The 1,153,433-nt window shown below is 45.8% G+C and overlaps 16 protein-coding genes and 3 long non-coding RNA genes across 43 annotated transcripts in view; 10 read left to right on the plus strand and 9 right to left on the minus strand.

The window, feature by feature from the left end:
- Positions 1-2,775: 2,775 nt before the first annotated feature.
- On the minus strand, positions 2,776-42,297 carry ELP6 (elongator acetyltransferase complex subunit 6). 2 transcript variants are annotated; one of them, XM_077808518.1, is made up of 7 exons: positions 42,137-42,297; positions 33,518-33,596; positions 31,418-31,488; positions 8,943-9,070; positions 6,917-7,109; positions 4,259-4,405; positions 2,776-3,289 (listed from the first exon to the last, which is right to left on the minus strand). In XM_077808518.1, the coding sequence occupies exons 1-7, from the start codon at positions 42,188-42,190 to the stop codon at positions 3,161-3,163; spliced, it is 801 nt and encodes a 266-aa protein (XP_077664644.1). In that variant the 5' UTR covers positions 42,191-42,297; the 3' UTR covers positions 2,776-3,160. The 2 variants fall into 2 exon arrangements, with proteins under 2 accessions (XP_077664644.1, XP_077664645.1); XM_077808519.1 differs by lacking the exon at positions 31,418-31,488 and having other exon boundaries at positions 42,137-42,257.
- Positions 42,298-60,671: 18,374 nt separating this feature from the next.
- Positions 60,672-97,422, minus strand: CSPG5 (chondroitin sulfate proteoglycan 5). The gene is made up of 5 exons (XM_077809545.1): positions 97,323-97,422; positions 93,957-95,622; positions 76,614-76,802; positions 67,747-67,819; positions 60,672-60,833 (listed from the first exon to the last, which is right to left on the minus strand). The coding sequence occupies exons 1-5, from the start codon at positions 97,420-97,422 to the stop codon at positions 60,672-60,674; spliced, it is 2,190 nt and encodes a 729-aa protein (XP_077665671.1).
- Positions 97,423-122,564: 25,142 nt separating this feature from the next.
- Positions 122,565-306,277, minus strand: SMARCC1 (SWI/SNF related BAF chromatin remodeling complex subunit C1). Of its 4 annotated transcripts, none has more exons than XM_077808520.1 (28): positions 306,038-306,277; positions 293,428-293,547; positions 287,287-287,372; positions 283,121-283,202; positions 280,828-280,920; positions 276,573-276,642; positions 271,895-271,964; positions 268,128-268,203; positions 255,046-255,171; positions 254,169-254,287; positions 247,135-247,259; positions 242,230-242,289; positions 241,376-241,413; positions 239,223-239,344; positions 235,039-235,110; positions 221,833-221,946; positions 221,297-221,450; positions 220,778-220,891; positions 218,140-218,199; positions 204,101-204,359; positions 203,057-203,218; positions 183,287-183,342; positions 178,221-178,335; positions 177,073-177,227; positions 163,732-163,866; positions 157,850-158,108; positions 126,403-126,579; positions 122,565-124,709 (listed from the first exon to the last, which is right to left on the minus strand). In XM_077808520.1, the coding sequence occupies exons 1-28, from the start codon at positions 306,275-306,277 to the stop codon at positions 124,621-124,623; spliced, it is 3,348 nt and encodes a 1,115-aa protein (XP_077664646.1). In that variant the 3' UTR covers positions 122,565-124,620. The 4 variants fall into 4 exon arrangements, 2 of the variants coding, with proteins under 2 accessions (XP_077664646.1, XP_077664647.1); XR_013344985.1 differs by lacking the exons at positions 122,565-124,709; positions 126,403-126,579 and adding exons at positions 150,101-150,756; positions 151,424-151,956 and having other exon boundaries at positions 306,038-306,258; XR_013344986.1 differs by lacking the exons at positions 122,565-124,709; positions 126,403-126,579 and adding exons at positions 150,101-150,756; positions 151,424-151,960 and having other exon boundaries at positions 306,038-306,258.
- Positions 306,278-306,661: 384 nt separating this feature from the next.
- LOC144260036 (uncharacterized) lies at positions 306,662-332,229 on the plus strand. 2 transcript variants are annotated; one of them, XR_013344988.1, is made up of 4 exons: positions 306,662-306,759; positions 308,188-308,288; positions 316,230-316,367; positions 332,113-332,229. It is a non-coding gene; the product is annotated as an uncharacterized LOC144260036 (long non-coding RNA). The 2 variants fall into 2 exon arrangements; XR_013344987.1 differs by having other exon boundaries at positions 306,668-306,860.
- Positions 330,463-472,121, minus strand: LOC144260035 (KAT8 regulatory NSL complex subunit 1-like). Of its 5 annotated transcripts, XM_077808527.1 has the most exons (16): positions 471,979-472,121; positions 469,359-469,474; positions 450,821-451,022; positions 447,842-447,930; positions 425,313-425,454; positions 403,243-403,449; positions 388,891-389,018; positions 377,467-377,668; positions 375,696-375,861; positions 366,201-366,362; positions 364,061-364,236; positions 361,248-361,369; positions 360,157-360,211; positions 351,174-351,286; positions 335,012-335,237; positions 330,463-332,943 (listed from the first exon to the last, which is right to left on the minus strand). In XM_077808527.1, the coding sequence occupies exons 5-16, from the start codon at positions 425,424-425,426 to the stop codon at positions 332,662-332,664; spliced, it is 1,953 nt and encodes a 650-aa protein (XP_077664653.1). In that variant the 5' UTR covers positions 425,427-425,454; positions 447,842-447,930; positions 450,821-451,022; positions 469,359-469,474; positions 471,979-472,121; the 3' UTR covers positions 330,463-332,661. The 5 variants fall into 5 exon arrangements, with proteins under 5 accessions (XP_077664653.1, XP_077664652.1, XP_077664651.1 ...); XM_077808526.1 differs by lacking the exon at positions 447,842-447,930; XM_077808525.1 differs by lacking the exons at positions 447,842-447,930; positions 450,821-451,022.
- On the plus strand, positions 378,553-390,948 carry LOC144260037 (uncharacterized). The gene is made up of 3 exons (XR_013344989.1): positions 378,553-379,355; positions 389,685-389,803; positions 390,697-390,948. It is a non-coding gene; the product is annotated as an uncharacterized LOC144260037 (long non-coding RNA).
- An 87-nt stretch (positions 472,122-472,208) lies between the features above and the next one.
- Positions 472,209-515,251, plus strand: DHX30 (DExH-box helicase 30). 4 transcript variants are annotated; one of them, XM_077808532.1, is made up of 19 exons: positions 482,530-482,737; positions 490,203-490,333; positions 490,869-490,979; positions 493,202-493,557; positions 494,515-494,638; positions 496,760-496,909; positions 497,956-498,108; positions 499,510-500,331; positions 502,476-502,554; positions 504,108-504,212; positions 506,053-506,228; positions 507,923-508,129; positions 508,736-508,817; positions 509,439-509,632; positions 509,714-509,873; positions 510,369-510,526; positions 511,158-511,265; positions 511,587-511,722; positions 513,009-515,251. In XM_077808532.1, exons 1-19 carry the CDS (start codon positions 482,530-482,532, stop codon positions 513,242-513,244), a joined length of 3,696 nt encoding a protein of 1,231 aa, XP_077664658.1. In that variant the 3' UTR covers positions 513,245-515,251. The 4 variants fall into 4 exon arrangements, with proteins under 4 accessions (XP_077664655.1, XP_077664657.1, XP_077664658.1 ...); XM_077808529.1 differs by lacking the exons at positions 482,530-482,737; positions 511,587-511,722; positions 513,009-515,251 and adding exons at positions 472,209-472,223; positions 477,588-477,642 and having other exon boundaries at positions 511,158-511,503; XM_077808531.1 differs by lacking the exons at positions 482,530-482,737; positions 511,587-511,722; positions 513,009-515,251 and adding exons at positions 472,276-472,283; positions 477,588-477,642 and having other exon boundaries at positions 511,158-511,503.
- A 2,504-nt stretch (positions 515,252-517,755) lies between these two features.
- MAP4 (microtubule associated protein 4) lies at positions 517,756-804,572 on the minus strand. Its single transcript, XM_077808533.1, has 25 exons — positions 804,486-804,572; positions 746,594-746,645; positions 705,137-705,399; positions 693,458-693,523; positions 643,597-643,728; positions 630,670-630,780; positions 629,894-630,022; positions 629,276-629,368; positions 619,830-619,967; positions 608,112-608,243; positions 605,915-606,070; positions 599,743-599,910; positions 594,029-598,546; positions 549,803-549,903; positions 548,453-548,665; positions 545,808-545,985; positions 542,079-542,138; positions 541,597-541,922; positions 539,026-539,154; positions 537,212-537,304; positions 534,829-534,909; positions 531,204-531,285; positions 528,429-528,541; positions 524,756-524,930; positions 517,756-524,483 (listed from the first exon to the last, which is right to left on the minus strand). Exons 3-25 carry the CDS (start codon positions 705,378-705,380, stop codon positions 524,479-524,481), a joined length of 7,443 nt encoding a protein of 2,480 aa, XP_077664659.1. The 5' UTR covers positions 705,381-705,399; positions 746,594-746,645; positions 804,486-804,572; the 3' UTR covers positions 517,756-524,478.
- Positions 804,573-865,811: 61,239 nt separating this feature from the next.
- On the minus strand, positions 865,812-892,689 carry CDC25A (cell division cycle 25A). The gene is made up of 16 exons (XM_077808534.1): positions 892,517-892,689; positions 886,297-886,382; positions 884,887-884,935; positions 883,784-883,822; positions 883,560-883,596; positions 883,016-883,117; positions 878,624-878,743; positions 876,206-876,343; positions 874,841-874,915; positions 874,197-874,349; positions 873,727-873,816; positions 873,075-873,137; positions 872,879-872,977; positions 871,879-872,009; positions 871,419-871,530; positions 865,812-869,149 (listed from the first exon to the last, which is right to left on the minus strand). The coding sequence occupies exons 1-16, from the start codon at positions 892,687-892,689 to the stop codon at positions 869,009-869,011; spliced, it is 1,608 nt and encodes a 535-aa protein (XP_077664660.1). The 3' UTR covers positions 865,812-869,008.
- An 8,141-nt stretch (positions 892,690-900,830) lies between these two features.
- Positions 900,831-920,803, minus strand: LOC144260059 (E3 ubiquitin-protein ligase TRIM39-like). 2 transcript variants are annotated; one of them, XM_077808578.1, is made up of 10 exons: positions 918,440-920,803; positions 912,857-912,989; positions 911,083-911,506; positions 909,133-909,219; positions 907,438-907,668; positions 906,281-906,303; positions 905,064-905,179; positions 904,006-904,038; positions 901,327-901,445; positions 900,831-900,959 (listed from the first exon to the last, which is right to left on the minus strand). In XM_077808578.1, the coding sequence occupies exons 3-10, from the start codon at positions 911,500-911,502 to the stop codon at positions 900,846-900,848; spliced, it is 1,143 nt and encodes a 380-aa protein (XP_077664704.1). In that variant the 5' UTR covers positions 911,503-911,506; positions 912,857-912,989; positions 918,440-920,803; the 3' UTR covers positions 900,831-900,845. The 2 variants fall into 2 exon arrangements, with proteins under 2 accessions (XP_077664704.1, XP_077664703.1); XM_077808577.1 differs by having other exon boundaries at positions 900,831-901,445; positions 918,440-920,800.
- A 3,442-nt stretch (positions 920,804-924,245) lies between these two features.
- On the minus strand, positions 924,246-931,324 carry LOC144260058 (uncharacterized). Its single transcript, XM_077808576.1, has 4 exons — positions 931,213-931,324; positions 929,667-929,793; positions 928,759-928,866; positions 924,246-925,579 (listed from the first exon to the last, which is right to left on the minus strand). Exons 1-4 carry the CDS (start codon positions 931,261-931,263, stop codon positions 924,351-924,353), a joined length of 1,515 nt encoding a protein of 504 aa, XP_077664702.1. The 5' UTR covers positions 931,264-931,324; the 3' UTR covers positions 924,246-924,350.
- Positions 931,325-951,242: 19,918 nt separating this feature from the next.
- LOC144260044 (uncharacterized) lies at positions 951,243-960,137 on the plus strand. The gene is given in 6 exon segments (XM_077808545.1): positions 951,243-951,296; positions 951,298-951,345; positions 951,348-951,413; positions 953,313-953,439; positions 955,553-955,657; positions 956,532-960,137. Coding segments are annotated over 6 exon segments (2,712 nt in total). The 3' UTR covers positions 958,844-960,137.
- A 5,444-nt stretch (positions 960,138-965,581) lies between these two features.
- On the minus strand, positions 965,582-993,811 carry LOC144260213 (uncharacterized). Its single transcript, XM_077808768.1, has 13 exons — positions 993,669-993,811; positions 989,512-989,895; positions 986,684-986,810; positions 985,386-985,499; positions 985,193-985,252; positions 984,671-984,784; positions 981,088-982,186; positions 976,272-976,449; positions 973,932-974,263; positions 972,999-973,026; positions 972,484-972,591; positions 972,067-972,180; positions 965,582-968,365 (listed from the first exon to the last, which is right to left on the minus strand). Exons 1-13 carry the CDS (start codon positions 993,690-993,692, stop codon positions 967,316-967,318), a joined length of 3,732 nt encoding a protein of 1,243 aa, XP_077664894.1. The 5' UTR covers positions 993,693-993,811; the 3' UTR covers positions 965,582-967,315.
- Positions 993,812-995,801: 1,990 nt separating this feature from the next.
- Positions 995,802-1,005,795, plus strand: LOC144260056 (uncharacterized). Its single transcript, XM_077808573.1, has 8 exons — positions 995,802-995,913; positions 996,791-997,189; positions 997,488-997,614; positions 998,955-999,068; positions 999,949-1,000,062; positions 1,001,911-1,002,024; positions 1,002,264-1,002,377; positions 1,003,945-1,005,795. The coding sequence occupies exons 1-8, from the start codon at positions 995,890-995,892 to the stop codon at positions 1,004,622-1,004,624; spliced, it is 1,686 nt and encodes a 561-aa protein (XP_077664699.1). The 5' UTR covers positions 995,802-995,889; the 3' UTR covers positions 1,004,625-1,005,795.
- Positions 1,005,796-1,015,812: 10,017 nt separating this feature from the next.
- On the plus strand, positions 1,015,813-1,025,853 carry LOC144260062 (zinc finger protein 425-like). Of its 12 annotated transcripts, none has more exons than XM_077808587.1 (6): positions 1,015,813-1,015,933; positions 1,017,418-1,017,533; positions 1,017,865-1,018,012; positions 1,019,968-1,020,088; positions 1,022,546-1,022,638; positions 1,023,878-1,025,853. In XM_077808587.1, exons 2-6 carry the CDS (start codon positions 1,017,427-1,017,429, stop codon positions 1,024,441-1,024,443), a joined length of 1,035 nt encoding a protein of 344 aa, XP_077664713.1. In that variant the 5' UTR covers positions 1,015,813-1,015,933; positions 1,017,418-1,017,426; the 3' UTR covers positions 1,024,444-1,025,853. The 12 variants fall into 12 exon arrangements, 11 of the variants coding, with proteins under 11 accessions (XP_077664713.1, XP_077664707.1, XP_077664712.1 ...); XM_077808592.1 differs by lacking the exon at positions 1,015,813-1,015,933 and adding an exon at positions 1,015,940-1,016,031; XM_077808583.1 differs by lacking the exon at positions 1,015,813-1,015,933 and adding exons at positions 1,016,048-1,016,200; positions 1,016,670-1,016,912 and having other exon boundaries at positions 1,017,418-1,018,012.
- Positions 1,025,854-1,054,108: 28,255 nt separating this feature from the next.
- Positions 1,054,109-1,098,118, plus strand: LOC144260214 (uncharacterized). Its single transcript, XM_077808769.1, has 15 exons — positions 1,054,109-1,054,194; positions 1,058,236-1,058,637; positions 1,061,091-1,061,217; positions 1,063,167-1,063,280; positions 1,063,456-1,063,569; positions 1,065,632-1,065,736; positions 1,066,357-1,066,470; positions 1,069,106-1,071,444; positions 1,078,993-1,079,229; positions 1,080,075-1,080,434; positions 1,081,410-1,081,536; positions 1,086,425-1,086,580; positions 1,087,236-1,087,349; positions 1,087,593-1,087,697; positions 1,095,042-1,098,118. Exons 1-15 carry the CDS (start codon positions 1,054,171-1,054,173, stop codon positions 1,096,178-1,096,180), a joined length of 5,577 nt encoding a protein of 1,858 aa, XP_077664895.1. The 5' UTR covers positions 1,054,109-1,054,170; the 3' UTR covers positions 1,096,181-1,098,118.
- Positions 1,071,443-1,076,071, plus strand: LOC144260068 (uncharacterized). Its single transcript, XM_077808608.1, has one exon. It carries the CDS (start codon positions 1,073,540-1,073,542, stop codon positions 1,074,452-1,074,454), a length of 915 nt encoding a protein of 304 aa, XP_077664734.1. The 5' UTR covers positions 1,071,443-1,073,539; the 3' UTR covers positions 1,074,455-1,076,071.
- A 1,022-nt stretch (positions 1,098,119-1,099,140) lies between the features above and the next one.
- LOC144260215 (uncharacterized) lies at positions 1,099,141-1,139,563 on the plus strand. The gene is made up of 21 exons (XM_077808770.1): positions 1,099,141-1,099,330; positions 1,100,292-1,100,648; positions 1,101,310-1,101,436; positions 1,106,733-1,106,888; positions 1,107,512-1,107,625; positions 1,107,868-1,107,972; positions 1,108,728-1,109,931; positions 1,112,539-1,112,570; positions 1,118,040-1,118,239; positions 1,118,476-1,118,865; positions 1,120,567-1,120,693; positions 1,121,927-1,122,040; positions 1,124,683-1,125,589; positions 1,128,310-1,128,726; positions 1,128,838-1,128,880; positions 1,131,709-1,132,110; positions 1,132,667-1,132,793; positions 1,133,468-1,133,581; positions 1,134,790-1,134,903; positions 1,135,330-1,135,449; positions 1,138,184-1,139,563. Exons 1-21 carry the CDS (start codon positions 1,099,307-1,099,309, stop codon positions 1,138,897-1,138,899), a joined length of 5,910 nt encoding a protein of 1,969 aa, XP_077664896.1. The 5' UTR covers positions 1,099,141-1,099,306; the 3' UTR covers positions 1,138,900-1,139,563.
- A 12,274-nt stretch (positions 1,139,564-1,151,837) lies between these two features.
- Positions 1,151,838-1,153,433, plus strand: part of LOC144260085 (uncharacterized) — a 4,447-nt gene continuing 2,851 nt past the window's right edge. Inside the window, exon 1 of the long non-coding RNA XR_013345000.1 lies at positions 1,151,838-1,153,433. This exon is cut by the window's right edge and continues 40 nt beyond it. This is a non-coding gene — a long non-coding RNA (uncharacterized LOC144260085).

Below are 1,153,433 nucleotides of genomic sequence, written 5' to 3' on the forward strand. Positions count from 1 at the left end.
TGGAGCTGGGGTCACACAAGTGGGGGCAGGCTCATGCTGCTCCCAGAAGTTCTGGAGTGTCCAATGTTCTGGGGATGTGGGAGTGGCCACCCTCGCTGCAACACTGGTTTAGGGCTGATTCAGAAGAGTGCCACCTACTGAATCAACACTACCTGCATTTCCCTAGAGGTTTCCCATCCAAATACTGACCTAGCCCAGCCTTTCAAAATCAAGGCCTGAGGAGGCCTGGCTGCAAGCAATGTGGCTTCCAGTTAATGGGAACATTTCCAGTGAAAAACAAATTCTGAGATATGGCTCCTTTAAGGACATGGGAACTCATTGTTCTGTGGGTTCATAGTCCTATCCATTGAGATTTAGAACATTCCCTGACCATTTGGAATTGATTGGACACAGTGTTCAAAAGGTTATTGTGTTACATCCAAACAGAAAACCTAGAAATGCCATCAAGCTGAGTGCAGGGCCTCGCAAACTCAGCCAATTAAGGAGGCTGGAGATAAAGGTCAAACTGAACAGCAAAATACCATAATTTAGTATTCAATGGAGAACATTCCCAATATCTTGATGGGCCCACTTGGGCACGGAGCACAACATTTTTACCTGCCCTAAAGAAAACTCTGCACAGCTAAAATCTAACACCAAGACAAGAATTCCTACGCCCCTGCTCAGGTACAAGACATGCTTTGGGTTTTTTACATGCCTGCTTGACGGTTTTTAAACTCATATCCTAGCCCTATAATTTACGTATGTTGGGTGTGATATGATTTTGGCTATGAACTGCATTGGTGCATGGTTCACAGTGAGATGGTATACTGTGGCATGCTGTACCAGTACCTCTCTGGTGACCACATCAATCTTTGCAGGTTTCAAGATTTTATTTAAAAATAAAATTCCAATTCTGGCCCATCTGGCTGGAAAGAAAATCTTCCGACTGTGACCCATTGCAGTGATCTACCTAAGGCAGCAGAGGGCTTGGCCACTGGGCCCCACAATGCAGTCTACAGGGGCCTGAACTGCAGTACACGCTAAAGCATTGCACTGTAACTGCCCTGCGTAGATCCTGCCAGTGAGAACTAAAAGGTACCTAATTTGCACCTTAATTAACGTGAACTAGGCCACGTAGACAAGACTCAGACACAACAGCACTGAAAGCCTGAAGTTGAGAGATTTAGCCAGAAGTGTGACCCTTCTCTCCTCCCTCCTTTCATCTCAGTGCAATAGTAACTCTGAAGCCCAATGAAGAAGATTTAAACTACCACAAAGTTAACTCTTTCACTTCTGGTCATTTAGCAGAAACATCCAGGTAATCTAAAGAAATTTGGCCAGAGCCTGATGAGAGTGCCAACATTTCTCCCTCTCACCCTGAAGCTTCTTATTTAAGCTCCTTCCCATTGCCACAAAGATGGAAGTCTCCAGAAAAAGCTCAGCTGAGTAATGATACTGGTCACTTAATGCATGTAATTTTTTTTAAAATTAAACTCTGATTATGATCTCTCAGTAGGGTTTTCTCAGACACACAGATTAGAAGCTGCTAGTATATCACAATTGTCAGTAATGGATTGTATTCCATGCGTCAACTGGGACTGCACATCCATTGTGCTAGGCTCTGTACATAATACACAGCAAGAGAGATGCCCTCCAGAGGTTGCACTCTAAATAGACAAGACAAACAAAGAGTGGGATCTGTATTTCTAGAATAAAGAAGAAGAAAAAAACCATAATAAAGCCCTGTCAGGCCTTCTACAGACACACAGTCAGAAGAGGAGCACCGGGCTATTTTTTCCCTGTGCAGATCACCTGTAGCTGCTGTCTCATTTGGTATGTTTCAGTGATTAAACCAACTCTTAACCCCGTTTAAAATAAGTTCTAGAATTTTTAAACTTTGATTGCCAGGCCTTTCCAATGCTAGCACTGATTCCTTCACTCCAGCTTCTGTCTTGTCTAATTGGACTAATTAAGAAAAGGATAGATAATAAGACAGAAAATATCATATTGCCTCTATATAAATCCATGGTGTGCTCACATCTTGAATACTGCGTGCAGATGTGGTCTCCCCATCTCTAAAAAGATATAGAAATCTGAAAAGATTCAAAAAGGGCAACAAAAATGATTAGGGGTATGGAATGGCTTCTGTGTGAGGAGAGATTAATAAGATTGGGACTTTTCAGCCTGGAAAAGAGACAACTGAGGGGAGATATGACAGAGGTCTATAAACTCATGACTGATACGGAGAAAGTAAATAGGGAAATGTTATTTACCCCTCATGACACAAGAACTAGGGGTCACTAAATGAAATTAATAGGCAGCAGGCTTAAACCAAACAAAAGGAAGTATTTCTTCACACAATGCACAATTAATCTGTGGAACTCTTTGCCAGAGGATGTTGTGAAGGCTAAGACTATAACAGGGTTCAAGAAAGAACTAGATACATTCAAGGAGGATAGGTCCATTAATGGCTATTAGCCAGGCTGGGCAGGGATGATGTCCCTAGCCTCTGTTTGCCAGAAGCTGGGAATAGACAACAGGGGATGGATCACTTGATGATGACCTGTTCTGTTCATTCGCTCTGGGGCACCTGGCATTGGCCACTATCAGAAGACAGGATACTGGCCTAGATGGATCTTTGGTCTGACCCAGTATGGCCGCTCTTATGTTTTTAAGCATTTCAGGGCAGGTAGTGTCTCTCACTATTTATATAGTGCCTAGCACAACGGAACTGCAATCTTGATGGACTAGGCCTACTTTTTTTTTCAAATAAATGAACAATAATAAGCTGTATCAGACTATCGAGATGGCAGCTGCCTGTTTGTTAGTTATACTTAAAATTCATTACATTTTGCTCTTCTTTGCAATTCGAACCCTTTGTATACTACAGTGGAATGCTGCTGGACAGTAAAGGGAGGGGAACTGATTCAGGCCCCAAACCTGCAATAAGCTCAGCTCAGGCAGATCCCTCCACCTGCACAGAGTTCCCTGCAGGACTGGGTTTTAAATGCTACTTAGTGCCAATGCAAATCCTGCTCACACCACATTTACTGGATTGGCCCTGGAAACTGCTGAAAAAATACCCAGGCTGTATTGCTGGCATCTCCTGTTTTTTCCCAGGTATCAAGCGCCACTTTCCCCTTGGCCTCAAGTCCTGCACTGAATTGTGCCTTGGAATTCACAACACAGCTACTGACATTCCCCTGGCAAAAAATGTGACATTCTTGTCCTGAATTTTATACTGGTAGATTCGGAAGAGATTCCTCTCTGCTTTCAGCTCGGATGACCCCTTCTGAATGATCTTTAACTGCAAAGGAAAGGGAAAGAGTGAGAAGCTGCTTCCTTGTGGCTGCAATCACAGCATCCTCCCTCCAAGGGAAAGGCCTGAGCAGGTGATGTGGTATTTGTGTTAAAATACCTTTAACATCCAGAACTGACCTGGCTGGAGGATTCGACACTGCCATTTTGGAAAGCCCTGTGCAGCCATCTTAACAAGCACTAAACCTCCTTCTTGGTGGCAGGCTTGGCAGAGAGGCCAGGCAGCAAATGGGCCCTCAAGACCGAAGTGCTCTCTCCCCCGCAGCGGGGATCCAGCCAGGTCATGGATGAGACTGACTGAATGGGAGTCTGGAGAAGCTTCTCCATATTTATAGCACACCCATCACCTTAGTGTCAGGGCACAAGCTTGCACTAGCGCAGCCTGTGTTGCAGCTGTTCTATGTAAAGAACTTCAGTCTCCAGGGCTGTCTGTCCAGTCCCTTTCATCAGCACTAGATTCACAAAAACATGGACTTCACTTCATACTTCTGCCATTTGCAAAGTCCACAGGCCAGATCCTAACCCTGCTCTGGCTGCTTTACGCCACTCTGCAGTGCTTTGTACCACTACACTGATTCCCCCAACATAGGGAGAAGCCCCAGGTGACCGAGAGCAGGAGCAGTGTCTCTCTGTCATCCCCACTGGAAGCCCCAGGAGGTGCGGCTGAGAAAAGGGAATGTAATTACAATGCCACAGTGCTCTAGCATCCTTGGCTGCTGGGGGCAGCAGGGAATAAGTTAGCCCTAAGGTTGCTCTGAATTATGCTGGGGTCAGACTGGTGCTTGCATCAGGAGCTACAAAGGGGGCTTAAAATCCCATTTGCACCTCACCCCCTGAACTGCATGAAACATACCCTGGCTGCACCTGAGGCTCTAGCCAGGCATTATTGGTGAATATAATAAGTTACCATGTCTCAGGACAGCAACGGGAGCAGGGAAAATGCTTTCACAAGATTTACCTGTCCATGAACATCTTTACAGAAGCCAGTAGCCAGCCCCTCTGCCCAAAGGATCAAGTTGCTCTGGTGACAGAGGGAATTCACGACCAGTTCATTCTCCTCATCTTCTGAATCATCACTGCTGTGCACTAGCACCACTATGTTCCCCTGGAACAGAAAGTGTCACACGGGAATTAATGACTCATTGACAATCAATTCTGGATTATGAGAGGAGATCAGAGACGTGGATTCACACAAACACATTGCTAACTAAGCTACTTCGCCACTTAGCTTCATGGTATCTGCGTCAATCTGGGTTCTCAATCAGAGCCAAGTGGGAGAATAACCAAGCTTATATATAACTCTCCAGTCTAAAAATACATCAAACCTTTGTTGCAAAACAGCCAAAGTTAGTTAAACTGATCTGTCTGGCCAAGCAGACATCTACTCTGTGAGCTATACCTTAAAGAACCATCTAATAGAGAACTAGCTGAAGGGGGCATTGCCTGGGGGATTATGTCCAATGTTTGATTTGGTGAAAGAAAAGAAACAAGTTTTATAAAATCCAAAACTAGTTCCATTAAAAATATATCATGAGAGTCTTTGTCTCAGCCCACTGAATATTTAAAGTCAAGTCAAATTCTGGCCCAAATTTAAAGTTTTCCAAAAGAAAAAAAACTACCTTGTACAGAAATAAAAATATTTCTATTATTTATTTATTTTTAAATTACTTTGCAAACAGTATTCCAAACAAGCAGACATTCACTGGCACCATTTTCATCCCAAACATTGTAGCATTAGCAGCCAGCAAGAGAATAAAAAGGTGATGCTGACTAGTCTATTTTTGTGATCCAAGCTATAGGAAATTGGGGGAGAAGGGGAAAGCACTGCATAGACAGTAAAAGGTGGATTTGGTATTTTAAGATTCTTTCAGCAGCAATACTCTCAGGAGTTACTTGTACACAAATAAGGAGAACTTCTGAAGTTGATTATATTCACACACACTCAAAAAACAGTATGCATGACTTGGGGTAACATTTCAGAACTGTGCAAGTAGTTGTTCCATTCCCATCCCAATCAATGGGAGTTATCCTGGAATTGACAGTGACAATTGTCCGTCATCTGGCACTTGCTAGGTTCACTAATAATTAAAAAGCCCTGCTAAACTGAGGGAGCAGTGGTGGATCTGAAGTCCAACAGACCACTAATAACCAGAACTAAAAATTAAGTCTGTTCTGAAAAGTCACTCGATATCAGACCATTAAAATCACCTTGTTCTGATTAATATCTTGCTTTCTCCCCCCACCACTTGAATTTTGCAGTGAACTGAGGAGCTATTTGCTCAAGAAACACTAGCTCTGGGAATCAATCTTTATACCCTTGATACCCAGTTTGAAAGTAATGTAGATACAGAAAATTCCATGCTGGCTAACAGCATGTGAGAGACCAGTTGTTGAAATTATATCTGAAGGGATCAGCACAGACGCTTTCAGGACTAGCCAAAGAATGGCTCTGGAGCAGTGATCAAAGATCCTGAATGTTCTGGTCCCTGGGAATACACTGTTAAAACTCTGCATTTTCCTTTGATGATACACTGGGTGTGTATATAAAAGGAGAGAAATTTGGACTATGCTCCAACTGCCTTTGGTGTTATAACTTCATTCTTAAACTATTAAATTCCTGATTGCAAGCTGTACATATTTTTCCCCAATTAAAGTGAAACAGTTTACTCCAGGGAAGCTGAGCCAGCTGTAACAGAACCAGCCCTTCTCCTTAGTGGGCACAGGGGGCAACGGTGCCGTTCGGTGATTACAAAGTTGACTTGTTTAAAAAGCAGTGGGTGTGGGTTTTTCTTTCCCCCAACCTCCATCCTCAAGTTTTCCTCTTTCACATTCTGCTCTCAACTGGCCCTTTCGCCTAGTGAATCCATTCTTTCCATCAGAAGACTACTATCCCTTTAAAAATCAGATGTATAGGAGTTTTTCCCCCTCCTCCCACTGTCTGGTCAGTGACAAAGCAGGGCTTCGTTTACTTGAGGGTCCTGCTGTGTCAAAAAACACCAAGGAGCTTCAGCACAGGACACCTCACTCCTGTCATAAGAGACAGATTACCAAATGAAGAGAATAGAAACTTCTCCTCCTTCCATCCAAGTAACTCAAAGATCTTTACAGCTGTTAATTTGTTACGCCTCAATATCCCTAGGAGGAAGAAGGGTTACTCATCACTTTACTGACTGACTACTGAAATGCAAACACCTCTGGGGTGGGACATGGCAAATGTTTAACAGCACACAGCAACACTACACCGCACTTTAGGACAGGATATGAACACTGTATCACATAGCTGCATCCTGGCACTTAAATACTACGGAGATGGGCACTCTGAAATATCTTTGTCTAGACTGAATTGAAACGGCGGAGGGAATTTGGGTAGATAGCAAGTAACTACCTGAGTTAGAATCTGGTCAGGATCCTAAAGGGGAAAGCCCCACCCACACAGGGAGCACCACAGGATCTTTAATGGCCACAAGAAGTCAGGAACCCTGCCCATCCCCACAGAGCACGGTGCCTGGTCACCCCTGCTCAGCAGCACTGACTCAGAGGGAAGAGCACCACCTAGCGAGCCAGGCCGTAAAGGCACTGAACTTTGAGAACACTACAAGGAGAGACGCAGCAGTACCTGTAACTGGGAACACACTGCAACTCTGCAGTAATGGATGAAATCCAAAACATCAACCGGCCTCACACCCAGGCTGAGCAGGACGCTGAGATCATCCACCAGCAACACGGGGCATTTCCAGGAATCGCTACCAGAGGCCATCAGGGATGTCCGGACAAACTCATACATGGTTTTCAGGTTGGAGCCATCTTCGCTGGAAAGAGGAACAGGAGATTCTCACTTGGCCTGGTCTCAACATGGTTTTTGTACTGCATTAGCTATAGCACAGAATCGCCGCAATGTAGGGCTAGAAGGGACCCTCCAGAGGTCATCAAATCTAGGCCCCTGCACTGAGGCAGGACCAAGTAAAGCTAGACCATCCTGTTCTTAAAAACCTCTAAGGGTGGGGATATTGGTCTAGAAGCAGATATGGGATATGTCAACAGTGGAGCTGGAATTTCCATCTCAGGTAGACACACCCACAATAAAAACACCAGTGATGCTGCAGCTGAATGGGTGGTGAGAAGGGCTAGCCACCCTGAGTACATGCCCAGAATTTCAGATGGGATTGTACTTGGGGTGGATAGCCCATCCCGCTGCCAGTGCAACCTCCGCTCCACTACTTTTAGCGTGCTCGCTCAGTCACAGCTAGTGCGGGTCAGTCTACCTGTGCTGGAAGTTACATCTCCAGCTCCGCTGTAGACACGGCCACAGTTACAGCAGTTCAGCCTGTCTAATGTGGATGCAGTTATACCTGCATAAATGTGCTTTGCACTGATACATGCACCTTTATACAGCTATAACTAGGGCCCTACCAAATTCAAGGCCGTGAAAAATGCGTCATGGACCGTGAAATCTGGTCTCCCCCTGTGAAATCGGGTCTTTTGTGTACTTTTACCCTATACTATACAGATTTCACACGGGGAGACCAGCATTTCTCAAACTGGGGTCCCGACCCAAAAAGGGTTGGGGGGGGTTCACAGTATTGCCACCCGTACCTCTGCACTGCTTTCAGAGCTGGGTGGCCGGAGTGCAGTGCCTGCTGGCCCGGCGCCCAGCTCTGAAGGCAGCGCCCCACAGGTAGCAGGGCAGCAATAGCCTACCATGCCACCCTTACTTCTGCACTGCTGCCTTCAGAGTTGGGTCAGGACTCTACAGTGACAACACCATGACATTTCAGATTCCAATATCTGAAATCATGACATTTATGATTTTTAAAATCCTCTGACCCTGAAATTGGCCAAAATGGACTGTGAATTTGGTAGGGCCCTAGCTATAACTGTACCCACGCTAGTCGGGGGTCCCACTGCCGTAATTTTGTCTGCTTCTAAATTAATATAATGGGACAAATGCAGTGTGTCGTCAAGTGTCTACAGAAACCGACCTTTGGAGTTATACATCAGAAACTGTAATAGCAGATCCCTACTGCAAGGCTCTGCCCTTAGCTGCCCTGGTGGCTTATACAGCTGAGCTTCAGATAGGAGGAAGATTCCCCACTAATTAGCTCGTTAGTCTCAGTAATTCACTATGCACTTTTACAGCTCACTGACAGACTAGAGAGTGCAAGGAAGGCAGGAACAGAGGAGAGGATGCTCTCCCTTAGTCCTCAGTGGAGGGAGGGATGGAGCACAGTCCCTCTCTCAGCAGCCAGAAGAGAGGGGGGAAGGGATAATCTTAGCAGTGTGGGTATTTCAGGGTTTGGATTTATTTCCATTTGCAAGTGTGAATTTAATGCCAGTGAGAATTGCTGGACTGGCAGCCCATGAGACTAACTCATTCTATTTAGCCACACACCAGGTACGGCCTGGACAGCTGCAGGGCAAATTTAACACACCCACTGCCCAGCTACTGTTGTCTCTGCCCTGCGGGGGGGTTCAGTCCCAATCCTTCACCTCACTGCTGCAGGGTGAGGCCAGTTAGTGCTAGTTTGTGATGCAGACAGTGGCATACCAGGAACTAGATTGAGAGTTCAGCATCACAAGAGGTGGCAACATTTCTAATCCCAAGAGTTACTGGCTGTACCTCTTCCAAAGCACCAGAGCATTACCTTATAAACTGAAGGGGATTGGGCTGCCCCACACGCTGCTCCTCACCAAACAAGATGTCAAAGCAGGATTTCAGGCCTTCCAAGAACACAAGCTGTCCCCGCTCTTTTGCTGCGGTCAGACTGACTCCCTGGAGGAGGGGGAAATATCATCTTACACAAGTAAACAGCTGCAGAAGAATGATGCCAGCGGAGTCCCAAGTGGATCTGTGGCCTATTTTGATAAAGTCTCATCTAAACATGCTAATAAAGCCAATACCCAGCTGGATCTTGCACAGCCACTCAGTCAGACAATTCTGTTTCACACACCGCTGGACATTTAGCTTCCCATGTTTTCAGCAAACAGTCCCAAAGAACAGTCAGGAATAGTAACACCCAGACACTGAACCCTTCTGTGGCTTTTCAAGTTCACAGACCCTTAAAAACACACTAATTAAATGGGTCCTCACATCACCCCAGGGAACGAGGTGGTATCATTGTTATCTTACAGCTGGGGATGCCAGAGAAGTGAAATGACTTGCCCAAAGCTAGAGTGTGTGTGTAAAAGCCCAGATTAGAATCTAGGCATGTCTGGCTCCCCATCCTGTGGTGAGACAGGCTCTCCTTCTGGACTGTCTACTGCTTCACATATAAGAACACTTGCTCTTTGTACCTCTCCTTTGGCAACAGAAGGATCAGGGCATTTTAGCACTAGCTCTCTGTGAACCCAGCCTTACTAGATCTTGTATCAAGCAGTCTCTGAACTTCCCAAGGCAGAGTCTGGGATGGGAAGAAAGGAGGAATGACTGAGAAGGTCACAGAACTCTCCTCTACACCCAGCGCTCAGTAACTGTCCCCTCAGCCAGATGTGCACCACGCAAACCCTCCACTCAGTCAGGGCTCCAGAGACAAGCCAGTAAACCTTGAAGGGAGGCAGCCATTGTATGCAGTAACAAGGTTATGGAATGTCGATCTTTTGGGCTATCTCAGGGCTTCTACAGCACCCAGCAGCATGGTATCCAAGAGCTGATATTGTACTTTTCCACGTTTGAGCTAACCATTTCCCCCAGGTGCTCTGCTGTGAACAGTTCACTCATCTGGCCTCCAAGGACGGTGGAGGACTTATGATTGCCACTTTCTTAAAAAAAATTTTTAGCCATCACTGTGGCAACAACAGTCACTTGGCAACATTAATTCGTCCAATGTAGCTACCACCCACAAGCAAGGTGTGCCTGCAGTTACGGAGAGCACTGTAACCAGGCCAACCCAGTAGCTGGGCAATTTATAGGAAGTTAAAACACCTCAGAGATTACTCTGCTATTCCCTGCCCTGGCAGGGTTCCTACCCAGTCCTGTGCTTTACCACCCAACCCCTGCCTCAAACACTTTGGGATTCTTGGCAGCCGCTAAGAGGAATTATTATTACAATTAAGTCTCCATTACATGGGTTCCCAGGTACAACACTTTATGTTACTTCAGTTGTAATATTTCTTCTCCAGCACCTTCCAAGAATCTCAAAGTGCTTGGCAAACATTGATTATTTGGCATCACAACAACCTGTGTTAAATATATCCCCATTTTACCATGAGGAAACTGAGGCAGCAGAGACCAAACTGACCTCAGGTGTAACTCTATTGGTTTCATGGGACTTCTATATCAGAAGTGAATTTGGTCCAGACCCTGATTTTCAGGTGTGCAGAGCACCTGCGGTTCCCACGGACATCAACTGGGGTTACAAAAAGCCCCGCACTTTTCAAAGTCAGGCCTCAGGTGACTTGCCCACGAAGTCAAAGTCAACACCAGAGCCAGGACAAAGGTCCCAGTCTCCTGAGTCCCAGTCCATTGTTTAACCACTAGAACATCCCCCTTCCCTTTATCAATATGGCTCTCTTTTGTTGAGTACATTGTAGCTGCCTGGCATATTCATCTCTGGTTCACTCTGTTTTGGGGGGAAATCCAGCACTTGTTACATTCATAATCAACCAAAGCTACTGCAGTAACACATGTTCTTCTATCATCTTGTTTCAGGAGCACCTGTTCTAGCCATAAGATTTTTAAGCACTGATCTGACTATACTTTTGAAATGAAGGTTGCTCCACGAGGGAGTGAGAGGAAAATTAGTGCAGACAGTTTTTCAGTGTTTTGGCTCATTAGAAATTGGGTTGCTAATCAGTACAATAGGCAGCTAGAGGAGAGAGGATAAGATAGAAAGTTTACCGAAGGGTGCAGCAAGCCTTGTTTCAATATGGTATTGCTCAATACTCACAACTGGCAAGCCAGGCTAGGATTGGTTCATTCTTGAATGCTAGGAGAGAGATACACCAGTAGGTCTGGCATATGTTGACAGTAACAATGGTAACTGTAACGTAGTGAGAAAGATTGCTTCTTTTCTTAGATGAGTTGCTAAGTGTGTATATCTGCCTGAGAGAATTGCTGAAATCCTCTGAGGCAGGATTCCCAGGAGAGATGGGATCCAGAGACAGACATTAATTTGTGAAGTTTCTAGTGTGAACAGTAGGGAGAAGGGTAAAAATAGCTATGTTCCTACACCCTTAGTTAACTGCTTAATAAGCATTATACATCATCTGAACCTCACAACACTCCTAGGAAGCTATCCTCATTTAACACATGGGGAAACAGAGAGACGCAGTGATTTGCCCAAGGTTATGCAGCAAGGTCAGTGGCCGAGCCAGGGATAGTCTCCTGATTTCTAGCACCATGCTACATCTACACCCTCCCTTATTAGGTCATCAAAATTTAGGCAGCAACATGGTAGATTTCAGCTTTTTTCGCTTTCTTATTTGGAAAAGCTAATGTGAGTGTCTGGTCTGTAAGAGATGTTCACTACAAGTGACTAGTTCCAGCTGTTTTGGAAGCTTGGCATTTTCCCAAAAGACCTTATCACAGATGGCAGCGGTGGGAGAGAATAGACAAGGTTTCGCCAGATAAGGAGGAGGTCATTTCCAGGAAGGCTAACCTTGCATTCTCTTCTTTGTGGATGCACTCCTTCAGAGCTTATCAGCTGCCACATGTCCACTGCTAGTAATATGAGAGACAGATCTGCACAGCTTCCTTTCCCAGCTGAAATGCTGGGGAGAGAATGTCATTCATCAACGCTGATGCCAGACAAGGACTGTACAAGGCAATATAGAAAATGTGGCTTTGGTGCAACATTTTCCATCACTGCCAGTTGACAGGGTTGGAAATTTTGACAAATACCTTAATCTAGTGAAGGCTACTGGGGGTGTCTGATAAGTAGCAGATTCAGATTAATGTTTTTCCTTGCATTAAATCAACCCTGACTCTGCCATTCATTAAGACAAGCTAATCTTCCTGTGCAAATTTCTGGAAAGAAATCATTCAAACCCATGGCTAGAATCTAGGCTGTGATTTTGCAATCAGTCGAAGGGAAGGGGCTCTTTGTTTAAAGAACAGGATTGTTCTTTTCAGCGTGGCCCTTTCATTTTCAGCACAGCCACACTGTGCAGGGTTGACCAACAAAATGTTTCAGTTTGTATCATAAGAATGGCCATACTGGGTCAGACCAATGTTCCATCTAGACCAGTATCCTGTCTTCCAGTAGAGGCCATCTCACACATGCTTCATCTAAGCCTCACTGTCCTCTCACTTTTCACATTCTCCCAGGAGAGACAGATCACAGCAACCCTCATTAGTAGCACACACACACAGGCTGGCACACAGCTGCAGATTTCCTCATTTTGGCTGGAAATCACTCCTTGTCACACCCACCACGGGGCCTGCAGTTTCCACCAGAGGCTGATTTGGACTCAAAAAGTGTGGAAATCGAGCTTGCAGGTGATAGTTACCGACTAGAATCCTGCCAAGAAAACAGGGTGGGAATGGAAATCTTACTGAAGCCTATTATGCACCTACGAAGTCACATCAGGGAAAAACCAATTTCCAGGCGAAAAACCCCCCAAACATTCTATTACATGACAGATAGAAACAACCAAAAAACCTACGTTAAACGTAGTTAGTTGCCACCCACTTGATAAATTGCTGAGCTGTGTTAAAAAAACCCTGAATGATCATATGCTGATTAGTCCAATGTCAATCCTGGGTAAAAGAATGGAATGGTTAATTTGGGATGCTATCGACAAAGAATTGGAGGGCGGAGGCTAAAAATACAATTAATGCCAGTCAGCTTAGTTTCATGGAAGGTAGGTCTTATTAAACAAACATAGGGGAGTGACAGGTCTGGTTGATAGAAGCAACAGTGTGGATATAGTATGCTTGGATTTTGCCAAGGCTTGATTTAGTTACCACATGACACATTTTGATTTTAAAAAAAGTAGGGCCCATATTACGTATCAAATGGATTTAAGAACTGGGTCACTGACAGATCTCAAAATGTACTTGCTATCTGGAGATATCAATGACAAGAACTGTTTTTAGCAGGGTCTCCAGGGATCGGCTCGTGGGCCAATACTATTTAATATTTTTACCAATGATTAGACAGTGTTATCAAATCTTTACTGGTAAAGTTTGCAGATGACACAGATTGTTAGGGTAGCAAATAACGAGGAGGACAGGTTTACTGTTACAGAGTGATCCAAATTGCCTAGTTAAGAGGTCACAATCCAACAAAATGCATTTTAATACAGCCAAATACAAAGTAGTACACCTGAGAACAAAGACTGCAGGTTCTATCTACAGGAAGGGAGACTCTGTCCAGGTCTACACTACAAATTGTGGTCAATGCAAGTATTGTCAGGATACAGCCGCCACAGTTAGTATATTGCTCAAATATGTACATACTTGGCTCCTTGCATCAACACAGCACGTACTCACCAGGAGTGCCTGTGTCAATGTACATGCTGGTGCACCATGGGTAGGTATCCCATGTGCAATTCGTTATCATGTGCCGCACTGTCTTTTGGGATATTTTTGCAATGCACCATGCGGCAGAAACGAGTTGCACAGGGATGACTGGGAGCTCGGGGTCAAGCTCTCACCATGCAACTTTCTCCATCCCATATTACTATTCATATCCCATAATTTTAGTGCCTTTTTTCTCAAGTCCCACAGACCCACGTGGAACCTCTTGCTGTCTGTCATCTCTGACAGAAGCATGGTGCCTACACAGCTCTATCCTGTTGTCACGAGCATTGCAAACACAGTTGAATGATCTTCCGGTATTTGCAGAGCTGCAAGAACTGCAGCCACAGGGAAAGTGACAATTTTTTTGGAGGACAGATTGCTGTAAGACATAGCAAAAACCAATTCAAGATTGCTGGAGGCATTCACAGAGCAGCTGCACAGAGTGGAGTGCCACTTTTGGGCCCGAGAAACGAGTACTCACTGGTGGGATTGCATCATAATGCAGGCTTGGGATGTCAAGCAGTTGCTGCAGAACTTTCAGAGGCGCAAGGCCACATTTCTGGACCTGCATGCTGAGCTTGCCCCAGCCCTCCAGTGCAGGGAGACCAGAATGAGAACTGCGCTGACAGTGGAGAAGCAAGTGGCAATCACACTGTGGAAGGTAGCAAAGCCAGATTGCTACCAGTCAGTGGGAAATCATTTGGAAGTTGGAAAATCCACCATGGGGGCCATTGTCATAGAAGTGTGTGGGCCAGTCATCATCTCCTGCTATGCAGGACTGACTCCTGGCAACATGCAGGACATAGTGGATGGATCTGCAGCAATGGCATTCCCGAACTGCAGTGGCGTACTAGGTGGCATGTAGATGCCTATTTTGGCACCAGCACATCTTTCCCACAGAGTACACCAACTGAAAGGCCTGCTTTTCTCTGGTTATGCAACTGCTGCTGGATCACCAGGGAGCTTCACTGACATCAAAGTTGGCTGGTCAGGGGAGGTGCATGATGCTCTCATTTTTAAAAGTATATGACTGTTCAGAAAGATGCAAGCAGGGACATTCATTCCCAAGCAGCAGATTTCCATTAGCGATGTTGAAATGCCAGCAGTGATACCGGGGGACTCAGCCTACCCCTTGCTCCCCTGGCTCATGAAGCCATACACCGGCCACCTCGACAGCACCAAGGAAAGATTCAACTACCAGTTCAGCAGGTGCAGAATGATGGCTGAATGTGTTTTTCCTCGATAGAAGGGATGCTGGTGTTGTTTACTCACAAGATTGGATCTCAGTGAAAAAAAAAACATCCCATTGTTTACAGCTGTCTGCTGTGTCCTACATAATATCTGTGAGACAAAGGGGAAAAGCTGCCACCAGCGTGGAGGTGGAGTGGCTGTCTGCTGAGTTTGAACAGCCAGACACAAGGACTATTAGAAGTACTAATAGTTCCAAGGTGGAGCTATGCAGCTGAGGGAAGCCTTGAAATACCACTTCAACAGTCAGCCACAGTAATGTGGTGTGCTAGATAATGCTCAACCTGGCCCTGAAATTTTGGGGCCTGTTAGGGACTGTGTGCACTGAGCACCCCATCTATGAATATAACACTGTCACTGCACCTATTCATTGTGCACTGCTTGCTGTACATTTATCATTATTACACTGTGTATGTCACAGATCCTATGAGTTCTATCACACTGGACAACAACAAATGTGTGCTTTCACTTCTGCTCGGCATCCTACAGTTTATGTTATGAAGTAATAAAGATGAGTTATTTTTCAAAAAATAGAATTTTATTGAATAATGAAACCAGTGCAAAAAACATCTGTGTAATTAAAAGCAAATAAAAAATGTTTGAAACAAATTAACAGGACAGAATTTAACAAGAGGAAAGAACATTCGTGTCCATTTCAGACAATTTTGGCGACACATATAGCACCCATGGCTCTCACAGGTCAGTTTATGTGAAGCTGTCCTTATGGTCCCCCTGTGTGGCATGGAAGGGATGCCGCCCCTGATGTCATGAAGAAATTTCAGGGGGGGGCGGAAAAGGAAATGCTACAATTGAGTTTTCCATTGACTGCAAAGAGAAGTGAGCCCCTGCTTTCTGAACCACCTGCTGGTCAACAAGAGTCTGCAGCATCTGTGTTTACTGCTGAAGAAGCCCTATCATGTCCAGGTACATCTCCCTCTCCTTTTCCTTCTGGGGCTTTCTCCCGTCAACTTTCTTTCTTTCTCCATAGTGTCTATAACATTCATCCTCCGTGCCATGTGCTCACGGTCTGATGCAGCACTTGCTTGCAGGATCTTACTGAACATCTCCCAAGTCCTCTTCTTTCCCCTCCTTGTCATGGTCAGGCATTCCACGGCCGTGGAGGTGGCACCCCCTCAAGGCCACAACGTCAGCAGCTATAGATAAAGCAGGCAGAAGAATCATATTTATAGTCACAGCAGAAAGCGAAAGTTAAGTTTCTGAACTGCCTTGCCTTGCTCCCCTAAAGTTTTAAACGAGACATGCTTATTGACACTACAGCTTTGGAGCACCTAAGCACAGCACTGTGATTTTAGTCAATTTCTCCTTCCTGAGGGTAACAAAGGCTCAGAGAACACAGCTGCTGATGGTGTCCTGAAGCCCCCACAGGCCCACAGGCCACTAGCCTGCTTACTGCAACGGTGCTTGCTGAAGTCTTCACGGAGTGGCGTGGGAAAGTGTCCTACCACAGCGGAAGAAACAAGGCTGCCATCCCTTCGGGAGAGGAGCAGAATACCTCCATAAAAGTTTCATTGCGATCTCTCAGGAGGATTCAAGGGACATCCCTGTGCACATAAACAAACTGTTCCACATGTCCTTCCCCCGGCCTAACACTGCTGGGCAACCAAATGCAGAAAATTCTTCTTCTATTTGTTGTACTGCTACCTCTTTAACTAGGAACAAATTAAATAAAAGTTGAACCCTGTGTTCTGGTAAGTTGGGGTCAGGAGCCAACTGTACATTTAAACACTGTAATGGACAATGCATTCACACACTTACCCAAGGTTCCTTCCCTTGCATCGGGCTCGCCCGCTGGGACTGGCTAGACTGTGGTGGAGTCTCAAACAGATCCTGGCTCACAGCATAGTTGGATCTCCTGGTCACATGTTCCCCCATCCTCTTCCTCCTCCTCGCTGTTCACAGCAGGGCTCTGCCTGTCAGGCTCCTCAGAGGAATCCATGGCACTCTGCGGGGTGTTGATGGGGTCTGCACCAAGTATGGCATGCAACTCGTCAGAAAACCAGGTGGTCTGTGGCTCAGCACCAGATCGACTGTTGGCTTCCCTGACTTCCTGGTCAGCCGCGTAGCCAGCTGGAGGGAACGGGGAGCGATCCAAAAAAAGGCACCACCTGCTGCGACGCTTTTACTCACCCGGCGGCGCTCTGGCAGCCGGCCCTCACTCACTCTGGGTGTCTTCAGCCACCGAGGTGCCGCCGAAGACCGGGAGTGCCGCCTGGTGAGTAAAAGCGCCGCAGCGGCTGCCGCCTTTTCTTTTGATCGCTCCCCCTGTTCCCTCAACGGGGAAAATTTAAAAGGCGCCAAGACATTGACAAGGCGCCACTTGTGCTCAGTGGGGGAGCGGCCGCTGCCCCCCTAGCTACGCTACTGCTCCTGGTACGCCTGCTGCAGTTCCTTTGCTTTCACATGGCACTGCTGCTGAGCCCTGTCATACCCCTTCACCTGCCTCCCCCATGCAATCTGCGCATAGATGTCCATGTTTCTACAAAAAGAAAAGGAGGACTTGGGGCACCTTAGAGACTAACCAATTTATTTGAGCATAAGCTTTCGTGAGCTACAGTTCACTTCATCGGATGTAGCTCACGAAAGCTTATGCTCAAATAAATTGGTTAGTCTCTAAGGTGCCATAAGTCCTCCTGTTCTTTTTGCGAATACAGACTAACACAGCTGCTACTCTGAAACATGTTTCTACAACTGCTCCATACTCGCACCTGCACAGCCTCTTCTCCTCACACGCCTAGGAGATCCCACACCTCCTGTCTTCTCGAGACCGGAGCATGGCTACAGCCTGTAACCGGCATGGCTGGCCGGGCAATTGCACACAAACAAGGAAGAGCTGCTAGCTATGCTCACCAAGCTGGGCAATCAGAAAAAGGCATTTCAAAAATTCACAGAGTTTTTAAATGGGAAGAGAGAGGGCTCCTGGTGTCTGTGACCTCTGGGCCGTGGAGTTCACAATTGTGACCAGAGCAGTCACTGTCTGACATTGTGGAACAGCTGTGAGAGGACCGTTACGGTCAACATAGGTCATGAAGTGTCTACACTCCCACTGCGTCGACCATAGCTCTGTGCCATTCAGGGAGGTGGTTTTACTGGGCACTTACGCTGACAGGAGACAAATTTGAGTCGATGCAAGGCAACATGTCGACCTAACTTTGTAGTGTGGACTACGCCTCTCTCTTGGGAAGCAGTGACTTCAAGAAGGACTTAGGGATTATCATAGATAATCACCTCAACATGAACTCTCTGTGCAAGGCTGGGGCAAAAAGGGCTAATGCAATCCCTGGATGTGTAAGAAGGGAAATATCAAGTAGAGGAAGAGACATGATCTTGACTCTGTACACTACATTAGTAAAACTGCTACTAGGATACTGTGTCAAGTTCTGGTGTCCACGCTTCAAGAAGGAGGGCCACAAAAATTATCCGGGGACTGGAAAACAAGCCCTACAGTGTAAGGCTTAAGGAGCTCAACTTATTCAGCTTATCAAAGAGAAGGCTGAGAGGTGACATGATCACTGTGTACAGGTACTGACACATGGACAAGAGAGCTGACGGTGGGGGGCTTTCCAACCTTGCTAAAGAAGGCATAGCAAGGTCCAGTGTCTGAACGTTGAAGTTGGACAAATTCAACCTTGTAATAAGATGCAGTTTCCTAGCAGGGAGGGTGATTAGACACTGAAACAGCTTACCAGGGGAGGTGGTGGAGTCCCCATTGCTTGGAGCCTTTAAGATTAAAAAGCTTTCTAAAAGATACTCTTTACTCTAGCTTCTTGGAGAAATTCTAAGTGGGGAGGGAGGCCCTCAAGCTGAATGGTCATGAGGGTTCTTTCTGGCTTTGGAATCTATGAATCCTCCTGTTCACTGCCTTCCTTCATGGGCCACGGGGAGAACAGAATTGCCTGCATTGCCCTTAACATGCTCATAATGTTTGCAGCTCTGCTTAAAGACCATGGCTTCATCCTGCAGGGATCAGGAAAGAAGGTTTTTTCCTGAAGCACAATTAGCCAGCTGTATTCTGGGTTTGTTTCTCTTCACCTTCCTCAGAAGCATGAGAGATTGGCCAGAGCTGGAGATGGGAGACTGGACAGGGTGGACCAGAGCTCTGATTTGGTACAGAGAATCCTCTGTCTAGATGCCTAGCTGGCATGTCGTTATCACATGTTTAGGGGCAAACCAATGCCTTCCCGAATCCAAATCTGTCCATTTACCCCCAGGTCAGACTGGCAGATACCTTGGGGGGAGTGGGGGTCACCTTCCTCTATAGCATGGGCCAAAGATTGCCAGCTGGGATAACCAGGCAGATCACACCTAATCAATTCCCTCCCACTGCAGAGGCCTCAGGCATTTGGTGGTACCTTGATCTCTCCTGTTCTCTGCCCGTCTCCCAGGGTCTGAAACACTTTAGTAGAACTAAAATCTTTGGGCTCAACGTAGAGGTATCTGGGTAAAACGAATGGCATGCGATATTTAATGGTCTCTTGTGGTCTGAAAATCCAGGGTCCCATTGTGCGAGGTACTACGTCACATACAAAACCGCAATCCCTGCCCCCAAAGAGCTTACAAAACCGCACTGATTTCAATGACGCTGCTCCTCTGGATGTATTCAGAATCTCGTCTGCAACTTTAAATGACCAGAACAAGTTTCCATGACTTTTGTCTCTGGTAAAAAGCTGATGCTGGTCAAGGAGAGGGCGCAGGTCTCTACTGTTACTTGTGCAATGGCAGTGGAACTGTTAAGAGTTCTGACGGCAGGTCATCACCAGCAGAGCAGGCGCTAGGAACCCAGCTTTGACTTGGCAGTGCTGGCACTTAAAAGAAAACTAAACATCTTTTATCTTGTAAATTGAGCAAACTTTGTTCTAGAGCCAATGAGACAAGAAACAGGGAAACATGCCATGCTCTCTTTGGAGAGTCACTTCAGAGTAAAAAGAAAAGGAGTTCTTGTGGCACCTTAGAGACTAACGAATTTATTTGAGCATGAGCTTTCGTGAGCTACAGCTCACTTCATCAGATGCATACCGTGGAAACTGCAGCAGACTTTATATATACACAGAGAATATGAAACAATACCTCCTCCCACCCCACTGTCCTGCTGGTATTAGCTTATCTAAAAGCCATTTCCAGCACAAATCCAGGTTTTCTCACCCTCCACCCCCCCACACAAATTCACTCTCCTGCTGGTGATAGCCCATCCAAAGTGACAACTCTTTACACAATGTGCATGATAATGAAGTTAGGCCATTTCCTGCACAAATCCAGGTTCTCTCACTCCCTCACCCCCCTCCAAAAACCCACCCCCATACACACAAAAACTCACTCTCCTGCTGGTAATAACCAGTTTGGATGAGCTATTACCAGCAGGAGAGTGAGTTTTTGTGTGTATGGGGGTGGGTTTTTGGAGGGGGGTGAGGGAGTGAGAGAACCTGGATTTGTGCAGGAAATGGCCTAACTTCATTATCATGCACATTGTGTAAAGAGTTGTCACTTTGGATGGGCTATCACCAGCAGGAGAGTGAATTTGTGTGGGGGGGTGGAGGGTGAGAAAACCTGGATTTGTGCTGGAAATGGCTTTTAGATAAGCTAATACCAGCAGGACAGTGGGGTGGGAGGAGGTATTGTTTCATATTCTCTGTGTATATATAAAGTCTGCTGCAGTTTCCACGGTATGCATCTGATGAAGTGAGCTGTAGCTCACGAAAGCTCATGCTCAAATAAATTCGTTAGTCTCTAAGGTGCCACAAGAACTCCTTTTCTTTTTGCGAATACAGACTAACACGGCTGTTACTCTGAAACTTCAGAGTAAGCAGCAGTTCGGCAGAAAAGGACCTGGGGATTACAGTGGATGAGAAGCTGGATATGAGTCAGCAGTGTGCCCTCGTTGCCAAGAAGGCCAACGGCATATTGGGCTGCATTAGTTGGAGCATTGCCAGCAGATCGAGGGAAGTGATTATTCCCCTCTATTCGGCACTGGTGAAGCCACACCTGGAGTACTGCGTCCAGTTTTGGTCCCCCCACTACAGAAGAGATGTGGACAAATTGGAAAGAGTCCAGCAGAGGGCAATGAAAATGATTAGGGGGCTGGGGCACATGACTTACGAGGAGAGGCTGAGGGAACTAGGGTTATTTAGTCTGCAGAAGAGAAGAGTGAGGGGGGATTTGATAGCAGCCTTCAACTACTTGAAGAGTTCCGAAGAGGATGGAGCTCGGCTGTTCTCAGTGGTGGCAGATGACAGAACAAGAAACAATGGTCTCAAGTTCCAGTGGGGGAAGTCTAGGTTGGATATTAGGAAACACTATTTCACTAGGAGGGTGGTGAAGCACTGGAATGGGTTACCTAGGGAGGTGGTGAAATCTCCATCCTTAGAGGTTTTTAAGGCCCAGCTTGACAAAGCCCTGGCTGGGATGATTTAGTTGGGGTTGGTCCTGCTTTGAGCAGGGGGTTGGACTAGATGACCTCCTGAGCTCTCTTCCAACCCTAATATTCTATGATTCTGTGATCACCGCACTAAGGCTGTAATAAAAGAGATTGTGGGCCAAGTTTTCCACTGGTGTAACCTGATTCTTAAGTACAATTAATAATCCTGTGCTAAGCTACCAGATACTGCTTTTTATAATAGCCCCTCCCCAACCAAAGGGCCTTCCTTGCCTATACTGGAGATTTCAGCCAGAGGTGCAAAACCCTAATACAGACAAGCAAAAATACTATACATGCTATTATTTGAACTGGTGAGTGAAATCAGAGTAAGCTGCACCCATGCAGATTGCGGTTTCGCCTGCCTCCAGTAGGGGTTTGCGCTACTGCAGCTACACTGGTAGTTGTAATTGGGGAAAATCCCCATTGTAAACAAGGCCCACGTCTAATGGTGAAACTATCCATCCAAGGAACACCTGTATCAAGATTGACAGTGGGTTAATTTAGACAGAAGTTGATGTAACCTCTGCGTCAGATCCAAGATCTTATTGCAAATCCAGGAGGGTTAAATAATCTATGGCACAACCTTCAATGTCAAAGAGCCTCCGAGGAATTCAAGGACAACCATCCACACAGAGAATCCTGAAGTTATATTATAAGATTAACTCAGAGAACTGAGCCCAAAGTCAGGAGGTCAGCTGACAGCTATCAATAGATTTAACTCTCTCTTGGAATTCCCCATGGAAGAACTGGATTGTTCCTTTCAGCACATCCCTTTAAGGATAATAACATTGTTCAGAGCAGTGAGGAACAAAACATTTCAATTTGCATCACACACATGCTCCAACTAATCCTCATTGTTCTCTCACTTTTTCAGAGTTTCTCAGGAGAGAGAGATGACAGCAACACCTATTAATAACAAACACACAGGCCTTGTCTGCACTGGGAAATTGCATCAGGTTAGAAATCATATTAACCGACATGATTTTCCCGTTAATGTAAACAAGGACGCTCACCGCTGGACATGGTTATCCCTAGGGCACTGTCTCTGTCTACCATAGCTGCTAAGTGATGTTTAACATCATGTTAATTAACACAGTTTCTAACATGATGCATTTTCCCCAAGGTAAACAGAGTTGCCAGCTTGGCTGCAAATCTCCCCACTCCAGCTGCCTCAGCCGTGGTGAGAACTGCTCCCTGTCACAGCAGCCACAGAACCAGCAGAGTCCATCAGAGGCTGATTTGGGCTGAAGTGTGGAAATCTAATTTGTAGGTGCTATTTTCTTACTAAAATCGTCCTAAGAATGTGTGAATGGGAGGAGAAAATAAAACTTTACATGAAACCTCATCATCGTACCAAGGAAAACTCATTCCACTCACATTAGGTCTGAGCTCTCAGCCTGTTTATCTCCTATTACAAGGGAATAATTGGGCACTAACTTTTGTCTCTTGCCTTATACTTTGATTGTAGGCCTCTTGGGACAGGGGCCATCTTTTTGTTCTGTGTTCGTACAGGTCCCAGCACTGTGGGTCCTGGTCTGTGATTAAGGCCCCTGTGTGCACTGGGAATACAAAACAAATAAATAAATGAAATAAGCAAACTGCAATTGCTTTATAAAGCACCAAACCCAACCCACTGGCCACGGCACAGAACACATCAGCTTTACAAGCATCTTTCCCACCCTTGTGACAGAGTGCAGAGACCCAGCAGCTGAACCAGCACTCTGGTCACTGGAAATCCAATTAGTTCCCCTGGAGAGGGCCTGACTGAGGGAAGGAGTGACTAATTACTAGAGCAGCCTGGGCGGGGGAGATCTCAGGAGCTGATTATCCAGTTAACTACAAGAGTGGAAAAGGAGCACAGGAAGGAAGTGCAGGGGCTAGGCGGGGCCAAAGGAAGGTCTCTGGGTGGAGAGATCCCTTCCCTCTCTTATGACTATATGACACTGTAAAGAGAATTGCTGCATGGAACTGAAAGAGGGTAGTGGCTGATAAAACTAAAACAAACACAAATAAAGTACACAGTGGTGGTTACAGAGCAGAGGTGTCAGAGCCACTTACAGAAGACGGGAGCAGAGGGCCGTGCTCTGTCACAAGAGTGGGCTTGTCCAGGATCTGCCTTATTCATGCTGACAAAGAACCTGACAGGGCAGCTGGTGCAGAGGCTCACCCGTCGAGGCAATGGAAGACATTGCAATGGCTTTGAGAACAGCAGGAGGAGATGCAGAAGACCCTGCAAGCCTTCCAGCACACCCACCACCTGGACAGACAATCCCTGTTGCAGGGCAGGCTGAGCAACAGAAAAGCCCACAGGATATTATTCAAGAACAAACCCCAACACAGCAGCAGATACTCTAAGGTGTGATGAGTCCTGCTGCAGAGTACGACGACCAGACACAAGCGGTAGGCCTCTGTAAGACAAGCCCTGCGGATGACCCTGACAGATTCTTGGTCACTTTTGAAAGAGTAGCTATGGGTGCAGGTTTGGAAAAGGGAACCTGGGCCCTACAGCTAGCACCCTACTTGACAGGGGAAGCTCAGGAAGCCTGCATGGTAGTGACCAGGGGACTATGATATAGAATAGAAGATTCATAGAATATCAGAGTTGGAAGGGACCTCAGGAGGTCATCTAGTCCAACCCCCTGCTCAAAGGGGGACCAATCCCCAATTTTTGCTCCATTTCCCTAAATGGCCCCCTTAAGGATTGAACTCACAACCCTGGGTTTAGCAGGCCAAATGCTCAAACCACTGAGCTATTCCTCCCCCCATATGGTTCAGGCAGCCATGATAGAAGATCCTCTGAAAAGTACCAGCCAAAGTTTTGGGCCACTAGATGGACTGAGGTGTGTCTGCAAGAGACTGGTGTACTGGGAACCAAGAGGGATGTGGAAATTTCTCAAAAAGGGCCTTATTTTTGGAGTTTAATGTACTCACCATACACAAACCCACATCATATATCACTTGAAAGTGTATTTTATGTATGTTTACATGGGGTATGATGTGGAGCTATCAAGTAGTGCCATAAGCCTGTAGGAGAGGTGAAACAATAGTACCCAAAATGAGAGAGCCATTTTTTTCCATGTTTCAGAGTAACAGCCGTGTTAGTCTGTATTCGCAAAAAGAAAAGGAGTACTGGTGGCACCTTAGAGACTAACCAATTTATTTGAGCATGAGCTTTCGTGAGCTACAGCTCACTTCATCAGATGCATACCGTGGAAACTGCAGCAGACTTTATATATACACAGAGAATATGAAACAATACTTCCTCCCACCCCACTGTCCTGCTGGTAATAGCTTATCTAAAGTAATCGTCAGGTTAGGCCATTTCCAGCACAAATCCAGGTTTTCTCACCCTCCACCCCCCCACACAAATTCACTCTCCTGCTGGTGATAGCCCATCCAAAGTGACAACTCTTTACACAATGTGCATGATAATCAAGTTAGGCCATTTCCTGCACAAATCCAGGTTCTCTCACTCCCTCACCCCCCTCCAAAAAACCCACCCCCATACACACACAGACTCACTCTCCTGCTGGTAATAGCTCTGACCACTCTCCATAGTTCCAGAAATATTGCAACATGACTATAGCTCCAGTTTTTACTGTTTAAGTTAATATCAACACCTTAATGTGGTTTTTACTGGTCAGAGCTCCCAAACCACAACGTATTAACATATTTTGAATGGTTTTGCATGGGCAAGTATTTTTTTCTTCAGAAATGAAGAAGCTGTTTAGCATGTGGCAAAAAACAGCAAATATCAACGTTTTGAAATATACCAGCATGAAGTGTTTTCACATCAGATATTCTACTTAGGGGGTTGGACTAGATGACCTCCTGAGGTTCCTTCCAACCCTGATATTCTATGAGTCTATGATCCTTAATTGTCAAAGTATTCACAAGTGATTGTAATAGTTTTGTGTGTTTCCAGTTGAAATGTGCTGGCCAGATCAGTCTCACACTGAAGGTTGTGCCCCAGTAGCAGTAGCTTGCGTGTCCACAGTTTGTACTGTACAGGGGTAGATACAATGTGAATGAATTCCTAGTGTAACGCTTCCTCTCCATTTGCAAGCTTTTATACATACAACATAGCATCTAGTTTACATGGCAGAAGGTTTTAATTTGTAATTACCTATACATGCAGTAGTAACCATTTGAAATATTCTAGAAACTTGCCTTTTAATTCAGTGACACTTATGCACAGGTCAGTATTAGCGTTAGAGATGACAATACACAGCTTCATATTACAAATATGTAAAGGCTAGGAGAGAAAGAAATAGCCTAATAAGAAGTACTTAAGACAAAGTCTACAAACAAGTCCTTGCCGCTGCATTGAAAAGGGGTGAAGATCATGTTACAGCTCTTTCCAACCATGTCATCAACAATATAACAAACCCATTTCATCCTAAATCACATCCAGAGGTGCTTACCAGCATATCTACTGCATGTAACATGAGATGTGCAAGAGTCTCTACTGAAACAGGTGTTGGTGAAGAACAAATGGAGAGATTTATGAAAGGTGCACTTGATTCTGATGGGACACACAGCTTCTTCAGCCCAGTCAAGAAATCTGGTATCAGAACATTTAGTGACTTGGTCAAGATGACCAAATTAAAGCTTGGCAAAGGAGGAATAGTCACAAGAGCTCTCTGTCCAGAAATTATTTTCCATAGAGCCACATCCTTCGCAAGATGCAGAGATGATGTTTCAATGGCAACTGTTCTCAGTCACCCAACAGGACCTGTGCCTATGTCCCTTTTCCATGGTGAGGGAACAACTATAAGAACAGACAAAGCTGAATGAGGGCATCAGCTGGAAGCTCAAGAGGAAAGAATCCATGCAAACAAAAATCGGAGCATACACGGCTATCACACAAATGATGTCTGGAAACGAATTCCACACATTCCATGAACTGGCTGCTGAGTCGTTGAGGCAGATCCTAAAAGGATTTGACAAAGCTAATTCTGTAATCTAAGTCTTTGACAGATATGGCAACAGTAACTCTGTGAAAACTGCAGAAAGTCAGCACCGGACAGGATCTACGGTTGGGTGCAAGAAATATCAGGTGATTGGTGAACAACCTGTGCCTCCATGGAAAAAGTTTCTAAACATGGCATTCAACAAGCAGTCACTTGCAAAATTCGTGTGTAAATATATGGTGCAAACCCAATACATACCTTCCTTCTTGCAGGAAGCTTTTCTAATGATGAAGTAGCAAAGTCTGTCATGAGTAGAGGTGCTGAAGAAACCCAAGATTTGTCCAGTACTCAAGAGGAAGCAGATACAAGGATCCTCCTGCATGCAGTATGTGCCATCATGGCTTTTGGGTCTTAGTGCCCTGATACCGACATTTTGGTCTTTGCTGTTTAGTACTTTCCAAAAATAGCACACACATAACATGTGGTTTGAAATAGGCATCATTACCAGCACAGCTGACAAGCTGTTGCTTCATACCTGAGCATGCGATTTATGATGCACTTATTCCTGACTTCTGCTGTACATGCATTAACAGGATGCGACTCTGTGTCATCCCTATATGGTTCTGGGGGGAAAATATGTGTTTAATGTTGTCAAAACAAAGAGAGCTTACCACTTGCAGCGATCTTGCCAAATTGGTAGAAGGTGACAGACAAGCCGCAATTTCTGCAGCAAGTAAGTTGGTAGCAGGGCTGTATGACCAGAGCGGGAAAGAAAAGGAGACCCACAGAGCTCTGAATTACTTGTGCCTCACATCAAAAAGGACCAGTCACTGGCCAAATTCCCACCATATGAGGATAGTTTTGAAGAGCATGTCAAAAGAGCATCTTGGCAAACAAAGATTGTATGTTTCAGAGTAGCAGCCGTGTTAGTCTGTATTCGCAAAAAGAAAAGGAGGACTTGTGGCACCTTAGAGACTAACCAATTTATTTGAGCATAAGCTTTCGTGAGCTACAGCTACATGCATCTGATGAATACATTCGTTAGTCTCTAAGGTGCCACAAGTCCGCCTTTTCTTTTTAAAGACTGTATGTCTTCACACATAGGTAAACCAGAATTGGATCACCATTGCCACACGGATGGAAAAATGTGGATGATGAACTATTTCCTGGATTCGTCAAGGGCCCAGTGGCATCTGAGCTTCTACAAGGCCTTATCGGTGCCTGCAGCAGTAGAGGTTGGTGCACAATAAACTGTATCTGCAGTCAGAACAATCGTCACTTCACCCAACTGTGGACATGCCAAGAAATGAGGACTGTGGTCACCCCCACTCTCAGAGACCATAAACAAAATGATGATAATGATGTTGACCAGAAATGTCCCCAGCTCTATTACCTTTCAGCGATACCCGTACAAATTATTAGATTTTATTTCACCCTTCAGATTGTTGTGTTGCTCTGAAGTCACAAAGAAATCCAATTTTATTTCTTGAAATAATACATAACCATGAAGCTAACAAACAAATGCAACTATTTCAAAATGGTCATTTTAATGTGTTAATGTGTCACTGTTTATCCCCATTTCCATCGTAGCAGCATCACATCATACCTCATCTTAAAGTAGACATAATAAGTTTCCAATGATATGCTTTTATGTAGAGAGGGCACATTAAGTTGACCAAATTGGTCGTGTCTGCTACTTGCCTGTTCTATATCCAATTCTACGGCTGACCTTGGGGAAGTCACTTACCCTCTCCATGACTCACCTTCCCCATCTATAAAATGGGCACAATACTTGCCTATTTCACTGGGCTTTGAAAGACAATTCTGTAATGCTCGCAAAGTGCTTGGAGAGCCAAAGATGGAAGGTCCTAGAGAAGCGCCATCTTACTGTATATCACAGCTCCACACAATCAGTGCTATGCCCCAACTTTGGAACAGTCTGTGATAGCTTCATGGCCTCTTTAGACTGGACTCTGGGCCTTCAGCACCCCGGCTTCACCCATGAGCTCTGTTCAGTGAGTCCAACTGAGACAGACTCCTGGAGACTTGTACACTCTGCAGGGATTAATGCACCTCGCCCAGCATTTGCAGTGACACTCACACAGCATTGTCAAAACAGGCGGGTTTATTCATTAACTGGAACACAGCATAGGAAGTCCTGTGGGTACCATAGTGAACTGAAGGTTGAAGCACAGTCCATTCTGGTTAGCCCTGAGCCCAGCCAAACTGTAGTGAACCTCTTTGTTCAAGCTCTGTCTCTCCCTCTGACCTCCTTGGTCATACTCCAGGTGAGAGCCCTGACTCCTGCTAGCAGCCAGCTCTTATTCCCCGCCCCCACAACGTCACACCTTCCCAGTCCTTTGTTCTCCAGGTGGAGAATGTTGCTCAGTCTTCCTGCAGAGAGGTGGGAAAATCCAAATCCCGCTGGGTTGTTGGTTGGTTGATGTCAATGGGTGGGCAACTGCATTTGCCACCATCTTTTCAAATGCTCCTCTGATATGGGGGCCAAGGCCCAGACAGCTAGGCAACAATCACACCTCTCTCTCTTAGCCTGCCCTGAGAGCAAACAGATGTTTTCCACTCCCACTGCGTAATAGTTCAGCATATAGGAGAAACTGAGGCACAATCTCATAAAAATATTATAAAATATCGCCCCTTCATCCCATTATGTTATTCGGAAATTGTAAGGTGTTCTAACTCATTGTTAAAAAACAAGAATCACCTAGAACCAATTTGGTACATCACAACATAAGGTGTGTCTATACCACAATCAGACATGTGAGTGCAACACATGTAGACATGCCAGCTAGCTGGCAGTGAAACCATGACAGCATGGGCTAGCCTCTTAAGTACATACCCAGGGTTCTGGGGGAGCTTGAACAGCCCCTGCTGCCACAGCTTTATTGCTGTTGTTATTCAAGCAAGCTAGCTCGGGTGCGTCTACATGTGCTGCACTCATGCCGCTGACAGCAATGTAGACACAGATCCATAGACTTGGGACAGCAGACAGAAAACTAGATAGATATGGGCTTTCAATGTAATCAAAGGGGGCATGGATCAGCGTTCATCTCGGACTCCCAGTCAGTACCCAGCCCAAGCCAGGGAAGCTAATGATCCAACCAGCGGACTAAATTCGGTGATGAATCCTGGTCACCTGAAGCATGTTGCGCATACACTAAGAAGAATGCTATCAAATAAGCCCATGAAATCTTGAATTGCATACAAAGGCATCATGTTACACAGTGAGGCAGCAAGTGTTCCTCGCTATAGCACTAATGAAACTGCACCAACCAGGCTAGATTTAGTTTCATTTAATGCTGCCAGAGGTGAGGGAAGGAATTCAGGGAAGAGTAACAAAAATGATTAAGTTGATGGAGGGACTCAGATTTATGAAGGAAGACTGAGAGAGCTAAATATATGCAGTTTGGCTAAGCATTGACTAAGGGGGAAACGGTAACTGCACACAAGGTGTAAACACCAAAGAGGCAGAGGAATGTCTTTAGGTGGTACAAGGTTTACCTGCAAGTAACTGGATGAAGTTCAGCAAAGGATGATGTTTAGAATGAATGTTAAGGACTTCCTAATTTGAATCTCTCTGAGATTGTTCAGTTTCTCCAGACATTTATAGTGCTCCTCCCCCACCCTCCCAATCACCTGTGTAACCAAGCTTCCCCAAGAAGAAATCCCATACTTGAGTTACCTAGGCCTGAAGCACACACTGCAGAGAGTAACCCTGCACTGGCTGCTCAGGGATGGATGTGATGGTTGAACTGATCCTTTTCTACAATAACAATGGCTTTCCAGCCCACTCTGCAGGAGCATGTCAGTGACTTTGATTGCTCCATCTCAGGGATTCTGAACCTTTTTCATCACACGGACTACAGCTTAATAAAGATATTGTTTCATGGACCAATCTCCCCACCAATTTGCAATCGCATAACATCCCTGCAGCAACTACACCAATTGCTTGCCTGAACTGCATTTAATGTATTTTTAGCTTCTTTTAATATTATGTAGCAGACGCTAACGCTCCTCCTTGTTTCTACCGCATGACCAGCCAGCTCTCCCAAGGCCACAAGTAGATGCTCCACAGATTTCATATACACAGCCAGTGCTCTGCCTTATTTTGGGCCTAACACACAAACCACTGAGTAGGTAGAATGCTATGTTATCCATTCCGTTCCATTGCCATATTCACTCAGCACAGCCCTAAGCTTAGGTCTAACCCAGCTGCAGCACATTGCAGGGATATATATAAGAGGAGATTGGCCACATGTGGATTTGGTTACCTGTCCCCCTCTCCATATAACAAATATGGGGACCACTGAGCCCAGTATCAAAGTTCTCAAGGATTCCTAACCTTGGACAGCTGGTAGCAATCTGCCAGACCTGAAAAATGCTTTCAATCCCAGTATTTAGGGCCAAATTGAACCTGGGAGTAAGTATATTAAATGCCCATTGAGGTCAGTGGAGCTGCACCCACTTACACCTAAGCTTACTTTGGTTCTTAGATACAGTCTCTTACTATACTTAACAGAATTAATCAGTGTTTTAAGTCTGCCCCAGTTGAATCAAAAGCTTTCCTCTGAGAAATGTCTGCTAGTTCCCTGCACATTTAAAACATCCTTCTCACAAAAATGATCGTGCTTAGAAAAGATAACAATGTACATCAAAGAGTTAACCCCGTGACAGGAGCCACGTGCTAAATATCTGTTTTCAATGGAGGGAAAAGCAAGCCCTGAATTCAGGCTCAATCCTGAACATCCACAACTTCCATCGATTTCAAAATGAATTGAGTATGCTCAGTGCTTCATGGGATCAGACCCATGCATTGTAAAAGATTCAGATTTGGGGGGATGAACATGCAAGTTATGTATAGAAAATCCTGTTTGTGTCTACCACTGCTTTCTACTGGACAAAAACTGAGTTGTGTTACTGACCAGAATCAGACCTTCATGGAACAGAAATGGCATTGCCCTCAAGTGGCAGTAGCTTCCAAAAGCTACAAGCCGTAACCACACTACTCAAGCGTGAATGGTACTTATGATCATATTCCAAGAGACTTACCAGCTTCTGTGCTATGATGTTATAGTGACTGAAGGACTGGAGCAGGGCCACAAAACAGACTTTACAGCCAGCTGGGAAATAAGACAAGACACATTATCCCTTCAGTGTTGTAAGCTCCCACTCTCAAGGCATTTGAAATGAAGAAGAGTCAGACAATCAAAAGCCGATCAAAAAGAGCCCAAGGGGAGAAGACTCTCACCCCCCGATGGAGTTGCTGGCTCATATTTAATGTAAGTTTATTTTAAACCTTTAAACCGATGATCTCTCCCCCATTTAAAGAAAACTTTGTTCAGTAAAAAAAAAAAAAAAAAAAAAAAAATTAAAATATCGCTAAAAAAAGCCTATAAATTAGAAAGCCTCTTATGTCTCCCCTCCCTGCTGCCATGGGAGCCCCAAGCATTCTCTACCACTGGAGAGTCTTTAAAATAAGGACTATGGGCCACACCAAGACATGGTCTTGTCTGCTGAATTAACATCTCTTGGAGTGGCAAAAGACCCTTTCATTTGGCTATCATGGGGCACGCACATGGTTTAGTCCTTGTCTTGACAGATTCACAAGCTTGGACATAATGATAAATGAGAAGTTTCAACAAAGAAGTCTCTTTAAGAGACTTCTTAAACATACGGGTTTTGGAAAATAAAGGCCCTGGCCGTCTGAGGAACATAAAACCCAGTATCCATCAGAAACACGGTCTTTGAGATTTGGGGCACATGGAATTAATTCGATGCAATTGCTTCTCCCCATTGGAGACAGTGACTTGGTAAAATGAGTTGAGCTGGGTCATTTTAGCCAACAGTGAATGTTCAATGATGTCAGAAAGCCACCAACCAGTTGGGCAGTTTCTGCTAGACAGTGACATTATACTCAAACAATACGGATGTGCTACCAATCAGGATTGAGGATCACTGGCAGAGTTGCAGTGGGACCCAGCACTGAAACAGGGGGTGTTGCAAGGCTGGACTGAGGTTCATTAGCAAAGCTTCTCTAGCAGTGAGTGGTATAGGAACACCCAGATAAAGTAGAGGAGCAAGCATGGTAGCTTTGGGTGGGTCTCAGGACTAAGAGGACAGGATTGTGGCACATGGATGGAATACTGTGAGGGATTCCAGGACCGCAAAGAGTGTTTGCTGCTCAGAAATGCAGTGCACTGACAGAGCTGGGCCAGGACACAGAACTACATTATAAGGGAGTGCTGAGGATCAGAACTGAAGTCCATTAGAAACCCAGGATGGGAAGCCTGCACAGTGCATAGGTCAATATGCAGCTGTATACATCCTTCACTTTCAAAAGCGCTCAATATTTTACATTCAGTTCAAATGAAGGAAAAGTTTGGCAAAATTCTTCCCTCAGGGACACCCATGCAACCCCACTGAGTGCAACAGGATACGCAGGCATAACGGAGGACAGCATTCGATGTACCAGCACCTATGTGCTAAACATCAATGCAGGTTCAGAAGGCTGGTTCCTGAGAGCCACATTACGTCACAATCCAAACCGATTTATCCAGAACTGCAGCTTTGCCATGAGAGATTTGGAAAAGTCCAGGGCTCCTCACAATAGTATTTAAAACAATTCAACTAGACAGGCCTGCTCTGCTGTAGCAGGTGAATCATTAGCACGAGAGACACTATTACTCAACTTGCCATTTGGGCTGGGTTCTTGTTTGTTCTTTTTTAAACATAGTCATGTACCAGAAAGTTTGCTGATATTTGTTACATAATATTCCTTTTACATTTCAAAATGTGTGGGTAGTGAATAAGCTTATGTTATATAGCAACTTCCAGCCCTAACAAGCCAGAGCGTTTTACAACATTCATTTAATTTCACAACATCCCTACGTCCAAGTATGCTATGCATTTTGCAGATGGTAAAGCTGAACCACAGAGAGATTAAATGACTTGTCCAAGGTCACAGAGAAAGCCCAAAGACAAGTTAGGAATAGAGGTCCGACTCTCAGTGTCCTGCTCTAATCAAAAGAGGGCACAGTCTCCCTAAAACCAAGCTCTATCCCATCAGACATAGTTCATGTGTCGGCTGGATGATTCTACCAGGGCCAAGCAAGTCACATCTTCTTTGCAGAGCTCCACGTTCTCACATACCTTTGAGATAAAAGGAGAGGAAGTGATGCACCAGGAAGCTGCCATCTGTCTTGGTGTCACGCAGCAATGTGAGCTTCCCCTGGAAAACAATGAGCAGAGAACCTTAAAGAAAGGAGAGAGGTGAGGGGGGATTTGATAGCAGCCTTCAACTACCTGAAGGGGGGTTCCAAAGAGGATGGAGCTCGGCTGTTCTCAGTGGTAGCAGATGACAGAACAAGGAGCCTTGATCTCAAGTTGCCGTGGGGGAGGTCTAGGTTGGATATTAGGAAATACTATTTCACTAGGAGGGTGGTGAAGCACTGGAATGGGTTATCTAGGGAGGTGGTAGACTCTCCATCCTTACAGGTTAAGGCCTGGCTTGACAAAACCCAGGCTGGGATGATTTAGTTGCGGTTGGTCCTGTTTTGAGCAGGGGGTTTGACTAGATGACCTCCTGAGGTCTCTTCCAGCCCTAATCTTCTATGATTCTAGGTGGCAAAATTAAAATGCTGATCTCCCTCCCCCCACCACAGCTACAAAGCGGCAGAATCTATGTTGATTGAGGCACACAGCTATGAGGGGGTCTCCACTACTATTTGTGACTGGTTACAGGGAAGAGTCCTACACAGTACAGACTGGTCCTCAAGCTGCCTCTATAGATTCGTCCCTTACAATTAGCAACAAAACCCTTAGATTCAGGAAGAGACTCAGGTCCCATTTACTTCTATAAATTCTACCACATTAGGAGAGCTACGATTGGCTCCCAGCATGGATTGGTCTTGAAATATGAACAGGAACAAATGGTCGTAAGTGTGCCCAGATTGTGCTACTGCCCTGCCAAGTCCAAAGCTGTAGCCAGGTACAGAAATATTGTTCAAACACGGTGCAGCTCTGTCTGAAATTCATTTTAAGGTTTTCTTCTGGCCCAGCGCAGATGTAGCAGGCTGATTTCAGCTGGAAAACTAACACCCTGTTCCTGCTGGCATTGGGCTCAGGATAAACACGTTTGTCACCACGGAGTTCTAGTCAGCTACCTTCATCAGTATAGCCCCATCTACACTACAAAAGCATAGTGACTGGATGCTGTGGCTGTGTCTTCCCTAGCCTTTTGCCCTCCAGAATTTCCTACTGTTGTTACTGCTGGTGTAGCTCTACTGTTAGTAGCAATAGCAGGCACGTTAGTGTAAGTAAGAGGCAGGTGGCTGCTGAAGTTTTGACCACTGTGTGTAGTCTAACTATACTCAGAGCAGGTCTAGACAACATGATGGTAAAACACTAAATACCAGTCTGCCACTGGTGGCAGCAGTAGTGAGAAATTGGAGGCAGGGGAGGCGCGCGAATTGTAGCATAAATTGCCAATACTGGGACAAGAAGGAGTATCAACCGAGTGGGAGGAGCCATCGGACCCAGGCCACAACTCAATGCAGGGGACAACAAATGAAAACGCAGGAACAGGCATAAAGTCAAAGGTTGAAAATTAGGGCTCCAGAGGAGAACACCAAGCAGAGAACCCCAGATAGCGCCCACTGCTCCTCCAAGGTGTTAGTCAGTGGACACCGCCCAGAGGAACTCTGCCTAGAGGCGTGATCGGGTAAGTAGGGCCCTTCCAATTTCACAGCATGAAAAATGCGTCAGGGACCGTGAAATACGCCCTTCCCCGTGAAACCCGACCAAACCAACCTCCGGGTGCCTCCCCCTGCTGCAGGACGCTCTCTGGGACTGGGCAACAGCCTGAGGTTCCTGCAGCTGCAGGAGGCTTGTGGAGTTGTGTCCAATCTTCCTTGTGCTGCTGAGAGCATCCCAGCAGGGGGCTCCTAGCTGCTACTCCAGGCAGGGCTGGGGCATGACAGGACTTGCTCTTTCCCTGCAGCACTGCTCTTGGATCTCTCTCCTGGCTGCAGATAGCTCTACACCTCCTTCTCCTCACTCACTTCCTATCCCTCTCCCTTTGCAGCTGCCTGGGGAAGGGACATTGTACAGGGAACTGCCCCCCCTTTCAGGGGCAATTATTAGCTTATTTCAATAATAACAGAAAGAAAGGTGAGGCACTTGACAGAATTTTTTGATTGACACTTTACAGCAGCAAATCATACTCAGGGCTCAACTCACTGATTGGTAGATATGGACATTGGGGAGGTTTTGTAGCGTAGTGATGTCAATTGCCTGCCTACCAGAAGACACATGCAATTACTATAAAATGAGTGTCCAAAGTAAATCAAAAACCTCAAAAATGATTACTGCAGCGGATTTGGCTTCCAAATTCTACACGCCGATGAGGACAAACAATTTTATACAAGCTGCAATGTTTCATTGGATCACACACATCGGGAAATGGTTCAGTGCCACAGACTTGGAAACCCATCAAAGCAGAAAGAGGGCTGCAGAGAGTGCATTGCTGGTAAACGAAAAGTTCCAAAAACAATTTCTTCTCTTTCTAAGAAGATGACAGAGAGCTCTGAGACCCTCATTTAGCTAGAATGGAACTTGTGGATGCATTTGCAAGTGCTAATATACCATTGGACAAACTTGATCACCCAAAGCTGTATGAGTTCATTCAACGGAATGTAGAAAATGCCAGTTGCTTACCAAGTGCGAATCAGCTTCGACAGGACTACCTTCCAAAGGTTTTTGCTACACATTTTGAGGAGATAAAGGCTCAAATTAACTCATGTGTCTTTTGCAATCATGTTGGATGAGTCCACAGATGAACAAGACAACCATGTACTGCGTGTTCTGTTTGATTTTATTTCTGGCAAGGCTGAAGACATACGGACAGGAAAGCTAACAATAGTGCTCACCGACTGCATTTATTTGGATGCTGTTAACTACACTACAGTTTCTCAAGTGATAATTAAAACCATTTCAAAGTACAGTGCGAACTTTGACAAAAGTATCTGCTTTCATAAGTGACAATGCAACTTACTTGACGAAATCTTTCAAATCGGTTCTCCAAGGTCTAAGGCCAAATGCTGTCTGTATACATGTAATGGACATATAATTTCTCTTGTCGGTGATCTGTGATGCCCTGATAATATAACAACTGTAGAAACGAGCTAACCCGGGGGAAGACACAGAGCAACATGCGCTCAGTGTGGCTAGAATGGTTCCAGATAAATTCCCCGACTACAATGATGAAGGAAACAGGACTAGATCTCAGATTAAACAACTGGTTTTGTAGCCTGTCTTTCAGCACGCTGTGCAATATACCACAGGTCTGTTCCCACTAATAATAAACACTTAGGCTAGGTCTACCCTGGCAGAGTTTTTTTGCTGAGAGCTTAATCGCTGATGAAAAAGCGCTTAAAGAAAACCACTGTTGTGTTTCACATTGTCTTCCACTGGAGGCATAGCGTGTTCACACTTGCAGCACTTGCATCACCAATGAGAGCAGTGCACTGTGGGTAACTATCCCACAGTGCAGCTCTCCCCCTTCTGCCTCTAGATCTTGTGGGAAGGCGGAGGGGATTGCATCATGGGTCCGGGCTTAATGCCCTATGATGCACTGCTTTCCGTCCCAGCATTCCATGTGCTTCCATCTTCAGTTTGCAGCATTTTTCAATGTCCTTTGTTTTCTACTTTCCCTGACACATCTATCTGCAGGAATGGATCCCGCACTGCTCTCCACTGTTCTGATAACTCTCACTAGCACATCATGAGTGGCAGTGGAGTTGATCTTGAAGCTACAAAGGCAACGGCAGTCACAGTTGCTTAACATGGTGTCCTGACATGGAAAGCAGCAACATTAGATTGCTTTTGGCATTCATGGAGGAGCTGAACACAGTGGAATGTCGCTTTTGGACTCGGGAAACTAGCACAAAGTGGTGGGATCCCATCATTATGCAAGTCTGGGGCGACAAGCAGTGGCTGCAGAATGTTCGGATGTGGAAAGCCACCTTGCTGGAACGGTTTGCTAAGCTTGCTCCAGCCCTGCGGAGCAAGAACACCAGAATAAGAGCTGCCCTCTCGGTGGAGAAGCACGTGGCGATCACAGCGTGGAAGCTGGCAACTCCAGACTGCTACTGTTCAGTTGTGAACCAGTTGGGAGTGCGGAAGTCGACCATTGGGACTGTGTTAACGCATGTGTGCAAGGCCATTAATTGCATCTTGCTGCGAAAGACCATGACTCTTGGCAACATGTGTGGATGGCGTTCCCTAACTGCGATAGATGGTACGCATATTCCAATTCTGGCCACCGGACCACCTTGTGACCAAGTACATCAATCGGAAGGGGTACTTCTCCATGGTTTTGCAAGCACTTGTGGATCACTGTGGGCATTTCACTGACATTAACGTGGGGTGGTCTGGAAAGGTGCATGACGCACAGATCTTTAGGAACACTGGCCTGTATAGAAAGTTACAAGCAGGGACTTTCTTTCCAGACCAGAAGATCACCATAGGGAAAGTTGAAATGCTCATAGTGATCCTGGGAGACCCAGCGTACCCCTTAATGCCATGGCTCGTGAAGCCGTACACGGGAAACCTAGATAGCAGTAAGGAGCAGTTCAACAACAGGCTAAGTAGGTGCAGAATGACCCTTGAATGTGCGTTTGGTCGATTAAAGGCACACTAGCAATGCCTATATGGTAGGTTAGACCTGAATGAGGAAAATATTCCCATGGTTATAGCCACGTGTTGTATGTTGCATAATATTTGTGAAGGGAAGGGCGAATAGTTTACTCAGGGGTGGACTGCCAAGGCAGAACGCCTGGCTGCTGATTTTGAGCAGCCAGACACCAGGGCTATTAGAGGGGCGCAACGTGGAGCAATAAGAATCAGGATGCCTTGAGGCAACTCTTCGAAGATGAAAACCAGTAATATTTCTTGCTATGCTTGGGACTACAATGGTTAATTACATTTGGTATGCTAGGAAGCAGTTGTGATTGTTAAGGCCTAGGATTCAATGTAAGGAACTAATAAAAGTGCCTGTTGATTTGCAGGTGCTATGAGGTATCATACCTTGCGTGGAAACAAATAAAGAGTACTTATAATTCAAAAATCTTTGCTTTTATTGCCAAATAAACCACAAAAATTCAGCCTCAGGCGGACACCTGGCATGGACAATTTCAGCCTGAATGGTAGAAGTTTAGCAAAGTTATGAACAACTGAAAACAGAGTCTTATAATGGTAAGTGTCAGGCAACCTTAACTATAGGCAGCTACCAGCTCTACCTATAGTAGGACAAAATGAAGTCAACAGGAGCCCGCATGTACAAAGGGTTTGCGCACAAGAATCTGATTGCAGGATGGGGGCCTAAATCAAGACAAACCAAAGTCTCACTGGGGATTAAAGGGGTGGGGGAAGGGTGGGGAGTTAAAGTGACCTGAATGAAAGTAAGGAGAGGGTTCATTAGGGTGTATTATGGAAACCTGAAAGGTTTTTTGTCAAAAAAGCATTGCTCCACTCCCCACTTTTTTAAAAAAAAACCTTATTTATTATTTGTGTTACAGGAGCACCTGGAGGTTCCAATCTAGATCAAGTCCCCATTGTGCTAGACACTATGCAAACACATAGGAAGATACTACAGTCCCCCACTACCTCAAAGAGCTTACAACGTGCGGGCCTGATCCTAAAGACTTACACATATGGGTAACATAACGGGACTACTCACTTGAATAAAGATATACATACGCATAAGTCTTTGCAGGAGTGACAGGACATACAAAGGCAAATGACATGCAAAGCATTAGGAGAAGGGGAACAGACATTATACAGATACACATTTTTGTGAGTATTATTATAACTAAATAAAGCAAAAATCAGCTATCTACATTGCTACCCCAACCTGGCCATCATTAATTGGTTGGTTTTTTAGAAGGGTCCCAGCAGAAGTGGGTCTTGAGGGATTTGGAGGAGAATAGTGGCAGAAGGCATGGAGAGGTTTGCATAAGAAGCTGATAAATGAGCAAATGAAATTGAGATGGAGATACAGTGAGACACAAGAAGAGAGGGGCAAGTTGTTAAGGGCATTGCAAGTAAAGACAAAAAAATTAAACTTAGGGCTTGTGTATAGTAAGCAAATGTGCACAAGTATGGTTACATTAATGTAGTAAGTTACTGAATGAAGCTGCAAGGATGTAGTATGTCTACATTAGGGGTTTGGACCAATATAACTACATCAAAATAGTTACACCAGTGCAAATTTTCTGTCAAGCTCAGGGTCTGGTGAAAGAAAGGGAGCCACTGACATGATTTACTGGGAGTAGTGATGTCTCAGAACTAGCAAAGAAGATGATCTTGCAGCATTCTGTACTGATGGGAAGACGGCGATGTAGGGATTAGGGAGGCTGGAGGGGAAGTAGCCAAAGAAATATCAGAACCGTAATGCCTGGTCTTCCCTGAATGGCAGAAGGGGGAATCCAGAGAAGTGGAGGGGGAGATATCTCAACTCATAACCATAAGGACAGGGATGCTGGATGTTCAATTCTCCAAACTGGAGTGACACAGGGGCTAAGAGAATTGCACAGCAGAACATGATAAGAACATAGGACTGGAAGAGGCCTCCTGGGGCAATAAGTCAAGTGCCCACTATCGCAGGCAGCTCCATCATATATTCAAACAATTTGAACATAAGAACGGCCATGTTGGGTCAGACCAATGGTCCATCCAGCCTAGTATCCTGTCAGACAGCAAGTTTAAAACAAATAAAAGGAAGTAATTGATCACTTGATCATTACCCTCTGGGGCACTTGGCATTGGCCACTGTCGGTAGACAGGATACTGGGCTGGATGGACCTTTGGTCTGACCCAGTATGACAATTCTTATTTTCTTATGTTAAAAATTTCTTCACACAACACACAGTCAACCTGTGGAACTTCTTGCCAAAGGATGTTGTGAAGGCCAAGACCATAAAAGGGTTCAAAAAAGAACTAGATAAATTCATGGAGGATAGGTCCATCAATGGCTAATAGCCAGGACAGGCAGGAATGGTGTTCCTAGACTCTGTTTGCCAGAAGCTGTGAATGAGCGATAGGGGATGGATCACTTGATGATTACCTGTTCTGTTCATTCCCTCTGGGGCACCTGGCACTGGCCACTGTCAGAAGACAGGATACTGGGCTAGATGGACCCTTGGTCTGACCCAGTAGGGCAATTCTTATGTTCTTAAGTTCTTCCAACAGTGGTCAATGCCAAATCCTTCAGAGGGAATGAACAGAACAGGTAACAGGCAAGTGATCCATCTCCTGTTACCCATTCCTGCCTTCTGGCAAACAGAGGCTAGGGACACTTCAGAACATGGTTTGGACACAGGTCACAGCCCCTCTCAGAGAACCTCATGCCACAGGCTGGGGGAACTCTGGAGAAACAGGAAAGGACACTGGGCCCCGCTTATTGCCTTTCCAAGATGCAAGATTAGACCGGACCTGCAGTCACAGGGAAACACATGGGGGATGCAGCTCCAGGGGAAGCAAAGCAGGGGGGTCATCCAGCCAGCCAGGGATCCCACAGCCCCAGGGATGAGGCAGCACAACTAAGGGGGGCATCCAGCAGCCCAAAGGGGGTGTCAGAGTCATCTGGGGCGGGGGTTCCCAAACTGTGGGCCACAACACAGTCCCAGGTGGTCTGCCATGGGCGGAGTTGGGAGAGGCATGGGGTCCCTCCAACCCTCACCCCAACTGTGTACATTGGCAGAGTAGCAGCCAGTGATGGCCCCCAGCCAGGGCTGGTGGAGCCCAGCACCCGCAGTGGGCAGCAGAGGGAAAAGTGGAGCCGCCGAGTGGTGGGTGAGGAAAAGGGGCCAAACCTGACAGGCGGCAGCTCCCAGGGCAGCTGGAGGATTCGTGGCCATTCCCCACAAACCATGGCTGGCAGGCCCCCTGTAGCATCGGTCCAGTGGCCCCCCCCAGGGACCGGGGCTCAGCAGTGCTGCTCTGTTTCTGCCTGGACAAAGCCATGAGTTGGACCGTCAAGATAACCGGCAGGTCTGGCCCCAGCGCCTGCCTCTGCCTAGCTCTGGCTGCCCCGAGCCCTTACCTCGTTCCTGGGCAGCGGGTGCCTGTGAGGTGTGCTAGGGTGCTGGGTGGGCGACGGGGGCAGGGCTGCCAGGAGGCACTCGGGGGGCTGCTGAGGCAGAGGGTGTCGGCGGGGGCTGCCTGTGGCACCTGCCTGGCCCCTTCAGCCTCTCGCCGGCCCTGGTCCCAGCACGCCCCATTGCACGTTCCTAGTGGGCCACAGAGCCTATTGCAGCTGCACGGGTGGGCCTCAGGGGGGAAAGTCTGGGAACCCCTGGGACCTGCAGCCCCAAGGGGAGGCGGAGCTGGGGGTCGTCCGTCTGTCTGGCCAGGGGCCCTGGGGAAGGAGTAAGAGCCATCACCAAGCCCGCACAGGGACCCCTCGAGGCAGCTAGCGCCCCGCAGGCTCAACGCCCCCCTTTGGCCCGCGTGGGCAGAGCAGGTCTCGCGGGGACTACAGTTCCCAGCACCCAACGCTCCCCGAGCAGGCAGAGCGGCCCCACACAGACTACAGCTCCCGGCATGCAACGCTCCTTCCTGAGCCGAGGGGCAGGGATGGGACTACAGCTCCCAGCAGGCGCTGCTCGTCCGTGACCGAGCGGTGCATCCTGGGAGTCGTAGTCCCGATCGGGTCCCCCACATCCTATCAGGACGGTGGCGGGCGGCAGCCAGGACCGAGCCCCTCCTCACCTGCTCGGGCCTCTCCGGGGAGGCGTTCAGCAGCTCGTTCAGCTCAACGAACATCCTGCCCCAGGCGTTCTGCTCTGCCTCTCCCTTCGCCACAGCCCGTACGGTGCCCGCCGAGGGACCGCGAGAGCCGTTCGGAAGCCGCGCGGCGGCTCGTGGCCCTGACCCTGTGGAATGTAATACGCATGCGCCTCTCTCGCGCCCCGCCCTCTCGAACTCCGAGCTGTGCTGCCCCAGACTCTGTGACCGCCTCACGTGGGGTGACAATTCCCCTCACGGCCCCCAGCGACCCCCCGTGTGGGGTGACAATTCCCCTCACGGCCCCCAGCGACCCCCCGTGTGGGGTGACAATTCCCCTCACGGCCCGCAGCGATCACCCCACATGTGGGTGACGATTCCCCTCACGGCCCCCCACGAGAGCCCCGCGTGTGGGGTGATAATTCTCACGGCCCCCAGCAACCCCCCCATGTGGGTGACAATTCCCCTCACGACCCCCAGGGAGCCCCCCCGTGTGGGGTGACAATTCCCCTCACGGCCCCCAGCAACCCCCCTCGTGTGGGGTGACAATTCCCCTCACGGCCCCCAGCAACCCTCCCCCATGTGGGGTGACAATTCTCCTCACGGCTCCCAGCAACCCCCCCGTGTGGGTGACGATTCCCCTCACGGCCCCCCACGAGAGCCCCGCGTGGGTGACAATTCCCCTCACGGCCCCCAGCGACCGCCCCACGTGTGGGTGACAATTCCCCTCACAGCCCCCAGCGACCGCCCCACGTGTGGGTGACAATTCCCCTCACGGCCCTCCACGAGAGCCCCGCGTGTGGGGTGATAATTCTCACGGCCCCCAGCAACCCCCCATGTGGGTGACAATTCCCCTCACGACCCCCAGGGACCCCCCCCCGTGTGGGGTGACAATTCCCCTCACGGCCCCCAGCAACCCCACCCCCCCCCGTGTGGGGTGACAATTCCCCTCACGGCCCCCAGCAACCCCCCCCCCCGTGTGAGGTGACAATTCCCCTCACGGCCCCCAGTGACCCCCCCATGTGGGGTGACAATTCCGCTTACGGCCCCCACAACCACCCCACGTGTGGTGACAATTCCCTTCACTGCCCCGCGTGGTGTGACAATTCCCCTCACAGCCCCCAGCGACCACCCCACATGGGGTGACAATTCCCCTCACGACCCCCAGCAACTGCCTCATGTGGGGTGACAATTCCCCCTCATGACCCCCAGCAACTACCCCCCTGTGTGGGGCGACAATTCCTGTCACAGCCCCCAGTAACTGGGTGAGGTCTTTAGCTGCCTGGCAATAAGAATAACAACATGGGGTGTTCATAACTCAGCACAGAGCTGAAGAGGGACCAACACAGGTCACTCCAAATTGAGCTTTGCAAAGTCTGGGTGTGCGAGTAAATGTTTCCATTTCTGGCTCCCATCTCCGCTCCCTTCTTCCTCCTGCCAGGACCCTTCTTCAGGACTAATCTCAGCTATCATGAGGCATCCTTGTACCTACAGAGTCCCAGGTGCCACCCCGCTCTGGAGAGCACTATTGTACCTGGTTTCAGAGTAGCAGCTGTGTTAGTCTGTATTCGCAAAAAGAAAAGGAGGACTTGTGGCATCTTAGAGACTAACCAATTTATTTGAGCATAAGCTTTCGTGAGCTACAGCTCACTTCATCGGATGCATACTGTGGAAAATACAGAAGATGTTCTTATACATACAAACCATGAAAAAATGGGTATTTACCACTACAAAAGGTTTCTCTCTCCCCACCCCACTCTCCTGCTGGTAATAGCTTATCTAAAGTGATCACTCTCCTTACAAGCTTATGCTCAAATAAATTGGTTAGTCTCTAAGGTGCCACAAGTACTCCTTTTCTTTTTGCGAATACAGACTAACACGGCTGTTACTCTGAAACCTCTCCTTACAATGTGTATGATAATCAAGGTGGGCCATTTCCAGCACAAATCCAGGTTTTCTTCTCCCCCCTCCTTATTTTCCACACACACAAACCCACTCTCCTGTTGGTAATAGCTTATCTAAAGTGATCCCTCTCCTTACAATATGTATGATAATCAAGGTGGGCCATTTCCAGCACAAATCCAGGGTTTAACAAGAAGGTCTGAGGAACCGGGGGGGGGGCGGGGGGGAATAAGAAAAAACAAGGGGAAATAGGTTACCTTGCATAATGACTTAGCCACTCCCAGTCTCTATTCAAGCCTAAGTTAATTGTATCCAATTTGCAAATGAATTCCAATTCAACAGTCTCTCACTGGAGTCTGGTTTTGAAGTTTTTCTGTTGTAATATCGCAACTTTCATGTCTGTAATTGCATGACCGGAGAGATTGAAGTGTTCTCCGACTGGTTTATGAATGTTATAATTCTTGACATCTGATTTGTGTCCATTTATTCTTTTGCGTAGAGACTGTCCAGTTTGACCAATGTCCATGGCAGAGGGGCATTGCTGGCACATGATGGCATATATCACATTGGTAGATGTGCAGGTGAATGAGCCTCTGATAGTGTGGCTGATGTTATTAGGCCCTGTGATGGTGTCCCCTGAATAGATATGTGGGCACAGTTGGCAACGGGCTTTGTTGCAAGGATAGGTTCCTGGGTTAGTCGTTCTGTTGTGTGGTATGTGGTTGCTGGTGAGTATTTGCTTCAGGTTGGGGGGCTGTCTGTAGGCAAGGACTGGCCTGTCTCCCAAGATTTGTGAGAGTGTTGGGTCATCCTTCAGGATAGGTTGTAGATCCTTAATAATGCATTGGACCTATTGTACCTATTGCCTTTCTTAATAGATTCCCTCCTCACATTTTGGGGTTTGTCACTGTGCTAAACCAATGAAAATACGACTATTAAAACGGTTGCCCCAAGCCCTCCTTCCACTTCCAGCTTATTTGTTATACTTACAACCCATCAAACCTTATAAGTATCAAAAGTGGAGACATACGGAATCCATAGGGTCATGATGCGGCATATAATCAAGTTGCTATCTTGAAAACAAAGCAATGAATAAATGCAATGCATGACAGTACTAAGCAGTTTGATCTCACGGCTTTCAGTATAATTCCCAGGAGAGTGGCAGGGAATCTGAACTAAAAGCGTGGGTTTCCTTCAAGTCTTGTACATGTAGGAGGGCTAAGCAGACATATGTAGATTACCTAGATTACCTCCCTGGATTTCCCAGCTCAGGGAATTGAGATGCCTGACTGACATATTCCAGTCTCCTAGGATATTAACAAATCAAAAATATGTCATTGCAAACAGAGCAGACCCCTTCACATCCCAAATACAGGGGTTTTCTCGTACTAGATAACTCAAAAAGAACAGGAGTACTTGTGGCACCTTAGAGACTAACAAATTTATTAGAGCATAAGCTTTCATGGGCTACAGCCCACTTCATCGGTTGCATAGAATGGAACATATAGTAAGATATATATATATACATACAGATAATTTGGAAGTTACCGTACAAATTGTGAGAGGCTAATTAGTTAAGATGAGCTATTATCAGCAGGAAAAAAAAACTTTTGTAGTGATAATCAAGATGGCCCATTTAGATAGTTGACAAGAAGGTGTGAGGATACTTAACTTAAGGAAATAGATTCAATATGTGTAATGACCCAGTCACTCCCAGTCTCTATTCAAACCCAAGTTAATGGTATCTAGTTTGCAAATTAATTCAAGCTCAGCAGTTTCTCATTGGAGTCTGTTTTTGAAGCTTTTCTGTTGCAAAATTGCCATGCTTAAATCTTTTACTGACTGGCCAGAGAGGTTGAACTGTTCTCCTACCGGTTTTTGAATGTTATGATTCCTGATATCAGATTTGTGTCCATTTATTCTTTGGCATAGAGACTGTCCAGTTTGGCCAATGTACATGGCAGAGGGGCATTGCTGGCACATGATGGCATATATCACATTGGTAGATGTGCAGGTGAACGAGCCCCTGATGGCGTGGCTAATGTGATTAGGTCCTATGATGGTGTCACTTGAATAAATATGTGGACAGAGTTGGCACTGGGTTTTGTTGCAAAGATAGGTTCCTGGGTTATTGTTTTTGTTATGTGGTGTGTGGTTGCTGGTGAGTATTTGCTTCAGGTTGGGGGGGGCTGTCTGTAAGCGAGGACTGGTCTGTCTCCCAAGATCTGTGAGAGTGAGGGATCATTTTTCAGGATAGGTTGTAAATCTTTGATGATGCACTGGAGTGGTTTTAGTTGGGGGCTGAAGGTGACAGCTAGTGGTGTTCTGTTATTTTCTTTGTTGGGCCTGTCCTGTAGTAGGTGATTTCTGGGTACTTTTCTGGCTCTGTCAATCTGTTTTTTCACTTCAGCAGGTGGGTACTGTAGTTTTAAGAGTGCTTGATAGAGATCTTGTAGGTGTTTGTCTCTGTCTGAGGGGTTGGAGCAAATGTGGTTGTATCTTAGAGCTTGGCTGTAGACAAGGGATCATGTGGTGTGTCCTGGATGGAAGCTGGAGGCATGAAGGTAAGTATAGCAGTCAGTAGGTTTCCAGTATAAGGTGGTGTTTATGTGACCATCGCTTATTAGCACAGTAGTGTTATTACTCTGTCGTTGCTGATCAGTCCTCCAGGCTGCTATGTAAAGCCACATTAAAGCCATAGGAGGTTATGGGTGTTGTGAGGCTAAGAAATTTTAACAAGGGACCAGTTCAGAGCAGGTTGGATAGCAAGTGCTGAGGATAAGAAAAGAAACAGGCAAATTAACACTTTAACTCAGCTCATGTTGTGGGGATAAATTAAATAAATTTAATACTTGAGCAGCACTGTGACATGAAAAAGGAGCAGCTGGAGGGAATAATGGAAGGGAGCCTGCTTGCCAGGTGCTGAAGTTCACTGAAGCAATGTGGGAACAAGACACAACAGAATTTCCAACCACGTGGGTCTCTCTGTGTGACAGCAGATGGGGAAGAGGAAGCTGCACTACTTAGAGAGAAAATAGTACAATGCCATTGTCAGTGAGCCTGCTTCTGCCTGCTTCTGTCAGTGTCTCTATTACTCACACTGTTCTTTCCTCTTACCATGGCATAACCTCTGGCAATGTCCCTTTGGTGTCAACAGAACCAGCTCTTTTCTATAGGCAAAGCAAACAATTTCCTAGGGAAGCAGAACAGCTGGTTTCTTCTGTTTGTTGTCTGAATGTCAGCTGGGTGGGGTGGACATTTGCCCTATTGCCCTATTTGTCTCTAATTTGCCTATGGCAAATGAGCAAAAGTACCTGACCTGGTTACAGATACCAATGGTGCCGCTATTGATAAGAGCCACTCTCACAGATATCACTTGGGCCCACTGCTAGTCGTTTTGATAGTACCCACTGGGACCCTCACAGTCACTGTCACCTCCCTTTCTTTCCATCCTCCGTGGTTAATGGCACTGTTCCCTCCATCAGAGGTCACAAGACCCATGCTAACCTAAACACAGACACTCCTGCTCAGCCACCCAGCAGGCTCAGGAAGGATTGGGAACATCCCTTACAATCCTGACTGCTCTGTCTTAGCGAGGGTTGGGAATACCATGGCTGATGAAACCGAGTCTCTCAAGCACCTGCAGACCCCCAGTTCTCTCCTCAATAGCTCACAGTGAGTCCACCTATTTTGCTGCGTCAGGGAACAGAAAAGGAAAGCCCCTGCTGAAGTGTCTGAGAGAAACATGAAAATGCCCTAGAACCCAGCAGGAGGCTGAGTGGACTTCAGGACTCCTCGGCCAGGAGAGTCCTTTGTTGATGGAGCATTGTCTGTGTTATCTAACACCCTGCTAGTAATGGTAACTTAAGAGTCGTTCTTTAAAAGTGACATTCAAAGGGGAAAAAATGGAGTGTGCAGCCTTTTCCACTTCTTTATGATGGCTAAAGAAGGCCTGAAGTTATTTTAAAAGGGGTTTTCCTTTCTGGTTTTTTACATTTGAAATTTTGGTCCTGTCTACCCTGTTTTTCCTGGAAGATTCTATGAAGACCTAGTAGTACTGTGACATCGGAGATACAACATAAATACAGCTGATTAACTGAGAAGAACATTGGTTTGTATTCAGTCATTTTCAGACTCTTTGCTTTTTGTTTGTATAACTCCTATTTAATTCAAATATGAGATTAACAAAGATATATTTTACCTGTGTGTTTATGATTCAGCATCCCATCTGCCTCCAATGAAGGGCTGACAAAGCTCATAAACTTCATTTCTGAGACTTCCAATAAATCCTCCAGAAAAATCAGGAAAGGCAAAAACTTGACACTTTTGATAAAAAAAGGAGAAAACCTTTTGGACTTTCATCATAAAGTAGAAAAAAATACCACAAATCCAATGTTCCTGTCTCCTTCTTCTGGTCACCTTTAAAATTAGTTTTCGAGGTTGGAAGCTGAGATGCCTGCCAATGTGCCACCAGGGGGCACCATGCCATCTTCCAGGGTAGATTGAAAAATTCCTGTGGAAGTGAGAAAGTGTGCTAAAAAGAGCAGGAGACAGAAAGGAAGAGTCATCAGAGTGGGGGTTTCTGAGGATGGGAGAGACTCTGAGGACCATTGTAGATAAAAGGGACTCAACATACACAGAAAGAAACTGTCTCCTCCTTGTTCCCTGTCACAGAAGTTTCTCATCTGCTCTCCTCCTCTAACACGTCCACTTCCCGCAGTGAGTGACCCCATCATCACATATCCTGGTCTCCCTTGTGCCCACTCTCATCCCCTCCTTTATTCTCCCCTTAATCTCTCAGTCTTTTCTGGAGCTTTCTGCTCACAATACAAACATACTGTAGCTGCTCCCATCTTAAACCACCCTTTGACTCCATCAATTAAACCTCTCCAGCGCATCATCAAAGATTTACAATCTATCCTGAAGGACAACCCATCACTCTCACAGATCTTGGGAGACTGGCCAGTCCTTGCTTACAGACAGCCCCCCAACCTGAAGCAAATACTCACCAGCAACCACACACCACACAACCAAAACACTAACCCAGGAACCTATCCTTGCAACAAAGCCCATTGCCCACTCTGTCCACATATCTAATAGGGACAGAGTGGGCAACGGGACACCATCATAGGACCTAATCACATCAGCCACACTATCAGAGGCTCGTTCACCTGCACATCTACCAATGTGATATATGCCATCATGTGCCAGCAGTGCCCCTCTGCCATGTACATTGGCCAAACCGGACAGTCCTACACAAAAGAATAAATGGACACAAATCAGACGTCAAGAATTATAACATTCAAAAACCAGTCGGAGAACACTTCAACCTCCCTGGACACTCAATTACAGACCTAAAAGTTGCAATTATTCAACAAAAAAACTTCAAAAACAGACTCCAATTAGAAACAGCAGAACTGGAATTAATCTGCAAACTGGACACCATTAAATTAGGCTTCAATAAAGACTGGGAGTGGATGAGTCATTACACTAACTAAAAACTATTTCCCCATGCTAATTTTCCCCCTACTGTTACTCATACCTTCTTGTCAACTGTTTGAAATGGGCCATCCTGATTATCACTACAAAAGCTTTTTTTCTCCTGCTGATAATAGCCCACTTTAATCCACTGGTCTCGTTAAGAGTTGATAAGGCAACCCCCATTTTTTCATGTTCTCTGTATATATATATATATATATCTTCCTACTGTATTTTCCACTGCATGTATCTGATGAAGTGGGCTTTAGCCCACGAAAAGCTTATGCTCAAATAAATTTGTTTGTCTCTAAGGTGCCACAAGTACTCCTCGTTCTTTCTACCCCTCTTTTTGCAAACCCTCCACTAGCTCCCTCTTCTTTATTGCATCAAACATAAGCTACTTAGCTTCACTTTCAAGGCCCTTCAGCACCTATCCACCAGCACTCATTCACTACCAAATGTCAACTCCCGCCTCTGATCGGCCATGTCAGCCTCCATCAAATTTTCAAATAAGCACCTTTGTGCTTTCTCTCATGCTGCCCCTCACACTTGTGATGGCCTCCCTGTAAATATCCGCAAAGCTACCTCATTATCCTCCTGCAAATTCTGCCTTAAAACTCTCCTTTGCCATGATGCCTACAAAAAAATTGACAATGGTTAGGCTACAGGTGTGCTGAAAACACTGCCCTACCGTACTGACCAATATTGTCTCACTGTTTCTTTGTATTCTCCTGTCTCCATCTGTTGTCTCTTGTCTCATGCTTAGATTGTCAGCTCTTTGGGGCAGGGAACACCTTTTTGTTCTGTCTGTGGAGTGCCTAGCACAATGGGGTTCTGGCTCATGCATATAAGAAAGAAAGGAAGAAAGAAAGAATCTGAGCAATATGCCAGAGTCCAGGCATTTCAGGGGAAAGGCAGAAGTAAAGGAAAGAGCTTTATCATCAGGACAGGCCAGAGCCACCTACGCTCCAGCCTCACTTCTGTCAGGGCTTGTTCACACTTGGAAGATGCATCATGTTAGAAGATGTGTTAACTAACAATGATGTAAAATAGCATAGACAAGACCTGTCATGCTTAAAATCCTCTTGGCTGGTTCCAAGGCTTAACCACAACCATCAAGCACAGTATTAAAAGAGCATCGCTCACCCTGTCTACCTGGTGTGTTTTCCAGTTTGGGAGGGTTTGAATGAGGGATTTGCTCTAGGCCCATCTTTAGATTCAGGTGAGTATCACTTTACTATCTGAGACATCCCCTGCCAGGGGGAGGACAGAGCATCCTGATCTAATTGGTATTTCCCATCTGTAACTATTATGATCCTAACACGCTGTCTGACTGTTTGTGCACCAGAGGGCAAAGGTTATTATACTAATGAGAGGCAAATATTTCCCTTAGAGTCATACACGCCCAAAGGGCAACCCAGCAATGACAGAAAATGTCATGCTCACAACGGTTCCCTCTCATTGCACTACAGGGAGTGGACTCCTCCAGACAGAGGCTGATCTTTCAATGCTGCATCTCCTTTAAGTCACAATGCCAGGGCAGGAAAGTAACGCTGATGTACAGTGAAATGCACTATCCTCCTCTTGCTCTGCCAGCCCTGCAGTAGTGCTAGACAGAGCAGCTCCCAGTGGTGACCCAAATAGATCAGAAGAAATCAGAACTAGTCCCACAGCCCTGACCCTTCTTCATCCATCCCTGAGTCCTGGGAAGTAGTAATGCTGAAAGAGAGATGGGGGTGATAACGGAGAACAGTGAGGCCTGATTCTGTGAGGTGCTGAACATGGAACCTGAAGGCAGCAGGGCTAGATATGAGTTTTCGGTGCAATGTGGCAGTGAAAAAGGCTGACAGCTTGGTGCTGCATACATAGTGGCACCATGCCCCACGTCTGGACAGGAACGGTCCCTCTCTAAACAGCTCTGGGGTGTCTGCAGTAATGGGTTTATTTCTAGGAATCTCAATACCTGAAAGACAAACTGGATGAAGCTGAGAGCAAGACAGACAATCAGAGCTCAGGGATTGATGTGGAAGGAGAGATTACACTGAGACCTGGTCTACTCTATAAAATTAGGTCAAATCAGTTACGTTTGTCAGGGTTGTGTCAGTGACGTAATTAAGCCAACCTAACCCCCGCCTAGACAGCACTAAGTTGATGGAAGAATTCTTCTGTCAACCTAGCTACTACCTCTTGGGGAGGTGAATTACCTGCGCCTATGGGAGAATTCCTCCCGTCACGGAAGGGAATGTCTACACTGAAGCTATCCAGCAGTGCAGCTGTGCAACTGTAGCATTGCAAGGGTAGGCAAACCGAGAGTACTAAGGGGAGAGGGAGAGGAACATGATAACAGTAGAGGAAGGTAGAGCAGATCTAGCAGCCACCCTTAAAGAAGATGCTAGACGTCCTTGTGACCTCCCTCCTAATTAGCTACCATCACATAGACGGATACCTGAGCCTGTTGCCGGGAGGGTTGTGTAGACAGGAGGGTTGCGGAGCCTGTTGCACAGTCACAGCAAGAGGCCCTTGCGATTTTGCAGACTCAAAACGAAAGCTGTCACCACCCCACCCCAGCAAAGAAGCGAAGCTAGAAAGGTCACAGGATCCATTCTGTTCATACAGTGTAGAAAGATTACCCTTGTGTTGGTTGCCAGCTCTATCTATCAAATCATTGTCAGTTCTAAACAGTGGGGGAAAAAATCCTGCAGCAGATCTGGGAGAGACAGAGGTAAATTTGGGTCTGAAATGATTAACACTCCCTTGCAATGGAGGGGGCGGGCACCGTTAATGGGGGAAGGGGAATACCAAAACGCCAGCAGTGCCCACCATAGAGGGAAGAGACGCTGCTCCCTTGACCCCTTTTCCTCTCCTTTATTATTTCCCCCTGTCCCTTGCTCTGGGCCTTTAGTTGATGAATCAGAACTCAGTGCTATTTTGTTCTGAGCAAGCGGAGCTAGTCAAAGAGAAGAAAGGCTCCTTGTCTGGAGGTTCATGGCTCTAATCCACTCATGTGTTCAAGACAGAAAAGAGCGAGACAGAGTGAGAAGGACAGACCTGGTTTATATGCCAGTTCCCTCTCTTTTATACCCTTTCTCCTATGCCAACCATTGCTCTGTCACAAAAGACAGTCTCCCCTCCTGGCCAACTAACCAAGCAGCTAAATTGAATAGCTGACTGCAGCCTCTCAAATTAAAAGTGATTAAACATCTTATTAAAGCATATGTGTTATTCTGCTGAATGGGAGGCACATTCCTTTGCCGTGAATGTGAAATCAATTCAAGTGACCAATTTAACACAGGGTGGCACCTCTTACCCATTCCCTGCTTCAGTGTCCCACTGTATTGTAGTGAGGCCCTGGATGGGAACCAGACCCCTCAAATGTACCTGCTTACCCAGGGTGTCACTCCTGTCCTTTTGAGGACTAGCTTTACCTCCATTCCCTACAAGATCCGCTGTTATCTCACTTTTTCCCTCCATTATTGATAGCAGATACACTGGATCATTAAACCTGAGGCCATAGAAAACTTTGTAGGTAACAATCAGCAGAGCACTTTATAAACATTAGCTCTCGCATCAACTAGGAAAGTTTCATCAACCTCATTATACACGTGGGGAAACCAAGGCACAGAGCGTCAAGGTGACTTGCCCAAAGCCCCAGAGGGAATGTGTGCAAAAGATGGGATTGGAACTCCTGGCTCCCAGTCATGTATTACCACACCTTTGTGTCTAGGCAAATACAAGGAGTATGCTAGCAAAAGAAGATTGTCTCTCTTATGGGAAAACAATTGAACTCCATGTATCTGGATGGAATAGGAAACTTAGTGGCTCAGATACTACGGTGATGAGGGCAGCATAAGAACCGAGATAGAATAGAACTGAACAGCATAGACTAGAATTGTCCAGGGGAACCTGAGCTGAAGTAATTTACATCTTCTGGCTCTCTTAACACGTTGGTTACATGAACATGGACTCCCTTAGATTTACTCATATACTCCAGCCTGACTCCTGTCCTCAGTTACACCCACGTAACCCACTGAAGTCCATGGGCACGCATGGGTGTAACAATGGACAGAATTTGGCTCTTGGGTTCCCTACCATTTATACCCCCTTACTCGTATCCTCTGCATCGAATCTCTGGAGTGTACTGGAATCAGCGTGGGTTCGGAGGCGGTCACCAGTGCACTCAAACAGGTGGTGAGGCATGGGTTTGTTTGGTTTTTGCTATCTGCTCTATTTTCTGTGCTTGTTATAGCCTGAGCTGCTTTCTGAGCAGCCAGATAGCAGCTAGAGGACAAGGAATAAAAAATGGGTCATGCAGTCTCCAATGTGAAGGTCAATTACAGTTGAAAACATTTCATTTCCCACCAGAAGCCCTGGAAGTCTCACAAAGGTGCTGAGAGCAGCGGCTGTCTGGGAGGAGCGCAATGGCTCAGACCACGATTAATGAGGGCTGAGCCAGTGGGCTGCTGGAAGGCTGACCAACCACTAAACAAACAAATTCAAAAAGCGAAGGCAGAAATGCTAATTTCCCTTCTTTCTCAGAGCCAAACGATGATGGCAGCCCACCTACCAACTGGGAAATTTCCAGTGCTTAATTTGTCATGACAGAGGTGCCGGGGCTCATGCAAATTTTTTACTTTCATAACTGATGGGGCAAGCCCAGAGGTGCCAGGGTTATGAAATGCCAAGCCTAGAGGTGCCAGGGTTCAGCCTTTGCAAGCCCTGGCACAAATCAAGCACTGGAAATCTGCTTAGGGCTTCCCAGGGAAGCAGGGACAGAGTGGGTCCCTCTGGCTACTGAGGCTCTTTATACTCACTGGTTTTTCCCTGCAAAGGAAGGTTTTCCCTCTTCTGCAAAACTGAATCATATGGGTAGCCAAATCCACAGCACCTAGCTCTGATAACTCCTCTAAATGTGGGTGGCAGCAAAGTGGGTGGACTGTGTTTCTGAAAGACCCTCATTGCAGGTGCTCAAATACTATGGTGATGTGCCTGGCGTAAGAACTAGCATAGAAGAGATCGCAGAGAGATAAGGACAGGATAAGTCAGCTGTGAATAACACTGGACCTACCTGGTATATACTCTTACAAAAGCTTATGCCAAAATAAATTTGTTAGTCTCTAAGGTGCCACAAGGACTCCTCGTTGTTTTTACTCTTACAAATGCGCTCTAGAGGGACTTGCACACTTAACATATATATACAGCCAGATGGTGGATTCTTTCACACACACTCAGAGGACAGTTAGCATTGTACCTGCTGTACACCTTGTCAACCCCTTAAGTGCATGAAAGGCAAATGGGAGAGTTCTTTGGAAGTTCCTGCCTAGCCAGGTACTGGTTTGAGATCACAGGAAAGTGCAGTCAAGTTTAGCTGGAGAGGGAGCATGGTGAACTATATACTGTGCACAGGGCTAGGGGCCAGGAAATCCTGGTGGCCAAACCCAGCTCTTCCACTGACTTGATGTGCAGGCTCAGGTAAGTCATGCAACGTCTCTGTCAGCCGGTCTGTAACCTGGCTTAGCACTACACTAACCTCCTGGCGTGGTTTGCTGATGGATTAACTAGTGGCAGTTGTAAAGCCAGAAGGGGCCATTGTGATCATCTAATCTGACTTCCTGCATAACACAGGCCGGAGAACTTTCATGAACTCATTCCTGTTTGAATTAAAGCAGGTCTTTAAGAAAAATATCCCATTCTTATTTAAAAATTGCCAGTGATGGAGACTCCACCACAACCCTTGGTCAATTGTTCCAAGGGTTAATTACCCTCACCATGAAATCTTTCTAGCTTCTACTTCCAGCCATTGGATCTTGTTAGATCTTTGTTTGCTCAACTGAAGAGCCCACTAGCAACTATCTGTGCCCCATGTGGGTACTTACAGACTGTGATCAAGTCACCCCTTAATCTTCTCTGTTAAACTGAATAGATTGAGCTCCTTGAATCTATCACTATAAGGCAGGGGTTCTAATCCGTTACCCATTCTCATGGCTCTGCTCTGAACACTCTGCAATTTATCAACATACTTCTTGAATTGTGGACACCAAAACAGGACACACTATTCTGGCAGAAATAGCACCAGTGCCAAATACAGAGGTACGATAACCTCTCTGATTTGACTCAAGACTCCCCTGTTTATGTTCCCAGGGACGATTCTAAGTTTTATGGTGAAATATTGTTTTACTTCTTTTATGTGACTTGGAGGGATTGGCTTGCAGGCTTTCATCCTTAACAGATGACATTTTTCTAATGGTGTGCTAATTGCTTATTTTTCGCTCTCTGAATGATACATTAGGCTTAGCTTGAGGATGAATTCCTCCTCCAGGGGAAACCAAGACATCTGGGCACTCACTTGGAGAACGGTACTGAGTAATAGGCATAGTTTCGCTTTCCCTACAGCTCGGAGAAAGATCTTTGTAAATGTTGCGCTTGATCATGCCATCCCTGCTCACACAGAAAGCCAGATTCTGATGTAGATAACTCTAGCACAAATCTGGAATAATGCTATTGAAACCAATGGAGTTAGTCTTGATTTATACCCATGTAAGTGAGAACAGAATCTGGTGCAAAGTCACTGAAGTTAATAGGAGGTCTGCTTGAGCAAAATGGCAGGATTGGGACCATCTTTTATTCAGCTCCTACAAAAAAACCCACCTGTGTGAACTTTGATTTAGGGTTGTTACATTGCATATCGCCCCAATGCAAACCATACAAAGCAAGGAATAATGCCAATTGCAACTGTCCTCTGAAGAGTCATTATGCCCAGTTTGGAAGTCGAAGTTCAACCATTAAGGTGTGTCACCCTCTGATTTTAGTGCTGATTTAAGTGCAAATCTCAATGTGACCTGAACTACAGAGGTGTGACCAACGCAACCACAATACATCAGACAACAATGTCTGATTGAAAAAGTATTGGGTGAAATCCTGCTTTCGCTTACACTGTGTTAGTCCAGAGTAACGCCTGTGACTTCGCCCCTGTAACTGAGAGCAGAAGTTGGCTTGGAGGGTTTGTTTATAGGGGGGGTCACATACTGAAATGCTGAAGGGTATCCTCACTGTCTCGGTAAGCACCACCGACCAGGTCAATATATTGTTACTCCTTAATTGTATTACAGTAGCACTTAGGAGAATCAAAGAACAGAGCCCCTCAGCCCCATTGTGCTGGGTGCTATACAGTCAGCAGTAAAAAGGTATTCTCTGCCCCAGTGAGCTCAGCGACGAGGTTAGGACAATATATAACGGGTGCCGGAAACAAACGAAGGAGCAGGAGAGGATGAGGTGAACTAAGTCAGTCACTGTACGCTAAACAGTGGTCTCTGCTCACCGTGGGCCTGATCCAAAGCCCAATGGATTCAATGGAAAGTGAGCTGTAGCTCACGAAAGCTCATGCTCAAATAAATTGGTTAGTCTCTAAGGTGCCACAGGTACTCCTTTTCTTTTTGCGAATACAGACTAACACGGCTGTTACTCTGAAAAATGGAAAGACTGCCGCTGATTTCAGTGGATCCAGCCCCACCTGCCTGTCTATGATAAGCATTGCAGGTAACATGGCAGGACTGAGGCCACAGGTGGGATTGGAAGGAGAAGGCTTTAGAAGTGTGGCTGATTTTTGCAAGCGGTTTTCCCACTCATGCAAGAAATCCCTAGTCCGTTGGAGAGCGAAGTGACCCACAGACAGTGACAGCTGGGGATGTTGGCAGAGAGAAAGAGAGTGATTGATGTGGGGAGGCATTAACAGAGTAGCTAGGCAGGTCAAGGGAAGTCGGAAAGGGATTTACAGGCAAGAAGCTTGAGGCAGTGGAAATATTCTCTTTTTGTCCCCCATTGCTGAGTCTGGTTTCTACGTCCTCTTGTGATCACCAACAGCAGCTTTCTTCTCCCCTTCGTACTATGGCCTGTCAGTCTTCTGGTCACATCCTGTCTAATGTAGCCTGCACGCTCTTGTCTTCCTTATTTGTGCACCTAAGGGACATTATGTACATCACCATTTCTCAACACCAGGCAACATGGTTCCGGGTCATTATCCTGCTCAAGTGATTGAATTCCTTCAGCATCAACAGGGTGAAAAATCCAGGAGCAAACCTTTGCCTTATGCCCTGGACTTAATCTGGGGGAGGAAACTAGGACATTAATAATTGAAATGTAATGATGAGGCACTCAGCAGTACCAATTCCAGTTATTAAAAAAAATTTCTGTTTACGTAACAGTTTGGCAATGTTAGAAGATTGTGAGCTGCTGTCTGGAAACACTCCTGTCACTGGAATAGACAGTGACATTGACCAAACTAGTGGGCTTAGGGCAAATAGTTATGAACTTTTTCTCTCTCTCTCTCCCTCTCTCTGAAGATTAGTTTGAGAGAAAAGTATTTGGGAATAATAATAATTTATTATAATAGTTTGAAAAATTAAAAAAATCTAGTAACAGGGCATCTTCACTGTACATAGTACTTTACAAAAAACCAAAAGCTTACCTAGTGCTCATCTGAATTAGTAAGGGTGTCACATTCAGCATTCTAATTATGCTTGGCATTTACAGAAAGCAGCCTCTGATTTTAGATGACCACCTTGAGACATCTTCAAAGGTATTGAGGTGTCTCGTTACCTTGTTAGGCACCTAAGTCCCCCATTTAGGCATTCAGCAGTCTTCTAACCCCGTAGGCACCTAAGTCCTGTAGGTGTCTTAAGTTTCCGCTGGTCAGCAGCCATAAAAGAGCCTAAATCTTGACACCACCCCACAACTAACGAGCCGCTGAGCCTCCTAGCATATGCGAAGACCCCTCCACCAAATTCTCAAATTAGTCGGAGGAATATCTATCTTGCCAGAGAGTCTGATTCTTTAGGCATGCGCTGAGCACACCTAACAGCTACTGGACCCCCGCAGCATAGCTTCAGATTCCAAGGCCTGAAGGGATCATTGTGATCATCTAGTCTGACCACCTATACAACTCAGGCCAGAGAACTGCCTCAAAATAAGACAGAGGGCTGGCTGCAGGCCTCCAGTAGGTAAGGGGGCAGCACAGCATCCGCACAAAAGACAAATGGGGGCCCAGGAATATATGGGGTGAGCATGAGAGAGGTACTGAGTGTGGCAGGAGCAAGAGAGAAACCGTTTTGATGGCTACAGCATGGACTACCTAAGCGTCTACCTTCCATTGACTGCAGGGAGAGTTCTGGGCACTCAGCACTTCTGAAATCAATCCCTGCGGGTGTCTGAAGTTGGGCATCCAAAGGCTGAGACATCTAAAATGTGCCAGTTTGTCCTGACACTTCACCCCTCACTGTGCTTAAGAATGGCCTTGCGCCTGGGCATGAAGTTTCCTTGCATCTGATGAAGTGAGCTGTAGCTCACGAAAGCTCATGCTCAAACAAACTGGTTAGCCTCTAAGGTGCCACAAGTACTCCTTTTCTTTTTGCGAATACAGACTAACACGGCTGTTACTCTGAAACCTCTCCTACCTTGATAGCACTGGTGGGGCTTTTTTGGACCAGCCGGGTGTAGCCTCTACGCCCAATTACCTGCAACAGCAGGAGGAAGGAGACGGGGTTATTGCTGGAGCTAGGGCTTTGGAGTGATCGTCTGTGTGACTGACTCCACTGTGGAAGGGGCAAGAGAACTGACTAGGCTCAGGGCCCTCTGTGTCATTTGAATTTCCCTTCCCATTGCTTCTCTTCAGCTGCACCTGGCGTGCCCAAGACCATAGCGCGCAGTGAAGTGCAGCACTGATTGCCTTCCTGGCAGTGTTTCATCAGCACCGGACTGGTAACTTTCTTCATCCAGCCTTCTCTCCCCTCCCCACCCCAGCAGCTGACGACAGCGGCAAATATGGGAAATGGCTTGACATGGCAATGTTAGTATGAGAGCGTGCGCTTCTCCTCCGCATGGCTTATCCGGAAGGCTTTATGAAGGGCAAAGCTCGCAATGCCATCACAAACACACTCTCAACCTGAGCCAAGATGAAAGGTGTGAAGGTGCAGTAGGGCCCCCACCTTGCAATGGAGTGAATTGAGGTTCTGACTCAGTTTCACCCTGGCACTACTAGGCAAATCAAGCAAGCCCAACAGGCCAAATCCCATTGAAGCCAACAAGAGCTTTTCCTGAGTAAGGACCTCAGGAAATTACCCCTCTTCTAAAAACATTTCTCCAGGATCCTCGCCAGCTGTGGGGAGCCCCCCACAGGCGCCGTGAGGAAGTTGCGTTGGGAATTCTCCACTGGGGGCTGCTCCGTGTGAATCAGCAATCAGCACCCCAGCAGGGTGTCAGACAGTACCATTCGGCTGGACATTAGCTGCTATTTGTTATTCTGTTTAACATGCTTCAGTCTGCCAGTAAGGGGCAGAAACAATATAATGTGACTTGACTGGGTTAGCACAGCCCATGACTACTGGATAGCAACTAGATGCAGTGAACAGCTTGCTGCCAATCCATGCACTAACGTTTTTTCAAATCAGGTGCAATTCAAGATCAATGCACCACTATTTTGAGGACTTCAGTGCTGCCCAGACTTTCTGCTGGATCTATGGATGGGTGCGGGTTATCACCCATAATCCATTTGGCGAATACTTACAAATATATTCAGAGCTATCACGGTCGATATGCAAATAGCATCAAGGGCTACATTTACAATGGTTGCTTGTGATGAGCAATCGAAACGTGCTGAGCGCTGAAATGGGCAGCCCCTTGGAAACAGGAGCCGATCTTGGCCTATCAATGACCTATCTGACCTTTTCTATCTCTGCACCAGGGATTACAATCTGGCGCGCCCACACAACAGCAAGAGGCAACCACGTGGTTTAACTTTAAAAAAATGTTTTATTTCAAGATCTTTCTTTTTTTTGTTTTTAACTCGTATTTCAAAAAAAGTTGGGTAAAAGTACAAAAAATGTCAGTTGAGTAACAGCAAAGGTTTAGAAATCACAGCCGTGGAACTAACCCCAGCAATATACAGACAGGGCACATACCAGACAACCCAACGGACACAATTCATCAGAAGAGCATTTTGATTCTTCTTTTGTATTATTTTTAATCTGTACAAAATACACCAAAGCATGCCAGGGAGCCAGGGGAAAAAAATATGACAAACAGTTACTAGAAATGAGAGTTGTACAACAGGAAATGGAGTGTGCTCTCTCTCTCCTCCTTTCAGTTTCCTTCATGTCAAGTTGTTCTGCAGACAGTTCACACCGGACTCATCCTGTTCGCCCTTCCCATTATCATGCTTGGGTGACATGGAGTTCTGAATATTAAATGATTCCTCTTCTTTCATGCAGGATTTCAGAGAGTCCTGCGGTTTGTGGGGAGCATTGGGGTCATCCTAGAAAAGAAGGAGGGGAAAATAGAAGGGAGAAGGGAGGTTACAGAGGGGGCTCTGATGGAGGCCAGAGAAACCCTGCCCCTCTTTAGTAGCAGAGCACTGAGAAAGCAGGGGGTGATCACACAGGAGTAACACCGCCACAAGTTGGAGCAGAGGGGCTCCCTCGCTGTGAATTACTGCAGAAGGCTCTCAGCCGGCCTGTCACCCAAGCTCATCCCGCCTGCCATCCTCTCGGACGTGTAGTACCACGAGACCCCGTGACTCAGCTTTGAAACAAACCCACAACGACTTAAAGCTGCTCTCAGTGAATTACGACATGGCTTTGCTCTCAGCGCTGAAAGCCACGGAGCATATACAAAGGACCCTGCCTGCCTCAGGGGCCCGCTGCCGTCATGCATCCTGTCACAGCAACGGAGACTGCCCGAGCTGGGTTCAGTTTCGAGAAGGTGAGAGGCAGGGCTGGGGAATTGTGTCCCCCTCCACCCACACCCACACCCACACCCACACCCACACCCACACACACCCTACCCCCCTTCGGGGGGAGGTAAGACTTAGGATGCTGCAGCCCCGAATGAACAATCATACTGAGCCCTTTCCACCTGCAAATGTCAAAGCCCTTTACGAAGTGCGGAGAGGGACTAACAATGAACGTATCTGCCCCTGCACGAATTGGTACTGCTAGGTAAGCCACAGGAATTAAATCTCTGATGAGACAGGTCGCCAGTGTCATCACCTTAATCTTTTACAGATGAGGACACTGAGGCAGAGTCACTCGGCAGGTCAGCAGCAGAACCAGGAATAGAACCTGGAAGCCTTGATTCCCAGCCCCGGCATTGTACACCATCCTTCACCCCCTTCTTATACTGGAATTGGGAAAGGTTCAGAAAAGGGCAACATAAATGATTAGGGGTATGGAACAGCTTCTGTTTGAGGAGAGATTAATAATACTGGGACTTTTCATCTTGGAAAAGAGACGACTAAGGGGGGATATGATAGAGGTCTATGAAATCATGACTCGTGTGGAGAAAGTAAATAAGTATTATTTACTCCTTCTTGTAACACACGAACTAGGGGTCACCCAATGATATTCCTAGGCAGCAGATTTAAAAGAAACAAAAGGAAGTATTTTTTCACACAACGCAGTCAAGCTGTGGAACTCCTTGCCAGAGGATGTTGTGAAGGCCAAGACTATAACAGCGTTAAAAAAAACTAGATGAGTTCATGGAGGATAGGTCCATCAATGGCTAGTAGCCAGGATGGGCAGGGATGGTGTCCCTAGCCTCTGTTTGGCAGAAGCTGGGAACGAGCGGCAGGGGATGGATCACTTGATTGCCTGTTCTGTTCATTCCCTCTGGGGCACCTGGCCCTGGCCACTGTCAGAAGACAAGGTACTGGGCTACACGGACCTTTGGTCTGACCCAGTCTGGTCGTTCTTATGTTCTTCAAAAAAAAATAATCACTGCTGAGAAATACTCCAATGCCACACCCTCATTGGAGCCGGCCAGGGTTCTTCACCAGCCCCTTGGTCTTGGGGGAGCTTCTTCGGCTTGGCCCCAGCATTGTGGATGGTGCAGGCAAGGCTTCTGGCGGGCTGTGAGCCGGGTGTTCAGGAGGGAGCTGCTGTTTCGGAGGGAGCATGAAGAGCTCCTGGGGATCTTTCTGGGTGCCCCAAACAGCAGAGCCTAACCATCTTGCTCAAGCCCCTTCAGATGCCCTTTGCATATTGCTGCCACACCGGGAGTCCCTCTGGGCTGTAAAATCTACATTATCACATGAATGTTGTAGAGGGCTTCCCCTGGGGCCTGGCATAGCCTCCAGCAGCTCTGGGCTAGCTCGTACCTCTGCCCATGAGCCTCGCTCCTAACCGGCAGCCCTTCTGCTCTTCCACTTCTGGGTCCTTCCCCAGCTCTGCCGAGGCTCCTCACTCCTGACCCACAGCACCACCTGCTGTGCCAGTCCTGCCTCCCACAGCCTTTCAGCCCCGCTCTGCCCCGCTCCCTCCACTCCCATTTGCAACAGCCTCTGCTTTTCCACCCCCTGCCTCCCTTGGATACAGAGATTTTAACGGCTGACCCTGCCGCGCTGACATGTTACCATCCTGCCTCTCTGCTGTGCTGCCCAATCATTGCACCATCATTTCCCTCGGGGATTTGGGGGATTAGTCTACACTCCATATAATAATAATTCTACAGACAATGAATCAAGTCCATTGACGGGAAGGTTGCTACCTCTACATGAGCATGGTGCCCTGAATCACTCCAGAAATCAGGAGGAATCTGCCTCTAGTAAGGCATGAGCTGGTAGCTTTGGATCGAAAGGCATTCTGGACTGCTCACTTGAACTAAAGGGAGAAGGCCATTAGTAGCAACTAACATCGCTTCCAGACCTCCAGCCACTAGAGGCTGACATGAGTCCAGCCCTGTGAAAGGTCAATACCGTATCTGCAGCACTGCCCTTTACTGGATGGAATCAGTACTGCTTTGCTGTGTGTCATAGGTGCTATACTTCTAGCAGGTAAAGGAGATTCTCCTTGGAGCCTATGCTTTAGGAGGAGGAGGAGCTCTGTCCCCAGTGCTGCTGCGAAGTTCTGTGTGGCCATGATAGGCAGCTCAATGAAGGTGTAGGCAGTTGCAGGCTCCTTGCAGTATTTTAGTATCCAACATATTGCAGATGAAAAAAACAAATAATGAATTCGTATCTATTAGCGGGTGCTACGCTGAGAAACTGGCTGCGTGCCAAGACCCCAGAGAAGGGTTAGCTAATCACGTGACACACTCAAAGTAGCACGTTCAACCAGCAGGCTTAATTAAATTCCATCCCAATCATTGATGCTTTGCACATTGAGTAACTGTGTTTATGTAGCTGTGCGACGAGAGGCGAAGAGATACAAATTCTGAGACTCCAAGTGCTCCAACCTGATCAGATCTGTCCAGTGGTAGCTCCCATGTCACAAAATACTCATCTTTAGGCCAGTTTCTCCTTACCAATTTCTCCCCCATTTAACTGAGCGTGGTAATATCCCTGGAGACTGAACTCCCCTCTGTGTGCACAGGACAAGTACAGCCTGGACAGCTTCAGTGGAAGATTCATACATTTTAAGGTTGAGGGGACCACTGTGATAATCTGGTCTGTCCTCCTATATAACACAGGCCAGAGACTCTCACCCAGCAAGCCCCCTAACCTCTCACACACCTCACTTTGCCAGTCTGCCTGCCTCAGCCCCACTCTGGGCCAGTTCAAACCTATGGTGAGCTGTGGTGGTGATTCTGAGATGGGGAAACCCAGACACCCCCCAGCCTGCTTCCCACAGGCCATTAGACCGGATTCAAAGCCAGGCCCTAGAAGGGGAAGGTGCCATCATCTGGAACCAGTCCTTGAAGCCATCCAGTCTGCCGTTGCTGCAAGGCTTTGTTTGTGTTGGTGAGAAGGGAAAGAAAGCAAATGAACAGCTCAAAGCCAGAGCAGGGAGTTTGGAAAAGACACCTGGGAGGTGCTGGAACAGGTCTGATCCTTGCACTCCTTCCTCTCCGCTGAGCCAAACTCCCATCACGCAGGAGCAAGCCCATGGGATGTAACAGTGACCAGGAAGGATGCTGATTTGCAGAGCAGTCAGGAGAAGGGGGCCATCTCCCATTCACAGCTCCTTACCCAGCCAACTTAGGCAGCTGATGGAGCTGGGAAGCAATGGGTCCAGCCAGGGGAGGTGGGGAAGACAGAAGACTTGATTATACTGATGGTTGATAGTCCCCCAGCCTCACAAATCCAGATGCCAAATGGCCCATATATTAGTGCTGCTAAGTTTCTCTCATATTTCTCAAGATGTGGCCAATGTCTTCCACCCTGGAGTGGGGAAGTGAATGGCTCCTTCATTTCTCTAGGGGAGCCCTCAGGACCTCTCCTCCCTGCCCCCTGTGAACCACTCAGCTCAGCGGGTTAGTACATAGCCCTAATGACAGGGAGATTAATGGCTATGGACCCAGGAAGGCCAGTTGTGGTTGAGAGGGGTGAGAGATAAGGAGAGTTGGGTTCTTGTCCCAATCCTGATACTGGCCTCCCGTCATGACCTTGGGCAAGTCACTTGGCTTCTCTCTGTTTCTGATTTTCCCCCTCTGAAACATAAGGCAATATCATTCCAACTGTGGGGAAGTGCTTTTGAGCTCTGGAGGTTAAGTGCAAACCCCCATGGACTGAAATCTAGCAGTGCTGTTCCAATATCAGCCAGAGGGGTCACTGCACTTTCTAGTCTCAAATAGCTGCACTGCACAGTGTTACTGTGCACTGTCAATCAAGTGCCGGGATCCACCCCAGAAAGGGCTGCATTTCAGTGGTGGGTGAAGTGATCCATGTATATCCATCCCCTTCTTCTCAGGGGTGGTTTGGGAGTGTGTGCCAAGTGCTTTGAGATCCCCAGTGAAGGGAGCTATAGAAGAGTGAGCATCATTCTCTGTCCTACCCAAAGCTTCAGATCGTTAGAAGAGCTAGATTAATCGCAGTAAACGCTGCAGCTCACCCTTGTCCTCCTCTCCTATTGTCACCCGCTCTCTGCGGCGGTCTCTCACTGAGTCTTGTCTAAAGCACTGTGCACGCTCTGGCACTGTGGCTGCCCCTGCGATCCGTGCTGCCCAGGGCTCCAGAGACTTTGGCTTGTGTCTCAATGCTCACTTTCAGGTGTGAGTCAGGGGATGGGAAGAGGAGACCTACAGATAACAGGTTAGTTTTAGCCCCCAATGGCGGCATTCTCCGCACCCATGTCCTAACCTTACAACACCTTCCTACCGAGAGGCAAAGGGGAAGCTCTGGGTGAGCATCTGTCCTGTACTTGCCCTTAGCTGGGCATGCTCTGCAGCTTGCTTCTTTGGCTCCCTTTTCGATAGGGGGTAAGGAGCTCGGTGGTGCCCCTGGGCAGGCACAAAGAGGAAGCACAGCCTCTGGAGGATACAGCACGGTGCAAACCCATTGGGCCCAGGTGGACAGGCCAAGAGTGGCCTCCTGAAGTAAGACACCTTTGCTGGGAAATTGGAGGGGGGCATGCAGGAGCTCTCAGGCACCCTGCCCTTGGCTGTGTCCTGTCTGGCTGCCTCCTGCTCCCATGCTGCTGCGTCAGCACCACTCACTCCCCAAGGCATCCTGCTTGCTCTGAGCGGGGGGCACCGGGGAGAGAGGGAGGGAACCAGAGGGAGGGCAGAGAAAGGGCATGGGGGCAAAATGCTCCCTGGATTTCAGTGATCAGTGACCCACATCATCCCAGATATGGAGGGGCAGGACCCTGCAATGTCCCACCCATGGTGACACAGGGTCCCTCAATATCTCGCACTCAGAGGGTCCCACAAAGTCCTACGGTTGGGGGCACAGTGTCCCACACACAGAGGGTCCCACAATGCCTTGCAGTTCAGGGCATGGTTCCCACAATGCCCCACAGTTGGGGGTGCTGGGTCCCACAGCATCTCCCGTGTCATGAGTCAGCTCAGCCTCTCCCATTTCAGGGCTTTGTGTTGCCCATTTGAGGGCTTGAGACCCTGTTTCCATGTACAACACCCAAGGCTCAGAGTCCCCCCCGCCCATGCCTTGGGGACTTTGTCCCTTTCTCAGGGTCCACCCCCCATGACACAGCCAGCGAGGTCCCGAGACATGGGATAGGGTTTGCCCCAGACAGAGCCTCAGACCCTCACAGGCCCCACTGCACTTTGCTGGAGAGACTGACACACACAGACACACAGAGACACACACAGACGAGCCATGTCGTCCTGCCACCCAGGCCAGCACAGCCCTCCCACGTGAGCATGGACACGACAGAGGGAGGGCAGGGGAAGAAGCCAAAGTGAGCAACAGGGGGAGACGCTGACTGGACTGGCTGACTGGACAGGCTGCTTCAGAGTGCGAGGCGCAGGCCGAGCAGGGGGTCCCGCTCCAGCAGGGCGAGCTCCCAGAGCCTGTGCAGATCAGGGGCCTCGCTCAGTGTCAGGGAACAGGGGTGGGGAAATGGGGATTTCTCCCCACTCCCTCCATCGCTGTGCTGGGTTTTGCCCCAGGAGAGGGGCCAGTGAGAAGGCGGGAGGGAGAGCAGGACGTTCCACCTGGCGGCTTCACTCGGGCTTACGGCTGCCACCTCTGAGGTACGAAGTACCGAGAGAGCTGGGATGGTCCCAAGCCCACAACACTGGCTGGCTGGCTGGCAGTGGTTGCTGAGCACCCTTCCACACTGCCCAGGGCAGTCCTGGGAAAACCCCAGCAGGTGGCAGCCCCACTCAGACCCATGTCTGTGTCAGGGTCCCCAGAGTGAGTCCATGGCCCCGGCCTGCTGGACAGCCCCCCTGGAGCCAGTAACCACCCTTGGCAAACCCTTTCCCCCCCCGCAGGGCTCTGAACTCTGCATTCCCTCCCCATGGCCCCTCCACGTTGCTGGCTCCCTCCTTACTGCATGAACCTCGAACATCTTCAGCCCCTGCATGCCCTCTCCTCAAACCTGAAACTCCTCCTGGCTCCCACCCTCTGTCCTGCCTTGCAGGCTCCTGCCCGGGCTCCCAACACTCATGGGTGGGGTTACAGTCCGTGCCATGTTGCCATGTCCTGCTGGGCAGCCTATCACAGGGGCCTGGGAGTCACCTACACCTCTGCTCCCCTCTGCACTGCTCCCAGGGCCAGGCCTGTGCAGATGGGCAAGGGGGTTTCATCACAGCCCCATCCAGTGCCAGCCTATTGGCACCACTAGCCGCAGGGCCCCCGATCTCTGTGCCATGGCTCTGCATGTGTGCTCTGAAGCAGCCCCTGGCCAGTGCAGGCTGTGGGGAGGGGGAGGCATGCAGAAGACGGAGACATGAAGAAGACGAGTTACCTGACAGATAACGTTATCATAGTAAGCCAATGCACGGGCATGAGGGGAGAGGTTACATGGGGTGTTGCAAAGTTTCCTTACATTTGGATGGGAGCCCTCGGCAATCGTGGACAGGGAAAAGTTATCATTGTGGAGCTCAGACGGCGTTCGGTACCTGCCAGCGGGGAGAGGAGACACAAACGGAGAGAGGTCAGCAGCCTGGTGATCAGTTGTATAGTCAATTGCTTGGCCACACTTCGGTTAGGAAATATACTCAAGAGACCAAATATCACACTGATTAGTATGGTACAGGGAAAAGGTTCTACGCGATACGGGCCCCGGAAGAGCCGTCCCATGCAGCGACGTTCCATTCACCTTACGGCGAAGGCGGGCTGCCCAAAGCCACGCCCTGAAGCCAGCCTTTCAGACCCTACTTGTTTACTAGGAAAAGGTACCGCATCCGTCATTCAGTTAGTCAGCTTTCGCCATGTTTGTGCTGGTAGCCTGGTGTGCCCCATGTGTCCCAGGGGGGACGTACCCTTAGCTTTGTGTCGCATACGTACATTACAGGTGCTATGGGGGATGAAAGCACCACCGTGGTCTGTGTGGGCAGCTTCTTTCCTGTTGTTCTGAAGACATAATCAGCTGTCCTGATACCGACAGTTTGCCTATCCAGTCAAGCCAAGGCCTACCTCAGCCAATGCAAAGAATTATGGGATTCTTAGCATCAATGTTCAGGATTATGACACAGGGGCAGGCCAAATGGGCCTCCATAAGTACAATATGTCTATTTAAACGCTTGGGATATAGATACTGTGGGAAGAATTATGAGGATAATACATATGTACATGCTAGCCAGTGGCTATTAGTCAACAGGCCCCACGAGCACAGTCACGACACAGCGAGGAGCACATGCCGAGCCAATCAACCCTCCCCTCCGACGCCCAGCTCCCACATCCTCCTGCCCTGGCCCTCCACCCATCTCACCCCCAGCACCTTCCCAGAGGCCTTTGCTTCATGCACGCTAGCGAGGACAGAGTGACAGCACCGTCCAGCGAGGAGGCGCCTCACGCCAGGGACACGCCCCTCACAGCAGGGAGCGGGACAGGCAGCGCCGGAGATGGGGCCGTGCTAGTGACATCTCCTGGAGGCCCGTCCCCACACGCTGCCCACGCGGACCTTCGCCACCGTCACACTCACACATGCGGGCCTGGGCACGCAGCTACACTGGTAGACGAACAAATGCGTGCACACGCTCACACACTGGTGGACACACACACACACACACACACTCGTCTGCACCCTGACCTCTATTCCCATTTGCACACATTCATTCGCCTGGCACCCTCCCAAGCCAGCCTGCCCGTATGCTCACCCCCCATCCGACGTTAATTTGAACGCATCGCTGCGCTTGCATGCACACGCTAGTGTCCTCACACACGCTGTGCCGCATGCACAGCTCCACCGATTGGACCGGGCGTGCACCTATACCTGCTCATGGGCAGTGTAACGGGCACACGGGCCCTTTGAGCCTAGGAAGGCCCAGAAGAGCCCGTTCCAGGAACAATAGAACGAACAGTGGCTCAGGAAATGGCAGAAGCTGGAGGAGAGGAAGCAGCCCCGGGGAATTAGTAGTGGGATGGGGAAACCCAGGACACCCTCCTTTTCAGGGCCCAGGACAGGGTGGGGCAGGCCAGCTGGAAGGAGATCTCGGCAGAAGGGCAGTAGATCTGCTGCCTGCCTTCTCCCTCAGAACAGCGGGTGGTGGGCAGCAGGAGAAGGCCGGAAGGCCGAGCTCCGGCTAGAAAGCGCTGGGAGGGGGGTCGCTTTGTGCGGAGCAGACTGGGGCAGAAGAGCCAGAGCTGAGTGTGACCCTTCGTGTTGTGGCCTGCAAATTGTTTTGAATAGTTTCTGTGAGGGCGAGGGGAGGGGAGCTATGAGCCATGAGAAAGACTGTGGAGATCTTTAGGGGAAACAGAGGCAGGCTGCTGCAAAACTCCCTCTGGCCACAAGGCGGGGTACTCAACAGGCAGCTGCCCTGATGTAGACATATATCCCCCCACCCCCCCACTGCACACTCTTCCATGGACACTGGTGTGCACCCCTCCCCCCCCCAGGACACTAGCACACTCTTTCCACGCCTGCTGTGCCACCCCTCACAAGCGTGCACACACCCCTCTCTGGTGCATACCCCTCCATGCACGTCCACACAGGTAAGGCGAAGCAGTCAGGGTGAAGCTGCTGGACTGATGGCCAGCATCCTCCGCCCCCCCGCCCCGGGTGACCTGAGGCCCAGGGGATGGTGACTGGTGGAATCTGTCCCTTCGGGTTCCCCCCAGAGGCTCCTGGCCCTGGGAATGGACAAAACACCATCTGCTGCTGCCAGGCTAAGAAGCCCCATGCAGAGCAGCAGCTGCTGAGGGCTTTGCAAAGCTCTTTCCCTCGCCTCCCCGGAGGAGGGGCGGAAGGGATGCCCGCTTTGTGGCTGTGCATTCAGGCAGGGCCCGGGGCCTGACTCATTTGCATTCATGCTGGTGAATGAGAGAAACGTGCTGCAAGCATGTGCTGACCCGCAGGCTGGCCTCATGACCCCCCAGTCATTCAGCGGGAGAGTCCAAGGCGTTCCCAGGCTGCCCAGGCATGGATCAGAGGGGCAGCAGCTAGGCACCGATCCCGGCAGCTGGGCTCCCTTAGAGCTTGGATTTAGATCTGAAAGGAGCAACTCCAATTTACAGAGCCTCTTTCATCCCAATGAGAATCCCAAGCCCTGAATGGGCACCAGTCAGCCAGCCAGCTCCCTGCAGTGGGGAGAGGGGATACCATTCCCCAGGGTCACCCCCACTATGCCACCTCCACCCACCTCTGCATCAGGGCCTCATCCCAAAGGGCCGCAGAGGGTGGGTGCATATAAGCATGGAGTCGAGTGCAGGCTGGCAAGCACGTGTGAGCTCGTGCCTTTCGGCTACTTTGTGGACAGTGTCAGAAACCCAGGGGCCTGGCCATCTCTGCTCATTAATAACCCTGGGTCTCATTGTGCAGGGGCTGGGGTGAGAACCCCGAGTGTCCTGGCTAAATTCAAATGGAAGAAATGTATATCCCGCTCCTCTTAATCTCCTCTTGTGTTTCAAGCCAAGAGTCAGCATGGCTGAGGGGTTAGCTCACAAGACTACGGAGCTAGGAAATCGTGCGGATTAAACCTTGCTCTGAAAATGACCCTCTTCATAGCTTTAAGGTAAATCATGTCCCCTCAATGCCTCAGTTTCCCCATCTGTAAAATGGGAATAATCTTTAATGACCTCAGTGATGGGGGTTACAAAAATGGTTACTGCCTGTGAAGTGCTCTGAAGACGTGAAGAGTGCTAATGAAGCGCCAAGGATTGTGATTCACTCGCTGCTGAATTCTTCACTGCCTGCGCTACACTGTTGTGCCATGTTGCTCTGCGCTGTTAACAGCTACTCGGCATCACTCCAGAGCTGGCTGCATTTCTGGGAGGGCTGAAGCAATTAACATGTCCTGTGCACTGCGGAGTTTGCTGGGCTCTTTGGGACGAAGAGCTAACGAAGTCTAGCCCTGGCGGAATGCGCGAGAAGAGCCTGCATGATCCTGCAGGGTGCACCCACCACGGAGGGAGAGGGCCTAATGAACAGGCTGCAGGGGCTGTGGGGCACCAGCTGGAACAATGGGATGAAATTAAGAAAGGGAAAAAATGAGGCCGAGTGTTAGGAGAGAGGCGTGACTGGCGAGACTGGGCTGTGGAATAGGCTCCCGGGGGAAGTCAAGTGAGCCCCCCCATCACTTGGGACATTCAAACCAGGCAGTGCAAAGCACTTCCTAATAAAGACACTAGGCACTTTACAAATATTAATTAACCACTCCTTAGGGAGCCCTCCTGCCTGGCCCAGGGGGATGGGAATCTAGCTGAGCTCAGGTTTCAGAGTAGCAGCCTTGTAAGTCTGTATCCGCAAAAAGAAAAGGAGGACTTGTGGCACCTTAGAGACTAACAGATTTATTAGCGCATAAGCTTTCGGGAGCTACAGCTCACTTCACAAGTACTCCTGTTCTTTTTTCTAGCTGAGCTCGTCCATCGCGGGCAGTGGGGATTCTATGAGCCTTTGCACTCCAGCACCGTGCTGCTTGGGGGTATAATCAGAGGTCGACAAAGCCAACAAATGGATGCTCACAGGATCAGGGGGTGACTCCAGCAGCTGGCTCAGTTTGTTCCTCTCCAGTCTCTTCAGGGCAGAGAGTAACATGCATCTACAGTCTGGGCATGCAAAGGCAAAGCTCAGTTGGGTCTCTCTTGAGGAGCTGGGATCATTTTTGGGGAGGCTGTTTTCCTGCGCTCCAGAACTCACTGGGGCTGGGGAAGTGGTAAGGCTGCCCCATCCCTTTACCCTGCTAACACATGCTGAGAGTCACCCCTAACAGATGTATGGCTTGGCACACAGCCCTTTGCCCAAGAGACAAGTAGCAAGCGGCAGTGTGGGCTACAAGTCTGAGCCCAACAATGGGAGTCAGGAACTCCTGGGTTCTAAGCCCAGTGATGACACAAACTGCTGCAGAAGTGTCTTTGCTGCCTTGTGCCTCAGTTTCTCCATCTTTAACATTGGGAATCATAGATCTTAAGGTCGGACGGGCTCATCTTTATCTCATCTCCTGCATAATTTAGACCAGAGAAGTTTAATAACTTCCAACTCCCATGGGGGCCATGAAGATTAATTAGTTAATGTTTATAAAGAATGTTAAATTATTAAAAATGTTGCAGGGTAACAGTGATGAATGACATTTCTATAAAGCCTTGCAGCTCAAGACTCCAAAGTGCCCACTCACTGAAATGCAGCCACCTCTGGGGTGGGCGGCATCAGCTGATGAACAGCACACAGCAACACTATCCAACAGCCTGGCACGAGACGTGAAGAATACTTTCTCCAGTTAACACTGCCAGAGGATTTAGAGAGGCAGAATCTAATTATCTAGACTGGACTCCGACTAGGACACTGGGGGGGGTCACACCCCAACTCTTCCAAAAAATGCCAAGGGATCTTCAATAGTCACAAATTGTCAGCACCTGTTTCATGGCTGATTCAAAAGGCGGCACCTCCCGCAGCATAGCGCCCCCTAGCACCAGACAGGGCATTGCTTCAGTACTGACAGCGGTAAGTGCATCACCTTTTGACCCACCCCCACCACTGGGGTTTTTCTGGGAGGTTTCCCACCCAGACTCTGTTTATTAGCAGAGACCTCAGCCTGCTGAGATGGTCACAAGCCCAAGCCAGAGGGAGTCAGAGACACCCCACGACGCCTCCTGCCTGATCCCAATGCCCTCCCTGCTGAGGCTGTTCACAGTGAGGGGGAAGAGCCTGCTCCTGGGGCTCGCTTACTGCTACGCACGTCTGGGATTTCACCCGGGAAATTTACGAGCTGATGAGAATAACAGCGACGGACAAAACTGTTCCAGCTCACCGGCCACACAGCCTTCTGCCCAGCGTGCCGGCTCCCTGCATAAGTCACGGGCGCTGGCAGGGATTCCGCAGGGCTCTGGAGTGTGAAGCTGCGCTGGGCGGGAGCCCAATGCTGCATCTCATGGGGCTGTCCCATTACTCGGCACCACTACCAACCCAGCCACTGCCTCCTGCGCCCTGGGGAATGCCTTGGTGGGTGGATGAACGCATGTTGCATGGGGAAACAGTGCAAGGGCCTGCAGCTGGGACTGGGGTTCTGGGACGTTCCCTACACCCTGCTGTGTTTCCCGATAGACTCCTGATGGGATCGGGGCACTGGGGACCTCCCTACACCCTGCTGTGCGACACCATTCCCGATAGACTCCTGATGGGACTGGGGCACTGGGACGCTCCCTACACCCTGCTGTGTGACACCATTCCCGATAGACTCCTGATGGGACTGGGGCTCTGGGGACCTCCCGATACCCTGCTGTGCGACACCATTCCCGATAGACTCCTGATGGGATTGGGGCACTGGGGACCACCCTACACGCTGCTGTGTGACACCATTCCCGATAGACTCCTGATGGGACTGGGACTCTGGGACGCTCCCTACACCCTGCTGTGCGACACCATTCCCGATAGACTCCTGATGGGACTGGGGCTCTGGGGACCTCCCGACACCCTGCTGTGCAACACCATTCCCGATAGACTCCTGATGGGACTGGGGCTCTGGGGACCTCCCGATACCCTGCTGTGCGACACCATTCCCGATAGACTCCTGATCGGACTGGGGCTCTGGGACGTTCCCTACACCCTGCTGTGTGACACCATTCCCGATAGACTCCTGATGGGACTGGGGCTCTGGGGACCTCCCGATACCCTGCTGTGCGACACCATTCCCGATAGACTCCTGATGGGACTGGGGCTCTGGGGACCTCCCGATACCCTGCTGTGCGACACCATTCCCGATAGACTCCTGATCGGACTGGGGCTCTGGGACGTTCCCTACACCCTGCTGTGTGACACCATTCCCGATAGACTCCTGATGGGACTGGGGCTCTGGGGACCTCCCGATACCCTGCCATGCGACACCATTCCCGATAGACTCCTGATGGGACTGGGGCTCTGGGGACCTCCCGATACCCTGCTGTGCGACAGCATTCCTGATAGACTCCTGATCGGACTGGGGCACTGGGGACCACCCTACACCCTGCTGTGTGACACCATTCCCGATAGACTCCTGATGGGACTGGGACTCTGGGACGCTCCCTACACCCTGCTGTGTGACACCATTCCCGATAGACTCCTGATGGGACTGGGGCACTGGGGACCACCCTACACCCTGCTGTGTGACACCATTCCCGATAGACTCCTGATGGGACTGGGACTCTGGGACGCTCCCTACACCCTGCTGTGTGACACCATTCCCGATAGACTCCTGATGGGACTGGGGCTCTGGGGACGCTCCCTACACCCTGCTGTGCGACACCATTCCCGATAGACTCCTGATGGGACTGGGGCTCTGGGGACGCTCCCTACACCCTGCTGTGCGACACCATTCCCGATAGACTCCTGATGGGACTGGGGCTCTGGGGACCTCCCGATACCCTGCTGTGCGACACCATTCCCGATAGACTCCTGATGGGACTGGGGCACTGAGACGCTCCCCACACCCTGCTGTGCGACGACACTTTGACCACAAGATTTAGTGAAGTTTAATTTACAATGTATTCTGCTGAATATAAAATACTGCTGTCTTCTCTGTGAGAGATTGTTTGTGTGAATGAGGAATGCATGCATCAGGAAAAGATAAGGTATGAAAGCCATTACAAATGTCCAGATGGTCAAGAAAAGTGAGAGACTTGGAAACACCAGGAGACAATCAGAAAACATCCATTGTATTCGATGCTAAACATGTTAGCAGCATTGACAACCTCAGGGGTGAGGCAGGCACCCCCGAAGGCAGGACAACAAATAGGAGATAACGATGGGAAGCCCGACAATAACCATCAAATGATAACAGCAGAAAACCCCAAGATTAACACCACTTAAGGACTAATGATTACAGTATGACATTGCAAAATGTGTGGACTCAAATGGGAATTTACAACTATAAAGATGGGGTGTTTTGCCATGGAACTCTGGGTTCAGTCCTGCCAAAACCTCGGAGTATCGGATCGCGACCGACAGAGCCCAGCTCTTTACTCATGTTCAATCTAACTGGCCATTAGATTGACTCGAGCTACAACAGACTGGTAACTATAAAAACATCAACTGGCAGGACTGTGTGCACGTTGTGTATGTGTGTGTGACTGAAAAAGCATAGGCTAACTTTTGTATTTTTAATAATTATGGCGTATTTGCCTTCTCTCTTATACAAGACCCCGTGTGCTTCTTATAACACAGATTAGGCTTTCCCAGCTCAAGCACCCCCTGAGCTGGGCTTAGTCAGCACACGCTGTGAAAGCCAGACACAGGGCAGTGCCTTGCTCTCTGCTCACACTGATCCCTCGCTAGGAAAGGGGTTCCCAGGGGCACGGAAAGTACCAACACCCCAAGAGTTTCCAATGCAGCCCAAACACTGGCTGGCTGCAGGCTGTTCTAGGGAAGTCAGCCACAGGGCTCTGGCCACATTCAAACCTCACATTTTGCCCCGGCCATTTCAACAGGACAGTGTCATTCCTGTCCTAATCTGCAGCACAGTATTGCTGTGCCCTGTCCAACCTCGCCTCCGGCTTGCCAGTTGTCCCCCTGTGGCACACGCGGCGTGTCCTTAGGGCTGCCATACTTTGGTGGTTGGGTTTAGTGTGCTGGTGCAGGGCGGTGCTGGTGGCCTGTGACATACCAGGGGTCGGATGAGATGATTCGGTGGTCCCTTTTGGCCTCGGACTCTATAACTGTCCTATAACTGCTGTGTCCCACCCCAGAGGTGGCTGCACTTCAACAGCAGGTGCATGGCATGTGGGGACCTTGCTGGATGAAAGGCATGTATGCACACATGCCAGTCCTTTGCTCCACCGCTGTGGGTCAGGACGGACACTGGGGACAACTGGGCCAAAGGTGGGAGCAGAGACGGCCTAAAAACAGCCAGCTTTCTTGTTCCACAGTGTCACCCCCCAGCTGGCAGGGCCAGGGGACAGAAATGCCCCCTGGGGGTTGGCAGGCAGTCACTCCCCTTGGACAGCAGGTAGGTGCCCTTCCATTTTTCACTGGCATCCCATGGGCCGGTTGGCATGTGCTCAGGTACCCTCCCACTCCCCATGGGTTAGACAAGTGGATGCTCCTCTCCAGGTTAGCTGCATGTGCTCTCCCGACCAGCATACTCCCTGTAAGCTAGCAGACAGGTCATCTCCTGTGGGGCCCCAGGTGGGCATGGTACAAGCTGATTAGCACATGGACCCTCTCCTGTGAGCTGCCAGCTGGGCTCCTTCCCACTACCTCCCGCATCCTGCCAGCCCTCTCCCCATGCGGCTCTCTCCCTGCCCTCCCCGCCAGGCACCCTGCCCGCTCCCCAGGCCGCTCACTTGGTCTTGCGCAGCTTGTTGTTCTCAGTCTTGAGCAGGTAGAGCTTCTTGGCGAAGAAGACAGTCATCATGAAGAGCAGCAGGACCACGAGTGCCGCCGAGCCCACGGCCACGCACATCACCTGGAAGTCGGTGATGATGGACTCGCAGCGAATCCCCTTGTGCCAGATGTAATCCTGGGTGTTGCACCTGCAACGGGACCCATGCCACCAGTTAGGGGCCAGCTCAGCAAAAGCCAGCAGGACATGCCGAGAGCTGGGTAGGAAAGGGATTTGCAGGATAAGAGAGAGGCAGTCAAAGCAAAGAGGGGCAGTCAAAGCCAAAACCGCAGGGGGCTCCCTAGGCACCAGGTCACCAAGCAGGAGGGAAGAGTCCATCAGCCCACAGCACCCAGGGATACAGAGACAAGCAGCTGAAGGATTTACAGGCCAGACAACGTGGCTGGCTAGGCTAAGCACAGAGATTACAAGTGGCTGAAGGCTGTGAACACCAAGGAGGGCGAGGGATTCTTCGGGGTGCTCCGCGGGGGTCTCCCCAGGAGGAAATAGGATTACACCAAGAAAAGGGGGACAGCATCTGAGTATCAGGAAATGGTTCCTAACGGCGGGGCGGATGCCTGCAGAAGTGTTGCCTAGGGCAGGGGAGACGCCTTTTCATAGCCCCTAAGACCAGCTCAGAGGTGAGGCATGGTGGGAGGGAGTCATGTGCCCCCCCACCCCCCGGATTTAACTGTTTGGCTTGTATTGAGCATGCTCACACAGACTGAGCATGCTCAGTAACATCTGCTGAAGCCACTGCCCTCACTGTGCCCTTACTTATGCCCCCTATACACACACACACACACACTCTTCCCCCCCCCTCCCCCCCCCCGTAGGTGCAGGGCGTCTCTGGACCAGCTTGCTCCAACCCAGGTGTCTAAAGTCAGGCTTCTCCCTCCACAGTTCAGTCCCTGAACGAAAGCTGATCACTGGAGTTAATGGGGGCTCTGGTTGCCAAGCCCACGTGCCTGGGTCTGGATGAAAATGCCTCACATTACCAGTGTCTGAGAACTGTTGGCTGAAGTCTCCTGGAGTGGGAGCCTTTCCTTGTGAGTCACTGATGTGCCGCTCTTTTGTGGCACTCCAGACAACTAATAAACACAACGCTCAATGCAATAAACCTCAGCATGCAGCTCGACGGCCTAGCGGCTTTCATGCCCAATGGATCCCAGACAACATTGCAGGGTTAACCCATACACAGCCGGGGGGGCTACAAGCAAGGGATTTGGAAAATGAAGCCTAGGTACCGGGAGGCTGTTCTAGATGGCCTGAGCTGCAGAGGAGAAGGCTCAGGAGTGGTACACAGCTGGTACTAGATTGACAGAGGGAGCTGGGGTAGCAGAGAGGGGACGTCAATGAAATCAGCTGGAGCAAGTCCTTGGAAGGATGTAGAATCAAGGAGAGCAGGGTGGAGCCGGGTCCTGGAATAAACTGGAGGCCGACGCGGAAGAGTTTAGCAATAATAAATAAAACTGTACCCTCCCCTAGCACCCTGTGAGGACCTCACAGCACTGTACAAACCTGCAGGAACTGAGCTCACCGTCCCGAGAGAGGTTAGCACCCCAACCCCCAACAGAGGAAACGAGGCACACAGAATTTGCATGGCTTGCCCCGGGGCACACAGCGAGCCTGTGCCAGAGCCTGGCAGAGAACCCAGACAGTCCTGCCTCCCCCAGAGAGGGGCGGGGGACAGCGCTCTTCTGTACATGCTTGCTGCACACGTCGGGGCCCAACGAGCTGGGAAAGCTGTGAGCAGTGGGGGCAAAAGGGAGCTCTGGGGCAAGAGATCAAGGACAGCCCTGGAGAATGGACTGCAGGGGGTGCTCCTGCACCGGTCAAGGGAGATGGTCTAGGGCAGGGGTGGGCAAACATTTTTGACTGTGGGCCATATCAGGATACAGAAATTGTATGGTGGGCCATGAATGCTCACAAAATTGGGGGTTAAGATATGGGAGGGGATGAGGGCTCTGGCTGGGGGTGCGGGCTCTGGGGTGGGGCCAGAAATGAGGGGTTCAGAGTGCAGGAGGGGGCTCTGGACTAGGGGAGGAGATTGGGGTGCGGGGGAGGGGGCTTCAGGCTGGGGCTGCGGGGCTGAGAGTGCGGGTGGGGTCTCTGGGCTGGAGCAGGGGGTTGGGGTGCAGTGGGGGGTGAGGCTCCGGCTGGGAGTGCAGACTCAGGGTTGGGGCTGGGGATGAGGGGGTTGGGGTGCAGGAGGATGCTCCAGCCTGGGATTCAGTGGGCTGGAGGGGGATCTGGGCTGGGGCAGGAGGTTGGGGCACGGGAGGGGGTCGGGGTGCAGGCTCTAGGTGGCGCTTACCTCAAGCAACTCCCAGAAGCAGCAGCATGTCCATCCTTCAGCTCCTACGCAGAGGCGCGGCCAAGCGGTTCTGCGTGGAGCCACGGCACGTGTGGAATGAGGCAAGCCCCCGAGCCCGGTGGGAGCTTGAGGGCCAGATTACAAGGTCTGATGGGCCAGACGTGGCCTGTAGTTTGCCCATCCCTGCTCTAGGGGGCCCATCTCTAGCTTCTCTCCTAGGATCCAGTGGCCAGCAGAGGAGACGGATGTTCAGATAGGGGAGAACTGAGGTGTGAACCTTAACAAGGCAACAGCCGAGCAGGCAGGGGGACAGGGGCTGTCTGAGGACTTGTGGTGCTGTATCAGAAAGAGGATGTGCTGGGCTGGTCACAGAGCAGCCTGCTCCATGCTCGCCTGCTCTGTGCCCAGCTGTCTCCGGCAATCTCAAGCCCTGGCTGGCCCAAGCCCTCAGCTGCCTCATAGGTTCCCTTTGAGAAAACCAGTCAGTCACTAGAGCCGGTCACGTCTCCTTGGGGCGTGGGGAAGGCAACATCCAAGGGCGACACAAGCTCTCCCCATCTAAAGAGCACCCCCCAGAATCCCGGCATTGATGGGATTCCTTTGGGTACAGGGCCCCAAACCTATTCTGGACAAAGGGGAAAAGCAGCCCCACTGACTGGTGAAAGATAAATGTCTAACAGCACAGGAACATCATGCCAGCCAGGGGGCTGCAGTGAGGGGCTCAGCCAGGACACCAGAGTGCACCCAAGAGCAGCGTATCCCCACCCCACCGGAGGGCCCCCACGCTCCTGGACATGGGCTCTCACCTGTTCTGGAAACCATCTGTCTGTGCTGTGAGCATCTGGGCTACAGGGCCACGTGCAGGTTGCTAGGGCCACCCGTGGGGTCCGATCTACCAGAGACAGTGTGCCTCAGATGGGCCCTCCCCCCACCATCCCTGGACAGGTGAGATCTGAGCACGACAGGTGCCAGCCCCATAGAAACAGGCTCTGGCTTTCAGACCCCCAGGCTGGCCACCTCAACTCCTGTAACCCTCTCCTGTCTATCCCCGCCACATCCCACTCCCAGTCTGTCCAGCACGCCACTGCTCCAGCCATGTGAACCCCTCCGTGCCTCCCCCAGCAGCTAACCAAGCTCCTTGTCCGCCCCTTCAAGGTCCTGCCATAATCCTGACCTCTCCCACTGCTCACTTTTACCTCCCTACCCCTACGCGCTTCCTTGTCCTGTAGCCTTACCTTCCTCCCTTACCACTCCCTTGCTCTCCTTCTCCCACCCAGAGCTGCATGGCTTTCATCTCCCGGCCCCAAGCCCCCAGCCTCATCCTCCATGTGCCCACAGTGCTGCCCTGTGTCTCTGCCCTAGTTGGATGATCAGTGACTTGGGAGGGGGAATGTGTCTCTTTCTACGGCTTATGGGGACTGGTCTAGCTCCGGTAGAACACAGAATCATAGAATATCAGGGTTGGAAGGGACCTCAGGAGGTCATCTAGTCCAACCCCCTGCTCAAAGCAGAACTAACCCCAATTAAATCATCTCAGCCAGGGCTTTGTCAAGCCTGACCTTGAAAACCTCTAAGGAAGGAGATTCCACCATGGCCCTAGGTAACCCATTCCAGTGCTTCACCACCCTCCTAGTGAAAAAGTTTTTCCTAATATCCAACCTAAACCTCCCCCACTGCAACTTGAGACCATTGCTCCTTGTTCTGTCAGGGGTTTCAAAAGCCAGCTGGTAGGCGACCAGAGGAGCTAGCGAAAAGGGGAGGTTTGCAAGGGAGTTTAGACAGGGAGCGTGAGAGCCAGATACACCTAACAAATATTCTCTAAACTTGGACTAGTAATACCCCTCCACCCCCCGCCCCAAAAAGAAACAAATAAACCAAACAAACCCCTGCAAGAATAAAAATAACGCAGGCAGAGTCCAGCAGCAGAGGGGGCGGTATCCAGTTTAGTGCACTGAATGCAGCACATACATTTACCTGCCTTGTGGGCAGGTGGCGTATGTGGGCCTACAGTACTAGCAGCTCATGGCCCTCAGAGACCGAGGACGGGCTCTTGAGCCCAGAGCAGCTGAACCGGAGTAGCTAAGGGAGACAAAGAAGTACGCAGAGGAGACTTTCCAGGACACAGCAGAGTGGTTCCCCCCTGTCCGACAACCTCTGTGCTGCTGAGGAGGATGAAAGTCCTGGGGAAGGAGAGAAGGAGATCAACCACCTGGAGCGGAGGAAAATGAGCCCATAGTTGGAACTCTCCTTCCAGCTGACATCATGGTGTCCTCTCACACTTGGATACCCCCCTGGGGGAGGGGACCCCAGTTACTAGGGGGATTTGATTATTAGAAATGTAAAAAATTGGGTTTGTGATGACCGGGAGAACCGCATGGTGAATTGCCTGCGGGGTGCGAAGATTGCAGACCTCTTAAGACATCTAGATAGACTTATCTGCAGTGCAGGGGAGCAGCCGGTGGTTGTGGTACATTTAGGTACGAATGACATGGGGAAGGAGAGGAGAGAGGTCCTGGAGGCCAAATTTAGGCTGCTAGGTAAGAGATCAAAGACCAGGATCTCCATGGTAGCGTTCTCTGAAATGCTTCCAGTTTCACGTGCAGGGCCAGTTAGACAGGCAGAACTGCAGGGTCTCAATGCGTACATGAGGTGATGGTATTCGGCAGAGGGATTTAGGTTTATTAGGAACTGGGGAACCTTTTGGGAAGGGAGGAGTCTGTATAGGGAAAGTGGACTCCATCTAAATGGAACCAGACTGCTGGCATGTAAAATTAAAAAGGTCACAAAGGAATTTTTAAACTAAGGGCTGGGGAAAAGCCAACAGGTGTGGAGGAGCACGTGGTTCGGACAGAGACATCCCTTAGGGGAGGATCTATTAATGGGGATTCCCTATATCCTAGTAAAGAGGAGAGGAAGGAAGTTGATAACGTGCAAGTGGCAACTGAAGAGAAACAGTCAACGAAAGAGAGTCCTATTCAAATACATCACAGGAAGGCAGCCCACAAAATATTGATAGTCTTCTACAAGCACTTATGAAGTGTAAGTGCTAAAATGGGCAAACTAGAGTGCCTGGCATTAAATGAAGATATTGATATAACAGGCATCACAGAAACTTGGTGGAATGATGATAATCAATGGGACATGGTAATACCAGGATACACAATATGTAGGAACTATGGCACTATGTGTTAAAGAAAGAATAGAGTAAAATATAGTAAAAATCTTAACTGAATTGAACTGTACCATAGACTCTCTATGGACAGAAATTCTATGCTTGAATAATAAGAGTATAGCACTAGGAATATACTACCAACCATCTGACTAGGATGGTGATTAGGAAATGCTCAGGGAGGTCAGAGAGGCTGCAAAAACAGAAATCTCAATAATAATGGGGGATTTCAACTGCACCCATATTGACTGAATACATGTCACCTCAGGACGGGATGCAGAGATAAAATGTCTAGACACCATTAATGACTGCTTCTTGGAGCTAATTCTGGAACCCACAATGGGAGAGCCAATTCTTGATTTAGTCCTAAGTGGCGCACAGGATCTAATCCAAGGGGTGATGATAACTGAACCACTCAGTAACAGTGACCATAATATAATTAAAGTTAACATCCTTAAACATTAAATCATCCTTAATTAAATTTCCCCTTATTTGGGAAAAATACCAAAGAACCCCACCACAGTAGCATTTAACTTCAAAAAGGGGAACTGCACAAAAATGAAGAAGCTAGTTAAATGAAAATTAAAAGGAACAGTCAAAAGAGTGAAATGCCTGCAAGCTGCATGGAAACGTTTTAAAAACACCATAATAGAGGCTCAAATGAAATGTGTACCCAAATTTAAAAGAAAAGGAGGAGGACCAAAAAAATGCCACCATGGCTAAACAACACAGGAAAAGAGGTGCTCAGAGACAGAAACACACCCTTTAAAAATTGGATGCCAAATCCCAGTCAGGAAAATAGAAAAGAGCACAACTCTGGCAAGTCAAGTGTAAAAGTATAATTTGGCAGGGCAAAAAAAATTTTATTTGAAGAGCAACTAACAGAAAACACAAAAACTAGCTGCAAAAAAAAAAAAAAAAAAAAAAGGGATATCAGAAGCAGGAAGCCTGCCAGACGATCAGTGGGACCCCTGGACACTCAAGGAGCTGAAGGAGCACTCAAGGAAGACAAGGCAGTTGTAGAGAAGCAAAATTAATTCTTTGCAACAGTCTTCACTGCAGAGGAGGTGAGGGAGATTCCCTCACCTGAGCCATTCTATTTAGGTGACAAATCTGAGGACTGTCCCAGATTGAGATGTCAGTAGAGGAGATTTTGGAACAAATTGATAAATTAAACAGTAATAAGTCACCAGGACCAGATGGTATTCACCCAAGGGTTCTGAAGGAACTCAACTATGAAATTGCAGAACTACTAACCGTGGTATGTAACCTATTGCTTAAATCAGCTTCTGTATTGGAGACTGGAGGATAGCTAATGTGATGCTGAGTTTTAAAACAAGCTCCAGAGGCGATCCTGGCAATTACAGGCTAATAAGCCTAACTTCAATACCAGACAAATTGACTGAAACTAGTATCAGACACATAGATGAACACGATACGTTGAGGAAGAGTCAGCATGGTTTTCATAAAGGGAAATCATGCCTCACTCATAGGTATTGGAATTTTTGGAGAGGGTCAACAAACATGTGAACAAGGGGGATCCAGTGGATATAGTGTACTTGACCTTTAGAAAGCCTTTGGCAAAGCCCCTCATCAAAGGCTCTTAAGCAAAGTAAGGAGTCATGGGGTAAGAGGGAAGGTCCTCTCATTAATAAATGACTAGTTAAAAGGTAGGAAACAAAGAGCAGGAATAAATGGTCAGTTATAAATGGAGAGAGGTAAATAGTGGTGTCCCCCAGTAGCCTATAGTGGGGTCAGGGCTGTTCAACATATTCATAAATGATCTGGAAAAAGGGGTAAAGAGTGAGGTGGCAAAATTTGGAGATGATACAAAATTACTCAAGATAGTTAAGTCCAAATCTGACTGCAAAGAATTACAAAGGGATCTCACAAAACTGGGTGATTTGGCAAGAAAATGGCAGATGAAATTGAATGTTGATAAATACAAAGTAATGCACATTGGAAAATATATATAAAATGATGGGGTCTGAATTAGCTGTTACCATTCAACAAAGAGATCTTGGAGTCATTGTGGATAGTTCTCTGAAAACATCTGTTCAGTGTGCTGTGGTAGTCAAAAAAAGCTAACAGAATGTTAGGAACCATTAGGACAGGGATAGATAATAAAACAGAAAATATAATGCCCCTATATAAATCCATGGTACACCCACACTTTGAATACTGCATACAGTTCTGGTTGCCCCATCTCAAAAAAGACCATATTAGAACTGGACAAAGGACACACAGAGAAGGGCAACAGAAATTATTAGGGGTCTGTAACAGTTTACATATGAAGAGAGATTAAAAGGACGGGGACTGCTCACTGTAAGAAAAGAGACTAAGGGGGGATATGACAGAGATCTATAAAATCACGGCTGTTGTGAAGAAAGTGACTAAGGACTAAGTGACTAAGGAAGTATTATTTAACCCTTCACATAACACCAGAACCAGGGATCACCCAATGAAACTAACAGATAGCAGCTTTAAAGCAAACAAAAGGAAGTCCTTCTTCACACAACGCACGGTCACCCTGTGGAACTTGTTGCCAGGGCATGTTGTGAAGGCCAAAAGTATAATAGGGTTCAAATAAGAATTAGGTAAGTTCACAGAGGACAGCTCCACCAATGGCTGTTAGCCAAGATGGTCAGGGACACAACTCCATGTTCTGGGCATCCCTAAACCTCTGACTGCCAGAAGCTGAGATTGGACAGCAGGGGATGGATCACTCAAAATTGCCCTATTCTGTTCATTCCCTCTGAAGTACCTAGCACTGGCCACTGTCAGAAGACTAGATGGACCTTTGGTCTGACCCAGGATGGCTGTTCTTATGTTCTTAAGTCCCATTGACTTCAATGGGGCTACTCGTGGACTAAGTCCAAATCCAGTCATCTGCACGTGAACTGGTGGGGCTATTGAAATGGATACATTCATGAACAGGACCGTATGACTAGGTGTCCTGTGAAAGCAAATAACTGGACTCAGAGACCCAGGAGATCCCGTCCAGTCCTATGCTCCTAAACAAACTACCACCCCGGCATCCACATACACACCCACTCTTTGATCACAACAGGGAAGACCCCTGCTAATGACGACATACTATAGGATCCTACAGTAATAGTCCTAGGCTCTGTGTGACCCTCCTTGCAAGCTGCAGTGTCTGGGGCCAGACCTGTAGGATCCTAGACCATTGTTCTAGACGAGAGAAGCCGCTCTGGTACATGAGCCTCCAGGTCGGTTCTGCTATGGATCTGCAGCCGCTCTCCATCCCCTATGGAGTCTGGCCTTGGTCACGCGGTTTCTCCCCTTCGCTCTCACCTGGAACTGGAATCAGTTTGGCTCCTCTGCTTAAGCGAAACAAACCCCTCTGCACGGGCCCCTGAGCTCTTCCAGCTCATTTTCTGCTTAAGCCTGTGGGGCCCGCCATGTGCTCCAGCATGTACACGTACACCCCTGCAGAGGCCGCCAGTGAGCTCTCTGCTTGCGCTGTGCAGAAAAGGGATTTCTGCCCATTGCATTTATGGTGTGTCCCACCAATATGGAGAACACTGGGCGCAGAGTAGCTGGAGGGTTTTTTGCGTTAGTTCTGGAGTCAGTACATAGGACCCAGAGGCTGCTTCCCACGCTGGATTCTAACGAATCTACAGGGGACGAGGGAGCTTGACTGAGATTTGGTGCCTTGTGTCTTCAATAAACCGAACAGAGCGTGGCTGAGCCATGTGCTGGTGTCAGGATCAGTCTGGAGGTCTTTTCGTTCCTCTACTGTAATAACCCCTCGTGTGCTCTCACAGGCTACAAGATCAGAGGTGTTCTATTATCGGCCTCAGCACCGTGTTTCACATGGGGCAGCTTTTCTGTGAATTACTGCACTGATGCTAGGAAGGTTGACGGCAATTATATAGGTAAACAGCCAGGTTTGGGAACACAATGCAGTGGCTTTGGAGTTTGAGGTAGCAGGAGTTGTTTCTACCTGCAGTTATAACATGACACCAACCTGGGCTGAAAAAATGCATTGCCCAGCCAGGGTTGCCACAGATAGGGCTGGGCTATGCTGTGGGCACAGCCTGTGGCTGGAGCCTAGGCAACTTCCTCCTGCATTACATGTCTCCCCACACGCGTCAAACACCTCCCCATGGCTGTTGGGAGATCAGCTCTGCTGGGCTCCGTGCTTGTACGCCCCAGGTCACACTGCGGCAAACCTCTTCCCGCTCAGCCGCACGGGGACCAATCGGACTCGCCTCTGATCTGGTGCTGGGGGAAGCTTTCCCCGGCAGGGATGCCCCTGCCACGCCCCAGGTACATGGCGCTATCTGTCCAGGGCCTCGTCTGGCCCTCATTGGTAGCATCCGAGCCCCTCTTGCTCGTTAGTGAATTTTTTCCTCACAGCCCCTCAGGAAGGAGGGGAGCATCATCCCCACTTCACATGGAGCTGAGGCCCAGGAAGTGACTTGACCAAGGTCATGCAGGGAGTCTCTGGCTGAATCAGGAATTGAACCCTGGCTCCCCAGGCCCCGTCTGGGTCCCAATCCACTAGGCCGTCCTTCCGCCTCGGAGAGCGCTATGCTGGATGAGGGCATGCCCGGCCTCTCCCCGAGGCCCACCACTGATAAATCACAAACCCCTAAGGCAGAGGCTGCATGTGCTGTCAGGCAGTGACCCAGCACGCCAGCCCAGGCTGGGGTCCAACCATGTCCACCCAGGGCAGTGACAGACACGTGAGCCCAGGACAGGGTCCAATCACGACGGGACAGGGTCCAATCACGTCCACCCAGGGCAGTGACCCAGCACTTCTGCCCAGGACAGAGTCCACTCACATTCAGCAGATAAGGTTCCATTCTCTTTGTCTCTAAATTCATATACAATGGGGCCTCTCACGTCTGCACACAGGGCACATGTACATTGTGTGCATCATACAACACACGCTTGTCCTCCCCATGTGCACCAGGTACATGTACATTACACACATCTCCTCCTCCTAGTGCACATGAGGTACGTGCCATTTGTATATGTGGCCTTCCCTTGGGCACATGGGGTACATACTGAATGTTACACACATGGTCTCCCCCTTAGCACATGGGACATATGCCATATGTTACATATGTGGTTGTGCACATGGCATACATTACACGTGTGGCTGCCCCCTGTGCACACGGGGTACATGGCATACATTACACACGTGGCCTCCCCCTGTGCACATGGGGTACATGTCGTATATTACATGCATGGTCTCCTCCTGTGCACACAGGGAATATGGCAGTGGCCCATTAACAGCCAGCCCTGGCTTTCCTGCAGCACAATCTGCCAGTGCCGATTAGCGACACGGGAGCATCGCAGTGTGCGTCTCAACAGAGCAGCACTGACCTAATTCCTGCCCCGCTAAGCCCAGGCAGCGCTGTGGGGGCAGGGAGGAATGGGAAAACCCTTTCCCCTCGCCATCCTTGCCCTGCTGGCACTCAGGGACCTGGCCTGTCCTCTTGATTACTAATGGCACCCAGGCAACAACAGACCCGGCTGCCCCAGCCACAGGGGGTTGGGCCAGGATCCACGCTCCTGGAGGGCTGCTGTGGGAGCGGCAAAGGGAGCAGAGGAACTCTGGGGCTTGGTACTCGCCAGCTCCTCCCTGGTGTCACCCGGAGTTCAGCTCAGGCCCCAAGCGAGCGTCGTCCCTGGGGCCTGAGCGGGGAGCCTGAGGGGGCAGAAAAGGGCAGTCGCCAGCAGGCGTGTCTCCTTCCATTAAAAAGAAAAGGAGTACTTGTGGCACCTTAGAGACTAACCAATTTATTTGAGCATGAGCTTTCGTGAGCTACAGCTCACTTCATCGGATGCATGCCGTGGAAACTGCAGCAGACTTTATATATACACAGAGAATATGAAAAAATACCTCCTCCCACCCCATTGTCCAGCTGGTAATAGCTTATTACCTGGTAAAAGCTATTACCAGCTGGACAATGGGGTGGGAGGAGGTATTTTTTCATATTCTCTGTGTATATATAAAGTCTGCTGCAGTTTCCACGGCATGCATCCGATGAAGTGAGCTGTAGCTCACGAAAGCTCATGCTCAAATAAATTGGTTAGTCTCTAAGGTGCCACAAGTACTCCTTTTCTTTTTGCGAATACAGACTAACACGGCTGTTACTCTGAAACCTCTCCTTCCATTGTTGCTCCTTCCGGCTGATGCAGCCTGATGGGGGAGAGGGGCCTTCTTCTGCCCCATCCCCCGGCCATACACTCAGGCCCCCGGAGGAATGGGACTGCAGAGGCCACGGAGAAGCAAAGATAGGGTGGGGAACAGGGAGAAGGAACCCCCGGGAGCCGGCTGGCAGAGCTGGGTGGATATCAGCAGTCATGAGGTCGGGGAAAGAGGGAGTCGTGTGGTTATCGGATGTGAGGGGACCCGGAGCAGCCACACACCCTGCTCTGAGAGGTCAGGAGCTGTCTGCAGGTAGCATGTCACCCCGAACAGCCCTGCTGCCTCCGGCACCACCGCTCGCTGGCCAGCCCCACCAAGCCACAGGCTGGCGGACCTCCAGCGGCTCACCTGGAGAGACTCGGGGAGATTCCTGCCCACATGGGTGACTCCGGAAGGCCAGGAGCCAAGCAGGGAAGGGAAAGGAAATTCCTCCCAGCCAGGTGCTGCAGAACGTCTGCAACGGGTACGCCCGGAAAACACTAATTGTCGTTCTGCTGCTGACTGCAGATAATAGCTGATCCCCTTCAAACCAGACCTGAAAGGGAAGCTCTGAGACGAGGGAAGGGGGAGAAAGGAAAGGAAGAGGGCAAGAGACAGAAAGGGAGGGGAAAGTGAAAGAGACAGAGACAGAGGGAGCTAAATGAGTGCTGTTAAGGATTATTATTGACAGCTTCATTAGCTTTTGCCCTAGATCTGTGGTGCTCAGATAACACAGTGATTGGTGCTAATACAAAAAGGACAGACAGAGTGGGAGGGGCTGGGCAGACGGACAGACAGACCGATAGGGTTTACATAGCACAATACAAATTCCTCCTGGGGATTCCCGAAGCCCGGACAGAAACCCAATTTCCCCTGCACTCAGGCACATCCACTAAGCACCTGCTGCTGTTGCAGCCCCATGGTAGCTGCTGTAACTAACCCGCTTCTGAAGGCAGAGATTGGCCTGGCTGTGAGCAAAATGCCCAAAGAGGGGTAACTAGCAGGCAGGGCAGTGCAGCGGGCTGTGATACTGTTCATGAGGTCGGGATGTGGCTCTGCCCCTCAGGGGTCCTGGGTCACCCCAATCCTGTGGCTAGGAGGCTTTATCACCCCCCCCACACACACACCACTCAAAGACACCTCCATATTTCTTCCCAGGATTATGACAGATGATCTGCTACATCCAGAGACACCAGGGGGCCAGCGTGCTTCTACCCAGAGAGCCCAATGCAAACACCATTGTGGATTCAGGCTCCCCATGTCTGGGGGAGAGAGAGAGAGGGGCTCAAGGTGGTCCAATAGGGAATTTCTCTGGGGTGCCCACCACTGGATGTCTCACAAGGACTCCGAACTAAGCAATAAACACCCTAGCTGGGCAGAGGCAGCCAGGGAACCTCCATCTTGCCCACCGGCCAGAGCACATGCAGTCCCTGTCCTAGGGAGTTTAGACCCAGCAGGATCTGACAGAAAGAGCCCTGCCCAGCTCAGCCTCTCTGCAGGACAGTTGGGAAGAGAGAGTTTCTCAGATAAGCAGGTCCCACACAGTTCACTCGAAAATCAAGATGGGCACAAGGGTCAGTGCCAGGTCTGAAATCCCCCAGGGCTCGGGGGGGGGGTCTAGATCCAGAATTTGGGCCCAGCCCCATCTCCGAGTTTAGAGACAAAAGCCAGCCCTGCAGATGGAGCCATGACTGAGCTGGTGGTCGGCACGCAACCAGAGTCTGGGTGTTGTGTGCTGGCTGGGGGGCCACCCGATTGAGCAGGATGCCAGCTGAATTGTACTCTGGCTCCGCTGTCCAGGTGGCTCTCAAGGGCAGTCCTGGGATAGACATGTAACCCTATTCATATAACTAGGAGTCAATAAGGGGAGACGGGAATTAAAGGGAAATAAAAATCAGCTCACACCCAGCTGTGGAGGAGCCTCTGCAGGGGAGCAGGAGAAGCCCCATCACTCGAGTCCTTTCAGACAGGACAGGACATAACATGGGAAAGAGAGTGGTGGGAATGGTCCTGTATTGGCACCAGGGAGCGGGGCTGGATGGTCTATTAATTGGGATCTTCCAGCAGCTATAACTGTACCATGCACTCTGCAACCTGGGCACAGCGCGCTGCAGTGCATCTCCTCAGCAGCCTGCGCTCCTGCGAGCACATCACACCCAGGCTAGGCTAGGCAAGTGGGATAGGGTGGTGGGCTTGGGGGAACATTGGTCGACCTTCTATTGGGAAAGGGGGCTGCATAGTTTGGAGGCCTCCCCACAATAGAAGGGGAACCAATCTCCTGGGGGACAGGCTGGCTTGAGTAGTCAGGAGAGGGTTAAACTCATAACAAAAGGGAAGGGGAAGAAGAGGGAAGATCTGGGCACTCAGCACAAAACGGAGATGTTGAGAACAAAATTAATCAAGGAGCAAAGAAGACAAAATTCCTGAATTGCCTGTACACCAATGCTAGGAGCCTGCTAACGAACACTAGGAATTGGAATTGCTCATTTATGAGCATCAATTTGATCCAGTTGGTATCACTGAAACCTGGTGGGAAGATTCACATGACTGGAATGTTAAAATCAATGGTTATACCCTATTTTGGAAGGATCGAGTGGGCAGAAGGGTAGGGAGAGTGGCACTCTAAGTCACTGACAACTAGGAAGAAATGATCTTGAATGTTTATGGATCAACATCCTAACAAATCACGCTCAAGGTGGGGTATTAGTGTCGGCTACAGACCATCAAATCACAGCAGGGAACAGGATGACCAGATCTGTAAACACCGGTCTATGTTGTCTAAAAGCTGTGTGATCAAGGGTGACTTCAATTTGAGTGCAACAGGCTGTGTTGAGTGCAAAACATCCTTGGAATGTCTTAATATTATAGATGACAATTCCCTAACTCAAAAAGAGTTGCGTCCAACACAGGGAAATTCGATATTAGACCTCATCTTGACAGATAAAGAGGAACAGATCACAGAACTAAAAATTCATGGTGGCTTAGGTACAAGTGATCACAACTTGATCACATTTATAATGCGCAAACAGAATAAAGTCCAAACCAGTGACATATACACACGTGGGGCTTCAAAAGGGCCAATGTCACAACGCCGAAAACAATCATGAGCCATATCAGCTGGGAGGAAGAATGTAATCAGCAAAGTGTGAACGATAATTGGGAATGGTTTGAGAACACTTTACGAGATGCCCAAAAAGCCACAAGCCCACAACGGAGGACGAAAGCCATATTGGCTAAAAAGCCGACCTGACATAGAGGGGAAGTAAAAGCAGTTTTTAAATCAAGACCGGAGGGTTTTCTAAAGATCTTCTCTAGGAATTATTCTGGGGGAGTTCGCTGGCCTGTAGCATACAGGAGGTCAGACTCAATGATCACAGTAGTTCCTTTTGGCCTTGGAATGTATGAATCTATGAACCTGTCCCCCACACACCATACTGGCTCCCCACAGAACCTTGAGCCTAGATCAAAGTCTTGATCCTTATCTTCAAAGAGCTCCCTCGCCTGGGCCCAGCATATCTAAAAGAGCCTAAAGCACTGGGCTTTCGGGCCATGGTCAACAGCTCTGCTCCTCAGGCACCTAATGGGCTCAGATCATCTGTGTGAGAGACAGAGCTCATGCCAGGGCTGGGCCGAGCATGTGGAACCAACTAAGGGCCACCACAAACCTTCTCGCAGCAAGGTAAGCAGCCAGTCGCCGTGCTCTGACCAGTCCTTCTCTATATAAACCCAGAGCAGCGTGACACCACCCTGCCAAAACACTCCACGGCACACACAATTCTCTGCCGCAGGAGAGGATGAGAGAGAGCAAACCACACAGGACAGGTTTCAGAGTAGCAGCCATGTTAGTCTGTATTCGCAAAAACTTGTGGCACCTAGAGACTAACCAATTTATTTAAGCATAAGCTTTCGTGAGCTACAGCTCACTTCATCGGACAGAGGTTGGTCACGTCGCTTACTGCCCCACTGGAAAGAGCTCAGAGGCTATGGTGCTGAACGTGGAATAAGGAAGAGAAAAAAAAGACACCTGAGACTTCCCTCAGAGGAAGCCCCTATCTAACACTACCAGTGAGCTGGAACAGCAGCCCCGCTAACTCATGACTCTGCCCACCCATGGACCCCCCGGACAACCCACTCCACGCAGAGCCCAACAGAAATGTAACACAAGAGCACTTCCACTGGGCTGTTCTATCACCTAAGCTCCCCTCCTGCAGGGAGCAGAACCATGCTAGCTGCTGCCCTGAGAGGGGCCTGTAATGGCAGCTCCCAGTGCATTCATCACCACCCAACAGGGCAGTACACAGCGCTTCACTGCATTGCACACATGAGATGGGAGGCACGGTGCATTCAGCAAGAACAAATCAAATGTAAAAACTCACTGGAAATTAAATAAATCATCTGCAACTTTGTCCCTGCAGGTCCCCTGCAATGGCTGCACCTCAGAGGACATCCACACCCCTGCCCTCCCCTCCTCTCACCGCAGTGATTACATCTCCCTTCTCTTTGCCCCCCTCTACCCTAATCTCCACACTCCAGCCTCAAAGGGTCAGAACTTCCATCACAATGGGAACATATCAACATACGCAGGCGGTGGGGTTCAGATCTCACAAGTTGCACTTGTGTGGTCAAAGGCAATGGAGTTACTCCAGATTTACGCGAGAGTCCCTAAGGGGAAGGATGGCCCAGTGGTTAGGACCCTAGTCTAAGACTTGAGAAACTGGCATTCCATTCCCTGCTCTGAAACAGCTTTCCAGTGTCTCCTTGGACAAGGCACTTAACCACTCTGTGTCTCAGTTTCCCATCTGTACAATGGGGGTAACAGCACGTCCCTACCTCGCAGGGGGGGTTGTGAGACTGGGAGATGTTCAGGCACGCTGGTAATGGCTACCTTAGGTAGCGAGCAGAAGCAGGCTCAAGCATGCTCAGATAACGACAGGAATTAAAACCTTTCACATATTTTCTCCCATCAAATGCCACCTGCCTTTCTATGCCGTGGTCGCTACGTTCCTCGGAGAGAATATTAATTGGAGGGTGCCATGCTGGTCCCAATCAGGCCTCATTTTTGCTGGGGCCTCTTCCCTCTCTCAACTTTTGATCGACCTGTTTAAGCCAGGGCTGTGGGTTCAAGCCTCCCAACACGATCTACCTCTCTGAGGTCGCAGGAGGGTAACGGCAATCGACAGGAGCTTGCTTCTGGGGGAAACACTTGCTATAATTTCATAAGCCGGAGCTCTGCATACTTAAGATATAGTAGGGCAAAAACTGCCCATGCAGCTCCCAGTTTGGTCCAGCATGTCTTGAACTATGTCATGCATTTTGGTCCAAAATCTAGAGAATTGGAGACACCAATTTCTTCTCCTCTGCACACCTAGAACTGCCTCTTCCCATCTCTCCCCACCTCCCTTCAAATCTCAGCTGAAAACACTTCCATTCTCCCCGAGCTTGGTCTTTTAAACACACACCCTCCCCGATCATAACCTGACTGCACGATCTGCCGCTGCCCAAGCTGATTCTAGGAGGCATTCAGGGAACGCGGTTTGCATGGGAGAGCCTCCCCAGGGAATACAGTTGCATGGCAAGTTTCGGACCTCCCGCCACACTAGCCCCTTTCAGGCCTGGCCCAGGCACCTCCTCACAGCCCAGGCCTGGTGCTTACCTGCAGAAAGCGCCCAGGCCCTCCACGAGGTAGCACTGGCCCCCGTTGTGGCAGTAGCTGGGGAAGATGTCGCACACGGACTTGCAGGAGTTGTTATGCCTGACATAGCCACTCCTGCACTCGGTGCCGTTCTCGCCGCCGGGTCCCGCTGCCATGGCCGATTGGCTCAGGTTCCTGCTGGTCTCTGCCGGGCGAGGTCTGGAAGTGGCGCTACCCGCAGAGACAACGAAGGTCTGCAGTGGGGGGATGACATAGCGGCGGCTGGTGGACTCAGCCTCCTGCACCGTGGTCTGGATCTTGGGGGTGGCCGGGGTGGGCAGCTTGGAATTATTCTCATCCTCCAGGTCCCTGGCCAGCCCACCACCCCCATCCTCCTCCTCTTCCTCCTCGTCCAGCTCGTCATCTTCACCATCCTCATCCCCGTCCGTGTAGAAGGAGGTGGTGGGGTAGAAGTCCGACTCGTCGAAGGGCGTGAAGTCGTCATAGAGCTCGTGAATGGCCCAGGACGTCGTCTTGTCATCCGGTTTCCTCTTGGGGGAGTCTGCTCCCCCAGGGCCCCTGGCAGGGAAATCCTCCAGGCCCCCACCCCTGCCTTGGCTCTCCCCTTCAAAGAGGTCGTAGTAGTCGATGTCAATGATCTCGGAGACCGACTGATCCGAGGGAGGCTCAGAGGTCTTGAGAGCGTCGACAGGGGGTGTGACGGCCAACTGCAGCCCCGGGGATACCTCGGTAGTGAGCCAGGTTAGATCGGTGTGGCCCAGAGCCCCCTGGGCTGGGGAGCTGCTGGATGACACTAGCCACAGCTCCAGGGGCTCCTCCTTCTGGGCAGAGTCCTGTGCTAGCCCTGTGCTGCTCAGAGTCTGGGTGCCCAGCTCAGGGGCACGGCCATCCGGGGTGGGGGGCTGCAGCACCATTTCCCTGAAGGCCTCCAGCAGCAGCTCCTTCTCAGCTGAGTCAGAGCTGAGGCTTGGTCCTGCCGACGAGCTGGCTGCACCCGCCATCTCCATGGGGACCTGGTTGGCGGACGGGGTGACCGTGAGCTCCACGAAAGCTCCCGGGTTCCACATGCCACCTGGAGAGGCCCTGGCAGGCTGGTCTCCGCTCCCGGCCTCCTCCTGGCTCTCAGGGATAGGGGCGGAGCTCTCCGGCGCTCCCTTTGTGTCACTTAATGCCAAAACAATGGCCTCCCCGTTAACAGACCAAGCCACACTAGTCACGGCTGACGAGGCTTCCATGGCCCCCTCATTGTCCTTAGCCAACAAAGGCTTCGGGGGCCAGGCACTCTGGCTGTCAACCCCCCCGGGGCATCCCAAACAGAGCGATGGTTCATTGTTCTCCTCGCTAATCCCGCCGGGATAATACCGTACAGAGATCCCTGCTCCAGCAAGGCTGCTGACTTGGTCGGCGGAAGCTGCAGCAGCTGTGCCTACGTCTTCTGCTGCCAGCCCTGGGAGATCAGCAGGTGTCTGTCTCCAGGATTCCTTCACTCTGGCTGCCTCCGAGGGCTCCACTGTGTAGCTATTTTCCCCTGCCGCAGTGACATTTCTCAGGAGCTCTCCGCTCTTGGGGTCCTGTTCCCTTCCATGGTCTGGGAGTGACGGGGGGCCCTCCCAGCCAGCCCCCGGCGCCTCCGTGGCGTTCTGGCGCTCTGGGTGCCTTTTGGACACTAGAGGTTACACAGAAAAGAAAAAATGTCAGTGCTTTAAAGCCGGGTCTGCAAATCACACGGAGGAACACGCCGCTCTGCGTGTGTTTGTGCTCCGCACCTCTGGACCAGCACCTCTGCATGCCCAAAGGGCGCCCACCAGCCACCCAGATAAATGTTCATGGCGTCATTCTGAAACAAACCATTGTTTTCATAACAACAGACACCCCGGTAAAAATAGTGTTTGCATTTGCTAAATTAAGCCCTCGTCTGCGCTCAGTCTCTCTCCTACACTCCCCACTCACACACACACTCTCTCTCTCTTTGATTCATGGTTCCCCCCTCCCCCCCACATTTCAAGCGTAGTAAAGCAGCATCAGCTGCAGGGAATAAAACGGGAAAGTTTGTCCCCATTTCCATCCCCTCCTGGCTCTGGCTTCATTATTCCATTCTTGTCTGGGCGTTCCCCCCCGTCTAATCCAAATCCCTGCCCGTCTCCCTCTAACCTTGCTGAACGGGAGATCCTCTCTCTGCACATGCAGCTGATAGGAACTGGGGGAGTGGGTGTATGTTGGTGGGGTTACCCCAGCATGTGAACCTTTGCAGGATGGGTGAAAGCAGGCAGCAGTCTAATCTCTGCCAGCCTGGCTGTTATCTAGTCCGTGGTCATCATAGGGACCATTCATGCCTTTTATGCAGCCACTACTGAAAAATATACAATTATGATGGTTTTCCTCACTTCGTTTTCACTGGGGGGAGGGAACAGAAGGGGCTTTCTTATTATTTCCCAAGACTGAAGTGCCCCTGCAACTGAATGGCCCTGGTCACGGAGACATGAGCTGTCTCACAGATTCTAAAGCCAGAAGGGACCACCTTGATCATCCAGCCCACCCCCCTGACCGCAACATAGTGCCGGCCACAGAACTTCCCCCAGATCAGTCCTAGAGCCCCTCTTCGAGGAAAAAAACATCCCATCGTGGGTGATGGAGGCTCCACCATGACCCTGGGGAAATGGCTCCGCTGGGATGGGGCTCTGATTGAGTGTCTTGCTGCGCTTAAAAAGAAAAAAAATATCCCTCCGAAATAAACCACGGCCCTGATTCTTTTTTTTTTTTTTGGGGGGGGGGGCAGGGGGAGAAGGTAAGAGGGGCTTCAGGACATAAATGCGTCCCAGTACAGACCCAATTTCCCTCCACCGCATTGCATTCCCCCCCCACACACCACATCCTACAGGTCACACATACACCATGGCCGAGAGGGGGGAGCCCCCACATTCTTCCACACACAGGTATCATGCCAGAGAGGGGAGGGACCCCCCATCATGGCCAGGGGGGATGCCCCCCACATTCTTCCCCACACACACACACACATCATGGCTGAGGGGGGAGGGACCCCCCACATTCTTACAAACACACACACGCATCATGGACGAGTAGGGAGAGACCCCCCCATCATGGCCAGGGGGGAAAGGGGATGCCCCCCCACATTCTTTCACCCCCCCATTTTTACAATACAAAACATTGACGTTTGCAATCTCGTCTCCATGTCTGGGGGCTCCCCCCCGGCGGACCCCCCCCCTCTATTTTCAATCCCCCCCCCCCCCCCCCCCAGCTCGGCGTGGCTGTGTGGCATCCCTGCACGGAGCGAGGCTGAGGACGGGGAAGGGGGGGGGATCCCGGCGAAAGGAAACGCACCCCCCCAGCCCCCCCGCGGGGACCTACCGGGAGCGGCCCCCGGGCTGGCCGCGAGGAGCAGGGCGAGAGCCAGCAGCAGGGCAGGTCTCCGGCGGGGACCCCCGGCGGCACCGGCAGCGCTGCCCATTGTGGCATTGGCGAAATCGTCCCCCCCGCCGCCGCCGCCGCTGCCGCTGCCGCTGCTCCGCCCGCCCCGACGGCGCCTGGCTCAGCCCGCGACGCGCTGCAGCCGCATGGCCCGGCGCTGGCTGGGGGCGTGGGGGCGGCCGGCGGCTCCCCGCCTTGCCCTGCTCCGGCGCCCGGCTGCACTGGCGGAGCCCGGCCCGCTGCGCCGCCCCGGGCTCCCGGCGCCCGCACGTAAATGCTGACGCCCGATGGGCTGCTGGCGGGGCGGGGAGAGGGGGATGCGGCCGGCACGGCCCCTGCCTCCCCCTTCCCCGCCCTGATCCATGCGGGCTGCAGATCCCCCGCCCCCCGGGCCTCCGGCTGCCCCGGGCGCGCTCCCCGGGCACTGGGGGGTCTGTCTGCGTCAGTCTGTCTGTCTGCACCCGCCTCTGCTGTCCGCGGGTGAGGGGGGAGCTCTGCCCAGAGACCCCACCGGGGGCGGGGGGAGAACCGGACCCGAAAGCTCCGGGCAGAGGGCACTGCCCAGCCTCCGCCGGGGGGACAGGGCTCACCCTGCTTGGGGCGCATCGGACCCAGAGAGAACAAGGCCGGGGCACAAGCACCGGGAGACAGAGGTGGGGGGTGCTGGCTGGAAGGGGTTTCCATCATATACAGGGTTCCCGGTTTGGTTCAAGGGCTCTGCGCATCCCCACTATATACATTGTTCAAGCGCCCCTGCCCAGAGGTTGGATGGATGGATGGGGGGTGTACCGGGATGGATGCAGAGGGTGTGTGGTGACTGGATAGATAGATTAGATGATGGTGTATGGGGATGGGTGGGTGGATGGATGCAGGGGGTGGATGGAGACAGAGAGAGAGCTGGTGTATGTGGATGGATGCGTGGATGGATGCAGGGGGTGGATGGAGATAGAGAGAGAGCTGGTGTACGTGGATGGGTGGGTGGATGCAGGGGGTGGGTGGAGATAGATAGAGAGCTGGTGTATGTGGATGGGTGGGTGGATGGATGGATGCAGGGAGTGGATGGAGATAGAGAGAGAGCTGGTGTATGTGGATGGGTGGGTGGGTGGATGCAGGGGGTGGATGGAGATAGAGAGAGAGCTGGTGTATGTGGATGGATGGGTAGGTGGATGGATGCAGGGGGTGGATGGAGATAGAGAGAGAGCTGGTGTATGTGGATGGGTGGGTGGGTGGATGGAGATAGAGAGAGAGCTGGTGTATGTGGATGGGTGGGTGGGTGGGTGGAGATAGAGAGAGAGCTGGTGTATGTGGATGGGTGGGTGGGTGGATGGATGCAGGGAGTGGATGGAGATAGAGAGAGAGCTGGTGTATGTGGATGGGTGGGTGGGTGGATGCAGGGGGTGGGTGGAGATAGAGAGCTGGTGTATGTGGATGGGTGGGTGGGTGGATGCAGCGGGTGGATGGAGATAGAGAGCTGGTGTATGTGGATGGGTGGGTGGATGGATGCAGGGGGTGGATGGAGATAGAGAGAGAGCTGTTGTATGTGGATGGGTGGGTGGATGGATGGATGCAGGGAGTGGATGGAGATAGAGAGAGAGCTGGTGTATGTGGATGGGTGGGTGGATGGTTGCAGGGGGTGGATGGAGATAGAGAGAGAGCTGGTGTATGTGGATGGGTGGGTGGATGCAGAGGGTGGGTGGAGAGAGAGAGAGAGCTGGTGTATGTAGATGGGTGGGTGGGTGGATGCAGGGGGTGGATGGAGATAGAGAGCTGGTGTATGTAGATGGGTTGGTGGGTGGGTGGGTGGATACAGGGGGTGGATGGAGATAGAGATCTGGTGTATGTAGATGGGTGGGTGGATGGGTGGATGCAGGGGGTGGATGGAGATAGAGAGACAGCTGGTGTATGTGGATGGGTGGGTGGGTGGATGGATGCAGGGGGTGGATGGAGATAGCGAGAGAGCTGGTGTATGTGGATGGGTGGATGGATGCAGGGAGTGGATGGAGATAGAGAGAGAGCTGGTGTATGTGGATGGGTGGGTGAGTGGATGCAGGGGGTGGATGGAGATAGAGAGAGAGCTGGTGTATGTGGATGGGTGGGTGGATGATGCAGGGGGTGGATGGAGATAGAGAGGTGGTGTACGTGGATGGGTGGGTGGATGGATGCAGGGGGTGGGTGGAGATAGAGCGAGAGCTGGTGTATGTGGATGGGTGGGTGGATGGATGCAGGGGGTGGACGGAGATAGAGAGGTTGTCTGTCTGTCTGTCTGTCTCACAAAAATAGGCTGTAGCTCCACGGCAGGTTCATGGGCTTGGTGCAGGAATCACTGGTGAAATTCTGAGACCCGTGTGGTGCAGGCGATCAGACTAGATTATCGTAACGATCCCTTCGGACCTGAAAATCCCTGAGTGTGCACGCCTCTGACACAGATACAGAGACATCTACCGCATGTGCACGTATGGGGAGAGCAGACGGATGAGACCTGTAGAGACACAAAGCAGTAATATAAAGAGAAGGCTGCAGGATGGAGGTGTCTGTACAGTGAGTCTAATGAGACAGAGACACATGCAGCTTCATAGCGCGTCCCGTATGCAGAGCTAAACGCACAGAGGCATCATACATCAATGTATGAGTGCAGCTCATGCATTCAGAAGAGTGAAACATAAAGAGACACAAAGCATTAATGTGCAGCAGTGAGAACACTAGGTAAGCTATCATATGGGGTATAGTACACAGGAGCAACCTGCATGTCTAGAATGAGACAGAGCCATCCCATCTCACTGCACAAAGTCAGCTACGTGCACCAGAATGAGCTATCGAAGCAGCATTACGCATGAGTGGATAAAGGGCCAATCCATACAAAATGAGAGTCCATGATGGGATGATAGAAAGGTTTTATCGATTGGCATCTTAGCCCAAAGACTCGAGTGAGGGATGTGGATCGTGCCAAACGAGCGCTGATAAAACCTTCCAACCCCTCCCTGCCCTATGTAGTCTGCATATTAGATCTGGTCAGAAAATAGAATTCCCATCCGACGGGAAATTCTAACATTTGATTTTCCCCCATTCCAAATCGGAGGGGAAAAACAAGTCAAAATTTCCCACAGATTGGAAATTCCAGAAAATGTCTATTCAAAACTATTGAAAAGCTTCATTTCAATAAGATTAAAACATTTCCATTCAATAACACTGAAGCATTATAATAACATATGTTAAAATTAGTATTACAAAAGGCAACACAAAATAAAAACTATAAAGTTGAAACAAAACGTTTTTTAACTCATATCGAGACAAAGATCCTTGTGACATGATTGAAAGAAGAAAGGCAAAATGAATCATTTCAGCACACTACCCTCTGAAAATTTCATGAAAATTGACAGGGTCCCCGCACATGGTTCAGTTTCAATTAAACTGCATTTTCTGGTGGAAATCTGTTCAGCTGAACTTTTTCAACCAGCACTAGCCTGTATGCTGCGTGCGTCACAACCTGACTATGTTTAGGAGCAATTTGGAGAATTTAAAAACATTTTCTGGCACTATTTATTGTATCAATCTGCCTGCTATTTATTGTATCCAGTGCCTTAGTTATCCAGAGCAGGTACACAGGGCTCAGAAGGGGACAAGGAGTAACACACCCCTAAAAGTGACCCTAAATATCTTTTCTCTAAATCACGATTTAAGGTCCAACCCCTGGCAACGTAGCAGGGCTCAACACAAAGGGAAGATCTCAGTGCTACTCCATTCGGACTCTACAGCCTGCGTTATAACTTCCTAATCCGGGCCAGTTACAAAACATCAGGCTGCCAACATGTCATAGGTTCAGGCCTGAATGTTGCCTATCAGACAGATCATTTGAAGGAGGACATTCCACATGAAAGGGCAGTCTGTGCTGATCAGAAATGGTGCCTGTTTGAACCTGCTGAAACAGAAATAGTCCTGGTGGAGAGATTAGTGAGCAGCAGTCAGGTGACACCATGCAAGCCAGACTGGATTAATTCATAGATACAATAGGCCCATGCCTAGGGCACCAGGTCTTGGAGTCATTTGATGATGTGAGAATCTTGTCATTCTTTAAAAAAAAAAAATTTTCTAGTCCTCATGGTTGTGGAGAAAAGCTTGGAAACGTAACCTGGGGTCAACCAATGCCATGGTGTCTGCCTGAGCCTGCAGACAGTCTGAAACCATAGGGTGAACTGCCCTCTGCATCTCAGTGGAGTGTTAACACCCAGCCCCACTGCTCTGGAGGGCCCAGCCAACACCACCCCAGCTGAGGACTGTTTGTGTGGGGCAGGAGAAGAGTGTAGTGGTCCAAACCCACTCCCTCCCAAATAGACACACCCCATCCACTGAAGTAACTCCTAGGGGCCCCCTGCTGCCAACCCTGCCTCTCCAGAGTTGGGGGAACCCTTGCTGCTGTGCCTGCAGAAGGGGGCCATGCCATGCCCCCCCCCCTTTAGGAGGGAGAAACCCCGCCACGACAACACCAAGTAGCGGGCAGGGCCATGCACCACAGGCCCCACCGCAGTGTGCCCAGGAGCCTGGCTTGCCTTGGACTGGCTTTGAGTGCAAGTTACCTCACATGGGAGAAGGGCACAGGCCATAACTAGCCGGAAGCAGGCGCTGATAGACAGAGAGAGCGATGGGGACAGAGCCTCATTCAGTGCACATCAGGATAGTGCCACTCCGTTCAATGGAGCTGGGTTGATTTGATACCAACTGGAGGCCTGTCCTCTGGGAGGGATAGCTAGATGGGGGGGGGTAGTTAGATAGATAGAGGGGTGGTGGGGGGATTAGATAGATAGATGGGGGGGTGTGGGGATGGATAGATGGGGGGGTGGGGTTAGATAGAAGGTGTGTGTGGAGATAGATAGAGTGTGTGGGGATGGATAGATAGATAGATAGATAGATAGATAGAGTGTGTGGGGATAGGTAGGTAGACAGATAGATAGATAGATAGATTAGATAGATAGAGTGTGTGGGGATAGATAGATAGATAGATAGATAGAGTGTGTGGGGATAGGTAGGTAGACAGATAGATAGATAGATTGTGTGGGGATAGGTAGATAGACAGACAGATAGATAGATAGATAGAGAGTGTGTGTGGGGATGGATAGATGGGGGGGTGTGGGGATAGATAGAAGGTGTGTGTGGAGATAGATAGATAGATAGATAGAGTGTGTGGGGATAGGTAGACAGACAGATAGATAGATAGATAGAGTGTGTGGGGATAGGTAGACAGACAGATAGATAGATAGATAGAGTGTGTGGGGATAGGTAGGTAGACAGATAGGACAGGGAGGTGTACGACAGATACGGAGAGACACTGCAGATGGAGAGCCTGGCTCAGGCAGATGGTAGGTTTCCTGGAGAACTGATTTTCCCCTCAGTGAGCATGCAAGCTGACAGTGCGATCCAGGTGCACAGACCCCCTCCCCCCCCCGAACTGTCGCCCTGAGGAATGCAGCCAGCTCAGTGCTTTCCCTGCCGAGCTGCTCAGTGTCCTTTTGAGGAAGAATCACCCTGCCTTCAGCTTCAGGTGGGCAGGGCTCTCATACTGAGAGTGGGGGATCCTGCAGGGGGTCCTATGCAGAAGGGAGGGGGATCAAGGGGGTTTCCTGTTCTGGGGACCTGTCCAGAGAGAGAATTCCTCTGGCAGTGGAGTCCTGCAGAGAAGGGCTCAGCAGCTGTGCAGAGTGGGCCTGGAGCTTGCTTCGAAGCATCCTGCTTCTTCCTCAAACAGCTGGTGGTTTTTAGCTCAACCATGGCTCCCCACTCCAGCAGTGACTGCTGAGGAGGGGGCAGCACCTGGAAGGAGGAGGGCCTGAGACTCAGGAGGGTCTGCCCCTCACCCACACCCAACGCAGCCACACACTGCATGGTCCAGAGACACGCGCAGTGCAGAGCTGGGCCCAGAGCAAACCTGGCTCCTCCTTCCCCGCTGGGAGCGGCGAGGGGTTCAAACCCGAACCCAGCTGGGAATTCTGGCCAAGGCCCCTGGGCCAGGTTCTCAGCTGATGTAACTCAGCGCCGCGGATGGCAGCAGCACTGGGCCCATTTCATGTCAGCGCCTTAGCTTTGGAAGGGGGCTGAGCCAAAGCCCTGGCTTCAAGCCCACCCAGACTTCAACCGGGCATCCATGTACACAGGCTCGTGCACGTCTTACCCAGCAGCAGCGGGCGTTGTGGGAATGAGAGAGTGGGGCAGACCCAGGGGAGAGGCTGGGCATGGGGCAGAGAGGGGGGCGTTTTAACCGTTCTCTGCTAGGGTTCGCAAAAAGAAAAGGAGGACTTGTGGCACCTTAGAGACTAACCAACGAGCTGTAGCTCACGAAAGCTCATGCTCAGATAAATTGGTTAGTCTCTAAGGTGCCACAAGTCCTCCTTTTCTTTTTGCGAATACAGACTAACACGGCTGCTACTCTGAAACCTCTCCTAGTGTTGCAACACTCCCCCCAACCCCCCCACGGGAAGCAGGGAGGGGAAGCAAGGAAGCAATGTGCAGATGACACACCAAGGGGCCCGATTCTCCCTCTTCCCTCCCCTGAACCCCAGTGACTTCGCTCAGAGGCTGCGGTGGAAGAATCAGGCCCAGGGCTGGGAGAGAATGCTGGGGAGGGGGCTGGATGCCAGACTGCAACTTCGCTCCATTGAATGGGCCTGAGCAGGAAAAGAAAGGAGCTGGAGAGGGAGCGCGCTCAGGAGGAAGGGGTAGGGGGCTGCTGGGAGCCCATACAGAGGCTGGATTGAGAAGGAGAAGAGAGGGGAGAGGGAAGGAGCTGTGCAGTCGTGATCGGCTTAGCAAGCGGCAAGAGGGCAAGACACAGAGAAGGTCCGGGCAGCGGGACAAGGGAGTCTGGGGCCTGTCATCCCTGGGGCGACTCCCCCGGCTCCAAGGGAGGAGTGCTGGGAACAAACCTCGCCCAGCGGTGTTAGGAGCCATTAGGTCTAAACCAGCTGGGAGCTGAACCACCGACCATGTGTGCACGTGTGAACGCATGCACCAGTGTAAGAGTGAGGCTGTGGTGTGCATGCACGTGGGCGTGTATAAGACTGATCACGCTTGTGGTGGCACAGATGTGTGTGTGAGTCGTGATAACAAGTCGTGCTATTGTTTTTAGATGTGGCCACAAGTCAGGCTGATAAAGTGAACGGATACACAGGCGTCGAGGTACATGGCGGCGTTTGACTTCATCCCATGTGATACGCCAATAACAAGTTAGCGGTATACGAAATGAATGGAACCCGTATGAAATGGGTGAAAACCCGTCAAACGGATAGATCGCAAAGAGGCATGGTCAGTGGGGAATCAGCATCCACGGGGGTGTGGGTAATGGGATCCCAAAGGCCTGGTGCGATTCAATACCTTTATCAGTGATCTGGAAGAAAATATAAAGTCCCTGCTGGCAAAATTTGCAGATGATACAAAAAATGGTGGGGTGGTAAACACTGGTGGGGCGAGGTCAGTTATTCAGCGTCATGTCGCGCAGTGCGCAGCTGTGTCAGTGTGCGCTCCGCCCAGTGCAGTGCGCAGATGTGTCGGTGTGCACTCCGCCCAGTGCACTGCGCAGCTGTGTCGGTGTGCACTCCGCCCAGTGCAGTGCGCAGCTGTGTCAGTGTGCGCTCCGCCCAGTGCAGTGCGCAGCTGTGTCAGTGTGCGCTCCGCCCCGTGCAGTGCGCAGCTGTGTCGGTGTGCGCTGCGCCGGGTGCAGTGCGCAGCTGTGTCGGTGTACGCTCTGCCCCGGGTGCAGTGCGCAGCTGTGTCGGTGTGCGCTCCGCCCTGTGCAGTGCGCAGCTGTGTCTGTGTGCACTGTGCTGGGTGCAGTGCGCAGCTGTGTCGGTGTGCGCTCCGCCCCGTGCAGTGCGCAGCTGTGACGGTGTGCGCTCCGCCCCGTGCAGTGCGTAGCTGTGTCGGTGTGCGCTCTGCCCCGTGCAGTGTGCAGCTGTGTCGGTGTGCACTGCGCCGGGTGCAGTGCGCAGCTGTGTCGGTGTGCGCTGCGCCGGGTGCAGTGCGCAGCTGTGTCGGTGTGCGCTCCGCCCCGTGCAGTGTGCAGCTGTGTCGGTGTGCGCTCCGCCCCGTGCAGTGCACCGCTGTGTCGGTGTGCACTGCGCCGGGTGCAGTGCGCAGCTGTGTCGGTGCGCGCTCTGCCCCGTGCAGTGCGCAGCTGTGTCGGTGCGCGCTCTGCCCCGTGCAGTGCGCAGCTGTGTCGGTGCGCGCTCTGCCCCGTGCAGTGCGCAGCTGTGTCGGTGTGCGCTCCGCCCCATGCAGTGCGCAGCTGTGTCGGTGTGCGCTCCGCCCCGTGCAGTGTGCAGCTGTGTCGGTGTGCGCTCCGCCCCCGTGCAGTGTGCAGCTGTGTCGGTGTGCGCTCCGCCCCCGTGCAGTGTGCAGCTGTGTCAGTGTGCGCTCCGCCCCGTGCAGTGTGCAGCTGTGTCGGTGTGCGCTCTGCCCCGTGCAGTGCGCAGCTGTGTCAGTGCGCACTGCGCCGGGTGCAGTGCGCAGCTGTGTCGGTGTGCGCTCCGCCCCGTGCAGTGTGCAGCTGTGTCGGTGTGCGCTCCGCCCCGTGCAGTGTGCAGCTGTGTCGGTGTGCACTCTGCCCCGGGTGCAGTGCGCAGCTGTGTCGGTGTGCGCTCCGCCCCGTGCAGTGTGCAGCTGTGTCGGTGTGCGCTCTGCCCCGGGTGCAGTGCGCAGCTGTGTCGGTGTGCGCTCTGCCCCGTGCAGTGCGCAGCTGTGTCTGTGTGCACTGCGCCGGGTGCACTGCGCAGCTGTGTCGGTGTGCGCTCCGCCCCGTGCAGTGTGCAGCTGTGTCGGTGTGCACTCTGCCCCAGGTGCAGTGCGCAGCTGTGTCGGTGTGTGCTCTGCCCCGTGCAGTGCGCAGCTGTGTCGGTGTGCGCTCCGCCCCGTGCAGTGCGCAGCTGTGTCTGTGTGCACTGCGCCGGGTGCAGTGCGTAGCTGTGTCGGTGTGCGTGCAGGTGCACGCTCTGCCCCCTGCAGTGTGCAGGTGTGTCTGTGTGCGCACGGCGCGCACTCCGCCCCGTGCAGTGCATAGCTGTGTCGGTGTGTGCTCTGCCCCGTGCAGTGCGCAGCTGTGTCTGTGTGCATGGCGTCGGGTGCAGTGCGCAGCTGTGTCGGTGTGCGCTCCGCCCCGTGCAGTGCGCAGCTGTGTCGGTGTGCGCTGTGCTGGGTGCAGTGCGCAGCTGTGTCGGTGTGTGCTCTGCCCCATGCAGTGCGCAGCTGTGTCTGTGTACACTGCATCGGGTGCAGTGCGTAGCTGTGTCGGTGTGCGCTGTGCTGGGTGCAGTGTGCAGCTGTGTCTGTGTGCGCTGCGCCGGGTGCAGTGCGCAGCTGTGTCTGTGTGCGCTGCGCCGGGTGCAGTGTGCAGCTGTGTCAGTGTGCGCTCCGCCCCGTGCAGTGCGCAGCTGTGTCGGTGTGTGCTCTGCCCCGTGCAGTGTGTAGCTGTGTCGGTGTGCGCTCTGCCCCGTGCAGTGCGCAGCTGTGTCGGTGTGTGCTCTGCCCCGTGCAGTGTGGAGCTGTGTCGGTGTGCGCTCTGCCCCGTTCAGTGCGCAGCTGTGTCGGTGTGCACTCCGCCCCGTGCAGTGCGCAGCTGTGTCTGTGTGTGCTCCGCCCCGTGCAGTGCGTAGCTGTGTCGGTGTGCGCTGTGCTGGGTGCAGTGCGCAGCTGTGTCTGTGTGCACTGCGCCGGGTGCAGTGTGCAGCTGTGTCTGTGTGCGCTCCGCCCCGTGCAGTGCGTAGCTGTGTCGGTGTGCGCTGTGCTGGGTGCAGTGCGCAGCTGTGTCTGTGTGCACTGCGCCGGGTGCAGTGTGCAGCTGTGTCTGTGTGCGCTCCGCCCCGTGCAGTGCGTAGCTGTGTCGGTGTGCGCACAGGAGCATGCTCTGCCCCATGCAGTATCTGCATGTGTTGCACGAACCCTGAAAGCAGGCCAGGAAGAGCATTTTCCCTGGAAGTGGGGCAGTCTCTTGGCCTCCCGCGGCGGGGCCCGCCCCACCCTGCCGAGCATGCTCAGGTGAGGGCTGATGAGTACTGAGTCTGGTTTCACTGACCTGTTGTTGCAATTGCCTCCTTCCTCCTGGGGCGAATTGAGCGGTGCACAGCTGGGGATATGGCCCGGCGGATGGGATCTCTGCAGTCACCCACCCGTCGGCTGCGCGCGGGGTCACAGCTGGCTCCAGCTTGGGACACCCCTCCTCCCAGCAGAGCTTCGAGCCAGTCCTGCCCAGCCCTGCTCCCTGGCTGGTGTAGGTGCTAAGGGTAAGGGCTGTGTGTGCCCAAACGCCACACCCATGGGTGATTCTGCTCAGCTGGGGGCTAAGGGAGAGACCATCACACAGTGCCTAGCCCTCCCCCAAGGGGGCTGTGTGCTTGCAGGGGTTGGGGTGGATGCCCCATGACTCCACTGTGCTCACTCTTACAGGTTTGAACCCCATCTCTCCGGCTCCCCCTGGGGCCCGCTGGGCCGAGCACTTTGGGTCCCAGTCCAGAGGGGATGGAAGTAAACTCCAACATGCCTCCTTCCCCCGACTTGCCAACACAGGGCGTAGCCACACCCAGGAGCCATGGGACACTGACACAGGCTGGGAGGCACTTACATGGACACCCTGCTGTTAGCAGCTTTCCCTGCCATACATCTCTCTCCTGGCCCCTCATCTCTTAAGAATATAAGAACAGCCACACTGGCTCAGACCAATGGTCCATCTAGCCCAGTGTCCTGTCTTCCAACAGTGGCCAATGCCAGGTGCCCGAGAGGGAATGAACAGAACAGGGCAATCACTGAGTGATCCATCCCCTGTCGTCCACTCCCAGTTTCTGGCAGTCAGAGGTTTAGGGACACCCAGAGCATGGGGTTGCATCCCTTCCCATCCTAGCTAAGAGCCATTGATGGACCGATCCTCATTGCAACAGCTTGGGCTCCTAGGCCCACCTGGTTCCCTGGGCTGAGCTCAGGTGGCTGGCTGGAGTATCTGCCAGAGACATAGTGTTTACACTGCCATTTTTAGCATGCTATCTTGGGCCCTGCTAGCACACATCTGACTGCTGCAGTGTAGACAGGTGCTAAGTGACTCACCGAAAGTTAAGGGAGAAAGAGAACCCAGGAGTCCTGACTCATAGTCCCCTGCTGTAACCAGACAAGATGCGAGTTCAGGAGCCTGCAAGTCCCCTGCAAGAGTTCCCAGCACAGGGCATCTAGCACCCTCCTTGCTAGGCATCAGCTTGCTAGCAGCTGTATGCGTTTCCACAGCACCTAGCACAGTGCAGCCCTGACCCCCGACTGTGGCCTCTAGGCATTACTAGACTAGAAATACAAATCAATAGATAATCTAGTCCTGGAGCCAGTGCAGGATCAGCCTCTACAGTATCTGCTTCACTGTTCATTTTAAATATTCAAAGGGATGGAGCTTCTACCACTTCCCTTGGAGACCAAGAGATTTCCACAGATGGGTGTTTTTTTTCTTTGCTTAATTTCATCCCCTTAGAAGCAACTTATCACATAATGTAGAGAGCAGCCTTCATGTGGAAGGGCTTCTATAAAGCAACCACTTCACCTACCACTGAAATGCAACCACCTCTGGGCTGGAACAAGGCATCTGTTTCACAGGGCACAGGAAACAGTGCACAGCAATATCCTCAGTTGGCATTTGGACCGGGCACTGCACTGTCCCCATCATGTCCAGAAGAGGGTGCCTCCAGCCACCCAGGTTCCCTGGACACCGCTACTACCCAGATACTGACTCGGCCACCTAAACCACGGGTTCAAAAAGTTTGTCAGCTCCCCTATAAATGCCCCTTGCATGCGTCCACCTCTCCCCAGTTGGAGTGGCGGTGATGGATTGGAGAGGGAAGTTACCTGGCCACAGAACAAGCGTGGCATGGCCGGCTGCAGGGCAAGCTCCCCCCCCCCCCCGCCCCCCATGCCTTCACCTGGCCCAGGTGGGATCCTCTTGAGAGATGAGTTTGGTTTCTGCAGCCTTTCAATCTGTGACCTGTTGTCACGACCAAGGGGCCCAGTTAGCACCAGTTGTGATGGTGGTTTCCTGTGGGGGACACTGGGCACTGGCAGCCAGTCTGAGACCCATCACGCTCATTTCACGTGGGCCAGCACAGAGTCACAGAGGACACTAGCCCCTTTTGGTCTCCACCAAGCGGGGCTGGGTTTGAACCCAGCTCCTGGAGGTGGGAAGTGCCACGTTCCATTGCCAACCCCTCCTTTCTGCTCGGACAACGTTGTTTTCCTGACCTCAGCAAGGACTGAGATCCTATGTTGTTGATCCACGCCAGGCACGGTCAGCCTTGGTGCCCCATGTTGCCCTGGTACATTTCCCATGGGGAAGCGGAGAATTCGTGGGTGTTGGGGTTAATCTGACGGGAACGGAACCCTAGAGGTGAAGGACATTGGCCCCCAAAAGCCATCTCCTGGGGATACCTTCAGCCCTATGCTCAGCTAGATTCTAGCTCAACAGAGATGCTGAGCCAGCCCGGTTCCTCCGAGAGCCCCGTGGCCATGAACAAGCACACATCACCCCCACTGGGGGCTCCTGTCACACAGCACTCGCTGCAAACAAGCCCGGCTCTGTCTGCTTTGATGCTGGTTTTCACAAGGAGATTGAATGGGCTGCACCTGCTTAACATTCCCGGCACTTCCGCCTCGGCAGGATGAATGCGCTCCCAGACTCCCGGCTCGCGGGCACGTCTCGGAGCCGTTTCCAAGGGGACCAACCGAGAGGCAGCTTGGCCAGGCCTCAGGCTTGCTGCCGTGCCTGGGGGTGGGTGAGTAGAGAGGCAGGGCTGCCCGGAGGATTCAGGGGGCCTGGGGTCTTCGGCAGCACTTCGCCGAAGACATGGAGTGGAAGGACCCCTGCCGCCGAAAACTCTCGTGGGGGCCCCTGCAGGGCCTGGGGCAAATTTCCCCACTTGCTGGCTGCCTGGGAAAGGATCATGGCATGATTCAGTGCAGAGCCCACTTCCAGACCACCCTGTACTGCCCTCCTGGGGCACCTGCACCATCACCGTGAGATGCGTCTGGCCATACAATGGGGCGGGGGTGAGCCTTCCCTCCCCCCCTGCCCTTTGGGGCTGGGTCAGACTCGCAGACCAGCTAATCCAGTGTCTTCGTCCAAGAGTGGCCAGTGCCAGCTGCTCCAGAAGAAGGTGGGCGGAGGTGGGATTGTCCTCTTGCTACACGGCTGTGCAGCACCATGAGTCCTGGATCCCAGGGAATAAATACTGCCGTGGGGACGCCGCAGGACAGGCCATGGAGGAGCCATGCAGGGAACACTCACCCACAGGACAGCACTACGCACCCACCTCTCCCCCAAGGCCCACGAGCTAGGCTTGCCACCTTTCTAATTGCTGGTAACTGGACCCCCACGGCCCTGCCCCCTTCTCTGCCTCTTCCCCCCAAGATCCTGCCCCGGTCACTTGCTGGATCGTCTCAAGGAGCCTGCCTGGAGTAGGAGGTGGCCCCGGCTGAGCACGGGCTGGTGCGGGTTAATGGCCTGGCGCCTCCTCCTGCCCCGCAGTTAACTGGGCTTTTGGGTCAGGTGCCATTTAGGGTTGCAGGGTGCCTGGTTTTTGACCGGAAAGTCCGGCTGAAAAGGGGACGTGGCAAACTTAAATCACAACCGGACACAGAAGCCGAAACCCAGACAGGTGGCAACCCTACCCAAGGCAAGAATGCTTATTGGCGCCTCTTTCCCTCCCTTGTTTTTAGGGTCTGGATAAAAATCCCCTGAGAACTGAGGTAGCATGACAGGCAGTGTCTGGCACCTGGGTGGGCGGGCAGCTCTTTGGGGTACGGGCCGGGTGTCCCCTGCTGCGCTTTGAGTCATGTTGAAATGCAGCAGTGCTCAGCGGTTCCCACGTTCATCGTGAGTGCGATTAAGGCGGTGTATTACGGTAACCCCCGTTACTGTTGGGGCCCCGTGGGGCTAGGTGCTGTGCAGACAGACAGTGAGAGATGGTCCCAGCCCCAGAAGCGCAAGATCCAGAGGCAGGAACACAGGCTCTCGGGAACTTTCACAGGCGCTGCGTGAGGCCAGGCACCTCCTCCAGCGTTGGGCAGCCGCCCTGTGGGAGCTTTGTACCTCCCGGCGGTGCCTACACACAGGCAGCCTTGGGCTGCACTTAGCCCAGCTGCACTTCAAGACATGGGTCAGAGCAAGGAACCAGTGGGATGAGCCGTGGTCACCACTCCCCAGTGGCCTAGCCATGGTTCAAAGCCCTTTGCTGCCTGCCGTCATGACCACACGGGGGGGGGAGGGGAGCACTGCGGTCAGAGCTGGGGATCCTAAGGCTGAGTCAGTGCCAGGATCAGAACTCGGGGCTTCCCGAGTCCCTACCCGGTGATCCCACCGCTCCCTCCATCATCCAGCCTGCCCACGGGGGCTCCAGCATAACCTGGCTCGCTGCAGAGTGACAACACGGCACGCTCTCCAGACAGCCCCACTTCCAGGCGAGGTCCCGGAGGAACCAGGCGACGAGTCTCTTCTGGTATTAACGAGCACGTTTAACGATCACCACCTGTATGAAACATCATCCCAGGCGCCCTGCATCCCAGACCAGCAGCATCAGCCCCTAACCCACTCGGAGCTTTTCCCACAAAGCACCTCCCCTCACTCTGTGCCCCGCGGGCCTGTGGCGGAGTAGCGGGGGGGGGGGGGGGAGAAGCCCCATCTTTGCTAGCATCTGATGCCTTGACTCATCTCCATTCCTCTACCCCAGGGCTCTCAGACTCTCTCTCTTCCCTGCGCCCAGCTCCCTGGTTTCTCCTGGGGATCTCCCCACCCATCCTGTGTCTTCCCCTCCCGCACCGCCTCTTGCAGAACCACTGGGGAGCCTGTGGGGAAATCCCTGATCCCACACTCCTTCCTACCTATGGTTTTATATCAGTGCCCATCCCCACAGCATCTAGGACCTTGCCTCTTCTTAAAGGGACAGAGCACCAAAGAGTCCCCCCCTGCCTGCCCCCACCACGAGCCCTCAGTTAAAGGAGGGGAGGGGTTGGCCGTATCCTAGCTCCTTCCTCTAGCTGTGTGTCATCCCACCCCCCCCCCCATCCCTGGTGGCTGCCTTCTCTCTGAGCGCCCGCTGTCACCATAGGGACATGGGGCAGGTGGGCTCCATCCCCACCCGCATCCCCCCACGGATGACCTAGCACTTGAGGCTTCCTAGAGCTTTAGGGATGCGACGGCCCAGGGGCAGCAAATGGAAATGGGGGTGGGGGGGAGACCCTACTCAAGGGGAAGTCCGGGGCCTGGTGTGAGCCCAGCTCTAATGGCCGCTGCGACACCCCCAGAATGCACTGCGAGTACAGGGGACTTCAGCTGGGGGCGGGGCGGTGGGAGATGGGGCCCATCAGCTGGGAAGGGGCAGAGCAGCGATTCCTTAGAATAAATCTGGTAGCAGGACAAAAGGCCCATCACAAGCACCCCTGCCCGGCCCCCTCCCTATTCACCCCACAATACCTACTCACTCACATACCCTGCCCCTCCCTACTCAGCATGCACCCCCCTCCTTACTCACTCCCTGCCTCCACCATGCCCCCCTACTTATTCCCCACTCACCCCCTGCCATGCTCCCTCCCTACTCACCCCCCAATATGCCCCTGCCCCTCCCTACTCAGCACCCACCCCTGCCCCTCCCTACTCACCGCAATACTCACCCCCGCACCATGTCTCCTCTCTACTCTCTACTCACCCTCCAATCCCCACCCCCTCACTTGCCCCCCCTTACTCATCCCTTGCCCACCCCCTCCCCCACCATGTCCCTTCCCTATTAATCCCCACCCCCCCACCATATCCCCCTATTCACCCTCCAACTCCTCACATGCCCCGTCCTTACTCCCTGCCCACCCCCTACCCCACCAACCCTACCCCTCTCACATGCCTACATCCCTCACTCTCCCCTTCCCTACTCACCCCCCACCCCATTCACTCCCCACAGGCAGGGGCAGAGCTGGTCAGGTAAATAAGCCAAAAAGAGCCCCACTGAAGGCAGTGGTCCCTGCGAAGCTGCCCACGCCACAGGATCCTGCACGACTCCGCATGTCTGGCTCCTCTGAGCAGGTGCTTGAGCTAGATGAGAAGAAAGGAGGGAGGCAAGCGGGGAGAGATGAGGGGAGGAGAGCAGTAGGCCGGCTGGCCAGCAAGGTGATGCAGGTGAGATTTATGGCCTGGGAAAGCTCCCAAGAGAAGGATCCTTCCTGGCAGCCCTTTCTTGCGAGGATCCCTTCCCCACCAGGTGTGCAGACAAGAGAGCTCTCCCATCGAGCAGGAGGCCCAAGGATACCTACTGTCCCATCCTGCTGGGCCTGGGGTAGGACCTGCAGCCAGGAGCCACTGGCTCATCCCAAGAAGAAGGCAAGCCCAGCCCCTGGCCCTGGTAGGTGGCTTTCATGGGACAGTGCTCTACTGAGAAGGTGCTTTGCCAGCAACAACTGCCCACCAGAAATCAACCAATCATGGTCAGACAGGGGAGGAACTGATATTTATTTAAGAAGTCCGTGTCTGTCCTGGCCAGTGCAGGCTCCTGTGGACAGGGACTGGGTGCCCCTCTGTGCGAAGGGCGCCATCCCGATATCATTGCTATGGTCACTCGTGCACTGACCAGTGATCAGAAGCCACACACATGGCCCGTGAGCTCTGGGACTGTGAGCAGTGCAGCTTCGCTGAGAGAGGGTGAAACTCATTGTGCTGACCTGAAGTCACTGGGAGTTCTGGGTGCCAAAGGGATCCAGGGCTCAGCTCTCAGTGGTCGATGAGTTCACGGGCCACGGAGAGTGCTCATACGCTTGTAGCACTGAGCCTGCTCGTGAAGCAGGTGTTCCATCTGGTGATGGCTACGGAGGAGCACCCGAGCCACCTCTGAGAGAAGCTAGTGGCTCTCGCTGAGATGAGGCACTGAAGTGGTTTGCAGCAGGAATAAAAAAAGAAGGGAGTCTCCATAGCTCAAGGTTTAAAACTCACTCCCACCCCCTCGGGCCTGTTGTCGTTTTAGACACCCCCACCCCCTCGGGCCTGGAATCTGGACCCTGCTCTGTTCTCCCCATGACACTCCATCAGCATGTGGGGCTGCAGCAGGCCAAAGGACAATGGCCCCAGCCCAGGAGTGGCATAGGGACAATATAAGCAGCCCTATGCTGCACCCACATTGCTAGGTGTGTTTGTGGGAGGACATGCTCACAGCACGCAGGGCTACAATAATTTGGGAGCTGCAAGGCCCGTGTATTCTGGGATCCCAGACGCATGGAGTTCCCCAGGACTGGGTTCCAGCAGCTTCACTTCCATTTACCAACAGGTTCCGTTCCCTCAAGGTTGCAGAGAGAACATTGCGGCGATGTCTGCCCAAGTCCGAAGAGAAGTTGAGACGATAGCTCTGTGAAGGGGGAGCTGCCCCATTCATCTCAGGAAGGGCACCATAGATTCCAGAGCACAAGCCCTGTTACAGAACAGCACTGGGAAAGCCCACCTTTTGTGTTGCTACAACCCAAATAATAGAACTGGAAGGGACCTCGAGAGGTCATCTATTCCAGTCCCCTGCACTCAAGGCAGGACTAAATATTATCTAGATCATCCCTGACAGGTGTTTGTCCAACCTGCTCTTAAAAATCCCCAATGATGGAGATTCCACCACCTCCCTAGGCAATTTATTCCAGTGTTAACCACGCTGACAGTTAGGAAGTTTTTCCTCATGTCCAACCTAACCTGCCCTCGCTGCAATTTAAGCCCATTGCTTCTTGTCCTATCATCAGAGGTTAAGAACAATAATTTTTCTCCCTCCTCCTTGTAACAACCTTTTATGTACTTGAAAACTGTTATGTCCCCCCTCAGTCATCTCCTTTCCAGACTAAACAAACCCAATTTTTTCAATCTTCCCTCAGGGGTCATGTTTTCTAGACCTTTAATCATTTTTGTTGCTCTTCTCTGGACTTTCTCCAATTTGTCCACATCCTTCCTGAAATGTGGCGCCCAGAACTGACACAATACTCCAGCTGAGGCCTAATCAGCGGGGAGCAGAGTGGAAGAATTACTTCTCATGCCTTGCTTACAATACTCCTGCTAATACATCCCAGAAGGATGTTTGCTTTTTTTGCAACAGCGTTACACCGTTGACTCATATTTAGCTTGTGGTCCACTGTGACCCCCAGATCCCTCAAATCTCCAGCCCTTATTATTATGAGGAAACAGTCCAAATGCAAACCATGTCAAACTGCTACAGAGATTGCTTGCCTGAGTCTGTAGGCAGTCTGAAACAATAGCTGGGAGGCGCTAACTACCCCATTCCTCTCAGCGGGCTGTTAACCCAAACCAAATGAATGGAAATACAATTGGCAACATTAACTATTTCCACCAATCTTTTTAGCAGAATGGTCCAGCTAATGGGCTTATGCTGCAACCTCAATATTTCCCAGGCGCCCAGCCTCCAGCTTCCCCTTCAGACGTCTGTCAGGCAATTCTGCATTTTCAGTACAAGACTCCGCTGCACTCTGAAAGTCACAAGTGCTGGAACAGGGCCCAATTAATTATGTATCAAATTAAAAACCATCGGGTACCCTGTACTGACTGGTTTAGTCACTTGGGACCAGATTTTTAAAGGCAAAACCCCACTAGGTGTCTAAATCCCATGAAACATGCAGCCCTTTTCCCTTTAATTGTGTACACACCTCCATCTTTTAAATGACCAGCAGCCAAGCCAGGATCTCTCATCTGCCACTCCAGTATCCAGGCACTGGGCCACAGACATTAGCTCCAGCTGGCTGCAGAGCAGAGAGGATCCTGATTAGATCTCAGGACAGCACTGGAGAATTCAAAGGCAGCTTGGGATGAGGAAGTGTTCTTCTCACTGCCCCGTGTCCCTTCACTGGTGTGTGCGCATCTGGTGAAATGATGCTTATTGACAACACTCTAACCCTTCGAAGGCTAGGTATGTCCTTTCGGAAAGGCAGCGTGGCAAAGTGGATAAGCCTTTGCTCTGTTATGGAAGACCTGGGTTCTACTGATCTCTGCTGCAAGTGTCCATGTACAGTTAAATGGGTGAATGACAGGTACTTTCCCCTAAAGCACTAGTATGAGGCCTTGGTTAGTAATGAAGATTGTGAGGGGCACAGATACATTATCGGCAGAAGAGCCAGCACTCCAGCTTATGGTCTCCTGGCTTGCAGCTCAGTGTCCCTTCCCCTAAGCTACAGGGCCCCAGGCATATGCACTCCCAAACCCCCATCACATGAACTCCTGCAACAGGGGCCAAAATTACCTTGTTTATCACATTGTATGAACGTGGTGGATGAAACTTGATTCAGTTCTGTCTCCAGCTCTCTCTAGCCTATTTCCTATTAGATACCTGCAGGGCCCACAAGATGTCAGTATGCCACCCTGCTGGACTTGTCCCTACCTGCCTAGCTCAAATCCAACTCTTGACTGTCTGCCCCCCGGGGCTGTCCCCATGACTCATTTCCTGAGAAGTCTGCCATATACAGCTCGCCAGAAGCTTGGAGAATTCCTGGCAGCACTGAGATAGTAACTGTTCTTCCTCCGGTACCTTCCACTATAGCTGCACCCTCCCTAGAGTTCTCTGGTGGTAGAAGCAGCCCTGTATATTAGATTAAAAAGGGATAAGCCTGGCGTTTAGACCCAACACTTCAGGTTTGCTTGAACAGAATGCAAATAAAGCAATTTATCATACTTACACATTTCCCTACATTGCTGAAAATCAAACCACAATATCAGGCTAGTGCCTAACCACTGCACAGTGGAGCTGCTTAAACCAACATAAATTGGAGTGAACAGTCTGGTTTCTTTGGCCAAGATGAGCAAAACGCAGAGAAAAGCCACCAGCATCAGAGGGAATTTGATTAACATTTTCAGCTTTAATAAGATGAGGTGGTCATCAAATAATGTTTACATTTCATAAGCGCCTTTTATCTCCAAGGATACATTTAGAGATGCTATTGTGTGCACAAATCCTTTGCTGCTGAAATGCAGCCACGTCTAAGGTGGAACATGGCAGATGTTTACAGCTCAGGGCAAGGAGTGAATAGAATGCTGCATCCAATTGAAACTGCAGGGCAAGCTAAGGTAGGCAGAATGTAATGTAAAGCCTTGGTTGGGATGATTTAGTTGGGGTTGATCCTGCTTTGAGCGGGGGTGGGGGTGGGGGTTGAACTAGATGACCTCCTGAGGTCTCTTCCAAGCCTAATCTTCTATGATTCTATGTTGGTATCTGGCCCACAGACTGGTAAAAGCCCTTAACTCATACAAAAACGGTCACAGAACCTTTAGTGACTTCAAGTGGCTGGGACTTTGGCTTTATGTTTCATCCCAATGATGGCACCTCCAGCGGTGCAGTGCTATCTAGTACCATGCTGGGGTATTGCACAGTCAGACAGAAGAGTGCCCCCTCATAAGTCACTCGCTGCTCGCATAGGTTATACACAGACACCAGTGGACATGCAGTCCCATGGTACAGTACCAGGGCTGAACTATTCAGCCTGGATGCATTGGGACCATTACAGAAATATGTCCCCAAAGTGGTGGTGGCTGCTATGAGAAAAGATCAAAAGATTCACGGGAAGCGAAAACACAAAAGTGTCAAACACGCTTTAGATTTTTTACTCACACCTGTTGTCCTAAAAAAGCGTCTTTCATTTAAGGGTTTCCAAGCACTTAATGCCATTCTAGAGCCAGCACGGGCCCCTCACCTGCTTCCCAAGCTGTGATGAAGCAGGTTTTTTTTGTACTAGATTTATGATTCCTATGCATGCCTCAGTTTCCTTCTACACTGGGCCTAGCCACTGGGGGGCAGGGTGGTGAGAGGGATTAAATCTGCTCTCAGGGAAGAGCAAGAGGCATAGGTGGGCATGTGTCACCTCGCTGTCTGGGCCATTAATGAACAGCCTGAAAAAAAATGAGTCAAATCAACAGAGGCTCCTTTGTCAAGACAAAAATACCCCAACCCCTGAAAAATTCACACCGAGCAGCAGGGAACCCTGGCAGGCAGGACGTGTGAACTGAGCTGGAGAACAAGGAGGGAAAGATGTCACGTGATGAGAAGAGCTGGCTGTTTGTTTTTTTGGGGGGGGGGGGGAGAGGGGGGAGAATGGGACAGGACTCAGGAGCTCTCACCTGGGGGAGGGCAAAGGGACAAGAGAGGGAGCCAAAAATGAAGTCCAGCACCGCTTGGTTGGATGATCATGGCACTGGTTTGACTAGGATGGACTAGGGTTAACTTCTGCTGCTCTTTGCTATCCTAATGACTTTCAGATTCTGTAGCCAGGTGCCTAATAAATTGTTACCTTGTTTGGGAAGGCTGCCTGTGTTGCTGTGAGTATTCCCTGAGCACGTTGCGCCCTGCAGGAAGACAGTACCAAGCCTCACGCAGGACTCTGGCTGGGCTGGATTCACTGCAGTGAACCATGGAGTACTGGAGTACTGTGTCCAGTTTGGGCCCCACACTACAAGAAGGACGTGAAAAAATTGGAAAATGTCCAGCGGAGGGCAACAAAAATGATTAGGGGTCTGGAACACATGACTTATGAGGAGAGGCTGAGGGAACTGGGATTGTTTAGTCTGCGGAAGAGAAGAATGAGGGGGGATTTGATAGTTGCTTTCAATTACCTGAAAGGGGGTTCCAAAGAGGATGGGTCTAGACTGTTCTCAGTGGTCGCAGATGACAGAACAAGGAGTAACGGTCTCAAGTTGCAGTGGGGGAAGTTTAGGTTGGATATTAGGAAAAACTTTTTTACTAGGAGGGTGGTCAAGCGCTGGAATGGGTTGCCTAGGGAGGTGGTGGAATCTCCTTCCTTGGAGGTTTCAAAGCCCTGGCTGGGATGACTTTAGTTGGGGATTGGTCCTGCTTTGAGCAGGGGGTTGGCCTAGATACCTCCTGAGGTCCCTTCCAACCCTGATATTCTATGATTCTATGGAGATCAACAGGGAGGGGGATCACTGGGGCTGAAGGCGCAGTCTTGGAATCTTGTAAGCCATGTGCCTGCCCCTTAGAACTGTGAGAGTCTTTGGGGCCTGGCACATTAATGGGGTCACTCCCAATAGACTGGTTACAGGCTGGGGCATAGACCACATCCTGTGACTCCATGACACAAGCCACTAGTGCCATTCTACAAACTGGCAGGCTGAAAGAGTACCGAGGTCTCCTGACTCCTAGCCCTGGCCTGCAACTCCAAGATCATTCTTCCTCACTACATATGAGTTGGAGCATAATTCTTTATCATCGTTCTTACAAAGCTGGGCAAGGCCAACCTTATAATAGTAAGATATATTGTAGTTCTTATACAGCACTTTTCATCCCTGGATCTCAAAGTGCTGTACAAAGAGGGGTCGGTAGTATCATCCCCATTTTACAGATGGGAAACTGAGGCAAAGGAATGAAATGACTTGCCCAAGGTCACCCAGCAGACCAGTGGCAGGGAAGGGAATAGAACCCAGGTCCACTCCTGAATGATAGTGCCGTGCTCTCTCCACTAGGAAATTCCACTTTCCATGGCAATACAATAGTGTCCTGAGTGTTAGATCTGGTGCAATGCACGGCACAGGCATAGCCGCACACGGCTCGTCTATCCTGACCAGGGGAACAGGGCTAGAATCCTGCTAGGGACAACGGTGACACAGAAGTGCAGCAGTTAGCACAATTTTGTCACTAGCACAGATAAGGCCCTAGAGTCCAGTGCACGTGGCCTCCATTTTAAGAGGAGCCACAGGAGCTTTGCAAAAATCAGCAACTCAATTATCTAAACGTTTCCCGGGAGAGGTGCTGAAGTGACCTCTCAATGAATGGATTGCCCAGGCGACAGGGAGATCCCCTATTCAACATCCTGCTGGCAGTGAGGATTCACAGAGCCTTTGAAAAGGCTCCCTGAACTGTGACCCCCAGGGGTCTCCCTGAAAGGGAAATTTCTATGCATGCTGCACACACAGCTGGGAGGGAGACGGCACAGACAATGAGTGACACTGTTCCTAGAAAGCTGGGCAGGGATTGGATTTAGAATAGCCAAGCCATTCACAACTCACTCTGAATCCCAGATCAGACAGAATGCCCCCGGATCTCCATTTTGCTCAACAGTGCATTGTTTGTAGTGCAGTAATGTGATATTTAAATTCAAGGGTATTTATTAGTCCACTGCATGAGCTTTGATGTCCTGCATCTTAGGGTTGTTCCAACTTAGAAGGGAGAGGAGCCCACGTTACACTTGTCACAAAGCTAAATCAGCAGCAGGGAGTTTAAAGGAACTGAGTATCCAGCACTGCTAACGCCCCACCAACCTCTTTTGAAGCTGTTTTTTCAAATGGGCAGGGATTGAGGGAAGGAAGGACGAACCTCATTATTCCAGTAAAACAGCTTTATAAGCAAACGTCAGTCATCTATTGCTCAGCCCCTAAAACCAAGACAGCAGAGAAACCCGTGTGGCAAGTTAAGAACACAGGATTTGCCTCAGATGACCAGATGTCCTGATTTTTGGGGCTTTTTCTTATATAGGCACCTATTACCCCCCTACCTCCTGTCCCGATTTTTCACACTTGCCATCTGGTCATCCTAGACTTGCCAGACTAGATCAGAGCAATGGGCCCATCTAGTTTAGTATCCAGTCCCTGACCAGTACCAGATTCTTCAGTGGAAGGTGGAAAATACCCATGATGGTGTAACCAGCCAGTAGGGGAAGTTTCTTCCCAACTCTTTTAGGCAGTGAATTGGTTTCTATCCCAATTATGGAGATTCTCATTTAGCCTAATGAACTCTTGGTCTCAATGACTTCTTGTGGCAGAGAGTTCCATGGGCTAATTATGCTTTGTGTAAAAGGTTTTATAGCTATTTTAAATGAGGTGCCTTCAGTCTAATGGTTTTTGTTTTATGGGGTTGCAAATAGGAGTCAATTTATGGTCTCTGTACCAGCCATTACTGTGTACATCTCATGTCCTCCCTTATGTCTTCACTCTAAGCCGTCCCAGTAAATTCAATCTCGCTCCTGCATTTGAATCCCCTTCCATTATATAAGCTGTAACAGATTAGAGGTGGCAAGCTCCAAAGTATCACAAAAGTATATAAACATGGTGGTATCATCAGCATCAGAGGCCTGATCCTGGGATGGCTCCCACTGACTTCAGCAGAGTTTGGATGAGGCCCCACTTCTCTTTATCCAATCTTCCTACCTATTTTACTGCACTCCATCATTGTAGTAACTGAGCATCTTTACACTTCTATAGCACCTTCCATCACAGGATCTCAAAGCGCCAGGCACTCTGTGGATGCTATACAATAACAAAGTACATTAAGACTAAGGATATGTCTTCACTACCCGCCAGACAGCGATCGATCCAGTGGGGATCGATTTATCGTGTCTAGTCTAGACACGATAAATCAACCCCCGAGCGCTCTCCCATCGACTCCTGTACTCCAGCACCGAGAGAGGCACAGGTGGAGTCCACGGGGGAGCGGCAGCAGTCAACTCACTGCAGAGAAGACACCCCGGTAAGTCGATCTAAGTATGTCGACTTCAGGTATGTTATTCACGTAGCTGAAGTTGCATAACTTAGATCGATCCTCCCCAGTGTAGACCAGAGCTCAGGATAACAGTGAGGCAGGTATCAGCCTTATTTTCCAGAAAAAGAAACTGAGGCAGGTCAGTTAAGTGACTTGACTTAGGTCCCTGAGTTCTCTTCCTACCGTGGCAAAGTAAGGAGGAGAACCCATATATGATCCCCAGTCCTATAACTTAATCACAAGATGATCCTTCTTGGCAACCAACTGGAATTAGAAGAAGGGTGACTTGGCCAAGTTCACATAGTAGGTCAGTGAAAGAGCTGGGAACATAACTTGGAAATCCTGCCTATCCGACCCAGGCTTGCTCTGTCTAATCTATCATGGTGTGTGGTTTGATTTCACCACTTCCATTAAATGTTGATTATCTGACGCCTTGGTATATAAAATACTCATTAATACACAGAAATAAATCAGATGCATTGGAAAGGGCCCTCCCTCCCTTATTTGAACGACTTTGATGTTCCCTATCTCAACTGGGTAACAAGCTTAGACTTGTATATACTTAGCTGTAGCCAATGCATTATCTGAAAACAATTTGATACTCAATTAAAATAGGTTTCAGCAGATCCACATCTTAGAATATCACGCATGAGAATTTACTTCAACTCCCCACAGATTTGCAAAACAGTTTTGTATAAAAACCACGTTTTTTATTTCACAAAATTGGGTGGCTGTGTTGCAGGAATAAAACCGGCCCTATACAGAGGATCAGATGAAAAAGTCGCCACGTGTATTTATACAGAAACACAACAGCGTTAAGAATTCAGGTACTTTGTAGGATCATCACTAGTACAGTAAAAAATAGTCTCCATCTGGATCCTTTAAATTTGAAATTGATCACACTAAAAACAACCTGAGGTTATTCTAAACTGGACCATGGCCTGAACCAGAATTCCATGCTCACTCCAAAGACACTGGAGGGAAAGGTAACATGTGGAATGGATTTCTTTTATGAAAGGTGGGGGGAGGGGAGGCCCTAACCGTTCTTTGCTAGGCACTGTAGATTCTTAGAGCTTGACAATGGGAAAGTGTTATTCTTATACACTGGAAGTAACAAGGCCAAGTACAATTGTATGAGCATGGAGCTGATGTGCAGACAGCCCAAAAATGGTTACTTCACACATGTATGCAAATTCTCAGGGTCTGGAAAGTTCAACTATTAACATTTCGAGGCATCAAGCACTTGAGTGCTCTTCAAGGCAAATCTGTATTTGTTTTACTTGATGAAATAGCTCTGTGGGTTTCAGATCCTCTGGGCAATCTCTCCCCCCGCACTAGTGAACTAGCTGTGGTCAAGCTTTAAAACAAACAGCCCATCTTATACTCCTGATCACAGAGATTCACCCCTGAGTGATCCCTAAGAGCGTTGGTGAGGACGCTTGTCAGAAAGCTCTCTCTGGAAGGAGAGGAGGAGAGGGTCTGAACCGCACAGAGGATGTGAACCATGCAGTCACTAATGATGAGGGCAAGGAGCAGCATTTGGCAGTTCAAACTCAGTCCATATTAGTGGCATTGTGTTGGTCTTCTCCATCGCCCTTAATCATGGAGCATGCTCGGAGTCAACTGCCAAACCTGTCCCCCCACTGCCTTGCAAAGAATGGAATGATAAAGCTCAGCAAGTGGAGGGTGAAGTGTGAATAGAGGAGTGAGTGTTCTCCCACCTCCAATACCAGTCCAGAAAGAAAAAGTACCACGTTCACTGAATTCTGCCCCCCCCCGGCTGTCTGCAAGAGGTAGTTCTGGCGTTCACACCCCCAGCCATCCCAACCCAATCCCATACACTAGCACTTCATTGCTATCTACTATTTTTTTTTTTTTAAAGTTCAGTTTTAAAAGAAAAAAGTATATGCTCCAAAAAGAGAGGGACTAAAATTTGTTTTATTCCTCAGTTGGCTACTGTACCGAACTACCCAGAAGGAAGAGGATTCAACTACAAACTTCCCCTCCTTCCAATTAAACACAAAATAAAATATAAACTGGAGCAATAAAGCTCAGATAGAGTGGTTTGATTCTAACTGATTCACTCCTGGCTCTATTCACATCGGATCAATATTTTCTTTAATAAGTTAGCGAGGCAGCCTTGGGGCTCAGCTATTGCCCTTAATGATTATCTACCTGTAATGAATATGCTCAGAATTAACGAAGCTTCTGCTCCAAGGCAGTGGAAGGAGAATTCCTCCCTCACGCTCCCTTATGTGCTCAAGCCACTGGTTTGCTCTATTTGATCTTGATGCATCGCATGTTACACAGCAGATTACACCTCAGAGACTATGGATAGAAATGCAACCTACTGCATTCTAAGATACAGTTATGCCTCCAACCTAAAAGCCCCCCCGTCTCTAAAGAGAATCCAAAGGTCAAGCAGCAGAAGCAGCAAGATAAAGGAAAACCAGCGCAGAGAACTCATTCCATCGGGTAAACAGACAAATGCATGAAGGACATCCTGCCAGCAGTATGAAGGTACTGTGACTACTGCTCTCTGTGTTCAGCGTAAGAGCTCCCCAAAGGACTACAGCCAAATAATGCCAGACTATAAAGTCTGCGAGAGGGGAGGAGGTGCAGGCAGGTTGACAGGGGACCAAAAACCCCTGAAAGGAACAGAAGGAAACTGAGGAAATCCATTTTTGGTCGCCACTATCTTGGTTCTAGGGATCAGATCTAGAAGTTGCTTGTTGCTGGATGAGTTAGGGAGCTGCTGAGGCTGGCGTTGCACCTGCTGTAGGTGGAGTCACCCCATCAGCTGATGGTGGCGGCTGCTGCGATGGAGGGGGATCTGCAAATACAGTGGAGACAAGCACGTGAGCACCAGAACCAGAGGAGGTAGAAAAGTTAATCAAAAGGTTTAAATTATGCATAAGAAGTGGAGCTATTTTCTTATGAAATCCATCTCTGTATAGCAGTGATACGTGGCTTCCCAGGGAAATGGAGGAGGGTCTAGCACTGGAATTATTTCACACTAGTCTGGGCACTGCAGTGAACTGCACTGGCTCCTGGAGATGGCCATGACCCTCCAGGGCTTTTCCATCGCTACATTCTATGATTAACACTTTGCATCTGTGCTATGCTTTTCATCCTCAAAGCACAGTACACGCTCACATTCCTCCAGCGCGGTAGGGAAGTGCCATCCCTACTTTGTACAGTGGGTGACTGAGGCAGACAGGTTTAGCAGCTTGCTGAGATTATGTAGGGAGTTAATGTCAGACCTGGGTTTAGCACTTCACTGTTCCCATCTCCCAGTCCTGTGCTCAGAGCATTAGATTAAGCCTCGTCTGTTTAAAACAGATGTAACAACACACTTTACAAGCAGAGCTCCGCACATACAGATTCAAGAAGTATATCAAGTGCCACCTCAGGCAGAGATCTGAAAACGTGGCACAGTGGGGAGAGAAGCAAGAGGGTAGGTACAAAGGCTGGGTTTCAGGCACAGTGATCAGAGCACAAGGAAACAGGTGCTAATGGAATAAGACGGGGTTGTTCAGGAGAGGGAGAAAGTCAGGAATCAAGGTGAGGAAGAAGAGAATGGGGAAGTCAATTCAGTAGAGAGAGAGGACACTGTCAATGGTGGAGTTCCAGTAATATGGGAGAAGGAAAACAAAGGAAAGAAACAGCGTAAGGAGGAGAGAAGAAACAACTCCAGGCAAAAGTAGCACTAGAATGAGACACTTCTGTTTACAGCAGTTACCATTAAAGAGTCAGCATTTGATCCGTATCTTTGCTAACAGGTAACTGCAATAGTTTCAGGTACCACCGTATAGTGACTGCTCATAAAGGGTTGACATTTTAGGAGCACAGTACTGGTATTATCATACTAGGTCAGACCGGTGGTTCAGCCAGTGCCTTTTCCCGTCTGTTCAAGTGGACAGTACCCCATACTTCTAAAGAAAGTGCAAGGAGCCCCAGATCTATGGCTGCTGCAAGCCAGTGTACCGTCAATCAACCAAGCCATCTGGATTTACGGAGGATCTGGCCCATATGTCTTTAGTTTCTTTATAACTAGCTTCCTCTTATTTTAAATCTCCCCTTTTCCAAAGATGAAATTCACAGAGCTAGTTTTTGGTATGATTCTGCTGCACCTAATTATATTGTGGTCACTACTAATTAGTGTTCAGTCACAGTTATGTCTTGAACCCACTCCTGTGTGTTATTTTCGATTAAGTGGTGACTGGTTTTCATGGTGACCACAATGCCTCACAACCGTTATGAGTTAATCACGAAGGGGCAGTAACACATGCTACGGTGCTGAGGGGCGGGGGGGGGGGGGGGGGAGAGAAAGAGAGAGACTTTTAAATCTTCCAACACTCCTTTGACAGAGATTTTTGGCTGCTAAAAACATACAGATCTGATGGTTCCCACAGCACACAAAAAAAGCGTTTAAACTACAGTCACTTTTCCAGAAATAATGAGACAAGCAATGGAAAAAAACACAAGGTACATTCGGACAGAGATAATTATGAAAACCCACTTACACATGCCATTTGGCGCTGCTAGGGGAACACGAGGTCCAATTATGTTTCCTGACATTGGTGGCATGCCAGATGGGGGAGGGCCACCACTGGTTGGGTGGATGTTGGCGGGGACAGATGGCATCATCCGGCCTGGCATGGCCTGCCCAGGTATCATTGAACCTGGCCCTGGCATCTGTCCTGCAGTGACATTAAAGAGAGATTGCAATGAAATTCAGTTAAAATACACATGTGAACAGAAGAGGAAAAACATGGCCTAATTGTTCTCTGAGCAGAAAGAGAAAAATCTCGTGTGCTCAGATTCAACTCTGTGCTTCCACTCCAAATGCCATCTGCGGCCATCCCAAAGGACAAGCCTCCCACCACCGAACACCAACTCCTTTCAGGAGGAGCTGCCGTGAGATCTTAATGTTAATCTTAATGTTGCTAAAACCTTATAACACAACAGGCAACTGAAGGAGGAAATTATTCACAGTTGCCTCTAGAACAAGATGGAATCTGGGCAAAGAGGTGATTGTTAGTGACCTTCGTGAAGATGTACTACCAACTGCACAGGGAGAACAAGGCTTCAAAATAGCAAAGCCAGTAAAAAGGGCAGGAACAAGGACTAATGGATTAACTGAATAGCAGAGCTGTAGTCACGCAGCTATAAATGATACCGGAAATACCTGCACAGTGTAAAACACATTTTGATTTCAGTAGAACTCATCGACTGGATTTTAAAACCCCATTTGAAGAGAGAGGGGTCCATAATCCATTACATTTACTTCTGCAGGATTCAATGCACAAACATTTTGTATTTGCAGTACTTTAGTTAGGGAAGCAGCCACTAGCCATGGATTGTAGCTATTTACAAACCTAAGGAAGGATTATTTTAAAAGATCCCTTCCATCCCAGACACCAGATAATTATGTAAAATAAAATGTCTGATTATAGAATCTCTTAAACATAGCCCCAACCCACCTTCTTAAACAACCAAGCACATGTATAAACAGCATGAAGACCATGATGGAATTTAAAAACCTAGGAAATTCACAGGTCTGTATTTAGGACTGAAAGTCAGTAACTAGGCACAAAGATACATACGTCTGTAATGCCTGCTGAAGTCCGGTTACTGGATGAGATACTTAAATGAACTAACAGTTTTATTAGCATCTATTACTCATTTAGCATCCTTCAAACTTTATTCTTAAGAAATGTATAATGTAATATGGACTTATAAAGAAAGTCAGCACCATGGACAGCATCACTGTAGCTTTTCAGGCAACTGGACCCTTTTGCAAGTCTAACAGCCCAGAGGCCAACTCCCCATAAATTACACACATTCTCACCTACAATAGAGTTTGGGCTGTTCTGAACCTGGCCAACTGGGGGGAGCCCCTGTGCCCTGACACCGCTCCCTGGCAGGAGTGCCGGGCAGGTGGAGCTGGGCAAGCTCCTGTGCCCCGACCCTGCAGAAGTGCTGGTGGGGGGAGGGGGTGGATGGGGAGGGACTGCAGGTGGAAGGGGTAGGGAGGGGCTCCCACTTGCTCTGGCCCAGGGCCCCACAAAACTGTAATTTGCCACTGCTAATAGAGCGGCCTCAAGTCCTTCAGTCCATGATGTCTCATGTCCATCTGCTCCAAGAAAAGGGAGGAGCCTTCAAATGGGAGGTCTTCTTGGACCTTGTGGGTAAAGCCAGAGGACGGGAGTCAGGAACAGCACCTGATGGTGACTGTGGAGGTCATTGTCTGGGTTGGTGAACTGGCAGCATCAGAAGCTGCCTGTAGAGCAGTCCTGGCCACATTCTTACTCTCCTCTAAGAGGGCAGTGAACTCCTGTCTTGCATCTTGGGGCAGGAAGTCCTTAAATATAGCCAGCGAGTCCCATGGATTAAAATCGCATCTCCCCAGCAAAGCTTGCTGATTGGCGATACACAGCTGGAGGCTACCTATGGAATAAACCTTTCTTCCAAAAAGGTCCAGTTCTTTAGCATCTTTTTGTTTTTGGATAGCACTTGACTGGCCCTGCCTGTCACTTTCATTTGCTGCAGACACCATCAGAGGGAGTGTGGGTGTGAGAATATGAGAGAGAGAGAGAGAGAGAGAGAGAGAGAGTGTGTGTGTGTGTGTGTGTGTGTGTACAGGTAGTCGAATCCACTTGCTGGCATACGATACTTTTTCTCTGTCCTCTCTGAAGTGGGGACCGGAGGAGGAGTTTGCCATAGGGCCTTGTCTGGTCCCATCACTGCCTTGGATAGAGCTGCTGAGCTAGGATATCAATGACGATGTGTGATGTCTCTGAGCTCCTCTATCTCCAACCCCCAATTCGAAGTGACCCACTTCAGAAGGCCCTGATGGGCCCTGAAATCATCCTAGGGAAGTAGGCTGCTGGGACCTGCAACAGCCTCATCTCGGGAGGACGAGGAGGCGGCTTACACCAGAGAAGGGGCTCCACTGGAGGCATCTCCTGGACTTCAGTACGAGGGTCGGTGCTGGAGTCGGGATTCAGTGCCTAACGGGAAGGAGCAGTAGCCCGTGTCCTGGAGGCCACCGAGTAGGAGTGGTGGGAGGCTCCTGTATGGAGGAAACCAGCAGGGATTCCAGTAGGGCCACTGCATTGGCCAGTGACCTGTTGGTCAGGTGCCTGCCGGGAGACTGGTACTAAAGCCTGGTGGGGCGTAGGTTGGGTATTGATGGTGGGCTTTCGGTGGTACATACAGTTCCCCTTTGGATTCCGAAAAGGATTCCTCTCTCGGCAACCATGTTGGAGCAGTACCCGCTTCTGCCTCCATACTGTGCTGGGGTTCCAGGGATTGGGATGCTGGGATCAGGTGGCTTGCCCCTGGATAGTGCTGGGAAAGCACCCAACGCACCCTGTTCCCTCCAGCTTCTGGATGCCAGAGCTGGTTGAAAGAAAAGGAGTACTTATGGCACTTTAGAGACTAACAAATTTATTTGAGCATAAGCTTTCGTGAGCTACAGCTCACTTCATTGGATGCATGCAGTGGAAAATACAGTGGGGAGATTTATATACACAGAGAACACGAAACAATGGGTGTTATCATACCTGATCACTCTTGTTACAGTGTGTAAGGTGAGACAGAGACAAACACCTACAAGATCTCTATCAAGCATTCTTACAACTACAATACCCACCTGCTGAAGTGAAGAAACAGACTGAAAGAGCCAGAATAGTACCCAGAAGTTACCTACTACAGGACAGGCCCAACAAAGAAAATAACAGAATGCCACTAGCCAACACCTTCAGCCCCCAACTAAAACCTCTCCAACGCATCATCGAGGATCTACAACCTATCCTGAAGGATGACCCATCACTCTCACAGATCTTGGGAGACAGGCCAGATCTTGCTTACAGACAGCCCCCCAACCTGAAGCAAATACTCACCAGCAACCACACACCACACCACAGAACCACTAACCCAGGAACCTATCCTTGCAACAAAGCCCGTTGCCAACTCTGTCCACATATCTACTCAAGGAACACCATCATAGGGCTTAATCACATCAGCCACACTATCAGAGATAGAGCTGCTGAGCTAGGATATCAATGACGATGTGTGATGTCTCTGAGCTCCTCTATCTCCAACCCCCAATTCGAAGTGACCCACTTCAGAAGGCCCTGAAATCATCATCACCTGCACATCTCCCAGTGTGATATATGACATCATGTGCCAGCAATGCCCCTCTACCATGTACATTGGCCAAACTGGACAGTGTCTACGTAGAAGAATAAATGGACACAAATCAGACATCAAGAATTATAATATTCAAAAACCAGTTGGAGAACACTTTAATCTCTTTGGTCACTCGATTACAGACCTAAAAGTGGCAATTCTTCAACAAAAAAAACTTCAAAAACAGACTCCAACGAGAGACTGCTGAATTGGAATTAATTTGCAAACTGGATACAATTAACTTAGGCTTGAATAAAGACTGGGAGTGGATGGGTCATTACACAAAGTAAAACTATTTCCCCATGTTTATCCCCCCCGTTCCTGTCAACTGCTGGAAATGGCCCACCTTGATTATCACCACAAAAGGTTTCCTCCCCCTCCGCTCTCCTGCTGGTAATAGCTCACCTTACCTGATCACTCTTGTTGGTAACACCCATTGTTTCATGTTCTCTGTGTATAAAAATCTCCCCACTGTATTTTCCACTGCATGCATCCGATGAAGTGAGCTGTAGCTCACGAAAGCTTATGCTCAAATAAATTGGTTAGTCTCTAAGGTGCCACAAGTACTCCTTTTCTTTTTGCGGATACAGACTAACACGGCTGCTACTCTGAGAGCTGGTTGGTGACCCTTTGGGGTTGGAGGAAGCGGGAGAGAGAGAAGGCCCCTCGCTGCCTGAAAAGCCTCTGGGGTTGATGGTACTGTCAGTCCGCTGGGACCGCGGTGGCTTCCTGGTGTCAGTGGAGGCACAAGGCTTGAAGACTGGGGACTGGGACATGCCCGGCCCCTGGGGCAAAAAGTCCCTGCATGAAAGGAATTATATACGCTAATTATACACAGTATCGCTACTTGCAAAAACTACACACACTAAACTATTAACACTATGAATGAAGAAAGAGTTCAAAACCAGTTGGAAGAAGCCTTCTCAGAGCAAGAAAGGGTCGTCCCAGCATCTATCCTGGCTGGTAAGAAGGAACTGAGAGGGTGCGGGGCCAGTGGCACCCCTTATACCAGCACATAAGTGTGCAGCTCCAGAGGGTGCTCGAGCTGGCCCAACAAATACCACTAAGGGAAAAATCTCCAGCAACAGTGCATGCGGCATGTACACACCTAGCATGGAACGGATATGAGCAAGCACTCAAAGAACAATGACGACTGGGAGAGGACTAATGTCACAGGCAGATATCGCTGCCATCATAGAATATCTGCTGCGCTTGAACCCTCAAGGCTAGTGGTAACTTCCCTCAAGTCTCATTTAGCAGCTCTCTCTGCTTACAACACCTTGATCAGAAATTAAGTCTATATTTTCTCACCCTACATTTCATGTTTCCTTACGGGATTGACTAATGCCTACCCCGCTGAGAGAGAACCTCCACCTACCTGGGATCTATCTTCCCATGTTTATGGGCCTCTGAGCCCCTTACTCAGGCACTCATAGAACACCTGTCTATCAAAACAGCATTCTTAACAGTCATCCCTTCTGCTAGAAGGGCAAGTAACCTTAGTGCCTTGATGGCTGCTCCGCCTTGCATGGTATTACACAGAAAGGTGTTAGGGAGCTTCACCCTACTTTTACACGTAAGGTTGTCTCAGATCTTCACCTGTCACAGTGCATCTCCTTCCCCATTTTCATCCCCAGCCCCATGGTTACCCAGGGGAATGCTGTTTGCACTCACGGGATGTTGTTAAGAGCTGTATGTTATTCAGAAAGGTCCAAACCCTTTAGGAGTAAAGCTCTTTATGGCTTACAGGGAGAGAGATAGAGGACAACCTATTAGTAAGAAGACTTTCCCACTGGATTACGAGATGTACTGAACGTGGCTACTCCTTAGCCAGGGAGTCAGCACCTACAGGGTTAAAGACAAACACCACTTGCACCACATCTATCTTCGTAGTTTGTCTGACAGATTCCCCTGGTAGAGATCTGCAAAGCAGCAGCATGGAGTTGGGTTCATACTTTTCTCTACACGCTATTTGTTGGACTTGGCATCAAGTTTTGATGCTTGATTCGGTAAAGAAATGCTACAGTTCATTTTCACCTCAAACTCCTCTGCCACCGCTGTCCTCTCCTAGGGGCGCTACTTGCTAATCTCCTGTCAGTGGGAATGCACAGAGGCACTTGAAGAGGGGTTACATTGTTCAAGAGTTGCTCTGTGCACTCACACTATCAATCCACCTTCCTCTGACTTGGAGTCCTTTCTGTTGGAGGACTCTGCAGGGTGGGTGGTGTGGTGCATTCCCTTATCTAGCCAGAGCCAGTGATGTCAAACTAGCACGTGCTCTCCAGCACCCTCCAGCGGGCACAGCTCTTTTATACAGTTCCCACAATTCAGCACAAGATGCACTAAAGAGGTCAGAGCCCTCAAAGGGTAAATCTTTGATTAACTTCCAAAAAGCTGGAGCAAATCCAGATGTTTGCAACCATGAGTATCTCCTTATGGCTATCCCAGTGGCCACAGCATCTCAGGTGTCAAAAGTTGCCTGCAGAGCATGACTGGCTGCTGTCCTCCCCCCAGCAACCAAGCTCTTTGCATCTTCTCCTTGTTCCTCTGGTAACAAGCCCAGATGGGATTGACAAAATCCCATTAGGTGTAGCTGTATTGTGGCACAGCAGTCTGGCAGTCTGTGGAAACTCACAAGGTGAAGGAGTATCTTTCTTCCAACCACATCCAACCTACGTCCTTCCCTATCTGAGGGAGGAGATAGGGATGCTCTTTTTCCTTTAAACCTTTCCTGAACTGCAAAGATTGGCATGAAATTGGCAGATGGATGCTGAAACAAATATTGATGACTTTCTGAGGGTACACAAGGTACATTCTACTAGCTTTCTTAGTAACAGGCAGGGAGAATGCAGGGGGATAGCCAAGTGTTCTTCACTGGGTTAGTAACTCCTGGAAGGACTCTGTCTGCAATTCTGTAATGTCAAAGAGGATTAAATGAATCAGGTGCTGAAACCCATCGGTAGTTGGAGAGTGTTGGCCACTGTCTGTTAGCTCCCAAAATTGTTTTTGATCACCTGGAAGAGATACAGAGGAAGCCCCAAACTTGCCTTCAGGCAGTGAGGTACCTTCATTTTTTGTTCAAAATGGGCACGAATAGCATGCCATAGTTCATTTAATCTGAGGGAGCTTCTTGACAATCATATACTTGCCACTCTTCCTGAGAGGGTTGGGCCGATAGTATCTGCATGGACTGGAACACAGGCATTCTTGAAGACAACAGCACTGGGGGAGGTTTGGTGCCAGGACAACTTTCTACATGGTGCAGGTGCCTCCAGTACCAGGAGGGCATCAGTGTTAGTACCAGAGCAGCCGACAGTGACGTGCTGGGTCTGGCAGTATCTAAGAGTGCCTTCATGGCCTGAATGTAGGGCCACGTGAGTAACTGAAGAGGGCTCTGCAGAACGTCTTTCCGTGCCAACAGAGTCTTAGATGAAGGAAGCCAACTGGGCTTCTGGAACAGCAGAATTTGCAAAGGTGGTTCCAAGGAGAACCTGAGTTCCTCTAGAAGGTTCAGGATTGAAACTGGTGGTGAATACTGCTACACAGAGTCAAGCAGCAGAGGCACAGACAACAGATTTGACTGGAGTCCCCAAATGAGAGTGGTAACAGTCAACAGAGATGGTACATGGACGCCAGGGATGGATCTACAGAACTCAGCAACGAAGCCTCCAGCTAAGGAGAGGTGTGTGTGGAAGCTGATATCAGGAAACATGGGTCACTGGTGGAGAATGAGAATGATGCCTCTTTCTCCTTTGACTCCCGCCACCAGTTTGAATGCTTTCTCTTCTTGGGCCCTGGAGCAGGGTTCACGCAGAGATCTGGAAGCCTGCATTTCACTTACAGCATTGACTGGCATTGATTCTAATGGCACCAAAGGTGTCTCTGGTGCACACAGTGGAACCAGTATCACTGTGGTATCAGTGCAGATTGTATAGCTGGTGTCAGATTGTGGTGACAGATGAGAAGCTCAGACACTATAGGCATTGGGCTCAGGGAGGTGGACCTTCAGCCCAACATTAAAGGAGGCAAAAGTGCTTAGGTGTGTTTCAGGTCACATGACAGAAGACCTCAAAGCACAGAAGCAGACTGCAAACCTCTTGCAGGAGTATCAGGACAAGCTGGTTGGAGGCTTATTGATGCCAAATACATTTGCAGTCTGTCCTTCCTTGCCCAAGGAGTATAAGCATGGTGGATTGTTTACTGGGAAATTACATGCATTTCTCCCAGGCACATAAGGCACTGAACGTGTGCATTTGTTTCAGGAAAGACGGCTGAACAGGTCACGTATCCTGTGACTCCTTACATGGTTCAGGACCAGACATGGTCTCGGGGGAAATGGAGGCCAATGCTCACAAATAACCTAACTATTTGAAGAAAGAAGACTAACAAGCTTTGCATACAGGAGAGGTAGATCCATTAGCTTGTGGCAGTGGAACTAAAGTGTACGGGGAGTGTGCTTCCTTATATCAAGCCAATTACATCATTTTTGGGTGAGAGTGCTCCTACCACCACCCCAGTGCACCCAGCTTTCCTACACACTTTCTACAGCTCAGCACCAGAGGTGCTGAAGCCCATTAGTGGGAATGCACAGAAGTCCTTGAAGAAAAGAAGATTAAGTTAACATAATACCGTAATGACCAACTGCTCTAATAACCCTTCAACTCCATACAAGCCTGAAATTGTCCAATCATATGCCCATTTTGCTCATAACTGCAGCAAACAGATTTTAAAAAAAACATAAGGAAAAAACTAGGGTTTTTTTGGGGGGGGATATTTACACAAAAAGAGGAGAAAAACATCTAAATCTACCCATGCACACACTGAGAACAGCCTCTGGTCAGTGTCCTGTAATGTTAATCTATGACATTCCATCGGCACAAATGAAAGAGCAGCAGCAGCCGACCAGAAAAGCTGTAGGGATTTGAGAATCCTCTCTTCCCCCTTCAGCTCCTCATCAGCAAAATAGTTTCCACTCTGGTGATTGCAAACAGGTGTATATGGAAGACCATCGCAACGAATAATTGCTTCTCCAGTCAAGGATCTAAAGAGCAGACTGGAGGTGGCAGACTTCCTAAAGACACTTGCCACACGATTCACTGAAGCCTTCCAAACCCCTGAGCACACATGTGGTGCGGTCCTTCATAGATATGAACAGTGTGGGCAAGTACAGTGCACACTATTTACAGCTGCAGATATCTGGAATCAGATTCCCCTCAAACAAGTTCAGAAAGAAGTTACCTAGCTTGGCTCGTTCCCTTCCCCTTGTAGCAAGCAGACAGCAAGAGCAACAAAAAGAGTTACCCTAGTCAGATAACAGAGGATTTAAGCAGGCATACACATCTGTTTTGGTCCAGGTCGCTCTCAGAGGTGAAGAACAAGCAACAAGGGCACGATAGGCAGCGCGAGAGAAAGCTACAACCAGCCTGGGGCTGAGGTTTAAAGTCATGGTATATTAGCATCAGAAGTAAATCAAAATGTATAGGATCAGTACAGGTCCTATCTGGTGGCAGGGGGCTCCAAAACGAGACCACCACCCATTCTTTCACCATCAAGGACCTACCTGCTTTTCCAGATCCTCTCCAAACAAACACCAAAAACTGAAGAGAGCTGATTAACCCCGTAGGCAATTCCTGCTGCTAGGGGTCATTGTGTGTTAATGTTTAGCCTCTAGGAAATTTCAGCTTGTGGCTTCGAACAGGTGAATATGGCAGGAAGATGGGAAGCAATTCTCTTTTCTTCCTTTTGCAAGGCAGTCTATGTGCATCACAGCCAAATTTAACAGCATGTAAGATCACTGTTGTTCTTTCTTCTTATCACTCAGCCACTAACTGTCACATGAGAAAATGCAGATCAGCCTTTCACCAAAGCCCATTTGAAAACATGAGGGCACAAGATAAGCTGAGATCAGTTGGTCAGCACCATGAGTCAGGATTTTCCCCAGAGCTGCAGGAGATGTGAGAGCTTATCTGGCTGGTATCAAGCTATTAAAATTCTGAGGCGAGTCAGAGTAATACAGAATTTAGACAAGAAAAATCCTATTCTATTTAGCAATCTAGACAGGAGAACAGTCCATTAACCTGAACCACCCAAGGAAATTAACTTCTAACCACAATATTTCCTTCAAAGCATCCTGCAACCAAATTTACACTCCTCTATTCCATTTGGATAGGATTAGAATTCAAAATGATCTTGACAAACTAGAGCAATAGTCTGAAGTAAAGAGGATGAAATTCAATAAGGACAAATACAATGTACTACATTTAGGAAGGAACAATCAATTGCACAAATACAAAATGAGAAATGACTGCCTAGGAAGGAGTACTGCAGAAAAGAATCTGGGGGTTAGAGTGGATCACAAATTAAATATGAGTTAACAATGTAATACTCTTGCAAAAAAACTAATCAGCATTCCGGGATGCACTAGCAGGAATGTTGTAAGCCAGACATGAGAAGCAATTCATCTACTCTATTTAGCACTGATAAGGCCTCAGTTGGAGTATTCTCCAGTTCTGGGCACCACACTTCAAGAAATATGTGGACAAACTGGAGAAAATCCAGAGGAGAGCAACGAGAATGGACTAAAGGTCTAGAAAACATGACCTACGAGGAAAGATTGAAAACACTGGATTTGTTTAGTCTAGAGAAGAGAAGACTGGGGACACACACACACACACGATACCATTCTTCAAGTATGTAAAAGGTTGTTATAAAGAGCAAGTATGTAAAAGGTTGTTATAAAGAGCAAGTATGTAAAAGGTTGTTATAAAGAGCAAGTATGTAAAAGGTTGTTATAAAGAGGAAGGTGATAAATTATTCTCTTTAACCAGTGAAGACAGGCCAAGAAGTAATGAGCTTAAATTGAAGCAAGGGAGATTTAGGTTAGACATTAAGAAAAACTTCCTAACTGTAGTTAAGCACCGGAACAAATTATCATGAAAATGCAACGCACAAATGTAGATTTTTTTTGTTACATAACTGCACTCAAAAACAAAATAATGCAAAACTTTAGAGCCTACAAGTCCACTCAGTCCTACTTCTCATTCAGCCAATCGCTAAGACAAACAAGTTTGTTTATATTTACAGGAGATAATGCTGCCCACTTATTTACAATATCACCAGAAAGTGAGAACAGGTGCTTGCATGGGACTTTTGGAGCCAGCATTGAAATGTATTTACTTGCCAGATATGCTAAATATTCCTATGTCCCTTCGGCTACCATTCCAGAGGACATGCTTCCATGCTGATAACGCTCGTTAAAAAAATAATGCTTTAATTAAATTTGTGACTGAACTCCTTGGGGAGAATTGTACATCTCCAGCTCTGTTTTACCCGCATTCTGCCTATATTTCATGTTATGGAAGTCTTGGATGATGATTCAGCACATGTTGCTCATTTTAAGAGCACTTTCGCTGCAGATCTGACAAAACGCAAAGAATGTACCAATGTGAGATTTCTGAAAATAGGTACAGCACTCAACCCAAGGTTTAAGATTCTGAAGTGCCTTCCAAAACCTGAGAGGGACGAGGTGTGGAGCAGGCTTTCAGAAATCTTAAAAAAGCAACACTCTGACGCGGAAACTACAAAACCTGAACCACCAAAAAAGAAAATCAGCCTTCTGTTGGTGGCATCTGACTCAGATTATGAAAATGAACATGTGCTCGTCCGCACTGCTTTGGATTGTTATCAAGCAGAACCTGTCGTCAGCATGGACGCATGGAATGGTGGACGACGCATGAAGGGACATATGAATCTTTAGCACATCTGGCATATAAATATCTTGCAACATCAGCTGCAACAGTGCCATGCGAATGCCTGTTCTTATTTTCAGGTGTCACTGTGAACAAGAAGCAGGCAGCATTATCTCCTGCACATGTAAACAAGCTTGTTTGTCTAAGCGACCAGCTGAACAAGAAGTAGGACTGAGTGGCTCTAAAGTTTTACACTGTTTTATTTTTGAATACAGTTATTTTTTGTACATAAATCTATGATTGTAAGTTGAACTGTCATGATAAAGACATTGCACTAGAGTACTTGTATTAGGTGAATTGAAAATACAATTTATTTTGTTTTTTACAGTGCAAATATTTGTACTAAAAATATAAAGTGAGAACTGTACACTTTGTATTCTGTGGTGTAGGTGAAATCAATATATTTGAAAAAGTAGAAAACATCCAAAAATATGTAAACAAATGGTATTCTATTATTAACAGTGCAATGAATCGCACAATTCATTTTTCAAATCACGCGATTGTGATTAATTTTTTTAATCGCTTGACAGCCCTAATTTATTCACATCACATAAACAACACAACAGTCTGGGTTGATTTTTTTTTCTCTGGAGGGCCCCGAACAGCAGGGGTTTGGAAGGTCAGGAGTGAAGTACTTTGGCAGATCTGTGTGGAAACATGCTCACACTACGTCTGGCTCAAGCCAGTGCTTGGTTATTTTTATGACCACTAAAACCTATCAAAAAAATGTATCAAAGAGCTGGGTAACCACCACATCCAGGATTACATAGCCACTTTCTGATACAAGACCACACCTAAAAGGGGATAAAGGAGGACTTTCAGTAGCATAGCTGGGGGGGAGCAGGGCAGCAGCGGCGCCTTGTCAATGTCTTGGCACCTTTTAAATTTTCCCCTGTTGACGGAACGGAGGGAGCGATCCAAAAAAAAGGCGGCACCCGCTGCAGTGCTTTTACTCACCCAGCGGCGCTCCGGGTCTTCGGTGGCACCTCGGTGGCAGGACCGTCAGTGCCTCCGAAGACACCCAGAGTGAGTGAGGGCCGGCTGCTGGAGTGCCACTGGGTGAGTAAAAGCGTCGCAGTGGGTGGTGCCTTTTTTTTGGATCGCTCCTCCTGTTCCCTCCACCTGGCTACGCGGCTGAGGACTTCACCAGAGAAGTGGAGAATAAGGCCACTAAGGCTGGTGGAGCGAAGATAGGAACCAGCCTTGTGCTAAAGTAAGAAGTGCAGAGACAGAGAATGGGGGTAAACTGTGGAGGGCTTTGTAAGTATGGGCAAGCAGCTTATGTTTGATGGAAGAAAGAAGGGGACCAAGTGGAGGGATTGAAATAGGAAGTGAAAGCGATGAACAAGGAAGATTATTTTAACCGCAACATTTTGAATGGAGTTGAGGGGGGTGAGATTGCAGGCAGTGAGGCAAGCATGAAGGAGATTACATTATCCAAGGCACAAGCTGATCAGGGCTTGCATAAGAGTTTTGACAGAAAGGAACATTAGGATCTTGGACATACTATGCAAGAAGAAACAGCAAAATTCAGACACTGCCTGAGCGCCAAAAGAGAGAGCCTAGTAAAGATGAAGCCAAGATGGACTTGTGTATTGCATGGAAAAAGATGGGGATGGAAAGGAGAAAGATGACCAGTTGGGGACCACCATCTGACGTAGAACAGACCCCACCCACCAAGGATATGGTCCTGTAAGGGGCACCTGGGCTCTTCCATCTTCTCCTGTCAGATTTTCTCAAGTATTATCTTTCCCCCCACTTGAAGCATGAGAATCTCCAAGCATAGGCTGGCTCTCCTCTTCCTTCCCTGCCCTTGCTTTGCATAACAAGGCTTCTCTGTCCACATTATAGAATAACCAACATTACTTAAAACCATTGAGAATAATTCATGCTACAGACGGCCATTCTAGGTAATGTACAGTAAAGCATAATACATTTATAAAAACAGTATGTAAACTGTTTCAAATGAAGTTCTTCGCTTTAGTGTAGACAGGGGCTTCTTGGATGGATGGAAAAATCAGAGCCCTTCAGAGATGCAGTAAGGTTTGGGTTTTATTGTTATATTAACAGCTAGTTAAGCCACTATTAAAGAGAATATAACTCAAAATTTTATATAGGGAAGCAAAGGCTTATTTTGTATCATGAGTTTATTTCCTGAGTCCTACTCTACACTGCTGACGAGAAGACAACTGTGTATCTCGCTGTTAATGCTACAATTAGTTCAAGTGAATTTTGTCCTTGCAAATTTAGAATGTTATGTTGTATTGCAGTTTTCCTTAAAGCATCCATATGATGGGGCTTTAACACTGCCTGGAGAAGCTCTGTGTATGTGTGTTTAAGGGCAAGGCTAGCTTTTTATTTCTTACCTTATTGCAGCAGAATGCATGCAATTTTATTTTACAGGCAGCTAATGATGCTTGCAAGAGATGATCTTATCACATCTCCATTCTATCTCACACTAAGAGTTCATTCAACAAACAGTACCTAGCCAAACCTGGATTAAGCAATTGGGCTTCACAATTGTCAGCATGGCAAAATGAAATGTTATTTCTACAGAGATAATATTCCTTTTCACTTAATGAGAAAGATACAACTTCAAAAAGACAGGCTAAAACAGAAAATGTCAAAATGTGACCTACATAAAGGAGAGAGCTTAAAAACAGTAGACGCTTGAGATGATAAAACTGAAAGTCACTAAAATGAGATTCAGCTTGCTGAAAAATCCTTACTTGTTTATAGATTTTAGATATGTTTAGTACATAATGAAATGTTACTCTCACTAGTACTGCATGACACATGTATTCATGTTACATTGAAACTTATACATTAAGCCATCCTTAATGGACTACCCAAGGTCTTTATTAGATGTCCCACCTCCATTAAAGCAGTCATTTAAGGGGCTACGGCAGGGATCTCAACCTTTGGCATGTGGTCTGCCAGGGTAAGCCCCTTAGTGGGCGGGGCCAGTTTGTTTACCTGCCACGTCGGCAGGTTCGGCCAATCACTCCAGGCCAATGGGGGCTGTGGGAAGCGGCGCGGGCTGAGGGATGTGCTGGCCGCCGCCCCCATTGGCCTGGAGCAGCAAACCGTGGCCAGTGGAAGCTGTGATCAGCCAAACCTGTGGACGCAGCAGGTAAACAAACTGGCCTGGCCCACCAGGAGCTTAGCCTGGTGGGCCAAAAGTTGCCAATCCCTGGGCTATGGCGTTCGATCCTAAAACAGGCTTCACTGTTTTTATTTTAAGGTGGGGGGGGGAGAGAAGAGAAGAAGAAAGTTGTGTAGTCTTCTAAACATTCACTTGCAAATTCCTTCCCACTAGCACACCCCTTAAACAAATGGTTAACTGCTAATGCAATCAGTGCTAAGGGAGGGAGAATCCAACCCCTGGGACCACAAGTTCTGAAAGGGGATGAAACAACAGTGACTCTCCACTTAGAAGTTTCTCTAGTGCTCTTTTGCTGAGCAGAAGATTATGATTCTGCATGAAATCATGCTCTCACCTGAGCAAATAAATCACTTTTGAGATGCTCATGACATTTCTGTTAGACTGGTGAGAGCAGGAAAATTCTGTCAGGGTGCTGCAGGACAAATTTTGTGGTGTCACTAGACATGCCTCCTCCCCATCATGAATGATTTTCAGAAGCGGAGTCAGAAGCTCATATTGCTAACCAATCTTCAAGACACGTCCTTACTTTAGCGTGTCCTCCCCAACACACTGCAGCAGACAGAATTCTAGAGCCAAGAACTGTGAATAATTAACCACAATAACTGATTTAGCATCAAATCTCCAGGGAGGCAGTTTCCGCTTCACTTGCATACTGTATTTCTGTCACTTCCCTCTTGCACAATTCATTCACTGTAGAATATAGGCACCAACTTGCTGATTATACAAGCACCAACTTGAATACCGAAGTGCACTGTGGTGGGGCTTTCCTGGTTCTGTCAGACTGGACCCCTAGCAGCGGGAGGCTCACCATTGTTTTTCCTGTAACATTTCACATCCATGGTAAGATTCTTTTGCGAGAAGTGACAAGCTGCTTACCCATCTACATGAATGAGGACAATCACTACCCAGGGCTGTACTGGCTACCTTAAAATATTTACGCATCTTAAATAATATATATGTGTACGGGGTTAGGAAGTGCTTAAACTCAGGGGAGAGGCTTTGATGATATCCAAAGGCCAGGACAAGTGAAGCAGTTAAATCATCATATAACAGCCTCAATGGAATTGTTGCCCCTTGGCTGACTCCGTTATTTGCTATTCTACATAACGCTTTTTGCATGGTCAGGCTTTCACAGATGAGATGGCGCAGCTACCATCCTGTTAGTGGAAAGAACCCAAGCATTCTACTTGCAAGGGTTTCAATGGTTATTTACAGTGCAATAGAGATGCATATGCACAAAAATTTCCCTTTCCTACTGTGGTGTTAACAGTCTTTGTTCACGTCGCACTCCCCCTTAGTACCTAGCTGGGTTCGGGGAAGCTAATAGTCGAACCAGTGGACTACATTCGGTGCTGAATCATGGTCACGTGCCACTTGAGGCACATTGTACATATGCTAAGACCACCAGGCAGTATTAAAGCCACAGTAAAGGAACTTTAAAGCCAGGCTTTAAGTAGAATTAATGCTGGTCATTCTGTCAAAACAGGAATCATACCAAGCAATCAAGAATACACAGAATATAGTCCCCTGCCAGGCTTCACATGACTATAAAGAGTTATAGTTTTAACACAAATTAACAAGTCCATAATTACACAATTATCTATCAGGTTGTAACTGGGAGAATTCTGCAAAGCATTTCCCACCAATATCAGTTTACACTCCTTCTGTGACCCTAGACAATGAATTTAGTGGCAGGAGCATTCAACAGAACACAGTAACTTAAGTGAACACTGGGGAATATTAGCAAGAAGAAAATTATGAATCCAAAAGTCTGAATATTTGCAGAGGAAAAGTGACTCTGAGTTACAATAAGCCAGTCCGGAAAATGAAACATATGGTATGACTAATGTGGACACAGTTAAAAACAGCTCAAATTCTGAATTTTGGACACTCACTATGAAATGCTTGCAAACATGCTACAGACAACAACAAAATTATTCATGGAATAATTTCAACCTCCACATCACAGAAAACTGGTTCTGGATGATGTGTGAACATACAAGGCAAAATTTTAATAACTGATCATACAATTATTCACCTCGATGTTGCGGCATATTTTTAGGGAATTTAAAGTGAAAACCAGGGAGACCCTTTTATCCACAGCAGGGGGATTTGCATTTTCACTGTGGGGAACTCATCAAAACAGTCTGTGAATGGGCAGGAAGGTGATCTGTGACAATTGCACAGACCAGTTCCTCTCCCACTGGAAAATATTTTCCTTTGGACTTAGCTTGCTGGCACTCTTTTACTAATGGATCTCACTGGTGGCTGTCAGACGGCTCAAACATAGCGGGTAGAAAACATGTTCACTAGTTTGAGATCATAATGGAAAAGAGAGAGTTCCTGACATCTTCTGAGAAGCTAGAGCCAGTGGAGGAGAATCTGGAATGATTCTTAGACTTTTGTTGTGCTTTTCTTTTGCCTTTTGGAGGGAACATACTTGTTTCCATCAGCAGATTGTTCCCTCTTCCTAGATGGTGTCTCCCTTTTGGGATTTAGGGCTGGATTTTCACTAACAGCTAGGTGCCTAGCTCCCATTCATCTCAATGCAAGTTAGATACTTATCTGCATCTTCAGATATGTAGATACCTTTGAAAATCTGACCCTTAGCCCACAAGCAGGGCTTTGAGCCCCTCTGCCCCTTGTCTGTCCAATATGTGATTAGAGAAGAAACAAAGGGGATCACCCCTGAGAGAACCCAGATCCTGCTTTTGGAGAGAAAGGAGAGTCAGAAAAAAATATCAATCTTCTCAATCAAAGGACTCCAAGATCCCCTTGAAAAAGTAAGGAGGAGGATCAGAGCGCTTTTCCCCTTTAAGGAAGATTGGGCTGGGACTTCAAAAGGATTTTTGGACTTCCTGTCAAAGAATTCCCCAATTAATGAAGACTGACCTACCTACCAGTTCTCAAGCACTTGTGACAGTGTCTCCAAGTCTCTGAAGGGGGGGAAAGGGGAAGAAATGCCAAATTCCAACAAGCCATCCATATTCTAAGCCTTTTACTGCCTAGCAACAGAAGGATCTGCAGGCTGCGCCACTGGAACATTTGCAGCAGAGCTCCTCTTCTGAAGCTTCTTAGAGGTTCTCCTTAAAAATAGAGCACCACTTGGCCGTTTGTCTGCTTCAACAAACAGAGGGGAGAAACCTGGCAGGTGATCCCATTTCAGGAACGAAGCCTAGGAAAAAACTGTTCCCTAGAAAGAAGATGGGGAGGATTGATGGGAGAAGAATACTGCTCACTGCTGCACCAACATTTGTTTGCAAGAGACGGAATGATGATAGAGGTGGAAGAGCTGACCTACCTTGCTCTGCTTGCATGGCTAAGAGAGGCTTCATGGCCAAATATGTAGAGCCCTGAAAATCTGTGTCTATCTGCTTTATATTTGTGGACCATAGTTTCAGATAGCTGGCTCCGGTATTCGCAGGAAAAGAGTTGCAGATGAACTGTCTCAGACTGGGGGGAGAGGTCAGGATCTAGAACCTGCCATTCCTTGGATATTTTGATTTAAGGATTGTTGAAAGCGGAGCTCCTGAAGGAGGATGGAACACTACCTTTTCCTCTCCAAGCCTCTGGAAAAGAACCCATTTATGTGATAGGAAGCCCCTGTAAATGCATGTAAAAGAAAGATACAGGTTAAGTGCCAGCAGCGTGCCCAGTCCTTCGCTGACATAAACAGACATACCTCCTGCCCCATGCAGATTTCCATCCAGTACAGACACGCAGTACACCATGCTGATGGTAGAATCTGGTAGAAGTGTTTGTTGAGGCTTTATGGAAAAAGGTTTGAGACATTTAGTGGATGAGGATAGAGGAAATAGGAAATAGGAAAAAGGAAGAGGAGAGTTAAGCACCCTCTCAATCAATGTAACATTCTTTTTCTAACTGTTCTCCAGTGCAGAAGGAGAAACCAGGCTACTAAGTGGTGCATTGTGGTTACTGCTTTTTCAAGTTACGAAAGGGGACTAATGAAACTCTGAAATGGAAAAGCTTTAGTTTATGTCCCCTTTTCAGCCCCATGTCAATGCAACCTACCAGATGAGCCTGGATCAAAAACTGCAGCGGGTTCCTTTCCCCAGCTTGATCCAGACAGAATCCGGATCCATTATGCAATCAGCCACAATGACAAATGCTGTAATTAGGCTTTGGGAAATGTAAAGAGTCCTAGGAGCGGCAATATGCAGCCAAAAGGAACTGAGGTCTTGTGGGTAATTCTGCTATATAAGAGACTTAAAGCATTAGCCTGGGAGCTCCACCGAGGCAGGATAGTGAGAAAAGGATCCCCACTCTAGCCTCAGGGGCTACCATCCTCCTTTCTGACCGAATTCAGCATCTGAGGCGGTTGTAAGCCAGGGTTATTTTTTCCTTCTCTTAATAAATGTTTTACAGACTTCAATCATCTGGCTTGGAATCATCTCTTTATCACCCCACCCCAGTCACTTGAGGGTCACTCCAAGTATCATTTTGGTCATGGTCTAATGGATTGTAAGTTACTACTTTTTAATCTTTACTAAGAGAAAGAGGGCAGCCAAAAGTGAAGTCTGTTTAATAATGCATGTAGGGAAACAGACTGAAGTCCACACAGTTAAAGCATACAAACTTCTCAGGCAATCATATAGCCAACTAAGGAATTCCAAATGGATAGCTGCACTAGTATTTTTCCCATTCAGGCCCACTGCTTTTCTTCCATGTATAGATGTATTTTGATAGCGCAACTTCTGATGTTTCTGTCACTGTTAAACTGTTCCGTGACTCTTCCACCAATGCAAACAATAAGTCACAGTCCACCCAATGGACTCTCCAATGGAGTCTTTGTAGAATGAAGATTAGACTGCTGTACTTGTCACTGATTCAAAGACTCCTTTGGATAGATCACTGTGGTGGAGGCCAAGCAGCATTACTAGACAGCCCTACACAAGCAACAGGCAAGGAAGTGGTTTGCTCTTTTTAAAAAGTCATTTTAAAGGGGTGTGTTGGGTGAAAGGGCTGGACTTTCAGTCCTGGAGACCAAAATTCTTTTTCTACAACCCTGGCAGCAACAACACATGCTTCACCAAACTGCTCTCCTGTCAGTGCATCCTCAGCCCAGACCAGGAGGGACTGCCGCTAAGTATCAGGTGAAAACCATTTCCAGAGACAGTACAATCTTCAGCACCTTTGCTAAGATTGTTTACCTGGGTGCTAATCAGCATCTACTGTGGTGAAGTAGACATCTAGCCAATAATTATTTTAAAATCATTAACTTATTTCAGAGAGGCCACCAAAACAGCAATTATTTGGTAACAAATTTTGTTACTGATTGGGTTGAAATATGAATTGGTGACCCAGAGACAAAATATTCTGTATCTCACTACTGTCACAGGAGTGTCCAAGGAGGGAAATATATACATGAGAGGGGAAGGAGATGCAGGTGAAAACACATACATCACCCAGTTCCTCTTCCCAGTATGGGCTGTCTCAATCTACAGCTAAATGGTACATCAAAAAAGGCCAGGATATCAATTTATAATGTAAGGAAAGGTGAAACAACCCCAAGCGATGTCAAAATGAGCTCAAAGTTTTTACCTTCTTCATACCCAGGAAGCAGAAACTATTTTTAACTGGACCAAGAATCCTCCTATCATAAAAGTGTTACCTGGATCCATCCCAGAGACATGTGTTGTTAGATTGAGCACAGAATTGGATGTCAAGAATGCCCCATTTTTAATAATGGTTCTGCTATTGACTTGCTGCATGGGTTTTAGGTAAGTAATTTCTGTGTCTTGAGTTTCCTCAGCTATAAAATAGGGATATATGTATCTACATCACAAGGGTGTTGGGATGACTAGGTATTTGAACTTCATTTGGAAAAAGTAAAGCCCTTTTTAAGTGTTTAATTATGACTATGATCTACCTATGCTATGATAAAATGTAAGGTATTTTGAAGCTTCATATGCAACAGGGGACAGAAGATCTTTTCCTGGAATGATTCCTTGATCCCCAGAAAGTTCACTGTTGATCAGCTGATAACCCTCCTTTCTCTAATGAGAAATATCTATGAAGCTCATGAAGAAGCCATCATTTTCAATTACTCTAGTAAAGTCTAATACACCCATTTGCTTACAGTGATCCAAGATAAGGTCATGCCTCTTGGGAAAAATATTTTTAACTTCTACCAATCCCCAAACGGAAGGGCTCCCAGATCTGGGTTGATTTCTGTCTTATTTCACAAACAGACTGTGTCCCACCCACTCTTTTAGGATTGATGGTATTTAATGGAGGGATCTGTGCACTCTAAAATAGGGCCAAGAAGATCTAAGGGATATACAGGCTGGAGATTCCCAATTAAGGCAAATAATCTAACATGCAGTGGCTGTCTCTCTCAGACACCACATTAATGAACAAATCCCAAGGCTTTATATAAAAGTTTAGGCATCCTTTATGAGTACCACCATAATTAAATTTAGATGGGAAGTCCCTTGCCTCAGGCATAGAAAGAGGGTCCCTCCAGGCTGAAACTCAGCTACTCATCCTGATGGCAGCACATTTGAGACACAACTGAGCTATATCATTCAAGATATTAGATTAGTTTATCTAAATGTCTGCTAGCTGTTTTATACCAAGCTCCTGAAGAGTACTAGAAAAATCTTATTTATTTGGATTTTAGCCCTCCATTTAGTGGCTGCATTGGAAAAGGCAGGCGGAGCAAACAGAGGGTATGTATACACTGCTATTAAAACCCTGTGGCGGGCCTGTGCCAGCTGACTTGTGCTCACAGGGCTCAGGCTAACAGGGTGTTTAATTTCAGGGTAGACATTTGGGTTTGGGCTGGAGAACAGGCTCTATAACCCTGCCAGGTGAGAGGTCCCAGAGCTCGGGCTGCAGCCTGAGCCAGAAAATCTGCACTGCAATTAAATAGCCCCTCAGCTCAAGCCAGCTGGCCTGGGCAGCAACAGGCATCTAATTGCAGTGTAGGCTTAGTTCCAGAGAGGCTTAGTTCCAAAACAATGAGCATAAAGTCCCTTCCAGGGTACACTCTGTTTTCCTGTTCAGTGAAGTGCCGCTCATCTCAAAGGATTCTAAAGCACTTTATAAACTACTTGCAGATAGCACTCCACCCATCACAGAAATGCAATAATCTCATGGGCGGAAAGTAACACAGGAGTAAACCTAATTAGACTGCAAACTCCTCTGGACAGGGGCTGTATTTTCCTGTGTGCACAATGCCTAACACAAAGCACCGTCATCCTGACTACACTACCAGTACTAACAATGGAGTGAAGAATACTGTATCAACTGAAAACCACAAAGGGAGTTTGGGGAGGAAGGGAGGCAGAGTGCTATTACCCAACCTGGAATTTTTCCGGGACAGCAGGGTTAACAACCTTCCTCTTAGGGCATGGTTATACTTGCAGATGTGGAGCTCTGTGAGTTAAACCCGCCGTCGTAGAGTGCAGAAGGGAAAGCGCTGCAGTCTGTCCACACTGACAGCACACTGGTGTGGCCACATTTGCCACTTGCAGTGGCACTGGGAGCGGTGCATTATGGGCAGCTGTCCCACAGAGCACCTCTTCCCATTTTAGCGCTGTGGCTTGTGGGAAGGGGGTGGGCGCTGTGGGGCATTCTGGGTCCTGTCCCAATACCCCATGATGCATTGGTTCGCATCCCAGCATTCCCTTTGCTTCTGTCCACATTTGGCGCCATCTTTCAACATTTTTTGTACTGTGCGCTCTGTCTTCCCTTTCGGTCTGTGGGAATGGAGCCCGAACTGCTGAGAAGTATGCTGAGGAGTCTCGCCAGCATGTCACGTTTGGCAGTCAAGTTATCCTTATGATCCAAAGTGACAGCGAGGGCTCCGACGATATCGACTCGAGTAATGCATATGACACGAGTTTGCTTGTGGCATTCATGGACGTGCTCACCATCATGGAATGCCGCTTTTGGGCCCGGGAAACAAGCACTGAGTGGTGGGATCACATTGTCATGCAAGTCTGGGATGATGAGCAGTGGCTGCAGAACTTTCAGATGAGAAAAGCCACTTTCATGGGACTGTGTGAGGAGCTCGTCCCCACCCTGCAGCGCAAGGACATGAGATTGAGAGCTGCCCTGCCAGTGGAGAAGCGCGTGGCGATTGCAATCTGGAAGCTGGCAACTCCAGAGAGCTACCGATTGGTTGCTAACCAATTTGGAGTGGAGAAGTCGACTGTTGGAATCGTGTTGATGCAAATCTGCAGGGCCATTAATCGCATCCTGCTCAGAAAAAACATGACTCTGGGTAATGTGCATGACATTGTGGCTGGCTTTGCACAAATGGGTTTCCCTAACTGCAGAGGGGCAACAGATGGCACATATATTCCAATGCTGGCACCAGCCCACCTAGCCTCCGAGTATGTTAATCAGAAGGGGTGTTTCTTGATGGTTCTCCAGGCGCTTGTAGATCACCATGGGCATTTCACTGACATTAACGCAGGCTGGCCTGAAAAGGTGCATGACACAAGCATCTTTCGGAACACTGGCCTGTTCAGGAAGCTGCAAGCCAGGACTTTTTTCCCAGACCAGAAGATCACTGTAGGGGAAGTCGAAATGCCCACTGTGATCCTTGGAGACCCCGCTTACCCTTTAATGCCGTGGCTCATGAAACCCTACACAGGGAGCCTTGACAGCAGCAAGAAGCAGTTCAACAACAGGCTGAGCCAGTGCAGAATGACTGTGGAGTGTGCTTTTGGCCGCTGGAGCTCTCTGTATGGGAAGCTGGACCTGGCCGATGACAGCATCCCCACAGTTATATCCACATGCTGTATCTTCCATAACATTTGTGAAAGGAAGGGTGAAAGATTCACTCAGGCATGGAACTCGGAAGTTCAACACCTGGAGGGTGAATCTGAACAGCCAGAGAGCAGGTCTATTAGAGGGACCCAGAGTGGGGCTGCAAGGATTAGGGATGCCTTGAGGGAGCAATTTGAGGCTGAAAGCCACCAGTAATGTCTGGTGCCCTGCACAGGAGTGAATTGCAGTGGTTCCAATGTCAGCAGGAATCTGTGTTTGCTACGCTGACTTGTAGTGCCTGTTTCTTTCCTGGGCTAAGGTATCTTTTACTTTATGCAATAATAAAGAATTTTTTCAAAGCCAATAAAATCCATTTACTGAAAATTCATTTATTGAAAAGAAACACAACTGCTTGGGAAACAGAAAGGGCAAGCGGGTGGGGTGGGGAACGGTACAATCACAGATTTGCATATGTCCTGTTGTCATACTCAGCCTTCCTGTCTGGAGTGCTGTGCATGAGTGCTGCACTTCAGGATGGCTATACTGCATGGTGATGGGGGATAAGTGCAGAGGGTAAGGGTCATAGTCTTCAGGTATGGGTGGTGAAGCTACAGGTGTTGGAGGCAGCTGGTGGTGGTAACAACCTGGATGTTGGGGAAAGTGGGTTGGAGGTGACATGGGGGCACAAGGGAAAGAGTTTTGGGACAAGGGGGGGAGAGGGGTGGGCATGGTAGCGTTCCGCCTGCATGGCTACGAGCGCCGGGATCGAATACGCTTGGTGCTCCATTATGCTTATCAGCCGATCCGCGCTTTGCTGCCAGAGCACTGCGCTTTTGTGCTGGTGCTCCTCATTCTGCTGGCGGATCCTCCTTTCACTGTCCTGCCACTCCTTCACCTTTAGATTTTTATTACTTGAATACTGCATTACTTCATGCAACATGTGTTCCTTGCTTCTATGGGGTTTCTGATTCTTTGGAGTCTTTCAGCCGGTGATAACATGGACGGCTGAGGTCTCAAGGTTGCATCTGTAAAGGCAAAATGCAACACTCAACAGAGACAGCATTGTTCACACCAGTCAGAGCAACGATTCCCCCATACTTAAGGGCAAGCACCGTCTACACAATAGCATAATTTGCCCGTCCCAAACCGAGCGCACATAACCCACAGGAGCCCCAAAATGATGAGTAAGCACAGGGTCAAGCGTGACTGATTGTTTCATGGCTATACTGTCCTCTGGGTTTGTGCGCCTTGGGGAGAGCCAACAGTGGCAGGGGGCCCCTATACGGAACACTGTCCCCACATTTTCCACAGGAGTTCATCCTGGAAGATATCTCGCTGCTGATGGTGACCTGGGAAGCAAGGGAGGGTCTTCTATTGCAATGCGGATTCCACCCTGGCCCATATGCAGCTTGCCTGTGGGCAGCAATGGTCCCCCCGCCCCCCACGGCACAGTGGCGTGGACAAGTTAGCCTTACTGGGACAAGGAACACAGTGGCTCTCCCGAGAAACCTGCACAAGTGCATTGCCCAAGTTCTGGATGAGACCTCTGAAGAGGTCACTGAGGCCGATTACCGCGATGTGAGAGAGCAAATCAATGCCCTGTTCCACATCAAGGCATGCATACAGCCCTAACCCTCCTCGCCCCAAGAGCCCGCACTGAATAACTTCCTTCCCAAAATAAAAGCTGCTTACCGGAAACCACCTCTGGTGTTTGTCCTTCCCCAAGCACTGGCCGCCGCAACTGGCTACCTTTCCCCTGGCTTGAGAACAGCTCCTGGCTGCATGCATCTAGGGATTCCGTGGTGTCTTCCTCCGCCTCAGCACCCTCGCTTCCGCTTTGCTGCTCTTCCTCCTCCTGCCTGTTGACCTGAAGTGTCCATGGTGGTACTCGGAGTGGAGGTGGGGTCGCCCCCAAGTATCGAGTCCAGCTCTTTGTAGAAACAGCAGGTCATAGGGGCAGCACTGGAATGGCTGTTTGTCTCATGGGCTTTGTGGTAGGCACTCTGCAACTCCTTCACTTTAACCCTGCACTACAGTGTATCCCAGTCATGGCTCCTTTCCATCATGTCCCTTGATATTTGCCCGAAGGTATAGTAACTCCTACTGCTGAAGCGCAGCTTCCTCCCCCCAAACACTGATGAGGTCCAGCACCTTCCCATTGCTCCATACTGGGGACTGCCTGGAGGCACGGTCACCTGGAAAGATTCGCTGAGAGCATTCCAAGCCTGGCTGAGCAAACAGGAAGGGGATTTTCAAAACTCCCAGAGAATTTAAAGGGCGGGTCTGATGGTTGGTCACCTGAGGGCAGGGCAGCAGAGTTCAAAGTGATGACCAGAGTGGCTAGCACAGGCATTGTGGGACACTTCTGGAGGCCGATCAGAGCAGACTATAGGACCAGCGTGTCCACACTGGTGCTGCGCCACTCCAGCAGGGGTGCAGCAAACGTTACTCCACTTACCGAGGTGGAGTACCAGCAGCACTGTAGCCACGGAGTCAGAACCCTCTACATGCCTTGCCAGTGTGGACGGGTAGTGAGCTAGTGCGCCCGGGGCTCCTTTATTGTGCTGTAACTCAAGTGTAGCCAAGCCCTTAAATAATAAATTGGACGCTTAATGAGCAGAGATATTTGGGCAGTCAGTTTTAAACCTGGTCTGAAAGGGGTCATTATCAGATGGATGAATGCCAGCTGCTAATATATATTTAAGAGAAACTAAGAATCAGAGAAGGGAAGTGCTAGTGGCTCGTACTATCATGAGGTTCACCACAAATACTTACGTGCTATGATTATGGGTGTCGATGTAGATATCGGGACAGATATATTTATGGATTAGTTATGCTAGGTCTCAGATGGACATCTGTCAGATGTGTCTATATGCTGTGTTTGTTGAGTTAACTTTGTCACTGAGGGATCTTCCAATACAGACCCAAGGTGCCAGGATGTGGCGAGGGGAAGAGAAATCAAGAAACAAGCTGTCTTCTATGCCTGTTCCACTCAGGTCAACTTGTGAGTCACTGACTCAGAGGACTCACGGGTGCGGGGGGGGTGAGGGGGGAAGCGCAACTTGTTGGGTTTGCTTAAGACTGCCCCCAAGGATCATAAAGTTCTAGTTCTGATGCACTCTTGAAACCAGAGATTTATCCCATTTTCCCTTAACGAGGTAAAAAAAATTATCCAACGTTATATCTCTCAGTTTGTAGCTGGAGAGTTTTTGCTACTTAAAATGATGGAGACTCTCCTAGTCTTTCTAGGAGGACATCGTAGCAAACTCCTGGACTTCCACCTGAGATTTTGAAGGCGTTTAAAGCAATCCCCTTTCTACAAGGACACTACAGGGAGAAGGTGAAAGAGGGAGAGAAGTCAATTTTACCCATGAATTCTCAAGCAAACAAATCCCTTGAAAGGGCCAAGGATTCTTACCCTTAAGAAAACTGAAATATAGGAACTGCCATACTGAATCAGATGCAAGATCCAGCTAATTTGGTCTTACAGTGACCAATAACAGATGCTTCACAGGAAGGTGTAAGAACCTCACTCAGAAGGCAGATGTGGGATCATCGGATATTAGTTATCCTGATCTCTAATAGTTGCAGATTGGCTTAAACCCTGAAACTCTGGTTTTATACCCCTTCCAAAACTTGTTCTAACAACTCGGGATATTCTTGACATCCACATAGAATGTACAATACATTTTTGAATCTTGTGAAGTTTGTGGCCTCAATGACATTCTGTAGCAATGAATTCCACCATCTAATTACATGTTGTATGAAAATATTATTTCCTTTCATCTGTTTTGAATTTGCCATGTTTTAATTTTGTTGAATGTCCCTCTGTTTTTGTGTTATGAGACAGAGGAACAGAAGTTCCCAGTCTGCTATCTCTAGAACATTACTGTATATACTTCCTTCATGTCCCCTCTTACTCGTATGCTTTTCTACGGTAACAATCCTCATCTTTCCGATCTTGATTCAGCAAGGAGAGTTTTTTCAGGTCCTTGATCATTTTTGCTGCCCTATTCTGAACCCCCTCCAGTTGTGCAATATTCTTTAAACACTGAATGGCCAATACCGCACACAGAATTCCAGATGGGGCCCCACCACTGATTTATATAAATGTATTATAATATTCTTCACATTATTCACCATCTCATTCCTTATGCAACTTAATATCTTGGTAGCTATTTTGACCATGGCTGCAAGGTGAGAAGAGGTCCTCATTCAACTGTCTACTGGGACACCCAGGTCCTTTTTGTGCTTTGACACAGTTAGTTTAGAATTCTGTACGATGTATGTGTAGTTTAATGTTTTCCTCCAATGCATTTCTTTGCATTTGTCAACCTTGAATTTTTGATTGATCTAGCTGATTTAGGACTCTGTAGTTACCACAGTCCTCTCTGGTCCTGTCTGACCTAAATAAATTTTGTCTTCTGCAAAATTTGCCAAGTCACTGTCCACAACCCTCTTTCCATACCATTAACTCTATTAAAATATGGGATCTAGTACACAACTTTGCAACCCCTACTAACAACCTTTTATCACGATGAAAACTGACCGTTTAATCCTCTTTGCTTTCTGTCTCCTAGCCACTAGTTTTTGATTCAGGACAATACTTTACCTCTCACCCCATGACTCCTTAGGTTCCTTAGTAGCCTCTTGTAGGACCTTGTCAAAGGCCTTTAAGAAGTTCAAATACATTTTGTCAGCCAGTGGTTCTTCATCCACTACTCTACTGATATGATTAGTGAAATGCTATTTTCCTTTGCTGAAACTTTGCTGGTTAGATCTTTTCATATCATGAGCTTCCAAGTGGGTTTTTTTAATTGTTTTTTAATATCATTTGAACTGAATTGCCAGGTAAAGATGTGAGACTTAAAGGCTTTTAATTCCCCAGGATCACCCCTAGAACTTACTTTTAAAAATATAGTTACAACATTTGCTACCCTTCAATCCTCTGGAACAGCAGCTGCTTTCAATGAAACATTGCGTATTTTGTTAGCAGCTCAGTTACTTCATACTTAAAGCTCCGTAAGAATTCTTTGATGGACCATCTCGGCCCAGTGATTGATTGCATTTTTATTTATCAATTTGCTTCTGCACCTCCTCTTCTGACACCTCAATCTCAGAGTATCTCATCATTGTTACCAGAAAAAAGTTGGTCCAGGGTAAGAAATTGTATGACATTTTTAGCACTGAAGAAAATTCAAACAAATCATTTAGCTTCTCAGCAACATCCTTTATGACTTCCTTTAACCTAGTCATCCTGTAAACCCACTGATTCTTTTGCAGCCTTCCTGCTACTTTTATTTTTTTTTTTATATATATATATTTTTACACACACACACTCCCCATTTTGGTGCTGGCTCAGCACCTGTATGATGTGCAAACAGAAGAGGGGTAACCTCACAGTCTTTGAACAGTTCCAAAATTTGTCACCTTTGCTCATTTCACAGTGCCCAACAGGTAGGTGCCTGCCTCCTCCTCCTGGTGTGCTAAGAATAAAGCTACTTGGCAGTGCCACCAGTGAGACAAGGGGTTAACCGCACCAAGGCAGTGACCACCACACTTGGACTAACAAATAATTCAAACTCACATAAGCAAACAAATTAAAAATAACTATAAACTTTATGTAAGAATTTGAATAAAGAGAAATACTCAATCAGTAAAAATATTCAGTGATTAAAATGATTAGAGATATTTATAATGCTTTTTAATTACTATTGGCTATGCTGTCAAGCGCACTAGGTCACATGACCACACACTCTCTAATGTTCCTAACCATAAGTGATTCTCCCCTCAGTTTCGTCCACCTGTCACGTCTCAGGTACCCAGATGGTGCATATAGAGATATGTTGCTGGCCCATAAGGAAATGTTGTTAGAAACAAACTTTAGAATTATAGAAATGTAGGGCTGGAAGGGACCTCGAGAAGTCATCAACTCCAGAGCCCTGTGATGTGGCAGAACCAAGTAAACCTAGACCATCCTTGAGAGATATTTGTCCAACTTGTTTTTAAAAGCTTCCAATGATGGGACTCCATGAGCTCCCTTGGAAGCCAATTCTAGAGCTTAACGATCCTTATAGTTAGAAAGTTTTTCCAAATATTTACCCTAAAGCTCCCTTGCTACAGATTAAGCCCGTTACTTTTTGTCCTACCTTTAGAGGACATGCAGAACAACTCATCACAGTCCTCTTTAAAACAGCCCTTAACATATTAGACCTATCAGGTCCAGCCTCAATCTTTTGTCAAGACTAAACATACACAGTTTTGTTAACCATTACTCATAGGTCAGGTTTTCTAAACCTTTTATCATTTTTGTTGTTCTCCTCTGGACTCTTTCCGATTTGTCCACATCTTTCCTAATTTCCCTATTACTTATTGCCTGCTGTTTATTGGTTTCACAAGCATCACATTTCCAAATTTTGAAGGATTTCTGTTTGGCTAAAAAAACAAACAAAAAACTCTTGAACCTAATCCTGTCGTACTTGCTCCAAACATTACAGTATCACTACTATAAAATGCCATATTTTGGACTATTACTGAAGAATACAGTAACCCTTTTTATAAGGGTAACTCAGATGAATCTGATTATTTAACTAGCTGAAGTTTTCCCTTTACAAAACCACAGATCCACTCTGGTCTTTGACCTTCTCTTGTGCTCTTCTAAAGAGCCTCATTTTTTCAGGGGATTGGGAAGAGAAGAGAAGAGACTAATGCTGGGCTCCAGAGATTGACATGGTTTCAGTTCAATTTAATGAAAACCACGTGGGTCACTTTGAGCATCACTCGGCTCATCCGATGAAGCCATTTATTCTAATCATAACAGGGGAAGAGTAGCAGAAGAAGAGTAGCCATGATTTAGCATAGTACTACAATTTGTCTCCATTATCTTCCTGTTTCTGAAGCTCACAACTTTGGGTTATCATGGATTCTTATGTCCTTCTCTCCTCACATACAGGCTCCCTCCAAATCTTGTCATTTCACTCTTAAAACATTTCTAAAATCTGTTCTTTCCTTCATAGTCCCACATCATAACTCTCATATTTGATCTACTACAACCTTCCCTATCATCACTCCATCTGTTAATCCTTCCTGATATATACTTCTCCACTCTTCAGTTTAAAATTCAGAAGCTAAAATAATCTCTTTCTAGAATGCTCTGACCAAGTCACCACCTTCTGAACCCAAAGACCTTCAGTGTCTCCCTATCATTGAATCACAGGACTGGAAGGGACCTTGAGAGGTCATCTATCCAATCCCCTGAACTCATGGCAGGGCTATGTATTATCTAGACCATCCCTGACAGGTGTTTGTCTACCCTGCTCTTAAAAGTCTCCAATGGCGGAGATTCCACAACCTTCCTAGGCAATTTATTCCAACACTTCAACCACCCTGACAGGAAATTTTTCCTAATGTCCAACCTAAACCGCCCTTGCTGCTATTTAAGCTCACTGGTTCTTGCCCTAGCCTCAGAGGTTAAGAACAACAATTTTTCTCCCTCCTCCTTGTAACAACCTTTTATGTACTTGAAAACTTATGTCCTCTTTCAGTCTTCTCTTCTCCAGACTAAACAAACCCAGTTTTTTCAAACTTCCCTTATAGGTCATGTTTTCTAGATCTTTAATCATTTTTGTTGTTCTTATCTGGACTTTCTCCAATTTGTCCACATTTTTCCTGAAATGTGGTGCCAGAACTTAACACAATACTCCAGGCTGAGGCCTAATCAGCACAGAGTGGAGCAGAATTACTTCTTGTGTCTTGCTTACGACCCTCCTGCTAATACTTCCCACAATTATATTTGCTTTTTTTGCAACAGTGTGACACTGTTGACTCCTATCTAGCATGTTATCCACTATGACCCCCATATGAGCTCTATTAGCTCATACAGCCTGCAGTTGTGCCAAGTCACAGAAGTTACCAAACAAAACTGCATCATGCAGTAACATACAATAATGTTAGCCATTCTGGTCTCAAAGTGCATTTCTCTTTTATAAGAAGACGCACCCTTTATATGAAACACACACTACATTAAATAAGTACACAAGCAGATGTGTAGTTTCATCTGTCATCACTTCTTCCCCTGGCCTTAATCAATCATGATGATCTTCTCTTACAAACTCTTACCTGGCTGTGGTGGATGAGGGGGGGGCATCTGGTGGTGCATCATAGGATATGGAGGGGGCTGCTGATGGGGCAGCATGCCCGGATGACCCGGTGCCCCAAGTGGATTCATGCCAGGCCCACTGGAATGCTGGTGCGATTGTTGTGTGTTCTGACTGTGCTGCTGCTCCATTTGCTGGCGAGCCCTTAACTCTGCATATTTCAGCTGCTCCATGTGGAAGTTCTGTCGCTCCGTCAGCAGCTGTTGCCTCTGCTGCTCTAACTGCAGCCAAGAGAAAAACCATTCCAGTTAGAAATATGAAAAGATGTAAGAAGTTCTCCCCACAATGCTAGAAGTTCTTATCACCAATTGGGAACTCACCTGCTTAGCTCACCACTATTTTCCACTCAGGATGACAATATGTGCCATTAAAAAGGGATATTGTCTGTTACCACCCACAGCAGTTAGTTAACTCTACCATGGTGTTTTCATTCCAGGGAACCCCATGGCACTACAACTACAATTTAACCCAAGATAGACTGTAGACATTCACCTCCTCTCACTTCTGCAAGCAATCTCTCTCCCGCTGATCCAGTTTCCTCCCCATGTTGCACTGTGGGAAAGACAATCACTAAGAAGGAACTGGATACAACCAGAGGAGTTTTCTATGGAAAGACTTCACCACCTAATTCTGCCCCAACAACATGTGCTCACAAAGTTCATACAGGGTCCTAATTCTATGCCTAGATTTCCAGAGTGACAGCTATGCCTCAAGGCACCCCTTAACCATTGATTTGGATTGCTGAGGCTAATACTGTTTCATGTTTGGACCAGCTGCCTTTTCCTTAAACTTTTTAAAAACACGTTACTGTGGTTTCAATACAAAGCTTTGTAACAAGTAACCTAGATGATGAATAAATGAAGTCAGCCGCAGAAGATGCTTCTTACTATGGGGCTGTTACTATGCTGATCTTCTCATTATGGTCAGAAAAGCTCATATGTAAATCTTAGCTAACTCTAAGCTCAGCAAAGAGTAACAGATAAGTGTTTCCTTGTACCTCTAAATGTTTTAATCTAGTTGAGGTATACCACAACATAGCTTTCACCAGATCCATCCAAACCCCCTTCAATTCAGTTACTCATGAAAGAAAAGCAAAAAAGTGGGGAAATTGGATTTTGGAAAGTCACCTATAAAGTTTACCAGCTTGATACCCGTATTTTAAAAATGCATCAACCCTGTTAGCCAGGAAGGTGATCAGAGACCAAATGCCAGCCTCTGAGACATGCTGCTCATAAATTCTTTTCCCAGTTTCTTTGCAATCTCAACACAGGTGAGTTACGCTCTGTGAAGATGAACTGCATGTCTAGATACAAACTAAACCCTTCTTTCCCTTCCCCAAGAAGAACAAAACAAAAAAGAGAGATGATGTGATTTTTCAGTAAAAGCAAAAACATCCTCTCCATCCCAGAAGCTAAATGCCCGTTCAAATAGAAGCATTTAAAGCTACAATACAAACTATGAGGTCTAAAAAACAGTCTGTCTGCATTCAGAGTCCTTTGCTCATTGCCAACATACTTTAAGATTTCTAGAAGAACACCACTCTACAAAACATTATGCAGACTGTTCACTACCAAAGTGTGAGTGAAAAACCACTCTGCCACAAAGCATGCATTCACCAACAGAACCAGATGGGGACCAGAGCCAATGAATAATGCATAGCTCTTGTGGGGGGCTCTTTTTCAGCATGTAATGACCACAATGTGTTTATTCATGCTGCCATGATTTCTTTGTCCTTGACCAATTTGACACTTTACCAGGAGGAACCTGATACAATGAAAAGACAAATACACCAATGGTGTAATGGTGCATGTGTGAAAACAGAAACAATAGGTGGCAGGCAGTTCACAGCAGAATTGCTTTAAAGTCCCTGAGAGCAAGGCTTAATAAAAAGATACCACTGGAGCCTACTTTCATATTCTAACACATTCCTGCTTCTCCATCTGCAGACCACCTTCTCTTGGTGCAATACATGTAAAAAGGGCAATCCAGTAGAATGTCATTACAAACTTCCCCACAATGCAAACACGTGTCTAGCAATATGCACCAAATCTAAATGCTGATGAAAGCTTTTCCTCTACACAGTTCCCCCATTGGGATGGCAAAAAGGATAGGGGGACAAGAGATAGACAGAGTCACACAAAAGAGACTCATGAAAGTTGAAGGCTCATGTGAAACATACATGAGCTGTGATGCAAGTCAGGCCTAAAATTGATTCACAGCCCAACGCAGCAGGTTCCACATGCTAGCTCTGAAACTGCTGAGCCACACTCCTGGAGAAGCGCAAAAAGATGGATTTAAAAAGACATGTACCATATTGTTATGTCCACAGAATTAGGCTTCAGGAGGGTTTGTCATCAATGCACATACGTTTTCTATCAAGGCAGATCAGTACACATGCATTTACCTTTCAATTCTCAGAGCCAGGTGATAACCTGACAATGACAAATCATACAGGAGCTAAATTAGATTGTCTCAACCTGGGTCACAGTGCACATCTGTCCACATCACAAACAAATGCATGAACAACTTGACTCATGGAGGTGACAGGAAATGGAAAAAAGTGCTATGTCAGGAGTGACAGAAGGTTCTTCAGTACATTTGCTGTAAACATCTACAACAGGAAAAGATTTAGAATGGCATAATGTTTTCAAGCTGCCTCAAAAAGATGCGCAATTAGAAATGACTTATAAATATCTATCTAATATGTTCACACTACAGCAGCCATCACTGGTTCATCATTCTACCTCCCACACTGCCTTTCCACGACAGTAAAAAGAGTGCATTCATTCATGTGTTACCACAATTTCTGGGTCAACAATGCTGCTATCAACAGAATCTCCAGTTACACATAATCAGCACTGAAATAGCTTCAGATTACAAATAGAACAAAATGTGTTATGCATAAAACCTCCTCCCTCCTACCCCCCAGCCACACGTGCAGATTTCTTTTTAACAGTTACAAGCATGTGACCTTTACTATAATAGAGGGCTGAGACAGCTCAAGTGGAGCTGTATGGACATGTGGGTATGGAACCTGCCACAGTACTGAGGAACTTCTGTTTTGGTTAAATTTAATTACTCCACTAAACATCCAGAGTGTCAGCGGCATATAGCTGAATTTTGGCCACCAGGAGCCAGGGGGGAACTCATACATAGAATGTTAAGAAGGAAAATGTCAGGCTGCCTCAAAATGAAGAAAAAAGAAAGAAAGGCTGTCACTATAATGGAGTTTTCCCCCTAAAGATAAGAAAATCTACAGAGAACCTTTTCAACTTATTTATGGCCATTTTTTTAGTTGCCAATCAGTGTCAGAGGCAGACATGCAGAGTGAAACAGCTGAGGACACCAGGCAAAGAAGAATCTCTTGTTCACATTCTTTTTTGATAAAAGACCACACTTTGTCAAACTCTATCAGTCTGACTAATGCTAAGATGTGGATGTAAATTCCATTAAATTCACATGTAAGGACTGCCACAGTGCCACAGGAATTGCATCTGTATCTCTCCCACTGCACACCCCCACCCTGATGGTCCACTCCAAGAGTGTCTAGTAAGTCTCCAGCTGTCATATGTATCTGGGCAGGGACCCTTGTCCCACTGCTTTCTGACTGAAGATTTTGAGGCTGCACAGCTCCCTGCCTTACACTGCGATACCCTCAGCAAACCAGTCTGCCTAAAGGCCAGCCCCTGTGCGATGCTCTCCAAGGACTATGAACAGGGTGTTGCCAGCAGTTACAAGTTACCATGCCGATATGTCTACGCAAGCACATTTATTCTTTCTCCAAACTTTCTGCAAGGGTTGGGGCCCCCCCTTGGATAGAAAGTCCTGACCATTTGCTGGATCAGAAAGAAAGCCCTGAAAGCTTATTATATATTTTAACCAAAAGGCCTTTGTTTCCTAGTTTCTGGAAAATCCAGCTTGAATGAGGGAGTCTGTGCAAACCACTGCAGGGTATGGTACCTCTCTAGAGTTATTTAGTTTCAGTTATTCACCTTAATCACATTCCACTGTTTTTAGTTCCTGTAGGAGCTGTGGTAACCCTTCCCCATGGAGTAGAACACAATCATACAGAAACCATTTGTAGATTTAATACAATATAGTGCCCCAAAATATTGCCTACTATTGCAATATCTGTCACAAAGGCAAGTATAGAAAACCCAGGAATTACAGGTAAATAGCCCATAACCTCATCTACTGTCACCAGCACACTGCCCACAAAGAGAAAAAACCAACTACTCCACCAGGATATGCAAAAAAAGGGATGAAAAATTTAACTTTGAGCTCACCACTGAAGCAGTCAAAAGGATACCATGTCTCATTCAAAAAAAACACAGCTGAACAAAATGTCAGAGGCTGATTCAGTGAATGCTGCATATCCTGCAAAGACAATCTCTCTTTCCCTGGTATTTCTGATTCTAATTGTGCACAGCAAAGAAATTACTGAGTGTTAAAACAAAAGACTCAAGAAGCCGCCAAAAAAAAATCACTGATTTATTACTATTAATTTGTATTAGGACTGTCATGTTTCAAATGATCAGAAACTAAACTAAACCTGTGTCCTAGCCCCTACTAGTAAGCTAAGTCTCTTCCCAAAACAGAATGCTGATTCTTTGATCAGCAATCACCTTATCCTGCTGCTCAACTCCTCCGCTTTTTCCTCCATTGTCTCTACTCATTGTCTTCCATGCCAATCTGAGCTTGTTCCCAGAGCACTGTCTTACTGGCCCCTCGCCTCTGTCCCATGTTCTTAGCTTCCTTTTTCTGTCCCTTTTGACCTGCCATTTTCCTATTCTTTCTCATCTTTCCCATCCGTGCCTATGACTGCATCCTCCTCTTTCTCTCCCCTCTCTTGGAGCTCCCCATTCTTTCTCAAGCTCAGAGATCTGTTACCTACTCAGGGAGTTCCTCCACAGTGTAAAGTGCACTGTGAAGATCAGAGAGTTGAATGCTGCCACACAGGAGTGTACCCACTCTGCTACTCCGGTTGAGTAGAATACTGACTAAAAGCACAGAGGAAGTGAGAATCTCAGGGGAGCTGGAAGAGCAAATCCCACAAAAGAACTGGAGAAGCAGACTGAAAGATCAGACTAGGTGTTTGATCTAAAACCTGGGGAGGACAGAAAAGGCAGAGGATTGGTGTCCTAGAGACCATACCCTAGCGATGTATGAAAAGCATCTCCCCACCCCATTCCCTGTGGAGGAAAGAACAGCCATCCTTGAATTACAAATTGCTCCTCTCCCCCTACTCAGCAGATGTAATCTCTGCACAAGCTTGGCAAATTTTCATCCCAGAATGAATACAGGGTGGGGGCAAGAGGCAAATTAGGGGCCAATGCATAATAGATAGTCCTAACTCACTCTTTTACACCACAGAAGAGATCCTGGGTAGACACACCAGAGAGGTGAATTAAACAGCTTAATATGAGTAACTATGAATTCTAAGGGTATGTCTATACTTCAGTTAGACAGCAGTGGTTGGCCAGTGCCAGCTGATTCTGCTGGCACTAAGGGACTGTTTAATTGCAGTTTAGACATTCAGGCTCTGTCCAAGATCTGGGACCTTTCCACCTGACAGGGTCCTAGAGCCCGGGCTCCAGCCCAAGCATGAACATCCACACCAAAGTTAAACAGCCCCTTAGCCAGAGCCTGAGTCAGCTGTCATGGGCCAGCCGTGGGTTTTTAATTGCAGTGTAGATATACCCAAGGTGAGCTAACAAGAGTTGTATATTTAAATGGTCAGGAACAGATGAAATTGCTAATACACCAGCTGTTTTGACATGCAGAGACCTCTCTAGCCATTGGCTTGCTCTAGGACATCACAGAGAATTAGTCTCCTGCACTTACTGCCTCCTTCTCTCTATCCATGATTGTTTCCAGCTCTTCAAAATGACGAAGTTTGATCTCCAGTTTCTTCATTTGTGTTTCCACCAAGAGGGCTACCAAGGACTTGATCTTTCGCTCTTCCACTGCTGCTAGGTGCTAAGGATAAAAAACACAAAAGTTAGCACCCTCCTGCACACACAACCTTTACAAAATAGACAGTTCAGTGCTTTAAGGGATTGAATAATCAAGTATGAGTTGTGTCCTAGATTTTCCATTTGTTCACTTTAACCAAATATTTATTTTCTTTTCATTTGCAATCCTTTATCTTCACAATGATAATCCTCCTAGTATTTCTGAAGTCTTTAGTCAAAGTAGATAGATGTTAAGCTTATATATAAATTAATACTGTACAAGCTCACTCCCCCTAGACAATCTGATTTTGTCTTAAAACCATCTGAATTTGAGAACAACTGGAGTGGAGGTTTTAAAATGGAAGAGCGAGAGGGTAACGAGTTATCAAAGGGCAAAAGATTTATGGTGGCTCAGTTACATGTGATCTAAAAAGTCTTTACTATTGTGGTGTCTGTGAGGCTACTACACAGGAAGACACTCAAGAAGACTGAGGAAATGACAGATATACCTCTGCCATTCTAGAGACCTTTGCTCAAACAAGTAAAATTACAATTTTGCCCAATGTAGCAGTTCCATTTCAAACAGGGAGAGAGTCTACACAGCCTTAAGTAGCTACGCCTCACTGCCAGTGTATAAAGTTTGTTGAAAGGTTATATAAAAGAAACCCCAGTTTTTCTTTACAACCAGTTTACTGCATTGCTCTTTTATGAAATACTGAAGCTGCATTCAAAATTTAAGAGTGCAAAAACAGATTACAGACAAAACCAACGGGCCTCAAATATCTCCCTCAAGCTTTATCTTTACTATTGCAGATAATCAGATGTACATCTAAGGATGATTAATTATTTAAATACATGCCATCTAAATGAAACAGCTCTCAAGCACTGCTTGAGTATTTCAAGTTTAAAATGTAAAAAGACAGAAGGATGAGCACTTTAATTGACCACACATACTAGCTATTGTTACAACTCACTGCTCGAATACGTACACTCCCCCGCCCCCCAAAAAACAGTTACCTATCTTTTGTAACTGTTCTTTGAGATGTGTGGCTCATGTTCATTCTATTCTAGGTGTGCACACGCCCATGTGCATAGTCGTTGGAGATTTTTGCCTTAGTGGTATTTGTAGGGTTGGCTGTAGCACCCTCTTGAGTGCCGTGCATTGGTATATTAGGCGCTGCCGACCATATGCCCTTTTGGTTCCTTCTTGCTGGCAACTCCGACAGAGGGGCAGGAGGGCAGGTAAGGGGATGGACACGAGCAACACATCTCGAAGAACAACAGTTACGAAAGGTAGGTAACCGTTTTTCTTCTTCGAGCGTCTGCTCATGTCAATTCCATTCTAGGTGACTAACAAGCAATATCCCCGGAGGTGGTATCAGAGTTCAGTCTAGCGGCTTGCAGTATGGCTCTACTGAAGCCAACATCGTCCCAGACCTGCTGGGTAAGTGCGTAATAGGACGTGAAAATGTGGACAGACGACCAGGTGGCCGCTCTACAGATGTCCTGGGTAGGCGCTTGGGCTAGGAAAGCTGCTGAAGAGGCTTGTGCCCTGGTCGAGTGGAGGGTTACAGTCGCCGGGGGTGGCACCTTCGCCTGATCACAGCAGTAGCAAATGCAGGACTAATGAGTTCCCTGGAAGTACAAACACAGGACTACCGAGTAAAAGCAGAGAGGCTATTTTATCTCTGTATTGGGCACTGATGCGACTGCTACTGGAATCGTGTGTCCCGTTCTGGTGCCCACAATTCAAGGATGCTAAAAAACTGGAAAGGATTCAGAGAAGCGCCACAAGAATAATTAAAGAACTGAACTGGAAAATATGCCTCCGTGAGGGACTCAAGCAGCTAAATCTATTTAATTTATCAAAATGAAGACTAAAGGGTGACTTAATCACAGTTTATAAGTACCTATATGAGGAACAAATATCTGACTTCAATGGGGTCTTCAATCTAACAGACAAAGGTATAACATGATTCAATGAAAGCTCAAGCAAGAAATTCAGATTAGCAATAAGGCACAAATTTTTAACGGTGAGGGTAAATAACCACTAGAACAATTTAACATAAGAATGGCCATATTGGGTTAGATCAATGGTCCATTTAGCCAAAATCCTGTCTTCCAACCGTGGGCAATGCCAGGGGCTTCAAAGGGAATCAACACAATAGGCAATTCTCGAGTGATCCATCCTCTGTCATCCACTCCCCTCTTATGGCAATCAGAGGCTAGAGACACCCGGAGCATGGGGTTGCATCCCTGACTATCTGGGCTAATACTCATTGATGGGACCTATCCTCCATGAACTTATCGAATTATTTTTTGAACCCAGTTATAGTTTTGGACTGCACAACATCCTCTGGCAACGAATTCCACAGATTCACTCTGCATTGTGTGAAGAAGTACCTTCTGATGTTTGTTTTAAACCTGCTGCCTATTAATTTAAATCAGGTAACCCATGGTTCTTATTTAAGTGAAGGAATAAATAACACTTCCTTATTCCTCTTCTCCACACCATTCATGACCTCTACCATATCCTGCTCAGTCATCTTTTTCCAAGCCAAGAAGTCCCAGTCCTTTTAATCTCTCCTCATATGGAAGCTGTTCTATACCCCTAATCATTTTTGTTACCCTTCTCTGGACCTTTCCAATTCTAATATATCCTTTTTGAGATGGGGTGACCAGAACTGCACTTTGTATTCAAGAAGTGGTCATACCATGGATTCACATAGTAGCATTATGATATTTTCTCTGTTTTACCATCTATTCCTTTCCTAATGGTTCCTAACATGGTTAGCTTGTTTTGACTGCCACCACACATTGAGCACAATGACACCAAGATCTCTTTCTTGAGTAGTAACAGCTAATTTAGACCCCATCATTTTATATGTATAGCTGGGATTATGTTTGCCTATGTACACTACTTTGCATTTATCAACAATGAATTTCATCTGCCACTTTAATGCCCAGTCACCTAGTGTAGTGAGATTTCTTTGTAACTCTTTGCAGTCAGGTTTTGACTTAACTATCTTGAGTAATTGTGTGTTGTCTGCAAATTTTGCCACCTCGCTGTTTACCCCCTTTTCCAGCTCATTTATGATTATGTTGAACGAGACTAGTCCCAGTACAGTTTCCTCTCTCGACTGTGAAAACTAAGCATTTATTTCTACGCTTTGCTTCCTGTCTTTTAACCAGTTACTGATCCACGAGAGAACCTTATCATGATCTGTGGTGGATTCTCCAACACTGGAAAATTTTAAATCAAGACTGGATGTTTTTCTAAAAGATCTGCTCTAGTTCAAACAAGTTATTTCAGGGAAGTTCTATGGGCTGTGTTATGCAGGAGGTCAGACTACACCATCACAATGATCCCTTCTGTCTTGATTATTTATAAATCAGTATTCTTGTCATAGGCTGTTTTGATCAACCACATGACTAGATAAAGAGCACTATATCAATCTGCAGCAGAAAGGGTGTCCAGTGGTGGGAAAAAATGAAAGGACCCATAGGTCCTGAAATGCATTTTCATGGTCAGCGAAAATTAATTCAGCAATTTGGGGTTGGGAAGGGAAGAGATGCAATGGGTGTATCACCAAAACAATTAAAAAACAAAACAAAAAACCCCAAACAAAAATCTCATACAAAAAAACTTTTTATTTACCACTTTGAACCTTTCACCAAAAGTGTTAAAGCACTTTACAAACGGCGTGTGTATGGGGATTATTAGCTCCATTCTACATGTGGAAAACTATAGTGCAGAAGTGAAGTGCCTTGCCCAAATTCAAAGTTACTACCAGATCTGCAAACAGAAACCATGTCTCCTGATGACCAGCTCCCAACTCACCACTATATTGTGTTGCCTCTAAAACACACTGACACATTCTTTTAATAAATTGTCCCACAGCCACCAACCTCCCCCAGAAAAGCTAATTTCAAGATTTCTCCTGTGACACTTACAGTTCTATTTCTAATGCAAAGTTTGCAACACTATGCCCTGGTCTACACTAGGACTTTAGGTCGAATTTAGCAGCGTTAAATCGATGTAAACCTGCACCAGTCCACACAATGAAGCCCTTTATTTCGACTTAAAGGGCTCTTAAAATCTATTTCCTTACTCCACCCCTGACAAGTGGATTAGCGCTTAAATCGACGTTGCCGGCTCGAATTTGGGGTACTGTGGACACAATTCGATGGTATTGGCCTCCGGGAGCTATCCCAGAGTGCTCCATTATGACCGCTCTGGACAGCACTCTCAACTCAGATGCACTGACCAGGTAGACAGGAAAAGAACCGCAAACTTTTGAATCTCATTTCCTGTTTGGCCAGCGTGGCAAGCTGCAGGTGACCATGCAGAGCTCATCAGCACAGGTGACCATGATGGAGTCCCAGAATCGCAAAAGAGCTCCAGCATGGACCGAACGGGAGGTACGGGATCTGATCGCTGTTTGGGGAGAGGAATCCGTGCTATCAGAACTCCGTTCCAGTTTTCGAAATGCCAAAACCTTTGTCAAAATCTCCCAGGGCATGAAGGACAGAGGCCATAACAGGGACCCGAAGCAGTGCCGCGTGACACTGAAGGAGCTGAGGCAAGCCTACCAGAAAACCAGAGAGGCAAACAGCCGCTCTGGGTCAGAGCCCCAAACATGCCGCTTCTATGATGAGCTGCATGCCATTTTAGGGGGTTCAGCCACCACTACCCCAGCCGTGTTGTTTGACTCCTTCAATGGAGATGGAGGCAATACGGAAGCAGGTTTTGGGGACGAAGAAGATGATGATGAGGAGGAGGTTGTAGATAGCTCACAGCAAGCAAGCGGAGAAACCGGTTTTCCCGACAGCCAGGAACTGTTTCTCACCCTAGACCTGGAGCCAGTACCCCCCGAACCCACCCAAGGCTGCCTCCTGGACCCAGCAGGCGGAGAAGGGACCTCTGGTGAGTGTACCTTTTAAAATACTATACATGGTTTAAAAGCAAGCATGTGAAAGGATTACTTTGCCCTGGCATTTGCGGTTCTCCTAGATGTAGTCCTAAAGCCTTTGCAAAAGGTTTCTGGGGAGGGCAGCCTTATTGCGTCCTTCATGGTAGGACGCTTTACCACTCCAGGTCAGTAACACGTACTCGGGAATCATTGTAGAACAAAGCATTGCAGTGTATGTTTGCTGGCATTCAAACAACATCCGTTCTTTATCTCTCTGTGTTATCCTCAGGAGAGTGAGATATAATTCATGGTCACCTGGTTGAAATAGAGTGCTTTTCTTCAGGGGACACTCAGAGGAGCCCATTCCTGCTGGGCTGTTTGCCTGTGGCTAAACAGAAATGTTCCCCGCTGTTAGCCACAGGGAGGGGGGAAGGTTGAGGGGGTAGTCACGCGGTGGGAGGAGGCAAAATGCGACCTTGTAACGAAAGCACATGTGCTATCTATGTAATGTTAACAGCAAGGTTTACCCTGAAAGAGTGTAGCCACTGTTTTATAAAATGTGTCTTTTTAAATACTGCTGTCCCTTTTTTTTTCTCCACCAGCTGCATGTGTTTCAATGATCACAGGATCTTCTCCTTCCCAGAGGCTAGTGAAGCTTAGAAAGAAAAAAAACGCACTCGCGATGAAATGTTCTCCGAGCTCATGCTGTCCTCCCACACTGACAGAGCACAGACGAATGCGTGGAGGCAAATAATGTCAGAGTGCAGGAAAGCACAAAATGACCGGGAGGAGAGGTGGCGGGCTGAAGACAGGGCTGAAGCTCAAATGTGGCGGCAGCGTGATGAGAGGAGGCAGGATTCAATGCTGAGGCTGCTGCAGGACCAAACCAGTATGCTCCAGTGTATGGTTGAGCTGCAGCAAAGGCAGCTGGAGCACAGACTGCCACTGCAGCCCCTCTGTAACCAACCGCCCTCCTCCCCAAGTTCCATAGCCTCCACACGCAGACGCCCAAGAACGCGGTGGGGGGGCCTCCGGCCAACCAGCCACTCCACCACAGAGGATTGCCCAAAAAAAAGAAGGCTGTCATTCAATAAATTTTAAAGTTGTAAACTTTTAAAGTGCTGTGCTTAAAGTGCTGTGTGGCATTTTCCTTCCCTCCTCCACCACCCCTCCTGGGCTACCTTGGTAGTCATCCCCCTATTTGTGTGATGAATGAATAAAGAATGCATGAATGTGAAGCAACAATGACTTTATTGCCTCTGCAAGCGGTGATTGAAGGGAGGAGGGGCGGGTGGTTAGCTTACAGGGAAGTAGAGTGAACCAAGGGGCGGGGGGTTTCATCAAGGAGAAACAAACAGAACTTTCACACCGTAGCCTGGCTAGTCATGAAACTGGTTTTCAAAGCTTCTCTGATGCGTACTGCGCCCTCCTTGTGCTCTTCTAACCGCCCTGGTGTCTGGCTGCGCGTAACCAGCAGCCAGGCGATTTGCCTCAACCTCCCACCCCGCCATAAACGTCTCCCCCTTACTCTCACAGATATTGTGGAGCACACAGCAAGCAGTAATAACAGTGGGAATATTGGTTTTGCTGAGGTCTAAGCGAGTCAGTAAACTGCGCCAGCGTGCCTTTAAACGTCCAAATGCACATTCTACCACCATTCTGCACTTGCTCAGCCTGTAGTTGAACAGCTCCTGACTACTGTCCAGGCTGCCTTTGTACGGCTTCATGAGCCATGGCATTAAGGGGTAGGCTGGGTCCCCAAGGATACATATAGGCATTTCAACATCCCCAACAGTTATTTTCTGGTCTGGGAATAAAGTCCCTTCCTGCAGCTTTTGAAACAGACCAGAGTTCCTGAAGATGCGAGCATCATGCACCTTTCCCGGCCATCCCACGTTGATGTTGGTGAAACGTCCCTTGTGATCCACCAGAGCTTGCAGCACTATTGAAAAGTACCCCTTGCGGTTTATGTACTCGGCGGCTTGGTGCTCCGGTGCCAAGATAGGGATATGGGTTCCGTCTATAGCCCCACCACAGTTAGGGAATCCCATTGCAGCAAAGCCATCCACTATGACCTGCACATTTCCCAGGGTCACTACCCTTGATATCAGCAGATCTTTGATTGCGTGGGCTACTTGCATCACAGCAGCCCCCACAGTAGATTTGCCCACTCCAAATTGATTCCCAACTGACCGGTAGCTGTCTGGCGTTGCAAGCTTCCACAGGGCTATCGCCACTCGCTTCTCAACTGTGAGGGCTGCTCTCATCTTGGTATTCATGCGCCTCAGGGCAGGGGAAAGCAAGTCACAAAGTTCCATGAAAGTGCCCTTACGCATGCGAAAGTTTCGCAGCCACTGGGAATCGTCCCAGACCTGCAACACTATGCGGTCCCACCAGTCTGTGCTTGTTTCCCGAGCCCAGAATCGGCGTTCCACAGCATGAACCTGCCCCATTAGCACCATGATGCATGCATTGTCAGGGCCCATGCTTTCAGAGAAATCTGTGTCCATGTCCTGATCACTCACGTGACCGCGCTGACGTCGCCTCCTCGCCCGGTATCGCTTTGCCAGGTTCTGGTGCTGCATGTACTGCTGGATAATGCGTGTGGTGTTTAATGTGCTCCTAATTGCCAAAGTGAGCTGAGTGGCCTCCATTCTTGCCTTGGTATGGCGTCCGCACAGAAAAAAGGCGCGGAACGATTGTCTGCCGTTGCTCTGACGGAGGGAGGGGCGACTGACGACACAGCTTACAGGGTTGGCTTCAGGGAGCTAAAATCAACAAAGGGGGTGTCTTTACATCAAGGAGTATTTCAGGCAGGACTTCACGGAGGGTTCCAATAAGAAATGGTGCACCTAAGTTATCGTTCTTATTGGAACAAGGAGGTTAGCCTGGCCTCTGATTGATAGATGGCTAGATTTACCTCGCTGCACCTTCTCTGTGAGTGACTGCAGTGTGACCTAGAGGAATGAGTCCCCTAGACAGGGGAGGAGGCAAATGAGTACAAAACAAATCTGGTCTATTTCTTGTTTTGACCCACTCCATCTATCTTTTACATCTTTGGCTGGCAGCAGACGGTGCAGAAGGACTGCATGCCATCCACATCTCATGGCTGCTCGGCAGAAGATGGTACAGTACGACTGCTAGCAATCCTTATCTCTTGCCTGCCTGGCAGAAGATGGTACAGTACGACTGCTAGCAGTCCATATCGCCTGCCCGCTCACCATAAGACGGTTCAATAGGACTGACTGCAGGACTAAAGAGAATGACCTGGTCAAGTCACTCCAAATTTAGTCCCTGCGCCCATGTCTGCCCAGGCGCTCCTGATCGACCTCACAGAGGCGACCAGGAGCACCTCGGACATGACTATGACGGCTACCAGTCGTACTGTACCGTCTGCTACCACAAGGCAAGGGGTTGCTGCTACTGTGTAGCAATGCCGTACCGCGTCTGCCAGCACCCAGGAGACATAGGGTGATGGTTACCTGAGCGGGCTCCATGCTTGCTGTGGTATGGCGCCTGCACAGGTAACTCAGGAAAAAAGGCGCGAAATGATTGTCTGCCCTTGCTTTCACGGAGGGAGGGAGGGAACGGGGGCCTGATGATATGTACCCAGAACCACCCGCGACAATGTTTTAGCCCCATCAGGCATTGGGATCTCAACCCAGAATTCCAATGGGCAGCGGAGACTGAGGGAACTGTGGGATAGCTACCCACAGTGCAACGCTCCGGAAGTCGACTCTAGCCTCGGTACTGTGGAAGCGCTCCGCCGAGTTAATGCACTTAACGCACTTAGAGCATTTTCTGTGGGGACACACACACTCGAATATATAAAACCGATTTCTAAAAAACCGACTTCTATAAATTCGACCTTATTCCGTAGTGTAGACATACCCTTTTTAATAGCTTTCCATATAAGCTAGAATTAGGGTATGTCTTCACTACCCGCCGGATCGGTGGGCAGCGATCGATCTATTGACTGCGTCTAATCTAGACACAATAAATTGACCCCTCGAGCGCTCTCCTGTCAACTCCTGTACTCCAGCTCAGCAAGAGGCACAGGCAGAGTCGATGGGGGAGCGGCAGCAGTTGACTCACTGCAATGAAGACACCACGGTAAGTCAATCTAAGTACGTCGACTTCAGCTATGTTATTCACATAGCTGAAGTTGTGTAACTTAGGTTGACCCCCCCCCCCCCAAGTGTAGACCAGGCCTTAGTGGTCTGGGGTTAATATTAAAGTTTAAATTATTCCATCTCAGACACAGACATGGCTCACAAAAGGCCTTAATGTTGTTTGAAATTTTAGTGCAAATGGGAAGAGAAGGCCTTGTTGCACTCCAATTTTACTCTGGAGCGTGAAGGTCCTGATTACAGGACATTATTTCCTCTAATATAAATTTTCTTGGTGTGCCTTTGTCAAAATCAAAAGGACTGCATTATCCAAGCCTTTTCTTCCTCTTACATCCACCACCAACGGAAGAAAATGGGGACACGAGCTTGATTGGGAGCAGGAAGCCTCTCAAAATAAAAGATTAAATTTCACTCCTATTTACATTTTTATTGCTTGCCTGAAAACGCCCATCGATCCATGGTGCTCAGGCTATAAGGGGTTTTGCTATTTACGGAAGACCTCCATTTCTACTCTTCAGACCTAGATGCAGACATGCAAAATTACCTACAATGAAGCCAGATGGTCTGAAGCACCAGCGCCTCTTTGGGAAATAGTCTCATATTATAGCTCTAGAATTTGGCTTAAAATAAGGCATTGCATGCTCTGACTGCTTTGTAAAGTGCTTCAGGACATTCAGCCCCTCGTATTGCACTGACTGCATATATAAACTAGGTTGCTGTTTAGATCTTTTGATATTAAAATAAGTTTTGAAAGGAAACATTCACTAGAGTTATCACCAAATGTGATCATGAAGCAAGGACCCCAGTTTATCGGGAGAACCTCCACTAGTGTAACATTCTTCCATTTCCAGTCTGCACTACTTTTTTTGCACCCAAAGGAAATATACAGATAAGTATCTAACAGATCAAGAGTCCAGAAAGCTACACTCAGTCACACACACAGCACATGTGCAGCACTTATTATGCATCCCAAGCCATTTCACACTATAATATAACAAATCATATCCATGCCTCAGTTTTGCCATCTGTAAAATGGGTATAATACATATTTCCCAGGCATGATGTGTAGTTTAGTTAGTGTTTGTTATGACACTGAGATCCTCAGATAAAAGGTTCTACAGAAATTAGATCAGAATTAAAAAATACTTTGATCATCTTACCACCTCTTGATGAAAGAAAGGAATTCCAGACCTGAGAAGCACAACTAAGGGGTATTTGTCATTTTTTCACAATTGTGTGGGTTATCACAGCAGACAGAGGGTTATTAAAAAAAGAGAGATCTAGAAGGTGTGTCAGAACACAACTTTCAAATGGCTTCTTTAAATGGCTCAAAACATCTGCTCCTTGTGACCACTATCTGCTTACTTTACTGAAAGCATTTATTCCTTTTTAGCCTTGCAGTGCTAACATAGCCATGAAAGCCTGATCTGATTCTGCCATGGCTCGTGCATCAACATTTAAGTTCTGAATTAATCCTCGATAGTGATGATGGAAGGGACAGAAAGAACAGCTTGATCTTCAGATCTCAGGTTGAGTTTATAAGGCTGATAGAAAAAAAGTCACCTTGGTATTCACATCTCAAAATAATCCTAAAATTAATAAACGAACAATTGGGGAATCCTGTATGCCAGTTTAATATTACATTTTAAAGTGTGTGTCAAACTGTAAATGGAGCTTCAACCTCATCCCCTTTCTGAGATCAGTCTCAATAAAATGATGTATGACATTTCAAAGACTTTAAACCTAGCCATTGCCATAAGGGGACTACCTAAAAGATTGCTTTACCTGAATCCAACAGTCTCAAATTCAAGGGTTTTGAGCGTCTAAACGATCCCATTACAGTGACATCATCATACCCTAACTTGACAGAGTGCCCTTTTCGCAGATAAGAATTCACAACAACTCAAATCGAATCAGAAATGAGTACAAGTATGTTCAGGGGAAGGGGATAAGGCCTATATTAATAAACCTGACTAGACTGTAGGTCGACTACATTGCCCCCCCCCGAACAATTGTCAGAGAGTCACGACAGAAGCCAGAGTATGACTCATTATCTGGGAATATAACAAACCACAGGGACCAAACTCTGCTGGTATTTCTAACGACATGTCTACACTGACCTGCAGTTTGGACAAAAGGGGTGAGAATAGCAGTGCACACAAAAATGCTGTGCTGTAACTTCCTCACATGGATGCTACAAACTCAGGACCTTCAAATTTGCACCCACAGCATCCATATGCCCCAAGAGAGTAAGAACCAGAGGCTCCACTAAAAACTATGGGGGGAGCACACTATGTAACTTGTGTTGGACAAGCTTACCGCACATGCCAGGGCTCCCTCGATCCCTCTGCAAGCTCGTGTGCCACCCCTCCCTACAACTCCCCTCATTTTCATCCTGCGGGGGTTCTGTGTGCCCTCCAAAACCTCCTTTTCCCATACCAAGGTCCCCCATTTGCTCCCCCCACAGCAGGGGTTCTGTGCATTCCCCCATACTACTCTTCCCCCCCATACCAAGGTCCCCTAATCTTCCCCCCATGGCAGGAGTTCTATGTGCTCCATTCTCCCTCCATGCCAAGGGCTCTCTGTGGCCACCTCCCCCGCAGTCCCATAGTGAATATCTATTCCCAGCATGTCAGGTTCCTCCAACCACATGCTATCAGGGGTTCTGTTTGTCCCAATCCCCCAACTTATCCTAGCATCCTCCTTTCTCCCCACAAGGCTGGGGCTCTGTGTGAACCCTCATTTCTTCCTTCCCCCACCATGCCAGAGGCTGTCTGTCTCCCATTCCTCTTTTGAGGTCAGTTTGTTTCAAAGAAATATGCAGCAATCAACTGGAGTTCTTTTTCCAGAGGGACTAACAGCTTTTCCTTGCTCTACCAGATTATTATTTTTGCCTCTCCTAAGCTCATTAGCATGGCAATGACTACTCAGCCACTGTCAAAAAATTCAGGACAAAGAAATCCAGCACTGGAAAGTATGCATCCCAAGCAGTGTCAAGGGACCTGCCAAGAAAACACACACACACACACACTCTCTCTCCCTCTCTGAGGAGATGAAGCACAAGTTACAAAACATCATCATAAGCAAACCAGGCAAGTGATATGGCAGATAATCTAACTGACTTTCCACACACGATGGGGTCACAGTAATAAGGGTCTCTCACAGAGGCAGAAAAATGCCACAAATCCATCCTACAGCAATAATTAATTGGGGTATTTTACTATACGAGCAATTTCAGTGCTGAGGCCCACCCAACTGGACCTAGTTATACATTTTATTACTAAAACCTGACCTGGAGTTTGTGATGCATAGTATTCAGCAGAGCTAGTGAAAAGAACAAAAAGACAGAGAAAGGATTACAATGAAACAAATTATCTGGGAAGTAGAGGAGAGGTCTTAAATATGAAGAGGAAGAAGGGTGTAACATTCATTAAATTGAATGAAGCAGGATATTCAGAAGATATTTACAATAAAAACTGTAAGCCAGAGCTGCCATGTGGAACACTGATTCAAGCTATGGCTCATTAGGTAAAGTCTGCAGACAACTTAATAAGTGAGAATCAAAGGATTTAAAAATATACATAAAAAAGGCAGACTGAAAAAAATAATTCATTGATTTGTGGCTGGAAAGTTTAAGAGGCCATTTAACACAAATATGGAATGGAAAAAATACCACTCTCTCAATATCCAGCCCTGAAAAACAACAGACGACCTTTCACGTGAGGATCTCAGAGATCTTTATAATTATCACATTGTCTTGCGAAGTAAGTGTTACACTTATTTTACTGATGAAAAAACTTAGGTACAGAGAAGTTAAATGAATTGCCTCAGGTCACACAACTAGTCAGTGGCAGATCCAAGAAGAGAACCCACAAATCTTGCCTCCCAATCCTGTTCCTTGACCACTAACAGCACACCCAGCAGAGACAACTGCCCACGTTACACATTGAAAAGATGACCTTTTTTGGGGATGCTCACCCTGACGTTAGTAAGTTTACAATGGTAGCATTAAACTATTCACAGGGAAACAATTTCATTTAAGGATAGTGTGCAAACAGCGGAAGTGAAAGAGCACAAACAAACAAAAAAGCACTTAAAATCCCAGTGGTTTGGAACAATGGGCCATTTTTGAACACTTCCCAATTGAAACTGGAAATCAGCTGCAGTGGACATTTGTATAGGACAAACCTTTGCTTTGGTGGCAGCTGAGGCAAGAGCAGCAGCTGCAGCTGTAGCTACATTTCCTTCAGAGATTTCGTGTTCCACTTTCTTCTTTCCAGCTTCGCTTTCCTTGTCTTTGCACGCATCAACGTTTTCCTTGTTCTCTTCTGCCTCCTTCTCTTCTAAAGAGATGACCCAATAATTTCTTTACATTCATTCTTCACTGTTAATGATTATCACATCAGGGACAGGATTTACACAGCACGTACTTCTGTGCTCACACAGCATAAACCCATGCATGCACATTACAACTCTCCCACTTAGGTGCTTTACATTATTATAGCGCCTCAGCATTTCTCCACATACTGCTACAGAAGCAGTTTGAATACCTCCACAAAATGTATATTCCAGAGGATCCCCCCAAAACCCTTAAGGGTGATGCTCCTAAAGTGCTTTCATTTCCTACCCCTGTGCACTCTTCTCTTCCCATCTTTTTCTTAGACTTAGTATCAATATAATTTTAAGTTGTATTTCCAATAAACAAATTCCATGAACGTCTCCATTTTGAGAGGCAAATGGAGACCTTTTTATTGTTTTGCTCTGTCCTCCCTAAAATCCTGATGAAAAAAATCCTGTCAGAAAAGATGTGCCAGATCTATATGACAATCAGAACACAGATTCATATGAGAAATGACATGGTATTTTAAAATATAGGAAGATACTATGATTTTTCAGTACTTTATTCCCAACTAGCCGAATGAAATGATTTGTAAGGAAACGGAGAAAGCTTGTTAAGCTTTTAAGCACAAAGTTGTGTTCATAGTAGTCCCATTCATCTGCTTCTTTACATTAGGAATGGACCAATAGATTAGCATATAGAAATAAACTCATTTATATGGTTTGTGCTCACTTTAGTTTAGCAATCTGCTCACCCAGTCCCTACAGCCAAGATGAAAAAAGTCCCTTAACTGAAGTCTGAAATGATTGCAATATGAATTTAGCACTTGAGCTTTTCTGTGAAATGAACTGGAATATCTGCTGCTGAACCAAGCTGCAGACCTGTTGTGCGAGAGGAAATATTTCTGCCACAATTAACTTTATAGTCTATTCTTACAGTTTTGGAAAAAGGCTTTTAAAACTAAAATGCAGCTCAAGTAACAGCTGGTGTCTATTACCTGACTTGGTATCAGAAGTGACTTCACTGTCCTGCTCCTTTTCTGGATTTCTCTCATTTTCTCCTTCCTGCACCTTATCACCTTCCTCTATTTCACCTTCTCCTTTGCTTTCAACCTAGAGTGTTGGAGGGGTATGACGGAAGAGAGAAAGTGAAACATAAGAAAAAATTCCTTGTTAGCTTGGTCACAGATTCACTTTGAAATGCTCTATCATCCTTGAGAAGGTGGACTCAGTTTGGGACTGCCTGTTTGTTCTTTTCACAACCATGGTCAAGGTTCTTGGGCACAAAGCAATTGCCATATTGGATCCGATCCATGACCTATCTAGTCCAGGAAGCCATCTTCAACAGGGGGCAGCACCAGATTTTGTTTCAGCAGACAGTGCAAGAAACCTCACAGTAGAGAGAAGTGGAATCATCTTGTCCCTCCCCAAAGATTTCATTCTAATCCTTAATAGTTACAGATTGCTTTAAGACTGAAGCATGAGATTTTATATCCTTTCCAAAATTTTTGTTAGCATTCAGTATTATAAACCTGGATATTCTTGTTATCCCTATAAACATCCAATCCCTTTTTGAATCTTAGTAAGTTCTTGGCCTCAATAATATCATGTGGCAATGAGTGCCGCCGTGTAATTACACACAGTGGGAAAGAGTATTTTTGTCCAACAGAAAAAAGCAACAGGTATTTGCAAAAGTGTGGCATAAGGAAGGGAAATAAAATGAAGGAGAAGTTACTTACCTTGAACTGTACTTCAGTTCAAGATTTGTATCGCTATGGATGCTCCATGTCTAGATATGCAAGGGCGCCAGTGTGCTCTTGATCAGAAATTTTTGTCAGCTGTCTCCCCAGGTCTACACCTGTGCCCTAGAAACCTCGTGCCCTGATATAACAGTATATAGAGAGGAGGAGACCTGCCGCCACTCCAGGTCCTACTCAACCACAAAAGTCCCAAGAAAGAGACTCTGAGGCAGAGGGGAAGGAGGGCAGGTAATGGAGCACCCATCGGGACACACATCTCAAAGAACTCAAGTTACTGTACATGGTAAGTAACCTCTCCTGTTGCTTCAAGTAGTGTCCCTTTGGATGGTCCACATAAGGAGACTCCCAAGTAGTACCTCCACTAAGGAGGAGGGCATCAAGGAACTGAATCTAGTATTGTAGGAAAGTGTCATTATGTCAGTCCTGGAGGCAGGCATGAGAGTGCAATGCTGGTAAAATATATGCAGCAATGACCAGGTGGCTGCCCTGCAGATGTCTGAGTTGCATACATTTTTGACAAGGGCTGCTGAGGTGAATTGAGCCCTGGTGGAATGAACAATAACTCTCGGGGGAAAGGAGGAGGGAGATGAACCCCTAAGGCTTTGTAGCCTAACAGGACACAACCTGCAACCCATTTGGACAATCTCTGGATGGAGATCAGATGTCCATTCATTCTTTCTGCAACAGAGATGAAGAGTGTAGGGGAAACCCAAAAGGGCCAAGTCCTGTCAAGGTAAAAGGGAAGAGCTCTTAATAGTGCGTATGGAGGGTCACTTCTTCTCTACTAGAGTGAGGCATGGGGTAAAATACTGGTGGGTGAATATCCTGATTAACATGGAATTCTGAAGAGACTTTAGGAAGGAAGCGAGGATGTGGATGTAAAGTCACCTCATCTTGGAAGCACCCCGTGTATGATGGGTCCTCCATCAAGGATTCAAGATCCCCCACCCATCCTAGGCGAAGTAATGGCTAACATGAACAAGGTCTTAAGGGACAAATGAAGGAGGCAGTAACTCCCCACAGGTTTGCATGAGAGTTTCCTCAGAGCACTGGGAACTAAGGTGAAGTCCCATGGTGCAGTTGGTTCCTTGGTAGGAAGAGGTTAAATAGACCCTTGATAAATCTTGCAGTGCTGGGGTGGGTGAAGACTGAGACTCCTTGTACGGGAGGGTGAAAAATTGTGATGGCAGCTAGAACAACTTTGATGGAGCTCAGCGATAAGCCTGTAGTCTTTAATTTGACAGGTAACTGAGGATATGCGACAGAGGATTTGAGAGGAAGTACAGCTTGATGGTTGCAACAAGCCTGGAAGCGTTTCCACACTTTTTCTAGTTAGTGCTTTCTGATATTGAGCAGCACCCACTGAACTTCTGGAGAGCAGACCTATGCTATACCAGAGGGCCATCAGGCAGCCATGCTTTTGGAGGTAAAGTGCTGCAAGACTGGGGGAGGGGACCAATGCTGATACCTGGGTGAAGAGAATCAGGGTCAGAAAAAGGCAGAGAAGAGACTGTAGATATATGAATCAGCTCTGGGAACCACAGCCTGTCTCAGCCATGACAGTGCTATGAAGATGGTTACTAGTTCCTCTTGTCTCTGTTTCTTTATGAACTTAAACAGGAGCAGTATTGGGGGATAAGGGCATAGCAGGTCTTGTGGCCAAGTAATGACTAGGACATCTCCCACCGAGTTGTGGTCGGGCCCACACTTTGAGCAGACGTCTGCTCTTTGCATTGAATGGAGTAGTGAAGCGATCCACCTGTGGATGGCCCCAGGAAAGTCGTATTTCTCAGAACACTTTGTTGTTCACTTCCCATTTGTGGTTGATGCTAAATTGCCTCCTGAGGGAATTTATGATTGTGTTCTGTAGTCCCAGCAGATGACCCCCAAGATATGCATGCGATGTGATGTGCACCAGTTCCATAGTTTTATGGCTTTGGTGTAGGAGGACTGGTATCTTGCTCCTCCTTGCTGATTGATGTAAACTTTACTGCTCTGTTGTCCAGCATTATTCTGACTGGGTGGTCCTTGGTGTGTGGAGAAAGTGTTGGCAAGCATAATGGACTGCTCTGAGCTCCAATATGTTGATACGGAGGGGGTCTATTTGCCCTGAGCTTTAAGGCTTTGGAATTGTGCACCCCAGCCTATGAGGGAGACTTCTGCGGTGACAATCCTCATGGGAAGAGGCTGTACAAATGAAACACCCCCCAACACCTTCTGTGGATCCTTCCACCAGTTCAGATGACTGAGGACCCTATGAGGTATGGACACCTGCTTGGATCGAAAGCGTTGGGAGTGTAGATGGTTCTCAATTACAGGTGAAGACACCAAGAGTTAAGTCTTGCTAGGGAAGTCATGAACATACAGGCTGCCATATGGCCCAGAATTTGTAGGAAAGCTCTTGCAGTGGGGTTTGTAGACTCTACTGGATTGTTGAAACAAGGCTGGACATTGTGATAAATCTGCCCCGAGGAAGTATGCCCTGTCATGAAGCACCCATAGGGACACTACTCAAAGAAGTGGAATTCTTCACATATTCTAGCTTATTCCAACTTAAGGGCCTTAACTGTATTAATGACATGAGCAGTGATTTTATGCGTAAGGGTGGAGGTGGGAAACATTTTAACATTTGCAAGTAATTTGGATTTATCTGAATGTCTAATCTATTCTGTTCTACTAGACCAGGAATTAGTTTCCAATAAATTTGGAACAGTAATTTTCATGCCCATGATTACCTTGCACTGTATTTACATATATTATTTCATAAAAGCAATATAAACTTACTGGAGAGAATACAGCAAACAAGGAGTAACATTCAGAATTATGTTTTTTGAGTATTAGGCTTGGTCTCCACTACAGAGTTAGGTCCACATAAGGCAACTTATGTGGACCTACGTACGTCAGTGTCTACACTACAGACTTACTCCTGCCGACGTAAGTGCTGTACTACACCAACATAACTCCACCTCCATGAGAGGCGTAAGACTTATGTCAGTGTACCTAGGGCGACTCACTGTCTATGTAGACATGGTTCCTCACATTGGCTGTTGGCTGTCATTCTTGTTAATTTCACAGCTCTGCTTGAGCCATGAAATTGACAAGAAAGCTGCCTCCTGGCTCCCCAGCCTGGCTGCTGCAGATCTCCCACAGGGCCGGATTAAGGCAGGGGCTTTAGGGGCTGCAGCCCAGGGCCTTGGCTCAAGGGGGGCCCCGCAAAAATAAATCACAGCCAGCGATCTCCAGGCCGCTAAAAGGGGTGCTCAGGCAGGCTGCCTTCCATAGCCCCATGGAAGTTCCTGGAAGCGGCTGGTTGCTGGCATGTCTCTGTAGCCCCTGGCGGGGGTGGGGTGGAAGGTGGCTCTGCGCATTGCCCCTGCTCCCAGCACTGTTCCCGCAGCTCCCTGTAGCTACGGGGGGGCGGGGGGGGTGTTGCCACTGACTATCATAGGCTTAGGTTCAAGCTCTAAATCAGAGTTGAGTCACATTCACTAGACAAAGGAGGGTAGCTTGCATTGCCATTGTCTGTGATGCAACTATGAATAAATGACTTCACTCAGGTTGCCAATCCAACTCCACCTGGCACCCAGAAGGGAAATACAAGAACCCTTTTCTGTCTTTCATCCTCTCAGTCTCTCTCAGTTTATATTTGTGCTATAACAATAGGTTACTCTGAGCACTTGGCAGTCCAACACAACTGAGTTACACTAAATTCAAAAATTAGGAATGGTTCTTGGAGGACTATGATTTCTCTTTACTGATCTTGTGTCAGATTAGAGCAAAGGTACTTAATCTTGGACAGCCAATTTCTCACTGAATTAAACTGTGCAGAGCTGAAAACATCACAGCACAGCACGATCAGGAGTCAGACTCATCAATCCAACACTACAAGAAAAATGCTGCAACATGTCAGGATGGGCTGCTGCAGTTTTTCTATGGTTCTACAATTAAATCTGACCTCCACTTTGACACTTCTTCAGCCCCTTTCCTCATGGCTAGAAAGGGCAGGAAGAGATACTGACATCTCTTCCCACTTTGCTCAGCAATAAACTTGCAGGGGAGCACTCCTATGACAGCAGTGTTCAATTCACTCTGCACATGATAAGTCTGAGAACAAGGAGCTCTTTACTAAAATTTAAGTCACCTGGGGTAAGGCCCATCTTTTCATTATGCATTTGTACAGTGACTAGCACAATGGGCCCCGATCTTTGATTAAGGTCTCTAGGTGCTACTGTAACACAAATAACTCAGACTTGTGAACTTCATGAAAAGAATCACTGTATCAGAGACAAATCTCAGACTTTTACCTTTTCTGACTGTTGCCCATCTGTCTCAGTTTCCATTTTTTCTTCTTCAACTCCATCTGTGAGAAGAAATATAAGTACATAAAGCAGAGTGGTTAAAAGTGCCATAACCACCATTTATTATGCTTGAAAATTAATTACAGGCCTAACTGAAATGTTCTACTCTGTTCTGTTGTGGTAATTGGGCTTACAAATTTACCTTAATTGTGAGTTTAACTGTAAAAAGTGAGTGTAAGTTCATAAGATGTCACAACCTATAACAGGTGTTGATGGGAGTAGGTGCAAGAAAACCAGACAGAGAAACTGGATTAGTTTAAACTAAAAAGGCCATGTTCATATAATCCAAGGACTGCTGTAATTATACCTGTTAAAAACAAATGATGTGGAGCCAGAAATTAATGAACCAAAATTAGTGTGTCAGAATTAAGGTCTAATTGGTGGACAAAAATAATGAGGGGATGAGCTATTCCACCCATCACTCCCTTTCTGGGTCCTGAAAGGAAGACTTTTTTGGGAAATAAGGGGAGGAGGAGGAGCGGTAAGGAGGACAAAGAACAGAAAAAAGATTGAGTGACAGAACAGACAGAGGATACTGAAGCAAACTTCACCATCATGGCTGCCACCCCCACCATCTTCTGGGATCCCAGGCCTTCATTATCTAATCCTGAAAGATGTCCTGACCAGACCAGGCCAGAGAGAGGGACCCAGATAATACTCCCACTTCTACTGGCTCCAGCTGAATCCCAGACACCACCTGGGATGAAATGGGATCTGACTTTAACAGTAGTAGCTCCAGCTCATTTCAACTACCATTTTCTTTTTCCTAGAGGGACAGTTATTGCCCTCTTTAATAATATCTAAGAGACTGTCAAACAAGAGGTTTTTCTTTCTAAAACTCTCTCCAGCTAAAGGGAGCAAATCATGTTACAATAAAAGCTTTACTTAATTCTTCACATTTCAAATGCTTTAACTGTTTTTTTTCTTTTCTTTATCTTTAATAGAAGGTTAAAATAATTTTCAATTATGTTTGCGCCATGGTACTAAGCTGGCTGAGGTCTCTGAATGCCAAACCCTGGACCATGTTTAACACTGTTTAATGCCGGACAGTGACTGGGTTGTTAATAACTTTGGCCCATTTGTTCCACCTAAATAAATAAAACAGTTCTTTAGAAAGATTCAAGAAAGCTTCAGAACACTGGACACATGGGAGGTTTGGCAGCACAATACATTATGCTATAGCCGTAATTTAAAACTCAGGTTTAAACATTGCTTCACCTTTGCAGGTTTGGCCAGCTGGGGTACGTGAGGCCAACAATATTAAAATAGCTATGCATAAGGATAAGATTATGTCACAAAGGCACGGATTCTGTGACTTTCAGAGACGTCAGACATTTTCTGCTCCAGCCCCAGAGCAGTGGTGCCAGAGCTGTCAGCGGCTGCAGGGGGCCCCTGGAGCAGTGGGGGGACCCCCAGAGCTCTGAGCCCCTGAGGCTGCGGTGAGGGGTCCCTGGAACTGCCACAGAGGCAGGTGCTGGACACCCCAACCCCCAACAGCATGGCTCAGGCTCTCTTTCCCCACTTGGGCTTCAGTCAGACCTCCTGCCCCCATTATTTTTAGTTTAGTAGAAGTCACGGATAGGTCATGGGCTTCTGTTAATTTTTGTTTATTGCCCGTGACCTGTCCTTGACTTTTACTAAAAATAACCATGACAAAGTTTTAATTTAGCTATGAAGATACATAGTTTGCCCATGCATACAAAACTCGAACCACTGCACACCTGTAAAAGGCCAAGGATACACCGCAATTCTATTATGTTATATTATAGTCAACCAACAGAATTCTAACAACATGCTCTGCCAATGTAATCTATTTGTCTGTGTAGATGGGCCATAGCTCAGGCATGCAAGACCAGCCTCACCTAAGAACATCTTGTATTACAAGAGTGGTCATCACTGCTCAACATAAATTTCCTGAATTGCTTTATGAACTCTATGCACACAAATGTCAGCATGCATGGAAAGTCAGTAGGAGACTTTATTTCCAATTTGCAGGTGATCAAAACACTATCAGAGTCTGATTTTATCATGTTATTCAAATCTGACAGTAGAAGACTCATTTATGCGCTGTAAAAATATTCTCACACAAAGTTCTAGCAACTCTACAAACAGTGTTAAAGCATCAAACATTCACAAGAAAGCCTCTCATTATTTCCCTGCCCTAGCATTTGCAGGTCTTTTCACTCCCCATAACCACAGTTTCTTTGCCTAACATTCATGACCAGGGACCCTAGTTTTCAGTGATTAAAAAAAAGCGCAAAATTCTCTGATAAACCCCCCCACAAAAATCCATGTTTTCCCATGATTCAAATGAAATGCTGAACTTTAGTTTCCCTAGCCACAATATATAGGAGTATCAGCTGAACGCAATGATTTACCAATATATTTACAATTTTTAAGCTTACAGCCCAAGCCCCGCTGCCCAGGACTGACAGCTGGAGCCCCATCCAGTCTCCTGATTATCTGATCTGGCCCTGGTCCCAATTAGATTGGATAACTGGGGTTCCACTGTATATGTTTTTATTTTTTCACAAAATGTAAAAACTAAAGATTTTCTATAGAAACGCAAATTCACGTTTTTCTGTGGCAAATGGATTTCTAGGACCATTGTTCATGACTAACTGGCCCCTTCATGTCTCCCATCTCCAGATCTTGTTCCTCAAAGCATTTATTTCAAAAGGGCTACAAGACCTAGGCACACCCTCAAAGAAGCGCTAAAACAGACAATAGAATTTTGATGATTTCAGGAATTTATGTATGACTTATGAGTTCTGGCTGATCTTATGAAATTGCTCATTGAAATGCCTCAAGATTAGTGGAGTCAGCCACGTTGTCAAGGGTGTGTCACCCATTCCCCAGACCAAGGGCAATGGAGGGTGGTCAAACCTTGATGTCCCCCATTCAAGTGAGAGCACTTCAGTACCAATGAGATGGCTGAAGACAGGGGAAACTAGGCTGACCAAATGTTTCTGCAGGACAGATTTAAAGCAGTAGAATTTTCACAGAAGCACAACAAAGAACAAACAGGTGTTACCGTTGCGTTTTAAAAGCCACAGAACCTGACAGACTTAAGGAAAAATCATGGAGACATGAGGAAGCTTGGGTAGGGAAGATGAACAGAGGGGCATGTTTTTGTAGCAAAGGGGTCTTGTTTTATTGTGGAACCACCCCAGGAAGAAGGAAACAGACTGCACTAGAGAGAAACTCCATGATTTGGAGGAGAAGACACGTGCAGGAGGTAGGATTCTGCACTCCTTAGAGGACTCTGACCTAAACCCAAAGAATGCTCAAGAGTGGTGAGAAACTGAGGCAGGGAAATGCGGGTATGTGGTTTTTGTTTTGTCGAAGTCTATATATTTCTTGTGCTAACAAAAGTGAAGGGCGACTTTTTTTTTTTTAAACCCATACAGAGCTTGTGTGTCATTCGCTTTCACTCTCACATGCCCCTAAGAGATCTGTAAAACTTGAGTGCCCACAAGGCAGGAACTCTGGGAAAGGACTTAAGCAACTGGGGAATCTAGGAAATCAGCACTAGCCCTGGGGGCCTAGGACATTGGCCATAGGGTCCCACTTCTGTGAAGGGGTAACAGTCAGAGATCCTGTGCCCAGGAAATGTGCCAGAGAGGCCAAGGGAAGAGACAATGTTGCAGCCCGCTGAGACCAAGGGAAGCTTAAGCGCACACTGATCTAGGATGGGTCCCAAACATAGTAGCTTGGGGAGCCTCTAACTAGGGCTGCATGACAAGAACATTTAAAAAAAAAATGAAAAGATGTGTGAGCTTAATAAGAGTTCACTATTCAAATCACTTGGTTTTTGTTGTAGTTGACGACTTGCTGTCTGGTTAGACTGTAAGCTCTTCGGGCCAGAGACCTTCCCTCTCTATATGTATGCGAAGCACCTTTTACACTGTGGGTGCTATATATCAACAAAAATAGCTTAGCTGTCTCATCAAAAACTCAACCAGGTTCTGTTTAGTTAGAAACTTGCTGCTTAAATAATTATTGCCCAGTTACCTTACTATCCCATCCAACCATGAGATCTACAAAGAGTGTCATGTTGCACAATAATCTAATCAACAGTATGCAGGGGACAACAACATAGAGAAAAGTTGAAATGTTGAGGGAAAAAAAAGTCAGTAAAATTGTTACCAGTGTTAGATGCATGGATATCTCTAAAAAGTATAAGGAGTACTTGTGGCACCTTAGAGACTAACCAATTTATTTGAGCATGAGCTTTCGTGAGCTACAGCTTACTTCATCGGATGCTCATGCTCAAATAAATTGGTTAGTCTCTAAGGTGCCACAAGAACTCCTTTTCTTTTTGCGAATACAGACTAACACGGCTGTTACTCTGAAATCTAAAAAGTATGAATGTTTTAACAGCAATTAGTCTCATTTCAAGCTACTTAAACCTTCATACACTTGTCCTTAGGATAGGTTTCTTGATGCCACCCCCCAGTTCATTTAATTAAGCTATTCTTTTAATGAATGTTTATGCAAAGTTTCCGCTAATAAAGATTGGGCTCTTTGGGATAGGAAAAGTATACATACAGAGCCAGAATATTTTACAAAGCTTTATTTGGACTTCATCATGGACCTTAATTGTCACTGATGTTTTGCACATATTTATTTAGAAGGTTCAGAAATACCTAAAAATACTGCAAATACACAGAGAGGAGAGGGGAATGTCAGCATGTAACAAGAGGAACAGCATACCCCTCAAGACTGAATCCCATAAGGTATCTGAAAACCTCCACAGCGGAGTCTCCAGCACCATACATACGTACCCAAAGGCTCTATAAGGCATTAAAGAGAAATTCTTAGAGTTAGATCACAGGCTTTGACCCATGGTGCCACACCTTCACATAGAAAGGTGTTGGGCACTGCAGGCTGATCTCAAGCATGCAGGAATAATTAACATCACTCAACCCAGCTACATAAATCTCAATATAAGGTATTCGTTGATGCAAAATGTTTTGATTAAAAAAAAATTCCCACTCTAATGATAGTACAAGTCTGTTCTAAAACAGAGCTGGTGAAGACAGCTTGGTCTCTAACATGCAGCAATAATTTCAGTGATGTTGTGTCACAAATTAATTCTTCACATATTAGAAAAAAACTATGATGTAAGAAGAACTAGAAATAAGAGACAAAACATTTTATCATTTTTCAATTGATCTTATCTGGGACAGACAACTCTGCCCTTCTGAAGTACCTGCCTTTGTCCACCGAGAGGGGATTACAGACCGGTCAATATGCCCTCTTAAAAGGAGAGAATCTGTTCAGGAACGGTTATTATTTGGTAGCCTAGCAATGACATAAGGAAGAGACAGATTAGATAGTCTCAGAGACTCTTGTCCACAGCCTAAGAGCAGAATTCCAGACTGTGCTTAAAAGTGTGACTCTTTTTGGTAAAAGGAGTGGCAGTGATAGGAAGTTTCAGTCTCTCCGTTGAAACATAATAAGAGCCAAAGAATAGGGAATTGAGAGTGGTGTGTTTAATGGGAAGTAAAGCTAATAACCTCAAACCAGAAAATTCTACAGAAACAATATATAAAATTCTGTTTAAGTGCAGCTTAGCTAGAGCTTAAAACTCCCAAGTATCTTTCAGTACAGAGGAACTGAAGGAATTCATGTGCAAAAGCAGCAAAACAGGATGCTACATTATGTATAAAACAAAAAACGACTGATTAGAAAATGGGATGGCGGAGAACAGTGAAGCAATTCTGAAGTTTTGATTCCTGTAGATCTCCCAGTCAGAATGACCAATCTCGCTTTGCTCAGCCGTATGAAATTTCACAGGTTGACAAAAGTACTCCCTGCTATTTATACAGTCTGAATTGCATGTGATAATAAAAGGTTATAATTAAAATAATCATGTGGGCTCTTGCTGGTAGCCACCATAACATTGAAAAGTAATATACACCATGTACACAGGTTTTCTTTCTTTACACACAACAGTACTGCATGTTCCTCTCTTCCCTGTGTAAAATTAACTTTCCATCTTGCTTTAATGCTGACTTGGCAACCAACAAACATTAAATATGTAATTGTTTCAAAATAACAAAATTCTTAGGATGACGCTTTTCAGAAAAATGGTGGTCACCACTTGGGTAACAGATACATTGTAGTCCAATAAACCAAAGAAATTAGAGAGTGATGATGCTCATTAATCCCTATTCACCCTTAGGGGGCTACTTCAGCATTGCTTCCTACAGCATATTCTCCAGTCCTTTGCCCTTTCTAGTTTTACCCATCAAGCACACTATTATAAACATACTTTGCATTTCTATAGCACCTGCTATTAAAGGATCTATTAGGTCTTTACAAACATTAAACAAGCTTCCCCAGGTATTTGTGTAGTACGAATTACCTCCGATTTACAAATGGGAAAACTAAGTGCGGGTTTACACTACAGCCTAAGTCAATATAATTGCGCTGCTCTGGGGTCTGAAAAAGCCCCCTCCCCCCAAGTGACACAAGTTTCGCGTCTCCACACAGGGCTATGTCAGCAGGAGACGCTCTCCCACTAACATAGCTTCCGCTTCTCCGAGGTAGAGTAATTATGCCGACGGGAGGTATAGCTGTGCCGATGCAGCTTTGTAGTGGGGACTTGCCCGAAGACACACAAGTTAAGTTAGTTGCCCAATGTCTGTAAGCTAAAGAGTCCTGAGTTCCAATATCACACTCTTACTAATACACAGTACTCCACCCCATTCTGTTAAGCAGTTTCCTATCAAGTTACAGTGTAAGTGTAAGATGCAGTCAATGAACAGAAAATCTACCATACAAGCAACGTGACTGAACTTTACTTTGCTACTGAGCGTTTAGATTTGTTCCGGTTCTTCTCTAACTCCCCTGCACAAAAATCCAGAGCTCTTTGGTTTGATTTTGCAAACTCCTTGCAGTTACTCTATTGTGCTTGTGGAGTTCACATCCACAACCAATACTTCATTGTGCTCTTGCAGCAAGTACTATATACACCCTTTTGAGCTGGTGTAGCCCATCAGATCTGCAGGAGAAAGGCTCCCCCCAGCATAGCATGCCAACTGTGCAGTGGCATAAAAATTCACTCATAAAACACATTTATTCTTTTAAAAAGAATATTTCTGAGTTGCAAATAGCCTATGGAAAAGTTTTCTACATTTAAATCTATGCATTTATTAGTTATAATGTTGTATTGAGGCAACATCACAGTTCTCATGTTGTTTGCTTTTTAAATTGTAACTCATGTATTTGCTGCAAAGTAAAGGACTAGTTCTCAGTGTGACTAGACTGCCAGAAATACCTTACATTTTAAGATTCAGCAACAAAAAAAGTGCACAAATTCATCTTACACTTTCCCCACTATAAGTTTTGTTTTTCCCCACCCTCCCTTGCATTACAAAACTAAAAGAATTTTCCTGAAACTTCCAAAAATATATTCCCCTCTGTGATGAGACTAAACATGGATACGTTCGGTTACTAAGAAAATATCTTAAGTTTCATTATAAATTGCATTTTCACACGTTTATAATTCCTGATGTAACCTAGGTTGTCTGGTAGTGACTGCAATAATAAATTTTTGTTTTAATAAAAAATAAAGAAGTCAATATGACAAGTTTAGCCAGGTAGTAGTTGATGGTTTTTGAAAATTGTCTTATCGCATTCGCTGCAGAGCCATTATTTGCAGTGACAGTGTTGTGACTGCAGGCCTCCAGCTGGCATGAACCATTTACATTTTTTGCTTATACTGATGGGTGCATGCAGGAATACTAAATGAATGAAATGAAAAAGGAAACTGAAAAAGTCTCTGCTATGAGTGTCAGGGCAAACTGAATTTAATTTATCTGAGTTCATGCAGGTTTCTATCTCTACGTTTTAAGCCATTTTAACTAAGGTAGTAGTGGGAATTTTAAAATGAAGTTAATGCAATAAGGAGACTGGACTCCTGTAAAAAATATAAATATGACATCCAAACGTGAAAGGTATGTGTGACAAAGTGGGACTGTTCTTAATGTTTTCTCTGAATAGTGTGGGGGTGCCTCAGTTTCCCCTACGCAGTACTAAGTATCTAGGTGGTGGGATAAGGGTGTATGATCATTGCAGAGCCCTAGAGGGCAGGTGTGTGCAGGGGTCTGGACACAGAGAATGGCCGACACCCTATTTCTTGGCAACCGATGGCCTGGCCCTTCCCCCCTGTAAGATGAGAGCTAAAGGGTTGGAGAACAAAGGAATCAGGTGACCTCCTGGCCTGGGAAAGGGACAAAGCCCAGAGGAGGAGGGGCTGGAGAGAGTTTCAGTTTGGGCTGGCTGGGGAAGAGGAGTGAAGTACAGGTGTGGTTGTCTGGCTCTGTCCCCCAGAATGGACTCAGCTGAGGGGTCCTGTTCTCTGTACCTACAAGCTCTGTTTTAGACCATGTTCCTGTTATCTAATAATTTATAATAATAATTTATAATAATATCTAATGTTATCTGTTTTACTGGCTGACTAAGAATCACAGAATATCAGGGTTAGACGTCTGACTGCGGAATTGGGGTGCAGGACCCTTTGGCTTCTCCAGGACCCCGCGTGGGCGGATTCACTGTGGGAAGCGCACGGAGGGGCAGAGGATGCTGAATGCTCCGAGGTCAGACCCAGGAAGGTGCAAGCTGTGTGAGCTGTTTGCCCTGAAGACAGTCTGCTCAGAGAGAGGAAACTTCACCAGAGTCTTGACTGGCTTCGTACAGAGCAGTTCCAGAGCATTGCCCGGGGACTCCGTGACAGTATGTGGACCTGAAAACATCATATTTTGATACTCTGGATACAAATTATAAAATAAAAGATGCCTGTATTCCAGGAAGATACAGACATGGCTTTTATTGATTTTGCTGCAAACCAGAAGCAAAAATCTGACCAGGTTAATGAAGAATATACAAAACTGACAATTTAGATGGGAATTAGCCCTCTGGAGCATGGGTGTCCACAACACAAACTGATAGTGATAACCTTCCTTTCCTTCTACAGGGAGTGCTTGGTAGTCCCTCTTACAGGGCCATAAGGGTCTCCACTGTCACAATCCTCTTTAGCAGGTCCTGCATCACAGCAATCATCTTTTGTGAGGAGAAAAACTATATGGCTCTCCCTTCAGAATCAGTAAATTATGGTTCTTAAGCAGCAAAAGGTAGATGGCTACCAAGCAATGCAAGGCATCATCCCAAGGAGGAGCCCAGCACTTCCAGCCGAAAAGCACACCTCACCCACACCCCAGGAATCAGACGTTCCTAGTCTTAAAGGTAAAACACAACCCTCAAGAACAGGGAGCTCTGCCTAGTTAGGTATCAACACCTATCGGTTAGTGATGAGGAACCTATGACTGGCTTCTCAGGAAGCCCCATTTAACCCTACAACTAGAGAAGGGAAACAGACTTCAAGTCAACAGGGAAATTAAAAGTGTCTGACCTTTGTTTAATTTCTCTAATCAGATTGTCTACAAGCTACATGAGACAGCGGATAAATAAACTCCCCACTCTTATCAGTAGAACAATAAAGCAGAATGCATCAATACAAAGTTATCTTTAAAATGTGTTTAAACTTAGTAATCCACAGGTTGGCCCCCTTTGTTTTCACAGATAGGACCCATTTACACAGTTCATTATAACACACTCTAATATGAATACTAAATTGATTCTGGATAAACAAGGTATCAGCAATGAAAAGGCAGATGTGGTTGGACTGATTAGCGGGCTCAAATGTATGGCAATCCTGCTACTAACTAGCACCGTTTTTTCCTCCACGCTCGGTGAAAGGTAGGAATGCACAACAGTTAGCGCTTCCCATACTTGTACTCTGTGACACTTCTACATGCTCAACATGACAAACGGCACTCTTTCCCCAGAGGAGAGTGGGTAGTTCACTGAAAGCTTGTGCAGCAGTTGTGAACACTGCACGAGTCAGTTATAAGAAAGGATAGATAGTTATCACTAAGGCTGCAAGTGTCACGGAGGTCATGGATTCCGTGACTTTCCATGACCACTGCAGTCAGTGGCTGGTGAGGGCCAGCAGCAGTAGTTTGGGTGTGTGGGAGAGGGCTCAGGGCTAGGGGACAGGGGTTTGGAGGGTGCGGGGGGGGGCACACTTACCTGGGGTGGGGGACCCGCCTGAAGCTCCTAGGTGAGGGGTGTGGGGTCTCCGCGCCACATGCTGCCCACACCCGCAGCTCCCATTAGCTGCAGTTCCTGGCCAATGGGAGCTACGGCAGCCGGAGCTTGTGGCTGGAGCAGCGGACGAGCCCCTGCCCTGGCCCCCTCCTCCACTGGCTTCAGCTTTAGAGTTACAAAAGGCATGGCTGGCTTTCACTGTTCTGGCTTTAATGTTTTCACTGGTTCCATCTGTGGTACTTATAGTGTTGTCAAGACATGTGAAACATCAGACCTCTTCTACATCAGTCCCAGGGACCGTGTCTTGACATGGCTGAAAGGCTTGAGTCCGCCCATAATCCTGAGAGCTATCTTGATGGGAGCATAACTCCTGATAGGGCCACTCATGCCAGACAGGTCGATGAATAGGACCAGACTAAAGGGAGTCCATTGGCCTTCCTGGTAGAGGGTTAGGAGTGGGCTCACAACCTGCTCCTGTTTTTTTTTTTTTTTTTTTTTTTTAAGTCTTTACGGAAACCTACACTATTGTTCAATAAACTCAATCCAACTTGACTCAACAGACCCAGAAGAGAGATTATGAAAAGTGGCCAAACCCACAAGGAAGCTACTCCACTACCTAATAGGGTACAGAATGTGAGTGAGGCTAAACAGCAAAAATTAAGATGTTTGTACACTAATGCAAGGAGCCTAGGTAACAAAATGGAGGAACTAGAGTTACTGGTGCAGGAAGTGAAACCAGATATTATAGGTATAACAGAGACCTGGTGGAATAGTAGTCATGACAGGGCTACAGGTATTGAAGGGTATGTGCTGTTTAGGAAAGACCGAAATAAAGGTAAAGGTGGTGGAGTAGCACTGTATATCAATGATGAGATAGAATGTAAAGAAATAAGAAGCGATGAAATGAATATGACTGAGTCTGTCTGGGCAAAAATTAAATTGGGGAAGAAAACTATTAGAGCTTCCTCTGGGATAGTGCTTGGGGTGTGCTATAGACCGCCGGGATCTAATTTGGATATGGATAGAGCCCTTTTTAATGTTTTTAATAAAGTAAATACTAAAGGAAACTGTGTGATCATGGGAGACTTTAACTTCCCAGATATAGACTGGAGGACGAGTGCTAGTAATAATAATAGGGCTCAGATTTTCCTAGATGCGATAGCTGATGGATTCCTTCAGCAAGTAGTTGCTGAACCGACTAGAGGGGATGCTATTTTAGATTTGGTCTTGGTGAGTAATGAGGACCTCATAGAGGAAATGGTTGTAGGGGATAATCTTGGCTCAAGTGATCATGAGCTAATTCAGTTCAAACTGAATGGAAGGATTAACAAAAATAAATCTGCAACTAAGGTTTTTGATTTCAAAAGGGCTGACTTTCAAAAATTAAGGAAATTAGTTAGGGAAGTGGATTGGACTGAAGAATTTATGGGTTTAAAGGTAGAGGAGGCCTGGGATTATTTTAAATTAAAGCTGCAGAAGCTATCGGAAGCCTGCATCCCAAGAAAGGGGAAAAAATTCATAGGCAGGAGTTGTAGACCAAGCTGGATGAGCAAGCATCTTAGAGAGGTAATTAAGAAAAAGCAGAAAGCATATAGGGAGTGGAAGAAGGGAGGGATCAGTAAGGCAAGCTACCTTATTGAGGTCAGAATATGTAGGGATAAAGTGAGACAGGCTAAAAGTCAAGTAGAGTTGGACCTTGCAAAGGGAATTAAAACCAATAGTAAAAGGTTCTATAGTCATATAAATAGGAAGAAAACAAAGAAAGAAGAAGTGGGACCGCTAAAAACTGAGGATGGAGTGGAGGTCAAGGATAATCTAGGCATGGCCCAATATCTAAACAAATACTTTGCCTCAGTCTTTAATAAGACTAAAGAGGATCTTAGGGATAATGGTAGCATGATAAATGGGAATGAGGATATGGAGGTAGACATCACCATATCTGAGGTAGAAGCGAAACTCAAACAGCTTAATGGGACTAAATCGGGGGGCCCAGATAATCTTCATCCAAGAATATTAAAAGAATTGGCACAAGAAATTGCAAGCCCATTAGCAAGAATTTTTAATGAATCTGTAAACTCAGGGGTTGTACCGTATGATTGGAGGATTGCTAACATAGATCCTATTTTTAAGAAAGGGAAAAAAAGTGATCCAAGTAATTATAGGCCTGTTAGTTTGACATCTGTAGTATGCAAGGTCTTGGAAAAAATTTTGAAGGAGAAGGTAGTTAAGGACATTGAAGTCAATGGTAAATGGGACAAAATACAACATGGTTTTACAAAAGGTAGATCGTGCCAAACCAACCTGATCTCCTTCTTTGAGAAAGTAACAGATTTTTTAGATAAAGGAAACGCAGTGGATCTAATTTACTTAGATTTTAGTAAGGCGTTTGATACGGTGCCACATGGGGAATTATTAGTTAAATTGGATAAGATGGGCATCAATAGGAATATTGAAAGGTGGATAGGGAATTGGTTAAAGGGGAGACTACAACGGGTCCTACTGAAAGGTGAACTGTCAAGTTGGAGGGAGGTTACCAGTGGAGTTCCTCAGGGATCGGTTTTGGGACCAATCTTATTTAATCTTTTTATTACTGACCTGGGCACAAAAAGTGGGAGTGTGCTAATAAAGTTTGCAGATGATACAAAGCTGGGAGGTATTGCTAATTTAGAGAAGGACAGGGATACCCTACAGGAGGATCTGGATGACCTTGTAAACTGGAGTAATAGGAATAGGATGAAATTTAATAGTGAGAAGTGTAAGGTCATGTATTTAGGGATTAATAACAAGAATTTTAGTTATAAGCTAGGGACGCATCAACTAGAAGTAACGGAGGAGGAAAAGGACCTTGGAGTATTGGTTGATCATAGGATGACTATGAGCTGCCAATGTGATATGGCTGTGAAAAAAGCTAATGTCGTCTTGGGATGCATCAGGAGAGGTATTTCCAGTAGGGATAAGGAGGTTTTAGTACCGTTATATAAGGCACTGGTGAGACCTCACCTGGAGTACTGTGTGCAGTTCTGGTCTCCCATGTTTAAGAAGGATGAATTCAAACTGGAACAGGTACAGAGAAGGGCTACTAGGATGATCCAAGGAATGGAAAACTTGTCTTATGAAAGGAGACTCAGGGAGCTTGGCTTGTTTAGCCTAACTAAAAGAAGGCTGAGGGGAGATATGATTGCTCTCTATAAATATATCAGAGGGATAAATACCAGAGAGGGAGAGGAATTATTTAAACTCAGTACCAATGTGGACACAAGAACAAATGGATATAAACTGGCCACTAGGAAATTTAGATTAGAAATTAGACGAAGGTTTCTAACCATCAGAGGAGTGAAGTTTTGGAATAGCCTTCCGAGGGAAGTAGTGGGGGCAAAAGATCTATCTTGCTTTAAGATTAAACTCGATAAGTTTATGGAGGAGATGGTATGATGGGATAACACGGTTTTGGTAATTAAATATTCATGGTAAATAGGCCCAATGGCCTGTGATGGGTTTTAGATGGGGAAAGATCCAAGTTACCTGGGAAAGAATTTTCTGTAGTATCTGGCTGATGAATCTTGCCCATATGCTCAGGGTTTAGCTGATCGCCATATTTGGGGTCGGGAAGGAATTTTCCTCCAGGGCAGATTGGAAGAGGCCCTGGAGGTTTTTCGCCTTCCTCTGTAGCATGGGGCACGGGTCACTTGCTGGAGGATTCTCTGCTCCTTGAGGTCTTTAAACTACAATTTGAGGACTTCAATAGCACAGATATAGGTGTGAGGTTTTTTTTTTGTAGGAGTGGTGGGTGAAATTCTGTGGCCTGCGTTGTGCAGGAGGTCAGACTAGATGATCATAATGGTCCCTTCTGACCTAAATATCTATGAATCTATGAATCCACTGATGAAGTTCAATACCAATTCATTTGTAATTGTAACAACCACAGTAAGTCAGACTAGAATTTCCTGAATACTTTTTTTTGGGGGGTGGGGTTGGGGTGGGGGAGTTACAGACATGATAAAACTCAGAACTGTGCGCTTCTGTGGTCAGAGCAAAGGCTCCTGGGTCTTAGTCCTGACTGTGTTTAATCCTGGGGAGGTGAGTCTCTTACCTGCAAAACACGGATAATGCCATACACTTGGCTTGACATATGGCTAGGAGACTTCATCACATCCAAGGCAGACATCTACCTGGCCTCTGTTATACATACCTTTGTCACCTCCCTGTCTGGACAGTAGCAATGCAATATACTTGGGCAACAAACCTTCAGCTCTTAGTTAACTCCAACTAATACAAAATGCTGAAGTGCATCTCCTCAGCAACACAGGCTAACAAGAGCACATCAGACCTGTCCTCTGCTCTCTAAATTGGCTTCCCTTAGAATATCATATTAAGTTCAGGGACTTGGTTGTTATCCTCAAGGCACACAATGGCCTGGGCATAGCAGAAAGATCACCCAACCCTCTCAGAGGACAACAAGATAGACAATTCCACTCCACAGGCAAATGGAACTTTTTACAACAAGGGCAAAGATTGTGCAGAAGACAGAGCTTTCCCAGGGCTGGTCTGAAACCGCAGAACAAGGTCCAACAGGAAATAAGGGCCATCACAAATCTCAGCACCTACCACTCCAAGTGCAAGCTGAACTTTTTCGACCTGCCTTCTCTAACACACACAGCACTAAAAACACACAAAACCCCCCACCACAACCATACCAAAGCAACACACTGTAGTGCACACAAAATTTTCTTGTGTGAAGTGGAAAAGTGAAAGAACAAACCACTGCTGGAAGGGACTTAGATAGAACAGTAATGAGGGAAGGATCAGAATCTGTATAAAACAGAACAAAACAGAATGGAGATTTGCTTAATCTTTGGTGTAGTGCTTTGAGATCCTTAAATGGAAGCCATTACAGAAGGACAAAGTATTATAACTCCTCCCAGGAAACTCAACATTCACCATCATCATTCAAACGGAAATCTCCAATTAAAGTTACTGTGCACTTTATTAATTAAAACATTTGTGAAGTTTAATATAAATGGGCAAAGGCTGTACCCGGCTGCAAGGTATGTAAACATCACTGTGGAGTAATATATAGGGCTGTGCCCAGTCAACTGGTTAGTGATCAAATCTAGTAGTTCTTTACCTTCTTGGATTCATGACCTCAACTTTCTTGGATTCCACCACAATAAGTCTTTATAAAAAAATCTTTTGCAGACAAAAATGGATTGTGGTGTTTGGGTCATCTGAAGATACAGTAGGAGGTTTTGAGGGTTAGATGAGGTGCTCTCTGCTAGAAGTGGGGCACATGTTGAGCAGGAGGGCTTGACACAAGAATGCTGGGGGTTGCTGGTGCTGGGTGGTGCTCTTTTCTCCCTCCTCCCCACACTCAACTAACACTCAGATATGTCGTCTCACTGCTCCAAAAACCTGAAACTCAGAGGTGTGTGGGCAGGGACTGACAGGGAGGAGAAAGTATAGGGCTGTTACTGGATATGGGGACAGGAATGTTTGGAGCAGAGCAAGAGAGGCCCTGAGGAATATATGCAAAGGTTAACTTTTGTACTGCTTACAAGATAGCACAAACGTATGAGTGTTGGTTTGGGAAACTGTTTTTGTCTGGACATCTTGCATCTGTCCAGAGTGGAGCTGGCTGTACCTTTAAGATTCTAGCATTCAAGTGGCTCTTTGTACAAGCAATTAGAACTTAATCCTGCCCACGGTGCATCTGGGTAACATCAATGTGCATCTTGCAAAGTATGTGTGCAAACAAAACTGGTTTAAAAACCATGAAATTCAGGAAGACAAGGCTGATTATTAAGGGCTTGATTCTGCTCGTAAAGGTAACAGTGAACAAAAATCCCTAAGATGAGGGCTCCCAGTGCATTCGGAAGAGGAATTCTGGATGTCCTTGACTCACGGCATCTATCATGTTAACCATTTAATCTGATCCATGTAAACTCTATAATTGTCTACAATGGCTCTACATATCGATGTAAAGGAATCTGGTTGTCAGCTTTGAATACAGCAAACCACAAAGATTATTACAGGTCAGAATTCTAGACTAACAGCAGCTCTCACAGTCTATTCCAATCACATTTCCCACATGACACTGAAATATATCAATATGAAAAACACAATTTTCAAAAGACTAGTGGAGCTATAATTAGACTACATCAATTAATGAACCTAAATTACAGTGTATTCCTAAATAGATAATTTAGTTTTCAAGTGTGCCATATTTAGGTGTAATACTTCAGTTCTAGTCATGCAAGGACAGCTAGCTTTTTCAGTAGGCGTATGCCATGCAGATGTACTTTAGCTTATTAAAAACACCACTGCAAGTGCAACCTTGGTAGATTCTTCCTCTGTGTCCTCCATTGCAAAGCTGTTTTGAGGTGGAAGGCCATGCAGATTGTCGAGTGACCCAGTTAACTCTTGTTGTGAAGCTCCCCCAGGGAGAACCGTCTGCTGTTGTCCTAATTTATTCCATTAATCACAGCCCAATACAAATCGCATTAACTATAACAGGCCAGTATTAGTTATAGAACCCAGTCTACAAGAATCATATTATGGTTGTCTGTTTTCCACATCCCCTTATTAAATGGCAAAGGCCACAAAACCTGTATTTGCAACTAGTGGGTATCCTTTTGAAAAAAGGGCAACTGACAGGCCAGCGTCACATACTAATGATGTACGACTAAGGAATTGCATGGCTCAGGCCCCAGAGAAGTCCATTCCTGTAGTCTCATATCCTGCTGGGCAAGACTTACTAGCAAATTGTAACACTCCAGATAAAATAGGTTTAAGTCCAGTGATTATTTTAATATAACCACTAATTTAACCTCGATCCAAGCTAGAAAATACCTAGATTTGTTTTACCTGAGACTCAGATAAGAAAAATAAAACTATTCCCCCTTTAATGGATTTAGAGGGCTATAACTCCTCCTGTCAATTCCACATGACAAAACAATGCGACACAGAGAGGGAGAAGGAGATATTCCAGATGCCATGATGTTTATTTTTCAGCATGTATTTGTCACGTCATTTCAGAGTTCTATGCTCCTCCAAGTCAGCTCTGCCCTGCTCCACCATGTGGAACTGACAAGAGGTGACAGAGCACTATGGAATAGCTTGCTAATTTCAGTTTGATTATTATTTAAAAAAAAAAAAGTCTGACAAGTCTAATGTGAAATTTAGGGGGTATTCTGCAGTATTTTTAGCTTAAACTAAACACTGTCCAATTTAAATCTACATATTTTTTAAAAATAAGCAACATACATGGTACACATATACCTACTTCAGCTATGGAATGAGACTTAGAGAGGTAGGTATTGAGTGTGTTATTGTGCTCCCAGTTCCTATGAACCCACCTCAAAAAACTACCACACAATTCTGTACTCTCTTCTCAGGTCTGGAGTAACGGGGGATATGGCAGGTAAGGCCTGAGGTGTTCTGGCAGAGCTTGAGACAAAGCTTGCACACTACCCAGATTACACTATGCTTTATCTGGTACAAGACATGCTTCATTAGCACAAACCCTAAATTCACTCACAAATTATTTGTGGTAGGATGAACAAGACACTAGCCAACCAATGCTGAACAGAGATTTTGAGATATTAAAAATTTACTGACAAACATTAACAGTGCTGCCAGATCTTTACTGAGTGTTTAAAGATGAAAATCTTTTTGCATTTTAGTAGGTATATAGCAGAGTCCCTGTGGGCACACTGCAGTAAAGCAAATGGAAGAAATAAGAGCAGCTATGCTGCAGGGCTTAAGGAACTAAATCAAAAACTAAGTTATACAATTTACATTCTCTATTTAAGAATGGGATTTAAATAGAAGTTAGTTTTTAGTGGAAAGGGGATTCAAACAGGGATTTTCCATGTATTCTAGGACGTTGAAACAGCCCCATAGCTTCTACACATTTGGGCTATAGACGACAATTTGTGTTGCATGAATAATCATAGCCTAAAATATTAGCCTTATATGCCAGAGTATCTACTGAAGTAACTCAATAAGCAAGAGCATTCGCCGCACATTACAAACTCAGCTCGACTGTGACAGTTACAACTACATTAGAGTTTTCAAAAAACTAAGAATGGCCCAAACTATGCAACACGAAAGCACCACTAGCCAATACACATTGTCCATGTGCAGTTCAGGTCTAATGAAACAATGTTTTCTCATCATTACTGTTGTCCAACACCGTACCCAGAACACAATCAGGCAGGAAGTCATGAAAACAGAGTGGAGATGAAGAAAAAACATCATGTAATTATTCTTTTTTTTTTTTTTTTCCAGCAGGAGTATTCTGTACTTACATTTTGATAAAACCATACAATCCAGTTGGTTTTATCCTAACTTCCATAGAGATGGAAGGCATTATGTCTCATCTGGTCTGAACCAACCTTACTACCAGTGGGGTTAATGCAGAATTGTTCCCTCTGGAATGTTTAATTGTTTTGCTTAGTCAGCTTTTATCTCTCCCAAGTGATGGGGTTTTCACTTTGAGTTTTCTAAATAGGAACATAAGAAGTGCCATTCTGGATCTGAACCAAAGCCCATCTTGTCCAGTATCAAAGGCTTCAGAGGTAGGTGCGAGAACTCTGCAGTAGGCAGATGTGGGATAATCTGCCCCCCAGACTAGGTTTCATCCCAACTACTGATAGACATTGGCTTAAGCCCTGAAACGTGCAATTTAATATTCCTTCCTAAATGGTTATAATTTATTATGACAACTCTGGATAGTCTAATTACCTATATAATCCCTTCTGAACCTTGCTAAGCTCTTGGACTCAACAACTTCCTGTGGCAATGAGTTACAGTCTCACTATGTGTTGTGTGAAAAGGAATTTCTTTATTGGTTCTCGATTTCCCATCTTTTAATTTCACTCAGAGTCCTCTTGTTCTTGTGTTATGAGAATGGGAGAACAGAAGCTCCCAATCTATCTTTTGTAAACCATCCATTACTTTATACACTTATCCGGTCTCCTTTTATTTTTTACAATTGTGTATATCAGTTACTGTGTCAATAAGAGTATTGTTCGGTCTAACACACACCTAACAACAACTACCAAAGAGTCATGTCAACTACCTGTTACTTACACTTTTATATAAATGTTTAAGATTTTTCCATCAGGAAAAACTGAAAACTTTCTATATTGAAATGTTAGCAATAGAAATAAATGGGCAACATTTACAATGTAGTTCAAGTTCCCTGCAGGAAAGCTGTATATTATAAAAAGGTTTATATTCAAAAGACCCTAAATGCTATTAAACACTAACTTCTAATTTTGCTAAAGACAAATGTGTCCTACCTTTAGCTTCAACATTTCTGGAATTGTTAACACAAAACTGATTTATGATAAGCTATATGCAAGACTTATTGCTGACAATTTGTTCTATAATTGTCTAGGTCTCTTTCTGACCTAAAAGGGACAGAAGAAGTGAGGGTGGGGCCAAAGAAGAGAGAGATAGTATACTAAAGACCAAAAGATTCAGGTTTTTACTATATTCTATATAGAAAATATATATGCTTGTTTCTCTCTGATAAAAAGTACTAAAGATAAACCTGATTTGCAAAAATTTCTGCATTCAAGACTTATGACCTACCAAGCTTCTCTGGCTCATCTGGACCTGTTCCAGCAATGCAGCTGCTCTCTAGTCCATATGTTGGATCCACCTTCCCAGAGGTTCTTGCTGCCTCCTGCACTTTCTTGACATGGGCTTCAACTAGTTCCAGTGGTACCTCCTCTCGGACCCGAGAAAATTCCTCTGTTAAAGAATTAAAGAGAAAATATTATGGTGTCTGCACGTCACATGTCAAAAATAATCAGTTTTCACAGACCCACATATAAATAAATACAATGACAAAGTGAATTTTCAATATGTTCTGAAGTTCTGCCTCACTTATAACATAAGGAAGCTCATTTACTCCCTTAAATGTGGTAGTTAGCAGTAGTTAAGAGTTAACAGTTAAGGTACAGTTAATTGGGAATTGGTCCTGCTTTGAGCAGGGGTTTGGACTAGATGACCTCCTGAGGTCCCTTCCAACCCTGATATTCTATGATTCTGTGATTCTAACATTTCTTCCAAACTATACAAATACAAACTAGCACATTTATTCTATCTACAGAAAATAAGATAACCGGTTACTGAGCACGCAGGAACTATTCTATCCAATCACGATTGCGTAACAACCAGGAAAGCAACAAGTTGAAATTAATAGAACCAATATTGACATATTTTTTGTTCAAGATTCCAAATAAGAGATTTAAACACTGTAGCAGTATTTGTTAATGTAATGTACACTTAAACAAAATGATGATAAAAAGTAATAATGGGCACTTATACAGTGCTTTACAAACCAATTAATAGTTCAGAGTCATAGAAGTGTAGGACTGGAGAGGACCTCAATACGTCATCTAGTCTAACATTGGTAAAATGCAAAACAGACAATAACCATACTGGTAACTCCTCCCTGAGTAATTTTATAGATATTTGCTTCTGTTTTCAACTTATGTTAGCTGCATTCTGAAGGAACACCAAAGATAGCAGCTGATCTTTCTAAAGCTCAAGAGGAAGCCAGCAACCAAGCACAAAGTTACACCATGTTAGACAAAATCATAAGGAAAGAGAGCCATGGTGACCCCATACCTAAAGCAGCTTTAGCTGCAGCTGATGCCACCCGAGGATCCACCACAGATGCCAAAAAAGCAACAGTGCTCATCACTGGGTTTCCAGACTGGCTGAAAGGTACAGGTTGGTAAGCCAATGGGCCTAAGGATGCATCAGAGTTCTCCAGATAAGGGTCCTCTATGGGAAGTCTCAGAAAGTGGAGAATGCATTCATCCTGGGTGCGACTCCCAACATGCTCAGAGACTTTATTCCAGTCATCTTTGTACATCTCCAGAGCCTGCAACAGAGGAAGAGTAAGAATTGTTTTGCAAATAATGCTACGTATACACAAGTTTTTTTGTTCTCACCGCCATTCAGTCTGGTGACAAACAGAACAGTGAATAAAGAAAGGGGAACTATGTGAAAGGGAGTATATAAACATTGATTTTTCATAAACACTTGTTTAGACAGTGGAAGGCCTCTCACTTAAACACTAAGTTGAATTTGTGGGCTATGAGAACCGGTAAACAGTATAATACTCATCATTTATTCTGTGCTCCAAACACACAAGTATGATTCTCTGTTTGCTAATTACCACCCCAAAAACTTGGAAGACTTTAAAAAACAATTGTTTAATTTGTGAGTCAACATAACCTATTATGAGACTATTTACATACCAACATTTACAACAGACTACAGCGAAGGGGAGTGAAAGAAATGGAAGTTATTGTTAATATTTCTGAAGAAGAATCCTATCTCACATTAAAGGGACATCATAAACTTGAAACCTTGTTAATGAAAACAAAATTAAATAGTTTCATGTACTCCTACCAATTTTTGTTTTGACAAGTCTTATTTTCTTAACTTTAAAAGTGTTTCCCTTTCCTTGTTGCTGTGTGAAAGACTAACACAACAGGGGAAACTGATCGACTATATCGGGGAATAGAGAGTGTCGCTTACACCAAACATATTCGTTTCATGGTTCCCTTTTCCCTCCATGAGGTTTCTCCTCATGTTCTCTCTCATCATATACTAAAATTATAAGCCGTTTGGGGTAGGGTCTATCTTATTTCATGTGTGTGCAGTGCCAGCACAATGGGGCCTGGCTACTACTAATTGGTGCTACTACAATGTAAACAATTGACTGTACACAAAGTGCTGTCAGCTGCACAAAGCAAAACATGAAAATATGAGGAAATGTTTTTTTGCCCCATAATCTTAGTTCCAATCTACTAAAAAAGGTAGGTAAAAGTTTTCAAACAGGAGTTTGATTTTTAAATTGATAGCATCCTTGTAAGTTTTCAGAGTAACAAACCACTGTAAATGCAAATAATTTTGGCAGCATAGAGAAGGATACCAGTGATACAACCATGAAATGAGCGATACAGAGAAGTCTAATTTTTCTCAACAGCCTAGAAATAAGACTACAGAAGCATTCTTGATCACTGGCAACTAGACAGAATCCATGAGTTGTAAGGTGAGGATCTTGGTGTAGCAGAAGCAACAGACTGTCAATGTGGCTATATTTACAGGTTTCAGAGTAACAGCCGTGTTAGTCTATATTCGCAAAAAGAAAAGGAGTACTTGTGGCACCTTAGTCTCCAAGGTGCCACAAGTACTCCTTTTCTTTTTGCTATATTTACAGAGCACCATCTATTAGACTATAAATGGTAAGGAAAATCCCGTGGTCAGGAGGGAAGTATTAGACTGTAGTGCAGAGAGATTATTACATCCCTTAACTAACCTTTCATAAAAGCAGAGGTATTTGAACCACATTAAATAAGACTACTTTGTGGACAAGATCTCCTGCATCTGAAGTGATTTATCGGAATCCCAAGTGATGGGGACTAGACATTGGACCACTGACAAACCAACTTTCCCAGATCTTGGTCCAGTTATACAACAGCAAGTCCTTGAAGAAGTGGAGGAAATTCAAATGATGACATGCGATTCGGATTCCCGCCAGTTGGGAATAGCCAAAAAGGCAAAAAGTTCCTCGGGCAAAATGAAATTGCCTTCCTTTACAGAAAAGTCAGCTATCTACCTTAAAACATTCTGTGATCTGATCAGTACCTAAGATGTTGATCACTGTCACCAAATTTAGAGAAGCCGGGGAACAGTCCTCTCCCAACTACACTTGCCTTTGCCAATATCCAACACTCTTTCCAATTCGGTGTTTAACCCATAAGAATGGCCACACTGGGTCAGACCAAAGGTTCAACCCCAGGATATGGTATAAAAACAGTACTTGCTGCTCGGATGGAAAATTTCCTCCTGGCCACCACATGCACAAAAACAAAATCCATACTAAGATTCCTGTGTCATCTCTCATCAGCTTTCAACACAGCTGATTATGAGATGCTGCTGGACCACCTTAACTTTGCAGTGGTGAGCACTAATGTTATGAGTTTGTACAGATCCTTCCTCTGAGTGATCTCACTGATCCCTCACTTTCATATGTAGAACCCTTAACTGTGGAGTACTACAAGACTGTCCTCTATTCCATTACATTGAATGCATATTTAAAATCACTAAGGAAGGCCGTGAGAAAGTACAGCCTCACTTATCAACCGCATACAGATGTCACCCAGCTCTACCTATTCTCCTCCCAGAATGTCCCAGTCCCTAAATAGTGGGTCAGCATCTGAATGAAAATCACCGGGAGAAGATAAACGTAGACATGATGGAAACAATGCTAGTGGAAGACAGAAGTATTCTGAAGATCCAATCAAATTTGTCACCAATCTGAAATGAGGGATCTGTCTTTCATTCATCAAAATAGTTTGCAGCCTATGGATCCTCCTAATTCTTTCTTTCACTGCTACTAGATTCACAAATAGTGGTATCTACCATAGAATCATAGGATATTAGGGTTGGAAGAGACCTCAGGAGGTCATCTAGTCCAATCCCCTGCTCAAAGCAGGACCAACACCAAATAAATCATCCCAGCCAAGGCTTTGTCAAGCTTGGCCTTAAAAACCTCTAAGGATGGAGATTCCACTACCTCCCTAGGTAACCCATTCCAGTGCTTCACCACCCTCCTAGTGAAATAATGTTTCCTAATATCCAACCTAGACCTCCCTCACTGCAACCTGAGACCATTGCTTCTTGTTCTGTCATCTTCCACCACTGAGAACAGCAAAGCTCCATCCTCTTTGGAACCCCCCTTCAGGTAGTTAAAGGCTGCTATCAAATCCTGCCTCACTCTTCTCTTCTGCAGACTAAATAACCCCAGTTCCCTCAGCCTCTCCTTGTAAGTCATGTGCCCCAGCCCCCTGATCATTTTTGTTGCCCTCCACTGGACTCTCCAATTTGTCCACATCTTCTGTAGTGGGGGGACCAAAACTGGCACAATACTCCAGGTGTGGTCTCACCAGTGCCAAACAGAGGTGAATAATCACTTCCCTCAATCTGCTAGCAATGCTCCTACTAATACAGCCCAATATGCCATTGGCTTTCTTGGCAACGAGAGCAAACTGCTGACTCATATCCAGCTTCTCGTCTACTGTAATCCCCAGGTCCTTTTCTGCTGCTTAGCCAGTCAGTTCCCAGCCTGTAACGGTGCATGGGATTCTTCTTTCCCAAGTGCAGGACTCTGCACTTGTCCTTGTTGAACCTCATCAGATTTCTTTTGGCCCAATCCTCCAATTTGTCTAGGTCACTCTGGACCCTATCCCTACCCTCCAACGTATCTACCTCTCCCCACAGCTTAGTGTCATCTGTGAATTTGCTGAGGGTGCAATTCCCATCATACAGATCACTGATAAAGATGTTGAACAAAACCAGTCCCAGGACCAGACCATCTTCTTCCATCTATAACAGGCCACAAGTCAACAATTTACCCAAATGGGTATCAATTTAGGCACAAAGAAAAGAAGTACTTGTGGCACCTTAGAGACTAACCAACTAAATAAATAAATTGGTTAGTCTCTAAGGTGCCACAAGTACTCCTTTCCTTTTTGCGAATACAGACTAACACGGCTGCTACTCTGAAACCTGTCATTAATTTAGGCACAGTATTCCAATCCTTTTGTAACCTTCACGATGGACTACTGAAATATACTGTACCTGGAAACAACTAGTGCCTTGAAAAAGCTTCAACTAGTTCTAAATGCAGTAACCTGTTTTCCAAACAGGTAGATGTGAGCCCTTCACCTGATCCTGTGGATATTGCACTCAAGAACTTATCACAAGTTCTTATTTAAGGTTCTTGTTAGAGCCCTCAAACTGGGCTCAGACTACCTCAGCAGTGACCACTCTCTCTACATCCATGACTTCCCATAACAGCTGCATTACTCAAAAGACTGGATGTACCCATTACAAAGTTGAAAGTCTAGAGCAGGAGAAATCAGCAGCCTAGCGGCTTTTAAACTGCCTTCCACAAGACATTCAAACTACCAGAAATTTCCTCACCTTCATGACAGATCTTCTGGTTTACATTCCCCCCGGATACAAGATTTACACAACATTTCCGCACATGTAGGGAAAAGGAGAGACCCAAAAGGTAGATCAGCTTTAAATAGACTACTTGACTTACCGATTTCCACAAGGTACTTCGATAGCATGGGGATGGGTGCGTCAAATATTTAAATAGAATATTCTCTTGTGAGAGCTTCAAGACACCCAAGTGCAAAAAGTAAAGAGATACTGGAAGTGTTAACAGAGGTGTCAAGGACTAAATGGACCAGAGACTGAACTATCACTTTCACCCTCTGAGACAGTTACTCCAATTTAGGACTAAGGGGAGGGAAGCTTGTACAAGTGGTGAATATGCTGTAACTTGTCCTGTGAGTAAAGAGGACATCAGTCTCCAGGACTATAAATATAGCACATTTTACTAGCACTATACATATATGTTTTTAAATTCAAGAAGTCTAGAATGAATTGCTTTCCAGACTGGAGTCCTGCCCTCATAAGCCTGGACGGAAGTGTTTTTGCAGCTGCAACAGCCTCAGCTGTAATTGTTTTCATCAAAGCCATGGTCATCTTCTGTCACAAGACACTTTGGGATGTCAAGAATGCTGAGAGTCAGCAAGGGAAAATACAAGATGAGGAGCACTTTGGAAGATGTGAAAAGAGACTAGCCAGATGGATAGCTGAGCTGAAAATTGAAATGTTATATATTCGTTGTGCATTGACCAACTTGAAGAAATACACCCACACCAGGTGGCCTTAGGTCTTGCTTTGTATGATTATTTATAAGCGGTTTAGTTTTGCCTTGTTGAAACTTTTGAAACAGTTTCTCTTGCAGTTTAAAACTAGTGTAGTTCAGTGTAGTAAAGAGACCTCCAGAATGACCTCAGTCCACTGCTGAACCCTCCACCCAAAGTGTAGGAAGCAGGATTAGGTGGGCAAATGCCACACAAACAAAATTCCTATTTAATACTTCAGAGGAGAGCAAATGTTCTCTGTCACTATAACTTAAGAAGCCAGAAGGGGAAGGGCAATATGAATTATGGAAATGTCCAAGACCATAAACTAGGCAATCAGTACCGAAAGCTAAGGTTCTTTTTAAAGATACCATGGAAAGGAAAAATACATCCAGGAAATCAGAGATTCTGTTTGGTCATCTGGTCCATACTACAGGCACCAATGCAGGGTTGTTCTTTATGGTATTGTTCTCCTGTGCTTTGTCCTGTCCAATTTTAAATGTCTCAAGCAATGGGACTTCTATTACTTTCTTTGGAAAACATTTCCACAGTTTAGAAGATCTCAGCATCAAGCAGAATTGCCATATATTCAGGCTATAGATTTCTTTCCCTAATTTCATCTAATTACTGCTGGCCATACCCCCCCCTCTTTATCACATTAGAAAGCTAGACTGGCTGTATTTTTGCATAATACGATTCAGTAATTTCTACTTCATTGCTTATTATCTTTCTAAAAGGTTTCAGAGGAGCAGCCGTGCTAGTTTGTATCCGCAAAAAGAAAAGGAGTACTAGTGGCACCTTAGAGACTAACAGATTTATTTGAGCATAAGCTTTCGTGAGCGACAGCTCACTTCACCGGACTGAATACATCCGATGAAGTGAGCTGTAGCTCATGAAAGCTTATGCTCAAATACATTTGTTAGTCTCTAAGGTGCCACAAGTACTCCTTTTCTTATTATTTTTCTGCTAAACTAATGTTTAACTTCCCACAACACTTGCCCTTATTATGAACTGCTGAAAATGCTCCTGCAGCAATGTAAGGCATACAGTGCTACACTGAGGTACAAGTGAAAAAATGGCAAATGAGGATGCTAGAAGAGAAGCAGATTTTTCTCCCTCCAGTCATTCAGTCTATAGATAGTAGGGCAATAATTATCTTGGATAAGACTACTTCTTTGGAACTTTACTGAACATATTTGCCCAAAGCTACCCTGAGGATTTAATTGGATGGAGTTGGCTTGTTGTAGCAGGATCACTTAAGCTTGAAATGATATCCTCTCTTTAATGTTTTATTTATAGGCTAAAAACCAAAAAGACTGAACAAATAGCATGGGCTCAGGACTCATTCCTTGTTTCATAAGCATTTGCTGAATTTGGGAGTGATGTTTATTTGGATGATTCCACTGGGATATTTTCTTGCCATTTTTGGACACCATAAGAGTATTGCACCTTTTTACTATAAATCAGCGGATCACGGCTGGGTCACTATCCTTTCCAATCAGTTTTAACCAAGCAAACAACTTTATTTACTGCAGTGAGGTGTTGCAATGTTGGATTTGTAATCCAGATTTTGTTTTTGCTCACAAGTCATTCTATTATTTCTCTTCCATTCCAGTGGAGCTATAACATTCCGTACTTGTGAAGTTATTAACTAACACTAAGCAAATTGTCAATAGAATGTTGGTTGAAAGTTACTCCACCAGCATGTTTAATCCAAAGTAATAACTGTGCTGAATTATAATTAAACAAATTAACTATAGCATAAATTTTATATGTCAATGTTGATAAGGAAATATTTCTATTATTTATGATGAGGTATTAGAGTCTTATGTTTATACAGTATATGCCCAGTATCAACTGCTACTTAGCTATTCTTGCTCTGTAAACCCAGTTTATTATATTGTACTATATAAATAATTACCTGAGGCACAGGCCATGTTTATCTGTAACATGAGCTACACGTAACATGAGATGCTGAATACACTTCCAGTTCTATGAAGACTGTCTTAGTAAATTTTGCTTATTCATATAGGTGTGGTGGATATTAAATTAAGAGTCAGAGTATGAAGTGCTGGTGAAATTAAGAGTCCGTGGTTTTCCTTATGATCTCAGAACTTGGTAGTGGAGTTTCTGACAAGTGGTGACATGGCTAAAAAACCCAGACAAATCACCTAATAATACTCTGTTTGCATGGCAGAGTAGTAAAATTCTGGAAAATACAAAACTTCTATATTTGGCTAGTAGTACTAGTAAGGCAAGTTCAGAAAATGGTAGTCTTGGATTATTGTACTGATTAACTATCGTAAGATGGGAATAAATAAATAGGTTGAGCACCATTACACTAGACTGGGGTGGTCAACCAGTGGCTCCGGAGCCACCTGCGGCTCTTCAGAAGTCAATCTGCGGCTCCTTGTCTAGGCACCAACTCCGGGGCTGGAGCTACAGGCGCCAACTTTCCCATGTGCCGGGGGGTGCTCACTGCTCAACCCCTGGCCCTGCCACAGGCCCTACCTCCACTCCACCCCTTCCCGCCCCTCCCTGAGCCTGCTGTGCCCTCGCTCCTCCCCCTTCCTCTCAGAGCCTCCTGCACGCCACAAAACAGCTGATCGGGAGGCGTGGGGAGGGAGGGGGAGGCGCTGATCAGCAGGGCTGCTGGTGGGTGGGAGGCACTGGGAACGGGAGGACGCTGATGAGGGGGGCTGCTGACGTATCACTGTGGCTCTTTGACAATGTACACTGGTAAATTCTGGTTCCTTCTCAGGCTCAGGTTGGCCACCCCTGCACTAGAGACACACACAAGGATGATAACACCACAGAAATAGTTTCAAAACTGAAAGCTCCTCTATGCCAAGACCATTGTACTTCTTGTTCTTCTCTGTTCCCTATAAAGACTTTCTCTGTTTTGCTCACTTTCCATTTCCCCCCCCAAATGGCAATCACTTAGTTGCTCTTGTGTTGCATTAACAAATAGTACAGCTGACGTGTCCATCTTCCTCTATTGCCAAGCACTGTTGGTTCTTCATGCAAGTCAGTTTTAAGAAGTGTAGTGGTAGGTTGTTTTTTTTTTGTTTTTTTTTTTTTTAAACGAGGCCCCTAAATTACATAATTGTAGTACACAAGCCTACAACAAGGAATAATGGAATGGTATTAAGGAAAGGAGAACCTTCTCTGTAGGCAGTGGAAAAGATTCCTAGGGGAAACAGTGGGAGCTCTATTACTGAAGACTTAAACCTAGACTGGACAAACCACTAGTAAATAAGAAAAATCCTGCCCTGAGGCACAGAAGAAAACCTGGGACCCTCTTGTTTATTATATTTTTACATAGCACCTAGCACAGTGAGACTGTGGCTACGTGACTGGGGCTCATTAGCGCTATCACAATGGAAAGCATAACAGATGATCCAAGTGTTAACATGTGAGTCAACAGCTCCAGTTCCAGTCAGCTTTGGGACACAGACCTGATAGAGTTTGCAAAACAGAACATATTTTTGACTTTATTCATAAAGAGTCAACTTAACCCTGCCTTCCTGCAGTCATTTCCTTAAGCTTTTTCCAGAAGTCTAACAGAACACATTAAAGTACAGTTCTGTGGTCTAGAGCAGGGCTTCTCAGGACAAATTTTTTGGTGCCCTCAGAGTGCAGCCACCAACTCTCGCTGGCAGCTGCTCTCACACTTTTTCCTAAAATACTTAATTAACTTTAGGAAAAACAAATAAAGATGGACATGTACACATCCAAATCACTGTCATGTATTTATTGCTAGCTAGTAAGTCTGCTGTGAAAAGTGATATTAATAAACATACAAGTATCACTTTTCACAGTAGACTTACTCAGCCCTGGCAAGCCTGGGGATAAATTAAGCCTTGGATTGGGGGGTGGGGGTGGGTGGAAGAAGAGGGGGCGGGGCCAGGGAAGATGGGGGTAGGGCAGGGGACTGAAGCCTGAAGCCCCATGGCCAGGGCCTGGGGTTGGAGCCTGGAGCCATGCGCAGGCAAAGCCTGGGGCTGGAACCCAAAGCCCCACAGCCAGAGCCTGCTGCCCTGCCACCCCAGGATTGAAACCCAAAGCTTGAGCCCTACTGCCCCTGAGAAGGTGGGGAACTCACCAGCTACCTGATCCTCCAGGTGTCTCCAGAGCCCAACCCCTGGGCTGGTGGCCCCAGCAACCAACACCAAGACGGTGCATCCAGGAGCAACAGGGAGGGGGAGGGGCCACTACTTTATCCCCTTCCCCCACAAGTCAACATCCAGGAGGCTGTGGCCACAAGAAAAGCCCCTGGTGGCCGCATGTAGCCACAGTGACCGCATTTGAGGAATGCTGGTCTAGAGTCTCAATACACGTTAACTGCACTATGGTTTTCTTATATAATTACATGACTAGGTGGCTTCCTCTTAACTTCCCTATTAATAGTGATGAAGGTGAAAAGTTAGTCAATATGTAACAGAATCATCCATATTCCAGGAACAGATACGCTTCAAAAAGGAATGTTAGCAGTTTCCTCTAACACCTTGTGGCATAGCTGGGGAGCTGTGAACATTATCAGAATTTCACAGCATTCACCTTACTTGCAAATATATACACAACACTCCAAGGGCATTTCTTTCATAGTGTAAAACCACGTTTTCAACTATCTGTTTGCCTCAAGACCTCACTGCATTGTAAGATACACTCAAGCACATAATAGGATTCTGGGGCTGCAGATACAGGAATCACATATTACTGGAAGTTAAAGCAAATTTTATATAAAAATATTCTTATGAATTCACAAACGGCAGCACCACCATCCATAGTTCTAAATTGCATGGGATCTCTCAACTGTCTTATGCCATTTCACATAAGTGACTCTTTTTAAAAAGCTACACCCAATTTTAAACTCAATTATTTGAGGCAGTTAACAAGCATGTGGACAAGTGGGATCCAGTGAATATAGTGTACTTTCAGAAAGTGATTTTCAGAATGCCTTTGACAAGATGGAGCTAGGCTGTTCTCGGTGGTGGCAGATGACAGAACAAGGAGCAATGGTCTCAAGTGCCAGCAGGGGAGGCATAGGTTGGGTATTAGAAAAAACTGTTTCACAAGGAGGGTGGTGAAGCACTGGACTGGGTTACCTAGGGAGGTGGTGGAATCTCCATCCTTAGAGGTTTTTAAGGCCCGGCTTAACATAGCATTGGCTGGGATGTTTTAGTTGGGGTTGGTCCTGCTTTGAGCAGGTGGTTGGACTAGATGACCTCCTGAGGTCTCTTCCAACCCTAATCTTCTATGATTCTAAGATCCCTCACCAAAGGCTCTTACGCAAAGTAACCTGTCATGGGATAAGAGGGAAGGTCCTCTCATTGATCGGTAACTATTAACTGTTTAAAAGATAGGAAACAAACGGTAGGAATAAATGGTCAGTTTTCAGAATGGAGAGAGGTAAATAGTGGTGCCCCCCATCGGATCTATAGTGGGACCAGTCCTATTTAACATATACATAAATGATCTGGAAAAAGGGGTAATTAGTGAGGCGGCAAAATTTGCAGACGATACAAGACTACTCAAGATAATTAAGTCCAAAGCAGATTGCTAAGAGCTACAGAGGGATCTCATAAAATTGGGTGAGTGGGCAACAAAATGGCAGATGAAATTCAATGTTGATAAATACAAAGTAATGCACCCTGGAAAACATAATCCCAACTATACATATACAATGAGGGGGTCTAAATTAGCTGTTATCACTCAAGAAAGATCTTGGAGTCATTGTGGATAGTTCTCTGAAAACATCCACTCAATGTGCAGCGGCAGTCAAAAAAGCAAACAGCATGTTGGGAATCATTAAGAAAGGGACAGATAAGAAGACAGAAAATATATTGCCTCTATATAAATCTATGGTACACCCATGCTTTGAATACTGTGTGCAGTTCTGGTTGCCCCATCTCAAAAAAGACCATATTACAGCTAGACAAAGGACAGAGAAGGGCAAAAAAATGATTAGGGGTATAGAACAGCTTCCATATGAGGAGAGATTAATAAGACAGGGACTTTTCACCTTGGAAAAGAGTCAACTAAATGGGGATATGATGGAGGTCTGTAAAATCATGACCACGTGGAGAAAGTAAATGAGAGTTATTTACTCTCTCATATAACACAAGAACTAGGGGTCACTCAATAAAATTAATAGTCAGCAGGTTTAAAACAAATAAAAGGAAGTATTTCTTCACAGAATGCACAAACTGTGGCACACTTTGCCAGAGGATGTTGTGATGGCGAAGACTATAACAGGATTAAAAAAAAGAAAAAAACAGATAAATTCATGGAGGACAGTTCCAGAATGGGCAGGGATGATGTCCCTAGCCTCTGTTTGCCAGAAGCTGGGCATGGGCAACAGGGATGGATCACTTGATGATTACTTATTCTGTTCATTCCCTCTAGGGTACCTAGCATTGGCTACTGTCGGAAAACAGGATACTGGGCTAGATGGACCTTTAGGTCTGACTCAATATGGCCATTCTTATGTTCTTATCAACAAAGAGAAATTACTTACCTGTACAGTAACTGGAATTCTTCAAGATGTATTATCCAGTTGTGTATTCAACTCAAGGTGCACATGTGCTCATGTGCCAGGATCAGACATTTTTGCTAGCAATGTCTGGTCCATGCATGCACCCCAAACACCTTCATGCCAAGAGCACAAAGAGTGAAGCTGAACTAAATACCACTCCAATTCTCCCTCTATCGCAGAGCCCTGGCATGTAATAGGACTCCTAAACGGAGAGAAAGGAGGGCAGGTTGTCGAATACACATATGGACTAGACATTTCAAAAAACACTAGTAACTGTACAGGTAAGATACTTCAAATGACTGTTCCTATGCTGACTCTATTTGAAATGAGTCCTAAACAGTGACCTGAATAAGGAGATGGGAGCTTAGAGTCTTACCCAAATAGAGAGTGACGGATTGTTCTACTGAAAGAAGCATCCACTCTGGATGCCTCTGCCACAGCACAGTGTTTAGCAAGCTATGTATGGAACCCCAGGTGGCAGCTTGTCAAGTGTCAATAATGGGGACTTTCTTTTCTTTCTTTTTTTTTTTTTTTTTTTAAAAAAGGTAGAGTTCAAGCCTCCAGAGTTCTGGTGGAATGGGCCTAATATGATGGAACCTCATGGAATAAGTTCAAAGAGATCCACTTCTAAACATGCCTTCCCTGGACCTTTTTGTCCAACTATCCTAGAAAATGACTTGTACATTCCACACTCTGCTGGTGTATGCGATTCCTCCAGACCAAACAGACCCAGAGTGTCAGTCATTCTAAGGAAAGGCTCTCTCACAAGAGGTGGGGTACTTTAAACCAGGGAATTTTGTATGAGACCTCATCCCTAAATAAGAAAGTTTTTGATAAAGTAAAGGGGAGAAAACAGGGGAGATGCAAAGAACCAAACTCTCAAAAAAACCCAGATAATTATGACTAATACAACAAATTGCCAGACGGCAAAAAACACTAGCACTAATAACTATTAAAAACTACTCACAAAATTCTTAGAAAAGATTTGAGAGATGCAGATACTCTAGCACTCCATCTCAAGCCTAGGGAAGCAAAGAGGAACTGGAGTGGCAGTTGGTCTGGCTCTGCTGTTTATACCCTTAGTATGGGACACGAGGGAGTCAGGGCGGTTTTGTATACAGGTATTTGCTAGATAAGGCATGAGTATAAACTAAACCAATAATGTAATGAGCCTACAAGGCACATAAGACAATAACATTGTTAAACAATCCATAAGGCCCAAAAACCTTAGCATAAGCAGCTAACCAGGAAGAACCCTAGATCATAAGGTATCATAAAACAGAATGCTGTAATGACTAAACTGCTGACAGGTAATCACAACATGCTAGTTTATACCAGCTTGGATATTTTAAGTTAGGATTATCACAGATGTCTGATCACAAGAGTGCCATGGTAACTAATTAACATATATGCCAATAAGCTTGAGGTAAAAGGCCTAATAACCTATGGGAGAAGGTAACCCGACATTAGTAGGGTGAGGAAATGCAAATAAGGAAAAAGGGAGTAGGCACAATGTGTCAGCATAACACATTATAAAAGTTGTATCCCAGCCTGTGTGCACTGGGAGACGTAACTCTTGGGAGGTGCCAGGATTCCGACCACTGGTGATAGTGATGAGGAAGATAATGACTAATACTTCAGGTTCTTTTGCAAGGACTGGTGAGAGCATATGGATGCTCAGATGCACATTCTGTATTACCTTTATCTACCTTGCGGGGTTGAGGTGTTTGTAACTTTTCTAACTGTCTTAGATACAGAGCGTTTTCCCTACAGAGAGGGAATACAGAGAGTATTGCAACCGTGCACATCAGGGTTCCCAACTGACCAGTAATTTTAATACCACTGGACCTGATCTTGGGACAAGAACCTACCAAATCTCAGAGTGTCAACTGGGAATTTTTAAGTAATCAATGTAATTAATACACGATCAATAGATCCAACAACAGTGCAGGTGTGGTCTAAACAGACATTGCTAGTAATAATCGGAGATCGAGACCAGATGTGCACCTCAAGTGGTGCACGCACATGGACAATCACTGGAAGAACCACCAAATTACATCTCGTATTACTAAGGATATAATTTTGTACAGAGTTCATGCATTCTGTGACTTTAACGGATCTCCGTGACTTTGTTGACTTCAGCCCTGGCGGCCGGTGGTCAGCTCTCGATGGCAGGGCTCAGACTGTTAGTCCCTACCAGGTATTTTTCATAAAAATCAGGGATAGGTTGCAGGCTTCCGTGAATTTTTGTTTATTGCCTGCGACCTGTCCATGACTTTTACTAAAAATACCCATGACAAAATCCTCTCTTAACCTTAGATATTACATACAAAAGCCTCCTTTCTCTGGATTACCTACGGTATCCAACATTCTCCTTCATCAGCTCTTACCTCTAGTAGCAGCAGTGTCTCTTGCTCTGTCCATTCTCTTCCAGCACTGGCTCCCTTACTCTATAAAGGAAGAAAAGGCAAGATAGATTACTTATCTTTGCAGGAGCACTACTTTGAGCAAAAGAACTTCTTGTAAAAGCAGCAGCTGTAGTGGTTTAATCTACTACCATAGCCTATTAGTCACTATTTCCAGCAATTCTGCTGTAGTTGATCATATGGCTGCCTACCTTAGGCAGTTGTCCAGTCTGCAAGAATTACACACAGAATTTCAAGAGACACAGGAGGATAGGAAAGTATGTTTAATTAAGGCAACACTTGCATGGTAGATAGGTTGGATTGTATGAGGTATATGGTGGATACAGTAATGTGCAGTTTGAGAGACTGAAGTCGTAGATTCTTACTAGGAAAACGATCCTCAAAAAGAGAGAAAAATACCTGGAGTGAAAAAAGAATCTCCAAGGATAAGAGATAAGGAAATGCAAGCTCTTTGAAAAATATACATTCCCTCCCTGTAACTGCTGCCCTCAGTATGAGTATTTAGCATAGCATCACTCCTGAGTTTACTGTAGCTACACCAAACTGATTTGGGAATTACTTAAAAGTTTTCTTCGAACTACAGAACTCTTGGAGAGGATCCTACTACCAGTTTCAGCTGATAGAAACACCCCATCACAGATGTCAAAGCTTCCCTCATAAGGAGGGAAGGTTAATGGGGTTATGTTGTTCTGTGTAAGACACTGAATTCGTGCCAATAACTTATCCTTTCCCCAAATATCTGCACAGAGTACAGATCACTAACCCATGCAGCACAAATTAAAAGTGTCAGCCATCAGACACTCAAAATTCTTACATAGGCTGGTGTGAATGCTTGAAAAACAACTGTTACTCCTGAGGGCATTCTGCGCCCAAAAAAAAAAAAATTCTGTGCACAATATTATAAAATTCTGCAAATTTTATTTGTCAAATAAATGTGGAGGCTCCAGCATGGCACTGGGAAGTACAGGCCACTGGCTGCAGAGGTGGGAGATCACTGTGCAGCTCCCCACAGGACACAGACTCTGAGGTGAGGCTGCACCCAACCTTGACAGCGCAAGGACTGGGCCCTGCCCAAAAAACACCCCAGGCCCTGCCCCTCTGTGGCTGGTGCACCAGGTAGGCAGGCTTAGCCTGGCCAGGATCCAAGTGTGGAGGGGCTTAGTATGGGGGGATCCAGGTTTGGGCTGAGGAGCGATGGGTGTAGGAAGGGGGGGTCAGGGGGGAGAGCTTCCTTCAGCTGGGGGAGAAATCTGGGGTGGGTCTGACACAGTCCCAGATGCCATGCAAGGGAAGAGGAAGTCCCGTCCTGTACAGCCAGGACTAGCAGCTGAGCCCGGTGCAGGATAGGAGCCACCAGCTGGGTCTTCCCCACTCCCGCCCCCTGCCCCACAGGGATTTACCTCTCTACTGGCTGCCCTGGGCCCCTGAAACATACTGCTGGGGAGGGTCACATGACCGCTCTTGTGCCTTCCATTTGCTTCCCCATCAGAAAGTCATTTTTCTGCGGGGAAGCAAAGAAATCTGCAGGGGACATAAATTCTGCACATGCGCAGTGGCACAGAATTCCCCCAGGAGTAAACTGCATGTACACAAAAGGAAATCACTTTTTGGGGGAAAAAAAGCCTAAGTCCATTTTTATAATTGTGTTTAAGAAGTGTCGAGGAGCACCTGGGAAAAGTACTGGCACTCGCACTGAATGAATGAATCAATCAAAAATAAGCGAATAAATCACACAATGAAATCTGGTACGGGCTGAATATGTATGGGTTGAATACCAATTTCTAGTAGGTACCCTCCAAATGTCAGTCTTTAGAACAGTGTGACACTGTCAGTAGTAATCCTCAATCTGTGTGCTCTTTGGGATAACACATATTGCTCTTATGGAATCCACGTCCAAGCAGTTAGTCTGGTCTCAAGTAGAGCGAGTGAAACAATGATCTGAGGAAAACCCTGTATAGTTCCTGACATGAGGCAGCACTGAATAAATGGACCAGGGTTTCTAGGATACCTGAGTACTACCTTCTCTCTAAGCAGCCAGAAGGGCGGGGGAGCAGGCGGCCACAGAAGCACGGCATTTTGTCTTGACACAGCATTTCAATGGTGTGTCACAGCATTAAATCCGTTTGGGACATGCTACAATGATGGTGTGTCAGAACATCACTTCATGACTTGGCTCAGAGAGCCACCCTTTGCTGATGAAGTGACCTTCCAGTTCTGTAAGGCTGAGGAACACTGTCCCATTTGAACTGGGAAAACAGAACAATCTATTAAAAAAAACCTGACTAGCGGGATTTACCTCCCAAGCGCCTATGAAATCTATTTTGAAACATTCAGCAAGCTGCGTGCGATACGTATGATTAGAAGGGCCCTACCACTTTCACGGTTGTGAAAAATGTATCATGGTCAGTGAAATAAACCCTTCCCTGTGATAACCGATTTCTCCAATGCTGCTGGGAGCACCCCAGTTGGGTGTCCAGGTGGAAGACACATGGGACAAGGATGGAGGAGCAGCAACATCCCACCTAGTGATTATGTAATGACTAAGGTTTGTGGAAGGAAGCTCAATAGAAGCCAAAGGGAAAGAAAAACTCAACAACTTTACCTTTGCCAAGGTCTTCTTTGAGTAAATGTCTGTGCGAAGTCCAAAGTTCTGCAGGTCAGTAGGCTTTTCTTTGTTTTTCTCAGGAAAGCTCAACATCTGCTGGGCAGCAGGTACCTAAGAACAAAAAAACCAAACACATGATCATCAAGATGAATCTACACAGGTGTGCACTGAACTAGCATTCTCCCCAAATCACCCTTATTTACACACAAAACTAGCAAATTTGGGTTTGGAGTGCTGGAACTGTAGGTGCAACATTATTCTACAGAATGATGGAAAATCTACTACTAACAGAACGTTACTGAGACTGAGGGGCATGTGGAGAGAAGGATGCATTCCCCCTCCCCCCCAGAAAATGCATGAGCTACATACTCCATTCAGGTACACACAGCATTGACCATAGCTACAAATACAGACTGGCTAGGAGTATGTTAAGCCACTCCCAAAATACACGTACCACTATTTCTATCTGAATAAGCGTGTGCGCATGTACACGGTGCTGGAGCCTGTAGGATTTACCTGAGGAGCTCGGAGATGAAGAGGCATAAGTCCAGAGGGGGTATCAGCAAGCACATTGAAGTGAGGAGTAGGAGGAGGGCCCATTGCCATGGGACGGCTTTCTGGATCCACTTGGTAGTTAACTAGACCCCACTGCTCCAGAAAGGCATGCACTCTATGGAACAACATTACATGACTGAAGTCTGAGGAAACAAACCCTCAAGCACATCTGCTACTGCAGAAAGAAGATACCAGGGAGAAAGTTCAAGTGTGGAACTGTGATGAGTTTGCTGCTAATCAAACAAAGGCAGGTTGAGTACTGTCCTATTTACCTTTCACTGTTATATTCACTGTAAATAAGGGTATTATAAAATGTGGTGTTCACCACAAAAGGAAAAAAGATGATCTGCCAATAGAAACGATTGATGCGCCTAGGCCTCAAGTCTTCTACCTCACTATGCAGGAGGTATAACTTATAATTTGTAATAAAGCAGCTTTGCTGGGATAAAATGTATTGTTACAGCTAAGGGTAGTGGCTGCAAGATTTAAGATTTTACCTCATTACAGCACATACATCTCCAGTCAGGTTCCTTCTGCAGGCAGTGCTGGTCAAGTACTCCTGAGGGTTTAAGCGATACGTATCAATCATGAAGTTCCGGTAAGCCAAGTATCTGGAAAGAGAAGGCAGTTCAACACACATCTGAAAATCTATACAGGTTCGTAGTATGTGTCATTTCAAATTCTGACCATTACTAAAATATCTTCATGTTGGCCCCCATCCTTCAATATATACAGCATGCCAGGGGCGCCTGATATTCAGTTCAATGACCATGAAGTCCGAAAACGCACACTTATAACTGTAGGGTGACAGTGAAGCTGAAGACCTGCAGGGTTTATTTATTTATTTATTTTTTGTTACTCCTGGGGAACTTTGCAACTAAGCAATCAATATAAAGTACAAAAAGTTAGTGTGTATTTCTTTATCAAATTGGTTTATGCGCCATCATCTGACCCACCCCTCAGCATTTTATATTTGTGTCTATTTAGATTTTAATCATGGACCATATCTTTCTGTGTGTGTTGTCAAAGTATCAACTATTCTTTATGTGTTTAATAAATAATCTGCAAATTTAAAGTATCTCTCAGATTGCCAAAATAGTCCTCTCATTGTGAAATATAAGCAGGCCAAAAAAAAAGGTGAAAAAGTGAAAAATCTCATTCCAAACGAGGGGCTCAACCCTGGCATTTAAAGGTGGCCAGAATCATTAACAATTCATTGAAATTTTCGTTTTGGTTCCAGATGTGCTTTTGGGCCATTGACCCAAACACCTAAGATGCCTAAAGAATTCACACAGGTACCCCATACATTGTCCTCTCAATGACCTTCCCTATCAGTCTACCAGACTGGCTGTAGCTTGGGTACTACATAACTAGGCACCAACAGCTGAAACAGCATTCCAGTTTGGTGGCACTTTATAGGCAGTTGGCTGCAGAGGGAAACGGAGTAGAGTAACTCTTGGATGCAAAAACCAACTGATTAATCCTAATCATTTTCCCCTCTGCATCAAATCTGAAAGCATGTTACACTTGGAAGAGCAGCAGAGCAACAGTTACTAGGATGCTACCCTGTTTCCCTCTGCAGCACAGTTTCCATGTGCAACAGTAACGGAAGTGAAAAGAGCAAGACAAAGACATGGGGAATATGCACTAAAAATGAGAAAAAGAAAAGGTGCATGAGAACAGAGAAGAATGAGAGAACAAGAATGAAGATGTGGAGAAGAAGGCAAATACTGACGATGGACCTCACATTGGTGCCCCAGATCATCTTCCCCACTAAGAACTAACTAACTGTTGAACAGCTAAGTTTGGATATGAGTCTTCACCTATAATTCTCCTTCCCTGAAGCCACCACTGTGCAGGATTTTCAGGCTTTCTAACACAGGGTAGGGAAGAATTCCCTAGAGTATTCCCTAGAATTCTGATGCTGTGGCACTGCCAGCTGCCATACCTGTCCACCTACGAGTCAGCGAGCATCACCACGTCTCTCTATTCACAGCCCCTTTCAGTCAGTTCCTGAGCTGTATGAGAAGCAAGACCTCCCAATAAAAGACAGTTAGAAATTATAGAAGTAAATCATAAAACGAATACCAGCGCATATCCAAAGGATGCAACAAAAACCTAGGATATAACCTCAAAAACAGACTGCCAAACTAGTGGACGAGTGAATCTCCAGTGTGGGAATAAAGATTATAGGTAACTATCCCTTCATTAAAAATATTCATAAGGGCATGTGCGCACTCTGAGCGTGTGTGTACTGTAAATAAGTATGGGACCTCCCAAACTTAGTGTACAAAGAAAAGAGGTCAGCGCCTAATAAGCGACAAGAATACAAGTTGTTTAAATAGAAGGAGGAATAAGATGCCTTTGAATGACAAGAAATATAAACTGACAGATGCCTCAGTGATGCAGCCCTCAAAAAAGTCACTTTCCAAATTTGGCCAACTTAACTAAGGACATAATGAAAAAAAACTTTAAAGGACTGGGAGAGTTTGGGTCCATCCATTTTGGAAACTGGTTTTGTAGGCAACTGACCGAAGAGGGATTTACTCCCCAGAGGCCAGATACAAGAATACTATTTAAAATGTATGCAGAGAGGATCACGTGGCTGCTTTGTTTAAGCCTAAGACGGTAACATCCCCTGAGGTTCATACTGAAGCCAAGCTAGTCTGGATAGTGTAAACGGAGACACCACCTCCTAGCTGGAGTCCTGTCAGTCCATACAGTAAGAGGCGTAATCAGATAGCTATTTAGATATAGTCCTCTGTGACAGAATTGCCCAAGGAATTGGCATCCGAAGAAAAAAGTTGGTTGAACTTTCTACAGTCTTTTGTTTGGTCAGCATGATCAGCAGCGGCCAGACTTTAAGCCTGATACAATCCGAAGGCTCACCCCACCCCGCCTTGTAGCACCACTGATCAATGCTACCAATAGGTGAAGACTAGCTATTGTCCCAGTGCCTTTCACAAACATTGGGTTTTGGTGCTAACTGAAAGAGAGCTTGGGATCCTTTGGCTTTTGCTGCTGCTGCTGAGGTTGTTCACCCAAGGAAAAGGGTAATGGGCACCTTTGAATCCAACTGTCATACTGAAAGTTAGTTTCTGAGCAGATGTCCTTCCTAAGCTCTCACCAGTGGAGTGCAAGGGAATAAAATACTAACACAAGAGCACTGGGTGGCTATTGTCTTTTTCACTACCTGACATGGCCTCAACCTAGTACCCAAAACACTCTTTCTACACACAGCTGGTCTCTAAGCTTTTCATTCCTCCTGTTGGAATCCAGCTCCCTACAGCCAACAATACACAAAGCCATCCACGCCTGAAACATCACCTTTCTTCCATTTCACTAGTTTTACAAGGCCTCCACACCTGATGCCAGACTAGGTCTATGCCTTCAGACTCAATCTTCCACCGCTCATGGAGAGGACTGCCATACTGTGGAGCCTTTCTCCTCAGCTCAACCCGCTTTTAGCCTTGTAAACCAAACATGCCAAACAGCGAAAGATAGAGGTTGCTGAACAGTAAAGCCCACTTCCAAATGGTTCTCAGCCCTGGTCTACACTAGGAGTTGAGGTCGAACTTAGCGCATTAAATAGATTTAACCCTGCACCCATCCACATGACGAAGCCCTTTTTTTCAACTTAAAGGGCTCTTACAATCGATTTCCTTACTCTACCCCCGACAAGGGGATTAGCGCTGAAATCGGCCTTGCCAGGTCGAATTTGGGGTACCGAGGATGCAATTAGACGGTATTGGCCTCCGGGAGCTATCCCAGAGTGCTCCATTGTGACCGCTCTGGACAGCGCTCTCAACTCAGATGCACTGGCCAGGTAGACAGGAAAAGGCCCGCAAACTTTTGAATTTCATTTCCTGTTTGGCCAGCGTGGCAAGCTGCAGGGTGACCATGCAGAGCTCATCAGCACAGGTGACCATGATGGAGTCCCAGAATTGCAAAAGAGCTCCAGCATGGACTGAATAGGAGGTACGGGATTTGATCACTGTATGGGGACAGGAATCCGTGCTATCAGAACTCCGTTCCAGTTTTCAAAATGCCAAAACATTTGTCAAAATCTCCCAGGGCACGAAGGACAGAGGCCATAACAGGGACCCGAAGCAGTGCTGCATGAAACTTAAGGAGCTGAGGCAAGCCTACCAGAAAACCAGAGAGGCAAATGGCCGTTCCAGGTCAGATGAGCTTCTGTGATGAGCTGCATGCCATTTTAGGGGGTTCAGCCACCACTACCCCAACCGTGTTGTCTGACTCCTTCAATGGAGATGGAGGCAACACGAAAGCAGGTTTTGGGGACGAGGAAGATGATGGTGATGATGAAGTTGTAGATAGCTCACAGCAAGCAAGCGGAGAAATCGGTTTTCCCGACAGCCAGGAACTGTTTCTCACCCAGGACGTGGAGCCAGTACCCCCCGAACCCACCCAAGGCTGCCTCCTGGACCCACCAGGCAGAGAAGGGACCTCTGGTGAGTGTACCTTTTTAAATAGTATACATGGTTTAAAAGCAAGCATGTTTAACGATTAATTTGCCCTGGCATTCACAGCTCTCCTGGATGTTCTCCCAAAGCCTTTGCAAAAGGTTTCTGGGGAGGGCAGCCTTATTCCGTCCACCATGGTAGGACACTTTACCACTCCAGGCCAGTAGCACGTACTCGGGAATCTTTGTAGAACAAAGCATTGTAGTGTATGTTTGCTGGCGTTCAAACAACATCTGTTCTTTAGCTCTCTCTCTTATCCTCAGGAGAGTGATATCATTCATGGTCAGCTGGTTGAAATAGGGTGCTTTTCTTAAGGGGACATTCAGAGGTGCCCGTTCCTGCTGGGCTGTTTGCCTGTGGCTGAACAGAAATGTACCCCGCTATTAGCCACGGGGATGGGGGAGGGGCTAGCCATGCGGTGTGGGGAGGCAAAATGCGACCTTGGAATGAAAGCACATATGCTATGTATGTAATGTTAACATCAAGCTTTACCGTGAAAGAGTGTATCCATTGGTCTATAAAATGTGTCTTTTAAAATACCACTGTCCCTTTTTTTTTCTGCATCAGCTGCATGTGTTTCACGGATCACAGGATCTTCTCCTTCCCAGAGGCTAGTGAAGAGTAGAAGGCGAAAAAAACGCACTCACGTTGAAATGTTCTCTGACCTCATGATGTCCTCCCACACTGACAGAGCACAGATGAATGCATGGAGGCAGACAATGTCAGAGTGCAGGAAAGCACAAAATGACTGGGAGGAGAAGTGGTGGGCTGGAGAGAGTAAGTGGTGGGCTGAAAAGAGGGCTGAAGCTGAAGGCAGCGTGAGGAGAGGAGGCAGGATTCAATGCTGAGGCTGCTGCAGGATCAAACTAATATGCTCCAGCGTATGGTTGAGCTGCAGGAAAGGCAGCAGGAGCACAGACCGCTGCTACAGCCCCTGTGTAACCAACCACCCTCCTCCCCAAGTTCCATAGCCTCCTCACCCCGCCCAAGAACGCGGTGGGGGGGCCTCCAGCCATCCAGCCACTCCATCCCAGAGGATTGCCCAAGCAACAGAAGGCTGGCATTCAATAAGTTTTAAACTTTTAAAGTGCTGTGTGGCCTTGTCCTTCCCTCCTCCACCACCTCTCCCGGTGCTTCCCTCCTCCACCACTTCTCCCGGGCTACCTTGGCAGTTATTCCCCTATTTGTGTGATGAATGAATAAAGAATGCATGAATGTGAAGCAACAATGACTTTACTGCCTCTGCAAGCAGTGATCGAAGGGAGGAGGGGAGGGTGGTTAGCTAACAGGGAAGTAGAGTGAACCAAGGGGCGGGGGGTTTCATCAAGGAGAAACAGAACTTTCACACCGTAGCCTGGCCAGTCATGAAACTGGTTTTCAAAGCTTCTCTGATGCGCACCGCGCCCTCCTGTGCTCTTCTAACCGCCCTGGTGTCTGGCTGCACGTAACCAGCAGCCAGGCAATTTGCCTCAACCTCCCACCCCACCATAAACGTCTCCCCCTTATTCTCACAGATATTGTGGAGCGCACAGCAAGCAGTAATAACAGTGGGAAGATTGGTTTCACTGAGGTCTAACCGAGTCAGCAAACTGCGCCAGCGCGCTTTTAAATGTCCAAATGCACATTCTACCACCATTCTGCACTTGCTCAGCCTGTAGTTGAACAGCTCCTGACTACTGTCCAGGCTGCCTGTGTATGGCTTCATGAGCCATGGCATTAAGGGGTAGGCTGGGTCCCCAAGGATAACTATAGGCATTTCAACATCCGCAACGGTTATTTTCTGGTCTGGGAATAAAGTCCCTTCCTGCAGCTTTTGAAACAGACCAGAATTCCTGAAGATGCGAGCGTCATGTATCTTTCCCGGCCATCCCACGTTGATGTTGGTGAAACGTCCCTTGTGATCCACCAGTGTTTGCAGCACTATTGAAAAGTACCCCTTGCGGTTTATGTACTCGCCGGCTTGGTGCTCCGGTGCCAAGATAGGGATATGGGTTCCGTCTATGGCCCCACCACAGTTAGGGGATCCCATTGCAGCAAAGCCATCCACTATGACCTGCACATTTCTCAGGGTCACTACCCTTGATATCAGCAGATCTTTGATTGCGTTGGCTACTTGCATCACAGGCGCCCCCACAGTAGATTTGCCCACTCCAAATTGATTCCCAACTGACCGGTAGCTGTCTGGCGTTGCAAGCTTCCACTGGGCTATTGCCACTCGCTTCTCAACTGTGAAGGCTGCTCTCATCTTGGTATTCTTGCGCTTCATGGCAGGGGAAAGCAAGTCACAAAGTTCCATGAAAGTGCCCTTACGCATGCGAAAGTTTCGCAGCCACTGGGAATCGTCCCAGACCTGAAACACTATGTGAGCCCACCAGTCTGTGCTTGTTTCCCAGGCCCAGAGTCTGTGTTCCACCGCTTGAACCTGCCCCATTAGCACCATGATGCCCACATTGCCAGGGCCTGTGCTTTGAGAGAAGTCTGTGTCCATGTCCTCATCACTCTCGTCACCGCACAGACATTGTAGAACCGGGTAGAATTAGTGGGGGAAGCAAAAGTGGATGGGAATCTGGGAGGCAGTGACCATGAGTTGGTTGAGTTCAGGATCCTGACGCAGGGAAGAAAGGTAAGCAGCAGGATACGGACCCTGGACTTCAGGAAAGCAGACTTCGACTCCCTCAGGGAACGGATGGCCAGGATCCCCTGGGGGACTAACTTGAAGGGGAAAGGAGTCCAGGAGAGCTGGCTGTATTTCAAGGAATCCCTGTTGAGGTTACAGGGACAAACCATCCCAATGAGTCGAAAGAATAGTAAATATGGCAGGCGACCAGCTTGGCTTAACGGTGAAATCCTAGCGGATCTTAAACATAAAAAAGAAGCTTACAAGAAGTGGAAGGTTGGACATATGACCAGGGAAAAGTATAAAAATATTGCTCGGGCATGTAGGAATGAAATCAGGAGGGCCAAATCGCACCTGGAGCTGCAGCTAGCAAGAGATGTTAAGAGTAACAAGAAGGGTTTCTTCAGGTATGTTGGCAACAAGAAGAAAGCCAAGGAAAGTGTGGGCCCCTTACTGAATGAGGGAGGCAACCTAGTGACAGAGGATGTGGAAAAAGCTAATGTACTCAATGCTTTTTTTGCCTCTGTTTTCACTAACAAGGTCAGCTCCCAGACTGCTACGCTGGGCATCACAAAATGGGGAAGAGATGGCCAGCCCTCTGTGGAGATGTGGTTAGGGACTATTTAGAAAAGCTGGACGTGCACAAGTCCATGGGGCCGGACGAGTTGCATCCGAGAGTGCTGAAGGAATTGGCGGCTGTGATTGCAGAGCCATTGGCCATTATCTTTGAAAACTCGTGGCGAACCGGGGAAGTCCCGGATGACTGGAAAAAGGCTAATGTAGTGCCAATCTTTAAAAAAGGGAAGAAGGAGGATCCTGGGAACTACAGGCCACTCAGCCTCACCTCAGCCCCTGGAAAAATCATGGAGCAGGTCCTCAAAGAATCAATCTTGAAGTACTTGCATGAGAGGAAAGTGATCAGGAACAGCCAGCATGGATTCACCAAGGGAAGGTCATGCCTGACTAATCTAATCGCCTTTTATCATGAGATTACTGGTTCTGTGGATGAAGGGAAAGCAGTGGATGTATTGTTTCTTGACTTTAGCAAAGCTTTTGACACGGTCTCCCACAGTATTCTTGTCAGCAAGTTAAGGAAGTATGGGCTGGATGAATGCACTATAGGGTGGGTAGAAAGCTGGCTAGATTGTCGGGCTCAACGGGTAGTGATCAATGGCTCCATGTCTAGTTGGCAGCCGGTGTCAAGTGGAGTGCCCCAGGGGTCTGTCCTGGGGCCGGTTTTGTTCAATATCTTCATAAATGATCTGGAGGATGGTGTGGATTCCACTCTCAGCAAATTTGCGGACGATACTAAACTGGGAGGAGTGGTAGATACGCTGGAGGGGAGGGATAGGATACAGAAGGACCTAGACAAATTGGAGGATTGGGCCAAAAGAAATCTGATGAGGTTCAATAAGGATAAGTGCAGGGTCCTGCACTTAGGACGGAAGAATCCAATGCACCGCTACAGACTAGGGACCGAATGGCTAGGCAGCAGTTCTGCGGAAAAGGACCTAGGGGTGACAGTGGACGAGAAGCTGGATATGAGTCAGCAGTGTGCCCTTGTTGCCAAGAAGGCCAATGGCATTTTGGGATGTATAAGTAGGGGCATAGCGAGCAGATCGAGGGACGTGATCGTCCCCCTCTATTCGACATTGGTGAGGCCTCATCTGGAGTACTGTGTCCAGTTTTGGGCCCCACACTACAAGAAGGATGTGGATAAATTGGATACAGTCCAGCGAAGGGCAACAAAAATGATTAGCGGTCTAGAACACATGACTTATGAGGAGAGGCTGAGGGAGCTGGGATTGTTTAGCCTGCAGAAGAGAAGAATGAGGGGGGATTTGATAGCTGCTTTCAACTACCTGAAAGGGGGTTCCAAAGAGGATGGCTATAGACTGTTCTCAATGGTAGCAGATGACAGAACGAGGAGTAATGGCCTCAAGTTGCAGTGGGGGAGGTTTAGATTGGATATTAGGAAAAACTTTTTCACTAAGAGGGTGGTGAAACACTGGAATGCGTTGCCTAGGGAGGTGGTGGAATCTCCTTCCTTGGAAGTTTTTAAGGTCAGGCTTGACAAAGCCCTGGCTGGGATGATTTAACTGGGAATTGGTCCTGCTTCGAGCAGGGGGTTGGACTAGATGACCTTCAGGGGTCCCTTCCAACCCTGATATTCTATGATTCTATGATTGCCTACTCGCCCGGTTTCGCTTTGCCAGGTTCTGGTGCTGCATATACTGCTGGATAATGCGCGTGGTATTTAATTTGCTCCTAATTGCCAAAGTGATCTGAGCGGCTCCATTCTTGCCATGGTACGGCTTCTGCACAGAAAAAAGGCATGGAACAATTGTCTGCCGTTGCTCTGACGGAGGGAGTGGTGACTGACGACATGGCTTACAGGGTTGGCTTATAGGGAATTAAAATCAACAAAGGGGGTGGCTTTACATCAAGGAGAAACAAAAACAACTGTCACACAGAATGGCCCCCTCAACGATTGAACTCAAAACCCTGGGTTTAGCAGGCCAATGCTCAACCCACTGAGCTATCCCTCCCCCCGGTATTTCAGGCAGGACTGAATCTCCATTAAACTTTTCAAGGTGCCCCTGACAGACCTCACTGAAATGACTGTTGGCCGTTGATTTCACAGAGAGAGGGAGGGGGGAGCAAATGAATACAAACCAAATCTGGTCTATTTCTTGTTTTGATCCACTCCATCTATCTTTTACATCTTTGGCTGGCAGCAGACAGTGCAGTAGGACTGCTAGCCAACCACATCTCCTGGCTGCTCGGTAGAAGATGGTACACTAGGACTACTAGCCAGCCTCATCTCCTGCCTGCTTGCCATAAGATGGTACAACAGGACTGCTGGCTGGACTAAAGAGAATAACCTGGTCGAGTCACTCCTAATTTAGTCCCTGCACCCATGTCTGCCCAGGTGCTCCTGACCGACCTTACCGAGGCCGCCAGGAGCACCTCAGACACGATGACGATGGTTATCAGGCGTATTGCACCGTCTGCTGCCACAAGGCAATGGGTTGCTGCTGCTGTGTAGCAATGCAGTACCGCGTCTGCCAGCACCCAGGAGATGTACGGTGACAGTGAGCTGAGCGGGCTCCATGCTTGCCATGGTATGGTGTCTGCACAGGTAACTCAGAAAAAAAGGCGCGAAACGATTGTCTGCCGTTGCTTTCACGGAGGGAGGGAGGGAGGGCCTGACGACATGTACCCAGAACCACCCGCGACAATGTTTTTTGTCCCATCAGGCATTGGGATCTCAACCCAGAATTCCAATGGGCGGAGGAGACTGCGGGAACTGTGGGATAGCTACCCACAGTGCAACACTCCGGAAGTAGACGCTAGCCTCGGTACTGCGGAAGCACTTCGCCGAGTTAATGCACTTAATGCACTTAGAGCATTTTGTGTGGGGACACACCCAATTGACTATATAAAAACAATTTCTAGAAAACTGACTTCTATAAATTTGACCTAATTTCGTAGTGTAGACATACCCTCAGTGTCAAAGGTGAAGGTTCTAAGATCAGTATCAGTCTTCTCTCTAGCTATGAATATCTCTGCCTGCAAGCTCTTATGCGAGCGTTGGCCAACTCATGCTTCAACTGAAGGCCTACTTACAAGAGGCACTCTGAGAGCCTCTAAGAGTGATCGAAGGGGTTCATAAAACTTAATGGTTCTCAGGCATATTCAGGCAGCTCTGACACCCATGCATGTAACATTCAACACCAAAGCACAGGAATGTAGCAGTTGTGCTTATTCTTAACTGACATCTTTTTGCTACAAGTACATTACTTAAAGCTGCTGTCGCTTAAGGGAAGAAGATGACATGCTGAAAAGGAAAAATTTACTCCTGATGGAACTCTGCACCAAAAATTAAAAGTTCTGCACACAATATTTTATAATTGTGCAAATTTTATTTGTCAATAAATAAATGTGGCTCCAGCATGGCAGTGGGGAGTACAGGCCACTGGCTGCATAGGAGTGGGAGATCACCCTGAAGTCCCCACCTCCCCCAGTACACTGACTCGGCAGTGAGGCTGCACCTGACCCTGATACAATGCAAGGGGTGGGCCTGCCCCAGAAACACCCTGGGGCCCTGCCGGGTGTAGGGTGAGTGTCTCTCTGTGGGGCAGCCTGAGTGTGGGCAGCTCAGTGGGATATCTGGATGCACAAGGGCTCATTGGGGGTTTCTGGGCGCAGGGGCAATGAGACTCTGCAGGGGGTCCAGGTGAAGGTGGTTGGGGATCAGCAGGGGGCTCAGTGGAGGGTCTGGGTGCTGGGGGAGTGGGGCTTCTAGGTTGGGGGTCCAGGTGTAGCTGGTTGGGGATCAGGGTGTGGGGGGTTCGTCAGAGGGGTTTGGGGTAGGGGACAGAGCTTGTCAGGGTGAGGGTTCAATGGCCCACCTTAACGGGGGAGCCCCAGCTGGGCTCCCGATTGCCCCCGAGACTCCTCTATCCCCTTTTCTTCCCCATCTCATCCCCCTCACTCCCACATTCACCTCCCACTGCCCTATTCCACCCCTGCTTCCTTCCCCACACCTTTTCTTCTCTCATTTTCCCCAACCCTCTCCTTACCCAGCCCCACCACAGGCACTCTCTGTTGCACAGAAAACAGGAAGCCTCCCAGCACGCAGAAGGGGAACACGACTGGCACTAGGACCCAGGATGTGGCATTCAGTTGAAGAGTCAGCGACACTCTAGACACAGCCTCAAAAGGATCAAAAGCCTTAAAAGCTATGAGAGTTGTGTCTTGTCTTGCCCTGGGAAGGTGAGAACTCTATGTTTGCAATTTTTAAAAGGAGGTGTATTCTGTTAGCAGATATAATCAGTTGTGTGATTTTCTAGCATGCTAATTAAATGAAGTACTAGTGATGGATGACGAAAGCTATATTAAAGTAGTATTTAGGTGAAGACTTCACCCTCAGCAAAAATTCCCTTTAAGACACATCTTCGCACCAGCGGTACTCGGCCAATATTTCAACCGACAACACAAATGCTGTCTGTGTGTTTGGAATGGGGTGTGTCATAACTGAACAACCAAACTATTTTTTTTTAAAAAAAAGGTTTATTTCTTCTGTTTGGCATTCAGCTTGCGCTTTTAAATCCCAATGCCAAAAATATGCAGCATTCACTGAAATTGCAGCAAGTACACAAAAATGTGCTAAAATTCCCACTCAAGATCCATCTACCCAAATTGGTGCCATAATGTTTTGCGGTGTTACCATAGTTTTTAAAGATTTCGTGTGAGCAGACATATTTTCATGAATCCTTTTAACTTAAAACAGAGTTTTGTCAATTTAAATATCTTCCTGTATTGCCAAAAACCCAACAGCCTTCTGCTATTCCACAAAAATCTGACAGTGAAACACACTTTAAACAATTGTTCAATAGCATAGTTTTACTGTTTGTGCTGACAGACATGCAATACTTTACAAAAGCAAATAGTGAAGAGTAAATGTAATCTCTCAGTTTCAATAATCTAAAGAGTTATTAACAAAAAATAAGATTTATCTTGACAATTTCCTTTTAACCTTTCATGTTAAAGGCAATATTTCCAAGACTAGTCGCTAGTGTGTATGAATAAACATAATTACATTATTATTTTAATAGGAAGATCTTCTTAAACAGATGGTAAAGAGGAGATACACCAATTAAAGCATACAGTAGGATTGCAAGGAAAACAGCAAGTTATTGAGATAAGCCAGTGATCTTGCATCAAAATATTTATCATGTTACGTCTTGAACTGAACACAGAAATTAATCTGGTGTACAGAGCAACCTGGCATATTTTGAGACGGTATTACAGCCAAAGAGACTTTTACACTGAAATAAAAGACCCCAAAATTGCCATTCCCAGCTCTGAAAAGCAGCATTCGTAGTTAGGATCCTGTGGAAGTGGTTTTGTTATTTTTAAACAATTGTGTAAAGTTCTGCAGCGGATGATAGGCACTAGATACCACAATGATGGATGTAAACCTCTAGTTCAAATCAGAACAGCACAATTGCAGGTGCATGAAAGCAGGTACGTCATAAATGAAAAATGGTCACTAGATGGCTTGGGATATTCTGATTTTTTTATGCTTACAATGGAACTGCATAATCTCTGTGCTATATACTTGGAACTATGAACTTTTATGTTTAAACCAATGTGGTCACGTGTTGTATATCTGTAAACAAAGATCAGTGGCAGCTAGCTATTTTCATGTTTTGTTTTATTATGTATGCTTTAAAAAACCTTAAACTTCTTTCAGAAACCATTTTACTGTGTACATAACACACCGTACTAGCTTTGCAACCATTAATCAGGGGTATTTTTCCTAGATATCCAACCTGCTTAATATTGCTTAGATATATGTACAATTCTTACCTAAATCACAATAAAGCTAATTGTGTAAACAGATACTTCTTGACAATGGACAGACCAGGAATACCTCAGTGCTCTTTTACACTATTTTCTGATGCATCAGTTCACCCTTGTGTATGTGAAGGGGGGAAAAAAAAAAAAGACTACAGTATTTCTGGAACTGAAAGCATTGCTTAGGCTTCACTAGGGAACACAGCCACAGGCCTATATCTATGCATTTTACTTACATTTCTGGAGTCTTGGACTTGTTTTTCCCATTGAAGAACTCTGGAAGAGCACGGCGTTCAATTACATGAATACTGCAAGAAAGTGTGATAAGCAACATGCTTACTAAAGAGAATATACAAAATCCAGATGCCAAAAGCTTGAATTCACTTTCAAGAACTTTCACCCAGCCTTAACATGAGCACCTAAAGTGCTAACATTTAAAACGAACACTGTTGTTCAGATACCTAAATATCCCAACACAGCATATAGAAATATATTCTCTAATTACTTAGTTTTAATCACATAAGCAGAGCAATTCAGACATGAACTGCAAAGATTGTGCTTAATTCAAGTGATGAAAAGATACATGCCCAACGTTCCTTTAATCAGACTTGGGGGGAGTGAGAGGAAACAAGATTTTCAACCCATAAAAAGAGATTTTTACTCTAATGTTTTGAAAGTTTATAGGTTGATAAATGCCCTTGCCTGCACCCCAGTCTAATCAGTAGAGAGTATGCAGCACAGGTCTGATTGCCTCAAAAAACCCCAAACATTTGCAATTCATATGTAATGATAAGCTTACAAATATTTGCTTCAAAATCATGCAGCATTAGAATTGGGTGCTCATTACTTTGAAAGTCAGGCAAATGCCTAAATAGGTATTTAGGATTATTAAGTTTATGATCCTATATTTCAAAACCTTAGCACTAGTCAATTTTTTAAAAGTGAATTAAAACTCTAGCCGTTTTGGGGGGATTTTACAATCTCATTTTCTTACAAAAAATTCTCTTTCCTCTGTTGCCATGTGAACGATCCACACAATAAAAGAGGAAACTGACTATTGTACAGCAAAACTGAGAATACATGAAGTGCTATCAAACACACAACGTAAACTAGCTCAAAGGATAAAGTAAAAATTCAATTTATTTTAGTCAGATATTTAATGAATTACATATAAATACTATGGGGGAAATTTCAAATAAAAGTGGAGTTTTTTAGTTGACTGGGTCCATTTAAAAGGGGATGAAAGAAGACTTTACCATTCTACAGCTTTTACTAGATCAGCTACAAGTAACATATGCTGTAGAAGGTGAAGAGATTTCTGTTAGTTTCTCTCATCCTTCAAAGAAAGCATAAGGAGGAAATATGGTTTGCTGATCCGTTACTTTAAAAAAATACAAAGCAAACTGATCCCAAGACATTTCAGCTTTAGGAGAATTCTGGAGGTGGAATTACATCACCATAAAGCTAGTCAGTTCATTTTGTACAATCCACACAAGGTAAACAGAATATGAAAATCTTATACCAGGCTTTGAAATATAAAGTGCAAATAGAAATTCATTTTGCTTAAAAAACAAACTTGTCAGCCAAAATGTATATGATCCTTGATTATTCAACCCATTTCTCCATGCTTTAATGGATGAGCCCTTTCCTGGGTTATGTGTATTAAAGCAGCAAGGAATACACAGTATTCTGGATACAATTCTCTTGCCATCTATTGAACTATGACAAAAAAAAGTCAACCCTGCTTTGTAAAAGAAGCTTAAATGGCATGAAATTCCCTCCATAAAATTACTTTAATAAGCTCATACAATGACAACTATTTTGTATGAAGTTAAGAACTGGGGACAGTTATGATGGTCTTTAGATAGAACTTCTTTGGAGGGTGGGATAAGGGTGTGGGGGCAGTGGCGTAGCCAGGTGGAAAAAACAGGGGGAGTGGAGATAAAGGTGCCACCCCCTGGTACTCACCCAGCGGTGCTCTGGGTCTTCAGCAGCACTTCGGCGTCGGGTCCTTCACTCGCTCCGGTCTTCGGCACCGAAGGACCCCCCACCGCAATGCTGCCGAAGACCGGAGTGAGTGAAGGACCTGATGCCGAAGTGCTGCTGAAGATCTGGCGCACCGCCAGTTGAGTAGAAATTTTAAAGGCGCCAAGTAATTCAAAAGGTGCCACTTCTGCTCGGTGGGAGAGTGGCTGCAATGACACCAGTCAGGATCCGGTCATGCTAGTGCTATACAAAATACACAAAAATTCTCTTTTTTTGCTGGAGCCAAATGATACTAGCCTTAGAATGACTGTTTTTCCATAACAATTTATAAAATATTTTAGAAAATAGTGTATAGTCTAAGGTGCTTAAGCATGCTTCAGATTATAAAATTCTTTGCCAGAAAGATACTAGATTACTTATGACTGGGCATGTCAAAGAAGCACACTTTGAATTTGAAAGTGTAGCAGTGAATAGTTTGTTCACATCCTCAAATAACTCAAACAAGTATCTCAGTGGTAACTGCATCAGCAGTGCTACTGTCAGAAGTCTGTGGGTGGGACAGATTCAAGTATGTGCTATCCAATTCTCCAGAAAGTAACATCTATCCCAGAGAAGAATCACAGAGTTTCCAGAAACTGCAAAAACTCAGTGCCATTGCTTTACTAGAACAGCCTGTGAAACTATTCTGCTGTGATAGTTATTTTAGCCCTAAATCCAGCAGCCTGGTGAAGTAACAGCCATAGAAAGTATTAGAGTCCAAAACACAGTGGGCTTTCTTTCACATCAATTTGTTGCTGTCTGGATGTCAGACCTCCTTCACCACAGATCTGCTATATGTTGTCTATTAAGTGTCATAATGGACGTTAATGATCCAATGAGCAGTTTTGTATGGGTCTATAGAAATTCAGCACCAAGTTTCTGCCAGTCATGTTGCACAAACTGATTTAGCTGCCTGAGAGACCCCCTTAGGATTATTACTGCTGCTATAAACAGATTAATTTGGAATCCTCTTAGTAAACAACCTGCAACTGAAATGTCAGGATTTTGCCTGAAAGCCCCAGCATAATTGTACCTTGATTCTGAATGAGGCCTCTGGGTGGTACCGTAATACAAAATGTACTCTCTCTCCAGTACCAGAGTACCTATGCACCTAACAATCTTTTAATATATTTATCCTCACAACAACATTGCGAGGTAGGACAGTATTCTTAACGTAAGAACAACCATACTGGGTCAAACCAAAGGTCCATCTAGCCCAGTATCCTGTCTTCTGACAGTGGCCAATGCCAGGTGCCCCAGAGGGAACGCACAGAACAGGTAATCATCAAGTGATCCATCCCCTATTGCCCATTCCCAGCTTCTGGTAAACAGAGGGTAGGGACACTATCCCTGCCCATCCTGGCTAATAGCCATCTTTTATCCTCATTTGTAGGCACAGGACTTTGCCCAAGGGTCATAGTTTGGCAAAGCGGAAAACTGAACCCAAATCTCAGGCTAATGACCTAACCATTGCATCTCTTTCAAATAATAATAATGAAAGACGACATCTGACAAATACGGTCATTTTTTGAATATTTGGAAACACGCGTTAAGGATGCATTTGTATAGATTAGAATTTACAGTCACAGCTGCCTAGAACTTCAACAAAGGAAACATCAATGTTATAACCCTAAAATGGCACACAGGAAAAGAGGTCTTCCCCTCAAATGATGGCCTCTTCAGGTGAGTGACAATCTCTCTCACCTGAGTTTTGAAAACATGTATTTTTAAAAAGATCACTACAGTAAGGGCTGGGTTTCCAGACAACAGTGATTAGCAATTCTAGATATAGTCACTAATACTTCTCCTCTTCCACTCCCAACACACTCCCATTTCCTGGATGTGGAAGTCTACCAGCGTTGGTTAGTTCACCTAGATCTCTGAGCTACACAGTCATAAGGTGGACATTCCTTATATAAAATGATGAAGGGGAATTCAAAGACAAGCAGACATTTTCCCCCCACAGATAAAGTTCAATTAATAAGTAATCTTTTTAGAACCAATATTTGAAACCCATGATGGTTAAACATTTTCCATTTCTAGAAAAAATTAGCAGCCACGGTAGGTTATGGGTGAGCAGAAAGGTTATCAGCAAATCTGGAACTCACGAAAATAGGTCTAGGCAACAATAGGCAAGGCAAGGCATACTGAAGACAGGAACCACGCAAGCTTCTCCACCTTAATTCTAACCTACCACAAGCCCTACAAGACTAAGAGCAAAGAACTTCTAATCACATTAAGGTGCATTTTGCAATGGGGATAGCTGTCAAGAAGGCACTAGACCTAAACTAAATTCATTTCTGCTTGCAACTCAACAAAATTCCAGCCCAGATATTTAACTGGTGAAACAAAGTTCAGTAACTCTCTGAATCCTCTCCCCAGATTTTGTTCTTACCAGTTGTAGTCAAACCATGATGCATAGCTTGGAATAATTATGTGATTGGTCTGTTCCGTGACATTGTCTTCACCTGGGTCAATGGATCGACTCTGATCACCTTTGTTGGGATCTTCATCTTCCTACAGCAGGAGAAAGACAAAAAGCCTTAAAAATGGGGGTGTAGCATGAATAAGGACTTGTTTACACAGTGGTCTAGTGCACAGCAAGCTGCAGTGTGAATCTACAGTGTACTAGCTGGCTGTGTGCACTCTGCTGCATTTCAAAGCACACTATGAAACTTTCAGTGTACCGTAGCAAGGTTCACACGCCAAGTTAATGTGCGCTGGCAATAAGAACTGTAAATACAGCGTCCTAATCAGAAACATGCAAGTCCCTTGATAGGCTATGTCTAGTACTACTGATCCCGGGGAATACTTGCAGGTGGTTAGCATGACTCAGAGGCTGACAGTCCAATGTGGAGGACTGTTCAAGGAAAGGGAATAAAAAAAGAAATGTACTTCATCCTATCCTAACCCATGAACCACCACTCTCAGTCGGCCACGCAGATTGCAAAGGATCATCCAGCCATCTACTATCCCATGCTGCTCGTGCATGTGGGCCCTAATGATACTGCAAGGTATGACCCTGAGCAGATCAGAAGTGACTACAGGGTTCAGAGTGAGGGTGAAGGGGTGGGGGGCGCAGGTAGTGTTCCCAATGATCCTTTCAGTCAAGGGTAGGGGCCGAGGGAGATACGGCTACATCCTGGAGATAAGCACATGGCTGTGCAAATGGCATCACCAGGAGGGCTTTGGCTTCCTTGACTATGGGATCCTGTTCTGAGGAGGACTGCTGAGACAGACAAACAAAAAACAACCACCCCCGCCAAACCCGGCCTGATCCAGGATTCTGGAAGCTGTGCTGTGTTGAAAGAGGCTGTTGAGGCTCTTTAGGGGAGATTACTGGGCTGTAGCAGCAACATTTAAGAAGGAAATCTGAGCTGAATGCGTTGAAAAATGTAACTGTTGGAGGAAGCAGCTCTTGTTGAAAAGGCATGATGACAATGAATACTGTGTATGGGTTTTTGTGTACTCTGTGAGTGGGGGTGGAGGGAAAAGGGGACAGGGTGAGGTTGGGGGTTATATAACATTTCAAAAGTCGTAACTAATTACAATCTGGATGGATGGCATACACAACTATAGCCACGTCTACATTAGGGGTGGTATAGCAGCACAACTACGCTGCTGAAGCTATGGCGCAACGTGGACACAGACTAATGATGGAAAGAGGTTTTCTGCTGCTTTATGAACTCCACCTCCCCAAGCAACGGTAGCTAGGTCAATGGAATATTATTTCGTCGATGTAACTGCATCTGCATGGCGAGTTAGGTCAGCACAGCTACGGAGCTGAAGGGTGTAGATTTTTCACACCCATGAGCACTGCAGCCTAAGATTCTTTCTTCTCTCCCCTTTTCAAACAGGACAACCCACATACAAATCAGATATACACCCAAAGTTTAGCAAAACAAGAATAGCACAGACTAAGTAGAGTGAGTATGGGATAGGTTTTCAAAGTTGGACATGTGCAAGTGCAAAAAAAACCTAACTGGCGTGCACGGGTGTACGTGTTAGGCATACAAATTCCACACACGCAAATAGATGCATCAAATTTTGGAAATCTGTGTGTCTCATCTGCACAAGTGGCCTCTAGAGGTCATTGCTCTGCCACAGCAGTGAGGTTTACTTGGCAAATTGTTTATACATAAGACACATGTTCAACAATTCAGTTAATTTTTTCCCCAAAACAGAGGATCCAATCCTGCAGTCTGTTCACAGTCAATGCTCCAGTTGCATTTAGGTCTGCAGGACCAAGTCTAAAGAACAAAGGGCACATCTCAGGTTTTTAAAAGCCTAGCAAAGCATGTTGAAGTTAATTTAAGTCTCTTCAGATTCCATTTAACTTATAACGTATAAAAGGGTATAGTAACCTCACAATACTAAGTAAATTTTCTTTTACTACATAAAAGGAGAACTTCATCTAAGCAGAAGACTCTCTCCTACAAAGGATGTATTTATTCTTAAACACAATTTAGGAGCAAGATACAGTTTGAGTTCTTGAAGGTCAGATGAAGGTTATTCCCTACTAAACTTTTCTAACTGAACAGTTGTTACCTTTCCTCCTGTAGCAACTGTCTCCTCATCCTGCTCATCTGCAAGGTAAAGAGCAAAGAGAATTAAACTCTAATAAAATGCAGCTGGATTACCTGCAAACCTTTGTACACCACAGTCATTTAACTGGACAGGATTTTGTTTGCCTGGGGTGGGCAGAGGAGAGACAAGAAAAAGGAACATGGACAGTGCATCATTAAAGCATAATCTCTTCTTCATGTACACACTGAGCTGCCATAGAGAAAGAGGATAAGAGCAGAAATACACAGCAAGGATAATTAAGCCCTCTTGATACCAAAAGGTGGACTGTGGGCCAAATCCAGACCAGCAGATGCATTTGAATGGACAGCAAAATCTTTTTATTTTTTATCATCATCATTGTTATTGGGAAGTGAAAAATGTTTCTTGGGAGTCTGGACTTTGACCAAGAAATCTGGACTTTGACAAAAAAATAAATAAAATAAAATAAATTGACTACCCCTAGCCCAGGACCTTATATGCTGCCCTGCACACCAGAATGTAGGTTCCCAGTACATGGAAAGAAGGGATCTGGAAAAGGCAAGTATCTGCCCCTATACACCAAGCTCAGTAATAGTGTAAAGTATGTCTACAAGGGAGCAGCTTCAAGGGACAAAACTGATAACGTCGATCACATACATCTGCATTAGAAGGTAGAATGTAAGTACCAAATGGCAATTCCGCAGATGGAAGAACATGTAAAAAAATTTCAAGTATCTGGTTTCACCACATTTTTCTTTTTTAAATATAAAAAAATTACAAACATTTATTGCACAAACCGGGGTCCGTTATACAAGACGATGACTAAGAAGAATTAAAAATATATAATTTTTTTTTACCTAGGTCTGCTACTGTTCCTCCTTTCACTGGCGTGTTTTCACTGTCTTTCTTTGGGTTCACTGTGGAAGCAAGCAAGATTGCAAATATGACATTTGTGCCCCCTCTATCAAGATTCAATCCTTACAAGCACACTGTTCCCTAGCAAGCACACCTGTCTCACCGACCACACCAGCATACCTGTATTTTATTGGGGAGAAAAGGCCAACCCCATACATTACAACAGATATGCTGGGCTCTCCACATTGTGTACTCCTGGAGGAATTCTGCAGCACTGCGAACAGGCAGAATTCATGTCTGGTGCAGAATTTTTTTTCCTCTGCAGAAAATACATTCTGCCAGAGGAGTGCTGCAGTTCCACCTTTCATCCACCCGAGGCCACTGTGGCACGAGACCAGCCAGCAGCTGGCTGCATTCATCACAGCACCCTGCTTGCAGAGCCAGGTTTGGACAGACATAGCGGGGCCCATAGGGCTGCTGGGGGAGTCACAGACTGGGGTGCAGAAGGGCTAGTGGCGGGACAGACTGGGGCGCAGGCTCAGGAGTTAGTGGAGTGATAGCATTGAGCCAGGGGTTGAATGGGAGTGGAGATGCAGGGCCACACAGAGACAGGGGCAGATGTGCCTGACTGAATGTGAGAGGCTTGGGGTCAGCCAGGGTCTGCACGAGGGAGGCTCCCCAACTCCCTAACAATCCCCTCCCCCCCAAACAACTGTTCCGTATTTCTCCTACCCACATCCAACAACCCTGCAGGTTCCTTCCCAGGCTCCTTCCCTCTCTCTCAGCTCCTCCGTTACCCCTGACTGCCCCAAGCCTTTGCACTGCTTCTGAGGGATATGGGAAATACGTTTCTGTATTGTAGTTTAAATGAATTACTTAAAGTTCTGTATTAATATGCCTAACAAGGAATCTATTTGTCAAAAAAAATTATCTGTGTCTTTTTTTGTCTGTATTGCTACAGACATACTTGCTGACAGATATTTTGAAATAAATGACCAAAATAATTGAAACTGGCATGATTATAGTGTGTATTTGGACAAATAAAATATTGTGCACAGAATTTTTAATATTTTGGTGCAGAATTCCCTCAGGAGTAGTGGTGGCTGAAGTTTACTGCTGGTGCACTGTGCAGTCTCCTTAGATCTAAGCCACCAAAACTACCTCAAACTACCATGTTCCACATCACAGGAACTGAGCTATTGTATTTCAGATTCAAAAAATTAAAGAAATTAAAGTAAGTTAATTTACTGACGGCCATACGAACTACCAACGCATAAAAGAACAATGGTCTATGCAGTCCAGTATCCTGCCTCTGGCAGTGACCATACTTGTTTCAGGAAGAAGAAAACACAAAAAAACCCAAACAAACCAACACAGAGGTAGATTTTCAAAGCCAAACGGCACTTGGGAGCCTAACTCCTGAAATTAGGGACGTACCCATCTTCTCATTACTGTACTTAGGGATTTTACGATGTCCATAGGAGATAGTGTGGTCTAGTAAACAGGACAATGGTAAGACTCAGAGAGAGAGGAAGTTCCTCCATTACATAGCGGGAAGAGGTTTTTTTCTCTCTTATTCCGAATCCCAAAAGCAAAAGGAGATCTCAGGCATATACCACACCAAGAGCTCAACAAATACCTAAAGAAAATAAAGTTTTGTATCATCACCCTGACTTCCATTATCCCCCTCATGGTTTCTGGCAATTTGTATGCTATCCTCAACTTAAAGAGCTTGATTCCATGTGGCTGTACATCAACTATATACAACACTAAGAACAAGGGAAAACTTGCAATAGCAAGGAAAAACGTTAAAGGCAGTGGCAGTCAGAAGGAACTGTGGAGGTTCGGGGGAAGCTCTGACTTTTGTATCATCATGCAGCAGCACAAGGCAGAGGGCATATGCGCCACCCTGACGAGGACCGCCGAGGGGGGGGAAGAAAAAAATCTGACACCAGTGCACCAGCTGTGCATACAACTGAAATGGCAAGGACATGTGCAATCACTCGAAGCAGGGTCAATAAAACTTCTCTATTCACTTTTCCCATAACATTAATAATTTATAGACCTTTAGTCATCTCTTTTCTATGTTGAACAGCCCTGATCTTTTTAGCCTCTCCTCATATGGAAGTTGTTCCATACCCTTGATCATCTGTGTTAACCTTCTCTGTACCTTCACCAATTCTAAAACATCTTTTTTGAGATGGGGCAATGAGAACTGCATGCAGTATTCAAGGTGCAGGTATACCATGGATATATATAATGGCATTATATTTTTTGTTTCATCTATTTTAATGGTTCCCAACACTGTTAGCTTTTTTTGATTGCTGCTTCACACTGACCAGACATTTTCAGGAAACTATCCACAATGCCTCCAACATCTCTTCTTTGGGTGGTAACAGCTAACTTAGACCTTATCATTCTGTACGTATAGTTGGGATTCTTTTATCCTATGTGCATTACTTTGCACTTAACATTGAATTTCATCTGCTATTTCGTTGTTTAGTCAACCAGTTTGGTGGAACCCCTTTGTAACTCTTTGCTGTCAGTTTTGGACTTAACTATCTTGAGTAATTTTGTACTGTCTGCGATTTTTGCCACCCCATTGTTTACCCCCTTTTCCAGATCATTTATGAATATTGTGACAGGGTGAGGCCAGAGGGCTACAGAAGAGTGATAGAAGGTAGATATATTAGCCCCAGATTAAGCAGGTCCCTTTTCCCCAAGATAATGGGCTGTTCCAGATCAGGAAGTTGCTGGAACCAATTATGGCAGGCAGGCTAATTAGGACACCTGGAGCCAATTACGAAGCAACTTGAATCAATTAGGACAGGCAGGCTAATCAGGGCACCTGGTTTATAAAGGACCTCACTTCAGTTAGTGAGGCGCGTCTGAGGAGCTGAGAGTGAGAAGGCATACTGTTGGAGGACTGAGGAGTACAAGTGTCATCAGGCATCAGGAGGAAAGTCCCGTGGTAAGGACAAAGAAGGTGTTGGGATGAGGCTATGGGGAAGTAGCCCAGGGAGTTGTAGCTCTCATGCAGCTGTTACAGGAAACACTGTAGACAGCTGTGGTCCACAGAGCCCTGGGCTGGAACCCAGAGTAGAGGGCAGGCGTGGGTTGATTCCATCAAAGAATTCTGATAGAGTGGTGAGGCATGACTTCCTTTTACAAAAGCCATGTTGACTCTTCCCCAATAAATCGTGTTTAACTATGTGCCTGACAATTCTGTTCTTTACTATAGTTTCTACCAATTTGCCCAGTGCTGCATTTAGGCTCACCAGCCTACAAGTGCCAGGATCTCCTCAGAGACCTTTTTAAGAATCAGCATTACATTAGATACCTTCCAGTCATCTGGTACAGAGGCTGATTTCTATGCCTCTACTTCCCCTCCAAACCTTTGTCTTGTCTATTTACTTTGTAAGTTCTTTGGGTCAAGGACAGTCTTACTGTGTATGTACGTACATACATACATATGTACAATACCTAGCAAAATGGAGCCCTAATTTCAGCTGGCGCTTCCAAGTGTTACTGCAATACAAATTGAATAATAAGCAGTTTATGCTGGAGGGTTCTTCACCCCAACGTTCAATTTTAAACTATCTTCCTACTCTGAGTCACCCTATACTACTTTAATGTTTATATCCAACCCCATTTTAGAATCAACAACATTTATGACTGACCAATGCAGAGAGAAAAAAAGTAATCAAATCTGAAGTCCATCAGGTAGGGTACCACAATGACAACTTGTGATAGTCAAGTTAAGAGGATGGATGGCAGAAAATTAAAGGGCAGGCACAGAATGATGAAAAATCTTACATTTGTGGCTGACTTAACTAGCTTTATTCACACTTTTTGGTATCCCATCCTGAAATATTGAACATTCAAGATGCAGAATATGAAGATTAAGCAACAAAAGCATGAGCTTTCTCTTTCACACATTTCTCAAATATAGCTGTCCCTGGAGCTCCTCTATGATGGATAGCGAAAAGGAGTTTACAGCCATTAATGTAGAAGTGAGATTCATGTGTCTGGATTTTGTACATCTGTCATGTCAGACTGACCATTTGCTTTGCTGGTCACATGCATGCAGTCCAAAAGAGGTCAGCTGATCCAGTACAGGCTCAGAGGACAACAGAGCTCCTGTTTGTGTCTAATAAAAGCTGATTTGCCTTCTTTTCAGAGCTGAAGTACTGCCACAGCCTTTTATTCTTACACATTCTGGAAAATGTGCTTTGTTTTGTGCCATGAATACTATACTTCTACTGCCCACAAAACAATTATGAATATTAATTATTGACCAAATCTGTTGTACCTTGGCTCCAAACTAAGTTAAACTCAAACAACGATGAACACCCAGAATGCTTTTCTGTTAAGGATAGTGTTAGGAGGATGCAGTGTATTTCTGCTTTACTTTTCACCCAATATATACTGTAATGAGAAACATTGTTTTCAAAGGTTTGGAGCAGAAGGTTGGGAATCAGCACTGTTTGGTTTTATTCCTGGGTCTTCTACCTTGATGTGTTACCTTAGCCACATCAGCTATAATCTCTTTGCTCCTGATGTAGATTTTTAGATGCAAACCACCCAACTTGAATATGCAGGGCAAGAACATTCTTTAATATTTAGCTTGTTATTCACTTATCTTAACTGAATTTTCATAAACTTATTTCAAGAAAAAACAATTGCGATAAAAGAGGTAAACTCAGTTTCAGAAGAATGCCACATTCCAAAGCCTTGTCTAAATAAAACCACATGGCCAAAGAGTCCAAAAGGAAGGCTACTTGTAGAGACGGTATCTCCAAGATTTGGCTAACATATACAGTGAAAATATAGTGTCTGCTGTTCATTTAGTGGTCTATCATTCATAAAAACCAGTGCAGCTAACACCTTGTGTGTGAATACTTTACCATTTTTGGGAAGTACCACTTCTTCTATGTTCGGTACAGGTGTTGGGTCCTCCATGTCCTTGGTAAGATCTTCTTGCTCATCCTCTTCTTTCTGACCTCGCCTTTTCCCATACAGTCCTGCTTGTCTAAAACAGGTAAGACAAATTCTCTGCAAGTTATAACTTGAAGCTGTAGCATCTTTGTGATGATCCCACTAAATCTCTGAAGTTAAGAGGGTTGGGTCAGGATGATACTTCTATGGAAACACCTAGGTGCTGCAGGAAGTGGTCTTGGTGACTTAGGAGATGGTAGATTTCTCAAGTCAATATTAAAGTAACATTCTAGTAGGGGGCTATGGTGTAACTCCTGTGTCCTGACCAAATTCCAGCTCAGAAAATTGGACTCTGTCCATTTAAATTCCTCCCACAGTTTCAAATGGATAGTCTTCTTAATTCCTTTTCTTATGCAGTGTTGCCTTGCCATGTTGATATAACAGCTGCATTTCAGATAATTTGACATGCTAAAAATAGCAGGTTTGTGGCCCTCGTGTTAGTAAGATTAGAGAGGTTAGTGACCCATTTATACACATCTTTTTAAATTCTGTAACAGGCTCTGAAGTTTGCAGAAGATGTTACTATACAGTCATGTAATTAACAATTTGCTGTCCCAAACCAAAGGCATTAAATATGAAAATGCTTAAAAATGATCTGCAAATATTTTTTTTAAAATTGGACTTGGAATATAAGTCTCATTTCTTCTGGTCATGTCAGAGGACATTTTGGGGTTTTCAGAGCAGTGTGAGCTCTTATACCTCAGCTTGGGGAGTTTAAATGTATAACAAAAATATCTTTCTCCAAAATTTTCATTAGTCAAAGTTTAATAGGAGCAGCCAAAAACACACACACACACACACACACACACACACAAAAACCAAAAAAGTTTAACAAGTCAACTACAAATACCTTCCCCTCTCAGTTGCCAAACTTTAAATCTCTTGGTTCCTGCCATTTCACTAGTTTACTATTCAGAGTTTTAGGTTAAATGAGACCTGACCATCTAATGCAATTAACAGAAAAAAAAAACAAAATCCAAACCACACAACTGAAGACTTTTAGACAACTGAAGAGAGAAAGTTTCTTGACACCTTAAATGACTGCTTCTTGGAGCAGCTAGTCCTGGAACCCACAAGAAAAGAGGCAATTCTTGATTTAGTCCTAAGTGGAGCACCGGATGTGGTGAGGTTAGGTGAATATAGCTGGATCGTTTGGTAATAGTAACCAGAATATAATTAAATTAGGGCTGTCAATTAATTGCAGTTAACTCATGCAATTAACTCAAAAAAATTAAACATGATTAAAAAAGTAATTGCAATCGATCAGTTTTAATTGCACTGTTAAACAACAGAATACTAATTGAAATTAAATATTTTGGATGTTTTTCTACATTTAATATATATTGTATTCTGTGCTGTAATTGAAATCAAAGTGTATATTTTTTTTATTACAAATATTTGCACTGTAAAAATCACAAACAAAAGAAATAGTATTTTTCAATTCACCTCATAAAATATCAGGGTTGGAAGGGACCTCAGGAGGTCATCTAGTCCAAACCCCTGCTCAAAGCAGGGCCAATCCCCAACTAAATCATCCCAGCCAGGGTTTTGTCAAGCCTGACCTTAAAAATATCTAAGGAAGGAGATTCCACCACCTCCCTAGGTAACGCATTCCAGCATTTCACCACCCTCCTAGTGAAAAAGTTTTTCCTAATATCCAACCTAAACTTCCCCCACTGCAACTTGAGACCATTACTCCTTGTTCTGTCATCAGCTACCACTGAGAACAGTCTAGATCCATCCTCTTTGGAACCCCCTTTCAGGTAGTTGAAAGCAGCTATCAAATCCCCCCTCATTCTTCTCTTCCGCAGACTAAACAATCCCAGTTCCCTCAGCCTCTCCTCATAAGTCATGTGTTCCAGTCCCCTAATCATTTTTGTTGCCCTCCGCTGGACTCTTTCCAATTTTTCCACATCCTTCTTGTGTGGGGCCCAAAACTGGACACAGTACTCCAGATGAGCCCTCACCAATGTCGAATAGAGGGGAACGATCACATCCCTCGATCTGCTGGCAATGGCCCTACCTATACATCCCAAAATTCCATTGGCCTTCTTGGCAACAAGGGCATGCTGCTGACTCATATCCAGCTTCTCGTCCACTGTAACCCCTAGGTCCTTTTCTGCAGAACTGCTGCAGAGCCATTCGGTCCCTAGTCTGTAGCGGTGCATTGGATTCTAACGTCCTAAGTGCAGGACTCTGCACTTGTCCTTGTTGAATCTCATCAGATTTCTTTTGGCCCAATATGCTAATTTGTCTAGGTCCCTCTCTATCCTATCCCTACCCTCCAGCGTATCTACCTCTCCTCCCAGTTTAGTGTCATCTGCAAACTTGCTGAGGGTGCAATCCACACCATCCTCCAGATCATTAATGAAGATATTGAACAAAACCGGCCCCAGGACCGACCCTTGGGGCACTCCACTTGAAACCGGCTGCCAACTAGACATGGAGCCATTGATCACTATCCGTTGAGCCTGACAATCTAGCCAACTTTCTATCCATCTTATAGTCCATTCATCCAGCCCATATTTCTTTAACTTGCTGGCAAGAATACTGTGGGAGACAGTGTCAAAAGCTTTGCTAAAGTCAAGGAACAACACGTCCACTGCTTTCCCCTCATCCACAGAGCCAGTTATCTCGTCATAAGTACCTCATACAAGTACTGTAGTGCAACCTCTCATGAAAGTGCAACTTACAAATGTAGATTTTTGTTACATAACTGCACTCAAAAACAAAACATAAAACTTCAGAGCCTACAAGTTCACTCAGTCCTATTCCTTGTTCAGTCAATCGTTAAGACAAATGAGTTTGTTTACATTTACAGGAGATAATGCTGCCCTCTTCTCATTTACTATGTCACCAGAAAGTGAGAACAGGCATTTGCAGGCCACTTTTGAAGCCAGCATTGCAAGGTATTTATGGCCAGATACGCTAAACATTCGTATGCCCCATCATGCTTCAGCCATCATTCCAGAGAACATGCTTCTATGCTGATGACACTCATTAAAAAAAATAATGCGTTAATTAAATTTGTGACTGAACTCCTTGGGGAGAACTGTATGTCCCCTGCTCTGTTTTACCCAAATTCTGCCATAAATTTCATGTTATAGCTGTCTCAGATGACGACCCAGCAAGTTGTTCATTTTAAGAAAACTTTCCCTGCAGATTTCACAAAACGCAAAGAAGATACAAATGTGAGATATCTAAAGATAGCTACAGCACTTGACCCAAGATTTAAGAATCTGAAGTGCCTTCCAAACTGAGAGGGATGAGGTGTGGAGCAGGCTTTCAGAAGTCTTAAAAGAGCAACACTCCAATGCGGAAACTACAGAACTTGAACCACCAAAAAAGAAAACCAACCTTCTGCTGGTGGCATCTGACTCAGATTATGAAAATGAACATGCATCGTTCCGCACTGCTTTGGATTGTTCTCGAGCAGAACGTATCATCAGCATGGACGCGTGTCCTCTGGAATGGTGAATGAAGCATGAAGGGACATATGAATCTTTAGCACATCTGGCAAATAAATATCTTGCAACGCTGGATGCAACAGTGCCATGTGAATGCCTGTGCTCACTTTCAGGTGACACTGTGAACAAGAAGCAGGAAGCATTATCTCCTGCACTTGTAAACAAACTTGAATGTCTGAGCAACTGGCTGAACAAGAAGTAGGACTGAGTGGACATGTAGGCTCTAAACTCAAGTTTTACATTGTTTTATTTTTGAATGCAATTATTTTTTGTACATAAATCTACATTTGTAAGTTGAACTTTCATGAAAGAGAGACTGCACTACAGTATTTGTATTAGGTGAACTGAAAAATACTATTCCTTGTGTTTTTTACAGTGCAAATATTTGTAATAAGAATAAATATAAAGTGAGAACTGTACACTTTGTATACTGTGGTGCAAGTGAAATTATATTTGAAAATGTAGAAAACATCCCAAAAGATTTAAATAAATGGTATTCTATTATGGTTTAACAGTGTGATTAATCGCAATTTTTTTAACCGCTTGACAGCCCTAAATTAAATGTAACATCCCTGTGGTGGGGAAAACACCATAACAGCCCAACACTGTAGCATTTAATTTCAGCAAGGTGGACTACACAAAAATGAGGGAGTTAGTTATAGAGAAATTAAAAGGTACAGTGCCAAAAGTGAAATCCCTGAAAGCTGCATGGAAACTTTTTAAAGACGTCATAATAGAGGCTCATCTTAAATGTATACCCCAAATTAAAAAAACATAGTAAGAGAACCAAAAAAAGTGCCACTGTGGCTAAGCAACAAAGTAAAAGAGGCAGCGAGAGCCAAAAGGCATCCTTTAAAAAGCAGAAGTTAAATCCTAGTGAGGGAAATAGAAAGGAGCATAAACTCTGGCAAATGAAGATATAAGTAGGAAGGCCAAAAAAGAATCTGAAGAACAGCTAGCCAAAGACTCAAAAAGTAATCTTAAAAAAAAATTTTTTTTTAAAGAGTACATCAGAAGCAGGAAGCCTGCTAAACAACCAGTGGGGCCACTAGACGATCGAGATGCTAAAGGAGCACTCAAGGACGATAAGGTCATTACAGAGAAATTAAATCAATTCTTTGCATCGGTCTTCATGGTTGAGGATGTGAGGGAGATTCCCAAACCTGAGCCATTTGTTTTACATGACAAATCTGAGGAACTGTCCTAGACAGGTGTCATTAGACGAGATTTTGGAACAAACTGAAACTAAACAGTAGTAAGTCACCAGGACCAGATGGGATTCACCCGACAGTTCTGAAGGAACTCAAATGTGAAACTGCAGAACTACTAACTGTAGTCTGTAACCTATCATTTAAATCAGCTTCTGTACCAAATGATTGGGGGATAGCTAATGTGACGCCAATTTTTAAATAGGGCTCCAGAAGTGATCCTGGTAATTACAGGTTGGTAAGCCTGACTTCAGCATCGGGCAAACTGGTTGAAACTATAGTAAGAACAAAATTGTCAGACACATAGATGAACATAATTTGTTGGGGAAGAGTCACCATGGTTTTTGTAAAGGGAAATCATGCCTCACAAATCTACTAGAATTCTTTGAGGGGGGGTCCAATAAGCACGTGGACAATGGGGATCCAGTGGATATAGTGTACTTAGATTTTCAGAAAGCATTTGACAAGGTCCCTCACGAAAGGCTCTTAAGCGAAGTAAGGGCCTCTCATGGATTGGTAACTGGTTAAAAGATAGGAAATAAAGGGTAGGAATAAATGGTCAGTTTTCAGAATGGAGAGAGGTAAGTAGAGATGTACTCCAGTGATCTGTACTAAGACCAGTCCTATTCAATATATTCATAAATGATCTGGAAAACCAAGTAAACAGTGAGGTGGCAAAATTTGCAGATGATGCAAACTACTCAAGATAGTTAAGTCCCAGGCAGACTGCAAAGAGCTACAAAAGGATCTCTCAAAACTGGGGGCCTGGGCAACAAAATGGCAGATGAAATTCAATGCTGGTAAATGCAAAGTAATGCGTATTGGAAAACATCCCAACTATACATATAAGGTGATGGGATCTAAATTAGCTGTTACCACTCAAGAAAGATCTTGGAGTCATTGTGGATAGTTCTCTGAAATCATCCACTCAATGTGCAGTGGCAGTCAAAACAGCAAACAGAACGTTGGGAATCATTAAGAAAGGGATAGATAATAAGACAGAAAATATCATATTGCTTCTATATAAATCCATGGTACACCCACATCTTGAATACTGCGTGCAGATGTGGTCACTCCATCTCAGAAAAGATATATTGGAACTGGAAAAGGTTCAGGAAAGGGCAACAAAAATTATTGGGATATGGAACGGCTGCCGTATGAGGAGAGATTAATAAGACTGGGACTTTCCAGCTTGGAAAAGAGGCAACTAAGGGGGCGGATATGATAGGTCTATAAAATCATGACTGGTGTGGAGAAAGTAAATAAAGAAGTGTTATTTACTCCTCCTCATAATACAAGAACTAGGGGTCACCAAATGAAATTACTTGTCAGCAGGTTTAAAATAAACAAAAGGAAGTATTTTTTCACACAACACATAGTCAGCCTCTTTGCCAAAGGATGTTGTGAAGGCTAAGACTATTAACAGGATTCAAAAGAGAACTCGGTAAGTTCATGGAGGATAGGCTATTAGCCAAGACGGGCAGAGATGGTGTCCCTAGCTTCTGTTTGCCAGAAGCTGGGAATGTGTGACAGGGCACGGATCACTTGATGATTGCCTGTTCTGTTCATTCCCTCTGGGGCACCTGACATTGGCCACTGTTGGAAGACAGGATACTGAGATAGATGGACCTTTGGTCTGACACAGGATGACCGTTCTTACATTCTTTATCTTGTAAAAACCTTTTAGGCCTTCATAGATCAAAGAAACATAGAAGGGCAAAAACACAATAAAAATCATTTGCAGTCACTAATAATCAGCGAGGGCTGGTCTGCATTAGGAAAGTTGTACCAGTGTAGCTAACTGGATTAAAAATTTTCTCTAGTTATCCAGCTGCAAACTCCTCTTTGTAGACATTTAAAATTTTATGAACACTGAAGAACTTAAATTGGTTCAATTTAATTCAGTAATTTACAAGTGTAAACTAAAATGATGTAAACAAAATTTAAACCTTTATAAATGCATCTATCTACATAAGGGATTTGCACTAGTGTAATTCGATCAATCGGGAATACTATTCTAATATGGACAAATCCTAAGTCTCACTGTTAATGATATCTGCCTCTCAATGGTGGAGTTCTCATTAGGTTTAGAATAAATGACTGCACCAGACTTTGCTCCATCTGCAGGCAAAATTCATACATTCCAATTGCAAACACATGGTTATGTTGGGGGAAGAATGGAGGAAAATTACTTGTTTCAAGAGCTCTCTCTGCTCCAGTTTCAGCCTGAGCAAAGCTCATCTTTGGTTGTCTGATCCTGACACTCACCCTTTCTTTCCAGTCTTCTTCCTTGATTCCATGGGAGTGGGGGGAGGGGAAGGTGAATGCTTTCTTTTCCTGGTACTTGCTGCTGCTTTCCGATCTCTTCTCTCAGGGCTACGGACAGGCTGTTAGAGAAGCGAAGTTGTCAGTCAGTACCAATTACCACAGCTCATTGAAACTAAGACTGCAGATCTCTCCTAATATGCCCTGCATCCAGGGTGCTAAAACAAGAGCACTGCAGCAGCAACCAAGTTCAGCTCCAGAATACCCACACTGCAATATGAAAAGCGGCCTGTACCATTTCTACAATTAACCTTTAACTGCTGGCATGGCTGTCTGCCACAGAAATGGGCTTTTAAAACACCGCAGGGTCCAAATACAAACTTTTGACTTGTTTGAAGCACTGGGCCCACTCAGAATGGGGAACATTTGGCATTTAACCTTGAACTCTGAGTACCTTCTAGGAATAGCTACTGTATTCAGTGTTTTCCCCAATTATAGTGACAAGTGTGGGTTAGTGGTCTCAACATGTACTTCAGGCCAAAGAAATTTGGAAATTAAGATCTTAAATTGCTTCTGTATCAATTTACCCCAATTTAAGTTTGTGGAGGGAAAAGAAAAAGCAAAGTAGGCCCCAACATTTATATTTTTTGGGAAAAAAAGACACTTTGCTGTGTCAAAAGGAAACACCAAGTATGTCCATTTTCCAGAAGGGTGCAACATATATGCATTTACATGTGACCTCGGTACCATTAGCTCCTGAGAGACTGGCACCTAATTTAGCAGCTTTGATTCCCAAGACGTCTGACTTACATGGTAGTAAAGAATATAATTAACACTGCTAAAAATCAACAAGTCATCCACCAACAGAGAAATACCATACCTCTTCATTCTTCATAGAGATTCGCTGGCGAAAACTCACTGGCTTCTTGTTCTCATCCACCTCATAATCCTCTTCATTCATCCATTCATTGAATATATCTGTGTCCAGAATCCATTTGGCATGAACCTAACAGCAAATCCAACAAATCTCGATGTCAGTAAATAGACTCCCACTAATGCCAAGGTTTCTGCACTAGCTTTACACTTGAACACAAGCCTCCATCACCAATCCAGTAAGACTCTAAGAAAAGGGAGTACTATAATTTGGTTATCAAAGTTGGAGGTTTTGGAAAGCATTTATTGGTTTCCTATGTACCAAATTTAAGACACAATAACTGCACAAAGCAATGCAACAAAGTAATTATGCCAAGTCTATTGACTTCCTCCTTATTTCCGCTGCTTAGTTATTCTAAGTCTTTTGTGCTGGCAGGTGAGAGCTCTTGTTGGGACAATTCTGTATGAACGTGTCACTTTGAGACTAAAGATACAAAAACTGCACTCTGTACAAAAACCTTTAAGGTATAACAGGGAACATCTTGATGGTCACAATCCAATTCCCAGTGGATAGCTGTCCCCATCACACACAAAAAAAGTAATGCTCACAGCTGGTGTCTTTGTTGGCAGTCTCAACAGAAAGCTCAAGGACTGAACTTCCCTCTCATTCCTAGAAGTAGGGGAAGCTTGCATTGATGCCATGCCTGTTCTGGGAATGAAGCGAGAACTGTAGTCCCTTCGGCAATCATTCTCTTAGCCTGTACTGAAGTCACACATATGTACAAATATATAGTACATTCCAACATGGACACCAATCAATGAAATTGACACTTATGGAGTAGAGATTTGGGAAAGAAACATCTACCAATTGAGCAGCACTAAAAGCCTTGTAAGATTCTGAAAGGGACACATCAATGCCACTGCTTCCCACTATCAAGCCTTATTAGGCTTTTCCCATGCAGTTCTAAAGACTGATTTGTAGCTACAGGAGACTATGCAATCAGTTTTTGTCTTGGACAGTGATTCATATTTCTTAAAAAGCTAGCTGAAAAGAGAAAAATTGACTAAATATATGTAATGTCAACATTCCTGGACAATGCCATCTTTTGACAGGCAATTTCAGTAATACAGGCTCATCTATTCACCTTTTCCGAACTACACCTTAACAACAAATACCAGTGACGCTTTGACCTCTACAGACAAAAGCATGGGGATGGGGAAACAAACAATTAAACTCTTCACTTCACACTTGAAGTGCTCCAGTGAGCAACCATTTTTGTCAACTAAGGCTTTTCATGAAATTCAAATGGCTTCACGTGTCAAGCGATAGTCAGAACACATCATCCCTGCCTTCATCCTGCTTGAAAGCAACACTGGTCCAGGATTCCAGAAGCCTGGAAGATAACCAAGAGATACTCTGCCACAGCCAAAGGAGCAAAAGGGAGGGGAGGAAGCAGAATCACAAGTGAAAGAGTTTTCAGCTAGCTATGGAAGACTGTCTAGAAAACCAGACACTGATTTACTTGGATAACCTCTTTGAATGGGCTTCTAGTTTAAATATGTAAGTAATAAAAATGGGCTTGAGCTTGACTTTAATATTTAAAACAAGATTTAAAGCGCTATTTATAAAATCAACCCCACCCCTCTCCAATCATCCAACCAAAAATTAATTTTCTTCTCCTGATCTGACCACAAAGACCTCCTCCTGCATTGATGCTAAACAAATTAGTAACAAAACACAACAGCATGAAATGTTCTTCTCTATTTATAAATGAATAAGCAGTATGTGCAATCTTTATTACAATTGTTTCCTTATCTTGTTTTCTTTCAATGAACTAAATCAAGAGAGAAACCATTGTGCCACAAACAGACCTCTAATCATGTAAAGAATCTAAATACGGCTGCTATTGTTGTTTTGAGCCCTTACAAGTTCAATAGACCAGAAAGTGTTGATTTAGTTTTCATACCTAACAGCAGCAATGGTCAGAGTTCCAGTTAAATCATAACCCTTTTAACAAAAGCAAGATGTTAATGACTGTGCAAATGTCACTATAACAATCCATCACTGCTTTTCATACATATGTTGGAAGGTTATTTTCGTACAATTGGCACAATTTTGCCATCATCCAAATGCTTTTGGCAAGCTGGAATCAATCCAAGGGACATGAACTGTGCAATGTGCTCAGCAGAGCTTGCAGAAATTGGCATCTATTTCAGGACTGAGCCAAACCACAACCAGACTCAAGAGCTTAAATCACTAGCACGAACGCAGCAAATTTGCAATCTAGGCAAGCCCTTAACTGATTCTAGTGATATCACCCCCAAAACAGCTAAGAATTGATTTCAATAAAGTGAAAGACCACAGCAAGAGTTTATTTTCTTCATCGCCTTTAAAATGGAAGGACCTAACCGAAAATGGTTAACTTCTCTATGCAAGAAGAAATCAGAATTTTAATTTCCAGTGCTTTGGCCGCTGCTATAGTATGTTGGGGGTTTAAAGTAGTTCCTACAACAGCAATCCTTCATAATTCTGTACAAAAATTCAGTTATTACAGTGCTTTCTGCTTTTATTACACCCTTCATCGAAGGATGTCGAACCACTTTACAAAAAAACCATTGCCAATTATTTCCGTAACTGCTGTTTGAAATCTGTCACTCATGTTCATTCCACGTTAGGTGTGTGTGTGCCATGTGATCTGCTGGCAGAGATTTTTCCCTGTGTGGTATCCATCAGACTGGTCCTAGTGCCCTCTGGAGCTGTGTGCATATGTGCTGGCATAAGGGTCACTACTGGTCACATACCCTCTCAGTTCCTTCTTGCTGGTAACTCCAACAGAGGGGTACAAGGGTGGGTCATGGAATGGACATGAGCAACACAAAGAATCATTATAGGATCATAGGACTGGAAGGGACCTCGAGAGGTCATCTAGTCCAGTCCCCTGCACTCGTAGCAGGACTGATTATCTCGACCATTCCTGACAGGTGTTTGTCTAATCTGCTCTTAAAAATCCCCAATGATGGAGATTCCACAACCTCCCTATGCAATTTATTCCAGTGCTTAACCATCCTGACAGTTAGGAAGTTTTTCCTAATGTCCAACCTAAACCACCCTTGCTGCAATTTAAGCCCATTGCTTCTTGTCCTATCCTCAGAGGTTAAGAACAATTCTTCTCCCTCCTCTTTGTAACACCCTTTTACGTACTTGAAAATTGTTATGTTCTCTCTCAGTCTTCTCTTTTCCAAGCTAAACAAAACCAATTTTTTTAATCTTCCCTCACAGATCATGTTTTCTAGACTGAGTCATTTTTGTTGCTCTTCTCTGGACTTTCTCCAATTTGTCCACATCTTTCCTGAAACGTGGCACCCAAAACTGGACACAATACTCCATTTGAGGCCTAATCAGCATAGAGTAAAGTGGAAGAATTACTTCTCGTGTCTTGTTTACAACACTCCTGCTTATACATCCCAGAATGATGATTTTTTTTTTTTTTGCAACAGCGTTACGCTGTTGACTCATATTTAGCTTGTGGTTCACTATGACCCCCAGATCCCTTTCCGCAGTACTGCTTCCTAGGCAGTCATTTCCTATTTTATATGTGTGTAACTGACTGTTCCTTCCTAAATGGAGTACTTTGCATTTGTCCTTATTGAATTTCATCCTATTTACTTCAGACCATTTCTCCAGCTTGTCCAGGTCATTTTGAATTTTAATCTTATCCTCCAAAGCACTTGCAACCCCTCCCAACTTGGTATTCTCCACAAACTTTATAAGTGTACTCTCTATGCCATTATCTCAATCACTGATGAAGATATTGAACAGAACAGGACCCAGAACTGATCCCTGCGGGACCCTACTTGTTATAACCTTCCAGTATGAACAACTGATGACTACTCTCTGGGAACAGTTTTCCAACCAGTTTTACACTCACCTTATAATAGCTCCATCTAGGTTGCATTCCCCTAGTTTATTTATGAGAAGGTCATGCGGGACAGTATCAAAAGCTTTACTAAAATCGAGATATACCACATCTCAAAGAACAGTTATGGAAAGGTTAGTAACCGTTTCTTCCCTTCTGAATATGTTCTATGTTAGGTTACTCACAAGCAGTACCCCCAGCAGTGGGCTCGGAGTTCACGGACTTGCTTACAGCAATACCACTCTCCTGAAACTGGCATCAAACAGGACTTGTTGGGTGATGGCATAGCGAGATGCGAAGGTGTGTACTGATAACCAGACTGCAGCCCTGCAGACGTCCTGGATCTGGACCCATGTGAGGAACACTGGTAATGAAGCCTGGGCTCTTGTGGAGTGAGCGGTTAAGATGGCCAAAGGCCGGACATTCGCCTGCTTGTAGCACACCCAAACACAGATGGTTATCCGGGCTGACGCAGGTAGCCCTCTCACCCTTTTCAATACTGCTACGAAGAGTTGATGGATGTGTGGAAGGGTTCAGTCCTCTCCATAGAAAAGGCAAGGGTATTCCTAATGAGTCCAATGAGTGAAGCAGCCATTACTCAGAGTTCTTGAGAGGCTCCAGGAAGAAAACTGGCAGGAAAATGGTTATAGAATTGTGACGCCACTTTTGGCAGGAAGGCTGGGTGGGGCTGCAGTTGGACCTTGTCCTTGAAGAGCAGTGTGTAAGGCAGTTTTGATATAAGGGCCTTGGTTTCAGAGACCCTTCTGACCGATGTGTTTGCTATCAAGAAGGCGACTTTTCAAGAGAGAAGCAGCAGAGGGCACAATGCTAGCGGCTCAAATGCTGGGGGATCCGTGAGTCTCAACAGAATAAGGTTTAAGTCCCATGGGAGGGGGGTGCAGGGGGGAGAAAATCAGCTCATGAGGATAGAGCTTCTCCAGCTCCTTGAGAAACTGTACCATCATCTCGTGGGAGAACACTGACCTGCCGTTCACTGGAGGGTGGAAGGCTGAGACTGCTGCTGAGTGCATCTTCATAAATGCGAAGGCCGGTCCCTGCTGCTTTAAGTGGAGCAAGTAGTCCAAGATACATTGAAGGAATATCGAGACTGAGAGAGAGCTTGTTAAGATGCCCATGTCGAGGAGCATTTACACTTGGCAGCAGGTAGGTGGCCCTGGTAAACGGCTTTCTACTCCCTAACAAGACCTGTGGACCTGTTCTGAGCAAGCTTGTTCCTCTAGGTTCAGCCATGCAGCAACCACACAATTAGGTTCAGGGAGGCAAGGTTCAGGTGAAGCAACCGGCTGTGGTCTTGTGAGATTAGGTCCAGACAGAGTGGGATTGAGAGTGAAGATGCTACTGACAGATCAAGGAATGTGCCAAACCAGTGTTGGCGTGGACATGCCAGGGTTATCAGAATAACTCTCTCCTTGTCTCATTTGACTTTTAGGAGAACCTTGTGAACCAGAGGGATCCGGGGAAAGGCACAGAATCGGAGATCTGACCATGGGAGCAGAAAAGCATCGGAGAGGGAGTGCGGGCTGTGCACATGCAGCAAACAAAACTGATGGCATTTCCTGTTCTGTCTGGTAGTGAACAGGTCTGCCGGGGGGGGGGGGGAGAGGGGGGCGCGACACCTTTAGAAGATTAACCTGGTGACCTCTAAAAGTGAAGGGACCACTTATGGTATTAGGAAAAGGATCTGTTGAGGTGATCCACCAGTACATTCTGGGCTCCTGGGACATGTGACACCTCAAGAAGAATGGAGCGCTTCCTGGAGATGTCCTATAGACATAGGGGCTGAAGATCAGGCCCCTCCCTGTTTGTTGATATAGAACATGGCCATGCTATTATCTGTCAGGACTTGCACCACTTTGCCTGAGATCTGGGGAAGGAACACTTGGCAAGCTACACGTACTGCTCTGAGATCCGTGACATTTATGTGCAGGGAGAGTTCTTGGGGCCAGAGGCCCTGAGTCCTGAGGTTGTTGTGGTTGGCTCCCCACCCTAAGTCCAGTATGTCCGAGATTAAAGCTACAGACGGTCAAAGAGTAGCAAAGGTCACCCCCATCATTACTGATCTTGGGTCTTTCCACCATTGCAGGGAGGCAAGGTCATGGGGAGGAACTGTGAGTATATAGAGTCCAAATGGTGTCTGTTGAGGGACTATACCGACACTAGCCACATCTGGAGGGGGGAAGTCTTGCATGTTGAAACACAAGTGCATGCCACCATGTGCCCCAGTTGCTTGAGGCAAACCCAAGCTGTCGTAATTGGGTGGACCATGACATCGGATATCAGGTCCGACATGGTCCTGAATTGGGCTTCCGGCAGGAAGGCCCTACCTTGGATCAAGTCAAGCACTCCCCAATACATTCTATTCTCTGAACCGAGACAAGAATTGACTTTTATCAGCAGACCCAGTGCTCGGAAAGTGGTTTGGACTGTGCTGATGCTGTTCTGAACTTGAGCCTGCCAGCCTTTGATCAGCCAGTCATCAAGGTACAGGTAGACCTGGATGCCTCGCCATCTAAGGAAGGCTGCTACCTCCAAACACAGATTTTGTGAAAATCCGGGGGGGGGGGGGTGGGGGGGGGCGGGCGGCACTGATAGGCTGAAGGGAAGAGTGGTGAACTGGTAGTGGTGCTGACCCTGAGACAAACCTGAGAAATCCTCTGTGACCACAGAAAATAGAAATGTGAAAATATACATCCTTTAAGTCAAGGATGGTGTAACAGTCTCCTGGATCCAGAGAGATCATGCGGAACCTGTTCCTTAAGGTATCTGTTGAGGTGACGCAGGTCCAGGATGGTTCAGATTTCCCCTTTGGCCTTTGGGATTAGGAAATATCAGGAATAAAAACCTCTTTCCTCTCAAATCTTGTTGAACACCTCCCCCATCCCCATTCGTAGGAGGGGCTGCACCTCCTAGGCGAGGAGATGCTCGTGAGAAGGATCCCTGAAGAAGGATGGGGAAGGAGAACTGGAGGGAGAGGTGGATGAAAATTGAAGGGTATAGCCAATTGTCACTGTACTTAGAACACAACAGTCCGATGTTATGTATGACCATGCTGGGCTAAAGTGTGACAGATGGTCCAAAAGTAAAAAGGGGAATGGATCCGAAATGGTGATTGGTACAGCAGCCTTGTGTGCACCTTCAAAACACCTGCTTGGGCCCCCTGGAGTACCTCTGAGACCCTGGCTGGGAGGCTGAGGTGGATGAGTGTGGTTAGCACCATTTATAACCTTTCCCTTTGTAGAGCTCTTATCTTGGAGGCACCGAGAAACAAGGAGGATGTTGGGGTCTGAAGTGCTTCCTGAAAGCCAGCAGAGCATAAAGGCCGAAAAATGGTAGGGTGCTCCTACAGGAGGCTTCGGAGGGGAGGCCCTAGATGGACTGTTGGACCTTGTGAGAAAGCTCCAAGGACTGGAGCCAAGAACGCCACCTCACGGTGACAGTGGAGGCCATTGTCCTGGCTGTCACATTGACTGCATTCAGAGCCACCTGTAGAGAAGTTGTAGCCACATTTTTACCCTCTTCCAAGAGGGCAGCAAATTCTTGTCTTGCATCTTGGGGCAGGGAGTCTTTAAATTTAGCCAGTGAGTCCCACAGATTATAACTGTATCTCCCCAGCAAAGCTTGCTGGTTAGAGCTAGGTAGTTGAAGGCTACCTGTCTAATTAACCTTTCTTCCGAAAAGGTTGTGCTCAAGTGGCCTTGACTGTCCCTCATTTGCTGCAGCTGCCACCAGAGATCTTGGAGTACAAGTATTTGAACCCACTCAGTGGCACATAATAATTTTTCTCTGCCCTCTGTGAGGCGGGGGAAGAGAAGGAGTTTGCCATAGGGTCTTGACTGGTCCAATCGCCACCTCATTGATGTGTAAGGCCACCTTAGAGGAAGCTACTGCAGCCAGGATCTCAGTAAGGCTGTGGGATGTCTCTTTAAGGTCCTCAATTTCCAGACTCAGGTTCGCAGCTACCCATTTCAAAAGGTCCTGATGGGCCCTGAAATCGCCCTGCAGAATCAGGCTATTGGGTCCTGTGAAAGCCTTGTGTGGAGAGGATGAGGAGGAAGTTTGCACAAGAGGAGGGGTTCCCTCTTCTTCCTCAGCCTCAGCGATGTCCAACCAGGGTTGGTACTAGAGTTGGGGTCTGATGCTGAGCAAGGAGGAGTGGTAGCGTGCCTCCCGGAAACGACCAAGTAGGAGCGATGGGAGGGAGGACCCAGTGCCAGGGGAAATCCCCAGCGGTTCCAGCACAACCACTGCATTGGCCAGTGACCCATTGGGAGGACTGGTACTGAAGTCCGGTGGTGCATAGGTTGGATACTTGTGGTGAGCCTGAGGTTGCACATATGGTTCCCCTTTGGACTCAGAAGAGAGGTCTCTCTCAGAGACCATGGAGGAGTGGTAGCTGATTCTGCCACCATGTGATGCCCAGGTTCTGGGACCGGTGGCGGACCAGAGATGGTTGGGACACTGGGATCAGGGTTGGATTGCCTCTACAGGGTGCCAGGGGGCCCTGTGTTGGGAATGAGCCTGATGCCCTCTGTTCCTTCTTGATTCTGGACACTGGAGCTGGAGGGGACCGAGAGAGAAAGTAGGACCCTCGCTGCTTGAACAGCCTCTGAGATCGACGGAACAGCCAAGGTGGCTTCCGGTTATTGGCGGACGGTCCCACATCAGACTCATCACTCTAGGCACAGTTGACAGTGCCATCATGGGCCTGGGAATGAAAGAGTGGCCTGGCACGGGTCTCACTGTGCTGCCTTCCCTCCCCGCACTTGTCTTTCTTCTTCACCCGTGAGTGCCGTCTGTTGGTACGCTGCTTTTTGTGCTTTTTCCTTGGCACCTAGATAATAAATAGTGCCAGGAAGAGCTCGGTGCCAGAGCAGCACTTCGCCCCAATGCCGAAATGCTTGGTGTCAGATCAGAGCACCTCTGCTCTGAGTCTGGTCTGAGGACAGCTTCCATGAAGACAGCCTTCAGCCTAATGTCTCTGCCCTCTTTAATGCATGGTCTGAAGTCCCGACAGATCTGGCACTTGTCCTTCATGTGAGTCTTCCACCAAGCACTTCAAGTAGTTGGAGTACGGATCACTCACGGGCATAGGTTTGCCATAGAAGGCATAAGGTTTGAAGCCCGCGGATCATGGCATGCCTGGCCCCTGGGGCGACTGAGTCCCTTGACAACAGGATCTATTTACACTATGTACAATAATATTAATTACAAAAACTATACATACTAAACTATGATAACTAAGAACGAAGAGCGAGAGTCCAAAACCCCTGGGAAGAAAGCCTTGCCAAAGCAAAAAGGGTTGGTCCAGCAACTGTCATGGGCGGTAAGAAGGAACTGAAAGCGTTCATGGCTGTGGCAGCACTCCTTATACTGGTGCATGAGCGCACGGCTCCAGAGGGCGCTAGAGCCAGCCCAATGGATACCGCTACAGGAAAAATCTATGGCAATGGTGCATGCAGTGTGCACACACCTAACATGGAATGGACATGAGCAAGCACTCAAAGAAAAAACCGTCTCAACAAAGCTGTGAGGTAAGTGAAATAAGGATCACATCACCACCACTGAAATACAGGTTTCAGAGTAACAGCCGTGTTAGTCTGTATTCGCAAAAAGAAAAGGAGTACTTGTGGCACCTTAGAGACTAATCAATTTATTTGAGCATAAGCTTTCGTGAGCTACAGCTCACTTCATCGGATACATACTCTGGAAAGTGTAGAAGATCTTTTTATACACACAAAGCATGAAAAAAATACCTCCCCCCACCCCTCTCCTGCTGGTAATAGCTTATCTAAAGTGATCGCTCTCCTTACAATGTGTATGATAATCAAGGTGGGCCATTTCCAGCACAAACCCAGGGTTTAACAAGAACGTCTGGGGGGGGCAGAGGGGGGTAGGAAAAAACAAGGGGAAATAGGTTACCTTGCATAATGACTTAGCCACTCCCAGTCTCTATTCAAGCCTAAGTTAATTGTATCCAATTTGCAAATGAATTCCAATTCAGCAGTCTCTCACTAGAGTCTGGATTTGAAGTTTTTTTGTTGTAATATCGCGACTTTCATGTCTGTAATCGCGTGACCAGAGAGATTGAAGTGTTCTCCCACTGTTTTATGAATGTTATAATTCTTGACATCTGATTTGTGTCCATTTATTCTTTTACGTAGAGACTGTCCAGTTTGACCAATGTACATGGCAGAGGGGCATTGCTTGCACATGATGGCATATATCACATTGGTGGATGTGCAGGTGAATGAGCCTCTGATAGTGTGGCTGATGTTATTAGGCCCTGTGATGGTGTCCCCTGAATAGATATGTGGGCACAGTTGGCAACGGACTTTGTTGCAAGGATAGGTTCCTGGGTTAGTGGTTCTGTTGTGTGGTATGTGGTTGCTGGTGAGTATTTGCTTCAGGTTGGGGGGCTGTCTGTAGGCAACGACTGGCCTGTCTCCCAAGATCTGTGAGAGTGTTGGGTCATCCTTCAGGATAGGTTGTAGATCCTTAATAATGCGTTGGAGGGGTTTTAGTTGGGGGCTGAAGGTGACGGCTAGTGGCGTTCTGTTATTTTCTTTGTTAGGCCTGTCCTGTAGTAGGTGACTTCTGGGAACTCTTCTGGCTCTATCAGTTTCTTCACTTCCGCAGGTGGGTACTGTAGTTGTAAGAATGCTTGATAGAGATCTTGTAGGTGTTTGTCTCTGTCTGAGGGGTTGGAGAAAAAACCTGGATTTGTGCTGGAAATGGCCCAACTTGATTATCCTGACACATTGTAAGGAGAGTGATCACTTTAGATAAGCTATTACCAGCAGGAGAGTGGGGTGGGGGGAGGTATTTTTTCATGCTTTGTGTGTATAAAAAGATCTTCTACACTTTCCACAGTATGCATCCGATGAAGTGAGCTGTAGCTCACGAAAGCTTATGCTCAAATAAATTGGTTAGTCTCTAAGGTGCCAAAAGTACTCCTTTTCTTTTTACTGAAATACAGCTACCTCTTGGATGAGACAAATTAGTTCTCAGAGAACCTTGCAATGCTACATAACAATTGTGGGAAGTGAAAGTGCAAGGCAATTTTAGACGAGAAATAAAAATCAGCGGACCTGGAATTTGCCTGTATTACAATGCCCCAGGGGCATTGATTCAAGTACTACAGAAAGTGGTGTTGGGGATTCAAAAAGAACCAAATAAGTGTTTTTTCAGAAAGAGTCTGGATAGCCATCTGTCTTGGATTGTTTAGACACAACAAACCCTGCATCTTGGCAAGGGGTTAGACTAGATGACTTGATGGTTCTATGAATGCCCAATATGCTGTTAAAGGAGCTGTAATACTGGAATTGCCAACTTTCAGAGGAGACACTATGAAGGGATGAAACAGACAGGAAAGGGTTATGAGCTGCTTGCCTGTCACATAACTCAGCTGGGATTAAAGAAAGGGGTGTGTCATTCTTTCAGGACTAAGAGGCCAGGGGAAAGACCTCTGGGTCTGCAGCATGCTTTGATCAGGGGAATTTATTTGTTTTGTGTTACTTCATATTTTGTGTTTTTTTGTTTTTTTTTTTTAAAAAAACAAAGTTATGCCCTTAAGCAAGGGCCTGAAACAGACTCCGCGAGCACGGCACTGATGTTTCCTGGGCTGGAGAGATACTGATTACCTGTGGGGATTAAAAATACCATGGCACTTTTTCAGAGAGTCTAAACCAAAAGGGACCCACTGTGTTAATCTAGTCTGACCTCCTGTATAACGCAGGCCACAGAACTTCCCCGAAATAATTCCTAAAGCAGATCTTTCAGAAAAACGTCCAATCTTGATTTAAAAATTGTCAGTGACAGAAAATCCACCACAACCCCTGGTAAATTGTTCCAATGGTTAGTTTACTCTCACTGTTATAAATGTATACCTCACTTCCAGTCTGAATTTGTTTAGCTTCAATTTTCCAGCCACTGGATTGTGTTATAACCTTTCTTTTTGAGATTGAGGAGCCCATTATTAAATATTTGTCCCCCATGTAGGGACTTACAGACTAATCAAGTCACCCCTTAAATTTTCTTTGTTAAGCTAATTAGATGAGCTCCTTGAGTCTATCACTATAAGGTATGTTTTCTAATTCTTTAATCATTCTTGTGGCTCTTCTCTGAACCCTCTCTAATTTATCAGCTTCCTTCTTTAATTGCGGACACAAAATGGTACACAGCATTCCAACAGTGGTTGTACCAACGTCAAATACAAAGGTAAAGTAAGCGCTCTACTCCTACTTGAGATTCCTGTTTATGCAACCAAAGATTGCATTAGCCCTTTTGACCACAGCACTGGGAGCACACATTCAGGTAATTATCTACCACAACCCCCAAATCTCTCTCAAAGTCACTGCTTCCCAGGATGATAATCATACTCCTGGGGGATTCTATTTAACATTTACATTACAGTAATGCCCAGGGACCAACCAAATCAGGGTCCAATCATAAGGATGCTACCCTCATGTTCTAGGCAGATCTCAGTTTGTATATTACAGTCTATCCAAGTTTCCCCTGAAATTTGATCACAAATGGTATTTTTCCACTCTCAGTCCTAAACGGTTGTATGATGATGCTATGCCCAACTAAACAGTTGCTAGGTTCTACCTCAGCAGTGGCTGAAATTCAGTGGTGAGTAAAGAGATTCTGATAGTACAGAGCACTTTGAATGAGGCCTAATTAAATGTAAGAGATTATCCTTGGCATAACAGGGATGTGTTATTTCCTCTTTCCCGTTCTTTATAATCACCAGACGCAACATTTGGGTCATCTCCAAACCAAAGAAATGTGGGTGTTTTATATGTTAATTGTGATACTAAAAATATTGATTTTGACTTTTTCTATGTAAGTGGGAAAGACTGCATGCACATGCATCTGTCGTTAGATGTTTGGCTGCATGTGTCTGTTCTTTTTGTGTGCTGTACTGACTCTGGCCAAATAGCCCACACAACAGGCTCTGATCGAACTGCTCAATAAATCCACAGACTCAGTTTTTAGCCTCAGGTTCATACCAGGCCTTTAACACAAGGCCTTATATCTCAGGCCGTCTTTCTACTACATCTTCATCCTTTCAAAACACCCTCCAGAACAGCACCTCAGGATACAACATACTTAAATAGCACTTCAGAACAATTTTCTTAAAGGCTCTCACCTTCCATGGTTTTTCTGGAATTGGAGCATCTTCAATTTCAGCTTCAATGTCACTAGCATGAACCCAAGTATCATAGCTAAAAGGGAAATCAGAAGAGAAAAAATGAATTGGTCCTCTAGGTTGTTCATCCCAAAAACCACTGGCAAGAGCGTTTGTTGAGCCATCAAAGCATGTTCAAATCATACCACTAGGACAGAATGGTGTCAAGTTATTTTCTATCATAAGAACATTTGCTGGCTTCTCTCAGAGGAATATTAAAAAAAATGCAGTGGAAAAAGGAGTGATTCAATGCAACTGATGCAATACAGAAATTTAAATTTCTGAGTTAGAAATTTATAAAAGCTCACGAACAGTAAATTATATATTTTCTGATAATTTCAGGTTTCGGTGGTGTTTAAGGAATTCCTAAGTGAATTCTTATTTCTCTGCACCATTAATTTACTAAGTTGCTCCCATGTTTCTTAACCTTATCGATTTTAATTAAGATTCATTAGACTCCGAAAATAAAAGGCAGCAATACAATCTTTCCCACAAGCCTCTAGTTCTACAGAATCCATCTGACCATTATTTTCCTGTTCCACCAAATTACGTGCCATCCCAAAAAATGGTCACTTGCAACAGTTCAACCGAAAAAAAGTCAGATAACTTTGTAATCAACACTAGGCATGTGATAAAGACCCAAGCAGGCCACAGCATTTCTTTGCTCTCACTTTAATTGGCTGGATTGGTCTGATTTTTATATGGACACAGTTGGTACGCAGAACTGAATATAACTGATGTAAAAATAAAAGTGTACTAAAAATGCTTTATTGCAAAATGAAGAAGTAATTAGAAAGTGTGGTCCCATCCCTCCCACCTGTGAATTTGGTGTTCACTTCTACTGGACACATACACACAACCCGTTGAAATCAACGAGTCCTGCAAGCATACCACAACGGACATTTTGGCCCTAGGAAAGGATTTTTTTCAATAGAAATTTTTACATTTAGGTTTGCAGATTCCTAGTGCAAAGGCCATTTACACCAAGCTGTCATTGAAATCTACACAGTTCCATGGGAAAATTTAGATTTACTTTCATGCTGGTTATTGGATGGCTGTAATGGGCATGATTATAAACAAATTCTTATCTAATGTAAATTTTCATCTCATATTCACACTACATAGTATGGTGCAATTAAACTCTAAACAGTGCCTTTGAGAAATAAGTTGGTGGGGTTGTATATTTAATAACTTTCAATCCAATTAGGTCAATATATAAAAGTGTGGGTTGTTTTTTTTTTTTTTTAAATATTAAGCATACACACAACCAACACAGAAAGCTACCTGGGATCTGAAAATGTAGTTGTGTTCTGCCTCTTACATCACACTATCAGTAATAAAGATCCTCAGCTAACAGCTGTAGTTAATTGTGGTTTTAACAAAGAGGGCAATTAATCATTGGAACAAATTAACAGAGAAGTGGTGGATTTGCCATTTCTTGATATCTTCAAATCAATTTCAGGAAGATATGCTTTAGTCAAACACAAGTTATTGGGCTTGATATGGGGTAGCTGGGTGAAGTTTAATGGCCTGTGATATACAGGAGGTCAGACTAGATGATCTAAGGGGCTCTTCTGGTTTTATGATCTATGAAAATATAAAATGGGATTAGACAGTGACACACAAAATGGGAAATGACTGCCTAGGAAGGAGTCCTAGCTGGGATGATTTAATTGGGGATTGGTCCTGCTTTTGAGCAGGGGGCTGGACTAGATGACCTCCTGAGGTCCCTTCCAACCCTGATATTCTATGATTCTATGAGTACTGCAGAAAGAGATTTGGATATCATAGTGGATCACAAAATAAATATGAGTCACAGTGTCACATTGTGCCAAAAAAAGCAAACATCATCCCGGGATGCATTAGCAGGAATATTGTAAGCAAGACACAAGAAGTAATGCTTCTGCTCTACTCTGTGCTGATTGGGACTCAACTGGAGTATTGTGTCCAGTTCTGGGCACCATATTTCAGGAAAGATGTGGACAAACTGCAGAAGTCCAGAGAACAACAACAAAAATGACAAAAGGTCTAGCAAACATGACCTATGAGAGAAGATTGAAAAAAAATAAAAATAAAAATAGGCCTTTAATCTGGAGAAGAAAAGATGGAGCAGGGACATAACAGTTTTCAAGTTCATAAAGGGTTCTTACAAGGAGGAGGGAGAAAAATTGTTCTTTTTAACCTCTGAGGATAGGACAAGCAGCAATGGGCTTACATTGCAGCACGGGAGGTTTAGGTTGGACATTAGGAAAGACTTCCTATCTGCTAGGGTGGCTAAGCACTGGAATAAACTGCCTAGGGAGGTTGTGGAATCTCCATCATTGGAGATTTTTGAGAGGAGGTTAGACAAACACCTGTCAGGGACCGTCTAGACTCTAGATCAGTGGTTCTTAACCTTTACTGCAGCCTGCACCCCTTTGGTTCTCAAAATATGTTCTCGCGTCTCTTATCAAAAATCCAAATACGTTCTCGCAGCCCTTATCAAAAATCTTTGAAGTAGGTTAGTTCTTTAAACTTAGATATATTTTTTGCTTGTATATTACAGTAATAGTTTAAAAATGTATAATGTTAATAAATACATAGGTTTGATGAAACAAAGTAGTTGTACTTACGTGCCTGTGCTTAATTTGTGTTTTCGATGATTTACCTTCTAAAAAAAGCCTGGCATGTCTCGCACCCCCAGAAAGGGCATTTCGCACCCCCAGGGGGCGTGCACCCCAGGTTAAGAACCACTGCTCTAGATAATACTTAGCCCTGCCTTGACTGCAGGGGACTGGACTATCCTACGATTCTATGAAAAGGCACTGGACTGGGACTCAGGAGATTCAGGGTAAATTACGAGGTCTATCACAGACATTGAAGGAAAAGGTGCCATATCACCAGTCCATAACCACTGGCAGTATCACACTGAGCAGCTGTATTACAGTGTAGATTTTATTCTTACGCTACGTCTACATTATGGAGCTTATGCTGGCATAGCCCTCTACAGTAGACACAGCCTATATTGACAGAAGTTTTTCTGCTGGTGTAGGACCACCACCTCTCTGAACTGCATTAGCTACATTAACATAACTGTGCCTACACTGGAGATTTTGTCAGCATAGCTCTGTTGATCAGGGGTGTGTTTTAGTCACACCGACACACACAGCTATGCCAATATAACTTTCAAGTATTATTAGAATGAACAAACTCTCTTTTCTCTAGTTCTGGGTACTGCAAGAATTACTAAGTCACTAGGAGCCCATACAGCATGAGACTAATACTCTTTGTGTGTTGGGTGTTCTAGCCTGTGTTGTACAGTCATTAAAAAACACCTGAAACAATCCAATCAGATGGTGTGCAAAATGGTGAAAATAAGTGCGTGTGTGGGGGAGGAGGGATGTTTAAACTTTTCTTTTACATGAAACTAACGGGCCTGACCCTGTGGCATTATTCTGTAGGACTAGAAAAGAAGAGCACAAGTACAGATCATACAAAGCTGGGATGTCACCATTTTGTTCTGAAAAACAATGTGCAAGTTCACTAAACTTAATCACAGCTGCAGAGCAGAAGGTGGTTTGACATCAGGAGAAATAAGACCCACTAAAGTAAGAGGAACAGTTCATCTGTATGAGATGATGGATTAAATCATCTGCAATTTCAAACTTCTAAGATTTAACACTTCTCTTTTTTAACAAGCTTTTTCAGGATTTAGAGATGAAGGTTCTCTCCCCTCCTCCTTTCTTTACCTGTCTGGGTAAAAGCCCCAGTGCACCAACACCTGCTTATCTTTCTTCATCACAGGTCTCAACCATTCATCTGCAAAATGAGAAAAAAAAAAAAAAAAAAAAAGTCAGATTGAGATAGTGAGCTAACTCAAGCAGAGTGGCTTTGCCATAATAAGAGCAGGATTTATTTCAGGCACCTCTACCAAATGTCAAAGGAGGCAGGGAAGCTGCAGGTTGTTTTTTAAGATACATTTTGTTAATTGAGCTACAGTGTGCTCAGGGTAAGCAGCAAGATATCATTAGCTTTCGTTTGGACTCTCATCTGTCCTAAAAACCCTACTCCTGGCCTTTGGACAAGATCTGCTTGGGCCATTAGAAGGCCATAAGTGGGCCATTAGAAATGCAAGATCCACAGTCCTGAGTAGCAGAATGAGATAGGTAAAGAATAGAGCTGCTGCAAACATAGGGCATCTGAGCAGCCTTGTTGCCACACTACAACTTAGAGTCTTTTTTTTTTTTTTTTTAAACAAAGGCCTATTGTATTCCTTTTAGGCCCCTATAGATTCATAAATGGACCCACTGCCAATTTGTCCACAAGAATAAACCCACTTGAAGAGTTTAAGTCTCCATTGCTGACACTGCAGACTTTAACCCTGAGGTCACTGGCTAATCCCCAGAGTTTTAGCACCCTGGTGACTGATCAGTGTGTAAAGGCTTGAAAGTGGTCACTTGAAGGCATTGTACTAGAAGAGGGGGGGATTTCCGGCTGATGGGAAGTAGAGGTGGGTTAAGACTTGCCTGCCCTTGAAAACTCTCCCTCACCCAGCCTGCCCCTCCCCCCTCCCTGATTCTAGCTGGTCATCTCTCCCTGCCTGCTGCTAGTTTCTAACTCTAACTTACCAGGCTGAGAACCTGGTATGGAGCATAGAACATCTCCTGCAGTACAAGGTTCAGTAAGGGGCTGCTTAAGAGGCAGAAGTAAGGTGGAGAAAGCCAGGAAGTCTAGTTCCCCAGGACAAATATATCTGTTCTAACTACTGTAAGGTTTGAAGCCCAACCCTTTCCCTCCAGAGGTTTTTCTTGTCAATTGGAAAATATCTATCCTCCCACCCCTCCCCACTGTGTCGTTGTCAGAGCTCTGAATAGCCTGTCACTCATTCCCCTAGTTTGATTTACACCCATCAGCCTGTTTCACAGGAATTAAACTTCCAGATAAAGTGTTCCAGATACAATCCTTAAAAATGCTCCTTTTTCAGGAAGACGGTTTTGAAGGAGGAAATACTAGCCTTACACGAGGGAAAAGTCAGATTCTAAAGCAAGAGGGGACCATTGTGATCATCTATTTGACCTCCTATATAATACAGGCTATAGAACATCCCCAAAATAATTCCTAACACAACTTTTAGGAAAAGTGTGTGCTAACTTAGCAGAACTTCTAAGGCAATGCTGACCTAGTGAGACTAGTAATCCAGTTCTTGTTTCCTTCATGCAGAACGCTATTACTAAGACACCTGTAATGACAAATGGTGCGTGGATACTGGCCAAACCAGGGACAATGAAAATGAGTTTTTGCTTATCTTGCAGTAAGAGCGTGAGCATGGTTCCAATACAGTTAGATAGGTATCTGGCACTACAGAGTCAATAGTGGTTTTTCTGAATGATGCTAGCTGTTTCTAAAAGGTGTCTTAAAATATTCATTCCCCCCACCCCCCAATGGCATTGGAGAAGGGGGAGAGGCATTTAGAAATTTGGAGAACACTACCCAAACTGATTTTTTAAATGTAGGTTAGCTTGCGAGTCTGAACTATGCAACAGTATTTCTTGAGTTCATGGTTCCATTACAGTCATGCTGTCCCTGAAGCTCAATAAAGTCAGGACTTAAACAGAGCCATGTATCTCTATCTAAGAATATAGTTGCAAATTCGCCAAAGATGTCAAACTGCGCTCATCCCTATTCAGGAAGCAAATGGATTAAAGAGAGCTTCTGAACACAAATGAGGTAGTTATGTACCAGCATTATGTCCCTTGGAGTGCAAAACACATTCAATAAGGGATGCGAAAGGATAAAACACAACATGCTGCAGTCTACACAGGGCTAAACACTCCCATCTAGTGGAAATCCGGTGTCAGGACATAACACTATTGCAGCTTTCTTTGTGATATAGTTCATCAGGGAAATCCAGTCCCACAGAAAAAGTTAAATTGGAAAATGAAATTTGAAAAAGGCACTTTCTGTTGTCTCATCTTAATAAGTAAGGCTCTTTAATAGCTAGCTAGATGTTGTATGATATAAGCATGATAAAATGCTTCTAGATCAACTATGTAACATCAGATAATAATCTCAATTAGAACTGCAATATGATCTTGATTTATCTAATCCACTCATTTCATTAAAAAAAGGGAAGGAGGAGGATCCTGGGAACTACAGGCCAGTCAGCCTCACCTCAGTCCCTGGAAAAATCATGGAGCAGGTCCTCCAGGAATCAATTCTGAAGCACTTAGAGGAGAGGAAAGTGATCAGGAACAGTCAGCATGGATTCACCAAGGGCAAGTCATGCCTGACTAATCTAATTGCCTTCTATGACAAAATAACTGGCTCTGTGGATGAGGGGAAAGTGGTGGACGTGTTGTTCCTTGATTTTAGCAAAGCTTTTGACACGGTCTTCCACAGTATTCTTGCCAGCAAGTTAAAGAAGTATGGGCTGGATGAATGGACTATAAGGTGGACAGAAAGTTGTCTAGATTGTCGGGCTCAACGGGTAGTGATCAACGGCTCCATGTCTAGTTGGCAGCCGGTATCAAGTGGAGTGCCCCAAGGGTTGGTCCTGGGGCCGGTTTTGTTCAGTATCTTCATAAATGATCTGGAGGATGGTGTGGATTGCACCCTCAGCAAGTTTGCAGAGGACACTAAACTGGGAGGAGAGGTAGATACGCTGGAGGGTAGGGATAGGATAGAGAGGGACCTAGACAAATTAGAGGATTCGGCCAAAAGAAATCTGATGAGGTTCAATAAGGACAAGCGCAGAGTCCTGCACTTAGGACGGAAGAACCCCATGTACCGCTACAGACTAGGGACCGAATGGCTCGGCAGCAGTTCTGCAGAAAAGGACCTAGGGGTTACAGTGGACGAGAAGCTGGATATGAGTCAACAGTGTGCCCTTGTTGCCAAGAAGGCCAATGGCATTTTGGGATGTATAAGTAGGGGCATTGCCAGCAGATCGAGGGACGTGATCGTTCCCCTCTATGCGACATTGGTGAGGCCTCATCTGGAGTACTGTGTCCAATTTTGGGCCCCACACTACAAGGATGTGGAAAAATTGGAAAGAGTCCAGCGGAGGGCAACAAAAACGATTAGGGGACTGGAACACATGACTTATGAGGAGAGGCTGAGGGAACTGGGATTGTTCAGTCTGCGGAAGAGAAGAATGAGTGGGGATTTGATAGCTGCTTTCAACTACTTGAAAGGGGGTTCCAAAGAGCATGGATCTAGACTGTTCTCAGCGGTAGCTGATGACAGAACAAGGAGTAATGGTCTCAAGTTGGAGTGGGGGAGGTTTAAGTTGAATATTAGGAAAATCTTTTTCTCTATGAGGGTGGTGAAACACTGGAATGCGTTACCTAGGGAGGCAGTGGAATCTCCTTCCTTAGATATTTTTAAGGTCAGGCTTGACAAAGCCCTGGCTGGGATGATTTAGCTGGGGATTGGTCCTGCTTTGAGCAAAGGGTTGGACTAGATGACCTCCTGAGGTCCCTTCCAACCCTGATATTCTATGATTCTATGATTAATTTTCATTGATATTGCTTTCACTGCCACTTGTGGCTTAACCAATTCAGACATGCACCGGGAAGCAAGGATGCTAACTACACTTCTATCCCTATGAAACTATACAAAGTAGTTTTTAATTCTTACGTGTTTTATTTTGGCTCCAGTGTTCTCTACCACAGATCTAGCTCTGTTTCTTAAGAGGTACGATTAGGAAAGCAGAACATTTAATCTTTTTGCCTATTCGTATATACTATCAATCCTGTCTCAAGTTAGTTTTCAGTGTCATTTTTGTACTTAGTCCTGGTAGTGTTGATGTGGAGCTATTTTATCACAATCCCACTGAATATGAGTTGAAATACATAATTTTGTATGGATTAGCTCTACCACCCAGAGATCAGGGGCAAAAACAAATCACCAAGGTGAAGTCACTGGGAGAGGTGGTCCATGGTAGGTTCAGTCTCAAGGCCTGCTTACACCACCAATTCGTAAAAATTTTGTAATCTATGACCACTCCTTCCTTTGGCTTTTTCATAGTCTTGATTTTCCTTTGCATCTCCTCTAGATTATAAATTCTGAAGCATGGAATGTGATAATCTGTTGTACATAGCACCAAGTTTTACGCTGCCAGCGCTTAATGCTAACAGCACAGACTTTCACTCAATCAAGGCCTACATCATCATATGCTTTCCAGAAAATATAGTTCCAGATCTATAAAAAAAACACTCATTGTACCCCAACCCCCCCATATTGTGACGCAGGACATTTAGGACTACAAACCATTTAAAGTCAAATCTTGAAAGTTATTGCTTTCTGAACAACTCTCAGTATTAAGCTGAGTGCATCTTCGTACCTAGTGGTTTTGTATAGCAACCATCACTTTAGCAGTTAAGTGTTTTAGTTACAAGATTCATAGACAAACTCTGTATGATTTACCATCATCCAGTGAGGTAGGATTAGGATAAATATGGTGGGTGGCCTTTGCCTTCTCATCAGTGACGGTTCCCTATGGAAAAAAGTGAAACACTGCTTGAGAATCCATAGCTACACAGAAATAACTTCCTCCTACAAACAGAAAAAACTTTCTATTTCAGAAACATTAGTGGGTGATTTTAGTTATAATATAGTAAGATCCAGAACCTAGGTGGCTCAACCCTATTACTTCCAATAGTCTAAAGGTATCAGAATAGGAGGTTACTCTTCATCTTTTGGAGGCTACCTCTTTCCCCTAGCTGTGCTTTGCTATATTTTCAGAAGGGTTGCTTCTGGCACACCATCCTGCCTCCACCTGGTATCGCCTTGGCCCTTCTCACCTCCGTCTTTCCTTTCCTCTCACTGCTTTTCTCTTTCTTTCCTCATTCTTCTCTTTCCCAAATCTCAGTCTATGCAAGTCTATTGTGTACATTCCTATGAGAAGATACCCATAACTGTGTTTAAATATAAACACACTTTGCTTCAAACTGTAATTTTAAAGGGACACTGTCAACTTGATTTTTTTTTTAAAAATAGACTAAAAAAATTCCGGTTTCTGAGGGAGCCTCCTTTAAATAGTATGTCCTGAACTTTAAACAAACCTAAAAAAAGAGTTCCTTTAAAAAAAAAATTAGGGCTGTTCTGCTCCCCCTTCAATGTTTAAAAGGATCTGTTTAACAAGGGAAAAGACAAATATGAAAGAGAAAACAATGACACTGACAATACTCAAAGCTCTGTCAAATGCTCATAGTAAATTATAAAAGATACGCTATTTTCACTGACTTCTTTGTCAGAGTAATTTTAGGTGTTACTTGTAACTGTAAAAGATAAACGTCTGTCTGAAATTGTCTGTATTTTCAAGTCGATAGTGTCCATTTAAATATTATAATAGTCAACTGTTTATTATTTTTTTAAAATTAGATATTTGTTAACCGAGGATGCCATATTGCTTGCATGGTGTATCTATAAATACAAAATTGCCTTTCCTCTGCACTAAAAACATCAAGATTATCCAACATAATACACAGAGCCTTATAGTCACTACACAGCAGAAAGAATCACACCCAAGGGACAATCGGACTCTACAGATATATTTCTTCAAAATCTATTGAATTTTTCTTAGGTGGAGGGAGATGTATTTACAGAAATGGAAATGTATAGTATTTTTCACACAAACTATATTCCAAAACATATTTTACAGAATTAGATACTAGGGCAGTAGAGAGCATATGGTTAAGTTACAGGAAACAGAACGGTGAATAAATCAAAGCATTCAGTAGACAAGGCTACCATCTGCAAAGGGAAAAAAGTTAGGAGACCTATGCATGGGAGAAGAGAGATGCATTTAAGATGAGAGCAGAGTATGAGAGAGATACCACCAGATGGCTGTTCAGATGGCAAAGTAAATCCCATACTCCTAAAATTTACTGCTTTACACTTACATAGCCCATTTCACATCTCAAACTCCTTTTTATACACGAAGGAGTTAATCATCATCCTTCCAGTAAAGAAGGTAAGTATAATTGCCATTTTAAAGACGGGGAAACAGAGAGATGTTTAAGTGACTTGCCTAAAAACACACAAGTCTGTAATATAGCCAGGAATAGAACCTAGACCCCCCCCTAGACCCAGGTGTGCATGGCCACAAAAACACTCCCTTCTTTACACCAGGGATGAGCAACTTTAAGAAGAATACGGCCACAAAATCCATTAAAACCTTTTGGTGGGCCCAACATTCTTTTAAAGAGGTTATATACTGCGTAACTCAGAAACGTTTGCCACAATATAACATGTTAACATACATTTAACCCTGTATTAACACTGTAAAACCAAAGTATTATTCAAAATAAAAGTCACTGTTAGCACAAACTTGAATTTTTTTTTTTTTTTTTAAAAGATTCAACTTAACTCTTTCACTAACTTTTTTTCAGTGTCCAGAAGAGGATGGGGATTAATAAATGAAAACAAAAAATAAAAATATCTTAATGTTTTTCTCTGCTGTTTTTCATCGTTATAGTACCTTGCCTGTCAGAGTGAAACTCGGCTTGAGCCTGCCTGCGCACTAAGAAGGGCACATCTATATCATAAACTGGAAGAGTTTCATCAGTCAGTTGGTTCCTTCCTTAGACTTCAAATGATTCAATTTAGAAAAGTTACTTTCACAAGCCTAAGTAGCCCCAAACATAGAACACAAGTTCAGTGACCACTTTCTCAGACTCGGGAAATGGGATTTAGGAAGCAGTTTCCAAAACTGAATGCCCCTTTCATCCTTCTTTCAAAAAAAAAAAAAAAAAAGAAAGGATTAGCCTGCAGTCTGCTTAGTTCTAGTTGGTGTTCATTGACAACAGATGCAAACGAATCATTAAAAAGGATGAGGTGAGGTCAAAAACTTTCAAAATCCTTAAAACATTGATGGAAATTAAGCAGCAGCATTTCAACATCAGTAGTGTACCCGCTGAACACTGACTTGCACGCTTGCCGTTTCAATGCAAATGCAGCACATATTATAAAGCGGGCAAAATCCAGACCCAACAGGAGAGTCTTAAAAAATTCACTCAAACCACCCAAATGAGCAATGACATCCAAAATATCTGGTCCATGCCTTGCAATTGAAGATTCAAATGTCAGGTTTTAGCAGCCAAAAATGCCATACTACAGAAAAACAGAATCTTCCATTGTTTCCTGAAACTCCCTAGTATCAGAAATTGCAGTGTTTTTCAAAAAGGTGACAATCTCCCCTCAAAGTGCAAATAATCTGTCAAGAGAGACAAAATGGTGAGGTAATTTTTTTTTTATTGGACCAACCTCTGTGTAAGCTCGAAAGCTTGTCTCTCTCACCGACAAAAGATATTACCTCACCCACCTTGTGTCTCTAATATCCTGGGACCAACATAGCTACAACAACACTGCATACAATAATCTCTCAAGACATTTATCATGATTCATCCATCATACTTCAGCGTATGGCTCCAAGTCGCCATACTTTACATACACTTCACTGAGAAAAGCCACAAATTTGCTATTGTTGCCACCTCAAATTACGTTTGTAACTTTCATGACCACATTCATGACATGATCAAAGTTCAGTGATGTTTCATACAACGACTTCTGATGGATAATGCAGTGCAGTGTTGGGCAATTCACTTCACTGTGCTTCAACAAATGTGCAAACCTGACCTTTGATCTACACATAGTCGGTGGCCCGTCTGTAATAGAAGTAGGCAACTTTTCGAAAATCTGCAACAGCCTCCTGAACTGCACCAAAAATATCTGGGCCCTTTTTTGTTCTGTGTAATGAGGCTAACTTCATAAACTCTTCATGCATGTTAAAACTGGTGTCAATCGTCTGGATATATATCTGTAGCTGACTTGATTCTGACACATCTGTACTCTAGTGTCAAAAGAAATGAAGAACAATTGAGCATAATTATGGTTAACTTTTCTTCCACATGTTCATGCTTACCTAACTCTTTGCAAAATTACACATTAAGATATATGGTTTCGATTTTTTTTTAACCGTTTTCTCATCAAGTGGAAATGCCTTTTCCATTTGCATTGCACGTCGACGATTAGCAGTATATCTGTCATACTCGGCATTGCAATTGGTGCTGTAGAAATGGTTCAAGTTATATTCTTTTGTCACTGCCATGACTTGCAAACATATGAGCAACGGAGGCTTATGTCCATTTTCAGTAAAAAGATAGTTACGCTCCCACTGTTCATGAAAGACTTTTCTTTGTAATTTTATCACAAGCTAAAAAAAATTGAGACCGAAGTTATCAGTCATGGGTTTGTCAATGCACCACTTCTCACCACACTTGTGGTGCAGTGGATACAGACCTGATTTTTCAGGATATTGAATTTCCTTGTATTCAGCATACATGCAACCCAAGGAAGCACACAGCCAGTCCCCCTAGTGATCAGTCTTCCACATCGAAACATGCGCTTTATACTCTGAGTATGTTTATCACAGCAAAAAAGCTGAGAAATAAAAATAAATGTCACAGCAGAATAAACTGTTAACTGTTGGCAGGCCAAATAAAATGATCTGGAAAGATGGATGCAGTCCCAGGCCACCAGTTGCCCCTTGCTCCTCTATACTATTTAATTTTTAGAAGCCTCAATTCTAAAGTAATATCTCTACCATTGTCCTTTATAAACAGCTTCAAAAACTTAACCTGCAAAAATGCAAGGCTGCTACAAACTTCATATCTGTTACCTGGTGACGTTTGACAATGTCCTTTAATTTATTAGCCAACTTCAGTTCGATATCTGGAATGAGGTAGATCGTTGGTCTGCTCAGACAATTATTCTAGAGGAGAAAAGGCAAAACTTTAAATCAGAAACTAGTGGATGAAAGGCCTGAACCCATCAAGGATTAATTACTGCATTAAACATTACTGCTTGACAAACACTAATGCAAAGGTCCTGTGAAGAACCTAACTAGGCATTTTAGTGCCCATGATGAGAAAGCATATTTTCACCCCCTAGAGGCAATGTGTGGGTGGGTAGGGACATGGGGTCATGTGCGCCCCCCCCATTTCTGCCTTCCATTTAGCACAGAGGTTTTCAAACTGTGGGGGCATGCCTTACAGTTTGAGAACTGTTGCCTCCTGCCAGGAGCTGAATGATCAGAAGCTTGTGGGAGCTGGGGCACTGGCCAGCTGCTCAGCAGCCCTCTTTGCCCTGTTCCCCGAGCTGGGCCACCTCTGCACAGATGAGCACTCCCTGGGCAGGGTGGGCAGCACAGCTCAGAGATGTTCCCCAACATGCTCTCCCTCAAAGGGGCCTGGCACTGACCAGCTCCATCCCGGAGCTGGTCCCTGCCAATGGAGCCCAGCTGCCATGAGATGCTCCAGTAGTGCCAGGGCAGAAGCATGCGAGTGCCTTGAGAAACATCTCATGGCTGCTGGGCTCTGCGGGTAGGGGATGGCTTCAGACAATGTCACTGGCCAGTGCTGGGCTCCATTGAGGGACAGGCAATAGTGCGGTGGACGGAGCGCTGCCTGGGGAGCATCCACCTGTGCAGAGGACAGCATGGACAGCAAGGGGCCTGAGTAGGCTAGTGACCCCCATCAACCACAGTTTGAAAACCCCTGTGCTAAATGGAAGGCAGAAGCAGAAGATGTGACCCTGTGACACCAACACCGCCGCCCCATTTTTCCGCCCCTGTGGCTTCGCACCCTGGGTGGCTGCCCTGCTCACCCCGCCTGAGTTCTGTGCACCAGCATGTTCTTGGTCCATTGAAGAAAATGGAAAGATTCTCAACTTCACGATGCTTTGGATCAAGTCCTGAGCATGCTACTGTAAATGGAAAACTAAACACCATGTTCGATACATCCTGACTAGGATCTTACCCTACAGCACCAGTGTCTACAGATTTCTACATTATCTAGAACAGTGGTTTTAGCCACACTAAATGTTTATTTTAAAATAAAGTGACTATCCAGCTATCTTTAATCAAATCACAGCAAAACCATTTATTCCAAAATGTCAATGAAGAATGTCACTTTTTGGGTTCTTTCCCTCCCGTTTCTGATTTTGCTAAATACTTGAAAAGTACAGCTTGAAAGCAGTACAAGCAAAAGTACTGGCCTAGGCCCTACAGATTATCATAGGAAACAATCACTGACACAGTAATAAACTTAATTTTAAATTGACCTGCTCGGATGGGGAAGTAGTAGATCACTGTAATGGCACAAGGACAAGGGATGAGTAACAGGATACAGAGCTTTTCAACCTCTAGGTCAATTATTCAAATTTGACTCTGGACAGGAATGAGCTGCTACCGTATGGTAGCTGTTCAGTGGCTCAGACAAATTAGTCAGAGTTTACTAGTGGAGGGGTATTCTCATCAGAAACAAAACGGAACTTTCACCCTTGCTGGCAGTCTCAGAAAAGCCAAGGGTGGACTTTGATGAACAAAATTAATTATCTGCTCACTCCTAGATGTGGTCCCTCCAAGTCAGGATTGAGGCACATTGATGGAATGTTGAAGTTTGTATTGCTGCAGCTTGTAATGTGCTTCTACACCTGCCCTGATAATCCAGCACCTTTCAAGAGCAGTAAATTCACTTTTTGCCTTAACGTACGTGGCCAGGCTTTTGCAAGAATAGTTCTGTTTCACAATTTTTTATAACTTCTTCATTTCCTAAATTCTAAAGCACAATGTTTTAACTTGTTAAACATACTGATTTGTACAGATGCTCAATTTTATTTTAAGTTAAAAAATAGTTGTCTAACAATTTTAAAGCTCAAAATTATTCTCCCACCCTAACTACCAGGTTTCTCTGTACTAAGTATTCCCCCAGTCATCCACTCTAACTAGTTTCAGAGATTCTCAAGAGAAAAGTTATATTCAGATAGAAATTCAAGAAAGATACAAAGTTTGGAATTCTGATGCAGGTCACAGCGCTAAGGGACCTCAAAGCTAGAAGGTCATTTCCCCAAAGAAAGTGGCAAATACACTGAGACACAAAACAGAAAATGTTTATGGTTATAAAATGTCTTGCCTGCACTAGTGTTTTTTCAATGTTCATGAACATCTCCACATTTCGATCCATTCGTGATGGATTCTGCAGATCAAACCTCCGCCTGTAAACGAGGAAAATGATTGAAAGATATTAAAGACTTCAACTTGCCTATTTTCAACAGCAAAGAATCTTTAGACTTTTTTATATTTGGTTTTGACCAAGAAGTGATATTTAAAACTCTGCACATTCTAGTAAATTACATTGGTATACTTAATTTTAACAGAGAATGGATTCTTACAGTATCTGCATGTATGAACATAAGTTATTAATGGAGTTTTAGAGCACAATAGAAATGGTTCTACCATGTTACTCTTGCTCCACTTAGTAGAAAAGAAACAGTCAATCTCAATCAACAAAATGCAGTTGATTTTTAAACTCTTAGATGCACAATGAAATCCAAGGCTGAAGTTCTATTATCCAACATGACTAGCAACAAAACCTTGGAGTAAGACAGGTAGCCAATTAACTACATTTCTATGCTCTCTAGAGTGATCAGACAAGAGCAATTAATTAAAAGCAGCTGAAAATGTCATTTACTTTTATTGAGACAAAGCTCACAATGGCCGACAAGAGACAGCAGCACTGGGAGCATAGGCAAATCAATGTTCATGTCTTTAAACACTGCTTTCTATTTATATTTCCATCGCATTCGCTAGTCTATTGGTTATGCTGAGCAATCAGTTGTAGGCCTACATTCTAACCTCAGAAGCACGCAGCTTAATAAAGCACACATCTTAATAAATCCACTACTGTGCTTTTTTTTTTTTTAACTAGGCGCATCTGAAAAAACCACTATTCCACGCATGGAATACATATTGTAGATGTAACTGAAACAATACATTACATCCATCCTCACACTGGAAACTGATTCTTGGCCTATTGTTAAGTGGGAAATCTTTTACAATAACCCAAGTTATTAATCTAATGATGCAGAGACATAGTAATGTGACTTCTTTCTAAAGTCATGGGATGGATTCATTCAATTAAAATGACTTACTTTCCCACCTCAATACTAAGAATTTGGACAACCGCTGTAAAGAATTTTAAAGGTTAGGATATATATTTAGATACAAGTCTGCAATTTGACAGGCTCCAGGAGTTTCTGATCTCCAGCAATTCAGCCTGCACTATTAATTTGTTAAACGCTAGCAGTGGTTATCTGCAGTAACTGGTTGTGAGCTTCACTTTGGCAACTAGAAGGATCAGAAACAAAGCTGCTGATAAAGAATTCAGTATCAGATTCTTAGGTGGGGTGCATGACTTTCTGTCCAAGCATAGCACTGCACACAATAAAAGCGATTAAGTGCTTGTTAGTGTGCAAAGTGTAGTAAGTGGCAGTATACTTCAAATACACAGAGCACCACATATTTTCAGTAAAACACCTGAGAGATTGTTACAGCTTGTAAATATGTAATGATGTTAATTTCAGTTTTACACATCTTGATGTGCAAGTTTGAATTTTACAACTTCAAAAGCTCACATTAACCTACATATTTATAACCTCACAATCTCATGTAATTTTTATATTAATTTACTAATCTAAGCAATTTACTAATCTAAGCAGCTACCACTTTACCACTGAATGCATCCGATGAAGTGAGCTGTAGCTCATGAAAGCTTATGCTCAAATACATTTTAGTCTCTAAGGTGCCACAAGTACTCCTTTTCTTTTTGCGGATACAGACTAACACGGCTGCTACCCTGAAACCTGTCACATTAACTATCTGAGGCCATTAAGTACTGTATTGCGGCATACACGGTCCTCCACGTGGGGGGGGGGGGGGGGGAGAAGGGGCATCTTTATAATATACCAGAGAGGTGCACATCACTAGACGTTCACATTTGTGAAAGGTTTTTTCTTTCCCTAGTGGTTTCGATTTTCAGCCAGTGTGATGGGATTTTTTCCACAGAGGACTGACTTTGTTGTAATGTACAACATAACAGAAAGGAGTTACGGGCAATCACTTATTTTTGTATGCTTGTCTTTCAACCGTAAAGTTCTCTATATTTAAATGTCAATATTACATGTCAATATAAATGTCATCTCAAAGTCTTACAGTGACTGTCAGAACAAGAAATCTTAAAAAGTTGTGTACGGAACATTTCTGGACTGGTAGAGGGTGGGCTTGATGATCTATAACTTATTATTCTAACTGCCTTGATTAAAAAAATCTTGCCCCAATATACACATATTGACATAATTTCACAATCTTTTGGTCAGAATGTGATCTTCAATAGCTGCTCTGACTGAGATTAATGGGACAAAGTTAAGCATTAGGAAAGTGGACACAAAGAAAATTAAAATACTGATTACGTTCACAAGCAAGTTTTCAAACTCCGACTATTATTTCAACCATTTTCAAAACACAATGTGTTAAGGCTTAAACATCTCTATAAATCAGGTCACTTATTTAGTGCTTAGCTTTAACAGACTAAAATTTTCAAACATGGTTGAAGTCAACACTAAGGATTCATTTCACTTTGTTCATACATTCAAATTTCTACCATAATTTTATTTAACCTTCCACATAAAAGCACTCATGTTATTTCTTAACATATAAACAGCAGCATATACTGTATTGGGAATTTTTTTTTAAAAAAAATCACTTTAAAAAAATCATTAGGAGGTCCTCCTGTCTTCTTGTTTAACTAATTAATTCTAGAAACTAAGTCTGGAGCAACAGGTTTTAGAGAACATCTGTTTGAATTACAATGACAAGGTACGTCCAGCTGCACTGGATAAGTGCATTTTTCAGACATACCTATTATGACCAGGAAAGGTACTTCTCCTATAAGACAGATCATTCACAAACAGGTTAACCAAGAGCGACAATGCATACCATTGAAAAACAAAGAATCATGCATCAGGCACATCATATTATTTGGTCAAGTCAGTGAAGGAAACATTCCAGGCTCTAAATCTGATCCTCAATGTTAAATTCTCAAGTATCATTTCCTTCCCCACTCCACATGCACGCACACACACTCAAGACACTACCAGCTAGTTTTGAGGGATCAGCAAGAGAGGGAGGAGAGAGGATGCGGCCAAATGTCAGAGTTTTGCTCTCATTCAGATTTCTGTAAATGGGAAATAAGTTTGTCCAAAAAGAAAAGAATATTTACTTTGTGGGAGCTAGTTGAGGTGCTCTTCTATTGAGGCTCAGAGGAAGCACAAAGCACCTAAAAGGCACATTACTCAGATATCTCAGATAGCAGTTATCTGTGGCTGGGTATTAGCATTGTAGGAATGGAAGAAGGGACTTCAGATAGTTAACTTATGGCAGCTTCTTACTCTTTCATGTCCCGCAAATGCAGTTAGGGGGCAGAGCACCATCGACCCTACAAAAATAATACTAAAACATGGCTTATTCTTGCCTTTTGATTTGCTTGAGGGGGTAATCTTAACCCAGGTACACTCACAGGTCTTCACAGCATTTGAAAAAGAACTACATAAATGAAGGGAAAATTTCTGCCTTATTTTTAACTGAGTTATTGATCTTTTATATTGACTATTTTTAGTTCCCAATTGGAGATTTTGCAATTTTCTCAATGATAATTTACTTATTATGTAACTTCCCTTTTGGGAAAAGTCTTCTGAATTATAATGTACACACGATAACCACCGCTAGACTCCAAATGGACAGTTTTGTACACATCAATATTTATATAGGCAGTGGTTTTATGAAACTTGCATTCTCTACTTATGAGCACAGATGAACAGTTACAAAGCATTTTCTATTTATTAGTATCTATGTGGTGCTTTGTATTTGTAGACATTAATTATTCCTAACAATATCCTAGGAGACAAGTAAGAATAATCCACATTTTACAGATGGGGAAACTGAGGCACAGCAAGAGTCAGCAATTTGGCCAATATTACACAGCAAATAAATGGCAAAAATGGGATTATAAGATCAGGAGATTCTGACTCCCAGCCTGAAGCTCCATCCATCAGCTCACAATATTTCTCATCTTTAGATAACTTTAAATAGAGCATCAACTAGAAAACAAAAATTTATTCCTCTTCTCAACTCCCTTTCCCACTCAACTCTTCAAGAAAGTGTATTAAATTGCAAGTAGTTTGAATAGGCATTTCATTTGTTTAGTTTCATGCAGAAGGTGTATAAATTCAAGTAAAAACTTACCAGCCCTGTTCATTCTTATACTTGTAAGCAGCACCAAGAATATGACATAATGTACCTCCAGCTTTGAAATCCATGAAACACTTGGCCTAGAATCAGGAGACAGAAGTGTGAACACTGACCAAAAGTGACATCTTCAATGCTATGACAGCGAAGATACGCTTTGTATCATTAAATGTACACAACGCTGTACAGAACACAAAACCAGTGAACTCATAAATGTACCATTCCATTTTCATCTGGGGCTTACTTTATAAAGCTTTACTCTTCACTCACTTAAAAACATTCCAAGTAGTAAAAAAAAAAATACATATTCAAAATTAAGCAGTCTGATTGTAAACACACAGTGAGATCAGATGCATCCTAAATTTCATCTTAATCCATTCCACTCCTTTATGTTTCTACTTCCCACAGATTGGGGGCTCAAAGGCCAACTCCGATATGTATTTTCATAGGTACGTGAGAATCTATGTTCTACAGAATCACAGAAACGTAGGGCTAGAAGGGACCTTAAGCAAGTCATCAACTCCAGCCCGCTGTGCTATGGCAGAACCAAGTAAACCTAGACCATTCCTGACAGGTGTTTGCCAAACTTCTTTTTAAAACAAACAAAACAAAAACAAAAAAACCAGCCAACCCTCCAGTGATAGGAATTCCACAGGCTCCTTTGGAAGCCTGTTCCAGAGCTTAACTACCCTTATAGTTAGAAAGCTTTTCCTAATATCTAATCTAAACCTCCCTTGCTGCAGATTAAGACCATTACTTCTTGTCCTATCTTCAGCAGACATGGAGAACAACTGATCGACATCTTCTTTATAACAGACCTTAACCTATTTGAAGACTTATCAGGTCCCACTCAGTCTTCTTTTTTCAAGACTAAACATCCCCAGTTTTTTTAGTCTGTCCTCACAGGTCTGGCTTTCTAAATCTTTTATCATTTTTGTTGCTCTCCTCTGGACTCCTTCCAATTTATCCACATCTTTTCTAAAGCGTGGCACACAGAATTGGAAACAGTACTCCAGCTGAGGCCTCACGAGCGCCAAGCAGAGTGGGACAATTATTTTCTGCGTCTGACATATGACACTCCTGTTAAAACCCCCTCAATCATATTAGCCTTTTTCAAAACAGCATTACACTGTTGACTCATTCAATGTGTGATCCACTCTAACCACCAGATCCTCTGCATCAGTACTACCACCTAGCCAGTTATTCCCCATTTTGTAGTTGTGCACTTTATTTTTCTTTCCTAAATGAAGTACTTTGCACTTGTTTTTATTGAATTTCATCTTGTTGAATTCACACCAATTGTCCAATTTGACAAGGTTGTTTTTAAATCTAATCTTGTGCTCCATAGTACTTGCAACCACCTCCCAGCCTAGTGTCATCTGCAAATTTTATAAGCATATGCTCCACTTCATTACCCAAGCTATTAATGAAAAATATAGACTTGTACTGGACCCAGGGCATCAATGATCCCTGTGGAACCCCACTAGATACGCTCTCCCAGTTTGACAGCAAACTATAAATACTCTGAGAATGGTCTTTCAGCCAGTTGTGCACCCACCTTACAGTAATTTCATCTCAACCAAATTTCCCAAGTTTGCTTAAGAGAGCGTCATGTAGGACTGTCGAAAGTCTTACTAAAAGGTATAACATTTACTGCTTCCCCCGATCCAGTATGGCTATTAAGGCCCATAACCCTCACGTTTCACTCCCCATCAGTACTTGGCATGGGCTGGGGAAGCTAATGATCCAACCAATGGAACAAATTTAGTAATGAATCCTGGTCACATGCCACCTGAGGCACGTTGCACATATGTTAAGAAGAAAACCATATTGAAAAAGGAAATTAGGTCAGTCTGACATGATTTGTTTTTGACAAATTCATGCTGGTAAATCCTTAGAACCCTATTATCCTCCAGGTGCTTACAAATTGATAGTTTAATAATTTGTTCTAGTATCTTTCCCAGTATGTAAGTTAGTATCTTTCCCAGTATGTAAGTTAGGCTGACTGGTCTATAATACCACAGGTCCTCTTTGTTCCCCTTTTTAAAGATAGGTACTATGTCTGCCATTCTCCTGTTTTCTGGGACCTTCTCAGAGATAACTGCTAAAAGTTCCAAGATTGCTTAAGCCAGTTCCTCAAGTACCCCAGGATGAATTTCATCAGGGCCTGCTGACTTGAATACACTTAAATATTCTTTAGCCTTTCTTTCCCTATTTTGGCTTCTATTTCTTCCCCCTCGTTGTTAACACTGTGGTTTTGAGTATCTGGTCACCATTAACCTTTTTAGGGACACCTTGAAACAAAATAGTCATTAAACACCTCAATTTTCTTGATATCAGTTATTAGATCTTCTTCCCTGCAAAGCAGAGGTTCTATACTTTCCTTTATCTCTCTCTTGCACCTAATATATTTAAAGAACCACTTACTGTCTTTTATGTCCCTTACAAGGTGTAACTCATTTTGTGCCTTAACCTTCCTGATTTTGTTCCTACATTACTCATGGGGGGATTCTGTACCAAAAAAATTAAAAATTCTACAGATTTTATTTGTCAAAATAATGCAATACAATCATACCAGTTTCAATTGTTTTGGTAAGTTATTTAAACTACAATACAGAAAAAAGTCACAATAACTATTCAGCATTTCCTAAACACATGAAAGTTAAGTTGCAAATACTTGGTAACTAATACCCTGCATTCCACTTATAATCCTGGATTTTCATTTAAATTACATTACAGAACACCAAACAGGAACAAAACAAAACAAAACAAGTAGAATATCATTTTAAATTGCTCAGACTTTCACACATGCAAGTCATACAGTTTTGCTAATCATTGTCCTGGACCTAGATGGGTACTTTGGGAAGTGCTTGGTTCTAACATTGTCCTAATGTTTTATTGACTGCTTGGTAAATGTTTTATTTACCCTCAAAAGTCTTTTTTTTTTTTTTCCCCAATGGGTAAATAAAAATCTAATCCTATTGTACCTTTTTCTGGGGTGGGCTATGACATAGCCTCAGAGGTCTGGTACACCCCCATCACAGATTCCTTTTTGATGTTCAGGTCATTAAAGAGCTCCTTATGGAGCCATAGTGGCCCCTTTCCATTCTTCATCTCAGGATAGTTTGCAGTTGCGTGTATAATACTGTCTGCTTGAAAAACTACCAGATGTCCTGAACGACTTTTTCCTTTAGATTTTCTTCCCACCGGACCTTACTTACCAGTTCTCTGAGTTTGTTAAAATCTGGTTTGTTTTTTTTGTTTTTTGTTTTTTAAGTCAATTGTCCTTATTCTGTGCTCTCACTTCTTCTTTTCCTTAGGATCATGAAATCTATAATTTCATGACCACTTTCTCCCAAATTGCCTTCCACCTTCAGATTCGCTACCAATTCCTCCATGTTTGTCAGAATCAAGTCTAAAACAGCTATCCCTCTGATTACTTCCTCCACTTTTTGTAACAAAACATTGTCCTCAATACATTCCAAGAACTTACTGGAAATGTTATGTTTTGCAGTATTACTTTTTCAACAGCTGCCTGGGTAGTTAAACTCTTCCATTACTACCAGGTCTTGGGGTTTGGATACCTCCGTTATTTGTTCTAGAAATGCCTCATCCACTGCCTCTTCCTGATTTGATGGTGCATAGTAGACCTCTACCACGACATCACCCCTATTTTTTAACCCTTTTATCTTTACCCAGAGATTCTCAACTGGTCTGCCTCCCACTTCCTTCTGGATCTCAGAACAAGTGCATATATTCTTGATGTATAATGCAGCACTCTTCCCCAAGCCACCTGCAACAGGATTCATACATACTGTAGAACATAATGTATCAGAGGTGGCCACTGAGCCCCGATCTATAAAAAATAGAAACAAAGGGGTGGAATGGATTAAAGAGATAAAGGAGAATCTCAGTATTTGTTTTAAAAAAAAAGTTTCCAGCTGTTTTCCTAATGAAGATATCCTTGAAAAACAGAAATATAAACCAATCAGTTGGGCTCCACTTCTGCAGCAGGAAGATTGCATGGGGCTGGTCCTGAAGATCCCTTTCCGTGTAAAAGTTTTTGTAACAAAAACCAAAACATTTTTATTTTGTGAGGACCAGCAAAAAATTTTTTTACAGACTTATTGCTAAATGCATCTCATATTGATTTATTTATTACAGTACCTGAAGCGTGCAAGGCACCATTTCACTTCAACCAATCAAGGGGTATACCATACCACACATTCCAGAATTGAGAGCAGAACATCAGCTGGAGATTTAAAGGGTCCATTAGGTCTCATTTAGTCTCTCTCTAAGGGGGTCAATATAGGATTGCTTTCTAGAGTATGGATAAAATAGCAGAGAGGACTCTAATTTTAAATTGGAGAGCATGCTTCAGATTTTAACATTCTTTTCCAGTATCACTAGTCAGGATATTTGTAAGTTTAGAGCTGGCTGTAAAATTGCACAATATTTCCATTGAAAATGCATTTTCAACAAGATTTGGCAGGAAGAGTTCTCAGGTAAAGGATGCAGTTACTGGGGAAATCGGGGGAGGAAAAGAGAGAGAGAGCGTGCGCCCCAGATCCAGGATGTTCCCATAAGCCAAGGGAAATCTGTTGATTATATGAAGCAATAACCACAACTCCATATGTGGCAAGAACTAATTTTAACCATGCAATGTACTAATCCATTTTTTGCTCCTAGAAAGTAGAAATCTTTTGATCATCAATTTAAGATGTTATAGTAGGAACAAGTTTAAGAGACATCACATGATTCTACATTCCAAGCCACTGGAAACTCCATACATAGGAATGGTGAGGTAAATAAAAAGCTTAAATGTACAGTTCAATCACATATTGTTTAAATCAGAAAGGTGTGAGTCTTAGAAACCTGCACTAAAGCAAAGAAATACATGTATCAAAGTTATTTTCTACTTTCTTTTAAAAATACACTTCATTCGAATCCTTTTTTTTAAAAAAACCCTATAGAACTCTAGAGCAACAGTTCGTGACACCATCTAGCTTGAACACTACAACCTACATTATTCATAACCTTTGAGTTACGCAGCAGCTCTACTCCATGGTGGGTGGGTGTGTGAGACAGAGAGAGAAAGAAATCTAGACTTGAGTTATTCAGATCCTAAGAGTGTCTGCTTGCAAAGTGGGTTCTTTTCCAAGGTATGAAATGGTAAATCTGCTACAGAGTTTCTTGGATGAAACACACTACCTAAGTCCAAAGTAGATTTAGCTTCAGCCATTACAAGTGGGCCCTTTATATTCCCCCAGATGATTATGATTTTGCAATTTAGTTTTCCTATTTTTAAAAATTATTTTTCCTCTCCCATTTCAGTGTGTGAGGCCAGCATAGAGGAGAAACTAACTATATAAAAGCAACAGTGAAATTGTCCGAACAAGTGCACTTTGTAAACCAATTGGAAAAAATAAAGATTTTCCTTATAATCTTTCAGTGACAGTAATGGGGGGGCATGGATGAGTGTTCCTATCGCACTCCCCGTCAGTATCTGGCCCAAGCCGGGGAAGCTAATGATCCGACCAGCGGACCAAATTCGGTGATGAATCCTGGTCACATGCCAACTGAGACACACTGCGCATACGCTAAGAAAAAGTGACAGTAATATTAAAGTGCTATTTGCAATACTATCAGGGAAAACAATGGCAGATGAGTGATTTTTAAATTGATTGTATCCATTTAATAGTGTCTAATTAAAACATAGCCACAATTATGAGGAATAAACTGTGAAATCTGGTAAAAAATTTTTGACCAAAGTTGAAAGTTATAAAGCTATCAGTATTGCTGATAAAGATCAAATCCAAGTTATGGTAAAATATTTCCAGATTTGACCCTACAAAAATTACTATGCCATCTGAAAATTAAAATCACTCCTCACTTTCAAATGAGCTACTGAATATTGAAATGGCAGGATGTTTTAAACTTAAAGCTTGTTTCACAAGACAGGAGGACCAAGCTGTTCGCTCATCTGCATTAAGCATTGACAGTGACTGTAGAACAGCCACAGATCTACCTTCTCAGCTGGAACTGTGCCACTGTGTGATTTGGCAACAAAAATATTGGATGAACAAGAATGAAGTATACTGCTATAATGGCAGTCGCTCCTGGCATTCAAATACTCACAGGAAGTTTGGTGAAGGCAGGATTGGTGACATGTTTCCCAAAGGCATCTTCCTGGAACTGCAGCAGCTGCACCACCAGCCCAGCCAATGTTTTATTGGTCGGAGCATCTGCCTGAACGTACTGAAAGACACAAACACATACTTACTGGAGATGGGGCAGAAAGACAGTACAATTCCTCTGGCAATTCAAAGACCAATTCCAGCAAGCTTCAGGGCACCTTTTTTTTTTTTTTTTGCGCTAGCTTTTACACTCATATAATCTTTAAAATACATAAACAAAACTCAGTTTTATTTGTCAGGAACTATGCTTTCAATCCCAAATAAACCACACTGCCATAATCCACGAGAGGGGATAAGGTATGTATTTCTGTAATACAGCTCATCATCAGCAAACAGTGGACATTTGTCTATTTTTGGCTTTTTGTTATCGGTTAGTTTTTAGAGTCATGGATTTTACCTTCTTTAACAGTCATTTAATTGTATGAAATGCAGCTATGTTAGAATGGTCATTATAGTCAGCCACATTTACAAAATCTTTTTTTTCCTGCTTATTTAATGTATTGCTTTAGACTGATTCATGATAACCTGTACTTTAATATCTAGTCTAAGATTTGGCAAATATCTGTGGATCGTTATTAATTCAATGGATTCAATATTCTTCAGAAAAGGATTAAATACTTAGAGATAGAAATCAGATTGAGTTCTAATGCTAATTCCAGCCCTCAGATATATACAACCCACTAGGAAAACACTGTCTTCTCCTCTCGCAAAAGAATTACCCTGTGTATTCCACATTAATTCACTAACCTTTAGTGTATTCATGCACAATCAGGAAAAATATACCCAGAAGACCAAATTTCTGCAATTTTGCAACAATCTACAATCAGGTACTTTTTCTCCAGGATATATTTATTTCCCCAGGCACAGTACCTCAGTGTATGACCAGTTCATACATAATCTGAGAGGCTATTAGTTGGTCAGTAAACAGACTAATCATTGAGCCATTTACCTGGTGAACAACTAATATAATAGCCAAGCAGAATGTCTTATATCTTCCACTGTTTCTGTCTAGCCAGACTTCTATATATACACTTCTCGTGGAATTCTGTGCCAAAAAATTAAAAATTCTGCACACAGTATTTTAAAATTCTGCATATTTATTATGTCAAAAATAACACAATATAATCACATAAATTTCAATTATTTTTGGTCATTTATTTCAAAAGACCTGTTATCAAGAATGTCTTTAATGATACAGACAACAAAAAAGATTCAGGAAATGTTTTTTGACAAATAGATTCCTTACTAGGCATATTAATCCAGAACTCTGAGTACTAATTCATTTAAACTACAATATAGAACCATATTTCCCACACCCCTCAGAAGCAGTGCAAAGGCTTGGGGTGGTCACTGGTAACGAACCTGGGAGGGTTGTTGGGTATGGGTGGGAAAAGTATGGAAGAGGGTTATTTTGGGGGGGGGAGAGAGAGAGGACAGATTGTTAGAGAGCTTCCCCCATGCAGACCCTGGCTGACTCTTAGCCTCTCCCATTTAGTCAGGCACATCTGCCTGTCCCCATGTTCCTGCACCCCCATGTGTCTTTGCACCTCGTCCATGTGCCCCTCCACCCCCATTCAGACACCTACTCCCCACATCCCCATGTGGCTCTGCACCCCCTTCTCATGTTCCTATGAGGCTCTGTACCCCCTCCCCCTGTCCCCATGTGTCTGTACCCCCACCCAGCCATCCCTTGTCCCTATGTAGCTCTGCACCCCCTCCCACACCACCATGTGGCCCTGCATCTCCCTCCCTCTGTGGCTCTGTGCCTCTACTCCCATTCAGCCCCTGCCCCAGTCTGTCCTCCCTCACTAGCCCTTATGAGCCCTGTCTGACCCTCCACCCCCAGCACCCCACGCTGTCTGTCTCCCCATGGCCCCTGTCTCCTAACCTGGCCCACTGTTAAGAAGCCAGGCTCTCTCTCTCTTCCCTAGCTGGCGGGGAGCTGCTGCTTTGTTCTATCGCCACAGCGCCCTCTGGTGGGCAAAACGTGGATCTGCAGCAACATTTTGGCAGAAGCTTTTTTCTGCACAAAAAAATTAAAAATATGTGGGGCTCATTAATTATCCACATGCACAGTAGCACAGAATTCCCCCAGGAGTGTATATATACAGTACCTTGAGAAGTTCATGAAGCAAGAATAGTTACATAACCATCAGAACTCCCACAAATATTTCTATTTTTTGTTAAACAATTCTGTTACACACATCAGGCACTTGTCATTTCAATTTAGCCTGTTAAATAACCAAATAAAACCCTTTAAGCCAGTTACTAAAGCAGCATGTAAGAAGTGATGGATACTGTAAAGGGTATGCAAAAAGAAAAGTAGTACTTGTGGCACCTTAGAGACTAACAAATTTATTTTAGCATAAGCTTTCGTGAGCTACAGCTCACGATGAAGTGAGCTGTAGCTAACGAAAGCTTATGCTCAAATAAATGTGTTAGTTTCTAAGGTGCCACAAGTACTCCTTTTCTTTTTGCCAATACAGACTAACATGGCTGCTACTCTGAAACCTGTAAAGGGTATGGGTTTCTCACCATTAGACTTCAATAACTAAATACTTAAACTTGTAAGTGACTTAGTACAGTAACTCCTCGCTTAACGTTGTAGTTATGTTCCTGAAAAATGCAACTTTAAGTGAAATGATGTTAAGCGAATCCAATTCCCCCATAAGAATTAATGTAAATGGGGTGGTTAGGTTCCAGGGAAAAGTTTTTCACAAGACAAAAGACTATATTTCTGGTGAAAAAAGTGTGAAACACACAGAGTATAACAGTTTAATACTGTACACAGCAATGATGATTGTGAAGCTTGGTTGAGGTGGTGAAGTTAGAGGGTGGAATCCCAGGGAATGCCTTACTGCTAAATGATGAACTAGCACTCGGTTAACACATTGTTGTTAATGTGGCTCACACTCAACAAGCAGCACGAATGGAGGGAGGGGAGACAGCATGGCAGACAGAGACACACACCCTGTGTGTGGGAGAGAGAGATGTGCATTGTCCCTTTAAGTATGCTGACACCATTTTAAGTACATTGCCTTTAAAAAGCTCTCTCCATCCTGAGCCCTGTCCTGTCCCCACCCTGCTCTATATGGAGAAGGGGTAAGCGGGGGACAGGAGTAGGGGGGAGAGGGACACCCTGACATTACCCCATCTCTTCTCCCCTCCCCTGAACAGGGAGCAGGAGGCTCCTGGGAGCAGCTCCAAGGCAGGAGTAGCACATGACAGTGGGGGGGGGGGGGGAAGGACAGCTGAACTGCCAGTAATTGATAGCCTGCTGGGCAGCTGCTGCACAGGGAACTGAGGGGAGCAGGGAGCTGGTAAGGGAGCTGATGGAGGGGCTGCTGGCCCACCCTGGTTCCAAGCCCCCACCAGCTAGCTGTAACGGGCTGCTCTTCCTGCAAGCAGTGGACAAAGCAGGTGGCTGCCAAACGTTATAAGGGAGCATTGCACAACTTTAAACGAGCACGTTCCATAACTGATCAGCAATGTTAACAACGACACAACGTTAACCGGGACGACTTTAAGTGAGGAGTTACTGTACTAGCTGTAGAAGCAAGGCTGACAATATCTGGAGAATGAAGTTTTAATGATTCAAAGAATATGAACGACACATGGCAGCACAAGATTCCCCAAGTTGCCTCACTTGTGTGTGTGTCTCAACCACGACATAAAAAGGGCAGATGGTTTCCAACCTGTTCAATTATTCAATTCTCTGCCAAAGGGGAGACATTTGTGGTAATTTTGTAATGTGGATAGCTTCCCACTATAAACTAGAAAGGTCACCAAACCATTTCATACAGGCCACCATAGAGCACTCTCTCCTAATTTGGGCTGGATTCTATCAGGTGACCTAAAAGAAGGCAGCTTTGTCTGTTACCTACTAAGAACCATTATGCCTCCTGATAACTACTCTATCTTCTGGAAGTTTTAAGACTTATTTAACCAAGAAGGAAAGCACTTCATAACATTCATACAGTGCTGTAAGTGTATATGGCTGTAAAAGAGGTGACAAAGGTGACAAATTGCTGCTCCTACAGTTTAGGGCTTAAAAACAAAAACTCAATTAGTGTTGCTGAATCTCTTCATTTTACAACTGTTTAGATGAACAAACAGGGTTGTGCTGAATCATCAACAAAAGCCCTGCAATTCCCAGAAAACTGAGCCAACCATGCACAACAAAAGTCATCACTCTACCTTGTCCGATTTCACATAACATTTTGAACTTTCAGTTTAAGTAGTATTCTTCAACAAGTATCAACCAGATTGCATAGGAAAAAGTGTAGTTAAAATGCGCATTACTAAGCTACAAAGTTAACTTGTACAGTAGTTAGTGTATGGAACTGACAGCATGGAAGTCAAGTGTCAGACGTTATAATCTTGTTTCCATTCTATTTTAATAGAAGTTTATGAAGACCAAAATATTTATTCAACAAGAACAGCATGTGCACACATGTTCAAGAAACAAAGCTGCCAGGTCTAATTTTAGGCTTACCAGCCTCAATAGCACCTAAGTAGAGTAGCTTACCTGTGCTTATCATTACATCTGTTAGAACATATCCTCTCACCCTCAAAAGCAGTATGTAATCTGCGCATGCCAAGAAGAAAAATACTACCATTTCCAAAAAGGCTATTTTGTGGATGATCCTCATCCTGTCTAAAGGAACTTCCTTTATATAAAGTGTTATTCAATAACAGGACAACCTTAGTAACCATGAAAACCCATTTCACAAGGCAGATCCATTCTGTCATCTCTGGCTCTTGCGTCGTTGCAGTTTGACCGCATCTCAAACCAGTTTTATTACTGTTTAATTTCCCTGAAATAAGTAATTTAAAATGGTTTGAACACTTTTTTAAACTTTATATAGTGCATTAAGTTTAAAGCACCGTAAAAAGTGAGACAACCCTTAAAATTTCTAAAAATAGGTAAGTATGAAGTGTTCCTTGTACAGATAGACATTCTCTTCTGTGCTTCAGGCCACATTAAGAGTCAGTAACCAAAGTAGGATTAGAACTCTAAACATTTTGACTCCACAATCCACGCTCATTCCTTCAGATCATATTGCTTACCAGGACTCAAAACAAGTTGCATTTTTTTTTGTTTTGTTTCTGAAGCATTCTTCAGCCTACTGTAACAAAACTTAGAAACTTAAAGAGCACAAAATGTAACCTCACTCCAGAATACCAATATTTAGAAAAAATAAAATATTCTTAACCTGGATTATTATATATTTTTAGCTGCTACTTTAGTTAGAATTCCAATCCCCCCGCTCCCCCTCAGGAAAATGCACCTGGGGGTTTGGATATATTTTGAAGTGTACATTTTTTTCACTCTTATTTCTTAATGGAGATTTGTGAATCCCACTCCCACCTCACACAGAGTTAAATTAAACCTGAGGGCTGTCAAGTTGATGGAAAAGGAAATAATTAGAAATAGAATATAGGAGTCCTAATGCTGTCTCAGATTTGCTGTGTTACCTTGAACATGGACATGTTCATTTAACCTCTGTCATTTAACCTCTGTGCCTCCATTTCCCCCTCTACAATAAGAGGATAGAACACTTAGCTACATCAAAGGAAAAGCTTTGAAGGGTCCTCTCATTCACCGTCTGAAAAAGCTGTACAAGAGGGCCTTGCTATGGGCTTTTGCCAGCAATATTAATCCAACCAGATTCTTATTTGCCAGCTGATTCATAGTTGATTTTTTGGGGAAGGAGACAGCAGTGAAGCTTACAAGAATCATTCATTTTCATATTACTTTCACCCATAATGAGCAGAGGCAGCGTATGAGCCTGCAGAGAAGGAAACACAATAAAAAGTTTTAGAGTAAGCTGCCCTAGGGCAAGGTCTATGCCTTCTTGTGTGTTTGTAAACTCACCCAGCGGACTGTTGGCACTACAGGAAACAATATAAGACACATACAGAAACAACACTAAAATGTCAGACTTGGATACAAAAGCAAGGAAACCCAACTTTAAGGCCACCACTATCCTTAAATAACTCAACTGTATGTTGTAGCACTTTCACACAAAAGACCACCACTTTCCTGACAATTAACCATAGCTAGATTCAATGATTTGAGCTAAAAGCAGAACAGCAACAACAACACTAGATTTGTGTCTTTAGCTCCTTTTAAAAAAAAAAAATTGATTTTCAGATTAGCTCAAAGGAAATTAGCAGAGAAACACTTGCTAATTTAATGTTCCAATGGTACTGATAAGAGACTATGAAACAAATATGGAGATGACAAGTTTTTCCAGCCCAGATGCTAGTAGCTAATGTGAAACAAGTTGGCGGTCTCAGTCCACAGGTACATGTCACAAACCACAAAAATTAACACTTTAACAGCTGCCAAGGACTGAAACAACATGGGACATCCCTCCAGGTCAGGGTTGAGGCATGTTAACAGAACTGTGTGTGGGAAGCTGGCACTGCTGATGTCTGTGCTGTAACTTTTGTGGCTACATAGCAGACTTTCAGCACCACTGCCATCAAGCCACTGTTTCAACCAGCACAGAGGCCCCTTATTTAAAATGTAAAAGGAAAAACAGTAACCTTGTTTTAGTAAACCAAATTAGTCTATTGCAGTAGTAAAAATTAGACCAGTTTGAAAAACAAAATTTTGTGGCTCAGATCACTTCAGTATTCAGTAAGAATCCCAAATCATACCCACTAAACACACTCAAAAGACAGCCAATCCTCATGTTGCTTGCATTCTGAGGCAGCACACCAGCTGTTTACCCATTTGTTTTTATTGCAGATCTCCACCATACCATCTGTCAGTGCTTTTTGTAGCCACCAACCTGATTTTCAGAAGCACTGAGCACCCGCAGACTGCAGCTAGACTTGGAGGTGCTTAACATTCCTGAAAATCATGCCCAGGGACTACGTCTTTGGTCTGAAATCAACACGAAATTCGATTACGACAAGTACAAAGTACTTTACTCAGGGAAGAAAAAATCAAATGCACAACTACAAAATGGAGAATAATTGGCTAGGTAGTAGTACTGCTGACAAGGATCTGGGGATTATAGTGGATCACAAATTTAATATGAGCCAACCATGTGATGCAGCTATGAAAAAAGGCTAATATTGTGGGGTGTATTAGCAGGAGTCTTGTATGTAAGACACAAGAGGTAACTGTCTTGCTCTTACTGCCACTGGTGAGGCCTCAGCTGGAGTACTGTGTCCAGTTCTAGTTGCTACACTTTACGAAAGATGTGGACAAACTGGAGAGTCCACAGGAGAACTACAAAGATTAGGTCAGGTTTTATAAACCTTTTCTGTAAGGAAAGGTTAGGAAACTGGGCATGTTCAGTCTTGAGAAAAGACAACTGAGAGAGGGACCTGATAGTCTTCAAATTATTAACAGCTATCACAAAGGACGACAGTGATCAATTGTTCTTCATATCCACTGAAGGTAGGACAATAAGTAACAGGCTTTATCAGCAGCATGGGAGATTTAGGGTATGTCTTCACTACCAACATTAAAGCGCTAGCGTTTTAATGTGGCTGTGTAGTCGCAGCTCCAGTGCTGGGAGAGAGCTCTCCCAGAGGTGTAAAAAACCACCCCCATGAGGGGAGTGGCTTCCAGCGCTGTAGCACTGTCTACACTGCCACTTTACAGTGCTGAAACTTGCATCACGCAGGGATGTGTTTTTTTCACACCTCTAAGCGAGAAAGTTTCAGTGCTGTAAAGCAGCAGTGTAGACAAGGCCCTAGGTTACATATTAGGAAAAACTTTCTAAATATACGGGTACTTAAGCTCCAAAATAGGCTTCCAAGAGAAGTTGTGGAATATCTCATCATTGGAGGTTTTTAAGAACAGGCTAGACAAATACCAGTCAAGGATACTCTAGGTGTATTTGGCTCTGCCTCAGCACAGGGGGATGGACTAGATGACTTCTCTAGCTCTCTTCCAGCCCCACAGTTATTTGAGTCTATAATCTTTAATGCCAAAGCTATTTGTTGATCTCTTTAGCATAAAAAGTGTTGGATGTTAAATGAAGAGAATGTGTGCTGGAAATTAAAGACCACCCAAAATGTTAAAATATTTCCAGCAGAACTATAAATGGCACAGCATAAAGTAGAGAGAGGTATTTTAATAGAAAACAATTAGTTGTGTAAACATTAATATAACATGATGCTAGTTGCTGTACATGCACATCAGGGCCTGACAAGTGGAACCTCTGATCATTAGTGAATTATAAATAATAAACTATATTAAATAATTTACTCAACTTTTCATAGTTTGAATTAGATTTCTGTGTAAAATAGTATTTTATCCGGTATCTGTCCCACATTATGTGCATTAGGTCGAAGAATATCTCAGTCCTGACCAGAAAAGGATTTAACACTCCAAACACAATTGACTAGGCCTTCAAAGAACCCCACAACACAAAGCATGGGGATCAAACTCATTCAGAGGAGAGGTCTGAATTCCATTTTTTATTATGGTCAAAGGGTGGGAGTAGAAATGCAAGACTCCCTACTACTTTCAATCGACAGCATAACTCCCAGTTATGTCAATAGATTTGCACACAGATCGTGAATAAAATTGTTTTTGTAGTCACTGAACTTTTAGAGTACCTTGCTATCAATTCAATATCACTAACAGTATCACTGTTTTAACTAGCAATTTTACTTGACTTATGGCTCAATTGTTCACATTAATTCATCTACCAAACTTGGTCAATGGAAAAATAAGGTGACCACTATATCTGCTTTTTGTTTCTCTTCCTTCCCCATCCTTCTTTCTTGATTTCTCTTCCTCTTTCCTGTGTTTATGTGCATCTTCTATTCTTCCCTTTGGATTTCTTTCACTACAGCAACTCCCAATTCCCACCCTCCTTCCGTGGACTTCATTCCCACGCCCTTCCTCCATGTATCCCACTGAAATGATCAACAATGAAAGAGTTATTTTTGATGTTAGCGTCATCATTGGTCTTTAGCACTGATATCCTAATGAGATTAATAAAGGGTGAGGGAATTCACCCTTAGAGTTAGTTTCAGGTTTTCTGCAGACTCAGGAAGACAACACTGCACTGATTTACATTTGATTCACAGTTGGAAAATTACCTGCGTAATCGAAAGCTAGAAACCTAATTCTTCTTTAAAAAGCCTGGATTCTTCAGTTTCCACGTGTCATGCAGGCCACAAAATTTTTCAACCAGACACACACTGTTCAATTTATTAAGGACACTATCCTGCACCAGTTGAAGTCAATGGAAGTTTTCGCATTAATACAGTAAGACTAAAATAGTTCACTATAAAAACTGTAACCTGTGAAAACTGCTATTAGTCTTATTAATAGAAAGATGATAAACATTTACATCTGATGCTCTAGTTTTACTAATATTTAAAGACATTTGACTATATAAAATTCCTTTGTTTGCCAAAATGGAGAAGCAGTTCTTAATTCCCTCCCCCCCCAGTTTTTAAAAAGACTATTCACTTCTCTTTTACAGAGGTCCTAAAAAATTCATTTGCCAAGAATGATTAGATATCTTTTCCAGGCAAGTCCTATCAACTTTGCAGAATCTAAATTTTCATGTAAGAAAAATATTAAGTGTCCAGCCATTAAGGTTAAAATTACCTTCGCATTTAACCAATGAATTGCTGTCTTAAGCCTACACTATGATGGATCCAATGCCTCTCCTGACGCTAAGAGCTTTAACAAGCTACAACAGAGTGAAAAAGTTCTTGCCAGTTTTCACAGCTACAATCCAGAATCCTATATGCAGCAGTGAAATTAACAAGAACTGAATTAACATCACTCTGATGCTGTTCAGACCTTTCCTCAAGGAAGGGTCTGAACAGCAAGAGGGCAGGTACTGATTCTATTCCCCAGGAAGGAGGACTCAAACTGAGGCTAGAAGAGTGGTAAAGCAGTGGATAAACAATCTTCTCTCACATTAGCCAGGGACTCTGGGATGGAAATCTTGGGAAACGGAGTAAAAGAACACTGCTTTCTTCTAGGACCCAGAAATATTGGAGGAACCTCATGCTTATAGAAACCAATTAGGCTTCAGGTTGATATAAAGGATGGAGCCCCACCATAGTCCAGGAACTATATTTGAGGTCGGGAAGGAATTTTCCTCCAGGGCAGATTGGAAGAGGCCCTGGAGGTTTTTCGCCTTCCTCTGTAGCATGGGGCACGGGTCACTTGCTGAAGGATTCTCTGCTCCTTGAAGTCTTTAAACCACGATTTGAGGACTTCAATAGCTCAGACATAGGTGAGAGGTTTTTTGCAGGAGTGGGTGGGTGAGATTCTATGGCCTGAGTTGTGCAGGTGTTCAGACCAGATGATCAAAACGGTCCCTTCTGACCTTAATATCTATGAAACAGCAGGTTTTCTAACCCCCCCCTGTCCCAGCAGCTTAGGTGAAGGATGGGGAAATATCTAGCTTCCCATCTGGGTTTTGCTCCAGATAATGCTCCTCAACTTTCATCTAGGACTTTGGCTAGAAGGCTTAGCCTTCTGGAACTAAGTATTTGGTAAGACTTCAAAGGCCCACATGAATTGTGGAATGGGAAGACGGAGAAGTTGATGGGATAAACTAGAGAAATACAATATGGAGAGACTTAAAAAGAAAATAAGGTAGAGAAAACAATGAATGGAAATACATGGGCTGAAAGAAAAAAAGACACTGAATAAGATAATGCAGGACATGTGATAACTTTACATGCTATTATAGGAAAAGACATGGAGTGAACAAAGAAAGGGAAAGGTATAACAAAAGCAAGAGATATATAATTAAGTTTTTAAAGCTTTAATAAATAAGAATTTGATTAGCATGTTTTAAATTCAGTTTAGCAAGTACTTTTATTTAAATTGCAGGAGTCGTGGCTTTGAGAGAATACTGGCCACACAAGTATAAAATCAGAAAGCTGCACTGGAGTTACAAATCAGTTTAAAAACAATTTTGTTAAACCAGAGCAAAACCCTGTGCAGACAATCTTATTTTGATTTAAAAGTGGATTATTTTGGTTTTGCTTAAATCTATAAGGAAACTATTTCACCCAAATCAATATCAGCCATTCAAACTGAAATAAAACTGTACATAAAGGGTTTTGCTGGCTTAAATATACTGACTTAAAAAAATCATTAGCTAAACCAGTGCAAGTTTGCATGCAGATGAAGCCACAGTCCTCAGAAAAATGGTCATTGGGTAAATTTTTCAATTCTTGTTCTTTTATATTTAAACAATGGAGCCCTGAACTTAATAAGGTTATAGGAATGACGGCTGGTCCAGATAGGTTATTAGCCTGGGACTCAGGAGACCTGGGTTTAATTCCCTACTCTACCATAGACTTTCTACAAGGTCTTGGGCAAGTCATTCTCTGAAAGTCAATCGTCATCTGTAAAATGGGATAAGAGCACTTCACCACCTTCTAGCTCATAAGAGTGTTTGAAGATAAACAGATTGCACTCAGACACTGCAGTAAGCCACAAGCTGTACAAGTACTTAAGCTAAAGAGCATCAGCAACCCAGTTTTAAATAAAAGTTAACTTAAAACTCCACAGTTTCTCTCCATTATATTATAATCATGCTCAGCATGACTGGCGCCTCATTCTGCTGGTGCTATACATGTCACAGAGTTTACAGTCCAGTACACATTATATATTCCCACAGCTGCACACAAAGAAACTACAGTTAAGACCAAGACCAAGAGAGCTCCCTATAAGTTGTGTAACCGGTGAAAACTAGGTTCAACCTGATGTTTAAGACTTCTCTGCAGCGTGGATTTAGTCAGGCTGAAGCTGAGAGAAAGGCAGAGGGGAAGGACTGGCGAAGCCACCACAGCCTGGGGAGGGGAGCGGGATGCTCCGGGGCGAGCGACCGCTGCAGAGTAACATGACCAGCCCGCTGGCCGGTAAGCCGGGCCCGCCGAAGGCCGGGATCCCGCTCCCACCACCCAAAGGAGCGGCTAGCCCTTTGTTACCGCTCCCAGACTACCTGGGGCGCTTCGCCGCCAGCCCCGAGGGCCGGGCCGCCCCTTCCTGTAGCGCTTCCCCGGGCCCCCCCGCCTCCGCGCGGGCCAGGCCGCCCCCTCCTGTAGCGCTTCTCTAGACCCCCCGCCCCCGGCTCCCTCAGCTCCTCGGGGCCGGGCTGTCCCTTCCTGTAGCGCTTCCCCGGGCCCCCCCGCCTCCGCGCGGGCCAGGCCACCCCCTCCTGTAGCGCTTCTCTAGACCCCCCCCCGACCCCGGCTCCCTCAGCTCCTCGGGGCCGGGCTGTCCCTTCCTGTAGCGCTTCCCCGGGCCCCCCCGCCTCCGCGCGGGCCAGGCCGCCCCCTCCTGTAGCGCTTCTCTAGACCCCCCCCGACCCCGGCTCCCTCAGCTCCTCGGGGCCGGGCTGTCCCTTCCTGTAGCACTCCCGCGGGCCAGGCCGGCCCTTGCTATAGCGCTTCCCTCGCCCCCCCCCCCGCGGGCCGGGCCTTCCTATAGTGCTTCCCCTCCGCGGGCCAGGCCGCCCCCTCCTGGAGCGCTTCCCTAGACTCCCCCGCCCCACCACCCCTCAGCGCCCCAGTCCCCGCGGGCCGGGCCGCACCTTCTTGTAGTGCTTCCCCAGCCAGACCCGCACCGCGTCCAGCTGGGACACCGTCTCCGGGCTCTCCCAGAACTTGCCCGTGGGGCCGCCGTCCTTCCGCCGCGACACGGACAGGGCCGCCAGCCCCGCCGCCGCCCCGGGGCCGGGGCCACCACCTGCAGTCACTGCCGCTGCCATTGTTACTCTCGCCGAGCGCCGCCACCGCGGCCCTGCGCCTCCCACTCGCCTCCCTCCGCGCATGCGCCGAGCCCCGCACGCCCCGCCCCTTGGAGCATGCTCGGGAATACCGCTCCCTGCCCCCGCCACCGCCGTGCACGCGCCGGTTCCCCACCCCCCCGCGCCGCCACCGCCTCTGCGTCGGCACCCTGGGCCGCGCTCCACGCACACTCCAGACGCCTGCTATCTCTGCGCATGCGCTAGTTTCCCACTCTCCCCCCCTTTCCGTGTACTCTCGCTTGTGAGATCCAGTCTGACCTTCAACGCTTGCCCCTCCCCCAACCCTGCTGTGCACGCATGCGTCAAACCTCAACCGCCCCGCACGGGCCGCACTATGCCTGTACGCATGCGCCCACTAGTCCAAGCATCTTATGGGGCGCTTTGCGCATGTGCCATTTCGACGCTGATGGAGGGGGCTTGAGCTTCTAGTTTCTGGAATTCCCAGCCTCGTTCTCGCTTCCCGGCGCGGTGGTGCCTGCGGCCTTCGCAGCTGCTGCGGTGTCACGGTGCACGCGCTGTGGGCGGGAACTGGGGGATTGTATGAGGCAGCCTGAAACCGTCAGTTTCCCGCCTCGGGAGTGCGCGCGACGCCCGCTTGGCGCTTTGGGTGAGCGCTGTGTCCCGCTCTCCTCAGGTCGCCCGCGCGGGCGAGCCACGGCGTCGGCTCCGTCCGCAGGCCGCTGTCTCCTGTGCTGAGGAGACTGGTAGCAGTATAAAGTTTTTATCCCGGGGTGGGAGGGGAGACATGCCCTGGCTGGGGGTCGAGTCGTAGCTGGGTGCTGACACTCAGGAGCCGCAGTTCTGGCCCTAGAGAGGAGGGGGCCAATGGTTACAGGCTCATCTGCCCCTCACTATCCCTGTTCTGTCCCTTTCACCCCCTGGCTGCCTTCATCCCCTAATCCCAGCCCCTTTGCCCAGCCAGGCCTAATCATCCGTGCTCCAGGTCTGACATTCAGCCTATGTCATCAGTGCAAAAAAGGTGCGTTTTTACCTAGGTAGTTAACTCCTAGCTATCTCGCTGTAAAATCCCCGTGGATACAAGGCACTGTAGTTTTCATCTCAATGTAACTAGTTGAAGTCAACCCCTAGTGGGAGGTATAAGGTTGACCTCAACTGGCTACATCTAGGTAAAAACTATCAGTGCCTTATGCCACACAACCTAGGTAGCACTCCCCCTAGCTGGATACTCATCGGGGTTCTGTGTTTGAGTCCCAATACACAAGACCCATGTACTCTAAGTAGGCTATGGCCCTGTCTCTCTCTCCCCTTGGCCTGTCTGGCACAATTTCTAGGCATAGGCTCCCTGTCTGTTACTCTTTTGTGGAAATGGGACCCCAGGGCCAGTGCTGACACCCAGACTCCCCAGTAGCTTAATCACACCCTTTCCCAGAGCTCTAACCTTATCAAGTTTCAGAGTAACAGCTGTGTTAGTCTGTATTCGCAAAAAGAAAAGGAGTACTTGTGGCACCTTAGAAACTAACCAATTTATTTGAGCATAAGTTTTCGTGAGCTACAGCTCGCTGCATCTGATGAAGTGAGCTGTAGCTCACAAAAGCTTATGCTCAAATAAATTGGTTAGTCTCTAAGGTGCCACAAGTACTCCTAACCTTATCAAGTTTACCTCTTCAGGGAACTTGATAGTGGAAGCACATAACAGACACACAGGTTTTGTAAGGGTATAAACACACCTTTTTTGCACTGATGACGTAGCCTGAATGTCTAGAATTCTTCCCCTAACGTTACCTGCAGAGACATTTTAATCTCTGAATAAGCGACACAAAGTTTATCAGCACAATGCAGTATCTCTAATGGGTTATAAAGCTATCCAGCACACTGAACAAAGAGTACAGGATATTAGGATGCCATGCCTAACTGCAGATGTAATCAGAATACTGTAAAATAACATTTGTGTTGGTATAACTGTGCCGTTATAGGGACAAACTTCATGATGAACTGCTTTTATCAGAACCCAGAATGCATTCCATAAGGATAGCAATATCTCCAGAGTGTATGAGAGTCTCTGAAATAAACGAAAGTAGGTAATATCATTAATATATGTCATTACAACCTGTCTATTTCTAAATTCATTTCAGCTGCTGTTCCTCTTCTTTCTCTTATAAAAATCTCCACTTCTGTGGTTTTGATGATGCAAAATGTCAGTATGTCTGTCCTGCCAAGTTCAGCAATGGAAAAGGCATTTTGGGTCATTATAAAAACTAATTTTACCATACTAATTTCCCCCTACTGTTACTCACACCTTCTTGTCAACTGTTTGAAATGGACCACCCTCATTACCACTGCAAAAATGATTTTTCCTCCCTTGTTATTCTACTGTTAATTGAATTCTCATTAGACTGACCCCCCCGCACTTGCTAAGGCAACTCCCATCTTTTCATGTACTATGTGTATATATAGCTGCTACTGTGTTTTCCACTCCATGCATCTGATGAAGTGGGTTCTAGCCCAGGAAAGCTTATGCTCAAATAAATGTGTCAGTCTCTAAGGTGCCACAAGTACTCCTTTTCTTTTTAGTAATACTAATAATAGTCATCCAGTCTCAGTCTGCTTACCCACTGCTTCCCTGGCTCCTTGTCCAGCCAGTCCCAGTCTCCCTCTAGTTCCTTGTCCAATCTGTTTTAGTGTTCCCCCACGGCCAACTGGCTCCCTCTATTTCACCGACTGGCTTCAAGTCCTAGGCTCCCTCCCCCAGTGCTAGGCACAGTCTCATTGCCTATCCAGTCTCTCTCTTCCCGAATTCCAGTCCCATTCTGACCAGACTCCTTGTCCCAGTCTAGTCTTTTCTCTGTCCTGGCTTTTGTTCCCTCTGCATCCAATTCAGATGGCTGCTTGGGTGCCATGAAAGGATAATGTGGTCATAGAGCACAGAATAGACAGGCTCCCTGCTCTCAGTTCTCATGCCCAGCTCCATCGAGCAGCCACTGAGGAAAAGACTGGCTTCACCTCTGTAGCCCTGGGCTGGAGGGAACATGCTTGATCAGTCTGAAGGGATTGCTTATGTGAAGCCAGTCACATTAGGAGCACCGAGAGACTCAGGCATGCTCAGTGAGGATGGAATCTTTGGATATTTTAGCTGTTAAATATCAAAGATATTTCTACTGAGAATGTGTGAACTGTGAGTTATCAAAGGCTTAACTTGTCCAAGTATAGGTGGATTTTCACCCCAATGGCAAAAGGAACATCCATGCCCCAAAGGCAACTCCCCTACTAAATTTCAAGTACCTGCTCCAAACCACTGAGTGCTACATTTGTTAAAAAAGGGTTAATTTATTTTAAAAGTCCCACCCGCGTACTCGAGAATTCCCCAGTACAGTCCAAACCATACTTTCAATTGTTCAAGTCCCAACAGTCTATCAGCACACCAGGACAGCTCTGGCATTTCTCATCACAATCCAGTTCTCTGAGATAGGTCTGGCATCTCTCTGCACCTCACCCCAGCCCCTCTAGCTGGGCTGTTTCTCTGTCATGCTTAATTTTCAGGTTTGGTGACATCAGTGGGCTCCCTTCTCCATCAGCCTTCATCCTTCTCTGGCCCTCTAGCTTCAGCTCTCTACCTCAGAGAGCCTTCGGCTCTCTCCAGCCACCGGTCTGTGGTCAAGAGAAATTTGTAGGTGACTCTCTGGCTGCCTGATCTGGCTTCACTAGGAAACTCTCATCACTCCCTTCACAGCCACCCCGTCCCTGAAGCTCTGAGTATAATTGTTTTCTGTTCTTGGGAACTCCCTCTCTGGGCTCATTTCTAAACTCTCTTTCAGGGCATCTCCTCCGTGAGGAAACTAGACAGTGGCTTGTGGACTCTCTTGCCTTTAGGGTGTTTCTCATTTGTAACTCTGTGGGATAGCGCCCCCCCTCCTCATTACACCACACTAGAACACATCTGGATGGGAACAGGAGTGGTGAGCCTGATTTAATTTAAGGGCCAGCTATCCTGTTACACTTACATCACCTTAAGTAAAACTTGCTGTCCAACGACAAGTTCCAGCTAGTGCAGAAGATGTCCATTCACCTCTTGAGTGGTGCAAACAAGTATGAACATAATGTGGGTGGTCAATTCTGTACTTGATTCTCCATTTGTTTCTGATGTCAGTCAAGGTGTCCATCATGCTATAAAGCCATGAATGATCTGGGATCCAGTTCCCTGAAAGATGTTTCTCATCTATAGGCTGCTGAAGCTCTCGTTTCTGGATCCTCCCCATTTGAACACTCTGGGCCCAATTCTCTTGTGATATGGGCCTTTGCACTGCTCAATGGGGCTGTAATTTCACCTTAACCAGCTACCTGCTAATTTTCCTACCATAGAGAGGAATCCACTGGTGATATCGAGCCAGCACAGCAGTTCTATGCACCTCCCTACCCCCAACCACCATCAGCGGGGAAAAAAGGCCAGAGTTCATCTTCACTCCTGCTCTTCACAGCTGCAACAACAGATGCTGCTCTAATTTGCACAGAGGGCAGATCTGGCCCAGTATATGGGAACATAAAAACAGCAAAAACTCCATTAACCTCTCCCACTATTCCTGTGGCAGAGTTTGCCTCCCCATTGAGGGCAGGTCTTACTTAGTGACAGGCTCCTTGTATGTGGAACTAGTTCTCCATAACAGTCTGGGGGAATTCTGTGCCAAAAATTAAAAATTCTGCACACAATATTTTAAAATTCTGCAAATTTTATTTGTCAAAATAACACCATACAGTCATACTAGTTTCAATTATTTTGGTAATTTTATTTCAAAATACTTGTCAGCAACTATGTCTGTAACAGTATAGACACACAAACATTCCCCCAGGAGCAGAGAGGTAAAGAAATCCCTACGACAACCCAGTTCCTGTTTCTCTGCCCCTCCCTGTCAGAACCGAGTCGGGGGGCCAGACACTCATACCCCCTCTGCCCCAGAGCCCAGCCACAGGCCTCCCCCAGTTCAGACACTCTCACCACCTCCTCTCCAGAACCTAGCTGCAGCCCCCACATCCCAGACACTTACATCTTCCCCTCCCCCGAGATGCCAGCCATGGCCCCGACACTCACACCCTCTGCCCTCCAGAGCTCTGGGATTCAGAGGGAGGAACAGCCTGATGCTGCTGCCTCCTTCCTTCAGAGTGTGCTGGGAACTGCAGCTGTTGGGAACCCTCCAGTTCCCTCCCCTCTCCTAGGCCTTGTCTTCTATTTGTGAACTGGACTCTGCTGGGTCCAGCGGCCCCTAGTGGCAGCCAGCATCTCTGCAGCCCATTTCTGGGGGGCAGGGGTCGGGGGAAGGAAATTCTACGCGCACAACATTAATTTTTGCAAAATTCTGCATTGTGCAGTGGTGCAGAATTCCCCCAGGAGTAGTCAGAGCTCATAGCTGCTGAACTTCAGGACACAATATGAAACCCATATGATTTATTTAGCACTGAGTAACTTTGTTTTGTGTACTTATCTTTGTAATTAGTGTCTCTAGAATCAATGTCCTAGGTATCAATGCTATAGAAATTAGTATAATAATAAAACAACTAGAACAGTTCTGTGATGGGAGAAGTTCCCACCCCCTCCGGAAGGGGTTAATGAGATCCTCTGGGCACAATCAGCTGCAACCCAAAGCACCTAGGAGGCTTGCTGAACCTGGAGAAGGACTTTAAAAAAACCCAAAAAACACAGGGATTCAAGCTCAGTGGGAGGTGCACCTCAGAGGGAAGTATAACTGGGACACAGAGCTTTCCGAACCCACCATATGGCTGCTGATGGCCTTCTGGACAAGTAGAAGGATTCCCCTTACTTTCTTTAATTCAGAGCCCAGGAAGCTCAGCATGGGCCCATTAGCCTCATAAAAGCCTAGAGAACCCAGCCCTAGCTTAGGGGCTGTTGACCAGTTGCTTTGCAAGGAGAGTAGGATGAACCTAAACCGGGCTGTAAGACTCACTACCCCACCTTACCTTATTCACTTGGACTATTGTTAACCTGGGGGAGGAGAGAATTGTCTCCCTGATACTGGTAGCTAGAAATAGGCAATTCTTTTCATGCCCTGCTCCAGAGGAAGCTGGTGAGGGGAGAAGCAGTACCTGTACCTACCCAAAAGGGGGGTGCTCTAGCGCTAAAGTCTATGACAGGCTCCCAGTTGCCAGTGAAGCTTCTGGTTCGAACAGCCTGTCTCTTAATCCTTGCATGAAGTACAGTAGAACCTCAGAGTTATGAACACAAGAGTTACGAACTGACCGGTCGACCACACACCTCATTTGGAACTAGAATTACCCAATCAGGTAGCAGTACATACCAAAAAAAGCAAATACAGTACAGTGACTCCTCACTTAACATTGTAATTATGTTCCTGAAAAATGCTACTTTAAGCGAAACAATGTTAAGCGAATCCAATTTCCCCATAAGAATTAATGTAAATGAGGGGGTTAGGGTCCAGGGAAATTTTTTTCACTAGACAAAAGACATTATATACATATACAGTATAAGTTTTTAAACAATTTAATGCTGTACTCACCAGTGATGATTGTGAAGCTTGATTGAGGCAGGGGTGTAGCGGGGTTGGGGCAAGGGGACTTGCCCCACTCTACCCACCTGGTGCTCCTGCCGGGGGGCGGGGGCTTGCTTGCTTCCCAGCTGGAATGCCAGTTGGGCAGAGTGGGGTAAGCCCCTGTGTCCCAAACCCTGGCTGGAATGCTGGGTGGGTGGAGCAGGGCAAGCCAAACAACCTTAGAACATTGCCCAGCCTTAAACAAGTGTGTTCTCTAATAGAACAGCAACCTAATAACGAAACAATGTTAACTGGGACGACTTTAAGTGAGGAGTTACCGTGCGGTACTGTGTTAAATGTGAACCACTGAAAAAAATAAAGGGAAAGTTTAAAAGGAAAGATTTGACAATGTAAGGAAACTGTTCTTGTTTCATTTAAATTAAGATGGTTAAAAGCAGCATTTTTCTTCTGCATAGAAGTTTCAAAGCTGTATTAAGTCAATGTTCAGTTGTAAACTTTAGGAAGAACAACCATAAAGTTTTGCTCAGTTACGGACATTTCAGAGTTACGAACAACCTCCATTCCAGAGGTGTTTGTAAATCTGAGGTTCTGCTGTATCCTGCTGTTCGAATACTAACAGAGGGGAAGAGACTATTGTCTCCAGCACATGCTATTTCCTCTGCTGTGGCTGCCTAAGCACAGCTGTGGGAGTTCAGTAGGTGACATTCATAGGTGGCAGGTATAATAGGCCAGGGGAGGCTAAGCCTCCCCAGTGCAGCTGCTGCCGACTCACCACTGAGCCAAGGTGGCCATGCCTCTTCCCCACCCTGCTTCGCCCCTTCCCCAAGGCCCCCACTACCTGCTGCTGCCGCCTGGTGAATGTTCCTCCTCTCCATCCCCCCCCTCTGTGGAAGTCCTGGAGGGGGCTAGCAGGAGAATCTCACAGTGGGTGGGAGAATCTGGAGGGGTGTGAGGAGGTGGGCAGGGAGGGGGTCTCGTGGTAGGGTCTGGCAGGGAAGTGAGGAAGCGGGCGGGGGGGGATCTGGCGGAGGAGTGAGGAGGTGAGTGGTGGGCTGAAGAAGGAGGGAGGCCTGGTGGAGAAGTGAGGAGGTGAATGAGAAGGTCTGGTGGGGGTGAGGAGGCGGGATGGCAGGGGAGGGTTGCAGGGGGTCTGGAGGAGGCGGGCAGGTAGGGGTGGTTTGGCGAGGGTCTGAGGAGTTGGGTGGAGGGCCGAGGAGGCGGGGCAGGGAGCAATCCTCCCCATCCATGGTGACATTTATGGACAACGATGATACCTTGTGAAAGCTCCCAGGAGAAATAGAATTAACCAAGGAACTTTCATCAGAGGGTGATTTTCTTCACAACAAGCATTGAGCAGAGGGTCTGATATATTTCTATTCACTTAAAAGTATGAGACTCTTGGCCTTTTCAGATCATGAGAGAGTTCTTTGCTGCTAAGGTTAGTTTTCTAAGAGAGGTTGAAGTAGGGTTGCATAGTGCTTTGAAAAAGGAAAATGCTGTAAAAGTGCTAAGTATTTCATGTTTCTGTTGGTGGGTAATGAGAGAAGATGTTTGATGTGACATCTTAGAGCTTTGCAATCTTGATGAACTGAAAATGCTGTTCTGGTTTTGCTACAGGGCATTTTCCAAGATCGTCTGCAGTTTTTCTCATGACAACAAAGCTAGTCCCAGCCTGAACTAAATTTTGCTTTAGAGGATATAGGCAAATTGATCTCTTCTGGTCTATTTGGATTGGTCACAAGAGATGGTTAACTATGACATTGAAATCCCAGTTGGCAGGTGGGGAGTACCCCTTTGGGCTTCTGTAGCGAGGTGAAGACTCACTGGTGTGGTGTCTCCTGCTGGTTGTCTGGGAATTAGCTCTTTTCCAGCATATGGAGTGCCCTCTGCAGGCTGGTGTCTCGCCTGCTGCTGGCCCCGTGTCCCTCCCGGACCCAGGTGCCTCTTTACCTCAGGGTTCAGCCCCCAGCAGTACCCCCTTACTCTGGGTTTCCCCTCCCAAAGGAACCCCCAACCCTCTAAACCCACCTTACCTCAGTAGGTGCTGCCAGTCATCATCTAGCCCCCGCTCACTGGGGCAGACTGCAGTTTGTAATGGCCACTCATCATTGGTAAGGGGGTGGCACCTGATGCCTTTGTCTAGCTGTATCTCTGTAGCCCTAGTACCTTTGATAGGCCTTCAGCAAGGCCTGTAGCCTGGGGTTTTACCAGGCTGGAGCTCCCAAGCTCCCTTACCCTATTCCCCAGCACTGGTCCAGTTCAGGTACCTTCCTCTCAGGCAGCTATAGCCCTTCCCACTCCAGGGCTAGAGTGAGACTCCTTCAGCTCCTGGCCCCCAGCCCTCTGATCAGGGCCAGCTGGGCCCTAAGTGAGCTGGCCACAGCTGTGGCTGCTTCCCCAATCAGCCTAGCTTGGCTGCTTTCAATCCCTGTTCTCCAGGAGTGGGGCAACTGCCTCACTACAGCTTCCTTCATGATATTTGTATTAATGCTAACCTTAAGCATTTGAGAATTATAAATCAGGTCCCAAGAAATCATAAGATTAAAAAAAAATTCTTCCTTCTGGTTTCTGAGCCATTAGGATGCACTCAGCTCATGTCTTCTCCACAAACTTTTATTTTCTTTTTAAAATGAAATCTGAGATTCTCATGTAATTACTTGACTACAGAAGCTGGGGTTTTAAGGAAATCAAATATTGCCAAGCTTACAATAAAATCACAAGCACTGGCAACATGGGATTAGAGTATCAGTGCTGAACTAATTAAAGGGTGTTGCTTTATTTTCCCCAGTCCTAATACGTACGTCAAAAGAGCCCATTCTGCCCTTTCATTTGCAGATATGAAGGGGATTCTGGAATTATGTAGTTTTGCTGTGCAGGGGTAAGTTACGCCACGTCTTAAGAGGTCACCCTTACATTACTATTTGCAAGGGTAGTTGAGGAGGCAGAAAATCATCTACTACGTTATACTGCATTTGGTGGTTCTTCTCACTCCCATGGGTGGTGGGAACCGTAAACTCACATAAGGTCAGAGGCTACTCAGGCCACTAGGATAGCATACTGCTATGGAGTATCTCAGCTTCTACTCCTGCTTCACAGTCTGGATATGGATGAGGGAAGAATCCTTCTTCCGCCCCCCGCCACCCATAGCAATCCTTACCATCAAGCTCAGTTACTTTGGCTGAGCACTGGAGAGAACTTAGTGGTTAGAAAAGGGGACTCGGAGCTAGGAGACGTATATTCTGTTCACACCAGCAAGAGTCCTTGACAAAAGCATGTCTTTTATTTAAAAAAAAAGTTTACTACTTTTGGGTGCCCAGCATTAGACCCCACCAAGACCCAATTTTCAGAAAAGTTGTGTAACTGCTGTTCCAACTCAATACAAACTGTAGGGTTCAGCACCTCTGAAATTCAGGCCTCACTGTCCAGTTGGGCATCCAAAAATAGGGGACACTTGAAAATTTGGTTCTTAACTTCTGTTTCCTCTCTCTCATTATCCCCAGTGTGAGAAGTCAGAATGACAGCCACCACCTTTATAAAATGTTTCAAGACCTTTTATTCAGTGTGAAGACAGTCTGAAGCTCATTTGGAAACCTCCTCTTTGTACACATGAGAATAAACTGGCTGCACTGCTTTGGATGGTAAGTAGATATTCAGTTTTAATGGTTGCTGAATAACATAGCTTATAGACCGTAAACTGTGTGTGTGTGCGAAGTTACATTCACAAACACAATGGAAATTGAACCTAAAGCTTATTGCCACTGCCTTTCAGACAGACCACCTCACCATAGTCAGCTGGGTGCTGTCTACTAAGGGCTTGTCTACACCAATATATCAGTCTAAGGGCATGTCTGCACTGTTATGACTGCGGTGGCTGATGTCCACACTATCCTCCTCCTGTCGGTGGTGTGCATCTTCACCAGGAGTACTTCCACCAACTGAAGAGGGGGCTATGTGGGGGACTGGGTGCCAGGCCTCTCAGCTCTGCACAGCTCCCAGCCAGGGAAGGGGCAGCTGCCTGGGGTTTCTTGCCTCCGGCAGGGAGATCCACATCTGGAGTCCAGTTGGCTGTCATGCTCTGGGGGGGAAGCAGGGATCATGGGTGGCCACCCAAGCCAGAAGCCCAGCTTAGAGCAGAGACCCAGAAGCAGCCCAGCTGGGGATCTGACTTTCTTGTCAATTTCACAGTGCCAGAAGAGCCGTGAAATTGACAAGACAGCCCAAAGCCAATGTCTGGCTTCTAACTACACTGACATAAGCCCTGCACCTCTCATGGAGGTACAGTAGATCACATTGGTGGGAGCAAGGTTGTAGTGCAGACACTGACATAGTTAGGTCAACCTAAGGCAGCTTAGGTCAACCTAACTGTGTAGCATCGACCAAGCCTAACTAAGGGTACGTCTTCACTACCCGCTGGCTCGCGGGTAGTGATCAATCTATTGGGGATCGATTTATTGCGTCTTGTCTAGATGCGATAAATCGATCCCCGAATCGACGCCTGTACTCCACCTCGGCAGGAGGAGTAAGCGGAGTCAATGGGGGAGCCCATGTGAGGACAGCCAGTAACTCAAACTAAGATACTTCAACTTCAGCTACGCGAATCTTGGTTTGAACCCCCCCCCCCCCCAGGGTAGCCCAGGCCTAAAGATGTGAACTTAAACAGGGGCAATCCCTCTTATTTCAATTTACATCAGGATTATTTTGGTTTAGCGGAAATCAATTAGGAACAGGTTTAAACTAAACCAAGTAAGCCACTCAGAAATAGAGAGTGTCCACACAGGGAGTTGTACCACCTAAACTAAACTGTTTAATGAAATAGATGCAAATTTGCATGTAGACAAAGCGTAAGCCTGATAGGCATGGATACTTCTGACCACTAGATGTCACTAAAGCAGAGATTTTTTCAGATAACTTTGTTGGAACCATGCTCCTAAACTGAGTTAAGTGAATAGTGCAAGAGTATTCATAATCATTCTCTTGTGTTCAAGATAGCAGGTTGACGCTACCATATTAGTGTCCTTTTCCATAGATTGGGATTCGCACCAATGTCTGAGTAATGGCTGTTCATGCCGCTACCCACATCCTTATGTGAACTGTCAAATTTTTTGAATCAGTCTAGGCTCCCTGTCCAACCAGATATACCTGCCTTTTTAAAAAACAACAACAACAAAGTTTCTGTCATCCAGTCAGGAAGCAAAATGTGGTATTAATCATATTCTATGATTAGCAGATTCTTAGAGCATGTAGTGCACAACACACAGGCCAAACTACATTCACAGCAAGTGTTCAAATAGGAGTAAGGAAAAACAATAAAAAAACAAAACAAAACACTGTCAGCAATTACACTGCTGTCCTAAATACATTTAATTCTAGAGCTAGAGTCCCACAGGCTAGTTTTGTCCCATTTTATTCTTGCAACTACTTTCAGATTCTGTCTTTACAGTTATAGTAGCTATAGAAATATGGTTTGTTTAGGCCAAGGTGATCTCATAATTTAACCCATAGAATTAGGTCATTACTAGGTCAATTAGGTCATTTTCAGAAGTATTGAACACCTGCATCTTCCATTGACAAATTAGATTTGTGGGTGCTGTGCCCTTCTGAAAGTTAGACCACTGGTCTGTACTGCTTAGCAAATGGCAGATTTACAGAGTGAGATACTTGTGTGGGAGATGAGGGTTTCCTGAAGTGGTGGAAAGAGGGACCAAGTAGGGATCCTTGCCAGGAACAACCCCCAAATCCACCCTGCTTCCAGAAACCCTCACTGATTCTGCCCTGTACCTCCTGAGGCGACCTCTCATTACTAGTAACAGCAGGGATTTATGGAGGCGATGTAAGTGAATTCTGCAGGTTACCTAGGAGAAAACTGTCCTGGAACTAGCATAGGGAATAAAATGTTGTGGGGAGGTTGGGTGATTTTTGTGGAAAGGGCCTTAGCTTAGGGGAGATTAGAAGAAAAGAGGGAGTCTGCATGCTGAGTGGTGAGGAAAAGCTGTGAAATGGTTTACTCTCCACTTCTTTAGTGCACTGCATTGGAGGACATGTTAACTGTCACAGCTATAAGGTTTAAAAAGCGAAGTTGAGTCTCAACTCATCATCCCTTCAAGTTAATGAGTTTAGCTGTAGTACAAGGTCTGTTTTCACAGGGTAAGTACTGAGATAGTCTGAGTAGTGATTGTCTTTGGATGACCATGTTTCATCTTCAAACCACCATCATTACCCAGCTATTCCCATTAAGGGCAGTCTGGAGAAAAAAAGTTACTCACCTTCTTATAACTGTTGTTCTTTGAGATGTGTTGCTCATGTCGATTCCAATTAGGTGTGCGTGCGCTGCATGCAGTCTCATCGGAAAGTTTTTCCCCAGCAGCACCCATCGGGTCGGCTGTGGAGCCCCCTGGAGTGGTGCCACTGTGGCACTCAATATATGACCCTGCTGACCCGACACCTCCTCAGTTTCTTCTTGCCAGCTACTCCAACAGAGGGGAAGGCAGGTGGGTTTGGAATGGACATGAGCAACACATCTCAAAGAGCAACAGTTACGAGAAGGTGAGTAACCGTTTTTTCTTCTTCAAGTGCTTGCTCATGTCAATTCCAGTTAGGTGACTCCCAAGCCTTACCTCAGAAGTGGGGTCGGACTTATGGAATCTCAGACTGGATTGCTGCTCTGCCGAAAACTGCGTCATCTCTAGTGTGCTGGGTAATGGCACAGTGAGCGTCGAAAGTGTGCACCGAGGATGACGTTGCCGCCCTGCAGATCTCTTGAATTGGCACCTGGGCAGGAACACCATCGAGGAGGCCTGCGCCCTTGTGGAATGCGCTGAGAGTGCCAGGGCTGGAACGTTGGCCAGTTCGTAGGAGGTGCGGATGCAGGAGTTGATCCACAATGAGATCCTCTGCAACGAGACCGGAAGTCCTTCCATACGGTCTGCCACCGCCACGAACAGCTGGTTTGACTTTCGGAACAGCTCCGTGCGCTTGATGTAAAATGCAAGCGCCTGTTGAACGTCCAGTGAGTGGAGTCTTTGTTCCCAGCTGCTTGCATGAGGTTTAGGGTAAAAAACAGGCAGGAAAATGTCCTGGTTGTGAAATGGGAAATGGTATGAATGACATCTGTCCGGATGGACCACTTGTAGTTGTGGAAGGATCTGCTGAGGTAGTCCGCCAGCTTGTTCTGTGAACCTGAGAGGTACATCGCCTCCAGGTGAATGGAGTGGGCTATGCAGAGCTCCCACAGCTGGAGGGCTTCCCAACATAGGGGAGAGGAAGGGGCCCCGCCCTGCTTGTTTATATAAAGCATTGCAGTTGTGTTGTCCATCATGACTCCCACGGACTGACCCTACAGGTGAGCCTGGAAGGTTTGGCACGCTAGCCGTACAGCCCTCAACTCCTTGATGTTGATGTAGAGCAAGAGCTCGTCCTGGGACCAGAGACCCTACATCTGAAGGTCCCCCAGGTGCACGCCCCACCCCAGTGCTGACACGTCCGTTACCAGGGACAGGGAGGGCTGGGGCCTGTGGAAAGGGACTCCCTTGCACACGTCTTGCAGGTTGAGCCACCAGCCGAGGGACTGGAGGACCTGCACCGGAAGGCTGACCACTAAGTCCAGACTGTCACGATAAGCACTGGGCGATAAGCTTACGTGAGCCAAGCTTGGAGAGGTCTGAGACACATCCTGGCGTGCTGAACCATATATGTGCAAGACGCCATATGACCGAGAAGCCTCAGGCAGCCCCGTGCTGTGGTGGTGGGGTACCGTCTGAAGCCTTTTATGATCTCCAGCATTGCTCGGAAGAAGGCCTCCGGCAGGATCGCCCTGGCCTGACCCCAGTCCAGCACTGCTCCGATAAACTATCCTTTGAGTTTAAAACTTGCTCTTGTTAAGGAGAAGGCCCAGCCAGTCAAAGGTAGATCTCACAAAGTGGATCTGCTCATCTACCTGATCCCTGGAGCGCCCCCGAAGCAGCCAGTCGTAGAGGTACGGGTATACCTGCACCTGCCTTCGACAGAGGAAGACTGCTACAATCAACATGCACTTGGTGAATACTTGGGAGGGGGCTGTTGACAGGCTGAAGGGAAGGACTGTGAATTGATAATGGTTGTGGTTGACCACAAACCTGAGGAACCGTCCGTGAACAGGGCGTATGGCTATGTGGAAGTATGCATCCTTGAGGTCGAGGGCAGCGTACCAGGAGACCATGCAGAACTTCAAATTTCTCATTAATCCGTTGAGTCCTCACAGGTCTAGAATGGATCTGAGACTCACCCTCCCCCCTTGGCTTTGGGAATTAGGAAATAATGGGAGTAGAATCCCTTGCCCCTTAGCTCCTGAGGAACCTCCTCCACTGCCCCTGCGGCGAGGAGAGTCTGCACTGCTTGTGCAAGGAGATGCTTGTGAGAAGTGAGCCTGAAGAGGGACAGGGAAGGGGGGGAGGAGCAGAATTGGAGAGAATATCCCACTTCTACTGTGCAAAGAACCCAGTGGTCCGTTGTTATTTGGGACCAAGCATGGTAGAAGTGGGATAAATGATTCAGGAAGCAGGGGCGAGGATCCGGTCCAGTGGCTGGTATGTCGTCCCTGGGCACACCTTCAAAAAGCCTGCTTAGAGCCTGAGGAAGTGCACGCCTGGCCCCAGTTAGATGAGGGCTGGGACGTCTTGCGACTGCCGTTCCTACCATGCTTCATAGAGTAGTCCTGTCTAGGGCTTGGCTGGTGGGGGCACTGTGAGGGCTGAGGTTTAAAGTGTTTCCGCTGAGTGGCCGGGGTATGCACCCCTAGTGACTTCAGTGTAGCCCTAGAGTCTTTAAGGCTATGCAGCCTTGAGTCTGTTTGCTCTGCAAACAGGCCCACCCCATCAAATGGCAGGTCCTGGAGGGTCTGTTGCACCTCGGTTGGCAGCCCCGAGGCCTGGAGCCATGAGCTACGCCTCACGGTGATGTCAGAGGACAGGGTGTACACCACCACGTCTGCAGCATCCAGTGAAGCCTGTAACGAGATCCGTACCACTGCCTTGCCCGCCTCAACAATAGCCCAAACTCCTCCCTGGACTCTGCGGGTACCAGAACCCTGAATTTTAGCATGGAGTTCCAGGAGTTGAAGCTGTACCTGCTCGGGATTACCTGGTGGTTGGCAATCCTGAGTTTCAAACCCCTGGTAGAGTAGACCTTGCATCCCAAAAGGTCCAGCCGCGTGGACTCCTTTGATTTGGGGGTAGGACCCTGCTGCCCCTGCCTCTCTCATTTGTTCACCATAGCCACCACCAACGAGCAGGGCTGTGGGTGGGTGTAGAGGCATGCATACCCCTTAGATGGGACGAAGTATTTCTTCTCCACACCCTTTCCTGTGGGAGGGATGGAGGCCGGGGTCTGCCATAGGGTACTTGTGTTGGCCTGGATGGTTTTACAGAGTGGTCATCTTCTTCGGCTATCCCTCGATGTGAGGATGATGTCTTCCAAGGGGGTTCATTGGTGAGTTTTTAAGTGGCTGAGGAGCCCAATTCTTGCCCTGCAGATTTTCCCACAGAAGTGACAGATGTAATCTTTGGTTTCAGAGTAACAGCCGTGTTAGTCTGTATTCGCAAAAAGAAAAGGAGTACTTGTGGCACCTTAGAGACTAACCAATTTATCTGAGCATGAGCTTTCGTGAGCTACAGCTCACTTCAATCGGACCAAGATGTAATCTTGGAGGACACATAGTTTTTGGCTGGAGTGTTGTGCCCTTTCTTTCCTCCATTGTTGCTTCTCTGTCTCATGAGCACATCTGTTCTCCTCAAAGTGAGGTGTGGCTTGGTGTATGATGTGGTGCCACTGCGTTCTGTTCTGTGCTAAGTCCTCCCACTTTGTTGGGTTGATGCCTCCCTTTTTAAGATGTACTTTCAGTATGTCTTTAAAACGCTTCCGCTGCCTTCTGTGAGCCATTCTTCCCTGACTTAACTGGGAGAAGAGTACTTGCTTCTGGAGGCGAGTGTCAGGCATACGTACATAGTGGTCAGCCCAGCGGAGTTTGTATTTCATGACCTGCGCTTCTATACTGCTGATGTTGGCTGCAGAGAGAATACGGACGTTAGTGCGTCAGTCTTCCCAGCTGATCCTGAGAATCCTCCTGAGGTAGCGCTGCTGGAACCACTCCAGTCCCTTGAGATGTCTCACACCCATAGAGAAGGGGTGGGGATGACAACTGACTTGTAAACCGAGATCTTAGTATCTGTTTGTAGATTCCTATCATTGAGTACTTGTTTGAGTAGTCTTCCAAAAGATGTGCTGGCACAGCAGATCCTGTGTTCAATTTCTGTGTCAATGTTGGCTGTTAGGGAGAGGTGGCTGCCAAGGTACGGAAATGGTCCACATTTTCCAGGGGTTCTCCACTGATGGTGATTTGTGGAATACAAAGAGTAGTTTGTGCAAGTGAGGGCTGGTAGAGTACCTTGGTTTTCCCAGTGTTGAGGGAGACACCCAGGCTGTGATAGGCATCTGCAAAAAGATTTAGGGTGCTTTGCAGATCGGCCTCTGTGTGTGCAAGAATGACAGTTATCTGCATACTGAAGGTCAGTGATGCCAATTCTTGTGATCTTAGATTTTGTTTGGAGATGTCAAAGATTGAGGAGTTGGCCATCCATACAATACTCAATCCCGATTCCATCAGGAAGGCGGTTGTGAATGAGAATCAGGATCACAACAAGTCTCTGGATTAAGTTTAGAAGTGTGAGCAACAAAGGTGATGTCGTGGTGGGAGTCTACTATAGACAACCAGACCAGGGGGATGAGGTGGACGAGGCTTTCTTCCAGCAACTCGCAGAAGTTACTAGATCGCACGCCCTGGTTCTCATGGGAGACTTCAATCACCCGGATATCTGCTGGGAGAGCAATACAGCAGTGCACAGACAATCCAGGAATTTTTTGGAAAATGTAGGGGACAATTTCCTGGTGCAAGTGCTGGAGGAACCAACTAGGGGCAGAGCTCTTCTTGACCTGCTGCTCACAAACCGGGAAGAATTAGTAGGGGAAGCTAAAGTGGATGGGAACCTGGGAGGCAGTGACCATGAGATGGTAGAGTTCAGGATCCTGACACAAGGAAGAAAGGAAAGCAGCAGAATACGGACCCTGGACTTCAGAAAAGCAGACTTTGACTTCCTCAGGGAACTGTTGGGCAAGATCCCCTGGGAGAATAACATGAGGGGGAAAGGAGTCCAGGAGAGCTGGCTGTATTTTAAAGAATCCTTATTGAGGTTACAGGGACAAACCATCCCGATGTGTAGAAAGAATAGTAAATATGGCAGGCGACCAGCTTGGCTTACCAGTGAAATCCTTGCTGCTCTTAAACACAAAAAAGAAGCTTACAAGAAGTGGAAGATTGGACAAATGACCAGGGATGAGTATAAAAATATTGCTCGGGCATGCAGGAGTGTAATCAGGAAAGCCAAATCACACCTGGAGTTGCAGCTAGCAAGAGATGTTAAGAGTAACAAGAAGGGTTGCTCCAGGTATGTTAGCAACAAGAAGAAAGTCAAGGAAAGTGTGGGCCCCTTACTGAATGAGGGAGGCAACCTAGTGACAGAGGATGTGGAAAAAGCTAATGTACTCAATGCTTTTTTTGCCTCTGTCTTCACGAACAAGGTCAGCTCCCAGACTACTGCACTGGGCAGCACAGCATGGGGAGGAGGTGACCAGCCCTCTGTGGAGAAAGAAGTGGTTCAGGACTATTTAGAAAAGCTGGACGTGCACTAGTCCATGGGCTGGATGCATTGCATCCGAGAGTGCTAAAGAAGTTGGCGAATGTGATTGCAGAGCCATTGGCCATTATCTTTGAAAACTCATGGCGATCGGGGGAAGTCCCGGATGACTGGAAAAAGGCTAATGTAGTCCCCATCTTTAAAAAAGGGAAGGAGGAGGATCCTGGGAACTACAGGCCAGTCAGCCTCACGTCAGTCCCTGGAAAAATCATGGAGCAGTTCCTCAAGGAATCAATTCTGAAGCACTAGAGGAGAGGAAAGTCATCAGGAACAGTCAGCATGGATTCACCAAGGGCAAGTCATGCCTGACTAATCTAATTGCCTTCTATGACGAGATAACTGCTTCTGTGGATGAAGGGAAAGCACTGGACGTGTTGTTCCTTGATTTTAGCAAAGCTTTTGACACTGTCTCCCACAGTATTCTTGCCAGCAAGTTAAAGAAGTATGGGCTGGATGAATGGACTGTAAGGTGGATAGAAAGCTGGCTAGATTGTCGGGCTCAATGGGTAGTGATCAATGGCTCCATGTCTAATTGGCAGCCGGTATCAAGTGGAGTGCCCCAGGGGTTGGTCCTGGGGCCGGTTTTGTTCAATATCTTCATAAATGATCAGGAGGATGGTGTGGATTGCACCCTCAGCAAGTTTGCAGATGACACTAAACTGGGAGGAGAGGTAGATATGCTGGAGGGCAGGGATAGACTAGAGAGGGACCTAGACAAATTGGAGGATTGGGCCAAAAGAAATCTGATGAGGTTCAACAAGGACAAGTGCAGAGTCCTGCACTTAGGATGGAAGAATCCAATGCACCACTACAGACTAGGGACTGAATGGCTCGGCAGTAGTTCTGCAGAAAAGGACCTAGGGGTTACAGTGGACGAGAAGCTGGATATGAGTCAACAGTGTGCCCTTGTTGCCAAGAAGGCCAATGGCATTTTGGGATGTATAAGTAGGGGCATTGCCAGCAGATCGAGGGACGTGATCATTCCCCTCTATTTGACACTGGTGAGGCCTCATCTGGAGTACTGTGTCCAGTTTTGGGCCCCACACTACAAGAAGGATGTGAAAAAATTGGAAAATGTCCAGCGGAGGGCAACAAAAATGATTAGGGGATTGGAACAGCTTGGACACTGTGGGAGCCCCTGGATGGGGCACCCTGGGCCTGATGGTATGCCCAAGGGGTCCAGAATGGCCACTGTGCAGGCCATGGCCCTGCACCCACATCTGGCCGCCTCTGGCCTGACCTGTGCCGACTCCGTTTGAAGTGCCGGGACTCCTCTTTAGAGTCCGAAGACGAAGACTGGGACCATGAAGGCGAAGGCGGTGCAGAGCGGAGCTGGGCTGGAGAGCAGTGCTGCGATCTGGAGCGGTGCCATGAAATGGACTGGCGTTGAGACATCAAGTGGTGCTGTGATGAGCAGTGCCGGGAGCGGGACCTCTGCCATGTTGGGAACCAGTTCCTCAGTGGGGAGCAGTGCTGAGACTGGGAATGGCGCCACGAGTCCCGACTTGCACCGCGAGCTAGAGTGGCAGCGGGACTCACCGTGGCGCGGTCTTCTTCCCAGAGCCGGGGACCGGTGCTGTGGAGATGTGATTGGACGCATCAACTATGTGGGCTTGCCTCAAGACGGTGCTGCGCACTGCGGTGCTGGAGGCTTTTCTCAAGTGGTCAGGAACCATGGTGCCGTCATGGCGATTAAGTCCCTCGTGGCCTCGAAGGTGTCCAGCGTGGATGGCAGGTCCACATCCCCCACCACCTGGCTCGGAGAGTCTTAAGAGCACCGGACTCAATGGCCCCCCCTTGCGGGGCCAATGTAGATGGTGCCAGCTCCTAAACCTTTGGCGCTGAGTGCTCCTCTGTAGGACGCACCCCAGTGGTGACTTCCAGGGCGACAGACTTCAGTGTAGGGGGTTGGTCCCTGTCCTGTTTCCTTCTGGTGCCGCTGCTGTAGCACCAGGGAGTGAGACTGGTGCCGTGCAGTCTCCACCGGCTTCGGTGCCTGGGAGCAATGGTGCTGAGGATCTCTGTGCCCATAGTCCTTCCTCGGCATCGCTTTTCTTACGGAGGACAGAGCGCTCCGCACAGAAGAACTTGGCACCAGATCCTGCTATGCCAAGGTGGGCTGAGGTCTCAGAGCCACCTCCATGAGGAGCTGTTTTAAACGAAAGTCCTACTCCTTTTTAGTTCTGGGACGGAACCCATTGCAAATCTGGCACCGGTCTGTCTGGTGTATTTCCCCTAGACACTTGAAGCAAGAGTCATGGAGGTCACCCGTTGGCAGGGGCTTGTGGCAAGACTTGCAGGGTTTAAATCCTTGGGATCGAGGCATGCTCGAGTCCCAAGGGGGAACAGGAAAGTTGGGGTGGGGAAGGTGGGGAACCCCCCCCGACTGCTATACACCAAGACTTAAGTAACTATAAGCTATAAATTATTAAAACTATGAAACTATGAAAACTATATACACTGAGCTATAGAAGAACTAGCGGAGCACTTGCGAAAGCAAGCTACCGCAGTTCCAACAACTGTCACAGGTGGTAAGAAGGAACTGAGGAGGCGCCGGGTTGGCAGGGTCATATATTGAGCGCCATGGAACTCCAGGGGGCTCCACAGCCAACCCGATGGGTGCTGCTAGAGGAAAAACTTTCCGACTGTGAACTATGTGCGCGCATGCCTAACTGGAATCAACATAAGCAAGCACTCGAAGAAGGTTCTTTACCACGTGAACATTATTCTCCATCATATGAATTACTAAGGGGAGAATAGGATTCAGTCTCCTGCAACCCAATCAGCAGTCTCCCTGCTTATCACCCCTCCTTCTGGCATGGAGGGACTGAATTCCATGCTGATTTTTCACCAGTAGGAGCCTGATGTGATTAGACCTGCCACTGGTTCTTGACCAGTAACAATTATTAGGAATCAGCCATGGTGAAGTGAAAGCAGCTGTTAATACACACACACACACAAATATATAAATCAGAATTTAAGAAATGTAGAAAATTGATAAGGGAAGCAAAAGCAGAAATCTGTAGCCAGTGAGTTAAGATCAATAAGGAGGATGAGTATTTTAGGAACAAAAAGAATCTTAACGGTATTGGACCATTACTAGATGGGAATGGAGGAATTGTTAACGCAGAAAAGGCAGAGGTGTTAAATATATGTTCCATATTTGGGAAAATCCAGATTATGTAATCATATCACATGATGAAACACTTTCTATTCCATAACTCATATGAGGATGTTAAACAGCAGGTGCTAAAGTTAGACATTTTTAAAATCAGCAAGGTCCACTCAACTTGCATCTGAGAGTTTTTAAAGAGCTGGACCATAATATTGATTTTGAAAAAAGTCTTTGAACATGGGGGAAGTTCCAGAGACTGGAAGAAAGTAAAAAAATGAATGGCTGATATATAGGAACAAAGGACTAGACTGAACCTCCTGGGTCATGGAGTCCAGTCCCATGCTACCACAAGCAACCATGTCAAAGAACCCCATTCATAAAGTTCTATCTTAAAAATTTGGAGATGATACAGAAATTGAGGAATGGGGTAAACCTAATTAGTTTTATCAGTAATGATTTTGTTTTCTTCTAGGCCATTCATAAAAATGTTAAATAGCTTGGGGCCAATAATCCATCTAAAAACTAAAAAAATAAAAGGGTAATATAATTAATACCAGACAACATGGGTTTATAGAAAGTAGATCCTGTCAAACTAACTATCTTTTTGATGAGATTACAAGTTTGGGTGAAAAGGTAACAGTGTTAATGTAGTATATTTAGACTGTTGTAAAGTCATTTGACTCAGTACTACAGAACATTTTGACTGAGAAACTAGAACTATACAGAATCAACACGGCACACATTAAACGGATGCAATTGACTAATAGATCTCAAAATGTAATTGTAAATAGGGAGTCATGAAGCAGGTGTTTTTCTAATAGGATCCTGCAGGAATCAGGTTTTGGCTCTATGCTATTTAATATCTTTATCAATGACCTGGAAGACAACAATCATTACTGATAAAATTTACAGATGACACAAAGATTGAGAAAGTGATAATGAAGAGGACTGGTTATTCATACAGACTGATTTGGATCACTTGGTAAGATGGGGGAGCAAACAACATACATTTTAGTATGGTCAAATATAAACATATACATCTGGGAACAAAGAACGTAGGACAAACTTATAGCCCGGAAAGTCTACCCTGGGAAGCAGTGACTCTGAAAAGGACTTGGGGTAATCAGCTAAACATGAGGTCCTAGTGCAACCTTGTGGCCAAAAGGCCTAATGTGATCCTTGGAATTTCAGAGAAACATTGAGTAGGAGTAGGGAGTTTCTATTACCTGTTTTTGGCAAAAGTGTGACTGCTTCTGGAATACTATGTCTCGTTCTGGTGTGCACCGTTCAAGAAGGATGTTGATAAATTGGAGACAGTTCAGAGAAGAGCCATGAGTATGAGTAAAGGATTAGAACACATACCTTATAGTGTTAGGCTCAAGGAGCTTGAGTCTATTTATCTTATAAAAATGTTTAAGGGGTGACTTGATCTCAATCTATGAGTACCTACAGGGGAAAGAAAAATTTGATAATAAAGGGCTCTTCCATTTAGCAAAGATATAACAAGATCCAGTGGATGGAAATTGAATCCAGACAAGTTCAGATTAGAAATAAGGTGGAAATGTTTTAACTGTGAGAGTTAAATCAACCTTTGGAAAAGTTTATCAAGGGTGATGGCGGATTCTCCATCTCTGGAAATCGATAAAATCAAGGTTGGATGCTTTTCTAACAAAGATCTGCTCTAGTTCAAACAGGAATTAATTCAGAGAAGTCCTATGGTTTGTGTTATACAGGTGATCAGACTTGATAATTGCAATGGTCCCTTATGGCGTTATAATTATTAATAAAGATCACATAGGTACTATAGGCTAAGGAAGGGGAAATGGTCAGAACTCATTCCTCACAAAATCTCACTGTGGATCCATCTCTAAGTGGTGGGAATTCCTTCCTGCTCAGTGATACAGACCTTAACTGAAATCTAGTAACTTGGAATCGTGTGTATAACCTGTACGGAGATTATCACTTCATGACATTAGGTCACAGGCTAAATCTGAATCTTTTGCAATTTAGCAGAAGTGACATTTCCTATGACATATGGTCCAACCGTTTCTAATGGTCTAGACCAGTGGTTATTAAACTGGGGTCCTTCAGAGGGTCCATGAGTCAACGGGGCCATTGGCCCCACTGAACAACTCCTCCACCCTCCCTCCCAGTCCGTGGAACAGCTTATCAGCAGAGTGCAGGAGGCACTGGGAGGGAGGAGGAGGAGCGGGAACGGGGCACGCTCTGGGGAGGGGACGGAAAGGGGTGGAGCAGGGGTAGGATCTCGAGAGAAGGGGTGTAGTAGGGGCGGGGCTTGAGCACCCCCAGGGAAAATTAGAAGCCAGCTTGGGGATCTGTGAAAAATTTTAAATCAAAACGGGGGTCCTCGGGTTGCTAAAGTTTGAGAACTGCTGGTCTAGAGGAAGCTTGAGTCTAACCAGCTACACATATAAAATGGCCAAATGACAGTATACATAGGTGTGTGTAGAGTTTGATTTTAGCAATCACTAACAACGAACAAGAGCATTTCTCCTCTACCAAGGTCACCATAAAAAGGAAAAGTCTTTTCCCTCCTGTCCACTTTTTGAGTAGGAGTCCTTAAAAAAACCTCTCTCTCTTGATTGCACCAGCCATCCAAGTATGCTATTCTCATACTAAAAGAGTGTCCCTTATTTTGATCAATAGGGCAGGAACGTGACACAAAGTAGTTGTCTTCATTGCTACCACCTAGTTAATCTCAGACAGGGCAGAGCAACTACGGACCTTCCTCTATTTGACAAAGGAAGTCATTCTTAACTCAGATTGTGTGCTCATAATGGCTGTGTAGGATCAGGTAATCAGATACCATAATATTAAGAGAACAAAGGGGAATGCATACATTTGCAGGAAAAAAAGCAAGACTTGGCCAATAGATTGCTAGAAACCTCAAGTTTTATTTTACTTTCATAACCATAGCATTTAGTCAGATGTGCTTTGAAGTCATTATTGTGAAACATCTTTCCAAACAGATTTTGCCCCTTTAAACGGTCCCAGAGTTAGTTTGCTAATATGTTTCTTCATCCACAGAACATCCATCCACTCAAAATAACACAAAAATAAAAATGCCAAAGACAGGGAGAAAAGTACATATAGAGCAATTACACAAAAGATGACAGTCTGTGGGAGAACTCTTAAATGTTTCTGTGCTTGTTGCTTATAATCAACTTATGAAAAAAATATGAATCTGACAGGATGGATTGTAGGTTTCTTAGAATTTCACATTTCTCATTTTCAAATTATCCAAAAGAAGGGGACAAAAGGTGTGAAAGGGGAATTGGGTTTAAATGTGACAATGTTTCCCCAGAGGCTTCCTTAGCCATCCCTCTTCTCATTGCCTTTATATTTCACTCTGCTGCTTTTCTGGAACAAAGTGAGTTACTGCCACTTATAGCCCATTACAGCAGCTATGGAGACTCCATCAGATCTCAATGAACTGCACACTAGATGTGGGATAGGATACAACTGCATTGTTAAATGCAAAGCCAGTTATGCTTGGTGCAGCTGATAGGTGGTGACACTGCCTTTTAAACAGGTTACTGTTTACTCATCCAAGTTTACCCTCCAAAATTTCAGTATGGTAGCCCTTCTATTTGACTGCTATTTTATTTAATACTTTTATTACAGAACCATTCAGAGGCCCTAATCAGGATTTGGGTCCCATTGTACATACATACAGTCCCTATTTTGATCATTGCTTTCCTATATTCCTATTTCCTCCTGAATGTCCCAGCTCAGGAGAGGAGAGAATACCTGCAAGGACACCACTGGAAACTCAGAAGAGCAATGATGTCCAGCTATCCAGGAATAACTTAGAAATACTGTCCTTATAGACTATTTATAATGGCAGCACAACGAGTAAGCTATTTATCAAACTGGTTCATTAAAAAAAGTGGGCTAAATGTTTAGTTCCATTAGTCCTGGGATGTAAACATACCATCTGCAAAGGGCAGAGATTCGAAGTGGGAAAGTAAAAAGGAGGATGCATGTCAAACAAAGTTGAACATATTACCACTGTGTTACCGTAACACATTTCCAAGCCCCCTTTCTAAATGTTGGGTATTAAAAAGTACATGTTCTGGAAGGGCAGCTTTCTGACCCATCATTTTCCAGAAGGGCTCCCCAAAAATGGCTCAACACCCTTCCTACCCTCTGATAGTTGGGAGCTGTGCCCCCATTGTACAGTGAATCTATGGTATTTTCTTTCCCCAGTAGTTTTGCTTTACAGGGGCTTGCCAGCTAAGATCCATGATAGAGAACAATTGGGAAAAAGCTGTGAACAAGTCAGAGATTGATCTCCATCCATCCTGTCAGTTTCATTACAGTGAGAATATACACTAAATAAATGAAAACATCCACAGCATGAAAATGATTTGTAATTTATTTGAAGGCAATTGATACAAATGTCATTTGTGCAAGGCCAAGGGAACCTGCTTTTCACATACTCTCAAGAAAGGATTTGCTTTCATAGCTGCATTTAAAAATAAAAGCCATGCAGCACTGTTAGACTTCCCCATACCTTTTCAGATGTTTATCAGTTGATCTCTTGGAAAGCTGTTCCTATTCCTGCTCCACCATGATACACCAGACAAAAAGCCACTGAAGACTGGATGTGCAGCCAGGGGGCACCCTTTCAAGATACAGATGTTTGAATATCAAACAATTAAAGTTAAAACAGCCAATTTGGTTTCCTCTCTATTGTTTGATTTTCTTTCTTTCTTTCTTTTTTTTTTTTTAAACCCACCATCTCTCTCTGCATTATCCTGGGCTGCTGCAACTGTTGCAGCACCTAACCTTCTTGCCAGCAAGGCAATTGATCCCTTTTCTCCAGAGTAAACCAGAAGTTTTTTTTTCTGGACAGCACGGTCCTCTCAGAGATCCAGCACCTTATTTCTGCAGTGTGCCCAACCCTTCCCAATCTGGGGATGTGGGAGCACAAAATCTGCTGCTGAATCTAGGTCTCACGCATGGCAGCACCATTCACTGCCAGTGCTCCTCTGAACCAGCTCATCAGCCAAGCTTTTGATTCTGAAATAAAGTATGTGCCTAACATAACACATTACATAAATCAGGTGTTCATCTGTTGTTGAACAGCCTTCCTGGGAAGCATTGCTGGTCTGCGAACACCTCCAAGCTTCTGTTGCCCTCTGTTTGCAGGTCCATATCTGAAACACGTGGCTCCCTGGAGTTAGATATGCCAGAGTCTATACTGTTAGTCCTGATACCCTGCTTGTTGCTAGAGTCCCGCTGTTGAAAGTCTCCTGACTGCTTGCATCCATCTTCACTTGGCTGTTCCAGAAGAGCTTGGTATGCTGGGTCTGAAAGGGGAAATGTACGCGGTTCCCAAGGTTGTACACTCTGTGGGGGACGGGGACGGGGGGAAGGATTGGTACAGAAAACCCAGAGTTAGCCAGTAGTAGGACATGACAAAATTCATTCCACCCTAAATCCCCAAAGAGACCTCACGCTTCAATTTAAACCTCAAGCTCTTCTCTCTGGAACAGGGTGCTGAAGTAATGGAGACAGTTTTGATGAGCAATAGAAGTTATGCAGCATAGAACTGTGATACGTGAACTTGCATTTATATTCTTAGTCCCAGCTAATCATTCTTCTGTTGGGATCAAGACTACTACCCTCCTGGCTCCTTACCTCCCTGATCTTTGAGGAAGTTCTTCCACAACCCCAGTGACTTCAAAAGACATTTAAAAAGTGAAGTTAGTGCCTGTACTCAGAACAGGTCTGGCACAGAAAGCAGCTATGAGATTCTTCAATCTCAAATGCCTGATCTGGAAGGATCATCTCTACGGGTGAGAGGGGAGTTCAGTCCCTATGATACACTCAGTCAGAGACACCAACTCCATGGGTGCTCCAGCCCTGGAGAACCCCAGGGAAAAAAAAAATAGTGGGTGCTCAGCTCCTACCGGCTACAGCTGTTTCCCACCACTGCCAAACAGCTGATGAGGGCAGCGCAGCCACCAAACAGCTGTTTGGAGGCATGGGAAGGGATTTGGGGGAGGGTAGAGAGCAGGAGGGTGGGTGAGGGCCTCAGGGAAGGGGTGGAGTGAGGGTGAGCCCTGGGGGAGTGGGCAGAGCAAGGATAGGGCTTTGGAGCAAGTGGAGAAAGGGCAAGAAGAGACAGAGCAAATGCAGGGACTTGGGGGAAGGGGTGGAGTGGGGAAAAGTGGGGGCTAAGCACCCCCAGGGAAAAGGAAAAGTCAGCACCTGTGCACTCAGTCCTTGATCTTTCTACAGAAACTGCTAACAAGGGTGGAGAATTGATGAAGTGGCTTGTGGGGAGGATATTTGCCCAATGAGAATGGGCTGCAGGGCCAATCATTTCACAAAAGCCACTTAATTTTGTCAAACAGGACAAGTCACTTAGCTTTCAGTCACTATGATACAGAATGGATTTAAACTGGTGGCTTAGAGGTGGGATAGCTCTTTATTCCATTCCCAATCCCTTGACCAACATAACTCTGGAGACACTTAAACTGAGCCAACTCAGTGACAGTGGATCATAAACTCTGATCTTGTGTGTTAAAAAACATCTTAATTTAGCACTAAGTTTAGGTTTATTTTAGGTAGCAGAACATACAGACTGCTGTGTTACAAAGGGACATATGTACTGGAGTATGCTTCAACACTCACATTTATATGAGTATATATATATATAATGTTAGTGTGATGTCACAAATTTAGTGGGACTTCACTGTAGGATCAGGAAGTGATGCTCTGTTTCAAATACAAAGCTTTACAATCTCCAAAGAAATTCTGTGAAGTTCACACAAAACCAAATTCTAGTACCAGCAGTGTAAAGAAGTGGGCCAGATCTGTGGCTAACCATGCTCATCCCTGTGACTCCCAAAATCATGTCACTCTGATTGCTACCACTTTGGAGTAGTTTCTTCATAGAGGTCCTCCTGTTTGTTTTTTGGTCTACGTTCAAATATGTCTTTTAAACTGAAAATAACTTTAAAGTTTTCCAATATTGTTGTAGCCATGTTGGTCTCACCATATGAGAGAGAGAAGGTAGATGAGGTAATATCTTTTACTGGACAACTGTCTGTTGCTTGAAAGAGACAAGCTTTCAAACTCCAGAGGCCTGAAGAAGAGCTCACTGGAGCTCAAAAGTTTCTCTTTCAAGTTGGTCCAATAAAAGATATTACACCTCACCCACTTGTCTCTCTCAAGAACTTTTAAAGCAGTTGTGAAGAATTCTCATTCTCAGTGAGTTCAAGATGCCACAAAAGTTTCGTGCTCTCAGCCCTGAATATACGTAAGCACAGTGGAAAGGCAGGGAAGAGGGCTTTACAGGAATGTGTTATCTGGAAACTTGTGTGTTTTGAGCTGCTCCTCTCACTTAGTGTTTCAGTATTTTGCCAGTTTAAACAATAAAGATGCCTCTGGAGTAATAAATGTCCCTCACCTGTATTACTGCATTTAATATTTCTGGGGAGAATCTGGTGTCCTCAGTGCAGGACAGCGGCACTCTAGTCCTATTCTTTATAGAGAGGGGTTGCAGAATGTTATAAGGCTCAGGGCTGTGAGATCGCATAGAAGGGTGCATATAGAGAAGGTCATTAAGGCAATTAAATCCAGGATCTGGAGATGCTGGCTGAGGTGTCCATCGACCATCTGTTTTGTTGGAGGACCTAAACAAAAACAACAAAGTTATTTAAGGACCAATGTTGACACAACAACAAATGGATATAAACTGGCCATCAATAAGTTTTGGCTTGAAATCAGACAAAAGTTTCTAACCAGCAGAGGAACGAAGTTCTGAAATAGCCTACCTAAAGGAGTAGTGGGGGCAAAAAACCTAACTTTTGTTTTAAGAGTAAGTTTGCTTATTTTATGGAGGGGATGGAATGATTGGCTAAATGGCATATGGCCCATCAATGACTGCTATTAGCAAATATCTCCAATGGCTAGAGATGGGTCAGTAGAGTGGGAGGGCTCTGAGTTACTAAAGAGAATTCTTTCCTAGATGAGTCTTGCCCACATGCTCTGGGTCTAACTGATCACCATATCTGGGGTCATAGAATCATAGAATATCAGGGTTGGAAGGGACCTCAGGAGGTCATCTAGTCCAACCTGCTGCTCAAAGCAGGACCAATCCCCAACTAAATCATCCCAGCCAGGGCTTTGTCAAGCCTGACCTTAAAAAGTTCCAAGGAAGGAGATTCCACCACCTCCCTAGGTAACGCATTCCAGTGTTTCACCACCCTCTTAGTGAAAAAGTTTTTCCTAATATCCAACCTAAACCTTCTCCACTGCAACTTGAGACCATTACTCCTCGTTCTGTCATCTGCTACCACTGAAAACAGTCTAGATCCATCCTCTTTGGAATCCCCTTTCAGGTAGTTGAAAGCAGCTATCAAATCCTCCCTCATTCTTCTTCCGCAGACTAAAAAAATCCCAGTTCCCTCAGCCTCTCCTCATAAGTCATGTGTTCCAATCCCCTAATCATTTTTGTTGCCCTCCGCTGGACGTTTTCCAATTTTTTCACATCCTTCTTGTAGTGTGGGGCCCAAAACTGGACACAGTACTCCAGATGAGGACTCACCAATGTCAAATAAAGGGGAACGATCATGTCCCTCGATCTGCTGGCAATGCCCCTACTTATACACCCCAAAATGCCATTGGCCTTCTTCAGTGTCAAGGGCACACTGTTGACTCATATCCAGCTTCTCGTCCACTGTAACCCCTAGGTCCTTTTCCGCAGAACTGCTGCCGAGCCATTCGGTCCCTAGTCTGTAGTGGTGCATGGGATTCTTCCAGCCTAAGTGCAGGACTCTGCACTTGTCCTTGTTGAACCTCATCAGATTTCTTCTGGCTCAATCCTCTAATTTGTCTAGGTCCCTCTGTATCCTATCCCTACCCTCCAGCGTATCTACCTCTCCTCCCAGTTTAGTGTCCTCTGCAAACTTGCTGAGGGTGCAATCCATGCCGTCCTTCAGATCATTAATGAAGATACTGAACAAAACCGGCCCGAGGACCGACCCTTGGGGCACTCCACTTGATACCGGCTGCCAACTAGACATGGAGCCATTGATCACTATACGTTGAGCCCGACAATCTAGCCAGCTTTCTGTGACAAAGTTCTGTCCTTGCCTCCGTGGGTCCCACGTTTCCTGGCGGATTTCGCTAGCCTCAGGGGCTCACTGTGACCCTCCACGTAACCCTTCTTTCTCTAGAGACAAGCGTCACAGTCTACTGAGCCATTTTCATCATAAGCCAGCAAGGGAGGTGAGGACAAGTTATCCTTCCTTGCACAGTCTCTGATGTCTCCCAGTCTCAGTGATTAATCAGGGGGCAAAGCTGATGGTGGGGGGGAGCCCAGGCCCACCCTCTACCCTCAGCCCAGGGGCCCTAATAGTATCAGCTATGGTAGCTGACCTTTTAGAAACATGACATGTACAATTCCCTGGGCTACTTCCCCCCACAGCAGCCCTCACTTCCTCACGCTCCACTTCACCCTTACCTCAGGGCCCTCCTTCCTTGTGCCTGATATGGTGTGTACTACTCAGCCTCTCCAACAGCGCAACTTCCTCCCACAGCTCCTGACATGCCCACCCACCTGACTGACTGGGAGGCTTTTAACTAGTTTCAGCCAGCCCCTGATTGGCTTCAGGTGTCCCAATCAACCTAGCATTCTCCCTGCCCTCTGGAAAGTTCTTAATTGGCCCCAGGTGTCTTAATTGACCTGGAGCAGCTTCCATTTCACTTAACCTGGTACCAGGGATTTGTTTAGCCTGGAGCTAATATATCTATCTCCCACTACTTTTCTATAGCCATCTGGCCTTGCCCCATCACACCACCTTATAGTCCATTCATCCAGCCCATATTTCTTTAACTTGCTGGCAAGAATACTGTGAGAGACCGTGTCAAAAGCTTTGCTAAAATCAAGGAATAACACGTCCACTGCTTTCCCCTCATCCACAGAACCAGTTATCTCATCACAGAAGGAAATTAGATTAGTCAGGCATGACTTGCCTTTGGTGAATCCATGCTGACTGTTCCTGATCATTTCCCTCTCCTCTAAGTACTTCAGAACTGATTCCTTCAGGACCTGCTCCATGATTTTTCCAGGGACTGAAATGAGGCTGACTGGCCTGTAGTTCCCCGGATCCTCCTCCTTCCCTTTTTTTAAGGGTCAGGAAGGAATTTTCCCCCCAGGTCAGATTGAGGTTTTTTCACCTTCCTCTGCAGCATAGAATCATAGAAGATTAGGGTTGGAAGAGAGCTCAGGAGGTCATCTAGTCAATCCCCTGCTCAAAGCAGGACCAACACCAACTAAATCATCCCATCCAGGGCTTTGTCAAGCTGGGCCTTAAAAACCTCTATGGATGGAGATTCCACCACCTTTCTAGGTAACCCATTCCAGTGCTTCACCACCCTGGCATTAGAAAAGGTTCAGAAAAGGGCAACTAAAATTATTACGGGTTTGGAATAGGTCCCATATGAGGAGAGCGTAAAGAGGCTAGGACTTTTCAGCTTGGAAAAGAGGAGACATGATAGAGGTATATAAAATAATGAGTGGTTTGGAGAAAGTAAGTAAGGAAAAGTTATTTATTTGTTCCCAAAATATAAGAACTAGGGGCCACCAAATGAAATTAATGGGTAGCAGGTTTAAAACAAATAAAAGGAAGTAGTTCTTCATTCAGCACACAGTCAACCTGTGGAACTCCTTGCCTGAGAGGTTGTGAAGGCTAGAACTATATCAGGGTTTAAAAGAGAACTGGATAAATTCATGGATAAGTCCATTAATGGCTATTAGTCAGGATGGGTAAGGAATGGTGTCCCTAGCCTCTGTTTATCAGAGGGTGGAGATGAATGGCAGGAGAGAGATCACCCGATCATTACCTGTTAGGTTGACTCCCTCTGGGGCACCTGGCATTGGCCACTGTCGGTAGGCAGGATACTGGGCTGGATGGACCTTTGGTCTGACCCAGTATGGCCATTCTTATGTTCTTACCCTCCTTGTGAAATAAATAGTGTTTCCTAATATCTAACCTAGACCTTCCCCACTGCAACTTGAGACCATGGCTCCTTGTTCTATCATCTGCCATCACTGAGAACAGCCTAGCGCCATCCTCTTTGGAACCCCTCTTCAGGTAGTTGAAGGCTGCTATCAAATCCCCCCTCACTCCTCTTTTCTGCAGACTAAACAAGCCCAATTCCCTCAGCCTCTCCGCATAAGTCAAGTGCCCCAGACCCCTGAACATTTTCCTTGCCCTCTGCTGGACTCTTTCCAATTTGTCCACATCCTTTCTGCAGTGGGGGAGGGGGGGTGGAACTGGATGCAATACTCCAGATGTGGCTTCACCAGTGCCAAATAGAGGGGAATAATCACTTCCCGCAATCTGCTGGCAATGTTCTACTAAGGCAGTCCAATATGCTGTTAGCCTTCTTGGTAACAAGGGCACACTGTTACCTCATATCCAGCTTCTTGTCCACTGTAATCCCCAGGTCCTTTTCTGCAGAATTGCCGCTTAGCCAGTTGGGCCCCAACCTGTAGCAGTGCATGGGATTCTTCTGTCCTAAGTGCAGGACTCTGCACTTGTCCTTGTTCTGAACCTCATCAGTTATCTTTTGGCCCAATCCTCCAATTTGTCTAGGTCACTCTGGACCCTATCCCTACCCTTCAGCATATCTACCTCTCCCCTCAGTTTAGCGTCATCCGCGAACTTGCTGAGGGTGCAATTCATCCCATCATCGAGATCATTAATGAAGATGCTGAACAAAACCGGCCCCAGGACCGACCGCTGGGGCACTCTGCTTGATACTGGCTGCCAACTAGACATCGAGCTGTTGATCACTACCTGTTGAGCCCGTCAATCTAGCCAACTTTCTATTCACCTCATAGTCCATTCATCCAATCCATACTTTAACTTGCTGGCAAGAATTCTGTGGGAGACTGTATCAAAATCTTTGCTAAAGTCAAGGTATATCATGTCCACTGCTTTCCCCATATCCACAGAGCCAGTTATCTCACCATAGGAGGCAATCATGTTGGTCTGGCATGACTTGCCCTTGTTGAATCTACGTTGACTGTTCCTGATCACCTTCCTCTCCTCCAAGTTCTTCAAAATAGATTTCTTGAGGACCTGCTCCATGATTTTTCCGGGGACCGAGGTGAGGCTGATCGGTCTGTAGTTCCCTTGATTCTCCTTCTTCCCTTTTTTAAAGATGGGCACTACATTAGCCTTTTTCCAATCTCCGGAATCTCCCCCAATCACCACAAGTTTTCAAAGATAATGGCCAATGGCTCTGCAATCACATCAGCCAACTCCCTCGGATACATTGCATCCAGCCCCATGGACTTGTGCACGTCCAGCTTTTCTAAATAGTCCTTGACCTGTCCTTTCATCACTGAGGGATGCTCATCTCCTCCCCATACTGTGCTGCCCAGTAGAGCAGTCTGGGAGCTGACCCGGTCTGTGAATACTGAGGCGAAAGAAGCATCGAGTACTTCAGCTTTTTCCACATCACCTGTCACTAGGTTGCCTCCTTCATTCAGTAAGGGTCCCACACTTACCCTGACCTCCTTTTTGTTGCTAACATATCTATAGAAACCCTTCTTGTTACTCTTCACATCCCTTGCTAGCTGCAACTCCAATTGTGCTTTGGCCTCAACAAGACTTCTTTAAAATAAAGCCAGCTCTCCTGGACTCCTTTCCCACTCATATTAGCCTCCCAGGGGATCCTGCCCATCAGTTCCCTGAGTCTGCTTTTCTGAAGTCCAGGGTCTATAGTCTGCTGTTCTCCTTTCTTCCTTTTGTCAGGATCCTGAACTTGACCATCTCATGATCACTGCTGCCCAGGTTGCCACCACATCTACTTCCCTTACTTCTTCCCTGTTTGAGAGCAGCAGGTCAAGAGGAACACGGCCCCTAGTTGGTTCTGGTTGTCCTCAACATTCTCCAAAACCTTCCTGGATTGTCTGTGCACTGCTGTATTGCTCTCCCAGCAGATGTCAGGGTGATTGAAGTCCCCCATAAGAACCAGGGCTTGTGATCTGGAAACTTCTGTTCATTGTCTGAAGAAAGCCTTGTCTACCTCATCTTCCTGGTCTGGTGGTCTGTAGCAGATGCCCACCACGACATCACCCTTGTTGCTCTCACCTCTAAACTTAACCCAAAGACTCAACAGGCTTTTCTCCAGTTTCATACTGGAGCTCTGAGCAATCATACTGCTCTCTTACATACAGTGCAACTCCTCCACCAGGTCACTTCCTGATTCAAACTAGAGTAAGTGGCGGATTCTCTATAACTTGAAATCTTTAAATCAAGATTTAAGAACTTCAGTAACTCAGCCAGAGGTTATAAGCCTATTACAAGAGTGGGTGGGTGAGGTTCTGTGGCCTGCGATGTGCAGCAGGTCAGACTTAGATGATCATGATGGTCACTTCTGGTCTTAAAGTCTGTGAGACACAGGAACATAACTACATACTAACATGGAACTCAAATAAAAATAAGCCACCGCATACTGCACATGTGAGCCACAAAACTGAGAGAAGTTTGGAATTAATCATTGTATACCTCCTTTATTCAAGCAGCTGGTCATGGTCTCCAGCAATTAGTGCTTTGCCCCTGAATTGCAGCTTCTCCCCCCATTGTCTGCTACAAAAATAGCTCACAATTTTCTTGGGCAATTTCTGCCAATTTTGGTGGTGGTGAATTTTAAGATTAAGAAAGTATTTGCTAGCTGCTTTTTCTCATGATGAGACTTTGGGGAATCTGAGATAAAACAGTATAAACCATCTACTACTAAGTACAGAGGCAAACACATTGCTGTAATTGGAAGTTATACTGAAGAGTCCTGCCTCCTGTTTCTGACTGCACACACACATTTTTTTATTTGAAATCCTTTCACCTCCTCCTCAGGGCCTGACATATGTTCATTGTACCCCCCTCCCCCACCACTCCAGGTTTCCAAATTTCTCTTCTCCTTTCCAGCATGTTATGACCTGCTGTCTAACCAAGGAGAGCTGGAAGAAATTCCCATGTTTACAATCTGTCAACTCCACTCCTAGGTAAGCTAAAGGGATGTAATTTGAAAAAAGGACATGGAGTTTGCACTAACTTATTAGTTCCTAGCATGAGACATGAGGGCCCAAGCTTAGTATCAAACTAATTTCTCATGTGACATGATAACATGCTGTGTCACTACTCTGATGAGCTGGCCCTATCCTATATACATTTCATCAACACTTTGCTTGTCAGCACAGCAGACTGGTTACATGAACCACGTCATCAGCAGCCAAGGATTTCTTTGCTCACGACCATAGTTTCACAAAGTATAAGGCCAGAACGGACAGTGATATAAAGAAATCAGACTAGATGATATCTCTGGCCATTACATTTCATTCAAATACTTCTATAGAGTTCATTCACTCCTTAGAAGACTGAACTGTTGTGCCACTGGCAGAGACCAGGAGAGTTTTAGGTACCACCAATGCCTGAGGCCCCAACAATGGCAGGAAATTGATTAAATGAGATCTGCCCAGATCTTCCCAGCAATCGATGCATGCCCCATGCTGCAGAGGAATGTGAAAAATCCCAACGCCCCTGTCAATCTGACCCTGAGGGGAAATTCCTTCCTGACTCCAAATCTGGCAATTAGTTAGACCCCGAACGTGTGAGCAAAACACCAGCAGGCATTTAAAATGAATTCTCTGTATCACCTAAGAACTGGTTCACCCTGCCTGGTGTCCCAGCTCCAATTGTGGCCTATGTCCGATGCTTCTGAAGAAGGTAAAAAACCAAACAGAATATATATAATTATGCACTGGGGAAAAAATTCCTTCCTGATCCCTGCAGGTGATCAGCTGATGCACAGACGCACAAAATTTGATTATAGTCATTGTCTTAATGCAGAGCTGCAATGAGTATGTTCGGAGCAATGCAGACAATCCTGTTTTCCCCATGATGCATGAAGGAAGGGGATGAATGAGGGACTGATAAGAGTCTTAGATTCCAAGGCCAGAAGAGACCACCAATCTGACACAACAACTTCCTCTCCCTCTGCATCCCCATCCTCCCGGGCCATAGAATTTCTCCCAGACCTGCATTAAAGCACATATTTTAGAAAGGTATTTGATTTCCACCTTACAGACTCCAAGCGTTGGGAATTCCACCACATCACCTGGTAAGCTGTTCCAATGTTTAATCACCCTCATTGCTAGGAAATTATATCTTATTACAAGGTTGAATTTGTCCAACTTCAACTTCCAGCCATGGGCTCTTGTTATACCTTTGTCAGCAAGGTTGAAAAATGCCCCACTATAAGACCTCTTGTCCACATGTAAGTGCCTAAAGCCATAGAGACAGTGATCAAGTCATCTCTCCATCTTCTTTTCAATAAGCTGAGACTCCTTACTTTCCAGCTTCCTGATTATTTTTGTGGCCCTTCTTTGAACTCTCTGCTGCATTTCCACTTCCTTCTTGAAGTGTGGACACCAGAACTGGATTCTATATGGTAGTAGCAGTCTTACCAATGCAGTGTAGAGCGGCAAGGTCGCTTTTCTACTGTCCCCTTTTTATACATCCAAGGACTGCAGTCGGTCTTTTTGCCACAGCATTGGACTGAAAGGTCATGGTAAGGTGATAATCTACGACAGTGGCTCCCAACCTTTCCAGACTGCTGTATGCCTTTCAGGAGTCTGATTTGTCTTGCATACTCCCATGTTTCACCTCACTTAAAAACTACTTGCTTACAAAATCAGACACAAAAATACAAAAAAGTGTCACAGCACACTATTTCTGAAAAATTGCTATCATTTTTACCATTTAATTATAAAATCAATTGGAATATAAATATTGTAGTTACATTTCAACGTATAGTATATAGAGCACTATAAACAAGTCGTATGAAATTTTAGTTTATACTGACTTCACTAATGCTTTTTATGTAGTCTGTTGTAAAACTAGGCAAATATCTATATGAGCTGATGTTCCCCTGGAAGACTGCTGCGTACCCCCAGGAGTACAAGTACCCTTGGTTGAGAACCACTGATCTGTGATGACCCCATAGTCCTTCTCTGAGTCATGACAGAGTTTCCCATCCTGTAGATATAACCGGCATTCTTTGTTCTCAGATGCATTACCTTGTATTTGACTTATTAAAATGCATTTTGTATGAATGTTACTGGTGATCCTTATCACCCGGTAACAGTCACCTGTCCTCCTCATTAGCACTCTTAGTCATCTGATAACTTTATCAAAAATTTAAGTTTGTCTAGATAGTTGATAAAAATATTAAATAGCATTGGACCAAGAACCAATCCCTGGGGACCCCTTCTAGAAACAGTCTTGACCATTGATATCTCCAGTTAACAACTACATTTTGAGATCCATCAGTTGAGCCAGTTTTTAATCCATCTAATGTGTAAAGTGTGCCCTGTTAATTCCACATAATGCAAGTTTTTTTTAAAAATCAACATGTTGTGGTATTACGTCAAATACCTTGGAACCGTGACCAAAAGCACCTCTGTATTCACACCCTACATGCTGTTATATAATCTTTGTACAAAATATGACTTGTGACATACCATTTGAAAACTAATAACTCACTGGTCAATAATATCATGGTGAAATGTATGTGGCAATATTATACGTAAAATTATTAAATCCCACTGCATGATGTTCTTAGGTTATGTTCAAACTACACAGCCCAACCTAGACGGAAGTATCCTGAACCAAGAAATGTTCTGTTTACCTCAATTTACATAAAAGTAGTAAACAGGGTCCTTGAGACAGTAGGGAGAGAAGATGGCAGAAGACAAATAAAACTGCATTTCAGCAAACATAAGTGAGAACAAAGAACATGGAACCTCCCTCTTCACCAGACTCCATGTCACCTTCTTCACTCTTTGAATAAATATTGCTTTGAGGTGTAACCCTGAGAAGAATCCTCTTCCAAGGTTAACTGGACTACAAAAGAAAGGGGCAGAAAAAAAGACACAGTTACCTTTTCCGTAACTGGTGTTCTTCAAGATGTGTTGCTCATGTCCATTCCATATTAGGTGTGTGCTCGCCACATGCATTGGTGCCGGAAGTTTTTTGCTCAGTAGTATCCGTTGGGGACCTGCTCTGGCGCCCTCTGGAGTGGCGCCCGCATGGCACAGTATAAGGGGCACCACCAGCTCCCCTCACCCTCAGTTCCTTCTTGCTGGAAACTCCGACAGTGGGGGGAGGAGGGCGGGTCATGGAATGGACATAAGCAACACATCTCGAAGAACACCAGTTACGGAAAAGGTAACTGTCTTTTCTTCTTTGAATGCTTGCTCATGTCCATTCCATATTAGGTGACTCCAAAGCAATACCCCTGGAGGTGGGTAGGAGTTCACGGATGTGTAGATTGCAACACAGCTCTGCCGAACCCAGCGTCGTCCATGCCCTGCTGCGTGATGGCATAATGGGCCGTGAACGTGTGGACAGAGGACCACGTTGTGGCTCTAGAGATGTCCTGGATAGGGATGTGCGCCAGGAAGGCCGCCAAAGATGCCTGCACTCTAGTCGAGTGGATTCTGATAATGGGCGGCAGCAGAACCCCACCAGGTCACAACAGGTCCTTATGCATGAGATAATCCAATTGGAAATCCTCTGCGATGAAACCAGAAGGCCCTTCTCATCCTGTTCGTTGTAGTGATGAAAAGCTGAATTGATTAACAGAAAGGCTTGGTACATTCTAAGTAAAAAGCCAAGGACCTTTGGACATCCAGCCCATGAAGACGCCTCTCTTCACTAGTCTTCTGTGGTTTGGGACAGAACACTGGGAGGAAATAGTCCTGGTTCATATTGAAGGAGGACACCACCTTCGGCAGGAAGGCTGGGTCGGGCTGCAGCTGAACCTTGTCTTCGTAGAAGACTGTACTGCGGTTCTGAGGTCAAGGCTTTAATTTCAGAGACCCGTCTTACCAACGTCACCACCACCAGGAACGCGACCTTCCATGACAGATGGGACAAGGAACAGGAACCCAGCGGCTCAAAGGGCAGGCCTGTGAGCCTAGAGAGGACCAAGTTAAGATCCTATTGTGGGTCAGAAGTCTATACCTGTGGGAAGAGTCTCTCAAGCCCTCTCAAGAATCTGAGAGTCATGTCATGGGAAAACTCCGTCTCTCCTTGGATCAGCGGGTGAAAAGCAGAGATGGCCATGAGATGCACTCTAACAGAAGAGTGTGCCAGGCCCTGGTTTCTCAAATGAAGCAGGTAGTCTAGGACAGCCTGTATGGAAGATTGCAAAGGAGAGATGCCACACTTGGAGGCCCAGTGGAAAAACTTTGTCCACTTGGCCAGGTAAGTCAGTCTAGTTGAGGGCTTCCTACTTCCCAGGAAGACCTGTTGGACCTCCTCTGAACAGGTCTGCTCCTCTGGCTTCAGTCATGCAGAATCCACGCCGAGAGGTGGAGGGACCAGAGGCTGGGGGTGTAAGAGCCGACCGTGATCCTGTGACAGAAGATCCAGTGGGTTGGGCGGGGCCAGGGAGGGGCTGCTGACAGGTTCATGAGTGTGCCGAACCAGTGCTGGCGAGGCCACACTGGGGCACTCATGATAACCCGCACGCTGTCTCTCTTGATCTTTGCCAGGACCTTGGTGATGAGCAGGATCGGAGGGAATGCGTACATCAGGCCCCCTGACCATGACAGGAGGAAGGCATTGGAGAGGGAGTCCTTGCCCAGACCAAAACCGATGACATTTTCTGTTTTGCCTGGTGGTGAACAGGTCCACCAGGGAGTTCCCCACCTCTGAAAGACCAAGTAGGCTACCTCCTGGTGGAGAAACCACTCATGGTGAGAAGAGAATGCCCTGCTGAGGTGATCCGCTAGCGTGTTCTTGATGCCAGGGAGGTGACAAGCCTCCAGGTGGATCTCGTTGACACAGAAGTTCCAGAGCCAGAGGGCCTCTTGGCAGAGAGCTGATGAGCACGCTCCCCCTTTCCTGTTGATGTAGACCATCGAGGCTGTGTTATCTGTCAGGACTCTCACCACCTTGCCCGACAGGTGAAGTAGGAAGACACTGCATGCCAATCAGACTGCTCTGAGTTCTTTGATGTTTATGTGGAGCACCATCTCCTCCGAGGACCACATACCATGGGTCTGGAGATCTCTGAGGTGCGCACCTCAGCTGAGGTCCGAGGCATCTAACACCAACTTGATGGACTGGGAATAGGCAGTCGTCAGCCATTGCTGCAGGGGCCGCATCCAGAGCCTGGCATGGCGGACAGCGTTCGTGCAAGCTGCCATGTGGCCCAGCAGACGAAGGCAGACCCTGGCTGTAGTCGGGAAACGCAGACATCTCTGCGATAAGGTCTGTCAAGGCCCAAAAGCTTTCTAGTGGCAGGAACACTCTCGTGCAGGTTGAGTCAAGCGCCACCCCGATGAATTCTATCCCTTGCTCTGGAATGAACGTCGACTTTTTGTCATTCACCAGTAGGCCCAGGGAGTGGCAAGTGGTTTGCAAGCACCGCAACATACCTTTGCACCTGAGACGTGGAGCTGCCCTTGACGAGCCAGTCATCGAGGTACAGGTAGATCTGGATACCCCGGCGCCTGAGGTAAGCCGTCACCACCGACATGTACTTGGTAAACACTGTTGGTGCAGTCGCCAGGCCAAACGGGAGGACCATAAATTGGTAGTGGCCCGATCCCACCGTGAAATGGAGAAAACGTCTGTGTCCTTGGAAGATCACTATGTGAAAGTATGCGTCATTTAAGTCAAGGGCGGCATACCAGTCTCTCGGATCCAGGGAGGGGATGATAGAGGCCAGGGAGACCATGCGGAACTTCAGCTTCTTTAGGTACTTGTTGAGGTCTCGCAGGTCCAAAATGGGACGCAGACCGCCCTTGGCCTTTGGGATAAAAAAGTATCAGGAATAAACACCCCTGTTCCTATACTCTAGAGGAACTTCCTCCACCGCCCCCATCTGCAGAAAACCTTGGACCTCCTGCGCAGGATCCCTGAAGAGGGACAGGGAAGGGGTGTAGAAAGAAACTGAAGGGTATAGCCCTGCGCCACTGTGTTCAGGACTCAGCAGTCTGAGGTTATTGTGGTCCATGCAGGGAGGAAAAGTGAAAGGCGGTTAGAAAAGACCTGGGAAGATGGATCCAGGGAATAATCTGGTAGGTTGCCCTCTGGCGCACCCTCAAAGTGGTCGCTTGGCCCCTTGCTTATTCCGGGTGGAGCCCAACTGAGCAGAGGGTGGCGTTCATAGCTATTGGCCTTCTTGTGAGACGAGTCCTGCTGAGGCTGGCTCCCTTGTCCCTGAGGCTGTTGCGGTTTGAACTGCTTACGTGCTGGGCCTGGGACGTACCGTCCCAGCATTTTCAGGGTGGTACAGGAATCCTTTAAACCATGCAGCTTGGTATCAGTCTGCTCTGCAAATAGGGCCTGGCCGTCGAAGGGAAGTTCCTGCATCGACTGCTGAGCCTTGGTGGACAAGCCTGAGAGGAGCAGCCAGGAAGCTTGCAGCATGGAGATGGCAGAGGCCATGGTGTGGGCTGCAGAGTCTGCCGCATCAGAAGCCGCCTGGAGGGCTGTCTGGCTGCTGTCGTGCCCTCGAGGATTGTCCGGAATTCCTTCCTGGACCCTTCAGGGAGCGAATCCTGGAACTTGCCTGTGGCCTGCCACATGTTGTAATCATAGCAGCCAAGGAGGGCTTGGTGATTGGCCACTCTCAATTGCAGGCTAGAAGACGAACAAGTCTTATGCCCAAAAAGATCCAGCCTCCTTGAGTCTTTATTTTTGGGGGTAGCCCCTGGTTGGCCTTGCCTCTCTGTGGTTAACTACCTCAAATCACAAGGGAATTGGGGGCCGGGTGGGAGTATAGGTACTCATGCCCTTTTGTTGGCACAAAGTACTTGCATTCAACCCTGTTAGAGATAGGGGGCAAAGAGGAGGGAGTCTGCCACAGGGCGGTGGTAATCTTTGATACCCCCTCATGAAGGGGTAAGGGCCACCCTGGCAGGGGCCAAGAAGCAGAGGACATCAAACAAGGAGTCAGAAGGTTCTTCCAACTCCTCGGCCTGGAGCCCCAGGTTAGATGCAACCCGCTTTAATAATTCCTGGTGTGCTTTAGCGTCATCCTGAGGAACTGGGTGAGGCGCCTCTGTGATAGCCTTGTCTGGTGATGATGAGGACGATGCCAGTACCACAGGAACCTCCACGTTCATTGGTGGTCTAGTAGGCTGCTCCCCCAGGTCCTCCTGGACCTGTGGGATCCTTCCCCCTCAAAGTCTTGGGTACTGGAGGGGTTTGGGATGCCGAGGCTGCAGGCCAGGCTGAGGCTCCCGACACCAAGCGACCAGCCTGGGAAGCCTGGGTGAACCCCCAGGGGTTCCATGGCGCTGGCCATTGTGCCTGGGGCCATGGGACAGATTTTGGTGCTGCTGATGTAGGCAGCACCGCAGAAACTGGAGGCTGTCCCGCAGTTAGAAAGCCCTGCTCAGTGCCAGAGTGGTTGCTACCCAACGACCAGGATTGGGCGGAGCGGTGGCTCTTATCTGACCAATGCCGGTTGCTGCCCCTGGAGGCAGACCTGTCCGAGCAGGATGAATGTCTTGGCTGGGGCCTTGGGGACCGATGGCCTTCGGCGTATCGGCGTCGGAAACCCGGTGATCTACGCCTTACTCTACCCGACCGATACACGTGCCAGCTGCCAGGAGGAAATCCCCAAACATGGTGATCCCCATCTCGGAGATGGACAACTGCAGTCTCGTGACCTTGACCCCTGGATCTATACCGAGCTCTTGGCGATGCGAGGGGTTGGTCTTGGTGCTCCTGCCTGGGGGCGCATGCCTCGGTGTGTCTGTGCCAGACTACCAGAGAGGTGTGCCTCGAATCCCGCAGTCTGTGCCCAAGGTGCGGGGACCGAAGAGGGCTCCATTGACCCTGCCTATCTGAGGCGTGATGGCTTCATGCGGGCGAGCAGTAGCGGGACGTTCCACGTGAAGGGGAACTGTGCCACTGAGGTGGGGACACATGGAGATCCCAAGGTGGGTTTACCCCGAGACCTGGATACCGCTGGAGCCAGTGTGGGCGGCACTGGAAGCATCAGGATCTCTTGAACTGCCTGCAGGGCCTCGATGGCACTTGTAGCTGGCGGAGGCCTGTACTGCTATCTGGAGTTGCAGGCAAAGCATGGGATGGGCTGCACCGCTCGGCTTGAGCTGGGGCCTGACTTCCCAAAGGAGGCGTTGAGCTGCCTGGCGTGGGTCTTGGTTCACCCCCAGCCCTGTCTTTTCCCTTGTGGGAAGCAGGCGATCTTCCTCCTCCCAGTCTTCTTCGGCTTCTTGGCCAGAGCTGTGGAGGGGGACCGGTGCCGGCTCATGGAGGGCACTGACGCCATGGTGCTCGGTGCCGAGTCGGACTGGTGCTTCGGTGCCGGAGTGAGTGCTGACTCCATCAGGAGCACCTTTAAGCGATTGTCCCACTCCTTTTTCATCCTAGGTTTGAATGACTTACAAAGATGACACTTGTCGCTTATGTGCCCCTCACCCAAGCACCGTAAGCAGCTACTATGTGGATTATTGATGGGCAAAGGCTATTTGCAACCATCGCAGGGCTTAAAGCCTGGGGACCGGGACATGTCCTGTCCCCCGGCTGAGTCCCATTCGGGACTAACAGAGTTCAAGAACTATTACTAAGGGTAACTAATTCAACTATTAACTATATACAACTATATTATATATAATATTATATATTATATTAACTATATACAACTATATTACAGGTTTTCAAAGTTTGCAAGAACAGAGAATGAAACAATGCTAGCTGAAGCAGATGATGTTCCAGCACCATCACTGGCGGCAAGAAAGAACTGAGGGTGGGGGGAGCCAGCGGTGCCCCATATATCGCGCCATGCAGGCGCCACTCCAGAGGGCATAAGAGCCGGTCCCCTATGGATACTGCTGAGGGAAAAACTTCTGGCACCAGTGCATGTGGCGAGCACACACACGTAATATGGAATGGACATGAGCAAGCACTTGAAGAGGAACCCCAAGCTCTAGCTCTTTCTCTTTCACCTAAGATGACAAAGGAACCAGCCTTTTGATTTTTTGGGGAGGTCTGAATTGAGAATTTGGTCAGCCTTATTGCTGGGAACATGTTGTAAGGATTTTACCTTGAACCAATTCTAGCTGCTTAAATTTTAGCTACTAGAAAGCATTTTGTCTTTATTTCTCTTGTAACCATTTCTGACATTAATACCTGGTACCTGAATCCACTTAAAATCCTATCTTCTTTTGTTAATAATCTTGTTTTATTTTTTAATCTAAACCAATCCAGTGCTGTGTTTAAACTGAACTGTTTGCTAACAGTTCAAGAAGCAGATTGTTGAATGTTAACCCTTTACGGGGACAATGGACCTTTAATAGCTGAACTGCCCAGGAGAGGGCTGATCAGTGTAGAATACATGTTGTGAGTGGCCCACGTTGGGAGTTATGACAACACAACCCCTCACTGGTCTGGAGTGCAACCCAGAATGTGACAAACCCAAAGCAGGATCTCTGTATAGTTTAACATGAAGAAGAAATAAAGATTCTTGCTTCCGTGCCTTGCTACATAGTGCTAATGAGGAACTGATACCTGTTTCCTCGCTTGTGGGAAATAGCTGCTGCCCACGAATCCCATCGGGCTCGTTCAAGCTCCTCATACTTGGTGTGATGGTTCAAATAGGTCTCATCAGAAGTGTCTTCCAGCTAGGAAAAAGAACAAAGCTAGTTTTCCCTCTAATATTCAAAAGATGACATTCTGTCTTCAGGGTGACATTACTGTTTGGTCAAGTACAAAGTAGTAGAAACCCTGTGATTCTGTACCATGGAACTCAGCAAACAGCAATGTCTACTGGATGATATTGGAGAAACCAGAGTCTGTTTCGCCCCACTGAGTTCCTTTAAAAAAAGGGGGTTTCCAAATGGAAGTCAATTCACATAGGATCAAGTTAACAAGGATTTAATCTTTGCTTCAGGTTTGGCTGGTCAAAAATAACAAAATCCGCTGTATCTGACTTACCTATTAATTTATATAATTGGATTCTGAATGTTGGAAGATCAGACATCTGTTGATGCTGTCAATTGTGTGTGTGCGCGTGTGTTGTGGCAAGATGGCCAATTTTAGTCTGGTGGGTCCTGCACTTTTCTTGGCGGGGAGCTAAGATGCCACCCTTTGCCCCTGCTCTTGGGTGCCGAGGGCCCCGCTACTAGCCTGGGAAGGTGGTAGAGGAGGGAAGCGGGGGAGGGGTCTGGGTTTGCTCCTCGCTCTTAACCCCCCTGTGGGTTTCTTACCGTCGTCCCCCTTAGGTGGGGTTACCCTTGGTCCTTAGATGTTGGGGGGAAGGGAGTCTCCCTGTCCTGCTGGGCAGGGTCTCCCTTACTTCAGTTCTCAGGTCTTCCAAATCTCTCAACACACCTCCAAGCTCCAGTCCTTTCTCCTCCTCCCCTGTCTGCCTGACGCACGGGGTTTTATTAGGTTCCTAACAGGGCCTTAATTGACTGCAGGTGCTCCAATTAACCTGCAGCCACCTTCCCTAGTCTACAGGGAACCATGCCTTAATTAGCCTTGAGCTTATATATTTCCCTTCTAGCACTCTCCCACTGCTCCCTGGCCCTCCTGTATCACAGTGTGTATGTATAAATATATAAAGAAGTTTCTTTCATGTAAACTATAGAACATTTTTCTTCACAGTTTGTTCTCTGTAGAACACGGCAATCCACTAGAACAACTCAGCATGAATTCTCCTACTGAATAAGCCTTCTGTCATAGGAGTTGAGACTTTCCAACATCGAGCAACACCATTCAATCACGTCATCTATGGTTGCTCAGGTTGGCGAGATCTTCCCTTCACTGGGGAATTGGAACCACTGTTTTGAATCACTAACCCAGTCATACTTTTCATGAGCCGCTGAATTTAAAATTTATGTATCAGACTGTTGTCTGGATTCTCTGAGACAGACAAAGCCTCTATTATATAGATCACGTGAACGGATGCCAAGAACATTAAAGCACCACTCAAGGGTTTGCTACGGCTGCTGCTTGTAGAGTGGGATGACCCAAGAAATGCTTTTTTCATAACAGCTGATGCAGATGTCAGGGAGCCAATTGCAGCACAGTCAATCTCCTACCAATAGAATGAGCATAGCTGATCCTGGCCAGGGGCTGTCTGATTGCACTTCCTGACTGGTGGAGGGGCAGGGCTATGTTACTACTTGACCCAGCAGCAGCCAGAGCTCAATGGCTGCTCAATCCAGCCCACACCGCAGCTGTGTTTGATCATGTTTCCCCAGTGCCTGCTCCTGCACCCTTCCAGCCTGTGCCTGCTCTTGTGACAGCTCCAATTCCTGCTTTGTGTGCCTGTTCCTGCCCAGCCTGCCCTTCTCCATCCCTGGCTCTGCTTCCTGACCATGACTCCAGTTCACCTACTGGCTCTGGTATTTGGCTTCTGATCCCTGGCTCTGACCTCAGTTTTGCTCTTGACTATGCCCCTGGACATCCCATGGCTCGGATTCTCCACTCAGCTCTAACCTCCAGAGTTGGCCTCCCCCATGGCTCCAACCACTAAGACCAACTGCTAACCTCCCGGTCCTGTTCCTGACAAATTGAGCAGCCTGCAAGACAAAGACTGAAGATGAGGTTCTGCTGTGAGGTTGACCCCCATTAAGGTCTCTGTCTTCCTCACAGAGGTAATGGGCACCTTGCAGAAGCTACAGATCCAAATCATGGCCCTGCAGGCACAGGTCTCACTATCCAGGGCCCCGGTTCAGGAACTGAAAATTCTGCTGCTAGCCCAGTTTGACAGTGACTGTGGGAAATTATGCAACTTCCTGAATCAGTGCTGCCTCCGGTTCATGTGATGACCTCTGTCATTTCCCACTGACCAGGCCTGATGTGGACTCATCAGCCTGTTAACTGGGAAGGCCCTGGCCTGGAAGTCTCCTCTCCAGGAGACTTCCAGCCCCTTGTTAGGGCAGCTTGAGGAATTCCATGAAGAAATGGCAGTTGTTTCAATGACCTGAATTGTACCTGCTCTGCCAACGGTGCTTTGGCTCCTACTCTAGGGAACAGACCATTAGCCAAATTCGCCATGGAATTCTGGCACTTAGTGGCTGACACTAGATGGAATGAATCAGTGCAGCACAGCACTATCATTTCCGGCATAGGTTGAATGAAGAAATCAAAGACAAGCTGGTGCAGGTAGAGCCACTGTCTGACCTAAATGCTCTGGTCAGGCTGTTCATCAGCATTGATGATCACCTGGCCAAACATCAACTAGAAAGGAAGTTGTTTTCTACACCCACAGGCTGAAGAAATTCGACCTTGCCTTGCCAACACAGAAAGGAACCTGCAGTGAGCTCCAGATTTATGCTTATATTGCGGGAACCCGGGCACTATGTACAGTGGTGTCTCAGTAAGACTCATGTCCTGTCCCAGTTGGGAAAGCCCTTTATGTCAAACAGTAACCTGGCTGTAGTTGGCTAGTGAGCCACCACCCTCCAACTTCCTCTTTGGCTACAACACCCTGCCATGTTTGAAGTTTAGCTAAGGGCACTGGTGGACTCGGGCCTCTAACAACTTCATGGACCTAGATTTTACTTGGACCGATAACATTCCCACTCAGTGTAACAGCATCCCTGATTTGATGGAATCCATTGGATGGGTCCCCCACTCCTCTGGCCCTGTTATTCACCAGACGACACTGCTGACTCGGACCACACTCCAGGAGATTCTGCAATTTGGACGGATTTGTGCCGCTCATTCCCCCATCATTCCTTGGCTGGATGACCATGACCTGTGCATCCAGTAGGGGTCAGGCATGGTGTGCTTTATGTCAAGATTCTGCTGCCAGTTATGTCTCCCAAGGTTGGTGTCAGATCCAAACCCTCTCACAATGGAGCTGCTGAAAGGCGATGTTCAAAGATAGCTGCCGCCCTCTCCTTCACCCTCTCACCCACTTCAGGTATTGCGGGGAAATATTCAGACTTTGCTGACCTCTTTGATAAAAAGAGAGCGGATGTCTTACCGACACATCACAATTATGATTACTTCATACTCCCTCTAAGGACTGAACCTTCAAATGTTCCAGGAATACTTCCATAAGAATTTCCAGAAGAGGTTTATTTGTCCTTCTGCCTTTCCAGCAGAGGTTCCAATCTTTTTTGTTATGAAAAAAGACATCTCCCTGGCCCCTGCGTTGTTCACTGGTCTTTGAATAGAGTGACTGTTCAAAATTGCTACCCTTTGACACTTAATGAACTTTTTGAAACTTTGCTTGTCTGTTTTTTCCCTAAACTTCACAGACTCTGCAATCTGGTTCATACCAAGGAAGACAAAGAGTGGAAGATGGTATTCCAGGTTCCATTCAGGCATTTTGAGTATTTAGTTTGCCAGAAGCTGGGAATAACTGACAGGGAATGGATTACTTGAGGATTACCTGTTCTGTTCATTCCCTCTGGGGCAACTGGCATTGGCCACTGTCAGAAGACAGGATACTGGGCTAGATGGACCTTTGTTCTGACCCAGTATGGCTGTTCTCATGTTCTACCTATGCCATTTGGGCTAAGTAATGCCTCTGCATTGCAGCATTTCATAAATGACTATTTTCAGGACATGCTGGAACAATCTGTTGTTTATTTAGATGATATTCTTGTCTTCTCCAAAAACCAGAAACTACATCAGCCGATGTGCACGGGCTGAAATTGTGGAAAAGCATAATCACTTGCCCCATAAGCTCAGCCGTGCAGAACACAATGCCATCCACAGCCTCAGAAACAACTCTGACATCATAATCATGAATAGGTCGGAAAATGAACAAGAGGCTATTAGGCAGCTCTCCAACACCATTTTCTACAAGCCATTACCCTCTGATCCCACTGAGGGTTACCAAAAGAAACTACACCATTTGCTCAAGGAACTCCCTGAAAAAGCACAAGAACAAATCCGCCCAGACAGACCCCTGGAACCCCGACCTGGGGTATTCTATCTGCTACCCAAGATCCATAAACCTGAAAATCCTGGGCGCCCCATCATCTCAGGCATTGGTACCCTGACAGCAGAATTGTCTGGCTATGTAGATTCCCTCCTCAGGCCCTATGCTAGCAGCACTCCCAGCTATCTTCCAGCCACCACTGACTTCCTGAGGAAACTACAATCCATCGGTGATCTTCCTGAAAACACCATCCTGGCCACTATGGATGTAGAAGCCCTCTACACCAACATTCCACACAAAGATGGACTACAAGCCATCAGGAACACTATCCCCGATAATGTGACGGCAAACCTGTTGGCTGAACTTTGTGACTTTATCCTCACCCAGAACTATGTCACGTTTGGGGACAATGTATACCTTCAAATCAGCGGCACTGCTATGGGTACCCGCATGGCCCCACAGTATGCCAACATTTTTATGGCTGACTTAGAACAATGCTTCTTCAGCTCTCGTCCCCTAATGCCCCTACTCTACTTGTGCTACACTGATGACATCTGGACCCATGGAAAAGAAGCCCTTGAGGAATTCCACCTTGATTTCAACATTTCCATGCCACCATCAACCTCAGCCTGGAGCAGTCCACACAAGAGATACACTTCCTGGACACTATGGTGCTAATAAGCGATGGTCACATAAACACCACCCTATACTGGAAACCTACTGACAGCTATTCCTACCTACATGCCTCCAGCTTTCACCCAGACCACACTACATGATCCATTGTCTACAACCGAGCTCTACGATACAACCGCATTTGCTCCAACCCCTCAGACAGAGAAACACCTACAAGATCTCTATCAAGCATTCTTACAACTACAATACCCACCTGCTGAAGTGAAGAAACAGATTGACAGAGCTAGAAGAGTACCCAGAAATCACCTACTACAGGACACGCCCGACAAATAACAGAACACCACTCGCCATCACCTTCAGCCCCCAACTAAAACCTCTCCAACGCATCATCAAGGATCTACAACCTATCCTGAAGGATGACCCATCACTCTCACAGATCTTGGGAGACAAGACAGTCCTTGCTTACAGACAGCCCCCCAACCTGAAGCAAATACTCACCAGCAACCACACACCACACAACAGAACCACTAACCCATGAACCTATCCTTGCAACAAAGCCCATTGCCAACTGTGTCCCCATATCTATTCAGGGGACACCATCATAGGGCCTAATCACATCAGCCACACTATCAGAGGCTCATTCACCTGCACATCTACCGATGTGATATATTCCATCATGTGCCAACAATGCCCCTCTGCCATGTACATTGGTCAAACTGGACAGTCTCTACGTAAAAGAATAAATGGACATAAGTCAGATATCAAGAATTATAACATTGATAAACCAGTCGGAGAACACTTCAGTCTCTCTGGTCACTCGATCTCTGACCTAAAAGTCACTATATTACAACAAAAGGACTTCAAAAACAGACTCCAGCAAGAGACTGCTAAATTGGAATTAATTTGCAAACTTGGCTATATCATCTACCCCAAGTACAGTCTGCTTTCAGTAAGCTAAAGAAAGCCTTCCCTTCAGCTCCCATTCTTGTGTATCCAAACCTTTTACCATGGAAGCAGAAGCCTCAAACATTGCAATCAGGGCCGTACTTTCACAAAATGCAGGCCCGCATCACCAACTCCACCCATGTGTGTATTATTTACATAAACTAACCCCTGCTGAGAAGAACTATGATATCTGGGACTAGAATGGCAACACTTTTTGGAGGGGGCTCGGTTCCTGATCCAGGTCATCACCGATCACAAGAACTTAGAATATCCTTGAATGGCTTAATCATCGGATCCGTGGTCACTTTTCTTTGCCAGATTTGATTTCAGTATTACCTACTGCCCTGCATCACAGAAAGCGAAAGCAGATGGCCTTTCCCACAAGGACAAATATGCTGTGCTGAACACTACTCCCCAAAGCACTGTGCTATGACCATCTAATTCTGTTGGTGGAACCACAGCCCAGGATTTACCATCTGTGATTCGGACTCTACTCCCAAAAGACCTGCAAGCAGCCAAACTCTGAGAGACCCTTGATACCTTCAGTGCACCATTCAGCTCAGGCTTCCATTTGCACAATGATTCACTATATTTTAGCAAGCACTTTTACATTCTGAATGATCAACCCAGACTCAAAGCGTTAAGAATATGCCCTGACACAGTAGGTGCTGGCCATTTTGGACACCATAAGACTCAGGACTTGGAGGTACGAAGTTTCTGGCCAAGGGTGAGTACTGACGTGAAGAAATACATTGACTTCTCTGATCTAAGAAAAGGAGTACTTGTGGCACCTTAGAGACTAACCAATTTATTTGAGCATAAGCTTTCATGAGCTACAGCTCACTTCATCGGATGCAAAAAGAAAAGGAGTACTTGTGGCACCTTAGAGACTAACCAATTTATTTGAGCATGAGCTTTCGTGAGCTACAGCTCACTCATCGGATGCATACCGTGGAAACTGCAGCAGACTTTATATACACACAGAGCTGTATAAGTTCTAAACTGTGTAAGCTGTAGCTCACGAAAGCTCATGCTCAAATAAATTGGTTAGTCTCTAAGGTGCCACAAGTACTCCTTTTCTTTTTGCAAATACAGACTAACACGGCTGTTACTCTGAAACTTCTCTGATCTAACCTTCCAAAGCAAGTGCCCACATGTTAAAATGCTTGGATTATTCCAGCTTCTGCCACCCCACCTCAATGCTGGTCCATGGTGGCAAAGGACTTCTTGTAGAGCTCCCTCTCTCCCACGGTTGCACTGTCATCCTGGAAACCATTGATCTGTTCATGAAGATGGTGTGTGTTTATTTCTTTTCGCTCTCCCCCCAACACTCACAAAACACTCTGCATTTTCCTAAACCATGTTTTTTGGCTCCATGGACGGCCAGTTGGAATAGTGTCTGATTGGGGCCCACAGTTCACTTCCTGGTTCTGGCATGAACTCTATAAAATCCTAGGAATTGAACTCTTCATCTTCCCAGCCTACCACCCATAGATCAACGGGCAGATGGAGTAGGTACATCAAATCCTCAAGCAATATTTTTGATGCTTCCTTAACTATTGCCAAGATAACTGGTCACTTGCCTGCCATACACTGAATTTGCTTAAAATACCTCTGTCTATGCCTCCACCTACAACAGTCCATTTTTTGGCCAATTACGGCTTTCACTCATTTCCTCCCTCTAGCCGCCTCTGCAGACTCTCAAATTCTTGTTGAGACAGACCTTGTTACCCACCTTCACCAAGTTCACCAAAAACTTATGGAGCATCTGGAAGCCACCAAGGAAACTTATAAACACCATGCTGACCAAGATCACCAAGTTGCACATATACTAAGAGTGGGTAATAAGGTCTGGCTGTCTGCTAAACATCTCAAATCCTCCCACCCACCTGCCAAATAAAATCACCAATACTTGCGTCCGTTCAAGATCACTGAACAAGTCAACCCAACTCCAGCTGCCTAAAACCATGAAAGTCTATCCAGTTTTTCACGTATCCTTCCTGAAGGCCTACACAAAAATAATCTCGCTCTGCTTCATGGCCCACTCCCATGGAGGTCCAGGGTCAAGAAGAATATGAAAGGCAAGAAATCCTGGATTCTAAATGAATCCGAGGTCTATTTTACAACCTGGTGGACTAAGAGGGTTATGGTCCAGAAGAATGGTCTTGGGAATCAGAAGGGAATGTCTATGCTCTGGAGCTCACACACACTTTTCACCAGAAGAACCTAGAAAAACTGGGCCATAAGGCCCCTAGAAGGCACCCTTGAGGGTTGGGGGCATGTGCTGTCAAGGGAGCCAGCTGCAATAGGGTCAGTCTCCTAGTAACACACTGGGCATAGCTGATCCTGGCAGGGGCTACCTAATTTACTGTACTTCCTGATTGGTGAAGGGGTAGGGCTAAGCTACTACCTGACCCAGAAGAAGCCAGAACTCTTGGGTTGCTCAATGCATCCCACTCAACAGCTGCGCTTGATCCTGCTTCCTGTATAATGTACCTGCTGCTACTCCCAATCTGCTCTTGTGCCTGCTCCAGTTCTTGCTTCTGCTCCCATCCAGCCCGTACCTGCTCCTGCCCAGCCTGCTCTTGTACCTACTCCAGGTTCTTACCCTACTCTGTCCCTGACATCCCTGGCTCTCACCCCTGGCTTCAGTTCCCAACTGCATCTCTAGCTCACCCATTTGTTCTGGCCTCAACTATGTGCCTGGGTGTCCTGGGGTCCTGATTCATGGCTCAGCTCTAACCTCCAGGCCTGACCACCCCCATGGCTTGCGCCAGTAGGCATGACCGCCCACGTCCCGGTTGTGTTCTTGACAGAGGAACGCTTTGACCCTCACGCATATACTGGCAGCTCACTGATTAAGCTGTGCGCTGTGGCTGGACAACATTTGCCACAAACTTCGCTTAATAAAGCCTCCAGGTTTAGCAGTTTTACACTCAATCTTTATTTCTTCTAATAATACAAAATGCCAATCAGACATTTTCAGGATGGCTGTTACTTCTAACGACGTTTATCATTTGTCAGTAGTGCTTGAGGCCAGAAACAGTGTGACAGTAGATTTTGTCTCACCTCAGAGTCCATGTGATCCAATGGCTCCACATCTTTGGGCTCTACCACTCTCCAGCTGCAGGAAAGAACACTCATTGTCAGAACAATTCTGCACTTGCTGCCATGTCACCCTCTTGGCTAAGACCCAGAGCCAAGACCTGGCCTCACAGTTGTTTCCCCATAGGTGCTGGACACTAGATCAAAGGTGATTAGCTTTACTGACAAAGCTTCCTAGTACAGACATACACACCTAGAAGCCATAGATTTAGATGTCTCATGTATGCACCAGCCAGCAATGTGACAACAGAAGCCTGATAAATTCAATCTCATTGGACTCTGTTTTGACAGGCTTTGAGGGAAGGCAAAAATGGCAGGGCTCATGAAAGTGAACAATGAACAACTGTGGAACTAATGACCATCTCATCAACCATGACCAATCAATCACTTTCTCTCTCTCTCTTTTACATAAAAGCCTCATCTGTATTTTGTCTACTTAGATTGCAAGAGGCAGAGATCTCTCACTACAAGTTGGAGGTACACAGAAGACTGGATGCTGAATAAATAATAACAGTAATCAGAACCAGGAAATAGGATGTGCAGAAACTGCATGTAGTACTGCACAGCTCTTCCAGCGGTCCTCACTCCTACAGCAGTATCTCCGCTATTTCAATCTTTCTGAAACTAGTAATTATACCCTTGAAGCACTCATACAGTTCAAAGCTCTTTGCCCGGTCTAATAGCCCTACAACGACATGTGCCAACAACTGAACAAGAGACTAATTTCCCTTGCTAACCTTTTTCATGTCTGGGAATTTTTCAGCCATCAGCTGGGAAGCATTTACCCAGACCAAACACTGCTGTCATATGCTAGTTGGCCAGTGGGCGATGCTGCCATGAAATTCCCTTTGAGGTGACAAACTGCATCCTTTTTGATTAAGGTTGTGTTTTTTTTTTTTTTAAAGATATACTGTCTTAATTTAAGTTATTGTTGTTTCTTGACAAAAGACAGAGCTTTAGCACAAGAGAAATAGCTTTCTCTTTTCACAGCCAAAACACCACCACCCTTCACAGAACACAAAGGGAATTATTAATACTTTCCCATCTGCAGATACCTTGGTGTTAGAATCTCTTTGTACTGCAGCTTCTCCACTCGAGTGGCTGCTGCCATCGACACTGGGATCACAATGTTATTGATGTCGTAGGAACATTCCACTTTTCTTTTCTTTGAGGATAGCTGAAACCACACGCAGAGCGGAAAGGGAAAAACCCCAGAAAGAGCATTAGTGTCAACACAAAAGAACATTTAAATCATACCATGGAAAAAGAAACTTCCCCAGAACAAGAGGTACATGTTACCTAGTGTTTCGAGTAATGGTGTAAGCAGGATTCCTGAGTTTTTTCCCCAGTTCTTCCACCAACCTGCTGTGATATTCTGGCCACATCAAGCAAACCCTATGGCTCAATTTATTCTTCTCTAAAGTGGGGATATTTACCTATCTTATGTTGATGTTGCCAATCCTAATATTTGTAAAGTGTTTTAAGATCATATAGCAGAACAAAGTACTATTTATTACTCAATTATTCACAGCTAAGCAAGTATCCTCCCCACACTGGAATTTGAGCTTGAGCCCTGAGAAACTAAGTTTTCCCTCTACTTGTAAATCAGGTTTTTGGAAGTCTCCATACTCAGCGTAGAACAAAAGGCCTTTCAGTTCTAGGTGAAGAGCTCAAACCCAGACGGCGGGTATATCTATGGTGCAAAAAACCCCCAGCAGCCTCAAGTCTAAGAGCCCGGGTCAACTGAGTCAGACTTGGGCTCATGCTACAGGGCTAAATGTAGTAGTGTAGATGTTCCAAACTGGGCTGGTGCTCAGACTCTGAGGCTCTCCCTTCTCACTAGGTCTTGAAATCTGAGCTCCAGCCTGAGTGGGAACATCTACACTGCTATTTTTAGCCCTGAAGCGCAACCCCAAGTCAGTTGATCTGAACTCTAATATTTACTACTGCAGGGGTGTGTTTTTGTTATGTAGACACACTTTAAGTCAGTAGCAGCAAAAAGTTAGGTGCTCGGATGTCAACAGTGATGAGCACAGTGTAAAAAATTTGAAACACAGATGGGAAGACTTGTCCATAAAATCCTTTAGAATTTGGTTTAGGAAGCTTCTGAAAAGATTGTTCCACTCCAGAGCAGGCAAGGCTAACAGGTCCAACTTCCAACTCTACTCCTAGACAACTGCAGCTGGGCATTCCCAATGGAGTCACCTATAGAAGGTGGGGCCAGAAAGATGGACAGCTTCTGGTAATGAGGCTCCAAGCAAGTGAGCTGACAATGTCAGTAGACTCTGTGAAGGAGTCCTCAAAGAAGAATAGTTCACTGCTATATCCAAAATATTTGTAAAGCATGAGATGGATCTGGAGCAGACAACGCAGGATGGAGATGGGCCTGCCCTGCTGAAGCTATCTGGGCAACAGGAAAGCAGTTCAGCTTTGGGATTGCTCCATCTGCTTCTGTCAGTCAAGCCTGAAACAGCTGCCCATTAGTCAAAAATAGCATGTGGGGGGAGGGGGGTGGGGGGAGGAAGAGCAATAAATGTAATAATTGCTACTTCTAAGTCTCCTCCCTCCAACCCAGCAGTCTCCCCATATCCACAGAGGCCTGGACAGGAGCCAGTCAATACTTATCCTATATGGGCTTATACAAATGACTATCGTGAGATGTAGCATTTCCCCTCCCTGCCTCTCTAATTCTGTTCTCTCCCACTTAATTTGTGATCAAAACAAAGTTGAGTCACAGAGCTCACACAAGGATTTGTTTATGCACAGGACTGACAGAATCATAGAAAAGTAGGGCTGGAAGGGACCTCAAAAAGTAATTAAGTCCAGCCCGTTGCGCTGTGGCAGGACCAACTAAACCTAGACCATCTCTGACTGGTGTTCATTCAACCTTTTATTAAAAGCCTCAAATTGCGGGAATTCTGCAATGTCCCTTAGAAGCCTATTCCAGATCCTTATAGTTATTCCAGATCCTATCTAACCTAAATATCCCTTGTTGCAGATTACACCCATGATTTCTTGTCGTACCTTCAGCGGGTATGGAGAACAATTGATCAAAGTCCTCTTTATAGCAGCCTTTAACATATTTCAAGACTGTTACCAGGTCCCGCCTTAGTTTTCTTTTCTCAAGACTAAACATGCCAAGATTTTTTAACCTTTCCTCATAGGTCATGTTTTCTAAACCTTTTATCGTTTTTTGTTGCTCTCCTCTGGACTCTCTCCAATTTGTCCATATCTTTCCTAAAGTGTGGTGCCCAGAATTGGACACAGTACTCCAGCTGAGGCCTCACTAGTGCTGAATAAAGCAGGACAATTGCCTCCTGTATCTTACATACAAGACTCCTGTTAATACACCCCAGAATCATATTTGCTTTTTTTCACAGCTGCATCAGATTGTTGACTCACATTCAATTTGTGATCCACTATAATGCCCAGATACTTTTCAGCAGTACTACCACATAGCCAGTTATTCCCCATGTTGTAGTTGTGAATTCAATTTTTCCTTCCTAAGTGAAGTACTTTGCACTTGTTTTTACTGATGGTGTATGCTTAGTAACAAATTTATAGACCACATATGCTGGCCCTGGTGGTGCACAGCAGGCACCCTGGCCACTTTGGGTGCTGGCTAAGACCAGTGAAGCAAGTAGTTACTACTGTCTAATACCAAGATCATTTTAATAAAGGCATTTCCAGATTGTCCCTGCAGCCTACTGGCAGGCAAGGACTCCCCTCCCATAGCTTTGGCATAGGGTGTCCACGATGAGTCTAGCATCCGTTGGCCATGTCCAGCAATGCAGATGTTCACCAGCTGCATTAAAAAAACAGCTCCCTTTTTTTAGGTTTGTTTGACACAGATTATGTTCTGACTCACCATTGTTGAATTACCAGCGGAAGGGAACTGGCTGGAAGATGGCGCTGGAGGAGTTTCTAGATACAAAGATGGTAGGTGGTGCATCAAAGGACTATGTTTATGTGTCTGAGAACCGGAAACAAGCAAGCTGTGATTGTCTGTTCCTTTAAGCTGCCTCTCCCCTTTAAACAATGAACCTGTTAATAAAGCACATGAACAGAGAACCCAAGTAAATCCAGAGTAATTTGTTCATAAGTCATTGCTTCTCTTATCTGTCAGTCCACCAGAACCCAGCTGGGGAATGCAGTCTGTATTGTGGAAGAAATGTTAAAATAAAAGAAATGGGGAAAAATCTACAAGTCAGAAAACCCAAGTGAAACCATTAGCACTGCACAGAATTGAACATATCACCTGTGAAATTCATCTTTGCTGGGTGTTTGCAATGAATATAAGTATCAAAAACAGTAGACTCCCCTCCAGTATGTTCAAAAAGTGGCCACCAAAAATCTTCCTCATATGTTGAGCTGATCACATTAGCCCCATCTTTGAATCACTCCTTTTTGTGTATCACATTAATTTAAAAAACACGGTCAACCACTACAATTAAGCCCCATGACACTACTCTGAAGAGGAGAAGTGATATATAAAGATCTTTTCACTCACCACTAAAATGCAGCAGCTGATCAAATTATCTCAAACACAGTACACAGTTTTAGGACAGGAAGTGAAGAATACCACCATAGTCAACTGAAACTGCACAGAAAGGCTGATGTGTCCTCTCAAACATGAATCAAAGGAAGTGAATTATTATCCGAGAAAACACTGAATGTGCACTGCTGGCAGCAGTAGCATTTGCCACAGAAGAGAAAGGCTCTCTGACACCACTGGAGAGAAGCCAAGATTAATCCCTGAGCAGAAGGGACCTAAGACAGAATACTATAGCAGCTATTCTAAAGCACATAGTAAAGCCATCGAAACTGACACAGGATGCAAGACTGATGGAGTTTATATTTAAGTGTAATAGTTTGCCTTCTTTAGTAGGTTCCTTACACCTGGAAAGGAGAGTCACTTCAGTACTAACAAGCATGACCATTCTCTACTCAATGCCTCTTGTACCAACTATTGGATGGATGACATCTACAGTCTTTGCAAGTAACCTTCTCTCTCAAAGAGAAACAAACAGACTGAAAACAATGGGTAGGGTAATTAACTATTGTTAAGCCAATGTGTATAGTGCTTCCTTTTTCATACAGCTGAAGGCACAAAGCTGAATGCACATGGGATGTGCATCAAATGCCAACCACCACACTGCCTGGTGCCAATCTGTATTTTCAGCATAAAGTTCTTTTCTTTATACGTTCTCTGGTTTGTTCATCATAATTCGTATCAACAACGGCAAAACAAATAAGTACGTCAGAGTCAGCAGCTGTGGGCCCCATTATAAGAACTCCATGGGCATGTCTGGCTTGCAGGCTGCATACTATGCTTGCTATTTTCTGCAAGTACTGGGTATAAGAAAATATATTCTTTTAAAAAAACAAATGAAAACACCCACCATGGTACACTAAACAAGACCGGATGCTATAACTGGGGATTAATTCTTTCTAACATGGAATTGGTTTTTAGCCCTGGGTGCTTCTGTCAGCTTTCCTAAGAGCTTAACTTCTATGGATAGTTTTAATATCATGCACTTTAATGGGCTAAAAGAAACAGGAACCTAAAAAATCAGAAAAGAGTACAGGAGAAGACCGTGAAGAGCAACAATGGCAGCTCTGAACACAACTGAAACAGAAACATTTGGCAGGGATTTGCCAGGCACTCTTGGCAGGTGGATACACACATGCTTTGATTTAACACACACAAGGATCAAAAAGTTTCTCTTCGTTGACTTTCTTGTTAGTTCATTCCCTATCACGCTGTCTGGGTTTCTGTAGTAGCCATTTATTTGGTCATCTAACCAAAAGCAGGCTTTCCATTGTGGTGATGAGAACTTCTGCAATTTGCAAGATGCCAAAGCCAATCACCACCTGACGTTTATGTACTGAGTTTATTGCTACTTTCTACAGAAAGGACAGGAACTGTAGGCTACACTGTAGGGTTGCACTTTGGTCACCTGTTAAAACTTACATGTAAGTTGACACCCCATCTCAGCTGAACTTACTGGATGCAGAGAGAGGTGATAGGCCTAGCTTTGGGAAAACGTTGGTTAGATCTTGTGGCTTCTTTCCAAAATGGGACATCTTCAGAGCCTTGAGCTTATGGCTCAATCTATGCTGCCTGTCATCTCTTAGTAAGGTTTCCAAGTACAAGTGAAGAGGCTTGCCTGAAAATAAAAACAACAGGTTACTCTAATATACACAAATCCTCTCTCCCCACACACAAACACCAGTGTTGTACAGACATAATTTGTAATTAGCACCTGCCAGTACTGTTAAATTCTATACATAGGAAAGTCACACATGCAGCTAAGTAGTTACAAATCCTGTCCCTTTTTAATCTTACAGCTCGTTGTCACAGATGATGTGATACAGAAAGTTCAGCATGAGTGGCCCCAGAATAAAAGCCTTCCTGCAATAAAGCAGCTGGTCAGGACAATCTAGCTCATGGAATTTGGCATCTTGCCTCAATGGATTACCTCTCACACTGTGCTGGCCTAACCCATTTTCAACTACACTATCATTTCTTGACAGTGGCCTGTGTCATTGCCTGAAAAGCTTTAGCAAAGGCTTCTCATATTTCATTTCCTATTGTCTCTCTGTTCTTACTGTAAAAAGCAAGTATGACAAGGTAAAACAGAAATTAACATCAAACACGTCTGAAATAGATGCTTTCACCCTTGCACATTGGGGAAAAGTATACCCTTCCAGTTGCTTACCCTGCCTTTAAGCCCTGTGACAAATGTCTTGTCCTTGCAGTTGCCAAAACCTCTTGCAAAAAAAGAACAGTTACTTACTCTACAGTAACTAAGAGACTAACCAATTTATTTGAGCATAAGCTTTCATGAGCTACAGCTCATTTCATCGGATGCAATCAGTGGAAAATACAGTGAGGAGATGGAGAATGTATACTTTCAAATCAGCGGCACTGCTATGGGTACCCGCATGACCCCACAGTATGCCAACATTTTTATGGCTGACTTAGAACAACGCTTCCTCAGTTCTCATCCCCTAATGCCCCTTGTCACAAATATAAAGGGAAGGGTAAACCCTTTTAAAATCCCTCCTGGCCAGAGGAAAACTCCTCTCACCTGTAAAGGGTTAAGAAGCTAAAGGTAACCTCGCTGGCACCTGACCAAAATGACCAATGAGGAGATAAGATACTTTCAAAAGCTGAGAGGAGGGAGAGAAACAAAGGGTCTGTGTGTCTGTCTATATTCTGCTTTTGTCGGGGATAGACCAGGAATGGAGTCTTAGAACTTTTAGTAAGTAATCTAGCTAGGTATGTGTTAGATTATGATTTCTTTAAATGGCTGAGAAAAGAATTGTGCTGAATAGAATAACTATTTCTGTCTGTGTATCTTTTTTGTAACTTAAGGTTTTGCTTAGAGGGATTCTCTATGTTTTGAATCTAATTACCCTGTAAGGTATCTACCATCCTGATTTTACAGAGGGGATTTCTTTACTTCTATTTACTCCTATTTCTATTAAAAGTCTTCTTGTAAGAAAACTGAATGCTTTTTCATTGTTCTCAGATCCGAGGGTTTGGGTCTGTGGCCACCTATGCAAATTGGTGAGGCTGTTTATCCAACATTTCCCAGGAAAGGGGGGGGGGTGCAAGTGATGGATTATTCATTGTTCTTAAGATCCAAGGGTCTGGGTCTGTAGTCACCTAGGCAAACTGGTGAGGCTTTTTACCAAACCTTGTCCAGGAAGTGGGGTGCAAGGTTTTGGGAAGTATTTGGGCGGAAAGACGTTTCCAAACAGCTCTTCCCCAGTAACCAGTATTTGTTTGGTGGTAGTAGCGGCCAATCCAAGGACAAAGGGTGGAATATTTTGTATCTTGGGGAAGTTTTGACCTAAGCTGGTAAAGATAAGCTTAGGAGGTTTTCATGCAGGTCCCCACATCTGTACCCTAGCGTTCAGAGTGGGGGAGGAACCTTGACACCCCTACTCTATTTGCGCTATATTGATGACATCTTTATCATCTGGACCCATGGAAAAGAAGCCCTTGAGGAATTCCACCATGATTCCAACCATTTCCATCCCATCATCAACCTCAGCCTGGACCAGTCCACACAAGAGATCCACTTCTTGGACACTACAGTGCTAATAAGTGATGGTCACATAAACACCACCCTATACTGGAAACCTACTGACAGCTATTCCTACCTACATGCCTCCAGCTTTCACCCTGACCACACCACACGATCCATCGTCTAAACCAAGCTCTGCGATACAACCGCATTTGCTCCAACCCCTCAGACAGAGACAAACACCTACAAGATCTCTATCAAGCATTCTTACAACCACAATACCCACCTGCTGAAGTGAAGAAACAGATTGACAGAGCGAGAAGAGTACCCAGAAGTCACCTACTACAGGACAAGCCCAACAAAGAAAATAACAGAACGCCACTAGCCATCACCTTCAGCCCCCAACTAAAACCTCTCCAACGCATCATTAAGGATCTACAACCTATCCTGAAGGACGACCCATCACTCTCACAAATCAGGCCAGTCCTTGCCTACAGACAGCCCCCCCACCTGAAGCAAATACTCACCAGCAACCACACACCACAGAACCACTAACGTAGGAACCTATCCTTGCAACAAAGCCCTTTGCCAACTGTGTCCACATATCTATCCAGGGGATACCATCATAGGGCCTAATCACATCAGCCACACTATCAGAGGCTCATTCATCTGCACATCTACCAATGTGATATATGCCCATCATGTGCCAGCAATGCCCCTCTGCCATGTACATTGGTCAAACTGGACAGTCTCTACGTAAAAGAATAAATGGACACAAATCAGATGTCAAGAATTATAACATTCATAAACCAGTCGGAGAACACTTCAATTTCTCTGGTCACTTGATCTCTGACCTAAAAGTCGCAATATTACAACAAAGAGACTTAAAAAACAGACTCCAATGAGAGACTGCTGAATGGAATTAATTTGCAAACTGGATACAATTAACTTAGGCTTGAATAGAGACTGGGAGCGGATGAGTCATTACACAAAGTAAAACTATTTCCCCATGTTTATTCCCCCCCACCCACTGTTCCTCAGACATTCGTGTTAACTCCTGGAAGTAGCCCACCTTGATTATCACTACAAAAGGTTTTCTTCCCACACCCCCCTGCTCTCCTGCTGGTAATAGCTCATCTTAAGTGATCACTCTCCTTACAGTGTGTATGATAACACCAATTTTTTCATGTTCTGTGTGTATATAAATCTCCTCACTGTATTTTCCACTGAATGCATCCGATGAAGTGAGCTGTAGCTCACGAAAGCTTATGCCCAAATAAATTGGTTAGTCTCTAAGGTGCCACAAGTACTCCTTTTCTTTTTGCGAATACAGACTAACACGGCTGCTACTCTGAAACTCTGTAGTAACTGTGGTTCTTCGATATGCGTTCCCCACATGTATTCCAATTCTCGTGCACATGTGCCTCATATGAGATAGATTCTTTTGGAGTTTGCTGGGGCCACACCTGTGCCCTAGATACCCTCTCACTCTCCACAGCCAAGGGCATAAAGGAATGAGGGCGGTCACAATTACCCTTCAATTGCTTCCTAAATCAGAATCTAGGTGGTACAGGACTCCACAGTAGTGGGGAAGAAGGGCAGGGAAGGTTGTGGAATATGTGTGGACAATACATCTTGAAGAACCACAGTTACTAAGTTAACTATTCTTTTTGTGATTGTCCATGTGTATTCATCTGGTAACGCACAAGTCGTGATCTTCTGTCCAGGAGGTGGGTGCTCAGAGTCTGCTGAAACAATGAATAAGACAGCTCTGCCAAAGTGGGTGTCTGATCTGGATCTCTCCAACAAGCAGTGCTGGAGTTCAGTTCACACCTTCACCCAGCTGGGTGGTCCACAAATCTGAGATTGGAACGCCCCTGAGAAGAGAGACTGCAGAGGATGCTTGAGCTCTGGTAGAATGAGCCATGATCTGTGAAAGTAGGTTCAAGTGAGCTTTTGCAGATGACACTAAACTGGGAGGAGAGGTAGATACGCTGGAGGGTAGAGATAGGATACAGAAGGCCCTAGACAAATTAGAGGATTGGCCCAAAAGAAATCTGATGAGGTTCAACAAGGACAAGTGCAGAGTCCTGCACCTAGGATGGAAGAATCCCATGCACCGCTACAGACTAGGGACCGAATGGCTAGGCAGCAGTTCTGCAGAAAAGGACCTAGGGGTTACAGTGGACGAGAAGCTGGATATGAGTCAACAGTGTGCCCTTGTTGCCAAGAAGGCCAATGGCATTTTGGGATGTATAAGTAGGGGCATTGCCAGCTGATCGAGGGACGTGATCGTTCCCCTCTATTCGACTTTGGTGAGGCCTCATCTGGAGTACTGTGTCCAGTTTTGGGCCCCACACTACAAGAAGGATGTGGAAAAATCGGTCAGCGTCCAGTGGAGGGCAACAAAAATGATTAGGGGACTGGAACACATGACTTATGAGGAGAGGCTGAGGGAACTGGGATTGTTAGGCTGTGGAAGAGACGAATGAGGGGGGATTTGATAGCTGCTTTCAGCTACCTGAAAGAGGGTGGCTCTAGACTGTTCTCAGTGGTAGCAGATGACAGAACAATGAATAATGGTCTCAAGTTGCAGCGGGGGAGGTTTAGGTTGGATATTAGGAAAAACTTTTTCACTAGGAGGGTGGTGAAACACTGGAATGCGTTACCTAGGGAGGTGGTGGAATCTCCTTCCTTAGAAGTTTTTAAAGTCCTGGCTGGGATGATTTAGTTGGGGATTGGTCTTGCTTTGAGCAGGGGGTTGGACTAGATGACCTTCCAACCCTGATATTCTAGGATTCTATGATTGCGCAGCATGCCCTGATATAGTCAGAAAGCCACAAAAATAATCGTTCAGTGGGTATCGGCTGATGCTTCATCCGGTCAGAAAAGGCCAGGGACAATCTCTGAGAACTCCTGAATGGTCTTGTCCTAGTCACAGTAGAAAAGAATTTGGAGCACATATAAGTAAGGCTACGATTTTGTCACGGAGGTCGTGGAAGTCACAGAATCCATGACTTCCAAAGACCTCCGTGACTTCAGCCCTGGTGGCTGGGAGCTGCAGGGTCCCGCCTCCTCCTGCAGCAGCAGGGGGACCCCTGGACACTACAGGGAGGCAGGGGGGACCCCCTCCAGCTCCCCTCCATCGTGGGAGTCAAGGGGGCCCTGGAGCTCTGAGCCCTCACTGGTGGTGCAGGCCCCAGAGCTCCCAGCCACCCCGCAGCTGCCCAGTCCCTTCCCATTTTATCATGGATATTTTTAGTAGCAATCCAGGACAGGTCACAGGCTTCAGTCAGTTTTTCTTTATTGCCTGTGACTTGTCTGTAACTCTTACTAAAAATATCTATTACAAAACCTTAGCCTTATACATAAGGTGTGAAGTTTGGCTTCCCTTGACTACTCCAAGGCTTGAAAAAAATTGGCAGGTGGATCACTTGATTCAGGTGAAGCTTCAAGATGGCTTTGGGCAGAAACTTTGGATGAAGCCTTGATGTCACCCTGTCTTTATCACATAATGTATATGCCATTGCAGCCTAGATTTCCCTTATTCTCTAGGCTGCATTTCTAACCATCAAGGTGGTTTTCATAGACAAGCGGTATACGGAAAAGGTTGCTAGATGTTCAAAGGGGGGACCCCCATTAACCATGCTCCATGAAAAGGTAGTTGAGATCAGTGTAAATGTGGCTAACTGTCATGTAGGTCCATGAGGTCACATGTCCTAAGAGCATGAGATATGCTGACTGATGTTGCCAGGTAAGCCTGGCATTGATTGAAGTTCAGCATGGTGAGGAATCTGTCCTGTGGCAAGTAGTTTTTTACCACTGTGGAGTCAAATAATGCCCCTATGAACTCTGTGTTTTGAGTGAGGTAAGAATGGATTTCTCCCTTTTGACTCTGAGACCTAAGGGGGCAAAGAGTTGTAGTGTTACTTGAATGGAATTGCTCACTTGTTGAGGAGATCAACTTCTGGTAACCAGGTGTCAAGCTCTACATAGATTTGCACTCCCCTTGTATCCTTAGATAGGCTGCCATAACTGTGAGGCACTCAGTCAATACTCTGGGAGCTGCGGAGAGGCCAAAGGAAAGCACCCTGCATTGATAATGCAACTTTCCCAGAAGCAACGTGAGGTATTTCCTGAGGGTCCGGTTGAATAGCTGTATTGAAAGAGATATCCTGTAAGCTGAGAGCCAAAAGCCAGTCTTGAGGATGTAGGGTAGGAACTAAGGAAACTAGGGTTACCAACCTCCATTCTTCACTGGGATTATGAAACAAAGTGAATAAATCTCTCTGCCCTAGAATTCTACAGACTCTCCTTCCGTTGCTATAGAAAAGTTTATTTCGTTTAACAGTATCTCATGAGAGGGGTCCCTGAAGAGGGACAAGGAAGTGGGGCAGGGAGAGACTGAAACTGTATAGCATACAGCATGTCTACAATTTCTAGGACTTACTGGTTTCTAGGTTCCAGGCCTCCCAAAAGCAAAACAAATGGTTCCCAAAAGGGTGGGGGAGGGGTGGGACAAAGGGAATACAAATCCTGTGGTTCTATGTAGCTCTGTAATTGGGTTTACAAAGCCCATACTAAGCATAGACAGATGGGGGAGGAGAGTCTTCCCTGCTCACAGGCAACCAGGCTGACCACACCCCAGCACAGCTGTTGGACCTGCCAATCATGGAGGCATGTACCCACAGCTGAGACCAATAAGGAAAACAAGCCTAGGTATAAAGGAAGGAGAACAGTGAGAGATGGGGAGGCAGAAAGGCCTGGGACATTTGACAGGCTCCCAACAGTCCTGTCAGATTTGCTGACAGGAGGTTGATGCAGAGCGTATGGCAGGGGAGTAAGGAGCAGAGCATCTCCATCTCTGGAACTTCTGTCTTTTCCTCAGGGGTCTGTTGATCTCAGCTGGTGTGGGGAGCTTAGACATCTGTTCTTGGTGCTTTCGGTGCCAAAACATCGGTATAGTGAGTGGCATGACCGGGCTCCTCAAGCTGTGCCAAGTTTGTTCAGTGACCTGTCTGGGCCAAGCTGTCAGTAGGACCCGATCCAGACCTTGAACTGCCTCCTGGTTTGGACTACTCTGGATCAGCAAGGGAAATATGTCTCTCCAATCACTCAGAGCAGTGCTCCTTGCTCCCTCTTTCCTCAGAAAATTGCGTTGAGGAGGGTTTGGAGGCTCTCACAGACTCTGTAGTCAACAAGTAAGACTTTCTCGAAGCTCTGGGTGGACCCATGGATTACTGGTCTGGTCATTTTCTTCATCTCAGGTTTGGAGTACGCCTTCATGGACATCTTCAGGAGGAACACTTGTAGGTGGGATTCCCTTGCTTTTGGTGTCCTCTTTGAAAAAGAGCGACATGTGGTGCATTTTTCTGGAATATGCACTTCACTGAGGTAGAAGTCTTTTTGAGTGTCTGTCACCATATGGATAGCTTGCAGATGGACAGGAATTAAATCCTGGAATTTTGATTCTGCCATGTTCAGGGCACCCTGTGTTGGGAGCACCCCAAAGTTAAAGACCTTCTTTCTTTTACTTTTTGGCCAGTGGGCTTAAACTATGTTAACTTAACTATATTAAGGAACACTAAACTAAAAACTAGAGCAGCGGTTCTAAAACTGTGGGTCGGAACCCCAAAGTGGGTCATGACCCCATTTTAATGAGGTTGCCAGCACCGGCTTAGACTTGCTGGGACCCAAGGCTGAAACCCTTCAGCATGAGCGGTGGGGCTTCAGCTTCCGCTCCCCACCGCAGGGGAGTGGGGCTCGGGAAGGCTCAGGCTTCTGTCCTCCCTCCTGGGGTCGTGTAGTCATTTTTGTTGTCAGAAGGGGGTCGCAGTGCAAGGAAGTTTGAGAACCCCTGAACTAGAGCAAAAGAATCACACAGTGCTCAGAGATGCAGACACTGCTGGGATTCTGTCTCTGCCTCAGATGGAACTGAAGGATGGTTGTGGCTGCCCTACCCTTTATGCCCTCAGGTACCAGGAGCAACAGGGCATTCAGGACACAGGGGCAGCACGCAAACACACGGAATCCAGTCTCCAGCACAAGGGCACCAGAACAGAATATATGTGGACAATCACTTGAAGAATAATTCTACCTGAATTTCCTCCAAAACAGAGAGTCGTTTTTTCCCTTCCCAGGTGCAAGAGTCCCCTCTTCCCAGTTCTTTCCTTCACAGACATCAGTCCTCATATACCCACTTATGTAGTGAAACCTACTCAAGTCACCCTTCCAAGAGCCCAGTCCTGACTTAACTTTGAATACACCCAGTTTCCAGATGTCCACTGTCCCAAAAGTTAAATTTAAAAAAAAAAAAAAAAAAAAAGTAAATATACTAGAGAAAGTCTAATAGGGTACATGAAATCAAACAATTCCTGATCCCCCAACAGAATTTAGCTGACTCTCACTGGCTGGAACCAAACCAATCACAACCCTGGAAAAATAAATTTTCTCTTCAAATACACTTTGGGGAGAGCGCTGCCTAAAAACCAGCACTGAAATGAGTTTTAGGGCTAGTCTACACTGGCAACGCTTGTGTAGTCACAGCAGAGTGCTGGGAGAGAGCTCTCCCAGAGCTCTAAAAAACCCACCTCCATGAGAGGTGTAGCTACCAGCGGTGGAAGAGCAGCTCCCAGAGCCGGTGCACTGTTTACACTGGCACTTTACAGTGCTGAAACTTGCTGCACTCAAGGGGGTATTTTTTCACACCCCGAGCAAGAAAGTTGAAGCGCTGTAAATTGCCAGTGTAGACAAGCCCTTAGTCATTTTTGAGTAGATTTCTTGTTGTTGATAATCCCTCCTACCATTTGTTTCCTTCCACATTGTTCTTTTTGGGCATGTATGCTAATTAGTTTAGTGTTACTCAGAAGGGGGTGAGATGGTCTCTTCTGGTTTGTTGTTGCAGCCCATGGAGACAGGAGCTCTTTATGAGGGCTAGACTTTTAGAACTTACTTATTTTTTTAAATACAAAAATAGCAGCATACTTTTCTAAGAGACAAGAAAAAAAAAATTAGGTTAAGATTTGGTCTGGCTTTCCAAGTTCCCCTTTTAAAGATCCTATTCTTTCCTTGGAAAGAATCTGGGAATTTTTCCATGGAAAATTAAAAAATAACAAAAAGATTTTTCTTTCCAGAAGGGACACTCAAGAGAGGGCTGCAGTGGCACTGTCAAGAACTCATCTATTTAAACATTAAACAGAGTAAAAATAGCAGTACCCTTCTATTCAGAGCATGGTATGCTGGGACATGTAGTCTCCATGGGCTGTATCTCTGTATTAAAAATAAGGGAAATTAGAGTCACACTGCATAACTTCGTGGGAAGCCTCTGGCAATTCCTTGCATATATACTACCCTAAAATTCAGTTTAGTGTATTTTAAACATTCTTGCCTGTAAATGGAAGGAGGAGCAGGACACCTGTAGAATAAAGTCCTTTATTTTATACTAAGAACGTGTAATCTACTCACCATGAGAGAATGACAGTATGGGATGGAAGCCAGAATCCAGCAGTGCTATACGCTCTTCTAAGGACATAGTGTCTGGGTCTATGGCTTGAATAGAGGTTTTACAACCACACAAGATACAAGTGCTGGGCCATTCACAGCTACACTTCATGGTGAGAGGTTTCTGCGGCTAGTAGAAAGGAAAATAAAAAGATCAGCCATCTAAAAAGGGAAAAATCACAAGTGTTTTCTTTAATTTAAGAAGGGATGCTGATATTCAGATCCAATGTTTCCAGGGTCTGATTTCTACAGACAAACTACATTTCATGCCCTAACCAAAAAAACCCAAACCTTTCAAAAAGGAAATATTTAGATAAATTTTTAAAGATAGACATAACAATGGTCTTGTTGAATGGACCATCTCCAGTGAACCAACAAAAGAGTAAACCAAACACAGACACACAGGTCCCAGTGCCCACTCAGCAGCAACAATAGCATGTATGCAAGGCACAGCAAGGAATACAATCACCTATTTCTTTCAAGTACTCTCCTTGCTCCTGGATTCTAGCTCTTATCCTTTGAAAAAATCATTTTCACTAATACAAGACTGGAATTCTCCTTGTGGCTAAACATAAAATTGAATTACAATGGTTTCTGGTAATTATACTTAGGCCTATAATACTAACATATGGTGCTATTTTAAAGGGACAATTCACAGTTAAACTTTTTTGACATTTCCAAGTGAGTATAGCTTGTTTCTTGTATCATCTTCTACTGAGCAGGAAACATCAAAATAAAGAATAAGATGTTTGTAATGTAAACACTCTAAGCTAAAGGTAAGTGGTGGGAAATAGAAATTATGTCAGTGCAGAAACCAAAACCATAGTTAGGCTGTCACCGCTCGCAAAGGCATGGTCTGAGCACATGACTAGGATTCAGGTACTCTGGCTCTAATCCCAGCTCTTGACAGTTTCCCTGTGACCTTGGGCAATTCAATTTCTATGTCTTGGTTTCCCCAATTGTAAAATCATAGAATCATAGAAGATTGGGGTTGGAAGAAACCTCAGGAGGTCATCTAGTCCAACCCCCTGCTCAAAGCAGGACCAACACCAACTAAATCATCCAACTAAATCAGGGGTCTCAAATTCGAATCATCATGAGGTCCACATGAGGACTCGTATGTTGGCCCGAGGGCCGCATCACCCCCCCCAACTGCCCCCACCCTCCCCCGCCCGTGGGGTGCAGCAGGGGGCTCAGGGCAGGGGGTTGGGGTGCAGGACGGGTGCAGGGTGTGGCAGGGGGCTCAGGACAGGGGGTTGGGGTGCAGGAGGGGTTCGAGTTCCAGCCCGGCGCCGCTTACCTTGAGCGGCTCCGGGGTGGCAGGGGCACGCACTGGGGCCAGGGTAGGCTCCCTGCCTGCCCTGGCCCCGTGCCACTCTGCTCCGGGAAGGCAGGCACCTGCGGCCACGGGGGGAGGGGGAACAGAGAACTCTGTGAGCTGTTGTTGCCTGCGGGTACCTCCCCCGAAGCTCCCATTGGCCACGCATCCCCGTTCTCTCCTCCCCCTCCCCCTGCGGCCGCAGGGAAGCGGTGAGCTTGGCGGGCCGCATGTTTGAGACCCCTGAACTAAATCAACAAAATAGAGTATCTACTCTCAGAGGGATGTTTATAATGCACTTGGAGACCCTGGGAGTGAAGGGGGTACTCCTTTGTGTTTAGACTTAATAAAAAAAAACGCAGGCTAGATTGTATTTTAGCAGCCATGTGGCTAAACTCACTGAGAGTTTGTACCTACCTTCTTGCTAAGGAGAGAGACAGTGTTAGCTCGGACCAGCCTGCGTTTCTTGTATCTGCAAACGGGGCGTATTCTAGCTGCAACACAGCTTTTGTCTGGTACGGAGGGTACAGTAGCCAGGCTATCCAGTCGTTTCTGTTTGAGAATCTCTTCAGCTTCCAAACTGGCCAGAGAGATGTTGTTGGAGTGGCTTGTGTGCAAACTGCAACCAAATAAATAAATAAATAAGACAGTGAGCCTCACTCAGCATGAGAGAGGTAAAAGTTAATACTGCATTGTGATGGCTGTGCTGTCAGATCACCTTCAGGTATTTTTTTAGGCAGTTAATGATTTTTATCAGTTTGGGTTCTTACTACAGCTGTGCTCCTGTTAACTTAGCTTCTAATAATTCTTTAGGGGGAAACATGCTCAGCTACTTATGCATCTAGTTGGAAATGAATACTGAAGGTCATAAAATCGTAGAAATGCAGGGCTGGAAGGGACCTTGAGAAATCATCAAGTCCAGCTCCCTGTGCTGTGACAGGACCAAGTAAACCTAGATCATCCCTGACAACCATATGTCCAACTTGTTTTTAAATGGTTCCAGTGATCAGGACTCCATGACCTCCCATGGAAGCCTATTCCAGAGGTTAACTATCCTTCTAGCTAGAAAGATTTTCCTGATATCAAACCTAAATCTACCTTGCTGCAAATTAAGCCCATTATTTCTTGTCCTACCTGCAGTGAACATGGAGAACAACTGATCACCATCCTCTTTGTAAAAGTCCTTAATATATTGGAAGACTTATCAGGTTGCCCCCCAGTTGTCTTTTCTCAAGACTAAACATGCCCAGTTTTTCCAACCCTTCCTCACAGGTCGGGTCTTCTAAACCTATCATTTTTGTTGCTCTGCACTCATTCCTATTTGCCACACCCTTTATAACTGTGGTGCTCAAAATTGGACATAGTACTCCAGCTGGGGCCTCACCAGTGCCAAGTGTAGCAGAACAATTAGAATCATAGACTGGAAGTGACCTCAAGAGGTCATCTAGTTCAGTCCTCTGCACTCAAGGCAGGGCTAAGTATTATCTAGACCATCGCTGACAGGGGTTTGTCCAACCTGCTCTTAAAAATCCCCAATGATGGAGATTCCACAACTTCCCTAAGCAATTTATTCCAGTGCTTAACCACTCTGACAGTTAGGAAGTTTTTCCTAATGTCCAACCTAAACAGCCCTGTGACGGTGCCCCCCATAGGGCTTTATTGGAAATATGCTTATGAATGTATATATGACATATCTAGAATATGTTTTATGCTACATATGCCATGTAACATATCTCTGTAGAGGTTATGATCTACTGAATCTATTAATCCTATTTGTATTCATGTATCATTTTTGTATTCAAAAAGTTATGAATATTGGCTGTGTACTTGCTTGATTTTTAAATAGCCTTTGTAAAGCATTTGATCAGCTTCTTGAGAACAGAATGTGCAAGTTAAATGCCCAATCAAAAAGCATTTAACGAACAATGGATGTTGGAAGGTCCCAATCCACATAAGAAGTCTTCCTGGAGATATTCAAGATAGCATGTGGGCAATGGCTGCTGCCTGTAAAAACCTGAGTCATGCATGGACATGTGATTTGCCCATGTGACTCCAAAACTCCATCTTGTAGCTGGACTTCGCAAAGGAGAGAGGAGGGGGTCTCCACCCACAAGAGAGTCTATTTAAGCCTGTGGGAGAGCCCTCCATTTTGTCTCCAGCTGGCTAAAGAGAGTCTCTCTACCCCCAAGGATACCTGAAAGAAACTGGAACAAAGGACAGTAACTACAGGGGGTGTGAGTGATTGCTGTACCCAGACTAGAAGGAAACTAGTCTGTAAAAGGAAGCTTACTGGAATTCCTCTAAGGGTGAGGTTTTATCTGTATTCAGTTTTCTTAGACATAGACTTGCATGTTCTATTTTATTCTGCTTGGTAATTCATTTTGTTCTGTCTGTTACTACTTGGAACCACTTAAATCCTACTTTCTGTATTTAATAAAATCACATTTTACTTATTAATTAACCCACAGTACGTATTAATACCTGGGGGGGGCGGCAAACAGCTGTGCATCTCTCTCTATCAGTGTTATAGATGGTGAACAATTTAGGAGTTTATCCTGTATAAGCTTTATACAGGGTAAAACGGATATATTTGGGGTTTGGACCCCACTGGGAGTTGGGCAACTGAGTGTTAAAGACAGGAACACTTCTTAAGTTGCTTTCAGTTAAGTCTGCAGCTTTGGGGCATGTGGTTCAGACCCTGGGTCTGTGTTGGAGCAGACTGGCATGTCTGGCTCAGCAAGACAGGGTGCTGGAGTCCCCAGCTGCAGGGAAAGCAGGGGCAGAAGTAGTTTTGGCACATCAGTTGGCAACCCCAAGGACGTTTCTGTGATCCAACCCACCACATGCCCTTGCTGCAATTTAAGCCCATTGCTTCTTGTCCTAGCCTCAAAGGTTAAGAGCAACAATTTTTCTCCCTCCTTCTTGTAACAACCTTTTATGTACTTGAAAACTGTTATGTCCCCTCTCAGTCTTCTCTTCTCCAGATTAAACTTGCTGGAGGATTCTCTGCTCCTTGAGGTCTTTAAACTACAATTTGAGGACTTCAATAGCACAGATATAGGTGTGAGGTTTTTTTTGTAGGAGTGGTGGGTGAAATTCTGTGGCCTGCGTTGTGCAGGAGGTCAGACTAGATGATCATAATGGTCCCTTCTGACCTAAATATCTATGAATCTATGAATCTATAAACAAACCCAATTTTTTCAATCTTCCCTCAGGGGTCATGTTTTCTAGACCTTTAATCGTTTCTGTTGCTCTTCTCTGGATTTTCTCCAATTTGTCCACATCTTTCCTGAAATGTGGCGCCCACAACTGGACACAATACTCCAGTTGAGGCCTAATCAGTGCAGAGCAGAGTGGAAGAATTACTTCTTGTGTCTTGTTTACAATACTCCTGCTAAATACATCCCAGAATGAGGTTTGCTTTTTTTTGCAACAGTGTTACACTGTTGACTCATATTTAGCTTGTGATCCACAATTACCTCCCATGTCTTATATACACCATGCCTGTCCATGCCCCGGCACTTGTTCAAGTTTTCCATAGGAATCACCTTGAGAAGTGTGATCCCACATCACTGTGAGGACGCACTCTGAGGAGGGGATATCAGGGAGCATGTGTCTTGAACTCTGGGTCACAGGTTCTCTTAGGAGCCAGTAAATTCCAGCCTGCCAACCAGTGACCTTAATAGTTATATTTTTATCAACTGCTAAAATTTGCAATTTTCATGTCTAAGGCAGTTGAGATATCTATTATTAATGGCATGCATCTCCCCCTTTAACAGAGTGGGCTTTTACAGTCAGTGGTTCCATTTGTTCTCAGATAATAAATCTAAAGACAGGAGTTAGCGAGGGGCTGTTCTATCTCTATTTCTTTTGTAAACAGAAGACCAAAAAGAAATGGGAAGAATTTTCATTTTCTGTTCTCCCTAGGAACTGTACAGCTGTGTTTCAATATGTATCTAGCAACCTGGTGCTTTAAAGTGCCCTCTCCCCTGAAAAGTGACCCTATAAAAATGGCATCTTCTTACTTAAAAGACCTGCTCCCTCCTTGCTCACTTGGACAAACATAAGCTTTTTATCAGTACTTACTCCTATTAGCCCTGTAGGACCCATGTAGCTATGGAAGCTACACTCTTTCCTGGCTTGCATATTATCAGAAGAATTGTTAAAACTGCCATGTTTAGAAACTTTACTATTGATGTGTGAATCAGAAAGAATCCAGTTAAATTTTCAGACTTCATGTTGCAATCACAGGCGGTTAGAAACAACATTACTGAGACACAAACATGGATCCCCATTATGCTATTTTTACAGAGTAATTTTTTCAGAACTGCACTCTACATGTTTTCAACAAATAAAAGCTGCAGCTTTACAAATGAAAACTTGATCTTTCTAGGCCTACATCCAGTCATTTTAGGTTTCACAATTATCAGACACATACTAATTATATTTGCCAGTCAGCAGGATGCACTTAAAACCGGGCATCCTCCCTTTTACTCCAACGGTTAAATAGTAATTTGACTGTGAGAAAAGATTCAATGGAGTATTAGAAATCTAATACTAATGCTCCCTCAATAGTAAGACAGAACTGTGTTAACTACAAACAGACTATCATACGCTCATCTACTATTAATCATGACTATACAGCAGTCTTTTTTCTGACATAACCTTGTGTCAGCTGTTGCTAGCTTATGCACACCTACCATGCTACATAGCTGTGTGTGTACCCATACATTCTGGGAACATCTGAGCAGCCATCCCACGCTGACTGAGGGAGTGGATTATGGGTTTTTCCCCTTCATGCAATGCACTTTGGAATGTCTTCCCATATCCGGGAGGGAGGAGAATTGACTGGCTAGGTTATGTAAACAGTCCTATCTACACTGAAGAACACCATTCACCTCAGGATGTTACAGACTGACTCACTATCAAAGCCAGAACACAATACACCCATTAATTTAGGAACTACATGTTAACAATCTTATGTGAAGGAACTGTATTTAAATTAACTCTTATAGAAGCTGGTCACAAACTCAAACTCCATTGTGACAAAAGGATCCATCCAAGTCTTTCTGTGACCTGATGATTCTTTCACTTTATACCGCTTTGCAACTTTGTCCCCCCTCACAGCTCTGCTGTGCTTCAACAGACCTTTCTGTTTGTTGGACTGAACCCCCTCCAGAGCATGACAACTGTTGCTCAGCCAGCAAGAAAAATTGTTGAATGGGAGGTTCACCTTACTTTCTGAAGGTAAGCATGCTGCCTCACAATTCTTCCATGTTCCCACCAACCCAGGGAGAGGGGAAAAAGACTAGAACACCACAAAGTGAACCTAAGTCTGCACTGTAGCAATGCACAGCACTACTAAGCTAATCTTCCTTGTCAAAGAAATTGCTTACTCATGATTATCGTTTTACTTCTCTGCCCTGCTTTAAATATACACAACAAGAATGACCTTTATAAGTTAACTTATTAGCAGCATAGTATTCCACAATGAACTGTCTATTGCCATAAAAGCAATCTTACATTCTTGCTGGGAATGTTGAAGTTGGGAATCCAAACCGATTTTCTTAGGAAATGAGCCAGGGATAAACATATAAGAGAAATTCTGATTGATATATATTTAGCTGATCAGGTAATACTGCCAGCTATCCGTGGAACTTGTGAACCTCAATCCACATAACTCCTTTAAACTTATGTTCAACTGTTCCAACTCTTGTACTTTTATTAATGTCTCCGGCTCAGCAATAGCTGAGATTTTGGCCCTGAATGTCTATTTTATATGACATTTTATCATGGGATCTCAAAACACTCTTCAGCTAAAAAACACCTTAGAGGATTCATATTACTCATATTTTACAGAGGAAGCAAAAAGAGGTTAAATAACTGGATTAGAGTCAAAGCAAGGGAGACAAGGCTGTTTTGGAAAAGATAAATGAATTCTTTGCATTGGTCTTTACTGCAGAGAATGTGAGGGAGATTCCCACACCTGAGCCATTCTTTTTCGATGACAAATCTAACGAACTGTCCCAGATTGAGGTGTCAATAGAGCAGGTTTTGGAACAAACTGATACATTAAACAGGAATGAATCACCAGGACCAGATGGTATTCATTGAAGAGTTAACTGTGGTGTGTAACCTACTGCTTAAATCAGCCTCTGTACCAGGTGACTGGAGGATAGCTAATGTGACACTGATTTTTAATAAAAGGCTCTAGAGGTGATCCTGGCAGTTACAGGTGGATAAGCCTAACGTCAGTACCAAGCAAATTGGTGGCAACAACAGTAAAGAATAGAATTATCAGAGACATAGATGAACATGATATGTTGGGGAAGAGTCAACATGGTTTTTATAAAGGGAAATCATTCCTCACTAATCTATTAGAATTATTTGAGGGTATCTACAAACATGTGGCCAAAGGTGATCCAGTGGATACAGCGCATTCAAACTTTCAGAAACCCTTTGACAATGTCCCTCACCAAAGGTTCTTATGCATAATAAGGAGTCATGGGATAAGAGCGAATGTTCTCTCATGGATCAGTAACTAGTAACATGGATCAGTAACAGACAGATAACGAAGGGTAGGAATAAATGGTCAGTTTTCACAATGAAGAGAGGTAAATATCAGGGTCCCCAAGGATCTGTTGGGACCAGTTCTTTTCAACATGTTCATAAATTATCTGGAAAAAGGGGCAAACACTGGAGGTGACGAAGTTTACAGATGATGGAGAATTACTCAGGATAGTTAAGACCAAGGCAGACCAGTGGCAGGAAAATGACAGATGAAATTCAATGCTGATAAAAGCAAAGTAATTCATATCGGAAAACATAATCCCAAATATACATACAAAGTGATGGGGTCTAAATTAGCTATTACCACTTAAAAAAGAGATCTTGTGAACAGTTCTCTGAAAACATCTGCTCAATGTGCAGCGGCAGTCAAAAAAGCTAACAATGTTAAGAACCATTAGGAAAGGGACAGATAAGACGACAGAAAATACCATAATGCCACTATATAAATCCAAGGAATGCCCACACCTTGAATACTGCATGAAGTTTTGCTCACCGCATCTCAAAAAAGATATATTAGAATTGGAAAAAGTACAGAGAACGATAAACAAAAATGATTAGAAAAATGGAAGAGATTAAAAAAACTTGGATCATTCATCTTGGAAAAGAAGACTGAGGGGGGATATGATAGAGGTCTATAATATCATGAATGGTGTGGAAAAAGTATTAATTGCTTCACAAAACACAAAAATCAGGCGTCATCTGATGAAATTTACAGGCGGCTGGTTTAAAACTAACCTAAGGAAGTAGTACTTCACATGAGGCAGAGTCAACCTGTGGAACTCGTTGCCTGAGAATATTGTGAAGGCCAAAAGTATAAACTGGGTTAAAACAAGAATTAGGGCTAGTCTACACTGGCAACGTTAAAGCGCTGCCACGGCAGCACTTTAACGTGGCTTGTGTAGTCGCAGCAGAGAGCTCTCCCAGTGCTCTAAAAAAACCCACCTCCACGAGGGGCGCAGCTCCCAGCGCTGGTGCATGTCTACACTGGCACTTTACAGCGCTGAAACTTGCTGCACTCGGGGGTATTTTTTCACCCCCCTGAGCGAGAAAGTTGCAGTGCTGTAAAGTACCAGTGTCGACAAGCCCTTAGATAAGTTCATGGAGGATAGGTCCATCAATGGTTATTAGCCAAGATGGTCATGGATCCATCCCCATGCTCTGGGTGTTCTTAAAACCTCTGACTGCAAGAAGCTGGGACTGGATGACAGGGGATAGATCACCCAATAAATTGCCCTGTTCTGTTCACTCCCTCTGAAGCATCCGGCATAGGCCACTGTTGGAAGACAGGATACTGGGCTAGATGGCCCACTGGTCTGACCCAGTGTGGCCATTTTTATGTTCATATGTGAGGAATCCTGAGGCTCTCATTACCCTTCTGACCACTGTATCACACTTTCTTCCTCAGAACACTAACTGCATTTGAATACATAGGACAGCTTGGAAAATCCACACTTCTAAATCTTTACATATATAAAAACATTAGAAACAAAAAACAAACATTCCCTGAAAAAAAGCACAGGCATAGACGTCTAACAAAGTCATTACAATATTAACAGGTCTTTTATATGTAGTTGTTTGGGGGTGGTAAAAGATTAGCTAGCACTCAGATGAGTGATTACATGAAAAAACCCAGGCAACGCCCCTCACTTTTCCATACACACACAACTGCATTTTTCAGTGAATAAAATATTTATTAAAAAAAAAATAATCACCCATCTCTATATGTAGTGCATAAAGCATAGCCTTTTCACCTTCAACTCACTAGTTCGTTAGAGCTTACATTTCAAAGAGAAGGATTTAGATACTGTTAGCCCAGATTCTAGTTCATATTTTGTTGCCCTAGACAATGCAAGGTCAACTGTCTCGGAAAGTCTCTGACTGTGTAAATGTGGAAACTCAATTTCCTTTCAGTACTATGCATGTGCTTTCTTGCAAGACATAGGGAAGGTTATAAGCAGGTCACTGGGGAAAGTTCACAAAGGGGTTAGAATGTGCTTATTGACCCAAAACTATTTGTCAATTTGACGTGATTAGTTTTGGCTGTGAAAATGTTTTTCAGGGCCAGTTGTGTGAGTGGGAGTGAGAGAGACTGACTGTCCCTTATAACCATTAGCCCAGCAGTTAGGGTACTTACCTGGTATGTTTGAATCTCCACTCTGGAGCAGTGATCAGAACTCAAACTCTCCCCTCTCAAGTGAGCCTCCTAACCAATAGGCTATTTTGGTGTGGGTTGCTCTCAATCTCTCCTCCTGAAGTTGTTTCACTTTGTATAAATACTTAAATACTCACTGGGCAAGAAAGAGAAAATGACTACAGCCTGGTGATTAAAACACACAGCTGGGGGGTATGAGATGTGGATTCAAATCTTCTGTCTTTCTGATACAAAATGGAACAGCTTCAACAGGAGAGACTGAGAGCAGAATAGTCTATAACCTGGTGGTTCATGGTCTCATATGGCAGGGGTGACACCTGATTTCAAGTCTCTGCTTCAATATATATTTTTAGTATATACACAAAGTGGAACAGCTTCAACAGGAGAGACTGAGAGCAACCCACCCCAGAATAGCCTGTAGGTGATGGTGGTTACCTGGGAGGGGAGAGATTTGAGTTCAAGTCTCTGCTCCAGAATGGGGATTCAACCTGGTTCTTCCACATCCCAAGGAAGTGCCCTAACCACAGAGCTAAAGGTTACACAAGGGGGATGAATGCACATACAGAGTTTTCTGAAGCTGACCAGAATGTAATGTTCCTTATGATCTGTATCAGACTTTTCCAATTTGCTGCCAAATTATCAAGATTTTTTTTACCCTAACCAAATTTTTTTTCTGATTTTTTTGGTTTGCTGGCTGAATTGAAAAATAAATTTATCCAGCTCTAAGGATCTGTACCTCTGATGCTTAATTCCAGTGCATATGAAATGCTAGTAATGTTAAAATTCTATAGAAACAAAGCTGCAACGGAACACTTGAAAAATGTATAAGGAAAAATAGCTTTTATATATCCACATACATACAAACAATGTAAACATAGAAGAGATGGAAGGGGAAAAAAGAAAAGAGAAAAGAAAAGAAAAGGAGAAAAGAAAAGGAGAAAAGAAAAGGAGAAAATATGATCGGATATATCCAACCGCATCAGCAACACCTGCAAGCTTAAGGCACTTTTGAATAAAATTAGCAATCAACAGAATACTTCTATTTATTAAAACTAAGCATCAACGGAAAACTGGCAACCTGTTTTGTAAGCAGCTAAACCTGAAAATGGAATACATCCCACCTCACTCAGAGCAACAACTAAAATATAAATCCAAGAAATGTGCAATCCTCATAGTAACAGTAACAGGCATTCAAACTCTCCCCAAATGAGGATTTAATTAGCAACCTGCCAGAAACTGAATGGTGTAGCTGATTAGCATAAAATGGTGCTAACTGCAACCCCAAAAGAGGTTACAGTAAGAACTATTTTTTATTTTAGCAGAGGCTACTTGAATCAAGGTGGAGCACTGCATGCTGACACAAATAGATTTCACAGGATGCAACTCCATAGTCAGGCAACCAGCAAAGGAAAAATATTAGTCTTTTACCATTTTGGGCTTCTCTATAAAGGATGAAAGGCCTGAAAAATGGTTCAGTTTATTTAAAAACAAAAACAAAAATTTTCGCATTAGAAATTCAGGTCTTGTCCATACTGGAAGACTACTGAACAGGTGTCAAACACATGGCCTACACCCCAGATCCAGCCCCTAAACCCTTTCCTATTACCCATAGCTGCCTGCCTGCTGTGATCAAAGTGGGCTGGCAGAGAGCTGGGGAGGTAGCTTGCACCTGATTGGGACCAGGCAGCTGAGACCTTCCTCTCTCCACCAGCATTTGGTCAGAGCACCTTACAGGCCATGCCGAAAGGAGTCTCCTTTCCCGTCTTCCCTACCCTATCTCTGCCTCTGAACCCACAGGAGAAGGGGTCTTCTCTCCCTCTGCTGCCTACCTGGCCTAGTCTTTGCCAGTCCCTCCACCCTGAGCCAAAGGGGACTTCTTTCCAGGCTTCCCGCTCTTTGCAGCTGCCACCACTGACTTGTCCCCACAGGATCAAATGAATGAAAGCATCTGCTTCTAAACTGCCCACTCTCCAGAGAACTGGAGGCGGAAAATAGGTGAAGAAATCCCCAGAGGTGGGGGAAGGGGAGGGAAATTATCAAGTGGTATATGTAAGGGGGAAGGTGGATGGGAATGATTCTCAAAGTGGAGCAGCAGGTAGGAAATATTCATAAGAAAGTGTGTGTGCAGATGGCAGGTGCACAAGCAGGGAAGACAAGGGAGAAGAGACTGGTCACGGAGGAATACACTGAGTGATAAGTTAGTGGACAACAGACAGACGGTTTCATAAATGCATTTACATTTTTTTTTTAAATCTTTGTCTTTAAAATGGCATATTTAAAATTTTACTAATAAAGAGGCTCATTCTGAGTTGTACAGACCATAACATTTGCCTCTTACCTGTGAACTTTTCGCTCCCAGCCCATGGACTTTGGGGGACAGAGTAACTTGGCCCTCACCAAAGAATAAAGGTGACTGGAGAACTAGCAACATTAATGACATCACAAAAAGACACACTTGGGCAGCGGAGAGAAGAGTCCTATAGGCTACTTAAGTTTTATTTTTTTAACTCCCATATCTAACAAGCACTTGTTTGGAAGAGTGTGTTAAACATTCAATACCCTTTCCCCACTACTTTAATTACAGTATGAGAGCTCTCAACGGCCTGAGGTCCAAGATGTCATTCAGTATCACTAGGGAAGACATGATTGATTTCTGATATTTCAGCGGTTGAAATATAAGCAGAAAAAGTGTCTTTCATGCTCTCTTTATACATGATAAAAATGAGAAAAGGTCACAAATCCAATTTTAAGGTGGAAAAATAAACCTTTGTAGGTTACCTTTAAAGATTACATGCATTTGGATTTGTGGGCAACACTGGCCATTAAAAGAAGATAAAGCTATATGTAACACTTTGCAACAAATACTCCGCAAAATATGCAACATTAAATGCTATTTTTAGTTACAAAATGTAGATCGCAATATCTATCTTCAAAAATATTTCTCCCCCATCAGGCATGTACATTTATTTTGCTTCCTTACATCATGAATTGTATTCAAAGAGAGACGGTTCACCTATGATCACATTCTCAGCCACTATCACAAATGTCTTAATTATAAAAATTACTCAGAATAATCCCAAATATGAGATTGGTCAACCTATAAGAAAAGAAGAACTAACCAGTTAATTTTTCCGTTGACTTGGCGGGATGATGTGCAGGCTTTTGGGGGTCCTGGAGACCCACTGATGGGGGTACAGGAGGGACTTTGACACATAGGGTTTCCTAAAGACTGCGTAAGACGAGAACTCTGCAAGAGAAAAATAAAATCTCAAACTCAGGATAGCTTGATGAAAGAATGAATTTTGAAGAGGGATGGGGAGAAAAAAAGTAATCAATCTAAGCAGCATTTTGCAATTAAAAATAATGCTGAACATAGTCAGGCGGTCCCAATGCAATCAATTATTTACAGTTTCTTTCCATCCGCTTAGATTCAAGGATCAAAGACAGATTCTTCAAATCACTCCACATCAGTGATTTTAAATTGCATTCTTAGATGTTACAAAAAGTTGTCAAATACAATTTCTAGTCCTCTGATCTATAAACTGGAGACCACTTTCATTGCCTGCCAGCTTCACTTGGAATACGAGCAGCTTTGGTGTAGCAAAAATTTTGTTTCATACAAACTGTTCCAAAACTTTAACCAAATGCTAGCATCAATCCAGGATATCTGGTAGTCTAGGGGTATATTATATACTTACTGGACATGATTTTGAAACACTGTAAAAGGACCTTGGACTCTGACAGTAAGCTTTCAGTCCCAAAGCTTGATGTGTGCATGCATCTACATTTTATGTGAATTTAGTGCTAGCGAAAAATAAGGTAGTCACTCACCTTGCACAGCAACTGTAGTTCTTCAAAATGTGTGTCCCTGTGGATGCCCCACTTCAGGTGTGCATGTGCCTCTCTCCACTAGCACTGTCTGTTCGGCTTCTCTATCTGAATGTCCAACAAGAACAGTCCAAAGCAGGGGGGAAGAAGGGCAGGTCCACCCATAGAGGGAAACATCTCGAAAAACCACTGTTACTGCACAAGGTGGGTAACCTTTTCTTCTTCTTCGATTAGTGTCCCTATGGGTGCTCCATTTCAGGTGACACCGGAGCTGTATCCTCACAGGGAGGAGGGAGCTTAGGAATCAAGTCCAAGACTAAAGACAGTACAGCAGATCCAAGAAGACAATACAGCAGATCCAAGTACTGCATCAGATCTGAGTGTGTGGAGCAAGCATAATGTTTAGAAAAGATATGCACTGAAGTCCATGTAGCAGCTCTGCATATCTCAGACGCTGGAATGTTTTTGAGCAACACCGTGGAAGTTGCTTGTGATCTTGTATTATGAGCTATAATCCTTGGGGAAGCAAAGCACCAGCTGTATCATAACAAGCAGTAATACACCCAGAGATGCATCTCGAAGAGACTGTGGGCTCCTTTGATCTTTCTGCAGTGGAGACAGAACGTCTAGGTGATTTCTGAAATTACTTTGTCCTATTTAGATAAAAGTCCGTCATACATTTAATGTACGAAGGGAGGCCTACTGCTGAGATTTATGTGGTTTAGGAAATAATACTGGCAGATAAATAGACTGGTTAAGTTGGAAATCTGACAGAACATTAGGTAAGAACTTTGGGTGCAGTTATAGAAAAGACGTTGTCCTTGAAAAATATTGTAAATTGGGGGGAGAGGTGGTCCTGACATCAAGGCTCCAATTTCTCTAGCCCTGCAGGCTGACATGATAGCTACTAGAAAGGGTATCTTCATAGAAAAGTGAAGCAAGGAGCAGGTCATCATAGGTTCAAATGGAGACACAGGCACAAGGCAATGATCATGACACCAGTGGTTGAAACCTCTTCCATTTCTGGAGGTAAGTAATTGGAATTGACTTCTTTCTATTGTGTAGTTAGTATTACTTACTGTACTCCTGTCAAGCAGGTGGAGTCTAATCCTGTGAACCATCTAGGAGCTATGCTTGGAGAATGGATGACCCCCAGGTTGTGGTGAAGCACACAACCTGTATCCTGGGAGAGGAGATGAGGGAGGGTCAGAAGTTGGAGTGCCAGTTGGGGACACAAGTGAAGCAGGTAAGGTTACCAAGCTTACCTTGGCCAGGTCAGCATTATGAGGATAACCCTGGTCTTGTCCTGCCTTATCTTGTTCATCACACTTGGAATTGTTTGTGTTGGAGGGAATGCATAGAACAGACCCTTTCTCCAAGGAAGGAGAAAGGTGTCTCCCAAAGAAAGGTGACCAAGATCTCCTCTTGAGTAGGATAAAGGGCACTTTCTGTGCTGGATGTGGTGAACAGGTCCACTTGTGGAAGTCCCAACCTCTGGAATATCCCATGAAGGATCTGCGAGTTCAACTCCCATTCATAGTCCTGGGAGAAGCATCTGCTGAGCATAGTGGCTGTGACATACTGGCATCCAGGAAGGTAAACGGCCGAGATCTAAATCTGATGGGCTATACACCAGTTCCATAACTTTATAGCTTTTATGCACAGGGAAGGCGATCTTGCGCATCCCTGTTTGTTGATATAGAACATGCAAGCCACATTATCCATCATGATTCTGATTAATTTGCTCTTGATGTGGGGTAGGAACTGAAGACAGGCATTCCTGACTGCCCTCAGTTCCAACACATTGATATAGAGATTGGTTTTCTACAGCGACCATCTGCCCTGAGTTGTGAGTGTATTGAAGTATGCTCCCCACCCTAACAGTGATGCATTCATTGTTATAGTTATTGTTGGAGCTGGGAGGAGAAATGGACACCTGTGCAGACATTGCATTCATCTTTCCACCAATGCAGAGAGTTCTTCACCTGGAGAGAAACCGTAACCTGCTTGTTTGTCCAAGCTGCCTCTGGTTGAGGAACAGGCCCTCCTGAACCAGGCCTCAAAGCAATGGAGGCACTATCTTGCATGCCCCGTCACAAAGGTGCAAGCTGCCATATGACACAGGAGCTGCAAACAGTAGAAGGGAGTCAACTCGAATTACTTACCTTCAGAAATGGAAGAGGTTCCAAGAACATCACCACTTTGTGCCTGAAACTGCCCCATTGTCAGTCATCATAGATTATCTGCTGGACTTACAAAAATTGGATCAGTTATATCTATTAGGTTCACCTCGCCATGATATTAGCTTTTCATTCCCCACTAGAGGCGTTTTCTATTTTTGCATACCATATGTCCTCAATATTTATTACAGGTCTGGAGAATCTTTACCCCCTGGTTAAGCATCCTTCTCTGTCTTGGGATCTCAACGTGGTACTTAGATACCTGCTGGGACCTCTGTTTGAGCCTATGGTGACCTGCTCCTTGCTTCGCTTATCAGGAACTCTTGAGACTTCACAAATTTGTTCAGTTGTCTTAGATTTACAATTGGTCTCCACCCTCCATCCTTCTTTAGCACGAGAAAATACTCTGAGTAAAACCCTTTCCCTCTCTGAGGGGATGGGACTGGTTCTACTGCTCCTAAATAAAAGAGGGAGTGTCCTTCTTGACTAAGTATAGCCTTGTGAGAGGGGTCCCTGAAGAGGGATGGGGAAGGTGGTGGCGAGGGACATGAAGAGGATGATGTAGCCCAATATTATAATCTCCATGACCCACTTGTCTGTTGAAATAGGTCACCAGGCCAGTTGGAAATGGGAAAGGTGGTCTCCAAAAATGAAGAAGTGGGCATAAGGTTACAACTTGCAAACTACAGGCAAGGAGGATTTGAGCCTTCAATCAACCCATCAAAATTGCTGTTTTAATGATGACTGGGTACTAGCTGAAGGATGGTGGGAAGCTCTTTTCCTCTGGAATCCCTTCTCCCCCTCCCCCCCAGAAGATTCAGTGGTTCTGTGAAAACCAGAGAACTGAGCCAGGTGTAATCTCTGGACAGTCTAAGACTTGCTAAATCTCCTCTTGTTTGTAGGAGTGTATATACCCAGACACCTCAATGTGGCCCTGGAATCCTTCAGCATGTGCAAGAACTTGTCCATAGTTCCCGAGAAGAGCATCTGACTATCAAACTGGAGGTCCTCAACCTGAATCTCCCTTGGGAATCCCAAAAACTGCAGCCGTGACACCCTTTGCATGACAATTGCCCCGGAGATGAATCTAGCAGCAGCATCTGCAGCATCTAGGGATGCTTGGACAGAGGTTTTGGCTAATAACGGACCCTCCTTAATGATGGCCTGCATGTGTTCTCTATGCTCCTTGGGAAGATGTTCAATAAAGGATTTGAACTTGTTGCAATTTGTGTAGTCATACTTGGCCATGATTGCCTGATAGTCGGTGATCCAAAATTGGAGGGTTGCAGATGAATAGCCCTTCCATCCAAAAAGGTCTAACCTTTTCATAAGGAGCAGGCAAAGAGTAATACTATCTACCCCACATGTTTACAGCATCTACCATCAGAGAATTTGGTGAGGGGTGGGAAAACAAAAATTCTGAGTCCCTGGGGGGAGGGGCTACATAATATTTCTTATTTGCCCATTTACCAGTTGGTGGTATGGTGGCGGAAGTTTGCCACACAGTCTTTGCTGGATCCAGAAGTGCTTCATTAATGGGTAGCACAAACTGAGTGGGTGTCACTGACTGCAAAATGTCCAGGAGTTTGTGATGTGAGTCTTTAACCGTCTCAAGAGGTATCTAGGGAGTGCCCACCACCCTCTTCACAAGGTCCTGGAATTGACAAAAATTGCTGGTCTTCAATGGTGGTGGAGGAATGACTGCCTTGTCTGCAGATGAAGACAAAATAGGAGTTTAAGGGGTAGCCTCTTTGTCCTCCCTAGCCTTCTACTTCCTCAAAGGTCTCCTCATGTGGGAGGTTTGGTGGAGGCGACAGCGACCCTAGTTTCCTGGTGCAGTGGAATCAGTGGTCTGAAAAACTGCTGCCAATATGCCACCCAAGGATCCCAGTATGGCCACTGGAGAAGCCCATACAGGAGAGGAGGTGGTACCTAGGACAGATCCCTCCATCTGTGACGTGGGCAGGGATCTTCATCAAAGTATGGATTCCTATAATGGTAAGAAGGAGACTGATTAAGGGTGTAGACTCCTGCAGTACTGGGAAGCACTGGTAATCTGGAGACTGGGGTCTAAGTACCAAGAGTCATCTGGTACCCACAAACAGGGAGCACTCCAGCTTGTCTAACACTGACAAGTTCCTGGTGTAACGGAATTCCTGTGGTACCAAGTGGGTTGGTACCAACTCAGCAGTTGACTTGGGTGGTACCAACGGTTTGGAGCTTGAAGGCACTGCGGATGAAGGTGTGTGCTTCAAATCTGTCCGTACTGATGGAGCCAAGTGGGAAGGCGGCATTGGTAAGTCTGAAGTAAACTGTGCTGATCTGGAGGCAGATGGTACCAGGGCCCTGCTGATACCACATATCTCTGAAGTGCTCCAGGATATCCCTGCTCTGCTGATACCAGAGAAAGTTTCTTTCCCCTCCATGGTACCGAGTCCAGACATCAAGGTCTCAGAAATCGCAGACCTTGCAGCAGACTGGACTTCTTGGGAGTTCGCTCCTTGTGGTGGGATACTGTAGCTCCACTTTTTTGGAGCTTTCCCTGAGTCCTCAGAGATCTTTAACTTCTTAAGTGAGACCTTAGCCAAAGGGGCACTGAATCTATGTGGAAATCGATGTATGGGGAGGGGGTGAGTGTCTGTCTTCTGAGCTGAATCAGAAGTTGGTCGAAGGAAGTGCTCTATGAGTAGCAGCTTCAGTTTTGTCTTCCAGTTCTTCCAAGCTCTAGATTTTAGGTCCCGGCAAAAGTTACACTTTTGGGAGATATGGAACTCTCCCAAGCAATGGATACACTTAGAATGGCCATCGCTTATTGGGACAGCCTCCTGACAAGAGAGTCAGGATTTGAAACCTGGCAAGCCAGGAATGCCTTTCCATGTCAAATAAGCTCCCCAGAAAAAATGGGTGAGAAAGGGGGAGAGAGGAGGTTAGGAAAAACGGAAACCTCTCACAACTATATACCAACTAACTAACTAAACAACAACTACAAAACATGCTGACGCATGCACAAGGCAAACACACTAGAGCTCCACCTCAGGTCGAGGTGACAGAAAAGGAACTGACGGGTTCGCCTGAGCAACCCTATATGCCCTTGGAGCACAGCATGAGGTTGCACAGAGCACACGTGGGCCAGACAGACACTTAACAGAAAGTCTCTAATCAAGGGCTCGAGATGCACAGGCACACCTGAAGTAGAGCATCTATAGGGGCCCCTCTTGAAGAAGAAGCAGTAGTACACTGCAAGCAGCAGCCGCGCAAACTTCCCCTTACTACTCTGCCACCCGTGACTTGAAGGGAGCGCTTTTAAAGGCAAAAGGGAAATTCATCCTCCACAGCCCTCTGGCCTCTCTTTGGAGACTGCCGAAGAAGGGACTCAGTAGTATCAAGTGGGACGGTGTTTTGGCCCAAGATCACAAACTCATTTTACAAAGGCCATTGAACAGTCATCTGATGGAACTCTCTCTTGATCTGAAAGATGTTTTCATACTGGCTATGAAACAATCTGGTGGGGAGTTTTCTAGACTTTTTTTTAAATTTACATTCACTCAATTGCCAAGAAATATACAATACAAATATTGTGGTCAGATATTACAATGAGATGGCTGCACTTTAGTATGCAATTAATCTACATAGTTTTTGAGGAACTATAACAATTCCTATCAGTGCTGCTGATAAAGAGAGACTTAAAACAAAAAAAGGTGATGGGTTTTGATCTTTTTCAAAGCAGAGAAACCAATATTAAAGACATTCTCTATTAAAATCAACCATTGTCCTGAACAAACACTCATTAAGTGAGTTGTTGGCAGTAGTGGTGTGGTCATATGCGGTGAAGGATAGGTAGAGCTGTGTCTCCCTCACTGTTAGCACTTGAGTCCATGCTTTCTGACCAGTTCACCTAATGGCTCTATGTATATGTTGAAAAGGACTGGCACATGAATGTGCGGAGCAAAGCACAATTCAATTCCCACTACATTTCTGAGACAGGCAAGTACAACTATTCCCACTTTACAGATGGGAAAATGGAGAAAGAGGTTTAGTAATTTTTTCCACTGCTACAACGCTGGGGTTAAAGTGCAGCAGTTCCTGACTACCAGTCCGGTGATAAATCCATAATACACTTTGTTCCACTGGATAAACCCAGAGATTAAAAACAGGCTATCAGTATACCAGAGAAAACTGTAACAATGTAGAACTACAACTGAAGACAGATCCATTGACATTGTGTTTTACTCTCCAGTCAGTTAAGTGAAAAATCAAATTTATTTGCAAATTAGCAGATTTGCTGGCTCAATTACTGTCAACTTCTCATGGCAGAAAAATCAAATGTGAATAAAAATATCAAAGAAGTTTATTATGAGAGTATGCAGGGATATAAGATGGCATGTCTGTCTCTCTCTCACACACACACAAAGTTGTTTTCAGATAATTGGCTCTCTGGTCAAGATGTTCCCTGAAAAAAACAATGAGGAGTCCGGTGGCATCTTAAAGACTAACAGAATGTAATCTGTTAGTCTTTAATGTGCCACCGGACTCCTCGTTTTTGTGGATACAGACTAACATGGCTACCCCCCGATACTTGATGTTCCCTGATTATCCATGAGGGAGAAAGGATGGTTTTGTGACTAAGACAAAATATTTGTTCTATTCCTTAATCTACCAGAGATTTGCTGTTTGACATTAGGTAGGCTGCTTCACTTCTCTGCCTCATTTATCTATCTGTAAAATGAGAATAACACTATTTCACAGATTGAAGACACAAGGGACCATTATAATAGTTTAATCTGGCCTTCTGAATTACACACCCTATAGAATTTCACCCAGCGAGTCCTTGTGGTTCAACTTAAAAATGCTGCTCTTGGAAACAGCAGCCAGAGCCTGCATTCAGACAGCCTCTGTTGACCCCATCCTTGCCAGTTATATTCAGGAGGAAACTCCTTTCTATGAATGATTTTGAATTCTTATGAACTGATGTTCTAACAGATAAAGAACAAGATGGGGTATTAGCTGGTGTCTGCTACAGACCACCAAATCACACTAAGGAAGAGGGTGACTGGCTCCTTACGCACCTCTTTAATATGTATGAAAAACAGCTGTGCAATCACTGGAGACTTCACATCGAGCGACATATGCTGGAGGTCTCACGCTGCCAGTATTAAAACAACCTTGGTATTTCTAATTACAGATGACAATTTCTTAACTCAAAAAGTAGGAGAATTCTATTGGAGATTTTATCTTGACAGATAAAGAGAAACTGATCACAAAACTAAAATTAATGGTACCTTTGATACAAGTGATCATGACTTGATATTTATAATGTGAAAACAGAATAAAGATCAGACCAGTGACATATATACCTGGTGCTTTAAAACAGCCAATTTCATAAACAAGTATGAGCCAAGTCTGCTTGCAGGAAGAATTTAATCAGAAAAACACTTCACTAGTTGCTCAAAAAGCCACAATCCCACAACTGAGCAAGCAGGCCATACTGGTTAAAAAACTGACCTGGTTTAGAGGGGAAGTGAAGGTAGGTATAAATTTAAAAAAATAAATAAATAAACTGAAGAAAGAGGAAGCTGAATGTAATAAATACAAATGAGAAGCTAGGAATTGTAGAAAATGGGTAAGGGAAGCAAAGGGGTCAAGGAGAAATCTATGGCCAGGAGACTTAAGTACAATAAGGTGTTTAAATATACTAGGAACACATATTGGTCCATTACTAGACAGGAATGGTATTAGTCCACTGCTAAGTGGAAATGACAGAATTATCGATAATGCAGAAAAGGCGGAAATTTTCAGTAAATTTCTGTTCTGTATTTGGGGGAAAACCAGATGATATAGTCATATAATATGATAACACTCTCTCCATTCCATTAAATATTTCAGGAGGATGTTAAATAGTAGCTACTAAATTTAGACATTTTTAATCTACAGGTCCAGTAAATTTACATCCAAGAGTTCTAAAATAGCTGGCTGTGGAGTCGCTGGACCATTAATGTTCATTTTCAATAAGTCTTGGAACACAGGGGAAATTCTGGAAGATAGGAAGAAGTCAGTGTTGTGCCAATATTTAAGAAATTAATGAATTTATGAGAAACAGATCCTGTCAAACTAACCTCATTTTTTTTTAAAAAAAATAAGATTACAAGTTTGGCTGATTAAAGGTAAATTTTGATGCAACAGACTTAACTTCTGTAATGCATTTGACTAGGCACCACGGTGGATAAAAATCAATGATTTAAAAAAAATTTTTTTTTTTAAATCTGCTTTTTTTTATTTAATCAGTTTTTTGATAAAACACTTTGAGGAAAAAAACTATTTAAAGATAGTTTTAATTAAGATACATTATAGCTCAAAGATATCTCATCATGGAATAAGGATTATAAATTCTAATTCTATAGTATGAGACAATATATTCATGTAATGTTTAAGAAAAGTTTTGTAAATGAGTTCCAATAGTTCATGGATTAGGGACCCAATCTTATGGAGTTCCAGGGGCTTCTGTATAGATTATTTAGGTTAATCTTTCTATCTACCCAATGGGACTCAGTGCTCAGTCTAGAACAGGGATCTCAAACACATGGCCCATAGGGTTCTTTCATGCGGCCCACCAAGCTCCCCGTGGCCCCCACCCCGCGTGCCCCTCTGCCTACGCCATGGCGCTGCGAGCCCCGTGCTGCTCCCTGAAGCGGCAGGAACCATGCCCCAGCGTCCCCGGGAGTGGGGGGATGGGGGCCAAGGGCTCCGTGCGTTAATCTCGCTTCCAGGCACCACGCCCCGCAGCTCCCATTGACTGGGAAAGGGGAACCACGGCCAATGGGAGCTTCGGGGGAGGTACCTGGAGGGAGCCGTGTGCCCCCCTGCAGAGACGTGGTTCTGGCTGCTTCCTGGAGCGGAGCAGCCCGACGCAGCACCAGGGCAGGCAGGCAGCAAGCCTGCCCTGGCCCCTGTGCGCACCGCTGCCACCCCGGAGCCACTCTAGGTAAGTGGTGCCGGGTTGGAGTCTGGACCGCGAGCCCCTCCTGCACCCCAACCCCTGCCCGGACTCCCTGCCCTGAGCCCCCTGCACCCCTCCTGCACCCCACACCTAACTCCCCGCCCTGAGCCCCCGCCACACCCCGCACCCCTCCTGCAGCCCCTGGAGGCAGGGTTGGGGTGGGAACTTCGGGGAAAGGGTTGGAATGGGGGCAAGGAAGAGGTGGGGCCTCATGGAAGGGATGGAATGGAGGCGGGGCCGGGGGTAGCAAGTGGGGGCAGGAGGGTGTCAGTGATGCAGCCCTTGGGCCAATGCACTAGTCCTCATTGGCCCTCGTGGTCATTTGAGTTTGAGACCTCTGGTCTAGAAGATACCATCAGAGATGCTTAGTTCTCAAACTGCGGATTTGTCTCTCTAGAGATAAGATGCTTGTTAACAGCAAAAATGTTTTAAAATAAATAAATAGATAAATAAATAAATGTGAGAAATAACAGACCTCAACCCTATTGTCCCTCTGCAAATTTGTGTACACAGAGTCAATCCCTTACCTCTCTCTAAATGTGCACAGTTTCAAAACATTTAATGAATAGAAGATTGTTGGGGGCGGAATAGATCTGGACAAGGAGAAGTCTGGAGATAAATGTGAGAAGGGAGGGACAGGCAGTAGAAACAAAAGTGAAACTGTTTGAGCAGCATATTCCAGAAGTCTTGAGGTCTTTCTGAGTTTAGACTTCATTGATTTGAGATCTACCATACCATTCTCTCACTAAAAGGGAAAACCTATAATGGCAGCAGGCCGTAAAAGAGACCCAGTTTGGGAATATTTTAATGAAGTTCCTCTACCTGTGGGTAAGTCAGGCATGCATGCAAAACGCAAACAGTGCAGCAAAGAAATGCAAGGCCTGGTTGCCTGAATGAAACAACATCATGAGAAGTGTTCCTTCTCAGGAGGAAACTGCATTAAAAATTATGAAAGGAACATATCTGAACATGCACATCCATATCTTCAGGTTGGTAAACTTTTTTATTTCATACTTCCTTCTTAAGGACTGCCTGTCTTCCTTCAGGACTATTCCTGAATTCTCATGTTTGAGGAAAAAATATGGTTGTTACTCACTCTATGGTACTATCATTTTAGATGTGGTTGTGATAGCGTCAGCGAATGCAATGAGTAATACTAAATGAGCAGTATGGTAATAATAATTAAATCACGGCACTGACTTATTTTGTTTAGAAGAATCCATCCTCAACATACAGGATTCTGAAGACTATCCACATTCAAGATCACCATCATTTTCTATAGTTTCAGAGTTATCTGCCAATGATAGTGTTTCAGTCACATCATGTATGTCACATAGCCACAGTATACCACCTGTAGCAAAAAAATAAAAATAAATCTCCATCATCCAGAAACAACCATAGGTAAGTTTGTGATAAGAACCAGCCGATTACAAAAAGAGGTAACTGATAAAAAAAATTGCCCTGTTTGTTTATGCAACAAACTCTCCTTTCTGTATGATTGAGAACTCACACTTTATTAACATGGTTCAGTCATTAAGACCAGGATACAGTCCACCCAACAGAGCAGATGTCGCAGGCGAATTGCTGGATAAAGTGTTTAAAGAGAAAGAGAGCAGTGTGCAAAAGGTGTAGAGGGTAAAATTGTTAACCTGAGTCTTGATGTGTGGAGCAGTGTCCACAATATTCCTGTTGTATGTGCTTGTGTGACAACAGAAGAAGGGAATGTCTTCCTTACAGAAACAATTGATACATCGGGAAATGCACACACACTGCAGAATACTTATAAGTAGCAGCAGTAAAAGCTATAACAAACTGTGAAAAAAATTCAAATGTCTATTATGCAGCCTGGTCACAGAGAATGCTGCAAATGTGTCCAAGATGAGAAGAAATTTAGGAGAGAGTGAAGAGCGTCCCAAGCTAATAACATGCAGGTGCAGTGCTCATTTGATGCACCTCCTAGCCAAAGATTTCAGTATTCCAGAAATAAAGGCTAATAATGTTGAAATTGCAAAATACTTCTGTAACAACCACTTTGCAGCAGCAGCTCTGAAGAAGTGGGAGGAACCAAGCTAACTCTCCCACAAGAAGTGCGATGGAACTCCGTAGTGGACTGTTTTGAGCACTGTATCAAGAACTGGCCTAATCGGATGACAGTTTCTGAACAAATTTTTTTTGCTTTTTTAAATATTTCATTTAACTATTTTAGTTAACAATTTTAACAAAAACAAACCTGATTTTAAAAAATGTGAATCTTTAAATTAAAAAATTCATATGCTTGTTTTGTTAAAATATTGTATGTTTGCTGTTGAAAAAAAAATCCAGAATACATAACGTTGTTGTTTTAGTTAAATAAAACCATTTAAATATCTGTCTGATGATGCTCTCCTAATACGGCATGGCAGGAAAATCCTCCAAATATTAATGATTAACCTGTTGAATTGGAGATATTTATGAAGTCATTGGGAGCTAAACTATCTGTTTCAATTACCTTTGGTAAATGAAATAACTAAACAATCATTCATTTTCCGATATAGCTGTAAAACTAATCTGAAAAATTTTCAAAATAAATCACTTTAAAAATGTATAGTGTACACCTTCTAAAACTGAAACCTACGTATATCTGAGTTGTGAAGAATATGTATTAAGGTTATAACAACCAACAAGAATGCACTTTTATGTAGAAATCCATGATTAAACCAAGTCTTCCTGACTAGTGATTTAAATCATGACTTAATTTCAATTTGATTTAAATCAAATCTCCCCTGCCAAGCACTCAACTGTGAGTGTGTCAGTGGAGCACTTGGGAGCAATAAGCACTCATAACCCATTCTTACTGGAGCATTGCATGTCAAGCTTTATTGCTTCTGGCCTCTGTAACTTTGTCTAGACTAGGAATTAAGAGGTGCTTCAGAAAAAGAGTTGGCTAACACATCAACAGTCCAATTTACACAAGGCAGTGTACATTTTAATACATACTAACCTGGTCAAGATGAAGCATACCTTCAATTTGACCAGCCTGGCATATATTAAAATGTAAACTGCCTTGTCTACACTGCCCTTTTAGAACATGTCAGCCAACATCTAACACAACATACTTTTGAATCCTAATCTAGAAAAAGCCTGTGCAACAAGTCAATATGTAATCTTGTAATACACCCATATAAATATAATATAATTTATAATAATATAAATGTAATATAAAGTTGCTTTAGCTACCTTTTTTACTTGTAAATCTCAGTTAAAAACAATTTGATTCCACTCAAACTAACCAAGCTGCTTTTGAGCTACTCTAGGACTATGAGCTCAAGTTTCTTACACAGGTTATTTTCTTGATGGCAATAACAAGCAACAAGGCAAGTTTCAGGTCATAGTGACTGATTCATTTATCATTAGTTTCTTTAAAGATCAAGTCATAGAATCATAGAATCATAGAATATCAGGGTTGGAAGGGACCCCTGAAGGTCATCTAGTTCAACCCCCTGCTCGAAGCAGGACCAATTCCCAGTTAAATCATCCCAAGTGGTGCTGGACATCCATCTCAAATCAGACTAAGGCCTTTAGAAAGTCCATCCAGCTTTTTAATTTTATTGGACACCGAGTAGGTTCTATAGTCTCCAAGAGCAAGACATCTAACTGGCTGGCTGAATACAGCTTTCATTGATACAGCTTGGCAAGCCTAGGTATGGAGGATCATGTTAAGGGCCATTCTCTGAGAGGCAAGTATGCTGCCTCCTATGTATTTATCTATACAGAAGATTCACAAAGTAACCAAACTATCAAATGCAGATTTAAGGGTTTTCTAACTGCATATTTTTTCATCTTGCCTCAGCTGGCTATTATAGGAGTATTTTCATGTTTCAAAGAAAGTCCCCATGTGAGCAATGGAACAACCCTTGGAAACCTCCAAAGGCTGAGGTGAGATGCCTGCTAGATCCAATGGCTTAGAACTGTAAACCCAGGAGCAGGAACTGATTGAGATAGATATCTTCAGAACAACTATAATTATGAGATTCTAATTACCTCTCTGTTAGCTACCAACCGCGAAATAGGAAGGCTTCAAAATTCCATACAGTTTAGAAATGGTCATCCAACCTCTTTAGCAATGGTAATGACTTGTACAGAGTATGAAAGAAACATAACAGGTCTTTAGGAGAGCCAAAGAAAAAAAGCAAAACAAGTTATTCACAAGTTAAAAAAAAACAAAACAAAACTGATGACTACCTACACCACAGGACGTATCATTATTTAAGATCAGGAAAATGAAAGCTGAAATGAATTATAAAGAAAAGTTAAACCATTAATGAACAGAGAGTATGATAAGACTAAGTTATTCACTATCTTATGTGATTTGTGAACTTATTTCAGTAAGTCTTATTATTGATATAAGATGTGCTAAAAAGACAGTCTCCTTCTGCATTACTCTGTATTGCTGCATAAACACTGCATTCATGTTTTTCCTAAAGTCTAACCTGTTTCTCCACAGTGTTCATGAAGTAGGAAGGGGTGCAGGAGGACAAATCACACGGTCTCTCTCCAGAAGGGACCTTCTGGATGGAAGAGGAGGAATGTGGTAGTCCCTTATTCCTTCTGGAATTCACCACTGATGTGGAACTTAATCGGCCCTGCTGTTTCATCAAATCTTCAGGCTTCTGATCACCACCAAGGACAACTGGACCCTAGGGAGAGAAAATGACACTGGATTCATCATCTGCACAGAGTTTTGGAAACTGCCGTATAAAGAATTAAAGCATCCTCAAGAACTAACCACCAGGGGAGTGAGTAAGTAAAATAAATAAAAATAGATAATTAGGTTTTCATAAAAAACCCGATCAGTATGAGTCATTGTTTACTTCTGAACTAGAAGCAGCTTAACTCCTGTAGGAAACAGAAATGTTTCTAGTCCAATTCTAATGCTACTGTGCTTTGCCTTTTTCTAGAACACTAAAGAAGCAGTGAGAAAACTAACTATAGAATGTAAATAATACACAAACTCTGAAGCAGTTATGATTGTCTCTCCTTCCACAAACCCACAAAAACAAGGAAATGAAAAGTAAGCCACTCAACAGTACAAAGCCTCTACACCTCCACCCACAAGCAAACATCTTACCATTACCAGAACACATCAAAAACTGCAGGCCCCAGTCTTTACTCTGCCTTCCACTTCCACTATTCTGACACACCCTTTACTCCTGGGGAAACTGTGCACCAAAATATTAAAAATTCTGTGCACAATATTTTAAAATTATGCATATTTTATTTGTAAAAACAACTATATAATTACACCAGTTTCAATTATTTTGGTAATTTATTTCAAAATACCCGTCAGCAAGTATGTCTAACAATGCAGACACCAAAAAAGATTCAGGAAATGTTTTTTGTCAAACAGATTCCTTATTAGACATATTAATACTGAGTAATAATTAATTTAAAACAACAATACCAAAATGTATTTCCCACACCCCTCAGAAGCAGTGCAAAGGCTTGGGGGAGTTTTCAAAATCCCTCTTGCAAACTTCCTTGAACCTTAGCCCAGGTTGGCTCAGTGGCCTTGGAGCATCCTCAGGCTCTCCATACAGGAGAACATAAGAACAGCCATACTGGGTCAGACCAAAGGTCCATCTAGCCCAGTATCTTGTCTTCCGACAGTGGCCAATGACAGGTGCTTCAGAGAGAATAAACAGAGCAGGTAATCATCAACTGATACATCCCCTGTCACCCATTCCCAGCTTCTGGCAAACAGAGGCTATGGACACTATCCCTGCCCATCCTGGCTAATAGCCATAGATGGATCTATCTTCCATTAATTTATCTAGCTCTTTTTTGAACCCTATTATAGTCTTGGCCTTCACAACCTCCTCTGGCAAAGAGTTCCATAGGTTGACTGTGCGTTGTGTGAAGAAATACTTCCTTTTGTTTGTTTTAAACCAGCTGCCTACTAATTTCATTTGATGACCCCTAATTCTTGTATAATGAGAAGGAGTAAATAATACTACTTTATTTCGTTTCTCCACACCTATCATGATTTTATAGACCTCTATCATATCCCCACTTAGTTGTCTCTTTTCCAAGCTGAAAAGTCCCAGACTTATTAATCTTTCTTCACATGGAAGCTGTTCCATACCCCTAATCATTTTTGTTGCCGTTTTCTGTACCTTTTCCAATTCCAATATATCTCCTTTTGAGATGGGGTGACTACATCTACACGCAATATTCAAGATATGGGTGGTACCAGAGATTTATATAGAGGCAATATGATAGGTCCTTTGGAATGCACCTGGTACAGATGACCAAGGCAATGAAGATGCCTGTGGAGCAGTCTTCCTGGCTTAAGGACCTATTGCTTTCTTGATGCCATCATACGTATCTCTTAGACCTCCATTCTCAAGGACATTTCACAGAATCATAGAAGATTAGGGTTGGAAGAAATTTCAGGAGGTCATCTAGTCCATCCTCCTGCGCAAAGCAGATTTGTATCTTCTTGCACAAATAGAGCCATGTGTGATTAAGCACATTGCTTTGTACTGGTTGCAATGCGCCCTTGGCCAATCTGAGGTTAATACATGCATCAGGAGAGGGGTTCATGTTGTGCTGGAGGAATGCTGTGCATTTTGCCTCCATGACTAGGAGCATTTCTTCAGAATATGCCACAAACCAATCTTTATCTTGTACCATCTTTTTATCAAAGGCTAAAGTTGAAGCTGTATAGATATGTCTTCCAAGTGTATTCCATGCTGCATCAGCATTCACGGAGGTATAAACAGAGGACATATCTTCCCTGAGATATGTAATACATTGGCAACACTTTCACATCAGCAACACAAAAGACCAAGGAATGTGTAGGCAACAGCTTTCTTTAGTATGATGGAATTTCCATAGTGAAAATCTTGTTTTGCAGCATACAAATGCATAGTCTATGTAAGGCCTGGTCTACACTACGGGGTTAGGTCGACTTTAGCCGCGTTTGTCGATTTAAAAATGACTGTGTCTACACAACCAACCCCATTCCGTCAACCTAAAGGGCTCTTAAAATCGACTTCTGTACTCTTCCCCGACGAGGGGAGTAGCACTAAAATCTACCTTGCTGGGTCGAATTTGGGGTAGTGCAGACACAAATTGACAGTATTGGCCTCCAGGAGCTATCCCAGAGTGCTCCATTGTGACCGCTCTGGACAGCGCTTTCAACTCCGATGCACTAGACAGGTACACAGAAAAAGCCCCGGGAACTTTTGAATTTCATTTCCTGTTTGATCAGCATGGCAAACTCAGCAGCACAGGTGACTATGCAGTCCCCCCAGAATTGTAGAGCATAGAATGTTTCTACGCTCCCCCTATCATCTCCATCCCTGAGGTTATCGCAGATTAGAAGGCGAAAAAAAACTCACTCGCGATGACATGTTTTCCGAGCTCATGCCGTCCTCCCGCACTGATAGGGCACAGCTTAATGCATGGAGGCATTCAGTGGCAGAGGTCAGGGAAGAATTAAGTGAGTGAGAAGAGCGGAGGCAGGACGCGATGCTGAGGCTAATGGGGGAGCAAACGGACATGATGAAGCGTCTGTTGGGGGAGCAAATGACATGATGAAGCGTCTGCTGGAGCTGCAGGAAAGCCAACAAGAGCACAGATCCCAGCTGCATCCATTGTATAACCGCCTATACTCCTCCCCATGTTCCATAGTCTCCTCATCCAGACGCCCAAGAAAGCAGAGGGGGAGGCTCCAGGCACCCAGCCACTCCACTCCAGAGGATGGCCCAAGCAACAGAAGGCTGTCATTCAAACAGTTTGATTTTTAGTGTGGCTACAATAAGCAATGTGGCCTTGTCCTTCCCTCCTCCCCCATGCCACCTGGGCTACCTGGTCCAGTATCTTTTTTTTTTTTTTTTAATTAATAAAGAAAGAATGCATGGTTTCAAAACAATAGTTACTTTATTTCGAAGGGGGGAGGGTGGTTGTCTTACAGAGAATTAAAAATCAACAAAGTGGGTGGGTTTGCATCAAGGAGAAACACATACAACTGTCACACTGAAGCCTGGCCAGTCATGAAACTGGTTTTCAAAGCCTCTCTGATGCACAGCGTGCCTTGCTGTGCTCTTCTAATCGCTCTGGTGTCTGGCTGCTCAAAATCAGACACCAGGCGATTTGCCTCAACCTCCCACCCCACCATAAATGTCTTCCCCTTACTCTCACAGATATTATGGAGCACACAGCAAGCAGCAATAACAATGGGAATGTTGGTTGCACTGAGGTCTGACCTAGTCAGCAAACAGTGCCAGCGAGCTTTTAAATGTCCAAAGGCACATTCTACCACCATTCTGCACTTGCTCAGCCTATAGTTGAACTGCTCCTTACTACCGTCCAGGCTTCATGAGCCATGGGAGCAAGGGGTAGGTGCGACCGCGCGGTGCTGCCGGCTGGGAGAGCAGCCTGACACAGAAGCCTCCAGCTCACATGATATTCCAGTCAGGACTGAATCTCCATGAGACGAAACTTCAAGAAGAGAATGACTTGGAGTCTCTGGCTCCCATGTGGTGCTCTAAGAGGAGAAAAGCCACGTCTGTCCAGGCGCCCCGATCAACATCACCAAGGTCTGCCAGGAGCACCAGGAGACATATGGCAGCTATCAGTCCTACTGCACCATCTGCCGCAAAGGCAAGGAGCTGCTGCTGTGTAGCAATGCAGTACCACGTCTGTCAGCAACACCTAGGAGACGTACAGTGACGGTGAGCTGAGCAGGCTCCATGCTTGCCGTAGTATGGCATCTGCATGGGTAACCCAGGAAAAAAGGCGCAAAATGACAGTCTGCCATTGGTTTCCCGGGAGGGAGTGGGGGGGGCTGACGACGTACCCAAAACCACCCGCAACAATGTTTTTGCCCCATCATACATTGGGAGCTTAACCCAGAATTCCAATGAGCAGTGGAGACTGCAGAAACTGTGGAATAGCAGACAACAGACAATCGCTCACCTGATGGTAGCTTACTGATGACACTATGAAGCTGCTGATAGAATAAGTCCTTCTCTTCAGAAATGGAGGAAAGTGTTGGGACATATATGGATATTGGCAAAGCTATATATAGTAAGTATATTTAGTGATACATATGATGATGATATAATATAATATGTTCTGATATTACAACAGGACGTTCAACTTTGGGTGCTCATGAGTTTTGGACTGCAAAACCCACCATCCATGGTGGTCTTGTTTGCTTTTTCCATGCCAGAAAAAGATGTAATGCATCTCCCATAGAGATCCTGCATCAGCTAGTCTGGTTTCAGAGAAAGTGGTCATGTCAATGCAAATAAGGTGTCAGAGGTTTACCTTTGGACCAAAGTCCCCTTCTCAGCAATACAAAGGCTTGGAGACCAAAGACGTTTGGAAGCCAACAAATCTGCCGGAAACTCCAAAAGATAGAGCTGAGTTGCAGTACCAATCACATAATGTTTTCTCCACATAGAATTGGATCATTAAAGCAGTAGAATCCTCTCATATTCTATCTCCTTGTTGAAAATGCGCACTGTAATACAAGCCCTATGCGCGGATATCAACATAACCGACACAATTATGCACAGAAATGATGCATATAGTGCACCCTGAAGGAATACATGCACCTCTTCCCTTTTCTCACACGTAAGAGGGTGGAAAACATAGATTTCCTATCACAATCACAGCTCTGTCACACATCTCAAAGTAATCCACGCACTTACCAATAAGGCCCAACTATTGCCTCTCCATTTAGCATAGGTACATCTAACACACAACCTGCTCCTGAAATGTATGCAAGTAATTCCCGTTGGCAACTGCCAGCTCCAAGAGAAAAGAGAATGTGGCATGGGCAACAATTTCCCCCAACCCTGCTTTTGTCCTTTAATAGGGTTAGATGGAATCCTGTGAGCGAGAGTGAATGGACTGTAAGAGATGAAGAACTTGTATATCTCAACAACTGTGGGATTGGCAGACTGTGTGTGTTAATGGGGCACTGCTTAGAGTGGACACAGTTAAGGTTTCTTGGGCAACCTCAACGGTGGATTTCATGATTTTCAGAAGTTTGAAGTTTTGCTCAACTAGACATTCTGCAAGAGGATAACATACCACAAAGCAACCTTAACTCTGCATTAACAGTTTTTTGCTGCTGAACGTAGTCCAGCCCATTTAGATATCTTTCACTGCTAACAATTTCATTACCAACCATTATACTTTTCTCTCTCTTTCTTAGAAGAGACCCTTGAGAAGAATTGGTCTGCTATTACAATTAAGTAGTGCATGACCTCTGCTAAAAGTTTAGATTGCTTCAAAACAGGTTGCAATATTTATTTGACACACTGATCATTTAGCACTGATAGATAGCTGAGGTCAACAGACAAAAGCTCCACTTATACTGAAACTACTAGATCTCTGAGACCTCTTTGACGGTTGATCATGAGGTGCTGCTGACTCACTCTACCGAGATGTTTATACCATGCCCACCACCGTAGTATATAACACACATATTGTAGCAGTAAATTGGCTGTACATGTCCCTTTCCAATAGATCCCAGAAAATTATGATGGGCAGCTGTTTTTTTGGACAGCTCTTACCTGCAGAATCCTACAGGACCTGGGTCTTAACACCTCTGAAATGTTTAGACTATAAGCTTTTGGGGGCAGGGGTTATCACCTGCTATGAAAGTGTACAGTGTCTAGGCACAATGGGGTCACAATGACGACTAGGGCTTCTAATCTAGGAGCTATTATAATAAGTAATGTAAGCCACTGAGAGAGATCGTGAAATGCTATGGTACTTCGGTGTCATCGATATGTGAACGGCAACCAATTAGACAACTCTTCAGCAAAAGTAATATTGTTGCTAACAGCACCTGAACGAACTGGAGATCTGGAGTAAAAGCTGAAGATAAATCCTGGAATTGGAAGACCACTGATTGCCAGACAATCATTTGTGTCATAGCCATGGCATCTCTGATATACACTGTGGTTTCTTTGTTACATGCTCTTAGCTCAAGGATTCTTTCATCTTGAGTCTCTAGCTGATGCCCTAAGTCAGTTTTTGTCTGTTCTTCTCATTGTTCCATCAGCATGGATGAGGTGTGATGTAGAGTTGTTAAATGGCATTATAAGCCTGTAGGTAAGGGGAAACAATGGTACTCAAAATGAGCAAGTGTCATTTTTTGCTCAGTTCCAGAAATACTGCAACATGACTATGACTATTTATCAATGTTGATAAATGCATAGTAATACACACTGGAAAATACAATCCCAACTATACTACAGAACGATGGAATCTAAATGAGCTGTTACCACACAAAAAAAAGAGATCTTGGAATCATTGTGGATAGTTCTCTGAAAACATCCACTCAGTGTGCAGCAGCAGTCAAAAAAACATTAGGAACCATTAGGAAAGGAATAGATAATAGGACAGAAAATATCATAATGCCACTATATAAATACATAGTACGCCCACACTTTGAATATTGCGTGCAATTCTGGTTGCCCAATTTCAAAAAAAGATATATTAGAATTGGAAAAGGTACAGAGAAGGGCAACAAAAATGATTAAGGGCATGGAACAGCTTCTGTATGAGGAGAGACCAAAAAGACTGGCATTTTTCAACATGGAAAAAAGGCAACTAAGGGGATACAATGGAGATCTATAAAATCTTGACTAGTGTGGAGAAACTCTCTTATTCACTGTTATTTACTCCTTCACATACCACAAGAACCAGGGGTCAGTCACTCAAATTAATAGGCAGCAGGTTTAAAACAAATAAAACGCAGTACATCTTCAAACAACACACAGTCAACCTGCAGAACTCATTGCCAGGGAATGCGGTGAGCACCACCTGGATCCGGCACCCCAACCCGCTGCCCCGAGCCCTCTCCCACACCCAAACTCCCTCCCAGCCCCTGGACCCTGCACCCTCTCCCGCACCCCAGCCCCACACCTCCTCCTGCATCCAAACTCCCCCCCCTTAGTTAATCAGCATTTTTCACTTACCAGCACCCCTCCTTCCCCCAACATGCCAGATGAAACAGCTTTTACTGTACTAATATGAAATGTTTTCACATAAGATAGTCTTAATTGTTAAAGTGTCTCAAAAGTGATAATAGTTTCTATACTTTCAATTGAAACTTGCTGGTCAGATCAGTCTCATACTGAAGGTTGTGCCCCAGTAGCAGTAGACTGCATGCTCATAGTTTGCATTGCACAGTGGGTAGATATAAAAGTACATGAATTCCTAATGTAATGCTTCTCCATTTGTAAGCTTTTGTACATGCAAGTTAAACAGCTAGTCTGCCTGGTAGAGGATTTTAATTTGTAATTACTATGCATGCAGTATAAGCCTTTGAAATATTCTAAAAACTAGCCTTTTAATTCAGGTCAGTATTAGCATTAGAGATGACAATACACAGCTTCGTATTATGAATATGCAAAACCTATGGGAGAAAGAAATAGCTTAACAAGAAGTAGTGAAGACAAAGTCCACAAACAAGTCCTTGCCTCTGCACTGAACAGGGATGAAGAGCATGTTGCAGCTCTTAACCATGTCATCAACAATATGACAAATCCATTTCCAGAGGGGCTTACCAACATACCTCTTGCATGTAACATGAGATGTGCAAGAGATTCTACTGAAAAGAGCAGATTGTGATGAAGAACAAATGAAGAGATTTGTAAAAGGTGCAGTTGATTCTGATGGGACATGTAGCTTCTTCAGCCCAGTCAAGAAATCTGGCATCAAAGCATTTACTGACTTGGCCAAGACGGCCAAATTTAAGTCTGGCAACTTCCCCAGAGCCATATCTTTAGCAAGATGCAGAGATGATGTTTCAATGGCAACTATTTCTCAGTCACCCAATAGGACCTGTGCATATGTCCCTCTTTCATGCTGATGGAACAATGAGAAGAACAGAAAAAAACTGAATTAGAGCATCAGCTGGAGGCTCAAGATGAAAGAATCCTTGAGCTAAGAGATGTAACAAAGAAACCACAATGTATATCAGAGATGCCATGGCTATGACACAAATGATTGCTGGAAACAAATTCGACATTCAGTGAACTGGCTGCTGAGTACTTGAGGCAGGTCCTAAAAGGATTTGACAAAGCTAATTCTGTAATTGAAATCTTTGATAGATATGACAACAATAATGCTCTGAAAACTGAAGAAAGTCAGCACCGGACAGAATCGAAGGCTGCGTGCAAGAAATATCAGGTGACTGGTGGATGCCCTCTGCCTCCACAGAAAACATTTCTAAATGTGGTCCAACAAGCAGTCACTTGTAAAATTCCTCTATAAATATATGGTTCAAAATGTACCTCAGAGTGTAAGAGCAAACCCAACACAGACACTCCTTCTCGCTGGAGGCTTTTCCAAAGAGGTGCTGAAGATGCCCAGGAGTGCAGTACCCAAAAAGAAGTAGACAAAATGATGCTTCTGCAAGCTGTATATGCCAGCATGGTCTCTTGGCGTCAAAGAAAACTTAGGAATTAGGTCACTTGATACAGATGTTTTGGTCCCTGCTGTTCAATGCATTCCAAAAAAAGAATACACAAAACATGTGGATTGAAACAGGCACCTTTACCAGCACAACTAACAAGCAATGCTTCATACCTGTGCATGCCATTTGTGATGCTCTCCTGACTTCTGCTGTACACGAATTAACAGTATGTGTCTCTGTGTCATCCATATTTGGTATTGGGGGGGGGGGAGGGAGCAGTGGGGGAATCTGTGTTTAATGTTGTCAAAACAAAGAGAGCTTACCACTTCAGAGATCTTGACAAATCAGGAGACAGTGACAGAAAAAGTTGCAATTTTTGCAGCAACGAAGTTGGTAGCAGTGCTGTATGACCAGAGTGAGAAAGAAAAGACCACCCCCATAGAGACCTAGCTTGTGCCTCAATCTAGCCATCAAAAAGGACAAGTCACTGGCCAAACTCCTACCACACAACGACAGTTTTGAAGAGCATGTCAAAAGAGCACCCTGGCAAACAAAGACTTGGATGTCTTTGCACGTAGGAAAACTAGATATTGGATCACTATTGCAACATGGATGGAAAAATGTGACTGATGAATTACTTCCTGTATTCTTCAAGTGCCCAGTGGCATCTGAGCTTTTACAAGACCTTATTTGTGCCTTATTTGTGTAGAACAGTGGTCCCCAAATGGTGGGGAGCAGGCCCCTCCCCAAGAGGGAGTCCACTTCTAGAGCAAGGATACTGTTGTGAGAGCGGTCCCAGAAGCGGAATGGAGGATGTGGAGGAGGTAGTGTTGTGAACTTGATCATATAGCGCTAATGACATCTAGGACCCACTTGTCTATTATCACACTCCATGCTGGTAGAGTCTTCGGCAGCCTCTGAAGGGGGTGACTGGCAAGAGCGGTGGTGTGCATAGTGGTTGACTGCTCCCTAGATGTACTCAGAAATAGCGCTTACATGAAGAGTGGGTTTGCTGTACAGAGGACTGAACTTGATGGGCCAGGTGGACGGGACCTCTGGGTCTTCAGATGCTTTTACGGAGGCTCGTAGGGTCGCTGGTGGTAAAACTGGGGAGCTTTGTACCGCTGTGCAGGAGCTGGCCGATAAATCTTTCACTGGGGTGTTGACGTATAAATACCCAGCAATTGCAAGGTGGCTCTAGAGCCTTTATGCAAGTGTAGGGAATCATCTGTTTTCTGGCTTAAGATGTGGGATTCATCAAAGAGAATGTCTTCAATTGTATTCTGCACCTCCCTAGGGAAACCAGAGGAGTGTAACCAGGATTCCCTCCTCAATGATTCCAGTGGCCATAGAGCACAAAGACCTGTTCACAGAGCCTACTACAGCCTGAAGCTTGGTTCTGGTGACTCACGTGCCCTCCTCCAGAATAGCTTGGAAGCGAGCATGATCCTGTTGGGGTAACTTGTCCGCAAACTGGCCATAGTTCAAAAAGTCATATTTAGCCAGCAGTGCCAGGTAGTTAGAGATGTGGAACTGAAGACTGGCTAAAGAAAAGACCTTGCTACCTAGAAGGTCTAACCTCTTAACATCCACGTTCCACTCCAACCAACAGGGAGGGTATTGCCTGGCACGCTCCTTAGCGGCCTGCATAACCAAATAATTAGGTGGGGGGAGAGAAAACAGAAATTCAGACCCCCTTCGGGGGAGCATAGTACCTCTTTCCTGTCCCCTACATGGTGGGGGTACACGTGGCCATTGTATGCCACACGGTGCAAGTGAAGAATGGCACTGTTGATCGGTAGTACCACTCTGGCCAGTACTGATGCGTGGAGAATGTCCTGCAACTGATGCGGATGGTCTTGACCTCCACAACAGCTCCTGGAATTAGTGGTAGTCATCCAGGACTGAGAAAGGAATTGACGACTTGGCCACATTGGGAAATGAGGGGAACTGCTCTGGATCTGGCGACACTGTTGGAGCTGGGCTAACCAGTGTGTCCTCCAATCCCAAATGTCTACTCAAAAAAGGATGGAATGGTGAAATAGAAGACTCCTCTCGGGTGGGTTGGGACAGTTCTGAAGACAGATAGTGGAGCCAAGAACCCCAGTAAGGCCAACCCAGTGGATCCTGAGGCTGTTGCATTGGTGCCCCTAGTGGCTCGTGTGCTGGGGCAAGGGGGGGTAGTGTTGCTGGACTGGCGGAACCCTTGAGTAGTCATGCCATTGGAACAGGAGCAGTAGACCACACATACCAGCAGAGTCCTCTCACATGGAGGAACTGGATTTTTGTACAAATGGTGGCACCGCCAGAATGGAGTGAGCCATGGGGGAGCGCTCAGGAACATGGCTGGAAGGCAGCAAGTCTAAAGTAGGAGAACAGACCCTTCTGGGGCCGGGGGGCGCAATGTCCTGAAATACACAGAGACCTCAGCTCATCCAGGGCAAACAGTTCATGAGGACCGGGGCAGAATCCTGCCTCCCCGGAGTCAACGGCACAGTCCACTGACGGAACCAGAAGCTGCCTCAGAACTGACTATTCATGGGACTTCGGCAGAACCGGTGCAGAAGGGGTACTCATGAACCAGGACCGATGGATCCAGTGTGTGGCATGACTTTTTGTCACACTTGTGGGCCTTGGAATGCGCTACTTCTCCATGGCTGGAAGTTGCAGATGATGCAGCATCTTTCTTGGGCCCTAAGGAAGACTTAGTGCTATGCTTATGCACATGCTTCCTTGCCTCACGACTAGGGCCCGGCACAGGGTCCATAGCACTGGTACTGGCGGAACCAGTGTTTGGAGTTCTGTGGTAGAAGGAGCACTTCTGCATTGCTCAGGCCGATGTACCGGGGCATACCCCAGCCTAGATCAGACTGCAGCCTCATGGTAAACTGCTTCGTAAGGCGGAGAGCCCGACCTTCTCAGGTACGGGCAGGGAAGAGGTGGCACATACTGTACCTGGACGCCATGTAGACTTCCCCCAAGCAATACAGGCAGCACTGGTGCTTGTCACTGACCAAAAACAAGCAAGGGCAGGAAGCGCAGATCTTGAACCCTGGCATCTTCAGCATAATCCAGTACCCATGTGTGGGTGTGGGGGGGTTGGTAGGTCGGCAGGAAAACTGCTGAAGCAGCATCTCAAAGTCCTTAAATCCTAAGAAAAGTACTACTAACAATAAAAACTACTACAAAAACAATAAAATGCTAACTATACACAAAAATAAAAGTTTTTCACTATGTATGAAAAGTGCGCCACAAGGAACGAGAACAGCAGAAACTCTGATTTGGACTACTAGGTGGTGAGAAGGAACTGAGAGCGTGGTCAGTCTGCCCCACCCTTTATTGTCTCGGTTGAAACCATGAGGCAGTACAAGGGTGCATATACAGACCAGTGAACACTACTACTTTCAAAAGCTCAGGCTCCAGGCACATGGCATATTCACATAACCCTCAGTGGAATACAATAGGGACAATCACTTGAAGAACTAAAACTGCTCCAAACCAAAAGCCATTTTCATCCCACTGGTCCCCTTTCATACACAGAGACCCATCTCCCTGAAAAACCTTCACAGGAGAACCCATCAGCATATCCTGAACATCACTAATGCCCTACAATCCCAAGGCCCACTGAAGTTAACTTGAGTCATTCCATCGACCTCAGTGGGTTTTGGATTAGACCCTGAATGTGGGCTCTGCTAAATCAGGTGGGAAAGAGTGAACTTCAGAGCTTGGAGGTCCTCATAACACCTTTCCATTTAAACTAGTGGCAATTATATTAAATAAATTAGATCACGAGTGCTGCATTATCCACAGGGAAAGCCTGAAATATTCAGAACCCTAAAGTGATCAGTAAAATAATTAACTGTCCTAATTAATCATTCACACCTCTCAGAGCTATTGTTTCAGGCTGTATGAAGATTCAGGAAACATAACTGAATGTAAAACAATGCAGTAATCTTTTAAAGATTTTTTTTGCAAACTTTAGACATTCTCTCTGAAATGAATGCTTAGATTGTGTCTCAAAATTCTGGCAAGGATTTGATTCTGTTGCAAATTCCAAAGTTGTGTATCAAAAAATATAAAGGTTCTACTAATGAAAATAGGGGTGCCACGAAAGGGATACAATATTAAGTTTTAAAACAAGCAAGAAATGCAGACCCTCACCTTAATTACTATAGTTTATCCTGACAAGTTCTTCTGTCACACAAGGATACACAGTGTATTTTTGTTCTTTCCCATATGTCCCAGACGTCAGCAGAAACCAAGGCTCCGTCTCAGGCCAAGGCAATTGAGAAGGAACTGAGGGCGGTTTACCCATGCAGCTCGATACAGCATTCGTGCATGCCTTAAGGATGCATACAAACACATGTGCGGGCCAAACGGACACTGCTAAATAAAAATCTCCAAGAGGTGCATAATCACTTCAAGTGGAGCACCCATGGGAATGCTACTCGAAGAAGTAAACTTAGCAACAAATGCCAGCTACTAATTCTTACACCCCCCTTACGCCCGGGAAGGGGGAGAGACAAGATTCCTAGGAGAAAATTTACAGCAAGAAAACATTCTGCAAGACAATTCTTCACTGTCATCAACACTCTACGCTTCCTAACACCCTACTGGGATAAAGTTTAGCTTCGCCTTTGTATTATCGCAGCACCCAAAGGCCCTGATCAAACTCAGGGTCGCCTTGTGTTAGGCACAGTACAGACACAGTCCCTAATGTGAAGAAGATCTCTGTGTAAGCTTGAAAGCTTGTCTCTCTAACTAACAGAAGTTGGTCCAATAAAAGATTATCTCACCCACCTTGTCTCTCAAATGTTTTATTACTCACGTAGTTCAAGCACTAGAAACAGCAGCAATCACAGAGAAAAACAATGCTGAATGAAAGCAGGAGATCAGTACATCGATCAGTAACCTTAGTGGTTAGTATCAGTACCATGCAATCCTTCTGGGGAGAAAAACAAAAAAACAGAACACTCCTGCTTCAAAGGGTATGGATGGCTAAGGGAACTGGTAATTGGATACAGAGCTTTTCAGAAATAGGCTACCAGTCAGAATCCAGCCCACGCTGGAAGTAAGCAAAAACAATCAGCATCTAATGGCTGTTTAGCAACCTATGCAGTGGTTATGGATTACAGGAAATGGAATAGACACCACCTCTCTCTCCCTCACACACACGCACTATATTTGGCACACCTGGCCTTCCCATTGGCAGTCCCAGCAGAGATGCCAATAACTGAATAGATCATGGAGACTTCACTCCCGCTTTCATTTCTACAGGTAGTCCCAGAGAGCTTCAGTGAGGAAGATTACAATGCCAATGTTTATCACATACCTACCACCCTGTGGCCATCTGGCAAGTTTCACCAGTACTGAAGTGACCAATATACATATTTTTTAAATGGGGGGGGGGTGTGGGTGTGGGTGGGTGGGTGTGTGTGTGTGTGTGTGTGTGTGTGTGGGTGGGTGTGTGTGTGTGTGTGTGTGTGTGTGTGTGTGTGTGTGTGTGTGTGTGTGTGTGTGTGTGTGTGTGTGTGTGAAACTAGAGCCTGTCTCTACCCCTGGCTCATGTGCAAAGAAGAAATAAAGTTTCAGTACATTTAACAGAGAACAAAAACCCTTCAATGAAAGGGCTCTCGAGCTTGGCTGTTTCTTTGCATTCATCTGTCAGGTCCAAGTGCTCAAATCTGACCAGCGCTTCATGCAGGCTCCCCAACTTCGGAGGGAGAAATGAGTAAGCATTCTCTGCTTCCCCCGCGACTGCCTTCCTTCCTGAGCAAGCACCCAGGCCAAGGAGAAAACCCCTGCAAGGCTTGTGGGAAGCAGAACTTCGCATTTCCCCCCTCAGCGCCCCCTAGCATGTAGGACAGCTGCCCCGCGGGAGGCCCAGGGGAAAAGCCTGTGTGGGTGCGCGCGCCCTGGGGCTTGGTGGAGATTGTTTGCTTGACCACAAGCCCTGTAACAGGGGGTGGTCTGGGCTGTCGCCTAACTCTGTCTGTGCTCCTAGCCAAGGCAGCGCCTTCTCCTCAATACTCGCAGGCACCAGCCCCAACTCCCCTTGGCTGCTGTTAGCCGTTTGTTTTAATCCCCCACCAGGGAGCTCCCTGCTGAATGCGCACTGGCAATCTGTGCCAGCAGCCTCCCCTCCCCTCCTGAAGCTGGGGGGGCTGTACTCAGAGAAATACCTTCTTGAGAGTCACCACTTTCAACAGCAGCTGGACCAGCTCTTTCTCATGGGATCCCAGCTTATCCCCCTGAGCACCAGCAGTCTTCCCGAAAAAGATCACCAGGTAGTCAGGAGGGGAGGAGGCAATGGCCAGGGGTAGAAGCAGCAGGAGGCGGCGAATTGATGGCGGGGGCAGCAAAGAGTGGGAGGAAGCAATAGCAAAAGGATGAAAGGGTAGAAGTAGGGTGGATACAAGAGGCAGGAACACCAAACTGGGGTTTAGGCAGCAGACGGAAGGATGAAAAGTAGAGAGGTCCCAGGAGAAGGAGGGAGGCGAGAAGCAGTAGCAAAAACTGGGGGATAAGTGGGTGAGAGGCAGCAAGAGACAGAAGAGCCAATAGCACAGGGAAGGGGCAGCCGTAACTCGAAGGTAATGGGGCAGGAGAAGGCACTTCCTAGCAAATGACAAAGTTGCCTATGATCTCAACGTGTCTTCTAGGGCCCAAAGGAGCTCAGCTGAGACCTGGCTGTCCAGCCCCTCGCTCACTCTGCCTGGTCATTGCAACGGCCCTTCTCCCTGCTGATGACATGTAAAACCAAAAAAACGTGAACAGCTATGACACCACGTCGTGATCACTACAGTCCCAGTGCCATTCTCGCCTGGGGCTCCGTGAAAGGAGAAGGGAGGGTGTGCTGGGGTTTGTCGTGCAGGGGGAGGTTCAGGGGACAATGTGTCTGCTGCCTATCCACCCCACTGCAGGAAGAAGAAACTCCAACACGAGATGCATTTTAAAGAAGCCCAAATGAACACCATAGGGAAACCAGCTCTGCTGAAGCTTTGAACAGGGGAGTAGGGTCAGAGAAGGGAAGGTGGGTTGTAGGGGGGCAGGGGGATGGGGAGCCAGGGTCCTAGGGAAGAGAAAGGAGATGATGAAGAGCAGGTGAGGTGACTTCTCTGCTGGGAATGGAAGGAAAACGGTGATCATGTGGAGAAGAGGGATAGAAGTGGGGCTAGGAGAGGAAGGGAGGCAAATGTGGGGTTTGCCAGTACAGCTTATTTTGCTTGGAGGCCCTGGATAAGATACTGATAGAAGCACAGTTTGGCTGGGATAAGCTAGTTTGCTAAGGACACTCTGTCGTACAGTACAGCAGTGCTCCCATTGTAGGCCTGGCATCTGTTCCTTACACATCCATAGCACACCCACCTCTCCTGGCCAGTCATGCACCCTGCATGTATGCACAGCGTGCAAACCCCTGTCTATTAGCACCGATAGGCATCCCAGATACACTAGCACAGACACGCTGGTTGTGACGGTCCCACAGACAGCTCACCACAGTACAAACACACTCACACAGCTGTCCACATAATAATCATCCCGGTCACACGTTCTCCTTGCTGAACACCCCAGAAAATGACTGAATTCTCTTCAGGAAGACAGAGGCACTGTCCCTCTGCTGTCTGAGGTTAGAGCAGCCTCTTCCCTGCCAGATTCTTCCCCCTCTCCCTTTTCCTTACTTAGCATTAATGTCACCCCAAATTGCTCATTCATCATCCAAAATTAGCCAAATGAATTGTCTTGTTATTCCAGTTATGACAATGAATGACCTGACATCAAAAAATATTTTGAATTCGCAGCGAGAAGGCAATCAATTATTTCATTCCCCTGCCTGGCTGAGAGCACCAGGTTTTGCCCTGGAAACAGTCCGCGCTCCATTAAGAAAAGGAGTATTTGTGGCACCTTAGAGACTAACAAATTTATTCGAGCATAAGCTTTCGTTAGCTACAGCTCACTTCACTGGACTGAATGCATCCGATGAAGTGAGCTGTAGCTCGCAAAAGCTTATGCTCAAATACATTTGTTAGTCTCTAAGGTGCCACAAGTATTCCTTTTCTTTCTGCGAATACAGACTAACATGGCTGCTACTCTGAAACCTGCTCCATTAATGGTATTTCAAAGCCCCAGTCAGGAGACTGGAGTATTTCATTTCATGCCCTAGCAATTACCAAGGTAGTTGTTGCTGTTAATCCCCTGCAGCCTGTTAAGCTAAGGCTGCTCTTTTGTTTGGGATGGGGTTGGTATGCACCTTGCATGCGTGTTGATTAACCCGTCTGGGGCTGCTTGTTTAATCAGGGCTGCTCTCAAGCTGGGGCTTCCCATCCCCACTCCCTAGCAACTGTTGAGCCGCTGGGGATTCCCTCCCTGCTGGAGGCAGCTGAGGGGGATTCCCGCCCACCCACACCCTGTCTTCTGGTTGGGTGTGGCAAGGGAGCACCCATCGGCCATTGATGGAACTTGTTCTGTGCAGAACCAGCAATGCTGCGTTCCTGCCCAGATTAGGAAGTGGGTGATGGGCAGTTTTCTGCTGACTCCTTTTCAGGATCAGAGGAGGGAGCCTAACAGCAATTCAAGGCAGTGAGCCCAGCCCAGCCCAGCCCCTCTCAACATCTCCCTGTCCCTTTAAGCACATTTCAAGGAATCCATCAAATCAGCGCTGCAGCTACCCCGGGCAGCATTGCAGCCTGTGGTTTGGGCAGAGAGTCGCATCTCAGCTGTACTGTGAGTTCATCAGGCGCATCTGGGCTGTCCTGTCCCTGCAACGTGCACTTCGTTAAAGCATCGTCTGCTGCTGGAAAACAACCACCTCTTTGGCTAATAGCATGGCAGGGCGGGTGGGATGTACTCTCCCAGCTGGCTGAGATCCTGAAGGGGATGGCGGGATGAGATGGGAGACTGAGACCGGGATCGATGGTCAGAGGTTCCAGGATCAACCGGTTGGTGACCACTGCTCTAATCAAGGGATGCCTTTAAGCTTGTCTGTACACTGTTTTTTTTTTTTGCTGTATTTGTATCCATTGAGAAAACAATATTGTTACAGAGGAACCCCCTCTAGTGTGGATAAAGAGGTCTACTAATGAAAACCACTATATAAGAACAAGCTATTATTATTCCCCTCTACTTATAGGAATAAGCTACGTTGATAATGAGCACCTTTCTGGTGGTATAATTGCACACACAGTAGGGGATACTTCTTTAACTCTTCCAGATTCTAAACTGACAGTTACAGCGGTACAAAACCCGCATTTAAACCCGGTCTTAATGTTTTCAATGGCAGTTCCTCACCCATTGGCCCCAAAAGGTTAAAATGTCAGTAAACTCAAAGGAAGAATTGTAAGCAACCTTGTTGTAGACTTGTCAGTCCCAGGATAGTAGAGAGACAAGGTAGGTGAGGTAATATCTTTTATTGGACCAACTTTTGTTGGTGAAAGAGACAAGCTTTCTTGTCTCTCTCACCAGCAGAAGTTGGTCCAATAAAATATATTACCTTATCCACCTTGTTTCTATATAGGCAGAATTGTCATTCAAGAATAATCCTGATTTCCTCATTAGCATTTTTCCAACACAAAACCTAATTTGCACCAAAAGGTTTGACAATGACTACATAAAACAAAGGGAAATGTAAGTGATTTAAAAAAAATGTTTACATATCAATGCCAGTGTGACTTTAGCTCGCTGGATTTAGCGCACGACTCAACAGTATCCATGCTTAACAGCTTTAGTACTCCATTTTCTCAAACCAATTTCCTCTTATTTTACCTTATCCTCCTTGGGGCTTTCCCCGCCATTGTGAGTGTAAATAGTCTGCATCAAGCCTTTGACCCCTCCCTGATCCTCTAAGAGTAGACCTCTCTGCTTCATGTGAGAGCCAAGCAGCAAAGTGAAAGTAACAAGGGTTACAGTGCAAAACACATTGATTAGTCTCCTTATTGAATATGGTCTTTATTTGCATTTTCAGTCAAGTCACTAGGTTTCAAACCGAGTTTATCTGCTATCATATTTAAACACATATTTAAGAACAAAGCCAACACAAATGAACAGAGAGGAGCTAAAAGTATCCGTTTCACGTTGCAACTGAATAGTATAGCAAATTCACACATCAGAATGTGGACATTATTTAAAATCAAGGATCAGCAAAAATGTATGTGAACCAGGCCAGAAGGTATGAAGTAGTGTGTATAGAAACAATTTACAGAATTATGAACTATATTATAGTAGTAACAAGAGGCCCCAAGCAGGATGATTGTTCTAAATGAGAAACATTCCTATGTGTAAAAAGAAAAGGAGTACTTGTGGTACCTTAGAGACTAACAAATTTGAGCATAAGCTTTCGTGAGCTACAGCTCACTTCATCGGATGTCATTGTAGCATAAAATATTGTGCCAGAGGGCTACTGATAATATTTTGATTTACATAGCAAAATCACCCCTACCATCCTGTAACATGGTGCCCAAGCAAGCGGTAGCAAATGTAGTGTGACAAAGTTCCTGCTCTACCTTGGTGGGTCTTGCGCTAATTGGTGGATTTGCTCGCCTTGGAGCTTCACTGCAGCCCTCAGCTTGGCCGTTTTTCTGAACCCACAGTCCAGGTCGACTCCTCCTGTGTCTGATCAGAAGTTGGGAGGGGTTTGGGGGGAACCCGGGCCCGCCCTCTACTCCGGGGTCCAGCCCAGGGCCCTGTGGAATGCAGCTGTCTAGAGTGCCTCCTGGAACAGCTGTGCAACAGCTACAACTCCCTGGGCTACTTCCCCATGGCCTCCTCCCAACACCTTCTTTATCTTCACCATAGGACCTTTCTCCTGGTGTCTGATAATGCTTGTACACCTCAGTCCTCCAATAGTCCACGTTCTCACTCTCAGCTCATAGTGCCTGTCTCTTGCTCCCAGTTCCTCACACGCACACCACAAACTGAAGTGAGCTCCTTTTTAAACCCAGGTGCCCTGATTAGCCTGCCTTAATTGATTCTAGCAGCTTCTTGATTGGCTGCAGGTGTTCTAATCAGCCTGTCAGTCTTAATTGTCTTGATTGTTCTGGAACCTTCCCTGTTACCTTACCCAGGGAAAAGGGACCTACTTAACCTGGGGCTAATATATCTGCCTTCTATCACTCCTGTAGCCATCTGGCCTGACCCTGTCACAGTAGGTATAGCCAAATGAGCCTTAATTTTGTGTTAGGAATGAAGGGTCTCAAAACAGCAAAGCATGAAAGATTAAAGTACCCAAAAGCATAAGGCAAATACTGACAATGTCTGTCAATTAATTACAAGGGGAAATGTTCACAAAATACACACACTTAGCAGGTTTCAGAGTAGCAGCCGTGTTTGTCTGTATTTGCAAAAAGAAAAGGAGGACTTGTGGTACCTTAGAGACTAACAAATACTAATTCAGATGCCAGCTGGCACATGAATCAATTAACTGCATCAAACTACATCACCATCGGGTGTCAAAGACAAATACATCAATGTAACAAAAATTTATATCACTGTTCCAAAAACTCAGTTTGAGGCTTCCTGGTGCACAATTTCAACTAATCTGACCATATGCAGATCACATGCTAAGGAGACGCCACTGTAGTTTGCAAAGTACTTTGAATTCCTATGGGACGAAAGAGTCTCTACATAAGCAAACATTTGCTTTTTTTAAGCTTTAACTCTATTTTGAAATTCGTTAGACACTTGAAACAACTGACTCCCACTTCAAGGCTTTTCCAGTAGACTCTCAGAAGGAAGTGATAAAGAATTACTGGTGTTTGGGAAAACTTATTTCTGGAGTCAAGCCAACACAGGCACCATCTTCTTCCTAGAGAGAAACTAGTTGGTGTGTGTTTGTCCCTGTACACACACGCATACACATATAAAAAAGAATAAGCAAGTGACAGTATGCTTAATCAATTGCATATTGTTATGTGGGTATGTATGAGTAGCTGTACAATGGTGGCAGGGGGCCCTCAAAGTGACTGACGAGCACATCTTGCTTTTCCATCAGGACATTCCTTGTCCATTACAAAAAACTTTGCCTCTGACTTTTCCCCATCACCCAAACTACTAACCAAACCAAATCCACTGAAGTGGCCATGGCACTCAACCACAGACAGAAGATTAGTTTAGATTATTTTAAATTCCCCAGCTTCTTCAATAGAATGACATGCTGAAAGCAAGTACCTTGCTGAACTGAGGCCGTAAACTTTTAACTATCCCCAAAAAGGAATGTTTAAAAGACAGCACTCAAAACAATCATCATTTAAATAGCTCCTTCAAATTATTCACCTAAGGCCAATCTTTATGTTGCAATAATCAATAGTGGAACACTACTAAATGCAAAAATGGTGAGGTGGAAGATTAACACCCTTTTATGTGGAAACTTATAGCAGGCAGATAACAGATGTTTGCAGTCTCATGTGGTCCTGCAAGTATACCAGATTAATGTCACCTAAGATAAAACACTGATATTTTCTTCCAGCACCTCAGAGGGCTTTTTTAAGATGAACTTGTATTGTTCCTGCAGGAGCATTGCCACTGGGTAATTCACCTCCCTTTGTTGGCCCTGTCTTAAAGGCAAGTTGGGGGCTTTAAACTATGAAATGTAATTTATACAGATAATAGATGTGGTGATCAGAATCCATTCACTCCACCTATTATGTTTTTAAAATTACATTGCAAGTTTCAAAGCCTCCAACTTACCTAAATATACACAATTGGTCCAATAAAGGGATAGAAGCAATCCTGCCAGACCCTCCCTGAAGGAATGTTTAGCAACATGTTCTCCCCTGAAGGGCCTATGAGAAGGAAATGTGAGGTCTTAATTTTTATCTTCTCCTGGATTTTGAAATAAAACATGGAGACAAGACAGAAAAGTCTGAGCTCCTAAGTTTATTAGACTAGGCAAAACATTAGAACATATATTGCAGGAAATAGCCCCGCACTGGCAAAGGTTATTACTTAAATAACCTAGCAGATTTTTTCCACCTTTAATTTATGCGATTAAAAAGAATACCAATTAATACTCATCGCTTCCCTGGAGAGGTTGCTGCTGGAAGTCCTTCATTAATGTGCTGCCTACAAAATTCTAGTCACAGTATAAAGGGTTAAAATCTCCAAGGTACAGAATGGCCTTACCTTGTTGGCACGTAGTTGCTTGTAGAGATCTGTCTGCTGCCTTATGCGATACTCCAAGTCAGAGATCTGAGCCTGCAGCCACGTCCACTGACAGATAATGGTTGCTCTCTCCATTGCCCATTGGCACTCTGCGTGATGATGCCTGGAAAGCAAAAGTTTGCATACTTTAATCACTTCCATTTATTTAAACTAATTTACTCTACATACAAAATCAACTAGGATAGGCAAATATTCACAAGTAAAATTAATCACAAATTCACTTTAAAAGAGACCTATAAATAGCTTCTAAAGTCTATATCAAAACATTTCCTAAAAGGCAGGATCAAATAAGTTTTGCACTTCTCAAGCAATACCAACAATCCATTTCCAGCCACATACCAGCAATCATCCCGGCAATTATAAGGCAGTGAGAATGAATGGCTTAATTCTTCCTCAACTGCAGCAACACAAACTGTTATTCTCTTTGGTGACTTGTTAATCACAAAAAGTGGTCCGTCAAGGAAAGAGTTCTGCCTAGCCACCTGCACACAGAGAACGTAAGAAATCTTTTACGGTTCAGTGGGATTGAATTATTGTAAAATGATAAAAAGGCATCTTTTGCTCCATTGTACTCTAAAAAGATATGACAACTTATCTTCACTGCCAGAGTTAGTTTACTTGAGTTCCTCCAATTGAGCTAGTCTAGCTAGAGTGAGGGCTCTTCTACACTGGACATTAGCATGCAGCAAGCTAGGGTCTGAATCTAAAGAACACTAGCTTGCCGTACAGTAATGTCCCCTTTGGACACTGTTTCTGTGCACTGGCTTAGACTATGTCTATGCTACGTGCCTTTTAGCGACACAGCTGTGCCACTAAAAGGCGCGCAGTGTAACCACGGTTTGTCAGCAGGAGAGAGCTCTCTCGCAGACAAAAAAACTTCCACCCCCAATGAGTGGTAGTAGCTTTGTCGGCGGGAGAGCTCTCCTGTCAACAAAGCACTGTTCACACAGATGCTTTTCGTCGGCAAAACTTTTGTCGTTCGGGGTGTGTGCATTTTTTTCACATCTCTGAATGAGAAAAGTTTTGTCATTCAGTTTCCAGTATAGACAAAGCCTTAGTGTAAGTCTTCTGGATTCACACCCTGGATTGCTGTACACTAAATTCAGTGTAGACAGGTCCTGAGAAGAAAGAGAAAGCAACCTTTCAGTGACCTCATTAGCAGATAGAATAACTAGATGAGTAGTTTGAGTTGTAACCTGAGCTGCTGCATGCCCACTGCACTACTAGCTGAAGCATCAGCAGCCCTGAAGTTTCAAAACACTCCATGAGTAAAGCACTTCTTAAACTCAAACCAGAGATTTGTGCGTGCAGACAAGAGACTGGTTAGAGGCAAAACTCGAGATATACCTCAAGCTAACAATGCAGTGAAGACAAGCCCTAAGCTGCAGCTAGAATTTGAGTGGGATCCTGGCAAAACTAACTAGAGCACTTGGCACAGACATCACAGAAATAGGAGAAACCTAATATCTAGATTTCAGAGTAGCAGCCGTGTTAAGTCTGTATTCGCAAAAAGAAAAGGAGTACTTGTGGCACCTTAGAGACTAACCAATTTATTTGAGCATAAGCTTCGTGAGCTACAGCTCACTGAATGCATCCAATGAAGTGAGCTGTAGCTCACGAAAGCTTATGCTCAAATAAATTGATTAGTCTCTAAGGTGCCACAAGTACTCCTTTTCTAATATCTAGAGTCCTGTGAAATTTTTATTCTTTACAATTGTGTGTTTTATTTTTTAAGAATTTTTGTTATTTCATTTTATCCATGTGGGAGGGGGCTGGGAGTTGCAAAATGAGCCACCCTGCACTCATGTTGAGGTGGCAGCTCCAGTCCCACAGGACTGGGTCCGGCTCCCTGCTCTGGGTGTTGTGATCTGGCATATGGGTTTGCTGTGCCAGCTGCTCAGGTTTGGCTTAGCCACCCTCATGAGCCAAGTAGCAAAAACCAGAGCTGAAAGCAGGGCCCAGCCACACAGGACAGGAGCCACCACTCCAGGGTGAGTTTTTTGTTTTATTTTGTATTTGCAAAAACACATAAGGGCTACTACTATCTACCTTTTCCCATAAGAGAGTGTTCGCGATAAAACAGTTTGTTGCTTTCTGTTTGCTGCCATTAACTGTGGCAGAGAAGCATTTTATGCAATATAAACTTTATTCACAGTTGTGAGATTATGGACAACAAGAATTCAAATGCAAAAAGGATATGGCTATTTATGGTCCTCAAAAGAAGTACAAGGGAGACAGAACTCAAGGATGAAAAGGAAGGGCACTCACAGGACTTTTCAGCTCAAGAGCAAGAAAGACAAATCACCACAGAGGAAACGCTATGGCCAAATGGGCTAATGCAATCCTTGGAAATCTCGAGTAAGAGTAGAGAGGTAATATTATCTATGAAGCTGGCACTGGTGCAACAGCTGCTGGAAGAGTGTGTCCAGTTCTGGTATCCACAATTCAAGGATACTGATAAATTGGAGAGAATTCAGGGAAGAGCCTCAAGAATGATTAAAGGATTAGAAAACCTGCCTTACAGTGGCAGACTCAGGGAGTTCAATCTAATAAACTTAACAAAAAGAAGGTTAAGGAATGACTTGATTACAATCTATAAATCCCTATATAGAGAGCAAATATTTAATAACGGGCTCTTCAATCTAACAGAGACAGGCATAATGTGATCCAATGGATGGAAGTTCATGGCCACTGTACAGCACTGTTACAGTGCACTCACTTAGTGCACAGCAAGCTAGTGTGTGAATCAGGAAAGCTCTGGCTTGGGTCGAGTTGAGCACTGCCCCAATAAATTCTATTCTCTGAACTGGAACAAGAGTTGACTTTTGTTCGTTTATAACAGCCCCACCACTCAGAAAGTGGCTTGGACCATGTGGACGCTGTCCTGTACGTGAGCCTCTGAGCAATCCTTGATCAGCCAGTTGTCCAGGTACGGGTAGATCTGAACACCTCAGTGTCTGAGGCAGGCCATTACTACCCCCATGCACTTCGTGAAAACCTGGGGAGCTGTAGACTGACTGAAGTGGAGAGTGGTGAAGAGAAGATTACTCACCTTGTGCAGTAACTGAGGTTTTTCAAGGTGCACGTCCCTATGGGTGCTCTACGACAAATGTTGGTGCGTTCTGGCACCACTGATCCAAGATTTTTGGTAGTAGAGTCTGTCAGGGTCGTGTGTGCACAGTAGTCATCTTGTAGCGCTGTTGGCACCTTGACCAGTGTGCGCAGGGCATGGCGCAACCCAATCGCCTCAGTTCCTTCTCTACTATAGAGTCCTTACTGCAAACTCCGAAGTAGAGGAGGAGGAGGATGGGTAGTGAAGCACCCACCAAGGGACACATCTCGAAAAACCTCAGTTACTGCACAAGCTGAGTAACCTTCTCCTCTTCGAGTGTTGTCCCTGTGAGTGCTCCAATTCAGGTGACTGTAGAGCAGTGCCCTTGTGCGGATGGAAGGGACTTTGGAGTTGCATTCACAGTGGAGGCTAGCACTGTTAGACCTACCACTGTATCTGAGCTTGAGCTTTGAGATTGCATAATGGTTCGTAAATGTGTGTTCAGAGGCCCAGGTGGCCACTCTGCATGACTACTATTGGTACATTATTTTTAAAAGCTATTGAGGTAGAATACTGATCTTGTCAAATGGGCCTTTATCCTTGATGGGGGTTCTGTTTTGTGCGGTTGGTTACACATATGGATGCAACTGGAGATCCATTTATATAATAATTTCTGTGTGGATACTGCAGAATGCTTGAAACGCTTTGTCACTGTAACAAAAAGCCTTGGGAATTTTTGGAAAGGCTTTGTTTCGTCCAGGTAGAATGCTAATGCATACGTAGAACAGTCTCTTGTGCATTTGCATGGCGCTTGAGATAAAATGTAAGCAGATGAATCCATTGATTGAGGTGGAAAGAAGATGATATTCTGTGTATAAATTTTGGATGTCGTCTCAGTGTGACTTTGTCCTTGAGAAATATGGTGTACGGAGGATGAGCCATGAAAGCCCCTATTTTGCTTACTTGCCGTGCAAACGTAATTGCAACCAAGAACGCTACCTTCATTGATAAATGAAGTAGAGAGCTGGTAGCTAGTGTTTCGGATGTGGTTCTGGTAAGGCTTCCGAGGCACCAGCGTTAAGTCCCATGCTGGTCTAGGGTCACTTATTTTCCAGTACATATTCTGTATGCGCTTGAGGAAGTGTTTCATCATCAGGAGCATGAATATCGATACGCCATCAAGCTTATGGTGAAAGGTGAGAATGCTGTAGTACACTTATCAGCCAAAGCTTGCAGAAAATCCTAAATTCTTTAGTTCTAATATGTATTCCAAGACCAACAGAAGTGGTGCTGTAAGTGCAGATACATGTTTGTTCTGGCACCATAAGGAGAACCTTATCCATTTTTGGAGATAAGTGGTATGTGTGGTTGGTTTTCTGCTGTTTACTAACACCTGTTTCACTTGTTCCAAGCAGGTTAACTAGTAATGGTGGAGCCACACCTTTAGGTGAAGTTTCTCCAAGTTCAGGTGGAGGACTTGACCTCCTCCTTGTGAGAGATGGCCCTGTTGGAGAGGGAGAGTACATGGTGCACAGATATGGGTATCAAGTCTGCCTGGGCTATGTCGGAACTATAAGTATGACCTTGTTTTGACGGTCCGTATCTTGTGTATTACTCTGGAGATTAGTGGTACAGGTGGGAATAAGTACAGGAGAGGTGCATCCCACCTGATTAGAAAGGTGTCTCCTAGGGATTGTGTTCCCAGTCCTGCTCGTAAGCAAAATTGCGGATATTTGTTGTTTCATTGTGTGGCAAATAGGTCAATGCAGGGGAACCACCACGGTTGGAATATGTGTTGTAAGACACTGGTGTTCAGTGCCCACTAGAGATCTTGGGAAAAGTGTCTGCTTAGAGTGTCTGACATCGTGTTCTGGCGGCCCAGGAGTAGGAAGCAGTAATGGTGATGTTGTGAGTTATGCACCAGTTCCATAATTTTATGACTTCTGTGCACAGGGTATGAGAACGGGCTCCTCCCTGTTGATTTATGTAAAACATACATGCAATGTTGTCTGTAAGGACTCTTACTGTTTTATTCTTTATCACTGGGAGGAAGTGAACATACATGTTGCAAACCATGTGCAATTTGAGAAGGCTGATGTGTAGTTATATTGCACACATTCACTGGTCTTGTCCACCAATATAATGAATTCTGGACTTTTGGTGTCAATGTTAGGCTTTTGTTTAGACTGCACTTGTCTGATATGTATACTGAGCTTAGCCATCCCTGTAGTCCAGATGCGCCCCAATGAAATCCAACTGTTGTACTGGAATTAGAGTTGATTTTTGTTCGTTTATTTGTAGCGCTAGGGTCTGAAAGAGGGTGACAGTCCTCTGGGTAATGTGTCTCGTTTCTGATTGGGTAGGACCTTTCAGTAGGCATTTGTCTAGATATGGGAATATCATTATTCCTGGTCTGTGCAACTTTCTGCTACTACCGCTAGGGTTTGGAGAAGACTCTCTGAGCAGTCAAAAATCCAAATGGCAACACACTGTATTGGAAGTGATCTTTTCCTACTGTGAACCATAGGAACCTTCTGTATACAGGATTTACGGTAATATGAAAGCATGCATCCTGTAGGTTCAGGGGTGAAAACCAGTCTCCCTTTTCCATTGCTGGGATTATTTAAGTCAGTGTGACTATCTTGAATATATGGATTTGTACAAACTTGTTGAGTTTTCTGAGATCTAATATGGGTTTCCATCCACCGTTTTTCTTTTGGGTCAAGAAGTAGTGGGTGTTGTCGGTGCTGTGTAGGAGGAGTTTGGCTTGTGTTGGCCTCGACTCCTTAACCTTGCCAGCAGCAGCCTCATTGCAGGCGGTGCCGGAAGTTCCCGGTGCATCAAAAGTGCTCACTTCTTGGCATACTCTGCAACGACAATAGCAATGTTGCAGAACACGGCTTTTTTTCCAAAAGGTTCTCTCTGTGGGGACAATGTGGCTCTTTTCCTCACTTTCTTGAAGGAATGATACTGGTTTCCAGAAATGACATGCTGGGAGAGTCCCTGGTTGAGGGGTTCTGCTGTCCAGGGTCAGAAGCTAGCTGAAGGGATTTCTCCATAAGAATAAGTTTCAGGCAGAGATCTCTATTCCATGTGACTCAAGCTTTGAGGTTGCTGAAGTGAGTACACGTGAGCTCACGAAAGCTCATGCTCAAATAAACTGGTTAGTCTCTAAGGTGCCACAAGTACTCCTTTTCTTTTTACACTTTTGTCGTGTGCACAACTGACCTAAGCTGTGGATGCAGGGTGAGTGGCCATCAGAAATCAGCACAGAGTCCTTGCACGAGGACATCTTTTGAAGCCTGGTGAACCAGGCATGTTTTTAATGTCCCTCGCTGATGTCGTTTTAAAAACAGAATAAATGAAAGGAGGGGGTTTTTTTTGAAGGGAGAACAAAAAAGATGTGCAAATGTCTAAACTAGTAACCAAGACCTAACTATCACTAATTAATTCTAACTATTTCTAATTATTTTTCCTAGGTTGTCATTCAACACCAATATGGAGCCCCGTCTCAGGCAGAGGACAGCTGAAAAGCAACTGAGGGGTCGGGTCACACACACGATGGTCAAAGTGCCAACGGCACCATGAGATGACTACTGTACATGTGCATCTCTGATGGACACTGCTACTGAAAATCTCTGATCAACAGTGCCAGGACGCACCAACACCTGAAATGGAGCACCCACAGGGACAGCACTCGAAGAAGAATTGGTAGCGGCATCGGTTCACAATAAATCTGAGACATCTTCTGTGGCCACAGAAGATACAAATGTGAAAGTAGGAGTCCTTTAAGTCAAGGGTGGCATACCAATTCCCTGGATCCAGGGAGGCAATGATGGAGGCCAGGGAGACCGTGCAGAACTTCAGTTTCTTGAGATATCTGTTGAGTTAACGCAAGTCCAGAAGGGGCTGAAGGCCCTCCTTGGTCTTCGGGATTAGGAAATATCAGGAGTAAAACCCCTTCCCTCTCAAGTCTTGAGGAACCTCGTCCACAGTCCCTATCTGTAGGAGGGAGTGCATCTCCTAGGTGGGAAGTTGCTCATGAGAAGGGTCCCTGAACAGGGACCAGGATGGGAAGAAGGGGTAGATGAAAACTGTAGGGCACAGTCGATTATCACAGTACTTAGCACGCAGTGGTCCAATGTTATGCAGAACTCCAGAGCTGAAGTGGGACAGTCCGAAAATAAAAGTGGAGACAGGAACTGGTATAGTATTCCCAGGCACACCTTAAAAAGGTCTGCTTGGGCCCACTAAAGTACCTACGTGACCTTGTTGGGAAGAGGCTGACGCTACTTGTAACCTCTCCCTTTCCTTTTAGAACTCCTGTCATAGAAGGGGAGACCGGTACCCTCTCTACTTCCATTTGGTGCCAGAGAGTCTGGGGACTGGTGGCAGACCAGAGATAGTTGCAGTGATGGTATCAGGGTTGGCTTGCCCCTAGAACAGTGGTTTTCAATCTTTTTTCCTGGCAAACCAGTTGAAGAAAATTGTTGATGCCCACAACCCAACGGAGCTGGGGCAGAGGGGTTTGCGGTGTGGGAGGGGCTCAGAGCTGGAGCAGAGGGTTGGGATATGGGGGTGAGGGCTGCAGGGTGGGGCCGGGAATGAGGGGTTCAGGATGTGGGAGAGGGCCAAGCCTCTGGGGTGGGGCAAGGAATGAGGCATAGTTTGTCCTTTAGAACTTTAAGTATTTAAGGATTAAAGATATTTCTGGAATACTGAATTTGTGAACTATATTACAGCAATATTTATAAGGAGTGTTGATGACTATATGATCTGTAGAGTTGTTTGTTTGCTAGACAAGGGAGAGGAACAGGTGTAGGTCTTGAATGACATTATAGAGGCAGGGTTTAAGGTGCCTGGGAGTCCTCTTGGTGAGTGTGGTTGATTACTGCTGATGTGCTTCATATAGGAACAATTTATTTCTGAGAATGGGTGTGTTTGCACGTATGAAGCTGCATAGTTTCACCCTATTTTCTGTGGCTTCAAATTATACATTGTTTGCCCCTCAGCAATTTAACTATTTTGAACAGCTTGTATATCTGAATTTCCTTTTCTAAAATTTAAAACTGAAGGCACTGTAAAAACAGAGACCACTTCATTCAGTGTTTGTAGGTAACTTCTCAAACTGAAATATTTCCAGACCTTTTAAAAAAATATAGAGAGTGAGGATACACAAGAGTGTTAAGATTTCCCAGCTCCCACAAAAAGGTCCTAAGACTTCCATTGCCAATGGATGGAGAATTACAAAGCAAATCTATTTGGAGCTGTGATTACATCAATTACAGTGGAGCAGTGAATTTGCTAAGCACAAAGCGTCAGTTTGAGAGATCTATTAGGGACTCATGTTTTTCTTGGGAACAAAGCCTAATGGATGTTTCATGCAACCCTTTTTATGGCACCCAAAAGTTTGCTAGGTACCTCACAAGACAAGTTCAGCAACATGAGTCCTACCACAAACTAACATCTAACATGATGACATAAGACAGTGAACAAGGTAGTAAGGAGGGTACATGGGGTAGTAGTACACAGCAGGATGTGTGGGCTGTCAATAGAGTAAAGCAAACATTGGCTACTTTCTCGTAGGCTTAGAGAAAGAAGAAATTTTTAGGTGGGAAGAAGGCTGGGACAAGGTCAGAAAAGGTATTCTGAGCATCCAGGCACTCTGGAGATGGTGGTGGGAGGAGGAGTGGAGAATGGCTGCTGTCAGAGCAGAGGCAATGGCAGGCAATAAAAAAAAAAAAAAGAATATTTCATACCAGAGGCAGAGTTGTGCAAGGCCTTGAAAGCAAATACAGGTAGCTTGAATTGATGTTGGCAGAAGGGTGAGACATAGGATGGATGCAAAGAATGGGGGATGACAGATCAATGGGCAAGTAATAGGATCTTAGCGGCTACATTGGTGTCAAAGGCCAAAGAAGAGGTTGTAGTGATGAAAAGAGGGGATGAGGTAGACCTATATGAAAGTTTTAGCAGTGTAGGCAGAAAAAAAAATGTTGGATCTTATAGACACTGTGAAGAAAGCAGCAGCAAGAGCTGGACATAGATTCAATTGTTGGAGGAGAAAAATCATAGATGGCCTCCAGTTTACAGGCTTGCGTGACAGGCATTATCTGTTGTGTGTTCAACAATAAGAATGGGAGAGTGGAAAGTGTTTTGGTGGAAAGAAAGGGATCCAGTTTTCGCTATTTAAAGCTTGAAGGAATAGCAAGGCATCAGATAGGTTTAGATATGCGATTGGATAGCAAATAAGTAAGAAGGTGGATTGGAGAAGTGTAAGAGTCATCAGCATAGAGAGTACAACTGAAGCTGTTTGAGTGAGTTAGATCACCCAGAAAAGAGTGGACTGACAGAGGAACTGACATATTAAATATACCAAAAGAAATTCCTCTCACCCTTCTTTCTTTTTGTAGCATAAAGCAAGTGAATCAATACAGCTCCTACTGTGATTAGATACAAAGCGTGTAGCTCCATTTTTATTACAGTTGCTACAAAGGAGCTGTTAGTGAGCGAATAATTAAAATTGATCTACTGTGATTGGAGACCTTTCTATAATAATATAGCTGAAAAACTTTTTAAAAACATTTAATCCTATTTTTCAGCCTTAAAAATATTTTTTTAAAATGAACTGCTAATGTCACACAGACTTGCCCAGACATGTATATTAACCCGTCAGACCATCTTCTCAATATTTCACCTAAGGGCACTGCGTATGGTCTCTGCCAAAAGCTAAGAACTGCTGATTGTCATGGTTACTGTGAGATGTTTGCACAGGAAACATTTAAATAAATATATAAAATGTAGATTATCACCTGAGATGAGTGGACTCTCAGGGATATCTCAATCAACACTGAGAACAATGGACATCTGTGGAGATAGACTATGTTCACTTTCTAGATCAGATGCAGGCTTAAGGATTTACAAAAAACAAGAGAACTCCCGCCCCACCCCCACCCCCCAAAAGCTTCTAAGGGACCACTGTGGTAAGATACAGTAGTCTGCAACTATAAAAGAAAATAGAAAAGAGCACAAGATTTTATCCATTACAGGAGGAGAAACCCTGCAAGCAAGGTGTCTCATGAAAGGCAGATCCCAGCTGTTTGAACTGGACAGCACTGCAAGTACTGTATTGACCTTTGGGTGAGACATACTTTACTAGAGAGGAAAGTTAATAAGTACAGGCTATAGTTTGTGTCTTATGTTTTGCTTTTACCTGTAACCTTATGTTTACAAATCCTTATATTTGCGTTTATTTGAATATTTACCTCAAGCTCTGAAAAAGTAAACTTCAGTTTGGTTTTACTATAAATCTGTTTAAGTGCCTTATGCTAAGGTGAGTGTTGAACTGAGGGGAGACCCGTGAACTAGGATGCATTGTTTCTATGGATGCAGCAGATCAGTGTACATTGAAGGTGTCCAGAAAATAAGGGACTGGGCATCCAAGTGTAACATAGTGGGGTGTGTAAATTGCTAGCCTTTGAGCCCCGCATTCTCTCCCTACAGAGCCCCAAGTGGAGTGTTTATGTTGCCAACAACCAGTAGTTGGAGAAGGTTTCTCCTGGTGGGCACAGACAAGGCACAGTCATGCTGTAACGGTAGTGATTAATCCCAGGCACCTCAGGTACCCCCCAAAGTGTCAATTACTGATCGTTAAATAGTTAATAATGCTACTCAACATTTATTTTTAAATAATTTGCTAGTATGTTTATCTTCAAAAATATTATTCTATGCCTGCAGAATACATATGCCAGTTATGTGCAACTACCAAAGTTCATTTAAGTTATATACAGGTTGCATAGTGGATTTTTACTTTAAACAAAGTTGGTATTTTCCTTAATTTATTAATGCAGATTCTATTTTATAAGAACTTCTAAAACCACACACCACTGTACCAAGATGCTGACATATTTGAATTCTTGAATCAGCTGCAGCAACACTAAGTCTTTTATGGGATCTTCTTCCATAGCGTTAGAGGTCCAACTCACTTTCTACATTAAACTCTGTTTAAATCTTGCAGTAAAATTCAGTTAATGAATGGTCAGTTACAGGACTTTCAACTTAAGTACTTCTGTGGCCCTCATCACCATATTCCTTACAGTTTTAAGGGAGCTAGTATGTTTCTTTCCTTTATTTAGTCTAAGTAAGTCAGATAAACACAAGAGCAAGTAAACTCAGACCTGCTCTACACTTAAAATTTAGATCAACCCAGAGCTAACTGGGAGCTTCATCATCACTGGTTAAGGGGTAAGCACCTTCTAGTGGACAGGTGTGGTTCTGCCTCCCAAAAGTTCATGGAGATTAAATACCTATTTGAGTACTGTCCTGTGTTATGCAGGACATCAGACTAGCTGATCGTAAGTGTCTGTCTTCTGGCCTTAAAATCTATTCATCTACGAATGACTAAAGAAATTAAAAAGTCTTGCACCACCACACATTTTTCCATTAGTTCAGACAGATTATCTCCAAAGAATTTTCTAAGTGCAGAAATCCATGTCTAGCTTCTCTATAATAGTGGGCAATGTTAACTGCCATCATCAAAACAAGAAAGGGTGCATACATGCTTACTGAGTATGCCTAGTTTAAACTGCAAATGTTAAACATACTTTCTGATTCTGTGTCAGATTGCCTGAGGTGGAAAGAAACAAAGCATAACTAGACATTCAATTTTAATGAAAGAGCATATTCAAAACATCAGCAAGGGTAGTCGAACACATTAAACCCTTTCCTTTCTTTCTCCAAGTCCTGTTCCTGAATTGTCATTGTGATTGCTTGATCTTTCATTTGCTCAGTGTCTTAAATACAGTACTTCTGTTATTTAATAAGTGGCCCACATAAGAGAGCAGACAACTATATCGAGTGGTTACTACAGAGAGGAACTTCTGAGAAATGTAGATGCTTTACAAGAAGGTAGAAATAAGGCCAGATGTCCCTTTCTCACATCACGGAATTTCCCTTCTTAGATGGGAAAGTGGGGTGGGGAGGAGACAGACCGACTATGCAAGTTTCTGGGAAATGGTTTTCCTTTTTTGTATGGGAGTCAGTGATGTAGCCACAGGAATGTTAATTTTATTTGACAACAATGAATTTTATTAAGGAGGGGCTTTTATTCATTTTAAAGTTCTAGACAGATCATTCAGAGAACTAGAGTCAAGGTCTCAAATTGGTTGTGCCTTCTGAGCCTCTTTAATATGATCTGAACGATAAAGCACCTCTCCCTCTTAAAAACTGCACTGCAGCCAAGAGATGGAAACTTGTAAAGAAGAGGACCTTTGTGAAACAGATAACGGACGTTTTCCTGAAAGATATGCTCTAGGAGGAATTATTTTTGGGAAGCTCTACGGCCTGTGTTATACAGGTCAGACTAGGTGATCCCAATGGTCCCTTCTGGCCTTGGAATCTGTGAATGATGAGCAGAGTAAGGCCTGCAGTATGGACAGACAGAAACATGGCTTGTTACTAAAAAGGTGGTTGTCCTAAAGGTGATATGTAAAGGACTTTTAAAAAAATTAGATTAGTTTCTTTATGGTTTGTGAAGAAAGCATGAGACGTCGTCCTATCCCTTTGTTTACTTTAGAAATATCAGAAGTGTCAAGTCTGGTGGTTTTTTTTGTTTTATTTTTTTTAAATAAAGACTTCTTGAAATAAGATCTTAAATATTTATGAGCAGCTCCCATTAATTGTTAATTAACACCTCTATACTTTCAGAGAGACATAGCTTCTCCCAAGTCTTCATTAGATATCAAGTTTTAGTTTTTTCTTAAAACTGCAGAGCTTGGATGCCAAAGTAAAAATCATAGGACTGGAAGGGACCTCAAGAGGTCTTCTAGTCCAGTCCCCTGCACTCAAAAATTATCCTTGATGCTAAGACTGAATGGCTTTACTCAGAGTGACATTCCATAACATATTGCACAACAAAAATGATCTCCAGGTACTGAACAACCAATCCTCCGCTTCTGGTTTCACACCATCAGGGACTTCCTGCTAATCTGACATTTCTAACTATACTCAAGGTCACCAATTCAATTATTCAAGGTTCTACAGGGCTTAATGTTCTCCAAAAAAGCATGAGTGTGTAGTTTCAGTTGAAGTCTCGATCTCTTCAACTTTGTCACAACCACCTGTAGCTTTTAATCTGAAATTCTCACATTATGCACTGGATATAATCTAGTTTCAGCTACATTTTTTAACATTAATCTTTGTATACAACTGTAACAAGCATAGGCTGCCACATATGCACCCCTCATTGAGGAGCAAGTTTGAATTTAATCTGGAGTCTGACACCAGTAGTAAATAAAAGTCACCAGCAATAGAATATTGATGTTACACATCCACCAAGCTGGATGTATTTTTAGATTAAAGATTGTGCCATAATATGGTAGTGTTATAAGAATCAGAACGAAGGTTCAAGGCTGTGCTTTATAATCTGCTGGATCTCATGAAAACTTTTGCTAAGACATTCATACACTCACTTTAAAGACCCCCTGGGAGGAATTTATAGTTATGTTTCACATGTTTAATGATCATTAAAAACAACAGACTTTGCTTCAGCCAGTTGAACAAGTTTTATTGTTTACTTCCTTCTAGGGTCATGTTCCTGACCATGGAGCTCAGCTGCCTCCCTCCTCTTCGTGTGCAGACTGAGGGATCTGAACATAGCATGAACAATGCCAATGCTGGAGTGTGGGGCAAGGAGCCTTTAGGCCCAGCTTCCCTCCCCGCTGCTGCCACCCTATAGCAGGCCTCTCAAGGGATTTCTGCTGATATCCCAGGCTAGGGCCTTCAGGGGAACACACACCCATCTGGCTCATATTGGTCCAATACATTAGAAAGGGACAGCTTTTCTGAAGAGCCAGTCCTTGAATCCAAGTGCCTCTCCTGAGACAAAGAACCCCTGTAGTAGAGGGAAGACAATAATAGATTGATAATCATTCCACTCAAGTATCCCTTTCAGATCTGTCTGACACTGGATGATCACCTCTGTGAGGCAGAGGCAGAGTCCAGTGTTAGGTTAAAGTCAGGCCTGAGAAGTATAACCTCTGCAGACAGAAAAAACAGTATCACTGATGCTCACTTTCATCTAGAGTTAAGGTTTCCCAGTGACTGCTTGTGCCCTTCCATAATATCAAGTTCTGCAAAACTCAAACTTCAGAAAAACAGGACACAGTTACGTTACATACCCTGCATAGCCTTAATATTGCCCCCTGGAGCTGGCAGCCATTGGGGAGTTATCTGCAATGGTCTGAAGCTGCATCCAGTAACAGAGCTGTACCTGTACTAAATGGCTTAAGTGGTGGAGGGAGTAGGTGGGGCAGATTGGTGGAGGTGTGTTTGTGGGTTGAAGAGATAGAGATTAGTTTAAGCAGCATCACAGAATTGTGGCTGTGATGTGAGAGGGTTTGAGCCCACCCTGTGGGTGCGTGTAAAGAAAAAGGGAGCATGTGAACCTAGGGGAGTTGCCTGAATCATTTTATTGCAAAATTAGCAAAGCACAGTGGAGGGAAGGGGAGTGTCTTGCCATGCAACAGGAATGGTCAGTAATGAGGTGGGATATGAAAGCAGTCTGTGGGTTTAATGATGGGTAAGGGAACATATAGGTTTAGATGGTACCCTGTAAGTGCAAAGTGGTATTCTGAATAGGCTAAGAGTGTAGGGCAGGTGCAGGTAGGTCCTTTCCTTTACAGTAAAAGTTGCAGGTGTTGGTAGGAGTTCGTGGTCATTATGGCAACTGTAGACAACACGTAGAATAGTGGACTATGCACTCCTGGTCCTGCACTCTTCTCCCTGCCCCTCGCCACCCAGCCAGTCCTGTGCCTTCCAGTCCATCCACCCTCCCTCCTGGCCCCCACCATGCTATTTTATCCAGGCTTCCCCTCATCCTAGGCATTCCCTAATGTGTCTATGTGGCATTGTATCCCATTTTCCAACTGTACCTGACCTTCGAATCAGAATTTTCCCTATGGATGATGAGAGAACCCTAAGGCTGTTTTAAAGTGTTAACACAATTTTCTGAAAAAGAGCTGTATCCTGTGCATTCCTTGGCCACTCTGCATTTTTCCTCACATGCCCAACCCCTTCATTCTTGCTATGTGCAGCACACAACACTACACATCCTTCTGCAGCATAGAAGGCTCAGAAAGGGGTGAAGTGGCCCATTTATCTCAATACGATGGCATACCTGAATAAGAACACCTTAAGATGAATGTAGCATGAAACAATAGTTCTGAGATGTATGAATGACTCCATTCATATCAGTCTCATTCCCCCTATCCAGCCAACTTCAGGAGAGCCACAATAAGAATTCATATTCTCAAGACCTGCATGCTCCCAGTATGCCTGTTCTCAGCTGCATACCCGAGGGACAGGGTTTTCCCAGTTCCCCCACACATAGTGGGGAATAGGGAGACAGGCTCAGACCCCCTAGAAGGACAAGGTCCCCCACACCCTAGCTCACAGAAGGGGCAGGCAGGGGTATTAAACCCCCATGCATGGTCTGGGGCCCCCCCAGATCATGGTGCACACATGGGAGGGGAATATCAGGGTGATACATATGCTCCTATTTCCCCACAGTCTGTCACTCATCTCCGCCCCCGCCATGTTCCCTTTTCCTGATGTCCCTACCCCCGCCATTCTCCATCACCTAATCCCTCTACTCACCATCCCCATTTATCCCTCTCCTCACACCCCCAAGCCCTGTCCTCACCTATTTCCACCCATTCTTCTACCCCAATCACCTTCTTCTTCCAGCATACATTTGCACGTACAATTCATTTTTTCAAAAATCGTTTCAGAGCCTTTTGAATATTTACTATACGCATATTACATTTCCCCAAAATAAAAATTCTTCTTTGACACAGGCAGATTCAAGCAGTATGCCTCCCTTTTTAATTTCCACCCTGCGTTGGGGATTTGAATTCACAGTGCCTCTGTGGGGCTCAGATTCAATGGCCAGAACATTTCCCTTGAAGCCATGCAGGTCCTGCCAATCTTCGGTGGCTTTCAACACCATTGGGCTCTCTCTCTGTACATGCAGAGGGTGATCCATCAGGTAATCCTTATGCTTACCAGAACACCCAACTGGAGAAAAAAAAAAATCTTTTACTAAGAATGCTGTAATTTGATTTCTCCCAAAGGGTTGGTGGGTGCCATGCATTTTGTAGGGGTAACCCTTGAGCACCAGAGATCCTAGTGCAAGGATCTCAGCCATGGTTTGATCTCTAATTGTATATGAAAATGTTGCCAGCATGTCAACTTTAAGAGCTTTTTTTCCAAGGGGCTATATCTTGGGAACCGCTTATTCAAATTGTCCCAAATTTGGTTCACTGACCAAACCCCACTTCCCCATGAAGTGCACAAAATTTCAAGGCAATCCGAGTAACCATATGGACTTTAGAACACTTGAAGTTGAGCTTTAAATAGGAAGCCTGTCTTGATCAAATACAACAGAGCTGGTGGCACTCTGCTATAATTAGAGTGAAAATGGAGGGGCGGGGCACTACATACCCATCATAGCATAGCAGGCTCAGCGAAATGCTGAAGTGGCTCATCCATCTCAATGAAATATTTTCTGATGAAAGAAGACCCAGTGGAGATGAATACAGCCTGAAACAATAGTTCTGAGATGTATGAACGACTTCATTTACGTCACTGAGTGTCCCATCTCTCCATCCCAGTGCTGAAGTGTTTCTGATGCAAACATGCCCATTCTCAGATCCTCACCCAATATCCGCAGTGTGTTCTTCATGCATGCTCCAAGTATGTCTGTTCTAAACTCTCCATCCAGAGGGGCAGGGCTTCCCCAAACCTGGTTCGGGGGGGGGGGGGGGGGGGGGAGGAGAGAAGGAGAAGAGAAAACTGAGATGGGCTCAGATACCCTTTGAGCGACAAGGCAATCCAGACCCCGGCTTACATGAGGGAGGCAAGGAGAGGGTCTTAGACTCTCCCCCTTCAGAAGGGGAGGGGGCCCAGACCCTGGTGCATGCACACACACAGAGGCCCAGAAAGTAGGGCTGGATCCCAGATTACATTTCAGAAGTAGGCAGAGAAGACAGGGTCAGATGCACCAGATCCTGCCCCACACACAGAAGGGTAGATTGTGGGGTTGACAGGCACCCTATCCCTATTCTCCCACGGGTCCCCAGCATCCCGTCCCTGAGCTCCCCAATCCCGCTCACCTCCCCCTCTCACTCATCCCTTTATCTCCCTCCCCCGATGCAATCCCAAGCCCCCTCACCCTCATTCCCCATAGTGAGCATGCAAACTGATGTGCATATAAAATTAATTTAAAAAAAAATAGATAATTCCTGCATTCTCCACACTAGATAACAGAGCAAACAGCCTTGTAGTGTAACAGAGCAGTGGTTCTCAACCAGGAGCACACACTCGCCTGGGGGTACACAGAGGTCTTCCAGGGGGTACATCAACTCATCTAGATATCTGCCTAGGTTTACACCAAGCTCCATAAAAAGCACTAGTGAAATCAGTACAAACTAAAATTTCCTACAGACGACTTGTTTTTCTGCTCTATATACTATACACTGAAAAGTAAGTACAATATTTATATTCCAATTGATTTATTTTATAATTATAAAAGGTAAAAATAAGCAATTTTTCACTAATAGCATGCTGTGATATTCTTGTCTTTTTATGTCTAATTTTGTAAGCAAGTAGTTTTTAAGTGAGGTAAACCTGGGGGGTAAGCAAGACAAATCATACTCCTGAAAGGGGTACAGTAGTCTGGAAAGGCTGAGTAATCACTGTAATCACATGCTAGTGATGGGTGATCTACAAATACCCGAGAGGAAAAATAGCTTCTCTCCTCTGAAAACTCCTGGTGCACTCCACTAGCTATTAGCACTGCAATACGTACGAGCATGAGAAAGTTCAGAGGAATTTTCTTACACACACTCCAATCACCATCTTTAGCAATAAAAGTTGTCTACATTAGGTGAATATTGACATTTTATACTATATGGTTTAAACCTCAGATATTGAGCTACCAGTTGAAGACAATGAGAATTCCCCATATAACATCAGTAAAGGAGGTCCCTTCATCCAGCAAGACCAAATCCTCTCACCTGTATGATCCCATTTATGATGGATACCTAGATATCTATTAAGCAATTTCAGATGCATGAAAATCTAAAAGTCAAACAAAGTATCAGTCATCATGGCAGTCATCTCAGTGCTTCAATGTTACGTAGGATGTTTAATAGGAAGCAAATTTATAACAGGAAGAGTCAGCATATTTCTTTCCTCACATTCTTCTGAGCAGATGCCTTGCAGCAAGATAACAATTTAAAGCCCAACTGTAGATCTTGCTCTATTGTTTACACATAGGCAGTCCTAAGGATGTACAAAAGGACACACTAATTTTCCTGTTCCAGAACTCTGAAGGATACCATTACAGTACTGGCATTAGCACAGGATTTGATATTATGCTAATTATATTCCCCCTTTCTAATCAAGTTGTTTCCTTAGCTAAATGACTAAGAGAACCAGAAATGTTGACATACTCTGATCCTCAAACCCTAACGAATCTAAGTTAAATATATAATATTTCAGATTTAGATAGAAATAAGCCTTTTCACTTTCCATTATAATTCACTCCCAGAGGGTAAAACAGCCTAACGTCATTAATTTGCACTAGCAGTTATGGCTTTTGCAAGTTGGAGATTGAACAATTAAAAAAAAATCACAATGAAATTTAGTTATAACTGTGATAATACTTTGCATCCCTCTCAAAAAATGTTCTGTACCGTGTTTTGTAGAAAGTCAAATCAGTAACACAAAATCTTACTACTGCACCCTGATACTGTAACTCCTCACTTAAAGTCCTCCCGGTTAACGTTTCGCTGTTCCCTAATTGATCAGCAATGTAACATGCTTGTTTAAAGTTGCGCAATGCTCCTTTCTAAGGCCCTCTGGCAGCGGCCCGCTTTGTCCACTGCTTGCAGAAAGGGTAGCCCTTTGCAGCTAGCTGGTGGGGGCTTGGAACCAGGGTGGACTGTCAGCCCCCCCTCACCCCCCATCAGCTCCCCACTCCCAAGTTCCCGTGGGGCAGCCGCCCAGAAGGCTATTAATTGCCTGTAGTTCAGCTGTTCTTCCCCCACTGCTATGTGCTGCTCCCGCCCTCTGCCTTGGAGCTGCTCCCGGGAGCCTCCTGCTAGCTGTGTGTGTGTGGGGGGGGGGAAGGTGTGCTAATATCAGGGTGTCCCCCTACCCCTTGCTCCTGCCACCTGCTTACCCTAGCTCCACAGAGCGGGGGTGGGGGGGGAAGACAGGACATGACAGGGCTCATGACGGAGGGAGCTTGCAGGCAGCAGCTACTGTGCTGCCTTGTAGAGTATGAGGCTACATTAACAACAATGTGTTAACCCTTGACGGTTCAGCGGAGTTCTAGTTCATCATTTAGCAGTAAGGTATTCCCTTGGACACATACCACCCTCTGACTCCATCACCTCAACCAAGCTTCACAATCATCGCTGTGTACAGTATTAAATGGTTTGCTTAAAATGTATGTTGTGCGTACATATATAACATATATATTATATGCCATCCACAGCCTCAGAAACAACTCTGACATCATAATCAAAAAGGCTGACAAAGGAGGTGCTGTTGTCATCATGAATAGGTCGGAATATGAACAAGAGGCTGCTAGACAGCTCTCCAACACCACTTTCTACAAGCCATTACCCTCTGATCCCACTGAGGGTTACCAAAAGAAACTACACCATTTGCTCAAGAAACTCCCTGAAAAAAGCACAAGAACAAATCCGCACATACACACCCCTGGAACCCCGACCTGGGGTATTCTATATGCTACCCAAGATCCATAAACCTGGAAATCCTGGGCGCCCCATCATCTCAGGCATTGGTACTCTGACAGCAGGATTGTCTGGCTATGTAGACTCCCTCTTCAGGCCTTACGCTACCAGCACTTCCAGCTATCTTCGAGACACCACTGACTTCCTGAGGAAACTACAATCCATCGGTGATTTTCCTGAAAACACCATCCTGGCCACTATGGATGTAGAAGCCCTCTACACCAACATTCCGCACAAAGATGGACTACAAGCCATCACGAACACTATCCCCGATAATGTCACGGCAAACCTGGTGGCTGAACTTTGCGACTTTGTCCTCACCCATAACTATTTCACATTGGGGGACAATGTATACATTCAAATCAGCGGCACTGCTATGGGTAACCGCATGGCCCCCACAGTATGCCAACATTTTCATGGCTGACTTAGAACAACGCTTCCTCAGCTCTTGTCCCCTAATGCCCCTACTCTACTTGCACTACATTGATGACACCATCATCTGGACCCATGGAAAAGAAGCCCTGGAGGAATTCCACCATGATTTCAACAATTTCCATCCCACCATCAACCTCAGCCTGGACCAGTCCACACAAGAGATCCACTTCCTGGACGCTACAGTGCTAATAAGCGGTGGTCACATAAACACCACCCTATACCGGAAACCTACTGACAGCTATTCCTACCTACATGCCTCCAGCTTTCACCCAGACCACACCACATGATCCATTGTCTACAGCCAAGCTCTACGATACAACCGCATTTGCTCCAACTCCTCAGACAGAGACAAACACCTATAAGATCTCTATCAAGCATTCTTAGAACTACAATACCCACCTGAAGAAGTGAAGAAACAGATTGATAGAGCCAGAAGAGTACCCAGAAGTCACCTACTACAGGACAGGCCCAACAAAGAAAATAACAGAACTCCACTAGCCGTCACCTTCAGCCCCCAACTAAAACCTCTCCAATGCATTATCAAGGATCTACAACTTATCCTGAAGGATGACCCATCACTCTCACAAATCTTGGGAGACAGGCCAGTCCTTGCTTACAGACAGCCCCCCAACCTGAAGCAAATACTCAACAGCAACCACACACCACACCACAGAACCACTAACCCACGAACCTATCCTTGCAACAAAGCCCATTGCCAACTGTGTCCACATATCTATGCAGGGGACACCATCATAGGGCCTAATCACATCAGCCACACTATCAGAGGCTCGTTCACCTGCACATCTACCAATGTGATATATGCCATCATCTGCCAGCAATGCCCCTCTGCCATGCACATTGGTCAAACTGGACAGTCTCTACGTAAAAGAATAAATGGACACAAATCAGATGTCAAGAACTATAACATTCATAAACCAGGTTTCAGAGTAACAGCCGTGTTAGTCTGTATTCACAAAAAGAAAAGGAGTACTTGTGGCACCTGAGAGACTAACCAATTTATTTGAGCATGAGCTTTCGTGAGCTACAGCTGCAGATACAGATGCATCTGATGAAGTGAGCTGTAGCTCACAAAAGCTCATGCTCAAATAAATTGGTTAGTCTCTAAGGTGCCACAAGTACTCTTTTTCTTTTTTCATAAACCAGTCGGAGAACACTTCAATCTCTCTGGTCACTCGATTTCTGACCTCAAAGTGACTATCCTTCAACAAAAAAACTTCGAAAACAGACTCCAAGGAGAAACTGCTGAATTGGAATTAATTTGCAAATTGGATACAATTAACTGAGGCTTGAATAGAGACTGGGAGTGGTTGAGTCATTATACTAAGTGAAACTATTTCCCCTTGTTTATTTCCCACTCCCCTCTCCAGATGTTCTTGTTAACTCCTGGAAATGTGCTGGAAATGGCCCACCTTGATTATCACTTCAAAAGGTTTTCTCTCCCCCCACCCCACTCTGCTGCTGGTAACAGCTCATCTTAAGTGATCACTCTCCATACAATGTATATTTTTTCATGGTCTGTGTGTATATAAAATCTCCTCACTGTACTTTCCACTTTATGCATCTGATGAAGTGAGCTGTAGCTCACGAAAGCTTATGCTCAAATAAATTGGTTAGTCTCTAAGGTGCCACAAGTACTCCTTTTCTTTTTATATATATTATATAGTCTTTTGTCTGGTGAAAAAAATTTCCCTGGAACCTAAACCCCCCCCCCATTTGCATTCATTCTTACGTGGAAATTGGATTCGCTTAACATCGCTTTGATTAAAGTCGTATTTTTCAGAAATCGAGGAGCTACTGTATTAGATCTTTCATAGAATGATAATCATAGAATATAAGGGTTGGAAGGGACCTCAGGAGGTCATCTAGCCCAACCCCCTGCTCAAAGCAGGCCCAATCCCCAATTTTTGCCCCAGATCCCTAAATGGCCCCCTCAAGGATTGAACTCACAACCCTGGGTTTAGTAGGCCAATACTCAAACCACTGAGCTACCTCTCAGTGAAAGACGACCACTTGGTAACATATGCAAGTAAATATGTGCATCAGCAAGATCCTGCTGTGACTGAAAGGCATTTATAGTTAAGCATTTGTACATAGGGAGAATATTCAAACTTCTTCACTAACATTCAATAAAATCTTGTTGCTTCCCCTGTCAGCCTCACCTGTGGTATTGTGCGGGGTTCTCAAAATTATAATCAAGTTCTCAACTCCAACTGTAGTTCTCTAGTAATGTTTGTCCTCCTGTCTAATGCTGAAACAGATTAAACAAATTAGGTTTTGACTTTTAGTTTAAATTTACATGATAGCCAAAACAGATGTCAGCTTAAATTTATTGTGAAGTGTCTAACCAATATGTGATGCTTAAGTAAATGCTGTACTGTTTTTGCAGATCTAGCCTCTCCTGCTACCCTAAAAACTCTGAACATCCAGAACGCAAGCTTGGGTTACATCTAAATGCAATTCCAGTTAGATTCTAATACAGTTCCCATCACCATAGCATGAGCAACTCACAACATTCTCAAGTGTTAAAGATATAGTTCTCTCTTCCTTGCAGTGTGCAGACTGGCCTTTTTAAAAAAAGCTGCAGTGATACTGTGAAAAGCCTAATCAAAAGTAGGTTTCAGAGTAACAGCCGTGTTAGTCTGTATTCGCAAAAAGAAAAGGAGTACTTGTGGCACCTTAGAGACTAACCAATTTATTTGAGCATAAGCTTTCGTGAGCTACAGCTCACAGCTTATGCTCAAATAAATTGGTTAGTCTCTCAGGTGCCACAAGTACTCCTTTTCTTTAATCAAAAGTAGGATTTATATATTTTTTCCTGAGACAGAGTTTCATGGGCATCCTGATCTCTTTGGGGAGTGAGTTCCCGACTCAGGACCAGTTATTAAGAAAGTTCTCTGCTGCACACGCAAGTCTAACTCTTCAGGGTGACAACCCCATTCTTCCAATGCCAATTTAGAGGCTCTGATCCTATCGAAGTCTTACAACACATGGATTAATTCCCTTCAGAGACTACTTCTGCAGGGGGGGAGGGGGGGGAGGAAGAGGTGTAGATACCATGGTGCCTGGGAATTCCTTGTTCAGTGTTTATCAGGATCTCAGTGACAACATCCAACCCCCAAGACACACTCAAATTTTAAATATAGTTAGGTGGCCTCTTCAAGAACAAGTATGTGGCTTTTAAAGAGATATCCTGTGTCATATTTCAGCCTCACTGAATTAAATTCTTCCAACACTTAAGGGACTTTACTAAGGAGGGTTGTCTCTAAGTTCCCTGTAAGCTGCGCGGCTGCGCAGCAGCCTATTTAGCACCACTCAGACGCTCAAGGAACCGTCCAGGGACTTGCTGCGGCTGGGGGAGAGGCACCTCTCCCCCAGTCTAGCCCACAACTTGCCGCAGCCAGGACACTCCTCCCCCAGCCCCAACTCTGCTGTGGCATGGCCACAGCAGCCGGAGGCGGACCCAGGCATAGCCAGGGGATGGCTGCCTATCCTGAAGGCCCAACCCCAGAGCTGCCGCAGCAAGGGGAAGCGGCCCGGACCCAGGCACAGCTGGAGGATGGCCGCCTATCCTGAAGGCCCAACCCCAGAGCTGCCACAGCGAGGGGAGGTGCCTCTCCAGCCCAGGTGCTGCTGCGAGGAGAGAGCCTCTCCCCTGCCATAGCCCCGAGCACCCTCCTGCACCCCAAACACCTCACCCCCTGCTCCCCAACCCTGAGCTCCCTCCCACCCTCCGAACCCCTCGGCCCCACCCCCAGCACATGAATTTTGTTAAGTGCACAGATATGAAGGTGATGTGTGTCACAGCCCCCATATTGGTGCATATCATAAAATTCATTCCACACATGGGTGGGAAAATTAGAAGGAACACTGCCAGTGATATGCTCATTAGTAATTTCATACAATTTTAGATAAGAGATTTTAATTGGCAATCCTACAAGTCTAATATATGGTAAATTTTTGCTAGCTCACCAAATCTGATGCTCATTATTAAGGGAAGTAAAGTCAACTCTGAAGTGATACCACCTCCTCCTAGATATCAAATACTATATATGACTCAATCACATTTCAACTGCTGAGAAGACTTCCTGGAGCCTCTGATCAAGTCCTAGTTACACTACTACATATCATGCATCAATCACGTTAAAGCTAGGAACCTCAAATTCTTTAAATTCTCTACATAAGAGGCACACCCAATTGCATTTGATTGTCATTGTCCTGCTGCAAGAGGATGTGTCTCTAAAGCAGGATTCGAACTCAGCTTGCTGGTTCCCACTTCCATATTTCATCCATTAAGCCGGCATCATTTCCACCTGGAGCTCAGAAGATTACACTGCAGTGACAAAACCAACATCTACAGTATAATTAGCTTCTAGAGAGTGTTCTTATTTTAAGTAGAGCAATATGAAAATGATTGCTAGGCAGAGCTAGAAAATCAGTTTCCCTGCAGGCATAGCTAGCTGGCAATAAGGCTTCAAAGTATGAACAAACAGAGAAGCATACAAATTCCTATCAGCTAATTAGTTTTGCTCACTGTACTTAGAGTAGTAACTCAGAGTGACACAGTCCTGATATGGAAGAGATTTTGTCCCTAAAAAACAATGAATTAATATCAAATATATGCAGACAATAGCAACCATTACTTAGTACATAGACTCATTCAGATTTGTCATATCCCTATGTAAATTCCCAGTCAAGAAAAGAGTGAATTGTATTTTAAAATTTCAATTTAATTATCAATTTAAAAGGTCCTCCATTAAAATAAATCTCTACAATGCTATATTAATATTTCAAAATTCATAAGTTTATTACATAGCAGCAACTAAGTTGACTTTCATTGTTTTCAGAGCTCATCTACATGTTTACAGCCTCTCAAGAGTGTAAGAAAGTAACACTGTAAATCTGACGATACAGAAATCAAAACTGACTTCATGCACCCTCTCTCATAAATACAAAGCACACGCCAAGAAGAGAGATTGTTAGCATCTGTTTTAGTAACAAATTCTCATGTGAAATTGGATAAAAGATTTGCAATATTTTTTAAGTTGTGTCCATTTAAAGGCACCAGCTAAGGACTGCTGAATATCGCACCCCCAGCTTTTTCCCCCATCAGTACCCTCAGAGGAATTTCTGAAAATTACCTTTGAGATTGCTTCACTGGTATCTGCAGACAGACACATTGCGCTTAAGGCACTTTACATCACTAGTAATCATACGACTGACTGAGAATGTGCCATTTTCAGTCACATTATAGGTGGCATTACCAGCTCCTCCTAGAGTTCAGGTTGCTTGATACTTCCCATTATAAGATGCTTTTTATCAGGGATGTGCCTTTTCCTGTTCCTGTGAAAAAAGTCCAAATTTGGCAGTTATCAGCCTTTGAAAAAGTCTCAGTTTGCACGTGTTCAGCAGACTTAAGAGTTTGGCAGCTAAATTATCCAGAGATTATCTGTACTGGGAATGCTCCATCCTGCGGCTGAGAAGGAATTACTTTACAATCACTGTTTCGGACTGCTGGGGGTCATTGCACCAGGTACAAAACTTTCTTAATTATCTTTCTGCTGACACCCGGACAGGGTGGAGGAGGACACAACATGACTAATACGGAGGGAACAAGAGCTGTACTGGAGGAGGGGTGGCACATGCGAAGACAAGCAATCAGAGTGGAGAAGAGAGAAGACTATGCCTGGCAGGGGCTGTGCATAGAGAGAGACTGGGAGGAGACAAGGTGCTGCAAGGGTGGAGGGGGGAAGGATTGGGACTGACTTGGCAAAAAGATGGTACTGGAAACCAGTGGAAAGGGGCCGGGGGAGAGATGTTAGATGAGAAGCCCAGGACAGGATAGCCATGAAGACTTGAGAGCAGAGCGGTGTTGACAGACAGATTCATACATTCCATGGCCAGAAGGGACCATTGTGATCATCTAGTATGGAACAAGGGCAGAAGGGTATCAGGATTAGGGAGGGAGATAATGCACAAGAAACTATGACCACTAGAGACACCCCTCTCCAGAACAGAATTCAAGATTCCAGTCTCAACATTCCTCTGTCAGCAAATATCTGTGAAACTAACTGCTATATGTGAGTCTCATCCTCATCTAGCGGCTGGTCATCTGCCTTTATGTGAAACTACTACAGCCATCAGTTACTCTGTTACCCAAGTGGTTGTGCTATGGATTTAAAAGTTTCATCACATCCGATGGAAAAAAAAAAAATGCGTGTCAATGATTCCACACAAAACATTCCATTAAGTTTAGTTTAAAAAACAAAAGCCCACACACGCACACACCACACCAGAGAATTACATACAAAAGCATACATTAATAGAATGTTAAGATGGTAAATTCAAGTACTCAAGTTATGAAATGCCAGAATTAACACTGCATGTGCAAACCTAATTCGACTCCCCTGTGCGTATGCATTATTATGCAGTCCTAATTACGTGACTGTTTTTGCCATAAGATCTTTGCCTCATTCAGTGCACAGAAAGTACCATGCTCTAGGAATGAATCAGGATTATGTACTGAAAGAGGCTGTTGGTACAACCCCTGTCTCATTTGTGGCTGAAGCTGAAATGTGTTTAGTGCAGGAGGCAAAGGACTGCATGAAGAGAAAGGTTGTTTTCATGGTTAAAGCAATCTCATTTTCTGGGTGCCCAACTCTAGACCATGGGGTTGAATCTGCAGAAATGTTAAGCACTGTATAGCTGCATCTGAAGTCAAATGGAGACGTGCTCCGAACATAGAAAGTGTTATATAATGCTACATACTCTGAAAAATATGAAGCCCTCAGCCTCTCAAATTGCGCACCCAAACTTAAGATCAAAGGTGTCCACTAATTTCTCAGTGCATCAGTTCTCCAGCTGCAGAATGCAGCTACTTCATCTCATGTTTACAGGCATGTTTTGAAAGTAAGTTAGTATTTATGAAACACACAGCTACTAACAAACATCAAAAAACCAACATGGAAATAGTCGTATAGTGTGCACTAAATAAGGCATGGGGCCAAACTCTGGAAGACTATGATAAAACAAAACGTTGAATAGTTGCTCCTCAAATAAACACTATCCTTCCTATGTACTGAATGAGAGAGGTCCTGTGGGGGGAAAAAAAATGTGTGATCATATAGTTCAGAGTATCATAACACATACACACAAGAAGGGCAAAATAAATTTTCCTAGGCAGCCTTAACTTTGGCATGGCCTAACTTGATCTCACAACCTTAAGTAATATCGAAAATACTGTTTTTGGCAAAAGCAGAATTAAAAATGTAAGAATGGCCATACTGGGTCAGAGCAATGGTCCATGTAGCCCAGTATCCGGTCTTCTCATAGTGACTGGTGCCAGATGTTTCAGAGGGAGTGAAAAGAACAGGGCAATTTATCGAGTGAGCCATATGATCATCCAGTCCCAGCTTCTAGCAGTCAGAAGTTTAGGAACACACAGGGACACAACCACATCATGGCTAATAGCCATTGATGGACCTATCCTCCTTCAACATATCTAAGGTCTTGTCTACGTTACAGAGTTTTGTTGACAGAAGTCATGCCGACACTCAAAAAGAACTATAATAAATATTGGTACTGCAGTTCACACTCTGTTAGCAAAGCGCGTCCACACTTGGGGTACTAGCATCGACAGTATGAGCAGTACACTGTGACTACCTATCCCACAGTCCAGCTCGACACCTTCTGCCGTTATATCTTGTGGGATAACGGAGCGGATTGCAGCACATCTTGGGACCGGGCTCAGTGTCCCGTGATGCATTGCTTTCTGTCCCAGCATTCCACAGGCTTCCAGCTTTCTTTCATGGCATTTTTCAAATGGCCCTACTTTGCTGTGCACCCCGGCATTTTTGTGAGAAGGAATGGATTCCGCACTGCTCTCCTATGCTCTGATAACTGTCATGAAGACACTGCAGATGGCAGTGCAGTTAATCACGAAGTTCCTAACTGAAGACGACTCCCAGATGCCTGACATGCTGTGTAATATGGATAAGAGCAACTTCAGATTGCTTTTGGCATTCTCAGAACAGCTGCAGAGGGTCGCTTTTGGGCTCGGGAAACAAGCACTAAACGATGGGATCACATCATCAGACAGGTGTGGGATGACGAGCAGCAGCTATAGACCTTTCCGATGTGGAAAGCCACCCTCCTGGAACTATGGGCAGAGCTCGCCCCAACACTGCGGTGCAAGGACACCAGAACGAGAGCTGCCCTATTGTTAGAGAAGCGTGTGGCACTGTGTGGAAGCTGGCGACTCCAGACTGCAACAGGTTTGGAGTTGAGAAGTCAGCCACTGAGGATGTATTAACATAAGTGTGCAGGGCAATAAATCACATCCTGCTACGAAGGACTGTGACTCTGGGAAATGCGTGTGAAATAGTGGAAGGCTTTGCAAAGATGGGTTTCCTTAAATGTGGAGGGGCTATAGATGGCACACACATTACAATTTTGGCACCAGAACATCTTGTGACTGAGTACATCAATAGGAAGGGGTACTTCTCCATGGTGTTGCAGGCGCTTGTGGATCACCCTGGGCGTTTCACTGATAACAATGCAGAGTAGTCCTGAAAGGTGGGTGACGCATGCATCTTCAGGAACACCAGCCTGTATAGAAAGCTACAAGCGGGGACTTTCTTTCCAGACCAGAAGATTACAGTGGGGGATATTGATATGCCCATAGTGATCCTAGACACCTGGCGTACCCCTTACAGCCATGGATCATGAAATCTTACACAGGAAACCTGGATAGCAGTAAGGAGCAGTTCAACAACAGGCCGAGTAGGTGCTGGATGACTGTGGAATGTGCCTCTGGCAGATTAAAGGTGCGCTGGCAATGCTTTTATGGCAAGTTAGACCTCAATGAGGATAATATTCAGAGACCCGCTGAAGTATCCATGGGGCTCTTGGCGGTGGGGTCGCCACTGAGGATAGTGTCCACCTCCTTATAGAGCTAACGGGTCTTAGGTACAGCACCAGAGTGAGGGTTCACCTCCCTCACCTAATGGTATGCTTGCCTCAGCTCTATTATCTTCACTCTGCACTACAGAGTGTCCCGATAATAGCTCTTTTCACAAAAGTCTTGAGAAATGTGCCTGTAGGCATCCCAATTCATATAGCTCAAGCACAGCTGGGATTGCACAGCCTCCCCTCCCCACATACTGATCAGATCCAACAGCTCCACAGTGGTGCAAGCTGGAGAGCGTTTGCTGCAATAACCTGCCATGATCATCTGGGAAGATGTGATCAGACCTCTCCACCCCAAGCAAACAGAAAATGGAATTTCAAAAATTCCCAGGGCTTCTAAGGTGGAGGGCCAGATGGTTGTTTACCTGGCTGTAGGGCAGTGGAATTCAAACTGTTGACCAGGGCAGACACAATGGGCATTGTGGGACACCTCCTGGAGGCCAATTAAAGCAATAAAACCAGCGTGGTGTCTACTCTGGCACTTTGTCAACAAAAATTTTGCACAAAAAGCCTTATGTCTATCATCAGGGTGGTTTTATTTATTTGTCGACAAAACTTTGTAGCGTAGACAAGGCCTAATTCTTTGTTGAACCCAGGTATACTTTTAGCTTTCACAATATCCCAAAGGCAATGAGTTCTACAATTTACATTGTGTGAAGTACTTCCTTATGTTTGTTTTAAACCTGCTGCCTATTAATTTCATTGGGTGACCCCTGGTTCTTGTGTTACGTGGCGGAGTAAACAACACTCCTGTATTCACTTTCTTCATACAACTCATGATTTTATAGACCTCTACTGTATCCCCCGCTCAGCCTCATCTTTTCTCCAACCTGAACAATCCCAGTCTTTCATCTCTTTCAAATGGAAGCTATTTCATTTTTGTTACCTTTCTCTGTACGTTTTCCAGTTCTAATATATCTTTTTTGAGATGGGGCAAACCAACTGCATGCAGTATTCAAGGTATGGGAGGACCATGAATTTCTATAGTGGCATTTTATTTTCTGTGCTATCTATTCCTTTCCTAGTGGCTCCTAACATTGTTCGCTTTTTTGATGGTCACTGCACACTGAGCAGATGTTTTCAGAGAACAATCCTTGATGAATCCAAGATCTTTTCCTTGAGTGATAACAGCTAATTTAGTCCTGATCATTTTGTATGTATAGGTTGGATTATTTTCCCAGTGTGCATTACTTTGCATTTATCAACAATGAATTTCATCTGCCATTTTGTTACCTGGTCCCCCAGTTTTGTGAGAGCCCTTTGTAACTCTTCAGTTAGTTTGGACTTAACTACCTTGAGTAATTTTGTATCATCTGCAAACTTTACCACTGCACTGTTTACCCCCTTTTCCAGATCATTTATGAGTTTGTTGAACAGCACTGGTCCCAGCACCTCTTTCCACTGTGACAAATGACCATTTATTCCAACCCTTTGTTTCCTGTCTTTTAACCAGTTACTAATCCATGAGAGGACCTTCCCTTTTATCTCATGACTTCTTACTTTGCTAAAGAGCCTTTGATAAGTGACCTTTCTGAATGTTCCAGTACACTATATCCACTGGATCACCCTTGTCCATATTTGTTGACAGCTTCAAGGATTAGTTAAGTGTTTGTTTCTTTCAACAAAAAGAAAATATTTTAAAATAATTTTACTACAAAGGCAACGTTAGAGCATGTACTACCTCCACACCATAGTCTCCTAAAGTTTTTCAGAACACAAAAAAACGCAATACAAAATTAGGTTCAAAAGGAGATTCCCTCTTGATGCATGTAGTGTAACAAAACTAACATGGAATACCACTTCAAATACAGCAAATCCCCAGAGATTAGAAGTTTTGCAGACACCGACTACGCAGAGGCCGATATGAAACATAAGCCCCACCTCTCCAGGGAGGGTAAGCAGCGCAGCACCACCTCTGCCAACCAAAAAGCTGGTGGGAAGAATCCTGGAATTTCCAACAAGGTTCTGATCCTGGGCCTTTGCTCAGGAGTTCTTTTATATCTACTTCTGGTTATTAAGTCATCAGTTTTGAAGATCCCCTACCCACTAGGAGGGAAAAGCCTCCCGGCCCCCAGAAGGCCTGACTTCTTCGGCAAGAGTGCTCTATTCAGCCCCTTCCTTAACCTCCTAGCAGATGAATCTCTCCATCTATTGCTCTGCCTCTTCCAGCCTTCTTTATTTGGGTCCTCTTAACTCACATGAATAGCTTTCTAGTGCTTGCCATTATAACTTATTTATCACTGCTGCTAGGCAGTTCTGAGGAGTGCAGGGAAACTGACAAACAATCAGGTCAATTTCACTTTGCTGATACTTGTGAAACCTCAGAGGATCAACTGAGACAATTGGAGATGTTCACTGGAAGAGTCATGGACATAGGATAGAAAGGACGGAATATCAAAGATTCCCCCCTCCTCACAACAGCCAAGGAGTTCTGCTAGGTCAGGGATGGGCAAACTTTTTGGACCGAGGGCCACATCTGGGAATAGAAATTGTATGGCGGGCCATGAATGCTCACAAAATTGGGGTTGGGCTCTGGTTGGGGGTGCTGGCTCTGGGGTGCGACCAGAAATGAGGAGTTCAGTGTGCAGGAGGGGGCTCCGGGCTGGGATGGGGAAGTGTGAGGGGTCCGGGTTGCGGTGGGGTGGGCTCTGTGGTGGGGCTGGGGATGAGGAGTTTAGGGTGTAGGAGGGTGCTCTGGGCTGGGACCGAGGGGTTTGGAGGGCAGGGGGGGATCAGGGCAGGCTCTGGCTGGGAGTGCGGGCTCTGGGGTGGGGCTGGGGATGAAAGGTTTGGGGAGCAGGAGGGTGCTGCGGGCTGGGATCGAGGGGTTCAGAGGGTGGGAGGGGGATCAGGGCTGGGGCAGGGGGTGGGGAGAGGCTCAGGGGTGCAGGCTCCCAATGGCACTTACCTCAAGCGGCTCCTGGAAGCAGCAGCATGTCCCTTCTCCGGCTCCTATGTGGAAGTGCAGCCAGGTGGCTCTACATACTGCACCATCCATTGGAGCATGTACAGGCCGGAGCGGGGGTGTACAGAAGTGGAGATGCGGGACAGATTCCAGGAGCTGCGTGGAGCAGCCCCCGACCCTGCGCTCTTGGCTGGAGTGCCAGAATGGGGCTATGCCGAGGCTTCTGGAGGCCAAATAGTGCTTCCCCCAACCCTGTGCTCCAGCTGGAGCGGGGCCACACCATGGATTCTAGGAGCTGTGTGGTGAGTCCCCTGACCCTGCTCCCCAGCTGGAGCACTGGAGCAGGGCAAGCCCCAGCTCCCGCTCCCCAGCGGGAGCTTGAGGGCTGGATCCAGCCAGCGAGCCGTAGTTTGCCCACCCCTGTGCTAGGCAGAACCAGGACAGTGATGTTATCAGACACCTACTAATCAGAGGCTTATAAAGAAGATTAAACTGCTGAGCAGGACAGAGGTGCAGCACCCTAGTAAGAATTTTAGCATCCTCTATGTGGTGGATGGAGGGTGGAGACCGCTTTCTAGAAGGATGCTGCCTCTCGACAATGATTCCCTTCCATCCACTTCTAGCTAATAAATTACCACAGGGGGAAATAGAATACTCACCTCACTAGATAACTGGAAAATAAACATAAGGAAGAGGATCATTCAAGAAACTGATGATGCAGCCTAATCTGTAGGATTATGTGCATCATAAAAATCTGCAGTTAAAAAGAGCCCTCTTTTCCAACCATCTCAAAGTACTTAAAGGTTAATTACAGCCCTAAAACACACTTGAACATCAGTAAGCCCTAATTGACAGGGGAAACTGACACATATATTTAAGTTACTCTGCTATAGTCCAACTGTGTCAGTGATAGGAACAGAACCAAGATTACCTGTCTCCAAGTTTTGTGCTCTGATCAGTAAATGATCAATATCATTATCATAGATTCACAGATTCCAAAATCAGAAGGGACCACTGTGATCATCTAGTTCAGGGGTGGGCAAACTTTTTCGCCCCACGGCCACATCTGGGTCCTGAAATTGTATGGGAGGCCATAAATGCTCACGAAATTCGTGGTTGGGGTGCAGGATCTGGATGGGGGTGCAGCCAGAAATGAGGAATTCAGGGTATGGGAAGGGGTGGTTGGGTGTGGGCTCTGGGGTGGGGATGGGGATAAAGGCTTGAGGGTGCAGAAGGGTGCTGTGGGCTAGGATTGAGGAATTTGGAGGGGGATCAGGGTCGTGGCACGGGGTCGGGGTGCAGGCTCTGGGCAGCGCCTACCTCACGCGACTCCCAGAAGCAGCAGCATGTCCCCCCGCTCTGGCTCCTACATGGAGGCACGGCCAGGTGGCTCTGCGTGCTGCCCTGTCTGCAGGTGCCGCCCCTGCAGCTCCCATTGGTCACGGTTCCCAGCCAATGGGAGCTGCAGGGGCAGTGTGCGGGGGACAGTGTGCGGAACCCTGTGGCTGCCCCTCTGGGTAGGAGCCGGAGGGGGGACATGCCACTGCTTCTGGGAGCTGTGCAGAGTGGGGCAAGCCCCCAACTGTGCTACCCGGCGGGAGCTCAACAGCCGGATTAAAACATCTGGAGGGCTGAATGGGGCTCCCAGGCCATAGTTTGCCTACCCCGATCTACTCTGACCTCCTATATAACACAGGCCACACAATGCTCCCAAAATAATTCCTAGAATATTCCTAAAATAACTTCCAGGAAAATATCCAGTTATAGAATCTACCACACACCTTGGTAAACTGAAACAATGGTTACTTACTCTCTCAAAAATTTCTGCCTTATTTCCAATCTGAATTTGTCTGGCTTCAAGTTCCAGCCGCAGATTGGGGATTATACCTTTCTCTGGTAGATTGAAGAGACCGTTATTAAATATTCGTTCCCCATGGAGGTACTTACAGAATGTAATCAAGTCACCCCTACACCTTCTTTTTGTTAAGCTAAAAAAACTGAGCTCCTTGAGTCTGTCACTGTAAGGCAGATTTTCTAATCCTTTAATCATTCTCACGGCTCTGCTCTGAACCCTCTCCCATTTATCACCACCCTTTCTGAATTGTGGACACCGAAGAAAGATAACCCTTCTATTCCTACTCGAAATTCCTGTTTATGCACTCAAGGACTGTATTAGCCCTTTTGGCTACAGCAGTGAGCTGGGAACTCATGTTTAGTTGATTATCCACCATGACACTTTTTTCAGTCACTTCTTCACAGGATAGATTACATAATATTGAAACTTTGCTGAGTTCTCTAAATACATCCTACAACTGTTGTTTGTATCTTTGGTTCTACATGCCAAACTAAGCAACTGTCCAGCCTGTTAGTCACTTCCTCCCTAGAAAGCAAAAATAATAGCTTGTAATAAATATGCAATACTTTCAAAGCACACATATGACCTCTATTAAAGCCAATTAATTACTAAATTAACAGTATGAAAAACTTGGTGGTTTTAATTTGTAACATAAGTCCAAAAAATCCCAATTTCACTATGCTGAAAGTTGTTTGTTGACAAGGACAGTGGTCTTTCAAGATCTCTATGCTCAAAAGGAACAGTGAGTTTCAGAAAGGGGCAATTTTATTTATTTTAAACAGGAAGGTTCTCTTTGTTTCTCTCCCTTTTGTACTTTTCACCCCACAAATCATGGCCTGTTTTTGATCTTTTCCAACTATTACGCTTCTTTAGGCAGGGAACTCCTCGCCCTGAATGTCTGTGAAGAGACAAAAAGAAAAAGGGAGTACTTGTGGCACGTTAGAGACTAACAAATTTATTAGAGCATAAGCTTTCGTGAGCTACAGCTCACTTCATCGGATGCATACCATGTGATCATCATGAAGTGAGCTGTAGCTCATGATAGCTTATGCTCTAATAAATTTGTTAGTCTCTAAAGTGCCACAAGTCCTCCTTTTCTTTTTCCGGATACAGACAAACACGGCTGCTACTTTGAAACCTGTGAAGAGACACACATTCTACCAGCACTATGGAAAATAATTCAATGATATTTTAAACAAATCTATACATTACAATATAAACACCACAAACCAGAATCCTAATTCTCAGATTACTGATAACACATAAATTGACAATCTGAAGAGACCGTTTTGGCCTAAAAAAATTATTCAAAAGCCCTATGTGATGGTCTTAAGATGTTGGTTACTGTACTGTTCCTTGCTTCAAGAAAGCATCTTTATGATTCTATCTAGGTTTTGATAGAACACTTATCAGGATAGTATTCAAGAATGTCACAACAACCTTATGAGATAGGAAAGTATCTGCATTTAAATTAGGTAAAATGAGGCAAATAGTGACACCAAAGCTCTCACAAGAAATCTATGGCAGAACCAGTAATTGAACCAAGATCTCCCTCTAGCTCAGTGCATTTATTACAAAGCCATACTCTTCTATTACTGAAAATTCATACTTTGTGTTCTTTTTGCCCAATGTTTTATTTTACCTGAAAATGGAAAATTAAATAAATTGGATGACTAAATTATATATGCTAGTTACTCAGAAAACCCAGCCAAAACCATTATAATACTGAAGCAATTCTACAAAAATAAGCATGAAGTGGGTTGGTTTGTTTGAAAACTTAAATCTGAAACTATGGATAAGGTACTTAAGGGAAACGTTGGTTATGACAAAGCATTTATTTATTCACTCATGTGAGAGAACGTGGCCAGAATCAGCGTTCTGAGAGCAGGATCAGTAAGGAAGCGGTGAGTTGTATGAATGCGCACATCTGGTGATAGAGTCTAAAGGAGGAGCCGGTAACCTCAAGGTTATAAGTCTGACTGATAGCGGGTGGGGCGGGAAGCCGTGGAGAAGTTGGCGACGCAGATTCCCGTCTCGCAGGAGGAGATGCGGAGTTAGGCTTTGCTGTGAGCAGTTCAGGCGGCGGCGGCTTTCACGTCGCTGTGGTTGTCACAGCATCTCCTTCCCACCAGGAAGGCTTTTGCAGCGCGCACGGCAGAGAAGCGCCAAGTGACTCACAGCACTTTAAATCCACCTCAGGAAAACTCTCGCCACAGCTACGGGAGAGAAGCCCACGCGCCGGGATGACCCCGCCACTTCCCTCAGGCCCCAAGTTGCGAGAAGGGCGGGTAACTTCGTAGCTCTCAGCCCCGATCCGGTAACTGCCCCCACCCGCCACAAAGCAGCCCCCGTTACTCACGTTGCAGGGGCCGGTACGGGTCGCTCCTCCTCCGGGCTTTCGCTATCAGTCTCCCCCCCGGAACCGCAGCTAGAGCCGCCACTGCTGCTACTGTCGGTGGCGTCCGAGTCACAAGCCCCCTGGGCGGCCCGGAGCCTGGCGGTGGCGCTGGCCGCCAGCTGCCGCAGGTCAGGCCCCAGGACGCGAGGGAGGCCGGCGGGAGCCGCCCGCCCCATGTACCGCATCAGCCCGGCCAGCTGCTGCCGAACGTGCCGCTCCACCTGCTGAGCCTGCAGCGCCCGCAGCCTCCGGCACAGGCTGCGCGCCCGTCCCCACAGCGCTGCCTGGCGGCCCCGCGCCGCTGCCTCCTTGCCCGGGGGCACCTCGGAGGGCGGCTCGGGGAGCGCTGGGGCCATGGCCGCCGCCATGCGGGGACCGAACGGGACCGAGAGCGACGCCTCACGGGGGGCCCGGGCTCTCCATAGGAGCAGCAGGTTCTGGCGGGCTCCTCTTTCCCTCCACAGCCGCCTCCCCACGGCCGAGCCCGGACAATACAGCGCCCAGGGCGCCGCCTCTGTCAGGGCGCCCAGTCAGGCCCACCACCGCGCGCACGCGCATATCCACCGCCCTCCGCCCCACGCAGGCAGACCGCTCCCCTCCCCCGCCGGCCCAGCACATGCGCACACCAACCCCATCGTCTCCACTCATGGCGCCGTCCCCACGCTTCCCACTCTACGCAAGCGCACTCGGAGACCCCGTCTTCCTCTTTTCATTGTATCTGCGCCTGCACCGGGCTGTCGCCGTCAACAACTCCAGTCTCACTGGGGGGGGGGGGCACCTCCACTCTGTTCTGATTGGTTCTTCTGCTACTATCTCCGCCACCCCATATACTCTCCTTCACTGGGGGAATTCTATCCAATCAGAGTAGACATCTCCTTCAACCACATAATGAAGGAGAAATGGACAGCTCGCTGTACCAATCGCAAGTATTATTTCCCCCCATCCCGCCAAGTAGGTACAGCCGAGGAGATATAAAGCTGGACGGGGAAAAGGGGTCGCTGACTGCCCTCACTTGCTGGTTTCCCCAGTGGAGGGGCTACACAGCCAACCTAATTCCTCACCTCTGCAAGGAAGTCAACCAGGCCCTGGGGCTTCACCTTTGTTCCGTGCCCTGAATGCAAGCAGAGCAGCAAAAAGGGATTAGCATGATTCCAGTGCTTTAAGGTAGAGATGGCAAGGGGTCCCAAGAAAGCTTATGCTCAAAAAGAAAAGGAGTACTTCTGGCACCTTAGAGACTAACCAATTTATCTGAGCATAAGCTTTCGTGAGCTACAGCTATGCTCAAAGAAATTGGTTAGTCTCTAAGGTGCCCCAAGTACTCCTGTTCTTTTTGCGGATACAGACTAACACGGCTGCTACTCTAAAAAAGAGACAGTTCTGAAGGGAATGTACTTTAAGCATTGTCTTACCCAAGCTGTTGTTGCTCCCACATCTTTATAGCCCCCCCATACACACTTTAAGCACTTCATGATTGTATACAAGCAAAGCAGCTAGCTTTGTGCTACAGAGACCCTGACAGTTTTTCTTCCTTCTCTATTTACAAGCAGACATAAGAGCAGGATATTGGTGTTAGAGTACCACACATTTCTCTCTGTGCTTCAAACACAAGCCCAACCTCAATCATCAACTGACTTTTTATCCAGCCAACAAACCAAACATCCAGGTTCAGCAACTACCTAGGAATACTCTCTGGGACTTGCCACCTGGGCAACTCAGAGTCGTGCACTATTTTCAGTTTCATTGTTGCCAACTCTCCCAATTTCTTTGCAACACTGGTGACTTTGGCTGGAGTCTCAATCATTCTAAAAAGCTCCAGCCCTCTCACATATTTCACTTCTATCTTGAGGAAACCCCCTTATATGGCTGCTTTCCCCACTGCCCCCGCCTCTGGAGGAAGAGAAGCCATAGGGAGCCACTGCAAGAAGCTAGTAGAGCTCCCCACCCTCCAGGAGCTGACAAGTCTCACAGGAGGGAAACTGAGAACAGTTAGAGCCCAACAGCTCAGGCTGCACCCTCCTTCCCTCCAATAGATAACAGGGCAGCTCTTCTGTTCCTCCCCTCTCCCTTCCTGCAACACTGGAGCTGGGAATGGTGAGTGAGAGAGGCGAGGAGTCCCTGGAGCTGCTCCCACCTCCAGCTTGGAAGGGGAAAAAGAAGGGGATCCTGCTGCAGGCCTCTGTACTGCCATCTCCCCCTCAAAAAAACAACACCCCAACAACCCTGGGACAGGGATGAAGAGCTCCAGGAACTGCAAGAGGAGCAGAGGGTGAGGCTGGGAGGGAAGGCAGAACTGATGCTGGAGGTTGGGAGAGGGGGGCAGAACTAATAGACAACTGAGGAAGACAGGCAAATGTGGGGGTGAGAGCTCCTCCAATGGAGATCAAAAGTTACCTTAATACGTTTGGGAGCAATGGCAACACTAATTGTCACAAATACACTTGGGGTGGGCAGTGTGAGTTCAAAAATCAAGACAAACCAAAATCAATGTTTTTAATGTATTAATTTTGCTGCCAATCTCATGATTATTTTTTTTAAACTGGGGTTGCCAATATTCAGTTTATATAAAGGCAACAGACTGGGATCACAGTAGAAAAATCAACATCCTGGAAGGCAGGTGTATGTGTGAAAGGGTTGTAGGAGATTGATTTACTCACAGAAACAGTGCCTTTAAAAGGTCTTTTCATTGTATACATTTGATCAGGAACAGTGAGGACTTGGAGATTTGACAAACCCTAGAGCAAACATGAAAATTAAAGCCATAAACACTGAGCATAACAAAAGCTTTCCATTCATAGATCTCAAAGGCATATTACCAAGCTAGTCAAATATCCTCATTTTACCATGGGGAAGCAGCTTGTCCAAGGCGACTCAGTAAGTCAACATAGCAGCAGAACTGCGAGTAAAATTCAATTTTGTCTCACAGACATGTATCCTTTGCATGGGACCACACACTTAGTTAACAGATAAACAGTGTTACTCTGAACAGTTAGGTGACTAAGTTAGTTCAATAAGAGTATTAATTAGGTGCAATACAAGTAAATTAAGAAGAAAAAAATTAGTCTACCAAGAAAATCGGAACAGCCATCATTTAGAAACTGACAGTCTAAAAGTCTTTTTAAAAAAAAAAAAAAAAAGTCATGAGACAGCCAAAGAACACCTGCTTTTTGAAGTGGACTCTGTGACAAAAAAGAAGCAAGTTTTCCACATGCGGTCATCAGAAGCTTTTAAATTTATTTTGGGAAGGGACCACAACAATTTTATTTGACTGAAATTCTACTGGTACAAAAGTAAACTATATTACATTTTATTGGTTTAAAAGAGGCTCATGACAAACTTCCTCTACTAGCATAATGGGTTATAAAGATTATTATAACATGAGTCATATCTGATTAAATTCCTAACTGTTGTTCTTAGCCTTTCATTCTGGGAAAATATTTAGTGTTTATAATTATCTATTAACTTAAATGGATAAAAACTATTTCAATATTCGTTTTTACTGTATTTTCTAGCAAAGCTGAGGAAAGACTTCCATTACTAGCTTCTATTTTCAGGCATTTATAATTCTGAAAAGTTTCCTCTCTGGGATGATATTTGTCGTGCTTGTTTATAAAAAGAAAAAGGGGCAGAAGAAGAGAGATTTAAGAAGGTCAAAAGCTTTGTTTTCCAGAGAAACCTTAAGAGAAGCATATTTGCTTCTAGGCAAAGTTAAGTACAAAATTAATGTAAAATCTTAAATCATTTTTAATTGGGAACTAGTCTTCTTGATACAATAATCAGAAAAAAACACTTAGAGTGATTCTTTTTTTTTTAATCACTAATAGTATTGGCATAAGGCTATTTTATAATGAAAATACAACTGATATATTGCTATTTCTTGGAAGGCTGCAGCATTCTGCTTAAATCAGGAAATGTACAGTAATACCCTAGCACAATACACATCTTGTCATGTTTTGTTGCTTAAAGTGAAGTTCTCTCTAAAACGTGAGACTAGAAATAGTGGAGTTCCAAGTTTATACTTAGTAACTTCGATGCTTTAAAGATAAGTTAAACATTACCTGCCATAATAATCCAGTACAGTAGCCGTTTTTAGTGTTTTTTGTTAGCAACTCAGTAACTAAGTTCCTTCAGAACACTTGGATGTGCGAACTGTGCCTGGTGATTTTTACAGCTTTTAATTTAACAATTTGTTCCAGCATCAACTCTTCTGGCAGCAATCTATATTACCGAAAGAGAGTAGATATCTCCTTCATCTTCTCTGCCATCAAGAATGATTCTGAGAAGCTAAATAAATGATTTCTGTGAAATTTGTTTATCTTCATTATTTGCTCCCTTTAATTCCTGGTGATCCCGCACACTTAATTTTTTTCCAGGCTTTCTGGTGATCAATTTTAAAAATTTCTTGTTTTTATACCTTAGCTATTTGCTCTTCAAATTTCACCTTAGACCTCCTAATTTCTGTCTTCAACATTGCCTGCTAATTTATGCTCCTTTTTATTAGTTTCACTACAATTAGATTTCCAAATTCTGAAAGATTTTGGCTGAGTTTGAATAACCTCTTGAACATTGTAATTTACCCATACTGGTTTACTTTTTTGCTTCCTTTTTGTTCAGAGGCATGCATGTATTCTCAGAGTATTGTTTCCTTATATAGCAAACATCCGTGCCAAATCTAAGGCATTTGTTTTCTTTACTTTTGACTCCATAGCCTTTTTGACTAGATTCCTTATTTTATTGAAGTCTCCCTTTTTAAACTTATCTTTCTTCTCCCTAGTCAGTGACATGTAAATTTCACTACTTTATGGTCACTATTATTTAGCGGCTCAGCTATTAATTCAAGCACCTCAAAAACTACAATAAGATTTTCAAATTAATCCTCAAACTCAAAATATACAGTTTATAGAGAACTTTATTAACCCTGTTAGAATGGAAACTCTGGAGGAACCTGGATTATGGTGGAGAAACTGTGCCAGCATAACAAATTTTATTTTAACTCTGTGTGACCTCAGTTGCCACTCCATCCAGGACATCTCTCGTGGCTGTAAGAGTTTCTATTGAAATTATTTCATTGTTAAGTTTAAATATCTAGTCTAGAATTATAAAGAAAGTCACCTGAATGACCAGATATAGGACCACATGGCAGTCTGCTGAAAGACAGCCTGACATAATAGTGTTGAAACCCTAATTATATAAATTGTTCTACACGTGAAGACTCCGATGCTGCACCTAAAGCAGTTTGCAGGGTCAGGGCCTAATAGCGTCAATTGCTCTCATTTGTCTCAATGGTTGAAAAATCTGAAGCCTAATGATGATCGGTAAGGCTACGATTTAGTCACGGAGGTCACAGCAGTCACGGATTCTGTGACTTTACTGGACCTCTGTGACTTCTTCAGCTTCAGCTGAAGCAAGGGCTGGAGCCAGGGATATGCTCTGCACATAGCCCCGTGGCTTGCGGTGGGGGCCACCTCTAGGGCCATGCGCCCCCACCCCATGGCCACATACTCCTACCTTGTGGCTGTGCATTTCTGCCAGGAGACTTGTACAGTTAATTTCAGTAAAAGTCACAGACAGGTCATGGGCTCCGTGAATTTTTGTTTGTTGTCCGTGACCTGTCCATGATTTTTACTAAAAATGACAAAATCTTAGCCTTAATGATCGAAGGTGAAAGAGGAGAACCACCAAAAGGGGCAAGGAAAGTGAGATATAGGCACTGTTCTACCATTCTTCCCCCCGCACACACACCCCCACACCCAAAACACACTTCACTGCCTATAGCCACTGAAGACCTAAAATTGAAGATTTTTTTAGACAAATCTAATTTATTTTCACTACTTATGTTGTGTTTGGAACTTGATTCATTATGGATAGATTCAGTTTCATGTTTATGACTTTGGGGGTTATTGTTTTTTTCCTTAGGTAAGTGTGTTGAAGATACATAGACATAAGTGTTTCTTACTCGAGCCCAGTACTGAAATTTTGGGAATAGAAGTTGATTGTTGGTGATCGTTAGCACCAGTTAAAAAAAAAATAATCAAAAAGATGATCCGCTTTGTGCTCATTTTGCAGTTACAAGGAAAAAGAAGCAGTGAGCTGCATTTAGACTTCAGGTCATACTTTGGTACCTCTGAATTACTCCTTAGAAATTAACAATGCTTGGAAACGGAATATTGAAAACCTGCAAGATATTTTAAAGGAAGCTTGGGCAAATATTGTACTCTGTAGCCAGCATGTTTCAAGGAAACAGAGAAGCACTGGTCACTGAACATGCCTAATGTTTAGAATAATGGCACCTTCTGGCAATTCCCTATTATACCCTCTTTGTTAATAAGCAGTAAAACTCCCCTTCCTACACCACTCCAAACCAGTAACTTTTCTTAAGTTTACTTCAAACAGTCTATTTTACCCTCAAAATCCTGAGCATTCAGACATCAAACCCAAAGGATAGGTGCTCACTCTTCATTAACCTTATTACTTCATATAAAGCCCATCTGTAGAGGTCTCAGAGGGATAAATGTTGCCTAATTCAATATTTTTGGCTGCCGTCCCCCAGTCTCCAGACCTAACCAAACCTGGTTCAAATAATTTTTCTCATAATTATTCAAGAGCTGGAATAAGTGTAAAGTGGGCTATATTTGAAGCTCCCTACTAATCAGATAGAGGAACAAATGAAAGTGCAATACCAAAAAGCCACAAAGTCTCTCTTCCCACCCCATACATTGTACTCCTGCCATCTCTGTTCATTCTGGATGCATTCTAAAGTCAGAATTGCCTGATTTTACCACGGTTGTGAGTGAAGTTGGATGAAAGTTATGGGAGATAAGAATCATAGAATATTAGGGTTTGAAGAGACCTCAGGAGGTCATCTAGTCCAATCCCCTGCTCAAAGCAGGACCAACACCAACTAAATCATCCCAGCCAGGGCTTTGTCACGCCGGGCCTTAAAAACCTCTAAGGATGGAGATTCCACCACCTCCCTAGAGTAACCCATTCCAGTGCTTCACCACCCTCCTAGTGAAATGGTGTTTCCTAATATCCACCCTAGACCTCCTCCACTGCAAGTTGAGACCATTGTTTCTTGTTCTGTCATCTGCCACCACTGAGAACAGCCTAGCTCCATCCTCTTTGAAACCCCCCTTCAGGTAGTTGAAGGCTGCTATCAAATCCCCCCTCACTCTTCTCTTCTGCAGACTAAATAACCCCAGTTCCCTCAGCCTCTCCTCGTAAGGTATGTGCCCCAGCCTCCTAATCCTTTTCGTTGCCCTCCACTGGACTCTCTCCAATTTGTCCACATCCCTTCTGAAGAGGGGGGACTAAAACTGGACACAATACTCCAGGTGTGGCCTCACCAGTGCCAACTAAAGGGGAATAATCACTTCCCTCGATCTGCTGGCAATGTTCCTACTAATACAGCCCAATATGCCGTTGGCCTTCTTGGCAACAAGGACACAGTGCTGACTCATATCCAGCTTCTCATCCACTGTAATCCCCAGATCCTTTTCAGCAGAACTGCTGCTTAGCCAGTAGTCAGCCAGATGCCAGTAGTCAGACATTTCTTACCTTCATGTGACTCCCTTGCCTGTCCCATCGCATTTTGTTCCACTCATTTTCAGACAGAGCAAAGCCGCAGCAAAAAGTTTGGAACTGGAATACGTTTTTCAAGTTTAGCATTTAACCTGGAAGGGAAAAATTAAAAAAATAAGAAAACAAGCATTTGTTTTCTGATGCAGTTTTAATTATGTGGACAAAAAAGGAATTTTACAAATGTAATGGAGAAACAAATTACTTTTTAAAAAAGTATATATACGTATGGATAGAGAGAAGGAGCTCTCCCTAATAACCTTTAGTCTAGTAGTTAGGCTACTCATCCAGGATGTAGAAGACCCCAGTTCAATTAGCCCCTCTGCCTGATGAGAAGGAATTTGAACAGAAGTTTCCCATGAGTGTCCTAACCACCAAATTATTGTGTGATCCTCACTCTCACTCAATATTTGTTAAATCTATTCCACTTTAATTAAATTATTAGAGACCCACATCAGAATATCCTATAGTCCAATAGTTAAAGATCACCTGAGATGGAGAACCCCTGTTCTGATCCCTTCTCATCATGCAGAGAAGGGAATTTAACCAGGATCTGCCACTTCCCATGTGAGCACCCTAACGCCTCAGCTGAAAATTATGAGGGAGCAGCCCTGCTCCTCCTATGCCAGCTGTTTTGTTTGGAGTTAAGCAGCCTCTGAGTATGCCCATTTGAACATGCCCCACAGGCAAGATAGATGGGGGGAAACACCTATCTTCCCCTGGTTTGAGGATCCCACCAGGACTTAGGTGTGAGATAGGCATCAGGACGCCAAGAGTGAGACAGCAGTGGGTATGCCCAAAAGCAGAAACTTAGTTGCCTAAGGACTGCCTCTGCTCACAGGAGTAGCAGGTTGGTAGTCATAATGGGCCTAGCTTCTGAGGTGTGCAGAGCACTTATTTGATAGGTACTTCATAAGAATGCATCCAGTGTTAAACATTGACAAGAGATTGTCTGAGATCAGCTTTGCAGTTTGTTACATACAAAGACAGAAGGTTAAATAATGACCTACTTGCCAGGGGCAGTACTTAGCTTAAATCTTAATATATCTGTTCCACATAAATTGAACAATACAGTAGTATAAAACATAAAATTTCTGAGACTGGTATGGTGACATTTGGTGCTTTCACAGAATATGAAATCGTACTATGCCTTTCATAATGACCATAACCCAAGACAGATGTGAACTTCAGATTAAAAGAGTTTATCACATATGTGACCATAGGTGTCACATGAGCATATCGATTTCACCCTTGCCTCTCTCTACTGCCAACACTTTCCTGTGATATCATTGCCTCCTGCTGTATGGACTTTATTTTCTAAGACACCATGCCCATGTACGGCACTATATAACTAACCTAAATATACTGCTTAACGTGGCCAGCCATTTCATTATTGAAAAAAATAGAACTATTGATCTCCAGTGTTTAAAGTGAGAACTACACACACACACGAAGTCTTGCTGTATTTCACTTCCTCCCACAAAATCCAAGTCTTGTTTTCTAGAACTAATCTCTGCTCTAAGAAAATAAAATAAAAGCCATAAGTCACTTACACCTATGCATTTCATTCTGAATTATCTTCAATGCCTACAGCTTAGTGTCAGGACTTCACTGATGGAGCTCCTTAGGATCTAAGCAACTCCCAGTCAGACCCCCTGTTTAGGCAATTCCCATTCATCTTAGCTGAGGCTCTTTGCTGGAAGGCAAACAGGAGGAAGCTCCTTTTGTGCCTCTTAGGGCCCCAGGAGCCCAGTCTCCAGCACTGTCAGGACAGTGTATTTCACTGGCACTAAACTCATTCAAAAAAATAAAAAAATCAAATAGCAGCTACCTCTCGTGCAATGAAAAGGAAAGGAGAGACAGATTCGTGCACAAACTTCCCAAGGGCAGGAGACAAATTCAATCCCCTGTAAAAGGCTGCTGAAGAGCGGAGACCAAAAGCTGCCCCAAGGATATGCAGTGGTGGCCTATGCGTGTGAGACGCTGCCATACCCTCTTCACTCCCACCTCCCCCCAGGCCCCAGCAGCTAACACAGGGAAGAGCTGAACTAAGGATGGGAAGGTGAAGAGGAGAAGGGCCAAGGCCAGCGCGGTGGCGGGAAGCGGGGCGTCCGCGGAGAAGACGGGGTCGGCTGCGGAGGACCTGAGGCGAGGCCGGGGGCGGGAGACGGGGGGGCGGCGGCGGCGGGGGACCTGAGGCGAGGCCGGGGGCGGGAGACGGGGGGGCGGCGGCGGCGGGGGACCTGAGGCGAGGCCGGGGGCGGGAGATGGGGGGGCGGCGGCGGCGGGGGACCTGAGGCGAGGCCGGGGGCGGGAGACGGGGGGGCGGCGGCGGCGGGGGACCTGAGGCGAGGCCGGGGGCGGGAGACGGGGGGGCGGCGGCGGCGGGGGACCTGAGGCGAGGCCGGGGGCGGGAGACGGGGGGGCGGCGGCGGCGGGGGACCTGAGGCGAGGCCGGGGGCGGGAGACGGGGGGGCGGCGGCGGGGCGGCCGGTTGGGAGTGACGCAGGACTGGGCGTGAGGCGAAGGAACAGTCTCAGGCAGGGTACGGGACTTAGCGCGCCCAACAGCAGGGCCAGAACCTCTCCGCCTCGCTTACCTGAGCACCGACGAACCTCCTTGTACGGCCACCGTCCACTGCCAACCCGGCCTCTAGCCCTGCCCTACTTCTCTCCCATTGGCCCGAACTGTTGCCATGGGGATAGCTCCCACCCGCCCCTCCTGGGTCGTAGCGGCTAAGGTGGCAGGTTTCATTTCCGGTGCGCACACCGGAAGCGGATTGCAGAGGCTCTTGGGAGTTGTAGTTTCGGCTGTCGCGGACCGGCGCTAGAGAGTTGTGAGGAGGTCGGTGTCGGGGACCTGGGACCTGCATCTCTCCATCCATAGGAGGCTCCGAGCCGCCGTGTGCGTCGCGGGCGGCTGGCGGCATCTGCGTGTGTGCGCGGCGCGGGCAGGAGGGGCTCCGCGCCGGGGAGCCGGTGCGGGGGGTGGGGGGCGGAGCGGGGAGCCGGTGCGTTGTGCCGAAGGGGAGGCTCGGCGCCTCTGGGCGCGGCGGGGATGGGGCGGCCCCGTGTGCGGCGGGGAGGCGCTGAGCCTGCAGGCGGGGGCGAGGTGTGTGTGTTGTGGGGATGGGGGGGGCCAAGGGGAGTCGGTGGGAGGCGTTGGGGTGTCTGCGCATGGGGATGGGGGGCAAGGGGAGCCGGGGGGGGGAAGGTGTCTGAGCCTCGGGATGGGGGGGCAAGGGGAGCTGGGAGTGGGGGAGATGGGGTAAGGGGAGCCAGTGTGAGGTGTGGGGGTGTCTGAGCCTCCGTATGGGGGGCAAGGGGAGCTGGGGTGACGTGGGGGGTGTCTGAGCCTCTGTATGGGGGGGCAAGGGGAGCCGCGGTGATATGGGGGGGAGTGCGTCTGAGCCTCCGTATAGTGGGGGAAGGGGAGCAAGGGGGACAAGGGGGTGTGTGTCTGAGCCTCCATATAGGGGGGATAAGGGGAGCCGGGGTGATGTGAGGGTGCCTGAGCTTCTGTATCCGGGGGGCAAGGGGAGCTGGAGTGGGATTGGGTGGGGGAAGGGGAGCCTGTGTGAGATTGGGAAGCTTTCAGAGATGTGGATTTTAACAGCTGAGTTCCAGAGGCAGCTGTTCACTTCTGGGAATCTCCAGAGGAGAGCCCTGGTTTGATAGAGCTGGGGAAGTTTCTCAAGCCTGGTGTCTCCTTCTTAGTGCTAACAGCTGCAGGGGGAATAATGTTGTGGGGAATGGATGAGGTGAGAAGGTTCCAAGATGGGTATCTGGAATTGGAAGCAAAACTGGCAAACAAAGCTGCCAGCTGATTCCTTTTTCCTGCAACCCCACTGGTCCTCAGCCCTGCTGTAGAGCCTAGTTCCTTGACTCCACATGCAGCCCATCTGCCTAGTGCTATGTCTCTGGGCTCCCCATTGGGCCCACAGACATGGATTTTGCAGTGGGACTGGGCTGGGTGTGCAGCAGGTGCCAGTGACCTTTGGAACTCCTTCTGCCAATGCTATCCCAAGCTGCCTACCAGCATCAGTGACCCTCCACAGCCTCACTAAACTTAGCAGCAGAAATCCCAAGAAGGCAGTGATGGAGAACAGAAATCTTCTCTAAAGAACCAGTGATCCATCAGCCTCTGTGGTAGAAATTAAAAACAGTTCTTCGAGCATTGCCTGCATGGATCCCTGTTTTAGGTGAGGAGCAAGCCTTGGGAATTTTGGAATAGCAATGTCGGAGAGGCGGGGGGGGGGGCCTGCATGAACCTCCTGCCAGTGTCCTTTTGACCTCCCCTACATTCAACGATATACAAAGGGATGTGAATGTGGCTTAGTTTTTTCTGACTGCTATAGGCAGTGAGCAAGAGCTCTGTGGTGTAGGTTGCTTCCTTGTGTGGCCTGTTTTGGGGAAACAGCTTTTTCTATATATATAAATATAGATTTATTTATAGCTAGGAATAGTTACTGGAGATGGCCAAAAATCCTAATGCTCTGTTGAGCATTATGTTTCTGGGCTGCTCTCATGTTGTTGAGGGCCTATCTAAAAATTACTAAAGTCAAGTTTGCTGGCTTCTATCTGTGTCCCTGTTGTAATTGTATTAAGTCTGTCATCAGCTAACATATTTGGTTCCTGTTCTTCTTCAGTGTGAGCATGTCTCATTCTGCTTAGTCAGGTTCTAATGCTGGGCCTGGAAATGCTTCAGCACCCAGAAACTTGGCTTGGTCATCTTATGTTGTTGATTCTAAATGTCCCATTGAACTGCCTGTTAGAAGTCCCATAGCTTCATGGTTCCATTCTCCCTAAACCCAGTGTCATGTCAAAAAGAGAGATAAACTCCCACCTCTAGCTCAGCATCAAATCTTAACAGCAAACTTCTTGAGTCTTTGAAACACTCCATCTCTCATTATCATTCTTTTCCTTCAGTAGCAAAGATGAAAAGAAGCCATGAGGCCACCATAATTGCGGGTCTTCCTTGGTGTCAGTGTCTTCAGCAATGTCTGGTGGCAACATTGAGTGTCTTGGGATCTTCCATCTTGGTTATGGGTGCTGTGGTATCATTGATGGTTTCTGGTTCGAGATCCTCTGTGTTAGGGATCTTGGCATTGGACCCTCCAGTTCTGGTGCTGAATCTAGCTGATGAATGTTGGTTCCAGGTGCCTCAATGCTGAGTACATCTATCCAGGCTGTTGCCTCTGTGCTGCTCTTGGATACCCAGCTGCTGGGTGATTAGATCCAGGCTGTGACTGCTCCCAAAGCTTTCTATGTCATTCAGAGGAAACTTAGCCCAATGGAGGGAACACTGGACTATGAGCTCTGGCTCTGACACACTATGTAACCTTGAGAAAATCACTTAACCTCTCCGTCTGTGTCCTTGTTCGCCTCCCACCCTTAATCTTTCTTATCTGTTTAGACAGTCCCTGCCCCAAAGGGCTTACAATCTATTACTATGTGTTTGACCAGTGTCTGGGATAATGGGGGGGGGTTGCAGGCATCTCATTTGGGGATCTCTAAGTGCTACTGTAATACAAATAATGAATAATTACTTGACATTGGTGGTGTTCGTGAACTGAGCTAATCTGTTGCTGAATCTCTTTAGATCTCTGTGTTCGCTGGCTCTGATATCTCCTTCCTTGGTGCTGAATAGTGACGCATCCCCTCTTTCTCCTTTCCATGTTTCCTCTGTGCACTGTCCTGGTGGACTTGGTCTTCAGAGCCAGGAACTATCAGAGTCAACCTTACTGTCATCATTGATGAGGTCATAGATCCACTCTTGAATCTCCTGATTTCAGGATTCTTCTGACCGTCCTAGTTAAGATGAGGCCTCTCTGGTTCTCTCTGAATTCATGGTCCTCCTGGAATGAATCTCACCTATTCTATACACCAAAGGCACATTAGCCCTATTGGGCTACGTAGGTTCAATTTCTTATATTACTTACATGAGACGTCATCATGCAAAATCTTTCACTGAAGATTTAGTCTACATGCAAGTAACTGATGTCTCAATCTTTGTCATATTTAAAGGAATGGAAGGAAGGAAGATGCCACGGATATGCCTGTTCCAAGATGTCCTCATCAAAGCCATATGCTTCTGTGACACCATTAGCGGTCACTCCCCAATAACTTTAAAGTTTTCAAGAGCTGGCTATTTTGTATCATATTGGGATAAAATGAGAGGTCAGTCCATTCCCACTCATAGATTGTCAAAGTAGATTAGACTCAACATCCACACTTGCCATGAATTAATAGAGATACCAATATCAGCAGACATGAAGGCATTTTGTACCAAGTCTACGATGACCATTACTCCAAGTCTCAGGAATGTTCATCCCCAGAGAGGTATACTAAACTGCTACCTAGAGTTCCATCCATGAATGATGTTATGATATTCATGCTGAATTACTACCAGGACTTCGCTTGTAGGTTGGATCATCCAATTTGGAGCATCCTGGAATCCTTAGTTGAGCAAGATTCTCCAGCTTTATCTCTTTGGGTCTGGGGACTGCTTGTTAATCACCTACAGTGGGTTTTCATGCAGGCAATGCTGAAAGAAATATGTAAATATTTTTCTATAGCAATTGTTACTGTTGTTCTTTGAGGATGACAGTGTGGATCCATCCAAGCAATCTGCCGTTATGTATCATTGGGCTAGGAGGGAGTCCAACCTCAACAAGTACAGCTATTGAAAATACCACGTTCATGCCCACTGTATACTCATCAGTCACCTACAGTATGGATCCATGCAGGCAATTCTCTTGAGGGATCATGTTTGTCTATTTCACTATTTTTGAAAAAAGAAAAGGAGTACTTGTGGCACCTTAGAGACTAACCAATTTATTTGAGCATGAGCTTTCGTGAGCTACAGCTCACTTCATCAGATGCATCCACGGTATGCATCTGATGAAGTGAGCTGTAGCTCACGAAAGCTCATGCTCAAATAAATTGGTTAGTCTCTAAGGTGCCACAAGTACTCCTTTTCTTTTTGCGAGGTCTGCTGCAGTTTCCACGGTATGCATCTGATGAAGTGAGCTGTAGCTCACGAAAGCTCATGCTCAAATAAATTGGTTAGTCTCTAAGGTGCCACAAGTACTCCTTTTCTTTTTGCGAATACAGACTAACACGGCTGTTACTCTGAAACCTGTCATTATGCAAGGCACTATTTTTGAAATAGACAATTAAAAATACAAAGTTATTTGGCTTCTTCACTACAAAAAATGGTTAATTACTATAGCAAAGTGTCAACTTCTTATCACCAAAATCAGTAGGTTTGGCTCTGCATGCACAAAGGGAACAGATCTGTTGAGTATAAGAAAGGTGCCATTTTCACACAGTCACTTTTCAGAATAGAAAAGTGTTCTTGCACTTAGGCTGTTCTTGCACCACTGGAATCAATAGGATTTTTGCTATTGATTTCAGTGGGAGCCCTTTGAAAGCCTAGTAATAATAGTATCATCTGAATGGGAACACCCACAAATCTGCTTCAAATCTGTTATGAAATCTTTGTTACTCTAATTCCAAGAATGCTCTAAAACCGAACTAGTGGGCATGAGTAATAGATTATTTCAAAAATTATGTTTTGTTGCCCTTGCGTTTCTCTTTCCCCATCAGATGTCATTAGTCCCACATTGAGGACAGTGCATTTTAAAATAAATAGCTAGCTTAACTTCTTAACTTGAGTTGGGCAAAAAACAACTGAAACATCAAACAAATGCAGGACTTTTCAGTGTGCCTTATAACTGGGAAAATACATTAACCGATATATGTCAGTCTTAAGAAAAAAAAATGTGTGTTGAGGGCGTGGGAGAAATCTCAAGAGCAGCCTATCAGTATATTGTATTTCATCTCAGTGGGACTTGCTATGGCTAGATTGTGAATGCCTAGAAATCAGTAGCACCTTTCATCCTGCAAATTTCCAAAGTCTTTACAAACTTGAACTGATATTTAGAGGGATCACTTCTCCCACCTCTAGATATAACATAGCAGCTATTTAACAGAGTGCAACAACTTTATTCAGCAATTTAAGACCTCAAATAATAGATACTATAGCCAAGCAGAATGCAGTCATTCAAACTGGAATCTGATCAGAATTCAGCTGTATTCCTCACCTAAAAGATAGTTAATATCAGAAAAGCTAGTGGAGGCTTAGACATTTCAGAGAGGAATATAAATTCTAACTTCCTGCCTCTTCACCCTCTTGCTTTCCTAGGAATCAGATCTTTTCACTTTGACAGAGATGTTCTCGCTGAATTCATGTAGAAAAGGTAAGGACTTGGTTGGTTTGGGGAACTCTCTCATCTCTCACCATTATTTTTTCTTGACTGATCAGCTATAGCACTAGATCTCTGGACAAAGACATCCCGTTCATAAATAATTTTTCCATCCTTTTCTATACTGGATGATATGACAGGTGTGCCATACTGCCTGGCAATGTGACTTGATATCTCATTCATTTAAGTGTTTGTGCCACCAATACATGTTTAAATGTGCTGAAAAGGAAGGATGTGTGAGAAAATTAGTGGCCACATTGACAGTTGTTATGTGTCACTCTTTTTATAGATTCATAGATATTAAGGTCAGAAGGGACCATTATCATCATCTAGTCTGACCTCCTGCACAATGCAGGCCACAGAATCTCACCCACCCAGTCCTGCGATAAACCTCCCACCTACGTCTGAGCCATTGAAGTCCTCAAAGCATGGTTTAAAGACTTCAAGGTGCAGAGAATCCTCCAGCAAGTGACCTGTGCCCCATGCTACAGAGGAAGGTGAAAAACCTCCAGGGCCTCTTCCAATCTGCCCTGGAGGAAAATTCCTTCCTTTTTAACTGCAAGGATAGCCTCACATCCAAGGGTAGAATTTGTCCCCACTCGTAAAAGTGTAAATGTTTCCCAACCATAATTGTTTGATATCTAGTACTTATGCAGCAGTGTAAATCACTTTTCAGCTAGGGAAGCTGTCTGAACAAGTGTTAATGTCACAAGTATCTGTACTTACATTAAGTAGTACAGTAAGAGAGTCATTCCATGCAGAAGCTGGAGATGGAAAAGAACTACTGTGTCATCCAATCCATCTCCCTGACAATACAGGTTTGTTCCCTATAGTGCATTACTTAGCTCTTCATCCAGTTTAGTTCTAATTAGTTTGAATTTTCCTTTTTAATTTCATCCTCCTACTTAGTTGTATCCCTTTGTACTAGTTCAATAAGTCTCTCTCCTTCGTGTTTACATAATTCAAATATGTCAACTGTTATCATGTCCCTTTTTGTCATTGCTCAGCCAAGCTCTTGATTTAGCTCTTTTTAGTCTTCCATCATAAGTCAAGTCCCTCCAGCCACTGGTCATTGTTGTTGCTTTTTCTGAATGTCCTTCAGTAACTCTATCTTAAAATGAGCTGCTCAGAACTGAATCCAGTATGCCTGGTATGGTTGCACCAGAAATGTACAGCGAGGGTTTATTATCTCCCTGCTCTGGGAAGTAATGCCTCTGATTCACTGCTTGGGTGACATAACGTTTCATTAGCCATTCTCAATGTCAAGCTAAAAATTTAGGTCATCAATAGTCATGGATCCTATCATTTAAAAAATTAATGATATTTGACATTTGTATTTCAGTGGAAAAACTTAAGATGCCAAGTAAAAATCTGGGCAGGATGGGAGGCTGAAGGAGAGCAGCAACTCATGAGGGCTAGTGGTTTGTCATGGCTGGACTGGGGGTAGGGACTTCATGGATTCTGTGACACGACTAGTTTTTTGAGGAAAGTCTTGAAGCTAGCATATCTGGATAAGAAGCTTCTGTACAATGCTGCTGCTGCCATCCCCTTTGCAAAGGCTCATGTAGGGGAGAAGAAGGGTCAGCCGCGGCTCACTGCTGTGAGTCTGAACTGGCATGCAGCGGGCGAGTGGTATTAAACTATTAGTTAAATGCTGTTAAATACTTTTCATTGCAAAATAAAGGATATTTTGGTTGAAATCATGTAACCTGTGACTTCTGGCATTTTTTCCATAAATTGATTCTTGCCTTTTTTCTGTGACCAGACTTCAACTTATTGTCTAATTTACCGTGACAAACCACTAGCCCTACTACTTATATCTAATTTGCTGAATACTCTCACCCTTTTCTTTTTTTGCATCACTGTTTCTTCCTCCCATTGAATGTGTGTTTTCCATAGTCTTCCCGAGATGTACAGCTATATTTTTCCATTGTTGTATTCTCCACCAATGGTTCTCATCTCTTTAGGGCTCTCTCTGTTATTTCTGCATTCACTGGTATGCATAACTCAAAACAACTTAATATAATCTGTGATTTTCCTTAATGCAATGGTTCTCAACCAGAGGTCCGAGGCCCCCTGGGGGGCTGCAAGCAGATTTCAGGGAGGCCGCCACGCAGGGCCAGCATTAGACTCGCTGGGGCCCAGGGCAGAAGGCTGAAGCCCTGCCGTATGGGGTTGAAGCCCGGGCCCTGAACCCTGCCATCCGGGGTTGAAGCCTAAACATTGTAGCTGCATGGGGGCCCCTGTGACATGAGGCCTCAGGCAACTGCCCTGCTTGCTACCCCCTAATGCCGGCCCTGGCTTTTATATGCAGAAAATCCATTATTGTGGCACAGGTGGGTGGTGGCGTTTTTATAGCATGTTGAGGGGGCTTCAGAAAGAAAAAGGTTGAGAACCTCTGCTTTAATGGACATCTTACTCCTTCAAGATCACAATGAAGATGTTAAATAAACTGGATACATTGGCATTTAACATTAATCCCTTCTACACACACACTTTTTATTTCCCCCAGAAGTTTTACTTCTGCTTAACTATTTCTATCCAAACCAATTTGAAATAATTTTTCAAAATAGAGTTCATGGGGTTTAGTATCAAATCATTTGCATCTACTGAATTTCCTTAATTTGGGCAACTTGTCCGGCAAGATTTGTTCTATAGGAACCAATGCCATGTATTGCTTATGGTTGTCATCCTCCAGTCATACTTTTCTCAATATTTGTTTAATTATTATATTGGGGATAGAAGTTAGACTTATGGGGCAATAAACTGCTAGGATCATTTCAATTTTCTTTTTTGAAAATCTGTACTGCATTTTTTCCAGTGCCTCTCTGGTTGCCTGATTTTTTCAGAAATATTTGTCATTGGTACAGTAAGTTAGTTAATTTGCTTAATACCCTAAGATGCACATCCTCTGAGACAAGTGATTTAGTGTGTGTTCAGATCTTTTAAGTACACCTTTATCTGTTCTTTGTTAAAAGTCTTTTATACGGGGTTTTCCTAATTTAACTGTTCAGACATCTTTTAAAAATCTGCCCTCTGCATGAAAAATGTAAAAGTTTAAATTTCTTATTTTATCTCTCTCCTGACATTAGTTGTTTTCTCTCCTGATATTTGTCGAAAGCCTTATTCCTCTTAATGATTTTTTACACATTCTAAACAATGTAAAATCTTGTTTTACAAGCAAAGTATTTACTGATTAATAAATGACATTTAAACTAACATATAAATAGAACTCACTACTGTAAAGAGGCACTCTCAATTTAATTGTAGCCCAAAGTGCATACATTATAAATAGACTTCATAAAATTTAAGGTGTATGTGAATATTTTGACCACTTAAAAAAAGAATTCTGATGGGGGGGTGGGGGAATTAAAGCATCCCTGCGGTGGTAGGGTAGTTGACATCCACATGTTACAGTATTAAGAACTTTATGCTCAAAACATTTAATTGTTAAAACTGACCAAATCTAATTTTTTCAAGGTGAGAAAAATGCAAACAGTGAACAATATAAATAAGTATTTTTTTAATTCTCAAATGTTAGTATCTAAAGTGTTAGTAAAATAATGAAGTTTGATTGCAACTGAGACACTGGAAACTTGAAGTATAGTCAGTATGTATCTTTTTTTTAAATTACTTTCAGGTACTAAACCTGCTCCTGAACTTTCCCTGCTGATTGGTATAGTTCTTGAAGTCAGATCTTCCTGTTTGCTTGCTTGTTTTTTGTTTGGTTGGTTGTTTTTTAAATGTGGTCTCATTACTATGTGAAAAAAATGGGGAGAATATAACTCAGCTATGTTGGCGAAATGGTGAAAATATACACAAGGTGCTGGCAAATGCATTTTTGTCTTCTACTCTCCAAATTGTAATAGTTAAAAAAAAACCCATAAGTTATATTTTTTAAGTGCCCTTTAACATTGTATTTAAAAGAGCAGGGCAGTAGAAGTCAGAATATCTGGGGACCATTCGCAGCACGGCACTAACTTCTTCTGGTTTATGAGCAAGTGAATCATAAACATCTCTGTGGGTCAGTTTCCTCATTTGTAAAAATTGTGTAATGCTAACCTACCGTAAGGGGCTGTTGCGAGGCTCAGATAGTATTCAGAAAGTGCCTCACCTCAAAGCTATATCTTACATGTATTTATAGGCTTAATTTCTCTTATGTTGCTTCTGGTTGATATACATGTGATCTAGAGATAAAACAAAGAGTAGATTTGCTACCTAGGGCCACTCAAGGGGGAGCAGCAGGCTAAATGATATTTATACAATGTCAGATGTAAATATGACTATACTTTAAAAATAAAAAGGGGTGGGGGGAAGGGTCCTACTATTTAAATGACTGGCATACTTGGCCTGGAGCTTGAAGTTCTTTGTTTAACTTCAGAACAGCTAGGGGCAGGACTAGTACAGGCTTCCCCTATTCTGCCCTTTCCCTCAACTTTGACGTGGCGAGAACCCCTGTACCAGGGAGAGGGATCCCTTGCTTTCTAGCCCTGTTTACTTTCTTGGCCTTTTCAATGCAGCTCGTTAGCGGGGGTGGGTAGGGGAGGAGTGGACACTATCCATTGCAAGAAGGCCACAGACCTACCCTTGAATGAGAATGGGTAAGTTACTATAAAACAGGGGGGGGGGGCCTGCAGGAGCGAAAGGGGGTGTCCGGTAAGGGGGAGGCGGTCGGAGCATTGGGGGAGGCTGATAGCTATAGGGGAAGGGTGTAGAGGTAGGACAGCTCACCGCAGCGCCTGTGCTCAAGCTCCTCCTTGTCTGCAATGCTCCGATCTTCTCGCTAGGGGCCGCTGCGTTCAGGTGGTTCCTCCTCGTGCAGGCGGCGCCCCCGTCGTTGTCCCTGCCCGGCCTGAAGCCGGTAGTAGGTGGTCTTGCAAGATGGCGGCGCCCAGGCGGCTCCTGCTGGCGCTGGTGAGTGGCGTTTCCGGGCCGCGGCGCTGCCGCCGCTACCGCCGGGCGGGGCTGGTGGAAGCGGGCGGCGCCACGCGGAGCCTGTGCGCGGGCGGCCCCCTGAGAGAGCCGGCGCCCGGAACGGAGCCGGAGCCGGGAGCGGACGGAGCGGGAGAAGCCGGCGCAATGGTGAAGGGTGAGCTGAAGCCTCTTCCCTCCGCATGGGCCGGCGGATCTTCCTCCAGGCGGGGGTGGCAGGGCGACAAAGGCAAAGGCCCCGCTTCCGCCATAGAGGGGCCGGGGGGGGGCAGATTCCGTCCCCCAGGGAATTGGGGTGGGGGGAGAGCGAGGCCCCCTTTCCCCAGCGCTGGGGGCCGTGTGCGCGCGAGCGCCGCCCACCCCCCTGCTCCCTGCGCTCGCCGGCCGGCCGCCCGGCTTCTGCCCGCCTTGAGGGCGGGTAGGCCCCGGCGACGGGCCCCGCGCCGCGCGGCCCCGGCGCGGGAGCCCAGACCTCTCCCGGGAAGGGATGGGGTGGACGGGACAGGGCGCCCGCCGCCATCTGAGGGGCTCGGGGGCCCGGCGGCTGGCGAACAAGCGCCGGGGGGAGCTGGTGCTCCGTGTGCTCAGTGCAGAGAGACTCGTGGGGCCTCGGGTGACCCTGCCGGGCAGGGATTCCTGGCTGGAGTCTGGAGCACGGGAGACGAGCGGGTGAGTGGGCCGTCCCGTCCCGTCCCTCTCCTACTGCTGCTTGCCCAGGTGAAGTGGCTGACGGCGGTGCTTTTTCCTAGGGCCCCTTCTCTTCTCCCAGTTTGGCCCCTACAGGGGTGTGAAACTGCTGGTGCTGATCAGCAAGGAGTCCTGGGCCTGGCTACTTGGATAACTGTGGAGCAGCTGCATGTTGGGGGGAGGGAGCGGCGTGGTTTCTGAAGCCTACCTTTAATAACGAATAGGATGGGTCTGGGCTTCCTGAATGTGAATCTCTCAGTATTATGAACTTTCATTCTGTTCTCAGCCTCTGATTTACAAATAGGGTGGATTGGATGCTCAGGAGAGTGGTGAAGGGTTCCATATCCTTTTACCTCAAGGTCACTTGTTTTGTGGGCAGATGACTTCAGTCTGTAGAGTTGGCAGGCTGGCACCTTTGACCAGCTAATGTCTCTGTCCTAACCAAATGAAATGTAAAAAGTAAGCTGGATGTTAAAAGTTCCCGTTTACCATAAATTCCTTTGTGTAACAACTTCCATAAATTACATATGGGAAGCTGTTTGTTAGAGCCTGCTGGGCATTCCTCTCTGCATATCATCCTTCAGCGTGTAGCAGACATTCACTTGAGTTACAGTTTGTTTCCCTCTTAATGTCCTTATCCTATTCAGGGCTGACTTAATTGTGCACTTAGAACCTCACACATTTTTAAAAAAGCTTTTACACCTTTCAATTATCTAGTTCAAATCTCGCATACGCTTTTTAAAAAGGTTGTGTCTTTTTCAAGGATGTTTACAAACATAGTAATAAGCCATGACCGGCTTACTACGGGCATGATATTAAGCTACTAGTGCATAGATGCTTTGTGAGGTATAATGCTAAAGGCTGAGAGCCTTCATCTACCCAAGAAGTGTCCTGGAAGGCTTATTGCTGTCATATGATGGTTTACCTGTACATTCAATTTTTTAAAAAATTTCCTGTGTGTTTTGGGCAGGGCCGGCTCCAGGCACCGGCGTTTCAAGCAGGTGCTTGGGGCCGCCGTCAGAAAGGGGCGGCAGAGTTTCCACGACGGCAGCAATTCGGCAGCAGCTTTTCTCTCTCTCCTGCCGTCCGTGGCAGCAATTCGGCAGTGACAGTTTTTTTCATTGCTTGGGACAGCAAAACTGCTAGAGCCGGCCCTGGTTTTGGGTGGACTTCTTTCTGTGAGCTTCCGCTATGGAAATTAGTTCCTACTAAAAGGTTAAGAAAAAATAGTAGGAAAAAATTATATAAATACCTCTATCTCAAATATTTTAATTTTTTTAACTCTTCTTTGTCTCTAATTGGTCACTTACTTCCCTTTCCCCTCAAAAAGCTCCACTATCCTTTTGGTAGCATTTTATGACCTAACAGCTTTCAACTCTTGCATATAAATTGGCCTGTTGAACAGCTACCAATTTGACCTGTTTTCCAGTGAAAATGTTAGAACTCAAATGATCCCCTCCCTTCCCCCACTCCAAACTGCTTCTGAAAGGGTAGTTTGACACACTGGGAAAGGAGACATTTTAAACTCATTTTTTCTCCTTTACCACCTCATTTCCCTATAGACAACTACTGCCTATTTCATCCATCCCCAGATGCCCTGTCTTTCTGCTTCCCTTAATTTTTCCCAAGTGTCCATTAAACATAATAGGTATAGCAGTCTTTTTGTGTTTTAGTGAGATCTTGGCTGTACACAGTTAGGAGCTGGCATACTCTGTGACATCAAAAAGCCCAACTAGCCAACCAGAAAGCTGCTTGGGTGTTACAGGCAGACTTTGACAGTGATAACAGTGACTCAGATAAAGCTGAAGCAGATTGCTGGAGTCTTTTCATCCTCATTGCCTTGTATTGAGTTCTCCAGTGATAGACTCAGAGCACGTGAGGTTGTTTCAGGATGCTCACTGAAAGCATAAAAGGTATGCCTCATTCAACACGTAAGGTGTCTTTAAGGGCTCCCTGAAAGCCTGAGCTCCATCTCAGTGACTATTACTTGAGCCCATAGGGAGCATGAAAGTCACTTTGAGGTATTTCTTATGGAGGCAGGTCTCAAGCCTTCCACTGTCAGATTGATATCTTCAGGCTCAATTTATTCTGATACCTTGGCACTGACACCTGGTGAAACCACTACAGATACACCAGACCCTCGCTAGAACGTGGGATTTGGGATCTTTGCATGGTACCGCATTATAGCGGGGACCACGTTAAAATGAAGTGCAATTCAAATAATTAAATTTGGGATCCATGGCCACATTACATGCGAATTCATGCTATATAGACATGTGTTCTAGCGAGGGTCCGGTGTATTGAAAATGCATCTCTGATCTGAGATGTTTTCTGGGTCTGTTACTGAAATCCACATGAATTTTGTTTTGCACCAATAAGGAATCTTTTTCTTCCTCTCTGTAGCTACACAGATTTGCCTCACTAGTTGTCGTTTGTGGTTCTCCAGTTTGAGATGATCTACCCTAGTTCTGAGGGTTATTGCTGTCATTCTTAGATTGTAAGCACTTTTGGGGCAGGGTCTGCATGGTCTTTTATTTGTATTGTGCCTACCCTACTGGGTGATGCTGTATTATAAATATTTGTAATGGAGTCCAACCTGAGAACTCTGGTGTGTAGTCCTCTAGCAAGAAAAGTCCTACTGTAATTATCTACATGAGCGGGTGTTGGAGGGCCACAAGCTTTTCATCCTTGCACATGTCTGATGTTTTGGGGGCATTCTCCATCAGGTTTCCTTAATTTTTACGGACCCTATGCATCTTGGTCTTCCTGCATATCTGTTGCTCATTTGCAGCTTCTTTCTGAGGAAGAGGATATGGAGGAAGGTATGAACAGTCAAGATCAACCGAACAGTCAAGATCAACCTAACAGTCTTTTGTTATTCCCCACATGAGAATGTAGGCCATTCAGTCTCTCCACTTAACAATTTTTGGCGTTTCCTGGATTTGCTGGGGCTGATAGCACCTTAGGTGCTATGAATGGGATTTTCAAAAGCACTTGATGTTGGCCTTACTCTGCACCCATTGAAGTCAGTGGTAAAACTCCCACTGTCTTCTAGAATTAGGCCAGTGCTGAGTGCTTTTTATAACCCACCTTGACTTGTCTGCTGTCCAAGAAGGGAAGAGTTTTTCTCTCTTTCTACAGATGTGGCCTGATAGGGACTAAAGACTAAAACCAGCCTCCATTTTATCCATCTTGGGGATGTCAAGTACCAACTCTCTCAACTGGGTTTTGACTGCCTTTTAGCCCATCTGCAATCAGGGCCTCTAGTCTTGACAGTCACAGAGACTGGAGTGATATGTGACATCCGCTACATGGTCCCACTAGAGCAGTTAGCCAGCTGCAATCACAGAAAAGCTTCCTAACTGCTACATAACTGCTTTAAAATCACTGATGGGTACATGGCTGGAAATGTGGTGCACATGGCTTGAAATATTTGATGAGGATGTCACAATGCTCAGTGATGATGCTGAACGCCTTCCTGGAGGCACAGAGAAAGATTGGTTGGCCTGGAAATGTTTAAATCACCCCTGAACAAGAGTTGGCAGGTCAAAAGTCAATATGCAGAAGTGGGGCTGTTCCAACAACCGAGACACATGACTGCAGCAAAACACAAATTGTGGGACATTTGTTGGTCTGCTGGCTCCTGGAGGAACCATGCACCATGAAAGATCTCACCAAGGCTACAGACTGGGCCCAACACTGGAAAAGTCTATGATAGTGGTGGAAAGACAAGATAAGAAGTCACAGAGAGATACGTCATTCTGCTTTTGGATGAAGGTGCCAAGAAATTCAGTCTGCCAGGGAAGAAACCACACTCGCTGCAACTTGGGAATTCAGGTTTGCATCTTCAAATACTTCTGGTGATGCATGTCTTCTCCACATGAGATTAGACCATTTCAGTTCTGGGGTTGAAGATGTAGGATGATTATTTGGGTGACTGCTTGGGCACGGCACATTCTATGGCAATGTCAGTAGCTATGAGGCATACGTTGTTGCTCAGCTGGCAGTTCAGATCTTGATCTACAAGCCAAAATGGAGGATTTTGCCATTTGGAGGAACCATTCTCCTTTGCTCCCAGGTGGATTAAACACTGAAGTTGACTACAAATCCATCTCAAAATCCTTGGTGTCGTTATATAAACACGTCTATTCTTCGTAGATACCTGTGACAAGGTCCTCCTCATCCTTTGCTCCTTATCACAGATTTCCTCAAAGGAGTCCTGTTTCTCAAAGCAGAGGCAATCATAGACCTAAAATACATGTTCTTGCTGATGGCAGTCCATGTAACTCCTCCTCATCATCTACAAAGTGGGTTTAGTGGGGGTGATTGTGAATTGTTTCTCTCCTTTTTCCCCTAAGAATGGGATTACTGTAGACAGACTATTAGTTTGAGGATCCTTAGAAAAGGTTACCCCATGCCACCTATCAACCCTCCCCTCTCTTCATGGACCCCTGTCATGGGACTCTATTGAGGTGAAGTAGCCTTATTCCTGTTCAAAGTGAGAGAAGAGGTTCTTTTAGAAATATCAGGGATAGGGGTTTATTCATATTATTTTTTCCTAAGAAAAGGCACCATTGAAAATTGTAGCTAACAAAATTGAGCAAGTACATCAGACAGTGATGTTAGCTTTCATTATCCCTTTCCTAATTATACATGATTGGTTTGAGGCATCCTTTTAGCTTGAAAGACCATTTTCTATCCTTCTCTTCCCCTTCCTGCTCCCCCCCCCACTCAGTCCCCCCAAAATAAGAGCTTAACAGTACAGAGTACTCTGTATGTAGTTCTCTATGGTTCCAGGGGTCTTGACCAGGTAAGTACAGAAGTGGTAACCCATGTAAAACATAGAGGAATCCAGGTCTCTCCTTGCCTGGATTCTGAAAGCACAGCTCTACAAGAACTCAGTTGACCCTACGGACAGCGAGGGCACATTTCCTGTCTCTGGGCTGCAGGATAAACCTAGAAAATTAGATGGAGTCATGGGGATTGTTCTGGACTCTAGATCAGCATCTTTCTATATGCCAGAGGACAGAATCCACGATATGGGAGGTCAGTGGTCTCCAAAAGCCTTTCCATATAACATAGTTTTTGTAGCTTCTTATACCTGTATGATACTATTTGCCAGGCTCTAGGCGAAAGCCCTGCAGAGTTGGTTAAGGATAGTATATCTGCCACAGTACAACATACAGTCTGTCAGTGATCTCCCAGAAGATCCAGGAGAGAGTCTCTTCTGTGGTGAACAATGTTCAGATATGCCTGCAAATGATACTGTCTGGTCACTTCAGAGGCAACTCATTCAATAAATATTTCTGCCTGTAGAGAAAATGCCTTTATCTATACGCCAGAGGTAGCAGCGAATCAGTTTCTTGACAGATGTTGTCCTCTTGGCTTGGAGTCAGGAGTTCCCATGTGTCTTCCCTCAATATTTCTGCTACCAAGAGCTCTCAGCAAAACTAAACAGCACAGAGTGTGAGTGAGATGAATAGCTCTGATTAGAACAGATCACTTCTTGTTCACAGATCTCCTAGGCTTTGTGTTGGTAGCTGAAAAGCTGGTTCTTTCTCTTGTTATCTGAAATCCCTGACTTTTAGCAACCAGGATTGGAACTTATTGACGAAATGTGACTGACCAGGGGAAATTCAGCAAATCTTTCTGGAGCGTTGTAAACCTTCCATGAAAGAGGCCTGTGCCTTAAAGGTGACCTGTAAAGGTTCATTAAGGGGCCTCTAGAATGACTGGGGATGTTTCTGTTACTGAAATCTGCTAAACTGCTACGTGTGCTGCATGAAAATATGACATTACTCATCTTAGCAGCTGGGCTATATGCTCAGCTTGGGTAAGCAGCTCTGCAACCTTTAACCAGTTCTCCTCAGACCCACCTCCTTGGTTGCTGTTAGTGCAAGTTAATCTTGCAAAAGTAGAGGTCTGTGCTGACACACTCCAAGGAGAGGTCCCATTCCAGTAACTGGTTCTCTGAGCAGATTCAGTACAGATCCCCACTTCCCTTTCCCTCTTCTTTGAGTCCTGCTGCTAAACTTAAATTAAGTGGACAGCAGCTGTGGTGGAGTTAGGGAGCCACAGCTCCTTAAATAACCTCCCATCATGTATCTAGATCCCACAGGGGAGCCTATGCATTACTTGAAGGCACTACTTTCTAGAGCCATTGACTTGGCAGTGAGGGGGTTTGTGCATCCCAAGTATTTGGATTTGTACTGACAATTTGTGCAAAATGCAGTTATTGCTCAGTAACCTTTCTGCCATTTTACAGTTGGTGTTTGGTTGGAGTTTTGATTTTTCGGGGGGGGGGGGTGGTTTGTATTTGTCTCAAGTCAATTAAAACAATTAGTTTCACTTACTTTGTTTCATTTTCTAGCTTCAGGGGCTAGTCCAGTGCCACAGTATTTAGGGTCTGAACACTTCAAGGGAATGTTTGCATCCAAAGAAATGGATTTCAAATAGATTTTTTTTTTTTAATCGTGGAAATGTTTTCATTCATCTCAAAGCTTATAAACCTTGTTTGTACAACATAAAGTGTTTCTAGATTGGCTTTCATGGTGTGTCCTTGAGTCACTAAACCAAAAGTTCTAACCATGAGGCAATCTGAATAGAATATTTTCAGGCTTTTTGAAAGTGGAATGAGTAAACATAGCTGCCTGACTTCTCCTGAAATCCAGACCAGAATAGCTGTTGGTGTGTTGGTAATGGAGTGTCCTCCAGTGAGAGCCCAGGGGACTTCAGGGTTTCTGAATTCTGTTCCACTGACACCTTGCAACACCATGGGCAAAGCACTTTCTGCTTCCAGTTCCACATCTGTAAAACAGGCATAATTTTAGACCTTACAGCACTTCAGTAAGATAAGAGTTTATAACATGCTCCAGCTCCTTTGAACAGGACTATACGAGTATTAAAATGGCATGCTTTTTCCATTGTTCTTTCAGATTCCAGAGACTTGTTGAAGGAATTTCCACAGCCAAAAAACTTGCTCAACAGTGTGATTGGAAGAGCCCTGGGGATCTCCCATGCAAGAGACAAACTGGTGTATATCCACACTAACGGGCCAAGAAAAAAGGTAATTCCATTATTAACCTCTGACTGTGGGAGGAGCGCTTGTATGTGTAGGTGGCAAAGGGCCAGGAATACTCAGAGTTGTAAGTGATTTTTAATACACACGTCTGAAGCGCTATTGCATTTCTTAATGGCTTATTGCATAGTAGTATGTGTTTCAAATGTACTCCCCCTTCCGACTGTTCTTCATCTCGGCACATTTAATATGCATATAAAAACCCAGTCTCCATCTCTAACCCTCCCTCTTTGTGGAAGGATGGTTATTTGACATAACTAGTTAACTGTAGTTTTGTCACTGTCCTATTATGTGATTGTGGGCAAGTCACTTCACTTCACTGTCACATCTGTAAAAAGCAGCTAAATGAAAAGCCCTTTGAGATCCTCTACTGAAAAGTACTAGCTGAAAATAAGAGCCTCTTAGTGATATTTATTAAACCTTTCTCTTGCCTGGCATTCAGAGAGAGCACCCAAGTACTAGGAGGAGAGAGGGCTTGGATTCTGCACACTCTCATATTTCACTGCTTTTCTCTCCTTTTCAGAAAGTCACTCTGCACATAAAATGGCCTAAGAATGTGGAAGTGGAAGGCTATGGGACCAAAAAGATCGATGCTGAGAGGCAGGCTGCAGCTGCTGCATGCCAGCTCTTCAAGGTGAGCTGTTGTTCCTCTCCTCTCCCCGCCCCCACGACATCTCTGCCAAGAGTCAGGAAGAGGCCTCTGAACTTGCTGGCCTACCTTAATGGCTGTTAATGACCTCTGACTTATTTAAAGCTCTTTCCTCCTCCGTTTTCTCAGTTGTTTTGTCTTCTAGTCAGGAATGGGGGCAGCCCCACTGGGCTTAGGGCAAGTGGCTGGATGCGACTGAGCTTGCACACCCACTTACTCCCATGGCCAAGCAAGTAGGCTGTCTGAACACATTAACAGCCTTGAGTTACTTCTGGTCTTTGTTCTCCATTATGTCCTTTGTTGTCCTCAATCTCCAAACAAAGCTCATCACTCTTGGGAGAGATGGGTGCACCTAATGCTGTTCCTGTGTACCTGCCTCACTGTCGGACAATATAAAGTTATACTGGGAGCTGTTTGGGAGGGAGCACGGTCTAGTGGCTAGAGAACCACCCTGGAAGGCAGGGTTTTAAATGCTAGTCCCAGCCCTGCAATTGATTTTGCTGTGACCATGAGCAAGTTGCATCACCTCTCTGTTCTTCCGTTTCCTTGTCTGTAAAACGGAGACAATACTGACCTATGTGCTATTAAGCAACCTAAATACAGGGGTCGCTGCAGCTCCCCCCTAGAATTTAAATCTAGTTGCATCCAAAAATTAAAAGAACAATATGGTTGCAAAGCCAGGCACTCAAAGGTTAGGAAATGACAGAATTAAGGTTGCCTGTGCAACCCTTAATTTGGCCCCTTTATGCATATGCATTATGATGCGGTCTTTAATTACATCATCACAGACTTTTTCCACAGGATCCCTGCCTCATTCAGTGCACAGGGTGGACGGTGCTCATTGGATGAGTAGCTATGGAATATTTTGTTTTATCATTATTGTTCAGTGTGTGGCCCTAGACCTTACTTACTGTGCATTCTGAAAGCATAGAAACTATGAAAAGCTAAATCTTCTCAATGAAATTGTTGTAAGAATTTTTTTTATCATGTGGGGGAGAGGGGAGAGATATTTTACCTCAGCTGTGTTCTCAGAAGCAGCGGAACCATTTTTGCTGAAATTTTTCAAAACAGTTCAGCTCAGCCCAATGCACGCATTTGGCACAGAAAATTTCAGCCTGAATGGTTAGTTTAGCAGAGCTTTATGCAACTGAAAACAAGGGTTTTATAATAGGAAGCTTTGGGCAACTTTATCTAAAGGTGGTCATTCCGGTGCTATCCATAATAAATAGCTTGCCATCCAAATAAACAGATGGTACTATCTGCTTAGGGCCAGGGACTGTCTGTTATATGTGTATGTAGTGTGAGGGGCCCCAAATCAGGGATTTGGATCTCAAGGCTCCACCATAGTACAAAATAACACTGTCCTGTCTAATAGGGGTGTTGTGAGGCTAAATGAATGAATGTTGCCAAAGCTCTTTGAAATGTCACAGTATAGAAAAGCAAGGTGTGTTGTCATGGGTGTCCCTGCACCTGTGTATGGGCACATAGGCCTAGAATGCAGGTGAGGGATTCTTGCAAATAATAATTACCCAAACAGCAGTTGGGAGCTCTTTGTAGTTCCAGGCTCAGACAAGTTTTGAAGTCTTGTACGTTACAAAACTCAGAAACACAAGCATCTGTCACTCGAATGTAAACATCTTACTTTCATGAAAGAGGAGGAAGTGAAAAATTACCATCTTCCCTAACAAGAACCCCAGTGGTGTGTTTGGTGGGATGTCCCAAATATTTTTGTTCTTTGAAGTCAAATGTGAAGTTTTTACTATGTGAATCAACATTGTCTGTTCTGGGAGAGAAAAGAGGAGTCTAGAAAAGTTAGTATAGTCTGTGTTGTGTTGTGTTTGGGGGCGGGGGGGGGTTTCAGTTCTTTAAAACACCAAACAGATACTGTCTGCTGTATAACAAACCGGCATGCACTGGCCCAGCCTTTGTAAGCAACAGCATGATACCAAACCACTGTGTGTGATCGGAAGAGAAGTCAGCAAGAAACAGATTTCCCTTTTAAGGAGTGACTATAAATAGGGACAGGTGGAATTTTTTTTTTTAAGGTATGCAAGTGCCTTTTCAGCTTCCTTTCACTCTCCTGGAAACAAGGGATTCATCTCTGCACGTCTCCCTTTGGACCAAGCGTGGTCTCAGTCTGCTTTAGAAGTTGCCAGGTCCTGCTAGCTCCCTACAGCTGTCTAACAGTGTGTGACTCTTTTATTCAGGGCTGGGGGTTGTTAGGGCCCAGGAACGAGCTGTTTGATGCTGCAAAGTACCGAATCCTTGCTGACCAGCTTGGCTGCCCGGAGGACAGGTGGTGCCCCGAAGGCAGATGGCGTTCCAAGTCTGGACCATCTCTGGCTGACTTGTCGACTTGTTGGAGACGGGTGGAACCAGATGACTCCATACAGTCCATGGAGCAAGGCAGGATGCCTAAAGCGATGCGAAGAGAGGAGTTGGAGGAAGGGGAGCTAGAGGAAGGGGAGTTGGAGGAAGGGGAGCTGGAAGAAGACACAATTGATGTTACTGATTACCTATCTATGGCACAGAATGAAGCTCGGACCCCAGCTAGAGACATGAGGTAAAATCATGTTCTGACAAGCTCACTAAAGCAGGGGAGTAGTGAGAAAATGGTCTGTGCACGAGCTGATGTATCCCCAAAGACCTCAAAGTTGACCTCTCGCTGCCCACACCATAGTGAGCACATAGAGCACTTCAGCAGAGTCTGAACATAAAGCTCCTGTGCCAGGCTCCATAAGGGTGCTGCGCCATTCCATGGTAGGTCTGCCTGCTTTCATACCTAGGTCAGCACGAGCGGGCGTGGGGTTCTTTTCTGGACTCCTGCTCTTCTGACAGGCGATTTCCCCAGCTTGCTCACTGTCGGCCTCATAGACATGGTGGGGAGCAGTTCTCCTGGCCTGCAGTTTGTCATCTCCAAAAGCCACACTTAAATTTGGCAGTCTTTTTAAACCTACTTTAGGTGGCCCTTGTACATGGTAATGAGATTATTCCCACCCTTACCCCACAGTACCTTGCTTTGTACTTTTTCATTGTAAGCTCTTCAGATTGCCAGTGCCCTCCAGGAGAAAGACAAGTCAGGACCTCTATTTCAATTTTTTTTAAAGGGAAACAATTTGGGACAAAGGGGGAAATATTTTGAAATGGACTGTCTCTCCTAAAGGAGTAGTAAAAGCCATTCCTGTATTCCAGTTTGCATTGCAACTGTAAATATTTGGGATGACAGTTACTTTCAGTAGAAGCTAGAATTCTGACTTGGAGCTTCCATTGGCTAGAAGGATCGTCTTCATTCTGAGTTCTGTAACGCAATGTAATGGTACTCTCTACCCAGTTGGCTGCAAACCCTCCATTGCTAATTAACTCCATAATCTCTTTACTCACATTGTATTCTTTAATTACTCAATTTTAGACCATGACAAAGGAGCTGGAGGGCGAAGGGTCTAAGCAAAAATAGAATTAGGGAGAAGAGAGATTAGTTTGTTTTTTACCTACCTGAACTGTTTTACTTTTCGTCTTGCAGGGGAGGGGCCTCTGTTGAAATGACAGATGATAACAATGCCATCAGGGCTCTGACCCAGTTCCCTCTACCCAAAAACCTTCTGGCCCAGGTGATTCAGATTGCAACCTCTTCCTCCACAGTCAAGGTGAGTTGCTGTTAGAATGGCGTCTCCCATCTCCTCTTGTTGGGAATCTGCCTTTCAGCGGCTGGGAAGGATGCGCTGCAGTGATTGAAAGGGTGTAGATTTCAAGGAAGGAGAAGAATTCTTTGGGGTTCTCCAAAGGCTGGCTAGATAGTGGTGGGCTGAAATTAGGCTGAAGAAGAGGAAAACCTTATTGACAGTGAGACTTGGGGAAGAGTCCCTCAGGAGAAGCAGTGGGAGCGTTGTTACTCAAACGAGAAACTGTTGTTATATGTGGGGTTTGTGTTTTTGCTGGGGTGAATTGTGCTGCAAGCCCCCTTGATTTGTGCAGCCAGCCAGAGCCATATCCTTTATTCTGAGAATTTTGTAATGTTCGTTGATGGTCAAATTTGTCCAGAACTCCACTCCTCCCTACATCTCTGCTCTCCTTCTCCTTCCTCTGTGCACTTCACCTATCTCCTTTCCAGACTTTGTTGTGCCCTGCACATGCTGTAAAAAAGTTTGACAAGCTCTCCCCCTTGTATCTTTCACCTTCTAACTCCCTTCTTCTATGAAGTGCTCCACAGAGCAGCCTGTTTGTTATGTCTTATCTTTATACCCACTGAGCCTTTAGCAGGTGAGCTCTCAGGGGAGGGGTTTAGCACAGGTCACCTCTGACTACATGGATGCTGCTATATAAGCTGCTGGCTTAGTGTAAGGGGGAAAGCAATGCATGTGAAATACCTTGATTTTGGTAAGGTTTTTCACACAGTGTCACATGACGTTCTCATAAGCAATCTAGGGAAACGTGGTCTATATGAAATTACTGTAAGGTGGGTGGATAACTGATTGAATGACTGTACTCAGTGGTTTGCTCTCAGACTCAGAGGACATATGTGGTGGGGACCCACATGGTTCTGTCCTGGGTCCAGTACCACTCAATATTTTAATTTAATAACTTGGATAATAGAGTAGAGAATGTGCTTATAAGATTTGCAGATGACATGAAGCTGGGATGGGTTGCAAGCACTTTGGAGGACAGGATTAGTATTCAAAATGACTTCGACAAATTGGAGAATTGGTCTGAAATCAATAAGATGAAGTTCAATAAAGACAAGCGCAAAGTACGTATGCAGTATACTTGTAGCTGAGTTGGTCCCAGGATATTAGAAAGCTTGTCTCTCTCACCAACAGAAGTCGGTCCAGTGAAAGATATCACCTCACCCACCTTGTCTCTCTGAGTGCAAAGTACTTCATTTAGGAAGGAAAAATCAAATGCACAACCACAAACTGGGGAATAACTGGCTTGGTGATAGTACTGCTGAAAAGGATCTGTGGATTATTGTGGATCACAAACTGAATATGAGCCATCAATGTGATGTAGTTGTGAAAAAGGCTAATATAATTCTGGGGTGTATTAAAGGTGTGTTGTACGTAAGACATGGGAAGTAATTTGCCCACTCTACTTGGTACTGGTGAGGCCTCAGCTGGAGAAATGTGTCCAGTTCTGGGTGCCACACTTCGGGAAAGATGTGGACAAATTGGAGAGAGTCCAGTTAAGAGCAACAAAAATGATGAGCCATAGAAAACCTGACCCAGGAGGAAAGGTTAAACGGGGCATGTGTAGTCTTGAAAAAAGATGGCTGAGGGAGGACCTGATAAGTTTTCAAACATGATAAGGGCTGACATAAAGAGGGTGGTGATCAACTGTTCTCCATGTCCACTGATGGTAGGACAAGAAGTAATGGGCTTAATCTGCAGTAAGGAAGGTTTAGGTTGGATATTAGGAAAAATTTCTCACTATAAGGATAGTTACGCTCTACAATAGGCTTTTAAGGCAGGTTGTGGAATCCCCGTCACTGGAGGTTTTTAAGAACAGGTTGGACAAACGCATGTCAAGGATGGTTTAGGTTTACTTGCTCCCTGTGCTGATGCAGGACCTGGGCTAGACAATGTTTTGAGCTTCCTTCGAGCCCTACTTTTCTATGATCCTATTCCAGAAGGTACTGAGTTAAAATCTTACATGTAAAAATGCCCTGCTGTTTAGGTAATATAGCCTAGTAAACCTTTCAGAGGCTCCCTCTGAATAAACCAGCCTTTCAGTTGCCTTCCTCTTCCCTCAAAAGCTGCCTGTCTCTATTTCAGGAATTCATGCAGTTCCGTACCGTGGGCACCAAGACTAAGATCTGCAAGCTCACTCTGCGCTGGCCTTGCCCGATGACCTTCGCTGCCAAGGGCCGCCGCAAGGTTGAGGCCGAGAACAAAGCAGCAGCACTGGCCTGCCAGAAATTGAAGGTGAGTAGCATGTGTCTATAGCAAATCTTGATGTGGCTCCTACCACAGCATCCCTTCCATGCAGGCACTATCCAGCCTGCTGCGAAGGAACACTGCTCATACTAGAACTGTCCTATTCTGGGGCGAGGCTGAGCCTCCGAGACTGAAGGCTGCTGATGTTTCTGTGACTCAGTCTGGGTTCCCTGCTGCCACCTAGAGTGGACTCCATGATAAGCCTTGGGTCAGATAATTGTCCTTGTCTCTAGGCTGATACCTTAGGACTCTGTGCAGGGGTACAGCAAAGGAGTTGGGAAACAGATTGTGAACCTCCATGGCGCTGATGGGGGTTTTCGCCCATCAGCAAAGTGATGTATAAGGATCAACCTGCGAATGGTGGTTCTGTCTTTTCAGCCACCTAGCTGCCTCCAAACAGGGTAGGCTGGCTCCCTGCTCCTTCAGGCGGGTCAGTCTGACCACTCTGTTCTCTTAGCTCTCTGTCATGTGTAATTACCTGGCTCCAAAATCAATGGGGAAAGGGCAGGCTGGAAAGACTATTCTGGGTCGGCTACCTACTGAAGTTTGTGGAAATGCCAGTAAGAGGATTAACAGCTCTTGTAAGTGGGTCCCACTGGAAATTACTGCCTATGCCATTCCTCTGATCTGAATCTTCCTTGGCGAATTTCCCCATTGGCAGAGTTGGTGTCAGGGACAGCCCTGGGCTCCAATGTGTGTATTTCACAACAGGGAAGATCCTGGAGGATTCCCCTGGGTCTCAGCCTCCTGCCCTGGTGAAGGCAGGAATTGTTGGGATTGGGACCTTCCTGGGTAGGGAGACTTGCCCTTCCTTGCACTCCACCTTCTTTTGGGAAAGGGGCTCTCAGTGGCTGGGCATGGAGGAGCTAAGCTAGATGAAGAGCATGGTCCTTGCAGTCAAAGCTAGTCTCGCTCTGAAAATGCTGACTTAATTCTCATCTGTGCTGTGTTCCCTTCCCACCCCCTAGACACTGTTTCATGTGGGGAGATTCCTTGCCTTTTTTACTGTCCCTATTTGTCTCCCTCCTTTCCAGAGCCTTGGCTTAGTGGACAAGAACAACAACCCACTGAGCCACGCCATGTACAACATGACGTCCCTCAGGGAGCTGGGTGAGAATCAGAGGAGACCCTGCCACATCAAGGTCCCTGAGGCCACCCTGCGTAAGATCGAGAACTACCTGAACCACGTAAGACTTATTCACATACCGTAGGGCCACCTCGGGGCAAAGGTGGCAGCTAGGTTCCCTGTCCCTGAACCAGCCAAGCCACAGGTATCATATGATAGCGTATGAACTCAGTGAGCTAGCTTTTGTCAGCTCTGTACTGGGAGAGCTGCTTTGGTAATCCCCAAGCCAGGGATCTCGGGTGTGGGACTGGCTTGTACACAAATCACTCAGGGTAGCAACCGCTGTCTTAGCGCAGGCTGGCTTAACAAACTATACAGTGATCTCTGCTTCATTTACTTGGTTTACGATGAGCAGCTGCAAGTGTTTGTAGATGGCCCTTGGGGATTTTTCTCTCATGGCACTGAATGCATTAAATGTTGGGTGCAATGGTCCTAGAGCAGTAGGTGCTGGTTACACAAGGCACTTCACCAAGAAGTCTCAATTCTCAACCCAGAATCAGGCTGGGAGGCTGAAGTCAGTGGGAGTTGTGCCCACTTCCACTAGGACAGAGGCTGGTCTCTGGTGTGTGAAGAGGTGGGCGGGTGGTTGTGCAGTATCCAGTAGATCATGGTACTCTGCAGTCAGGACAGTGTCAGTATCTAAGCCTGTTTCTGGGAAGCACTGTGCTGCTGGAAGTGCCATTGTTTGGGTAAGACGGAGTCCTGAGGTCCTGACTTGTGAGCTCAAAAATGTCCCTAGTCCTTTAAACCTGAATAGGCATGTTCTGGCCAAATCCTGACCTGAGGAACTGCGTTCTGCTCCCTAAAATCCCCCCTGTGCTTTCCCTGGGATCTGAGATTCATTTCTTGCCACAAGCTGTCGTGTTGCTGTGTATAACTGAACAGCAACTGTGTTCCCATGGCCTCTAGGGGTCTAAAGTCAGCTGGCCTGACTTCCTTAGGGGATAGGGTTATTTCACAGCACCTAAAACACTGCTCACGTAAGGCCTGGCCCCTGCCCTGAAGCACTTATCCTATTTCTAACATTGGCTTGCATGGGGGTGGAATGCAGGCTGGGTCACCACTACATGATGCTGCGGTTTTTCCCGTTCTGTCTTGGGCACCGCATGGAGGGTCAGTTATCAGCGCTCTAAAATCTTTGTTGAAAGGATTGGGTGTCCCAAAAGAGGTTTGAAATGAGGCAAGCGTAGAGGGCTAGCTTAGGGTGGTGTGCCAAGCAGAGGGGGTGGTTTGCGGTTATGTTCTGAGCTGAGTCTTTACAGAATGAGAATTCAGGGGCTGAATTGCCCAAAGCGACATGGCTTGTGCCTTGCTCCAGGCCATGCAGTCAGTGCCAAAACCAGCATCCTGCCTGATGGTCCCCACCTCTGACCCTGCAACATACCCTCCTGGCATTCTATGTTTTAAGGTGCAGCTTCAGAGTTAAGTGTCTGTCTGTGCCAATTTTCTCCTCCTCCCTCAGTACCCGGTGGACTCGAGGGAATCCAGGCCTCGGATTGCTGACGACATGATGAACCTGAGTAAGGAGTCAGGTGCTATCAGTGATGCCATCACAGGGAAGACGTACACTCCCATGTCAGAAGGGGAGGAAGTGCGCCTTAGCCAGAACCTCCTGGCCCTTTGGAAGAGGAGGGGTTCATCGTGGCCAGAAAGCCATCAGCTGCCTGTGGATCCTCACAAGGACACTATTTTGTCGGCCATTGAGCAGAATCCTGTGGTGGTAATAGCAGGAGACACTGGCTGTGGGAAAACCACCCGGATCCCTCAGCTGCTGCTGGAGCGTTACATCCTGGAGGGGCGCGGTGCCCGCTGCAATGTGGTGATCACCCAGCCAAGAAGGATCAGCGCCATCTCGGTCGCCCAGCGGGTTGCGCAGGAGCTGGGTCCCAACATGAGGAAGAACGTGGGCTACCAGGTGCGGCTGGAGAGCAAACCACCAGCCCGGGGAGGAGCCCTGCTCTTCTGCACGGTGGGCATCCTCCTACGAAAGCTGCAGGGGAACCCCAGCCTGGAGGGCGTCAGCCATGTGATTGTGGACGAGGTCCATGAGCGGGACGTCAACACCGACTTCCTGCTTATCCTGCTGAAGGGCATTCAGAAGCTCAACCCCGACCTGCGCCTGGTCCTGATGAGTGCCACAGGGGACAACCAGCGCTTCTCGCAGTACTTTGGGGACTGCCCTGTAGTCAAGGTGCCAGGTTTCATGTACCCGGTGAAGGAATATTACCTGGAAGAGATCCTGGCCAAGCTGGGCCGTCACAGACACCGGCACTACGAGGTGAAGGTGAGTATACAGCACATTCTGATTTGTTTCCCTGTCTATGGTACCAACCCCCGGGATGGTTAGCAATGAAAAGAGATTTGGGCTGGGGCTAGTTCCTTCCTGCTGCAATTCTTCTGCACTAGTCCAGTGCTGCTGGGTTTGGGTTGCAAGCTATTGGCAGAGTTTTAATTCCAGCCCAGACCTCCTGAGGTTCCCATTAGGTTTGGTTAGATCCCATTTATAATCTTCATCTAAAATCTGAATCAGATCTCAGACTTTGCTCTAAACAACTTGGCACTGGCTCCTTCGTAATGAAATGTTAGCTCCCTATGGGTTTGCCTGCACTTGAGTGCTTTGAGATTGAGGAAACTGACCGCCAGCCAATTCGAGTTAGCTAACATAAGTATACAACCTATCCTGAAGGATGATCCCTCACTCTCACAGATCTTGGGAGACAGGCCAGTCTGTGCTTACAGACAGCCCCCTAACCTGAAGCAAATACTCACCAGCAATCACACAGCCAAAACACTAACCCAGGAACCTATCCTTGCAACAAAGTCCGTTGCCAACTGTGCCCACATATCTATTCAGGGGACACCATCATAGGACCTAATCACATCAGCCACACTATCAGAGGCTCGTTCACCTGCACATCTACCAATGTGATATATGCCATCATGTGCCAGCAATGCCCCTCTGCCATGTACATTGGCCAAACTGGACAGTCTCTATGTAAAAGAATAAATGGACACAAATCAGATGTCAAGAATTATAACATTCAAAAACCAGTTGGAGAACACTTCAGTCTCTCTGGTCACTCAATTACAGACCTAAAAGTTGCAATATTATAACAAAAAAAACTTCAGAACCAGACTCCAACGAGAGACTGCTGAATTGGAATTAATTTGCAAACTGGACACCGTTACATTAGGCTTGAATAAAGACTGGGAGTGGATGGGTCATTACACAAAGTAAAACTATTTGCGCACGTTTATTTTTCCCCCCTACTGTTCCTCACATGTTGTTGTCAACTGCTGGAAATGGCCCACCTTGATTATCACTACAAAAGGTTGTTTTTTTTTCCTCTCCTGCTGGTAATAGCTCACCTTACCTGATCACTCTCCTTACAGTGTGTATGGTAACACCCATTGTTTCATGTTCTCTGTGTATATAAATCTCCCCACTGTATCTTCCACTGAATGCATCCGATGAAGTGAGCTGTAGCTCACGAAAGCTTGTGCTCAAATAAATTGGTTAGTCTCGAAGGTGCCACAAGTACTCCTTTTTTTTTTTTTTTGTAAGTATACCTGTAAGTCTGGACACTCCAGAGAAGTTTGAAGCAGGGCACACCAGGTTATGGTTTACTCTGGCCTCTAGTAATAAACACACATGTCTGTGGAGTGTCCAGACTGCAAACTAGTTAGCTAACAGCTCCAGTTAAACAACTGTAGATTACCTACGTGCGTGAATTCTCCTTTTCCTAGTTCTGTCCTTGCACATGCTGCAGCTGGGGCCTATTTTTATGAACTCTGTCCACCTGGAACGCTTCCCTATGTATAGATTCTTCGTAATATTTGATGGCTTCTGGGGTGTATCCAATCACAGCAGGGTCCAGTGCCCGGCCATCTTCCACCACTCACACACTCTCTCTCTCTCTCTGTGCATTACTCTTTCTGGTTCTGTTATCCTCTTAAAAGACCTTTATCATCCAGTTGCCTGCCCCACTCCTTGGGGGCGCTCTCTTTCTCACTTGCAAAGAGATGCAAAGAAAAGCCTTGGCCTCCTGCTGCCCAGTTGTTTCACTGATGTCCCATTCTCCTGTAGCACCCGCCTGCCCCAACCAAAAGCCATGATTTAAATGAGCTGGTGGTGACAATATAATCCATAATGCTGATATTTACAAATCCTTGCAAACCTCACAGATGGGGGAAGGGAGGTGGTATCCTCACTGTACAGCAGAGGTGGTGACCAGAATGAGTCTGAGCCTAACTTAAGGCTCCTGGAGTTCATGGCTCGTAGTGCTGTGATCAGACCACTAGCCCACGGCTCTTATTAAAGGTGTTTGCCATCTTAGGGGGATGCTGCAGGGTGTGTAGTACCCCTCTCCCTGCCCATTGGGTCACTGCTGCTACCTCAGTATTTACATATCCTCCTGTGTTCCTTAGCAATCAGACGATGAATGTGTCCTCGATCTTGAGCTGATCACTGACCTTGTGCTCCAGATCGACGCCCATGGAGAGCCAGGTAGGTGCTGCATTACTTTCTCCCTTGCCTGGGGTTTTGGAAGATGGGAAAAGAGCAGGTAGAGCCTGGTCCCTTTGCCAAAGCAGATCAGACTCATAAAATAGGGCTGGCTCCTGCAAGGGGCTGGGCATCCTGTCTTTCTCTGTGGGCACTGAAGGTACTTGGCAAGACCAGCCCTTGATCCTTGTATTGCCAGGGTCTTGCTGGCTGAAAGCACTGTCTTCTGGGCCCTGGCAGTGGAACAGCCACAAAATTGAGGTCAGCGGTGCCTGAAAGCACCCGTGTGAATGTGTCATCAACCCCTTTGTACTGGATCTGCTCTCTGAGCCCTTTTACCCTCAGGCAGCCCAGGGTAAACCCTATTACCATTAGTGTGCGGCTGCCATGTGCCTGGGGCTGCTGTGAGCTACAGAGAGACCCCATGTCTGGGATTCACTGAGGCTGCAGGAAGATCTGAAGAGTTTGTCAGCAAAGGATGCAGGCACTGGTAACCTCCGAGTCTGCATACCGTAACAAGAGTGAGCCAAGCAAGTGGATTTGTGTGTAAAGCGTTGCCATATAATAAAAATGGGGTGACATCCCCAAGTCTCTTGAGGTCGCACCAATAGCTATAAATCAGTTGGCATGTCTGTCTCTTGGGGATAAAGTAACCCGCTATACAAATGCACTGTGCAACTTTGCATCCTGTACGGGAGAGTAGTGACCGTACTTTCTTGAGTCTCCTGGAGCGTGCAGCGTGGTGTCTGGACACTGGGTAGAGTGGTGGTCACTGTGTTGGCAAATAATATTTGACTTGCATGGCATTTTTCAACATGGAGTATAGGGCTTCAGAGATGGAGACGCACTGTACCACAGAAATGAAGCCACCCCAGGACGGAGTGCAGCAACTGCATCTGTACCAATGCCCAGGGATCTCATGTTCCCACAGAGCAAACAGGGTCTCTGGTTATTTTTTTAAGGTTGAGCTCCCCCCCCCGCAGTAAACGGCATAGAATGCTGCATCTCCCCTGGAAAGATGAAGGCTGGTTTCAAAACCATGCTTTTAGGAAGTCTGGCTGTTTCAAAGCCAATAAGCTCCATTTCCTCTCATGACACTGAGCTGGGATCCCAGGACACCTGGTGCTGATGTCTGTCTCAATGGCAGAATACCCCACGAGTCAGCCAGTGTGAGGGAGTTGATTATACTGTGTCTAAGTGCATGGACAGGCTGTGGCATGTATTAAATCACCCACTACATTCTCCCTCTTGTTTTGATTTTGTAACTCCCCAGGGTCCCCAGCTGGAGGGGTGGCTTACATGTTGCTGTTTGTCTGTGATCTATATGGGCATGTGTCTGACGGGTTTCAGTGATGATCAGTCCTGATACAGACGTGGTAACCTGTTAGTCTCCTGTTCATGTTTCTGGGTCTAGACAGGGAAATACCTCTGTGCCAGGTCTCCCATACTCCAAGGAGTCCTGGGGAATCTCAGTAAGAGTCATGGTGTCTGTCTGCAGCTTGGAAAAGAGCCCCATGCATCTCTGTGTTGCCTGTTCTGCTCTTGATCCTTTGTAGGTGGGGTCCTCTGCTTCCTTCCTGGCTGGCAGGAGATCAAAGGAGTGCAGCAGCGCCTGCTGGAAACACTCGGCTCTCAGAACAGCCGGTACCTTGTCTTACCAGGTGAGATGGCATTGCCAGGCCTCTGCTCTCTAGTGCTTGGGGGAGAGGGAGAGATGGTTGGGGCTGAAACATGGTATTCTAAGTAACACTTCCAGCTGTTGCTGTCTGATGCAGAATCAATTTGGATGCATCAGACACACTGGTAAGCCTGTCATGTAACTCTGCATTTGGGGCAGATTGCCCGGGCCATGCTGACCTGGCTGCTGCTGAGGCCTGTGGGGATTTGAGGGGGACAAACTCACTCCCTGTCTGCCATCATGGAGCCCACCGAATACCATGTTCGCTGTAGCTATGTGCTGAGCTCCTAAATAGTGTAGCAAGGGGAATCTCCACCTATGAATTCCAGGGCTCTTGAATCATCTGCTGTAAGTTGGAGCCAGCACAGAGCTCCGCTGGGGCCAGGGAATTGGGCAGAGTGAGGGCTGGGCATGTGTGATTCCTAATTCTAGGTGCAGCTTCACACTGCGCATGTAACTTAGTTCTTATCCCAACAGGATATTTTAAAACATTTTTGCAAAATAGTGCTTCATATCTGGTGCCTTCCTACCACATGCCGAATGGCTGAGCTCCATAACCAGGCTGCGGCATGCTGAGATGTGTGAGCAGGAGATGCTCTCTTCTGAAACATACTTGCTTATATCCGGGCCAATTGCTCCACTTACCTGTTGTTCTTTGGGGCCCTCAGCATGCAAGCCCATCTGCTGTCAGGAATTTCCCCAGGTCCCTGAGCCATAAGAGGAAATGTGTGGGTTGGAGTTACAGGCCTTTGGCTGCAACCCTGCTGGTCAGGTGGCATTATGTCATAGCTGAGACAGACCCCATCCCCTAATCAGGCCCAGGAGGAAGAGCAGGACGGGAAAAGTGGAGTCCTCGGGAAAGTCCATGTGTGCTCTGTTCAATCGAGGGCAGTGGTTTTTAACTTCTTTTTTTTTTTTTTTTTTTTGCCGACCTCTAAAATTTCAAAAGGAGGTACCAACCCTTTTGGAAATCTTAGACATAGTCTGCAGACCCCCTGGGGTCCACAGACCATAGGTCAAAAGCCATTGTTCTATGGTAACGACAGCGGATCCCTTGGACATAGTCTGCAGAGCCCCAGTGGTCCGTGGGCCACAGGTTGAAAACCACTGATATTTTTTAGGTCACAGAGTTTGAAATGCATCCTTCCTATCTGCAGCACCTGGAGTATTTTGCCATCTGCTGTTTCATTTTACTGTGCTTGACTCTTCCAAAGTTTGGTTTTGGGATTATTGGCGGATGCAGTGGTGGGTCTGATGAGTAAGCCTGGGAGAACCATTGGTTGGCTAAAAGAAAAGGAGTACTTGTGGCACCTTAGAGACTAACCAATTTATTTGAGCATGAGCTTTCGTGAGCTACAGCTCACTTCATCGGATGCATACCGTGGAAACTGCAGCAGACATTATATACACACAGAGATCATGAAACAATACCTCCTCCCACCCCACTGTCCTGCTGGTAATAGCTTATCTAAAGTGATCATCAAGTTGGGCCATTTCCAGCACAAATCCTCCACCACCACCACCACCACCCCCACAAACTCACTCTCCAGCTGGTAATAGCCCATCCAAAGTGACAACTCTCTTCAGAGTCTCTTTGGATGGGCTGTTACCAGCAGGAGAGTGAGTTTGTGTGGGGGGGGGTGGATGTGATGGCAGTGACTAGCCCCAGCCTCTCACAGGGGGCTGAGAGAAGGTGCCTACGTGAAGGAAGAGCATGAGCAGTACAGAGAGAGCTCTGGAGGGCTGAGTAGACCTGACCTCCTCCCTAACTGGTGCTGGTGGGCAGAGCAGGGCCAGGCTAACTCTGCACTTTCTCATGCCAGTGCACTCCAACATCCCCATGATGGACCAGCAGAACATCTTCCAGCGGCCCCCACCTGGAGTGAGAAAGATCGTCCTGGCTACCAACATTGCTGAGACCTCCATCACCATCAATGACATTGTGCATGTGGTAGACAGCGGCACTCACAAGGAGGAGCGCTATGACCTCAAGACAAAGGTGCTGGCTCTTGTGTGTCCCGTGTGCATTCATGGAACAAGCTGCAGCTGATGCATGATTCTTAAAGCAGCATTTGAGATGTCCCCCGCCTGCTGTTAGCTCATGGCTTGAATTGCTGGTGCTCATGGCTTGAATTGCTGATTCACTTTGCATGTGATCTCCACAGAGCAGGGATAATGCCCCCTCCTCTCCTCCCCCCTCATCTCAGAGGCAGGTCAAAAACAAAAAAATTCTTCTCAGGCACAGGTGATGGTGATTGATTGCGCAGGGAGCGTTGGCTGTCTGAGCCACCTCCCTCCCAGTGCACCGCCCACCCCAGTGTGCACCAGGAAACTTAGCCCTGAACAAATCCTGTTGTCTATGTGCCACCCTCAGTAGATCTCCCTGCCTTACAGCCCTCCCTAACAGACTCTCATCAGTCACTTCCTAGTAGCCAGACCAAGCTGGCTGCTGCTCCACCAGCTGGAGCGAGCGCTGTTGAGTAGTGGCATGAGGCAGGCATGCTTCTGCCGCACACGTGGCTCCCAGTTGCCCAGACATCAAGAGAGACTGAATAGGATTTAGAGCAGGTTCTTAATCAGCATAGCACTATGCCCAGGTCCACGGGAGCCCCTCTCCCTGGAGTCAGCAGCATTCAGCAAGGCTGAATCAGTGTGCTGGTTCTCAAATGAATTTTTGCTGTGGCCACAACAAATTCACGGTGGCCTCAGTTATAACAGTTAAAATATACGATTGACAGCCTGGTCCACAAGTCGTGGTGGCCGCACTTGAGAATCACTGAGCTAAAGGATGCTGTTGCATACTGGGGGGTAGCGGGGAGTGTGCAGACTTTGTCCAGCAGATGGCGCCAAGCTTGGCGTTTCCCTTCTGCTCTGCCAGGGATATGAGAGAGAAGGCTGTGAAGAAGGAAGGCAGGTGCTAAGCTTTGCACAGCTGGATCACGTGCAGATCTGGCTTGTTGGCTGCTGTCATTGGAGCAGGGCAGTACAACAGGGACATGGGTTCCACTGAGACCCGTTTTAAACTGGTGGGAGAGCTTGTGTGTTTATGGCTGCCGTTTGGCAGAGATGTGAAATCAAGGTCCCTTCAGCCCAACTCTGGAGTTTGCCTTAGTGGAAGGTAAAGGTCCCAGGGTTCTTTCCAATGCCCCGTCATAATGCTGGGGGGTGGTGTGTGTCAGAGATGCCAGGGTTTGTATGAAATGTACAAGCAAGGTCCTTGCCCACGCTGTGATCAATTAAGGTTGTTTTATCCAGCTCTCCCCTCCTCCAAATCCCCATGTAAGTCTCTACACTTTACATACCTAGCTTCCCCTGTTGCTTGCTGCAACATTCTTCATTGCTGCTCCTGATTAGGTGTTCAACCCTAGAGGCAGTTGCATCTCGGCGGTGGGTACAGTTACTGTGTCTAGTCCCTATAGCAGGTTGCTTGCAAAGCACTTTGCCCCAAAAGCGGGGGGTGTGTGGGTGTGTGTCACTAACTGGCCCAGGACTGAGGAGAATGGGGAGAGCTTCCCAGCTCCCGCAGTGGGACTCTGCACACTAGAGAAGCAGCTTGCCAGCTAGGTCTGAGCTAGGTGACGCGGAAAGCTCTTGGGGCAGGGGTTCCTCAGGTCTCTGGGCTAGAGGGGGAGCTTGGTGAAACAGACTAAATCGCAGCAGGAGCACTTGCCTCTAACGTTCCTCTTCCCCCAGGTCTCCTGCCTGGAAACTGTGTGGGTGTCAAAGTCAAACGTTGTGCAGAGGCGAGGGCGTGCTGGCCGCTGTCAGTCGGGCTTTGCCTATCACCTCTTCCCTCGCAGCCGCCTGGACAAAATGCCCACTTTCCAGGTCCCTGAAATCCTGCGCACTCCCCTGGAGAACCTGGTGGTGCAGGCCAAGATCCACATGCCAGAGAAGACGGTAGGTGTAGCACATGGCTAGGAGACCACAGTGCTGGCGGAACTCCCTCTGCCAGCGTGACTCTGCCTGCTCTGTGCCCCTTCCAGTCAGTGGTTTTGAGCTCAGGTCTGCAGGCAGTAAACGGGAAATCCAGGGTTCTGCAGCTGATAAGTAGGTCGGGTGTTCTCTGAGAGTTGGTACTGAACCCGTGTGCCGACGCCATGCTTAGGGGGCCCTATGGTCTTGTCCATGGATACTCATTAAAGATCCTGTTTGCCTGAGCACTGATAATTTTACTTTGCCTCCCTATACTCCCTTATAATTTCAGTGAGCTATAGTTTTTGCTGTCTCTTCCTGCCCTAAACAGTAGTGCTAATGAAGGGAGCCCCCAGGAAGGAAATGTGCAGATTAGCCAGGGTTAGCGCCCGGCATACGTAGCGCCATGCGGAAATGCAGAGCACTGAACTCGGTGTCCCTGCGGGTAAAGAGGAAATGACATTCCAGTGTTTCGATGTAGAGCAGCCATTTCTGGGCAGTGTGGAGAATTCTTCTGCCTCTAACCCTGCGTGGGTCAGAGTTGATCCTGCGCTGGGGGAGTCTCACGTTGTCTCTGCATGTGCGTTGCAGGCAGTCGAATTCCTCTCCAAGGCTCTGGATAGCCCTGACATCAAAGCTGTGGATGAAGCAGTGATCCTCCTGCAGGAAATTGGTGAGTTAACACTGAATGTGGAAAGGGACAGGAGCCACAGCTCCAGTCCAGATGTAAGATGCTGGGCTTGGGACGGGATCCTCTTGCTCTGGGTTGGGGTGGGATCTCAACAATGCGTCTGAGCCCTCGATCAGAGCGGGGAGTAGCTGGGACCATTCCAGCCATATTCACTTAGCTTGTGCTGATCTAACTCTTGATTTTGCACACTGCTTTGCTTATAATGGTAGAGGAGACTCCAGGTGAGATCAAAAGAGAGGGAGGAGAGTGATGGTTCCAGGAGTTACAGCTGGGTGCTCAGCTGACCACGTGGTCATCTTGCAGCCCTTTCACTCTTTCCTAAGAGGTTGGAAGCTTCTGGGGGCTCAGTGACTCCCCCAGGGTAATGTGGTCCTGAAGGTTTGTGTCTGGAACCCAGGGGGCCATGCCCATCCTGGAGGTGACTCATTGGCTGGCACCCCAGTCTCCTGCGTCAGGTTGCTGCACTCAGCAGGATGTCTCTACAGGGTCCTTGCCCTACCTGCTGAGCGGCACTGTGTCTGAAACCAGTGGCCTCCCCTTCCCTGTCCTGTCGGTACTGCGGAGAGGCTGATGGATGTGCCCCTGTGCATGGTTCTGTTGCAGGAGTGCTGGATCAGAGGGAAGCCCTCACCACGCTGGGCAAACGCCTGGCCCAAATCTCCACAGACCCTCGACTGGCCAAAGCCATTGTCTTGGCATCCATCTATCGCTGCCTTCATCCGCTGCTCGTCATCGTCTCCTGCCTCACTCGGGACCCCTTCAGCAGCAGCCTGCAGAACCGAGCGGAGGTGGACAAGGTGAGGGCCGCCTGCTGGGACTGTGGCAGGGAGGGGGTGAGGAGGGTTTATTGCTCATCTAACTCAGCTTCCTGGCTCTAGGCGAAGGCCGTTTTGAGCAGAGAGAGTGGGAGCGATCACCTGGCCTTTGTCAGGGCTGTGGCAGGCTGGGAGGAGGTGCTGAGGCGCAGAGATAGCCGTGCCAGAGATAACTACCTGCAGGAGTACTTCCTCTACGCCCCCAGCCTGCGTTTCATCAATGGTGAGTCCCACAGGCCCCTCCCACCGTCAGAGCCCAAGAGTTTGGCTCAATTGGCAGGAACAAGTACCATGCAGTAGAGGCCCTTCATCCTAGGCCCAAGGGGCGAGAGCTTGGCTGTCATGGGGGTGGGAAGGGGGGGTGAATGCATGGGGGTGGGGCTCTGGGCAAATCCCTCCTTAAACTAGACTCCTGCTTGTGGGCGAGCCCTGACTTTGGGCCTTTGAGTGACTGCACAGCTGGGCCTCCTGCCCTTCTGCACAGGAACTGCCAGAGAGCCTTGGGCCAGGTATTTGCCTGCGACAGCGAGTGAATCAGCCTCACATGACCCAGACAGGTGTGGGTGCTTCCATGCAGACCCTCAGGAGTCTGTCTGTCTCTGACCAAGGGAGCCCATCCCGCTGAGGGAAGGGAGCAAAGCTGGGGCTTACAAAGGGGTGGGAGCAGCTCCTGTGCTGAGAGCTGGGCGCTTATGCCTGGCCTGACTCCTCCCCACAGGCCTTGTCAAGCAGTTCTCTGAGAACATCTACGAAACCTTCCTGGTGTCAGCACCCGCAGACTGCACCATGCCCTCTGCGGCCTGCAACCAGTACAGCGAGGAGGAGGAGCTGGTGAAAGGCGTCCTCATGGCCGGCCTGTACCCCAACCTCATCCAGGTAGGAGCCCTCTGGTGACTGGGAGCTCCCTCCTTTCCTTTGTGGCTGCCCCAGTCCCAGGACTCAGCAGGCTGCCTGCACTCCTGGGCATTGTGGCCCCACCCCACAATCTTCTGGCTCCCTGGACATTGTCCATTTGCATAGTGTGTGTGAGAGGGTGGGGCTATGGTCTGGGATCGCTCTCCTTCCACTGGGGCTCTGTGCTCATGTCTCTGTTGGTAGGGCACGGCCGAGGGCAAATTGCCTGCTCCCCGTCCTGTGTGACACAATCAATCCCTCTCCCCCGCAAATCTCTCCCACTGCCAAATCAGCCAGGCTCCAACACAGGCCTGTGCTCGTCCAGCCATGGCTCACTGAGGTGATGGACAATTCCTCCCCAGTTGGGCTCCCCAATCCTCTGCCTCCTGTGATATGCTTTGCAGCAGCCAGGGCTGGCTATCGCAACTTCTTCCTGCCCCTAGCCATCCTCTGCCACCAGCAGGGAGAGAGCAAGGCTGCCACAGCAGCTCAGGGTGTCCAGGAGGGAAACCCCTGCTCAGGTCTTGCTGGTTGCCCTGGATTCCAGCAGCACCTGGCAGGCCTGTGTATAAACTGACTCTCCTGCTTGCTGAGATGCCTTTCCTGTTCTCAGGTGAGACAAGGCAAAGTGACCCGGCAGGGAAAATTCAAGCCCAACAGTTACTCTTATCGGACAAAGGCTGGCACCGTTCTGCTTCACAAGTCGACCATCAACAGGCAAGTGGCGGGTGTGAACGCGGGGGCAGATGGTTCTGGTGCATGCTGAGGCCAGCACCGCGGGGAAGGGAGTGAGCTCCCCTGGACACTGGGGCGGGAACCTCCTCGTAGGTGGGTTTGCTGGGGCCGCTCTCTTGCTGTTGTTCCGAAGAGGAGCTCTGCTGTTCCAGGGCTGCCTGGTCTCACCCTTTGGACAGGGCCGTCCCCTCCAGGCCCTTCGCTCTGGGCTGAGCCTGGCGTGGTGTAAGCGGGAGGGGTTGGGTGGGTGGGGAGCAGGGACCTGCATGTGGTTGGCAGTAACGCCCTGCTTTTCCTGACCAGGGAGGCCTCTAAGCTCTACAGCCGCTGGCTGACGTACTTCATGGCGGTGAAGTCCAACGGTGGGGTGTTTGTGCGGGATTCCTCCCAGGTCCATCCGCTGGCTGTTCTGCTCATGACTGACACGGACATCCACGTCCGAGGTGGGTGCTACGGCTGGTTCCCCCTGCTCCGCCCGTCATGCTACGCTGCCGTTCTGCCTCCCCGCCTCTGCTCAGTCCCTGCCCCCTGTCGGTACCGGGGGGTAAACTGAGGCATTTGTCAGTGCAGGAGCCCTTGCGCCTGTGTGAGCTCTCCCCATTAGCTCCTGGCAGAGTTAACCCTTTGAGCACCATGGAGGCAGTGGTTACTTACCTATAAACTGGTCTACCCACACCATCCAGCTGCTGGAGCCCACCCACCTGGCCCATGCTCCCAGCCTTCCCCTGCATGCATAGAATCATAGAATCATAGAATATCAGGGTTGGAAGGGACCCCTGAAGGTCATCTAGTCCAACCCCCTGCTCGAAGCAGGACCAATTCCCAGTTAAATCATCCCAGCCAGGGCTTTGTCAAGCCTGACCTTAAAAACTTCCAAGGAAGGAGATTCCACCACCTCCCTAGGCAACGCACCTAGGCACCTCCCTAGGCAATGCTCCCAGTTCTGTGTCCTCTTCCGCCTGCATGTTGGACTCTTGCTTTGGGCTGGAAGCTGGTAAGATAGATACACCGTGGCTTTCGGACCATTCACCTCTAGCTGGCTTAGAGCCTGAGGCAGGAAGGGCTGCTGGACCCAGATGGTGTCTGAATAAGCAGGTGTTTGTGAAATGTCGTGCTCGGCAGCTAACATTTCACAAGCTGGGCCCAGTTCCCGACAGCTCGAGGGCCTGATGTGTGTGGAATACACCTGCAGGAGGTGGACAATCGCTTCTGGCCTAAACTCGGTCACTTGCTGCTGGAGGTGGGGGCTGGAGCTGAGGAACAATTTCTCCTCCCCAGGGAGATACGGCTTTATCAGTTCAGATGGAAGCAGTACCTCAGCAGGCCCCAGGGTCTGTACATCCTTGGGAACGTAACCTCCTGTTCATGGCTACTGCTGCCTTTCCCAGTCCCTCTTCCAAGGCAGCAGCCTGGAGTGAGTGAGGGTAAAGCCATCAGTGAGGTGCCAGGCCCTAGTGAGTTGCTTCTCCCTGTCTTCCTTTCGTGTGTGCACAGACCTCGAGCTGCTCCTGTGGGAAATGTGTGGAGGAGCCTGAGCGCTCTGGCAGGTGAGCACGGCTTGCAGAGGGGATCTCAGACTTTGGCAAACTGAGGGCGGGGGGTGGGTCTGCACCAATCCCTCCTGCTGCAGCGGCAGGGGAAAGGCTGAAGTGCATTTTGACATGCTGGGCCCAGTCAACTCCATCCTGCTGCTTAACTCCACTCAACTGCTCCTTTCTTTTCCCCCAAGATGATGGCTGGCGGGCAACAGTCTCTCTGACTGACAGTGACCTTCTGGTGCTGGAAGGAGACTCGTACACAATCCGCCTCTTGCGTGATTTCCGTGTGTCACTCTCCAAGATGGTGGAAACCTGCCTGTGTTATGAAATGTCTGCTATCCCGGGGGACCTGCACCATCAACACAGCCAGCTGCTTGACATCTTGGTGGATCTGCTCAAGGGACCTCCTGGCAGCTTTGGTGCCTAGATAGAGGTGGAGGATTGAGCGTGGGGACTTGTAATTTGTATAAAGATGTTCACAAATGTTTATTTAAATAAAGTTCTATTTATCCCTTGTGAAGTCATCTCTCTCCATCCTAGAAGATCAGTGTTGTCAGAATCTCCTGCTGTTGGCTCCGGGCATGGTCATCGTGTAGGAGGAACCAGCACCGCCCTGGCGTCGGCCGCTGCTGAGGCACAGAGAATGGACTGGAAGTGCTGACGCCCCAGAGTTCAATGGAAAGCCACTTCCTCTGTTCCAAAGGTCGTCGTAGCCCCTGAACTGGAAAGGAATCGACATGGCTGACTCCTGCAACCCTTCCGTTGCCTTCACCCTGCGGGTCATGCCCAGAGCAGCTCTCAGCATAGGCAGAAGATGGACTTTCAGCTCATGGCTGTGCCTGCACTGAGGGTCGGGGCCAGCCAGAGCAGAGCAGAGCTGGCAGCTTTGCTGCAGGGTGGTGGTTTGTCGTCTTAACTTTCCACTTGCTGAGCCCAGTCTGAAGAGGCAGGAGGGAGAGCGAGCCCTGGAAGGGGCTGGACCCAACATTCCATGCAGAGGGCATCTCTGAGCCTGTAGCGGCTAGAAGCGGTTTCCTGCTGCACAAATCAAGCTGTGTTGGCATTAGGAGTGTGAGATGTCGTGTAGTTTCTATCTGCCTGTATTTTTGTCCTTTTTTGCTTTTTATTTTTTTAAATTTCTTGTTCTCCATCTGTCAAGGAGGCCAGCTCCCTGTAACCTGTACAACCCATAAAGCGATTGCAGATGCCACTCATTTTGGTAGCCCGTCTCCTTGAGTAATGCTAATCCCTGTTTTTCTATGATCTGGGACCAGGGTAGCACAGAAGCAGGGTTCTGTGACTAACGCACAACGTTCTGAGGCACGAGCTCTCATCCCAGCTCTGTCTCAGTCCCCTGTCTGTCGATGAAGATAGCAACCTACCTCACAGGGCTGTTGTGAGGATAAATTCACTCATGTCTGTAAAGTGTGAGAGACGGGTAGCTGGAGAGTGCTGCAGCGGAGCTGGTATCTGACAGTGGCTTTGCAGGTGATGTCTGTTATGCTAGTGAAAGTCCTGTATCCTAACATTGCAGGAGCCTGCTTTCTAGTACTGCTGCTGATTTACCCACCAGGGAAATGAAAGGTGGTCACTGGACTTGCAATTTATTTTTATTTCTACTGCTCTTTGTAACTAAAAAGAGATTAACGTTACCCTAATTGCAGCTGGCAGAGGCATGTGTGTAATGGCCCAGAGTCTAGTTTATGTACAGGGCACAGTACTGTAACTGGATTCTGTTACACTTCTAATTGGGCTGGTAATAAGCCACTAGGAGCTCCATCCTCCCACCCAGGAGCCAGCAACTTTCCTGGTGGGAAATAACTACAGGAGCAAAAACTAGCCTGTCATTGCTTCAGTTATAGCCCAGTGCAAGCACTGAAGGCAAAGACATGAAGCAGCCCCTTGCCAGTGTAATTGAAGCACTCCCTTGGGTGCCGTGGAGATGGAATCACTCTGCTCTAGCTGTGGGCTGAAGCCCAGGGGTGGGAAAGCTCACTGGAGACCTGGATCAGATGTCCTTGTTGGCAGTGAGCTCCAGAGAGAAGTTACTATAGCTTCAGCCTCTCTTCCAGTAACTTTGTTCAGAACTGCACCTGAGGGAGGGGCTGTCCAAGGCAGCCTGGTGGTCCTGGAGACATACAAAACTTTTCATCTACATTTCACTTGCTTGAGAGGTTGTCACAATAATTTGACCAGTGTTTTACTTTTTCAGCCTGTACAATAAACAGTATGGTTTTTCCCCTTCCAGCAGGTTAAAAAAAAAACAAGCTATTGTCTAAATGGTTCAGAACTAGTGTGATATTGGGATACTTCAGTGGCTGTTATGTGATACTGGATCTTTTTACAACATTAGATTAAAGACAATAAAAAGGGATAGAGTAGTAACCGGTTCTGTCCTTTATTAACCCCTGTATTCAAAGCAGATTGTTCTCTTGCTACAGACTGCAGCCAAACAGGCTAGGATATGGTGCCCAGCTCCATAATGTTTTTATTGTGCTATATCAGTGACAATGGGAGGAAAGAGGCAAAGCTACCATTAAATCATATTGCTGAGCCCGTGTGTGTGAATGGAGCCTGTACCATACTGCCAGAAGGTTACATAGCTCAGGGGTGGCTTGTAGTCTCAGCCTGATTTCAAGCACAGCAGGTAGAGGTACTAACAAACACTTGCAGTGTGGAAAGTTCCTGCTGCCCCATAGGGTGAGTCACTTGCTAGGCTCATCAGTGTATATCCTAGCTGATTTCCTGCCAGTGCAGGGGCCTGTGATACATAGGGCATCAGACTAGATGATCTGGTGCGTCCCTTCTGGGCTTAAGTTCTATGAGTGACAGCATTCATTCATTTCTAGTTTTCACACAGACCATGCAGCCTCAGCCCATTGTTTTACCATTTTCAGTTGAGCCACACCTCATTGGGTCCAGGTGCAGAGGAGGAATAAAAGCAACTGTAATTAATTCAAACATTTAGAAGCTGCACCTGCAAAATAGGAGGCTTAAGAACAAGGTGGAGGAAAACTGCTGTAGGCCTTCATTTTTCAAAGTGGTAGGTACCTGACTGAGCACGCAACCTGAGCCCTGACTTAATGGCCCAATTGGCTGCTCCTTGGGGGCACACAAATGTTGACAACAGTGTTCCTGCTCTGTAAACAAGCTGGACAGAGGAGGGACTTAAGGAAGCAATTTCTATCACAGCCTTGCTGCAGCCAGGAAGGGACCTGAGGAGTTTGCACCTATGCTGTTTACTGATCCCTTCGAGCAATATCAGCCTGTTAACCTGATTGTCTCCTGCAATCCTTGACCATGCACAATGCAAGAGCTGCAGGAGGGACCCTAGTCAGAATGTTTGCACAGTACAGAAACCTGACAGGGATGGCTAGAAGGGCTAGGCTAAGGACAGACACCTAGCAGCCCTACTTGGCCTTCTGAAAACCTACACACTATAGTGAGGTGATAGTGCCTAGGATGGAGAGGGAAGTTGGAGACACAACACTTGAGTCAGTCTTCTTCAGTGGGCAACCCATTTTATCTATCTATTGAGCCTCCCCAGGCTACAGCTGCACCCACCTTGAAGAGCAGCTGGAGCTTGTCCCCTGTCCAGAAAATCCTAGACCTCAGAGGCTGCTTGTCTTGTGGAAGAGAAGAGGGTGAGCTTACTGCAGTCAGGTTCTTTCACCATACCTGTGTTACCCCAGCCTGGACTATTAGGGCTTGCTGTGGGAGTTGGTGACACTGAGGGAGTGTTACTCAGCAAGTGAAGCTGACTAACACTCCCTGGTGGCTCCATATTCCTCACAAAAAACAAAACAAAAAAGGAGACCAAATGAGGTCAGGCAAAGGTAGGAAGGACCAAGCCCCAGCTAGCTGTGCTTACAGTGGTGGGGCACTACCTCCTGCTAGTTGACAGAAGGTGGTTTTGAAACCAAGAGGCAGGCAGCAGCTTGCATAGGACTCACAAAAGGAAGAGGAGAGAAGCTGTTAAGGGCAGGATGAAGAGAGCAGCTGTTTCCCCACCACACAGAACACTAGGCCTTGACTTGATAAAGGAACAAAAATAAGAGGAACTCCATGCGGGGACCTGGCGAGGTTTCATTTGGGCACCACTCCAGGGCTTTAGGATCCAGATGCAGAAGGTGCATAATTGAGTTTCTAAAAACAGCCCAGCCCAATTTCTGCCCCTCCCCTTTCTTCTAATTCTGCCTCTCAGCCTGATTTGCAGCAGTGCTCAACACCCACAGCTCCCAGTTGGAAGAGTTGCAGATGCTCATGATGGCTGGAAATCCGGTCACTGAGCTTTAGATCTCCAAAGCAACTTTGCCAACATTACAGTATCCACAGGAAGTAAGATTTACCCCATCTTCCATATCAGGAAACTGAGGCCAAGATACAGTAAGTGACTTGCCAAAAGTCACACAATCAGGTTCACAGCTGGGAGTCAAGACTCAACTTAGGTTCCAGTTTGCTGTTCTGCTCACATAGTTCCTCTCTGCTCCCTGTAGCACAGGGGAAGCAACTCCTGGTGAGAAGCAGCACCAGTGACGCTGAAGGAAACATGACAGTCCATTCTGCTACCACCCAGCCAAGCACACCACAGGGCAGAGGATTGTTACACTGTCAAACGAGCTACCCAGATTAAGCCATTTATACAGCACCATCAGTGCACAGGGTGCGTTAGGATCCAAGCGAGATCCCCATGTCACAACTGCATTGTATTCACTGTGGAGGTCGGTCCAGAGAAGAGGGGAATATGGAGGCTGAGTGACTGACTACACGTAGAGCTGGAGATGCAAATACGGCAGGAGAATGCATGTACCCTGCTCCTGCCTCTGCCCCTGCCTTATTTACTCAGCAGCAGCCTAGGATTTAACCCACCATCCAAAGAACCGGTTTGTTTCCCAGAAAAATATCAGCCCCCAAAGAAATGCAAATTCACACTGGTGCCAAGGTTGAACATCTAGAAGCTTTATTTCAATCCTTTACAATAGTAAGAATCACAACGTCAAATCAGGAAATGTTGCTAATGGAGACACCAGTCTTGTACAGTCAACAAGGAGGGTGAAACAAAGGCAGAAGTAAACCAGTACGAATTCACTCCCTGGCGTCAGTACAAGGGGTTTGCACTCCCCCTCTAGTATTCTACCACCTCTCCCAAGTAGCTGGAGTCTCAGCCTTTACATCCATGCAATAATCTCCCCCCTCCCATTAGCACCCTCTAGATTATAGGAACATCTGCATCACTCAACATTACAGCAACAGTTGGCTGCACAGTCGCTGCCAAAACTAGACAGCTCTGTGCTCTCCTCAGTCATTATGGTGCATCTCATGTGACGCGGAAGGAGCCTCTGCATAATATTCCTACAACACAAAAATGTTAATACTTAACCCTTAGAGAGCATCTTATACATACTAATCCTACCTCACACCTCCACTGGGAAGTTACTATTATTATCCCCGTTTTGCAGATGAGGAAACTGAGCCCAAGAGGTTAAGTGATTTCCCAAGACTACAGAGGGAGACAATATCGAAGCCAGGATTAGAACGCCAGTGTTCCTTGCTCCTAGCCCTGTGCTCAGAGCATACCTGGCTCTCAGTCCACCCCGCTCTCCTACTTTCCTTCTATGCCTTTTCCACCATGTACCTATGTTAAGGGATTACTGAGCCTTCAGGCAATACCAAATGCCGGAAAGGGAAGTCAGCAGAGGGCTGGAATAAAGGAGTCTTGACTGATCTTACACTAGATGCCATCCTGTATTAAGTGAGACTTTTGTGAGAAGGAAAATATATATATATTGTAGCTAGATTGTCAGTGGCAAAGGGCAACAAAAGGTGGAGGATGCTTTCCACAGCTTTCTTCCATAGTTCTACATTTATCTTGGCTTCTACTGCTTGTCAAACTCCTCTGGGAAGCGAAGAATCTTCTTGTGAATTCCCCCCCCACCCCATACACAGAAACTGCCCTTGGGCGGAGTGACAAGATGGGAGAGGTCACATCTTTTATTGAACCAACTTCTGTGGGTGAGAGCAAAGCTTTTGTGCTCTGTGTAGCTCAAAAGCTTGTCTCTCTCACCAACAGAAGTCGGTCCAATAAAAGATGTGACTTCACCCACCTTGTCTCTCTAATATCCTGGGACCAACACGGCTACAACACTGCATATACTTGGGCAGAATGACATTTCTTCCACCCCAAAAAGATGACACTTCTCCAGCCAACTAACCAGTTACTCTTCCTACTGAGCCTTTGCACAGTGGTCCAACAAAAGCTAAAGAGGTCTTGGCATTTTCTTTCCGTCACCTGTGGTGGAACATGGGGCATCCTGGCAGTTCGAGAATCTGGAAGACACCGAGTTCTCGTGTCGGAGAACAAAATTCTGCTCAGAGGGCACCAAACACACAATGGTTCTAGTCTAGAGCCTCATTCACACTGACGCACTATTCTGTGTACAGGGGACGACAGCAAGGATCAGCACAGAGAACTACATTCACTTAGCAGTAAGGGACCAAGAATGACAACAGGAGGCACATTCAGGCTGTAGCCCAGCCTCTGGGGCCAGGTGCTGCACAGCAGAACACACACAGCCCTGGAACAGCAACGGCCAATGCAGCCAGACCATGCAGCCTCCTGCTGTTGTGGCCCTGAGTTGATCCACCTGTTCGTTTGAATATCCTTTGTTTTACAGTATTAAAGCCCCACTAAACTGTGTATCTCACTGTCAACTAAACAGTCCCCAGGCACTGAGCAGCCAGCCATTCCCACCGAGGCCCTGCCTGCACCCCCATGCCACATGCTGGTGTGTGAGAGAGATCAAGTATGGAAGGTGGAACCAAGAGTCATCACAGAAAAGGAACCTCCAAGCTCCTGCAGGAGTCACTTTCCAAAGAGCCTATTAACCTCATCTCTTAGCCTTTCACCGCATCAGCCATTACAGACATCTCAAAGCCAATCCCAGCTTTAACCACAAGCCCAGAAAAAGATTCCTTTTCCCCCAAAGGTAAGAGTTGTCATGGCCCTAGGACACACATTCCCCTCTAGCCTTGCCATGGCTACAGCGGAGCTGCTCTTGCTAGCAGGGTGGATCCCCATTTCCAGCCCATCACACTCTGCCACGGGGCTGCTCTGCTCTGAGACCACAACAGCAGGTTGCTTTTATGCCCCATCCATCGTGAGTCAAGTCCACTGTAGCCTAAAGCTTCCTGTCAGATGTGCTTACGAAACCCAACCTGACAGCCACCAGGGAAAAGAACGCCAACCCCAGCCCACCTGTCCCCTGGCTGTACCAAGCCATGCCAGCTTCTTGCAGATACCTGAAACCCAGGGAATTCCTTTGGTTTCTACAAGGGCATCTCAGGCCAGGAACATTTACATTCAAGCCACATTTAATTCAGACTCAACTCACCACTTTTCAAAAGGGAATTTACTACATAGTCCTAGGATCAACCCTAACAAGAATACACACAGATCGCTGGCATTATTCTACATCCTGCCAGTTGAACCCTGCCCAACTGGTATCCCTAATGTCTGGGAAGAGGAGCCTGGCTCACGAGAAGCCTTCCGTTTTACATGGGTCATCTGGAGAAGATGCAGCTGAAAAGAGAGCCTCTGGCTCCTTCAAGCAGTGCAAGTCAACACGGCTCAGAAGCCTTTCCCCACACGGGGGCCAATCCTGCTCCCACTGGAGTCAGTGGTTGACTGCAATGGAAGCAGCATTGAGCCGTGAGGGGCAACAGCTCATGAGTTTTCAATTAGTGGGTCAATGTCCCAAATATTTAAAGGCAGACCAGGACTAATGGGATTTTCAGCTTCTCGGCGAGATTTTCCAACCTGCTGCAGAATAGACAGAAACGCTTCCCGCAGCTTTCATTTTCAGGTCTCAGCATAACTCAGCGCTTGCTCCCATCCCTCTACATAGGAAACCAGAACCATACCAACCACACACACACACACACACCTATTCCCAGGCTAGCAATACTTACAGCTATTTCTTTAAAATAAAATCAAAAATTCTTCGTAAAACTGAAGCTGTCCTAACAAAACCAAACTGGTGTATCTGGATCTAGTCTAAGTCACCTAAAGACAGGCACAATAAATGTGAGAGAGAAGTGGCACAGAAGCACAGAGAGCTCTTAGCGTTCAGCTGAAACCTGTGAGAGTTTGGGATGGTTTGTGCACATTTAGAGATAGGCCTTCGCTCTGCTGCAGACCAATTCATTGGAGAAAAGCAATCAAGAGGGATGAGGAGGAGGTAAAACTTAACTCTTGGCAAAACAAGTTTTTTTCTTTCTTTTTTTGCAATCTCAGAACATAAAGTGCAATGTTGCTACCTGTCTTCCTATCATGGCCCCCGAACTAAACACTCGCCACCCTGTGAAATCGGTAAAAAGGACCATCAGACACATCCTGCCTCAATGGCTTTACTCTTCCCTGTGGTCTCTAGCAGCATGAAGTGAAAAGAACGTGGTATTTCAGCTTCCACCTCTCTGAGTAATTCAGAAGAAAACAAATGAACGTTGGCCATATGTATCTGGAGCACATGGCTGGATTTTACAGCAGTGGCTGGAGTCTGTTATCAGCTACTCCCGCACAGGTACCTCGCTCATTAGTGCGCATTTCTCAACTCCTGGGTCTGGAGGGGAGCCCCAAGCCTGACTTCAGATTACCACCAATCCCAGCATCTGGTGTTAAACAGGAATTTAGCTGGGGCACCACACACCTGCAGAGACAGGACTGAAAGATTCTCTTTGGGTGATGTGCACCTACCCTACTGCAGAAATGCGCCAGCCAGTGCAGCCCTGTCAGGTCTCCTATTTCAGAGCAAACTTCCATTATTGCTTTGGGAAGCAAAGTCTGTGCCTTTTCCTGTTAAGGGGATTGACTCTTAAAACCATTTCTCTGGTTCAAATACCCCCTTCCCACTCAATCCCAATTCACAGATTTAAAGAGATCTTGTTAGAATTTAGTAACAAAACGTAGGAAGCATCAGAGAAGGGGCAGTGATATATACCGGGAGGGGTACATGCAGGTGGATGGGACTTTCTTGATGTTCATAGAGATCTGAGCCAGCACCTGCAGAGCCAGAGCGGCTGTCACAGTGCTTCAGGGCATCACAACACAATTCAACCATTTTACCCTGGGAGGGTGCTTGACATTGAATAGGTTTCTCCTCCCTTACTGAGGTAGCAGGACAGCAAGTGCAACTGTCTATGGGGCCACCTCCTAATCCACCCCACAGGGAGCAATCTTTCAATGGATGGTTTGGCTATTACTGGCTTACTGGATATGGTGCTGCCCCGGCTGCCTCTGGTTGTGCAGCCTCAGCCTTATGTCTCCAGCGTCCATCTCTCCAGAGCAAGGTAAACATTGCAGGAAAGAAAAAAGGTTACGAGAATCTGAACCCCCTCGGGATGGACCCTCAAAACAAGCATTGAAAGATGTAAACAACTATTTGGAACTTCCAAGCAAAGAGAGCAGGAGAATTTGATGAGCCCAGCAGCTTCTCCCTGGTCCTAGGGTAGCATGCGTGTGGCATGAATTGGAGAGGAAAGGTGGTAGTGATGGGGAAGAGGGGAACAGAGGGAGTTTTATGGAGAGAACAGGGTATATATAACAGCCCCTTTCAGGTGCAAATCTGCATTGTTTATTCAATTTCGTATTTAGTGGAAAAAGCACTTACAAGACTAGCAGACCACTTGGATGCAAACTATTACATTTTAATGCCATTTTATTAGAAATCATGCAAACTTTAATATAAAAAAATACAAGTGCAATAAGAATCTTTGTGTGTAAATACAGATTCCGGGTTATCGTGTCACTGTCAGCTTCCCAAAGAGAAACATTCCCACAAGCAGAGGAAGCTGTGGGCTCCTCTCCGCCCCCCATACTTCAAATTGGCCAGCCCCCTTAGCAGACGTCTGTCGTCAGTTAACTTTGATCCCTGTGTTTTGTTATTCTGCTTTTTGCTTTAAGTTAGTTTGATGACTCAAGAACACCAGATTTTTTTATATACATTTTGTTTCTTTAGTGTCATTCGCAACATAAAACAAGGAGCTCAAACCACAATGGTGTGTGATCTCTTGACAAGCCAGGGCTGTACCGCCTTCATATTGTAAGCCTGCCTACTCTGCCCCTCCCAACCCTTCACGGACATTCAGCTCTCCCTCTCTGGCTCCCTGAATGGGAGGCGGCTGTTCACTTCTTCCCCATCCTAGCCTCCCACCAGATTGCATCTAGCCAGGTAATCTGTTGACCCCTACATTTAACATTTGTTAAAAATAATACATATCACACTGGATCCCTTGCATCAGAACACACACCCTGCATTAACCTGCAACATATTGTTTGAAGCAGCTTCCTGACCTGATACCCTGACCCTGGCCTGATACCATGGCAAAGGAAAAAAACGATCAACAAACTGTCTGTGGCTATTCAAGTTAATAAATATACTTTGCGCCTTTTGTTAATCCAACAGAAGCAACTACAAAGGTGCCAGGGCATCCTCTAGGGCTTGGTTATTTACCCCGATAGGAGGTTCTCTAAGCATCCCTTTAGCATCGCTTGTTGCAGTCAATACAAGGCTTGGTTGAACTGTTACAGTAAGAGATTTTTTTTTTTAGCACATTCTTATGCCTTTCCTTTCAGACATGGCTTAATTACATGAATTTGCTCCATCATTTAAAAATATTTTAAAAAACAACACAAAGAAAAACAACAGTTACAATTGCTGGATATGTCGATAAGAAGCCAGCACTGCAGCAGCGGTTAATGTCTTTATTCCTATGGTTAGGGAAAGAAGGAAAGAGAAAAGGAAACTTAGCATGGTCATAGCACAATAAATCATCAACACTTCGTCACAAAAAAAAATGAAACGGTTAAAGTCAACAGTTAAAACAGCCTAATGTGTGTGTATAATATAGATAATCATTAAATAGGAACAGCAGAAACTGAAGCAGCAGGAGGAAAAGTTAACAAAGAGAAAGATCACAGCTTATCCCCATTAACTCCGGCCTGGCTTGGGCCACTCGCAGCACAGCCCCACCACTTCCGCCCAAACGCAGCAACAGAATGAGGCTTGGCACCCTCCCAGAACGAGAAGTGGCTTTAAGCATATGTTTAGTCTAGAGCTCTCCAGCTGCCTGTCCCTAAGAAACACGTCATTCAGACTCACACTGATGTCCTCCTAAGAGCAAGAGGATCGGAGGTGAGGAGAGGATCACCAGAGCCTGAGACACACTGGGGAAGATGGAGCCACTGTCACAATGAAATGAACCTCAGATTCCTGGGCTGTATGGGCGAACAACTACATTGCCCTGTTGACAGACAGCACCACTGAAAGGGAAGCTAGCCCTGCTAAAATGCTGTCCCCTTCCCACCTAAAGCCAAGTGCCGGGTTAAGGGATCCAAGCTGAGTTACTCTGGGAAGCACATGGGAGGCGGGGTGGGTGGGGACAAGTCACAAGCCTTGCTGAGAAAGCACCGCAGAAAGGTCTTCTGCATGGGGAGCCGGCTGTTGCAGCGGTGACGAGGAGGCGATGGAGCCCAGGCTCTCGCTGACGGACGTGCTACACCAGGGGGAAGTGCTGCTGGAAAGGTTGGGGGATTTGGAGACGACGATGTCCGCTCCGTGGTCCGTGCGAGCCTTAGCCTTCTCACGGAACATCAGTTTGTGGGATTCAATCTGCAGCGACACAAGGGGGTAGGTGAGATGGGGAGAAGGGGAGGAGAGAGGGGGCAGGGGAGCGGAGGATGATACCATAATGTCATCATTAGATGCCTGGAAAATAAAAGGCAATTTTCTTCATTAAAAATAAGGCAAAATATTGACAGAAAAATGTAACTTTAAGCTTAAATCCGTTAGATCAACGTCCACAGGCTGCTCCGCCCCTGCTGCGAGTGCTCGCCCCTCCCCGCCCTGCTGAGCTGAGAAGAGAGGAAGGCACGAGCACTTACTTGTTTCTTGTATCTGAGTGCCGAAGCTCTGAATTTCCCTTTGGTCACCACCACCCACAGCGGGCGCAGTCGGCCCTACTCCATTCTCCCGCATGTCACTGCCTGCCTGGGACGCTGTCACGTCTCCATTCTGAGGGGCCTGAGCCAGCAGCGCTGCCTCTTCACTCCCCTCAGGCTATAATAAACAAGGGGGTTGGGGAGGACAATGCCGTGTCAGTAGAAGGATGGGAATGAAATGGAGTGAAATGAAGAAACTACAGTCAGGGTGCCACCGAGAGCCCTCCACACGCACCAAGATGGGGGGTGGTTAGAAATGCAGCAGAGAAGTACTACAATCAACTCCCGGGTTTCCTGAAAACCCACCTGAATTGAGCAGCTCTTCAATCAGAGCAACATCTGGCAGCGACGTGCTTCAATAACCCACAACCCCAGCCAGCCTCACAAAACCTCACTGGCCTCCTGCCACATCTCAGCTAGCTAGTCATAGCCGACACTGAATGAGCGCTCATATTATTAAACATCTAGTCATTTCCATGGAACACGCAGTACATTCACATGGAGTACCAGGCTAGCAGCAAGAAGACTGGAACAAAGTGACACCATCACCCATGAGAAGACTACCAAGCATTACCCTGTAGGATTAAAAGTGAAGGGACTTGTGAAAATAAGTAATCTGAGTATATTGCAATGAGACAGTCTCCTTGATTTGATTGTTTCTGTTGCTTATTTGCTTACTTGCCAGATTAATAATCCACAGTGGATCCCACACCCACAAAGGCAAGTTAGCACAAAAGACCACATCCTTGCCATACTGGCTGAAGCTGGTCTGTGGTCATTTGGTGCAGCTCTTCAAGGGATAGGATTCTGTTTTGTGGCATGTTCTCCTTAACAAGGGTGATCCTATTTGGAATTGCTGATTTCCAGTACACTGCTCTTGGGAAAATGAGTTTACACTGCTAAAATAGAGCTGTGGCTTCTTCAGGGGAATGCAGAATTATCTGGAAAGCCCCTCAGCAGATGTGACTAGCAGCAAGGGAGGGGGCTGAGAAAAGACGAGACACCATCTGGAAGCAGGCTGTGCTCACAGGAGCAAAGTGAGCACTGCAGACAGAACTCATCTGTACTGTGTATTCTCTTTATTGAGGGGTGCTGTGGATGGTCCTGACTAACAATGAATGCACTCCATGATACTTCGGCCACCATCCTGCTCCTGCTCACCATGTTCCTTTGGAGAAAGCCCTTACAAAATGGGTTCCTCAAGCGGCCAAGGGAATGCATTTGGAACAACGATTTTGCCGTTTCCTTTCAGAGGATCTGAGTGGGGGCTGAGAAATCTTATTGACTATAGGTATGGCCATTTCCTACACTGCCTAGTGGGGCTGCAAATCTAGCAATAGCTGGCAATTCCCCACCACTCTCGTGCAGCCTCGACAGACAGTGCACCCGTCTGACCCCCCTTTCTGGGGTTTAAACCCACATGAACACAACCATAATTTTGGTACCTAGATAATTCTGAAGGAAAACACACAGAAACTTGCAAGGTTCCCACCTCTACACCACTCTTCTGCAAGCAGAGCAAGACCAGCTGTCTTGCACCTAACACCTTGACAGACCACTAGAGGGCGGTTACAGTCAGAAAAGTACCTTTCTCACTCAGTTCTGTGCATCTGTGATTTACTGGTTTAAACAAGGTCTGACTCCCGAGAGCCCTGTACAGCCCACAGAGCTATAGATGAACAAGCTGGACAGTCTAGTCTGCCTCACACACTGGCAACAGAGTTAGATCAGATCTGACAGCAGGATCAGTGTTGAGGGAAGAGGTACTAGGCACACTAGTTGGGCTCTTGCACACCCAGGCGAATGTCCAGCTCTGACAGGGAAATCACAATGCAAGCTGGATGTGGAGGTGACAGAGACACGATCTATGGAACCCAGCACCACTGGACAACACTGGCCATCAGCAAACAGCCCGAGTAGAATTAGTGTCGAGTATAAACAGCTGGAGCAGCCTGGCATAAAGTAGGACAGGGATCAGATTCTAACCCCTACCCTCACATAGCAGCTACGTTTATACCTGCTTAAAACCATCTGCCTGCTAAAGTCGGATTGTCTGGGAGCTAAAATTAAGTTTAAAGGATTCAAAAATGGAGGAAACATCCTACTTGTCCCTCAATTAATATGGTCGGCAGTGTCTCAATTTTAATGGGGTCTATTTGTATCCTTGTGTGTGTGTGAATCCTGCCATATCTGCTGTTATCCCAGCCCCTCCACAACCTCCCTGACTGCACGCCCTTTGGAACGGGGACTGTTTATGATCTTGTTGGATACAGCACCTACCACAGTGGGCCCCAACCTACATGGCCTCTCGGTGCTCCCACAACATAAATGTCAATCACGAACAAATAGGATTGAAACAATGGAAAGCGAAAGCATTTGGAAGGGGATGCTTTTCTCCAGTGCTCTCCCCAGGGGCTGAGGTGCTGCTGCCCTTCGTGCTGGAACACCGGATTCCTTCCTTCCCATGCCATAGTGCTTAGAACTAAACCTCTGGTGCCAACGAATCTACCCGAATGTGTGAACTCCAGCTCCATTCTCGTGTGTATATGGCTTGGTACATTAGCCTGCACAGTCATAATGAAGAGGTCATCTAAATGGGGGTGATTTCCCACCCCTAAAAGCAGACGCCTCATGGCTGTAGTAAAGCTGAGAGATGCACCAGTGCAGTTTACAGAGCTGTGGCTGAGGGTAGTTTGATTTATTTCATGTCCTTGTGGTGGAGAAGTGCTGTACCAAGACAGCATCCCAACTCTAAAGCAAGAATTCATTCTTACAGTTATCCAGAGAAAGGGTTCAGAGCTAGGTTTAGTATGAGGTTAACCCCACCCATGGAGGATTCTACCAGACAGATAGATTCCTTGATGTAGTAAAATGCGTATTTACAGCCCAGAGCACACTGATCTCAGCAGCTCTGTTTGGGAGAGAGCTTCCAACTAGCCATTCCAGTTGCTCTGATTGGTGCAATAACGAAGTTACACAAACACTTAGCCAGGACGAGTGAGCTGGTATTCTAATATCACAATGGAGGGAGCAAAAGTCGGACACAAGTCTTTCCTCTCACCCATGCAACAATGGATCTGATTATAGATCTAGCCTAAAAGGTTAAGCCTCTTCTCAGACCCTCTAGAGGGAGGGAGACAAAATTAACCAGGCTACTGTCTCAGAGCAGTAGTTCTCACGCTCTGGATCGTGACCCGTTTTATTGAGGTCGCTAGGGCTTGCGTTAGACTCACTAGGACCCGGGGCTGAAGCCCGAGCCCCATTGCCTGGGGCGGAAACCGAAGCCCGAGGGCTTGAGGCAAGGGTACGGCTCCAGCCCTACATGGGATCGTGTCATAATTTTTGCTGTCAGAAAGGGGTTCCGGTGCAATGAAGTTTGGAACTGCTGCTCTAGAGACATGTGGTGGGACCCATCTAGAATGGATACTGACATGGTTCAGAGCTCTCTCCCATTTAGCCCTTCCTTGTTTTCTGGATTTAATGACAGAGTGGTTATGGAAGTGATGCTGGGAATGAGTAAATGGCCACAGGCTGACTGAAGGGGGCAACTGGGATGCATTAGCAACAAGACAGGGAGCTGAACTGAGCTCAAGAAAAAGAGCAGAATGACACATACCTTCATTGTGCCTCCTGCTGGCACGTGTCCCACATTGTCCAGAGAGCCCACTTTTGCCTGCGCCTTCTCCTTGAAGTTCAGCTTCTGGTTCTCGATTTTGACATCTCCTCCCCCTGGAACAAGAGAGGTGGATGGAATTCATTATTGGTTTCAGAACAGGGGAGCACTTGGAGCAGAGTCTGACCCAGGACCTCCCTCCTCCTCCTGCTCCAAACCCACCCCCAGAGTTCTGCGTTAAGCCAATTACTTTGTAGCGGGTAGGGTGGAACAGTGCATTAAGTGTCTCAGCTTTTCACCAACTGAGGCCTGGGCTCAAATCTGATCATTGTCAAGATGAAAGCTGGTGAACTCCACCTCTGCATACAAAACCACAATACAAGCAAGCATGAGTTCCAGAGTCCAACCCTGGAGATGCCCCTGTGCAGAGAATGCTGCATGTTAGGACGGGTATGTAGGAGGAACTGCACATTACCACCTTCATTATACCAGAGGTGCTTCCAACTTCTCTCCTCCAAAGGAGGACAGTCAATCCACGTTTAAAATGTCAAGGTCATTTCTGATCGCATCCTCTAATTTCCCACTCACATACATGTGCAGACACCTCTCCTTCCATGTCCTTTGACAACTTCATCTCATTATTTAAGTGGATGTTTGCAAGAGATCCACGACCCGATCTTGGTGTATGATTTTTTGACTCCCTTTCATTCGCTGCATTCCTCCACTAGTTTATCTAGTTCAAAAAAGACCTAGATAAGTTCATGGATGATAGGTCCATCAATGGCTATTAGCCAGGATGGGCAGGGATGGTCATGTCCCTAGCGTCTGTCTGCCAGAAGCTGGAAATGGGCGACAGGGAATGGATCACTTGATTACCTGTTCTGTTCATTCCCCCTGGGGTATCTGGCACTGGCCACTGTCGGAAGACAGGATACAGAGCTAGATGGACCCTTGGTCTGACCCAGTCTGGCTGTTGTTATGTTCACTTATTTTCCATTCCCTCTTCATCTCCATCAGTTGCAACTGTAAAACTGCATCCACTAATCACTGTTTTCTAGGGCAGGAAGACCTGCGGTCTAGTGGTTAGCATTTGGCACTCTCACTGCCACAGCTTGGGTTTGATTCCCAGTCAGAGAAAAGTGACTTTACATTAAAAAACCTTCAATTATTCTTCACTTGCAATTTAAACAAATCCAGACAGGCTCCCATGACGCTGCATGAACAGCTCAGGAGGCCTCCGTCTGTCAGCAGTGCAGCCAACAGCACGACCCATAGAAGAAGGAAATCCTCGCTTTACCCTCTTATGTTTGATAGTGCTGCACTCTGCTGGAGGGATGGAAAGAGGCCCAAAGACCTACTTGAGATTTGTGGCAAGTTCTCAATGAACGTGGGAGGGCTGCAACCCCCATCAAGTAACAGGGGACGTGCAGTGTATTGTTCTGCTTCCTCTAACAATTTTATTAGAAAACTGTTCATATAGTGAAACACTGGCGACAATTTCAGCCCTCCAGGGACATCATTAAATACATAAGCTCCTCAGCATTTTAAAAGAATTTCTGAGCTTTGCATGGGTGAACGGAATCCTTTCTGGCCAATGGATTTTATCCCATCATTTTGGCCACACAGAATTGCTTTAAAATGTGACATAACAGATAATTCTTGCAGGACTATTGTGTTTTAATCAGCCCTGGACAAGAGCAGTTATTGTAGTGTAGCGTACAGCTTGTTACTGCAAAGCACTGAATAGACAGAGGCCAAGTTTGTGACACTATGTTCTCCAAGTGGGAGAGAGTTTTTGATGCACTGAACCATGATGTTTTGTGCACAAGGTTGAACTGCTTTCAACCCAAGAGACTTTCAGGCTGGGTTTGGGGATGTCTTTGGAAACAAAGACTAGCTTGTAGTGTTCATTTTCAGGTTTGGTCTGTGAACTCTGTTTTCTTCACACAGGCATGTTTCATTACCAGGGGACTCTTCTGTGCGGATGATTGTCCCTTGCTACTGAAAAAACCAGCAAGACAAAGGCCTGGACCATACTCTTTGGGCTTACTCAAGGGTCGGCTTGATCTGACATGAAGCAAAGTTTAGACAACTGGCCTGCAGCCATAACACCTGAACTGTGATCCTGTCAGCATTTCAGCTAAAGAGCGGGTCTGCTCAATGAGGAGTCCAATGGAAATCTCAGACACTGGAAGAATTGGTGCCTCTGCTGTGTTGTCAGTGGGGAACAAAGGATTCTTGCACATGCATTCTGTAAAGTGATTTAGGATCATTTCAGGATAGGTGTTCTATAAAGTATGGATTGTTACTGTGCAAAACACTAAAAGGTCTCCGGCATCTGTTCCGGAGAACTGGAGAGAGACTACTTCACCCTTCTCTAATGCCCTCCCTCTGAGGATCTCATTAAGCCTCAAAACCCTTGAAAGGCAGGTATCTCACCATTTTAGAGTTGGGGAAACTGAGGCAGATGGGTTAAGTGACTTACCTTGTTCTAAGCTTGGCTGTAACAATGACTTGCTATTTGGGGCAAGTCACTGCCACAGCCAAGCTTAGAACAAGGCAAGTCATTGTCACAGCCAGGATTAGAATCAGGTCTCCTGATTCCCAGTCCCCTTCTCTAATCAGGAGATCATGCTGCATCCATAAGAAACTAGATACTTCCCTTCAGAATGCCATCCATCCACCTCACTTGCTCCAACTGGGATCACAGGTTCTGCCTGAATGACATGCAATATTCACTAACTGACAAAGTGTGAGGGTGCACACTAAGAGTTTTACCTGGCTTGTGTTTAATATTTGTTTTAGAGCCACACTTTGAGGACACTTTGGAAATGTCAACTTTCTTGCTCTGGATCTGCACCTACAGAGACAGGAAGGAACAACTCAGAACAAAGAAACATTTCTTATGAAACTGGAAACCACTGTCCCACCGCAAAGGGCAGTTTATATTTAATGAGGTCTTAATCTCCCCTTGCCACACTTTTCCCATTAATCCCCTGGCTGGTAGGTGTCAAATAGTATTGCTGATGTAGGTTTCAAGAATTCTTTAGAAAAAGGCAAACGTTCATTAGGATTATCAAAAGCCCTGTCCCAGCCAACAAAGGGTGAATATGTGCAAGTAGAAATGTGTACTGAATAAAACAAAACCAGTAGAGATGGATAGTGACCAGAAATGAGTGTCTCATATGCCATATGCATAGGAATATTAAAGTTTGACCAAAGAGGCCGATTCCACCCCCAAGTTCCCCAGACTGTTTCTACCCAACACCAGCCTTGACTTTTAAACCTGTCCCACGTTGCCTTCAGCCACGTGCCAGGAGAGAAGTTATCTGGATTGGTCTATTTGGAGCAAGGCTATCCTACTGTGGTGCCAAGCATATACTAGAGGCTTCAACTTTCTCTCTACCATCTTCAGCCAACACACCAAGATGTGGATCCACCTGATACTAAGTCTGTTTCTTTAGGGCATGTTGACAGGCATGCACTGCTACGTATGGGGATAGACTGCATCACCACACCTAGGACTGTGTCTTACTGCTAAGAAAAAAACAGGCTGGATGTGGGGGTTCTCTGAGATAAGCTATGGAAATATATATCTTTTATTTACTGGGTTTTATTTGCTGCAGCAACATCATCACAAGGTTGTTTTCTTGACAAATCTCAAACTACACACATATGGGCCTGAACAATACCTGACTGGGAAACCAGCAACAGCAGTAGTGTAAGTGATTCAATAGATAGCCCTCTTCTGGGTCAGTAATGAGTCAACGTCCCAGCATGAAGTTACCATAGGGCTGCTGGTGGAGATGCCCTCTTTTGGAATAGGTGTAAAGCCAAGGCTGTTGCTACTTTAAGTTATTAAAGATTTCACAGCCTTTTCCCCCAGAATAGGATTTTAGCCCCGATACCTGGGCTGAATTCTAGCTTCAGTAACTACACTGTGCCTCGTGGAGTTTCAATACCATGTGACTGTCTTCTCTTCCTACCCATAACCTGCTGTGTAGCATTGCTGTGTGCCACTAAACAGTTGACCTATTCCATCCCAGAGGAAGCTGCATTTCAGTGGCAAATGAAGTTATTCTTGCCTGGTTAATTTGTAAAATGCTGCACGGAAGATGTTATATCACCAAGATTTCCCCAGCAAGGAATTCATAACTTCTAGTTACTTTAATAGGACTAACTTGTGTGGGGGGGGACTTGGGGAGATCCTCTTCTCTAGTACCTCGCTGGCTTGGAATATTTATTATCAGATTATCCATATAAACAAAATAAAAGTATTTCCTTAGTAGTGAGTTCACCTCTTTATAAACTAGAGAGAGAAAGTGAATGAGGTAATATCTTCTATGGGACCAACTTCTGTTAGTAAGACAGACAAGCTTTCACAGAGCTCTTCTTCAGGGCTGGGAGTTTATAAACCATTGCAATTGCCATGCTGAAGCCCATTAAGAGCCTACTGAGAAGCTTCATTGTGTGCACATGTATTTGTAACTTGGCGTGTGTGTGTGTGTGTGTGTAATTGTGCGGATTCGTTTAGTGCTTGCATAAGGTGCTGGATTCGATGCTCTTTTTGTTCACAGAATAGGTACAGTCCACACAGAAGTAATATAAGCTCCCTTTATATTGTCCCATGCCAATGTCTCTCAAACCTGACCTGGAGGAGCCAGTTAGCCCTCTAGGGGTTAGAAGAGAGTTCAGTGGCCATGGTCCATTCAGTCTTTGGTCTTCACAGAGTCTGCCAATAAAGTTGCCGATTAGTGATGATGGCTTTTATGATATGATGTTTGGTGAGAACTGGACTAAGATTCTGTCACTTGGCTATTTGAATGGTAACATCTGGACACATGAACGAGGACCTTGAAGAAGTCATTGTGATTTCTCACAATCTTTAGGGTTGTGGACAGCTGTTTCTTTTAAGAGTCTCAATTTCCCACTTCCTACTAAGGCTATGTCTACACTACGCAGCTTTTAGCCACTACAGCCGTGTTGCTAGAAGGCGCGCAGTGTAGCTGCACCATCGGGAGAGAGCTCTCCTGCCAACAAAAAACTTCCATCCCCAACAAGCGGCGGTAGCATTGTTGGCAGGAGAGTGCTCCTGCCAACAACATGCTGTTCACACTGGCACTTTTCCTCTACAAAACTTGTGTCTTTCGAGGGCAGGGATGTGCGTTATTTTTAACACCTCTGAACGACAAAAATTTTGTCATTCAGTTGTCAGTGTAGACAAAGCCTAACTTGAATTATTGAACCTGTCCCTCTAAAGGCCATGTTCTCAGACTCAGGGGCCAAAGTTAAGTGCTGATTTAGTTGCCTGACTTTAGGCACTCTGGGTAGGAAGTATGACTAATACTTTCCTTTAGTTTTTCACCTCTCTAACCCTCTCTCCTTCCACTCTCCATTAGCTTTCAAACAGGGTGGTAGCCTCGAGACACCAAAGAACCCACATGCTCTTAGAAGAATTCCGAATGATCGCACCCAGACCCTTTGACAACAGGGATAAAATGAATATACAGGTAGTCCTCGGACTTATGACACAATTGGTTCCTGAAAATCGTGTCTTAAGTTGAAAACATCGAATTTCCCATAGGAACACTGTTGGACCAAGCGTCAAAGTCTAAACCAATGTCATTAAGCCAAAACAGGATGTCAATTTATAAACGGCGTACGTGCCATTCGTTGCAACTATAACGCTGTAAAGTCGAGGACTGCCTGTACGATGGATTATCCAAATGTCTTACTCCTCGCTAGATTTAAACTTACTGTAGACATTTCATTTCTATTGCTTTGCTTTTGTATTTTTCTCCTTATTTATAAAAGTATAACAAACACTATTTCCAGGTAAAATCTAATGCTGCGAGCTTTGGGGTCTTTCTGCTAGACCTAATGAAAGCAGTAAAATAGTCTACAGCCTTCAACCTCAACTTCTCAGTATCCTGACAGTCAGTCACCACCCTTGCACATAGGAGGCAGGGCAAGCAGGTTCCCCCTACCCACCCCCAATTTTTTCCCCAGAAGGTAATTGAATGAATTGGCTAGCAAGTTCCAGTCACTTCTACCACAGCAGACCTTTTTGTAAAATGACAACACTAACCCTGAATCGCTAGCTTTTGCTAACCACTCTGCTTGCCCCAAGAATGCCCAACAGCCATTACTGAGGAAAGAGTAGCACTGGAACCATGGACTTTTCAATCATTCCCATCAGCGGCATGGTTAAAAACTTTAGAAACAGGGAGCTTCTATGAGCAGATGCAATGAGAGGACTATCTCATGCTGTCTGACTGGACAGAAAATGCCTTAGAAGCGGACACCTGGTACAGTGCCCAGGAATAGCGGAGGGAATGCAAAACGGACAAAAGGAAATCCAATCATAAGAAGCCAGGTGTGCCAGTCTGGCTCTTCTACTCACATTGGTACTGCCTGGGCTGGGTTTGGGGGCGATGGACGGCTGGGAGCGGCTGCCTGAAGCTGGCTTTTGGGCATTTGGAACCTGAAAATGATAAGCACTTTATTCTCTGTTCTTAAAGTGAACAGCTTAACTAGTGGACTGAGGAGAAGAGATGTAGTGGTGACAGGAAGAGAGACACTGGGAGAACAAAGAGCTGAAAGAGGATACCTCTTTTCCCTAGAGCCGGAAACATCCCCTAGAGGGGATAGAAGAATAGTAAAATGGAGAGAAGAGGACAGTTTTGGTGGTTTATTACATGGGATTTTTAATATAAAGTGAAAAACATTCCCCGCAACCCAAGGTTTTATTCTGTAACATGTCTGTTGATAAGAGGAGGAAAAAGTACATGAGGCCCAGCCAGAAATATACTATACAAAACACCACTCAACAGAAAAGGAGTGGTTTATAAAATAAAGCCCCTTTGGGTGCATAACAGCTGCTCTTTAGCAGTACAGCTGAAAGAACCCTATGGATGCCAAGCACTGGCAAAGTGAAATGTGAGACAACCCCAGCACAAATATAAAATGTCTCGGCAGTTATAAATCTTGAAGAGAACAAAAGCCCGATTAAATGAAAATTACACCTGTAGCTGTGCTCTTCCTACACCCGGAGAAAAGGTTGTTCTCCACCTGTGAAAAGGATGACTAGCCCTTGATTTAACAAGCTTTTTTTAATAAAACCCACAATGAAGGTCTTCAGGATCCTCTTGCAGTAACTTATGAAAGAATTTGAATGCAAGAGTTGATGCATAACCATGCACAGGCATATTTCTCAAGAAGGTGCTAACAGAGCATGACCTGCCCCACAAGCAATATTCGAGGCAGCATTTCCAGCCTCCAAGTCCAGCGAGTGGCAAGTCTCAAACAGGTGACAATGCACTGAGTCCATGGCCAAGCACTACGTTTGCCTCTAACGGTTGACTATTTGCAGGCCAAGAATGCAGGTTTCCTCCCCACTCCATCCTGGAAGAGAAGCTGAAGGGATTTAACTTTAGCTTTTTTAATCAGCATTGCATTAATAAGTTTTTAATCCCACAACTGCATAGAGCAGGGGTGGCCAACCTGGGGCTCCGGAGCCACATGCAGCTCTTCAGAAGTTAATATGTGGCTCCTTGTATAGGCACCGACTCCGGGGCTGGAGCTACAAGTGCCAACTTTCCAGTGTGCCGCGGGGTGCTCACTGCTCAACTCCTGGCTCTGCCACGGGCCCTGCACCCACTCCACCCTTTCCTGCCCCCTCCCCTGAGCCTGCTGTGCCCTCGCTCCTCCCCCCCTTCCCCTCAGAGCTTCCTGCAAGCCACAAAACAGCTGATCGGGAAGGAGGGGGATGCGCTGATCGGCGGGGCTGCCCGTGGGTGGGAGGCACTGCTAGTGGGGTGGGGAGATGATGGGGGGCTGCTGACGTATTACTGTGGCTCTTTGGCAATGTACATTGGTAAAGTCTGGCTCCTTCTCAGACTCAGGTTGGCCACCCCTGGCATAGAGTCAGTGGAATGGAGAAGGGAAAGCCAGGACATCACTATAGGTGACACCCCACTCAGTACAGGGATTCTGAACTTCAACAGCGATAGCTGTCAGTGTGTTGGGCACAGGGACAATGGAAAATTAGCAGCAGCAAGAAACAGACTCTTCCACCTAGTCACCCTCCTTATTTAAAACAGTGGCAAAGTTGCTATTGCTACGAGCATCCACACTCTGCATTCCCAGAAACTATCACTACTTAGAAAGTAAACAAACTCTGGCACAGATAGATAGATATTTTTAAAGGTAATGCAGGCTGTGTCCACTGGGAAACAGGTGACCTGTCAGGTCAACACAGGACGTCTTTAAAGCGCATGTTTTTTTCAGCATCCAGATGGGTATTTGGCATTGCTCCGATCACTCGGCTCTAGGTACCTAGCAATACTATCTCCATCTGAAATCCACAGTGTGTACTCAAAGTGCATATACAATCATCACAGTATTAGCTCGCAACACCTCAGCAAGCTCACCTCCCTATTTCCAGTGAAACCAGTAGCCTTGAATGTTAGAAGTCGCTCTTAAGTTAGTAACTAAACAAAGATTGGAATCTTACATCCCCAGAAGTGTTTCAAAGTCCTTCTCCTGATACAAAATCCTCCTTGCTTTAGGTCACTGGGAAATGGATTGAATGCACGGCTGTGAAATGTAACATACGCTCACACATTTAACCTACTACAGCTCAGGAAAAAGTCTACCTACACATCTCCCAGAAATCTTAATTCTGCCGTGCTCATCCGCCTGAAACAGAATATTCTCAAAAGACTACATAAAAAAGCAGAACAAGAAGTTAGTAGAAAGACAGCTTGTCCAGAGTCCATACTTACATTCCCACCTCCAGGGACATGCTTAATATTGTCCTTGGAACCACACTTGGACTGAACATGGCTGTAGTTCGCTTTTTTGGAGACTATCTGGACCTAGAGTGTTACAGAATGGAAAAACAACACAAGGGAAGAGGACTGGTTAGAACGGTCATACGGCAGGCTGGAGTGATGCTGTAACATGGTGGATAAACAAAGAGCTGTGTTAAACTTCAACCCAACTTCAGCATTACATGTGAAAGAACTTGAAAGACAGAGAGAAAAAGAGTGAACAAACAAGGAGAGGCAGAGTACAGCTAAGCAGACAGTGGCAGTGGTGACAGCTTAAGTGCTATTGTGGAGGACAACACTTTCTTAGCATATTGTAGACAAGCAGTACAAGAGCGCCTGGCTGCCAAGAAGACTCTGTATGCTAGCTTCCTTAGCGCATGTTCAGCCATGCATTCCAGCAGTGAGAACAAACATGGCTATCTCCATCCCTTCATTCTCACACTTTCACCTCGTTGATCCAAGTCACTGCCTCCGACGACCCACTCACTGGTTAGTCTCTGCAGTTTTAAACTGTTCCAGTTTGCCTGGGAACGACTCAAATCCTAGGCAATGCATCTGAAAACCTCTCAGCAGTATAGCCTAATCCTGAAAGCAGTAACTACATGGAAGTTCGTCAAACCACCAATTTAACTTAATTGGCAGCAGGTCTGATGCCAGCCAGATACAGGAGAAACAATGTAGCTAACAAACAGTTCCAGACCCATTAAACACACAAAAAAGCCTAAGGCTATGAACCCTCAAAAGTTAAGTGAAAGCTACAACTCTACTCTTTAAAAAATAAATAAATAAATAAAATCAGTTATGACAAGCCCCTGAGTTCAGTCCTAGAGGTTACTTACGGTATAGCATGTTCAGAAACACGCATGGTACAAGAAGATAAATTAAATACGGGGTGGAAGTTTTACCTCTTACAGTAGTTTGGTTTTGTACATTGAAGTTATCACCTGTAGCTAGAACCACCAACATGGATTTTTCAAAGGATACTTGCCAATTTAGGTAGATTGGATTAAGTGCAACAAGGACCCTCACATTTACCCTGCCATGGAAATTTACCAGCTTGCTGGCTCTAATTCAGAGGAGCAAAACATTTAAGAGCAAGACCAATGCCATCCTATACATATATAAGGTCTACCTGATGGTATCTCAGGAGATAGCACCAGCTCACAAGTTAAACTTTCACTGCCAGCCCTCCTCTTCTCTACTCCTTTCCCCCACATAGCTCAGATCTGGGATAAGACTTCATGACAGAACTTCAGGGTAGGAAGCCAACAACTGGTAACCACCAGCTGTGAGGGGTTAGAGAACAGTATTCTTGAAACTAGGTCCAGAAAGTTACAGGGAGAGCATTAAGACACCAGTTCTCCATACTTTTTTGTTTGAAAGTGCCAGGACCATTGATCCCGCTTCCTAATTCCAGCATCCATAGATGCATCCATAGAGAAGGGAGGTTTTCCTCACAGAAGAGCAGCCCATCTTAGAGTTACAGCCCACCTAAAAGTGAAGGCAGAGCACACCACTGAAGCAATGTGTAAGTCAGGCCTTGAAAAAAACTATATGTGAAGTCAGCAGGAATACTTCTGACTGTATTTTACTGGCAGTGTCACAGGACATACAGGAAAGATGTGGAAAAGGTGCACGTGGGGAAGGGAGGGGAACAGTGACACTGACAAGAGAAAGCATAAAAGCTAAATAGAAGGGAAAGTGACTCAAATGGAAAAAAGTTTCCCTTTCATCTTTCAGGAATAAAAGACTGAAACAAAACTCACTTTCCCATTGGGCTGCTTTTGTGCACCCTCTTTTGTTACAGTTGTTTTAGTAGTAGCCATTTTAGAGACTGCATTGGGTTCAGACTTTCGCGCAGCACCGGCTGATTCTGGTTTTTTCTCTACTTTAGCCTAGATGGAGACAAATGGAGGATGATTTTAACCATGAGAATCAAAGTAAATGATGGGAGGAAATGATGGAATTCAAATCAACAACCAAGATAGATTCAGTGGACTGGACAAGCCAGGGAGAACTTTTTATAAATCAACATGTTAAAATGGTGAGACAAGGTGGAATCTCAAATCTAGAACTGGTAAAGCAGAAGGCACGGTCTCACTCAGACAAGCAAATCTCTTGAAAGATCCCTTCATGCATCAGAATTTTAGCGCTTCCTAGTGGGGTAGGTGGCCAAGGCTCTGTGGAAGAATTATGCCCGGCTTCATAATAACTGAACAGTTGTGCCAGGTTCTGTCCTACAGTTTTTTTGCTCCACAGGTCTACCTGGAGACTTCCTCCCACCTCTGAAACCCTACTAAGCGTTCCGCTGGATGGGTCTGCACTGTATTCCCATTACTCATCTCCCTCACCACCCTACCGTGGCTCATGCTATACATTATGCTGCGTACAGCGATGAAGAAACGTTACCTGATCCTGTGTATTAAGATTTAATCAATCAAGATTGGTGCAAAGGCAAAAAGTTGCAGTTAGTTCAACATGAGAATGTGCAGGTTTGGAAAAATTCAGTGTCAGCCTGAGAGAGCCCATTTTCCTGCTGATTTCTTACTTGTTAACCAATGCTCACCGCAACAGGCAAGTGCACTCAAAGCTGAATTTTTTAAGACCAGGGCTTCTGCAGCAGCTCTGTACCCTGCTGAACCAATTAATAATACAGCAGTAAAACAGGCAACACTTCTCTGTTTATTAGGACACTCCCAAAAGAAGAATAACTTTGAAGACTTTAAAAGCCCTGCAAGAAATACAATGATTCTCTTTGACAGACAGTCTATGTTAACATACACTCTAACCTACTGCTATTATGAAATGGAAATGATCCAACAAAATAAGGGAGTACAAACAAGGGAATACATTGTACAAACAATGTCCCTTTAACAGACAGCCCTGAAGTCTAGCCAGAAAGCTTTCCACGCTTCTGGAATTCTTTTGACCAGATTTCTGAAGGACCTTAATGGTGTTAGTGAACCTCCAATCTAGTCTCAACTTGCATTCAATTTGTGAGCACTCCTCCCTTGGTTCTCACTTCCAGGTCCTCCAGCCAGGTTTGGTTTACCCTGTTTGGAAGCTTCTCCCTTTGTGAACGCTGGCACAGCTTTCCCTAAATGGGCAGACATTCTCGGTCATTACTTAGATATCTGCTTTTTGTGCACCCCAACACATACTCACGGAAGCACTCTTTGGGCTTCTTGGCCCTGAGGGGTCATGACCATCTACAGTTATAACATGCCGGACTTTTAACAGTTCGGTGGTACCTTCGGTGATGTGGTTTATGGTATACTACAATGCAGCTCATGACTGCCCTTATGATTAGTGTGCCTTTCAGAGACTAGGGTTCCCATCAAAAAGTGCTTCACCTTGGTTACAGAGATCAGAATGGAAAATCAGTTTCAGGAGACCACTCCTCTGTATTAAAAGCAAGGGTGCTGCAATTTGCTCCATTTTACACAAAGTAAAGCCCTCGGACTAAAGGCAAGTTGCTAATTCAATACTTGGTCACACAAAGTTTGGGAGTATCTGTTATATGATGTCTGATAATAGTTTCATGTTTCTGCATTTACAAGATGTATAGGATGGAAATGTTAATGATTGCCCTCTGATTAAAAATCAATACACATTAATCAGTCTAATGTCTGACCCTTATAAGGAACTCCATAGAAATATTCCAAGGCTTTTCTCATTCAGAGAATCACAGGGAGAAAATTAATTAGCACCTCTGTATTAAATGAGGGCCTCAAGGTATGCCCTACCCCCTCCTTCAACCTCGGCATCTACTTTTTCCCATAGCAGTTCTCTCAATCCATCTCCCTCTTCCTTAGTTATCTGTCTGTGGCCACCAGTGGGTGTCCTGAGAACAGCACATGCTGCCCTATCCACCTCTGCTTCAAGCCTAACCCGTATAGCACATTGCTCATGTCAACAGAGACAGTGTGTCCTAAGACTTGCTCCTGAATCCAGATCTCCCACGTAGTGGCACATTACTCTACCTGGTGTACAATTTTAGCAGTCCCAAATCCTCTTCTCAAACAGATACTCTGAAAATAAATGAGTTCTGAGCTTTCACACAAGCTAGTCTTCAGATCAGGAGTGTGGCTCTGTTTCTCCGTATCAAAGAGTTGTGAAATTTCGTTCATATTCCAAATACTTCCATGAAACCTTTCAAAGTGTATTTCCTCTATATGCTAATGGTGCTGCCTTGTGCACATGGGGAACCTAAAAGGAGTTCTGCAGAGTCTGAATATAGGAAAGCCAGTGAGCATAGAGTGACTGAAAGCAGTGAGAACTACCAATAGCTCTTAAATGCATGTGAGTAGTCCTAAAAGCTGACTGAGGAGACTTACCCTTCCTCCACCAGGTTGGTGTTTAATGTTATCTGTTGATCCGATTTTGGATCGTATGTTCTTCAGGTCAGAGGCAGAAACACTGCTGGTTGGGCGAGGTGGCTTGGGAACAGTGCTGGTTTTAAGTGGAGCTTTAACTGTTGATGGTTTTTTAGCTTCTGGAGTTGTACTCGATGCTGTGGTGGGTCTGGCTGCAGCTGGCTTGGGTTTGGGGCGGCTGGTGGCAACTCCAGGTGAGACAGGAGTACCTGGGGTTGTTGCAGTGGGGGTAGTGGCGCTGTTCTTCGCAGAGTTTGCAGGAGCACTCTTTGGGCGGCTCAGGTCTGCTGCAATAATCATAACAGAAAGGGAAGTTTGAGTAAATATCAATAAAATCAAGCAGACAAATACCCAACTGTAAAGATACACAGTAACATGTTGATTGAACACATTTCTGTAGTGAAGTAGAGAAGGATTTAGATGCAGGAACTGAGGGAGATTACCTGATGGTGACTTCACAGTGGTCTTCCTCGCATCTGCAAGCTTTGTTTCAGTCTTGATAGCTAAAGAGTACAAAAACAGTCAACCTTTTCTTCATGCTTTCATTGTGAACAGATTCATTGGTGTTACTGGGAGTGAAAGCCAACACACAGACTGACCCTTTGTGGATGCTGGCATAGCTTCCATGAGTGGCCAGACATTCTCCGTTGCTTCTTAGAAATCAGCTTCTTCTGCATCCCCAATGCATACTTGTGAGATGCAAAAAAGGATGACTGCCACTCATTTTAGGGCTAGCCTCTTTCCTGCTATTTAGAGGGAAACATCAAAGTTTCTCATAAAATCAGCTGCTCCCCATGCCTGGGTGAACTCCCTCTCATTACAAAAGCAGCATCTTATTTCACAAGATATGGTACAACTCATGTCCTTCAGAGAGAGACTCAAGCTCATAGAGTAAAGTCTCAGGGAGGCTAGAGAATGTCATAACATGGTTAGGCCTCAGGATGGTGGGTAAGGGTCGCTTTGTTTTTACTTTTATTCATTTTTATATAATGGTTTTCCCACATCTCTCACCAATTGCTTGCTAGTGACATTCAATTGACACCTTTAATGACTCCCCCTCTCTGCTTCTCTTAAATCAATTTGGGGCCTTCTCTCAACTGTCTTCATTTAATATCAAAAGCAAAAATGCATCCCTTGGCAAACCTGTTTATCTCTAAACTTTGCCATCATCTCTAACCTGACGATAGTTTTGCTAGATTATTTTCTGACATGTGAAGGTACTGTACCCAATACAAGGTACTATTTTGAACCTTACTATGATGGACAAAAATTAATTATTCAAGAGATTGGAAGTTGGTGGTCACCAAGGGACCAGTGATCATGACCCGATTACATTCAATGTAGGCAAACAAAAGACAGTCCCAAGCAGTAATATATACACTTGGTGCTTCAAAAAGGCTAATTTCCAAAAGCTGAGGAAATTTATGAGCCAAACTGATTAGGAAGAAAAATTTAGACAGAAAAAAGGTAAATGAAAATTGGGAGTTCTTTAAGAAAAGGTAATTAGATGGCCAAAAAGCCACAATTCCCCAACCAAGATAGAGGACAACTTTGGCTGACAGCCCATCCTGATTGTGGCAAATTGAAGTGAGCAATTAGAAGCCCAAAAAAACAAAAGAAATATATATCAATCAATATAAATTAGAAGTTATGAAGTGCAAAAAATTGATAAGGGACACTAAAGACATCAGGAAAATTCCATGACTGGCAGGACTAAGCACAATAAGAAGGAAGTGGGTTGGTTTGTTTGTTTTTGTTAATAGATCAGCAACAAAATAAATACTAGCAATGGTGTAGGCCCATTACTAGATGTAGATGGTAACATTGTTAATAACGATGCAGAACAGGCAGAAGTGTTCAATAAATATTTCTGTTCTATATTTGGAAAGAAGCAAGATAATGTACTCACATCACAGAAAAATGAAGTACTTTCCAGCCTATTAGTAACTAAGGAGGATGTTAAATAACATCTCCTAAGGATAAATATTTTTAAATCAACTGGCCTGGATAACTTAAACCAAGAGTCCCAAAGAGTTGCCTAAGAAGATCACTGGCCATTTTTAAATAATCTTGGAGTACCATGGAAACTTTTGAAGAGGGCCAGCAGGATGGCAGGGTAACTGTAGGGTGGGTTAGTCCTGTCATCAATCCCAAGCAAAATAGTGGAAAAGGTCATACAGGACTCCATAGGTAAAGAATTAAAAAACTGGAATATGATTAAATTCCAGTCAATATGTTTTAATGGAAAATGGATCTTGTCAAACAAACCTGATTTCATTCTTTGATGAGATTACAAATTTGGTTGATAAAAGTAACTGCATCGATGCAACAGACTTAGACCCTCATAAGGCTTTTGACTTAGTATCCCATGATATTCTGATCAAAAATGAGCACAATACAAAATCAATAAAACACAAATTCAATGAATTAAGAAGTGGCTAACTGAGGTCTCAGAAATTAGCTGTCAATGAGGAATCATCATCACTGAATGGGAGAGTTTCTGTTAGGGTTCCATGGAGGTCTGGCACAAGGCCTAGTGCTATTCCTACAAGACCACACCTACAGACTGATGGACTGTGGGTTCTGAGAAGGATTTAGAGGTCACAGTGGACAAGTAACCCAATATATTCCCAGTGTGATGCTATGGCAAAAAAGGCCAATGTGATCCTTGGATGTATAAGCAGGGGAGTGGTGAGTAGGGGTAGGAAGGTGATTTTACCACTCTATATGGCACTGGTGAGACTGACGCTGGAATGCTGCATTCAGTTCTGAATGGTAAAAAGTTGGAGGAGTGGGTGCAGAAAACAGCCACAAAAATCATTTGAGGGCTGGAGAAAATGCCTTATAGTGAGAGACTTAAAGAGCTCAACCTGTTTAACGTATTAAGAAGACTGAGATTTGACTTGATTACAGTCCCTTCTCAGGGAGAAAATACCAGATACTAAACGGCTCTTTAATCTAGCAAAGAAAGGCAGAAGAAGCAGCAATGGCTGGAAGCTGAAGCCAGACAAATTCAATTAGAAATAAAGCACAATTTTTTAACAGTGAGGGTGATTAACCATTGGAACAAATTACAAAGAGGAGTGAGGGGTTTCCCATTCTTTGATGTCTTCAGATCAACACTGGGTGGGTGTCCTTCTGGAAGATATGGTTTTAGCCAAGTACAAGTTACCCCTTCATTGAGCAAAGTGTAAACAGGGTGAAATTTAGATGGCCTGTGATATACACAGGCTTGGAAGTATTAGATTCTTATCAGTAAATATTGATACATGTCAATTTCATCATACACATACAAACCAACAAAAAAAATATTTCCATTGATAACAGAAATTTACAGATAGGCAAAATAAAAGAAATGCTGCTGGCGAACTTAGAGTTTGATTTAAGGGTATTTACTTGATCATTTTGACATGTGATGTTGACAAAAGCTTTAACTTTTTGAACTTCAACATCTAGACAAAGCCCTGGCTGGGATGATTTAGTTGGGGATTGGTCCTGCTTTGAGCAGGGGGTTGGACTAGATGACCTCCTGAGGTCCCTTCCAACCCTGATATTCTATGATCTACTGTCATTAAATAATTTCATGACTCCTCTTATTGTCTGACCACCCCATAATTTCCTGCAACTGTGAAAATTTTAACTAGACAAAAATAAAAAATGCTTTAAAAGAAAAAGTTAATATCTGTTGAAGTTACAAAAAAATAAAAATCTAATTCTGCCAAGCCTACATATACAGGAGGTCAGAATGGATCATCTAATGGTCTCTTCCGGTCTCAGACTCTGAATTTATAAAACTTAAATTTTCTGTCCCCTATGTCTCTACATCTGCCTATCACCATCTCTACACACCTATCACACTTCAAGTTCACACTTATCACAGCTCAAGCAGTCCTCACCATTTGTGGCCAAAAATGTGATAGTTTTATTTGCAACTGAAGAACTAGCCATTTTATTTAATGGAAACCTAAATGTGACAAACTGATGGGGCCAGAGAAGTGCAAGCATGGAATGTGCTGATTATTGCCTCAGTTCAAACTGTCAGGGGCACTATGAGCTGCAAGAGAGGGCTAAATTTCTGTCAGTTAATCCAAATACTAACATTTTTCAACAGAAGCTAGCAACAGTTTAGAAAGCAAGGGTGCTCGTCCTGAGCTCAAAAGGGCAATGCTTACATGTTGGCCTTTTGGGTGGGGAAGTAGCAGTGTTTCTCAGACCGGAGGCTGTTGTAACTGGAGATGCTGCAGTTGTCCTGGGCGTGGCAGGGCTGCCCTTTACAGCAGCTCGAGGTGTCGTAGCAGACAGTGGCTTTGAAAGTGAGGTCCGTTTGTCTGGGCTCTTTGCATCTGTTACCTGGTAACAAAAGGCTACACTGAAACCAATGGCCCAATTACAAACAGTACTCTCAAGATGTAGCTGCAAGAGAACTTGGAATGCACTGAAATTCCTTTTAAAAATGGCTGAAGCACAACTGTTTGGATTCTTAAATACATAAGCTAGACACTGCTAAGAAAAGTTCTGTAACAGAAAATTCTAAAACAAATGTCCTATAGTACATGAAAACCTGTGGCTGGCTATACTTAGTGAAGGACACATGAGACAGGGAGGTTGGTGCACCCTAAAATTCATTATTCACTATCTGGGAAGCTCCATTAGATTCCTCAGCTGACAGGAGTAGTCCATTTGTAGACTTACACAAAGTATTTATTTTGAGCTCCACTGTTCTTTTTTAAGTCATTAGTTCCCTAGCATCATGGCACTCACTAACCTCTGGAATAGGAAGCTATTTAATTACAGGCCAAAATGCTTTCCAGGCTAAAAAGGCATTTGGCAGATCATCTGGAACACAATAGAAGGATCAATTTATGAACAATTGACCCATCAGGAAAATGGAGAGTGGTTCATTCCTTCCTGGAAAACTAAGCAGATGGGACGATTTGACTGCAACATCAACAGAAATTGGAAATAATTTATAAGTGGTTATTTGGGGGGGAGAGGGGGAAGCAGGGGAGTTATACAATATTTGGTCACAACTCAGAATTTCTGCGATATTATGGTTTACCTAAAATCAATTTTAAAAAGCGTTAAACATTTGTGATTAGTGATAAATTTAGAAAAGTAACGATGGAAGGAGGAAGTGAAAGTGGGATTACCTACCCAAAAAAATCAGTATTTCCATCAAAATATACATTGGCTTTGTTCAGACAGAGACACAGACACATATATTTGCCCTTTTGTAACCACCTGTATAGGGGACACTAAACACAATCCTTTAGATCTGCATTTGACAGTTAAGCCCTTAACAAACACACTGATGAATGTGAAGATTTACAGCTGAAGTTTATTTCAACATTCCTCTGCAGTTTCTGTACTACTGCATGAGAATATACACATGAAGTTGTTATACACAAAAATGCCTTGCTTCAAACTGGATGTAAATGTAAGCACCTAGATGTAATAGGTGAGTAAATTTAAACATCTAGAGATGATGCAGTGAGAGGTAAAGTAAACGGTTTTATTTTCCAAGCTGAGTGAGGAGCAGAAAGTCCATTAGATTTTCAAATTGCTCCAGTTTAATAATCTCTGATGCAATTACAAACAAGAACTTTAAAAAAAATATTTGTATTTTGTCAGTGTCCCCTTAAAAGTCTGGTGTTCTACAAATACCAAATACACATGCACAACCTACTTACAGGTCACAATCAGCATGGGGCACATTGAAGACAGGCTTTCAGTTCTCTAAATTGAGTGCTTATATCCTTCTTTTGCTCTAGGATATGATGCTTTAGAGTTTACAGGCGCTTGAACGACCATTTACTGTGAGCATTTACTGAGCAGATCAATGAATAAGTCATATCTAATGGCATCCATCACCACGGTATCTGGGCACTATTGAAGTTACATAAAGTGACACTGAATTGGAAGGATTGCACTCAATCTGCAAACACCATTAGCGTATGTATGTGTGGGGTGGGGAGGTTATTCCTGCTGCTTATCTCAAGGGGAGTGTTGGTAGGCCATTCTTCAGGGTGTTTATTTGGGAAGACATTGGAGAAGATTTCACAGAGCTATTTAGGAGTAGAAGCATCTCTATTCGGTCACCTAGTCTATACCCCTGCTTTGTGTCACAATTACCTAAAATGGGTGATTAATCTGTATCTTGAAGACATCCAGCGATGGTAGATTTCTACAACCTGTTTCGGCAGCTTCTTCCAGTCCCTTATTCATATTTAAGATGACTTTTCCCGACCATAGCTTAACCACAGTTGTTATTGTAATAGTCTCTGCTTTGCCTTGTTAGACTGTAGCTATCCAGTACTCTTAACCTTTCCCCCTCCCACATCCCAGTGGTCTTATTTACCTACTGGTTTCCCAGTTTTCTTGTTGACTTATTTGGTCTAGCTCTTTTTATAGAATGTGGAGTTGAACATTAAGTTCCCAATTCAATCACATTAATTCAGCAGTTCTCTGAAGTGTATAATGCAGACCAAAGAAGGTTACAGGCTTTTGTTTTAAATGTAAAAAAGTAAAGAATTTTCTTGAGCACCTTTTAGTAGTTCATAAAAATTTCAACGCTCTCCTGCTCTTCCTACCCCTCAGTGCCAAAATACATATCCTCCTCAGATCCATGGAGGCAGAATCTTGTAACCATGCAGATCTGATAGCAAGCTCAGGCTTTAATCTTATTATTCCATTGTTGTCTCTAGAACTATACTACCATTGATTTCTATCGACTGTTGCTAGTTAGATAAAACAGTTACCTGGATTTTGGTCTACAAGCCTTGGAGCTTCAATGTGCAAGTGAAATATTCTCTCTTACCTTTGGTTTAGTGTCTTTAGGAGTTAAAGTGGAGGGACGTGTAGTGCTGGTGGCTGGGCGTTTGGGAGTAGTGGCCGAAGTAGGACCTGCAGTAGGGCTGGTGGGTTTTTTGTTTTGGCCAGGTGTGGCAGAAGCTGGCCGCCTGGGGCTTGTAGTGGACAGTGGCTTGGTTTTCGTTGCTGCAGGTTTTGCTGATGGTGTGGATGCTGAAGGCTTTACATTTTTCAAAAAGCAACATCCAATGTAAACACAAACAGACAAAAAGAAAAAAACAGCGCATTGTAAACAAAAATGTTAAGCAGCAAGGAACATAAAATGCTATTTAGAGGAAACAAAAACATTAAACATCCTGTCTTCTGAGCGTAACAAAAGAAAGGCTGAGAGCTGGCATATAACATTGACCGGAAGTAATGTATTACCGGTTTTACAGATGGGGAACAGCAACACTGGGACCAGGATTTTGCCCTCTGAAGTCAATAAGAGTTTTGCTATTAAATTTGATGGGACCAGAATTTGGCCCAGAGACAATCAAGGCCCCAAAGGGAGTCAGTGGTGGAGCTACAATTAATGTTTGGAGTTCCTGACATTTAGTCCTATGCTCAATGAACGGGACATTTCTGTCTAATTATACATATATAATGCAGTGCAAGATCTAAATCCTAATCTAATCTAAACCAATGACCAAATTCCCAGTCCCTTCAATGTGACCTGGATTCAGCCTTAGGTATCAACTCTTAATAAAAACTGGAGCTTAGTTGTTTGAAGCCTATTCCTTTGGATTTGTCAGGTGACAATGTGAATGAGAGTAAAACCATGGCAGTCATGGATATAGAGATTACTGTTTGGGTTCAAAACTTCAGTAAGAGTTCTGGTTCAGACTCTGCTGAGTGCTACCATCTCTTTGAGGTAGAGACCAACTGTCTGTACAATGCCAAGCAGACTAGGGCCCCAGGTCCTGATGGGGACCCCTGTAGCTACTGAAATACAAATACATTAATAATAATGAAACTATCAAGTGGATCAAAATATTAATATTCTTGAAATGTCATTATGAAAATTTATTGTTCTCCCCACCATGGACATTGCCCAATGAATTATTTTACATTTAAGTTGAGCATAAATTTGTTGGGTTAAATCCAGTTTCAATTAGATTTACTGAAAGCCAATTTGTTTGTAACTTTACAATTGAATTACATTGTTTGGTGTTCAAATGAAATACTTCCCAGAAGCCACTAGCTCAGAAAACAGAAGTGTATCATCACAGCTTAAGAAGCAGGGAGTAAAGCAGGCAGGGGAAACCAAACCCACAGAGCTGGGTATAAAGAAGCCATGACATAACGGCACACCTACCTTGGTCTTCTTCTCAGGGCTTGGAGGAAGCTCTTTGTTTGGAGGTGCCGTGATGTCATTTCCCGTCACAAGCTCCACCGGTTTTATCTCTTCTGGTTTTGCTGACCAAAAAAAGAAGACACCTATATATATATTTAAACTTCCTATAAATTCATTTATTTTAAAAATGGCACTATAACTGCATTGAAAGACAAATACTGCACAAAGAGCAGCTAAGGTTATATGACGGCTGCTTCTAGAAAGGCTCTTGGGAGATGGAATGCCTTTCATGAGCCTTTCCAGAGATCATGAACTTCCCAAATGGTTTAACTAGAGAAACTAACAGCTGACCCAATGAGCCATTATTAACACCTGTAGAAAAACTCTTTAAGGTCTATAGGAAAACTCATTGTTTAATAAGTTGTACCTAAAAATTGTTAGGTATATAGGTTGCTTATTTACTTGGACCAATTTCAGCCCAGAGTATAAAGCCCCAAAATATAAAACTCCTTTTATGCTGTCCCTGTTTTATATCCACACTGGTGATACTTTTCTCTGACTTTAGTTCCTCTTATGTCACACTATATGGCAGTTCCTCACATCCAAATTTTACACTCTGAATCAGGGAGATTCCCAGCAGCCAAAGTTATTTGACTGTTATAGCAGTAGAAGTTAAAAAGGTAGAGATGTGGCAATTATGTTTAGACATAAAATAAATAGTACAGAAATGTATTAGTACAGAAGTTGTTAGATGTATCATGCTTCGGCATTGAATGTTTCAAAGCACAAAAAGCTTTAATTTATGGGTTACATAGTCACGGGATGCCAGGATTTTGACCACAATTTCTAATTTTCTTCACGGTTCTTCTTCCAAGAAAAGATGTCATTAAATTCCCAGGCATCAAAATTATATTTACTGACTCTCACAAAGAAGTAGGGCTATAGCTATATTAAATGTGTCCCTGTCCACTTCCAAAAAATGTATCTGAAAACACTGTCCAAACACCAGTGAAAGACAAATCCCCTCCCGCCCCCCCCAGCAAAACCCTTTAAATAGCAACCTAATGATATTTTTCTTCCCAAATCTTTTAATTTGGCACAAAATAGAAAAGCACTTGAAGATCTAAAGTGGAGCAACCAAAACAGAAAATTGCAATTTGCACCCTGCGATACATTAAAAAAAGTAACGTCTGCTTCACCGTCACCAGTTTTACAATATCAGAACTGTAAGCAGAGTCTGCTACACTATGAAGTGATTTACTGTTGCACTTTCTGTGGTATCTGAACTCTGAACCATGTGGCCCACAAAACCCTTCACAAGTTTACTCAGTTTCCCTTGTCATCTGGAGAGTAAGATGCAGAGACACATTTGTATTTCTAAACATAAGAACATAAGGTATTTCTAAAAAAGAATATCAATTATGCAACAGATTGTCATGTTTTACTACCATGGTAAGAGTCTACTGGAACAGATGTGTGATGAGTTGAACAACTAAAAGATCCCTTCCCAAGGTCTTCCAAGAATTGCGGTGTACATTTCATATTTTCTGGCTTGTCCATTTCACAGAGGCAAAGCCTTAAACACACACTCGCAGAGCTGGTTTTGCTCATCCAAAGCATGTTTAGTTTCTTACCTGCTTTTGTCTAGTTGGTGTTGCTCTATAATACTTAATGTTTTCTTCCCCCTATACTAATTACAGGGGGCTTTTTTCTTGCATTATATTCAGCTTTTCTCCTTTTCCCAAGCCCCAAACTACATTAAAAGTTACAGAGCTGCAGTTTCTTTTCTAAACACAAAAATCTTTCCATAGAAAAACTAGCACTGAAACTGATGGGGGTATTTCTTATTGTACATCTGAGGCCAGAATCACTGACCAGCTCACGTTCTAATAGTCTGAGCGCCCAATTATTTTTGGTAACTAATCTAAATTGGCCCATACACACAAGTAACTTCTACTGAAGTTCAATAAACCATTATATTTTTCCCCTTAGTTTGTCAACCTTAACTGTAGCAGCAAAATAGGAAATAATCATTGTCAGCAATTCTGGGATTTGAACAGCAAATTTCCTGAAGATTACTTTAGATAAGCTATTACCAGCAGGACAGTGGGGTGGGAGGAGGTATTGTTTCATATTCTCTGTGTATATATAAAGTCTGCTGCAGTTTCCACGGTATGCATCTGATGAAGTGAGCTGTAGCTCACGAAAGCTCATGCTCAAATAAATTGGTTAGTCTCTAAGGTGCCACAAGTACTCCTTTTCTTTTTGTCCATTAGTTGTTTGAGGCTAAGTCTCTACAGGTATTTATTCTGCCTTGAAACTTGGATCTGGAGAGAGTTTTATTTATGAGTTCAAATTTGTACAAAATTATAATGGTCTTACATAAAAACACGCATCTTTATCTTGCCTATTGGCTTCTGTGGTACCGCAGATGCCAAGATGACCCTCCACCCATTAGCAATTGCCTTCAGGTAATATCAGCTGCTTTTTTCAGCTAATTCAGCAGCAACATCAAACCTTTTGTTTGATGATAATGTTTGAACATTCCATGTATATAACGTGAAGCTGTTTACTGAGGCACAGGCTGCGTCACCCAGTTGAATCTTATTCAGATGTATTCCTGATTAGCTTCTTTCTGCCTTTGGAGTACAAAAGTAATGCAATGAAATCCCCTTTCTTTTGCAGACAGCAGCATAATCCATACCTATGGAAGTAAGCATTGGACACTGTAAATGAATCTCACTCCAACCAAGGCATAATCAGAATGAAAATTCTGAGACAATGGTGTTAAGGTTCTAAAAGCTTAACAATAACTTAAGGGAAAGAAAATCCTAACAGAACACTGAAGTTTAAAAAAATCATGCCACCTACGAAAGCCTGGATATTTTAAGATGATGGAGCTACATTGGGAGATGTCACTATTACTTTATGAATTAGAAGATGATTTGTGTAGATCATCATTAGTTACCTTCTTATATATGCCAGGCTGGTGAGGTACAGCAGCAATTTCGACCACAAAGGGCCAACCAAGAAAACACCATTTGTGCAGGTGTCTCCTTTCCCATTATAAACTTGATGGGGAAGGGGGAGTTTGGCAGGGCCTCAAGGGACATTAGACGGGCATTTTTGTTGTACATTCTTTTTCTTTCATTTAATTAACCACCAAACACGCTCATCAGTACATTTGCCTTCGTTCATCATTTAATTACTAGGCTGCTCTCTTTTCAAACATGGAGGACAGCACTGCCTGGAAAGAACTGCTAGTTACAGGGAACATTAGGAAAAGCTGCCAAATCTTAATCAAATTTGTTCATTAGTCTGTAAGAATCATTGAGGAGACCTTTCAGTTTGCTAGCTCCTCCAGTCATAGCAGTTAACCTACCAAAAGGTATTTCAAGGACATTTTTGTTCAAAGCTACAATGAAGTCTATTGCTACACTCTTCTGAGTAGAATTCTTTCTTTGTCTACTCCAGCTCTTGCTTCTCACTGAGTTTGCTGATGGTGAAACTACTCAGCTCAGCTGATCCAGCAAAAAGAAGCCAATTAATCCCTTTGGGGAAAAGTGAGAAGGGGATTTGAAGGAGAAAGAAAAAGGACATTCCACATAATGACCTGGCACTGAGAAAATGACTTGTATAATGCTGGGATCAATTGTACTGGCCATATTGTTACTCCATGTAATCACAGCAATGGGAATAGCTAGTAGGATACTGGTTTCAGAGTGGTAGCCGTGTTAGTCTGTATCAGCAAAAAGAATGAGGAGTATTTGTGGCACCTTAGAGACTAACAAATTTATTTGGGCATATGCTTTCATGGGCTAGAACCCAATTCATCAGATGCATGGAGTGGAAAATACAGTAGGAAGATATATACAGACACAGAGAACATGAAAAAATGGGTGTTGCCATACCAATTGTAACAAGACCAATTCATTAAGGTGGGCTATTATCAGCAGGAGAAAAAAACCTTTTGTAGTGAATCAGGATAGCCCATTTCAAACAGTTGACAAGAAGGTGTCAGTAACGGGGGGGGGGGGTGAATTAGCATGGGGAAATAGTTTTACTTTGTGTAATGACCCATCCACTCCCAGTCTTTATTCAAGCCTAATTTAACGGTGTCCAGTTTGCAAATTAATTCAAATTCTGCAGTTTCTCGTTGGAGTCTGTTTTTGAAGTTTTTTTGTTGGAGAATTGCCACTTTTAGGTCTGAAATTGAGTGACCAAGGAGGTTGAAGTGTTCTCTGACTGGTTTTTGAATGTTATAATTCTTGACATCTGATTTGTGTCCATTTATATTCTTTTGTGTAGAGATTGTCCAGTTTGGCCAATGTACATTGCAGAACAATGCCCCTCTGCATCTCTAACACCGCATCTCTAACTCAAATGCTGTCTTTACACAAGCCTCAAACATAAATCAAACCCAAAGGAAAGTGGCAGAAGTCTGTGGGTAGATCTACAGGTTCCAACCCTGCTGGCAAACAAGGTGGGTGCGTGGCAGGGTTCTGCTGCAAACACACCTAATCAACCCCTGCCACGCCAGCCCCAATCAAGGGGGATAGATTGGGGCTGGCTGAAAAGCCTTACGTCTGCCTGGCGATTGGCAATACCTGCCAGCCTGAGAGGCCAGGAGCTACAAAGGCTGGGAAGGAGCCAGAAGGAGCTGGGGCAGGCAGAGAGAGGGGTCCGTCACAGAGCGAGGTGGAAGGCCTCTATCTGGTTACTGACCCAGCCTGCAGTAGGCAAGAAACCTGTAAGGATTGTATATAGTTGGACACTAGTGGTGGGAAAATGCTTAAAGAATAAAAGACATGGGTGTTGCACAGAGCTGAAGTCTCCCTGGACTTATTCGGGAGGGCAATGAGTCCCAGAAAAAAAGGGGCTGGCCATGCACCCCGTGACATGTGGAGGCTTGTCCAAGATCCTTTTGTGCCAGAGCTACAGTTTGGTGACCCAGAGATGGAGGGAACCCTGCAGTGGCAGACTCAGCAGCAGGAGGAGATGCAGAAGACGCTGCAGGCCTTCCAGCAATCCCACCAGATGGAGAGACAGGCTCTACTCGCCTGGCAGGCTGAGCAGCAGAAGACTGTGCAGGACTTTATTAAGGAGCAGGCGGGGGTGCGGCAACAACTCCTGCAGAAACTGATGAGTTCCTCGTGGGGAGATGGCACCCCCACTACGGGGTTGGGCCTTTGTAAAATGGACCCCGCCGACAACCCCGAAGCCGCCATCTGCAACTTTGAGCAAGTGGCCGTGGGCACTGGATGGGACAGGGCAACCTGGGCCCTACGGCTATCCCCATATCTCGCTGGGGAGGCACAGGCTGCATATATGGCCCTGACTGATTCACAAACCAGGTAGTATGACACCATGAAGGCGACCGTCCTAGACCAGGTGGGGCTTTTGTCCGAGAAGTATCAACAGAAATTTCGGTCGGCCAGGTGGACTGGAGGCATGGGGCCCCGGGCCTTCACCCAGAAATTGACAGACTGGACCACACCGTGGTTGCGGCCCAACACCCAAACGGTGGAGCAGATCACGGACCAGGTGATACTGGAACAGTTTGCGCAGAGCCTCCCAGAGAGCATGCAAGCCTGGGTCCGGCTACACCAGCCGGACACTGTAGAGGCCGCAGTCAAGCTGACAGAGGAGTATGCAGAAGCGGACTTCTCTCCAAGGGCGAATCAGATACCTTGGGACGCAGGGGGAGGGAAGAAACCCACAGAACCCTCCCCTTGGGAAGAGCATGGAGAGACGGAGAGAAGAGACAAAGGGTGCCCGCCCCTAGTCGCCCAGGACAGCTTGTATGCTGGTGTTGTGGGCAGCTGGGACATAAAAAACGTGATTGCCCGGTGATGGAATGTGGCATAGCCGAGTTCTGTGGCTGGACTGAGGTTGGGGGGTGGAAGAAGAGGCATAATTTGCCCACCATTCCCATGCAGGTGGGGAGAAAGCCCAGAGGGGACTGGAAGACACGATCTCCGCCCACTTGCTCGTTCAGCCGAGGAGATAAAGCCACATTAGCTTATTCCCAGAGAGAGGATGACACTCAAATTCATCCATGTGAATAATGAGTATTGTCCCATGGCCCAGGTGCCCCTAGAGGTTTGGGGCAAGTTCTCCTGGAAACGGGTGAGGGTATTAGAGGGGTTATCTTACCTCATAGTCCTGGCGACGGACTGGGAACCCGTCCCTAAAGGGAAGGAAGACATGGGGAGGAGACCCACTGGGAGAAAGAGGGGAAGTAACCCAAAGCAAGGGGGGGACCCCAGGAAGGGGGAGGGCCCACGGCCCCAGGGAGAAGGGGATCTAGACCCTAGACAAAATAGTCAGAAAAGAGACCGCACAAGAGTAGAAGGGGGACCAAAAGGAGCACCCTGAATTAGAATCCTCAGGGGAGAGGACCCCAGGGGCAGAGGGGGAGGGGCCTAAGGAAGGCCTGAAGGTGGGACCCCCACCCGGGGAGGTCCGAACTTCGCTGGGTCGGGAACCAGAACTTGAGGCACTCGGCAGCCTGGGCGAGGTCTGCCCCAGCCCTGGCTAGGTCTGTCCCAGCCCTGGTCCCCCGTCAGAAAGGAAAAGGGAACAGCCAGGACGACGCACCTGAGGCTGTGACTGGTGTTAGGACCTCTGGGTCACCGCAGACTTGTGGGACAGCCCATCCTCTTCCCAGTGTGCCTTTTGTGGGTGAGGGATTGGTGAACCCCTCAAGGATGGGCCCGGGGACCCCCCAGGTGGACATGAGGGGCTCCCCCGGAATAACCTCCCAGGCAGAGGGAGGCGGGGCCGACCAAAGCCAAGCCTGGAAGCGGCTTAAGTGGGGAGGTGTGTGGCAGGATGCTGGTGCAGACACACCTAATCAGCCACTGTCACGCCAGCCCCAGTCAAGGGGGATAGATTCATAGAATTATATAATATCAGGGTTGGAAGGGACCTCAGGAGGTCATCTAGTCCAACCCCCTGCTCAAAGCAGGACCAATCCCAACTAGATCATCCCAGCCAGGGCTTTGTCAAGCCTGACCTTAAAAACTTCCAAGGAAGAAGATTCCACCACCGCCCTAGGTAACACATTCCAGAGTTTCACCACCCTCCTAGTGAAAAACTTTTTCACAATATCCAACCTAAACCTCCCCCACTGCAACTTGAGACCATTACTCCTTGTTCTGTCATCTGCTACAACTGAGAACCATCTAAATCCATCCTCTTTGGAACCCCCTTTCAGGTAGTTGAAAGCAGCTATCAAATACCCCTTCATTCTTCTCTTCCACAGACTAAACAATCCCAGTTCCCTCAGCCTCTCCTCATAAGTCATGTGCTCCAGCCCCCTAATCATTTTTGTTGCCCTCCGCTGGACGCTTTCCAATTTTTTCACATCCTTCTCGTAGTGTGGGGCCCAAAACTGGACACAGTGCTCCAGATAAGGCCAGATTGGAGCTGGCTGAAAAGCCTGGCGATTGGCAACACCTGCCAGCCTGAGAGGCCAGGAGCTACAAAGGCTGGGAAAGAGCCACAAGGAGCTGGGGCAGCCAGAGAGAGGGGTCAGTCACAGAGGGAGGTGGAAGGCCTCTAGCTGGTTACTGACCCAGCCTGCACTAGGCGAGACACCTGTAAGGATTGTATGTAGTTGGATACTGGTGGTAGATAAACACGTAAAGAATAAAGGACACGGGTGTTGCACAGAGCTGAAGTCTCCCTGGACTTATTTGGGAGGACAACTGCGCCCAGAAGAAGAGGTGCCAGCCATGCACCCCGTGACAGGGTGTCAATACAATGCCACATGATGGAATTTGTTTTTTCAGTTTGCTACTTTGAAAACCCATGAATTGGTTTATGCGTACACGTGCACACACATTCACAAACTATGTTAAAAGAACATTAAAGTTGCAAAAATCACGCACTCAGAAGTTAAGAAATTCCCTAAGCTCAACACCCTGCAAATTTTTAGGGCCGAGTTTTAGGATAAAGGGCAATTAGAGCACCAGCCAATAGGACCATGGAACCATAGGCTATGACCAGTTAAAGAGATATTGAGATTTCAGTTAATGACTAGAAAGAAGTCTCCTGGTGAAAAGGGGCACTTTCTTTCCATTGATATAAAACTGGCCTCCTCTCAAGATCAGATTTCTCTAATCCATCTACACTACCAGTACCAAATCACGTCTGACCTCCATATCAGGTAAGAATGAACATTTAAGGTAGAACTAGAAACATACAGCAATTAATCTCGCTGCTCTCTACATGTCTCTCTTCATTCTGAGCCTAGCAATCCAAGGCACATAACTTCCCATTCCACAATAGTAGCAAGAACCTAGCTGCTGATTCCATACAAGGTTGACAATCTCAGCTATGGCTGATGCCTAAATAAGAGCTTTCAGTATACAGGAGGGTAACTGAATTGCTCAGCAGGGCAACATGAGGATGTCAACATGGATGATGGGGTGGACTGCTTGATAAACTGCCCTGTTCTGTTCATTCCCTCTGAAGCATCTGGCACCGGCTGCTGTCGGAAAACAGGATAGTGGGCTAGGTGGACCATTGGTCTGATCCAGTGTGGCCATTCTTATGCTCAATCAGGGAAGACGTGAGACTTATCAGTCGTGCCGATCTTTTGAGTTGGCACCACCACCATTTCCCTGAATAACCTAGTAGCAATACTGCTTTCCACTACCAAAGGTGCCATTGCAGACACATGTGCTGAACACAGAGACAAAGCGCCATTGTTTTAAAACTTAAAATTGTTCAGTCTAAATGGGATAATACATACTTCACAGAACTACTGTGGGCATTAAGTAGTCAGTGTTTGTATAGCATATTGGAAACACAAGGCAGTGAGTAAGTGCTAACTATGATGGTCACTCCACAGGATGGGGTAGTTAAATAGCTACAAATGCTTTCAAAACTAGTTTTATCCAAAAAGGAACTGGTTTAAAACAATGAATAACCTCGGCCTTTTGGCTAAGATCAAGTGTGGCTTCAACCTCCACGGCGAGAGGGTGAGCGTCCTGGCTTACGCGGATGACCTGGTCCTGACCGCAGACGACCCAGAGAACCTCCAGCGTATGCTAGATGCCACCAGTCGAGTTGCCGATTGGATGGGGCTCCGCTTCAACGCAAAGAAATGCGCATCCCTCCACATAGATGGCAGCAAAAGGGACTCCGTGCAGGGGACGGAATTCCAGATTCAGGGCGAGCCCGTCATCCCCCTGGCAGAGGGGCAGGCCTACCGACACCTTGGCACACCGACGGGTTTCCGTGTCCGCCAGACGCCCGAGGACACCATCCAAGAGATCCTACAGGATACCGCCAAGATCGACACCTCACTGCTAGCACCGTGGCAAAAGATAAACGCCCTGAACACCTTCCTGATCCCCCGCATCTCGTTCGTCCTGAGGGGTTCCGCCGTGGCAAAGGTACCCCTCAACAAGGCGGACAAGGTCATCCGGCAGCTGGTGAAGAAGTGGCTGTTCCTTCCCCAGAGAGCCAGCAACGAGCTGGTCTATATCACCCACAGGCATGGCGGTGCCAATGTCCCCCGCATGGGTGACCTGTGTGACATCGCAGTGATCACCCACGCCTTCCGCCTGCTGACGTGCCCCGACGCCACGGTAAGGAGCATCGCAGCGAAAGCCCTCCACGACGCAACGCAAAAGCGGATCGGTAGAGCCCCCTCCAGCCAAGACATCGCCAGCTTCCTGAGCGGTTCCCTGGACGGCGAATTCGGCCGAGATGGGGGCGACATCGCTTCGCTGTGGTCCCGCGCCCGCAACGCCACGCGCCGCCTGGGGAAGCGCATCGGCTGCTGCTGGGAGTGGTGTGAGGAGCGTCAGGAGCTGGGTGTCCTGGTGCCACAGATCAGGTCCGAGGGCAACACCATCGTCACCCCGAGCGCCAGGGGCCTGCTGGAAAGGACCCTGAAGGCAGCCACCCACTCGCTGTACGTAGAAGCCCTGAAACGCAAGCCGGACCAGGGAAAAGCCTTCGAACTGACCAGCAAGTGGGACGCCAGCAACCACTTCCTCGCCGGGGGCGGCTTCACCCGCTTCGCCGACTGGCGGTTCATCCACCGCGCCCGGCTCAACTGTGTCCCGCTCAACGGAGCCGTCCGCCACGGGAACCGAGACAAGCGTTGCAGGAAGTGCGGCTACTCCAACGAGACCTTGCCCCACGTCCTGTGCAGCTGCAAGCCCCACTCCAGAGCCTGGCAACTGCGCCACAACGCCATCCAGAACCGCCTGGTGAAAGCCATCTCACCCAGCCTGGGGGAGGTCGCTGTGAACTGCGCCATCCCCGGTACCGACAGCCCGCTACGACCCGACGTGGTTGTCACCAACGAAACCCAGAAAAAGATCATCCTAGTTGACATTACGGTCCCTTTCGAGAACAGGACCCCGGCCTTCCGAGAAGCTCGAGCTCGGAAACTGGAAAAATACGCCCCTCTGGCCGACACCCTGAGAACAAAGGGCTACGAGGTGCAGCTGGACGCCCTGGTGGTCGGAGCCCTGGGCGCCTGGGACCCCTGCAACGAGCGTGTGCTGCGGACCTGCGGGATCGGTAGACGCTACGCACGGCTCATGCGACGCCTCATGGTCTCGGACACCATCCGATGGTCCAGGGACATCTACATCGAGCACATCTCCGGCCACCGACAGTACCAGGAGGAGTGAGCCGGTACGACACTGTGCACACACTGTGGGAAAGAGACTGAGAGGCCTTCCCCATCGGACCGTATGAACTGGAACCGTAAGCCCGCTGAACATTAAACCCCACCAAATGAGGGTAGACCCATCCCCACCCCCATATTCCCTCGCTATACCCAGCATACTGAACGTAGCTATTGTGTGAATAACTTACCCCATATCTCGATGCCTGTACTCTGACCGGTTAAACTTTCCCCCGGTCGGGGAATTTGCAGATTATTATGTGATCCTTGCTCCACCAGCTCCTAAATCGAATTTTGCACCCCTTGATAATCTGTACCTTATCCCCCGACAACCAGAATCTCCTATGCTTGAACTCTGTACCGTTCCTTATTTCAACATTATCTCAAATAAAATTATTAAATCTGGCACATAACTAAGATTGAATGGGCCATTTACTGTTCATGTAAGTGTTACTCTGTTTAAAGTCTCAAATATTTATTAGTATCTCAAAGCTACATTGGGAACTGAATGGAGAAAGATGTCTGCACTGTAAGTGATTAATTACATATCTTCTTGAAGTCTGGTAATGTGACAGAGGACATGAACTGAATGATTAAATCAAGTTTATCCTGACTCGAAGTGACACTAAGGAAACTTTCTCACACACAAATGTATTTCTAAAATCAAAAGGGAATGGAGCATCTTGCATCAGGGAAACAAGAGAGAGAAAAGGGAAATTTCCATTTCCAGCATGACCTGAAGGAAGAATGACATGGAAATATTCTTAAATCACATCTATAGATCTCAATACAGTTACTACAACTGGGTAAGCATTATCCCCCCATTTTGTTTTATAGATGCGGAAATGGAGGCACAGAGAGGTGGTGACTTGGCCTAGGACACCCGTGAGTCAGAAGCGTAGAATACAGATCTCCAAACTTCCAAGTCCCTGCTACAATCTATTTGACAAGAACCATCCTCTCACAGAAGATACAGTCTTGAGTGAAAAAGCTACGATGGACACGCACTGTGCTTGAATAGCTTTACAGTTTATGTTCTCTTCTTTTTCCTAATCATAGTTTTAAAGATAGGCATGTTATAGAAGTACACTCTCAGATGTATGTAGATGGTGTCACTGCTTTGCTGTTGTACATTTTATAGATCTAAAAAGTATTTTAGAAGATAAAGTAGTTTAAATATTGTACACCAGCTGGTACACCTAGGAAAAAACACTATCAAAGTTCATTCTAAGGCCAAGAGGGACGACACATTGAAAAATACATCTGCATCTTAAAAGTCTCAAAGCAGGAAATTGTATTTACAGCTACAATTCTTAAGCATCTGGGGATGTCTGGCTGAATTAAAATAGTGAGCACAAGCTAGGAAAGTGGAGTGGAGATGGAAGGTAGGAATGATTATACATACGCAGCATGTTTGAAAAAAAGGTCTCTGGTAAGATGAGGTCTTATTTCCCAAATAGTTTTCTTTAAAGCTTCATGAATTCTTAGTGTCTTAAAAAATATTTGGGAGTAGCAGTTCATTAATACTTAAATCCCTGTCCTCCTACCCATCTCCTGGGAGACACTCACTTCAGTTTTACACAAAGGATTTATTTCACCTGTCTGGCACCTATTGCCCGATTATGTTTGGGTCATTAACGTGCCTCAAAATGGAGGCATAGCCATATTCAAATGCGCTTGTCAATGAGGTTATGCACTCAACTCCGTATGCTTCCCAGCAAGGGACATTCAGCAGGCTAAACTGAACTGAAACATCTTTCACTGAAATAGCTCCATAATTCTCAAAATGGATTTTCTGTTGATTGCTCTAATCCTTAAAAGCAGTAGATTAAGCAATAAGGGAATGATCATCCTTACTCTTCTTCTTAAACTAAAATACAACCAAACAGCCTTTGAAACAAAATGCAGATGCTTTAAACAATGTTTTTAACCAGAAATGTTGCATCAAGACACACTAGATTAAATTTGTCCCTCTCTCCCCCACAAAAAGCTGCTGCACCAGCACAGCAAAAAACAACACTACTTAAACCTTTTCTTTGTCTAAGACTCTTAAGACAAGTTTATCTACAAATATAACAGCTCAATTTAAGCAGAGGTACAAACCTCAACCCTCCCCTTTCCAAAAAAAGGCTAAAGAAAGTTTAAGTCTCTCTGACCCAAATACAGAATCACTAAGCATTTTATCTGGCAGAGAATGTAACTCAATCAGCCTGTATGCGTTCACTTAACATCAAGTATTGAGAATATCCGATTTATACCTCTCTGCCTGAATTCTGTGCATTTAGGCTCATTTATTGAAGCTCTATACTTCACTCAAGCAAGAAAAAACAAGAAGAACTGGAGGGGCGGGGGGAAACTTTGCTTAGTGTCCATTAGCAACTATGAAATCCAACTATCATGAGCACTGGAGAAAAATACATATTATTCTCCAAACTCAGCCTTATGCTCGCATGCCCAATAAGATAAACTTTTATATTTAGAGATAAATAACAAATGTACTCTACTGAATCACACCATTTTGCACTTGAAATTTGACACTGGGGTATGAACAGGACTGGCTAAACCACTGATGTATCTTGCTTATCAATTCTTCCTTCCTTCTAATGATAATGAAACTCAAAGTTACACAACTTTATGAACTGTTAAATGGCCAGCAATTAGATGAGAGGGTCATATGACTGACTATATCTAGTGACTCCCCCTTCCCAAGACAACATCTAAGCACCTCCCAATTACATAAAAAACAAACCACCACCACGAGAAAACTTGACAGAGGGTCTCAACTCATAGGGCACTAGGAGATAGGATAAGTGATCTAAGTGAATATAAATGTATGGACCAATATGAGAGACAGACTAAAAGTTGAAGAAAAGTCTCAATTATTCAAAATGGCAGTGATACTAGTGTCAGTTATGCCATTGGCTAAAGTGAGTCATATACTTACTACTTCAGGAATTATAGTCCACTATGTTATTTTCAGTATGTGAGGGAAGAGAGTATAATCACAGTTCCTCTGAGGTTGAAAGAGTAATCAATCTTATCTCTATATCTGTTTACATAGTGCCTAGTATACCGTTGGCTCTCTTGTTGTGGTGAAGGGGCTTGCGTGTTCCAATGAACCTCAGAGCTAAGTTGTCGGGAGCGTCAAGTTCCTGGTAGGGGTCTCCCAAAGCAAACAGGTCTGAGGGGAGGTCCCAGACAAAGCATAGTCCCCCAAGTCCTCAATGGTGAATCAGGTGGAAGAGGGTCCTTGGATCTCAATGGCTGTGAAAGCAGATGAAGGCTGCACCAAGTGGAGATCTCCAGTTATCCCAGAGACTTTCCCTGCCACTGGGCCCCAGACCTCCAACTTGTCATGATCGTGTTGTCACTGTAGACGCACCAGCTTCCTCACATTAAAAGAAATCACATGCAGGCTTCTACCATGGGAAATAACATCTTTCCAACCTTCTAAGCCCTGCGGCGACCAACTAGTGGTGACAGGGACAGGACTGGTGAATTTGGCAGTCCATAGCCACAAATCTGCACGTAGGCAGTGGTAGTTAGATGGTCTTCTGGTACCTAGACTTAGATAGGGGTGCAATTCAGCAGCTACTATCGCGACTAAGCAGTCCTCTTTAGGATCCCCTCTACTCACCTCGCATGAGGAGACGGCAAAAAAGGTGCCCTAAACCTAGGCTGTCTCATACACTCCTTACTGGATTACTGCATCCAGTGGGATCACTCTGCCTGTGGCTGAAGCTACAAAAAGACAGTGACTTTTGCTACATGGAATGTTCGCTCCCTTATGGATAACAAAGATAATGTACGGCCAGAAAGATAATGTACGTCACCAGGAAACTTGTGAGACAGAACATCGACATCGCTGCCCACAGTGAGACAAAGTGCCCAGATGAAGGTCAACTGAGAGAAGAAGGTGAAGGCTACACCTTTTTCTGGAAAGGAAAATCTGCAGAGGACAGGCGCATTCATGGTATTGGTTTTGCAATTAGGAATAAATTTGTCAATCAGCTTACAGAATTTCCTGTAGGAATCAATAAATGTCTTATGACTCTTCGTCTTGAGCTGTGCTGTCATCAGTGCGTATGCCCCAACGCTTGATTCTATTGAGGGTATCAAGGAACAATTCTATACAGATCGTGATAGAGTCTTGACCAACATTCCCAAGGAGGACAAGATCATTCTCCTTGGAAATTTTAACACTAGAGTCAGGTGGGAGTCAGATCTCTGGAATGGCACTATTGGAAAAGAAGGAGCAGGAAAGCCTAACTTCAACGGCATCCTCCTCCTAAGCAAATGCATACAACATGGCCTGGCCATCACAAACACCCTCTTTAGACAAAGTGAGAAGTATAAGACCACCTGGAGACACCACCACCGATACCTCCAGAAGATCCTTCGTGTCAAGTGGCAAGATCGCCGCACTATGCCAGCATCCTCGCTGAAGCCAGTGTCACCATCATTGAACCAATGATCCTCATGCAACAGCTTCGCTGGGCTGGACATTGCGTGCGGATGCCAAACTCTCGCCTCCCAAAACAAGTCCTCTACTCTCAGATCACCCATGATCAGAGATCCCATGGTGGTCAGAGGAAACACTATAAAGACACACTGAAAGCATATCTTAAGAAAACCGATGTGGACATCACAAGCTGGGAAGAGCAAGCCACCAACTGACCCCAATGGCGTCATATCCTCCATCAGCCAGTGGCCCGCTTCGAGGAGAAGCGCCTTGCCCTCTAAGCTGAAAAGAGGGAGAGGAGGAAGGAAAAAGAAATAACTTTCTCCCAGCAGCCACTGGCCTTCCACAAAATGTCTGTACCTACTGCAGGCTGATTTGTGGTTCCAGGATTGGACTCCTGAGTCATCTCAGGACCCATATGTAAATCCATGGTAGAGATCATCCTCGAACTCAAGGGATCACCAATCAATCAATCAATCACTGTTGGCACCATACAAATGATCATTCAAACATTAGGAATTACCATGCCAGATCAGGTCCATCTAGTCCAGCAGCCAGTACCAGATTCTTGCACTTCCTCTGAACTAACACCAGAGGACAATGAACAGAGATGGAATAACCTGCCCATAGCAGAAGTTTCTTCCTAAATCCCAAATCAGTTAATGGCTGGTTTATATCCTGAAGTATGAATGTTTATATGCATTACCTTTATTCTATTTAATGCAATTGTAGGTGGTTGTCATTGTCATAGTTCAGGGCAATTGCACCTGTATTCCTCCTCAGTGATCTCCCATGGGCACCCACTTTTAGCCTTCTGGCTCCCAGCCATCAGATTTCTGGGGCAGAGATCAGTGTCTCATTCCCTCCTCACTGGGGAATCTTTAAAGCTGCACAGTTCCCCGCCTACACTGTGATATCCCCTGCAATCCAGACTGCTTAAGAAGCCAGCATCTGCGCTTTGCTTTCTCTCCACAGATTCCAAAGCCAGAAAGGACCACTGTGATCATTCAGTCTGACCTCCTATATAACACAGGCCAGAGAACCTCCCCAAAATAATTCCTAGAACATACCAATTAGAAAAATATCCAACCTAGATTTCAAAATTAGCAGTCATGGAGAATCCACCACGATCTTTGGTAAACTGTTCCAATGGCTAATTACTCTCACTGTCAGAAATTTACCCTTCTTTCTGGTCTGCATTTGTCTAGCTTCAACTTCCAGTCACTGGATTGTGTTATACCTTTCTCAGCTAGACTGAAGAGCCTATTATTAACTATCTGCTCCCCATGAAGGTATTTACAGGCTTTAATCAGTCTCCCTTAATCTTCTCTTTGTTAAGCTAAACACATTGAACTCTCAGTCTATTACTATTTTCTAAGCCTTTAATCATTTTCATGGCTCTGAATCCTCTCCAATCTACCCATACCCTTCTTGAATTGTGGACACCAAAACCGGACATAGTATTCCAGCAGCAATCATACCCGTGTCAAATACAGTGGTAAAATAACCTCTCTACTCCCACTCAGGATTATCCTGATTATGCACCCCAGGATCCCATTAGCTCTTTCAGCCACAGCATCACATTGGGAACTCATGTTCAGCTCATTATCCACCATGACCCCAAAGTCTTTTTTAGCATCACAGCTCCTCAGGCTAGAGCTCCACACCGCTTAAGTATGGCCTAGCTACATTCTTTGTTCCTAGATGTATACATTTATGTTCAGTCATATTAAAATGCATATTATTTGCTTGAGACCAGTTTACTGAATGATCCAAATTGCTCTGAATCAATGACTGCCCTTTTCATTATTTACCACTCTCCCAATTTGTGTATAATTTGCAAATTTTATCAGTGATGATTTTATGTTTTCTTCAAAGTTATTGATAAAAATGTTAAACAGGATAGGACCAAGAACTGATCCCTTCAGGTCCCACCAGAAACAGACCACTCGATGATTCCTTGTTTAATTACAGTTTCACAGAATCACAGAAATGTAGGGCTTGAAGGGACCTCGAAAGATCATCCAGTCCGGCCCCTTACACTGTGGTGGACAAAGTAAACCTAGACCATCCCTTATGAGTGTTTGTCCATCCTATTCTTAAATGCTTCCAATGATGGGGCATTCACAACTTTCCACAAAAGCCTATTCCAGAGCTTAACTACCCTTACAGCAAGATGGATAAAAATTATTTTTTTATGTTTTTATTTAAATGATCATTTTTTCTTCTTAAAAATCAACCTGTTTAGTGAATGAAATAAATGAAATCTGAAAATGACAATGCCCCTTTCCTCAGAAAATAACTGAAATACAAATGGAAAAATTGATTAAAATCAATTATTTAAATCAAGGCTTTCCACTTGATTTAAATAGCTGATTTAAAATCACCTTTATTTAAATCAGCATACCCAGCCTCATAGTTAGAAAGTTTTTCCTATTATCTAATTTAAATCTCCCTTGCTGCAGATTATGCCGATTGCTTTTTGTCCTACCTTAAGTGGACATGGAAAACAACTGATCCCCATCCTCTTCTCACCTGATCTGGCTCATTTTTTTTCAACTCTGTGAAACTGGCCCTATTAAAGCAACAAGTATATAAAATATTGGTCTGGTCTTTATTCTGCTTGCACATTATGAATGTGATCAAGTCATGATCACTTGTAAGCTATTAATTTCTAGTTCTGCAATAAGCTTCTCTTTATCTGTTAGGACAAGGTCTAATATAGAATTCCCCCATGTTTACTTTAAGACTTTTTGAGTTTGGAAATGATCTATAATATTTAGAAATTCCAAAGGATGTTTTAGTACTGGCAGCTTGAGACCTTCCCCCCTCCCCTCCCCCAGCATATGTTACTCAAATTGAAGTCCCCCATTACCATGTAATTTTTTTCCTGCACATTATAGAAAGGTACATACGAAGGTGGTTATCCTGCTCCTAGTGTGATTTGGTGGTTTGTAGCATACACCAAATAATATCCCGCCTTGTGCTTTATCTATTAGAACACTGATCCATAAGCATTCAAAATCATTTTCTTCCAAGTTATCAGTGACTCAGAAACAGGCAATACCATTTTTGACAGAGTGCCACTTCCCCTCACCTTTTGCCCACTCTATCCTTCCGAAGTAGACTATAACCATTGATTTTAACATTCCAATGGTGCAAATCATCCCACCAGGTTTCAGTAATACCAACTAGACTGAATTTATGCTCATAAATGAGCAATTCAAATTCCTCTTGTTTGTTACCCAGGCTCTTAGCATTAGTGTATAGTCAATTCAAGAATTTCTTCTAATCATGTCCTTTGTTTCCTTGATTAATTTTGTTTTCAGCATCTCAATTTTGTGCTCAACCATTCCTCTTTTTCACTCCCCTTTTATTAGTTTAACCTTCTCCGGATTACTCGAGCCAGCCTGTCCCTAAGGAGATTGGTCCCCCTTCTATTGAGGTGGAGGCCATCCAATCTATATAGCCCCTCTGTCCACAGAAGGGGACCAATGTTCCACAAAACCAAAACCCTACACCCTACACCACTTACTTCGCCAGTGGTTCACATCCAGAATCTTGTGCCTTGTGTCTTCCTTTGCTCGGGGAGCAGGAAGGATCTCAGAGAAGACTGCTTGGACATTCTTCTTCAACACACTTCCGAGTTCCCTGAAGTCATCTACTATTTGCAAGATATCCCACTGATATGAACTACCACCTCCTTTCCTATCAACTTCAGAAGCCTATCCTGTCTTAGAGTGACATCTCATGTCTTGGCTCCAGGAAGGTGGCACATTGTCCTGTTGTCAGTCTGCCCCTTTCAGAATGTTCTTTCTATTCTTCTGAGTATTGAGTCTCCAACAAGGATAGTTTGTATTCTTTGGACAGTTGGAGAACTCTTTGCAGGGAAGCTTGATTTTCTTACAGGTTGGGCTGAGCTGCCATCCACATGTCCCATACACCTCTCTGTTCCCTAGGACCTGCTGGAGATACCTTGAGAGATATCTTCCAAAATTTCGATGTTGAAAGGATCTGTATCAATTTGAAACTTTGAGCTCTATGGAATTCCTTCTGGTCCTCTTCTCTCTGGTGGCCACAGCCTGTCATCCCTCATCTATCTCCAGCCACATAGAATACTGCTATGACCTCTTGTTTCTGGTGGTTATGAATCACCAGGCCTCCTCTCTGACTTCTCACTCCAGTTCCTTGGTGGCCAGCTACATTCTTTCTTGAACCTAGGATACTGGTGTTTCCAGAACCTGGCTATTTAGGAACTTCTCTGATTCTCAGTAGCTTCTCAACTTGCCCCTCCAATCCAAGAATTTTTTCCTCCAGCATAGCCACCAACTTGCACTTCATGCGCATGAAATCCCATCCGTCTTCAGGCAGGAAAGAACACAGCATGTCCGTTGCAAGCCACCACCATTGTTCTATCGCCGGCCATCTTGACATCATATGTAGTGCTACACCTGGAAGGAAAGCCTCTCACACTCCGTCTCTAAGCTTCCTCCAAAGTTCTCCTGTTCGCTGCCTCTGTTCACCCAGCAAGTGACTATTATACCAAGTCTTCCCTGCTTAGCTCAGTTCTGCCCCCACCACCCGTGACAAACTAACCACTCAGGGACTTCAAACAGCTGGGCCGGTGAAAGCTCCAGGGGCTAGAGCTGCACGGCCTTTAGTAAGGCACCCTACTTACTCAGGGATCCGCAGCCCATACACAGAGGCTATGACAAGTGTATTGGATGCAGTTATAATTTACCACACAGCTCTTTATAAGCAAGCACATTTATTCTTAAGGTGCAAGCAGTACAGAGAAAACACTAAAACTAAAAGAACCTACATGCATGCTAACAGTCACCCCAATTCCAGCTTCGGGCTCTGGTAGGTGTCAGTCCTTCAAAACCCACAATTGGATTTTCCCCAAGGTTACAAGTTCATAACTGTCTCAGATTCAGAACCAGAACAGAAACTGTCCAGAGCAGACTGTTTCTTTATATGCTCAGACCTTAACCTCCAGGAACTGGGAACACATAATCAGCAGTCAATCACCTCTCCTCAGCACCTAGCTTCAAAAGGCTGGGTTTTTGCATAACCAGAGGTGGGGAATTTGCATTCACCTCTCCCTAGGTATTCGCATCAGGAAATCCACCTAACATTTATTGTCCCCAAAGTCCCTTCCTGTCTGGCACATTTTTAATATAGGCCTTTGAACTCCATCTCACATTTCCCCAACAGAGGTTACATACAATCCCAGCCCACAAAAATACATAAACCATTCATTTAATACAATGGCCACCAAACATACTTAAATTTAATTCTGCAAGGTCTCCCAAGGATGTGGCAGGACATTGCCATATCTGACACAGTCATTATCCATATAAATATCTAATCTTTATTTCATTTTGAGTCCTGCTAAACTCTTGGCCTCAATGAATTGTGATACACATTCTGCAGGTTAATTATGCATTGTGGAAAGCAATATTTCCATTTCTCAAATTTTATATGTGTTGCCTTTCAATATCACTGAATTCTCCTTGTTCCTGTATAATTAGAGAGGGTAAATAGGAATTTCTGATTTACCTTCTCTAGACCTCCCATTATTTTGAAGACATCTATTATGGTTTAGGTCTATTGGTGGTATAGGTATACTTGGCCCTACCTGAGCATAGGGGGGATGGACTACTAGATAACCTCTTGAGGTCCCTTCCAGTCCTACATTATGTGATTTTGATTATATCCCCTGGTTTGTCTGTTTCTAAACTAAACTTTCCCAATCTTCTCTCTTTTCCCATCTTTCCTCAGCTAATTTATGAGAAAGGATGACCAAAACTGAAATGAATATTGCAGAAGAGGGTATTAACATTGATTTATAGAACTGTATTACAATATTTTTTTCATTATTTTCTATTCTATTCCTTACCACATACTACCATTTTGTTTGCTTTTTAAGATTGCCAGATGCACATTGAGCAGAGGTTTTCACTGAGCTGTTCACAATGACAACCAGGCATTTCTAATATATCTATCACTGGTAGCTAGTCACTTGCATTTCCCCCTTCCTCCCATAGTCTATCATCTTTTCTTGTTATCCATCTAATATAGGATGTAAGCCTTTTGGGCAGAAACCTTGTTACATGTCTGTAAAGCAGTACCTACACTAATGACTTTATAGAAATAAATAAATTGCAGCATCTCATTACTGGGTAGTGGGAGTGTGACATTTTCTATTACCTTCTAGTCATGCATTAACATTTAATGCATTTAATCTCACTTCACATACTACCACAGTTTAACACTCTTTACAAATGTTTGAAGCCTTTCTTTGAAGAACTTTTGAAGTCTGACATTCCCACCTACACAAAATAATTCAAATGGTGCCTCATTTATCAAGACTGCATAAATTATCTGTATGTAAAGGCATGTGGGAAACGGAACACTGTAAACTGTAGGATATATGCACACAGGCGTGCACACAAAATGTGCCCGCTGGGGAGGAAAATACTTGGAAAACAAGATGGCAGCAGGAGACCTGGAAGTGTTATTAACACCACACATTGTTTATAGACTTGTAACAAAATAAGTTGGTCAAAAGTCCAGTTGGATTTTGTGCTGCACGCCCAAAGATATCAGGAATCAGAAAGGTGATAGTCCCTTTCTTTACAGCTCTAGCACAATGAAACCTAGAATTTGGGGACCTCAGAACCCAAAGGATAGCAAATAATTGGAGGAAATTCATAGCAGAGGATCCCACACTCAGAGTGGAAAGGTGTCAATAAATGAGGAAATAAATATATATAGGTTAGGTAACAACAATGCGGAGGGAGAGGGTGTGAGAAATAAATTCCATCCTTCGTAACCTACTATGCAAACAGTCAAGTTAGATTTCTGTTTGATGGGAAAGCATGGTAGGGATTTTAAGCTCTACAACTGATGATTAAATGATATGGAACAACTAAGAAATGCTGCTGTTCTGCACAGTTTTATGTAACTCTGAAGTAATTACTTTTTAAATCTACATCACAGGCACCCAAGAGCTTTGGATGGGGTAGAGTGTTTTAGAGTGAAGTCTAAATAAATTTGCACCACCATTAAAATCTAAATTTATAGGTAGAAAATTTCTTTAATGTGACTCAAGAATACATAAACAGGAGTAAAGCGAAGAAATTTAGCAAAGAAAAGATCAGTGCAAAAGTCTGACTGTGGAATCTTCTTTCCAACAGAAGTCAGCAGAAGCACCATTATTTGAATAATTCAAAATTAGACTAGACAAATCATTCACGAGTATTTGGAAGGGAAATGTAGGCAGCTGATGAGAGTTGCAGAACCTTGAAACAAGGACCAGAATTTTTAACTTAATTCACAGAGTGGCAGGAAACCAACAGAACAAGAGATTTAAGGATGAGGAAGCTTAAGGCTGTATCAGCAGACAGCAAAAAGTTGATTTTGGCAATGATGTTTTGAACAGATTGTGTGTATGGAGGGGAGCTGCAAGATGAGTATAAATAAGACCAAAGAAAAGGAATTTGCATCCTTGACACCAGAAATTATTAGGATATGAGCGAGCAATTTAGCTATTAGAACAGAGAGGAAAAGAGAGATTTCTGACTGATATCATATCTTAGCCAAAAAGCTGCTTCCTTGGGCAAGTTATTTCTTATGTCACAATTTCACCATTCAGTAATGAAGAAAACTCTTTGTAGATGCTGTGAAACCACTCTAGTAACATCCAAGTCATTCTTTCCTGTTTTCTTGCATTGCAGAAAGTCGTACTAAGACATGCAGATATGAAGCAATGAAAGGAGCATTTTACCATTTCCACTGCAATCTAGTCTACTTAGACTAGATCCAGTGTCTGAAACCACTGTCAACAGAGTGAAGTAAACATGACCTGACATTTTCACCATTGTCCACCATTTTTCTGGACAGCAACACAGACCAGAATGGTTAATTTCACTGTGCACTTTTTGTGAAAATATGAGCAGTACCAAAGACACTGAAGTGGTCTGCAAACTCAGACTGTATCAAGTCATGTTTCAAAGGCTGCCTCTGCAACGATAAGAACTATAAATTATTTTTCAAAATAAAGATTGCAGCCTAACGTTTTCAAACCCAGATGCCTACGAAGTTAGGCATCTAAATTAATATTTGCACACCCGCATAAAAGTGGGCTGATTTTCAGAGGTGCTGCACACTCCCATAGCCAATAACTTTGACTTGAATTGTGGATGTTCAGCCTTCTGAAAATCAGCTCACTTAAAATTAGGCATCTATATATGGGTTTAGATGCCTAAATTTACACATCTGTGTTTGGAAAATGTTGCCCCTTAAGTTCTGCAGAGGTTGTTGCCTTAGCTACACCATGATTTCCTAACTGCCATTGACAAATGGATTTTTTTTTTATGTCCTGGATACGACCATCAGTAGCTGCTGAATTACCACAAAGAACCAGACTTGAATTTCATAACAGACTCTTTAGAAGCTCACTGACACCAGACATTTCATAACCAGAAAGGTGCACACAGACAAGATTCTGATTGCTTGGCCACTGATATGTTCCAGATTCATCCCTTGAGAATATAAATGTTTGTGACATCACAACTGATTAGATCAGGGTGGGCAAACTCTCTGGCCCGAGGGCCACATTGGGGTTGCGAAACTGTATGGAGGGCTGGGTAGGGAAGTCTGTGCCTCCCCAAACAGCCTGGCCCCTGCCCCCTATCCGCCCCCTCCCACTTTCAACCCCGACTGCCCCCCTCAGAACCTCCGACCCATCCAACCCCTGCGCTCCTTGTTCCCTGACCACCCCCTCCTGGGACCCTTGTGCCAATCGCCCCCCAGGACGCCACCCCCTATCCAACCCCTCCTGCTCCCCGTCCCTTGACCCCCACCCCCAGAACCTTCGCCTCATCCAACCACCCCCGCTCCCTGTCCCCTGACTGCTCCCCGGAACATCCTGCCCCTTATCCAACCCCCCTGCTCCCTGCCCCCTTACCATGCCGCTCAGAGCAGCAGAAGCTCGCAGCCACACTGCCCTGCAGGCATGGTGGGCCAGAGCGCTGGCGGCACGGTGAACTGAGGCTGCAGGGGAGGGGCCAGCCTCCCCAGCTGGGAGCTCAAGGGCTGGTCAGGATGGTCCCGCAGGCCAGATGTTTGCCCAACTCTGGATCAGTTAACGTTTAAGTTGTCACAAAAATGTGGTTTCCCTAACTTTCATTTCAAAACCACTATCCAGAGCAAATCAACTCAGCAGCACAGATCATATTTTCATGCAAATGGGCGATGTCTAGGTATCTAGTTCAAATCCAGCAAAGAAGAAATTGGGATCTACCTATGCTGCCATCTGATGTCTGTTTGGTGAACTTTGTGAAATAAGCTGATGGTCTCATTTTTAGACCCAGTGAACCGATATCAGCAATAAAAAAATCCCACCCACCCTCCATCACTACAATTGACATGACTTGATGTCCCTTTGCTGGCAAGCTCAGCTGAGAAGATACAGACTGAACAAATGATAATGAATGATTTATACCCTCTCCCCCGCTTCAGCTACATCAGGGTTAAGATACTTTGGCATAACAGACTTGGGAAATTTTCACTGCCACTGCACCCACTTTAAAGTCACTTTTTCAGAGCAAGTAAGCTGCAGAACTGTCAATCAAGCACCTTTCACCAGTGCTAAATCTACATGAAAAGATTTAAAATAAAGAAAAATCCTGAAGAAAACTACTAGAAGAAAAAGCAAAACACAGACTGTTTCATCAGCAGAACTGTCTGTAATTAGAATGGTTTTCAGAATTTTCTAGTCTAGGTAGGTTCAGTAGCTCACTAAAATGGATAACCGGGATGGAACGTAGAGCAGCTGAACACTGTGGATTCATCTAATTGGCCATTGGGTGTCACTAACACTCCACAAAAATAGAGATAAGAGATATTTAACCTGGTGGTTGAAATACCACCAAATCTTGTTCAGAGACCATAATTCAGTTATGACTGCTGGGGGGGCTTTCAGTGTGTTGACCTACAGTATTAGGTTGGGGTTTTAAAATCAGGTATCCTTTTTATTGGCTATGCTCCCTGTCTGTACTATTTCCTCTCTCACAGGACAGTTTGTTTATAATTCAGCTTTAAATTCAAAATCTCAATATCTGATCCCTCTCAATTGCTTTGATATTCCATTGAAGGATGAGTAAACAAGCTAACTACAAAGCAGCCGTTGGATTAGGAAATTCATGTACACTTCTTTAGCCTTTATTTCGGGCCTGTGTTTTTCTCCTCTGTGAGAAGTTCCTCATTCACAGAGAGGGGACAAAATAAAACAAAAAGGTAACACACCCACAGTCCAGGGGAATAAAAACAGCTACATAAATAATAACAGAGCAACTAACTGGCTTAAGAGGGACAGGGACTGACATGGACACAGACACACACAGATTAACTGCACTTGTCACAATTTTTAAATCCCAGCAGACTGACCTCATATATCATGCCACTGTCTAAACAAGAGACTAAAGAACAAAACAAGCTTCTATTGACAGTTAGCAATGGGAGAAGGCACTACCATGATCTGGGTTTTTATCATTTATAACCACTTTCAGAGAGGGAAATTCTATTTTGGATACAGTATAAAGCTACCAGGAAGAGACCAACAGTGTAAGACATTTTACCCTCTTATTCAAAGAAGAACACAGCTAGTCTCACTGCTCTCTCCAAGCAGAAACGTCAAAGGATGCCAAAAACTAAACTGAAAGCACAATCTTCTGACCTTTTGGCAAAAGCTGGAAGATTCTGACTTTGATAACATGCTCATTTCTAAACGGTAGGACAGATTTGCAAATTGAGAAAACAATTCCCAACAACTCTTGATACTTGAAAATTCCCTTTAATATTTTTGTTTACATTCATTAGTATTAACACCCCTAAGGACAGACTTAATGACTAAAATCTTTTCTTTGGAGCAAAAAACTAACGATCAATTCTTGATTCTATTATTGTGATTTAAGACACCGGCAAGCAACTTCTTGACCCACAGCATCTGCTATAGCACCAGCCATCCAATCTATACACTACAGTTATTTCATTCTCTTCCTCGCTTAAATCAAAGCTTATCCTTTGTTATACCTATTAGAACCTAAGCTGTGTCAGTCTCTGGATTCTTCCTGAGCCACCCACCCTCCTGCAATCTGTCAAGTCAGTTCCTTCCTAGCTGCTGTCTGCACGCTCCCCAAGGAGGTAAAATTTAGCAACATACCATCACGTGGTAGAACTCCTAGCTGGGAAGATGGAGTGCTCTGCACATTGCTGACCTCAATTTCTTTTCTTTCCAGTGGAACAGTTTTGCTGGATTCCATCTCACTGCCTCTGCTTCTTGGAGAGTCAAGGCTAGCAGCTTCATCAATGACATTTCTCTTGTCCCTGTTTGCTGCTGCTGCCTCCTCCTCCCTCCCTTTGTCGTGGCTGCTGATTTCAGGGATTTGCTCCAGTTTGCTGTGATACAACCCGGGGCTGCCCAGCTCTTTCTTGACAGAGGTGCTGCTCCCGCCGTTCCACTCCTCTCTCTTCTTGGCAGCTGGCTCCTCCGTAAGAAGGGACTGATGCTCCTTCACAGTCAGGCTGGGCAACTCCGCATTGTTTTGTTCAGCACCCAGGCTGTAGACAGATGTTTGCTCTTCTGACACAGTCATTGACCTTTTCATTGGAGCGCCTGGCTTTCTGATAACGGGGCTTGAGCTCTGGGTCAGACTGCTAGTAGGAGAGAGAAGGCCAGTAGCAAGGTCTTCTCTAACCAGTGGCTCAGGGTATTTGTCTGCCAAATTAAGGGTCTGGGGCACAGACAAGTGGGAGCATTCTGACATTGCACGCCTCATTGCCTTCCTTTGGTGAGCAGCTCTGTTCAGGAAATTGTCTTCATCTGCACAGCTCAGCTTTTCCTCCATCTCAACCATAAATCTTTCTTCCTCCATTTCACTGATATTATTGAAGTAGCTACTTTTGGAGTCATCCTGTGCAAACTCTATAGTTGTAGTTGGAGGTTTTGGATTAGATGCAGTCAGGGAGGAACAAAATCCACTCTGTAGATAGTTATCATTAACTACTCCTATTACACAATAGCTAGGGGCTCCATCTTTTTTCACAGTCGCCTCTTTAGACCCTGAATTGTCAGGCAGGATAGGGTTGAAATTTGGATTCCACACACTAATCTCCTGCTCCTTCATGTATTTGTCAGGATCACTCTCTGACACAGACAGGTTGGGCAGATTTTGTTCTTGCTGACACTTGGTTTCCATCGCACTCTTACCTGCTGCTTTCTCCTGATCGGTGATGGCTTCATTTTTTCCCAGCCCAGTGCAAGGTCTCTCGGCTCCTGCCTGCCCCAAATGGAAATCTGTAGTTTTGGGGTTTGCCAAGTTTCCTTCTGCAGAAGGAAATGCTTCAGAAATCAAAGACCAGCTTTCAAGGTGACCTGGAGCTGCCTGGTATTTTTTGCTCTGCACCTCAATTTCTCTTTTGTCTTTCTGAGCTATTTTCAGCTCTTTGTCCAGCTTTCCTTCAAAGAAGCAGAGCTTATCCTCGTCTGTGAAGCCAGCATTTTTAACAATCCCATCTTTAATCTGTCCCCCTGAGTTTACATTTAGCCCAATTTCATTAAGCTTTCCCTCAGTCCTCTGCCATTCAAATTTAGTTTTGCTGAAGTCTTTCTGGGATTCCATACAGTGGTAGGCTTCTGAAAAGCTATCTGTGTTCTTGGCTTTGCACAGCTGGCTGTATTCTGAGAGAGATGCAGTCTGCTTGTTTGAGAGAGACATCTCTGACTGCTTCTCTCCCTCTCGTAGCTGTAATACCACCTACAAGCAAGCCGAGCTTGCTGGCTGCCTGAGTCTGTGACGACATACCATTCCCCTGTATTCATGACAAAACTCATTCTTCCCCATCCCCCTCTTACCCAAAGCACTCATTTACTGAAATCAACCACTAGTCCAAATAAAGCACTTTAGTTCAACCCTAAAAAATGTCAGGTTTTGTCCCTTCCTAAAAACAAAATGGAAATTTAATTTGCAAATTTCTTTCTTTGGTCTCAGTAAACACTGATGTGGTTTTAACAATTCCAGCTAAATAGATTCTCCAGCGACAGATGTTGAGGGTAATTAAACACATATACTTTGTTACCCCTGCATCCATTTATAAGGAAGCTTACAATCAGTTTTTCTGCTCCAAACAATATTATATAAATAAGTATTCCTTGTTCATGAACAGTCAATCATGAACAGAGAAGAACCACTCCTAAAAATTGATAAAAATTATACTCAAGAGTATGGTTTCCCCTCTAAAAACCAATACTGTGCAGAGATTTGCCTCCCAGAGACAGAGGAGCTTTGCTGCCAGAGCAATGTATTTAATATATTCTTTCTGTATCAGAGATCACAAATACTGCCACAAATGGGGATTTCATTCACTCTAACTAGAAATAATGCAACTCACAAGAGTTTAGCCCTGGACAATGCTTAAGAGAGAGTATGGGACAGGTTCAGAGTGGTTTTGTGATTCTCAATACTACATCCTGGAATTTGGGCATTTTAAAAAATCATCAACTTATACAGTACTTTCATTGCACTAAATTCTTCCATCACAAATATTTTAACTTTCAGCATTACATGCTCTGTGCTGATTTAAGACAAGTGCCCTGAAGTGAAATAAGTGAACAACATGACCTATCAAAATTTCTCATTCGAGCATCAGTGAGAAGACTTTTCTAACTCTAATTTCAGCATAGATAACATCTTGCTCTGACAAAATAATTTCCTCTGTCTTTCTTCAGACTACCAAGATCACTCAAGTCATGCACTTTGGAAAAGGTTGATGGAGGTGGGGAGATGTTATCCATTATAGTCCTTGAATTGTAATGGTTAAGCTATCCCCTTCACTACAAACTGAATATAGGCTCCTGGTAACAGGAATTTCCAGCAGTGGGAGATAAAGTGCAAGGACGGCTTCACTTTTTGGTGTATGATTACATATAAGGGCAGCTGAGATGCCGTATGGAAAGGCCATTTAACCGCTGGGTGAGAAAGGGAGCTGGCTAAGAGAGGCTGGCCTGGTAACACACTGTCCCAAATTCCTCTACCTAACGGCCATGGAGCCCTGAGTTCCTTCTACGTCAGTGTAGGACCAGACAGATACTCAAATTAGGGAAGGGTACTGCTAAGGTCACCAGCTTGTTTGAAGTAACACAGGCTCTCCGACTCCAATTTGGTCAGGCCAGTAAGTGAGGAACAGTTTCCAAGTGCTCAATTTTGAAGTGTAACTGTTAAGCATATTCGACCTGTTACTAGCCTGTGATCCTGCAGCGTTTTGTTCCTTAGAAATTCCCACATCCAGTGAATCTCTCCCAGTGAACCACATGGGAAGCAGGACAGGCAGCAGGCTCAGCCTGTAGAGAGATGTGGGACAGGCTCAGACTTCAGTGACTTCAGAATGCCCTAACAGCAGATAAACAGGCCTTAGAACATGTGCTACTTTAGGAAGCAAAGTCATCTAGACTTTTGTTGTTGTTAATTTTGGAATAAATAGCTTTTAAAGGCAGGTCAATTAAACAGACCACATCTTCTAAAGACTTTGATTACATCTATGAAGGAAGGCCCAGTTTAAACCAATTACATTTAATTACATGTAATGACGTTCCCAGTAGAATCTGAGAACTTCCTGAAAGCACTAAAGATTGCCTCTATCATTTACCATTGACACTTGGAGCGATGCATTCCCCTACCAGCACCAAGGGGTGCTGCCCTTGTCTTTAGAGGCCCAGTGCGAAGTAATCCTGGACTAGATAAACCCTCCTCTTTGAGTCAAGATTACAGAACTTTAGGAAGAATGATCATTGCACATACAGCCAGAAAAACTCCTGCCTAGGAGGAATTTTGCCCTTGGTGTGAGGAAACAGTAACAATGATTCCTGTTTCAGTTTAATTTTGATAAATTTAGTTTTAGACTCAATGTAGAAATGCTTGAGCTGCAGTACGCCCCCTGAATTTAACCTGCTGCAGAGATAACACGCTCTGATCCACACATTCATCTACTTGTATTCGAATTCTGGGTTTGAGACGTTGCTATATTTAAAAACAATGAGTAATGTACTGTAAATTATACCCACAGTTTCTACACCCTCCATTTAACCAAAATACTTCCACCCACCAGCCCTACCATTCTCAAAAGACCTCATTTTTTAAAGTGATTTAAATATTCTTAGACATCTTGCTGTGTGAAATGTGACCTACAGATCAATATTTTTATTCCCTGTCTACTAATTGGTGCAAGGCTAGCACTTGGAAACATTTGCTAGTCCTAAAAGTATACATACTGGTCTCACCAACGTACCTGACAGGTCACAAAATCCCAAACCTTTAAGTCATTTAATCTCAGTTACTTTATGTTGCTTCCCCATCACTTCAATCAGTTCTAAACAGGATTTTAGCAGCAGATCTCAACTTACTAGAGTTCTATTAATGCTCTACACTGATGAAAGCAGGTTTTCCATGTTTTCTAATGTTCAAAGCACTGGTTTCTAGTTCTAGCAGTTCTTGAAAGAGTGGCAGCTATAATTATGTAGAAAATAAAGTAAGAAAAATGAAGCAAAGTGGCATGCTATGATTTTAGGGTTTAATATTTCACAACCGATCAGGGCAAGAGAGGAATGCTTTATGTCACCGGAAAGCAGAGACCAGTTCTCAGAATTCCAATGGGATACAAGATGCTTGTGTAGTCCTAGTGGTTTGCAAAGAAAGAGATGCGAGAATTTTCGCTACTTCAATTAGCACTACTTTTCTGGTACAGGTCCTGAACTGGCTAGTACAAGTCTGGGACATTGGAGCACTGTAATTGTTAAGCTCTGAGGTGCTGTTTTCCTCCCTCACACCTCTCCCTTCAGCATCTTGTGAACATCCACATCACACTCTGCTGAAGATATACCACATCCTAAGAGAGATGCTTAAAAGAACCAAGCTTTGCAATATGGTTGTATTGGTCCAATCCAAGGGGTGAGCTATATGGACTTAAGGTAGCAGAAGCTAGTGTAGCAGCACACATAGAATGGCAGGTGACTGCTCAAGAATTAATGTTTTTTGTTCCTTTCCAAGCCAGGTGGATGCCATGCAAGATATTTGACAGTGCTAGAGAAATTAGATTCAAGCAGCTAAACAGAAAAATTGAGTTGCATAGTGTACTACCACACACAATTAGTAGCCCAATGACACAATTTTTGTTTTGATCTTTTCTTTTAAGTTTTAGTTTAATGTTTGCAAAACACTGTCTATATTTTTATCATCCTAATTTTTTTCCTGCATGCCAAAATATGTTAGCTGTCAATCAGGATCTAACTGTACAGAATAACTATTATTTTGAAAGGAAAAATAAAGTGAAGAGTCCAACTCCAACACCACACAATGCAGCTCTTACCAAAAGCTATGACTGCAGTTAACCTACAGCTAGCTGTCCCAGGACATTGTCAAGCTGACCCACTCTGCTTGTCATTCTTAGCCTCTTCGCAACTTCACCATATCTACATCTATCCTTGCTTCAACCTACATACCTTCTTGCTCACACACTTTTATTTATACTGTCCCCTACCCTTAGAACAGCCCCCCAGTTTTCATGCACCAACCACCCTCATTCTTCTTCAAATGCTTTTTTCATGAAAACTTCTTAACACTGGTCTCCTCATAGACTACACATCTGGATCTCCTCATTTCTGGATCTCCTCAGGAGTCTAGTGGATAAAGCACAGGACTGGGAGTCCCGAGATCTGAGTTTTGTTCCCAGCTCCGCTACAGGCTTCTTATGTGGCTTTTACCTCCTAGATACTAAAAAAAGAGGTGCTGCACTTGGAGGAAAAGACATATCATATGGGACCCTTACTGAATAAGGGAGGCAACCTAGTGACAGAGGATGTGGAAAAAGCTAATGTACTCAATGCTTTTTTTGCCTCTGTTTTCACTAACAAGGTCAGCTCCCAGACTGCTACGCTGGGCATCACAAAATGGGGAAGAGATGGCCAGCCCTCTGTGGAGATAGAGGTGGTTAGGGACTATTTAGAAAAGCTGGACGTGCACAAGTCCATGGGGCCGGACGAGTTGCATCCGAGAGTGCTGAAGGAATTGGCGGCTGTGATTGCAGAGCCATTGGCCATTATCTTTGAAAACTCGTGGCGAACCGGGGAAGTCCCGGATGACTGGAAAAAGGCTAATGTAGTGCCAATCTTTAAAAAAGGAAAGAAGGAGGATCCTGGGAACTACAGGCCAGTCAGCCTCACCTCAGTCCCTGGAAAAATCATGGAGCAGGTCCTCAAAGAATCAATCTTGAAGTACTTGCATGAGAGGAAAGTGATCAGGAAGAGCCAGCATGGATTCACCAAGGGAAGGTCATGCCTGACTAATCTAATCGCCTTTTATCATGAGATTACTGGTTCTGTGGATGAAGGGAAAGCAGTGGATGTATTGTTTCTTGACTTTAGCAAAGCTTTTGACACGGTCTCCCACAGTATTCTTGTCAGCAAGTTAAGGAAGTATGGGCTGGATGAATGCACTATAGGGTGGGTAGAAAGCTGGCTAGATTGTCGGGCTCAACGGGTAGTGATCAATGGCTCCATGTCTAGTTGGCAGCCGGTGTCAAGTGGAGTGCCCCAGGGGTTGGTCCTGGGGCCGGTTTTGTTCAATATCTTCATAAATGATCTGGAGGATGGTGTGGATTGCACTCTCAGCAAATTTGCGGACGATACTAAACTGGGAGGAGTGGTAGATACGCTGGAGGGGAGGGATACGATACAGAAGGACCTAGACAAATTGGAGGATTGGGCCAAAAGAAATCTGATGAGGTTCAATAAGGATAAGTGCAGGGTCCTGCACTTAGGACGGAAGAATCCAATGCACCGCTACAGACTAGGGACCGAATGGCTAGGCAGCAGTTCTGCGGAAAAGGACCTAGGGGTGACAGTGGACAAGAAGCTGGATATGAGTCAGCAGTGTGCCCTTGTTGCCAAGAAGGCCAATGGCATTTTGGGATGTATACGTAGGGGCATAGCGAGCAGATCGAGGGACGTGATCGTCCCCCTCTATTCGACATTGGTGAGGCCTCATCTGGAGTACTGTGTCCAGTTTTGGGCCCCACACTACAAGAAGGATGTGGATAAATTGGAGAGAGTCCAGCGAAGGGCAACAAAAATGATTAGGGGTCTGGAACACATGACTTATGAGGAGAGGCTGGGGGAGCTGGGATTGTTTAGCCTGCAGAAGAGAAGAATGAGGGGGGATTTGATAGCTGCTTTCAACTACCTGAAAGGGGGTTCCAAAGAAGATGGATCTAGACTGTTCTCAGTGGTAGCAGATGACAGAACGAGGAGTAATGGCCTCAAGTTGCAGTGGGGGAGGTTTAGATTAGATATTAGGAAAAACTTTTTCACTAAGAGGGTGGTGAAACACTGGAATGCGTTGCCTAGGGAGGTGGTGGAATCTCCTTCCTTGGAAGTTTTTAAGGTCAGGCTTGACAAAGCCCTGGCTGGGATGATTTAACTGGGAATTGGTCCTGCTTCGAGCAGGGGGTTGGACTAGATGACCTTCAGGGGTCCCTTCCAACCCTGATATTCTATGATTCTATGATTCTATGATCAGTCAGTGAAGGATAAGCAGGAAAGGATGGGGAGCTCTCCAGAGAACTATTCGTGATTGAGTGATTCCGTGCAAAAAGCAAAAGAGTAAATTTGAGGAAAGTTGCATCCTAAAGAGCAAGATGATGGCTAGGGACAGCAAAAGACTGCGTCTTCAGAGGGTATAAATTCAAGACTCCACACCCCTCTACTGGTTCGTCAGTTGTCTTGAGGAAGACAGATTTCTTGGATGTCAGAATTCTGAGTTTCACAATCCTTATCACTCCCCACTGGCTTTTCTTTTAGGAAAGTGTCAGATAAAGGCAGTGAAACAGTAACGAGCCATAGCCAATCAGATCCCAGTGCTGCTTCCAGATGAATAGATGCCTCTATTATCTAAAGCCTCTCTCAACCTTTCAATGGTGAAACTGCAGCATATTTATTCAGAAGGAAGTTTGGGACCTACTTGTATTCAATCTACACTTTTCCTCCTGCCATGATTAAATCCTGAATCCTCTTAAAGGTACATTGCGCACACAAAAGACTAAAATGACCTAGCCAATAAAGCTGAAAAGCCCCTTATATACTAAAATATATTTAAGTACAATATTAAAAACCCACCAAACACACCTATAGCCATCAGTATCTCTAGCTGCTTAAAATATTTTGATGCTTATGTTGTCTCACTGAATTTAACCATCACTTTCTAAGGGAAGAGACACCTTTCAATTCAAGAGATTGCAAGGAACTGCTGCCCATTTTAGTAGTTTTGCAGATACAAGTACAACACATGACTACGTAGGCTCTTACAATGCCAATACCAAAGCAGACCAGATCACTATATCAACACGTCATGATTTAAAATCCAATCTGCAAGCTTCCATCCCCAGCAGATGAATAAGCCTAGTGTTTCTATTTTTGCTTCAATCCTGAAGCTATTACTTATCCCATTTAATGCCTCTTTTTTTATCTAACGCAATTGTTTCTGTGCAGTCCTTTGCACTAGTTTCCAAGGCAACGCCACCTTCCAGAATGATGAACTACTCCTTGCCAGCTTCTCCGAGAGACGTTCTCTCTCTCTTTGTCACTACCAATAACAGTCAATAATCTTACTGATCAGATTGATTGAGGATATACTTTGGCATTAAAAGCCAAGATCATAAAATTATAATTTGGATATTCACTTGAGTGTAGGTTGACACAGATGCACACACTTCCTGCTGATCAGCCAAACATTCACTGCAAATAAAACAAACCTATTAAAGCTTTGACACAAGGCCTGAAGCCTGAGACTGTACACTGAACTCACATGCCTCATTACTTCCCACACTTTACAGTCATTGACACAAAGTTTAGTTGTATTTAACAAAGGATTATTGTGATGGGGGTGTTGACCCCATATTTGCCCTGAAAGGGTTCATCTAGGCTAAGGGGGCCAATTAACTAGACATGCCATAGCGAGGGGAATCAGGTGGTTTAAATAATCCCCTGACTGAACAACAAGGGAGCTGAGGAGGGCTGCATTTATAGACAGGAAGTTGGCCGCAGGGAGGGAGCTGCAGGGAAGTACCCTACAGTTACTTCCTGGGAAGAGGGAATTTTGAAGCTAGCAAACCCAGAGAAGCGGGGGGAGCCAGAAGGTTAGGAAAGGCTCAGGAAAAAGGCAGTAAGGTCTAAAATGAAACAGACCTTGGCTGCTGATTAGAGGGTGCCTGAGCTGGAACCTGTGGTGGGCCCTGGTTCCCCCACCAGCCACTGGGGAAGTGACACTGGCTGGGCAGTGAATGAGAAGACTGCCTCAGCCCGTTTGTAAAAAGAGACTTTGATACCCTGACAGGGGAGGACACACTGACTTGGACAGAGGGCAAAGCCATGAACACGGAATACCTTGCCTCACTGAGAGCCAGAAAGAGAAGGCAGTGCGTGTGGTGAGATGTGGAAAGGTGGAATCGGACATGGAATCAGCGACCAGGAGGCGGCACACTAGTGGTGAGCAGACCCTGTGACAATTATATACATTCATATGAACAAGATTATCTGCAGTTCTGCTATATAGGATAAAAAAATCGTAAGGAATAGAAACCTTTATGCTTCAGGATGTAAACTCATCACTAACTGCTTAAGACTATGAAGAAAATACTGTCCATTATAGGGCCTCTAATGTCTTCCTCAAACATCTAATATTGCCAACTTTGAGACCAGATACTGATCTGAATGGAACATTAGTCTGATACAATATGGCAGATATTGTGTTACTAATAAAACCAAACATATTTGATTAAAAGGCATTTGTGCACAGAATTGTGTGCTTGAGGTCATGATTTGGCAATAATTTCCATTAGACAGCCATGTGTAACTATCTACGTACTCAGTTATAGCAGAGACTAAGTCACAGCAGAATTATAAACCATTGAAACTGTGTGAATGAGGAGGGTTATAATGGAAATGCTAACAGATTAACAGCATGAATGACACCAGTATAATTCAGAACAGCCAGGAAAAGACAACATTCAGAGAAAGGGCATCACTGTGGTTGTAGAACAGAAGAAAACATTGTAATTAATTAGAGATGGCTCTACTGGATGTTGAACATATTTTATTTACATATGAGGGATGTAAAGCTGTCAGATTAAAAATGTGAACTACGATATGTTACACACTGAAAAGGATTATGCCAATGATGGGTATTGGTGACTACTCTGGAGACAGCTGGCTGTTGTTAGCTAAAGGAAAGGGTGCTGGAAGAATGCCAGCAGAGGGCAACAAAGGAGAGTAGGATAAAAAGCTAAGTTGGAGACCACCGCTCAAAGTGGCCCTTCAAATCCCTGTCCGACAGGGTAATTTTCAGAACCTTTTAACAGCCAATACTCCCAACACTGGTATTCCATACGCTGCTCCTTTACATTTTGTCTACAAGACACAGTCAAGGTTCAAGGACCACTATAATAGGCACTGTACATACAAAGATAGTTCTTGTCCTTAAGAGCTTAGAAAATATAAATGTGAGGAAGACAACAGGTGGATAAAAACAAAAACATGGAGAGCTAGGTAAGCAAGACTATTCGTAGTATGCTGTTCCTTAAGATATACGCTAGAGAGGGACTTTTTCCCAGGAAGCCTTTAGTGTTGACACAGATACCAGCTGAGGGGGGGGCGGGAATAGAAGGGGTGGGCATGGGGAATACTATTTTATACTCTTCCCTGGTCATATGTCCAAGCTTCCACTTCTTGTAAGCTTCTTTTTTATGTTTAAGATCCGCTAGGATTTCACCGTTAAGCCAAGCTGGTCGCCTGCCATATTTACTATTCTTTCGACTCATTGGGATGGTTTGTCCCTGTAACCTCAACAGGGATTCCTTGAAATACAGCCAGCTCTCCTGGACTCCTTTCCCCTTCAAGTTAGTCCCCCAGGGGATCCTGGCCATCCGTTCCCTGAGGGAGTCGAAGTCTGCTTTCCTGAAGTCCAGGGTCCGTATCCTGCTGCTTACCTTTCTTCCCTGCGTCAGGATCCTGAACTCAACCAACTCATGGTCACTGCCTCCCAGATTCCCATCCACTTTTGCTTCCCCCACTAATTCTACCCGGTTTGTGAGCAGCAGGTCAAGAAAAGCGCCCCCCCTAGTTGGCTCCTCTAGCACTTGCACCAGGAAATTGTCCCCTACGCTTTCCAAAAACTTCCTGGATTGTCTATGCACCGCAGTATTGCTCTCCCAGCAGATATCAGGAAAATTAAAGTCACCCATGAGAATCAGGGCATGCGATCTAGTAGCTTCCGTGAGCTGCCGGAAGAAAGCCTCATCTACCTCATCCCCCTGGTCCGGTGGTCTATAGCAGACTCCCACCACTACATCACTCTTGTTGCACACACTTCTAAACTTAATCCAGAGACACTCAGGTTTTTCTACAGTTTCGTACCGGAGCTCTGAGCAGTCATACTGCTCCCTTACATACAGTGCTACTCCCCCACCTTTTCTGCCCTGCCTGTCCTTCCTGAACAGTTTATAACCATCCATGACAGTACTCCAGTCATGTGAGTTATCCCACCAAGTCTCCAAGAAGCTTACAAGAAGTGGAAGCTTGGACATATGACCAGGGAAGAGTATAAAAATATTGCTCGGGCATGTAGGAATGAAATCAGGAGGGCCAAATCGCACCTGGAGCTGCAGCTAGCGAGAGATGTCAAGAGTAACAAGAAGGGTTTCTTCAGGTATGTTGGCAACAAGAAGAAAGCCAAGGAAAGTGTGGGCCCCTTACTGAATGAGGGAGGCAACCTAGTGACAGAGGATGTGGAAAAAGCTAATGTACTCAATGCTTTTTTTGCCTCTGTTTTCACTAACAAGGTCAGCTCCCAGACTGCTACGCTGGGCATCACAAAATGGGGAAGAGATGGCCAGCCCTCTGTGGAGATAGAGGTGGTTAGGGACTATTTAGAAAAGCTGGACGTGCACAAGTCCATGGGGCCGGACGAGTTGCATCCGAGAGTGCTGAAGGAATTGGCGGCTGTGATTGCAGAGCCATTGGCCATTATCTTTGAAAACTCGTGGCGAACCGGGGAAGTCCCGGATGACTGGAAAAAGGCTAATGTAGTGCCAATCTTTAAAAAAGGGAAGAAGGAGGATCCTGGGAACTACAGGCCAGTCAGCCTCACCTCAGTCCCTGGAAAAATCATGGAGCAGGTCCTCAAAGAATCAATCTTGAAGTACTTGCATGAGAGGAAAGTGATCAGGAAGAGCCAGCATGGATTCACCAAGGGAAGGTCATGCCTGACTAATCTAATCGCCTTTTATCATGAGATTACTGGTTCTGTGGATGAAGGGAAAGCAGTGGATGTATTGTTTCTTGACTTTAGCAAAGCTTTTGACACGGTCTCCCACAGTATTCTTGTCAGCAAGTTAAGGAAGTATGGGCTGGATGAATGCACTATAGGGTGGGTAGAAAGCTGGCTAGATTGTCGGGCTCAACGGGTAGTGATCAATGGCTCCATGTCTAGTTGGCAGCCGGTGTCAAGTGGAGTGCCCCAGGGGTCGGTCCTGGGGCCGGTTTTGTTCAATATCTTCATAAATGATCTGGAGGATGGTGTGGATTGCACTCTCAGCAAATTTGCGGACGATACTAAACTGGGAGGAGTGGTAGATACGCTGGAGGGCAGGGATAGGATACAGAAGGACCTAGACAAATTGGAGGATTGGGCCAAAAGAAATCTGATGAGGTTCAATAAGGATAAGTGCAGGGTCCTGCACTTAGGACGGAAGAATCCAATGCACCGCTACAGACTAGGGACCGAATGGCTAGGCAGCAGTTCTGCGGAAAAGGACCTAGGGGTGACAGTGGACGAGAAGCTGGATATGAGTCAGCAGTGTGCCCTTGTTGCCAAGAAGGCCAATGGCATTTTGGGATGTATAAGTAGGGGCATAGCGAGCAGATCGAGGGACGTGATCGTCCCCCTCTATTCGACATTGGTGAGGCCTCATCTGGAGTACTGTGTCCAGTTTTGGGCCCCACACTACAAGAAGGATGTGGATAAATTGGAGAGAGTCCAGCGAAGGGCAACAAAAATGATTAGGGGTCTAGAACACATGACTTATGAGGAGAGGCTGAGGGAGCTGGGATTGTTTAGCCTGCAGAAGAGAAGAATGAGGGGGGATTTGATAGCTGCTTTCAACTACCTGAAAGGGGGTTCCAAAGAGGATGGCTCTAGACTGTTCTCAATGGTAGCAGATGACAGAACGAGGAGTAATGGTCTCAAGTTGCAGTGGGGGAGGTTTAGATTGGATATTAGGAAAAACTTTTTCACTAAGAGGGTGGTGAAACACTGGAATGCGTTGCCTAGGGAGGTGGTGGAATCTCCTTCCTTGGAAGTTTTTAAGGTCAGGCTTGACAAAGCCCTGGCTGGGATGATTTAACTGGGAATTGGTCCTGCTTCGAGCAGGGGGTTGGACTAGATGACCTTCAGGGGTCCCTTCCAACCCCGATATTCTATGATTCTATGATTCTATTTGGAAGTCTGAGTGGGATAGTTCAACACTGGGAGAATGAAACCCTAGTATCATTTACCCCGTCTCCATTCCTCAGCATGAGGTCAGCTGCATTGTTACTGGTAGGGATGTCTATGTCCATACTGAGATTCCTACACTACTGCATTCTTTACACATCTAATCCTACTTATAACTCAAGCCAAAATGAAGCATAACGGCTGCTAAAAAAAACTTGCCTGATAAATGTTGACCCTACCACCATGGCAGAGGAATAGGATTTGCTGGTCCCTGAAATGAAATCAGGCCCAGTTGTCCTGTTCCAGTTCAGATATGCCCTAGTTTGGTGTAATAGGGAGGGCAGAGCTGCCCTGCGAGTTACAGATGAGAGACAGCCCAAAGGCAAGGGAGAGTCAAAAACCCAGAGAGGTAGAGTCCATAATCCAGAGTCTCGAGAGAGCCCAGAAGAACACAACAAGGTTGAGAGCTTTAGGGAGAGGATCACCTTAAAGGAGGGAATAGAGAGAGCTCCTTGGTTGAGCAACGGAGCCAGATGAGGCTGCTGAAAGTGGAAGGCAGTCGGGGAGGGGTGGTTGTTATTTACAAAATTTCCCCAGACCAGAGGGGGCTGAAGGTTGAGAGCAGAAGGGGGAGATACTTGCTGGCTCTTTGAGCTGGAGAACTGAACCCGGAGGGCCAGAGAGGGCTGAAGTCTCGGGAATTATGGACAAGTGAACCAGCTGGAACCATATCTGAGAAGGAAACACGACAGAAAAGCTAGAAGGGCAGGAGCGAAGCATGGTGAGACACACCAAACATGTACCCAAGAGATGAGGTGTAGTAAAATATGCTGGAGCCAAACCTAAGAGTCTAAAATGGGGTGCATGCCACTAGAGCTGTACCAGAGAGCCTGAACATGTTGAGAGATGTCAGAGCTGTACTGTACATGGTGTGTTGATAGACTGTTGGGACCTGAAGACTGAACATACAGTTTGACTATGTTGGGAAATTCTGGACTATGGTTGTGGGACTTCTGTAATAAATTAACCTTGCAAAGAACTATTTATATTTGGAAAGCTTGTGTGGCGTTACTGCGGACCCTAGAAGAGGGAAACTGAGGGGGTGGCCACATGCACAGCCACTATGAGGTCATGAGGGAGGCAGTCACCCTACAACAGGGGGATTTTGGTTATAATCCTTACTGCCCAGTGGTGTTAAAAATGTGAAATAGGTTTCCAGAATACCTGTATGTTTCTAGTAATGGCTGTAACAGGGAACAGAAGGGACAAGGTTGAATATGGTAAACAATCATACAAGAGGCAGAAAGCTGCATGGGCAATCACAAATCTGCCATTTTCTGACTCTGAATGCTTCACTTTGCAATCTACACAACAGCATTTTAACAGGTTTTTTTTGTAGCTAATCCACATATAAAATGTAGGGAACCGTCCTATCAAATAAAGATATCTACAGCATTGTAATTACCATGTCTTCCAAGAAGCGACAAAAGCTCTTTGGGGCAGAAATCAAATCATGTTCTACATTATATAAAACACTGGTGTATAGCAACACTAACATTACATAAATGCCTCCATATAAATTTAGAGAAGCCATCCTGTTGTACTGGAGCACACGCACACAGTAGTTACAGATCTCACAAGCAGCCCTCTAGTTTTGCTAAACAAATTTCTGTAGCTAATCTTTAGCAGAACATTCTCCAAAATACTCAGATGTGGTATTCAGATGAACAAATTTACATAAGTTTGAAGAGCAAGAGATGTAAATATGTAACAGATCTCATGGACGATTATAAATCCACAGCCACAATACACAGTGATATTGTAATCTGCGTTCTGGTGACAAGTATGCAGACATTTACCGGTAAGTTTCACGCTCATGATTTATGTAGACCCCAGAAACACCTTAAAATAGTTTGTTTGCTTTTTAAAATAAAAATTACAGTTTTATAAAGCTATTCTATTTATAGATATTATAGCAATATTTAAGCAATTCTATAACATCTTTCATCCAAGGATTTCAAAGCACTTTACACAGTTAAGTATTATTCCTACAGAAACTAGGGTAAACTGGAGTACAGAAGGTAAGTAATTTGCCCCGGCAAAGCAAATCAGTGAGAGAGTTTGGAATAGAATGAAGGTCTTCTCCTGGCTCCCACTAACTCCTGCCCTAACCAGTAAACAAGACTACTCTTCATACACTACTTAAACCTCATAAAATCTTTGTCACGCTGATCAATGTTTTTAACCTGTATTTATCTGACACAAGTTTACTGTTCACTTGATAAAGTACGAGCCATCCTAAATAAATTTTACACAAACTTTTTTTGCATTTAGGAATTAAGCTAGGATATTCATAGTCCTTGGGAATTCACTAAATGGTTGCTTCATTACTAGTTAGAAGGTGTAGGGATGGAAAGAAAATAAGACACAAATATATGGACAAGAGCCAGTCAAAGGTGTCTTTTTGTCCCCACAGTGTTCTGTGCTTTATTGAAAGTAACATTTTGTCACTCAGCCCAAATGTTGTGCAGTCAACAATAGTTTGCCTAAGAACCATGCCGGAGGCCAGAGCCATCCCTTCAAGCCCTCATCATCAATCCTGCACCTGACAGAACGTGCATTCAAATTGGGGTCGGAAATGTGTCAACCAACATCTCCAAAATAAACTCAATCATTCACAGCTTCTCTAAAAAACAACTGTCAATCTACAAAGTGTTACTTAGCGTAGTCAAGGATTGAGGCAATTGTGCTTAATTAGAAAGCTTCTATGTGGCCTTACATAGTACTAACTTGCAAATGCAAGCCACATATCAATCTACTTACATGTAGCCATTCTGCACTGCAGTTGGGAGTCCTTTGATGTATTGTACAGTTTTCAGTAAAATTTACCTGTGCAACAGTCAGGAAGTGCTTTTCTTTTTTTGCAGGAATCTCCCAGCTTTACAACTATCCCTTTAAAGGTAGCAGTTTACAAAGAGAAACAAAAAGGCTTCTAGCAGATTATAAAGGTTTTTTTATTTTTAAAGACACTGCCTTTTGCGTTCGCTCCACTTTGTACCATCATGCAGCATACTTCTATGGGCACAAGTTCATGCAGAGCAACCACTTCCAAAATAGAACTACTCTGGGTTATGCAACACTCATTAAAATTACAAAACCTCTCAAAAACCTGACCAGAATGTTAAGGCTGACTTGGGCTCCATGTTTATTAAATTTAGCGGCTGTATCATTCATGCTGACAATGTGGAAATCTGCTAAAAGAGAAACAGGGAAGTTTCATGCCTTAACGACAGTGCAAAAACAACAGCTCGTAGATAGGGATGAGGTACCCTTGCCAGGCCACTTCATTACATCAAAATTCATTGATAAGATGAAAGAGCACACTTTTAAAGGAGGTTTGTAGCATCGTAAGTCCCAGGTTGGTTGTTTTTAAATCATATATACATACTCGTCAAAACACAGCCAAGACACAGGCTCCATTTCACAGGCAGACAGCTTGGGTCAAAAGAGATCCAAATTCTTTGTGAATCCTGACCAGGACTGGCACTTGGAAAAGTTTTACTGGTCCCACCAAAATGTTTCTAGCCCTAACAGGTAACAGGTAGCCCTAACAGGTAGAGGGGGATCAAATCTTAAAATTACATCAATCCAATTACTTGCTATTTCTCAAGCTGCTAGAGTCAGAGATTAATGTTTCCTAAAGCTAATCAGTTGGGATGAAGCACAGATTTTTATACCTTTGATGGTTTTGAGATAGTTGAAGGTAAAAATGGTCAGAATTCAAGTGCAGGAGAAAAAAGCAATAGATGTAATTAGACTAATGTGATTTTAAAGTCAGATCACACAACCTGCCAGGGATAGGAAGGAACATTTCATACTACAGAAATCTGCAATTCCCTGCTCTCCAGTTGTATAGGCCATTAATTTCTAATCAATTTCAAAAAGAAAAGGAGGACTTGTGGCACCTTAGAGACTAACAAATTTATTTGAGCATAAGCTTTCGTGAGCTACAGTCTCTAAGGTGCCACAAGTCCTCCTTTTCTTTTTGCGAATACAGACTAACACGGCTGCTACTCTGAAACCTAACAAATTTCAGTTAGTTTCCTTGATCAAGCACTACTTCTCTGTCACTGGTCCAAGACTGAATATAGGAAGTCCTGCATCTCTGACAAATAGCACACTCAGTTTCTGGTGCTGAGATATTAATTTCACCATAATGCTCAAAGTACAGTTTAGTTTAATTTGTAAAGGCAGGACATATATAAATGGACTTTAAATGCAACCCAAAGAAACAGCTTTAGAATTCAAACCAAACGATCAATCCTTCTAAAACTTGGGAATTAGCACCGTGAGACAGGCAAGCAGAATTAAGAGCCTTTTAAGATCAGCCAAAACAGTCATGCCACATTTGTTTGTGACACACAGAATTAACAGTTATGTATTCATGCCAACGCACTGACAAGTAGCAAGGTCTCACACGCAAGCTGTCTGCGTTACTGCTGCTAGCTCAAATCACAAGCACACACCTTTTTCTTGCCTTTGCCGACTCATACCATTGGCTTTCAGCTGCCTTGGTTTCTCTCGATCTTGGACAGCAAGCCTTGGTGGTGGAGTAGGAAGCCCTCTTGACTTTGTGGGTCTCATGTAGCCTTTTATCTGTTCCGTAGCTTTGACTCTCTCCTCTTTCTTTGTCTCTTTCAACACTTTTTGTCCAGAACCATGTATCTTTTTCTGAGGTAAGTCTGCACATTTATCCTCTTCAGACTTCAAAGCTTGGAAGACCTTCAAGCCAGCCTCTATCTTGTCAGCAGCATCACCTTCTGAGTGTTCAGAATGGCCTTTAATTTTATCAATCGGACTGATTTCCTCTGTTTGGGCATCTCTCAGAATCACACCAGCAGCCTCAGCTGCATCTGTCTTTTTTTCTAAACTAACTGGGCACTCAGGGAAGCTTTGTTCACTCTTCTTTCTTTCACCCAGCTCAGTCTCTTTAGTCTTGTTCACCACCACTGCTGCAGCCAGAACCTGCAGAACAACTGCTTCTGCTTTATTCTCCCATTGCACTGTAAGTTCCGGAGAGATGCATCCAACATCCTTCTCACCAGCACAGCTACTTCCTTCCATTTTGTCCATTACTTTGGCATCTGTGGGAATTGTTCCCTTTATGACATCTGTCTCCTTCACCAGATGCTCCAAGGAAGCACACTCAGTGCTTTGCTTTTTATCAGTGAAACTTATTTCTTTGTCATCAATCTCTGCTAAAATGGAAGTGTGCACTTCATCCCCTCCTGCCTTGGCATCCTGTTTAACTGGAGAATCCAAGGAAGGCCATTTACCTTTCTTCTTCTTCTCCCCAGCGCTAGTCACTTTGATTTTATCACCCTCCTTCACTGAAGTGAAAGCCGGTACACCAGCCTCTTCACCTTCCAGGTTGACTGAATGCTCAGAATGGCTGTGTTTATTTTTCTCCCTTTTGTCACCCATGCTGGACTCTTTGTTGGTGCCCTCCAAAACCACTCCAGGAGGCAGTGGCACCTTACTTCCATCATCCTTTATGGGATACTCTGGAAAGATACTGGCAAGCCCTTGATTTTTGTCTATAGAATAAGCTTTGCCAACTCTGTCAACACCAGCTGCTCTAGACTGAGTGTAGGGTGTGAACAAGTCCACCTTATTATCCCAAAGCATTTGATGCTCAGAGGAGAAATTTTTAATATTTTGATTTTCATCTACAAGACCCATTTCTTCCATTTGGTACTCCAGATCGGTTACTATGGGAGGCTGTATTTTGCTTTTGTCGGTCTTAGTCTCCAGAAGAACTGGCTGTTCAGAGGCATTTTTAGCCTTTTTGTTTTTTCCATCATTACCCCTCTTTTTACACTTATTAGGCACCAGTGCTGAACCGGGCTCTATCGTCGTTCGATGTTCTAAAATAGTAAATCCAGCCTCTCTGTTTTTATCAGAAGAAGTTACAGCTTCAGTTTTGTCGACTCTCTCATCAGCACCACCAGGAAGTGTGGCTGTATCTACTTTAGTCTCCAAAAGAAATGGCTTCTCCAGACCAACATCAGCCTTTGTGCTGTTCTCATTATTCTCTTTTGGTTTCCCTGTCACCAGTGGCGTAATGGGTGTTTGTATTTTAGCTGTATCTGTTATATCCTCTAACAGATGCTCTGAAGTAGTAAATTGAGTCTCCTTGCCTTTATCAGTGGAGTGAATTTCTTTAATTTTATCAGCCTCCTCGACTACTGCAGGAAGTTTAACGGAGTCTGTCTTTGCCTCCAAGACAGCAAGGTGCTCAGCACTATTTTCAATCTTTTTGCTTTTCCCATCACTACACCTCTTCTTAGGTTTGTCCGCCACCAGTTCTGTAATGGGAATGTGTGCCTTAGCTGTATCTGTTATATCCTCCAAGAGGTGATCTAAAGTAGTAAAATCAGTCTCCTTGCCTTTATCAGAGGAATGAGTTTCTTTAGTTTTGAAGAGTGTTTTGGACTTTGCTGTGTCCATTTCATAATCTGACGGAACAAGTTGCTCAAAGAAACTTTTTTCATTACTTTCCTTTATTTTAGGTTTTTCTGTTATCAGTTTCATAGTGGGAACTTGTACCGTGGTTGTATCTGTCAAATTCTCCAGTTGAAGCCCTGCTGTAGTAAAAATAGGCTCCTTGCCTATATCACCAAAACCCATTTCTTTAATTTTTTCAGCCTTTTTCACTACAGTAGGAAGCTTGCGTGTGTCTGTCTTAGTTTCCAGAAGAAAAGGCTGCTCAAAAGAACCTTTTTCAGCTTTTTTGCCTTTCCTGTCACTGTCCTCCTTTTCAGGTTTGTCAGTCATCAGTGCTCTACTGGAATCTGTAGTAAATTCAGTCTCTATGCTTTTATCCATCAAACTATCTTCTTTTGTTTTGCTGATTGTCTCAGCACTAGCAGAAAGTTTGGCCGCATCTGTTTTAGTCTCCAAAAGAAGTGGCTGTTCTGAAATACTGAATTCAGCCTTTTCACTTTTCCCACTCATACCATTTTTAGGTTCTTCTGTTACCAGTATTGTAGTGGGACCTTGTACCTTCACTGTAGCTGTTGCACCCTCCAACAGATGTTCTGCAATAGTAAAATCAGTCTCTTTACCTTTATCAGTGAAAAATATTTTTTTAGTTTGGTCATCCTTCTCCATTACAGCAGGAAGACTGCTTGTGTCTTCCTTAACCTCCAGAAAAAATGGCTGCTGGAAATAACTTTTTTCAGCCTTTTTGTTTTTTCCAACACTAGTCCTTTTCTTAGGCTTGTCTGCCACCTTTGCAGTACTGGGACCTGTCATATTCTCCAATGAATGCTCTGCAATAGCAAAGCCAGTCTCTTTGTCTTTATCAGTAAAGATTATTTCTTTAGTTTTGTCAGCTGTCTCAGCTACAGCAGGAAGTTTGTTCGGGTCTCTCTCAGCCTCCAGAAGAACTGGCTGCTCAGAGAAATTTTTAACCTTTTTGTTCTTCCCATCACTATCCCTCTTTTTAGGTTTGTCTGTAACCAGTGCCATGTTGGGATCTGTCTCAGTTGGATGATCCAATGCAGTGAATCCAGTCTGTTTGCTTTTATCAGTAAAATCTATGTTAGCTATGTCGACTGTCTCAGCAGGAGCAGGAAGTTTGGCTCTATCTGTCTTAGTTTCCAAAAGAAATGGCTGCTCTGAAAAACTGAAGTCAGCCTTTTTGTTTTTCCCAGCAATGCCCTCTTTAGGTTTGTCTGAGACCAATGATATAAGGGGTACTTTGGTAATATCTGTTGCAGTTTCCAATGGAGGCTCTGAAGTAACAGAGCCAGTCTCTTGGCTTTTATCAAAGGAATCTGTTTCTTTAGTTTTGTCGACTCTCTTTGCTACAGCAGGAAGATTGGTTGCATCTGTCTTAATCTCTAAAACAGCAGGCTGCTTGAAGATACCATTTTCAGTCTTTCTGCTTTTTTTATCACTACCTCTTTTCTTTGGTTTCTCTCCCACCAGTGCCCCAAAGGGAGTTTGAACTTCACTTGGAACGGTCTCATCTGCTGCCACACGTTTGGGAGATACGCACTTAATCTCTTTATTTTCATCAATAAGGCTAATTTCTACAGGTTTGGCCTCCAAAGGAGTGTCCACTTTGTTTAGGTTGATGCCTTTTGAAAGAGATGCTTTAAGGTCTGAATGCTCTGAATGTTTACACTCAATCTTTTTGTTTTTTTCAACAAAACTTATTTCCATAGGTTTGGTTTGTGTCAGTGCTGATGCAGGATCCCCCATCTTAGTGTGTTCTGCCTTGCATTCTAGCTTCTCCAAGGGTACCTGTTTGTTTTTGCTTTTAGACTGCAACAAACTGTCATCTTTCATTTCTTCTGGTTTCATGACTTCTCCAGCTTTTGCATCCAACAAAAATTTAAATGGTCCTTCAGTTTTCAGGCTCTGCTGGCCTGCTGCGGGACTTGAGATAATATTTTGATCGTCTAAGAGGTGGCTTTCAGTTCCTACCTTAGCATCCCTTGGTACATCTGAAGTTCCCTTCCTCTTGCCCTCTCTTGAGGAAGTAGAGTGCTCTTTGACACCTTCAGCAGGCAAGACAAAGGGAATGACTGGCTTTTGCAGTTCAGCAGCAAAGAGGGGAACTTTGGGAGCTTTAGAAACTCCTACATTTTCATCCCCCAACTCCATTGTTCTTGGATGGTGGTTTCTCTTTTGTTTCGGTTTCTTCTTCTTCTTCTTCACAATCACTGGAGAACCTTCTGAATCCCAGGTCTCTCTAGGTACATCTCTCTGGCTCTCCACAAACTCAGACGGCATGCTGAGTAGCTGCCCGGCTGCCTTTTTATGTGGTGCCCTAGTCCGTGAGAATGTTCCAGAGACCCATCCAAGTTCTGGCATAGAAAAGGGGTCTGCTTTTGGGTCACTACTCTTCTGTTGTAGGAGATCTACTAGAAGTTCCTCTGGGACATCTGCACCAGGCACTGCTGCAGGTTTTGCTCTGCCAAACCTGCGGTCACTTGATTTGTTAGCTTGCCTTACTTGTGCAGTAGGTACACCTGGAATACAGGAAGTTTGCTCAAGTATCAGAGCAACTATTTGCTAAAAAGTCTGATGTTAGCCAATTTTTTATTTTATTGACCGCCTCAGTCACATATGCAGAACTTTTAAACACACTGATACCATACTAACCCCAAACCCAGTTTTAGTGGTGCTGTTTAAGAAAGCTAACTTTAAAATAGGTTTTATGTTTAATTTCTGTGTTACTGGTAAGTAAGTAAAATAGATCAATGACAGAGATTAACAGTCATTTTTTGTACAGTGGGTGATCTTTACTCCCATAAAACAACTGCTCTTGTAGTGAGAAATTACCAATATTTAGAAAAGGCATTAGGGATCCATTTTTCCTGTTATCTTAGCAAAACAAGACAGCAGCTACACCAGTTACAACCCTCTAGTTTAGAAACTTTCCTTAATAGGAAATAGAAGCATAGCGGAAAGGTAAGGCTCAAGAGGAAAGCGTGTGGATGTAATGGGAAGAAAAAGCTAGAAGTAAGTTTCCCACAGCACCCGTAAAGCAGTGGAAGGCAAAACTTCATCAAAAGAAAAATAATTTTCTGTACTCAGATGTAGATAGCACTACTTTCCTCAGTTATAAGCCATTAACTTTAGAGAGTGTCAGTCATTTCTTACATAGCCCTGGTCCCACAAATCAGCCTCCAGTCAGAAACATAAACAATCTAGGCTCAATGGAGAGGTGAGTTAGTGGAGCAGGGACAAAACTATGTTTTCCTCCTTCAGCTACACACCTTAATTTGGAAAAGGAATTTGCCTTGATTATTTTACTAGAATCAAGGAACACTGGGTTTGTCTTAATACCAAAATAAGAGCCATGTTGGAAATGGCATTAGAAGAGAGGGAAGGTGAGTGTTTAAATGCTTTAGCAGTGAAGACATAAGCCATCCCCCATAATAGCATAATAGAAAATAGCAGCAGCATCCAAATTTGGACTTGTAGTCCTGAAACCAAGGAGATTAAATCATTTATAGAGGGGACAGGGCAGAGACTGGAGGCAAAGTGCAAGCAGAATCATTGTGATGAATTCACAAAACAGCACAGTGCTGGCTGTAGAAAATCGTGTGCTTGCCCATGTGGCTGAAGGGTAAGACAAATGCAGCTAGTAGGAGAAGGAAGAATGGTATTCAGAGAGAAAACATACTTTAATTCTAAATTCCAACTACTGTCAAATCTCTACCTGTCGGTTCCAACGGAGATTTCTCTTGTGGAGGTTCTATATGGTGGGCATGACTAAGCTCAGCCTCTTCCTTCAGCTTCTCTACTATGGCCAGGTCAGCAGCCGGAGCTGTTTTTTCCGGAAGGGTTTCTTTAGTTTCTATTAATGTAAATGGTTCTTTTGCTTCCACTGGAATTGAAACACAAAAAACACAATAAGATGGGATGTTTCACATCTGATGAATGAGTGTAACCAATATTTTACACACAGGCATACAGAAAAGGGTACATTCTGGTTTAGAATACAGATGCAATTTACAAGATTCTGTAACCTGTCTACCTATATTCCTCCGTCAAATTCCCTTTGAGAAATACCCTACCAAATGGTTGCGGTGTCAAAGGTGAAATATACAAGATTGTCTTTGCTATCTGAAGACAGGTCAAGCCTCTTTTCTTGAAAGAAAAAATGGTTACCCACCTTTTTCGGAACAGTTCTTCGAGATGTGTTGCTCATGTCCATTCCATTCTAGGTGTGCGCGCGCATGTGCGCGGACGGAGATTTTTGCCTTAGCGGTATCCATAGAGCCAGCTGTGCTGCCCCCATGAGTGCAGCGCTCACGTGTTGGTATATCAGGCGCCGCCGGCCCTATGCCCTCTCAGTTCCTTCCCGCTGACAACTCCAGCAGAGGGGCAGGAGGGGGGGTAATGGAATGGACACGAGCAACACGTCTTGAAGATCAAGAGTTACGAAACCAGTGGTACTTGTGGCATCTTAGAGACTAACATTTATTTGAGCATAAGCTTTTGTGAGCTACAGCTATTTTCTTCAAATACTTGCTCATGTCAATTCCATTCTAGGTGACTCACAAGCAATATCAATGAAGATGGGCTCAGAGTTCACGGTCTTGCAACACTACTCTGCCAAAGTCAGCATTGTCTCAAGCTTGCTGGGTAAGTGCATAAGGAGACACAAACATGTGGACAGATGACCAGGTAGCAGCCCTACACATCTCTTGGATTGATACCTGTGTCAGGAAAGCCGCTGACGATGCTTGTGCCCTAGTCAAGGGCTGCGTACCAGTCTCCTAGATCCAGGGAGGGGATGATGGAGGACAAGGAGATCATGCAAAACTTCAACTTTATGAGAGACTTGTTGAGGCGACGCAGGTCCAGGATGGGTCTGAAGCCCCCTTTTGCCTTTGGGATTAGGAAGTAGCGGGAATAGAACACTCATGTGCTGAGCGATCTCCTCCACTTCCCCCTGGAGCAGGAGGCCCTCAACCTCTTGAACAAGGAGGTGCTTGTGAGAAGGATCCATGAAGAGGGGTGGGTGGGAGGGAGGTGTGGTAGAAAATTGCAGGGTACAGCCCCGAGATACTATGTTCAGCACCCAGTGGTCTGAGGTGACCCGCAACCAGGCCAAACAGTAGGAACAAAGACAGTAGAGGAAAGAACAATGTGGATCTGGGAAATTGACTCGGGCGTCACTCTGAAGCACACCATCAGAATGAGTGCTTCTAGCCCCCAGGATGCTTCGCCAGGCCGGGCTGCGTGGGAGGAGGAATGGCGGCAACGACTAAAACTCATCTCTCTATCCCTTCTCCTTGCAGACCCCTGATGAGGCTGCCAAGGCCTTGGCAGTGGGAGCAGCCAGAACTGCTTCCATGCAGACTGCTGCGTATGCATCCCCAGTGAGCAAAGGGTGGCCCGAGTGTCCTTCAACCCATGCAGCCTCATATTTGTCTGTTTGGAGAAGAGACCGTTCTCATTGAATGGGAGGTCCTAGATCAAGGTCTGCATCTCATGGGAAAGGCCAGCAGTGTGAAGCCAGCAGCTGCGACTCATAACCACCACCAATGCGACCACCCTGTCCGCCGAGTCCACCACATCCCACCCCATTTGCGGGGAGCTACTAGCTGCTGCAGTGCCTTCATCTACCAGGGTGCCAAATTCTTAAGCCAAACCCTGCAGGAGGGACTCCTTGAACTTATGAAGGGAGCCCAATAAGTTAAAATTGTGTCTGCCCAAGAGGGCCTGATGGTTCGCCACTGGAACTGTGTGCTGGCAATGGAATACATTTTTGTCCCAAAATGGTCCAGTCTTTTGGCCTCTATTCATGGGAGTTGAGCTGGTGTGCCCCTGCTTGTCTTTTCTGTTGGCTGCAGAGATAATCAATGAGCACGGAGGTGGGTGGGTATAAAAGTACTTGAACCCTTTGGCTGGGACAAAGTACTTTTCGGCCCCTTTGGAGGTGAGAGGGATGGAAGACGGGGTTTGCCAGAGGGCCTTGTCAATTTTGAGAACCCCATCATGCACTAGTAGTGCAACAAGAGCTGGGGTAGAGGCTGAGAGGAAGTTGAACAAAGTGTCCACCTGCTCGGCCATCTGCTCCATCTCTAGGTCCAAGTTCTTGGCCACCCGTCGAAGAAGGGCCTGGTGTTCTTTAAAATCGTACAGAGGGCCAGTCCTTGAGGGTCCCGCAACTGCGTCGTCCAGAGCTGAAGACGACGGCTGTACCCCCGAGGGAGGCCCTGGGGCATTATCCCCAATGGGGGAGGGAGGGGTTTAGGGGTGGGTGCAGTGTCCTCTACCCCGACCTCCGAGTGCGACTCGTGCACTGAGCCCGGTGCCGTCAGTGCTGCCAACTGTTGCTTCGAGGCACCAGCAGATGAGAGGCGTGAAGGGGACATTGTCATGACCGGCACGCCCCATGTGATCCAACAAAGCCACTGTGCTGGCCACTGGCCACACTGCCAAGACGGCGCCATCAATGTTGACGCAGCCCCAGGAGCCCAATCACGCTGCTGGAGTCTGGGCAAGGGGCTGAACTGCCCTTCCATGCCAGAGGAATCCCCTTCCGGTGACAAACCGTGGGGCCATCGACATCTGCATCTGCCTGCTGACCGTCGCTGCTAGAGACAGATGCCTGGAACGAGAGGATCAGTGCCGGTACCAAGGCGACTGGTGCTGGGGGGACCGGAGTTGTGACGGGGAGTGCACTCATGGGGAAAGCATAAAATCATAGAATATCAGGGTTGGAAGGGAACTCAGGAGGTCATCTAGTCCAACCCCCTGCTCCAAGCAGGACCAATCCCTAATTAAATCATCCCAGCCAGGGCTTTGTCAAGCCTGACCTTAAAAACTTCTAAGGAAGGAGATTCCACCACCTCCCTAGGTAACGCGTTCTAGTGCTTCACCACCCTCATCGTGAAAAAGTTTTTCCTAATATCCAACCTAAACCTCCCCCACTGCAACTTGAGACCATTACTCCTCGTTCTGTCATCTGCTACCACTGAGAAAAGTCTAGATCCATCCTCTTTGAAACCCCCTTTCAGGTAGTTGAAAGCAGCTATCAAATCCCCCCCTCATTCTTCTCTTCTGCAGACTAAACAATCCCAGTTCCCTCAGCCTCTCCTCATAAGTCACGTGTTCCAGTCCCCTAATAATTTTTGTTGCCCTCTGCTGGATGTTTTCCAATTTTTCCACATCCTTCTTGTAGTGTGGGGCCCAAAACTGGATACAGTACTCCAGGTGAGGCCTCACCAATGTCGAATAGAGGGGGACGATCACGTCCCTCGATCTGCTGGCAATGCCCCTACTTATACAGCCCAAAATGCCATTGGCCTTCTTGGCAACAAGGGCACACTGTTGACTCGTATCCAGCTTCTCGTCCACTGTCACCCCTAGGTCCTTTTCTGCAGAACTGCTGCCTAGCCATTCAGTCCCTAGTCTGTAGCGATGCATGGGATTCTTCCATGCTAAGTGCAGGACTCTGCACTTGTCCTTGTTCAACCTCATCAGATTTCTTTTGGCCCAATCCTCTAATTTGTCTAGGGCCCTCTGTATCCTATCCCTACCCTCCAGTGTATCTACCTCTCCTCCCAGCTTAGTGTCATCTGCAAACTTGCTGAGGGTGCAATCCACACCATCCTCCAGATCATTAATGAAGATATTGAACAAAACCGGCCCCAGGACCAACCCTTGGGGCACTCCACTTGATACCGGCTGCCAACTAGACATGGAGCCACTGATCACTACCGGTTGAGCCTGACAATCTAGCCAACTTTCTATCCACCTTGTAGTCCATTCATCCAGCCCATACTTCTTTAACTTGCTGGCAAGAATACTGTGGGAGACTGTGTCAAAAGCCTCGTCCAGAGATGAAGACGACGACTGTATATCTGCGCCAAGAGGATGACCAAGATCTGCGCCAAGAGGATGACTGGCAGGAGGGCAAACGGTGCCAGTAGTATGGAAACTAGAGCCTCCGCTCTTAGGCAATTCGCTTTGAGATGGCGGGGACTGCGATTGAAGTGCCTGTGACCAAGGGCAAGCCCCAGAGGATCTGGGCTGCAACTCTGGAGATCTGTGGCGAGGAGGAGAGCACTGCCTTGTCTTGGGGCATCGGTAGCACTTCACTGCCCCGAGAGCTCTTAGCTGCTGGCTTGATCTCGTAGGGAGCCTTTGATGTTTCCTGCAGCATTGGTAGTGCTGGCAGCATGGGCGGAGACCTCTGCTCTCTCGTCATCGGGGGAGCTTGGGAAGGCGTCAAAGCCATCAGGAGTTTGGGTCCCCTACTGCTCCCGGGAGCCAGTGGTAGATCCTTTAAGGGGCTAAGGGCCCTGACCAGGGAGGCACGTACACATGGCTTCGGAGTGGCTGGGCGGCCTGAACTGGGTCCTTTGCCCAATGTCCCATGGCCCTTCTTGCCTGGTGCCGGGGAGCCATGCTAGTTTTCTTTTTGGGCACCAGCGATGGAGAGCAGTGCCGGGCAGAGCCAGGGGTGCACTGCGTACTGAGACCAAGGTATTAGGTGAGTCTTGGAGGGATGGCTCAGAAGCTGGACGAAGGGCCGGAAATGAGAAGAGCCCGGAAATAAATATCCTGCTCTTTCTGAGTCCTGGGTCAAAAATTTGTACAAATATGACACTTGTCCTTCATATGTGATTCCTTAGGCACTTGAGGCAGCTGGTGTGTGGGTCACTTACAGGCATAGGCCTGTTCCAGTCCACTCAGGGCTTAAACCCCGGAGATCAGGCCATGCCCCACCTGGGGCAAAGTCCCCGCTGGGACTCTAACTTCGAACTACACTTAACACTAACTATTATAAAGAAACTATTTACAAGACCCTAAAGCTCGAAGTCAGAAGAGACAAAACCGTTAGCCCTTGCTATGCAAGGAAAGGCACTCCGACTAACCACTACAGGTGGTAAGAAGAAACTGAGAGGGCATAAGGCCAGTGGAGCCTGATATACCAAAGCATGAGCACGGCACTCAAAGGGTGGCCTTACTGATACTGCTAAGGCAAAAATCTCTGACAACTGCACACAGGGGCACGCACACACCTAGAATGGAATCGACATGAGCAAGCACTCGAAGAAGGAGCAAGAGTTCAGACAACACTGGCTTTCACACAATTCTTAAACTGAACTTGTAACGCTTTACCATTGTACAGTTGCTTTTCCCAATATTTGTTAACTGTATCAACTAGCAAGGAAGCTTACTTGTAAAACTACCAAAATACAGGAGAAAGTTAACCTTTAACTTCACCTAAAAAAAGGCCAGAAACATCCTGTAACATGCTAGCTAAAACAAATACTCGGTTCACAACGCTGATTAAAAATTAAAGTTTGGACAGAGCTTCCAAAATCTGGATTGATGTACTACATTTAAGTGCTTATTATTATTATTATTATATACATACAAAATTAACAGGGACATAAAATTCAGACAATTTAGTTCTTTTAAAGTCATCACATTAGAGACCTATTAGATTTTTCATTAACTTGAATTTTTTAAGTTATATACAATTAATTACTTTATACAAAGATATAAAAAATAAAAACTGTAATAAACCAACCACCACATTCAATGGATACAACAAATATGCATGGGGAAAAAAAGGAAGAGAAATACAAATTCACTCCCAAGTCCTTAATGGAAACCGTATCTACATTACAGCAATCTGCAATGGTTACCCTGCCAGGTTGAGGCTGAGAAACAGTTTCTAATATAACCCCACATTTTCACATGCTCATAACTTTCCAAAACATTCACCTTGGGGCTGAAGTCTTCTTTGCATGGTCTCTGCCAAAGGCAGAGGAATAGTGTGAGAGAGAAATTGGGAGGAAGAAGTTATTAAGCTCAATCAAAAATGCTGACTTCACAACAAAGAAGCCCTCTTGATTTTGTACCTGCCAGCTCTGGGAGTTCATTTGGCTTCGGAAGATGCTCTGTATGTTTGCTGGGAGATGGTTTATTCTCTTCCACAAGAGTACTATCTGCACCAGGAGTAGAGGCTTCTGGGACCGTCACTTTTTGTTCCATTACCTCAGCTGGAGCAGACGATACTGTTTACAACAAATTTTAAAAGTTAGTGGTTTTTCTACTTGTAAACAGTTGAGACCCCACTTACCTCTCCAACTACTCTCCTCCCTCCCCCAATTTGCCTGCAAGTTCCTTGAGAAAGCAGTCTATTTACAGTGCCTTGAATTCTTGTCCTCTGGCTCCGTCCTAATCCCAGGCAATCCAGTTACCATCTGTTCCTTTGAAACTACTCTTCCCAAACTCTCCAGTAAGTATGAGCCTACTCTGACCTCCTCCTGCGTAAGTCTAAGGGATTTCCTGATCCTCTTTTTCTGCTGCCTGCACACAGTCACTCTTTCACTCCAGCATTCTCTCTAACTTGGGCTTTTACATCTCTGCTGTCCTGCCTCACCAGCAGCTCTTGTGGCAGATCCTCCTCCCTCACTTCTCCTGAGATATCTCCAGGTTCTTTCCTCAGTCCTCTTCTTTTTACTTTACACTTTATCTACAAATGAACTCTTTACTCTCATGGCTCCAACTATCATAATTCCCTACTTGTTCAATCTCACCTCTTCAACTGTCCCTCCAATTTCATTCTAGCTGTCTCGTCAGCAGCTCAGACTAAGCATGGTGAAATACCACTTTTTTTGCCCACCTATACCATGACCTTACTTCTCCTCCCATCAGCCATTGTCACTGTATTGTCTTGAATTCCCTCTCATTCTTCCTCTCCATCCTGATCACCAAAATCCTTGTTCAGGCTTTGGTCACCACTGGTGTCAGTTACTGTCACCCCTTCCTCACTAGCTAACCTGATTCTCAACCCATTCCCTTTCAGATCACACAAAATGATGTCCCCACTCCTACTATTCTGACTATTCCATTCCCCTAATCTTATCCTTTCATTGGTTACTCTGGCCTCCCACAGAAAATCTCAACTTCTCTTCAACTTCTCTACGCCCCTGTATCCTGTGTCTCAGCCTTCATTTCCTCCTCCTCACTTCTCCTGGAAGCCTATCCACTTCTTAAAACTGCCTGTGTAAATACATCTGCCCACACTGTCTGGCTCTTTTATTCACACCTTCTTCCACACCACCCCTTATGGCTCATTCCCTACCCTGCTGCTTTTAGTTAAAACCTCTCCCCTTAAAAACTCACTTCTACCAAAAAGCCTATCAATGTTAAGACACTAAAGAATTAAGTGGATAACATTTAAAAAGTGACTGCTATCTTTACCAGAGTGTACTTTAGAGCTTACCTTTCCGGTATTGAGAGTCTGAACTATACTGTAGGTCAAACTTAGATCATAACTTCGACTCAGCAGGGACCATAGTTTCCTCTGATTGTACCTTCTTGTACAATGATCATGGCCCATACACAATAAAATCCCCTTCCCACTGCCAGAAAATAAACATTTCTCATTTGATATCCCTGTCCTCAATCCCTGAATTCTTTAGCTAAAACAACCTGGCAAAACTGCTAAAAAATGTATCTACCCAGCAATAAAATCTAACAGGCCCTATTCAGATTAGAAGCCCTTTGGAGAAGGCACTATGTCTTCTTTTTGCCTGTACATCACTTGGCATGTCTTGTGCACTATAGTACGTATTTTAGATACCATAACATGTACATAAAATAATTGCCACTAGGGTGGGCAAATATGCCTTCTGACAGCTTGCACTAAATCTCTCTCTGAAACCTTGATTTCCCCAAAGATTTCATAGTGTTTTAGAGCAATGCAAAGTCCTAAATGGACAATAAAATATCAGTTCCATATTGTATACATGAAAAACCCTTGAGAGCCATTTGCTTTTGTGTATACCTTGGCAGCAGAGTTGAGCTGCACCCAGGAGACTGAATTTAAGACAGACCAGAGCAATATTTACTTTGGATGAATTCACTCTTTCGTGTTCAACAATCTTACTGGAACTTGTATATCTGGATTTACACCAGTTACTGCACAGCAGGGTTTTAGTAAGACTTTCCTTTGTAGACTCAGATCTCATAGTGGCATTCATACAGGATTTGCCAAAATATTTAAGTCCCCAGTGAACAGTTTATGCAGACTTTCTGGTGTCTGCTTACCTGTTGGAGGTTCATTAAGAGCGGACTTGTGTTGCTCAACAGAAGGTTCAAACACCATCAGCTCTTCCACTACAGGAATAGACACTTGTCCCATCACTTGAACAGATACTTCTCCCACAGCTGGAGCAGATGCTGCAGAGATTAACAAGTATACTAAATACTGTTAGTTCTGAAGTTTGTAAATGAGGGATGACAAGAAGAGGAAAAGCACCCAGAAACTAGATATTTTTTCCTTATGTGACTGTGTATAAGTCCTATTAGTGGTAATGACAGATACACCTTCTTGTACAAATGGCAGCAAAAGGTACAAAATACTCCAAAGTCTGCATCCTTGTCTACTTGCCTTGTTTGACACTCACGTATTACCAAAGTGTCTCAAACTACTGTAAAGTAAAACTATTTCCCCATGCTTATTCCCCCCCACACTGTTAATCACATCTTCTTGTCAACTGTTGAAAATGGGCCATCCTGATTATCACTACAAAGGGTTTTTTTCTCCTGCTGATAATAGCTCACCCTAATTGATCACTCTTGTTATAGTGTGTATGGCAACACCCATTTTTCATGGTGTGTGTGTATATACATATATATATACATATATATCTTCCTACTGTATTTTCCACTACATGCATCCGATGAAATAAGCTGTAGCTCACAAAAGCTTATGTTCAAATAAATTTGTTAGTCTCTAAGGTGCTACAAGTACTCCTCATTCTTTTTGTATTCCACTATACACCCTATTTTTAATAGACCTAATTCCTAGTCAGGTATGCAGTCTTATAGCCTGAAAATCCACTAGGAGCATATGAGGAGGCACAGTTGGTGATCTTCTGGCATGTGGCAACGTGCAGCATGCATTAAACAGGAATGAGAATGACTTATTTAAATAGCACGATATAGAAGAATTCCTGTGTGGACACAAATACATTCAGCTGAATACACCTCTACACTTGAAAAAAGTACCATGGGATCTTCAGTGACCACATGTGCTCAGAACCTTGTTTTCCATCATATTTAAAAAAAACCAGCATCTCTGGTTGCACAGTTCCCATGGCTATCTCAAGAAGGAGCAATGATTTATTCCTGACTTAGAAGGCACTACCATCAACTAAATCACTAACAGGACCTTCTTCTCTGATCCAAGCACTGGCAACGCCTGACTCTGCACTTAACAACAGAACTCAACTTGGTATGTATACAGGCTTTAGAATGTGGCTCATGGGCTCTTATTTTATTCAACAGACATCAACTGTCTCCCAGTTCCCAATGATTTCAGAAGCGCTGAAATTCTTCAAGGACACTGTTCAGTCAGTTTCAGCCCAAAATTTCAGCTTTTAAAAACAAGGGGTTTTTTGTTTTGTTTTGTTTTTTTTCTTCTTCTTTTTTTTTTTTAAACAAAACCTTAATAAAACCAAAAGTAGTATTTTCATACAGTTTATTTGGATTTAAATATTCTCCTGAAGTATTTGCTCCATATGCTACACAGCATAGTCCGAAGGCACTCAAGTCAGAACACAATAGTGACCAAAACCAAAAAAGTCTATTTTCGTTGTCCAAACTTAGTGAAATACAAAAAAAGTGAGCACCAGTATAAATGGTGGGAGGTAAATTAAGTTTTAAAACTAGATTCTTAATAATCTAAAGCAATGATACTCAGAACTCAGTGGTTCAAGAGCCAAATTAGCGATCAACATTACCCAAAAGAGCCACAGTAGCATGACTTCATTGTTTCATTTACTATTTTATATATATTATTCTCATAGCAAAATGACTGACCAAGTATTATTTTATCAGCTACACTTGGTTAATAACATAGTAAAAGTATTCTGATCGGTTAATAACTTAGATTGGGTAATAATTAAATCATACCATGTTTTAATATCATGTGTTGCAAAGAGCCGCAGAAGACACATTAAAGAGCCGCTTGCAGCTCGAGAGCCTCAGTCTGAGGATCGCTGATCTAAAGTGTTGACAAAGGTCAAGAAATTCATTTTATAAAACTGATTTTTTAATCTGACCACCTCCTTTAATCAACGCTACAGGATTCACTTTTTCCAGCCATAGCTGATACTCTCACAACTGTGCTCGGTGATCTAGACAGCCCTATTCCTAGGTTATACCAATTATGCAGTACACTTGAGTTTCCAAAGCCAAGACGTTGGCTGATATTTATTGTTCACCATTTCAGCTAGGGTATGACCCTCTCCATAATAAATTAAATGATTGGTACAGAATATATATTACTGGGAAAGGTATACAGGTGCAAGTAGTATCGTTGCAATCCAACAAATCCTGAGGCGTGGTCTACGCTACAGAGTTAGCGTGACGCAAGGCAGCTTATGTTGACCTAACTACAGAAGCGTCAACACTAAAATTTGGCTCCTGGAGATGTAATTGTCCTACTACACTGACTTAACTCCACCTCCACGAGAGGCGTAGAGTCAATGTTGATGTAGTCAGGGTGACGCAGTGTCAGTGTAGACACTGCGTTGCTTACATCTACTGTTACTGGCTTTCAGAAGCCGTCCCACAATGCCCCACGTTGACAGTACAATTGATGCAAGTGCTCCCAGTGAGGATGAGCACTGCTGACACAAGAAGCAAAGCGTACACATACACAAGCAATGTAATTACTGTGGTGACTGTCTGTGGACATACATTAAGTAAACTTAATTTTGTAGTGTAGACATGGCCTCAGACCCACAGGAGGCCGTGAACAATATGAACAACAGGAGAAGGAATCATCAATAAATTGAACTTGTGAGCGCATTGGTATGTGATGTAGTGGTGGGAGTCTGCTATAGACCACCGGACCAGGGGGATGAGGTAGATGAGGCTTTCTTCCGGCAGCTCACGGAAGCTACTAGATCGCATGCCCTGACTCTCATGGGTGACTTTAATTTTCCTGATATCTGCTGGGAGAGCAATACTGCGGTGCATAGACAATCCAGGAAGTTTTTGGAAAGCATAGGGGACAATTTCCTGGCGCAAGTGCTAGAGGAGCCAACTAGGGGGGGCGCTTTTCTTGACCTGCTGCTCACAAATCGGGTAGAATTAGTGGGGGAAGCAAAAGTGGATGGGAACCTGGGAGGCAGTGACCATGAGTTGGTTGAGTTCAGGATCCTGACGCAGGGAAGAAAGGTAAGCAGCAGGATACGGACCCTGGACTTCAGGAAAGCAGACTTCGACTCCCTCAGGGAACGGATGGCCAGGATCCCCTGGGGGACTAACTTGAAGGGGAAAGGAGTCCAGGAGAGCTGGCTGTATTTCAAGGAATCCCTGTTGAGGTTACAGAGACAAACCATCCCAATGAGTCGAAAGAATAGTAAATATGGCAGGCGACCAGCTTGGCTTAACGGTGAAATCCTAGCGGATCTTAAACATAAAAAAGAAGCTTACAAGAAGTGGAAGGTTGGACATATGACCAGGGAAGAGTATAAAAATATTGCTCGGGCATGTAGGAATGAAATCAGGAGGGCCAAATCGCACCTGGAGCTGCAGCTAGCGAGAGATGTCAAGAGTAACAAGAAGGGTTTTTTCAGGTATGTTGGCAACAAGAAGAAAGCCAAGGAAAGTGTGGGCCCCTTACTGAATGAGGGAGGCAACCTAGTGACAGAGGATGTGGAAAAAGCTAATGTACTCAATGCTTTTTTTGCCTCTGTTTTCACGAACAAGGTCAGCTCCCAGACTGCTGCGCTGGGCATCACAAAATGGGGAAGAGATGGCCAGCCCTCTGTGGAGATAGAGGTGGTTAGGGACTATTTAGAAAAGCTGGACGTGCACAAGTCCATGGGGCCGGATGAGTTGCATCCGAGAGTGCTGAAGGAATTGGCGGCTGTGATTGCAGAGCCATTGGCCATTATCTTTGAAAACTTGTGGCGAACCGGGGAAGTCCCGGATGACTGGAAAAAGGCTAATGTAGTGCCAATCTTTAAAAAAGGGAAGAAGGAGGATCCTGGGAAATACAGGCCAGTCAGCCTCACCTCAGTCCCTGGAAAAATCATGGAGCAGGTCCTCAAAGAATCAATCTTGAAGTACTTGCATGAGAGGAAAGTGATCAGGAACAGCCAGCATGGATTCACCAAGGGAAGGTCATGCCTGACTAATCTAATCGCCTTTTATCATGAGATTACTGGTTCTGTGGATGAAGGGAAAGCAGTGGATGTATTGTTTCTTGACTTTAGCAAAGCTTTTGACACGGTCTCCCACAGTATACTTGTCAGCAAGTTAAGGAAGTATGGGCTGGATGAATGCACTATAAGGTGGGTAGAAAGCTGGCTAGATTGTCGGGCTCAACGGGTAGTGATCAATGGCTCCATGTCTAGTTGGCAGCCGGTGTCAAGTGGAGTGCCCCAGGGGTCGGTCCTGGGGCCGGTTTTGTTCAATATCTTCATAAATGATCTGGAGGATGGTGTGGATTGCACTCTCAGCAAATTTGCGGACGATACTAAACTGGGAGGAGTGGTAGATACGCTGGAGGGGAGGGATAGGATACAGAAGGACCTAGACAAATTGGAGGATTGGGCCAAAAGAAATCTGATGAGGTTCAATAAGGATAAGTGCAGGGTCCTGCACTTAGGACGGAAGAATCCAATGCACCGCTACAGACTAGGGACCGAATGGCTAGGCAGCAGTTCTGCGGAAAAGGACCTAGGGGTGACAGTGGACGAGAAGCTGGATATGAGTCAGCAGTGTGCCCTTGTTGCCAAGAAGGCCAATGGCATTTTGGGATGTATAAGTAGGGGCATAGCGAGCAGATCGAGGGACGTGATCGTCCCCCTCTATTCGACATTGGTGAGGCCTCATCTGGAGTACTGTGTCCAGTTTTGGGCCCCACACTACAAGAAGGATGTGGATAAATTGGAGAGAGTCCAGCGAAGGGCAACAAAAATGATTAGGGGTCTAGAACACATGACTTATGAGGAGAGGCTGAGGAAGCTGGGATTGTTTAGCCTGCAGAAGAGAAGAATGAGGGGGGATTTGATAGCTGCTTTCAACTACCTGAAAGGGGGTTCCAAAGAGGATGGCTCTAGACTGTTCTCAATGGTAGCAGATGACAGAACGAGGAGTAATGGTCTCAAGTTGCAGTGGGGGAGGTTTAGATTGGATATTAGGAAAAACTTTTTCACTAAGAGGGTGGTGAAACACTGGAATGCGTTGCCTAGGGAGGTGGTGGAATCTCCTTCCTTGGAAGTTTTTAAGGTCAGGCTTGACAAAGCCCTGGCTGGGATGATTTAACTGGGAATTGGTCCTGCTTCGAGCAGGGGGTTGGACTAGATGACCTTCAGGGGTCCCTTCCAACCCTGATATTCTATGATTCTATGATTCTATGACTAAAGCAAAGCTGGATCACAAGTCAGTTTTTTTTTATATTTGACTACTAACCACAAATAAGGATAACTCAGTTTTTGGAACTTCACGTTCTGCGAGAGCTGTGGGTTATGACGTAGTAAAGAATCATTTAATCAGCTTCTGGGCATATTTAATGCAACAGCTGTAGGTGTACTACAGGGGTTCTCACACTGAGGGTCGGGACCACTCAGGGGGTCATGACGTTGTTACATGGGGGAGAGGGTCACAAGCTGTCAGCCTCCACCCCAAACCCCACTTTACCTCCAGCATTTATAATGGTGTTAAATATATAAAAAGTGTTTTTAATTTATGGGGGGGTGTCACACTTAGAGGCTTGTGAAAGGGGTCAGCAGTACAAAAGTTTGAGAACCACTGGTGTACTAGATTTATCATTCCCTAGCCATACAATTCAGCCAAACCCTCCCACCTCTGAATTTTCACTCATGGTAGGTTTTTGTTGGAAGCTGTGATAATATGCTATCTTCAGTAAAACGAGTTCAACCCCAGATCCCAACCCCTTCAAACTTTAGTTATGGATCTGAGCCCTTAAAGTAATCTTTAATCATCATCTTCTTTGCCTTATCCCATCAATCCTTATGCCATCAATCAGGATCAGAAGCTCTTGTTCTTTGTCTTCCAAGCTGACATCAACTTTCTTCACATCCTCCTGCGGCATCTTGAACCATCTTTTCCTAGGTCTTCCTCATGGTCTTTGTCCCATGAGTCTGACTACTAGATCTGATACTTTCTGGCCAAAATATCTCACACATCATCGTCTCACATGACCCAGCCATCTCAGTCAATATTCCCTCAGATTTTCTATGACGGGGACTACCTGCAGAATGGCTTGTACTGTTTCAGTGCACAGCCTATCAGCTCTCATCTTACCCAACATCCAGCTGAGCATTCTTATTACAGCAGTGTGAGGTAGTAGCAGTATTTCTTTCTTCCACATTGGCTAACATTCCAACCCGCACATCATGGCTGGCCTAATCATGATCGTATATACTTTGCTCTTTAGTTTACCTGGCGTATTCTTATGGCAGAAATTCCTGTCAACTCCCTCAATTTACACCAGGTACTCTCCATGCACCTCCATGACATCTGTATCCACATTCCCAACATGGCTCAGGACTGAATCCAGATATTTGAATTGTCACACCGACTCACACTATACCATCTAATTTCACTAGCATCTTGTAGTCCCTCTCAACAAAGCACCACATGGATTCCAGCTGATTCATATGCCATTTTTTTTAAATTCAGTTCTAGGTCCCTCTCCAGTTTGTATTTATTTTTACAGCACAACATAATGTCAGCAGCAAAAAGCATGCTCCATGGAGCCTTTGCTGTAAATGGAGATTACTTACCTTCAAGATGTGTGGTCCCTATCTTATTCCACATATGGGTGCCCTTACACTCCATGCACCTGAGACAGGAGATTTTTAGCAAGTAGTCTCTGTTGGTCCATGCATATGCAGTTGCTCTCCTTGTGCTCTGAACTGAGGGCATAAAGGGCGATACCTTTCTAGTTTCCTCTCCTACAATGAATCAGATAAGATCCAAAGCAGAGGGGAAGGAGGGTGGGTATTAGAATACAGATAGGAACCACACATCTTAAAGAACCTCAGGTTTCAGGTAAGTAACCGTCTCCATTTTTTGGTCTGGATGCCTAACACTACTGACCTCACAACTGCATCTGCTGAAGAACCCTGGACTAGGGCGTAATGTTTTGTAAAGGAGTGGATGGAGCTCTAAGTAGCCACCTTACAAATGTTCGTTACTGGTACATCTCAGATGCCACTGAGGTTGCTTGGGCTCTCAGAGTGGGCCCGCACCCCATCTGGAGGAATAATACTTGTCAGCTGACAACACTGACTGATGCATCTAGAGATCCACTTAGAAAGTCTCCGAGTTGATCATTCTTGTCCTTGTAATCACTCTGCTATAGCAACAGTCTTGTGTTTTCCTAACAGATTTCATTCTTTGCGGATACAAGGCCAAGGCCGGTCTGATGTCCCAGAAGCACAGTGTCTTTTCTTTGATGGAAGCATGAGGCTTTGGGAAGAATACCAATAAGTGAATAGGTTGATTTACGTGAAAGTCTGAAATTACTTTGTGGATAAATTTTGGGTTGAGGCAAAAGGAGGAGCTCTCTCTATGAAATATGATGGGTCAGCCACACATGCTACCAGTTCACTCACTAGTCTGCCTGATGTGATAGCAACTGAGAAAGCAACCTTAGTGGAAAGGTATGACATGGAACATGTAGCCATCGGTTTGAAGGGTAGTCTGGTAGGAGCTGAGAGTACTAGGCTGAGATTCCATTGTGGTGTGGGTTTAGTCCCAAGCAGGAAGGGCCTAATGAGGCCTTTCGGGAATCATATTGTGGTAGGGTGAGTAAAGAGATTGGCCATCTACAAGAGAATGGAAGGCATTGATTGCTGCCAAGTGAACCTTTCCATTACTTCATTAAAGTCCTGACATTTTGAGGGACAGAAGATAGCCTAAAACTACAGAGATATCTGCTGATTCTAGTGATAACTACTTCCATTGTGACAAGGTAGAGAATGCCTCCATTTAGCTAGACCGCATTTTATAGTGGAGATTTTTCTGCTGTGATTGAGGAGTTTGGACAGCCTTTGAACATGATCATTCCTGGTCTGACACCCATTCAAATACCAGGCTAAGAGATGAACAGGGTCTGAGTTGGGATGTCTCATCCTGCCCTTCTCTTGAGTCAACAAATCCAGATGAGAGTATGCAGGGGATGACATTTGTAGAAGCTCTGGAAATCAAAATTGTCTGGGACAATTGGGTATGAGGAGGATAAACCTGGCCTTGTTATGGAGAATTTTCCAGAGAATCTATGGTTGCAGTGGGATGAGAGGAAACAGGTACCTTAGATGATCCGTCCAGGATAACAGAAGGGTATCCCTGGAGTCTTGGCCTACTGCTGCTCTGGATCAGTAGAGACTGAATTTCTTGTTTGCTTGGAAGGTGAACAGATCCTAAGATGGTGTTCCCCACTGCGTGAAGATTTCAGTCAAGACAGAATTGTGACTTTCCCACTCATGGTCTGCGGAGAAGTGGCTGCCAAGATCATCTGCCAAAGTATTCTGCACACATGGTTGGCATGTTGCTGAATGCGATGTGGTTCTTGATACACCAGTTCCATAACTTCACTGTCTCTAAACATAGAGGAGAAGATCTCGTCCACCCTGTTTGTTTATATAAAAGACCGTCATGTTGTCCAACACTATCTGGATGCAACAGAATCCTATGAGGTGGAGGAATTCTTTGCAGGCTAGGCGAACTGCCCTCATGTCCAGCAGATTGATATTCATTCTAGCCTCCCTAGTGCATTGTGCAGTGAGATTGTCCATATGGGCTCCCCATCCTATGAGGGATGTATCCGTGATTATGGTTGTGTCAGTTGTGGATGGAAGCCAGGGAACTCCCGTTTGTACCTGGTCTGGTTTTGTCCATCATATAAGAGAGGCTCTGACCTTTTGTGGGATTGTTACCAGATAAGGATAACCTGAACACCACTATGAGTAAACAGACGGAAGCCAGGCCTGCAGGCAATTGGAGTCTGGCAAACGGCATTATATATGTACATGCAGCCATGTGGCCTAGTAAGGAAAGACAGACCCTGATTGTGGTGTGAGGTCTCAGGGTGACTTGATTTATCAAGTATCAGAGGGGTAGCCATGTTAGTCTGTATCCACAAAAACAACAAGGACTCCGGTGGCACCTTAAAGACTAACAGATTTATATGGGCATAAGCTTTCGTGGGTAAAAAATTTTGTGCATCTGAAGTAGCGGGTTTTTTACCCACAAAAGCTTATGCCCAAATAAAACTGTTAGCCTTTAAGGTGCCACCGGACTCCTCATTGTTTTTGATTTATCGAGATGGCCATAGACTGAAATCTGTCTACAAGGAAGCAGGTCTTTCCTGAGGACAAGTCGAGGATTGCTCCTTTGAAATCTACAGTCTTCATGAGAATCAAAGTGGACTTTTCTTTGTTTACACGGATCCCCAATGACTTCAGAAGGTGCAGTCAGAATATGGTCACCAACTGGACCTCCTGGCTTGATCTGCCCATTAGTAGCCAGTTATCCGATACAGGAAGATGGTATAGTTGTCATCTCATCATATGGAAGCTGGTCCATACCCTTGATCATCTTTGTTGCCCTTCTCTAAACATTTTCCAGTTCCACCAGATCCTTTCTGAGATGGGCAACCAGAACTGGACACAATATTCAAGGTGTGGGCACAACATGGATTTATATAGTGGCATTATGATATTTTCTATCCCTTTCCTAATAGTTCCTAACATGCTGTTAGCTTTTTTGACCACTGCTGTGCATTGAGAGAACTAGCCACAGTGACTCCAAGCTCTCTCTCTTGAATGGTAACAGTTAATTTAGAACCCATCATTATATATGTGTAGTTAGGATTATTTTTTCCAATGTGCATTACTTTGCACTTATCAACATTGAATTTCATCTGCTATTTTGTTGCCCAATCATCCAGTTTTGTGAGATCCCACTGTAACTCTTCACAGTCTACTTTGTATTTAACTATCTTGAATAATTGTATAACCATCTGCAAACATTGCCACATCACTGTCCACTCCATTTTCCAGATTATTAATGAATATGTTCAACAGCACAGGTCCCACAAATAGCAACAGGCAGACGCCTGTTCTACGAGCAGGGCCATTAGTTCTTGCGGAAGAATGCTCTAAGTTGTGGGTGCAGTACGGGAGGATCTTCTCCTCAAAGTGGTTTCTGACATTGAAATCACTCTAAGAAGGACCAGGCCCAATAGAAGAGGGGATTGTGAATAGGGAAGAGCAAAAATATCCTTCAGCAAGATAAGGGTTTCATTCCTTCCTGTAGTTCAAGAAGTCCAAGGTGGGGATTGATGGATCCAAGTATCCAATGGTCTGTACTTAGAGGATCCCAGTCAGAGGTGTGGAAACCATCAAATGGGGGTCCAATGTGGAATTCTGAGACAGGACTGGCTGGTGCCAATCTTGAGGCTTGTGGAACAGAGCTGGACCCAGTACCATCAGATCCTCCTTCCTTTGTGCCTTTCATTCTTGGATGGAAAGTTTATGTAGACCTAATTCCTCAGGACCTGTGCATGAGGACTCAACCAACTTGGACCAAAATAGGGAGGAATACTTTTTTTTTTTTCCTCCTTTTTCTTTCTTTTTAAAGAGACAGATCTAGGACAGGCATCTGTTCTTTTGCCTATAGTACTATCCCCTACTCTTTTGAGAGGGGTTCTTAGGCTTAACTATTTTGTCCTCCACTCCAGAACTCATGCTCGGAAGGGCACTGCTTGCAATCTAAAGCTCCTGTACAGGGGGTTCTCCCTGGCCTGGGTCCAACTGGAGTCTGTCTCATGGCCTTCTCCATGAAGTGTTTCTGCAGATGGAATTCTTGTGCCTCATGGTTTGAGGAGGGAAGGAGCAGCAGAAGCTGCACTTGGCAGTGATGTGAGCCTCTCCAAGGCAGTGCTGGTGTTCATCATTGATGGAGAAGAAATGGGATCTGAAAATACAGTTATTAAGCCCCTGGATACTTGACATATTCCTTCTCCACGGGGAGAAGCTTCCCGAGATGGGGAGCTATACTAACTATACTAGCTATAAAAACATGAACACAGTCTAAATTTACTAAAACTATTTACAATATATATTTACAAGTATTGACAGTAGAGGAAGACCATAACGGACACAGAATTCCGACAATCTATGTGGCGGTAAGAAGGAATTGGAGATGTGTCAGTCCACGCTGCCCTTTATGCCCTCAGTTCAGAGTACACGGAGAGCAACTGAGCGTGCAGAGACCAACAGACACTACTTGCTACAAATCTCCAGTCTCAGGTGCAAGGAGTGGAATCCACATAAGGACCACCACTCAAAGAATATGACACAGTGTTCATTACAATCACAAATAGGAATGGGCCTAAAGCTGATCCTTTATATAGACCTACTCTCACAGTGAAGGACTCATTATAGCCACAGCTGGTTATCACTATTGTGCTACCCTCGTACATATCCAGTGTGCTCTTCCTCCACTCATCAGGCATTTTTCCAGTACAGAGAATTACACTGAAAAAATTCATCACCACCACTCCCTCATGACCAAATACTTTAAATGACTCAATTGGTAGACCATCCAGTCCCACTGCCTTCCTATGTTTCATCATCTTTCGTATTGTCAATCTCCACCATCATGATAGGTTTTGTGAAGTTGTTGCTTGTGCATACTTCCCTACATGGTTTCTTCAAAATCTTAAATCCATCACCAAATAATCCATCACCAAGACAGACCCACAGATCTTACCTGTTGGTTCAACCTGCGGTGTGTCAGTAGCTTTGGTCTCTCCTGTAGGCTCTGTTAGTGCAGAAGGAACAGCAGCAGGTGCAGCAGCCACTGGACTTGGCAAATATTGTTCTGATACATCAGCTAACCTGGTGGGTTCTAGGTACACAAAAGAAATTTTTGTTCATTACACGTGAGTGAATTTGGAAACACTACCTGTATATATTGTGAGCTCTTTTGATAAGGGTCTGCGACTTTGCATGCATTTGTACCATGCCTAGTAACATAACAAGAGGGGCCACTGGACACTACTGTAACACAAATTAAATATACTACTACTACTCAAAAAGAAAAGGAGGACTTGTGGCACCTTAGAGACTAACCAATTTATTTGAGCATAAGCTTTCGTGAGCTACAACTCACTGCATCCGATGCTGTAGCTCACGAAAGCTTATGCTCAAATAAATTGGTTAGTCTCTAAGGTGCCACAAGTACTCCTTTTCTTTTTGCGAACACAGACTAACACGGCTGCTACTCTGAGAACTACTACTACTCAAATACTGAAATAAGGAAGTTTGGTTCTACTCTGAAAAGTGACTCTAAAAATACCATTACGGTGTTCCACACTTATGACATCTCAGGATATGTCTACACAGTGAGCAGCAGCATGTGGCGACAAGTCCCAGAGCCAGAGTTGACCAATCTGGACTTTGAGAGGCTTGGGCTACTGCACTAAAAATAGCTATTATAGATTTTGCAGTTTGGGCTGGAGCTTGGGCTCTCAAACCCGCCCCTGACCACAGGCTTCTGAATCTGAGCTCCAGCTGGAGCCACTTCACCTACAACAGCTATTTTTTGTGCAGTAGCCCAAGCCCTACAAACTCAAGTCTGTTGACCCAGGTTCTGAGACTTGCTGCCACAGGCAGCTGCTTGCTGCATAGATGTACCTTTAATGACTCAAACAAGTTTACTCCATTTATAAGACTGTTTTTCTAGCTGCAACCACAACACTCAACTTGGAATCTGGAGTAAAGCTAGATTCTTTCTGGCTTACTCACCACAACCAATAATGACGATTCTGCAGGTCACATTCCATTACACCTGTGCAAATTAGTGCAATTCTCCTCTCAGTTATACCTGTGCAGTCCCACTGTCTCCTGAGTGTCACAACAATGTGGTACAGCACATGGCTGTGAAAATGGAACTTAGTTAAAAATTGATGAACATGCATGCACCAGAATCATATTTGTTGGTTCTTCCTGCTGCACTGACCCTGCAGGGTTAAGAGGAATAAAATCTAATAAACGAACACATGTCACTGAAGTCAGCAGACCTGACCGTCAACAGGCACAAGAGGTAGCTACATTGAGTGAGAAGGTGCAATTTTTACAGGGATCCTTTTCAGGAGTAAGTTATGTCCACCCAATGAATTATTTTAGCATTCTGGAAAAGGCACAGTAACCTTGAACACCTATTCCTTATATTAGTAATGCATTTACTGCACCTTCACAGATACAGAAGTAAGTGTAGGAGGTAGATACAAACTGCTCTACAAGAAAGGTGATCACTGAACCTATTTTGTCTCACACAGACCCCTGCCCAGATCTGCCTTGCATATCTTATGTGAATGAACTAGGAGCACCCAAGATCTATTGGTTAATTAGATCTCCCTATGGACCCAATTATGGTTAAATACAGACACTCTAGTACCGCAAGACACCTATTAACTAGGCTGTTCTAATTCTTCAAGTCAAGAGAGGAATGTTCATGACAAACTATAGGGATATGTGTACCTGTCTTTCCATGTTATATTATGCTGTCAAAGGAAAGACTGGATATAGAATTGGAGGCAGTGATTACTAAGGCTTCATAATACAACTACAAGAAAACGTTACATCTGCAACAGCCACTTAAAATATCAAGGTAGAAGTTACTAGCATAAAATAAATTAATCAGAAAGCCTTCAAAAGAGATTTTCTGTTCATTAAGGGGTTCATTTTCCACTTCATATCTGACCCTTGACTATTGAGCCACCAGGGTGAGAACTGGGGGGAGGTGCTGCTAACAGAAAGGAAAGTATTGGTAAGAAATGTTTTGTTTTACAGCCCAGCTTTTCCCACAATACTTGACATCTGGGAAGGAGTGAACAGTTGTAGGGAGGGTTATAGAAAAGATCAGAAAAAGAAAAATCTTATCCCCTCCCCCACCTATATTTGGTCAAAGGGCAAAATCGTTTCCGGGCCTCTGCCCGCAGTACCTTCCTGCTGAAGGATATCTGTGCAGAGGACAGGAAGTCCACCTTGTAGTGCATGACAAAGGTTCTAGCATTTGACCAGGTTGCTGTCCTACACATTTCTGCTGCAAATGCATTAGCTCTTTCTGCCCATGAGGTTGCCAGGGATCACATGGTATGTGCCCAGACCCCTTCTGGAACCAGAATCTCTGATGTCTTGTACACTTCCACAACGCACAGTTTAATCCACAGGATTTACAAACTTTGAGTCCTTAGAATTTCAGATGAAAGGATACATACAGGGCACCTGATCTGCTCATCTGACTGTACATCTGAGGTAAATTTTCAGAGGTTTTCTGAAATCTAAGGTGTGCCACGTCCTCCTTGGTGGGATGCTCTGGTCTTGGACAGAACAATGGTAGAACCACCTCTTTAGAAGCATGGAAAGAAAAGTTCACCTTCGAGATAACCAATTCCTGAGTTCCATGCACCACCCTGTCCTCTGAAACAAGCAATAAGGCTTCTGCATAGGGTGCTGCCAGCTCTGACACTTACCTGGCGGACCTGATGGCTATCAGAAAACAAGTTTTGATGGAAAAATACAACACTGACATCAGTGGTTCGAAGGGATGGTTTGTGAAGGAGCTCGGTACAAGTGACAAGTCCCCCTGGGAAAATGAGGTCTAATCACCAGCTTGGCTAACCAGACTGCTTGGGAATGGTCATCCAGAGAATCCACAGATCCTGTGAACATCACGCTACTATGTGCGGACACCTGAAGCAAAATGGTGCAGGGTTGGAGACCTTTGTCAAAGCTTTCTTGGAGAAAATCCAGGATAGCTAGGGTTTGCTTCATGTTCCTGGCACCAGCCACAAAACTCAGTCCAGACTGAGGAGTTTGCTTTCAAATGCTGATACTCTTCTAGAAGAAAGAAGTGTTCGTTCTTTGGAGGACAGACCCAACGATACTAGTGCTTTCCTCTCAATAGCCAGGATGTTAGATGCAGCCAGTTCAGGTCCAGATGAAGCAGACGATCTTGTGAGAGGATGTCTTATCTGTTTGGGAGCTGTAGGAGAGGTCCCAGTTTCAACTCTATCAGGTCTGAAAGTTAGTGTCTCCCTGGCCATAATGAATATTCAGAGGACAAGGCTAAGATAATGGCACCAATAGGAGAGGACGCATCTCTGGTGTGCAAGTTGGATTGCTGGAGGAAAATCCACAAGCCTTTTTTGTTCCGTGTGCATGCCACAGCCTTAAGTTGATTTTATGTGATATGACCAAGTCTTCTGTAGAAGCTATTTCTTTTTTAGGTTTGCTGCAACGCATTTCCATGCTCTTTTCAGCTTCCACTCAACAATGGCAAATATTCAAAGCACAGGTCAGTGGTATTACTGTTAAGCCTCTATCTGAGACACGCTGGGAAAGCACAGTAGAAAGTGTAAAAACGTTGAGACATCAATCTGAGGAAGTTTACAAAGCACTGGTTGCTATTTCGGAAGAAGACAGAGATCCAAAAGCTAAAAGTGAAAAACAGTCATTGGCCTCTGAAATATCCAGCTTCAAGTTTCTAACATCTGTCATAATCTGGTATGACATTCTTGTTAAAATCTCAAGTGTAAGCAAAATAGTGCATCTTGATTCAACACTTACCTTGCTAAACTACACACAAGACTTTTTAGTGAAATACAGAGAAACTGGATTCAAAGCAGCACAGGTTACAGCAAGAGAGTTTGCAGAGGCACGTGGTGTAGAACCAAAATTTCCATGTCCGAAAAATGACAAGAGTTTCGAGGAAAAAATGGCAACCAGAATATGAAGGAGCAAATTAGCCCACAGAAGATCCAGAAAAGAAATTTGAGGTTGAATTTTTTAATGTTGTGATGGATAAAGCAATATCTGCTGTTGATGAAAGGTTTAATACCTTACGAGCACACCATGAACAGTTTGGATTTTTGTATGACATAACTAAACTCAACGAAATAGGAAAACAAGAGCAGCTAATGACAAAGTGCAAGAACCTAGAGAGCCTCCTGAAGCACGGTGACAGTTTTGATTTAAATGGACTTGAACTGTACGAAGAATTGAGTACATTGTCATCAGTGTTGCCACATGCAAAGTCGGTGATGGACATTGTACAGTTTTATTATACCAGCAAACTTGTTGACATAAATCCTAATGTGTACATTGCCACTCATATTCTACTGACAATTCCTGTAACAGTAGCATCAGGAGACCGGAGTTTGTGAAAACTAAAGATCATTAAAAACTATCTCCGCTCTACAATGAGTCAGGAACGCTTGACTGGTCTTGCTATTCTTGCAACTGAACAAGACATCACTTCATCTTTGTCATACAATGACATTATTACTGATTTTGCAGCCAAAAAAGCCAGAAAGATTGCTTTTAATGAAAAGCAAATCCTTGTTTCAATACCTCTTCATAGTAATTTTCAATAAAATGTTGACAAATTAAAAAAATTATATTATTTGCATCATTCTGTCAATAGATCAGAATGTTTTTAATATAGCGCTACGTCTTTAGTGCAAGTATAGTCCATCAGCATTATAGTGTGCTTAATTTATTAAATTGTTTTTAATAAAGTGCATGTGGAAAGTTTTCCAATACTGTAAACTTATGTTTGTGTTGCTAAGAACAAGTCAGGCATAAGGGCATCAGTTTAATAATACTATATAGGGCCCCATAAATCCTAAGGGCTGCCCTGCTGCCCCCATGTGTGACCGTGGTTGTATTGTTTGACTGAAGCAGGACGTGGTTCCCCTCTAGGCTGGTCTGGAACCTTTCCTAGAGTCAGCTTGACCACCCTTAGTTCTAGGAGGTTTATGCTGTGGGTCCTTTCCTCCAGGTGCCAGTTGCCTTGAACTGTTTTGGACTCCTCCATGTGCGCTTCCCAGCCATTCAGGCTGGCATCGATTGAGAGGATAAGGGGACCTGGAAGTCATTGCCCTTGTGAACTTTGCCCTGGGCTGACAACCATTTTAAGGAATTGATCACTTGTGCCAGAACCCTCTCTTGATCTTCCCTGCATTCTAGGGAAAAGTCCCATACCTTTAAGATGAAGCAAACTGATGTGTGATTGTGGTAGTGGAGTGATCCCTATGCTTGGAAATGATCTTAGCTTGTATAGGATCCAGGAACCAAAAGTCCTAATTACTGAGCTACTAAAGGCTGACGCTATCCTAAAGTCCTGGACTAAAGGTATGGTTTTCCCCTCAGAAGGTGAGTTCTATCCTGAGGAGCCCATGTATAGAAAAACAGAGGTCACTCTCAAAAAAGATTTTGAGGTTTTATCAGTCTCCCTCAGGCTGTCCCTAGTGCTACTTGCTTTGTGAAGGGATCTCTCTCCTCGGTAGAATATCGCCGAGTTCTCAATCATAGAATCATAGAATATCAGGGTTGGAAGGGACCTCAGGAGGTCATCTAGTCCAACCCCCTGCTCAAAGCAGGACCAATCCCCAATTAAATCATCCCAGCCAGGGCTTTGTCAAGCCTGACCTTAAAAACTTCTAAGGAAGGAGATTCCACCACCTCCCTAGGTAACGCATTCCAGCGTTTCACCACCCTCCTAGTAAAAAGTTTTTCCTAATATCCAACCTAAACCTCCCCCACTGCAACTTGAGACCATTACTCCTTGTCCTGTCCTCTTCCACCACTGACAATAGTCTAGAACCATCCTCTCTGGAACCACCTCTCAGGTAGTTGAAAGCAGCTATCAAATCCCCCCTCATTCTTCTCTTCTGCAGACTAAACAATCCCAGTTCCCTCAGCCTCTCCTCATAAGTCATGTGTTCCAGACCCCTAATCATTTTTGTTGCCCTTCGCTGGACTCTCTCCAATTTATCCACATCCTTCTTGTAGTGTGGGGCCCAAAACTGGACACAGTACTCCAGATGAGGCCTCACCAATGTCGAATAGAGGGGAACGATCACGTCCCTCGATCTGCTGGCTATGCCCCTACTTACACATCTCAAAATGCCATTGGCCTTCTTGGCAACAAGGGCACACTGCTGACTCATATCCAGCTTCTCGTCCACTGTCACCCCTAGGTCCTTTTCCGCAGAACTGCTGCCTAGCCATTCGGTCCCTAGTCTGCAGCCGTGCATTGGGTTCTTCCGTCCTAAGTGCAGGACCCTGCACTTAGAATCATAGAATCATAGAATATCAGGGTTGGAAGGGACCCCTGAAGGTCATCTAGTCCAACCCCCTGCTCGAAGCAGGACCAATCCCCAATTAAATCATCCCAGCCAGGGCTTTGTCAAGCCTGACCTTAAAAACTTCCAAGGAAGGAGATTCCACCACCTCCCTAGGCAACGCATTCCAGTGTTTCACCACCCTCTTAGTGAAAAAGTTTTTCCTAATATCTAATCTAAACCTCCCCCACTGCAACTTGAGGCCATTACTCCTCGTTCTGTCATCTGCTACCATTGAGAACAGTCTAGAGCCATCCTCTTTGGAACCCCCTTTCAGGTAGTTGAAAGCAGCTATCAAATCCCCCCTCATTCTTCTCTTCTGCAGGCTAAACAATCCCAGCTCCCTCAGCCTCTCCTCATAAGTCATGTGTTCTAGACCCCTAATCATTTTTGTTGCCCTTCGCTGGACTCTCTCCAATTTATCCACATCCTTCTTGTAGTGTGGGGCCCAAAACTGGACACAGTACTCCAGATGAGGCCTCACCAATGTCGAATAGAGGGGGACGATCACGTCCCTCGATCTGCTCGCTATGCCCCTACGTATACATCCCAAAATGCCATTGACCTTCTTGGCAACAAGGGCACACTGCTGACTCATATCCAGCTTCTCGTCCACTGTCACCCCTAGGTCCTTTTCCGCAGAACTGCTGCCTAGCCATTCGGTCCCTAGTCTGTAGCGGTGCATTGGATTCTTCCGTCCTAAGTGCAGGACCCTGCACTTATCCTTATTGAACCTCATCAGATTTCTTTTGGCCCAATCCTCCAATTTGTCTAGGTCCCTCTGTATCCTATCCCTGCCCTTCAGCGTATCTACCACTCCTCCTAGTTTAGTATCATCCGCAAATTTGCTGAGAGTCCAATCCACACCATCCTCCAGATCATTTATGAAGATATTGAACAAAACCAGCCCCAGGACCGACCCTTGGGGCACTCCACTTGATACCGGCTGCCAACTAGACATGGAGCCATTGATCACTACCCGTTGAGCCCGACAATCTAGCCAACTTTCTACCCACCTTATAGTGCATTCATCCAGCCCATACTTCTTTAACTTGCTGACAACAATACTGTGGGAGACCATGTCAAAAGCTTTGCCGAAGTCAAGAAACAATACATCCACTGCTTTCCCTTCATCCACAGAACCAGTAATCTCATCATAGAAGGCGATTAGATTAGTCAGGCATGACCTTCCCTTGGTGAATCCATGCTGACTGTTCCTGATCACTTTCCTCTCATGTAAGTGCTTCAGGATTGATTCTTTGAGGACATGCTCCATGATTTTTCCGGGGACTGAGGTGAGGCTGACTGGCCTGTAGTTCCCAGGATCCTCCTTCTTCCCTTTTTTAAAGATTGGCACTACATTAACCTTTTTCCAGTCATCTGGGACTTCCCCCGTTCGCCACGAGTTTTCAAAGATAATGGCCAATGGCTCTGCAATCACAACCGCCAATTCCTTTAGCACTCTCGGATGCAACTTGTCCGGCCCCATGGACTTGTGCACGTCCAGCTTTTCTAAATAGTCCCTAACCACCTCTTTCTCCACAGGGGGCTGGCCATCTACTCCCCATGCTGTGATGCCCAGCGCAGCAGTCTGTGAGCTGATATGATAGAGATCACCCTGACTCTGGCTCTAATTAAAGGAAGTTTCCCTGACAACAGCATTCATTGTTGAACCTTCTGCAGAGGCAATGAGATTCTCAGCCAAAGCCTTGGCCTCCAGCAGTGACCAGGTGCCAACTGTAGCTCCATCCCTGGAAGGAGGATAGCCACTTAAAGCAGGTCCTGTGCTCCACCAAATTCATGGAATCCCTGATTTTCAGAGAGAAGCTAGATCAAGTAGTGGCGGACAGTGCCCCAAAATCTAAACAGTCCTTCCCAATGCCATACCATACCTTTTGCAAGAGTACAGAATGGCCTTCAGGCAAAGGCATTCCTTTTGGCTTTCATCCTCACAGAAACACCAGTGAAGAGACAACTTGTTCTCCAGAGGAAAGCCCCGAGGGAACCCTGCCATTCCCAAAGCCTCATTATGACAAAGACTGCATAGGTCTCTACCTAGGGCTGAGTTACAGGCTCCACCCCATTCATTTTTCGTCTAGTCCCACATCTCAAACAACCCCATAAAGCATGGTTTAATCCAGAACAAGATTTCTCATTTCCTGGATGTGGGAGTAATAGAGAGCATTCCCTCAGAAGATGGAGTAGAACCCTTAAAACTCTATCATCTTTATCATTCAGAAATTTACAGGCAGAATGAGAGCCATTTTGTATCTCAAAAGGCTCAACAGGTAGATGAAGAAAACCAAGTTCCAGGTGGAGACCCTAACCTCTATGGTGTATCCCTGTCCCAGAGAGATTTTATGACTTCAGTAGATCTGGCGGATGAATACACCTCCAACATCTCAATCAGACCGTGCAACCACAGGTTCCCAAGGTTTGCCTACAACAGGAAGCATTATCAATATCTGATGCTCCCATTTGGCTTGTCCTCTGCCTTGTAGGTCTTTATAAAGATATTGGTGGTAATCACAGACAGAGTAAGGTCACGCAGATCCACCTGTACTCCCTCCTGGACATCATCTTAATCAGAGCTCTATCTCTAGCAGTGGCATACAAAGCTATGTCTCTGACTTTGAGTATCCTGAAAGGCTTTATTATCAACATCAAGAAAAGCTCCTTGATTCTGTCCACCCAAATAACTCTCTTGGGAGTGAACATAGACCCCCAGATAGCAAGGATATATCCATCTTCAGAGAGATACCTAAAGTTCACAATTGATTTTATTTCTTTTCCCAATTCTGAGCACTTTGCCATAAGAAATGTACCTCCAATGAAGATTTTTTTCTATTCCAAGGATGTTACAGAACCAACACAGCAGTGTTTTAGTCATGCTATAGTACCCACAATACAGCCCTTAGCCTCCATTTTTAAGAGGGAAGGAAAGACCATTATTTCTGGCATTCAAATCCTGCTGAAAGACTCCAGAAATAATTTTCTGGGGACAACCCAATACTTTAATTTTTACCTGGTGGCTCTCCAAAGGAAGATTCATCTCGTCCCTCCACAGCATGCTGAACTCCCAGCCAATGTTCTTCAGGCACTGTCACTCTTGCAGGTGCTAAGGGAAACAATTAGCACATATAGCCCTGTCAATGTCAACAGCACTGGTTCTGGACTTCAAAACAGATGCTCAACTACACATTGCAACCACATATTTACCCATGTGGTACAGGCTTTGCTGTTTTTGCAACTTCATTCTTAGAAAGAACTTATTAGTTCATCTTGGGAAACCTTACAGGACCTGAACATGTGGTCTCCTCTGATATTATTATGGATCTAAGGGATTATATAAGAAAGGGATATTAACTAGTACTAATTTTAAGATCCACCAGCACAAGACACACACTCTCAATGAGACATTCTGCTCCCAAATACCTTAAGAAATCTCTCAGACTGAAAATTGAGTTGAAGCATTTTATGTTCTTTCCAATGGGATATTTTCTTAATCTTGACTCATTTTATGTAACTGGAAAAGCCAAATATGATCATCTTTTTAAGATTAATACACCTAACAGTTTCTGACCCGCAGATCCCTCTGGTCCCAGTTATAAAGTAGCATGGCAGCAGCAGAAGTGTGTTGCACCTGATATATTCAGCAGAGACTCTGTTGTTGAATCCAGGGTCATGAAGGCAGATGGATCTATAACTTCTGCAGGAGAATATGAGGATCCCAGAGAAGGCAGTTCAGGTACCATCATAGCTGCATGGGGTGCTGTAAGAAATAAAGTACATTTGTCACTGCTATCATCTTTTTAAATTCTGATTTGTTTCCAACACAAACTTATTTCATTAGGTCCATTAACTTACAGAGCAATGTACTTTATTTTCATCACAAAATAATGTATACATGAGTCTACATACTGTACATAAACCTACCTGTTAATTCACTCAGAGGCACTAGATCTGCTATACAGACCAAGAAAAAGTTAATCAAATGTTATTGGGCAGGGGAAGGGAAGTTGTGTGCCTTTCAGATACTACTCCCAAATAAGCTATTCTTATAGAAGCTCTCAAGCGACCATGGTCCAAATGTTGAAAACTGGAAAGTGAAAAAACCCACAAATGGGGACAAAACATTTGAAGACGAAGTTAAAGTTTGGACTTTAGTTTAATTCAGCTTTTTTTTTTTAATTAAAATAAAATAGGACGAAAAGGGGATAAAAGACCAGGTCTGTTGAGAGAGCTCAAGCCCAAAACACTGTTTACAAAAGACGACTCAGGAGAAGAAAGGAGGTAAAATTTTACATTATTGCCAGTTTAACGGATTTCTGTAGACAGCCCACAATTCCATATATAGAAACTGAAAACTGAACCCCTGGTTAACAGCAGCCCGCGAACATATTCAATAGAGGATTATACCATGAACTTCTTCTGAAGCTTCAAAATGCTCTGTGAATGGTAGGCGAGTCTCCCCAGAAGGACGTAGCAGCATATCAGACAGGACATCCTCTCTGTGCATCTTGAAGGGCTCTGAGGAACATGAGAATAAATCAAACATGTTACCAGAAAAGGATGACAACATGAGAGTAAAATTATGTAAGAATGTTGAGGATGAGCAACACTACCAACATTGTCCTGCAAGAGGTTATACAAAGCTAGGAAATTTGGGTGTTCTCCCCCCGCCCCCCGACAAAAAAAGGACGACTTGTCCTCTTTCAAGCAAGATTTATACTCAACATGAAAATGTGGCTGTCCGTGTTATTTTGTAGCCAAGATGGGTTTAAGAGTAGAATAAATATTGTATGGTGTACCTGTATGTCCCTCTCTCAAAGACAAGCAGTATTTAAGTCTTGGGTGATTTGATGGACCGGTATATCTGATCTGAAGAAGAAATGAAAACTGATCCAGCTCAGATAACTCAAATGTCATTATGTCATGTCCCATACTGCACTTTGGGGAAAAGCATATAATGAGCCATACATACACTTCCCTCAGAGCAGCATGGAGGTGTAATTGGCTGTTGAGCCAGAGCAGGAATTTAGCAAAATAATGGGCCAGGCAGAGAAATCACCCATTTTTTATTATTCAGAGACATTACAAGATGATTGAGGAAGGGTATGGGTCTATTACAGGCCTGGGTGGGTGAGGTTCCGTGGCCTGCAACGTGCAGGAGGGAAGATTACATGATTATGATGGTCCCTTCTAACCTTAAAAGTCTGTGAGGAGAACAATCTTTGTTATATGTTCCAGATCAGATACACTGGTTAGTCAGCCTCACGAAGGATTTTTAATGCAAGTCAGCACCTTGCCCAACAGGCAAGAAGCTGAAATTTCATTTATCTGGAGTCACCTTTTGACTGGCCTCTGGACAAAAAATATATAGCCCAAGACAGAAAAAGTATTTATGCCACTCCTTGGTGGTATATACTCAGAGGTCAAGTCAGACACTCAACAAAAAAGGAAAGGAACTTCCATTTCAGCAATGCTGCCTGCTCTGTGTGTGTGTGTACACACACACACACACAAGTACTCTCAAATAATGAGTGCAACCACCTAAGCAGGACACTGCAAGAAGAGTTGCACTATATTTTTAGGCTTGATTATTTAACTGAAATGGCCAAGCCATTTAACAGAAATGAAATGAGCAAGAGTAGTAGAGGGTTGATCTCGCAGACAGAGGGAAGAACAGAGCTGTAAAAACCAAACATGGGCTGATTGCTATGCCCGAATATAACCAAAAAGAAAGAATGTGCAACTGGGTGAAGGTAAAGAAGCACACTGCATGATGTGTCTCTCTCACATGTGACCCTGGGTTTCGAGGCCTCTAGATAGTTTTCAGGATCAAGGACTATCTTGTTAGCTTGCGCCAGGTATGCTTTACTTCACTGACTAGATAGATGCAGCTGAGCAACTAAAGGTCCTTTGCTCAGGACCCACAACAGACAAGTGACATTTCTGACAGTATATCCCTCAACCCTTGGAATAGGCTAGTATGTGCACTATACATTGCTGAAAAGAAGGAATAATCACACTTTCCACAGTTGATCTGCATGCGTTCTGTATAGAGATCTCATATTATGCAGCACAATTAAAATGATGCCATCTCAGGCCCAGTGGATTACACAGTTAGGTTGACGCACAGCAGCTTATGTCGACCTAGTTGTGCATGTATCTACATTTAAATTGGTCTCCCACCACTATAAGTGCCCCACTGCACCAACATAGTAACCCAACCTATGCTGAGTAGAGTCTCAGTTGACACACTTAGGTTGATGCACGGCGTGTGTAGACAATGCGCTATATATGTCAGTCCTAACTGTACTTCAGCAGCTATTCCACAATGCAAAAGAAAAGGAGGACTTGTGGCACCTTAGAGACTAACCAATTTATTTGAGCATAAGCTTTCGTGAGCTACAGCTCACTTCAACTCACTGTAGCTCAAATAAATTGGTTAATCTCTAAGGTGCCACAAGTACTCCTTTTCTTTTTGCAAATACAGACTAACACGGCTGCTACTCTGAAACCTGTTCCACAATGATCACTCTGGTCATCACTGTGAACTCCACTGCCCAGGCATCACCAAGACCAGAAGTCTTCCCTCCCTTACCTTTAGAGCCCGGCAAATTTTTGAAATAGTTTTTCCTGATTGCCAGGCTTGGTGAGCACACTTAGGAGCTCTCAGTTGTTGCGTGTAACTGGCCTACTGACCGTGCCAGCTACATGCTCCAGTCACACTCCTGTTTGGAATAGACGCTCCTGCTTAGAATGGGCCTGTGGAGAGAAGCAGCTGTGCAGGAACAGCTCCAAACCATCTGCAGAAATTTTGATATCTATGAGCAGATTCCTCAGGGGACGCATGAGAAGGGGTACAACAGGAATCAGTAGCAGTGCCACGTGAAAGCCACGGAAGGCATACCAGAAAGTCAGGGAGGCCAACAAGCAATCCAGTGCCAAGCTGCAAACCTGCCAAGTCACAAGCTCCTGCCGTGAACAGCGAGGAGGTGGCTGTGGATGAGGAATAGGAGTAGTATGGAGGACAGGCAAGCAGGGGATCCAGCCGCACAGGAAGTCAGGCCCTCGTTTTAACTCCACCAGAGTCCAGCCTGTCCTGCCAATCAAGCCCGATGCAAGGGAAGGAAACTCAGGTAAGTATGCAGATGAATTTTCAATTACAGGGATAGCAACCCAAAGCAGCAAGATACAACTTTTGTCTTTTCATTAATATACTCATGCTAGAATAGGTAGTGGTACAACCAAGAGAGGTAGAGTTGCTTTCTGCTTTTCATTCTCCTCTACTTAGGCAGGGTGGCCATTCAGAGCTGTTTGTTTAAATCCACAGGGATATCCCTTGAATCCTCCTGAGAGATCTCAATGAAACTTTTATGGAGGTACTCTGCAATCCTCTGCTGAAGGTTTCTGAGGAGGGCTGCCTTATTTCTTCCTCTGAGGTAGAACACTGTCCCTCACCATTCAGCGATAACTTCAGCAGGCACCATTATAGGACACAGTCTAGCAGCATTTGGGCCCCAATGACTCTGGTATGTCAGCAGCAGCTGTACTCTCTCCACTTCTGTTATCCTCAGGAGTGAAATATCAGCTAAAATCACCACTGTTTGTGGAAACCTATGACAATATTCCATGTCATTGCCCTAGTCTACTAGAATCATGCAGCTGAGCAATTCCCTCGTCATTTTCCTGGCCCCCCGACAGGCCACACTCATCATGGCTGGTGCCATGCACAAGCAATCCCAAGCAGACGTGAAAATGTAGTGCTTAAAACTTTAGGTGAGCAAGGGGAGTGAATTCAGCTTCCTAAATTTTGCTTTCTGTAGTGAATATACTGATAATGGTACCTCTGTGTATTTTATCTTCAACTGCTGCCATTGTGGCCTTCAGGGTCTCCCCCTCCATACCTGCAGAATGCCTGAGCCAGGTAAAGAGGAGAAAGACGAGGACTCAGTATGACATGTTCAATGAGATCCTGCAAGCCAGTGATGCACTGGATTGTGAGCACAGGGCCTGGAGGATGACATTGTGGACAGCCTCGAAGGAAAGAGTGGAAAGGAGAAAGGCTCAGGAGTCCCATCACGAAAAGGGGAGAGAGATGCACTAGGATATAATGGGGCTTCTCAGGCAGCAAACACAGATGCTCCAGACTCCGATGGAACTGTAGTTAGCCTCCCTCTGCAGCACACAGAACTCAATATCAGGACCTCTCTCTACCCCCCATCCCCCCAACATTCCACATGGCATCAGTGGTCACTGCACTACCCCCACCACTCCACCCCAGAGGACATTAAAGACAATCAGAGCTTCACATACACTGACCTATGAAAGCTACGGTTGGTATATATGTACCTGAAATAGACGTGAATATTCTTTCCCCTTCATAAGTTCTGTTCACTTAATTTATTAAACTTTATTACGTTTTTAATGTATTTGTTTAAAATTGCCCTTTGTTGCACTGATTTTATTACAGAATAAATCCTATTATTTGGAACATAAATTATCTTTATTAGATCACAACACATGCTGCCGAGTGCCGAGCTGTTCTGAAAGAAACCAATTACCTGTTACTGCACAGTCGCACACAATTCATAGGATCAGTCACAAAATTAATAGGTACATTGACATTGTTAGAGTCCTACATGTACAGCAATCACCACACAATTCCTACCACACCACAAAAGAGCAGGTCCAAGTAGAGCACACTACACCACCACACACTATTCTGGCTCACTGTTATCTGGCTGTTCAAATTCAGCAGACAGGTGCTGCACCTCTGCTCTCCATCCCAGCGGAAACCTTTCCCCCTTTGCTTCACATATATTATGCAGGACATAGCAGGCAGCTATAACCATTGGGATACTTTTTTCATTTGAGATCCAATCTTGTGAGTAAACAATGCCACCAACCCTTCAAATGACCAAAAGCACATTCAACTGTCATTCTGTACCTGCTTCAGCCGTTAGTTGAATCATTCCTTGGTGCTGTCAGGTAGCCAGTATGACTTTCCAGACTAGTGGGGGGCTGTATCACCACCTACCCTGCAACTGTGGGTGCCTCATTATGCTTTGCTGCTGTAACTCCCACCTGAGCCACTCACAAACCGCCTGCCAGCATGCATGTCTGTGTATAGCTGCACCTTGCCAGCCACATATCAGTCATACCGTGGCTTCCACTAGCCTTGGTTACACTTTCAGGGTGACCCCACCATGCTCCCACGCCTGGATTTTCCCCAAAAAACGTGTTCTGCACCATCCAGCCCTCTCCTGGACAGTCCAGATACATTAGGCCCGTTGCCCCTCTAAGGGGATCAACATACAACAGTCTGCTACGTTAAATGAAGTTACCCAAACAATTAACACTGGATTGAACTTTAATTAAAAAATAAAACAAGTTTATTACCTGCAAGGAGACAGGTTTTAAGTGAGTACAAATATAATGCATTACAGTCAGAAATCGTTACAAGAGAAATAAAGATGAAACGCTTACTAAACTTAAACTGGTTCAAGATGCCCTTATCACATGTTTCCAGTAACACTGCAGACCAAACCCTCAGGCCAGGATCTGCTCCCCAAGTCCAACAGCTGTTTCTTTTGTCTTCTAGGTGAAAAAGGAGATGGACAGAGTGATAACTTTGGGTGTTTTTGCCCCTCACTTTTTAGTCCAGTCCCCGCTTTGAGATGCATGTTTCCAAAGGTTAACCCCCAAAGCAAAGTTTATTCAAAACAGTAAAGGCGGCAACATGGTGTCTGACAGCGAAATAGGAAGCATGCTGTTTCTTCTCATCTCGGTTTGCTGAAATGCAGATTTTCCTGGTCTCCTGTCTTTCTGGTCTGACTGTCTGAGGACCCTGTTTATAACTTATATGTAAATTGAGGTAAACACACACTTCTTTGTTTCAGAACTGCTTGACTGATTATGTCTAATCAGGGCTATGTGGGTTTGAACATGTGCCACCATCATTCAGGGGGAATTCATAACTTTACATATAATGTTGCTACACACACTTCACCATGATATTATTGACCAGAAAGTTATTAGTTTTCAAATGATACCTCACAAGGCATATTTTGCACAAAGAGTATTATAACAGTGTGTAGGGTGTGCATACACGGGTGCTCTCAGTCACAGGTGGTGTATGGCTTCATGAGCAAGGGGTAGGCTGGAGTCCCCCAGGATCTCTATTGGCATTTCAATATTCCCAACGGTAATCCGCCAATTGGGAAAGAAAGTCCCTACTTGTAGCTTTCTGAACAGTCCTGTTTTCTTAGAGATGTCAGTGTCATGCACTTTCTCTGACCAACCCACACTGATATCGGTAAATCATCCTCAGTGATCCATCAATGCTTGCATAATCATAGAAAAGTAGCCCTTTCTGTTGACATACTCTGTGGAAGGTGGTCTGGTGCCAAAACAGGGATGTGTGTGCCATTTATCGCTCTACCACAGTTTTGGAGTCCTACTGTTGCAAATCCATCCATTATGTCCCGCACTTTGCCCAGAGTCACAGTCCTGGGTAGCAGGAAATGGTTAACGGCCCTGCACACTTGCATGACAACGACCCCTGCGGTGGATTTCCTGACTCCAAATTGATTCCCAACTAACTGGTAGCAAACTTGGGTACCAGGTTTCCACAGTGCAATCACCACTCAATTCTCCACTGTCAGTGCAGCTCTCATTTTGGTATCCCTGCGCCGCACGGCTGTGGCAAGCTCAGCACACAGATGCAGGAACGTGAGCTCTGGCATCCAAAAGTTCTGCAGCCACTGGTCATCATCCCAAACCTTCATTACGATGAGATCCCACCAGTCAGTGCTTGTTTCTTGGGCTCAGAAGTGGCATTCCATCATCTGCAGTTGCACCATGAATGCCACCAACAACCTTGAATTGGTTCTCGTTGTGTCCCACAGCCATCTGTCTTCCAAGAAATTTTCATGTTCCCCACTCATATGGTTTTTGTGGCTCTGCAAATATTCCAAGATCAAGTGACCTGTGCTTGAAACGCTCATGAAAATAGTGCAGAGCTGTGCAGACTCCATGCTCCCATCAGAGATGGCAGACAGAGGGCTGTGCAGGTTGGTGGGATTTTGAAAAAAGGACATGAAAATTGTGGGATACAGATAACATTATGGATTGAGACAGTTGCACATTGGGATGTTGACCCCATGCTCCCAATAACCCCTGAGCAACCTGTTTTGGCCCCATCATGCATTTCCAAAACTTCCCAAAAGGCAATGCGCCTGACAGTGGCAAGTTGCACAGTGGGATACCTACCCATAGTGCACGGCACTCTGGATCTATACAAGCAAGCCTGGTATACCCTGCCATGGTGCGTACGATCAACACAAGGAGCCAAGCATGCACACACACAAGTGACATACTAACTGTGGCAGCTGTAAGCCGACGTAACTTGAGTTTGCCATAAGCTTCAGTGTACACATGGCCTCAGTCTACTATTCATGACATGCCTATTCTTTGAGACAGACGATGGGGAAGCTTTTAAAAACATTTCTATGCTCAGTGTGCTCAGAAGTTTCATGATTGGCTGAGCTTCATATATTGTCCAGCTGTCTTCATCAGGGTGGCTGAGATGCAGAAACAATATCTTCCACCTAATCTTAGCTAAATTTCAACACAGCTGGGATTCACCATCACAAATACCACAACTAGAATTTCGCACAGAACTTCTGCCCTGGCTGCCAGGACAGCTATCAAAATATCTTCTTTAATTTCTCTATTAATGAGCAACACCTCCTTCAGCATGGGACAGCCAAAAATTTCCATAGCAGAGCTCTGAATGCTAGTCACAAAGTGCCCCTTGGCTGGGGGTTCACTGTGCAGCCCAAGACATTTATGACTTGGACTTCCAACACTTCTACTGCTTCCTGAATTCAATCATGTTCAGCTGTCAGACTCAATAGCTCTTCTTTGGAAACTGAACAATCCTTGTGTAACTTGCATGGACACCCATAAAGAGACATCCTTCAATCTGACTGAACAAGTTTCCTTTTTGGCAAAAGGACTATGCATACAAGACTTACAGAAAACACAGCTTCTGTAGCTCTAAACACCAGGAAAAGGATATGCGCCCAGTATTAGAATAGCATGAGACCTGGGAAAAAGGTCAATTAGGTGAAAAGAGGAAAAACCGGACTTTTGCCCCAACAGTCTAGAACTAGTGACTTGCTCAGTAATTGGATTACTCATAGTTATAAGATATCCATATTGTACCTTCACACAGGGATGAAAAGAAACACAACACCTGTACAAGAATTTTAACTGCAAGAATATTTATTCCAGAAACGCATCTTTTTCCACTGGTTTCCTGTTATATATAAAATGGGATACTTGATCTAGTTATGATCATAGCCAGTGATAAACAAGTTTATTGGATGCAATTTGTACACCTCTACATATTAATTATTCATTGTCAGTCTTGTAGACAAGTATTAAAGTGCAGTTCTGGGTTTAACTATTTGGTGACATTGCATTTTTCAGAATTTCAAGTCCTTGTTTGGACTTGATGGAGCATCTCATCATGCATCTATATATACAAAAGAAATATAATCCAGTACATTTTGGTGTGCTGAGGGAGAGAACATAACTCAATATTGTACTTATTGGTGCTGTATAAACAATAGATGAGGTTTACATAATAGTAAATTTAGAAAGGGAGGCAGGCAAGCAGTGAGGTTGGTTGGAAGGCATGAGATGCACTGTCCTAAGGTTGGGGGTTCCACGACCACCACTCCCAAGAGAAGGAGGCGGGTGGTGGTGGTCAGGGACTCTCTCCTCAGGGGGACTGAGTCATCTATCTGCCACCCTGACCAGGAAAACAGAGAAGTCTGCTACTTGCCAGGAGCTAAGATTCACAATGTGACGGCGAGACTGCAGAGACTCATCAAGCTCTCGGATCGCTACCCCTTCCTGCTTCTCCACGTGGGCACCAATGATACTGCCAAGAATGACCTTGAGCGGATCACTGCGGACTACGTGGCTCTGGGAAGAAGGACAAAGGAGTTTGAGGCGCAAGTGGTGTTCCCGTCCATCCTCCCCGTGGAAGGAAAAGGCCGGGGTAGGGACCATCGAATCGTGGAAGTCAACGAATGGCTACGCAGGTGGTTTCGTAGAGAAGGCTTTGGATTCTTTGACCATGGGATGGTGTTCCATGAAGGAGGAGTGCTGGGCAGAGACGGGCTCCACCTAACGAAGAGAGGGAAGAGCATCTTTGCGAGCAGCCTGGCTAACCTAGTGAGGAGGGCTTTAAACTAGGTTCACCGGGGGAAGGAGACCAAAGCCCTGAGGTAAGTGGGCAAGCAGGATACCGGGAGGAAGCACAGGCAGGAGCGTCTGTGAGGGGAGGGCTCATACTGAGAATGAGGGGCGATCAGCAGGTTATCTCAAGTGCCTACATACAAATGCAAGAAGCCTGGGAAACAAGCAGGGAGAACTGGAGGTCCTGGTGAAGGCAAGGAATTATGACGTGATTGGAATAACAGAGACTTGGTGGGATAACTCACATGACTGGAGTACTGTCATGGATGGTTATAAACTGTTCAGGAAGGACAGGCAGGGCAGAAAAGGTGGGGGAGTAGCACTGAATGTAAGGGAGCAGCATGACTGCTCAGAGCTCCGGTATGAAAATGCAGAAAAACCTGAGTGTCTCTGGATTAAGTTTAGAAGTGTGAGCAACAAGAGTAATGTAGTGGTGGGAGTCTGCTATAGACCACCGGACCAGGGGGATGAGGTGGATAAGCCTTTCTTCCGGCAACTTGCAGAAGCTACTAGATCGCACGCCCTGGTTCTCATGGGCGACTTCAATCACCCTGATACCTGCTGGGAGAGCACTACAGCGGTGCACAGACAATCCAGGAAGTTTTTGGAAAATGTAGGGGACAATTTCCTGGTGCAAGTGCTGGAGGAGCCAACTAGGGGGAGAGCTTTTCTTGACCTGCTGCTCACAAACCGGGAAGAATTAGTAGGGGAAGCAAAAGTGGATGGGAATCTGGGAGGCAGTGACCATGAGTTGGTCGAGTTCAGGATCCTGACACAGTGAAGAAAGGTAAGCAGCAAAATACGGACCCTGGACTTCAGGAAAGCAGACTTCGACTCCCTCAGGGAACTGATGGGTAGGATCCCCTGGGGGAATAACATGAGGGGGAAAGGAGTCCAGGAGAGCTGGCTGTATTTCAAAGAATCCCTATTGAGGTTACAGGGACAAACCATCCCGATGTGTCGAAAGAATAGTAAATATGGCAGGCGACCAGCTTGGCTTAAAAGTGAAATCCTTGCGGATCTTAAACATAAAAAAGAAGCTTACAAGATGTGGAAGATTGGACAAATGACAGGGAAGAGTATAAAAATATTGCTCGGGCATGTAGGAATGAAATCAGGAGGGCCAAATCACACCTGGAGCTGCAGCTAGCAAGAGATGTTAAGAGTAACAAGAAGGGTTTCTTCGGGTATGTTGGCAACAAGAAGAAAGCCAAGGAAAGTGTGGGCCCCTTACTGAATGAGGGAGGCAACCTAGTGACAGAGGATGTACTCAATGCTTTTTTTGCCTCTGTCTTCACGAACAAGGTCAGCTCCCAGACTGCTGCGCTGGGCATCACAAAATGGGGAAGAGATGGCCAGCCCTCTGTGGAGATAGAGGTGGTTAGGGACTATTTAGAAAAGCTGGATGTGCACAAGTCCATGTGGCCGGATGCGTTGCATCCGAGAGTGCTAAAGGAGTTGGGGCTGTGATTGCAGAGCCACTGGCCATTATCTTTGAAAACTCATGGCGATCGGGGGAAGTCCCGGACGACTGGAAAAAGGCTAATGTAGTGCCCATCTTTAAAAAAGGGAAGAAGGAGGATCCTGGGAAATACAGGCCAGTCAGCCTCACCTCAGTCCCTGGAAAAATCATGGAGCAGGTCCTCAAGGAATCAATCCTGAAGCACTTACATGAGAGGAAAGTGATCAGGAACAGTCAGCATGGATTCACCAAGGGAAGGTCATGCCTGACTAATCTAATCGCCTTCTATGATGAGATTACTGGTTCTGTGGATGAAGGGAAAGCCATGGATGTATTGTTTCTTGACTTTAGCAAAACTTTTGACATGGTCTCCCACAGTATTCTTGTCAGCAAGTTAAAGTAGTATGGGCTGGATGAATGCACTATAAGGTGGGTAGAAAGTTGGCTAAATTGTCGGGCTCAAAGGGTAGTGATCAATGGCTCCATGTCTAGATGGCAACTGGTATCAAGTGGAGTGCCTCAAGGGTCGGTCCTGGGGCCGGTTTTGTTCAATATCTTTATAAATGATCTGGAGGATGGTGTGGATTGGACTCTAAGCAAGTTTGCAGAAGACACTAAACTGGGAGGAGAGGTAGATACGCTGGAGGGTAGGGATAGGATACAGAGGGACCTAGACAAATTAGAGGATTGGGCCAAAAGAAATCTGATGAGGTTCAACAAGGATAAGTGCAGGGTCCTGCACTTAGGACGGAAGAATCCAATGCACCGCTACAGACTAGGGACCGAATGGCTAGGCAGCAGTTCTGCGGAGAAGGACCTAGGGGCGACAGTGGACGAGAAGCTGAATAGGAGTCAACAGTGTGCCGTTGTTGCCAAGAAGGGCCATGGCATTTTGGGATATATAAGTAGGGGCATTGCCAGCAGATCGAGGGACGTGATCGTTCCCCTCTATTCGACATCTGGAGTACTGTGTCCAGTTTTGGGCCCCACACTACAAGAAGGATGTGGAAATATTGGAAAATGTCCAGCGAAGGGCAACAAAAATGATGAGGGGACTGGAACACGTGACTTATGAGGAGAAGCTGAGGGAACTGGGATTGTTTAGTCTGCAGAAGAGAAGAATGAGGGGGGATTTGATAGCTGCTTTCAACTACCTGAGAGGTGGTTCCAAAGAGGATGGTTCTAGACTATTGTCAGTGGTAGAAGAGGACAGGACAAGGAGTAATGGTCTCAAGTTGCAGTGGGGGAGATTTAGGTTGGATATTAGGAAAAACTTTTTCACTAGGAGGGTGGTGAAACACTGGAATGCGTTACCTAGGGAGGTGGTAGAATCTCCTTCCTTAGAAGTTTTTAAGGTCAGGCTTGACAAAGCCCTGGCTGGGATGATTTAATTGGGGATTGATCCTGCTTTAAGCAGGGGGTTGGACTAGATGACCTCCTGAGGTCCCTTCCAACCCTGATATTCTATGATTCTATGAGGAAGGAAAGACAGACAAGCTTTATGAACTTCAACAAGTGAAGAAAATTATAAAAGGTAGAAATTGGATCCCAAGAACAAGCCTTCGGTTTTATGGTCCATTTTTGTCCCAACTGCTAGGAAAGTAACAAATAAGATATTGCCCTTCCAAGAGTTCCCAGTTAAACATTTACCAAAAATATGGAACAGCAATAGCATCTGTTGGCACCCCTTGATGAGTAGCATACAGTAAATGTCACTTCAGCTTCGTTCATGAAATGCTCTCTAGTCTCCATGAGCAGAGGCAGAACACAGTGCATCCAATTCTAATCTGTTTACCTGTTGTTTAAATAGTAAAAACCCCTCTGAACTAAAATCTGGCAATGGGATCCAATGCTGAAAGAAATTTGACAGTTTTGAACAAAAGATTTAGATGCTTTTCTTTTTTAAAAAACATATAGACAGTGTCTACAATAAGGACAGATGTGTTTTGACGACAAACATCACTGTTAATATGGGGTGAATATAATGCAGACACTAACTAATTAGTTGGAAAAGATACCATGAGACTATTAGTTAAAAAAAAGATACCAAGACTGTCATCATTATGAATACAGACATGAGTTTAGAGCACTTTGTTTGAGGAAAGGAGTAGGTTTATGTCAGTCCGAGATCGCTGGCAGATGTGAGCTATATGCCCCAATCTCTGTCACTGCGCTTCAAAAATATATATATATGGAGGTGAGTTGAAGTACAGCTCATTTTCACAGATCATGGGTAGCATCTGACAGGGACACTACAATCTTAACAAAAGACCAAAAATGACTCCATTTAAATTGGCTCACACAGCAGCATCCCATTTCCACAGAGCTTATTAGGGCACAAGGATACAATTACCAGATGACCTATTCTGCTGTTTCATTTTTTGAGATTATGTCCTGTGCCAGATTAAAACACCAGCTTGACAGTCTATATAACTCACTGGGGTATTAAGGTCTTTGGAATTATGGGCCATGCATTTAGGAAAAAATGGGAGTGCAGGATAGAAAAAACAACCTTAAGTGAGATGGTGAGATTCCAGGATTTTGTTGGCTATGGTGCAGCCCTAAGATTATTTTAACAACAGCGTAGGTTAATATAGCCATACCTGTCTCCTCCATGGGTCTGAATATCGACTGTGATTCAAAGCAAAGGTCTCTATCATCCATCGCCCAGGTCTCGCTGTGATCCAGAAACTCTTTGTAGGACATTTTTTCACCCGTGATCTCTCTTGGGGATACTGAAATGTGAAGAAAAAGCAGCGACACTTACCAGTAAGTCACTAGGCTGAATTACTTCAGTGTATATGGTTTATGTTACGCAGAGTGGCAGAACTTTTGCTAAGACTGACAGCACACATGATTTTCCAGTGAAATCAGACCCATCAGTGTGCCCAGTTCTACAATTTTAATGAGGTTTTTAAAGAGGAATGGAAGAAGGAATGGGATTTGAAGAAGCTTGATAAAATCAAGAATGGAGTATTTATAAACCACAAAGTGTTCAGATGCCTTTAAATGCTGAGAAATTACTGCCAGCAGCACACCCTACCCTTTAGGGTGTACTTTCACCAGAAAATTACATCCAGTCAGAAAATAACTTAGAGGAGCCAGGTTAACAAAGACATCCCTTATTTGTGATTCTTTTTTTTCCTGGGAAAGAGTAGTTCATAGGAGCCTGGCAATGCTGCTGACCTCCCAGGCACAGCTGCACACTCCTAAATATTTATCTAGCAAAACATAAAAGAAAGCGTTTGAGTGTCGTTTTCATGGTCACTTGTCCCTCCTGAGGGTGTGTGCGCATCTCCGGTTACTACTGCTGTATAAACTGAACTGAAATGTTTAATCACTTCAGAAAGAAAAACAAAAGCAGCAGAGACCCATCAGTAAGAGCTGGGACAGAGGAAAGCACTGGGGCCTGAATGAACTCAAATTCTGAGTCAAATAGAGCCTACTGGGCTCCTGCAAGGTTTAACTTACACCAAAAGTTACAATTACCATAGGCCCAAAGTCAGAATCCCAGTGTTGCCATCATGTGATTTTACTGCAAGTCTTTCAGTATTTGGTTGTTTTGTGAAAGTCCAACCACCTGCAGTTATTTGAATGATCTGGTCCAGTCTGGCAATTCCATGTTCCTATGAGATCTCAGAAAACTCAGTGTTTCACAATTGTCCATAAAGACTCCCTCTATTCTGCTCCAACCCACAATTTACCTGAAACCTTATAAACAGTCTGGGGTTTGCCAGGCGTGTATGGGAATCAACAGAGAATGTGTAGGATGAGGGACAAAGCAGTGCATGGGAGGAAGCGTCATTGAGCAGGAAGGGAGTTCTGACTGATAGGGCTTAACAAGCCAGATTGGCAGTCTTGAAGAGCTCAGCGGAAGACAGGAGAGATTCAAGGGGAACAGAATAAGGCTTTATTAAAGGCTCACAGTTACCTAAAGATGCCTATTGGCATATCTGGGCCAGTAAATTACATGCAGTTAATAATACAAGTATATTGCCAAATCCTAGATGTACCTTTGAGGGGCAGAAAATGGGAATTTAAAATGTATACACCTATTAAAGTGTTTTGATAACAATGCACAATACATATACAAGTGCATACACCACCTCTGTATGTTAATACACATGCAACAAGACAAAAAAAATGTGTTTAGAAAATGTGTCCAATTTCTGGCTATCATTGATGGAGGACTCCTAGCTATCACAATGGGATCCTACAGATGATACTAGCATCCTAAACCAGTTCCTGGTTTGGCAAGAGTATGCTGGGTTTTCTGTCGGTGCCTCTTAGCTATTATACTTCTAAATGACTGAATTTGATATGGTTCACTTCAGCAAGGAGGTTGTACAAGCTTCCCAGGCCAGGCTTTAAGATAGCACTGCTTCCTGAATGCAAAGGATAAAGGTGTGGGTGTGTGCACTGGGGCGGAATGTGGAGGGAACAAAACTGCTCTGTGCATGGAGGGGGTGCGGGGATCAGTGCAGACAATGTCTGACGATAAACTGGTGTCAGACTAGATGACACGCAGGCAAAATGACAATTTAACAGCAATATTTTACCAAAACAGAGAATGATAATTAAGGTTTGCAAAGTGCTATTATAAATGTGAAGAGACACCATTATTCACAATTATTTGCAGGGTAGAGTAGTGAGAGATTTAATTAACATCTACTATAAGCTCCTATTTAAGCTGTAAGCTCCTCCGGACAGGAACATGACTGTCTTTTGTCTGCCTATAGAGCATCGTATGAAATAATAGGAAGATGTAAATGTTTACGCCAATGTGAGGAAACAGACTGAGAAAAACTAGGGAAATTTGACAGGAATCCAAAAGTCTCATTGACCCCAATGGGCTCTGAGTGGGCTCTAAATGCATTAGAAAAAACTTCTAGTGCTAGAGCTAGAATAAAAACACACATTTATAAGTTGTTGGTACCTATTGTACCAGAAGAGAAACCTGAACTTTATGGCATTGGCAGGTAAGCACGAGGAAAAACTTTTAAATTATTATTTTAAGATGTATTTGTAAGTGGCAGAGTGATTACGTCTGTGCCTTTAAATAGAGGGAGGGGGAATTTCCCTGGAATGTAAGGCATGCTGGGAATGGAGAGAAAGCAGGAAAACAAGACAGTGGCTAGAAAGCAAGACAAGAGGAATTATGCTTAGAGCTGCTAAATATAACAAAACTTCTATAACGCTGTGGATAGATTTTGATTTATATCTGCATTTATAAAACATTTGTTGCAGCAAAAACATTGGAGACTGGGCAGTGGAGATCCAGACACTGCTGCTGTGGGCTAGGACAGTCAAACCAACAGAAAACAAAGCTTTGTTTGCTTTACATAACGTAGGTACCTACCTCTTATATAGTGCTTTGCATCAATACAGCTCAAATCAGTTTAGAAAAGAAGTATCATTACCCCCATTTTACAAATGGAGAAGCTGAGGCAGAATGGTGAAGTGCTGTGTCCAAGGTCACCCAGCAAGGTCAGTGGTAGAGCCAGGAATGGAACCCAGGTCTTCTAAGTCTCCATCCAGTGCTCTATCCACTAGGAAACGTTGCCTCCCCTACACAGAGCTGTTTTATTTAAGCTGTGCTAAACTAGGATTGCCACTGGCACTTAACTTATAATGTGAGTGGACCAAGAGTAAAGACAAAATTTTATATTACATATATTCTGTTACTTACCAATATTGACAACTTTTTAAAAAGACTTCCAGTTCACCCTTTTAAAAACATTGCTATTCTAGGCAAATATTTTGTTTATTAAAATGGACCGAGTTATAACTGAGGGCTAAAAAGTTTAGATTCCTCAAGCTCATTTGATTCATTTCAATGCACAATCCTTGGTCATCCAGACAAATTTAACAGGTGATGGTATTGTTCCATCGGGCATGGAATAAAAATGGCCTTAGAAAGGAATCTGGAGACTGAGGAAAAAAGTGAGGCAGCTCTTCATTTTGAGTCACAGTCCTCTCCTGTCCCACTTCCACTGCCCCAAAAAATAAATCCTACATACAGCCAGCATTTCAGAGTCAACAAAACCACCCAAGTGTTCATAGATATTCAATATTTTTAGGTCAGAAGGGACCATTACGATCATCTAGTCTGACCACCTGCACAAAGCGGGCTACAGAATTTCACCCACCACTCCTCTCACCTATGTCTGAGCTACTGAAGTCCTCAAATCATGGTTTAAAGACTTCAAGGAGCAGAGAATCCTCCAGCAACTGACCCGTGCCCCATGCTACAGAGGAAGGCGAAAAACCTCCAGGGCCTCTTCCAATCTGCCCTGGAGGAAAATTCCTTCCTGACCCCAAATATAGTGATCAGCTAAACCCTGAGCATATGCAGGATTCATCAGCCAGATACTACAGAAAATTCTTTCCTGGGTAACTCAGATCCCACCTCATCTAATATCCCATCACAGGCCATTGGGCCTATTTACCATGAATATTTAATTACCAAAATCATGTTATCCCATCATACCATCTCCTCCATAAACTTATCGAGTTAATCTTAAAGCCAGATAGATCTTTTGCCCCCACTGCTTCCCTTGGAAGGCTATTCCAAAACTTCACTCCTCTGACGGTTAGAAACCTTCATCTAATGGAACCCATTAGATAAAGTGTCTGATAAAATCACAGGAGGCCACACTCAAGGAAAGTGCCTGCTTTTCAATTTGACAAAAGTTATTCTTCACCAGAATCTACCAGCAAGGGACAACATGCCTAACTTCAAAAGAGGTGCGGGTCAATATCAAATCTATAGCAAACCTATGAACTAATGAAGTGTGCTAACAAGAGTTAAAAACCCACATGTACCTTCATCACTGATATTACTACACTGTCTGAAATTACAACTGAAAGTACCAGACTGGTAGGAAAATGCCACCTATAACATATTCACGAACAAGCTGCTTCTGAAGTCAGAAACATGGATCCTACACAAGCAGCATTTTCCCTGAGCTGAGCCTGCAGTATGTCCCAATGATTGCAAATGTTTACTAAGGCTACAGACAGCACTGATTTGTTTGTTTTATCAGTTCTGCAGAGATCAGCATGGCCACGTAAACCAAGTGAAAAATTAATCCACATAAAACAGCACTTCTGGCAACGTAAAGCATGGAGGCGTCCAATGTACAGAGCCCGCTGTGCTCAAAGGTTCACATAAAGAATTGTACCCACTATGCTATACGGTACCATACAGCAAACTTTCAGTAAGTAGTGCTTTTTGAGTAGAGGATTACCATAATAAAGTCCACTCCCTGCAGGAGAGCCTAATCTTGCTAGGTCACTGATCAGACATTTAACTCTAGGTTAAATATCTTCACTATCAATGAGTGTTAGGATATAGATATTCAGGCCTGTCTGTAAAGGCCTATACTCTAAGAATTTAGGTGTATTCTTATCACTTGGCTAGTGATAGAGGTATAAAAGAAAGAATCAAAATCACTGTCTGCTGGTGTAAGGGCCTTCTCTTACTGTGACAGTCTGAGGCCCTGTTCTTAGGCTAAGGCCTTTGGCTAAGCAGCAGAGGCAGCCATAAGCTGGGAAGCAAACAGTCACATCCTCACATTCCAAACTAGTCACACTGAAATAAGGTGCTATTTGGCTGTTAGGAATACAATCCTGTCCTGATAGTTCCTATCACCTCCAGAGAAAGGGAAGTGCCTAGAAAATGTAAAAGGAAACTCAGTTTGATAGCATCCTGTCTGGCAAGAACTCACTTATCAATAGCTGGGATGTGAAATCCTCACTTCTGTATTGTCTTGTCATTATAGTTCCCACTTTGCTGTTGTTTGTCTGTATCATCTCTGTCTGGTTCTGTGATTGTTCCTGTCTGCTGTATAATTAATTTTGCTGGGTGTAAACTAATTAAGGTGGTGGGATATAATTGGTTACATAATCATGTTACAATATGTTAGGATTGGTTTGTTAAATTTCAGGAAAATGATTGGTTAAGGTATAGCTAAGCAGAACTCAAGTTTTACTATATAATCTGTAGTCAATGAGGAAGTGACTGGGTGTGGGTGGGGGTGGGCATGTGAGTGTGTGAGATGGGAACAGGGAATGGGGGTAAGAAAATTGGAATCATGTTTTGCTAAAGGGGGAGATGGGAATGGGAGTAAGGAAGTTGGAATCATGTTTGGCTAAGGGTAGGAATGGGAACAGGGACACAGGTGTAAGGCTCTGTGGTGTCAGAGCTGGGAAGGAGGATACTAAGGAAACGAAACTGGAATCATGCTTGCTGGAAGTTCACCCCAATAAACATTGAATTGTTTGCACCTTTGGACTTTGGGTATTGTTGCTCTCTGTTCATGTGAGAAGGACCAGGGAAGTAAGTGGGTGTAGGAATGAGCTGCACCTGCCAGCACCAAATCAAGCCTGAGGGTAAAAGAGGGGCTTAAAAGCTTTGTTTTCTAGAGTTGCCAACTAATTTATCAAAATCATTTCAGTGGTTCTGTCCTTTCAACAGATACAAAGTTTGTCTGGCTCAAGTTATTTGCTAGAGCAATACCTTTACTCTCCTGTCAGACTAATCCACTCCTTGGATTAAGTTCTTGCCAGTGTTAAAGGAAACAAAGGAATTCCCTCCATCTCTCTGGGGTGTAGCATGTTTTTAACTTTGGGTGAAAATGTAATTTAAAAGTGCTGTTAGATGGAAGGTGATCTGAAAACACACAGTTTAAAAGATCCTATACCAGTTTTTTTTTTTTTTTTTTTAAGGTCTTAGAGCAGTCAACATTTTGGTTTTATGTCCAGAAGAGCGGCTGAGTGGTTCCCCACTGCATAACTATACTTCAGAATGCTGCTTTGTGGATTTGCTAAACCCTGGGACCTTAAGAACTTTGAATTTATCAATACAGGAAAGAAAGCCCTTAAAAGCTCATATCTATAGTTGCTTGTATATAGAATCATAGAAGATTAGGGTTGGAAGAGACCTCAGGAGGTCATCTAGTCCAAACCCCTGCTCAAAGCAGGACCAACACCAACTAGATCATCCCAGCCAGGGCTTTGTCAAGCCTGACCTTAAAAACTCTAAGGATGGAGATTCCACCACCTCCGTAGGCAACCCATTCCAGTGCTTCACCACGCTCCTGGTGAAATAGTTTTTCCTAATATCCAACCTAGACCTTCCCCACTGCAACTTGAGACCATTGCTTCTTGTTCTGTCATCTGCCACTACTGAGAACAGCCTAGCTCCATCCTCTTTAGAACCCCCATTCAGGTAGTTGAAGGCTGCTATCAAATCCCCCCTCACTCTTCTTTTCTGCAGACTAAATAAGCCCAATTCCCACAGCATCTCCTTGTAAGACATGTGCCCCAGCCCCCTAATCATTTTAGTTGCCCTCCGCTGGACTCTCTCCAATTTGTCCACAGCCTTTCTGTAGTGGAGGAATCAAAACTGGACGCAGTAACTCCAGTTGTGGCCTCACCAGTGCCAAATAGAGGGGAATAATCACTTCCCTCGATCTGCTGGCAATGCTCCTACTAATGCAGCCAAATATGCTGTTAGCCTTCTTGGCAACAAGGGCACACTGTTGACTCATATCCAGCTCCTCCACCACTGTAATCCGCAGGTCCTTTTTTGCAGAACTGCCGCTTAGTCAGTTGGTCCCCAGTCTGCAGCGGTGCATGGAATTCTTCCATCCTAAGTGCAGGACTCTACACTTGTCTTTCCTGAACCTCATCAGCTTTCTTTTGGCCCAATCCTCCAATTTGTCTAGGTCACTCTGGATCCTATCCCTATCCTAGAGTGCATCTACCTCTCCCCCCAGCTTAGGGTCATCGGCGAACTTGAGGAGGGTGCAATCAATCCCATCATCCAGATCATTAATGAAGATGTTGAACAAAACTGGCCCCAGGACTGACCCCTGGGGCACTCTGCTTGATACAGGCTGCCAACTATTTTTACTATTCTTAAAATTATTATTCTTAGTAATTTTCCTCGTTTTCCAGTCTACTGCATATTTCTGTAACGGGTCACATATGGCAAGCAGTGTCATCTAATAGTCTCTAAAGAGAGTCAAACTCTGGGTTATCCCTTGATCTGACAATGACTCATGTGACCTTTCGCAAGTAATATAAGGCCTGATCCTGTAAAATGTTAGGTGCTGAACATCCTCAACTCTCTCTGACTTCGAAGTGAACTGAGGGCACTCAGCTTCTTGCTGGATTATGTCCTCAACCTTTCAAGTGCTTTGGTTTCCATATCTGTAAAATGGGATAATACTGACCTACCTCTCTGGGATGTCATGAAGTTAAAAAATGTCAAGTGCTTTGAGATCCTTGTCTGAAAGCACAGCATGTTACAAGCCTCAGATACCTGTTTATGATTTGCTTAATTCCCAAAACTGGGAGGGAAAAGAAGGGATTAAGGACTGGACGGCGAAAGATTAAACATATTCCACCTGACTTCATGCTCTTATACAAACTCCTACGTCTTCAGTAATAAAGCTCAAAACTAAATGGTCCTAGGTGAGTCAAGTTTACAGTCTTCTGTCAATACTTAATAGCCTTGAGGGATAAGTGTTTATAGAGCAAAATCAGAGTTGTCAGTCTCTGCTCCAGAAGCAGCCCAGGACCAACTGAACTGCCATGGAGACTGTGCCACCTTCCACCTACAGAGAATGTGGGTCCCTTCAGGTCTAGATTGAAGTCATTAGTGGGGCAGCACGAGGAAATCTGCACTGAGGCTGCCAGGCTGCAATCCTACATGGCTTAAGGATATACAGCCAGCTCCTGAAAGGGATGTCAAACAGGAAGGAGTATTTATTATAATAGAAAGAAATTATTCCATGAGCAATTTGAAAGCACAATTGGCTTCTGTCACTTTTAATCTTGAAGATTTTTATGTCTAAGACTAAGCCTGCCAATCGCACTGAAATAGCAGTTCGAAATTACATTTTCACTCACCTGACACAAATTCACAGTTTACTATTACTATCCAGTGCCTATAGAAAGGAGGGGGTGTATGAGTACGCGGCAGCACTCCCTACACAATCACCACATTGTGTTATATCCCCTTCCCCTACCCTTTGGCAGTCTTATCTATTTAGCTTGTAAGATCTTCGAGACAGGCATTATCTACTACTCTGTTTGTATGGTGGCTAGCTGGCACTTAGGAACCAACCAAAAACAGGGCCCCAATACACTACTATGATCTATATAGTAAGATTCCAGGAACATCATTGTGTTTCACCTGAAGCCTAGAATGTCTGTTGAGTAAGTGTGAAGTTATGGAAGCAGCTACCAGTATGGCTGAGCGCTCTTTCTGTTCAAAATATCACCAGATGCAATTATCACTGGGATTCACAAGCTGTTACCATCCAATTTTTAAGTTCTCAGTCATTTTCAGATTTCTTTTTTTAAATACAAATTATTTTATGAATTATACCCACAAGACAGCACAGGCTTTCAGCTCCTCATTATAATGAGCTGTCTGGAAACAGAGCAGCTGAAATTTCAAGCCTAAGAGAAGAAAAGATTTAAACTGAAGTGAAAGAAGGGATGGATCCTTACAATTGGAAAATTCCATGACAGTTGATAAGTTGACAGGAGGGGGGAAAAGAGGAGGTACCGATGAGAAATGGCCAAGAGGGCAAGACCTCTCCAATGTTTGGGAAAGAAAAGCAATAACTAGGTAAAAAGCGGGGATTCCCCCAGGCATGAGGAAATGAAAACAGTATTCGAACCTTCTATTTCTGTCACTAGTCTCGTTATGGTAACACCCATTGTTTCATGTTCTCTGTGTATATAAATCTCCCCACTGTATTTTCCACTGAATGCATCCGATGAAGTGAGCTGTAGCTCACGAAAGCTTATGCTCAAATAAATTGGTTAGTCTCTAAGGTGCCACAAGTCCTCCTTTTCTTTTTGCGGATACAGACTAACACAGCTGCTACTCTGAAACTAGTCTAATACCTGTAAATTAAGTTAAGATAAAGTGCTGAAATTTACAGGAAAACCAATGTAAAGAGTCTGCATACTTGGGGTTGGGACATAAGGTGCATGAAAGATAGTTAGGTACAATAGATAAAGTATCAGAAAAAACCTAGGTGAAGTTCCCAGTAACTTGAGGTCTCAGAGTAGATTTCTTCCTTAAATCCAGACTCTTGGAACTCTGTGCTCAGACAAAACCCTCAAAACATTAAAAGCAGTTATGCTGCAGTGAGGTTACCCACCTCTTAACGTGAGCTGCTCTGCTCCTGCAGGAGCCAAAGAGAGGCACCACTGCTGCTTCCTCATACTCTTCAGTTCCCCTTTGCCTGTCCAGAACAGACTCCAGAGGAATGCTACCACAGAAGCACTGATCTATGGAAAACCAGTATTTTGGGAACCGCAGTTACTGCTAAGTAATCAGGCTTACTACACTAAATTGCCTCCAGAGTTGTGCCCTCTTCAGGAACCACACGCTTGCACTAGTGACTAGGTGAACAGCTGAGTAAGATGGTTTATATAGGGACTGCAATGCTGCCCTAATAAAGCAGGCACCTGACCTAACCTGTGCATCTAGATAGTATGGATCGCTGGAAGTACACACTGGACTCTCTCATGGGTGCTCTACAGATTTTAGCAACATGAATTCTATGAAGGGGAGTTTCAGAAGATGCAGATGATGATGAAAGACCACACTATCAGTGACAGTGTTCAATCAAATCTGGCTGCAGGCTCTGCAACCAAAAAACAAGCTTTACCAGTAAGAAGCTAATACAATCCCCTGAGGGCAATAAAATGGGTGAGAACATTAAGGACCAAAAAAAGCTTCCTTGAGAAGCTGCAAGGAATTTCTGATAAAGCTCACAGTTCAGCAGCCTTTTCAGCAAAGGTTTAATAAAAAGAACATGCTCTCCACTATGTCCTACATTGCTGCAAAAGCTGCTAGATGTCACTAAATTAAGATCCAACCAGTGATAAACGATAGTCTCCCATGACCACGCAAAATACTAAAGGGAACCCAAATCAAGAAACACTTCCACTGAAATGCAACATTAAAGAGTCAAAGACCTGGGATTTCAGAATGAATTATCCGATATTGCCAGGATATCTGAATATTAAAAGTTCTAAAACCTTGAAAGACATGTTGACCAGAAACAATCACTTCAATTCACTAACTACTACTGCTATTTCCTTTGTTTAATACATCAGTTTTATATGCAAAACGTGTTTTAATAAATTTTTTCTTATGTATCCAGAACTTTTAAAGTAGTTTTATTTAATAAACAAATGTAAATGCAGTTTTTGTGCACTTTTAATTGAATTTGAATTTCCTTCTCAATAGAGCTTGACAAATTGCAATCAAAAACTAGATCTACTAAGAAAAAGGTTTTATTCCCATTTTCTAATATACTAAAAATGGAAAGATTAAGAAGCTCAAATATAAGATAAGCTTCATAATTGCTTAAATAAATGTTTATAGATATAACATATCCTCCTGGTTAGCAAAAAGCAGCACCAAGTTTAACGTAAAGGCTATATATATTTAGTTGCAAATCAACACATTTTAATGGTTACCAACCAATGAGAATCAAGCTCTCTTAAGGAAAATAAAGTACAAATGCAAAACTATTAAAATCAATTATTTAAATCAAGGCTTCCTGCTTGCTGATTTAAATCATTATTAAATAAATCTACCCTGCACTGTTCTCTCCAAGCATCAAATGAGAAGCAGGTTCTGGATGCAGAATGTCTGAGCCTTAGATCAGGCCTTACTGAAAGAAATAATAGGTCTCCCGGGATAGGTACTTATGCTTTGAGTAATCAAGTCAGAATCCCATGCCAGAGCCTTGAATAGCACCTTAGAAACTTAGGGAAAATGTGGGGAAGGAGGGAGGAAGGACAGGAAAAAAAGGAGTGATTCAGTTTAGCAGGAAGAAATACCTTCATGCCTGCAGATTCTTATCTGCTGTGGGGCAGAAGCCCTTCCAACCAGGGGGGGTGGGGGGAGAACAGGTTATGACCTGTTTTTACTGGGTTTTTTAAATGGGGATGGGGGATTTAATTCTCCAGTAATTGTGTGAACTTAAATTAGGTTTAGGATTCTTAGACCATCTAAATGTTTAAATAAAGCTGAATGACTGTTGCTTCCTCTGCCTAGAGAGCAGTATTCATAGATTCAAAGGCCAGAAGGAACCACTAAGATCATCTAGTTTGACCTCCTGTATCACACAGGCCATAGAACTTCCCCAAAACAATTCCTAGAACAGATCTTTTAGAAAAACATCCACTCTTGATTTGAAAAATTGTCAGTGACGGAGTTTTCACACCCCTGAGTGAGGTACTTATACCAATGTAAGTTTGTAATGTATATCTGGCTTTAGTCATTTCTGAAAATGAGAGTAGGAAAAAAAACATCATTGCCTTCCTCATGTTAAGTTCATTCCAAGAACTTTTCTTTAAGGAACTCCACAGTCTCCATGCTTTGGAGCAGGTTCTTGAAATTTGGCAAAGGAGAACCTATGTGTCTGAGATGTGCTTTTTACTGTGAAAGAACACCCAAATTTGGCCAACCTCTGAGCCTCTGAAAAATCTCAATTTGTATATGCTAAGTAGAAACTTGTTAGAGTTTGGCTGCTAAATTCTCTAAAGATTCTGTGTGCACTGACCATGCTCCAGCCCCACATAGCTCCTACATATGACTGGACTGCACATGTGCCATTGCACAGAGTGACTGAGCATGCTCCATCCTGGGGCCGCAAGGGCAGGCGGAGCAGGACTTTCTCTGCAATTGCTATTCTGGGCCACTATGGTAGTGGGCAACAGACCAGACAACAGGGAAATCATCTCTTCTGTGTTCTCAATGCTCCCCTTGCTGATGCCCGGGAAGTAAGGAGAAAAAGGAAGCAGTTTGACTTAGAACAGAGGGGTGAGGAAGGTACACACTGGGAGATGGTGTTGCAGGAGCCGGGAGGGGTGGAGGGAGCAAAGGGGAAAGACAAGAGCAGGGAGGGTCTAGGGGGTATATAGGCGCAAATGGAGGGAAGGATTGGAGCAGAGAGGGAAATCAGAGGCAGAAGGGACTATAAATACTAGAGCACACTCTCCTCCATAACCTGAAATTGAACCCAATGTCCTACATTCCTCTACTGTCAGCAAACAGTGTTGAAATCCACTGGCAAAGTATGTGCCAGATCTCCCTCAAGGGCCTGACCCACATATTCAGCCCCCAGCTGCTACCATTTACTCAGCTCATGTAGTAGAGGTCTATGCTGCAGATGTAATGTCCAAACCCTGCTGATGACCCAAATTGGGGGTCAATATGGTCCCACAGATAGAATTTGGTTTTGCATTTGCTTTTTTAAAAAATTAGGAAATATTAAAACTACATTAAATATTAAGGTTGCAAAGTCAAGCACCCAAAAGTTAGGAAATGCCAGAATTAAGGTTGCCCATGTAACCTTAATTTGTACCCCATAATGTATATGTATTATGAGACAACCTTTAATTACAAAAAAAAAAAAAAAAAAAAAACAACCACAGGAGTACTTGTGGCACCTTAGAGACTAACACATGTATTAGAGCATAAGCTTTCATGGGCTACATGAAGTGGGCTGTAGCCCACGAAAGCTTATGCCCAAATATATTTGTTAGTCTCTAAGGTGCCACAAGTACTCCCGGTTTTTTTGCTGATACAGACTAACACGGCTGCTACTCTGAAACCTGTCTTTAATTACATGGTCACATACTATTTTTTCCACATTATTTTCTTTAATTGTGTGTTCCTCATTTTCCTCACCCAGTGAGAGACACAAGGCCACTTTGCAGAAGTGCTGAAAGCTCACACATGCAACTAAAGTCAACTGGAGTTGTGCTTTGAACATGTGTTCTACAAAAATTCTAAGTACTCAAACAAATTAGGCCCTTGGATGTTTCAAACTGGCACCCAGTGCTAGTGGACACATCAACAATTTTGGTTTTAATCTCTCTGTGCCTCAATTCCTCATCTCCACATAATCTCAGAGGGATTTTGTGAAGATGAATTCATTAATGTCCGTGAAGCTCTTGGATACTGTGATGAGAGCACCATAGAAAATAGGGGAAAAAAAGTTTTGTATTCAGTGTGGGGTTTGTACGGTCTGTGTTAAATGAGGTCTGCGGGACCTCATATTAAATAAGAAATATTGTACAACTATACATCCACTTAACGAAGCAGGGGGCCTGTGAAAAAATATAGTATGATCATGGAATTAAAAACGGTCTCACAATGCATTCGCACAAGCGGACTGAATTAAGGTTGAACAAGCAATCTGGCACTTAACTTCTGAGTGCTTGACTTTGCATTCAATGTTCTTTCAGCACAAGTTTTTAATGTAATCTATAAAGAGACGAATGTTGCCACTTTTTGTGCTAAATACATACCCTTCTTTTTCCTCATTCCTCAGAAGCAGCATCTTCCTTAAGCGATGTTTTCCCTACAATCAACAAGCTTGAACAAAAGCCTGGGAAAGATGTATTACACTGCCTTGCTGTTCAATGAGCAAAATTATCTCCCAAGCTCGCATTTCCTGCTGGGGAAAATTAGACGCTCAGAAAGCAAGTCATGTGGTATCTGCATTTCAAATTTGAACACAGAAGATGTATTGTCAGTAGGCTCTGGGCTGCAAAATAAAGCTGTAATTCAGCTTCCACATTTTCTAACTTTTCCAGGCGCTTGTATGTAAAGCCCCATGCATCTAACGGATTGAGACATTGCCCATCAGACACATCACTAGCAATTACGTACTGAACCACACATGCATGCAGTGCTCTGCAAAGATCACATACTCTACCATAAGCCCAACCTAGATTTTTAAATATGCTTTTATGATTGTTATGCCTTGGTTTTCTCACACACCCCATTCTAAAACTATCTGTCTCTCTGGAAAATGGAGAAAAAGAGAAAGTGTCACTGTGCAGGACAGCTGCAAGAGGGCAAAAAACTAGCAACAAAAAGGTGGTGCAGGCCCAGATCAGTTTCTGAGTCACTGAACAACCAAACAGCCATTTCTGAGCTGAGTCACTGAACAACCAAACAGCCATTCCTGAGCCATAACTGTTCATATGTGAACAAGGTGCCTGACCCGTAAGAGCCCATGTGCTTATGGATAGATTTTACTATTTTTTTTTTTAAATAACAAAGGCACTTCAAGTCCTATTTTTACACTAAAGACTCTTGAGAGGTTTATTTCCACAATTGTTGTCATATGCACAAGTGAGAGCTCAGAGAGTGAAATAGCTCTACTTAAGAACCATCCTGCAACCCCAACAAACGCACTGTATCAGAGCAACATTATCTGACTTTTAGAGGGACACAGGCAAATTAGTCATTAAAAAGGTTCCTTACCAGTGTTACTATACATCAACTTAGTGTATTAAATCTGAAATTTAAAAATCTGGTTTTACACTACACTCTGGTTTTTGCGGGGTTTGTTTTGTTGTGCATTTCACAGAGTTTGAACAATATAACTAGAGTAGTCTATAATTGTTTTACTTTAGGGTCCCTTCACAATGCTGCTGAGTTCTTTGCAGCCATTGAAAAGTGCTTCGACACAAAGAAGAAAATTAAAAAATTGTATTGATTGTGTGTGTGTGTGTGTATATATATATATATATATAAAACTAACAATCTAACAGTAAATGAGATCAACATGACATGCCTAAATACATATAGTTATGAGTATGGAGAAATAAGAGGACAAGTGAGTGCCTAGATACTATGACAGGCTCCCTAAAAATGCACAATACCTATTTAAGTCAATTGAAATACTCCAGCTGGCTTCAATGGGCATTGGATCAGGCTTTACATGAAGAGTCCTTATGAAACACTGAATTTACAAAAGAGTGCTTCTACTGCAAACAGTTCATCGTGCAAGGCTACTGTGAGTTGTGTGTATTTAAGTTTATATTAAATCTTGGGTATAAGGCTGTAAAAATACACAGGGGTATGAGAGCATCACCACCACTTAGGGGACCAGAGGAGATTACCAGAGGAAGGTGGATAGAAAGCTGGCTAGATCATCAGGCTCAATGGGTAGTGATCAACAGCTCCATGTCTAGTTGGCAGCCGGTATCAAGTGAAGTGCCCCAAGGGTCGGTCCTGGGGCCAGTTTTGTTCAATATCTTCATTAATGATCTGGAGGTTGGTGTAGATTGCACCCTCAGCAAGTTTGCAGATGACACTAAACTGGGAGGAGTGGTAGATATGCTGGAGGGTAAGGATAGGATACAGAGGGACCTAGACAAATTAGAGGATTGGGCCAAAAGAAATCTGATGAGGTTCAACAAGAACAAGTGCAGAGTCCTGCACTTAGCACGGAAGAATCCCATGCACCGCTACAGACTAGGGACCAAGTGGCTAGGCAGCAGTTCTGCAGAAAAAGATTTAGGGGTTACAGTGGTGGAGAAGCTGGATATGAGTCAACAGTGTGCCCTTGTTGCCAAGAGGGCTAACGGCATATTGGGCTGCATTAGTAGGAGCATTGCAGGCAGATCGAGGGAAGTAATTATTCCCCTCTATTGGGCATTGGTGAGGCCTCATCTGGAGTACTGTGTCCAGTTTTGGGCCCCATACTACAAGAAGGATGTGGAAAAATTGGAAACAGTCCAGCAGAGGGCAACAACGATTAGGGGGCTGGAGCACATGATTTATGAGGAGAGGCTGAGGGAACTGGGATTATTTAGCCTGCAGAAGAGAAGAATGAGGGGGGATTTGATAGATGCTTTTAACTATCTAAAAGGGGTTCCCAAGAGGATGGATCTGGACCAGGGGTCTCAAACTCTAATCACCAGGAGGACCACATGAGGACTTGTACGTTGGCCCGAGGGCCACATCAACCCCCCCGCTCCTCTGCCCCCCACTCCACCCCCACCTCTGCCCACAGGGTGCAGGAGGGAGTGTGGGGTGTGGCAGGGGGTTGGGGTGCAGCAGGGGGCTCAGAGCAGAGAGTTGGGTTTGGGGTGCAGGAGAGGTTCAGTTTCCGGTGTGGCACCGCTTACCTTGAGCGGCTCCGGGGTGGCAGGGGCAAGCACCGGGGCCAGGGTAGGCTCCCTGGCCTGCCCTGGCCCTGGCCCCCATGCCACTCTGCTCTGGGAAGCAGTGGGCACCCTGTCCCTGTGGCCCCAGGGGGAGGGGGAGCAGAAAACTCTGTGAGCTGTTCTTGCCTGTGTGTATCTCCCCTGAAGCTCCCATTGACCGCGCTTCCCCGTTCCCAGCCAATGGGAGCTTCAGGGAAGGTACCCACAGGCAAAAACAGCTCATGGAGTTCTCTGCTCCCCTGCTCCCTAGGGCCGCAGGAAAGCGGTGCCCACTGCTTCCCGGAGCGGCGCGAGGCCCCCAGCACCACAGGGTTGGCAAATCTGCGGGCCGCATCCGGCCCAGGGCCATAGTTTGCCCACCCCTGGCCTGGAGGTAGGCTGGGGATGCGGCGCGCTGGAGGGTGGGGGGAAGGGTGCGACGCAGAGAGCTTGCCAGGCCGCAGGGAAGAACACGCAGGCAACCCACGTGTTTGACACCCCTGATCTAGACTGTTCTCAGTGGTACCAGATAACAGAACAAGGAGTGATGTCTCAAGTTGCAGTGGAGGATGTTTAGGTTGGATATTAGGAAAAACTTTTTCACTAGGAGGGTGGTGAAGCATTGGAATGGGTTACCTCGGGAGGTGGTGGAATCTCTTTCCTTGGAGGTTTTTAAGGTCAGGCTTGACAAAGCCCTGGCTAAGATGATTTAGTTGCGCATTGGTCCTGCTTTGAGCAGGGGGTTGGACTAGATGACCTCCTGAGGTCCCTTCCAACCCAGATATTCTATGATTCTATTACAGGAATTCAAGAGTCACACACTTTCAAAATACCTGACAGATAAATTTTAGAGACACTGTTTACTCACAACTGATCCCTTTCCTAATTGACAGTGTGGGGAGAGGGTGTAATGTTGAGCATTATTTGTATTACAATAGCATATAGAGGCCACAGCCAAGGTCAAGGCCCCACTGTGCTAGTCATTACACAGTGAGAGTTCGTCCCTTACACTATCATCTTATCAGAGCCAATGACAACTGTAGTTTACAGAAATGGGCTGTTACCTAGCGCACTGTCATTCCTCAGTCTAGTCATGAAAAAGGTTATTTCTTATGAAATGGCTTCTGGCAAATTCCAATAGATTAATGATCCAGGAGATAAAATACCCAATTCATGTATCTATTATAAATAAATTCCATGTGGGAAGAGGATGGGATAGCTGCTCTCAGTCTGTAAGAAACAGGCAGAGAGTTAGCACTGGAGGAGGAGGTCTTATCATATCTCTAAAAATAAACAAGGGTCAAAGCTAATCAGTAGCTGGTCAAGAGACTTCCAAGGAAAGCCAGGTAATTCCTGAAGTGGTTTTAGTGATCCAGTAGATGTTAGTCAGTCAGTCAGTCCTGAACTAACACTCCAATATGATATTGGAGACACCAGCTCCAACAATGGGGCCCTGTCCCTGAATGGGACCCCTTGGAGCATGTTGTTTGGGGCAGACCACCACCGTAGGGAGGTGATCACAGAGTCCGGCATGGTGAGGACCTTGTCCATCCTGTCCATAGCCTGGGAGAACTCTGAGGCCAACCACAGCTGGAGGGGCCTCATCCGGAGTCTGGTGTGATGGACCATGTATGTGCACGCCGACATGTGACCCAAGAGTTGCAGGCAAACCCTGGCTGTTGTCACCAGGAACCTTGTGACCGAGTCGATGAGACCTTTCAGGGTCTCGAATCTGTCTGGCGGGAGAGAGGCCCTGGCCGACGCTGCATCCAGGAACGCTCTGATAAACTCTATGTGTTGGACCGGGACTAACATGGACTTGGTGTTGTTTACCAACAGGCCCAAGGCGGTGCACGTGGACAGGAGGAGCGCCACGTGATCCCTCACCTGTGACAGGGAGATGCCCTTGACAAGCAATTGTCCAGATAAGGAAATATCTGGACCCTCCACCATCTGAGGTAGGCCGCTACCACCGACATGCCTTTTGTAAACACCCTGGGGGCAGTGGACAGACCTAATGGGAGGACCGTGAATTGGTAATGATTCTGTCCCACTACAAAACAGAGGAAGTGCCTGTGTCCCTCGAATATGTGATAGTGGAATTACGCATCCTGTAGATTGAGGGCACAGTATCAGTCCCCGGGATCCAGGGAGGGGATGATGGAGGCCAGGGAGACCATGCAGAACTTGAGTTTCACTATGTACTGGTTCAGACCTCGCAGGTCCAGAATAGGCCTGAACCCCCCCCTTTGGCCTTCAGGATAAGAAAACAACAGGAGTAATACCCCTTGTCCATGAACTCCTTGGGCACCACCTCTATCACTCCTAGTTCTAGGAGCCGCCCCATCTCCTGCTCGAGCAGAGCTTCATGTGAGGGGGCCCCCAAGAGGGATGGGGGTGGTTGGGCGGGGAGGAAGTAAACTGGAGGGTGTAACCCAGGGAGAAGGTGTTGAGGACCCATCAGTCCAAGGTTAGCCGCAACCATTCCAGGAGTAAAGCACACAACCAGTTGAAGAAGGGTAGCTTTATTGGGGATGGATCCTTGGTGAGGACTGGCAGGGTGCCCCTGAGCATCCCATCAAAAACACCTTTTCCCCACCTGCTTGCCCTTGGAGGACCCAGGCCGGGGGGCAGGCCAAGACTGCCTCTGAGGGCATCTCTTATAGTCCCACTGCTTCTTATGGGAGGCCTCATACTTCGGGAGGGCGGCCTGGGCAGGAGTCTGCTGCGGCTTGAACTTAGGTTTTGCCGGAGCCGGGACATAGGCCCAGAGTCTGGAGGGTTGTGCGGGTGTCTTTCACGCTATGCAGCCTTGTATCTGTTTCCTCTGCAAACGGAGCCTTCTTGAATGGGAGATCCTGCATGGAAGACTGCGCCTCGCTGGACAGCCCAGAGAGCAGGAGCCATGACGCCCATCTCATGGACACCACGGAGGATATTGATCATGTGGCCATGTCCACAGCACCTGAGGCTGCCTGCAGGGATGCCCTAGTAGCCGCTGTCCCTTCTTCCATTAGTGCCCTGAACTCATTCCTATCACGCTCCTGGAGGGAGTCCTCAAACTTGGGCAGGGAGCCCCACAGATTGAATTCGTACTGGCCCAGAAGAGCCTGACGGTTTGCCACTTGTAACTGAAAACTCGAAGACGAATAAATTTTTCTTCAGAAAGAGTCCAGTCTCTGAGAGTCTTTGTTCTTTGGGGTCGGGGCTGGCTGACCTTGCCGTTCCCTGTGGTTGACCGACTCGACCACCAGGGAGTTGGGCGCCAGGTGGGTATACACATACTCATGCCTTTTAGTGGGTACAAAGTACTTCTGTTCCGCCTTTTTAGAGATGGGGGCCAACGAGACCGATGTTTGCCACAGGGCATTTGAAATCTTAGCCACCCCTTCTTGGGGAGGCAAGGCTACCCTACCAGGTGCCGATGAGGACAACATGTTAAACAGGGAGTCTGAGGGCTCTTCCACCTCCTCTGCTGCCACCCTCTTTAAGACTTCTTGGTGGGCCCTGAAGTCCTCCTGTGGGGTGGAGGGGGGCAGGGCCACAATTGCCTCCTCCGGGCGGGGCGAGGAGGCCGGTGCAGTGCTCTGGGTGTTGGCTAGCGGTGCCTTGGCAGATACTTCGAGCGGGAGTCTGAGCTTGAACGGTGTCGACGACCGTGCTGTGACCAACTGCGGTACCCTCTCCGAGACGAGGACCGTTGGCAACACCTGCCGCGGTCCCGTCAATATTCATTCCTTGAGGATGAGCGGTGCCGAGAGTCCCAGCTGGACGGAACCCACCCACACAGTCTGGTCTGGGTCAAGGGCGATCCATATGGACTCTACCTGGAGCGGTCGCAGGGTGGTGAACGGCATTGGGAACGTTCCCTCAAGCAAGCCTGGTACTGATCCAGAGGCAACTGCGGAGATCAGGGCACTGGCATGAACATAACGTCCCAGGCTGCCTGGAGGGCTTCAGGTGTAGATGGCATCCAGACAGGCCTGTTCCGAAGGAGCCGGGCTACTCCGCTCAATGTGAGTCAGAGGCCTGGGGCCCGGTGGGGGATTGAAGACTGCCCGACGTGGTCCTAGCCTCTGTCTTAGACTTCCCTCAGTGCTGCTGCGAAGAGGGAGTCTTCCTGGCCCTCTTGGCGTGCCCCGTGGACGGGGAGCAGTGCCAACTGGTCGATAGCACTGGAGGGTCGCCACATACTGACTCCGCAGTGCCGGATACCGGTTCGTAACGGCGTGCCGGAGTTGGGGTCAGTGCCAACTCCATCAAAATGGCCCAGAGGCTAATGTCCCTTTCTCTTTTGGTCTGAGGCTTTAACAACTTGCAAATCTTGCACCTTTTGCTGATACGGGTTTCTCCCAAAAAGCACAAACAGTCTGCATGCGGATCACTTCTTGGCATAGAATGCCTACAAGAGTCGCATGACTTAAACTTCGGAGCACGAGGCATGCCCTGGCCTGGGCTCACTGTTTGACTAAACTAACTAAAGGTACTAACACTGAATGAACAGTTCTGGGGACGAGCTACAGCAAAGCTGAAGCAGCACAGTTCCGACGCACCTTCACTGGTGGCAAGAAGGAACTGAGGGTGGGGGGAGCACGCAGCTCCCCTTATACCGCACCAGGCTGGGGGCGCTCCCTTCTATGGGTACTGCTAGGGCAAAACCTTCCGGCACCAGTACACGTGGTGAGCACGCACACCTATTGTGGAATACACACGAGCAATCACTCAAAGAAGAAAAAATGGTTTCATGTGGCATATCTGGCATTCATACTAGAGAGCGCAAACTGAACCACTTCTAAGTGGGCCAAATACATGAATTCACCAAGAAACTGATTTTTCAAAGCTGAGTGTAGAAACACTCCAGTTACCCCTTTTAACTTTCACAAGCAGTCTTGAAGGGTCCAGATGCAAACATCAACATGAGCACTACTGCAGAAAATTCAAATGCAAAGAACTGTCAGACTTCTAGCAAGCAACCTCAGTTCTTTCTCCAGACAGTGAGCTAAGAAAGGATGTCAAGTGAAACATGAATTCGCTGGTTGTCATATTCTAGATTCCAAATATGCATTTTCTTTACTGGTGATAGGCTTGCTATTGAACACCAAGATTGAAATCCTGGCCCCACTGAAGTCAATGAGAGTTTGCACTAAACTTCAGTGGGGCCAGAATTCACCCCAAATATCCAGCATACTAGAGGACAACGAGTGACTAGCATATGGTGCATAGACAATGCTGTTAGTATAAGACAAAGTAACCATTCACTGGTCTCTGACCAAACAGTACTTGTCAATCCACTGTTGCAAGAGACAACACAGTGGAGAGGAATGAGCAGAAGCCAAGAGTCAGGAGTGCCTGATTTGATCTCAACTCTTTCACTGACTTGTGAGAAAAGGGGGCAAAGAATGTTCTGTCAGTGGTGATAAAACCAGGTACGCTAGTAAATGTGCTGGATTCCTCATACTCCCCAATGGCACCTTCATCAGACGTTTTTATTATCTACATTTGGGAACAAGAGATGCTTGCAATCTAGAAAATACATATTTGAAGTAAAATATGGTTTTGGGGGTGAGATGGAAAGGATATACCCATACTGTACCTCAAAAAAACAGTCACAATGTATGAATATTTCCATTCCTAGCCACAGTGGGGCTATTAATGCTCGCACAGCAGATGGATCACTTGATGATTACCTGTTCTTTTCATTCCCTCTGGGGCACCTGGTATTGGCTGCTGTCGGAATAAAGGATACTGGGCTAGATGGACCTTTGGTCTGACCCAGTATGGCTGTTCTTATGTTCACAGATTTAAAATACTGCTTTTTCTTTTTGTTCCATAAACTCCTCTTGCATTTTCACACATTCCCTGGAACCTGCACAACTTTGCACTAGAAGCATGAAATTGTATCTACAAACCAGTGCCATTCAGGATTAATTGACATGAAGACTGCATTCATAGAATATCAGGGTTGGAAGGGACCTCAGGAGGTCATCTAGTCCAACCCCCTGCTCAAAGCAGGACCAATCCCCAATTTTTGCCCCAAGGATTGGACTCACAACCCTGGGTTTAGCAGGCCAATGCTCAAACCACTGAGCTATCCCTCCCCCCATTCAAGAAACAATTTATTAAAAACTATTGTTGGTGTAAATATACAGGATCTCCCATACGTATGTTCTGCAGAGTGAGCTAGAGATCATGGAAATAATGCTTAAAATAGCAAACTTCCCTTCAGCATTATAGTCAAGTTTAATGCTGAGATTATAGTCTGTTTCTCAGCCTATATTCACACACACATTGCTGCTGACCTAGTTTCAGTTCTTAAAATCCTGTGGCAAAGGGAGTAAATTCACATGAGGGATCAGAAGCAGTCAAGAGAAATATCTACCACATTCAGAATGTCATTAATTCCAGATAGTGTTAAACTAATGAACTGAGGGACATCAAAGCAAGAAGCCATTTACATAATACCAGAGGAAACTATGATTCCATTGCTATTTATCCGGGAAGCTTCTGTTCAGGAGATGATGGGAGAATGACAGGCTGCTTCTGCTCATTGAAATCATTATCACTTACAATTTTATGAAAAAAAGGGTTATCACTCAATGTTCAGGGAATATTGAAATCCCTCAACAAGGGGAAAACATTTTTGCTAAGTAAAGATTTGGCAACATTTCCTTCTTCCTACAGATATAGGTCTAACCAAGGAAGGATTATTATTCTAGCAGACAAGCCACTCAAAGTGATGCACAGGAGTCTTTTAAAGGGTCAGCTATTGGTGCTCTTCACCTGCAGTGGGGGACTATTAGAGGTGGCATATGCGTCCAACTATCTTAGCTTCAGATGAGCAAATACAAGGAGAGCACAGAGGAGACCAAAGAGTAGGAAGATTATCTGTTATGCAGATCTTTTCCTTCCTGCAGCCTGTACAGTCTCACCTTCATGTTTTTGACAGAGACAGGTTCCAGGCACTCAGCACAAAACAGAATTGATGATGCCCCCCGCCTTTCCCTATTTGACAGTAACTAGATTGGACATTTCCAGGGTTGTCAGAAGAACTTTCATGGACTATGAAGGTCCATCTACATTAAGAACTGCAGTGATTGCACTGCAGGGCATTTTTGTAGCCAGGGCAGACGAGTCTGTTCTGTTTTTGTTTTAGGAAAAAATATAGCACTGAAAAGCAACTTTGACCTTGAAACACAGCTAAGTGACTGAAGTGCACTTGCATTCTATAATCATTTATCCCAAACTTTCTGAGATTACAACAGAGGTGCAACAAAAGAATTAGCTTTTACCACATCAACTCAACATCATATAGAGTTATATGTTAATCACATCAAGGTGGAACCACACACTAAAGTTATCAAAGAGAACACAAGTTTGGGATTTTTAAAAGAGGCTTGAACCCATTCAAGCACAACAAATATTTCATACCATAATTTGTCCCAACTGCATACAACAGCTGAATTACAAGCAACACAATTTTGTAGGCAACTAATCTCGTATTTGGATGCATGCTGGTATTTTAAGAGAATAATATTTTGAACAGGTAAAATTGAACAAAGTAACTATCGAGCTTAAAGAGAAAGCTACATGCTATAAACTTCCCATCCACACAGGCCCCAATTATGTCATCTCATTTGATTGGGATTTAGTGCTGGAAGCCTTTTTATGAAGTATCTGCAATCCTAAGAGACTGCTACAAAGAGAAATCAAATCAACAACAGTTCATGGCAGCAATCACATCAATGGAACCAATTTCATTTTCTACCACAATTTAAAAAAAAAAAAAGAGGAACATCAGAGGTTGGAAAGCCTCACAAATAAAAGGAAACAGAATGAAAAGCAGCCTCTGAAAACTTGATTGTCCTTGGCCATTAGGGAAAGGGCCTCAAGTACCTCAATGTTGAATGCTGTTCTACACCATGTTTGCAGTGAAGAACAGAAGATTAGTTACAGACTACAGAAATGGGAGAAAAATAAGAAGCAGGTATATCAAGGGAATAACCTAAATAGATCACTCATTTTCTGGTGAATTATTTATGTGCTGCACTGCAGTTTCACAGATTTCATAACTTTAGCACTACTTAAAGTGAAATACCTGAAGTATAATTTCTATAATACTCCTAGTTATTGAGCTTTACTGAAGAGAGCTTCACTTGAAGGTTACCTTTGGAGCCCTACAGTCCTGTCACTAGGACAACCACAAAATTTCACGTTGACCATTATTTTTCCATACTAAATAGCACTTGTAGGGATTCCAGGCAAATGATCATGAGGCAAAGTGGAGCAACAATATGTTCATGTAACATCAACCCCAACACAAAGAGTACCTTGATCTGGCAATTTTAATAATCTCCAAAATTGCAGCACCTTGGTTTATCATTCAACAAGCAGGGCTAGTGCTCAAAAGTGAGTCATGGTAACTGGACCACTTTAATTTAAAATGGAACCAGAGAATAATCTCTAGGTACCGGTAAAAGGTACAAATACAAAACGGAACCTAGCCAATGCTAAACGACCCTAAGGCTATTCTGGCCTATTAGCAGGCATGGTCAGTGTTACTGGCAGTTGAAGTCACTAATCAGCATGCATACATATTTCTGAACGTAGATGTTAAACTCCTCCTGACTAAGCCATGCAACAGTTGGCCAGCTAAGGACCTAATCTTGCCCTCAGAGTCTTAATTCCTAGATCTGCACTCAGAGGTAAAATTGGATTTTTTCAGGACATGGGTTCTCACATCTTAAAACAGACTCTGCATTTTGCTGAATGTGTTTGTGTTATGTTTCCTAACACTTCAGTGGGTGAAAGTGTAAATGCAGATTTTCCCATTTAACCCAGAATCATAAACCACAACCTATTTTGGGGCTCTGGGTTGAAGACACCCATATAATTCTTTATGTTCCTTCCCTTCATTTTCAACTTTGTAGTACAATAGCTCATCTGCCTATATGCATAAATAGTGCAAGGTTAGCTAAACAGATTGAGGAGGATTTTCCATAATAATTTCACTTAACATTGATATGCAAAACAAAATAAAATATTTAACACAGTATAGATTTCTAGGTTTATGTCCCAATGAAGCAGAAGGGCTTTTTCAGCACATAAGTGTTAACTTTAAGAATCCTACCTACACCTCCTCTTGGTACTGCCTGGTTCTTTGAAGATATCCACGAATATCTATCCAAAATCCCATTGCAATCAACATGATTTATGATGCCACAAGTTCATGCCATTGAGACAGACATAGGTGCTAGAGTTGGTGGGGAGGGCCAAAGGGCCATTGTCCCCCACTTTTTAAAACCTGAAGTTAAGGTCCTGAACAAAGGCCCAGGGTCTGGCTGGAATCCCAAGTCCTGCTCTGCATTGCAGCAGCATTCTAGCAAGGTCCCACCACTCTGTGTGGCAGCAGCCAGGCCATCACCTACCATCAGCTGCCAAAACCTGTGGTGGCAGCTCCTCCCAGGCTCGCCAACACAGAGGGTAAGATAAGGCAACACAAGGGCGATATAGAGCGAAGGCAGGGGCTTCAGGATAGTCAGGCTGCCAGGGCGATAGAGAGCTAGGGACTTGGGGGTCATGGGGGGAGGCAGGGGCTGCAGGAGGGTCAGGCTCCTAGGAAAGAGAGAATAAGGGCTCTGGGACTGTTGAGCTGCTGGCGGGCAGAGGGCAGGGAAAAGGAGCTCCAGGACAGTACGGCTGGTGTGTGTGGTGGTATGGGGGAAGCAGGGGCACAAAGGACATAGGGAAAGTTAGGACAGAGGCCTGGAGGCCACATTTAGGCTGAAAAGTAAGAGATTAAAGTCCGGGATTTCCATGGCAGCAGTCTCTGAAATGCTTCCAGTTCCACGCGCTGGGTCAGTTGGACAGGCAGAACTGCAGGGTCTCAATGCATGGATAAGACTATGGTGTTTCAGAGGAGGGACATCGGTTCATTAGAAACTGGGGACACAGACAGTTTTGGAAGAGGAGGAGAATGGGCTCCACCTAAACCAAAACAGAACCAGATTGCTGGGATATAAAATTTAAAAGATGGTAGAGCAGTTTTTAAACTGAGGGGTAGGGAAAAGATGACAGGTACGGAGAAGCCCATGGTTCGAACAGAGACATCATATAGGGAGGATTTATTAAAGGGGATACTCTATATCCTGGTAAAGAGGAGACAACAGAAGTTGATGAAGTGCAGGTAAGAATTGAAGAGAAACAGTCAAATGAAAAAAAGAGTCCCATTCAGTTTACTCCTGAGAACATTCTGTGCCAAAAAATTAAAAATTCTGCAAATTGTATTTGTCAAAATAACACTACATAATCACGCCAGTTTCAATTATTTTGGTAATTTATTTCAAAATACCTGTCAGCAAGTATGTCTGTAACAATACAGACACACAATAATTCCCCTAGGAGTAGAGAGTTAAAGAAACCCTTATGACAACTTTGTGCACTCTTCCCCCCGCACAGCCCAGCCGGGGGTCAGACACCTTCAACCCCTCCCCCCAGAGCCCACCCGCAGATACCCCCCCTTGCTCAGATACCCGCATGCCTTCTCCCGCAGAGCCCAGGGATCCAGAGGGAGAAACAGCCTGATGCTTGGCCCCAGGTTTGCATGGAGTTTCTTGTGCATTGCCCTCTCCTTCCCTCAGGGCATGCTGGGAACCGCAGCTGCAGGGAACCCTCTAGCTCCCTCCTCCTCCCCCTGCCCATGGCAGTGTCTTCTATGGACAAGCTGTGATCTGCCAGGTCCAGCAGTGGCTAGCAACACTGCTGTCCATTTCGGGGGGCCGAGGGTTGTGGGAAGGGGAGAAATTTTGCTCACACAATGTTAATTTTGGCAAAATTCTGCATTGCGCAGTGGTGCAGAATTCCACAGAAGTATCAACTGCATCACATGAAGACAAATAAATATTGACAATTTTTTATAGTATAAGTGCTTGTATAGAAATGCTAGACGTCTAAATACTAAAATGGATGAACTGGAGTGCCTGGTATTAAATTAGGATATTGATATAATAGGCATCACAGAAACCTAGTGGAACCATGATAATCAATGGGACACAGTAACACCAGGGTACAAAATACATAAGAATGAGATAGTAGGCCATGCAGGTGGGGGAGTGACATATGTTAAAAAAAGGCAGTCTCAAATACAGTAAAAATCTTAAATGAATCAAACTATACCATAGAATGTCTATCGACAGAAAGTCCATGCTTAAATAATAAGAGTATAGCAGTAGGAATATACTACTGACCACCTGACCAGGATGGTGATGATGAAGAAGAAATGCTCAGAGAGATTAGAGAGCCTACGAATCCAGAAATATTCAATAATAACAGGGGATTTCAACTATCCCCATTTTGACTGGGAAAATGTCACCTCAGTTGTTGCCTGATTTTAGGGGATTAATATTAGATGGGATGCAGAGATACAGTTTCTAGACATCGTTAACGGCTGCTTCTTGGAGTAGCTAGTCCTGGACTCACAATTAGGACTATATCAAGAATTGCTTCTCTAAGTGGAGCACAGCATCTGGTCCAAGAGGTGAACATAGCTGAACCGCTCAGCAATAGCAACCATCATGTAATTAAATTTAAAATCCCTGTAGGGGGGAAAACACCAAAGAAACCCACTTCAGTAGCATTTAACTTCAAAAAGGGGAACTACACAAAAATGAGGAAGCTAGTTAAAAAGAAATTAAAAGGAACAGTCACAAGAGTGAAATGCCTGCAAGCTTCATGGAAACTTTTAAAAAACATCATAATAGAGGCTCAAACTAAACGTATACCCCAAATAATAATTAAAAAAAAACAGTAAAAGGACCAAAGAAATGCCTCCATGGCTAAACAGAATAAAAGAGGTGGTTAAAGACAAAAAAACCTTCCTCTAAAACTTGGAAGTCAGATCCTACTGAGTAAAATAGAAGAATCAAACTCTAGCAAGTTAAGTGTAAAAGTATAATTAAGCAGGCCAAAAAACAATTTGAAGAGCACTTAGCGAAAGATGAAAAACTAAACTGCAAAAAAAAAAAAAAAAAGAATTTCAAGTACACCAGAAGCAGAATAAAGATACTAAAGATAAAGATAAAGATAATAAGATACTAAAAGGGAGTTTTATCCCGCTCACTCCCCTTTGCAAGCACATTGGGCAAGTCCCAACCTTATCCTTAAATTAAATGGCGAGGAGGAGAAATTGTTTCTACTGTCCACCCCGTGTGTCACAGGACAAAATAAGAAAGTGATACCTTCCAGTAGGGTTTGTAAAGAGCACTGAATTCATCCAGAAAAAACCTACAACTCCAAATGACTCTCCCCCACGTCTAGCCATCCACATTTGATTATTTATATTTGACGGGACTGTTCATGGTGGTGGTAGCAAAAAAACCAAATAAATAAAATAAAGCACCGCATATTTCAATAGGGTTTCAAGATGTTTTGGTTGCATGCCACTCTTTCTCCCCCCCACCACCCTGCCCAAACTCCCCCTCCACACACACACACACACACACACTCTCTCTCTCTCACACACACTTTTGCAGTCCTTCTGGCACCCAGGCTGAGTGAGACATTGTCAGTAAATCAGGAAGTAAAGACAAAAGGGAGGACAAATTCTTTGAAAAAGATGGATACATAATTTTTGGACTATCTATAATTGGAGCTTATCACAAATTTAAGAACCCACAGTCAAAACCTCTACAAATATAACATTTGTATAGTGCCTAAAGGTCCCAGTGTGTTTCAGTTTTTTCATGTATGGCTGAAATGTGTATTTACAATTTTTAAAAGGGCAACACAAATAGTTACATCTTTTCATTCTTTAGTTTACAGGGCTTTAATATTCCTTTGATCTCAACATTTAAACTGGTTCCTAAAGGATCTGCCACCATGAAGCTTTAGGTTTAAAAAACAACCACCACCTAAGTCCAGGAGATCCTTTATAACAGAAGTCAGACATAGAATCATAGAAGTGTAGGACTGGAAGCTACCTCAGCAGGTCAATCTATTGCATTCAAGGCAGGATTAAGTATAACTAGACCATTCCTGACAAGTGTTTGTCTGACCTGTTCTTAAAAACCTCCAATGACGGAGATTCCACAACGTCCCTAGGCAATATGTTCCAGTGGTTAACTACCCCAGAGACTACGGAAGAGACTTATTAGGTCACATACTCCATCCCAAAGGGCTACGAGACTATTTACTATAGCCTTATCTAGCACTTCAGTCAGGCTAGTTTGAAATGTACATAATCAAAATATCACACTTCTAAAACATCGTACCTACTATTGTTACTAATATCATCTAAGACTACTAGAACTAAGATTAGAGCTTTAAAAAAATATATTTGCCCTCTCTACTTTGTGCACTATGTCTCATCAGTTTTAACATTTTTATAGTAGTCATTTGCACTTGGAATGCTTTGGGGCAGCTCACCTACATGCTGTTGCCCAGGGGTGAACCCCAGAAGAGGTAAGAGCTGCCTTTATTCAGATCAGTTGAGTAACTCTGCAGCCTTCTCCACACATTTTTAGCACACGTTTTCCAATGTTCTCACCACCTGCGAAGCTCACTTGGTAGTAGCAACAGTACAAGCACTAGTATAGTCAAGATACCTGCAGCCACTGTTTTAAAATCATTTAGAAGCTCTTTCTATGCTAGCACTCCCACCAGTGGGAATTTTGTGCCAAAAAATAGTTTTATGAAGCTAATACAGAAACAAGTAGTAGCTCCCCACCCCCCAGAAACTGCTATCACACATCCATCCCAAACCCTGCATGCATTTAGAGCAATGGTGACAAATAAGGATCTACCGAATTGTCAAGGGCTGATAAGCAATGTTATAATGCAGTATTCACTTAGAATCATACTTTACCTTTTTCATTCACTTCATCAAGGTAACAGAGTCCAGTCCACTGACAGTTTAAAAAAAAATCCATATTCTCAGACTTGGAAGCGAACATTGTGATTTGGTACCTATCATATAAATTGTGACTGACTTATCACAGAGTTACTATCATCTCCATACCTTAGCAGATTAAATACTTATTGCTGATCAGAGACAAACCAGGACTTTCTCCCTCTTTGACAAATTTAATCCAACAGCCACGTTTTAAATTAGCACCAAGAAAAGATTTGAAACACAAAAAAGCTGCGTACCAATTAAGGAAGAATCCATGGCATTGTATCAAGAACCCAGACACCTCTCATCTCCCTGTGGCCAACTCTTCTTAAAACAGGAATGGTTTATACAGCCAGCACAGATGATGATCTGGCACCCAAGGCTGCTTTCTGCTGGCAAACATTGTGATGTCATAAGCCACGACAATGCCATGCCTGCCAGTTTTCAGATTGGAGGAAACATTTTTTAGTGTTTGGCTCAGGGGACATGGGTTCTATTCCCAGTTCTGCCACTAACCCACCCTGTGACAGACAATGAACCACTTTTCCACACATCTGTCCCCGTATGGCCAAATCTGAAAGATAGTTGAAATCCCAATTTTGTGCTGAGCTTTGAGATTGTCAGATGCAAGTCACTGAACGAGCAAAGTATTAGATTTCCTCCCTCATATCCTGTGGGTGTTAAACAGAACATTATTTCTTGCTCTTTGCAACAGGAGCACATCTAAGTGGGCAATGGCACACTCACCTGGCAGGCCCAAATGTAGCAGTTAGGCAGCAATGGATTTTAGTGTTAAGTATTGTGCAGCAATGACAGCTTCTGAATAAATTAACCACTTCCACTAAGAGAAAGGAAGCTGCACAGAAAGAACAGGAAAAGAGTACAGAAAAAGGGTAAATGTAGCCATAGACTCTGCCCTTCATTAGAAAGTTAAACTAGCCTTCAGGGTGCGGGCGAGGGCACAAATAACCTAGAAGATTCTAACTGTGGCTTTTTAGGAAAGTAGAAAAATGTTATTGCAATGAAGAAATAAAGACTAGCTTGAAGAATTTTCCAGTACTAAAGCATAATATAATTTTGCTATATTTAAAGAGACTTCAACAATCAATGACATGACCAGTCAAATCTACATAGTCTTCCAGACAGTTTCTCCTTTTGAATAAACCACGTTGCATTCTGCTTCCTGGATTTTTACGTCGATTCTGTGCCTGCTCACTAACTCGTATCAAATTGTATAGCCGCCTACAGCATCAACTGTCCACAGAAGAGTCTGCAGCCCAAAGCTGTATGATAGCTCCCAAGGGAACTGTTAGCCTTACATAGTGTAACAATCACAGATTGAATGCAAACAGTCAGATGCATGTTGAGGAATTTTCGTTTCTACCCATCTACCTCTAGAAAGCTGTTTTGGGTTTTTTTGCTGTTTGTAACAGCCAGAAGTACTGAAGCAATCTCCGACCCCAGAGTCAGAGCATCAACTCATTTCTGAAGCTATGGCCCTGTGTTGCTCATTAAAGCCAAGTCCAAATGCTTCTAGTGAAAAGAGCTCCCACTCTGAAGATGAGCTTTTATTACACTGCATGGAAAAAGAGAGGGGTACTACTCCGCAGTATCCCATCGAATGGGAAGGAGATAGAGTGCACATTCGTGCAGAATACAGATGAGAGATTGTTTCCTCAACAGGCTCCCAAGAAAAGGGATAGCAGCACCATTCCAGTAGATATCTGTACCTAAGAAGGGACAAGAGCACTTAAAAAACAGATGACAGACAGCAATCCTCCTAGGGATGGTTTCAGTTACCCAACAGACCTTTTCCATCACTACTTTTAAGGATTCTATTAAGCAACTTCTATGCATTTTCTTCTCAAATTCTGGTCAAGCCATAGTATTCGTGAAATGTATTCCTGAGCTGCATGGTACAAGTGTTTCAGCATGACATTTTCAAAGCATTAGACCATTAACTGAATAGTCACCTGATACTTCATTGGTGGAATTGGACATTAGCGCCACAAACTGCTCTGAAAAGTATGAGGACAGGTTACTTCAGAGATTCCAAAATGGCAGCACATGGATTACTTTTAACGCTACAATTTCTGCACCTTCCCTGAATTACTGACAAAAGATCATTTGTTCAAAGACATTTGCATGTTCATAAAGGAGCTAGTTAAAAAATAATGGTCAGCAACCCAGGAGACTGAGTTTTATCATTTAAACCAGGGGTGGGCAAACTATGGCGCATGGGTCAGATCCGGCCAGCTAACTATTTTAAGCCAGCCCTCAAACTCCCGCTGGGGAGTGGAGTCTGGGGCTTGCCTGCTCCGGCGCTCCAGCCGGGGAGCAGAGTCGGGGGCCGCCCCACATGGCTCCTGGAAGCAGCTGCATGGCCCTCCTCCGGCCCAGGGCTGTCCCACGTGGCTCCTGGAAGTAGCCACATGGCCCCACCCCGGCGCTGCAGCCCCGGCGCAGTGTGGGGCGCCGTGCCACACGGCTGCTGGAAACTGAGGCATGGCCCCCCTCTGATGCTCCAGCTGGGGAGCTGGATCAGGGGCCACGCCATGTGGCTCCCGGAAGCTGAGGCATGGCCCCCTCCGGTGATCCAATGGGAGCTGCAGCTTGCAGCAGACCCGCCTGGCAGCACCTCTGTGTAGGAGCTGGAGAAGGGACATGCCGCTGCTTCCAGGAGCCTCTTGAGGTAAGGGCTGCCCGGAGCCTGCACCCCAGAGCCTCTCCCCATACCCCAACCCCCTGCCCCAGCCTTGATCCTCCTCCTGCCCTCCGAACCCCTCGGTCCCAGCCCAGAGCACCCTCCTACATCCCTTCCTCCTCATCCCTAGCCCCACCCCAGAGCCCACATCCCCAGCTGGAGCCCTCACCCCCCCCTCCTGCACCCCACTCCCCCACCCCAGCCTGGAGGCCCCTGCCGCACCCTGAACTCCTCATTTCTGGCCCCACCCTGGAGCCCGCACTCCCAACCAGAGCCCTCACCCCCTCCACACCTTAACCCCAATTTTCTGAGCGTTCATGGCCTGCCATACAATTTCTATTCCCAGATGTGGCCCTCAGGCCAAAAAGTTTGGGTGAGTCTTCAGTTATTGATTAAGCCCTGATGGTCCATCCCTACTTGCTCAACTCCCCATAACCCAGGCACGTATCATCACCACAAAACAGCGATTAGCTCAGCAAAAGTCAGAAAGGTCAAGATTATCCTTGGGACTAATCAACACTACTCCGTAATTACAGAGTGCTGGGATAAAACAAGACCCATAGTATTAGGAAAATACAAAGTTATATAAACAGCCCTCTATCCCAATTTTACAAATGGAGAAACTGAGATGGAAAGGTTCAGTGACTTTCCAAAGGCCTTGGAGTGTGCCAGTAATCAGAGCCAGCATTAGAACTCAATTTCCAGGCTCCTGGTTTCATGCTCAGTCTACAGAACCATACAGCCTTTGCATCCACCCCTTCTCACACACAAAAAAAAAAAAGTCAGTCGGGGGAGGGCAGGAACTCATGAAGGTAGGACTATGAAATATTAAGAAAGCTCTCTCTTCAGAACCTGGCTTAGCCAACATGAAACAGGGATGCCAATTTAGAACACTACATCCTGTTATAAAAAACAAGAGCTGTCTTACCATCCACCCCCAGGTGGCTCTCTGAGGATATTGATGTGGCAGCTGTTGGCCCCTTTCCTCATTTACACTCTCAGGTGTGCTCTCACTACACTGTTCCAGAAATGCTTCTCCAAAAAACAAGCTTCAGCTTTAAATTCACAACATGGGTTACCTAACAGCCTAATTCGTGAGAAAATTTCCTTCCTGATTGGTTTTTGTTCAGCAGCTTGTCCCCGAAGCGTGGTCATGTTAATAGTAAAAACAAAACCAAGTAATTAGTTAATTACTTTTTTTTTTTTTTTTTTTTTTTAAGTATGGAAAGGATTAATCTAACCTATCTGCTTAAGTATGTCTAACAAAAAAGTTACTTTAAGAAAGAATATAAAATAAGCTTAAAATTTTATGTATAACTTGTGACATCCTAAAAAGAAAAGGAGTACTTGTGGCACCTTAGAGACCAACAAATTTATTTGAGCATAAGCTTTCATGAGCTACAGCTCACTTCATCATGAAGTGAGCTGTAGCTCACGAAAGCTTATGCTTAAATAAATGTTAGTCTCTAAGGTAACACAAATACTCCTTTTCTTTTTGCGAATACAGACTAACACAGCTGCTACTCTGAAACTTGTGACATCCTAGTTTGTTTCAGGCCAAAATCTATTACCCAGGGTTTTCAGAACCCACAACAGGGGCAATTTAATTATTTCAATCCAGATGGTGTTAGGAATAAATCAACAGGAACTCAGCAATGCTGTCTGATCAAGGATTAGATGCAAGTCAGCGTGCTCTTGTCTAACACTGCAGTTTATTAGATTTAAGCACACACAGACATAAGCAATAGGTTTACAACATCCCAGATATTTTACCTATATTCTGAGACGGTATTAAGTAATCAACAACAGGTCAGTGCTGGCTAAACACCTCCAGCCGAGGAATAAAGATGTCAGGAAAAAGGTCTCTCCCAGGATAGCGCCCGAGGACTGCTTTTATCCCTATTATCTTCCAAGTGCTTACAAACTGATCTTTTAATAAATTGTTCCACTATCTTTCCAGGTATTGAAGTTAGGCTGACTGGTCTGTAATGCCCTGAGTCCTGTTAGTACCTATCTTTAAAAAGGGGAACAATGTTTGCTCTTCTCCAGTCTTCTGGGACCTCGCTCATCCTCCAGGAGTTCTCAAAGGTAACTGCTAATAGTTCCGAGATTGCTTCAGCTAGTTCCCTAATTACCCTAGGATGAAATTCATCAGGTCCCACCAGCTCAAATACATCTACCTTATCTAAATATTCTTTAACCTGTTCTTTCCCTATTTTGGCCTGCATTCCTTCCCCCTTGTTGATATGAATGGTGTTGACTATTTGGTCACCATTAACCTTTTGGCAATGGTAAACAAGTAGATATAGTGTCCAAGCTCACAATTTTGCAAGCCTGACCAACAGGAAAGGGGCTCATATTTCTCGTTAGGAAATATAGAAGAATATAAGGACTTACTACTAATCACTGCTTCGTCACATCAGTTCCATTTTAAATGCAGAAATTTTAAGCTAAATTCATGGGAGCTTTGGAAACCTTGCATCCTGAATATTTTGAGCAACATCCACTTGCTCAGAAAATTCCAAGTATTGTAACAGATATGTCAACTCATCCTGCTATCAGTTGATGATTAAGAAACTTAAAAATACTGGTATGTACATGTGATGGGATGTCCACACCACACAAGGCCTGAAGGGGTAAATTAGGCCACTTAACCTATAGGCAGCACCTGGAGGAAAGTCAATGAGCACTACAGCCTAAATGGGTGATGGAGTCCAGCTGGGGGAGGAGCTGGGCCAGGTTTATAAATCCAGGAAGCTGGCAACAGCCGGGCTACAGGGAACTAGTCTGCAGTCACTCCCAAGAAGAAGGGAGGTGTGGTTGGGATTACAAAGGCAGATAGCCTATGGTTACTCCCTGGGAGAAGGAGGGAGTTCACACTGGCAAACCCAGAGGACTGGGCACAGCCAAAAGGTAAGGAAGAGGGAGCAAGGTTCAGGAAGGAATAGACCTTTGCTCCTGACAAGAGGGTCCCTGAGCTTCCCGGGTTCCTCTACCAGCCACTGAGGGAATGGAACCTGGGGCAATGAATGGGAAGACTGCCTGAGGCTGCTGGCAATAAGAGACTTTGACTTAACCCCCTGGAAAGGGAACCCACGTAGTGATCTGGCCAGAGGGCCAAGTGACAAAGAGAAGGCTGCAGTACCTGGAACAAGGGAGGGGCTACGGAGAGAGAGATGGAGAGACCGCCAGAGGAAGGCGCAGCACCTGGAAGGTGCTAATCCCCCAAGCGGCCAAGAAGCAGCTCTAATAGTGGTGAATAGAGCCCCCCCATCACAGTACACTTTCCCTTGGATCACCATCCCTTCTTTCCAAGTCTTGCTAAGCCTTGCCAGAAAAGAGAACTTTTAGTTATCTTCCTGACATATTTCTGTTGAACAATCCAAATCAGGATGCACTGCATCTTTGAATCATCCCTTAAAGCAGCAAAAAGTCAAAGCAGCATGGTTGCTAGGAAGGTGCCATTTAAAAAGGCATGGCCATGACAACAGTTTTTTTTATTGAAACAAAAGAGTTCCTCCTTTCACTTGTAGTCATCACAGTCGCTTTCAATACATTCCCCGTAGCTGTACGAGTTCCAATACTTACTGTCCTTCATGAGTCTTTTAGGAGACAAGAGTAGCATTCACTACAAAAGAGTGCTGTTTTTCTGAAAACCCTACATCCTTTTTAGTTCCAACTTCTCCCATCCTTCCCAGTTTCACAACTTTGTTTCTGCCAATCTGCAATAACACTGAAACATTAGCATTTTCAATTATGTCCTTATGTCTTCAGATATGTTGGGGATTGGGGAGGCAGGGGGGGAATTTTTGTTCATTTCATAAAAAGCTACTATAGACTGACACGCTCTAGTTTTTCACACACACTACTTGTTACACAACGGCCAAGGCCAATCTGATCTAGACAAATGAGACTGCAGTACAGAAACAAAATAATCCAAAATATGGACTTTCAATGTATGCATGCAGCATGCCTGAACTGTAGTGTCCAGAATTGTAAGCCCCACAGGGATTACCACCTCTGTTCCACGCGGACCACACCATCGGTGCTTAAAACATTCCCGAGCAATAGTGTGGCAGGGAGCATGTAATTACAAAGATTGCTCTTGCAAGAGTTTAGGTAATTTGTTTAATCTACGCCCAACGTCTCATATACATTTGAAGAAAGCAATATACCCCCACTGGCAAGTGCCATGGTAAAACATAGGCAACAGAATCCAAGCCATTTGGTTTTGATATCAGTTGACCGACTTAACATCATGCTAGAAAGGCAGACAGTTCTCTTTACCTTGTAGAAGGGTAGTGCCATTAAACTGGAAAACCAAATAATAAAGTCCCACATCACATAAGTATTTAATATCCTGCTATACAGGATACATATAGGTATGCTATTTTACAAACATAAGGTGAGCTTCCCCAAGGCATGGATCTTACAATTTAAGACATATGATAACTGATATTTCAAATCATCCTTGCATTGCGTTCACTTGAAAAATAAAGTAGAATAGGTGACCTCTTGTTCCCTTTACTCAGTAACTTAAGTCTCAGCTTTTGAGAGTTCTGATTTTCCAGACTAATGAAAAAGAATCCAACACAAACGTATCCATTTCCACAAGTGCTACTTTATTTGTGAGAGATTTAGAATGTTTAGGCTTGTGAAACAAAAATTAAAGCACTGTTGAAAAAAGGTACTCATGTGGAGATGCCAGAGCCAGACAGGCAGGCAAAAATAGGCAAGAAAACAATTATACCCTCTGTCCTTGTTCAGGACAGAAGTGGTGCAAACATATTATAAGGATATTAATTGCTGTTTCTTTACATCTGTAGCATGGAGCTCTATAGTGAAGCAGACAGAGAAGCTTTAGAGGATATTGTTTGCAATTTTCTGATAAAGTTATTCCTTTAATGTTAAAATAAAGGCTCTGATTTTTTACCATCGTGACATGACAGTTTTGATACAAGCACTATCTAGGTTACCACAAGGAACTCTTAAGAGGGGACATGTAATATTTATAATATATATCTATGCACACATTTTTCTTGCATCTGTAAGATTTGCCTTCAATGGTATTTGTATCAGAGACCGTAAAGGAACATGCCTATTTGTTAATGTCATTTCCATATAGCAGAATGCTCAAAGCTGCACACACATTTCTAGAAAGAGATAATGAAGATAGAAAGATAATACTCAAGTTTACCCAAACCACTTAATACCATGTGAAGCAGATTCTTTAAGTTCTCACAAAAGTGTTATTTTGATTTAAAAACCAGATCTCAAATATCTGCTTAATTTCATAACTTTACTGTCTATAAATTACTCTAGAAGCATTCAACCCTTTATAAATGAGCCTCCCTTATTTAAAAAACAAGAATACAGACATGAGAAAGTTACTGGTGGGAGGTTCAGCTGCAGTTGTATATGAAAGGTATCTAGAGTAGGAAGGGGAAGTCTGTCATTTTTAAAAAATAAGTCTTCAGAGCATTTGTCACTTACCATAGGTCACTTGGCGTTGCGAAAGGGGAGTTAGTTTAGGCACAATATGTCATAACTTGGGAAAGTTATAGCTCTGATTTCACTGATCCAAATAAGCATTTTTAAATTGGACTCGTTTCAGGTATTACTACTGTGCTTATCATGTTACCTAGGCACCAGACCCAAAACTAGGAATTTGTTCACAGAACCTTACTGCCATTCCTTGCTTCAGCTGCTGGGATGGTTTTCTAATCACATACCCCAGAGCACTGATACCAGGTGAATAGCAGCATTTCTCAAATAGCACTACTTGGCTCCCTGTAGACCATCTCATTAAAAAGCTCAAAGCTGTACAAGGCATGGAGATTACACTACCCTCTCACTCCAAGACAGGATACTTCCAGGTAAAGAGGCATATTGGAAAGGCACTAGTCCCAATGGGGAAGGTGGGGGGGAGGGACGGGGACACACATGCCAAGGCTTGACATGCTGTACTTTTCTGTGGTATAATGGGGCACTTTGGTCTCCACAGCTGTCAATCCTGTACTTTTCTTAAAAATTACATTCAAATTACATTAAAATGTAAAAATATTAATTTATAAGAATTTTTGCTTAGAAGGAGATTTTATTAAAACATTAATGTTCTGGACATTTAACATCTAAGCAAATTGTACATTCTGCAATTTCAGGAATGGTTGCTTGTCTGCTTTCAAAAGAGAGACTAAATTCCTGTGACCAATACGCAGTGCATATTGCGGCATGTCAAAAATCACTTGTGTATGCTAATTTTCTAAAATACAGAAGGTAAGTAAAGTATGATTTGCAGAGGAAAGAATTTTGCAGAGGAAGAAATGGAGGCAGAGATTAAATGACTTGCCCAAAGTTACACTTTTCAGGTAGCACAGCTAGGAGTAGAACCCAGGTCTCGAGTCCAAGGCATCAAAATTCTTTCAGAATTAAGATTCTTCAGCCTAATCATTTCTACTGTGATGGCACAAAGAACAGATTCATTTATAGCTGCTCAGTGTCACTAGTGAAAATTTAAATGTCAGCCTTGAAATGCTATTTTAGTTTATCCAAGAGAAGGTTAAGAGGTGATTTGATCATGGTCTACAAGTACCTAGGTGGGGGGAGGGGGGAATTCTGATAGTAGAGGGCTCTTTAGTGCTGCAGGAAATGGTTGGAAGCTGGACCTGGACACATTCAGACTAGAAATAAGGCTCAATTTTCTAACAATGAGGGTAATTAACCATTGGAACAACTTACCTAAAGATATGATGGATTCTCCATCACTTGAACTCTTGAAAACAAGACTGAATATTTTTCTTAAAGCTATGCTACAGCTCAAACAGAAGTTATTGGCTTGATGCAAAAATTATTGGGTGAGGTTCTCTGGCCTGTGTTATACAGGTCAGACTATCTGATCCCTTTCAGCTTTAAAAATCTGTGAATCTATGAACACAAGGAACTAATATGAATTTTAGTGTCCATTATGCTAGTCCCTCCTGCAATTTTCTAAATATCATCGAGTTTTGTACGTAAACAAGCATATTCCTCCCCTACTCAATCCTGCAGAGACAACATTAGGGCTTCATAGCAGTTATTTCCATTATAACAAACCAATATCAAACTAAGGCTGATATGGTCACTGCAGGATCAAGCTAAAACTGGGATTTTAAGAGAACATTTGTATTCAAAATACAAATACCTTAATAAAAATGATAATTCAGAAAATAGGTGCCAAAGTCAATTGCTTTCGGATGAGTGCTTTACTTATACTGTACTTTTACTCTAAATGTGAGTCTCTCTTTAAAATTTGTATTTATTCATGTGTAAGTTTCACTGGATTTCAGCAAACAGTACATAAGGGATGAAAGCTTCTTCTTGAGGGACTCTTCAATAGATGAAAAGTTCCTGAGAACACTAGCTTCTAAAAATCTTAATATTTTGCAGCAGATGACCAGGAAAGGATCTCTCTCATTGCAATGTTGTCTGAAGTCACTAGAGAGTTTATACTGAAATGGCAAAGAGTCCTGTGGCACCTTATAGACTAACAGACGTACTGGAGCATGAGCTTCCGTGGGTGAATGCCCACAAAATGCATGTATCCGACACCCACGGAAGCTCATGCTCCAGTACGTCTGTTAGTCTATAAGGTGCCACAGGACTCTCTGCTGCTTTTACAGATCCAAACTAACATGGCTACCCCTCTGATACTATACTGAAAAGGTAATTTACTTGATTAATACAAAATCAGTTTATGTACACCCAGTTTGTTTTAAAAGAGCATACCATAATGGCTGTATTGGTATAATGCACTCTCTTTTAAGTGAGGTGGGCAGCTTTACATCTAGCTTCTTAAGAGTCATCCGTGCAGTATGAAAGTGCCAACATAACCAGTTAGCCCCTTCGCAGCACTCAGTGGGCAATGAGAACAAAGAATTACAATATCCTATTCATAGCATACCAGTAAATGTGGAAGACAGGAAGAGGAGTTTAAGCAGCATTTACAGATGTAAATTTTTTAAAACCTAATCTTACACAAAATTACCCTGAAACTTCCTGAGTTTCTAGTGCTCTTCAGTTGCATGATGTACCTAAATTCTCTCCTGTCTCTAGTCCAAATTATCAGTCTCCATGCTTCCTGGTTTTCTTACCTCTTCCTCCTTTCAGCTTTCATCCCATTCTGGATGATTCTTAGAGTCCTCCAAAATCACGGAAAGCAGTTTCAAACTGGCATGACAATTCCCAGAATAATACAACAGGTTTATTTAGCCAGATTCCTTCTTGCTCACTCTGACTTCACTCCATGAGAATTAAGATCCAAATAATTCTTCTCTGGAAAATATGCCATGATGTAAGCCTACTTTTAAGGGCCGAAAGAGCCAACTCTGAGTGTGAAGTCTGGATAGTTCTGAAAACACACCACTATTGAGAACATAGGGGCCAAATAAGCACAAGATGCAGGGGGTGAAGGGGAGGTGTTTGTTTTTTTGAAGTAGGAAACAAGCGTCTTTAATCTCGCATCTTTGAATTTCTCAGGAAAAAAAATCTTCTCATGTCCTACTTTAAGCATTCTTATGTGTAAACAAATTGGATTACCCAATACAAAGTTTGAGGGAGGGCAGAAAATAGGATATCTAGATTCAATCTTGGCTATGAGTTTGCAACCAATGCCTCCATTACACTCATTATGGTAGCTGGAAGAAATGTGGTTTGATTTATTTTCTCCTCCACTGGAATGGTATGGAATATACTTTGCATAAATAATATTTTTCTTCCCTGCTGATCCCTCAAAAATTAAGTGTTTTTCTTTCAGGACATGTGCTTTAGTTGTTACGTGTCACTTCCATGCACTGCCTAACTTTCATATGCAGGTGCTTATGAGCAGTATTTGGGTGTCTTAATACTAATTTGAGTGCCCCAACATGGAATTGGACACCTAGTGCAGTTCTCTGGATTTGAAAGTTTGATCCGTGTGTGTTGTGGAAGACACGTGATTTTATTCTTTGTATTAATTTTTAAGTAGTACCTGAATCATGTAGTTCACCCAAGTTATTAAGGCTCCTTTTACTGAACAAACTACACTTAAAATGGTTCTCTGATGAGGAGAGAAGTCTCTTCCAGTAGCTATTTAGACAGCAAGTTATCCCAACCTTCAGACCATTTTCCTCCTACAGGAACTTCTCCTTTGGCATTTACAGACACACAATTAGAAAATATTGTAATTTTATAACAAACCCTAAGCAATACTTAGGAATAAGAATCAAGGTCAGTCTGGATGACTTTAGATATTGACTTTAAACAAAAGTTTGTCTCTCATAGAACACCAAGAAGATTCCCACCAAGGTGCAGTTATTGAGCTGTTAGTGCAAGGTGTTTATTAGGTGGTTTATTCAGCAAAGTGATATACAGCATCACAATATACAAACTATTGGAATCCAACAAAATATACAAATTTAGAGGCATAAATTAAGTTATAAAATATTCTGAAAAAGGTTTTACATTATCTCGTGCAACTGGGCAATAAAGCCTGGAGTGCATATGCAGTTTAAATAAAGCAATTCTCAAGCCTGGTAGCTTCCTGAAAATTTGAGAAGAGTACTTTGACATACACAGTTACTGCACTAAGTCTTTAACAAGATGCAGTGTACATTTTTCTTTCTTATGACATACAAAAAGGCATAACTGGAAACCACAAGGAAAAATCGATTCTCCCTTCCCCACCCCCTGAGAAACGTGTGTTACATTTCACTCCAGAAAGTCACAGCATTAGACATGCATGACAACCTTGATCTGTCTGTTAGACGGAAATTTACTAAAGGACACTTCAACAGTGAAATAAACTCAAAATAAGTCTTTGGAAATTTGCAATACACATCTCAAACAAAAAACATGATTAAAAGAAAATACAAAAAATGGCGAAAAAAATAATTGAATAAGTTTTGGTCCTGTGATAAAGTGTGATGAATTATGCAAATCAGTAGTTGATAGTAACTAGATTCACAGGGGAGCCTCAGTTTTCATTATCGACTTTTGCTTTGTTCTGTCTGACACTGTTATGGCTGGGTAGTGGTGACAAATGTTAAGGCTGATTTTGCTAAAAATGGAACTGCTAGTTTTCTGAACTTCTTTGGCACAGTTTTTCTGTAAGGCAACTTTACCAGACTAACTGCCACAACGCTAAATATTTCCACCCAAACAATTTATTAAAAAGAGATGTATATCCAGCATAATAAAACCACTTGGGGAGTTTAATTTTCAGTTGCAGGTACCTAGAGCTTGGGACACAGATAGCATTGCCCACCTCCTCTGGAGGGGAAGAATGACTTGCGTCACTAAGCAAAAATTCCTCCAGGCTTCATAATGACAGGTTCCACTAAAAATATTTCCCTGGGATGCCCCCTCTTTACTCAGTCACTGGTCTTTGTCCAGAAGTCCCAAATCCCTGGTAGTGAGTCCCATAACATCCTTTTAAGAGAATGATATATCGAGGATGGAGAAAGATCATCAAAGCATCATTGGTTTTTCAGCCAACCAAGCAGAAATATTGTGGCTATTACAAAAACATTTCCCAATGGCCCTATAACACCATGTGACAGACCACCACTAAAGATAGTTTGCTACATAAAAATGCATAAAGCTAGAATGGGATCTTGGTATGGCCTGATTGCCAATGTACCTTGAATCCCAAGTGCCACTCTTATTCTAGTACAGAGGACCAAAAGAGTTTTATTAATGCACTTCAGTCATGACCTGGTATTCCAGTCCTGGCCTCTAAAAGGATCACCAGTCTTTGCAAATCATGTGGTAGCTCAGCAATGCATAAAAACAGAGACCAGATAGGAATACCAAAATTTTTCACTTCCGCATTTTAAATTTTTTTCATAGGCCACAGTCTCTTATCAGGAAATAAAGAGATGTAAATTTCCTATAGTAATCCTAACACTGTAACTGTTACTGTTCAGAGCTCTCAGTAAATTGGGATTGTGAATTGTCAGCTTCAAATTAATGAGGCTTTGAATAAGTAAAGGCAGTAAGTTCACATTAATTGGAGAGTGAAAAGCTTCTCAAATTCTGATATATGTCATTAAACAGACTGATTACATAGAAGCATAGAACCATAGGGTTAGACGGGACCACAAGGGTCATCTTGTCTAACCCCCTGCCAAGATGCAGGTATAGGGGGAAAAGAAGGTATAAAGGAGACACATACCAGCGTCGGTGGAGACTGAGAGAGTTCTAAAGCTAAACCAAGATGGGTCACTACTTTCATTAGAGACCTTCAAGAAAAAACCCAGAGTACTGCAATGAGCAGCACTGGCAACTCAACAGGTAACGCGAGGCTTGCCATCCCTCCAGGATTGTCCTGGAGTCTCCAGGATTGTCCTGGAGTCTCCAGGATTGTCCTGGAGTCTCCAGGAATTAAAGATTAATCTTTAATTAAAGACTGTCATGTAACAAAACTCCAGGAATACCTCCAGCCAAAACTGGCAATCCTAGGTAATGCCCTTCCAGTGACTCATTGTACAAATGCCCCAATATGGTTACGGTGTCACTGCAAGCCACCTGACCATTAAAGGTTCTGTGATGCTTTTCACCGACATCAGAATATTGGCGCCATTGTCGTGGCCTCGTGAAGATCTGGATAATCATATTTAGACTCCTGATACTGCTTCACGTGTCCAGAATTGTTACACACAGCACTGTGCTTGGCTAAAATACTGTGTTCAACCCCAGCACTGGCTGCATTTTGAAAGGAATTCTGTTTGTACAGTTTGTACAGTGCTACATGTTAGGCTATTAATTTTTCCATGAGCAAATTGAGTGTGAAACTGCTTTCCTGAACTTAGTGACAGTCTCTCTAGTGGACTGATGTCTCAAACTGAAAATATTAAATGTGTGAGATGTCCTTATGAACATTGCATAAAACTAGGGCCAAGACTAAGATTTACTTTATAGCAGAGCCCATTCAAAAAGCATTCCCTGGTCTAGAAAAATTCAGTCTCAGTACTGCATCAAAATCCACCTATGTGTTATAGCAGTTAATGTGCTCTAGAAGTGTATGCCTTTGGTACACTATTTTTATATTTTGTCTATACATATATTTGTTAGCAGCAGATCAAGCATGTGCATATAAGGACTGCACGTGAGGGCAGTATTTATTATGAAGTCTCTATTATTAAGGAAAAATCTACACCTCAATGCCAATTCTACTGTAGTAGCAAAACTTTTCACATGAAAGACTTGAATTATATCTATGCTGGAATAGCAGCAGGAATTGCAAATGACATGCTGAACATAGAGACAGATCTGCGGGAGTTCAAAGAGGCACTGTTTCTTTCAGTATGGTTGGAGCCTTGTCAGATAATTATTTTGTTAGACATTTGACAAGTTAAATGTAGTTCTTGACATCTGTTTTATTGCTCAGATTCATTCTTTATACTTCTTGAGGGCAGATAAAAATAATTTGCATCTGAGCCCCATGCCTTTCCCACAAAAGTACTCACCACACATAAAAGTTGTAATTAAAACGGAACTCTTCTTTTGCTTCCAATTTTGAAGTAGTCAGTGCAGTATCAATGTGATTTGCTTTACTGAGACTCAGGGTGCGAAAACAATTGCTTTTTTTTTTGGTGGGGGGGGTTAACCAATGATTAGTGGATGCCAGTTGGATAAAAGAATTTTCTTTAAATAAATAAAAAAGAAAGCTCCTTAGGTCTAAGTAGATGCAAATTTGGGAATTATATTTAAAGTCTCTATAGTAGATCCCATAAAGAGCCACCTCTTTCTAGCAAAGAAAATGGCATCATTAAATTTAAATCCTTATTCACAAAGGTTTCTAAGCAGCAAGGACAAAGGCAGGTGGAACTCAGGATTACCCTAAGGATGTGTTCAGTGATGGTGAAAAGAGGAGGAGAGCTGCAGTCATGGTGGACCCATCCCCTATGAAAGCACAGCTTGGATTTACTGTCAAACCCTTCATTAAGAATTAAAACCCCAGTGAATTTTTAATATTTTTAAAAGATGGATTAAATAAAAATGGAATTGTAAAGGTAAGTTAAAAAGTAATCTTGACAAATTGCTAAAATTGTGCAGTTAAAAAAATCTGTCATGCATGTTTGTGCTTACACAAAGAAAGGAAGGTTTCAACAAGCACTGCAGAGAGAGGGAGGAGGAGGAGGAAGAGGAGGGCTGATCAGCTGACAGCAGAAGTGGGACGGTAGAGCTACACGTTTCTTCTACACGTAAAGTCCAGGGATGTAAAGCAAGAGCTCTGTAAAATGCCGAAGGTTTTAGAACTGTAATGGCAGGTAGAAAAGGACACTGGTCTTGTGTCAGTAGCAGCCCCAGTGTTAGAAGACAGTCTAGGCTTCTAGGAGGAGAAAATAGAAAAGGAGGGAAAGAAATAGGAGAAGGGAAAGGGAAGGGGAAGGGCAAAAAAGCGTAAATCATTAGTAAACATGAACATTAATGCAGCAAACTGCACATCAAGCAATATTTCATTTAGTGCTGATAGCAGACCTTTCCAGAGACCAATTCAGAAAAAGGAAACTTCATTTTTACAAAAAAGTCTGAAAAAGTCTCACTTCATGCAAGAGCAGACAACTGTGCTACATGCAGAAATTAGCTGTGGTAAATCTAGATTAGTGGCAAAGTGCTGTTGAGAGAATGGCAGTTCACAATGTCTCTAAAAAGGAGGATTTGCATTAAAAACTGTACCCAGCAAGATATATTTCTGTGAATTGGTTTTAAGGAGAGGAAAAACCACTAGACATGCAAGATCCAATACTGCCAGGTACTAAACATTATGCGAGGTGCTGAGTACCCTTAGCTCCTACTTAAATCAGCAAGTGTTGAAAATGCTCAGCACTTGCAGAATTGGGCCCTTAATTAGAAAGTAAATATAGGAAAATTAACCACACAAATCTTTCACTTACATTCTGACATCCTGCACTCAATGTTTCCTCCAAGGATACCCCACAACTCTACTATAGTCTGGATATTCCAGCCAGGGAAAACAACAACAGAAACCAGCCTTGCGGGGTTTGGCATCACACTGTAAAATTCCCTTTTGTGTTGGGGTATCCAGACTTTTGGGGCTTCTCTGTATGGGGACACTCAGGAAGGTTCAGGCAAATCAACGAAAGCCATGAACTGAATGTGCATAAATTAAAGTGTGGTAATCCCCATATGGATGCTTTCTCGTTCAGAGTAAATTGGCTTTAGTTCACTGTAATTTAATCCTTTGTGGAGGTATATCTACACTGCAATTAGGAGGCGTGAATGCAGCTTGTGTAAGACTACCAGAGCTAGTTTTGATTGAGTTAGCTCACTAAAAATAGCAGAGAAGCTGAAGCCATAGCAGCATGGGCTAGATGCCCAAGCACAAGCCCACCCAGGATACTGGGTAAATACTTGAGCAGCTAGCTTGTGCCATAGCAGCTTCACTGCTATTTCTAGTGAGCTAGCTCAGGTATGCCTACATGTGCTGCAAGCACACCTCCCGATCGTAGTTAAGACGTACCCTAAGGCCACTTTACCAGTGAGCGAGCGCACCCACAGAGAGGAGTTAAAGCATTTTGAGTTACGAACATTCACTTCACACTTTTAGTTGATTCACCTCAACTTTCCTAGAGTCCCCATGTAGACATGCCCTTAATATAATAAAGGGAGTGCTAAACTGGGAAAAGCCGGGGGGGGGAAGGGGGGGAGGCCTTTTTTCAGACCTGATTAATCCTAACCACTGTATACTCCAGATAACTGCAGAGAATGTTATATGTAATGAAAGTCATCAAGTCAATGTCCCATTGAATCAGGCTCCAAATACATTCCACTGCAGAAGGAGAAAAAAAGCATAACTATGTGGCTCTGTTTTGCAAAGCTCTCCATGATCTCACTCTACTTCTGTATCACCTGTTTGTCACCACAATTCTGAAGTTATGGAACCTTCTCTGCAGCTCCTGCTCTCTGGAACAGTCTTTCTGGATTTTCCCAGCTCATCAACTGTTCATCTCCCTTCAAATCTCATTTGAAAAAGTCTCTCCCTTGTCTGTGCCTCTTAATATCATTCTCCCTCTATTATTTAACTAACTATTGGAGATCAGTGTCGTGAGACATTTTGAAAAGACTACAGTTGTATTATACACATTTCCCATTACTCTGAAAACCCTATGTTAGTTGATGTTTAAATGACTACTTAAGCTTCCATATTGCTATTCCTATCACTCTGAAGTTGCCTTTAGACAACCTCTAACAAGAAAAAATTCTGAACTCCAAACCTCACAAACTTAGACCTCAAAACAGAACCTATTGATAACAAACAGGCTGCTGTCCCCTACAAAGGTCTTTGCTTGTGTTGTTAGCATTTAGCATCTGAGAGGTTAAAATTAATTTGTTATGGTTTACTGAAGACTACCCTTTAAAGACGACTATTACTAAACTCCAGAATCATTCATTCAAAAGAGGACCATGGTGCACCAGTACAGTCAGTTACACATACTTACAATGTCATAATGGGATAAGTCTGGATTCCACTTCTTCCAGCATATATATAATACTGAAAAGAGCAACTGAAGTGGATTGAGAGAGGCTCAGGGGTCACCTTAATTTTATTCTTTCCTGTAAAAATCTACAGCTTTATTCTGACAAGCATTTACAAAAGCAGGTTAAGCACAGAGACTAATGCTGTATTTGTAAATCCTCATCCTCCCAATAAATGCATCCAATTTAACCACATATGCACTAAAAATTAAATAATTCTCTAAAAGCACAAGTACTGACCACAACAAGAGTTTTCTGCCCCTTCATAGCCTCAGGAAGCTTGTTTTTCTTGAGCCTGGACCTGAAGACCAACATAAGTGTAACATGCTACCCCAGGAGGTTCCAATTTGGCTGGGATCACTGTCAAAATAACGTTTTTAGCCTCTATTTGGAGCTAGTGATTCAGGAGACCAGCAAATACCTCCAGTCAACGCCAACAATGACAATCACCTCTGAACAACTGTATACTTGGTAGAGCAAAAATTACTACAATGTAAGAGCTTTGGCTGATCAACCATTTCTCCCCCCTTCACTACAAAAGAAAAGTTACCTATTACTGGAATACTTGTTTACAGCTGGGTATTTTCCCCAAAGGACCTACCTTAATATTTTTGGTGATAGTGATATCCAAGATACAACAACAAGCTAAATGCAATGAGCAAAAATAGGACAAATAATGCATGTCCCTGACAGACGTGAAGTTTAATCACTCATTCAGATCCTGTCACAGGATATTTATGTAGAGATTTGCCCATTTAGTCATGGCATGTGTCTTAAAATACCAAGTTATTATGTTCTGCTGTTAAGAGATGGATTTAGGAGGACTTCAAAACTTCAACTTTGATAGCACGCTGCCAAAGTGAGAATCTAAGAATGTCGGGGGAAAAACTGAGAAGAGAAGATGAACAACCAGACCACAGTGAACTTCTCCTAGCAGCTGATGATCACACTGCACTTTGAAACTGGGGAGAACAACATGGGAAGTTCATACTCAAAATAGAGTAGACTTAGTCCAGGTAATGTTAGGGCTTCATTGGAAAGTCTTTTTAATATATCAGTATCTCAGATACATCTTCCTTAGGTTAACTGTGGCTACAGTACATGAAGCCTTCTAAAAGGGGCTTTCCTACATATGAGCAATTCTGGTATAGAAGATGCGTTTAAACTAAGCTAAAACTTTTTAGAAAAATCAAGGTTCACTGGGCAGTGAGCAGCTCTTCAGCAAGTACCAAATAAATACTGAAAAGCTCATAGAAAAGAATACTTTGCCAGAACAAAGTTCATCTAGTAGGTTCTGACTGCACCAGAGGAAATAGGTAAGTCTTCCAAAGCTTTGTGTTTAACTCAGACATTACTCTCTTACCTGTACTGTCATCATCTATTCCATGGTCACCATTTTCTAGCACTGCTGGTCCAACAGCTGAAGTACCTGCAATAACCACAGAGAATATCAACCGGTGGGGAGATGTTACTCCTAACCTATATAAGGTTCATCTCAAAACTTTTCGCCAAGATGTTTTTTTTCCCCTCAATACTGCTCAATCCACACCCCAGATCTTCTCTCTGACTGCCACTCCCACCTCCCTTGTATCAGGGTAGGGGGAACAAGCCACACACCTCATTGAGTCAGAAAAGCCAAATTAACCACTCACCAGTACCATCAATACTTCCTAAGAGAGTGCCGTATTCCAGGCACACAGTCTGTTGCTTAGTCCCATGAAAGTGACCCACAGAATTATAACCTGGGTCTTCTGCAACAACTCACACCACAATTGCGATTATCCAAATCATCTTGGGGATGAACCTTGGACTAAACTGGCTTCCAAAAGGCAACCCCAGAGCAGAATTCCCTTAAAGGATATTCAATAAAGTGTCAGAGTAGCAGCCGTGTTAGTCTGTATCCGCTTATGCTCAAATAAATTTGTTAGTCTCTAAGGTGCCACAAGTACTCTTTTTCTTTTTTCAATAAAGTGTGCCTTTGAAATTTTATTCATCTAACAAAGATAGGCCCTCCTTACTGTACTACTCATTGCTATATTGCATATGGATACTGTCATTACAGCAAAGGCTGTATTACACAAAAACCCTGAGCATAATCTGTTCCAGAAAGAGAAGCTTGCATCTGACTTTCTGAAGCAAGCTCTGGAGTAAGAGACCATTATACAAGAGGTCTCAATACAAATGTAACATATAACCGAGATAAGAAGTGCTTTTGCTCATCCTGAGTGCCCTTTTGAGGGTGACATCCATTTTCCTCCCAGAGAATATTTGAGCCCTGAGGAGACTGACATAGGAGTCCTAGTACTTGAAATTGTTGCCTTTACCCTTTTGGACAAACCACTGTTATCTTAGCCTTATAATTTGTGGAGCTTCCAAAATGCTTTTGGGATACAATCTAAGTGACTCCATTCCTTAACCATGTCCAACTCAGCTTCATTAAAAGAAAGAGTTGGGAGGTTTAGTGTGAGTCCAGAACTGTTACCCTGCATGACAAAGACAAGACTAGGGAGAGACACTCTTGTCTCCCCGGCTGACATGAAACTAACATTTTACAGTTATGGACTAATCCTAGAATAATGATGGAAACTGACATTCTTATTTCAGCTAGTCAAAGCTGAAATCAATAAATATGGTTCAGGATATTTACCTAAGAAAATTTCAATTGAGACACATTATAAAGCATATGCATTCAAGTTTATTTATTTTTGTCTATTACATGAGCACTTAGCTGGATAATGCCTACAAAAGTCAACACGAGACATTGCTAAAACCCAGCTCTCATCTCCTAAAATATGTCACGCATCATCAGTATTTAACAAAACTAATAACTAAAGTGAACAATAAAAAGCTGTTTTCATTACAAATAAAATCAGTCCTATAAATAGGGGAGCTTAAAGGCAGTATAATGAAAGGTGTTCAGCCTTCAACTTGTTTAATGATATTCACGGTTTCAAGATCAGAGTCCTTCCTCCTCCAAGATTACTTAAAAGAATTTCCTTGGGAATATTAGGATTTATACCCTGCCTAAACTCAGAAGGCAGTTGAGTACTGCGAGATCCAGTGGCTAGGTCAGAGGACTGGGAATCAGGAGATCTGGGGTTAACCCCAGATTGGCCACTCACTCTGTGTGACTTTGGGAAAGTTATACAATTCCCATGTGGCTCAGTTTCCCCAACTGTAACATGGGAAAAGTGAGGCTTAGTTATCTTTGAAAAAGAATTTGAGATCTATGGATGAGAAGCATTATGAAAGCATTAGTACCCTTTGTACTCTAATTACTAGAAAATGCATATATTGCTCTATTACCCACGGAGTTCTCTAACCATCCAAATATGTTTATACAATTCAATATTGATCCCACAATCCCATGAACACAGAACTGCTTAGGGTCAGTAACTATATCCACTTCATGCTTTCTGGAGCAGTATGCAGAAGAAAGGCTACAATTTAATATAAAAGCCTGTCATTCTCCAAAATACACAGTGATCTTTAACAGCTGGATTCTGTTGGAATTAATGTTGTGAGCCAGGTTGCCAGCATTATTGGACATCTTCAGACTACCACTTCAAGCAGACATAAGGCCATTTAGTAAAATGGCAATACTGTATCCTGCTGGCAACAAGCCCTGTGCAATAAAGGAACTATTGGAATACCCTATCTTTTCTTCCAAAAGCTGCTGCTCAGCTTCTAGGAACTGATCCCTGTTTACAGTTGTAAAAAGCATAGTAAAGACAAGCAACTGCAGGAATCATACAGAGCAGCAAGAATTATTTTATTCTAGTTAATGGTAAAGAACATGCTTCTTTTAACAGAACCTCAGCATCTCTGGTTGTTAGCTTTATGTTATGCACTGGGGCACCAATTTTTATCTGTAACCAGGAGGAATAACATTTTTATTTTAAATGAAAAACGAGACTTTCCGGGGAGAAAAAGTTAAGACACCATTCATTAATGAGTGCTTTGTAAATTAAGGGTTAAAAACTAGAGTCTGACTTTCTATCTAATCCTGCAAAGGGTAGGGACTAGAACAGCTGCATTGTACCTCAATGCTCATTCTGACTCAGCTGTGCTTGCTGACAAATTAGTATAGCTAACACAGCTATCTTTAAGTGATGTCCATGTTAAGTGACAATAGGTTGCATAGCATGCAGCACTCAACAGGATCAATACAGGCATATTCCTACATTCCTTTGCAACAGCTTCAAGTTATCCAAGCAGAGTCCCTCCTTTTCACCCACTCAAACTTTAGGCAAAATCCTCCTCCTCAATCCCTAACCTTGTGTCAGCAATTCAGAAAATAGTAGGCCAGTTAAGTGAGTGGGACTAGAAAGCCATGATCATTTCACTCCCCTAGTGTTCTGAAAGTAAGCATCACTGACCATCACTGAGATCACCTGCTGAAACTGTGTCAGTTTTCTACACTGCAATAGCAAAAATATTCTAAAAATAGAAAAATGAAATTGTAAAACTACAAGTGGCCGCAGAGGGACTAAAGAACAACTGTAGTACACAAAAAAGCTTTTAACTAACATTTTAAAATGACTAGATTTCATGTTAGGCATATCCCTTTAAAAAGAACAGCTTTACACAAAGATTCTGTATCCAGTTAATTCAGATGGGGAAGAAACCTCTGCATGTGGAGCCCAGATGCAAGTGAAGAGATAGATCTATGAATCAAACAGCTAGCCAAATGTGACCAGAGCTGGGAGGGTATCAAAAGATTACTACATAAAAGCTTTTACAGTGTGATAAAGCACTATTTGCTGGGCTGACAGCAGGGGAACCGCTCCCTGCCCCAGCTCATCTCCGCCACCCTCGGCCTGAGCAGGAAGCCACCGCCTGCTTCTCAGCCTTCCCAGGCTTCCCGCCAAACAGCTGATTCGCGGGAAGCTGGGGGAGGGGGCGGAGAAGCAGAGCAGGGCAGCGCGTTCACCAGAGGAGGCGGAGCAGAGGTGAGGTGATCTGGGGCCAGGCGCAGGGTGGGGAGCTGCCGGTGGGTGCTCTACATCCACCAAATTTTCCCTGTGGGTACTCCAGCCCTGGAGCCAGAGGGACCTGCTGGATGCTTCCTGGGAGCTGCCCCAGGTAAGCACCTCCGGGACTCCCCACCTCGCCCCCCAGCAGGTGCCTCTGACTCTTAGGGGCAGGGTAGGCACCCACTACGGTGGCCCATGAGACCCTCCTGCCCGGTTCTGGGGGCAGTTGGGGGGGGAGGGGCGGGGGGTTGGATGGGGCAGGAGTCGCGGGGGTGGGCAAAGACCCCCTCGTGGGGTGAGGAGGGAATCCATTGTTAAGATTTTGGCAGCTCATCACTGGGTATAAATGTACTGTTATTACCAGGTGTGTTTTGGTAAAAAGGCCTTGGAGCTGAATATATACTTCTATTTCAGCTATATGAAATGCGGTATACAAATTCCCAATAATCTTTTTTAAGACCAACCCCACTATCATTATAATCTGAACTATTTAAGAGTCAAACACATCAAGACATCCGAACTCCATAATCCTTGTCAGAATCACAAGATACTACTTGCATCTGGCCAGTGCAAAGGATTGCCTTTATGTAAACAAATTTAAGAAAGCGTCCACTAAACCAGATAATCTCAAGCAAAATGGACAGGGCCAATATATTAAACAATCTCCACATTAATGGCTTGGCATGGTACACCACACGGTCTCCCACAGTATTCTTGTCAGCAAGTTAAAGAAGTATGGGCTGGATGAATGCACTATAAGGTGGGTAGAAAGTTGGCAAGATTGTCGGGCTCAACTGGTAGTGATCAATGGCTCCATGTCTAGTTGGCAGCCTGTGTCAAGTGGAGTGCACCAGGGGTCAGTCCTGGGGCCGGTTTTGTTCAATATCTTCATAAATGATCTGGAGGATGGTGTGGATTGCACTCTCAGCAAATTTGCGGATGATACTAAACTGGGAGGAGTGGTAGATACACTGGAGGGCAGGGATAGGATACAGAGGGACCTAGACAAATTGGAGGATTGGGCCAAAAGAAATCTGATGAGGTTCAATAAGGATAAGTGCAGGGTCCTGCACTTAGGACGGAAGAACCCAATGTACAGCTACAGGCTAGGGACCGAATGGCTAGGCAGCAGTTCTGCGGAAAAGGACCTGGGGTGACAGTGGACGAGAAGCTGGATATGAGTCAGCAGTGTGCCCTTGTTGCCAAGAAGGCCAATGGCATTTTGGGATGTATAAGTAGGGGCATAGCGAGCAGATCGAGGGACGTGATCGTCCCCCTCTATTCGACATTGGTGAGGCCTCATCTGGAGTACTGTGTCCAGTTTTGGGCCCCACACTACAAGAAGGATATGGATAAATTGGAGAGAGTCCAGCGAAGGGCAACAAAAATTATTAGGGGTCTGGAACACATGACTTATGAGGAGAGGCTGAGGGACCTGGGATTGTTTAGTCTGCAGAAGAAAAGAATGAGGGGGGGATTTGATAGCTGCTTTCAACTACCTGAGAGGTAGTTCCAGAGAGGATGGTTCTAGACTATTGTCAGTGGTAGAAGAGGACAGGACAAGGAGTAATGGTCTCAAGTTGCAGTGGGGGAGGTTTAGGTTGGATATTAAGAAAAACTTTTTCACTAGGAGGGTGGTGAAACACTGGAATGCGTTGCCTAGGGAGGTGGTGGAATCTCCTTCCTTAGAAGTTTTTAAGGTCAGGCTTGACAAAGCCTTGGCTGGGATGATTTAATTGGGGATGGGTCCTGCTTTTGAGCAGGGGGTTGGACTAGATGACCTCCTGAGGTCCCTTCCAATCCTGATATTCTATGATTCTATATGTAAGCACAGCAACACTGTTTTGAACACATTTTAATTCACCATCACACAAGCAGTTTACTTGGGTGAGAAGGCAAGAGGGTCGAAAGAAAGACTTTCAGATAAGCCCATTAATATATTTTATTACTCTTAGAACAATTAGATGTGCAGATTGGTTGGTTATGCCAGATAATGAATAGAAACCGTGACACAAAGCACAATTGAGAATAATACAACCCAAACATGTACATAAACAGAGTTGTGCATAGTCACTTAGCTAGAATCCACATCAGAACAGCGGACTTAAAACTACATAGAGGCTACCTTTACTTGTGCATCTCCAGTACTGACCACTTCAATTTAAAAAAAAAAATAGGCCCCCCCAAATTATTATATTGGTTTAAAAGATTATGAGATTTAAGAAAATTATTAATTTGAGGATTTTTATTTGCCTTCTGGTGTGACTCTTTTGGATATACTTGGGTCACATTTTCATATGCAACCAGGAGGACTAACTTTTTTTTATTTTAAATGAAAACCAAGACACTCATTTAATCACATGCCTCCAGGATCAAGGGCTTAAAATCGTTAACTATCACTTGACTTTAATAAAAACACAAGTATAGGCGCAGTGTTGCTAGCATCAGGTACATGCAAATATGCATGTGAGTTTTTGCCCTTGGTCATATGACAATAGCAATGAAAGTGCCAAACATTTAGATTATACATGATATGCCTTGTACCTGTGAATTTTCACAGCAAAATGGATGTAGTCAAGTTTTAATAATAGAATACTCCCACTTAGATCCCACTGAATTGTTATAGTTTATCAAAAACTGAACCACAAAAAAGTATAATTTTTAAAAATGCATTTTCTGCAATACATTTAATTGGATCCTAAACCTCAGAGAACTAGTGTCCCCTATAATTGGCTTTAACCTACACTGTCAACTCTCAACACCATGAAAACTCTCATCTCAGGTCTTAACTGCTACAACCTTGCCCCCTCAAGTTCATTCAAAATGTTGCTGCTAAGGCGGTTTCTAGATAATACTTAGTCCTGCCATGAGTGCAGGGGACTGAACTAGATACCTCTCAAGGGTCACTTCCAGTCCTACGATTCTATGACTCTTGGATAGCTGCTCTGACCACATCAGGTGGGTAATATCAGAAGTTGGTCCAGTAAAAGTATTATTTCACCCACTTTGTCTCTCTACCTACTAAGAAAACAATCACAACAGGATTAAATACAGAAAACTATTTGGGGTCTCCCACATTGTGCTCTTCTAAATGACGTTTAAAACAACTGCGTGATGCTAGCCAATGTAACAATTGTGCTAGAACTTCCTCGTTTTGCTTTGTGCACTGTAGCAGCATTAATATTAACGTCTCCAAGTCGGAAATAAGCCCTCTACCGCCTTCATTTTATAACATGCTAGAGAAACTGGAGTATCATGTCTAGATTTCTAAGACAATATTTAAGGCACTTTTTCTTCTCTCTCCTAAGAAAAAGCACATTTATTAGCTGTCGATCTAATACAGGACCTGTGGAGTTCTACAGCATAGTTTGCAACAATCTTCATCTTTAATACGCATCACAGAGATCACCAGCAGCAGGCCGTATGCCTGTATCAAGACTGAGCACTCTGTGCTACACCTACAGTTTCTGCAGCTTTGCCGATGTAGGGGGGCAGCTAAAATCAGCTGTCCTTCATGCAAATTAAGTGCTGCCCTCAACCTCCTGTCAAGTTGCCAATACAGCCCTTCAGTCAAAGTTTTGGATGCTTCTTTATTACCCAAAATATATACTATGAAAAGTACAAAGGAAAAAGGCAGTGTAGGAACATTTAAAGAATCAAGGTATTACCTGCAGTACTTTCAGCTGTATTTAATTTCATTGCCAAGATCCTGACAGCAACATAAGAATTGCTGCCTGGAATACTGAAACAGATGAAAAGCTTTTCATTTTAATCCTGTGGGATACATTTCATTATTACAGACAATGAAGTAACAATTCTTACTAATGCTAGAGGTTTTACCAGCCCTCTAGAAAAAAATCAATTATGTATATATGGAGAATATTAGCAGTATAGATACAATCCAGATGTCTACATCATTGACTGACTGATTTTTTTCTGATTCCCATTTTGAGACTCAGGAAATTCCCAGTTCAATTAAATATACAGCTTTTAGGATGCACTTATGAAACATTTGCTGTCCTTAAACTCAAATGTCAGGGTTTTGATTTTTCTTTGCAAAAGCAATGTAAAAACTTACAGGAAGCCTGCAGCCTTCTGCAATGAAGGCACCTACAGCTACTGTGGAGAAAGAGAGAAGGAAAGGAAAGGGAAATTTTGTGGTTTGATCTCAAGCTTGCAGGCCCCAGATATGTGCTTTGTTTTCTTATTAGGGAGGGGACGTCTGCTCAGATATGCAGCAATTTGTGTCCACTCTACCATAGTCTAGTACTATCAATGCCCTCTGGTGGCCATTTGGGGGCTTGAACATAGAATCGAGGATGACAGACAAGCTTGCGACTGGGATGGAGAAAGGGATGATTTTTGCAATGTATACACACCCAAAAGAGTAAAACAGAGCATAGCTTTCTTGCCCCACTCCTGAAAGTAGCAATAGTATCAAGTTTTGAAGCACCATGGTGTACTTGGAAGCAAGTAGCAGACAGCATACCAGTCTGCAGTGGGGTTTTAAAGCCTGACATTTACTTCTCAGCTGACACCCACTCCCACCCAAAGGCTATCATTTGAAAAAACAGGATTTAAATATTTTCCAAACAGGATAATCTCTCTCTCACTTTAGGTGAATCAGAACAATGCAGGGCTTAAAAAACTGTCTTCACAGGCTATCTAGACTTCAATTCAATGTCATTTTCACTCCTACAGCCTTCAGGGTTACATCACAACTGAAAGCCCTGAAGGTTTGAGAGTTCTGCCAAAAGATGGAGATTAAACAGGTACACACAGCAGCCAGCTGCAAAAACATACAGAAGGCTTTGTACACACCCAAAGCAATCCTCCAGCATTATGTAAAGACCACAATGTAGTAAGAGAATTACCTAGAATTTGCCAAATTATATCCAGCAACTTGCTAGGTATACTCTAAAACTTCCTAGGAATTGATATCCCAAAGCGGAAAGCACCACTTGAGGGTTTTCTAAAATTAACATTTAGTCTCACTTTGAGACAAATTCCCATCTGACTATACTGCTATTCTCATTACCCCTTCTCTTCCCTTACCCATCTCTCAGTATTCAGATGGTTCACACAAGTCCATGCTGGGGCCCATCTGACTGTTTGTTAAGCTCATCTAATCTGGCTCATGGATTTAAAAACAAAAGAAAAAAAAAAAAACACTTTAGCAGAGATGGAATAGCTGAATCCTGACAGGACATATGACTAAACTCGTTTCTGACTGAAGAAAGTCAATCTCAGTAGCAAAGATCCTGCTGTCGAAACACATCCTGGCATTTTAACATGAATAAATTAACAAGTGAGAGCTGAAAAGTCTGATCCATGAAAGTTCATTTCCTCCTTTAGGAAAGGATAAAGCAGTTTTGGAGTCACAATCTGGAGTTTTGAATGTGAAACTCTTGCTAAATGTTATGCAGCAATTTCTGTGCTCAAAAGCTTCATATTACAATCAAACATTAAAACAGAGCCTTATGTTTCACTCCCAGCTAGGCCATTTCATAGAGCACAGAGTTTAAATCTGATTTATTCTACAGGATTTACTCAGTGGCAGGTAGCACATATTCAACCCTACCTTATATATTGTCAGAAGCATTTTTTAAATCAAGATTTGTTTAACAGTCATAACATGTGGCTTTGATGAGAAACCATGGTCTTTTTCACAAGGAAATTGATCTCCCATCACCTCTTCAAGAAAAAAAAATAGACAACCATCTGAAAGTAGCACATAATGAGATCAAGAGCCAAGAATGGCTTCTAGTAAACTGACACCATTTGAGATTGCAGAGGTTGGACAAACCTTAACAGCCAAGCATGTACAAAGAGACAAAAAGATAAAAAAAGCTTTAGTTTATGCACCCACGGTAATCAGGCTCTCCAATTACTTTGGAGAGATCAAAACAACATCAAAGATAGGGATTCTACAGTGCTTATGATTTCCATTGCCAGTTACTCCAAGGCAATTTGAACATCCAATTCTTCATGTTTAGAAGCTAACATTAGTATTAACCCTCTGGAATATACCGAATATTAACTGGCTTGTTAGTTTTAGAATAAGATAAAAACAGATTCAATTCAGTCACTAAAAGGATTGATTGCACATCCTGGGCCAAAATTTAAAATGTCATCTCCTTCTAGAAAGCCAAAAGTTCATAGTACAAAATCCTCATATAAAGGGACAGACCTACCGGCAGCTCACGTTAGCATACAGGGGTTCAGAGAGACTCGAGCTCAATTCCCACTTACAGGTCCATAAGTCTTCTTACTGGGTGGCTTATGTAGGTTTTAACTGCCAATTAAACCAGTAAGATGACTGCCAATTGCCTCAGTGGCTAAAGTTGTATATAGAGCACTAAGAGCTCTCATGCTGAACCTTCAAGGGATGGACACCTAAGAGATCACATCCTCAAAGAGAGGCTTGCATTTTAAAGCAACACACATTTCTGTTGTGATATTATAATTTTCAATTTTTTATTTTAACATTAATGGAGAATCTTTCTGGCAGAGGATGCTGTAGCTGTACACCAACTTCAAGAGATTCCAGCAGAAAAACCTCTTTAAAACTAAATCTTTGAAGCTAAATGTGAAAAAGTTCTTTCCCACCCCCACTTTTTTCCCCACAATGCACAAGTCAATATCTACTATTACAAAAATCTGTTAAGTAAACCAAAAGGAGTACATGACTAATTGGAGTAATCACATGATGTTTTGCCACAGCCTTCATCCTTCCTCATCCCACCCTCCCCGTTTATCCCCACTCATCACATCATATCTAATATTAGACTAAGCTTTTCAGAGCAGGCACTTTTTTTGGTTCTTTATTGTGAAGTACCTAACTTTCAGATAATGTAAAATAAAATGTATGATGTGGACCAAATTCCTACATGCAGTCCAATGCCACACCAGAGGGGGACTTTAGGACCATCCCTCGTTCTGACTGATGACCATTTTAGTCCTTTTATATTCACCCCCTTTGCCCACCTATATAAAGTACCAAGATTAGTGTAAATCTTCTTCCACAATGATGACGTTACCTCGTTAGAGGCAGAGAGTATTTTGCTTTTATTTACACATCATATTTCATGAGAGGATGACAAAGTGCTTCACATAGGTGGGTTTTAGCACCATTTTAGAATTGCAGAATCAGGTACAGGGAAGTTAAGGAACTAGCCCAAAATTATGTGCTGAGTCAGTGGCCAAGTAAAGGAGCAGAATTCAAGGCTCCTGAATCCCAGTCCCTTCCTCTAACTCAGCCAGAAAAACAAAGTCTATTCACTCATTAATCTGGAACAAGCAGATATTTTCCCCCCCATAATCACCAGATGATGTCTGCTTTTCATTTGGGCTGGTAAATTTTCAAAGTCATTAGTGAATGATGCCAAGCCTGTTTGTAAACACAGTCAGTGAAGAGTGCTCCTGCAGCAACAGACTAAACTTCTCCTCCCCTCACCCAAAGGTCTGCAAAGCACAATTTGAAGTGCTAGAAAGGCAGTATGGCCTAGTGGTTAGAGCACAAGACCGTCGGACAACGTGGATTCTATTCCTCATTTAACCACTGACATTATGGGCAGGACTGCCGAGTGACTTACCCTCTGTGACTCAGTTTCTCCATACAGAAAATGAGAATAATATTGCGGCCCCCCCGCCCCCGCCTTTGTACAGTTATGGGATTTGGGGTAAAATATTTAGCATATGTAGTAACATTTAGTACTTGTGTAGCACCTTCCATCTGAGGAGGCCAAAGCACTTTACAAGCATTAAACCCCACAATACCAGGTCCTGGGAGTTAGGATTGTTAAGTACCCCCATTTTACAGGCTGAGAAATTAAGGCAGAGGGAAAGTGATTTTTTCCAAGATCAAACACCAAGACAGAGGCAGAGTAAGGATTAGAATCCAGACCTTTTCACTCCCAATCCCAACGTGTAATCATTAGATATTGCCTAGTTTAAAATGGTGTACAAAAAGTTTTAAAAGGCCTAAAACCGTGGAGCCCACTGTTTGCTTACTGTAATATTTATATACGGTGCAACCATTTGGTCTGGTGCTTATAGACACTTACTTTCTACCTGACCACCGTCTGTGTGGGGCTTGCTTTTTGGTTCCTGGCTCTCAGCCTTTGCATCATCATCATCATCATCCAGTAGGGGGATATAGTCGGTTTTACCCACTGTTTCTCCAACCACGTCATCAAATTTCTCTGCTTCCAGGGTGGCAATGAAGTCTCGTTTCACTTCCTCCTCAATTTCTGCTGGTGGTTCTGTCAGAGCATCTGCAAGACTGAGATTGTGATCCAAGTCAGCCATGCTTTAGCACCTCTGTAACCTGAAGAATGAGAAAGATCATATTTTTAGTAAGAGATCTAATGCTACTAGGAGATTGATGCTGGCAACTGTGTTTACCTGCCTTCACAGTGTTGTAATTCCCAGATGCCTGGAAAACAAAATTAAAGACCACACAGTTCTCCTGAGTCAAGTGTTTTAACTGTATGATCCACATTAAATTTCATATAGTGTTTGCAATCAGAGCATAAAACAAAAGCTACTAGATGGCTAGCAACTAAGAATTAGCCTAACCTTACATTCTGTTCTCGTGTCTCCTCCAGAGCCAAGAGTTAATTCAGTATCCTCAGCTGCACAAAACCAACTGACACAAGGCAATCTAGTTCTTGGGCAGACGCCACCCAGCCTCCCCTATGGAGATTACGTTTTACATAATCTCTGGTGTGTACCTTAAATCTCAGTGTTGCTTTTCATCCCTTCCACAGAGGTTCTGCAGCATGTTTCTGTCCTCAGCAGACCTGGCTAGTGACAGTAAACTTTCGCCTTCCCAGCATTTATGTTGGAAGGTAAAGCTCTAATAAATTAAGTGCTAAACATCTCAATGCTCCTAGTTTAATGACTCAATAAGATAATTGATTGTCCAATCCTTTCCTCTTATGTAGATCAGTGTTCAATGTTGTTCTCTGTGAGAGTCAGCAGACAATTTATATTAATCAACCCACCCGGATTACTGCAGAAGCTCTTTAGGTACACAGCAAACAAACACCTCTTTGTGGGGTGGATTCCTGGATTTTAAAAGAGTTTAAAGAGCAATGCACCAATGAGAGGCAAGGGGGAAAAAGTTGAGCTTTATCGTTCAACAGTCTATCTTCAAATGCTGGTTTTTTTCAGACTAATTTTTAGACTGTTCTGTTCTACAGAAGTATTGAAAGTTCCATTCATATGCCCTGTCCATCCAAAGAACGTGTTCAAGCCTGGACAGAAATAAAAACATATACCACAGGGGTATCTAAATGGGGACATTTCAAACCCCCTAATACACTCAATTCAGTTTACTTCAACTTTTTAAACAATTTACTGTTAAGTATTGAATCCAGATTAGCTTCAGTTAGATTTGCTCCACATTTAGAAGCACGGATAATCTGTGCAAAAAGTTAATGCTCCTTTAAAGATTTAGTTATCCCCTTTTTAAAAATCCAGTAAGCTATTGTTTTTTTTTTAAAAAAAGCATATATAAGACAAATGTGGAAGGAAGGAAAAATGAGTACACGTGTAACAACAAAGGTAGAGTTCAACCACCACATTCACTCAACATATAAAATTTATCATAAAGTTCATATGTCTAAACAATATGAGGTCATTATGCATTATGACAGACAAGACCCATTATGGCTGACTAAAATGGTACTTATATCAGTCAGTATTGTAAACACTCTGTGGCCACATAGGACTTAAGAATTGTCACTATGCTGCTCACCATAGTTTTATGGCAACAGCATAACCCAGATCCTTCTGCACCAAAACAGAGGCCCCCCCCTACTACTTCAGCTGTGGAAAGTCTGTTAACTGTTAGCAGTATATGGCTTCTGACACACAGAAATCCTGACTCCAGCCAGTGGAGTGCAGTGTTACAGATACTTCAGTATATTCCCATGTTTTCAAGAGACTGCTATTTACCCACTTACGTTCAAGCAGGAACTGGAAAGTTTGAAGAGTTTAGCCAAAATATACACCTTTATATAATAGTACCCCTTTTCCAGCACTGGGCTGTTAAAAGATCACAACTGCTCCTTGAAGCGTACAAAGCTTTAACAGCTATTTTTTTTTATAAAGCTTAAAGCCTTTCAACTTCAGATTTTTGTTTTCTTTTAGCTCCCAGTCCCTTGCCTATCATCACAAGACAGTGAAAAAAATTGAGGAACAAGATTTGGTCCAGGTCCCATGTTTAAAGGCTTATGGCATTTAAGTATTTGTGGTCAAGTTTTCAGAAACACCTAATGGAACTTAAGATCCTAAGCATATTATGTCACTTATTAAAAGTTTACCCTGGTATTGGTCCGAGCCCTGATAGGTAACAAGATAGCAGACCTTAAAGTGATGTAATTTCAGCCACCACCTTGCCTTATTTCTACTTCAGCAGACTCTTGAGGTTAGTTCCACTATCTCAGGAAAAGTTAGAGCTATAAACAAACACTTTAATCCTTTCATTTGAAAGCTGATGTGATGCATTGGTTTTCTGACATTATAATCTTTAAGTAGCAATTTATGGGATAGTCATTACAAAAATCATGTCACAAAACTGAGTAGTCAGAAAGCAGTTATAAAGTCCAATACCTTGCAGCAGAGTTAAGGACCATAAGGAGTGTTTAAAAGTATATTACGAACAAAACAAAACAAAAATCAAAACAATGATATTCGTCCACTCCTAGATGGAAATGGAAAAACGGTCAATAATGCAGAAAAGCCAAGTGTTTAATAAATATTTCTGTACTGCGTTTGGGAAAAATCTGATGCAGACATATCATGCTGATGAAACACTTTCCTTTCTAAGAGGAGGATATCAAAGAGCACCTGCTAAAGTTGGACATTGTTAAATCAACAGGTCCAGATAACCTGCATCCTAGAGTTTTAAGAGAGCTGGCCAAAGAGCTTGCTGGACCATTAAATGTTGGTTCTTAACTCTTGGAGCACTGGGAGAATTCCAGAAGATGGGAAGAAATCTAATATTGTGGCAATATTTAAAAAGAATAAAGAGGATGACTGAGGTAACTAAAGACCTGTCAGCCAGATATGGATCACTGGCAAGATAATGGACTGGCTGACATGGGACTCGATAAAGAATTAAAGGGGGAGTACTGTAATTAATGCAAATTAACGTGGGTTTATAGAAATCCTGTCAAATTAACTTGATAACTTCTTTTCAATGAGATTACAAGTTTGGTTGATAAAAGTAATACTACTGAAGTAATATATTTAGACTTGTGTGGTACCAAGTCAAATGACTACAGAATATTTTGATTAAGAAACTAGAATGATACAAAATCAACATGGAACTCTCATTAAATGGATTAAAAACTGACTAAATGACAGGTCTCAAAATGTAACTGTCAACAGGGAATTATTTTCCAGCAGGTATGTTTCCAGTTGGGCCCTGCAGAGATTGGTTCTTGGCCCTATTTCACATTTTTATCAATGATCTGGAAGAAAACAAAATCACTGAAAGTTTGCAGATGACAAAAACTGTTGGAGTGGTAAATAATAAAGAGGCCAGGTTACCATCAGTGATCTGGATCATTTGATAAGCTAGTCGCAAGGGAACAATCTGTGTTTTAATATGGCCAAATGTAAATGTATACATCTAGGAACAAAGAACACAGGCCAGATTCACAGGATGGGGGACTCTATCCTGGGTAGCAGTGACTCTAAAAAAAAATTTAAGGGTCATGATGGATAGTAAGTTGAACATGGGCTCCCAGTACAATGGTGTCACCCAAAAAGGCTAATGAGACCCTTGGATGCATATACACGGTAATCTCAAGGAGCAGTAGAGAGGTTATATTATCTCTATATTTGGCACTGGGGTGACCATTATTGGAATATTGCATCCACTTCTAGTAACCACAGTTCAAGAAGGATGCTAATTAATTGGAGAGAGTTCAGAGAAGAGCCACAAGAATGATTAAAGGATTAGAAAGCCTGCTTTGTGGTGGTAGAATCATAGAAACACAGGATTAGAAGGGACCGCAAGGCTCATCTAATCTAATGCCCTGCCACGATACAGAATTTGTTGTCTCTAACCATCCAAGAGAGATGGCTATCCAGCCTCTTTTTGAAAACCTCCAGTGAAGGAGTTTCCAGTCTGTTCCATTGTCCTACTGTACTCACAGTTAGGAAGTTCTTCCCAAAATTTCATCTAAATCGCTATGCTGTAGTTTGAACCCACTGCCTCTTGTCCTGCCCTCTGCGGCAAGACAGAACAGCTTTTCTCCACCTTTTTTATGGCAGCCTTTCAAATATTTGAAGACTACTATCATGTCCTCCCTTAATCTCTTCTTTTCCAAACTAAACATACCCAGTCCCTTCAGCCTTTGTTCGTTTCATCTCTTTGATCATCTTTGTCGCTCCCCTCTGGATCCTTTCTAGTTTCTCTACATCCTTTCTATAAATTGGTGACCAAAATTGGACACAGTACTCCAGCTGAGGCCTAACCAGCACCGAGTAGAGCAGTCCGATCACCTCCCATGACCTGCATGCTATGCCACTTATTGCAATCTAAAATTGCATTTCCTTTTTTTGCAACAGCATCAAATTGTTGACTCATGTTGAGGTTTTGATCCACCAGAATTCCCAGATCCTTCTCAGCAGTGCTGCTGCCAAGCAAGTTAGCCCCCATTCTGTATTTGTGCATTTGATTTTTCTTCCCCAAATGTAGCACCTTACATTTGTTTTTGTTGAATTTCATTTTGTCTGTAGTCCAATTCTCCAATTTATCAAGATCACTTTGAATTGTAGCTCTATCCTCCAAAAAGTTGGCAAACACCCATCCCTCCCCTCAAGGCTGGGTCTTATCTGCAAATGTGATCAGTATGCTCTATATTCCTACATTCAGGTCATTAATAAAGATGTTAAACCACACCAGACACAGAACAGATCCCTGTGGAACCCCACTTGGGTCCTCCTTCCAGTCTGACATCATTCCATTAATGCCTATTCTTTGTTTCAGAGTAGCAGCCGTGTTAGTCTGTATTCGCAAAAAGAAAAGGAGTACTTGTGTGGCACCTTAGAGACTAACCAATTTATTTGAGCATAAGCTTTCGTGAGCTACAGCTCACTTCATCGGATGCATAAAAGTGGAAAATGCAGTGAGGATGTTTTTATACACGTATCCACTTAATAGTAGTTCCGTCAAGCCCACATTTCTCCAGCTTACTTATCAGAATGTCATGTGGGGCTGTGGCAAAAGCCTTGCTGAAGTCCACGTATGTTATGTTCACCGCACTCCCCCTCTCCACCAAACCAGTTACCCTGTCAAAGAAGGAAATCAAGCTGGTTTGGCATGATTTGTTCTTGGTAAATCCATGCTGGCTGCTGGTGATCACCCCTCATCCTCCAGGTACTTGCAAACTGAATGTTTTAGACATTGCTCTAGTAGCTTCCCAGGTATCGAAGTCCGGCTGACTGGTCTCTAGTTCCCCAGCTCCTCCTTTTCCCCCTTTTTAAAGATGGACACTATGTTAACCCTTCTCCAGTCTTGCAGCATCTCTCCTGTCCTCCATGAATGGCTCCAAGATTTCTTCAGCTAATTCCTTCAGCACCCTGGGGTGAATAGCATCAGGCCCTGCTGACTTGAACTCAAATTAGTCAGAGTATCTCGGATACGTTCTTATCCGGATCTGCAACCCTTCCCCTTTATTGTCTATGATAACTTTACCAGTCATTCAGTCACATACCTTTTGTGATAAGACAAAGTAGGCATTGAGCAACTCTGCCTTCCTATCTTCCATTACCAGCTCACCTCCTTAATTGAGCAGCGGACCCTCACCACCCCAATATTTCTTTTTTGGTAGACAGAAAGGAGCTCAATCTATTTAAAGAGAAGATTAAGGGTTCAGAGTCTATAGGTATCTATATGGGGAACAAAAATTTGACAACGGGCTCTTTAATCTAGCAGACAATAGATATAAAATACAATGGTTGGAAGCTGAAGCTAGACAAATTCAGACTAGAAATAAGGCGCAGCTAAACAGAGTAATTAAGCAGTGGAACAATATACCAAGGGCTGTGGAGGATTCTTCATCACTGGCAATTTTTAAATCATGATTGGATGTTTTTCTAACACATAGGCTCTAGTTCAAACAGCAATTATTTCATGGAAGCTCTGACTTATGTTATGCAAGTGCTCAGATTAGATCAGTTGTTTTCAACCTATGGCCTGCGGACCCATGGGGGGGTCCACAGACTATGCCTAAGTTTTCCAAAAGGGTCCATACTTCCGTTTGAAACTTTTTAGGATCCACAAATGAAAAAAAAAAAAATGTGTGAAACCCACTGGACTAGATGATCACAATGGCCCCTTCTGGCCTTACAATCTGTGAATGACAGAACTGGGGCTAGAAATGCACACTATTTACAGATGGAAACCTGATTCCTGGCATTTGTTTGTAACCATGACCGTTCACAAAGTATACCTCATAGGCGTCACAGACTTTTCATTCCAGTAATACTATATTCCATTCCAGGTCAATGCCAATACCATAAGTCCCAAGACTTGTAATTTCATTTTGTGAACAATCAATTTGAACAATTATTTTTAGACAAGTCCCAAAAAGGTCTCAGCCCCCTGTTTTTACACACTTCCATGTGTTCGTGACCACAGAGTCCTCTGAGCACACATTGCAATCAACTGTTTATCACAGTATTAAAATATTTCCATCAGCTTGCAGTTTTCATGCAGCCAGTTAAGACATCGGCATCCTTTTTATTTATTTGTATTAGTCTCAAAGTCTTGAATTATTTGTTAGCAGAGCTTCCTCTCAGCAGCAGAGTTTAGAACTGCCCAGAATAGTAAATCATGGCCATCCTCCTACTCAGATGGAAACTATTACTGACTTGAAATATAGGCCCTACTAACATTCATCTGCCCTTGTATAATAAAGGCTGAGTAAGCATCTAAAGCCAATGCCAGATGGCCTGCAAACCAATGTGCCTCCTTATCTCTTGGATTGTAAGGAGAGCCTCAGTTTATGTCCAATCCAAACATTTCAGAAACAGTTAAACAACCATTGTTCCATGGAAGTATTTTCTTTTGCTTTCCTTCAAAGCCAGCCTAATCACACACTCACTAGGACAATAAACTATTTACACTACTGAGCCACCACAATAGAACAGCATTTAATCAGAGGCAGAAGCTGCAGCATAGGTGGTGCTTAGAGAAGAAACTGTTTATAAGGCTTAGGGCACCATCTGGGATGGTCCCAACTAGCCCAAGTTCTAGAGATATTACATCCAAAAAGATTGCATGATCCTCATTTGCAAAACAATGGATGGATTGGGTCAACCTCATCTCCATAAAATAGGATGGAGGATTTAGCACCTTCAAACCTAAACAGTAAGTGAGACATTACAGAAACTGACTTTCTTGAACACTTATGGGAAATAAATATCCTGATGTTTAATTTAATAAGGTATGTGGTAGTTATGCAACATCAGAACAACTAACTGGAAGACTTGTCATGTTATTGGAACTTAATATAAAATTTATCTCTAATGGAGTCTCTGAAGGCCTAGCAAACTGGCAGACTGATGTGCGAGCACAAAACTATACCGTGGCAATGTGCAAACTTCAAGTGGTTCTGAGGATCTAAGCCTACTTTCCAGCCAAGAAAGAATCTTAAAATTTGCTTCCTCAGTTAACTCAGGAGATGGCTTCAGAGTGACAGGTGACACCATCGCCCTCACCCTAGGAGCACAGCAGTAGCACAAACAGCACTCATTCATGCTCAGCTTTTCTCCAACCCTTACCATTACGTGCTCCTTTCTCCCATTTAAGGCAGGATTCCTTAAAGGTACAAAGCAGGTTAGAGCAACAACTAAAAACAACAGAACACTTACATGTATAGGTGTTCCTTACACATTTGTAAGCGCCCCTCAAACCAGCTAACTCTGTCTCAGGCAGGAAGAAATGGACTGCAGCATCTGTGAGTAATACTTTCTATCATTTTCAGTTTGCTAGGAGACTTCATTCCATCCTGACAGATGATGACCTAGCCTCAGTTATTCACGCTTTTGTCACTTCTGGGAAGGACTACAGCAATGTGATATACCCGGGCATGAAGCCTTCAAACACTGTGGAAACTCCAACTAGTACAGAACACTGCAGCGCATCTCCTCGGCAACCCAGGCTACCATGACCACATCAAATCTGTCTTCCACTCTGTCGGTTGTTTCCCATACAATTTCTAATCAAGGTCTCAGTCTTTATCTTCAAGGCACTTCATGGCCTGGGCCCAGGATATCTAAAAGATTGCCTAAAGCTCCAGGATGAAGATACTAGTCGACAGTTATACTCCGGCACAGCGAACTCTTTATAATAAGGGTATGTCTCATTTGTAGTACAGGAGACAGCGCTTTCTCAAGCCTGACTGAGACTGTGGAATGAACTCCCCCAGGAACTAAAGACCATCACAAATCTCAACACCTCCTGCTCCAAGTGCATGGCACATTTCTTTGACTTTGTGAGAGGGCAAAGACATAGCAACACACATATTTTTTAAAAAAAACCATAAAACCCTACCAAAACATGACACTCCACTGCACACACTTCTCCCCCTGGGGAGAGGATGAGAGTAAAAACATGTGACTGATGTGTAGTCACACTGCTTATCACATGGAAGGCGCCCAGATACTACAGTGATGAGTGTGGTATAAGAATCTATGTAGAATAGAAAATATACTGTCCTGTATGCTGCACATTCCTTCTGTCTGCGTAACCCCTTGCCAACCTGTCAGCTTTTCACTGAGTCACCCTTGGTAGCCTCTCCCAGCTCAACCCCTTAGGGTCTTTGGGGTTTTACATCTCCTTTGATCCCAGACTAAGCCTTGGGAAAAGTAAACCATTCTAGCCTAGATGGCTGAGATAGTTTATCCCCCACTGATGACACAGCCATTATCTTAGCTGCTTTGAAGGTGTGTACCTGAGGCTCTTATCTTTGCCATAGTTTCATTTCCCATGGGTTTTCCCCATTTACAGCTTCCTTTAACATAACTTCATAGCAAGTAACCCCTCATAATCAAACAGAGGCCTGCACCATGTTTCATTTAAAAAAAAAAAAACATCTTTCAGTTCATCACACCCCAGCTCGTTTTATTCTGCAAGTCACCGAGCTAGGGGAGCAGAGATTCTTGTGTACCATTCCTCTCCAAACTCTCTGTATGCATCCGATGAAGTGAGCTGTACGAAAGCTTATGCTCAAATAAATTTGTTAGTCTCTAAGGTGCCACAAGTACTCCTTTTCTTTTTTGAGAATACAGACTAACACGGCTGCTACTCTGAAACCTTTATTTAAATTATAACATCGCAGTCAGATCAAGACTCAATCCCCTTCCCCATTCACAAACAAGAAGATGAAAAGACATGTGGAGACAAAGCAAGGGTTTTCAGAAGGCATTTTATGGGCACTATATAGTAGGCAGACTATTTACATCTTATGTTGAATATATACATTTTCTCTGCACAGAAACTTGCCTCCTACAGATTTTGGCAAAGGAGATATTCTTCTTAGGGAAACAGACTATATATTACAAACACCACCCTCTGTCAGCCATGTAATGCAGACAGCAGACTGCTTGCTGAAGTCTGATCCTTGAAGGGATCCACACTGTCTCCAGCTATGACAGACACTGGAAATGAGCTTTTCACAACCATTCAGATCACTGCTTTGAAATACAGCAGCTTTAGAAAGGATTCGCTGTTCTTATGATTTGTAGCAAATGAACTTTACCCCTAGACTAGAGAAGAATGGGAGAAGGTATGACTTGGGAAGCTAGTGATGGTACTTGGATTTGCTAGTATTTACACCCTACAGACCTCCCCAAGCATGAACTCTATTTTATTCTCTCCTGTCCATCAAGGGATTCAATTGACTAGTTCTTCCCAAGGTCAAACATTTCTTTTGTTAATCTTCTTTGGGCATGTCTATATTACAGATTTTCCCCAATGTGTATTATTTAGGCATAAAGCCGCTGCAGTTAGTATATCGCTTGTCTGTATGCACACTTGGCTCCTTGCATAGCCACTGCATATACTCACCAGGAGGGCTTGTTTTGATGCCCAGTGCGGTGCACTATGGGTAGGTAATTCCAGTGTGCAACTTGCCACCATTCAGTACACTGTCTTTTGGGAAGTTTGCATAATGGGACAGAAACGAGTTATGCAGGGATGACTGGGACTGCAGAGTTAAGTTCCCATCATGCTACTTTCTCAACCCCATAATGCCATCCCTACCCTATCATTTTTGCTCCTATTTTGAAAATCCCACACCCCCATGAGGGGCTTGTCACTGTCCATGATTTCTGACAGAAGCACAGAGCCTGCACACCTCTGCACTATTGTCACGAGCTGCAAGCACAGGACACATGATCCTCCAGTATTTGCAGAGCCACAGGGAATGTGATGGTTTCCTGGAGGGCAGATTGCTGTGGGACACAGTGAGAACCAATTCAAGGTTGTTGGTGGCATTCACAGAGCAGCTGCAAAACGGTGGAGCACCACTGCTGGGCCCGAGAAACAAGCACTGACTGCTGGTTTCACAGCATAATGCAGGATTGGGAAGACTAGCAGTGGCTGCAGAACTTTCAGGTGTGCAAGGCCACATTCCTGGATCTGTGTGCTGAGCTCACCCCAGTCCTCCAGCGCAGGGACACCAGAATAAGAGCTGCACTGATAGCGGAGAGCTGAGGGGCGATCACACCGTGGAAACTTGCAATGCTGGATTGCTACCAGCATTGCTCACTGAACGTATGTCGAGACCTCTTCTTTCTTCTTTCCTTGACTCTTCTTTCCTTACCTGGCTCAAGGTTTCTGTGGCACGGAGGGGGAACTTCTCAAGGCCCCAGTGGCAGCTGCTACAGATAAAACACACAGAGGTACCATTGTCAGTATACTCACAACAGAAAGCCAAGATTAAGAACTCTGCCCTTCCCTTACTTCCCCTAAAGTGTTAAAAAAGACATGTTTACTAACTCTTCTGCTTTGGAGTGTGGCCCACCATGGGTGAGGGAAATGAGGAGGAAATTACTCGGCTGCATGAAGCTATGAGTACAGAGCAACAGCACTAAATCCTGGCACCATTTTCCACAGACAGTGGTGATTGCAGCAGATCTCTCACTCCTGAGTAACCAAGGCACAGAGCACAGCTGCTGCTGGCATCCCTAAGCCACCTGGGCCCATATGCTGTTAGCCATAATGCCTGCCGAAGTTATCGCCAACTGACATGAGATAGTGTCCTACCACGGGAGGAAGAAATAAGGCTGCCATCCCTAGAAACCTTCAGGAGAGGATTGCAGAGTACCTCCATGGCGTTTTCATCAAGATCTCTCAGGAGGATTCAAGGGACATCCCTATGTACGAACTTCTCCACGTGTCCCCACTCCCCCTCCTAACTCTAGAGGAGCATGAAAAGCAGATACTCTACCTCTCTTTGTTACATCACTACCTCTTCTAGTACAAGTAAATTAATGAAAAGTCAATAGCTGTATCATGCTAAGTTGAGGACATCATCACTGTAAGAGCAAATAAATTGACACTTACCCAAGATTCCTTCACCTCCATCAGGCTCGCCTCTGGTCGACTGCAAGGACTGACTGGACTGTGATGGAGTCTCAAACAGGTCCTGGCTGATGGCATCGTTGGATCCCCCAGTTACAGGTCTCACCCTCCTCTTCCACATCCTCGCTGTTCACACCAGGCACCTGTGACTCAAGCTCCTTGGAGATATCCACGATGGTGTGCAGGGTGGTGGTCTCTGCCATATATGGCATGCAGCTCTTCGCAAAGGTGGCAGGTCTGCAGCTTGGCACCAGATCAACTGTTGGCCTCCCTGGCCTTCTGATATGCCTGCCTCAGTGCCTATGCTTTCACGCAGCATTGTTGCTTATCCGTCTTACCCCTTCTCCTGCATCCTCATGCAATCTGCTCATAGATGTCCACGTTTCTACAGCTGGTCCATAGCTGTGCTTGCAGAAGCCTCTACTCCCCATAGGCCCAGAAGTTCCAATAACCTCTGAGTATGCAAGACCAGAGTGTGTTTCGAGCATTTAACTAACATGCTCAGCCAGCCAGTTGCACAGAACAATGGAGGGATGCCACAAAGATGGACAATCTGGAAAAGGAATGGAGGTGGAGGAGTGTGGCTTCTGGTCTCTCTGACCCCTAGGCAGAAGAGTTCACAACTGTGACCAGAGGAATCGCTCTCAGGCATTCTGGGACAGCTGCTGGAGGACTGGTAGGGTCAATGTAGGTAACCGTCTGCATTTGCGCTTCATCAACCTCAGTACTTTGACAAGGGCTAAACAGCACTCAGGAAGATGGTGTTACTATGTTGGCAAAATGGAGAGCTTGCAACAATGGGAGGCAAAATTTAAGTGTAGACATGTGCACAATCAGATCGACACAAGATGGTCTATGTCAGCCTAACTTTGTAGCACAGACCAGGCCTTTTAAGTTACTGCAATTCCTGTCCTTTACTCTAGGCTCAGTTTTGAGACACTGATGTGGTACAACCATTTGTTTTCTTTCAGCGCCCCACTCTCCTCTAAAATTAGCACTTAACTACTCACAGAGAGTGAAACTTGTGGTTGTAAGAACAGAACCAGTTCTGCCATAGTTCCCATTTCTCCTGTCGTAAGTCAGCTTTTCTTAGAATGGGCCACAGCAGGAGAAGTTATTGTTGCCTGCTCAAGTATAAGGAAACAGTAAGTCATCCCTATTTCTCTGCAGCACTCTAAAACCATATCAATTTTTCCTGAAAAGTGCCTCCAGTTTCCTTGGGGGGGGAGGGGGGGGAAGAGTTAAGATATTGAGTACCTTTTACACTCCATGCACAGGTAATCCCTATTTATTTATTTCTAGAAGGTATATTAAATATACTACTTACAGCCTATAGTGGTTGCCTTGTCCTATACTACAGACTTATGTAAAGAATACAGGAATGTGTTTCCCAAAATGCAGGACTCCCTGTGGTTAAGACCCTTAACAAGACAGTTTCAGGTTAGCAGCTGTTAGAGTGCACATATAATTTTGTATGAACACTCATGGTTACAGACAAGCCCTTCAAAAGGGGTCAACTGAAGTATATTACTCTAGTCCTACTAACTTTGACAACATCCTTAAAAACACGAGGCCATTTCATCTGAACACATGTTTTGGCATCTAACAACATAAAAGATTTTGTTCACATCAGTGATGATAATACTGAATTACTAGATAATTAGATACTGCACAAAGCACTCTGAATGGGTTTAAAGCAAGAAAATCTGACATACGAGGCATAATACCTCACCGCTGACTTCAAATGGGCGTTTAGGGCATTCTGCACTGAGCCGGACCCAGATCTAAGTCAGAAGTCATGTCACACAGGATCAAGCCTTCCATGATCACAGCTAAGGACTTGAATCACCTTCAGCCAATATAGGAACATCCTTGTCACTTAGGTTGTATAAATATCAATATAGAGAAGTTGCATAAAGCCTCCTTTCTCACATCCAGCATCCTTCAGGAAGAAATCTCTTTCTGAAGAAGTTTGAGCTCTTTACCTAAACTCCCACAACGAAACCAAAGGTCTGCCCACAAGGTCTTGTGCAGTGAGAGTTTGTGCTGTTTCAGAGTAGCAGCCGTGTTAGTCTGTATTCGCAAAAAGAAAAGGAGTACTTGTAGCACCTTAGAGACTAACCAATTTATTTGAGCATAAGCTTTCGTGAGCTACAGCTCATGAGGTGAGCTGTAGCTCACGAAAGCTTATGCTCAAATAAATTGGTTAGTCTCCAAGGTGCCACAAGTACTCCTTTTCAGTTTGTGCTGTGTGTCTCTGAGATCCTTAGAAAAACTAAACAAATATTCAAATTGCCAATAAAAATATTTAATTTTAATCATGATAAATCAAGGTGATTTTAAATCTGTTCAGTTTATCCAGGAAGTGAGAAACAACCTCAGCATGTTTCTTTCGCATCAGCTACTAGTGCAATCCTACGAGTTTTAAGAAAGTCAGCACTGACAGAACAACCATTGCTATAAGAAAGAAGCTAAAACTTGCATGATTTGGATGAAAGATCCACCCACTTCCAGCTATGAGTTGTCATGTGGAGGATACTTTACATTCTTGAAAGAAGCAAGGGTGCAGCATGCAAAGGAATCCTAATGCTCCCTCAGTGAAGGAAACTGGAGAACCTGCCGAAGCATGTGGCAATGCAGATATGCTTAGTCCAACTCCTCAATATCCTCATTTTACAAAACCACAGGAAGTAAAATGCACTCTCCACACTATACGTGCTGTATGCATTATACCACTTGGCAGCACTTCATACGGCACATACAGAGAGCTGTATGTACAGTGGCCCATCTGATCTGATGAATGAGCATCCATAAGCAGAGAACAGTAATTCAAAAAGTGAGAAAGCCAGGAATCCCCTAGATTTTTTTTTTTAAAGGAGCTACATAGGATAGAACACTACATTCCACACTAGTAGCATGCAGTAGTCTGACTGCCTTAGTGCAAATCTCAGTTCACTTCTACCTCTAATTAGTGCCACACATCAGATTTTAAATCTAATCCTCTAGCTTCTCATTTTATAAACGCGTTTTCAATTTAATGAAGTTGTAATTAATCTTGTCAAGGGACTTTCAAAGCAAACAGAATACAGCTGGAAACTCTATTGTTTCCTCATAGCATTATTGCTCAGAACCATTTCCTCCTTACAGATGTCTGAATGGTAGAGCCCTGCACAGATACAAAATTTGGTTCCGCATCCAATCTGCAAACATTGTCCATGGACATCCACAGATTTGCAGGGCTCTGCTGGTAAGTCACCACTTCCATTTCCTATTAGGGCTTTATTGAAGACCTTCATCTTTTCAGTTTGGTCATTTACCCTTATCTGAATTTCTTTCCTCTATCAAGGAGCCGAAGCAATGAAGCAGATTAAATGAATCTGAATGAAAGTTACTAAGGATGCACTGATGTTACCACCTCTTCTGAGAAGTGACTTTGCAGGGTTCCATGTTTGTATCTCAATGGCTTTCAGATCAAATGTGCTCCATTTGCAGTTGAAAAAAAATTTTTGCTTGTAAACTAAAAATTCTGTGGGCCAAATTAAACCCTATTGTATTCAGACTCTGCTTTCAGGGACACCGGTGTAATCCCATTGCTGTCAAAGCATTTGCACAAGTGTAAATGATTAAATTTACTAAATTTTTACAAACTCAAACTGTTGATTCATAATAGAATCTAGGTCCTCCATTATCTGTGTTGGTTAAGCAGGGCAAAAAAAAGTGTAAATTTTTTTTTGCCATTGAAGTCAGCCAATCTGACTTGACAGAAAAAGTAGATCTGATGAGTAAGAAGAACAGGAGAACCACCGCACTCTAAAGGCCACAAACTAAGCTTGAAAGTCTTACTCAGCCACAGATGAGTGGGAGTATGGATCAGGTGAGAAGGCAGACTGGATAGAAAGTGGCTAGAGAGCAGAGCAGCACAGGAACCCACTGCATCTTAAAGAAAAGGGGGTCAGCCAGTCAAGCAGTCCAAGTGTTGCTACAGCTTTTTCAGAAGGAGGCAGGAGAAACTGAGGAATCCAGGTGCTGCTCCTCGTGTCTTAGAATGCTACAGGGAGAAAAGTGGCAGGAGCCACTGTTTTTGTCAGGATAGAAGGAGAAGCAGAATGCTCTCGGTACCTCGGCCCAACACTGTAGCATTTAATTTCAGAAAGGGGGACCACAGAAAAATGAGGAAGTTAAACAGAAATTAAAAGGTGCAGTGCCAAAAGTGAAATCCCTGCAAGCTGCATGGAAACTTTTTAAAGACACCATAATAGAGGCTCAACTTAAATGTATACCCCAAATTTAAAAACATAGTAAGAGAACCAAAAAAGTGCCACTCTGGCTAAACAACAAAGCAAAAGAATTAGTGGAAGTTAAATCCTAGTAAGGAAAATAGAAAGGAGCATAAACTCTGGCAAATGAACTGTAAAAATATCATTAGAAAGGCCAAAAAAGAATTTGAAGAATAGCTAACCAAAGATTCAAAAATTAATAGCAACATATTTTTAAGTACATCAGAGGCAGGAAGCCTATTGAACAACTGGTGGCCACTGGACGATTGAGATGCTAACTGAGCACTCAAGGACAATAAAGCCACTGTGAAGAAATTGAATGAATTCTTTGCATTGGTCTTCACGGTTGAAGATGTGAGGGAGATTCCTAAATCTGAGCCATTCTTTTTAGGTAACAAATCTGAGGAACTGATCCAGATTAAAGTGTCATTAGAAGTGGCTTTGGAACAAATTGATAAACTAAACAGCAATAAGTCACCACAACCAGATGGTAGTCACCCAAGAGTTCTGAAGGAACTCAAATGTGAAATTGCAGGACTACTAACTGTAGTCTGTAACCTATCATTTAAATCATCTTATGTACCAAGTGACTGGATGATAGCTAACGTGACACCAGTTTTTAAAAAGAGTTCCAGGGGTGATTCCAGCAATTACTGGCCGGTAAGCCTCACTTCAGTACCGGACAAATTGGTTGAAAGTATAGTAAAGAACAAAATTGTCAGACACATAGATGAACATAATTTGCTGGGAAAGAGTCAACATGTTTTTTGTAAAGGGAAATCATTCCTCACCAATCTACTAGAATTCTCGGGGGGGGGGGGGGTCTACAAGCATGTGGACAAGGGGGATCTAGTGGATATAGCATACTTAGATTTTCAGAAAGCCTTCGACAAGGTCCCTCACCAAAGACTCTTAAGCAAAGTAAGTAGCCATGGGATAAGAAGGAAGGTCTTCTCATGGATTAGTTAAAAGATAAGAAACAAAGGGTAGGAATAAATGGTGAGTTTTCATAATGCAGGGAGGTCAATAGTGGTGTCCCCAGGGGTGTGTACTGGGACCAGTCCTATTCAACATATTCATAAATGATCTCGCAAAAGGGTAAAACAGTGAAGTGGCAAAATTTGTAGATGATACAAAACTACTCAAGATTGTAGTCTGCTTTGGACTTAACTAAGAGCTACAAAAGGATTTCACAAAACTGGGGGATTGGGCAACAAAATGGTAGATGAAATTCAATGCTGATAAATGCAAAGTAATGCATATTGGAAAACATATTCCCAACTATACATATAAAATGATGGGGTTTAAATTAGCTGTTACCACTCAATAAAAAGATCTTGGAGTCATTGTGGATAGTTCTCTGAAAACATCCACTCAGTGTGCAGTGGCAGACAAAAAAGCTAACACTGTTGGGAATCATCAGGAAAGGGATAGATAATGACACAGAAAATATCGTATTGCCTCTATATAAATCCATAGTACGCCCACATCTTGAATACTGCATGCAGATGTGGTCGCCCCATATCAAATAAAGATATATTAGAATTGGAAAAGGTTCAGAAAAGGGCAACAAAAATAATTAGAGGTATGGAATGGCTTCTGTATGAGGAGAGATTAAGAAGACTGGGACTTTTCAGCTTGGAAAAGAGATGACTAAGGGGGGATATGATAGAGGTCTATAAAATCATGACTGGTGTGGAGAATAAATAAGTGTTATTTACTCTTTCTCATGACACAAGAACTAGGGGTCATCAAATGAAATTAATACGCAGCAGGTTTAAAATAAACAAAAGGAAGTATTTTTTCACACAACACATAGTCAACCTGTGGAACTCCTTGCAAGAGGATGATGTGACTGTCAAGACTGTAACAGGGTTCAAAAAAGAACTAAATAAATTCATGGAGGATAGGTCCACCAAGGGCTATTAGCCAGAATGGGCAGGGATAGTGTCTTTTGCCTCTGTTTGCCAGAAGCTGGGAGTGGGTGACAGGGAATGGATCACTTGATGATTACGTGTTCTGTTCATTATCACTGGGACACCTGGCATTGGCCACTGTTGAAAGACAGGATACTGGGCTAGATGGACCTTTGGTCTGACCCAGTATGGCCGTTCTTATATTGTGACCCAGTATGGCCATTCTGATATTCTTATGCATTCAAGAAAAACTGTCCGTGTAATATGGAAACCACCACTCCAAGGCCAATTGGTCTAGATAGGAAAAACCATCTGAGAAAAGAGAGATCTGGCTGAACAAAGCTCAATACTTTTGTAATTATATTAAATACACCATTTGCCTTCAAATTTAATTTGAAGCAATAGAAGTGAATTCCAGTCATTTCAATTTAACAGATCCTTTGCAGAAGGTGGGAGGCAGGATCCATCTTTTAAGTGTGGACACCTAAAACAAAGTAGACTATATATCTCCTCCACCTAACCCTGGACGTGGGAGAAGACTTCTGTCAAAAGAAAGGAAATAGCATTGGCTAAGACTGGATAATCAACATGCAGAATTCGGCGATGGCCATCTAGCAGATCTCAGTACTGGAGACTTGACACACTGCCCTGATACAGTCAGTGCTCCTAAGAACTGGACTTTGATGCTTAAACAGGAGAGGATAATTTCTTGAATTTATTCATGGAATGAATGCTATGACAGTTGTGAATACTACCTACTGACTCTTATTAGAGAAAGCTTCCATCTTCAGATAAAATAACTAAATCGGAGACATCACACATCTGTGGGAGGATTACTGTCATTGATAGTACGTATAACCATACCTTCTGAAGAGCTCCAATCAGGATAGTATTCTAAGGAGCAGAATGAGGTTACAGGGTCTTACTCTATGACCTGTGGAGCTGGAATAAGATTGATGCCCTAAGGAAACAATGTTGGAATTTATATAAAACTTCCTTTTCTTGAACAAGCTGAAAAACATACTACAGGGACCTCACTTTTCTACTTAGACACACTTATATCTCCAAAATAAAGCCCTCACGGAGGAACTAAAGGCTATGTTTCACTGATTTAACATGCTAGTTGAACTATGGACTTTGCACCAGCCAGTAGAATAAGCTCTATTTGTTGAGTTTTTTTGTCAGGGTTCACGAAAGCAATGATTACTTCATACAAGTATTCATTTTAAACCTATCTGGTCCTGGATGGAAGACTGGTCTTGCAACAGACCTTCTCTGTAAAAGAGAGACATCTGAAGATCTGATGCTTGGTTAATCAGGCCTCAGAGCCATAGCCTCTTCAGCCAGAATAGCCTAAACAGTATTGCTGCCATTCACATCCTTATCTTTAGTATTGTCCTGGGGAACAATGAAAAAGGTGGGAATACAAAGCAGGGACTTTGCCCAGTCTTGAAAAATGTCAGTCACCACCTCACAGCTCAGGTCCTGACAAGGAGGCTGCTTTTGTCACAGCCACATTTAAAGTCTCACTGCCAACTTGGTGCATCCTTCGAGAGTTCAGGACTCGCTTCTGCTTGTTGGGCCCAAGGCTTCAATACACGAATCCACCTTCTCTCTGTAGGATTTATTCTGATAATCTGATGGGTCGTCATCTATTAAATCATCTGACAACAACAGCTGCAGAGGTTGTAGGGCATTTTCTCTACTGTTTGCAGCTACAAAGAGGTCGATAATTAGATAGGAAATTTTGCTCCACCCAGCACATGAGACTCACTCTCTCTCTCGGTGTCTCAGGTAGGGCTGATCATGTTCTTCCCAGTTATTACAAAAACCCTACTGACAGTCATGACCAGAACAGGTCTGTTATCAATTGAAGGAGCAGTTTTCAGAGACCTCAATGTATCATTGTACTCTAGCTGGCAGATGCTGTACTCTCTTTCTGGTACCCTTTCCCTGAACTTAATCTGGAAGACCCCTTTAAAAAAAAAAAATCTAATTGCCTGCATTCACCAGGCATAGGACCTGAGAATATACAAGTGGAATTAGATCTCTGCCAAAGGATGAGATGGGCGAGATGGAGAGGGAATAACCAAAACTGCTGCTGGATATGTATTCATATGAATTCCAGGTCACTGCAGCATGCCTGAGAGGGAGCAGAAATCTCAACAGGCTCCAACGAGAACTGGATGTATGTTTGTTACACCATTTGGTTTCCATTATGGCTATCATGGATAAAGAGGGAATATTTTGTAATATTTTTATGAATCCTATGTGTGCCGCAGTTTCCCCAATACTTTGCATTGCTATCCAACAGGGGCATTAAGTTTGCTCTCAGAGCAAACTAAGACAAAGGTACTCATGTCACCTCCCTGTCTGGTGGGAATGAATGGAGCCAATAAGGAACTGTCCTGGGAAAAAAAAAAACAGATGAACAAGGAGTTTAGAGACGCAATGCAAGTACCAATGATTCATGGACTGGTGCACTCAGAAGGGAAGCTGAGCAGGGATCTCAGCTCAACAACAAAGGACAGAGGGTTGAGAATAAGAGCTGGCATATGGAAGAGGTTGGGAGCTCGCTCACCTGAAAAAAGACTAAGGAAGAAGTCAGGGGAGAGAGCCTGAAAATGGAGTTCACTACAGCTTGGCTGGTGAACTGCTCTGGACAGACCAGAATGGACTATGTTTTAACCTTTATTTCTCTATGCTAACCTCAGAACTTCCAACATTATCTTCCAGTTGGCTAATAAACCCCACTGTTTTGAAAACGGTGCTTGAGTATCACTGCAAATACTGGGTGAGGTGCGTTAGCCCCTGAAGAGTATATATGTCTCTAATCAGGAGTCTCTCCCCTGTGGACTCGCTGAGGAGAACTCACGGTATGAAGCTGGAGTGCTGAAGCCACAAAGGTTCAGTCTTAGGAGACCGTGAGGCTTTGTGGTCTACCCTGAAGGAAGAGTGGGACCCTTTGGGGGCTCGGCACAGCAAAGGGGTTTTTCCAAGAGACCGTTCCAAAGCTAGGGGATTGCACAGATCCTGTAAATCAATGACACCCATCTTCAGTTAACATTCTTCTGAGATGAGATCTTGTACCTCATAATATTCATCCTCAGACCAGGCTTCTCTGGCACCATTTGTCTGTATTTGTCCTGAATCCAAGACACTCCACTAACTGTAGAATTGTGTGTTTGCTTCATCTTTCTCTTTGTACAGAACTTTGATCAGAAAAACTGACTAGGAAGAAAAGGAGTACTTGTGGCACCCTAGAGAGAGTGAGCTGTAGCTCACGAAAGCTTATGTTCAAATAAATTGGTTAGTCTCTAAGGTGCCACAAGTACTCCTTTTCTTTTTGCAAATACAGACTAACACAGCTGTTACTCTGAAACCTGAATGGGAAGAGAGACATGAATTTCCTTCTTTCCTAAAGCTAATATTATTGCTCCCATGGTTCTAAGAGACTCTCTCCTGGAAGCACACAAGATCAAACAGCAATGAGTGAAGCTGGAAAAAGAAAAATAATGCCATCCATCTGCAAAACATAAGAACTGTCTAAAGAGGGTAAAATGGGAACGCTTTTAAGGCAAGCCTCCTCTAGGAGCTTTTTAGATATTTCAGACAGGGCCCTGCTTTGCTTGTCCCCAATCCTTCCAGGTTAACAATAGGAAGGGAAGCAGATTGTACTGTTCTGATCTGAAGTAGATGATGGATGATTTCGTTCTGAGACTGGGAGTAGGACAAAGCTGTTCCTGAAATTCTTTTACAACTCCATAGCATACCCCCTCTGGACAATATTTAGTGACCTCATTTGATCAAAGCTATAAGTCAGCTATAGGGTGAAACAATACTTGCCTGTGAAGGGCCTCTGGAGTGGCCTTCTCATTATTTCAGGTAAAAATCTCCCCCAGTTAGAAATGCTGAATCCCTGACCAGCAAAAATAGACAGATTATTCTTTGATAGTGATACAAGAGTAAGTTTTGACTTGTAGATGCTGAAGAACCTTCTGGTGTTATTAGAAAAAAATGAAGGCTAGGGGGACAGTGTGGTAGAAAGACAGAACTGGTGGACCGCCATTGCTGCCTGCCAGTTCTTCCACACCTGGGCTGCTGTCCCTCATCACTCCACTGCCATCTGCTGAGGGGAGGAGGTGGAGGGGAGGCCTGGGAACCAGCAACTGAACCCGGAAACAACCTGGACATTAGGGCATGGTGACCCTCAGCATTAGTTGGGGACACCAGTCTTGATACTTTCCCAATCTTTTATATGTGGCAAGAAAACCCCCTCTCTCTCTCACACACCCACCCCACCCTAGGGTTATATAGCTAAAGCTTGTTTAGGGCAGCTACAGATCTAAGCACAGTTTCACAGTATTCAGTGTACACTTCAGAGAGAAAATTTTATTTTACTATTTGATTCTCTAACCTAGACTACTAGCCTTCCTCCCTTAAGAGAGGAAGAATACCCTTCATGGGGGTTTAATGTATGCACACCTAGAGGAATCAGCCTATATCTATAGCCCTGTACACATACAAAATTTGTATCCACATCTGATACGCAAAAATGATCCGCAGCTATAAAGTGGATATCCATGGATTTGCAGGGCTCTACATGTCTCCTGGCTTGGTGTTTTCTGCATTGATCTGCCCTTCTGCACTCTGAAGATGAGCAGACTGCTGATTTTATGTATTCATATATTTCCCTTTTAGGAATCTACTTCCATAATCCTCTTCAAAGGGAGGAGAAAAATTGAGCTCAGACTGCTCTGAAAATATTTCCTATGATTAGGGATCTCTCTGTCCTCAAAGAGACTGCACTTGTTAGTCTTCCGTACCCCATATAGGTCTCTCAAGAAAGGTACTGGCCTGGGGCTCATGGATGCTTTTCCCAGAAGCTCTTCTCCTTTCTATTATTGCATGAGATCCACATGGATCAAATAAGTCTCAGCCTGGGATATAAGTAAGGATCCTAGAGGGCAGGGACTGTTATTGGAAAACTACTTTAGAGCTAAGGTAAAAAGCGAGAAGGGAAACTGGGATTGGTGGGTAGTAGGTACCTCAGTGAAACTATTCATCCTAAAGGTCTAAATTCCCTCGCCCATCTGCCTCTGCAAAAGAGGGAGAAGACCACAAAACACTAACATCCTAAATTTTAAAGGTCTGAGCATCTGCAGTTCCCATTGATTTCAACAGGAGATGAGGTTACTGTGCTCTTTTGAGTCTGTGCTATTTGCTTATGGCCTGACTGATACAACCAAGTGCAAGGAAACTTCCCTGGCACTCTGGACAGCCAACATGAACTGGGAGCGTGTGGGCGAAAAAATCAGTCCACAGAAGAGCCATACTTCACTCATGACCTGTGTGGACAAATGAGAAGCAGTGAGATTTTTGTATTGTCAGCCTGATATAGGCTATGAGTGAAAGAGTTAGAGAAGAAAAGACAGGGATGGGAAAGAGAGCCATAGCTGATTTTCCCTGCTGACACTCCGCCCTTCACTCCTAGGAAATACTATGGGAATATTATATCAGTGCACCCAATGCTCAACAAGCAGCATGTATATTTGAATTTTTTGTGCTTTCTAAGCTCTTTACAGATGCTAATTGCCCCAAGATACATTGTGACAACATTTGAAAATACCAGCCTTCAGAATGAATTTCCTTCCTTTGGGCAACTGTGTTACTCTTACTAACAATTTAGTGAGAAGTGAATAAAACTGCCCAAGTAAGAAACTGCTATGTTATGCAGATGTAGTCTGTCAGCTGATAAAAGTTTACATTAGTAAACTTTCCTTGAGTTGCAGCACGATGGACCCTGCCAAAGCAGCTTCATCAGAAGTACAAGAATAAACCCTTGCCGGGATTAGGGAATGTAAAGGTGGGGATTAATGGTCTTGGCTGGCCCTCAGAAAAAAGAAAAAAGAAGTCACACGAAAAATGAGTTCATAGATAAAGAAAGCCCCTTACAGAGTAAGTATCTAGCTGCACATATGCCTAAGAGCTTTGAAATGTGGTGCCTGGGGGGAAAAAATGACTGGTATGTAATCGCCAAAGTAATAAATGTCTCTCTTTTCTTTAGGTAAAAGGCCCATCTCTGCAAAGCCCTTTATGTTTTAGCTGTTGAACACCTGATTCACAAACTCTTCTATTCCAGCTCTTCTAAAAAGGTCAGCAAAGAAGTCAGAACTGAAGACTGGCTTTCAAATTCTCATTTCACGGGAAGTTGTCTGGATATTACACACTGCAAAAAGGCAGCATTAATATGGAATTTATTTCAGAGTAACAGCCGTGTTAGTCTGTATTCGCAAAAAGAGAAGGAGTACTTGTGGCACCTTAGAGACTAACCAATTTATTTGAGCATAAGCTTTCGTGAGCTCGAAAGCTTATGCTCAAATAAATTGGTTAGTCTCTAAGGTGCCTCAAGTACTCCTTTTCTTTAAGGAATTTATATCATTAATGACCTTTTTATGATGGGGGGTGGGGGAGTCTCGGGTTTTAACCTGGCAAGGGCAGGAGACAGAGGGGAGGAGGGCAAGGAAAAGGGGGTGCTTGTTTCTAAAGCCTCTAGCTGAAAATAAAGCACTCTTTCTATGCTACATATCAACTGCTAAGTCACACAGACCAAACAGGCAAGGCAAGCAGCTGTTCCTGTCAGCTGCTTTCCTTTAATAGTACATGTATCAAAAAGGAAAGCAGCTTCCATTGAACTAAAAACAAAGCCAGAGAATAATGCATTAGTCAAAAGCCATGTCTGTAAAGGAGCCACATCTTAATATATTACTGCACTTCCAGTTAAAGTTTCTGCTTTCATCAGCAACCCTAAACCCCCATGCTTATCTTTATGCCTCAACCCAGAGAAGACTACTACAGGGTGCATGGGTACTTTGGAAAGGGGAAAGTTTAGTTACAAAACTTACCTTAGTCTTTTTCTGGAAACATTTTTGCTCAGCTGATATTATGCTAATGTTCTCAACTCCTCCCACTTTATCACAAGTCTTGCAATATTTGGTGCTTCTCCTAAAGCCCCAGCTCCTTGAGTCAATAGATTACTTCAGAAACTCAGCTTTCATTTTTATAAATATAGTAAGTTTCTAGCTTCCTTGGTTGTGGAGAAAACTTGGATATATAAACACTACAGTCTCAAATTAAAAAACAAATAGAAAGAAACACGTCTCATGGATTTTTAAGCAAATCATGATTGGGGGGCAGGGGAGAGAGACCCAACAACTCTTTTTGAACAGGGGCTGGTAATACAGCTTCTTATAAATTAAGGAATTTATGACATTTAAACTTGTTTTTTTAAAGTTAAAACCTTTTTCAGGGTGCAGAAAAAATTCAAATCTGTCTGCAGTGATCTAGCAGGATTGTTATTCTGTGGCTCTGATCTTTCATTTTAAAGAGGTATAATAAGGAAGTGGTGGATATTACCCCAAAGACTCTGCTGCCAACCCCCAGATGGTCTGTTTTGTAGCCTCTCCTGTTCAGTATGTAGACTGAGATGGCTGTAGTTAAGGATCTATGGGATCTACTGGAACCTGGACTGTCTCTCTTCAGACAGGCCCCCTGAATTTTGCAGCAATACAGTATTCCAGACAAGAAATTCTGCAGCATCTTCATTTAATATTTTTAAATGACAATTTTCATAGACTTAAGTAAAAAAATAAAATCAGCATGGTTGCCCATGTTTTGAAAAATTTCATTTTATGTTGCACCCACATTGTCAGATTTCATTGTGCTGCAGATATTTGTAATGATAAACCACAGAAATGGTCAGTGGGAAAGGCTGGATGTTTGGCAACTGGGTAGAGGCAGTCAAGGCTTTGTCTATACACAAAAGTTGTATTGTTTTAAATGTATCAGCATAAAGCACCATGCAGGTTGGGGGACCCGATCACCAGCCAGTGACAAACAATTGGCCACGCCAAGTTCAGTTTGTAGTCCTTACCTCAGGGTTCTGTTTACTTAATACAGATTATGGGGGCCTCTCTGGCCTCCACTAACTTAATGGTCTGGACCTTTCTCAGCTGGTGTGGGTGGGAGAGACGTGATGGTCCACAGGGCTTGCCCTTACACTAGCAACCTTCTGTTACAGCCATAGGAGAGTATACTTCCAGCCCTCCCCTGGTCTCAGTCTCCATTATGGAGCTGGGCCTTCCTTTATATCCCCTAGTAGGGAATCGGATCCAATCCCTAGATCTTGTGCAGATGAGTCAGATGATGCCCAGAACCTGCCTTTTGGTCTCCTCTCCAGAACAGGGCTGCCTGCTCTTCTGCCCTCCTGTTCCTTAAAGGGGCAGATTGCCTTGTTATACACCTTTATACAATATAACCGCATCAATATAACTTTGGGGGATTGCATCAATATAACTTAGTAAAAAGCACACCACTAGCCAAAACAGACAGACATTACAAAAAACCTGTAGATTAGGGCATGAAGGATAGTTTGAGACGGACACACAGCTAGAGGCACAAGTAGCAGCAGCCATCACATTCAACAAGTCCTGCCTTGACTGTGGCCTACATCAAGGTTCTTGACCTTGGTGTCGACTAGATGCCAGGGGTTTATGACCACCCTGTCCCTCTCATATGGTTAAATGTGGGGCCAAGGGGAAGGTTGAGAATCACCAGTCTACATGTATCACGTGAAGACAATTTTAAAGCATCAGCTAGTGCAGAATGTAGTGACCTTTCTGCTAAGCAAAGTGATTTAGAGCAAGCATATTACACAACTGCTTGGCAAAATGCAATAACTTCATCTGCTTCCAAGTGCTTATTCAATATGCTGGCTCCAATGTAAGGAGCCCTATGTGATTTCCGGCCTGGCTAGCATAAAGACCACTTCTCTTCCTATGCAGTTTTGAGACAGCGAAGACATAGCTGCCAAGTGCATATCAGGTACTTTTGGACTGGAGGCAGGATATTTCCAGAGGATTTGCATCTGTAAAACTTGTTCCTTCTAGAGCTTGGGTCAGGACAGTTTTCTGATCTTCAGAGCATGGCCCAAGTAACATTTCTACAGAAGCTTCTCTGATTTTGGACTATCAACGTGTAATCACAGGTGAGTTGGACGGCACAAAAAGGCAGCCTGTTTGCACCATATATTGCAAATAAATTAATGTTTAATTTATGTCTTTCAACTTGATGCCAGATGAATAATTAAATAAAAATTAACTACTAGAAACACCCCATGCTGATGGCCACTGCTGCTTGCATTGTTCGTCAGAGAAAACTATTTACATTTAGGCACAAATATCCTAATTTAAAAATGCAAAGAGACAGCTGGACCCGTCTATTTGTTCTTGTAAGAAGTGCTTAAAACCATGCAGCTTGAAACATTTCAGGAGCTGTTAGGCACCTCTGGAGGCTGTGAGTAGAACAAGTCTCTCTCCAGTCACAACTGCTCTGAACAATGTCTTCCCAAGAAAGCTGGGAATAAAACATTCTCTTTGTGACCAAAAAAAGGGGGCACCACCCTTCCACAACATTACTGCTTCAGCACAGACAGGAAGTGTGAGCAATGGTTTAGCTTCAGAGTCAGATGAAGTAGAAATAAGAGTCCATTGGGGCATCCTGAAACTATCAAGGATTATAAAGCTATCACCTAAAACTCCCACAGTATGAAAATCCTCTTCTCACATCAGCACCTAAAGGTTGGAAAGAAAACTTACCCATGTGTTCCCTTTCCAATATCAACATGTAAAATTAGGACTGCAAAACAAAGCAGACCAAATTTCTCCCCCAGCAAGGGGCTCGCTCACACATTAAGATTTACCTCAGCCTCCACTGCTGTGTATTCCAGAGTCTGTGTCATATCCAGACCCACACCTGAGGTCACACAAGCAAGCATCTGTGCCATACTCACTGACACAGTGCATCCGATGAAGTGAGCTGTAGCTCACGAAAGCTTATGCTCAAATAAATTGGTTAGTCTCTAAGGTGCCACAAGTACTCCTTTTCTTTTTGCGAATACAGACTAACACGGCTGTTACTCTGAAACCTGTCACTGACACAGGCAACTCTGTTAGAGATTGAGGTAATGCCTCCTTTCATAACCCGGCTCTTCTGTTCCTTGCATCAGAAAAGGGCATTCTGAACGCACTTTCAGCTTGAGAAAGCACTAAACTGAACACTAAGTAAACTGAAAGAAAACATGCCAGCTGTAAAATAGTCAAGGTCTTCTGTTCTAGCCTGGGACTTCTAGTTTAATCTCTCAGACCAGTAAGTAAAGACATCTAAATATAACAACCTACTGCATCTACTCGCCAGCAGTGTGCTGATTTAATTCTGTCTCTAGCAGGAGAATACACTTGAAGTGGTCACATGACATTTATTCTTAAAGAGGATCCTGAGGATTTTTGCTTGAGCTAAATCCTGCCATGTGGCTGGCCAAATGCCACAAAGCCTTGGCAGACCTCATCAGTTCTGAAAAGGGAGCAGCAATGTTAGGTGCAGAACCACTAGCCAGTTATGACAGAAAGTGGTGGGTCATGCAAGAAGTAAAGAAATAGCCTCCAGAAAACACTACTGCTCCCTCAAAGCGCTAGTGCCGCACTAAGCTCACGGCAGCCTCTTGAGCTACCTCGGCAGCCACTTGCTGCTACCCCACCCATTTGGTCAGTCAAAGGTAGGGCTAGTTGAAAGGCATATCAGAGGTGGGGGAGAGAAAACACTGAATACTTTAAAGTAACAGAATCTTCCAGAACAGTTCCCATGCTGCACCTAGAAATCTGGAATCAGAACAGAGCTCTGGCAGCACAGGCCTGCATTAAATTTTGCACTGTCTTGCCTTGTCAGGAGGGGTTAACTCATTCCAGTCTAGTATAGGCGTAACCCACACACCTCCTGGGCGTGGTGCTCTGTCCCATCTAAGGGCATGGAGACCACTTGGAAAGAAAGCAATGAGTCTGCTCTAAACCCTTAGCTAAGGGCCATTTGGATTTTAGCTCATGCATTTAGCTCCAGAGGCCCAAATTTAATCCCACCTGCCAACGACCTATTTTTGGTTGCTTTAGAGGTAAAATCTTTTACAGGTAAATTCCTGCCTGCTTGGAACAAGCCCAATATTAGACACTGTTACTATCCAATAGGAATAATATTAGATACACCCAACTACTCATCTAATTCTGTATAAAAATTTGTTGTAAGCTTGTCTCTCAGGGAAATATACTAAAAATCAGCAGACACACTCATGAGAAGAATGAATAACTAACATGAAAAGAATTTGCATAGAGCACCACATCAAGAGGCTGCATGCAAGTTTCAAGGGAGTGCAAGTGGAAAAAGACAGTGATCTTTTCCGTAACTGGTGTTCTTCGAGATGTGTTGCTCATGTCCATTCCATATGAGGAGTGGGCACTTACCACATGCACTGGTGCCAGAAGTTTTTCCCTCAGCAGTATCCGTTGGGGACCGGCTCTGGCACCCCCTGAAGTGGTGCCCACATGGTGCGGTATAAGGGGCACGGCCGGCTCCCCCAACCCTCAGTTCCTTCCTGTCGGAAACTCCAACAGTGGGGAAGGTGAGCAGGTCATGGTATGGACATGAGCAACACATCTTGAAGAACACCAGTTACGGAAAATGTAACTGTCTTTTCTTCTTGCTCATGTCCATTCCATATTAGGTGACTCCAAAGCAATACCCCTGGAGGTGGGTACGAGTTCATGGACGTATAGATTGCAACACAGCTCTGCCGAACCCAGCGTCATCCCTGGCCTGCTGAGGGATGGCATAATAAGCGGTAAACATGTGGACAGAGGATCACATTGTGGCTCTACAGATGTCCTGGATAGAGATGTGCACCAGGAAGGCCGCCGAAGATGCCTGAGCTCTTGTCGAGTGGGCTCAGACAACCACCAGCGGCGGAACCCCACCTGGTCATAACAGGTCCTTATGCATGAGGTGATCCAAATGGAAATCCTCTGCGAGGACACTGGATGACCCTTCATCCTATCTGCTGTAGAGATGAAGAGTTGAGTCACTTTACGGAAAGGCTCGGTACATTCTAAGTAAAAGCCAAGGCCCTCCGGATGTCCAGGGTATGAAGACGCCTCTCTTCACTAGTCTTGTGTGGTTTGGGACAGAACACTGGGAGGAAATAGTCCTGGTTCATATTGAAGGAGGACACCACCTTCGGCAGGAAGGCTGGGTCGGGCAGCAGCTGAACCTTGTCGTTGTCGAAGACTGTACGGTGGTTCTGAGGTCAAGGCTTTAATTTCAGAGACCCGTCTCGCTGACGTCACCACCACCAGGAACGCAACCTTCCATGACAGATGAGAAAGGGAGCAGGAACCCAGCAGTTCAAAGGGCAGGCCAGTGAGCCTAGAGAGGACCAAGTTAAGATCCCATTGTGGGATGGGAGCCCACGCCTGTGGGAAGAGTCTCTCCAGCCCTGTGATAAATGAAGGGGGGAGGGGAGCTCCCTTTTATAGGCACCCAGCCAGCCAGCTAGCTATAAAACCCCTGTTAGTAGCTGCTCTCTACTCGCTTTACTTGTAAAGCGTCCATAGGTACAAGGAAGGGAGTGGGCACTTGACCACAAAAGAGCCAATGAGAAGGGTAGAACTTTTTAATATTGGGAAAGAACTTCCCCCTTTGTCTGTCTGTGTTGTTCTCCCGGAGAGCAGACAGGGCTGGAACTATGCTGTAAAAAGCTTTGGGCCAGGTATGAAAAAATCACCAAATAATACCTAGAAACTACTCATTTGAAACCCCAGATATGTAATTAGATCAGGAAATGTCTAGGAAGACGCAATTAGGTTTCTCTCTCTTATTTCTTTATGGCTTGTGGACTCCTCTGCGCTAACCCCAGGTGCTTTTGCTTTGCTTCTAACCTTTAAACTGAACCTCAAGAGAACTATCTTGATGCTTAATCCTTGTAATTTTTTAAAAATCTAGCAAAAACCCTACATTCCAAATGTCTTCTCTTTTTGTTTTTAATAAAATTTACCTTTTTTTTAAGAACAAGATTGGATTTTTGTGTCGTGAGAGGTTTGTGCGTATGTTGCTTAATTAGCTGGTGGCAACAGCTGATTTCCTTTGTTTTCTTCCTCAGCTCTTCCCCGGGAGTGGGCAAGCGGGGGGAGAAAGGGATTGAGGGTACCCCATGGGAAGAAATTCCCAAGTGCGCCTTCCTGGGTTCTCAAAGGGGTTTTTGCACTTGGGTGGAGGCAGCATCTACCCATCCAAGGTCAGAAATAAGCTGTAACCTTGGGAGTTTAATACAAGCCTGGAGTGGCCAGTATTAATTTTTAGAATCCTTGCGGGCCCCCGCCTTCTGCACTCAAAGTGCCAGAGTGAGGAATCAGCCTTGACAGCCCTTTCAAGAATCCAACTGTCATGTCATGGGAGTCCTTGGATCAGCGGGTGAAAAGCAGAGATGGCCACAAGATGCACTCTAATGGAAGCGTGTGCCAGGCCCTGGTTCCTCAAATGGAGCATGTAGTCCAGGACAGCCTGTATGGAGGGACATCCTGTTCGGGCGCCTAGTGGGAAAACCTCGTCCACTTGGCCAGGTAAGTCAGTCTAGTTGAGGGCTTCCTACTTTCCAGGAGGACCTGTTGGACTCCTTCTGAACAGGTCCGCTCCTCCAGGTTCAGCCACACAGCATCCATGCCGAGAAGTGGAGGGACCCGAGGTTGGGGTGTAAGAGCTAACCGTGGTCCTGCAACAGTAGGTCTGATCAGTTGGGGAGGGGCCGCTGACAGGTTCATGAGTGTGCCAAACCAATGCTGGCGAGGCCACTTCAGGGCGATCATGATAACCTGCGCCTGGTGTCTCAATCTTTGCCAGGGCCCTGCTGATGAATGGAATCAGAGGGAACGTGTACATCAGGCTCCCTGACCATGACAGGAAGGCAGGCATCAGAGAGGGAGCTCTTGCTCAGAGCCTGTCGAGAACAAAGCCAGTGGCATTTCCTGTTCTGTCTGGTAGCAAACAGGTCCATTTGGGGAGTTCCCCACCTTAGGAAGGTCATGCAGACTACCTCTGACTGGAGTGACCACTCATGGTAAGAGGAGAAAACCCTGCTGAGCTGATCTTCCAGCATATTCCGGACACCGCGAAGGTGACAAGCTTCCAGGTAGATTTCGTGGCTGATTCAGAAGTCCCACAGACGGAACGCCTTCTGACAGAGAGCCAACGAGCGCGCTCCCCCTTGCCTGTTGATGTAGAACATCGAGGCTATGTTGTCCATCAGGACTCGTACCACCTTGCCCGACAGGTGGGACAAGACAACTCCACACACCAGCCAGATTACTCGGAGCTCTTTGATGTTTATGTGCAATTGCGCCTCGCCTGGGGACTACATCCCCTGTGTCTGGAGGTTGCCGAAATGTGCTCCCCAGCTGAGCTCCGAGGTGTCCGACACCAACTCAATGGAGTGAAGAGGGTTGTCGAACAGAACCCCTTCTAGGACTGTCCTGCGGTTGGTCCGCTATCTCAGCAAGAAGAAAAGGAATACTTGTGGCACCTCAGACTAAAATTTATTTGAGCATAAGCTTTCGTGAGCTACAGCCAATGAAGTGAGCTGTAGCTCACGAAAGCTTATACTCAAATAAATTTTAGTCTGAGGTGCCACAAGTATTCCTTTTCTTTTTGCGGATACAGACTAACACAGCTGCTATTCTGAAACCTGTCATTATCTCAGCAAGGTAAGTATCACCTGGGGAATGGTAACAATATTCTCTAGGGGGTCTCGGGACTAGGAATAGACTGTTGCTAGCCATTACTGCAGAGGTCACATCTGAAGCCTGGCATGGCAGACCACGTAAGTGCATGCTGCCATGTGGCCCAGAAGGCAGACAGACAGACCCTGGCTGTAGTCAGAGGGAACGCAAGACTTCCGTGATGAAGTTCACCATCGTGTGGAACCTTTCCAGTGGCAGAAATGCTCTGGCACAGGTAGAGTCGAGGACCACTCCGATGAACTCTAATCTCTCCACTGGCACCAACACTGACTTTTTGTCATTCACCAGTAGGTCCAGAAAGCGGCACATAGCTTGAAGCACCATGACATCCCTTCAGACTTGTGACCTAGAGCCACCCTTGATAAGCCAGTCATCAAGGTACGAGTAGATTTGGATACCCCGGCACCTGAGGTAAGCCACTATCACTGACATGCACTTGGTAAATATTTTCCGTGCTGTCGCCAGGCCGAACGAGAGGACTGTAAACTGGCAGTGGTGGGGCTGCACCATAAACCGGAGAAAGCGTCTGTGTCCTTGAAAGATCTCTGTGTGGAAGTATGAGTCCTTCAAGTCCTTCCAGTCTCCCGGATCCAGGGAGTGGATAATAGAAGCCAGAGAGACCATGCGGACCTTTAGTTTCTGTAGGTACTTGAAGTCTCGGAGGTCCGTAGACCGCCCTTGGCCTTTGAGATTAAAAGGTACCAGGAATAGAACCCTTTGTTCCTGTTCTCGAGAGGAACTTCTTCCACTGCACCCGGCTCTAGTAACACCTTTACCTCCTGCACGAGTAGACTCTCATGAGAGGGGTCCCTGAAGAGGGATGGGAAAGGTGGGTAGGAAAGGGAAGTAGAAAGGAACTGGAGGGGTATAACCACATTCCACTGTGCTGAGGACCTAGTGGTCCGAAGTTATAGCGGTCCATGCCGGGAGGAAAAGGGAAAGGCGGTCAGAGAACACTGGGAAAGATATATGCGGGGAACAGTCTGGTAGTTTGCCCTCGGGCGCACCCTCAAAAAGATTGTTTGGCACCCTGCTTATTACGGGTCGAGCCCAACTGAGCAGAGGGTGGAGGCGGGTGGCTCGGGAGCACTTGTTACCCTTGGCTAGTTTATAGGGCTGGTCCTACCAAGGCTGGCTTCCCTGGCCCTGAGGCTACTGCGGTTTGAACCGCTTACGTGCCAGGGCTGGGACGTAAAGACCCAGGGTTTTCAGGGTGGTGCGGGAGTCCTTGAGGCCATGCAACTTGCTGTCTGTTTGCTCCGCAAATACAGCCCCGCCATCGAAGGGCAGGTCCTGCAATTACTGCTGGGTCTCAGTGGACAACCCAGATAGGAGCAGCCAAGAGGCTTGTCCCATGGAGATAGCAGAAGCCATGGTGCGGTCAGCAGCATCTGATGCTGCCTGGAGGGCCACCCTGGCTGCAGTCGTGCCCTGATAAAGGATGACTCGGAACTCCTTCTTGGAAGCCTCGGGGAGCAACCCTTCGAACTTGGCCATGGCTTGCGACATATTAAAGACAAATCAGCCAAGGAGGGCTTGGTGGTTGGCCACTCTCAGCTGAAGGATGAAAGACAAATAAAGCTTACGTCCAAAGAGATCCAGCCTCCTTGAGTCTATTTTTTGGGGGTGGCACCGGGTTGTCCCTGCCTCTCCTTGTGGTAACCACCTCTACCACAAGGGAATTAGGAGCTGGGTGGGAGTATAAGTACTCATGTTCTTTGGTTGGCACAAAGTACTTGTGTTCAGCCCTTTAACAGATAGGGGGCAGAGAAGAGGGGGTGTGTCACAAGGCATTAGTGATTTTAGAAACCCATTCATGAAAGGGTAGAGCCACCGTGGCAGGAGCCAAGGAGCAAAGGACAAACAGAGGCCAAGGGCTCTTCCAATTCCTCTGCCTGAAGCCCCAGGTTAGAAGCGACCCTCTTCAAAAGTTCCTGGTGCACTTTGGCGTCATCTTGAGAAACTGGGCATGATATCGTCCTTGTCAGACGAGGCTGCCAGTGCCGCAGGAACCTGCACATCCATTGGCAGTCCAGCAGCTCGCTCTCTTGAGTCCTCCTGGACCTGCGGGGTCTTACCCCGCAAAGCCTTGGGCACCGGAGGGGGATGGGATAACTGAGGCCACTGGCCTCTCTGAGGCTCCCAATAATGATCGAGCAGCCTGGGAAGGGTGAACCCGGAAGGGTTCCACGGATACCATGGTGCCGGCCACTGAGCCTGGGGCCATGGGACGGGTTTCAGTGCCGATAATGTAGTCGGCACTGCCAGTGCTTGTCCCGCAGTCAGGGAACCTCGCTCCGAGCTGGAACTACCAGCCAAGTGGCCGATACCAGGCAACCAGGATCAGGCTGAGCGGTGGCTCTTATCCAACCAGAGCCGGTCGCTGAGTCCCAAAGCCGACCTGTTCGAGCAAGATGAGTGTCTTGGTTGGGATCTCGGGGACTGATGGTATTCGGTGGATCTGCATTGGATACCCGGCGATCCACGCCTCACGCTACTCAACCAGTACTGGGACATCGAATGGGACCAAGAGCTACTACAGGCCAGTTGCTGGGATGATCATCCTGAGTAGGGCGACCTCCTTCTTGGAGACAGGCAACAACGTCCCAGCCATCGGCAATCTCTGGAGCCCGATCAGTCCTGGGATCAGTACCAGGCCCTTGGAGATGGTCTGCGCCAATCTACCGGTGAGGTACACCTCAAGTACCTCGACCCGTGCCCCCGCTGCGGGGACCAAAGAGGGCTCCGCTGAGCCTGCCTCTCCAGTCCTGAGGTGTGACTGCTTCGGGCGGGCAAATGATGGCAGGACATCCCTCTCGATGGGGATCGGTACTGCTGAGGCGGGGACACATGCATAGGTCCCAAAGCAAGTTTTCCCCAAGACCGGGGTACCGGTACAGCCAGTGTGGGAGGCATCAGGAGCATCAGGAGCGCCTTGAGCCGCTTGAAGGGCTTCGGGCGTCAACAGCATCTGAAGCTGGCTATAGCCTGCACCGCTATCTGGGGACGCAGGTGAAGCATGGGATGGGCTACACTGCTCAACGTGAACTGGGGCCCGACTTCCCGAAGAGGGTGTTGAGCTGCCCGGCACGGGTAGCGGCTGACCCCTAGCCCTCTCCTTTCTCTTACAGAAGGTAGGAGAGCTTCCCCTCCCAGCCCTTTTTGGCTTCTTCCCTGGAGCCGTGGAGGAGGACCGGTGCCGACTCATGGATAGCGCTGGCGGAGCACTGTGCATGGAGACTGCAGTACTCGGGCCACTGCCCTGGTGCCAGAGTGAGTGCTGACTCCATTAGGAGTGCTTTCAGACGGATATCGCGCTCCTTCTTCATCCTAGGTTTGAAGGACTTACAGATACGGCACTTGTCACTTATGTGCCCTTTGCCTAAGCACCTTAGGCAGCTGGTATGTGGCTCACTGATGGGCATAGGCCATTTGCAGTGATCACAGGGCTTAAAGCCTGGGGACCGGGGCATGCCCCATCCCTTGGCTGAGTCCCATTTGGGACTAACGAAAAGTTGAGAACTACTACTCAGCATAACTAAGAAACTACTAACTATATACCACTATATTGCAGGTTTTCAGAATTCATAAGAATAGAAAATGAAACAACGCTAGCCGAAGCAGCAGATGTTCCAGCACCATCACTGGTGGCAAAAAGGAACTGAGGGTGGGGGGAGCTGGCAGCGCCCCTTATACTCTACCATGTAGGGGGCACCAGAGCCAGTCCCCTAAGAATACTGGTGAGAGAAAAACTTCCGGCATGTGGCGAGCATACACACCTAACATGGAATGGATATGAGCAAGCACTCGAAGTAGTACAGATATTTGTCTGCAGCATTTTGTCAAAGGCCTGGGAATCAATCCCAGGTGTTGCCAGTCACTGGATGTGGTCAGGTTGGAGCATGAGACTAGCCTGAAGGTCAAGAGATGACACAGTTTTAGTTCAGAAAAATAGTTCTTCAGACTAGTAGTTCCCTTGTGCTTGTAACCTGTATGGCTTCTTAATTTAGCTAGTCTGATTTTTTTCTTCCAAAGCCAGCTAATGCTAAAGGGGGGAGGGATAGCTCAGTGGTTTGAGCATTGGCCTGCTAAATCCAGGGTTGAGAGTTCAATCCTTGAGGGGGCCATTTCGGGATCTGGGGCAAAAATTGGGGATTGGCCCCGCTTTGAGCAGGGGGTTGGACTAGATGACCTCCTGAGGTCCCTTCCAACCCTGATATTCTATGATTCTATGATCAGTTTCCACCTTCCTAAATGCAGGCAGGAAGTCAGTGGAGAGGAGGAAGGGAGTAACTGCTGCACTTCAACCACCATTGTATTTACATTTCCGTTCTCTCAACAACAAATAAATTTAATTAGGACCAAACATGAGGCACCACTTGGAAAACAAAGGTTGAGGTTTCTGAAGAGAAAGGGGTGCAAAAGTAGGTTTGGATCCCTTTGCAGTGTTATCAGGTGGGCATTTTGAGAGAATGATTCACTTCCTTGTGGAACTTAAAACTGCAATAGCTAGGGAATTACTGAATCTCAATGGGCAGCCAAGGTATTGTGTGCTCATAGACACAAGCAGTTTCCAGCTGAAAGGAAAAGGATAAGGGACTGGACATACTATTTTATCCAGTACAATGCTAATTGCTTAAGTCATTTTTCTTAAAATAAAGGACTTCCACCCTACTTTAGGAAGGGAGATGAACCATTCCTTCCCATATTCTATCACTGGGGTCGGCAACCTTTCAGAAGTTGTGTGCCCAGTCTTCATTTATTCACTCTAATTTAAGGTTTTGCGTACCGGTAATACATTTTAACGTTTTTAGAAGGTCTCTCTCTCTAAGTCTATATTATATAACTAAACTATTGTATGTAAAGTAAACAAGGTTTTTAAAACGTTTAAGAAGCTCCAATTAAATTAAAATGCAGATCTTATCAGTTTAGTGCAGTGGTTCTTAACCTGGGGTGCACACACCCCCTGGGGGTGCGAGACATGCGAGTTTTTTTTAGAAGGTAAATCATCAAAAACACAAATTAAGCACAGTCACATAAATACAACTACTTTGTTTCATCAAACCTATGTATTTATTAACATTATGCATTTTTTAACGATTACTGTAATATACAAAGCTTTTAAGTTTTCAAGTTTTTAAGCTAATTGTAGTGTAATTTTTGAAAAGGGCTGCAGAGCGCTGGGCCCAGGCAAGGAGCAGAGCCCTGGGCTGGCTGCCGGTACCCCAGGAGGGCTGAGCAGGGCTAGAGGCCCGGACCCCGGCTGGCAGGGGGCCGGGCGGCTGGAACCCCAGACCAGCAGTGAGGTGAGCAGCGCCAGCGGCTGGTATCCCAGGCCGGCAGCAGGCTGAGCAGGGCAGATAGCCGGGACTCCAGCTGGCAAAGGGCCGGTGGCCAGAACCCCAGACCGTCAGCGGGCTGAGCCAGGTGCCGGACAGAACCCTAGACCAGCTCACCCACTGCCAGTCTGGGGTTCCGCCGGCTCCTGCCAGCTGGGGTTCCAGCTGCCGGCCCCGCTCAGCCCGCTGCCGGCCGTGGGTTCCATTCTCTCAGGCAGGCAGCAGGCTGAGCAGGGCAGGCGGCCAGGACCCTGGCTGGCAGCAGTGTGCCATTAAAAATCGGCTTGCGTGCTGCCTTTGGCACGCGTGCCGCAGGTTGCCGACCCCTCTTCTATCAGATTATTTGGCACAGTATTTTGAATAAATATGTACTGTATCATGTACCAGATAAGCAAGCAATCTTAGTCCACTGTTAACTTTTTAATCATTTCCAAAAAAGCATAAATTTCCACGTTACTTCCACCAAGTTAGACTATTAGACGAAGGTTTTAGAAATCCAGGTTACTTTTCACCATTAGTGCCAATTGTTTACTTCTTGCATTTCCTCCCAGGTTGGGCAATGAAAATAAACTAGTCCATTTCTAATCAAAAGTGTTCTTTATTACTTAAGATGTCTGCCATACCACCATATCACTGAGAAACATCAATATTTCACACCCCTAGAGGAAGCACAGAAGATGGCCAAAAGATCAGTGTGCTTTATATGTTTGCAAAGCCATAAAAGGAGCAAGTAGGGAGAATGTGTTTGAACTTGTCATCCTCTCAAATTTTATTAGCTCTCTAAATAATGTCTTGGACTCTTACTTTAAAGCCTGTTTTTACTGGGAATGACAATGTGAAATGATGTACTAAGACAAAACTGACCAGCCTCCAATACTAAAATTGCATAATAAGGCACTTCCTCCCCAAACCCCTCAACCCTACCTGCTGCCCCAAGCTCAGCTGCTCTTCTGAAGGAAAAAGAAAAGGAGTACTTGTGGCACCTTCGAGACTAACCAATTTATTTGAGCATAAGCTTTCATGAGCTACAGCTCACTTCATGGGATGCATACTGTGGAAAGTGTAGAAGATCTTTTTATATACACACAAAGCATGAAAAAATACCTCCTCCCACCCCACTCTCCTGCTGGTAATAGCTTATCTAAAGTGACCACTCTCCTTACAATGTGTATGATAATCAAGGTGGGCCATTTCCAGCACAAATCCAGGGTTTAACAAGAACGTCTTGGGTGGGTGGGGGGGGGTAGGAAAAAACAAGGGGAAATAGGTTACCTTGCATAATGACTTAGCCACTCCCAGTCTCTATTCAAGCCTAAGTTAATTGTATCCAGTTTGCAAATTAATTCCAATTCAGCAGTCTCTCACTGGAGTCTGTTGTTGAAGTCTTTTTGTTGTAATATTACGACTTTTAGCTCAGAGATCGAGTGACCAGAGAGACTGAAGTGTTCTCCGACTGGTTTATGAATGTTATAATTCTTGACATCTGATTTGTGTCCATTTATTCTTTTACGTAGAGACTGTCCAGTTTGACCAATGTACATGGCAGAGGGGCATTGCCGGCACATGATGGCATATACCACATTGGTAGATGTGCAGGTGAACGAGCCTCTGATAGTGTGGCTGATGTGATTAGGCCCTATGATGGTGTCCCCTGAATAGATATGTGGACACAGTTGGCAATGGGCTTTGTTGCAAGGATAGGTTCCTGGGTTAGTGGTTCTGTGGTGTGGTGTATGGTTGCTGGTCAGTATTTGCTTCAGGTTGCGGGGCTGTCTGTAAGCAAGGACTGGCCTGTCTCTCAAGATTTGAGAGAATGATGGGTCGTCCTTCAGGATAGGTTGTAGATCCTTGATGATGCGTTGGGAAGGTTTTAGTTGGGGGCTGAAGGTGATGGTTTTAGTTGGGGGCTAACACGGCTGCTACTCTGCAACCTATCACTAAAGCTGGCTTTTATAAATCAGGTTATGAGTGGATGCTGGAAAGCTTTACTTAGGGTATGTCTACACTACCCGCCAGATCTGCAGGTAGTGATCAATTTATTGTGTCTAGTGTAGACGCAATAAATCGATACCCAATTGCTCTGCCGTTGACTCCTGTACTCCACCGAGGCGAGAGGCGGAAGCGGAGTCGAAGGGAGAACGACAGCAGTTGACCCCATGCCATGAGGATGCGAGGTAAGTTGACCTAAGATATGTCGACTTCAGCTACGCTAGTCTCGTAGCTGAAGTTGGGTATCTTAGGTCGACCCCTCCTACGCCCCCCTGGGGCAGACCAGGCCTAAGTTTGACTGTGAATTAAATCAGACAAACATTTCCAACCTCTACACTAGTAGCTGGTTAAGATCCTCCAAGAAAGAGGTATTCAAGATAAAGCTTATTCCACACTGACAGAAGTGGGGACAATTTAAAGATGCAGTTGAGATAACTGAATTTCCAGGGGGTGGGCAGTTTTAACTAGTCATTCCAAGTACAGTGGTTTGCCATTAAAAATCCAACATCTACCACTTAGTACCTAACAGAATTATTTCCTGTTCTAATTCTATATACTGAAGTATCTCAGGTATCATTGGGTGTTAACAGTAGGTAAGTATGGACTTTGATGGCAACGTCTCATACTAATTTTGTACGTTTCCTGGATTTGTTTGGTGTATCTGTATCACAATTTGGGTGGAGACAGGAAGAAACATACTGCGTTAGCCAAACACCTCTAAGTCTGAGGAACAGCAGAGGCTTGAAAAAAAAAAATGGGTAACATTTTACAATATGAAGGTACTTAGCAATTTAATTAGCCATTGTCACATGTATACTCCTAGGCTCTTCTCAACGCAAATAGTCAATGGTTACAGAATTCTATTTATTCTTAATTATTTGCTAGTATATGCAAGCACACAGGGTCTTATGGAACAGATATGCTTACCTCCTTAATCATCCCTTGGCTACGCGAGCCAGTGCACCACAATGAAGCAGTTTGGCTACACAGCACCTTCTGTTATTCAAGAACAAGTGTGGCATTTGAGCCTAGGGTAGTGACAAATTCAAGGTTTGTTAATTACTTCATCCAAACATGCTGTCAAGCTAAGTCAGACTCACCTCTTCCCCACAAAAGAATCGTGTACAATTGGGTCACTCAAACTCTGCATCAGCAGAACAAACAGATGACACAACACGAGACCAGACAGGCTGCGGTAAAGGAGGAAAAAACTGATAGAAGAAACAAGAAAAGGGAAGAGATCCAGCCTGCCAGAAATTACATCCTTTGGACCACATTTAGACTCTGCTACCTAAAACTGAGCAGATGCAAGTGCCAGAAACAATAAAGAAGCCTCAAGTCTGAGAACCTGAGCAAAACAAGGAAAACTGAAGATCTTCCAAGGAAGAGGGAAGGATTTCATGTTGTTAAAATGCTTTCAGCGCATATTCATTCTGCAGAGACTTCCATGGGAGGGTCCCACACACAATGCCTAGCATTAGGACTTACAGATTCTACCAGACTACACTCCCCATTTCATCCCCAGTCAGCTGAAGCAGCTGGACCTGCCTGCCCAGCTTTGCGGCTAAACTCCAGCGGGAGCCTAAGCAGTCTCCACCACCATATTATGGCTACGATTTTCCAACTGATGTTTCAGTATGTATGCACCAATGATTCTGCTTCAAAATTTTGTGGATTTCAAATATGGAATATATCTTTAATGAGAGATGATTCCATACCTTAAAAGCAGATGTTCCCTTTGTGTGTCCTTAATCTCCACAAACTGCTGATCTGTAAAATAAATGAATACACAATTAAAAAGGAAGCCAAGGTTATAATCAACTACTTGGGTGTCACAGAGACTGATCTTTATCAGGGCTGGCCAGCCCAAATTTTAGTCCATGGCTTTGTACAAACTAGTCCACTGGAAATTTTACTTTGCTGTTTTCCCGTTTCTGTGGCCTGGGACCCTCTCGCTTGGCTTATGCCTCAATGACAACACAAACTAAAGCAGACGTTAGGTTACTAACCCAGCCCTGAACCCTAACTGTAACAGTCTAGGAAGCAAGTTGTACAGCAGCCTCTAATAAAAGGCTAGATAGCACTGTTCAAGTCATTCTTGAAAAAAGCCAGAAGGAACCATTGAGGTCATCTAGTCTGACCTCCTGCATAACACACACCACAGGATTTCACTGAATGAATTCCTGTTTGAACTAGAGCATCTTTGTTAGAAAAACATGCAACGTTGATTTAAAATTATGCAGTGATGGAGAATCCACCACAATCCTTGGTAAAAAGAAAAGGAGTCCTTGTGGCACCTTAGAGACTAACCAATTTATTTGAGCATGAGCTTTCGTGAGCTACAGCTCACTTCATCTGATGAAGTGAGCTGTAGCTCACGAAAGCTCATGCTCAAATAAATTGGTTAGTCTCTAAGGTGCCACAAGGACTCCTTTTCTTTTTGCGAATACAGACTAACACGGCTGTTACTCTGAAACCAATCCTTGGTAAATTATTCCAGTGGTTAATTATCCTCACTGTTAAAAATCTGCACCTCATTTCTAGTCTGAATTTGTCTGACTTCACCTACTGGAATCTTGGTATGCCTTTGTCTGGTAGACTGAAGAGTCCCCTATCATCAAATCCCTGTTCCCCATGTAAATACTTACAGACTGATCAAATCAGCCCTTAAACTTCTTTGTTAACCTAAATAGATCGAACTCCCCAAGTATCACTATAAAGCAGGTTTTCCAGTTCTTTAATCATTCTCGTGGCTTCCCTCTGAACCCTTGCCAATTTATCAACATCCTTCTAGGAAGGATATTTCAGTAGCATCTGAACCAGTGCCAAATTCAGAGGCCATATAACCTTCTTACACCTACTCAATATTCCCATGTTTATACATCCAACGATCACGTTACCCTTTTCCGTGCAACTTTGCACAATCATCTTATGTTCAGCTGATTATCCCCATAACCCCAAGTACTTTCAGAGAGTCACTGCTTCGCAAGGTAGAGTCCCTCTCAGCCAATATGCATGTCCTGCATTCTTAGTTCCTACATGTATGACTTCACATTTGGCTGCCCTGAAACATATTGTTTGCTTGTGCCTGAATGATCTAGATAACTCTGTGCCAGTGACCTGTCTTCTTCATTAACCACTTTCCTCTATCTTTGTGTCATCTACAAACTTGGTCACTAATGATTATGTTTTCTAGCAGGTCACTGATTAAAATGATTAACAGCAGAGTGCCAAGAACCAATCTTTGCAGGACCCCTCTAGAAACACAGCCGCTCAGTGAAAATTCCCTGTTTACAGTTACATTTGGAGACTTGTCAGTTAGCCCGTTTTTAATCATTTAACATGTGCCATGTTGATTTTGTATCATTCTAGTTTCTTAATCAAAACGCCATACAGAACCAAGTCAAATGCCTCACAGAAGTCTATTATCTCAACACTATTACCTTTATCAACCAAGCTAGATCTCTGAAGAGATTACGTTAGTTTGACAAAATCTATTTTCCATAAACCCATGTTGATTGGCATTAATTATATTACCTTCCTTTAATTCTTGACCAAGTCCTGTATCAGCTGTTTCGTTATTTTGTCAATACATACATATACACAAAATGTAAATTAAATTGAAACTGAACAAATGAAATACAATATAGCTGCAAGAGACATCACTAAAGGTAAACTGATACTGGAATTTTGTGTCTTCTGGGTTATGCTTCATGGCATGAGAACACAGCATCAGAGTCAAACAACAAATGTTGCTAACACGGCACTCCTGGTGCTTATGACCTATACCAGCCATTCACCAACAACGGCTACCTCGTGACTAAGTGCAGAATAAAACTGAACCAGAGCAATGAAAGATCAGAACGTAAGCTATCAGAAATCAAGTTAGTACAAAGGCACACAAGCAGCAGCACTGGTGCAACCATAAGAGAACTGAGTGGTGACGTACTCTGGGAGGAGAAGCATCAAGAAAAATATCACCCTCATGGCTTGTACACTCTACTAGCCAGTACATGCAGAGTATTAACATTCATTCTTCAGAGGGAAGGAGTCCTGCAAGACAGGCACCTGGAACTTGAGGAAAGAACAGAGGATTCACAGCAATGTAGCAGCTGACAGGAACCCTGACACATAAATCACACACAAAATAGTGTTGCAACTCACAATTTTATCACGATTCTCAGAAAAAAATTTCTTAGAATCGTAGGTCCTGGAATTGTGCAAGTAAGTTAGTCTCTCCACTTTCATTTGAAAAAACAGTATGTTTCTAGCCCTCATGATTGCAGAGAAGAGCTTGAATATGTGATCCAAGTGTACTCTAAAATTCAAAAGTAGGCATGTAAATAAAAAGCACAAAATGATGTTTTGAAGTTCCATGATTTGGGGATCCTGATTATTTTTGAGCACTTGGGACTGGCAATATTACAGTTATGATTTGATAAATTAGATTGACTAAAATCACTGGATTATATCTTGGCCCCATTAAGGTCAATGGGAGCTTTCCCACTGACTTCAATGAAACCAGAATTTCATCCATTTTCTTTGACAAAGATACATTTGCCGTAACTTCTTGCTATGAAAACTGCACTGAATGATAGTCTTCAATATAACTCAAATCATCCATCATATTATGTTCCTTTGATCTCAACTGCCCCAAAAGCCCAAATCCCTCCACGGGAAAAAAAATATAAAACATTAAAGCTATTTTGTTCTAGGCCAGAGGCTCTCAAACTGTGGCTGATAACTAGGGGTCCAGAGAGAGCTGTCTGGCCAAATGGTGCTGAAGCAAACAAACAAATGTAAAGAAAGAAGATATAGAACAAAAGTAAACAGAGTGTGATCAACACTTAGAAAAGAATGCCTCCCTTAACACATTAAAGAGAGCTAAAAACACACTAAATAAGAACATAAGAACGGCCAGCCTGGGTCAGACCAAGGGTCCCTCTAGCCCAGTATCCGGTCTTCCAACAGTGGCCAATGCCAAGGGCCCCAGAGGGAATGAACACAATAGGTTATCATCAAGTGATCCATCCCCTGTCGCACATTCCCAGCTTCTGGCAAACAGTCGCTAAGACGACCATCCCTGCCCATCTTGGCTAATAGCCATTGATGGACCTATCCTCCATGAATTTATCTAGTTCTTTTTTGAATCCTGTTATAGTTTTGGCCTTCACAACATCCTCTGGCAAGGAGTTCCACAGTTTGACTGCGCATTGTGTGAAAAAATACTTCCTTTTGTTTGTTTTAAACTTGCTGCCTATTAATTTGGTGGCCCCTACTTCTTGTGTTATGGGAAGGAGTAAATAACACTTCCTTATTTACTTTCTCCACACTAGTCATGATTTTATAGATCTCTATCATATCCCTCCCCCTCACTCCTCTTTTCCAAGCTGAAAAGTCCCAGTCTTATTAATCTCTTCTCATATGGCATTCGCTCCTGTGACAGAGCGGGGAGGACTGACCTGGGGATGTCGCAGGGGAGTTTTACTGGGACTGTCTGCATTGGGGATGGGATAGCAGGGGGTGACTTCACTTGAGGGATGATACCTGAGCCAGGAAGGGGGTTGGGGCCAGGTGACACCTTTGCCCAGGAAACTGGACTAAGGCTGGAGGAGGAGCCAGGGGGAGGCTAGGTGAGACTGCTGGAGGGGGTCTCAGTTTGGAGCGGTCTGGGAAAACAGAGGGAGCCCCAAGTCTGGGGTCTAAGCTCCCTGCCCCGCAGAGGGACCTGACTGAGGGGTCCTGTTTGTACCTACAAGCTCTGTTTGGAACTGTGTTCCTGTCATCTAATAAACCTTCCGTTCTACTGGCTGGCTGAGAGTCATGGGGAATCACAGGAAGAGGAGGGTGCAGGGCCCTGACTCCCCCACACTCCATGACAGCTCTACACCCCTAATTATTTTTGTTGCCCTTTTCTGGCCTTTTCCAAGTCCAATAGATCTTTTTGAGATGGGGCGACCACATCTGCATGCAGTATTCAAGATGTGGGCGTACCGTGGATTTATAGAGAGACATTATGTGATATTTTCTGTCTTACTAAGTCTTTTCCCAGCATTATTTTTCTATGTAAACAATTTTTCAAGTTGCCACAGATATGTAGGATCGTTAATGAGGAGGGAGGTGTCCACGTGACAATCTACACTATGAACATTTTGGGGAAGTTTTAAGCAGTTTGAGCACCACTCTGCATTATTTCATACCTCTGTATAGCATCTTTTCCACATGCTCACATGCAGGGCTCAAAGTCCTGTACATCCGCATTGTCCCAAAGGGTTGTGCAACCAGGTATATGAGACGCTTTGGATCTCTTTCAGAATTGCATTTTTGGCATAACTAAGGAATACCCGCACTCCATCTCCCATCACAAAGGGCAGGAATGGGATCAGATGATCAATTGATGAAACGCCAGCGAGCGCTAAAGGGCACTGAAATATTGGTGGCATGGTTTATCTCAGTCACTAATTAGTAAAGCTATTACCCAAAGGATTTTAAGATCTTTCACATGGCAGTTCTCTTATTTTTATGTTAGTAATCCCTCAATTGAGACAACTAAACATGAACAATTGTTTATTTCTGTTCAGACAAGAGGTAGGAATAAAAAGGCATCACAACTTATGTCATTCCACCCCAAAGCTGAAGGACATTTTCCATAATTCCAACTTCATGGACAGTAGAATTTGTTGTGGTGCTTTAGATAGCTGTTTCGCTTTTATCAGACTTGCCCATGTCTAAGGGAAACCAATCTGAACCCGTTTAGGAAAATATATGGAATGTTCTTTCAAAAGCTACAATTATTTCACATCAAAGTTAAGACATTAACTGAACCAATAAATTCCAACTTGTGGTTCTCACAGCACCCCTGCACATAGTGGGCCAGATCTTCAGCACAACTTCACGGATTTTAATAAAGCTGCACCATTTTACAACAATTGAAGACATGTCCTAGTATCACTTTATATATAGGGTCTGTGAAGGAGTGTACTAGCCCTTTAAAAGTCAGCCAGGAGCTCACAGCCTGGGATAATCAAGGAGATTGCCTGCTCCACCTTGGACTTCCTTATTTAAACCGAAAGAGGAAGTTGAACAGGGGAGAGAGATTAGAGACATCTAGCTGACAAATGGGGGTGATCTCTCTCCAGCAGATTAGCCTGACTAGGCACAAAAACTTATTTTTTTTTTAAATTTGGGAAACACAACCCTTCTTAGCCTGAAGTATATAAGTCCCTGGTAACCCCACATGTTGAATACAGCATGCAATTTTGGTATCCTCATCTCAAAAAATATAAATTAGAATTGGAAAAGATGCAAAAAAGAGCAACGAAAATGATTGGGGTATGGAACAGTTTCATATGAGAATTTTTCAGCTTAGACAAGAGATGACTAAGTGAGGGGGGATATGACTATAAAATCATGAATGGGGTGGAGAAAGTGAATAGGGAAGAGTTATTTACCTCTTCACATAACACAAGGACTAGGGGTTACCCAATTAAATTAACAGGCAGCAGGTTTAAAACATACATTAGGAAGTAAGTCTTCACACAACACACAGTCAACCTGTGGAACTCTCTGCCAGGAGATGTTGTGAAGGCCAAAATTGTAACAGATTCAAAAAAGAACTAGATAAATTCATGTATAATACATCCCTCAATGGCTATAGGCCAAGATGGCCAGGGATGAAATCCTACACTCTGGGTGTCCCTAAACCTCCAACTGCCTGAAGCTGGATGACAGGGAATGGACCGCTCAAAATTTCCCTGTTCTATTAATTCCCTCTGAAACATCTGGCATTGGCCACTATCAGAGACAGGATACTGGGCTAGATGGATCTTTGGTCTGACACAGTATGGCCATTCTTATGAGGGAAAAGGAAGACTGAATTAACACTCCAGCTTGGAGGAGAACCGTGAGCTAGAGCAGACAGAAGACTCCCAGGGAATAAAAAGACAACTCCTCCAGTCAGGTAGAGGTGCAATTTGGACTCTGAAGCCTTTATTTTTATTCAGACAGTATAGCATAATAAAACAGCATAATATTGAGGAAGAAAGCCTCTGTGAAGGGAAACTGAGGATGACCAAGACAGAGCCACACTAGCCCAGAAGAGGTTTCTCCAGGGCAGGCACACCATTTACAGCATCCGAAACTTGCTAGGTGCTTTCCAGTCAAACAGTATGATCTTATGACACACTTTTGACCTTGACTTCCCTAGTATAAACACATAGCAACATGTACATATAAGAAGAATTTTAAAACACTACAGTAGACGCTCATTAGTAGCAACAAAGCGGTGCCCTTTTGCTATGTTGCTCCAAAGCAGCTGTTGCTGTTATGGGGAGCGTCAATAATTAGAACAGAATAGAATCATAGAATTTCAGGGCTGGAAGGGACCTCAGGAGGTCATCTAGTCCAACCCCCTGCTTAAAGCAGGACCAACCCCCAATTTTTGCCCCAGATCCCTAAATGACCCCCTCAAGGATTGAACTCTCAACCCTGGGTTTAGCAGGCCAATGCTCAATCCACTGAGCTATAGCTCTCCCCCCTTCTCCTACACAATTCACAGTAGAGAAAGTGTTCCCAGGGGAAATGTTGCTCGTAAGCAGTGGTTGGTCTTACAAGGTGTTGCTGCAAACAATATCTACTGTATAACAAATAAGATGATACTACACTGCACACACAATTCTCCCTTTGGGGAGAGTGAGAAAAACAAATCAAACGACACACTAGTCATGTCATTTAAAGCACTACCAGAAGGCTCTCAGATACTGTGCCGATGAGGGTAGGAAAGGAACTTAGCCAGAATTTAGTGGATCCCTACCGGAGGGAATTTACAGTCTTAGTCTTGCTAGATGGGGGTTTACGGTAATGGAAATGTGCTATATCTGTGGTAACAGTAATTAGTGGTGTAATTCAAACAATGTTAAAATAAAACACTAAAAACTGCATTAATGTAAAACAGACCAAATGAGAATGAACACCATCTCCACTAATGCAAAGCTATAATACTGTACCTGGTGACACATACAGGGTAGATTTGGTAAACCAAGATATATTTATTCTTAATGTATTACAGTCACAAAACTATATCCATATTTCAAACAATTATGTGTTAACAATTCATCTCTATATTAAAGGGTGTTGCAAGATATTTTTCAGATCCTTAGCGCTCAGGATGACAATTGCTTCCCTCACTTCTCACACCAGGGTTCGTTCTTCCTTGACAGCAGCTGCCTTTGTAGTCTGGTTAGGAAAAAACTATGGTATGCTCAGGTAGTAGTGCTACCGTTGTTCATGCCACCTACTAAAGAAATATCCCACCACCGCAGAAAACCAGGTGAGGCAGGGTGAAAATAAGGATTCCCTACACCCCACCCCACGAAAGATCATAACTAGTCATTTAAATTAGATGACACCTATCCCCATGAGTTTAGTGTCTTTTAATGTTTGTAAACCATCTAGTCCAATGGGTAGTGCCTTACCAAATTTACAGTTCATTTTCATTAATTTCACAGTCATACGATTTTAAAAATCATAAATTTCATTATTTCAGCTATTTAAATCTGAAATTTCACGGTGCTATAGCAGCAGGGGTCTTGACACAAACAGTTGGGGGGGGGGTCACAAGGTTATTGTAGGGAGAGTTGTGGTACTGCCATCCTTACTTCTGCGCAGCTGCTGGCGGTGGCGCTGCCTTCAGAGCTGGGCTGCTGGCCAGGAGCCCAGCTCTGAAGGAAGGCAGCGCCGTCGCCAGCAGCCGCGCAGAAGTAAGGATGGCAGGGTATGGTATTGCCACCCTTACTTCTGCGCTGCTGTCTGCAGAGCTGGACCCTCAGTCAGCAGTCGCCACTCTCCAGCCGCCCAGCTACGCAGGCAGCAGCGCAGAAGGAAGAGTGATATTGTAAGGGTGGCAACACCATCCTTCTGCACTGCTGCTGGCAGGGCGCTGCCTTCAGAGCTGAGCACCCAGCCAACAGCTGCTGCTCTCCAGCCGCTCAGCTCTGAAAGCAGCACAGAAGTATGGGTGGCAATACTGTGACACACACACCCCCAAAATAGCCTTATGACCTCCCTGCAACTCCCTTTTGGGTCAGGACCCCCAGTTTGAGAAACACTGGTCTCCCCCCATGAAATCTGTAAAAGCAGACCAGATTTCATGGGGGGAGACCAGATTTCACAGTCCATGACGCATTTTTCATGGCTTGGAAATTTGGTAGGGTTCTAATTATGGTGTTAGTCCAGACTTTTGTAAACCCTGACCCATCAAGCCATACAGAATGGTCATGAAACCCACTGCCTTCACCTTAATGCTACCCACCATATTTCTTCACCATAGGTGAAAGGCCTTCACCGAAAGTAGTAGTAGCTACATGTCGTCTGCAACAGCAACTTGGCAGACAAGAGAAACTGCTTCCACTTCAAAAGCCACTATTCCTTACCAGGGCCCCTTCCTCATTCTTGAACTCAACAAGCGCTTAAATCAAGTGTTTATGCTAGAAATACAGTGATTATGTTTTCTGCACAGGGACTACCTCCAAATGTATGATGCATTCTTGTGCAAATTCAATTTACTGTTTCCACTCCTGCATGAGAAGACCTGGATGAAGCTGACAGTACATTAGAAGATCTCAAATCTAGAAGATGTCACTTCTAGAGTGTTTGGCTATAGCTTTTCTTTCCTCTCCATTGGAAGAAGTAACTCAGTCAAGTTTAGACTTTAAGTTTAAATGTGTTGTAGAGTGGGATGAAGGCGGTCAGACCTATTGGTCAGAGAAAATGGTCAGAGCAAGAATCAGGTACTGGAACCAGAGGTCAGAGCGGATGACTGAGTCAGGAGTCAAACCAAGGGTTAGAGCCAGAGTCAGTAGCCAGGAGTGTAAAGCAGGGATCAGGAACAAGACAGGAGGGCAAGAACCAAGAACAGGACAGGAAGGCAGGAATCAGGAACAATGCAGGACTCAGGAGTCAGGCGAGAAGGCAGGGTCCAAGATAGCAGCCAGCCTAGTTGCTTAGACAATGTCCTATGTCCCAACCCCCACCCCCCTTTCTGGCTTAAGTAGTGAGTCTGAGCCAGAGAGGCCAGAGAACTCTGCCAATCAGAAGCTTTGTGGGAGGTGTCTATGGCCACCAGCCCATACTCCCTGATGGTACCAGTGAGTTGATAGGAGGTGGCAGAGGTCTGAGGACTACCTGGGGATCTGTAGACCTGGGTTTGAGATTCACAATCTCTCACAAAAATGTTACAGAAATATAAAAAGTTTTCAAAAGCTAAAAGAAGTCTTGCATTAAATTCCAAACCTGAGCAACCTTCTAGAGAAGTGTTCAGGGACAAAAGTCAGCCTTACCTGGCAATTATCGTAAAGAAAGCCTAGTCCTTCTCTTTCGCCATGCAGAACATTTTTTTGCTCAGAAGTCAAAATCTTCTGGGGTACAGTGGGAATCTGTACTAGCAGCAGTCATCAACTGAAGTCACACTATTCCAACTCAGTCCAGAAGTCAGACCATGGAATTAAGAACCTCTTAAGTGGACCGATTTTCAACGTGTGGAAAAACTAGACAATATTCTTTGGAAATGTCCATGCTTCCTGCTTATGCACGATAATGGCCTTTTTGCTGAGGTGCTCTAACCAAGCTGTTTGACACACACCAATGGACAGAGAGAGGTGAACTTGGTTCACAAAACCAGGCAGCATCAAATAGCCAAGCAGCTGCCCAAGCACAATATTTTCATAGTGCCAAATGTTTTCCGACATGAAGCCCACCCCGTCCATAGAAGGGATTAGTGGAAGAAAGAAACACTTTGGTAGTGACCTTTTGAAACAGGTATTCTTCTTTTCTTTACCCAGCCTCTGCTTTCCTGATCTGTTGCAGGCGGTCAGCTCTATTTTGACAGATGCTCCTTACTTTTTTATTTGCGCAGATTTTCCAGAAGCTGCAGAAATATTTTGGTAAAGATGGTTCAGGACAGCCACCCAAAAATCCACTCTTCTGGAAGAACTAAATGAAATTTTCTGCAAAGTCTCCTAAACCAGCTTGTTTTTAAACCATGTATTCAAGCCAAGGAGGGATGGGGGAAAATATGGATTAGACTCTGAAGAGAACACCAGTTCTATCTGTAGCTTTTGCATTAGCAATATGCAGGGATGGGAGGACTGCTTGGTAACAGGTTTAGGGGTCAAGCCAGAAATTCTGGGTTCCACATCTATTGAGAAACTGGAATGCTACCCTCAAGCATTTTCATTACATGGAGATTTGTGCAGCAGTGGAAGGTCTCCAGGACAGGATTTCCTTTCCTTATTTGCCTCACATAACTTATGACCTTTAAATAAGCCTCATCTACACTTAACTCTCCCTCTTTCACTATTTCCCACCGTAGGTGAAACGTAGAGAAAGGCACCAATAGCCAAGGGCCTTTTAACCAGCAGGGCTCAAGAGTGCCACCTTCTCAAGGTAATCAGGTGTACCAGAGAGATGTTTGAAGCAACCAAGTTTCAGTAAGGAAGGATCTGAATAGAAAAGCTGTCCCTCAAACGTGCTGGTAAAGAAGCAGCATCCAATACCAATGCCCTTTTGCAGCCATGGATTGCAGAGAATTTGATCCCATCTAGGGAAAATGAAGTCCAAAAAATTGCAAGGAGACTCATGACTACATAAATCAAGTTTTTATATAATGGAGGAAGAAAAGTTCTCCCAAGAAAAGCTTCCTGCATCCTGAAGAAGATTCCTGCTCAAAATGTAAGTTAGTTCTGGATGTAGGCGTTTGGTACCAGTATCTGAGGAGCTTACCACTAATATTAGCTGCATGTGCCAAGTAACAGCAACCTGTTAAGCAACACTTGGTTCAGTGGTTACCTGAAAGAGGATCAAGGAGGCCTTTGGAAGGAGATAAGGTTAGTTATCCTGAGTAATAAAAGTAACTTTTTTTGGAAGAAAGAGAACAGATGCCATCTTCAACTAACAGTGAGAAAGTAGAGTCACAAGGTAGGTGAGGTAATATCTTTTACTGGACCAACTTCCATTGGTGAGAGAGACAAGCTTTCGAGCCACACAGAGCTCTTCTTCAGGATAGAAGTTGGTCCAATAAAAGATACTACCTCACCCACCTTGTCGGTCCTAGGATATATGAGAGACACGGCTACAACTACACTGCATATAATAGTAAGACAGTAGGTCCAACATAACTAACCAACACTGAACAGACACCAACATAGAATACAGAAGTAATACTGAGATTTCAGAAGTAGTGCTAACAGATCAGATGCATCCGATGAAGTGAGCTGTAGCTCACAAAAAGCTTATGCTCAGATAAATTTGTTAGTCTCTAAGGTGCCACAAGTACTCCTTTTCTTTTTGCTAACAGAAAGCCTTCTTACCCCTGTAATCAAATATTAGTATAGAGGCAGGTCAGCCAGCCTGTTGGTGTCCCAGATACCATACTACTTACTGGACACCAAGAACTCAGAGATAAACACAAATTATTTTACTGACCAGACTGCCTTCCCTGTGGCTAGCCAACAGCAAAAATACCAGAGGAAGAGAATTCAGTGGATACAGCGCTGATTAAGAAATTAATGCCCAACCACACAGCCCAGGTTACTGTAATCTCAGCTGTATTTGATCCGATTGTTTCGCAATACAGCACACACTGCACAGTCTGAGCCAAATCCAGGATTGTAATTTTTAATAGCTAGCTGCTTCAGTTTATTCGTTTATAGCTAAACTGAACAAATGACCATTTTGGTTACCATTAAGTAATCATTAGTAACTGGACCCAAACGAGAAAGCTCTCATCATTCAGTCATGTTATGAACATCAAGAAGCTTTTCTTCACTATAGTCACTAGACAGGTATCAAGGAACATTTAGAAATATTAAAAGATTTCACACCAAAGAGGAAATTAAATCTTACGATATAAATAGTGTCAAAATATATATACCAATTTCCTGGGAACGGTACTACTTTCTCGGGGATCCATTTTTGACACACTATTCTTCCTCTATACCCTCTCTCTGAATGATCCTATCCACAAACAAGACATTAACTACCATATTTAGGTCACCAATGCACAAAATCAGTATCTTGGTGGAATGATAATAATCAATGCATCTGATGAAGTGGGTTCTAGCCCACGAAAGCTTATGCCCAAATAAATGTGTTAGTTTCTAAGGTGCCACAAGGACTCCTCGTTTTTTCAATGGGACACAATAATACCTACAAAATATCGGAATGACAGAATAGGTCATGCTTGTGGGGGAGTAGCACTATATGAGAAAGAAAGCATAGGGTCAAATATAGTACAAATCTTAAATGAACCAAACTGTACCACAGAAAAATCTATGGCTAGAAAGTCCATGCTTGAATAATAAGTATATAGCAATAGAGATATACTACCAGCCACCTGACAAGGATGGTGATGGTGATCATGAAATGCTCAGAAAGATTAGAGAGGCTATAAAAATAGAAAACTCAATAAAAATGGGGGATTTCAACTATCCCCCCCCAATTAAAGGTTTCTGGCTTCCAGCTCTCATCTCTCTTGAGCAGAGACTCACGTCTCTCTCCCTCAGTCTACGGAACTCTTTGCCAGAGGATGTTGTGAAGGCCAATACTATAACGGGGTGCAAAAAAGAACTAGATAAGTTCATGGAGGATAGGTCCATCAATGACTGTTAGCCAGGATGGGCAGGATGGTGTCCCTAGCCTGTTTGCCCGAAGCTGGGAATGGGCGACAGGGCATGGATCACTTGATGATTACCTGTTCTGTTCATTCCCTCCGGAGCACACCTGGCATTGGACACTGTCAGAGACAGGATACTGGGCTAGATGGACCTTTGATCTGACCCAGTATGGCTGTTCTTATGTTCCTTATGTTCTCTACCTTATGACTGGGTTCATGTCACCTCAGGATGGGATGCAGAGATGAAGCCTCTTGACACCATAAATGACAGCTTCTTGGAGTAGCTAGTCCTGGAACCCACAAGAGGAGAGGTAATTCTTGATTTAGTCCTAAATGGAGCACAGGATCTGGTCCAAGAGGTGAATACAGCTGAACCGGTTGGTAACAGCAACCATAATATAATTAAATTTAACATCCCTGTGGTGGGGAACCAAAGAACCCCACCACAAGTAACATTTAACTTCAGAAAGGAGAACTACTCAAAAATGAGGCTAAAAAAACCTCATTAAACGAAAATTAGAAGGTACAGTCCCAAAGGAAAATGCCTGCAAGCTGCATGGAAACGTTTAAAAAAAACACCAGAAGAGGCTCAAATTAAATGTATACCCAAAATTTAAAAACACTGTAAGAGGACCAAAGGAGTGCCACCATGGCTAAAAGACAAAGTAAAAAGAAGTAGTTAGAGGCAAAAAGGCATCCTTTAAAAATTGGAAGTTAAATCCTACTGAGGAAAATAGAAAGGAGCATAAACTCTGGCAAATCAAGTGTAAAAGCATAATTAGGCAGGCCAAAAAAGAATTTGAAGAGTAACTAGCAAACGCCTGGAGGATTACTAATGTGAAGCCAAATTTTTTTTTTATTTTTTTTTTTTTAAAGGCTCCAGAGGCCATCCCAGCAATTACAGGCCAGTAAGCCTAACTTCAATACCAGGTAAACCAGTTAAAACTATAGTCAACAACAGAATTATCAGACACATAGATGAACATGATGTGTTGGAGAAGAATCAACATGGCTTTTGTAAAGGGAAATCTTGCCTCACCAATCTATTAGAATTCTTTGAGAGGGTCAACAAACATGTGGACAAAGGTGATACAGGGGATATAGTATACTTGGACATCCAGAAAGCCTTTGACAAGGTAACTCACCAAAGGCTCTTAAACAAACTAAGCAGGGCCTCTTCCAATCTGCCCTGGAGGAAAATTCCTTCCCGACCCCAAATATGGCGATCAGCTAAACCCTGAGCATATGGGCAAATTCACCAGCAAGATACTACAGAAAATTCTTTCCTGGGTAACTCAGATCCCACCCCATCTAATATCCCATCAAAGGCCATTGGGCCTATTTACCATGAATATTTAATTACCAAAACCATGTTATCCCATCACACCATCTCCTCCATAAACTTATCAAGTTTAATCTTAAAGCCAGATAGATCTTTTGCCCCCACTGCTTCCCTTGGAAGGCTATTCCAAACTTCACTTTTCAAGACAGAAAATATCATAATGCCTCTATATAAACCCACAATATGCCCACATCTTGAATACTGTGTACAGATCTGGTTGCCCCATCTCAAAAAAAATATATTTTTAAGGCCCCACTTAATTTGCAATATTGCTGATCCCACAATATCAGGCTTCCACCTCAATTTTGATTTTAATTAGCTTACTTTGCAGAGTCCACAATTTTGCATACATTTTGAGGTTTGCAACACACTTTTTTCCCTATTAGTACAGTAGAACGCCATTTATCTGAGCTGACAGTGGCGAGCTCCCACTGTCAGCCCAGCAGGCAGCCAGGGATCCCGCTGTCTACCCCATGCATTAATGATTGTAATATAGTTGCAGCAGAATGTCTGGTTACCAAAAAAATTAGCAGGCATAACATAATAACTGAGTGTTTATATTCTTCCAACAAATTTTTCTTAAACAGGTCTTCTCTGATTTTTCCAAATTACCACAATTAATAAAATGTCCACTATTACTTTTCCACAATTTTCCATGTCTTGTCCGCAACTCAGCAGCAATTATTTGACAATCATCCCACGATTCATGTAGGGCCCTAGATATATTAGAATTGGAAAAGGTACAGAGAAGGGCAACAAAAATGAGAAGGAGTATGGAACAGCTTCCCTATGATGAGAGATTAAAAAGTCTGGAAATTTTCAACTTGGAAAAGAGACGACTAAGAGGGGATATGATAGAGGTCTAATAAAATCTTGACTGGTGTGGAAAAAGTGAATAAGGAGATGTTATTTACTCCTTCACATAACACAAGAACTAGGGGTCACCATCTGAAATTAACTGGCAGGAAGTTTAAAATGAACAAAAGGAAATACTTCTTCACACATCGCAGTAAACCTGTGGAACTCACTGCTAGGGGATGTTGTGAAGGTCAAAACTATTACAGGGTTCAAAAAAGAATTGGATAAATTTCTGGAGGATATGTCCATCAATGACTATAGCCAAGATGGTTAGGGATGCAAACCCATGCTCTGAGTGTCCCTAGCCTGTTTGCCAGAAGCTGAGAGTGGACAACTACCCATTCTGTTCATTCCGTCTGAAGCACCTGCCATTGACCACTGTCAGAGACAGGATACTGGGATAGATGGACCATTGGTCTGACTACAAGCCAGTCAGCCTCACCTCAGTCCCTGGAAAAATCATGGACCAGGTCCTCAAAGAATCAATCCTGAAGCACTTACATGAGAGGAAAGTGATCAGGAACAGTCAGCATGGATTCACCAAGGGAAGGTCATGCCTGACTAATCTAATCGCCTTCTATGATGAGATTACTGGTTCTGTGGATGAAGGGAAAGCAGTGGATGTATTGTTTCTTGACTTTAGCAAAGCTTTTGACACGGTCTCCCACAGTATTCTTGCCAGCAGTTAAAGAAGTATGGGCTGGATGAATGCACTATAAGGTGGGTAGAAAGTTGGCTAGATTGTCGGGCTCAACGGGTAGTGATCAATGGCTCCATGTCTAGTTGGCAGCCGGTGTCAAGTGGAGTGCACCAGGGGTCGGTCCTGGGGCCGGTTTTGTTCAATATCTTCATAAATGATCTGGAGGATGGTGTGGATTGCACTCTCAGCAAATTTGCGGATGATACTAAACTGGGAGGAGTGGTAGATACGCTGGAGGGCAGGGATAGGATACAGAGGGACCTAGACAAATTGGAGGATTGGGCCAAAAGAAATCTGACGAGGTTCAATAAGGATAAGTGCAGGGTCCTGCACTTCGGACGGAAGAACCCAATGCACCGCTACAGACTAGGGACCGAATGGCTAGACAGCAGTTCTGCAGAAAAGGACGTAGGGGTGACAGTGGACGAGAAGCTGGATATGAGTCAGCAGCATGCCCTTGTTGCCAAGAAGGCCAATGGCATTTTGGGATGTATAAGTAGGGGCATAGCCAGCAGATCGAGGGACGTGATCATTCCCCTCGATTCGACATTGGTGAGGCCTCATCTGGAGTACTGTGTCCAGTTTTGGGCCCCACACTACAAGAAGGATGTGGATAAATTGGAGAGAGTCCAGCAAAGGGCAACAAAAATGATTAGGGGTCTGGAACACATGACTTATGAGGAGAGGCTGAGGGAACTGGGATTGTTTAGTCTGCGGAAGAGAAGAATGAGGGGGGATTTGATAGCTGCTTTCAACTACCTGAGAGGTGGTTCCAGAGAGGATGGTTCTAGACTATTGTCAGTGGTAGAAGAGAACAGGACAAGGAGTAATGGTCTCAAGTTGCAGTGGGGGAGGTTTAGGGTTGGATATTAGGAAAAACTTTTTCACTAGGAGGGTGGTGAAACACTGGAATGCGTTACCTAGGGAGGTGGTAGAATCTCCTTCCTTAGAAGTTTTTAAGGTCAGGCTTGACAAAGCCCTAGCTGGGATGATTTAATTGGGGATTGGTCCTGCTTTGAGCAGGGAGTTGGACTAGATGACCTCCTGAGGTCCCTTCCAACCCTGATATTCTATGATTCTATGACCCAGTATGGCTGTTCTTATGTCCTTAATCTACGTCTATTTTGTATCTCTTCCTTTCAGCCAAATTAAAATCTCTGCATGCCTTTCTAACATGTCCTCAGAGCCACTGATCAACTAAAACTTAATAGCCAAATTGGAGCTCCTGAAACCTTCCTCCCCACTTCACAATGAAGAACACCGCTATCATCACTGTTACTCAAGCCCTTAATCTTTGCTTCCTCTCTTCGACTTGGTCCTCTCTTGACTCATACATCCATTCTTCTTCCAGCACAGAATCTCCAAATCCAAACTTTCCTCTGCCCAAATGGACTAATCTATGGTGCAAGCCTGGATCATCCCACGCCTTAACTAATATAATCACCTCTCCAACTTCTATGAGTCCAACCTCACCCCCCTGAAATGCATTCAACATTATGCTAAGTTAATCTTCCTGACTTAGAACTGTGTTGTTCCTGTATCACTCCATCTACCGACTCCTCTTCTCCCACCACAAACACAAACTTCTCATCCTTACTTTCAAAGGAAACTTAGTTTAGCTCCACACTGTCTGACACTTAGTCTTATTGCAAGGTCAGCTCCTTCTTCACTCCACTAGTAAGGCCAGCCTCAATTGCCAGATTCTCCTCTTCTCCTACAAGCATATTCATTGTCTCCTAATGTTGCCCCTTGCAAGTGAGAAAAGCTTCTAGTAAAAATCCATGTAGGAGGATATGGAAGTGGCTTTAAGTCCCACACCCCAAAGCTCACCTCTCTAATACACAGTAAACTGATAATGGCTAGGCCGTTGGCAAATTGCACATGCTGCTCTTGATTGGCTAAGAAATGCACACATCCTATTTGTTAACCTGTCTCCCACACCTGAACTTGCTTGTTTGTCTCAGGTAACTGTTACGTCTTCTCTTTTAGACTGTCAGTGCTTTGAGACAGGGAATATAGTTTTCTATATGTTTGTACAGCACCTAGCACAATGGGTCCCTGACATGGTGAGCCTCTTCCAGATGCTATCATAACATAGGGTTTAATGCTACTTTCTGTTTCCAAGTTACAAACTGTGGCTATACAGAATCCTAATGGTCCATGGAACTTTGCAAATTACCCTCAACAAGAAATAATCTGAGGAAGGTGGATATGGACCCTACTCTCCTAGAGATAGACCTGTTTTAAAAAATAATAATAATTTAAGATTTATACAGAAAGGACTATGAGCTCATTCTGAAGTACTTTTGCCCTTCCCTGGTGTCAAGAAGTATGGTATTCACTTTTGCTACAAACACCAAGTTACAACATACATAAAACTTTCATTCAGCAGCTCCATTACAAAATTAAACCAGATTAGTTTTAACAAAGGATGCAATATTCTGATCTACTTACACTGGTATGTTAAAGAAAGCGGTCAGGATTTCCAGTTCAGCTGGAACTTGGAGAAGACTGCCTTTGCGGTGACATGTTGCCATGGTGAGAGTTTTAAAGCAAAACTACTGAGTAAAAAGAACTCTGAACTGCTAGAGATTCATTTCACTATATTTCTAAGTCAGCATGAAAATTCATGAGATTTAAACAAAATCTACTTATGTTTTCGAAGTTGATGCTTGCCAACTTTCATAATTTCTAGTGCCTGAATTGCTAGTTAATATCTATTCATTTATGTGCAAGTCTCTTGCAGGGGTCATAATCCTCTTCTAATATCATCATTCCCAGGCTGCCTAAAGACAAGGAGGATTAGGTCCTGTTAGTATAAATGAGGGGGGATGACAGTGGGAAGGGTTGCATATCTACAGCCCAATTTTCAAATTTGCTGCTGATGTCAGCAGGAGTTGCAGGTGCCAGCACTTCTGAAATCAGGCTACCAGACTATATGCCAAGAGTTTCAGAATAAAAAGGCAACCGAACATCAGGGTCTCTCTAAGTTTGAGTATATTTAGTTCTTGTGAAAGATCCTAGTTAAACACCAAACTGGCAAAGCACCAGTGGCATTAAAGCACGCTTCCTCACACCGACATGGAAAACTGCATCAACCCTGGCCTGAAGGAACCATCCCTCAGAGTAAGGACAGTCACCAGTTGCTATCCAGCAGATAGCAGCACCCAACCATCACAAACCTGGTTTAGATTCAAGCCAGCAACCTAGAGGTTAAAGGCTCCAATTGATCGGTTTTACTTGCATTTTTACTTCTACCCACAAAATCACTAATTCAGACTGAATTCTGATGTCATTTTGACAGACTGAATAACCTGAACATTAGGCAGCCCTTAAAATTATCCCACAAAGCAGTACATTCTTTAGTCAACCAGACACTGAAGGCAGACCTGCACTAAACTGTTAAGGACTCCAGCTACAACATGGATGCCCCATGACTTGTCTAAGTGAACCCTGTTTCATCTTGCCATATAAGTGGGATTGATTGGATTTTAGCCATGTCCCTCCAACACGCAGTCATCTCAGCCAAGGCTATCACTCTAGAAGGGAACACAGGTAAGTTTAGTTTACACTAAAGACTACCATTTTAGGGACAGTCTATTGTAACCATTTCCCTTAGTTATTTTTGAAGGGTACACAAGTCCTAAATAAGGGGCATTACAAACCAGAACCATCTGTAGAAAAAGAGCAGCAGGGCTGGACTATGGAAGTGGAAAGCCCTACATTCACCACAATACAGAGCCTCCACTGTGGCTCTATACTCATGCTGTTGCCCTATCTCCACTTGGAATGGCTGTGGACATGCTTTCAGAGAGAATGGAGCAACAGCATGGGACCTCTTTTCCCCCTCCAAGAGGGCCAGCAGAGGTCCCCATCCGTCAGAAGCAACAAGATCAGCAACAAGGATTTCTGTTTCCCCTTAAGAACGAAGATTGGTAACAGAAATCAGAAGAAGAAAAAAGTACTGACCACATTGATCCAAAGGCCCACAATGAGCCCTTAACTAACCACATGAAGTTTCCTTGGAAATCACCAATACTTTCTATTATTCGGAAATTGTGTGCTTATCAGATTGGATTCAATGATCTCTTTAAAATTACAACACTATCCATGAAGTAAGTCTGCAGCTTTCTGGAAAACCACTACCTGCTTTTATGTTTAGCCTGAGATATGCCGAAAGTGTAATTCAGCATTTGTATCTGGATGTGTGTGTTAATGTAGTGACTACAAAGTGCAGCGAAAATGAATCAAAGCTACATAGATACTAGGGATTACTATGGGCACTTGCTTCCTTCTTTTGGAATCTGCAGATAAAACCATAGCTGCAGCTTTTCATGAAATTCTATCCTCCCTCAAAGAGGAGCCTGAACTAGTGGAGGATGGCTCTGCATTACCCTTGCACATTAAGTTTCATGGGCAGGAGTTTCCAGTGCTTTTGTTTCTCTATTACAGTAATTAGACAGAGTTACTGTTCAGCTCTTAAAAGTGCTAGTGTAAGATAATATCACTATCCAAAAAGCCAGATAAAAATCTTCTAGAAACACCTAATGCTTCTCACTTGTCACAGGTCAATGAAAGTCCACAAAGGGGGCCAGGAGCCTCATGCAAGTTACTTCCCAAGATAAATGAAAGAGGGAAAGCAGTAGCTCATCTTCTATCAAGAACAGTAGTTTAACAGGAGCAAATTCCCTGTCTTAGTCCAAATAAAAACAGTGCTCAATGTCAAAAGCAATGGTGACAGAAATCACAGAGGTGCTCTCTCATGTGAAAAGAAAAGGAGTATTTGTGGCACCTTAGAGACTAACCAATTTATCTGAGCATAAGCTTTCGTGAGCTACAGCTCACTTCATCGGATGTAGCTCATGAAAGCTTATGCTCAAATAAATTGGTTAGTCTCTAAGGTGCCACAAGTACTCCTTTTCTTTTTGCGAATACAGACTAACACGGCTGTTACTCTGAAATCTCTCATGTGAGTGTCACTAGTGATAAATGGCCATGGAACATTAATTCAGCTACTTAGCTTATGATCCTTATGAACTTATTCCTTGTATGTAGCCTTTTCCTCTCTTAAGCAAAGTACGGAGTCATGGGATAAGAGGGAAGGTTCTCTCATGAACTGGTAACTGGTTAAAAAATAGGAAACAAAGGGTAGGAATAAATTGTCAGTTTTCAGAATAGAGAGGTAAATAGTGGTGTCCCCCAGTGGTCTGTACTGGGACTAGTCCTATTCAACATATTCATAAATTATCTGGAAAAAGGGTTAAACAGTGAGGTGGCCAAATTTGCAGATGATACAAAACTACTCAAAATAGTTAAATCCCAGGCAGACTGTGAAGAACTACAAAAGGATCTCTCAAAACCAGGTGACTGGTCAACAAAATGGCAGATGAAATTCAATGTTGATAAATGCAAAGTAATGCACATTGGAAAACATAATCCCAACTATACATATAAAATGATGGGCTCTAAATTAGCTGTTACCACTCAAGAAAGAGATCTTGGAGTCATTGTGGATAGTTCTCTGAAAACATCCACTCAATATGCAGTGGCAGTCAAAAAAGCAAACAGAATGCTGGGAATCATTAAGAAAGAGATAGGTAAGATGACAGAAAATATCCTATTGCCTCTATATAAATCCATGCGTACACCCATATCTTGAATACTGTGTGCAAATGTGGTTGTCCCATATCAAAAAAGATATATTAGAATTGGAAAAGGTTCAGAAAAGGGCAACAAAAATTATTAGGGGTTTGGAATGGCTTCTGTATGGGGAGAGAGTAATAAGACTGGGACTTTTCACCTTGGAAAAGAGACAACTAAGGGGGGATATGACAGAGGTCTATAAAATCATGACTGGTGTGGAGAACAAATAAGGAAGTGTTATTTACTCCTTCTCATAACACAAGAACTAGGGGTCATCAAATGAAATTAATAGGTAGCAGGTTTAAAACAAACAAAAGGAAGTTGTTGTTTTTTTTACACAACGCACCATCAACCTGTGGAACTCCTTGCCAGACGATGCTGTGAAGCCAAGACTATAACAGGGTTCAAAAAAAGAACTAGATAAATTCATGCAGGGTAAATCCATCAATGGCTATTAGCCAGGCTGGGCAGGGATGGTGTCCCTAACCTGTGTTTGCCAGAAGCTGGGAATGGGCAACAGGGGATGGATCACTTGATGATTACCTGTTCTGTTCATTCCCTCTGGGGCACCTGGCATTAGCCACTGTCGGAAGACAGGATACTGGACTAGATGGACCTTTGGTCTGACCCAGTATGGCCGTTCTCATGTTCTTATAACATAGGAGACAGGCTGCAAATTCTAATCTTCCTATTCCGGACTGCAGATTACATGCTGCCAACCACCAATGCCATTACCACAGGAAAAGAAAAGAAATCAGGAAGTTTATAATTTCCTGTGCATGAAGATAAAATTATAACACGTTCAACATCTCCATTTCCTAGCATGACTGTTACCAACATCCCCACCTCCATAAGGAAGGACAAGAAAAAGGCTGGCATGAGGACTTACACTTAACCAATGGATAAAAAGCTCAGAGTCAGCACTAAACTAGAGAAGTAAATGCCATTTTAGAGACTTACTTAGCAGAATGAATCACAGATACCTACTGCATTTTTAAGGCATAAGTGAAATCATGCTCCTCTGTTTAGCTAAAATCAACATTGCAAGATGCAGAATGTTTTGTCTTTGTCATCTATTTCATTTCTGAAAAAACTATTTCAACAGCCACAACTTAAGTCAGCAGTGTAGACTTAGAAGTCAGCTCACATAATGCAGAACAATATCAGTACCTAGTCTGGAAACCATGTATCAAAGCAGAGTTTATTAAAGTTCACAGCAATCACAATAACAAAAAAAAAAAACGCATTACTGAAATTGTAATGAACAATTCTTTGAGATTATTAGAACATGGCTGCCTTTTTGCAAGTATACTGAGGGGCTGCTGTTCAAATACTTTACCTCAATGCAATGTACATTTGTAATTGCTACACACAGTAATGTTAGAAGTCTACATCTTCTGAAGATCATCCAACTCAGTTGCAATATGCATAGCAAGGTATATGGGAAGACTACAGAAAGACTTAGAGAACTTAAAAGCATCAGGCAAATAAAATTCAAAGGCTTGGGAAGACAAACACCTGAATGTTCAATTATACACAATATTTGAGAACATTAGTGAAGAGTGGAATAAAAAAAAATTAGTCTGCTGTGAAGGACTACAGCATGAGAAAAATTCCATATTGGGGAAGTGGGAAGAAGGGGAGATTTAAAAAGGTCAGAATACTATAGCTAGATAGCTTTATGATCAATAACATTTGTAGTTATGGAAGCTGAAGGCAAGTATGTTTTCAAGGCATAAATAAGCCCTTCTTGTCTGCTTTTCTATGCTAAAAGAAAAGGAGTACTTGTGGCACCTTAGAGACTAACCAATTTATTTGAGCATAAGCTTTCATGAGCTACAGCTCACTTCATCGGATGCATTTTTCTATGCTGTGCCCTAACCCTGAACACTCTCCCTTATCCTGGTCCACAAAGCTACTACACTCTGCTCATTCAAACCTCTCCTTAAAAAAATGTAATTCTGTGATACCTATTGACTCACTTGTGGGTATTTAAAAAGATAGAATTTGAGTCATGATCAGTACATGCCTAGTTGCATGCTCTTGCTGCTGTTTTACTCCTTCCCCACCCCATTTCCTCCCTATTGTTCATTACTATCACCAGTAGAGTCTCATCTAAAAAACAGACTGTTAACTGTCTGGGGCAGGGACCATATCTATTCTAAAAATAAAATGCTTCGCACTTTGAGGTGCTGTAAAGATTGACCCTTGCAGGTTGCTGCTGATAAAGCAATTCCTGCCTCTCTCTACACATTCCCAGCCTTACATATGCTTTAACAACAATCAAGACAATCCCTGAAAGAGGCAAATAAGTATTTTCCCCTACTTCAAGAGATTGAGAAACTGAGGCAGAGATTAAGTGTTTCATTGCCAGGGTACTGAGCAATCAGAACTCAGGTGTTCCTGCTCAAACCACATCTCATTTGATTAGCACCACAGTTGACCAAGGTCATTATGGAAGCCTTTACCATCTCTGAAGAATCAAAATTTGGCCATTTCTAGAGACAGCATTACTGATTTAAGGTGGGGTGGGGAACCTCCGGCCTGTGGACCAGATCCAGGCCGCTGCTTAATTTAATCCAGCCTGCAGCAAGTCTCCACGCTGCAGGCCAGAAGCCCCAAACCCCCACCTCCAGCAGCTCTCGGAAGTGGCTGCCATGTCCCTGTAGCCCCTAGGCAGAGGGGCGATCAGGAAACCTCTGCGTGCTCCCCCCGCCCCAAAACACCAGCTTCGCAACTTCTACTGGCCAGAAACCGTGACCAATGGGAACTGCGGGGGCGGCACCTGCGGGCATGGGCAGCACACAGTGCACAGATGGCCCCTTCGCCTAGGGGCCAGACATGGTGGCTGCTTCAGGGAACAGTGCGGAGCTAGGACAGGCAGGAAGCCTGACTTAGCCGCACTGCACCACCAACCGGGAGCCGCCTCAGGTAAGCGCCGCCTGGCTGGAGCCTGCGCCCTGAACCCCCTGCCTCAGGTTGGAACCCCCTCCCACACCCTACTCCCTCTCAGACCCTGTACCGCCATCCCCTGCCCCCCTCCCGCATTCCAAACCCCTTGACCCCAGCCTGGAGCTCCCCCGCACCCTAAACTCCTCATCCCCAGCCCCACCCGAGCTTCGGTGCCCCCATGTGGGACTGGAGCCACAAGCACTAGCTCACCCCATTGCAGGGGGAAGCCCTGAGCCTCTGCACCCCCTCTTCCCCCGCACGGGGCTGTGTGTGACCTTCAACTGATTTTTGTTGTGGGTCAATGGCCCCCTGATAGAAAAAAGTTTCCCCACCCGACTTAAGAAATGGTCTGATAGAAACTAGTCCAGAAAAAAATAAGAGGAGAGGCTTGCAGCAAGAGCTAACATTAAAAAAAAGCTAGTTACAGTAGGATGTTAAAAGATTGAAGTATAGAGGGAAAAGAGCAAGAATTTCTCATTGCACGATTGGTTCATTTCAGCACAGGATGTTATAACCCACCAAATGATGACTGGACCACATTACTAACAGGCACAACGTAGTAAATTGGACCAAGATAGCTGGATGCAAGCAGACTCTTTACACCATGATACAGTTAACTATATTGTATTTGTAACAGATAGATTGAGCAGTAACACTGCCTATGAGTTTAGAATGAGATACCATGTTAGAAGGCCTCTGTCCCCCATACACTCACCCTATGGCAAACAGCAAAACAAAAACAACCTTTATTTTCCATTTGGCAGCATGGATGTCAATTTTGTCAGAATAGCTTTGAAAATAACTGATTTTAGCTGTAGTTCTTTTGTTGCATCTTTGCAAATAGCCATCTAACAGAGCCCAATCTTGTCACTGGAGAAGACACAGATTGTGATTTTCCCTAATTTCTCTGATGAATCAGTGTCCTGAAAGATAATCCTTTCAAGAATAACCTACTTAATTTTGCTGGATAAAAAGATGGCAACTTCAGTTTATCAGTGCCTTCCATTTGGTCCACAGGTAGGCACGCTCCAGTCAGAGAAGACAGGATGCCTGCCCTTCATGTCCTTGAGTGTGAGCTGCAGTCAGTACTCTCCGCAATTTAAATACAATTGTTCTCCCAAACACTTGCTCTGTGCTTATCAAGGAGATTCTCCGAGTAATAGAATCTGCTCTCTCACTGTGAAGATAGGAAAAAGAAAAGGAGGACTTGTGGCACCTTAGAGACTAACAAATTTATTTGAGCCTCAGCTTTCGTGAGCTATAGCTCACTTCAAGCTTATGCTCAAATAAATTTGTTAGTCTCTAAGGTGCCACAAGTCCTCCTTTTCTTTTTGTGGATACAGACTAACACAGCTGCTCCTCTGAAACCTGTGAAGATAGGGGCATTAGCAGTTGCAAGTTAAAAATAGCACTAAATGTAACCATTTTATGCCTTAAAAAATACTGTTTTGGTCATCCCTTCCTCCCCAGATTCAACCTTTTTAGCTTCCTTTTAAAGCATCTAACTTTAAAGCTACTTGTATATCTTGTTCATGATGCACAGCCAGACCATATGTCAGGCTCTGAAGAAATTAAAATAGCATCAGTGTCCCATATTTATTGTCTGAATTATTTCATGTCATATTTGCCAAATTTACAAGTTGACCATTTCAATAATCACAAATTGATCTTGGGGTCAGGAAGTCAAGCTGGTTTCTTTCTGAGTTGTGCATCATTACCAATAACATTCCATAGCTAGAACTGAGTAAAAAAAAAATTATTTTTGGGGGGGCCTGTAAAGCAGACAAATGCATCTATCACCACACACAAGGACAAGAGCTGAGTAAGAGGGAGTTACATTTAATTGGGTAATTTTTCTAACCACAGACACTTTGAAAGTTGTGTACTTATTTTTAAAAAGCATTTCAATTCACCTTAATGTTTTAAGGAAACCTGGGTGGAAAGCACACAGCATTTTATTGCCACCCAGGAAACCCTAGTTAAGTAGTAAATTGTACCACTGAACAAAATTCCATCTATTCAGAACTACTAGGAGACTAGGCAATAGAATTTCAATCAGGAGTAGTTGCAGCTGTTACTGTCCAACAAGCAGTGGGAAAGTCATTTATCAAAGGTTTCATTTCAACAGGATGGAGGTCCTGACTGAAAACTCACAGAAGTGCAAATATTGATATTTAACATTTTGTTAGCTCTTTTCCTGCATGTTGAACTCACTGTACATTGAAGATGATCATGATGTGGTAGTTACTGTAATCATGTTTCAGACTAGGATATTAGAGTACTTTATAAACATTAATTTTCATAAATGTTAAGGCCAGAAGGAATCAGCTAGTCTGACCTCCCTGTATAAAAGACGCCTCACAATACAACATCCTTATGAGATAAATGCTCTCTCTATGTTACATATAGGGAAACTGAGGCTGAGTGACTTGCCATTCCATGCTTTTTAGCTAAATGTAATAGCCCAGTTTGAAAAACATGGGAAATTGTCTCCACTAATGGAGGTAAGTTAACTTATGATGTTAGGGAGCCCTATTCTGTTTATTCTACCTCTTTTCTACAATCCATATACACCAGTCAGTGACATTCTAACAAAACCATTAGAAAGGTATAACGCAAGCCCTAAATTCATAGAAAAACTATTACCCTACTTGTTTCCGAAAGCTCCAACTGGAGTGAGCAGGTACTTTCTGTACCATTTACCTGCTGCCTTACAATGGGGGCATTTCAATCTACATATATATCTCAACTCTGAAACATTACATTGATCAAATAGACTACTCTGTGGTCAGCCAGCTCAACATACTTTTGTTTCAGCAAATAGTTGGAGCATTGCACATTACTCCAATTGGTCACTGGGATGAGATCATTCCGAACAGTCAACCTTATCAAAAAAGCTTTTTGTCATGAGCTGCTATACCTCAGAAAGCAAGCTCCATTTTACACGCTAAGCACTAAAAAGAATTCTCAGAAGAATTAGCTTTACCACCCAAAAAGTACTCAATCTCCACATTTCTGCCTCTTTTATAACTCCACTAAACACAACAAACACCTACTGAAAATCATGTCAAGTGAACAGATTTCTTATTCCAGCACCATGTTTTTTGACCACACAAGAACTCCCAGACTCCACAATATTGCTTCAGTTTGCAGTAGTAAGAGCAGCAGCTCCTAAACCTCCTGATCCTAACCTCATGCAGAGTGCAAGAGGCAATGAATAAGAGGATACCTATATTGCAAGAAGAGCTTCCCATAGTGTGGGTGAAAGATCTATGTCAGAGTATAGCGGTATAAGAGGGGAGAAATTGGGTAAGATGAAGCAGGGAGAAGGGACGGAGAAGGTGAGACAGCAAAGGGGAAGTGAGTAGAAATGAAGAACAGTAAACAAAGGATGGTTAGGATGGACACTTGGCTACTCTGATGAACACCATAATTCTTAGCTCCATCTAATGAAGCATGTGGGTTGCATAAAGATATGATTTTACAAAAAAGACAGACAAGAGTAGATCTTAATTCAAGTTCCACTAAGCAGAAAGGTGGTGGACTCAGATTCTGCATGCATTCAAAACACAAATCACAGTTAAAGTGGTGTTTTACTGCTGACTATCTGAGTTAAGAACTAGATTTAGCCAACCAAAGAATCACAGAAATGTAACAATGAAAAGAACTTTAATTATCCAGGGTAAAATTTTCAAAAGCACTCAAGTCCCACTGACTGTCAATGAGACTTAGGTTTTAAGTGCCTAAGTCACTTTTAAAAATGGGATTAAGGCACATTTCCTCACACTCACATGAATACTGCCTGTAATTTCCCCTCCCCGCCCCCGCATTCTGTTTTAAATAGATTGATGCATTTTATCAATCTAGAGCTTAACACTAGGTTAGCTTTTGCTTTTACGCTTCTACTTTGATTTGGCAGCCTTCTGCTTGGTCCAACTGATGACCATCTCTATGGCACAATGAGCTAGCAAGTTCTACTTTAACAAGACTTTTACCCTTGAGGAACTACCGCTCATTAAAACTCTTGAAAAGTACACCAGCATAAACTTGTTTAAAGAATTTGCATTAGAAGGAACAAGGAGAGAACACTTCATAGCCAAGGTCTTCAGTCTGACAAGTCATGAATTAAGTTAGCATTTCCTAAAGTGTGGGGCACACTTCCTGGGGACGGGGTCCAGAAGATGTGTAATTGAAGATTGGTAAAAAGAAAAGACGTACTTGTGGCACCTTAGAGACTAAAATTTATTTGAGCATAAGCTTTCATGAGAGAGCGGGGTGAGGGGGAAAAACCTTTTGTAGTGATAATCAAGGTGGGCCATTTCCAGCAGTTGACAAGAACATCTGAGGAACAGCTCTCCTGCTGGTAATAACTCACCTTACCTGATCACTCTTGTTACAGTGTGTATGGTAACACCCATTGTTTCATGTTCTCTGTGTATATAAAATCTCCCCACTGTATTTTCCACTAGATGCATCTGATGAAGTGAGCTGTAGCTCACGAAAGCTTATGCTCAAATAAATTTGTTAGTCTCTAAGGTGCCACAAGTCCTCCTTTTCTTTTTCCGGATACAGACTAACACGGCTGCTACTCTGAAACCTGTTAAGATGGGTAAGCAACTAGCAACACATAGCAGGGCTGAAGAGGGCATGATTGGTTTCATTTTCTTGAAATGGGGGGGGGGGGCCCTCAGCTTTCAAATGTTTGAGAAACTCTAACATTTTGACTATTTTTTAAAAGTAAAAAATATTAGTAATGGAGCAAAGTTTATAGTCTCTGCATGCAATTAGATCCCAGCTTAAATGTACGTTTGAAACACTTGGTTTTTAAACTTTGGGTATGTCTTCACTGTACAGTTAACTTAGGTGATCAGCACCCGAGTCTGAGCACCTGGCTTAGACTAGTCCTAGGAAGCCGCTGCAAAACCATACCTGAGTTACTGTGTCCTGACTGATGCTGATAACTATGTTTTTCTAGACTTCTGGGGACACATCTCATGGTTCTCTGTGCTGCAGTAAATTGACCTACTCTAATTCTCTCCCAGTGAATTGCAGGAGAATGTCTCTCTCTTAGGCACACTGGAAGAACTGTGGGAAGGCACTGTACAACTAAAGCACTTGAGTGCTTTAGCCGGCACCCTCGCTACAAGTTGGAAAATTACCAGCCTGAATAAAAGCCTCACTCACGCTTTAGCCTACAGCCCCAAATGGGCCCACTAGCTCAGACTGAAACTGCTACTAAACTGTGGTCAGAGGTTTTTTTGTGTGGATGGGAAGGGTGCTAAAAGCAACAAATAAGAACCCAGGTTAACTCTGCAGTGAAGGTATACAGTTTGTGTCAACGAAACCCATCTCATCATTTCGTTAGCCACATAAAGGTAGTCCTTTGACTCATTTCCTTGACAATATCAGAAAACGAGATCAGACACTAAAAATTAGTGCTCCCTTGTATACTGGCTGTTTGCCTTCTGTGAATGAAAGGGATTTTTTGTTACAGTAAGTCATGCCACTTGCATCATGGCTGAAAAGACTATTGAAAACAAGCCATATTGTGCATCTAAGTGACACATGGAATAACCCACAAGATAGTCTAAGACATAACCAGACTGTAGCACAAAAGCAACTGCTAACAGTTTACCATTGACCCCTATATACTTGAAAAATCAGTGCACAGAGGCTTTCTACAAGTATACCACCCTGCACAAGACTCTGCTTCTGTTTAAAAGCTGGTAAGACAATCCAGTCTCCTTGTTTCATATTCAGTTAGGCCAGTTATACAGAGCACCAGCTGATACCTGACACTGACTTTTACTCCTCCCCTCAGCTCCTTTATTTTGCTATCATTACTGTTAATCCCAAATTCAGTTTGTACTCTTCTTTTCCAGACCTAAATTCTAGATGCTAGATAGTATATTTAACTTCTTGTCCTTAATTTAAAAAAGCAAGGGCAACTCTTTCTTGGTTACTCTTAAGGTTTTGGAACTTAAGGAAAAAATGACAAAATCCCAAACAGGACTGGGAGGATAGCTGGATATATGGCTTCCCTTTGTAAATTATGCAAAGGAGTCAAGTAATTCATTTGCATCTGGGAAGATTTCACATATTATAGTATCTAAAATCCTTCCACAGACTTACACTCTACCCTAAAGCTTATTGTTTCAACAATTAGAATCTTCTTTAAATTTAAAATTAAGATCTTTTACCTTGTCCTTAGGTTATTTCTAGTTTATAAAACTATACTGAATTTTAATCTGTATGTACACATTAAATATACTGGCTTCGGGAAAGATAGAGAAGAAAAGGATGCATAACCATGATAATATTATGTAGCATGCTTATGGATCTGAAGAGATTTTATGATCAGAAGAATTCTTATTTTATAGTTTGTAGGCCAGCAGAATTTAACATTATATGGTGTTTGTATTTTTGGTTGAGTCATCAATTTTAAAAAGATTAAGGAAAGGTATCAGCTAATCAGGAATAAGACTTTCGTTTTAGGGAAGCACAGTTGATTTGTTCAGTTCATGAAGTCAAGATAAATTGACAAATTTCGTCTGAAATGGCAGAGCTAGTCCAAAAATCTGCCCAAGGGAAATTTCTACACGAAATAGAAAAAAATATTTTTGCAATTTGTTTCCATTTTCCAAATAGTTTGTTCTACTGCATTTCAATTCAACTTGGATAATGAAAAGTTGATCATTTTTACAATTGTTTAATCTTACTCATAGACCCACAGACTAAGCCATTATGAGACCATTATGATCATCTAGTCTCACCATCTGCACATCACAAGCCACAGAACCTCTCCCAGCACTCCTGTAAGAGGACCATAACTTCTGGATGAGTTCGTGAAAGTCCTCAAATCTTAACTGAAAGATTTCAAATTAATTTAATTGAAATAACTTCCCTCCGTCCGTCCCTCCCTCCTCTGTGTTTACTATCCATAAACACATCAAAGGGATAATCATATATCACTTCAACCCTTGTTTTGTTAGGCTAAACAAGCCAAGCTCCTTAAATCTTGTCTGGTAAGGTAGGTTCCCCATTACTCTGGTCATTAGAATCATAGAATATCAGGGTTGGAAAGGACCTCAGGAGGTCATCTAGTCCAACCCCCTGCTCAAAGCAGGGCCAATCCCCAATTAAATCATCCCAGCTAGGGCTTTGTCAAGCCTGACCTTAAAAACTTCTAAGGAAGGAGATTCTACCACCTCCCTAGGTAACGCATTCCAGTGTTTCACCACCCTCCGAGTTAAAAAGTTTTTCCTAATATCCAGCCTAAATCTCCCCCACTGCAACTTGAGACCATTACTCCTCGTTCTGTCATCTGCTACCACTGAGAACAGTCTAGAGCCATCCTCTTTGGAACCCCCTTTCAGGTAGTTGAAAGCAGCTATCAAATCCCCCCTCATTCTTCTCTTCTGCAGACTAAACAATCCCAGTTCCCTCAGCCTCTCCTCATAAGTCATGTGTTCCAGACCCCTAATCATTTTTGTTGCCCTTCGCTGGACTCTCTCCAATTTATCCACATCCTTCTTGTAGTGTGGGGCCCAAAACTGGACACAGTACTCCAGATGAGGCCTCACCAATGTCGAATAGAGGGGAACGATCACGTCCCTCGATCTGCTGGCTATGCCCCTACTTATATATCCCAAAATGCCATTGGCCTTCTTGGCAACAATGGCACACTGTTGACCCATATGCAGCTTCTCATCCACTGTAACCCCTCTCTCTAGTACCATTCTAATAACCCTTCTCTCCATCTCTTCCCATTTGAATTCATCTTTCTTAAACATGGGAGACCAGGACTGCACACAATATTCAGATGAAGTCTCACCAGTGCCTTATAGAACGGTAACAATACTTCCATATCTCTACCAGAAATACCTCACCTGATGCAAACTAGGACCACATTAGCCTTTTTCACGGCCGCATCACATTGGCAGTTCATAGCCACCCTGTGATCAACCAATACACCCAGGTCTTTCTCCTCTTCTGTCGCTTCCAACTGATATGTCCCCAATTTACAGCAAAAATTCTTGTTAATCCTTAAATGCATGAACTTGCACTTTGAATAATTACATTTCATCCCATTTCTATTACTCCAGTTTTTAAGGTTGTCCAAATCCGTGTGTGAGATATTCCTGTCCTCTTCCATATTGGTCAATACCTCCCAACTTTGTGTCATCTGCAAATTTTATTAGCAAACTCCCACTTTTTGTGCTAAAGTCATGAATGAAAACAAGTAAAACTGGTCCCAAAACCGATCCTTGAGTAACCTCCTCCGGTCTGACAGTTCACCTTTCAGCACGACCCATTGTAGGCTCCTCTTTAACCAGTTCCTTACCCTTCTTTTGATTCTTGTATTAACCCCCATCTTCTCCAATTTAACTAACAATATCCCATGTGGAACTGTATCAAATGCTTTACTGAAATTCAGGCAGTTCAAATCTACTACATTTCCTTTGTCTAGAAAATTGGTTATCTTCTCAAAGAAAGATCAGATTGTGCAAGACCAATCTATCTTTTGTAAAACCATGTTGTATTTTATCCCAATTACCATTTACCTCTATGTCCCTAACTATTCTCTCTTTCAAAATTTTGTTCTAAAACCTTGCATACAACTGAGGTCCAACTAAAGGGTCTGTAGTTTCCTGGATAACTCTCTCTTACTACCCACCGCTTTCTTAAATATAGATACTATATTTGCAATTCTCCAGTCATGAGGTGTAACCCGTGAGTTTAGAGAGTCATTAAAAATTCTTGCTATTTGGCTTGTGATTTCATTTGATAGTTCCTTTAATATTTTGGATGGAGATTATCTGGGACCCGCGATTTGGTCCCATTAAACTGTTTGTGTTTGACTTCCACCTCAGACTGCCACATCCTTGTTCCCATTAGTCACTCTGCCACTGTTCCCAACCTCCTCATTACTCTTATTAAAATCTGAGGCAAAGTATTTGTTTAGGCGTTGGGCCATACCTAGATTATCTTTAATCTCCACGCCCCTTTCTCAGTGCTTAGCAGTCCTGCTTCTTTTCTCCTTTTCTTTTTTTATATATGGCTAAAGAACCTTTTACTATTGGTTTTAAATTCCTTTGCAAGGTCAAACTCTGCTTGGCTTTTGACAGTTCTCATTTTTTTCTTAAAAATTATATATTTTGAAACTTTTAAATGTTAATTTTCTATTCAGTCCATTCTCAACCATTTAATTCGATTACATCAGTACCTCAGAATGCGATTAGATAGAATGAAGTTGCCATTAAAGTCTAATTCAAGATATTAAAAAACTGGCGCAGTCAGTATATTTGTCTACAAAAATAAGGCAAATTATACACAAATTATATATTAGCAATAGCAAATAGGTCTCAGACTTCAGAAACAAAAAGAGGCAGAGTATAAGATCCATCAAAATTAAACAGCTAGTTTCTCAAATGAAAGAGCCTTTGGGACACAGGGGAGGGAAAGTAGTTAAAAGTTCTCATAAAACTCAAGTCGTATTAAAGCCAAGTACTATTTACATAATAAGTGTCTCCCAGTTCCACATGACAGCATCTTGTCTGTGGGCTACAGTATAAACAGAACTAATCTGATCTAAGTAAACCATGCCATCTGTGAAATGGTGTTACAGAAAGCTAATCAGTGCGCATCCTCTCAGCACAGAGGAGCGCAAGATGGTGAGCAGTGCTTTCATTAAGATAGATGGGAGAGCAAATCAGCTACAGCAAGAACATTTCCCTCAAAAGCTACAAACTTATTCCTCCCACTCCCCAAATGCAGCTTCTTTAATCATAGAAAACTGACAAAGAAAAGGATTAAAGAACCCTGGAAGACAAAGAGATGGACTTAACGGTCTCACAGCAGGAACATTTTGGGGGGCGGAGGGAAGGCGGCTATAAATTCAGTTACGCAACTCCAGACTTTAAAATCTAGATCTTGGAGCAGCACCCTTATTTCACCTACAAATAACTAAGACAATAAAGTCAATTTTTATACTACAGCTGATTACAATTAGGGATAAACTAGAGCCGAATTTATGCTTTAGTTCAGGGTTGTCAAACATCCAGACTGATGTATTTGTGAGACTTGGACTTGCATAGCACATTCAGATTCTACAGGATCTAACCCTTAATTTAAAATGAGATTATATTTTGCCCTCACTGTTGCAAAGATTATACTTGGTTCACATTTTCAAAGTTACCAGTGCAACATTATCTTCCTGAGTCTGCACATAGCCTGAAATGATGACGACTGAGATGTGAATTCCCCCATTCACCTCACTAGGTTGTTAAAGCTAAAGCCTAAATATGATACCAAGACATCAGCATTATTTCACAGCTCACCATTTTAGCAGAAAAATGGAGACAAGGTTGGAAGCACAGGGAAGAAAGGAGGAGAGATATGAACACTATAAAAAGGGGAGAAAAGGGGGAAGAAAGAGAAACTAAGGGCAAAAATAGCAGGTGCACCAGCAGGATAATATTTTCTCTGACTGACACGGAATGTGAAAGTTAGGCAACGTCATTTGTTCAGTACCTTAAAATTAATTGCAAGACAAAATAAAAGCCATATTTCACCCTAAAATTTTGTGCAAACACCACAGTGACATGAGTAGATCAGCTGTAGATTAAGGGTTTGATTATACTGCACTTTCTTCATCAAAACTTTTGTCGCTCAAGGGTGTGGGGAAAAAACCACACCCCTGAACAACAAAAGATTTCACTCCCGTCAACAAAGTTACCGCCCCTCATCGGGGGTGCTTTTATTTTGTCGCCAGGAGAGCTCTCTCCTGGTGACAAAGAGCAGCTACACTGTTTACCTTATAACAGCACGGCCACAGAGGCACAACCACGCCATTGTAAAGTGCTCAGTGTAGACATAACCTAAGGGCAGTATACAGTCCTAAATTTATACTCCAGTGCAATGGACCGTAATTAAGAATGAAATACGGGTCTCTCCACAAAAGGAGTTTGACACTTGTGCTGTAGTTGCTACCAAATGGCTTTCCAGTGCTAGTTGACAGTGGCTACTGGAATAGAACTATGAGAGACGCTTACAGTTTTGCTTTTGGAATGCCAGGTTCTTCAAAATCTCTACTGTGACATGATAGGGGAAGCCTCTACTTTTGTCCAGAGTCCAGGACTTTTCAGACTACTACGAGCACAAGTAGACCTTTTAAAAATAAAGTATGAGAGGAGTGGAGACTTTGTGCTGGCATTATCTATTGAAAAATGCTTTAAAATTAAAATAAACTAGCTGGTCAAATATTCCACCTCCCCAAACAAAAAAAGTGACAGCCAACCATAGAGGTAAGACCCACAGATTTATTAGTTACCAGAACCTTTAGAGCTTCAAACTTGACAGATACATTATCCTGAAGGAGTAATGCAGTCATTTTCTCTTATTTAAAGAAACAGTTTTAGAGAAATAAAAAGTTAATGTTTAAAACAGAGTACCAAATGTGAACAGAACATCATCCTTAATGACTTAACTACTTCTCGTCCATTGCTCAAAGCCACTCCCTTATTTGAATCCCTGCTGTGTAGTCCTCACACCTTTCATGTCAAGTTCAAGTTCAAACAGATGATTTAAACCAGTCTTTGTTTAACTTGTGAAGTGCCCTGCATGGACTCCAATACAATGTTCATGTGAGTCTGTAACCCTGCATTCACCCTTTTTATAAGGCTATGATGGATTTTGTACAAAATATCATTTGAAAACTCATAATTTGCTGATCGTTATTGTCCTGGTAAAATGTGAGGCAACATTGTATATAAAGTTATAAGGTTTTACTGTATGATATGACTGAGACATATTTCAAGTCTGCAAAAGCAGACACAAACCAGTTCCTCTGAGACAAAAGGCAAACCGATGCCTCAACCAGGCGTCACCAAAACCAAATCACCTGGTCAACAAAACTATCACCTGGGTAAACGGCCATTCTTTGGCAGGAAAAAGGGTGCGAGTGAGAAATTTACATTTTGGTGAAGAAACACCTTAAGATTCTCATCCCCACAGATTTCCTGTCTCCTGAACCCTAGCTGGAGATGATCTTCAAAGGAAAAGGAGAACTATAAGAAAAGAGCAACAGATGCCCCAAAATACTCCTCCCTTTCTCTCTGCTCACAGCATCAACAATCTTTGTCTTTCAGGTAAGTAATACTGAACTGGGGTGGGGTCCTGACTGAAAGGAATCCAGCCAGACTGCTGTAAGCACATGGTGAGAGAAACCTTTGCTTTGAATTCATTTAGCTTGTTAAGTTAGATGTTCGTTTGTGTTTTACTTTTCATTTCTTTGTAACCAATTCTGACTTTTATGCCTCATTACTCAAAATCTATCTTTCTGTTGTTAATAAACTTGTTTTATGGTTTTATCTAAATCAGTGTGTTTGGACTGACATGTTTGGGAAACTCCATTTGAGACAATAAGATTTGTATGTATGATTTTCTATCAATGAAATGACGGCCGTCGTATGAGCTTGTATTGTCCATGAGGGTGCTAGGCAGTATAAGATGCACATTCCTGAGGGAAAGCCTGGGACTGGGAGTTTGGGGGTGTCACACTGCAATGTAGCACATAAGTGGCTGACTATAGCACTCAGACACTATAATTGGGAGTGATTTACATGCTGACAGCCATGTGTGAGCAGACTAGGAGTGGTTGCTCTCACAGCGAAGCAGTGTAAGAGGCACCCCAGACTGGGGAATTGAGGGGACACAGCTGTCTGTCCATCAGATTGGGCCCAGGGTAATATCACAGTTAACAAGTATGGTTATACCTGTAATAAGCAATAATTGTTTTCATGTTCAATGCAATTTATAATCAATTGTTAAATGTACCTTCACAGCAAGTGATCCTAGTAAACTTCATAATTCAGAAGAGAGAGCAAATTAGTAGACAGGGAATATAAGAATTGCCAGACCGGACCAGAGCAGCAGTTTATCTTTTACATTATCCAGTCTCCAGCAGTATACAAGATAAGATGCAATGGCAGACTCAAGAATCCCTGTAACAGACAGCCACAGAATAATGTGCCTATTGGGGAAATTCCTATGTAATCTCTTCAATTAGTAATAAATAACCAAATGAATTCAGAGTATGAGAAAATTACCAAACTTGAAAATGCAAATAAAGTTAAGTTATGGTACCCCTCTCCCACCTCAAGGGAGACCATAATCATTTTGCTTTACTATTTGGACATAGTAGCAGCAGGAACCATACAGAAGTACTCACCATAAAAGAGATCACACATGAATAGTTAACTCATAACATTCTACAGTATTTGCAAAATCTATACACATTTTTCCTATTGCCAAATTCAATTTTGTGTCTGATAAGTGATGACATAATGCAAGACTACAATATATTTTAATTGCCACACCAACACAGCTAATGTCTGCTGAAACAACACCTAAACCCAGAAGCTGATCTGCAGGTTACTGGACACATGTATTTGGTTTCTCAGCATCCTGCAGGTTCCACACATATTTTTCACATCAGAAAATTTGTTCAGAACCAATCACCAAACCTAAGAATACGTGCTAAGCACACAAGCATTCTGATCTTCAGATGAGCTGTAGATTCAAACCTGAACAGTGAATTCACAAATCTGAAATTAGGTTGGAGGGAAAGCAAATAAGCCAGAGTTAAATCAAACACTGCTAACGCAGATATACAAGTTTACAAATCCAGCCATTCACCAATGCAAGCTACTAAGAGGGTTACCACAGGACAAACATGTAATCTCCAGTGTGACACTTGATCCTACTGTCCTGTGTACTGTGATGAATCCTCATGGCTAAAAAAAATGCACTTTACCCAAAGGATGAGTAAAACTCCAGCAATTCATCCCTCAAAGCACAAGCAGAATCAAAGTATTACAATCTATCAGGCAGGACATTTCCAAAATGCTGGTATCCTAAGAAAGACTATTGGACAAAATGAATACAGGAATAAAAAGATATAGGTTTAATGCAAAAATTATAGGTTTTGTTTTAATTCTCAGCACAGAGAAGATCATATTCTGAACAAATAATCGTATCAGATGAAATATCTGAAGGTATCCAAAAGTCAGAGTACACTTTCACAAAAAGAAAAGGAGTAATTGTGGCACCTCAGAGACTAACCAATTTATTTGAGTATAAGCTTTCGTGAGCTACAGCTCACTTCATCGGATGCATACTGTGGAAAGTACAGAAGATCTTTTTATACACACAAAGCATGAAAAAATGGGTGTTTACCACTACAAAAGGTTTTCTCTCCCCCCACCCCACTCTCCTGCTGGTAATAGCTTATCTAAAGTGATCACTCTCCTTACACTTTCATTAATTATTCATTTTTCAAGTTTAGAAAGCAGCTTAGGTTACCTGCATCATACTGCAATGTCATACATTGTTTCATCTGGTGAATGAATATATCAGCAACAAACATTGTGCTGTAATGATGCATGGAATTTTATTATAATGCCTTTAAATTAAAAATTCTGCATGTGTTTTTAGCCAATGATACAGAAATCTCTATTTCCTGATCATGTTGAATGGCTGGAAACATCTTAGAGTAATGCTGTGAGTACTATGAAACTGATTTAAGTTTCTCAAGCTGCTTTCTGCCCACCTCAGTAGGAACATGAATGCTCAGCTCAAAAGCACCAATTGCTGCTGTTATCAAATGTTTCCTAAGAAGCATAAAACCCATCCTTTTTGCTTACTGCTTCTTTTTACATCCCAAATTCCCAGAGATTTATCAGAGAAGGTTTTTTAAAGCAATATCAAGGAAAACATTATGAAGAGTAAGTTACAATCAAAGTAATAATTTTAGAGCCATGCATCAATAGTTACCAGATACCATCCTTAAAATTGTACCCACTTTTACAGGACGTGTTCCCATGAAGATCATCAAACAACCTATTTGATCTGCTGCTGGATATATAATTTCAACTTGAAAAAATCCACTTGTGCCCCTGGTGAGTAAGAGAGCCTAAGTCCATTTCTAACCAAATTAAACTTTCCTTTTAAAAATTGAAATTTCTAGATGGTTTGACTGAAGAGATAACTTTCAAAATGTGATCGTCTTCTTGTCCGTCTTCCCAAGTCTGCAGAGACAGAGCTTCAGGGCCTCTGCTGCTACTGGCAGCTTTCCTAAACTACAGCAAAGTGAAGACAAGACTATGGTTGCTTTCACCATTGCTAATCAGAAAGCTCTAGGCAGAAGTGAAACAGACAAGAAACAACTGTTTGCAGTGTTGTTATAGTCATGTTGGTCCCAGGATATTAGAGACACAAGATAGGAGAGGTAATATATTTTACTGGACCAACTTCTGTTGGTAAGAGAAACAAGCTTTCGAGCTACAAAGAGAACCTGAAGAAGAGCTCTGTATAGCTCGAAAGATGGTCTCTTTCACCAACAGAAGTTGGTCCAAAAGGTGTGCCTCATCCACTTTGATTATAATTTATAACAGTTTTACTTTAATTTCCCTAATACCAACAAATACTGAAGCAATTATCTGAGAAGGATCACCCAAAAAAGACTGGGGGGAGGTGGGAAGGGGGACAAGAGAATATTGGAGTTCACCGTCTACAAAGCAGACAGAAGGTTATGGGGTGGGTAGTGTATTCGCGATTCCTACATACACACAAGATGTTCTGGGAAGGGATCAGAGAGGCAGACATAAAAGCCCTGACTGCACTAGGGAACTTTTGCTAAGTTTTACCAGTTCATAGAACAATTTCAGTTCCACCAGTGTTCATCACATTAGGAGACCTAGTATAGACAGACTACTAGCTACAGGAGTTTTAAATACCATAATAAACATACCTGCTAAGAGCAGGGTTCGTTACCAGCATTTTAAATGCCATAAACTGACAGCTGTCCAGCTACTGTAGTGCTCCCAACAGTGCTAACACCAGTGGAGCAGAGATGGTGTTAACAATGGTAACATTTCACAAGATTTTTCTGCTACAAACATGGCTAAAAAAATTCTTCCTTCCAGAAGCCAGGAGTGTGTGTGTGGAGCAGGGATTCAAAGTAGACTCCTAATAGCAAGAGGTTGAAGAAAGATAGCACTATGTAGGGCACAGGTGGGCAAACTATGGCCCACAGGCAGATAGCCACCCACTGGCGCCTCAGGCCCCACATTCCTGGAAGCAGCCAGCACCACATCCCTGTGGCCTGGGGGGCAGGGGGGCGGCGCACAGCAGAGGGCTCGCATGCTACCCTTGCCTACAGGTACAGCCCCCCGCAGCTCCCATTTCCGGGAACGGGAAACCACGGCCAATGGGAGCTTCAGGGGAGGTACCCACAGGGGAGGGCAGCGTGCTGAGCCCTCTCCCTACCCCCACTCCAGGGGCCGCAGGGACGTGGTACCAGCCGCTTCTGGAAGTGGTGCAGGGCCAAGACAGGCAGGGAGCCTGCCTTAGCCCTGCTGCACACTGCTGCCACCCCAGAGCCACTCAAGGTAAGTAGTGCCAGGCCGGAGCTGGCACCCTGAACCCCTCCTGCATCCCAACCCCCTGGCCTGATCCCCCTGCCACACCCTGCACCCCAACCCCCTGCCCTGAGCCCCCTCATGCTCCCCATACCCCTCCTGCACCCCAACTCCCTGCCCTAAGCCCCCTGCCACACCCCAACCTCCTGCTGCACCCCAACCCCCTGCCCTAAGCCCCCAGACTCCTCCCACACTCCTCCCTGTACCCCTGCCCTGAGCCCCCCCACACTCCGCACTCCCTCCTGCACCCCAACCCCCTGCCCTGAGCCCCCTCGTACACCTCACGCCCTAACCCTTTGCCCTGAGCTCCTTCCTGCACACTGCACCCCCGCCCACACCCCAACCCCCTGCCCCAGTCCTACATTCATGGCCCTGCATGCAATTTCCCCACCCAGATGTGGCCCCTGGGCCAAAAAGTTTGCCCACCCCTGATCTAGGGACTTCAGGGACACCATCTCCTGGGGGATTGGTCTTTTCACTGAGGCACTGCCTTTCAATCTCACTGGAATTCTGCCACTTCATCCTTGGTTAGTAACATTAGTCCTTCAGCTAGAACTTCTGGTAATTTTTTCAAGTGTTAATGCTTTGCACTTCTATTATTTATTTATAGCATTTAAATGTGCTATTCTCCTTGAAGAAGATGCACAGAGCCATGTTACCTATACTGAAGGGCTTACAATCTCATAGCAGACATGGCACAACAAGTGAAAAGTACAAATAGATGGGGAAATGGAGGATACATGCACATGATGTCTTCTTCCAGAGGATTTAAAGTATTTCATAAACATCAATTAAGCTACATACAGATGCTCTAACCCCCTCAATTTAAAGGAGGGACAGGCAGGGCAGAAAAGGTGGGGGAGTAGCACTGTATGTAAGGGAGCAGTATGACTGCTCAGAGCTCCGGTACGAAACTGTAGAAAAACCTGAGTGTCTCTGGATTAAGTTTAGAAGTGTGTGCAACAAGAGTGATGTAGTGGTGAGAGTCTGCTATAGACCACCGGACCAGGGGGATGAGGTAGATGAGGCTTTCTTCCGGCAGCTCACGGAAGCTACTAGATCGCATGCCCTGATTCTCATGGGTGACTTTAATTTTCCTGATATCTGCTGGGAGAGCAATACTGCGGTGCATAGACAATCCAGGAAGTTTTTGGAAAGCATAGGGGACAATTTCCTGGCGCAAGTGCTAGAGGAGCCAACTAGGGGGGGCGCTTTTCTTGACCTGCTGCTCACAAACCGGGTAGAATTAGTGGGGGAAGCAAAAGTGGATGGGAATCTGGGAGGCAGTGACCATGAGTTGGTTGAGTTCAGGATCCTGACGCAGGGAAGAAAGGTAAGCAGCAGGATACGGACCCTGGACTTCAGGAAAGCAGACTTCGACTCCCTCAGGGAACGGATGGCCAGGATCCCCTGGGGGACTAACTTCAAGGGGAAAGGAGTCCAGGAGAGCTGGCTGTATTTCAAGGAATCCCTGTTGAGGTTACAGGGACAAACCATCCCAATGAGTCAAAAGAATAGTAAATATGGCAGGCGACCAGCTTGGCTTAATGGTGAAATCCTAGCGGATCTTAAACATAAAAAAGAAGCTTACAAGAAGTGGAAGGTTGGACATATGACCAGGGAAGAGTATAAAAATATTGCTCGGGCACGTAGGAATGAAATCAGGAGGGCCAAATCGCACCTGGAACTGCAGCTAGCGAGAGATGTCAAGAGTAACAAGAAGGGTTTTTTCAGGTATGTTGGCAACAAGAAGAAAGCCAAGGAAAGTGTGGGCCCCTTACTGAATGAGGGAGGCAACCTAGTGACAGAGGATGTGGAAAAAGCTAATGTACTCAATGCTTTTTTTGCCTCTGTTTTCACTAACAAGGTCAGCTCCCAGACTGCTGCGCTGGGCATCACAACATGGGGAATAGATGGCCAGCCCTCTGTGGAGATAGAGGTGGTTAGGGACTATTTAGAAAAGCTGGACATGCACAAGTCCATGGGGCCGGACGAGTTGCATCCGAGAGTGCTGAAGGAATTGGCGGCTGCGATTGCAGAGCCATTGGCCATTATCTTTGAAAACTTGTGGCGAACGGGGGAAGTCCCGGATGACTGGAAAAAGGCTAATGTAGTGCCAATCTTTAAAAAAGGGAAGAAGGAGGATGCTGGGAACTACAGGCCAGTCAGCCTCACCTCAGTCCCTGGAAAAATCATGGAGCAGGTCCTCAAAGAATCAATCCTGATGCACTTGCATGAGAGGAAAGTGATCAGGAACAGCCAGCATGGATTCACCAAGAGAAGGTCATGCCTGACTAATCTAATCGCCTTTTATCATGAGATTACTGGTTCTGTGGATGAAGGGAAAGCAGTGAATGTATTGTTTCTTGACTTTAGCAAAGCTTTTGACACGGTCTCCCACAGTATTCTTGTCAGCAAGTTAAGGAAGTATGGGCTGGATGAATGCACTATAAGGTGGGTAGAAAGCTGGCTAGATTGTCGGGCTCAACGGGTAGTGATCAATGGCTCCATGTCTAGTTGGCAGCCGGTATCAAGTGGAGTGCCCCAAGGGTCGGTCCTGGGGCCGGTTTTGTTCAATATCTTCATAAATGATCTGGAGGATGGTGTGGATTGCACTCTCAGCAAATTTGCAGATGATACTAAACTAGGAGGAGTGGTAGATACGCTGGAGGGGAGGGATAGGATACAGAAGGACCTAGACAAATTGGAGGATTGGGCCAAAAGAAATCTGATGAGGTTCAATAAGGATAAGTGCAGGGTCCTGCACTTAGGATGGAAGAATCCAATGCACCACTACAGACTAGGGACCGAATGGCTAGGCAGCAGTTCTGCGGAAAAGGACCTAGGGGTGACAGTGGACGAGAAGCTGGATATGAGTCAGCAGTGTGCCCTTGTTGCCAAGAAGGCCAATGGCATTTTGGGATGTATAAGTAGGGGCATAGCCAGCAGATCGAGGGACGTGATCGTTCCCCTCTATTCGACATTGGGGAGGCCTCATCTGGAGTACTGTGTCCAGTTTTGAGCCCCACACTACAAGAAGGATGTGGATAAATTGGAGAGAGTCCAGCAAAGGGCAACAAAAATGATTAGGGGTCTAGAACACATGACTTATGAGGAGAGGCTGAGGGAACTGGGATTGTTTAGTCTGCAGAAGAGAAGAATGAGGGGGGATTTGATAGCTGCTTTCAACTACCTGAAAGGGGGTTCCAAAGAGGATGGCTCTAGACTGTTCTCAATGGTAGCAGATGACAGAACGAGGAGTAATGGTCTCAAGTTGCAGTGGGGGAGGTTTAGATTGGATATTAGGAAAAACTTTTTCACTAAGAGGGTGGTGAAACACTGGAATGCGTTACCTAGGGAGGTGGTAGAATCTCCTTCCTTAGAGGTTTTTAAGGTCAGCCTTGACAAAGCCCTGGCTGGGATGATTTAACTGGGAATTGGTCCTGCTTCGAGCAGGGGTTTGGACTAGATGACCTTCAGGGGTCCCTTCCAACCCTGATATTCTATGATTCTAAAGTTCAAAATTCAGCAGAGAAAAAAGCAAAAGCTAAACATGCTCAGAAAGTACATCCCCAGCACTGGAGGATTTCCACCAATAGGAATGGACTGATATCTGGTATTTTAGCACTTCAGGAGTCATAATTCAAGTGTTTGTAAACATGCTTTGAAATTCATCTGATAAAAGATTCCAGTTTAAAGTAAGTGTCAACACCCTAACTTCAGATGAAAGCTACTTTCCAGGATAAGGTAGCGCTAATGCAATTTCACAAAAGAAACAGTGACTCACTCCCAGACAAAAATGTTGGAAATATATGACCTAATCATATTCAGAAATAAATCTGCTTTTCAAAAAAAAAGGCAACTTAGACAATAACATACATCATGTATCTTAATCAATTCATGAAAAGGGGTAGCTTTTGGACTAAGAAAGCTGCAAAATAACAGCTATGAGCTTAAATTTCAGTTCCAATTAGTCCTTGCCAAAACATAATTAGCCTGTCTGGCTGCATGTAGTTCAGTCAGCCTCAGTTTCAGTTGAAAGCTAGGCATCTTCCTGTAGGACTACAGCTACATGTGATCCAGCCCCCTCAGGCCATTTTAGCCCTGCCCGTTGAGTCAGTGCCAGCAGTGATCTGACAGAGGGAAACAGATGCCATTTCACCACGTGCAGTCTGAAGGATGCATGGGGGCATTCAAATTAAAATGTCAGTATTTGCTAGTGATGAAATATTCAAAGTATTGGCACTTGGCTGACTAGCAAGATCAGCCTACTGCATGCTCAAGTGGATTCCTGACAGCTTTGCTAAGGATGCTCTAGCCACACAAAGAAAAGGAGTACTTGTGGCACCTTAGAGACTAACAAATCTATTTGAGCATAAGCTTCCATGAGCTTATGCTCAAATAAATTTGTTAGTCTCTAAGGTGCCACAAGTACTCCTTTTCTTTTATCCACACAAAGCTAGTTTTAAAAACTGACGTTAACACTGGCTGCAAGCAACCTGCCATAGAAGTTGTCTACTGTGATCATTCTATTTTTTTTTTTTTTTTTAAATAATGACTGAAATAAGTGCCTGTCTATATGGAACACCAACCTAATGAACTAGGACTACCAGTTGTATGTGGAGATAACCATGACAAGATATAGGGGATACAGACACTTGATCCTGGTCTTGATCCTGCACAGTACAGGCACTGCATGTTCCACACATGATATAGTCACAAGGTGAAAAGGGATGAACAGTTCAAGAATGGCAGGTAAGCCAGATTCCACACTGCTGCCTGGCCAGCAAGCACTCTTGCACAGCAGCAGAAAGCTTAAAGGGGGTGGGGGAGGAGGGGATATGTACTTAATCTCCTCATTAGCATGATCAGAATTATACTTAAGATCATACTAGGACATTCCCGTTTTCTAAGCAAGCTCTACTCCTTTTGTACCCCGTGTACTTGCAAGTATAAGAATAAGCATACATGAGGCTTGACACATGCCACCCAGTGCAGAGAACTACACCTAGTACTTAACCTTATTTGTGCCCACACAGAACCCTGCATGCACAGCAGTACAAACACAGTGGGCTTGAAAAAAAAAAATCACTTATTTGCCCAGGTCAGAGAAGGTGGCAGATACTAGGACTATTCAATGACACCAGCCATTTCTGCAGAATTTATATTTCCATTTTAAAAAAAAAAAAACCAAAATATTTAGTCCACATGGTTGCAAACAACCTTCCAAATGTTACTCCTAGGGAAACTGAGAGTCAAAAAATTAAAATTTCTGCACACAGTATTTTAAAATTCAGCAAAATTCTGCTCTGGCTGTCAGCCCCACTGCACGCAGGGCTGAAATTTGTGATTTCCACCAAAATGCTTCCTTTTGGTGGAAATCACAAATTCTGCATGAAAAAATAAAATTCTGCATGGAACATTAATTCTGCATTGTGCAGAGGTGCAGAATTTCCCCACCAGTAAAACGTGAGCTAATGAAGCATGTGCCATCTTTCAAACTATGCAGATAGCTTCAATGCCTCTGCTGATGCTCATACTAGTCATTCTTCCAATCAGCAGCTAAGTGGTACTAACAAGGCTAGTCAAGTTTTACTACTACTAGTAAGAACCCTATGGACAGCAATAAAATTGATAAAGAATGTCAGTTTTACTCTGCTGCTCCTTAGGAAAGCTCCGTTAACATCAGTGCCAGATACTAGTAGTCCTTCAATGGGAATGAGACTCAAAGAAGAAACTTAGGGGTTTAGAATAGGCTTAGGACTCAGGGAGAGGGAAAAGGAAAGCCTTCTCCTTTCCAGTCATGTAGCACAATAGGGAATTGAACTTTTCAGTAACCCAACTAGAGGGAGCATGATACAAAAGATGGACCTGACCTTTTGATCAGAATATAGCATGGGGAGAGGAGGTTGTAGAACAAAAGAAGGAGTTACTGAGCTTTACTTGTGGAACCCTCATTCGTCTTTAGTCTAGCTAGTGGATTCACCCAATGGATATCATGTAAAAAGAAAAGGCACCTTAGAGACTAATCAATTTATTTGAGCATAAGCTTTCGTGAGCTACAGCTCACTTCATCGGATGCATACTGTGGAAACTGCAGAAGACATTATATACACAGAGACCATGAAACAATACCTCCTCCAACCCCGCTCTCCTGCTGGTAATAGCTTATCCAAAGTGATCACTCTCCTTACAATGAGTATGATAATCAAGGTGGGCCATTTCCAGCACAAATCCAGGTTTTCTCACACCCCCCCCAAAACACACACACACAAACTCACTCTCCTGCTGGTAATAGCTTATCCAAAGTGACCACTCTCCCTACAATGTGTATGATAATCAAGGTGGGCCATTTCCAGCATAAATCCAAGTTTAACCAGAACATCGGGGGGGGGGGGGTACTCCTCGTTGTTTCTCCATAAGCAGTTTACTGTGCTATTGTTGGCCAAAATACATTATTCACACTGCTGCAGAATTAATATTTGCAGAACATCCAGGAATTGATTTCACTGACCTTTTCTTCCCACTGAGGAATTCTTTTGTACATGGACACCACTATGTATCAGGGCATGGCACAGGCTTCTAAACTGTGGAAGACTGAAGATATTTTGAACAATGGGAACACAGCCTTCAGGCTTTGTCTATTACAATAAACTACCTATAAAAACTACTCAAACTGACTGTCCTCCATTCAACATAGCTATTGGTGAGCACATGCACCCTTTAAAATCCTGTTGTCAATGCCCACAGCCACCAGGTGGCAAGACATTACTCTTCTCTTCCTCTGAGGCCTTCCTATTTCAAATGCAATTTTTGCTGGGTCTTGAGCTAACATCACCACCATGATGCTGTGCTGCCATCTCACCCACACAGTCCAAGTACCCTGCACTTTCATCATCTCTTGCTGAAGGTTAATTAAGTTATACTTCAAACAAGAATGTCAGCTCAAGACCACTAGCACAGGCACCCAGGAGGGAGTAAACCCCAGAACATTAATACACATGATCTTTTGATAAGTAAAACAAATTAAAATATTCCCATCTACACATGCGATTCTCAAGAGTAGGATGTGTGACAATCCCAGTTGTCAAAGGAAAAAAATTAGACTTTGTTCCACTCTAAGCTTGAAGTAGCACAATAAATTTTAATGGTCTTTCCAATAAGACCATAAAAGCCAAACTAATGCACAAACATACCATAAGTAACCACTACTTTCATTTTAATTATACATGATTAAATGTATCCTGACAGATTTACAAAGCCCTGGCTGGGATGATTTAATTGGGGATTGGTCCTGCTTTGAGCAGGGGGTTGGACTAGATGACCTCCTGAGGTCCCTTCCAACCCGGATATTCTATGATTCTATTCACTGTCTGACCATTGGTTTCCCTTAGTCATAAGTCTGGCATATTCCATCAGAATATGGAAACCTGTACAACAACATGTATGTAAATACGGAGGGTTCAGTGCTAGAACTGCATTTACCAGCCAAGGTTACTGGTAAAGGATTTATTGCATGTGAAACGAGCTCAAGAATAGCACAACAGAGTGACAGTCAACAGTCACTTTTTCTTACTAGTACTAATGAGCCTAAATTAAAACTCTGGACTTAAATCTCACAGAAATCCAGATCTGATTTTGTGGCTCAGGTCCATCTACTTCTGGAGATGGAGGTAACCACTAGGATATCACAGGGGTTGGAACCTCAAATATAATTATAACTTTGTTCAATAAAATTAAGGCTGTGTCAGCACTTTTCTTACAAACCCCAGAAAGAATATATAACTCATCTGTTTAAACTGAGAATTTGCCAGCCTGAAACCATTTTAAGAAAGGATACAGATTAAGATTCATATTTTTAAAGAATGCGTCTATATTTGAGTTACTGGCAGTCTCTCAGATTATCAACTGACATTTTTAAAATGTACGCTGTTAACTTTTTGCGGCTGCATTCAGCTTGCTCAATTAAAATAACATTGTTCTTTTAAAAATAAAGGATTTCCACTGAAGTGTGCTTGGTTTTAATTTCATAAAATTTTTCAGCTGATCAGTCTGGCTTTTTTTTTTTTTTTTTTTTTTAATAAAACCTTCATTAACAAAACCAACGCTTAAATTGACCTAATGATGTCCCTAAAACCAGAGGGCAAATGGTTGTTTTCTTCAAAACAATGTTAAAACTGAACTATTTGGCTCTCTTATAAAATGGTTACATATATGGAATGCATTTAACATGCATATAAACCAAAACTAATTGCAAAATTTCATTTGACAGTTTAGAACTATAGGAAAGTAAGCCATGATAGTCCCACCTACTGGCCTCTCTCCTTTACCAATCGTATGTCCACAATGAACATTTGCACCGGCAGAGATGAAATAGCCACAAAGATGCATTTATCGACAACAAAACACACACACTGAAGTCATACAGGTTTCAGAGTAACAGCCATGTTAGTCTGTATTCGCAAAAAGAAAAGGAGTACTTGTGGCACCTTAGAGACTAACCAATTTAAATGAGCATAAGCTTTCGTGAGCTACAGCTCACTTCATCGGATGCAGTGAGCTGTAGCTCACGAAAGCTTATGCTCAAATAAATTGGTTAGTCTCTATGAAGTCATACAGTTTCCTGTTTCCAACAACCAAATAATATAGTCCATTAAAATAGGTCTTCAGGTAGCACACTGGACTTCCATGCAATAAGGGGCACATCCTGAGATGGTGAGCATCTGCAAATCCCAAGGAGGAGTTGTGGTGTTTGGCACTCCTTGGAATCAAACTCTGCACCAGTCTGCATGCTGCAGGTCAATGATCTGAACCAATTACTATTAGCATTAAGACAGGTTTCAGAGTGGTAGCCGTGTTAGTCTGTGTCAGCAAAAACAACGAGGAGTCCTTGTGGCACCTTAGAGACTAACACATTTATTTGGGCATCAGCTTTCGTGGGCTAGAACCCATGCAAATGATGAAGTGGGTTCTAGCCCATGAAAGCTAATGCCCAATAAATTTGTTAGTCTCTAAGGTCCCAGAAGGACTCCTTGTTGTATTAGTGTTAAGGAATTAATCAGGTAAAGTCAGATTTTAAAGCTTCAAAGAGTAGCTTAATCGGCATCATATAAATATGTAAACTTAAAAATTCTTTCTATTTTTCCTTGAAGACCAAAGTGACTGAATCCTTCTCTAATGCTGTTAGAGGGGAGGAAAGCCACACCAATGGGAAGACTGTTGTCAGGGTGAGCATTGACTATCCTGACCTTCATCTGTCTGGGTCATTATAGCTTCCGGTCACTGAAACTTCTTTGAATTTGATATTTCCACTGAAGTCACTTTAGTAGATACATATTAAACAAGAGATTTAAGTGATAATATCAAATTTCCTTCTGCTTTTGAGGTAATAAGTCAGATTCAAAACTATCCTGCCTTTGGGCTCATCATTTATCACAAGGATTATTTCCAAGGAAAACAAAGGCGCAATGTATTATAATAGCAATAATATCAAGTTTAATGAAGCTGATTTAAACTGAAAAACCCATCTGCCCTGATCTGAGTGGACCACAGAGCCAGGGATCCTTCATTGTGTCTCTAGACATGTGGGTAATTGAGACCCTCCAGAATGGTCAGAAAGTTCTCATTTATATTTTCTAAAACGATTCAAGTAATTTTACCACAAAAAAGTGATTGGAACCCTACATTCTGATTGACCAAGTAGCCACTGGTATTATGACTGGCAGCATTACTAAAATTTGAGACTTTGCAACGAGCAATAATAAATTATAATTGAAAGGGATCTGGATTTTGCAAGCAAGAGAAAACTACTCTGCAAAGTAAATCAGAATAAGATGGTAATATACCAAAATGTTACCCCAGCATACAGTAAGTGGAACATTCAAGCCATAATCAACAGGAAAGGAATTTAACAGTTGTAAAATCCTTCAAGCCATCAGCACAGTACTCAGCTGCAGTTTGAAAACAAAAAGGGACACTAAGAATGTGTCTACACAGCAATTAAAAACCCACAGCTGGTCCATGTTGAGCTCAAGCTGTAAAATGGCGGTGGAGACATTCAGGCTGGAGCCCAAGCTCTGGTACTCCATGGGCGGGGGGGGGAGGAAGGTCCTAGAGCCAGGGCTCCAGCCTAAACCCGAACACCTACATCTCGATTTTACAGCCCTCCAGCCTGAATCAGCTGGCACAGACCAGCCATAGGTCTTTAACTGCAGTGTAGACATACCCTAAGGCTGCATCAGACAAGGTTACCTGCTGGTCACTGCAAGAACAAGGTGTGAGGGAGGGAGGGAGAGAGAGGTCACTAATCCCCCCCAAAGTTAAGTCTTAAAGGAAAAACAAGTGGTTTTCAACACTGAATATTTAAACAGTATCTCACTGAAAACACACTGCTTAGATCTTTAGACACCGTGTTCAGTATTAGCCTCCTTTTCACAGGAAGAATATAATTGTCCAGAATGTGCAATACAGGTATCCAGGAGGATTCCACGTTTAAAAATTTCTCTCACGAAGAAAAGTACAACAAAGTGAACTTGCTCTTCCTGGAAAAGATGACCAAGGTGTTCTCCTAATAGGACAGGGGTGTGCAAACTTCGGCCCTCGGGTCAGATCCAACCCCTCAGGGCTTTGAATCTGGCCCGCAGGATTGCCACCCCCATGGCACCACAGGCCCCGCACCGCTCCCGGAAGTGGCCAGCACCATGTCCCTGTGGCCCAGGGGGTGAGGCAGAGGACTCCGCATGTTGTCCCCACCTGTGGGTTCCACACCCGAAGCTCCCATTGGCCGCGGTTCCCCATTCCCTGCCAATGGGAACTGCGGGGGGCAGTGCCTGCAGGCAAGGGCAGCACACAGAGCCCTCTGCTTCCTCCCCTAACCCCGGGACATGGTGCTGGCCATTTCCAGGAGTGGCGCTGCTGCCACCCCAGAGCCGCTCCAGGTAAGTGGCGCCAGGCCAGAGCCGGCACCGTGAACCTCTCCTGCACCCCAACCCCCTGCCCTGAGCCCCCTGCCACACTCCATACCCCCTCCTGCACCCCAACCCAGGCTGGCTAACCTAGTGAGAAGGGCTTCCACCAGGGGAAGGAGACCAAAGCCCTGAGGTAAGTGGGCAAGCGGGATACCGGGAGGAAGCACAGGCAGGAACGTCTGTGAGGGGAGGGCTCCTACCTCATACTGAGAATGAGGGCGATCAGCAGGTTATCTCAAGTGCCTATATACAAATGCACAAAGCCTTGGAAACAAGCAGGGAGAACTGGAGGTCCTGGTGATGTCAAGGAATTATGACGTGATTGGAATAACAGAGACTTGGCGGGATAACTCACATGACTGGAGTACTGTCATGGATGGTTATAAACTGTTCAGGAAGGACAGGCAGGGCAGAAAAGGTGGGGGAGCAGCACTGAATGTAAGGGAGCAGCATGACTGCTCAGAGCTCCGGTATGAAACTGCAGAAAAACCTGAGTGTCTCTGGATTAAGTTTAGAAGTGTGAGCAACAAGAGTGATGTAGTGGTGGGAGTCTGCTATAGATCACCGGACCAGGGGGATGAGGTGGATGAGGCTTTCTTCTGACAACTCGCAAAAGCTACTAGATCGCAGGCCTTGGTTCTCATGGGCAACTTCAATCACCCTGATACCTGCTGGGAGAGCACTACAGCGGTGCACAGACAATCCAGGAAGTTTTTGGAAAATGTAGGGGACAATTTCCTGGTGCAAGTGCTGGAGAAGCCAACTAGGGGGAGAGCTTTTCTTGACCTGCTGCTTACAAACTGTGAAGAATTAGTAAGGGAAGCAAAAGTGGATGGGAATCTGGGAGGCAGTGACCATGAGTTGGTCGAGTTCAGGATCCTGACACAGGGAAGAAAGGTAAGCAGCAGAATACGGACCCTGGACTTCAGGAAAGCAGACTTCGACTCCCTCAGGGAACTGATGGGTAGGATCCCCTGGGGGAATAACATGAATGGGAAAGGAGTCCAGGAGAGCTGGCTGTATTTCAAGGAATCCCTATTGAAGTTACAGGGACAAACCATCCCGATATGTCGAAAGAATAGTAAATATGGCAGGCGACCAGCTTGGCTTAATGGTGAAATCCTTGCGGATCTTAAACATAAAAAAGAAGCTTACAAGAAGTGGAAGATTGGACAAATGACCAGGGAAGAGTATAAAAATATTGCTCGGGCATGTAGGAATGAAATCAGGAGGGCCAAATCACACCTGGAGCTGCAGCTAGCAAGAGATGTTAAGAGTAACAAGAAGGGTTTCTTCAGGTATGTTGGCAACAAGAAGAAAGCCAAGGAAAGTGTGGGCCCCTTACTGAATGAGGGAGGCAACCTAGTGACAGAGGATGTGGAAAAAGCTAATGTACTCAATGCTTTTTTTGCCTCTGTCTTCACGAACAAGGTCAGCTCCCAGACTGCTACGCTGGGCAACACAGCATGGGGAGTAAGTGGCCAGCCCTCTGTGGAGAAAGAGGTAGTTAGGGACTATTTAGAAAAGCTGGACGTGCACAAGTCCATGGGGCCGCATGCGTTGCATCCGAGAGTGCTAAAGGAACTGGCGGCTGTGATTGCAGAGCCATTGGCCATATCTTTGAAAACTCATGGCGAACGGGGGAAGTCCCAGATGACTGGAAAAAGACTAATGTAGTGCCAATCTTTAAAAAAGGGAAGAAGGAGGATCCTGGGAACTACAGGCCAGTCAGCCTCACCTCAGTCCCCGGAAAAATCATGGAGCAGGTCCTCAAAGAATCAATCCTGAAGCACTTACATGAGAGGAAAGTGATCAGGAACAGTCAGCATGGATTCACCAAGAGAAGGTCATGCCTGACTAATCTAATCGCCTTCTATGATGAGATTACTGGTTCTGTGGATGAAGGAAAAGCAGTGGATGTATTGTTTCTTGACACGGTCTCCCACAGTATTCTTGTCAGCAAGTTAAAGAAGTATGGGCTGGATGAATGCACTATAAGGTGGGTAGAAAGTTGGCTAGATTGTCGGGCTCAACGGGTAGTGATCAATGGCTCCATGTCTAGTTGGCAGCCGGTATCAAGTGGAGTGCACCAGGGGTCGGTCCTGGGGCCGGTTTTGTTCAATATCTTCATAAATGATCTGGAGGATGGTGTGGATTGCACTCTCAGCAAATTTGCAGATGATACTAAACTAGGAGGAGTGGTAGATATGCTGGAGGGCAGGGATAGGATACAGAGGGACCTAGACAAATTGGAGGATTGGGCCAAAAGAAATCTGATGAGGTTCAATAAGGATAAGTGCAGGGTCCTGCACTTAGGATGGAAGAATCCAATGCACCACTACAGATTAGGGACCGAATGGCTAGGCAGCAGTTCTGCGGAAAAGGACCTAGGGGTGACAGTGGACAAGAAGCTGGATATGAGTCAGCAGTGTGCCCTTATTGCCAAGAAGGCCAATGGCATATTGGGATGTATAAGTAGGGGCATAGCCAGCAGATCGAGGGACGTGATCGTTCCCCTCTATTCGACATTGGGGAGGCCTCATCTGGAGTACTGTGTCCAGTTTTGGGCCCCACACTACAAGAAGGATGTGGATAAATTGGAGAGAGTCCAGCGAAGGGCAACAAAAATTATTAGGGGTCTGGAACACATGACTTATGAGGAGAGGCTGAGGGAACTGGGATTGTTTAGTCTGCAGAAGAGAAGAATGAGGGGGGATTTGATAGCTGCTTTCAACTACCTGAGAGGTGGTTCCAAAGAGGATGGTCTAGACTATTCTCAGTCGTAGAAGATGACAGGACAAGGAGTAATGGTCTCAAGTTGCAGTGGGGGAGGTTTAGGGTTGGATATTAGGAAAAACTTTTTCACTCGTTGGGTGGTGAAACACTGGAATGCGTTACCTAGGGAGATGGTAGAATCTACTTCCTTAGAAGTTTTTAAGGTCAGGCTTGACAAAGCCCTGGCTGGGATGATTTAATTGGGGATTGGTCCTGCTTTGAGCAGGGGGTTGGACTAGATGACCTCCTGAGGTCCCTTCCAACCCTGATATTCTATGAGTCTAACCCACTGCCACACCTCTACTGCACCCCAACCCTGATGGGCTGCAATAATTGGAGTTTATTATTATTTATTACTGAGTGCCCTCCCACACCCAACCCCCTGCCCTGAGTCCCATCGCACCCCACTCCCCTCCTGCACTGTAACCCCACCTTGGGCCCCGTTGCACCCCTCCTTCACCGCAACCCCCTGCCCTGAGCTCCCTCCCTCATGCCACACTGCCTCCTGCACCCCAACCCTCTGCCCCGAGCCCTTTCCTGCACACCGCACCTCCTTCCACACCCCGCACTCCCTTCCACACCCCACACTCCCTGCCCCAGCCCTACATTCATGGCCCTGCATGCAGTTTCCACACCCAAATGTGGCCCTTGGGCCAAAAAGTTTACCCACCCTGTAATAGGAGCTTAGACACCCATAAACAGAAATGGGGGGGGAACCACTTCACCCCTTCCATAGACTCAGCTGGGAACGTCTCCCTTCCTGCACCCGGAGGATCATGGAAGAAATAATCAACCCTCTCAGGCACCCCAATTCTCCAACCAACTTCCGCTGGGCACCCCACCAAAGATAAAGTGAAATGAAGACTATTACAATGGTGATAGGGTTTAAAAGCTAAAGAAGGTTTATCAGGAAAGTTGGGCTAAAATATTAATTCAGCTTTAATAGGCTTAATCAGGGCATGAATTTGACAGAAAGAGACTGAACATTACAACAACAAAGCATACTGTCAGGATCAAGATACACCTAACAAGGAATACGTTTATTCAGAGTGGACTTTTCATATCCAACACCTCCATGGCACTTGTTTCTAAACTTACCAGTGACAGTACTATATAGTGTCATAGCAAACACTCATTTAATACTGAAAATATGACAACTGTTCCTTCTAAATCAATGTGCTCAGCTTGAAACTAGGCCTAATTTATATAAATAGCTTGGCGCTTGAATCTCTATGCTGATGACTGGGCAGTGTTACCGTATAGGCCTAGCGTCTGCTGTATCCACTCAGCTTACCACACCCATCTCATCAAGCTGCAAGCAAGCAGCAGCTCTGCAAATGCTTATCCTTGCTGTGTTACTGAATTACAGCACAAATATCCCCTGATGCAATGCCACAACCATCCTTGTAAAGTAGGGAAGGAGACCAGCCAGCCAGAATTGTAGCAAGGAAGCAGAGGGGAACCACATTACAAAAAGCTTCAAGAGGACCAGATAAGAAGCCCTGACATGCAATACTGGCTAACAAATTTGTTAGTCTCTAAGGTGCAACAAGTACTCCTTTTCTTTTTGCGAATACAGAATAACATGGCTGCTACTCTGAAACATGCAATACTGTATTTGACCAAACACATATGTGTTTCTGTGAGTTTGAGCGGGGGGGCGGGGGGGAAGAGGGAGGAAGAGGAGTTCACGAAAATGCTGTTTCAAATAAAACTGCAGGAACAGCAAAGCTATCACTAGGAACATAGCCTCTTCCCTCCAATGCAACAAAACCTTTGCCAGAAGCTCCCACTTCCTCTGGGATGACCCAGACACAAATCCCCCACCTCTCTTGCTCAAGACAGATGCTGCAGGATGCTCCTCCTCCCACCCCCGCTTTGAATTTCCTGTCACTTTTATACGTGCCAATTATTGCAGCCCATCACACCCTTACTACAAAATATTGTTAATTACCACAAATTAAATTAACCCCCATAATGTTCCAGTTTGTTGCACTGAACAGGATTCTGCCACCTCACCAGCTTGTGATTTATAATTCAACTCCCATTCCCATAAAAGGCATAAAATGCCCCATATCCCTTAATTTGAAGAAAAATGAATTATTGGGGGTTGGGAGGGAGGGAGATTAAGGGGAAGTTTGGGTGTTCTGGTTGAGGGAGGGAAGGGATGAGATTCAGAGCTCTGAAGTGAGATTTTGGGAAGTTCTGGCTGGGGAAATTTTGAGTGTACTTATTCAAGTGTGCCCTTCCCCCAGTAGAAAACCCACTAATCCTATAGCAAGCAAAGGTTTGTGGTCCCAACTCTGTCCCTCTCTCTACCAGACCATCCCAGGGCTGACCGGAGGCCAGAGCCCCATATCACTAGGGGTCAGCTCATGCTGGGAAGTGGGGCAAAGGGTCTGATTAGGTCAGTGTAGCCCCCCAAGAAACCCCTAACAGACATTGATACGACAGCCACTGCCAGCAAAGAGAAAGCTGCCTAAGGGATGGAGCTAGGAAATGACTCAGGCTCCCGAGCAGGGAAAGAAAGAGGGGTGTCATACCCCATCCCGAGACGGTGGGGGGTAACCACTTCACCCCTTCCATAGACTCAGCTGGGAACGTCTCCCTTCCTACACCCCAGAGGATCATGGAAGAAATAATCAACCCTCACAGCCACGCCAATTCTGCAACCAACTCCCGCTGGGCACCCCACCTCAGGGTCCCTCTGCCAGAGTCACAGCTGCCCCCCCACACACAGAGCCCTGCCCCGCCCCGCCCCACCCACACCGCTGCCCCCCGGCAGGAACCCCCCCCCCGCCCTCACCGCTGCCCCCCTCACTCCCAGGGCCCCACCCGCACCGCTGCCCTCCCCCAGGAACCCGCCCCACCCTCACCGCTGCCCCCCTCACTCCCAGGGCCCCACCCGCACCGCTGCCCTCCCCCAGGAACCCGCCCCGCCCCCACCGCTGCCCCCCTCGCTCCCAAGACCCCACCCCCAGGGCCCTGCCCCAAGAGCTCCCCCCCTCCCGGCGCCCCAGCAGCTCCTCTAGGGCCCTGCTCTCCCCTCCCCCTCGCACCCCCACCGGACCCCCACAAGAGCCCTTCCCCTCCCCGGCGAGCCGCCGGCCCCCTCCTCCCCGCCGGGCCCACGCCTCCGTTCCGCCCCTGGGGTCCCCCCCACACACACCCTGCCCCGGGGACCCTCCCCGCTCGCGCCGTCGGAGCCCCACGGAGGCTCTTACCGACAGGGATGGCGGTTGCGAGCTGCTGGAGCCGCCTGATGAGTGTCACTCTCCCTGCGGGCCCGGCCGGGAGGGGGAGGGAGCGAGTAGTACTAAAGCACCCGCAAGTAGGCTGCCGCCGACCTCACGCTGAGTAACCTAGCCCGCTGACACAAAGGGCGGGCCTCTGCGCTCAGCCAATCCCTGCGCAGCGAGCTCGCGCTCAGCCAATCCTGGCGAGCGCGGGAGGCGGAGGGTGGGGCCGGCCGCGGGAGGAGCTGAGGCGGCGCTGGGACAACAGGGCAGCAAGCTGGGCTGAAGTGTAGCATGTGGGCGGTGGGGAGCGGACCCTGTCAGGAAGGCCATAGAGCTAGGCCCTGGAGAGAGGTTTCAAGGGGGAGGAGTCTCAGGGGTCTAAGGGGCTAAGGGGAGAGGTCTGGGGAGAATGGGGTGATCTGGCTGGAGAGGCTGGGCTGCGATTAGGGTGACCAGATGTCCCGATTTTAGGGTCTTTTTCTTACAAAGGCTCCTATTACCCCCCACCCCCGTCCTGATTTTTCACATTTGCTGTCTGGTCACCCTAGCTGCAATACAGAAGTGAGGCTGGTATAGCTAGGGCAGGGAGGGGGTGGTTTTTTTACTGATAAGAGTTACACGGGTATAAGCCCGAGCGTGGATGCAGTTGTACTGGTGTAAAGGTGCCTTATAGCGGTATAGCTTATTCCCCTTTCCAAACAAACTATACCAGTATAGGCTCTTTTATGCCGGTACAACAGCATCCACACAAGGTGCATCATCATGCTAGGCTAGTTAAAATGATAAAACCTTCTGGTATAGACAAGCTCTTAGGGTCCCATGGCATGAGGAGCAAAACCAGGAGCCATGGGGATATACGGGCAGGGTAGGGCTACCCCTTGCCTAGGTTTTCCCAGCATTGTCTCTTCTTGAGGTAGCTGTGCCAGGAAATCTGTAAGGGTGCTCAGTACACACTCCAGTTGTCCAGTTTTATAGGCTCAGGCTCATCCTTAATCTCCTGGGGTTTTTTGTACATCAGAGGTGGCAACATGAGGGCAGGGAGAGATCTGGGGGGCTTAGATATATGGGGGTGGAAGGGGAGAGAAGAAGTGGGCTAGGGTGCTTGGTGACATTGTGGGCAGGGGTTTCATCAGTAGAAAGTGGGAATGGGTAATCTCTCAGGAAGTATAAATGACTGACAAAAGGTCTGTAAGGGAAGAGGATTGTGGTGGGCGGGCCTCATCATCAGGCTGGTACTAAAGGACAGGGAAGAGGACATGTCTCACTAAAATGGCTGGCCCCAATTTTGAGGAGGGGAGGAGGTCATCTGTTACCATCAGGATGGCTTAATGACAGCCTGTCATCATGAGTCATTGCCTGGCCTTTCAGTGCTAGAACCATGAGCCTCCATCCACTTGAGCTAAGTAAGACAAGAACAAGAGGGCAGTCAATTAAATTAAAAGATGGCAAATCCAAAACTGAGAAAAGGAAATACTTTTTTCACCCTACATATAGTTAGACTGTGGAACTCATTGCCACAGAAAGTTGTTGAGGCCAAAAACATAGCAAGATTCAAAAAGGGATTGGACCTATATATGGATACAGAGAATAGCCAGAGTTACCATTGTGACGTTGCACTCCATATGATTTTATGAAAATATGCTAATGAGTGTGAATATAATTTAACGAATATGCTTCATGTAAAAATCTCTTGTAAGGTATCATTCCAAATCTTATATCTACTGAGTGTGGTCATCCTATTTGTATAAATGTATCATTATTGTATGTGAAACTAGAAATATGAAATATAACTCTGAGGTCCTATTGTAATTATGCAAAGTGTGGGCCATTAATGGTGGTTTGGAATCTTGATGGCTCCCATCAACTAGGACAACTGGTTGTAAATGGCTCTGTTTACCTGCAAGCCGTCCTGTGAGTCAGGTCAGGAAGAATGAAGACTTAGGGTCTCACAGGACATGTGATCATGTCAACTGGTACTGGAATCCATCTTAAACTTGATGCTTTTCCATTTAGAAGGAGGGGTGGGGACCCAGAGAGCCAAAACAGTCCTGCCTTGTGCCAAAGCTATAGAAGGGGGTGGAACAGAACAAAGGAGGTTCCAATCATGAGAAATTGCCTAATTATCACCTGAGCTGGAACTAACAAAAACTGTACTGGGGAAAGGATTGGGCCCAGACTAAGAAGGAGTCTAGTCTGTGAAAGAAGCTTATTGGAACATCTCTCAGGATGAGATTTACCTGTATTCAGTTTCTTAGACTTGTGTGTTTTTGCTTGGTAACTTACTTTGTTCCGTCTGTTATTACTTGGAACCACTTAAATCCTACTTTTTATATTTAATAAAATCACTTCTGCTTATTAATTAACCCAGAGTAAGTAATTAATACCTGGGGGAGAAAGCAGCTGTGCATATCTCTCTATCAATCAGTGTTATAGAGGGCAGACAATTTATGAGTTTACTCTGTATAAGCTTTATACAGAGTAAAATGGATTCATTGGGGGTTTGGATCCCATTGGGAGCTGGGTGTCTGGGTGCAAGAGACAGGAGCACTTGCTAAGCCATTTTCAGTTAAGTCTGCAGCTTTGGGGGTGTGGGTCAGACTATGTTGCAGCAGATTAGCATATCTGGCTCAACAAGACAGGGTTCTGAAGGTCCAAACTGGCAGAGAAAACGGGCTCAGAAGTAGTCTCAGCCCATCAGGTGACAGTCCCAAGGGGGTCTCTGTGACTGAACCCATCACAACCAGAATTAATTATAACAAAATTTTGGAAGGGATATTAAACTTCATGTTTCAAGGTTTAAGCCAGGGGTGGGGAACCTCCAGCCCGCAGGCCGGATCCGGTGCCCTGTTTCATTTCATCTGGCCCGTGGCAAGTCTCCCCGCCTCAGGCCGGAAGTCTCGAGCCTTGACGCCCCCCCTACGGGGCTGAAGCAGTGAGCGCCAGCTTGCCCCACTGCAGGGGGAGAGTTGCCAAAACATTAAAAATCTGGTTGGCATGTCCCTGTGGCCCCTAGGTGCAGGGGTGATTAGGGAAGCTCTGCGTGCTGCCCCAGCCCCCTGCTCCGCACCTCCCATTGGCTGGGAACCAAGGCATCACACAGAGTCCCCCGGCCCTTTCACCTAGTGGCCGGATATGGTGGGCACTTCTGGGAGCAGCGCAGAGCCAGGACAGGCAGGGAGCCTGCCTTAGCCCTGGTGCACCACTGACCAGGAGCTGCCTGAGGTAAGCGCTGCCAAGCCAGAGCCCACACCCCGAACCCCCTGCCCCAGGTTGGAACCCCCTTCCGTACCCTAATTCCCTCCCGGACTCCACACCCCCACCTGCCCCCCAACCTGCTGCCCCAGCCCTGAGCCTCCTCCCACACCCAAACTTCCTCCTGGAGCCTGCACCCCCACCCCCACCCCAACCCACTGCCCCAGACCTGAGCTCCCTTTCATACTCAAACTCCCTCCCAGACTCTGCACCCCACACCTCCTCCTGCACCCCAACCCCCTACCCCAGCCCTGAGTCCATTCCTGCACTCCAACCCCCCTGGCCCCAGCCCAGAGCCCCTCCTGCACCCCAAACCCCTCATCTCCAGCCCCACCCCAGAGCCTGCTCCCCCAGCCAGAGCCTTCACCCCCTCCCACACGCCAGCCCCCTGCCCCAGCTTGGAGCCCCTCCTGCACCCTGAACCCCACATTTCTGGTCCCACCTCAGAGCCTAGGGGAAGCCCCGAGCCTCTGCACCCCCACCCCCCTGCAGGGCTGGAGCTGCAAGCGCCAGCTCGCCCTGTGAGGAGGAAAGCCCCCAGCCTCCATGCTCCCCCATGGGCCTGTGTGTGGCCTGCAACTTATTTTTTCTGTGGGTCAGTGGCCCCTGATAGAAAAAGGGTTCCCCACTCCTGGTTTAAGCCAATCACTAACTATTAAACGACCGGATGAGCTCTAATGTGTGGGGGAAGGTATCTCACAGCTCACTATTGTGGGGACCTTACACCTTCCCCTCTAAAGCATCTGGCATTGGCCACTGTCTGATGATCTGCTGGATCAGAAGGACCTTCATCTAATCCATTGTGGCAATTCCTATGTTCCTGTGTAGACTCTGACCCACTGTGGACTAGCCACTAAAGGGTGACATGTAACAGAGACTGAACAGTGGGTTACAGTGGCATTGGTTTGGGGAATGAGTGTCTCTGACCATCAGGCCAGCCCTGGATTTGGCTCCAGGGGCAGTTCATTTTGTTTTGCCAAGTTCCAAACTGGAGTTTAAAAAAGGGGAAAGTAAGAGTCCTTCAAGGCCAACCTTTTAACCCATTGCTTGCCAAACAAGAATAAGGCCATTTGTGCTGCACTGAGCCCAAACTTTGCCCAACCAAGTGGTGGCATTGGCAACTCACCATAATCCTGGAGAGAAAAGGCTGGCAGTTACTACGCATCTTTAATATTTTCAGTGTGACCAATAGAGACAACGTGTCCCAGCATCCAATAGTCCACCATAATGTAAACATCCATACTGAACTGCATGCTGGAACTTCTAATTTCCAAGATCCACCTTTCTACATTAAAGGTGAAGACAGCTGAAGGCCGTCTTTGTAGAATGTGGTAGGCTGCCTTTAGCTCCAGGGCTGTACTTTGGCTCCCCCTAATATGAATTACACCTGTTTCTTTGATACATAGCCCCACTGTCCAAACCCAGGATATAGAGTTCCAATCACTTTCTTTTCATGAAAATTGAGTGTGAGGTAATGACAGGCACCTTCAGACTGGTCCTCTCTTTATTCCCTCTTTAGGACTTCCTATTCTAGCTGTGTGCCATGTCTACATGTACACTCTGACCTGGGCTTCCTAACCCCATTGTGCACAATGCTCCTCTGTAAACTCAGAGCTGGGCTTCCTAATTCCATTGGGTCCTATCTTGCTCCCATTGAAGCCTACTGGAGTTTTATTATTGACTGTAAAAGGAGCAGGATTGAGCAGAGGGTTCCATACCTCAGCATACATCTAGAGAACATAATAGGGTTATCCCTGGTTAGAGGGCACTGAGATTCAGCAGGAAAATATATAACTATGCGCTGTATTCTTCTCATCTGCACAGCATGAATCCCATTGTGCATGCAGCACTCTCGAAACTCACAAATGCCTGACCCAGCATGAGCTGGTAAAACCTTGCATGGATGGTCTTTGGTGGCTGTTCAAGGTTATACATTGGGAGGAGTTATACTCAGGACATTGCAGCGACAACCCTAGTCTGGCACATCCATCCTCCCCAGAAACATTAGTGGCCCTTTTTCCTTTTCTCTCTGTCTATGTTTAGTGTCACTTCTGGAGGGCCCTACTTTAAATCAAAGCTCCCTGATGCTTTAGCTTAAGGAGAGGGCTCTGCTCCTTGCTTTATAGGGGAAAATGCTAAAAACAGACCCTCTCTTTCGTTTCTTATGTGACTCCCCTGTGCAAGAACCCAGAACTATTTCTTCACTTTCCTTTGTTTATTCTCTTTAGATGGTTCCCTTACTTTTCTTCCCACTTTGATAGTCGCATGGTGCTATTTTTCCAGGGCCCAGCAGATTCAACAATCCCTCTTTGAGCCAGGAAGTATGCGGTCTTGGGTCACTCACCATCACCTGGGTCATCTGATGGGCCAAAGATTCCTGGAAAGCACCACAAGAGCAGCTGTTCGCATAGCACATCTCTCTAACAGGCCACCCCTAGCAGAACCATTCTACAGCAGGAAGCCATCGATTCAGTGAGTGGGTACGGAACTGCCTCCAACAGGTCAACTGTCTTCTACTTCAAAGTGTGGATCCAACTAGTAACATACAAGGCACTTGTGAGCTCTGAAGTAGTTAAAACCTAAGAGTCCAATCCTGCCCAGTTTTCAACACCCTCAACTTTAATTTGGGAATCAAGGATCAGGCCCACAGGGTCCCTCTACAGTCAAGTCCCATGAGCCCTGCCTTTAAACTAGGTCTGTTTGTTATGATGCGGTCTGTGCTGGGGAGTTTGTGTAGCCTTGAGTTACCTTTTCATAAATACAGTAACAGCTGGAGGGCCCATGTTTGATTAAATAAGGAAAGAGACATACAGTACATGCCTATATGATATTCTCTGTCCTTAGCAATTCTGCCATTCTATTGATTTATATCTGGAGATTAAGGGATTTGACTTTCAATAAAATTATTCTCCTCAAACTACTAAATGGGGCAGAAAGGGGATTTCCCATCACATTTTCAGCTCTACATAACCGTCCCTTGAAAACACCATTATCTGCCTCTCCTTGACAGTGTTAAATGTACATCTCACAAATGATTGCTAATCACTTTTGTTATGATTTGCTATTTCTGTAGCATGACTGGTGCGCAGCTGAGGTCACACTGGAAGACAAATGACAGAGTGATGTCTCTGTGCCCCAAGGAGCTTCCAGTCTAAATTAGACAGAGAACATAACTGGAAATGACAACTGGCTGTGTGCTGAGAGAGGAGGAAGAAAAGTACTCTTGTGGGAGCTCCCTTAGGCCCTCCTTCTGCAAGGAGCTTTGTGCAAGCTGAGCCCTGCACCAGCAGAATCAGGGATTGAGTTTGTTTCAACTTTGTATTTCTCTTCCTTCCCCAGTATGACCAAGGACAGGACAAGGACCATCAGAGCAGAGACTGGTGATGGACAGGAATCTGGAAGAAGTGCATGTGAAGATAGCAATGCACAGTGCTTGTCCCTCCCGTGTAACTGATTCTGATCTCACTTAAAACAGGTTTTACACTGGAACATAGGAATTTCCATAAGTAGTCAGACCCCAGGTCAATTTAGTCCAGCATCCTGTCTCTGATAGTGGCCAGTACCAGATGCTTCAGTGGAAGCGGCAAGAACCCTGCCATCGGCAGATACAGGATAATCGGCTACCCCACATTAGACCGCCTCGTGATCTCTGATATTTTGATTGGCTTAAGCCCTGAAATGTGAGGTTTATTTTTTAACATTATTAATTATTTGTATTACCATGGCACATAGGAACCCTAGTCATAGACCAAGACCACATTGTGTTTGGCGATGTACAAATATGGAACAAAAATGTAGAAGGAAATGGGAGAAGAGAAACGCAGCATCCCCATTACAGCGTGATACAGGGCAGTGGGTGTGAGAGCAGGAGAGGCCTCCATAAGAGAGGGAAGCTGCAGAGGCAGCGTCAGACAAAGGAACCCACCTGTCAGAGAGCCAGGAGCTGTAGGGAATGAGATATGAAGACGTCATAGATGGCTGAGATCTTTGTAGAGATGCAGTGGGTATTCCAGAGACAGGAAGAGAAGGGGAGGAGTGATGGAGGGAGAAAAGATGGTAACAGGTGTCAGGTTAGGGATGACAGCATGAGAGGGGTGGAGGTGGTGGCGGGGTTACGTGTGGAAAGGGGATAGGGCGGGGATGCTTGGAGGGCCAGTGTTGGGGCAAATGTCATCAGTCAGAGGAAGATGTGATTGTGGGATCTGGATTTATGCTGATGGTAGGAGGCGGGAGATTGGGATGCAGAGGGTGAGGTAGAGCTGGTGGGAACCATAGATAAGTGAGGTTAATAAGGATTTGGAAATGGAGCAAATGAAGCCGGCGGGCTGGGGAAAAGAGGAGGAGGACAGATACTATGATGCAGAAGAGGGATGTGTTGACAGACATGGATAAGAGGCAGATGGATAAGGGCAAACACACACACACAAAGTTTGAAAAATTCTGTGAGGGTACCCTTGTAGAAGCTCCCTCTCAGGTAGTTGGTATGTTCCTTCCAAAATGTTAATTCTGGATATTCCGGAGCCATATAAATGTCCAATTGAATATTTTTGACCTCAATTACTTCCCATGGCAATGAGTTCCACAGTCTAAAAATATACATGTGATAATATATTTCCTTTTAATTTCACTGAATGTCCCCTTCCTTATGTGCTATGAGATGGGGTGAACAGAAGCTCCTGATCTACCTTCTCTAAACTAATTTGTTATTTTACATACTTTTATCATGTCACTTCTTATTCACCCCTTTTCTAAAGTAAATGATCCCAATCTTTCCAATCTCTCTTCACGTAAGAGTTTGTCCAGGCTGTTGGTCATTTTCACCATAATTCTCTGAACCCCCTTTAATCCTGCAGTATCCTTTGTGAGATGTAGGGGTAGACCCCCAAAGGGTCTTAGGCATATAACTGCTACTTTAGGCACCTAAGTCCAACATTTAGGAACGACTGAGATCCTGAAAGGTGGCAACTGAGTTGGGGTTAACCCATAGGAACTTAAATTCCTCCTGGTGGGTATGATACTGGCAGACCAGGTGCCAGCTCATGCCAAGGTCCCTAGGCCCCAACTAATGAATGCTGACCAATACGTACCTGGAAACCAGCCCGGCTTGCCTGTGTGTTAGTATTGTTAAAAGACATGTTAAGTTTATGAAAATGTGTTTAGACTTTATGAAATGCTTGTAGGATGCTGCATGTATTAATCTCACTTATAACATCTGTACCCCATGTAATAAGGTTATATGGCATGTTTGCATTGTAAACTTTGGTAACTGTGTAACTCACCAAACAGGAAAGAACATTGACTAATGTAAAATGCTGACTTCCTACAGAAGGTGGTAGGTCCTGCCCACCAGGAAGGCCCATTGAAACCAAATGAGCCATTGTGAAATATCAAAGAACAAAGACTGTTAACTGCTTTCCTCTCTCTGTCTCCAAAGGGGAGACCTGCTCGTGAACTCATCCCATCAGCTTCAGCTCTGGGAAAAAGGGAGTAAAAATCTCTGAGAAGAAACTGGATCTCTGTGCTGCTTGGACTGTGGGAGGGCAAGATTTCTAAGCCTAAGCAAGAGATCCCCAGCTGCTTAGCTTGGGTTAGCCCTAAAGGACAGGCAGAGATTGTTTATTATAGAAGCTTCTACCACCTTTTAGAACTTATATTCTTTATGAAAATATGCTTGTGATAGGAATATGACATAACTAAGATATGCTTTATGTATGATAACCTTTCCTCCAATGATACTTTACAAGAGTTATAATTTACTGAATATGATTATCCTATTTGTATCAATGTATCACTTCTGTATCTGAAATTAGGAATATTGACTATATATCTATATTTCAACTATGCTACTTTGGGTGATGCCCACTGCTAACACTTAAGGTACAACTATGAAAAAGCCTGACAGTGCTGATGGCCCCTGAGCAAGAGACAATGGACTGTAAAAGAGCTTAGTCTTCCTGTGAACCTGTGGGTCAGCCTGTGAAGAATTCCTACAGGTCACCTGCCTCTGTAGGGCCCCATGTCACCTGATACTGGAACCCATCTTGAATTCTGTACTTTTCCACAAGAAGTGGCAGGGCGGGGCAGGGGGAGTGTCAAACTAGGAAACAAAGGACTCCCACTTTATGCAAATCCTATTTAAGGGTGGGGAGTGAGGTAATCCAGGTCATCAGTTCTCCCCTGTTACCCCACCCAAGAGGGCTGCTGGAAACAATTAAGACTGAACTGGTGGAAAAAACTGGGTGTCAGGCCTGTGATGATGATTAGAACCACATTTACGGTGAGAATTTACATGTAACCAGTTTCTTTAGTGTATTAAGCTTAGTTTGCATGCTCTGTTTTGTCTTCTTAGTAATCTGCCTTGTTCTGTCTACTACCTCCTTAACTACTTAAAATACACCTGTTATAGTTAATACATTTATTTGTGGTTTATAGTATAACCCAGTTTATGTGATTTCTAACTGAGGGGGTGAGAAGTTGTGTACACCCTCCTCCACACTGAGGGAAGAGGCGAATTTCATATAGTTTTGGGTTTGTACTCCAAGTGGAGAGGGTTGGACATCTGGGTGCTGTGGCAAGCAGATCTCTGTCTCTTTGTGCAGCTGGGTGTGGCCCTGCCTGTGTGCTTGGCTGGGAAGCCTATCCCAGCAATACCAGGTAAAAGGGGGCCCAGGCTAGCAGAATAGTCTGACTCAGTGGCATCCTAGCACACCAGGTGACACCCCTGAGGGTCCAGCCCATCACAAATACATCTTTAATTTATTATAGGACTGGCTGATAGCATTGTCTTTAGTGTGCAATCTGAGGTGCAACTGACTGGTCCTTTGGGATTGGGAAGAACCTGAATATTGTTGTGATTTTTGGTGTAAGGGACCATCTATCACAAAGGTAAGCTTGTCTAGGTGGCAAGATAGACTGGAGTACCCAAGAGGACTGTCGGTGACTCCATGTTAAGGCTGTTGTAGTGTTTGAGTTCACACTTGATGCTTGATTGGTGAAACGTAAGTATAACTCATAACCAGTTTGAGGTTTGTGCCCTGATTTGTAGCAGTCTGCCTTGAGGTTGGTACTCACATGCTTGAGACACTCCAGACAGCTTGACAGTGGACCTGCAGAAAGCCACTAAATCCTAGCTCCCAACTAAACCCTGGCAGGAACCTCAGCTGAGGTATTCCTCTGCCTATCTAACTTGCAGAACCTGATCCAGTAAGCATTCTCAGAGCACCCTTACCACAAAAGACAACTGGAGGAGCCAGAACAGGAACTTGGCTGGCTGGCATCTGTCTGTGTCCTGGTCTACGAACTAGTTTTGAATCCCTGATATGGGCTAGGGTTGAACCCAGGTCTTCTACCTCCAAGGAGGTTGCGCTAAGCACCAGGCTACTCAATAGTCTAAGGTTAGCTTTCTTGACTGCAGGTACACATTGAACAAAAGTCTCTACTGAGCTGTCTACAACAGTGGCCAAGTCCCTTTTACTTATGCTTAACACAGGGATGCTTAACAGACAGATTCAGTGCATACTTGTAGGCTGGATGGGAGCATCCAGACAGGGAACCACCACAGCAGCGTGTTTTAAAGGCACCTGAGGTTACAGGAAGCGTGGTGACACCACTTCTCACTGGTCTGAAACCCCAAAATGTGACAATTTGGCATTGGGGTGACTACTTCTGGAACACCATGTCCCAGACTGGTATCCACAATTGAAGGACGTTGATAAATTGGAGGGGGTTCAAAGAAGAGCCACGAGAATGGTTAAAGGATTCAAAGGCCTGCCTTATAGCTATTGAGCTCCTTGAATCTAGCTAACCAAAAAGATTGAGGGGTGGTATGGTTGCAGTCTAAGTACCTACGCAGGGAACAAATATTGGATAATGGACTCATCAGTCTAGCAGACAAAGGTCTAACAAGGTCCCTGGTGCAGAGAGAAGCCACAGGGGTTTTGGCCAGTTGAGAGCCCAGCCTTCTGAGCAGGACCCAAGTGCTCGCTGTGCTCCCAGGACATGTGGTAGTTACAAGACAGCTGTGCAGCTGCATATATGTGCAGGCTACAAGGAATGTTAGCCCCAAGTGAAAAAACCTGGCATATTAAGTCTTTTCACTGGCCACCAACAAGACAGTACAAAAACCAACCAGGTGGCAACTCGGGCAGGAGGAGACCATGGGAATGGGGTAATGTGAAGGGCAGGAGAGCGACTGAAGCAGCACAAAAGGAAGCCTGAGGGGGTGAAGGGGAAAGAGACAGGAGTGGGAAATGGCGTGGGGTAGAATGGCAGCTGTACCATGCTGGGGTGGTCAAGGGTCACGGAAATCCCCTCTGAGCAGCTGGCAAAAGGACATTTTCTCATGTATATTTAAAGCTGGATTTTCCACCCTGAACTCTCTCATTTTGGGGCAGACAGATTTCCCCCCAAAGCATCAAAACCAGAAGCAATTAAACGCCACAAGTTTATTTTAGAAGATCTTGTGATTTTTATGGAAATCATGATGGAGGGCGGACGGACTCGTTTTTGATCACATGAGTTGGCAAAACTGCAGCTGGCCACCAGGGTGGACCTAAGGGAGCTGGCCTCTGAGTTTAAGACACAGAGAAACGATCTCATGTCCAAAACTCCAGCAGAAGGGGAGAAAGTCAATAACCTGGAAGTCTGAGTCAATATTCTAGAAACCGGCCATAGAGAAACACGTAAGAGAGAGGCCGAGCTGCATGGCACTGCTGGAGCAGAGAGATGCAAGTTAAATTAGATAATATAGAAAAGGGAGTGAGCAGAAACATTACAATAAATGGGTTGCTTAAAAAAAATGCTGAAGGAGCAAATCCAATCTGGGATGTACAAACTTCAACTGCAGAGCTCTCTGGAAGAGGTGAAAGTGGACAGAGTCCATAGGGTGCTATTCCCTCCACCTAATCCTTGTAACAGGCCGAGAAATCGGCCTGTGAATGCCATCAGCAGCAGACTAGATGATCATGATGGTCCCTTCAGGCCTTAAAGTCTAACATAACTATGTTAGGTTATAAAGAAAATAGTCTGAAGTTTGGTTTAATTGGAGTGGGCATAATTCTGACAGCTGTGTTCTGTATTTTTTTTTTTAAGATAAAGAATAATGAGGGAAAGAATGGGAGAGTTCCAATGATGGAGGTTGGAGAAAATAGATAAGGGAAGAAGGGGGAGGGGCCTGTAGTTCTTGTAACTCCTCTCCATGTAACTCAAGTAATCAGATGGCAATATATCCCTAAGGGCCAGGGCTGAGGTCCCATCAGTGAAGGACATCTCTTGCAATGCAACTGAAGTAAGTAGTCAAAGTGTTTATGGGGAGAGTACAGGGGTTTAGGGCTAAGTAATGCCCAGTCATTTGGGGACTGATTTATGCACTATTTTGGTTTTGGATTTAAATTAAGGGGATACAGGAGAAGGGAGGGAACTAATACAGGAAATAGCTGTAGATGTTGATAAAAAGAAAATCAAGCCATATTCAAGCATGCAATTGTGAAAGACACTGGCCACATAAGGGTCCATGCCAAACAGCCAAAGAACCACACAACTTTCAAGCTTTTCAGTAAGCCAAGTAGTTATTCTCAATGGCTCTTCCCTTTAAAGTAATGTCTTTGAATGGTCAAAGGAAAAAAGCCCTGGCCAAAAAACTCAACTCCTTCCCCTCCCCCCCTCCAGACTATTTTCCTTCCTGAAACTCTTTCAGGAGGGACAAAGGCAATTGGTTTCAGCAGACATCTTTTGCTTCAGCCAAATTAAAAAAAAAAAAAAAAAAGAGGAGAGGGCATATCATTGTACCTTTTAAGACTAACAATCAATTTAAGGATAAGGAAGGACAGTTTCTCTTGTTAAAGGGCACAACTGCTTGGTTAATAACAGCAGTGATCTCAGTGTATGCTCCCAGTCAAGTAGGGGTGGGGGAGGAAAAAAAAAATCAAGGAAAATAAAATATGGCAAACACTTTGGAGAGGGGGAATTATTCTAGGAGGAAATTTCTATTGTACACTGTATCAGAGGGTAGCCGTGTTAGTCTGTAGCCATAAAAACAAGGAATCTGGTGGCACCTTAAAGACTAAGATTTATTTGGGCATAAGCTTTTGCGGGGGGAAAAAACCCACTTCTTCAGATGCATGGAGTTGCATCTGAAGAAGTGGGTTTTTTACCCACAAAAGCTTATGCCCAAATAAATCTTAGTCTTTAACAACAAGGAGTCCAGTGGCACCTTATTGTACACTGGTTCCTTACTGGGACCGATCTGATGGAAAAAAAAAAAAGACAAAAAGAATAGTTAAGGACACAGGTGACACATTCACCTTTCTATACACCAACAATTCAACCCTCAGATTGATGGAAAGAACTGCACCCAGAGGAAAGAGACTGTACATTTATATACTATGAGAGATTTCATGCTAATCTCTAAATCCTTATTGAAGCAGGAAGATCTGCAGAAATTGGCATTTTTATATGATCAAATCATGCATTGGAAGCACACTGTTTGATAGCTGGATCCCAAATATCACCTTTTTGGAAAATTAATTCTTTGCTTCTCCCAGATAAAAGATTAGGTTGCAGCAATGCAGGAAGACACTGTTCAATTGTAATAGAGACCTTGGTGGTCTGAGTGGCCTAGTACAGTGGTTCTCAACCTTTCCAGACTGCTGTACCTGTTTCCGGAGTCAGATTAGTCTTGCATATTCCCCCAAAGTTCACCTCGCTTAAAAACTACTTGCTTACAAAATCAGAGATAAAAATACAAAAGTACACAGCACACTATTACTGAAAAATTACTGGCTCTCTCATTTAGTCTATATGAAGTTTTAGTTTGTACTGACTTTGCTAGTGCTTTTTATATAGCTGGTTGTAAAACTAAGGAAATATCTAGACGAGTGAAGTACTCCCTAAAAGACCTCTGTGTACCCGCAAGGGTACATATACCCCTGGTTGAGAACCGCTGGCCTAATGGTTAGGAACCGCCCGCCCCCCCCCCCTTTTAGTAGTTGGAGCTATGGTAGGGGAGCCTGGGCCCATCCATTCTACCAGGCCGTAACCCAGGGCCCTAGCAGGGTCAACAGCATTTGGCTTCCCTTGGGGTCCTCTAAGTTACCCTCCCTGAGTCACTTCCTACTGTTATCGTATGTGGGACCAGAAGCTGAGGGAGAAAAGTATATAAAAGACAAAAATAGCCGCCCAAACCATCAGCCCCAGCGGGGCTCAGTGTATAGTCCTGTCCCCCAAGGAGACTTCTCCAGCACTTTGGTCAGGAGCCTTCCCTCCCACCTCACCTCCTCTTCTGAGCAGGATTGCTCCCTTTTCAACCCTGTCTCCAGTTGAAGCATTCTCTGCATGGCCCCAGTAGTACTGTCCTTGAACCCCTCCAGCCTAGTTTGGGGTTTGTATATCCCATCACAGAAATATTTTCAAATTAATGCTAAAAACAATATAAAGAGAGCTCTTCTATGGGAGGCAGGAAAGACAGTATTTAGGGGTCAGTTGATAAGCAGAGCCTCTCATTTGAAAAAAGAAAGCTCAGAAAAAATAAAAAGTAGAATAGGAGAGAAGTACAAGAGATTCATAAAAACCACAGGTAAAAAAGTATAACTAGTCTAAGGGGAAAATTGACTATGTTGATGACAGACCCCACTGAAATAGCCCTTTGGTAGATAAAACAGATGTTTTATGAAAATGGAAATAAAAGTGATAAGCTATTGAGCCAATAGCTTAAAGGGACACAAGTGCAACACATTCCACCAATTAAAAAACACCTGAGAGAAGTGTGCTACTTTTGCCGCTTATCATAAGCCCCTCTGTACTACACATACTCTGAGCTTTGAACTGATTCAAACTCTCTGGAGGTAGCAGGCTTCCCAAAGATACATGAAATTGATAAAGAAACATTAGCTAAAGAAATAATAGACAAAGAAATCTTATAGCCAATAGCGAGTATGAAAAGTGGTAAAGTGCCAGGACCTAATGGCTTTCCAGTAGAATTTTTCAAGGTATTTAAAGTGCAGTTAGTCGATCCCTTAAGGGGTACATTTAATGTCATTCAGTTAGGAAAGGAACTTCCACAGTCTATGAAATAAGCTACTGTTTCCCCCAAAGTTGGAAATGACCTTCTCTCATGCAGCTCTTGTAGGCATAGGCAGCTGGTAGCTAGCGCTAGATGGGGCTTAGCCCCCTCTCCCGTCTATCTTGGCCTTGTCATTTTATGAGCAATCCTACTGCATGCCAAGCTCGGCAGGCAAAGCCCCATGGCCAGTGGTACCAGAGCCTGGAATGGAGGAGGGCATCATGGGGGCAGGGCCCTTTCAGCACACAGACACAGGCATCAAGTCAACTTGAATCTGTAAGCAGCAAGAGCCTGCAGGCTGCTGCAGAGTGAGTGCAGGGTTGGCTCAGCACACCCTGCTCCAAGAAGATTTTCACCAGCCAGCTATGCTTACAAGTGAAATCATGATATAAAAATTTTAGTAAAAGTACTAGCTAATCCATTGCAGTCCATGCTTTCAGTCCATATAAACCCAGAATAAACTGGATTCATTACAAATATTAGCTGACACTTGTTTAGTCTTAGAGTGCTGCAATTGGAATCATTCATAGTACCAGCTCAAAAAAAAAAAGAGATCCATGTCTTTGCTATCACTTGACACAAAGAAAGCTTTGGAAAAAAGCATTTTGTCCGATATGGACATGGGCCCCCAGTTCCTTAAATGAACAATGCTCTTTCCACCAGCCCAAAAGCAGCTGGTCAAGTTAAAGGGGTTAAATCTCCCCCATCTGAATTACACAGAGGGACTAGGCAGGGGTGCCCACTGTCTCCTTTACTTTTTGCATTGGCCATGGAGCCTTTGGCACAGAGGATAAGGAACCATGAATTTATTGCAGGAATTAAATGTGCAGGAACACATCAGAAAATAGCTTGTAAACAGCTTGGCAGCTGGTGTGCTGTGATCACTGCCTATGCTGCTGACCAATATTGTTCCCTTGTACTCCCATGTCTGTCTGTATCCATCTCTTGTCTCTTTTCCTATACTTGGACTGCAACTCTTTGGGGCAGGGTGTTTCTTTAGGTTTGTATAGCATCTAGCACAATGGGGTCTTGCTCCATAACTGGGGTCATAGGCACCAGCTTCCTCCGGGCCCGTGAAGTGCTCAACCCCCTGCTCTGCCCCAGGTCCCGCCAACACCCCACCCCTTCTCCCAAGTCCCCACCCTGCCTCTTCCTGCCCAGTTCCACCCTCTCCCCTGAGCGTTGCCCGTTCCTGCTCCTCCCCCTCCCAGCATCTCCTGCATGCCATGAAATGTCTGACTGCAATGGGCAGGGGGCGCTGGGAGGGAGCAGGGGAAGCTGGCTGCCAGTGGGTGCTAAGCACCCACTAATTTTTTTCCCCATGGGTGCTCCAGCCCTGGAGCACCCACTGAGTCAGCACCTATGACTAGGGCTGCTAGGTGCTACAGTAATACAAATAAACAGTCACATATGCTGATAGTATAATGTTAGTTTTAGGGAAATGTTCAGGTTAGATACAAGTACTATCTAAAGAAATCCATGACTTTGTGAAAACATCTGACTTCTAAGTAAATTATGACAAATCTGTAAGGCGAGCTATAAATTTGCTAGACTAGGAGAAGTAATCCTTCCAGAAAATATCTGGGTACAAAAGGACCATAAAAAGTCTGTAAGATACCTGGAAATTCAAATCTGAAAAACCTAGAAGAGCTATATGATTTAAATGTGAAACCACTTACTACTTCAAAGTTTAAAAAGATGTGGAGTGCTGGAGGAAGTATGGAATTTCTTAGTTGTGAAGAAAGGCCATAGTCAAAATGAAAGTTTTGCCAAGAATCTTTCTTGTTTCAAAAATCTTCCTAAAATCCTCCCAGATAACACTGTAGCAGGAATACAAAGAATGTCAGAATTTTTACAGAATACAAGGAGACCAAGAGTGAAATCAGATACTTTGTATCAATCCAAGGAAGAGGGTGGACTAGCTGTTCCAAATATCATATGGCACTATCAAGCCAGACAGTGGTGGACTGGGGGCACTCTAACCCAACCATACACGGTCTATATTGACCAAGACAATTGTGGCAGCATCAGCTTGGCTAGGTTACCATGGATCAATAAAACTTATTGATCTCCAGCAACTTACATATGTCCTTTAATAAAGGCTACTCTCCAGGTCCAGCATGGAACTAGAAACAAAGAGTTATTTTCCCTCACTAATGGTACCTCTTACAAATAATCCGAATTTCAACCCACATCATGAACCAGAGAGTTTTAAAGATTGGGGGAGTCGTGGAATACATATGGTTGGCCACCTGTTCACCAAAGACATTTTTCTAATGTTTTTAGAGATCAAAGCTAACTTGAACTGGTCCTGTCTCCCAAGGTACCAGTATCTTCAAGTTAGGCATTATGTTTCTCAACTTTCTAGAAAAGTAGTTTTCTTACAGAAAACTAGCTTTTATAGAAAACATGGCTTCTAGTCAATCATGAAGCAAAACAATTATAAGCAGTTTATATCCATTTTTGCAAACAATTTTCCTAAAAAATATATGTCCATATGCAGAGGTGAAAATAGGCCAGTACAGGGTATCAGCCAGGCCCTTTAAATTCCTGCTGGAGCCCCGGCTGGGCAACGCTGAAGGGCTGGCTGGGGGAGTCTGGCCACAGCCCCTCCCCTTCAGGGGGCCCAGAGCCATCTCCCCCCCACCACCTTGCCTAAGACCCCAGCCGCCCTGCATACCGGTAAGTCCTTTGAGTTACTTTCACCCCTGTCCATATGCGACACAATGGGAAAAGGATTTGGATAGACAAATTACTCCAGAGAAATGGGCTTTGATCTGCAAAAGAGAATCAGCAACCTCAGTCTGTAGCACAATACAAGAAAATTTCTTTAAGATACTGTTTCAGTGGTATCCCACACCAGTCAAGGTAAAAACATAGAGAGATAGAATGGGGATAAACACTGGCAAAATAGGAGATTTGAAGAGAATACAAATTGTTGGATATTGATCCTTTGGTGATCCTCCTAGCAGGAAGAGTCACACTCAATGAAGAGCTGATCTCTCATCTACTGGTAGTGGCTAGGCTATTACAGATTGCCTCTAGTTTGGGACAAATTTTATTTTTCAAGTGAGAGGCTATGTGACAGGGTGTGGGTAGCCCATCTAGTGCAGGGTGAGTGCACCTCATTAATAAGTCCACCAAACTGGCCTCGGCCTCAAGGCTGTAATGCCTACTGGTCAGAGTCAAAGCAGCCCTCACTCTCAGAGCTATAAAGCCTAATGGCCAGAGTCAATATGGCTACCCCTTCTCTCAGGGCTGAGTGGCCCAGCAGCCAGTCAGGCAAGTGAGCCACCACCTAGGGATGGGTGACAGCCAGGGTATGGGGACCCAGGCCCTCCCTACTCCACCATGTCCCAGCCCAGGGCCCTATCAGTGGCAAGGGTCTCTGTCACTGCGTCAGCAGAGATCCAGACCAAAAACACACTGACTGTTCCCAGGCATACAGCTGCCACCTCTCCCTGTGCTACTTCCTATCTCATCCCTTGTAGTCAAGCACTGGGCACCTCCAGGGTTTCCAGAGTCTTCAGCACAGACGGCTCCCAACAACCCTGAGTTCTCACAGACCTTCCAGTGGTGTCCGGGTCTCCACCTGGGCTTCAACATCTCTGGTTCCCTCCAGCACTTTCCAGGCAGCCCCTGCAGCAAACATCCTTCCACCTCAGCTGTCCCCACAAACTGAGCTGCTCTGCTCCCTTTTATACTGCATCTACACTTGGAGCACGCCCAGTAGGTCTGAGGACGTTAACCCTTTCCCATCCAGAGCAGGGTGAGTGCACCACCTCACACATGGCTCCAAAACTATTGGGGTGTTGTTGTTATGGAACAACTGATGGATCAATTACCTACCCAGCAAACCAGACAGAGGACAAATAGATACTTAGGTATCTGGTTACCACTTATGCAATACTCAGACAAAGTACATTAATCTTCAAAAAACCCAGCACACCTGTCCCATTTTTTAATTAATATTCAGGTTGATAGACATGCCTGGCTTGATAAATCTGAGTGGAGTCAGTAGTTTCTCTCAGTTTAATAAAATCATCAGCAACAACATGGCCTGGGTGATGTAAAGAGGCTCATTCTATATACTCTGGGAGCCCCCTGGTTAAACAGAGAGATCTGATTATTGTATTCCTGCAGATTCTCTCAACAAAGAAATGAGCTCCCTCTTGTAATGACACATCTTCCCTCTGCTTACCTGGCAAAGATTTGTAAACTTGTTAAAACTTCCTAAATAAATCAATAGATATGTAAGCGGGGGGAACAGTCCTGCTATTGTGGGGAACTTTCCTGGCTTCTGCACTACCCCGGTGAAGTGGGCTTGCGAAAGAATCTGAGTCCTCGCTCCCACTTCCTTTACCCAGTGGCCTCCCTGCCCTTGAGGACTCCCCTTCCACTCTCCTATCTGGCAGAGTCCTTGTAACCCAAACAAGGCTGGGCCCAGGATTCCTGGAGGGCTCGACCCCCAACCCTGCTGCGGTCACCTAGGACAGGGGCTAGGGTGTCCCCACTCCGGGGTACTCTCTCTGCACTGGGCACTTCTCTGACCCACTGACCATTACATACAAGTTAAAGCAAATGCAAGTTATTTAATCAACAATTAATTTAAAAAAAAATAAGGAAAAATGGGAAAGGTTAAAAGAAACACATCACCCCGCTCTGTGGCAGGGAACATCACAAACAGGGTCTCTGGAACGTCAGGGCAGTTCACAGTCTGTTCCTTGCAAGTCCCAGGCCTTCTTCTCCGGCCCTGGCTTTGCTGCAGGGATGCTGTGGGTTGGACACTAGCTCTGGTTGTGGCCACACACTCTCAGGCTCTAAGTGGTAGGACCCTTCTTCCCAGTGTCGCCCCACCCCCCCCCCGCCCTGTTGGGGTTACGATCCAAGCCTGGCCTGCAGAGCCTCTTGGCTGAGGCATCTCCCTGTGCTGGGCCCGCTGCCCAGGGTCCCCCTCGCTCTCCCCAGCTCCACCACTCTGTCTCTGCATGGCTGCTGCTCTGCCTCCAGCTCCCTGTGCTGCTTCTTTGGCCCCTCTGGCTCTGGTTGCTGCAGCTCTGCTCCCAGGACAGGTCTGCTCTGCAGGCTGCTTCTGTGACTCTGCTCCCAGCACTGACCTGCTTCCTGGGCTGCTTCTCTGGCCCCTGTGGCTCTGGCTGCTGCAGCTCTGCTCCCAGGGCAAGTCTGCTCCCTCTGGGCTGTCTCTGGCTTTGGGGCTGCAGCTCTGTTCCCAGGACAGGGTCTGCTCTCTCTGGACTGTGCCTCTGGCCCCTCTGGACCTGGCACAGTTCTGCTCCCCAGCTCAGCTTGGGCCCCTGCTTTCTCCTTAGCTCAGCCCTACTCTGTCTGACCCAGGCAAATCCAGCTCACACGGAGGACAGGACCTCCCTGATTAGCCTGCTCGCCCTGTCATTCAGGCTGACCTGAAGCATTGGCCTCTCCCCTTTGTTCCTGGGGGCTGTCAGTCTCAGGGTCCTGGTTTCCCATAGCCCCCTCTCCTTTTAGTACTGGGAGCTAGCCAACCAAAACACCCCCACTGAATGTTAGTAAGGGGGCAACAGTCCCCTTACAGATAGATATAACAGATCTTCAGCTAATGCTTTTTATAGCACTACCATAGATATTTTACAAGAGGGTACAGTATAGTATTTTTACTATTGTTTTAATTGTATAAAGTATTATTGCAAACCCGTATGTAGGGGTATGATGGGAAGGTTAAAGTTGGTGTGGCACTCCAGCAGAAAAGGGCGTAGTCTCCACTCTGTTTCTAGGTGGGTGGGGATATGGTAAATGGGGCAGGCTTAAGGCTAGGGCTGAATCTCACATGGAGTATTTCCTGACCAAGATTTTCTAAAAGGGACTAGTTGTTGTGGGTGCCTCCATTTTGGGGTGCCGTTCATGAGATGCCTTGAAGGGGCCTGATTTTCAGAGGGCAGGAGCTCTGCGTTTTGTGAAAATGAGGGTCTTATAAGGTTCTTTCAGTGGAGCACCCAAAATCACTAATAATAAATTAACAGTAACAATCACTTCTGAAAGTCCTGGCCTCTGTAGTGTGTAGCATTTAAATTCTCATCTCTAAGAATGCAGGAAATCCAGCTGGTTTGCAAGAGGAATATACTTCTGTGCACTGATCTGGCTTTTGTGTGCATATGCTATAGGGCTTTGCAAGCTCTACACCAGAGTCCCGTTCATGCTGCTGAGCCCTGAAGAGGTTCCATATTTTGTTCTTTTTAATTTAACAGCTTCTCCTTCCAGACTCATTGTGATGTTTTGCTACAGATGCTTTCAGCAACCTGATACTATGACTCAGCCTAATTCCCTGCTTGATGAGCTGTGTATTCAGAGAGCTGGTTCAGAGATGCAATTCCAGTTAGGCCCAGCCTGCACTGGGAGCAGAACAGGGCTAGCTACTGTACAGAGATGGCGTGATTACACAGGGGACCGCAGCACATGATGCCAACAACCAGCCCCATTTGGAAATAACAACTGAGTTATTTATGAGTGGGTGGGTGTCTAGAAAGCCACATACTTTTGTCAACAACATAAGAAAGAAAGAAAGAAAGAAAGAAAGAAAGAGCCTCCCACAGTGAAGGAGAATAGTCTTTCTAACTGCACTGGTATCTTCTGGATCTCAAGGATGAGTAACTCTAGGGAAAAAAGACATCTAGGCCTGGATTCAGAAACAAAACAAAAGAAAAACCCTATTCAGCAAAACTCATAGGCTTGTACTCAGCCTTAGGCATGTGTTACATACTTTGCTGAACTGGGCTGGGTTTAAACACATTCTTCAATACCTGGCTGAACTGAGGCCTTAGTAACAGGGCCGCAAGAGCGAAGACTTATCATGTCTACACAGGGATAAAAGCCCCATGGCATGGCCGGGGCTGGCCCAGATCAGCTGACTCAGGCTTGCGGAGCTTGGACTGTGGGGCTAAAAATTGCTGTGTAGATCTTTGGGCTTGGGCTGGAGCCTGAGCCAAAACCAAAACCCAAAGTTGATTTTTTCTGTGGTGTCTTTAAGGAGGCTCTGACAGTGATTTATACTTCTACTGAAGATTTTATGGTTTGAATTCTGCCATCTATGCTCAGCCAAAATTCCTACTGAAGGCAAGCAATAGTTACAAGATATATATAATTGGGTCCAATCCACCCAGGCTAGCCTCACCATCCAATCTCATTCCATTTTCAAGATCAGATTTCATGACACAGTGAATGTCCTTGTGCAGACAGGGCCTATGGGAATTGTTTTCAATTAATTCTAGTTGCCTTTAGGGTGCAAAGCAACTGCTAATTCACAGCACAGAACAATACTACTACAGAGCACCAGACTCAGGAAATCTGGGTTCAAATCCCTGACTCCTAGCGTCACCGTGGCCAAATCACTCCATCTGTCTGTGTCCCAGTTGCCCATCTGTAAAATGAGGATAATAACCTTGCCTTGCTCTCCCTATTTTGTTTGTCTTGTTTATTTAGACCAGTGTTTCTCAAACTTTTGTACTGGTGACCCCTTTCACACAGCAAGCCTCTGAGTGTGACCCCCCCCCCCTTATAAATTAAAACCACTTTTTTATATTTAACACTATTATAAATGCTGGAGGTGAAGGGGGATTTGGGGTGGAGGCTGACGGTTTGTGACCCCCCATGTAATAACCTCACGACCTCCTGAGGGGTCCCAACCCCCAGTTTGAGAACTCCTGATTTAGACTATAAGTGTAACCTATGTACCTAATAGGGATATATCTCTTTAAGAGATTTCACCAAGAAGGTTGGTGGTGATTGGACGTTTAACATAGTGAATGCCAGTGAAAATGAGGTAGGATCAGAGTCTAAAATAGGGAAAGAACAAGTCAAAAATGACTTAGACAAGTTAGATGTCTTCAAATCACCAGGGCCTGATGAAATGCATCCTAGACTACTCAAGGTGCTGACTGAGGAGATATCTGAGCCATTAGCAATTATCTTTGAAAAGTCATGGAAGATGGGAGATATTCCAGAAGACTGGAAAAGGGCAAGTATAGTGCCTATCTATAAAAAGGGAAATAAAGACAACCCAGGGAATTACAGACCAGTCAGCTTAACTTGTGTACCCAGAAAGATAATGGAGCAAATAATTAAGGAATCAATTTGCAAACACCTAGAAGATTATAAGGTGATAAACAACAGTCAGCATGGATTTGTCAAGAACAAAACATGTCAAACCAACCTGATAGCTTTTTTTGACAGGGTAACAAGCTTTATAGATAGGGGAGAAGTGGTAGATGTGGTATATCTTGACTTTGGTAAGGCTTTTGTATGTATCCAATGAAGTGAACTGTAGCTCACGAAAGCTTATGCTCAAATAAATTGGTTAGTCTCTAAGATGCCACAAGTCCTCCTTTTCTTTTTATGGATACAGACTAACACAGCTGCTACTCTGAAACCAGCTTTTGATACTGTCTCCCATGACCGTCTCATAAACAAACTAGGGAAATGCAACCTAGATGGAGCTATTATAAGGTGTGCATAACTGGTTGGAAAATCATTCCCAGAAAGTAATTATCAGTGGTTCATAGTCATGCTGTAAGGGCATAACGAGTGGGGTCCCCCAGGGATCGGTTCTGGGTCCGGTTCTATTCAATATCTTCATCAATGATTTAGATAATGGCATAGAGAGTACTCTTATAAAGTTTGCAGACGATATCAAGCTGGGAGGGGTTGCAAGTGCTTCGGAGGATAGGATTAAAATTCAAAATGATCTGGATAAACTGGAGAAATAGTCTGAAGTAAACAGGATGAAATTCAATAAGGACAAATGCAAAGTACTCCACTTAGGGAGGAACAATCAGGTGCATGCATACAAAATGGGAAATGACTGCCTAGGAAGGAGTACTGCAGAAAGAGATCGGGTGGAGGGGGGTGTCATAGTGGATCACAAGCTAAATATGAGTCAAAAGTGTAACACTGCTGCAAAAAAAGCAAACATCATTCTGGGATGTATTAGCAGGAGTATTGTAAGCAAGACCCAAGAAGTAATTCTTCCTCTCTACTCCACGCTGATTAGGCCTAAACTGGAGTATTTTGTCCAGTTCTGGGTGCCACATTTCTGGAAAGATCTGGACAAATTGGAGAAAGTCCAGAGAAGAGCAACAAAAATGATTAAAGGTCTAGAAAACATGACCTATGAGGGAAGATTGAAAAAAATTGGGTTTGTTAAATCTGGAGAAGAAGACTGAGAAGGGACATGATAACAGTTTTTAAGTACATAAAAGGGATCGTCCTTCAGGATAGGTTGTAGATCCTTGATGATGTGCTAGAGAGGTTTTAATTGGGGGCTGTAGGTGACGGAGGACGATCCCTCACTCTCACAGACCTTGGGGGACAGCCAATCCTCACTTACAGACAGCCCCCCAACCTGAAGCAAATACTCACCAGCAACCACACACCACACAACAAAAGCACCAACCCAGGAACCAAACCCCGCTACAAACCCCGGTGCCAACTCTGTCCACATATCTATTCAAGGGACACCATCATAGGACCTAACCACATCAGCCACACCATTAAGGGCTCATTCACCTGCACATCTACCAATGTGATATATGCCATCATGTGCCAGCAATGTCCCTCTGCCATGTACACTGGCCAAACCAGACAGTCTCTACGCAAAAGAATAAATGGACACAAATTTGACATCAGGAATCATAACATTCAAAAACCAGTAGGAGAACACTTCAATCTCTCTGGTCACTCAATAACAGACCTAAAAGTAGCAATTCTTCAACAACAAAAACTTCAAAAACAGACTCCAACATGAAGCTGCAGAACTGGAATTAATTTGCAAACTGGATACCATCAGATTAGGCCTGAATAGAGACTGGGAGTGGTTGGGTCATTACAAAACCTAAACTTAATTTCCCCAATACTAATTTCTCCCTACTGTTACTCACACTTTCTTGTCAACTGTCTGTAATGGGCCACTCTCTTACCACTTCAAAAGTTATTTTTCCTCCCTTGGTATCCTGCTGTTAATTGATTTATCGACTGACCACACACTTGGTAAAGCAACCCCCCATCCTTTCACGTATTTATACCTACTCCTGTATTTTCACTCCATGCATCTGATGAAGTGGGTTCTAGCCCACAAAAGCTTATGCCTAAATAAATTTGTTAGTCTCTAAGGTGCCAGAAGGACTCCTCGTTATTTTTGTTGATACAGACTAACATGACTACCACTCTGAAACCTGTCACTTAGCAGAATATGCATCAGTCATGAATTATATTATAATACATGAATATTTCGGACAATATAATGTAGGTTATGTAATTATAATACCTTCCGCTCTAGCTTGCCTTCATTTTTGTAACTATGTTTATATTATGGACATATGCTAGTAATTTATTTGCAATGTACTCTTTATTGCATACACTGTGTCAAGTACAACATAGTAAACATGACTGATCATTGCATTAGATACACTGTCACATATAGACATAATGTGTAGTTGCCTAGGATGTGATGCTGTATTTATTGCATACAGCATTAGCATAGCTTCTAGTAAATACAACTCTTGTTAGTGAATTGAAGGATCCTTCACTAATTTCTTGGAGAAAACCCAGTTCACCCATGTGCAAAGCACAGCACAAGGCCTATGCACCACATAAGCCCTCAAAAGATTGACCAAAGCCCCACTCCACCAATGAGTTCTGAATGGTGTAGACCCTGGGGGTCATGTTTGCTTATGCTAATTAAAAATGTGTTGAAATGCAAGCCAGGAGCAGATCTTTTAGGCCTGAAGTTTGGGTTTCAAATTAGCTAGAGTTCAGTTGTTAGCATGAATGAATAAGAGGTGTTAATAGAAGTGACTTAAGGCTTAACCTTGTGTCATGTAGTAAACATGTTTTTGTTTTAGCCGGTGTTGCGTAGGGGCAATTTTGGATGTTTTGGAAAACTGTTAACCACAGAATTTACATTAATGCAAGTGATCATTAGAATGATGTTTGATTAGAAGATATTTGTGTTTGGGGGTATGGAAGATTAAATATGGTAGCAGAAGAATAGCTATGGTAAAAGATAGACTTAATGCTAATTAATTAAGGGTGCTATTATAGTTGATTATAAAAGTGTAGTACACTCATTTTAGGTCTGTGTGCTCATCCACCATCGGGGTACTGTTACAGAAAGGATTATATACCCATTCTTCTCATCCAGGAACTGATAAACCCTGAATGCACCATTTCATCTTTGGGTGCGAGTATAAATGCAGTGTATGGTTATGCTGTAATGCCTGTTTGCTTTAACTAATGATTTTAAGTTAAATAAAGTCTTTTAATTCTATCACTCATTGCGTCATTCAGTCCTCCACTAAATTAAATGATCTGTAACTGCCCCAGCAGCTTGAACCTTAAAGAGTTCAATTTGATTTGATTTCTTAGCTTTCAACTATTAATTAGGAACCCCTAAATCAAGGTTACCAGGGGCAGACCCCTGCACTTGCGCAGAGCCCCAGGGAAATTAGTAAGGGCAGGTCAACACGTAAAATGTTGCATCGGCGGAGCCGCACAAATGCAGCTGTGTTGCTGTAGTGCTTTAATGAAGACGCTATAAGCCGGCAGGCGAGAGCTCTCCTGTCGGCTTAGTTACTCCACCTCCATGAGAGGTAGCCGCTATGTCAGCGGGAGGAGCTCTCCCACCACCATAGTGCTGTCTACACCTGCAGTTAGGTCAGTATAATTACGTCATTCAGGCGCGTGGATTACTCACACCCTTGAGCGATGACATTCTACTGAAATAATTCAGTACTGGAGACCAGGGCTAAGGCTCCATATAGGCACAGGTGGTACCGTGCTCAGAGCTCATTTCTTGATCAGGGCCTAAGGCTATAGCTACCCTGCAGCCTATGTGGGCAAAATGTATGTCGCTTAGGGGTGTGAATACTCCATCCCCCTGAGTTACACTGACCGAAGCGGTCCCGCCGACATAGCTTCTGCCACTCGTGGGGGTGGGATTTTGATGCCAAGGGGATTGCTCTGTCCCGTCAGCATAGAGTGTCTTCCCCAGATGTGCTGCAGCGGTGCCCCTGTGTGGGTACAGCTGAGCTGCCACACCACTGTATGTGCAGACATGGCCCAAGTGCTACTCACGTGGCACTCACGTGGCACAGAGCCCTTGGACCTGTCCTGTGAATAGCGTAAGTCATTTTATTATCCACTGGTGTTAGAGCAGCGCCTAATGACCCCAATTAAAGATCAGGGCCCTACTTGCTAGTGCTGTACAAACAAATACAAGGAAGACAGTCCCCGGCCCAGAGAGCTCCCAGTTTAGATGTCAGATAGGACAACACAGACAAATGGGGTGCCTGGTGACAAAATGAATTGAGTTTAGCAGTGAAAAGTGGAAGTCTGAGATGCACCTTCCTCTGTCTCTGGCTATTGTTTATACAGGATTATGCAACCGTTTGTGTGTTGTTTATATGCACTCATCTTGTAACTACAAAATAGCCCTATGTACATCTCTGCTCCCTTCCTAGTTCATTCTGTGGGCAAGTTTGGAATTAGGCCACTTCATTGCACTACCGCTGACAGTTTACATACCAATTATAATCTATCTTCTGTGTCAACCCAAAATCTAAATACAAAAGTAATCTTATATGGCAAGAGAGGTTTCAAAGAGAAGTTAAAGAAACAATATTATTTCATTCTGACTCCTGGGTGGAACTCATTCCCCAAACGTCTCCTGAATTAACCTTTTCCCCTAACCGAGCCCTTCTCGGATTTCCCCTCTGTCTCGCTTTCCCTATCACAGCAGCACTGATCCAGCAATCTGATCTGTATGGGCAGACCCTTACACCTGGACAGAGTTCTGCTGAGGTCAAGGGATTGTACCTGGGCACAGCCCACGTAGCTCAGGTTGCAGGACTGGGGCTATTATTTCTCCAGTGCTCACGAGCCTCTACTTTCATAGCCTAAGATATTACCTACAGAATAGTAATACATAAATAAAATACATTAAAAACCCCTCAGCGCACACAGAAGGGAACATGGAAAAGAAGAAAAGAGAATTCTGCTTTGTTCCTCCTCAGTGCTTTTCCACTTCCTTCCATTTATATTATTTTCCCATTTTAAAGCTCCCCCCTTCTTAACTATAACATAAACACAGCTGACTAGTTTGTCCACTAAAAACAAAAGCCATGTTTTCTGCAGGTGTAAACTGGCACTGCTCCATCAAAGGTAATGCACCGGTTTACATCAGCAGAGGATTTGGCCCAAATATTTTCACCAAAAAAGATCAGCTTTTAAATCAAGTAGCCAGACTGTTGCTGTTTTTGCAAACATCCCATCTATGCTATCCAAAGAGCTTGCCAAGCCTCTCTGGGGACCTGGGGGTACACTTACACTGCAAGAGAAAACAAACAAAAAACACGCAGCAGGTCTCGGAGCCTGGGCCAGCTGATTCAGGCTCACGCTACAGGGATAAAAATAGCAGCGTAGATGTTTTGGCTCAGGCTGTAGCCCAGTACTCAAACCCAGTGAGGGGGGCAGTTTCCGAGCCCGAGCTCCACCCCAAGCAGGAATGTCTACACTGCTATTTTTAGCCCTGTTGCATGAACCCCACAAGCCAGAGTCAGTTGACCCAGGCTGAGACTCGCTGTTGTGGTTTTGGTTTTTGCAGTGTAGACATATCCTTAAAGTGCTTAGTAGAACCACCCAGGATTGGTGTGAAAATAGCAGGAGGCCTAAGATCATACCTGATATCAGCTCTGAGTATTTGCTTCAAACCACTGCATCCTGCCCTCTTTTTGCTAAGCTCTCCCAAGAAGAGTCTGCATACCTGGCAGTGTGCTGGACAGGTCTCCTGACTTCCCAGCTGTATTCTTTAGCACTTTGGGCCATTGAGCTGCAGTAGTTTACACATCATGGGCTTGAATCGCCACTTGCATGTACCTTGTGTTGTCATTTTACACCTGTGCAGAATGGGGACAGAAAGCTACCGCGTCAGAACAGCAGGTTCTCAGTTCCAGCACCACGGCTGAGTTTCAGCAATGTATATGTCACGGCAAGAGCCCCCTGTGGGCTGTTGCACCCACTCAGAATAGCCAGAGCGCAAACCGTTCTCACCATACCTGTTTTCTCCCCCAATATATGCCCTATGTGTAGGGGGAAAATAGAATAGAGCCATTCTGCTGACCCTTCACCACCAAGAATCTCCTTAATGATGAGTGTTTTCCTCGGTGGGGATAATCTGCTAGTCACTTGGTCCCTTTACACTGGCAGAGCTGCTGTAAAGGAGCCACAGTGGAACGAATCATCAAGGCTGGAGTGATTTACAGTCACTGTGCACAGGCATATGTTACCATATGAGGTGAAAGGCCGTGGCAAATAAGGTCCCAGTGATATCCCTGAGACCAGGGGGATGAGGTGGATGAGGCTTTCTTCCAGCAACTCACAGAAGTTACTAGATCACAGGCCCTGGTTCTCATGGGAGACTTCAATCACCCTGATATCTGCTGGGAGAGCAATACAGCAGTGCACAGACAATCCAGGAAGTTTTTGGAAAATGTAGGGGACAATTTCCTGGTGCAAGTGCTGGAGGAGCCAACTAGGGGCAGAGCTCTTCTTGACCTGCTGCTCACAAACCGGGAAGAATTAGTAGGGGAAGCAAAAGTGGATGGGAACCTGGGAGGCAACGACCATGAAATGGTGGAGTTCAGGATCCTGACACAAGGAAGAAAGGAGAGCAGCAGAATACAGACCCTGGACTTCAGAAAAGAAGACTTCGACTCTCTCAGGGAACTGGTGGGGAAGATCCCCTGGGGAAATAACATGAGGGGGAAAGGAGTCCAGGAGAGCTGGCTGTATTTTAAAGAATCCTTATTGAGGTTACAGGGACAAACCATCCCGATGTGTCGAAAGAATAGTAAATATGGCAGGCGACCAGCTTAGCTTAACAGTGAAATCCTTGCTGCTCTTAAACACAAAAAAGAAGCTTACAAGAAGTGGAAGATTGGACAAATGACCAGGGATGAGTATAAAAATATTGCTCGGGCTTGCAGGAGTGAAATCAGGAAGGCCAAATCACACCTGGAGTTGCAGCTAGCAAGAGATGTTAAGAGTAACAAGAAGGGTTTATTCAGGTATGTTAGCAACAAGAAGAAAGTCAAGGAAAGTGTGGGCCCCTTACTGAATGAGGGAGGCAACCTAGTGACAGAGGATGTGGAAAAAGCTAATGTACTCAATGCTTTTTTTGCCTCTGTCTTCACGAACAAGGTCAGCTCCCAGACTACTGCACTGGGCAACACAGCATGGGGAGGAGGTGACCAGCCCTCTGTGGAGAAAGAAGTGGTTCGGGACTATTTAGAAAACCTGGACGAGCACAAGTCCATGGGGCCGGATGCGTTGCATCCGAGAGTGCTATAGGAGTTGGGGGATGTGATTGCAGAGCCATTGGCCATTATCTTTGAAAACTCATGGCGATCGGGGGAGGTCCCAGATGACTGGAAAAAGGCTAATGTAGTGCCCATCTTTAAAAAAGGGAAGGAGGAGGATCCTGGGAACTACAGGCCAGTCAGCCTCACCTCAGTCCCTGGAAAAATCATGGAGCAGGTCCTCAAGGAATCAATTCTGAAGCACTTAGAGGAGAGGAAAGTGATCAGGAACAGTCAGCATGGATTCACCAAGGGCAAGTCATGCCTGACTAATCTAATTGCCTTCTATGACGAGATAACTGGCTCTGTGGATGAAGGGAAAGCAGTGGACGTGTTGTTCCTTGACTTTAGCAAAGCTTTTTGACACTGTCTCCCTCAGTATTCTTGTCAGCAAGTTAAAGAAGTATGGGCTGGATGAATGGACTATAAGGTGGATAGAAAGCTGGCTAGATTGTTGGGCTCAACGGGTAGTGATCAATGGCTCCATGTCTAGTTGGCAGCCGGTATCAAGTGGAGTGCCCCAGGGGTCGGTCCTGGGGCCGGTTTTGTTCAATATTTTCATAAATGATCTGGAGGATGGTGTGGATTGCACCCTCAGCAAGTTTGCAGATGACACTAAACTGGGAGGAGTGGTAGATACGCTGGAGGGTAGGGATAGGATACAGAGGGACCTAGACAAATTGGAGGATTGGGCCAAAAGAAATCTGATGAGGTTCAACAAGGACAAGTGCAGAGTCCTGCACTTAGGACGGACGAATCCCATGCACCGCTACAGACTAGGGACCGAATGGCTCGGCAGCAGTTCTGCAGAAAAGGACCTAGGGGTTACAGTGGACGAGAAGTTGGATATGAGTCAACAGTGTGCCCTTGTTGCCAAGAAGACCAATGGCATTTTGGGATGTATAAGTAGGGGAATTGCCAGCAGATCGAGGGACGTGATCGTTCCCCTCTATGCGACATTGGTGAGGCCTCATCTGGAGTACTGTGTCCAGTTTTGGGCCCCACACTACAAGAAGGATGTGGAAAAATTGGAAAGAGTCCAGCGGGGGGCAACAAAAATGATTAGGGAACTGGAACACATGACTTATGAGGAGAGGCTGAGGGAACTGGGGATGCTTAATCTACGGAAGAGAAGAATGAGGGGGGATTTGATAGCTGCTTTCAACTACCTGAAAGGGGGTTCCAAAGAGGATGGCTCTAGACTGTTCTCAATGGTAGCAGATGACAGAACAAGGAGTAATGGTCTCAAGTTGCAGTGGGGGAGATTTAGGTTGGATATTAGGAAAAACTTTTTCACTAGGAGGGTGGTGAAACACTGGAATGCGTTACCTAGGGAGGTGGTAGAATCTCCTTCCCTAGAAGTTTTTAAGGTCAGGCTTGACAAAGCCCTGGCTGGGATGATTTAATTGGGGATTGGTCCTGCTTTGAGCAGGGGGTTGGACTAGATGACCTCCTGAGGTTCCTTCCAACCCTGATATTCTATGAGAGTCACTGGAAGATGTTAATGTCTGGCATCAAGCAGGTCTTTTATCTACAGACAGTCACAAATCTCATTGCAGCTAATCGATGTGCCTTCATTCAAGCTAAATGGAAGGAGCAATTAAGTCTCATTGTAAAGGCAGAGAGCTGGAGAAAAATAGGCTACTGCCCAAGGCACTAGGCTGCATGACAAAGCTTGCAGAGAGTTACACCACATGGGCTGAGGGGTTTTCCTGGGGCTGCTTGGAAATGCAGGGGCTAGAGAATTGACTGATGTGTGAGAAGCAGGAAAGGCAGCAGAAAGCCAGCAGACAGCATGAGAAAGAGCTCTTTGGGAGACAGGACACACTGGAAAGTCAGGCATGGGAACTGTGATCATGGAAACAGCCTTTTGCTGTTTGTTAGTACTGCATTCAGGGAAACATGACTCTGTGTGCATTATTTGTATATAAACCAAATTGCACCAAAGAACAGCCAGACTGGGTCAGACCAAGGGTCCATCTAGCCCAGTATCGTGTCTTCCAACAGTGGCCAGTGCCAGGTGCCCCAGAGGGAATGAACAGAACAGGGAATCATCGAGTGATCCATCCCCTGTCGCCCATTCCCAGCTTCTGGCAAACAGAGGCTAGGGACACCATCCCCGTCCATCCTGGCTAATAGCCATTGATGGACCTATCCTCCATGAATTTATCTAGTTCTTTTTTGAACCCTGTTATAGTCTTGACCTTTACATCATCTTCTGGCAAGGAGTTCCACAGGTTGACTGTGCGTTGTGTGAAAAAATACTTCCTATTGTTTGTTTTAAACCTGCTGCCTATTAATTTCATTTGGTGGCCCCTAGTTTTTCTATTATGAGAAGGAGTAAATAACACTTCCTTATTTACTTTCTCCACACCAATCATGATTTCATAGACCTCTATCATATCCCCCCTTAGTCGTCTCTTTTCCAAGCTGAAAAGTCCCAGTCTTATTAATCTCTCCTCATACGGAAGCTGTTCCAGACCCCTATTCATTTTTGTTGTCCTTTTCTGAACCTTTTCCAAGTCCAATATATCTTTTTTGAGATGGGGCGACCACATCTGCACACAGTATTCAAGGTGTGGGCGTACCATGGATTTATACAGAGGCAATATGATATTTTCAGTCTTATTATCTATCCCTTTCTTAATGATTCCCAACTTTCTGTTCACTTTTTGGGACTGCCGCTGCACACTGAGTGGATGTTTTTAGAGAACTATCCACAACGACTCCAAGGTCTCTTTCTTGAAAGGTAATTGCTAATTTAGACCCCAGCATTTTATATGTAGAGTTGAGAATGTTTTCCAATGTGCATTACTTTGCATTTATCAAATACACAACACATAGCATCAATTTCTCCTCTTAACGGAAACAACCCATCAAAGCCCCAAATATGGGCTCGCTTGGGCTAAAGGGGCAGCAATAATTTCTGCTGGGGGTGTGGCGGGAATGAGGGGATGGGATATGCCTCATTGTCGTGCCATGAATGCTGCTACAAGACCTGCTCATTCACATTCCCAGTCCCCCCACATCCTCTCCATGTGGCTGTATCTTTAGCACACACATCATAGAATATCAGGGTTGGAAGGGACCGCAGGAGGTCATCTAGTCCAACCTCCTGCTCAAAGCAGGACCAACACCAACTAAATCATCCCAGCCAGGGCTTTGTCAAGCCGGGCCTTAAAAACCTCTAAGGATGGAGATTCCACCACCTCCCTTGGTAACCCATTCCAGTGCTTCACCACCCTCCTACTGAAATAGTGTTTCCTAATATCCAACCTAGACCTCCCCCACTGCAACTTGAGACCATTGGTCCTTGTTCTGTCTTCTGCCACCACTGAGAACAGCCGAGCTCCATCCTCTTTGGAACCCCCTTTCAGGTAGTTGAAAGCTGCTGTCAAATCCTGCCTCACTCTTCTCTTCTGCAGACTAAATAACCCCAGTTCCCTCAGCCTCTCCTCATAAGTCCTGGGCCCCAGCCCCCTTATAATTTTTGTTGCCCTCCGCTGGAGTCTCTCCAATTTGTCCACAGCCTTTCTGTAGTGGGGGGATCAAAACTGGATGCAGTACTCCAGTTGTGGCCTCACCAGTGCCGAATGGAGGGGAATAATCACTTCCCTCGATCTGCTGGCAACGCTCCTGCTAATGCACTTATTCCCCTGATACAAGGAAACTGCTCTCTGCTACAATGAGACACAGCAATTGCTGCCTTCACTCTTTTTAAGGGAGACAAGGTGAGTGAGGTAATGTCTTTCACTGGACCAACTTCTGCTGGTGAAAGAGAGAAGCTTTCGAGCTCCACAGAGCTCTTCTTCAGGTCACTCTTTTTCACTTTCTCCCCTTCTTCATATGGTTTGCATGAAAAGTGTGTCAATCAGAAAAGAACCAGACCCTGCATATTTCTCCCCATTCCCTTCTGCTTCTGTCACAGTGATCAAGCAGCAACCTGATGGCAAGTCATGCTTGGGGATACACACTATTAAAGGAGGATTACTGGGACTGACAGATCAGAAAGCATACATGGTTTACAGGAATATTACAGGCGTCTGTTGCAATGTAGCAAAAATAAATTTCCCATATACACAAGACAGTTGCTCAAAGGAAATGAAAATAGGCTGGAGGGAAGCATAATATCAACATTTCAGAAGTTAAATTTCATCTGGTACCATCAAGCATCACGTTTTAATTTAAGCCAGTAATACTGTCATTTGCATTTTATGGTTAAGCCTCTAAGACTTACAATGAGCAGTCATTACTACCTTAGTGATGGGAGGAATTTGATTCTCAGCTTCCCCCGTCTGAAGTGTATTAAAAATTCGAATGATTTTGACAATGGATTTCCTACTGCGGGGGGCTGTCACTCTGTGAACAAGGTAGTTTTGTTTTGGAGACAGAGGAACGCCTGGCAAATGCTGAGGGACACAGATGTGCTTGTGCGTGGTGAAGGACAGCCAGGGGCGAATACATGCTAAGGGACATGGTCTGTGGCATATGCCACAAATATAGTTATGCTGGGAAACATACTAATTGGCAAATCCTGCCGCCTCAGAGTCACAGGGGGGCTCTGAGAGCAGCAGAAACGAATGTGGCTTTAGAGAGGATGGGGCACAAGATGAGAGGAGCCTGTGTAAGCGGCTGCACTCCAGCAGAGTTTTGGGGGCAGGGCGAAGGTGGAGCGGGATCAGAGGGACAGAAATATGTGTCATCGGTGCACTGAGCACAGTGTGTCTGGGTATTGCCATACACAGTGGGCAGGTGCAGGGAAGCTGAGAATCACTCACCTTGCTACTGAATCTCAGAGTTTTGATTCAAGGAGTTCCCAGGAAGCTGATGTTACCCAAGCTCAGGTGGCAAACCGCATTGGGGCTGAAAAGTGGCAAACCCCAGAACAATGCTGTGACACTCTGTACCTCAAAATAACACCCTGGAGCCCCCATGTTCACCACAGTGACATCATATGTTTTGTACAATGCATGCCTTGTGAGGTATCATCTAAGACGTTGGATTTGTTGAACATTAATATCCTGTTGGGTTGTCTGTGCTGTCGTTGTATGGGGAACTATGAAGCATGGCAAGAGGTTTGTTTCTGAAATATGTGGTAAGTGGGAAACACCCACAGCAAGTCTCTCAGTGGCAACAAAGGAGTCACTAACATTGACAAGGCAGATTTACATCAGGACTGGCCAGACATGTGTTGATGGCCCACCAAGAAGAATCCACTGTCCCAGAGACTCCTCAGAGAGCACATACGCAATGGGGGACGGCCTAACCCCCATATCACAGCAAGGATCTTTCTAGCCCCTGGAGAGAAAGTGTAAATGAGGGTTGACAACATCACCACACGGCCTCTCTCCTCCCCCGTCTCGCCACCTGGAAGATCATTTGGGAGACAAAGACTTTGAACTGGGGAGATTGGTCCCAGGCTGAGAAGGGAATTCAGCCTGTGTATGAAGAACCGTAAACCACCTGGAACATCCAGTGGGGGTGAGAAAAGCTGTTTGATTCAAATCTTGCTTAGTCTGTTCAAGTTTAGAATTCAGACTGCAACTCTATTTTCTATGTCTTATGTCACCAATCTTGACCTCTGCGCCTAACATTATAATCACTTACAAATCTACCTTGCTGTAGTTAATAAACTCATCTGAATGTTTTATCCTTACTAGTGAATTTGTCTATGGTGCTAGGGGAATCTGGTCAGATTTCAAAGGCTAGTGCATGTCCACTTTCTTTTGATGAAGTGGCAAACTAACTAATGAGCTTGCACTGTTGAAGAGAAGGTCTTGAGTAGTGTAAAATGGTGCATTTCTGGCACAGATGCTCTGGCAGGGTGAAGTGGCACAGCATAATTCCTGGAGAACAGGTTGGGGGCAGGGTCCTCCAGCTCCCCAGGCCCCTGGCACAGGGATTATGAGAGCACTGTTTGGGAAACAAAGGTGTGTGTGTGCGGGGGAGAGAATTACCTTTGGGAAGGTCAGACTCTACATCCAGAGTTATAGGACTGGGTTGAACCCAGGGCTGGACTGAGACAATCCAAGGGCCCTAGAGACACACCTCCACTGTGTGGTCATGCCCTCCCCACTATGGCCACCCTCCTTCTCTGGGAGTTTGCCTCAAACTGTTTCCAAACTCAAGCAGACAACACCACATTGATTATCATTGTTTAATGTTTTCAAGGATTTTTTTTTTTTTTGGGCAACCAGAAGGGCTCAAGACTTTGAAAACAAAACAAACCCCTGCAATCTTATAGATTCACAGAAATGTAGGGCTGGAAGGGACCCTAATAATTCATCAAGTCCAGCCCCCTGTGCTGGGGCCACACCAAGTAAACTTAGACCATCCCTGTCAGGTGTTTGTCCAACCTGTTCTTAAAAACCTCTAATGATAGGGATTCCACAACCTCCCTTGGATGCTTATTCCAGAGTTTCACTAGCCTCATAGTTAGAAAGATTTTCCCAATATCTAACCTAATTCTCCCTTGATGCAGATAAAGCCCATTACTTCTTGTTCTACCTTCAGCGGACAGGGGGAGCAATCGCTCACTGTCCTCTTTATAACAGCCTGTCAAGGTTCCTCCCCCACTCTGAACGCTAGGGTACAGATGTGGGGACCTGCATGAAAACCTCATAAGCTTATCTTTACCAGCTTAGGTCAAAACTTCCCCAAGGTACAAAATATTCCACCCTTTGTCCTTGGATTGGCCGCTACCACCACCAAACAAATACTGGTTACTGGGGAAGAGCTGTTTGGAAACGTCTTTCCCCCCAAATACTTCCCAAAAACCTTGCACCCCACTTCCTGGACAAGGTTTGGTAAAAAGCCTCACCAATTTGCCTACGTGACTACAGACCCAGACTCTTGGATCTTAAGAACAATGAACAATCCTCCCAACACTTGCAACCCCCCTTTCCTGGGAAATGTTGGATAAAAAGCCTCACCAATTTTGCATAGGTGACCACAGACCCAAACCCTTGGATCTGAGAACAATGAAAAAGCATTCAGTTTTCTTACAAGAAGACTTTTAATAGAAATAGGAGTAAATAGAAGTAAAGAAATCCCCTCTGTAAAATCAGGATGGTAGATACCTTACAGGGTAATTAGATTCAAAACATAGAGAATCCCTCTAGGCAAAACCTTAAGTTACAAAAAAGATACACAGACAGAAATAGTTATTCTATTCCGCACAATTCTTTTCTCAGCCATTTAAAGAAATCATAATCTAACACATACCTAGCTAGATTACTTACTAAAAGTTCTAAGACTCCATTCCTGGTCTATCCCCGACAAAAGCAGCATATAGACAGACACACAGACCCTTTGTTTCTCTCCCTCCTCCCAGCTTTTGAAAGTATCTTGTCTCCTCATTGGTCATTTTGGTCAGGTGCCAGCGAGGTTACCTTTAGCTTCTTAACCCTTTACAGGTGAGAGGAGTTTTCCTCTGGCCAGGAGGGATTTTAAAGGGGGTTTACCCTTCCCTTTATCTTTATAACACAGCCCTTAACCTATTTGAAGACTACTTAAGACAGTCTTCTTTTCTCAAGACTAAGCATGTCCAGTTGTTTTTTTTTAACCTTTCCTTACAGGTCAGATTTTCTAAACCCTTTTTCATTTTTGCTGCTCTCCTCAGGACTCATTTTCCGATTTATCCACATCTTTCTTAAAGTGTGGTGCCCAGAACTGGACACCGTACTCCAGCTGAAGCCTTGTCAGCACTGAATAGAGTGGGACAATCACCTCCCATGTCTGACATATGAAACTCTTGGATTCTTGAGGATAAAATCACAGCCAGAACTGAGGGGTGGGTCCCAGGCCTCATGGTTAAACTTACCTTGGTTGAGCCCCATTGGGTTTTCTTCTCTGGTTTTGTGTAGCTATTTTGCCTTCTTGTTTAAATGACCTACTTTGAGAAGAAAGTCTAGGGGAAGAAACCTTGCTGTCTAAGACTGGGTGGGTGTTTTGGGGCTGAACAATTCATTAGCATACATATTCACTGACATCCCATCAAGCAGTTCCTTTTCATGCCATAAAACAGCCCCATAACAAACCTTTCATCAAAAGCATAACAACAACAACTAGCATTTGTAAACATTAACGAATTCATCCTCACGGCAGCCTGTAAGGGGAGCTAGATGCTATTATCCCTATTGTACAAATGAGCAAAGTGAGGCTGAGAGCTCAAGTGACTGAACTGGCCAGAACACAGGAGGAGCCAGAGCTCTGGTTAGAACCCAGGGCGGAAGTTACAAGGATGCAATTTGTGGCATAAATGGTGGAGAACCTGTTGATGCATATAGCAGCCGTGAAATCATGCCTTACTGTACATTTTAATGCTGTGTTGTGTCTTGCAGATATGCTCTTCCCGTGCCTTGCAAATACAGTGTTCAGTGTATCATGGGGGGGGGGGAATTACCACTAAAGAAAGAAATCTAACCGAGCCTTCTTTAGCCAAACCAGCCTCTCTTTCTTCAGGCAGTTCTGTCATGAAGATATTAGCGCTGTGGGAGCTCAGCGAGTCACAGGAAATAATTACTGCCATCCAGCTAAGCACCAAAGAGATTAAAAGACAGTGAACAGCATAAAGGCAGGCTGTCATTTAAAGGGACAGGAGCCACGATTCTATGACTGCACATCTCAGATGATGTGTATTGCTGATTTGTTCCATACAACATATGTCTTCTTGTTCAGCAAAGACTGTGTCCTTTGAGCAAGGTAACATCTTATTGGACCAACTTCTGTTGGTGAGAGAGACAACCTTTCGAGCCACACAGAGCTCTTCTTCCGGTCTGGGAACTGTGCTCCCAGTGCCACGTGGAACATGCAACGTGGAACATATTGTTTAGCACAAGTAGTAAGCACATACTGTAAGGGACCATTCAAGGTAGAGTGGCCCGTTAACACCTCTGCAGTCATAGGACAAAAAGCAGGGGTTAGCGGGTTACAGGTTGTTGTAATAAACCATAAAGCCAGTGTCTCTGTTCAGCCCATCATTTTTAGTGTCTAGCAGAGTAATGCATTTAAGCTCCCAGGGTCGTTTTTTTAAAGCGTTGTGCAGGTTTATTTTGAGGAGGAGGACAAGGCAACGTTTGGGCAAGGCAGTCCTAGATACTATTCAGAGGAGATGGGCTAGGAATAATCTATGAACATGGGAAATACCTGTTTTAAATACCCGGTGACTCTGAAATATTCTGGTATGGAGGATGCAGTACAAGAGACTCCTAGGAAAAGATTTTCATGAAATGAGGGAATACAGTTAGGCTCCTAAATCCATATTGAGGTGCCCGAAGAAGTGGTCTGATTTGAAGAACCCAGCTGCTCTGACTGACACAACTGAAGCAAAGAAGACAGAGGAGCATCTTCATCATTCCCTGCACTCAGAGCCTGATCCTGAACTTTCAAATCAATGGGAGTTTTATCATCAACTGCAATGGAAGCAAGATGAAGCCCTAAAACCAGAGAGAGCTTTCTTTTGCCATATGCCTAATGATCTCAGTTCTGATGAACCATTAATTGCTGCTTGAAAGCTGCGGCTTCTGTTATATGTGAGTACACATGCCTCTGTGGCTTTAAATCAAAGGTGGATTCAAAAAGAGGATGGCTGCTTTCCGTTAAATGCAAGTTCCTCAACCTGCCACATGCATAGTAAAGGTGCAGCTCCTGTGTTGGCACCGAGCCAGGTTGGAAATGTTTGCGTTTCACTCCTGTGGTAAGCTGTGTGTGTGTGTGTGTATGCTCACTAAAAAGACTTGAGATTAGTGCCCATAGAAATATAAATACATACATGAAACCAAGGCAACTTAGCAACGAAGAGACTCGGAGCTATGCCATTCCTGCGCTTGGGGTGGGAATGGAAAAGATTGATCCACCTCTGCACTCCCTGTATTCTGGGGCCATGTAGGCCCCTGCCCAACCCCTAGTGTAAGTTAGAGCAGCTTCAGGGCTGTTCTAACTTATGCTCTGCTTCCCAAGGGCTACTCCAATCATATCCCTGACAAGTTCCCTGTATAAAGGGCTGGAGCAGGATCGGTGTAGAATGCTTACATTAGCTCTACAGCAGCCATGGGAACCTCTGCATCAGGATATCTCAGCGGGTCATTTCCTCCCACTTGAAGGCCCCTTTATTCTACCAGAGTTTTCTAACTAGGTCTTAGCATAACAGAGTCAAGCCCACACTTAGTTCAGAGCCTTTTGACTTATACTTTGTTATGACTACTCCTCTAAGTACAGATGAGATGCTGCTAATACGTAGTGTTAATAGATCTCAGAGTGCTTTGCTAAGGTAGGTAAGTTTCATTAACTCCCTTTCACAGCTGGGGAAATGGAGACACCGAGAAGTTTAGTGACAGATCGCACAGCAAAGTCTGTGGCACAGCCAGGTGTAGAACCAAGCACTCTTGCCTCTCAGTTCCAGGCCGTATCCAGCAGGCCATGCTGCCTTTGTCATTCCTACTCTGAGTGGCCCAGAAGATCAAACAACATACCCGCCATCACCTACCACAAGAAAGAGACTTGGAGCAAATGTTGTATTTGCATAGCTATCCATCTAATTGCAGCAGTTGGCTTTCCAGGTTATGTCACTTGAACATTGGTATAATCAATGCTCCAAACAACTCCCTCTTCTCTGACCAGTGCCCTCTTCTCTCAGTGCCTATTTCTCTCCTACTTCTGGCCATTGCCCCTTTGCTGCCAAGCAGGGTGAGGGAAGTCTAACAGCTGCCTCTGTATGTCAGAATTCAGAAGGTCACCCAATGTTTAGAACTTGAAATCCTGTTACTCTGCTATGTGACACTGAGGAGTCAGCTTCTAAATACGAGCCAGAGCCAGATTTCCTACCAAGTCCTGTGACCAAACCCCTCTTTGTCAGCAGCTGGGGAATTTCCCAGCCAATTCACCACCTAAGTCAGAGTGAGTCTGCTAGGTTGGGCCCTCATTCTCCAGCTTCTTGAGTGGGACAGGGCATGCACTGAAAATATCCACATCAGAAAGCAAAGGCGTGTTCTCCTACAATGTCTCTGTACTCCCAGCGTTGTCTGAACGAGCACCAATGCCCCCTGTTGGGCCTGGAGTAACGTCTCTGTTTGCATTCCATTGTCAGAGACCTGTGTGTCTGCCGTGTTGCTATCCTGCCGTGGCATGCCCCCAGACGCTTCTCGTGCTAACAGACACTTGCTTTATGTCTCTTAACACTGACGCTCAACTATGATCAATTGCTTCACAGTTTTGGATTGTCTTTTCTATGTGAAAATAACTACTTAACATTACCATAGCTGCTTAGTGCTGTCTCCGGAAGGAAAGAGACACACTCCAGGTAACACGTAACAACAGGTACATGCTTCTGAAGGTATAACTTTCCCAGAAGAGGGGACCCAGCCAGGGAGCTCACGCCCCCTCCACTTGCCTGTGGTGAAGGGTGTCGAGAGCAGCCCCCAACCCATGTCCCTGCCCCCCGTCCTCCCGCCCAGGGCAGATGGAGGGTCCATGGCTCCCCACAGCTGCCCGCATGGCTCTTACCCTGACCCAGCTCCAGCCAGGGGGGTGGAGGGCATCGGAGCCACAGCCTAGCCATGGTAAGAGCTGCCCAGGCAGCTAAGGGGAGCCACGGACCCTCCATTTCCTCTGGGGGGCGCGGATGTGGTCCGGGGGCTGCTCTCGAGCTCCCTCCACCCCAGGGAAGGTGGAGGGTCCACAGCTCCCCACAGCTGCCTGGGTGGGCTCCCTGGCCAGGCTCCAGCTGCCGGCCTGGCCAGGACCTTGTGGGGGAGAGAAGGGGCAGAGCCCATGGCAAAAAGTGGATGGTCCAGGCCCACCCACTTTCAAAAAGTGGAAGGGCCATGGTCCCCTTGTTCCCCCTATTCTGGAGCCCCTGACTGGAGAGTTTAGGTTTTAGGGCAGGGGTAGTCAATTATTTTTTGTCAAGGTCCAAATTTCTTGGCCAACGTCCAGATTCCAGAGAAAATAATAAACAAATAATAAGTAAATAAAAAGATTTCAGGGTCCATTCAAAAGTGTTGAGTGGTCCGGATTTGGCCCACAGTTTGCCTATTGACTCCTCCGGTGCAGGGGTCTGAGAAGAGAGACCACCACTTTCCTTACATTTTCCAAAGGGCTGGAATCTCTGTGCTGGTTTCATTGCAGAGCCGGGTCAGTGCTAGCTGCTCCCAATGTGGATGCTGTCTCTGCAGGAGCACTGAGTCAATTCCTGGGGCTTTCCCGGTCCCCAGCGTGGCTGTTCTGAGGACAGAACCATTTCCTGGCTTTGGTGGCAGGCCTGTCACAATGCAGGCTCCAGCCGCGAGAAGGGCACCGGTGTCCAGTTACCAAGCCGGGCAGAGCTGTGGCAGAAGCCCCCTTTGGTTGTCATTTGTTTGACCTCTGGGAAAGTTTGAGATGCTCTTTCCATGTTACACTTCGTTCTGGCTTTCAGCTTACAGGCCTTTCCTTCACATCTCACTTGTGTTTCTCTGGGATGTGCAGCGGTGACGGCCCTTCGTACCGGTCCCATTCGGTTCATAAATCCGTTCTCCTGGTGTATTTATGATCCACGTGAATGCTTCCGATTTAATCTAAATGCATGTTTCTAGTTCAGCCGTAATAAGTAATCTTGTTTCAGCCAGTCTAATCTGCTTCTGCACTACATGCAGGCCTGGCCATCTTCGGAGGACGAGAGAGGGAGAGGCTGGGAGCAAGAATGAAAGGCAGGGCTCCTGCAGGCAATATAGCTCACGGAGCATGGCGCCGGCCCAAACAGAAACTCTACCCGTGGTGGCCTGAGCACATGGCTGAGAAGAAGGAGCTTCTGCATTCTCATCCCAGCGTCACTCTCAACACTCGGCACCTCCGGCAAAACGCGAATGCCTCCATTTTCCAAAGAAGCTACGGATTTTGTGTGGCCCAGTTGGAGATAACTCGGGTCTTATTTTACAGCTGGAATCGATGGAAGCTGCAGGTACTCCGCACCCCTGAAAATCCGGCCCGGGGGGCCTCCAGCTGAGCAAGTCTGGAGAACGCAGGCCCAGCGCGCCCTACCTCAAGTTTTCCCATCTGTAAAGAGGTGATAAACCCTCCCTGCCATGGGGCTGTGGGGACTCAGTTAATGTTTGCACAACACTACGTAAGATACTAAGGGTTATGTTTACAGCCAGTGTTATAATTAACTCCCATAAGAGGAAAGGCTAAAAAGATTAGGGCCGTTTAAGAGGGGATATTACTGAGGTCTATACAGTCATGAATGGTGTGGGGAAAAAGTGAATAGAGACATTTTATTTATATATAAGACAGAGAATACCTTATTGCCCTTATATAAATCCATTGTACGCCCACATCTTGAATACTGCGTACAGATGTGGTCCCCTCATGTCAAAAAAGATATACTGGCATTGGAAAAGGTTCAGAAAAGGGCAACTAAACTGATTAGGGGTTTGGAATGAGGAGAGATTAAAGAGGCTAGGACTTTTCAGCTGGGAAAAGAGGAGACTAAGGGGGGATATGATAGAGATCTATACAATCATGAGTGGTGTGGAGAAAGGGAATAAGGAAAAGTTATTGACTTGTTCCCATAATATAAGAACTAGGAGCCACCAAATGAAATTAATGGGCAGCGGGTTTAAAACAAATAAAAGGAAGTTCTTCACACAGCGCACAGTCAACCTGTGGAACTCCTTGCCTGAGGAGGTTGTGAAGGCTAGGACTATTACAGGGCTTATGCCCTTCAGGATGGAAAGGTGCCACCTCCACTGAAATACAATGCGGCTGCTGTGTCTGACGGATTCAAACTCCCAGGGAAGACACACGAGCGGTTTGAAAGTTCCTTTTCCTCTTAGTGGATCCCACGTAATTTTCCCTGGAATAAAGCCACATACCCCAAGCCCTGGTGTCCAGCAGGGTTCCGACCTCCCACTGGTTACACATGGCGGCATGGCCAACCGAGCGCCACAAAGCAATCAAAGGCTGGACTTCTACCTCTCGCTCCCAAGCAGGCAGTGGCCAGCACCAAGCCCCACTTTACCGTTCATGTCAGGGGGGAGACTGGTCAGTGAGATGCCTTCTCCTTCTGCTCCGACATCCAGACTTCAGGCCAGTCTGTGAGTTACTGAGTTATTTCGCACCATGGGATCTCCCCAAAACTGGGACCCAAATGGGTGCTTGGGCTGCTTGACCCCTGGCTAGTGAAGGGGCCTAAGAATCAGGACTCTGATGCTCCATTCCAAGCTCTGCTACTGACTCCCCTTGGCCTTTGTCAGATCACAGCCACCCATTGCCTCTGCTTATCCAGCTCAATGTGGGGAGAAATAACCAGGATGTGAAGGTATTTCTTTGGTGCCTGCAATATTTTCCTGCTTTTCCGGGGTATTTGGGGGCTTAGAAGCTTTGCCGGCACAAGGAGAGCAGGATCAGGCCTTTATTTAGTTAGGCTCTTATCTGCTAACGATGCCTTGTGCTGTGTGGATAGAGCACTGGATGGGACTCAGGAGACCTGAAGTTTAGTCCCAGCTTGGCCACTGGCCTGCTGGGTGATCTTGGGCAAATCACTTCATCTCTCTGTGCCTCAGTTTCACCAGCTGTAAAATGGGGGTGATGATACTGGCCTCCCACGTAAAGCACGGTGAGAGCTGCTGATGAAAAGCACTAGAGCAAAGTTAGGCATTATTATTAAAAGTGGCCTGAAAGCAGCTGGTGGCAGCCAGTGGAAAATTGTTCTTGTGCTGGGGAACTCTAAGCAGGTGTAAAGCCGGCTGGTGTGGCTCTATCTCTCCCTATGCTGGCCGCTCCTTACCCCAGCATGAGGGGGAGATGGGGGCTGTTCCAGGGGAGGGACATGGGGAAGGGAGAGTGGACACAGCCTGGCAGAGCTCCATCATGCCTGATTCTCGATTGCCTCTGCCTTATCTTGCACCAGGCCACAGGAGGCAAGTTTACACCTGAATGCCTCTACCCTGCCAGGCTTTCCCTTTGGCCAGGATTCAAGCTGGCTTGATGTAGCCCCTCATTTAATTGAGATGTTCAGAAGAGATAAACTAACAGCCCAGCACAGAACCCCCGAAGGCCGGGAGGGAAAACATTGAAGTGCTTTGGGTAACACCCTGAGACTTACATAGAATCCCCACAGCCTTTCCCTGTGGATGAGGCAGCAAATTCAGAAAGCTTCAGTACTAATAAAAAAAACATTCCCCACGATGGTAACCGAGGCATGAGCACCAGGTCTTTCGGTGCTGAAAGCTCCTCGCTGGCGGACGGGCTGCCACGGAACACACCAGGCCATGAATTATTGACTGTACCTCGGTAATGCAGCGGAGGGGCCAGATCCCACTCTCTGCTCTGTAGGTGCAAATCCCAGTGCAGGCATCAGGAAGGATGAGAGAGCAGAATGGGGCCCAGCGTCTCCAGCTGTGCCAGTGGGGTGACCGATCGACAGGGGCTGCTGGTCCCTAAATGTACACAGAACGGAGGCTGCTCCCAGGATGGCAGGAGCAAGGTTTCTGCTGCCGTCTTAGGGTAGTTTCTTTGCTTCAGGACCAGACCTGGGCTGGGAAGCAGACCGGCCCATGCTGCTGCTCTGTCATTCTCCACGCAGGACCAGCATGCAGGGCCCTCCGCAGGCCAGAGGAGGCTGAGTCCTTGACCTCCAAATTCACAGTCTAAGTCAGACAGACATCGTTCAGACAGAATACATTGGATGAGCAGATGGTCAAATTGCAAAGGACCCCTTTAAAAATCAGGTAAGGCCTCAAAAGTAAGGGGACAGAGTCACTCATAAGGAACCTCCCCTCTCCCCTGCACTCATCTGCTGCCCAAAACAACTTGCAAAACGGAGGGTTGTGCACGGTCCCCTGAATTTCACCTGGCTCTGGGATTTTCAAGTAACAGCTAGAGATGGCTGCCTCCTCCTTCTCTTGCTGGTGGTCTGGAACCCTTGCCCTGGCTGTCTGTGGAGCCTCATCTTTAAGTTAAAAAGGAGTGGGAGGGAGAATGCAAACACAAGACATGCCCCACAGGCCACAGAGAAAGGTGCACAAATGGAAAGGCTGGCGCTGCTTCTTGGCATCTGGCGTTATTTTGTAGGTGGACACGCACAATGAAATGCAGGGTGAAAGCTGGAATGGATGCACTATTTGAGTTTTTCAGATTCAGAATTAAAAAAACCAACGGATCTGTTTGCAACGTAAGTACCTCCCTGGAGGGCTGTGCGAAGCTGCGGATATCTGCAGACCATCTTTTTGGATCGCAGATACAAATGTTGTATCCTTGCAGGGCTCTACGAATAGCAGCCTTCCTTGGATTCTGGGTTTGGGATTCGGCACAGCTATTTACAGAATATCCCTTCCTGATATTTTACAGTGGTTCTCAAACTTTTGTACTGGTGACCCCTTTCATACAGCAAGCCTCTGAGTGCGACCCCCCCTTATAAATTAAAAACACATTTTTATATATTTAACACTATTATATATGCTGGAGGCAAAGCTGGTTTTGGTGTGGAGGTTGCCAGCTTGCGACCCCCCTCGTAATAACCTCGTGACCCTCTGAGGGGTCACGACCCCCCATTTGAGAACGCCTTAGAGCACTGTCGGTCAATTAGCTCCGTCTGTACTTGGCCCTTCTGCTTCTTCACATCCAGCTGAATACCAGTGGAACTTGGAGACATGGATCAACCAAATCTTGAAGCTTCTTGATCCTGCAGCTTAGGGACAAACTGTCACAGGAAGAGGGGAAGGTGATTCCACTGAAGCTGTCCTTGAAGCCGTTTGCCACTGCAAACGAAGGCCACCATTTCCCCCAGCTGCGGAAAGGAAACCTGCAACTCCCCCCTTCTCTCCTAGCACCTGCAGACAAAGCAAGAGCCCTGGAGCACAGGTTTCTGCTCCCTGCTTCCATGAACAGCCACTGGGGGCCAAGAAGCGGCTTTGCACTTGCAGATAGTGGAGTCCACACTGAGGGAACAAAATCAGCTGCACAACGAGCCTTCCACGAACCCACCAAATCTGTTCATCCTGCTTAAGGAGAAACACCCCGCACTGTCTCCTCTTCAGCCCCCAGTGAGATTCCCTTCACAGCCTGCGCCCTGACTGTGTTCTGTTCCTCCAGAAAGCCAGGGAGATGCTGAATGAAGCAGGGGGCAATCTGGGGAGATGGGGTGGGATCATGATGGTGGATTGTAACTCACAGACCCACTTGGTCTTTTCCATCTCTAATATCCTGGATGCCCCAGCTGCACTGGACAGGCACATTAGTTGACCTTGCCATTAAAATAATGAGCAGTTAACAATGCTGATATTTTAATGGTCATCACTACACTCCAGAGCAAACACCCTTGTGAGAGAAATGGAGCAGGTCCCCTTTCTCCTGGAGAAATCATTCTAGGCTATCTATAGACTGACAGGCCTGCACCAGGATATGTTTACAAGGTTTTCTTCGTGTCTCAAATTACTAGAAAAAATATATATTAAAAAACTGAAAGGGGTTATATTTTTCCCTGCTAAGAGGGAATCAGGCATAGGAGAGGCCTGAATGTGAGCGAAGGTCCAGATCTAGTTGACAAATCTGAGTAACTGTCCCAGATTGAGGTGTCATTAGAGGAGGTTTTGGAACAAATTGATAAGCTAAACAGTAATAAGTCACCACGACCAGATGGTATTCACCCAAGAGTTCTGAAGGAACTCAAATGTGAAATTGCAGGACTACTAACTGTTGTCTGTAACCTATCATTTAAATCAGTTTATGTACCAAATGACTGGAGGATAGCTAATGTGATGCCAATTTTTAAAAAGGCTCCAGAGGTGATCCTGGCAATGACAGACCAGTAAGCCTCACTTCAGTACTGGGCAACTGGCTGAAACTATAGTAAAGAACAAAATTGTCAGACACATAGGTTATCATAATTTGTTGGGGAAGAGTCAACATGGTTTTTGTAAAGGGAAATCATGCCTCACCAATCTACTATAATTTTTCAACAAGCATGTGGATAAGGGGGATCCAGTGGATATAGTGTACTTAGATTTTCAGAAAGCCTTTGACAAGGTCCCTCACCAAAGGCTTTTATGCAAAGTAAGCGGCCATGGGATAAGAGGGAAGGTGCTCTCATGGATTGGTAACTGGTTAAAAGATAGGAATCAAAGGGTAGGAATGAATGGTAAGTTTTCAGAAAGGAGAGAGGTAAATAGTGGTGTCCCCCAAAGGTCTGTACTGGGACAAGTACTATTCAACATATCCATAATTGACCTGGCAAAAGGGGTAAATGCTGAAGTGGCAAAATTTGCAGAGGATACAAAGATACAATGTTGATAAATGTAAAGTAAAGTAATGCACATTGGAAAGTATAATCCCAACTTTACACATAAAACAATGGGGTCTAAATTAGCTGTTACCACTCAAGAAAGAGATCTTGGAGTCATTGTGGATAGTTCTCTGCAAACATCCACCCAGTGTGCAGCAACAGTCAAAAAAGCAAACAGAATGTTGGGAATCATTAAGAAAGGGATAGATAATAAGACAGAAAATATCATATTGCCTCTATATACCATATATCTAAATATCATATTGCCACCACATCTGGAATATGGCGTGCAGATGTGGTCGCTCCATCTCAAAAAAAAAAAAATTGGACTTGGAAAAGGTTCAGAAAAGGGCAACAGAAATGATGAGGGGTCTGGAATGGCTGCCGTGTGAGGAGAGATGAATAAGACTGGGACTTTCCAGCTTGGAAAAGAGACAACGAAGCGGGGATATGACAGAGGTCTATAAAATCATGACTGGGGTGGAGAAAGTAAAGAAGGAAATGTTATTTACTCTTCATAACACAAGAACTAGGGGTCACCAAATGACATTAATAGGCAACAAGTTTAAAACAAACAAAAGGAAGTTCTTCTTCACACAAGGCACAGCCAGTCTGTGGAACTCTTTGCCAGAGGATGTTATGACGGTCAAGACTATAACAGGGTTCAAAAAAAGAACTAGATAAGTTCATGGAGGATAGGTCCATCAATGGCTATTAGCCAGGCTGGGTGGGGATGTTGTACCTAGCCTCTATTTGCCAGAAGCTGGGAATGAGCAACAAGGGATGGATCACTTGATGATTACCTGTTCTGTTCATTCCCTCTGGGGCACCTGGCATTGGCCACTGTCAGAAGAGAGGATACTGAGCTAGATGGACCTTTGGTCTGACCAGTGGTGGATTAATGATTTTGCCGCCCCTTGACCCTGAAATAATTGCCACCCCCCCCCCCAGCAGCTCCCTGCCCCAGCTCACCTCCACTCCGACTCTGCCTCCTCCCATGAGCGCAGTGCCGGTTCCTGCTTCTCCCCGCTCCCTGCCCGTGCTTGTGTGCGAAACAGCTTCGTGAAGGAGGAGGGAAGAGGGGGGAACACGGCACGCTCAGGAGAAGAGGCAGGGCTGGGGCGGGGATTTGGGGAAGGGGACCAATAGGGGCAGGGAGGGGGGTGGGGAATGGGGGCAGGGAGGGGGTGGAGTTGGGGCGGGGCCTGGGGCAGAGGGCGCGAACTGGCGCCGGGGGAAGCAGCCTCTGGCTGCTATTATAAATTTGCCGCCCCTGCAAATTTGCTGCCCTAGGCCTAGGCCTTGCCAGGCGTTAATACGCCACTGGACCTGACCCAGTATGGCCGTTCTTATGTTAACTATACAGCTTTGGTTCCAAATGCAGGATTCCCACTTGAAGGTTCCTACGACCCCAAAATGCAACAGATGCTCTGGGCGCCTGTTTAAGATTCTAGATCGAAGGTTACGGCTTCAGCCTCCAGGAAGGGTCTCTCTCTTTTGTCCTGAGGCGCTCGAAGCACTCCTTCTCGGCGAGCCCTTCATTTTAAATTGTACAGTCATTTCACAATCCAGGCTTCCTCAGGACATGACCCTTTAACTATTCCCAGTTAGTGGCACTGCATTCTCTCAGGCTCTCCCGCACCATCGGCCTGTCCTGCACACCCGCCTTCCAGCATTACCGAGCACTCCCAGATGCACTGGGGCCGTGCCATTTCCTCTCCTACGTTCCTATCTGTCTCTCCCAAGCTATCCCACAGGCCTTCATAACAATCTTGATTTTCCCAGCCAAGCTTGTGTTATATGCATAATGGGGGATGCTTCCAGCTTCGCTTAGCGACAGTCTCTCGCCTCGGGCACTGTTAGATGGCACAAAAGGGGCTTGGCGGTGGTCGGGGAAGGCGGGTTCTAGCCCTGCCCCATCCCCTGGAGCAGCTGCTGGTAGGACCACGGTGATCCTGAGCATCGCATGTACTCTCCTTCGCAGCTCCCCAGACCGCTCCTCCCATGGGTGCCTGAGCTCGCCTCTTGCTCCCCACAAATAGTGCCCCTACAACTGTAGCCACAGCCGGAGCTCACCCGCCAATCCAGTTCTCCCCCCTTGCCACAAATTCATCCATTCTGCACCTCTCCTCCCCTCTGTCAATTCAACTCTGGCCCCCCGTCTACACTGTCCCTCCTTGCCAGCTGCAAATTCCAGCTCCTCCTCAGCGTCCCCCAAATTCCCGCTCTGTGGCCTATTCCCACACCAAATCCCTCTACCTTCCCGTGGGGGCTCCCATCATGGTCCCCTCTGTGTGGGCCCCAGCGGGAAGACCCTTCCCCTTAGTGGCAAGTGGTCTCTGCCTGGCCCATATGTGCCAGCCTGGGGTGAGCCACACAGGTCCTCCACCCCACTCGTGTGAGTGCTGCAAGGGGGAGGGGAAAAAAGTCCTCTCCTGGCTCAGCTCTTCTCTCTCGCCAGCAGCAGTTCATGGCTCCACAGGGCGACCATGGGGCACAGTGGCTGCAGTTGCTGCCCACACAGCACCTCTGAGCGGAGCAGCCGCCCAGGCAGCCCAGGGGAGAATGGGGTGACTTGGTGTGGGGGTGTCAGTGCCTGGCCTAGGGAGCCAGCGGAGCTGTCTTTCAAGCAGGGAGCAGCACTGGGGCTGTGCTGCCATGGAAGGAGGGAGCAAGGGGCTAGAGAGAGGAGTAGGTGGCAGGCCTGGGGGCTCTGGGGCTGGCAGGTGTGTGTGGGGCACTCTCGGGCTCTCACAGGGCCTTGGGCACCACTGCAGTAGGGGCTGGGCTTAGCTAGATTTTTGTTGGTAATAACCAGATATTATAGCTAAGAAAACACAGTGGGACCCCTACACTGAGCACAGAACAGCACCCCCCCCGACTCCCGTCACGCCCCCAGACCAAGCACCGAACAGCCCCCCCCCCCCACTTCCCCAGACTGAGCACAGAACAGCCCCCTCGACTCCCGTCACGCCCCCAGACCAAGCACCGAACAGCCCCCCCCACTCCCCCAGACTGAGCACAGAACAGCCCCCGACTCCCGTCACGACCCCACACAGAGCACAGAACAGCCCCCCCGACTCCAGTCACGCCCCCGCACAGAGCACAGAACAGACCCCCCCACTCCCCCAGACTGAGCACAGAACAGCCCCCCCCACTCCCGTCACGTCCCCAGACCAAGCACCGAACAGCCCCCCCCACTCCCCCAGACTGAGCACAGAACACCCCCCCCCGACTCCCGTCACGCCCCCAGACCAAGCACCGAACAGCCCCCCCACTCCCCCAGACTGAGCACAGAACAGCCCCCCCGACTCCCGTCACGACCCCACACAGAGCACAGAACAGCCCCCCCGACTCCAGTCACGCCCCCGCACAGAGCACAGAACAGACCCCCCCACTCCCCCAGACTGAGCACAGAACAGCCCCCCCGACTCCAGTCACGCCCCCGCACAGAGCACAGAACAGACCCCCCCCACTCCCCCAGACTGAGCACAGAACACCCCCCCCGACTCCCGTCACGCCCCCAGACCAAGCACCGAACAGCCCCCCCACTCCCCCAGACTGAGCACAGAACAGCCCCCCCCGACTCCCGTCACGACCCCGCACAGAGCACAGAACAGACCCCCGACTCCCGTCACGCCCCCAGACCAAGCACCGAACAGCCCCCCCCACTCCCCCAGACTGAGCACAGAACAGCCCCCCCCGACTCCCGTCACGACCCCGCACAGAGCACAGAACAGACCCCCCGACTCCAGTCACGCCCCCGCACAGAGCACAGAACAGACCCCCCTCCACTCCCCCAGACTGAGCACAGACCAGCCCCCCCCGACTCCCATCACGTCCCCAGACCAAGCACCGAACAGCCCCCCCCCACTCCCCCAGACTGAGCACAGAACAGCCCCCCTGACTCCCGTCACGACCCCACACAGAGCACAGAACAGCCCCCCCGACTCCAGTCACGCCCCCACACAGAGCACAGAACAGACCCCCCCCCACTCCCCCAGACTGAGCACAGACCAGCCCCCCCCGACTCCCATCACGTCCCCAGACCAAGCACCGAACAGCCCCCCCCACTCCCCCAGACTGAGCACAGAACAGCCCCCCCGACTCCCATCACGACCCCACACAGAGCACAGAACAGCCCCCCCGACTCCAGTCACGCCCCCACACAGAGCACAGAACAGCCCCCGCGACTCCAGTCACGACCCCGCACAGAGCACAGAACAGACCCCCCCTGACTCCTGTCGCACCCCAGCACAGAGCAGCCCCCCCCATCAGGCCCTAGGTTAGGCCAGTCACACATTCACATCTACCCACATTCAACTTCTGGAACATTTAGGCTGGAGCATCCCCAGCCTGGCCCATACTGCGCTGTGGACAGAAACTGGCCCTGCATGCTGAGGGGGAAAGCCATGGATATGGGGGGGACGTGGGAAACAACCAGGGCAAACAGCTCATATTCAGCCTTTGTTTGAAAATCCTGGTTCCCCCTGCCCCCTCCCATAGCCTGACCAGGCATGAAGGGGAGCGTGTGCAGAAAAAGCTGGGAGCAGGGCAGGAGAGAAACTCTCTATGGGCGAATGTTTCCAAACAAGAAGAGCCAAGGTCCCTACCTGCCCTCAGAGCCCCCCCCCCCCATCATTTACTCCATCCATTACCCCCTTGGCCTCTTCTTCCCTCCTTTCATCGCATCGTTCCCTCAGCCGTTGGCAGTCATGCTTGTCCCCCCACATTGACTCTCATCCTCTTAAGAGCACACTTCCCTCTGCCCACCAGCCAGCTCTGCTCCAGCTACACGAAATAGCCTATAAATATGTAGAGTGCCAGGAACAGCGTCATTCCCAGTGCGCGAGTGATGCCTAATGAGGCAGGGGGCTGCTTCTCTCGTCACCTAGAGAGAAGGGGGGCGGGCACATGGCTCTCATGCATCTAGGCAACAAAGAGGAAACAGAGGCATAATCAATGCACCTCGCCCACCTTCATGGCCGGGGGGTAGGCCTATGGCACGATGCCATTCATGCAGCTATTCGCTTCCCGGGGCAGCTCTCCCCCCGGGCAGGTTTTGTTTGCTCCTCAGGCCTGCTAACAGCTAGTGCTCTCTCTGCACCTGCTCTGTTAGCAACCAATGTGCGCAGAAGCAGGCCTAGCCAGGGAGACCGGAGCCGCCCCTCCTCCCTGGAAGATGCAAGAAATCATGAAGTGCCCCAGACCGCTCTGAGGACTTAGAAGAGGCAGTAATGGGTGGGCCGCTCGGGAGACAGCGTTGCCCCTTCCTCTACTGTGCACTAGAGATCTGGCGCTTTGCTTTCTGCAGCGAACATTAATCTCCCCCCTCCCCCAGCACAATCAGGAAGTCGGTAACCGTATTTCAGATGAGGACAGATAGGGCTTGTCTAAACGAAGCAGCAAGCAGTGTTTTCAAAGACCTTAACTAACATTTCTTAGCACCGAACATAGTCAGCATGGTTTAGAGACTTAACTTACCACGGTTAACGCTAGAGAGGGCTATATTTTGAAACACCGCCTTTTCTCTGTCTGCCATTGACCCAATCGAGAGAGGCCCACAGAGGGTAAGGCCAGGTCTACACTACAGACTTCTGCCAGCATCGCTATCAGGCAGGTGTGCGAAAAGGTCTGACCCCTGACCAATAGAGCTGTGCTGGGAGAAGTGCCTAGGGTAGAAGCAGCTATGCCAGCTGCCAGTATAGTTATGCACACCCAGAACACTTTGCCAGCATAGCACACTGGTAATCCTATACCAGTAAAGTGCTCCCCATACAGATGTGGCTTAAGTGAGCTGGGCAAGTTTCCCCCGCAAGCCAGTGGCAGAGGGGATATGGTCGCCCCCAGGCCTGTTTACCCACACAGCTGGGCTGTGTTTGGACATTGCCACGCATGCACGGTGATCAGCTCAGCACTCCTGGGAGGCACAGCTAAGCAGGACAGGGTGCATGGGAGCCTGGGCAGGGCTACACTAAGCACAAGGGATTTTTGTTTCCTCTCTCCAAAATGGGCTTCTCTGAAATTTTAAGCTCGTACGTGATATTCTCTCCCTCCCACCTTCCCTGGTCCTCAGGGGAAATTCAGTTTAAGATTTTTTTTTTAAGCTACATAGAATCCTTTCCAAACAAAGGTTCTACCTCCAGAGTAATTAAGGTCCACCATGGGTTTGGGATTGGCCTACTTGAGACTCCATCTCTCACAAGCATGGCCTGCGTCATGGTGAGCTCAACGGAGGCACTCAAAAGAGATACCCCTCTGGTCTGATCGGTCAGGCTTCATGCTTTGGGGATTTCCACACAGGCGAGGGTAGAAGAGGACAGCAGAGGGGGTCGGGCATTTGCTGGTTGTGCTTGAGACTTAGCAAGGTGGGCAGACCCCTTAGAAGGGACTTTTTATTATGTCTATAAATCTAAATAAAATCTAGGGCAGAGATGGAAATTTTAAAAACACAGCCCAAAGTCAAGAATTCATGTTTTATATGAGCCAAATGAAACTAAACCGCCAGCGTTTGGAGCCCAAGGCTAAGTCAAAATCCTGTGATCTGGAGCGAGTTCCAATTTTGGGGAAACAAGTTCTGAGAAGGCCCCAGGGAGCTGCAGTGACGGTGAGTGACGTGGTAGCTGGCACTTTCAGTGTGCAACTGCAGCCTCAGCACGGGGTTGGCCACAGAACTGAAGGGGGGCTCCGCTCAGCAACAGCTAATGCCCTCCGTTTCCAGAACACTCCAGCAATCTCCAGCAGCTTTTAGGAGTAGAGGGCCTCTCCCATTTGTACACAGGGAATCTTGGGACTGAAAAATCCAATGGCTATTAAGATTAACTATGCACACTCATGCCAAACTGCTGCTTTGCATGTTGAGATCCTGCAGTGATTCATCAGGGTAGTGCCAGACCTAACAGGATCAGAGCTGTATTCAGCCCCCGCAAGCAGGCAGCAGAAAAAGGGAGTTAATTGTAAACCTAGCTATGTAACCTCAGCACATCACACAGCCCCAGAGGAGCCAGAAACTTTATTTTTAGAAATAAAATACAAAATGACAGCGCCCACTTGGCCCTGTGTTTGAGTCAGGCTGCATAAATCACTGGGATGCTTGGCCCTTCTACAGCACCTTCCATCTGAGGATCTCAAAGCCCTTTACACCCCCTCATCTATTAAGACTGGGACATCTAGGAGATAGACATGCAATATTCTGTTCTACAGCTGGGCAACTGAGGCAGAGGAAAATGTCTGACTTGCCTAAAATCACAGACAGAACCAGAAACTGAACCCTGTTTTACCAGCACCTACTACTGTGTTTAAACCACCCGACCATCTTTTTCTCCTCCATCTCTCCCAAAAGCCAGCAAGCCTTTTAACTGGAGCAGTGGTGCAGGCTGACAGAGAGGCATGGGCTATCAGTGGTTAATGTGGTATTTCCCCCCCCCCCCCATTTTATATCTGGAGCTTCTGCTACAGACTGAAGTTACAGTACCATCTAGCGGACTTTCGAGTTGTGTACCGGCAGGAAAGCTCTCAGGGAGCAGTCAAGCCTGATGACAAACTTCAGCAATTCCCTGCTTGCTGCTCAATTTTTACATGTAAAAGACACTGCCCTTTTCCCCAGCACCTTCGATCCAAGGATTTCAATGCACTTCAAAGGCAGTAATGAATTAGGCCTCACACAACCCCCATGTGGGGCAGGGCAGTATTCGCCCCATGGTACAGTGCAGGAAAAAGACAGGAAGGTTTAAAGTGAGGCTGCAAGGCAACTCTGATCTCCTGACTCCTTGACTAGCACTTTAACCAGCTCATCCCCTCCACTTTGCCTGCTCACCCTTCCAACCAGCTCTAAAAATGCAGAGATTTTGATAACCCTGACATTTTCCTGTAGCTAGGATGAAGACAGGATGGGCCCCTTTCCCTAAAGGGCAAAAAGTGTTGGGATAGAATTTAAGACCTGGACTCTCAGCATTTGACCACATTAAGCTTGTTAATGGTACTCAGCCAGATTAAAATTAAAGCATGGCTGCAATGGGCCTGGGGAACCTATGGTTCTTAGGGGTGGTTGAAAGACACCCTCCAGACCTGGGCTGGGCTGAAGGACTGGGTTATTTATTTCATTGGAGGATGTGGGAATCTTCTCCAGTGGATGAGGCCATTGCCTTGAAGGCAGGGGTTGTTTTCTGTTCCCAGCACTGCTGGAGTCACATTGACATTGGCCAAGCCCCCTCAGTTTCCCTCTTCTATTAAAACGAGGATAATGATACTCACACCCACCCTCCAAACACTTGAAGATTTATGGCCAAGAAGTGCTATGGAAACAGTGAAGTATTTTCATTATTGTTAGTAAAAAGGGAGGAATTAATACACAGAAATGGGAGCCAATTCTATTTGTTCAATTCCCTCACTGTTCAAGGGTTGGAGGAAGAATGCATTGATTATAGTATTTAAATATGTACTAAATATGACTGAACACAGCATGGCATTTAAGTACAGTTTAAGGCTGGTTGCTTCCCAGCAGGTGCTGAAGCCTGACTTGTTAAGATGTTGCTCGCATTTGGATCCAGATTTGTAAAGAGGAAGAAAGAAAAAGTTTTCGCACGTGTCATACTAGTGACATTGATGCCCCTGGAGGCCAAAGCCCTTGACCCACACATAGAACAGGCAGAGCACAGGCCATGGTAAGTGCAATTTCTCTAAACTGGCCCTTGCCAATTACTTCTAGCCTGTTCTGGAGGGACCTCCTGTAGAGCTAAGAGGATTTCAATCTCTAGGGACTAGCCAATCCCAGCCCTCTCTGCTGAGGCTGCCAAATAGTGCTCCTTGTTGTGGGAGGGGTGGGAGTATGACTGATGTAGACTCCTGTCTGCTGGAACTGGACTATCATCATCATGATGGGGACAGGGATAGGGATAGGGATAGGGCCTTGGAGGGCCCCCCCATGTACAGCATCCAGGCCTGGTAAAAAAGTCTAGTTTACTGTTCTTTGATAAAGATATGACGACAGATAAGCTATTCTTCAATCCTGTTTTATATAGGTTGTTACACTGTGCTCATCACCATGGCATCTGAGCACCTCCTAGTAGTGCATTAAGCAACATGACTAACATCTGTCACATTTTTCCTCTCATCTCCCCCGGGGGAAGCACGTGCAGGGGAATATCTGCTTTTGGTGGGTTTTTTGGGTTGCGGTTGAAGAACAAAGAAAAATGCTGACACTAGCATGCAAGAAAATGCAACACACCGTTCTCCAGCTCTAGGGGAAATCCCGATCAGTTATGACTGAAAATAGCCCTCCCAAGATGAGAGCACGTACAATATGGAAGGAGGCAGGTAGCCCTCAGGACCTGTTTAAACAGATAGATTCTGTTGAGGGCACTGAGGTAGGTAGTTGGGGTGGGGTCTAACAGCTGGGAGCAGCTGGTAGTAAATGAGTCCCAAGGAAGCTGGAAAAGGAATGACAGCTAGAAATCCCTTTTACATCCCCGGTCTCCTGCTCTAAAGATTTGCCATGCAAAACCTCCCAACACACCTTCTCTGTCAGGAGTCTCTGGGTGAAACCGTCACATTCCCACCAGTAACAATAATTTTCTTAACATAGTGTGACATTTCAATTGTCCACTAATAGAGTTTATGCCAGGTGAGATTCCAAGACTCTGGTAAAATATAACCACCTACCTGGTTGCAAAAACCTGCTTTATGGGTATGTTGCATCAAACATTCCCATATATAGTATAAACTGTACCTGCCTACTATACCATGTATACACTTATGCACTTGTTTGTATCGCCTTAGTCACAGGCCAGAAACCCATAGCACTAGGCTATGTAGAAACACAGAACAAAGGTCTCGGCCCTAAAGAGTATAAAATCCAAGTATAGCTTACTGTTAAAAGCTGTAATAAACTTCATAACTGACATACCCAATGCAGGATTATTTATCCATTTTCACCTTCAGCTAACCAGACACACCATTTTAAATAAGCAACAACTCCACTGTGTGGCTGCACTTAGATCTAGTGTAACAACCTCCTGCTTACTGGATACACAATACAAAGTCTTGTTTAGGGGAGACCTACCTTTAATTGAATTGCATAATATTGATAAGAAAATCATTGTGATGAATGAGGTGCAATGAAGTGTGTAATTTGGTGCCATCTTTCTGTGCCTTTGGGAGCTTAGAATTAATCCATGAGGCGGGGGGAGGGGGGGGAGGAAGAAGGGTTGATCATTAGCTATCATTGCTCCTCTCAACACCACACACTACTTAACTTCATAATTGTGCCCCATTAGAGCATCATGTGAAGATGGCAGCGATCTGTCACCTAAAAAGGAAGATATAGCAGAAGCAAATTTGGCTTCTGAAAAATGGTGTTGAACAGACAAAATTATGTCTGGACTAGCTGATTAGAACAGGGCAAGAATATTTGCTCTTCAGGGTATGGATGAGGCTAGCATATTGACAGCTGCTATTGATCACCTTCACTACCAAACAATGAGTTCACTGGCAGATGTTTCGTTTTCCCTAGATGTGCTCATTTTTGGGCCCCCGGCTGTCCAGTTTAGTACTAAGTAGATCATCTCAAGGTATCACATTCTGCTCTTACAGGGAAAGGGTTAATTTTAGTTAGCCTTTTATCTTCCACGGAATTCTCTTCTCCTCCAGCTGATGGAGCTATTTATTTAGGAATATGCTCCAACACCACAAAGCCAGGAAGCTTCAAATGCCCTCAGACAAAGCATCTAGCTTAAGCCAGGGTTCAGTCCCTCCCTTCACTTTCCTAGCCAGGAAAGTTTAAAAAACTGCAGGGTATGATCCTTGCCAGTTGTCAATTACAATAAAGACACCTAGAATCAGGGTAAAGGTCAATGAGTGAAACACATTTTGCAATTTTACATGAAGTTTCTTCCTGCCTCCTGATTCTATCAAGGCTTGTTTTAGGGTGCCTCCCTTCATACATGCCTTTCTGTTGGCCTTTAAACTCACCAAAATTCTCTTGCAACACTTCAGATTTCAATACAGTAAGAAACAGGGCATTTTTCCTCCTTTGGGTCACGGATGGAAAGTGATGTGAAAGAAAATGTTCACTTTGTATTCAAGGGCTTGCATTATAGCTTCATCAGACTCAAAGCAGCTTTCCACATCAGTTTTGAGAGGATGACAGATGGAAGTAGAACGAACAATTCTTTGCTTTAGTCTACAGTGGATTTGAAGTCACATTACTGTATTTAAGTTAAGCTTTTGATTCTGACCCCGCTTCTGAGCACTTGTTCGCCATCTCAGTGCTATCTGCTGAAACTATTAACATACCTGAATACAGCATGCAAGTGTTCCACTGGGAAAGCATCCAGAGCAAATACATACGCATCTTTGCCCCATAGTGAGTTGTACAATTCTCCTCTCATAGGGTATGGAGACGAACATTAATATCAATCTCTCTGAAGTTCAGACCACTGCTCCTCTAGTCACTTACTTATACAGAGTACCTATAGTATATTAAAAGAAAAGGAGTACTTGTGGCACCTTAGAGACTAAAATTTATTTGAGCATAAGCTTTCGTGAGCTACAGCTCATTTCATCGGATGCTGCTACTCTGAAACCTTATTATATTATATATTAGTTTATTAGTTAGCATATTAGTTTAGTAGTTCTGCTCTGAGAAGCCTCTAGCCTGACAGCCTTGCAAACACAACTTGCGACTGGAATTAAACTGGGTTCTTTTCTTCCTGTGCATCACTGCCAGTAACCATAGCTCTTGAGGCCAGGTTAGGCCCTTATAGGTACTTGTGCAACCCTACACTGCTAGCACTGAAACTGAGTGGAAGTAGGGATGACAGCTCTTCTGGAGCACCAACACAAATAAGATCCAGGCCTCCTTCAGCTGGAATGACTTTGCTGACATAACAGGAATTAGGGGCAAATAAGATCATTGCCTTTCAAGTTAGTAGACAGGATCGAATACATCCAGGGAGCAGATCTAGTGAGTAAGATGGAGACATTTTTAGTCATTTTGCCACTGAACCGTTCGAAGTTACACTGGAAGCAGTCTTTGAAGTGAAAGGGATTTTAGAAAATTAGTAGAAAGCAATTCCACAATACAATGAGTGTAGTCTGTTTTCAGTGCGGTATGAGAATGCTGTTCCACATCTTATTTCATAGTATATATTAGTATTTCTGCACCAGTCATGGACCAGGACCCCATTGTATAGGTGTGGTACAAACCCAGAACAAAGAGACAACACAAAGAGCTTACAATACCAATATATCTGAGGAGACAGATGGATACACACAGTCCAGCAGAGGAGTACAAGAAACAATGACAGCCTAACCATTAAGTCTTTGGTAGGCTTCATGGCAGAGGAGTTTTAAGGAGAGATTTGGAGGAGGATAATGAGTTGGTTTTGCAGATGTTTATAGGGAGCTTCTTCCAAGTGAGAGAGGCAGCATGGGAATTGTCCACACTACACCACACTGCTCAAGGCTCATAATGATGGAACTACATTAGAAACAAACAGCTTGGATTTTAGGTAGTTTATTCCCTCAGCCTACAAGAGTCTATTACAGATGCAGGCTGTATTAGTACAGATCCTATTTAGGACCATGTACACCTTACAACTTCCCTCCCACCCAAACAAAATACTCAAACCAGGGTACATACAAAAGAACAAAGTAAGGTATAAAACAAGGTTTTGTATTTCCACACCCTGCCCCCCCCCCACAAGGTTACATGGATCTCTAACACAAACCGAACACTGCAACTAATTAACAATGTGGTACAGCAGTGTTAAACAGCGATACTCAGCATACATTTAATATCCTGAATACCAGGAAGTTGGGGGTATTCTCAGGAAATACAATGGTAAAGCCACAGATTGCTATAATGGTTATTGTTACACAAGAAACCAAAGGTGAATGACCCTTTTCAAATGGGGGGGAAAAAAACATTACTCAAACAGTCTCCCACCTGCTTTTTTTGGATGTGACTTGGATCTTCACAATTGTTACCGACATGACATTTGTTTGCCATGTTGCACTGGGGGAATGTGTATGGCAGATATGTTGCTAAATTGCCAGCTTTGAGTACATACTGATCACCTGCATACAGTGATCATGTATCAGAAGGTAGCTTTAGTCAAATGGATTACTGATTGGATTTCAGAACAACTTTCCCCTTCCCAGATTTAATACTGACACATAATTCAGAAAGTTTAGACTTAAGTCATTTCACTGGGCTTCTTACAGAAATTCCTAATACAAAATACCATGCAAGGATGTGGAATACAACTTCCCTCCTGTTTTTTGATTATAAGTTTGGTAAATCACCAGCACTGATTTAACACTTATTAATTCACCCATAAGAGACTTAACTTTAAAAAAGAATAAAAGCATTACGTAATGTTTTTGAAACTTAAAGGAATAAAACTTGAACAGTAGACGTTAGGAAATGGAAAACTTAAAAACAAAATAAAACGCCACAAAACCTTTCCAACCCTATACTTTGATGTAAATGCCTTTTTTGATGTTGACCTGAAGGGCACAAGTCAAGCCATCTGAAGCACTTCAGGATTTCTGCTAAGCTAAAAATAAGGGTCTTTGAGAATCTCTGGAAAGTAAGGCTGCTTTCTTACACATAGAGCTGGTTTCACTGATATGTTGGCACATGGGGAAGCAGAGCATACTAGTCTCGCTGTGCTCAAAGTGAGAGGCAGATCACATGCTAAGTCATTAGACCACAGGTGGGCAAACTACGTCCGGCAGGCCACATCCAGCCCGCAGGACCCTTCTGCCCGGCCCCTGAGCTCCTGGCTCCTCCCCTGCAGCCTCAGCGCTCCACCAGCACAATGCTCTGGGTGGCCAGGCAGCACAGTTGCAGAGCCGCGGCCTGACCTGGTGCTCTGTAGCGCCACCAGCGCTCCAGGCAGCGTGGTAAGGGGGCAGGGAGGGTTGGGTAGGGGTCAGGGTAGTCAAAGGGTGGGGAACAGGGGGTTGGATGGGGCAGGGGACAGGGAGTGGTGGATGGGGCAGGGGACCCGGGAGGGGCCATCAGGGGGCAAGAAGTGGGGGGTTGGATAGGAGCTGGGCCACGCCTGGCTGTCTGGGGGGAGACAGCCTCCCCTAACCGGCCCTCCATACAATTTTGGAAACCCGCTGTGGCCCTCATGCCAAACAGTTTGCCTGCCCCTGCATTAGACTGCTTTAGCATTTGCTAGACATGCTTTACATGTTGCCAAAGAAGCAACTAGAACAGGTTTAACACTGGCACAATCTCTTGCCATGGGATCCTCTGCTTTGGGTAGCTAATTTCTAGGATTTAGCTCTTTATTTAACTGGAGAACACAAAGCCGGCCTTTGAAAGTTTTTCCTTTTACCAGCATCAACTATCTACTGATGGAGAAAGCTCATTGGCTGTAGGCTCCTCTCTTGCTTTGTCCTTCCAACAAACCAGTTGTAAACACCTGAAGTTAAAAATCCACAGCTGCTGAAGCAGTTTTAGAACAGCTGCACAGCGGGAGGTGGCTGAAGTTTCACTGAGAAGCAAATCAACTTGCAAATGACAGGATAAGCATGATTCCACATAGCCAGGTTCTCTTCCAGATGTAAACCATGATAATACCTAGAACTGAAAGAAGCAGCAATATGCTGCTCCATCACTGCTCAATTTGGCAACGCTAAATACATAATCAGGTTTGCCGCCTGGCATTTCAGAGTTCATCAGAAGCAACCTGTTCTCTGGTTTATGGGAACTGGCAGTAATTCTGCCCACTTTGAAATGATGGTTCCTTCAGATTTAATGAAGCAGCTAAGGAGAAGTTCCTGAAGTTAAAATATAAAACAAAGCAACCTAGATCACAGAATAAATTAAAAGAACATGATATCTGTACAACGAGCAGTTTCCCGTTATACTGTCAGTAGGCTTCCTGTAGGTGTTGCATTTTAGTTGTGTGAAAAGCCTCATATAGAAGCACCACTCCCCATCCCACTTCACTACAGTGTGTTACACTGCCAACAAAAACCAATCAGAGCTGCAGTTGAAAGGAAAGACTTGAGAACGCCACGGTAGGGGTTGCCTGTTAGCAGAAATTAGGTCTCAGTGCAATCCAGATGACTCGCCTGCAGTGGTATTAGCTTCATTCGACTGTACTTAAATAAAATAAGGCATAGTTTTAAAACAGGCACTAAAATAATCTCACCATTAACACTTACACAGCACATGCCAGCTCAAGCCACCCCACCTACAGTAGGCTGTTGGGTAGCTGTTTCTATGTATGCCATAGAAGAGAATCCATTTCCATGAACCATGTTGTGGAAGGCATACAGAAAAGTCATCTTTGCAGTCAGCATGCAGATCACTAGGTCAACAGGAGCAGCATGGTGAATACAAGTGTTCCATATTGTTTCTCTTATCACTTCCAGCAAGACTGACAAGAATGCAAAGTTGTCCATGGAGTGAGTTGGTGCATGATAATCATGACCAAGGAACAGATACACTCTTCTCCCCTCCCACTTCAGTTTTCCTACATGGTGAGCAGTCTTCCGCTGCCCATCAATACAGCTCTTAGAGTTTCTTCAGGCGACTGTACAGTTCCCTTTTGCTCTTCTCACCTGCCCATGTTCTACTTTTCGTGCGGAACCTTTTCAAGTCTTCCTTAAAGTCCTCATGGTGCATGGGGCGGTAGCTTTGGGGTTCACAGTAGTTCTAGGAAAGAAAAGCTGGTTTCACATCAATTTGTCATTGCTTCATGTACAAATGACATTCCTATCTGAACCCTGTCAGACCCCAGGTCCCAAGCAAACAAGCTCATGCTTACAACCTTCCATACAACTACCCAACCATCCTATCACCGTGGCATCTAGATCCAGGCCCCAAATTGCAATTTAACAAATGGTTAAGGTGGTTTAAGTCAACATTCACAAACTGAACTCATCATTCAGCTCTACTTGACATCTTTCTCCTGAAGAAGGCCCGGCTTTGAGAGAGCTGACAACCTTATATTCACATTGTTCCCATCCGAAAGCCTCTTCCCAAGAAAGACTCTTCCCACCAATGAAACCAACAGAGCACAGCAACACTACACAGCCATTTAGGAAAAAGAAACAGTGTCCAGCCTGTGAGTGTAGGGGAAATTTGGCTAGGACACCAGTCTTAAGTGGAACTTACAAAATACAAAGAAATGGATTTATTTGCAATAGAAAGGCTAGGAAGGGGGGAAGGGAGCACAGTTGGTTTACTTTATTTTTAAAAGAACACTCTCCTTGTCTATGCTGGAATGGTATGGAGAGCTAGCTGGAGAACTGGTAGAATGAGGGCATGGCAGCAAAGAAATGGAACCTGATTGAGATGGAAAGCAATTTTTACTCAAACTTTTAAATGCACTAAGGCAGAAAAAGCAGTAAGAGATTTAATATCACCCTTCAAAATAAGGGCTGAGCATACCCTGAAGAGCCCCAGCAAAGACCAGATTTGACATTTCTGATATTTCTAATGTAAAAACGAGCTGAGAATCTATGGGAAAAAACTCAAGCTTTTGATCATCATACAGCGTCAGACAATGACAAACCCATGTTTCTCCTTTGTTCTTGCTTTCATGAAGAATATCATGGATTTTAAAACTACAAAAGGTCAATTTTATACCTCATCCAAGAGACATTGGTGAGTGCCAGAGTGACTATAATAGGTAGCTTTGAGGTGTTGAGAGGGTTTAGGCAAGAGCCTTTGTGACGCATGGCTAGAAAGGGTTGAACATCCTGCATAATAAATAACCCTCAAAAGACATGTGGGGAGATAATGTTTGTGTTTTTGTATATTTATATATGTATGACTAGGGTCCACAATGTAATCAACAGTCCCTGTTTATGCTGTATTCTGATATCATTTAAACAATCTGTAAACATGGGATATCTCGGTATTCATCTCTCTTTGAAATATACTGTGAATGGGGGAGGAACAAGCAAATGGCCTTATGTTAATTTGTATAGTTAAGTACTGGTGATGGACCTCCTTCAAAGTCATCCTAATTACCTTTTGTTCCCTGAAGAACTCCAGCTTGTCAAAAGACATGGAATTGTACAAAAGATCTTTGGATCCTATTCTGTCATCCCAGATCTGCTTAAGCTTCATCAGGGGAAGTTTAAGTCGCAAGACTGAGGTCCCAGTAATGCTGGTATGCCCTGAATGAGAGATTTGGACATTGGACTATGACCTATGAACTGAATTCTATAGGAACTCTTTGCAACTACAAAGCTCACCAACTCTGCTATGAATCTAAACCTCAATGGATTGAACTCATGTCTGTATGTATGCTGATTTTTTAACCATACTCTCTCTCTCCTTTTTTTAATAAATTTTAGTTTAGTTAATAAGAACTGGCTGTAGCATGTATTTGGGTAAGATCTGAAACATTCATTAACCTGGGAGGTGATGTGTCCGATCCTTTGGGATTGGTAGAACCTTTTCTTTTATATGATGAAATAAGATTTTCAGAAAACATATTTGACCTGGAAGGAGGCCTGGGGCTGGATCACTTTAAGGGAACTGTGTTGTTTGGACTTCTGAGTAACCAGTAAGGTAATAAAGAAGCTGTTTTATGCTGGCTTGGTGAATCTAAGTATTGGAATATCCACCAGCTTTTGGGGGTTTGGCTGCCTCATTCTTTGCAGTTCACCCTAATTGAGTGACCACAGCTGGCCCCCACTAGGACCCCGGTCACAACCTTTATTGCAAAAACTCCTCAAATGGCAAGTTAATCATAGCAATCAATCTAGTCTTGTAGCACAGCAAGACCACTATGTACAAAAGAGCAAGAATCAAGTATAGTGCAGTGAAATACTCTTCATCTGTTCAGAAGCACAGTTTAAGCCCTATAGCTGAATTTAGCTGGAGAGAGAGGCATTTCTTCAATGTTATCCCTGTTGTGAAGAGTGAAAACAAAAGGGCAATGAGAAGTTAATAAATGAGCGATCCTTACTTGGCATCTTAAGAAGAAGTCCTTATAGCCCCCCTTTAGCACATAGAGCTCTGGATAATGCAGGTTGGGGTACTCGTTCCCCAGTCTGTCTCTCTCTCTCACAAACCGGCACCTGTAATAGGGACAGAAGTTAAAACCTACAAACCTGAGTTTAGAAAGGAAGTTATATTTGCACAAACCACATTCCTAACCTGTGCCTCCCGATACTCCAAGAACAGAGTACAGCAGCCAGCCACCACCTGTGAGAAACAATTGCTGTACTGTCTGACAAATTCTGAAAACCAGTTGTCTATCAGGAACGACAGAGCCAGCGCCTACTACAGTAAATTGCGTAAGCGGTTGACACGCTGCTATCTAAAGTCTTAAGCCACCTTCAAAAGCTTACTAGTAACAACTGCATCACTAGCACAGCTGTGGGGTTCCAATCCCAGTATAGGTAGGACCATGCTCAGATACTCACATTCGGGGACCCCGCTCTGAGGAGAACTCACAGTGGAATACTATTATTACTCGTTTGTTCTCTGATGGCATGATAGGCTTCTTCAGCAGGAAATCCTCCACATCCTCTTCCATGTGGAGGTTTACAGCACCCTGGGAAGGCAGAGTCGCAACTGAGCATACAGCACAAGGTAGGAGGGGAGATGTAACAAAGCCACTTCTATCTTCTTGTTGAGCGCAGTTGCTTTGCTGTTTACACTCCTTGGAGAGCAGTACTCTCTGCTGGAAGAGCTCCTGTTCTTGTGGTCACTTGGGTGACTGCACAACGTCAGTAGGATTTAGGATTTAGCTTTCCACCTCAAAGCACAGGGCTCTGTTGAACTGCTTTTTCAAACTAGCCAGCTTACTCAAGCAGCACCCTTCAGAATAACTGCTCACATGTCAAAGCTTGTGTAAGAGAATAACGTCATTTCTTCTACAGCTAGAATATTAACATTTAGTTCAAGTAAACTGAATGTCCGATTAAGCTACAGAAGTTTTTAATATCCGTTTCCCGAGAGACAATAGGTACCCTAACACTCTGATTCTTCTACAGAGAAACAAGTGTACGGCCAGTCCTCTACAATTGCCCTACACTTCCCATTAAGGCACTCCCTGCTTCCAGCCAAGGAGAGCTGAGTGTTCCTCCCTTCAGAGGGAAAGCTAATCCAGAAATCACGAAGAGTGAGCTTAGTCCTAAACAATTTGTACAGCACACAGCACAACATGGTCCCAATTGTGTTTGGGGACTTTGGGCAGGACTGTAATATAATTTTAAATACAAGATCAGACACCATCTCCTTAACCTGAAGGGGCAACAAAAGAAAAGAAAAAAAAACCCTCAGCAGCCAGCCTTCCCTTGGATTTTCTCATGAATAGTTAAGAATGAGCATCTTTAAAGATACTTCCCAGTGCTCCCTGATTTGCCCAAAGGGTAGCCATACATCAGACACCTATACATTTCTCCTGCAGGGTCACTGTACCTTGATATGGCCTCCCTCATATTCATATGGATATCTGCAGTCAATTATCACACACTCCTTAATGAAGCTTGCAAACTTCCCAGTCAGCACAGATACAATCTGCACAGAAAAAGAAGATTTCAGGAGTTTATCTTATGTGCTACATGAGTTTGCTTCCTTGTAAAAAGAAATTTCTTATTGCCGCTGGGATACATACCATTTCTGGGTCAATATATTTTAAATCTTGATGCTTCCCATCTACAGTGTGGAAAAGGTAATCCTAAAAAAGAAAACAAAGGCTAACTCAGACTGAGGAAATCCCATTTATGACAGTGTAAACCATACATCTCAGTTACAGAATGTCTAGTTATTGATTTTATAGCACCCACTAATATAACTAGACACTCAGATCAGCAGAGGCACCTGCCCATTATTTATTTTATTATTAATTTGGCATAGGCAATCTGGTCAAGCCAAGCCACAGCGTTCTTAATAATAGTCAAGGCACGAAGACTTCCAGGAAGTTGAGTCATTTTGCAGTCCTCCATGTGTGTCATGGTTTGTGGCTGCCCACACTGACATAGTAGCCAGTCTAAAACTCCACGCACCCACAAGACCTTACAATCTAAAGAGGCAGAGGGAAAACGGATGCAATTTTAACAGTTTGTAGGGAGTTAGAGAATTATGAATATTGTGGGAAAGGATTGAGAATACCTCACAAGGGTGAGGAGTTAATTAGTAAATGATTGTTAAAGTACTTTAGTGCTTAGCATTTATAGAGCACTCAGACATGCACTGTTGGAGCAAGAGAGAACCTGACTTGGGTTAGTTTGACACACAAAGATGCTATTAAAAAAAATCAATGTTACCTTTGAGAAATCGCCAATAAGATTTCTTTGGTCACTGTCCAAAATGCTCTCAATCTCTGAGGATGACTGAGTTCTAATTAGTTTCAGACTCTACAGGAACAACAGTTAGAGAAGATTGCTGAGTAACAATGGCCTATTATCCTTTCCCACAGAGAATCAATGCACTTCACTAAGAGTGGACACTAACATCAATTGGTATATATCATAGAACACCTAAATCCTGGCCTGTCACACCCTCAAGTTTATTTTCACTTGGGATCACAATGGAAGACCTGAGCTTAAGCCCACCTAACCCATCCTCTAACATCATGCATTAAGAGACTACAGCTTGTCAGACGAACAGTTATCTACCTGGAAGATCATTGTTCTCTTGAACATCCTTATTATAATTTATAGAAGAATTGGATACCTAGCCTCACAAAATAAAACTGATTAGACAAGGGTTAATGTTAGATTATTAAGCCACCAACCATTGCTTCTTCAGAAGTTGTTCCAGGCACATTTCTCCTCCTTTTGCTGTTTCCTGGAGAGGTCTCTTCTTGGGACCTTTCCATTCTTTTCAGGGCAGTCCTAGCCACACCACTGGGCAGAGATGGTGATCCAAACAATCTGCACCGTTTAATCTGGAAAAGAAGCAGAGAAAAATTAGACACTCCCCCCAGCCAAGGATGAGGTTAAAGTCTAGATCAGTCTCAAACTTAAAGTTTCCTGCAAACATGTTTATAGAAGATTTCATTAGAGCATGAGTGAGTGTTGGACTGTCACCGCAAAGTAGCTGAGACATAATTTGGTGCCACAGCCAGCTGACCTCTTTTAACTTCAATACTGGGCCATATATTTAGTTGCCATGCAAGAAACCTGGGTCCTAATCACTGTTCTCCCTAATTTTTTTTAATTTTTCATGTGCAGAATGAATTTTATGTGCACCAATATGGAGGTGATGTGTGACACAAGGGCAGTTTTCGAAAGCCATATTAGCAAATGTATGGCTTGAGTGTACGAGGGATGCCAACTAAGAGTAATGATTTAATCTGTATTTAATAAGGAATTTCAATGGTCTAGATGGCCTTTTGAAAGAGATGCAAGTTTCATTATGTTGGGATGGGACACTTACGTAGTTGTCTGCTTTTCTCATGACCAGTGGAGCCGTCCAAAGGCTTGCCACACCAGATGGCATCTCTTCATTGTTCTGAGGAAGCAGAAAGTTCTATCACATTTCAGGAGAACCACATTTTATCATGGACAGTGATTACACAACATGTCTAAGGCTTTTGCCCAGCTCAAGCAGCCATTTAAATTTAATGCAGGTGGCAGAACAGTTCTTTGGGATTACTTATTCATTCACAACTGGGGGAACTACCGTTTATCTGGTAATTCTTAGATTAGCAGGAACTCCAATCTAATGAAGACTAGGATACTGGAAAGGCAGAGTCTTAAAGCTGTTGTAAGGGAAGTTATAGCAATTGATTCATTTAGCAAAAACTCCATTTATGGTTTTTAAAAATGTTACTTTACAACTTTAAGAGTCTCCTGCTCTCACGCATTCAAATAGGAACAGCATCCTGTTTAAGCAAAGGATTGCAAAGAAGGTACATCCAATTCTGGGCTTACCAATCATGACTCCATCCCCAGAAATATGGCTTCTCCATTAAATACCCCACTGTAGACAGATTTTTTTCCTTCCCACTATTTCCTGGGCATTCCCCAGTAAATTGCAATGTAAGTATTTTATCATCAACATAGGAACAGCAGCAAATTGTCTCCATTTAACTGCTACTGTCTGCTGGTGAGGAACTGAAGTGACAAGGTCTACAGTCTACTGTTAGAAGCAGAAGCATAACATTTCTGTATATCTATGAAAGGCAATAAGAGGTGGAAAAGACTACAGCTATGTCTATGCTAGCACTTTTGTTAGTAAAACACTTGTCAGTCAGGAGTATGAAAAAACCCACCCCCACGACGGACACAAGTTTCACTGACAAAAGCACCCGCGTGGACAGTGCTGTCAGCAGGAGACGCTCTCCCACCGACATAGCTACCACCACTTTGGGGTGGTTTAATTATGCCGGTGGGAGAACTCTCCCCCACCAGCACAGAGTGGCTACATGGGAAACCGTACAGCTGTGCTGCTGTAAGGTCTGTAGTGTAGACACAGTCTACAGCATTAAGTCCTCTTGGAGGATCATCTGCAATTACCAACTTTTTGCCACTTGTGATGAAAAAATTCTATTGTTCTATCTATCTTAGTTATTGTAGTTACTCAACATAGATGTTCACCCTGGACAAATACCATTAACAGATTGTTGATGGCCCTACAAGGCTTAACTAGAATTTACATTACTATGGTCACTTAAAAACCTGCATCAAGACTCTGCACTCAGGACATTATGTATACACATTACTTCTAAATAAGTGTTCAGTACAGACACAGGAATGCTGTCCCCTGCAAGCATAAATCAACCACTCCCCTTTCACGTACCTTCAAGTCCTCCCCATCCAATATATCTAGGAATCCATCATCTTCTTCCTCAGTGTCAGGGGAAGTTAGAGATGATTGCTGTATGAAAGCAGGCCTATAGTTTCCCAAGTCACCTTCAGGGGCTTCACCAGTGGGAAACTGGAAAGAAGACATTTTGGTTGAATGGCAGCCTCCATCCAGCCCTTTATTCTGGGGATTGTGTGTGACACTGACAGGCCAGCAGGTCAGAGCCATAGGCCAATTCACTTGTGTGTGAATATCAAAGAAATGTTAAGTGTACTAGTATGCACAGACCAATTCACTGATGTGTTAATAGGTATTGTTTTCACCTATCCATACCCTGTTGATTGCTGTCACGTTACATTTGTATATTCCTGTAGGTTTCAGAGTAACAGCCGTGTTAGTCTGTATTCGCAAAAAGAAAAGGAGTACTTGTGGCACCTTAGAGACTAACCAATTTATTTGAGCATGAGCTTTCGTGAGCTACAGCTAAGTGAGCTGTAGCTCACGAAAGCTCATGCTCAAATAAATTGGTTAGTCTCTAAGGTGCCACAAGTACTCCTTTTCTTTTTGCATATTCCTGTACTTACTTAATCATAGATCAAAACTGAGTGTTAGTATTCAGATGAGAATTTACTTGATGTGTAAACTTCATGAAAACTAATTACATTATAATTTACATAGCGTATATCCTGGTAATTAAGTTTACCCATCAAATGCAATTGGACCTTTGGAAATACAAATGAAGAAGGTTGCTAACTTCAAAGCATGGGTCATTATGTTCCACAATGGAAATTCAGACTCAGTATGCATTTAGTCAACAAAGCAGAAGTCCATGCTGTGAATGAAAACACTTGCCAGATGGCTTTCAGTGGAAAGGAGCTATAAGAATGGATCCAGGGAATGAGACTGTCTTTGAACTATTTGGACAATCACAGAGAAGCATTCCAGATGCAAGACAGAGATCCCCAAAGTTATTCTGGGTAACCTTGAGAGATTTATGGAAGACTAGCAGATTATTACATCTTTGCTATCATTTTGGACTTACAAACTTAGACTCACCTGTTAATGTATTTTACCTGCTTTAACCTCTCAATAACTTCATTTATTTTTCTTAGCTAATGAATCTTTAGTTAGTTTACTAGAGAAACTGGCTGCCAGCCTTGTCTTTGGTGTGACATAGAGAGTATCCATTGACTTGGGGTAAGTGACTGATCCTTTGGGGTTGCAAACGTGGTGTGATTTTTGGTTTTAATAACCTTTTATCACTAAGATCAGTTTGTCTGTGTGGCAAACAGGCTGAAAGGTCTAAAGGGACGGTCTGTGGCTCCATGGTAACACTGGTATAGTGATCCAGGAGTGCACTTTTGTTACTGTCTTTGTGAAATCTAATTATAGAATATATCACCAGTTTGGGGTGTCTGCCCTATTTTCTGACCTGAGATTGGCACTCACAATTGTGAACCACTCCAGACAGCATGACACTATGGTCTCCCTTCTAGATGACTAGGAATACTGGTTCTAGCAGCTAAGGCAGTGCCATTCCTTGAAATGGATTTACAGGAGTTGTTCACATGGTCACCCCACCTATTCATCAACTGGCTTAGGCAGCTCCAAACCTGGCTCTGGCACTGTTATTTGGCCAGCAGAATAGTGAAAAACTTCATTGCTAGTTTTCCATTAAGGGATAATCCTGCATTCTGGAAAATTATACAATCCAGCACGTTTGCAAAGAGGAGCTCACTTCCAGGATGGTGCAGAGAGAGGAGGTCTCAGTAACAGGAGGTTACCCAAGTCTCCAGGTTTTGTGCATGCAGCCAGGAGACTTTCAGAAAGAAGAGGGATCACCATAGTTAAGTAGTAGATGAAAACCAAAGTCCCCAATTCCCTGCTTCTATATAGTGGTCTTGGCCCCTTTCCTGGCCAAGCAACAGAACTTGCCATAGAATAGTACTTCATCCCTATATTATAAATGCAATTTTATTCTTTTAAACGCATCTAAATTTCAACACAGCTGTCTGCTTCACTGCAGAACCAGCAACACAACAAAAAGATTAATCCAATCCATGCTTTGTTAGACATCCACGCTCACTTGACTTATTGCCGTTTAGCTCAAGTTTCATGAAGGATTATAGTCAGTAACTACTTGTGGTGTTTTGGTAACACCCCTAGCTGATCTCCCATATTCAGGGTACAATGAGATTTTTCCCAGCATTAAAGCCTGAAAGCTGGGTGGACTTTTTTTTCCAGCTCAGTGTGTTATCAATAAAGATGCAGAAAGTAGTCGGTGCTTCTTCCCTCCCCCACTCCCAGAGCATCATGTCTCCGGACCACCGCTTCAGTGTGCTTTTTCTCCTAGAACCAAGCAAGCCTACGGCTAGGCAGAGGGTTCGTTGCCAAGGACAGCCTGATACATACCATCCGAGCTGGGGCAGAGTTCTGTCTTTGCCCAAAAACATCTTTTCCATCTTCAAGGGAACGGACACGCAGACAACTACGAGAAGCGGGCCTGGTTGGCTTCTTAAACTCAAAGGACTCCTTAATGAAAGGGAGCAAGGCAAGCATTTTATCAAACCAACGAAGCTTAGAGGTTGAAGGGCCCATTGCACAGAAATTTTACAGCCCCCTCTTGGACTCAGCTCCCTGCAGTCCAAGGGAGTAAGTAAATCTTTCAGCATATGTGCATTTCCAAAGGAAAGTTGTTATAATAGTGATTAATATAGGAGAATTAGACTCACTTTCTCAGAGTATCCTTTACAGTCAACTATCAGCCCTGCACCTATCAAACTTTCCAGCAAGAGTCTTGTCTAATCATTTCAAAGGCAGCCAGATCTGTGCCTAAATCACTAGAATGAACTTGCTGTTGTGCGACAAGCTGCGCCCTCCTCCCATTACTCCTGAGAATGACAGATAGATTTCTGCAGAAATCTGAGTCCTTGTAAGATTTCTTCATTTATCAAATTCACAGCTAGTTGGTCTGTAATGGAGTTGGACTCAATAGCCCCAGACAAGTTCCTTAATCAAGTTCCTTAAAGATTTACTCACTCAGTTTAATGAAATCACAGATGTTTACAGTTTGATAATTACAACCTGACAGGTCAATTGTCTGGTGAGGTAAGGGAAAGCCTTGAAAGTAAGAGGGATGACAAGGTAGTAGGTTTGGACTCTAGATCCTCAGCGAAGGTAGGATGCCCTAATTAGGTTAGGGCCCATCCCACACAGACTAGTTTCGAGATAGGAACATCCCTAGCAAAGAGCTGAAGTGGTCCTAGAAAAATGCTCCATTTTAATAGGGCACAAGAATTAGGGAGCATCCATCTTCCCTTTCCAGTTACCCTCACCTCTCTATAGTTCCCACCCACCCAATCTCCCCCTTTCTTTCATCAGAATATAGGTCTCATATCCACCTCCTCCCCCTCACTTCTGGTGACATTTGCCCCAGCGGGGGCCCTCCTCCTATCCCCACCCCCACACCTGTCCCGTCGCATGCTACCATTCTTACCCTGACACCCATCTCCTTCCTTTCGCTGTCTGTTGAATACTCCTTCCAGCTCTAAAAAGATCTGTGAAGCAAAGCTTGTCCCTTCCACCAACAGAAGTTAATCCCAACAACATACTGTTGTGCCAGCTGTGTCTCCCTAACAAGATCCGTCATTCACAACCGCTTCATATCTCTCCCTCCAGCTTCTGGCTCTCCCAGAACCCTTCATCTGATGCTGCCTCTGTAGCTGCGCTCTTAGGGCTTGTCTACATTACCGGCTGGATAGAGGGGCAGCGATCGATCCAGGGGGGGTCGATTTATCGCATCTAGCTGAGCACTCTCCCCTCGACTCCGGTACTCCACCAGGGTAACAGGCGCAGGCGGAGTTGACAGGGGAGGGTCAGCCATCGACTTACCGCAGTGAAGACACCACGGTAAGTAGATCTAAGTACATAGACTTCAGTTTTGTTATTCACGTAGCTGAAGTTACATACCTTAGATCGATCCCCTCACCCAGTGTAGACTAGGCCTTACAGAGGGCTCTTCCCTTACCCAACCATAACAGATCAGACCCTGGTGGGGGTGGGGCTTCTCTCCAGTTACTGCCACTTTAGATCCCCTCCCCCCCCCATTTCAGCATCACTGTATCTGGTTCTTCTACCCTTCTATGTTGCTATTATTTACCATCCACCCAACTCCTCCCCATCAGCCTTCCTCTCCAATTTCAACTTTGGCTCTCTCTCCTTTATTTCCCCCACTCATCCTTGGTGACTTCAGCTTCCATGCTGATGACCCATCTGACCCTCTAGCTGCACAATCCTTCACCTAGAGCTCTTTATTCAACCTGGAGTCCTGGTTCAACTCTCCCACTCACCAAAAGGGCCATTCACTTGACTTGGTCTTCAAGAGGCACTACCCTCGATGATTTCTGTTGTGGAGTTCCCTCTCTTCAATCACCACCTGATCTCTTACAGCACACCCATCAGCCTGTGCCCTCTCACACGGCCTTACTGTGACTTCCAGTCTATCTGCTCTCAGTCTCCTTCTCTTTATAGTATTGTTGTCCTTCTCCCCCATCACAAGGTCTATCCTGCCAACCTCCAGCTCTGGCTCACCTCCAACATCCATTTCCTACACTCCTGCTCTCATGTTGTGAAAATCTTCAGCAGAAATTCTGGGACCAGGCTGACTTCCTCTCTTACAAGTTTGTTCTCTCCTTCAGTTCTGCCATCTTCCTAGCGAGACAAATCTAATTCTTTAACTTAACTGAATCTCACACCCACAATCCCAGCTGCTTTTTCTACCACCTTTGACTCATGCCTCAAACCCTCCCATCCTCCCTCCACTTCTCAGCACAGGTTCTTACTGACTTCTTCCAAGAGAAAACTGACAAGATGTGACATGGCCTTCCTCCTCCCCTCACCTTGCCTTCCTGTCCCTGCCTATAATTCTCCTTCTCCCCAGTGAGAGGCAAATGTTTCTCTCTGTTCTCCTCCTCTAACCCCTCCACTTGCCCTAGTGACCCCAATCCATTTTCTGATCTCCCTCACGCCCACTCTCAATCCTTACCTACATTCCTCCTCAACCTCTCACTCTCCTCTGGCTCTTTCCCCTCACAAAAAAAACATACTTTAATCTCCTCCCATTTAAAAAACACCTCATCCTTGACCTAACTTAACTCTTCAGTTATTGTCTCAGTTCTCATCTCTTTCATTCCTAAGCTCATTGAATGTGCTGTTTACAGTCGACATCCAGAGTTCATCTCCTCCAAATCCATCCTAGATCCTCTCCAATCTGGCTTCCGCCACTTGCACTCAACTGAAACTGCTCTCATCAATATCTTCCTGGCCAAGACTCAGAACCTGCACCCAGTTCTCCTTGACCAGACAGCTGCCTTTGACACAGTCAACCATGCTCCCCCTCTTGGCTTCCGTGACTATCCACTCCTAGTTTTACCTCCTACCTCTCTAATCATGTCTTCAGCACATCCTTTAGAGGATCCTCCTCATCCACCTTCCAATTTCTGTGGCTCTAGAGGGCTCTCTTTTTGGTTCCCTTTTCTTCTCCCTCTACATCTTATCACTGGGTAATATCATCCACAAATTCAAATACCATCTCTATTCTGATGGCTCAGATCTACCTCTCTGCTCCGGACCAGTCTTCTTTTGTCCAAAGTTAAAATCTCAGCCTGATGTTTTCCAGATGGACATTTCACCATCAACTCAAGCTCAACATGGCTAAACCAGAGCTCTTCCCACAACTGCCTTCTCAATCACCATGCATGACTACACCATCCTGCCTGTCACTCATGCCTGTAACATGGGCATCATCTTTGACTTGGACTTCTCTAGGGCCTCACATCAAGGCTATGTCTAAGTCTTGCCAATTCTTTCTGCATAACTTCTCTAAGATATGGCCTTTCCTGTCCATCCAAATAGATAAAACTCTTATCCAGGCTTGCATCTTCATTACTGAAATGTCCTTTTTTCTGGCTTTGACAAATAGTGTTTCCTGGCTCGTATCCATTCACAATGCTTCTGCAAAGATGATTTTCCAACTTACAGCTTTGATCGTGTCACCCCTCTCTCAATCCCTCTACTGGCTCCCTCTTCTCTATCATATGAAACATGAGCTACTTGTCACCATGTTCAAGAACCTTCACAACCTAGCCCTCACCCTATCATCCGTCATTCAGTATTAACAGGTCAACTCCTGCCTCCAAGCAGCCTTCACTGCCCATTTTTTAAATTTCCAAACAAGCATCTTTGTGCTTTCTCCCTTGCAACGCCTCACGCTTGGGTGCCCCCCCCCCACCCCTCTTAAACATCTACAAAGCCACTGCGGTGTTTTCCTTCAAATCCCATTTAAGACCTCTTTACCACAATGCCTAAAAACTTAACAGCTAGACTAGACCAGTACCTATCAGGCTGACCGACACTGTCTACTGCCTCTTGTACTCCCATGTCTTTCTGTCTGTATCAGTCTGTTGTCTTTTGTCTTAGACTGTAAGTGCTTTGTTCTGCATTTGTACAGTACCTAGCACAATGGGGCTCCTAGGCATTATGGTAATACAGAAAGTGGAAAGTCAGCTTTTGCACCAGATTAGTGCGAATTCTGCAAGGCAAACCATGGAGAAGTTTAAGACTGCCACAGTTCACCAAAAATAATAAGAAAGGCTTTACCCACCACATCAACCACTCATTACAAACCTCCTCCCCAAATAAGGAGTTATCCCTATGTATCAAGCCCCATACAACAAGTCACATCTTCCTGGGTATAGCTTCCCATACTACACTACTTTGGAGATGCGTAGAGTGAATTAAACTTACATTCTCTTTGTTGTCATCTGTTTCAGTCAGGTGAAAAACATCACAATCCAATGAATCTGAGTTGCTCCTCTTCAGAGCAGGACTAGACCCCAGAAGCTTCTGCTGCAAAAGTGAGAGGGTATATCCTGCTCAATATCAACCAGTTCCCCAAATTTTGGGCAACTGAGAGGCCATGATGACAGCTTGCCAAGAACGTAAGGGCTATGGTACCCAAACTGGCACAAACTATGTTAAAGACAAGGGCTGGCCATGGACATGCAGCCCCTGGAGACAACAGGTCCCAGCATGCAATACTTCCACATAAAGCTAGTGACAGGCTGCCTTGTAGAACATAACAGATTACACTTTGATCCATTTCAAGATTATAGCCTATGACTTTGTTATCTTAATTTTAAGCAACAAGCAACACCAGATTCTTGGGACTGGAAGATTAATGAGTTTTGCTGGATATCTGCGAATAAAAAAGTGGGTGCATAAGTAGCGTAACGCTTAATACTGAAAACCTCTTTGCCACTCCTGAAAGACCAAAATCCCTCTCACTTACCGGGAGGGAACGTATTCTTCTGATGGGTAATTGAATACTGCAATGAGAACACAGACAAAAATAAAATCAAATTTTACTCTAACACTTAAACTGAAAAGCTCTTAACAGTAACTGACAACACAACTCAGATTTTCCACTGCAAAACTGAATTAGTTAGTGGCATAATTTAATAGATCAACAGATAACTAATTAAGAAGGGAAGTTAAAATTCAAATTGTACTCACTTAGTAAATCTGCCAGATTCTATAACTGTTTTCTCAAAGCTGAAAAAAGGCAGACAAAGGACATTAGTTACTTTTATTGCTAATTCATTATCCAATACTTTGGACTACTTAGTGTTGTTTAAACTCAAAGTCATGGAATGTTTGTTGCTGCTACTTGTCCCCAGCTTTTAAACTTGTGCACCTTAGGCTATGTCTACACTACAGCTTATGCTGACATAAATTATGTGTGAATAAAGCACTTCCCTGAATGACAAATTATGCTGGAATAAGCGCTGGTGTGGACAGAGCTATGTCGATGGGAGAGCTTCTTCCACCAACAAAGTTTCTACTGCTTGTGAGGGTGTTTTTTGCATAGAGCACCTTCACCACACCCACTACAGCACTGTATGTATAGACATGGCCTTAAGAACAGCAGACCATCTTGTTCTTTGTTTCCTAGAGACTTATTGTCTCAGCTGGGCTGGAGGACTAAACCCAGTTTCCCTACCCCAGTTTCCCCAAGGAGACTAGAACTAGTGTTTCCTAATTCAGGATAGTATTAACAGCAGATTAGCCTAAATGGAAACAAGAGTTTCTCAGTGAGAAATGGGACAGGGTGGCCCAAGGACCAAGTGCGTCCAAAACACCATCATCTTCTTTACCTGCAAGGTAAGGACATAACTGATTGACCATAGGTGGAAAACTCAAAACAAGCAATTGCTGTTAGCTATCAGTTAAGGTACATGTACAAGCAAATAGTATTGCTGAGTATTTAATGAAAACTATAAGTTACATGCAAGATAGGTGTAGCCCTCAGACTCCTAAGCAAGGTGCCAATGTGATGCTCAGAGTCTAGGGTGCTCAGAAGTACATACTTTGGTCTGGGCAACACATTAACTTAGACATAAGACTGTTAAGCAGTCTGGGCCACATTCTGTTGAAATAGAAAACCTAGAATTTCAAGCTGCAATGTGCCAAGACATACACTTCAAGAAGGTTAAGTGAGAAGAGCCCATTTTACATGTACTAGCTGTGGAATTTTCAGATCAAGCCTCCCATTAGCCCACATTTAGCAGTTAATAGTATAGTCTAAAATGCCAAAAGGTTAGCACATTTTTACATACGTTTCCTCAATGTCTGAGTTCAGGGGATCAGGAAAATCTAGACAGTAGCCTGTGAAAGATAAAAAAATTTTATTAATATTGAAAATATAAAGTACAGGGCACTGTTAGCGAGGAGTCTTAGATCTTCTCCCCCCAAAAGGAGACAGTGACTTGCTCAGCAGGGCAACTTTTTGCCATGCAGAGAGAGTCATAGACCAGATAAATCATCCCCTACTGGAATCCCTGGAGTGGAGGGGGGGAGGGGAAGAGGCAGGAGAGACAGCCTTGAGTATCACCCAGCTACTACTTCTGACCACAGGTAATGGTTTGATACTGGGCTTTTGGGGTGAGTGAGAAAAGGAGGAATAAAAATATCCCACCATGGTGCCCTGTATGAGAAACTGTCACATAAGAAAGGAACATACCACTTTAGAACCACAACTTAACTAATATTTTGGCCTTTTTCCACACAGACTAATAAATTGCCATTCCTTTGCAGGTTAGCCCTGCCAATTGATTGTCTCCTATATGCAAGCTTTTAGCCATGCTCTTTTATTACCCCCCTCCCCTGCACAAAGTAGGTAATATTAGCAAATCTCACGCAGTCATCTATCGAAAAATGCCTTCATGGCACTACACAAGACGAGACATACATAGAGAGAAGGCCGTTTCCCTATACTGGGTTGTGTCAATAGAGTACCATGAAACTCCCACGATTTTAGTGGTATTAGTTAATCATATCACTCTAAACAATATTTACATTGATGTAGCGCCTCCCATACAAAAATACTTCCAGTTTTAGACATAGCTGTATTTAAGTGGCTCTACATATCTCTGGGGTGCAAGGACAATAGTTGGACAACCAACAGCACATAATATGCCACCATGGTTTAAGGTATTAATCAAGAAGATCAACATGAAATTACATTGTATTCACGCAGTTTATCTACCTCAGAAGGATGAAAAGCACAGTCAATTCTGCTAAAAACTCAATTTGTGATTCCAAGGAGTGTAGGTATTTCAAACCCACTGCTTAGACCATTAAGCCGTTACCTCTTGATTGTCAGCAACCACAAACTAACATGGGAGAGCTATGTTTACCAGCCAATGGTTTACAGAGAGGCAGAACAGACTAGTGAATTGGAGCCAGAACTGATTTTTCACACTGGCTCTGCCACTGACTTACTGTATGATGCTGGACAGGCCACTTAACATCTGTACTTACATTTCGACATTTTCTTTTTTTTATAAAATGGGGCCATCTCCCTCCTGCTTCAGGAGGGTTGCTAAGATTAATTATTGTTGCAGTGAATTATGCAAGTACACAGTATTAGCTTCCTGTTAAACCTGAAAATTGCTCTTTATAATACAAGGCAAGAGGATGTCAAGCTTTTTCATTCCTTAGTACTTATGTGTGGATTAAAAAGTAACCTGAATCAGTAGATTCTGACGAGTCTGTTCTTTGTAGATTGTTACTGTTCCTCATTCCCAGCATTTGCACAGAATTCTCATACTGACTGTAAAGATTAAGAAAATGAGTTATTTTACTGAATGTTTCAGACAGGAACCACCACAATAGGTTTAAAACGTAGAAATAAACTGTAAATGAGCTCAAATTGGAATGGTTACTCTTGATCAGCTTATGTAGTGGACAACGCAAAAGGTGCCAGTTTAACAATCCTGCAGATTGAAGTTTTGCGTAACCATAGCAGAGACAGTACTGGTAAGAGCAATACAATACTCCTAGGGAATTCTGCGTCACTGCGCATGCACAGAATTCATGCCCCCCGCAGATTTCTTTGATTCCCCACAGAAAAATGACTTCTGACAGGGAAGCCAAAAGAGCGGTCACACACCTCTCCCCGGCATTGCAGGCAGGTTGGTTCAGGCATCCGCAGCAGCCAGTAGAGACATAAATCACTGTCTGAGGGGAAGAGGTTACACAATTGTGTGTGAGACACACACACTTTGTCCCTCTCACTCGCTATTGCAGCTTGCTTGGCGTGGAAGGGCAGGGCTTTAGAGCGTTTCTGAGGAGTTAGGCATGGGATAGGCACTGTCCCCTGAGGGAGGGCAGAATGTAGCTACCTGCTTGCTTACTGAATTGTTCCCATTCTTTTTGTGAATTCTCCCAGGAGTATAAAACAGGTGTAAATGATTTAAGGCTCCTTTACATTGCCAGAGTGGTGTAAGGGACAGTATGGCCTGATAAAAGCTTATGGTGCTTTAGTGATTAAAACTGGTCTAATTTTTGGACTGAATTTTTTCTAACAGAATGTGGTCCATGAACTGTTTGCTACGAACCTTTCTGGAGATGGACAGTAGCCAATATAAATTGTGAGTTTGATTCCCCAGCCCTCACTTGTTCTTCAGTTGCCTTTGATGTAACACTAAGAATATGGATGCATATATTTGTTGACTAATAACTAGAAATAAAGGGTCAAACCTAGTTACATTACTGTTAGGCTAGGGGGTTTGGGGATTTCCTCCAATACTCCCCACTCCCATTCTCCATCCATTGTACTGTAGTTTAAGTAAATTACTGAAATAATTGAAACCAGAGTGATTATATTAAGTTATTTTGACACATAAAATATGCAGAATTTTGTAATATTGTGCACAGAATTTAATTTTTTTGCTGCAGAATTCCCCGGGGGAGTAATACAAGTTTCAGCACATTCCTGCCAACATGACTCAACCGAATGATGTGGACTGGATTTACACCAATGTCCTTAAAGCAATTAAACCCCATTTCTTTTAGTGACTGGTGTATTGTAGGTGCACAAATGCAGAATTGCTAACCTCAAGAGTTAAAAAATCGGGCCTAAAATCATGATAAATATATTTGGGGTTCTTTGCCTTCTGGTTTCCATGTCATTCAGAAACACTTGCATCAAGATTAAGCTTTTCTCTACATGTATCATAGCTAGAAACTACCTTTTTTACAATTAAAGTTGAAATCCTCTTCTAATCTCATGCCTCCAGGAGCTGGGGCTTTGAAATAAACCCCAAATATCATAAAACTTGGAATAACGTTGTGAGCATTGGCAACATTGCATGTGTGATAGAGTACTATTGTATGGAATGAATTTATAGGTATTATGTGGTCTATCAAAGAGCCATGAAGAGGTAGAATAGTGGCAAACAGCCCAACCCAAATAACCCCACGTTTAATTCCTTTGTTGCCTGGAAGAGAATGGTGGGAGAAAATAATTCATCCCTGTGCAGAGGGCTATCTAAAAACAACTTTATACCATTTATTTCCTCCTCCCCCCCGCCGCCGCCAGCCCAAATCAGGTTTTAAATGCTGTGTTGGTCTTGTGCTGCCCTATGCATAGGGATGAATTTTGCTCATAATGTGTAGTTATTGACTAGTGATTAAATCATTATTTTTGCAATATTATTGCCAACACCAGAGAGAAGAGGAAATCAGCAGATTTTGTGCCTATACAACCTTGATGCTCGTTTTACAAAACTGCGTTAAAGAGTGGTACTAATGAGCTCCAAGGGACTCTAACCTAGTCCCATTTGAGTGGTGGCTGTAAAATCTTCAAATCTGAAGATCCTGCCCGACGCAACATACACCCATGAGCAACAACTTATTATCCACCCTCAAACACACATGGTAAGCACCTGTACAAACCTAACTCTGGGAATAGGGCAGAATGGGCCAGACTAACATATTGGGCAGATTCATCCCTGGTAAACTATCAGCAACAAACTTACACCAGGGATATACTTGGCCCTTTATGATTAATTCACAGTCTCAGTCATTTCAGTGCAGAGAAAGAACAGAAATATTGAGACAGTAATGGAGGAGGACTTTGCATGGCATGGGTAAGAGGCTACATGGTGTGGGGTGGAGGAAGGGCTACAACAGGGGGTTCTCAAACTGGGGGTCGGGGGGCGAGCTGTCAGCCTCCACCCCAAACCTTGCTTTGCCTCCAGCATTTATAATAGTGTTATATATATTTTAAAAGTGTTTTTAATTTATAAGGGAGGTCCCACTCAGAGGCTTGCTCTGTGAAAGGGGGTCACCAGTAAAAAAGTTTGAGGACGACTGGCTACAGGGCATGTTCAGAAGGCTTTGGGAAGTGAGAGGATGTGGTATAATAGACTGCAGGGTTTGAGCGAAGAAGATTGAAAGTGGAATGCAGGGATTTACCAGTGCACAGGACTGCTGGTACTGTTTGGGGAGTCGGGGGTGGGGAGAGAAGGCAGCAGGGGTCAGAGTGTCTGGAGAATGGAAATAGGAGCCAGGGAGAACTGAGGGTCTACTAAGATGTGATCATGTGGGCTGTGTGAGGAGGAAGAGAAGGCTGTAGGGACCAGGCAGAGTTGCCAGGACAAGATAGGGGTTGATTAGAGAGGCAGGAGTGGCATATGGAGAAGGATTACAGGGATCTTGGAGCCCAGGTACCAGGAGCAGTAGGTGGGGAGCTGCAAGGCTTGGGAGTTGTGTGCGGGACAGGTCATAGGGGCCACATGTGTGGGGGTGGTGGCAGCCACTATGGATAATATAGAGATCATGTGGCACCATGTGTGCACTCTGTGTTAAAAGAGCACACCAAGGAGGCCAGTGCCAGGAAGCTATGGGGTTGCAGGGATGAGTTTAGAGGGAATACACATTGGGGAAGTGGGCAGACACCAGTGGGATGTGAGGGTGGCATAGGTGGGGTATCAGGGGCCATATGTTGGGGAGATGGGCAGACACCAGGAGTCATAGGGGCTGTATATGGATAGCCACCAGGATTCACAGGGATTGCAGGGATTGGGGATGCAGAGGGAGGGTCATGACGGCCATGTGTCAGGGAGGAGGGAGGCACAAGATGACTCTGGGAGGCCGCAAGGGTGGAGTCCGGGGAGCCATGTATGGGAGAGTGCACAGGCAACAGGGGACTAGGGAGGCTGCAGGAGCAGGGTCATGGGGCAGGCACCAGGAAGGGCTATAGGGGTGGGGTTAGAGAGACCAAATGGAAGCAGTCACAGAGGGACTCTGGAGGCTGCAGGGGTGGGGTCCTGGGAGCAATATGCGAGGGAGGGCAACAAGATCCAGGGGGCTATGGAGGTTGCAGGGATGGGGTCCCGGGGCAGGCACCAAGGGGACTATGTAGGCTGAAGGGATGAGGTCCCGGGGCAGGCACAAGAGGGCTCTGAGGGGAGCCACATGTGCACCAAGGGACTATGGAGGCTGCAGGGGTGGAGTCCTGGAAGCCATGTACGGAGGAGGGGGCCAGAAGGGGTGAGGTTATGGGGGCTGAAGGGGTGGGAATCCTGGGGGGGGGGCAGGCATGAGGCAGCTCTGGGGTGGGGTCCTGGGAGCCATGTCGGGGGGAGGAGAAGGAGGACAGGCACCAGAGGGGCTATGGGGGCTGAAGGGGTGGGAATCCTCGGGGGAGTGGGGGGGGACAGGCATGAGGCAGCTCTGGGGTGGGGTCCTGGGAGCCATGTGGGGGGAGGAGGACAGACACCAGAGGGGCTATGGGGGCTGCAGGGGTGAGGTTATGGGGGCTGAAGGGGTGGGAATCCTGGGGGGGGCAGGCATGAGGCAGCTCTGGGGTGGGGTCCTGGGAGCCATGTGGGGGGGAGGAGAAGGAGGACAGGCACCAGAGGGGCTATGGGGGCTGAAGGGGTGGGAATCCTCGGGGGAGTGGGGGGGACAGGCATGAGGCAGCTCTGGGGTGGGGTCCTGGGAGCCATGTGGGGGGAGGAGGACAGGCACCAGAGGGGCTATGGGGGCCGCAGAGGTGAGGTTATGGGGGCTGAAGGGGTGGGGTCCTGGGAGCCATGTGGGGGGAGGAGGAGGAGGACAGGCACCAGAGGGGCTATGGGGGCCGCAGAGGTGAGGTTATGGGGGCTGAAGGGGTGGGGTCCTGGGAGCCATGTGGGGAGGAGGAGGACAGGCACCAGAGGGGCTATGGGGGCCGCAGGGGTGAGGTTATGGGGGCTGCAGGGGTGAGGTCCTGGGAGCCATGTGGGGGGAGGAGGAGGAGGACAGGCACCAGAGGGGCTATGGGGGCTGCAGGGGTGAGGTTATGGGGGCTGAAGGGGTGGGGTCCTGGGAGCCATGTGGGGGGAGGAGGACGACGACAGGCACCAGAGGGGCTATGGGGGCTGCAGGGGTGAGGTTATGGGGGCTGAAGGGGTGGGGTCCTGGGAGCCATGTGGGGAGGAGGAGGACAGGCACCAGAGGGGCTATGGGGCTGCAGGGGTGAGGTTATGGGGGCTGAAGGGATGAGGTCCTGGGAGCCATGTGGGGGGAGGAGGAGGACAACAAGCACCAGAGGGGCTATGGGGGCTGCAGGGGTGAGGTTATGGGGGCTGAAGGGGTGGGGTCCTGGGAGCCATGTGGGGGGAGGAGGACGACGACAGGCACCAGAGGGGCTATGGGGGCTGCAGGGGTGAGGTTATGGGGGCTGAAGGGGTGGGGTCCTGGGAGCCATGTGGGGGGAGGAGGAGGAGGAGGACAGGCACCAGAGGGGCTATGGGGGCTGCAGGGGTGAGGTTATGGGGGCTGAAGGGGTGGGGTCCTGGGAGCCATGTGGGGGGAGGAGGAGGAGGACAGGCACCGGAGGGGCTATGGGGGCTGCAGGGGTGAGGTTATGGGGGCTGCAGGGGTGAGGTCCTGGGGGCTGCAGGGGTGAGGTCCCGGGGGCTGCAGGGGTGAGGTCCCGGGGGCCATGTGGGGGGAGGAGGAGGAGCACAGGCACCAGAGGGGCTATGGGGGCTGCAGGGGTGGGGTCCTGGGGGCTGCAGGGGTGGGGTCCTGGGGGCCATGTGGGGGGAGGAGGAGGAGCACAGGCACCAGAGGGGCTATGGGGGCTGCAGGGGTGAGGTTATGGGGGCTGCAGGGGTGGGGTCCTGGGAGCCATGTGGGGGGAGGAGGAGGAGCACAGGCACCAGAGGGGTTATGGGGGCTGCAGGGGTGAGGTTATGGGGGCTGCAGGGGTGGGGTCCTGGGGGCTGCAGGGGTGGGGTCCTGGGGGCTGCAGGGGTGGGGTCCTGGGGGCTGCAGGGGTGGGGTCCTGGGGGCCATGTGGGGGGAGGAGGAGGAGGACAGGCACCAGAGGGGCTATGGGGGCTGCAGGGGTGAGGTTATGGGGGCTGCAGGGATGAGGTTATGGGGGCTGCAGGGGTGGGGTCCTGGGAGCCATGTGGGGGAAGGAGGAGGACGACAGGCACCAGAGGGGCTATGGGGGCTGCAGGGGTGAGGTTATGGGGGCTGAAGGGGTGGGGTCCTGGGAGCCATGTGGGGGGAGGAGGAGGAGGACAGGCACCAGAGGGGCTATGGGGGCTGCAGGGGTGAGGTTATGGGGGCTGAAGGGGTGGGGTCCTGGGAGCCATGTGGGGGGAGGAGGAGCAGCACAGGCACCAGAGGGGCTATGGGGGCTGCAGGGGTGAGGTTATGGGTTCATGGGGGGAAAGGCACCGGGGAACTACGGGGGCTGCCGGGGTGGAGTCTTAGGGGGGCGGCACGGGGGGAAGAGGAAGGGACCACCAGGGGGGCTCTGGGGGCTGCAGGGGCGGGGGGGGTGGGGCCGTGTGAGAGGCACCAGGGGGCTCGGAGGGTGGCAGGGGATGGGGCATGAGGGGAGGGGCACCAGGGGGCTATGGGGCGGGGGCACCAGGGGGCTGGCACGGCCGGTCTCACCTGTAGCCAAGTCCCTGCAGCTGCTTCATGGTGAGGCTGAGGCCGGAGACCGGGGAGAGCTCGGCGGGGAACAGGGACTTCACCACGCCGGGCCCGGCGGCCGGGAGCTGCGGCAGGAGGAGGCGGCGGCGGCGGGAGCTCGGCGGGGCGGGGCTGGGGGGCCCGGGATCCATGAGGCCGGCGTGGGGTGGGGTGGGGTGGGAGCGGACCCGAGCGGCTCCTGCTGTCAGCGCGACCCCCCCCCCGTCCTGACCCTCCCCGTCACCCGTACGGAACAAACGCTGCGCAACCCGCGCGCGCTCTCTCGCCCTCTGCCTACACCCGAAGCTGGCGCCAAACTTGGGCCCACCAATCAGAAGCGGCCTCCCCGCGCCTCGGACCGCCCACTTCTCTGAGCGACAGCAAATCCGGTGGGTGAAAGAGAGCTCTAGCTTGATACGACCAATCACAACCAGACTCTTTTCCTTTCCTCCCACCCACCAAATTGAACGACACAGACACTAACCAGTAGAATGCGACCCTTCCCTTCAGCCGGCCAATCACCAAGTCTCATCACTTTGCCCTGCCCAATTCTCTAAGTGAAAGGCCAATAGAATGCCCAGATGCTTTTTTGGCCAGCAATCAAAACAAGCTTCGTCTTTTCTCCGCCCACTCAGCAGTTCCGACCAATAGAATAGAAGAGCCGGCGAGGGGGACCAGTCAAATCTTCTTTCCTCCCGCCCCCTGGATTGTTTGACAGGAGATCCGACCACTAGAATTGCAGATAGGCCCATTGGACGCCGGCGGGTTTTTCGTTGACACTCGCGTGTAAGTGGTGCCATAGCACCGAACTCTGCTCGCCTGGCTTTAGACGCTCCAGTGGCACTACAAGTCCCAGCATGCAACGCTCCAGCTTGAGCCGCTCGGCTCAAGCGGGAGCGTTGCATGTTGGGTCTTGTAGTTTCCAGTAGCCTCACAGCAGAACCTCAGTAGAAGCCATAACCAAGGGCATCATTGGGAGGGGAATGGGGGCTGCAAGAGGGGTCAGGGGGTATAACCAGCAGAAGACCATGGGGCTGCACAGGCATCAGTGAGGCCATAACCTGGCCCCCAGAACCTTGCTGTCTGGCGATGCTGCCCAAGGTGGGAAAGAACCAGCTTGATCCTCAGATCCCAGGTGGAGGTCACAGGCCCGGCAACGGGCAAAGCAGATCTTTCGCCCTGTAATCTGAGACCCTGTGACGCCAAAATCAACGAGGAACAAACATGGAAACCCCCCACCGCCCTGATGATGTTTTCACAGGCAACTTTTCTGACCGCTTTTGAGAGCAACATTCCCAAATCTCGTGATTTTAGCACAAGTTCAGTGGCGTTGGCATAATTTTTATAGTGGGGGTGCTGAAGGCGGAAACCATGTATTTGGGTTGTTGTTGTTACTACTTAAGACAGGAAGTGCGGCAGCGCCCCTAGTTCTAACACCTATGCACAAATCTCACAACATTTGGTGTTTTTCTGTGAAGCCCCTGCTCCTGGAGGCATGTGATAAAGTGATACTAATGTAATCATACCTAGCTTTTATCTCTGCTTTCATTAAAAAAAAGAAAGTATATTGTTAGCCCTCCTGATTACAGAGAAAAGCCTCAAAATGTGACTCTACTACATAACTAAAGGCTAAAACACGGGAATGAAAAGAGCCCACGTTTTATTTTTTATTTTTAATCTCCTGGGTTTTGGACGCCCAACTCCCAATTTTTAAACATTTGGGGTTGGCAATACTGTAAGGGAGGGCTGAAGCTGACACCCATGAATCTGAGAAGCTCATTGGGGGCTTGTGATACTTCTGCCACAGCATCACACTTCAGTGTGGTGATGTACAATGCAAATACCGTTCACTAATAAGAGTGTGCGCTTAGGCATTTGGAACTGGGAGTCCACATCCACAGCTGTTAAGTTTTCTATGTAATTTTTGATCAAAGTCAGACCTTTGCCAGAACAATAAACGAGTGCAGCGTGGCACCTTTGGGAAACATTTGCTAAAGGGAAATGATCAGCTCCTAAAAAAAAAAAAAAAAAAGTCATTGCACATAAGGAGTAGAAAATTTTGGTCTGGATTCTGAGCTGCACCAAACCCAGTGCAGATTGCAGGGAATAGGAGGGGAGAGGGAGCCAAAGGTGGCTATCAGCAATCTATGTACCCTCACCCCCTGGATTCTAGTGCACTTACAAAAGATAAGCTGTATGCCTCTTATGCCTCTTCCCCCCACCACCCACCCCATTTTATATGGTAATTCCTGGAATGACAGCCAGAGATCTAGTGTGTGTAGGGAACATGTGGACAGGCCGAACCCAAATGGGAGCAATATGTCTGGAATCTCCCCTACTGTTCTGACTGCAGGGAAAACTGCCAGGACTGGTGCTTCCCAACCCTGCCCAGCCAGAGATGAGTTACAGGTACACACAGTGTAAGGAGAGCTTCTGATAGCAGTAGAATCTCACTATGCACATGTGCATTCACATGAGTGAGAGGCTGCTCTGTGCAAGGTGTGCAAGAGCAGCTTCAACATATTGTCTGACCTCAGGACTCATCAACGAATTAACAGTGGCCAGAGGCCATATCAGTGCAATGAGGGCATGAAGGGCAACCAAAGTACCCAAAACTCAACCTGCGCATGTGGATCCACATGGGGGAGAGGCTCTGACAGTGTGCCCAGCTGGCAGTCCTACCTCACTGTGCACCAGTGTACACATACGCACAAAGGTGAGAGCGTGCCATGAGCCAGCGGCATGATGGCAAGCTCTCCAACCTGACCATGCACCAGGGAATGCACAGCAGGGAGCAGGTCTACAAGTGCATCAATGGAAGAGGAACTTCACCATCCTGTCCATCCTCACCATGCACCAGAGGGATCACATGAGAGAGAGGCCCTTCCAGTGCACCCAGTGCCGGAGGCGCTTCAACTGCCAGTCCAACCTGGCTGTGCACCTGAAGGCTCACCAAAGAGCTGGCCATGACATGTGCAGGCCCAGGAAAACGCCCTTGGGAAGGGGGTTGACGGTGGCGACCAGATCTCTTGATGGGGTCAGCCCTAAGCACCTGCAGACCCTGTGACCAGCTGCAGTGCTCAGGGGTCCCTCCACGAAAGTTTATGTACACCTTTTACAATGTCAAGGAGCTCACGTAGGATGCTGTATTAATGATGACAGGGTAGAAAATATTGTTTCTATAGCCCAATCCCTAACTCAAGATAGGCTTCCTCCCGACCACACCCAGCCTGCTCCCAGGAGCTGTGGACAATAAAGCAGATACTGGACACAAGCATCTCTGTGCATGTCCAGTCATTCCTGGGCTATAAACACTGCATAGGGGATGTCCCATACATCCTTGGGACAAAGGGCATCAGACTGCAACCATGTCTCCTTGTAAATTGGATAACATACCCTTGGATAGAACTCCTTTGGTGTTTGAGAGGATTTTTTTAACCCTTAGGTTGCTGCTATGTTCTAAACTCCTGGATAAATTTGTTTTTAAGACATCTCTCCTGTTTGGCCACCTGCTTAAATGAGTTAATAGACAGTCACTGTTTCCATTCATAACTTCAGTGACCAGAACATTCATTTTCTTTCTTTCTTGACTATATGTATAAGAACATAAGAACAGCCATACTGGGTCAGATCAATGGTCCATGTAGCTCAGTATCCTGTCTCTGACAGTGGCCAGATGCTTCAGAGGGAATGAACAGAACAGGGCAATTTTGAGTGATCCATCCCCTGTTGTCCAGTCCCAGATTCTGGCAGCTGGAGGTTTAGGGACACCCAGAGAATGGGGTTGCATCCCTGACCATCTTGGCTACTAGCCATTGATGGACCTATCCTCCATGAACTTATCTATGCCTTTTAACTCGGTTATACTTTTGGCCTTCACAACATCCCCTGGCAACAAGTTCTATAGGCTGACTGTGCGTTGCATGAAGAAGTACTTCCTTTTGTTAATTTTAAACCTGGTGCTTGATTAATTTAATCAGGTAAGCCCTAGTTCTTCTGTTATGTGAAACTGAGTTTCTGGAATTGTGGCTTTAGTGTATGGGTGTCTGTCCCTGTGTGTGTCTGTCCAGTTGGTTCTCTTTTGCATCCATGACTGAGAAATCCAAGAGCCGAACCACCGTCTTTCAATACCTGGACAAACAGGACTTATTTTTCACCTAATAGGCTAAATGACTGGGGTCATGAAGAGCCAGGTGCCTTACACTGCATAGTCCATCATGGCCCAGGTCCAAACTGGGCTGGGGAAGCCCATGCCTTTCTTGGACATCTATGTACCTCAACAGGGGGAAAACAAATGCCCAAAATCTCCCTATCAATGATCATCAGTGTGGCTGTCTGATTCCTATCATGCTCTCATTCCAGTCTTGCTATGGTGACCACAATCACTCTGTTCAATAAGTGGTGTACAGTACAGTAAGTGGTGTAATTTTTAAAAATTTCCCATGATAAATTCTCACTGTTCTCAGAATTTCTAGAGCAGTGGTTCTCAACCAGGGGTACATATACCCCTGGGGGTATGCAGAGGTCTTCCGGGAGTACATCAAATCATAGATATTTGCCTAGTTTTACAACCGGCTACCTAAAAAGCACTAGCAAAGTCAGTACAAACTAAAATGTCATACAGACAATGGCTTGTTTCTACTGCTCTATATTCTATACACTGAAATGTAAGTACAATATTTATGTTCCAATTGATTTATTTTATAATTATATGGTAAAAATGAGAACATCAGCAATTTTTCAGAAATAATGTCCTGTGACAGTTTTGTATTTTTATGTTTTATTTTGTAAGCAAGTAGTTTTTAAGTGAGGTGAAACTTGAGCGTAGGCAGGACAAATCAGACTCCTGACAGGGGTACGATAGTCTGGAAAGGTTGAGAGCCACTGTTCTAGACTAGAGCATAAAGCCTGAGCCTGCAAGATGCTGAACACCCTCAATGACCTCCTTGTGATCCTAGAGCTACAATTACCCACATAAACCAATAGATGGCACTTTCAAACAAAATATGCAAAGTAAACACAAAGTATGCATCCGATGAAGTGAGCTGTAGCTCACGAAAGCTTATGCTCAAATAAATTGGTTAGTCTCTAAGGTGCCACAAATACTCCTTTTCTTTTTGCGAATACAGACTAACACAGCTGTTACTCTGAAATCTGAAAAAAGTAAACACAGTTGCCAACTTTCACGTGGTAAATAAGCACCCCGACTTTCACAATAAGCCAAAAATCAAGCTAATCCCACTTCAAAACAAGGCCAAAACAAGCCAATCCCAAAGAACCCCAACATGCTATGTGACTAGATCCCCACACCATGCAGTCTGGGACTGTGGTGGGCCCGCTGCGCACCCCTGACTCTCTCCCACCCTTGCCCCTGCTTGCTGGGAGCCGATCAAAAAAAAGAAGCAACAAGTCAAAAACTAGCCAACAAGCAACTCACAAGCCAATTAACCCCAAATCAAGCCCCATTTCTGTGGTTTTTTTGGTGGGTTTGGCCTGTCTGTAAAATGAAATACAGAAAAGCTTCTCCAGTCGGGGTAGTTAACCCACCTCCCTGAGAGGCGGTAGCTGTGTTGATAGGAGAATTCTCTGGTGGACTTAGCGCTGTCTACACTGGGGTTAGGGGGGTATAATTATGTTGCTCAGGGGAGTGGATTTTTCACACGCTGGAGTGATGTAGTTCTACTGGTGTAAGTTTCTAGTATAGACCTTTTGGTAAATCGCCTCACCCCTTTGCAGATGGCAACAGGCCCATGTCACTGATGACCAAGATGATGGGGAACTGAATGAAAGTAGCTTGATTTGTTCAAAGCATTTTCAATCCCAAAGGGCTGACAGACGAGCTCCAGATGCACAGTTTGGTGGTGTTTTTTTTTGTTTTCTTTTACTGTAGCTACAAACCAGCTGAAAAGCATAAGCAGAGAAGGAGAGAGGGAGGTCCAAAATACTATGGGGAATGCATTGGGGCCTGTGAAAGGAACCCCATTAGCGACCCGAGAGACTGACAGTCTGTGTGTATAGCACAGGCAGGAGCATTGCCAACCATCCCTGCCCTGCTGACATGCTTCAGTCCTGCTCCTGAGGGGACCACACCTTGGGCTGAAAGGGTAATTAAATCTCTGTGCCCCATGGAGTCTTTCTATCCATTGCAGGTATTGATCTGGCCTCCCATCACTGTTATTTTAGCACTTCATAATCTTGAACATATCTTTCCTGGGTGTCTGGCTGGTGAGTCTTGCCCACATGCTCAGGGTTTAGCTGATCGCCATATTTGGGGTCGGGAGGGAATTTTCCCCCAGGGCAGATGGGAAGAGGCCCTGGGGGGGTTTTCGCCTTCCTCTGCAGTGTGGGGCACGGGTCACTTGCTGGAGGATTCTCTGCACCTTGAAGTCTTTAAACCACGATTTGAGGACTTCAATAGCTCAGACATAAGTTAGGGGTTTGTTACAGGAGTGGGTGGGTGAGATTCCGTGGCCTGTGTTGTGCAGGAGGTCAGACTAAACGATCATAATGGTCCCTTCTGACCTTAAAGTCTATGAGTCTATATTTATCCTCTTAACTCCCCTGGGGAAGCAGGGAAGTACCATTAGGCCTGTTTTACAGATGGGGCACTGAGTGACTTGCCCAAAGTCACACAGGAAATCTGTAGCAGAGCAGAGTATTGAACTCAGGTCTTCAGTTTGCATCTTAACCACTAGACTCTCCTTCCTGTAGTCCTCCGCCTTCAGAGCCAACTCTGATGGAAATTGGTCCACGGATATTTGGCCCATCAATTCATAAGTCACCAAACAGCCATCAACAGGTAACAACTTCTGGACATTATTGATGCAGTAGTGATCCAAGCCAGTGCCATGGAGGCTGAAGAGTTCCATGTCCATTATCAGTTCCCTGAGACACCCAGGCTCCCAACAGAATTAGCTTTACATACAATATTGGTGTCATCTTTACAGTAGCCAAAAATTTCCCCCCATAATTAATTTACTAAACCACCTTAGTTTCATGTGACTCTTCTTCCTTCTCCTCCTGATGGATGTAGAGCAGGGGTGGGCAAACTATGTCCCGCAGCTGTTTTAAGCTGGCCCTCAAGCTCCCTCTGGGGAGTGGGATCTGGGGCTTGCCCTGCTCTGGTACTCCAGCTGGGGAGCAGGGTTGGGGGCCGTTCCATGTGGCTCCCAGCAGCAGCGGCATGGCCCTCCTCCAGCTGGGGAGCAGGGTCAGAGGCTGCGCCACATGACTCCCGGAAGCTACGGCATGGTCCCCCTCCGGCACGCCAATGGGAGTTGCAGGGGCAGTGCCTGCAGATGGGGCAGCGTGCAGCAGAGCCGCCTGGCTGTGCCGCTGCCTAGGAGCCGGAGAAGGGACATGCTGCTGCTTCCAGGAGCTGCTTGAGGTAAGCGCCTCCCAGAGCCTGCACCCCTGAGCCTCTCCACATGCCCCAACTCCCTGCCCCAGCCCTGATCCCCCTCCAGACCTCCAAACCCCTCGATCCCAGCCCAGAGCACCCTCCTGCACCCCAAACCTTTCATCCCCAGCCCTATCCCAGAGCCTGCACCCCCAGCCAGAACCTGCACCCCGCACCACAACCCCCTGCCCCAGCCCTGATCCCCCTCCCACCCTCCAAACCCCTCGGTCCCAGCCCAGAGCACCCTCCTACACCCCAAACTCCTCATCCCCAGAGCCCACACCCCAGCTGGAGCCCTCAGCTGCCACGGGGGGCCCCTGGAGCTCCCAGCCACCACAGGGGGCAGGGGGCCATTGCAGCTTTCAGCTACTGGGGGGACCCCGGAGCTGTCAGCCGCAGTGGTGGTGGATGCTGGACCTCCCTCCCTCCCCTCCCACAGCAGGGCTCAGGCTCAGTCCCACTGTGTCACAGTTATTTTTAATGAAAGTCAGGGACAGGTCACAGGCTTCCGTAACTGTTTGTTTATTGCCCGAGACCTGTTCCTGTCTTTTACTAAAAATAACCGTGACAAAACCTTAGCCTTACCTCTAGTGGTAAAAGTGCAGATTTGAAAGTACAGCTGCATTTACACTCGGGGCTTTTGCCGGCACAGCTGTGTCGGTCACAAATTACACCTCATCACACCCCTGCCTGACATAAGCGTGCCAGCAGAGTGAAGCGACGACGCTTGTGGTGACAACCTGGCATGGACACTTAAAGGGGCAGTAGATAACATCCAGTAGACCCTACAGGTTGATGGCAATTCACACAGGAGATGACGCAGCCCGAGGCTATGGGTAATGAGTACAGATGAACTTACTGCAATGAGAAATACAAGCAGGTCATGTCTGAGCGTTCGCTTAGTTAGGGCTATTTTAATGAATCCTCTCTTTTTCCAGCTGCAGGCAACTGTGCAGGAGTTCTCCTGTGAGAGTCACTGTAAGAAGCTTGATACCCATCAGGGACACATCTGGATACATGATTCTGGGGACCAGAGCCAAAAGTAAGGGAAGATTTTCTCGTTGAAAGAGGCAGAGAAATTGAAGATTTGGGCCATGTTCTCTGCATTGTAAAAAGTCACTTGCCCCTCTTCATAGTCCAAGTGAACTCGAATCTTCCTGGGCTTCTCGTCAAGTGAGAGAGGGGTCGGGGGGAAAGTGAGAGCTGCATATTGACAATCCCAGCCCAGCCGTACAGCCCAGATCCCTTCCGTCTGAAGCCTTGACGGCCCGTTTCTCTCCACAGACTCTCTGGCAGCCCCCACAGCCCAGCCATCCCCATCTCCTACCTCCATCTCCCAATAGTGTCTCCCTGTTGTGAATCCCTCAGAGCCCAGGACACAGGGGCTCACCATGAATCTCTTGGGATTGTCAGGCACATCCAGCCGCCCCGCTCCAAGTCTCACGCTTTTCCCATCCTCTGACAGGACGAGGTGGGGATTTGCTGTTTCCGGATCCAGAGTCACGTTGACTAGAGAATGATGCAGATAGAGAGAGGCAGACAATCAGAGAGAGGCAGAACCCCTTTCCAGGTCAGCTCTGGAGCAAATCGGTGAATCTCCTTCCTCCAGACTTAAATGAAGTGGGGAAGGCAGGAGGAATGTTCCTGGTCTGAGCCAAGAACAGGAAAAACTCCTTCCACTGGAGCTAAATCAGGAATAAAAACATGGGTGACGTGTGACTCATGCATTTGGGGAGGCTAGGTGCGAGCGCCGGAAGTGGGAGGGGCCACCGACACCTGGACCATGGTCCCGCCCCCTGCTCCCCCCCAAGGCCTGCCCCTGCTCAACCTCCTCCCCCTGAGGCCCCACTAACACTCCACCCCCCTGCTTTGCCCCAGACCCTACTCTCACTCAGCCCCCTCCCCTGAGATCCCTGCCTGCTCGCGCCTCTTCGCCCCCTCCCCCGAAGCCTCCCCCGCCCACTGCTCACACCTCTTCACCCCCTCCCCTGAGGCCTCCTCGCTAAGGAGTGGCAGGGGGGCCTCAGGGATGGGAGCGGCGGGGTCCTTGCAGGAAGAGGTGGAGCGAGGGCGGGACCTCGGGGGGGGAGAGGTGGGGCAGGGGCGGGAAGAGGAGCAGCGTGGGTGGGGCAACAGGGGAAGAGGACAAGCAGGAGTGGAGCCCCGGGGCGGAGCATGAGCGGGGCAATGGCCCAGGTGTCCTTTCGGCAGAGGCGGTGCTTCAAAGACGGCAGGCCGGTGCACCTCCAGAGGGAGGGGCACCGAATCCCGTTTGGGGAGGCTTAGCCTCCCCTAGCCTCTTATATCCGCTGCCCATAAATAAAATTGCACATGGATGCAATCCTGGACCCACTGAAACTAATGGGAGTTTTGCCATTGACTTCAGCAGAGCTAGGATTTAACCCCATGAATGCAATTGGCTTTAGCTTCACCGGATTGTATGTTGGACCATTTCCAGTCCACTTTGGATTCTACTTGTCACCCCATAGCCCGGATGCACACGGGACTTGTCTCAATTTCTGTTTCAACCCTGGCATGGCAGTGAAAGAGACACAGGTGCAGCGAGTTCCCCGGTGACTTTCTGTGCTATGCTTTTCTGGAGAGAAGCGTGCTTTTATGCCACAATGGTGGAAGCTGTGCTGGTGAGAGCTCAGTGGAAGCACCATTTCCTTGACCAGTGTGGACAGGGATTTATAAGCAGGGATGTGCCTGTATCCCTGGCTTTTTGGGGGTGGTAATGGAGGGAGATGTTCAAAATCCCAACCTAGATCTAAATTCTGGGGCTGTCTCCTCTTGCTGTTATGGCCTTAACCAAACCTCTGGTTCCAAATATTTTTGAATGTAAGGCGGTTGCATATCCAGATCAGGCCTATTTCTACTTGTAACTGTGTAGTATAGGCCCCTATGTAGACTCTATAGGGTACATAGATCTTTAGCACAGTTCTTATCTACTCTGCTTTAGGAGAAGGGGGTAGAACATCATGTTTAAAAGACACTGTTGCTGCTACAACGGTTTCAGTTTTACTGTGGACAGGGCCTAAATACTAGGGAGTTAGTGACGGTAACAGTTCTTAGGGTTACAAAAAAGGGTCTGTTCTTAACTGGGGTTAGCCAGCCTGCGTGAGCTCATGGGTTAGAATAGCGGTGAAGACGCGGCAACTCAGCTTGGACCTCAGGCTAAAGCCCACAGGTATGGAGGAGCCAGGGCTTACAGTCAGTCTTAAAACTCAGCTGCCGCCAACCCCAAGGTAGTTTCTATAAAGTAGTGATCACCTTCTCATTGGCCTGCCGTCACCTGGCCACTCAGTAAAACCATCTTATGTTTGTCTAGCCCCAGCCCTTTCACCTCATTCCTATTTTGTATTTTTCATTACACTGACAGTTCCTCAGCCCCTCCTTTAAACCACCATTCCAGCAACAACGAACTGCGTCACAGGATGGCACCTGCCTGTCTCCAGGGGTTCATACAGCTGGTGGAGACAATCTCTTCTAATAGCGAAAACCTCTCTTTGGTTTCAGTTGCCTCTTCTCCCAGAAAATCCAGAGGGAGCAGAGATGGTCTGAACCAAAATTGTGGATCAGAGCATCCCTGAACTTTATTGACATTATGAATCTGGATCCCAATCCAAAAGTGCCTGTGAGGATATGTGCGCTGTTTCTTTAAGAGCCTAGTTCAACCAAGTGTTTAAGCAAGTGCGTAATTTCAACCATGAACGTAGTCCTCTTAAAGTTACACGTGTTTAATACCTTGCTGAATCTGAGCCAGAAGGGAGAAGCAGAGAGAGACAGAGTAGCTTTAGAGCTAATAAAGTTCTGAGTAACGTTCCCTGTTCAGTGTTAGAAGACAGCAACTTTCTAGGATTCTTTACCATTGTCACAGGACGATGCTGGGCATGTATTTCTATAACAGACCTAATCACAACCCAGATCTGAGCCCTCGCCAGTTCGCTGTGTTCTAAATCCACATCCAGACATTGTGGCCTATGCCCATCTCTGCAATGGAGAAGTAAGTACCTCATTTTAGAAAATCTTTGCCTCTTATTTGTTCCCGGCAGTCACAGAAACGTACCTTTTTCTTTATCCAGCTGAGCTCGCAGATTCTCTAGATGAAGAAAAAGGAGACAGGGATGAGATGTCATGCACACCAGTTCTCATGGCACTATTCCAGATGTGCTGTCAGTGCCAAATCCTGAGTATAAAGTGGTTGGAATCTGTGCAAAATGTCACAATCTCACACCGATCTGGCCTCCCATCAGTCGTTCATCATATCCAAAACCGGCATTGCACACCCTTCAGCCATGTCACCAGGAGGGACAAAATCACCCCAGCACACCGGGTTCTCTAACTTTCCATAGATATGCAAAGAGGCACATGCCATGACCCTAGCTGGGGCCGCCTGTGGGGCCACCCAGAGATTCATGGATTTGCAAGACTGAGTCAGATTTTGGAACTTCCCTACATGGCGCCTGGTGTGATGCCATCACCCATGGTCACTCTGGCTGGTGCGACAATCCCTAGTAGGCTATATGTGTGTGTCTTTTCCTGCCAGTCTTTGTAGCACTGTGGTGGTAGCATGATTATCTCTAGTTAGAGGGGACAGAAGCCAAAATTTGGAACAACCCGCCACCCACCCCAAGTACACCCCATTGCTCCCCTCCTCCCAGCTCCCACTGAGTGCTCTGTTATATCACCTCCCAAAATTGTGGATCACCCTCTCTGCCCCTTCATGTACAGCAAACACATTCAGTTCCCAGAACCCTTTGCACTGGCTGCATTGAGGCTTCACAGGACTCAGGAGCGGATGGAGACTCATAGGTGCCAACAAGACATGACAGAGTAGAACCAAGGGCAGACACACTTCTGCATGAGGAATCAGCTGGCAGAGATTTTGTAGCTGAAGATGGTTCAGGAGTGGTGAGGAAAAAAGCTAAGGTCCAGTGAGAGACGTGGTGGAGACCCATAATGACAAAAAACAGACGAGAAAGAGTGAGTGGGGGAGGAGGACAGAGGCAAAGGAGCAACAGCATATGGGGCACCACGAACCAGAGAATGGGATGGAAGAGAAACACAATGGGCCCCTGGGGAGACAGGACTGGAAATATCACCCACAAGGTCACTTTGTTTTACCTTTGAACATAGCCAGCACCCCCATTACAAGGCTATTATTTTCAGAGAAGTCGCTGACTCTCTTCTTCAGCACAGGAGAAACGGGTGCTGGAGTTGGGACTTTCACACACTCGCACCTAGGAAAACACACATATCCTGACGTCTGGTCTACACCTAAAACTTAGGTTGACCTACCTTCATCACTCAGGGCTGTGAAAAATTTTATGCCCTGTACAATGCAGTTAGGTTGACCTAACTCCCACTGTGGATGCAGCTAGATCGATGGAAGAATTCTTCCGTCAACCTCGCTACCACCTCATGAGAGGCTAAATTTATTACAGTGATGGAAACCTTCTTCCGTTGTTTTAGTCAGTGTCTATGCTCCAGCTTTGCTGCAGCAGCGCGAGTAGTGTCGATGCACCCTGAGAACATTCACCCAGCTGTCGAATCCCAAACTCTCCACCCGCGCAGAGAGAATAAAGACCTCAGCCTATGAGCTGCTGAGCCCATCAACACCCTAACAGGGACAAGTGCATCTAATCCGCATGGCAATTATCGAAATAGGAAGGGCAGCAGTTATACTGCTTAGCAAGTACAAATGTGTACCTTACAACCCCGCTATGAACTATTATTGTTATGCAGATTACAGAAGTGTCCAGATAAAATCAGGGCCCCGTTGGGTTGGAAGCAGCACAAACTCACAACAAGAGAGAATCCCTTTCCTGAAGGGTTTATAGTCTAACTAGACAAAGGCACAGGGAGGGGACGTGACTGCCCAAAGTCACCCAGCAGGTCAGTGGCAGAGCTAGGACTAGAACCCAGCTCTCCCAATACCTGGTTTAGTCCCCTGTCCACTGGGGAGTTAACACCTCATTTTACATGAGGAGAAAGAGAGGTACATAGAGGCTAAAAACATGATTTTTCAGTGCTGCTGAGCAGACATAACTCACTGACTTCAACTGGCTGTAGGGGACTTGCCTGACCCCTCGCTCTCACCAAATGCCAAGTCATTTAGTATTATTTTAAAAATGTAAAACAACAAAGAAAGTTAGTTTTTATCAAAGTACCATTCCCGTGGCAACCAAAACTCAGCTTCTTTGTACAAATGACAGATATATTAAATACAAAACATTCCCACAGTTGCTGCATGCTGGGAAGCTGGGTCTTCAGGACTGTTTCCAAGACTTTTCTGAGCACACCATGGGGGGAGGGAGAGCGGGAACGAGCCCAGTAAGTACCTGTTCAAGGTGCTGCCAATGTCCTAGAAGGGAAAGAAAACAGATGATCAGTTCATGTGCCACAAGAAAGGAGGGTCGAATGTGGCTCTCCGCTACACCAGGGCAAGTCAGTGGGGCCTTGCTGGTGAATCCAGCCCGGCAGGTTTCTGCTGGGGGGCCTGAATCACTTTGTGTTTGCAGTTTGAGTCCCATCTGCAGATCTCCACACTGGAGAACATTAGATTTCTGGTAACTTAGGCCCCCATCCTACAATTGACTCCACATGGGCAGGTGCCTGCCCATCTGTGGGGCTCCATGAAGGCGAAGGGGTCTGCCTGCATGACTTTCACTGCAGAATCGGCACCAGAGTCAGAAGTAAAAGGAGGCTTTATTTGATTCCCAAGGATGGCTCCCTCGTCTTCTCATCTCCATAGCCCCTCTTTCTCTGCCTTTTCTCACCTCATGAAGATAAGATGCCTCCAGCCATTCTAGCCTCTTGCAGCAAGTGCTGTAGGACCACCCACCTCTTCCCCCGCCTCATACACCAAAAGGCACAGAAGCCTTGCGCTCACCCTCTCTTCCAGTCCTGACACCTCCCTGCATGCAGCCCCTCTGGGCTCCTCCCCATTCTTCTCCACAGTCAGCCTCAGATCCTGACGTGCTCTGTGTCCCTGGTCTGGTTGGAAGTGAAGGCCACAGGACTTCCTTAAAGGGTGGGGTTTGTTCCTCCTACAAGTCCTGACCTGACCCATCTCCCAGCAGCCAGAAATCTTCCCTTCATGCCTGCCTACATAGCAACCTACTGGCTTTCTCTGAACCCAGGAAATGAGCCAGTTCCCAGGTGACATCCCAGGTGGGAATTAAATAGATAAACATTAACCTTTTGGACACCAGGTACTTTCTGAAGCCCCAGAGACTGTTTGGAGTTTCTCCTCATGGGTAATTTTTCTCCATTTCTATTCAAGATCATTCAGAGGAAGAAACACTGCCTCTGTTTACATATAATCCAGAGACCCACTGACACCATATAGTTCAGTGTTTCAATCTTACAGTCAGTATTTCAGTTATACCGTGAGCTCTGAGTCCTGGACTCCAGTATCCCATAGCTGGGCTTCACTAGCTCAGGAGTCTTTCCTCTTTTTGCACAGGGTCACAGAGTATGTACAATGCAGCCTCACCTTCAGGAATTCTGTCGCTGGCTGGGAACATTTCCTTTCTATCTCGCTGATGAGTTCGTTGAGTAGTAACGTTTTCTCTGAAACTTTGGTTACATATTCATTCCGCCTCTTTAAAATCTCCTCGTCTAGCACTTCCAGCTGTGCCAGAAGAAGGCACTGTTGTTCACTCAGAAAGTCATGCAATTGCTCAAATTCCAACAAAATCTTCCGTCTCTCCGATTCTGTCTGTCTCTGCAGGGAACAGATATAACGAGGGGAGGGGCACGTCAGTATTACAGGTGGAGTCTTTTCACTCTCCATAGATCCTTGTGTGTGTGGATGTGGCAGATGAGACAGAGTTGGGGGCTGGAAGAATAAACCTTACAGTGAGAAAGAAGGACAAAAGAGTCTAAGGGGTAGGAGATCGAGAAGTGGAGTAAATCATAACTGAGCCAGTGGAGAAGACAGCAGGAGGAGTTGTAGAGAAGCCACTGGAGATGACAAGAGGACCTGGTGCGTGTTGTTGAAGGAGATGAGGTGGTGGCAGGACAGAAGAAATGGAGCTGAGAGGTTAGGGAGGAAGCAGTGTTTAGAGAAGACAAGGTCAAGTGAGTAGCCGTTTTGTCAAGAAGGAGATTCAAAATAGGGATGAAGGTCAAAGGAGAAGAGGAGGGGGAGGCTAAGAGGTTGGGCTGGACACCAGTATGGAAACTGAAGTCCCCAAGGGTGAGGGTGGGGATTGTGAAGAGAGGAAGAGCCAGGACTCAAAGTCAAAGAAGGTGGCCAGGGAGGCATCGGGGGTGTGGAGGCAGTGGTTGAGGGTAGAGGAGGCCACCATCGGGGAAAGTGTCTATTGAAACAGTGTTAGACGGGACACCTGATTTTATGTGGGTGCCAGGAGATGAAGAAGTCTTGGCAGACTAGCCCTTTTGGAGACGGAGTGAGCCTGCCAGGGAGAGCAAGAGAACAAAAAGTGGGAGGTTGTGAACGGGGGCTGAGATTGAAAAAGAGGATCCAGAGGGACAGAGGTGGTGACAGGGATGGGGGTGGGAGGCAGGGAGTATGGAGATGGAGGGAGGACCAGGGTTAGGGTAGATGTCACCAGAGGCGAGGCAGAAGCAGCAGAGATGAGATGTGGATTTGCCGGGGGCAGGGTTGAAGGAGGGCAGTGAGGGTAAGGGAGAACTAGTAGTAGCAGTAGAAAGTGGGGGTTAAAAGGGATATGGAGACAGTGGGAGAGGAGGGAGGGAATAACAGTTACATTAGTAGAAGATCAAGATCAGTTGGGAAGTGATCTGCTAACCAGAACGAGAATACATCTGTAACCAATACTGTTTGCAATGAATAGCTCTGCCAGCTCTATGGACCCCAGACAGAGTAACATGTTGCTCATGAGGGGGTGTAGTCCGCACTGTCCGCTCATGGAACAGCCAAGTGCAAAGCATGCCCGTATTACTGCCACATTACTAAGGCCGTGTCTATATGGCGGGTCAGTGCACGGCAAGCTCAGATGTAAATCTACCAGCCTCCTGTGCAGTAACTGGCCCTGTGACCCTGCCCAAAAGTTCCCTAGTGCGCTGTGTGAAACTGCAGGGTCATGGCGGTGTTGTCAATGTCATGGTGTGAGCCCACTTGTCATGCGAGCAGCCAATATGAGCCCTAGTACTGCTGTGATGAGGCCCATGTAAACAAGTAGAGAGATAGGTAGGTAGATACCAGCAGTTCATCGCTTTTCTCTTCTCCATACGGCTCAAATTCTTCTCTCTCTTGTTGTAAGAAACACAAATTGCTCTGAAGCTTTTCCTGCAAAGAAATATGGATTTGGTGATTTCCGTGTTTTATTTTACACAATATACAGCAGTATTATGTTTGGTTATGTCAGCTCTACACATCTGCAAAGCTCTCTTATGGAGTGACAGTAGCAGCTTGATAGTTAAGGCCAGCTCCCCGTTATAAGTCCAGTTTTCAAGCCCTCCTCTAACGTCCCCCTAAAGAAGCCAACAAACTCAGGCAAAGAGTTTTAAAGTTATCATGACTAAAGCTTTAGTTTACTTGTTGAAAAAAATCCTAACTTTTTGGCCAATAATTCTAAAATGTTTTGATATGGGGCCCCCAAAGATGTTTTGTTGATCTTACTGAGAAGTGCCTTCTGGTATTGGGGGCTGAGTTAGCTGGAAAGGGTTTGAAAAGATATAAACACTTGTTTTTACATTAATAAAATGGATCAATGAAGATATTGGCATGTAAAAATTCATCATACTCTCAGTCATACTTTTAGTCTGGTGGAAGTTTGCAAGAGTTAGTAGGAGTTGTTGGGTTTGTTTTTTTTAAATGTAATGAGCAGTTACCAAAGTTTGAATTCTCCAGATAATAAACACTTACAATGTTATCTATTGTTATCCTTTTTGTTGTGAATGTTTGAAGACTAGCTACAGTGTAACTTGCATGGGGTGACTGCAAGTGAAGGATGAATATATGGCATGAATTAAGCGTCTTCATGCTTTAACTAGTTACTTCTGAGTTTTTGAGGTAGAAGAACTCTATTGAGATTATAATAAATAAAATTACAACAAATGAATAATAATACCTAGCTCTTGTATGCATTTTCTGAGTGGTAGGTAAATTCCACTGAAATATACTGTCACCATTACAAACCCTAACAAAGGTTTTGTTTGTGAATTTCCCTAGCTTACACACAGATGTGTCGATAGCACTTTTCACCCTAAAGCACTCCACCAGAACAACCAGCATTTACAGTTTACAAACCAGTCCAAGACGAGCCACAACGAGTAGAAGACTCAAGCCAGCACCTGAGCGAGAAGGGATTAGAACAAGACCAGCAGCCGGATCAGTGAGCCAGACCCAAATTGGTCTGCTCATCATACATCGTCCATTTCTCTTCTCATCCCTCCTCTGACTTCTCAGCAGGACAGGCTCTTGGGGGCAGGGGGTAGCGGGGAGTGGGGAGCCGGGGGGTATAGGGCATGATGAGCAGTGAGTTCCCTGCAGGGGAAGTTGGGGGGGGATAGGGCACGCTGGGCAGTGTGTCCCTGGAGGGGAGGGGAGAGCTGGGGAGGTACAGTGCACGATGGGCAGTGTGTCGCTGGGGGGGGGAGCTGGGGGTATAGGGCACGATGGGCAGTGAGTTCTAGGTGGGGAGGAGCTGGGGGGGTATAGGGCACAATGGGCAGTGTGTCCCTTGGGAGCGCTGGGGGGCTATAGGGCATGATGGGCAGTGAGTTCCTTGTGGGGGTAGCTGGGGGGTATAGGGCACGATGGGCAGTGTGTCCCTGTGCGGGAGGGGAGAGCTGGGGGGTTATAGGGCACAATGGGCAGTGTGTCCATGTGGGGGAGGGGAGAGCTGGGGGGGTATAGGGCACAATGGGCAGTGTGTCCCTGTGGGAGAGGGGAGAGCTGGGGGGGGGAATAGGGCATGCTGGGCAGTGTGTCCCTGGTGGGGAGGGGGAAGCCGGGGGGGTATAGGGCAGAATGGGCAGTGTGTTCTGGGGCGGGGAGCCAGGGGGTCTGACCTTCCCCTGACCTGGTTTGTTTACTAGAACCAGCTTCTGCCCCCCCCTACAATTCAATGGGAAAACTTCCATTGACTTGGACTGAGCCCCTAGACAGCGTCTCTTCAGAGACATTACTTAGTGCCGGATTTCCTACCTTGTAGGCCTGCGCCACCTCCTCTATGGGAGCCAGGGTGTGATCCCTGTGCCCCCGGGACTCCCTGCACACCAGGCAGATCGGTCTCTGGTCCTGTTCGCAGAAGAGTTTCAAAGACTCCTTGTGCTCCTCGCACACAATCTCTTGCGCTTTCTTTGCTGCTTCAACACCAAGCCGCACAGCGATTTCTACCATGTTTGCCAGCTGCCTGTTAGGCCTGAAGTTTCTTGGCTGGATTGTCTTTCTGCACTGAGGACAGGAGAGGTTCCCGGATGATTCCTTGCAGTACTCACCGATACATGCCCCACAGAAATTGTGGCTGCACTCGGTGATCACTGGATCTTTGAAAGAGTCCAGGCAGATGGGACAAGTGGCTTCATTTTGGAGATTTTCAGTCAGAGTTACAGCAGCCTGAGCCATGATTCTTTCTCCAGGAAACAGAAGCAAAGTGAGTTTCACTTTCGTCTGCTCAGCAATGGGTTTGCCAGCAGTGGGTGTGGACGCCCTCCTCCCCTGGCTTTGTGCCCAGAAAGTCCTTTGCCCTGCAAGCTCCTAAGTCACACCCTAGAGCAGTGATACTCAGATCTCAGTAGTTCAGGAGCCAATTTAGCAATCAGTATTACCCAGAAGAGTCACAGTCGTGTGACTTCATTGTTTCATTTATTATAGTGCTCTATATTCATATTTAAACAGTCTGAGAGGGGAAATATTTAGTTAATATATATCATTCTGACAGCAAATAAGTTACTAACTTAGTGCAAGTTAATAATGTAATTGGTTAATGAAATAGTAAAAGCTTCCTGATTGGTTAATAATTAAATCACAGTGTTTTAATATCACGTGCTGCAGAGAGCCACATGAGACACATTAAAGAGCTGCTTGCAGCTTTCGAGCCTTGGTCTGAGTATCATTGTCCTGGAGAGTCAATACGGGGGCATGGAGGAAAGACACACACTCCTATACCCTTCCCCAGGAGCAAGGGAAATGTTCTTGTGCAGAAAACGTGAGCGTTGCAGGCCTGTCAGTTTAGATGAAGGATTCTCTTGGGATTAAGGACTCAAAATCAGCAGCTCTATGGTAACATTTTCCAAAGTGCCTAAGCGACTTAGGTGCCTAAGGGTACATCTCCACTGCAAAAACCCCTCCCATGGCAGCGAATCCCAGAACCTGCAGGCCTAGGATACAGCATGCTCAGTTGCTCTGTCAGGATGGCACAGATAACCTTGCCAGCACATAGGAGCTCTGTAGCGGTGGAGCACATTTTGTACAGACTGAATCTTCAGAAAATAATGCTGCTAACCTTTAACAAAACTCTACTAATCATGTCCAAACTGTGATTTTCCAGGGACTTATAAACTTGGCCAAATTTGAGAAGATTTTCACTGTGACAAAAGACATCTCTGACACTAGAGTGACCCCTTTGCAAATTTCAAACGGGCTCTGAAATTGTCCTCCTCAAAGCCCAGGGTTCAGCCTGAGCGGGAACATCTACACTGTTATTTTGGGCCCCATGACGTGAGCCCCATGAGCCTGAGCCAGTTGACATGGGCTCTAAGATTTGCTCCCATGGGTTCTTTTAGATGTACCCAAGGTACCATTTTCAGAAATATAATGGGATTTATTCACTTAAGCCACTTAGGAGTTTTTGAAAATGTTTCTCCTATGCTTTACACTAGCCTTGGACCTCACTCTATGTCTTGGGAAAGTCACCTCACTGCTTTTTGCCTCAGTTTCCCCTTTTTGTAAAAAAACAACAGGGAAAATACTGACTAACCTCACAGAGGTTTGAGGGGTGTAGCACGTCAGTGTTGGCAAAGCAGCTTGAGATCCTGAGAAGCCAGGTGCTGTATAAGAGCAAAGCAGTCTTAAACAAGATCTCTTCTCGGTGCTGAGGTAGCGAACTGCATCTGGTTCAGTGATGAAGTGAAGGCAGCAATTAGAAATAAAAAACAATATATGACAAATGGAAAAAGGGGAAATAGATAGCAATCAATATACATTAGAATTCAGGACGTGTAGAAAATTGATAAAGGAAGCTGAAGACATCAGGGAAAAATCCACGGCTGGCAGAGCTAAGGGTAATAAGCGGGAGGTTTTCTAAATGTGTTAGGAATGAAAGAAATCCTAGAACTGGTATAGGCGCATTAAATGATGGAGATGGAGGACTTGTGGCAACTTAGAGACTAACCAATTTATTTGAGCATAAGCTTTCAGGAGCTACAGCTCACTTCATCGAAAGCATAAAGTGGAAAATACAGTGGGGAGATTTATATACATAGAGAACATGAAACAATGAGTGTTACCATACACACTGTAACCAGAGTGATCACTTCAGGTGAGCTATTACCAGCGGGGGAGGGGGGGGGGAGGGCGTAAAGAACCTTCTGTCGTGATAATCAAGGTGGGCCATTTCCAGCAGTTGACAAGAACATCTGAGGAACAGTGGGGGTGGGGGAATAAACATGGGGAAATACTTTTACTTTGTGTAATGACCCATCCACTCCCAGTCTTTATTCAAGCCTAAGCTAATTGTATCCAGTTTGCAAATTAATTTCAATTCAGCAGTCTCTCGTTGGAGTCTGTTTTTGAAGTTTTTTTGTTGAAGAATTGCAACTTTTAGGTCTGTAATCGAGTGACCAAAGAGACAGATTTCAGAGTAGCAGCCTTGTTAGTCTGTATTCGCAAAAAGAAAAGGAGTACTTGTGGCACCTTAGAGACTAACCAATGAAAGCTTATGCTCAAATAAATTGGTTAGTCTCTAAGGTGCCACAAGTCCTCCTTTTCTTTTTGCAAAGAGATTGAAGTGTTCTCTGACTGGTTTTTGAATGTTATAATTCTTGACATCTGATTTGTGTCCATTTATTCTTTTACGTAGAGACTGTCCAGTTTGACCAACATACATGACCATCTCTTTGGTCACTCGATTACAGACCTAAAAGTTGCAATTCTTCAACAAAAAAACTTCAAAAACAGACTCCAACGAGAGACTGCTGAATTGGAATTAATTTGCAAACTAGATACAATTAACTTAGGCTTAAATAAAGACTGGGAGTGGATGGGTCATTACACAAAGTAAAAGTATTTCCCCATGTTTATTCCCCACCCTGAGCGTTCCTCAGACGTTCTTGTCAACTGCTGGAAATGGCCCACCTTGATTATCACCACAAAAGGTTTTTTTCCTCTCCTGCTGGTAATAGCTCACCTTACCTGATCACTCTCGTTACAGTGCGTATGGTAACACCCATTGTTTCATGTTCTCTGTGTATATAAATCTCCCCACTGTATTTTCCACTGCATGCATCCGATGAAGTGAGCTGTAGCTCACGAAAGCTTGTGCTCAAATAAATTGGTTAGTCTCTAAGGTGCCACTAGGCCTCCTTTTCTTTTTGTGAATACAGACTAACACGGCTGCTACTCTGAAACCTGTCGTGATGGAGATGGTAACACTGTTAACAGTGATACAGAAAAGGATCAATATTTGTGTTCCATATTTGGAAAGGAGCAGGGTGATGTACTCGATCACATGAAGATGATGAAGTACCTTCCAGTCTGTTAGTAACCAAAGAGGATGTTAAACAACATCTCCTAGGGATAAGCATTTTTAAATCAGCAGGCCTGGACCCAAGAACCCTGAAAGAGCTGGTGGAGGAGATCTCTGAGATTAGCACGTCCTGTTTTGCCCTGGCACGGGCAGTGGTGGCACAAGTCTCCGCCGCCTTGGCCCTGGCTGGAGGAACTCCTCCGCAGTGGGAGGGCCTTGCCAGCTTGCAGACCCTGTCAGGGTGGCCACTCCGGCTGCTTGTGCTGGTTTTGATGACAGGTCTAGGCCCAGCTCCCAGCTCAGCCCAGTGGATAAACAGGGGTTCAAGTAACAGGGGGACAGCAGCTCCCCCGCTAAGCATGGAAGGAAATCTCCTTGGAGCTGGGTTAGGGGAACTCAGCTCTTCCCATCACTGGGAACCTGCAGCAGGAGGAGCTGGAGTGTTTCTGGGGCACTCGGCCTTCCCGCCAACAGATGGAGCAGCAGCAGCACCTGTCAGAGGGAAAAAGAGTCCACCTGTGTCTGACTCCTCCAGCAGAAGATCTGTCCCCTGCCACCCAAGCCAACCTGCCAGCTCCCACTTCTCTGGAGAAGAGGGGAAAAGGAGCCATTCCTCCTACCGCCTCCATCCATCCTCCAGGCCCCCAAGGAAGGACAGCCACATTCAGAAGCTTGCATAAAAGGCAGGAAACATTTCTGGGTGGAAAAAGTCCCTTTATTCCCTCCGCTTCAATTGGGTTTGTGCATCAGTGCGAAATACTCGCTGGGGCCCTGTCTGAGTGACAGCCTTTGTAGGAGTGGGGGCACGGAGCACTGCAGATGTGCCCGGGGACCCCCACATGGCTCGCCTTCAGCTCAGGCCTCCTTTGGACAGGAACTCCTTCCTCAGGCATGTTGCCTCTTGTCCCCATTCTCTTCTTCTTGCTGTGTCCTATCACTAGATGACCTCCTGAGGTCCCTTCCAACCCTGAGATTCTATGATCCTTTGATCACCACAAGATACCACAATGACGGATAACACTGAGACCCACCATGGCAGGTCCTGAAAGAGGTGATCACACTCCTAGTTTAATCTACTTAGTCAGTGTGGCTACATACCTAATGGATCTAGGCTGGGACCATCAAACAGTGTGGGCAATCCCAAGCATTCAGAAATCATGAGTCAGGTGCCAAAAAATCATGATAGTTATTATATTATTATATTTTAAATCAGTCTCTTCTATGGCACTTTTCATCAGGAGAGCTCAAAGTGCTTCACAATCTTTTATGTATTTATCTTTGTGACACATCGGTGAGGCAGGGCAGTGCTATTATCCGCATTTTACAGATGGGAAACTGAGGCACAGAGAGGCTAAGTAACTTTCCTAAGGTCACACAGGAAGTTTGTGGCAGAGTCTAAAAATTAAGTCCTTTTTATTTGTCTTCTGTTTTGTGAGCCTTTAAGTTACACCTACTTCATGTTTTCAAGCTTTTCCCTGCAACCATGAGGGTGAGAAACTTCATTTTTTTTTTTAATGAACAATGCAATTTGCACCTATTCTCTTGATTCCAGCAGCTGGAGCTCTAGAAAAACCACCAAATATTGCAAGATTTATAGCAGAATCACACAAGTTAGCAACACTGATTCACACAGCAACTATCGGGGCACGGGAACAATTTTTATAGTGGGGGTGCGGAGAGCCATTGAATCAAACTGTAAACCCCTTCAAACCAGGGGGTGCTGCAACACCCGCCCCTAGTTCCAGCACCCGTGGCAACTGTCACATAGTAATAATGCCCTTCCATACTGGCCTAAGCTGGATCTGAACTGCTGACCAAGGGCTGAGAGACTTTAGCTCATTCTGGATCTACTGAGCCCCCCTTCACCTGTTGCTTTGTATTTTAATTTCTTTGTTTCTTATTTTGATGCAGAACACTTAAGACAACATGGAAAAATGAACTAAATTATTGAAATTCCATGGTCTGTACTATGCAGGAGATCGGGCTTAATGCTCATAATGAGTTTTTCTGATGTTAAAATCTATGGGTGCGTGTATACTGCAGCTGGGACACACTTCCCAGCAGGGGGAAGCTTTCGCAGCCAGGGATAGCTCAGGGGGCAGCTTGGACTAACCACTTGAGTACATACCCAGGGGGTCTGCATGGATTTATCCTGTGCTACCCTGACTATTGTTAGCCCACTAGCTCGAACCGAGCTAGTGTGGGTCTGTCTACGCTAAGCTGCAGTGTACATATGACCTATGTATATATGAAACACCTATTAGTCTATGCCTACAATTTCCTTGTCTCCTGAAGTACCAGGAATAGTTCAGTCCATAAATTTCTCCCAGGCAGCCTGAATCATATCATTTGTATATAAATAATTGTAAAATCAAGTTAAACAAATACACACAGTCGATTGTCTTCTGCAGTAATGAAGGGAACTAACCAAAGGTGGAATTAACTGAACTTGATAAACACCCAGCTGATGATCAACTTGTGTTACACAGAGACACGGATAAAAGAGAGCTGCAAATATTGGAGAGATATAAAGGTGGGTGAGGTAGTACCTTCTATTGGACCAACTTCTACTGCTGGGAGAAATCTCACCTCACCCACCTTTCAGAGTAACAGCCGTGTTAGTCTGTATTCGCAAAAAGAAAAGGAGTACTTGTGGCACCTTAGAGACTAACCAATTTATTTGAGCATGAGCTTTCGTGAGCACCTTGTCCCTCTCCTATCTTGGGACCGACATGGCTAGAATCCCACTGCAAACATAGATACAAATATTCTCACTTGTGGAATGGCCCTTCAGTTGGGCCTATATGAACTATTCTTTATTATAGGCTGTGCAGCTAAAATGTATGCCTCAAGGCTGCAGTCCGGGAGGGCGCTGTTCCTGTTATAAACGAGACACACAGGACTGCGCTAAGAGCCCGATTTTTATTTCCTAGCCCCCCCCGAGTACAAAAGAGAATACATGGCATGACACATGACAAGCATCAGGCTCTGCTGATTTCAGGGGCACTGTTGATCTTCCTATTTTTTTCCTTTTGAAGATCAAACACAAATAAAACAGATCACCCCAAAACCCCCCACCGCCCACGAATACAGCCAGCTCTTAAATTTACGATCTAGATGGAGGTCAGACCAGACAAGCTACATCAGGCTCTACTCACTGCCCACTACTCACTGCCCAGAGGACACCATCCATCTGCTTAGCATGGTGTCCTCTGTACAGAATCCAGTCACATGCAACAACTTCATCTCTTTGATTCCAACTACATTAAATGCTTGGAACTTCCTGACCTTTCACTAGCTGGCCACCCATCTAGAATCACTCTCTCAAGCTGCTGTCGTCACTTGTCTTATTCTCCAGAAGTAGCTGAGGCATATTTACTTCATACTCCTGCAGCTCCAGGATTTCACAATTTATAGGCACTCCCAAAAGCCTGTCCACTATGAAAAGCTCCTTGCAAGGCCTGTATTTTAATATTTGAGGAGTACTCTGGCAATTTCGTGATCATTTCCAGAAGCGAAGACAGTGCTTTCCTCCATGGCTTCCCGGCCCAGAGCAGCTGCATTTTGGATGAAATGGAAAGGGCCAATAAGGCGTTGTGGAAACGACGACTGGGGTAATCAGGATTGGAGAATATTGGAGCACAGATGAGAGTTTCAGATGGTGGGATAGAACAGAAAGGTTTTAAAACATTTTTTAAATTTTATGAAAGAAAAAGCAATATTTAGGCATGATCTGGATGAGTGGAAAAGTGAAATATAAGAGGCCCAAGATCACACAAAAATGTTTCTGCAAGATTTCACAGAGACATTTCTCACCAGTTTTGCACAGCTCTGCCAGACTGACGCTTTCTGTCAAATGAGCGTTGACCTCCAGATTACATTGGAGAAATCATCTTTTCATTATTATTATTTGTAAGGTGGTAGCACCCAGAGGCTGGAGTCCGGATCAAGGCCACGCTGTGCATAGGGCTATGCAAACAGAGAGAGTCCATGCCCCAAAGAGCTTGCAATCTAATTGGAAACAAAACAAAGTATAAAAAACAATAGGAGGGAAGACGGAGATGTGGGGATGAGGGGAACAATAAGATCACCTGGTCATGCACATTACAGTCCCAACTAGTAATATATATGCTTGGTGCTTCAAAGGGGCTAATTTTCCCTAGACTAAAGGAAATTGATTGTGATGAAAAATTTAGATAGAAAAGCATGAAGGAAAATTGGGAGTTCTTTAAGAAGAGTTTATTAGTTAGCCAAAAAGCCACAATTCTACAATCAAAAAAGACGACGACTTTGGCTAAAAGGCCATCCTGGTTCAGGGGTGAATAGAAGGCAGCCAATATAATACAGTATAACAAATGGAAAAAAGGGGACTAGATAGCAATCAATGCAAATTAGAAGTTATGAAGTGTAGAAAATTGATAAGGGAAGCTAGAAACATTTGGGAAACATCCATAGCTGGCACGAATCAGGACAATAAGGAGTTTAAGTGTATTAAGAACAAAAGAAATTCTAGCAATAGTATAGGCTCATTACTAGATGGAGATGGTAAAATGGCTAATAACGATGCAGAAAAGGCAGAAGTGTTAATAAATATTTCTGTTCTGTATTTGGAAAGGATGATGGAGTACTTTGCAATCCATTAGTAACCAAAAGAGGATGTTAAACAATATCTCCTAGGGATAAACATTTAGGCCTGCTTATTTTAAAATAACTTGCACCCAAGAGGCCTAAGTCTGGTCCGCTGATGTTAATTTTTAATAAATCTTGAAATACCAGGAAAATTCCAGAAAACTGGAGGAGTGGTAACGTTGTGCCAATATTCAAAAGAGGCAAGTAGGATGACCTGGGGCACTACAGGCCAGGTGGTCTAATGTGAATCCTGGACAAAATACTGGGAAAGCTGATACAGGAGTCAGTTGATAAAAAAATTAAATAGTAGGAATATAATTAATTCCAGTCAAGATGGTTTTATGGAAAATAGGTCTTGTTAAAAAACCATGTCATTTTCAGATGAGATTACATGTTTGGTTGACAAAGTTAATTCTACATACAATAGACTTGTAAGGGGGTTGACTTAGTACCACATGACATTTTGATTAAAAAATTAGTACTGTACGATAGCCATAAAACACCAATTAAAAGGATTAAGAACTGACACGCTCACAGAGCTCAAAAAGTAGTTATCAATGGTGAATCATCCTCACTGAAGGGGAGTGTTTCTAGTGGGGTTCTGTAGGGATTGGCACTAGGCCCAGTGCTATTTAACATGTTCGTCAGGGATCTGGACATAAATATAAAATCACCGCTGATCAAATTTGTGGGCGACACAATAATTAGCAGAGTGTGGAATAATGATTAGGATAGGGCAGTCATACAGAGCAATCTGGATTGCTTGGTAAAATGGGTCCATTCAACACAATGCATTTTAATACAGCCACACCCAAAGTTATGACAGGTTTTAGAGTAACAGCCGTGTTAGTCTGTATTCGCAAAAAGAAAAGGAGTACTTGTGGCACCTTAGAGACTAACCAATTTATTTGAGCATAAGCTTTTGTGAGTGAGCTGTAGCTCATGAAAGTTTATGTTCAAATAAATTGGTTAGTCTCTAAGGTGCCACAAGTTATACATCTAGAAACAAGGAATGCAGACCACCCCTACAGAATAGGAGACTTGTCCCAGAAAGCAATGAATCTGGAAAGTTTTAGAGTCCTAGTGGACAAATAACTCAATGCGAGCTCCCAGTCCAATGCTGTGGCAAAAAAGGGCTGACGTGATCCTGGGTGTGCAAACAGGGAAGTGATTTTACCTCTGTATTCAGCACTGAGGAGACTGCTAGTACTGGGATACTGCATCCGGTTCTGGTGTCCACATTTTAAAAAGGATGTTGAAAAATTAGAGAGGGTGCAGAAAACAGACAGAAAAAGGATTCAAGGGCTGGGGAAAATGCCTTACAATGGGAGACTTTGAGCTCAATCTGTTTAGTTTATCAAAAAGAAGATTGAGAAGTGACATGACTGACTCCCTCGGGGAACTGATGGGCAGGAGATCCCCTGGGAGAATAACATGAGGGGGAAAAGGAGTCCAGGAGAGCTGGCTGTATTTTAAAGAATCCTTATTGAGGTTACAGGGACAAACCATCCCAATGTGTCGAAAGAATAGTAAATATGGCAGGCGACCAGCTTGGCTTAACAGTGAAATCCTTGCTGATCTTAAACACAAAAAAGAAGCTTACAAGAAGTGGAAGATTGGACAAATGACCAGGGAAGAGTATAAAAATATTGCTCGGGCATGTAGGAATGAAATCAGGAGGGCCAAGTCACACCTGGAGGTGCAGCTAGCAAGAGATGTTAAGAGTAACAAGAAGGGTTTCTTCAGGTATGTTAGCAACAAGAAGAAAGTCAAGGAAAGGGTGGGCCCCTTACTGAATGAGGGAGTACTTGTGGCACCTTAGAGACTAACCAATTTATTTGAGCATGAGCTTTCGTGAGCTACAGCTCACTTCATCGGATGCATACCATGGAAACTGCAGAAGACATTATATACATAGAGACCATGAAACAATACCTCCTCCCACCCCACTGTCCTGCTGGTAATAGCTTATCTAAAGTGATAGATAAGCTACTACCAGCAGGACAGTGGGGTGGGAGGAGGTATTGTTTCATGGTCTCTGTATGTATATAATGTCTTCTGCAGTTTCCACGGTATGCATCCGATGAAGTGAGCTGTAGCTCACGAAAGCTCATGCTCAAATAAATTGGTTAGTCTCTAAGGTGCCACAAGTACTCCTTTTCTTTTAGTGAATGAGGGAGGCAACCTAAAGACAGAGGATGTGGAAAAAGCTAATGTACTCAATGCTTTTTTTGCCTCTGTCTTCACGAACAAGGTCAGCTCCCAGACTACTGCACTGGGCAGCACAGCATGAGGAGGAGGTGACCAGCCCGCTGTGGAGAAAGAAGTGGTTCGGGACTATTTAGAAAAGCTAGACGAGCACAAGTCCGTGGGGCCGGACACACTGCATCCGAGAGTGCTAAAGGAGTTGGCGGATGTGATTGCAGAGCTATTGGCCATTATCTTTGAAAACTCATGGCAATCGGGGGAAGTCCCAGATGACTGGAAAAAGGCTAATGTAGTGCCCATCTTTAAAAAAGGGAAGGAGGAGGATCCTGGGAACTACAGGCCAGTCAACCTCATCTCAGTCCCAGGAAAAATCATGGAGCAGGTCCTCAAGGAATCAATCCTGAAGCACTTAGAGGAGAGGAAAGTGATCAGGAACAGTCAGCATGGATTCACCAAGGGAAGGTCATGCCTGACTAATCTAATTGCCTTCTATGACGAGATAACTGGCTCTGTGGATGTGTTGTTTCTTGACTTTAGCAAAGCTTTTGACACAGTCTCCCACAGTATTCTTGCCTGCAAATTAAAGAAGTATGGGCTGGATGAATGGACTATAAGGTGGATAGAAAGTGGGCTAGATTGTCGGGCTCAACGGGTAGTGATCAATGGCTCCATGTCTAGTTGGCAGCCTGTTTCAAGTGGAGTGCCCCAAGAGTTGGTCCTGGGGCCGGTTTTGTTCAATATCTTCATAAATGATCTGGAGGATGGTGTGGATTGCACTCTCAGCAAGTTTGCAGATGACACTAAACTGGGAGGAGAGGTAGATACACTGGAGGGTAGGGATAGGATACAGAGGGACCTAGACAAATTAGAGGATTGGGCCAAAAGAAATCTGATGAGGTTCAACAAGGACAAGTGCAGAGTCCTGCACTTAGGATGGAAGAATCCCATGCACCGCTACAGGCTAGGGACCGAATGGCTAGGCAGCAGCTCTGCAGAAAAGAACCTAGGGGTTACAGTGGACGAGAAGCTGGATATGAGTCAACAGTGTGCCCTTGTTGCCAAGAAGGCCAATGGCATTTTGGGATGTATAAGTAGGGGCATTGCCAGCAGATCGAGGGACGTGATCGTTCCCCTCTAGTCGACATTGGTGAGGCCTCACCTGGAGTACTGTGTCCAGTTTTGGGCCCCACACTACAAGAAGGATGTGGAAAAATTGGAAAATGTCCAGCGGAGGAGAACAAAAATGATTAGGGGACTGGAACACATGAGTTATGAGGAGAGGCTGAGGGAACTGGGATTGTTTATTCTGCGGAAGAGAAGAATGAGGGGGGATTTGATAGCTCCTTTCAACTACCTGAAAGGGGGTTCCAAAGAGGATGGCTCTAGACTGTTCTCAGTGGTAGCTGATGACAGAACAAGGAGTAATGGTGGGGAGATTTAGGTTGGATATTAGGAAAAACTTTCACTAGGAGGGTGGTGAAACACTGGAATGCGTTACCTAGGGAGGTGGTGGAATCTCCTTCCTTAGAGGTTTTTAAGGTCAGGCTGGACAAAGCTCTGGCTGGGATGATTTAGTTGGGGATTGGTCCTGCTTTGAGCAGGGCGTTGGACTAGATGACCTCCTGAGGTCCCTTCCAACCCTGATATTCTATGATCACAATATAGAAGTACCTTCACTGGGAGAAAATGCCAGGCACTACAGAGCTCTTTCATCTCGCGGAGAAAGGCACAACAAGAACCAAGACCTGGAAGCTGAAGTCAGACAAAGGCAAGTTAGAAATAAGGCACATGTTTCTAACAGTGAGGGTGAATAACCATCGGAACAAACTACCAGCAAAAAGAGCGGATTCTCCATCTCTTGATCAAGACTGGTTGTGTAACCCACACACCTCCTGGGTGTGGTGTTGTGTCCCATCTAGTGGCACCTAGACCACTTAGAAAGAGAGAAATTAATGAGTCTGCTCTACAGCCTTAGCTAGCAGCCAGCTGGCTTTTAGCTCATGTGGTAGAGGCTCATGCACTAAGCTCCAGAGGTCCCTGGTTCAGTCCCGCCCGCCAATGACCGGGGTCTGTCGGCATCACAGTTGCCTTTCTGGAAGATGCTTTAGTCAAACACAAGAGACTGGGTTCAATACAGGGGTAACAGGGTGAAACTGAACAGCCTGTGCTAGACAGATGGTGAGACTAGATGATCCAATGGTCCCTTCTGGCCTTCAGCACTATGAATCCATTAAACTACTGCACCATGTCATGGTTTTCACCTGCATATGCCTCTCCCACCACACAGACACCCAACCGTCCTGCCCTTTACGGGGCCGGTGAAATATAGAGAGGTTGGAAATCCTGCCTGTCCTAGGATAACTACACAGAGGAGAGAACAGAAGGGCTTTATGGGGGTTCACAGGAAGGACAAGGCCCTCTATAATGATTCAAATACATCAAAGAAACAATAAGTGCTGTGAGACTGTGGCTGCTTTGAGGCAATGGAGGTGAAGCTCCTTCACCTTCTCCGGGGTGGAGTGCGTATCTGTAGTGTTTCTTCCCCTCCATTCTCTGCCAGGAGCTATGAAGGGCTGATGGCTCCGGGGGTGGTTTCTCCGAGTCCCTGTGGAAGCAGTTTCCCCTCCACGGGGGAAGTGAGGAGGGAGTTTGGGGCAGGACGACTGCATTGACTACGGTCTAGTCTACACTACCATGCGCCGCTGTAGTGCGTACGGCGAAGATGCACTGTGCCATAGGAGAGCGCTCGCCCATCGGCATAATCACTCCACCTCACACCGTGCTAAGTCCATGTAACTTGCGTCGCTTGTGTGTGTGGGGGGGGGGGGGGGCTTTTTCACATCCCCGAGCAACTCAGTTACATTGACCTAAGTGGTAGTGTAGACAAGGCCTATGTCTGCACCCTTTGGTGGGTTCTCTGGTGTTTGGCGAGGGAGTCTTTCCGCCGGAAGTGTTTCCCGCACTCCGAGCAGGCGTAGGGCCGCTCGTCCGTGTGGATCCGGAGGTGGGACACCATCTGCTGCTTCTGCCGGAAGCGTTTCTCGCACTCCGAGCAGGCATAGGGCCTCTCGCCCGTGTGGATTCTCTGGTGTCTCCTCAGCTTCTGCTTCTCCCTGAAGCTGAGCGGGCACTCAGGGCAGCGGAAGGGCCTCTCATCCGTGTGGATTCTCTGGTGCGTGGTCAGCTCCTGCCTGCGCCGGAAGCTCTTCCCGCAGAGCGGGCAGTTGTAGGGCCGCTCCCCGGTGTGGATCCGGCGGTGCGGAATCAGCTGCTGCCGCTGTCTGAAGCGCCTCCCGCAGTCGGCACACTGGTAGGTCCGCTCGCTGGCGTGCGCTCGCCGGTGCGTTAGGAAGTCGTGCCTGTGAGCGAAGACGGCCTTGCACTTGGGGCAGGTGAAGGCCCGCCCTGTGGCCTGGCTCCCCTCAGAGCCACCTTCTCCCACGTGGGTTTTCTGGTGGACCCTGAGCGCCTGCTTCCAGCGGAAGCTCTTGGCACACTGCGTGCAGGGGTAGGGCCGCTCCCCCGTGTGGATCCGGCTGTGCGACACCAGCTGCTGCTTCTGCCGGAAGCTCTTGCCACAGATGGCGCAGGGGTACGGCCGCTCCCCCCTGTGCATCTTCTTGTGGGTGCAGAGATTGGCGGTCTGGCTGAACCTCTTCCCACAGTGAGTGCAAAGGTAGGGCTTCTCCCCCGTGTGGGTCCTCTGGTGCCTCCTGAGGTCCTGCCGTAGCCGGAAGCACTTCCCACACACTTGGCACTGGTGTGGATCCTTTATCTTGTGGACGCTGCGTTTGTGTCTGCTAAGGACTCTCTCTCCCTTGAAGCCAAGTCCACACATGTGACACGTAGCTGGGCTCTGGCTCGTCTTTGGTCTTCCCTGCGCAGGGAGCCTCGGAGGTTCCTGGCCACCCCTTTCGCAGTCCCTTGGGGTAGCTGGCTCATTCCCCGCCAAGATCAGCTGCAGCCTCAGCGACCTGCGCTGTGTCTGGCAAGTTTCTTCCAGCTCGGGGCTCTGGAAAACTCTCTCTTCCGACCTACTCGGTAAAGTCCCATGTGGCTCCAAGTTCTCAGGACCTTCCTCCTGCTGCTGCTGCTCAGTTCTGCTCAGGCCTGCACCCTCTGGAGAGGAGAATCCAGACATTACTTCATGTTTTGCTGACAACACCACTGCTCCTAGGCAGTCGGGGAGGGGTTTCTATGGCAGAATCATCTCATCCGCAATGACAGGGGACACCCCTAAAAATGGGACATTCCTACACGGGTCAATTGTGAGCAGATGCTTAACACAATTAATGTTTATGATAAAGGGGAAAGATCTTGGGCTAAAATAGGGAGAGAAGAGGTTAAAGAATATTTGGATGTTAGATGCATTTAAGTCAGCAGGGCCTGATGAAGTTCACCCTTGGGCAGAGGTGCCCAAACTGTGACATGAAGGAAAATTCAGGGGAGCAGCGGGGCCCAGGCCAACTCCCAGGGTGGGCAGGGAGGGAGCACCACCCAGCCCCGTGCTGCTTCCAGCTCTGCTTGAGCCCCGCCTCCAGCGGCAGCCCCGCACCTGGCCGTGGCTCTGCACCCGGCCCAGGCCCTGTTCCTGGTCCCGGAGCCACGCTCAGCTGTGGCCCCAATCTCAGCCCCTTTACCCTGTCCACATACCCTATCCTAGGAGCCACGGTCCCGCTCCCGGCCCTGGCTCCAGGGGGGTGGACAGGGGCAAAGGGGGCTGCGACCCTGAAAAGTTTGGGGACCACTGCACTATGGTACTTAAGGAACCAGTTGAAGCACTCTCTGAAACATTAGGGATTATCTTTGAGAACTCATGGAGGACGGGTGAGGACGCAGAGGACTGGAGAAAGGTGAACATAGTACCTATTTTTAAAAAGTGGGCAAAGGAGGCCTGGGGAACTATGGACCAGTCAGCCTAACTTGGATATCCAGAAAGGTAGCAGAACAAATTATTAAACAATCAATTTGTTCAAACCTAGAGGATAATAATGTAAGTAACAGCCAATATGGATTTGTCAAGAACAAATCATGTCAAACCAATCTAATTTCCTTCTTTGGCAGGGTAGTTGGGCTAGTGGATGGGGGGAAGCGGTAGATGTGATATGCCTTGACATTAGTGAGGCTTCTGACACAGTCCCACATGACACTCTCATACGCAAACTAGGGAAACGTTGTACAGATGAAATTACCATAAGATGGGTGCACAACTGGTTGCTAAACTGAACTCAAAGAGTAGTTATCAATGATTCGCTGTCATAAGAATGTAAGAACGGCCACACTGGGTCAGACCAAAGTCCATCCAGTCCAGTATCCTGTCTACCGACAGTGGCCAATGCCAGGTGCCCCAGAGGGAGCGAACCTAACAGGTAATGATCTAGTGATCTGTCTCCTGCCATCCATCTCCACCCTCTGACAATCAGAGGCTAGGGACACCGTTCCTTACCCATCCTGGCTAATAGCCACCAATGGACTTAACCTCCATGAATTTATCCAGTTCTCTTTTAAACCCTGTTATAGTCCTAGCCTACACAACCTCCTCAGGCAAGGAGTTCCACAGGTTGACTGTGCGTTGACCGAAGAAGAACTTCCTTTTATTTGTTTTAAACCTGCTGCCCATTAATTTCATTTGCTGGCCCCCAGTTCTTATATTATGGGAACAAATAAATAACTTTTCCTTATTCCCTTTCTCCACACCACTCATGATTGTATAGACCTCTATCATAAGTGGGAGGATCCAAAAGGGGCTGTTCTGGGTCTGTACTATTCAATAATTGTATTAAATGACTTGGATAATGGAGTAGTGAATATGCTTCTAAAATTTACAGATGAAATCCAGCTGGGAGGGGTTGTAAGCACTTTGGGGGACAGGATTAGAATTCAAAATGATCTTGATAAATTGAAGAACTGGTCTGAAAGCAGTGAGATGGCATTCAGTGAAGAAAAGTGCAAAGGACTACACTGAGGAAGGAAAAATCAAATTCACAAATACAAAATGGCAAATAATTGGCTAAGTAGCTCTACTGCAGAACAGGGTCTTGCAGTTATAGTGGATCACAAATTGAATAGGATTCAACAATATGACACAGTTGCAAAAAAGGCTAATATCATTATGGGGTGTATTAACAAGAGTGTCATATGTAAGACATGGGAGGTCATTGTTCCACTCTACTCAGGACGCTTGAGGTCTCAGCTGGAGCACTGTGTCCAGTTCTGGGTGCCACACTTAAGGACAAATTGGAGAGAGTCCAGAGCAGAGCAACAAAAATGATCAAAGATTTAGAAAACCTGCCCTCTGAGGAAAGGTTGAAAGAACTGGGCATGTTTAATCTAGAGAAGAGAAGTCTGGGAGGCAGGGAGGTGTGGGAAACTAATAACAGTCTTCAAATATGTTAAGAGTTGTCAGAAGGAGGATGGGGACCAATTGTTCTCCATATACCCAGAGGGTAGGACAAGAAATTATTAGCTTAGTTTGCAGCAAGGGAGATTTAGGTTGACTGTGAGGGAAATGTTTCTAATTCTTAGGACAGTTAAGCACAAGAACACCTTACTCAGGGAGGCTGTGGAATCGCTCTCACTGGAGGTTTTTAAAAACAGGTTGGACAAACACCTATCAGGGATGGTCTAGGTTTACTTGGTCCCGCCTTAGCACAGGGGGATGGACTAGATAACCCCCCAAGATCCCTTCCAGCCCTACATTGCTATGATCCTCAGGCACTTACTGCTTTGGCTGGAGCCTGGCCCCAGGGTAATGTTTTGAGAGAGGTATGGGAAAGGCTGGAGGGTTCTGGAGAGCCTGGGAGTTAAGACAATCGGTGAAATTCAGTGGAGTTGCACCAGCAGTGACTTGGTTTAATCCTTGGGACAGAACATAAAAGGCTGCCATTTTAGGGCCTCTGAAAGGCATGCAGGAGGTGATAATGCCAGTGATCAGGGAGGCCTGTGTGTGGAGTCGGGGGTGGGGTGGGGGGGGAGGGAAGGTCCGACACTGCACTGGGAAGTAGGATTGGTTGGGATTCTGACCCGGAGCAAGATTTCTGCCAAAACCCCCTATTAATCCTGGGAGTGTACTGCCTGCTGCCAGCTCCCCAGCTTGATCCTGGGCCCAAGAGCCAGCTGGTGGAGGGGGTGAGCTGGGCATGCATGTTTGTGGGTTTGACACTTGCCAGAACAGCCCTGCTTATAAAAACAATGCAGGAGAGAGACTGGGGCAGCAGCCTGTGACAGGGGCACTTGTCCCCAGCTCTGGGGTCTATAGTCAGAGCAGGTCTGACACAGTTTAGGTTATAACTGCTCACCATGCAAGGTGCATTCCAGCCTCTCTCTTTCCTCCTGCTGATCCATGACCCACGGCTCTTCCCCTCGTTCGATCCGCGATAACACATCAGGCGTGGTGCCTGCATGGCCTATTTGTGGGGACATAGATCAGAGGATGTTATGGTTTGCATTGCCACCATGGAATGCGTGTTACAAAGCCGTGTGAATGGTTTGACACCAGTTCCCTCCCTTTGCTACAAGCACCATTTATTATGAATGGATTTAAAGCACAGATATCAAGGTACTCCCCCTTCCACCATCTAGCTGCTCCTTAGAAATGGATGCACCCTTTACAGTAAGATCCCAATTACGTCCCTCCCCTGCCCTTAAATCACTTTTAAAAAAAAAAATCAAACACTTTCTGTTTACAGTCCAGGCCCCCATTGCACGTTTGAGGCCAGTCCTCTGAATGACAGGCTTGCAAGAAGCTCTGGCTGCAGCTGGCTTGGTGTATGTAGCTTGAAACCATTACAGCTTTGTTTTCCTTTGTACGGCACCTTTCAGTTTCTAAGACTTCTGCCTCTCTGCAGGGGAGGCAGCCATTTTGCTATCAGAGTTGCTGCAGCTGTTTATAGAAGAGACTATATGCACACACTTTGCTCTTTCATGGAGACTTTCCTTTTGTTCTTTCTTGTTGCTATTTTCCTTTAATCTAAAATACACATCATTTTGGATTAAAACAATACGGTTGCTTTTTGTGTGGACACATGACAGCTGGAAATAGAAAACAGGAACAAAGCTGTTTGGTTTTTTTTAAACCCTCCTTAGGGGTTTACTCTAACAGGCCCAGCGATTTAGGAAATGCATGACTGGAGGTGAGCTCCACCCTTAAAACACATGGATGAATTTTGCAAAGCTCAGAGAGTATAAGAAGAAAATGGACTTTTACCCAGGGAAATCAGATTGTCATAATGTGCCTTCATCACATCCCGATACAGCTCCTTCTGCCACTCTGCCAGCATCTCCCACTCCTCCCGGGTGAAATAGATGGCAATGTCCTCAAATGTCACCAGGACCTGGAATTGCAAGAGTTACTCAGCACCTTCTCTGCAGCTACCTCCTGACACCTGCACCCACAATCAGTGGCCACTTTATATCATTTTTGACTAAATTATTTGATCAAAGTAATACACTAAGTCAGTACCAGAGCGGAAACAGCAGGTAGGTGTCCTGGCTCCCAGTCCACTGCTCTAACCACTACACTACAGTAGGTTGTTATTTTGAGAGCTTCCTTCAGAGCAATCTTGAATTTGTTTTGCGTTGTGTAATGCAGGTTACTCTGCTAGATGTAATAAATAACCACTATGATGTTTTGCATTGTGGCAGGCTTGTCACGTTTCTTTATTAGGCGTGGGCTTTGAACTATATTGATTTTACAATATGCTCACTGCTCCGCTTCTTCCAAGTGGGACAGGAGCCCTGTTACGCAAGGCACTATCCAGACCCAGAGACAGTCCCTGCACCAAGACAGGTAAAGGGCAATGTTCCAGTATTTGTCACAGAGAGCAGGGTAGAAGGGAGAGCACTGGGTAGATTAAGGCCAGTGTTGAGATTTCTCAAAGGAAAAGGGGCTGCACAAGCTGGTGTTAACTGAAATGGTTTCATGACATTAGTTGGTTAGACATTACTGGTTTGAATTGATACCTAACCTTTGCAGCAGTGTGATGCAGCCTGAGAACCGCCCCATGAAACACGCCCGCTGGAGCATGGTGTGTAGGGTGACCAGATGGCAACTGTGAAAAAACGGGGCAGGGGTAATAGGCGCCTATATAAGAAAAAGTCCCCAAAAATGGGACTATCCCTATAAAAACGGGACATCTGGTCACCCTAGTGGTGTGGGACCATTCTGGTGAGTCTCCCCCTCTCCTGATGTCGGAGTGGAGAGCAGCCTCAGGTCCTGACACCCAAACAAACAAAAAGTTGGAAGGTAACTTGTTATGTGCAAGCGGAAGGCCCCGTTTTACTCCCACTGTTGTCAATGGAGAGTTTTGCTGTTCAGCAGGAGCCCAGATTTGGATGAAACAAACAAAGCAACATGTATTTAACCCCCCCCCAGGCCTCCACCAACACCATCAGAGCCAGGCGCTTTGCGGGGTGAGCATTCAGCACTTCAGTCCTTCTCCTTAGCACGCTAGCCCCGTGGAAAGCGGCTGGTGGGGGCCTGTCAGGTCCCGGCTGCCCCTCCCAGAGGGGTCCACTGCCACTTTCCAGCAGGATGCTCCGCCACAGACAGCGCCTTGCCAGGAGATCAGCCAGGCGGCTGCGCTGGGGAAAACGGGATCTGCCCCTTGATAAGCGGGGCCAGGGCTCGATGGGCCACAGCCAGACCTGCTCGCTGCAGGGCCACCGACAGCCGAAGGAGCAGCCGCTCCCACCGGCCCGGAATCCGGCCTGGTGCCTCCCCGCTGCCGCGCATTTGACTGCCTGGCTCCTACCTGCAGAGCGGCCCCGGCTGGCGTCGCCTCTTCGGCGTCTCCCCCCTGCATGCCGAGCCGCTCCTCGCCGCTGCAAGAGCCGGAAAACTCCCCCTGCAGCCTGCGGCCCTGGCGTGGGCTCGCTGCCGGAGACGGGAAGTCGAGCGAGCCAGAGCGGGAGCTCACACCCAGAAGTCCCCGGGCCAGAGCTGGGCTGTTTCAGGGACCGGAAAAGGCCCTTTATAGAACCGTGCCTGCAGCCAGGGCAGGGGGCTTGGCCCACAGGACAGTGGTTCTCAGCCAGGGGGACGCAGAGATCTACCGGGGGGACATCAGCTCCTCTAGAGATTTGCCTAGTTTTACAGCAGGTTACATGAAAAGCGCCAGCGAAGTCAGTCCAAACTAAAATTTCATACAGACAATGGCTTGTTTATACTGCTCTGTATGCTAGACACTGACATGTAAGTACAGTATTTATACTGCAAGGGATTTATTTTGTAATTATATGGTAAGGATGAGAAAGCCAGCAATGTTTCAGTAAGAGTGGGGCTGTGACACTTGTATTTTTAGGTCTGATTTTGTAAGCAAGTGGTTTTTAAGTGAGGTGGAACTTGGGGGTACGCAAGACAAATGAGACTCTGAAAGGGGTTCAGTCGTCTGGAAAGGTTGGGAGCCACTGGTCTAGGAAACAGGTCTTGCCGGCTGCAGAGCGATGGGGGCGAGGAGTCTGAGAGCTGTGGAGGGGAGCAGGGTCAGAGAGTTACACCTGGCTGCGCATGCAGGGGGTGCCCAGGTTACGGAGAACTCAGAGCGAGGGGCGAGCTGGGAATTACTGGCTTATTGCATTAGAGAGATAAGGTGGGGGAGGCAATATCTTTACTGGGCCAACTTCTGTTGGGGAGAGAGACTGAGCTCTGGCCACACAGAGCTATTCACACGTGTGTGTAAGCCCCTCATGCAGAGGCTTGCAGAAGGAGAGGGGGGAGAGGGCGCGTAGGTGGCAATCATAAACCGTCTCTGCATTCGTCCCTGCAACGTAGCCTTGGACAGGGCCCTGTGGCATACCACCGCTGCATGGAGCAATGGGCATGGTCCCTGGAGCTTTGGGAGAGACTGTGCCCCAACCTCTCCCCCATCCCCTTAAAGAGGTGTGACTCCTGCTCCTCCTGCCCCAAGGCCAGCCTGGAGCCCTGGGCACAGCCGGGCCCTTAATGTTGCATTGAATTATGAACTATCCCACCTGCTTCAGTAATGCAAAAGCCCTGCATTATCTTGTTGGCTGAGCTTGTGAAGGCTCATCTCAACACCATTTCTCCATCTGTCTGTCTGTAAGGCACACGACACGATAACTTTGGAACACTGCATCCTGTCATTTCCAAAATCGCAGGCACTGTTCTAGGCATCAGAAGCCAGGACCCTATTGATTTTGGGAAGAAATCAGAAAACCAAAAAGGGGAAAGTGAGGAACACATGAAGCCCCTGCCAGCTCTTTAGCAGGGCCACAGCACCTAGAGCTCAAACAACTGGTTGATGGCCCCATTAACACCTGTCAGCATAACAAAACCTGCTTATCTCTGCTCATCGGGTGAAGTGAGCTGTATCTCATGAAAGCTTATGCTCAAATAAATTTGTTAGTCTCTAAGGTGCCACAAGTCCTCCTTTTCTTTTTGCGAATACAGACTAACACAGCTGCTACTCTGGAACCCCCTAATAGAGTTTAACAGGTTGGTACCTTGACAGACTTAACTCACGGATAGAAAGAAGAATAGTGTGTGGAAGAGGACTAGCAGGGCATAGGGGAAGGGGAAAATGCAGATGGCCCCTGGCATGGAGGTGGGGGAGGTGGGAAAGGGGCACACAGATGCCCTGGTGGCAGAGGAGGTTGAAGGACCATGGTTCTGAGGCAGTGGGGAAGGGGGCACAAAGGGAGACAGAGCTCCTGGCACAGGGAGTGAATGGGGGATGCTGCTATGGAGGAGAGGGGAATACACTGAACCCCTGGAAAGAGGGAGGCTGTAATTATTGGGCCTGCAAATTTCCCCTAATTCTGAGTTCAATCGTGGGAAAGTGGAGAACATTTTATGGAATGTTTCAATCCCCTAGAACAAAAAATGTTGACGGGAAAAGGTGCAGAAAGGACAGGGCTGAATTAGCCCAAATGAAAAGGCCTCCTGCCGTAACTCAAAGGCTGTGTTAAGATCATGCCTGGTAAACAAGAGACTGGAAATCAGGGAACCAAAATTGGTGTGTCGGAAAGTAGGTCTGATTGGTGGACAAACTAATGAGGAGATGGGCTATTCCACCCATCACTGCCCTGTGAGGTTCTTCACAAGAAAAGACTCTGTGGGGAACATTAATGGAGGCGAAGTGAAGGGACAACGACTGGCTGAAAGAAGGAGTGAGCGTCACCGTCATGGCTGCCATCCCTGCTGTCCTCTAGGGCTCCGGGATTTACTGTATCATCGTTGGGCCTTTGTCATCCTGCTGCTGAGAGATGTCCTGACCAGACCGGGCAGAGAGGGGGACCCAGATGTCACCAGCAGCTCCAGCTCCATCCCCGCCACCATCTGGGATGTGAGACTTTGTCACCCACCTATGCCTCCTTGAGTGCTCTTTTCCTTCCCCAACTTATTTCTTCTCTTTCCTGGCCCGCTCCTTTTTAACTCCTGTCTAATACGAGTCTGGCTTAGCTGCTCAGTAATGTATATTTTGAAACACTGAGGTGAGTCTGTGACCAGAGAGACGGATAAAAATAGTGCCCTAAACCTAAAAAGCCTGATGCTGGTATGAGTTTCATTCATGCAAAGGCCCTGCATTATCTTGTTGGCTGGTGAAAAGGCTTTTCAATGGGGTGTTTGCCCTGGTGCTAAGCAGGTGGAGGTCTCTGTGTACCAAACCCCGAACCTTGCTGAACAAAGCGTGTCATGTTGGGCAGTGAGTGACAGGGTTATATTAATCTCTTCCACTGAAATTAGTACAGTAGGGGACACTGGGGGGACCTGGTACAGGGAAAGGGGGACAGAGCCCCTGGCGGGGGGGAGAAAGGGGGACCCTAGAAGAAGCAGCGAGGGGACCCACAGAACTCCAGGCAGAGGGGAGATTGGAGGAAAGTGCAGGGAGTTCCTGAAACTGGGGGATATGGGGCAGGCAGGGAGCTTGTGGGGCAAATGGAGGGATGCAGGGAGCCTGCAATGAGTTCACCCTACTGCAGCGACAAACCCTGTGCGACCCACTGTAAGAAGTGTATTCACAGGAGACATGAATGGAAATCCCTGATGCAGAAACACATTTTGGCTTCAACTTCCACAAGTGCCCGTCAGTTTTGGGGCGCTCAGGTTTTGGGTGCCCAGCCTGGGACATGCAAACCTGAGAGTCGGAGGCGCTGCACACTCACGACTCCCACTTAAACCAGCTGGAGCTGGGGCTGCTCCGCACGTCTGCCAGTCCGGCCCTGCATTACCCCCCGTGCAGCTGGTGGGTTCCCATTGCCTGTGCAATGGGTTCTCCACCTGCATCCAGCCCCGTGCGCCGGGTAGGTGGGTGGCTTAACTTGCACAGTAATAGATCCACGGAGTTTACAGCTAGAAGGGCCCATTAAGCTCGTCTAGGCTGAACCTGCTGCATGACACACCTAACAGACTTTCACCTGCAATGAGTTCTGGGCGGGCGCTGGAAGCTCCATGTTCAGGGTTCTTTGCAGGAGCTGAACTGGAATCACGCCCTTGCTGTGGCAGGAGCAGCAGGACCAGGCTGACTGTGTGAAGGGCCTCCCAGCACTGTAGCCTCACCGCAGAGCTGCCTATATGGGTCGCTCACCCTGCTGGGTGCTCAGCGTCCGCTGGGCTGGCTAGCGGAACCCCGCCAAAAACTTCCAGTCGGTCAAAACCGTCAAACCCCAAAACATTCAGGTCTCACAAACTGGCAAATTCAGCCCCAAAATCTTCCTGTCACTGGACACGGAGCAAGGGAGGGACACTGAGCTCCAGCCTGGATTATGGGATGGGAACAGGGGAAAGCCAGGCTGTAACAGCAAAGGAGAGGGCAGGATGTGGTGGGAAGGGGGCCGCTGGGGGAATGCAGGCCCCTGTTGCTCAAGAGGCAAGCGAGGGGGAGCAGGCCACGTGCTGGGAGAAGCTGCAGATGTAACCAGTTGCAGTCCCCTCTGCACGCTGATACCACAGGAAGGGTTGAGGCGCAGGACTGGTACTTGTGAGAGCTGGGTTCAGTTCCCAGTTCTGCCACCGACTCCCAGGGACCTTGGGCAAGTCACTTGGTCTCTGTGTCTCAGGTACCCATCTGTAAAATAAGAATCCTTCCTTTGTCTACCTTGTCTGTTTACATTGTGAGTAATTGGAGCAAGGACTGTCTCTCATTCTGTGCGTGCAGCATTTAGCATGGTGGGGCTCCGATCTCAGCAGGGGCCTCTAGGCAATACTCTAATCCAGGGGTGGCCAAACCACATGTGGCTCTTTTACTGTTCAAGTGTGGCTCATGGAGCATCCCATGCCCCCCACACACACCATTTTCCACCTACCAGACAGCTCATGGGTTCTGCCCTGCGGCACGGTGGTGGAGCTAGGGGCTTCAGCCCCTAGCCCCACCACCCTGCCATAGGGCAGATGCTCCAAGCCCTGGCAGGTGTGCCCAGCTCTCAAACATTTGAAGATTATAGTCTGCAGCTCAGAGGGTCAGTAAGTTTGGCCACCCCTGCTCTAATCTAAATAGTAATAACATCAGCAGTGATTGAACTCAGAGCTTCCAGCACCAAAAACTCAGGCATCTCCCACTTGACAGCTACTGCAGGGTGTTTTTAGCTCATGGGGGTTGTGCAACTACTGGGACCAGAAGCAGGGCTGGCTCTCCAGTTTTTGCTGCCCCAAACAGTGAAAAAAACTTGGAAACACTGGTGCCTGGAGCTGGCCCTGACCAGAAGCTAGAGAGAGACAAGAATTCACAGACCACAGGCTAGTATGTTACATAGACATGTTGATAGCTCCTTCTAACAGAGGTGTTTAGATACCACCATGGTAATATGCTGTTAGGTAGCTGGTCAGCCAGGAATACAGGTGAGTGATGGGTGGATCTTTTCAAGATTTTAAGAGTGGTGTAACTCCATTGACCTTTATGGAGGTGTTCCGGCTTGGCATCTCTTTAAAGAGTGTGGCGAATCAGATGTTGGTCAGTTAACATGCAATTCAGCCTGCTTTAATGATAGACTGAAAACACAAAGAGTCACGAGGCATCTGACACTGCGTTATACCAAGGATTTATTTTATCTGCTGTTACTATAAATATAATCTAGGTCTGATGTTCCCATGAGGTTCTATACACATGCTTGCTGAACCTCTATTGAAAGTTTCATTATGTTTTGAAAATAAGGAACATTCCATGTTGAGCAGCCACCTCTGTCATTTCAGAAAGGACGATGGGCTCTAGGTGTGAGCTGTCCAAGGAATTGTCCCTATATCTTCTGCATTATACAAAGTTCCCTTTGTACTGCCTGGCACTGGGCTATTGTAATAAACATTGTGACCAGGTGGCTGGGATAAACTACATGGAGAATGCCACACTCAGGGCAGACTGCAAGAAACAAGGCAGACAATCCCCCCCAAACTGGTGGTTTTCTCTATAATTAGATTCACCAAACCAGTAACTAAAGAGCTTCAGCACCACACTGATTAACCAGAAGCCAGTCCCCTTTAGGCATTCCAGCCCTTGAATCCCATCTTGACAAACAGGTCGAATCTAGTGAGGGATTACACCAGCTGTGTAACCCAAAGGATCACTTACACCCAGGTCAATGTGTCTGTCAGCCAATCCTTCATAAACTAACAAAAGATTTATTACTAAAAGAGCTATTGACTGGTAAAGAATCACATACGTACATCTGCAGTGTTCATAGATCAGGATCACAGCAGAGGTGGAACAGACCCCTGGCTTGCAAAAGTCTCTCTCTGGTAACTGCCAAAAGATGGGAAGGTCCTCAGTCCACAGCTTAAAATGCTCCTTTTAGAGAACAGGAGCAGGAAAGAGGCAAAATGGAGATGTCTCCAGTGTCTTTTATATCCTCTGCCATGTGCATGGAAATTTACTGTCCTAAACAAAGCCCACAGCCTAGGTGCATGGAAAGTTACTGGCCCAAGATGGATCCCAGGTTCACATGTCCACACCACATGTACTTACATGGTTTGCTGAATGACAGGGGCGGCCACTGGCCCCTCGCTGTCTGAGGCATCCACAGGAAAGGCCTACTGGGCGGGATGAGTTTCTTCAATGGCCCATGGTGAGAGTGGAGTGTCCTTAATGGGCCATGGACACCTCGCTGTCTAGCCCTGATGTCAGTCTGGGGGATGTCACCCAGGAACACAACACAGGGTTTGAGATACAGGTAGACAGCCAATATTCCTAACATCAGATACACAGATGATACATGGATCTAACCAGGATCATCATACTTGATAGACTGTAACTTTTCCATTGACAGCTTACATGAGACACTTTGTATAAAATTTGTTACATTTGTAACACTGGCAGCAACAACAATACAAATGGTCATTTTCAATTATACAGCATCACAAACCTAATCAAGGAAATTGCTGATCCGGGGTACATTAGCCTCAATCCTATGGGATTAACAAAAAATTGTTCAAAGCAAAGCAAAACCAGTTGTAATTCTATATCAAACAATATAAATAAGAGCTACAAGAGACCTGTTTCTCTTTGATACTTATCCGGCTCCCTTCACCCCATTATCTGAGCACCTCACAATCTTTGATGCATTTATCCTCACACACCCCTGGGAGGTAGGGTGGTGCTATTATCCCCCTTATACAGAGGGGAAATAGAGGAACAAAGAGGCTAAGTGACTCGTCAAAGGTCACACCACAGGAAGTCTCTGGCAGACCCGGGACTTGAACCCAGCTCTTTCAACACCTAAGCAAGGGGCCTAACCATTGGATCATCTTGCCCTTCTCCAGGTCACCTCTCAGCTTTGCTGGTGCAACTCCCATTGAAGCCAACTGCCAATTTAGCCCACTAGGTTCTAAGGCTGCGCAGCAAGTGTCAGGAGTGATCAATAGCGACCCTCTTCGCAGCCAAAATGAACCTGTCTGTAGCTCCCCCGCCTCCATCAGCTTGCTGTAGACAGAAGAATTCCCCCCCCCAACCTGAAGGGTTTCCCAAAGTATCTCCAGAGTTCTGAGGGCGAGAAGCAGCTGCTAGGACCCTTCACCATGCTGCCGCTGGCTGCCGTTTTCCTGAGAGAACAAAGGGAACCCTGGTCCCAAATGGAGAGACATCAATCCACCTCAGGAGGAGCACCTTCCTCCCCCCGGAAAGAGAGATTCCTGGGTTAAGTCAAAGCCTGAAACTCAAGGGATCCAGACAGCCCCAAAGGGACTTACCAGGCTGTGCACACATGTCCCCCCCCCACCCAAGGAAGTTAGCCCCAGAGAACAGCAGTACCCTGATCTTCACCTTGGGCACCTGTCCCACTCACCTCGCTAATTGTAAAGAACACATGCAGGATAACCCATAACCAGGGATAACAGGAGAACACACACACCCCAATTCTGCCTCGCAGGTGAATTCCCTGGACACTGCTCATTGTCCAGACTCCAAAGCAAGGACTCTGGGAACTCCTCTAGCAAAAAAACCCAACCCTCTTCACCAGCTGCATCAGCAAGGGCCTTTTCCAGCTCCTGCCTCACCCACTCACACCTTTCCCATTCAATCAGGGAGTGCCCCAAGGGGATGCATCCCTTTCAAAAGGTGAAGCACAGAGCCCCTAACAGTGCAAGAAACAGAGGTCTTGACATTTAGGTACTAAGGTGATGGGTGCCTTAGAAATACCTTACCAGCCAGACTAGAGGAGATGCACAGGGGACTAGAATGAGTTTATGGGGTGCCCAGGAGAGACAAAAAAACCCCATTCTGTGCAGGAGGAAACTGCCAGGGCAATGAGCCAGACCCTTGAGCCAAATGAGGCACAGCCCCTCCTGCCAGGATCTCCGGAGGTCTCATGAGCATTTCTCCTGCTCTGATGGAGACCGCATGGGACAAGGAATCAATTCTGCTGCACTTAAAGGAGAGGAAAGTGATCAGGAACCATCAGCATGGATTCACAAGGGCAAGTCATGCCTGACTAATCTAATTGCCTTCTATGACAAGATAACTGGCTCTGTGGATGAGGGGAAAGCAGTGGATGTGTTGTTCCTTGACTTTGCAGAGCTTTTGACACGGTCTCCCACAGTATTCTTGCCAGCAAGTTAAAGAAGTATGGGCTGGATAAATGGACTATAAGGTGGATAGAAAGTGGGCTAGATTGTCGGGCTCAATGGGTAGTGATCAATGGCTCCATGTCTAGTTGGCAGCCGGTGTCAAGTGGAGTGCCCCAAGGGTCGGTCCTGGGGCCGGTTTTGTTCAATATCTTCATAAATGATCTGGAGGATGGTGTGGATTGCACTCTCAGCAAGTCTGCAGATGACACTAAACTGGGAGGAGAGGTAAATACACTGGAGGGTAGGGATAGGATACAGAGGGACCTAGACAAATTGGAGGATTGGGCCAAAAGAAATCTGATGAGGTTCAACAAGGACAAGTGCAGAGTCCTGCACTTAGGACGGAAGAATCCCATGCACTGCTACAGGCTAGGGACCGAATGGCTAGGCAGCAGCTCTGCAGAAAAGAACCTAAGGGTTACAGTGGAGGAGAAGCTAGATATGAGTCAACAGTGTGCCCCTGTTGCCAAGAAGGCCAATGGCATTTTGGGATGTATAAGTAGGGGCATTGCCAGCAGATCGAGGGACGTGATCGTTCCCCTCTATTCGACACTGGTGAGGCCTCATCTGGAGTACTGTGTCCAGTTTTGGGCCCCACACTACAGGAAGGATGTGGAAAAATTGGAAAGAGTCGAGCAGAGGGCAACAAAAATGATTAGGGGTCTGGAACACATGACTTATGAGGAGAAGGTGAGGGAACCGGGATTGTTTAGTCTGCGGAAGAGAAGAATGAGGGGGGATTTGATAGCTGCTTTCAACTACCTGAAAGGGGGTTCCAAAGAGGATGGCTCTAGACTGTTCTCAATGGTAGCAGATGACAGAACAAGGAGTAATGGTCTCAAGTTGCAGTGGGCAAGGTTTAGGTTGGATATTAGGAAAAACTTTTTCACTAGGAGGGTGGTGAAACACTGGAATGTGTTACCTAGGGAGGTGGTGGAATCTCCTTCCTTAGAAGTTTTTAAAGTCAGGCTTGACAAAGTCCTGGCTGGGATGATTTAATTGGGGATCGGTCCTGCTTTGAGCAGGGGGTTGGACTAGATGACCTCCTGAGGTTCCTTCCAACCCTGATATTCTATGATTCTATGAATGGCTTTGGGAAAGGGCTGGTTTCCCTCTGTCTCAGCTATAGTGGCTTCCCTTCCTCCACTTCCTATTATTGTGCACGCTCAGTTAGAGGGGGGCCATACATGGGATGGCCAGAGGGGGACCTGTGGATGGGGTGCCTAGAGAGGGGACCCATGGATGGGGCGGCTCCCCAGCCTTCCCCTCTGGATTTTCGCATGGGTGTGCTGAGAACTCTGGGGTGTCTCTGCCGGGAGGCCCCTGGCGATTGGGGAGGTGGGAGAGCTGACTGAAGCTCCTCTTGCAGGCCAGGCAGGGGCAGGGGCACCCCAGCGTGGGTTCTTGTTATACCAAGGGGGAGGGATAGCTCAGTGCTTTGAGCATTGGCCTGCTAAACCCAGGGTTGTGACTTCAATCCTTGAGGGGGCCATTTAGGGATCTGGGGCAAAAATTGGGGGATTGGTCCTGCTTTGAGCAGAGGGTTGGACTAGATGACCTCCTGAGGTCCCTTCCAACCCTGATAATCTATGATTCAATAAAATAAAAACCAGTAGGATCTTATTAAAGGGACAAGGCAAAATGCCACATTTATTGTAAATATAATAATAAAAAATATAAAAAACTCACACTGTTGTATTGTTGCTTATTCCTTACTTATCTATCCATCTATCTATTCATTCATTCATTCCAGTTCTGCATAGGGGTTATAGTTACCAGCCTAGAAGTTGCCCGTCACAGAGTACTGGCCAGGTAACCTGTACACGAGAGTGGAGCCAAGTCTGTGTCAGATACACATCCGATGCTCCTGGAGGGTGGTGGCAGAACCAGAGACTCAAAGTTCTCAGTCCTTAGAGAGTCCACTTTTATAGGAATTTATTCCTATGCCAGTCCATGGAAATTGCTTTGTCATATTGTAGTCATGAGGGCTCCAGGACAGCTGTCAGCTTTCTTCATCCTTTGAATTGGTCGGGTGGATTCCAGTTTGCCCTCCGGGGGTTCTCTGGTTGTTTCCACCTGGCACCTTCTTCAGCTGATTGATACCGAATTCCTTGGCTGGCACTTCGCCGATGATTCAAAACCCACCACTCATTCACATACATTCTTTACTTTAATAAGAACACACTTATCATTTCACTGAGTATTGTTATTTATTTGAGACTCCCTGTCTCTTAACACTCCTGATACAAACTATAGAGGGTGGGAGTCTGGAGGTGATGTTTCTATGAGCGCCCCGCTCCAACGAAGGGCCTTTCCGGGTTGTTGTTACAAAGAAACATGTCAATCTCCATTACAAAATATCAGTTTACAGAGCAGAGTCAATTGAGCAGAACCATTCAAGAAAGTAAAGTTAATTGAGTGGTTTACCTTCATAAACCTCAATCTCAATTACACTCAAGAGAAAGTGTCAACTCAGAGAGAGTAGAGTGGATTGAGGGGTTTAGGTTTACAAGTGTCAATCTCAAGAACACCAAGTTTCAGAGTAGCAGGTAACAAGTTTGGAGAGAGAGCAGGGTTAATTAACGGCTTCCAAGGCACTTAGAGTTAATTGCCGGTTTGCAAGCTTTAACAGGGACACCCTCAACAGTTATGGGGAGCTGCAAATCAACAGTGCAGAAGTACAATGGTTTCAAACAGGAGAATTACAAATGTTAAGACTATGCCCACTTTCTCCGGTGAATGACCAGGCGGGAGCGCTGGCCGAAGCCCCGCTGGCCCTGGGCGCAGGTGTTGGGCCGCTCCCGGTGCGGGTTCTCCGGCACGCCTGCAGCTCCGGCTTGAGCCAGGAGCCTGTGCGAGCCGCGGCGCCGGGGGAGGGCGGAGAGCCGGCTGAGGCGTTTCCCGCACTCGGGCAGGCGTGGGGCCGCTCCCCCGTGTGCGCGCGCTGGTGACTGCCCAGCTCCTGCCTTCTCTTGAGGCTTCTTCTGGGCTGCCGGCAAGGGGAGACTCAGGCCACGGGCGGCGTGAGGCTGAGTTCCAAGAAACGGGGTTCGTGCGGGTCTGCCGAGCCCTGACCTCCCAGCTTGGGCCAAGGTCTGCTCCGGCCCAGTCCCCAGGGTCCCTCACTGCACGTAGCGCCGCTCGCCATGTCGGGGTGAGGCGGGTCCCCAGGAAAAGATCTCAGTGTTGGGGGGTCTGTATTACGCTCGGGGTCCAGTGCCAGGTATTAAAGCTCGGATACCTTCAGTCTAACTCTGCCTGAGCCCAGCAACATGGAGGGGGGGGGGGGGGGGACAAGGGAAGCTACCCCCAGAGGTTTCTAGCGATTTCCTGCTATGGCCCAGCGCCATCATAGGAAGAGGGGCCCCAGGAGGTGAACGGATCCCACCAGTGCAGGCCTCTTCCTGGGCTTTCAAGCCCACGTTTCCACCAGCTGCCCGGAGGCGCTGAGTTTCTGCCTCTGGTCAGGCTTTGGAGGGAGGCTAGCGGGTGCAGCAGAGCAGCGAGGCCTGGTGGGCTCCCGCTGGCCACTGCTGACCACGTTAGTGGTGCGGGACCCACAAGGCAGGCTGGCTCTCGGTTTAGATCCCTTCTCGGTGCTCAGACCCTGCTTCCCTCAGGGGAAGGGGCTGGAAGGCTGCTCTGCTGGGACCTGCTGCATGGCGCCCAGCCCTTCTACAGTGGAAAGGGGGCATTTCCCGCCCCTGCCTCCCACACAGCATTGGGGAACAGAGGCCTCTGGCCTCCGGGTGGGGCATGACCTAAAATCCCTGGGCTGTGCAGTGGGAGGGGCAGAGATGGAAGGAGGGGCCTGGGGTTGCCAGGGTGGCTGTTGGCTGCCTCTCAGCCTGTGCTTTGTCTCTCCTGAGCTGCCCTAGGCTGGGACCATTGGCAGGAGTCGGCTCCTTCCCCCAGCCCTCCCAGGAGCAGGAGGTCCCTCATCTGCTCCTCGCCTGCCTCTGGCACTTTTCTCTTGGTGGCAGCAGGGGGATGGCCAATGGGAGCAGGCCGCTGCTGCCGCTGGAAGAAAGGAGCTGGGGAAAAGGAGGCGATCCAGCAGGAGATAAAAGGTTCTTCTCCCCACTACTCTGCACTAAGAAGAGGGGCCTCGCACCCTCCTCCCAGCACCCCATTCCTTCCTCTGCCTCTTCAGGGTGAGACCGCAGGGAGAAAGACCTTATCACAGACCCGGGCCTTGCTGAGCCCCAGTCTGTCAGCTGCCCGGATGTTTCTCTAGACCGCTCACAAGTCTTCCAAGCAGCACCCTTCCGGCCCGTCCCCACTCTAAGCTTGCAGGCCAGGTCTGGAAACAAAACCGCCACCTACAAATAAAGCATGAAGTGAAGGCGGCAGGGGGTGAAGGACCCGATTGAGGTTGCGCTTTGAATGTTTACAAAATGGAGTTAATAGATCCTCACTTGGCAGGAGGAGGTCGCCCACGCCTCGGGTGTGCAAGTGGCGACAAGAGACTGCAAGTTTCTCCCCAACTTGCTACCTGAGCGCTTTGCAGAGAGCTAGGCATGATAGCCACCCCCCTGGGGATGGTATTGTAGGGTCCTTCCTACTTGATTTGGAAGTGTTGGACTATAGGATCCAGCAAACCCCTCCAAGCCAGACAGTCAGAGAATCGCCAAAGTCGCAGAGCAGGAGAGCTGGGAGAATTCCCAGCGTGTGCACCCCATTTCCAAAGGCTGCAGACCGGCGGGCTGCTCACCCACTCCTCCTGAGCATCACTCATCGGGGTGGGGGCTCTGCTTTTCACCCAGTCCTGCTGGTTCCCCACCCCTGGCTCTTCCCCTCGTTCCATCTGGGGTAGGGTGTCAGGTGTGGCCCTGTCATAGCCTGGGGTTAGGGGGCAGATGAAGGGGGTGTATTTGGGGATGTATGCTCCCACTCTTGTGTTCACGCCACCCCTTGCACAAGGAACTCTCATCCTCCCCTTGTGCCACAGCTGGCTTCCCTTGCTCCCATCAGATCCCAGCTCCCACAAACCCTGGCACCAGGGACTGGCCGAGGACAGAGGGTGTAAAGATAGCACAAGGAAAACCAGTATCTCCTGATGCTCGGATCGTCTATTCTGTTATCCACTGGACAGCGCTGCCTGACTTCGACTGTAAGTTCCTTGGGGCAGGAACTGTGCCTTGCTCTGCACTGGTACTGTGCCGAGTATGCTGTCATCCCACGGTTAAGTCAGACTGCATTGCCAGGAAGGGGCCAGACCCTAAGTGGCTGTAAATCAGCATAGCCCCAATGACATCAATGGGGGGTTTGGGCCAGTAATTTTACAATAGCCCCTGCTCTGTGCTGGAGGGTGCACAGATTGCTAAAGCATCCAACCACACTAACAGCAACCCTGAGAGAAAAGGCCTCTGGATATTTCGCAGCTCCCCCTGCTCGAAGAGAAGGACACCCAAGGCTCACCCAGCAAGACCAGACTTCTGTAGTTCTCCTTCATCACCTCCCAGTGCAGCTCCTTCTGCCACTCCGCCAGCATCTTCCACTCCCCCGGGGAGAAGTGCACTGAGACATCACCAAAGGTCACCGAGACCTGTAATCACAAACCCGACCCACTCAGTCCCAGCCCTGCATGCCAAGCAGGAGAAGAGTTCTCAGGAAATGGTGTCTATTGACATCTCTGGGTGTCATATGGCTGTGTCTGAGGGCAGAACTGGGCATTGTCGGACTAATTTGTAATACTGTAGTAGCAGGTGATATTCCAGGAGATTTATCTCCCAGCCCTGGTCCCTGGCCAGATCACCTGGGTAACCTCAGCAGGATAAATGTGCTGATTTCTGTGAGTAGAACAGAAATCAGAGGTGGAAAAGCTCTCTTCGGTTATCTAATGCATCCCATGCCAGGGGAGGACTTTCCCTTCCAATATGTTCTCCAGGACTTCATCCACTTCATTTTTACACTCCTGACTTGATGGGCCTTTGCACTTCTGGAACACTGTCCACTCTGACACACAGCCCATCAGCTTTCTCCAAGGAGGTTTACCTGCATCCCACCGGGGACCTCTCCCCTGTGCTGATCTGCTGGTCAGACTGGAAGGTAATGAGAGTTACCCTTCTCTTCCCATAGAATCATAGAATATCAGGGTTGGAAGGGCCCTCAGGAGGTCATCTAGTCCAACCCCCTGCTCAAAGCAGGACCGATCCCCAATTAAATCATCCCAGCCAGGGCTTTGTCAAGCCTGACCTTAAAAACTTCTAAGGAAGGAGATTCCACCACCTCCCTAGGTAACGCATTCCAGTGTTTCACCACCCTCTTAGTGAAAAAGTTTTCCTAATATCCAGCCTAAACCTCCCCCACTGCAACTTGAGACCATTACTCCTTGTTCTGTCATCTGCTACTACTGAGAACAGTCTAGAGCCATCCTCTTTGGAACCCCCTTTCAGGTAGTTGAAAGCAGCTATCAAATCTCCCCTCATTCTTCTCTTCCGTAGACTAACCATCCCCAGTTCCCTCAGCCTCTCCTCATATCTCATGTGTTCCAGTCCCCTAATCATTTTTGTTGCCCTCTGCTCGACTCTTTCCAATTTTTCCACATCCTTCTTGTAGTGTGGGGCCCAAAACTGGACACAGTACTCCAGATGAGGCCTCACCAGTGTCGAATAGAGGGGAACGATCACGTCCCTCGATCTGCTGGCAATGCCCCTACTTATACATCCCAAAATGCCATTGACCTTCTTGGCAACAATGGCACACTGTTGACTCATATCCAGCTTCTCGTCCACTGTAACCCCTAGGTCCTTTTCTGCAGAACTGCTGCCTAGCCATTCGGTCCCTAGTCTGTAGCGGTGCATGGGATTCGTCCGTCCTAAGTGCAGGACTCTGCACTTGTCCTTGTTGAACCTCATCAGATTTCTTTTGGCCCAATCCTCTAATTTGTCTAGGTCCCTCTGTATCCTATCCCTACCCTCCAGTGTATTTACCTCTCCTCCCAGTTTAGTGTCCTCTGCAAACTTGCTGAGGGTGCAATCCATGCTGTCCTCCAGATCATTAATGAAGATATTGAACAAAACCGGCCCCAGGACCGACCCTTGGGGCACTCCACTTGATACCGGCTGCCAACTAGACATGGAGCCATTGATCACTACCCGTTGAGCCCAACAATCTAGCCAGCTTTCTACCCACCTTATAGTGCATTCATCCAGCCCATACTTCTTTAACTTGCTGGCAAGAATACTGTGGGAGACAGTGTAAAAAGCTCTGCTAAAGTCAAGTAACAACACGTCCACTGCTTTCCCTTCATCCACAGAACAAGTTATCTCGTCATAGAAGGCAATTAGATTAGTCAGGCATGACTTGCCGTTGGTGAATCCATGCTGACTGTTCCTGATCACTTTCCTCTCCTCCAAGTGCTTCAGAATTGATTCCTTGAGGACCTGCTCCATGATTTTTCCATGTGGCTCTGGGAGAGGCAGCTCTGAGGTGCTGCAGAATTTAGGACATCATCAGTAAGGACCTGGAGGGGAAACTGGGGAAAGTTCCCCCCATTCTCCCTGGCCCAACTCTGTGTGATTGCCAGAAGCCCAGTTCATTTGGTTTGTTCCCAGGACAAAGACCCCAGCCTGTCAGGGAACAGCCCAGAGCAGAGTGCATGCTGGTTATTTGTACCCAGCACCCACTGTGCTGCAGGATCCCCAGCAGGCTTGTGAGTGGCAAATCCCAGCAGGACTCTGTCTCTGTCTCCACTGCATTGTACACTCAGGGTGTGGGGCATGGGCTTGTGGACTGGGGGTATCCAAGCCCACACTTGAGCATCCATGCTGCATCATAAACCTGGGGTTACAATAGCAGGACTGTGTCCATACTGTGCTACGCCGACCTTCTGACTTGGGTGTGCGGCTTGAGCTGGGTCCACACTGCACAATAACAGGGTTTGGACCTCAGTTAAAGCAGGACTCGGGCTCTGACCCATCCCCCAGCAGGCTCCTAGGACCCAAGTCAGACTGATCTGTGTGTGGCTGGCGAGGGGTGGGGCTCAAACCTGAGTCTGAGCTCTGGTTCACACTTCAGTGCAGATGTACCCTGTGCCACTCACTCCCTGGGTCTCCATTCAGTAGGTCCAGCCTAGCCTGGCAGCAGAATGGACAGTGGCCAACCAGAGCTGATATGGTGGCGACTGACTGCCCCTCGCACAAACAGAGTCACTTTGGGACAGCTATTCACACTATCTCCCCAGAGAGAGAGAGACACCGGGGCAGATTCCCTCTCTGGAGAGCGGCTGGAGAGGGGCCTCCCGTGACACCTCACTAAGTTACGGCACGAGCCCCCAGGATTTTTCCTGTCTGTCTCCTACCTGCCAAGGGGCCCCCACGGCCATTTCCCCGAGGCCTTCTCCTCCGCACATGCTGATCATTGCAGCCAGCTGCTAAGTCCCCTCCTGGAGTCCTCAGCTGTGCTACCATGGCTGCTCTACCCCCTGCCCCTGCCTGTGATGGGCGGCCGAGAGAGGAGCACTCTGCCAGCCAGGCTAGTATCCAACACTGCTACAGCAACACTGCAAACAGGAAATGATCACACGCTCCCAGGAGTCCCCATTGGCTACCAGGGAGCAGAGGCCCCAAACCACAGAGAGTGCAGAGCTGACAACCCAGCCATGGCAGAGGGGTTAGTAGCACATGGGAAGGGGAGGGGCCAGCACTGGTCCCCACGCCAGACGGATGGGGCGGGAGATGTACAGAAGGAATCACAGACAATGAGGGCCTGGCTCACACATGGCACAGGTGAGATTCCCCCCCCCAGAAGGAGGGGAATGGGGAATGAAGTAAATCTCCCTGCATAAAAGCTAAATGCGGGACAGACTCAGAATCCCAGCACAGTGGAAACTTGAGAGAGACAACACCGCAGCCCTGTGAGAGAGGAGACTGAGCCTGCAGGACGCCCAGAAAGGAAGAATCTCCCTTGACTAATCCAAAATGACAAAGACCTTGGCTGAGGGAGGAAAATCTCCACTGGAAAGCCATGAGATCCGTAACAGTCTGCTTCTCAATCAGAGCTGGGCTGGAACATTCACCAGGGCTAACGCCCCTGAGACAAGGGCTGATGCTCAATGCTCTGCAAATACGCAGAGTGAGAGATGTATGCTCCCCTCCCTGCTCCCAGCTTTTAAACTTGTACCGCTCGTCACCTGAGCGTAGGACCCCATTAATGAGCATAAACGCTATAAGTGAGCTCGCCCTCATTGAGATAAATCGTGCAAAAAACCGCACCGCCAAATGCACATTCACACCCCGTGCAGTCCAGCCACTGAGCCACGTTAGTGCGCAGCATTACTGGCTCTTCACAGGCATTTGCATCAAAGGGCTTCTGTTTGCACAGATGTTCAGGGATTGTCCGTTCTCTGTGGGTGAAATTCACTCCACACATGTAAAGCCCAGCTACCCAGGCTCTAAGTAGGTAGGATGGGGGTGGTTAATACTGCTATCGGTCACCTCTATGCTGTTTCCTACCATCCAGCTAGGCTTTTCTTACCTTATCTTGGCATGTCAGACACCCATCCCTTGATGTGTAATTGATAATGCATATTCAGATTCTGCAAAGCCTCTGTAGTCATTTAAAAGAAGAAAATATCTAGCCCTCGTGGGTGCAAACTGGAAAGCTTCCAGATGTGAAGGGAGTGTAACCAATGCAACCCGGTCTTTCTGAGTCTGCAGGCAGCTTGAAACAAGGGCGCAGTGGTGTGATCTCTGCCAGTCCTCCATCAATCTCAGTGGTGTGTCAGCTCTAAAGCCTAATGCTGACACTTCAATGTCAATATTAACTATTTCATTGTTGATCATTTTAGCAGATGAAATGGGGCAGGGGATGGGAATGAAGCCCATGAGGATGGAATTAGAAGTCACTGTGAGGAAGGAAATGCAGCAGGAAGAACAGAGGAGACCCACAAAGACACAGAAGAAGAAGAGAAACAGAGAAAGGGGAAGGAATGGGAAGAATGGGGAAGGAAGAGAAATAAAGGCAGAATAGTGGTGGCCTAAAGAAGATTGTATTTTTCCACAGGGCGATGCTGGAAAGACCAGTAAGGTACTAAGCGGATAAATAATTACATTAACTAAAAGTTTGGCCACTACATAACGTCCCTATTCAACTTCTGGTCTTTGTGAAAATCTCCCATCGAGCTCAGCGGGGGAGCCAGGGACAGTGATGGGCGTGCAGTGCTAAACTCATACTCTGGCAAGTCAGCCATAATTAAATAGGGAATTCATCCATCTCCACTGAATCAGTCTGACCCCCCTGCACTAACAGATCAACCAACGCAACCTTCTAGGTTCTCTATATTTTTTTGGTATGGTTGCTTCTATGCATCTGATGAAGTGAGCTGTAGCTCACGAAAGCTCATGCTCAAATAAATTGGTTAGTCTCTAAGGTGCCACAAGTACTCCTTTTCTTTATGCTCCTAAAGAAACTTGTTCATGCAGAATTTGTGGGGCCTTTGAGATGAAAACCAAACTGGTTGATATGAAAATCATGAAATCCAAATCTGCGGCAATCGTGTTGTTTTTATCGGAAAGAAACAAATACACCCAGAATTGCAGGCGTTCTGCGTGTGCTGCAAGGCACCAGCTTGTGCACATCTGCATGGTGAAAAAACAGGGCTTGTGATTTTCAGGCCTTTGCTGTGAGGCCATGGCAGGCCCTGATTTTACATGCCCTGCCTCCCTGTGGGCTTAAATACCCACGACAGGTGCAGCACAAGAGCCCAGAGAGACAGAGACAAGCTACTGAACTTCCCTGTGCCTCAGTTTCCCCCCCCGGTAAGGGGTGGGAGGCGGGGTAAGAAGACTCCGCTCAAAGGGCTGCTGTGAGCTTTACCTAATGCCCTTCCAGTGCCTCAGACGCTGCAGAAGAGCAAAACAGGTTTCAGAGTAACAGCCGTGTTAGTCTGTATTCGCAAAAAGAAAAGGAGTACTTGTGGCACCTTAGAGACTAACCAATTTATTTGAGCATGAGCTTTCGTGAGCTACAGCTCACTTCATCGGATGCATACCGTGGAAACTGCAGCAGACTTTATATATACACAGAGAATATGAAACAATACCTCCTCCCACCCCACTGTCCTGCTGGTAATAGCTTATCTAAAGTGATCATCAGGTTGGGCCATTTCCAGCACAAATCCAGGTTTTCTCACCCTCCACCCCCCCACACAAATTCACTCTCCTGATGGTGATAGCCCATCCAAAGTGACAACTCTTTACACAATGTGCATGATAATCAAGCAGGAAATGGCTCAACTTGATTATCATGCACATTGTGTAAAGAGTTGTCACTTTGGATGGGCTATCACCAGCAGGAGAGTGAATTTGTGTGGGGGGGTGGAGGGTGAGAAAACCTGGATTTGTGCTGGAAATGGCCCAACCTGATGATCACTTTAGATAAGCTATTACCAGCAGGACAGTGGGGTGGGAGGAGGTATTGTTTCATATTCTCTGTGTATATATAAAGTCTGCTGCAGTTTCCACGGTATGCATCCGATGAAGTGAGCTGTAGCTCACGAAAGCTCATGCTCAAATAAATTGGTTAGTCTCTAAGGTGCCACAAGTCCTCCTTTTCTTTCTAAGAGCAAAACAGTCGCTGGGTTTTTTTGTCTGCCAGGATTGTTCCAGGTTCGCACTCCCAATGGCCACCAGGGGGCGGCCTATCCTCGCCCGGGGAGCGGGACGTCCTCGCCCTTTGCAAGGCGTGGAGGGCGCAAGCGGCGGGCACGGGTCCCTCCCTCCCGCATCTCCCCGGCTAACCAGCGGGAGCGGGCTCCCTCCTGCCTGCATGCCCCGCAGCCCGAGCGGCGGCCGCGGCCTGTGGGTGACGGGAAACCGGGGACCCCCTGAACGCAGCTGGAGGCGCCCAGGGATGTGAGCAGGCGGTGTCTGCTGTGGCAGAGCCTGGGGCTGCCGAGGAGGCGGAAGGAAAATGTCTGAAAGGGAGTCTGGCTCGCAGGTAGGGAATGGATCTGCCGCCTCTCGGCTTGGCCCCTTTCCCTTGGGCTTGGCAGGTGATGCTGCAGGATGGAAACAGCCCGCAGGGAGCTGGGACTTCCCTCCTTCAGCCTCTGCCCTGGGCCTGACCCAAACCAAACCAAACCAAACCCATGGGCTGCCCTCCAGGTGCAGCTTTGTTAGCTGCACCCATGTTCCTGGGTTAAAAAGCAGCCGGGGGGAAGGGACCCTGTGCGACTGGTTTCAGAAGTAAAGAGAGACCAGCCCTGGCTCTAACATAAGCCCATTTTTAAACTCTGCAATCGCAGAATGAGATCCTGTCATGTTAAAACCAGCCATGAGAAATGTCATGATCAGAACGGGGGGGTGGGGGTGGAGATAAGCAAAGTTCTCATTTGACATATTTAGCAATGCTTCTGTGTGGGTAAAAATAATTTACACTTTATGTCATGCGGCCCAATTCTGCAGTCCTCACTCAGGCAGAACTCCCAGTGACCTCAGTGGGTTTTACCTGGGCAAAGAGTGCAAGATCAGCCCCCGAACTGACCAGGTGAACCCCTGGATGCTAAATGGGGATACTCTGTCCCCATCAGGGGATGCTTTGTTTGGTTCTGCAGCCCTTCCCTCCCCACCAAATTCTCACGGTCCTCCTGGGGGCAGCCATTTTACAAGAGGCAGAAGCAGGAAGCTGAAATTTTTAGTTGTTCTGCTTGAATACACAAATGGTGCTCAGAGATTTTATTAAATTGTGAAAACTTGTACAAAAGTGCTACCTGGGATGTTGACAGGTGCTGATTGGTCGGGACTTGCAACAAGCTTGAATGAGATAGGCTGAGTGATTTTGATGCAATGTCTGATTGGTCAAATGCTAAACATTGCCTTGGTGAGGAACTGGCTTCAGGAATCATTAGGTGATTTGATAAATTTTCCACCTGTCTTGTCGCTGGTGCATGCATGGTAAATTGAAAATGGTGCTCACATTTGCTGTGAGATTGCCATACTTTGTATAACAACGTGTAATGTTTATGCCGTGTGTAAAATGTCTGTGATCATCCATGATTTACAATGTCATTCTATAGCAAACCATTGAATGTCATTTAAAAAAATTCATGCAATTACTGTGCACATTTATATGGAGGGTCCTGGGTGTTTGTTTTTTGCATGTGACTTAAATAATAATATAACACTTGTGACAGCTATCGTGGGTACCCTGATGATGACCCCTGCACATACCTAGATAAATAGAATGCATTAGTTAAGTTTGAGAAGGCATTTCTTTGTTCTCTCTCTAAAACATGCATCATTCTACAGCACTAGTCCAAACCACTCCATTTGACAGTCGCGATACTGCAGTGTTATCGGAAATGACTGTTGAATGTGGTGTTTTTTGATAGGTAAATTCTTTAAAACGCTTATAACAATTTCTTAGGGTGTTTTTCCCCCTAAAACTTCAGGCCTGATCTCATTCAAAGCTGGGTGAGTAATGACAATCATGTGTTAATTTTATTCAGTTAACATATTCATGGCAGGCTCATTTTTGTACATGTTAATTATTTGCCCAGCTTCACAAATAGGAAGAATGCTGGTGAGAACTGTCAAATAATGTTTAAAAAATTCACCAAATAAAATCAAATGTTGGAGAGAGCTCGAATCTCAACCAAAAGGCAAATGAAAAAAAGAGAACAAATGATTTCTGCTGACGTTTGAGTGAGAGACCATGGAGGGGAAAAGGATACTTTTCCTGCAGTTAGAAAACCCAAAACCATATTTCTTCCTCCTCCTCCCAATCATGCAAAAAGGCGAAACATGAAGGTCCATATTTTCTTCTTGGTTCTGCTGTTGAAATTCATGTTGACCTGCTACTGCAGTACATATGAATAATAATTTCCTGTGATTTCAGGTCCCAGTGTCATTTGCCGATGTCTCAGTCAGTTTCACCCGGGAGGAGTGGGAGATCTTGGCAGAATGGCAGAAGGAGCTGTACTGGGACGTGATGAGAGAGAACTATGAGATACTGATATCGCTGGGTAAGTGACTGTACGTTAATGAGGAGCTGTCATGTCTGAATGGCTTTGAGAGTTTGTTCCCCTCCTTTTAATCTGCTAGAGAAGGGTACGGGCTTGGCAGCCCTGGAAACTGAAGGCAGTGTGTCCTAGTGGATAGAGCCGTGGGTTAGGGCTCAGGAGATCTGTGTCCTAGTCCTGGCTCTGCCACTGGCCTGCTGTTTGACTTGGGCTACTCACTTCATCCCTCTGTGCCTCAGTTTCCCTGTTTGTAAAACACAAAGCGCTTCCCAAAGGAGGTCAATATCATTATCCCAATGATACCGATCTTTTTTGTTGAAGCGCTTTGAGATCTACTGGTGAAAAGCAACCTACGAGCTAGGTCTTGTCTATCCGCAACGCAGGGGCGTAGCAGCAGTGTCTGCTTCTCACATTCTGTTCCAGCGCTGTCCACCCTTCCAGCGTGAAAACACTCTGGACGAGGCGGGAGTCGCTCTCCATGGTCTAGTCGGTCTGCTGAGACCACCAGTCAGAGCCACTTGGTGCCAGTTGGGCCAACAGCTTCTTGTGATTGCTGTGCTGGGAACTGGGATTCTCAACTTGTTTCACACTGGTGTCCTGAAGATCTTTGGTTTTGCATTAATGAGGGGCCACCTCTGTAAATAACCCTCAGTGTTCATCTATTTTGCCTTTAATCATTACCCTCTTACAGAATTGAGTTCTCTCTTGTTAACAAGAACGATTTTGTTGTCAGTTTTCATAGAAGTGTCTAAAATTGATACTTCGGCATTGGCCGCTTATTCCCAGAAATAGCTTCTTGTTGAATGGACTCAGCTAACCCCACCTGCCTCATTGCCAGCCATGCAGGCTCAATCTAGCTTCTGAAAAATCAGGATGTGTTTTTTCTGCAAGCAGTAAAGATCCTGGAATAGGGATTTAACTGGTAATTTTGTTGGGAATCCATGAGGCAGAATGAGGTGCAGCTTTGCTTGCCTGTATGTACAATCTATTAGATCTTCAGGGCTGACCATGGTAAAACAGCCAGTGGAACTCATTGCCACAAGATATCATTAAGGCCAAACACTTGACCGTTTTCTAAAAAAGGACTGGGTGTTCATATGGATAATGAGACTGTCCAGCGTTGCAGCGATAAAGGTTTAAAAAGTAGTTTGGAAGGAACAGAACCCTTCATGCTTCAAGGCAGTAGACAGCCTTTAATTGAGGAAGGGATGTTAGGAAAATTTTTTCCCCGGTGGGCCGGTTATTCCAGAAGTGCCTACTGCAGGGGGTGTCTCGCCTTGTATTGCGTCAGGTGTTGGCTGCTGTTTGGAAACAGGATACTGGACTAGGCGGTCTGATCCCGTCCAGCAATTGCTATGCTCCTTGTAAAGGGCTCTGCTCACTGCAGATATATCTCCTTGTGGCTAGGTCTGGGAATTAGCTTTCACCCTGTCCGGTGCCCCTGTGGTTGGCTGCTCGCACGTGGTCCCTCTGGCTCTTGGCGACGGGAAGCACTCCCCCCACGTAACTCGGCCCTGCAGACCCGCCACTACACAGTCTCCCCTTTGCGGGGTACCAAGGGCCCACTGGACAAGCTGTTCAGATGCTGCCTCAGATGGTCTGTGTTCCCCCTCTCGGTCCTGTGCTGCTGCCCAGTGGCTGGTAGGGGAACCTGGGCCCTCCCGCAACTCAGGTTCCGGCCCAAGGGCCCTCTGACTAGCAATCCAGGGCTGCTCAGTCTCCGTCCCTGTCGGCGTTTCCCTGGGCTCCTTCCTAACCCCACTTCTCTATCTCCTGGTCTGTCTCTGGATTTACCACCAGAGCTTCCTCTGCTGCACGTGGCTACTTCTCCCCTCTCAGCTGCTTGCCAGACTCCCAAGTCCAGGACAGGAAAGCAGACACGGAGGCCAAGTGAAGCCTCTCAAAGCCACAGAGGGAGTCTAGGTCAGAGCCGGGATTAGCGCTCGGGAGGGCCTGCATCTCAACCCACTAGTAGGCAATTCTCTCCTGGGAAGTGATGGAAAGCCCACATCCGTGTGATGGGTTCAGGCAGGTTTGCCGTACAGCCCTTAGCAGAAGGATATGACTGCCATGGTCTGGCTCTGATTAGTTCCGATTGTTTGTTTGTGACATGCAGGTGGTGATATGCCAAAACCTGCCCTCCTGCTGCTGACAGAGGAAGGGGGAAAGCCCAGTGCGGAGGATGCCTCTGCCAGGGTGGCCCTGGCCCCCGTGTCTATAGGTGAGTATGGGAAATGATGGCAAGAGAAAAGAAATGTCCCTGAGCAAAGGAGAGCTGGCTGAAATATTTCACCCCCAAAGCTTCTGTTGTGGAAATGGGGCCTTGTTTTGAGAGTGAAAAATCTTCTTGAAAAAATCTTCTTAAAAAACAATTACTTGACATTTTTATTGTGCTCCAGGCTTCTGGTGTATGAAAAAATTAGAAACTGATGCGTTGCTAAAATTTCAATTAATTTTGAATAAACAAAACATGAGGCACTTTTGAACCCTACGAAAAGGAAACAAACAGTCTAGAAATTTGTAGCAAAACTTTTTTCCCCCACTTATTAACCAGCTCTAGTTTTAAGTAGGAAACCTGCTTAAAAGCTTCGTCATCACAGACAGCTTAGTGTGGTTCTGTCAGCGAAACAGCCAGGACCTGCAATCGGCCTGGCTTTTTATGGTACAGAAATTGGGATTAGTGACCCCATGCACAATACATGGTTGTGTCTCCACTGAATAAGTATCGCCTTGCTCTTCGATTCATAGATTCTGAGGCCAGAAGGGACCACTGTGATCATCCAGACTGCTCTCCTGTATGACACAGGCCAGAGAACTGCCCCGAAATAATTCCTTTTAGATCTTTTAGAAAAAAAATCCCACCTTGATTTAAAAATTGTTAGTGAAGGAGAAATCCACTTGGTAAATTGTTCCAGTAGTTAATTACTCTTGCTAACTCCCTGTTTCACATATGGGCCCTTTTGGAGTTCAGGGTCATGTCTTAGTTTCAGATTAATATGACTAGGAATTCCTAAGAGAATTAAATCTAGTCAAGAAATGCAGGGGGAGCTTCACTCTTCCGTGTGTCTAATGAGATGAGTGTTGTTTCCTTCCAGTTGCTGAATGCCTGAATGCAAGTGGAAAGGTGAAACTGGAGGACAATGAAGTTGAAATCCAAATCCCTGAGCATCTCCCTTTGTCTGTGGAGGGGAGGCCCATTTCTTGGGGCTCAGAGAGCAACGCTTCACCTTTGGGTGGTCAACTGCACACGGCCCCCCAGGTTGCTCTCGGCGACGTCGATGGCAAAGCTCCCAATGTCCTGACTAAGTGCAAGACGGAGCCCTCCAGGGAGGTGGAAGTTCCACCCGAGTGTCCTTCGCGGTGCGACGGCAGTTTGCGATGGCAGCGTCAGGTCGACGGCACAGCCCCGCAGAAGGCTCGCTGCCTCGTGAAGGAAGAGGTTGAAGAAGAGGGCGGCTACGGAACGGGTTTCAGTGCTCAGCAGTCCCAGCGCTCCCCCGGAGAAGAGGCGGAGGCTCCTCCATGCACCGAGTACAATGAAAGCTACAGCCCATGGCTGGGCGCCGCCGGCAGCCAGAGGACTGGTGTCGGCGCGGATCCGTCCGGCGGCGGCCAAGACCAGCGTGTTGTCATCTGCAAGACTGAGATAAGGGATGACCTCCAGGTTCACGTCATGGAGGAGCCTTACCCGGGCGCGTCCCCGGCCGGCGACCAGCCGCGAGATCAGTTCCTGCAGTGCTCCAGGTGCGCCAGAGACTTCCTGCGCCGCTCGGACCTGGTGAGGCACTGCCGAGCGCACAGCGGCGAGCGGCCGTACCGCTGCAACCGCTGCGGCAAGGGCTTCCGCCGGCGCTCGCACCTCAGCGACCACGTCCGCACGCACACCGGCGAGAAGCCCTTCCCTTGCCACCTCTGCCCCAAGAGCTTCAGCCGGCGCTCCACCCTCAAGAAGCACCAGGAGACCCACGCCAAGGAGCGCCCCGAGGAGCCAGCCTGGCAGAATCACCCGCCGAAGCCGTGCCGGGCCCGCAAGGCGGACAAGGCCTACCCGAGCGGGAGGGGTCACGCAACCCAGCAGGAGAGGACGCACGCCGGGGGGAAGCCCTTCTCTTGCGGTGTCTGCGGCAAGAGCTTCAGCACGCGTTCCTACGCTGCCAAGCATGAGCGTGCCCACCTGGAGGAGCGGCCCTACCCCTGCGCCCTGGGCCCTGAGAGCTTCGCCGGGCAGCGGGCCCCGGCCAGGCGCCAGCGGGCGCCCGGCGGCGAGAAGCCCTTCCCCTGCGGCTTGTGCGGCCAGTGGTTCCGCCGGCGCTCGCACCTCAGCGACCACGTCCGCACGCACACCGGCGAGAAGCCCTTCCCTTGCCACCTCTGCCCCAAGAGCTTCAGCCGGCGCTCCACCCTCAACAAGCACCAGGAGACCCACGCGCGGCCAGGCCTGCACACCAGCCGGGACAGGGAGCCCGTCCACAAGCTGCCCCGCCGCAGCCACCCAGCCGCCAAGCCCTACCCCTGCTGCAGATGCCACAAGAGCTTCAGCACCCGGGCCTATGCCCAGCGGCACGAGAGGGCTCACAGCGGGGAGAGGCCGGGTCTGCCTGGCATGGGCGACCGGAGCTTTCGCAGGCAGACTCGCACCGTCAAGCATGAGTCCGGCCCCCGGGGAGAGGAGCCGTGTTGGCCCCACGGCCAAGGGAACGGGGTCGGGTCACAACCGCACGCCTTCAAGGAGGAGAGGCCATTCCCGGGGGCCAGCGTCCTCGGGGGGGCGCCGGAGCATCTGCCTGCTCCTGCCAAGGACAAGCTCTACCCCTGCAGCCTGTGCGGGAAAAGCTTCAGGTGGCCGTCGACCCTCAGCAAGCACCAGAGCAGCCACGCGGCCAAGAAGCTGCACCCCTGCCCGCTGTGCCCCCAGAGCTTCAGGAGCCCGCTGGCCTTGAAGAGGCACCAGCCGAGCCACACGGAGGAGAAGCCCTTCTCCTGCAGCCTGTGCCACAAGCAATTCCGCCGGCGCTCCTACCTCAGCGTCCACCGGCGACTGCACCTGGAGAACGGCCCCTACCAGTGCGCCCTGTGCGAGAAACACTTCATCTTCAAGTGCGACTTCGTCAAGCATTACGGCTTCCACACGGGCGAGCGGCCCTACCCCTGCAGCCGCTGCGCCCGCAGCTTCCGCAAGCAGTCGCACCTCACCGAGCACCTCCGCATCCACACCGGCGAGAAGCCTTTCTCCTGCAAACTGTGCGACAAGCGCTTCGGCCGCCGCTCCACGCTGACCAAGCACCAGCAGATCCACGGCCGGCGCGCGCCCCTCCGCTGCGCCGACTGCCGCAAAACCTTCGCCGTGGAGTCGGTGTTTCTCATGCACCAGAAAATGCATGGCAGGACGGCCGCGCCCAGCGTGTGACTCTGTTTCCAGAAGCACGGCACACCTGCATGGGCCACAACATCTGGGCAGCCGATGATCTGTAGCCAGCTGCTGCATGGGCCAGCGAGTCACTCCAAAGGTCAGCTTTGCTGACTGGAGAAGGGGTCTAGTCAATTGCCAGGTGCCTCCCCCTTAAAAACGGCACTCGGGTTATTTTCATGACTGCAGTGGACAAAGGATCCGCATGGAAAACTTTGCTTGGATCATACAGCGGGCTGGAGGATACGCAAGACATAAGAGAAATCATTGAAATATGAGCTATTCGTTATGCCTCTGGGCGAGTCCCCAGCAGTGGGGATTGAACCTGGGATATCTGGATATCAACACATGAGCCTCTCTCCTGCTTGGGCTAAAAGACTCAGCTGTTTAAAGCTAAGAACATAAGAACAGCCCTGCTGGGTCAGACCAATGGTCCATCTAGCCCAGTGTACCGTCTTCCGACAGTGGCCAATGCCAGGTGCCCCAGAGGGAATGAACAGAACAGGGAATCACCAAGTGAACCATCCCCTGTCGCCCATTCCCAGCTTCTGGCAAACAGAGGCTAGGGACACTCGGAGCCTGGAGCTGCATCCCTGAGTATCTGGGCTAATAGCCATTAATGGACTTATCCTCCATCAACTTACCTAGTTCTTTTTTTTAATCCTGTTACAAGTTTGGGCTTCACAACAGCCTTGGGAAAAGAGCTCCCCAGGTTGGCTGTGCGTTGTCCTGATGTTTGTTTTAAACCTGCTGCCTATTAATTTCATTGGGTGACCCCTGGTTCTTGTGTTACGGAAAGGAGTAAATAACACTTCCTTATTCACTTTCTCCCCACCTGTCAGGATTTTATAGATATCTATCATATGCCCTCTTAGTCATCTCCTTTCCAAACTGAAAAGTCCCTGTCTTTTTAATCTCTCCTTATATGGAAGCTGTTCCAGACCCCTAATCAGTTTTGTTGCCCTTCTCTGTATCTTTTCCAATTCTAATCCATCGTTTTTGAGATGAGGTGACCAGATCTGCACACAATATTCAAGGTGTGAGCGTACCATGGATTTACATAGAGGCTGTTTGATATTTTCTCTTGTTATCTCTTCCTTTCCTATTGCCACTCTGTTCATTTTTCTGAGTGCCGCTGCTCATTGAGCAGAGGTTTTCAGAGAACTATCCATGATGACTCCAAGATCTTTCTTCATACATCATTTTTTATGTCAGTTGGGATTATGTTTTCCCATGTGTATTACTTTGCATTTTATCAGCATTAAATTTCATCTGCCATTTTGTTGCTCAGTCACCCAGTTTTGAGATCCCTCTGTAACTCTTCGCAAACTGCTTTGGACTTAACTATCTCGAGTAATTTTGTATTGTTTGCAAATTTTGCCACCTCACTGTTTACCTCTTTTTCCAGATCACTTATGAATATGTCAGACAGCCCTGGTCCCACTACAGACCCCTGCGGGTCACCACTATTTTCCTCTCGCCATTGTGAAAACCAACCATTTATACCTACCCTTTGGTTTCTGTCTTTTAACCAGTTACTGATCCATGAGAGGCCCTTCCCTCTTATTCCATGACTGCTTACGAGTCTTTGGTAAGGGCCTTGTCAAAAGCTTTCTGAAAATCTAAGTACGCAATATCCAATGGATTACCCTTGTCCACATGTTTGGTGACCCCGCTCAAAGAATTCCAGTAGATTGGTGAGGCGTGAGCTCCCTTTACAAAAGCAATTTTGACTCTCCCCCAACAAACTGTGTTCACCTATGTGTCTGATAGTTTCAACCAATTTGCCTGGTACTGAAGTCAGGCTTGCTGGCCTGTAATTTCCGGGATCACCTCGGGAGCTTTTTAGAAAAATTGTTGAAACGTCCACACGTACAGCCGCGTGAAGAATACAGGTACTTTGCCTGTCGCTGCACGCCGCAGTGAAAGGCTCTGGTAGGGGGCGGCGACGGGACACCACACTGTTAAAAGTAGCAGTGTAGACGTGGGGGGCACGGCTTGGGCATGCAGGGAGCTGTGTCGGGTGAATATGCCCTAGAGTTCAGGTACACACGGCATGCTACTTGCCTAAACCGTGTCTTACCGTCTACACTGCTGGTTATGCCTGTGCTAGGGGGTTGCAGCATTTGGACTCTACCTGCTGTCAAAAGCGTGGAAGAAGCCTTAGCCAACGCTGTGGCAGGCTCATCAACCACTATCTGTGGCCTAGCCACCACTAGAGGGGGACAGAGCACCGCCGTGAGTGGTCGCCGCTTACATATTAAAGAGTGTTTTCTCACCTGGGGCCGAGACTCCATCAGCTCTCATGTGCTAAGCTTGGTCACGCCAGGTCAGTACTTGGACGGGGGACCGGCTGCTGAAGGCAGGATGGGAATTCGAAAGGTGACTCTTCCACGTGAGTTGGTGCTGAACCCAGGGCCCAGCATGGTGCGAAGGGACACAGTGCTTCTGGAGGTGCTGACGTTTGGACGAGACGTAAGACTGGGGTCCACCACTTGTCCTCATTAAAGATCTCCTGAAGTGCGTCCAGAGTGCTATCCTGGCCCCATCCCATCTCTGGTATCAGCAGTCAGCCAACTTGGAAATCTGTCCCCACACTTTCAGTCGGACGGGATATTCTTCCTGCTGTGCCGTGTTACTGCGTGTAGTTAAACCGTTGCCATGTTCAACCCCAGAGGCAGCTGCATATCAGTGATAGAGTCAAGGGGTAATTTCCAGTGTATATAGTTGAAGACTGCAAAGAACGAGATGTGCAAGATATTACCACTAGTATCTAGCTCAGGCCTCCCATAAGAGACACGTGCCCACAGGGCGGGGGAAAGAGTTCTTGTAAATGTAGCCTGGTGTCGGAGCACAGTCGACTGGGTAGTCCTGGTGGTGCACAGGTGTGTGGAATGCAGCATCCAGCCTCCGCAATACAGACCTCCTCTTGCTTCCGGCTCGGCCTCCTACTTAAAAGACTGATGGTTCTCACCCTTGTTACCTACAGTAAAAACCAATTGCACTGATTAGTCAGTAACGATTCCAGTTCTATCACCGTAACCCGATGCTCAATTTCTTGCACTCAATGGCTTAGCTGTAAATGGACAATAAAAAGGTTTATTACAAGTGCTGTGGCTGGTTATTATCTTGGAATAGGACCTGAGTTCAGGTCAACTGTTGGTCTTCTATTTAAATGTTCTGATGGTGGAATATGTCTGGGCCAAATCCCAATGGACCTTGGCAGGAAGCTCCGGGAAAGAATCCTTCCCATGCGCGGCTTCCTCCATTCTCCTGGGAGGCAGGGGAGGACTTCAGCCACCCTAGTCAATAAGAGGGTGCCTGGAGCATTAGGCCAAAAGCACACAACTTGTTTGTCATGTCTCGTCCAGTGTTAGCGAGATGCCAGGAGTTCTCCTGGAGCAGGAGAGGCAGGGAGCTGTACAGGGTTGGGTGCCAGCCTGGGAGCTCGGGCCAGTTCTGCCATTGACTTACTGGGTCAGCTGCTCAAACTTTGCAGGCATCTAAAAAGTTTGGCACCGTTCCTTGCTATTGTCCTGTTGGATGGGTGGCAACATCCAGAGCGCGCAATGCCCTTGCCTGCCAGGCAAACGCAGGCTCTGCCTCGGGCCTGAGAAAGGGTGACCTGGCTTGCAGAAGGGATGGGCTCTCAGAGCTCCTACCTACATTGGTGGCGAACTGGGAGTGTCCAGCCCTGCTGAAAACTCCACGCGTTCCTAGGGGACTCACTTCAAGCACCTGCATGTGGCCAGTGCTTCTTGGCTCTTATGAGCTGTAGCTTACACACATCACCTCGCCTTAGTGTTTGGGCATGTCCGCCACCTGCCTGCCCCCTGCCCTCTGTGTCTTGCTGGTGCCGACGTACGTGGATGAGGATTCCAGTTCTGCTCTCTCCAGAGCCGTACAGAGGGAGTGACATCCTCACTCCATGCCATGATGCTGCAGTGACTGCATCCCTTCGTCCTCCGTTGCCCACACCAGGCGTGTGCTGGATAGGCACAGTGATGCACTCAGTGCTGAGATGCTGTAACGCACAATGTGGTTTGTTACCAGCTAGCTTTTCCTGCAACAGCATACGTCTGGAACATAGTATCTTAGCACCAGTAACCTGATGGTGCTCTGAGCCCTTTAGAAATAGGAATCCTCACCCCCTGGCCCCTTTTCCGGAGGAGTACAGAGAGGCGCAGTGACTTGTGTGAGGGAATCCATGGCAGAGCTGGGTCTAGAGCCCCCATCGGATTTATCTATTGAGCACGATTCACAGGGATCTCTAGGTATTGCATCTCCTGCCTTCCCAGCCTGTACATTAGCTACGCTGGGGTCCCTCCTATAGGTTGAGCCATGTAGCCCCCACCAGTACACCTGGAGTCAGACTGCTGGGAGAAGGAGCCCTTGGTAAGTTCTTCAAGGGGCTCTCCAAATCTGGGCCTCAGAGCCAGGTTGCGCCTGCAATGTGCCCTGGACTGGCCTCTGGCTGTGGTCCTGTCTCAAGAGTACTCTTGAGTGTGTGCTGGCGGTCAGGCACCCCAGCCTTTCCCAGCTAGGATACAGCTCCAGCCCCAGCCTGGGCCCTGATCTGCTTGTACAGCCAGCTTCCCACAGCCCTCCCCTGGCTGCTTGGGCCAGTGCTGGACTGGGACCGGTGGCCATTGCTGCTGCCCATGCAGGGCTCTCACTGTGGGGGTGTCAGGCTGCCTGTAGCTGAAGAGCCAGGCCTGCCCTGAGTCCTCTCCTCTTGGCTCCTGTCATATGCCCAGCTCAGGGCCTTCACTTACCCTCCCTGCCTGGCTGGCCCCTGCAGCCCTCCTCCCAGCTTGTGCAAGGACCCTATTGCTTGCCCTGCAGGGGAGGAGCCCGGAGTGGTTGTTATAGCATTACTGCAAGCCATGGGTCCCTGGTGGTTGATAGGAGAATTCAGGGGCACTCTGAACCCTAGCAATCTTCTTAAGTCAGCCCCTTCTCCCCTTTGTATTTATTTGCTATTGCCACCCCCAAGGGTGCTACCCCTGCCTTGCCAGCTGGGATTGTTTAGCAAGTATCAGTAGGGGCCTGAACTGGTCGTTCTGGCAGCCGCCACCCACAGAGCTGCTCTGAGCACGGCTCAAGGATTGTGACCAGAGCGTGATTGAACCAGCCACTGGCCGAGACAGTGGTGGAGCAGGCCTCGCTGGCTGGGACCATCTACTCACACTCCATCCATAGTCCCAGTGGAGGTGGACGGTTCTCATCAAGTGACCAACAGTGAAATATTTAATGCTAATGTTTAAATTGTCATCATTTGGGTTCAGACTCAACACCTCCTTGAGATGAATGGGGCACTTTACACCTTGCTTTTGGGCCTAGTCCTAAATAACAGAGGCCATGAATTGCAACCCAGAAAGAGGCTCCACTCCAAGAAATATTAAAATCGCACTGTAATAGGGATGCACCTGGCTTTTACAGCTCCCTACAAGAAACCCTGTGGTTCTACTATACCCTGCCCCAGGAGAAGAGCAGCGAAGGTGGGTCATCCAGGCCTGCCTAGGCAGGCCTCAGGGAAGCAGCCAATCAGAGCCCAGCTGGGTCAGATAAAAGGATCTGCAGGGGCTCAGCAGTCAGTTCCTGGTGGGGACCAGATGGGCGAGGCAGGGTGCCCTCTCCAGCTGCAGAAGCTTGAGGGACTACCAGAGTTAGGTTCTGGCAGCATTTGCTGAAGCTGGAGAGAGAGGCCCCGAGAACTTTTAACCCTGAGGTAAAGGGTGCTGATAAGAGGGCCGCAGGAAAGGCCCACGGAAAGAGCAGCAAAGACTTGCAATTGGGCAGCATGTGGCCTGAGGTGGAACCTGGAGCAGGGGGCATCTCAGCTTCCCCCACCGACAAAGTGGTGTAAATCTGGAAGCCTGAATGAAGGGCTGAATTTAAAGGGCCCAGAGCTGGGGCTGAAAACTCTGGGGAGGGCAGACAGTTCCACTGGACTTTGGAAGGGGTTTATTGTGACTGTGTGAGCTAGCCAGAGGGCTGAGTTCCTGAAGACCCGCCAAGCCTGGTCAACAACCTACGGGGGAGTGCCAGAAGTGGGAAAAGGACTGCAGTACCACACCCAGCCACCAGGAGGCACTCAAGAGGTGAATGTCCACCATTACAAGCACATTCAGTGTGGGGATGGTGGAAGTTGATCCCAGTGATAAGAGGGCTGCTCTGACTCAACACACTCAGCTTATAACTAACTAGCCGCCTGTAGCTAGAGGGGCTCTCTGCTGCCCTTCAGACTCTGCTTCAGGGAAGTGAGGCAGAGTGCAATTTAACCACTTAGCATGGAAAGGAAGTTAAGACCTGATTCTACATCCATTGGACATCACTGGGCAGCTTTCCATGGGATCAGGCTGTCTCTGGGCAGAATTTAAGTACATTTTCAATACAGCTAGAGTAGGGATGGCCAGCTACTTTGGAAGGGGGGAAACACTGGTACAAATGGGTTAAACAAACGCATTCTACCTTGGGTCCGCATTGGGAGTTCATGGGAATTCTGCCAGAACATCACATTATGGGTTGAGGCTGCAGTTAATTTTGTAGTAAGTCCTCTGCTTTGCTGACTACAGATTCACGCCTATGGGAATGCTGCTGTGGTGAACACTTATTTCCCTGCCTCCAATGAAATGGTGGGAAGAAAACGGGTCACTGCTGTTTCACTTCTTCCTATGGAGTTGGGTTCAAAAACACGGCCTCTACATTTGGCTTTTTAAAGAGTTTATTTAAACTCACTCCTTCAAGTGGGCTTAGAATCCAGCTGCGTACATTTAAACACTCCTATGTAACCTTCAGGCTAGGGTCTGTACGCTCACACAGTCACATAACCTTCCTTGTCTTTGTTCCCCCCTCCTGTGACGACTCCTGCTGTCAGATTAGCCAGTTGGGGTCAGGACTCAGTATCCACAATGTCTTGCACCTGCTCCTTTATTATTTAGTGTCATACATTGGTTCAAAATGCATCAACACTTCTCCTTTGTAAGAGAGTAAAAAGCACTCGAGACGGGACTGGGGGCAGAGTGCAGCTTGCATTTGCCTGTCCATCTTCAGTGTCCTGCCCTTCATGACTTCAGTAGGTTTGGGAGCACCAAGAGGGTGGTTCCCACTAAGAGCCCTGGGGTTGTAAGCCCTGCTTTCCTCCCAGCATCTGTCTGAGCAGCCTGGGCTCATACGTAGGAATCGCCACCTCTTGGACTCTCGTTACTCAAAACTCAGTTTAAACCAATTATTTAGGAAATCAAACACGTTTAGTTTATTACCAATGAATGTAACAAAGTCACACATTATCCAAAGTCATGTACAAGCATGGCCACGGAGGCACAGTCCAAGGCCAGACAGGCAGAGCCAGGATTAGAATGCAGGACTTCCAATCCTATGCTCACCCAAAGAACCTATTTTTAGTGGCCAGGATAGGGCTGGCTCCAGCCCCCAGGGCCATGCATGAGCAGTCCTGTCCGGTCTCTAGAAAACGACATGCAAGTGAGCAATAGGCCACTTGCCCTCCATTCTTTCCGTAGAGTCTTTACACAGGGGAACAGTGGTAAACCACAAAGTAGTCTACAGCTCCTAGCTAGAAGAGAATGGACATGTGCAAACCTGAAACCATGGGGGCCATACACAAACTGTACATATAAAACAAATCTGTGATGAGAATTCTAACAAGACACCAGCTGCAGGATATGAGACACCCCCCTGCTGTACACAAGGGGGGGGGGGGCACGTGGAGGAATCTAGCTATCAAAAGTTTCTAGTCAGTTTCCAGTTTAGCCGAGTCTGCCACATAGGCTCAGGTCTCCCTCCCAGCTCCAAGGGTGAGCGATCTCTGGCAGTGAATGTTCCTCCAGCGCTCAGGTGGTTCCGTAGCTTTGGCTGCTATATGATAAATACAGACATGGAGACCGAACCTGCAAAAACTAAGGATGTGACTGGTCCCATGGAAGTCACATGCTTAAAGTTAATCACGCCTGTAAGTGCTTGCCAGATCAGGGCACGGTGAGTGTGTTAACTCGCTGTATTGTCTTTGCTTCGCTTGTTGGAAGATATGTGGCAGGCTGGAACCTATGTCTGCATTAAGGAACCCAGGCTTCAGTCTTTGGGGAAGCCTCCAGGTGATCTGGCTCTGCTCCATGCGCCCTCTGATGGTCTTTCAGCAACTGCTTATATCGGAAGCGTCTCCCGCATTCGCTGCACTGGTGAGGCCTCCCTCCAGCGTGGATCCGCTGGTGTTTCCGGAGATGTTCTTTCTGGATGAAGCTCCCTGCTGTGGTTTCTTTGGTGCTTTAAGCCGCTCTCCACGAGCCAGACGCTTTGTCCACACGAGGCGCACGGATGGCGTCCGCCGGCACGGCTCTGCTGGTGGCTTAGGAGGTCCTGCTTCCCCGAGACGCTCTTCCCGCAGGGGATGCGCCGCTCCGATCCTTCGTCCAGGTGGACACGCTGGCGATTCCGCAGGCGGTATTTCTCGGCCTAGCTTTTGCCGCACTTGTTGCACTGATGTGGCCGCTGCCCCGGGGGAATCAGCTGGCGACGGAGGAGGCTGGAGAGGTAACTGTAGTTCTTGCCGCACCGTGCGCACGGGTGGGGCTTCTCATGGCCATGGCTCGTCTGGTGCCTTACGGAGCTCACCTTGGGGCGGAAGCTCTTCCCGCACTGGGCGCGGCTGTAGGGCTTTTCACCGGTGTGGTTCCTGTCGTGGCTGGCCAGCTTGGATTTCTCACCGCCGCCTTTCCCACGCTCCGTGCGTTTATAAGGCCACTCCCCCGTGTGGATCCGCTGATACGAGACAAGCACGAACTTTTGACTGAAGCTCCTCCCGCAGGCGGCGCACTGGAAGGGCCTCTCCCCGCTGGGCAGCCGCTGGTGGTTCTGGAGGTGCTCCTTGCGGCCGTAGCTTTTGTTGCACTGGTCGCATTTATACGGCCGCTCTCCCCTGTGGATCGTCTGGTGCCGCATGAGCGCCGCGTGGCGCTTGAAGCTCTTCTGGCGTCCGCTGCATGGATTGGGCCGCTCCTCGGTGTGGCGTCTCTGGTGCTTCACAAAGCTGATCTTGAGCCTAAAGCTCTTCCCACAGTCAGCACAGGTGTAGGGCCTCTCACCCGTGTGGAGTCTCTCCTGCGACAGGAGAATGTCCTTTCGAGTGAAGTTCCTCCCACACTGGGCACACGCATCGGGGGCTATTCCTGCATCGCCCCTGAGCTGGGCAGCAACAGGTTTGAGTTCTCTTTCATGCTGAGTAAGTTCCCCCAGGGTGTTGCCTGGAGAGCTGACCGAAGTGCAAGGACTCTCAACGGCTGCTTCCTGTTCAGCATCCTGGAAAGCTCCCTCCTCTGCTCGTCCTGGCAATGGCCCAGGTAGCTCCAGGTCGCTAGGGCCTTCTTCGGGGCGTTGCTCCTCTGTTTTGATCGTGAGCTCAGCATCTGCTGGCACAAAAGAGAGAATCAGGACATTGATGTCACCTGGCTCGGATGAAGGACGTCTCCAATACATAACGCAGAAAGGGCTGGCAGCAGCGTTAGTCTAGAAGGGAAAAGGTAGAGGAAAGGACAACTTTTATTAGAGCAAAAACCACAGTGTATAACACACAAGCTTGGTGGCCAAACCGTTTCCTCTCTGGGGCTTGTCATCTGGTACCTGCGCAGGCTTCACCTACAGCACCTCTGCTCCTTCCTGTCTGACAGACACTCCTGCTGCTTACTCACCTTTGCCCTCCCACACACATGCCACAGGATGTCGGAGCACCCAGAATGCTTTGCAGCAGACTGGCCTTCCTGCTGGGGCGTAGTGTGAGACACACAGGAAAGGCAGGTCAGCACGGCAGTGGGAAATCAGAGGTTTCAAAGTTGGAGTGAGGAATGGGATTTATCTACAATATTCTTGTCCATTGCCAGGGGAACACACTTCAGGGTTTGGAAATCTGTACACAATCAATGGTTTTAATCGGCTTGAGTTTGGGATGGCTACACAACTCAGGAGTCACCCCAAACAAGGGCCAGGTAAGCCTTTCAACAGGACTGCACCAACATGCATTCTGCATATGCCACAGGTTACAGAACTAACTAACCAATGCCTTTTGCTGGGATTCTTTTTGTATCCCTCTGCCTTTGATGCTAGTCTCCCTTCGCTACCATGATTCTAAATCTTTCAGATGAAGACGGAGTCATCAATATTGCTAACAGGGGCCTAGAAACAAATATAGAAAAGTTATTTTATGTTTATTCTCAGGACTTTGCAGGGCCAGAAGCAAGTGCTGTGCATCCTGTTGGGAAGCTGGGGATTTCCCCCTTCAGGTGAAACAAGCTTCCCCTTTCTAGTCCTGCAGAGTTGTAATACATTGGGCCTGAAGCCAGTCAGTTCTGAATCAGTGATTATCTGAGCCTTGAGCAGATGAGCAGGCTTTGATTTGAAGCTGCTCAGAGGTTGAACACTGCACGTTCCAGGTGAGATAGATAAATGGGCAGAGGGCAGGCGTGGTGCAAGATAAATGAAGTTTGTCACAAGGTTCTAGAATTCATCACATGCACACAATGAATTTGTGTGAATTTGTATAAGAGGACAAGAATGACTGAGAGCAGATTACAGGACCAAAACCAGAACCACTATCTAAATTGCATCAAAGCAGTGTAACATCAGACTGTTAAGAAGGCACCCCTGTCCTAACAAGACATGTCATCACCAGATAAAGAAACAGATCTTAAAATCTTTAAAGAAAACTTTGTTTGACATTTTGTCTGGCAAGGAATCACTTAACAGTTGTGATTGTGAAATCTGTACTTCCATTGTTTTGTCTTTATGGTCCCCACTTCTCTACTGTTTATCTGTATAGTCTTTGTCTGTTTTTTTGATTGTTTCTGTCTGTGGCATAACTAATTGTGCAAGATTTAAATCAACTAAAGTGGTGGGATCTGACTGGGTAAAGAATTGTTTTGTAATGGGCTGTGATTGGTGAAAAACACTGTTTGGTAGTTGCAGCCGATGAAGTGAGTTGTAGCTCACGAAAGCTCATGCTCAAATAAATTGGTTAGTCTCTAAGGTGCCACAAGTACTCCTTTTCTTTTTGCGAATACAGACTAACACGGCTGCTACTCTGAAAACTGTTTGGTAGACTTTCGTTTAAAACGATTGATTGGTTAAGGGAGAGCTAAGCAGGACTCAAGTTTAACTATATAAACTGGGGTCCAAAAGGAAGTTTTTTGGAACCTAACTTCAGGACACTACCCCAGATCAGAGTTGCCAGACCTCAACACCCTGCCAATCACACTACACGGGAAGCTGGAGCCCCTGCCGATCTAATCTTGAGTGGCCACCAGGAAAAGTTTGTCTGCCTTATTGGGAGTAGTGAGCAATGTATGCTTAGTGTGTGTATTCTGTTTGGTAACTGTTAATAACAAGAAGTTAAGGATAATACTGTGTACAGCTCTTTCATTGGTAAAAGGCCCCGCAAACCTGAGCCCTAGGAACTGGGTAAGGGTAGGTGCCTAAATTAACCGGGTTAGGGCTGAGTCCACGGAAAGGTAAAGGTGGGTGCCCTAGAGTGTGTGGGTAACAGGAGGGTAGCTAACGTGACACCAATTTTTTAAAAAGGCTCCAGAGGCAATCCTGGCAATTACAGGTCGTTAAGCCTAACTTCAGTGCCAGGCAAACTGGTTGAAACTATAGTAAAGAACAGAATGATCAGACACTACGATGCACACAATGTGTGGCAGAAGAGTCAACACAGCCTTTGTGAAGGGAATTCATGCCTCACCAATTTTCTAGAGTTCTTTGAGAGGGTCAACAAACATGTGGACAAGGGGGATCCAGTGTACTTGGACTTTCAGAGAGCTTTTGACAAGGTCCCTCACTAAACGCTCTTAAACAAACTAAACAGTCATGGGATAAGAGGGAAGGCCCTCTCATGGCTCAGTAACTGGTTAAAAGACAGGAAATAAAGGGTACAAATAAACAGTCGATTTTCACAGTGAAGAGCGGTAACGAGCAGAGTCCCCCAAGGATCTGTACTGGGACCAGGGCTGTTCAACATATTCATAAATGGTCTGGAAAAAGGATAAACAGTGAGGTGGCAAAGATTGCAGATGACACAAAACTACTCAAGATAGTTAAGTCCAAAGCAGAATGTGAAGAGTGTAAGGGACCTCACAATACTGGGTGACTGGGCAACAAAATGGCAGATGAAATTCAATGTCGATAAATGCAAAGTAATGCATATTGGAAAACATAATCTGACCCAATTACACATACAAAATGATGAGATCTAAATAAGCTGTTACCCCTCAAGAAAGAGATCTGGGAGTCATCATGGATAGTTCTCTGCTCTGCTCAACGTGCAGCAGCAGTCAAAAAAGCGAACAGACTGTTAGGAATTCATTAGGAAAGGGATAGAAAGTATGACAGAAAATATCCGATTGCCTCTATATAAATCCATGGTACGCCCACATCTTGAATACGGAATGCAGTTCTGGTCACCCCATCTCAAACAAGGTATCAGAGTTGGGAAAAGTACAGGGAAGAGCAACAAAAATTATTCGGGGTGTGGAACAACTTCCATATGAGAAGAGATTAAAAAGATCAGACTGTTGATCTTAGAAAAGAGCTGGCTAAAGGGGGATATGACAGAGGTCTATAAAATCCTGACTGGGGTAGAGAAAGTGAATAAGGAAGCGCTGTTTACCCCTTCACATAACACAAGAATTAGGTCACCTGATGAAATTAATCGGCAGTAGGTTTAACACAAACATAAGGAAGTACTTCCTCGCACAATGCACGCTCAATCTCTGGAACTTGTTTCCAGGTGATGTTGTGAAGGCCAAAAGTATAATTGGGTTAAAAAAATAAATTAGAGAAATTGATGAAGGATAGGTCTGTCAATGACTGTTAGCTGAGATGGTCAGGGACACAACGTCGTGCTCTGGGTGTCCCTAAACCTCCAACTGTTAGATGTTGGGACTGGACGACAGGATAGATCACTCAAACTGCCCTGTTTTGTTCACTCCCTCTGAAGCATCTGGCAGTGGCCACTCTCAGAAGACAGGACACTGGGCTAGATGGAACCAGCATGCCCATTCTTATGCACCGACAAAGGCTAGTTACAAAGTTATGACAGATGTACAAAACAATGGAATTAGGCTTTGAGGTTTGATTGGAATTAGGCTCAGGAAGGTTTGATCGGATTTCCACCGCTCTCTATTGTCATTCTTCAGTCGTTTAAATCTATTGCTCACCCATTCTAAGATCTGCAGGGATCTCTCTCTCCTCCGAGTCCTGCTGATCCTGGATACGCAGCTCCTCCTCCTGTTTAATCCAGGATGAAATCTCATGTGTAGGAACTGGAGAGTCTGTTCAGGGGAAAGAAGGAGACTGTGTTTTCCCAACATCCACAAAATGCTTAGAGATTGCTTTTCAAACACTTCGCTACCAAAAACCATTTCTTTCCTGAATAAATGTAAACAGGGTAATAATGAGGATTCAGAGAAAACTACCAGAGGACAATGGGCAGAAAGTCAGGAGTTATTACATTTAGAACCTATTGGGGTGGGTGGAGAAATCTAGGGTCAAAATTGTCTTGAGGATAAGGAACCCTGGGATATGAGAAATCCAAAGAGCCTGCCAGGATTTTGGAGTTTTAACCATGTCCTTACCCATGCTGGGCTCCGTGGGGATTTCTGTATCTTCTGGCTCATCCCCAACACATGGCTCCTGTCCTCGTTCAATCTGGGACAGGATGCTGGGTTTGGAAATCGCAGAGTCTGTTCATGGAGAAGAAGAATAGAGCTCTTTGGTATTTAATTACATAAAACTTGATGTGATTTTAAACGCCTTTTTGCCACTGAAGGTGCCTGCTCCTATGAACCAAGTTGCAGAAGTGTTAACGAAGAGCATGCAGAAAATGGAGATAGCTGGTGACAGGTGAGCTGGACTCCTGGCAGCAGATTCAGGGCTCATCAGATGGAGAGGAACACAACGCATTGTGCATCCTGCATAAAGATCTGGAGGCAGGTACTCACCTAGTGTAAATTGTCACAGCTCCATTCATTTCAATAAACAATTTACATCAGTGAGGATCTGACCCTTGGTCAATAACTCTGAGCCAGAGCCAACCCAGCTCTTGCCACATCACAAAGTCTGTAATAAGTGAGTGAGAACTTATCCTTACCCAGGGAGACCAGAGTCTCATAGTTCCCCTTCATCACGTTCTCGCAAAGCTCCTTCTGCCATTTGGCTGCACTCTCCCATCCCCGCTCAGAGAAATACAGAGATGCATCAGACGACACTGGGACCGAAATCACAAGCGCTGCATACTTTCCCCCGGGGTGGGGTAATACACTGATAAAATCAGCAGTGTAGACGGAGATGGAACTGCTTGGGTGTGCAGAGAGCCATGTAGGGTACATACCCTAATGTTCTGGTGTGGTTTTACTCACCTAAACTGTGCCTCACTGTCTACACTGCTATTTATACCCAAGCTAGTGTATGAACTCTGCACACCGCCATGAGGCGCGTGCAGTGTAGACACACTCTACATGTCCACAAAGAAGCGATCAAGTTGCTTCAGTTAACTCCCTTGCTGGTGGGTACACCCTAACAGGTCAAAATTCGAATGTGCACGGAGGCAGAACTATCCTCAGCCATAAAGGCTAAAGGCCAATTTCTCTGCTGGTGGAATTCCACTGATTTTAGTATAGCTACATCAGCAGAGAGTTTGGTCCTAAAATAACATTGAGAGACCATGAGAAAAGACAACACAGACGGAAGAAAACCTCACCAGCAGGAGGTCAGCAATGTGAATGCATTTAGACACATAGGGACCCCTCCTACCGTAGGTCTCTGGAAGATGAGCCAACACCCCAGTAATTTGCATGAGAAGAGGCAGAAGATGATGTCAGAGTCTTTTTGAGAGTTACATCAGTGCTGACTGGGGGATTGGAACCAGAATTAAAGGGACAGGCAATCTCTCCCCCCTCCCCCCCCTAGATTTTATTCCTGGGTACAAAAGTATCTATCAGTGAGATCCACATCGGCAGTGCCTTAAAAAACCTACCAGCCACAAGACACAAACACCCCTTAGATATCTGACAATCAGCTTTACCTCTGCACCAGCTGGGATATTGGGATATTGACTTCTCCCTTAGCGCCTGGCGGGAGCCTCAGGATCCAAAAGTTCCTGTTCTTCAGCAGGTTCTCCATGTTCTCCAGCCTCCTCTGCAGCAGCCCATACTCCTGGATCAGAGTTCCCAGCACAGCCCACTTACTCTCCAGCTGGTTTCCAAACTCCACCATGGTTTCCTCACAGCTGACTAGTTTCTTCTCAGCTGTCCCCATTCTCCCATTCAGATTCAGCAACTGTGCGGCCTGAGAATCCACCTTCTTCTCTATGGCTTGAACTTCAGCCTCCATGGTCATGTTTGCAGCTGGGTTTCTCTAAGGGGAATTTCTTCAGGGCCAGCAGGTGGCTGCAAAGGCACCATGACTCTGCATCCCATTCTGGAGCCTATGTGAAAGGACAGAAATGGAAAGACATCTAGCAAGGTAAACAGTACACAAGCTGTCACTCCCAGGATCTTTGTTCTAAGAGAGTCACTCTCCAGATGTGTCAAAGTCTGTCGATATTTTCATCATCAGCTGTGTTTTTACGCTCTAACAATTTAACCTGCATCAGTCTGAAATTCAACACATGAAAACTTGAACTCCACCTGCAATATACTTTCAAACTGTTCTGATGTTTTCTGAAAAGGCCCCAAATTGGTCTCATCAACAGATTCACATATTTTGGAACCTTTTTTTGGGTCAGTAACTTCATGTTACAAAACAGACTTTGTAGATAGTCAGTACTCTGCCTGCATTGTGCACTTTTCCCTATTTCAAAGCACTAAAGCTTTTGGTTTGAAAACTATGACCGTTAGCTTTTACTCCTAAGTTTCTGCTTAGAGCATGACAGGAAAACATCTCCACCAACATGGTTTTCTGCCTGACTGACTCTGGGCCCAAAACGGAAGAAGAACAAGGATGGGTTTATGGTTAAAGTACTGGACAGGGACTCAGGAGATGTGTGGTCTATTTCCATCTCTGCCACAGTCTCCTTGGGTGAAACTGAACAAGTCGCATTCCTCCCTAGATCAGACCCCACTGTAAATGGGGATGAGAAGAGTCCATTTCACCTGTCCTTGTTCAGCCTTAGCTGTTTAGACTGCAAGCTCTTTAAGGCAGGGCCTGTTTCTCATGATGTGTAGATACAGTGTTCATCACAATGTGGCCCTAATCTCAGTTGGAGACCCTAGCAGAGGTTGTAATGCATATCCTAATGCCATATGAATGAATGGCAGAATTATTTTTTTACTATTATTTAACAATCACCTTAAGCGGCCAAAATCAGCATCATCAGACAGCTCAGGGCATCTCCCCTGATTAGAAGGGAGGGAGGGAGGCAGGCCTAGTATTACATGGGTGAAATGCAGGTTTCTCTACACTTTCAAACCAACATGCGTTGTGCTGGCCCAGGGACAGCAGCCTATGCTCCCCCAATGCGGTTAAGAGTCTGGGCCTAATATCTGGTCCCCCAGGCTAGCAGAGTGCGCTGTGCTGCAGGGAGAGGCCTTCACAAGCCTCAAGCGGCCCACTTTGTGCCAGCAGGCATTGCTCTGAAAGGAGCTGCACCCAGATCTTGACTGAAGGGAGAGTCCCGATGATCTGGGACTTGAGAAAGGCAGGTCAATCAGGGAGGATGACTGGGATGGAGAGGAGAAAGAAGACTAGAGAACCCAGCCAGACTCCTTGTATGAAACATTTCCTCCCTCCGCCACCAGCAATCTGCACTCAGTTCAGGATCAGAGCTGGAATTTAGATCTCACTCTTTCCCAGCGCTAACAGCCAGGATGGTACACACAAACGCTCCCCGCACCACATCCCCGGGCAGTTTTAGGACACCAGAGCCAAAGGACTCTGCCAGGTCTAGAAGTTGCAAGACAGAGAACAGAGAAGACGGGGCTATTGTCCTTGACCCAGAGGGGACAAGTGAGACAAAAGCCAATGTCTGCCCGGGGCGTGGCGGGGAGGAGTGCGAAAGGGGTCAGAGACAAGGTAACTTTGGAACCTCCCCCCTCTTCTTCCCCACATCAGGGCCGAGCCCGCCCCTGGCAGGGCTCTGAAACCCTGGGAAACCGCCGCGGGCGAAGCAAGCCCCCAGGGGTGCTGCCTGGCTGGGAGAGCGCGCAGAGGGCGGCCGGAGCCGGCCTTGCCCCAGGCCGGAGCCGCGGCCACTCGCCTTCCCAGCAGACTTTAGCCCCGGGGCCACGGCAAAGCAGCCGCGGCCCCGGACGCCAGCCAGCCCCGAGAGGGGGCGCAGAGAACGCGCCGCCCCGCGCTCCCGGGGCCGGGCCGGGCGGGGAGAAGCTCCCGGGGCCCGAGGCCCCCCCGCCCGCCGGGCCCTTACCTGGGCAGCGGCCCGCTCGGCCATGGCGCCCCCGGGCGGGGCTGCTCCCGCGGGCCCGGCCCGGCCGAGCCCCGCTCCCGCTGCGGGCTGGGCAGAGTCCCGGCGCCGCCTCGCCACGGGCCGGCCCCGCTGCCGGGCGGAGCAGAGCGAGCGCGGCCCGGAGGGAGCCGCGGCCTGGCTGCCGGGGCCGGGAGCGGTGGGGAAGGGCCGCGCACCCCGCCGTTCCCGCAGGATTTGAACCCGGGGCCGCCCTGCGGAGCGGGCCGCTGTTCGCACGAGCCCTTGTGGGCACTGAGCAGCGCCGGGGCGGGTCTCCGGGGGTCTCTCTGGGGAACGTGCATCCTCCTCTGGGGCGGGCGATTAACCCAGCCCTGGGCTGACAGCCCTGGAGGTCCGTCCCCGCCCTGCCTTCCACATCCACAGCCCGTTTTGCATCTGCCCAGTTCCACACCCACGGTGCCCGCTCCTGGGGGGCCAGGCCCACCCCCCTCCTGTCTGGGGCAGCCCGTCTGACGCCAGCCCTGGGCCCTTGCCATGCAGGGTCCCTCCCTCTGCAGGAAGCGCAGGCCTGTCTTTATGCTTAGCTGCTGCGGGAATTAAAGGGCGAACTGCACATCCCGTGCACCAGGCTCCCAGTGATAGATGCCGCCCCCCCCACAGCTGTTACTGCCTCTAAGGCATAAAAATACAACAGCAATTACCCCCTCCCTGCAGCATTGCTGTTGGGACCTGCAGGGGTTGAAGCCCTGGCTCCAAAATACTGTGGAATTGTTTCGTACAAGTGAAACTTCACAAGGCCCCTGCATGGGGCAGGCAGGATGTACCGGGTGAGAATGGGAATGAGTATTTTTGGGTGAGCTCTTATCCTTGTCCACACCTGTGGCACCACCACACCTCCCCCTACGCACACCACACCAGCCACACAACCTGTTCAGACAGGAGCCCAGTGCGGAGCCACCTTACAGCCCTTTCCTCCCCTATAATGATGGCCAGCATTTGGGCCTACCTCACTACTGGTTCCATAATTCATTTGGGCTGTACGGTCCAGGAGAAAAAAACCCTAGCTGTACTTTGTGAATAGATTAATTTTGTCCCTTTAATTTCCCATGCTGCTCTAATAGTCTCTGGCAGCAGCCCCCACTGCCAAAGGCAGTAGTACATGCTTTGTAGGTGAGCCTGACGCAAATAGTCATACAGTTAAAAGCTAGAAGGGACTAGCAGATCTAGTCCGACCTTCTGTATATTACAGGCCACCCGTCTACTGGTGAAGAGCATTAATTCCTGTTGACACAGGGCAGTGGAAATGTAAAGCACTAAAGAAGGGGCATTAGGGCACCACCCTCTGTTATAGAGCTTTCAGACTCTTTTGTAAAGGATCTATATGCTCTTTAAAAAGTGTATTTCTGTTCTGAAAAGCAACTCTCAAATTGGCATTGTAGGGGCTTGTTTACTGTCATTCAATTATTTCTCTGTAACATAAGCACATTTAATAAGTAAAATTTGTTTTTCCCAGCCCTGGAATCTCAGACTGGATTTATCTGAATCAGGCTAGGTTCTGTCTTATATAGCCCCAAATTAAGCCGTGAACGGCCATGCAACATCATTGCTTTTAATGGGTTTACATAGGTGTAACTGCATAGGATGTAGTAACAATGATGCACATGAAGGAATAGACTCCAGCTCCTTCTCTTAATTGTGTTGGCTCTGCAGACTTAAACAGGCTAAGCAGAAGAAAAACTTAGTTTTGTTAATGAAGTCAGGAGCTAAGGCTCTCAAGACACATAGGAGCAGAGCTTTTGATTAAGAAGTTGCTATTTTCAATTTCACTTTTCAGGGTAGAATAACACCTTCCACTGTTCTTGCTGCACCAGTTTAACCACACATCCTGATAAACAGTACAAGAAGTTCTGTTCAAAAATAATTTCTAATTCACTTAAAAGCCCTCTTTCTACACTGGTGAGCTAAAGTATATTTACACTTTTTCAACTAGAACCATGTTTTAAACTGTGCCAAAGCGGTTTAAACATTGTTTAAAGCTACAGGCCTTATGCAAGATTGAAACATTATTTATTTGTATGGCAGTAGCACCTAGGAGTTGCAGTTATGGAGCAGGACTCCATTGTACTAGATGGGGTACAAACAGAGTAAAAGGAATCCCTGCCCCAAAGAGCTTCCAATGTAAGTATGCATGTTTTTTTCTCTTCCATTTTGCTGCTTGCCATTTACTGACCCAAAGGAAGTCCTTTGACTAACTGCAGCACACTTAAAATGGGAAGGAAGGAGAGGTGATGACAAGAAAGAAGCTGCTAGGAAGAGGATTTTAGCTGCAGGAGAATCTATCCATCTTGGGAAAATGCTCATGCTTCAGATGACCTCCTGTGTTACGTCAGACTGACAAAACCTCTAATACAACGTGTTAAAACACAGCAGACAGGATAAATCAGGTAATAACATTTATTGGTCCATAAAAGTTAACACACAAGCTTTCTCATGCCAAAGATGTTAAAATTATTCAAATGCTGGCAGTTTATACAAAAGCAGAGACTTTATACAAAAGCAGAGACTAAAAGGTTGTATGGATGTGTTCACAGTGATTTAAATGAACACAATGGTATCGACTATATATCAGAGTCGCTGGATGATTACACCCAGGCTGCTGAAAGGTATTCTCTGCACCCCCATCTATTTTCTAGAGCAGACTGACAATAGCAGTAAACAGGAATGGACATACTTACTTGTTCATGTGCGTTGAGGTTTAGAAAAAGGGGGAAAACTGTTGCCATAGTGACTACTAATGGAACAGAAGGCCTGAAACTGCAGAGTGAATGGCCAGTTACCCATTACAAGTAATTCCTTTTCACTCAACGTAACTATAATAGGCCAAATCCTGAGAGGCCTGGACAGTGCTCAGAAACTCTTAAGCCTCAGGTCAATATTCTCCTGAAACTAAGACCTGAGTCCAGTATATACTATAATCTTTACAAAGATGTTTTTGACCTGAATGCACTGCAGTAGCTTCATGTTAAGTCCACAGGGGCATGCACTTCTCTGATGCGAACACTTATTAGCAGCCAGCTGCAATTAATGTAAATGAAAAACAAAATTGAGTTTTCAGTGTTACCCCCTCACAAATTTTTGTTCTGATTCAGAGATTGAAGACCTGGCTCCTAAGCATGGTGGAAGATATTTATCAGACTTATTTTTGCAGCGATTTTTTCCCCCGGACTTTGGTTCTTTACAGGATAACTAGGAAGCCTAAAAACAGCAGCCAAGCAAAAATTAGAACACCCACCCCCCCACAAGCCCCAACTCTATACTAAATGTCACAATTGCAGGGTCTTTTTGGTCCTTGTGCTGAGTTTTCTATATTTTAGCACACTGGCAGCCTGCCCCTGCCCTGGAAAAAACTCATTGGCTTCAGGGGAGACTGGATCAGGGCCTTGGTGCATATACAATCAAATTTAGGCCCCAATCCTGCAACTTCCTCCATGTGGGCAGTTGTGTCCGCACAGAGCCACACTGTCTTCAGCAGGGCTTGATGCAGGTGCAGCAGTCTGCTCAGTCTCACAAAGTTAAATGATCAGAACCTTAATTTGGTGCTAGGCTAGCAATAGAGCAAAATTAGTTTACACTTTGCACACGTGACTAAGCCATGTAATAAAGAGCTATGCAGAAGCATACACCCATATTATCCCGTCCATCAATGTTTAAACAAAGGAGAACAAAGTGCCTCAGAAGAATTACATTCCCTACCCACCAAAGAATTCTTTCCCCCCTGGAATCTGTGTACAAACAGCACCATTTACAGGCTGTAGGGCCACTAATATCCCAGCATGGAGATGTGTTAGCTTATGGAGTGATCACAGTACTACAACATTATTTCAGTTGCATGGCTGGAGAAAAAAAAAATCTTTAAAACAAAAGTTCTTGGATAATTTTTTATGTAGTTTTCCCATTTCCCATATGTACAGAAAACCCACTTTGTTTCCAGTCATTAGACTTTTAAATACTGAGGAATTGCAAAAATCTTGTCTTTTTTGAGAGAAAGAAAACCCAACACTTAATAAAATCACATAGTAATAAATGTTTGGTTTATAAATAGTGATCTTACACTTAATATCGGCAGTGTTATGCACACAAGCAACACTTGACTATCTTATAAAACTACATTAACTCTGTAGCATTTTTTTTAAAATCAGCGAATTCTCAGAAGGGACCACTCAAGTTTTCCAAGACATGGTTCATGTTGATGAGGCTCTTTTGGAAAGTGTTTAATCTGTAAAACGTTGCAGGATCCTAACGGTATTGTTTTTTAAAAACAAGTGGATTATTATTATTTTTAAAAAAGTTCTCACCTGGGTCACATCTAACCTCATGTTCCTGTTTTCCCTAAAATAAAGTCCAAGAACTAAAGAAAAGCATTGACTGCTCAAAATAAAGATTCAATACATTTTTATACAGTGTGTGTGTGTTTGTGTGTATAACAGATTGACATACACAGCAAGGTAAGCTTTAACTGGAAAGGTCTTCAAACAGGAGTTGGACCAACACTAAAGTAAAAATCATCTCAATAATGAGTTTGACAGATATAAAGCCAAGGTTCAGGCCCTCCCTTCCCCTTTGTAGAGTTCACGTGAGCACACTGAGCATCCTTTCTTCTCAAGGGCTCATGGATTTAGAAGCTCATGAGTGTGCTCCTCTAAGAGAGGGAAGTTTGAATGTCTGCTTTTACTTACCTTTATAACGCGATAACATCCTCTTCCAATTTGCTGGAGCTGATGTACTTTTATTAGGCAACTATTTACAATCATGCTACCATGTATTTTCTATTTTAACATCAAGGAGCCCAGTTTCTATTTCCTGCAAAAGGCCCTGGGAAATTTCCGGCTGCCTCTGCTCTGCGCTATGAATTCTCAGATGATCTTTGAGCGACTGTTTATACCTAAAGCTTTTGCCACACTCGGCACACTGGTAGGGCCGCTCCCCCGTGTGGATCCGCTGATGTTTCAGAAGATGATGCTTCCGAATGAAGCTCTTCCCGCACACCGTACATTGGTAGGGTCTCTCTCCCGTGTGCAGTCGCTGGTGGTTCAGAAGATGCTCCTTCCGCATGAAGCCTTTCCCACAGTCTGCGCATTTATAGGGCCGCTCCCCCGTGTGAATCATCTGATGCCTGATGAGTCCTGAGTGACAATTGAAGTTTAAGCCACATTCAGTGCATTCATAAGGTCTTTCCTTGGCATGGTTTCTCTGGTGAATTATAAGGCTTATCTTCAGACTGAAGCTCTTCCCGCACTCGGCACAGGTGTGTGGCCTCTCACCTGTGTGGATTCGACAGTGGTTTGTTAATTTGGATTGCTCGGTGAAGCCCTTCCCACACTCTGTGCACATGTAGGGCCGCTCTCCCGTGTGGACTCTGTAGTGGTAGGTGAGCCTGGACTGGTGGATGAAGCTCTTCCCGCACTGTGAACACACATAAAGCCTCTCACCTGTGTGGAGCCGGAAGTGGTTGTTCAGATTGGATTGCTGGGCAAACTTTTTCCCGCACTCGGAGCAGGAATAGGGTTTCTCAGCGGTGTGGGTTCTCTGATGTGATATGAAGATGTCTTTCTGGCTGAAGCACCTCCCACACTCACTGCACAAATATGGTCTTTCTCCCAGTTGGCTTCCCTGTTGGGCGGCGACGTTTGGAAACTGACCAAACTCTGTTTCACCTTGAGTGGATTCCCCCAGACTGTGTGCTGTAGAGGCTGTGTTTGAGATGAGCTGCATGTTTGAATTGGGCTGATTTTCGCAGCTGGCTACTTGGAAAACACATGCTTCTGATCTTCCTGATAAGGTCACAGGCAGTTCCTGGTTCACAGGACCTCTCTCCTGAGGACGCTCCTCATGTTTGACCAAGAACCTATCATCTGCTAGAGGGGGAGCGGGGGGAGAGCGGGGGGGGGGGAAGGAGGAGATAATCCTTATGTTACTTATGCATCAATTTGAAATAAAAAAAACCCTTAAGATTTGGAGGTTTCTGATTCATAATGGAATCCCATGAAGTTGGATTTCTCTTCTACATGTGCTACAAAAATGCTCGGAATGGTCTGTTGAAACAGTGCCAGGTAAGAAAGACTTCACTCTCAATCTGTAGGTACTAGAACAGGGGAGGGCAAACTATAGCCCGTCAAGGCTTTCAATCTGGCCCGCAAGAATGCCAGCCCGTGGTGCAGCAGGGCTAAGACAGGCTCCCTGCCTTCCCTGGCCCCACACCACTCCTGGAAGCAGCTGGCACCATGTCCCTGCGGCCCCTGGGGGAGCAGAGGGCTCCGTGCGCTTTCCTTGTTTTCAGGCACCGCCCCTCGCAGCTCCCACTGGGCGGGAACGGGGAACCGTGGCCAATGGGAGTTTCAAGGGTGGTACCCACAGGCGAGGGCAGCGCGCGACAGAGCCGCCTGCCCCACTCCACCCCCAGGAGTCACTGTCGGACATGCTAGCTGCTTCTGGGAGTGGCACGGGGCCAGGGCAGGGAGGGAGCCTGCCTTAGCCCCACTGCAAACCGCTGCCACCCCAGAACTGCTCAAGGTAAGTGGCACTGGGCCAGAGCCCGCACCCTAAACCCCTCCTGCACCCCAACCTCCTGCCCTACCCCGCACTCCTCCTGCACCCCAACCCCCTGCCCTGAGTCCCCTCCTGCACCCCAACCCCTTGCCCTGAGCCCCTTCCTGCACACTGCACCGCCTCCCACACTCTACATTCCCTCCTGCACCGCAACCCCCTGCCCTGAGCCCCCAACCCCCTACCTTGAGCCCCCTGCTGCACCCCAACCCCCTTCCCTGAGCCCTCTCCTGCACCCCAACCCCTTGCCCTAAGCCCCTTCCTGCACACCGCACCCCGTCCCATATCCAACCCCCCTTCCCTACATTCACGGCCCTGCATATAATTTCCCCACCCAGATGTGGCCCTCAGGCCAAAAAGTTTGCCCACCCTGTACTAGGAAGTTACCCATATCCAGCTATTTACAGAGAGTTCTCCATTGGGCTAGCTCCTCACCCCAAACTGGCCTCTAGATTGATGAGTCAAAAATGAAGCTCTAAGAATCATTCTTGCCATGTCCCATCATTTTTCACCAAAATTACAACACAGCTGGCTCTAAACCTTATTTATTGCCTGATCATACAACTGGTGTGGGACAGAAGCCGAGTGAAAATCTTCCCCTTTTTTTCTAGTGCGTTACACCAAGACGACATTTTGAGCTGAGTTATTTTGTGATGAGTTTCACTTCTAAGAAAAGTCTAAATCCAAAGCTTTGGAACTAAGAAGGGGCAATACATGCGTCTAGATCTGTATTCAGTCACACCAAGATAAAAGGGGACACACTCTCTCTGATTTCCTAGTGCTTTTCAAAATACAAGATCATTCCCTGTGATGTTTCCAAAGATAAATTGAGGACTTCTATCTAGAAATCAGAGTCACAGAAGAACCTTGTGCTGTATGGAACCAGCCTTCTATGTACACGTGATTAGTGTTTTAAGCCCCCATCTTGCAAGATGTTCTGCACAGGTGGAGGACTGTACAGAGCTCAGGACAGGATCAGGGTTTATCTGTTTACAGAAAGTTTTATATATAGGAATAAAAACTGGTATGGGGTGGAGTGAAGCGTTCACTGTTATGGAGAGAGGAAAAACAACATTCCCAACTGTATAAGAATTAAGGGACTTACAAGTGCTGTCAAAAAATCGTTTAAGTATTAATATTCATTTTACCTGGCCAAGTGGTATAAGGTGATATTTACTGTGTGGGGCATGGATGAATACTTAATGAGCAACTACTGGTTCTTTTATTAATAAAGCACCTTTAAAATTAAAAAAAATTAAAAACTGAATGTTACAAGGCCCTCAATCCCAACACTGGAGGAAATCGGTCATATTGCAGTCTGCCTCCTTCTGGTTCTCTACACCATACTCTGCCTTCTGGGCCATTTTTAATAACAAAGAAACTGAAGACCAAGTCCAGTTCTGTGGAGATCAGTCACAAGAGATGGGCACTCTTTCCAGGAGGAGAGGAAAAATTAGTCATATCCCCACTCTTTTTACGCTTGGGCAACTAGGGTTCCTAGCCCACACAGCTGCTGAAAACTTTCCCCTCAAGTAGATTCTCCACCTGTACCCCACTGGAAATCTAACAGCTGCCCCTTCACCTCCGACTCATTAGCAAAGCCCTGCCTCTGTCTTTCCATTGGAGCTGCATCCATGGGGAATGTCCTCCCTCCAGGATGACACTCTAAACCGAAAATGTACAGAGAGATGGCTCTGCCTGGGCCTCCCAACAAATCCAGGGGACCAGCCACCTCAGGAAAGTAACTCTCAGGCAATTTACTCACTGTTCCTCAGTTATTTCACTCCTGTACTCACTGGTGCAGGTACTTCTATGCGTTTCTTGTTCCTTAGCATTCTCTTGAGCTCGTATGCTCTGCTCCTCTTCTTGTTTAATCCATGAGATAATGTCCGTGGTAGAAATGGGAGATTCTGTTCAGAGGAAAGAGGGTGACATCACAGCTTATGTATAATCCACTGAACATCTTATTCAGTATTTGACAGCTGATCTGAAACCAACACAATGGACCAAGTATCCGGTTGGAGCAAACTGGCACAACTCCACCGAGAGTTGCATTAACATATACCAGTGGTGAATTTGACTATTTCTTTGCTGGAAGAGATGCACGTTCTGACGGTTTGCACACGTTAAAATGGAAATTAAAAAATATGGGGTGAATATATCAGATGATCAGAATACTCTGAAGAGCCAGAACAAGGAGAGATTGGTGCAAGAGCAGGATAATAAAAACCTGCTCACAGGAATTTAAGCTGTGACTACATGAGCAGGATTCTCAACATTAACTGCAATCAGTGTTCCAAATGGATTTTATGTATTACCTGTGCTGGGACCGGCAGAGACAGAAGTAACTGGGGCAGGTGGAAAGTCATGAATGACGTCTGCAATGAAGATAAGAAAACGGTCAGTTAAAACGTATCAAGCTCATGTGTTTTTTCCTCATATATTTCTATTCTTTGGTGGAATTCCCTACTTTTAACTGCACTCACTTTTCCATTTCAGTCCATTACTCACCTGTGCTAGATTCTGTAGGGATCTCTCTCACTTCCAAGTCCTGCAGCTCCCCAGCACAGAGCTCTTCCCCTTGTTCAATCCGCGATAAAATATCAGGCTTGGAAATTGCATGGTCTGTTCAGGGGAAAGAGGTATTGAGGATATAGTAAGTACTGATTTTAGTAAGTACTGATTTTATAGTAAAACTGATTTTAGTTTTAAAGGGGTTCTCCTGGTTTTAAGCCAACCTCCTTGCCTCTCTGGGAGAGACAGATAATCTGCACAGATGTAAGAAATGGTGAACGAAGATCATGCAGAAGAGCAAATGTCTGCTGGAAAATGGGAGCTCCTTACAGGATGGGGGGGTTCCCTCACACAACCCCAAAGTGCAGACTGGGCTTTACTGGGCTGCTGGAGAATAAAGGCAACCTATAGGATATCAAGGAACTGGAAGGTCTCTAAGTGTGTTGGACACTTCTCCAAAGCTCATCATCATCGTATCTTGAGAGAAAAACCTGCCACCATTCATGAGCAGCTGTCAATACACCCACAGCAAGATATGCAGACATGTCAAGAATACCGTGAGGCTGGCAGTATCAAAGGTATCTGGCAGATCTAAAAGAATCAGACTAGACACTTGGATCTTCATTTCTTTCCAGGAAGAGATCACTGACTAAGGAGCCAGTCTAAAACAAAGGTGCCTGTGCTCAGATTTCCTTGGCTCCTCCAGATACTCCCAGAGTTGCCTTGCTATAATCCTCATCATAGAAAGGGGGATTCAAGACAAGTCAATAATCAGAAAGACAGTCTGTACCAAGGGACAGTTTCCAGAGCAAGGACCTAGTAATCACTTCCTCAAAACTTGCTGGCACTCTCAGGTTTGCATAAATTAACAGCACCTTAGTCCCCCCCAATATCAGGTGGGCCTGGGTTCTTGTGTGAACCTTTTGCAAAGCCCTAATTTTAAAAATGTGTGTTTCTAGTATAACATGGGCAGAAACCTTGAGACAGCCATTAATGCAGAAGATCTTGCAACACCTTCACACAATGAATAGGTCAGGTTTCTGGACATGGCCGGAGCTTACACCAAAACAATTAACTCAGTACCAGAAAACTCAGAAGGTGGGGGGGATCAGGAACCCCGTTAGCTTTTTGAAATCTCTCTAAATTGGGAAGATTTGTGGAGCTGGTCTATCACACAGGGTCTGAGATAGGTGCTGATCCACCAGAAATCAGAAGAAGTTGAGAACAGCCTTGGGATAGAAGAAATTCATCAAGTCAGATTGCAAAGCCTCCAATAAGTGTAAAATGCTCTTTACCTAGTGAGATCAAAGACTCATAGTTGCCCTTCATCACATTCTTGTAAAGCTCTTTCTGCCACTCTTCCAAATTCTCCCACTTCTCCCGGGGAATTTGGATTGAGACATCATCAAACGCCACTGGGACCTGAAATCACAAGTGTCACACACTCAGCACCTTCTGCTGCTATCGCCTCCTGACACCAGCTATCCTTTCACCTTGTAGAACAGACAAATGGGTTGGAAATTGCAGAAATTTAGCTTTGGGATGACTGCCCATTGGTCTGTATATAAGCAGGTGGGTCTCCCTCCCATGTCCAGTCAACAGGTGTCCACTCCAGAATAACCATCATGAAAACTGGCACCAAATGATGGCCTTGCTAGAAGTCTCTGCATTGAGACTGGAATGGGCTTGGAGAGTGAACTACTTGCTTACCCTTAGAGGTGGTCTCTCCAGATCAGGTACAGTAGGAGCGACAATGGCACTGTGAGTTGGGAGGCAGTGGGAGTGGATTAGTCATGTTTATATGGAAAACATTTTAAATAGTATTCCCACAGAAACTTTAAAATTTTAAAAAAATTAGACAAAGCATTTTAGAAGTCAGGAGCATGTAGTTATGGCCTTTGATTTCAAGAGGATCTATATACATCTAGTGACTGTTAAAGGTATTATTTAAAAATGCCTTTCACTTCTGCTTGCTAACCAGCCCCCTAGTGCTGACATCACTACACGTCAAAAATCTACTTTGCTTTATCCAGTACTGAAGAACACTGCATGCACTATACAAACATTTGTCTTTTGAGTATTTATACCACACATCACCCTGGAATCCAAGCCCCTCTCAGTAAGATTACTTCACTATGCATCTAATCTAATGGCCCAAAAACCTTTTACAGAACACACATTACTCGTAACTTGGCTATTTAACATGGATCACTCAGTTTCCGAAGTGCTGGAGAGGCTATGGACCAAGAGGTGACTAACTGCACATGGTAATTTTGCCCTATTTTTAATCATATATTCTAGAATCAAGTATTATTCCATTGTTCTCAGATACTGTACTGGAACAAGGTACAGCTCAAACACCATTCTTGTTCGGAGTTTGTGGAAAGACAACAGGTAAAAACTGTAGACTGGAAGCCATCCCAAACACGGTGGTTTTTCACAGTATGGGACTTTGGGCCAGATCCTGCTTTCACTTGCAGCAGAATCTGGAATAGTCAGTGAAGTTAATGGAGTCATTCCAGTTTTACAATAGGAACTGGCCCATCAGCTCTCCCTGTAGAAAGTGACATGCCTCTGAAGAGAGCATTAAGACCATTACCTTTTATGAACAATGTAGAAAACTATAAAATATATAATTTATATAAAAACAGATTGAATAGATTTGCTCCCCATTTAAATATATATATTTTTAAAAACAGATGAATACCTGGCTGTGGATTATAATGACTAACAGTAGATTGTATTCATTGTCATCTGTCCTTTGCTTGGTTAATATACCTATGTCCGCAAAATATATATATTTTTTCAACTTAATAGAAATTGTTTAGATGGTCCTTACCCAGAAAGTCAGATCTATAGCTTACATTTCTTAAAGTTTGGGAGACTTTCAGTAGGAGGTTATGGTTTACTTCTCTCTTAGATTTTTAATTTAAAAAAAAAAAATGTTAATAGTTTTAAGCCATGTACTTATCCTGGAAAGCAGCATTACTCAGCTGGTTGAAGATACGTTGAAAAATGCATCTAAAATTTGAAAGCATCCAATATCCCACCCAAAGAGCTTTGTTAAAAGAAGGTTATGTTTGCAAGCGTAGCCTATGAAATGAAAGAGAGCTTTGAAGCAACCAGCTCTTTGGGCAGCTAGGCAGCACCATCTGCTACCAGAGCCATAAAATGCTCTCATACAGTAGGGGCAGCATGCCTTTAATGGCTGGCAGCTGGTCACAAGCCCCACATGGAGGGCACAGGAGCAACTGGTGAGATGAGGAAGGCGGAGGGGGCAGAGCCTTCCCCTTTCTGCGCACACGGTGGCGGGCCAAATAAAAAGATCTGGCAGGTTTCATGTGCCCCCCGCCCGGGCTGCCAGTTGCCTATCCCTTATTATGGTCCAGTGGTCAGGGCCCCCCAAAACAGAGGCCTTGTGCGAGTATGCATTGGTTAATTTGGGCCTGGCTATCCACCAACAGTTTTCAAACAGGCTGTTAAGATGGAATTTTATTTTGTCCATCCTGTATGCTAATTACTGGGGGCAGGGGCATGTCGCATTAACAGAGGTGAACCCAAAGGGGGTCACGGCATGATAAAGTCTGGGATAAACACCGCACTAGATTGTGCCCACCTTTATTGTGTGAGGCAGGGGTCCAGGGTCCCAGGGAAAACAGCATGTAATCATGCCCACCTAGGGACTGTACTGTAATGCATATGGATAAAGAAGAAGACTTAAGTTTAGGGGAGCAACGGATTTTGGCATTTCCAGACTTAAGTGTTTCACTTTGGAAGCATAAAATTATTTTAACATAGGGATTTTTATATGAAATTTCTTGTTTTGTTTTTTAAAAAAAAGATTTTTCTTTTTTTTATATTGAACTGTTCGCTAGACTTCAGCAGAATGCTCATTCTGCATGATACACTGGAGTAGGGCAGTGCAACATGGGTATACATTTCATAATTGCTTTCACATATCTTGTGGATTAAGTACTTGCTTAATAAGCAATACAGCTAGCAGCCAGACAGACTGCTCCTTCCAGCCAAGCTATTTTACAATGGTGATTTATAGGGACATAAAAACTTCTCCGATACAGTATACATTAGTTTTACACGAAAGTACTAGATGGGTTACTGTTACCTTTGGGTCTTCTCCTTTACTAGCAGGGGGAATTCTTAGGATCCAGAAGTTCCTATTCTTCAGCAGGTTCTCCATGTTCTCCAGTCTTCTCTGCAGCAGTCCATACTCCTGGATCAGAGTTCCCAGCACAGCCCACTTACTTTCCAATTGGTTACCAAACTCTACCACTGTTTTCTCACAGTCCACAAATTTCTTCTCAGCTGTCCCTGATCTCCGCTCCAAATTCAGCAATCGCATAGCATGAGACTCCACTTTCCTCTCCACCGCTTGAACAGCAGCTACCACAGTCCACAAGGAAATAGCCGCAGTCTGCAGTTGGGTTTCTTTCACAAAACTTACATCTGGGATAAGGGGAGCTTGTACCTCTGTGTCCCATTCTGATGCCTGTTTGCAAGGACAAAAATTAAAGAGAGCTGGGTTTATGTTCCCAACTAGCAAAATAAGCTACAAAGAGAAACAACATAGAAGTAGATCACGTGCTACAGGCTGTTCAAACCTTGCAATTAGATCTTTGTTTTTAATAGGGTCAAATTTAGAGTTGTGCAAAACAGTCCCAACAAAACCAATATATGATCTAGTGGACTGATGGTCAGGAGACCTGGGTTCTATTCCCACCTCTGCCACTGATCTGTGTTGTAACACGTGTTGTGTAATTTCACCTCTCTGTGACTGCTTCTTGTCTACACAGTTAGCTCTTCGGAGCAACGACTGTCTTTTACTATGGGTTTGTATAGGCTGAGCACATTGAAGCTCTGATCTTGGTTGGGGCCTTCGGGCATTATTGTAATACAAAGCAAACACCACCACACCAACCCATCTGTGCTGGGATTATTACGAAGTGAAAACTCAGATGATGTGCACCACTAAGGTTCATAAGCCTTGCTAACACACCTGGGACAGTTTGCAACAGAGCCAAGCAAAACTCTGGTTACTACTGAGATTTGATTTGAGGCTTTGGGTCTGTTTGACACTCAAAACGAGATTTAGAGGGGTAGCCAAATTAGTCTGTATCCACAAAAACAAAAAGGTGTCTGGTGGCACCTTAAACACTAACAGATTTATTTGAGCATACATTTTCGTGAGTAAAAAATCCACTTCTTCAGATGAATAGAGTGAAAATTACAGATACAGGCATAAATAATATATATTGGCACATGAAGAGAAGGGAGTTACCTTACCAGTGGAGAACCAGTGATGAAAAGGCCAATTCAGTCAGGGGGGATGTGGTCCACTACCAATAATTGATGAGGAGGTGTCAATACCAAGAGAGGGAAAATTGCTTTTGTAGGGAGCCAGCTACTCCCAGTCCTTCTTCAAGCCCAAATTGATAGTGTTAAGTTTGCAAATGGATTGTAGTTCTGCAGTTTCTCTTTGAAGTCTGTTTTTGAAGGTTTTTTGTTGAAGCATGGCTACTTTTAAATCTGTTATTGAGTGTCCAGGGAGATTGAACTGTTCTCCTACTGGCTTTTGTATGTTACCATTCCTGATGTCTGATTTGTGTCCATTTATCCTTTCACAAAGAGACTGTCCGGTTTGGCCAATGTACATGGCAGAGGGGCATTGCTGGCACATAATGGCATATATATCACATTAGCAGATGTGCAGGTGAATGAGCCTCTGATGGTGTGGTTGGGTCCTATCATGGTGTTGCTAGAGTAGATATGGGGATAGAGAAGGCAACTGGGTTTGTTACAGGGATTGGCTCCTGGGTTAGTGTTTCTGTGGTGTGTTGTATAGTTGCTGGTGAGTATTTGCTTCAGGTTGGGGGCTGTCTGTAAGCAAGGATTAGCCTGCCTCCCAAGGCCTGTGAGATCGTTTTCCAGGATAGGTTGTAGATCGTTGATGATGCGCTGGAGAGGTTTTAGCTAGGGGCTGTATGTGATGGCCAGTGGTGTTCTGTTATTTTCCTTGTTGGGCCTGTCCTGTAATAGGTGACTTCTGGGGACCCATCTCGCTCTGGCGATCTGTTTTCTCACTTCCCCAGGTGGGTATTGTAGTTTTAAGAATGCTTGATAGAGATCTTGTAGGTGTTTGTCTCTGTCTGAGAGACTGGAGCAAATGCGGTTGAATCTTAGGGCTTGGCTATAGACAATGAATTGCGTGGTGTGGTCTGGATGAAAGCTGGAGGCATGTAGGTAAGCATAGCGGTCAGTAGGTTTCCGGTATAGGGTGGTGTTTATGAGACCATCACTTATTTGCACTGTAGTGTCCAGGAAATGGATCTCTTGTGTGGACTGGTCCAGTCTGAGGTTGATGACAGGGTGGAAATTGTTGAAATCCAGGTGGAATTCTTCCAGGGCCTCCTTCCCATGGGTCCATATGATGAAGATGTCATCAGTGTAGCATAAGTAGAGGAGGGGTGCTAGGGGACGAGAGCTGAGGAACTGTTGTTCTAAGTCAGCCATAAAAATGTTGGCATACTGTGGGGCCATGCGGGTGCCACTGACTTGAAGGTATAAGTTGTCCCCAATTTTCCGTCTCTTGGTATTGACACCTCCTCATCAGTTATTGGGAGTGGACCACATCCATCCTGTCTAAATTGGCCTTCAACATTGGTTCTCCACTTGTAAGGTAACTCCCTTCTCTTCATGTGCCAACATATATTTTTGCCTGCATCTGTAATTTTCACTGAAGAAAATTTTCACATGCATCTAAAGAAGTGGGTTTTTTACCCATGAAAGCTTATGCCCAAATAAATCTGTTAGTCTTTAATAAAACAATATTTGGGATGGGAATTTCATAAGGAGTCATATGAAAGAAAATCTTCACATAAACCCTATTAAGGCAAACTTATGAGCACTCTGCAGTTCTAATCCGGATAGAATAGTCAAAAGATCTGTTAACATTTTCACTATAAAAAGAAATGGAGTACTTGTGGCACCTTAGAGACTAACCAATTTATTTGAGCATGAGCTTTCGTGAGCTACAGCTCACTTCATCAGATGCTGTAGCTCACGAAAGCTCATGCTCAAATAAATTGGTTAGTCTCTAAGGTGCCACAAGTACTCCAGTTCTTTTTGCGAATACAGACTAACACGGCTGTTACTCTGAAACCTGTCATTTTCACTATAGGTAATGTTTAGAGGTTTATAATACATTGGTCTGGGACTTGACCCACAGGTTACATCAGCAGAGCTGCCGCTGATTTGCTAAATTCATTACAGCAATTCTGCTATTTTCTTTCTTTAGAATATTCTGGCCTGACCAATTCTTGTCTGCCAAGCTGAAACACACACTTCACTCAAACCCCTCCTTAAGACTCACTTCTTCCACAATGCCCACAAAAAGCAACTCAACAATAGTAATGTTTTATGAAAAAACAAACAAACCACACTTAACTGAACCACCAGAATATGCATATATCCAATACCTAAATCCTGCAGGCTGCTCTGTGTGGGCAGAACCCTGTGCATTGCCCCACTGAAATCAACAGGACTAGGGATGAGCACAGAAGCGCCATAACCAAGGAACACTGTGCAGGACCAGGGCCTAACTGGCTGACTGACAGATAATCCCATAGCTGTGAGAGCCCCATATCCATTCCCTTCTCCTTGTTACACTCACTAGTCGTGTCTAAAAATCAGGTCCCAAGCCTACAACTGAACCCGCAGAGGACGACCCTGGCACCCCATGGAGATGGCGCACAGCCTTCCCCAGGGCGCTGGGGGCCGAAGAGCGGCAGCAGTCCCTTAGGCTGGAAGGCTCCTGACCGGCCCGCGGTTTACTGTGCGTCCAGGGGAGCAGGGCGCAGCCCGGGACACTCCCCGGCCAGACAGGTTCCGCTCCTGCACCTGCGCCACCGAGCGCGCAGCCCACAGCAGCCTCCGGGGCTACTCCGGACAGACGCTCCAGCAGCCTCTGCGCCCCCGGCAAGAGCAAACCCCGGGCGGTACCTGGCACGGACCCGACACCTGGCTCAGGGTATTTGGGCCCAGCGGGGGCGCCGGTCCCTGCAGCGGGGGAAGCACCAAAGCCCCGGGCCCTGCTCCCAGCCGGAGTCACCCGCGCTGCTGCCCGGGACCGGCCGCCCCCGCCCCGGGGCTCAGCCCCAGCCCGGCCGGGCAGCGCCGCGCTCCCCGCGGGCCGCTCCCGGGGCCCGGGCCGGGCGGGGAGAAGCTCCCGGGCCCCGAGGCCCCCCCCGCCCGCCGGGCCCTTACCTGGGCAGCGGCCCGCTCGGCCATGGCCCCCCCGGGCGGGGCTGCTCCCGCGGGCCCGGCCCGGCCGAGCCCCGCTCCCGCTGCGGGCTGGGCAGAGTCCCGGCGCCGCCTCGTTAGGGGCTGGGGCTGGGCAGCGCGGCCACGCCGGGGAGGCAGAGTGCATGCCGGGAGTTCGCGCCCCCTGCTCCTGCAAAGAGAAGGGGTCCCAGGAGCCTGCCCGCGTAGGAACAGCGCCACCTACCGTGGGCGGAGCGCAGGGCGCGTGTCGCGCGTTCCGTCTGGGCCGGCTCTTGGGGTCTGCGTCTGCCCCCTGCCCGTGCTGGGGGCGCATCTACCCCCACCCCTTTGCACAGGGCTCGGGTCTTTGTGCCTGAGCAGCGCTGCTATGAACTCCCAGCCAGCTGCCCCCATCAGACACGAGGAGCCCTGGCTACCCCTGGGGCGAGCTGTGCCTGTGGCCTGGTCTGGGGACTAGCCTAATAGTTTCTTGTTGAAAATCGGTGAAATCGCCTATTTGAGAAGATCAAGCTAGTGCCCGGTTAGGAGCTGACCTAGGGCGACCAGATGTCCTCATTTCATAGGGACAGGCCTGATCATAGAATCATAGAATATCAGGGTTGGAAGGGACCTCAGGAGGTCATCTAGTCTAACCCCCTGTTCAAAGCAGGACCGATCCCCGACTAAATCATCCCAGCCAGGGCTTTGTCAAGCCTGACCTTAAAAACTTCTAGGGAAGGAGATTCCACCACCTCCCTAGGTAACACATTCCAGTGTTTCACCACCCTCACAGTGAAAAAGTTTTTCCTAATATCCAACCTAAATCTCCCCCACTGCAACTTGAGACCATTACTCCTTGTTCTGTCATCTGCTCCCACTGAGAACAGTCTAGAGCCATCCTCTTTAGAACCCCTTTCAGGTAGTTGAAAGCAGCTATCAAATCTCCCCTCATTCTTCTTTTCCATAGACTAAACATCCCCAGTTCCCTCAGCCACTCCTCATAACTCATGTGTTCCAGTCCCCTAATCATTTTTGTTGCCCTCTGCTGGACTCTTTCCAATTTTTCCACATCCTTCTTGTAGTGTGGGGCCCATAACTGGACACAGTACTCCAGATGAGGCCTCACCAGTGTCGAATAGAGGGGAACGATCATGTCCCTCGATCTGCTGGCAATGCCCCTACTTATACATCCCAAAATGCCATTGACCTTCTTGGCAACAATGGCACACTGTTGACTCATATCCAGCTTCTCGTCCACTGTAATCCCTAGGTCCTTTTCTGCAGAACTGCTGCCGAGCCATTCGGTCCCTAGTCTGTAGCGGTGCATGGGATTCGTCTGTCCTAAGTGCAGGACTCTGCACTTGTCCTTGTTGAACCTCATCAGATTTCTTTTGGCCCAATCCTCTAATTTGTCTAGGTCCCTCTGTATCCTATCCCTCCCCTCCAGCGTATCTACCTCTCCTCCCAGTTTAGTGTCCTCTGCAAACTTGCTGAAGGTGCAATCCATGCCGTCCTCCAGATCATTAATGAAGATAGTGAACAAAACCTGCCCCAGGACCGACCCTTGGGGCACTCCACTTGATACCGGCTGCCAACTAGACATGGAGCCATTGATCACTACCCATTGAGCCTGACAATCTAGCCAACTTTCTATCCACCTTATATATTCGGGGCTTGGTCTTATATAAGCACCTATTACCCCCCACACACACACACACACTCCCTGTCCCCATTTTTCACACTTGCTGCCTGCTCACCCTAATCTGACACCCCCCCTCCAGGGGACTCTCCTGCAGAGTGAGGGGCGGCCCCAGGATCACATGCACCGAGCCCACCTTCCAGGGGGGCGTCGTGCAGGCGGGCAGGAAACAGCCCAATGTGTGCGGGCACCGCTGCCCTCTAGCGGACGGCAGCAGAGTTACACACAGGGGGCGCGCTCGGAGGAGACGGGCGGGCGGGGCTTGGGGCGGAGCGTGGGCGGGGCCGCGGGGAGGGAGGCCGGGAGGGGGCGGAGCCAGGCGCCGCTCCTGGTTGGCAGCCCAGACCGGCCCCCGGCAGCCAGGCCGCGGCTCCCTCCCTCCCTCCCTGCGGGTCGCGCTCGCTCTGCTCCGCCCGGCAGCGGGGCCGGTCCGTGGCGAGGCGGCGCCGGGACTCTGCCCAGCCCGCAGCGGGAGCGGGGCTCGGCCGGGCCGGGCCCGCGGGAGCAGCCCCGCCCGGGGGGGCCATGGCCGAGCGGGCCGCTGCCCAGGTAAGGGCCCGGCGGGCGGGGGGGGCCTCGGGCCCCGGGAGCTTCTCCCCGGCCGGCCCGGGCTGCCCCGGTTGGAGTTTCCCAGGCACTGGGGGCGTCTCCGGCCTGTGCGGGGCCCCTTGTGGCCGGTCCGGGGAGCAGGGCCCGGGGCTTTGCTGCTCCCCCGGCTGCAGACACCGCCCCGCCCCAGTCTCCCCGGCTCCCGCTGCGGAGCCCGTCATGGCCTCGCGGCGCGGCCCCCCCGGTGCCCAGCGAGCCCAGTCCCCCCCGCGGTGAGTGCGCAGCGCTGCCCCGGCGAGCAGCCCTGGGCCCTCCCGTCTCCGTGCCCCGCGCGCCTCGCCCGGGCCCCCGCACCGGTAGCTGGGTCTTTCTGCCGTGCCCCCGCAGACTCCGGGGGTCCGCTCAAAACCAGAGCTGGGCGCTCCACGGGCAAACACCCGCGGCTCCTGCTTTCTGCTCCTGTCAGCCAGCGCCGCTCGCTGGAGTCTGTTTCCTGTGGGTCAACAACGGACTTGTGTAGGTCTCGTGCAGAGTCACCCCTGTGAAAACCTGCTGAAGGCAGTGGGGTTATAGGTGTGCCCAAGAGGGTATAATTGATGTATCATATACATAATTTAATATGGCCAAAATAGCCATAAGGGTAGAAGTTGCTTTGCTGAACCCTGACTACTGGCAGTAGTACATGACTGGGAAAGAAGGTAGCCTGGCTCTCATTTCCATATTATATTTATTTGGATCACAGTAAAACCCTCTTCCCCTCATTACAGTTGGAGCTGCATTGTGCTGGATGCTAGACAAACACCTGACATGGGGAAAGGAGACTGCCAGATGTATCAGTGTCACATTCCCCACTTTCAATTTCTGTCCTTGCTAACAGGCTCCAAAACGGGACCTAGAATCTCAGCACCTGACACTTTTGCATCCCGCCTCCGGCCTCAAACAAACCTCGCAGAGAGAGATGCAACTGCAGACTGCAGAGATTTCCCTGACTCTTGTGGCTGCTGTTCAAGACATGGAGAGGAGGGTTGATTCTCATGCTGCATGTTTGCTGAATCTGGAAGGGAGAACAGGGATGACTGAGAAGAAACTAGTCAGCTGTGAGAAGACAGTGGTGGAGTTTGGGAACCAGCTGGAGAGTAAGTGGGCTGTGCTGGGAACTCTGATCCAGGAGTATGGGCTGCTGCAGAGGAGGCTGGAGAACATGGAGAACCTGCTGAAGAACAGGAACTTCTGGATCCTGAGGCTCCCCCCAGGCACTAAGGGGGAAGTTCCCAAGGTAACAGTGTCAGAGCTAATGATGAAGAGTAGATACAAAGCCTAACCATGAACTCCTGAAGTGGTTTTTTTTCCAGAACTTGGTTTATTGGCCCTTTAATTCACCATTAATAAAATAGCTTAGAACAAGGGAACTGATCTGGCTGCTTGTGTTGTGCTAGTTCACAATTAAATATGTTTAGTATTTTATTTCAAAGGAAAGAAAAGAGGGAAGTCTTTTTAATGGAAGATAAAAGGAAGCAAGGCTCAGAATGTGATCACAACACAAGGCGCTGAATTTGTGATATTTGTGATTCCAGGTGCCAGTAACATTTGATGACATCTCAGTCTATTTCAATGAGCAACAGTGGGGGAATTTAGACGAATGGCAGAAGGAGCTTTACAAGAATGTGATGAAAAGCAACTATGAGATGTTGATGTCACTGGGTAAAGATCAGTTTTTGCTCTTTTGTTAGAAAAGTTCTGATCTTTGAAATATTACATTCTCTTCCAGTTTTATTCTGGTCCTTTGATTTCTGGTGATTGGCCATTCTAGTTATTGGAAACTTGGTGATATGGGCTCAGCTCCCTTTGCTGTCTGCATGACAAGTGGCATTCCATTCCATTCAGCTTTTAAGACTGTAGAGTTTAAAGCGCCAGCTCTCTGCAGTGTGGAATGTGCACATGCTGCATTTATCTCCATGTTTATGCATTCAAATGATGGTATATTTGGAAATCATAACTTTGTAAGTATACAAGTCAGGAACAATCCATCTCAACTTTAGATAACACCGTTGTTTAATAAGCATTGGGCTGTTCCTGGCTTGACTGTGGCCTCTTATGGGACTGAACTCTGTGCAGGTTTACAAGGTGCATAGATACTGAAGTGGTGGGAACAATGTGAGTCCCTACATAGGTAGCAAGTGGATTAATACTTGTGTATGCATAAATCCACCTGTGTGTGGAGATCTCTGGCACCCTTCCGGAAAGCACACACACATCTCCCTCTGTAACAACTTAATGTGCGACTGACAACTGACACAATTGCTTTATAAATCTCTCGTATCCCCAAGTTGCTGGGACTGGGACCCTGCTACTTCAGCTGTAGAGATCCAGCCCTCTACCACTTGGAGCACACCTATATAGCAGTAATCCCTTAGCCTCTGTGTGAGGCCAGGCTAGAGGGCAGCATCAGACAGCGTACTGTCTCTGACTCATTACTTCATAGCACCTGGCATTTCCCCCTACAATGCCTTCAGTAACACTTTTGCTTCTGTTCTAATCTCTAGCAGTGGGATGAACTAAAATAACTCAAAATCTTTAATGAAAGTTAATAGAGTACTAGCTGCTACTCCTGAAGGATACATGGATTGGTAGGGTTGTGATATACTGCTGTGCTGGTAAGAGGCTTGTCTTTCATTCCTGTCCCTAGTTGCCTGGCATGGGTCAGGCTTACAGATGGTTAAATATCTTTGTTATATGGCACTGGGCCCAGTATTCTCGGGCTCTTGTGGCTAATACATGTATTACAAGCCTCTGTTGGATGGGATGTAGGTGTGGCTGCTGCCGTGGAGGAGATAAGAGGTAACTGGAGGGGAGGAAGCAGTAGCAGAAGTTGTTTTCTTCCCCTCCTTCCTAAATCATTCTGTGGTGGCTGCAGCCCTCAAAGGATACACCCATCCAGTAGAATGCAGTGATATACATACATACATACTGTGGGAGGACAGACTCATGCAAATCTAGCCTATTACTATACACTGTCTCTTAATATCTTTCTCCATGAACAGACTATGCCATTTCCAAACCTGACATCCTATCCCGGATTGAACGGGGGGAGGAGCTGAGTGTCGGGGACCGAGGAGACGCAGAGGAGAGAGAAATTCCTACAGACCCCAGCACAGGTAACTGATATGTCAGAAGCACTCGCACAGTTAATACAGTAAAATGCTGGAAATCCAGCAAGACTTTTGAACTCTTCTTGTGGCGAGAGATTGATCTCTTCATAGTTGTGGCTGTGACCAGCTTTGCATGATCAGCCTGACTCTTGGCATGTGCCTCCTTCCCCAACTCTAATTGTACGAGAAGGCTTGAAATCATAAACTCTTTACTATCCATGGTAGTTCTTGCAACTGTGCACGTACAGCCCTCAAGACCCTTGCAATTAAGCTATATCTGCTTTGCCAGATAAAAGGGGAGGTGATCAAAGATGTTCTAGCTGTGGACACTGAGCACCAAAATACTATATTTGAGGACTAATGTCTTCGGCTCCCTTGGTGCCTGATTTAACATGTAACTTAGCTGTGATCTTATAATACTCTTCATAGACTTGTAGCTCCAGTTTACGTGGAGGGTAGACAGAGTGGCAAGCATATGAGGGCAGAGTTAAGGCTGTTTGAGGTACCTTAACTCTCTATTTCTGTATGTTCCAAAATCAATATGGTTTTTAAGTGTAGCTTTATCTTTGAATTTCTGGTGTTCATACTAGTTTGTAAAACTGAAATGCCGTATCAATGTTTATTTCCTTATTTGTGCCAATGTAACATTTTGTGTGTGCAAACCATTGGTCTGAATCATTAATGGAGTTGCCCGGGTGTAAAACTGAAGTAACACAATGGTGAGTCAGGTCCTGGGTCTCTTGTTATGTTTTATCCGTGTTTTCCTACTCTCTTGACATAACACCACTGAGACCTTTTCTAACTCGAGCTAATCCCTCATGAACTCTTTTCTAAAGAATATGGTGTATGTTGGAAAAACAATGTGAATTTTTGTTCCTGTGAACAGAATCTCCAGTTTGTACACAAGAGGGTTTATTACTTACTAAACAAGAGGAAGAGTTGTATGTTGGGGATCAGCAGGATTTGGAGGGCAGAAAAGTCTCTAAAGAGCTCTACACAGGTGAGTTAAAGTTGCTCAAATGGGGCGTGAAATTGAAAGGTTAATAAACTTTGAGCTCTTATCTTTTTCTACATATTCCAAATCTACAACCAACACTTGTTCATATCTCCATGGCAGACGTCAGTCAGGCTTTCTATCAGTCCTGACTGATTTTGGGCATTTTCTCTTTCTCATCTTCCATCCATTTTCTGAGAGTTCAGAATTGGTGACTGCTTCTTTCCTGTGCAGAAGGTAGTAGATGTAGGAAATAGTTTTCCTCCCTTAACCCTCCTTGCTTGGCGTCTTAAGCCCAGGTGGCCATGAATTTCTGATTTATGGTGGTTACTGTGATTTCAGTCTTTCTAAATAAGGCTTTTGGAGCAGGGCCTTATGTGATTAGTCTTTTCAGGCAGATGGTGCCAGGGAGCATAGAACTGATACCTTAACCTGGGGAAGGAAAGCCAATTTTGTGCATGTATTTGGATATGTGCATATATATAAAATTTAACACACACAAACTATGTTAAAAGAACATTTAAGATTGCAAAGTCAAGCACTCAAAAGTTAAGAAATGCCAGAATTAAGCCTTCCTGTGCAAGCTACTTGGCCCCCCTGTGCAGATGCATTATGATACAATCTTTAATTAAATGATCATACTATTTTTTTCCACAGGAGCCCTGCCTCATTTACTGAACAGGATGGACTGTGCTGTGGGGATGAATCAGGGTTGTGGCTGATCAGAGGCTTATAATTTGGTCAAATGTGGGTGAATTTTCATGGGGGAGGCATTAAGCACATCCCTGACACCCGTGGGACCCTGTACCACAAGTCAAGTCCTTGCTCCAAATCAAGGAGGTGCAGGAAAACGAAAAGGTTGTAAGAATTATTTTTATCTGGGTAAAATGGTTTCCCCCCTTAATCTTGTTCTTGGAAATGGCTGAACTCTTTTAGCTGAAACTTTCTATTAAAATTCAGCCTGAAGTAGACACCTGGCGTGGAAAACATCAACCCTAGCAGTTAAATTTTGGCAAAATTTATAAGCAACTGAAAAGAGGGTCTTATAATAGGAAGTATTGGGTAACTTTAACAATAAGTGGCACTACAAGCTCCTCCTATAATATACAGTGCATGAGTAAATACACACATACTGTATAAATGCAATGATAGTGGGTCCGTCTAGCACATCAGTTTTGAGCTCCAGCACCCATCTTTCTTTTTCTGTTTCTTATAACTTTCTGAAACAGAGTCCTTTGTCTTAGCTGCTTCTGCCCAGAGCCTAACTGCTTTGTTTTTAGAAATTTTGAGGAAATATTATCTATTTTTGGGGGGGTAGTGGAAGAGATGGGAAGTGTATTTTAATAAAACACAACCAGATTCCCTTATGTTCTAATGCTAATTGTTTTTACATTCAATGCCCAGACTAAACTCCCATCTAAACTAAAGAGCTAAACTCTGACTTGGAGTTCAGGGAAGCTGTGGGGAGTATCAAGCCAAACTAATACAGATCAAGAAATATATAAGCTCCACTGGCAACTTCTCTTTTTTGAAAAAAGAAATTTCTTACGAAAATTTCATAAATGGGGCGTGTGGAATTAAGGCTGAAAAGCTCAATCTTAACATTCACTCCTTTTGGTTATGCCTTTAATATGATCCTCATATCTGCTAAATAATACATGATACAATACAAACTGGAATTTTATACCCCCTTATGTTGAGAAAGTTGTATAAGACCTTGGGTATGCGTGTGTGTTTATTTTAAGGTCTAACTGAGATTTACAAAGCACGCCAGGTTTGGGGAGGGGGAAAAACAGATTTTGCAGCCACTTTTACATTCACAATACTTGTATCTCCATCTTTCTCCTTGACTAGACCATGCTGTTTCCACGTCTGACACTGTATCCCAGACTGAGGAAGGCAACGAGTTATGCGTCAGGGCCCTGCTAGAGTCAGAGAATACAGAAATGCCTGTAGACCCTTGCACTGGTGAGTAAGAGATCAGAACAACTCAGATGGTGTTGGCCAAAGCTGGGCACCCAGCAATACCTTTGGTAGCTCTTATAACCATGTCTTTCCTGATGCTTTATCAGCACTTTTGCATGACAAATGTGACTTGCCAAGAACCTCAACCAGATGTAATCTGGGGTTCCTAACTATTCCAAAATCCTTCGTTTTCCTAACTTCTACAGTGAATGCTTTGTAATATAACTCTTTCCCATGAACAGGATTTCAAATTTGTGCTACTGACATTTTATCACTGATTAAACAAGAGGGAGAGCCGAGTGTCTGTGAGCAGCATGATTCAGAGGAAAACAAAATCCATACAGATCCCAGCACAGGTCAGTAAGGGAATAATACTCCCAATGGAAAAGCTAAATTAATGCCAAGTTAAATTAATGTAAATGCAGAAAATTCAGGACCTTTTTAGTTGTGTCCACACAAATCCAATAATTCAGTGCCATCCTCTTGATATAGGATGAAGCATCCTCCTAATGTGGGTCATGGATTAGCTATAGTTTCTACAAAATAGACACAAGTTTGGTTAAAAACTCAGAGGAAATGGTTATGTCAAATAGGAAAGAGGTATCAAGTAGAATCCCATATGGTTTAGACCTAACACTTTTCAGCTTTCAACCTGCCAGGACCCAAATATAGGAAAAAATATTTTGAAAAAGACCCAAAATGAAGGACACCCAAGAATTATTCACACAGGAAATTGCTAATAGTGTGGTGTTAATTCCCTTAGTGTAAATGACTTTCTGTAAGCTGAGCTTCGTGTGTGCCTTTATTACTGATGTAAATAATTGTCAACAATAGAAGTGAGGGGACACCAAATTTGTGTGGAACATAAGTAACTGAGACTAAAACGAGTGGTATCCCAATATGGTAGTGTGAAACAGATGCCATTCAATCTTCTCATTAACAACCTAGCAGGTGTAGTGGAGCCTTAATGTATTTAATGCATGGATGAGACAAAGGTGGGATGGATTAGATACACCGAGGAGGAAACTATTAAAATATAGTGATCATGATCTACTGGACGCCTCTACTGAAATCCATTGAAAAACTAATCTTTAAAGCTAAATGTCAAATGATCAATGTGGGGCGGAATAATTCCTTAGAGAATGTGGGAACTTGCCCGCAGGGTAACAGTACACTAGTGCAGTAGCAAGAATGTCACATACTCTGTTGGGCTCCATTAACAGGAGTATCAAGTGTATAACCCCTAGCCCTGCAATGAACTCTCAGCATGGTTACGCTATAGACAAGAGCCCAGAGCTCTGGGTGTGCGCAGGGGGTTGCCCTATACAAAGTTTGTTGTGGGATCAGAGCTCTCAGTGAGGTTAATGTTCTGCTATGCTCAGCACTGGGTAGGCCTCAATTGGGTAAGTTTTTGGTTAATGGTGTTCCTTATTCGGGCCTGTAATGTAAACTGATTGTGTACTGACTGTAAATTCCTGATTTTCAGAGGTGCTGAGCATCCACAGATCCTTGCCTGACTTTATTTGGAGGTGTGGGTTCTCAATGTCTCTGAAAATCAGGTCCCAAAACTTTTGTGTATTTACTGATCCAGTGCTAAGACTAAACTCTTCCAAGCAGGGCACAGGTCTTGCTGTAGGTTTGTAAAGTGCTGACCAAATCTCTGACTCTGCAATAAGTGATTTTTAATAGACCTGGTTGCAGAGACTAAATGTTTTCTATTTTTCATCAACATTTTAATTTCAGTGAAAACTTTCCAAGCTGTTCTACTCAGTAATAAAGGCTATATTTTTATTTAACTTGATTATCTGTGCTTCAGAAACAATATAGCCACAAACATTTTTCTGGTTAAGGGCTTTGGTTGGTTGCAATCGGAAGAGGTTTCCTCAGTCGTTTTACCTTCTTGTGATTGTATGTTTATTTCAGCGAAAGATGGAAGCACAAACAAGGATAAGCTCCCTGAAAATCCTCTTGAAAGCATCGTGTATGAGTCTAGTTTATACGGAAAACTTGGAGAAGAGTGTTTGCCAAATCCCAAACAGAGAGTGACATGGAAGTGTCTGTACAATTCAAAAATGCAGCAGGCAACTGCTACTGGGAACAGTCTGGGGGTTTCATCTCACTGTGACAAAAATTTATTAATCCATCAGGAAGAAGCCTACCCAGAAGAGAGACTGTATACAAGTACTGAATGTGAGAGAAACTATACTCAAAAGGTGTATCTTCAGAATCACCAACAAGCCCACACAGGAGAGAGATTGTTTGCATGTGCTGAGTGTGGGAAAAACTTCCAGCTGAAGATAAGTTTGACAAAACACCAAAGGAGCCATGGAATAGAGAAACCCTATGAATGCAGCCAATGTGAGAAGAGCTTCATTTGCCACTCATGGCTCATTAGACACCAAATGATTCACAGTGGAGAGAGGCCATATAAATGTACCGAATGTGACAAAAGCTACAGCAGAAAGGATTATCTTCTAAATCACCAACGCCGGCATTTAGGGGAGAAACTATTCCAGTGTAATGTGTGTGGGAAAAGCTTTGTACTGAAAAGAAGTTTAGTTAAGCATCAAAAAAGTCACATGAAAGAGACCCAATCCACTTAGCCAGTTGAGTTGTCTTAGACACCAGGTGATTCACACGGAGAAGCTAGAACAATCATTTTTTGAGGGAAAAACTGAGTAGGAAATCTATGATCCTCAAAAATAGTCCTGTCACAAGTAACTTCATCTGAAGGCTTCACAGGGACCTGGATACACAACAGAGAGACCAGCCTGATGTAAAAAGAGAGGATGCATTAGTATCTGTTCACAATCTACTATGTGAGACAGAGCTAACTGAAAATAGGTCAGAAAATGCATGTTCGTGTGACACACAACAGGAAAAAGGGATAGCTGGCTCTTTACTGAGAGGAGGGACTCCTACCATTTGAAATTTAGAACCCATTTCTGAACCCCTTCAGAGAAGCAGCAGATACTTAGGAATGGAGTTTGGGAGGTCAAATGCACCCCTAGCTCCCATTTAAGTCAAAGGTAGCTCTCGGTATTCAGTACCTCTGTAAATCAAACATTTAACCCATTGAAGCCAGGCAAATGGAGCTATCTGAAGATTACCTGGCTGACTCTCCTTATGACTAGAGAAAGCTTACAGTATAGATCTCTTTTTGGACAGCCTGAGTTTTCCACCTTCCAAATGTAATGTTCCATATTACAGACAGTTGTATATATGATTTGATGTGTGCATTACTGAAGATTTTTATATGATGATTGTCCTGGTTTTGAGAACACTTTTTTCTTAATTTTCACTACATTTGGGTTTTGTAGGAAACGTTATGGGGAATCAAGTGGATAAGCGTTTGGCTCACTGCAGCAGCTTTAGGTTATTGGTGTCGCTACTTTTCACGGGAAGGACAAAAATGTACCTGAGACAGGAGCCAGCCCTCTTCAGTAACACCAGGTTCTTGATAAAAGAAAATTTCTCTAATCTTGCTTTTGATGGCACTATGGCCCTCTGGGGGGAAAAACCTTTAGGGGCAGCAGGGCTGGGTAGTTAAGTTGAGCAAAATGCCATGAAAGCCACTGTTATCCATAAATAATACAAGTCAGCTCCTCAGCTGGTATAACTTGTCATAGCTCCTTTGCTGTCAGTGAAGATTTTAAAAGTTACAGCAACTAAGGATCTGGCTCTGTATTTATAAACTCTTACTGAAGTTCATGTGAGACCGTCTTTAGTTTTTTGTTTTTGTTTTTTTGTTTTAAATAAAATTGTCAAGAAAAATCCTCTTGCTCAAACTTGCCAGGATTGTTTCTAGCACCCCCTGATGCCTCTTCTGGGGGACTGAGCTATCTTATAGAAAAGATGAGGGGAGGGAAAAATAAACCAACAGGGCAAAACCTAATTCTGGCAGCAACCATCTTGTAAGCTCCATCCAAATGGCACCCCTTCACAATTTGTTTTGGTAAAATCCACTGATGAGTTACTGTTGGGGAAAATGCAAACAAACAAAAAAAATTAAAAAAGCAGATTCTTCACAATCACGTCTTCAGCCTATCTAGACCACCCCAAATCTCATGTTACAGTCTCACAGGGTGGAATTCAGTTTGTGAAGTCAGTGGAGGTTGTGAGGGGCATTTTGCCCTTCATGGGATGTAAACTGAGAATTTTCTGCCGCTTGAGGTGCAGCGGTATGTCAAATAAGTATGGCTTAGGATAAGAGTTCAGCCCAACAACTGTGCTTAACAAAACGAAGGTAGTCTCAGCTGGAGAATTCGGAAGACAGCCATGGAACAAAATGACTGTGTGCTAAGCCCAAAATAGAGGCGTGAGGTATTCTTTATAGTGTATTCTTTGTGAAGGAAATGGATTCTGCTTAGTTACAGAAGATGGAAAATTGGTATAGGCACGTGTATTCAGCAAAAGAATCAACATTTTATGGTCTTGGTAAAATCTTTATGGGTAATTTTGTTACTTTTCTGTTAATATGGACCTTTCACTCAGTCTGAGTAGAATCTATTTTTCTCTTTCTCACCCCCATTAATTAGCTGATGAGCTGTTGTGATTGTTTACTAGAGGTGTAATTCTACCATTCTTATCTTTGTGGCACCTTAGAGACTAACAAATTTATTTGGGCATAAGCTTTCATGGATCTGAAGTGGATTTTAGCCCATGAAAGCTTATGCCCAAATAAATTTGTTAGTCTCTAAGGTGCCACAAGGACTCCTTGTTTTTGCTGATATAAACAAACAGTTACCACTCTGAAACCTGATTCTTATCCTTGTGAATGGATTATCTTGTGTGATATATTGCCATGGATAACATTTTGTTCCTAAATTAATACTGTTGGGGGTAGTTACTTGCCACAGAACATGTAGTATTTCCTACCCTCAATTAAAGGAATAGGTAGTGTAACCGATCACTGGAGCTGTCCAGATACATTTGGGCCTTACCTCCAGCCCTAGCTTGCACGAGGAGTTCTGTAGACCTTAGTAGGGCTACTCCTACGAGTAAGAGCTGCAGGACGGGGCTTTCAATGTGTGTTCTCAAATAGTGTTTTATGAAATACAAATACTGGTAAATACAGTACATCAATCTTACGAACAAGCAGCTATACCAATCATTTTTCACAATTGGGGGTGGGGGAATCACATAATGGAAGTGATGTTGAAGAACAAATCAACATCACTTCAAATTCTGATGCCTCCAATGGAAATTACCTTGCAGTGGTTTGAAGGACAGGAAGAAAACAATGCAGTACACCATACTGCAAAGGCTAATTTTGAGATAATTAATTTTATGAATGATTCAGTCCACAGTTAATTTAAAGATAAAGATTCTATGGTGTAGTTTAAATATAATGCAGTGGTTTCATTGCCTTTTAGAAAGGGAGATTTAACATTTAAAGAAGCAGTGTACAAAAGGTCTATGTGCCACTTAAGCCTATCAGTCTCCTAAACAGTGCATAGTAGTCCTTGTAGCAGATCTTTGCACATGAGTTATCTTCAACCTTAATGAAATACCCTTGGTGGGAAGGTTATCTGCATGAATGATGTGTGTCTCTCTCTGGCCATTGGTATACTGGATCCTACTCATAACGATGTTTTATACTCATGTTCTATTTTGGATACTATGATGTAATTATTACAAAAAAAAGTTTAAGAACAGTAGAAGCTGTTCATTTACTAAATAAATAGAACTCAAATAGTACTCCATTAGTAGGAGGGTTGTGTTTATCAAAATAAACTGACCCCTCTTTTTAAAAAAAAACAACAAAACACAAAAATATACATGTTTCAGAGTAGCAGCTGTTAGTCTGTATCCGCAAAAAGAAAAGGAGGACTTGTGTCACCTTAGAGACTAACAAATTTATCTGAGCATAAGCTTTCGTGAGCTACAGCTCACTTCATCGGATGCATTCAGTGGAAAATACAGTGGGGAGATTTATATACACAGAGAACATGAAACAATGGGTGTTACCATACACACTGTAAGGAGAGTGATCAGGTAAGGTGAGCTATTACCAGCAGGAGAGCTGGGGAGGGGTTGGGGGGGAGCCTTTTGTAGTGATAATCAAGGTGGGCCATTTCCAGCAGTTGACAAGAATATCTGAGGAACAGCAGGGGTGGAGGGGGGAAGGGAATAAACATGGGGAAATAGTTTTACTTTGTGTAATGACCCATCCACTCCCAGTCTTATTTAAGCCTAAATTAATTGTATCCAGTTTGCAAATTAATTCCAATTCAGCAGTCTCTTGCTGGAGTCTGTTTTTTTTGAAGTTTTTTTGTTGAAGAATTGCCACTTTTAGATCTGTAATTGAGTGACCAAAGAGATTGAAGTGTTCTCCGACTGGTTTTTGAATGTTATAATTCTTGATGTCTGATTTGTGTCCATTTATTCTTTAACGTAGAGACTGTCCAGTTTGGCCAATGTACTTGGCAGAGGAGCATTGCTGGCACATGATGGCACATAGCACATTGGTAGATGTGCAGGTGAACAAGCCTCTGATAGTGTGGCTGATGTGATTAGGCCCTATGATGGTGTCCCCTGAATAGATATGTGGATACAGTTGGCAACAGGCTTTGTTGCAAGGATAGGTTCCTGGATTAGTGGTTCTGTTGTATTTGGTTCAGGCTGGGGGTCTGTCTGTAAACAAGGACTGGTCTGTTTCCCAAGATCTGTGAGAGTGATGGGTCGTCCTTCAGGATAGGTTGTAGATCCTTGATGATGCGTTGGAGAGGTTTTAGTTGGGGGCTGAAGGTGATGACTAGTGACATTCTGTTATTTTCTTTGTTGGGCCTGTCCTGTAGTAAGTAACTTCCGGGTACTCTTCTGGCTCTGTCAATCTGTTTCTTCACTTCAGCAGGTGGGTATTGTAGTTGTAAGAATGCTTGATAGAGATCTTGTAGGTGTTTGTCTCTGTTTGAGGGGTTGGAACAAATGCGGTTGTATCGTAGAACTTGGCTATAGACAATAAATTGCGTGGTGTGGTCTGGATGAAAGTTGGAGGCATGTAGGTAAGCCTAGCAGTCAGTAGGTTTCCGGTATAGGGTGATGGTCATGTGACCATCGCTTATTAGCACCGTAGTGTCCAGGAAGTGGATCTCTTGTGTGGACTGGTCCAGGCTGAGGTTGATGGTGGGATGGAAATTGTTGAAATCATGGTGGAATTCCTCAAGGGCTTCTTTGCCATGGGTCCAGATGATGAAGATGTCATCAGTGTAGCACAAGTAGAGCGGGGGCATTAGGGGATGAGAGCTGAGGAAGCGTTGTTCTAAGTCAGCCATAAAAATGTTGGCATACTGTGGGGGCCATGCGGTTACCCATAGCAGTGCCGCTGATTTGAATGTATACATTGTCCCCAAATGTGAAATAGTTATGGGTGAGGACAAAGTCACAAAGTTCAGCCACCAGGTTTGCCGTGACATTATCGGGGATACTGTTCCTGACGGTTTGTAGTCCATCTTTGTGTGGAATGTTGGTGTAGAGGGCTTCTGCATCCATAGTGGCCAGGATGGTGTTTTCAGGAAGATCACCGATAGATTGTAGTTTCCTCAGGAAGTCAGTGGTGTCACGAAGATAGCTGGGGGTGCTGGTAGCATAGGGCCTGAGGAGGGAGTCCAGATAGCCAGAGAATCCTGCTGTCAGGGTGCCAATGTCTGAGATGATGGGGCGTCCAGGATTTCCAGGTTTATGGATTTTGGGTAGCAGATAGAATACCCCTGGTCGGGGTTAGCAATGATAGGCTAAGGAGAGGAGACACATCTTTGAGGCTAAGATTCAAGTGCTGCCACTCAAACCATCTGTAGTTTGCTGGTTGAGAAGTCTAGGTCTGAGGAGCCAGAGGATGCTTTATCTGTTCAGCATTGCTGTTAGAGGGAAACAAGTTATTTGAGCCCATAGTGGCATTCATTTGGGATCAGGACTGGGGGAGGATAGATGCTTCTGATCCTTATGTTGGGGGATAGTGAGAAAGAGAGAGTGGTAATATGGTGGGAGAGATGTGGCCAGACAGCCAGAGTTGAGGGAGACAGTGGGTTAGGTTTACCTGCCAGCCATCTAGGCATACCTTGTACCTCATATTCATACCTCCTTAGGGTTGGGAGTGTATCCTCTCACAGGGCCAATGTTAGGGAAAATGGCGCCATAGGCAGACTTGAATTTTTGCACCTTTTAAGCTTAAGTATGTAGTGATATTAATGAAAGTTTCAGAAATTAAGCTGTAATCTCAAAAGTTTTTATCATTTACTAAAAAATACAAATGACAATTCAGTGTTATTCAAATAAATGTCAAAAAATAATAGCTAAATGACAAACAGTAAACTAAATAAAAAAACAAACGTTGTTCACCAAGACTCAGAAGGCAAGTCTGTGTGCCTTTGCTGCCGCAAATTCTGATATTGCTTGTGACAGGCCTATATTTTGAGCCACAGCATTCTCAATACACAGGATGGCCAGCGAAGATTGTCTGTCATCTCCCATGGTCGATAGCAGATATGTTTTTATGAGCTTCAACTTTTAAGAAGCTCCAGTCGTTGCTCGCCGCTGTTACAGGTACGGTTAACAGGATCCTGAGTCCTATCCATGTGTTTGGGAAGTTGTCATTAAGTTCATTGTTGTAAATAAATGGTAGAATTTCTTGAGGAGCACTACAGTCCATTGGAAGCAGACTTTGGAGATAGCAAAGTTCTTTGCAGAGGTCACTGCCATTAATGTCCGAGCTCTCTCCATATGTCAGTGCACTATGAAGGTTCTTACAGTGCTTCATCAAAATTTCTTTGTCAGAGTTGTGTTATGTTATATAGAAAGCCCCAAAGATTCACATGTTGATTCATTTGCTCAAACCGTTCTTCCAGAGACATCAGTGTCTAAAAGCTCGTTGAAAAATTCAATTTTAAACTTGACTTCTGGATTAACTGTTTCATCTTCACATTCATGGCTGAATTGATGCTTTTTACGATGAACATGGTTTAAACTCTACATCAACACCAAGATTTTCAGCTATTTCCTTAGCTGTTGTCAGAGCTCCTTCGTACCTGACTTCCCTGTAGTTTATCAAGTTTGTGGCTGCAACAATGTTGACGTTTTTCTTGCTTTGAATGCTTTTGTTCACCACATTGACTTGAAAAAGGATATCGTACCACACCACAATGGAGACAAGAAACTTGAATTCAACTAGTTCACATGCCAGGGTGAGTGCTTCATGACAGACACCTGCATCTGCTTGCTCTGATTCAGCCAATGCGATGAGGGCATCGTGGACTTCAGCTGTTTGGTATCGAACAGCTTTAACACTGTCAATTCTGCAGTCCTACTGTGTTTCACATATTGGCTTCACAGTGATATTGACATGATCTGTGAGAATCTCCCAATGATGAACAGAGGTAGAGAACACAAGGTAGATCCTTTTGCAGAATGCCACAGGGGAGATGGACTCTGGTGAAGATGTTGCAGCATCCCCCACCACAAGATTGAGCAAGTGACATTCACATGGAACAAAAAATGCTCTTGGGTTTTGGTTAAGGATTCTTGCCTGTACACCCTTGTTTTTCCCCTTCATGTTTGCACCGTTGTCATAACCCTGGCCCTGGCAGTCTTGGATATTTATGTCATGTTCCTTCAGAGTAGTAAGTATAGTATCAGTTAGTCCTTCCCCTGTGGACTCGTCCACTGTTTTAAAACCAATAAAGTGCTCCTGAATGGTCACTTTACCATCTGAAGTATCAAGGAACCTAATAGTGAAAGACATCTTTTCATAATAAGAAAAGGAGTACTTGTGGCACCTTAGAGACTATCAAATTTATTTGAGCATAAGCTTTCATGAGCTACAGCTCACTTCATTGGATGCATTCAGTGGAAAATACAGAAGTGAGCTGTAGCTCATGAAAGCTTATGCTCAAATAAATTTGTTAGTCTCTAAGGTGCCACAAGTACTCCTTTTCTTTTTGTGAATACAGACTAACACAGCTGCTACTCTGAAATCTATCTTTTCATAATGGCGCTCATCTGGAGTGCAATCCAATATAATGGAGTAGAACTTAGCACTCCTTAACCTTTTAAGAATATCTTGCAGCACTTTCTTCACCAATAATTCAATTATCTCATTCTGGATTGTTTTTCCAGAGTAGTGATCTGTCACCTCCCTGGAAAGTATGCGTCGCAAATGTTCCTTCATTACTTTATTGTACTTTCCTAGTAATTCCACCAAACCTAGGAAATTCTTGTTCATCGTGAAGAGCCTGTCAGATAAACCTTGGAAAGCCATGTTATTTTTAGAAAGATAAAGTGTTATTGTCATGAGCCTCTTTACAATGTTCTCCCAGTGTTTTGTCTCTTGTTTAATTACACATTGAAGATCCATGTTCATGCAATTATCCTGTTTTAGCCTTTTCTCTGCTTTGATCCACATTTGGTAGGAACTGAACTGACTAGGCAACTTTTCATGATGCATGAGAAGCTGAGACATGTTCTTCAATCATTCAACCCCTTGAATGCTAGGGATGATTTTGGATTCAAGTCAAAGAGCTTGCAGCAGAAACAGAAAACCTTGTCAGTGGAATCTGAGTAAAGCAGCCAGCGCCGCTTCAAAACTTTGCCATTTTCAAGCTTTCTGTATAAAAACATCATAGAAAAATGGCAATTCTGCTCATCCAGAGGAAAATCCATGTCCTTTACTTTTGGTGGACCATTGGTCACTAGCAGAGCTTGAATTTTGGGTGTTAGACTGGACCATAAAGCAGGATCAGAAATGGTATTGCTAAAAAATTGGGGATTGGTCCTGCTTTGTTGGGGGAGGGATAACTCAGTGGTTTGAACATTGGCCTGCTAAACCCAGGGTTGTGAGTTCAATCCTTGAGGGGGCCATTTAGGGATCTGGGGCAAAAATTGGGGATTCATCCTGCTTTGAGCAGGGGGTTGGACTAGATGACCTCCTGAGGTTCCTTTCAACCCTGATATTCTATGATTCTGTGAATGCTTATAATGGGAATCATTTAATCTCTGTCACTAGTGGCATCGTCATTATTCTGGTTCGGATAAAGAATTTGTTTTGTTTGGATCTCTTTGTTTTTCTTTTGCTGATCCTTGAATGTTCAGTTGTGGATTCTCTATGCATTTTTCATCTGATGTCTCTGCTGTGACAGTCTTGCGGCTACTACTGCAAGGGTTGTTAACCTATATTAAGTATTGTTTCATTGTATCTACATCTTTCTTCATTGCAGTCATTAAATGAGCTTTTTGTTTCCTTTTCTGTGTTCCTGACATCATCTTCTTAGGTACTTGCGAAATTGTCCTTCCAAGTTTCATGAAATAAAAAAACAATATATCTTTCACTACTTTTAAAGATGTCCACCCTCTCTGTGGTACAGTCAAATGAATAGTGCCTTCAGCTAAACAACTTGACGACTGAAGAACTCTGAGACTTATAGGTATATTTTCAAACAGGGAGAGGAGGTACTACCAGGAAGAAAAAATGTGGGGTGGACAGAAGGGAAAGTTGCTAAGATCTGGATACGATGCTGTGACATTGCACTCCATAATGCTTTATAAAAATATTTATAAATGTGAATATGATGTAACTGGAATATGCATTATGCAAAAGGTCTCTTGTAAGGTATCATTACAAATCTTATCTGAGTGTGTTCATCCTATTTGTATATATGTATCATTCTTTTATCTAAAACTAAAAATATGAAGTATTACTCTGAAGTCCTACTGTAATTATGCAAAGTGTGGGCCATTAATGGTTGCTTGGAATTTTGATGGATCCCATTAACTAGAACAGTGGTCTGTAGATGGCTGTTTACCTGCAAGCCTCCACTGTCTATGTACAGGCCAGTCCTGAAAGAATGGAGGGTGGCTCAGAGGACTTGTGAACATGTCACATGACACTGAAATCCATCTTTAACCTGGTGCTTTTCCATTTAGAAGGAGGGGTGGGAAGCCAGAGAGACCCAAAGGATACTTGCCTTGTGTCAAAGGTATAAAAAGGGATGAAAGAGAACAAAGCGGGGATTCCAGTCATGTGGAATCCCCTGCCTTTCACCTAAGATGCCTGCTGGAACTAACAAGGTCTGTATCAGGGGAAAGGATTGGGCCCAGACTAGGAAGGAGTCTAGTCTGTAAAAGAAGCTTATTGGAACATCTGAGGGTGAGATTTCATCTGTAATCAGTTTCTTAATGTATTAGGCTTAGACTTGCATGTTTTGTTTTATTTTGCTTGGTAATTTACTTTGTTCTGTCATTACCTGAAACCACTTAAATTCTGCTTTTTTTTTTACTTAATATCACTTTTGTTTATTAATTAACCAAGAGTAAGTGATTAATACCTGGGGGAGCAAACAGCTATGCATATCTCTGTGTTATAGAGGGTGCACAATTTATGAGCTTATCCTGTATAAGCTTTATACAGAGTAAAACAGATTTATTTGGGGTTTGGATCCTATTGGAAGTTGGGTGTCTGGGTGCTGGAGACAGGAGCACTTGCTAAGTCATTTTCAGTTAAGGCTGCAGCTTTGGGGGCATGGACCAGACCTGGGTCTGTGTTGCAGCAGGCTTGTATGTCTGGCTCAACAAGGCAGGGTTCTGGAGTCCCAAACTGGCAGAGAAAACAGGCTCAGAGGTAATCTCAGCACATCAGGTGACAGTCCCAATGGGGTCTCTGTGATGGAACCTGTCATAAATGCTCCCTCTACATTTCCACACCACCATGCACTTTGATCTCCCCTAGTCCCTTGCTGAGAATAGTGGTCCTACGTTTACTCTAATGCTGCTGCACTGGGGTCACCACGCTCCATGTTGGTTGAGCAGGGGGGGCCCTCTGGGTTGCAGGGTAATGAGCTGAAAGTGGGGAGGGGTCTCAGGGAGGCAGAAAGGGGCTGTGGGCCTGCTGGAGGAAGGAGCTGGCTATGTTTGAGGGGAGCTTGGGAGAGGGGATAGGCAGTAGTGTCTGTGGGAGACTGATGGGTGGGGCTGGGCGAGAGCTGAAGAGAGCTCCAGGGGCAGTTGGCGGGGTGTGACTGAGGGGAGCTCTGGTGGGGTGTGGGGGTGACTGAGGGGAGCTCCAGGGGGAGCAGGGGCACGGGCTGGGTGCAATGGAGGGGAGCTCTGGGGGGTGGGCTGGGAGCAACTGAGGGGAGCTCCAGGGAAAGTGGGGTGGGGTGGGTGTGAATGAGGGGACCTCTGGGGGGTCCTGGGAGTGACTAAGGGGAGCTCCGGGGAGAGTGAGGGGAAGGGGCTGGGGGTGACTGAGGGGAGCTCTGGGGGGCGGGTGGCTGCCATTGAGGGAGCTCCAGGGGGAGCGGGTGAGGGCCTGGGCTGGGTGCGACTGAGGGGAGCTCTGGAGGGTCCTGGGAGTGACTGTGGGGAGCTCCAGGGGGAGCGGGAGCGGAGCAGGCTGGGGGCGACTGAGAGGAGCTCTGGGGGGCGGGCTGGCTGCGACTAAAGGGAGCTTTGGGGCGAGCGAGGGGGCCGGGTGTGGGTGAGGGGAACTGCGGTGGGGAGGGAAGATTGAGGGGCCGTGTCTGGGGGGCGGCGGGCGGCAGAGTCTCTGGGGGGTGGGGAAATACCAACCACCAGGCAGCGTGGGGGCGAGGCGGGAGGCCGGATTACAAGAAACCTCAGTTTTTCCCACTGCGGCTTTTTCCCAGCCTGCACCATCGCCCCACTCGCGATCTGTAAGGGCTCTTCCGCAAGGTCGACAGCCGTCTCCACCAATCACAACTCGGTCCTGCCAGGGGCGGGCCAATAGGAATGCCCAGGTCGGAGCAGCCCACCACTGTCGCTAGTAGAGGAGACTCCTGGGGGAAAGTGGAAGAGTCAAGAGGCTGATTGGTTCCTCAGGCCCGTCGATCACCAGTCAGAGGACAACAGCCGGAAGAGGTTGGCCAATCAGAGGAGAGGACGGAAGAATGGTGTCGTCCTGGTAAGACTGAAGCTTAGAGCCGTTACCCATCCTAGCTGGTGTCGATTCTGATTGGTCGTTGTCCTCGCTCCCTACCGTAACCTTCCCTGCTCACGGGGGTGGGTGGTCGTCTCCCATTGGTGGGCACTGGGCGGCGACCAGAAGCGCGCGCAAGGCGGGGCCGTTACAGGCTGCTGCGCGCGCTGAGGGTGGGGAACGGGGAGGAGGGAGTGGGACGGTGATGAAGGGAGGGACTGAGAGGGGGAAGATGGCTGCCCGGCAGTGGAGGTGAGAGACTCTCAGGGAGCCCCTCTGGAAGGGGGGGGAAGAGGCTCCGCTTCCCATGATGCCCCGGGGCGAGGTGGGGGGATGCTCCCCAATAAGTCTGTGTGGGCTGCTGGACGGGGTGTTGCCCATCCCCCCCGGATAGAGTGGGGCTGTCTGCTCCCCGACCCGTAACGCACCGGGGCAATGGACTGCGTGTGGTGGGTTGTACTTTCCCCACAATGCACTGGGGTGCGGAGTGGGGCTGCTTTCCTCCACCCCCCCCCCGCAGTGCGTCAGGACAGTGACCTGGGGCTGCCGTCACCCCCGCAGCCAACTGGGTTGATAGATCAGGGCTGCCTAGGCGTAACCCCACAATGAAACAGAGAGGAGGGTTCACTGTTCCCCTTCTCCCCCCATTGACGTGCTGAGGTGGTGGAGCAGGGCTCTCTGCATTTCCCCAGCGTGATGGAATGGTGCTTCTCCTTGACAGAATAGCTGGTGTAGTGCTGCCCGTGTGACCAGAGTGTCGGGAACTTCAGACGCTTTCAGGCATGTAGGAATGGTGGAAACGGTCAAGAGATTTATTCCAGGGAAAGGAGATATCCCGGAACCAGTTCTGGGGTGTTTGGGATTAAATTTGCTTGTACTATGCATTCCCAACATTCTCCCTTCTAGAGTCCCTTCTCTTGACATTTCCTTTTCCTTCACACATGCCTTCGTCCCAATTTAAAACGTAGGTACATATCTGATTTGTTGACTACAGTCCCCTGTGCATCAGCATATACTTGAGTTCTTGCAGTCCAACGTGCTTCTTCCATATGTCGATCCTCTGATACTTGCTTCTTCTCCAATGTGCAGCCAAAGTCTCCTTCTTTTCCCGACAAGTATAAAGCTGACATTTCCTCATATGAATTGCTCCTTTTTGGACATTGTACATCATCCTTCTGTTGCTGCCTTCTGTGTAACCCATATGTTATAAATATTTTTTTGCTGCTGAATATGGCAAAATTTTTAGCAAATATCCTGATTGATAGGGTGTACTTGTGTGTATGCATAATACAGGGGTGTTTAATATATGGGAGATGTACATGGTAGTGTTAAATGTTAAAGAAACATTTTAGTTTGGGGGTGTAAATAGGTACTTGGACTTGCGGAAACTGTATGCCAGTATATGGTTTAAGGAAGAGCAGTATATAATTTAAGAAAGCAGGAGCCTGACTTTTCTCTGTATTTTACAGATATAAACTATGCTGAGGTCCACGTGTCCTGTATTGAAGTCTGGCTCCACAACTACATTTTGCTTCACTGTGAACTTAATCTTTTCCTGTATTATACAACGCTGTATGTTGTTGAGGTGCATATATCTACTGCTCTTAATATTAAAGCAATAGTTGATTATAAACCCTGCAAACTGACCTCTTGGCATCTTATTACTGTTTTAGATTTGTTTCTACTGCTCATTTTACAATGGTTTATTGCTCAGCTTTGAACTGTCAAAATGCTACAAGTGGGGTATATAAGAACAGTACAGTTACTTTCTATGGTTTTCCTTTACATAACAAACCTCTCTTGAAGCAGTGGATTCACAACATGGGTCGGGAAATGGGAACTCCATCAAAACATCAGCGACTATGTTCTAAACATTTTGAGGACAGTTCTTTTGAAATTGATCCTCTAAAAATTAGGAAAAACCGGCGCCTACTGAAAGAAGCAGTTCCCAAAAAATTCATTTTGGGTGAAGACGGAAACTGGCTTGTTGGAACACCTCAAAGTTTCTGTGGTGGAATAAGTAATAAAACTCGAAAACGAATCCGGAATCCTGAACATTTGAAGGTAATTTAAATATTTGATATTCTATTTGTTTCTCTTAAATTAAGAGAGCATAATAAGAGAATACTTGGATGGGAATTCTCCAAGGGAACACCTAGGTGCTGCAGGAAATAAAAATATAAATGATTCAGTAGGTTGCACTTTTCCCTTTGAGTTGCTACTTAATCATTGTGCACCGTGGAGTTAGGAGGCACATTGTTGCTGAGCTCTTGTGAATACAGACAATATTATGGTGCTTCTCTCTTGATCCTGTTTCAGCTTGTGCAATTACATTCTGCCCAAGTAAAAATTTCTGTTTGGCATTTCAGTTGGATACTATACTCTTCTTTACTTCCTGCTCCAAAATGAATCCCAATCCTGCAAACCTGTACTCGTATGAGTGAGTAGTCCTTACTCATGTGAATAATCTCATTTGATTTGGGATGACTTGATTGTAGTATAGAGCTTATACTGTGTATGTTTGTTGGATGTAGTATTGTTGTAGCTCTGTTGGTCCCAGGATGTTAGAGAGATAAGAATGGGAGATTATATCTTTTATTGGACCATTTATGAGGGTGAAAGAAGCAAGCTTTTGAGCTACACAGACCTCTTCTTCAGATCTGGGCAGACCTTGTTAGGGACTGTTAAATAGTGTCTAAGTTTCAGTTCAATTCAGTATCTTGTACATCAGTTTTGGGTGGTGATCCTGTTTAGAACCAGATATTACAAACCATCATCTGAGTAGTGCTTACTCATGGAATAGTTTTCTAATGTAAAAGTGAATACTCATATGACTACAGATTTGTAGAACTGGATCCATAGGTTGTACAATTGATAAAATTTGTGAAACACTTAGATACCCATTTGAATGAAAGGCAATACATAAAGGCAGAGTGTTCACTCCTAATATTACCAAATGGATACAAGCCACGTGGGAACAATAATACTGATCAGGCAAGTATTGATACAACTTTACATGTAGTTCGTGTCCTTTAATATTAAAATTAATTGGGTGGGGAGCTACAGGCTAGCTGTGAAATTGGCAGTCTTGGATGTATTTGCACTAGCTTTTCATTGAAGTTTTGTTTTATTTTCAAAATTTTATGTTTATAACTGTAGGAGCAAAAATACTGGCAAACATCATCAGAGATTGTTTAATCTTTGCGGAGGTTGTGGGCATTACACAAGATTCAAGGCCAAAAGAAGGACTTCCTATCTGGGAAATGAAAGAGGAAGTGGATTTAAGAAACTGCAGCTATAATACTGCACTCAACTCTGGTCACCTCAAATCAGAAAGATCTAGATGAGTTGGAAGGAACTGAAAAAAGGAGCAACAAATTAGATTAAAGTGTTGGAGGGTTTAATTTATAAGGAAAGATCTTTTTAAAAATTTATTTTTAAAATATGTATTGGTGAAGGAGTGATACAACAGTCTGCCAGTATTTGGAAGGTATAAATGCTAAAGAGAGAGCAATAACTCAGTTTGGTGCAAGACAGTATGCTTGTTTACAATCCCTTTCTTCTAGCTAAAGGAAAATTTAAGTTGATCACCAGGAAAAAGAAATCCTGGTAGTGAGATCTATTGAACTGTGGAGTTGCCTCATAGCTTGAGTCATTTAAAGTACATTGGACAAAGAAAGCACTGAAGAATGTGCTGAAGAGAACTACTGCACTGAGTTTCAGAGATTGGCCAAGATGACTTTGATAGTCTTTACTTCTACCTTTTTGATTCTGTTGCTTGGGAAGTCATGATTCAGTGAAGAGCTAAGGAATACCACCTTGAAACGATTATACTGACTTTGAGAGCAGGATAGCAGTATAAATATCTAATTCCTCTTTGTAAAGGTGATATACAGTAGCTGTCAGATATAGAGTGCCATCAGAAACACCCGGCAAATGACTGCATATGTAATATTCTAAGTAAGGCCCTTGTCAGGATGTAATCAAAGATACTAAGTATGCAATACTTTTTATTTCAGGTCCCAGGGACATTTGATAATGTTGCAGCTCCTGACGGGAAGAATTTAGAAGAGTGGCAAAAGGAGCTTTACAAAAAAGTGATAAAGGACAATTATGAATCTTTAATCTCACTGGGTAAAGGTCAGTTTTCACTCATTCTCTGGAAGTTGTGAAATGTGTACAGTTCTTGGGCTGGCTCCGGTCTGTTTTCTCAAATCCTTTGATTGCTGGTGGATCAGTTCTTAGATGCTCCAAAACCTTTGTGATAGAAGATCAACTCCATACGTCCTTTTCTGTAAAAGAAGATTGATAGACACAGTCATGTTTCTAATACCTCTATATCCACCACTTTCCTGCTGTGAATAATGCTTATACACTGTTCAGTTGTGTATGTTGAAGCCACATGCACAGATGCTACTTTCCATGTGTGATGTGGATGAAGCACTCCTTCAGTAAAGGATATTTCAAGAATAAAGTATTTAAGTAATTTGTGATTATATCATTTCTTAATCTATATGCCAACTCTAAAACAAGAAAAAATGGCAATGGGAAAGATTAGATGTCTGTTCTCTTCCTCTTGAAGGGGATCTGGACTTTCAGCTGACTTATAAACTGCCAAGTGGTTTAGTACATATGGTGTGATTGGGATTCTCCCTGAATTTCCTGAAGGGAGCAAAACTGATTTCTGAGCAAACATTCTGCCTTTCTGCAGGATCTTTATTCAAGTAATCTGCAAATCCTTTCTGATGTTTTCTAGGATTACTTACATTTAAGCTTTTTTTTTTTTTTTTTTTACTTCTAAGATTTTTTTTTTAACTCCCTCCACCCTCACCCCAATTAAAGTGTGCCTTTTGGGCACACGCTTTCATCCTTGGCAGTTTTTGCTTAATTTTAGGTGAAAGAATTACATCACAAACCCCATGGATCTTTTAATCATGAAGTTTTAGTGTGAGCTGCTCCTACTCTGATTCCCTTCCCACCCCACCTCCCAGTACCTGGTCTGTATACAGTTTTTGTACTGACTTAACTGCTGCTGTGGTGGTGATGGTGGTGGTGGGGGGTTATCTAAGTAGTTAAATTGGTACAACCCTGTGTGTGGTGCTGTTTCAGAAAATTAGGAACACCTGCGGGGAAAAAAATAGCCACTTGTGAAAATTTTGGTTTAAGTGACTTGCTAAGCATCACATAGGAACTCTGTAGCAGAGGCAGGGACAGAATCCAGTTCTCCAGGGCAATATTCAGTGGCATTAACCGTGAGGCTACTCTTTCTTTTCCTGCAATTCTCTGCCTCATTCGCTGCACACCATCCAACTTCTGCAACAAATGAAGCAGGGGTCCTACAGACAACAACCTCTTTCGCAACACAACCCTGATCTATTGTCAAAGCACAATCAGTCTTTTACAAGGAATGGGGCAGGAGTTGTGTGAAAACAGTATATCGTCACATAATTAAAGACTATCATAATGCATATGCACAAGGGGGCTGAATTAAGGTTATAGGTGTCCTTCATGCTAGACTTTGTAACCTTCATGTTCTTTTAATGTAATTTTTTGGATGTAATTTCTTAAGTATTCTTTTAAAAAAAAAAAAAAATCATCCTGAGGAATAATATTGTCCCTCCCACATGGGTCATCAGCAGAATTAGGATCTTTGGATTCATGCAAACCTCTACCACTTGAGGTAACAGAGTAAGTGGAAGGAGTAGAAGGCTTTTATCATTTGTGAGGGTGTGGCACTAGAAGGGGATGGTGATACACACTTAGCCAGTGGGTTTCACAGGTATTTGCTAGATGGCAAAGGAATATTAAATGGACTGAATTACATGTTCTTTGGTGAGTGTTTTCTAGTGACTACAGAGCCTTCCACCCCTGTGCTCCCTTCTGCTCTTATTCCTTGGCAGACTCCTGCCCCTTCTCCTAGCCTCCTGTGTCTTCTGTCCCATTCCCCCCACCCCAGCTCTGCATCTCTTTTCTCCTCACCTGTCTGCCTTTGAATCAGGCGCTTTCATTCTTCTCCACACTGCCTAGGTGTCAGCAGTAGGAGCATTGAAAGCATAGAAGAGAGAGTCTCCTTGCTCTAGTTTTAGTGTCTGGTGTTATAGTGACCCCCAGCAGGTAGGAGGAGCAATTGCAGGGAAAGTCCTGCTCAGCCCATGCTTCCCTGGGATAGAGCATGCTCAGTTGCTCCGTAGGGATGGTGCATGTGCCATCTGTCAGTACATAGGAGTTGTGTGGGGATGGAGAGGAAAATGCTATTTGCAGCTGCAAGGTGTGCAAATAGCAGTGATGTCAGCAAGGGGCAGAATTTAAATTCCAGTCCCTTGGGTTTTCCTGGGGAGGTCAAAGCCACTGTTTTTAAACAGATATTAATGAAAACCGGGATTTTGACAAAAATAAATAAGTCGATCAAAAGTCTCATAATCTGAACAGACTCAAAAATGGTCACCTTTAACACTGTTACCTCTGCACAATTTACCTACTACCACAGCAATGTAAGCATTAATTTCAGATAATGTGACATTCTTTGAAGTTTAAAAAATCAGTGAATATTAAGAAGATATTATGGGACTTTTTTTATTCTTTGTCCAAACTATTCAGTCTCCAAACATGATATGCAGTCAAGAGAAGAGCTACGTGTCAAGGCTCAGCAGGGCTTGGAGGAAAGAGAAATGTCTATGAATCCTAGCATAGGTGAGTAATGGATTCAGACCTCTCAGAAGAGTAAATGACTTAAAGCTGGCAAGAGAAACCATCATGATGAACACTTCTGTAGTTTTTGTCTTTTCTCATGTATTGCTATTTTATAACAAGACCTTGTCATAAGTTCATTGTAGATATGGGAACCAGTGAACTTTCTGGTCTAAGGCAGATTCTCTCCTTTCATCCATCCAATTTCTAAGTGTTTGGATAACATGTGTTAATACTAAAAATCACATACTGATATACATATACATAACCCTTTTTAAACAAATGGTATGACACATGCCCTACCTTGCAGAACATGTGGTCTAAGATGAAGCATCTCTTGGTACTTATATGGCCACCATTACTAACATAGTGGTTGAGTGACATGGAAAAATAATTTAGGAAGGGTGATCGTGGTGAAGAATTATTAGTAAGGAGCATGAGGTAGGAAGAATTCCATGAGGTGTTTTAACAAAAGGTTTGAAAGAGGCAAGACAGGGTGCTTGGCGAAGAAGAGGGATGATGCCCCAAATGTAGGGGTACTGTAAGGAGCAATGCTAAGAGTCAGAGAAGGGAGCAGTAAGGTGAGAGAACAGGGAGGAGCATGGGAAATATAGAGGGAGTAGGGGGAAAATGAGAGCAGAAATGTTGGAGACAGGATGATCTATGCCTTGAAGGAAAGGGCATATTTCTATTTAATGCAGTAAAAAAGAGGGGCAGGGAGTTAGGTGATTCAGTTTGAGTGAGAGGGAGAAAGATGACGGAGCAGCTTTTTGTATGGAGTAGAGTGGAAGAGATTAGAATCAAGGCAGCCACAGAGAAGGTTACAGAAATCAACAAGTAAGATGGCAAAGGTACGGACAAGGGTTTTGTCAGTAGCAATAGAGAGGCACAGGTAGATTTTGAGGGTATTAAAGTTGTAGAATCATCATTACTGGTGATATTCATGGCTTCTACTAGGGATGGTTTACGAAGTCAAATCTATCTTGTTAAAATGCAGGGAGATAGATTAGATGACATAGCGTGGAGTTCTTTCAATCTAAATTACTTAAACTTCTGGAATTGGCAGTTTATGAGAGGCATTTTATATGCAAAAGTTTGAGTGACATACATTATTTACTGGTCCAATAAGTTATCACTTTTCTGTTTTTTGTTTCCCTCCAAGGAGCAATATGACCTACAAGCATTTTGTGCATTATGGATCAGGAATGTTTTATTCTTAGGAGATTTCCTTTTCCCAAACAGATGAAATGAATGTTTGGATTCTTTTTATTCCAGTGGATGATGGGATTGTGATCAAAACTGAAGTGCAGGATAATGAGGAAGCTCCAGAAAATATGGAACTGCATGGATCGTTTTCAGGAAGATCAGAAGACCTGGTTTTCCAAACTCCTGACAATGGAATAACTTGTGAGAGTAATTGGAGCACAGAAACAGAGCTGAGGAATCTTACTGGAAGCAGAATGGGTAACTCTACTCTTGGGAAAGGAGATTCCAATAAATTCAAAGGTATCCTTTTCTACCAGGAGACACCCACAGGAGAGAGACTATATCTATGTACAGAATGTAAGAAAACCTTTAAATTGAAGATAGGTCTTTTAAAACACAAGCGAATTCATGCAAAAAAGAGTCCGGTATCATCATACATATGTACAGACTGTGGAAAAAGCTTTGGTCGCCATGCAGATCTTATTCGACACCAGAGAACTCACACGGGAGAGAGACCCTATAAATGTACAGAATGCGAGAAAAGCTTTACTGAGAAACCAAGACTTACTAATCACTTACGAACTCACAACATATGCCTGTAACCACTGTGGCAAAAGCTTTATGGGAACTGATTTTCCACTCAGTCATCAACAAATCCATCTGAGAATATGAACCATACATATGTACCGACTGTAGGAAAAGCTTTTGTGTAGAAGACCTTTTATAACACTGAATTGAACTCAAGCATGGGACGGACCAGTCATTTTAGCTCATCTGTTTAAACCGTGAGAAGCAACTGAGTTTATTAGCTATCAAAATGATTCATGAAAGGGGGGAGAACGGACACATAAAAGCGTATTGACTATACCAAAAATTTAATTCAAAAAAGCATATTCTAGAACACCAACTAACCTATACTAGAGAGAGACTGTATCATTGCAGAAAGCGTGGGAGAAGTTTGACGTGAGGAACCTTTGACACATCAGAGAATTTACGGAACAGAGCAAGATCATTCACAGAATTTTAGATAGAAATTAGAGCTTCAAAGAGCCTTAGATCAGTTTAAGAGATTGGCCTTCTTGATGTAAAAATAGGAAATAAATGGGAAAGTCCATTAAGCACATGAAAATGATAGTGGTGCCAGCAGTGCATGTTAGTATGGCCAAAGACAAAATGTAGTTCAAACTTCCACAATTTAGAGTAATTTATAGCACCCGAGATGCAGGCTTCATTTTTGAGCTCTTGGAAGAGAAAACAGAAATGGATAATGTTCTCCTTTCTGTCGCTTCTGTGCAACATGAAAGATGAGAGGCAAAACTGATGTGGGATTATTCTTCTCTCTAAACCAAAAGCAGCACTGGCTCCAATTTAAGAGGAAGTGTCAGCAGATGGAGATAGGGGGAAAAAATAGTGGCGTCTTCTGCTTAAAAACATAATCAAACACAGGTCAGAAAATCTTACCAAACCTGTGCATCTTGTTAAATGCCTTGCTTAAAGGTGGCCTGCAAAGGATTAAAAAACACCTGTTTTTTGTGCCGTTTTTTTAAACCTTATGATGTGGACTTTCTTGCTGGGGGGCGGCGAAGTGGGGTGTTAAAATAAATCCTCCAAATTCTGTGGGATGTTGATTTTAACATTGCCCAATTGTGCCTACATATGAGCAGTTAGGGAGAACTAAAGAGGGGGAAAAAGAGTAAAATTTTATATTGTATGATCATCTGTTACGATGAAGAGTGCTATGTTGTAGTATACATAACATTTGTTTTCAATGAATGATGCCTGATGTTCGACTGGAAAATCCAGTCAAAAAGGGGACCTGACAGTGTCCAGTCAGATCTACTGATGGACAACCAAAGTCCCATCACAGAGGTCAGGGAGGTGCCTGGTCACTAATCTGTGCTGGCTCCTACTCAGCTGGGACCTTCTCCTACCTGTGTTGGGCAGCTGCAGCTCCCAGCCCTGCCTTTGCAGACGTGTACCTCCCGACCAAGGCAGAGAGGGGAAAAGCAGTGAGCGACTGAGGTGGGGCCTTGGGGGAAGAGGTGGGCCAGGGGTGGGGTCTTGAGGGCAGGGGCAGGGTTGTTCCAGCTGGAGTGTCCAGTTTTTAAATACAAAGTTGGCAACCCTACTGGTAACTGAACTGATGGGGAGGTTCGCCAAGATTATTATTATTCTAATTGCTCTAACTTAACCTTATTTTTCCTCTATTAAATGTTTGTATTATTAACTAGCAGGTAAGCAGTTAAAAGAATTAATTTTGCAAGATGCACATTGAATAGAGCAAAAGGTGGTCCACGGACTGCTTGGTGGTGGGTATGCAGAGAGTTGTCTGGTCTCATGTTGCTGACTTCTCCTTCCAACTGCTAAATCGCATGAGAGACAACTAAACCTACATTAAATGCTTTCCAATTATTACTTTCCCAAATAAGCAGTTCCTGGAGAATGATATGCGCTCCTAAATAGGGATTCTCTGCAATCACGAATGAGTGGGCATTTGATCCCCTAAATGATCTCTGCATTAAAATGTGATTCAAACCATGAAATGGTTCAAGAACCCCCTGAAATAGAGGGCTGAATCTGGCACTCTAGTTACACTCCTGCAATTGGTGGCTCAGGTGCAACCCAGAGCAGAATCTGGTCAAACAACTCTGTAGAATGTTTCCCCCTCTTGATCAACAAGTACAACAGCAAAGTAGTTTCCTCCCTTGGGAAGGATCCATGTGGTAGCAATAGCTCAGTTCCAGAGGTCTTATTGAGCAAATATTGATGATAGGTAGAAGATAAATGCAGAACATCCAACATCACAAGTAAACAATAGCTACTGAGGATGCAAAACTTTATCAACTTGTGGAGCATGACCCTCATGCTCCACAAGTGCTATGCAGAATAATAGTAGGACCTAGCATTTATATATAGGCTTGGCAGAATTTGATTTTTTAAATATACTTTTAGCAGATGAGTGTATTTTAAGCATTTGAAATTTTTTTAATTGATTTACATTGTCACTCTTGAAAATATAGGTTTTAAGCATTTTTTGTTTATCAGTTTGAATTTTCACAGTTGTAGGAAACTGGGGGATCAGACAATTATTTAAAGATGGTAGACATTGAGATGCAAAAAGTTAAAGCTTTATAAACCATTAAACACAAATTTTCAACATCACATGTCAAAATATCCTTAAATCAACAAATCCTACCTGTTTTTATTATTCATTCTCTAGTCCATTTGTAACAAGCCTTATTCAGAAATCTGTCACTGGATTTAACTTTAAGTTCTCAATCCACATTTGTCTTACTTTGCCTATCTGTAAACAGCAGTTATTATTGATGGAAATATTTTTTGTTGATTTGTGCTTACATGTGGTGAAATTGACATTTTCTGACATTTATTGATAAAAGTCCAATCTTTCCAAGCCTTGTCATATAGCACTTTATATGTTCAAATGGTAATCAAATAAAACATTAAGCAGAAAACATTGAATACTGAAGAGGCTTTGCAATAAAATTAGATTCTCCCACAGAATATAGTGAAAGCTGGTAGGCAATAGGGGTGAGCTACTGTTGAATGCAATGGGAATTAATAGCTAGAGGAGTCATGAATTTTGGAGGGGTATAGAAATGTGGCATTCTGTTTTATTTTTTGACCAACAGCTCAAAAACTGGAAAGGAGACCAAGAACCAGATCCCTTTTTTGTTGAAATGGATTGTTTTTCCTTAGTTGGAAATGAGACCCGTAAAAGAATCTGGAATCATGAGCCTTTGTATCTGTCACGTTGTGAAAATTGCACTTGCACATAGGCAGAAGCACGTTGATAGGGTGTGTAAATGACACAATATGTGCTTTCCCCAATCTGGGACTGAGCACGTTTGCAAAAAGAGAAGTACTCCCCTTCTTAATAGTCTTCTGCTCAGTGTTTAACTGAATTGGTATTATATCCTGCTAAAAAACAGTCTGCTGTGCTAGTCAAGTGCAGTATCTTTATTTGTGATAAAGAAAGTGCAAAGACTTCATTGAACCCAAAATAAAGTGAAAAAGAAAACGTGGCTCTTCAGCAGGCCATTTGGAGCTAACGAGATAAGTTTTATGTTTTGTTTCCAAAGATATAGGGTCTGTTCCTGATTCCATTGAAGTCAATAGGAGTCTTAGACCCATAGTGGATAAATGAATTGTTTGTTTGTGAATTTAACCTCCCCCGCCCAAAGCAATTAATGTTATACTGTGTAAAATGAACAGGTATTTTTCATGCGAGGCTAGTCGACTTTACTACTACCGCTATTTCTGAAGGTATCTTTTCTGAGTTCAGTTAACCTCTTATTTAAATGTTTGTTCCTTGAATCTCTGCTAAAAGCAACCCTAGTCTATCAACACAGATCCTGAAAACATACTTCAGCTTTATGCCGACCACTAATAAAATATGAAAAATACCTGTTCATTTTACACAGTATAACATTAATTGCTTTGGGGGGAGGAGGTTAAATTCACATACAAACTATTCACTTATCCACTGTGGGTCCAGTCTTGCTCCCATTTAAGCCATATTTGCAGCTCACAAAAGCTTATGCTCAAATAAATTTGTTAGTCTCTAAGGTGCCACAAGTACTCCTTTTCTTTTTGCGGATACAGACTAACACGGCTGCTATTCTGAAACCTATATTTGAAGCTAGTTTGCTATTACGATTCAATAAAGATTTTTTAAAAAAGTGATTGCCTTCAAATGACAAGTTACAGCATGAGCAAAACATCTGTGAGCACAACACAATAAGCAATTGTCCTAGTCCAAGGGGACGTTTTAGAATATATTATAGTAGATCTGAACTCTATCAGAGAAGTACAGGGAAGATGCCAAATATAGTAACTGTCTTATCCCGCATTTGTTAGATTGCCCCTGTCAAGGTTCGTTCCCCACTCTGAACTCTAGGGTACAGATTTGGGGACCTGCATGAAAGACCCCCTAAAGGTTATTCTTACCAGCTTAGGTTAAAAACTTCCTCAAGGTACAAACTTTGCCTTGTCCTTGAACCCTATGCTGCCACCACCAAGCATGTTAAACAAAGAACAGGGAAAGAGCCCACTTGGAGATGTCTTCCCCTCAAAATATCCCCCCAAGCCCTACACCCCCTTTTCCTGGGGAAGGCTTGATAAAAATCCTCACCAATTTGTACAGGTGACCACAGACCCAAAGCCTTGGATCTTAAGAACAATGAAAAAGCAATCAGGTTCTTAAAGGAAGACTTTTAATTAAAGAAAAAGTAAAAGAATCACCTCTGTAAAATCAGGATGGTAAATACCTTACAGGGTAATCAGATTCAAAACATAGAGAATCCCTCTAGGCAAGCTTAAGTTACAAAAAGACACAAAAACAGGAATATACATTCCATTCAGCACAGCTATTTTACCAGAGCTAGATTACTTATTAACTTTTTACAGGAGTTCTGAGCTGCATTCCTGATCTATTCCTGGCAAAAGCATCACACAGACAGACAGACCCTTTGTTCCACCCCCCTGCAGCTTTGAAAGTATCTTGTCTCCTCATTGGTCATTTTGGTCAGGTGCCAGCGAGGTTATCTTAGCTTCTTAACCCTTTACAGGTGAAAAGGTTTTGCCTCTGGCCAGGAGGCATTTTATAGTTCTGTATACAGAAAGGTGGTTACCCTTCCCTTTATATTTATGACATCCCCCCCCCGCCCCCAAATCACAGATAGGGTGAAACACTGGCTGTGATTTCTTCCTGGAGCTCTAGGAGAAAACAGAGTCAATAAGACACATGCACCTCTACATATACTACCAAGTGTATAAAGACTAACAATATTTTCCACATCTCAAGGACAATTTTAACCAGTTGATTCTGGGAAACTTTCACGGGAGAGTGCATCAGCCACTTTGTTAGAAGCTCCTGAGATGTGTTGGATGTCGAAATCAAAATCTTGGAGAGCTAAACTCCACCGAATAAGTTTTTTGTTATTTCCCGTAGCGGTATGAAGCCACTGTAGCGCAGCATGGTCGGTTTGCAGGTGGAAACGCCGTCCCCAAACATATGGACGTAGCTTTTCCAGAGCGTAGACAATGGCGTAACATTCTTTTTCACTGACTGACCAGTTGCTTTCCCTCTCAGACAGCTTCTTGTTGAGAAACCCTACAGGGTGGAATTCTGGATCCGGTCCTTCCTGCATTAAAACTGCTCCCACACCACGCTCAGACGCATCTGTGGTTACTAGGAACAGTTTGTCAAAATCTGGGGCCCTTAGCACAGGGTCAGACCTGAATGTCGCTTTAAGCTGGTTAAAGGCCTTCTGACACTCTTCGGTCCACTGAATGGCATTTGGCTGTTTCTTTTTGGTTAGGTCTGTCAGCGGGGCAGCGATTTGGCTGTATTGCAGTACAAATCGCCTGTAATATCCGGCCAAGCCTAAGAAGGATTGGACCTGTTTCTTTGACTTTGGGACAGGCCACTTTTGGATAGCATCTGGTGTCCAAGGTAAGTCACTCTGTTTCGGCCTATTTGACACTTCTTAGATTTAACAGTTAGTCCTGCCTCTCTTATGCGCTCAAGGACTTTTTGTAGATGTTCCAGGTAGTCTGCCCAGGAATCCGAAAATATGGCCACATCGTCAAGGTAGGCGACTGCATAGTCTCCCAATCCCGCTAGGAGACCATCTACAAGTCTTTGGAAGGTGGCGGGTGCATTCCGCAGCCCGAAAGGGAGTACATTAAATTCATACAGCCCGACGTGTGGTGAAGGTTGACCTTCCCTTGGCGGATTCATCTAGCGGTACCTGCCAGTACCCCTTGGTTAAGTCCAAGGTAGAGATGAACTGGGCCCATCCCAGTTTCTCCAATAGTTCATCTGTGCGTGGCATTGGATAGTTGTCTGGGCGAGTTACAGCATTTAGCTGATGGTAGTCGACACAGAAACATATCTCCCCATCTGGTTTGGGAAATAGAACCACTGGAGATGCCCATGCACTGCCAGAGGTGCAGATTACCCCCATCTGTAGCATATCCTGGATCTCCCGGTCTATAGCCATTTTAGCTTGAGGAGACATCCGGTAAGGTTGGACTTTAATTGAGTGAGCATTACCTGTGTCAATGGAGTGGTATGCCCGTTCGGTCAGTCCTGGGGTGGCTGAGAATGTCGGTGCGTAGCTAGTGCACAGCTCCTTGATCTGCTGTCACTGCATACGCCCAAGGGTCATAGAGATGTTTAGCGCTTCTACGCCACCATCACTTTTCCCTTCGTAGTAGACACCTTCAGGACACTCAACGTCATCTCCTCCCTGGGCTGTAAACTGGCAAACCTTTAATTCTCTGGAATAAAAGGGCTTTAGAGAATTAATATGGTATACCTTAGGCTTTCGGTTGGAGTTGGAGAATGCTATGAGATAATTAACAGCTCCCAGGTGCTCTTGGACCATGAATGGCCCTTCCCACGACGCTTCCATTTTATGGGCCTGGAGCGCCTTTAAGACCATGACCTGGGCCCCTACTTTGAAGAAACGCTCTTTGGCATGTTTATCATACCAGGCTTTTTGCTCTTTTTGAGCATCCTGTAGGTTTTCTTTAGCAAGGGCTAAAGAGGTTCAGAGGGTGTTTTGTAGGTTGGTTACAAAGTCCAGATTGTTAGTTCCTGGAGAAGGTGTAAACCCCTTACATTGCTGATTCACCAACTGTAATGGCCCCTTAACCTCGCGGCCATATACAAGTTCAAATGGTGAAAACCCTAAATTGGGATATGGTACAGCTCTGCACGCGAAGAGCAACTGCTGCAACACAAGGCCCCAGTCATTGGAGTGCTCATTTACGAATTTACGTATCATGGCCCCCAAAGTTCCATTAAACTTCTCCACCAGGCCATTTTTTTGATGATGGTTAGAGGTGGCAACCAAGTGATTTACCCCATGAGCTTCCCAAAGGCTTTCCATAGTTCCTGCCAGGAAATTAGTTCCTGCATCTGTGAGGATGTCGGAGGGCCAACCTACCCTGACAAAAATGTCTGTTAGTGCCCGGCACACACTTTTAGCCCTGATGTTGCTTAGAGCTACTGCTTCCGACCATCGGGTGGCAAAATCCATGAAAGTCAGTATGTACTGCTTTCCTCTGGGTGTCTTTTTGGAAAAGGACCCAGAATATCCACAGCTACTCGCTGAAATGGAACCTCAATGATGGGGAGTGGCTGGAGAGGGGCTTTGACCTGGTCTTGGGGTTTTCCCACTCTTTGGCATACCTCACAAAACCAGACATAGGTAGAGACATCCTTGCCCATTCCCTTCCAGTGGACCGACTTTCCCAAATGGTCTTCGGTTCTGTTCATCACGGCATGGCCACTAGGATGATCGTGGGCTAAGCTTAATAGCTTTACCCGGTACATAGTTGGAACTACCAACTGTCTCTGAGGATGCCAGTCTTCCTGGTGTCCACCAGAAAGAGTTTCCTTGTATAAAAGTCCTCTTTCTACAACAAACCTGGATCGATTAGAAGAGCTGAGAGGTGGTGGGTTGCTCTGTGCCACCGTCCAAGCTCTTTGGAGGCTTTCATCTGCTTCCTGTTTGGTCTGGAACTGTTCCCTTGATGCTGGAGACATCAGTTCCTCATTGGATTGTGGATCTGGGCTTGGTCCCTCTGGAAGCGATGTAGGGGATGGGGCTGTTTCCGTTGTCTGTGAACCACTTTCCACTTGTGCACTACATTGGGGTTCAGGCTCCGGCTGAGCCTCTTGTGTAGGGTTATCGGCTGCTGCCGGTTCAGGTTCGGTGGGGCCCTCTGGTGGTGAGGTTGCAAGTACTGGATTCAGTGCTGGCAATGGGTGTGGTGCTCGTTGTTCCGCCAGTTCCGGTTCTGGGACTGGCTCTGTCTGGGTTTCTGGGACTGGATCCACTACTGCCATTGCAGATGTTGGCATGAGGTCCAGTTCCATTACCTCTGACCGGGTCCTGGTAGAAGTTTCCGGAACAGAGCTAGGGGTGACAGCTTGCTTAGCCTGGCTGCGGGTGACCATTCCCACCCTCTTGGCTAGCTTCACATGATTGGCCAAGTCTTCCCCCAACAGCATGGGGATGGGATAATCATCATAGACTGCAAAAGTCCATGTTCCTGACCAGCCCTGGTACTGAACAGGCAACTTGGCTGTAGGCAAATTGAAAGAGTTGGACTTGAAGGGTTGAATTGTCACTTGGATCTCTGGGTTGATTAAATTGGGGTCCACTAAGGAAGCATGGATAGCTGACACTTGTGCTCCGGTGTCCCTCCATGCGGTGACCTTCTTCCCACCCACACTCACAGTTTCCCTCCGCTCCAAGGGTATCTGGGAGGTATCTGGGCCTGAGGACCTCTGGTGTGATTCTGGTGCAATGAACTGTAATCTGTTGGGGTTCTTGGGGCAGTTGGCTTTTACATGCACCAGCTCGTTACATTTAAAACATCGTCCAGCTGACAGGTCACTGGGGCAAGGTGGGTTGCTGGAGAACGGTGTGGCAGGACGATAAGGTGTCTGGAGTGTTCCTTGGTGTGTAGTTGGGGCCTTGAGCTCTCCCCGGAAGTAGGGTGAGGTCGGAGGTTGTCCCTTCTGGTCTCTGCTCCAACTGTGACCAGGATTGTTCCTCTCTCCTCCCTCCACCTGTTTTGTTCCGGTTTGCCCCTTCTGATATTCGCCCCAACTGCTACTAATTTTTTTCTTTTCTGCCACCTCCACCCATTTGGCTCCAATCTCCCCTGCCTCAATTACAGTTGTGGGCTTCCCATCTAGGATGTACCTTTCTATTTCCTCAGGAACACCCTCTAAGAACTGCTCCATTTGCATTAGGAAGGGCAAAACTTCTGGAGATTTAACACTTGCTCCTGATATTCAGGCATCCCAATGTGGTAGGCATGTTGGGTAAATAACACATCTGGTTTCCACCTTAGGATTCTGAACCGCCGACGGGAATGCTCGGGTGTTAGCCCCATTCTGATTCTCGCCTTGGTTTTAAACCGTTCATACTTGTTCATGTGTTTCTTAGGCATTTCAGCCGCCACCTCTGCTAAGGGTCCACTGAGCTGAGGCCTCAGCTGTACCATGTATTGGTCGGTAGAGATGCTGTACCCAAGGCAGGCCCTTTCGAAGTTTTCTAAGAAGGCCTCGGTATCATTGCCTGCCTTGTAGGTGGGGAACTTCCAGGGATGTGAGGCGGTACCTGGAGAAGGATTGCTAGGGTTTGTTGGTATATTCTGCTGAGCCTTTGCCTTCTCCATCTCCAGTACATGCTTCCTCTCTTTTTCCTTTTCCTCCTCAGCATGCTTCCTCTCTTTTTCCTTTTCCTCCATAGCTCTCCTGTGGGCAGCCTCCATTTCATTTTCCTTTGTCTCTGCCTCCATTTCTCTCCTGTGGGCAGTCTCTTTGGCTTTTTCTGCCTTGGGTTCTGTCATCTTAGCCTGTCTGTTTTTAACTAACTTTACACCCAAGAGTTAAAAAACAAAACAAAATTGGCTTGTAAAATTTAGTTGTGCTGATACTTGTGTTCTGTGATAGCTATTCTCAGCCTACAGAAAAATCCTCTAGCTGCTCTTAGCTAAAAAACAAACAAACAACCTCTTCAGGTCTGTGAAAAACTTGTGAATTTCCCTGCAGGAGGTTAACTACCCTGCCTTTAGGTAGAGAAAACTCCAGCTCACAAAAGGAAGATCCCTTTGTTATGCCTGCTGCTGTCCCTTTTTTCAAAACCCTTTTAAAATCCTGCTGTGCTTCTGGTTCAAAATGATCTAAAAAAAAATCTCAAAATGATCCCACCGCTCTGCCACCATGTCAAGGTTCCTTCCCCACTCTGAACTCTAGGGTACAGATGTGGGAGCCTGCATGAAAGACCCCCTAAGCTTATTCTTACCAGCTTAGGTTAAAACTTCCTCAAGGCACAAACTTTGCCTTGTCCTTGAACCCTATGCTGCCACCATCAAGCATGTTAAACAAAGAACATGGAAAGAGCCCACTTGGAGACATCTTCCCCCAAAATATCCCCCCAAGCCCTACACCTCCTTTCCTGGGGAAGGTTTGATAAAAATCCTCACCAATTTGTACAGGTGACCACAGACCCAAAGCCTTGGATCTTAAGAACAATGAAAAAGCAATCAGGTTCTTAAAGGAAGACTTTTAATTAAAGAAAAAGTAAAAGAATCACCTCTGTAAAATCAGGATGGTAAATACCTTACAGGGTAATCAGATTCAAAACATAGAGAATCCCTCTAGGCAAAAGCTTAAGTTACAAAAAGACACAAAAACAGGAATATACATTCCATTCAGCACAGCTATTTTACCAGAGCTAGATTACTTACTAACTTTTTACAGGAGTTCTGAGCTGCATTCCTGATCTGTTCCTGGCAAAAGCATCACACAGACAGACAGACCCTTTGTTCTACCCCCCTGCAGCTTTGAAAGTATCTTGTCTCCTCATTGGTCATTTTGGTCAGGTGCCAGCGAGGTTATCTTAGCTTCTTAACCCTTTACAGGTGAAAAGGTTTTGCCTCTGGCCAGGAGGCATTTTATAGTTCTGTATACAGAAAGGTGGTTACCCTTCCCTTTATATTTATGAGAGCCCCTGAAGTGTGTAAATGGGGATGGGAGAGAAGTGATGTTACAGGCACACAGTAAACATTGTTATTTACTATTTGTATTACTGTAGTGCCTAGGAGCTCTAGTCATGGACTAGGACCCCAGTGTGCTATGGCCATATTACGTCTTTACCTGTATAGGGGCCATATAATTCTGTGAATTTCCTCAATGGCCATGGTTACCCTGAAAATGGAAAATAAGCCTTGGGCCATAGCATATTATTTTGCCAAGAATCGTAGTGAAGCAGACAGTAGAATAAAACATATATAGCCTTCAGAGTCTTTACTTCTGCTGAGTAGCCAGATTAAGGTCTGGAAATACCGTGTAAAGATTTTCTGCCCTTCATATTTTAATGGGTTTGAATTGTCTTGCTGACATAAATAAACTTCCTCTGTCACACTGATCTGTCCAGTTTGTGATTACAGTATAGTCTGACAGTTCATTAATGCTGTCCATCGGTGATGTTTATTTTTAAAAAATCTGTAATGTGCCTAATATGTTGTGGGTGCTAAATAATAATAAATAACAATACTGACTCCTCAGGTTGTAAACTTGTAGCCGCATTTTCAGGAAGAGGATCCCTATGCACAATAACAAATAAGCTCCTGGTCCCTCCCTGCCTCACTCTAAGGGGGAATGAAAAGCAGATAACAACTCGACCTCTATTTGTTGTTCCTCTGTTGTGTGACTAAAACAATGAGAAGTAGATAACTATATCTTGCTAAATTGGGGTTGGGCTGGTGCCATCTTCACATTTCAACATTGTAAGGGAGAATGCATGCTGCATACACGTATCTGAGGATTCTGCCCCTGGATTTGGTTCATCCATGTTTGGCTGGGGGTGGGACTGGCCAAATGCCCAAATAAACTTGTTAGTCTCTAAGGTGCCACAAGGACTCCTCTAAGGTTGTTTTTGCTCCGACAGACTAACACGGCTACCACTCCGAAACCTGGCTAGATTGAGACTCCACCGCAAACGGATCCTGACTCTTGCTGTAGCTGGACCCCCTGGCCGCATGGGGCACTGCTGCTGATCCCTGTGGTACTCCTTCGTTTGCTTCCACCGTGCAATCTTTGTACATACCCACATTTCTATGACCTAGGGTGACCAGATGTCCTGTTTCTATAGGGACAGTCCTGTGTTTTTGGACGTTTTCTTATATAGGTGCCTATTACCCCCCCCCGCCCCACCGCTGTCCTGTTTTTTCACAGTTGCTGTCTGGTCACCTTACTGTGACCAGTCTATAGTTGTGCATCCACAGCCTCTTTTCCCCACAGGAGTTCACAATGATGACGGGAGCAGTCACTGTTGTGCATTGTGGGATAGCTGCTGGAGGTCGGTGAGGTGTCTGCACTCACACTTCATTGACCAGAGCCGGTACATTGACCATGGCTCCACTTCCTTCCGGTCCATGCCTGGTGTTATTGTGCCTTCATAATGTAGACACAGTGTAGACACAGGTGCAAATGCAGTGCAGAGCATGTGCAAGGGGGACTTACAGGCTGTATAGTAGAGGGCAGGGCTAAGAGTCGCATTTTAATTTCAGGTGTAGCTGAGGGGAGGCTGGAGGCCAAGGGCAGTTTAAACTTGATGCTAAGGGGAGCAGCTGCTGCAGCAAGTTAGAGGGAGAAGCGACGTCTCAAGGCCTCGCTCAGGGGGCTGGTTTGATTCCATGGCCGGGCAGGAGTCGGCACACGAGCGCCTGTGGAATGAGCCCGACCCTCAGCACCTGAGACACGGGGTCCGACTTGCAGTGCTGGGACTCTGCCCAGCCTGGAGTGGGAGCGGAGCAGAGCTCGGCTGGGCTGGTTGCTCCGTGTAGGAATGTGCTACCGGTAGCAGTTACTGATACACAATGGATTGTAAGAAACTGCTATTATAGTAAACTGCTACCTGATGCAGCAGATGCCTACAGGTAGCCGTTTCTGGCTGTATTGTATACGTAAAATTGCTCTGCGTAGAAATGTGCTGCCTGCAGCAGTTATTTATACGTGTAGAGTGTAAGAAACCGATTCTGTAAAAAGATGCTACTTCCCTCCTAGGTCACGTTTTCCAGACCTTACTTTTTCTTTTTTTCTCTTCTCTGGACTCTCTCCTATTTGTCCACATCTTTCCTGCAATGTGGTGCCCAGAACTAGACATAATACTCCAGTTGAGGCCTAATCGGCACAGAGTAGAGCGGACATCCCAGAGTGATGTTCTAGTTTTTTGCAGCAGCGTTACGCTGTTCACTCATATTCAGCTTTTGGTCTGCTAGGACCCCTAGGTTACAGTACAGTCTTTCCAGATCCCTTTCCACAGGACTCGTATTCAGCTTGTGGTCCACTATGACCCCCAGATCCCTTTCCGCAGTACTCCTTCCTAGGAAGTCCTTTCCTATTTTCTGTGTGTGCAGCTTATCATTCACACACTCTATAATTGTACTCTCTATGCCATTATCTCAAACATTGATCAAGATTTTGAATAGAAACTTATCCAGAACTGATCCCTGGAGAACCCCACTCGTTATGCCCTTTCAGCCTGTGAATCACTGATAACTACTGTCTGAACTGTTTTCCGACTAGTTTTGCACCCATCTTATTTTAGCTCCATCTAGGTTGCATTTCCACAGTTTGTTTATGAGAAGGTCGTGGGAGACCGTATCAAAAGCCTTACTAAAGGCAAGATAGACCATGTCAGCCACTTCCACCCATCCACAAGGCTTGTTACACCATTAAAGAAAGCTATCAGTTTGGTTTTACATGTGAGACTGCTTGAATTAGCTACATCAGATGTCCTTTTTTAGCAAAGTAGGACCTGTCGCTGCTGCAGGTAGCCTGGTCCTACAGACAGCATTTACACCCACACACCCACACCCCTGCAATCTGTAGGGATGTGCTACCCAGCATACACTGCCAAACCAAAGCTTCCCAAAATACAGTGGGATATCTTTCAGAGTAGCAGCCATGTTAGTCTGTATTCGTAAAAAGAAAAGGAGGACTTGTGGCACCTTAGAGACTAACCAATTTATTTGAGCATAAGCTTTCGTGAGCTACAGCTCACTTCATTGGATGCATGTAGTGGAAAATACAGTAGGAAGATATATATAGATATATATACAGAGAACATGAAAAAATGGGTGTTACCATACACACTGTAAGGAGAGTGATCACTTAAGATGAGCTATTACCAGCAAGAGAGCGGGGGGGGGGGGGGGGAGAGGAGAGAATAAACATGGGGAAATAGTTTTACTTTGTGTAATGACCCATCCACTCCCAGTCTCTATTCAAGCCTAAGTTAATTGTATCCAGTTTGCAAATTAATTCCAATTCATCAGTCTCTCGTTGGAGTCTGTTTTTTAAGTCTTTTTGTTGTAATATTGCAACCTTTAGGTCTGTAATCGAGTGACCAAAGACATTGAAGTGTTCTCCAACTGGTTTTTGAATGTTATAATTCTTGACGTCTGATTTGTGTCCATTTATTCTTTTATGTAGAGACTGTCCAGTTTGACCAATGTACATGGCAGAGGGGCATTGCCGGCACATGATGGCATATATCACATTGGTAGATGTGCAGGTGAACGAGCCTCTGATAGTGTGGCTGATGTGATTAGGCCCTATGATGGTGTCCCCTGAATAGATATGTGGACACAGTTGGCAACAGGCTTTGTTGCAAGGATAGGTTCCTGAGTTAGTGGTTCTGTTGTGTGGTGTGTGGTTGCTGGTGAGTATTTGCTTCAGGTTGGGGGGCTGTCTGTAGGCAAGGACTGGCCTGTATGCCAACATTTTTATGGCTGACTTAGAACAGTGCTTCCTCAGCTCTCGTCCCCTAATGCCCCTACTCTACTTGCGTTATATTGATGACATCTTCATCATCTGGACCCATGGAAAGGAAGCCCTTGAGGAATTCCACCATGATTTCAACAATTTCCATCCCACCATCAACTTCAGCCTGGACCAGTCCACACAAGAGATCCACTTCCTGGACACTACGGTGCTAATGAGTCACATAAACACCACCCTACACCGGAAACCTACTGACTGCTAGGCTTACCTACATGCCTCCAGCTTTCATCCAGACCACACCACACGATCCATTGTCTACAGCCAAGTTCTACGATACAACCGCATTTGCTCCAACCCCTCAGACAGAGACAAACACCTACAAGATCTCTATCAAGCATTCTTACAACTACAATATCCACCTGCTGAAGTGAAGAAACAAATTGACAGAGCCAGAAGAGTACCCAGAAGTCACCTACTACAGGACAGGCCCAACAAAGAAAATAACAGAACACCACTAGCCGTCACTTTCAGCCCCCAACTAAAACCTCTCCAACGCATCATCAAGGATCTACAACCTATCCTGAAGGACGACCCATCACTCTCACAGATCTTGGGAGACAGGCTAGTCCTTGCCTATAGACAGCCCCCCAACCTGAAGCAAATACTCACCAGCAACCACACACCACACAACAGAACCACTAACCCAGGAACCTATCCTTGCAACAAAGCCCGTTGCCAACTGTGCCCACATATCTATTCAGGGGACACCATCATAGGGCCTAATCACATCAGCCACACTATCAGAGGCTCGTTCACCTGCACATCCACCAATGTGATATATGCCATCATGTGCCAGCAATGCCCCTCTGCTATGTACATTGGTCAAACTGGACAGTCTCTACGTAAAAGAATAAATGGACACAAATCAGATGTCAAGAATTATAACATTCATAAACCAGTTGGAGAACACTTCAGTCTCTCTGGTCACTCGATTACAGACCTAAAAGTCGCAATATTACAACAAAAAGACTTCAAAAACAGACTCCAGCGAGATACTACTGAATTGGACTTAATTTGCAAACTGGATACAATTAACTTAGGCTTGAATAGAGACTAGGAGTGGATGGGTCATTACACAAAGTAAAACTATTTCCCCATGTTTATTCTCCCCCCCCCCCCAGTTCCTCAGACATTCCTGTTAACTGCTGGAAATGGCCCACCTTGATTATCACTACAAAAGGTTTTCTCCCCCCCTCCCCCGCTCTCCTGCTGGTAATCGCTCATCTTAAGTGATCACTGTCCTTACAGTGTGTATGGTAACACCCATTTTTTCATATTCTGTGTGTATATAAATCTCCTCACTGTATTTTCCACTACATGCATCCGATGAAGTGAGCTGTAGCTCATGAAAGCTTATGCTCAAATGAATTGGTTAGTCTCTAAGGTGCCACAAGTCCTCCTTTTCTTTTAGTGGGATATCTATTCATGGTGCACCTCACTCTGAATCTACACAAGTGCTTCTGGTGAGTATCCTGACCTGCTGAGACAAGGAGTCCACGAGGCATGCACACGAGTGACATAGTAACCGTAGTGACTCTATGCTGACATAACTTGAGTTAACACACACTTAAAGTGTAGATATGGCCTTAGGTATATTAAATGTTTGGGAGAGGTAACAGGAACAGTATGAGGGTAGACGAAGATTCATTCAGGTGTTTAGGCTCAAGGCATTGGAACTGGCCTTGCTGCACCCTACAGGCTCAGGAACAAAAAGGCACATAAAAATAGATATAATTTATTTATTAAAATTTCTTGACTCAAGGGTGTATAACTCATGATTTTAGAATTCTTGTGGTTGTAAAGGTATCTTGGAGTTGTAGATGTGTGTTCATTATATTTTGAAAGGCAAAATTATGAATGGGTTGAACAAAGAATTAGATCAGTCCCTAAGGATAAGTACATTGGCTATTAGCCAAGATAATCAGGGATGCAGGCCCATGCTCTGCCTGTCCCTAAACCATCCTTTGAGTGCCAGATGCTGGGAGTGGACAATGGGATGGTTCACTGAGTCATTGCCTGGTCTGATCATTCCCTTAGAAGCACCTGGCATTGGCCACTGTCACAAGACAGGATACTAGATTAGGCAGACTATTAGTCTGACCCACAATGGCAGTTGTAATTTTTGCAGAAAATTACAATAGATTTTTTTCCAGGGAGAAGGATGTTATAGGAGATAGTATATGGCCTTTATTGAATATTTGAGAATCAAGTATACAATGGCATGCGGAAAAACACTAGACTGAAAGGCAAAATAACAGTTGCAAAAATGCAATCCCCATTGGTGGACTGACTCAAAACAAAGTTTTGACACTAGGCCAGAAATTCAGTCAGCTCTAAAATGAGAAGAAAAAAATTAAATTTAAAAATTCAGGGAACCCCAGCAGCAGATAAGACAACTTGGGAAACTGCTAGGAGACTCTATGCAATCAGATACCGTGATAAGGGATTCTTTGTTTCTGAGGGGATATATGTAAAATGTTTCACTGAATTAAGTCTCAGGGATTATCTACACTGGCAAGTTAAAGCGCTCTAACTTGCTGGCTCAGGGGTGTGAAAAATCACCCCCCCCGAGCGCTGCAAGTTTGAGCGCTTTAAAGCACTAGTGTGGACAGGTTCAGCTCCCAGTGCTGGGAGCTAATCCCCTCATCGAGGTGGATGACCAGGAGCACCGGCACCCGCGGGAGCGGTTTGAACTTTGTAGTGTAGACATAGCCGCAGTAGGTTAGATTAAAGAGGAGCTGCATTGGCTAGGCATTGGGATGCCTGTGCCGTTAAGAACCCAGTCCTGGGAAGCCGATGCTGAGAGGTGCTGTCTGTGAGAGGGGAAATAAAAAAGCCTCTTTGCCCCCCCCACGATTTTTGCAAACACAGGGGTCTCAATCCCACTGGGGTAACTGCCCCCCCCCCGCCCTGGCCTGTGCCGGGTTTTGCCCTCTATCATCCTCTGCCAGCGCCTCACTCCTGGGATTAACTCCTGCTCCTCCCCTCCCAGCCCTGATTTTGCCCTTTAGCCCCCTTCTCATCCTGCCTCCAGCTGCTGGACCCCCCTGACCAGTCAATTTCCGCCCCCAGCTCAGACCCTGGCCACCCCCCTGCTCTGATTCGCCCTCTTTGCCCCTTTTTAACCCTTGTCCAAAGCAGTCAGGAGAATCCTACAGCTACTAAGGGCAGGGGGAAGGGCAGTGGCTTTGGAGGATGAATTGAGCATGCTCAGTGCACTGTAAGTAGCACATTCCTACAGAGACTAACAAATTTATTTGAGCATAAGCTTTCGTGAGCCACAGCTCACACTTTACTACACTACACCCGGCCCGCGGGAGCAGCCCCACCCGGGGGGGCCATGCCCGAGCAGGCCGCTGCCCAGGTAAGGGCCCGGCGGGGGCGCCCTGGGCCCCGGGAGCTTCTCCCCACCCTGCCTCGGTCCCAGGAGCCAGCCCGCGGGGAGCGCAGTGCTGCCCGCCCAGGCTGGAGCTGAGCCCCGGGGCGGGAGCGGCCGGGTCCGGCTAGGATGGGGCCATTTGCAGCTGAGCAAGGACCGGGACTTTGCTGCTCCCCGGCCGCAGAGATTGGCCCACCCGGCCAGTGGCGACCGTGCCCGGCTTGGGCTGCGCATGGAGAAATCTGCAGTTTGCACCCCCCACCCCACCCCAGGGTTTTGGGGTGCGCGGGACACAGCGGTGCGGGCGGCTACCACTGCTGGAGGGAATTAATAATTGCTGACTAGTGTAGAGCCCGGCTGCCGGGTACAGCTGGCAGTGCCATGGGCCTAGCGTGTTTCCCTCTCTCCTTTGGAAAAGGATCTGCCATGGGGCGCTGGAACAATTTGTATAATGGAGCTGCTGAGAGCCATTGAACTAAATGGTGTAATCTCTGTATAGAATGGAAACCACTTGAAGTCAGGGGGTGCAGCAGCACCCCCAGTTCCAGCACCTATGGATCTCTGTGTAGACTTTGTCCCTTAGCTGTAAAATTCCCAAAGATTTATCAAAAATATCTTTCTTCTGCTCCTTTAAAGCAGCAGAGGGACAGCATGGGGAGGAGTCTGTGTGCAGTGTATTCACTTCCAATGGGGGAAAAGTAGATTTGGATTTTACATTTCAGCTTTGCTTATTGGATCCCCGCTGGGTTGAAGCATGGCTACTTTTAAATCTGTTACTGAATGTCCAGGGAGATTGAAGTGTTCTCCTACTGGCTTTTGTATGTTACCGTTCCTGATGTCTGATTTGCGTCCATTCATTCTTTTACATAGAGATTGTCTGGTTTGGCCAGTGTACCTTGCAGAGGGGCATTGCTGGCACATGATGGCGTATATCACATTCATAGATGTGCAGGTGAATGAGCCCCTGATGGTGTGGCTGATGTGGTTGGGTCCTCTGATGGTGTTGCTAGAGTAGATATGGGGACAGAGTAGGCAGTGGGGTTTGTTACAGGGATTTGTTCCTGGGTTAGTGTTTCTGTGGTGTGGTGTGTAGTTGCTGGTGAGTATTTGTTTCGGGTTGGGGGGCTGTCTGTAAGCGAGGACTTTCCATGAAGGTCACTTTCCTAATAGCCATCTCTGACGTTATTGACATAAGCTGGGATTGTATAGATCATTGTTGCAACCAAGGTTCTGTAGTGGCATCAAATCTTATATAAAGGGGGTCAAATGAGGTGTCTAAGACAAGGTTACGGTTTGCTGATTTTGATTATGCTGTCTATATGCATGTATCATTTTTGTATTTAAAGTTATAAGTATTGGCTCTATACTGTCTGTAGTTCAAACTTGTGCTACGCTTCTGGGTGACACCCCAGACAAGTTGGTGTCAGCTCTGCCTACCCTGCTTACTGGCCCATTAAGGACCATCAGCTACACAACTGACCCATTGAGAGAAGGCAGACGCCTTGTAACTCAGCAAGGTGTGCAGGGACATGCCTATGGACAGAACTATGAGGTTTTTCCAGGCCATGGGATGGACAGCTTGTCTTTGGAACAAAGAAAGCAGAGACCACATGGCAAGAGACTGTAAAAAGCTGCTGCAGCTCCTCCATCTTGTTTTCAATCCTGCTTCTGACCTCTGGAGGGACTTAGCTACAAATGGAGGCTCTACATAAAGGACTGAATAACCCATCCCAGCAGTAGATGGACTCCAGAGACTAGATTTGAACCTGCAGTTTATTCCATCACTGCTGCAAGCCTGAACCAAGAACTTTGCCATTCCTGTGTGTCATTGATTCCATTTAACCAATTCTAGCTCTCATCTCTCTCTTTTTTCTTTTATGAATAAACCTTTAGATTTTAGATTCTAAAGGACTGGCAACAGCGTGATTTGTGGGTAAGATCTGATTGGTATATTGACCTGGGTCTGGGGCTTGGTCCTTTGGGATCGAGAGAACCATTTTTCTTTTACTGGGGTATTGGTTTTCCTAACCATTTTTCCCCATAACGAGTGGCACTGGTGGTGATACTGGGAAACTGGAGTATCTAAGGGAATTGCTTGTGTGACTTGTGGTTAGCCAGTAGGGTAAAACCAAAGTCCTATCTGTCTGTCTGGTTTGGTTTGCTTTAGAGGTGGAAAAACCCCAGCCTTGGGCTGTAACTGCCCTGCTTGAAGCAATTTGTCCTGAATTGGCACCCTCGGTTGGGTCCTGCCAGGACCAGCATCGTTACACCATCTCCTCAGCTAGAAGGGTTGGCGAGCTTGAAGCGATGATGGCAGTTCCTTCTTACACTATATTCCATAAAGATAAGGTTTCTTTGCATCTACACCCCAAATTCACCCCAAAAGTCGTTTCAGAATTCCATCTTAACCTATTGATTCACTTACTGTGTTCTTCCCAAAACCACGGTCCACAGGGGAACGAAGACTCCACTCCCTTGACATTCGGCAGGCCTTGGCCTTTTCCCAGCAAAGAACAAAACCAATCAGGAAATTCCAGAGAATAATTGTCACTATAGCAGAAAGAACCAGGGGGCGCGCCATCTCCACCCAGAATCTCCAGATGGATCTCTGGTTGCACTCTGCTCTGCTGGCAGCTCTCGGACTTTCCCCACCCCATAAGGTGAGAGCTCATTCCACCACAGCACACGCAGTGACTCTGGCATCTCTTCAGGAGGTGCCCCTCCTGGACATCTGTAAAGTGGCCACATGGGGCTCCGTTCACATGTTTGCGAGACATTATGCCCTAGTGCAGGTCTCTGCTAATGCCTCCTTTGGGATGGCAGTCCTACGGTCGGCTCTACCTTCTACATCCTCAAAACTGCCTCCTACTTAAGTTCTGCTCGTCAGTCGCCCACAGTGGAATACAGTAGGGACCATCACTTGAAAAAGAAGGGGAAGTTACTGACCTGTAACTGGAGGTTCTTTAGGATGTCTGGTCCCTGTCTACATTCCACTACCCACCCTCCTTCCCCTCAGCTTTGGATCTTCTTTGATTCACAGTAGAGAAGAAACTGGAGAGGCCCAAATTAAATGTATACCCAAAATTTAAAAACACAGTAGAAGAACTAAAAGAGAGGCACTGTGGCTTAACAACCATGTAGAAGAAGCAATGAGAGATAAAAAGGCATCTTTTAAAAAGTGGAAGTCAAATCGTACTGAGGTAAATAGAAAGGATCATGAACACTGGTAAATTAAGTGTAAAAATGGAATAAGAAAAGCCAAAAAGGAGTTTGAAGAACAGCTAGCCAAAAACTCAAAAGATAATAAAATGTTTTTAAGTACATCAGAAGCAGGAACCCTGCTAAACAACCAGTGGGTCCCCTGCACAATTGAGATACAAAAGGAGCACTTAAAGATGATAAAGTCATCGCAGAGAAACTAAATGAATTCTTTGCTTCAGACTTCATGGCTGAGGATGTTAGGGAGATTCCCAAACCTGAGTCGTCCTTTGTAGGTGACAAATCTGAGGAATTGTCACAGATTGAAGTGTCATTAGAGGAGGTTTTGGAATTAATTGATAAACTTAATAGTAACAAGTAACCGGGACCAGATGGCATTCACCCAAGAGTTCTGAAAGAACTCAAATGTGAAATTGAGGAACTATTAACGATGGTTTGTAACCCGTCCTTTAAATCAGCTTCTGTACCCAATGACTGGAAGATAGCTAATGTAACAACAATATTTTAAAAAGGCTCTAGAGGTGATCCCAGCAGAAAGGTAACTCTAACGGCAGTACCGGGCTAATTAGTTGAAACAATAGTAAAGAATAAAATAGTCAGACACATAGATGAACATAAATTGTTGGGCAAAAGTCAACATGGTTTCTGTAAAGGGAAATCGTGTCTTACTACTCTATTAGAGTTGTTTGAAGGGGGTCAACAAACTTGTGGACAAGGGGGATCCAGTGGACATAGTGTGCTTAGATTTCCAGAAAGCCTTTGATAAGGTCCCTCACCAAAGGCTCTTATGTAAATTAAGTTGTCATGAGATAAGAGGTAAGATCCTTTTATGGATTGAGAACTGGTTAAAAGACAGGGAACAAAGAGTAGGAATAAATGGTAAATTTTCAGAATGGAGAGGGGTAACTAGTGGTGTTCCCCAAGGAATGATGTTGTTTATGTATGGCACAGGGATATCCATATCCCAGAACAGAGGTGGGCAAACTATGGCCTGGGGGCCACATCCGGCCCATGGGACCCTCCTGCCCAGCCCCTAAGCTCCTGGCCCGGGAGGCTAGCCCCCAGCCCCTCCCCCGCTGTTCCCTGTCTCCCGCAGCCTCAGCTCGCTCCGCCGCCGGCGCAAGGCTCTGGGCAGCGGGGCTGCGAGCTCCTGGGGCAGCAGGGCTGCAGAACCCGGTGGCATGGCTGGCTCCAGCCGGGTGGCGTGACTGTAGTGCCGCCAGCCACCGGTGCTCCAGGCAGCGCGGTAAGGGGGCAGGGAGCAGCGGGGTTGGATAGAGGGCAGGGGAGTTCGGGAGGGGCTGCTCAGGGGGCGGGTGTGGATAGAGGTTGGGGTGATCAGAGGGCAGGGAACGGGGGGGTTGAATGGGGGCAGGGGTCCCGGAGGGGCAGTCAGGAAGGAGGAGGGGTTGGATGGGGCAGTGGGGGGCAGTCAGGGGCAGGAATCCCGGGGGGCAGTCAGGAAGAAGGGGTGTTTGGATGGAGCAGGGGTCCAAGGGGGGCAGTCAGGAATGGGGGGGGGGGTTGGATCGGGGGCACTTAGGGGCAGGATGCCCGGGGGCGGTCAGGGGACAGAGAGCGGGGGGGTGGATGGGCCAGGGGTTTTGGGGGGGCCGTTGGGGCAAAAAAAAGGGAGGGGGTCAGATAGGGGGTGGGGGCCGGGCCACGCCAGGCTGTTTGGAGAGGCACAGCCTCCCCTAACTGGGCCCTCCATACAGTTTCAGAAACCTGATGTGGCCCTCAGGCCAAAAAGTTTGCCCGCCCCTGTCCTAGAATCTCATTAACACAATGTGGAATTCAGTGTTTTTGTTTTTTTTTTCAAAGGGAAAGTTAAAATGGGAAGAGTTGGGGGCCTGTTAATTGTGGCTCTCATCTGGGAGATCAGCAGTGCTGCTCTGGGTTAGCCTGTAATGGTATGTCTGCAGAGGGATAAAAGCCCCACAGCATGGTCATGGCTGGCCAATTCAATTGACTCGGGCTTGCGGGGCTCAGGCTATTACCGAAAATTTCCTCTTTTTACTAAAAGGACTGTGCTTGCAGTTTGAATCCGCTTTCCTGTTAAAGTTGATTTCCAGCCGTGTAACGTGTGGCCGCGATACTTCCCAGCAATGAATGTTGGAGAACAGCGATAGCACCAACTAACGTTACGGCACCTACCACATTTCATTGCTATATCTGTATTAAAGCGTTTTTGAGATATTAATTAAAAACTTGGAAAATATTTTGAATATTTTTACAGGAAAATTTCATAAGAAAAACTAACTTGCAATTTATAAATAAAAATGTATATTATGTATATTAAAAATACTTCTTACTTCATTAAAACTGCAAGAAACATGTTAAAATATACTTTAGTAATAATTTTGTATAAAAAGGAAATGCTATCATTTTTTGTCCAGAAAATCCAAAATAAATTCGAAGTACCTTAAGTGGTTAAGATATCACAATGATTTACGGAAAAGGATGTCAACGACGTCTTTACTTCTGAATTTGAAAAGCCCAAATTTTTTGCTTTTGCGAAAAGCAAAGAAGAAATTGGCAAGGTGGAAAAGGAAGTGAATGGCGAGCTCAAACCATGTAGCTTCAAGACAAGTGAAGCAAGTGCCGTGAAAAGTTTCAACCTTTTGGTGGCACATAAAACCGTAACCATCCTGAAAACTCTGGTTAGAAAAAAGGACCAGGAAGATGAGGCAAAACAGAAAGCTGACGCAGCTAAACAACGTTCATCTGGCTCTTTGAAAACTCCTGGAGAAAAGATTTTTTACGGAGCTTCATCTGAAAAGAAACCCAAAATTGAGCAAACAAAACTTGACTCATATTTGAAGTCCTCAAAGGTTACAGTCACCATGGATGCCAATACTTTCCGTGAAGGGCTGATGGAAATGGTTTGCTTGAGTTCAACACCGCTCACTACCTTCAGGCTAAAGAACAAAGGATTCCAAAAAATTGCAGGTGAAATGGGTCGGCAGCTTGGCATTTCGACGGGGCACGATGCGGTTCGTCATTTAGTTGTCAGCACAGCTGAGTCTGGTCGCCAAGAGCTCAAGAAAGCTTTGGAGCAAAAATTGTGCTACCTGAAAATGGATGCGGCAACTCGTGGAAACAGACATTTCCTTGCAATCAGTGCTCAGTACTATGAAGAAGGAAAAGATAAAGCTGGGGTAAAAACCTTGGACATAATCGACACTGAAGGGCGTCACAATTCTTCGTGTGTGAAAAGTCAAGTAAAAGCTATTTTAGAAAAATTTGGGATCCGTGAAATGCAAGTGCTGAGCATCTGCGTTGACAATGCAGCAAACATGACATGTGCCGTCAAAAATTTCAGCGAGGACAATGAAACCATTTCTACCTCTGAGAACACAGATGTGGACAGAACTGAAGCTATTTTGCCTGATGAAGGCACTAAAGGAATGGATGAAATCAAACTCAACATGGATACTGCTGCGCAATGGGTTAATGACCCTAGCCTCATACTTCCAACATGGCTTCATGAGGACGACTCAAAAGTCCAACTGATGAGGTGTGGTATTCACACTCTTCAGTTGGCAATCTGGGATGGACTGAACAAAGAACATGCAAAGAAATTTCTGGCAAAAATTCGACAAGTCGTTGTCAAACTACGAACCCCAAGTATTCAAAGTGTTCTGCTTGATCTACATGGGGTAACTCAATCATTGGATACTGTGACTCACTGGGGTTCAACATTTGCGATGATTGATCAGCTTCTCGTTTTTCAATCTTACTGTGAACAAGTGGCAGCTGCTGCTGGAACAAGAGAACTCAAGTTAACAAAAGCTGAATGGGACGAAGTGAAGAACCTGCAAGACCTCTTGGCAAAACCAAACCAAACAACCGTGAATCTTCAAGCTGTCGATGTAACCCCGGGAGTTTTAATGAAGGAATGGCGAAAACTGTCAAAATTCTTGCAAGAAAATGGTGGACAAATTGCAGAAGGAATTCTATCCTCCATGCAGAAATGGGAAGAGAAGCTTTTTGACAATATTCATTTCCTTGCTGGAGTTTATGTTAACCCACGGTATCGGATTCTTCTTACCTCAAGGGAAATACCAAAGGCAAAGGAAGGGCTCCTTGATATTGCTCGACGACTCGAAAAACAAAATCTATTGCTACATTTGAACTCGGCGAAAGAGGTTGAAGAAAACAAAACACAACAAAAGGAGTCCTCAACCATCGAATTTGCAGTTTCGGAAAGTTCACATCCTTCAGAAATAGCAGGTTGTTCTCAAACTTCCGTCTCCACTCTGAACTTGTTCGAGCATCCATCCCTGAGACGTCTTCAACCATCACAGGGAAATGGAGATAATTCAAGCACCAATTCTTCAGAAGAGGATGCCTTTGAAAAGGAATTGGATAAACAAGAAAGACGCTGGCGAGTTTCTGCGATTCATAATTGTACCAAAGCGTTATTTGAGAGAAACTTTCGGGAAGATTGTGAGGCGATGGAGTCTATTGGGAGGCTGAAAGTTAAGTCTGTTTTTGAGGCCATTCACAGCTACCCACACCGCATTCAGGCTGCCTGTAGAATTGCTTCGAGCATGCCAACAACTCAAGCTGGTGTAGAGCGACTGTTTTCGGCTTTAAAGTTAATTTTAAATGGTTTGCATCAGGGTGTGAAAGACGACTTGATTGCTGCAATAATTTTTTACAGAATGAATTATGAATGATTCTAGTTTGTATCATTGTTGATGACATTTAAATGGTTTTAAAAGTCTGAATAAAAATAATGTTTTTTCAAAATGACAGAATGCACTTTTTTATTTAGTTAAAAATTAATTTGAGTCGGAGAGCGGAGCGGAGTCGGAGCGGAGCTGGAGCAGTCACTGTTGGTGCTGGAGTGGAGCAATTCAAAAATGTGATTGCTCCAAATCCCTGGTTAAAACTGCAGCAGAGCAGACAGATGAAATCTCAGGAAGAACTGCCTCAGTGTAAGGAGAGTGATCACTTTAGATAAGCTATTACCAGCAGGAGAGTGGGGTGGGAGGAGGTATTTTTTCATGCTTTGTGTGTATATAAAAAGATCATCTACACTTTCCACAGTATGCATCCGTAGCTCACGAAAGCTCATGCTCAAATAAATTGGTTAGTCTCTAAGGTGCCACAAGTACTCCTTTTCTTTTAGTGTAAGAACAGTAGGACAAACGAACAGACACCTGGGGAGGTTGTGGAAGCTTCTTCACTGGATCTTTTCAATAGGAGGCTGGAGAGCCATCTGTCTTGGGTGGTTTAAACACAACAAATCCTGAATCTTGGCAGGGGGTTAGACTAGATGATCCTTGATGTCCCCTCTGACCCTGTGGTTCTATGATTATAGCAGCCAAACGTGTAACACGATCCAGTGGCTGGAAATTGAAGCTAGACAAATTCAGACAAGAAGTAAGACACTAATTTTTAACAGTGAGGGTGATTAGCCATTGGAACAATTTATCAAGTGTTGTAGTGAATTCTCCATCACTGACAATTTTTAAATCAAGATTGGATGTTTTTCTAAAAGAGCTGCTGTTTGTGAAACAGAAGTTAATTCAGGGAAATCCTGTAGTGGAATATAGGCAGTCAGACGAGATGATCGCAATTGTTCCTTCTGACTTTACAATCTGTGAATAAAATCCAGAGACTGTGAAGGACTTTCCCACTGTGCAAGTTGCACTTATAACTAAAGGAACCAGCCATTAGGAAACTCCCGCCCAATTCAGGACACTACACAACAGATCTCTTTGGTGGCAATGCCAGAGGGTAGCCATAGACTATCTGACAACATAGTGTCAATGGCAGCAGTAGCCATTCAGGATTAAAAGTTTGACGAGCTTGCTAAGTAAACTAAACATGTGTAAGGCCAAATCAGAACTCTCTCTGTTTGTGCTTTGCAAAAAAATAAATACTGAAAGAATTCAACAGCAAAACTCAATACTTCTTGCATGATACACCGGATAGTGAAATATCACAACCTACTAAGCAATAAAATTGAGATCCTGAGAACATCAAATGAATACTGGATACCAGAAATATTCATGTGAGATCCCAAAGTGGATCCACTTGCCTCTAAAAGGGCTGGTCATGTCCCTAAAACAAGAGCAGAGTTGGCTGAAAGAACCTGAGCTGGAACTGTGATCTGTTGTGCATCTCACTTGAGCAACAGTGGAAAATATTCATTCACTTGCACTATACATTTACTTTTAAATAACCTGTAAATGATCACAATACTAATTTTTCTTATCATACACGCCTTCTGACAATCTATGGGTAAGCATAATGTTAATATAGCCCAGTAAGCTAAGAATCCACTGTGGTGATAAGCTGTATCTTGCTACATGAAGGGCAGAGACTTCATTGGACCTAAAAGAAAATAAGGAAGTATATGGGACCTCATCAGCCCATTCAGAGCTAATGGAGATTAGCTCTTAACCTGTTTTAACACATAGTGAATGAGTGGTTGGTATATTTAATAACCTTTGTCTTTGAAGCATTTGATTTTAACTTTGTGATTTCTAAAGATAACTAAAGTGATTTCTGCTATCCCTAAGTTTTATTTCTAAAGGACAGTAAAGATCTTACCTAGACGTTTAGGGCTTTGGAATATAATTTGTCTTGTTTCTTCCTGATGCAAAACATGGAAAGTATCAATTGGAACTGGGCCTGTTCCAATAAACATGAAACATTGTGGATGGAAGCATGTCGTGGGAGCAACATACTGCTTCAGGCTAATAAGTAGAACCAGTTTATCTCAATTAAGATTTGCCAGTCCATTGCTGGATGGCTGCAATGTGAACAACTCTGATCTGAGTCAGAACTGGCATACACGCTGTGCTGCCTTTCAATTGTATTTTCAGTGCACCTGTACATGCATTGTTTTGCTGCAGTAATCTGGTAAATGTACCTTAGTTGGGCTATTTTGCACTATTGAGATTAGCCACTTTTTCACAAAAGAAACATTTTAAGTGAGGGTGATGTTAAACACACGACCACCCCGTAGTCCAAACTGCAGAGGACATGAGCAGTTCTCTGAGCCAGTGAGTATTTTAACAGTCAAATAGGTTCAAGCCGGTCTGAAATCTATTGGAGTGCAGCAAGGGTTTAAAAAAAAAAAACTAATTAAAACTCACCCATGCAGGGCTGCTTACAAAATACATGACAATGGCTAAGCAGCTGCAACTGCTGCTAGTTCCACTAATTATAAACTTCTCACGGTTACCTTGTGCTTTCTCCACCGACCCACCCACTCATTTGTTTTAGTCACCCGTTGATGTGACACCCAAAGACCACTCAGAAGCCTCTGTGGGTGTGGAATGCAGCTGTCCATTTACACTGGTGCCCCCAGCAAATTACCCACAAGGGAGCCTGTTGCTGGGGCTGGAGTGAAAGGAAACCAAGGCCAGAGAGTGGATGGGTGTGGCAGGGGAAAAAGGGGGAGTGGGAGGATGAGAGCCTGGAGAGAAGGGAAAAAAGAGGAGTAGGGCCATAGGTGCTGGAACTAGGGGTGCGGTTGCACCCCCTGGCTGGAAGTGGTTTCCATCATACACAGGGTTTACAGTTTGGTTCCACGGCTCCCAGCATCCCCACGATATAAATTGTCCCAGCGCCCCTGAGGAGGGCCCAGATCCTCAAAGGCTCCTAATGTCCATTGATTTCGGGATCAGAGGATCTGGACTGGAGACCATAGCTCATGGGGTGGGAGGAGAAAAGAGCAGGGCAGACTCTCTATCTGAGAAGCGAGCTGTAGCTCACGAAAGCTTATGCTCAAATAAATTGGTTAGTCTCTAAGGTGCCCCAAGTCCTCCTGTTCTTTTTGCGAATACAGACTAACCCGGCTGCTGCTCTGAAACCTGTCTGAGGTGAGTTCAGGCTGATAGAGGCCGGCACAGGGAAGGGGGGCGGTGGGCCCCTTTATTCTGTCACCCACAGGTGCTAAAACTCTCCCCTGCACGGAGGGCGACCGGGGTCCCTCAGTTAAAGACCCGCCCACGCTGTCACGGCTTTGCCCCCTAAGGTGGTCCCCGGTCCCCGCTTGAAGACCTATGGACACGTGTGTTACAACCGCTAACAACACTTCCAGGGCATCAAAGCGGCGGCCGCGGCCGATGCGAGCTTCCCCCGCCAGGGGCGCTGCCGCCCCGCTCCCCGCCGGCCCCGCCCCGCCGCTCCCAGCCCCGGCAGCCAGGCCGCGGTTTCCTCCCTCCCTGCGGGCTGCGCTCGCTCTGCTCCGCCCGGCAGCGGGGCCGGCCCGTGGCGAGGCAGCGCCGGGACTCTGCCCAGCCCGCAGCGGGAGCGGGGCTCGGCCGGGCCGGGCCCGCGGGAGCAGCCCCGCCCGGGGGCGCCATGGCCGAGCGGGCCGCTGCCCAGGTAAGGGCCCGGAGCAGGGGCGCTGCGGTACGTAGCCCCGGTGCCTGGCCCGCGGGCCCCTTGCAGAGCCGGGGCACGTGTGACCAACGACCCCCCCCCCCCGGCTCCCCGCAGGGCCTGGCTCGAGTCCCCTGGGGCTGGGCGTTTACACGTTGCCCGGCGGCTCCGAATGCAGGCGCAGAGCGGTGCAGCGGGGGAGAGCTGCCTTTCCCGGGGGTCCGTCCTGACCTCCAGCCCGGGGGGCGCAGGGTCGGGGGCACCCTGCCCTAGGGTGACCAGGACTGGCCCTGTAAAATCGGGACATCTGATGTTTGGGGCTTTTTCTTATATAGGCACCTATTACCGCCCACCCCCGTCCCGATTTCTCACATCTGCTCTCTGGGCGCCCTACCCTGCCGCTGGGCGCAGCTCTTAGCGCCCCGCTTCCTAGCGCTAGCGAGAGTGGGCCTAGCGCTGCCGTAGCCGGGCAGGGGGAAGGCTAGCAAGGAAATGCCTTGATTCCTGGGCTGTGGCTGGTTCTCAGCGCCTCCGCTCGCCTGCCTTGGGTGGCCTTTGGAGCTTGTGCCTGCTGAGCTGCATCCTGGAGGGTGGTAGTCAGGGCCCGGCGGCTGCAGGTGCTTGGCTGCAGAGGGTGTTAACAGGGCACCAGCATCGCTTTACACAGGAGGCTCATTGCAGCGTCAGAGGGTTACCTAATGTCAAGCAGCCTGGATTCTATTTCGGAGTTTGCTACTGACTTGGGTGAGTTATTTCCAGTGCTTAATTTGTAATGAAAGCTGAGCTGGGGATCAAGCAAATAGGTGCTGGAGCTTAAGCAATTTTTTTTGACTTTCATAACTGATGTGGCGAAGCCAGAGGTGCTGGGACTATGAACGCCTAAGCCTAGAGGTGCCAGGGCTCAGCTCTGGCAAGCCCTGGCACAAATGAAGCACTGGTCCTTTCATCCCTGACAGCCTGGCACACAGAAGCTGTACAATGGGAGTGGTAATAGATTCGTATTTCTCACATAAGGATTTTGAAAATGCATCAATTGTTCTTAAAGTGCTTCGATGTGCAGGGATGAACATTGGTAGGGGAGGAGCACAGAAGTTTGAACAGGTTGGGCCCAATGTCGAAAAATTTTAGATGTGCAGGTTTCACATGCAGTTGTCATGATTGTGTGCACAAACCGCGTAACTGCCAAGGTTGTGTACAGCGTAGTTGTAGCCTTGTTGGTCCCAGGATATTAGCGAGACAAGGGGGGTCCAGTAATGTCTTTTATTGGACCAACTTCTGTTGGTGAGCGAGACAAGCTTTTGAGCCAGCCAGAGCTCTTCTTGCGGTCTGGGAAAGGAATGGAAATGACCACAACCAGGCATATGCATGCGCAGTTACCTGGACGGTGTGTATGTAATTGTGCACTTATTTCGTATGTGCAGTTCCACACCTAACTTTTCAAAACCAGGCTCGTAAAACATTGCATAATTTTTTATTTAAAATAAGTAACTGAATTTTTACATGCACCTGGTGTGGCTACACAACATCATTATAGTTATGTGCATGAGAGGGTTTTCTCTCTGCTTTTTAGGTGTCATTCAAATAAAAAGCCAAGGAGTTTGACGAAGGGAGTGTTCTCGCTTGTTTGGATTCTGAGCATTACACCGAACAGCTACAGTGTCAGAACTGTACTGGGAGACCAGGGATGCAACCAACTCCCAGAGCTACTTAGGAAAGAGCCTTCAAAGGTTTCTAACAGATCAGCTGGAGGAATCTCTAGAACTTGCCTGCTAGTGACATTGTAACGTAGTAACATTTTACGTTACAAACCATGCCAGCTCGCTGCGTAGTGGCCAGGTGTTCCAACACCACCCAAGATGGTGTATCCTTGTTCAAATTTCCAAAAGACCCTCATGTTAGGAGCCTTTGGGACAGATTTGTTCGGATGAAGAGAGCAGACTGGAGAGGGGGACACGACCGCTCGCTGATCTGCTCTGCGCACTTCACAGACGAGTGCTTTGACATTTCAAGCGTGACGCAAAAAAAATTAGAATTTGGAAAGCGTTTGCTTCTAACCAAAACAGCGGTTCCGACTCTGAACGTCTGCCCGAGCATGAACGGGAACCCACAGTCCCTATCGCAACCAAAAGGAAGAGGAGCCTTCCGGAAAAAAATCATCGAAGAGGTACCTAAATGTTGGTTGATGAATAACACTATGTGTTTATATTGAGAGGAAGAACAGTTCCTTGGCTGAAGCAAAGGATTGAGTGCCAGGAGTCATGAGTTCTGTTCCCACTTCTGTACTGACTTGCTATGTGATTTTTGGACAGGCCACTTAACCTCAGTTTCTCTGTCTCTACAGGGGGAATAATACTTCATGCCTCCCTGGGGTGGTTATGAGTCTTAATGTGTCTGTGTTTGTAAATTGCTTTGAGATCCTCCAAGGGAAGGTGCTGCAGAGATGCAAAGTATTGGGATTAGAACTGGGTGAATATTTGTTGCCAAACTTTACGTGGAATGAGCTGGTTTTAGATTTTGGGAACCTTTGGGAAAAATGTAGCAGTTTTTTGGGGGAAAAGTTGGTTGAGACAAAAGAGGTGAATGAAACTTCAACCTGGAGGATCTCTGCAGGGCCAGAGAAATGGGCACGGGCCTGTGACCCCGAACTCTGTTTCCATGTCTGCTACTGACTGGCCTTAATAATGCTTCACGCTTCTCTAGTGCTTTATAAGCCTGGTTCACTGCAGTCTTCTGTCTAGCTGGGGAGGTGATCAATGGAGGTTCATGTTCTCACACACCTAGCTCTCCTGATGCTCAGGCCTGTATTTAAACTGCTGGACCACAGTGCTCTTGAGGCAAGTTTCTTATCCCCAGCAGGTCTCAGTTTTCCCATCTGTAAAAACAGCGATAATCATACTTTATTTAGGAAGCCAAGTAAATTTGATGACTGAGGAGATCTTAATTTACCGAGAGGAAAGCTAGGACGCAGTGAAATGATTTGCCTAGGAAGCATGGTGATCTAGGGCATTAGATATTATTTGGGGACAGTTCTGGAAAAACATCAAGTTCGTGACAAGGACATGAGGAGAAGAAAGGGACGTGGATTCAAATGTTGGTCCAGACACATTTACTCTTTGCCCTGGTGCAAGTTGCTTAACATTTCTAAAATGGTTTCTGCACCTGAATGCTGGGGATAAGGATACCTATCTACCTACCTACCTGGGGTGTTGTGAAATTTAAGTTTGTACAGACTGGAGCACCGATTTTGTACAGTTAGTTTGTTCCTATCCTGTCTGGTCACTGCTGGAATATAACACCATCTCCGGATGGGATAAATGTTGGTGCGCAGATGGGCCATAAGAGAGAACGAGAGACCCAGGATATATCAACACTTGGAGTTGGTTGTTTGATTCCCATTTTAAGGAGGCATATTTGCACTAGCTCCGATCGAGTTAACATGCTAAAAATAGAGCACAGTTGCCGTGGTGCACCAGTGGGGGAGGCGAGCCGCCCCGAGCGTGTGCCGCTGGACTTGGGCAGTGTGTCCTCAGAACGGCTAGTGCTTCCTGCCACTCACAGCTGACACTACACTTCTCTAGAGCTAGTGCAAGTATGTCTCTTCGCGCAGGGAATTCCCTGTCTAGCTCATCCCCTGGGAGTCTCTGGGGCCCTGTGGCAAGGAGACCTCATGCCAGGCTCATTAATTCTCTTCTCATAAGATTGTTGTCGTGATTGACTCTTGTTTGTAAATGAACGTGATTAGAAAAGCTCTTGCCTTATATTGCAGTTTTCCTCAAACAAATTAGGACAAAACCCGAGATGCATGGGACATTTCAGTTCAATACCATTCCCATTGACCCTTATAAATGAGGATTATAATGAAAATGTCAGCAGCTTTTTAACCATCACTTCTGGAATGTGAGCCGGTGATGATAAAGATGCAACCTTGAACAGTCTGGGCGGCCTGTTGCATGTGAGCGGCTGCTTGTCCTGTTTCTTTGTAGCTAACTTTGCCGATAGGGAACGTGACTTCAACTCTGTTTTCATTTTCTGTCCTTGAAACAGGCTGATGAATGGGAGGTGGAACCGCAGCCCCTTGCTGCCTTGCAGCCACCGGTCCTCCCGGAGCAAACGTCTGTACAAGAAACACCACTTCCAAGTGCAGAGGCTTCCCTTCAGACTGTACTAGCCGCAGTCCAAGCTGTTGAGAGGAAATTAGATTCTCATGCCACGCGGTTGCTGGGTCTGGAAGGGAGAATGTGGATGGCTGAAAAAAAGCTAATAGGTTGTGAGAGAACTGTGGTGGAGTTTGGGAACCAGCTGGAGAGTAAGTGGGCCGTGCTGGGAACTCTGATCCAGGAGTATGGGCTGCTGCAGAGGAGGCTGGAGAACATGGAGAACCTGCTGAAGAACAGGAACTTCTGGATCCTGAGGCTCCCCCCAGGCACTAATGGGGAGGTGCCCAAGGTAACTAGTTTTATCTGTGTGGTGGTAATGCCTAAGAATCCCCGTCACGGACCAGGACCCTACTGTGGCAGGAGCTGTACAGACACAGAACAAAAAGACAGTCCCTTTCCCAAGGCATCTACGATAGAAGCGTCGGATGAGATGGAATGGGGGATACAGACAAGGAGACGTTTCTTGTTGATGTGATGGGCAGTGGAGGGATGCAGAGAGGGGGGTGATGTGGTCAAAGCGATAAGCTAGGAAAATAAGCATTGTCACAGCACATCTCAACGAGCACTAAGGAGGCAGAAGTCAGCATAGAGTAGAAAGGATGGTCTTGTAGTTAATGCAGAGGTCTGGGAATCGAAGTCTGAGTCTAGTTGTTATCTAGCCCTGCCTTGAGTGCAAGGGACTGGACTAGATGACCTACTGAGGTCCCTTCCAGTCCTAACCCGCTATAATTCTATGATTCATTTCCCAGCTCTGCCACAAACTTCCTGTGTGATCTTGGACATGCCTCTTAACTTCTCTGAGCCTCATCTTTAAGATGGGGATGATATTTACCTTCCTCGCAGGGGTACGTGAGGCTTAAGCCACCAGTATTCGTAAAGCATTTTTAGTGCTTCATGTGGAAGGGGCTGTACCATGTTAAAAGGTTTATTAAGTAAGTCCCTTCTATTACCAGATACACGACGGATTTTTTTCACAGGCTCGTTCTTTCCTTGTCTTTGCTGCTCTAAAAGTGCTCAGATTTGATGGGGTGGCAGAGGGTCTTTTGAGCCAACCCCTGTGCTGATCAGAACTAGTTAGATGACTTTCACCCCACTCCCTTCTCGTGCTGATGGGAGCAGTTGGGGGAAAGGGGAGGGAATGGAAGAACAAATCTAACATCTTGAAAAACCTCTCCAGATTAAGGAAAGGATAGAAGCCCAAAGTTCATAGTCAGAGAAGACACCCCTGTGAGGTAGGGCAGGGCTATAATCCCCAGGTGTACATCTGAGGCACAGAGAGACTGAGATTTGCCCAAGGTTCCACAGGATATTCGTGGAAGAACAGGAATTGAACCCCGCTTAGCGCTGTAACCACTGGACTATCCTTCCTGTCTGCTCTTACCAGCCCTTTTCAGTTTTCGACTTTCCCTGCTGCCTCTTTGCCATTTTAGAGCCTTCCTCTGCAACACTCTGCACCTCTCATAGGCAAAGCCCACTGGGCCTGTGCATTTCAAAATGTTACCCTCTCATCTCAGATACCAACTGAGCGATTCGCATTAGCCTAACAGCCGGAAAGAGGTTGGACTTTCCACACTCAAACTTTTCTTTTGTGTGTGAAACCCACTTGCAATGAACCCTGCTGTGCCTCTCTCTGGTACGCTGTCCCGTCCGCTTTCCGGTGCGCCTGCATAAACTGTGCTGCACCTGGGAGAGAACTGTATAGATGGACCCATGAAGAGAGGGATGCAAATGGGAACCGCCGAGACCGGTTAATGTCAGTGTTACTCAGACTTAATGTTACGAAATTCCAACACCGTGAAAACAATCCATTCATATTGTGCCGAGTTAATGCACCTTATTGGCTGGCATTTACTGTGCCTGTCAGCTGATTATGGTTCCTTGGAGCTGTTCAGTCAGTGTTAGTTAGACCCTTCTCACTGGGAAATCAAAGATGCTTAAACTACAGATTGCAAAGTGAATCATTTTTACTTGATTAAACTCCCATTATCCTGCATGGGAGTGGATGGGTGGTTATGGGCTCAGACGTTCTCTGCAGACAGGCATCCCATCACGGAACCCCCTGGCACAACTAGCCTTAGCTGGTCCCCTAGTTGGCAGATGGAAAAGCCAGCGTCCGAAGGGCAGCAGACGTGGAATGACCCGATTCTGTAAATGTGATCCTTCCAGGTGACAGTAAAGATGGAGGTGCCATTGCTTGCTGTGTGAACTAATAGAGGAGCTCAGTGTCTAGATTTTCTGTTATGAACAATTAATTTAGAGATGGGCATGAACCAAAGCTCTGCTTTGAAGCATCCTGTTGCTACAATGGACAGAACCAAACCCCAGATTCAGAAGACTCCCAAACTGCAATGTTTGCAGTCCAACATTTCCCTAAATCTGCATGTTCAAAGATACTCTGTTATAAACTCTCTGCTTCTCCTGTGTTTCTGCAGCACCTAGTACAATAGAGATGGATCTTGACTGGGGCCCCTGGGACCTACTGTCACGTTAAATAATAATAATGTCAAGCTGCAAACTCTGACCCCTGTATGGGGCCAGATCCTCAGCTAGCCTAACTAGGCATAGCTGCTTTGAAGACAGTTGAGTATTGCTGATTTATACGAGCTGAATATCTGGCCCATGGTATCTTGATTCTGGCTAAACTCAAATTAAATTAACTTTAAAACATTCTTAGAGTTAACATAAAAAGGTGGGTGTGACAGAATTAGAAGGTGGTGAGTGACTCCCCCCTTGTAATTTCAGGTACCGGTGACATTTGATGACATCTCCGTCTATTTCAATGAGCAGGAATGGAAGAGCTTGAATGAATGGCAGAAGGAGCTTTACAAGAACACCATAAAGGGGAATTATGAGACCCTGATCTCACTGGGTAAGGATCAGTTTTCACTCCTTTATTAGAAGTGGTGAGATCTTTCATGGACTGGGTTTCCTCCTGCTCACAGTTCCTTTGATTTGTGCTGGGACAATGCCATTAGTCTTCCAGATGTTTATGATAGCTCAAGTTCCTCACATCCTTCTGTGGAAGAAATACCAAAATATACACTATTGGGCTTAAGGCCACCACCTCCTCTTATCCCATACTAGAAGCACAGTGGGATCTACGTTTCAAATTCAATCTAGATACAGAAAGTTGCTAGTTTCCATGTCAGCTGCTGATGAAAAATGTATCCAAAGAGAAACAACTGAAGAGTCAAGTCCAGGGTAATATAAACCCCAAGCAGGTGCACTTCCTCCTGCAGATCCCGGGGAAGCATAAAATAGTTAGCACTGGTGGTCCTGTCTGCATGGGAGAAGGAACAGTGTTTTAACTGGCATTGTGGGTTTCCCCCCCACATGGCTGATTTTGTGTAGGCAGCGACAGAATAGCTAATTAAAATTCACCGTTCTTGAGGAATTGTTGTTGCCCTTGGTGACCACAGATGAGGCTGATGACAGTGTTACGTTGGGGCCGAAAAGGCTGATGTGAGAGTGTTGGTCCTTTCCGCATTGAGGGCATATGTAGCTCAGTGTTGAGGAAGGGATTATGTTCCGGGCCTGCTGAATCTGCTGCTGTGTATGACTCAGCGCCTCAGGATCAAGATCTGAGTAACCCCATCCCTGACTGCTCGCCAGCGCGATCTGTCTATTGTGACAGCTCCCAGCTGCAATGTTGCATTGCTTCTGATTATGCTGCAGTGTGTCCTTGAAGCGTTTCTTCTGGCTGCCTCCTGTATAGTTACCTGCTTCCAGTTTTCCATTCCACAGCTGCTTTGGCATTCTGGTGTCCTCCTCAACAGCGTAGCTGTGATGCAATGAGCATGCGTCAATCCCTGTGGAGTTGCTCTGTTCTTGAGTAATATGCTAAATTGACCTACAATAACCCTTCCATATAGGTTTCAGAGTAGCAGCTGTGTTAGTCTGTATTCGCAAAAAGAAAAGGAGGACTTGTGGCACCTTAGAGACTAACCAATTTATTTGAGCATAAGCTTTCGTGAGCTACAGCTCACTTCATCCGATGCATACTGTGGAAAGTGTAGAAGATCTTTTTATATACACACAAAGCATGAAACAATACCTCCTCCCACCCCACTCTCCTGCTGCTAATAGCTTATCTAAAGTGATACTAACCTTCCATATAGGGACCTTTTCCCCCTTATTCAAATGACTGTATGGTATAAAGAACGTTTGGACCAAATTAGAGTCCAACTCATAGCCGCTGCTAGGAACGGAGGAGGAGGGTGTTCAATGATCTCTTCACATCTCCCACAGTAAACACCATCCCACAGTCCAACTCAGGCTCTGGTGTCAAACCTTGAAATGACCAGCCATTCAGTCATTCCCAAAGGAGAACACAGAATTAACCTCCTCCAGTGAAAGAGCCTCCAAGAGCTTCCCCGGAATTGGGCCTCTCTGGAGCAGTGTCAGCAGTTTGTATGATGAATCCAGGCTATTCATCCCAGCCTCATTATCCATAACATGGGGAGTGAAAAGAACCAACATTTGGGCAATAGAGACAATGGGGCCCTGATCTTGTTTGGAGCCTCTAGGTGCTACTATATTGCAGGTAATAACAGTGATGACTGGGGAAGTTAATGGGCCTACTACCAGCAATAAGTCCTGTGTTTGGTAGTAAGCACCTGCAGGATTGGCCCCTCACTAGACAATGTTTAAGTAAACCAGGTTCTACTTTTCATTGAAACTGATTTGTTATAAATGTGATTTAAAAAAAAAAAAAAAGCTAATGAATATCACAGTTGAAAGGATCCTTATAATCCCTGTGTAACTGATCTGAATAAAACATCCTACTGTATCCCACCTAATATCATCTCCCATGAACAGACTATGCTGTTTCTAAACCTGACATCCTGTCCCGGATAGAGCGAGGGGAGGAGCCATATATCGGGGATCTGCAGGACACTGAAGAAAGGAAAATCTCTATTGAGCCGTGCGTCAGTGAGTAATGGATTAAAACAATTTAGAAAGGGCATGGGAAGGACAAAGCAAGAACCAAAGTTCTTGTGAACCTCGTGGTTCTAGCTTTTCAGACATTTTTAATGTGTTGCCAGCAGCTAAATAGATAAACATAATGGAATTCTCTCTTCTTTCCCTCCGCCCCCCCCGTGAGCAGACTCTCCCGTTGCTGCACCTGGCCAGTGGTGCCAGACCGAACAAGGCGCAGAGCCGTGTGTTGGGGAACAGGGCAATGCTAAGGAAAGAGGTGTCCCTGCAGACCCCAGCACAGGTCAGTAATGGATTGAAACCATTCCAAAGGGTAAAATTCACCTCTTCAGACAGGACACCTGCACAAAGGCTGGACATCACATAAGTCCCATTGGGCTTGTGCTGTCCCTCTACACAGGGATGAGTGAAGTAAAAAGCTGGCAATCTGTCTCTGTCCAAGCCAGACACTAACTGAATGCAACAATAACAAGATAAACCACACTTTTCGACTTACATATTTTTGGTTGGTTGCCTGCTATTGCAAGTTGACAGTGACTCACCTTTGGGCCTCAGCAACTAAAAGAAATTAAAGCTGTTGGAACACCCAGAGTCAGACCAAATCAATCCCTTGGTTGCCTGCTGAACAGCTGTTCTCAAACTGCGCTTGGAGTTGTGAGTTAGTGAAGAGGAAAAAGTGAGAGACATTCATATCAGTAGGGTAAAATAAATGCCTCTGAAATAGACACATTGATTGACAGCAAAATGAAGGTAATGGTGAAGGAGTAATCGATTTACCTCAATTTACAGTATCCCGTATCTAGTGCCAGCTTTCTATCACTGCCTAACAGCATGCATGTGCTGACCACTCAACATTTAACATGTTTGGTGGAAGGAAAGTTATTGATCTTCTGTCAAAATGCAGGAGAATGGGTGGAAATATTTACCTCCAAATACCCATCTCCTTATATCCCTTTGCACCGTGTGATCGGAGATGAAAAAGGTGGTGGGATTCTTCCCAAGACCCATTTCCAGTCCAAGCTTTGCCGTTCTGTGACTCCACAATGGATGACTCAGTTCATTATGGGATACTTCCTCTTTTTTGTCTTGTGAGCTTCGATCAGCAGTGAAAGTTTAAAATGTTGGGAGTTCAAGTTGCCATCGGTAGGCTCCAGCGGCAACACCGTATCAATCTGAATAGGAGCAGTGTGTATCTTTCTGAGCTATTGTTTCAAGCTGTTTGCACACTCAAGCAGATATAATTGGGTTGATTAAATTCAGTCGGCAGGCAACCATAAGCACCAGAATTTTTATTTGTTTGTTTGTTCTTTAAATGAAAGCTTAGCACAAGATAACAGCAACCAGGAAATGTGGGCAGGCTGTTGTAGCCACTACAAACCGACCCAATTCAACCTCTCCTTATCTTTACCTGTACAGTACTTTCTAATTTAGTAATACTCCCACTCTGTACTGATCGCATCAAGCCATACGTATTCTACGATCTCCTTATCTGTACCTGTGCCATTTATCATGTGCTTGTATATACCTACATATTGTCTTTTCTCAGAGTAGCAACCGTGTTAGTCTGTATTCGCAAAAAGAAAAGGAGGACTTGTGGCACCTTAGAGACGAACCAATTTATTTGAGCATAAGCTTTCATGAGCTACAGCTCACTTCATCGGATGCATCCGATAAATAAAATTTAAATAAATTTGTTTTTTATATCCCCAAGATCGCCTATACCTTCCCTTTTGCCAGTGTGTAGTTCAAACCAAAGTTAGGGCTTGATGCAGAAATTATTGGGTGATTTTCTTTGGCCTGCATTATGCAGGTGAAACAAAATATAATGGTCCCTTCTGGCATTAAAAATCTATGAATCTGAATACTTCAGCGTGGTTTGATGTGCTGTCTAGAGTCTGCAGCACTATATAAATGATTTTTAACAATGACCTAAAGCTCTGTAATGTTGCACGTGTGGTTATACCAAATGGCCACCTTTGGACTTACCTGTGTTAGCGTTCTCCGGATATCAGCTGAGCTTAAAGAAAGAGAAACTAGCCTTCCAACAAAACCTTTGCTGGCTTCTACAGATTGTATAATTTTCCGTCCACCTTGGGTGTTCCTAGTGTGTCCATTGCTGTAGTAGCTAGGCCCTTGGAACATTTTCTACCGTACTTATTTATATTTCTACAGCATCCATCACTGCACTTAATAGAAAGGGTTGGACAATCATGATGTAATTTCTAGTTTAGCCCTTGTGTGTTCAGATTAAAATTGCATCAGATGCTTCGTCAGAATGAGTCAGTGAGATATAAGAATAAAATACAGCATCTATTATTACCTCTTTCCATGAACCAATTATACAGTCTTTGGCTGTGACGTTTTATCGTGGATTAAACTAGAGGAACAGTCCTGTGCCGAGGATCAGGAACACTTTGGGGAAGGAGCGCTCTCTACAGACCCCTACGCTGGTGAGTGATGCGCTAAGCTGCCCAGTGAGTGAAATCCAGTAAAACTTTTGGTCCAGACTCTGGCTGGTCCCCGTACAGATGAGCAAGAGATTATAGTGCAAGGAGCCTTCTCCTATCCTGGCAGTTGCAGTCCTTAGTGCTGAGGTTGCTCCCTACTAGTCCCGAGTGAGCTGTACCCCCAAAAGGAGACAACATAGGTCCTTACCCCCTCTCCCCCACCACTTCCACACAACCAGCAGGGCTGGCTAGCCACAGAGAGGAGTGCACATTGCTCCCGCCGAAGGGCCGGTGCAGACTCTACTCCCAGGGAGCTCTCCTGAAGCAAAGCCTGGGGCAATGCTGTTCTGTACAGCTCCATTCTAGGCCCAGGCCTATCGGTACCACCTGCCCCTTTATGGACGCAGCTATCACCTTTGGATTTCCACCAATCTCAGGTTCTCCTGGCTCTGAACCCTTCTGCATTTATTTCCTGTGGATCCTCAGTGAAATGTTTGTAGCCAATCAGAATGTGTGTCTCCTCCAGCCCAAAAACAGCACTGGGTTACGATCAGTTGACATTGCCTTGTATAGTGTTTGTGGAGATCAGAAAAGCAATGCGTTCCTCTGTCTGTCGTGAACAGGGTGCCAAGCTTCTGCACGCTACACTTCCTGCCGGAGGGACGTCGAGGAAGAGCCAAGTTTGCAGGATATGCAGGTCTCGGAGGAAAGGCAAATCCATACAGAGCTCGGCGCAGGTGAGATGGATTGTAACAACTTTGATAGGGTGTGAAATAGCTGGAAATCCTCTTTTCCTCAAATCTAGGAGACGATTTGCAATCTTGACACTGTCCAAATGCAATGATTACAAGAGAAATGTTGTTTCCTAAGCTTGACAGTCGCATGATGTAGTTGAGTTAACATGATCAGAATCTTCACTTTTGCATTACCCATAGTTCTTCGTTCAGAACTCTGAGCCAAGCATTGCATTAACACAAGATTTATTTTGCATTTAATTTCTTTTTTCTTTTCTTTTAAAAAGACAGAAAAGAAGGAAAAAAATAGGGGAGGAGGGAGAAGCTACCTGTGCTGCAATTGAGATGTGTCTGGCGGGTTTTTGCAACGCTGTGCATTGTTCGTTCGCAGCACTCAGTAAATATATCCAGTGCCTAGCAGCAGTATTGGACAGGGTGGCACAGTGTAAACTTCGCAGCTGTATTGAATCACGGACTATTTAATAGACATTTTTACCAGGGCTTTGGAGTGGAGCCCGGAGCTGGAGCACGGACCAGTGGAGCTGCAGGTTTTTGCCTGGAGCCAGAGCACAGAAAATCTTGACTGCTCCACTGCTCCAGTTTCTTTTTTCATTTTCAATCCAAATGAATGATATTCAGCAAGAAAGTCCTGAAGGTGCCAAAAAGTTTCAGATTGTATAACAATGGATATTAACATCTACTTTACATAATATGTCACAGTTCTTCTCACTTTGGCCGAAATCAAGATTTAATGTACAGATACAAAATTACCAAGTTTTTTAGAGATATGTTTTATTAAAGAATCAGATAATTATCAGACATCCGGCAACACTGCAGACTGCTCCCACCCTTGTGCCAAGGTTAGGCGAGTATGTACTCGCATAGATTAGTTAGTTAGATTAGTATGTGTTGATACTTCTTTTGTAAGGGTTGATCAACGAGACGCGCTGAGTGCTGCCATTACGGAAAAGTGTGACGCAAGACGCAACATTTAAGATATCGCAAACAGGTATATTGCAAAAAAAATAATGTTTTTGTTTATTGATATATTAAGATATCGCAAGAGATATTAATCACTTAAGCTAATTTCTCACACGAGCTCTCGTTACCAGTACATTTGTACATGCTCCCGTATCACTCTGGCGGACTTATTGTATATGCCATATGTTCAACGTTCTTTTGGTGTTTGTAATTTTAAATTTACTGAAAAAGTCGTGTGCAGCATATAAATATACAGTAAACATTTTTACATAAATTGGGAGTGATTTTTGTGATATATCCAGAGTGATTGGAAAATGTCCAACACAACTTTGGGGGTGAATCCTTAGGTCATTTCAAGAAAAACGTTTCTGTGAACACGTGTCCTAAAATTCTTCCTAAGGGAGTTACAGTTCCTTCAAGGAGGTGATGAAAAGTTAATTTCTGATTAATATCTCAAAAATGCTTTAATATAAAGTAATGAAATTATGTCTGTCTTAGCATTAGTATGTGCTATCATATTACATTATCCAAAATTATTTAAACTGTAGGCATCCCGAACTGGCTGTTGGTCATTTTTATTTCATATTTCAAGAAAGGCTTGTCATTGACTGCCCCTGGCTATGAGCAGTAATATTATGTTCCATAATAAGTTAATAATTTTTGGTTGTTTATTATTACGTTTAAAATGTATGGTTCCAAAGTTGAAAAATAAATAAGTAAAATTGTTTGTATCATTCTAAGCATCTAAGCAGATTAAAATTTTTAAACAGTTTTCTCGGAAACAGTTAGTTATACAAAATAAATTAAGAGTACCGTTTTAATGCATGTTTTAGCATTAAATCATATTCCAGGGTCGTATCTGTTAAACAGTCAAAGATTTAAAAAATATTAAATAAAATTGGCCCAGTCCCCCCAGTTCATGACGCCTGTGTTTTAAATAATGTTATTTGAATGCTGTTGTATGATAGAACGCTGGAAATCAACTTTAACGGAAAAGCAGATTCAAATTGCAAGCACCGTCCTTTTAGTGAAGAGAGCAAATTTTCAGAAATATGTTTTTCCTTCATCAGGCTGGAAACATCATACAAGATTGAACCTGTTATTTGCTCTATCTTGTATAATCTATTCAGGCTGATGAAGCAAAAATTTCCAAAAATTTGCTTTCTTTACTAAAAGGACTGTGCTTGCAATTTGAATCCGCTTTCCTGTTTAAAGTTTATTTTCAGCCTTGTAGTGTGTAGCCTCGTTACTTCCCAAAAGTTAACGTTGTAGAACAGCGATAGCACGTACTAACGCTACGGCACCTACCACATTTCATTGCTATATCTATATTAAAGCATTTTTGAGATATTAATTAAAAACTTGTAAAATATTTTGAATATTTTTACAGCAAAATTTCATAAGAAAAACTAACTTGCAATTTATAAATAAAAATGTATATTATGTATATTAAAAATACTTCTTACTTCATTAAAACTGCAAGAAACATGGTAAAATATTAAAATATACTTTAGTAATAATTTTGTGTAAAAAGAAAATGCGATCATTTTTTTGTCCAGAAAATCCAAAATAAATTCGAAGTACCTTAAGTGGTTAAGATATCACAAGCAGGTACATTATAAAAAAATGTAATGCTTTTGTTCATTGCTTTTCTAAGATCATAACAAGAAACCTTTGGATGCGGTAGCAGCACAAGAAGATTTGGCCATGGCTTCAACAAAAAAATCAAATCTGCCCCCCATAATTGATAGCCGATTTACAGAAAAGGATCTCAACGACGTCTTTACTTTTGAATTTGAAAACCCCAAATCTGGGCTTTTGCGAAAAGCAAAGAAGAAATCGGCAACGTGCAAGGTGGAAAAGGAAGTGAATGGCGAGCTCAAACCATGTAGCTTCAAGACAAGTGAAGCAAGTGCCGTGAAAAGTTTCAACCTTTGGCGGCATGTAAAACGTAACCATCCTGAAAACTATGCGGCTCTGGTTACAAAAAAGGACCAGGAAGATGAGGCAAAACAGAAAACTGATGCGGCTAAACGACGTCCATCTGGCTCTTTGAAAACTCCCGGAGAAAAGATTTTTTGTGGAGCTTCATCTGAAAAGAAACCCAAAATTGAGCAAACAAAACTTGACTCATATTTGAAGTCCTCAAAGGTTACAGTCACCATGGATGCCAATACTTTCCGTGAAGGGCTGATGGAAATGGTTTGCTTGAGTTCAACACCGCTCACTACCTTCAGGCTAAAGAACAAAGGATTCCAAAAAATTGCAGGTGAAATGGGTCGGCAGCTTGGCATTTCAACGGGGCACGATGCGGTTCGTCATTTAGTTGTCAGCACAGCTGAGTCTGGTCGCCAAGAGCTCAAGAAAGCTTTGGAGCAAAAATTGTGCTACCTGAAAATGGATGCGGCAACTCGTGGAAACAGACATTTCCTTGCAATCAGTGCTCAGTACTATGAAGAAGGAAAAGATAAAGCTGTGGTAAAAACCTTGGACATAATCGACACTGAAGGGCATCACAATTCTTCGTACGTGAAAAGTCAAGTAAAAGCTATTTTAGAAAAATTTGGGATCAGTGAAATGCAAGTGCTGAGCATCTGCGTTGACAATGCAGCAAACATGACATGTGCCGTCAAAAATTTCAGCGAGGACAATGAAACCTCTACCTCTGAGAACACAGATGTGGACAGAACTGAAGCTGTTTTGCCTGATGAAGGCACTAAAGGAATGGATGAAATCGAACTCAACATGGATGCTGCTGCGCAATGGGTTAATGACCCCAGCCTCATACTTCCAACATGGCTTCATGAGGACGACTCAAAAGTCCAACTGATGAGGTGTGGTATTCACACTCTTCAGTTGGCAATCTGGGATGGACTGAACAAAGAACATGCAAAGAAATTTCTGGCAAAAATTCGACAAGTCGTTGTCAAACTACGAACCCCAAGTATTCAAAGTGTTCTGCTTGATCTACATGGGGTAACTCAATCATTGGATACTGTGACTCACTGGGGTTCAACATTTGCGATGATTGATCGGCTTCTCGTTTTTCAATCTTACTGTGAACAAGTGGCAGCTGCTGCTGGAACAAGAGAACTCAAGTTAACAAAAGCTGAATGGGACGAAGTGAAGAACCTGCGAGACCTCTTGGCAAAACCAAACCAAACAACCGTGAATCTTCAAGCTGTTGATGTAACCCCGGGAGTTTTAATGAAGGAATGGCGAAAACTGTCAAAATTCTTGCAAGAAAATGGTGGACAAATTGCAGAAGGAATTCTATCCTCCATGCAGAAATGGGAAGAGAAGCTTTTTGACAATATTCATTTCCTTGCTGGAGTTTATGTTGACCCACGGTATCGGATTCTTCTTACCTCAAGGGAAATACCAAAGGCAAAGGAAGGGCTCCTTGATATTGCTCGACGACTCGAAAAACAAAATCTATTGCTACATTTGAACTCAGCGAAAGAGGTTGAAGAAAACAAAACACAACAAAAGGAGTCCTCAACCATCGAATCTGCATTTTCGGAAAGTTCACATCCTTCAGAAATAGCAGGCTGTTCTCAAACTTCCGTCTCCACTCTGAACTTGTTCGAGCGTCCATCCCTGAGACGTCTTCAACCATCACAGGGAAATGGAGATAATTCAAGCACCAATTCTTCAGAAGAGGACGCCTTCGAAAAGGAATTGGATAAACAAGAAAGACGCCGGCGAGTTTCTGCGATTCATAATTGTAACGAAGCGTTATTTGAGAGAAACTTTCGGGAAGATTGTGAGGCGATGGAGTCTATTGGGAGGCTGAAAGTTAAGTCTGTTTTTGAGGCCATTCACAGCTACCCACACCGCATTCAGGCTGCCTGTAGAATTGCTTCGAGCATGCCAACAACTCAAGCTGGCGTAGAGCGACTGTTTTCGGCTTTAAAGTTAATTTTAAATGGTTTGCATCAGGGTGTGAAAGACGACTTGATTGCTGCAATAATTTTTTACAGAATGAATTATGAATGATTCTAGTTTGTATCATTGTTGATGACATTTAAATGGTTTTAAAAGTCTGAATAAAAATGTTTTTTCAGAATGACAGAATGCACTTTTTTATTTAGTTAAAAATTAATTTGAGTCGGAGAGCGGAGCGGAGTCGGAGCAGAGCTGGAGCAGTCACTATTGGTGCCGGAGCGGAGCAATTCAAAAATGTGATTGCTCCAAATCCCTGGTTATAACTGCAGCAGAGCAGACAGATGAAATCTCAGGAAGAACTGCCTCAGTGTAAGAACGGTAGGACAAAGGAACAGACACCTGGGGAGGTTGTGGAAGCTTCTTCACTGGAGTTTTTCAATAGGAGGCTGGAGAGCCATCTGTCTTCGGTGGTTTAAACACAACAAATCCTGAATCTTGGCAGGGGGTTAGACTAGATGATCCTTGCTGTCCCCTCTGACCCTGTGGTCCTATGATTATAGCAGCCAAAGGTGTAACACGATCCAGTGGCTGGAAGTTGAAGCTAGACAAATTCAGACTAGAAATAAGACACTAATTTTTAACAGTGAGGGTGATTAGCCATTGGAACAATTTATCAAGTGTTGTAGTGAATTCTCCATCACTGACAATTTTTAAATCAAGATTGGATGTTTTTCTAAAAGAGCTGCTGTTTGTGAAACAGAAGTTAATTCAGGGAAATCCTGTAGTGGAATATAGGCAGTCAGACGAGATGATCGCAATTGTTCCTTCTGACTTTACAATTGCTTTGAGCATGCCAACAACTCAATCTGGTGTAGAGCGACTGTTTTCGGTTTTAAAGTTAATTTTTAATCGTTTGCGTCAGGGTGTGAAAGACGACTTGATTGCTGCAATAATTTTTTACAGAATGAATTATGAATGATTCTAGTTTGTATCATTGTTGATGACATTTAAATGGTTTTAAACGTCTGAATAAAAATAATGTTTTTTCAAAATGACAGAATGCACTTTTTTATTTAGTTAAAAATGAATTTGAGTCAGAGGTCGGAGCGAAGCTGGAGCAGTCACTGTTGGTGCCGGAGTGGAGCTGGAGCAGAGCAATTCAAAAATTTGATTGCTCCAAATCCCTGATTTTTGCAGCACGTTCACAAAAAACACTTTTTATGCATTATGACTTTACTGTTTAAAATACCCCTCCCCCCATTTACTAAGCAGTTATTCCTCACTAAGGACTAGCCACATGTGAAATTTGTAAATTGGTGGAGCGCCATCAAGGTCAATGGAGGAATGACGATTTACCCCAGCTGAGAATTTGACCCCACAAGTTTAAGATACTACTAAGCGCCAATATCAGCAGCAAAATTACAAAACTGAGAAGGTTAATTACATTTTTCTATAAATGTCCAGACAAATGTCACTCAAACTTGGGGAAGGAAATCTCCTTTGGTTTCAGACCATATATGAAAAGTTTCGGGGCAAAAGGGTAACTTTTGAAGACTGAGTTTCTGAAAATAGGATTATAATGGGAATAGAATTATAACCTTAACTAGATAGTTTTTGCTCTCCAGTTGTCTGGACCTTCTGGACTCAGCGCTGACCCTTCATACTCCTGGTACTTAAATACACTCTTTTCCCAGAGCTCCACCCAAAGATGTGAAGCTTCTCGTTTACAGACAGGTTTTCAGGGCAGAAATCTCCTCTCTCAGTTTAGATGCTAATGGTCTGATTTTCAGAAGTGTTGAGCAGGAAGGGGGCTGCTCTGCTGATTTTCAAATCGGGCCCTAGATCGTATGTGCGTGCACTCATTATTTATCTTGGGTAAAGTTTTCAAAAGCGCCTAAATCCCAGTTTCAAAAGTCTCTACTAACTTTTCAAAATGGGACTAAGTTTCCTAAGCCACCTAGGCTCTTTTGAAAACTGTCCCCCTTGTCTACTTTATCGGCCATGTTCAATAAGCCGACAGGTTTAGTTTTTTCTGCATTGAGTCACTGAATGGCTGAATCAGCAGAGGCTTCTTTCTCTCGCTCACACAGGCAAAGGGAGTGATGTCGCTGATTCTCTCTCTATTGCTGCAGATGAGGTGATTGGGATTAAAACGGAGGTGCAGGAACATGAAGAAGATCCTGAAGACTTGGAGCCGCGTGACATGCTCTTGGGAAGTTCAGGGGAAAGTGTTTCCCAGAGTCTGGTTGCTACAACAGCTTGGGAGGGTCAGTGCGGCTCCCTAACGCTGCCAAGGAGCCTGGCAGGCACTGTCTTGGGGGAGCCGACTTCAAGTGGAAGAGATTTGGGTGGCACCAACCCTCTCCTCGTCCATCAGGCAAGCCACGCGGGAGGGAGGCCATATATCACGTGTACGAAGGGTGGGAAGAGCTTCCGGCTGAAAGTGAGCTTTGGGAAACAGCACAGGAGCTGTTCCAGAGAGAGACCTTATCAGTGCACCGAGTGTGCCAGGAGCTTCCGGTGCCATTTGGAGTTCATCCGACACTATGCGAGCCACACTGGGGAGTGGCCGTATAAATACACCGGCTGTGAGCAGACCTACAGCCGGAAGTGGCTCCTTCTGAATCACCGACAAGTCCGCGTGGAAGAGAGGCCGTTCCAGTGTGTAGTGTGCGGGAAGAGCTTCCAGCTGAAGGGAAGTGTCCTCAGATACCAGTGGGGGCATGGGAAGGAGAATCCCCAAGACTGCATGGAGCGTGGCAAGGACTGTAGCTGCCACGCCGAGCTCTGTGCGGGCCAGAAGCTCCAGGCCAGAGGGAGGGCCGGCCAGTGTGCTGAGGTCCGCTCAGAAGCAGCGTCTGCCCAATGGCCAGCGAGCGTGCTCTGGGGAGAGGCTGTTCCAATGCACCGTCTGCAAGAAGAGCTACAAGGTCAGGGCCAGCTTCCACAGGCGTCTGCAGAGCCACGAGACTGGGACGCCCTGCCAGCGTGCAAAGTGCAGGGCTGTCTTCCCAGGTACGATGCCACCACAGGATCAGCAGAGGGCAGACCAGACAGAGCAGGCTTCCCCAGGGCGAAGACTGGAGACCGCGAAAACACCAAGGAGTGGGATGGGTGACTAGGTTGTAGCTAGCATGTTATGTCTAGACCAGTTCATCCCTGCGCTTGGTAGGCCTCAGGGCTGGAGTGTGGGTGGGGTGGGGCTGTTCCTGTCCAATTGTAAATGACCCTATTGGGCCCCGGCATCTCATCCTCCCGCAGGCTCCCTGGACAAACCTGTGAAGAGCGTCTGATCTCTACTCCGCACCAGCTGACTAAAGTGTGCGAGATTGCAGTGCTTGCAACAGACTCCCTCTTTGCTCACTCGACGCTGCAGGAGAGGCAGGATCTGCTGAAGGGCAAGTGGTATATAACCTGCGCTCTAGCTCTCTAGAGCCTGAAGGAATCTGCATGCGTGAAAGGGTTAACTGCTGTGGTTCGGCAAATACCTGGCACCTTCCTGGTAAAAACCTGGGAGTGCTGAGTCCAGATCCTTCTTCCTAGGTCTGCCCGACTCCTCCCCTTCTCAGGATCATGCTCCCCCCACACCCCTGGAGTGGTCTCCCTGTTCTCATCTGCACAGAGCCATTTCTCCTCTCCGAGCAAGCCCTGCCCCTTCCTCCTCCTGCTAGTCAATAATCCCCACACCCGATCTGTTTTCCTATGCCGTGTCTTGTCCTACTTAGCTGGTACACTCCCTGGGGCAGTGTCCGAGTCTAGATCTGTGCAGTGCTATCTGTATGCGCCACCTTGCTGTCGAAATGACTTCTGAAAGCATCAGACAGAACGTTCACAAGCTTGCCCCACAGTTCAGTGTGAGCTGGGCTAGGGCTGGTGGGGAAGCATGTCTGGATCCCGGTGAGCAGAGTGAGGGCTAGGGTTTAGGTTAGATTCAGTGGGGCTGAAATCTCATCAGCTGTTCCTGCAAGATTTGTGTCCTAATACCTGCCCTCCTAGTGGGAAGGTGTCGCTGTCCTGCAGCGCAGAAGCCCTTCTTTGCTGGCTCTCCTCCAATATAAGTTTCTTTTGGTCCAAGGTTCAGACGATAATCTTAACATTAGGGCTGCGCCTGTCCTGTCCTGTCCTGTCCTCGCAAGGAAAAAACCCCTAAACAATAAAAATTCGTCTCTCTGTGTGGGTTTTTATCGGGACTTACGTTCTCACATGTATAATGGCGGCTAAACTCCGTCATCGCTCACTGGTGGGAATGGCTGATGATCCTTCCCCACCATGAATGGTTTGCAGGGAATAATGGGCTGTTATGAACACTGAGAAGCTGAACTTGGGTAGCGTCAACGATTCTCCCGATGATGCTATGGTTTGGGAGCAGTTTCATAAATACTCTGAGCGTGGAAATTCCAGGTTTGTGGTGGTACAGAAATGGCACAGGTTTTCTTATGTAAGTGTATATTGCTTCTGATACCCCCCTCACCCCTTCCACTCACACTGGTGGTTCAATAACACCAGGTTACTTACTTCCCCTCTACTAGTGCTGGGTACCATTCTGGTTTCGCTTTTTGTACCATATGAGGTGGTGTTACTGGGTGGCCTGTATATAGTCTGCATCCTAATTGTCTTGAAATGGATATGCAAAGCTCTTGTCTGCCTTTTTTCTGTACCTCTTTTGTCTTGTAACCTGGATGACAAATCTGTCCTGTAACATTGTCCGTCTGACATTTATTCTAATAAAAAAAATTGTAACAAAAGTGAAATGGACATAAAACCTATTGATTCAAAAAATAATTGTCCATTGTGGTGAGGGTTGGGTGTGGTGACTACAAAAACCAGATGAGCCTCTTTGGAGGGCTATGGTAAAAACACAGCATTCCTAGAGGTGAATTGCAAAGGGGACAGAAGAATTAGGTGTGTACCCTCTTACATTTCTTTATGGTGATGTATACAAAAGACCTGAAAAATTTTTGTTAGTTTCCAAAGAACATTTCTTTTTCCTGCTTGACATCAAGTTTAGTCTTCCCTGTTTTTGTAGGGGTCTTTTTGGAAGAGCTAGACATGTAGATTGGGAGTTGTGTCAGCACTTATCTAAAGAGTGAAAATGGTAAATATTTAATAGTGCTCTTTTTCCCCATCTGTTTTTGGTATTTGAGTTAAATGGCATGGAAGGTAATTGGGTGCTCGTGTTTTCCCTGTCTCATAAACAAGAGCAAGAGGGTATCAAGTGAAATTGAAAGGCAACTAATTTAAACCTGATAAAAATAAATCCTATTTTACACAACACATAATGAGCCCGTGGAACTCTCTTGCCACAAGATATTGTCAATGCCAGTTTCTCAGTAGGGTTCCAGAAGCATGATTCAATGCTTATACAGATAATGAGAACAGTCACAGTTACCCTTGTTAGGATAACAAGATATAAGGGATCTAAACACTCTCTTGTTTCAGGGAATTTATTCTCCCTCCTCCCCAATTTATTATTTATATTCTGATTGAGCCTGCAGGCCTCAATCAACGATCAAGGTGCCAGTGGATAAGCTTGTCACGAACTGCCTGGGATTAAGAAGAAGCTTCCATTGTGGAAATTGTTGTTCCCCTGAAGGAGCTGGTACTGGTTGCTGTTGGAGATGGACCCCTGGACAGGGATAGAGAACTGGTCTCATCTGGAAAGGCAGTTCTTTTGTCTCAGACTTCAGTCTTCAAGACAGTATCTGAGAAGCAGCACATTTCAATCCAAAACCATAGCTCACCTAATAGTTACAAATCGGAGAGCAAAAATAAGCACCTGAAACTATCTACAAAGCGTCATGTCTTGGTGCGTAACTTTAAGTCTGAGTAGTCCTATTGAAATCATAGTTATGAGTTGGTAAAAGTTGCTGTGGTAATCCAAAACCAGCCAACCAGAGCATGTGTTTCAGAATCCGGTGTTTTGCTTATTCAGCTTATGGCTGCAGGTCTTATGATTGCCCAGATAACCTTGGAAACTTGAACTGAATGTAAGGGCTTGTCTTTGTGTGCACCACTCTAGTGCTTTAGCACCAATGTGAGAGTTTCTTGCATTGGTGTCGTTAATTCATTTCCTTTAGAGCAGGGGGTTCTCAGACTTTCGTACTTGTGACCCCTTTCACACAGCAAGCCTCTGAGTGCACCCCCCCTTATACAGTAAAAACACTTGTATATATATATTACAACGTTGTAAATACTGGAGGCAAAGCAGGGTTTGGGGTGGAGGCTGAAAGCTCGCAACCCCCTGAGGGGTCCTGACCCCCAGTTTGAGAACCCCTGCTGTAGAGGCAGTAGTTATGGGGGTGGAAGAAGTTCTCATGCCAACATAGTGCTGTCTATGCGAGGCATTAGGCCAGTGTAAATGCATCGCTCCGGGGGTGGATTTTTTCACACCCTGAGTGACATAGTTAGACTGATATAGGTCTGTAGTGCAGACCTGACCTAACTCATGCGGTGTGGCTTTCTTGTGTTAGCAGAGTGTCTGAAACCACTCGCCCCACACATCTGTATAGGGTGCTGCCTCTGGATCCTAACAGTGGTAATTCAAATGTAAAAACTATTGTGTCTGCTACTCATTTTAGCAGAAACATCAAACTACTGTGCTTATCCTACAGTCCCAAACTGCCTCTAATGTCTCCATTTGTGCTAATCCTCCAAGTCCCAGCTGCGTGAATCTTTCCCCCATGACAACTTCAATGATGCAGTGAAATAAAAATCTGGGGCCTATTGAATGCTGAAAATGTGGGGGCAACATAAATTGTGCTCAGTATCAAAATAAATAACATGCAGGCTCTTGTACTGATCATTTCATATTCAGCTCATTTAACAAAAGTTAGGCCCAGCTCCTCACTGGCTGTATATCACCCTAGTTAAGTTGAAGTCAACAGAGCGAGGCTACTCTACGCCATCTGAGGATCTGGCCTGTAATTTCATAATTTAAACTAAACTGCTGCATAATCCAGGGACCATGCTGCAGAATGTGGATTTATTTGCGAGGGAGCAGGTAGGGCTGGGTTCAGATGTAGCCCCACTGAAGTCTTTCCACTATTCATAAGAGTAAATCTGGGCCCTTGATCTTCTCTGTAGGGTTGCCAACTTTGGTTGGACGAATTCCTGGAGATTTCCTCACATGACATAATCTTTAATTGCTGGGGAGTCCAGGCCAGTCTGGGAGGGTTGGCACAACCCTACTTCTCCATGACCCTTCAAAGGCAATTGGCAGGGGCTTGCGCCGTGAGTGATCTGTCGTAACTGCACCAGCCCGGGCCCTGGCACTAGGGCCAGGTATTTACTGACCCGCTGTTGAATGCATCCGATGAAGGGAGCTGTAGCTCAGGAAAGCTTGTGCTCAGCTAAATGTGTTAGTCTCTAAGGTGCCACAAGTCCTCCTCTTCTTTTTGTCCCTACTTAAGGGGATTTCTTTCTGGTGTGGATTCTGCAGGGCGGTAAGGGGTGCCATGGAAGGGCTAGTACGGGAGCTCAGTCGAGGGGACCCTGGTGGGGGGGGTAAAATCTCTGAATCAATATCCGTTATATTTACAGGGTCACCCCCGCCTGGTGCTGGGGGGAGGCGGGGCTCGCACAGCAGGGGAGGATGGACGCGGCCTTTCGGGCTGAACCTTCCGGGCCACGAGCTGCGTTCTCCGCCGCGCCCTGCAGGCGGCGCTGTCCGCTCGCGGCGCCCCTGCGGATTCCGGCTCAGGCGCTTCTCTTGGGGGGGGCGAGGCCGCGGCTCGCTCCCGGCATGCACTGCGCGGCGCCCGGCAGCGGGGCCGGCCCGTGGCGAGGCGGCGGCGGGACTCTGCCCAGCCCGCAGCGGGAGCGGGGCTCGGCCGGGCCGGGCCCGCGGGAGCAGCCCCGCCCGTGGGGGCCATGGCCGAGCGGGCCGCTGCCCAGGTAAGGGCCCGGCGGGCGGGGGGGCCTCGGGAGCTTCTCCCCGCCCGGCCCGGGCCCCGGGAGCGCGGTGCTGCCCGGCCGGGCTGGGGGGTCCCTGGCGGCAGGGGCGGGGCCCGGCGCTGCTCCCCAGGTACCCCCGGGGGGTTCAGCTCCGCCCCGGGCGCTGGGGGGAAGCAGCCCGGTTCCCGGGGGCTCCCTTGGGCGCACGCCCGGCCCGGCCCGGCCCGGCGGGGGAGGTTGTCGGTCTGTGCGGGAGCCTCCCTTGCCCCAGAGAAACCGGCCGTCGTGCTCGGGCTTCCTGCTGTTGTGTCCAAGCTCCGCCGAGCCCCCGGCCGTGGGCGCCCTGGGGGGCTGTAGGTCCCCGCCGGGGTGCGCAGAGCGCGGGCTTGTGGAGAGCGTCAAGACACCAGCTCGTCGGTTGCTAGTTCGTGCAGTAAGGGCCGGGTGAGTGGTGCTGACTGGAGCCGCCAGGATCCCTTTTCGACCAGACGTTCCGGCTGAAAACCGGACACCTGGCCCTACCCCCCACCTTCCGCTTCCCGGAGCTGCCCCCGCAGCCTCATGAAAACGGAGTCAGGGGATTGCGACCCACAGTTTGAGGACCGCTACACTAGTTATCTGGCTCAGTACCGGGGTAACTGGGTAAAACTGAATGGCCTGTGGTGCGCAGGAGATCAGGCTAGATGATCGAATGGTCCCTTTTGGCCCTAAAGCCTATGAATGTTCCACACTTGATATGAGTCAGACATTGTGGGGTTTCCATTTCAAATCTGCTTCACTACAGGAAGGGAAACAGTTCTTGTGCTGTTTTTTGCTGATGCTGACTTTGTTTTTCTTCATGCAAGCAGGCTCCTGGTGTTCCCGAACAAACTCCTGTGAATGAAGCCCATCATCACACTACAGAGATCTCCTTGTGGACTGTAGTGGCTGCCATACAAGCTGTGGAGAGGAAGGTGAATTCCCATGCCTCACGATTACTGAATCTGGAGAGGAGAACAGGGACAACTGAGAAGAAGTTAACAGACTGTGAGAAGACAGCCATGGAATTTGGTAACCAGCTGGAGAGTAAATGGACTATTTTGGGAACTCTGATCCAGGAGAATAATTTCCTGCAGAGGAGGCTGGAGAATCTGGAGAACCTGCTGAGAAACAGGAACTTCTGGATCTTAAGACTGCCCCCAGGCACTAAGGGAGAAGTCCCCAAGGTAACAATATCCTAGCTTAGGGGTTGGCAGCCTTTCAGAAGTGGTGTGCTGAGTCTTCATTTATTCTTTACTCTAATTTAAGGTTTTTTGTGCCAGTAATACATTCTAACTTTTTTAGAAGGTCTCTTTCTATATGTCTATAATATATAACTAAACTATTGTTGTATGTAAAGTAAATAAGGTTTTTTAAATGTTTAAGAAGCTTCATTTAAAGTTAAATTAAAATGTAGAGCCCTCCAGACCAGTGGCCAGGACCCGGGCAGTGTGAATGCCACTGAAAATCAGCTCGTTTGTTGCCTTTGGCACGCGTGCCATAGGTTGCCTATCCCGTCCTAGCTAGTGCTGAGGGATAGGAACTTAGGTACTGAACGGGTTTCCATATCTTCTGATATGCAGGCCCCCTTAATTCACTTTATCACACCTTAGGTGCAGGGAGTGATCTTACTGGCTTCAAAGTGTCCAATAACTCACTGGCCAGATCCAGTTGGTCCAGTCGTTTGTGGATAATGTACGGGACTGAGAGTCGGGACATCTGGGCTCTGTTTCCAGCTCAGTCACTGATTTGCTGTTCATCTCCAGCAAGTGCTGATGTGGAAAAGTAATATTAGGAGTGTACTTATGTATCACTTCTGATGCAATTTGGAAACAGTGGTTGGAAACTTATGCCACAGCTAGCCAACCAGATGCTCTCAACAGACCACCTACAAATGCTCCATGTAGTCAGTGGGAGCTGAGGGTGTTCTGCGCTTTTCAGGAGACACACATCTTCTTGCTGAATTTGGCCCTGATTCTTCAAAGTTTCTGATAAAATTCGTGCTCCGGTCTTGGTGCATCTAAGAGCACAGCACAAGATGCATTCCCTGCCATAAGGATCTCCTCCATAACCTATGGAAGTCAGTGGCATTCACTTGAGTGAGCTTTGGGTCAGGTCCTTACAGTCTAAGAAGAAGCTTATTATAACCCTTGTGATTCCAGGTGCCGGTGACATTTGATGACATCTCAGTCTATTTTAATGAGCAGGAGTGGGAGAACTTAGAGGAATGGCAGAAAGAGCTTTACAAGAATGTTATGAAGGGGAACTATGAGACCCTGATCTCTCTGGGTAAGGATCAGTTTTCATAAGAACGGCCATACTGGGTCAGACCAAAGGTCCATCTAGCTAAGTATCCTGTCTTCTGACAGTGGCCAATGCCAGGTGCCCCAGAGGGAATGAATAGAACAGGTAATCATCAAGTGATCCGTTCCCTGTCGCCCATTCCCAGCTTCTGGCAAACAGAGGCTAGGGACAACATCCCTACCCATCCTAGTTAATAGCCATTGATCCTGGCTAATAGCTATTTCACTCTCTGATTAGAAACAGTTCCTGCTCTGGTTCCCATTGCAGGTTATTCTCCAGTTCCTTTGATTTCCAGTGGATCACTACTTCCCAGAGCATTAGCAATCGACAGCTCATACCACACACCCTCCTATTTAGAACTAAATTGGAAACTGCAGATGTATATCTGGTCCAGTGCTTCCTAGCTGCAGATAACCGTTGTAGTTACATGCTGCAGAGTACGCGAGGAGCCTGTTCATCGCTGCGATGCCTCTAATATCTAGTTTCAGAGTAGCAGCCTGTTAGGGGGCTTATTCCTTCACCCACTTACTTCCCTGGTCCTTCTCGCTTGAACAGAGAGCAACAATACCCGAAGTCCAAAGGTGCAAACAATTCAATGTTTATTGGGGTGAACTTCCAGCAAGCATGATTCCAGTTTCCTTCCTTAGTATCCTCCTTCCCAGCTCTGACACCACAGAGCCTTACACCTGTGTCCTTGTTCCCATTCCTGCCCTTAGCCAAACATGATTCCAATTTCCTTACCCACATTCCCTGTTCCCATTTTTCCCCACACATACCCACCCCCTCACTTCCTGATTGACTGCAGACTATATAGTAAAACTTGAGTTCAGCTTAGCTATACCTTAACCAATCATTTTCCTGAAATTTAACTAACCAATCCTAACATATTGTAACATGATTATGTAACCAATTATATCCCACCACCTTAAATTAGTTTACACCCACCAAAATTAGTTATACAGCAGACAGGAACAATCACAGAACCAGACAGAGATTATACAGACAAACAATAGCAAAGTGGGAACTATAATGACAAAACAATACAGAAGTGAGGATTTCACATCCCAGCTATTCATAAGTGAGTTCTTGCCAGACAGGATGCTATCAAACTAAGTTTCCTTTTACATTATCTAGGCACTTCCCTTTCTCTGGAGGCGATAGGCACTATCAGGACAGGATTGTATTTCTAAGAGCCCAATAGCACCTTCTTTCAATGTGACTAGTTTGGAATGTGAGGATGTGACCATTCGCTTCCCAGCTTATGGCTGCCTCTGCTGCTTAGCCAAAGGCCTTAGCCTAAGAACAGGGCCTCAGACTGTCACAGTAAGAGAAAGCTCTTACACCAGCAGACAGTGATTTTGATTCTTTCTTTTATACCTCTATAACTAGCCAAGTATTAAGAATACACCTAAATTCTTAGAGGATAGGCCTTTACAGACAGGCCTGAATATCTATATCCTAACACAGCTGTATTAGTCTGTATTCGCAAAAAGAAAAGGAGGACTTGCGGCACCTTAGAGACTAACAAATTTATTTGAGCATAAGCTTTCGTGAGCTACAGCTATCTAGTTTTCCCAAACCCTTTGAAGCATGTGGAATGTCTCCCATTGACTTCAGAGCACTTTGGATCAGGTTTGGCAAGTTTAAGTGATTGTCAGGTCACACAGGGAGTCTGTGGCAGAGCCAGGAATTGAACCCAGGTGTGCTGAGTAGCAGGCCAGTGCCTGAAATACAAAACCATCCTTCGTTTCCTTAAAGATCCAGATCACTCCATCCTGTGGTAAAATCAGTCTTCTGCTGATTTAAAATCTCAGTCCTACCATTGTATCAGCTAGTTCTTTGAGTGTATGTCCATAGGGTGCTGCACCGTAGGATGCACGCACGCTATGTGCTCTTGACTGGAAACTACAAAGCAGTGTCTGCAGGCCCACATCTGCCCAGAGTGGCGCCTCCAAATGAGGGGATATAGGGGGGCACGGACCTGCTGCCACTCAGTTCCTTCTCAACTGCCTGCGGCTCGAGATGGAGTGGTTGCATGTCCGCTGGTTCTCGGCTTCCCGCCTTTCTTAACATAGTGATTTATTCTTAGTTTTTCCTGTGTTTGTGTGATCATTTTATTTCTGCGTTCAGTTTTAACACAGCTTCCTCCCCCCCCCCCCTTTTTTCTTTCTATAGTCCATTTTGGTCCATTAACACTCTGTATTATGCGAAAGATCCTGGGGTTTAAGTCCTGCCAAACCTGCCATAGGTCTTTTCTCTGTAGTGACAGGCATTTGAGCTGCCTTGGAGACACCCACATTCTGTCCAAATGTAAGATCAGTTCAGGGAGGCTAGACTGAAGCTCCTTCTAATGGAATGCTTGCTAGCCCTGGCGGGGCCCGCGTCCTCCTCCTTACATTGGCTTCAACGTCCCAGTGGCTGTTGCAGCACTTTGAGAGGCGGGGACTTCTACCTCTCCCTCAAGACTTAGTTCCTTATAGCCGTCTCTTCAGCTGGAAGAATGGAAGAGCTCAGTGCTCTTATGGCAGAGCTAGACGAAAGCCGCCTATCAGTGTTTTACCCAAAGCCTCTGGAGAGGAGACCAGTCTACTTATACTAGGTGTCAGAATGGCTCTAACCTTCTTCCTGGGCTTCTCAGAGATTATTTGTATCATCTGCTGAGAGGATGAAGGGAAACCCTATTTCCACGCAGACTGTCTAATGGGTTGCAATTCAACTTGTTTAGAACATGCTGCAATGCGGCCCCCTCACAAAGTGATAGCACGCTCCTCTCCGGACCTCAGTCCACAGCTATAGCTCTGCTGAAAGACATTCCCATAACAGAAATGTGTAGGACTGCAACTTGGTCTTCTGTTTACACCTTTGCCAAGCATTATGCCATCTTACCTACTTCTACCTTTGGTGACGCAGTACTCCGAACCATCTTGGACTTGCCTCCCTGTGGAGTTTACTGCTTGAGAGTCTCCTCTGGTGGAGCACCCATAGGGACATATACACTCAAAGGAGGAGGAGAGGTTATTTACCTTATAGGACCTTGAGTTCTTTGAGATGTTTTGTCCCTATGTCAGTTCCACCTTCCTTCCCCTCGGCTGCAGATGCTCTTCTTCACAGTCAAGGAACTGAGTGTCAGTGAGTTCACACCTCCTTATATGCCCTTTTGTGGAGGCACAAGGTCCCGCTGTGCACAGGCCTACAGACCCTGCTTTGCTGTTTCTCATTGAGAGCACATGGGTGTGCACATGTAACCTTTGCGAGGGGATGAGTTCATTTCATAGTCCTTCTCTAGTGCCTAAAAAACCCAACTCCCACAGAAAGGTAGCTGGAAACCCAAAATTCAGTCTAAGGATTTTCAGCAAGGATTGCACAGTGTCAACCTCCCCACATTCAAGTCCCCAAAAGAACAAAAGGAATGAACTTAATTAAGTACCAACATTATAAATCTTATGATAAAGAAACATAATGAATAAGAATAACTTAATTTCTACAACATAACTTGGCAACTTTATACATTGTCTTCGCAGTTATGCATAAACATAAAGAAAACAAATTAAATTTAAACAGCTCAGTCTCCACAGAAACACAGTGAGAGGAAACTCAGAGTTCCCAAAAGTTTAGGCTGAGTTCACCTGAGTCTGATTCTTTGACCACCAAATCTGTACAGTCTGCTGGTTCAAAAGCAACATCTTCCCTCCACTTGCTTCTAGGAATCTTCAGTTGGAATCCATGCAGATTCTTCCTCTGCTGAAATCACTGCTAGCCAATCACTCACTTAAGTGTATAGATTTAAAATAAACCCTGTTACAAGAAATTGCAAAATATAAATGACTCTTTCCCCATGATCAAATTTAAAGAAAAGCTGGTGAATCGCACTGGTTGAGTTAATGTAGTTAAAACATTTGGGATAAAATCAATACAACGTTCACAGTATACAATTACAATAAAATAAATTATTTTTACCTCCCAATTTCCCCTTCCTTTAATTAACACTGGTTGTGCTTCCCTGTTGTCGGTTTAACAACATTACTTACCTGCTGTAAAATGCTTCAGAGTTAGGGAAAACAATCTGCCTTCTGCTCCTGGGCTCAGCTTCTCCCAACCTACGCAGGGCACATGGCAGCTGTTTTGCAAAAGGCCCTACCTGCTTGCCCTCCTGGTGTCTGACCCCAGCAACAGGGAACCTACTGGAGCATGCCCAGAACTACCACACCCAATTCCAGAAACTTCCAGATGTGGAGTTCTAAATCTGCCTAGCAACAATGACCCCAGAACAACTTACTCCTACCCCCTCCCCTCATAGATCTCTTAAAGCAGTGGTTCTCAACCGATTTACCATTATGGGCCACATATGTAGCTCTCTATATGTTATGTGAGCCGCATTCACGCAATATATAGACTAACTGTATGGCCCTGGGGATGTCACATGGGCCACAGCTGTGTGCTGATTGGGCTGCAGGTTGAGTTCCACTGTCTTAAAGAGATATCTCCCTCTTAGGCAAGTTGGTTACATGCACATCTTATGGTGCGCATACCCATAGGGATAAAACATCTTGAAGAATCAAAGTTACCGTCAGGTAAGTAATCTCTCCTTTTGTTCACCTGGTAATAATATAGCAAAGAGCATTCCTCCCTGAACTGGCTCTGGCCGATCAACTCCCCTTCTATGTGGTGACCCCCGGCCCATCTGCTGGGAAGCACACCTGACCTCCACAAGAAATGGTATCTTTTTACAGGATCCTTATTAGGTATTGGCCTCCTTTCAGATCTGTCGTCCGCTCCAGCGAGGGAAGGGGAGCTGGTTTAAAATCATTTAGCATTATTTGCAATGAATATTAATAGGCCATGACGTTCCCTTAACATCTGCTACCATGAACAGACTACGCTGTTTCTAAGCCAGACATTCTGTCCCGCATTGAACGAGGGGAGGAGCCATGTGTCAGGGATCGGTGGGAATCCCTGGAAGGATTGGAGGAAAGAATCCAGAAGAAGGAAGGGCTGGTGGAAAGAGAAATCCCTGTGGACCCTAGCGCCGGTGAGTTCTACCAAGTATCACAAACCCACACGTTCTCCGTAAGGGCTAAAAAATGCAGGGTTTGGGCAAGGGCTGAGAGAGAGTCGTCGGCAGGGCCCAGCGCTTTGTTACTCATCATCCAACAAGCTGAAGGAAGATGAGAGAAGGGGGCTGCAGGCCAGTGGGCCACGAAGTGTCCTGTAGTCTGCATATGAGGCACTGAACTTCCTGTTGGAAGCGCAGCTCCAGAGCACACACAGGTGAACTGCTACTCCTGGCTGGCTGTAGGAGTCTCTCGGAGCCCTCCCAAGTATCTGCCAGGCATCTCATGTTCATGAACTGGATTTGCACTTGAAACCCACATGCCAGCCACACCCTGTCTCAGCCCCTGCCACGCCCCCTTTTCGCCCTTACCTCTGCCCAGGCAGAAGTGGAAACCCCCCCCCCAAGACAAGAGGATGAAAAGTGGACAAGGCAGGGGAAGCGGTGTGACCCTGCAGGGAACAATATTACAGGAGTGTGGGAATTCCTCAGGCTCCCCTGGGAAAAGCAGAGATCTCCTTTCCTGAGGATCACCAGTTCTGCCTCTGTTCATCTCAGGTTTAAAATCACATGTAAGTGCCTGGTGAATATGAATAAACCACTCATTTCCCCTCAACTCTGTCTTCATGAATAGGCCATGCCATTTCCAACCCTGACATCCTGCCCCGGGCTGAAGGAGGGGAGGAGCCGTGTATCAGGGGTCAGAGGGGTTCGGCGGACAGAGAAATTCCCCTGGAGCCCAGCACAGGTGAGGAGTGGGTTGGAACCTGGACTTGGTGAGAGGCGTGAACAGCACCTGGCCCATCATCATGTATAACCAGATCTGTCTGGATGTGTTTTCTCATCTGTTTTCCCTTCTCTCCACAAAATGTTATCAACCTTCCCCCCGTCCCAGACAGCTCTAGTCCCAAATCCTTTGCAGAAAGGGGTCAATACGTGTTTGTAAAACACACACTAATTTGTTTCTGTTTCTCATTAACATAATCACCAGTTTCCACATCTGACACTTTAATCTGGATTAAACAAGAGGAAGAGCTGGATGCTGGGGATCATCAGGAATTGGGGGAAGGAAGAATTCTCTCAGGCTCCAGCATGGGTGAGCATTGACTTGCTCCTGCAGGTTGCTCTTGTGCAAAACTCCCATTGGCTATGGGGGAGTGGGTGTGATGGGTTGCCCCCCCCCCTCCCCCCCGGTCTGGGGAGCCACCTGATGTACTGGGGTACCACTCCGCCTGCCTGACCCACCAGTCTGGGTTCCCTTAACACTGTACTGCTATGCAGCCTGTCAAGCCCTTCCCCAAGCTTCAGGCTGCACTTTACCAGAGCACATACGGGTAGGGACACCCCCAAGTGCAGAAACACACAGACACTGAGATTAGCTCTGCATGAGAAGGCTCAGCTAAGGAACTGCCCAGTTACTCAAGTGCACACCCCCCTCTGGAGTGTAAACTCAAAAGAACTGTACAGTGTAAGTACATAACATTTGCTCTCTCCCTCAATGTGGAGAGAGATATGCACAGCTTTTTGCCCCTCAGTTATGAATTCCACAAACTGGTTTTAGAAAAAGCAAAAACGAGTTTATTAACTACAAAAGATGGATTAAAAATGATTGTAAGTGATAGCAAATAGACCAAAGCAGATCACCTTAGTAAATAAACAAAAAACGCAAACTGAGCTTAAAACACTAGATAGGTAGGATATAAATTAGCAAATTCTCACCGTGAGTGATAAACAGGCTGGCAGATTCTTAAGGCACATGTTGCCTTGGCTTTCCCAGGTTTTCATACTCAGGCTAAAAATCCTTCTCACCTGGGACCATCACTTCCCACAGTTCAGTCCTTGCCCCCAATGTGTTTCCAGTCGTGGTGTTGTAGGGAGAGTGAGGTCCCCCCATGCTGTCATTATGCTTTCCTGTGACCTGGGTCAAAGAGTTCTTATTGTGTAGTGCTATCTCTGAGAGGTTTCTATTGTACACAGTTCCTGGGGTAATCCTCATGTTTGTGTGCATTTCCTCAATAAGCCATTAACATGGTTTGGCCTTTTTACTGTTGTACCTGAAAGGCTGCTTGTGGATGTTTTCAACCCCACAACATGTTTCAGTAACACATATATAGTCCCTTAGAGACTAACCAATTTATTTGCGCATAAGCTTTCGTGAGCTACAGCTCATTTCATCGGATGCATACTGTGGAAAATACAGAAGACGTTTTTACACACAAACCATGAAAAAATGGGAGATTATCACTACAAAAGGTTTTCTCTCCCCCCACCCCACTCTCCTGCTGGTAATAGCTTATGTAAAGTGATCACTGTCCTTACAATGTGTATGATAATCAGGCTGGGCCATTTCCAGCACAAATCCAGGGTTTAACAAGAAAGTCTGAGGGGGGGTAGGAAAAAACAAGGGGAAATAGGTTGGGGGGGGGTGTGAGGGACGAAAACTTGGATTTGTGCTGGAAATGGCCCACCTTGATTATCATACACATTGTAAGGAGCGTGATCACTTTAGATAAGCTATTACCAACAGGAGAGTGGGTTGTTTTTTTGGGGGGCATGGGGGTGGGGGGAGAAAACCTGGATTTGTGCTGGAAATGGCCCACCTTGATTATCATACACATTGTAAGGAGAGTGATCACTTTACTTAAGCTATTACCAGCAGGAGAGTGGGGTGGGGGGAGAGAAAACCTTTTGTAGTGATAATCTCCCATTTTTTCATGGTTTGTGTGTATAAAAACGTCTTCTGTATTTTCCACAGTATGCATCCGATGAAGTGAGCTGTAGCTCACGAAAGCTTATGCTCAAATAAATTGGTTAGTCTCTAAGGTGCCTGTGACAGGTGTCGGTCGGTCCTCCGAGCCCCTAGGGGCGATGGAGAGCTATGATCTCCGTGGCAGGCCTCGGCCACACCTTCCGGGCGTTGGGGAATTAGCGGGAAGGTGTGCCAGCCGGAGTCAGTAGTGCGCCCCTCAGGCAGGGGAGCGCCGGCCGGAGTCAGTAGCGCACCCCTCAGGCAGGGGAGCGCCGGGGTAGGGGAACGCAGGCCCACCCAACTCCACTGCGTTCCAGCCCAGGACCCTGACAGTGGCGGGAGGCAAAAGTCCCGCCGCTGGGTCAGCGGGGCCGTCCGCGCCCGCTGACCAAACACACCCACCCCACGGTGTAGTTCGGCCCCTGGGCTACTTCCTACCCGGTCTCTCAGGCGGGCCGCTCCGGTCCCTCCATCTCCTCCGGGTATTCCGCTGCGGGCCGCTCCGGTCCCTCCATCTCCTCCGGGTATTCCGCTGCGGGCAGCTCCGGTCCCTCCATCTCCTCCGGGTATTCTGCTGCGGGCCGCTCCCGCTCCCCGTCGGTATCGGACTCACGCTGGCCCGGTTTGCCGTCAGGCCCCTCCAGGTCCTCTGGGTATTCAGCGGCTGGCAGCCCTGGTTGCCACAGGCCTTCCCCCCCGGTCAGGCTCCTCCTTGCCCAGGGCTTCGCCTGGGTCAGCAGCAGGATCGCGAGGGAGCAGCCTGTGTCTGTCTCCCTCCCTGGTGCTCTCTTCACTGGGCGGAGGGCCCCGTCCTTTGTACTTCCTGTCCCACCCTTCCCCTTCCGGGGATTGGCGGAAGCTTGGCCTGGCCCTGCCCAGTCAGGCTCAGAGGGTGGCTCTTTACCCTCTGGTTCGGAGGGGAGCCACCCTGGCTCCCTACAGTGCCACAAGTACTCCTTTTCTTTTTGCAAATACAGACTAACACGGCTGTTACTCTGAAACCTGACATATATAGCCAAACTTCATAACTTCACATACAACAATAGCACATACAATCCAATGAGATATTAAGGTCTAGCAGATCAAGACTTTTAGAATGATACCTCACAAGACATACTTTGTACAAAACATGTCCTAACTACATGACAGTGGTGAATATTGGGGTGTCAGGGTGTCACAGTGGGGCTCTAAGGGATTGAAACACTTCAAAGGAGGTGAGTGGAGTAGCTACCTGCGGCTCCTCGGAGCTTCTCCGCCTCTGTTTGTTCTTACCTGTTCTAAATGATCATTTATTATTATTTGTATTGCACTCCTGAATCAGGGCCCCATTGTGCTAGGTGCTGTATGAACACAGAACAAAAAGACAATCTCTGCCCCAAAGAGTTTACAGTCTAATAGTAGTAGGCATCCATCAGTCTCGGGAGCCCATGAATGTGCGCCCCTGAGAGGTAAAGAATTTACTCAGTTGGTTTTATGCCTGGAGAGACCCACTTGAGAGAGACAATCTCTGCCGCATCTGTCACATTTAAAGGTGGTGTCTTGACTCTTTGGGCCCTGCCTTCTGTGAGCTCTTTTCTTCTCTGCTAAGCTGGACAGCTTTCTCCCGGAACTCCAGAGACCTTTGTTAAACTCTTGTTTCCAAAGGCTCCGGTCTTGAGTGTGATCTTCCCATTTGTCCACATCCATTTCTTGGTCTCGCTTGCACACATCCTTGAAATGCAATTTTGGGCTTCCGTTGCGTCTTTTTCCGGATGCCAATTTGCCGTAGAGGATGTCCTTTGGGATGCGCCTATCATTCATTCAGCACACATGCTCAAGCCAGCGGAGGCTTCTCTGTTTGTTTGAGGAGTGTTTGGATGCTGGCCTGTTCGAGGACCTCAGTGTTGGTGACTGTCCCTCCAAGAGATTCCAAAGATTCATTGAAGGCAACGCATATTAAAGCTGTTGAGCCTCTTTTTCTGATGAGAATATAAGGTCCCGGTCTTGCTCCCGTACAAAAGTGTGCTGATAACACACACATGATACACACAGATCTTTGTGTGTTCTGTCAGTTTGTTGTTCTGCCAGACCCTCCTTGTTCAGTCTAGACATTGTTGTGGCGGGTTTTTCAATGTGGATGTTGAGTTCTGTTTCAAGTGAAAGGTTGACTGCGATAGTGGACCCCAGGCATATGAATTTGTTCACCGCTTCACGTTCATAGTTGTTGATCTTGATGGAGAGTGCTTCCTCAACTCCTTGGCACATTATGTTAGTCTTTTTTAGGCTTCTAGTAAGCTCAAAGTCTTGGCAGGCTTTAGAAAAACTGTCCATTAAACTTTGAAGATGAGCTTCTGTGTGGGTTGTCACTGCTGTGTCATCAGCAAAGGAGGTGTTGGATAAGGGCCTCCCGAGTCTTGGTTTTAGATCTGAGTCTTGCAAGATTGTACAGCAATCCATCAGACCTTGTGTGCAAGTAGATTCCCTCAGCTGAGGAACCAAAAGCTTGTTTCAGTAGCAGGGAGAAGAAGATCCCAAACAGAGTTGGGGCAAGTACACGGCCTTGCTTAACTCCGCTATGAGTCATATTGAACTGTGCTGTACATGTTTTCATGGAAGGATCGTATCATGCTTAGGAGCCTGGGGGGACATCCAATCTTTTCTAGAAGCATGAATAGTCCACTTCTACTGACAAGGTCAAAAGCCTTTGTGAGATCGACAAAGGCTATGTAGAGGAGCTTCTTTTGTTCTCTGCATTTCTCTTGTAGTTATCTCAGCAAGAAGATCATGTTGATAGTAGACCTTTCAGCTCTGTAGCTGCACTGTGATTCAAGATAGATTCTGCCTGCAAGGGTCTGAAGTCTGTTCAGGCCAAGTGGGCAAAGTCTTTTCCCATAATACTAAGAAGGGAAATGCCATAATAGTTGTTACAGTTGCTCCTGTCACCCTTGTTTTTATAGAGTGATGATGTTGCCGTCTCTCATTTCTTGTGGTACTTCACCTTCTTTCCAGGATAGGCAGAGCAACTCATGAAGATGTTGCAGTAGAATAGATTTTCTGCATTTTATAACCTCGGTTATGCAGTTTTTTCCAGGGGCCTTTCCATTGGGGAGACCATCTATGGCAAGGCTAAGCTGCTCAATAGTTCGCTCATTGTCAAGTTGGTTCATAACAGGCAGGCTTTTGATGGCGTTGATGGCTATTTCCGTAACAATATTTAATTAGAGTAAAGGTCAGAGTAGTGTTCTACACAGGGATTCATTTGCTTGGTGCGATCACTGATTTCAATGGGGCTGTCTTCTTTGAAGTTGGACCCAAGGCTTTCTTGATCCCATCATACATGTTTCTGATGTTGTCTGCATCAGCTGCTACTTGGATGCCTTCACATAAGTGCAGCCAATAGTCGTTGGTGCAGTGTTGAGCAGTTTGTTGTACCTTGGTTCTTGCCACTCTCAGCACTGGTAAGGTTTTCTCATTTGGGTCTCTCTTGTAGGTGGTTTAGGCTGGTGTGTTTGGCCTCTATGACTAGTGTCAATACACTGGAATATGCGTCAAACCAGTCGTTGATCTTGGTTTTCTTCTTCCTAAAGATACAGAGCTGCATTGTAGATTGTGTTCTTCAGTTGCTCATGCTTCAGCTGGACACTTGTGACACAATCACTGGTCTCAAGGGTTTGTAGTATGTTCTTGTATTGGTGTGGCTTTTCTTGGTCTGCTATGGCACTAAGGTTAATATGAAGGCATCCTTTTACTTTAGATATGTGTATTTTCTTTGGTTTAAGTCTGATCTTGCTGTGTACCAGAGAGTGGTCTGTGTTGCAATCAGCATTTTGATAACTCTGGGTAATGAGGACAATGTTAAGGTTGGCATGCCTTGTGATGATAAGATCCAGTTGGTGCCAGTGGCCAGATCAGGGATGTTTCCAAGACACTTTGTGTTGCGACTTTGTCTGGAAGAATAAGTTTGTTACACAGAGATAATAGGAATAAAGTTCTAGCAGTCTCTGACGGTTTACATTCATCTTACCAGTACCGTGCTGACCAAGAGAGTTGGTCCATGCTTTATGATCAGCTCCCACCCTTGCATTAAGTCCCCTAGCAGGAAAACATATTTGTGTTTCGGAATCCTGCTGATGGTAGTGTTCAACTGGTCATAGAACTGGTCCTTGATGTCAGAAGACGAGGAGAGCGTTGGGGCATACACACTCACAAGATTGACTGAGTCCTCAGATGTGAACAAGTGTGCTGCCAAAATTCTCTGATCCATTTGTATGTGGCTCAGTCGTCCCCAAAAGTGAGTTCTCAATGGCAAATCCCACTCCGTGCTCTTGTGTTTCTTCTGCGCTTTCCCCCTGCCAGATAGACGTGTAGTCTTTTTCTCTGAGAGAGATGCTTGATGCTAGCCGAGTTTCTTGGAGGGATGCGATATCCACATTGAGTCGTTTCAGCTCGTCATTGATCATGGCAGTTTTACGTGCATCGTTGATCTGTTGAAGGTCCTTAGGTAATCCAGTTGTCATGGTGCATACGTTCCAGCACCCTGTCTTTAAGGATGTTTTCTTTCTTTTACTTGATTTGCCTGGTGCATTGGTCACAGTCCACTTGTCAAGCTATAAAACTCTAAACTCCAAACACCCATTTGAAGCAGGCAGACTGTGGTGGGATAACACCCTATAGTCTGGGGGCTGCCCAGTTTTATGGGGGGTGGTAGTTGTCCAGTGAGATATGATGATCTCTCCCACCGTCAGAGACAGCCCCTGACATTCAACTCTGTGCCAATAGAGTAAGAGCTTAGAACCAGTGACGACTGCCTCCCGAGTTGTGCCGACACTTGAGGTGAAGCTGGAGTACCTCTCCAGGGCACAAGCCTGGGCATATGCTATGGAGGCCCTGAGTTGCCCATGCATCAGGACCCCCCTCTCGGTGTCACTGGTAAAATCCAGAGAAGAGGAAGAACCAATACATCTGGTACCTGATCTGCTGCAGGAGTTGCTAGAAAGTTTCTAAAATATTAGTCTCTGACTGCCTTTGGAGCTCTGCTCCAGATTTTCTGTCTGAGTTTACTCGCATAGGCTTACATTCTCCCGAATTCACCACAAGGCAGGGGGCTTTTCTGTCAGGGTTTGCTCCCTTTACCTTATGCCCTCCCTGGCTACCCACAAGGCAGTGGGGTGATGAGCTGCAGGTAGTACCATCTACTCTCATTACGGTAGCAGGCATAGCCTGACCTGATGCTTACAGTCTAACAGCTCCATTGTAAATGTATAGCCGTTATTTGATGGTGAATGTCAGTCACTGCCTGTGTGACTAATGGGGGGCAGTTGATCCTGTGTTCTGAGTGTTTGATGTGATGCAGAAGAATGGGGTCCCTCCTTTACTCTGCCCCCATTCCTTCTCTGGGGGAATGTTTACCCCTCGACACCCAGCTTGGAGGGGTGGTTTCAGGCTCAGAACATCAGTCATGCCGTGATGCAGGAGGTGTGCAGGCTAGAAGTGTCATGACATCCAACCCAAATTGTGCTGTCTAGCGCACAAGATTTCAAGCCAAGACGAGCCCTACTTTAGGTCTGTTGAGTTCATATGCTGAAGCAATAAATTACTCATTGGGCCATTGAAAACTGTCATTTTTTTCTGCACAGAATCTCTTAGCCAGGGGAGCTTTCTTTCCAGATCAAAGCACTAATGCCTCTCTCTCTCTCTCTCTCTCTAATCTAGCAAATGATGGGACAGCGAGCAAAGAGGAGGAGAAGCCCCAGGAGGGATGTCTGAAAAAGTTAGAACCACACAGGATTTTCTTGGTGAAATCAGAAGAGGAGGGTTTGCAGAGCCTACAGCAGGGAGTGGCTGCACAGCTGGCTAACCCTGCAGTCAGCAGAGTGGAGCAATCAACCCAGTGTGGCCGAGACTTCGGCCTGCTCAAGGGCTTTGTGGTGCAGCCAGGAGAGAAGCCCTTTGCCTGCGGTGAATGCGGGAAGAGCTTCCGGCTGAAGGGGAATTTGGTCAAGCACCTGCGGAGCCATGCCAAGGTGCGGCCCTACAAGTGCACCGAGTGCGAGAAGAGCTTCAACTGCCAGTCAGACCTGCTGCGCCACCAGATGATTCACCGCGGGGAGAAGCCCCACAAGTGCGGCGAGTGCGAGAAGAGCTACAGCCGCAAGGTGTATCTGCTCAACCACCAGCGTGTGCACACGGGGGAGCGGCCCTTCCAGTGCGCGGTGTGCGAGAAAAGCTTCCGGCAGAAGGCCGTGCTCATCTCCCACCAGCGCCTGCACACGGGCGAGCGGCCCTACAAGTGCAGCCAGTGCGACGACAGCTTCAGCGAGAAGTCCAAGCTCAACAACCACTACCGCATCCACACGGGAGAGTGGCCCTACAAATGCACCAAGTGTGACAAGAGCTACAGCCGCAAGGTGTACTTGCTCAACCACCAGCGCCTGCACACCGGCGAGCGGCCCTTCCAGTGCGCTGAGTGCAGCAAGAGCTTCACGCTCAAGACGAGCTTCATGAAGCACCAAAGAAACCACATGGGAGAGAGACCGCACCAGGGCGGCCCAGCTGCTAAAAGCCATGGCGGGTCTGTCGGCCATGAGGGTAATGACCCGGGAGAAGGGCTGAAGTGCCGCACTGAGTGTGGGGAAAGCTTCACGGGGAAGCCTGAGACACACCAGCAGGTCCATGCTGGGGAATGGCCACATCAGTGTGGCACGGGTGGGAAAAGCTTCCAATATGAGGAATCTCTGAAAGAACATCAGAGCCTCCACAGCGCAGAGCAAGGGCATCCGGAGATTTCTCGGAGCCCTGGACAGGGAGCAGAGGCTGGACTCCTGGTTGTAAAGATGGAAGATACGTGGTAGCCAGTGGAGTTAACGTACAGCAGGTGCATTAGTCAGATGAAAGGCAAGAGAAGGAGTTTAAACATCCCATCAGATCAGCGTGTGTCTGAGCCCCTGGAGGAGAGGTGGAAACCCAGCCAGTGGGCTTCCTTCCGTCACCACCTGAAAGGGGAACCAGGGACATTAGCTGAGGAGGATTCTTTTCTCTCAACTGAAAATGCAGCAACGGCACCATGGGGACACGCAGGGGAACCAACTTCTGCTTGTGAAACATCCCCACGTGGCGGCAGGCGGAAGGCACCGGGAGAGGAAGAAGTCGGAGGGACATGAATGACTGGGAGTAGGAGGGGGATGGGCACTCTGTATGGAAGGCCTGCTGCTGGGCATCACTGGACAAGACTGAATCGCAATTGCTTAGGACATAAGCAGACATCTCAAGTTCAGCCCCATGGCCCACGGCCAGCAATAGCTTAGGAGGTCTAGTCTGTTCTTGTTCCTAACGTGTCCCTCGCTTTAGCCTTCACTCACCTTGAGGTCATGTGAATTCTCTAGTGACTCCAGCAGAGGAAGGACTCGAGAGTAAAATTAAAGTGGGGAGATAATGAGAAATACCCTGAAAAAATCGTGAACACATGGGAAGTTCGTACTGCAGGTAAATCCAAAGAGATGTTCTCCCCGAATCCTGACCCAGGAACTATCTGGGCATGTCACCACAATGGAACTTTTCACTTGGGCAAGTGGGGTGTGTGTGTGTGTGGGGGGGGGGGGGGGGTAGTTGAGCTATTTCTTATCACGTAACATGTACAAATCTGATCACTGTCACCTCATCCTTCAGAGTGAGAAGGCGGTTGTTCCTACCTCCCCCACAACAACACCTCGGTCATTTCAGGGTTTCTCCCATAATTTTTTATTTTGATGTACGTACTGTAATTAGCATGGTCCGCTGTTAACCAAGGCTTACCAGGGCCTCTTGAATGGGCCCATGAATAGGAACACGTACTGCTACATCACTACAAGCTTGCAGTTACCTGCTACAGTGTTCAGGATATTGTAAGTATCATTAATAAGCAAATCATACTTTTAACGTGCACCCTGTTGCAATGTGTAGAGACAGGCCGTGGGCTGAAGGATGCTGTTGCTTTCTCCTTCCAGCTGCTCATGTGTTTCTTCAGTCCCCATTGCACTGGTTTTCTCCTTACTGATTTTTAATATGTTTACACTAATCAGGAAGCAGAACCTTCACTCCCTCCCAAAAGACACTGTTAACTCTTGCAGTCTTGTCTCGAGTCTTGGGATATTGGGTGTCTGTCAAACCCCATCTCCTAGAGGCAACTGATTACAGGAGGCTCTAAGCTTTTGTTTAAAAAAACCCCACATTTCTGTTCCTTGTTGTGGATAAAAACTTGAAAATGTGACCAAGTGTAACCTAAAATCTCAGAAGGCAAGAAAGAAGAACCCAACATCTATTCGTTTTTAAGTCATGATTTTGAGGGGCCTGACTCACGATTTTTGAATGTGTGGCATGGGCAATACTGCAAGTATCTCTTTTGTGTGGCTACATCACATAGGTGGAGTCCCCCCTCTACAGAGACTGCTCCTCGAGGCCTCTGTCCCCTAGTGGTTACCCCATTTCAGCTTCTTTTAGCCTGACTCTTATCTCATGTAGGGCAGTGTTACTGCTTTGACTTCAGTGGAGTTGCTGTTGATTTACACAACTAGGAGTGAGAGCAGACTCAGGGCCTGTGTTTTCCTAACAGATTTTCCTCAAAGCAAGCATGTCTGTTCCTCACAATACCCCTTTCCCGGTAAAGCCTTTCTTTTGATGACACTCGGTGCCTCTCCGGCTGCTTAATTTAATAAATCCTCTGTATCATCATTACTTATACACATCTGCTCTATTTTGGATACTGTGTTTTAAAAACTGATTTTGTGATAAGAACTAAAGGCAAAGTTAAAGAATATGAGGGTCCTTTATTTACTTGAGCAATACAATTAGTAAACAAAGAAATACTCATTGCCAATCTCTTTCGAGCATAACATAAAAATGGCCATACTGGGTCAGACCAATGGTCCGTCTAGCTCTTCTGACAGGGGCCAGTGCCAGATGCTTCAGGCAGTTGGAGGTTGAGGGACATCTGGTGGATAGGGTTGCATCCCCTGGCTATTAGCCATTGATTGACCTATTCTCCATGAACTTACCTATTTTTTTTAACCAAGTTATAATTTTGGCCTTCACACAGTCCACTGGCAAAGAGTTCCAAAGGTATACTGCGTGGTGTGGGAAGAAGTACTTCGTTTGTTTTAAACCTGGTGTCTATTATCTCCTATCAGTGTGGGTGCTAAAGATGGAACTGAGCCCATTACAATCAGGGGAGTGGGAATGCAGACTTTACCTGTCAGGGCTCAGAAGGAAAATGCAGGTGACTTGCAGCATCCAACAATGGGTTGGCACAGAGGAGGGGAGACAAAAGGCCTAGAGTTATTTTAGATTCTTTTAAAGACCCTCCCTAACTCACTGACAATATGATACCCAGCAAACTTTCCAACAACTGAAAGCATTAAAAATATCTTCACCCCTTTTCTGGTCACCCCCTGTGGGTTTTCCAGTAGCCCAAGCACCAGTCCCTGTTTTGTTCTGGTCCCAGAGCTGGGTTACTGGGGGACAATTTGCAAGTGGCTGGAATCCCCCACCGCGGCCAAGGCACCTGGGGAGAGAGCTCGGGGTCCCCTGAGCTGGGGCCCGTGGCCGGGCTCGCGGCGGGCGGGCGCGCGGTGGAATAGGGGCAGGTGTCGCCCCCCCCCCCCCCCCCATTGCTTCCCCAGCTGCCCGAGGACACGGGGATGGGCGGGTCCCCCAGGGACGGAGCCTGTTCTCTCGCCCGGTGAGGGCGGGGAAAGGGAGGCGATTCCCGCCGCCAGGGGCCGCTGCCGCCGCGCTCCCCGACCGGCCCGACCCCGCCCCGCCGCTCCCGGCCCCGGCAGCCAGGCCGCGGCTCCCTCCCTCCCTCCCTGCGGGCCGCGCTCGCTCTGCTCCGCCCGGCAGCGGGGCCGGCCCGTGGCGAGGCGGCGCCGGGACTCTGCCCAGCCCGCAGCGGGAGCGGGGCTCGGCCGGGCCGGGCCCGCGGGAGCAGCCCCGCCCGGGGGGCCATGGCCGAGCGGGCCGCTGCCCAGGTAAGGGCCCGGCGGGCGGGGGGGCCTCGGGCCCCGGGAGCTTCTCCCCGCCCGGCCCGGGCCCCGGGAGCGCGGTGCTGGCCGGCCGGGCTGGGGGGTCCCTGGCGGCAGGGGCGGGGCCCGGCGCTGCTCCCCAGGTACCCCCGGGGGGTTCAGCTCCGCCCCGGGCGCTGGGGGGAAGCAGCCCGGTTCCCGGGGGCTCCCTTGGGCGCACGCCCGGCCCGGCCCGGCCCGGCCCGGCCCGGCGGGGGAGGTTGTCAGTCTGTGCGGGAGCCTCCCTTGCCCCAGAGAAACCGGCCGTCGTGCTCGGGCTTCCTGCTGTTGTGTCCGAGCTCCGCCGAGCCCCCGGCCGTGGGCGCCCTGGGGGGCTGTAGGTCCCCGCCGGGGTGCGCAGAGCGCGGGCTTGTGGAGAGCGTCAAGACACCAGCTCCGGGCTGTAGGGACGCACTAGTTACTGGCCTGAGTATAGGACTAGCGACTGGGTAAAACTCAAGGGCCTGCGGTGTGCAGGTCAGGCTAGAATTCAGGGGTTCTTAAACTGGGGGCCGCAAGGTTATTACATGGGGGGGTCACGAGCTGTCAGCCTCCACCCTAAACCCCGCTTTCCTCCAGCATTTATAATGGTGTTAAATATATAAAAAAAAGTTTTTAATTTATAAGGGGCAGGTCGCACTCAGAGGCTTGCTATGTGAAAGGGCTCACCAGTACAAAAGTTTGAGAACCACTGGGATAGATGATCGAATGGTCCCTTTTAGCCCTATAGCCTATGAATATTCCATACTTCCTATGAGTCAGACATTGTGGGGTTTCCATTTCAAATCTCCTTCGGTACAGGAAAGGAAATAGTTTTCCCCTGTGTGGATCCTGACTGTACAAGAAGATCCAGCCCCAGGTAGTGCTGAAGGGCTCTTAGGCTGTTTTTTCCCTGATGCTGACTTTCAGTTTCTCTTCTTGGAAACAGGATCCCACTGTCCCTGAACAAACTCCTGTGAATGAAGCCCATCACCACACTACAGAGATCTCCTTGTGGACAGTAGTGGCTGCCATCCAAGCTGTGGAGAGGAAAGTGAATTCCCATGCCACACGATTACTGAATCTGGAGGAGAGAACACGGACAACTGAGAAGAAGTTAACAGACTGTGAGAAGACAGCAATGGAATTTGCTAACCAGCTGGAGAGTAAATGGACTATTTTGGGAACTCTGATCCAGGAGAATAATTTCCTGCAGAGAAGGCTGGAGAACATGGAGAACCTGCTGAGAAACAGGAACTTCTGGATCTTAAGACTGCCCCCAGGCACTAAGGGAGAAGTCCCCAAGGTAACAATATCCCAGCTAGTGTTGAGGGGTACAAACTTAGATACTGGATGGGTTTTCGTATCTTCTGATGTGCAGGCCCTTTAATTCACCACTTTATAAGAGTGTGGATGCAGGGAGTGATTTTACTGGCTTCATGGTGTCCAAAAACTCACTTGCCAGACCCAGTCGGTCCAGTCATTTATGCATAATGTACAGGACATCTGGGCTCTGTTTCCAGCTCAGTCACTGATTTGCCTTTCATCTCCAGCAAGTGCTGATGTGGAAAAGTAATATTAGGAGTGTACTTATGCATCACGTCTGATGCAGTTTGGAAACAGTGGTTGGAAATCTAGATGACAGCCAGCCCCATGTGCCCAGCCCACCATATGCTTTCAACAGACCACCTGCTGCAAATACTGCATTTAGTCAGTAGGAGGCGAGGGTGCTCTGCACCTTTCAGGAGACACATATCTTTTTGCTGATTTTGGGCCTGACTCTTCAAAGTTTCTGCTAAAATTGTTGGTCCAGACTTGGTTCAACTAAGAGCACAGCATAAGATACATTCCCTGCCATAAGGATCTTCTCCAAAGCCTATGGAAGTCAATGGCATTTACTTTGGTGGGCTTCGAGTCAAGCCGCTATAGTCTAAGAAAGAAGCTTATTGTAACCCTTGTGATTCCAGGTGCCGGTGACATTTGATGATGTCTCCGTCTATTTCAATGAGCAGGAGTGGGAGAACTTAGACGAATGGCAGAAGGAGCTTTACAAAAACGTGATGAAGGGGAACTATGAGACCCTGATCTCTCTGGGTAAGGATCGGTTTTCACTCTCTGATTAGAAACAGTTGCTACTCTGATTCCTGTTGCAGGTTATTCTCCAGTTCCTTTGATTTCTAGTGGATCACTACTTCCCAGAGCATTAGCAATAGACAGCTCATACCACACACCCTCCTATTTAAAACTCTTTTCTTCTAATATCTAGTTTTCCGAAACCCTTTGAAGGATATGGAATGTCTCCCATTGACTTCCAAGGGTTTGGGATCAAGTCCGGCAAGTTTAAGTGACTTGCCAGATCACCCAGGGAGTCTGTGGCAGAGCCAGGAATTGAACCCAGATGTTCTGAGTAGCAGGCCAGTGCCTGAAATACAAAAGCATCCTTCGTTTCCTTAAAGAGCCAGATCACCCCATCCTGTGGTAAAATCAGTCTTCTGCTGATTTAAAATCTCAGTCCTACCACTGTATCAGCTAGTCCTTTGAGTGTATGTCCATAGGGTGCTGCACCGTAGGATGCATACATGCCATGCACCCTTGACCGGAGATGACAAAGCAGTGTCTGCAGGCCTATGCCTGCCAGAGTGGCGCCTCCCACCGAGGGCATATAGGGGGGCGCAGACCTGCTGCCACTCAGTGCCCTCTCAACTGCCTGCGGCTCGAGATGGAGTGGTTGCATGTCCGCTGGTTCTCAGCTTCCCGCCTTTCTTAACATAGTGATTTATTCTTAGTTTTTCTTTATTTGTGTGATTATTTTATTTCTGCGTTCAGTTTTAACACAGCTGTGTTGAGAGGAGGGATTCCCCCCGCCCCGCTCTTTTTTCTTTCTATCGTCCAATTTGGTCCATTAGCACTCTGCGTTATGCCAAAGATCCCAGGGTTTAAGTCCTGCCAAACGTCTTTTCCCTAGGCACAATTGGCAACGGGCTTTGTTGCAAGGATAAGTTCCTGGGTTAGTGGTTCTGTTGTGTGGTATGTGGTTGTTGGTGAGTATTTGCTTCAGGTTGCGGGGCTGTCTGTAGGCAAGGACTGGCCTGTCTCCCAAGATTTGTGAGAGTGTTGGGTCATCCTTTAGGATAGGTTGTAGATCCTTAATAACGCCACTAGCCGTCACCTTCAGCCCCCAACTAAAACCCCTCCAACGCATTATTAAGGATCTACAACCTATCCTAAAGGATGACCCAACACTCTCACAAATCTTGGGAGACAGGCCAGTCCTTGCCTACAGACAGCCCCGCAACCTGAAGCAAATACTCACCAACAACCACATACCACACAACAGAACCACTAACCCAGGAACTTATCCTTGCAACAAAGCCCGTTGCCAATTGTGCCCACATATCTATTCAGGGGACACCATCACAGGGCCTAATAACATCAGCCACACTATCAGAGGCTCGTTCACCTGCACATCCACCAATGTGATTTATGCCATCATGTGCCAGCAATGCCCCTCTGCCATGTACATTGGTCAAACTGGACAGTCTCTACGTAAAAGAATAAATGGACACAAATCAGATGTCAAGAATTATAACATTCATAAACCAGTCGGAGAACACTTCAATCTCTCTGGTCACGCAATCACAGACATGAAGGTCGCTATCTTAAAACAAAAAAACTTCAAATCCAGACTCCAGCGAGAAACTGCTGAATTGGAATTCATTTGCAAATTGGATACTATTAATTTAGGCTTAAATAGAGACTGGGAGTGGCTAAGTCATTATGCAAGGTAGCCTATTTCCTCTTGTTTTTTCCTCCCCCCCCCCAGATATTCTGGTTTAACTTGGATTTAAACTTGGAGAGTGGTCAGTTTGGATGAGCTATTACCAGCAGGAGAGTGAGTTTGTGTGTGTATGGGGGTGGGTTTTTGGAGGGGGGTGAGGGAGTGAGAGAACCTGGATTTGTGCAGGAAATGGCCTAACTTGATTATCATGCACAATGTGTAAAGAGTTGTCACTTTGGATGGGCTATCACCAGCAGGAGAGTGAATTTGTGTGGGGGGGTGGAGGGTGAGAAAACCTGGATTTGTGCTGGAAATGGCCTAACCTGATGATCACTTTAGATAAGCTATTACCAGCAGGACAGTGGGGTGGGAGGAGGTATTGTTTCATATTCTCTGTGTATATATAAAGTCTGCTGCAGTTTCCACGGTATGCATCTGATGAAGTGAGCTGTAGCTCACGAAAGCTCATGCTCAAATAAATTGGTTAGTCTCTAAGGTGCCACAAGTACTCCTTTTCTTTTTGCAAATACAGACTAACACGGCTGTTACTCTGAAACTTCTAATGGAATGCTCACTAGCGCTGGTGGGGCCCGCGTCCTCCTCTGTACATTGGCCTCCACGTCCCAGGCTGCTCCAGCAGCACTTTGAGAGGCGAGGACTTCAGAGAAGCAGCCGCCTCTTGCCCTTATCTGGGAAACAAGAAATTGGGGTGGGTCACCCCCTAAATTCCACTCTAAGGAGGCCTTGTGTTCCTCTAAGGGCACAGCTGAGGTGCCATCTGATTCCAGAACCGAGCCGCTGGCCCCTCACAAGAAGCAGCATCCAGAGAAGTCTTCTAATAACACAGGGAGTCATCTACCTTGGTACTGAGTGATCCCTCTCGGCCCTGAGATGTGACCAGGCCTCCTACTGACACTCCAGTACCGTCACCTTCCCTGCACCAGAGCTCGGAGGTCAGAGAAGTTTCTCTACAAGCCTCTCTGCTACCGTGCTCACCATCTCAGCACGGCGCCCTTGTCCAGGCTCTGGTACAAACTCAGACTTGCGCATACCGTAGCCCTTCAGTACCCTCCAGGTTTCTCTCTCCAGAGGGCCTTTTCATACCAGAGGAACTGGCATGTCCCCTGTTACTGACCTCTACGAAAGCTCTACGAAAGTTGATGATTTAACTGGGAATTGGTCCTGCTTCGAGCAGGGGGTTGGACTAGATGACCTTCAGGGGTCCCTTCCAACCCTGATATTCTATGATTCTATGATTCTATTCCTTCCCTGGTACCGCTCAGACATCTGCAACCACAATCCTCCTGGATTGAACGTCGGTCAGATGTCCAGCCTCTGCATTTGGCAGCTGTATCTGGTTCTCCCGTGTTCTGCCCAGGGGATGATTATACTTTGGACTCAGAGGTCTCAGTACAGGGCTCTTTTTCAGCATTATACCACCACACCCTGCTAAGCCACTATTTTGGGGAGTGCTCAGTACCCCATCAGATGCTCCATATCCAGGCGTTACAAGTATCTGTGGGGACTTTCCCCAATCAGCCCCCTAGTTGGGCTTCCTGGAATCCTTGGGGTCACCTTGGTGAACAATTTTATAGAGTACCAGCAAGAAAGAGACCCCCGTACTGCCAGTACACATCACTCTAGGTGAGTTTTGAGCAGGGAAGTAACCCGTTCGGATAAGGTCGAGTCAGTTCTCCTATCTAGCAGTAAAACTAGTACTTTGAAACTTACCTTCAGAAGTGGAAAAGCTTCCACTCCTGCTGTTCTCTGCACTCGTCTCAAGCATCAGAGGTTCCACTCTCCAGAATCCTGGGCTGCCTGTTGGATTTGAAGACACAGGGTCTAGCAGTGAATCCAGGGCATGGTCTACACTTAAAATGCTGCAGCTCTGCAGTTGCACCACTTGATTAAAGACACAACTGTGCCAATGGGAGAGCTTCTCCCGTCGGTGTGGTTAATCCACTTCTGTGAGAGGCGGTAGCTACGTCGACGGGAGAAGCCCTCCTATCAATTTAGCGCTGTCTACACTGGCGGTTAGGTTGGTATAACTGTTGCTCAGGGGTGTGAAAAATCCACACTCCTGAGCAGCATAGTTATACTGATGTCAGGTCCGCACTATAAATTTGTCTTACTCAAAATACTTTTGGCTGCTGTCACAGCCTTCCAGTCACCCACTGAGGGCTTCTTGGTTTTTGCCCACATCACTTATGCCAGATTCCTCAAGGGGCTACACAACTTGTTTCCCCCTGTAGAGACTCCAGTTCCCAAGTGGGACCTTAATTTGGTTCTCAGTGCCCTGAGGGCCCCCACTTTGTACCTATGGTTACCTGTTCTCTCCTGCACTTCTCCCTCAAGACTTAGTTCTTTAGAGCCATCTCTTAAAGAATGGGAGAGCTTGGTGTTGTTATGGCAGACCCGCCATTTACTACCCTCTATAGAGATGAAGTTACACTGCATCCCCATCCTCGCTTCCTTCCTAAGGTCTCTTCAGAATACCACATTAATGAAGAGAGCCGCCTATCAGTGTTTTACCCAAAGCCTCCGGAGGGGAGACCAGTCTACTTATACTAGGTGTCAGAAGGAATCTCACCCTCTACCCTGACAGGATTAAGACCCTCTGGGCTCCTCCAAGATTATTTGTGTCATCTGCAGAGAGGAGGAATGGACAACCTATTTCCATTCTCAGACTGTCTAAGGAGTTTCAGGTTGCATTTCAACCTGTTAGAACAGCACACTCCTCCAGAGCTCAGTCCACAGCTATAGCTCTGCTGAAAGATGTTGCCCATAACAGAAATGTACAGGACTGCAACTTGGTCTTCTGGTCACACCCTTGCCAAGCATTATGCCATCTTACCTACTTCTAGGGATGATATGACCTTTGGTGAAGCAATCCTCCAAACAATCTTGGACTTGCCTCCCTGTCAAGTTACTGCTTGGGAGTCTCCTCTGGTGGAGCACCCATCGGGACATATATACTCAAAGGCGGAGGAGAGGTTATTTACCTTATAAGACCTTGAGTTCTTTGAGATGCTTTGTCCCTATGGATGCTCCACCTTCCTTCCCCTCGGCTGTAGAGAAGGAACTGAGTGGCAGCGAGTCTTGTTTGGAGGCATGAGGGGCTGCTCTGCGCAGGCCTGCAGACACTGCTTTGCTGTCTCTGGTTGAGAGCACACAGGCGTGCATGTATCTTATGGCAACCACACCATAGGGACAAGCACCTCAAATAACTCAAGTTACAGTAAGCTAAGTAACCTCTTCTTTTGTGTCACCTGGTAATACAGCATTGAGCATTCCTCCCTGAACTGGCTCTGGCCTTGAAGGGACTCTGTAGACTTTGTTCAGGTTTAGGTTCACCTACAAATGGGTTGATATACCACTGTGCGTATCAACTCCCCTTCTATGTGGTGAACCCCGGCTCTTCTGCTGGGAAGCACACCCGACCTCCACAAGAAATGGTATCTTTTTACAGGATCCTTATTAGGTATTGGCCTCCTTTCAGATCTGTCGTCCGCTCCAGCGAGGGAAGGGGAGCTGGTTTAAAATCTTTTAGCATTATTTGTAATGAATATTAATAGGCCATGACGTTCCCTTAACATCTGCTACCATGAACAGACTACGCTGTTTCTAAGCCAGACATTCTGTCCCGCATTGAACGAGGGGAGGAGCCATGTGTCAGGGATCGGTGGGAATCCCTGGAAGGATTACAGGAAAGAATCCAGAAGAAGGAAGGGTTGGTGGAAAGAGAAATCCCTGTGGACCCCAGTGCCGGTGAGTTCTACCAAGTATCACAAACCCACATGTTCTCTGTAAGGACTAAAAAAATGCAGGGTTTGGGTGAGGGCTGAGAGAGTTGTCGGCAGGGTCCAGCGCTTTGTTACTCATCATCCAACAAGCTGAAGGAAGATGAGAGGAGGGGGCTGCAGGTCAGTGGGCCACAAAGTGTCCTGTAGTCTGCATATGAGGCACTGAACTTTCTGTTGGAAGTGCAGCTCCAGAGCGTACACAGGTGAACTGCTACTCCTGGCTGGCTGTAGGAGTCTCTTGGAGCCCTCCCAAGTATCTGCCAGGCATCTCATGTTCATGAACTGGATTTGCACTTGAAACCCACATGCCAGCCACGCCCTGTCTCAGCCCCTGCCCTGACCTCTGCCCCGGCAGAAGTGAACCCCCCCCAAGACAAGAGGATGAAAAGTGGGCAGCTGTGTGACCCTGCAGGGAACAATATTACAGGAGTGTGGGAATTCCTCAGGCTCCCCTGGGAAAAGCAGAGATCTGCTTTCCTGAGGATCACCAGTTCTACCTCTGTTCAGCTCAGGTTTAAAATCACATGTAAGTGCCTGGTGAATATGAATAAACCACTCATTTCCCCTCAACTCTGTCTTCATGAATAGGCCATGCCATTTCCAACCCTGACATCCTGTCCCGGGCTGAAGGAGGGGAGGAGCCGTGTATCAGAGGCCAGAGGGGTTCGGCGGACAGAGAAGTTCCCGTGGAGCCCAGCACAGGTGAGGAGTGGGTTGGAACCCGGACTTGCTGAGAGGTGTGAACAGCACCTGGCCCATCAGCATGTATAACAGCATCTGTCTGGATGTGTTTTCTCATCTGTTTTCCCTTCTCTCCACAAAATGTTACCCAAATTCCCACCCATCCCAGACAGCTCTAGCCCCAAATCCTTTGCAGAAAGAGGTCAATAAGTGCTGGTAAAACACACACTAATTTGTTCGTTTCTCATTAACATAATCACCAGTTTCCACATCTGACACTTCAACCTGGATCAAACAAGAGGAAGAGCTGGGTGCTGGGGACCATCAGGAATTGGGGGAAGGAAGAATTCTCTCAGGCTCCAGCATGGGTGAGCAATGACTGGCTGCTCTTGTGCAAAACTTCCATTGGCTCTGAGGAAGAGTGGGGCCCTAAGGGATTGAAACACCTCAAAGGAAGTGAGTGGAGTAGCTACCTGCAGCTCATAGGATCTCTTCCACTTCTGGGTTTTCTTCCTATTCTAAGTGATCGTTTATTGTTATTTGCATTGCAGTCCCAAGTCAGGGCTCCGTTGTGCTAGGTGGTCTATGAACACAGAACAAAAAGACAATCTCTGCCCCAAAGAGCTGACAGTCAAATAGCCCCACTGTAAATGTACAGTCATCACTTGATGGCGGGTATTGGTCACAGCTCCGCGCCTGTGTGGAGTAGTGGGGGGCAGTCGATCCCATCTTTCACCTTTTTGAGTGTTTGATGGGATGCAGAGGAACAGGGTCCCTCCTCTACCCTGCCCCCATGCCTTCTCTGGGGGAATGTTTACCCCTCGACACCCAGCTTGGAGGGGTGGTTTCAGGCTCATAACATCAGTCATGCCATGATGCAGGAGGTCTGTAGGCTAGAAGTGTCATGACATCCAACCCAAATTGTGCTGTCTAGCAGACAAGATTTCAAGCCAAGATGAGCCCTACTTTAAGTCTGTTGAGTTAATTACACTGAAGCTATAAATTATTCATTGGACCATTAACAAGTGTCATTTTTTTTTCTGCACAGAATCTCTAAGCCAGGGGAGCTTCCTTCCAGATCAAAGCACTGATGCTCGTCTGTCTCTCTCTCTCTCTTCTTTAGCAAATGATGGGACAGCGAGCAAAGAGAAGGAGAAGTCCTGGAAGGGATGTCTGGAGAAGCTGGAGCCGCAGGGGATGTCATCAGTGAAATCAGAAGAGGAGGGTTTGCAGAGCCTACAGCAGGGAGCGGCTGCACAGCTGGCTAACCCTGCAGTCAGCAGAGTGGAGAAATCCACCCAGTGCGACCGAGACTTCGGCCTGCTCAAGGGCTTTGTGGTGCAGCCGGGGGAGAAGCCCTTTGCCTGCGGTGAATGCGGGAAGAGCTTCCGGCTGAAGGGGAATTTCGTCAAGCACCTGCGGAGCCATGCCAAGGTGCGGCCCTACAAGTGCACCGAGTGCGAGAAGAGCTTCAACTGCCAGTCAGACCTGCTGCGCCACCAGATGATTCACCGCGGGGAGAAGCCCCACAAGTGCGGCGAGTGCGAGAAGAGCTACAGCCGCAAGGTGTATCTGCTCAACCACCAGCGTGTGCACACGGGGGAGCGGCCCTTCCAGTGCGCGGTGTGCGAGAAAAGCTTCCGGCAGAAGGCCGTGCTCATCTCCCACCAGCGCCTGCACACGGGCGAGCGGCCCTACAAGTGCAGCCAGTGCGAGAAGAGCTTCACTCAGCAGTCCAAGCTGACCAACCACTACCGCGTCCACACCGGCGAGCGGCCCTACAAGTGCAGCCAGTGCGACGACAGCTTCAGCGAGAAGTCCAAGCTCAACAACCACCAGCGCGTCCACACGGGGGAGCGGCCCTACAAGTGCGCCCAGTGCGACAAGAGCTACTGCCGCAAGGAGTACCTGGTCAACCACCAGCGCCTGCACACCGGCGAGCGGCCCTTCCAGTGCGCTGAGTGCAGCAAGAGCTTCACGCTCAAGAGGAGCTTCATGAAGCACCAAAGAAACCACATGGGAGAGAGACCGCACCAGGGCGGCCCAGCTGCTAAAAGCCATGGCGGGTCTGTCGGCCATCAGGGTAACACGTCGGGCGAAGGGCTGAAGCGCCGCACTGAGGAAGCTGAGCTAGACACACACCAGCAGGGCCATGTCAGGGAATGGCCACATCAGTGTGGCACGGGTGGGAAAAGCTTCCAATACGAGGACTCTCTGAAAGAACATCAGAGCCTCCACAGCGCAGAGCAAGGGCATCCGGAGGTCTCCCAGAGCCCCGGACAGGGAGCAGAGGCTGGACTCCTGGTTGTAAAGATGGAAGATACGTGGTAGCCAGTGGAGGTAACATACAGCAGGTGCGTTAGTCAGACGAAAGGCAAGAGGAGGAGTTGAAACGTCCATGGTTTAGAGAGAGCTTCAGCCCATCAGATCAGCGTGTGTCTGAGCCCCTGGAGGAGAGGTGGAAACCCAGCCAGTGGGCTTCCTTCTGTCACCACCTGAAAGGGGAACCAGGGACACTAGCTGAGGAGGATTCTTCTCTCTCAACTGAAAATGCAGCAACGGCACCATGGGGACATGCAGGGGAACCAACTTCTGCTTGTGAAACATCCCCACGTGGCGGCAGGCGGAAGGCACCGGGAGAGGAAGAAGTCGGAGGGACATGAATGACTGGGAGTAGGAGGGGGATGGGCACTCTGTATGGAAGGCCTGCTGCTGGGCATCACTGGACAAGACTGAATCGCAATTGCTTAGGACATAAGCAGACATCTCAAGGTCAGCTCCATGGTCCACGTCCAGCAATAGCTTAGGAGGTCTAGTTTGTTCTTGTTCGTAACGTGACCCTTGCTTTGGCCTTCACTCACCTGGAGGACATCTGAGTTCTGTGACTCCAGCAGAAGAGGGACTCAGGAGTTAAAAAAAAAAAAAAAAAAAAAAAAAACCCTGAATAAATGGAGAACACATGGGAGATTAGTAGGGATGGGGGCTGGAATGATTTGTATAGTGGGGTATAATGAGATCCATTGAACCAAACTGTGAACTCTTTATATGATGGACACCCTTTCAAGCCAGGGGGTGCACAGCAGTCCTACTTCCTGCCCCTATGTTAGTAGGTAAATCCAAAGAGATGTTCTCCCAGACTCCTGACACAGGAATTATCTGGGCAGATCACCACCCTGGAGCTTTTCACTTGGGCAGGTGGGGAGCATGTGTGTATGGGGGGGTGTTTGTGTTATTTTTTTTATCATGTAACATGTACAGATCTGATCATGACTTTTGAAACCTAAAGGTAACACTGTCACCTCCTCCTTCCGAGTGAGAAGGCGGTTGTTCCCACCAACATTTCCTCAGCCATTTCAGGGTTTCTCCCTGAAGCTATTATCTTGATGTACGTACTATAATTTGCATTGTCCGCTGTTCTTCTTTTGTACGACTGGTGTAGAGCAGCAACTACAATTACACCTGAAGTTGATGGATCCAAATGGCTACACCAGGAGTAGCAGAATTTATTGCAGTGATGCCTCCTTCATCTTTATACATTGGGCAGTAGGTAGTGATATGTTCGATGGGCTGTCGTGGGGAACCACACTCGCACACCAGGGAGTCCTTGATTTTCCATTTGTGCATTAGATCTCTGCATCTACCATGGTTGGTTCAAATTTGGTTTAGAGTTGATCAAGATGACCGTGGAGGGTCAAACCCAGGAACCTTCTGCGTGGGATCTGGCACAAGGTGCTTATTTTTAAAGTCTTGTTTAGCCCAATCTGCTTTCCAAGCTTCCTTCTGATCATAACCTGATTGCATGAGGCTAAACAAATGTTCCCAGAGAGACTTGCGGGACTTAAGAAGTTGTGGGGGGGTGCTGTCATGGAGTCCCTGGGCGATGCTCTGGAACTGCTCCCTACGAAGCCAGTCAGGACTCTGGGGAAGTCTCCTTTCTGTGAGCAGCCTGTCTTCAGGACACAATGCTCACACAGCTTCCACCTTCCTGGGTCTGACCTCGGAGCATTCAGCATCCTCTGCCCTTCCGTGCGCTTCCCACAGCAAGTCCGCCCAGGCGGGCTCCTGGGGAAGCCAGAGAGTCCTGCACCCCCACTGTGCAGTCAGACGTGACTCTCAGCCAGCCAGTAGAACAGAAGGTTTATTAGATGACAGGAACATGGTCTAAAACAGAGCTTGTAGGTGCAGAGAACAGGACCCCTCAGCTGGGTCCATTTTGGGGGGCAGTGAGCCAGACAACCACGTCTGCGCTTCACTCCAGTCCCTAGCCAGCCCTAAACTGAAACCCTCTACCGCCCCTCCTCCTCTGGGCTTTGTCCCTTTCCTGGGCCAGGAGGTCACCTGATTCCTTTGTTCTCCAACCCTTTAGCTCTCACCTTGCAGGGGGAAAGGGCCCAGGCCATCAGTTGCCAGGAAACAGGGTGTCAGCCATTCTCTGTGTCCAGATGCCTGCACACACCTGCCCTCTAGGGCTCTGCAACGATCATACACCCTTATCCCACCACCTAGATACTTAAGAACTGGTTGGGGAAACTGAGGCACCCCCACACTATTCAGAGGAAACATTAAGAACAGTCCTGCTTTGTCAGAGGGGCATTGTCAAGGTCTTGAGGAATAGGAAGGCATCTGTTTTCCTGGATTTGCTGAGCTTCATGGAATGTTGCAGCCGTTCAGCGTATTGGCGGGAGAGCGATGTTAGATGGGACAGCTAGCCATGGGGTTGGAGCTGCCTTAAGGGTTCCTGTGATGCACCGCACCACTGTATTTAGATGGGTATCCACAAGTCGTGTGTGGCTGCATGCTCCATACTGACGCACAATATTCAGCTACTGAATATACAGGTGCTATTGCAGAGGTTCACAACAGTGATGCTGATGGACCCCAGGTTGTACCTGCTAGTTTCTGGATTCTGTTGGCTCTCGTTTTGATCTTTCCAGCTACCTTCTCAAGATGATCATGGAAGGACAGGGTGCGGTCAAGTTTCACTCCCAGATATGTTGGGGTGTCATCGTGTTGCACATTTTTACCACAGAAAACTACTTTCAGTGTGTTTTTGGCACTCTGCTTATCAAGATGAAATGCGCTTACTATTGTTTTTCCAGGGTTTGGCTTGAGTCTCCATTTCCAGAAATATTGTTCCATATTGTTGAGGTCCTCAGTTAGTGCTTTCTCAATGTCGGGGAGGTTTGATGCTGGGATTGTCCTGGCAAGATCATCTGCATATCCAAATTTTCGTGATTTAGTTGGAGGCATGTAATTGATGTAAATATTAAAAAGGGCTGGCGCAAGCATAATCCATTGTTTATGCTGCAGGGTGAGCTGGTCTTATTCCCCAGTAGGCCCTGTCACTCAGCATGGTCCGCAACAGGCAAAGTGTTTGGTAACAAGGGATAATTTTAACAAGTTTCAGCATCAGGCCCTTAATCCATACACTATCATACACACATGACAGGTCAGCAAATACTGTGCCAGTCTTGAGGTTTTTTTGATAGCCAGACTCAATGTGAGTTGTGAGTGCCAGAACTTGTTCACAGCTGCATTTTGGCCGGAAGTCTGCCTGCTTGACAGGGATAACTGGCTCAGTAAAAGGGCATATGCTTTTGAGGTTGATACGTTCAAGAAGTTTACAGGTTACACATAGTGGAGAAATTGGCCTATAGTTTCCTGCTTCATCAGGGGGCTTTCCAGGCTTTGGAATAGCAATTACCATTCCCTCATGCCATATTTCAGGGATCCGTACTGTCCTTAAGGTAGTGGAGTACAATGTTGCTAGCCACTGGAGTCCTTTGGGACCAAGGTGGAGAAATTCTGGCGGAATACCGTCAGGGCCTGCAGTCTTCCCTTTTTTCATCGTGGCAAGTCCTTTTACTTCCTCAGTGCTGACAGTGGAAGATCCTTGGGGGATTGATGGAAGTTTTGGGTAGAGTTCTTGCTACACTTCTCTTCTTGTGTGTTTATCAAGTGGTCCTTTTGTGTTCTCCACCAGTTTGGAAGCTATTGAGTTTGGCCAGATTTTCAGTGGCCTGCGCTATGTGGGATTAGCGGCCCCAAGACGTCGTAGTGGTGTCCAGGCTTGGTGACTTGAATGTGTAAAATCAAGGGTTTGCACGCAGTCAAGCCAGCGCCGGCGTCTTGCTGTGCCAAGGGAGCGTAGCAGGGCTTTTGCAATACGAGAGCCCTGGTCTGATTATACTGCCAGAGCATCTCCTGCGTCTCTCTTGTCCGGCAGGTAGCGAGCTTTCTCTGGAAGCCCCAAGGAATGTGTTTTCCTGCTGCTTTCAAGAGGCCTGTGAACTGCTGATAGCATTCTGGTCTCGCTGGAATCCTTGCAACAGTTTTCTCAACGGTCTGTTTGTAGACATCCTAATCCGCGTTAGCAAAATTCCATCGTGGTACCTGTTTCAGAAAGAACACGGGAATTTTGCTGCCTACGTAGATCATTATACGTCCGTGTTGGCTGTTTGGAAATGTGGATAATACTTCACATGTTTTGGTCAGAGTATTACCACACTGGTCTTTAGACACGAATGTTAGGTCTGGATTGTACCCACATTGCCAGCGGCTTGAAAGGAATCTTGATTGTTGTTTTAGTTCATAGATTAGTTGTAAGTCTTGTGCAGATATCCCGTCCATGAGATCTTCGCAATCGGTTTCGTTTGTTTTGTAGCCCCCCATAGTGTGGTGATCATTAAAATCACCTGCATAGATGCATGGAATAGGAGAGCTGGGTAGCGCTGATTTTGGCCATCTTGTGCTTGGGGCTTTATAGACGTTGGTAATGTGGAGCTCCCCTACTTTGATAGTTGTGGTAAAGGTGGTCTCCTCTTTGATTGGTGGAATAACATTAAAATCTGTGACGGTGTCCTTGATGTATATTGCCAAGCTATATTTAGGATGATGATGGCTAGTTGTTAAGTTGTATCCATAGATACGGTAGCGCCTAGCCTGTTGGTCGTTGCCAACATGGGTCTCTTGCAACATGAGGACACCTATGTTATAAGTCTTCAGCAAGTTTCCAAGATACTTGCATTTTGCCCATGAGACTCCTTCAACATTAAGTTGCAGGATTCTTATTCCAGGGCCTATTTGGCACGTTGTATGGCCCTGAGGAGGAACTTTAGGATTTGTTGAGTTGCTGCTTTGATGACCAGGAGATCGCTGAGCAATGTTTGGTCGCTGAGTTGATGGCATTCATTGTGAATGCTTACTTAGCAGAGTGGGCCCCCGTGAAGGCTGCCATCTTCCACTCCATTGTTCACTGTTAACCAAGGTTTAACAGAGCCTCTTGAGTGAGCCCAGCAATAGGAACACGTACCGTTACATCGCAGTGAGCTTGCAGTTACTTGCTACAGTGTTCAGGATATTGTAAGTATCATCAATAAGCAAATCACACTTTTAACATGGACCCTATTGCAACGTGTAGAGGCAGGCAGTAGGGCGAAAGCTCCTGTTGCTTTCTGCTATCAGCTAGAGCCCTCCGCCTGATAATTTTTGAATCCTGCTCCCATTCTGCCCTGCAATACCCACTGCTACTTCCACCTGCTCCTGCGTTGTTTCTTGCATTTTTATTCTGCTGCTGCCCTGAAAAACCTTCGATCCTGCAAGAGCGTGAGTTTCCCCCATGGAACTAAAAAAAAGGAACAAACCAAAACACGGTCAGTTAATATATTATTTGTATATATAAAAGGAATTCAGACACAATTTTTACCTCTAAAACAATAAAACAAATCTTGCTTAAAACATCTTGCACCACCGTTTTGCCTTATAAGGTGCAGGGTTTTTTTTAGTGATTATAAAAAGTAAGTTATTAAAAAAACTAGAATTGTTTAAACTGCTTAAGCACCGATTTGAGAACTTTGAAACATACCATCCCAGTTATTTATATCCCATTCAAGTTATTTATGTGTCAGGATTATTACTGCTTTTCGAAAAACATTTAACGGAAAAACTGCTCACAGCCCTGACAACAAATTGATACACCAGAGACTGAGTGCGCATATGTGACGTCACAGAACAGCACGACCCTGGAGCATGATTCTCTGACCTGACTTGAGCTGGTGAACTACACCAGATTCAGAGAGAAGGAGCTAAACACATGTGGGAAAGATAAACTCAAACAAAATAATTAGCAATTTCTCAAAGAGGCTACTTGTGGTAAATTGATGAGAGATTTAGTGTTTGTGTGCAAATTACTGCAGCCTGGGTTTTTTTGCCTATCCAGTCCTGCTTCAGGGCTCTATTTCCAGCTGCTCAGGTGCTTCTGCACTCCCCATTGATGTGGTTTTCTCCTTACTGATTTTTAATATGGTTACGCTAATCAGGAAGCAGAACCTTCACTCCCACCCAAAAGACACTGTTAACTCTCGCAGTCTTGTCTCGAGTCTTGGGACAGTTGCTATTTTTTAAATAATCTTTTGGGGGGGCTGACTTACGATTTTTGAACCTGTGGGGTTGGCAGTGCTGCAAGTATTTATTTTGTGTGGCTTGTTACGAATTACACCTGGTAGGACACGCACACAAGTGCTACGAATTACACCTGGTAGGACACGCACAGTTCGAATCTAGGCTGAGGCACAGAAACAAAGTCCACAACTGCAGAGTTCCCAAAAGACACTAAGTTTATTACGCTCGAGCGTGGTGCCCCCCTGCTAGCCAGGAGGGGACCCTGAATGCAGATTATACAAAGGTTATATACCTTTTAGCAAAGCATGTTGCCCTCGTGCATCGGAAACCTTAGCCAATAAACAAACCCTTGTCTTATCTACCACCTATCCCTGCTTGGTGCATTTCTCGTGCTATACCAGTATGTTAATTACACAGCATGGTCCTAAAGCCATGCATCAGTAACTTTTATTATCAGGATGGGAGGCCTCACATCAAGGCCAAGAGACAGGGAGTTAGAGACTGACAAAAAACAGATACTGGGAGTCAAGGCAGGCTGGAGACAAGGAGGAGGATTTTCACAGGGATTCAATATCTAAGGATTACTCCTCCTGGTGTATGATGTGCTGGCATTTAAACAATGGTGGGCCCCAAACCAAAATGGAGTCACATGTGCTAACTTTTCCTTAACAGGCTACATCACATGGGTGGAGTTCACACTGTACAGAGACTGCTCAAGGCCTCTGCCCCATGGGGTTGCTCCATTTCAGCTTCCTTTGGCCGGACTCTTTTCTCAGATAGGCCTGTGTTACTCCTTTGACTTGAGTGGAGTTACTTTGAGTTACATCACTCTGAGTGAGAGCAGACTCAAGGCCTGTATTTTCCTAACAGATTTTCCTCAAAGCATGTCTGCTTTTCCTCACCAAACCACTCCCTGGCCTAAGGCTTCTCATGATGCTGTGTGCCTCCCTGGCTGCTGGTAGGTTTAATCCATCCTCTGTATCATAGTTTCTGTGCTAGTTGGGATACTGTTTTTTAAAAGATTTGTGAGGCAAAGTTTAAGCATATGAGGGTGCCTCATTTACTTGAAAAAAGAAAAGGAGGACTTGTGGCACCTTAGAGACTAACCAATTTATTGGAGCATAAGCTTTCGTGAGCTACAGCTCACTTCATCTGTAGCTCACGAAAGCTTATGCTCCAATAAATTGGTTAGTCTCTAGGGTGCCACAAGTCCTCTTTTTTTTTGCGGATACAGACTAACACGGCTGCCCTGCCATTTACTTGAGCAATTCAATTAGTAAACCCCAAAACCCCATCTCCAATCTCGTAAGACCATAACACAAGAACAGCCAGCGGGGGTCAGACCAATGGTCCCATCGGGAGTGGGAATGGGGACTTTACCTGTCAGGGCTCAGAAGGAAAATGCAGGTGACTTGCAGCATCCAACAATGGGTTGGCACAGAGGAGGGGAGACAAAAGGCCTAGAGTTATTTTAGATTCTTTTAAAGACCCTCCCTAACTCACTGACAATATGATACCCAGCAAACTTTCCAACAACTGAAAGCATTAAAAATATCTTCACCCCTTTTCTGGTCACCCCCTGTGGGTTTTCCAGCAGGCCCAGTAGCCCAAGTACCAGTCCCTGTTTTGTTCTGGTCCCAGAGCTGGGTTCCTGGGGGACAATTTGCAAGTGGCTGGAATCCCCCACCGCGGCCAAGGCACCTGGGCAGAGAGCTCGGGGTCCCCTGAGCTGGGGCCCGTGGCCGGGCTCGCGGCGGGCGGGCGCGCGGTGGAATAGGGGCAGCTGCCGCCCCCCACCCCCATTGCTTCCCCAGCTGCCCGAGGACACGGGGATGGGCGGGTCCCCCAGGGACGGAGCCTGTTCTCTCGCCCGGTGAGGGCGGGGAAAGGGAGGCGATTCCCGCCGCCAGGGGCCGCTGCCGCCGCGCTCCCCGACCGGCCCGACCCCGCCCCGCCCCGCCGCTCCCAGCCCCGGCAGCCAGGCCGCGGCTCCCTCCCTCCCTGCGGGCCGCGCTCGCTCTGCTCCGCCCGGCAGCGGAGCCGGCCCGTGGCGAGGCGGCGCCGGGACTCTGCCCAGCCCGCAGCGGGAGCGGCCCGGGGATCTGCGCGGTCTCTGGGGTTGGTAGCAGCCCCTGGGGGCCGTGCAGGGGGCTCCGGGCTCGCTCCGGGGTGAAAGCGAGACCCCGCCCCGGGCCCGGTGGGGTTGTGAGCCCCGCGGCAGCTGGCATCGCCCCCGTGGGTTGTTTTCCTCCTGCTGCCTCAGGATCCTCCTCTGGCCCGAGCTTCCCTCCCTCGCCTTCGGGTAGAGCAGGTGCGTGTGAGCCCCAGGCTTTGCTCCGCTGCGCTGCCTTTTGAAGCCCCTTTCTCCTGGGTCAGAGCTGGGGAATGGTGGCCCCCCATTTCTCCGTGCCTCTGACCTGTTAGCTGGGCATGTGCCCCCCAACCTCAGCTTGGTGTCTTGTCCTGAACAGACTCCGGCCGCCCCCTGCCCCGGGTGGCCCCTGCCTGCTGCCGGAGGGACCCCCCGGAGAGAGGGGCAGCTGCAAAGGGCAGAGATGTCCCTCGCTGTCCTGGCTGCCCTCCAAGCCGCGGAGAGGAAGGTGGACTCTCAGGCCGCACCGTTACTGAGTCTGGAGGGGAGAACGGGGATGTCCGAGAAGAAACTAATAGACTGTGAGAAGACAGTGGCAGAGTTTGGGAACCAGACTGGAGAACTGGAGAGTAAGTGGGCCGCGCTGGGAACTCTGATCCAGGAGTATGGGCTACTGCAGAGGAGGCTGGAGAACATGGAGAACCTGCTGAAGAACAGGAACTTCTGGATCCTGAGGCTCCCCCCAGGCGCTAAGGGAGAAGTCCCCAAGGTAACTGTCTAGGGACCTCCGTGGTCTCATCACTGTAGTATCTGAGGCCCAGATCCTCAAAGGTATTTAGGCCCCGAGTGCAAATATCCCAGCTCACAATGAGGAGCAGAAGTAAAGCTTGGTGCTGGATCAAGTCAGGCTTGACAAAGCCCTGGCTGGGATGATTTAGTTGGGGATTGGTCTTGCTTTGAGCAGGGGGTTAGACTAGATGACCTCCTGAGGTCCCTTCCAACCCTGATATTCTATGATCACCGTTTGACAGGATCTTTAATATTCCCGTGATCTCTGCACCACCCTGGAACAGTCTGATTTAGGAGCGTGATTGGGTGAGGTAAACACCTGCCTAGTGTTTGATTGACGAACCAGGTTTATCGTTCTCTGCCCTTACTCTCATGGTCTCCAAAATGCTTTTCCAATCGGGCTGCATACTTACTGCCAGTCAGCTGGGCTTCCCGCTTTGCCGTTTGCTGGCCCTCAGACAGAGCAAGCCACAAAGCATCCAGCAGAGAACATAAGAATGGCCACGCTGAGTCAGACCAATGGTCCTTCTGGCCCGGTATCCTGTCTTCCAACAAGCGGCTGGTGCCAGATGCTTCAGAGGGAGAGAACAGCACAGGGCATTTTACTGAGGATCCATCCCCTGACATCCAGTCCCAGCTTCTAGCAGTCAGAGGCTAGGGACTCCCAGAGCATGGTGTTGCATCCCTGATCATCTTGGCTAATAGCTGTTGATGGACCCATGAATGTATCCAATAGATAGTGAAATAGTGGGCCTGTTGTGGGGGAACAGTGCCATAGCTCCTCCACTGAATGGTGAGAGAGAACTGGGTAATTGTGGGCAGATATATAAATGCCGCAGTTTGTTTTAGACCAAGGCATCTTTATCTAGCTTTCCAGTCTGGTCTCCAGTTGGGCACAGTTTAAAACAGGTGTAACCTGTCATGAGCAGCAGAAAGAGGTAGCCTAGAAGGAGAAGTCTCCTTTACATGTGTATAACACCTTTCAGCTGGGTTGTAAGCACATTAAAGTGCTGGGGAAGCAGCATTATTGGTCCTGCTTTGAGCAGGGGTTGGACTAGATGACCTCCTGAGGTCCCTTCCAACCCTGATATTCTAGGATTCTATGATTATCCCCATTGTACGTATGGGGATACAGAGGCACAGGATGGTCAAGGGAGATGGGATGCATCACTTGATGATTACCTGGTCTGTTCATTTCCTCTGAAATACCTGGCATTGGCCACTGTCGGAAGACAGGATAGTGGGCTAGATGGACCATTGGTCTGACCCAGTATGGCCGTTTTTATGTTCTTATGAGACTGCATGTCAGTATCAGAGCTGAGGTTAGATCCCAAGCCTGCTAACTTGAGTTTTCCTTCCTTACCGCTAGTCCATGCTCCTTCCCATTAATCCTCACTTGTAGGGATCAAAGAGTAAATTCCCTGTCCTTGTCCATTCCTGGTCTCCTCTGGCAAGAATACCAGCATGGGTACCAGTTCGTGCCATTTGTGATGTGGCTGCCTGTCTGAGAGGAACTAACCCAACACATTTCATGTATATAACCAAACAGCTGGTGGGACGTGCTGGGTGTTAGTCACTGTTGGTGCCTGGCCAGCTGTCTTTTAATATAAGATAAAAAGCAAGGTGTGTGCGGATAGGATGGCAGCAGAAAGTGCTGTGCGTGTAATGCTTGTGATTTCAGGTCCCGGTTATGTTTGAAGACATCTCAGTCCACTTCTCCAGGGAGGAGTGGGAGAATTTAGAAGAATGGCAGAAGGAGCTTTACAAGAACTTGATGAAAGACAGCTATGACTCTTTGATCTCCTTGGGTAAAGATCAGATTTCACATATTGATGAGAAGCTGTGAGCTAAGCAAAGTGTCAGGTTGCCAGGTTCACTGACTAAAGCTTAGGCCTAACCGGAGCCTAGGGCATGAAAGAAAGATGGGGACAGCACCTGAGCTAGTTCTTCCTTGTTTTTCCCCTTGGTGAGCTGCATAAATAAATAGTTAGGAGGTGACAGCTCCTTTGGGTTCAGGGGGGAGGGATAGCTCAGTGGTTTGAGCATTGGCCTGCTAAACCCAGGGTTGTGAGTTCAATCCTTGAGGGGGCCATTTAGGGATCTGGGGCAAAAATTGGGGCCCTGCTTCAAGCAGGGGGTTGGACTAGATGACCTCCTGAGGTCCCTTCCAACCCTAACCTTCTATGATTCTATGAATGAACATATAGGTCCCACAGAGCCTTTGCTCGGTGGTCAGTTCCACCCATCCTCCATTTGAAAGGAGCCTGGAACACACACAGCCCTGGCTCTGATACCTTCAGGTCTCATCCTGTTTGTTTATTTGAAGGTTGCATTTATTTATGCATGTGCTTTGCCCCCGCATAGAAAACCCTGGGCTAGTCTGCGTGCAGGGTGTATGTGCCGTCGCTGCCTTGAAAGGGTGTTTTCTTGAATCAAAGCTGCATAGGTTATCAAGGGAACAGTGGTAGCCTCCAGCAGTTTAACATAATGTTCCATATTTATTACTAATACCACTTAAAACCCTACACACGTGTGCACACGCCCACAGGTTTAAGAGGAGATTGTGTTATGAGTCAAGGGAGCTGTTTTTCCCCAATATAGTAATTAACTAGCAATAAACCAAAATTATATTTTAATTTCTGCTGGCTCAGAAACATGCAATTATATAAACCATTCTATGTCTTTCCTCTCCCCATATCCCTTCCTTGGCCTGGCCTTGTCTTTGAAATAGACTCTGGCCTTTCCACAGGTTTGTCAATGGACAAGGGGATTATATTGGTGCAGTGAAGAAGTCTTCAAATTGCATCATTTCTGGGAACCTCTGCATCTCTTCTAGGAATTACAACCCTGCTCCCACCAAGGCTTTAATGTACTTTCTTGTATGGTCTTAGTTAACATTAAAATCTGTTCAGGTTGCTCTCTTCCTTCTGGTGAGAAACAGACGCTGTGGGGCTTGGTTTAGATTTTTTTAAAATTTCTGCCAGGTGCCTAGCAAATATTAATTAGACACTTTCTCTTTTAATGTCTCTTTCCATGAACAGACTGTACCATCTCCAAACCTGACATCCTATCACCGACTGATCAGGAGGAAGAACCAGGTGTCAGGGTGCAGGGAGCTCTGGAGGAGAGAGGAACCCCTGCAGATCCCAGCACTGGTGAGTAATAGATCTGAAACGGACAGTGGAGTGAAGCTGCTACGTGCTGTGTCAAATGACTAATTATATCTTCAGATTAAAAGATCACTAGCTAACAGTTTGCTTTCTTTAACCTTTGTAAACTTACCAGACGAAGGACTAAACTCTCTCTAGGATCTTGCACAGTGCCCCTCACTGGTATCTGTGTGCTTATCTGGTATCCGACCTTCCACTTAAACTTTCTTTTTATATGTATGATGTGGTTTTGATGCTCCTGGAAGAGGCTAGATTGACAGCCCAGGACTCCCCATTTGTCCTGTTTATTCACTTTAGTTACTTAGCGAAAAATCGAATAAAGCCTTCGGTAGCTCCTATTGTTCCGTGGTTTCCGACACAATCCCCTTGCCCATGGATTTCTGTTGTCCTTGCCTGCGAGAGCTGTCACTCTTGGAATCTCCACCGATCTCATTCCCAACTGACTCTGAATCTAACACTCTGTGTTCTCAGCATTCTGGGCATTCCGCACATCTGGACCCTAAAGTTTCCCTTTGTCCCATCTGGAGCCTTCTTAATGTCCATGCCCATGTCCATTCAGCGCATGCCTCACCCCAGCAAAGGTCTGAGATCCACTTTTAATTTTTCATAGACAATTTAAAACACAAAGCAATGTTTCTCCTCTGTGTAAACAACAGTATCTTACATTTACAAAGGGCCTTTCATCCAACAGCCATCACAAACTACATGTGCACAGCACCACTGAAATGTAGCCACCTCTGGGATGGAAGGCCATAGCAACCACGTTGCATGCTGTACAGAAGTAGTAGGGAGAGGGTACTTTGGCTAAGGATGAGTACTCCTGAGGAATGTGTCTGAGCTCCTATCATCTCTGGAGAGCACCTCTATTTTTAAGGTCTTCTCTGAAATACCTTCCCCAGCCCTCACCCACATACATTGTAAAGACAGCATGAGACTCCATTTCTCTACCTGAGAAGGTTTAAGAGCTCAGTTGACTCTCCTGGGATTTGAACCTGCGGTTCCAGAGTGTTTTGGTATTTCAAATCTGATGCTAAGCCATTGCCTCTCATATGAGCTCCAGGAATGAGTGTGATAGAAGAAGAGTGTGATAATTAACTTGGCCAAAAAGGCATGACTAAAAATGTTTCCAAAGCTGAAGGAATATACCAGATACCAAAGCATCCCACGGTTTGCAGTCGGTTTTGAAATCTGTTATGAAGTGTTCAGTGGTTTCTGTGGCTTAGTGGATCAGATTCAGGACTGGGAATTGGGAGGCTGGAATTCTCTTCCTGGTACACCACTGCCTTGCTTTGTGGCCTGAGGCAAGCCAGGTCAACCTCCTAGTGCCTTCAAAGCGGATGTGTATGAGAGGGGATACTAATGTGTACCCATCTTGGTACAGCATTTTGAGCTTTCTGCATGAAAAATAATATGCAAGTATTACTTCCAGTCTGGAGAAGAGAAGACTGGGGACATGAGAAAAGTTTTCAAGTACGTAAAAGGTTGTTACAAGGAGGAGGGAGAAGAATTGTTCTCATTAACCTCTGAGGATAGGACAAGAAGCAATGGGCTTAAATTGCAGCAAGGGTGGTTTAGGTTGGACATTGGGAAAAACTTCCTGTCAGGGTGGTTAAGCGTTGGAATAAATTGCCCAGGGAGGTTGTGGAATCTCTGTCATTGGAGATTTTTAAGAGCAGGCTGGACAAACCACTGTCAGGGATGGTCTAGAAAATACTTAGTCCTGCCATGAGTGGAGGGGACTGGACTAGATGACCTCTTGAGGTCCCTTCCAGTCCTATGATTCTGTGAAGCATTATAATTGCATGAGTAAAGTCTGTACAAATCTGTGTTTGCACAGAACTTAGCAGGATGGGGGCTTGGGCTGTGACTGGGCTGCTAGGTGTTACAGCAATGAAATAACTCTGTTTATGTGAACAGACTCTCCAGTTCCGACACCTGACGTTTATCCCAGGTTAAACTAGAGGAGGGGTCATGCAGCAGAGATCAGCAACAATTGGAAGACCGAGAAATCCCTGCAGATCCCAGCATGTGTGAGTTCTAGAGTAACCGCCTCTGTAAACTGGGAGAGAAGTTAAATGAGAGAGTCCAGCAAATCTCTTGTGGGTATCACACCGAGCAGGAGGGGATGGAAATATTTAGCACTTCCACAGCACTTTTTTTATCCATAGGGACTTGGAAAAAGAGGGGAAATGCCATTATTCCTGTTTTACAGACTGGGAGACTGAAGCACAAAAGCGACTTGCCCGAGGTCACGCAGAGTCAGTGATCAGAAGACTGGGGTCTCTTCCACTCCAGAATGTCAGCCCTGTGCCTTAGCCCCTGATCCATGTGGGTTATAGGTCAGCACTGGGCTCGGGCCTGGAGAAGGGGAAAATTGAAACGGTCACTGTAGTGTATCAGCTGCCCCGTGAATCTGGCTGTTTGGGTAATTCAGCACACATTGGGGTTAGGGCCAGCAGGTCATGGCGGCATTGGTACAGCTGTCGGGAATTAGGAAGCTCTTGTATTTGCTATGACCAACACAGGGGACATGATCACATGTATTAAGCGACTACATTCCCAGTGGTTTCTTATGCCCCAAGTAGATGAAATGGGGGGGAAAAAACCATTCTATTTTGTTGCAGCAGGTGATGGGCTTGTGATCAAAATGGAGGAGGGGACTGTCAGGGAAGGCCACGACAGCCCAGAGCCACATGGGGTGCAACTGGGGACATCCAGAGAGAGCGAGGTGCAGACTCCTGAGCGGGGAGCACCCTGTGAGAGTCTGCCTGGCCCGGTGATGCAGCTGAGGAACGACCTGGGGCAGCCCAAGGAATGCAGGGGCGGCTGGAATGAAATCGCTGAGCCCCAGGGCACTGCTGTCCCCCAACTCAGCCCGCCCACAGAGAGGCCCTTTCATTGCCTGCAGTGTGGCAAGAGCTTCACCCGGAAAGACACCCTGCTGTCCCACCAGCGCACCCACACCGGGGAGCGGCCCTATGCCTGCGCCCAGTGTGCCAAGCGCTTCGCCGAGCCCTCCAAGCTGGCTGTGCATTACCGAGTTCACACCGGCGAGCAGCCCTACTCCTGCCTCCAGTGCGGCAAGAGCTTCGGCCTGAAGAAAAGCCTCGCCGTCCACCAGCGGAGCCACGCCCAGGAGCGGCCGTACCAGTGCTCCCAGTGCGGTATCCACTTCATCTGCCAGTCCTACCTGGTCCGGCACCAGCTGGTCCACACCGGGGAGCGGCCCTACAAATGCACCCAGTGCGGCAAAAGCTACAGCCGCAAGGAGCACCTCCAGAACCACGGGCGTATCCACACTGGGGAGCGGCCCTTCCAGTGCTCTGCTTGCGGGAAGAGTTTCATCCAGAAACATCACCTCCTGAAGCACCAGCGCATCCACACTGGGGAGCGCCCCTACCAGTGCGGGGAGTGCGGGAGGAGCTTCCGCGGCAAGGAGTCCCTGAAGGATCACGCCAGGGTTCATGGCACCGAGCTGGGTCACCCGCAGGCTGCGCCCAGCTCCAGGCAGGTATTGAAGATGGGCACTGTGGGGTGAGAATAAACCCTGGTGCTGATGGCAGCCCGGTGAATAGACATTGAGAACAGCAACACGGTAACGCAACAGGAAATGGGCAAGCCCCAAGCACCTGTCTGTCGCTACGCCCCAGGGGAAATTGCACAGCCCACGAGAACCTGTGTGCGCTCCCGCCTGTCACAGCCATGTGGCCTGACGAAGCTGCGTGGGTGTGAGGGAGCACGGCCGCGTCTCTAAACGAAAAAGCAAGAGCAATCTTACCCGCAGGCTGTTTGTGCAGGGCAAGTATCGGCCAAGGGAATGTGGGCTGCCAGTCTGCTTTTTTGATACAAGAAAACAACTCCTGTTGCTTTATGTTTATAGTTGCACCCCCAGTATCTGAGGTTAGAATTGGGGGGCCATAGCATGAAAGCCACATCCCTAAAGATAACCATGCAGTGGTGTGAGGGAAACAGCTGTGGGGCATGAGGAAGACACGCTGAAGGGAAGAGAAATTGAGGCACTGACAGAATGAGTGGGGCCAAATGAATGAGTAAATGGCAGTGTAAGTTGTATGTTCGAGGCCTGGTGATCCCATGAGTTGCTTGTGAGAAATAAGAAGATGCCAGCAGTCAGTGGTTAGCAAATGGGTGTAACTGGCAAAATGATGTAATTTGCAAGTAATTTTGGGGTTTCTCCTGCAATACAGCCTGAGTGCAGATCTTGGCAGGTAAAAGCCCCATCCCTACAAACTCCGGGATTCTGCTGTTCCTACTAATGTGACTGCTGGAAAACACGCTCCCTGCTCCGGGGCCAGCAGTTCTGGTCATCTCTTTGTAAAAACAGTATCTTCCTTTATCTCTGGTTTAAAAAGTGGTGTGTTGTTACCATATGGTTTAATGTGCACGGTATGTGTGTGATCTAGAATGATAACGTTACCTGTATGTATGTGTTTAAAAAATAGTTTTCTAATAATGTTCTTTCACCTTAATAAAAATTATTTTGGGCAAAGCAGTTCTGTTCCAGCGTTTGGGTCTGCAGCCTCTAGATGGTGCTCTTGGTTCTCAAGTTCTGTCATGATTATTTTTCCTTTGCTGTATCTGAGTAGTGAGGGGCCCTACTCCGCTTTGATAGGTGGGTCAGAGCACAGGACTGGGGGCAGGGAATTCCTGTCCTAGTGTGGACTTGTTCCCTTTGTGACTTTGGGCAAATCACTTCTCTCTCACTCTCTCTGTTTCCCAGTGGTTAAAATGAGGATTAGTTCCTGGCCTGCTGTGAGGGTTAGTTTGTTAGTGGAGGTGCTCTCCACTAACAAAGATTTGCCTGGTTTTACAACAGGTTACATAAAAAGCACTAGTGAAGTCAGGACAAACTAAAACTTCATACAGACAATGGCTTGTTTATACTGCTCTATATGCTATACACTGAAATGTAAGTACAATATTTATATTCTAGTTTATTTTATAATTATATGGTAAAAATAAGAAAGTCGGCAATTTTTCAGTAATGTGCTGTGACACTTTTGTTTTTGTTTTTTGTCTGATTTTGTAAGCAAGTAGTTTAAGTGAGGTGAAACTTGGGGTACACAAGGCGAAATCAGACTTCTGAACGGGATACAGTAGTCTGGAAAGATTGAGAGCCACTGCTCTAGAGCAACTAAGTAGTAAAACGATCCATCCCTGGAGGGCTGAGCACACTGACAGTTCTAGTGAGGATTTGGTTCTTATCTTGTGGGTCTTAGGCCAGTGGCATTACCCCTGACTGACACTGGTAGAAGAGAAGGGGATCAGGTCATCAGCTTTCATATAGCTCTTCACATATTTAAAGCACTGTACAGATGCTAAGCTAATTCATCCTTGGATCACTCCTGGAAGGTAGGTGGCTCAGTGTCATTACCATTTTACAGATGGGAAACTGAAGCATGGAGATGCTGTGACTGGCCTAAGTAAGTCAGTGGAAAAGCCAGGATTCCCCCTCCCACCATTTTCATGGACCGGAGACTTTCTTCTGCAGCAAATGCTGGCCCTGGGTCTCTCTGTCACACCAGTGTGACTCCACTGCGTGAACTGCACCAGCATAGCCTGTGAGAGAGTGTTGAATCAGGGCCACTAGCTACACATCACTGTTCTGCACAGAACAGGAAACTGATGCACAGCTCTCTCCTCTGGCTAGGGATTTATACCATCCTCAACCTCAGGGTATCCTAGCACCTGCGGCCGGTGATTTGACTGCTCCTGCTTTCCTCTGACAGCTCCGCTGTGAGAATGGGCAGCATCCCCCACTCCGCTATGGTGGCTTAGGGCTGCAACAGTGAAATAGAATAGGTGACAGAGCGGTGGGTTATTCCCCAAGTGCCAGAGGGGTCAGAGACTCAGTCCAGACCCTTTGTAGCAGGAGCTGGGGATTGCTAGAATCCCCGGACCAGTGCCCTCATGGTCGCGCACGTGTGTTTGAAGAAATGGTTGATGCTGGCTCTCCAAAGGTATGTCTAGACTGCAATACAAGGGGCTGGCGAGGCTGTAAAAGGGCAGTGTAGTCACCTGGGCGAGAGCTGGGGGGTCCCAGAGCCCAATTTTATAGCCCCCCAGCCCACGCCGGCTGACATGGGCCAGCCTGGGGCTCTGATCCCGCGAAGAGCTGCCTGCCCTCGAGCACTGAGCGGCGCGGGATCAAGGCTGGGCCCCCACGCGTCAGTCATTCGTGGCTATATTTCTTTACCTTCTCCGGGCCGAGCCTTTCTCCGGGCGTTTCCCTGCAGCCCCAGGGGCTGGGGTCTCCAGGGGCGAGGGGGAGTGCCGAGGACGGCGGGAGAGCAGCCCGGGCTGGGGCTAAAGGCGGGGGCCCCGGCCGCAGGGCGGGCGGGCAGGCTCGGGGCAGGGAGCCAGGCGGCGTGCGGCGGGGCCGATCCCGGGAGAGCGGCGCTGGCTGAGGCCGGGGCGGCTGCCGGAGCAGCTTCTGGCGGCCGGAGCCCCCGCAGGGCGCTGGCCCGGCACGGCCCCTGCTGGTCCCTCGCCCCGGCGGATACAGGACAAGCCCCTGCGCCCCGGCTCCTGCGCATGGACCGGGCCCGGCGGCGAGCTCGGAGCTCGCTGCGCCCGCGCCCGGTAGGCGGCACTGCTCGGAGCTCGCCGCCCCTGGCGCGCCGGCCGCCCGCGCTCTTCGCAGGACCAACGAGGCGGCGGCGGCGGCTCCCTCCCAGGCTGCACTCGGGCCGCTCCCTCCCCAGCATGGCCGCGGGACCCGGCCCACGCCCCTAGCGAGCCCCGGCCCGGCCGCTTCCCCCCAGAGCCACCCAGCGCGGGGCCATGGCCGAGTGGGCCCCCGCCCAGGTAAGGGAGCGCCGCGCTGGGGCCGGGCGCGGCCCGCGGGCTGAGCCGGGAGCGGGGCTTGGCCGCAGCCCGGGCGCGGGGACCGGCCCGGCTCGTGCCGCCGAGCCCGCCCGGGGGCTCCCGGCCGCAGCGCGCGGGTTGGGGGGGGGCTCGCGGCTCCTGGCAGCACGGGCCGGCCCGGGGGGGCTGCGAGTCGCCCCCCGCCGCATCGCCCGCCGAGGGCTGTCTGAGAGGGTTATTTCCCCTCGTCCCGGCCCTCCTGGGCGATCCCAAAGCGCCCCGCCGAGAGGCAGCCCCCTCTGGGGGGCAGGACATCCGCGGAGGGCCCCAGCACCGTGGGTCGGTCTGAGCAGGGGCGGTGGGGTGAGGCCTTTCGGCGTTGGAAGTGCCCTGGCCGCCTTATTGTCCACGCGGAACAGCGGGCGTGAGGGGACTGCCTTGCCCCTGCCGGGATTTGAACCTTTGGATTCAGGCTAGCTGGGGACTTCTGGGCCGGATGGTGCAGCCGCAGGTCAGGACTGGGAAAGGGACACCTGGGCTTCGCTGGGGCAGGAAAGTTGTTTTCAGCTGAGCTGGGGAATCAACAGCACTCCAGACTCTTGCCCAGTTGGCTCATTCCCTGAAGCATGAGTCCTTCTTGGGAGGCTTTTATGATTCATGGGAATGTCCAGACCTGCCTTCATCCTCGCTGAGCTCTTGGCTTCAAACATACGTTGTGGCAGTGAGTTCCACCGACGTACACAATTTTGTTTGCTTAAAGTAATTTACTTTTCACTTTAATTGACCGTCCCCTTGTTCTTATGGTCCGAGAGAAGGTGAAGAGGGGTTCCTGACGGAGTGTTTCTAGACCATTCGGTATTCTGTAGACCTGTATCGTCTCCTGCTCTGTCTATACTAAGCATCCCCAAGCTTTTCAATCTCTAAGGAAGTCTTTTTCAGGCCTCTAATTGTTTGTTGTCCATCTCTAATCCTCTTCTACTCTGCTTATTTTCTCTGAGAAAGAGTGACCAGAACTGACCCCAGGAGTCCAGCCAAGGGCGTCCCATTGAGTTGTATGATGGTGTAAAAACTAGAGCTGGCGGAAAACACAAATTCAATTTTACAAAAAAAAATTTGAGGTTTCAAAATTTATTTTCATTCTGCATCAGAAGGAAACCGGGACCTTTTGAAATTTTCTGTGAAAAAACATGAATGAGAGATTCCCTCTAGAATAGCCAATAGCCCAGTGATGGGATGTCAGAGACCTCAGTTCAAATCCCTGTTCTAACCATTGGGGTGAGATGCTCTCTGGTTTTGACCAGCAATTCCATCCTAGACTCGGGAAACCTTCCTGACAAAAGTTTCCTCAAAACGGATCCATTTCTGTGAAAAATTTCAGGTTAGACAAATCAGCATTTTCTAGTCAGGGGAAAAGTTTGTTGAAAAATTCCCAGCCCACTAGAACAATAATCTGCTCAGTATAGTTTTCTGTCCTGCTCCTCGTGCATCTGACATTGTCTTTGCTTTTTCTGATCACAGCTACATGTTGATTTGGTAGACTGAAGTTTGGATTTCACACAGCGTGCCCGGGAAGCTCAAAATACATCCTCCAGAGTGGGTTACATTGTGTCTGTCAACAAGGAATTTCATCTGCCCTTGTGCTGTCCATCCGCCTAGGCTGGAAATGTCCCTCTTGAGCCTTCTTTAGTCCTGACTAACTTGAATTACTTTTGCCATCGTCAGACCTTTGCCCCCTTCTTCCCAGTTAGTAAATATCTTAGTCACTGATCCTAGTGCAGATCCGTGGGGCACCTCCCTCTTCACCATTTGCCATGATGGAAAATTGGCCGTTCATTCCTGCTGGCCCTGAAAGGTCTGCCCAAAGCCAGGTAGAGTCCATAGACTATGGCTTCTACTTTTCTGCTAAATTCTTTTGCTCTGTGTTGCCCTCATCCTCCCAACCTGCACCCTCCTCATTTGATTAGTCATCTGTTGTGTCCTGTCTCTGACCTGTAGATTGTGAGCTTTCTGGAGCAAAGTCTCTGTCATTTTTCTGTGCAGCATCTACCACTACGGAGCCTTGATCCTCGGTTAGGCTTCCTAACTCCTGCTGTGATAACCATGAGTGGAAAGACTCCCATTGGTTTCAGTGGGGTTTGGATCAGGTCCTAACTGGTGTTAGTGGGAGCAAATGACTATTCCAGCTATCCCACTGATGAACATGGTATAAATACCTAGATAGGCTCCACTGAAATAACTGTCACCCGCGCACTGTCCTGTGCTCAGTGTAACCTCAGGGAGGTGTTTTGTTTGGATGCCACTCAAGTGCTGTGTGTTTTGTTTGTTGTGACTGAAGCTAATTTCTGTTGCGTCCCCTGCACATGCTCCCTTCCTCCCTGGGCCGTGCTTCTCATCTATCACGTTCTCTTCTCCCCAGGCTTCCCTGGGCTGGCCTGGCCTGGCCTGGCTGGACATTCCTCTGCAGGTTAGAATGTTGTTTGTGGGAGGAGGAATTCGCTACAATAAGAACTGACCTAGTTTGCCTCTTTTCCTTTTGGCCAGTGAATATTTGCCAGTCTTTGTACTTTCTTTCCAGTTGGGGTTGGAAGCCCAAGTAGTGAAGTGGGGAAGTATGGCCTTGCATTTCTAGATTGGCTGGCAACAGGATGCACTGGAATTCACAGACGAGAGCTTGAGTTCCTGAGAGATCCAGGCCAAATCCCAGCCAGTGAGGTTCAGATAAACACTGGGATGTTTGGATCCTGATCCGCATCCTCCCTGATCCTTTAGCGTTTTGCCACTGAATAAACACGACTTCAGCTGTTGTTGATTTCTCTCCCTGCAAACAGATTCAGGAATGGAACGTCGAGGCGCAGCATCTGCTGCCTTTGCAGCCGCCCCTTGTCCCCGAGCGCGCTCACATGAGAGAAGCACAGCTGCACACGGCAGAGGCCTCTCTCTGGACTGTGGTGGCCACAGTGCAGGCCATGGAGCGGAAGATCGATCTGCTGGCCACGCGCCTGCTGAGCCTGGAGGGGAGATCTGGGACGGCCGAGAAGAAATTAATAGACTGTGAAAAAACAGCAATGGAGTTCAATAACCAGCTGGAGAGTAAGTGGGCCGTGCTGGGAACTCTGATCCAGGAATATGGGCTGCTGCAGAGGAGGCTGGAGAACGTGGAGAACCTGCTGAAGAACAGGAACTTCTGGGTCCTGAGACTCCCCCCAGGCACTAAAGGGGAGGTCCCCAAGGTAACGATACCCCAGCTAGTGCTGAGAAGCATGTGCTGAAATGTTCTGTAATATCTCCATGATGTGTAGGTCCTTGTGTTTACTGCTGTGGAATTGCTTGGAATGAGGAGGAGCGGTAATGCTGGATAATACAGTGGGTCAGTGTAACTCTGCTTTCTTTCCTGTGAATCTTTGTGTGACGTTGACGTTGGGGGAAGGTGTTGGCTTGGTGGCACTGGAGACCGAAGTCTTCCTGTGTCTGAGAGGAGCGGGCAGCGCTCCGAGCTTCCCTCCGCTGTCTCACCGCAACCCTCTCCTGGAAGAACCATTGAACTAGAGCAGTTCAGCCTCCATGGCCCATTTGGTCTTTGGCCTGTTTGTTGAGACTGCCAACAAAGGTGTCAACTGGCACCAAAAGGGATGCTGACTTTGGTTATATGGACACTGTTCCCTGGGCGTTGGACTGAGACTCCCAGCTTACACAGGTAGATTTTTAGGGCCCATTGCGATTGTCTGGTCTGACCTCCTGCCTAACGCAGGCCAGTTCTACTGACCTCCCACACGCTTGTGATTGCAGATGCCGGTGACGTTTGTCGACGTGGCTGTCTATTTCTCTGCGGAGGAGTGGAAGAATTTGGAAGACTGGCAGAAGGAGCTGTACAATAACCTCGTGAAGGAGAACTATGAATCTTTGAGCTCGCTGGGTAAACATGCGTTTTCATTGCTTACCGGACGGTGTGTGTGATCTGTGATGTGCCGGAGACAGCCCCAGCTCCAGGCAGAGCGCAAGGCCTTTTCATTTCAGCCGGGGCAGTGGCTAGACTCTCCCGAAGGTTAGCAATTAGACCTCCAATCCACACTCCCTCCCATTTAATGGGAGAGACTCACCTGCCCTGTCATGGGTCCAATCCATCCGTCTCCAGGGTTTGTTATCTCTGGAGTCGTGCTTGCTGACATCAGGGCTAAAATTGCCCCAATACTGATCTTTACTTGTGCATGTTCAGCATGGCTCTGCATGGCACTAGTGAAAAATCCGCTTTGTTAATGCGGAGCCAGGTGAGTAGACGTACAGGCGGGTGTTGCTTTCCCTGCCTTGGACTGGTTTGAGCTGCTGTAGTTTTATGAATAGGTGAGTGGTTTACCATCTGTACTTTGTGAGCTCCTCTCCATACGGAGATCTTCGAATTTAGAGCACAGCCCACCTTCCCCTGAATGCTTTACCTTCCCACAGGGTCTTTGTCAATAGCTTTTGCTGCAAAGTTTCCCCCGTCCCCTCCAGTGACGAAATGGGGTTGGCTTTAAATAAATGAAAGGTCTCTAACAATCGCACGCTGTAAAATGAAACATTGGGTTCCACTGGTATCTTTTCTGTGAACAGACCGTACCCGTTCCAAAGCGGACCCCGAGCCCCGGATTGAACGAGGGGAAGAGCCACGTGTCCAAGATCAGCAGAACTTAAAGGAGAGAGAAATCCCTCCAGAGCCCTGCACAGGTGAGGAATGAGATTCAAGCACTCAGAGACAGGGAGTGGAATGCGAATTGCAGCTGATGTGTCTGTGTCCCGTTCGAGGCCTGTTCATGTCGCTCATGGTTTTCCTCCAGTCCTGACTTCTTCGGCTCTTTTTGGTCTTTTAACCATTCAGGACACCTTCCCGTTGGTGTACCCTTTTACTTGGCTACACTCCTCAGCCTCTCACTGCTCGCTCCTTATCTCTGGTGATGGCTGTACCGTGGGCTCTAAACCACTTCTCTTAAGGCTTAACTGCTGCTTCACTTCGCCAGGGGAAGTTTTGAAGGCCAAAAGTATAACTGGGTTCAAAAAAGAGCTGGATACGTTCATGGAGAATAGGTCTGTCAATGGCCATTAGCCAGGAGGGTCAGGGACGCAACTTATGATCTGGGTGTCCCTAAACTTCCGGCTCTCAGAAGTTGAGAGTGGAAGACAGGTAGATCATTCCTTGATTGCCTTGTTCTGTTCACTGCCCCTGAAGCTCTGGTACTGGCCCCTGTTGGAAGCAGGATGCTGGGCTAGATGGACCATTGGTTCGACCCGCTATGTGAGCTCTTCCGTACTGGGAAAACAGTGATTTCTAGCTGGTGAGCATTGAGGCTTAGAATGAGGACTGCTGGGTTCTGTTCCTAATTCTGTCACTGACTTGCTTTGGGATATTGGGCAAGTCACTTAAGCTCAGATTTTCAAAAGTGGCCTCTGATTTTGGGGGTCCCCATTTTTTTTAGTGCCCAACTTGAGACCCCTCGTGTGTGATTTTTAGAGATGCTGATCACCTGGAGCTCCCATTGACTTCAAATTAAGTTCTGGATGCTCAGCACCTGGATAATGAGTTAGTTTAAAGTTAGGTCCCTATTGGAAAGTGTAGGCATAGCTGCTCTGTGCCTCAGTTTCCCCACATGTGGAAGTGATCAATGCTTAGTACTTAATTACCTCACAGAGAGATTTCGGAGCTTAATGAATTATTATTTCTAAAGCACCTCAGCAGGTCCAGTGATGTCACGTCCATGCATAGCACGATGATATGCTGTGTACCGTATTCACCCCTCAGCCAAGAGCCTTGCTAACACGTTCGTGTCGATTCAGAACATGCCCCCTCCGGAGTGCGGAAACGGCATTGCTTTGAGATGGGTGCGAAGGGTTCAATGGCCGATACACGAACCTCTTCTAATTCTCTATCCCTTGAACAGAATCCCTGATGTCAACGCCCGACATTCTGTCCCGGATCAAACAAGAGGAGGGGCCTTTTGTCGGGGAGCAGCAGTTCTCGGAGGAGAGAGGCATCCCCGTGGATCCCTGCGCAGGTGACTAATCGATGCAAACAACTTGCAAATAGTGAGTGTGTGAGAGAGCAGGAAATTGAGCACAGCTTCCTCTCAGAACTCTGCTGGTTCTGTAGCTTTGCTCATCCATTTCATGGGTCTTATCCTGCCACTGACTTGTACGACCTTGGGCAAGTCACTTGAGGCCCAAATTTAGCAGCCTCTGATTTTGGAGGCGGGGGGGAAGGAGGGGAGGCCTCCATTTCATCCTAGATGCCAGCTTCTTCTGATTCTAATCCCTCCTTTTTGTGAGCGGTCTGACCTCCAGGGCACAGGACAGGTTTGAATGGCCTCGTGCACCTGTCTGCATCCCTTCTGGCTCCCCCCAACGCAGAGTCCGGCCATCCACTTGAGAGCAGAGTGTTCTGTGGATATTAGAAAGCAGCGTGTTTTCATTTTCTCCCTCAGGTGCAGACGCTCTGATTTCTGCCCAGGACTTTTTATCCTGGATTAAGCAAGAGGAAGAGCCCTGTGTCCGGGATTCATGGGAGCTGGCCGAAAGAGAAATCCTCACTGGCCCTGGCCCAGGTGAGCAATGGCTTAAAAGAACCCAAAACCAGGGGCTAAAGGGCAAAAATCAGCAGTCCAGCTGCCCCTTGGGAGCGCTCCTGCAGTTGGGAAGGTTTGTCCTGTCTTCGTGGCAGACACCAGTTCATAGATTTTTAAGGCCGGAAGGGACTAGTGTGATCGTGTCGTCTGATCTCGTGTATAAAGATGGCCAAAGAATCTCCCTCCAAGTGATTCCTGCAGAAGCTTCCTGATCGGTCTAGATCTGGGCAGCTTCCCTCTTCCTTCCTTCGTCCACACGGCCTTTCACAGAGTCTTCAGCTGGCTGTGGCTGAAGTGGCATCAGGCTGGGTCTACACCTGAATGTTCGGCAGGCATAGCTGTGTTGGTGAGAAGTGTGAAAAATCTCACACACACACCCCCCTGTGCTATCAAAAGCCCCAGTGTAGACACAGTTATCCCAGCAAAAAGTCTCTTTGCTGGCATAGCTCATTTCATTTGGGGAGTGGGTATCCGCATTCCTGGCGAAAGGATGCTACGAGAGGGTTTGCTGGTGGAGCCGGACCTAGTACAGTGACCGACTCAAGGAGCTCAGTGGGTTTAGCTTGACAAAGAGGAGGTGCAGGGGTGAGTTGATGACAGTCTGTAAGTACCTCCTTGGGGAGCCAATATCCAGGCTAGCAGAGACAGCAGATCTAACACAACCCAATGGCTGGAAACTGAAACTAGACAAGTTCAGACTGGCAACAAGGTGCAGTTTCTAACAGTGAGGGTCGTTAACCATGGGAATGTTTTACCAGGGGTTGTGGTGGGTTCTCGAGCACTGACCACTTTTAAATCAAGATGGGATGTTTTTCAAAAAACAATCTGCTCTAGGGTTTATTTGTGGGCGGGTCTAGATGATCACAGTGGTCCCTTGGGGTGCATGCTATCCTGGGGCTGTGGTGGGGAGAGAGGACCCCCTTCTCCCCCGCAGCCCTCTTTCACCACAGCAGCTCGGGGCTGGGGGAAAGGCGCCTCGCTCTGGCAGAGCTGAGCTGGGCCGAGGGAGGGGCTCCTCTCCCCGGCAGCTCCGGTGGGCCTGGGCCAGGCCGGGGGAGGGGCTCCTCTCCCCTGGCTGCGGCAAGTCTGGGGCAGGTCCGCGCTGGGGCTGGCAGGGAGGGGCGCCTCTCCCCGCCACAGCCCTGAGCCCCTGTCCGGGTTTAGTAGGCAGCTGCGCGGCCGTGCAGCTTAGAGGGAACTTAGATGCTGCCTTCCTCTCCTATGCGCTATCCGAGATGGCCCGGAGCTGATCCCTGCGCAGAGCGCCTCCGTGAGGCCTAGTGGGGAACTTCCCCGTTGTTTAGTCCCAGGGAGGGTTGCGTGTGCGCAGGTGGTTAGAGCCTCAGTGATTGTAGCTGTTGAGAAGCGATTAAATGCTTTTTCATTTCCGCGTCTGCCACCCGGAATAACCCCTGTTTCAAATACCTCTGCCGTTGGCCAGAGACCTTGGAGTCTCAAGGTACATTCCCCCGGCACCTGTTCAACTCCATGTGTGCCCAAACCTTGGGAGACGGCTGCTCCTAGCTAGGAGTAGGCACCCATCTGGGATGTTTTGGCTTTAGCCTGCAACTGGTTAACGTGCTCAGCTGTGAAAGTACAACTTTGGGTTTGTTTGGTTTTCATAGCTGAGTGTCTGGCTGGGTGTTTCCAGTGATGAGCGCTCCTTTGGGTTTTGGTAGCACCTAGACTCTTTAACTGAGATTGTGCTGGGCTCCGCACGGCCACGTAGCGAGAGACAGCCCTGCCATGAGAGCTCACGAGCTCCATAGACCAGACAGAGAAAACCCCATTGTACAGATGAGGAACTGAGTCTCAGAGAGACGAATGCCTTGGCCAAGGTGGATGTGACAGAGCTGGAAATGAAACCCACATCTCCTGCGTGCCAGCCAGGTGCCTGTTCGGCTGAGATCTTAATAATATGCTTAGAGTGGAAAATTGGCACAAACAATCTTTTCCCAAGCCAGAAACCTTTATTAGCGCTCCACTGTCTGATCACCATGTGACGGAGGGTCGTCACGCCGCTTAAAGTGTGACTGGAAGGTGCTCAGATACTGTGGCGATCAGGATGGTGTAAGGACCTGCCTAGAATAGAGTAGAACGGGGACAAAAGATGCTCTGGAGGGAGGGAGTTGGGACTCCTGGGTTCTCTCCCTACCCCAGCCTCTCCTTCGGGCAGGAAGTCGGGAGGAGCTGGGACCCAGCTCTCCTGGGATGCTCAGAGATTGAGGCCAGTAGGGACTGTTAGCTCATCTAGCTGGTGGTGAAGTGGTTAATGTTTGCTGAATTTTTTGTGCTCCTCGGTTAGGAGATGTGATAGGAGGGGAAAGTACTGTTATGACACATTAAAACAAATGGGGATTTTTGTCCTGGTGCCCTGGCCCAGGCCCTGTGAGGACTGTCGGGAATGATCTGCAAAGCCCTGTTTCCTATGTGGTTGGGGCCAGAGAGTGCTTTGGGTGGCAGTGACCCAATTCTCTCTGGATGAAATCCACCCCTGGGCCAGATACTGACCCTCTCTCCCGGGGCTGGGGCTGGCCTTCTTCAAGCAGCTGGATGTAACCAAGAGAGCTCAAACCCTTCTCACCGCTGGTCTCCATCCCAGTTCATCCTAGCCCAGGCCACTGAGACCCTCGGCTCCGTGGGACCGTGCTGTGGATCGGGGCCTTTTCCCCCAAAGAGCCAGGGATGAGATTCTCTTTCTTTCTTCCGGCAGGCGACGGGCTCATGGTGAAGTCGGAGGAGCAGCGTCACCGCCAGGCAGGCCCGGAAGAGCTGGGGCTCCTGGGGGGCTCTGGGGAGCCGCTCTACCAGGCCCCGGCCTACGGGAGCCAGCGTGGCTCGGTGACGCAGCAAGCCGACCCCGGCGAGAACAGACTGAGTAAATCCTTCCGCTCGGACGGCAGCTTCGGCGAGTTACCGGGCACCTTGATCCCGCGGGGAGCCGGCGTGCTGGGGGAGGAGCGGCCGCACGGCTGCGCCGAGTGCGGGAAGAGCTTCAGCGTGAAGAAGAGCCTGAAGATCCACCAGCGGAGCCACGCCAAGGAGCGGCCCTACGCCTGCGGGGAGTGCGGCAAGAGCTTCAACTGCCACTCGGGGCTGGTGCGGCACCAGATGATCCACCGCGGCGAGCGGCCCTACAAGTGCGAGGAGTGCGGGAAGTGTTACAGCCGCAAGGAGCACCTCCAGAACCACCAGCGGCTGCACACCGGCGAACGGCCCTTCCAGTGCGCCGCCTGCGGGAAGAGCTTCATCCGCAAGCAGAACCTGCTCAAGCACCAGCGCATCCACACCGGGGAGCGGCCCTACCAGTGCGGGGAGTGCGGGAGGAGCTTCCGCTACAAGGAGTCCCTCAAAGACCATCAGCGGGTTCATGGCGCGGAGCTGGGGCCCCCGCCTGGGCTCCCGCAGGCCCTAGGCACTGGGGATTAGATCCTGGGACTCCGTGGACTAGACCACATGGCAGCTGGGGACTGGGTCGTAACCGACCACGAGTTAAATCCAAGGCAGCGAAGTGAAAAACCGTGCCAGAAACAAAGCTTTTACCAAATACGTCCGCGGGGCGCGAGGCAGCCGGGGTGTCTGGCACGTCCTCGGAGGGACCCCCAGCACGTTTTTCATACCCATCTCCCATCCCCTGGACCAGCCCCTTCCACGCAACCTGCAGAGAGAGCCGGAAAGGCTGGTGCATGCGCCGAATGCTGCTCCCCGCCTTCTCCCACACCCAGAGAACAGCCACGTCCCTTCCCGTCCCCCCGAGTCCCCACTAACGTCCCGCTCTGGTTCTAAACCCCCCCATGGCCTCACTCCTGGGTCTCTTCTCTAGAACCCACTTCCTTTCTCCTGCTCCACACCCACAGCGGCAAGATTGTGTGAGAGCCTTCTTCTCTGCAGCTCCTGCCCCCAGAACCGCCTCTCCCCACATTTCTCCTCCCTCTGGATGTAGATTGATTCTTTCTCACCCGTTGCTCTGTGTCCCCGCCCCCGTTGTTTTTACATTTTAATTTCATAAGCGTGCAGTTAAACTCTGTCAAGTGTTTGGCGGTGTAGTTTTATATGGCAGATGCAATGCAAAATAAAGTTGTGTTGGGCTGTTCTTGGTGTTGGATCGTTCCTACAGCTAACCCTACGCAGCTGGCCAGCCCCATGAAATCCTAGGGGAGACCACTGTCATGAGCGCAGCAATGCGCTGCTTTCTGGGTTTTCCCACTGATGGTGGCCCACCAGGGCCAGTACACCCTGACCGGAGTCTCGTTTACGCTAAAGCTCTGCCAGTATAAAAGCGCCGTGATAACTCCACTCGCTTTCCAAGCTCCTTTATGCCACCGGAGCGGTGGCAGGGCTTCTAATGTACATGAGGATCCGGCCCCTTTTTCTCCATCGGAACCTAATAGAAACTCCCTCCTCGCGGGTTTGCTTCTGCCCACGTTGGGAGCAGTGAGTGCCACTGGCATCCGCGGGCTTGGGCTCGTCTGACGCGTACCACGCTAGTACAGACCCCCACTTGGTTCCCCACGAGCTGCCCGCTGGGATCACCGGAGCTGGGGCCACTACAGGCCAAACGAACCTGCTGCCAGGCAGAAGCACATCAGAACCTGGCACGTGGAAGTGGGTGATTCTGGCCCTGTCGGGTTGTGCTGATCAGCAGGGGTGTTGTTAGAGTCCTTGGATGTGTGTGGGGAGACCATGCTAACCAAGAACTGGGTATTGACACAGCAACATGCCCTTAAACCGCTGCTCCCTTCCCCATGAGCTGGCCGCCCCTGAACTCTATCGTTTCCTTATTTGTTAGCCTGGCGGGTGCGAGAAACACTCTGTAATCTCCAGTTAGGAGCCGCCTCACCTGCACGGCCCACTGAATCCATAGGACTTCAGTGGTCCCTCGTCCTGGCCTCTGCATGCACAGAGAGGAAACCCCTGCTACAGCTGGCTACCCAAGATGCATGCTGCAGGGGAAGGGGTTACCACCAATCTCCTGTCCCCCAGTGCCCAAGAGATGGTCCAGAGTCTCCATGGACCTGACTGGCTGATGTGTGTATGACCTTGCTCTGATCTGGTCTGTGTTGGGCCTGCGCCCATGTTCTCCTGTTGGGTCCTTCTGGTGCATCTTGTCCCTACCCTAGTCCTCACTGGCTCAGTCATTGTGTCTCCTCAGTAGAGTTCTTTGGCCTCTGGCAATGACAGGTTCTTGGTTCCAAGTCCTCGTAACGTGGCAGGGACCCAATGACTGATGGTGAAATGTAACCGCCTCTGATGTCCTTTTCCAGATGGTGCTATTTCCAAACCTTACCTCCTGTCCTGGACGGAAGAGCCATGTGTCAGGGACCGGGGGGACATAGCAGAGAAAGAGATCCCCACGGGACTCGGGACAGGTCAGTAATCCACCTACAGTAGCTGGAGTTGGAAAGAAAAACAGACTTAACCAAATCCTCTTAAACTCCTATATAAGGAGGAGAGAGGAAGGCCGGTGCAGTGGTCAGCCTGTAACTCCAGTGATCTGAGTTCATTCCCTGCCTGTGAGAATCACGCTGTGCCACGGTTCCCCATCTGCTTAATGAGGCTAACAGGGCTGCCCCTGTGGGAGGATAAATACAGGAAAGGTTGGGAGGTGCTTGGGGCCACAGGTGAAGTCTGTCCCCACAAGCCAACGGCTCATGGGGCTGAGGCAGTTACGGCATGTCGGTTTCATAGCCAACAGTACGCGAAGAAGCGCTGTGGTCAGCATCACATGCAGCTGCCTGGGACTGCCCTAAGCCAACCAGGGACGCAGTTGGCAGCTGGGCGAGGTGGCCTGAGCAAGGCGCAAACCCACGACCTTCAGGCTTGCAGTGGAGCACCTTAGCCACTCAGCCACCGCCCCTCGAACTGTGGCGGAGCCGTAGGTAGAAAAGACGGTTGCTATTGAATTGCTCCAGAGTCTCATTGCTTCCCGTAGCAGCTTCCTGATCCCTGTACAGCAGCACCCCCCGCAAGGTGCCGGTGCTTTACATGTAAGCCCTCCCCATAATGGATCGTCACTCATGGCTTCCCACCGGTCACAGCTGCTAAACCTGCCATTGTGACCTTTCAGCAGGTCTCAAGCCCACCCCGGTTTCCTTTGGCTCCGGATCCTCAGGTGTGTCCAATTAGCCCACCCCCCAGAGAGAACGCCACTGGGTGGAGCCCTGTTTCGGGAGCTGCTTTTCTGATCTCTGTGGGACACTTTGTAATGTTGTTCTCTCTCCTGCCAACAGAATCTCTAGTTTCCCCCGCGGGAGCTGTGGCCCGGACAGAAGAAGGGGAAGAGGCCTGTGTTGGGAGCCGGCAGGACTCCGGGGAAAGAGAAACATTGATGGCTTTAAGCACCAGTGAGTGATAGTTTGAATGTGGCCTTTTGGCCCATAGCTCTTAACAGGCTTCACAAACTCTAGCAAATGAGAGAGGGCAGCGCTCAGGATAACGATCAGACCTCTCTCCCCATCCCGCACGGGTCAGTTTAGATTCTGTCTGTCTAGGTGGATTCTCAGATGGCCCTTAGCAGCATAGTACCGGAGCTCTTCAGAGCAGGGATGTCTCTTATCATGTGTTTGGACCATGCCAGAGGGGACCTGATCTTGGCTGGAGCCGAGCGGGGGCTCGTTCTCCTGGCATGAAGGTGGCTGGATTCTCTCTGTGTTCCAGGTGGGACTGTGACCAAAACGGAGGTGCAGTGTCTTGAGGAGCATCCCCCCCATCGCGAGCAGCACCAGATGATGTCGGAAAGGCAGGTTTTCTGGAGTCCTGAGCAGAGAGATCCCTGGGATGCCCACGTGGTGGAGGATCAGTGCAGAGCTGCGCTCAGTAAATCCTCTGAGCAGCCAGTCCTGCTCCCAGGGTCAGAATCTCCGTTGCCCTCCGCGGGGGCAGGATCGGGCCCTGGGTGGGGCAGAGTTCCCTGCGAGAGCCGAGATGCGGCTGCCCCTTACGTCGTGCGGGCAGGAGAGAGGCCCTTTGTCTCGAGTGCCGTGAAATCCCAGGCCTGCTCCCCGGCAGATGAGCCAGTCCAGTACGGAAGGAGCTTCCCCCAGCCCACGCACAGTGGGCAGAGGCCCTGTGCCCGCAGCGAGGGCGGCCAGAACGTCAAGCAGCGGCAGAACCTGATCATCCACCTGAGAACCCACGGCAAGGCCAAGCCCCACCAGTGCAGCCAGTGCGGGCAGAGCTTCCTCCACCGCTCCCGGCTCACCTACCACGCCCGCATCCACACCGGCGAGCGGCCCTACGCCTGCGCCCAGTGCGGCAAGAGCTACGGCCGCAAGGAGCACCTCCAGAACCACCAGCGGCTGCACACCGGCGAGCGGCCCTTCCAGTGCGCCGCCTGCGGGAAATGCTACAGCCGCAAGGAGCACCTCCAGAACCACCAGCGCGTCCACACCGGCGAGCGGCCCTTCCAGTGCGCCGCCTGCGGGAAGAGCTTCATCCGCAAGCAGAACCTGCTCAAGCACCAGCGCGTCCACACCGGCGAGCGGCCCTACCCGTGCGGGGAGTGCGGGAGGAGCTTCCGCTACAAGGAGTCCCTCAAAGACCATCGGCGAACTCACAGTGCTGAGCCAGGGCCGGCCCCCAGCCTGCACCCAGATGCCTCTGTGCGAGAGCGGAGCTGAGGGGAGGTCTGGGAGCTGATGATGATACTCAGCCCTTGTGCAAGGTTTCCCCTGGGCTGGGCCCGGAGGAGCCTGGCTCTCCCCAAGCGCGGGCAGGAAAAGTGAAAGGACTTGGTCACGCAGTGGCAGGAATCGAACTTGGGGCTCCTGGATCCCCGCCCTGTGCTCTAACCACTAGACCACATTGCTTTCCTCTAGCAGGAAACTTCGTGTGGCTAAAACCCTCTGTGAAACTGAGCTGAGCACATTTCTCCGCACTCTTCTGCCCCCTCTGCTCATGTAGGCCTGGTCTCTGCCACCCGGAGCAGTGTCACATCTTCGGGCATCACAGCCTTCTCCTCTGCCGCTCCTGCTGCCCTGAACCTCTCCAGCTGCTTTCAGATCTCCTGGGGATGTAGGGAGCCATCCTTGCCCTCATCCCTCTCTCTGTTTCTCTTGCACAATGGAGAATAAAGTTTGGCTGAATTCTGCTGGACTAGGCCTTTTTTTCTCCCCAAGCCAAAGGCAATTCAGGCAGCTCTCTCCTGTTCTCACAGCAGGGCTGTCGGCACTGGGGAGCCAGCACTGGCGTGAAGAAAGAACCGGGCAGCGGCGTCGGGGGAAGTGGAGCTGCGTGGATGACGCAGCCGGCTGAATTTGCAGCTCACGTGTTTCTCTGGCCTTTGGGCGCCTGGGAGCGCCCTGCATGCCGGTGCAAAGGTTGCCGTGCTCAGGAGAACTGCAGGGACGCTGCCCTGGTGCAGTGCTGGGGCGAGTCCCATTTGGAACAGCTGCAGCCCTTCTGCGCCAGGGGTTTGCACCTTTGCAGCTACACGGGCGCACGTTGCCCAGCCGGGCCTAACTCTCGGTGACACGGGGACCAGAAGCCGGCAGCCACAGGCACCTTGTCCACATGAGCACTCCCACCACGGTGGGCATTGCTGAGGCTGCGGTCACTCCACCCCTGTAGGCCGGGAGCGGCGTTCTTCCCAGCGGTGAGCCGCCACGGGCTGCCCGGCTGCCCTTTGTGCCAGGGAAGTTTGCCTGCAGAGGGTGCCCTAAGGTGGGCCTGCCGTGGTAATCGTGCAATAGTCTGCAGGGTGGAGGCAAGGGGAGGAGGAGAAATGGGGAAAAAAGGGACCCCACTAGCCGTCCTCTCTGGTGCAGACCCAGAACATTGCACCCGCGGGCACCGCGTTGGGGACCCTTGTGCTATGCTGTGCCGGCAGAGCCCCCTAATGGAGGGAGATTTTTTTTTTTTTTCCTACCAACAGGTACCCCATGTCCTTGAACGCCGTTCGCTAGGCCAGGACAAGGCGGGGGACGTCATATCTTTCACTGGACCATCTTCTGTTGGGGGGAGAGACACGCTTCCGAGCTTGTCACAGCTGAAACCTTGTTTCTGTTCCCAACAGAAGTTGGTCCAATGAAAGATCTGACCTCACCCAGTTTCTCTCTAGTATCCCGGGATCAATGTGGCTACAGCAGCTGTGCATATGAGCTCTGCTGCCAGAAAAGGTTGATCGTTGCATCTACGCTGGGGGTTTTGCCAGCATAGCTAGGGGGTGTGGGGTCCCCCCCACCCCGGCACTCCTAGCCAACATAGCTCTGCTTCCAGAACTTTGTAGCGTAGACTGAGCCTGCGTGTGACAGGCACTTGGGAAAATGCAGCTGACGCATCTGGGGAAAAACGATCCAATGGGAGGGAGAAATCTAGGAAGCAGCAATGACTGAATGGGATGTAGGGTAGGCAGCAGGAAGCAAATTAGACCCGAGTTTGCAATGTGATAATGGCTGCAAAACAGGCTGATCTGAGTCACCAAATCACACTGCTTGACATGGCCAGTATCCACCCTGATCTTTCCCCCTTCTCTGGTCTGCGCGCTTTGCTCTTTGTGGGGCCCTACGTGGGTGTTCCTGGAACCAGTTGTTAAGAGCAGCATTGCAATATTGAGGTGCGTATGGGAATGCAGCCCCTCCTGCAGCAGGGGTGGGTCTGGCCCTGCCTTGGCTGCTCATGGAGTCCTGTGGCCAGCTTTACGCATGGCAGTGCGGACACTGCTAAACTGGAAGGCTTTCAGAGAAATGCAGCTCTAATAACCTGGGGGCTGGAGGAGCTGAGCTCTGAGGAATGATTGAGTATGAACTGTGGAGTTTGGCTGAACAGGGACCAGAGGACTCCCCTGCCTCTTTTATAATGTGATACTTTACAGCTCTGTGGCACAGGGCAGACACAGCCCCCTTTCTGTCCTGCTCTCTAGCAGTGGGTCAGACCAAAGGTCCATCTAGCCCAATATCCTGTCTTCTGACAGTGGCCAGTGCCAGGTGCTTCAGAGGGAATGACCAGAACAGGGCAATTATCGAGTGATGTCCCCCATCTTCCACTCCTGGCTTCTGAGGATTTCAGAGTCTATTTCTCCCAGGAGGAGTGGGGGATTTTAGAAGAATGGCAGGAGCTATACCAAGAGGTGATGAGGGAGCTCTGTGAAGCATTGATCTTACTAGGTAAGGAGTAATTTATCTATGTAATTACATAAGAACAGCCATACTTGGTCAGACCAATGGTCCATCTAGCCCAGTATCCTGTCTCTGACAGTGGCCAGATGCTTCAGAGAGAATGAACAGAACAGTCAATTTATCAAGTGATCCATCCCCTGTCATCCACTCCCAGCTTCTGGCAGTCAGAGGCTTAGGAACAGCTAGAGCATGGGGTTGCATCTCTGACCATCTGGGCTAATAGCCATTAATGGACCTGTTCCCAGTGCGGTGCCTGCAGGTGCAATGGTGCCCGCCGGGGCACTTGTGTGCACCCACAGGACACCGTGCTGCCGAAATGCTGCCGCCAAGCGCGGCCACCTGAGAACCACCCGCCAAAAGGCGGCCAAGAAGCGTTGCCGTTTCTCGGTGGCATTTCGGCAGCAAGGCTTCTCTCCGCTGCCAGTTCTCGGCGGCATTTGGGCAGAGGGGTGTTTGGCGCCCACCACAGTCTGTTGGGAATAGGAATGTTCTATTTCCACAGAATGGTTGGGGACCACTGCTCCAGGAACTTACCTACTTCTGTTTTGAACTCACTTATAGTTTTGGCCTTCACAACATCACATGGCAATGAGTTCCCCCAGGTTGACTGGATGTTGTGTAAAGAAGTACTTCCTTTTGTTTGTTTAAAACCTCCTGCCTGTTAATTTCATTGGGTGACCCTTAATTTTTGTGTTATGTGAAGGGGTAAATAACACTTACTTTCTCCACACCAGTCAGGATTTTATAGACCTCTATCATATCCCCCCTCAGTTGTCTCTCTTTTCTAAGATGAACAGTTCGTCTTTTTAATCTCTCCTCATATAGAAGCTGTTCAATACCCCTAATCATTTTGTTGTTTTTCTCTGTAGTTTTTCCAGTTCTAATGGATCTTTTTTGAGATGGGGCGACCAGAACTGCATGCCGTATTCAAAGTGTGGGTGTACCATGGATTTATATAGAGGCAGTATGATCCTTTCTGTTTCTAGCCTTTTCCTAATGATTCCTAACAGTCTGTTCACTTTTTTGACTGCCACTGCACATTGCACGGATGTTTTCAAAGAACGATCCATGATGACTCCACGGTCTCTTTCTTGAGTGGTAACTGCTAATTTAGACCCCATCATTTTGTATGTTTTCCAATGTGCATAACTTTGCATTTATCGACCGGATGGTATTCACTTGAGTTCTGAAGGAACTCAGATATGAAATTGCAGAACTACTAACTGTAATATGTAACCTATCGCTTAAATTGGATTCTGTAGCAGATGACTGAAGGGTAGTTAATGTAATACTGATTTAAAAAAACCTCTCCAGAGGTGATTCTGGGAATTACAGGCCAGTAAGCCTAACTTCAGTACTAGGCAAATTGATTGAAACTATAGTAAAGAACAGAATTATCCGACACATAAACACTATCTGTTGGGGAAGAGTCAACATGGCTTTTGTAAAGGGAAATCATGCCTCACCAATCTAGTAGGATTCTTTGAGGACAAGGGTGATCCGGTGGATATAGTGTATTTGATTAAAGAGTGATCTCTCCATGAATGAGAAAAGTCACCTGCAGGAGGAGATTGTGCATAAATGCATGGTGTGTGAGAAGAATTACCTTTGTAAGCATTACCTTCAACTGCACTATACATCCCACACAGGGGAGAGCAAATGGAGCGAGTGTGGTAAAACCTTTAGCTCCAAGTAATACCTGAAGGCACAGCAGAGAATTCGCTGAAGGGAAGAGCCCTTCCAGAGTGGGCAAACATTCACATTCCAACAAACCCCGTAATCCCACCCAGTTTGTCCCCAAGGGGAGCCACTACACAAAGCCTCTAAATGCGGGAAAAGTTTAAATCCTGTTGCACCAGAGACTTCACTACACAAAGGAAGCCTATAAATGTCCAGTGTGTGGTAACTGCTACAGTTCCCGGCATTATCTTTCGTTGCACCAGAGATCTCATGTCGGGGAACACACGTGTACAGAGTATGGTTGGAGCTTCATCTCCAAGAGTTATCGGCGCAAACACCAGCAATGTCACGGGGAGAGAGACTGTTTGCGTGCACGGTGTGTGGGAAGAGCCTGGATGCTAAGAATGGTCTCCGGGCCCATCAGATCACACATGCAGGTGAGGAGCAAGAGAAGCGTACAAATGTCACCTTACCAAACACCTGAAAACCCATCATGGACAGGATACCCTCCAGTGCCCCGAGTGTGGGAAAAGCTTCATTTGTGAGGATTATCTGTGCATCCATCAGATAAAGCACAGGGTCAAATAGCCGTATACATGTTCCCAGTGCAGAGCTTTGTGTACAAGTCCATACCTGATGGGCATCAGAGAACCCACATAGGAGAGAGATCTCCAAGGGAAAGGCTTATTTCCTGGCTACGCAACAGGAGTTCCACACAGGTACCGGTGTCCCGACTGCGGCAAGAGACCTGCTTTCAGGAGCTCTTTGTCCAGCACCTGAAGTCACGGAGGGCAGGATCCAGCCCAATGCTCCGGGTATGGTAAGAGCTGCCATTCCAAGCGCTGCCTCTGTGCGCTTGGGAGGACCCCCAAGGACGAAAGGCGACATGGATGCAACGAAGGAGAGAGCGGGGTTAGGGTTCAGAGGACTACCTGGCCAGGTATCCTGGCCTCCATGTGGGAGACAGATACCAAGGTACGGAGTGTGGGAAGAGTCGCCGCCCCTGCGTCTGCACCGGTGCATCTGCTCCGGAGAGTGGCCACACGGGCGCGCCGGGTGTGGGAAGAGCTACCTTCAGAAGCTGCATCTGACAAATCATCAGCGGAGCCGCGCTGGAGAGGAACCAGATACATGAATGTGGGAAAGGCTTTGCCTCCCGGAGCGCCCTGAGCATACGTGGCAGGGATTGCACGGGAGAGGAGCCTGTGAAGGAGCGTACTACCCCTGCCAAGACAGCCTGGGGGTAATAAAACAGGTCTCTGCCCTGCCCTGGGGCTGGATTGCGTAAACAGGAGCAGGAGAACAGACTGGAAGCCATGCAAGGTGTAGTGGGCAGTTTGTTTTCTCTTTGGCTCCTGGCCTGGGGTCTGGTCTTACTGGGCCTAGAAACTTTAGGAGCTCTGAGCTAAGGGCCTGATGAGCTGTTGTTACAACGGGTCCTTTGCTGAGGCCTCACCAAAGGGGACTTAGTTTGTTTTAGCTTCCCCTTGTCTGGATCCTAGACGGTGAATTTATTGACAACCCATCTGGGGAAATGAAGGCAGAGTGCACCTGCAGTGCCACAATTGGCCACCAGGGGGTGTGCGGGGGATGGCACAGGGCTTTCACAGGCTATTGGGAAAGCTTCGCTGCCAGCTGCTCTCTCAGCATGCATGGAGCGGGCAGAGACCGTACTACTGTGCCCAGTGCAGGGAGGGCCATGCCAGCAAGCAGGGCCTCGTTACCTTTGCTAGCATCACCAATCAGGGCCTGCAGCAGAGCCAGTCTCCCGGCCACCGAACGGGTAGCAGAGTGCCTGATCGACTGGAAGAATCAACGGACCAGCTCACAAGCCCAGCGGCAGGAGCAGCTCGGGGGCTGCTCTTAGTATTTGCCCACGGCTTGTGATAGCTGCTGCACCAGCTGGTTCCCAGCCCCGCCCCAGAGGCTGGGAAGCGGGGTTGGGGTCTTGCCCCACTCTGCATGGTTCCCGGAAGCAGCGGCATGTTCCCGCTCTGGCTCCTATGTGTAGGGGCAGCCAGGGGGCTCCGCGCACTGCCCCTGCAGCTCCCATTGGCCGGGAACCGCAACCAATGGGAACTGCAGGGGTGGCGCCTGCAGACAGAGCAGCGCACAGAGATGCCTGGCTGCACCTCCGCTTAGGGGTCGGACGGGGGACATGCCGCTGTTTCTGGGAGTTGCTTGAGGTAAGTGCTGCCTGGACCCTGCTCCCCGACCCCCTCCCGCACCTCTGCCCCAGCCCTGATCCCCCTCCGAACCCCTTATCCCCAGCCCCAACCCAGAGCCCGTACCCCAGCCAGAGCCTTCCCGCACCCCAACCACCAATTTCATGAGCAGTCACGGCCCACCATACAATTTCCATACCCAGATGTGGCCCTCGGGCCAAAAAGTTTGCCCGCCCCGACTTAGTGGGTTTCAGTCTGGTTCCTCGTGGACCGCTGTTCAGATCTGGCTCTGAAACCAGCTCTGGGAGAACGAGAGGAACAAAAATCTGGCTATGACGTTACCCTCCCCCCCATATTCTTCATAGAAATATTGTTAGGATGTGATTGTGGCATAACTAAGGTATGTTCTATGCAAGATGGGTCATGTGCAGTATCAATGGAAAGGTTGCGATTTACTGAATGTGTTTATCCAAGTGGTAGGCGTGTATCATTTCCGTATCTGAAGTTAGGAATATTGTCTATGTAACGATTACAACTGTGGGTGTACTTGGGAAACGCCCACCAGACAGTAAGCAATCAGCCTTGATGGGTCATTAGGAAGAACAGGGTGAGGAAACCCAGGCAGGTGGAAAGGGTTGGCTCAGTGGGACCCCAGCACATCGGGTGGCACCCCGAAAGGGGGGTCCAACCCATCACACTGACCTTTTGTCAGCATTAAATCCATTTTAAAAGCCAACAACAAAAAGAAATGTGACCCTTTGAAATCCTGTGCTCTGTGTGAGTCTATCTTCCGCCATCAGGAAGGCCAAAGCTAAACTTAGGACTTGAGTACTCTGTGAAGACTACATACAGTTTATTATTCAATGTTTTTGTTATTTTAGTGAACACAGATTGCAGCTGTGCTCAGAGACCTCACTAGAGAGAGTGCCCCATTGTACAGACACAGCTTAACAAACAGGCCCTGCCCTGTGGAGTTCGATTGATTGCTTTTGAAATTTAAAAACTGCATTTTGTAATGCACTGTTCATCAGCTGATAGCTCACGGTCCCCCCAGGAGGGAGAGGAGGACCATGAAAGGCAATATGGGGTGTCCTAAGGCATTGAAAATTGTATTACAATCTAAAGCAAAGACAGTCTCGGCCCCATCCCAACGCCCTGCATGTCCTTATCTGTGTGTCGTCTGTCAACTGCTGGAAACAGATGCCTCTATGCATTTCATAAGCTTACTATTGACACGGTTTGTGTTCTTTCCTTTTATAGTACAGTGATACTATTCTTTGACAGGGTAAGAAGCCTTGTGGTTGGGGGGGAAGCGGTAGATGTGATATATCTTGACTTTAGTAAGGCTTTTGATACTGTCTCACTTGACCTTCTCATAAACCAACTAGGGAAATACAACCTAGATGGAGCTACTATAAGGTGGGTGCAAAACTGTTGGGAAAATATTCCCCGAGAATAGTTATCAGTCGTTCGCAGTCATGCTGGAAGGCCATAATGAGTGTGGTCCTGCAGGGATCGGTTCTGGGTCCGGTTCTGTTCAATATCTTCATCAATGATTTAGATAATGGCATAGAGAGTACACTTATAAAGTTTGCGGACAATACCAAGCTGGGAGGGGTTGCACGTGCTTTGGACGATAGGATTAAAATTCAAAATGATCTGGAGAAATGGTCTGAAGAAAATAGGATGAAATTCAATAAGGACAAGTGCAAAGTCCTCCACTTAGGAAGGAACAAGCAGTTGCACACATACAAAATGGGAAACGACTGCCTAGGAAGGAGTACTGCAGAAAGGGATCTGGGGGGTCATAGTGGACCACAAGCTAAATATGAGTCAACAGTGTAATGCTGTTGCAAAAAAAGCAAACCTCATTCTGGGATGTATTAGCAGGAGTGTTGTAAGCAAGACACGAGAAGTAATTCTTCCGCTTTGCTCCATGCTGATTAGGTCTCAACTGGAGTATTGTGTCCAGTTCTGGGCACCACATTTCAGGAAAGATGTGGACAAATTGGAGACAATCCAGAGAAGAGCAACAAAAATGATTAAAGGTCTAGAAAACATGACCTATGATGGAAGATTGAAAAAATTGGGTTTGTTTAGTTTGGAGAAGTGAAGACTGAGAGGGGACATGATAACCGTTTTCAAGTACATAAAAGGTTGTTACAAGGACGAGGCAGAAAAATAGTTTTTCTTAAGCTCCGAGTATAGGACAAGAAGCAATGGGCTTAAATTGCAGCGAGGGGAGTTTAGGGCGGTTAAGGCTACATCCCTCAGGGCGGTGTTGTTCCTACACTGGCAGATAAACTCCTTCTGTCGGCGTAGGCTGTGTCTACACTAGCAGGCATAGGCTCCATAGTGTAGACATAGCCTTAGGCGCGATTTCCCTTAGGCCCTGTCTGCACGAAGGACATTGGCCCTGCTGTAGCTACATCCGTGTAGCTCAGCCACGGCAATCCCCTCACGTAGAGGCGCTGGACCAATCCAACCAGTGGAACGAACGCAGTGGAACGAACTTGGTTCTGTTAGCAGATTAAGCGGCACTGGCCTAAGCCTGACTCCGTACTAACCCAGTGCCTGGGCCATTTGCACCATTGTTACTACATCTGTGCAGTTCTCTCGGGGACGATTTCCTTAAGGCAGTGTCACCCCAAGCCCTGAGCCTTGTTTAATGCTGGACAGTGAGAGGGCCACCCTGACACCTTGGACCCTTTGGACCTCTTTATTCCATCTAAATTAACACAACAGGCAGTTAAAGTGCGACACATCACAGCGCCCTACAGTTCACACCCACGTGGTCTGGACTGCCATGTAGACAAGTCCTAAATTAGAGCAATCAAGGCAGAGAGCAGCCCCCCTTGCTATCTGGCACTGGCTCCCTCAGAAGAACTGGAATCACAAAACTAACAAGGCAGGACAGCTTCAAAGTCTGAAGAGCAAAGGAAATGAATTGGATAGCCGTCTGTCTTGGATGCCGAGGATCAGAGGGGTAGCCGTGTTAGTCTGTATCCACAAAAACAACAAGGAGTCCGGACTAACAGGGTTATTTGGCCACAAACACACCCGTGCCCTGCTCGTTTCTGGAGAGCTGGTTGAATGCTGCCTGACCTGTCAAAAGGGCCGAGACCGAGCTGGACTGTGCCAAACAGCGCACGCTGTGCTCCAGAAAGGGGAGCTCTACATCAGGGCTGACTGGTATAGTGAAGAACAGAACATTACCCCAAACCTGGCCATGCAGGAAAGAAATCACACCGACGTGAGCTGGGCTGCTGAAATCCTTCACTCGAAGGGCCCGTTCCAGCACCGCTCCGTTCAAAGGGACTCTTGCCGTAGAGTCGAACGGGACTTTGATCCAGCTCTAAGAAGTGAGATGGCAACAGGAGCTAGGCAGTGAGGTGCTGCCAATATTTTAGCAAGACGGCCCCCGCCCCCCATTCTATGCTAACCCCATGTCCCGGGGCCCATGTGCAGCCGTGGAGGGATGGGGGCGTTAGGAATTTGTGCCCTACGTCAGCAAAGCAATTCATGACATGCTTAACTTTAAGCATGTGCTGAAGTCCCATTCAGGTGCAGGGACTCCATGCAGCTGACCCCGACCTCATGTGCATCCCCTAGAATCTGTGGGGCTGTGGAGCGAACCCCCCAGCCTATTCCATGGGAAAGGCACACCCTGTGGACTGATGTGGGGGGAGGGGAAGGGGATCTCAGTGGCTGTTTCCTCCACAAAGGCCCCTCTAAGGTGTGTTTCCACAGGGGGAAGATCTCACTGGTTCATTATTAAAGAAAAGCTGCACCTGCTTTCCTCAGCCTTTAACTCTCCTAGGGGGTCCACTCACCAATCACCCCCAGCCAAGCAGCCTTGCTCCAGTCGTCTCCCCTCCCAGTCAGTCACTGATTCTAGTTCACACCCCTGTTCCCTCCAGCAGCCGGAGCAGGGGTGCATGCTGGAGCGCTAAAGCTCCGGGAGTTCCAGCCGAGAAACGAAAGCTGCAGCTGGCAGATGTGA

Source organism: Eretmochelys imbricata, chromosome 2 (assembly GCF_965152235.1).
Source record: "Eretmochelys imbricata isolate rEreImb1 chromosome 2, rEreImb1.hap1, whole genome shotgun sequence".
Lineage (NCBI taxonomy): Eukaryota > Metazoa > Chordata > Testudines > Cheloniidae > Eretmochelys > Eretmochelys imbricata.

Coding starts and splice junctions, on each gene's coding strand:
- LOC144260035 (XM_077808523.1), bottom strand. CDS start 462,172: ATGGCGGCGGCCATGGCCCCAGCGCTCCCCGAGCCGCCCTCCGAGGTG. Junction 403,450..425,312: donor AGCAACTACGTGCCAACAAG/GTAAGGCCATTC, acceptor TTCTCTCCCTAG/GGTCCAGTTGTCCTTGGTGG. Junction 366,363..375,695: donor CATACTGTCATTCTCTCATG/GTGAGTAGATTA, acceptor TTTTATTTTCAG/GCAAGCCTCTTCACTTGTAC.
- LOC144260213 (XM_077808768.1), bottom strand. CDS start 993,692: ATGGCCGAGCGGGCCGCTGCCCAG. Junction 985,500..986,683: donor TGAGTCTTTGATCTCACTAG/GTAAAGAGCATT, acceptor TCCCCTGAACAG/ACCATGCAATTTCCAAGCCT. Junction 982,187..984,670: donor GCATAGAAGTACCTGCACCA/GTGAGTACAGGA, acceptor CTCCCCCTCTAG/CAGATGATAGGTTCTTGGTC.
- LOC144260058 (XM_077808576.1), bottom strand. CDS start 931,263: ATGCAGGGGGGAGACGCCGAAGAGGCGACGCCAGCCGGGGCCGCTCTG. Junction 929,794..931,212: donor CAGCCGGGGCCGCTCTGCAG/GTAGGAGCCAGG, acceptor TTGCAATTCCAG/GTCCTGGTGACATTTGAGGA. Junction 928,867..929,666: donor TGACAATCTGATTTCCCTGG/GTAAAAGTCCAT, acceptor CCCCACAAATAG/GCCATGCAGGCACCACGCCT.
- LOC144260214 (XM_077808769.1), top strand. CDS start 1,054,171: ATGGCCGAGCGGGCCGCTGCCCAG. Junction 1,079,230..1,080,074: donor CCGAGCGGGCCGCTGCCCAG/GTAAGGGCCCGG, acceptor TCTTCATGCAAG/CAGGCTCCTGGTGTTCCCGA. Junction 1,086,581..1,087,235: donor CCCTGTGGACCCTAGCGCCG/GTGAGTTCTACC, acceptor CTTCATGAATAG/GCCATGCCATTTCCAACCCT.
- SMARCC1 (XM_077808520.1), bottom strand. CDS start 306,277: ATGCGCGGAGGGAGGCGAGTGGGAGGCGCAGGGCCGCGGTGGCGGCGC. Junction 283,203..287,286: donor TATAAGAATGAACAGGGCTG/GTAAGTTTTTAC, acceptor CCTCGTTTACAG/GCGGAGGTTTGATCTGCAGA. Junction 203,219..204,100: donor TGCAGCTAAAGCTGCTTTAG/GTATGGGGTCAC, acceptor ATTCTTTAACAG/AGGAATTTTCTCGGGTCCGA.
- MAP4 (XM_077808533.1), bottom strand. CDS start 705,380: ATGGCTGACTTGGATCACAATCTCAGTCTTGCAGATGCTCTGACAGAA. Junction 608,244..619,829: donor ACCGCAGGTTGAACCAACAG/GTAAGATCTGTG, acceptor TAATCTCTGCAG/CATCTGCTCCAGCTGTGGGA. Junction 599,911..605,914: donor TGAACTCCCAGAGCTGGCAG/GTACAAAATCAA, acceptor TTTCAATTCCAG/TGGAAGCAAAAGAACCATTT.
- CDC25A (XM_077808534.1), bottom strand. CDS start 892,689: ATGGATCCCGGGCCCCCCAGCCCCGCCCCGCCGAGCTCCCGCCGCCGC. Junction 878,744..883,015: donor CAGATGACAACAAAGAGAAT/GTAAGTTTAATT, acceptor CCTTTCATTAAG/GAGTCCTTTGAGTTTAAGAA. Junction 873,817..874,196: donor CAACTTCTGAAGAAGCAATG/GTTGGTGGCTTA, acceptor TTGTTCCTGTAG/AGTCTGAAACTAATTAGAAC.
- LOC144260062 (XM_077808581.1), top strand. CDS start 1,017,647: ATGGTTTATTGCTCAGCTTTGAACTGTCAAAATGCTACAAGTGGGGTA. Junction 1,018,013..1,019,967: donor GGAATCCTGAACATTTGAAG/GTAATTTAAATA, acceptor TTTTTATTTCAG/GTCCCAGGGACATTTGATAA. Junction 1,022,639..1,023,877: donor GTCTATGAATCCTAGCATAG/GTGAGTAATGGA, acceptor TTTCCCAAACAG/ATGAAATGAATGTTTGGATT.
- LOC144260215 (XM_077808770.1), top strand. CDS start 1,099,307: ATGGCCGAGCGGGCCGCTGCCCAG. Junction 1,118,240..1,118,475: donor CGGCAGCTGGCATCGCCCCC/GTGGGTTGTTTT, acceptor TGTCCTGAACAG/ACTCCGGCCGCCCCCTGCCC. Junction 1,125,590..1,128,309: donor TTGAAGATGGGCACTGTGGG/GTGAGAATAAAC, acceptor GTTTCCCTGCAG/CCCCAGGGGCTGGGGTCTCC.
- LOC144260056 (XM_077808573.1), top strand. CDS start 995,890: ATGGCCGAGCGGGCCGCTGCCCAG. Junction 995,914..996,790: donor CCGAGCGGGCCGCTGCCCAG/GTAAGGGCCCGG, acceptor CCTTGCTAACAG/GCTCCAAAACGGGACCTAGA. Junction 999,069..999,948: donor TCCTACAGACCCCAGCACAG/GTAACTGATATG, acceptor TCCTGTGAACAG/AATCTCCAGTTTGTACACAA.
- ELP6 (XM_077808518.1), bottom strand. CDS start 42,190: ATGTTCGTTGAGCTGAACGAGCTGCTGAACGCCTCCCCGGAGAGGCCC. Junction 9,071..31,417: donor ACATCATAGCACAGAAGCTG/GTAAGTCTCTTG, acceptor CCCCTCCTCCAG/GGAGTCAGTCTGACCGCAGC. Junction 3,290..4,258: donor GTAAAGATGTTCATGGACAG/GTAAATCTTGTG, acceptor TTTCCTTTGCAG/TTAAAGATCATTCAGAAGGG.
- LOC144260059 (XM_077808577.1), bottom strand. CDS start 911,502: ATGGCTCAGGCTGCTGTAACTCTGACTGAAAATCTCCAAAATGAAGCC. Junction 907,669..909,132: donor AGAAAAGCGATGAACTGCTG/GTATCTACCTAC, acceptor TGTTCCCTGCAG/AGACAGACAGAATCGGAGAG. Junction 905,180..906,280: donor ATTGGCAGCACCTTGAACAG/GTACTTACTGGG, acceptor GTGTTTTCCTAG/GTGCGAGTGTGTGAAAGTCC.
- LOC144260068 (XM_077808608.1), top strand. CDS start 1,073,540: ATGCTCTTGGGAAGTTCAGGGGAAAGTGTTTCCCAGAGTCTGGTTGCT.
- DHX30 (XM_077808532.1), top strand. CDS start 482,530: ATGGCGGCGCCCAGGCGGCTCCTGCTGGCGCTGGTGAGTGGCGTTTCC. Junction 494,639..496,759: donor CCTCTTCCTCCACAGTCAAG/GTGAGTTGCTGT, acceptor TCTCTATTTCAG/GAATTCATGCAGTTCCGTAC. Junction 502,555..504,107: donor CGACGCCCATGGAGAGCCAG/GTAGGTGCTGCA, acceptor GATCCTTTGTAG/GTGGGGTCCTCTGCTTCCTT.
- CSPG5 (XM_077809545.1), bottom strand. CDS start 97,422: ATGGGCAGCGCTGCCGGTGCCGCCGGGGGTCCCCGCCGGAGACCTGCC. Junction 95,623..97,322: donor CAGCCCGGGGGCCGCTCCCG/GTAGGTCCCCGC, acceptor TGTAACCTCTAG/TGTCCAAAAGGCACCCAGAG. Junction 67,820..76,613: donor AACAAGCTGCGCAAGACCAA/GTGAGCGGCCTG, acceptor CCCCGCTGGCAG/GTACCGAACGCCGTCTGAGC.